The 951,643-nt window shown below is 41.2% G+C and overlaps 4 protein-coding genes and 1 long non-coding RNA gene across 28 annotated transcripts; 4 read left to right on the top strand and 1 right to left on the bottom strand.

Annotated features, from left to right (window-relative positions):
* The first annotated feature begins 9,749 nt into the window (after window positions 1-9,749).
* LOC128152485 (uncharacterized) lies at window positions 9,750-17,676 on the top strand. Its single transcript, XR_008238672.1, has 3 exons — window positions 9,750-9,842; window positions 15,155-15,393; window positions 17,478-17,676. It is a non-coding gene; the product is annotated as an uncharacterized LOC128152485 (long non-coding RNA).
* Window positions 17,677-26,305: 8,629 nt separating this feature from the next.
* On the top strand, window positions 26,306-72,906 carry LOC128136508 (melanopsin-like). Of its 10 annotated transcripts, none has more exons than XR_008233398.1 (13): window positions 26,306-26,446; window positions 31,074-31,195; window positions 47,152-47,294; window positions 49,545-49,678; window positions 51,201-51,404; window positions 51,829-52,000; window positions 53,637-53,792; window positions 54,870-54,977; window positions 60,770-60,944; window positions 63,139-63,225; window positions 64,919-65,068; window positions 65,552-65,638; window positions 69,347-69,460. XR_008233398.1 is itself a non-coding variant. In XM_052776309.1 (13 exons), the coding sequence occupies exons 2-13, from the start codon at window positions 38,850-38,852 to the stop codon at window positions 69,734-69,736; spliced, it is 1,866 nt and encodes a 621-aa protein (XP_052632269.1). In that variant the 5' UTR covers window positions 35,126-35,248; window positions 38,701-38,849; the 3' UTR covers window positions 69,737-72,906. The 10 variants fall into 10 exon arrangements, 9 of the variants coding, with proteins under 9 accessions (XP_052632190.1, XP_052632235.1, XP_052632218.1 ...); XM_052776309.1 differs by lacking the exons at window positions 26,306-26,446; window positions 31,074-31,195; window positions 65,552-65,638 and adding exons at window positions 35,126-35,248; window positions 38,701-38,905; window positions 43,124-43,214 and having other exon boundaries at window positions 69,347-72,906; XM_052776230.1 differs by lacking the exon at window positions 65,552-65,638 and having other exon boundaries at window positions 69,347-72,906.
* Window positions 72,907-103,118: 30,212 nt separating this feature from the next.
* PDLIM5 (PDZ and LIM domain 5) lies at window positions 103,119-237,653 on the top strand. Of its 13 annotated transcripts, none has more exons than XM_052776111.1 (14): window positions 103,119-103,257; window positions 106,267-106,402; window positions 145,950-146,101; window positions 178,291-178,333; window positions 179,692-180,119; window positions 184,796-184,813; window positions 185,117-185,289; window positions 186,873-186,909; window positions 207,996-208,180; window positions 221,307-221,481; window positions 228,489-228,669; window positions 229,665-229,785; window positions 233,706-233,821; window positions 234,457-237,653. In XM_052776111.1, the coding sequence occupies exons 2-14, from the start codon at window positions 106,307-106,309 to the stop codon at window positions 234,544-234,546; spliced, it is 1,815 nt and encodes a 604-aa protein (XP_052632071.1). In that variant the 5' UTR covers window positions 103,119-103,257; window positions 106,267-106,306; the 3' UTR covers window positions 234,547-237,653. The 13 variants fall into 13 exon arrangements, with proteins under 13 accessions (XP_052632071.1, XP_052632141.1, XP_052632059.1 ...); XM_052776181.1 differs by having other exon boundaries at window positions 103,138-103,261; window positions 180,001-180,119; XM_052776099.1 differs by having other exon boundaries at window positions 103,138-103,261.
* A 40,019-nt stretch (window positions 237,654-277,672) lies between these two features.
* BMPR1B (bone morphogenetic protein receptor type 1B) lies at window positions 277,673-536,856 on the top strand. Of its 2 annotated transcripts, XM_052776085.1 has the most exons (13): window positions 277,673-277,792; window positions 329,995-330,065; window positions 376,410-376,469; window positions 502,706-502,865; window positions 512,304-512,406; window positions 513,383-513,485; window positions 519,695-519,791; window positions 520,576-520,714; window positions 525,934-526,126; window positions 526,558-526,855; window positions 529,198-529,373; window positions 530,761-530,891; window positions 533,231-536,856. In XM_052776085.1, the coding sequence occupies exons 4-13, from the start codon at window positions 502,723-502,725 to the stop codon at window positions 533,354-533,356; spliced, it is 1,509 nt and encodes a 502-aa protein (XP_052632045.1). In that variant the 5' UTR covers window positions 277,673-277,792; window positions 329,995-330,065; window positions 376,410-376,469; window positions 502,706-502,722; the 3' UTR covers window positions 533,357-536,856. The 2 variants fall into 2 exon arrangements, with proteins under 2 accessions (XP_052632045.1, XP_052632036.1); XM_052776076.1 differs by lacking the exons at window positions 277,673-277,792; window positions 329,995-330,065; window positions 376,410-376,469 and adding an exon at window positions 455,501-455,619.
* A 3,827-nt stretch (window positions 536,857-540,683) lies between these two features.
* Window positions 540,684-811,485, bottom strand: UNC5C (unc-5 netrin receptor C). 2 transcript variants are annotated; one of them, XM_052776063.1, is made up of 17 exons: window positions 810,929-811,485; window positions 642,412-642,633; window positions 623,104-623,247; window positions 608,891-608,994; window positions 596,502-596,682; window positions 594,216-594,383; window positions 592,770-592,934; window positions 577,270-577,326; window positions 575,597-575,788; window positions 573,989-574,333; window positions 571,070-571,157; window positions 560,506-560,674; window positions 557,948-558,181; window positions 552,771-552,920; window positions 552,366-552,530; window positions 547,681-547,859; window positions 540,684-547,447 (listed from the first exon to the last, which is right to left on the bottom strand). In XM_052776063.1, exons 1-17 carry the CDS (start codon window positions 811,050-811,052, stop codon window positions 547,282-547,284), a joined length of 2,853 nt encoding a protein of 950 aa, XP_052632023.1. In that variant the 5' UTR covers window positions 811,053-811,485; the 3' UTR covers window positions 540,684-547,281. The 2 variants fall into 2 exon arrangements, with proteins under 2 accessions (XP_052632023.1, XP_052632013.1); XM_052776053.1 differs by lacking the exon at window positions 577,270-577,326 and having other exon boundaries at window positions 810,929-811,218.
* Window positions 811,486-951,643: the final 140,158 nt, after the last annotated feature.

Here is a 951,643-nt window from a genome sequence, read left to right as displayed (position 1 = left end):
ACAAATCTGCTTTGAGGCCTCGTTCACTTTGTAGAAATAAACGGTTGTTGGCATTCTTCGCAGGCATCCTCTCTGCAGAGGAGCGCTAACCAAAGCACTCCCCCGTGGCATGAGGAGGTGCCAGATCCTTGTAGCTTACACCATTAATCATTTGCCGCAGATCAACTCATTTCCATGCAACACATGTTTTTCCCTGGTGTCAACAACTGAGTTTTCAACCACCAGTAGCCTTTACAGCTAAGAGAAAGTTTACAAAAGAAACCCAAAGCGTCTTCTAATTGGGACTGGTGTAATCTGAGTTTTGAGCCAAATTGCTGAGGCTTACCTTAATGGTGGCACATCCTTGCTTTTGGACTTACCTTGGCTGCAGATTTATGTTTTAACATTCCTTTTCTCCAGCGCGTCAATGCGGGGGTGGTGATTTTGATTACATCCCCAAAAGGGAAGTTTAAAGTGGTTTCACTAAAACCATATTTCACCAGTTTTTAATTGTTGATTGTACATAAAGCAGCCTCTATGGGGTATGAGAGTTTGTTCAGTTGCAGAGGAGCAGCTGAGATTTTTTCCTCATTTCATTAGCAGAAAAGTGAAGCAATATTTATGGTTCTCAAACTTTGCTGTTGGAGACAAGTAAATGGAATATGAAACAAACTTATTTTATAAATGTTTGTAAGATTTTGAGCCACTAAGAAGTTTAGTTTATTTTAAGTTGGAGCAGAGTGTGGAACACAGCAGTATGTTGTGGGATCTGGTTCTCAACCTTCTCAAAGGGAAGCAGAAGGTATTCTCCAGGTTTGTTTTCAACACACAGCAGTTTACTCCTACCTTGGCAAGGTCACCAGTGATAATACGTGGTAAAGCATTCATAAGAAGATTGGTAATGTAGCTTTTACTTTCGATGAGAGCTGATTAATGAGTTAAAACTGTACCCTCACTCCAAGAGTTCCCTTTGTTGAGTTGGTATGAAGAACAACCACCTCTTTGCACTACAATTATACCTCAAATGACCGACAAGGTAGTAAAAAGCCCTTTTTCCCTTTGCCTGTAGGAAATCTTTAATGTGGGTCAGGGAGAAAATCTTTCCAGCTCGTGGTAGAACTGCGCTGGGACCAAATTTTTAACTTCATCTTTTGAATGGGTAACTCAGTCCCTGTCCAGTGGAAGCCGTGCTCAGGCCATGCATCGTGAGCAGGCATTATTCCCTTCCCTCGGCATTGCTCTGAGCACCTTAGAGTCTGGCAGGGAGTGTGATTATACAAACAGTGGAATTTACAGAGTCTGTGCTCAGAAGCACCCATTACTCAGGTGAGCACAGCTCTTTACAAGATCAGGAGGCAGGTTTCTTCTGAAGAAAAAGCAGTTCTTTTCTGCCAGATTCTGCTCAATGTGCATGTGAACGAACAAATAAATTCCTGCGCTTCCTAAAATGGGAAGTGATTTGTGTCTGCAAGTTTAAAATAATGAAGTTAGTAATGCGCTGAACTGATTTAACCTTAGCTCCCTCTGTTGATGATTTCTTACAGATTAAGCTCTCCATTTCTGTTGTCCTTTCGGCCTGCAACAGCTGTTGATGGCATGAAAAATTTGCTGAACTGCCAGTTGTATGCAGTAAAGCTGGGACTGTGTATCAGTTTGTTGCACGAGGCATTTCGCCTAAAGTGTCTTTCACTTCTGTCCAACTTCTGGAAGCTTTAGGGCTGGGAGAACAAACCAGCCAAGATCATGATTTATTAAACGAAGTGTGTATATAACCTGGGTAGAGAGGCATCTGTTGAGGTCAGACACCTTCCCCTTGGACTGTGGCAGAGGCATTTTCATGGGAGGATCTGCAGTGAAACGCCCCACAACTCAGTGGTTTGCATTTTGGCAATTTGTCCTTTGGTCATGGAGCAACATCTAGTTTTCTTGCAGTCGGCTGAGCCCCGTGGACATCTTTGCGGGCGTGTGTCTGGCAATTGCGTGCAGTCACCAAGTCGGCGAAAGGATGTTTTCTGTGTGTTTTACACAGGGACGTGAAGACATTAACTAAATGACACATTTTCTTTCTTGGTCAGCACAGAGGCACTCCTCTCAGTTTGAAAGCCCTAGATAAATGCAGAGGAAGTCACATGGATTAAAATTAAATCCAAGATTTAGTTCGGCAGATGTCCCTTTCAGAGCGTTCACAGGCTATTACGGGATCAGTACACTACAGGGCAGATCTCTTGCCCCGTGATTCCCTAAGCGTTGCAGGATCATTCTGGCTATTATGGTTATATTTCAAATTAGAAAAAAAGCAATATGTCAGCTTTTCCAAAAAGAAATACCTGGTATTTTCAATCCCCCACAATATAACCACCCACGGCCAGCCCTTCACCACCTCTTCTTTCTCAGTTGCTGCTCCACCTTCCACCCCAGAGTTAATAGTTAAGCAGAAAATTTGAAACAAGACACAGAATCTCACGCTTTTGCCCATGTTTTGTTGTAAGTCTCTACGATGAGATAGCTTGCTTACTGTGCGTGTCAGTAGGAACATCTGCAGCAGAAGCGTTTCCTGATGGCTCGCTTTGGGAACAGTAAGGGTCCAGCTCTCCCTGAACTGGACTGGGACTAAGTACCTGACCACGCTGCAGGCTTTTCCCTGCTGGAAGGGAAATCCCAACCGGGCTTTTATGGTGAGCCAACTTTTGCACTGCGCAAGACATGACCATCTTATCGAGACTGGTAACCTGCAGTTAGTGCAGCTACTTGTGTGTCCAGGAGAATAAACCCACTCAAGTGTGAAGTTTCACTATAAATTTAGATATAGCCATCGTGTTCACTTCCTTAGCAATTCCCTCGCCTCATCCCTGCCTTTTTTTTTTTTTTAAATTACAGTGTTATGCTGCCATTACAGACTTGAGCAAATGAACATTTAGTATAAGGTATAGGAAGTGAGTAATGATACCTTTCACAATTTTTAAGCCCCTTAATGAGGGATATTAGGCCTGTATTTAGAAACCTGCAAATGCAGCAAAGGCGCTTCGACTTTTATGTTTCTATGTAATAGAGCTCAGCAATTCGCGTTCTCTTTTAGGAAGCAGTAAATTCAGCCAAAGAAATACAGCTTCAGACAGACCTAATGTTTGGCAAATGCAACTTAAGTTTACAAAGTTTTGCTCAAAGAAGTGCTGTAGGGGGATTGAAAATACCAGGTATTTATTTTTTGAAAAATTGACATGTTTAAACTTTTTATTGTGAATTTATGTTGTTGCTTTTTACTAATTTGAAATATAATCATAAAATAAAAAGGTGAGTGTACTTTAAAAACACCATCTGTGTGAATATAAGCACTTTTTAACATTTGCAGCTTGCTTTGCTCATGCAAATTGCATTGCTTTGTTTATGATATTTTGTAGAAAGTATACAGAAGGGTCATGAGTGCATTTGAAGGAAATTATCCGTTCTTATTCAAACATCCTTGCAGTGTTACTGTAGCTCTAGTAAAAGGCAATGTTTAATGATCAATGAGATCATTACATGAGCAATAATGAGATTTGCTTTTGAAGCAGAGCAGCTTAGAGAAGTAATCAACTACAGAGAAGCCTGCAATTTGGGGGTTTTGGGTTTAGCTGATAACTTTTTTTCCTCTGCTCCTGGCAGCAGGGAGCTTTCGTGCATAGAAGAATGAAAAGCATCAGCTGAGAGATTCATCTTCAAATTGCTCTTGGCTTTATTCATAAGAAGTAGGAAAGTTCACGGGTGTAGGTGGTTGTATATGAAAGACCCTGATCCAAAGCCCGGTGAAGCTGGTTTAAGGACATGTGCTAACTTCAGCGGGCTCTTGTCTCAGGTGCTAGTTTTGCACTTGAGAATTTGCGCAGGACCGTAAGGTTTTGCTTAGTTTGGAAGTGTTTGGAATTACTTTTTCTAGTGCATTTGCTTCAACATTTCATGTAAGTAACGCCGAGTCCTCAGTTACCTGGCAGACTGTTTACTTTCTCTATCTTAGCACTCCTATTTATGAGAAACTGGTCATGGTAATGAAAACCCAGTTACCCTATAGAATACATTTATCGTAATAGCTTCTCCAGCTTAGCAGAGGAGCAATGATGCTCTTCCCAACTCATAGGGAGTTACATGTATACATGACATTTAAGCACAAATTCTTGATGAATAGCCAGAGGATCCATCTCTTCAGAAGCTGCAGTTCAGCATAGAGACACAGAATGGAGGCCCTTGGTACATCAGCTGACAGCTGACCCATGCCCGTTTGTGGTCTCTCTACTGTTGCTTTGTTTCCCATTGCATCCTGCAGAAATTCCCTCATGGAACTGGAAAAAACCACATAGTCAAGGCCAGTCAGCTGCTTTTCTTATTTCAATTAATGTTTTGTTATCCCTCTGTAAAAGGGAAGTAAGAGTTAAGAAATAAATATCTGTGTAGAAGTTGCAGAAGATAAGAGAGCTTTGTTCCTCATTTCCTGCATGTGGTCAAAGTACTGATGAAAATTGGAGATGCTGTCTGTTTATGTTTGGATAGTTAAATCACAAGGTTTTGTCCCCTTATGGACTCTTGCACCTCTATTGCATTGCATGAATGACTATGTAAAGGAATCAGATGTGCTTTATGAGTAGGAGAATAATCTGTGATTCACAGAAGTAGGTCAAAGCAATTAGTGAAATGTTAAGCCTCGTAATGTAATGTAACATGTGCTGTCTGCCCAATTCCTCCACATCAGTTTCAGCAGGGATAACATTACACAAATGTGTTACTTAACAAGCAAATATCAAAAGCTTTTAAAGAGAAGCCTTCTTAAAAACATTAAGCTGCTTCATCCCGTGAACGAGTACTGGATGGTCTCACTAGGAACCCTCTGGGGAGTCCTGAGCACGCAGAGGACCTCAGCAGGGAGGGCACACTCCCTGTTTACAGATAGGCACTGAAAGGCTGAAGGAGGAGAAATTCTTCACTTCAACCTTTTGAAATGTGAGCGTTCCCACCCAAAATAATTTCTCTACGCCATCCTTTGTGACTCAACAAAATGAATCATTCAATATCACAATCACTTTCAAGGAAACTAAAGTGGACTAAGAACAGGGTTTAAAAACTTTGTGGGTTTTTGTTGTTGTTGTTGTTGCTGCTGTTTTCTTTTTTTGGGGTGGTTGGAGTTTCTTTTTTTCCAGATTATTGCTGTAGGAGAAGTTTTCTGTTCCTGGAAGTATGTGGGGGCGATCTGGCAAAGAAAGTGAGGCAAAAGAGAGCGAGGCAAAAGAGGGTGAGACAATGTCTAAGCCTTAGTTTTGCTACTACACAATAGGTGCCTTGTGAAGCACGTAAGTGAAATATTTCATCCTGCCTGAAAACCAGAATTCTACTTTTAAAGGAGCAAGATGTCTCCCATGGCTCCAGTAGTGACTTCCCAGCAGCAACTGCTCTAATCACAGTAGAAACCAGTACCGGTAAATGCAATATAAATGCACTAGGGGAATACTTGCATTTGTTTCCAAATGACAGAACTTGCCCAGGTCCGTAGCTAGCCTACATCTAAAGCTCACTGTGTCCCCAGCATATTGGTATGTTGAAGGAGGTTAGAGGAAGTATACATGTAATATATGTAAGAAAACCCTACTGAAAACGTTAGGTGAGGAATGAACTTGTTCAGCTGAAATGCTGGATGTCTTTGATAGGACAAGGTGTAATGGCTTTAAACTGAAAGAGGGTAGATTTAGATTAGATGTAAGGAAGAAGTTCCTCACTATGAGGGTGGTGAGGCACTGGAACAGGTTGCCTGGAGAAGTTGTGGATGCCCCATCCCTGGAAGTGTTCCAGGCCAGGTTGGATGGGGCTTTGAGCAACCTGGTCTAGTGGAAGGTGTCCCTGCCCATCCAGGAGGGTTGGAACTAGATGATCTTAAAGGTCTCCTGCAACCCAAACCATTCTATGATTAATGGTTAACCTTGAGGAAGAATTAACATCAAGGGACTGGGGCAGTTCTTGGAACTGATTGCAGAGACAGGAGGAAGAAACGGTGAATCTCTGTCTCTGTGCACCAGAAACAAATGTGAACTCAAAAACCAGGGAAGCTTTGAGTGTGGAAGTCAATAGAAAAGTAACAGAAGTCAATAGAAAATCTTCTTGGATTTATAAGCAAGGAAATCATGCATTTACTCTTTTGTGCTTAAGGAGAAAGGGACTCTGCATTTTCTGCTTCTCAAAGACCATGGCAAAATAAAAATAATCTCATATTTGGATTACTAGTTGTTCTCCTTCCTCCCTGAATTAAGCAATAGCCTGAAGTGCTTAAAGAGAAATTACTCAGGTGTTCTTTGTCTGAATTTATAGTGGGTATGGAAAAAGCAAAGTAGGTAGGTAAAAGGGTTTTAGCCTCCTCTATTCTTTGCCCCATTCATCTGTCTGATGATTTCTGAAGCTGCAGACAGTTAGCTCTTGCCCAAGCACAGCCTGATCACGCAGCATGTGTGTTCCCGGATGAGCTGGATGTGCTGCGCATGAGCCACGCGCAGCACGTGGTGGTGCTTCTGGCTGGCTGAGGCTTATGGGGACTTCAGCTGACGTGTGCCGCCCTGCCCCGTGGCGCAATCGCTTGGCCTCCCAGCCTTTCCTTCGCGTCCTCTTTTCGGTTGATGCTGTGTTCAGACCTGTGGGCACGTCTTTAAGGGTACTTGCTTCCAGCTGCTTGAAGCTCGCGGTGCAAAACCACAGGTAACCGTGTGCGGTAGGCAGCTGCATTCCTGATTTGCCCACAGAAAGCAAAGAAGCACAAAGCTAGGTACGTAGACCTGGAGGCCAATTCTAAATCTAGCCATAAATATTTTACTGCTTTTTCTCTGTCTTGTGCTTGTCTGCAGTTGTTGAGGCCCAAAGGTTAAATACATTAAGGCAGTGTCTTTCATTTAGTGGCTGAAAGCGAAGCAGAAGGGGAAGGGAGCTAGTATTTGTTTGACGTTAGACAGGTGTAAACTTCAAAACTAATTAAAAATTAACAAATAGCAGTCATGATTCGAATGAGAATCATTTGGGAAAAGCTCTGCAGGGAGAGCATCAGGAGTTGCCTTTGGCTTCAGAATCTCCTCTCGCAGCTCCTGAGAACAGAGGGATGTCTGCCCTTTTCCTTTTTCTCAGGTGCCAGAGAACATAAAATAGTCCTGCCAGCGTGGTACATGGAAGGATGATCTGGGTCAAAATGCACTTTCCAACAGCAGTTATGCCCTATGTTCTTGCTCTGATAACCACACATAGTGGTAATTATGAAAGTGCAGAGCAAAACTGCAAACACTCTCTCTTTACACTGCTTCTGTAGAGGCAAAATGGAAGAAATCCTATCTTTTCTGGTAGCGTGCTCATTTTAGCTTTGGGGAGATATTTGGGGGTATTAAGTGCCTTAGATCCATTTGGGTAGACAAGATGTGTCCATCATCAGCAACCAGCCAGAGATATTTGCTTATAATGGTACAGTTTCCCAAGTGACATAGATGACACTGAGCAAAGTGACGTAGCTGGAGGAAGTCACTTTTGGGTAAAAGGATCTTATATAAAACCAATTTGACTACTGCTTTCTGTCAGTGCAAAATTATTCATCAACTTCAGTGATTTGAGCTTTAATTCATATGAAGACCAGAGCTTGCCCTTTCAGGATTCCTGGATTTGTTTTCTTTTCTCTTCAGCATAACAGAAAATAATGTGAAATGCCTCCAACTTTGCAGAGACAAGCCTTTCAAGGTCAGTATCAGTACTTCTATTGCCTCACCAAAGTCAGAATACATTCCACCTTCCACCTGCTTCCCTTGCAGAAATCTGAAATGATCAAGATTCCTGTCTGGCGAGTTGTTCCCAAGAGGTTTCTGGTTTTAAATGCTTGGTCCTCCATCAATCATGATATCATGAAAATGTTTATTTCTGCCTTCCCTCCTCCTTCCAATTTTCTTTCCAGGAGATGCAGATAGCATAAAAGTCTCTGAGAAATATTAAGACTTTCAAAAGGCCACTGTCCTTCAGTTATTTGTTCCTCTCCTTTTTTCCATAAACTGCAGGCTTCTAAGGAATGAAAACGAGAGCCTCCTGCTTTTGACAGATGCTGCCATAAAACTGACTTCACGCATCCAGCAAATACTGACTGTGAGGACTGTAAAGGGGCTACATATATTTTGCTGTTAAATTTATAGCACTTTTTTTTGTTGTTGATTTTGAAATACAGAAAATCTTGGTGGCAAACTGCAGTGGTATTTGCACAGCAGCTCGCTCTTTGTGTTTGCTGCAGGTACTGGGAGTGTTGCTATTGCACTACTTAGAGGGTTAGACAAGTACAATTGGCACTTCACCAGAAATGTTTCTGGGTTTGGGTGCAACTGGTGTTTGAGAGGTCTTTGTTAACAGAAAGGAACAACAACAATGAAAAAGTTAAAAGTGCACCATGTGAAAAGACCGAGTTCTGCAGTGTTGTAGACATCGATATTTTTGTCATTGTCTGCTGTGGGAAGGAAAAATACTTGGACGCTGATGTAAAACATTTGATTTACTTACTACCCTCATAAAATCGTAGGAAAACTTAAATTGCTTGAACTACAACTATTTTGATGTCTTCTCCAAAATATTTGCTGTAATCTTAAGGCTTTTGCAACATCATCTTTATCTGTAAGTCTGTTTTTCTTAGTGAAAATAGATTTTTCCAAGAGTGTTAAGTACCTGTGTAAGTTGTCCTTGTCTCCATGGTGTGTGGGTTTTGTTTTTTTTTTTTTTTTTACTGTTTTGATAACTAAGATGATATTTTACCTGCAATTTCCTGTGAAGTTCTGACCGATTTAGCAATGTCTTACCGCATGGCACATGGTTTGACATACAGCGCTATTTTATACTACGCATCAAAGTTGTGAATATACAGCAGCCCTGTTTTGGGTTTGCGTGGCGGGGTTTGGGGAGCGGGGGAGGGGCCGCAGGGGTGGCTCCTGTGAGAAGCTGCTAGAAGCTTCCCCGGCTCCGAGTCGGACCCGCCTCTGACCCAGCCCGAGCCTGTCAGCGACGGTGGTCGCGCCTCTGGGAGAACAGATTTAAGAAGGGGAACCTGCAGCGGAGAGGGAAGTGGGATGTGAGAGGAACACCAATGGAGATACTGACGTCAGTGAAGAAGGAGGGGAGGAGGTGCGCCGGAGGAGGGGATGCCCCTGCAGCCCATGGTGAGATGGCAGGCTGTCCCCCCCCAGCCCATGGAGGGGAGCGGAGGCCCCCGAAGATGGCCGTGACTCCATAGGAAAGCCCGCGCTGGAGCAGCCTGTGACTGAATGACTGCTGCCTGTGGAAAGGACCCATGCCAGGGAAGTTCATGGAGGACTGTCTCCTGTGGGAGGGACCCCATGGTGGAGCAGGGGAGGAGTGAGGAGTCCTCCTGCCCCTGAGGAGGAAGGAGCGGCAGAGACGAGGTGTGACGAACTGACCCCAACCCCCATCCCCTGTTCCCCTGCGCCAGGAGGTGGAGAGAACCAGGAGTGGATTTGAACGGGGAAGGAGGGAGTGGTGGGGGGAAGGTGTTCTAGGGTTTGGGTTTACTTCCCATTATCCTTGTTTTGATTTGATTAGCAGTAAATTAAATTGATTTCATTTCTTCCCCAAGTTGAGCCTGTCTTTTGCCCGTGACCATAAGTGGTGCGTGATCCCTCCCTGTCCTTGTCTCGACACACGAGCATTTCTTTATATTTTTCTCCTCATCCCACCAGGACCAGGGGGGAGGAGTGAGTGAGCAGCTTTGTGGTGCTTTGTTACTGGCTGGGCTTAAACCACAACAAGCCCACAAGCAATAGAGGCTCCCCCAAGCCCTCTGGATGTTAAATAATCGCTGCACTTCTTCAGGGGACTGAAACTGAAACAAGGTAACATATCTGCCTGTTTTCTTCTTCAGTGCTCAGCTCTTCTGGAAGTCGTGATGAAACCACTCACCCGTTCAGACAATGTGCCCTTTTGTTTCCACTGATTCAGACAGTGGCAGGAAGAGAGGAAAGCAGGTTGCAACATGGGGCTTGGAGGAGCTGACTGTGCTGTTAGGGTGGGGTTGAATATCAGATGTACGGTCGCACCAGGCCGGTTGCATGCCGAAAGATAAAGCAGAGGTATTTGTCCAACCCTAAACGTTACGCTGTCAGTCCGACAGCTTACCTGCAGGCAGCTTTCTCAGTTCTTTACAGATCTCCTAACCTGTCTGAATGAGTGATTAGGGAGTTTTTGCTTATCCAGGTAGTCTCCTGAGTTTGTTAGAAGTCACCCAAGCCATCCTTGTCTCATTTCCACCTCAGACTCCCTGCTGATCTACATATAGCAAGGGCTGCTTCTTCCCCATCAAGCAGCAAATGCCAGTTGCTCAGACAGGACATGAGATCCCTCCTCAAAGGGTGGCAGTCGGAGCTGGAGAGATGCAGTCTACAGTCACGGCCAAGTGAGAGCGAAGACGTTTGGCAGCTCACAGGCTGAGTGCTATGTCTTGTACAGATCCTCGCCTGTGTGCAAGCAGGCTTGCAGTCTTGGTGTATGCCTGAGAGACACAGAGAGCACTTGCTTGGGTACCGCTGTCTCTTTTCAGATGTCAATTTCGCCTTATTCTCTTTTCCCAATTTCTGCGTTCCCCGACACGAGATGATACTGTATCATTTCCCTCTGCGCTGCGTGTGAAAAGCATAGAGTCTCCTTAAGTGGTGAACACTATCTGCTTCTCACTGCAGAATACATAATCCTAATAAATGGTTTTCCTGTCTTCAGACAATAGAAAAACATTGCAGAATATGTTCACCAAGCTGCATACGGCTCTTCTTCCATACTAAAATGCTCCCTACTGAGTACTTTCTCCTTTGAAATTTCCACTTCTGATAAGATGTCAGTAAACTTACTAAGTTCCTTTTAATTTTTCTTTTAGCCAAACTCTTCTATTATACAGGCTTTCAGTAATACACTTCTGTTTTTTCCTCTAAAGAAACAGCAAAATCATTGCAGTGTTCTTCTGACTTTTTTACCACAGTACTGAAAGAAATGAAAGTAGCTTTGTGTTCTTGATAGTTAATATAATATTTTGCAAACTTTTTAAAGCTGTTGAGTTAAAGTAACTGAAATTAAAGTTGTACATACATTTAAGGAAGCTGATATAAAAAAAAAAAAATATGAACAGTGTTATCTGCCTACACCTTGTACTGCTGAGCTCTTGCCATGAGTGAGTGTAATTCTGGCCAGAAAGGAAATGAGAAGAGTCCACAGATGATAAAATCCAGCTAGCTAGGTAAGGAGCCCTCTTTTCTGAGTTGCCTGTGGAGATTTCTATACCCAGTAGACGCTGAAGAGTGACATTTCTCTTTATGACCTGAGATAGATCAGTTACCTTCTGATAGAATTCAGAAGGGGTAAGGGCTTTGAGGACACTGCATGAGACACAGCGCAGTGCTTTGGAATGAAAGTACAGTAAGAGATTATTTGGGAGTACCTATATGTGCATGTTAGTGTTTAAAAGCAAGGGAGAATTTTGCCACCTGCAGAAGTACATTTGTTGATTTAGTTACTCAGTGGTTCAGGAATGTGTTTGCATTCTTCAGGTGGAAAGTAAAAAGGCAAAAATGTTGGCACCCATCCTCTAAGTTTAGCATAGTTTACACTTTCTCACAAGGTTTATTTTACATAGGTCGTTCTCCTAAGCAGAGAACTGAACCAAAAGCAATCACAGGCAATGCGAGGATTATCTCTTTTAGCACAATGAGTTGCTGGAAAGAGGATTTGCCCTTTGTCTGACTTTGGTTGCAAACACTTTAGCTGACCACTAATGCTGCAGATGCCGTGTTTGTTCCATTGCTGAAGCTATCTTTGACCTCATTTCCCTACATTATCCACCAACTAGAGGCTAATCAATAGAAACTATTTGCAGTTACTTGTAGCCCAATGAAAACCACAGATGATGCAAAAATTGATATTATATGTGCAAGAACATAGCAGTAATAGAATTTTTTTAGTGTTGCTGTTGCAGATTATGGTGTTAATGTTAGAGTCTTTTAGACTGGAGGGCACCTCTTGAAATCTTCTAGCCCAGCCCCCTTCCTCAAGCAGGGGCAGCTAGAGCCAGTTGCTCAGGACCATGTCCAGTTGGGTTTTTAATATCTTCACAACATCTCTGGGCAACCTGTTGCTGTGTTTGACCACCTTCACAGTAAAAAAGTGTATTCTTGTGTTCAGATGGAGTTTCATGTGCTTTAATATCTATCCATTTCCTCTTGTCCTGTCCATGGGCACTGCTGAGCAGAGTTTGGCTCCCTTATCTTCACCCCCCTCCCCTCAGGTATTTATATACATTGATAAGATCCCTTGAGCCTTCTCTTCTCCAGGCTGAACAACCCCAGTTCTCTCAGCCTCTCCATATATGAAAGGCACTCCAGTCCCTTAGTCACCTTTGTGGCCTCACTCCAGCAAGTCCATATCTTTCTTTTACTGGCGTGCCCAGAACTGTGACTCAAGCTGGTGAAGGTACACCCACCAGAAGTGAGAACCTAAACCTGTTTGTGGACTTGTGCTATCCTCTGGGAAAAGTTTTGCTGCCTAAGTGAATTATGTAAATTTAGAACTTATTCCAGGAAGGTGTTGTGCAATCTCAATTTCTGTAGCACTTGATGGGAGCTCTTGGCACTGAGCAAGACTTTTGAATCCTACACAACAGAAACGTGAAAACAACCTGGCCTGTTCATGATTAAGTTAGACTTAAACCCACTTATTCCTAAGTGGCATCCTTGCAGTGGCCAAATGGTGACATTAATTTTTAATAAACTGCGTAGAGAAGACAGATCATGGAGGTCAAAACCACTGACGTTATGATCTACAGCTGTTTTTCTTCTCTTCCCTATTGGGGCACAGTCCTGAAAGTGACTCTCCTCTGAATTTGAAATCAGTAACTATCTTCCTAGTTACAAGATGGGAGGGTTATTTAGCAAGTCCTTAATCACTCTTTGATTCTGAAATAGTGAAGGCAGAAGCCTGGAAGCAAAGCTTCTTGTTCTTATGGATGATACACATGAGGAAATGTAATTCTCAGCTTATAAGTATTGTATACAATCATCCTAACTTATGGAAGTTTATGAAAGTGCTGTTGTAAGTAGATTTGCCAGAAGAATTATTTTACCTAATTCTTAGAGATGGGTATCTTTCAAGCAAAGAGAACAAAGACTGCTGAATAAGTAATCCAGCTGTATTAGACCTCTATGCCTCAGAGAAATACTGGAAATTGATATTTAAATAAAAATGTGTCCTAGTAGCACATAGTTTAAATGAAAAAATTATTAAATCCCTCACCAAGTCAATGGAAACTATCAGCAATTTGGTGAGGCCAAGTGTTTACTTGTAATATGCACATCCTCACTCCAGAAGAGTAATAGTTTTCATCTTCCAAAAGCTAAGGACTTGTCAGATAGGCTTTTTTAACCTCGGGTGTTCAGAGTGAGAGTCGTTCCTTCAGACCCTATTTTCCAATGCTTTCCAGCTGGCATTTACTACACTTGTAGCATGGAAGTTTTGCTGCCCTACCACTCTGGGAGCCCATGGGGTAGATAGGGGTCTACTCAACAGGCCAAATATGCCGGGCCCCTTGAAGGCAGGTTCCCTAGCAGCAATAAAGCATTGCAGTGTGCTCATTCCATTCACAGGGGCATATCTGTCACAAGATGTGGTCCTCCTCATGTGACCTCAACTTACGCACTTGGGGTTTTCATTAGTTGGACAAATTTGATTAAGGCAATTTCTCAGCAGTTAAGCAATGCAGGTAAATGCAGCTGTTAGGGCTTTGTGCTGAAAGGAGGTCAGAGTAGTAGTGAAGAAGCTTGAAGAAGTATAGCCTTTGTGTACAGATCACTTTTCAGGAATGGATAGAAATGAGACCCTGACCAGCAGACATGGACCTAGCAAGGAGGATGTGAAACACTGTGGACTTTAGCTGCCTCTGTGTAAAAGACAGAGGAACACCTAAAACGTAAGATACTTTTAAGCTGGTTTGAGATTAGTATTTCTCCCTTGAATACTTGTGTTCTGGGTGAATATAACTTAGCTTATTGAAAGCCATCCAGTCACTTGTAATTCCAGTCATTCCCCTGCATTGCCAGTAGGGTACTTGCCAAACTGAAGTCAGGTCTGTGGGGTTGATCATATTGACTGACAGGAGATGTCCTGCCTGAGAAAGGTGGTGGACTGCCTTTGCCAGTGTCCCAGGGTGGTCAGATGTGTCCTGTTACACACCCAGAGCTTTAGGACTCAAAAAAAGGGTATATGCTTTTATAGATAATTCAACTATCAAAAGCTGTCATGATATTGATTAAATGAAATAAAAATGTGGGAGGAGACCTAAATCAACTTCTAATTAATAGGGCAAAAAATTGTTCTATAGGCAGCAAGCTATTCCGTATCTACTTTTTTAAATCCTGGTGCATGTCCTTTGAAATAATGAGTGGTGGTCAGTGTCAAAAGTGAGATACTCTGCTGGATGAAACTCAGCTCTGACTGTGACTTGTACAGCTTCAACATGAATAAGGAATGGTTTCAGAAGAGCTGCAGTACAGGGTTATATAAATTATTGATACCTCAAAAGTGGGGCAGGGTTAAAGTAATGTCATTGTGCCACTTCCAAAGACTATTTGTAAGTCACAGAAGAAGAGAACGTGACAGATTATCAACAAATAAACTAAAGGAATAGTGGATAGAACTACACTGTATAATTTAAATCCAAGGTAAAAAAATAGTTTTTTATAGGAGCACTTATTCAGGAAAGCTAAGGCAAAGTGCTCTTTAGAATATGTGCAAGCTTAGCAAATTCTTTCTCTTATTGCTAATGTTAGAATCCTGTTTGTCTGAAATGAATGTTTCTAGATATATATCCTCAGAAGTGCATCTTGAACTCAAATGCGTCATGGCTGGGTGCTTTACTGAAACTAGATGTAAACGAAAAACTTGATAGAGTAAACTATAAATAACTTCCTTAAAAATAAACTTCATTTGGAAACTCATGCTCGAGTGAATGATCCCATTTTCCATAAACATCCACTCAAATTTCCAAGTCACTTGGAAAATGAAATAATTATTGCAAAACAACAAAAGAGCCTCATGGTGGCTTCAATTTTCCACATGTCCAGTGCATGTTGTAATGTCTGTACTAATTAACTTGGTGTTCCATGCTTAGCTTCAGCTTCTAAAATACCTCACTGTACTGAAGATGTTTCAGCTCTCAGCTCTAAGGAGGTTGAGCTCTTCTGCTGGGAGGTGCGATTGCACTGGCAAAAGGTGATGCTGAGGTTGGATTTGTGAACGGCACTTCTCTCCTTGTCAAAGGCTGTGAAGGCCCTGTGAAAGCAGGGTTTTTAGGCGTGCAGAAAATGCCCCCTGGCTGGTACAATTGATCACGCCACTTTGGATGATCAGGTGAACTCATTCATGGCATTGGTTTATATGTGCTGCATCTTTTAAAAATAACGCCACTTTCCATGCATGCTGTTTGGGGCTAGTACAAAATACCCTGACTGCCTGCTATCGTTTGATTATCAACACAATATGTTTTATAAATAACATATTAAATGACTAGGCAATGAAACAATTAATTGATTTTATAATGAAGCATAAAATCAAATAGACTTTGAGATAGAGTTGAGAGAAGCTGGTGTCTGATCTGATTAAGATCAATGTCATTTTCTGCTCGCTAGAGCCTAGGGGCTGCTGATGAAGAAGTCATTAGTCTTAGTTTAGCGGTCATAGAACAGTTTGACAGGTTTTACTTAGTGATATGTGAGTGAAAGCTCAGTCTTAGGGGTCACCAGTGCAATAGTGATGTGGTTGTTTTGGTGTGGCCAGATTTATATCATGGGGAGAAAAATGGGACTGCAAAAAACTTCAGTGGGTGCTTTACCTTTTGATTGCAGAATAAGTTCTTTGCTGAGCTGGAATGGGGAATCCATTGTGTCCTTATGGGTAAACACATAAGAGTACTTTTTAGAAACATTAGACATCAGTAGACTACCAAATTTCTTTGTTTTTAAATCATTTCGTTGGGCAACAGGTCCAAAGAAATTCAAGACATTCAACTGCTTTTGCTCTGGGGTGTGGTTTTGTTTTGTTTTCTCCATGGTGCTTTCCACACAAACGGCAACCTTGGAAAGATGATTTTGAGAGGACAAGGCTTCTCTACCTGGGAGAAGTTTTGTATCCACCTGGTACCCCATGGACTTGTGTTTGCACAGTCAGGATGTAGCTGAGAAATGTCTTTAAAAGATTTCTTGGCTTTATAGAGCGATACACACAAATCTCAGCTCCAGGAAGTTGCAGTTATATCATTGAGTAGTAGTCTGGGTGAGGAAATGTTCTTTACCTTGAAGTATAAGCAGAAAGTGTTAATAGAAGAATTTATAGGAGAGTAATAATTACACTCACCCGATGCATGCTACAGAAAGCTCTCAGAGTGAAGGGGACTATTATGAGAACTAAGCAGGGCTTGGAATTGCCCCGCACAAGGAATTCTGGTATTTACATGCAAAGCTTTGCTGATATGAAATGCTCATGTTTCAAGGTTTTTTTCCTGGGAATCAAGTCCTTAAAAATCAAGAATTTACAAATGTAGAAATATTTTCAACCTCAACAAGGTATTTTACTACTTTAAAGTTTGTAAATTGCACATGACTTGAATTACTGAAATATCCTAAGGCACTTTGTAACTTCAGTACTTATCCAGATTTTCCCATTTTGAGTGCCTTGGAGGGGTGATCAAGTGTCCTTTTCTAAAAAAAAAAAAATCTTTTATAGATATGCTTCCCTTACAAAAATAATTTTCCTGTGAATCACCTACTTTTGTGGGACTCCCTCACACCAAGCAGTTCAGCCAGAGAGAAACTTGTAATGTCATCCCTGGATGAGAATGGGACTCAATATATTTCCTCTGGGGCAAAGGGAGAGGTAGTTTCCTGGTTTTTTAAGTGCCAGAAAGTAAATCATGTCAGTTGGCTCAGCAAAATGAAATATACACTAATTTCTGTATGAGCCAACCTGCAATGAAAGGCTGTTGGTTTTTTTTTTAATATTCTAGATTAATACAGAAAATTTCCCATATAATCTGTGCTTCCCTGGAAAAAGTTAACTGAAAATGTATTTCTGTTTGAAATAACCCCAATAAAGATCTCTTGGTTAGTTCTATGTAAAACATTGAAGATATATTTAGTCCTTTGCTGAGTTCTTGTTTTTAGCACTATTTTGAATGTTGAGTAATATTAATACACCTCTGCTATCTTAGCTAGGGTAGGAAATTGAAAAACCAGCAACAGATCAAGTATAAAAAATGTCTGCAGATATGTTTTGGAAGACAGCTTAAGAGAGTTCTTAAGCAGGCAAGTCAAAGGGAAAAAGTACTTATACAATCAAATATGGCTGCAAAAATTAATCCATTTAAATAATTTCTAGCATGTTAATACATTTTTAGATGTGATAAACTTATAGTGATTCTATCCTCCATTTACACACAGGCTTTTAAAGCTAGGCTGTATGGGATTTTGCCACTGATGGACAAGAATGTGCCATTAGCGCTGGGATGTGAACTGCTGCAGCAGTCCATTTGCTAAGGTAGGATATCTGTCATCTAGCTATGGTTTTTGAAGGGCAGACCATGTGGTGTGTAAGATATCAATTCTTTTGTGAAAAGGCCCCCCCAAATAGTAGCACTATTTTAACAGCATAATGTAGCAGACACTTTACTATGGGAGAAGCAAGTGCTATCTCCATAACTCGTTGTCTCTTCACTTTTCACAGGTTAATCCAATTTCAACAGTTCTTTATAACCAGGTAGAATCATCACAGATCCATTATATTTAGCTAAGTCCTACTGCTCTGTATTCACATTTTGAGCTATGGGTGAGTGTAAAGCAATAGGTGAATGTAATACCATTTTATGAATGTAAAGCCATTTTATGCTAGACCTTACAAACAGAACAGCACTAGCTTTGTTAACAGACTTTCCCTGTTCTTTATCTTAAGCAAGAATCCTGAGGTTTTAAAGTGTTGTGCAAATCTGTTAGCTAATATATACTAGCAGGTTTTAAGAAATGTGGCTTTTACTACAGTATTAACACTCTAAAGGTCTAACAATTTTTTTGTATAGTTAACATTAGAAGTATATATAGGGATACTTTTTTGCTCTGAAACAAAATTAATTTCATTCTCAAAAAGGTACAAGATAAATCTATGCAGTAAACTCATAGTTGGAAATGATTGGTCTCTTTGGGGGAATCCTTTGCTTTCTGAAAAATGTGAAGGACGTGCACTAGCTAGCATGCTTGCATTCAGAAATTCTGCTTTTATACTTCTCTCCAAAATCTACCAAATATCCTTTTCTCCAAACTGGTGAAGGTTTAGCAGTACCTCTCTTAACCACGAAATTTGTTTGTCAGTATAAGCACCTGGAAAAAACATAGTTTTGGAAACTAAATCTAAACCCCAGGATAAGTTTGCTAGGTACCTAGTTCTCATATCTGGAAGCCAAAAGTTTTTTGGAAGACATTTTTGTACCAGCATTTGTAAAGATAAAATTATCAGTTTGCTGGCACCCTAGTTATTAAGTGTGCTGAGTTACCACTTTTAAACAAAAAATACTTCATAATAATTTACGTAAATTTTATAAACCAAAACCAGCTTCTATATTTTCAGTTTTGGCTGTAGTACATCTTTTAATGAGTCAACTATTAAACCAGGTCAGTGGCTGTAATTTTCCTGCCACAAAGGAAAAAAAACCCATGCCTTCATCAACTCCTCGTCTTTGACTTTAATTCTTCTTTTCAGTTCTGGCTAAGATGCATTTTGCCTGCAGACTTTTCATGAGATGTGTGACATCACTAGGAAATACCATGTCCAGAAGCAATCATATGGTATCAACTCATGCTTACGTTTCCTTTCCAGATGGGACCACTTCAGTTAGGTGGATGTAGAGCAGCTGTAGAATCAGCTGAAAGAGTTGAGAAATCCTGTGGAGAAAGCAGGAGGCTCTCTGGGTGACACAAAAGCAGTGGTGATCAGGAGGTGGGGAAATGCTTATGCCGGGAAGGGACTGTAGAAATCTTTATACATGCCAAATCTGTCAAGACTGATAATTAGTATTAGCATAAGTTATGCGATTATCATCAGATCATAGTGAAATAGTGACAGCGAATTTAACAAGATGTTTATGTAGTTAATCCTTCGGTTGATGTATGGTTTATAAAGTGCTACAGTGGTAATGGAAATGTCATGCCGTCAATGAGGCCACTTAAATGAAATAAACGCAAGTTGGCTCATGGGCAAAATTGAGGTTGTACAATTTTGCACAGTGCTGTACTGTGCACTGTGCTGTGTTCCTGTGAGACCAAAACCGGATCAGGGAGGTCTGAAGTGAGAGGTGCTGAAAGAGACAAGAAGCAGGGAGAAGATACAGCCTCAGCTGCATCTCAGGCAATGTTGCCTGGAGGCAGCTGGGGCAGAGGTGCCTGTTACACTGAAAAGTCGGCTCTGAAAGACAGTGCCCAGGAGGAAGGTGGGTCTGGGGGATGCTGTTTTGGCTCTGTGGGTGAACAAGGCCACAAGTCAGCTTTGGCAAGCGGGACAAGACAGTGGAGGTGGCTTGCTGAGTCACCAGCCTGGTTTCCCAGGCCAAGATATGCCTCAGAGAAATCCCTGGTCAAGCTAGAAGGACAGACCAAGGTTAGATTTGTTGTGAGTGTTGTCATGTCTGTGTTTTTCTTTTCTAGCTTTGTTTCATGCTCGTAATCCAAAATTTAAACCTTGACTCTGTTGAATAAACTTGGTGCTTTTCCTTTTATTTTTTTTCTCCAGCATTTAAAGTCAAGTAGGTGACTCATGGGTTACTTTCCCAAGCCCCAGGGCATGTGTTTCCCATACCAGTTACTGTTAGGAAAGCTGCTTTGAGGCTCACTGGTATTATTTACACACAATGTGAAACAATTCCCAACAGGAGACTGGGCAGTCAGACGCTGGAAGAAGTTTTCCAGTTGTTGGGAGGCTGAAGCCTGCCTGGGCAAGGACTGTTGGGAGCTCCTACATCAGCCACTTGAGCAGCCCTTTCTGGCCATGCTTAGCTAGTACAAAGAGCTTCCTCAGGTAGAGGGGAGGAACCTCAAGCTGCACCGAAGAGCGGATGGTGGAAACAGATTCCCAAGGGCCTGTATCATGTCCCGGCCCGAACAGGGACAACTACAGCTCACCTGGTTACCGCAATCTACTATGTTATAATTAACTGAGCAGCTACATGTATGCTTCTAGCCTATTTCAGCTGCAAATCACCATGTGTGCTCATGCATTAAAAAGGAGATCTGGATATGTGATGGACCAGGAGCAAAGGCGTGAGCAGCTCCTGTTGCTCAGCTGAGTCAGGAACTCACAAGGCTGTGGTAATGCTGTCAGGTGCTATTGCTTCTCTGTATCCTGACAGGCATTCCATGGCCAGATGGTCCTTCGGGATCAGTAAGTCATAGACATCCAGCTGCCTGCGCAAGAATACCTTTCTTCACCATCCAATGTCAGTGGGATCAGAAAGCCTGGAATATTCTGGTCAAATCTCCTTTTATCAACTCTTGGTTTTGCTGTTAAAACTCTCAAATCATTTTGGATACAAACAGTTTGGTTGCACCAAACTACATCCTCAGCTATCTTCTCTGTGATCATTATGTGGTATTTGGCCAAGGGAAAAACTGGATCTTACAAACATATATGGGACTATTCCAAATCTCTATGTAGTTATCCACAGCTACAAAGGAGATGGAAAGCAGAGGTTTTTCTGCCATTCCATTATAAGCCCTATATAAATAAGACCGTTTTGGCAAATTCATGTCTGAGATGGCTGCTTTCTGAAGAGCAGCAGTAGAAGACATACAAAGATGTTACATCACATATTTGAATAGTCTTCGTCTGTTTCTGTGTTTGACCATATTCTCTCCGACCCCTTAGATTCTTCTCCAGTCTGCTGCTCATCTCTGTTTCTTTGTCATAGTCAGACAGAGGTTGCCTTGTGCTCTGCTTTTTTTCCTTACAATTTCTTTGTGTAATGACTTTCACTTCTGTATCCAGTCTACCAGCCCAGCCAACTGGTAATTTATCTCCTCTGTTCACTTTTTCCTCCCCCTTTACCTACCTGGTAGCCTTTTTCTAGCTAGCTTTTCGAAGGCTTAGTCTGCTGGCCATTTTTTCTGGTACTTCGGTTCCTTCCAGTTACCTTTTATAGCCCTGACCATAAAGCCATGACCCTCTTCTGAAGGATTCAGCTCTCTGTGGCCTAAGACCTTGCTGTGATACAGCACAGCTGCAAAACCTTGGCTTGGACTTCTGAGAAAATTGCTTAATTGTGAGAAAGTACAGAGATGAGAGCCTTGCAAGATAAGAAAGGTAAAACTGCAGGCAGAGGCAAGATTAGAAGCTGAGGGGTTCAAGAAAAAAAACCACAGTGATACGAAGAGGTATAAAACCGAAGGAGAAGACGAGGTGCTTGAAGTTGGTAGGTCAGCGACATCAAGGATCAGCCTGCCCAAGGTGTGATGGAGGCTGGCCCTTCCCCACCTGCCCAGCAGATCTGGCAGCAAAGGGTCAGCAGACATCTAACCGAAAGGGGAAAGCATATTAATCCTTACTCTAGTAGCTCTTCAGTCCTAGCTAGCTACTGACTGTATTAGCCAGTATGTAACCATTTTGTACTTTGAAGTTGTGTGTGGGCTGCTTGCTGACTTTCTTTGTAAAAGTTGCCCAGAGAGGGAGGGCTACATGACACTTGCAGGTTTTTGTCTCACTTCTAAAACCTGCAAGGCAGTGCCACGAAACATCAGCTGTAGCAATTTTTTTCTTGTTGTTCCACTGCCAGTTTCTTGTAGCCTAATGTATTACTTTTCTTCTGCACTGCCAAGTTGCCCAAGCCCTTCTCTCTCAGGACGCTGGTTGTTGCCGTGCGCTTTCTGTATGAAACCTGACCTGAGCAGATCTCACTGGTGATGGAACAAAGTACTGTTTTCCAGTCACTGAATATAGATTTAGGGCAGCATACTAGATATCCCGAGGGATCCTGGGCTCTGTTGGCAGGCAGCACTGACTTAGGTTTATCTAACCTTTGTGTTGAAATTCAGAAGCCCAGAGCGAGTAATCACATTTTTAGTTCCTAGCACAGCACATTACTCTGCAATAACTTTTAATTCCTTTTGGCAGTTAACTGTTAGCCTAAATTGCCACTTTTGCAAGCATCGCAATATCTGCTCATGGTCTGTTGCTTCCTGGAAAATTTGTCTCCTCCAAAATTGGTGGTAGATTCTCATTTTCTGTCAGGACCATTAGCTACTGCATCACCTGAAAGCCCCAGCAAGGGCTTGATGAGAACAGTTCTGTGTTGGGCAGACTTTTAAATTTGGAAATTAGGTGGAGGAAAAAGTGAGCAGAGTGAAGAAGTTAGAAAAAGAAAGGCCAATACTCTCAAAGGAAAGGCTAACAGTTAGTGATTTGTGCCCAGAAATAGCTCTCATCAACAACATGAAAATAGAATAAGGCTGTGTTTTTAATGAATGTGTGAAGATCAATGCTGTAGACCAACTTCTGTTCTCACTACCCTAACACAAATATATAAGCCCAAATGAAGCTTGTGATATAACAGTAGAATTTGGTTCCATGATTTAAGGAAAGTGATTTGTTACTCGGGTCCCAATGGCTAAAGCAGAAACTGACAGGAGGCATAACAACTGAATTTGAACAGGTTTCACTGAAAAGCAGCTTAGTATTTCTCCTCTGTATCATACCGAAGCCAAATTTGCCATCATTTGACTTTACTAGATTGAGATGGAAGGACTGACTTTTTAATTTAATTTTTATTTTATTAATAACAAAACCCCATGGCAAATCTTGCCAGTTGAGCACAGGACTTCTTCCCTCCTTGGCTTATGAAGCTACACCATTGCTGTGATGTTGCATGAGGTGTCTTTGTCTGTTTCCTCAGCATCAGCTGTTGGTTTCTGACAGAGCTGCAACACTGAACTTAATGGTGTAGCTGGACAAATACTACAACATAAAACATACCTGAGAGCTCACAAAGCTATGGTGTCTGCCTGACAGAATCTGCATTAGGCACTGGCTGCTTTGCTTCCTCTGAAGCAAATTTGGTAAATTCTTCTTGTATTCCAGTTATAAAACTGAATGGTTCCAGTCATTCCTTGAATGATAGCAATACACTGTTCTGACTGATGGAGTGGGCAAGAGAGAATTGGATGATCTAGCTGGATTTTTTCCATCTCTGAATTTTTGGTTTCTCACTGTTCTGCTCCTTTCTTTTGATCTGGAAATTAGTTTGAATAGAAGTATATGTTGCTAAGGTGTTTAAACCTCAGAGACACGTGCCTTGCTGCCAGGGTGTACCTCTGACAGAGAAACATTTAATTCCTTTTCTTTGTATCATTTGGGGAAAAGATGGGGAGAATACTTGGGAGCATTGGGAGAAGCTTGAAAAGAGTAAAAGAACTGAAGAATTTATTTAATACTGTTTCCCTGTTATGCTATGCATGCAGCTATATTTCTTGAATTTAACTGTAGCAAAGTGTAATTTACAGTCTAACATTCCATTATGTTTCTGAAAGAGCAAAAGATGTTTTCTTCTGTAGGCCAGCCTTCTAGTGAGAGTTCAAAATTGCAGTTGCCAGAAGAAATGATCAGTAAAGGCACGCTTAACTTCAGCAATGAATTATTCACTATATTAGGAAATGTTTTTTTAATTGAAATGAATTTTTATCAAAGTGTGCATATGCATGCACATGCATGCAGGCACTCCCAGCAGTTTAGGGTGTATAATCTGACCTGTTTATAGCTCTAATCCAAAATTTTCTGTAACATCTATGCATAAAATTGTGGTTTAAAAAAGCCCACTCTATTTAAAATGTTTAAAAGAAATACGAAGCCTGTTTCAGATATACCTGAAATGGTCCTCAGAGTAGCCCTATGTAATTCACCACATCTCCTGACAAAAATCTCCTTTTAGCCTGTTGTTCTAATATCTTATTCCATCTGCTCCTCTCTCTGCTCTGCAGTTTTGAGCTTTGGGGAAGAGTATCTATCCCTGAAACCACCTAGAGCTCACAGCTGCTTTTACATTCTGACTATCCCTCGTTCACTGTGTGTTTGGGGAAAAAAAGTTTAGCTCATTTCAAAGCTTTCTTCATGAAATATTTCTAGAGGAAGCAAAGCTTCGTCTCCTTCTCCGGCAACATGTACCTTTGTGGTTTGGTTTCTGTAAGAAATGCGGGAAAGCAGCTCTGGAAGTAGCTGTTCTTGCTCATGCCTGTTGCAAAGGAAAGGAGGACACCAGCTGGTCACAGAAGCCCAGACACCTGAGTCCTGTACCACCTTCCTTCATGGTATTTATTCATCAGGTCTCTTCATTTCTATGCTCTGCTCTTAGGAAAGGGGTTTGGTCTTAAATGTTTGATCTTAGTGAAGTGCTGGTTTTGCAGTAATAGCTATTTTGCTGAAGAAGGTAAGTGCACCCTGATGACTTCTGTACCAGATGGGATAGGGATTACAGAAACCCATGTGGCATCAGACCAAGAAAAGCCCAGAAATGGGCTCAGTCCGTGACAGAGAAGAGATTATAGACCAGAGATGGTATGGTGAAGGGAAGAACAGGGTTTTGGGTAGCCTTTTTTTTGTTGTTTCTTCTGGAAAAAAATGTGAATTTAAGTGTTAAATCTCTTTCTAAGGTGTTTCTTCTAAATTGTGCTTCTTTTTTTCTGGAGCAGAATTGAAGTTTGTGAAAATAAAAATCACAGAGGATATGGCCTGAAAGAAAGGTTAGATAATTCGAGTTTGTTTTTCTTTAATTTTAGCACCCGCATTTGAAAACCAGTCTCAGATTCACATGTCAAATTGTTATCCAGAAGGTATTACTGATGGCTTATTTTCAGAGCAGAGATGAAATTCAGGTTTCTTCTCGCATAATACTACATTTATCCTGAAGTATCTAATTCAGTTACTTCACTTTATTGCTTTTGTTTTCTGAGGTAAGAATCAACAGTGGGTTTTGTATTTGCCATTTCTTGGAGATATTTAGACAAGATTCTAAACAACATTTTAAAGGAGCTTGTAGTTTAAATTTCATTTTATTCTGGGTCAGCCTTTGTTTTAGGACAATATTGGGCCTAAAATAGATGAAGAAATTGTTATGTATTGGTCTTCGCATCACAGTACATCTTGAGAGCTTCTGAAATTTATTACTATCTCATACCCTTAATTTTAACGGCAACTGGATTTTAGTTCCCCTGGTTTGAGAGTTGACTGGTAGGAATAGATCACAACGAAGGGGCCTGCAGAGCTGGAACTGGTGTCTGATGACTGAGGCACTATCTGTCAGGGCAAAGCTCAAGAAGGTCACATCACACGTGCTTCCATTGCCGCACTCTGCAAAGTGCCATAGTCAGAACACAGCAGACCATTACCTGCGAGCATACTGCCTAGCGCACGCAGAGCCGATGTCACCGTATCACCAGGGACTGTCAGAGCTGTGTTAGGTGCCATGGTGGATCCCCTGGAGCCGACACTTAACAGGGCAGAGCATTTTCTGCTAAGTGTTTGGGGCTGGGAGGTCGGGGCAGTAGCACAGCAGTTGCCTAACATGTATTCCTTCTGGATTTTAACAGTTGTCCCTCTGGCTCTTCAAGGACGTGGCAGTCATAGTTACTTCACATCCAGGTATAATCTTTCCTCCTTTAGCATATAGAAACTGAAGACTTATAAGGGCTTCCTTGTTTCTGCATGTCTCTTTTTAAAACAGTGGTTGAATTAGGGAACCAATACCAAGTTTGGGTTTCTTTTTTTTTTGACCATATTACCAAGAGCCCTTGTAAGCGTTGATAGGACTCTGATGCATTCAGCTTCCAGGATGAAACTCTCCAGGACGGCTTTTTACGCAAAAGGATTTTGTTTTAAGCATTTAAAGTGTGAAAATGTTTCCATTTATAGAAATAAGTCACCTTTGACCAGAAATAGAAAACTTCAGTATAGAAGATAACAGTACAACAAAAAAATGTCTGTGTGGCTGTCACTGCCATGACTTTGACAGCAAAAGTTGTGACTTTTAGGGTTTTTCCATAAGTTGTTGGAGAAAACTTTGTGATTGAATGAGGCTAGAGGAAAACTTGTGAGTTAGTAAAAAATCAGAATCTTTCCTGTGGAAAATTCTGGTATCACAAAATGTGTTTTTCAGCCAAAATGAGTGTTAAAAGTAAAAAATACTGTATTTTATTTTGTTGACTAAAATTTTGTCAAACAATGATAATTTGGGGTTGGTTTACAGGACTGGTGGCGCAGCAAAGCTGTTGATCTGAGGACCCTGTTCCAGGAAAGATCCATTTCCACCCCAGCTCAAACAGTCTTTCTAGAGGGTACGTAACAGTGCTAGAAGCAGCAACTAAGAGCCAGGATTCCTGTCCCCCAGGTGAGTGTCTCCCCAGAGGACTATGAAGTTGAATTCCTCTTCCCTTGCCTTCTGGCCCTTTGACACTTGCATTTCTTCCTCTGCCGTTGTCTGTCTCCAACAGACATAATGCTCTTTGGCTGTGGCTTGGTGCTGAGGCCCCTCTTCTGGGAGGCAGGAGCTTCAAAGGCCATGAAGACTGTAAGACATGGCTAAAAATCCTCTGCTATACCTGAGAAAACGAATGTTTTCACCTAAGGAACAAGATTGGGAGTGGATCTTGACTGGGTTGTTCTTTCCACAGAAAGGACTGTAGGAAAGGATGAACCTGAGATGAAAAATCATGGCTGAGTCCTGGTAACTTACTCCTGCTGGTGGAATAAGGGGATAGGAGGGATATCAACCCCTATGGGGTAAGGGGAAGGAGGCTGGGAGAAGGAGAGAGGAATTATGCTGAAGCCCCTGTTCCAGCAGAGGCCACTGCCTTGGGTACCTCTAGCTTCTCCCTCTCGGAGTCACAGCAAGCAAGGGTTTCTGTAGGCTTGGCATAGTCAAAGTAGAAAGAAAAGACAAATGCATAATTAAATTGTACCATTGGCATTAACATATGCCCTCTATTAGTGGGGGAGGAGAAGAAAAGAGTCAAACTTTTATAGCTTTACACTTTTGCTAGTGAGATGACCTGTAGATAAGACGTATCCTGGATAAGCAGTGCCATGTCTTCTTTTTTGTCCCTTGTGAGCAAACTGTGAGACATGCATTCTAGTCCTGTGATTGAGTCTAACCCATGCCTTGATGTTAACCGGCTTCATTCATATCCAAATCTTAGATCATACTTTAGATATTCAGAAATTGAAAAATTGTTGGGTTTCCATGGTGACTAACCCTACCTGAGAAGCACTTGACTAGGCAATTTCTTGAGAGCTTTTCCAAGCCCTTAAGTTTCTACAGTTCTATCATTCACAAGACAAGCTGGCCTGGCCCGTGCTAACTCTTTGTTTTCCTTTGCAATTAAAATGTTTCAGCTGCCATGTGAAATATGTAAGACTTTTCAGAGGTGTCAGAAGCTCAGTAGGATGACACTGAGTGTTTGCACTGCAGTTTATAACAATCCTGAGATTAATTCCCAGATCAACCTTGTAGCTATTTTAAACCAGTGGAAGATATGCACTGCTAAATTAATCCATTTTGCTCATTGGCATATGATTCTGTTTCCACTTTTTATTTCACTCTTCCTTATTCTACAGCTCAAAACACATTTCCAAACATGCTTCTGTGCCATCCCAAATTGAACGTGTGACTGTAGATTATCCATCAATCTTTGACAGCCTGGAAAGGGCTTTGGATGCTATTTCTTTTCCTTTTAAAGCTAGACTATACCAGTTCAGTGGCCGCGTATTTCTCTTTCATTACACTCTCTTCTTTCTGCCAGTTTTTTGTTGGGATTTTTTTGGTGGGTTTTTTTTGTTGTTTTTTTTTTTTTAAAAAATAATCATGCTCGTCCTATTTTGTACTCTTCAGTGATCATAGCAGTGGTGGCCACAAGTATGGCCATAATTCCTTAAAAGGACTGAGATCTCTGACATGACTGTAAGAGAGGGGGAGTGTGGAACTCTCTCCCATCCCACTGAATCTGTAGCCTGGAGGAGCTTTTTGGTGCAACTCTGCTTCCTCTGCCATTCTAGATAATAGTCCTTAATGTACACTGAATTTAACCTGCTTTGCTACCCTGTATTGCTAGTGTTCACAGATTTCGGAGGAGCTGGTCAGGCAGGCTGTTGTCAGACCCATGTGCCCCAGGAAGCAGCACATGTGAATTGTCTGTTGGATGTGAAACACCTTTGAACCTCGCTGTGTTGCCAGAAATAATGTTTTTTTCTGGCGTGCCTATGTTCAGCCTGCAGTGAAAGAAAGATGACCTTGGTGAAGGCTCAGATCAAAATTGACTGTTGCAGTGTCCAGTGCCTCTTGATTGACCACTGGGTCTGTCTTTGTGCCTGGATATTTACAGTCAATCTCTGCTCTCTCCCTGTCTGATGAATATAACACTCAAGCGTTGCAAGGAGCGGGGCTATGGGCTGTGAAAGCACCTTGCGTGGAGGCGGGTGCCCCAAGGAGCTGGCTCGTGAGAATGCCTGCCCTGGGCATGGCAGGTCTGCAAGATCTGTGATAAAGTCTTCATTACCAGTGGTAACTGGAGAAATACTAGCAGACTTTTCCCAACTACTGCTCAATCCAGGATTCAGCACCAGTTCCAGCTGTTGACAATTATACTCTCCCTGTAGCTTTGCTTAGATGCGGTGTTTGTCACAACAGATCTAACCTGTTAAACAGATACTGCTTTTTGCTCCCGCAGGGATGCCTTTAGTGACAGATAAAATTATTTCAGTGTAAGGTAGATAATGTCCTTCAATTTGTTAAATTTGCCAATTGCTTTGGGAGCCTCTGGGATGGAAAGTGTCATAGAAATTTAAAGTGCTATTACTCATCCTAAATGACTCTGCTCCATTTTCTAAAAAAAAAACCCCCAAAGATGTATACTTCTTTCCTGCATTTTGTTCAATGTTTGGTTGGTTTCTCTGAGTCTCCACATGGAACTACTACCATTAGTTCCTTAGCCTAGGATCTCAACTACCCTCAGAAAGAACATTTTTCTGACCTTTGTTAGGCAGTCATTTACCTTACCTACTTCCCTAGTTACTTTAGCAATCTGTTTTCTGTGGCTAATTTTAAGGCACTGATTTTCAGTGCATTTTACTCAAATACATCATGAGTTTAAGCATGAAAATGCAGTTCCTAATGCTCAGTGAGTCCAAATACTCTGTCTGGTTGTACTCACTTGATTGATTTACTGTATTTTCCCATGTCCCAGGATTAATTACAAACAGCTGAAAAAGAAAGGCCTGACAAAGAACTAATCTTGGTGTGAGTACAGGGAAAAGAGCTGTGTGAGACAGCAGTCCAGTAAGCCTCTAGCTGGAGGCTTAGTTGCACCTAAATGCTGTCATTCATGGAGCCAACTCAAACTATCAATCAAAACCCTGTCAGTCTAAACAAGTCTGAAGCTTGAAAAAGTTTGCTTTAGTTGGCATTTAACTTCCCCTTGGCATCCAATTCTTAGCTTTAGAGTATCTTACACAAAATAGGGTTCATTTTGAGTCTAGCTCTGTGAGGTATTGTGTGTAGTGGCCTGACCTCAGAGAAGTTTCAGCTCCAACTTGCAGATGTACGAGTGAACAACAACATAAGCAAAGCAAGCAGTTCCTATGAAAGGACATCTGAAGAGTTTGTCAGGTGTCTCATTGTTTCAGAGAGCACCATTTCCACATTTCTGTAAGTAAAGAAAAAAAGTGGGTGTTAGAGGGCTGATCATTTCTCATGCGGCCTCTGTTGTCTTAAAAAATATTTAAAATACATTAGTGATAAAATATGCTATCAGCCAACAAATTATGAATCTACAGGTTCTGAATCTGCAAAGATAGTTATAGTACTTCTGAAATCGTGTATAAATTTTCCCCTGAAAGCCAATGTTTATGGAAAAAGTTGTAATGTAAGCAAAAACTTTATGCCTCATGATACATCTAGAACATCAACATAATATTTTTAAAGGTGACAAAGGTAACCTAATGGATCACATCATTTAGATAATAGAGAGATGCAATGAACAAAGAAAAAAATAACTATGTAACTGTTACGATGTCTAAAGTATGTGTCATTTGGTGGATTTGAGCTTGGAGCATATAAAGCAATGGAAAAAACTGTAGTTTGCTGCCAAAGCTATCTGCAACCAGCAGATCACAGAGATCAAGTCAACAGGTGGACCTGAAAAATAAAATGTCAAGATGCCAAGGTACAACTGACTGTAAGAGACAGCAGCTAATACTGATCTTTTATTTTACTGGGCATCTTTGGAGGAGGAAAGTAAAACCTCTCAAGTCAAATAATTGAATAGAAATAAGGTGGTTCAATAAGGAATGAAAACCAAGGATGAATTAATAATGACCAACATAAAATACCAATATCTAAACATTTATGTATGACAATGATACCATAATTTTGGCTTTTACAATACAGTGCATAAGAGCATATTGTGTTTCCACTGAAGCATGTTTGGGGTTTTTTTTTTCTGTTCTGGCACATTGTTCATTTTATTGTAACATATCCATCATGTCTTTGGGATATTAAATGCCAAAGCAAACTTTGTTTTGAAATCTAGGTCTCCAATTTAGAAAGTTCTGATGTATTCCCCAGCATTTACAGATTATGTATGGTATATGTTCGCCATACTTGTAAGTTTTATGTTTGTAGTTGAATTTCTATCATCTTTAAAATCATCAGTTAAAAAAGCTAATCTGTGGGCAGAAAAAATTTTAAGGTTCTCCTGCAAAGCTGTGACCACTGTCATGCCCCAGATGGAGGGGGCACATAAGTCCCTTGAATAACATGTTTAAATTGTTATTTCTACTGCTCTCTGTACTACTTTGAGCCTTTTTTCTCCAGACAAAGCTCAATCTCACAAATCCTCTTCATTCATGTCTTTTAAAAGGGGAGCGCTGAAACCAATTATGTTGAAGATATTGTCAATGCATTGAAGAAAAAAAATATAGGGATAGAAATGTAACTATTTTTGTGATGTCTTTCTGGCCAGAGTGTAAGAGAAAGAGGCTCTCGAAGAGCATGCCTGCCATCAGATCCCTGCTCTTTTCATCACCTTTCAGTGCCTCTGAAGAGCTCAGCTTTACAAACATGACACCAACAAGATGCTGTGAGGTAAGAAATTCCTGTGCCCCATTTGGTGCCGTTCACTTTATTTTCTGTGGTTATTCAAGTGCCTCCGGGACAGGCGATGCTTAAATGTTGAGGCATAAGCTGCAGATGAAATTTCAGTAACTCCAGGGTGAGTTGCTGGGAAGCGGCTATGTTTTATGCCCAGTCCCTGCTCCTTGACAGCCCTGCAAGAAACCCCGCTGTGTGTTTAGGTGCGTGGCTGCTCACATGTGCAGCAGGGTAAAGCCACCCTAACCTAGCTGTGGGGGTTCATGGGCCATGGGGATGGAGCGCAGGACACGCAAGGAGAAAGCCAGAGCCGGGTTTGACCAGCCAGGAGAGGCGAGGGGGGGGGGAGCGGGGGTGCCCGGCTGCTGTTTTCAGCCACCTAAGGGGGGGTTATAGGGAAGGCAGAGCCAGGCTCCTGGCAGCAAAAGCGTAAGAGGCCACGGGTGCGAGTCGCTGCGAGGGAAATCGCAGACGCCGCCCTCCATCCCTGGCTGCCCACACTGCCCGCCCGGGACCGCGGGGAGCAGGTACAGAGCAGGCAGAGCCCTGGGCACTGGCTGCCCAAGGATGCCCAGCCTCGGGGGTGGTACCCTTGGGGGCTCGGGATGCTCCCGGGCTGGGCTGGGCTGGGCAGAGGTAGCTGGCTGGGATACCCCGGAGACTAGCTCCTCTGGGTGTCCATCCTTTAAAAACAAAAACAAAACAAAAAAAAAAAAGAAAAAGAAAAAGAAAAAATATTTTTAAAAATTGTGGGGTATTTGTTTGTTGTTTTTTTTTTTTTAAGTCATCTTTTTGCACTTGAAACAGTTGTGGTGGGGCCAGTCAGGCTGAACAACGGGATCGGTGGTTTGTGGGGGGCTAGCGCTGCGGTTCAATATACTCCCGGAGCTGTCAGGCTGGGAGCGGAGGAGGGCTTGCTCGCGAGTGGCTTTTTAAACCCTGGGATTTCAAAGGCTCCTCGGGATGAGTCGCAGCTCGGCAGTCCTGCACAGGGCGGTTGTGCAGAGGGAAGGGAGATGCTTTCAGCTGAACCCAAAAAGTACGTGCCAGGAGGAAGGCTTCAGAAAGTGGGAGCTGGGCAGGGAGAAGGGAAGGGAGCATTTCTTTTCTGCTTTGTTTTCTAAGGAATGGTTTAAATTAATTGCTTCTCCTTTAAAAGAAAAAAAAAAACAACTCTCATTGAAGTTGTTTTGATGTAATTAATTTTGATTTATTTTTTTGTGCAGCTTACCCAGGTCTCCCCAAAGAGAAATGTATTTTCTTTCTGCTGTTTTGTTTAGATTTTTAGGATGCATTTGGAGTTTGGTTGATGGGAAAACTGGCTATGCAGTGGAGGATGTAGCAGGTGATTGCTTACTATGGTACTTGTTGCGTCATCAAGATCTACTTGATTAAACCTTATTGTGATCTGGTCATTAACAGCAGGAAAACTTCAATGAAAAAGGAAATATAAATGAAGTCCTAAAGCAGATTTCAGAGTTATTATCCTTTTGTGGAGCCGATTAATGTAATGTAAAGTGACCTAAATGAAGTGCTGTTTATTGTTTATATGTTTAGCTAGGATTATTTGAAAACATTCATAAAGAAAAGAGGATTTTCTTGTGCATTGCAAATTAGTTATGATGATTTGGGGCAGAAGACTGAGATAGGTCAGCAAACTAAATATGAAGAATTTGTGTAGCCCTGTCGTCATAGCCCCCCACCCCTGTATACCCCTGACCTTATACCATTACAATACTTTGTATAGATAGAAGATCTATAGATAGAAGATTTTCTCCTAAATCTTTGATAACTTGCCTGGGCTTAATTTCATTAGCCAGCCCAGCCCTGGCATTTAAAGAAGTCTACCAAGAATATTTGTTTCTTCTTCTAGTCTTAAGAATGGAAGAGAAAGGGTTATGGGAATGATATGGGAGAAACTCCAGCTTGGGAGGGAAGCTGTGGATGTCATCTCATTGCAACAGGTCATTGTCCTGGAATAAATCAGAAAGAAAAAAGTTGGGCAAGCTTTTTATAGAGTCCTCTTAAGTAATAAATAAGTGGCAAGTAAACAGGAGTTTGAGCATGTAACTCCAAATTATTTAAATGCACTGAGCGTATTCTGGCACTGCTGAAGGTCTTCACTTTTAATTGATTTTCTCTTTTAAATCACATCTTTATCATAGTGGTTTTGTGGGTTATTTTTGCTGTTAAGCTTTCTCTAAAGTTTCCTAGGAAGTCCAAGATCTGTTCCCTGTCATTACATACTCACCAAATTTTTAACTACTTCGCATTCTGTATTACTCTCTCTTGCCATAAACTTAGCTGTTCAAAAACATGTGTATGTGCAAATATAACTCAATAAGTTGATCAAGGGATTTAAAGTTGAAATTTTTTTGACATTGTTTGACTGCCTTCAGAGGTTGCAAATTATCCCCCCCAGGATGTCCTGTACTTTCAACGTGCTGATGTGCTGGGGTGCTAGCCTGCTGAGAGAGTGTGACTGCTGAAGACGTTGTGCTTAATCTGGCAGTCCTTGGCCAAGCAGAGTTTGAAGCAGAATTCATTGCACATGCCAGACTGGGCCCAGAATAGAAATGTGTGTCTGCATATCATTGCAGGTGATTAAATGAGGCTGATAACATTCCCGAACCACCAGAGCATGACAAAGCAATGTTAATAGATGAGGTGATCCAGCCCTTGGTATCAATGTACCCAAGAGTTTCTCAAAGATATGCAAACATAACAAGAAACATGGAATTGCAAGACGTTGCAGCTGCAATACAAGCCAAGCTCTCTGGGCCCTGAAAAGTAGGAAATCTTAGTATACTGGTGCAAGTGAATTGAAGGAGTTACTCATAATGCAGCTGAGAGGCAACAGTCAGGCTGACTTGCACAAACTGGTTGCACTCTACTAAAGCACTCAAGAATATGGCCACTAGACACCTTTTATAAATACTGTGATGAGGACAGTCACCCTGGGAAATATTGAAATAAAAAGATGTTGTTCAAACTTCACGTGCAGCTTTGGTAGATACTGGGACTTGAGAGCATGCTTAGCAAGTAGATAGCTACTGGATGGTAGTCAGTAGTTCAACATGTGAGGTGACACGTGCAGAATGCATGGCATGGTTCGAGTATGCGGACTTGAGCTGCTGTGCAGCTGGATCACTATGTACGCCTCTGGGGCAGCCTGCTGTAGTGAGGTCTGAGCCTGGAGTCACCGGCTCTCCTGCTGACAGCAGACCCAGGGAATGGTATCAGCTGCTTTGTTTGACAGCATTTGCAAAGTTGAAACATACCCTAGTAGAAAGCCCAAGAAATAGGGAGATGGACCCTTCTGATGTTTGCCGTGCAAACGGACAGAGCACTGCAAGAGGCTGCTGAGTTTAATGGAGGATGCAGACTGGAAGACTTCCATGTCAGGTGGGGGTATGTGCCTGATGCCTATAGAAATTTATTGACTGCCATCAGCACAGCTGTGCTGCTAACAAAATGACTGGCTAGATGAAACCAAGTCCAACCTGATGGGATGATGACAGGAACAACGTTTAAACAGCTACAGCTAGTCTAGGGCTAATAGAGCAACAGAAAGGAGCCTGCTTTCTTTGTGCCCTCTTAAGTTAGCAATGCCTGGAAAACAACTTGTTCTCAAGTGAGAAGGAAGTTTATTTGTTTAACTGTAAAAAAAAAAGACAGAGTACTTCCATTGAACTTTCTGCAAAGGATAACTCTAGTGATGAATAAATTACTTGCCCTTTTTTTTAGAAAGAAAAAATATGCATAGTTTCTATGATTTCTATACTGAAACTTGTGCTAATATTCAAATAATGTAGCTGACTAAACCTTCACTGTGATAGAGAAAGAGTGAACATGGTTTAGAAACATGCAGTGCTGGCCTCACCATGCCCTCGCTGACATAAAAGGCCCCTCCCTCCATGGCATTGCAGTAAACCATTGCACAGAAGATGAACATTAGCAAATGAAGGTTAGCGGTGACAGCAAGAGCGCCAGGGAGCCCCTGGATTAATGCTGGTGCTTTGGAAAACTCTAGTGGTGCTGCTGCAGGTAAGTGCCAGTCTGTAACTCCTAAAGCAGCTGATGAGGAAAGACAGGTTGTCTCAAATGCTGGAGGGCTGCAAGATCTGCAGTATTTGCAGTCCCTCCTCAACAGTGCAGGAGGTAGCAGTCTGATGGTATCCTGGATGATGCTTCAGGACCCTTAGATAATCCATTTGCAATAGAATTATTTTGTATTCAGCTGTAATGACTTTACAAGTGCTGTGAAATTGCTTTTCAACTCTGTTATTAGCTCAGTGTTTACGGTTTGATCACAACAAAACTAACAGCAATAAACTACTGTTAAAGTTCAATACAAGTTTGCAATTAACAGTAACTATTTGTTTTCAATGTGGAGAAATCTTAAATGAGTATCTCGCTTACCCCCACAGCTGTTGTGTGCAGACTGTCCCTTCACCCCTTTTTCCATGGGGAGATGTTCTTTAGGGCAATGCTTTTCTGGAGTTGGGTGGACAGAGAAAGGGCCAGTGTGGGCTTAAATCTAGTATGAACATGACTAGAGACACACAAAATACTTTTTTAGACTTACTTTTGTTTGTTTTGTGAGATTCTCTGGTGCATATTACTTTGCTGGCTTGCTTATATGCTTTTTAAAAATAAAGGTTCAGAAGGAGCTAGTTTTTTCTGAGATGAGAGGTAGGGCTCTGCAGAAAAAACTTGTGGAGACTCCCTGAGGCTTTCTGACTTGGCGCAGTAAAAACAGGTTTGAACCTAACCGGCTTATGGGCTTCTCTTTTTGTAAAATGGCACTTTCTCCTTAACTCAGAAAAGAAAGCTGCCTTGTGCTGAGATTTTTCTTTTCTGGTAGTTCATCATGGTTCCAAGCTGATGCTGCAAAGGCAATGCAGGGGTTGCTTCAAATGCACCCCATATCTGGAGATTATTGTGAAGGTGAGAGGAAGATGATGTTTCCTAATATAGATGTGCTAAAACTTTTGTTACCCTTTGTAGAGTCTTGAAAAGTGGTCTGCAGAATTAAAACAAGAGACTGCATTAAAACAACTACATCGTCCCTATTTTCAGTGTGCTACACATGGCAGTGGAGAGGGAAAGGATGAAGCTCCTTCACTGCTATATCAAAGTTGTCTTGATGTTTCTCCAGATCAAAGTAAAGGCACTTGCTTTTGCGTGAGATATTGTTTCTTCCTCTGAGATGAGCACTGCCATGAGACAATTAAGTTCGCTGAGAGATACAGAAGTTGCTTTTAATATACATACTTACTCCCACCAAATGTGTCAAAACATGCTCTGTTATTTTAGTATTTTATAAATCCAGGAGTCTTTCGATTGCTGTAATTTCTCTCCAGTTATGCCCATATTGCAGTTCCTTATTAGCTTGCTGATGCTGCTTTAATCTTCCTCTGAAATAAGTCTTCAGTACTGCAGTAGCTTGCTAATCATAAATGGAGTTGCCAGTTTCACTTGCTCATTGGACGTTGTTCCTTTAGCAAGGCTAAATCCACAAGGAATTCATAAGTGCTTCACCCTGCAGGCGACTAGAAAAGCAATGACCTCCCTCCTGGATGAGAGTTTGTTTTACTCTTGTTTTGGAGCGTTAAGGGAGGTTGCGCTACTGCCAGATGCTTTCATCTGGCAATAAAGATTTGCCTTTCAATGCAGAGATGGGTCATCTTGAATATATCTCACCTGATAATTTCTTTCTCTTCCCAGTCATCTCCATTATCTCCATTACCTGTGGTGGCTAGGTGCTTTATTCTAAACAGAGTACTTAGAGTACCTAGTGGGAATCTGTCAGACTAAAATGCATAGGCCATTGGACTAAACAATGTATCAGTGATCCTGTTACATTCTCTAAAATTAATCGTAAAATATTCCAAAGCTAGATTTTCATGATACTTGGGCATCTAACAGTGCAGATAAACACCAAAGAGTATTTTCAACAACACAGGAAAAGTGGTGTATTGCCACCAGTGCAATCAATAGGTGTGAAGTGCTTAAAAACCTCTGGAAATCTGTCTTTTCGTGCTGGACTTAAAGCCACAGGAGAAAAAATTGTTACAAATGAAGTGGAGCAATTACTGCACCCTTCCTACCTCAAAAATACGGTCCCTGTACAGATTATCTATAGAAGTTAGTCTACAGCGTCTGGGTGCAAAAGATGCATAAAGGTTCATTTGGCTTTTGTTGTCTGTCCCCAGTTCCTGTGAAAGTAAAAGAAGGTAGGTAGGAAGACTTTCAATTTACTGAGACAGCATACCCGTCCTCAAGTAACTGAAATAATATTTCATTTTACTTATGGCTTAAACCCATATTTTTTAACTGTATGCCTTCAAGGGTTTTATTCCTGGCATCATGGAGTATTTTAGGTTGCCAGGGTGGTCGTCAAGTCCCACCTCCTGCTCCAAGCAGGGCTAACTTCAACATTTTTAGATTCTCTATGGATGAAGATTGTGCAGCCTTTCTGGGCCCCTGTTTCTGTGCTTCACCAATCTCACTGAAAACTTTGCCTGCTGTGACTTGTGTCTGTTGCCTCTTGTCCGTTCACTGTGCACCTCTGGGAAGAGTATGGCTCTGCTTTCTGCATACCCCCCTTCCATGCATAGAGGAATATTAAACAGAAGCAAACAGATATTACATGGAAATAATCCTCAGCTTAGAGTGATTAGACGTTTCTTTGATCTAAACAGAAACTGAATGCTACAGTGTTCATACTAATATTACAATTGTGCTTGAAGTTAGCAGATTGAGAATGTGCACTTGCTATATTCCCCATGTTCTTCCCCTAAAAGCATCTGTTGCCAGACACCATCAGGTGTAAGATATGGGAGTTGGTGGGCCTCTGATCTGACTACTTTTAGCAGTTTCCATGTTCCTAAATGTACATGACGGAATGATGCAAATGGCATCAAGAAGCTGGGGGGGGGGGGGGTTGATTTAAAGTGCCCTCCACCCCCACCCTACCACCCATGACTAAAATTTCTTGTTGAAATATGGAAATTACCCTCGTTGGCAAAGAATGTCTCTGGTTTCAGGCCTTCAGTTAAGAATATTTCCTGCAGAAGAAAAATCAGTTTGTTTATAAATAGGGAAATGTAGACAGTGAGATGGATTCTTTGGTAAAAGTGCAGTTCTTTACGCTCAGCTAGTAAAAATTGTACATAAAACTTCACTGAAATGTAGTTAACAGAGGGAGGGTATTTCTACTATTATCATTGTGCTTTCTTCATCGTTCACCACATTTCATCATAGGTGACAGAATAGAAAAAATACAGAGGAGAGAATCCAGCAGGAACCAAGTGACCACACTGATGAAAAATATTAGCTATATGCATTTTTAAAAGTAGCATCAGAAAGACTATATAGGATTAGTATAAGTTATTAACATCTTGCCTTAACTGGTTTATTAGACTGTGTTTTCATTTTGTAATCACCCTTTGAAAAGCTGATGTCAGCTGATGATTTTTTTTTTTTTTTCACAGTCCTGAAAAATAAGCACGTTTTCATGGGATCTGTTTAAAATGCAAGGCCCACTTCTCAGAGCAGTTTCCGCACACAGATCTTCTGGCAGCAGCTGAGTGGGTCTCCCCAGGCAGCAGAACAGTGCAATGAAAAAACTATTAACGTCTAGATGAGATGCATGAAGCCAGAGGTGGCTGGTGAAGGATTCACTCTCAGTTATCAACAGTAAGGAAGAAAATATTCTCTTTTTTTTAAATAAAATATAAAAGTCTAGCGGTCCAGAAGCCAGAGTATATGTTCAAGCTCTTTGAAACCTCAGGGCAGGATGTTATATCCACTGGCACAGATCAGAATTTCAAAATGCGGTGCCAACATTTGTGGACAGACAAAGACATTTCTTCATGTGCTCTTGTTAAAACCAGTAACGTGAGCATCACCCGGCAGTCGTGCTCGCTGCTGCTCGGCCTGAAGCCTGGGGCTGGAGGAGCAGGAGAGGGCTTGGTGCAGGCAGGCAATGGGTACTGCTGCACTGCATTGCTATCAGTGAACAGTGGCAGCCCATGAAATTGCTTTTGATGTGTGGTGGGCAGGCTGGAGTGGGGGCATCCTGGTCAGAGGCATCCATGGCTGGTGGAATGGGAGCGGCAGTCGTCTGGCAGCCTGGGATGAGTAAAATGGACCATGACGAGCTACAGGAGCTCAAAGGAGGTGGAGAGGGGAGAGCAGCTCAGGTGAAGAGCCCGTGTTATGCCAAAGGGTTACAATGCCAGTGGTTCAGAGCACTCTTGCCACCAAGTGGCAAACGTAGAATAAAGGGATTTCTTTTTTTAGGTGAACTTCGTGTGATTATCAAAGAGCTGCAGTTAGCAGTAAGATGCTCAGAAGGACAAAAATAACCTATGACAGTATGATGCGTAATAAGATAAAAACTTAAGTATTTGCTGTAGCGTATAAATGATTTCTCCCTGAAGACTGCAAAATTTCTTATATTGAAGGAAATAAATAACTCCGATATCATGTTTTGACCACACATACTTTTCTTTAACATACTCTAATGCTCTAAAAAATATATCCTGAGATTTCTGCCTACTGCTTTATTGTTGCACCGTCCTAACAGTTATCCAGTCCCTCTTGGCCAAACAAATATGCACTGAACTGTAATAGTCCAGCTAGTTTTGATGCAGTGTTAGCATTGATTAGATTGTTCAGCGTGCTGCCTGCCTAAGCACGCATAGCTTGTATTGTAATTTGAGGTGCATTTGGACATAGCATCAGATAATTTCGAAGGCATTTACGGGCAAGGGGACAATATGGTGAGTGTCTTGGGGGTCACGTTAAAGATTGGCTGTGCTGGTGTGCAAGCCTGTGAGAGATGAGAAGGGGAAGATGGACTGAGCCCTCAACTCGATTGAGTATTAACAGGTTCTGGTAGTGGGCATTTATTTGCTTGTTTTTCAAAAACACTTAAGTCATGGTTGAATTTGTTTTTTTTAGGTTTTGCGCTCTCAGGTTAGATTTGGATGTGTTTAAATAGAACATAAAATTTCTGTAGAGGAAAATGTTGTGAAGACCTGGTTAATGTTACCTTCTTGATTATACAAGTACACCAGTATTGGAACAGAAATGCCCTCAGAAAACATGCCTTTGGTAACTTGCTTTAAAACTTTCAGGTCTTGGAATAAAAATCTATTGCCTCAAGGTTTGATTATAGTAACTCGGATTAAGGCAGGGGAAAAAGTATGCTAGTTACTTGACAGTGCTTCCCCACAAAAACAAGGGAGTGAGTAACACAGCGTTCCTCCCAAGGCCAGGTTGTGCAGGCACACTGAATAGAATAACTTGTAAAACTTCGAGTAAGCCATCATGTTTGCTAACCCCTGCCCAAGTGGTGCAGAGAGTGCTCAAGCTGGAACACAAGCCAGCTTGTTTTTCAGCTGGGCTGATTTTTCTGTTGTTCTTTTTTTTTTTCTTTTTTTCTATTTTTTTTTCTTTTTTCTATTTTTTTTTTTTTTTTTTTTTACTCAGAGAAGCAAATGTGTCTTTTATCCCTGATTTCAGTGGTGTGGCTGGGGATGTACATAGAAAGCAATGTCCATGGGCTTTCCAGAATAGACTTTACATTTTAAGGTTCTTTTAGTCAGTCTCCAGAGAGATGAAAATATGCCCTTAGATAGCTTTGTAACAAGCAGACAGATATTAAAACTTTACTTATTTTCACTTTTATTGTTTACTTCTGATTGTTGTATTATTCTCATGTGAATCATTTTTATATCATGTCTTAATTATAAAACATATGAATTATTAATACCCCTTGCTTACATTGACTCATAAGGCTGGATATGTGGACATCTGAGTTTGCCTACCTAGTTGAGTATCTAACTGGTTTATTCTCATGATACTGAGAACTTGATCAGGTTTTGATGGTTTTCTCTTTGGGGTTTTTTGAGATTTTTCTACCCCACCAGCCATGTGCCATTAGATTTCTTGTAACTATAAGACGTTTAAGCACAGATATTCAGGGCCTGAAAGAAAGCATCTCGTCAAACCAGGGGCTGTGCTAAACATGAGATCTTAAGGATACATACCCCAAATGAGTCTTGAAGTCAAATATTAAATGCTTTTTTTCAACTGGCTGTTCATTTCAGTAACAGCCCAGAAGCACTTGCTAGAATGGAATTAACTAGATACATATTTTATTATAGAAAAAAATTCTCAGTTTTTTTCCACAAACTAACGACCTCAGTCTGGATAAATATACTTCTAGGTCTGGAGCAGATGCCTGACTTTTGTCCCTGGCTGCCTTTGCTATTTGTCCTGTTGTACACAGCACTGGCAGTTCGTGGTTTTGTTTGTCACTTTTGCATGAACTGCATCAAATTCACAGTTCCATTTGCTAAACCAATTGTCGTCTTGATTAAATGCACACTACAAAAATGTGTCTGAGTGCTCCTGGCTTTGGCATGTGAACTGATTGGAATGAGCTATGGAAGAAAAGTGTCGCCCGGAGACTGATAAGAAAAGTAACTTTTCCACATGTGGATGATCACGGTTTAATTTGACTTTCTGAGGACCAAATAAATCTGTACTTACTGTGTGGTGTTGTAATGCAGTACTGTTAACCAGAATAAGCAAAGTTGTTGTTTTTTGGTTTTTGGTTTTTTGTTTGTTTGTTTTAATACCCAAAGGTATTAACAATATTTTCCACAAGTGTTCATTTTAAATAAATCATATTTTGAAAAAAATCTTACTATCACTAGCTCTACTATAGTCACCTCATAGCAACAGTCTTCTGTTTGCTGATTCAAGAGTTCCTATGTATAAGATATTCATTAAGCCCCAAATTTTGTCATCATTTCAAATCAGATGGTGCTTCATACTGAAATTACCTCTTACATTGACAATCAGTGAAATTTCAAGGAACTTGGCAAGTATTACCTGGTAGCTGGCACACAGGGGTTGCTCCTATCTCATCATACCTAAGTATTGTTTACTACTTTTCTTGAAAATTTCCAAGCGTAACTGTGTAGACTTAAGGTTTTTTGTACAGTAAAATCAAACTTCTATGTTGCAAATCCACATAGCAGGTCAGTGCAGGGAAGCTGCTAGGCTGTTAATTCACTCCCTTGTTAGTGCACATTAATCCCCCATGTAAGCAAGCCCTTACTTAAGCTCATTTCAGTGTAAATCATTTCCACGAGATGAGCTTGCATCCATGACCAAAAGCAGAGCATAAATAAAGCTTTAGATACTTTTATATCCACCTAATGCCAATCATACCACCATTTCTGAATTCGATCCATTATTTTCTACCCCTACCCATTGAAGGGGACTTGCCCTTGCCCTCCTTTTTTCACCACAATTTTTTGTCTTCTGCATTGCAATCTTTATTAATCTTACCAGCTGGAAAGCAGAAACAGATGGCTCTAATTATTTGGACATCGTTTTATCACTAAAAATCAAATTACAGAAGCTTTCATGGAATAACTTTCCTCATCTGTTAAGTTTTCCATCTTTATTTTGGGAGGAATAGACCAAGTTTATTTTTATATCTGGTGCCTGCTTCCTTTGCCAGCTAGTTGAGGGACAGCTGTTAATTGTTTATCCTCCATTTGCCTGCAGATCTGTTAGTTATCCTGCCAGGAAAAACCCTCCAAGCAGCCACATAGGTGACAGCGTTTTGATGTTGTAGTCACATTGCATATAAGGGTAAGGCCACATCATGATTTATGTGAGTTGTCAGGTTCAACATCTCAGAGTCAAAACACAAGTGATTGGAGCATTAATTTAGAAGGAGCCAAGCAAAGCGAGTACAAGATAGACAAGTATGCCAGAAGCTGGCCCTGTTGCAATTACTGGCATCTTCATGGGCTGCTTGTTTACATTTGTATTTTTGAGTGAAACAGCCAGGTTGTTCTGGATGTTGTCTTTAAAATCTTCACTTAGGAAATGGACGTGTCTTCAGCAGAGTGCTTGGGATTCTGTCCCAGACTACAAATGGAGAGAGGCAAAGCCAACCTGGGGGAAAAAGGGACAGGTAAACACATCTCACATAAGCACTTGAAAACTCGCGTCACCCATTAAAGATTCAATATATTGGTTGAATAAAATGTAATGCCTACCTTCATTATCTTTATGTTAGATCACATCATTAAAGAGAAGGAGCAAGACTGTGGCTTATACAGAACAGGCTTTCCATTCTACATTACGTGGCTGCGATGATACTGAACACCCATAAACACAATTTATTGAGATAGATGTGCTGAATCCAGGGCAGCCGTGCATTACCATTGCAGTGTGTAACAGCTGTAGCTGGGGGAGCATCTCACAGCATGTCTTTTAACTTTGTAAGTTTTCTGATTGCATTCTCAAGGGGTCTAAATTCACTGTTAATAAAATGAAAATGAATAGCCTCAAGTATAACTTGCACAGTGTACTTTAGCAGTTTGAGAGTGGTGGCATGAGATGGATCCAAAATCCATGCTTTGCTAAGTCTAAAAGACAGGACCCTTCCACTAGCATCAACTGATTAACTGTATCCCAGCTGAAACCAGGACACCATACAGCATTTTGGTGCTAAGAGAGGCTAATATAGATACAAACTGGTAAGACACAACAGTGACTATATCAAATGCAACCTGCTGTACTTAGCTGCTGTCCTGCTTACCAAGTCATCTGGAAAGATTTGTAATAGTTATTTGGGTTTTCTTGGGTTGGAAAGAGTCACAGCAACTTGGAATATTCTCCTATAGTTTAAATTTATTCTCATTACTGGGGAGAAATTAAAGTACCAAAAAAATGCATAGAGTGGTAACAGCTTTTGAGAATATCAGCAAAAACCAGCTTCTCATTAGAGCTTATCACCAAGCTTAGAAATTTTTTTCGTATTTCTAGTCCTCATCTTCACAGAGTAAAATATTTACTTTAGCAAGTATTTAGCTTGTTAATCAAAATTACCAAAAAGGCCAGCTTCTCAGAGGTGATACTGTAGGAGAAGAGGAAAGGCTTAGAGTTTGTGAATATCTTAAAGCCTTGATGATATTGATGATTTGTCTCCGGTTGGGTGTTATTCTGTACGAAGAACAGGTCTGTATTAGAAAAGCAGCATTTATTCAACAAAGTAGATTTTAAATTCTCAACCTTAAGAGTATTTAAACCTTTATTCTTAAAATTTTCTGTTGTGAAATTATGCCAAATTACTGAAATAAATTATGTGAGTAAAATGAGGTATAAATTCTCTTGGATTAGCTTGCAGCTATTTGTACTTGTTCAGCCTGTTTTATTTAGAAAATTTCCACTAGTTTAATGAAATTATTTTTTATCAAAGTTGAGGTTTTCTGCTGAAATATATATATACACACATACATAGATAGGCACATTTATCTTCTTAGATCCAAATTACAGTGTTATAAATGGTTTTCTGTCTTTATCAGCTTGCCACATTTGATACAGCTGGATGCCTGCCACATCCTGCTGTCTCAGGGTAACACCGACAGAGTGAATAAGTAGCTGTCTTTTCATTCGGATCTTAAAGTTGTTCTTACTGCTATTAACATTGCAGCAAAAGTGGCCGTGGTATTTTATGGACTTCCCTGAAGGCAAGATCACTTCTCCAGTGCCTGTGTAATCTAAACATCCCTCACTTTAGCTTCTCGCTGAGATTGCAGGCTCTGTGTAATTTATTTATTGCTTTCCAAATTCCACTCTGTAAGCATCAATATATATGTTTATATATTTTTAAATATATATGTTTATATTCCATCCAGTATTGCCAGCAAACTGTAATCTGAGTTTACAAATGTGTCACATGACACATTTTTCAGCTTTTGACACAGCTCACCACCCATAACTGAATAAATGAGGCCAAAATGTCCAAGTCAGCTTCTCTTCAGTAGAGAGATAAGGTGAGACACCTTTGGGTGTGAAATTCATAGTCCATTTCTCAAATGAGTTTCTGCAATGGCGAGTTCCCATGTGGTGAAGTAAAGCATAATGCATACGACAGGCAAGTAGTACTTGCCCTGAATTACAACATCTATATAATACTCGTCTATATAATAACCTTCTACATAGGGGTAAATCCTGAGCATGCCTAACAGATAAGCTAGAAAGGAAATAAAAAAAGGATCCTTTTCCTTCCTCCCCAGTTTAGCCTCTTTGGTATGCATTGCCAGAAATGAGGCAGGGTTCTGATTTAGTGCACGCATGCTGCTAAGAAGATTAGGTTTGAGGGAAGAGGAAAGGAGTTTAACATGGTTAATTTGTGTGCCCAGGCAGCCCCGCTCTAAAAGCACGGTGCCGCCTGTGCCTGGTGCCACTGAACAGCCACGGCTGCGTTTCCTCACTGGCCCACCTCCCCACGTGCTGCCCACTCTTACACTACCTCTCACACCTTCTTCAAGGGTAAATGCTGCATAGGGTGATGTTTTTTCTTGCTGCCTAATCACTGGGAATAGCACCAGCAGATGCTTCTTTTAGTTTCTTTCTACTTTTACAGCGACGTTATCTTTGGTGAGGTGTTACGTTGGCAGTAGCCATCCTGTTATGGGTAGAGTCTGTCAGACCACTGAGAAGGCTTGAAAGCAGCCTTCTGCTTTGAAGCCATAGTTTTTGTACCATTTACTACATCACTTTAGTCCCAGGAGCTTTGCCATCAGCATTTCTGCTCCACACCTTCTGTTGTGCGGATGCTCAGGGTGGGCTATGCATCTCACTGGGTGCTCCATTGCCGAATGCAGCCTGCCCTTGGGGAGTACCCCCAATGGGATCGTGCAGTTAAGGGGATAATGCCCACAGCTAGAACGGTTGTACAAGGAGGGAGCTGTAGTGTGTGTACTTCATCAGTGAGTGAGCAATAATAGAAGTCAGAAAGGAGAAGCAGCAGTATGGGAGATTAGGAGCTAGCAACAGGGCAAAAAAAAAAAAGGCTGTTCTCACCATTTTTGAATGGCCACTTAAATACTACCAGTGGGGCGATAGTTATCATCTTCAACCTGTTCTGTCACCCAGCTCCTCTCCCGCAAGGCAAAATTAGCCTTGTCCCATACTCTGCACATCACTGAGCTGCACAGCAGCGAAACGTGGCGATGCAAAGCAGGTCCTTGGCTGTGACGAGGTGCCATACCTTTGACTAAGCTGTCCAGCTCTGACCGCGTGTGTGAGCGCTCTGCCTGGCTTAGCTGCTTTTGACTTGGTAAATAAGAATCTCCATCAGGCAATTCGGACTCTTCTTGTTGATAATGATAATGAGAGCTGAGTGGAGTAGCTGTAGGCTGCCCTGCTGCTGAATTTAGCTGGTGATAAATCTGAATTTGTTTTAAAATAAAAACAACCATGGAGAGAGTTGGTGGGGATTTATTCATGTGCCGGAGATAAAGGGCAGTGAAAGAGGTGTCAAGACTATTTAATGTATTTGTGCTTACACAGGCGATGCTACTGCTGCTGTTTTACCTCTGATCTCCTACCTTTTCCATGGGGAATTCCCATGTTTTACAGCACTGTAAGTTAGTGGATAAGGAGGTTGGGGAGACCCAGGGGATTTCATGTTTTTAAGTGTGGGCTTTGCTCCTAATAAAACCACAGTATGACAGGCTATTCCTTGTTGAACTGGAGTTTGTATTGTCAGCTAGCTCTGCGCCCCAAAGTGCAGCAGTTACCCAGAGTGAGTTTTATGCTAGCACATCTTTGCCTTTTTCACATCATCATTGTAACTTCCTTAGTATTGTTTTTCAGTCTGTTTTCCCTGGGGTTTTTTCTTTTTTTCTTTTAATATAAATATGTACTGTTAAAGTAATGAAGGCTACTTGAGGGAAACTTGATTACAGGGGATGTGAAAAGAGCTCAGAGGTGTGTATTTGATTTGCATGAACTGTGAAAGCAAATGCTCTGCCTTGCTTTGACAGGCTGAGCACGTGTCCCCTGGAATAAGTGTCCTGAATGGGCTAAGCTTTCCTTTTCCTCTGTTTTCCATTCAGGGTTTGAACATGGGCACCCAGCCACACTCCGTGACCAAGGCAGAGATCCCCGACCATGTTCTTTACACCGTAGGAACATGCGTGCTCATTATTGGCTCCATTGGCATCATTGGAAACCTCCTAGTTCTCTATGCATTTTACAGGTACAGAAATTCCTTTTATGGTTAATCTGACTGGCCCTGAGATTCACGTGTTCCTGTGTGCAGATGCTCTGCATTGGTTACCTCTTGGATCAAATCTCCGAGCAAAGGCTGATGGCAACAAATGGGGTGGGGGAAAGCTCCCCCTCGCCCCCATCTACACACATCACTGATAACCTCAGTGTAAATTCCTCATGTTTTAAGGAATCAGAGAAAATAAATACCTTGTTCTATAAACAATTCCAGTTGAAAGTTTAAAGAAGAGTTTAATACTTTTAATGATAGAAACCACAGTCTCCCTGTTGCAGCCTTCTTCACTCACCCTGTAGAATTTGCAGAAATACTTGACAAAAACTGACGCTCTTCCCAGCAGCCCAGATGTCCTGGAAGGACCAAGAAAGCAGTGCACAACACGAAATGAGCTCATGACATCAGTGTATTCCCTGCTTCAGGCAGATCATAGGATTTCTGTCAGTTTGTGTGCTCGCTTGGCATCTGCCAGTGTAATAGACAGCCAAAGCTACTGCAGCTAGAGTATGCAAAAATCTCATGGAAAAAATAGCCTTCTTCTGTCCCACACTGTGATGCTGGATTTCAAAATCCTCCTTGCTCACTCTTTGCTGTCATCATGCGTGTTGATGCAGAGGAGGCTTACAATGCTGCATACACCGGTGGGTTAATGAACAAAGTGTTAGTTTCATATTTATATGAGATAGAGGAGAAATGGAATTCCCTGCAACTGTAGATACCTTCATAATTTTTGAAATGCAGTGCAAGCTCTCCATTTTTCTTGAAATGTGTTTGTTTTAGCTGTTGTAATAAAAGCATTAAATTGTCAAAGTAGGAAAATCTCCATAGGCAGATGAACACCTGCGAAGGTGTGAACTCTGCACCCTCTCTTACCCAGTTGTTGCAGGCAGTTATGTGAGCCAAGACTGTTAGAATTGCAGCAGCTTTGAGATGGCTTTCTCAATTTCTTTTTCAGTATGTCTTTGTCAGCATGAGGAAAGAAATTCATGTTAGCTGCAAATATTGATATTTTAAAGCACATCAGAAAGGCCTCAGTTGTTCAACTTTCTACACTGAAGGAGGCGTTTGGGGGAAAAGAAACAATTATTTCAAACTATTGAGAACTACTGCATGCAGGTTACAAGAACAAAGCTATTTATAAAATCTTGCTTCCTCCCTATGTCTCACAGAGTGTGCCAAGTCACCTCTTTTTGTATTACATCTACCTAACACTGTGAAAAGTCCTGAATTCAAACTCTAGTTGTCAAAGCTCTTTACTTCAACATGCAACCAATACAGTGGTTCACATTGAAGGACTACTAGTTCAGTGTTACACCTTCTCAGTATATCCCTCAAAAGTGCCAGTTTTAAGGTAGATTTGGGTGAGATGAACTCACAAATTAATTTAACTTTGCTAGTGGTACATAATATTTGATCAGAGCAATAAGGGCATATTCAGCCTAATAACCCCAAGTAGAAGTGAGATGTTCTTTATCATGTTACCAGTATCTTTACTCCTCTTAGCTAGAGCCAAGGGTAATCTTGAATACCAGCTGAAATTTCCAAGGAGGTTGTAAATCCAGATATCCCTAAGAAGTGAGACTATGTGAGGTGGTGAGACATGGGGAAAAAAACTGGAAGTGATGTTTGTTTTCTTTGGATAAACTTTGCTTGCAGACTGGCTGCTGCTTTCACACTCCTTGTGGTGTTTTATGTTACCTGTTCATCTGCAGCTGAGAGCTTTTGTTCTCTCATATGAGATGTATATGAACAAAAGTATTTTTTTCAAATCTCTGTGCATGCTCTGCTTGTGCCGTAGCATTTTGCAAAGGGTCATTTAGTTAGTGAGTCTTCAGGCCAGCAGCTTTTAAAAATTCACCAAAAGTACGTCCTTTGGCTCTGTAACCTTCTTCAGATCCTGTTCTTGAGCAGTGCAGGACACGCTCGGTGTTACTGTGCTTATACAGAACTCCTCTTCTCCTGAACAAATCCATAACTCAAGACAGCTGGAATTCTCCTCAGTTTGAAGAGGAAACAATCCATTTTATCCTCCTTGCTATTGTCAGTCATCATTTTGAAATGACTACATCTGTAGCTGCAGTAATTGACTGATGATTAACAATTGATTGATTTGTAAGTAACCACCAATTGCAACCTCGATAGTTGTTTATGCTAGTAAGCAAAGTTATAAAGTTAACTGTTCGCTTTATTTATTTAAAATCACGTATTTCTCATGTTTTTAAGCAACAAGAAGCTGAGGACACCCCAAAACTACTTTATAATGAATTTGGCTGTGAGCGACTTCCTGATGTCAGCTTCTCAGGCACCCATGTGCTTTGTCAACAGCTTGCACAGAAAGTGGATATTTGGAGATATAGGTACTTTTCAACACTAATTCATGCCTCACCAGCTCTACACTGTCTGCAGCCTATTTTAGCTATAACAATCTTGGCTTGTGCTGTGGAGACAGCAGCACAAGGCTCTTGAGTGACAACCCAGGGTCTTGACATCAGCAGTCAGCATGATGGCACATGTTTTGTGTTCTAGGTTTGATCCTTTCACCTTACTTTGGAAAGAAAGGAGTCAACATCAACATGTAATCATGTTACCTTTTAGCTTATAAGGACAGATGCTATGGCTGAAGATGGGTAGAAAAGTTTTATTAAGTCATAAATATTTCTGTCTACATTAGTTTAAGAGGGAGTTAATATATTTATTTAGAAATGTATGTTGATATCCATTAGCACTCTTCTAGGAATATCACATTTAATTAAGAGATTTAAATAACGGTCATCAGTTGAGGGCTCTGCAAATTCAAGCTCCTTTCTTTCCAACTGCAAGAAAGAAAAGGTGATGCATGCTCACACTGTAGCTGAAATGTGAGCATAGCACATTCCTCAGAAGTCTTGATGCTCTGCTTGGTACTGCTCGTCATGTCATTGGGTGAAAATTTGCACCAAGTAGTGGTTGTGTATTGGTGGAGCAAGCCCAGAGGCCATGTATTATTTAGCAGCACAGAAGGGGCGCTTCTTTAGTTTGAGGATGTTTTTAGTCTTGCTCATCCCCTTAGATAAAATCAGAGTATATGATCATGCTGCCATAAATGAAGCAATTGATTTGGGTTGAGTGGCATTTGGTCCTTAATTGCAGGTTACTCACAAAGACTTTAGAAGAAGTCTGCTTTAAGGTTGCATCTGGTATTTCAACTGTCTGCCATTCCTGGTGGACTATTGTCTCTAACCACACGGGGTGACTCAAGGTCTCAAAAAATGAACGATCATTCAACACAGGTTTCTGAATCAAATTAGGGATAGTATAGCTCTACAAGTTTTCATCTGCTAGTGCAATGCCTGAATGCAAAGAGGGGGGAAAAAAAATGGTTTCATGTAAAAACTGCCAGTTTTTTCAAAAAGTGCTGCTATTCAATATAGGAGCTGGAGCTATGTTTTACAGCTGGTCTTTTAGCCATCAAATTTCAACCACTTCTACATTTTTAAGCCACATAAACCAAAGCCATTTTTTGAAACATCCATCTGTCATTAGCAGACAGATGTCTGCTGCAGCCCGTTAAGATCAATATGTTGGGCAACAGTCCAGGAAAATGTAACTTTAATTAGATTGGATTTTCTTTGAGGCAGTTTTCCATTGACAAAAAGTTCCCAGTTGCAGCCTGCAGTGGAGAGTAGGACTTGTTAAATATGTAGGTTTGTATTTTATTAATATTTGTGGCTTTTTCTAATAAACATTTAGTAACTATGAAATTGTAAGGCTAAGAAAATTCTTCTAATGGGAGAGAAGTCCTGAGCCAGGAAAAAAATGGGAGGTTTATCATGTCAGGCTCTGAGAGAAAACATGCATCTGTTTTAAGAAAATCCCTGACATTGCCATTTTCTGCTTCAGGCTGTGACTTGTACGCTTTCTGTGGGGCACTCTTTGGAATAACCTCAATGATGACTTTATTAGCTATTTCTGTTGACCGCTACCTTGTGATTACTAAGCCCCTACGGTCCATACAGTGGTCTTCAAAGAAACGCACCATGCAGATCATCGCCGTCGTGTGGCTGTACTCGCTGGGATGGAGCGTGGCTCCACTCTTCGGGTGGAGTATGTTGTCTGCTATCTCTTCTACTGTTCCCTATGTGGTCTGTTTTAGCCTTGCTCAGGGTATAAAAAAATGAGGTTTTGGATAAATTATTGGGTGGATGCCTAGCTGCCATGTGATTGTTTGTTGTTGTACTGTGTATCTGCACCTATTGCACTGCAGATACCGTCCTCCCCCTGACCCCCACGTTCTATTCAAGCACAACAAATTGCAGATGCAGTACTAGGTGTATCTGAGGGTCTGGCAGTCAGGACCTCCTCTCCACATGTGCACTCGCATTCTCAGACCACACATATAATACAGCCAACATAGCTCTTGAAGACTATGTATATAGTACAGGGTTTATTTTAAGTGCTCAGTTGTTAGATCAGCAACTGCGCAAGCTTTGGGTGTATGTGTGAATAACGTATTCCATGTATTTCATAGGTTCCTATGTGCCTGAGGGCTTGATGATATCCTGTACATGGGACTATGTAACCTACTCCCCTGCAAACAGAAGTTACACCATGATTTTATGTTGCTGCGTGTTTTTTATTCCCCTGATAATAATATTCCATTGTTATTTATTTATGTTCCTGGCCATAAGACGTACTGGCAGGTAAGCAATATAGCTGAAATAAGTAAATCTCCCTTTTCTTGTATTGAGAAGATTTTCTCAATTTCTTTAGCTGCAGAAAAATCTGAATAAAAAATTAATCTGAATTGAAATTGGAAATAGTGGTAGATTATTAACAGCTGTAACTGGAGAAATATTTTTGCCAATGTCAAAACTGGAATGGATGTATGTATTTTGGATTAAGGAAAGAAGTCTCTGGTTGTTCTAATCTTATCCCAAAGTGTGATAATTAATAGTACATCAGATAATTTGATAGTTTGGATTAGTTGTATTTCAGACTTGCAATACAAGGAACACGGTCCTTGTGCATTCCAGCACAGTTTTCAGCCCCAAGGGATGATGAATAGCATGTTACAATGGGGGCATCATCTGTCTTTGAGCTGCTCTGTAAACATAACAGTCCTCATATTTTTTTGACAGTTTTATTTAAGGCAGGCATCCCAGAAAACCTAGTGGTTCACTCAAGCATCACAACTGCATGCATAATATCTGGCTATGCTTGTTAGGACACTTCTTCCCCCCCCTCCCCAAATTCTTGGTCTATATTTAAAATAAAAAACCCAGCAGAGTGTTAAATCTGTAAAGTAATTTCATTTGGCCAGTTATTTTTCTCCTAATGAGCACATGATTTATCTTTGGTCTGATCCAATACCAGCTGGAGTTGTGAGTCCTTCCCACTGCTTGCACTGTCATCAGCTCTGATGGCTTTTCTCTGTGCCTATCTGCAGGCACTTGTTGAAGTCATTTGGCTTCGCAAGGCTAAATTTTTGCAAGCATGTTTAACTGTATGCCTAAATTGAAGTTCTTACTGAACTCTATTTTTTGGCCTTGGTCTTGGTTTTTACCATGCTTTGTGTATGCATATTTGATACCAAGCGAAGGAGCAAAGAATGCATACTTAAAACAATCTTGTCTTGTACACCCGTGAAGCACAGTGGCCACATGATTTTTCTATGCCTTTTGCTCGCTAATACAGTAAACTCTCTTTATGGGTATGTTCACAGTGCACCAGGAAGTAGTTTGTTACCCTGCTGGCTGGTAATTACTGTCTTCAGCCTGAAAAATATCTTCATTTAACAACATTGATACGTAAAAATTGTTATTTCTATGCTAAACTATATAAAATGCTAAACCATATAAAACCATTTTTTTAATAAAGTGTGGGGTGTTTGTATGATGTGAGAAGATAATTTGATGGGACATTTTTTGGCAAAAATATTAGGACTGCCTGTTGTAGTCCCCCCTGAAAATACTCTTCTCCAGTGAATAAATCTGCAAGGAAGTAAAAATGTCTCTGTAAGGGCAAGGTACCAATTTCTTCACCCTCCCAACCTGAAACCCTCCTTGTGTTAGAATAAGGACAGAGCAGTCCCATGCTGTAGTCTCAGGGCTTCTTCTGGCTCAGTCCCACAGGCAAGCAAAGATCAGACAGAATGCCTGGGACCATTTTACTATATTAATTACCTTCTAGAGTTTTTAAATATCAGAGGACAGAAGAGTTAGAGCAGGCAAAGATGAAATCTGCTTCATTTTGCATATTGCTGAGAACGTATTAGAGATGTTGCACCTCGCTTTTTCACTCTCCTGCTGACATATCTGTATTTTTTTCCCCTCATAGAGATGTTCAAAAGCTGGGGTCCTGCAGCCGGAAATCCTACCTCTCTCAGTCCATGAAGAATGAATGGAAACTAGCAAAAATTGCTTTTGTGGTCATCATTGTGTTTGTCTTGTCCTGGTCTCCGTATGCTTGTGTCACCTTGATTGCCTGGGCAGGGTAAGTGGAAACATAATCCAAAGAGCATAGGTTAGTCTGAAATAGAAGTATGATTAGTACTGTCACCCACAAGAAGCAGATCTCCTTTTTGAAAGGGTTTAAAAGAGGTGATACTGCATTCTTCACTAGATCCTTGTGGATAAAGCCAAAAAAGGGATTATTTTTCTATGTGTTTTAAAACTATTATGACTTTTTACCTGCATTTTTTGGTACATATTGTTTCCTCTCCCCCATGATACTTTCTTTGTATGAATTGGAGCAGTTACCTCTTTTCTCTCCTAATACCTGTTCTCTCAAGAAGCTTCCTCCATACACTGCTGCCTCTCACAGAGGGCAGAAAAGAGGTTATATTCCCTGATATTCACCCCTGAGCTCCTGTCTTCCTCCAACTGCTCTCCACTCCAAAGGGACCTGTTGTCTTGTCAGTGCATGTTCTTGCTTTCAAGGTCAGGTTGGACGGGGCTTTGAGCAACCTTATCTAGTGAAAGATGTCCCTGCCCATGGCAGAGAGGTTGGACTAGATGATCTTTGAAGGTCCCTTCCGACCCAAACCATTCTGTGATTCTATGCTATTAATTGTGATTATCCTGCGCTGACATTGATCACATGTGCCTGACTGTGGGAGCTTAAAGTCAAGAGGAGAATATTGGTTTCAAACCACTTCCAGTTCTCTTCAGGTGTTGCTGCTGAAAGATTTTTAGGTTTGATTCTGTTTTCTTTATCACCATTCCCTTTTCCCAGATGGTCACAATAGGGGCTGTTTTGGTGGGTTTGGGTTTGTTTTTTTTTGCCTAGTGTAGAAACAGGGAAGGTGATTCTTTGTGTTCCTGGTCATCCTCAAATAGATAACTAATTATTTGCATGTCTTTCATCCTTTCCAAATGAATGAAACCACGTACACACTGTCAAATGCAAGCCTTTCATCTGAGCAAAGAATGCATTTGAATGAATTAACATTTCAGGGGTATTTCTTATAAAGAGATCACAGTACAAAAACAGTCAAAAAGAGTAATACGTTTTAGAAATTTAGTATTAATCCATGACATAACTGCATGTAATGTTTTTGCTTTGTTTTAGTCGAGGCAACACCCTGACACCATATTCCAAATCTGTGCCAGCAGTTATTGCCAAAGCTTCTGCAATCTACAACCCCATCATATATGCAATAATTCACCCAAGATACAGGTACAGTAGACATATAGGTATGTGTATAACTGTACATGCAAAAGTGTTTTTTACAATGAACGATCTACCCTCATTCCCTCAGCCTCACCCCATCGGGTGCGTGGTCCCGCCCTGCCCACCCCATGATGGGATCCGCGTGGTCAGACCCTGCACCACATCCACCTGGTACAGGGCAGCCAGACTGCACATGGAGCTCCAGATGTGGCCTCCAGATGTGGCCAACAGAGGAGAACAGTTCCTTCCTCCACCTTTGTTCCCCCTCACAACCCTGCTCTGTCCTGAGGAGCTGCACAGCACCGTGACTCACAGGAGGAGGCGGTGATGCTCAGGGTCATCTTTTGCCATACCAGAGCCAGCTGCTAAAGAGCACTCTCCGGATAACGGGTCCCAATCAGCAGGGCTCAAAAATCACATCATCACCAATATAAGAAGCTATATATGCATATGTTTGAGGTTTAGTTTTCCGAAGTACTTAAGTTATTCTCTGTACACCAACTTCAGTACTAACGTAAAGAAGTTGCTGGTCTTTGGGAGAACCTCTGTAAGAAGAAAACAGCATTTTCATAGAAGTTCTGTGTAAGGTGAGAGCTGTAGGAAGCTGGTAATCCAGGCAGAGCTCCCTGCAAATAAGAAAATTTTCCAAATATGCTGAAAATACTGAAAATATGCAGGCTGCTAGCTTTGATTAACAAGTTTTTACCTTGAAAAAATAGAGCAGACATTTCCGAAATACTCTGCTTTGTGGAAGGAAATCTCTTCTGAAGGCTGTCTTCATATTTGTTTCATTTAGTTGTTTTAGGGAAAAGGCGTTCTATTCTTCACCTTTTTCAAAAATATTAGCTGTGACTTAAAAAAAAGAGTTTTACACTACACTAATGGGGTTCAATGGACAAAATGTAATGTTGATAACTTCTGTGAAACAATTCAGGGTTTTTTTGCAGATATGAAATATTTCTGAACCTATGCCTTCATAAGCAAATTATACTATAATTCTACTTATTATTACAGATATCAATTACTGTATATTTTAAAACAGAACACTGTGCCAACCCAGCACAATTTCACTGACAAATACTCAAAACACTATTCAATCTCAATAACCTGCACGGTTAGCCAACTTTTCTTGCCTTTTTGTTTCCTTCTCAAGCCTCTCACAGCCAGTGAATAAATTTCTGAGCTGAAAGGTATGAATTCCGGTTTTTATCTAGGCCCTCTGACTGCAGTAAGGTAAGGGATAGATAGTATAAAGATAACTTGTTCTCACAGAGTAGATGATTAGAAAGGTAACAATGCATTGTAAAAAGATTTCCATGCCGTCGCTCTGAAACCTACAAGATTAGGTGAATGATAATTTAATATACCATAAAAGACACTCCTCCAAAGAATCAGAAACCTTTGCCTTTGCAGAAGAAGGTCCATTATAATCTCCTCTAATAACTTCTCTAGAGCATCCCAGTTGGTCTCCAGAGACCAGCTCAACCTTCCCCAACATTTAGGAAAAGCATGAGAAGGAACCACCTTGCATTTCAGAAAGGTCACCTGCTCTTTGAGCTAGCTACGACCTGGAGGCGTGCATAGTATGGACACAACAAAAATGATTGTATCTTCAGTTGTGTGGTCATAAAAGGAGTTATGAAGTACTTTAGCAAGGGAATAAGCTGGCATGGTGTTCTGCTGAATGGTTTCAGACAAGGATAAACTTACCCTGCATTTCCCAGACAATATGCAAGCTGAAACTTCTTTTTTGAAGTCAACATTTTATTTAGAAATGTCCTTTCAGCTTCAGCTGAGAAACGTGTTCAAGTATTGGCAAAGTAAGTCACTTCTGTTAAAACTTCTAAAATACTTGGTTTCCAAAAATCCAGCAAAATTAGTTTTGGGGTGTTTGTTTCTTGAGTTTTTAGTTTGTATATCATAAGGAAAGGGATACAATTCCATTGTGTTCTCAGCCCTATCTCCAGCATTAGGTGGGCTTCTAAATATTTTTTTTCACCTTTATGACTTACAGCAGTGTACTCAGAAGAAGCTATACCTCACACAGAAGATATAGCTCAGAGCTTGTGATTCCTCCTGTAGATGTATGTGAAGTGTTTTTGAAACACTGGAAGTGAAAAATACTTATAATATAAACGGAAAAATGCTTGTAACAGAACTGCTATTCAGCATATCTCTAGGTGTTTCTGCAAATCTTTCAAAGTGTATCTACCACAAAGGGATGCTGCGTCAAAAGTTCTGATGAAACGCAGGGATGCCATGTTGATAAACATGATAAATGTACAAATGCCACTAGATGGCAGGGTTAGTTGTTGGCATGAGGTTTGTCTCACACAAGAAGTGGAAAAGTTGCTAAGTTATATTGACTGAAAACTAGGATTTTGGAGCTGAAATAGAGTTCATTATTTTGAATGTCTGATGAATGACAGTGTGGTTGTAAGAACAGTTAAAGTTTCTCAGAAGGCTGGTGGAAATACACCCAGAAATGGTGAAACCATATATTTTGTTTGAAAATGTCTGCTATCGTAACTAATATCATTTTGCGTCTTCTGAAAACCTGAGTCTGTCTTATTTTTTGAAGGTTGCAGAGCATTTTAGTTTAGAATAGGAGAATGTCTAGTCTCTGATGGCTTGCAGAAGTTGAATGAGAAGTTTAGCATGGCTGGCTGACATATTATGAACCTGGTATTTTTTTCTGATCCAAAGCTATTGTGTTCAGTGATTCCTTATATTATTTTTGCAAGGTTAAGTGAGTGTTTTCAAAGCAGATACTATATAGTGTACTGCTTCAATTAGTCTTTTTCCTACCAGCATCGGCTTTTCTAAGACTGTATTAAGAAAAATGCTAGAGTCCACACCAGGATTTCGGACACTGTCTTAAGAAGTGTTTTGTTTTATTTTTTTCCCTGCTTCCTAATTTGTATTTCTAGACGTATCAACAAGAGAAGTGTTTATGGAGTTGTTGTGAAGACATTTCATAGACCTGGGAGTCATCCAGCCAGGAAAAGAAGTAATGTTGGGTCCCTCGTGATGAATCAAACATGCAGTTTTAAAACTGAAAAAGCAGCTACAGTACACCAGCAAGTCAGCTGGTGAAAATATATTGGCAGAACCAATTTTGCTTGAACAGTGAATAATGAATACGTATGTAAAGATCGGGGTTTCTGGATAATTTCCAAATCTTCTAATAATTCACATTATGCCTTGAAAGTAATTTATCCAATGATGGATAAATGGGCCTGTCTGTTCACGCCCAAGACTTAAGGGTTTGGGCAGGGGATGAGTAGCCATTTTGTATTGGAACTACTGAACTGAGATAAATCTAAGTTATTTTCCAAATCTTTCTAGAAAGAGGCATCTAGAAATCAGGATCCAAAGAGTTCAGATATGGCTCAAACCCGTGATGTACCACTACCAAAACAAGATGCTTTTTTTCACAGAGAATTGCTGTCACTGCATCGTAACAACGCAACAAATCAAACAAGTCTTTTTGTGGGGTTTCCTTACCTTAAGCAATGAAAGTACATTACACATGAAAGTACATTACAATGAAGGTAACTGAAAATGTAAGAGTGACCTTTGTGCTAGCACTTGGCTTTTAAGAACTGGTCTGAGAGATTAATTGTTATATACACCCCTGCCCACCCACTCCCCACCACTATAAAGGAGAACACTTCTCTCCCTGGTAGGTATCACTGGAAGTAACAAATGTAAGTAAGGAAATGTATGCAAAGTTTTAATTCATGAAATGCTGTTTTGTGGGGGAAGAAAGTTTTCACTCCCTTAACAACCTGTATGTGAGAGAATGTCACTTGGCTGTGTTAAAGTTATTGCAGAAACTTCCTTAGATTTTGGAAGTTTTAGGTTTTGTAATCATTTGTTCATAGCAAACAGGGAAATTCTACATCTCCGTGTTTCCAATTTGCTCCCAAGTGAAGCACAATTATACAAAATCATTCATTCAGAACTGCTCCATCACAAATAACTGAATAATCATGAATAATTTTGATTTGCAGTATTTTCTCAAAAATTTGTTTGCAATTACTACATATTTGACTTTGGGTGACTGTCTTATTTCAGAGAATTATAAAAACATCATTAAATAAGCACCTCAGTTTATACCTATTTTGTGTTTCACACATACAGTATTAAAACTCCCTTCAAAATCTGTACTTTCATCCCAGCCCACAAAATATCCCTCAACAGCCCTCCCAAATATTAGTAAAATTGAAACTCTGGTCCCTCAAGACATCAAAATGTTCTTATGTTGTCCGTGAAAATTCACCATCAGACATACATTTCCTGAACGTCCGGTGTGAGGAGGTGTCTGTATGAAATCCCACTTAATAAACAGGATGGTACATTTGACACCAACTTGAAGTTATTGAATAGTTTACAGCCCCAGGTAGGCTGTGGCAGACATCAAAAGCTACAGCTATGTCTGAGGGAAGTGGTTCAGCTTCTCAGCTGGGGAAAAAAGCTGGTAGCTGCTTTTTCAGCGCTAGCCTGACATCTTCAACATGAAAATGAACTTACGGGGGCTTGGCATTTTCTTGTCTCCTGTAAACCCTTGCTGATTCTCAAAATTTTTTATTTTCTACACAACATTAGCTCTTTCTTTTTATCCAGGAGCATGTAAGCAGCCTCCTGCACCCCCAAGCACCTCAGTGGGGCTCTGCCAGCTCACCAACAGGCATCTCAGCAGAATCAGGAATGATGGTGTGGGCAGAAAGCTTCCTCTTTTTTTGGATTGACAAACTAGTGATCTCATCTTGTGATCCCAGAATCAGATCTCTGAGACTTTAACATGCATGATCTTTTCTGAGAGTAGAAATGATGATTTAAAATGTACTAGTTATTCAACAAGCCTGGTAACTATAGAAGCAAAGATTTTACAATATACACCCACTTGACTTACATCTCAGTGTAAAGTCAATATACTAACATCCTCCACTGATCCGTAAGTCCTATGCATCAGTTGTTTTCCATGTGCCTTGTTGCTGCCTCGCTTCTTGACTTGTTCATTTAGTTTTGTGCCAGTATTAGCTTCATCTGTTGGGCTGAAATAATGGGTTGGGAGGCACTGGGGAGGTGTTATACCAAATGCAGTGCTCTGGCTAGCATCGCCCTGCCAGTCCTAGGCAACAGCAAGGAGCAAGGCCAGCTGGCATTGAGCAGGGGAGGCTCTCGGGCTTTTCTGCTCTATGCAGGGTCAGGGCTTTGGCCAGGAGGAAGAGACTCATACGACCATGACTGAGATTATTATTTAATGAATAAGGCAGGTTTTAAGTTCTTTGGGGCCTAGATCATCCTTCTCCTCCGTGCTTGTATGGAGTGTTAATTCCTGATAGGAGTTTACAGGAGCTGCCATGATACAAATAAATAACAATATCTGATTCTCCTGGTCCTCTCCTCCTTCCTTTTTTCCTCTCATTCTGTGCCTTTGCACAGTGAAGATCTTCATACCAGCTAACCTGAAAGATTTCTGCATTAACCTTTTAAGTAAATTAGAAGCAATCATGCTCTTCAAGATATTTTCAATTTTTATTACTTATCATGCAGCTCTTCCATACATGTTTTGACACAAGGCCCCAAAGCCACCTGCTATTTTCCTTTCAGCCTCTTGAGCAGTTTCCACTAGATATACCATGCTGTTTCCATGTAGTCTTAAAGACCTCCTCAACCAAAACAGAAGCCGTGCTGAGGTTTTGGAAAGAGATGGTACTTTCCCCAAATGATTTTCAAAGCCGTGTCATCAATGTGCCATTTGTTTTTTTTCTTCTCCCATTTTCCTTCAGAAAAACCATCCACAATGCTGTTCCCTGCTTGAGGTTCCTAATACGAATATCGAAGAACGACCTCCTGAGAGGCTCCATAAATGAGTCATCATTCAGGACCTCTCTCTCCAGCCATCAGACTCTTGCTGGCAGGACGAAGAGCACTTGCGTTTCATCAGTTTCCACTGGAGAAGCTGTAAGTCTTTCCTTGTTTCCATGAAGGAAAGTGAGTATAATGTTTCTCTGACTCCCCAGATAAGTGACTCTATAAATACATATTCAAAATTAGAGAATAGAAAAAGGGGGTGGGGTAGCTAAATTTTTTGGGTCATGGGAGGTCATTTCTGCAAAGCCTTTCTGGGAGTTCATGTGTGATGATTTCTGATCAGAAAAAGCATCCAGGTCAGCATACTTACTAGGACTATGGATGTGCAGGTTAAAAGTCTTTAATGTGAATTAAAAAGAGCCATTGTCAGGCAATCCCCACATCACCAACCACTTCCTATAATTCAGTGTCTGAGGGGGCTGGAGGACAGGAAAACAGTCTCCCATCCAAAATTTTCTAACCTATCCAAAAGCTGTCTTATTATTTTAAAGGATGTCCATTTTCTGTAGGACAGGAGACTTTTTTATTTGTTTCCCTGGATTTTAACCATAAGGAGTGGAAGACTCCTGCACCTGGAGCAAGGGTGGGGTGTTTTGTAAGCAGCATACCCCAAGTCTCAGTAAGGCTGGTGACTGAGGGAGTTAAAAATAAAAAGATCCCTTGGGATTCTTCACAGCCCCTCTTGGCATGACCTTGCCTGCCTCTCTAAGTCACAAGAAGCCAGCCTTGCCCGCAGAGGTGCTGGGAATGTGGCTCCCAGAGAGGGATGGCAGCCGTGGCAGGGGCAGGGGCCAGGCTGGGGCTGGCCCTCCTGGGGACCTGCCTCCCAGAGCAATGGCTGCGGTCAGTAACCTTTCACAAAGGTATAAATCACCGTGACAGGCTGAGTGGCAAACTCTTGGCTCTCCCCTTGAGCCAGGTGGCAGCGGTCTGAGCAAGGATGGGGCCCGGTCGTTTGCGTGCTGTGGCCTACAGGCTGCTGCTTTCTGGGTGCTGTCACGGAGAGTCAGGCCGTGGAGATGCATTTCAGTGAGATTGTAACTATGTTGAGTATTTTGGGGAAGACTGAGGTCCTTGATTTGGGAATGGACCTGGGACCAGCAGGAAAACCAGCACGAACAGCGTGCCATTCTCAAACAAGATCACTTTGCACTGAATTTTCTGCTGGAGAATGGAAGGTGTTCCTTTTGGGTAACAGCACCAGGGAGATTTCTGAACTCTTTCATGGCAGACAGACAGTAAAGCAAACGCACCTGAGCAAAAAATACACCGTTTGCTGGGAAACAAAGGAGACCCAGCCAATGCTAGCACTGTGCCCAGGGTACTGACAAGAAATTCAGGCCTTCTGGCTGTGAAATCAAAAATCAGAACAAAAAAACCACTTTAAGTGCCTGAGGGGAAGGCTCACTGCCTGAGCCCTAATGAAACAAAATCTATCCCATTACAAAAGATAGGTTACTTTGCAGTCCATGCTGCTGCCTCTCTTGCACATTGACCATGCAGCTGCCTCAGGTAAGCTTCCAGTTAAAAGGACTAATTGCGCTTTACTGGGTAGCCTCAGTTGTACAGCTTGTGAAGTTGTGAACTGTTTGGGGACAAGGAACCTCTTCTACTTTGTGACTGTATGTCACATACCCCAGCAGCATTCCCAGCTATCACTAAACAGCCTACAGGTTACTGTATTGCAGACAGGTAGTAATGATGATAATTAAAGATCATGAAATCTCTTAAATGGGGCACATTTTGTCATTCAAAGTTAGAAGGTGTTTGAATACCATGCAATGGACAAGCTACTTCTCAGGAGAGACCTGGTCTAGAAGTGACAAGATTTTTCTATAGTGTTTCATGTGTCTACCACAAAATTTCTTTTAAATTGAAACAATAAATAGAAGAGTGAAAGGCCTCTATTAGCCTGGGCAAAAATGGGGTTTTGTGTACTGTTGTTCAGATTTGAGCCCAAGTGAGTTTGAAGTGTGATGGGACTCTTCTGGAGTGTGACACTACTGTACCACACTGCATAGCACGAGGATCCCCAAATTTGCTTGCCTAGAGTCTCATAGTCTTCAGGGCATGGAGAACACTTTCATTTTTATCTGGTTGCTGCTATATTAGGGCAAAAGACCTTAATGAGATAGATAGAAAAAAAGAATGACTCACTTTTTATGTGCTATGAAATTTAGCATTTGTCTTGGCTCTTGAAGATATAAATAAATGCATAAATATTTCTGTTGCAATGTAAATGAAAATGAGATCATCTATCTTGCTGATTTAATTCCATTCACAGACCACTGATTACACAATGATGCAAGAGAGTATCAACTGTGATGATTTCATAAACTCTAAAATACCCAGATTATCTTTGCAATATGAGGTTAGTATATGCAACATGCCAATATCCTATCATAAAAAAAAAAGAGTATATTTTGTTTGGGATTGCTTAACAGCTTGAGTAAACAGAGCACCCACACGTATCTGTATCTCTTTTGAGATCATGAGGACTACTTGTCTGCTTACACTTGTGCTGCATTCACTGGTTGTAGATAGCACGTGTAGCAACATGGAAATGTGTTGACGTAGTTTAAAACAGGAAGGCTCCTCATTTACTTATTTCCAGCATTTTTTTCCCCTTTTACGTTTTAATTTTCCTTGCCTTAAAGTTTGTTCCTAAATTCTCTCCCCATTAACCCTTTGTTTGATGTCAAATGAGGTAATTTCAGCCGGATTGCCCACCTTGATCCAAGAAGTTTTCTGTTCTTCACTGTTGTTCACTACTTGGTTTTGGTTCATTGGGGTTAGCAGGTTTGGCTGGGGTTGCTGTTTAAAGGGATGGGATAATGTGGGTAAGAGGCTTCAGCCTTTGGCACAACTTTGGCTTAGGAGTCTCAAATAAAACACCTGCTGTTAGCGATGCACAGCACTGTGTTGTGCTGAGTTGATGCAGCCAAAGGTGATTGCCCTTGGGGCAACTGACAGCTCAGTGCAGCTGTACAGATTTTAGCTGAAACAGCAGCTGCTGAAATAAAAGCTAAGCCCAACGACTTTTGCATGACAGCAGGACTGAGTGAAATTTTGGAATGCTCCAATAAAGTATTGACGGACAGGAATGACACCAGCAACACTGTAAAAGACGCAGCTGCTGCCACCAATACTTTCCTCTGTGTGTTGTGTACATGTTAGTGTAGGGAGCCAACATATTCATGAGTCATATAAAGTTGTATTTACAGTTTGATTCTGCAAGGGAGGAGAAATGAACAGGTGTTGATACATAGATGTATGAGCAAGGTGATGCAGTGGAATTATGCACTAGCTTCCCACTTGTGTGGCGCCCTATCTACCTACCTACCTACCTACCTACCTATCTGTATCTTAAAGCTGGTGTGGAAAATAGTGGAATGATCTCATCATTGATACTCAATCAAAAAGTCACCACAAAGTTAGGGATGATGGATGGCCTCTGCCCAAGCCTGTAAATGGAACAGCATGGCTGCAATGTCATGATTGTACTACATTACTGGCATGCTCTTAGATCATTGGCGCAAAGCCCACCCGTTGCCTCCCATCTGCTAATGATGGTTCAGAGAAGCAGCAAGTTCATGGGGCTTGAGAAGACCTGGGTGTTCTGGCTATCCACTTGGGATGTATACAAATGTTGTTTTGGACCTGTCCATGTCCATAGTTCTGTACCAGCTGATGGTCACGCAGAATGCCATAAGCTATATTAAACAGATCGGTTGTACTTGCACCCATCTTTAGAATTCAGGTGCTATGTAGCTATAAGCATAGCATGAGCAATGAGATAAAAAAGGGTGAAAAACATCCTGGTGAAAAGAGATTAAATAATTTTTCATTATTTCAAAGATTTTTTTTTTTTGGTTCAGGAAAGAAGTCCAGGGTAAAGACAAGATTAAAAATCAAGCCTCTCCCCAGGGGAGTTTTGAGTGTGAGAGCTGTGTTAGAACAGCTTTAGTTTTCTGTAAGCGTGCATAGTTTCTGCCAGAGTTTGAGACCTTTTAGAATTTGAGGAAGGATGTAACTGTCTAAAATCCTTCATCATTTGTGATTAGACCTGGAGAGATGTAGAGCTTGACCCTGTACAGCCACCTCATAAGAAACTGCAGCCTCACCGAAGTCATTCTTTCTCAACAAGTCTGAGACAGGAGAAGAGAGACCTGCTTCCAAAGACCTGCAGTTGTGATGCAGCAACTGCAGAAAAGGTAAGGAAAAAAGTCTCTCCTGGGGACTCTCCATTTTAATGTTAATCTTGCTACAGTACTTAATCTCTGGAATAATAATTCAGCCTTTACACCCATCTGTTTCATCTGTAGGCTTTATTTATACTGATTCTGATGTCCTCTTCATCCTTAATATTATTTCTTTTTTTGTGACTAATGAGAATGCCAATAATGCCTTCTTAACTTTTTTTCACTGACGTTGTCTGCTTTTGGAAAGCCAGCATCAGCTCATGGCTCTAAAGCTGCATTAAAGCACAGTCAGTAGCATCAAATATAAGAAGCTGACTTCTTTGCTGCTTTGCCTGTTTATCTACCCTAGCTCTGGTTTCTCCCATCTTGAGCCTTGTGTCCACGTTGTGGCAGCCATTTATTACAAAGTCAGGGCTGCGAAACAGACTTTGACGTGATAGAAGCCACTCTTTTTCTTCTTTTCAGTGTACATTAAAATGTTTTATTTTTGTTGAGGGGGAAGACAAGAAAGAAACTCCCATTTCTCCCTAAGGGTGGGAGAGTCTGGCAGCTGCCACCCTTCCCTCACTGAAAGAGGAGACGGTGAGTAATCAGAGCTTCTTCTGTGGATGCATCACACTTGTTGCCCAAACCACCGAGGTTTGGTGTCATGCTGTTGAGGAGCACCCTGTTCCCTGAGGAACTGCTGAGGATGGGAGCAGTAGGTCACCCATGATTCAGCTTCTGCCAGAACCATAACACCAGTTTCAAAACAAGTATTTGTATGGGTGGCACAACATCAAGCATATATCAGTGCTCCATTTTCCAGAAAAGACAGACATAGGCTTAAAATCCCCTGTCTGTGGCTGGGCTGAGTAGCACCCCCTTTTTGATGGAGGCACCCTTTCATGGGGTTGCTCTAGCATTTGTAACCAAACACCCGCACCGTAGGCAGCTACAGCATCTGCTTCTGTCCCCTGTACTCCCTTCCAGCTCTGAGGCTAATTGTCTAGAGACAGCGTAGTTTAAAGCAGGAGCTGTTCTGGAAATTTCCAGCCATCCCATGACCCGGTTCCTGCATGCATCTGCCCTTTCTTCCTTCAGGTGTCTTTTTAAGATCAAGTCCTGAGAAACCCTGAAAAGAAACTCTTTTCCTGTAACTGTTGTGAATAGCATTGATGGAAAGACAATGGCTTCAAATGTGGTGGCAGGCAACATGGGCTCAAATCTACTGCCCACCTCCACTGCTCTCCATCAGTAGCCCAGTGTGTCCAAGGTTGTAGGCAAGTGGCAAAGACAAGAGATTTTCTCCAGGTTCTAGAGAACCACTCCAGTCTCACAAGGAACGAGAAGGAACATAAATATGAGGTGGTCTGCATAAAAGTGTTCAGTAATTAAATAAATATTCCTGTATTCTGGAATCTAGCAACTGCATAGCCCACAAGAAGGCTCAGGTGCTATACTTTGTCTTTGAAAGGCATCTGTTGGACTATTTTGATAAATGACCTTTAAACAGAGTACCTTCATGCTGAGGCTTTCAGTGGTGTTCACTGAGATGTGTGGAGTTTATTTACATTGAATGTTCAAAGCCTCATTTGCTTTTCTTAATAATTTCAGCAAAGATTCCTGTGTGGTGTGAAGGTTCTTTGTGTCTTAGCTAAACACAATACATTAATATTCATTCTATCAGAATAAATATTTATTTGCCAAGGTCAGTTAGAGTGTTTCACTAGGAGGCCACCCATTTACCCTTAAAAAACCCCAAGAACCCTAAAGAAAGCCTGCTGCATTTTTAGACATTTATTTTAAGGTTTTAATAGCATTACTGGATTGTCTATGACTGAATTCCAATTATAGCACTTCCAAAAATGCTCAATTATGGAAATACAAGTGTGAATTTGGTGAAGGGTCACCTAACATTTTGATTTAACAAAATATAATATTTTTTTTTTAGGAAAAGAATCTTACACTTCCTTTGTTTTCTTTAAGAAGACCATCTCAGCAACATCTAAAAAATTTATGTACCTCTGAGTTCTTTTCACTGACTGAGATCAAGACTTCTTAATGTCCAGCTGCAGATGGGTTGTCAAAAAAGAAAAGGCATCCCTCAAGAGAAAGTAAAAAAACCAGTCAGTGTCCTGGGCTTAGTGCTTTCCAGAGCATAAGAGCACACGGGACTGTTTTCTGTGCTGCCACAAAGATATGATCCATCCCCATGACTTATTGCAGTTAGTTAGGATGGTAACAGACTTGATGTAGACTGACACCTGGAAACCTGGTATGGCAGTGAAGAGGCCGTTTTGGAAGCATTAAAAAAAGCAGTCATGTATTATAAGGACAAGATAGGTTTGGATACTTGATTTCAAAGGAGAGTTGCCAAGTGTGGTCTGTGCATCCAGGTTTTGTGTCAAGGGAATTACTTGGCATGAAAACTATTAAAAAAAACTTGTAAGTGGTATCCTGCTCACTAAGCCATATCAAGAAGAAACCCATCCTTCTGCTGCAGTGAAAACAGCACTTGAAGCAGGAAGGAGTGGGTTTGGGTTTGGTTTTTTTCATTCTATTGTTATCTTTGATTTGGAAGAATGGCCTTTTCTTCTCTGTTGGGTTGATTTAAACCACTTTTTTTTAGCACATTGTGCTTCCCTCCACTTGGGTAGGTACAGCAGCTGGAGAAATTGTTATCGACAGGCATTGCTGAATGATTCCTGCTTCTGGAGTAGAATTACACAATGCTTCAGTATATATCAGTATCTAATTTTAAACCCAAACTGACAGAGAGACAGAGGGGGAGAGAGAGGGACTAAAGATGCTGTTGTGTTGGGTTTTTAAAAAAAAACCAACAAAATTTGTGTGAAAAACAAATGCATTCATTTGGTTTTCTGTCTGTAAAATCAGACTAGACCTATGCTATGCAGTAACATATCCACCAAACTACTTGCTAAGACTGAGATGATGATCCCTAAATCTTAAGAAATAAAAACAAACAAAACAAAACAAAAGCCTTCCCTTTTTGATTTAAGGAACCATTTAGTTTGTCATTGTAAAGGCTGCATCACAGGCCACGGACTAGGTGGAGACAAACAGGACCAAGATTACAGCCCCTGCTGGGCTGTAATCATACTAGAAACTGATCTAACATTTTTAAAAGATGTTTCAGCACCAAAACCCTATAAATTCATGGGAATTACATGCCTGAATGCTTGAAGAAGACTAAAGTTGAATTAATGAGGTTTATGACTAGAACAGGAATACCTGCAATAGAGGAAAAAATTTACAAAACTACTATGGGAAGCTCAAGTTATGAAGAGACTTAGTATAGTTAATTAATATGCTTTACAACAGTATTAAAAGAAATAAATAGAACTATAACTCTGAAAGAGACTTTATAGCAATCTGAGTAAAGCTTAGTCGTACTCTGAATTCCATTAGGCTTCATGGGAATTCACATACTAATGAAGTAAAAACTGCATTTTACTTTCAATGTTGATTTTCTCCAGGAAGGAGGACTTCTAACTTCTCTCTATACCTGGCACAGTAATTTTGTAACCTTAACTGTCATTTTCTAAAGCAAGCCAAAACTGATCACTTATGCCTTCTGTTACCAGTGTATTTAAATATTAACTAGCACTTTCAAAGCTTACTTAGTTTACTCTGGATTTGCATACTGTGCACGAAGAGTTACGGAAAGGTCACAGGGGAGTTGCCATCAGGGCCAAGTTAGAAATTAGAGTCCTCTCAAAATAGGCAGATGAGAAATGATTAGCAAAGCAAAATCACAGTCACTGTTTTTCCCTTCTTTGTTGGTGGAAGTACAGTCCAATGTATGAATGCAAAGCCACTAACTGTCCTGAGGCAGTACCAGGAGCTATTTGGGGACACCATGATAGAGGTTGTCACAATTATGATGAAACTTTAGGCAAATAAAGAATACACTGTGCTTGAGTCTTATCTGAGCTCTCTTCCATGAGAGAGAGAGAAGTACAATTATCCAGTACCTTGAGATGTATAAAAAATGGAGAAACATTTTTTTAAAACATAAGTCAGATATAGGAATGGGCTTTTCTTCTTTTTTTCTTTTTGGTTTCTGCTGATATTTGAGCATGTCTTCTTTTGCTTCATTTAACATCCTGCTTTCCAAGCTGTAGATGTTAACACATCATGATTTTCCCTCTTTCTAGCCAATGATTCAAGTGTTTAGAAAATATGACTGGTGACTCAAATAGCGACTAGTGGTAATGAATATTTCAAATACTGGTTTCCACAGTCATATGCTGTATGACAACACTAAAGCTTATGTCTCCGCTCCAGGTTTCACTCTCCTCCAGCTGTTTGGAGAAGGTGCTTGGGCAGCCAGTCCTACACAGTCCCCCTGCAACACTCGTGACCAGCTCCCTAAGAGCAGCTTCTCTGCCTGTCGGTTTGAATAGCAGCAGTGTCAGCGGAGGAGGAGACTCAGGTACTTCACAGATGGCAACTCAAGAAAGTCAAGTTAATGGAGTCCTGGGCTCTGCCATTAGCAATACAGTCCCTCGCATCATCATCATTCCTACCTCAGAGACCAACCTATTTCGAGAGGAGCTGGAAGAGGAGGAGACTGAATTATTCCACTTTCATGACAAAAGGGGCAATCTGCTGGACTTGGAAGGGCTTAGCTCATCCATGGAGTTCCTTGAAGCTGTTGAGAAATTTCTATCATAAGTTTGTCAAAAGAAAACTTTCTGGTAATTATTTTCTTGGCATCTTGTCCACTTAATTATACCAAATAACCAAAGCCTTGTAGGTTAGGTCATCAGACTTTTTGTATGTTTATACAGTAGTCACTAGGCAGCCTTCAGATTTATCTTTGTCCAGACCAGCTCAGCCGTGGAAACAGGCTTTCTTTCAGATTGTGCTGCAGGAAACGAGCAGTGGAAGATCTGGCAGCATGATCGAGTAGCATCGGTCAAGTCGGCCGCCTGCTTCGTGGGGCCCTGATTTGTAACCACAGATAGAGGTGCCAGCAGAAAGAAAAATGACTGAGCGAGAGCAGGGGCAGCTGCTGAATGTTTCTGCTACCTGTGCATGAAACAGCATTCCTCTTTTGGCAGCTCTCTTCTGGACAGTGAGGGGAAGCACCATGAGACCACAGCTTCCACCAGCCCCAGTGGTAATGCAGATGGCTAGATGATCTGATCTATCTTTTAATCAAATTATTTGCAGCATTGGTTTTGTTTTATTTTGTTTTTTCAATAGGCAGCTTGCTAAATGTAAATAAACAAACTGATGGTGTGACTGGGAAGTGACTGCTTGCTCTTACAATTTAGTGCTAGAAGTCTGGATTTTACCTCAGCATTAGCACGATCACCTGAATGTTGAAATGCAAGGTGCTATATGCTAAAACATACACTACTACCTATAGAAGCATTTAGAGCACCTTCAGAGTCACAGTCTTGATTAAATATGTATGGATCCTAATAAGTCTGTGATTAAAAGGGTGAATGTTCATAGCTGGCTTGATAAGTCATTGATAAAAATAAAGCCTTGGCTGCTATATGTCACACGTCTTTTCAGAGGAGATTCTTCTCCTCTCCTCCTCTAAAATGACTCAGCGGATGTATTCTCCTATAGGTCACTTACCAGAGGCCTTCAGGGTGGTTAAAACATCATCTCGGGGAGAAAACTCCACAGTACTGTGCTGTTTGCTACAGGATCTGCAGTCACATCGTTATCTGTGGTTACTGATTGTACTTATTTTGTCTGTGCTTCACATTATGGCTCAGGCTCACAAGACCCCCCTAGTATTTTATTTCTAACTGCATTCTTCCTTTTGTTACTCATTTTCCTTTTCTATAACATGTTCTCCACATCCTCCCATTCAGTCTCTGACTTTCAAATGTAGACAAGTTGAACTATATGGTTCTCCACATAATATCAGTATACCTTAGTAGAAAGCAGGCATTTCTCTGAATATAATAGTGCAAATATTTGGTCCAGTGAGTCTAGTAGCATTCAGACATCCAACAAGAGAGTGAGAGTTTATGCTCATAGTCTCGGGTTAGTCCCTTGACTGTATCCTAGATTGTGCAGAGACCACTGAGAACGTTTCCAAGTTTTGTGTATGCACTGGCTGGTCTTGAGACATAATTTCTCTTTTCCTGTTCTCCTGATGCAAAAAACAGATGGAAAGGTGGAAAGCATAGAATTATTTTTTTAAATTATTTTTTTATTACAAAAGAAGATAACACAAATCTTGTTTGCAACTAGCTAGACAGGAACACCACTAAAGAACAAACTAAAACCCAAAGCAGGGCAGGAGAGAGAGGAATGCCTCTAAACTCACAGACCTGAGGCTTTGCAGGGTGTCAGCACAGCAGACCTTTGAGAGGACCGAGACACTTGCTTTTGGTATAGGCTGTGCTCTTTTTAGGAAAAAAAAAAACCCCACTGGTGGGTTACAGAGGTCATTGCTGAGACAGGCTGCCTGTTGCAATGTTAACACTCTTAATGCTGCTGTTATCTGAGGTACTCTGCTGTCTAGAGAACCTCATCAGAAATGAGGCCAACACACCTCCTTACCTTGTAGGGAAGAGGGGACAAGGGTGGCGGAGCCCCATCATGCGTGCAGTTGCCTGCGTGCAGCCCTGGTTCGTGGTGCAAGGGGCCAGGGCTCAGCCGGGGCAGCACCACGCTGCAGTACCTGCAGCAGGGCTGATGAAGGCTGTGCCCACTGGCACTGGCCTACCGGGTCCAGGAATCATGCCAAGGTCGTCTGCAATCAGCTCAGCATTTCCAAAGGCAATTCCTCTATGCGAGGACTGGCGCAGTGAGCAGGCAGCGTGGGGCAGCTGCTGGGGGCTGGGGTGGGGACATGCTCGTCTGCACCTCCTCAGGGCCTGGCTTTCATCCAGTGCATGGTTTTGGCCACAATGAGTAATCAAATGTTAATTAAATACAACGTTCATGGAAAATGGGGGAGACTTAATCCTAGGCTAAACATGCTGTCCTGCCATCTCTGATTCTTTTCATTTTTTTGCTGAACTTGTCCTCTCTGATTTGGGTTTTTTCCTACGTCAAATGTGCAGTCAGTGACCTTATTTCTTCTTGCATTTAATATCCTTAGCTGCTATATCTCCTTTCTTCTTGAGCCAGATGTTGGGAAGCAAGTGTTCTTATAAAGCTTCCAAGTCTTACACCTGATTTTTACTGTTTTAATTACTCTAAATAATAATAAGAAAATGTATTTCGTGTTCCAAGATATAAAAACATGCCCTGGAGCAGATTTTGCTCTCAGATGTTGACAGACTTGTACTGGTAAGACTGTAGGCAGGATATTGCCATAGTTTCCGACAGGATGAAGAAAGTAAGACCTAAAGTAACAGTCAACAAACTCCTCCGTATCCAGACAAATTTTTGCAGTTAGCCTACTAGATGACTTTCCAGTGGTCTCTTGCATATGTGCTGGTACTAATGAAGTGTCTCAGAAAACTAGTGGGCTTGAGGTATGTGCAAAGAAGTGTTTCATTTTTATACTGTTAATCTCATATATTATTAGTACCATTGCTTCTGAAGCTAATGTCAAGGTTACTGTTTATTTCAACTGATGTAGGCTAGAATGCCAAATGATATAACAGTAGAGAGATAAAACCTAAAGTTGTATGAAATATCAGATAGACTTATTACAATCACTGTAAGATTTTTGCAGAAACATCAGTCACAGAGTAAATGAGTCTTAAATTGACTGCCACAATGCAGAAAAATTTTGCAAACTTCTCTGTTGCCACATTAGAATAGATGGCACGTAAAAATGTACAATTTTAACTGTTGCTTCCCATTTCACAAAGAAATGTATTGGTTCACTCAAATGGAATAAAAAATTCTTAGGAGTTAAACTAAACTATCCATTGTTTGTTTTTCCTATTTAATCATTGATTTCAGGAGCCAGGGGGAGGAACAAAAAAGTTGAGGCAAAGCTTTTGAAACCAGTGCTCCGATCCAGTGAATAGTAAAGGTACACATATAACTTTATTTACATAAGCAGCTCCTTTCAAGTCATTTAGACTGCTCATGTGCAACCAAGCACTTGCCTACTTGAGTGCAAAGCATCTAAAATTAGAGTTCACTGACTCGGTAAAACCTGAAGTTGCTCAGCAACTTTTGAAATATGACGACTTCAACTGGGAAGTCAGGAATCAGGCGAACAAAATTGAAAAAAATTAACCAAAGTCAATACATTAGAGCTGTGACAGCAGTCTGTGATCTTTGTCCTAAATCCAAACGACAGTTAACCAGCAATCGTTTGTTTCTGCTAAATTTTTGTATAGCACAGTTATAGGATATGTTCCAGTTTTCATGAGTGTAAGAAAATTCAGATCACAAGTGTAAACATTTTCTTTTACCATGGACAATGAATTTATTTTTTATAGCTAAATCAATGGTTAGGTAAAGGTTTCAAAAAAGAAGAAAAAAATTACTTACTTGAATCTTAATGAATCTTGCTGCTTTGGGTTGGTATGAAGCAGGACCTAATACCACTTTCTTCCAGAAAGCTCATTCAGTTCCCAGACATCCATCCATTTCTCTCCTTTCCAGAGACATCCCTGAACAAGAAAACCCTTCCACTCTGCTGTCTGAAAAATGTTTACATTGTGATGGGCAAAATTGGAAAATACTGGGAGACAAATACCCGCTTTTTTAATTTCCTTACTCTCCTCTCCCTCTTTTTTACAGCCGCTTTTTACTGATTCCTTGTGTAGGTTGTCCTTGATATTTTTTGTCTGGTACTTTCACAAACGTGAAAGCCATGCAAGCTAGTGGGGAGCTGGAAACTTAGGCGTGTATTATGCAGTGTTTTAAGCGTGGACTCCTTTCTCGCATAGGAGTAGGTAAAAATTGACCGTAGTGCTTCGGTTCAGCAAGTGCCTGTACCGGGTAACTGCAGGATGAAGTCAGAAAAGGTGGAAGCAGCTGATATGCAGCTGTCCCTCCTGGGTCACCTCAACACAAGCTGATGATTATTTCTTGTTTTACAGCTCATCCATAGCCTCAGTCTGTACATCAATGTTCTGTCTGCACAGCTTGAATGGACAAGTATTTAAGTGGAGAGTTTGGTGCTGGGATGCCTTTGTTGTGCCTGTCACATTTACCTGTGTATTAGCATACACTATGTCTTACTAAGCATTCAGATGTCTGTCGGTATATTTTACTTGCTTTATGATGTGTCTGGGTTGCACTCATGTCTGCACTCTGATTGCACTTGTTAGTGCTACAGGTGGTATGAGGACATGAAAAGCTAACTGCAAAATGTCAAAGCCAGGTGTAAATCCAGCCTTACTAATTCTCCCCTGTGCCAGCATGGGGATATGCGTACCAGCAGTCCTGGTGCAAATACTTCATGGTAAAATTTCCTGAGAGAAAATTTCTGTAGGGGATAGTCTTACACAAGATATTGACATTTGTATTCTGAAACATTTTTACTCTTTATTTGTGGTTATGTATCATGCAGGCATTTTTATTTAAAAAGTCAGATGTGTTCTTCGCCTTAAAGCAAAGCTTCAGAAGACCTTTGCCATCTTCAGGACCTTGTGCTGGACTGAACGAGCCAAAGACACAGGCAATAACACGTGAGGAGATGGGCTGCTGCTGTTACCAGTGGCGCATGGTCCTTAGGGTGATGCACCCTGGCCCTTTTCCTCCGTGCCGAGGAGCAGGTCTGAGCCCCATGGAACAGTCAGACACATGCACTAGTGGGTGCATGTGAAAGTGGCATTTTCCAGAAATTTATAGGAAACTAAGTGTGGGTAGATTTTCATGGGGACAGCAGAAGATGTCTCCCTAGAGTTTCTCCTTGCCAAATTTCAGGTTCCTTTCCACTGTAAGCAGGTGGTAAAGCTCTTCAAAAGAACAGATGGATGTATTTAACGTTAACAACTAATTTTCCACGGGCATGCTCTTGGAAACAAATGATCCCTATTTCCTGAGATGGAGAAAAAAAAATCCAGCCCATAGCAGACTACAAGTGTGGAAAATGTGAGGCTGAATACATTTGAGTTCGGTAAATGTAAAACAAATGAAAACAGCAGCTTACAGTGGAAATTGTTGAGCCACCAGGAGTGCAGCAAAATGGCCAACTCCATCTTCATAAAAGATGCAAAAAGCTGTATCCAACTAATTAATACCTCCAGGTCTTTTCATCTAACTCCATCTATGGACAACTCAACGGAAATGACCTCGGAGCCACCAGCAGCTTTGTCATGTTGAGGTCACTGTCACCAGACTCGACCGTCTGGGCACCAGCATGTGGAGAAAAGGGGGAAGAAAAGTTTCTCTTACAAGAGCAAACTTCATTCGCCTTGTTAAACCCAGCAGAAAAAGACTGAGGGGGATATGACTGCTATCTTTACATGTGTCTGGGGAGGAGAACAGTCTGTTCAAGTGAAGTGTCAATTTTGGCACAGGAATAAGTTAGCATAAACTGTCTGTGAATTAATGTATTCTGAAAATTACATGAGGTTTTAAGTGTTGGGGGTTCTTTTTGAGCCTGGGGCATGTCTGTCGTGAGGATACAAAAGAAACAAATGTGTTTTATACGGAGCTTAAGGCTCATACAAACATCCAGCCAGCTGTAGCCCCAGTGACAGCCATCAGTGGCCAGTGTCAGACACTGATTGCTTCAGTAGAATAACAATAAATTTTTTTAAAGTGTAAATACCCACAGAAACAAATCCTGGTATTAAAAATGTCTTGAGATTACTAATTTGCTGACGGTTTTAAATAGGCTGAGGTTGTTTTGTTGTTTTAAGTCTCAGTGCACATGGGACTGTCAGGAGAGTGCACAAGGCAGGAGTCTCACTAGAGAAATGCAGCAAATTTCCTGATGATGTACAGCCATCGAGCAAATAAGTAGTTCCGATTTGCTGAGGGAAAAAATTGCCAAGCAACCAATAGGATCTCTGTCATCCTTTTTGCAAACTTTAGTGGAAAAATTGCCTGTCCCCTAAGGTATTTTGCCATATGGAAATAACTTGAGCTTCGGCTGCCTGGAAGGCAAATGCCAAGCTAGCGTTTTGTTATATTTCCCTCCCTGCCGTCATGCTGCCTAAAGCCACTCACTTTTCTGGGGCTGGGACTTCAGCTGGTTTGGCCTTCTTCTCCTGGCCCCAAATTGTGTTTACAATCGCAGTGTAGCTTAAGACCTTATTTTGCAGCATCAGACAGTCCAGCAGCAAGTGCTGAACCCCCTGACAGGCCCCTGGGGCTCTCCGCTACATGCCTTATCCTCCCAGCCTTTAGTCTACCAGATGTGCCGGTCTGTAGGGCCAAGGGAAATGGGCAAGTGAAAGGAAGTCTTCTGTGGTTTTCCACGGTTTCACTATCTTGCCTATTTTGGGAGTGACTGGTTCTTTTTTTCTTTCTTCTTTCTTTCTCGTGGATGCCTTGGCATGCATTCCTGCTGGCATAGGATGCTTCCTCAGAAAGCCTTTGTTTTTGTGCTGGTCTGGATTTATTTTCCCAGCGTGATGATTTTTCCTGGAACAGCTTCTGAGCACTGCTGAAGGTGCCTGGCAGACAGTCCTTCACGGTTGGGTTGTCCTGCCACACTCTGGTGCTGCTGATGCACCAAGACGTTTGCTTTTGGGTGAAGCTCTTCCTGTCCAGCAAGAATTAGCAACTAAGATTTCCAGAGGAGAAACTCCCACAGCATGTTTCCGTTCTGACTGAGGTGCTGTTTCCAAACTTGTGTAAGAGAAGGGCTGAAAATGGAAATTGTGGAGGCTGGTTTTAACCACCCCACAAAGCCTGCTGGTTTGAATCTCTTTTCTTCACATGCCTCTGTTTCAGAAAAGGCTGTTGTGCACTGCTGGAACGTCATTGGTGTTAAAATACTGAAAACTCTGACACCACAGGCTACAAAGAAATCAGCGGTTTCAATAACTCCAAGAAAAAAAGGGAGAAAATCAGTCTTTAGATGGGAATCAATGGACATGTCAAGGTAAAGGGCAAGTAGTAAAGAAGGCTGCCCCACTGTGCTCCTGAAGTCCAGGCCTGGACTCTGGCGGACACAGTGAGGGTTAGGGCGGGTGACTGCAAACACTCAAACAAGCCAGACTCTAAAATAATAATGAAACTGGGTATAAAGCAGAGGACTACCACCATGAATTTTCATGAGCCTTGACCTTCTTTTTAGGCTTTGCTCTCCAGCCTGAATAGACAGAAACATGATTTTTTTCACAGAAAAATGAAAAAAAAAAAAATCATACAAACTCAGACCAAGGGTCCAGTTGACTTAATATCCTGTCTCCAACAGTGACCAGCAACAAGAGTCTAGGAAGAGAAGCAGAACAGGTACCAATACTTTCCTGCTATGCTCTCCCAGCCTTCTGCAGTTCTACGCCAGAAATTGTATTTAATCAGCTTTCACAGACCTTTTTTCTTCCATGGATTTGTGGAATCGCTTCTGGTACTCATGTGAAAGCCTAACTACCAAAACACCCTGTGGGCTCTGCGGTTTAATTGTGATTTACACAAAGCAGAACCTCCCTTTGCCTGGTAATTGCATTTGCTGCCCTCCAGTTTTTGTAGGGTGTGAGAGAGTGGATGATTGCTGTCTGATGGGTATCTTCCCTGGAGCCCCACTGAGGTGGCATCATCTCCACTGATGGTCTCCTCTCCCAGCTGAGGTGTCCCGCTCTGTCCACCTGAACCCAGGAGCTCCATCCCATTGGCACAGCAGCGCAGTGAAGTCACTGGATACCACAGGCAGACTGCAAAGCTGCTGTGGTTGCTCATCCCAGGAGGAGGTCCTGGGTCATTTGGCCTTGTCCTTGCCCCTGGACACTCTGGTTTGGACCCTTGCCCCCTCCTCTCCCACCCTGGTGTGCCCCTGCCCTCTGCCCGCTCTTCCAACCGCATCGCTGGGAAGTTGGGAAAAAGCCTGAAAAAATTGGAGCGGAAATGTGATGTGCTTGCAGTTAAAGAGTATCTGCAAAATATTTACAGACTATTTAAGCAGTTGGCAAGCACTTTGGGGAATAAGTTATCAACAGGCTGTCTCCCAGCTCTTCTAGGAGGGAGGAAAATGTAATTATCCTCATTTAACATTAGCAGAGGCTGGGACAAAGCGTGAGCGTGTGCCCAGACCGTAGCAGCGTTGTGGCAGGCTCCTCCTTTGCGCAGCCCAAGCCCAGACGCCAGACCCTTCAGCCTCCCTGACTGCAGCATGTGGTCAAAATCACTAAAATACCTGGGTTTCAGGTGTAGGTATTATATAAAAAATACAAAACAAACCCCTAGATCCAAACAATGCGACAACCGCGATGTTGGATCTCAACTGGGATCCAAATTTTGCCACTTAATATTCCTACCTGTATAATACAGTGAATTTCAATGACGGACTCAAACACAGAGCTGGAATTGTCACCAAAACATACACCTGGGACCTACTCTAGGACACATGACTAAATAGCAGGCACTGGATTAAAATTATCCTCACTCATTAATCTGGCATGCCTCATGGCAGTAACCAGAAAGTACTATAAAAATGGTGTTTCTAAGGGCAGGGTTTCCAAGCCTTCTCTCTCAAAGAAAGTAACTTTTTTAAAAAAGCAGTTTGGAAAAAGTGTTGCCCATGCTTCTATTCCAGCCTATAGGATGTTTTCTTTTTTGTGTAGTAACTGAACTTTCTAGTCTCAATGCTATAAAACATTGGCAATGACAGTGCAAGTTGAAGCATCTTGTGAGTGTACTGTATGCGATGTCCTGTTAGAACATCAATATTATGCTTATATTGTCTTCAAAAGGAAACAGCCGAGGGTGGCATAAGTATGAGCATGCACTAAATGTCCTCGTACTGTCCTGGTGAAGCACGAGGAACACTGTCATCCCCAGCGCCCATCCTGCCTCCGCCAGCGCAGCGTGCCCTGCCAGAGCTACCGCTGCAGGCAGGCGGCACCTCCCTTAGGCTCACGGACAGGTGGACAAAGAAAAGCCTCGGTCTATTTTTGGTGCAGCAAACCCCCCAAAACCAAAAGGTAAGTGACTATAAGCCCTGGCTGTTTTTCTGCAGCCCAGAGTGACTGGGAGCATGGGGTGCCTCAGCAGGAGGTATTCGTCTCCCCAGAGCCAGGGGCACAGAGGAGCGACACTTTCCAGGGATAGCTTCTGGTCCATTCAGGTCAACTAATAATTTGGGTGAATATATTTTCTCTCTCTCTCCGCTGCAGCTTAGGGAGAGACCAGTATAGCTTCAGCATGCGTGACCCTTGTTTCCCTTTCCTGATGCGGCTCGCAGGTCTCACCCAAACATAAGTGAGTGAGTCAAGTCTTTCTGCCCACAGGCTGGATGGAGAGAAAAGCGGGGGGAGGCTGCTCTATTTTTAGCTGCCTAAGACATGCAGACCTCATGGTGATGGGGGCCAGATAATTACATAAGAAGTCATACTAAGATTTGCTATTTAAGTCTATCTGGCCTCTTCCTTATCTCAAGTGCTGTACTAGCAGTTCCCTCTGAATGCCCGTAATCAAAATATAACAAGGTTTCCTGGAACTCATTACATGAAGTAATATCTTATTTAATGAGCCGCTCTTCTCCATGCGCTGTTCTTCCTGGCTAATGCTTACAGCTGGGTGCTGCTGCAGTGGCTATATTGGTATCACCAGATCTGCGGTAGCCCCACAAGCAAAACCATGGGGTCAACAAAAAAAGGTCATTTAACCACTGGGGAAGAGGTCTTGCCTTTGAGCTGACTGTCAAATATTGTGGTTATTGCCTCCACCCCGCTGCTGCCACCTCTATTGAGGGAAAGTGCTTTACACAGAAAATGCACCTGGGTCGGGGCAATCCCAAGCACAAATACAGGCTGGGTCGAGAATGGATTAAGAGCAGCCCTGAGGAGAAGGACTTGGGGATGTTGGTTGACAAGAAGCACAGCATGACCTGGCAATGCATGTTTGCAGCCCAGAAAGCCAACTGTGTCTTGGGCTGTATCAAAAGAAACGTGACCAGCAGGTCCAGAGAGGTGATTCTGCCCCTCTACTCTGCTGTGGTGAGACCCCACCTGGAGTACTGCGATCAGCTCTGGAGCCCCCAACATATGAAGGACATGGACCTGTTGGAGCGAGTCCAGAGGAGGGCCACGAAGACGATCAGAGGGCTGGAGCACCTTCCCTATGAGGACAGGCTGAGAGAATTGGGGTTGTTCAGCCTGGAGAAGAGAAGGCTCCAGAGAGACCTTCCAGTACCTAAAGGGGGCCTACAAGAAAGCCAGGGAGGGACTTTTTACAAGGACATGTAGTGATAGGAGGAGGGGTAACAGTTTTAAACTGAAAGAGGGTAGATTTAGATTAGTTGTAAGGAAGACATTCTTCACTACGAGGGTGGTGAGGCACCGGAACAGGTTGCCTGGAGAGGCTGTGGATGCCCCATCCCTGGAAGTGTTCCAGGCCAGGTTGGATGGGGCTTTGACCAACCTGGTCTGGTGGAAGGTGTCCCTGCCCATGGCAGGGGGGGTAGAGCTAGAGATCTTTAAAGGTCCCTTTCAACCCAAAACATTCTATGATTCTGTGATGATTCTATGAAAAAAACCTTTCCATCAATAACTTCAGCTTCTGTAGCCAATACATCCTGAGTGCTTTCATGCTGCTGTGACCCAAAACTCACCCACCTATGCATCACCTGACTGTCTGCAAAGGCTGCCTGGGGCAGGCAGGCAGGACCTTGGGCTTAGTCTCTTCCCTTCCACAACAACGGTATTTCAGGTATTTTTAAAATTCCTTATGATTGATTTAGGGATTTTGTGTAATGCCTGAACCCCTGGCTATGTCCCACTGAGTCCATCTCTACACAAAGTTCATCATGGGTGTCTCCACACCTACTTCATGGGGGTTTTTTGCCGGTAAAAACACCTTTTCCCAGTTCCACTAGCAGCAAAAGAGGGGAGCAGTGAAAGCAAGAAGGCTGTTTTATAGAAAAAGGACAGGGGAAGCTGTAAGGCCCTTTAGTGGGATTATCCAGGGAAAAGCCACGTTACCACAATTTGAAGCAGCGATATCTTTTAAAATTATAACCTTTTATTCCCATGCTGCTCTAAAGCACTCAGAGGAAACAGGCACATTAAAAACGAGCCAGTGGCCTGCAGCTCCTGGGAATGTTCTGTGCCACATGCCACAGGGGTGCTCTTGGATTTCAGGTGACGCAGAGGCTATATCCAGCTCCTGGGCACCGGGGTGAATGGAAACACTTCTCACCGCATTAATAACGAAGGGCTAGACTCCAGCCATCTAAATGCAAGCAATTGGTTGGTAGTTTGGGGAGAAACCAGAAACGCTCGCTGCAAAGGTTTCTGTTGTATTGCACATGAACCGCAATAGATTTTAAAAAAAGCAGACGAAAGGTCTCTCTATTTTTATATAGCAGAGTGGAAGTGTTAGGTATCTGTGGCAATATTTAGTCTGAAGGAAAGTGAAATTGAATCTGAATGACATAACAAGATATGGCAAAGCCCAGTCCAGAGGAAAAGCAGCAGGGATCATTGCCTTCTAAAATTTAATTTTTAAGATGAGTATGCAACAGAACTGAAAGCTATGGTATAGCTAAAAGCTATTGTATAGTGGAGGCACACTGTTTTGCGGGGAGAGACAGAGGTGTTGGCATTTTAAAGCATGAAACGCATGGACCAAGAAGTGAGCTGGTGTGAGCTGAAACTTGGAAGAAGTTGCACAGAAGAGAGCAGCGAGTGGGAATATGGTAGTGAAGAAGGAAGTGCAGAATAAATGGAGGCAGGATGAAAACTGCCTAAAAGTGGCACAGCAGGGTAACTTGGAAAATAATTCACAGTGGGTTTCAGCTCTTGAGCCTTTCTTTCAGATGCTCTTCTGCTACAGCTCTGTCACCGTGGCAGGTGTCTCAAGTTAATGTCAGGCAACACCAGAGTGATTTTGCTCCCCCTTACAAATTGGGGCTGGGGGGAAATGACTCCTGCAAAGAAAGGGTTGGAAGAAACATCTCTGAGTCAGGTAACACTTCTTTTTATTTCTCAGAGTTCCTACAAGAAATAAATAATGGAATATTTCAGTGTGAACAAAATAAGATGTGACAAGTGAGAAAACCTTCAAATATGCTGCAAAGAAAGATTCAAAAGAACAGGCAAATTTGAGGGGACAGATAATGTGATTGCAGACAACATCCCTTCAGCAGGCAGGGCTATAAGGATGTGCCTGCCAGGGTGGCCTTTGAATGCTGTGCATATATATATATGCTCAAGTGATGCAATGAGGGAGAATTTGTTGGAGGGACTGATTTCTCCCTGGTGCTCTACCTGGCTGAGCAGCATGCTGTGGGTCATTTTACCACAGACTGGTGGTTGTCACAGCCCTGCTGGCCCTGGCTTCCCCTCTGTGACGGCCCAATGCAGGCAGCAAGGGGAGCTTAGGGGCACGGGAGCCTCTGCTGTTTGCCCGCTTACACAGGCTCTGGTTTGTGCTGTGCCTCATGCCTTCCTTCTCCCACCATAGATTTATCTCCCTGAGGCCCAGCAAAAATGGTACTAAGAGGTTGCAGGGCTATTTTCCCAGGAGAAAATCTTTGGTACACATCTGTAGTTGAGGCCCTTTTCTGTTGTACAAGAGGTATCTATGGGGTTTCTCAGCGGCTTTTATGAGTGTAGGAGATACTGCAGAGGCGTAGTACTTTTTTCAATCTCAGATGCTCATAAGCCACAACTATGATGCCTGGAAAAAGTCCCTAGCACTGTTTCCCTGTCTGTCCTGCAGCCCTTGGCACTTTGTTACCCCTGGACATTATTTATTTACATCAGGATTGAAAAATGCTTGGTGTTTGCTACCAGCTGAAAATAAGATACCGTCAATTACTGGAGCTGCAGGTGAGTTGAATTTCTTCTGCAAAATCACAGCTGATGATAACTTTTGCTGCAGCCAGCAAGAAGTACAGAACTGGCTTCTAACAACTTTGTTGCTACAAAGCAGCTTGGGAGAAAATTATCATGAAAATTATTAAATCCTATAAACAAAGAAAAATACCTTTTTTTCTGCTGTGGCTTTGAAAGCTTGCCTTTGAAATACTAATAGTAACATAGGAAGCCACTAATAGGTCAGTAACTGTGAGATGTACAGGCAAATTAAGCTTTTAATCAAGATGCTTCTCGGTTGCCGCCCTCTGCATCCCAGGAATTGATGTACTTTGCCAAGGCTGTCTTGCCACTTACAGTGCCATGACCATATTATTGCTGGTGTTAATATGTGGTTGCAATCATACCAATGGGAAGCATGCTGGCAATAATGAGGAAGAGACAAAGGGCAGATGAAGGTCATAGAGAGACAAAATTTATAAAAAGACAGAAAGGATACTCTGCCACTCTATTTGTCTGCTATCAAGAGCCGATTCTTCAGTGCAGTAAAAAAATTCCAGTCTCATCAATATTCGCGGCCACCCATCATAGTGCTGGAAGATAATGGATGAGATAGCAGCAGGAGTTGCCATTAAAGCAGCAGGTGTAGAAAATGTAACTATTAATAATAGTTACTCATTTTTCCACTAATTGCTTTCAGCGTCTTTTCTGGGAGAGACTGCAGCTCACCATTAGTTGTGTTCAGAGATACAATGGAGTTTATCAAGAGAAGAGCTATGTGCTAATTGAAGAGCAATCAGTCTTCTAAACCCAGATATTTTTGAAGTGGTGCTTGTCACTCTATTTCTAGTTTCATGTGCTCTGACCTGCAGGAGAACCGATAGTAGTTGTGCACCCTAAATACAAAGTGACCGCAAGCAAGAAAAAGTTGAAATCAAATTGCTGGTTCTGTGCTGTGCTCCTTCAGGATAATCCTTTTTTTATACATATATAAGTTGTTATTCAAGCGCACTGCCCAAAGAGAAGCAATGTTTCCTTGGGGATTACCAGACCCCCCTTCTTTTCCATTTTTAACTAGTAAAAATGGAAACATCGCTCCAAGAGTGTCTCAGGATCCCATCTGTTACCTAAAGCTGAGAGATGGAGAAACTGAAGGTCAAAGTTTGAGTTCAGCTTCCTGTGAGAAAGCAGAGCCGAGATTCCTTAAACATGTTAAACCTTTGCTTTATATGGATTGTTTGTCTCCCAGTTCTCATGAAATACTTCTAAAGGAAGTATTTACGTCTTAAAAGCATTCTTCCTTGGTTTCCATGCTTCCTCACCAAAGGTAACAAAGTCAATTGCATCTACGGCTTGGCAGTTCTCCCTTTTTTCATTTTTCCTTTTGCTGTTTTCCAACATTTTCCTAAACATAGCCAAATTTTGAAAAGCTGCAGCATAACAAAGCAAAGTGATGGAAAAGGATCTCTGGGCCATGTAGCAGAGTGAAGGGGGCGAGCTGCAGGAAAGAACGCAACAGAAAATCCAGCCTTTTCTGCTTTGATGGAAAACAAACAGCTGAAAAATCTCTTCAGAATAGAGTTTCCTGCATTCAATTTTTTTTTTGTGCAAAATTGGAATAAAAGAAAAACAGAAAAATAAATTCTGTGGCCAGCTCTGGTCCTGGTCCATGAAATCTCAGCCCCCTTAGGGTTGATCAAGGAAGAGCAAATTGAGAGGCAATCTTAAAATGCTGATGGCCTTGCATGATTCGAGCAGCTGAACTAAGCTGCCTGGTTACATTTTTGCAATATATTAAATACAGCATTCAATACTCAATGGCTATTTGCCTAATGGAAAAGAAAATGGAGAACACATGGGCCAGATTAACAGGGAAAAAATTGGACTGTTTTTTCTTTTTCTTCTACTGGCTTGGTTCCACCTACTTTGATGGAGTTATTAATGATTTATGTTGCCATGCAACATATATAGCTAGCAGAGTAGGACTAAGGTAAAAGAACAACAGGCATTTCAAGTGAATAGGATGGTTTGGGGCTGGGAGGAGAGCTTAAAAAAATAGTAGAGGGGAATGCATTAACTAAGATTGTGCCTAAAGTTCGCTTTTCTCTACAATAAGAAAGAAATGAGCAGGTACAGCATCCTCTTCTCCCTCCTCTGCTGTCTGGGAGGGGAGACCCTGGAGCCTTTCCTCTTTGGAGAAGGGCTCCAGGGCACCTGGCTGCCAAGGAGGAGCTGTACATTGCAGGGAAGGGAGCTCTGGAGGGAGGCATTTCTTTCATTTAAACGGCAAAAGAAGAAAAGCTACACTGAACCTTTCAGTTTTGATTTGCTCAGCTATGAAAAAAGACAGAGCTTGACTCATGGGTTGTTAATTGCCATTGATGGGTAAACAAGAAAGAACACAATCTGGCTGAGTTATTTGTAATTTTTTTTTTTTTCTCCAGTTCACTTGATCTGGAAATAAGTGAGATGCAATAAATAGAAAGCCATGAGGTTACCATTCACAGAGTTGCTTTTCCTAGTAGAACCATGCTTTAAATCAGGAGGACTGTCAACCCCCTGACACGGCCAGGCTGTAAATACTCACTCATCGCTTCACTTGGGGTGCAGGGGAGTGGTGAGAAAGGAATGACCAAAAGCTTTCCCAGAAATGCGCTGCCTCGAGGATTCGTTTGTTAAATAGAGGCTGTGCCAATGCATTGCTCTGCCAGCTTTGTACCTCTATTGAAATGTCTCTGCTGATTTATTCTCAGCATCTGCATTCCCACATATGAATTCTCTATCTTTTCTTTGTTTGCTTTTAAGATCTATAGACCTAGCCTGAATTTTACAGGATGCTGTGTGCAATGGTGCAAGGCAAAGACAAATTTGCTCTCTCCCCTTTTCAGCTAGTCTCAGAGCAATTCTCTTATGCTTTAAAAACATGTTGGTTTTGGGGGTTGTGGTTTGGGGTTTTTTGGGTTTTTTTGGTTTTGGTTTTTGTTTTTGTTTTTTCAAAGTTTGTAAAGCTTTATCCACTGTCTGTAACTCTGCAGGAATTAGTCTGGATATGGCCTTTTGCGATGCATGTGACTGGTCCTGTTTGTTTGGGCTGGTGTCTGAGGATTAAGAGATTTGGGAAAAACTCATTTGCTCTTTCATTCTTTTGTGACCCTTTCAGTTGCTTTGGCTGGTTTTCTGCCTGCCCAAAGCGGGGAGATGGAAACAAAGATGTGCGACTCTTTACACTGTCCTCCTCAAAGCCGGCAAAACCTTCCACTAGTTGCTTGGCAGGAACCAGCGGGGCTCCTGTATGATGGGCTTGCACCCTATCTGGCTTTTTCTTAGCTGTGCTTTTGAACTTCTTATTGTAATATTGATGTTGAGTGCTTCACATCAGCTGAAAATTCTTGACTTCAAATATTTTTCTACTGTGCTATTGTACAGCTGCTAAATGGGCTCTTTTATTTGGCAGCTGTAGGAAATACAGTTGTATACCTGCTGCTAAATAGGAAACGTCTTCTCCAGAGTATACCTCTTCTCATAGTATATCTTCTCCATAGTATACCTGCTGCTAAATAGGAAACAGAGTTGTATACTTGCTGCTAAATAGGAAACACAGTTGTATACCTGCTGCTAAAAGTGGTCACTGTTAAATTCATTATAGCTGCTGCTTCAAACTAGTAAAAAGAGAAGTTTCTATTCTTAGGCTCATTATACACCCACAGTCAGAAGTCCACTTCTTCTACTGAAGATCAGTAGAAACTACTTCTTGCACCTCCAGTGGTTTTTATTATCAGATGCTGTTATGGGTTTACAGCAAACATAGTCAACTTGGAAGTTGCATGTTACTGTATCTAAGGCTGTGATTTGATTTTTATGCAAGTAAACCTCCTTGCACAAACATCCTCTAGAAGAATTGGTTACCGGGTTGCTGGGAAGTGGCAAAGCCTGTAATCGGTGGGGTTTGGTGCTTTGTCACCAGATGTGAATTCCTGGAGGTTCCATCTCCTTCCCCGCTGACCTGATGGCAGCGAAGTGGTTTGCACAGCTATTCTTCATGGACGTAGCTGTGGAAAAACGAGCCCTTGGGCATAAACTGCAGCTTCGCCCACCGGCGCTCTCTCTCCAGGGCCACCCGTGGGAGGAGAGGCCTCTCGGTACCCGTTAAAGAAGTCTGCTCGACTGTGATTTGGGAAAACACTAGGTGTCATCAGTGAGGTTTCTTTATCCAGCAGTAACACCTGCATTTGACAACCCACAGCAATGCCGTTAGTAGAATAGTTGCCCAGGATCTTGATGCGTTTTTATAGGAAAGCCGGGAAGATTCTCTGAAATCCCTGTTCCAGACAAATCTAGCCAAGAGTTCGAGTTGTCCAGTAAAAACCATGTCAGGATTAGGTTTGTTTTTCAAGTGCATAGAAGGCTATTTTTTAAAGCCTACTTTTATGAAGAATGAAAACATTATTAAAATACCAAGTGAAATAGAATTTTTCCTTTATTTGTTTTTTAGTTATCAGTTAGATCTTATTGAGGATTTTTTTTTCCTTTTCTCCCTGTTGCTCTTTCTCATCTCTGCACAAATCTCTCCCTGTTGCAGTACTGTGTCCCTAAAATAAAATGGGAATTAGCTTGTTGTTCAGAGAGGCTACTTTCTGTAGTTGAGAAGTGAACAGCAGTGTATCTGCACAGGTCAGCCTCCTGGTCTGAGAAGAATTTTCTGTCCCCAAAGAGGCTAGGGAACTCACTAAAAAACTGATTTAAAAAAATCAACCAAACAAACCATAAAAATTACAAGGAGAACAGAGGCAAATGCAAGGAGCTGAAGCTGCCCAAAAAACTTTCAAAGAGGTTAAAACTCCTCAGGCAGGAAAAAAACCCCTCCTTTTGCCTCTGCTCCAACTCCACTGGTCAGAGTGGAAGCTAAAATCTAATCTAGCATCTATGAAACTAAAGCAGACTCTCTTCACAGAGTCTGAAAAGTAAACGTATGGCCTAGTCCAATTCCCCTTAGCTGACTGGTGCAAATATTGGATTAGACAGTAAGAATACACTTAAGTCATGAAAAAACAAGAAGCCATTCAGGAAATTGCAGCGCATGAGGAATTAGCTGTAAGCAGAGGAGATGGCAGCATCTGTGGAAGAGAATGCTGCTGTAAATAGAAATTGGCAAAATAAAGCTTGGAGAGTTGCAAATGATAAAATAGGTTTGTATTATGGTTAAGCAGAGACGCAGGTTTTGAGTTGACCCTGTTAGGAAAAGGACCGCCATGTAGAAGAGTGCTAGCTGATGTGATCCTGTGTCATGCTCTGCAATTAGCATCCAGTTTCTGTAGCTACTTCTTAACTAAAATGGCTTCTAAACAGCAGGTTTTCCTCCCCATCTGATGAAGAAATAGATTTTTCTCCATAGTCTGCTTCACTTCCCCAGCCTGAATGACCCTAGGTGGTAATTTTCAGCCATGCGTGCTGCTGAGCACTGGCTGTGCTTCACAAAGCCAGAGGGAAGGTGGGTAATCTGGTTCTTCAGATGACTGCAACTAAACACCGAGTAAATTTTGGGAGAAGGTCAGTGCTTCTGGAGAAGGAGGGATTGGAAAAAATCATGCTTTGCTGTTTACCCTTTGTCCTCTGTTGTAGAGCTGGCCATTTTTTTCAGTTCTTTGCCCATATCTCTGCCTCTCAAAATAGTCCTTAACTAACAATGTGCCTTACAAATCACTTTTAAAACAAGAGATGCACAAAAACTATTGTGGCCTATGGGATGCATTAACTCAGCTTTTTCTCAGCTGCTTTTTCCTCCTTTAAATTTAGCTGGAATAAACTTTTTTTATTTCTATTGCTCTGAACTCTCTATGTACAGGGATGACAGAGTTGCCTCTCACTTAGGTGCCCCAGCTGGAGAGCAATAGACAGTGGAGCGAATCCAACAAATTCACCTACAAACCCCGTGATGTCTTCTCCTCCACCCCCACATTCAGCACACAAGTAAGAGGCTTTGTTTCTCTGATTCTCATCTGCTCCCCCATCTTCAGCCTGTTTCCCTTTCCCCTCCCATGTTGCTTCCATCCTTATGAAACTGCTTCCCCTAGCATTTAAAAGCAAAAAAGAAAAAAGCTAAAAGCCCTATGGCATGATCCTCCTCCTTTCTCGCTGTTTTTCTAGTAAGCAATCCCTACTTCTAAAGTAGGAAGTGTTTGTGTTCAATCCTTTGCTGTTGTTCCTCTGCTCCTGCTGAGATAGGCTGGGTTTGTTCCTTTAGGTGTAGCTATACTCATTTGCAGAGGGAAGAAAGTAGTTAGCTACCTTTAAAGGTGCTCAAGATCCATTTCTGAGGAACACCCATGGGAAAAGGGAGGACTTTGTTCAATCCTTTTTTCACCAGACCCTGAGACTGGTGGTGAGACCTTGGGAAGAGACCATTGTCCTTTGGAAGAGGGCTCATAACTTAATATCAGCAGAGTAACTCTACCCAGTCCCCTTCATGTCTTAAATACTTTTTTCCTTGCTTTTACTGTAAGCCTCAGGGAATTTATGGACATATACATACACAGCCTAAACATACACTTGAGTGGAATTGAAAGATGAGGGCGAGCAAAGAGATAGAGTCAACATTCAGAGCCTAGGGGATGTTTTTTAAAGCAGCAAGGGTCTACAACTATCTTTCCATTAAATCCCCTTCATCACTTGGATAGGCTATTATTAGAATAAAGGTACACAAAGTCTTCTGCGTCCATTACATAAAGGCCGCCAATAAATCTTGTTCGATTCCTTGCTGCCCAATGCCATTTCTCAGTAGAGCAATTTCATTATTGCCCTGGTGGTTGTTGGCTAGGTCTCTGGCAGACTGAAGTGGGAGTAAAATGCTGCCCTTCTGCTGTGGGGTCATTTGGCATTCACTGTGGGGATGTGTCCAAATGAACGTGCAAGCAGCAAATGGAGACTCACACCCCCTGCCTGCGCATGAGCTTAGATCAAGAAGCAAAACTACTCCCAGTTTGTATATAAATAGAATTGTATATAAAATCCCAACACTGTTAGCTTACACAAATTGTGTATGCCAATCATTCTAAAAATTCTTTCCAGGCAAGCAAATCCTCCATAAATCTAAGAGATAATGAAATACAACATCTTGCGGTCACTTTACACCTTTGGTGACCTCATCAAAGCATGCCAGTGCTTTGCCAAAATCCATGACTCTGTTTGCAAACTTTAGCTGTTCCAGGAAGTTTGTGCACCTGATGCAATGTTACTTTTATTAAAACTCCTGCTTGTTTTAGTTCCTCCTTTTAATTTAGCTAGGGTCAAGCCAGGTTTCTAGCCACTGGAATAAAGTTGAAAGAAGGACCACTACTGGAATGATACATCCCATATCTTGTCCTTAGCTAGAGAATTCGATACTTCCCAAAGATATGGGGAAGAGGGAAAAGCCATAAACTAATAATTTATTCCTGATTATTTTAAGTGTTTCACAAATTAAAGATTATGTTCAATATCACAAATTTTTAAGACAAAGTGAAAATGTAAAATTATTCAAGGCCACCTCCCTCTGAAAATATATGTCCACCAAAACCGATTAATGCATATAAAGGTCATGTGTGTATTATTAGTCCTGATAACGGATACAATAGGTTCTAGTTTTATCAATGCCTGCAGTTTGAATGATATCAAAGCACCTCACAAGGTATTTGTCAGACTTATTGTCTTGGCATTAACAATCCCAATTCACCGATGAGTAATTGCAGCTTTCCGCTGGGAAGTTGCAAGGCTGTGTGAAAAGAGGCGCTCCTGGTTTTGCTCCTGAAGAGCAAACCCACATCACAACTGGCAGTAGACACCAAGCCTTTGTCAGTCTCAACACATGAAGGGAGATGTTTAAGAGAGCGAAACGCTCCCTAAGGCCGAAGGGAACAAGTCACGGTTCACAAGCCACGTCTAGCCATGAAGAGGTTGGCCAGCAACCACCAAAGTCGCAGGCTGAAACAAACAGCCGAAACTGTTTTCCAGGTTCAGTAGTTTTTCTTTCTGATAAAGAATAAGGAGGTAGCAGTAAGTTTGATGGACCAGGCTGCTCTGATTTGGAGAAAACTGAAGATGTTTCAGAAACTACACTTAAGTCAGGAATTTTGTCTGGGGGTGAGAAGGGGATCTACCTGTATTCAAGCAGATGGAGAACTTGCAATGCATTTTCTTTAAATTTGGTTTCTCCTACAGCAAGCCAACTTGTGTTACACAGCCTTGTTCACCGCTTTCCTATTCTGCTCATACCATACAGTCTTTTGCAAATAGACCAAATGCCATCCAGAAAAATCAGTGAGGTTGTCTTGTCCCAGCTGCTCTGAAGTTTGCTCCAGGATTTCAGTCCTCTGATGGCTGCAAGGCTGCCAATGTCCAGCATTAATTTATTCCACCCTCTCTCTGGTTTAAGAATACCCCCCCTAGTTATTTATCATCAAAAAGAAGAAAACAGATTTTTTGCATTAGCACAGCCAATGGGATATGTAATACTTTCCGTTTCAAAACTTAGCCTGAGTAACTCTGCATGAAGCCCTCCTGCAAAGCCCCATATGTCCCTTCTCAACGCTGTTACAAAGACTCATGCATTTCTTTGAAATTTCCCATTTCGGAGTTTCTTACCAGCTTTCCAATTTTTTTTGTAGATATCCCCATTTCTTGCAGTTTGTTTAATAGCTTCCCAAACAGTCCTAGATCTGATGCTTTCCTGAAGTACAGGGAGATAAAATCTACTTTATTTCTGTAGTCTAGCAAAGGGACTCTTCTATCCAGGACAGCTATGGAGTGAGTCCTACAGCACCTGTTTTTAGCCAATATGCTTCCTTCTGTCCCATCTTTCACTTACATCTGTATCTACCTCCATCATATGAAAAGCTTCTTTATAGTCCTGCATATTTCTGGGCTTGCAATAATTATATATGGCTGTTAAGCTTGCCTTTTTCCCCACACATTTGCTCTTGAGCCAGACCTTGCTAACACCATCTCAGGTGATGGATTACAATCCCTGCCTGCTAGAGATGCCCACAATTTTGGTAGTCATGGTTTGGCCTGCCCACCTTGCCCAAGGCTGCTTCAGCCCCAGTAGCTGGCTCTGGTGATGAGAGCTGGCCCCAGCGATGTAGGGACCTGCCTCAGCCCCTGGATCAGTAGTGCACACATGCAGGGATTAAGGCATTCCTGACACAGCTGATTTCCTAGGAAATCACTCCTCAGGTTAGCCAGAACATGAAAGTTGTGCAGATGGACTGCCCAAATCCTTGAGGAGACATCAACAAGGCAGGGTGGGGGAAGTTATGCAAAAGTCTGGCTAGACAGACCCAAAAAAAGAAAAACATAAGCCCACACCCTCCGCCTGGTGATCCTGATGACTGAACGGCAGTGGAAACACGTTTATTTGCCAGAAAGAGAGCTTCTCTCCTCCTTACAAGGAGCTGTGTACATTCATCCCTGTCTTTGTGGTCCTCTTAAGAGCTTCCACCTCCAGTGACAGGAATGAAAGGCTGGTCAAAATTCGTCACTGGAATGAAATGCTAGTTTCCTGCCATCGCTCATCCTTTACCTCTTCCTTTCTCGCTGACTAGATAAGGAGGTGGTTCACTCCAGAAGAGTTTGTTTGCTTTATGAGGCATTTCAAGCAGAGCGCCTGAGGCTGTAAGGTTAACGCTGTGGGACGGGGCGTATTGTTCTCAGCAGTCAAGTTCTGATTTGCGCAAGAAGGAAAAAAGTCGTTTCTCATGCCATTTTCCCTCTTGTAAATAGAGCTGGTGAGAAGCATTTTTTTTGAAAAAGTTTTGGTGAGACATGGAAAATCTGCTCTGTTCTCTCTGTTTGCAGTCGGCTCCTCTCATCTTTTTCTTCTAAGAGCAGCTATTTTGAAATAAGTCTGATTAGCCTGCTCGTAACACATATTTTGGCTTATGGCATTTTAAAGTATTTTACAATATGTATGTACTGCATACATGATGTGTTATTTTCTTAAATCTATCATCAATTTTTTTTTCTTATGCCCTTCCTGTCAGCTAAACAGAGATAACTGAATCTGGATGTAAATATCATGGGTGGAGAGGGAAGGAAAAGAGGAGGTGGAGGGAGAAGGAGCCACAAATTGTTTCGCAAAAAGCCTCTGGGCTGGAGCCATGCTTTTGTTTGAAAACACAGATATATACCAAGTGACTGCTAGTGTTAAAAATAACATAATGGTGATAATCTATGAGAAGATCCTGGCCTAAGTTATAGGTCATGTAACTATTAATTAAAAGTTCCTATGGCTCCCAAGTGCCCTTTGCAACATGTTTGGCTCATGTTGTCTCAGTCCACACGGTTTGTGGGATGAGGGAAACCAGCCCATAGAGGCTAATCTGGTAATTCTTGTATGTGCCTCTGTCTCCCCAGAAAATTGTCATTAATCCACTGGCTAGTCCACTGAGAAACAGGAATTGAGGTTAGGTGAGCATTGCTGCTTTGCTAGAGCAGGCTGGGGTGGGAATGGGAGAGCAACCTGCCCTGGGGAGGGCCAGGCTCCATGCTTAGGGTCTGGGTCATGCCCCACAGAGGGAAGGTTTTCGAGGAGATTTTTCCCTGCTAGGCTAGGAGTGGTGGAAACCCTGCCCACAAAAGCCACTTGTGTTTGCACTTCCCTGTATCATTCAGACACTGCAACGATGAATGCGGTAATGCTTGCAAGTTACTCAGCTATGATGGTGTTGCAAGCTATGTGAGGTAATACAGAAATATTTCATTCATTTCCAGGGACCAGCTTGCTGGCCGTTTTCCAGCAGCACTGTAAACTTGTAAAACTGATGGATCGGTTTCCCAAGAGTCTTACCAAGACTTCTGACTTCTCAGCAACTGGAACAGCCTTGTAAACTATTCAGACCATGCAAGATGCTTAAAATAAGCTTACAATTAGTGTTCCCTAGGGTTTTGTGCTGGGCTTCTTTTCCCAAAGACTCTTTTCTGTCATATTTAACACAGGAGAATTGGATGCGACTCTCTTGGGGCTTATCTCTGTCAACAAGAAGAGGGCACTTCGAATGAAATAAGTGCTACTGCTCCCTTCTTCAAAGGCAAAAACCACTGCAATGAGTGTAAGTTATATCTCGCATTGCTTTGATAAATCCCAACCTTTGGGATGACTTGGATCAGGTTCCAATGAGGCTTAGCATAAATATGTGTATAATTGAGTTTTAAACATAGTTCTGCACACAAATTAAACTCTACAAAACACTGTTAATTTGACTTTTGTCATATAAAATCTGAACTGGTGGGTGCCCCTCAGCTGTTTTGCTTTGCTATCCCTGTCCTTCTGTTTCATTCAGGGAACCGGTTCCCGAGTGAAGCAGTCTTCTGTTTGCTAACGTGCAGAGCACAGAGCAGGTACATCATCATTACGCAGGGGATACAGGATTAATTTTTTTTTTTAAAAGTTGTCTTTAGAGCAATTCTGGTTTTGAAAGTTGAAATGATATTTAGACATATAATAATAATATGTATATAACATAATGCTATACCGATAACTTTTTTTTTTAACCAAAAAGGAAACAAAAACCCACCATTGCCCATGCATGCTTCTGGATGATAAAAGCTGTGCCCTTCCCCTTCAGTTTCAGGCAAATAAAAATAAAATGGGAGCAGAAGAACCACTTTGTTCCCCAGCCCTGCCCCCCGGGTGTATAAATAGCAGGCGTCCCTGCGCCCGGGTGGCTGCTGGAGTGCCTCTCATTCCAGAGATCTTTGGCCACCCTCTTATCAAAACAGAAAGGCTGACTTCACTCCTGCCCTCCCCTGATTGATTTCATGTTGGAAACAGGTAACAGGACAGCTTCCATTGTCCTTGAATTAGCCACCTACTTCCAGAGGTCAAACAAACAGACTGAAGGTCCAGAAACTCACTTCAGCTAATTGCTGCCAAAATTCCTCCTCTGCAAAATAAGCAGGGGCCGCAGCGGTCCTGGGTGACAAATGTTCTCCAGAGAGACTGACAGAAACCATCCCAGGCGGGCTAACGAGGGGTATCGAGCTACAGCGCTGGAGAAGAGGCGAAATGCGAGACAAAGCCCAGTGCCAATTTTAAACTTAGGAGCTGGAGCCACAGAAAGTTTCTACTTGATTTTGATGGACTTTGAAGTTTCAGTCAAGCTGATGGTGGAGCTGAGCAGTAGCAGCAGCTGATTCAATCCCGGTGCTCAGGAGGCTCAGTTTTACACTGGGCACCGGCATGGCCCTTTATTTGCTGAAAGTTTTCTACCAGCATCAACATTTCCTACCAACTTTCTGCTTTTGTATTTTTAGAAATAATAAGAGTTTAGAGGCAATGGGCGGTGGCTAAAACTTTTCACTCTTCCCCCTCTCATTTTCACTTTTTTTTTTTCCTTCAACCAGCTTTCTAGCTGTTGCTTTAATTAGTCTCTAATATATGTTCCTATCATGTAGCACAGACACCACAGCTACTGCTGTGCAACCTGGGTCACGCATTCAACGTGTATGCCGTGCCAAAGGTGATTGATACCACCCTTCTGTCACTGTCATATTTTCTTTAACATGAAAGCTTAGAGAATGAGGGGATTGTATCGCTGTGCTTTGGAGGGTTGTCCTCATCCAAAGAGAAGGAAAGTGCAGGCCTGTGCCTGGCTAATACATTGCAGGCAATTCACGCTCCTCCAAAGTACTGTCAGCTCCTCTTTATCCCTGGATTGATTAATCTGACTACATGCCCCACCTGTAGCTGCACAGATGCTGCAGACTGCACAAGGTGGCACGTAAAGCCAATTGCATTAGGTCCTGCTTCACTTGCACTTGTTTATCTATTGTCCATCCTCTACAGGAACTGCCTGATAGGTTTTTCCATAGGAGGGTATAGCAAATGAGCTCTTAGAGACTAACCCATCTATCCACAGTTTTGATTTATCCATGTTAGGCAACCACCTTGCTGACAGGAAGCGTGGATGAGAGATATTTACCTCTCAACAACAGCTTTTTCTTTCTTTTCCTCTTTCCTTAATCTGTGTAAGAGAGTTTTTTATCCTTGCTTTAACAGCCTAAAACCAACACTAAAATACTGTTTTCCCCATCTTTTTTTTTTATTCCCTGTCCTGTTTTGAAACAAACAGGGCTCTGAGCAACCTGATCTAGTTGAAGATGTCCCTGCTCATTGCAGCGAGGTTGGACTAGATGACCTTTAAAGGTCCCTTGCAACCCAAACTATTCTATGATTTTATGACCCTGCTAAGTTCTCTGCTTCTGCTGCCTTGCCAACATTGGCATGACAATGTTTTGTGTCTAAGACATAGTGAAACTTCTCTATATTTTAATACTGGCTCTCTCTGTTCCCTTCTTCACTCAGACCTCTCAGTGGCCTTTGACTCTGGCTGGGTCTGGTCTGAACATGTCTACAGACAGTGCTTGCAGCACTTCTGCACTTTGCTCCCAGGACAGCTTCTTGGGCTTGCCAAGGGCAGCTCGTGTCGGACTAACCTCACAGCTTTCTTTGTCACTGCGATTATAAACAAAAGGAATGTGTCAGATCCCATTTGTCTGGGCTTTAGGACAGCATCTGGTGTCCTGCTCCAATCCTTATGCTGCTGAAAGCCCTTGATTTTATGCAAAGTGAGCAGGAAGACTGCAGCAGCTAATACTGCAACAAAAAGTACCAGGCAGAAAGCTAGTTAACGGAGTTCGTATACATACATATATATAATTATATAAATACATGGTGATAAAATTGAAAGGTCTTGGAACCATTCCTGCTTAATGTTTTCATCAGTAAACTAGGCACAAAGACTACAAGTTTGCTGGTGACATTTGTGGATGACAAAAAGGTGAGAGACACTATCAGGAGGGAGGAAGATCTGAAAAATGTTAGGGAAGAACAAAAATGCAATGAAGTTAATTCAGAAGCATATATGACAAAAGCACACAGATGGAGATTACTTATCAGTAAGCTGAGAATGGAAGAAAAGTAGGAAAAAATGAATCAGCTGGGCAACTCTCTGGTACCTCTGGAGCACCGATACAGTTTTCTTTGGAGGAGAAGGAAATGTCATTCTGGGACATGTTAAATGAGATGTTTCCAGTGGAAACACTAAATCCATTATAGAAGACATCGGTAAGGCATCCTCAGGATGCTGTATATGATTTTGATGTCTCATGTCCAAGGAAAATACAAATCTGAACAGGTGTAAAGAAAGGCTACTGAGATCACCAGGAGTGCCATGATCTTTCCTTACAAATGGAGGCAAGGCAAGCTTAACTTGTTCAGCCCAGGAAAATGAAGGTTGACAGGGGATATGGTTTCCATCTAAAAATACCCGGGAGCAAAACAGCGGTGAGGGAGAAGAACTATTTAAACTTGGCTGTGACTAAACTTAGTATGGAAATAAGATGCATGTTGATGGCCATTAAAACAAACAGAGGCGAGGACAGCCTTCCGATGGGAACAGCTGGGACTAGAAAAGCACAAGCGCTTTTAAGATGTAGATTCGATTGGGAAGACATGCTATAGCACCTCAGGAGGGAAAGGCTCGGGCTCAGTGACACTTTATGTTTGTGTGACTCCTGGACCCACCCAGGGAGTGTATAGAGAGGTGACAGTTTCTGACTGCCAGCTAGGGATGCAGGATGCTCTTAGGTGCCTATGGTCCCTTCCGCCCCTCCTGCTCATCTTGATTCACGTACGGCGTTTCAGCCAAAAATACTGGCACAATGCGGGTTTCATTCTTCTGCTGGTGACACCCAGATCTCTGGAGCAGCCAACCTTGCAAAGCCAACAAGGAACCAGTGTTTTCACAAATAAATCATTGTAATGTAATTCACACATAAATATGCCGCCGGTGTGTGCAAATTTGGTCCAAATTCTTAAAATGTATAAATATAAGCTACTCTGGTGTTTTGGCTTTTTTTGTTCCCTCCCCATTCTCGTCTGTCAGTAAAGGTTAGACGTATTTTATTTACTGTGGGAATAGCTATTAGCTGCTTTAGTATTTTTTGTGGGCAGCAGCTAAAATAAGATCTCCTTGACGTGTTCTCAGATCTTACTGCTCTCATGGTTGGTTTCATTTTTTTTTTTTTTTTTCCAGAGAAATGTAACTCTAGAGGTGGTTAAAAAGGCCTAGAGAGGTTTCTCTGCACACAGAGGTTTTTGTATGGATTTACTTAAATAGTTATAAAATCCAGGTCAGTTAAGTCAACACAACAGGAAAGCTATGTTGATTTTTTTTTTCCTTAGTTTATTTCCATACGCTTGTAAATGTATTGTTAGACCTGTTGATGCACTGGGATTTCACTAGTTTGGGCTATGTTCATTTTTGTACCGGTTCAGTTAAGTGAACTGGCTGAAGTGATTTGACTTGGTGAAGGTGACTTGGGGTGGTGGTGGCCGTGCCCCAAACGGCATCTACCAAGCGCCTGTGCCTGAACTGCAGAACAGACCTGCCTTGTGAGAAGGCCGTGTGAATTAGTGGTGCTGGTAGGAATAAGGCAGGGGAGCTGCCTGCTCCCCTCCTGCGACGTCTGTCCAAACCTGTGTGCTGGGCTGCTCCTGACCTGCCAGGCAAAGCGCAATTCGTGCCACAGCTTGCACCCGCTCCCTCCCTCGCTAAGGCAATATATTACATAAAAGATTATAGCTGAAGCTGCACCTCTTCTCCCATGACATTAATTAATATAAATAACTGCAAGGATCACTCTGAAAGTTTGGCTGTTTACCTGCCAAACCCTACTTAATTAGCGTTCGTGGTGTATGTCAAATGTAGCTCAAAGTCATCACTCGGCAAGCCCTTACTGCGCAGCTGATGGACTGTAATTAAACCACACCAAGCCACAGATTTCTGCATTAACCATTCACTGCTGTTAAGGAAAAGGAAATTTAAGCAGGCGGCTCGCTTCAAGAGGTAAGAGGTGATTGAAGGCCTTACTCCTGTAACATTCTTGGCTCTGTCAAGAATGGTAAACATGAAGTCTGATTTTTTTTTTTTTTTTTAAAATTTTTTTCTTCCCATGCATCGCTGTGGTTGAAGAAGCAGAAAGGGCTATGTCAGCCCGGGGTAGGGTAATCCGGTAGTTAGGAGCTGTGCAGGAATTTGGAAGAACTGGTTTCAATTCTTTATCTGACAGTTGATTCCTCGCATGTATAAATGTTTATTGCCTCTGGTCACCATCTGTAAAATGAGGCTAATGCTTCACAGCGGGGCTGAGAATGAAGCTGTCCAGGCTGTGATGTACTGAGAAGCTTCAGATTGGTTTCAGTTCCTAAAATGGGCCGTGTTTAACGTGGTAAGTGTGTAACCTGGAGTTCCTTAAAAGGCTTCTCGTGTTCCCCAGAATCAAAAGATTTAGTTGCTGTTTCATTGATTTGGACTCGCGGTGAGGAAATGTTTAACCTGTAGCACGGGCCGTGGCCTCTGCACAGGTGGTCCTTCTTTTGCCCAACAAGGAGGGAATAAAACAGATTTGCCTAGCTTACAGCTGCTCCATGAATGACCAGGCTCCGGATGCATCCGCTCAGTCACTACAAAGGAGGCCAGTAATAGCATAAACTTATTTCCTTTGTTTACACAATTTACTGAGATTCTGGGAGACATTATAAGTAAGGAGTATTTTATTAGTAAATATTACTTTTTCTTTAAAAAGAAAAGCACCAATAAAGAAAAATTAAAGAAGGCTTGATAAGCTAAAATAGAGAAGAAATCAGGTTACAAAAAGGACCATAAATCCGTTTATAACATTAAGAGCCTTAATGGCTAACTATCTAAAATGGGAAGATCAACGCTGTTAACGTTTCGATCTGATGAAAGCCACGGGCTTAAAAACTGGCCTGACCCCCGACATGGAGAGTGAACTGCAGGCAGCGAGGACGACAGCTACAGAACCAGTAATGCGAGAAAACACGCCTGGTGGAAAAACGGGCTGATGGAAAGTGAAGACGGTCGGCATAGCCAGAGGAAGAACAGGGCTCTAAAAGGAGAAAAAAAGAGGTGACAAGTAAACTAAACTTGACCGTGCGGTTTTTTGGCTGACAAAGCTGATCTTTCGGCTAACTGGAGTTACTGTGGTGGACAGGATGTATGAGAGAGGATGTAATTCAGCACTGGGTATCTTTCCAAACCAGGGACAGGAAAAAGAAATAAAAAACAAACAACAAAACAAAACCACAAAACACCAAACAAACAGACAAATAAAAGTGTTTCTGTGATACCAGTTCGAGGCAGTTTGGGCTTCACCTTGACCGAAGCATAACAGCTTGCCCTGTCAAAAGCTGACTGGAGCCCCTGCTTCTCAGAAACACTTAGAACATACCTAATTTATTTCATTGTTTGGCCAGAGAGCTATCTTGGAAGTGGAAATAAGCTGCTAGGCTATAGACAATATTCACATTAACCTCTTCAGAGAGAGGGTTACCTTATACTGAACTCCAGCTATACACTGACTGTAAATATTTGCATTAGCTTTACCTTTGGAAGAAAAGCAAAAGCGAAAGTAGCAGTGCAGGAAAAGCACAGCTCATAGTTCAGAGCCTTAGCACACAGAAAGCTAATGTTAGATTAACTGCTGCTTAATTGGGAATCATTTTACTGTGCATTGTTACTCTGTTCATAATTTATGGGCTGCTTTTTCCATTTACGAGTGCCTTTTTGTACTTCGCAACCGCAGGTGATATTCTCTGTCAGAGTTTTGTAGTGCCCATTATCTGGCACCTGAGGCATGTCATTAGCATTTAAACAAGACTTCAGTGCCTGAGTAATTTTGAGATAGGCTGTATCTGCTGGGCTAGCTGACTACTGCATTTAATTAATTTCCAGACTCCTTCCTTCCTTGTTCAGAGGGAAAAATGCAAGCTCTGTCTAAAATCCGGTGGTGGTAGGAAGAACAGGCAGGCCACAGTTCTGGCTGCTGCTGAGGTTTCTTGCTCAACTCGCTATCTCTTATTTCACTATTCAGCTCTAATGAAAAGCTTTTTCTCAAAGAGGAGAATACTTGAAAAGTGACCAAGAATGGAGAGATCTCGAACTAACGAGTTGCCTCTAATGTCTGTGCCCTGTCTCTGGAGGCAAAGGAAAACAGATTAATTTGTCACAAACTGATCACGCTGCAGAGAAGCGATGATGGACTTAAAGAGGAGACTGCCAGCTTTGAGCTGGGAGCGGCACTGGCCTGGGTGCTATGGGTGGGTATGGTGCAGAGTGCACGCGCGCTCGCCAGGGGTGAAACTTGCTGCAACATCTACCAGCAAAAGTGTCTCTGCAAGTTCTCCTTCAGTCCTGATGAATTAATGTAACGTGGTCTTGAGATGCTGCATGCGCAGATAGCTCGGGCAAGCTGCTCCTCCAGCAAGAAAAGCTGAAGGGTTTTGGAGAACTGAAGTGGAAAAGGATGTTTTTTACTAATGTGTCTAGCCGGTATTCCAGGCTAAGTGCAAAATCGAGCAGGACCACAGGCTGTGCGCTCTGGTGAGCTGAGAGCAGATTGCTACCCAAGCAGTCAGCATAGGGACACGCTGACCTTGGAGATGTCATGTGAGTCACATCGGGGAGTGGGGTCCTGGAGCTTTTTCTACTATAATGAAACAGCATGGGAGTGACCTAAGGCCGTTGTGACACAATGAAAAATCCCTGTGCTGGGGAATTTTTACCTCCATGAATTAAAATCATGTGAGAGAGTCTGTGTGCGTAATGGGGATTTTCAGTTTTGCCTGATTAGAGATACTTAATAGGAAAAGAGGACAGTAAAGAAGATAGATTTCCGGAAGAGTGGTTCGGCTACATTAGTGTGGCTTTTATTTTTGAGATGCGGTTTGAGATGCATTTGTCCTAGCCACAGCAACTGAGAAGACACACAGCTCAGAGGGACAAAGATAAAATATCCCTGTTAAGGTTCACGTAACTAGGGCTCGGAGGACTGGACAGGCCCTACTTTCACGCACACCCATGTGTCTGGGGTTGGGGTCTCCTACCCCAGCATCACCTCCAGCCTGGGGGCTCCCACTCGGGGTAGCCTGTGTGGACATGGGCACAGCAGGGCCAAACTCAAGCCCCAGCTACGCAGGTGACAACCAAAGCAAGGGACAGTGCCACCTTCCTAAATGGGGACAGAAGGGCGAGGCAGGGCCATCCATGATAAGGACTGCGTGTTGTGTTGGCTGGTGATAAATAAGAGTTTAAAGCTTTCTTCTGGACTCTTTCTCCACAGTATATCCATGCTTGAAGAACGGATTGAAATCCTTTGAATTACAGTGCTAATGGTACTGTTAAGTAGATGCACCTTTCTTTCGCAGCCACTTTTACTCGTAATAACTTTTAATGCGTGTGAAATATGACAGGAGCCTCAAGCCTCACCTAGCTGTGAGGCACAGCTAAAGACGAAACTGAAGTGCTATCGCTTCATCTTCGGCCCATTCCTCCCGTTGAGCGCAGCAGCCCGCTCTCCCGGCGACTCTGTCCTGCTCCAGACCCAGCGAGCTTGTGGATTGTCAAACTGAGAGCCTCCCTGTTCAATACTTATTCTGCTCGCAGGCAAGCAGATCGTATAATGTAATCTGACCAAGCATCACCGTAGAACCAGTTTGATTTCTTGCACCCACTTCTATGGAGAGGCTGTGCCAGAAACCTCCCTTTCCTCCTTGCTGGCGGACCCCTTCTAATTTCTGAGCTGAATTTATTCATGGCCACTTTACACCCATTTGTTCTTGTGCCAGCCTTGTCTTTTAGCTTGAGCAGCTCTTCTGCCTCGCTGCTGTTCCCCACTTTGATGTACTTCAGGAGGCGAGTGTACATCCCTCTCAGTCCTCATGTTACTCCACATTAAATAAACCAAACTCCCTCTGTTTGCAAGGTCTGCTGCAGGCTGCCCCTGCAGCTGTGGCAGCATATGTGGGGCTGTACTGAAGAGTCTGTACATTTGATACAGTGGGGGCTGCCTGGGGGGCACTTTGGGGGCCCAGCCCCTTTGCTTACCCCCCGCCCAGCACAGCAGCCCCTTCCTTCAGCACACGGAGAGCCGGCACCCCCTCCCCGCTCGCCCTTGCGTTTCACAGGTGCGCCTTGAGTTATTTGTGTGTAAAGCAAAGGGGAAAAAAAAGTGTGCCTTTCCCTATTAAAAAAACAAAACAAAACAACACACGAAAAAAACCACCAAAAGAAAAAAAAAATCGGGACGGCCCGGGAACGGTGCTTATGAGCCTTTCCAGCCCCTGCTCCGCTCCCCACCGCCGTCCCGTCCCGTCCCGTCGCTGCCGGGCTGGGCCGGGCCGGGCCGGGCCGGGCCGGGCTGGGGGAGGAGCGGCGGGAGACGGAAGTGAAAACAAGAGCGGGGGGACGGGCCCGCCGCCTCCCAGACGCGCCGCGGGTGTCCGAGACTCTCCGCGACCTGCACCGCACCGCCGGGCCGGGCTGGGTGGGTGAGTGAGTGAGTGAGTGAGTGGCGGCCCGGCCGCGGCGGGGGAGGAGAGACACACAAAAAAAAAGAATAAAAAAAAGGGGGGGGGGTGAAGCGAAAAGTCAGCAGGTTGGACGGGGTTTTTCAACTTCACGGTGCTTATTTTTTATTTAGTTTTAATTTAATTTCTTTTCAAGCGGGGCGTGCGGTTTGTGGTGGGCGGGGGGGCGCTGGCCCGGGGCTGTCGGTGGTGACCCGGTGTCGCGGGCGGGGGCGGGGAGCGCGGCGGGCAGCGCCCGGCCCCGGGGCCAGCGCCTCGGAGCGCCCCGTGGGGTGCCTTGTCCCGCGGCCGTGGGGCACCTGTGGGGCTCCTTGCCCCGCGGCTGGGCGTGCTGGGACGGGGCTTTGTGGCACCCGTGGGGCGGCACGCCGGGGTGCTCTTAGGGCTGCGGGGACGCCTTGGACCGAGACCCAGCGCTCCGTGGGGCTGTCTGCTCCCCCAGCCCGCGGTAGCCGTGGGGCTCCTCGTTCCGGGGCGCTTGGAGGGTTTTGGTGGGGGTGCTGGGGGGTACAGGGGCTTGTGCTGGCGGTGCCACCCCCCCCCCCCCCCCCCCAGGCACAGCCACTCCACCCGGGGAGGGGGGCAGGAGGCCCGGTGGCCACTCCTGGGTCCCTGCGGGTCTGTGCCCCGGCAGGCAGTGGTGAAGGCAAGCGTTTCTGCCTGGGTTTTGAAATTCCCCCCTCCAGAAGTAGATCCCCCAAGCGTTTGATCATCTAAATGGAAGCTGCACAATCTCACCCTTAGCTGGTTGGTTTGTGTAATGCTCCCCACATGAAGCGGGGTTAGTGGGTTGCAATGCTTTCTCTTGGATGTTGCTCTAGCATATTTGAAGAAATTTGTTAAATTAAACTTTGAATGGATCTCCTTTGTCTGCCATTCCTGCCTGGTGTATCTGTAAGCCGAGAGATGCAGACATGGCAGAATCGAGGGGATGAGAAAGGAAAGATGAGTGATGCTGAGTGTGATGCGTGGCATTTCAGCATGCAGTCTCTTCCCTTCCATTTGTAGTTGCTACAAATGAAAAAGAACAGTATCCTTTTCTAGTGTAACTTAATCTTTTCCTAGGTCTGTTATTGTAACTAGCTTTTACTCAGTTAAAAAAAAAAAAAGTGCTACACAAGTGCTTCAGTTTCAACTGACAGGTAACGCTTTCTGCCTGTGCTGATGAACTGTATGTGTGCTGGTCACTAGATGCGGTTTACTTTTCTGCAGTCTCTAATTTATAGTGACCTGTCACTGCAGTGGATTTCATTTAGAGGGAATGAAAAGAATTCGTATTTTTACATGGAAAGGAATCTGTGACTAATTAAAATCCTCTTTTTGTAAGGAATTCAGTGTGCAGAGCAATTAAACGACTTGGAGTTCTCGCTTTAGTGGTGAGCGAGCCCCCTGAGAGTCCTAGCTCAAACTTGGCAGAGGCTTTTTGTTTCTCTTCTTCCTCTTCAGCCACATGAAAACTCAGCGGCATGTCTTTCCCGCTCTGTACATCGGTGCTCGTTGAGACTTTCAAGGGGGGGGGTTGAGTCAGCACCTGGGGTCAGAGCTGCCTCTTCGCTGGATGCCAACGTGCAGGGGCATGTCAGGAGCTGCCCAGATACCCAGGCACCTCTCTTACCAGCTCCGAATTCTGCTTCCCAATATGCATCTTGTCCTGCCCAGCACGAGCAGCTCTGTTCTGGTTCCCTGGGCGGCCGTCCGTGTGGATAAAGTTTGCCGTTTGGTTTGGAAACAAGTCTGAGCAGCGGATCGCTGCGGCTCTGGGAGGGGAACCCCGAAACGGAAGGGAACCCCGAAATGTGTGTTAAAATGGCCACCCCTGCACCGCGGGGGCTATGTGACAGCCCCGCTCTGATGGTCTGGGAGGGTGGGCTGCGTTTGCAAAAATCCACCACCTTAAAAAAAAAAAAAAAAAAAAAAAAAAAGCACAGCACCCCCCTGCAGTGTATGAACGGCTAAAACCTCAGCTTTGCGGAGTTCGGTGGAGTTTGCAGCCCGCTTGCTTCTGCTCCGCTGAAGGTCCACCTTAAATGTCCCTATACGAGTATGGAATCTGGCTGTGTCCTGGTGTAGTCTTACACCAGCCCGCCCTGGTGTGCTCCTGCCTGGCTTCAACCATACAAAAATAGACGGCATCGACTACCTAAGATGTCATTGTAATGTTACTTACCCGAGGTGAAACTGAAGCCCTTACCTTTGACGCTGAACGGCAATTAAGTGCCTCGGTTGCCTTTTAAAGGTAATTTGTCGCCCACATTTGTGGGGAGGGAGATGCTTGGCTTTTGCTTCTTCAGCACCGAGTTGTGGCTGGGGCTATTTCGCTTTAGTTCACAGCTTTCATTTGAGGGTTGGTTTTAATATCTGTTTTGTCTGTAGCATTGTTCTACCAATATGAAGCTATGCTAGAAAAATAAAAAAGTTGCAGGGGTTTTATTTTCTTCTGATTAACTTCAAAGTTGTGATGTTTTGACATAGTTTTGAAACTGCCAAGACATAATGTGTTTAGAAACAAGCTTTGAGCTGATGACATGGCAGCATATGAAATTCATTTTGTTAGAAATGAATGTGCCAGTAGTGCTAATTTCTTCCATACTTGGATTTAAGGGATACCGTCAATTCACGCTTGTCTCAACATTGACTTTTTTTAAGATGAGCTTTAATGTTGGGTGTTTTTTTTTCCCCCCACACAGTGTTTTGTTAGTAAGACGTAGTTGTCAAACATCTCGGCATCAGAAGTTCTCAAAGTCCCAAGTTCATGTTACCGGTTCCCTAGTTATGTTTCCTCCTGAGCTATGGAGGAAAACAACGTGCAGAATAAAAGCACAACTAACAACAGACCTGGTTTGGGTTTTTTGGCTGTTTTTATGCTATGGAGGGGAACACAGACAAAGAAGGAAGGCTTTCAAAATGGTAGACAGTGCCTTTTGTTTTTATCATCTTTAAATTAATACCCTAATCCTCTTCCACAGGCATCAGTTCTTTGGATTTGATCCTTGAATACTAAAAATCATGAGCAACTACAGCGTGTCTTTGGTCGGCCCGGCTCCTTGGGGTTTCAGACTTCAAGGGGGCAAGGATTTCAACGTGCCTCTGTCTATCTCTCGGGTAAGCGCATTTGCCTCTCTTCCTGCATGTGGGTATCTGTTATGCTGTGGCTCACCTGCAACCTTCAGGCTTTGACATAAGTATGCAAAGCCATTAATTACAGAAGCTGGGGCTCAACTTGCCCTGTAGCATGGAGGGCTGTTGGGGGCGGGGGGGGACCTGGGAAAATAAATCTTCTTTATCGTCTGAAAGCTCCAACTAAATTGTCCTAGGAAGGACGTGTTCATTTGAAATGGTTGTTTTATCTGCATTTATTTATGCAACAAACAAAAGAAACCACCCTTGAATTCTTCTCCCTGCTCCCACCCAGAAAACAGAGATGCAGAGGTTGGAGGCTGGCAGGAAACAGGCAATTTTCTGTGCGGGACTGAGCCCAGTTCAAACGGGAGGCAGTGGGGAAAAATCACTCATGTTACCCTTGTTTATTCAGCAGCTTGAGGATCTTCTGGTGTCTGTTCTTGCAAATCCCACTATTTACAACAAAAAGGCACTTAAATGACAGTAGTTGTAAATAGCAGTTCATCAATATGTGCCTGAGTGAACGTACCAGTTTCTCATGAGCGTTTTATAGAGTATGTGCTCTGAATTGGTATTCAAAGGATTTGAGGAACTAAGTCAAAACAAATGTGATCTTTGTACCCAGGCACTATCTAACTAGTTTCCTACTTTAAAACCATGTTTTCAGGGAAGGCTTGTCTTTCAGCGTGGGCTGAGTTTCCAAGCCTTCCTCAGATGGCTGAAGCACTTCACACATAAAATGTAGGGGCAAACTTTGCAGTATTGAATTTATAGGATCACTGGAAATCTCTGGGTGAAGAAACTGGCTTCTGATGGCTCTATACCCTGGCACCTTTAAATTTATTTGGTTTGCAGCATGGAAGCATTTATGTACAAATGGCCCCTTCTCTGTCGACAGGTCTCCTCCCCCTCCTGCATATTCATATAGTTTAGTGACAAAGATGAATTATTTTTTACACCTGTTGGGACTGCAGAATTGATACTGCCCTGGGAGGTGGAGCAGGTTTCTATTTGGGTTTATGCATCATGGCAATATTTTTAGCTAATCTCAACTAGCGATTCAAACTCTGCAAGTTCATTTAGACTTGGCTTATCCTATCCACCTGTGGATTATGCTGGTGAAGTTAAAATATAGTTTAGCTCTGCAAAATTATTTTTATGTGGCTAAAATGGACTGGAGAGCTGTAGATATGCCTGCGTGCAGAGGAATACAGCTGATATCTGAGCTGAAAAGGGGTTGGGAAGCAGTTTATTCCCAAATTCTGGGGATTTTCCAGCTAAACTCTAATTCAGTTTCTTGTTCAGTAGCTGGTTACTCCTCCACTAATGAGAAATTTGAACTAGGGATGCAGATAGCACTCTTCTGATTTGATGGTAAAAGTGCTCTCATGACACGGATCTGCAAAAGCATAGGCTCTTCCCTGCGTAGGGTAGTTGTGCAAGGTACTGATGAGCAATTAAGCGCTGTAGGCAGTAAACCATAGTATACAACTAGTTTTAGGAAAGGGTAGTACTTTTTTGTAGGGGCCTCTGCTGTCCTGGAGATCTAGAGTGCAGTCCTGTGCAGTCCTGCTGTAAGCAAGCTTCCTATCTAAAAGTTTCTAAAGAGGAAACATATGTTGAAATTAGCCTAGAGTACTACTTTATTGCAGGAATCAAATATGCTGTCGCATGGAGTAGCCTAGAGGAATTGGCCTAAATAGCTATGTATAAAAGCCTCAGTTACGGGATTCCCTAATGACAGGTGTCAGTGCCCACAAGAGCAGAACATAAGGAAAGATGGGGACTGGGGTGGTTTTAGGACTTTGTGTACGGGAGGGGGAAGCACAATATCCAATTCACCTATTATACCTCAGCACTGCTCCTCAACTGAACTGTTTTTTCTTATTTGCAGTTAAGAGTATGCAAATATTAGACTGCCTGGTGCCATTCCCCCCCCCCCCCTTCTTTGGATCAAAAAAAGTGCTTAGTTCTGGTATGCCAATCCAGCTTTGGCCCGATAGCTGGAAGAATTCAACGCCGTGTTCCTGGTATGCTAGAACAGCGCGTACCATTCACTCCCCTCCCCAGCCCTTTTTTTTCCTGATGAAGTATAAATGCCTTCCTGTATCTGAGGACTGCTAATTAAATTATTTTAGCAAAACAGTAATGAGACAGCAGAATTATGTTCTTTGGCAAGGAGGGCTTTTTTGGTTTGGTTTTGTTTTGTTTTTAATTTGTCCTCTAGATGCTGAGGATGAATCTGGCTGTGTTGCTGAGGGCTAATTTCCTGCTGTAGTTTAAACTCCTTAAATTAAATTCAAATAAAGTACAGTTTATGAAGCACAGAAAATACACTGGCTTCAAAAGCTGTTTATCTGAAAAGTTAATCTCTTTTTACTAATGATTTAAACAAATTAAGATCTCGTATGGTTCCTTGGAAGAAAGTTTTTTAGTAAGTCATTTGGCTTTGTACAGATTGCGGTTTAAATGGGAATATTCCTTGTTGCCTCTGTAAGGTAAAATGAGCCTGTTACGTGTTCTTCAGTTGAAATTCTTAAAGTCAGCTAAGGCTAGCAGGATAACATTAATGCTAGGTGTAGCAGCAACATTTGATTTTTTGTAAACTAGTATATTGTAACCTAGTTGCAACATCAAAACGAATTGCAACAGTTATTGCAGGGTTATGGCTGTCACTTAAAATGGCTCTTGGTGCTTTAAAGTTGCTAGGTATACTTATACAGCTGTACACATGCCATGGTAAGTAATATATGTGATGTTGGGGATATAGCCTTATAGTTAGTGGCATAAATCAGTACAACAAAAATGCGTGCAGTACTTGTTATGTATGCTTGTATCTGGCTGGACTTCAGCGGGGTGGCTTTTCAGAGTCCTCCTCCTTACCTTGCAAAGGCACCTGTCTGAGCCCTGCAGCGTGCCATTACACAGGTCAGGAATCCAACATCGGGAAGCTGCTGCGGCATGGGAGGGGTGATTTGAGTGTGTGTGGGGGGTATGGCTCTCGTGAAAGGGGGGTCAGTGGGAAGAAAGCTGCTCTGCAAGTAAAACAATTTGATCTTTACCCTTCAGCTGGGAATAAAGGGTGGGCTGAGGTGGTAGATCTCCACCTTCTATTGACAGCCAAGTGTTAAAGTGGCTCAGGCCACCACATGTAACTGTACTGTAGGGCTGCCAGGTAGTTTATTCTGTAGTGGTACTTGTGTAGCGAGAGATTGGTTAGCCTGCAGTGAAGAAGGCCGAAATTACTGGGGCCGAGGTATGCAAACTTAGATTATTCTGAGTTGCTGTTCTTACTTTTTCCTCATGGCATTTTACATTAATTAATGAAACAGCTGTTTTCCTTGTTCATTCAAGACCTCTGTTTTAATGCAAAACTGAAAAAATGGAAACCTAGAGCAGATAAGAACAAATTACTGAGATGCAAGGTTAATTATGTTCTAGTAGCTGTAAAGTAGCTATTGTAGGAAATGACCAAGATTCAGACTTTTTCCTTACGGAAGAAAAAGCTTAATATCTATCCATCTATCTGTAATATATGTAGCCATGTGAAACGATGTTTGCCATAATGCGATTTTCTTCATGTGAATTAATTGGTTGCTTCTGAATCAACACAGACCACTGAAAAGTCAGCTACTTAATAGGCATCTCCGTCTGTACCTGGTAGATGTGGGAGGCATTGTCCCAACACTTTGAGTGTTGGCTACACCGCAAGAATTATATCATGGATCCTCCTTGTTTCTCAATTATTTCCAAAAAACCTCATTTCCAAGTTGCACGATGTTCTGTTAAACACCAGCTGGGTCAAAAAAGACTATCAGACCAAAATAGTTGCAGCTGAATTATTTTGTTTTTAATCATGATTGCCAATAATAAGTGATCTGCTATTGCTGATATCCATGTAGATATGTGGTCTTGGATAAATCTTACTGATGCTAAGGATAGGTCCAGTTTGGGAATAACATTGGTCTACGCTCAATAGATCTTTGCATTCTAGATTCGTTTGTGCAAGAGTTTGTTTCCTCTGCTGAATTAGAATAAAGAAATGCAGTTTTGGAGATAAAGTAATGCAAACACACGGCTAGGTGGGATTTCTGGAGTGGCTTTTGGGCATGCTAAGTATTACATTTACAGAATTTGGGGTTAATGATATCTACAACATGGTCTATGTTGTTTACATGGAACACAGTAGCTTTTAAAATAATACACACTTCTTTAGAACTGGAACTAACTTTACATTTGCTTTACTTTTGGGGGAGTTGGTTAGTTCCCAATGCTTAATTAGCATAATAAGAATAAACTCAGTAAGCACGACTGTAGCATTAGAATTGTCAAAACTGCTGTCCTCCTCTGCAGATTGAAATAAATAGTGTTTGGTATTGATGGTGTATTCATTATGTTGTGATGACCTGTGAGAGGTTTAGATATTTGTTCTAAATGTATGCTTGAAATGTTTGTAGCCTATAAAATTTTTGTGGCGCAGTCTCTAAACAGTGCTTGTCTCTGTTTTACTGCAGTATTTACCACTAGGAACAAGGAAATACTGAAATGAAACTGTAGTTTGAACAGTAATGTAGCCTGTGTGCAATATATACCCTCCCACCTAATGCAAATACAACAGGAAATTTTCTTGTATTTAAAAGTTACTTTTTTGTTCCATCCTGGTGGGAACTCTAGCCATCTTCCTTCAGAAAATGTTTCGCTGTTTGTCTTTCTCCTACTGTAAGAATGAAATGGAATACAGTCTTCCTGAAATAGTTGACCTGACTGACAGCTCTGTTTTTCTACTGCAACTTCTTTCAGTGTGTTTCTCCACCCCCCCCCGCCCCCCCCGCTTCTTCCTGCTTCACTGGTCACTTTGCCTCTTCAAAAAAACCCCAAACCAAACAAAGAAAAAAAAACCCCAACCCCTTTTAAATAGCACCTCTTATAAATAGCCCCTTCTCTTTGCAGTTTTTCAGTTTTCATTATTTCATCTGTTTCAAGTATGTTTTTCTGTGTTATTGTTGCAAGCTTATAGTTGATGGAAGACTGACGATAATGAATCTGTCAGCAAGCAGTACACCCAGGGAGTAGGTGGAAGAGCAGCCCACCTTGGGATGAAGTGAGGAATGCATGTGCAGCACATCAGCTGCTCACTGTTCATCCCACGTGAGCACACTGACATCCTTTGTGCTGGTATCGGGAGCTCACTATCGGAGGAGTCGTCTCCTCTGCTCTCCCGTTTTCTTTCCTTCCTGCTCAGGTACATACATGGTTACCCAGCAAGTTGTCCGCATGGATGGAGCATGTATGGTTGGTTTTGCATAGTGTTTGCTTATTCAGGGGGCTGGCGTCTGGCCTTGTTAATATTTGGAAGCAAGCTATTTTAAAGTCTTTAACATCTGTGAAAATAACGTTAATGAGAAGAGAATAAAGGAAAATGATGCTTTGAATGGACCTAGAGCATGTCAGCTTTGGTTGACTGGAGTCTGGCTAAGCCTCTTGCCCTTGTGTTTGCGTGAATTATTTTATTAAGCCATATGTGTCATTTCCAGTAAAATCAAGTTTTGTGTAAGTATGAAATAAGTTACTGCAGTGGGAGACTGAGGAAGTGGTCTTTCAAGCAAGCATGTGAAATAGGAGAGAAACACTAGAACAACTGCTGGCCTAGCCAGTGATAATTGTGTCGGTAACTTTATGCTGCATCCTGGAAGCTACTGAGAGCTACTAACTAAGCCCTAACTGGCAGCTGCTGGCATTGCTGTGCTGGTTTGATTTGCTACGGAGTTGTGATGGTTTGCACAAAATACAGCTGAAGATGTATTCCACTACTGCAACTTCCTGGCACAGGGTCAGAGATACCGGCAGAGGTCACAGCGCTTACCTGCTCATCCTGCTCCTAGGGCAATAAATGCTGTGTTTTACAGAAGCTATCAGTGCTTATGAAATGGATGGGATTAGCCAAGACACAAAGCAAGAAGTGCTATTCTGTTCTGTTTAATTCTGTTTACAAGATGTGGTTTATTGAAAAAAAAAAAAAAAAAATACTGAGAATGACAAATGAGCTACTAGTGCTAAAGTCTGTATCCTCTCTGCTCTGAGTCCTGAAAGAGCAGAGGTTTTTCTTTGGGAACTGAGTAGAATATGGTCAATTATAAAGCTCCCAGCTGCACAAGTGGTTTAATATGAGTGAGTTTTCTGAAAGTCCTAAGAGTGCTGGTTAGTGTGTCAGAGTTTGGGTAGTTGCCTGCAAGCAACAACCTCCTTTAGAGAGCTCCTCAGTTTAACTTGAAGATGGAAAGAGAGATCAGTTGGTACAGATGTAATTTCCTAATTGCCTCTTTTCCCACCGCTGGTTAACCTTTTTGTGCTGAAAATTGGGAAGTGGGCTATGTTTCCCCTGACCATTTGTTTTCCTTCCCTTGCCTGTTCTGCTATGCAGTTTAAAGCAAGACAGACCATCATTGGAGTGGGGTTGGAAAGAAGGGAGGGCATAGGGGAGAAGAGGCAGAAGAGAAGTGTCTGCATCTCATCTGTTCATGACCTTATTTGTCAGACAACCTTCTCAGACCAAGTAGGAAGCTAACTTTTTTTAAAATAGTTCCTCTACTGATGTCATTCCCCCAAAAGTGAAGCTGGCTGTACTGGGGGGAAAAAGCAACCAAATAGCTTGTAGCTGAGGGATATCTGATATGATGTGTGAACATATTCTTTTTACATTTAAAAATGCTGGTAACTCTTTTTCCCCTTATAAGTGACAGTTACAGCATGAGGAGTACAAGCTAAATATTTCATGATGGAAAAACTAAAGTATTTGTTTGCAGTGTCCACTTCTCAAAGACAGATATAGTGAAAAAATAAACTCTGATTAGATGTTCAGAGCAGATGCAAAATTGGCAGTCCTTCCAGAGGCGAAAAAGCAGGACCATTTATTGAATAGTAACTGAAAAAAAATTAGGCATGTTTTCTTTACGAGTATCTGGCCCTGGAAGCCTGACAACTTCTGTCAACTTCCCCACCATTTGGAGATGCTATTTTTAGTGTAACTGTTTTTCTCATTATTCATTGGCCGATGGCTATCAGAAGGCATTGTGAGAAGAGACATGGTGTTGAAAGGTTTGTTTGTTTGGCTTTGGTATGGAGCCAGGAGATAACATTGTTGCCCCCCCCCCCCCCCCGCCCCATTTGTTTTGACTTTTTAGGAATAGATTTCATATGTTATCAATGTAAGGGAAAGTGTGAGAGAAAACTGTCTCTCATGTGCCTAAAGCAGTGGAAATATGGGAAAGGTGATATTCCTCCTGCCAGTGGTCAAAAAGAAAAAAAATTGAGGCTGAGGTTTGCTTGAACCAATATAAGAACTAGAAGTATGTTTACTTCCATAGGTAGCTGTTAGAAGAATAGACAGAAGGAAAGGAGGCCACTGCTAAGGCTGGTATTACATGAGTCTTTGAATGACTCCAGTCTTCAGGGCAGTAAAAGTAGGGAAAAATATGACAAAAGTGTCTGTTCAGGTTCCCTTGCTATATGAGGTCCTCAAGCTGAATTTGCAGAGAGAGGTACTATCTTTCCTTAGAAGAATTGACATGAGGGGAAGAAAAAGGCTATGAACTTTTGGCACAGAGTCCTTTGAGGTGCAAGTAGCTTCAGTTACCATGTTGAATTAAAGCCTTACTTGTGTTAAGGAGTTTATACTGTCCTGCTGCTCTGATGTGTGATGCTGAAGACAGAGCTGATGGGTAAGATGTTGAGTGTCACTAACTCCACTAGCCTGGTTTAAATGCAGAGAAGCTACTGCTGTAAATATGTCAGTAGGTGATTGTGGGCTATACAGGTCTAGATTAGGGCTATCATGGTCTTGTCAGACAAGTTTGCTGGTAGATCAGGTTTGTAATGATGTTTGCTTCCAGGAACTGTTGAAAGAGTTTTCTTCAGGAGCATGGTCATGCTGGTAATGCTATGTCGTAGCAATTCAGTCTCATCTTCTTAAGAGGAACAAAAAGAAAGAAAGCATTAGGAGCTTGTGCTATGTTTGGGCTGTAAGAGCAGCCTCTCTAATGACTTACTTGGAACTAGCTACATTAGGAAATGAAGATCTGGGGCAAGTAGGAAGAGGCAACAGAGGCAGAGAAACAAAACGTGGATGCTGTTAGGTTTGATAGAGCAGTGAGGAGGTGCAGGTACTACTCTGTGATTGACCGCTACTCAAGTACCAGCTGTCTGCCTGTGCCCCTGGCCACTAAACACTCCTGCAGAACAGACCTAAGGTTTCAAGTTGGGGAATGAAAGCCACCCTTGCTGGACGGGCTGTAAAAAGTCTGATTTAAATGACTTGTGTAGCACTGCACAGGCGTATTCCCACCCTCTTTTTACATTTCTCTGCTTCATTCATCACTCGCCTTTCAACACTGTCAGTTAATGGGATGGTATGCCACACACAGTAGCTTTTCATCTTTTGTCACTTTGAGACACCAGTGCAGTTCCTGCCACATAATCTCTTGTGTATGCTGACCCAAGTAGAGAGGTAATAGGGGGACAAAATAACATGTTATAAATTGAAGACCGTATCATGATGCACACTCTCAAAGCAGACGAGTAAGTGCTGCACCAATGGAATATACTCAGTAGTTTTGGTGTAAAGTATAGTTAGGGGCCACAGAGCACAGAGACTTCTGCTGTCAGTCCCTTATTTTTACTTAACAGGGAAAACAGTAGTTTTCAGTGGTTTACAATCCAAAAAAACTTGAAGTGAAATTAATAACTCTGTGACACTTGGGTGACTGTTCTGCCTATATACTATCAAGCTCCAAGATGTACCAAGTGTTGAGTCCCCACTCAGAACAGGAAGATGCTATGCATTCTTTACAAGATTGGTGTTTTTTCTTTTAACATAGGCCAGAAAATTTCAAGTAGAACAGTCCATAATATTTTTCTATTATGGATTATTACTATTATAGATCTATCTCTTTCTGAGTTAGTCTTGCATTAGAAACTTCATCTTAAACAGCTAAGCTTAGTAAAAGTAAAAGCAAGAGAAAATGGCATCTGGTTGTTGAAAGTATGAACTCTCACAATTGCTGTCAGCTGTGCCTGTAACAAAGCCCTGAAGTAAAATGTAATGCCTTGTGTGAAGTCCCATAGGCTAAAAAGTGGATCTTGCCAGGTCTTTAGTAGTCCTGTTGGAAAGGTCAAATGGTTTGCATGTTAACTGGATATGAAAGAAGTTTGGCTTACCCTGGTCTATATTAAGGGATGACCTAATGTGGTATCTAGTTCTTCCCCTAACAAGTGATTGAACAATGTGAAGTACTTACCACGGGAAGGCAACAGAAACATTTATTTTGTGTTAATTATTTCATAGTTCTTTTGAAGGCTTGAATAGTGATTTAGATGCGAAGCCTGGATTAAGGGAAAGCGTATCCCTGTTTATTAAGCATTTGTGGTTTTGAATGTAATTGGATCATCTTTAGATATTCTTATACCCAAAATTTATTAAACCTGTGGAGAAAATGATCACAGTGTCTCCGTTAAATATGATGTTCTCTTGGTAGTAATAGCATTTGAGACTGTAAAAAAGGAATTCTGTAGAGTGAAAGCAAAATGCTGTAAATGTGAAAAATGCAGACACAAAGATGTGTTTTTGTAATTTAAAAAGATTGTACCACCTTGGTGGAAACTCTAGCTATAGAACATTTTTGTTCAGAATGCTTAAAAAAAGCACCTTTGCTGTGGAAATGCTCCCTCTGCCAGACAGAGCAGCTTAATCTCAAAGTTTACAGTACATCTGCTATTAAAGCTTTTTCTTTCTAATGTACATCTTATACATGACAAGCCAGACAGTTCCAAGTCCAACGCAGCTGGTAAGTGAAACTTTTCTTTCTTTCCTGTGAAGTAAGAGGCCAAAATTGTTGGGGTTTTTTGGGGGGGAGAGTGAGGCTCCCTTACCAGTAATTTCTACCTCTACTCTTTGTGGTTCTAGACTTAGGTTGGTGTTGTGAGAGACGTGGAGAGGTAGACTAATGGGATTGCTTTTCTCCAACTTGCTCATGTATCTAAGCAATTCCTTCTGTTCTGTTCTGTTTTTCTTTTACTGAATGCATTTAAAGGGAGGAAAAAACCAAAAAGAAAAGCAAGCAAAAAAAATGTGGAGATGTACAAGCCAGAGAGCTTGTGCAAGCTTGGTTGGGCTTGCTTTTATTAGACTGATAGGGAAATGGAAGGCTTGTAAAGCTTTAAATGTCAAAGACATCTTGGTAGAGTAACTTCTCTGGTTTCCTCTTGGCTTTTTGCAGCTCCTCATCAAATCACAGTATTTTGAGTCCAGACCAAATGAGAGTGTTCTCTGCCTAGTGTCTAAGGTGGCTTGTTAGCAATTATTCAGGAATGAAAAGGCATCCCCCAAAATATGTATTCTGACAAGCAGTGTATACTCAACCTTCAGGGGACAATGTACTAGTTCTTTGTGAGGGACTGATTGTCTGGATTCATGGCTTGATCAAATGTAATGTAGCTAGTGATCAGGGGACCCAATCAACCCCACAAAGGAAGCAGTAGCAGTTGGAGAGCAGGCAGCAGCATTGCATCTTATCTGGCAGCCTGAGTTCCTGTCTTCTTTAAAACTTTTCTTAACGCACAGAGATGTGTGTGTGTGGGAACCCAAAACATTGGCAGTTCCCTAAAATGGGAATAAACTTATGTAATACCTAACACTTTTCTTGCACATGAACTGCCCCCCCCCCCCCCCCATCAGTGGTAATCACTGGTTGAAGAAGGTTGGCAGAAGAAAACCTGTGGTTGCATCTCCATGTCAGAGCTCAAAGCCAACCCCATGTATGACACTCTTCCTCCATCAGTGCCCTAAGCAGGGATAGTAGGTGGGACTGGTGGAGCAGAGGGTCACTCAGCCCAGCAGGCTTGGCCACGGGAGCTGGGGCTGCTGGCACAACGGTGGGGGCAGATACCTGGGGACAGCACAGTCTAGAAGAGCTGAAGCCAGACTTGCTAGGACATGTCTGTCAGTGTACTAAGCTGTGAAAACTGCCACTGAATGCTTATTAAATTACAGCTTTTGTCAGCTATGGATGCAGTCTATTCTCTTCACTTTCCAGCTGTCATATTTTGGCAACTGGCTATAAGCAAAAGTCATTGTAGCAGGAGCTTACGTGAATCTCCTTTGAGAGATTCAATTTGTAAACTAAATTATTTTGCTATTGTGCAGATCGAGCATAATCCTGTAAAAGCTAAGAATGCAAGCCTTGGCACTGCAAAAACACTTGAGCAAAAATGTAATTTTGGGCATATAAGTTGTCTCCATAAGATGACTCTTGCTTAAGGCTCAGCCTATGTTGATGTGCGTTGCTGCTCAGCACCTTGCAGTGTTGAGTCTTCAGACTGTTGTTACCAGAAGGGAAGAAACATTGACTTGCTTGGAGGAGACAATTGACCTTTCCCAGCCAACTTTCTACTTTCTCTCAAAGACGCATTAGCCAGTGATTGTTAGCCATAAGAGAACTGGCTAGCAGAGGTGTTCGTATGACAACCTGAGAGCTAGATTAGAAACAGACCTTTGACCAGCCAGTCAATGTCCATACCTAAAACTATAGGGCTAAATCAAGTCGTATAGTAGCACCTGGGGATCAGGAGTCTTTGCGTATTAGGTATGTGGTGGTGGTGTTTTACTACCCCTTGCTCTGGAAAAGCTGTAGAGATGCTCTATCCACTTATCTCTCTTTGCAATATGCAATTACTGAACTCTTAAGCTACAGAGCAGTACCTCAGAGCAGGTCCTTTTTTGGGTAGTTTTGTAAAACTGTCTATTCTGAACTATTGACTAAAATAATTGAGCTTATGAACAAAATACAGATGAGTAGTTTTATTGACTGAAAGACCAAATTTTGTGTATATGTCTAGAAATGCAATTCACTTTCGGTGTGAAAACTTAAAGATGGTTTCCTTGAGGTTTGCACTTAAATCTTGGAGACCTGAATTCTTGCGATATCTCTCTGGATGAAAGTATCACCATCCCTCTTATGTCAGAGGGAACATGATACTCTCTGGCCAGTTGAGTAACTCCTCTGTGAGAGTATTTTCTTCCATTGACACATCTACACTTGAACTTTAAAACATAGAAACTGCTGATTATTAAAACTTCAAATGACATTAATTTGTTTTGATGTCTGACCTGATGAAAACTGCTGCTGTTGCAGTTGACAGCCCAGATCAGTTTATAATTTTGTCCTGGATGGTGTGGGATTAACTGGAAATTGCTCACAGGAAACCCTGATTACAGCAGTCAAAGTAAGGATTTAGGGAAAACCAGTCGATGCTGACGATTTAGTTCACAACCTCCTGCTGTTGGAGAAGGCTGAAGTGCTGGGGGTTTTCCCCCATGCTTCCTCCTTGCAAATATAAGGCAAGATTTTAGCATGGTGATGGAGACAGATGGGTGTAAGTACACGATTTTGGACGCTGTAGCTATTGACGTCAACTGGTTCCTGACCTCATCAACAGGATGGAGTGCTTTGAGTGCTTCTGGTAACTCTGAATGCCTCCTCTGTCACTCGCTCACCGTGTGCACAACTCTGTATTTGGTTTTATTGCATATCCTAATCTATGCCTGTTCAGTTAGCTCAGCAATAACTTCATTCCCGCTCTCTGACTTCTGTTGCTCTCTTTAGCAAAGAACATATCCGCAGGGTACCAAATGAGGTTTTGTAGAGATTCTCCTGTCCTGCTTTGCCCTGATGATGATTACCTAGTACAAGTCAGCCTTTATCTGACAGCATGGACTCATTCCCTTGAAAGAAACTGCCCTATGACTTGGGCGGGGTGCTGAATATGGATGAAAGGTGAGACCTCACAAGAGGGGATCCCTCATGAAGAAAAATATTATCCAGAATAAGGGGATAAAGATGAGCTTTGTGGAATGTGTAACTGCTGTGCTTCAGGGGAAGCATACACTTGAGAGGGGTGGCATGCAAATAGTTTAGACTTAGGTGCAATGACATTTATGTAATATTAGTATCAATTCTGGGAAACATAATGCATAACAATGGACATTATGAATTAGGAAATACCTCACTTAGGCATTTAAGATTGCTAACCATTCAAATCGAATCAGAGTTGGTTTTCTAGTGCCATTTTTTGAGTTCCTGCCAAATAGGTTTGAGTCCTTCAATTTGCCACCTGTTTTTCTTTTAGCATAAAGAGGAAGATAGTTTTGCAAGAACACAATTTGTACTGCCTTCATTTTTTTTTTTTCCCCTTGCTTTCCTTAGCCTGAGGACATGTCTTACTGCTGAAATAAGTCTACCAGGTGTTTTTGCTGTTAGCTATCATTTGAGAGAAATGCTCTTCAGAAGCCATTATTATTTGTGGCACTAACAGGGTTTAGGGTTCAGAAAAATGTATGATGGGACAGGAATGAAGGGCATAATACAAGCTAGGTATCAAAAAAAAAACCCCCACCCCCAAACCCCACCCAAACTACGAAACCCCACAAAACTATTAAAAACAAATATATAGGATATTTTTCAGAAAGGTCCAAATGACAAATGAAAGCTTTGGACTCTATATACCGGATGGTATAAGTATTTATAGGGATATCTTGCCTCTGTTTTGAATTGCCGAAGTACTGTATTGTAAGTCTGTAACCATCCTTTTCCTTCCTATTTTTACTTACTGTGCCACTCCTTACCAGACTGTAGTATGTCCTGGCTTTACTGTGCCCAGCACTGGGTTTCTGTTTAATCAGAAAAGCAAGGCCACATGGCAGCTTTTGCTTTATTGGTACAGTTACAGGAAATGCCTCAGCATCAAGAAACAAGCCACTCTTTTATGCAGCAGAGAGCACTTGGGTACCACTGGATTCCTGAACAAGCATAGACGCCATCAGCAGCACACACACGCTTTGGGTTGCCAGACCAAAAAGCCTGCTGGCTTCTTCAGGGAAAATTCTGTAGCTGGTGTTACATGGGAGGTGGTGACATGGGTCTAGAGGTGGCTTCTGGCTTTCAGTCTCCTGACAGACGTGCGACCACCCTGGGCTTGTAGACTCAACTATGTATTTCAGTTTCTGGCAGCCCTGTGCATGGGGCTATCTTTCGGAGCCTGCCACAAGATCCCTGCTGCTCTCCCAGCTTCATGGCAATGGTAGCAGCTCTCCTCCCTCAGCCACTTCAGGCTGTTCTGATTCAGGAGAGCGTGGAGTGGTTAAGTTTCACTTCCCCACGAGGCTGTTACAATGCCATAGGGCTAAACTGCTTTGTAAAGAAAGTAGCAACTTCCTCGTGTTGATCTCTGTTCAGCAATAAACACAGTCTAAAAGCAAAGTGTTGGTTAAAAATCACTCCAAAGATACCACTTTGGCCATCCCCATCCCTTTTCTTCACACTGGGAGGAAGAGTAAAGGTTGAGGAGTTGTTGAAAGGCTTGAACTAAAATGGAGCCAAAATCTAAGTCATCAGAGGGGCCACACTGCAGTGCAACAGAGCCGAGTTTGTTTTGCCAGTTGTCCCATAAGGAGGAGGAAGTGCTTTGAGATCCTCACCAGCAATCCCAGCTGGATGTTACTCAGGACCACCCGTAGCTGTCTTTGACCTCTTTTGCTGTCTGACCTCTTTTGCTGTCTTCCTGCATGCTGGAGTGATATTTCTAAAGCAGCCTTCCAAGGGGGGGCTCCATGGGAAGATTGCTACGGTCAACATTATGGAGGAACCCAGAGTTACTCTTGCCAGTGCTGTTCTTGAGTGTCACAGTAACCGTGAACTTTTGGGAGGGGAGTGGTGGGGGGGCTGCTGCTAAGCTCCCAGTCCTTTGCATTGATGCACTTGTATCAAAATCTGGGTTCAATTTAAATCATCGAAATAATCCCTCAGTGTCACATTGAAGGTTCAAGAAAAGTAAGTTGAAAAACTCAGCGAAACTTCAGAGTGTATCTTGGCATTAAAATCGTGAGATTAAAAAACACTCCTTATTTCTAGGGCCTGACTCATGGTTTTTGAATGCATGAGGGTGGCAGCGCTAGCTGCTATGGTCAAGTAGCATTATAAATATTTCAGGACTTCAGGGCATAGAGCTGTGCCAAATATTTTTCTTGTGTTTGGGTTCTTTTCCTAATTCCCGAAACAAATTTTTGCAGATCTCTTATAACCTGGGTTGTGTGTGTAATTAAACAGACAACATATTAAATCTCCAAATTTTTGAAAATGATGTGTCAAATCCAAGTATTTAAATCGATTACATAGTGACCAAAGTGTTGCTGACTGTCTAAAAGCTGTTTTATTGGGACATAGTTTATGTAGTTTCACGTACGTGTGGTAGAGGAAAGTGAATTGCAGAGCAGCTGGCTTGCTAGAGACCTTCAGAAATAAACAGTACGTGGCATGTGTAGTAGAATTTGACCCTGTTAGGAAAACAAGTAGGGCAAAATGGCTGGTTATTAACGGTGGCTCCAGCTTCTGGTGGCAGCATAGGCAAAGCAAAAGAAAGGCGGGGGTGGGGGGGGGAATCAAGTGGGATTTGAATAATTCTTCCTGCCTGTCAGGAAACCCTTGGTATCCTGAAACTCATTCAGCCAAATCGTAAATGAATTCTCCTCTGACAGATTGCACTCTAGGGGAAGTATTTTTCTATTAGTTTTCACGAGGCATTGCAAGTTGCCGTGAGCCCAGAGCGTTAAAGGGCAGAGGGGGCTTTCGGCGGAGCTGTGCATGAATGTCTTGCTCGGGACTTTATCGGATGCGGGGTGCTGCGGGTGAGGAGCTGGCATGTCATCCACCGTGCTGCGGTGTCACCTCCGGCGGCGTGGGGAGGAGCAGGCAGCTGGGAGCGCTGGCCTCGTGAATTTCTTGGACGTGACTTGCCAGAAATGCTGAATGAGGTCCCTCCGTGCTTTAAAATGAGAACTGAACTGCTAATTTGCTTTCTCCGATTACCAGACGTGTGGGTGTGAACAAGCTGCTCAGTACGCTGTTCTGTGCAGTGGTGAAATAATGAGGTTGAGCTCTGCAGATGGAAAGCGGTGGGTAGTGGGTCTCTTCTGCCTGCAATACATCCAGATAAAAAAGATGGAGGATGAATACATACACTTTTTTCTGTAATTTGTCCATCATGAGTGTGCTGAATCTAAACTGTTGTGCTATGTGGAATAAGCCCTTTAATGAATAAAGCTTTGGGCTTCCTTTGTCCTTCAAGAATTCCTGGACCAGCTTCACTGCTTTCTTCTGATCTGGGGGACACAAGTCTTTAGCCAGTGAAAAATGTGTATTAGTCCGGAAATCTTCTTTGCTTGTTGTGTTTGCTGCTGTTTTAACAAGTATGTGTCATGTGTGGGAAATCCTTGGAAGTAGGGGATGGAGCACGGCAGGCAAGATCCCGAGGAAATGTTAGAATAAGTAGATATGCGGATAATAGTAACCTGAACCTCTCTTGAAGATATGTAGGAAATATATTGCTTGATTTATAAATTTGTAATACTTTTAAAAAGCACGAAAATGTAAAGATGCTGGAAGAAGGTATGGAAAAGTTATATATCATGTTGTGTAAATATCTGGGCTGGGCCCAGGCATCGTAAACTGTACAGGATTGTAATATAGGTAAATTAACGATTTCTCTTTCTGCAGAGGAGAAAGAATGATGTTTACGATATGTACCTTATGTCTTCATATGCTATTGTTTAAAATGAGGTAACTGAGAGCAGAACATAACAAATGTGTAAGCGTCGTACTCCAGAGTTATCACTGGGATGTAATTTCGCAGGCCATCTGCATATCTAATGCATTTACTTTGAAAACTGAATTTCAGTGTAAGAATGGGCTTTACATCGCAAGTTAAACTAGCTTTTGGATTTTTAACTAACACATTGTGGGGAAGAAATGGCATTAATACATTCCCCTTAAATGAAACTCTAAACTTAATATCTTTTCCTTTCTTCCTTTGGTTCACTCTCTATATACAGGAATATGACAGCTGGCATGACGCCTCCTTTTCGAATTGTGCCGTTTAGCATTTCTGGCAGCTGGATACGTGTGGAAAGCTATAGAGTGACAAATCTGTTTCTCGTACCTTTTGTAGTCTGTTTTTCGTCAGCTAGAAAAATGTTAATACTCCCTGAACTTTCCTCCTTTGGCTCACCCGGACAGTAATTTACTTGAGCATTTCCTGTATGTTGTCTCTGGGTACGGAGCTCGTGCTTTCCGTCTCTGCAGTGTTGCAGAGCTCCACTGGAGTGCTGCCTCATCCCCAAGCTTCTTGGGGCATTTCCTAGGACACCCCTGACTTGCATGCTGCAGTTAATTGGGACAGTGCAAACTCATGGAAGGGGATTTATCCTGAATCCGAAACAAAATCTGAAGCAAAGCTTGGAAAAATGCTTCACTTTGTGTATTTGTTGCAATGCTGTTGATGTTTCCTATATTTCTTAGCAGAGTTTCATGAATTTCCTGGTCAAAGAGAAGTCTGCCTACAAAGAGTTACTGCTTAGAAAAGAAAAGTTTAGACAATCTTGTTATTTCTGCATGTTAAAATGTATTTGGTGCTAGCAAATGAGTATTTTAATGAGTGATGAATAGAACCTTTGTTTTCAAGAGAATTTTCAAGAGAATTGCTTTTATTAATGTGTTTTGGCTTCAGAAATCTACACACAAATGAAGAGCTGATTTGGCTGTTGAGTGAATATTTTGTGTTTCTTCAGGCTGCATGAGGAATTTTGTGTTTGTGGGCAAATGCCTGATTCTAGTCAACTCTGCCCATTGTGCTTTAGTATCTAAGCAGGTGCTGAATTTTGAGCTCTGAAACATGCAGGTATTGGGATGTATGCACACAGTTTGGAGCAGTCACCTACTGTAAGCAATCACCATAATCATTTTACCTTCTACTCCTTTTCCCCTCCACCTGGGCACTTAATACTAACTCTGCAAACATAAATAGTTCAGCTCAACAGATTACAGTTACAGCTTCCTCAGCGTGCCAGTATGCAGACTTGCTGCAATACAAAGGGCTTTTCTGGAGACAGAGCAGTGAGAGGTGCTGAAATACTGCTCGGGGGTCCCACCTTCGCGCGTGGATGGACACTGTAGTGATGACAGTGCCTGGAGGAAAAGCATGCAAACTGTCTTTTCTGACAGCAGTTGGAGAGTCTTGTCTAAAAGTTTTACTTGGCTAACCTGCTGTAATAGTTTATTTATTAAAAAATGCAGCGGTGAGCCCAGAACTTCAATACTTTGCTGTTTATTACTCAGTAGATGTTTCTCTACTAAAACCACACTTTTGTTTTTTTGTTTTTTTTTTTTTGTTTTTTTTTTTTTACTCTCTCTTGTTGCTTGAAAAGCTACCTATTTTTTTTCTTTTTTCCTTTACAGCAAAGCTGAAATAAAAAGGTGGTTTTATCCTTGTGAATATGCCTTGCCCTTCCATTTCACTGCTGATTTTGAATGCTGCTGCAACTGTAATTTGTTCCTCTTCTTGTCTCCTCTCCTCCAGTTCTTCTAAGACTTGGAGCTCTCGGCAGACCTCAAATATTTTCACACTTGGAAAGAAAGAAAGTCTTGGATTATTTGAGCCAGGCTACAAAAAAAAAAAAAAAAAAAAAAAGGGGGCAAGGACCAAAACACAGTCACACCCTTGAGGGGAGGATGAGATGTCTTTCAACAAGCTCTTCCTCATCAGCAGTTCACTGAAAAATTTACTTTGGTTCTCCTTAGAAAATGTTTTGAGTTTATTAATGGACTTTGAAACTTTATTTATGACACCATTTTCTATTGTCAAGAATGTCTTGAAGTTCTTTAAAAGCGATCTGTAAGTTATTGCAAGTATTAAACAGACTCATGTTGACATACGTAGGCTTTTATATTTATTAGGTTTTAATGTAGACATCAAAAATGTGTATGTGCATGTGTGTCTGCATGTTTTATCTTAGTGCTGCAGAAGGATGAGGAGAGAGATGTTGCAACACTAAGTTTTCTGTTCAAAGTACAAGCTGACCTGCTGCCAGCAGGCACTGGAAAGCTGTCATGCAAAGCCTTGCTGAAGGAGAAATCAGAGGTGGTTTCCTTAGTACAGCTTTTTATTGATGCATATCAGCTCTGAAACAGAGGTGGTAACAAATATCTGCAGGAGTCATGCCTTTAAAAAATTTTCATCATGGTACTATTACCAAAATCTTCAGGAGCAGTATGTATTTATATACATACAGCTGAGCATTGCTGTTCAGTCTGGGGCAGATTTGGTCTCTGCGAGCACCCACTGCAATGCTTGGTCCAGGATCAAAAACCTGCTCCCAAGAAAAGCAGTATCTGTGCTGACACCTTCCCGGGGAAGGTGTAGCTCAGGCCATGTCCTGTAGGGCAGCTTCATTCTTGCAGTGGTTCACTATGGCCTGACCCTTCTTCTACCTGGCAGCATCACAAAAAATGCTGATTGCTAAATTGTTCTTGAATTTACTGTGAAAACCAACCTGATTTGTGTGTTTTCAAGCCCCTTCCCTCACTGGGGTCTCAAACAAGGAGTGATGAGTTTCACTGTCAAATTAAATACCACTTAAAAATGAGTGGCAAAGGTTGTCTTTTTCTTCGCTCCCTTTGGTTGTTATGTTCTACGTGCCTGATGGAAGCACAGCATTTCTTATCTACTATGTGAAGCAGCAGTGGTTTGCAATGTTTCAGTGCTTTGTTCGGTTTTCATGTTGCCCTTTAACATGAAGTTTGTGTGTAGGTAATGCCACTGCTATAGGACAGCCTGTCCCTCGTCCTGCCTGACCCGGGTTTCTGTGCGGCATGCCGCTGGTGCGCTCTCCCTGCCCTCCCTCTTCTGCCCTCTTGCATTTGCTTGTATCACTGGCTGAGACTGCCCCTGGGAAGTCCCTTGTTTTTTGCTAAGTGTGCTTCAGGTGGATACCTGGATGCTTTTCTTATTTCTGCCTTAAAATGAGGCTTTTGCTCACGCTTAAAAAGCAGTGAAGACTGAAGCTGTAAATCAGATGGGGAGTCTGTAAATCATAGTTAAATTCAGTTGCAAGCTCAGTTTGTTTCACTTATTCACTGTAAATTTACCTGTGTTCAATCTGAGACCCTTTGCCAAGAACCTATGGCATTTTTCACTGCCGTGGGATACTTATGCACATCCGGATTTGGCAGAAGCATTAACTAAATCCTAAGTAATTATAACCCTAAAGCTGTGGCCCTCTGTCTGCTCTGTTTCAGCAGAGAGCTGGAGATGAAGCTAAGGGTTCATTATAAAGCAGAACTGTAACATAATCTATAGGCAGCGTATTAAAGTGACGTGCCAGCTCAGTGTGCCATGGTTTTAAATAACTTGCATTCATCCCCCCCTGAGTACTAGATGAAAGTTTAGACCCTCCCTGAGCAGTCCACACCACAGTTGGAGCTCACGGTTCAACACGTAGGCTCTGGGGTGCCTGTGTCCTTTTTGGAGGCTTTCCCCATCACTTGCTCTTCCATTTCTTTTTTTTAATCAGACTTGTGGTGGGTTGTTTTTTTTTTTTTTAATACCAAATTGAAGTGACAACTCTGGAGACAAAGCTCTCATTTCCTACGCCATATCTGTCTGTAGATATATGACTGTGAGCCTTTTCATTCCTGTTCCTTACCACCCTACTGTCTTTGGTAGCACTAAATTAGGCTAGAGTGATTTTATTTTTACTTCCAGATGTTTCCTATAGGGGAAACAGCGTTTGACCAAAATTAGATTTTGGGGCAACCATACTAAAATGTCTTAGCTGGATGATATTTAAAATTTGGAAACAGTATTTAAAGGTATTTAATTATGCAGAACTAAACCAGAAGACTTTTATGCCAGTAAAGTTATTGTTCCATCAACCAAAAAAATATCAGATTAGTTGGAAAAGTAAAAAAAAAACGTTTTTCATTGGGGGATAGTGTTGGTGAGGTGTGTGACTAGTATTAATTTCTTCATGCAATGTGTCCTAGAGGTGCTTGCCTGGGGTTGCCTTTGTAATGAAGTGTATTTATGTGGTTCACATTACTCAAAATTCTTTTCCAATCTTGGGGTGTTTCCTCCGGCATTGCAAGTTTTGCCTTTATGGTTCAGAGAGCTGCTCAGCCCCATCACCAATAACCTTAGGTAGGAAGGCACAGTCTTAAGCACTGACTTAAGTCAGTATTGCCTCAATCCTGCCATTCCCCTAACACCATGTACACCCCCAGCCCCTATACTACCGCCACTGCTCATCTGTTCACATAGTGTGCTAAAAGAGCAGAAAAATGTACTTTGTTTTCATTTTTGCTGGGTACTACCATCAGCTTTTCAATTAGGGATATGTGTATCCTAAAAATGTGGTTTCCAGGAGAACTACCTGTAACTGCAGGGCATTGTGGTGTTAAAGTGTCATGTTTAATCATATAAACTGGAGGTTAGAGTGCATTCTTGGTTGGTTTTGGTGAGGTTTGCCTAATCCCACCCCAGGGATGTAAGAGTTTCCCCGCCTGTGCTGGGAAATTAACTTTCACTTGTTACTGACCTGTGTTAGATTCAGTGATCTAAAGGGAGATGCTACGCAGCATATCTGACTGGTAACACTTCACTTAACAAAGATTTACTTCCTCTGATACCTTCTTTTTATCTTCTGCACCCTTTTATATGCAGTGATCTGGGTTGTCCTCTCTTCTCCGAGCTGTAATTAGCAGACTCTGATGAATGTGACAAGTTATTTTGTTTTCCAGCAGATTGTACTTGATCGCTGTTCCAACCTGCCCCTTCTGCTGTTGAGTTGCTACGTCAGTCTTGTACTCCTCAGGATGATGAAAACCAGCCTGCCTCTGTCTTTTCTGTAACAGGGGAGGAATGACAGCTATTTTATGTTCAGTGAGCACTGTGGTTAGTGTTTAGGAAGTGCATGTGACAGTAACGGAGAAGCAGGGAGGTCTGCTGTAACCTCAGGCAGGTTAATCACTATACATGTTGACATTTGAATGCAAACTTTCAGTTGCACTGGGATTTTCATAGGTCTGCTTCCCAATTGTCGTGGTTTAACCCCAGCCAGCAACTAAAAACCACGCAGCCGCTCACTCACTCCACCCCACCCAGTGGGATGGGGGAGAAAATCGGGAAAAGAAGTAAAACTCGTGGATTGAGATAAGAACGGTTTAATAGAACAGAAAAGAAGAAACTAATAATGATAACACTAATAAAATGACAACAGTAACGATAAAAGGATTGGAATGTACAAATGATGCGCAGTGCAATTGCTCACCACCCACCAACCGACACCCAGCTAGTCCCCGAGCGGCTATTCCCTGCCCCCCCTTCCCAGTTTCTATACTAGATGGGATGTCACATGGTATGGAATACCCCGTTGTCCAGTTTGGGTCAGGTGCCCTGGCTGTGTCCTGTGCCAACTTCTTGTGCCCCTCCAGCTTTCTCGCTGGTCGGGCATGAGAAGCTGAAAAATCCTTGACTTTAGTCTAAACACTACTGAGCAACAACTGAAAACATCAGTGTTATCAACATTCTTCTCATACTGACCTCAAAACATAGCACTGTACCAGCTACTAGGAAGACAGTTAACTCTATCCCAGCTGAAACTAGGACACCAATTTAATAGGAATGTGGAAGAAACTCTTTCTCCCCTGGTACACATCTTGTGCTGCTGTCATTTTTATTTGAATTTTATATGCTTTCAGTTCTCAAAGGCTTGAGCTTCCTCAGTCCAGTTAAGCACTGTGGGTTGAAGGAGTGAACTCAGTTTGCTTATGCATCTGAAGGCCTTGAAATTTAACTTCTTCAGCAGTTGACTTAGTGGTATCATGCTGTTCACTATGAGTCATTACTACAAAATATAGTACTGCCGGTGAGCTCCCATGTATGAATGAGGGCCTGTCCCCATGGGAAGGCTGCTCTCCTGGGGATGCCATCCACATGTGGGAGCTAGCCAGACAAACACCTGGGATGGAGACTTTGAAGTTACCAGGTGACTGGTCCTAATGCGAGATGGGAATTATTTTTGTGACTCTGACACAGGGTTGCATTTGGCCAGTAACTCTTGGTCAAGCTAACAAGTGTCCATTCGTTGCTGGATAAGTGACTTCTTACACTAGCAGTAATAGTGGAAGCTCACACACATGCACATATAGACAAGGGAGGGTAGGGCTGACCCTGTTGCTGCTGCTCCAGTCAGTGAGCATCCTAGTGAGAGTGCTGAAGTACCCATATCTGTCATCTCCCATGTCTGCTTACTGTATTCATGCATTTATTTGGAAACATTTGCAAGACTCCGATTTCTCCCCTTCCCTTCCCCACAAGTCCTGGTTTGGATGCTGCTATTTCCCAGTCTTTAGGAATGTGTGCAGCAACATGCTGCACTCGGTGTGTGGCCCTGGAGGAGACCATGTTGCCTTCTGCTTTACTGGTGTGAACACTGAGCCTTTTGTATCGAACTCTTTAGAAGTGCAGTCATTAATGCAGTCATGTCTCTAGACTATGGTGTGAGGTAGAAGGGATTTGGGGGGGGGTCTTGCACTGAGGGGGGGAGGGTTAAGTATAAAATTAATTGGTTGATATCAGATCGGTAAGGGTGTGTTGTCACCCACGCATCTTACTAATTTCTGGCCCAAACTTTGTATAACATCGAGTTCTCTGCAGAACTCTGCAATTTGGCATCACGGTCTCATGGAGGGTGCTCAGACCTGTGCAATATGTATTTCTGTAATGACTTACTGCTCCAGATCCTTCCCTTGGAATAGAGACTGCCAGTTGCATGAGTTTTTCTTGTGGTAAGGAACTGAACTCCAGGTTAAAAATGTGAATGCTACGTCAGTTCACGCTCCAAGTCATACACATGTTGTAAGAAGGAACTTCAGTGTCTTCATTTGACCTAATCGCCTCGCCAGGTCACAGATGTCCTTATGTGAATGGGAAAAGAGAAAAACCTGTAAAGCCATGCTAACCTAGTATTCCCCTCACCTTGTTTGTAAGTAGGAATGAAGGTATGTTTCTGAGAAGATGTTTTAGTTCTAAGGTTTTTAGCTTTATTCGTTTTCCTGCTTTGGTCATGCTTGTCCCCTCTTACTTGTATGGTTTGCTTTCGTTCTTCATCTCCACGCTCAAAAAGCGGTGCAAAAGGTACTTTTGTAATCTGCAGGATGACACGGATAACAAGTGTTTTCTGAGCGAAGCTGTATTTTATCTAAGGTGAAATATTGGCCCTGTTGAACTACTAAATAGTAACTTTGTTAGTGCATTCTTCCTTTTTGTTCAAGAAGAGATTGTGGAAGATGTTCATCTCCTCCTTCAGTTCTCCTGCCCGTGTGGCGGCTGTTTGAGTTGGTGACTTGTAGCACAGTGCACAGAGATCAGAATACTATGGGGCACAGAAAGGCATTTCATCCTCCTCCAGTTAGTGCCCAAATAGGTTTAAGGACAATCTTAATGGAAAGGTGGAGGAAAAAGAAAAAGCATTTCCAGCTATATTGCAGGCTGTTCTTGTTCAGGATTTGTTTCTTGCTATAACCAATTGCAAGACTCCTGCTGATATTAATAGGAGTTTAGCTTGCATGTGATTGTTCCAGGTTAGCTTCAATTATTTTATGTGAGTGAAATAAAACTTCAGAGTGAGAATTTATGCACATTTAAAATAATTTCAGTATCAAATTCAAGTAAGAATAGATCTTAATATTTTTTTGTAGCCATGTCTGTGCTAATGCTTTTCTTCAAAATTCTTAACACAATGAGCTCTTGTTCATATTAATGTATGAAAACTCTGTATCCTCAGCATACCTAAACATACTTTGGATGCTATAATTGTGCTAAGTTGCCATTTAAATCTAGCAGCTTAGAAGACAGAGAAAACACCCCTGTGCTCTCTGGAAAAGCAAACCTTTTAGTAGATTAGAGGTATGGGCTGTAACTGAACACTAGTGAGAGGTATGAAATGCTTCCAGACTGCTCAGGCTCTGGAAGAGCCAGTCAGGGACATATGCTGTAAATCTAGGGCCTCCCTTTAGTAGGTTGCGTAATGTTAAGATATCTGATGCCTTCTAAGAGGTGGCCGGAGAAGAATGAATGTATGAAGCTGTTAATTTCAAGAGAGGCATGATGGATGGCTGTGTGAAGAGCTCAGATCCTTCTGTAGCTTTTTCATTTTCCCACTGAACCCATTTGGCTCTTAGAAACTGGCTGAATAAAAATTATGAATTTATGTGGAAAAAGCTTTCCTCTAAAATTGGTTTGTTGAACAGACAGTAAATACGCAAATGATGCATTTTAGTATCAGAGCGACATGAACCCTTGATGTCACCAGCTCATATGACATGAGGACATTGCTTGCCAAAGGTCACTGGCTGCACGTTAAGTCTCACTTTCCATTTCCATGTGTGCATGTGGATATTCCTGCCTTCCACCTGCAGAAGCAGGGCTGGGGATGCTATTGCTCTTTGGTGATTGATGAAGTGCACCTTGAATGGTGGTCTTGGGTGGGAAGCCATCGGACCCTTCTGGTTCTGGTGGCCAGCCTGATTTTGTGGTGGCCTTTGAATAATGCATCTTACCCTGCCTGGTGATGTTTGGGGAGGGGGGGAACAGACAGGACTGAAATATTTTTACCTCTTTTTTATGTTCCCATAAACCAAAGGTGGAGCCTCAGCAGTTTTGGAAATTGTTTGCAATCCCTGTCTCACCTCAGTATATGGGGGTGGTTTTGCTTGGTTGAGTTCCTCCCCCCATCCCGTTTTGCAGCCAAATGTTGGTTTCTATTGTCTTGAAGAGCTCGGTTTGCATTCAATGCACCGCTGCTCAGTGAGTCTTATATCCCACTGAAGTGAGTTATATGCTTATGTGTCTTGTTAAATTATGGTTTTGAATATTTGGATGTTAGTCACAGCTGATGGACGCATCATGCCGTTAGCTGTGGGGAAGGAGCAGAGGCTTGCAGTGAAGGCTTGCTCTGCCATCCTCCCCACCTTGGGCAATAGGCACTGCCATCTCCTGTGCGGCGGTACTGACCTTGCCAGCAGTCCCAGCTGTGGTAAGCCTCCAAGCGGGAAGAAGCATGAAGGCAGAGTAACCCTGCCAGGACAGTTCTCCTGCCCCACTTTCCAAGATGTTTCTTGGATATTCTCGCTTCCTTTTTTTTTGTAGGTATGTGTAAGAGATTTTTATTGCTTTCGAGAGGCTGTGTTAGTTGCGTAATTTTTGTTGGATTCCGGCTGATGTGGAGAATCTCTTTTGAGGATAAGCTTTAGCAGTGAACATTCGTGACGATTTATTCTGAATACCTTTTTGATCTGAAAATATTTTTCCTGTCTGTCTTCTGCCAAAGGGTACGTAATCACTCACACTCCCAGCTTTCACCAGAGCCTTGCTCGTGAGTGGCCTACACAAACTTGATGTATACAAAACTCAGTAACTTCCAGAGTAGTACGGCAAGACAGAAAGAACAAGTCATCATGGCTGTCACCAAAATAGTGGTCAAAAAGGACATTATAATAAGGGCCAGAAACTTTGCTCTTCGTTTGGTATAGTTGATGCAGAATTCAAGCAAAAGCAAGCTGAAAAAACAATTTAAGTACTGATTTTTATTTGCTTACTTATTTATAAAACTCTTCCAAGGTGTTATTTCCAGCAGTTCTAGGAGTAATACATTTACTTCTAGAAATTATTTGAAATCTAGCATGAGTCTTCCTACAGTAACATTTTGTTGTTGTTGTTGTTGTTGGGTATTCATTAAAAAAACCCTTGAAGTGACATGCCTAAAAAGAAATTGCCCAGATTTAGCAGGCATAAAGGTAGGCTCTATCATCATGTTTATCAAAAGCCTGCTGCTTGTGTGACAGTCGGGCTTTTATTCTTAAATAGGTTTGGAGGCATTCAAGAGGCTGTATGTAGGTTGTAGAGGTTATGAGGAGAGTGTAAGTCACATGGAGGCCAGTGACTCCTATGTGAGTCATCAATATTTTGTACTGTTATCAGCAATAACATAAACAAACAAACCCTGCAGGCTTTCCATACCATCTGTCTTGGATCAAGTTGGAGAAATGAATGGATATTGGGTTTTGGTGTTGCATTGTTAAACCTGGAATAGTTTCCTAGCTTTGTCTGTGACCAGCAGTGCATATTTGATTTTTTTTTTTTTTTTTTTAGAATGCTAGAGCAGTCTTGGTTTTAGTTGTAAAATTTAAGACTGTAAATTATTTAAATTTTTATTTCCTTAGATGTGATAATGAAGTAGAATTTACAATGAATATTTAGGGTGGATTTCTTTTTCTGCATCTTAATTTTGAAATGTCGTGATTTTAGTTTTGGTAGTATAGAGCTGAGAGATCTTGACATACAAATGGGGGGGGGGGGGGCAAAAAAGCAAAAATAAAAAAAAGAAAAACTCACCAGAGAGCTAATGTGACTACCAGGCTCTATTTTACAGGATTCCTCTGCAAGTCTAGGCTTTGAATAGCTGGACACTTTCCACTGCACAGCGATAGGCTGAGAGCAAGTGATAGACTGTTGCAGGGAGTAAATTTGAAGGGTTGAGTTTTTTCTTCATTGGTTTTTCAGAGCTATTTGATAACCAACCTTATTCATTGTTTAGTTGTGCGTGTAACTTTCGGATCTCCAGATGTCCAAGTAAGAAAAAACATGTTGTGGTGTAACTCAGACTTTAGGTTATTACAATTAGCAGTTGCCGTGCAACTCTCAGCAGCAAAACTCGGAAGACTTAGAGCAGCAAGAAATTTAAATGAAGTTCACAGTGGCAACAAGTACACTAGCGTTTTTGTCTTGGAGTTCTAGTAAGGAAGTTTTGCATGGGTTTATATTAAGTCTTAAATGTCTGCAATGCATTTGGCAATCGAATGGTAAGGAGAATTTACTTAAAATGAGGGTCTTCATTTTGCAGTCATAGTATTTGTCCTGAATAGCTTCCTATTTTCTTTGGACAACTGCTTTTTGTCATGTGCTGCCTAAAAAAAAATGCTGATAATCTTCACGTGGTCTTCTTGCACAGGTCCCCAGCAGAGAAGATAAATGCCTTTTTAGTTATATAGGTGTATGTGTATAAAATATTTATACATAAATATTTACTTAAAGAATATATGTGTATAACACCATCGATAGTAATATAGCCAGTGTTTTACATACATATATAAATAAATTTATATATAAACCCCCCACACCTGGAACTGTAAAAAAAAAAAATCATGTAAAAGTGATGTTTAAAGTCAAGTAAACTAAAACAGTGTTGTGTGTGTGTGTATATATATATGTAATTTCAAAATAGAAAATTAAATTTGAAATTGTTATATGTTCTCATGAGCTTTATTAGCTCGTGATAAAGATTTTTGTGTCTTAGCTATATACAGCTGGTATGAATTTATTAAACAATGTGCAACTCCTTTAAAATGTGTTTCTTGTTTGCTGAGGGTTTTTTATTGGACTTTTTTCTGCAGTATTTTATACTTTGGGGTTTTAGCCAGTAAGTGTCTGGCTTAAAATAAATGTCTGCTATAATATTCCCATGACGTATAAAAGGCAAGATATTCACTAGGATTTACTAATGTCTCCTGTTTCCGTTTTACTTCTTTGTGCTAGAAGTTTGCGTTGGACTAATGCTGAGGAGTTCTCTCTCCATTGTGTTAAATAAAGGCACATACATATAGGACTGTGCTTTCGCTGATCTGGAGTAGGTCTCAGCACCATCAGTGTATTAGCCATAATTCATTTAATTGTTACTTTCCGTGCACTTCAGAGCATGCTTATTTATCTGAAAAGCATTGTCATCTTTCACATGTTTAAGGTTGCCTTTTTCTTCCACATTACCAAAAGAACGTGCCATAAGCATTAGTGCCTTTATAGTAAAAATGTGAACCCTCTATTGATGTAGCATGGTTGAGTTGGAGAAGCTTCTGCACCTTGATGGATTTCTTCTGCACTTTCTCCTTGGGTGCTGAGCTGCATGCTCAAAGGAGAGCTGGCAGAAGTGTAGCTCTGGGTCCCCAGCCTTTTTGGCTGCCAGTTCTAATGCTAACAGAATTTGCTCACTATTTTTTTTTTTTTTTTTTTTTTAATATATGACTTCTAAATGTGGCAAAACTTTCTGTGGGGAGTGGGTCTGGTGGCTCTTACTGCTGCACTTGGGTTTCACCTTGAAAGTGGACTTCTGCAGATTTTGCAGAATGCCGGTTTGGTATGGCATTCCGGTCAGCTGCGCTCCCTGGACAGATGATTTGTGCCAATAAGCAATACTTGCAATGTCTGAACTTGCCTCCATTTTCCTCTTTACTTATGTGGTGCAGCTTATCATTATCTCAGTTCTTTGAAGCAAGGCGGTTGTTTCCTACGTGTTTCTGCATGCCTGGTTTGTTTTTGGATAGGAGAAAGTGGAACAACGGCTGGTATATCATGAGGGATTCAATTTGTAGTAGCATTTTCTTGCTACTGGCTGTTAGTTTTTGTCAGATGAGTTTTTGGTTCATGCTTCCCCACTTAGCGCGCTCTCTGCTTTGCTTTCACATGTGGGATTTGCTTCATTAGTTGCATTTGCTTCTAACTGCTGCCATGTACGAGGCTCTTCTTTTTCCTGTGAGAGGGACTCCAAGGCAAAAAAATTAGAATACCTTTAAATTGCACAGTATGACATATTATTGGATTCGTATTCCTCAGTTGGATGTTCTGGAAAGCATGGGGTGATTGCATCACATTTGATGCAGGACATGTATATGCCATTAAGAGGGACTAAATCATAGACCATGAAAACCTTACGAAAACAAGATGACACATATTGGGCTACTAAGGTTATTAAGGACATGGATGTTCAGTTAGTCAAACTAATTTTATCACCTGTAAATGAATAAAAATAATCCTGTTTGGGAAGGGAGGAAGCACACCATTATATGCTCTGCAGACATCTTTATATGTATGGCTTTTACAGTATGGAAATGAATTTCTTTGGAAGAAGCTGAGCTCAGCCCCTTTTGCCACTTCACACTTAAGCTCCATTAGAGAAAACTAACTCTGCTTTGTTTTGGGTTTGTTCAGGAGGCCCCAGCAATAAAACCTGCTAACTTTCTAAACTGTTTATTCCAAATGAGACAGGCACTTGAAACTTCTGTTCTGATGCAAATCATGCAGCTCCTAAGGTGATGCCTAGTCAGCAGTCCCAAGTAATTATGTGCTTTGGTTGTGGAGTTAATTTGTGTTGGCCATCCAAAAAAACCCAACCCCATAACTACAGAGTAGAGACTCTACAGACTTGCAGCTCCCAAAAGCTAAAGCAGCCGTACAAAGTTTATGTTGTGTTTCTAGCTACATTTTCATTCCATTTCCTCTTTCTGTCTCTCCGAGAAATTAAGTAGGCAGTAATTTTTACCCACTGGCATATAGTCTCCTGGGGAGAAACCTGGATTAGTTCTGTAAACTCTCTGAACAGAAGAATAATCTTCAGAGAGAAGACAGCCAGTTAAAATAAATAGGGCTCTAAGGTATGCCGGCAGCATGGGAACACGGCTGAGCTCCTCGAGAGAAGGCTTAGTGAAAGCTACTAATTTAGGGTCTTAAATATCTGCAGACATTCTGGCACTTGACTGTAAATCATTTTCCATCACTTCAGTGTTTGGAAAGCATATATTTTTTGGAATTGCCCATGTTGTTCTTGCAAATGTGGGTTTAGCCACAATGTCTGAATTATTTTGCCTTAGTCCTTTTGACAACTTGTTTTCTGACATTGTGACATTATTTCTTCTCCAAATCGGAACATTAGTTGTCTCCTGTTATTCAGAAAGTATCACCCATCCCATCTCAGTGGCAATCTTTTCACCTCTTTGTTCTCTTCAGTGCTTCAAGGGGCTTGGGAAAGCAAGACCAGATGCCTAGTCTTGTTAGATGCCAATAGAGCTACACTTGCAGAGAGTAGTTTCTTTATTCCTTGTGCAAGGTGAGTGTGAAGTTTGACTCATTTTAGTAATCCTTTGAATTCCGGTGGGTATTACCACATTTTAACTTGTATGCCAGTACCTGAATAAAATGTTTAAGCTACATGTAAAATACATGAATTGTATCAGAATTTATTGCTGTGTGTATAGTTAACTGCTTCCCTTTCACACTGGCAAGTTCAAAAGCAGGAATCATCCTTTCTAATAACTGCTACTGAACTTGCAGTAATGATGAGGCAGTGGTGTTATGTCAAAAATTAAAACTGAAGGCACCTTTTGTGAAGTTGTTTCTGCTTCCTTACACCCTGCAGCAGTTGGGCTGTCGTAAGGGAAGGGGAAGAGGTAGTAAAGGTAAAACCTGCTCGTGGAAGAGCAGAGCTGCAAGGAAACCATGATCAGTCAAGCCATGACAAGTGAGAGATGGCACCAGCTAATAACCCTTCTGGCATTGTCATGTGGAAACTGTTCCTACTTATTAACAACCTGTTCTGCGGCAAGGGAGGGAAGCTGAGGGCTGCTGTTTCTGCTTCGCTCCCCTGGCATTCAAGTTGATCTGTTTAGTGTTAGTTGATTGAAAAATAAAAGGGCACGTATCCAAAAGGCCTATGCATTTTGCAGTTACCCTATTTTGTAAACCTAATTTATATTTTTGGATCCTTTTCTACATCAACCCAATTGTGCATAAGAGTAATTTACACTACATAGTCCCTCTTCTGTTTTTAGCAGCTAATGTCCTCTCATTCTCCCCTGTAGGTGTGTAGCTCCACGTTTGGTGCATACAAGGATGGATAGTGAGGGGGGGTGGTGTATGCAACGGTTCATTTGAAGTGCAAAAGCAAGTTAATTTTTTTTTTTTTTTGTAGAGGGCATTAGATAAATATTAGAGGTTGAAATACAGTAAGAGAAAAATTTTAAGAAGAAAAGAGAGAGGGTTGAAGCCATTTGTCTTTTTCCTAAAACGTGAACCCACAGGCATGCTCAGCCATGTTTGTGTAGAGGGAAAGCTCAAACTTTGTGTTAGTTTTTGTTTGACATAATCTCTGAATGTGGGACCACAGGGATACATAGCTCAATCACATTAAAATATATGTTGTTGCCCAGGGTTATTGCTGAGGAGAAGTAGCAGAACTGAGAATGAAATGCAAGAGGTGGTTTTGTGGGTTCTTTGCTGGCAAAATGGCTGAATGCCTGTGGGCTCTCCCCATCCTTTTCCCATGGGCTATGATGAGTCGAAGGGCTGGTTTGGGTCTGCTTCAGCCAAGCCACTGCCACACCACAGCGAGGGAGCTGCTGCGCGTGGAGGGAAAGGGATGAAGCAAAGCTGGAGGACCTGGGAGGACAGGCCAGGAGACATGGGTGGTAGCCTTCTTGCCAGGACAGGGGTGGTATCTACTGTTGGGGTCCACAGCCAGACCAAGAAGTATGGTTGGTACTTTGCCTTATACTTTTTTCCTTACATATTATCTTTAATGATTATTGGCATGCTATGCACGCTTTAGGTTACAGCTTTATAAATCGGTCTGGAAGCACCTTTAAAGTTGTGAGGAGGAAAAGGAGGGCAATGAAAACGTACAGGAGCAAGCAGGAGTACAGCCTCGTGGAGCAAGGTGAAGGCAGGGTTTCCTGTCAGTGGTAGGTAGCAAAATACTCTGCTAATCAAAAGGGGTTTTTGACCTAAGCTAATTTTGATCCCTGCTTGGGTTGGGGAAAACCTTTGCTTATTTGCAGAACTGCCTCTTAACTCCTTTTATAGCCGGTTGTGTCAGTGGTTTCCACTGCAAACCCTGCATTAGGGTTCTTATAACTCAGCTGTATAAATTTGATCTGGACTTTAAAATTGGCTTGTACGTTCTTGATTTGGAAGCAAATATCGAGGCTGGCTGGCTAATCTGTTGGCTATGTGAAAAATATTGCTGTAGTAAAGGCTGTGAGGAATATGATACAGCTCTCAGTTTCCAGCGAGTGCAGAGGAAGCTTATTTGCCACAAAGAGCAGGTGCTCCCCTGGCTCTTTTTTTTCATGCAGAAGTGGTAAGCTGGACCCTAGGTGTCCCAAACCTGTTGGGACCCTGGAGCGTAAGTTTGGTTTTTGTTTCCTTCCCTGCCACGAAGGAGGTGAGGAAGGGCTTTGGCAAGCTGCCCCGTTAGGTAGGACACGCTGGAGCACAGCGATACCCTGTTTGTGCTCGTGGTGTTCAGGTGTCAGACGCGAGCACGCGATGCTGCTGCCGCCCCTGTGGGTTGCGTGGTGCTGGGACCACCCGTCAGGAGTCAGGTCAGCTGAATTTGCGTGAGGGAGCCAGTGCAGCTACAGCCCATAAGTGTGCCCCCTCTTGTGTTTTGGGGCAAGCTTGCGTTCTCCAAAAATACGGTGAGGGTGGCTTCTCTTGCAGCAATTCACCGAAGGGGTGCTTTCTATAACACTTTGAGCTCTACGTGCATTTGAGAGCATGCTGTTAAAATACTAGGCATTGGTGTGAGGTGGTACTTTGGTCAGGTGAAATGAGGCTAGGGATAAACAAGGTAATAACAGGTAATGAGTGTAAGTATTAGCATAAAGTGTATTATAGCAGGAAGATAAAGCCCCCGTGGTTTGAATGTCTGTGTGAAAAGGCAGAGCGTTATTTGATATAAGAGAGGTTGCCCGATTGCTTATTGTGTGATTCTGCAAAGTTCTCTTGTAATGTTCTTTCTGTATGTGGGTGTGTTGTTCTGGTTTTTTACTTATTTAAAATACTTCATTATAGGGAAGGATGTAGACTGAAAGAGAAGCAAGGGTGGTAATGATACAAAGATCATTGTCTGGTTGACTTCTGCTTTGATTATGCATGTCTTTAAACTGGATTGCTATAGCCATCCATGTATCAGAAATGCTCAAAGGGTAAAAAATCAAGCTGGAGGGATGTCACATAGCCCAGGGATTTTTAAATTGGGAGCAATGAATAATTACATTCTGAGAGAAAGTTGCAGATGACATTGAAGGATGCTTGTGTGATGGGGGGAACATTATTTACTGGCAGACTATGAAATAGTTTCTTCGGGAAAGTGGTTGTGATGCACCGTCACATGGGCTGGCTGCAGCTAGGATTGATTCAAGGCAGGCAGTATGGAAAAGATAAAAGGCAGCTTCCACCTTTAGCCAAATAGACCTTTGTCTTATGAGTAGCTGCAGTTTATGTATTTCATTTATTACTGCATAAAAATTAAATAATGACGGTTCAAAGAAGACATGCTTGTCCAGTTTTCTTCTTAGTCATGTGAGGAAAAAATAGGTGGTTATTTGTTAATTAGAACTTAGTTAACATTGATAGGTGAGAGATAGATGCGCATGTGTGTGCACACATGCAATTTTCCTGGAAAGGATCTTTCAAAATACCTCATTAAAGCTTGAGAGTAAAAGTAAAAAAGCTATTTTTCTCACCTTTTTTTTTTTTTTTAATGTTGGTTACTGCAAAACAAAATAATAGGCTGGCTAAAATTTAGCTCAAGAAAACAGTTGTATTCCACTGTGTTTTGGGCTGTTTGCTTTTAAAAACCTGAGGCATGGAACTATGCTGAGATTACTTCTTACACTGTTGCTTTTGAAGTTCATCCTGGATCAAGAACTGCTTTACTTTTGTTTTATCTCAATTTGGAATGTATTTTAGGACAATATTTGCAGTTTTGGAATTCTGATGTTTAAAACAAGAACAACAAAAAAGAATTTTTTTTTTTTTTTTTGTCAAACAAAACTAAAATCTGGTATTAGATGGGTGATTTTATTTATGTTTATTAGAAAGCGTCCTGAACATCTCTGGATGGCATAGGCTGGCTTTTGGCTTTCAGCCATGAAGCTGATTGCTGCTGAGGGGCGGAAAAGAGGTTTGCTGCTGGGGGGGGGGCTGTGGGAGTGATTGGCCTCAGCAGGTGCCTGATCATGAAATGTCTCTCCTCCTTGCCTCCCCCTCTTTCTCCAAAGGAGCTTCCCAGAGTATAGAAACATAGAACTAAGTAGGAGGAAACATTGCTGGTTTGGCAGTTTTGTAGCTTTAAGTCTGCTGTGTAACATCAAAAAGAAAATCCCTCTTTTTTTGTAGCTCTAATTCATGCTTGATTTTAGAAACTTGCCTCATACTGTAAATACCGAATTAAAACAGATTCATCAAGGATTTGAAGAATATTTATGGTGCTTAGAAGTTAGTTTGATTCATAGGTAGCCAGTTTTATAATTTTAATGCTATACTCTTCTGCGCACCTGTCTTGTTGCATTGATTCAATTTGTTTGCACGTGTACGTTAAATAAAAGTACCTTTTAAGGATATGCTTTTTTCCTACTAGGAATTAAGCATTAGGTGTTGTTTTGCTTTTGCCCAGTTTACTAGTCTTTTGGTATTTAAGCATAGGTAATACTATAGCTTACCCTTGACTGATGCCAGATATTTTTACTAAGCTAAGGTTAAATTTTCAGTTTAAGAACAAAATCACTCATAGAGGAAAAAAAAAAAAAAGCTGTACAAAAGTAGTAATGCTTTCAAAATTTCCTATGTATTAGCACCTACATCATTTTATATCTGCTGCATCTGTTGGATTTTTCAAAATCTAGGTGAAAAAATAAAAAAAATGGAGTTAGTTTCCATTGTGACAAGGAACATGAGGAACCTTTCTTTTAGTTTTGGTTTGAATATGTACACAGTTTTGCATATGTAATCTCCAGTATGTATATGAATATATTGTTTATAATGGTAATGCACAGTTACAGAGTCTTAAGAAGTGTCAAAACTGAGGCTCCTGGGATATAGAATCATAGAATCATTTCAGTTGGAAAAGACCTTCAAGATCATCAAGTCCAACCATTAACCATGCCCCCTAAACCATGCCCTGGAGTACCCTGTCCACTCGCTTTTTGAATACCTCCAGGGATGGTGAATCAACCACTTCCCTGGGCAGCCTATTCCAATGTTTGACAACCCTCTCAGTAAAAAAATTTTTCCTAATATCTAACCTAAATCTCCCTTGCCTCAACTTGAGGCCATTTCCTCTTGTCCTATCTCCAGCCACCTGACAGAAGAGACCAACACCCACCTCACTACAACCCCCCTTCAGGTAGTTGTAGAGAGCGATAAGGTCTCCCCTCAGCCTCCTCTTTTCTAGACTGAACAACCCCAGATCCCTCAGCCGCTCCTCATAAGACTTGTGCTCAAGGCCCCTCACCAACTTGGTTGCTCTCCTCTGGACACGCTCTAGCAGCTCAATGTCTTTCCTGTAGTGAGGGGCCCAAAACTGAACACCTATATAAATAGGTCTGCAGTCTGGAAAAGATCCTTAATCATTTCAAATGTTCTAATTGCTCCTGCTGTGTTCAGTGTAGATGTTTGTTTCTTTTTATATACCTGTTCTTGTGATTATATTCCTCTTGCATCTGTGGTAAAACTCTGCCCTTGTAGCTTCGGTCCCACTTCATTATAGGCGCTTCACAAGCCAAGGATGCTGGCTGGTACTCTCAGGGAAGACTTGTGCTCTGGTTGAGGTTTCCTAGAAGTATCAACCTCACCTCTCCTGGTTAGTCAGATCTCTTATCTCAAATCAGTAGGTGTCACTTGGGAGTCTTATCCACTGTATCTAGATAAGGAGATTACTGCTCTGGCATCCCTCTGCATGTGCAGTTCTTCACATCCTTGTCCAGTAATTTGTTTGTCTGCGCCAGCCTCACCTACAAGGCAGATTCAGTCCCCTGCCTGCACGGCAGGTCTCTTGGTCATAGCCAGGAGCTCGTCATGCTTCTTGGGACCAGTCTGCTTTTTTCCTCCTCTCCAGGGTGTGCTTTCCAGCCATATTTTTAAGGGATTTTCAGCCTGGGGTTTTGCTGAAATGATTTTACAGCTATCTCCCATGTGTACTTGCAAAGAGTTTCATGCCCAGAGGCAACAGTTTAAGAGTGACCTCTTGGAAGTCAGGTGATTAGTTGTGGGTTGTTGCGTGTTGGCCACCAGAATCAAACAAAAAAGTTGTTGTTTGTTTGGTTGGTTTTTTTAAAATTTATTAATGTATTTTATTTTACACTTCCATGGATGGTAAGGCCCCCCACCCCTCCATGAGAATAGTTAGCCTGAAGCCTGCTTTTGAAGTCTTACTGCTGAATGTGTGTGGGTTGCTTTTTTTATCACAGATTACAATGTATGAGCATCACGTGCATTTGCATACGTTCAGAGAAAGCTAGATTTTATTCACTTGGAGAGTCCAATAACAAAGCACAGCGATCCATTTGACCTTTAGCTTTTAGCGCCCTTACGTTCCTTTCCCTTTTCCAGACCTTGCTGACGAATGTCAGCATGCTGTAACGTATCGGTTTAGGGATCTGTTTATGGCAGGTTCCACCCCTCACCCAAAGGTTTTAGGAGCTTCCCTATAAATAGCTATGTTGGTCATAGCTTTCTATATGCTTGTGGGGTTCCCTGATCTGTGTTTTATAGTAACTGGGTCTCTTAGCTCAGAATTTGTGTATGAACACCAAATTTTGGAGGAACTTTGGCTTTGTTGTTGAAGGCTTTTGTAAAAGGATGCAGTATACAAGTTGTAATTCTTATGAATTTAGCAAGTCAAAAAGTTTTTCTGAAATCAGTGCATCTCCTTTTTCCTTTGTCTTCTACTTTTCTTCCTTGCATGGGACTTGCTCTGCTAACTTTCCCTTGTTAGCATGCCTCGGTTTCAACTCTGGGTAAAATTGCTATGTTGACCCATAGTGCTGAGGGACTGCCCACTATTTTGAATCCGAAGAAATGATGAGCCTTCCTACATCTCGGGCCTCCCCTTTCACCAGAATAATGTATTTGTTAGCATAGGATTAACACGAAATGGAAGGGTTTTTCTGGTTTTGTTTGAATCTTTGGCTATTGTTTTTAGTTGCTGAAGATTGCTACTGCAGATGTCTGTGGGATGTAGACTGCTGTTGAAAAATGCCAGCTGTGATCCACTGAATGTGACATTTCCTGCTTTTTGTCTATATGTTGTCAAACGATACATTTTTGGAGTATTGCATTTGCATTTGTCTTGCAGCATTAGGCCATACTTTTTCCTCAGTTAAAGTATTTGTCTTCAGATGCCATCCAATACATGTGTCGCAGCTGTCATGTATTATAGTCTCTGAAGTTTTAGGAAAGCCTTAACCATATTAGGTAGGCTGATGGGACGCTTTCCACAGGTTTACCAACAAGTGACTGTTCATACACAAATGCAAAGACCAAGTCCTTAGTATTTCATGTAGTACTACCCCTTTGCCATAGGCAGTTGTCAAGATGCAGCCTCACTTCTCCTGTTGGAGAAATGAATGGTGTTGAGACTGGTGACTGTACTTTGTGGTTGGTCATTGTCAGAAGGAACCACAAGGAACCAAAACTTCTTGGTCTCTACTGAATGAACTATACCAGAGGCAGTCAAAACCCAACAGAGGTGAAAGCCTTCCTTCCGTCTCCCTTTGAGAAGTCACTTGCTAGAGCACAATTGTGGCCCAAGGTGAACTCTACTTTTGGAAATAAAAATGAAGTAATTCTTCATTACAGCAGCACTGTAATGCTTCGTTTGCAGCACCTCCCTAAAAACGTAGCAATTTCTTCAAGGAACAGACAGGCTTGCAGACAGAGGAAAGAGCTGTGAGGTTTTGTATGCACAGCACAAGCAGCTACAGCTTTTCTCCTGTAAGACAGGAAATACATCTGGAAACAAAGAGGGAATTTGCACCACCCAGGACTGTTCTTTGCAGCCAGCTATAAAATGATTAGCAGATTGAGGACCAGGGATATAAATCAGTGTGTAGATCTTACCATGTGTTGCTTTATTTCTATTTCTGTTCTTGGGAATGAAGCTAGCTGAAATTCAGTGGCATCAGATGAAAAGATTAATTTATTGTTCAAATGGGGTCAATAATGTGAACTTTACAACGGTTTCTGTCGCAAGACTGTTTCATTCAAGTGGACCAAAGGCAGTTGAGCTGAACTTCAGCAGTGACCTTGATCAAAGAGGCAGCTGAAGAGGCCTTTCTTATTCTAGTCTGAATATATTGCGGGTCACTGGGGGCTATAAACCTACTGAGAGAAAGGCAAAACAAAGTCCTGCAACTGGTCTGTCTGTGGCATTGAACTTTTGACTTTCTATTAGTTGCAGCTGGGGAAAAGTCAGCTTAGCTATTAATGAAGTCTTCCACGCATGTGACCAGTCATTGTCAAACACAGAAACTTTGAAGAGATTGTTTAGATGGAAAATCTGGAATGGAAAAAGCTGGTTTCCTCTCTCCTCTCGTGAGAAAAGTTTCATATATGAAGAGAGAAGAGGCTGAAACTTGGCATCCAGGAAACTGTGTGTGCCTACCCCTTCTTGTGTCTCTTGGTGAATGTGCACAGCTTCCAGCCAGCAAAGTAGAAGTGGAGTTTGATTTTGAAAAATAGGCAATACTGTGCAATACTTTTCCTGTCATTCAAGTGAAATAAGAACAAGAACCTATAAATACTGTTTCATCGGAAAGATAGTGCAGCAACTTTCACAGGCACATACTCACAAAGAAGAAAAGATAATTTTTTTTTTCTTTCTATGAAACAGCACTGTGAATAAGATATTGTGGTCCTGTGTTCAGAGAATATAAACATAAACCATCCAAGTTTCTCATTTACCATTCTTGTGATATTTCAGCTTAACGACGGTGGCAAGGCAGCTCAAGCACATGTGGGGATAGGTGATGTGGTTCTCACCATTGATGGGATAAGCACGGACGGGATGACTCATCTAGAAGCACAAAACAAGATCAAGGCATGTACAGGCAATTTGAACATGACTCTGCAAAGGTAAGATACGTTTTTCTTTTTTTTTTTAAAAGAGAATTAATCATGATAGTTTTGGGAGGATAAAAACATGTAAGTGGTTTGGCAAAGTGTGTAAAGTTAAGTGGCCATGATTGAAAGATACACTGCTGTAGCCTGAAATGTGTTTTGATTTATAGCATTTTAGAAAACTTATTAGATGTTAATTATGTGAGCTGACAAAGACCTTTTCCAACCTTCCGTCACCTGCTCTACATTGAATGAAGTCTAGTTCCTTTTCCTTTTGAGCTTCAGTTTTGTTAACACTTGTTTAATTAAAAACAGGTCTTACCCAGGCTCTTTTTTCCTTCCCTAACTGACTAGGGGCACTTCTTTTTTGGGTCAAGTTCTACATCATTATTTTTATTGACAAACAGAATGATGGATTTAAACAGTTAACCCCCGAGTTACCTGGATGAAAATACTGCAGCTCAGGGTCATGGAGAGATGTTTCCTGAAACGATACTACTGTTTCACAAAGTAGCAGCCTCCCTTTGCTAATTGCAGTGTCTACTATAGAACTTAGAGCTTGGTCCAGTCTCATTCTCAGAACATGCAGTTTATTGAATGTCAGCACACCTCTGTTAGCCTGGGACTATGTTTTGGGAGGGGTTGGAAGAAGAGAGCAGGATGGTCATGTGCAGGTTATTGGAACTGAAGCAGGAAGAGCAGCAGCACAAGCAAGAAATTCCTTCAAGCTCTGAAAAGTCTCCCAGGGTTAAATACTGGCTTTTATTAGAAGACTGCTATTTTTATTTAATGAAGTGAGTGAGCATCCTGGAGGAGGATTGGCCTCTGAAGTCATCACATAATGAGAACCATCTTTTCTTGTTATCAAAGAAAACAACAGCAGTTGCACCCTGTGATTTCTGTTCGTGCCTGCCTTCAGCAGTGCAAAGTTCCTCAATGAGTGTTGGTTGAGGCCCGTAACAGTATCTCTTCACCAGTTACTACCTTTTCTGGCAAATTATCCTGCCCTTAACGAAAGGACCACTTCTCAGAGTTCATCAGTATAAGAATAAAAGAGATGATGTGGTTGTAGGTCTGACAAACGTCTAGCTCTCCAGGGTGGTGGTGCTTGTTCCTGGCCTTAAGTGATGTGTAGTTGAATGGTTGTGTGAGTGCTGTCTTTTCTAAGAGGCTACAGTTCAGCCCTTCTTGTTTCTTGTTCTTCCTGTTGTCCTTCTGTACTTTGGTTCTTAGATACCCTTAATAAGGGATTCCCTTTGTTGAGTCTCTGAGGAAAGGAGTATCTTGTGGCGTGGTTCATGCCTAGGGCATCTTCTCGAGTGAAACTTGTGGCATTAGAAGTTTCTTGATGAATCAGAGGTATTACAATGTGTGATTCTTCTGATGAGCTGGTATACCTAGTGTGTGGCTTGCTTTTCTGTCTCCCAACGAGGCAGGCAGGTTGTTTGGAAATGCACTTTCCAGGAGCCCACTGAGTCACTGCAGCAGGCAGCTGGGAGTGTGGGGCTTTGGCCCACTTTCTCCCGTCACCATAAATTGATGGGCAGGGTTAATATCAGATATAGGAAAGGAATAGCAGATGTGTCTCGGTCAGGCAATAACTTGTCCGAGGCTGCTTCTGGTTGAGTGCGAGGATGAGTGGTTTGAAAATTGAATTAATCATGAGTTAGCCCGGTCCCCTCCTGTTCTCACCCTTCCTACCCAGTGTAGCATCTGACTCACCAGCGTCGGCTACCTGACAGCTGAAGGCTAAGTTAGGATCAGACTAGCAGAGATCAAAGGAATAGCCTCTGTCCCAGCATCTGGGAGTGGGACAGATGTCCTCTCTTGTTGCTCTGCCGGTCAGCAGTCCCAGGGTCTCAGCTGTTTCGCATTCTGCCCAGATCCCATGAAACCAAAGCCGTGGACGGTGCTCTCCCGGCTGCTCTGTCTGTGAAAACCTCCTTGCTCTGATTGCTGTTTAGCAGGAGATTTGCTTCAGTTGTTTATTCGTTCTTTATAGCCTACATGAGAGTGCTTCTTGGAGTCTGACTGGCTCATGCTAACTGCAGATGCTGGCTGCCCATGGGAAGGACAGCTTGAGAGCATAAACTGAGTGGCATGATAAGCCATTTTAATATTGAGGGATCTCCATAATTATATTCTTCTGTTCCTGCCTCTTCTCCCAAAACAAAACCAAACTAAATAAAATATTTTGAGCTGTTATTGTTCACATGCAAAATTAAAGAGATGCTGTCAATGTGAAACAATGTTGGCCTTCAAAATATGAGTTGGCGCCATAGGTAGGAAAATCTAAGACATATCTTATTTTGCTCTTACTGCTTTTATCTTGAGGGGGTTTTACACTTCTGAGCTTTTATCAGCATCCCCATAGGCTACTGATAGTTTGAACTACAATGCAAGAATGTTGAGGTTAGTCTTGAAAGAGTGTATAAATTCTTAGATACTGCCCTAGTTTGCTGCTGCTTTAAAGGAACAGAATGAGAAGTTGGTTAGTGGTGTTACTTTGAGGTCCAAGAGGATTGGAAAAGCATTATGGCTTGAGCTAATGGCTTTTGCACTGAGCATGTCCATGTGATGTTTTATGAAAGATGTGAAAGAACTCAGTTTCATCAAATTAGTTGTAGGAACCAGAATATATTTTGTGAGTTCAATTTGGTACGGTTTTGGTGGTAGCACTTAGTTACCTTTATTCACGATAAATTGTAAGAAGTACTGTGCACTCATCTGTAGATGCCTGCGTTACTCTTGATCAGTTATAATTTGACACAGATTCATGTGGCATATGTGAAAATTAGTATAGTGGTGCAGCCTTAAGTGTAATGTAAAGATAATGGCAATATGGGGAAAAATTGCTGGGTATACATACCACCAGCCTCACGGCATGTCAGAGTCGGGGCTGGCTGTGTTGTTTGCTAAGGAGGGACTAACCAAAATAATCAGTAGTTATTTGAAAAAGAAACAGGGTCTTGCTCTGGCTTTTTAGGGGCTTTTTTTGTGTGTGTTGTGAGGATCAAAATGATAGTTGGTAGAAAAGCAGTGGTACACTCTAGGGATTAGTAGGCCAGTGAACCTGAGTGGGTACCACCTGAGGTGGATGGGCTCCAGCATCCCACTTTGCATGGTGGCCAGGGCACGGTGACAGCTTGCCCTTTAAAAGCTGCAAAGGAAACTTCGTGAGTCTATGTGACAAAGGCGAGAGATGAAATTCTTTAAGACCAGCTTCCTTATTATAAATATTCTAACTTGATATGCTTTTGTACTGCTGATCAGGTTTTCACTTGACTTCCTCTATTCTTTATGTGCAAAGTGGAAAAAATAAAATTAAGAGAAACAAAATAAGGGGCAAGAAGTAGCTTGCCTGGGAGGTTGGAAGGGATATTTAAAGCAATGTCTTCAAAAACTTTACTTACAGGTTTAAAGCAGTATATTTATGGAGGCAGATGTGCACGTACCTCTTGTGGAAAACCAATTTAGATGTTTTGTGACTTGTAAATGAATGTTGGCAAAATATTTGAAGGGGAAAATAAAAGCTCCCTTTTTTCCTGTGTAAGGCCATATCGCAGCTTGGTTTTTTAAATATGGAATTGTTCACTGCCCCTGAAAGAAACTGGAATTGCAGCTGTCACAATTGCAAGTCCACTTTGCTTGGAGATTCCTTAAATACAGATGGATAAAATTGTGCTTGCCAGCCATGTACACTAGTAGGTGCCTATTCAGGTATATGTCTTTAAAATGAATTAGTTCTGTAAACAAGTCTTGCTGTTTAGTATGAAGGTTATATTTTTTTAAATTGTGAAATAAAATTCTGATTTTCGTATGTTATTTGCTCATTTTTTGTATTAGCTATGGCTCAAAAATATGGGGTGTGTTTTTTCTTTTTCATTTTGTAACCTGCAGTTTTAGCTTCTTGATAGTTTGGGTGGTGGTTGTTGGTTGTTTGGTTGTTTTTTTCCATAGGGACTCTTTCTTTACATGTGTCCCTCCCTCCCTGAGATCTTGCTCTTTTGCACCCCAATATTTTATTTTCAGTTAAAGCCCTTTCCTGGTTCCCATGAGGACAGATGGAAACCAGATGCTTGCTTTTTGGATATATTTTCAAGTTCAGTAACTTAGCATGGATTTCCATAAATAAATCTGTAAGCTGCTGAACAGCTAAGAGCCACCACCTATTTTTTAAATATTATTTTTGGGGACTGTTTCTCCAGACTTCTGCCTTAATGATTCTTTGGAAGTGAGAAAGATGAAGAATTGTGTTATTTCTACTGTTGCGTGAGATCATGATACTCATGAAAATTCTGGAAAAAAGTGTCAGTGAGCAATACAGGGATAAAAATAATACAGAAAAGCCTGGAAAGTTGTGTGGGGTTTTTGTTGTTGTTGTTTTGGGGTTTTTTTTGGTTTTTATGATGTAAAACTTCTTTACCTCTATATTTTGTAAACCAGATCTGCACAGCTATAGTGTGCTTTGTAAAGGAATTTCTTTCACCTCTCACTATGAATTTAGACATTTAGGACAAAAGGCATTGGGATTGCTCGGCTTGGGAGTGAAAGAAGGATTTTCAAGGTTGTTTGCCTCTATCGCTATATTGCAGTGCTTCAGAAATCTTTTTGGGTACAGTAGGTCGGCAGTGAGCAGTTACTACAGTTCTCCTTCCAGCTCTTCAGTGGATGACTTAATGGATTTTCACAAATGAACATGGGTGTTACGAAGCAATAGATGAATTTCAGTGACAGCTGTGGTTTCTGTGTTTGTTTTTTGGGGTTTGTTTTTTGTTTTTTTGTTTTGCGTTCCCCCCCCCCCCCCCCCCAAACCTTTTAAAAGCACAGGGTTACCCAAGTGTCACAGGTGAGGCTAGGGCCTGCTGGGTGTGTTTGATGTCCATGTTGACAGGACTCAGAGCCAAAATTCAGATGAGCCTTAAGGCTGGGTTCTGCAGTTGTGGAACTCAAGTGTTAAAAACAGTGACACTTATTTTATCTGCCTGCATGAGTATGAATCTTTATCATTCCGTTCTCCCTCATCTCTTTGGTTTTTCTTTCAGGAAACATGAAGTCTAGACTTCTAGCTTAAGAACAGCTGAAATTCTCATGATTTGAGGTGGGGTAATAGGGAAAAAATGTTATGGATCATTTGATTTCTATTTTCTAAGGTCATTTTTCAAGTTATCCAATTCAGAAAGGGTTTTCTGCTGTAAGAATAGCTCAGTATGCGTTTTACTTGCTATTTTTATTGTTCCCAGTCTTGGTTTTATTAGAAAACAATATGATGATATTACCATTTATTGTGTTGAGAGTCCTGCTCTGCTTTGGAAATGCACAGGAGGAAGAGCATTTTGCTCTGTAAGGAATGTGTGTTCTGACAAACTATATGGACAAAATGGATGCTCTTGTTCCCATTTTGAAGATGGAGAAATGAGGCACCTTGATGTAGACCAGGTTTTAAGAGACTCGAGTCCTTTGCTCCTCAGGTGTTGAAATACTCCCCTAGTGTAGGTTAGCTGTAATCTATTTAATTTCTCAAAAATAAAAAGCAGCAGTGCGGGGAATGACACCAGGGTTCCCAAGAGCCAGCCTTAGTCGCTGTTACAGGGGGATCTGAAGTCCTAAAGTTTAAAAGTTAAAATTGGCTCCACAGAAAGTTGAGAAAATAGTATAACTGCTAAATCAAATGGCAGGTGAGGCTATGATAATAAAAGAAGAGGAGCAAGCAGAAGAATACAAGTATAGAAAGGATTTCAAACTTAACAGTACAGGCTTCACTTTAGGTGATGGTTAAAACTCATGAGTCATGGGTTCCTTGGGGTGGATATTTTGTTTCCATAAACCATATAAGGCTGTGCTTTAAGAAAGCTATGTTAAGAATGCATTCGGAAGTCTTATTTTTCTCCAACTTTGGTTTACTAGTCATCATCATTTCCCTTACATAGGCATTTTGACTTTAGTTTTTTTCTTCAGTGATTTGCTTTTTTAGCATGTAGAAGGAGGTTGATTGTCCTGTGCCAGTTGAACAGAGGCAATGAATTGGTTCAAAGCATTACAACTTCTGAGTAATTTTTTCTAAACCTGAAAACAATTTTTTGCTGGAATCCTTTTTTCTGTAACATTAATTCTTGCATAATTCTTCTTTCAGGGATGTCAGAACTGAGTGTTGGATGATTAACGCCTACTTTGGGGTTTGCCCCTTGGCACGTGGCTGCTGAACGAGGCTGAGTAGCTCCATGTGGAGCTGGGGCTTGCCCGGCCGGCTGCGCTCGGTGGCGGCCCACAGAGATGTTCAGTATATAGCTCATTGAGGAGGAGGTGATCCGAGGTTGTGTGCCTCGCAGCGTGAAAATGGCCAAGTGCTTTTGTCAGCCTGACCTTTGGGCCTGGAAGTAACCTGACCTGCAGGACCAATGCTGCCGTGCAATGTACAGTAACCGGGTGCTGCTGAGAAAGCTGCTTTTAATCTGCAAATTTGCAGAATCTGTTTCTGAGCTGGTGTTTCTTTGAAGTAAACCCCGTGAACTCTGTGCAGGCTCTTCAGATTCTTGTGGGCTCTGTAAACGCCAGCTTCAGGACTTGGAGGTGAGGCGTTGCTGGTCTAGAGCCTGGCGGTTTTCTCCTTTCTCTTGGGTCTGGTGGTGGTGTCTTATCGAAGACTTCCTTCTCTCCCCAGAGTGTGGGCTGGTGCCTTCCCAGACCACATCTGAGGCTGCAGCTGCTGGTGTGTGCCTCAGGCACAGGGTGACAGCTGCCCTGAAGCCTTCCAGGCTCATACCCTTGCATCTTAACAGGAGCTTTTCTAAAGCTGAAAGGGGTTTGCGTGTGGCTTTTTATGCTGTACGTTGCAGTGCAAGCACCTGAGTCATCTTAAGTCTTCCTGCTTTTTCTGGTTTTGAAATTAAGTGGCGTTGGGTAAAATGTTGTCCAAAGAATTCATGGCTAATGAATGATGCTGGGTTCTTCTTTGCATACAAAGGTGTCTTGGTGTATATGTATATGCACTTTTTTTTATTGGCGGCAATGTAGAAAGCTTTTGCTCCTAATTTAGCTGCTGAACAGGTTTTTGCTAGCTAAGCCATGCCTTTGGAAAGCCTGCCCACAAACTAAATAAATAGAGGGGTACAGCTTTTGCTCCTAGCTGGAATTCAAAATCTTTTGTTGTGCAAAGCACTTTGCTGCACATCAGCTAGCAATTAGGTGAACCACAAAACATGCTGCAGCTAAGTGAACCTGACAAACTAAAGACTTGCCTGGAAGTTCAAAGGAGAATTGCTGGGGTGAAAATGGAAGGTTGCAGGGTAAAAACGGAGTTCAGTGACTTTTGCAGGATCATACCTATTCATCTGCCAGGAAAATGGGTGGGAGTGAGGACTAGTTAAGCAGTAGCAGCCTTCCTCACATTGCATACCTTTAGAGCCTTCCTGGGGATCTTTATTGCTGCAAAAGATCAGAATCTGTAAAGGCTGTTCAGTTTCTTGAGGTTGATACAGTATGTAGCATAGGAACATAAATACAGTAGTAAATATAGATAGGGGACAATGGCAGGTGCCAAAGGTAGATCATTATTTACTGAATGTCAAAATGTTTCCTTCAACTTTAAGTTTAAAGACATTTTTTTACTTTAATTTCAGTTACATTCCCCTCCCCTGTGCCCCTATCATTAATACCACCATAGGAAAAAAAAGGCAAACAAAATCAAGCAAAGGAGCAGCCCTGGAATTAAACATTTGATTCAGTCAGGGTTGAAAAAGAAACATGTAATGGGTGGTTGTTTCTTTTTTTTTTTTTTATTTTTAGTTTGTTTGCCCCAGGGAATGCAAAATATCACCTCTGAGTTGCAGCAATTGAAACAAATTTACCATTATGCTTTTGGGGTTTTGTCTACATACTGTATCATGGTGGGCTGAACCTGAGGGCAGTCAGATTAGGAGGGTATTTCAGAACTCCACCTTCATTTGTATGAAAATAAAGGAAGCCACCATCAAGTAACTGCCTCTCACAAGCTGGGAGCCTGTAATTTCAGTGTGGGATAAATTTTCAGGATTCCTACTCTCACAGTCCAAGTCCTTGACGGAATAAGGGTTGGTCAATTGAGAGGCTGCTTGGGAGGATAGCTCAGATGTTATAAACAGCAGAGCCTTATAAGTAGCTGGGTGGGAAATGAGTTGGGGCATCACTATTTGAAGGGTAGCGAGTGCTTGTGGGAGGAGGTTTGCAAATCTTGTGTAATCTGAGAGTCCCACACTGAAAATGGAGGGAGAAGGTGTTGGATCCCAGAAGTTCCCACCTGTTTGCAATGGATCAAGTGGTAACTAAAGGGCCTTAACTGGTCATCTTGCTTTTTTTCCTTTAACCAGTGAGAAATGTCTGTGCCTTTGCTTTGTACAAGTTGTTGCATAGCACAGACATCTGACAAATAAAGCAAAATCTAATTCTGAACTTTGTCTCCTAAATTGTTGGTTTTTTTTTTTTTTTTAAATATTGCTTGTTTTCAGACAGGGAAGTAAAGATTTTTTTTTTTAATTTTTTTTTTCTTTAAGAAGTGATGAATGTGATTTTGCTGACCCTATAGATGTTTGCTGTAAGGTCTGAAACCATGCATATCTTTCAGATATGTTGGGACTAGCCAAAGAATAAATGTTTATCACCTGTTGTTATTATATGGACTATAGTCTTTAATTCCTACGTTTAAGGTAGATATGAAAATAATTGCCTTCTGTTATAGTTCCACTCTAGGGATTAAACCACTCTGATGTACAATGATGTGAGACTTTTTTAAAACAAAGATTCAATTGCTAAAACAAAAAATATACAGTGCAAAAGATTATATGAGTTTCAAATGTGGTTTTACACAAGCAGATCATTAGGAGGATAATAGTTTTGGCTTGATGTTTAGATGTACAGTAGTTTAGAAGCCTATTTTCGTTCTATTTAAAACTAAACTAAAACTAATCTGTATTCTAGCTGAGATCAGACACAATTGATATCTGTCTGCGAAGACAGGAACAAACGGTGATGATTTATGCAAATATATTTTACCTGAAACAGTGTACTTGGTAGGAAACATCTGTTAATTAGGTCATCTTGATCTTGGCATGTGCTGGATGGCCAGTATGCCTCAGTATGTGAGGTGAGGACCAGTTGGCAGTGCTCTGCCTAGTGGGTAAAAGACAAGTTAATGATAAACTGCTGCTTGTGATTTAAAATAACTTTCTGCAGTACCAATAGCTTTCTCCTTCAGAATTCAAAAAAGCTGAGTTGAGGGAGTACCTTTGTGGGCATCAGGGAATCATCTAATGTACTCCACATGGTTTGATTTACGTGCTTTTACTGTAAGCAAGGACTAACATTTGCAAGCTGAAATTTAATACAGAAAATATGTTACGTTGATTGCGGTGGTAACTAGTGTAACTAGGAGTCTGACCATTGTCTAACAGTAATCTGCAGGTTGCAAACTCCTCAAGTTAGGTTTGATTGTCTTTTAAGTTGATTTACATTCCCAGTGTTGAAAAGCTTTTTCATTGCTATTGAAGGGTAGAAGCAGAACATGCGACACATGTACAAACATCCCCACTTTGAAGAGGTGCAACTCTTCCTAAGTGACCTTTAATAGCATAGATGCTTCTAAGTAGTAGATTTATTTCCAAAACATTAAATATAGGTATTTTAGGAATACAGGAACAAAACTAAGCTAATCTTCATTATAGAAAACTAAAAAAAAAATCTCTTGAAAACCACAGGAGTTAATTTTGCTGACTATTGATATCTACATGATGTGCAACAAAGCTTCTTTGGGCCCCTCACTACAGGAAAGACATTGAGCTGCTAGAGTGTGTCCAGAGAAGGGCAACCAAGTTGGTGAGGGGCCTTGAGCACAAGTCTTATGAGGAGCGGCTGAGGGATCTGGGGTTGTTCAGTCTAGAAAAGAGGAGGCTGAGGGGAGACCTTATTGCTCTCTACAACTACCTGAAAGGGGGTTGTAGTGAGGTGGGTGTTGGTCTCTTCTGTCAGGTGGCTGGAGATAGGACAAGAGGAAATGGCCTCAAGTTGAGGCAAGGGAGATTTAGGTTAGATATTAGGAAAAATATTTTTACTGAGAGGGTTGTCAAACATTGGAATGGGCTGCCCAGGGAAGTGGTTGAGTCACCATCCCTGGAGGTATTCAAAAAGCGAGTGGACAGGGTACTCCAGGGCATGGTTTAGGGGGCATGGTTAATGGTTGGACTCGATGATCTTGAAGGTCTTTTCCAACCGAAATGATTCTATGATTCTATGATTCTTTTTAATAGGTAGAAGTGCCAGCTTCCTACATGAGGGGAAAGCATTTACTCTCAGCTAACGGTGCAATACCAAATCAGCCTTTCTGTAGTCATCATGTCCCACGTGCTTTGGGCTACACTACCATTTTCAAGACCTGTAGTGGCAGTAGAAGTTCACTCCATGCGATTTTTGTTTTTTCCTTATCTCTTCTCCTCACACAGATGATGCTAAAAGGTGTGTTGTGGTTTCTTTTATTTTTCGGGGGGGAGTGAATTCTTTTTTGGGTTTGGTTTGGATTGTTTCAGAAAAAGGCAGAAATTGAGCCATTCAGTAGTTCAGAATTTGATGGCTGATAGGCAAGCCGTTTGCTCTTAGTTCCAATGTTGTTTGCTCTTAGTGTGATTTCCCGGTTAAGTCCTGCTTTTTAGTTATTCTGAGGAAAAGGTTCATAGCTGTGTTTCAGGAAGCTCCTGTTTTCCTTCCATTTATAAATAATCCTCAGAGGGGAGTGTAGGGGTTTTTTCTTTAATGAGTTACAGCAAGCCATCAGAAAAGTGATATTCTTAGGATTTTGTTATATTTTGTTTCATTTGACGTGATCTCCATGGAGTACTATTCTCCAGGAGGCCTTTGATGCAATTCTGGCTTTCATTTCCTTATTTTCTAATGGACTTCCGTGGTGTTCACAGTGACAGTCACTGATACTCCATAAGCACTGTAGCATAATGTAGCAAAACATTTTTTTGTTTCTCTAGTTATATTACCTGCTGTGTGCAGCAGCTAATTACAGCTTTTTTTAAGATGCTATATTACTTGCAAAATGTTTTCCATTAGTGATCTTGATATTTTAGGTGTTATTTTATTTGTCAGAACTGATTTAATGGTTAAACGTAGGTTTTAAATTCATGATTTCTAATTCCATTTCTGGATTGCAGCAGACTTGGTTTGGCTTTAATGTTTTATTTCCCAGAACTAGAAGTTTCCTCTTTTTCTTATGCAGATAACCTTTATCTACCTTTCACACAGTCAAATCTGATCTTACTTGATAGCTGCTGAGCCTCTGAGGACTTCAGTAGAAGATACTAAGAAAAACAAAGTATGATGACCATTAAATCAGTGATGACTATTCCCATCACTTTTGTGTAGTTCCTTGTGAACTAAAGTGTCTGTGTCCTCCCCCCAAATATTCTCTTGTTAAGAGCCCTGTAGGCAAATATTGATCGTTGCACTTATTTTTACATTTTGATGATGATGTAAATCTGCTTCAAACTGTTAAATAATATTTAGGTTTTGGAGTGCATACATGTTTCACTTCCCAATGAGAAGTTTCCCACAACAAAATAAAACGGTAAGAAAGATGTATTCTTGGATGCTCTGGTGCAAAACACTCTGTAGAACTTCATTGCCCTGTAAAATAGACCTGAGAGTTTCATCTTTTAATGCTGCTGTTAGTTCAATATTAGAAGTAAAATCCAGCTTTTCCTGGTGGTTGTATAACAAAGAGCTGTGTATATATTGATTTTTACATCCCCACCACTGCCTCACATGTTCCAATGGGACGTGTTTTGGCCTGACACTGAATAGGATGTGTTTCAGTGGACGTGTTCTGGTCTGAACACTAAGCCTGAAAAATAAGAGAATTGAAAAACTGTAGGGACAGCTTTTGTCTTAGAGGAGTGAATTAGATCAGTGAACCTGTTAGTCTGGTATCTAGACCCGTTGTGGCTGGTATCTGATGATTCAGCAGAGGAAGGGGGGTGAGAAGTAAATTATGCCTTTGTAAGCCCTGCATGGTGAAAACCGGGGTGCTTACACAAGAGATGTGGGTTTGATTATCATAAACACTTGTAACTAATAATTAAATTGGGGTCTTATGGGCGTTGTTTGATATATCTATCAGCATGATTCTCATCCCAGACAGGCTAACAACATCAAAGTGTTTGTGCTGTGTGCAGATGGAAAGTATTTTCTCACATTGATTTTTTTTTTTTTTTTTAACGGCACTTTCCTCCAGCTTTGCGCACAGTGTATCCCCACTTTCACCTAATGCATGGTGAGTTGTTTAGAAAGAAATTGTCAAATTTCTTCACCCACTTCTACGCATCTTTTCTGCTTTTGGCAGGATCTGCACTGGATCTGAGGCTTTGTCAACTTTGTGGTTCAAGACTTGAGATAGGAAGTCTCGAGGATTCATCTGACGCTTCGGTTTAGTCACAGCTGAATCCTTATTCCTACCAGAAAAAAAAACCAAACCACTTTGTCTTTGCAGTTGCTGATGTGCACATTCTTTCATTCACAGAGATGCAGCAATTTCTAGTCTTGAAAGGACTTTAGTTCCCAGCTGGGGCAGAGCCCTAGAGGACATGCTTCCTCCTGACCTCATGGTGCTTCTGGTGGAGCCCTTCTGTGTTTGAGCCTCTGCCCAAAAAGTGCTTGGAAAGAAAAATTTCCCTTCCTTCCTGTGATGAGTAAGGAAGTTTGAAAGACCCTACCTCAACTTTATAAAGGTTTTGAACTGCCCTTTTAACCTTCTGCATTTGTTTAGTGTTTGCTCCACAATCCTCCTCTGTCTTGCACATGACCTGATGCCACAGGCTGCTGCTGGAGATGTCAGATCCTTGCTCTCCCCAACCCCGAGGCAGCTAATCAATACAAGGGAAGTGTTTGGTGCTGCCAATTTTGGGGAGCTATGAGAAGTGGGAATCTATATATAGATTATAAAGACAACAGCAGAGGGGGGCAGAGAAGGAGGGAAACAATTGTCAGAAAGAATGTTATGTCTCAAAGAATAAGGCAGGTTTTAAGGAAAGATAGTGTAACTTTTAGCAGAAGAAGGAAAAGAAAAAAGCAAACACCGGGGGGAAAAAACAGTGAAAATGATGTGGCACATCGTCAGCACAGAGATGTTAGTGTTGGCTCATGTCGCTGAATGACCGTCTCTTCTGCAGAAGTGTAAGATGACTAAGGCTTGCCTTTGCTTCTGATCTACGAGAGTTTAAAAACAAAACCGGTAGCAATATATGTATAGGGATGAAATGGGAAAAAAAAAGTTATTGCCAATATCTCAAGAACACTTTGGGTAGTAATTTGCCGACTTAAAAAATTCGGGCAAGTTTGCTTACATGTGTTAGATGCTTAAAACAGAACTCATGTAGCTACAGTGGGGGGGAGCTGCGCCCACTTGAACCAGAACTGAACCTGGATTTATTTAGTAATTTATTTATTTTTACTTAATGACATCTACTTCTCTTTATAAACTGAGTAAATGATTCTTATTATTGCTTATTTTCTCAGTTTAGGCTTAATTGCACTTGATGCTAACAAAGTGTTTGGTGCATAAAATATTGGCACAAGTTTAGGCTTTAGCTTTTTTCCAGCATTCTTGTGGACTGTGTAAGCTGAGTGGAGTCTGTCTGTTAAAATGAAATTTGCAAATGAGTTCAATCTCTCTTACATTTAAATTCACAACAAACTTACATGCTTTCATATTTTGGGATCTTCATTGTTCCTCTTAGTGCCTTATAACTTTTAAGCTTACAATGTCTGTTGAGTATTTTCCCCCACAGTTTTGGCAAGCTTTAATCTCCTAACATTTCTAATTCTTAACAAGATACAATTAAAATACTACTTAAAAAACCCAAACCAAACAAAAACCCCCCCATGAAGGTCTGATAGGTTATTTTATGCGGGTGTGGCTGAGCACAAAATCTTCCAAAATAATAAAAAAATAAGTCAAATTTGAGAGGTTATAAGCCATTGTCTGAGACACACACAAACTTCATAGAGAATTTATGTCAGCAGGTGAGACTGTTGTAAAGCTGGTGTTTCATGTTGCTTTGTGTTTGGAATAAAGTCTTCAGCAGGCAATTAAATGGGTTTTCTGAGTGGCAATTGTTCTGGGGGACTTGCTTTTTTGGCCTAGTCTGTTGTTTGCATTTAAGCTGTGACTGATCACTACTGTACAAGAGAGAACAACTTGTCAGAAGGGAATGAATTATGGAAATAACGTGAGCTTCGGCAGAGGGGACTTTTAACACTTGTTTAATGTCTTTTGGAGGGAAAATGACCAAACCCAGGGTAGTTAAGTCTGTTGACGATATAGTATCCTTTCTAACTACTAAGCTTCTATGTGAAAAATGGAATGTAGAATACATTCTTAAAATGTATTACAGAGTTTAGGAAGCCAAAGTTTTAATGAGCACAGTGACTTCAGAGATAACTAATGCTTCTCGATTCCTAACAGATTATTTTTCCTTTACATACAAAGCCACTCCACGTGAGCAGACTATAAGTTTCAGTGACACATGGAGTCACTAAAATACACATACTGGGCTTAGTATAATGTATAACAGTTATTGCAAGTACAAAAATGTGTAATATTTTCCATTCAAGGCCTCTCAAGTGCTGAAATTTATAAGTGCGCCTGCTGTCAATAGTGGTCTTGGAGTCCCTTGGCCAAAAGAGTTGCCAGTTATCTCCTTTCCAAGTTTTGGAATGAAGGTGATGGCTTGACAAGTCAGTCATTTTCCACAAAGTCTTGTTAACTCATAAGAGACCACCCCATTAATGTGATGATTAAGTAAGTGCTGGGACTGATATTTGTGTGTTTCATCTCTTGGAGCTGCCTACAAAGGAGCAATGTTGAATAACTTAATTATGAAGAGAATATGGTTGTGGGAATTTTTTATCTCTTAACTTGGCTGAAGGGAGGTTTCCTGGAGCAGAATGCGCCTACTGCAATTTGAGTGAGTTGGAACAAGGACAGACTGAAGTTAACCTCGTGGCAGGGCTGCTAGACTAAGGTGGCACAGTGGTGTGAACACGGATATTTTGGGCTTACATGGAAGTTGGGACAAAATCAAGTTTCAGCGCAACTCAGGTAAATAGCACTGTCATTAAAAAAAAAATCAGAAAAAAATCAATATTTAATCTCAGTTATCATATAGAAGGTATTTTGGCAGGAAATGGGACTGGGGAGAAGAGAATTAGATGTCTTATGTAAGTGAAAATTGCTTCCTGCAGTTCCTTTTCACTTTTGTGAAAAGCTGCTAGAGTTGGGTTTTTTTAGGATCCAGATAAATTTCAGAACTAATATCTTAAACTAATGAATAAGATTGATGGGTCACTTTTTTTTTTTTTAAACAAACCCAAATGATCCTTACTTACATTAGCTGTTAAGTATTGTAGTGACACAGAATGTAGTTGTTACAAACAGTAAAGAACAAATACTGCTTACAGATTCTGTCATGCAGAATGCATAGAGGTGAGTGGAGGTAGCATGCCAGTGCTAAAATTAATAATGTATCAGTTCAATGTTTGATCATTTCAAAGGGGAAAAAAAAAAAGGTTGGAGAAATCAGAACTACATTTCATGGGATCATAAAGTGGTATAATCTGGTAGATTTATCTTGGTAGGGAGGATGGTTTCCTAACTTATATGTGTTTGTTTATTTGTATACCAGAAATAACAAATTCATTTTGGACTAAAATACAGTTACAAAGTTTTGATTTTCTCTTGATGTGGAGAAAAAAGGGTTCTTTGTTTAATGAGGACTTCATCTGCTGTTAAAGATAATGGAGCCTGAGGCATTTAGGAGCCTTCCTGGAGAAACATAATACCTTGCAGGGCTGGACCTGAACTGTTTCTGCCATAAGCCAGTAATTAGCAGACAGAACATCTTTGATCAAGAACTGAATAAGGGACACTGTAAAGCTGTTCCTTTTGTTTTCCTTTTCTTTCTTTGCAAGAGAAACGGAGAAGGTTGTAGCTTGCTATGTGGCTTTGTCCGAGGATGTAATTTTTATGGCAAATTTTTTACTTTAAAGCTACACCTTTAATTTTGATCATGGATATTTTTCTTGGCTGAGGTGGGTTTTTTCCTTTTTTTCCCTTAATACGTTAGCACCAGAGAATGTCTCCTTGTTAAGATGAGGTATCATGAATAGGTGCACGCTGTGGGTGAGGCCAAAAGAAAGTATGAGGGTGAGCTGGAGTAATTGCAAACAGTAGATATTTACTCTTCACTACCCTATTCATTGTATAATTCGCTCAAGTGATTTTGTTCTTAAAAAATGCTAAGAATTCATCTGATCCTTCTCATGATGCACCATGTTCCTGCTGTTTGGTTTTGTGGGTTTTTTTAAACACCATGGAAGACTTGTCTCATGATGAGTCACCAAATTGTTAAGTTACCTCTTGACATTTTCAGCATTTTTCTTTTTTTGTCTGTCTGTCCATTTGAGTGGGTTTTTTTTGTTTGGCTGTTGGTTGGTTTTTTTATTTGTTTGTTTGTTAGTTTTGGTTTTGGTTTTAAATTGCTCTTCCTAAAGAGGATGTTAGACTTCACTGCTAGCCTTTTAGGTAAAAATGTGGAAATGAAGATATAGTATATGCCATTAATGGTCTAATACAATTCCCTGCTTTAGGTCACTGTAGATTGCTAATGGTCAGGCAGGGAGGGAAAAGGGAAAACTAGTAGAAATGGGCAGAAACTGGCAGAAATGGGCAAAACCCAGAAGATGATTGGATTTCTGTGATGGTAGATGTGGAAGTCTTTGGGATTAGGGAGCACTTGTAGTAGTCACAATCATTTCAAACTCTCTGCACCTCTAGGGCTGGTCAAGCGTGTAGGAAAGGCTTGGGTAGGCAAGGACCAGCCTGGTGAGACCTCTCTAAAAATCAGTCTTTGTGCATGTGGCTGCTGGAGTGAAGACAATGGGATATCACGTATGGGGACTAGAAGGTGGCCAGCACTACTCTATTAGTTTCCAAACCATGGTACCCAACCCAAGCTTTGTGTAACTACACAGAATATTTTTTCAGGACTGTGAAGAAATGCTTTCTCATTTTTGCATGAGACTGCAGAAATCTTAAGCCTTCTACAGGTCATAGACTCATAGAATGGTTTGAGTTGAAAGGGACCTTAACAATCATCTAGTTCCAACCCCCTTCCACTACGCCAGGTTGCTCAAAGCCCCATCCAACCTGGCCTTGAACACTTCCAGGGATGGGGCATCCACAACTTCTCTGGGCAACCTGTTCCAGTGTCTTACCACCCTCACTGTAAAGAATTTTTTCCTAATATCTAATCTAAATCTACCCTCTTTCAGTTTAAAACTGTTACCCGTCAGCCTATCACTATATCACTATACTCCCTGTAAAAGAGCCCCTCCCCAGCTTTCCTGTAGGCCCCCTTTAAGAATTAGAAGGCCCCTATAAGGTCTCCACAGAGGCTTCTCTTCTCCAGGCTGAACAACCCCAATTCTCTCAGCCTGTCCTCATAGGGGAGGTGCTCCAGCCCCCCCGGTCATCTTTGTGGCCCTCCTCTGGACTCGCTCCAACAGGTCCATGTCCTTCTTATGTTGGGGGCCCCAGAGCTGAATGCAGTACTTCAGGTGGGGTCTTACCAGAGCAGAGTAGAGGGGCAGAATCACCTCTCTGGACCTGTTAGCCACACTTCTTTTGATACAGCCCAGAATGCGATTGGCTTTCTGGGCTGCAAGTGCGCATTGCTGGGTCATATTCAGTTTTTTGTCCACTGGTACCCCCAAGTCCTTCTCCGCAGGGCTGCTGTCAATCCACTCATGGCTCAGCCTGTATTTGTGCTTGGGATTGCCCCGACCCATGTGCAGGACCTTGCACTTGGCCTTGTTGAACTTCATGAGGTTCACACAGGCCCACCTCTCAAGCCTGCCAAGATCCCTCTGGATGGCATCCCTTCCCTCCAGCATGTCAACTGCACCACACAGCTTAGTGTCGTCAGCAAACTTGCTGAGGGTGCACTCGATCCCACTGTCCATGTCATCGACAAAGATGTTAAACAGAGCTGGTCCCAATACCTACCCCTGAGGAATGCCACTCATCACTGGTCTCCACTCGGACATCGAGCCATTGACAGCAACTCTTTGAGTGCGACCATCCAGCCAGTTCCTTATCCACTGAGTGGTCCATCCGTCAAATCCATGTCTCTCCGATTTAGAGACAAGGATGTAACACGTGATGGCGTCAAATGCTTTGCACGAGTCCAGGTAGATGATGTCCATTGCTCTTTCCTTATCCACCAACGCTGTAACCCTGTCGTAGAAGGCCACCAAATTTGTCAGGTGCAATTTGCCCTTAGTCAAAGGCATGTTGGCCGTCACCAATCACCTCCATATTTTCCATGTGCCTTAGCACAGTTCCCAGGAGGATCGGCTCCATGATCTTGCCAGGCACAGGTGAGACTGGCCTGCAGTTCCCCTGGTCTTTTTTTCCCATTTTAAAAATGGGGGTTACATTTCCCCTTTTCCAGTCAGCAGGAACTTCCCTGGACTGCCACAGCTTCTCAAATATGATGGGTAGTGGCTTAGTCACTTCATCCGCCATTTGCCTCAAGACCCGCAGATGCATCTCATCAGGTCCCATGGACTTGTGCACCTTCAGGTTCCTTAGGTGGTCTTGAGGTCAGTGACATATTTTTCTCCTTGTTTGTGGATGTTTCTTCTTGGAGATAGCAGTTGCCCCAAGAAAAATAATACTGGTCCCCAGTCCACTTAACATGAATGCGTTACTAAGAAAAGATATCTGGACAGTTGAGTTTTTCATCTTTGTCCAAAGAGATCACCCAAGAAGTGCAATTTACAGTGTGGAGACCAGTGTTTCACATCATGTATTTCCTACCTCCAAGTCAAATGCATGCCTAAAAACTGTTGTAGGAAGCAGCTGAGACCCATGACTTCTTTTCCCCTGAAAAAATGCCTTCAAGTAGTAGACTATGGAGTTGCACTCCTCGCCATGACTTAACAGGACAGCATCTTTTAGTAAAACAGCATCCATATAACAATAATTTGCTGGATTGAATTAGTGTACAACTGTTCATAATGAATATTTTCTGCAGTCAGTGAGCCAATGCTTTTAGAGTTCTTGTATTTCAGGTAAATAATTTAAATGTTCCCCCCAACTCTGTTCCATAATAACAGATTTTCTTGCTGATACCTTTGAAAGAGTGTGTAGGTTCTCCTGTATGGCTGGTGGTGATTTGCCATTCACAATCTCAGGTGAAACTTTTCTACCCATTTCTGGTTTGACCTGTGCCACCTACCCAATACCTTTTTGAAAGTTCAGGGGCTCATTAGCTAGCATGTAAATTGTGGTGCCGTTGACCTTGCACTTTTATTTTAAGCTCTGTCTGTAGTTAAGTGAAAGATTTAAGGAAACAATGTGAAGTTGGCCACAGTTTATCTTCACTTCTTAAAATAACACAGATACCTCAGAGTGGCATGATCTTTAGTGACATTTTAATTCTGTTGGCACACTTTGAAATAGCCAGCTGGGGCATCACAGGCAGACTTCAGTTTTGAAGCCTTGCAGATACCATCTAAATGCCAAACTTTTGAGTGGCAAAATAATGCATTTATATATAGATTAAACATGCAGTAATCAAAAGTGCCTCACAATGCATGCCAGTAACTGAACAGCTGCATTAGAACAATACAGCTGTTAAAACTCCTCTATGCCCCAGAATACATGTATTCATCTGGTCCAAATATTACTCATGGGTATATCTGTATACTTTTTTTGAGGATACAGAGAATTATTTGGGATGCATTCATTTGAGGAAATCAGTCCTTGATTATATTCTGTCAAGGGAGTGGAAGGTATAAGCAGACTCATAGATATGTATCTTGCCCTGAGGATCTTTGCTTTGGTGTCTGAAAACAAACATCACTGTAACAAAGTTGTGTGGCGTTTGTGTGTATGGTGCCTAATATGTTGCAGTGCTACCTCCTCGCAAGCTTTAGCCGTATCTGTGAAAAACACAGTGCTGCTATAGAAATACCTAATGCTCTATTTCAGCTTGATTACTGTTCTTTGTATACTGTGTTTGGCTGCTCATTACTCCAAAGGGGAAAAAATGCCTGGCCAAATATTGAGCCAGTTTACAAAGGAGTAGGTGAGAGTATTAAAGGGCAGGACACTTGGATGTGTCAACATAAGCTGTCTGTCTCCATATCTTAGGACAACTCCCTGGCCATTTCCATGGAGTCAGTAATCTAGGCTCTGCAAGGCATTTGTTAAAACAGGTAATAAGTTTAGATATGGAAGAATTATTATTTTTTTCTTAGAAGAATTGCTCCTCTCTTGGCAGGTAATAAATTACTTCTCAAATTTTGCTCACTCTGTTTCTATGCCAGCTACAGTCATTGAGTTAGAGCAAGCTAGCCTGTATGGGCAGTCTGAAAGAGTTGCCACATTAGGCTGACTGAAAAAATGAGACCCTTTAAATTGTATGTACCAGCAACTTAATCCAGCAACTGGACAGGATTTTATGTGGTATGAGGGTATGAAATACTCAGAGATCTCCTCCCCAAGTGATTGAACCCAAGGTTGAGACGTGTCAGCTCTGAATTGACAAAATCTTTTTAGTGTCTTGGGATGGTATGTTTTTGTTAAGAAATACATAATGTTACTGGATATGTAAAGGACACCAAATTTGTCATATGACTGAGACAACAGAGGTGGATTAATTAATCACTTTCTTAGTGTGTTTGTTTTCCTACAAATTGCTTCATTTTATATTTCTTTGTATAGCCAGAGGTATTTGTTTTGTACTTGTTACTTTAATTTAAAAGCATTAAAAGTAGGATGATTAATTAAAGATAAATATGAGAAAATCAAAGGTGACTTAATCATTATGCCATAACAAACCAGTAGCAAAATGGAGACAAGAATCTTGGGGGTGCTCTAGCCTCTTCTAGCATGCCAGTGTGTAGCTATTAAAATTATTGGTAGTAACAGCTAATGTTATTCTGTGCCTGTTGCTGAGATGTGTTTCATGCCAGTGAGTGTTTGAGGACTGGAACATAAAGTTGAAGAAATTCTTTCACTGTGACGGAAACCAGTCTTGTCATCACGGTTGTCATCATGCTGTCTGTGTCTTGCTTTCCCCTTGGGGTTTTTATTAGAGGAAGCCTTCAGCAGCCTCCAATTCAACTGCAGAAAGTTATGTCATATAAAGGACACCAAGAGCAAAGCTGTCAAGGTCTCAAACTAGGAAATGCAGGGAAAGCCTACGCTTCTGCGTGAGGAGCTTCACTTTGGAAGTCTGATGTGCGTCGTGTCCGCTGTAATTTCCTAAGGAATACAGCTGCACAGACCTGATTTTGACTGCGTCACCAATTTACGAACAGCCTGATTAAAAACTTCTTGAGGGTGTTATGACCGTGTTTGTAGTGCTTTGGGACACTGATCAATGTTTTGTTGGTTTTTTGTTTTTGTTTTTCCTTCCCTGTACTAGTTATGTAAAGAAAAGTGTTAGTAGAAAGATATCAGAATGTCAAGAAAATGATGACTCTGCAAACGTTAGGCAAAACTTTCTTGCTGCTGCTGTTGAGTCTCCAATGCTAGTGTTAAGTCAAATGTCCATTGAATTCAATAGTTTAATGAGACTGCCAGGAAGACAGCGAGCTTGAAGAATAGCCGTCTGACCCAGGTCCAAAAGTTTTCTGATCAAAAAGTTTCTAAAGCCCTGTTGGTTTACTTCCCAGAATCTGAAGTAGCCTTGGGATTTGGCAGTCGCTCAGCAGTCATGCGTGAGCAGTGGTGCTTCCTGCGCTCCTGGCCAAGTCTAGATAAGTAGAAAAGCTTGCATTTTGGAAAGTTGAAACATTTCTTAGAATATGACTCTTCTTACCTGTGGATTTGAATAGTGTGTGTATATATTTGAGAGTGAAACTTTTGTCCCCTTTTTCAGAAAATGTGGGGCTTTGTATTTGATATATTATCTGGAATGTGTGACATGCTTAATGGCATTTATTTAAAGTCTTCTTTTGAAAATTGACTTAATCTTGCTCCTGTTATCCCAATGTTAAGAATGGGAAAAATGGGTAATTTTCACTGTTCTCTCTACTATGGGTTCCCTGTAGCTCAAAATCTGGTAATATACAGGCAGCTTACCTGACCCAATGATGCCCAAGTCCATCCTATGTTGGTCCACTGTGTAATGTGTGTCATTTTTTCCTTCATAAACACTCATCTCATTGTTTGGGTGCCACAAGTGATGTTACTTGTCTCTATTTACACTTTTGTTTTTCAAATACAGAATATGCCCCACACCTGTTGCTTTCCTTTGGAAAACACATTTCTCTGACATGCAGGGTTTATGATGCTAACTTGCAGGCATTCTTTAATTATAAAAGGATATGTGATGATCTGTCAAGGGACAGTTGTCTCTAAATGGATTAAAAGAAGCTTACACAGTTTAAATATGGGCTGTGCCTTTCATATGCTGAAAATAGTTCGTTAGCTTGAACTGGCTAAATAGTGTATTTAGTACCTATGCAGGTAACTTTATTTTCTGGATTTCAGGCAGTTAATTTTGCATCTCTGTGAATGTGGGATGTAAAGAACAGAAAAAAACCTAAGGTAAATATGTATTCACATGTTGAACTGACCAGTGTTGTTAGATAAACTGTTCCTAAGCATCAGCCCACAGGAGAAAATGAGACACTGTTTAAATAAAACCTGTCCTCTGCCATGCAAGATCATCTCTCAGCTGTTGAGAATCAAAATTTTAGTGTCCTGACTCATCAATAGGGCTTTCCCTACCTTTCTCCAGTAAAGAATGGAACGAGAATAAATTAATGATTGTCTGTTTGGAAAATAAATGTCTTCCTGAAAGATAGTGGTAGTATCATGAAAATGTAACAGCGTAAGATAGATGGGATTTTTGGTAATGCAGGGAAAAGCAGGCTGGGAAAAGCAGGCAGGTTTTCTGGTACACAGGATTTTTCTAGAGGTCTGAAACAAAGCTAAATACAAGTTGAGAGCCACCACTGCAAGTTTAACTAGATATGTGTGTGTTACACCACCTAATAGAAAGGTTAGTTATAGCTGCAAAGTCGAACATCTATTAATAACCAAATTGCACAGCTGCACAGTTTTGGGGCCTTTTTCCTTTTGCCCAGTTTTTGAAAAATTACTGCCTTTGAAAAATTCTAGGGTATTGTCAGCAGAAAGTCATGTCTGTGGCACAGAACCACAAAACCCCATGAGGTAATAAAAACACATATTGTGCCTGTCAAACATTGCTCACTTACTTTCGTCTTGCCTTATAGCGAAGTAATGTTTGCAGCATTGTGAAAAATCTCAACAGGTTTTGTGACCATCAGATGTTTTACATCTGTTTTGCATCAGTGATTAGTTGCCCACAAAAGCAGTTAATTGCTTCATATGCTGTGAGTGTGCTGTGAATGTTATCCCCTAAGTATTTTGAGCTGAGAAGGATAAAAGCTACTTTTTCTAAAGCTAGAATGATCCAGTTAGCTGGATCAGTTGGAGTGAGATGGGATTATTAATTTTTCTCCTCTTTCACAGTTGTTGCAAACAACAGAAGAATTCCAGCACTCTTTCTGCACCTTTAATCAGTGCTAGAGTTTCTGGTATAATTGGTTCCTTGGTCAGTTTATTGACTACAGGAATTAACTATTTGAGATCACTGCTGCTTTTTGTTCTTTCTTGCTTAGCTTTTGCAGTAAACAAAATAATTTCCACCTACAGCTTGTACTCTGACAGTTGCTCTTTGACTTCCCTTTCCCTTAAAGGTGTGGTGAGACCTGTTGGCCAGGCTAACTTGAGGTCTTCTAGGTGTAATAGTTGAAGGTTTCCTTATAAGACTTCTTTCAAATTGAAGTTGTTAGATATCTAAAACTATAGTAGGCAGCCACGGCGAGACATAAATGGCTTTTCTCAGAATGTTAGACCTGCAATGCATGCCGCTAAGCCAGTGACCTTAAATATATAAACATGTAAACAATACACGGAAACGATAAAGGGCAACAAAAGCGAGGACCTGTAGTGGAAAAGTTAACTTCTGGCAAGCGTGTGTTCATTAAATTGATCCTGTAATAATTGTGTAAGGTGGTTTATAGTGCTTCAGCTCTGCTGTCCACAGCCACCACCACCTGTGGTGGTGTCCCCTTTGGGGACAGCCTGGGGGAGTCCCTCAAAACACACCTGCTGCAAGGAAGGCTGCGGCGTCCCCACGGTGGAAGGGCCCATGGTCGTCCTTGTGGCAGTTTGCCAGCCAGGCGCTGGGCTCGTGCACCTCGAGGGTAGATGGTCATCCCTCTCTGCTCAGGTGGCATAGGAGGGAGGAAAGAGGTGTCTGAGGGGCTGGATGGGAAAGAAAATGTGCTCGTTTGGTGGTGGGTCACGCTCAGGAGTCAGACAAATGCTTAATGGTAATCCTGACGTTAAATGGAAAGAATTAAAACGAACGCATATCCTATTAAAACCAACAGAGTTCATCCTTTTTAATATATTTAGCATCATGTTTCTTTATCGGTGACTTCTGCCATGTCCCTGGCTTTTCTGGACCAGGCCCAGCAATTTTCCTGACAGCCATGCAGTTGCGGCAGGCTCTCTGCACGTCCACGTGGTTGAGACGATGTACGGCTCCAAACACCGCAGATGGAAATTCAGAAGTTGTAGTATTAGGTTGCTCGCATTGTTCCTGTATCATCGCAAGTCGTTAAGAAGCAGGAGGTGTAAGGAAGCAGCTGGGATTTGGCCAAAGACGCCTTCTGGGGTCTGGGTGGGTGACACTGTTTCCCATGCTGGTGACCTAGAGAAGGACTCGGCTCTTCTTTGTTATTGCTGCCCGACACCTCGGAAACAGTTTTCGTCTCCTTTGGTTAACTATGCTTCCGCTACATCTCTCAGTTTTTCTTGAAGCCATGGATGGGTGAGCTGCTTTATAGAGGAGAGATGTACTTAGCTCCCATAAGAAGTAAAATATAATAATCTAATGGCTTTCCAAATTGCCAGATTCTTCATTTGAGAGAAAAAATATTGATATAAATGCTCATTCCCAAGCATGCACTTAAGAGGAAAAAAAATTAAAATCCCAAATAAGGATATGTTGGGGATTGTGGAGCTGTTTGTCATGAATTTCCAGTTAAAATAGATACAACTGCACTTTCAAGCTTATTTGGACTGTGTTTTAGACAAAAGAGGTAATTTAAACATTAGTCACTATATTGTGGAAAGCACTGGAAAAAATAATTTAGTGTTTAGGTTTGAATCTCCTAAATTATAACCTAGATTTGATGACAGACTGAAGTCAACATGAAGTTGAGCTTTCTTTTTTTTTTTTTTTTTTTTGAGGGCTTTGGAGGACTGCCTAGGTCTGCAAGTCATTTAGACCTATGCTTTTCATTAAGCTGGCTGTTTTTAAAAGGTAGCTTGCTGTGTTAGAATTAGTATCTAATAAGCACTTCTAAAGAAAATAAAATGTATAAATTCCGCTTTATTAAAAGCCTGAGTATAGTTGTTTTGTTTTGTTATTTGCACTGAACTGTTATGGGGATACTGTTACTTGGCAAGACAGCTTTAGGAATGCTTAAAGAAAAAAATCAGTGTATAACAAGGCATAACTGATAGAAATTACCACCATCACTGAAGGTAATGTATATAAGGTCTTATATACAAGCTGTTAGTTTTCCTATAGCTTGTGAGTAGCAAAGCAGCAGCAAGATGGGATTCCTGCCTACCAAACTCATTTAGACCTGCTGAGCTACCACTTGTTTATAGGCTGCTTTATAACTTTTCTAGGACAAATGGCAGTGATCTGCCGTACAGAATTGTAAGGCACTGGTCATACTTGGTACTGGGGATACTTCACCTGTTTGGGCTTTGATCAGGGAGGTCATGGGCAGGTACGGACAGATGTGCCCCCCTATTCCAGTGCTGGCCGTATGCATGGGCTCTCAAGGTTCCTAAACCTTCTGCCTTCCTGGGAGTGAGAAGCATGTTTTTAAAAGTCTCTGACAGTTAGAAGGTAAGTGAGATAAATTCCACGGTATTTTTTCCTTAGCTTTTTGTTTGGTTTTTGGTTTTGCTTTAATAGAATAAAATATTAGCTGCCTGCACTTAAACTCTCTTTACAAATGCATTCAGTAGGGTTGCCGCAGACCACAGGAATGAGACTATGAGCAGTGGTTGCCTTTGGGAGGTCTTGAAAACAACTAATCCTTTGTGGGTAGGAATACCAAAGCCGAGGGCAGCTTGTTTCTCTCCTAGAATGTCAGTACTGTTTATTCTAACACATAATGATGAAATCCCAAACGTTATTTAAATTTAAGAGGGGGGACCTACGTTTGATTTGGCTAACTATCAAATAGCCAGTAAAGCAAGAACATAATTTTTCTTGCTTTTACCTGACTTAGTGCTTCATCGTAATCTGGTGTGCTGGTGGAGTGCGTGGTGTGAGGATGTAAAGGTATTATATAGTGTATACCAAATGTAAAATGCTGACATGCACATTATATTAATTCTCCCCCTTTAAACTTACTGAAAATGTAGAATCTGTTGAGAATGACTCACTAGCTAATATTCCTAGGCTAAATATAATGAAGTAAGGTGTTAAGTATTATCTTGAGGTACTGTTCTGTCAAGAAATGAATACTGATATTCTCAGCATACGCCATTAAATATACCTCATCAAAGGGCAGGAAGTTATAAGCTGTTTAAAGTGGTTCATCTGACTGAAGAGATCCTTTTGTGAGATTTCACATATAAAGGGAGCATCCACAGGAGCTTTTTTCAATATTTTGTTAATGCTGAAACACCTGTGTCTCACACTGTTTGCATTTTAATGTTTGAATTATCATGCATTTACAGCCTGTATTTTGAAGGGCAAGAAGAGAAAGAATGTGTTTTTATTGTAAGAATTAGTTGTCAGAATGAGGTGTTCGTACCAAGACTCTTGGAGATGTATGGTATCTGAAATGCCATTATGCATCCCCTCTTCTCTCTGCTATGTCACTGGTTTGAAGTTGCCATTTGGTCCTTTAAGCAGGCAGTCAGTGCTGAAGTCTGCATTGTTTGATTGTAATTAACATCCATGTTTGTCATAATTTGGTATGTTCAACTAAATGGAAACTGACATAATAAACTAGAATGAAGAGAATGACTTAAGAAATAAAATGTTGTTGACAGCCATCTGTTGTTATGTTAGCAAGAATGATGACCAGAGTATAGATTTGAAAACATTACCGTGTTTCTTAAGGTGGAAAAAGTCATCTCCTTTTTGCAATGACTGCAACAGATTCCAGTTCTTATTGAGCAGTACTTAGTGACAATTTTGCTACCTGTGCTTTGCCATGCATTGGGATGTGCAGAGGTTTGCAGTCTCAAGGCCACAGGTGCTTGTCCTGGCAAGATTGCTGAAGCACTGATTCACCCACTGATGTTGCCTGGGCCAGTGTGTGTGTTTCTGCAAAACTGTGGGAAACATAGTCATATATTATATTAGTGTATGTAAGGCAACCATTTCTGATGGTGTGTAAATTGTGACAAGAAGCAAGCTTATGAATGTTTTTGCTTTTTCTGTTGTGAGCCAGAGCAAGGTTGGTAAGAAATGAATTATGTCTGTAATAGAGAAGGGGCTTGGGTCTAAGGCAAAAAGAAATATATTTGGATTGTTCTTTTTTCTGTGTTTTAAATTACATCTGCATTTGTTTTTGTTCAGATAACCCCTAGTGAAAGTCATGGCTTATTATATATGTTAAATGTTTTCTGCTTGTCATCTTTTTTCACGAGTTCGCTAATTTACGAAAAGCAAATGCATTTAGCTTCCTGCCCTGTCAGCTGACTGCTGTCTAGAAATAAAATGAAGCAAACCAACAGAACTACAGACTACAATGGCAAAACGGCTAAAAGATCAGGTTTTCGGAAGGAAGATCTGACCAGTGGCTTCTCAGGGATGTGGTATCTGCTGCCAAAACCTGTATCCTGGTTGATCAGCTAGGGAAAAGGAGGTAGTTTTGAAAATGAGAGGGGGTGAAAAAAAAAATCCTTCCTTTCTTCCTTCCTTCTATTAGAAAGGTTCAGTTCAGAACAACAAATACAATTTTGTGGAAAATCTTCCAGCCTTGACTTTGTTTGGTGGACTTGGCAGTCCTAAGTTTACAGTTGGACTCAATGGTCTTAATGATCTGTTCCAACCTAAATGATTCTATGATTCTATGAAGGTCTTGCAGCTTCTTGTTGTTGTATCTCACACCAGAGTTTATGAGCAATCCTGTAAGTTACGGAGATATGAAAACCCCAAATGCACTACCTATGTTAATACTGGTATTGTGTGCTCCCCTTGTTTATACAGGGGTTCATAAGCACCGTTACCTTCTTGTGAATTTTCCACTGAGTTCGGCATCTGCTTTTTAAGTTATGAATATAATATAGTCCCTTTACTAAGGGGCAGAAGGACTGGGGACGGTGGGACTTAAATGGAGTTCAGAGGAGATGTGACTCTGAAATGTCATTTGGATTTTAGGTTCAATGAAGCTTTAGGGATTTATTGGCTGAGGGTTTGGGCCTCTGTGGTGTGGTTATGCACACAGGACAGCTGAGACTTGTCCAAAAAAAATCCTGCTTTGCATTGAATTTACTTCCATAGTGCTAATTATTGAGATTACAGCGTTTTTGTTGATGATCGGTCTTTGGAGGTGATGTATCAAATTGTACTCATTGTAGAAGCATGAAATACTGTAGCTTTAGCTTTAATAATGGTTTTTTCCAGTTATTGGTAATTATAGAAGGGATTGTTGAATGGCTTGTGTCTTTTTTTTTTTTTTAACGGGTGAAATACTTGGAAAGGGAATGAATAAAAGGAGAATTTAAAGAATGAATAGTTTTTGCTGGGCATATTGCTTGCAGCGAAGAGCAGACTAATTCATTTTCCTAATAAGGCTGTGCTGGAAGTTGGAAAGTTTTGAATTGCATTAAATGTCATGAAAGTATTCATCCGAGAGGAACGGCTTGTGGTATGTTTAGAGAGCAAATTTGATCATGTTTGGTCAAAATGAACTGTTTACACAGGCTAAATATAGCTTTTTTTTCCTGAAAGAATAAACGACTTAGATGTAGAAGCCTGTGCAAAAACTTTGTGCACTTTCATTTTCAGTATTAGGCTCTCAGTAAGTGATGGCTGCTGCTTCTGTTTTTGTTGTTTATAATAATTTGTACGAAGCTGAAAACCGTAGCTGTTTGCCAAGGTCTTTTGTGTGAGTTGTTTATAATAAGCATTTTATGTCTTTGCTTTGTTTGTATGTTATTGAAAATATTGCATAAACTAATATACTGAACTGCTAGTTTTAAATCATTCAGAAAATAACCTGCTTCAAGCCATCCTGCTTTTCTAATAAGTAGTAACACAGCAAGTGTGTCATCTCATTTTGAAAGCCTTTATCATCAGTTATTCATACATTCAACATGATAAAACCAGCATGAAATCCTAATATGTTTAATTGCTAGGTGGGAAGCAAAGTGCTAACAGCTAAGAAAATGTACAAGATTCTGCAGTTTAATTATTTTTTTTGCTATGCAGTTTGGTAGTATCTATCAAAATCTTAAGGGAAATAGCCCTGCAGGAAATATTTTCTTAAATGTACATTGGACACGTTTCGCTTTTCAACTTAGGGCATTTCCTTTTGTACTGTCTTGTCTAACCACCATGCATTTTTCACATTCAGATCCTGGTGGCTCAATTTGCTGGGTGAGCATTTTCTTTATACAATATGGGGTAAATCACAGATTTTAGTCTGATTATGGTCTGAAGTCAACAAGGCCAAGTTAAACTGTTTGAAGTATGTCTGGGACATGCAAATTTATGTCCTTGTTTCAAGTGTGTTTGGGGAAAATAAAGTAATGTTATGCTGTCTGACTCCAATGTTAAAAGAACATTGCGAACATTTCAGTTATCAAGCCTCTTTTTCACCCTCTTTTTCTTTTTCTTCTTTTTGTGTGATATTTTTGAAGATGAATTTTGAAGAGTATGTCTTCAGATCATCTGGAAATAGTGCTTTGAAATAATTTTTGCTCAGTGCTGTATTGATGAACGTAGAGCAATCTCATCCATTGCAAACTCAAATTTGATTATATTCTAAAACCCCCCAAAATTAAGTATCTGCCTTTTATGAGACTGAAATGTCAAGGTCCAGCATTAGCAAAGAGAAGGGTTTTTTTCTCAAGCATGAAATATGGTAGTTGACTTGAATAATGAATGTCTTTCTACTTCTTACTGTTAGGTCAGCTTAATAAATACACAAAACATTCCAAGCTACTTTATTAAAAAATGTATACCTAGGATATGGAGTGAGATGCATGTTTCCTTCTAACTCCAGTCTTAAAAAAGAAAGAAGAGTTTCCATATGTATTGGCATTTTTTTTTTTTCCCCTTCTTGTTGCTTTTGTTGCTGCAAATTGACAACTCTGTAATTAGGAGTGATTAATGATGCACCCCAGTGCTTTGGAGGGCCGGAGGTCAGCCTTCTCATAGGCTGCATGCTCTGTGGGAAAGGGGAGAACGAACCTGTTCCTCAGAGCGTACAAAACCCTCTCTCTGTTGAGAATTACTGTTGATGTGGACATAATCTGTGTCAGCAGTGATGCACAAATGGTGAAGGGGAAGTGCAGAAGATGATCTTCTCATGTGATGGTGTTTGGGTTTTTTGTTTCGTTTTTTTTGTCGTGGGTTTTTTTTTAGTTTGTTTTGTTTTGTTTTTTTTCCTGCCAACATAGCGTGTGGATTATATGTATCTTCCTTTTTGTAAGTTAGCTACTGAACCTGCAGCAGGATTGCTGTTGCTTGAACCTGATGAGCCCTGAGGGCCAAATGGCTTTGAGGGAAGGAGTAAACGTTTTGAACATAATTAGTAAAAAGAAAAAAAAGGAGGATAAAAAGGAGAAAATAAAAGGAGTTGTTAAATGGACCATGTGTACCTAATTCAAATCTAGTTCTCCACATTTTCCTGGTAGAAATAGAAAAGCTGGTTTATACAATAGAAGTGTTTTAAATTGTAGCCTCTGTTAGCTGATCTCCAGTTAAACAAACCTTTTTGCCTCCCCGGCAAATTATCTTTGGAAATGAGAATCCAGCTTCAGTTCTTCAAAACCCTATTTAGAAGATTCATCGGAAATCGGGGTTGTGTGATTTCAGGCAGGATATGATTGCTGGTTCTTGGATCATTAAGGGTGTCAGCTTTTCTGAGCAGCTACCAAATATGGCCAGAAGTGTTTTGAAATGTGGCAAGGAGCCACTTTCCTACTGAAACAGCATGAAAAGAGTCAAGTATATCAGCAGCAATATTTGCAGACAAAATGTTAGTGTGCCAGATTTTTTTGCTGTTTTTTTTTTTTTAATTTTTTGTGTGTGTATTTTTGCATATAACTATATACAAATCTGAAAAAACCAGTCAAGTGAGATGCCTTTACCTGTAACATGTTGCTAGTTCACATTAGGTATAACAAAATCTGTCAATTCTTCATCTTCTTAATCCTTTCCATTGCGGTACTTCCTTTCCTTCCCACTACCCCATAGTAGTTTCAATGTAGCCATTGTTTGGAAGAAATTTTTTTGCCATCTACTGTGGAGTTCAAGTGACATTAACCTTATCTTTGAAGACCAAAGACTGTGCAAAAAGTTTCTGTATAATTTATCTTGCTAAGTCCTTCAGAAGGATTCTTCTTGTTGTTCTAAAAGGAATCTTTCTGTTTTAAGCCTGAATAAAGGTTATGTGCTATTTAAAATGCAATTCATCTGATCAGAGCTTTTCAGTTACATGACAGTTTCTTATGAAATGATGGAAAACAATAAGCAAATTGGAGCTGAAGTCTCCTAACTGGTGATATGGTATTATGAATTTATAAATCAAATAGTACTTGATGATAGATGCTAGAGTTCCTGACATTTTATCCAGAGAAATTAATCTGGTTTGGTTTTGCCTTTTCATTGTATTAACAACAATGTTGTAGGTTTAACTTGAATACTTCTTGTTTCCTTTAGAGGAAACAAAATGAAATACTTGATATATCTGTGGGTGGATGTGGTGAGTTGAAAGAGGGAAATGCTTAAACATTAAAGAACTTGTTATTTACGTTGTTATTTATGATTATGTGTATGTTTTTCCTCTTCCAGAGTGGCTTCTGTACAAAAACCTGATCTTATTAATGTACCAAAGGTATGTTCATCATCGCAACCAAGAAATGTAGCATGTGACACTAACTGTTACCCATCTGTCAAACCCTGTTGTGGATAAGCACTGTCATTCACTTTCCTTTCAATATAACATGCTTGATTTCCATGTGTTACATTAAGAACATTGCAGCGTTTGTATCTTTGAGTAACTTTTACTCTCCCTGTCCCGTCCCCCCCGCCAAAAGAACTGAGACACCTGGCAATTTATTATCAAAAAAAAAAAAAAAGGTGAATAAATGTTATCTGCCAACTCTTAGAACATTTTTTTAGAAAGATATTGCTGAAGTTTTTCCTCTATCCCTAAGAGAGAAACACTAGTCGGGCTTTTCAGTGGTGGGGTTTTTTTTTCCTTTTTTGTTTTTTTGTTTGTTTTTTACTTGTTTTGTCTTTTTTTACTGGGCACTGAAATCTCCCTTTGTATTTGGAAGAAGCTTATCTAAATATTCGAGTTTCAGAGAACAATTCCCCTCACTTTCCTTAGAGCATTGGGGAATTACTTGTTCTTGAGTTCTTCTAATGTTTTGTTCTCAAGCAATAGTTTCAAACCCTCCTTTTTGATAAGAAGGCTGTTTGCAAACCTGAAAATACTTACAGATGGCCTGTATTTGAAATTCCTCTCCAATGGACATAAATAACGTATAGTATGTTAGTGTTCTGCTGACCGTGATTTGAAAGGCCACAGTTTGGGAACCACCATGTTAAAACATAGCTCCCAGGGAAAAAAAAAAAAAAAAAAAAAAAAAATTGTATTTTTTGTGAAGACGTTGGGGTACATTGATAGAGTGCAACTGGAAAAGCTCACTGAGTCCCAAAGCACTAGCCTCTAATAAATGAGCTCCAGGGCTCTGGTTCCACTCTTACTGATCTGTTGATACAGCCCTTATATACAGTGTGTGTGTGTGTACACATGCACATGCTGTTTGTGTATGGGGAATGTGCATATCTTGAATTGGGTTTGAGAGGTGGAATGTGGATTTTTATAAAAAACACTAATTTTTTCCACATGAGTTACCTGGTGGGTTTTGCAATAGAGTGGCTCTTCAGTTTCTCTTGAATTTGATTTGTGGGGTGTCTGTTTTGGATATGATGAGAGGAGTTAGCATCGTGGGATTTCATATTGATTGTGCATGCTTGGATCGTTCCCTTTCCTAAAACGCATGGCTCGTTTTTTTCCATACGTTTCATGGCTGCAGACTCGGTAAAGCTTGCTTCTGTTCTATGCTGCTTCATTCCACGCTAGGTGGGTTATCTCCCCTGAGAGCAGCGAAAATCCCTGCTGAGGAACGTGCATGCGTCTGGCGTGGTTTTGTGTGTTTCTTTTTTGTTTTTCATCTCGCATAGGGAGAACCTACAGAAGTAGTTAAGCCTGTGCCCATTGCCTCTGCTGTTGCGCCCAAAGTCACTGCCACGGCGAGTGTGGCTTACAATAAGACACCGAGGCCGTTTGGAGCCGTAACCTCCTCCAAAGTCACCTCCATCCCATCACCGTCCTCCGCCTTCACCCCGGCCCAGGTGGCGGCTCCGTCCCCGACGGCTGCCGCCCCGGCCCCCTTTGCTGCGCCCGGACTGCATGTTAATGCCAAGCCTAACGCTGAGCAGCGGCCGCCTGCACCGAGCGCTGCTAAACCTGCAGTTAATGTCCCACGGCAGCCCGCCACCACGCACAATGCCGCCCCGAGCGCCTCGGCCGGCGACGGCGCCCAGGACGTAGCCGAGGGGCCACGACGAGGATTCAGAGAAAACCAGGGGGAGAGTAAACAGCAAAATGGGTAGGTGGGATTTTTTTTTGCTGTGAGGGTCTTTCCTCGCAGGAAAAAAGCTGGGCTTGTTTAAGGGCTAAGTAAAACACAGCTTGGAGGAGTCGTTTAATCCTCAGAAGCGAAGCCCTGAGGAAGGACTCGCATCTTAAAAGCGATGCTTCAAAAGGCTGAGCCAGGCTTTCGGTAGTGATTTTTCTCAGGGGTGACATACCGGCTTATAGAGTGTCACAGCTAAATTGGATCAGGACCACAAAATGCTTTACACGATCGGTTGTATCACAATGTGTTCTGGACCTTACAACAAGCCCGGTATTAATTTCGGTGTCCGTGTCTCACTGTGTATTTTGACTTCTGATACGGTGGCTTGAAAGCAGCAGGCACTCAAAAATGCAGAGCGGTCTGTCAAGAAGGGTCAGTGGGTGCTGCGATGGCAGGGAATGAGATGCTCTGAAAGACCATCCGTGGTCCCAGCAGGAGTGGTGGAGGAAGGTCCGAGAAGGGAGGCAAAGGGACAGATGTCGCATTACTTCTCTGCATAACGCACGAGAAACTTTAAGATGCATTCAGGGAAGCTGGCGGTGTTGAGCAGACTTCTTGCAGCATTATGTGTAAATACCTGAACTTTAAATGTTACCTTTACCTTAAAAAAGCAACACAGATTTAAAACATGAGTAATTTTTGTATTCAGATAATTGTTTATGTTAAAGTGTATATTGGAGACCTAACATTTAAGGGACTGTAAGGCTACATAAAAGGCTTATACTGTATCTGGTGTAGCATCTAGACAGTAAACAATAGATTAGTAAATTAAACCGAGCCCAGCAGCAATCCTGGGCACTCAGACCTGCACTGCTGCCCTGTTTCAGCAGCACGCTTTTGGCCAGGGCAGCCTTGGGCTCTCCCAGAAGTTCCTGGGCAGCGCTCGGGGGCTGCAGCGTCCCAGGGACTGATTCCCAGCCGGGAGAGGAGGCGGCTGGGTGCGAGTGGTCCCATGCCAGTTGGCCTCTGTGCCCAGCAGCAGTGTCTGGCAGATTGAATTAAGTAATAAAAAGGGCAGGATAGCAACTGTAGGTTTCTCTTCGATCTTAACGTAAAGCCTGCGCTTAAAACCTAAAAGCTGTGGTTACTATTTCCCATCCCTCAAAGGAAAGGGGCTAGAGGAATAGGCCTAGTACCTATCTCCTCTGATATTCTCTCAGTATGTAAAGTATATGAAGAACACTACAGAAAGGTAAACATCCACACCAACTAAAATACAGAATAAATTGCAGTTTCAGTTGAGCTTCTCATGGGGGAAAAAAATTTTTTAGGTACTTATTCCCTTTATATTGCAGTATGAATATTTTCCATATGTGGACTCATATAAAGCAGTCTGTATGCATTTTATAATCACACCGCTGTCATGGTAACTTCCAGCCCTTTCTTAAACAGCTGATGGCAGGGGTCCACACTGCATAGAAGTGGGATGAAATTCGGAGATCCCAAGGACTTGCTTGATGCTGGTAGACTTATTGAATACACTTTGCCAAACCATCCCTTATCTTTCCAGGAATGCTGTTTTACCAAATAACTCTGTAAGGAGTAATCAAAAGCAGCAATTAGTACTGAAAAAAAAGGAACAATAGCAACAAAATTAAGTCTTCTGGAAGGAAGTGCTGCAGGCGTAGAGTAAGCGCTTGACAATCAAGATGGGATGACTGGGTGAGCGCTGTAACGTGCCCTACCTTACAGTTAGGGGATGAATAATACCAACTGAAGAGTATCAGCTGACAGGTGAAGAAATCCCTGTCTCCCTGCCAGTCTTGCAGATCTAATTTGGGAAAGCTTGAAAATGTTTAGAGCTGTAAAAAGCTACTTTATTTTGCCATCTTTCTTACAATAGTGTGTTTGCACTATCTAACTCTCTTGCAGTCCTAAGGCAGAAAACAAAAACAAGCAAACAAAACCCCCTAAAGTTATTATATTGGCCTGCCGCTACACTACTTACTTATTTTTACTTAGAAAAATTACATGTCTACAATGATGCTTGACTATCTCCCCATTTAAAATGGAATCAATGACATTCATGAAATATCAGAAACATTGAAGTTTAGAATAATTGATCAGTCTGCAATAAATTCCATTTTGCTTCTGTGTTTCATATTATTCATTTTCTCAAAGAAAAAAAAAAAAGGCAACATATCTTGTCATAGATAGCACTGCTGAGCAAATGCAGTTCTTCAGACATGCACCTTGTCATACTTGGAATTTCCTCCCACCCTCCTGGCTCCCCTCAAACCACATTCAGGATGTAAACTATTTGCCTTCACTTCAGGATGGGGAAGGAAGTTTTGTTTCCCTTGTTGAGTCCTGGCTTAGAAAGAAAGCAATTTGCCTTCATTAGGCTGCATGCAGTTATGTTTCTATTATGACCTTCTTGCCACCTCTTGCATGAAAACGTGCCTGCTGCTTAAAACAGGTAAGATGTCCACATACTTCACTCATTTTAAGCTCAGCTGGGCTAAATTTTTCCCTTGTAGGTTCTCTTGATAATTTTAAGTTTGACTTACGTGACGTATGGCTTTACGAGAGCTTGGATTTTGAAACTCCTGTAATATTTTAAAAAGCAAAGAATGTATTAACACATCAAATACTTTTTTTCCCTTGCAGATAACAACAGTGACAAAGTTAGTATCAACAGCACTGGAGTTGAATTATGGTCGTTTTTCCTGTTGGAATAACCAGCATGTATTCTTGTTTTGCAAAATTATAGCTCTTACAGAGCTTTATATTTAAATTTTGCAAAACAGCTTCAGCTTTTCTTAGTAACTTCTTAGTATAGTAAATGGTTTTGTCTGCATTGGACATGATGTGATCTTGCTTTCCACTGTGTTACATTTTGCAGCTTTTTTTATTCCACAAAAAGTTTGTGTGGTGTTTGTGTGTATTGATAAATTCTTGGTGAACCTATGGCTGATTGGTGTTGGTAATACAACTAGTAAATGGTGAAATAGAGTATAAAAGCAAAAATGGTTTGAGGACTATGGAATGAAGGGCCGGATACTGAATTCGTATAACAAAAATAAGAGTAACATCCATATACTGTGATTTGTACATATTAAGGATGATCAATATGATTGAGGTTTTACTGGCTTGTCTTTTCTCCCCTTGCCTCAAGGCTGAGTTAAGGGAGAGCCCATCTCATTGAATTTTCCTTTGTCTCTGGCACCACCTTGTTGCCTCAATGAGTCATTACTAGTAGACTCTTAAGCCTTAAAAAAGGGACCAGTAGGATCCACAAGAGAAGTCAGCAGCATATTTTGTTTATAATACCACTTTCAACAAATGTGAAAGACTACTTATTTCACTGTGGTAGTTGCTAGAATGCAGTCAACTGCATGTAAATAATTACATTTCCATGTAGTTCCACACCTTTAATTACTGCTTTAATTTTCAGATGTTATTTTTGCTATTAACTGTTTTGATGCTTTACTTCATTTTTCTCTGTACTTCATCCATCCTGGAAATACCACTGTCTTTGTTTCTATACCTCTCCCCCTTTTAGTAACTTTGATATGAGATACATGTACTTCACTAATACTGTGTGTCAAAAAATTCAATCTTTTATATAATTTTGTATGATACCTTACACATCGTTCTTTCTTTCAAGTATTAAGTATTCTTTTAAGCTTAAGTATTTACTAATGCATTCCATTGAATGGGCCTAATTCTTACCTGTTGACAATTAATAATTTACATCATTCTCATTCATATTTTCCACCTTTCTTCACCAGAAATACTTTGGACATTAAAAGTACAGTGGGGAAGTAGTGGCAAAAATAAAAGTGACTTTTAAAGTTTTGTTGGGTTGTTTTGTTTTGGTTTGGTTTTTTTAATTAGAATTGTTATGTCTTAAGAGCTAGTTTTGGCCAGTTGATCTTATGTAGATTATGTAAAAATAAATGTACATTTTAAAGGGTCTTAAAGATTAATGCTTCGGGATAACAACTGTAGAATTTAGGAGTAATATATATAGTTTGAATCTTCTGTTCCCTTTTCCTAAAGTGATCAGTGCCATTACATGTTCTTTACATCAGTTACTGAAAGCAAAGTTTTAAAACCCTGTATTCTTGCAAATCTGCTAGTGCAGGGATTGGTAGTAGCATGTAGGTTACTGTGGGGAAAATTTCCAGATGAAAGATTACCCCACTTTTTTGACTTTCGGAGAGGGTATTGAGCATCAGTATCTCCATGTTACGCTCCAGAACATCGCTACATACACTTTCAGATGGCCCGGTTCTGATCCAGGCTTTGCCAAGCGCAAAAGACTTGGCATCTACTAGGTGGCCCTTGCACACAGCTAGTGCTTTGCCTCTTGTGAACCAGGGGGATAACTTGTCGAGGGGCACCTGATCCAAACTAAGTAGACTGCCCTGCTTTACCAAAACAAATTCCCCTCTCATCCCTGTAAGGAAATCGCTGTGAGTTTAATCTAAGTATGGGAGTTCTGTGCTGTGGTTTTGGTGGTAGAATGAGAATATCACTATTAATTGGATTTTAGTGCCCTTTCGCACAAAACTAATTCAATAGAATAATTAGCTGCACTTCTGTTTCAACTTTCTGACTTTATTTCTTGTTTTCTTTTTTCTTTTTCCTGTTCGTGCTGGGAAAACTTTCTCTTGCTGTCTTACTCTGTCATCTCCAAGGAAAACCCCACCCAAACGGTAAAGGCTTAAACATGTAAATGTCTTGATAATATTGTCTTTTACTGTTTCAAATGTTTCAGCAGTGAAACAAGGAAAAATATTTCAGTTGGGTTAGAGTAATTATAAAGCTGTGTTTGGTTCAGAGAACTGAATCTGTGTTCAGGTGTGCCTGTAGAGCTCACTGCTGCACATCTGCATTCAAACGCAGAAGTTGCCTTTAAATGCTGTGAAAAGTCACAGTTCTGCCCTTGTCTTTGTAGCTACCCCAACCCAGGCGGTCTCTGAAGCTTTTCACTCACTGCTTTCTCCTCCTTAACACAGCCCCCCGCGGAAGCACATTGTGGATACCTATACAGAGTTTTACCACACACCCACCCACAGCGATGCCAGCAAGAAGCGACTGATTGAAGACACCGAAGACTGGCATCCCCGGACAGGCACCACCCAGTCCCGCTCTTTCCGCATCCTTGCCCAAATCACTGGCACTGATCATAGTGAGTAGTTCGGTGTAAACGAAATAAAAGTAATGGCCTTGGACAGATAGGTGTTTTTAAAAGTTGGGGGCGGGGGGAGATAATAACATGATTTAGTCACATCTCTTGCATTTTTCCCACTTGGATAATAAATCCAGTAGGCAGAATTTTGGTGAGCTCTTTAAAAGAAAAAAGTTTGAGAAGACTATAGTAGGAAAATATTTTTGTAAAACTGCAGCAACTGCTAAATAGTTCAGGCCATATTCATTACTGGACATTATTCCTGATTGAGTTGAATATTAATATATTCTAGATAAATCTTAAAATTTCCATTTCTACTCCCAAAGATGTGGGCAGATATGTATTTGTTGTTTCTTTCCCCTCCTCTATGACCAAAATGGTAATGTTCCTGTTCAAATTTAATGCTCCAGAAAAATTAAGGTGTTTTCAGGCATGTAGAAAATCTTTGACAGTCATACAAAAGTATGTGATCTGCAATGATTTAACCAATCAGAAGCATAAATCCATAGTTCCTCAGTTTATTCCCACATCATGTTTCCATTCTCTGCTCATGCTATGGTGTGATTACATGTACTGTGAACTGGAACAGATGGTGCAGAGAAGGTCATTCCCAGTCATATAATTTTATGGTAAAACTTCATATTATGCTGTCAGTTATAATTCATTGGGTGAGATCTGTAATGTTGTGTAAAAGCCATCAGAAGTGCCATCAGGAGGTTTGAGCTCAGTCATGTTCAGACTGAGGCAGTTAATGCAGAGGTGATTATTTCATTCTTCTGCTTTTCACAGCTAGTGCTACAATAAAGAAGGCAGTGAGGAAATCAGACCCCCTTCCCGGGGGCAGATTTGATTAAATCAACTATTGATTTTCTGGTGGAAATACTCTAGAAGCCAATGGTAACATCTCCCCAAATAAGGATTATTGTCCCTGCGTGATAAATCTTCTGAACTTGGACAGTTCCTTGATTGTTTTGTGGTCCTGCGTTGCGCTAGTCTGTTAATGGATCATTGTCTATCTTTGGATTCTCATCATTAATCCTTGTAAGGGCAGAATGCAAGACCTGAACATCAAATAACATGTCATCGAGTACTGATGAATTAATCATGTTGACAAATACTATAAGAAAGTGACTGCAACTAGGTTTGTCAAATTTAAAATCAGGGCTGGGAATTTACATTATCCCGTGTGCAGTCCTCTAGCACCTTGACGGTTCACAGCCTGGCTGCAGACAGACTCTTGGATTATCACCTGATACAAACCCCTGGCTGTTCGTCCAAAAGAAATACCTCCCAGCTTCCATTCATCTTCCCCTTCTCAACTCACCTTTCTCAATGCCAACGTGGAGAGTGGGCCAAGGGAAAGGGCAGAGAGCAGCAGAGCCACCTTTCAGCAATCCTGCTGGCAAAGGGGCTCTTGAAGTTTATAGACATACCTCATTTCCACTGGGGTGTATTTAGAATCGAGGAGTCCTAACGAGCCTTGTTGTAATCTCCTGCTCTGGTAAATGCATTGGCACAGGGCAGAATCTCACTGTATGGTGGTACCGTGCCTTTGAAAATAAAAATTTTCTGTTTTCTTGCAGTGAAAGAACCAGAACGTGAAGCTGCAAAGAAGACTAAGTGAGTTGATGTTTTCCATTTTTATTACTTTTAATACTTTGCATGTCTTAATTCTTAACTGATAGTGTTTGGTGCATTTGTGTGACATCTGGGTGTTTTAAAAATGTTGCTTCTTTTTTTGCCTTCTACTTCAGCATGTAAAAATCAAGATCTTTTTCTGCATAGACCAACCTTTTAAAATTTGTTGCTGCAGTCCAGTATTAATGCTTGTGCAGGAGTTTGAGACTTTCCGTAAACTTGGACTGATTTGGTTTTCTGTACAAGGTCAGCTTGTTGACGTGTTTTCCTCTTCCTAAATCTAACCAGGCATTTTTGATTTGTGTGTGGATCAGCTTGCAAGGCATAGCTGGAAAGTATTACTGTTCTGGACTGTGAACGAGGGTCAGCTGTCTCATTCCTTTGGGATAAGTTGTTCAAAATGAGGACCAACCCATGGCTAAATCTAATGGTTCTTGCAGTCAGTGGGAGTTTTTCTACTGACTTTGCCTAACACTAGATCCAAGTTTTAGACAGAGAGAAAGGCAATGTGCAGATAGAAATAGTGCATGGAGATTGCATGCTTGCTTGTGAAACTGCTTAAGACAAACTTACTTTCTTTCTTTCTTTCTTTCTTTCTCTCTTTCTTTCTTTCTTTCTTTCTTTCTTATTTTTCTTCTGTCACTTCTTTCCACAGGGAAAAGGTTCCCATCCACGTCTTTAGCCCCAAATATACAAAATTACGTGACTGGCACCATGAAGTCTCAGCACGTGTTCTTAATGTCCAGTGATTTTACCCAAGTTGCAAAAGCAAAATACAAACACTTCCTTCCTTTCTTCTTTTCCATCTGCTTTGAAAAAAAAAAAAAAAAAAAGAGAAAAGAAAACTTATTTCGCTAGCCTTACTGCGAGAGAAATTCTAGCCTTTTCTATACTTTTCTAACACTTTCCTACTGATGTATAAAAAATGAGATGAAAATGTTTTTGTGCTAATCACTAGTTGACAGAAAATACGTACTGAAAACAGAACAACTTGGGTGACTGAATCTCCCAACATGGGGGAGGAGAGATGGCTGTTGCAGTTCTTTTTTTGCCTTAAAGAAGTCATTTGCGTTGCTGAGTTTGAGTTACTGTAGGTTGTTAGAAAGCAGAAAATGATGAACAAATGAATAAGAAATTGTATTACTTTGATTTTGGGGCTGGGGGAAGAAGATGAAGAGGGACTGTATGCACTTGTTTCAAGCTATTGTACTTACCAGGATAATTATCTTGGATTTCACTAGATTTTCAGCAGGTCAATTTTAGAGTGGTTGTAAATGTTTTACAAAGTAGAGCAAGAAGACAGACTGCTTTTAAGCAAATCAAAAATAAATAAAAAAAAAAATAATTCCAATGTTGTGAATCGAAGTGCAAGCTCAATATAAAGCTTCTGCTGCTTAAACTAGTAATATGTTCATATTGTGGAAAACTTAGAAAAAAAATGAGCAGAATGTTGCTGTGTACCTGTAAGAGCTTCGACACATCCTCTAACAAGAACAAGACAAGACAGTAGTATTTATTTATTACAGAGTGAAGCTCATAGGCTTTCTTGTGTTTATAAAAGCTTCATGGCCCTGTGGTTCTCCTGTAAAATAATGTATTATAGTAGCTACACATTCATTAATTTATGCTTTCTGAAGCTTGAAGAGTATTTTAATAAAAGTTGCTTTTATCTTAGCTCTGTCTGTTTTTCTTTCGAGTCTCTCTGACTCCTTGAATAGTCTTCTCATGCATGGAGCTGTAATTTCATTGCACTTTCACAGATTATAGTAAGAGAAATAATTAAATCCCTGCTGCGTTGTAGAAACAATCCGAATTGTATAAAATTACCACAGTAGTAGAGGTCCTCATCATGTTAAAAATGGGGTATGAGTTTGTGTTTGACATGAGATTTGCAGAAATCAGTAAAATGATTGACCTTTAGCGGGGGGCCACAGAAGTAAGAATTCTGCTATGTAAAACTTGCTCTTGGCTTTTGCAATGCTTATTGAATCAGAGAAGTTTCAAACCTCAAAGGTGAATTGTAAAGCACATATAAAAGCCCAATCTTTCATAATTGCTTAATGAGAACCATTGCAATTGGTTTGTAGTTTGTGCAGCTGACCTACACGCTTTTCTGATGGAATTGGTCCTGTGAACAGATCGACGTCCACTGCAAATGCTTCTGCAGACTTGGGGGTGGGGGGGAGGTGGTGTGTGGGGTTTTTTTTTATTCCACAACTTGGAAAATTGAAAGGAGTGGAGACCTTTGGAAGCATTTTAAGCTTGTGTTTCCTTTTCAGATGGTTTATACTGCTATACAGTACAGCAGTAGCTTATGCTATTTGTCATTTTATCTTTAGGAAAAGCCAAACAGAAAATGGAGACTTCAGGTAATAGCCAAGTTATCTAACACTAACAGTCACCGATGTGGATGCCTAACAATGCACAGCATAAAGTACAATTAGATTTGCACTGGTAATGATGGACCAAGGCATATCACATCTTACATACCTTTTGGGTTAACTCCTTAGGGATAGTAGGGGAAAATGTTCACTTCAATAACTTCACTAAAGATTGTTTTGATGAGAAGTGCCAATTAGTTTAATCCCCCACCCCCGCCATTGTGTAACTCAGTAGTGAGTACTGTGTTACTAAACCTAAGCGTGTTACTGAGTGCACATACACCACAATATAATCATTTGATAGAATACTGCTTATTAAAGTAAGAATGTGAAGTAGTGTTAAAAATGTTTTGCTGGGTTTAAAGAATTTTTAGTGAATGGAAAGGAAGATGGGAGTTTCAGAGGGCATCAATGCAATGAAAACTGTGAAAGGATATCACTTAGACTCTCTGTAAAGTTTTCTTCATAAGGGCAGAATGGTTTGACCTTCAAGTATTTTTATGTTTTGGAGATGTCCCTAGGTAATAAGAATATCTTCATGTTGGTATTTAACTTACCATTATGTTTATCTATCTTACCAGCTCTTATCCCTTTGAAGGGTGAGTTGCTTTAGCAAGAAATGGAAGAAAAAGCCTCTCTAAATAATACAAAGCGTAGACGCCTCTGTTTTGATTAAAATTAAACATAGATAGTCTTATGAGGATATGAGAATAGTCTGAGAAAGGCTACCAAAATTATTGGTTTCCTATAAATTCATAGTAACAAATCACTAGTTCCAAAAACGTTTTATGAATGTGTGAAATGAATTTCATTTACTGTTTTAAAGATGCCATCTCTTTGCCCAATATCCCCATTGCACAACACTTGTTGACGTTAAATTTTGGACTTTGTTATTGTTTCCAAACCAATGGAATGCTTTTCCATTTGCATGTGGATAACATGCCCTGGCTCATGTCTGATTCCCAGCATACATCTGATCTTTGAAAAAGTATTCTGAGTGGTTTTTGATATAAATGAATAAGCTTACATTTAAGAGATCACCTGGAAGGATGAATATGACAAAGAATGAAATAGAAACCTCTCTTCCATCCGTAATCTACAGATAAACATCCCAATTTAATAATATCCAACTTTTCAGGCAGGCATTATCTAAGACAAATGCCCTGTGGATTTTTTTTATTATTGTTTATCCCTAAACTGTAACCCACTAGGGATTTTTTGTGTGGATAAAACATCAGCAGCTGGAAGGACAGGAAATAGAAGTGGAAAGCCCTCTCTGAAATGTGTAAATTGCAACTCTTAAACCAGTTATTTAAAGCTTAGAAAGGCAAAGTCTAGCCTTTATGTAAAGTTTACTTATGTGTTTTAGTAACTAATTAGTTCTAATTCTGCGGCACCCTATCTCCAAGTATGTTTTAGATGTTCACTTTTAACCATCTCCTTTTGAGCAACCAGGTACAGATTTCATTTTGGCCTTAAATTATAGAGTCAGTTCATTGTCCTGGGTGAGAGATATGTCTGGATTTTCCAGATTTGTAGTTTAGCTAATCCATAGCCACTGGAAAATATTTGTCCCATTCTTGGTCAGTCCTGAAACAACCTGTCATAAATAATGTTTTTTTTTTTTTTTCCCCCCTATGTCATAAATATCTGTAAAGCATACCTGCAGATCTACCTAATGGAGCAGGAGCCCAGGATACCTGTATTAATCTGAATAAAAACTCTGTAGCTATGCAGACTTTCGAGATGCCACCTGTACCAGAATTTCCATCTGCATCTTTACCACCTATGAGGTCTGCTCCCTCATCATTCCTAAGTCTGTTCAATAATTTTCAGCACTTAAGGCTCCCTACTTTATTAAGATACTTAATTCTGCATGCTAATATTATAAAAAAAAAAAAAAAGGCAGCATTGCCTACTACTGTGGCTAATTTAGTCTGCTCAAAACTTGTGGTTGTGATTGCTTTCTACCTCATAGTTTACTTTTGTATTTGTGTATTACAGTGAGATGTCTCACAGGTGCTTTTCTTCAAGTAGAGGGCTTTAAGACAACAATTTCTAGATTTATTTTTTTTTCCTATCACAACTGAAAAAAAGAAAGGATATGAAAAAATATTGAGAAATATATAGTCTAACCTTCACAAAACTAATGCCCTAAAAAAGTTGCAGCAAAAAGTGTATAAAACTTTGGGAGTGAATCCCCCTAGTACTTGTCTGTTTCTTTTCCAGTATTTCCTAAAAGTTTTCCATTGCATAATGTAATACTAAATGTATGTGTTCCATCTTTGTAAATTTAAAATACTACTTGGCTTTCTGAGTTCATAAGCAGCAGGACACTTCTCAACCTTCACTAAAAGTGTGACACTTCCTAAGTGTATTGTGCATCATTTGATCGCCCTATTTGTGTTTTGCTATAAGCTCCATGGTTTGTTTTTTTTTTTTTTTTCCAATCTACTAACACTTTCATGCATAGTGTCTCCTGTTCAGCATACTATTTCAATGTGCATTAAAAACCTCTTTCTCCGTGTGTCTCCATTTGCTTTTGTTACTGTGAATGGAGTGAAAACGGTGCTAGACCAGAACGTGCAGCTGCTCTTTTGCTGATAGCAGAGTCCTCCCCTGGCAGTGTCCCCTCTCCCAGACTTTCTGAACACGTTGCTGCAGCAGATCCTGGGAGGTAAATCGTTTGGAGGGGGTTTTGCTTCAGTTAACAATCTATCTATATGTTGTTCTAGTTTAGATTTGTCTGTCTTGGGAGAGAGGGGGTTGTCTGTCATTCACTTAAAATTTATTAATCTGCCATGACTAGGGATTTTCTTGGAAATGGTAGGAGGGAGAAGGAGAAGAGAAATGAAATAAAGCTGAGCTGATTCATGAAGTCTCGTGGATACCAGTTAAAATAAGACACAATATTTAGTGTGTGTTGGTATGTTGTCAGTGGGTATCCACCCTATCACCTGGATGGAGTAACTTTTCAGTGGTCTCAACAACACCAAAGTGAATTCAGGTTTCTTCAACACACAGAAAAGTGCCTTTAAAAATCTATAAATAATTTTTAAATAAGTGGATTATTTCATTCATAGCACTATGTGGTGCTATGATGCAATCAAAGAAAACTAGATGATTATGTGGCAAATTTCCTGTCATTGGCCTTGGATAGCTTCACTGGCACTTATCTTGGCAGATTGGTGATGTTTTGGAAGTCACCTATGGGTACTAAACAGCGACAGTAATTTTGAATATAAGTGACAGTAATTTGGAGGGTTATGATGCTATTATTGAAGGTCAATAACATTTTCTGATGGCTTGTGTTTCATAGTGCAGGAGTGGTTTTTAATTCCGGGTAGGTAGTGTTCATTACACATGCAGAAGCAGAAAGTTACAACACAAAACAAAGCTGCTCCTTTAAAAATGAGAATTGAATGAACAGTGCCTGGTCTTGCCAGGCCCCTAGACGGACTTGTCCTTGTGAAAAACATACAGGAATATACTGTTGCCCATACCTGTGTGGGCTTTCTGCAACTAGAAATCTAATACTAAGATTTGGGATTGACAGTTTCCCCTTTAAAACAATAGTCTCAACCAGCTGACAGAGATGAGGTGAAACCTCACAACAAAACATGTCAAGTCTGTTTTGTTGCAGTGGCCTTTGAAGGCTTTTTTGATGTCTGGGAGAAGAGGGTACCTTCATGAGCTAATGTGAGATTAGTCAGGAAGGGATGGTGGGTGATGACAGAGGTTTGCTTGGACAGCAGGCCAGTACCTTCATGGTAAGCTTTGGTTTGAGCCAATACAGAAAAGAAGATTTGGTTGAGGTGGTTTCAGCAGCACATTCTCTTAAATCCCACAAAGCAGATGGGGTGAGTAGTTATGACTCAGCAAAGATGAAGAATACACAGAAAAGGTGTATGGCAATATTCATGGTGTGGTTTGTTTTGTGTGGGTTTGGGGGTTTGGGGTTTTTTGGGGGGGGCGGGGGGAGCAGCTGAGCAGAAAACCTGGGATGAAAAAGGCAGGGGGAAAAGTACTGCTTCAGTAATGGATTTTCATATCTACCAATGAAACTCTAGTATGATTACACCTGCTGAGCTGCAGATGCCTTGCAGATACTACTACAACTACTGTGTTCTGAGTACCAAGGAGTTCTTTCTAAATTCTAGCTTTGGATCTGTGTCCAGGGAAACAAAATTTAAATCTTCTCTCACTCAAGACCTATGGCTCTAAGTTTATTATTTGGCAAAATTAACCTAGCAAGAGAGCAGCTTTAAAACTAGCCACAGGAAATCAGAAAGGACAGCTACGTTCATGGTGGTTCAGGATGAGAGCCAAAGTGTTTATACAAAAAGTCAAAAAAGTAGATGATGAGTATTTCCTACTCAAGAAGGGCAGAAGTCTGAGCAGCTTCTGCAGAGCTGTAGAAGGAAGGATTAGCATTGAATGTGGGGAGGAGAACATAAATTATTTAACAAAGCTATGTAGTCTTGATTCTCTCCTGAAATCAGTGTAGCAACTGTGTTTGGGGTTTATGTTTTGTTACTGAGCTGATGTTGCTGCTTTTTTATAACACCCTTTTGAGTGGGAAATAACACCAAAAGCTGATCTCCAACCCCCCTTTTTTGTAAAATGGCAGCTATCAGAAATCCATATGGAGCAATTGGTGTGTCCCATGTCAGACTTTTAGTAAAGCAGAATTGGGCCATCCGCAGGTCAGTAGACTTTTGCCACTAAAGCCCTGCATTTGTTGTTGGTGACTGGCATAGGTCTTTATTTTCCTAGTGGGCTCCATCTTGTCTTGGCTGGAGCTCTCTGATTTGTACCACCCACTACTGAACCACCAAGAAGGAGAAAGAGCTTGCTGTGAAATGTATGAAGGATCTGGATTTGATTACTGGATTAAAGTTAGGTTTGCTGCTTATTAGGCAGACTTCATAATATAAAGCATAATGCTTTTTTATTGTAATTTTAGTTCTTTACTGAAAGCCTAAACTAGTCATATGGTGATACAGCCAACTACTGTAATTTATAGTGTATTATTACTCAATTTCATACATGCAATGTCCTCTTATGAGTTTAACAAAATATTTAAGAGCAATTACAGCCTTTCCAGAAAGCTGCAGAAAGTCATCTTAAAAAGTCATCCTGGCAACTTTAGACCATGTAAACCACAGAATCTGGCACTTCCTGAGAAATATATAACTAATATAAAGCAGATCCAGTGCCAGCAAGTCTTTAGATTGCTCTTTTATATAAGTGCTTTCAACGGTAATACAGACCTACTTTTATCTTTTCTTTCAGTGGAATTATTCCTGATAGTCATAAATACAAAGACTTAGTATTAAATAGTAGGTATTAATCCTGATTTTTGTCGAGCACCTTCTGATTAGTGGACAGCCAAGAATATTCTCTGCAGAAATTGTAATCTCCAGGAGTAATTTCTTCATCTTTTTCTAGCTACTGCCAAAGCAAGTGAAAAATGGAAATACAATGAGTATGTATTTGTGTATGTATGAATCAGATTTGGAGTCAGCTTGCTCTCCCTTTGGAGCGTATACCCAGTGTGTGATTTACTCCCTTTCTCCTCACCTTCTTCAAGGCCCTTTTTATGACTTACAAAGCTTCACAGAGATGCTGTGTGAAGTTCTGGAGAACTTGAGGGCAACTCCAGGAAAGGGTATAATCTGTGCATACCCCTGTTCTGTCATGAATTGTTGTAACTGTTGCTGTACTCTCCTCAACTCAGCCAGACCTTGTTTTTGGCAGGTTTGACATTTCTACATCAATTTTCCTAAACACCTTCCCTCGGTCGTAGTGATCATGCAAAAGGGAAATTGCAAAGACAGGAGTTGCTCATTTAATTGGCAAATGAGCATCAGGCTGGGGAGAAGAGGAGGTCTCAGACTGACCGAACTAAAACTGTCAGCTTTCATGGTTGTCTTGGTTTGGTGACAAGCAAGAGGATGTAAAATACGGGGGAAAAAATATTGCTTTCCTGTGGTGAATGCTACTTGTCCTTCTGCTTTCTTTTACTTCTGAGAACTTTTGTTTGAGAACCCTTTGGAAGCCTTACCCGAGTGCGCACCTCATCACCCTGCAATTGTTCAGGTTTTAAATACCAGCAGCCAAGTAGCCACAGTGTCTAAAGTGTCATCTACTTACACTAGGTAGAGTTTCTAATATACTGATTGTGCTCTCTTTCAAGTTTGTTGTCTATTTTTTAACGACTTTCAACTACCCAAATGGTTGGTTTTTGTGGTTAAACAAGCCTGGTTCTAAGCTCTCAAGCTTCAGCTGTAAAAATGCTCCAAAGAACCAGTTTCAGCATGGTCTGATTCCTAGGGGATGAATATTTGGTTCATAGGGAAGAAAAAAAAGCCCTCACGTGCTATTTCTTGTTCTTAACAAAAGATTGAAGAACGCCAGCTGGAAAGAGGTGTCCATTACTGTTCAGTATTTTTAATCAAATGAGAGATTTCTTCTCCATATGTTGTCTCATTATAATTGCTTGTGAATTAACATCAACTAGGAAAATAACTGCGGAGTTGCCTGCTCCAGATGCAGCAAGCTTTTTGACAGCTGATAAAGCAAAGTGTGCTGTGGCCACGCAGACCCCTGAGCTCCCCCTGCCCACCGTCACGGCCGTGCGGCCGCCTTCTGCAACCCCACCTGTGGAAACAGCCCTTGGGCTGCCTCCTACTCCTGCCAGGTACATCCAAGCCAGCTGTTTTTAAAAAGGCATGATCAGAAACTATAATTTTATAATTTTTAAAAATAATTTTATAATTTATTTTTTACAACTTTATAATTTTATAATTTATTTTTTTAATGATGATGCTGTCAAGATGGAGCAGCTTACAGGTATCTGCTGACCGTCACGCTGCTCTGGAAATTTGCATAGCAGTTAGAAATTTGAGTAGCTTTTAGGCAAAAGTTAGAAAAATAATTCAAAAAGTAAAGCGGCCCTTAGATGGAGGCGGAGAAACCAGTCATGGGTAGGTGATTCAGCTGGAAGGTGACTTTGTTGTCAGAAGTTGGTGACGTGGGGTGAACATACAGTGTAAAAGTGTGGAAGAAGGTTTTGGGGGGAAGGCACAGTAGAGTGAGCACAATGTATGATGCTTTGATATTCCACATTTTATTCACCTGGCTTTCAAAGGTTAGTCACCCTTGTCATAAAATGTGTATTTTTGAATTGTCCAGTAGCCTGAAGTTTTTGGAGGAGAATAAAAGCATTAACTTGTGTAGCGACAGGACATCCAGAATACAGTGTTTACCAATAGGGAAAGAGTGAGCTCCCCTCAGTAATTAACTCTGTGGGATATTAAACCATACCTCTTCTGTTTCTTCTGGGTTTGTTTTTTGTTTGTTTGTTTGTTTTTTTATGGGTAAGGAGGGCTTTTAAAAATCCTTAAATGAACTCCTCCTGAGCTTTAGTTAGCATTGCCAGAGGTGAATAAGTGTTTGATTAATGACTTTTCTTCTCTTGCTGCTTTTGGGCAGGCATGATGCATCTCTGCCTACTCGCGAAACAAATTCTTTCAATAAAATCTCAAGCTGGCAGTCTAAATCATCAGTAAGTCATACAAGGTAAATCTTTTAAGGTATATCTACAGCAGACTGCTAGGTGTAAGCAAGGTTTTCAGGCAGCGTTTTTGCATTTAAATCTGAGAAGTGGTATAAAGTATAGTTGTGTAAGTGTTTGGAGTGTTGATTTCTGAAATTATTTAAAAAAATACACAGCAATTCTGGGGATAAACTTGAAATTTTAAAATAAGAGCCTGAGTTACAGATTCACCACTGTAGAAACTATTTTGGAGCCAGTCTGGTTTTTCACTTCCCCCCCCCATTCACATTCTTCCCAACCCAGATAAATAAGTAGGGGAAATGAAAAGGGGTGAAGAGCAGACTGAATTTGGTAAAGGTGGCTAAGAATAGACCTGCTGAAGTTATATCAGCAAATATTCCAAAGTTTTCTATGTTTATTATTTATTATGAAAAAGAAGAGAAGCTAAATGATCTTCAGGGCTTCTTCTGTCAGGACCGTGGGGACTTAAGTGAATCCGCAGGGAGTGTCCTGGGCCCTCATTCAGTGGGAATGACCCAGCGGTGCGCGACAGAGTCTGGGATGGGGAATGTGAAAGCTGGTAGATGCTGAATGCTGACTTGATGAGGGGAAAGTTTTATTTGTGGATGAAATCAAAACTACTGTTTTCTAGATGAGTATTCAAGTAGCTAATACATTGCCTGATGTCTCTGTGAGCTGGGAACCTACAATTGCATAACTTTCCAGCAGTTAGTGTGGTCCGGTATTGTGCTGTGTCTCTGTCAATCTTTCCTGCTTTCTCTGTTTTCTCCTCTGTTGGCTCAAAGCTTTTGTGCTAGAAAAGTACTGCTGGAAAATCCTTTGGGACGTCTGCCCAAGTTTGGACCTGCTCCTCTTCCCGTTCTTTCTCCTTTCAAGCAGAGATCAAAAATTAAGAGCATGGCTGCTGCTGCCGTGTCTGCTGCCGTTGCTGTCCGGGCCAGGTAGATACCAACTTTAAAAGCAACATTTTATAGCTTGGTTTAAGAAAGTTCAAGCTCATACAAGAATAATCAGTCCCTGGCAGGGTTGCAAAATCATCTCTCTCACAATAGCGTGGTAGGCAAATTGTTAGAACGTGTCCAAGGCTCCCTTGCCCTATTTTTAGCTTAGCTGCAGACTGCTGCTCTGAACCTTGGTGAGTAATTCTATGTTTCTTATCCTCATGATATCTGTTTTATGGTTCAGTCCGTAAACTAACTGTAAATAACAATTGTGTTACATAGGTGACAAAGAATAATCTGCATTTTGGAGTAACTTTTACATGCTTGAAGACAATAACTCTCTGAGTTCCATCTAAATCTTTACTGCATTGCTTTTTATAAAGGCTTACTTAGACCAGTGGTCTCAGTTATTTTGATGATGTATTCATATCAGTAAAAAATTTTTGAGCATGCAATATATGTATATTTATGTATTTCTAAATTATATAAAAGTCCTAATGTACTAATACATTATGTACATTATAAAACATACCCAAGAGCAGAAATTAAAAAAGGATGAGAAAAAAGATGAAATAAACAGTATTTTCAAAGTATTTTCTATTTTACTTTATTAGTGATAAAAATAAAGTAAAATAAAAAAAATTCTTCTCACACCCTAATAGGTTGTCTTGTGCACCCCTTGTGGTGTGTGACCTCCACTTTGGGGACTGCTTAGTTAGACATAATTTCTACATCAGTTATCCTAGGTTCAGTTTCTCCATACTGCTACAGAACTTACAGGCTTTTCATAAAGGGTTTTTGGGTTTTCAGTGGTCCCAGCCAACTTGATCTTTGGTCACCTAGTTTGTTTACGTGGTCTTTTTGAACGCTTGCTAGACTCTCCGAACCTAGTGTCTACCGCTCGCTCTTGGATGCCCTGCTCATCACGCCTGTCACTAAGCCTCCTCTGCAGGCCATCGGGCCCTCCAGGAAGTCCACAAGTGCTCTGGAGTTGCAAAAGAGCAAGAGGTATTGTCCGAGTGTGGTGCACGGCTGGCCCTTAGGACTCGCAAGAAGCTGGCTTCTCCTTCAAAGCCTGTTTCTGTTGTCTGCACGCTTGAAGCAGCCTGCCTGTTGTGGTCTTTGGCACGAGGTCACCAACCCCAAATCCTACTGGTTTCACGTCTTTGCAGAACTAATCTGCACCCTGGCCCTGCCAATGGTGTTTCTGCAAGTCCACCGTACTAAGCAAAGGTTTCCTCACTGGCATCAGGTGCCCTTCTGAGAAACACGGTGCTGTTTGTGTTGCGTTGCGAACCTCCGAGGGAGGCACCGTCACTCTCGATAGCCAACTGGAGAAGAAACAAGACGCTCTGGCTTGAAACCTCTATCCAGGTGAATTATTTGCAACAATTCCTTGAGCAAGTAACTGGCATGTTAGGCTGTGAGGGTGCTCTGGGATCAAAGAGCTGCTGTTTTTCAAAGCTCACTTTTAATGTATAAAATCAAATAATTGGCATGCGGTGCAAATAACTATTTTAAAAATTATTTGCTGTCTAGGCCCTTTGTTCCAGTGCTGATTCTGTTCAGTGCACAGGACTTTTTCTTCTCGTTTCCTGACCACAGCTATGTTAATGCTCGCTTCTGTGGAAAGATGCTTTTATGTAATTGACTTCAGCCTCAAAGGCGGAAATCTATTTGGTTATTTTACAGGACAGTATGTATTAAGTTGTACTAAGGAAGAAATAATTTGTGGGTTTTCATGTACTTATTTGCATTTTCAGAAGAGTAAAACCCTTCTAGAGATAAGGCCCAATTATAAGTAGAGCTAAGATCCACTCGATGTAGAAACTTCTGTTGAGTAAGAAGTATTAGTTCTTTCCCTCCTGTTTCATGGCTTCCAACGTGACCTCAGTCACTAGAAAAGGTTAAAGTAGCCCTAACCTTGTGGAGGGGAAATGGTAGTTATTAGATACAGACAATCTGAAGTTGTATCAAAATTTCTAACTTTGTGGCATATCCACTTTAAAAAGAAAAAAAATATTAACAGAATTATAGTGATATAACACACCCTTAAATACTAATTTTCTTTTTGCCACTGAATGACACTTCCTAGGAAATCTTTTTATGTATGTATCCAAAGGGAAAACCTCTCCAGGGGATCTGATACCTGTGCACTACGGGTGAAGTCCAGGACATGCTGCCAGCAAGACTTTATTCTTTAGCTGTGGTGGTTTTTTGCTGATACTTTAGTAGAGCCAATAATGGTGGTAAAAGTGAATTCCCTGACTTCCCTTTTGTTTTTTACTTCACTCACTAATGTGCATTGTTATGGCATAAGCTGCAAATGAAGATAGATTGTTACAAGAACAGAAACATTCCCTTCCTGACTCTGAAACTGGCTTTATGTTTATCCGTTGTTTGCTCACTACACGGGGAGAAGCTCTCCTGGTTTTGAAGGTTTATTTTTGGAGACGCAAACACTTATTTCTGCTAGAAAGTTGAGATTCCCAAACTGGCTCCGTTCAGTTGCTGTCCCTTATGAGTACATGGGTCTGTTGGGAAAGGCAAGGAAGCAATGGAGAACTTCTTTTGTCCTGCCATAGTTAAAGTGCAGGTTTGGAGGTTTTTCTCTGTTTTGCTCTTCCAGCGGGCAGAGCTGGAGAGAGATGTGCTGGGGCCAGAAAGTATACTGGGAGTACAGAGACCATATAACCCTGCCCAAAAGACCTTATCAGTATTGGATATATCAAGATCCAGGTTGAACAGCTTGAAATATACATCCAGAGATTATTAGGGGGTTTCTAATGTTATTTCTAAACTTGTGAAAAATAAATTTTCTCTTAAACCATTGTAATAGCCAGGTTATCCTGGTTCAGGTTGCTGCATATGGGTTGTGGCATAAGGCTATACGGGAAACATATGATTTTCAGGCTGTTAGGGACATCCCAAATAGGGTATGACCTAAAATTTGGGAAATGTGATGTAACTACCATTAGTCTGAGAACATTATGCATAAACGGCATTTTTTAAGGATTTTTCCCAAAATAACTGGTGTCAATCTGAAGATACCATACAACATACCAGGGTAATGATTTCTGTTTTCCTTACTATCACCTTGAGCTGCCAGCGCTGGTAAGGAGGAGGGGGTTGCCAGTAGATGGAGCTGTAGAAATGAAGCTTAGTGCTGCCTCATCCTAGTGAATAAAGGAGCATAGCCTTACTGTATGGCTTGAGAAACATGCAGGAAAAGGAGATAAAAGAAGATAAATTATGCTTACAATTTACTGTCAGTAAGTACGTATTCTCATTTAAGTTCAACAAAGATCAAGCAAAATTAATTATGTCAGAACAAAAGAAAAACGTAACAGACTTGAGAGAAATGACCCCAATGAGTGTCAGAAACTAGATGTTAAAATGTCTTTGCATTACTATCTGTCTAATGACATATTGTAATATGTACGCGAATGTAATGCTGAAAAAGTATTTTAAATGGCAGCTCACTTCATGCCACAACACAAGAGTTGATAAGGAAGGAGATCTGAAATCTTACGTCCCATAACTAAAAAACAACTGGGTCAACCAAGAAAGCCAAGTAAATAAGCTTAAACAACTTTGGGGTTTGTGTTTTCTGGCTCTATCTTGTATAACTTTCATGAAAAGGTAGTGAATCTATTTTACCAAGGTAGCTTAGGCTTTTTGGCATTATCTCTGGGGAAAAACTCAAGAAGGTTGTAGCTATAGCAAAAGCAGGGTTTTGATTTTGTTCTGCGGTAGGGTTGCTCCAAAAATATTTCCCTTCTCTTCCTCTCACTTCACTGTCTCTGTTCCAAAAAGCTGGCTGTCTTAAACTGCTCAGTACTGGGTAGCTGCCAGAGAACTTGGCCTTTTCCTGACTTAATATCTGTTATTAACTGGCCTGAAGTGGTGCTGAACACTACACATTTTCTTCCCCTACCAGACTCCTCAGAAATGGACTTTTTTTTTTGTATAACAGCCAAGAATTCTTTCACTAAGCTGTGTTCATCCTGATGGCAACGGAGATAACCTTAAGTTTGTTGGGGTTTGTGTTTTTTAACAGATGACATATAAGCAGCAAAGGAAATGATGTATTTAATATCTTGCATTTCTGAGAATTGCAGCTCTGCCCTAAAATTACATTGCATTGCAAAAACGCTGTGAAACTTTGGGGGATGCTAGCAAGAATGGGCATTGGCATGGCTTTCGCTTTATCTACCTGACACTATGCCATGTACAATTACTTGAAAAGAGGATAGTCTGGCCTTGTGAGATAAACAGTGTTGACTCTGAGAGAATACTTACTCTGAAAGATGCTTTGAATTGCTTTTGTGTAGAGCACTGCTTACGGAAGGGTTACATACTTCGTCATTGTAACTTGATATGGAAATACCTCCACCCACACATACCTCTGCTCTTTCTTTTTATTATTTTATTTTGCATTTTCTTCTTTCTTGCAAGTTATTGGAACACTGCTAGGTTAACACAAAATGTAAATACTGTTTCAGAAAGCTGACTGAGACCATGGGTTTGCAGTAGGGGTAGGAACAAAGTCAGCACTCAGTATTTCTTGTCTGCTGTTTCTCTATTGTTACATCAGAAAGCCCTTGCAAAAAGGCGTGTGTATTTCCCCTGTTCATGGGGTTTTGTCGTCATTCTCATACCTGGCTTTTTCTGGCCTCCTATATATGTCTTCAGCTAACGTGTATTTTGATACTGGAAAAAATACATCCTGTGATGTCTACAACTTAAACAACATAGCTTAAAACAAGAAACTGAGATTCAAGTTTTCTCTCAGCTGTGCTAATACCTTGCTGTAAAGCTTTGGAGAAGCATCTGTGTAAGAGTTTACTTGGTCTTAAGGCAGACAAATCGTTCTTTTCTTACTTTGAAGTTGCAAAGTTTCTTTAGTAGAAATGTTTCAACAAGTTCATATCAAAAATTTGTTGTTTTTTTTTTTTTTTCCCTTCAGTGCTATATCAAGCACTGCATGTATATTTTAGAAGCCATTTATTCAGGTTTCTGCAGTGTGCTGGATGCCTGCTTGGGGTTAACAGACAACCAACAGGCAGCAATGTGTAATGCAAGGGAAGTCTTACTTTTTTGTTAAACTGTTTTGGTTTTAGAAGCCATGAAGCAGAATCAAGGCTATCATATTCCACTTGGCTGTGCCAGAAACCAAGAAGAGTGATTTGCTCACATGTTTTCTTCCCCCCCCCGTTTTTGTCTTTAAAGATTTAGTGTTCTTAAGGGAAAATAACCTCACAAAATTCCTGGCCATCTGAAGAAAGCATTTACAGACTGTGTCTTAGATACTACATGACCTCTCCTGTCAGCAAGCTTCCTCAGACCACAGGGGATTTGCTCCTGACATGCAGTCATTCTGGACAACAAGTGGGAGTTAAAATATCATTTATAATCCAGAGAACTATTAGGAAAATACTGATGTACCAGACTGAGCTTGGGGCTCAAGTGATGATGTTTACAGATGGATAACCTGGTATCTTGGGCTCGCACGAGGAAAAAGTCCACCAGACCTCTTGAACCTGCTCAGGAAAGTCTGAGAGACTTGGCCTTTGTTACCATTTTAGTGGTGTTAGAAATTACACGATGACAAGCTGTATTTCATTTTCAGTTAGGATCTTAGCTTCTCCTTTGGCTAATAACAACATGATACATAGTTATCTTGTCTCAAGTGTGTGTGAAGAAATTCTAGGCAGCATTATATAGGAGTTTCCATGGAAGGATGGAGGGAGGTTTAGGCATCTATAGTCCCAGGCCATGTGTTTTTCTTCTCTTGGATTTTGGCGGGGGGTGTCAAAACCTCCAAATACATTCAGAAGGATTTTCCAGTGCAAATTTCTTAAAATGCCTCTGAAATGTGTTCAGCCTTGTCTTAGTGCACCTGATTTTGGGAAGGAAGTGGGTGTGGTACCAGATGCAAATATCCTGGAGTGGCCTCTGAAAAACTGGTGCTCATTTCACGTGTAACCTGGACTCGCTTCCTCCCCACCAGGTTCCTTGCCCACTGCCCCTCTGTAGCATCCAAGAAGCTCTCAGTACCGTGTTCAGCGGTGGGACAGTCATCTGGCAAAAGTCTTTTTCTCCCTGTCCTCCCACCAAAAACCAGAATGTAATACAGCGTTTGGTATTTGGGGAGGAAGATGAGGAGGAATAGCAGAGGAATTATTACTTGCTTTTTAGTCTGTTTTGCCTGTTTCCACCGTGCTTTTGTGGATCAGGAGGGGGTAAGTCTGAGGAGCCTGTTGTGAGCTCTGGATAAAGTTTGCACTGGCACTGGAGCCCTGTATGTGTGTCCCCAGGTCTCAGACTGGCCCCCCAGAAAGTTCTTTCTTTTCCATACATGTCCTTACTCTGATAGAATAGGGCTCCGCTGTGCCGGAGTTGTTCTCCGTGGAAATTCAGGAGAGTATGTCATATACGAGCTAGCATATGTCAAAGATAGAGAGGTGTCTTCGGCTTTCTTCTTTACTGGATGTTTTTCTTGGACTGTTTTTGCAATCTGTTTCCCTTGCAACACACTTCCAAGATTATTTTGATTAATCTTCCCATAACTTATTAATTAAACACATTATGGGTTTTCAGGACACGAGACTTGGAGTCAGTCAGGCTGACGTTCCACTGTTCTTTCATTCTCGCAGTGTTGAAACCCCTTGCCCAAAGCTTGACAGCAGAGCATTCACATCTTGCAAGCAACATCATCTTTCTTAAAATGGATGTGACTCTTGTTTGCATTAGTTTTCATCATGGTAAACTTTCTTTTTTGCTGTAAGTACTCATCAGGTGGAGGAGGAATGATTTAAGAGTTATGAAACAGAGTTAAAAGGTTAAAGCTCGAGTTAGAAGGAGGCTTGTCATTAATAACAGTACAAGTGTTTTGACATCAAAATGTGCTTGACCTGAACCTGACCTACAAGTGTCATCTGGGAAGCCTGAGAAAGCTACTTATATGGAACTTGGTAAATACGTAAGGTTTGTCATTCCTCCTTTAGTTTTCTAGTGATGACACTGAAAAGTAGATGGGAGCTCTCTTCCATAACCGATGCATTTTCTTGAATTTCTGTATATACTTTTGTCTCTTCAAACTGTGTATTTTCTAGGTAATGAATCTTGCATTGTCATTGTACAATATCCTAGTGAGTTACAAAATACTAGTAGGACTAATTGTGGGTATTGTACAGCCACTTTGTAGAAGTTAAGTGTGCTTCTGAAAAGATACATAGCTATATTTATAAAGATGGTTAAAAATAATAGGAGTTTGAGGTTTCTCAGTGTAGAAGACCATAAAGTAAAATGTTGAGGAATTAATTTTGAAGCATGAATTTGAAGAAGTTTAGCATTTAAAAGGTTGAATGTCTCCAGGGTGCAGCACTTCTTTGAAAGTGAGACAAAGATGGATCTGTCTTTCTACAGAGAATGCTACACACGCACTCCCAGGCAACTGTGTGATTAGAGGCTGTAATTCAGGAAAACCGGTGTGTGCACTATTTCCTGCAGCCCACCATAGGTGGGCAATATCACACTGGAGAGACTTGCCGAGCTGCAGTAGTAGCCTGCCTGTTAAATTAACAGGCTGTAGTGCTGGCTTGAGTTTATTCAACTCTGGCTTGAAAGAACCAGGCACAAAGTACAAAGGGTGTCCAAGATCTCTCAGAAGTTTTGCCCTGAGGCCAACACGATCCCCTCTGTCAGTGATGGCTTCAAGCTTTTCCCTTGGGAAGCTTCTCTCCAGGATAGGCTCCTGGCATATAAACCACAAGAGGTGATAAAAAAAGAAATCACAGGTGGTTTTATAGCTGGGCTTATCATTGTCTTTTAGTTTGGGGTCATTAGGATTCACTGGATTTCTAAATGAAAGCCTAAGTGTCTCCAATAATCTGTTGCTTCAGGAACTAGCGTGCCATGATATTCACAAGTCTCAGAATTAAACCATGAAAATGTCAATGGTGGAGGTACCAATCAGCATTACAACTAGCCTTGTGGGCATGCATCAGTGTCTACTTCCTTGCCTATATCTACAATAAGGCTGCAGTTTGTCAGCAGCACACCTCAGCCATTTCTACATTTTTCTATCCTTCTTCTGCCTGAAGGATACCCTTTTTGCTTGTCTTGCATCCATTTTTGCTTGTTAAGTAGCCTCTTCTGTGTAAAGACAGTTGCTGACTCAGTAGGATTTTCTTATTTATGATTTATATGTTCCAGACAAAGGCAGTAAAGAGGTTCTAGACATGAAGAGTGATTTGACAAATGGTGATGAGTCTTTTGGATGGAGGAGGAGGAAACTTTCTGGGTTCAGGACCAACAGTGTTTTGAGGAATTCTTAAAGTTGTAATGGTGCTCTGGCCTCGAGCGGATTTGATGGGCTACATGTCAAATGTACTCAACAGTACAGAAGGATGTTTCTGTGACACTGAAGTTGCAGTCATGCACTTTTTTCATAGTGGAAGCCAATCCTAAACTACCTTGTCATCTTCAACCACTGAGCTGCTATTTCATGTCAAAAGATGTCTTCCTATCCTTTTTCTTTCAGTCTGCAGCAGTGCTTTTATGCAATATATGTCCACTGCCTCAAAATCTGTTGTTAAAGAGACTTGTATCCTAAGTCTAATGTGTACCTTAAATGCCTCCATTTGTGCTATACAAATGTCTTTAAATATCTTTTAACATTTGAACGTAACAGAATGCAAGGTCTCACTCTGTGCTTCACTGGGCTTGTGCCTGCTGCGTATAGCAAATCCATCAGAGTGTCAGTTCGGCACAGCTACTGCTGTTATCAAAAGCCTACAAATGCAATAGCTGTTACTCATTAAACTGAACATTCAGATATATTCTCTAAACTGGGAATCATTTTTTATCCCTTACCCAGGAAAAGATTCTAAATACATCAATTATTAACCGTGTAAATCTAGAGACAAAAAAATCAAGGTTATGAACTTGCGTTTTAGCCTCATGGTATGTTCAAGTTCTTGCATGTCGCATGGGCAAGGCAAGCTTGTGCATGTGCAATACTTGTAAAGTAAAAATAGCTCAAGGATTTTTACTTTACGAACTTGGCACAATTTATAATTCTGTGAATGACCCCGGTGAAATATGCACGATGCACATGTGCTGTAAATTTGTTTTTCTTCAATAGAGGAAAGAATACAAGGCTTCTAACGTGTTAACTGATGGGTTTCCAGACTGCACAAAATATGTATTTGGAATTGTTTTGGCTGTATTTCGCAACGTTGTTGAGTTCATTTCCTGTTTTTGTGATCCTCTTAGTTTGCAAATGACCTTCATTAGCAATTACTCCTCTACTTTGAAGGTTATTAATGAAAATATTTGTTTTCAGTTTCCCAAAGGCAAATATCCATTATATGAATACCGTTACACTGCATAAAAAATTTGTTATGTTAACTTTCTTATTTTCGAACAGCCTCTGGAAATGAGAAATGAGAAATGAAAAATTTTCTTGCTGGCAATGTAATTACTGACTACTTACACTCTACATGAATTGTGATTAAGTGCAGTTTTCATCACGTGTGTTTTTAAATAGCTAAAAGAGTTCTGCTAACCCTTAAAATATAGAAGCAGCTGTAAACTGGTCTGAAGAGGCAATATAAAATATTGCACATGTTGTTAATGAATAAAGAAACTTATAGCTCTTTTAAAATACTTAATCATTTGGGGCAGCCATGGCCCATAGAAGAAAATTGCATTTAATTCAGTCACTTTTAGATTGATGACTTTTATTAAGATCTACAAGTATAATCTGACTATATGAGTATTTGCCTACTCTCCAAGGAAAAAAAAAAAAGTATTGAAAAAGTCTGGGAGGTTACCAAATTTACTGTAAGGGTTCTGCTTTAGTCTGTATCATGCCAACACTTAATTATTTTAGGTGGAAATTGTGAAGTGATTTAGTTGTCTGTATTGACTTTTGGCAGAAATTACTCAAGTGTCCAGTTCTTAAAAAAACCGCTTGAAAATATAACTTTCACAGCCTTGCCCTGGAGTGATCACTGCAGCATCGGTGATGATAGAATAGTGGGTGCCGCTCTGTTGCACCAAGGTGCAGGAATGTCACTCCACATCTCCATTTCACAAATTCTCTTGTTCTAGCAAGAAATGCATTTTATTTTTTCCTCCCTCATTTCTGAACAGTGATTCCCTGGAGGCTACCCAGCCTGCTGCTTTTACGGCCACCTTGGCGAGGAGCGTGCCCACCCGCCAAGAAGACGTGGATGCGAGACCTGCTCCCGCCAGCACCACATCTGCTGCAGCCCTCAAGCCAACGGGACCCCTGGGTGCTGCCAAGTACTCGGGCTGGCAGCCTGCAAACCAAGCAGGTAACTTTCAGTGAGGCTTTTTCTTGGTCGCTTAAAGACCTTTGGGTAGCTCAGGAATACATACTTCAACGTGAGTGTAAAAACAGCAGCCTTCAAATGGCTATTTGTGTGTTTTGAGTACAGGCCAGCGTGTTTAGAAAAGAGGAGAAGAAAAACATATCTAGCAGTTTTAGTAAACCAGTAGCCCTTTGTAAATAGCCTCACAGATGTAATTGGTTTCACAAACAAGCAAAATTAGGTGTCTCTGACCTCTATTAAAAGCATATATACCAATCAAATGTATAAATGCACCTCACAGTTTCAACTTGGTGGTTCCCATGTGACTGTAAATTCAACAAAGGGGTGGGAATATTAACAGACGTGTTTTCCAAGTGATCTTTTCTGAAGTAGGTGTTAATTTAAAAGAAAAAAAAAAAAAGGCTAAAACATTAGAGTGGTTATGTATTTGACATTTATAGGTTTTATTGGAGCAGGGTGCCAGAGTATTGCATAGGTTTGTGATATGGAGATTTGTTTAAAGGTGGGTTCTTGCAAGGACAATTTACATACCTACATTCAAAGGTAGTAGCTTAGTGATTCTCTTACCCTTTAAACCTGCACCAAAATGTCTTATGTCTGGAAAGCATGCCATTACCTTTATGAATGCTCCTATGCTACAACGATATCTGTATTAAGACATGCAACATGTGTAACTGTGTACCTATATTTTCATAATATTACATGCAGTAATTTGGGGTAATCTTTTAATGTAACTTGTTTCTTAAACTGAATCAGTCTTTGGTGCTGAACTAAACTTGAGTAGTAATTTCAAAGGACCTGGGAAATCTGTATTACTAATTAAGCTTTAACTGAAGATTTTTCTTGTAAGAATGAGATGAATATTTTTGATTCTCTTTCTGACAGGATCCAAGATGCTAAGTAGCTTTTTTTTTTTTTTTTTTAGTTCTACTGTTAAGGGTTTTCCCTCTTTAAATGTATATCCAGTCCAGAAAAGGCCCTGGCGTAAAAATAAAGATAAAACATTTGGTGTTAATGCTGTGTGTTTTATAATGGCTTTGGCACATCTGGCTAAATTACTGTTGTGCCTGGTAATAAGTATATTTTTGTTTGGGATGTGCAGTTCTGCTAGCAAACCTCAAGATGGCAATACACAGTCATTTCTACACTTCCCTGTCAAATATTGAGTATATTCTTAAGGAATAAGGTAAAGACTTACTTAAATTTAGATCAGTTTAATTCTAGCATTGTTTTACTTCTTTGAGTTAGCTATCATTAGAGGGGGAAAAAAACCCCAACTCTTTTTAAAGTTACATTTTTGGTAGCATGTGTACTGCAGGCAAATGTTTGTGGGAATATCATAATACTGCATTTTTGTAAGTGACTGATTGTGCTCCATGTTTGACGTAACTCTCTTTCTGTCTCACCAAGTGATAAATTTATTTCACTTGCCCAGAAACCACCTGTCAGCTTGGGGTTTTGATAGTACCACACCCATTTTCAGTATGTTTGTAGGTGTTTCACTGCTAAATCCTACTAGCATGCTTTAGTATTAATACAAGTCTGATGTTTGAAATGGACTTTTTTTTTTTTTTTTAAATGATGGACACATGAAGGAGAAAGATTTAGAGGGATGAATTAAATTACAGTTCCATACTTCTCTGAAAATCTGTGCCCATTCTCTTGAATAATGTGAAAATCTCCCCCCCCTTTTTTTTTTTTTTTCCACATTAGAGGTACCAAGTAGGTAGGTGAGGGGGAAAGCCAGCCAGAGAATTTTTGGTTGTTATATTCCAGAATAGCTTAACAAAATGTTATGAAATTCATAGTGATAAAGAAGCTGGTGGAAGGCAGTGGTCATGAGGATTCCAGCTCTGTGCTGCCTTGCTGTAGGGTCCTGAGATGCACTGCTTAACTTCCAAAGAAGCAAAGTCATTACCTCCTCCAAAAATACTGGGGGTGGGGAGGGGGTGGGGGGGGTGGCGGCAGGGCAGAAATAAAAACTGTAGGGGAAAGAGGCGTTGAAAACTCGAAGTTTCCTAAAATGGGAAAGTGCAGGGAGGAAAACACCGCAGTGTAAATGGCAGCTGCCTGGGAATTAACAAGGGCAGGAGAAGGTATGATGTCCCAGGTGCTGGAGGAGCTTTGGTTAGCATTTGCATCTGAGGAGTCATGCGCTGCCATGGGAAGCTGGTCTGCACTTGTCCCCACTACATGGAGATGCTTGCTGAAATGGTGAGGAAAAATGGACTATTTGGAGATGTCAGAATGCTCTTGGGTTTTGTTCATCTTCTACATTATCTGACTTCATCAGTCTGAAGGCGTCTTCATCTTACAGCAGAGTCTGCAAATGAGTGAAGAAGTAACGTACCTAGCACAACTGCTAGCCCAATTTCTGAGTTGAAAGGAAGTGTTTCGTGATTTAGTTGAAATTCCAACAGTTGCCAAGGTGCCGGAGGACTGTCCAGAGGTTATCTGACAGGTTTCACTGCAGGTCTGCCCTGTAAACCTGCCCTAGGCTCTCCTCTGGTTTTATGTGCCATGCATTGCCCATGTCATTCAAGTTGGTAATGCAAAACTAGCAGATGGGAGAGACCTAAGCATGGTTACAGGAGAAACAGGATCAGCATTTTTTTTCTCAGGCCTATATTCTACACAAATAAAAATATCCAAGGTTTTGCTGTACCTGAGCTTACTCAGTAAGGCTGAAACCAGCAGTCTGACAGGTAAAACTGTTTCAATACTTGAGTCTTTTGATAAAATTAGCCACATGCTGAAGAAGAAGAAAGACTGTAACTGTTTCAGTGCATGTTTGGAGTTCAGTCGTTAATTGTGCTGTTTGTTTGCAGTCTGTGAGCATAAAGTTTTCTTTAAAGTAAAATTGCCAGTGCTTCACAGGCCAAACAAAATTTGGCTTCGTGGGTCGTAGGCCTGACAGAATTTTAAACAAACAAACCCCCCTTGATTTCATAGTTGAAGTCTAGCTTAGGAAATAATTAGAAGGAAGACATAATCTTATGTAAATGTGTATATCAGTATGCTATTAATAGCAGAAACTTATTTGGAGTATAGTTTTGTAGCTCTAATAGCACTCACCCTTCTAATAAACATTGTATATAATACTAAGTTGTTTCCATAGCAAAGCAGGCATGTCGCAGGATTTTGTTTGAGTCTGGGGCAGCTGTAATCTGCTGTTTGATGGTGTGGCATGGATATTACCAGTGATTTTATTTATTAAGATGTCTGACTACACAGATCAGTCATTTGGTCAGGCAGCATCTTTTTGTTTATTAGCTGGAATCTCTTTCTTGGATAGGCCACCAGGGAATACCCTTATTTTTTTTTTTTTTATTAAAAGTTACATGGTTTCTTTTTTTGGTTTCAGTTTAGGGTTCGGGTTTTTTTCTTTTCCTTTTTTTTTTTTCCCTTTTTTTTTTCTTTTGACATTGTGCAGAGATGCCTAAAGGTGTCAGAAGGTTTTTGTTGGAACTGAGTTATGAACTCTATTGATCTCTATTTCATGACCTGGCAAGAAAAAGGTGTGAAGGAAAAAGATAGTCTAAAATGAATGGCGGGGATAGCGAACCTGGAGATGCTTCAGGCACTGGGTTTCTCTGCACAGCAGTCAATCGTGTTCCAAGTGATCTCACAGTCATAGCACTCTTGGAGCTGAACTATGCCCATGTGCTGTTGGGGGGCACTCATGGGGTGCCCACAAGTGCTACTAGGCTAGTCACCCACTGTGAAGGTAACAGAGGTTTTATTCCCCTTTGGAATAAAATCCCGATATTGAAGGATTCCTCAGTGGTTTGGTAGAGGAAATGAAGGATGGCTGCCTCATGCTTTCTTTTAAGGCATGGGTAAGAAGCTGGATAAGCAGGATAAAAGCCTGGCTTGTCAAACAAATAAAAGAAGTCTGATCTTTGGGACATGGGTGCACAAGGAGTTGAAGATGGAGGGCAGGTGGGGCATGCACACAGTACAGCCGTAGCATCTGCCTGGACAGTGGTTTCCAAATTATGCATTTGCTATCAGCCTCTCTTGCCTGTTTTGTTGATTTTTTTCAATTGTTGAAATAAGCCAAATTGTGGCTGTTACTGTGTGTTAAGTGTACAGGCTAGAATTTATAATAGTTCTCACTTAATTTCTGTTGAGCTATGATGTTCTGTTCACCCACCAGAGGGAAAAGCTTTTTGCAAGATTATATTCAATTTCAAAAAAAATTACTCAGAACATCCTAGCTACATCTCAGTGAGTTATTCTACTATTTGATAGCTAACTGTTACCCTATTCTTACGTAGCATCGCTCACCCCCAAGGAACCCCAAAGCATTTTCCAGGCCCAGTACTGTGTGGAAGCACACGATGCACGCACAGGAATAGCTTTCACCCACCACCACCATGCAGTCACTTCTTGGGTGAAACGTAACAGCTGCTTGTCAGCACACTGTAACACTCCACGGCACCTTGAAAGGAAGCGAATAGCACCGTGGCAAATTGAAACTGCTGGGACAATTTAAGAAAGTATAATTACCCAGTAAATGCAGTTACACAAACTGGAGTTTGGCCAGGAGACGAACTGTTCTCGTGGAAAGCGCAGCAGATCTGTGATGGTCACAAGCAGTCAGGACTTCCAACGTTACGTTTCTCACGCAAAATTGCCTCCTTTTTCCCAGCATCTTCAAAACACTGCTGTTGGAGGGCAAGCTGCTAGTGCAGTGGGGACCGGAGAGGCTTAGTGCCAGGCACGGTGCTGCCAGCACCGTGTCCTGCCTTCCCGTGCAGGAGCTGGGCAGGCAGCATCCTGCTTCACTCATGGGGGTCTCGCAGGGGTCCCGTGGTAGGCTGGTACAGCTGGCAGCCAGAAAAGCTGGTTTGCTGCTTAGAGAGGAGGGTTTCGTTGCAATCGATGACCTTCGTTCCTCCTGGGCTTGTCAGCTGAGTACAAGGACAGGATGGGGTAGGTTTGCGATAGGAGTGTCCAAAGCTTGCAGTTTTAAGTGACCAGTTACCTACATGTGCCAATTTCCTTATTCCCAGGGTCTCTCTCAGCCTGATACCACTGGGATACATAATCCCCTTCCAGTAGAGCTGCTTGGGAATGTCAGCATATTCTGCAATACCCACAACTGTCAGTTGCCTAATCCCGAGCCAGCACATGTGTTAAGCACATGCTCCCTTCAGCAGAGGGAACGCACTTGGAAGAGAACTGTAAGCATAGAAAATTGCTCCCCAGGCAACTTTGTTTGAAAAATTCTGCTATTTCCTTACAGTTTTCATGTGTTTGGTAGGCTTGCATTTACCATCTCTGGAGTTATCCTTAGTGTGCTGTCTTGTGCTTTTTTTTTCCTATTTCCTATTCCCTCGATAATATTAGAACTTTAAAAGCAGAAGAAAATACAAGCCTGCTCCTAGGTGTGATTTGACATCCTGTCCTGCACATACTGACAGTTTGGGTCTTTGTCTCCTTCTTTGTGACTTATTCTGTAGAGGTTTGCTAAGAAATATGGGGTAAAAATCCAGACCATATCAGACTGGGGAGTTTGGCCACGAGGTCAAACAGTATGAAGCTGGGGAGAGGGAGGGAGACACCAAGACTTATTGTGCTGTTGCAAAATGCAAAATGAAAAAGTAAGGCTTTGCTCCAGATCCACAAAGGGGTGGACTGTGGCACTTTCTGTCCTTGTCCTGTTGTTTTTCTGTATTTCATTTGTAATCACCCCAGCCCCCATCTCAGTTCTGTTGACCTTACAGGCCACGCTTACTGGGTAAGTTAAGTTGATGCCCCATTGGCTTTGGGAATATTTTTGCATGGAAAAGGCAACCAATCTATTGTGTCAGCATCACCTTGTTCATAAAGTTCTGCAATGTTGTTTTTAGGGCCATCTCATCCCAATTTGTTTCCTTTGTAGAACAGGAAGTTAAAGGCAGGGGTATTTTAGGAGTTCAAGGACCTACGTGCCCATTGAGGGCCATGATCTGAACTTTGGGAAGAAACTGGAGTAACGCTACAAGTTGTTAAGGCAAATCCTTATATTGTTGGTAAGGCCTCTACTAGAAACAGTCCCAAAACATAAACAGTTCCAGTATTTTTCACTAAAAAGGGTTGTTAAAGATTGCTCCTCCACGATGCAGTCACCATTCATAAAAACAGAAAGCCTTGTCCATAAAAGTGATATGATTGACAGGTCAAAACACAAAAGCTTCCTGATCCTGGTGTATGGACTGTTATTCTTATTAATTTTTCATCTAATCTAAATTATTATATTGTCATGTGACAGCAAACCACAAGAATTTATTCTTACAAGTTAAGTAATGTGAAGTCACTTAGCCAAGCAAACCCCATTGTGAAACAAGAGTAATTTATAAATGTCAACCTTAATTTGATGGTAGTATGAAATTGTAACTCCGGCGGACATGGTGAAAAAAATGAATAAGTTTCTAAAACTTGAATGTTTTTATTTAAGAAGGGGCAGATCATAGTAATGATGCAGAAATGTACCACCTACTTGTTGGAGGCAGAATGACCTGCTGTACCTCACTACAGGATCTGCTGAACAGAAACTCAACTTTCTGTTACAAATACGACCTTTGACAATTTTCCTGTGCTTTGGTATTGCTAAATTCATGTGCTATTGCACCAAGCTGTGTGCTTAAACTAATTGCATATGTAAATCAGATAGATGCATGCTTCTTTCTCTAGTCATTTAAACAGAGGTGAAGAGATTATTTGTCTCTGTGATTATTTCACACCCATTGAGTGGGAATATTCACTGACTTTCAAAATTAGATGCTCCTTGTCTTTGTTTTGTTAAAAAGCAACTAGCCTGTTGTCACAGACTGACTGACCAGATCAGTTCCCCTTCATTTGCTAGCACCGACTCAGAGCAGTGATGTGTCCTGTTCAGATGTACAGGTGTAGGACATCCAAGAATTATGCCTAATATTTGTTCAACAAATGAAAAGTCAATGTTTCTCTGGTAAATGCATTCTTATCGCTATTGAACATTAAACATCAGCTCCATAAAACTGGCAGATAATCTGCGTGTGAGTGAGACTGGGCAGTCATGCTCTCCACAGGCATAGTCAAGCTGTCGAGGTCAGAACAGGAGCTAAAAGCAAGGGAGGCAAATGTTATCTGTAGAAAGCTACCGAATGGGTTTCTAAACTGTCACTCTAGAGAAATGAAACACTATCATCCAGGTCTTCATTTTCACTTTCTCCTCCAGGCATGTTTTCGTTAAAAGCGACGCCAGTTGTGCCAAATTTGTGATGGTGTGTGATGTAACAAATCACAAGGAGACAGGCTAAGTAAGCCAAAACCACCATACTCATTTTAATTAAGATGCTTTACAGCTAATTTAGCCAGAGCCTTTCCGGTTGAAAGGCTGGTGGCTAGCGCAGGAACTAGCCCCTCGAGTTGCAGGGGTTGTTGAAATTGGGCTGGGGTGGCACCTGTTGTGATTTTCCACAGGGCGCATACCAGCCTTTGCCGGCATTTAAAGACATGATAATGGTTTAATCCTTCCTGTTCCGCCTTTAATCAGTGGTGGGGGTTTAGCTCTGACTGCACTTCCAAGACTCCATAGGAAACAAAAGGAGAACTGCTGAACACAGGGGTTTGGTGGGTTGTTTGTTTGTTGTTGTGGGGGGTTTTTTTTTGTGGTTTTTCGTTTTTTTTCCTCCCCTTTTGCTTGTCCTGTAGCTTTCTTCATTGAACTTGTGTGATTTCACGCGGGCCTGGGAGTGGATGGGGTGTTATATACGGCTAATGTAACGAGCTGACAGCCGAGCTTTTCAGGCACGTTGCTTCATCCGGCCATCTGTTTGGTTTGGAGGGAAGGAACAGGAAGATTTCTTATTGTACAGATATATTAAGAAAAGTCAGAAAAATTGGACGTATGCAGCTTTATATTTTCCATTTATAATACAGTAGTTTGATAGCAGCGTATAAATCACTGAGCTAGAACACTTTAAAATGAAGTTCTGGCACTCCCACTGCTTAAAGTAGCATTGTTATTTATAGATATTACATGAAGTCTGATGTTATGTTTAAGTGAGCGTTAAACAGTTCAGGCTGTTGTATTGTTGCTACGCACCGGAGAACCTCTGTCAAAGTGACTTTGGCACCGCCGAGTATCCGCCTTTCTCCCTTTGTCTTCCAAACCTTTCGCTAGTGTTTGCAGTTATCCATGTGCTCAGTGATGGAACAGCCTATTGTTAGACTAACAAGGGCAAAGTCACACTGGGATTTTTGAAAAAGAAAAAAAGCCAGTTCTTTACCTTGCCTAAAACTTTGTTAAATATTAAACTAGCCATACCAAGGAGTTTAGTGAAAGCAAACACTGAGGGTAAACCTAATAAAGTAGAAAGTTAATAGTCAGGTACAGAGTGTTTTCTGGTTTAGCAAAGCCAGCTATGACAATACACAAGTGCAAATCAACAGCGCTTTAGAGGGTTTAATTAAAGAGAGCGAAGGTGAAGTGAAGCCTGCAAAACTCCAAAATTTGGCCACTGAGACCTTTTCATGACTTGTGGAGAACCCAAACCTCTCTGGTACTCAGGGTAAAATAGCTCCTGATGGGGTGTGTAATTCTTATAAATTATTTCTTTTATTTATTTATTGTATTTACTTATTATAATTTATAATTCTTCAAAGCATCCACAAAAGTTGCTTCACTCTGTCCCATTTCAAGCAACAAAGGTGGCGCCCAGAAAATATGTGGTGAGATTGTGTCGTGAGGAAGCTGGAGACGTTTCCTTTCCCATCCCCACACGGTCGTCGTTTGCAATTAAAAATGTGCATGCACCTCCCCAGCACTCTTGGAGAACAGAGCTGCTGATGGGATCCAAAATCATATATGTAAAATGTAAAAAGCAAAGTATAAAGCACAAACCACAGGAGCGCTCAGAATGATTGCCAAGAGTTGAGATGCCTTTGCTTAGATTGAGTGTAATAATTTGTACCCACCTTGTTATTACTGGTGTGCCCTGGTGAAAGCTTCTCATTGCAAGAAAAAACACCTGCATAAGTTTTCCAGGCCTGATGTTTTTCTTTAAATCATGTGGTTGTGTTTCAGTCTGAAGGGTTTCCAATTGAACAGGGAAGAGAAAGGAGAAGAGGAGAATGCGTGAACTCTGAGAGTGTCCCCTTCCTCTCTGCTTGCAGAAAAAACATCTAAAAACGTCTTGTCCAGTACAGGAGTGTTAAACTTGCTGTTTAAGTAGAAGGGACAGTTGGGAAACATCAATGTTCATTCTAAACAAGAAAACAGACCTAATATTTGAAATTCTGTAGCTACAAGAGGTGGAATATTGTTGGAAAAAAATACCGAGAATTCATACAGATTTTAAGTAGGGAACTAACAGTGTTTGGTTTGGGTTTTTTTTTTGTGGTTTTGTTTGTTTGTTTGTTTGTTTGTTTGTTTAAATAAAAAACTGAACCAAAGAAACAAAAATGCCACCACCACCAAAAAAAATGCTCTGTGGGTTGCAGTGGACGTAATGAACCTTTGGTAAAATTACTGGAGTGTTAAAGGCATGTTTGTGGCCTATGGAAAGACACAAGTGGGCAATAAAAGCTGTCCTCCCGCTGGTGTTCAGATGGGAATGAGGAAGATAAGACTGAGGCAAATCAAGCGGTAAGAAAGGGAGAATGATCTATGGTGGAAAAAAAATCTAGCAGAACAACTGCAGAAGGTTTACAAGGAAATCAGTATAATAAATGTGGTGAAATGGCTATTACTATACTTTACTGGTGTATTTTCTTTAACAAGAGTATGGATCTAAAGGCAGTAGAAGCAGACTGACTCCTTTTTTTTTTAGGATGAAAAATCTGAACTGAAAGTAACTTGAGTCCACTTCAGAACAGGAATAGAGGGGAATAATGCTGTGCAAGACTAACAAAGTCTTAAAGTGAATACCAGCAAAGAGAAAAATACCCCTTGAGAGAATGCTGTGGGGACAAACTGTAAGCATGGGCAGGGAGCTTCCTGGCTTTACAGTGGCCTCAAGAGATGGAAGAAGAGAGCATTTAATAAAATGCTTTAAGGTCTTGCTTTTGAAGGATTTTTGAGCACAAGGCAACCTTTTCTGTCTCAGTTCTTAGCTGCTTATGGCATCTGCAGTGATCAATTAGATATTGTTCCCATCATAGTAGACCAAATAGTGACATAAATTTACAAATGACAGTCGAAAAGCCTTTTAGAACTTAGTTTTTGTGCAGTATCCAAAAATGTTCTGGCAAATATAGAAGTATCTGAAGGCTTAGGGCTTATTTGTTATTCCCATTATTCTGTTTGCATTGTGGCTGTGATCCCATGGGAGTCCTGCGTCTGCTGAAGGTCTGGGCGTTGAACTTGAGTTCACCGATTTCAGTGGAAGTGGAGTGGGTCCATTTGCCTTCACTGGTCCTCAATGCTAAATGCCCAGCTTGTTTTTGTTTAGGCCACAGCTCTTGCTTGACACAGTACTAGTTTGTGTGGTTTATATTACGGTTTGCTTAAAAGAGAGTTTTTGTTTTAACATAGGGCCATTAGCAGACTGAAGTTATTTCCCAAACGGATGGACTATCTCCTTCTCTTCTTTTTTAGTGATTTGAATAACTCGGAAGTGACTGATCTGTATATCAACTCTGTAGAGAAAGTTTATGTAGACAAATTCTACTCCTCACCAGTAGTAACTTTAGAGTTGGGTAGTGTTCAGAAAAGCATCATTCATAAGAACAGTATTAATGAAAGCTGTAATGAGACCAAAGAAAAGGAAATAATTGTGATGTTTGTAATTTTTTTTTTCCCTTTTAATCAAGCAGGACTTTTTAAAACTCTGCAGTGCAAACAAGAGCTAGCTGATGTGTCTGAATGGGCTTTGGGATTCAGCAGAGAACTCAAACAGAAATTAGCGATATACTAGAAGCTGCACTGCAATTTGATTTATGGCAAAAGCGGTCTTCAAACAGATTTGGTTTTAGTGTGTATTTTTGTCTTCTCATGAAATGGGACCTGAAAATTAGACAGCCATGTGTGGTGACAGAGGAGGAAAGTGCTATTAATCAAAACCACTTTTGTTCATGTCTTCAAAGACTTACTGCCCCTTTTTCCATTTTTATCTGTTCCTATGTTTTCAGTTTAGCAAGCATTTATAACCTAAAATGAACTACAGTGGCCGAGTGACTTGTTCAAGATCAAGTGCTTCTACTCCTAAATACTTTCTACTCAGGAATGCTGAATGTTTCTAGAATCAAGATGTCATTTTTTCAAGATATTGCAAATTAATTAATTATACATTCAATATAATCAATAGTCTTGTATTTAAAAAAACCAACCACAACAAAATCACAACAACCCCCCCCGGTGAACTGGTATACTTTTTGCTACTCCAGATACTGAAAAGGATCCAAAAATATGTCAGTCTTGAAATAACCTGATTTGAGAGAATTTGATTTGAGAAAACCAGTTAGACAAAAAAAAGGTGTATGACTATATTGCTTCTTCATACAGAGAAAGAGTAAGCAAAAGTAGGTATTGAGCCCATATCAGTGGATTTAATACCAGTCATAATTATAGTACAAAAGTATTGGTGTTAAAAAGGATTTCTCTTCCAGCTGTGTTTCCTTAGCCTACAAATACACAAGTAGTGGGGGGTTTTGTTAACTAAAGTTCACTGGATTGTTTTGATTAAATTGTGTAGTGTGTGGCTATCTTACTTCTGTAAATAGCAAGGGATTGGCATTTCTGTTGAATTTTCTGTGTATTCATTGTTGTTTAAATTTATCTTCTCTGTGAATTAGTATGCTACTTCCATTTGAGCAGGGAATGCAATGTTTTACCTGAAAGGTATTTGCAGCTTTTCTGTAGGGCCGAGGCTGATCAGCATTACATTAAGGCAGATAATGATAAACAATTTTTCATCTTTTCCCTGGAAGATGATATGAAAGATGAGAGAGGAAGACTAGCACAAAGATTAATAGTTCCACAAACTAGTCTTTTTGCAAAGCTACGTACTGATGCCCTGACCTTGTGTTGGAGAGCTGCATCATTGCAACAGAAGCATCATCCTGCGCTGTCCGATGTCTGTCATTACTTGGTTGTTTCTCTCTGAGTTTTCACTCAGATCTTAATTTCGCTTTCTGATTTACAAGATTTAGTATGGCTGCACTAAGGCAAGGACACTGAGTAAACACTCATGGTTTCTCTTGCCCGTGGTTACAAACAAAAGGCTATGGAAACGTGGGGGTTTTTTAGCGTACTTGAAAAAGAAAAAGAATTCTCCACTTGACAGGAATAACTGCTCCCATAAACTCATGTTGCTGTAGCTTGTACGTTACCAAGGTGCATATATCAATAGAGGAGAAAGAAAAGCAGAGGACTGTTTGTTTCTTCATTACCCTTGGTAACAGTATCATCTGTGCCTTTCGTTTTTGTAAATGCATTTTTCGTACACCGTAAAAGCTTATGTCTATTCTACAACTCTAAAAACCTGAGCACAAATGGTGTGTGGATGGATACATTTCTGAAAACATCAGGTTTTTATTTGTGTCATAACTTTTATAAAGAGGATGCGAATGTGGACTTTGGAGTGCTTCAGATTGGCAGTATCTAGTGATCTAGGCTAGTGTTTAAATTCGATTTAGAAATATGTTTTCCTTATGCAGTACTATATTTTAAGTTCCTGTACATGTTGTATTGAATGTGTGCTCTTGTTTAATCTGTTAGTAATAACATATGATCTATTGCACTCACTGTAAAATGTTTTGAGTAGGTATGTCATATTCTCCTGTCTGTTCATACACTGATATTCTTGGCTTCAGCTTTTGTATCTAAAGCAAAATAATGCCTTCACAGGTTGTATATTCTTTCGCCCAACTTCTTTAGTATGTTAAAATTTGTCCACTACTTCTACAAGTTAGCCAAAACCATTCTGTGTTATTTCACAGACATTTCATAAAGTAGGTAGGACTGACTTGATGGGGGAGGAGGGGAAAATAAGTGCTTTCTAATTTGTTCCTTTAAGTAGGCTGGCATACACTGTACAAAGATGTTAGGTGAATGTTGCTGGTTGCTTGTATTTCAGGATAGTTTACTTGGTACGGAAAGATGGTCTTCTAAATGCTTTTGGCACTCTTTCCCCAGCTCCTGCCAGCGGATGGACATCAAACAGTATTAAACCACCTGGAACAACTGCCCCGAGTGAAAAATTTGCGACAGCACCTCAGCTAAATGAGCAAGACACGTTGGTTCAGAGGGCAGAGCATATTCCAGCAGGAAAGCGTACTCCCATGTGTGCGCACTGTAATCAAGTCATTAGGTTTGTATCTATTCGCTGGGTATACTCTTTGCTGGGTAAAAAACTGTCTGCATGGCGAGGCCCCAAGAGTGGTGGTGAATGGAGTTAAATCCAGTTGGTGGCCGGTCACAAGTGGTGTTCCCCAGGGCTCAGTATTGGGGCCAGTTCTGTTTAATATCTTCATCAATGATCTGAACGAGGGGATCGAGTACTGCACCCTCAGTAAGGTTGCAGACAACACCAAGTTGGGTGGGAGTGGTGATCTGCTGGAGGGCAGAAAGGCTCTCCAGAGGGATCTGGACAGGCTGGATCGATGGGCCGAGGCCAGTTGTATGAGGTTCAACAAGGCTCAGTGCTGGGTCCAACCCCACGCAAGAGTGGCTGGAAAGCTGCCCAGCAGGAAAGGACCTGGGGGTGTTGGTTGACAATACGAGCCGGCAGTGTGCCCAGGTGGCCCAGAAGGCCAATAGCATCCTGGCTTATATCAGAAATAGTGTGGCCAGCAGGACTAGGGAAGGAGTCGTCCCCCTGTACTTGATACTGGTGAGGCCATACCTCGAATACTGCATTCAGTTTTGGGCCCCTCACTACAAGAAAGACATTGAGTTGCTGGAGCGTGTCCAGAGAAGGGCAACAAAGCTGGTGAAGGGTCTAGAGAACAAGTCCTATAAGGAGTGGCTGGGGGAACTGGGGTTGTTTAGCCTGGAGAAAAGGAGGCTGAGGGGAGCCCTTATCTCTCTCTACAACCACCCGAAAGGAGGTTGTAGCAAGGTGGGTGTCAATCTCTTCTCCCAAGTAACAAGTGATAGGATGAGAGGAAATGGCCTCAAGTTGCACCAGGGGAGGTTTACATTGGACATTAGGAAAAATTTCTTCACTGAAAGGGTTGTCAGACATTGGAACAGGCTGCCCAGGGAAGTGGTGGAGTCACCATCCCTGGAGGTATTTAAAAGACGTGTAGATGTGGTGCTTAGGGACATGGTTTAGTGGTGGACTTGGCAGTGCTAAGTTAATGGTTGGACTTCGTGATCTTAAAGGTCTTTTCCAACCTAAACGGTTTTATGATTCTATTCATCCTGCAGGCTCTCTGACAGCAGGGCTTTGTTTTGCTTTTGTGGTTTTTGATTCCTTAGTCACAAGTGTTTTAAGGCTTCATTTCAATAATGCAGAACACTGTTTTCATGCATGGTTTATCTAACAAAACTGAGAGTGAGAGTACTGATGGAGGAAAAACATTGTGAACTGCTAACAGTCACAGCCTTACAACACATTTTACAGAGAACCAGAAAGCTGGGTGGAATAGAGCAAAAATAAAACCAAAGAAAAGCAAGCAAGCTAGTTTTCACTTATACACCCATTCCAATAAAATTGAGATTAGCTAATTGGGAACCAATCAGAGAGTATAGTCTTATAAAGACTAAGTTGTCACAAATGTTGATTTATAAACAAGAATTTCTAATTGACAAGAAGAGAAATAGCAGGCTCCATCCATATAAGAAAAGCAAAGAATAGAGGTTTAACATTGCTAGGACTGGATTAATAGTAATTTCCTGCAGTGGTAGATTTCTTTGGTGGGCTCTCTGGCCTTTGGGTATTATGGTAGCTAGTGTCCTTGACTTGTATGGCACGAGTAGAAAAGATTAAGCGATACAAACATGAGTTTTCCAAATGAGATTAAGTTAAATAAATTCTGATGATCCCCTAAGATATGCTATCGTTAGCCAGAATTTCATATGGAGGAAGAATTGAATCTGGGTTGCATTGTTCAGTCAGTGATTTCTGACTATTAGTCATGATTGTCTCATCCAGGGAACTGTAATAAATTTTCATGTCAATGTGCAAATCGTCCTGATTTTCATCTACCTTGCATTTTATTTCTTCCCTAAAATAGAGATTTCCTGGGATTATTGGAAGAAATGTATTCTTTTAAAATGTTTTCTTCTTGCTTGTTCAGTCATCTGTGGTGTTGAACTATAAGGGCAAAGTAATGCATTGTAGCACTTCAGTTTTTATTCATCCATGTCCCATGTTTTCAGTGAACAAAATAGGAGAGCCTGCACTATGTTTCACCACAGTTAAAGAAAGTGACTTGTTTGATTAGAAAATGAGTTCTGAAAAATGAGGAGCTCTGTGAGCTGTATAAACTTCATTCAGTATAATAGAAAATCAGCCTTTCTACCATGGCTTTTTGCAGCCTCTTGAGCCCTGGCTTGGATTCTGCATCAGAAGATGTAGCTAACTCAATCACTTGATCTCTAGGGGTCAGTTGAGTCCAGCTTGTTTACTTTCATTAGATTTCTGTTCTGATAGTTCACTACCAGTTCAATTAACATTGGGTTAATTTTAGAGGACTCTTTGCTAACTGATCTGTGATGTTTTAGAGACGTTTTTCCTACTTTCACTGTATATGTCAAGGTGATAAAAATACATTATCTGAATCCCCTTGAAGCGACAGAAAAACTTACACAAATTTCCAACACAGGTGCGCATCTTTTCTAATCCAGATTTTTTGCTTTACCGCAAAATGGATGATTAATATCAAAAAGGCTACACACTTTTGGATGAGATTAATCTGATTCGTTGAACAGTTTGACCTGTATAATCATTCTGTCTGTCTTCAGTATTCTGACCTATTTGTTTCCTGGGCTTTGGATTTGTGTCTAGTAACTAATATGCAAGCAACCATGCACTTTCCTTTTTGTTACTACCATTTCAGTTTAAAATTAAAACTGAACATAGCAAATCCACTATATGCTGCATCTTTTATGCAAGAAACTTCAGTGCCTTTTACAGCACCTGTGGTTTAGCAGGGTTCGCTGATGCTCTGTGCTGTGGGGTCTTGCAGCACAGTCCACAGATCACTCCTGAGCAGCCAACCTCTCCTCTCAGCCCTTAAATCACTTGCTGCTACTCCCTACCTTCCCACTTCGATCACCATTAAAAAGAAGATGAGCTGCCGTCCTGTAAGTAGGGGAGTGTATTGGTCCATGGAGCAACCTTTGCTCCTTAGTGGATGCATGAGGAGAAACCGCAGAGCCCTACTTGACAGTACTTAAGCCATTGTCACCTATTGTAAATGACACCTCTTCATGAATAGTAACTGATACCCACATCTAACTTCTTTGTAATTTGCTGGTGGTGTTTAAATCCTTATATTTCTTCATACATTAAATGCCACCTCAATTATTAAAAGCAAGCATTGTTTCATTTGAGGATGAGCTGACGTGCATTAATCAATGCCAAATATGCCTTGTGATTACAGCATACAGTGGATTTGAAAGATTGCAATGGCATTTTGAATTCAAGTTTTAGCATAATTACAGTTCATGGCCTTAGTGGTAGCATTACCTATGAAAAGGTAGGAGGAGGATCAAGTGACATTGCATTGTACATCTGTTTTGAAGCCAAAATGCATTGTGGAGTTGGTTACTTTACACTCAGGCATAGAATAACCACGGGTGGTTGAGGCAAAACCATTTCTTAGAGACATGTTATAACTTTTTAATATATCTTTAATTATTCATACAGTGATTGTCTGAAGATTCCATTTTTTTCCAAAGCTTCATTAAGTAAGCTTTTCTTTCCATGTCTAAAAGAATCAAAGCTGGAGGCAAACTAAATTTCCCATCATCTACTTGCTGAGATGGTCTGACAAATTTCTGACATTTCCTGATGAAGATTTCTGGTTCCCAGGCAATCGTACTGAGTGGTGTAGTGCAGAGTTGGCTCTTCCTTTGAAGTCCAAATGTGTTTTCCCTGGATCTTCATTGAAAACGTATTCTTTGGCATGTCTGCTTGTGAATGATGATTTGGTTTTGTCACCTTTTCATACAGCTTAATTGCTTTTAAAGGCAAAAGGGAAAAAGTACGAATGGTGCTTCCCTTCAGCATCTCCTATACAGAAATTATATATCATGGCATTTTCAAGTGAGGAGAAAAAGAAACTTTCCAGAGTGTAGACTGTTGTATGGTTAACTGTAAAGTGATTGACCTACTTAGCAGATGTGGAAATCCTTTTGATCTCTCTAACCCCAAATTTCAGTTCTGGCTTGCTATCATAATAAAAACCACATCAGAAGCTAGATTATTGGCATACTAATACATCATGACCATACTGATGAAGTTATATTTTGCTACGAGTGTAAAGATAGTGAAATTGCAATTATATTCCCTGTACATTACTTACTTCTCCTTCCAATTTGCCCCTATATCATTGCTACATGCAGAACCCAGATGTTTTAGGTGGCTAACAAATTTATGTATCTGGTGATCCTTTGGGGCATAAGATTCTGTAAATACTGTTGTAAATACATCAGAATCCCTTGTAAAAAAAAGTAAAAGTAAATTACTACTATTTGCCTCCATCTGTGAGTTTGGTTCACATGGTCTAGATGGTGACACCAGAAAATCTGTTCAGAAATGCTTAAGCATGTCGAGGTAGCCTGGGATAGAGGCACGTTCATAGCCAACTGTTGCCACTCGGATCATCCCATATCTTTGGGTGGAAGGAACGTGGTTTTTTAGCACCACCTTTAAAAATATGTTCTAGTTGACAGAGGCATGTGGGATTTTTTTTACTGTTTTTTTTTGTTTTTAAATGGGGAAAGAAGGATGAAACCATCTGCAGCCATCTTCCTAGCATTTCATGCCTTAGCTACTTCCCATCAGGTTGCACAAGTGTAGGCATGCGCTCCCCTTACTCAAATCAGGGCTTTAAACTCCTTTTCAAATTAATGCAGCAAATAAATACCTTTCATTACTGGAAGCTATCATTTCGATCACAAAAATACGCAGAGACCAGGAACACCTCCAAGTTCTGAATATCATGTTTTAGTGTATTTTACGTGGCAGGTGTTTATTTTTTTTTTCTTTCTTCCACGTGCTTTGGGGCAGCTTTTAAGTCACTAGTATCATTAAGCTGCAGCGTCAGCTTGACATGTTTAAACTACGGCCTGATTAAAAGTAAAATTGTGTTTAGAAAGCGTTCTTCTGGACACGTGTGCGCAGGGAGCCAGCCTGCTAATGGAACACCTCGGAGACATTGTGCAGGGCACGGCCACAGCTGTCTGGGGACTTTGGGAAAGAAACTCTGTAGATGCACTCTCAGGCTGTTCCCCATCCATCTGGGTTCCTGTGCGCTGTCCTGAATGGCTAACCTCAACATGTCAGAGCTGTAAACTCTGGAGAGCTAAATGCAGCAGATGTTGTAAAAATTCCTTCCCCTCCCGTCACTAGCGAACTTGCTTTCCATTGCAGAGCTAACTGAGCCTATCGTTTCGGTGCAGATGGCCAGAAACTCAATCCTACCTGGAGCTGGGAGAGTCTCTTCGGTGTCAGCCCCGTGTTAATGAATCTGTTAAATTAGCCTGTGCTGACACAGCGCACTGAGAGCACTTTGTTGTACATAAGGGCTTGTATTGTTTGATCAGTACATAACTGAAAGGGCATTGATGTAAAAAGGTGCTTGTAGAGCGACGAAAGGGTATCGGGTTAGGTCAGTGTTTGCACTGCTCAGGCATCCGCTGGGAGCGGGGTCCAGAGAGCTGCGCTCGACCCCAGCTCCCTCCTTAAAGGGCTACGAGCTGCTCTCCAGGAGCCATTTTTCACTGATTTCTCTCCAATAATCAGAGGTGAATAGAAGAAACTGTTTCAGATTAAATGTGTTCATCATCTCAGAAGGTGCGTGAGTTGTCCTAAATCTGTTTGACTCCCTTAGCTTTGACTTTTCATCCTGTTGAAAATACATAGCATCTCCAGAGAAAATGTAAAAGAGAAATAAATAATTACCCTCTACTCTCAATGAAGTTGTCCTCTGTCCTCTGCCTGCTTATATTCCCATCTTAGAGTCAGTATAACCCTGGAAGCAAATTTTAAGGTGTTTTTTTTTCTTCTCTATTGCTGTTGCTTTGTTCGTATGAAAATCTTATCTTACACAAAAATGTTCTTGTAGCTTACTCTGTTTCCAAAAAAGTGTTTAGCAACAGGGTGCTGATATTAGTACCTTACACTTTTTTTTTGCAGTGAAGTATTAGATCAGAAAAAAAGTGATGCATTACTGAAAGAATGGCATCTTTACTGGTGTTGCAAAAACGGGAAATCTGGTGAGGGAGGTGAACTTGAACCACAAAGTTCACCAGAAACCTAAATTCTGGAAGGTTAAGTGTTGTTGGGACCTTGGAGGCACCTCATTAAAATAAATATGTTCATTAAAGAAATTAGCATGCTGAATATGTTTTCAAATGAATACAGATACAATGGTATATGCCTGGGATTTACGAGTTACAAACTGAGAATTTTTTGTTGACTGAGAAATGGACAGTTTTATCTTGTCTCTTAACCTTGTTGCGTTAGCCACACAGATGTTATTAAAAGCATCATTGTTTTGTGTTTGCAAATAATAGAGGAGGCTCTGTATTTGGAGAAAATGGTCCTATTTTAACTAGCTTCTGAAGGAAAAGAAGAAAAAAAACCCACACACACACCCCCAGCCGCCCCAAAATCCCCCAACAACTGGGATGGGTTATCCTGTAACAAACATGTCAGATAAGGACAGTGATTGAATTTGTCTCACAAGAAACTGATGATATTGGCTCTTAATGGAGTTAAGTCTATTTGAACATTTGTGGCCTTGATACAAATGCACGCTGAAAGACAGCTGATCCTATCACTGAGTCAAATACCTCTCTGCAATAGATGGAAATAACTGGGAACATCCTTCTTCTCCTCTTCCCTAGCAGCCACTTCAGCACTGTATTTAATGTAGTTCTAAAATAAGATTTCTGAAATGCAGTGAAGCGAAAGGAATTAGTATTCATTGTGGTCAGGTGTTTCTGGGAGATAGTTCAATGGGAATAGATACAGTCAACGCTTGATGCTTTCTTAGAGCCTGTCAGAGGAAAGAGGGATGGAGCAGTATGTTTGTGAACAGTGTAGTAATGGCACAGAGGTATCGTAGGTTCAGCCTATTAACAGCTTTTGCAGGAGCCAAGCCAGGGCATTTGCTGACAAAATCTCTTCTTTCTAATCAGAGGACCCTTCTTGGTGGCTTTGGGGAAGTCGTGGCATCCAGAGGAGTTTAACTGTGCTCATTGCAAAACCTCCATGGCTTACATTGGGTTTGTGGAAGAGAAAGGGGCGCTGTATTGTGAGGTCTGCTATGAGAAGTTCTTCGCACCTGAGTGTTCAAAGTGCCAGAGGAAGATTCTTGGGGTAAGTGACCAGCAAGTGGCCTGTTTTTCAGTGGGAACAGTAGCCACAGTGTTCAGTGCTTCTCTGTAATGAAATCCCCTTTTATCTGGCCCAGTTTGCATTCTTCCAGACATACTCTGACATACCTTTTCAGCTCCCGTCACACACAGGATATTTTTTTGGCTCTTCTATTGAGCCTTTTCAGTCGCTTTGAGAAAAGTTGCTGTAGTCTCCTTGGCTCTTCCAAGTTCAGCTCCTGTTTTCATGAAGCTGTTCTGTAGCTGTTGTGATTACTAGATTTTCTTGAGCAAAATGCTTTTAGCTGGCAGCTTTTTACAGAAGGGGGGTGGGAATAAATAATTGTCCTTAGCTGGGCTGAGCACTGAGGAACACGCTGGTTAGCTAGATGTGAAGTACTGAAATATTCCCAGTGGCAGCATAGATAGAAAGATGCATTATCCTACTCGGCATTAATATTGCTAATTTGAGCCTGCCAGCTGATCGTCCGCTGCTTTACTGCAGACAGCAATGTGTCTGGACTCTTGTGTAACTGGGGTCACGCAGGGCTCTGGCAGCGCAGTTTTCAAGTCATATTTGGCATTATATTGTCTTCCAAAACAACACAGAGCAGTCATAATTTTCTATGCGATGCCTTCTGATTAACTCTTTACAGACTTGAGGAGACATCAGAGATGCTGCTTTTCTTATTTCAGGGCACCGTTGTGGGTGAGATCCTAATTAAGATGGAAAAGGTGAACAAATGAGTTGTTAAATCTGTCCAACTCTACGTTGAACCTTCCAAAAAATGAAAGGTTGCTTATGACAAATAAGGAGATGTGCCATAAATAAAGCACCTCATTAAGATTAACATCAGAAATTGCGTGCACAACCCATTTTCAAAGTAGCAGTAGGAAACAAAGTATTCTTGAAATGAATCAAGTGTGGAGGCATGGTCACCACAGTCTAGTCATCACATCAAAATAATGTGTTAGTATCACTTTTTCTAATCCCCACAGGAAGTAATAAATGCTTTGAAACAAACTTGGCACGTTTCCTGCTTCGTATGTGTGGCCTGTCATAACCCCATCCGCAATAATGTCTTCCACTTAGAAGATGGCGATCCCTACTGTGAGACGGGTAAGAAGCAACACAACCAAAGTTTACTGTGGCTGCGCGGGGAAGCAGAGCTCAATAAGGTTGGAAAAAAAATAGTAATTCCTTTTTCTCAAGCTTCACTTGAGAAGAAGTGTCCCAGCAAATTCATGTAACTTTGATATGTCAATTCAAAGCAGCAACAAGTGCTGCAGACACTCTGAGTTTGCAGCAGGAGGATTTGGTGAGAATTTCTTCATTGGCTTTGGCAGGACCAGGCTTCTTGTCACTGGTTTTACTTGTTGTTCCTGTTAAGCCCTCAGCTGTAGGTATCAGGGATATAGCAAAGTGTTAATTTTAGGGTGACTTTCTGGCTGGCTTTAAAATAATCTGGAGTTTATGTAAATCTGCTTATTTACTAACCAAGCAAATGCTAGTGGAGTAATGTGTTTTACTCTGAATAACCTTATTCACAGCTGGGAGGGACTTCGAAGAGTAAGCAGTCTGCCCAGGAAGTTTTTTGCAGGATCAGAGATAACATCTGTTGAACATAAGCTTGGGATAAAAAAATCAGGCTGTTGGGAAAAATACAGTGACACGATTAAAAGCCTGATGAGCAGTATTATGTGAAAGATGCAGCTTAGAAGTTCAGAGGGATTCTGGTTTGGTTTTTAGCACTTCCAGCTAATTGTATCTTTTTTTTATTAATATGAACAGGTTTTGTTTATGTTGGTTTCCCAGTTTGCTTAAAACTTTCCATGTACCCTTTTGGCCTAGGAAAGAAATAGTATGTGTAACACAATTCCCGCAAAAGGGAAAAGAAACAAAATTGTATCAAAATTGTCTATTTTCACACTGCATGCTGTTTACATCAGCGTTAGAACTGTCTGTCAGACCTTTTCTGTGTTTTTCTTTCTACGGTAAGGAGCATTGTAGTTTAACTAGAGGTGGAAGTGGATTGACCAGGAAGAGATTTAGCCCAAAATCCTAGTGACTTGTTTGGAGCTAAGATTTCCTTCTGGGTTGATTCCACAGTTGTTCGCAGCGAGTGCCATGGAGAGTGCTAGGTACTGAAAGGATGAGGAAAGCAGGCAAAATTTATCCAAAATTTCTCTGTCAGAGCAGCTTTAATGAGGTGTTAGCTGATAGGAAAGGATGCAGTAGGTTATTGCTAACTCAGTGACACAAGTAGGGTAATGTGTTGCTCCTATTGAGTTTGTGGAGCAGCAGGGGAAACAGATATACGAGCAGCATCCTCCAGTGTGACAGCACGGTGAAATTTCATCCTGAAGCAATCTGAAGCCCCTAATCTTGGAACTATTTGATGATTCAAAAATAGTACTGGAGGAATCGATAACTCCCCTTTGGGTGGAAAGCTTGTGACGGGGTTTGTTTTGCTAATGTTGAATTCTTGTTCCTGTCACCAAATGACCCGTATGTTGTGCGGTGCATTGATTTGTGCTACTGTTAGAACTCCCGTGCACAAATGCACACTTTTCTGTACTGTGAGCAGGAAACACTGGGATAAAATGTCAAGAATACTACTCTTCTCGCAAAGTTTATTTCTGAGATAGAAAGTTGCTAGCACAAGTTAACGTAGACACATTCTGTGAGGTGTTATTGGCAGTGATACATTGTAATGGCTCTGGCTCTCTAACTAGATGTTAATTTGAGATATATTCATTCCTCAAAGACTTTCAGTCCAGCTGGAGTTAAGAGTCTATGACTAATTTTAAAGAAATGAGGAGTAAATGTCACTGCCAACTTTCCTTCTTCCTAGTGCAAAGGAGGGTTCTAATTTTAAATCTGCATTTGAAATTATAACAGCATCAGCTATTAGTATTAAGAGGGTTTAATATGCAAAACATTCTGGTTTTGGACGTTGTTGCTAAAAATTAAATGAAAAGTGTAGATATCTACAACTTTGAACTTTTTTTTAAGTGCAGAGTTAGTAACCTGGTTTTGAAAATGCTGTGTGCAGGAAGCATTGATATGTGACTGTACCAGAAGTCTGCCTTGGAAGGCTTCTGTGGTATCGCAATTCAAGCATGCAAAAGAAAGCTGATGCCCTTCATTCTGCCTTATCTATTGCCCTTTCTTTAGAAGAAAAGCCAATAAACTTATCAACACAAACCACAGGCCAACTTACAAAAGGCTTTAACTACTGGCACCAGGAAAATATCAGTGAAAGATTCTGTATGAACATGAGTGCAAAGAGCTGAAACAGTATGGTCATGAGACGGTGTCCTTCAGGGGTTTTGCACAGATATGTTCAACTATTTGACATTTTAATTGTCTTTTTTCTGCTTAAACACTTGCAAATTCATCCCCGTAGCATGGATAAATGAAGGCAATTGGTGAAGCTCGCTCTTGCCACTGGCAGCCATCAAGGGTTTTGCTTTTCCAGAGCACTTGTGTTCCCTGTCCAGCTGAGATGCCTCCTATGATTATGCTTTTTGAGGTCATCATACAAAACACTATCTAAACCAAAACAGGACTTTTCTCTTGGGCTTGACACGTGACAAGCCTCCATTGGCTCTGCTGCAGTAAGCACTAGAGCTTCAGCAGATCTGTATAATGTAGTAGAGAAACAAAATCTCCTTGTACCCCACTTGCCACTCCTTATAAGTCTCCTTGAAAACAACCCCTGGCAACTAATTTCCCTGTCAGAGGCAGAGTATGTTACTATTAAGGATGGAGTCCAAAGCTTCATTATGGTTGTCACACTGTCTGTAGTTCATCATATGAAGACGTAGAGTTGCATGATATTACGTATTTGCCATGGTAGTGTGCTGATCCCAAATTCTCTTGTGTTATAGCACTAATGCTGTTGTCTTCTGTGCAGGAAAAAAACATTTCCTTCTTAGAATGGGGTGTTTGAGAGTTGAAATAAGTGGAAAAGATGAGACAACTTGGGGTGAAATTTAGATCTGCACAGGTGGGCAGCGAAGGGCTGTGATGAATTGTAGCCCTTGAGATGGCTCTATGCACAGAGAGGAGGGTGTCACACACTGAGACCATGGGGATGGGGGTGGGTGTCAGTGCCTGCCACCCAACTTTATACATATATTTTATCCTGCTAGTCTGCCCTGCTCTCTCTTTTTGAGCTTTGCAGTTGGTGGGGAATAGGAACGGTTTTGATGCCCTTCATTTTGTCCCTGCTCTCTGAGACTGCTGAAGGAGCTTTTCTCTGCTGACTCCAGGGGAGCCTCCAGTGGCACCAGGTCAATTCTGTGCCTAAAAATGAATGGTGCAAACACCCTTCAGTGATTCCAGTCACCAATAACCATCCTGACACCCTACTGAAACTTTTTGTTAAATGCAATAAATGTATTGCCTAAAGCCTCTGGTTTGGTTTCAATTTGGGTTTTTTGTGGGGTTTTGGGGGTTTTTGTGTTTTGATTTTTTTTTTTCTTTAAGCCATGTAATAAACTCCAGTGATTAGAAAACTATTCTGACCTGATCCAAATTGCTGGAGTCTGTTTAGGACAGAAGCCTAATGGTTACATGATTTTGTGTAGTGCAGTCTGGGGTAAATATTGTGCTAGAATGTAGGCAGGAGTTTGTTACTCGCTGAGGAGGTGTGTCATGTGGACAGCCAGGGTATGCTTTCAAGGCAGAGCTGGAGAGAACATAAGGAGCATGTAGAGCCCGCATGGGTGCTCTGCAAGGAGTGCATTTCCCCTCCCGAGCACACTATTGATCTCAAGGAAATGAAACACCAGGAAGATGGAAGCATTGCTCACTTGAAAGGATAAGGAAGGGGCTGAGAACTTAATTAGTGAGGAAAGGAGGGCATCCCGGTCTTTTGATCTAGGAGCTCTTTATTCAGTGTGCCCAGTATTATAAAACTCGACAAGCGCAAACCCACTGCCATTGAAAGCAAAAGCACAAAGGTTTCAAAGGGTCAGTCTTGCTTTTCTGCATATGCTTCATCTTTAAAATCTGTTTGTATTTATTTGCAGATTACTATGCCCTCTTCGGTACTATGTGCCATGGCTGTGAATTCCCCATTGAAGCTGGCGACAGGTTTCTTGAAGCTCTGGGCCACACTTGGCATGACACTTGCTTTGTATGCTCAGTAAGTGAAGCTAGTCTACATTTTAAACAAACCCATGGCAGCAGTGCTTGTGCTAACCTGACCCATATGGGAGTTCACAGCTATAGCCTCTTTCAATCCTCTGAGCCCAAACAAAAAGCACTTTCCTAGTTATTTGGAAGGTGTGTCGCTATTGTGAGCCTTTGGCACTGGTCCAGAGGAGTTGGCCTGGATTTCAGCCATGTGTCCTAGCATTTAACCCTTGACGTTTACTTCCTCGGAGCAAGCGTTGAAGGCCATACAGGAATGGGCAGCGTTCCTAAAGTAGCAAGAGTACTTTTGACATAAAGGCACTGTAGCCAAAGTATCACCTGCTAATATTGCATGACAAAAAAAACCCCCTCCAATCCTAATGATTGGATGGTTTTGGTTTTTTTTAAATGCTGAGCCTAACTCTGCTCCCAGTCAAGAACCTGTTTACTTAAAGAAAGGAAGGTTATGCTTACATCAACCATTAGTATTACATCAAAAAGAGTATCTCTAACAAAAAGGTAATAACTCTTACTGTTTGAATATATTTGCGCATAGAACAATGCCACGATTTGGCATTCTGAATAATGTATGGTGTCATACATCCATCTGAATTGAGTGATCTTTTCTTTTTTATCCCATTTCAGGTATGTAGTGACAGTCTGGAGGGTCAGACTTTCTTCTCCAAGAAGGACAAGCCACTATGCAAGAAACATGCTCACTCTATCAACATCTGATGCTTGGAGCTCATCTTATGTAACAAATGTACTTAGCAGAAAGAAAGGTTAAAATGTCCATGTTCAATAATTGGTTAAAAATATTTATCTATGATTTTCTAGAATGGAAGAGAGACATGAAAACTTGTGGAGGGGGTTGTACACTAATTTTTGGAGCATTTATCAGTTAGGGTTTTGCTTCATAAAAAGATAGGAATTGGGAATTGCACCCAAGCCAAATGATTACTGTGCCTTTACCTCTACACTTGGCACATTATTATTGGTTTCATGATTTTATGACCACATTTATATCTGCTTCAGTATAAGCGAAACGTCCATAAAAAAAAAATACCTGATATTAGAAGTCTTGGTTTTGCTGCTATTCAACAAATAAAAGGAGATCAGCTTCAGCGATCCACATCACTTTATTGCGCTGATGTTTTTTTAAAGTGTGTCTAGAAGTATTGCAGCTCAGCTCCATTAAAAGGAACTCAAAGCAAAGATAAGATTACACAGAATATATAGTTCAACAACTGATATTTTTATCTGATACTCATATACATGAAGCCTCCTGCACAATTACATGTACCTGTGCTTTTGCAGTTAAATCTCTGATGGGTCTGCAAAGGACAGAGATTTTTTACAAAGCAGTTAAGTGGGGCGGTGGCTATGCTGGTGAACAAGAATAGTTTAGAAGATGCCACTTCAAAAACGTAAATGGGATACTCTTCCTTAACTCATGTAATACCAGAACACTAGCCAAAAATACCTGCTAGTGAAGGTGTGTTTGACAGGATGGAAATGTCAGAGCAGATCTTAAAAATAAGGGAGCAAGGAGTTACACTCTTATGTTTGCAGTTCAGGTTTTAGGTAGTTTTAAGTGCCTTAGGGGAAATTGCACTGACTCTGCAGGTAACAGTGGTTTATATCAAGTATGTGAGATTGGTGTTGAATGAGGGAAACTGAAGTGCAACTGAGGACATTGTTTTTTCTCTCAGTACATTCTTTACTATGTAGCTCATGAATATGTATATTGGTGGTGTGCCAGGTAGTGTACCGAAAACTTACTTTCTTGCTCAGCTGTTATGATTTTTATTAGTTTAGGTTTTATTTCTCTCTTTTTCCTCCAGATGTAGGGAATATCTTGTTGAATAATATAATATTGTTAGGCAGCTCAGTAACTCTCAGTTCTTGCAAGGGAGCAGAGAGACAATGCTGTCATTATGCATTTACTGCGAGCCAGGAGACATAGCCAATTCTGTGGCTGGATATGAATTTGTCCTCCCCACAGAGAGTCAGCGCAAGACCTGTGCACCAGCTAAGTCCCACTTAACTTCAAATTAAGCCTTAAATGATATGGAGCAATTTTAGGCAGATAGGGAAGAGTTGGTAACCGTTTGCATAGGGTGAATTTCGCTCCAGCAGAGTTGCACAACAGAGAAGGGGGCCCTCTCAGGGCCAGATCAGATTCCTGAAGGAAACTGAATTTCCATGCTATCTAATTCAACTGGGATGTCAGGGCTGAATTGTTAGTCTTTAGTGCTCTTTCCAGTAGACATTAAAAATAACCATTTACTGGTTTTGTTGTTGTGAGGGTTTTGTTGGTTTTTTTTGTTGTTGTTGGGTTTTTTTAATGATACAAAGGACAGGTTCATCCATAAAACCATGGGGAAAATCACAAAAAATTGCCATGGTTGAGTAAAGCAATTGTAACAAGGAACGTCAACAAAAGAGGGGGAAAGAAAACCAAAATTGCTGTGCTGAAATATGAAAAGATATTCGGCTTTCTTATTAATTCGGCAAGACAGGTTCACGTTGTGGGGCTCTTTGACTTTACTTCCCAAAGTTGTTTTTCTTCAATACTACCACGTTTCTTTTTTTAACTTATGGTGGTACAGAAGAAATGGCATAAAGCTGTTTAAAATGTTTACACTCTTGTAGATGTACCCTTTTGTGAGTTTGGCTGAAAATCAGAAGGGTGGAAGCAGACTGGACAAGATATGGTAATATATGAGCCAGGTTGCTTTTGAAATTAGGTTGAACGTGGAGAAATGAGACCTAGAGACTAGGTTTCAGTGGAGCTATATTGCACATGCATGAGGAAAGAGGATGGGAATGCACAGGATGAGGCATTCAGTAATTTCTGCAATTCAAACCTCGCTCATTTAAAGTAAGATAGAAACTTTACAGTTTTTCATTGTTCTTAAAATCAAATTGAATTTTGTTTATTTTCATAATTTTAATTGGAATTATATTTCTTAGTCCATATGCTCTAGGGATTGAAATTTTGCAGTTGTTAATGAATTTGAGGACAAAAGCCTGAAAGGCTCTGATAGTACTGCTTCATTTAGCTGCTTTGCCTTTTAATTTCTGCTTTTATCTATTTGTTTAAAATTTAAAAGGAAGCATAGAGTCACTGATACATAATGAATATTTAATGGCTCTACCAAATGATATAGATCAACTAAAAGGAACATAATTTTTATCGTTATTTTAATAAGTGAGATTTTAGTAGAGCACTTTATAATAATGCCATATATCTCACTGAATATTTATTACCTTTTTTTGTTTAGGACTATTTCATACTGGTATCTTTGTATTTTGTTTTATTTGTAAGCCTGCATATTTACCTCTAGAATCTTTGGTGTGTAAGTGTGTGTATGTGCATGTATTTATATGTACTTCTCTACACATGCACACATATGCATGTACATTGAGAGACATAGGTATATATGCACATATACATACGTATATTTGACTGCAGACTTGATGTAGTGAAAAATCGGCACCGTTCCATCATCATTTGGGGATTTTGTGATACTTCCAACTAATTTTCATACAACACGTATAGCATTCATGTTTTGAGGGAACGTTAGAAAGTCAGGAGAGACATGTTAGTAACCTAACTACTGTAGTTTTTTGCATGCATTTTCAGTCAGTAATTATTTTTCTTCCAAAACTGCCTGTAAGCGAATCGGGTTTAACTCTGTTTGAAGGTAGAAGGTCTTTGTAAGTGAATAATTGAATCATGATGAAAGTTTCAGTATATTGTAACTAAATAATTCAGAATTATGTGTAAATATAAATGCTTAATATAACAATGCAATAAACTTAAAAGCAAAAGTTGAGTTGTGGTTCAGTGTGTGTTGGTCTGTTCAGTTGTGTACCTGTTCGTTCATGGAGCTACTCACATCATGTAGCCGTATGAGTGGCTTTGCAAACAAGAGTAAAAAGGGGAACTACACCAATTCACAGATTACTTGTTTGAAATTCCTTTTTTTTTTTTTTTTTTTTTTCATTGTTTTATGCTAAACCACCAGCTGTTAAGTCCTGGTGATTTCCTTGCTTGTGGCTAATAGTCCTCAGCATCAAATTTTGGCTGTTCATGTTTGCAAATTTAATTATAATTAAAAAAACAAACCAAGCAAATAAACCCAACACAAAACCCCCAACTCTATCTGTCCTCAGTTGTTTTGTGGTTGTTGGATGTTTTCTTCTTCTGAATCATAGTCAGTAAAAGAAAGTTGTGATTGTACACATGAATAGATATCATTTGAGTTGCTTGTTCTTCAGGTTTTTTTGGTTGGATGGAGGTTTGCTTTACAGAAAAGGACCTGGGGGTCCTGCTGGACACCAAGTTGACCATGAGCCAGTGATGTCTCCTTTGTGACAAGGAAGACCACCAGCCTCCTGGGGTCCATTAGGTGGAGCATTGCCAGCAGATTGAGGGAGGTGATCCTTCTTCTCTGCTCAGCCTTGGTGAGACACATCTGGAGTGCTGGGTCCAGCGCTGGTCTCGCCAGTACAAGAGAGACATGGACGTACTGGAGTGAAGAGCTAGGAAGATGATTAAGCGCCTGGAGCATTTGTCATACAAGGAGAGGCTGAGAGAGCTGGTACTGTTCAGCCTGGAGAAGAGCAGGCTCAGGGGGGACCTCATCCATGTGTACAAATATCTCGAAGGGGGAGTAAAGAAGATGGAGACAGACTTGGCTCAGTGGTGCATAGTGACAGGACAACCGTGAGGATGGTCAAACACTGGCACAAGTTGCCCAGAGAGATTGCAGAGTCTCTGCCCTTGGAGATACTCACAGCCCAACTGGACACGGCCTTTGGACTAGACAAGGTCCCTTAATTTCCAAAGGTCACTTCCAACCTCGGTGAGTCTCTGATTCTCCATCTTTTCTCAAGATGGAATGAAAGATGAAAATATGGTATTGAACACTGTAAAACATGTAACAATGGAAAACTCAATATTGGCCAATTCCTATTTATTTGCTATCTTTACTTCACTCTACTGCCCATCTAGAATACTTTGCAATGCTTGTTTAGAAGTATTTAATATTTTTCCCAAGTTGAGACTGTTCAAGGAAATATTGCCTGCTCTGGCAAGCATTATCTGGTACTGTACTTAGCCTTGGCACACAGCAGTCTCCACTTTCAGCATGGGATACTTAACTGTCTACTATAACATGGCCAATTACTTCATGATAACACCAGCCTGGTAAGACTCTCCTTAGCTGAGCATCTCTTAACTAGGCAAATGCACTGCTGTTTTCTACCTTTATTTACACAAGCAAAGGAAAACACTGCACACAGCTCTATAAAATTTAGAGGCAACTTTACAGAAAACTTGCCTTCCCTCCAGTGTTTAGGCTATGGATGAGACAAACGCAAGTCTATTTGCAAACAGTATATTAAACTCCAGAAGCCAAACTTTTAAAAGCATCAAGTCTGCATTTGACGTTTTAATGGCAAAGGTTTGGTTTCTATCAATCACAACGTCATGTAACATTAAAATGCGCCGACAAAAAAAAGAGATCTGTCATTCATTCATTAAGACACTGTAATCCAGTGTAAGATTTATAGGCTTAAAACTCAACGGTGTGTTTTCACAATAAATCTACTTTCACTGCTCAGCACAGAACAAATCTCTCTGTCACTCAAAAAGTTTGCTGGTCAAAATGCCCTGTATGAGATCTTCAAAGAGTTTTTCACAAAATTGCATATAAATCCTTTTACCAGCAAAGGCTTAATTTAGGTTTGAGTTTTACTTTCTCAGGACATTGGTTAATATCTTGTGCTCAGACAAGATCTTGGTTATATCAGAAACACATAGGGCCCTAATTTATTATTAGCAGTCTGGTGTTAATTAGGGGGAATTACCAGAAATAGTTTGCTTGATGGAAATTTATTATGGGATCACACTTTACTGATGGCAAAATAGGAGTCACTGAAAGAGTGCAGCTCCTTCTCATAACCAACTAATTAATAAGGTGCCAAAATTCCTCTGAGAAGGGTTTGGTCCTAACTATGGGAACCTCACAGAGCAAATGGTTCCTGTGCAGTATTTAAAATTTAAAAGAGGAAAAGAGAGAGGAGAAAAAGCTGCCCAGCAGAAGTCTCAAAAGTGGTACAGCTTTTTCTTGAATTTATGAAAGAAAATATTTAGCTGTGTTTCCAAGCTCATTAAAGAATTGCTTTTCCCAGACAGAAAAACAACAGCTAGTTTATAATCTCACTTGGTATGCTTGAACTTGGTTTTCAGTTTTACTTGCACATACTGTACACTACTGCTTGTAATTTTATGAATTGGGCTTATAATGAGCTTTTATATTGCTTTTTATTGCTTTGCCTAAAGATCTTTTTCATTATCATTTGCCATGAAAGTTGAGGTTGGCATAGATAGGAAACTTGTGTTGATGACTGAAAAATAGGGCAAAGTATTCACATCTCTGATAAGCCCAAATCTAGTGCGTGTATGGCAGTTTGGGGACAGAAAACCACTGTCTGTTGTTAGGGGTCTTATGAAAGTTTTATTTGTGTCAGAATGGCATGTTATAATAAGATGGAGTGCAAGCAAAAATGTCTCTAAAGAAATTTTAAATCACCATGCTAAAATTTAAATATTGCTGATTTGGAAAAATATTTTCCATAAGATTTTTTCTGAAAAATATTTAAGATGGTAAGGTATGCAAGTTGTAATAAAAGGCTTTTGTATTTACACTGGAAATACCTTAAACTCTTTAAAAATATCTAGTGTTTGGGGTATGTTTTAAAAGGTTTCTCCTATACTGTGAAACTAAGGGTTGTGTCATTGTGCTCTGACTAATATTCACACTTTCCCTAGGATGACAGTTACTTCCTTTTCAGTACTCATGTACTCATGGCTTCGCTTCCCATTTTTCTTACTGTTGGGCAGTGCCGTTGTTTGTTTTAAAGTATTTCAGTACAAGATAATCCTGTCACATGTGTCCCTTATTTCTCTTTGTGATGCATCAATGAAATGTCAAATGTTCCTTTGGTAAATATAAACTTGCACTAAATTTTGGCACACTTCTGAAGTGTCAAGTTTTCCCACCCAGAAGTTTCCGCTGGAAAAATAGCTCAAGATACTAGACCAAAGCGGTAATTCTATCCTACATAAACTCTTTCTTTCCCTTGAAATCCATCAAGCAGAAGGGAAACACATGAAAACAAGTGTAGGGCCAAAATCATTGAAAACCTAAGCGGATACCGCCTCACTGATTTCAACTTATTCCCCTCCAAATTAAAAATGACTGGTATCAAAGCTATCTTAATTTTATGCTTACATTTGCCCAGTGAGTGAGATCAGAATTAAACTAAAGGATCCGGGTCCTTGGTTTTAGCAGGATTTCCATTAAGTGTCACAAATCTAATTGAAGGAAGGCTCTCATCTGGTAGATGACAAAACAGTTGAGTACCACGCTACCCAGAGACAGGAACATCACTACAAGAAATAACACTGCTTCCTAATGGTGTATTTCATTTCTCAAATCTCGGATGTTGAGTGTCTCTGGACGAACCATAACAGGTGCGGTAAGAAAGTGAAAATCTTTCCCTGATACTAATCTGCCTACACTGGCACCTTGCTGATTTAATGAAATTTAATTGAATTGTTATACACTTCCACTGAAATAGAACATAAAATTTTTGTACTCATCCTGTGCTTGGATCAATATTCTCTGAGAATAAAAAGGATGGTAAATTAATAAATGATTTGGCTCCGCATGAAAGATGAACTATTAGCATTTGCACTAAGTTGAGGTACTCTTTGTAGGTTTTACCCATATGAGCGTTCTTCAGCTTTTCTTGCCATTTATGTTGTCTTAGCAGCATTTCTCCAAACTATGTAAACATTTCAAAGTGTCCTTTAAGGGTGGATTGAAAATTATTCAGATCTCTCAAAAATTACTGGAGTATATATTTTTTTAAATTCACTTCCATTATTGAAATTGTTGATCATGACACATAAAGCAATCACTTACCCTCTCCTGCTGTGTGCAAAGAATAAATTACATTTTATAGGACAGGACTTTTTTTTTTTTACTATACAGTGTGTTTTTCCTTGTATGTTCTCAGCCTGTGCCTGCTGGAGGCAGGTAGGGTATAAAATAGAGCAACTTAATATTTACAGCACCTAGGGTCCCATCTTGGACTTATACTTGGCTTTAAACAACCCCAGTGAAGTTAATCTGCTATGGTGACTTTTTTTTTCCCCATGTGGTACCCACTGACAATCAGTAGAGGATTACTGGGAAATTCTGACCAGTATCTGACCAATATCTGGAGAAGCAGATAGGTTGGGTTTTCTCTGAAATAATTCGGAGTATATCAATGGAAGTAAAATAACACTACAATAAAGCTGCAAATAAATCTGGCATATTCTTCCTTATTTATTTATATATTTTCTCAAGTATGTGGCTAATCAAGTGTTTTTTCCCCACTTTTAATAGAATGCATCTCATAGTTGGCTAGAAGGTCCCTCTGCAAAATTTGGAGAGATGTTATTTTTTGATGCTTTCCTTTTTCATTTATTCCAAGTGGATGTCTGTCGTGTCTTGGTGGAGATCAGTTTCTGAGGATGCTCTGATGAAGTCTGTGGTAACTCCCCCCAAAAATAGCAATAGCATATTTTCTTGCTTAAAGTTTGTCTTTTACAAGGTCTCTAGAGCTTTGGCATAGGTTTCCTCATACCATATTCATATTCTAGGCAGTTACATGATGGTAGTAGGAGAATCTTGTATTTTTCTGCTCAATGGCAATTAGCATTCAAGGATTGTGGTGTATTGTGGGAGCATTGGATCGCTAGTTAGACAATGTTATGGTACTACCATGAAACCAAGAGTCGTAATTTGGAACTTGATGGGATAGATGTGGTAATCATAGTGCCGCTACACAAAGGGTGCAAACAGTTAAATGAAAATCAATATATGGGAGCTGTGGATTACCACCTGCATCCAGGCTCCAGCTCCTTTCCTTGGATAGGTCCTTCTGCTGCAGAGATCTTGGCAGAAGCAGCCAGCCAGGCCAGTTCGTCCCAACAAACGCCCCTACTTGCTGTCTCTGTTGTTCATCTCCCATCCCTCTGCCCAGCAGCACCCCGGTGACACTGAGCCTTTGCTCTCGTACATCCAGAGAGCCAAAAATACATCTTTGGAGGCTTATGTATAGGTCAGATTTTTAAATTAAGTTCAGGGCTAATCACTGTTGAGTGTGAGCATGAGTCTATCAATATGTGTATGAGTTAACATAATAAATTATTTGTTTTTCAGGGAGCATGTTGAGACAAGGACTACCTTCTTCATGGCAGGGGTTTGCAAAATTGACCAGGATGGAAATTGGCACTCCAAATTAGTTCCTTTGAACAGTAACAGTGTTTGCTATTCTGGCCTTCATGTTTTCCCATGATATACGGTAAGGTTCTGTCTTGCTCTTGGAAGGAAGAAAAGGCGTGCTGGGCAGTGATTTTTAGTTGTGCTTTCAGTCACTGTAGAGATAGAAGGGAAAAGCAAGGTGCAGGGGGGCCAGGAGATGGGGCACAGTGATAGGAGGAAAGGGGAGGTGACAGTAGGAAACAGTTTGGGGTTTAGAAAAAGGGCAAGAGCTTGTGGGAGTCATGCCATTTTGTCAGTTGTTTCTTGTCAGAGGTTCATGCGAGCATGGTCTGAAGAAGGGGAATGATTGGGGGCGGGCAAGGTAAAACAGCAGGCAGGAGCTGAGGGTGCTCCTAAAGGCAGAGCTTACAGCGTGTGGCAGCGGACTTTTCTCCCCTCCCTATTCTACATTTATATTCATCACCAAATTGTGCTCATTTTTCTTCTGCCGGCTTTTTTCTTGGAGGTCGAATAGCTTTTTCATGTTCATGATGTACTTGGGGGCACAAATAAATCCTTTTTTGTCATCGGCTTATCCTGGGCTACCAAGAGGCTGAAGCGAGTGTTTTTTAACATTACCAGTGCCGGCTGCTGCTTCAAATTACACTGTCCCATCCTGTGCTGTCTGTAGGCAGCAGCCCTATCTCAAATTCCCCCAGGGCTTTGTTTCTCTGAGCTTCTTCCAGCTCCTGGCATGGCCACCTCTGCTAAAGTCCACGTGGAGATTTTACAGAGCAGCTCCATGAGTCTGTGAGTGGGAAACACACCTCGAGCTGCTGCTGCCCTTGTGCAGTACCGTAACTCGCAGGGGATGAAATGGACTGGAAAATCTCATCCAATTGTTAAAATTAGGCTTTTTACCTATTGCTGTGGGCAAAGTTGGAGCTCCTGTTCTCCACATGCTGTTTAACATGCTGCGCAAGGGAGCACTGAGTGTCTGAGCTAACCTGTGCCCCAGTGCGAGGGGCATCCAGCTGCTCTGGGAGCTGACAAATTTCTGGAAGCTCTTTGCTGTAGCCCCTGGTTAAACAAATCCATCGCTTCTTCCAGTCTGTGGATTATGTACCTTGTCCAGCACTACCCCAGTGCATAGATTTCATATCCTCCTTCATGTCAGCCAGAAATGAATAACTTCATGAGGATCCACAGAGCTAATCTGCATTCTGATACCCTGCTTTGTCATTTTTGTCACTGCTGCCTTGTTTAGAGTTCCTGTCCATCTAGAAGAGCTCCCTGGCCCTTCCCCTCCTGCCTGCTACCAGCTCCGGCAGAATTTGTAGCTGGGTGGGCAGGGATGGGGGACCCAGAACAACGGTGGTCCCTCTGCCGGGATGCAGCTTGTGCTGTGGCCGGCGGCGGTGCTGCTGGTTACCTGCCCCAACTGCTGTTTGAAATGGCTGCAGGCGGCTGGGTATGAGCTACGATTTGACCTAGCCGTGGCTGGTCGATGAGGATGCTGGAGGAGGGAAACGCCTCGCCTCTCGCAGTCCTGGGCATCCCCTGCCTCGGCCGGGCCGGTGCCCCGGATCACGGATGGAGGAAGCCTCCAGGAGCTTTTGCTTTTCTGTCCTTGTCCAGGTTTGTTTCTCCTGGGGCATGTCCAGCCCCAGTTGGCTCTTATGAGGCAGGGTAGGGATGGTGCCCTGAAGAGCACAGGGGATGAACCTGCAGCACGTTTTAAGGCGCATTCAGTGTTTGGGGGTGAAAGACATAGCTTAGCCCAGAGAAGTGTATTTAATCATAGAGGAAATGGAAAAAAAAAAAACAAACCAACCCCAAACCCAAGTGTTTAGCTATCAGTGTGTTCTCTGTTATTCACAAATGGACTTGGTAATGTGATTGAGTTAGATGAGCCCAACACGCCCCATGGTAAAGGCTGTTTTCTCTTTCTTATTATACATAGTTCGATGTTTGCAAATCATAACTTAAAAAAAAGATAATGGAAATAAACTTTGCTTTTGATTCATCAGCTTTTTGGGGGGTTGTTCATGTGAGTCCCAGTATCATTGAAAATTAGGATCTGCATCTCGGCCAAAACATGCCATGAGGGGAGCGGGGATGCTTTCATTTAATTGCATTGAACTGTACTGAATGAGAGCAGATTCCTATGGAAACCGGAGCATACAGTCAGGTAATCAAAGGTCGTATCTGAAGAAGACTGAATTGGCACTTTCTGCTTCCTCACTTTGGAGTCCTTGAGTTTTCAACCTTATGGATGTTTTTTTAATGGAATATAATCTGTATAGCAAAGGCACACGCTGGTGTGGTGTTTATATCAATGCTCTAGTCTGCTTCAAAGCTCAAACTGTTCAGAGGTTTGGAGTGTAAAAATAAATCCAAGGGAAGATTTATTAGCAGACAAAGGCCAGGCACAGCAGTCAATGATATGACCTGACTAGTGCAATATCTATATGGCTTGTGTGTGTGTGTGTGTGTGTGTGTTCATGCAGTTACAGAAACAAAGGCCTCTGTAGTGAAAGATACACCGAGCAGCCTCTTAATTCCTTTCCCCCCCCCCAAGAAATAGATCATACTATGCAGCAAACGGCACATGAGGGAAGAGGGCTTCAGGTGTCTATTTGCTCTAGGTAGGAAGAGATTAGTAAAAGGGCATGTCAAGCTCCTTTAATGAGCAGAAATGAAGTTGCTTTAAATTCTACCAGAGATTTTGGGCAAACTCAATTCAAATAATCATGTGTAAGTTAAAGACTTGATACACTAGGCATGGACACAAAAAGCTAGAGCAAAACTTGTACAGCTGAAGCGGAAGCTAATTATACAGCCTTTCTTGCAAATGGAAATTCTAAGTGAGGACTTTTCTGGTTAATTTAATGAAAATCATCCTGATACATTATTAGACTCTTAACAGTTGGCCAGAGGAGCCACGTGGAAGAGAGCAAATAGAGACAGAGAAGGAATTGATGATACCGGAGGAGAAGGGGTGCTAGCAGTTCAAGCAAAACAGGATCAAAGAGGAGATTGCTTTCAGGTGAGGTAAGCTAAATATTTTGCTTTTTTTTCTAATTTTTTCCCCCCACAGCTTAGACGGAAGCATTTGCTTCATTTTTCTCATAGGATAAATTGGCCAGAGATATTAAGCAAACTGTTTATTTTGTATTAATTCCAATCAGTCTGGTTTTAATTATCTTTCTTTTGTTATAGTTGTCATATGGATAATACTATGCAGATGTATACAAAGAATAGAAAACCTTACACTCTGACTCATAAAGATGTTGAACATAAAACGTAACCTGCAGCCCTTCTCTCATTCTTGGTCATTGGCTCTGGACAGAGGAGCTCCATTACAGCACTCTTTACAGCCTTTTGACCTGGGATCTGGACCCAGGGAAATGCCCACTGGAATAAGGGAGAGACTGCAGGTTGTGAACACAGTATTCAGTGCCTGGAACCCAGCAAAGCCCTGATGCACGTGCTTCCTCTTAAACATGTAAGAAGTCCCCTTGAAGATAACTGCTTTATTAGGCTTTGATTTCAAGCATTCTGTTGCAGACATCTTTAAAATAATATTTGTAAGGCAGGTTTATCAATGTTTATATTCCTAACCTTTTTTTTTTAATTATTATTGCTTTGAAATTGAGCAGGCTACTTCTCTTCCTTGCAGACCCAGACAATATGAACACTTTCTAAGCTCCTCACATTTGTCTCTTTATGTAGAGGGTGGGTTTTATCACAATGATTCACAACAATATTATCATTACTCTGCATGGCTGAATTTGTGGAAGGTAACAAGTTTAAGTGATCTTCAATCAGTGCAATTACTTACGTGACTCTAGTTCCAGCATGAATCTTCTCCCGAAAATTACGGCTGCTTAAGAGACAGCAGTGGCAATTTTTAATTCTGGACCAGTGATGTATTTAGTAGTTGACATGTTATATGTTTGCATAGCTAAAAATAGCTGCAGTCATTGGGACTGCTGCTTCCTGATCCATATGTACATGCTGCGGACCCTGTGGTGCAACAGTGTTTTGGGTTTGTGTGGTGGGGTTTTGGTAGCAGAGGTGCTCCAGGGGTGGCTCCTGTGAGAAGCTGCTAGAAGCTTCCCCAGCTCCAAGTCAGACCCGCTGCTGGCCCAGGCCGAGCCCATCAGCGACAGTGGTCGTGCCTCTGGGAGAACAGATTTAAGAAGGGGAACCTGCAGTGGGGGAGGAGATTGGAATGTGAGAGGAACCCCTCTGCAGACACGGAGGTCAGTGAAGAAGGAGGGGACGAGGTGCGCTGGAGGAGGGGATGCCCCTGCAGCCCGTGGTGAGATGGCAGGCTGTCCCCCCCCTGCCCATGGAGGGGAGCGGGGGAGCAGATGCCCACCTGCAGCCCGGGGAGGACCCCATGCGAGAGCAGGTGGATGACCCCCAAGATGGCTGTGACTCCATGGGAGAGCCCATGCTGGAGCAGCCTGTGCCTGAAGAACTGCAGCCCATGGAAAAGACCCTGGAACACTGGAGCAGTTTGTGAAGAACTGCAGCCCGTGGGAAGGACTCATGCCAGAGAAGTTCATGGAGGACTGTCTGCTGTGGGAGGTACCCCACTGTGGAGCAGGGGACGAGTGAGGAGTCCTGCCCCTGAGAAGGAAGGAGCGGCAGAGACAAGGTGTGATGAACTGACCCCAACCCCCATTCCCCATCCCCCTGCACCACTGAGGGGAGGAGGTAGAGAGAACCGGGAGCGGAGTTGAGCCTGGAAAGAAGGGAGGGGTGGGGGGAAGGTGATTTAAGATTTGGTTTTACTTCTCATTATCCTTGTTTTGATTTGATTGGTAGTAAATTAAATTGATTTTGTTTCTTCCCCAAGTTGAGCCTGTCTTTTGCCCGTGACCATAAGTGGTGAGTGATCCTTCCCTGTCCTTGTCTCGACCCACGAGACATTTTCTCCTTATCCCACCAGGACCAGGGGGGAGGAGTGAGCCAGTGGCTTTGTGGTGCTTTGTTACCAGCTGGGCTTAAACCACGACACAAAGCTATCCTCAAGTCAACAGCATTGACCTCTCAGTTCTTGTTGCATGGAGGTCTAATATGTCAAACCTAAAACATGTCACTGATCCAGAATTGGGCAGATGCAAGCTAAGAGAGAAGATTTATGCTGGAACTAGAGGAGAAAATAGATATTTATAGATGCTGTGAGGAGAAAAGAGGCCATCTGAAGCTGGTCAGGTTGGCATCTGATGGAGATACAGCAGCTGAGAGGGGAACCGTGCCTGGTGGTGCGGGGCTTTGCAGGGCTCAGCGGCAATCACCACTGGAGTTGGCCTAGATGGCTGCAACCAGTAACCGCTGCACCTTCTTACGAGAAAGCAGCTGCCATTTTTCTAGGGGATTTTTTAAAGCACCTTATGTTTTGTCAGAGTTTCCCCACTCGTGTTGGAGAGGGTGTGTCACGTGCTTGGCTTTGTTCATCAGCCTGCCCATGGCAGGAGTGGTTTCCCTTCTGCAGTGCCATGGAGGAGCCAAAAGCAGTGCTGTGGCAATGAGTCCAACAAAATGTCAAAATAGGTTGTATGCAGATAGTGCCAAGCAGCCATTTACCTGTTGGGAATTACAGCTGATGGACCACCTTCATGGGGAGAGTTGGCTTTAACTTTTAAAAGTCTGTATGAGAATTACACTGTGTACAAGAAACGTGTCACCTGCAGTTTTACAAGTGAGTCTCAGGTGCCCCCAATACACCAGAGCACAATAAGAAATAAAAGGTTAGAGAGGAATTTAATTCAGTGGCAAATAACTCTAACAAAACAGATATTCCAGAGCTTGCTGGGATAACCTACCAACTTTGGCATAAAATATTCGCAATAAGGCAAAGAAGGACACAGATATCTGCAAAGAAGCTAGGTTTTGTAGCCGTGGTTCCCAGTTCATGTCTACCCAAAGTAAGATCAGCCCTGTCACATTTATCTCATGCTTGCATTTCAGGGGTGGTTCAGGCTGCCTTTACTGTTTTGGGGGGCTCCTGGCTTTCCCCCTCCCTGGGGAAAGCACAAGGAAGATGCACACGGCGCCCTGTAAAAGGGAGAGGAGACAGTAAAAGTTTGCTTCCTTACACAGCTCGCATTACAGATGCTGTCCAAGCCTTCCAAACTCCTCTTCAGAAATGAGATAGCATTACAGTGCCTTTGCACAGGGAATACCTAGGAAGAATTGAAGTGAAATTATTTAATTGTAAAGGCCGGAGACTTTTTTTTTTAAAAAAAAAACCCAAACTGTAGAATTGAAAGGGCATTCGTGTTTCTTTCTTTTTGAAGACTGCAGGTATAAAATTATATTCTATTACATTTGCTCAGAATTTGAAGCCTCTGTAATATATACCGTCTGTATAACTTATAAATGTCAGAGCCCTTCCCCACAGATTTCACCTGTAATGTATGTAATGTAGGGCACTTATGCATAGCCAAAATTACCCTTCCTAAATAAGTTTCAGCAGGGCTTTACAGCCCTTGTTACAAGAATAGTTCACGCTGGCATGTGGTGTGAGTTTACCCAAGTGGACTGAGATGAAGGGAAGCGTTACCTCAGATCTTGATATGATTATTTGCCCATCTGTGTAGTCCTCCTTTGAATATTGCCAGGATAGGAAATATAAAATGGCTTCAAAATGTCAAAGTCTTTAATTAAAAAGTAAACAAAACAGTGAAATCTGAAGCTAATATTACAGGGGGAAACAAAAATAGGAACAAAAGCGTAGGTAGGGACTTTGATATGATTAGTGAAATGCCAGTGAAGCCAAAACTCAAGCTCTGAGGGTGTTTCGTGGGAAGCAGTTAAAGTGATCGCTGCACTGCTTGCTTGCCAGGTGCCGGGATTGTCAGCAGAGCCAGGACTGGTTTGAGGGTTGTTTTTTTTCTGAAACACTAAAACTGAGGAGCTGGACTGAGAGAGGTGGTTGGGATGTGCGCAGCAGCTCCCAGGGTTCCCTGTCTGCCTGTCCTTGGCAGAAAAGGAGCACGTCCGCTCCTTACCACAGCCTGCCTGGGCAGTGGAGGCTGAAGCCAAAACCTCACGCGTCGTATTGCCAGTGTGTTCTCACCGTCACTGAGCATTACAAGGTGCGGAAGCGGGGCGGATGGGAGAAGCCGGGTTACGACTGGCATTACATCGATGAACATTGCAGTCCTGTTCTCTCAGCTGCGTCCCGGGCTGCACCCCCTGCACCCTCCGGTGCCTCCCGCACCTTGCACCAGGGCGGCTGTCCCTGCCTGCAGCTCCGGGCCAAAGAAAATAGGCCCCAAAAGGCAGAAAGGTTAGCTCATCTGTTGCTTATAGCCTGCAGTCTTCATTCACGATGGCTACTATATTGGGAGTTTTCTTGGAATATGTAGTTATAAATGGTAATGGGAGTTCTCAGAAATATCATTTCAACTCCCTGTACTTGTAACAGATGCCAGCGCATTTGGGCTCTGATCGCAGTTTCCAACCTTGCCCTCATCTTTGAGGCACTCCGCTTCCTTCCACCCCACAGACAAAAGATGTTGGGCTATAAAATGCAGGGGGCAGCGATCTGGCAGAAAAATCAGTTTGTCATATGCGTTTCAACATTTGTCACATGTCCCAGGAGCTGCTCATTAGCCAGCTTGAAGTGACTGTATTTGCATGCAACACCAAAGGACAAACATGTCCTTAAAGTGATCAGCCTGCAAACATCCCATGCTGGTCCAAGGCAAAAGATGACTTTTTTTTTTTTTTTCTTCTCTAGAGAGAATGGAAGGTAAATGGATTTGACGTGAGTTTTTCTGAAAGCAAACGAATTAACAGAGAAAAAGTTCTTTAGAAAATGTCGTTGGCTATTCAAGAATAGAGAAATGGGAATTGAAAGGGATATCACACTTCAATTTTAAGTAGCGGTTTGCAGTCGCTTTCTTTGGATATCCTCTTTCCTAGCTGATATTTCCTCTGATTTATTCCACTGCAGAAGTGGATCATTTCAGTGAGTTTTATGTAAGTCCACTTGGCTGTTTTACAGTTCTCTGCATGTTTCAATATATTCCACTGTTAAAAATTTTAAAAGTAGGTGGGGAAAGAGGAAATTTCTGGTTAATATATAACAATTTCTGAAGTCAATGTGCCTGGACTCAATTTTTCAGGGCATTTTTCCAGATATCTAATGATGCCAGAAAATAAAAATAGCCAACTAGCAGGACCTTTCCTACAAACTCTTCTGCAACCCAGCAGAAGTTTCATGGCCCTAATCAGGTCCTTTTCTACCATCATTGGGGAGAAACTTAAAAAACTATCACAGGCACACAGAAGAAATAAAAGCGCTGTATAAAACTGCTATAGATGACTAAGTCTGCTATAATAGAAAGAGTTGAAATTAATATTTGATCTTTTTTGTAACATCAGAACAGTTATGGTTGACCAAATGATCTAGCTGAGCTTTGCTTGTGAGAACACTGGAAACTTCAGCTGAGCATTTGTATTCATTTACAGTTTGCCATAGGAAGGGCAGCAGTCTTGGCACAGACACCAGGCTGGTGCTATTATTATTGCTATTACACACACTGTGGACAAATAGAGTTACGTCTGGAGCCAGTGTATGGAATCCCAGGGGTTTCAGGTAAGTTCACATCCAACTGATGAGAGAAAAATCTTGGATTTGAAAAAAAAAAACCTACTCATTTTCGAGCATGCGTATTTTGGATCATAAATAAGAAAAGCCTCACACTGATGATTTTTATAGAGTTCAACTAATGAAAAATTAAGTGGGTGAAAAATGGAAATAGAAGACCTGAGATGGGAATGTTTTTCAGTTCTTTTTAATTCTCTGGCTTTTGAGGAAATGTAGTGAGACGATGTACATCTTAAAAAGAGTGCAACTTGTGGGTTTGCCCACAAGATTTATTGCATTGTATTTAAAGAATTTCTATCTTATTGGGATATTGGGTTGCCCAGAGAGGTTGTGTAGTTTCCATTCTTGAAGGTTTTTGAGACCCGAGTAAAGCCCTGAGCAACTTGGTGTGACCCCACTTGGAGCAGGAGGTTAGGCTAGATACCTCCCCAGATCCCTTCTAAACTGAATTATACTGTGATCCTATCAAGCAGACAAAGAAGGATGATTTTTATGTCATGCTTTTAGGCAAAATTTTGTGCTTTTGTGTGCGAGAAATGCTTTTCTTGATGGAAAGCAAGGACTTAACTGGATTCATACGTAATTTTACACACTTTCCAGGAAATGTTGCTGAAAATATCATATCTATCCACCTTCCATTTCATTAATAGCTTTCTATGATTTTAGGTGTGAATGAAAATATTACAAAATGTGGAAGTTAAATAAATGACGAAACATGAGAGCAGTTAATGACTGAGTAGGTTGGCAAATGAAGTAACAGGATAGTGTGAACTATATTGGCTTAGTAGGTTGAGCTATGTGTATTGTTGATAATACTCTATGCAGGATCAACATTATGGGCTCTGCAGTTATTGCTTAAGCAGAAGAGCCGATCTGGAATAATTCCGGGACCACCTCATTCATCCCACCTGTGATTTATGCCAGCTGCTAAATGTTTTCTATGAAATTCCTACTCATGCCTTTATTTATTTTTGTTCTTGGTTTGGCTGATAAGACAATATCTGTGCTGCTAATCATTATTATAGCATTTTTTCTGTCAATTACTGTCTGTTCTTATTGCTTATACATGTTTCCAATAATATATCTGAAGAAACATGGATGTATAAGAGACTGAATCTGAAATCTTATGCTTGTGCTGTTCATAATATTTCAAACTCTTCAGTAAAATATTGTTTCGATTGGCCAAAGCTGTTAGAATAAGCATAGGGAAGAGGCTCTATAGCCTTGTCTCCATGTGTGTATACATCTTGTTTTAACCTGACTGCAGCCCTACATAGTAATGTTCACGGAAAACTCCACAAAGGTAACATGCCACATACTAGCTTAGCAGCTGAAAGATGAGTAAATTCAACAGCAAGAGAAAAATGAAATTAGGTACAGGGAAAAATCAGCCAAGTATCTAGTGATTCAAAGTCACTTAGACCTCAGCTGTTTTGGGTTTGAACACAAGAAAATGAAACTACATGGGCTTTATGTGAAATCTCTTCCATCTGGTTCAAACAGAAAGCCAACCTTTTAGTTGTCTGGTTAGCTATGAATTTTTCAAACATGTTTTTCATAGATCCATTCTGAGTTTATTGTGACGCCTTCCAGAGGTCATGGTAGAAGTCACTATAAACAGATTAAATTACTGTTCTTGTACAAAGAGAGGAGTGTATACAGTCGCTGGTGTAATCCCAGTCTACTGACTTCTCAAACTTTTATTGTTGTTTCAAATAGAAAAGTGAGAATCTTCATCTGCATTTCTGTTGCCTTTGGATTTTTCCAAGCAAGTCATCAGTTTCCCCTTCACCTGCACAGAGCTACCCAAATCCTCTTATTTCATGATGCTGATTTATTTTATAATACTGATACTGAAAGGATCCAAACTAAGGTAAAGTCAGAGTGACTCTGGGAGATACTTTATGTCTTTTGGGTCCTTAAAAAGCCAGCTGACTTGAGAATAACATGACAGAAGAGTCCCTTGTCATCCTCCAAGAGGTTAAATCTAATGGACTGCAATTCAAACGTGGCAGAGAGGTTGGCATATTGTGCGCTGTTGTTGGCATTTAGTAGAGCATGTGAAATTTTGATAAAAGATTAACAATCTTTACAAGGAAGGGGTGAAGCAGAGAAGATGGAAGCTTGAAGGAAAGAATAACTTGGATTCTTACTGTTTTCCTATAATTATTTAATGTTCAGGGCCTGTCCTGTCTCTTCTGGCCACATAAAGAGATAGTAGAGCAAATACATTCAAAAGATTTGAAGTGTGCATTACTGCAACTAGACTTATGTAGAGTTTTAAAAATGAAAGTGTTATGATTTAGAAAGAGGTAGACCTAGGTTTAGGTACAGAACAGCGCATGGACTTGGTGGTGGCACTAGATATAAAGTTTACTTTTCAGAAAGAATTTGCAATAGGTGTCATTTTAATGGTTGATTCTGGGATTAGGATTTTGCCTTACGAATTCACTGCACAAGAGATGGAGAAATACATGTTAATACAGATGGAGTAATACGTGTCTCTCTTTTTAGCTATGAATCAGTTCTGAGATAAAGTAAGAAATACTTATTTCTAAGTTTGATCTCTGTCATTGGCAGAACTGAAAAAAAATCCATGTCTCAGGACTTTTCAGTGCTCAGAAGAAACCGCTTTTGGGACTCTGTGCATCTGCCTGTGGACAGAAACTTGCTCAAGTGCTACAGGTGAAAATAATGGAGAAAACGAAGGGGATTTTTTTTTTTATAGGTGATTCAGGTTTCTTAAAGTAACATTAGAATGTAGTCTTAAGTTTTAAATTTTAGAGGAGGTAGAAAGAATTACATTACTGAATAGATGCGGGCAGAATGCTAATTGGTTGTATCATATCCCTGCCAAATTTTCACATGGATTCTAACTCCCATATCAAGTGTGCTTGTGGGTATAAATATATATACATAGTATGTACATGTATATATGTGTGCACATGGCTTTCTGTAAGACGAAACGGCCTATATACTTTTTCCTGGGTTATGCCCAGCGCATTCATTTAATTATTCAGTGAGGACATATACTACCAAGTTCTTGGACCTTTTTCTTTTATTTCTTTTTCTTTGTAAAAGCTTTGATACTTTTTGGCACTGGTTCATATAGTCAGTAGAGTACATTTAATGGGCCAAAGGCATTTTTATTACCCTTTAAAATGTTTAACAGAGTTTCTGTATAATTTCTCAACATGTTCTATTTGTTTATTTCTGTATATTTTTGGTATAAAGAGGTAACATTGTGGTGTTAGGTTTTATTACCTTGGCACTGTCATCATTAAAGATGTATCAATCCTTCCATTATGTGCCCATATTTTTAGGGGCTTATATTCTGGACATGGAATTTCATTCCCAGTGGGCATCCCAATACAAATGCCCCAGTAAGATGCAAATCATGATTTTCTTTAATTAAGTTTAAAAGAAATTGGTTTGGCAACTTTTAAATAGCACAAAATCTGTTTTAAGATTTTTTTTTTTTTTCACAAGTTCAATAGAAAAAAAAATAGTTTTTATCTGAACAGTTAAGGGATTGATCCACCACTTCTCAGACACTTAATTATCTTAGTTGTAATGGGACATAGTTTGAGACGAGACTGAAGGTTCAGTCTCCAGAAGTGACATGCAGTTACTGAATAGCTTAGCCTTACTTTTACCATTATGTGAGAAATGCAAGTGGACTGGACACTAAATACAAAGGATTAGTTGTTTCATATGAAACAGATTAAAATTGAAGTGCATAGTATCTGGATTTTCTCATATACTACAAATAGGGAAAATAGTACACTTTTGGTCTTTTGAGTTTAAATTAACAGCAGCATATTAGTCACTAAAATCTTATGCATTGTCTGCGTTTCTGTTTGCACCACTGATTAGGCCTTCATTTTTATGTGTGGGTATTCTGCCAATTAAATATTCTGATTTGTACTTGATTCAATGTAGAATTTTGAAGAGGATTGATCAGTAATTAGGACTTGGTTACAAGATACATAAGAAGGAACTGCACTGAAGTGTTGGTTGCTTGTATGCAGAAGTCAGACATCATTATCTGAGTTTTGTAAGTATAGACGTCTTATTAATTCAGTGAATGTGAGCATAGTAGACCACCTTCTAGACATCTGGTGGGTGGCAATGCAGGAGCTTTTTTACTGCCTGAGTTCCAGTCTGTTGCACAGCTCCATAGAAAGAAACGGTTCATGGTTAAAACAACTCAGAGTCAGATTTCGTTTCTGACTCTGCTGAGCTTTACCTTTCAATAGGCAAGGGGGCAGCTACACCAACAAGCTCCTCAGCATTTGGAATCCCTTTCTCACTGCTATGTGTATTTTGCAAAGTTTGGTTTGGTTTTTTTGTTGGTTTTTTTTTTTTTGGCAAAGACAACATAGCAAGAGGCCAGCAACACTGTTATCCTGTAGGCTGCAAGTCCTCTTCCCAAATGGTGCTGAGAAGCTGGGGCTCTGCAGATGGAGAAAACCAGCAGATCTGCGGTTTGACCCTAGACTCTTTCACCCCCTCTCTTATCATATGCAGAACACAGAGGTTCAAACAGATGCTAGTGAGATCAGCGGTCAAGTCCAATGCTACACCAAAATGATAAATACAGCAACTATATTACAGAGCCCAGAGCATCATCAACAATCAGGGCCAGTATCTGGGTACCAGCATCCAAATGGTCCAAAGGTTTCCAAGAGTTCAAGGCAGAGTCAAAAGCCAGTTTTATTTTCACTTGCTCCAGACAAGGCCCACCAGTGATTTCAAGTTCAGCGCTGTTCCCAAATATGGAATAACTTATTAAAAAGGTCCAGTGCTTAGAAAGAGACCAGCATCAAAGATGTGTTTGCTACTGTTCCGGTCTTACTGAAGATGGCTCCTCTCTGTTGGAACAAAATGGTCAAGGTATATCCATTACATTTTAGATGCCTTCTGGTGGCACAAAAAAAAAAAATCATTCCACAATTGTCACTGCATGTTGTTAACATACATGCAGCATATGCAAAATTTATGAACATGCGCATAGATGTACAGATAAATACATACACATATATATATATCTCCAAGAAGTTAGGAGTGGAGGTAAAATGTGTAGGAGGCCACTATGTAGCACATCTTAGTTTGCAGAATGAAGCCTTACTTGTGCATCTGTTCTAGGAGAAGCTGATGGAAGATAGGTAGATTGCAGTCAGTTACTCATACTACATGATATCCTAAACTGATGGGAGATGAGTAAGTACAGCACCAACTAATTTTTTCCCTGCTAAGGATTTACTCTTCACATCTTTGGTCAAACATCATCCCCTCTGGAGTGGCATGAAGCCTTGTCCCACAAAAGAATTAGCTTTCCCATAAAGCTGGGAGGCAGTGCACAGCCAAGAAGCAGGTCAGAAGCTCCTCCTGTTTGTCACTGGTTTCCCTGCCTCAGGAACAGCTATAATCCTTGCCCATCCTTGCATGCTTCGGATCTGCAGTGTGGAATATAATGGTTCATAAATCACGGCATATCAACTTCTGCTGATTGTTTAACTGCTGGTCCCCAAAGTCATGTGGTGTTGATGAAGAGCCAGTCTGAGCTCGGGCAAGTGAAAGAAGCCATCAGGTTCCTGCTGACATTTAGAATCTGCTGTCTCAGAAATCATCATTTTTAATGCATGACTGAAAGCCTTATTTCAATTAAGGGTCTGTGCCATTGGCTACCAGCTGTGATGCTGTGGAGTTTGCTGTGACAGGGTACTCCCTTTTCCCAGACCAGAGTCTCCACTCAGTCTCTTGACAGTCTGCCAAGCTTCGCAACTGGAATGTGTGAAGTTCAGTTTAGAAACAGTTTCTTTCCATCATTCGTGCCTGTTTTGATCTAGTATGTGAAACAGGTTTCTACTTTTGTTATAGGATTCTTGTTCATTCTTGCAGATTTAAATTCATTATATAATCTAGCAGCATCAGATGACTGCCTAGGAATGAGGAGCAGATGCATCCCCTGAGATACAGAATTCCTTGCTACAGCCATGCATTGGTGACTTGATAGCCACCACTATATGACCAGAGTGGTGGCCACAAAGGCATCATGAATTTGATAAAACTGAAACCAGATGGAAGGGACTCTGAAGGGGTGTGACAGAGAACTGGCCTCCCACACCTTAAGAATGATGGGGAAAGCATTTGTCCTGGCACAACCACACTGTCATGGTAATCCTTTCCTGCCTAAGCACAACTCAGGACTATCCTACCTGAGGATAGTCATAGCTATTGTCAGTATTAGTCTAGCTTCTCCATTTGCACGCTGCTGTGCTGTGAGCAGGCTGTCTGGCTGACGTACCACTAAAGCATGTTACGCAGCTTCTCTTGTGGCTAATCTACCAAGGATGACCACTGACCCAAGCTAATGGATGAGGTCCTTTCATTTTAGGGGCTTTGAGACTGTAGTCTGGGTTTTCATTCCCACTGTTGGCATAATCAAAAAGAAGTTACAGGTAGTAATGCTCATGGGGGTGCCAACTGCTGTGCACTTCAGAAATTTGGAAAGAACTTCTGAGAAAACTGGCATGACGTATTTTCCATCTTTTCTTTTTTTTATAATAATCTACAAAAGACAGCTGTCTGCTACTGCTACCAGCAAGCAGTGCAGTGGCAGAGGCCTTTAAACAGCTTACGAACCTCCATTCAAAAGTGCTCTGAAAAAGCTGGCTAAGCTGTTACTAGACTCTGGAGGTACCTGACCTCTCTAGGAGCTTTCCTGCTTGGTGTTAAGTTCTCCAGGTTCACCCTAATCTTCACAGGACTGAGCAACGCACCTGTTAGCACGGAAGTGAAACACATCAAGATTTTTCCCCTGATGTCCTCAGGAATAGTTGATCTTGTAGCATAGGGGTCCCCAAAATGGAGCATAGCAGTTTTCTGTGCAAACCAGTCCAAAGGGGTGTACAAGTCTGAATGGAGCTGGCAGGTTTTGCTGTCAGTGGTGTTATCTACTCCCATAAATGGTGATTCCCTCAAAAAAAAACCCCAAAACCCAAACAATAAAAAGCCTCACTGGTGGTTTTACCCAGTTGTAGGCATTCTCAGAAAATGCCTGATACATACTGAAAGGATTAGGTTCCTCACGAAATGAAGTCACAACTGCCACTGCCTTTTAAAACATAGCTGGAGGAAGAGAAAAAGGCCTTCATTTCCATAGTAGCATCCTAGTCAGATTATTCACCAAGTGAGAGGATGTCTTTGTTTCTTCCTATACTGAAGGGAATCCAAGGTCAGAATGTCCCGTCTCTGAAAAGCATCCTAGAGCCCATGCTATAGGTCTTTATGTTTTATTTTGGTTTAATTTGCCTCTAAGCAAAATAAAAATAATAATTAAAGATTCTTTGGCCCAGATGAGAGTGACTTTATAGCCTATGGAGCAGAGCTTCAACATGTGTAGAGTCTTGGGTTCTCATCTCATTATCCTAGATCATTTGTGTATTTCACAGCAACCAGTCCTTGGACAAGTTGCACAGGTGCGTTGTTCATTGTGTAGATGGGCCTAGATGTTCTTCCTTTCCTCTCCAATGCATCTTTGATTGTTGGATGAAAGGAGTTCTACTTAAGATGACTACCTTTTAAGTAAAGAATTGTAAGTGGGATGAGATCACTCCATCCTCTGAGCTTCCTCCCTCTTTTGTGTCTCAGCTGCTTGCAGTCCAGCTCTGACACCCCAAACTCTCTCACTCCATGCTTGAGGTACTGGTACTAGAGTACTTGATACAGGGCTCATTGTCCCATGGGGCTTTACAGACCAAAGTCCTTCACTGTGTCCCTAGTTATCTAGCTCAGCTAGTAGAGGTCTGTCCCTGAATTGTATCCTGGGATAGATATCCTTATGCCCTATGGGTGTAACCATGGTGAGAAGAAAGGGTCTTTCTTCTTAGTCCATCATTACATTTTGCAGAGGCAGGCATAAATTAACCCTTAGCTTTGTATACCAGTGTTTATCAACAGTTCTTCAAGCAGATGTGTGTTACAGATTTGACTATAGACAGTCCTATAACCAATCCTCACTAAATTACTTGCAGGTTTCTCTTGTAGATTAACGGTTGGCAAGAAGTTTTCCAAACCTGACTAATATATTATATGCATTGTCTTGATAATAAATGGAAGAACATCTGTGCTTAATACTTTTCCACCTTTCAGAAATTCTTCACATTCCACAGATGTGAAATGAGAGCCTTTGTAAGTGAACAGTGCTTTTGAATTTCTTTCATAGTTGAAGAGGTTAATAACCTGATGACCACAAGGAAACCACTTGAAAGACAAGGCTGCTTTGGCCATTAGATGAAGTAATTAAATTTAGTAATAGTTGTCACTGTATAAAAGATCCCAATGTATTGGTCATGATTTTTCTGATGGAAAACCAGTATTAAGGGATCTAAATGTGATACTGTTACATATTGTGTTAGATGGTTGGATATGCATGTAGCAACTACCAGAGGATTTTATAGGTCTCAGCTGGTGATTCCAATTCTGGTTATTAGGGGTGCTCAGAGTTTTTGTTTCAGATAACTCCAATTATCAAGAGTGTCAAGAGCAACTTGAAAAAAACTGGGTTGAGAGACATGAGGGACAAATTGGGGAATAAATATTATAAATTATATAAACCTCAGCCAGCTAATTCATCACAAATGGAAAAGCAGGAGGAGATATTTGGATGTTGAATTCTGTGCTAGGGGTGGGTCACTTCTTGCCTCAAGACAGAGGGCATGTTGTAAAGGGTGCTTTGAATTGTTTTGAAGGCCGTATGCTAAGATTACTCATTAATAATTGAATCTTTTCAATCTCATTTCCAGGTAACAGTTGAGTCATGAAGTGGAGAAGAAAAAGCAATATGCCACAACACTTCCATAGCCTGGCTTGTGTTCTCTATCATATGCAAAAGACAGCAAGCAGGTCACCCTGTGCAATGTGCACCAGTGTCGGCATACACTGAGACTAATTTTTGGCATAGAGTAAGCCTGCACGCTCAAGGGTGAGGACATTTTGTTGCTGTTGCCCAAACATTCTTAGAGGGTTTTGTTTTAGCCAAAGTATAATTGTGTGCCTTTGATTCAGATCGTGAATCTGCACTGTAGTTATTTACAAGGGACTGTGTGACACCACCACCCGCCCCCCCCCCTCCCCCCCTTATTGCACTGTGGAAGATGAAACAAGGGATTCAACTACTAAAGGCTAGATAGCAGCACAAGACCTTGTCAGCATGTACTGAGGTCTCCTGACACAATCCCCACTGAATTTCCAAAGCTGGCAAATGACTGTTCACTTCCTGGCAACTTGCTGACTTGATGGGAGATTGGGAGATTTTCCAGGACTCCTCACCTATACGACCATAAGCAAATGAAGGAACAAGGTTTTTTATATACTATGGACAGCTTCTAGCACAGGAGGAGGGGAAGAATGATGTACAGATGGCAACTCAAGCTTCAACAATAGCACTTCTTATTTTCTGGTGAGAATACTAGCTTGGTGGATCAGGCATACTAGACTGACATTCTTCACTTGGTGTGTCTGGTCTTATGTCATCATCTGGCTGATTTGAAATCAAGGAGGGTTTTTCTCTGCAATTTGCTGGGCCAAACTCCTTGCCTCAGCAGTTGTCAAACTGTAAGGACACCAGTGACTTTGTAAACTCCACACCATAACAGTACAAAAGGAAGCTGCTAAGTCGCCATGTGGCCAGATTTTCATATAGTATATTTATCTGAAGGCCTTGGCTTCGAGAAACATTGTTAAGCATATTAGCATCCCCAGATTTTCCATTTACCAGATATAGCTGAAGTTCTTATCAAAGATCTGTTTTGTATATATCACAAATACTGTTTCGTCTATGTCAGAATTTTTCAATGTTTTTAACATTGTTGAGCCCCTAGTTTTTTCCAGTCACACTGAGGATCTTTTCAGAAATTATGCATGTTTCAGAGCAGTGCGTATGAAATTGCTTTTTGTGTTGTCCCTTTGTGGTCCTCTAGAAGTAATTCTCTACCCTTCTGGGTTGAAAACTACTTATCTGCATGTATTGCTGCACTGGGTTGGGTGTGCTCTTTTTACCAGGAATAAACAATCTCAGGGAATGAATAAGCTGCCACAAGCAGCTTTGGGAATAAAGAGCAAAGTCAGGGAAAGTGCAGAGCTATGAAGGTTCTTTTTGTCAATGCTCATATTCATGGTTCATAAAAATCTAATTCAGAAGGTTAATTTATGCTCTCCGCTCCCCCCCCCCCCAAAAAAAATCCATTCAGAAACTGTACATTTGTCACGTGTGAGCCAGATGCTGACAATCCTGGTATTATCCTGTCTCACAGCCCAAGAAAAATCAGCTTTTATCTTATGAAAAATTATTTCATGTACCTAAAATACTGCAGTATTTTGGTGGGAGGGGGTGTTTGTAATGCCTTGCTATATTACAGAGTTAGTACAGCAATCTGTCCCTTGATGGTTTCATGTTCATTTTTGACAGATACAAAGAAAATAAGAGCAATGCATCTGATGCTGAGGTTTTGGTAAGACAAACTTCCGACTGATAGTGAATTAAAGTAAGATTCCTGCCATATAGTTCTTATTTGTTAGCATGTTTCTGTGTGAAAGACCAGAGCTCTTTTTGTCCGGGTCCTGTGCTAACACATGCAGAGAGTCCCTTACTCAACGAGTTTATACCCTGAACAGAGAAGACAGATGGGTGGGAGGGGAAATGGGGGCACAGTAATGGAAGTGCTTGGGCCAAGCTATGCAGCAGCCACGGCTAGAAGTGGCCACAGCATCCAATTTGCCTGACTGGAAAATCAAAGCTGCTGGCCTTCCCTGAAGATATCACCTTTAACTTAAGCCAAGTATATATTTAGGTTGATTTCCTTATCTGGAGATTTTTATTTTATGTAGCCAGGAAGTTCAGTGATGTGGCTGCAGAAGAGGATTAGAAAGCCTTTCTGATGTTTCTTGTTTTCGTGGACAGTTCTGGTAGCAGGTGATGGTAGCTAGGATGAGGGAGAAAGCCAAAGGGCTCCAGGGGGACCAAACATTAATACAGTTCTTTTTTTTCCAGAAAAGGACAAAATAAAATGTTGTCAGTGCTAGATTTTTTTTTTTTTTAAATCTATTCTACTAGATTTTATGGCAAAATACAAACTTCATGGTCTGACCTTTTATGTATTATTCATCAATGTCTTCTTACCCATTGCTCCCTAAGAAAAGCCCAGTAAGTCAAACAAAGCACTTTGGCACACTGAAATTATTGATGTTCGCTACAAGCAGAGAATAAAATGGGAACATTTCACAAACAGTGTTGGCCTACAAAATGGGAAGAAAGGAAAATACGGGTAGCTGATCCGGGCAGATGATCCACACCCTGTTCTTGCTCCCAGATCTGTCAAAAAATCTGCCATATAAGATTCCACAGATGGGCACACAGGAACAGCTTTTGGCTCTGTCATTAGTCCACTTGTACAGTGCCAGGTTTGATGTCTCTGGGAGAACTGTGAGGGTTTGAGGGTCATCAGGACATCTATACATGTGTGGAGGACATTTCTTCCCCAGTTTTGCATGCAACCAGACAAAGCTCTGAAGCCTGAAAGCCATGAAGAGTCCCGTCTACAGAAAGATGAGTATTCTGCACCAGAGAGTTTTCTCACCACAAAAGGTAGGTCTTCGTACAGGCTGGAAAGACCTCTGGCCAGTCAGCCCTGTACAGTTATAAAACCTGTCTGCAACATGTCCAGGTGCTCCCTATCAAAGTTTCAGGCAATGTCCTGTAATAGTCGCTGGAGCAGAGGAACTGAAAGGAAGGAGCTTCAGAGGCGGGTGGTAGCCCAAACTAAGCGAAGAACTGTTTTGTTTGACATTTTGCCCAAGGTTCGTAATTGAAAGAAAAAGCTTTGACCTTTAAGAAACCCTGGGTGTGGTGGAAAGTGCTTCCTGGGCTGGGGGAAACAGGCGAGCCGCCCTGTCAGCTGCCTCGGGCATGGGTGAACAAATATGCGGTCTTTGGCTTCTGGCTGAAAAGTGGTTATGATGGGAAATATTTTGGATGGATTCATACTTAATGATTTTCAGGATTACTCAGGTGCTTTTGTTTTAAGGCTTCAGAAAAAAATTGTTTTTAAGGGCTGCAGGAATAATCTTATGCAATAAAACTTGCTGATGCTTTGGGACAAGCAAAATTTTACTCAGAAGATTTAAATTTTCTAAATCCTATAAGCACAATCTAGCATGGCAGGGTCCATTGATGAGGTGACAAGTCATTTGCTGAAATGTGCAAATCCTAACAAATGAAGACAGTACAACTTGAAAGGCTCCAGAAGTGAAGCATCTTAATATGCTGGCAATATGCTGTGTAGAGTATACAGCACAAGGCAGTGTGTGTTTGAGAGCAAATGTAGGTACATGCACATGTGTGTATATTTCCTACTGGACAAAGTTCAGGCTTTACATTGATGAGCATGAAAATCCCCATCAGATAGGAAGGCAGCAGATGACACTGGTCCTAATACTATGGCTGTAATCATTGTCTCTGTCTTTTGTGCTGCAGTCCTTTTTTCCTTCCATCAGAAAAGCTCAAGTCATTTCCTTAGGCCAGGATGTGTGAGTTTTATGCACCCCCCTGATTTCTTGAGGGAAATATATGTAGGTTTTTTTCTTTAAGTAATTCATATTGAAATACACACCCAAATACCACCTCAAAGGAGTGAGAGCTTTCCAAAATAGTCTAAAACTTAATCCAGCATGAGGGACTCTCCCCTAAATAGGAGCATTTTGGAAGGACTGTAGTATTCCTGGGCTCTGTTTTTGCATGGTACTCCGACAAAACAGGCGAGATTTTGTGATACTCAAGCTCAGAAAATCCAACATCACACCTCTCACAAAGCAGAGCACCTTGTGCATACGGAGGAAGAAGTCTATGCAAGAAGATTTTGTACGGCCTTCCAGCATGGAGGAATTTTAATCTGTACATGCCATACAATCTCCTCATGATTTCACAGTGTAATGTTGCTTTCTTTTCACAGCCCAGCCATTTCGCTTTCAGCTGCTTGAATTCGGCATTTTCCTTTGTCCCCACAGCCATTCCTATGTTCACGTTCTGGCTGGTATGTTGCTTCTTAATGTATGTGCCCAGAGGACAAATGACACCCTTTTCTTGATTCCCAAAGCAGCGTATAATTTAAGAGTTTAAAATCCATCTAATCTAGACTTTTCCAAAATGCCCATCTTTATAATGATTGAGCAGCACCCCCAGAAAACTTCTGCCACTATATAACTACTAAGTTACCTGGAGAAGCTATTTTATGAGTGTTTCATCACCATTTTGGTTGTAGGTGGATTTCTGTAACAGCTGTTCTGCTCCAAACCTGCTCTGTGTGTGGGCTTCACCCACAGAGGTAAATGGGAAGTAGATGACGATTTACCTGACCAAATGGCTGCTACCTGTTTTCCTGTCTATCCTGCTTCCCAACTGTGCCCATCGGAATCATCTGGGATTCTGTTTATTAGGATTTCTTGTCTCCCCATCCACAGCGTCAGCTCATGCTCCTTGTCCCATCTATGCTACTTGGAAGAACATGAGGACTTTTTATATTCTGAAGTATCTCTTGCAAAGAGGGATGGAAGTAAGCTGTGGATGCATCTATATGTTACATTTCACCAGGGAGATGAGTGATACATTTCTTAAGAGCACATGACTTGTTTATGTCCTCCTCTGACATGTACATTTTCCATATAGAATGACCCTGGCTCAGAAAGTGCATTTATTTAAAATAACATAATTTATTAGCTAAGCTATGTCTGACAACAGTCTGTTCCCTGCTTTGGCCAGATTTTAAAACTTCATTGAACTCCACTGCATGTACCCATCTCATGCTGCTGTTGTCTCACTTTGGAGACTGTGGGAGATGCTTCAGAATAGCTTACATGGACACTGTAATAGCACAGAAAAAACATCATTACAATTTGTAAAAAAGATTGTTATAATCCAGGAGACAATAGTAACATCTTATAAATGGTAAGCACCTGGTCCAAAGAACAAATCTAAACCATTACATTATCACTACTGGGAACTGTGAAATAAGAGTCCACTTTAGTAGACCTCAGCAGTACTTTTTTTCTGGTAAATGTTGCAGTGTTGGTAAATGGAGTGTATATTTATGGAATGGCTTTGTCTTTGAAGGGATCAGTATAACTCTGATGAGGCTCATGTCTGCAAAAAGAGAATTTCATCAGGGAATCTGAAGGCATTAGTATCCATTATTATGAACGGTAATGTTTCATGGTTAGGTGCCTTTATATATGTGCTAATTGGCAAACGTGACAGTCTTTTGCTTAGCGAACTGATCTTAAGGGTAACCTCATTGTTTTCTCATGATTTAACAAGGAGTTAGAATCCTAAACAGTGGTAAAATGCATTCAAAGGTACTTGACCTTGACCAAATCACAGTTTTTAGTTTAATTTTATTTTTTGTTCCCTGAGGAGATTTGATACACCACAGAAACTGTCTATGAGTTTTGCACCTGCTATAACTTACTGTTTGGTACTATTTGGAATTTGTCTTGTATCTTCTGTGAGACGCTCAAGTGTATTTATGCCAGTCTACCCAGCACAGTTGTTCCCTTCACTGCTCCAGTATAAAATGTCTGTTGCTTTTAAATTCAGTGATTTCAGAATACATTTTCTTGAAAAGAAAAAGAGAAGTCAACAGTGTCTCGTATTAACTTATTTATACTCCAGTTATAGTTGGAGAAGCTGCCTGTGGACTAAGTGTCCCCAGCTTTCCCCAGCCAGGGCTTGTTCCTGGGACCTTGAGAGAGTCTCAACTTTTGTTGGTTGCATTTATAGCATGTAGTTTTCCTGTGCAAAATAATAAACTGGGGAATGAGCTCCAGTCTTGCAGTAATCTTGAGAGTTTCCCACCTATTACCAATCTGACTGCTCTCTGTTTTGACCTGAGCATGCTAATGAGCCTTAATTGCCCAGAGAGGCCTCACCTGGGACCTCCACCCACACATCCTACCCAGGTGACAGGGTTCCATTTAAGGTCAGGTCTGAAGACCTACTCCTTCTCTCTGAGCATACTGTTCTCCATTCCTTGTTTCCAGTCTTGTCTTCTGCTACTCCTGCTTGGCCCCCCAGATCTGGCTCACCCCTTGCCATGTCCAGGTCCATCGAAGGACCTGGCTCTACCTGTTGTGTTCAGGTGCTGTGGGGGGACGGGCTTCTTGTGGGTGAGGGCATGGCTTGTGCTGGGGTTGTCCTCAGCTCCCTCCTGCCCTGAGCAGCCCTTCTTGTTGTTCCCTGGCAGGATAGCCTTGCAGCTCAGAGTCCTTCATCATGGTGGGACATGGATGAGATAGACCGTAATTGAAGAGTAACTACAAACAATTTGTGCTCTAGAGAGGCTGTTTTCCCACCCAGTGAGCATGTGTGTGGATGTGGCCCAGCGTACTGACGCTTCACATGGGCTTTCCGTAGGTAATGCGGACAATTTTACACTTAAGAGTTTGTATAAAAGTTGTGTTTGTTTTATGTGTCGTGTATGGTGTGCAAAAATTGTAAAAGGTAATTCTGAAGTGTGGTTCCCTTTGCTTCTGTTTGCTGCCTCAGTATTCGTTAATTTGGGGTGAAAGAAGAGGGAGGAAAGGGCTAGCTGGGGAGCTCACCACCTCCAGCCTTGGTCATGGAGTGAGGGAGTGGCTAGGCTTTTGACTGTGCTGAGATCAGCCAAGTGGGTAAATGCTGATTAGTGTGGCTTCTTGTCCCAAACATGATGGCATAATGAGTTAGCACAAACTAGCCAGGCTTCAAAATTTTTGAAGAGGTGAATTGGGAGGTCGGGTTATGAATCTAGAATGGGATTTGACTGCCTGTTCCTGTCTTTTTTTTTGCTCAAACTGAACTTTGATCCTTGTTTCAAAATGTCCCAAAGACAGTGTTTTGCATTATGGATGTAGAGCCTTTGCATGTTTCTTCACTGAGTAAAAATGAAGTTAACCACACCAGAGCATCCCCCTTGTGCAATCTTCTGTGCAATTCTTGCTTCTTTGATTACTGCCTAATGCATGTTCAAAATCCTAATGGCTGCGGATCTTTCTGTATTTAGATGAGTATAGATTGTTAGATGTGTATTGTTGGCTCACTTCTTGCTTGTTGGTGTTTTGGTTTTTTTTTTTTTTTTCATTTCTTTGCCATGAAGTTGGTTTTGGTTTTTTTTTTTACAGAGACTTTTTAATTTACATTTTCTTTCATCTGGAATCTCAAGGCCTTTGATTCATATTTGCTCTTTGCTTTTGGTGTATGGAAAAAGCTTAAGACATACTTGGCTCTAAGAGTGGTATAAATTTAAACACCGGTAAGGAACAGAAATATTTGAAACTAACCCCATCCCGGTGTATTTAAGGATTTCAGTTACTAATAGCCATGGATTGCAAAAAACCCTCATTATCTGTATTTTGTTACTAGATCTTAAAAGAATAGAATCGGTGATAGTTTACATGCTTGTTGGGGGACATTGGGTGTTAAGCAGGAGAGAAAGCTGAGGTTTGCTTCCAGAGGATTCTTGGGAAGTGACTTTGAAACATGGCTTAAAGGGTAATTGCTTTTCCATCATAAAATTTTTAAAGGAGAGTGATTTTCCAGGTGTTTGATAAACACTTGGTTAAATAATATGTCTAAAGTCAAATGCTCAATGAAAACCTGTGCTCAGAAAATAACAATTGCAAAGAGAGAGGAAAAAAAACAGCTACTCCAATGGTGTAGCACCTCACCCAGAAAGAATGTAAGGGGCTGTAATCAAAGAGTTATAGGGGTCCAGCATTTACCCATTGCTGACTGCATCCAGAGGGGAGCTGAGATGCAACAGCAACCACTTTACATTTTATGGCTAAGATATTAATGGATTTTTTTTTTTCTTTAACAGTGTTCACAAAAATAATAATATCAAATTCCAAAATGCTTGTAGCTTTCCCCAGTCTGGAGAGAAAAAAGCCAAAGCCAAATGTGCTTTGGATAAATAAGGCCATATTTTTAAATGCTTTCTCTGTAATGTGCCACTATGTTTAAACAGCACCTCAAAGGAGCAGTAGTGTTTCTATGTCATGACAGTTATAATTATGGGAGGAGGAATGTTTGTGCTTTAATAATAGGAGAGTTCTTCAACTTCCACGCCAGTAACTGTTTTGGTTGTGAGGTTTTGTTCTTTCCAATAATGGTTTGAGTTTTCTCTCCCTTGTTCAAAAACCAAAATGAATCCATACTGTGCATGTGCTATCTCTGGATTTACAACCACATGTATCTGCATTCTCTAAAAATTTGAAGGGTTAACACTGAACAAATAGATATAAAACTTCTTCCCAGAAAGATCTGTGAAAAAAGGTGTGGGGTTTTTGTATAGAAGAAAACTGGATCCTGTGGTTGCAGGGTAGAAGGAAGATTTTTTTTTTTTTTTCTCTAGTGCACCTTCCTAAATCTTACTCTTCTCCCACAAGTATATCTGTTTTCAGCAGTAAAATGAAAGTCTGTGGGAGGCAGTGAAGGACACAACGAAGTCAACAGGGCAATCTTTTCTTGTTTCAATATTTGCATCCTTTGAGCTTCACCTCTTGTGATCAGTGCTTTCTGCGCTCAGTATAAATGTGTCCACTGAGGCATACTCATGCCAGCCCTTTGCACCACTTCCCTTCCCCTTGAATCCCCCAAAGAGGGTTTCAGTGGGGCTCAGACGCTGCCCTCAACTTCCCATCCATTACCTAGACTGTACTAGGGCCATTCCAGCACAAGAGCCTATGGGCCAAAAAGGGCTGAGCAGGAAGGGATCTGTAGGCTGTGTTTCTATATTGTAAAACATTTTCCAGAACTGGCAGGAGCTGATGTTCTACAGTATAATTGCTTTTTCACCTTGGGAACTGGAAGTAAAATATAGAGATCTCATATATTTTAATCTTTGTGATGGATGGCGATAAAAGGGACTGTGCCTCGTGTGCTGCTGCTTTTTATTATTATTACAATAACAGTAATAGGAAAAGGTTTAAAGGGGATTTCTATAATTCTAATGCAAGAATGGTTGTATTTCACTAGCAGCAGTTCCTTCTCTGTATTATGTTCTTGTGAATGCAGGATACTGCCTAAATGCTTACAGGTAGCCTGCGGGTGTTTATCAGTGTTGATAACCATGTCTTCATAAACTTTTCATCTGCCTAAACAAAATAGAATAAACATCAGATTTAGGCAATGGGCACCATATTGGTAGCAGGGGAAGAGAAACATGTTTCCCTGATATGTCTTGTTTTACCCAAAATCCACAGGGAAGGTACTAGATCATCATTTACTGCACAAGAGTATGTGGTCATTAGGGCCTGGAGAAAGCTGTTCAAAGTGAAATAGTCAGAATGAAGGAGAGAGGAAGATGAAGGCAAATAGACCTACCAGCATGCAAGGAAATAATCTGTTGCTGGAAAAATAGTTCCTAGAGTGACAGCTCCTCCCCTCTTGCTCTGCTCTGCTTCCAGGGCAGTATCATGATATGTAATGATACAATTAGCTGTGTCCCTCATGCATGGTTTTAGAGATGCCTGTGCCCTGCTGATCTGCTGAAAAACATATTAGTGCAAGCATTTATTAATAGGGACTGCCAACGTTTATGTGCAGCAAGTGTATGCCAATCTGCAACTTTTATCTGCTAAGACATATTTAGGGCTCTGGGGGAGTTTTACTCTTGACATCTTGGCAGCAGCAAGAGACCATTTTCAGTTTCATCATATTCTTATTATGAAATAAGAGCCATCTATTATAGGTGGCTTTATAGCTAAGCACTACACTGGGAATTTAAGAAATCCTACTTTATTTTCCACCAGACAAATGTTCTGCTTTTTTTTGGCCTGGGTCTCAGAACACAGCAGGAAAATAACTGTAATCCAGTTTCTGTGTACTGTCTTCTTGCTTCTTACAGAGTTTGGATAATTTCACTGGTTCCTCTCCCAGTTCTTATCTACACCAACAACTATGACGTAGCTTGTCATATCCAATTACTACTCTATGGTCCTGGATTTGAAGAAGTTTCTTTGCATGGCTTTTGGTAATTGCAAGCTATTTCAGTTTCCCTGCTTACGTCTGTCAATAAAACCCCTTAAACCCAAGGAGTGCCCTAACAATATGGCTGGGACACATGGTCCCATCTCCAGTAGCCTTTAAAAAGGACATAATGATATGGGGATCTCTGCATCTGAGCTGCAATATGTTCCAGGAGAGTGGTTGGGATAAAAGGCACTAGTGAGAAGCTCAGGATCTCTCTCATGAGAAGTCTTGGAGTAGGAGAGGGAAATTTTCCCTGGCTCCTCTTGAAATTGTTCCGTAGTTACATATGGAGTAGCTGGATTGACTGGGCCAGGGAAGGAAAGACAGGCTCTCCAACCTCTGGTTGAGGGCTTCAGTGGGAGAGCAAAAGGTCCTTTCCCAAATGATTCTTTTTTTGTTTGTGTATCTTACTGTAATTGGATATTAGAAATTGCATGTAAGTGGTGATTATTTTTTTGCTTGCTTCTTTAATAGTATTTACCTCTGGGTTGTTTGGTTACCATTTTTTATGACTGAAAATCGTTTTTAAAGTTTTCTCTTTCCTCCTAATAGCATTATGAAGATTAAAGTTCTTTTATTATTATATTTCTCTTTATTTTAGAAGAGACTCTGTAATAGCAGGGTAGGGTTTGGCCCAAAAGACTAGCTTTCCAAAGTTTCAATATACAGCTAGTCCCATAGCCAGGGTGTGCAGGGGGGAATATACAAAGATGAATATTTTCAATCCGAGTAGTGTGAAGGCATGGCAAAACTGAGGGTGGGGAAGGGGATGTGGTGGGTGATTCCTGGATGCATAAATTGTTTTAAATGCTTTCTTGCCAAGAAATTTCTATTTTTTAAAACAAACTGAAGACAAAGAAACTTTCTTATTTTCTGGATGTTGTACCCATTGGGTTTCACCTGATGCAGTGCTCTGTCATTAACTCATCAAAAGGCTGACTCCTTGGAGCCTCATCAGGAGAAAGCCAGGATGCTAAACCACTGGAAATCATCTCTGCATTGCAAAAGAGAGTAGCAGTCCAATGGATTATGTGACATGGCAGATCTTGAAAGCATATCACATCAAGGAAGGAAGGAGTGCCATAACTGCAAGGGTATTTGGCTGTTATTTTTAGAGTTGACTGACAGATCACCATGCAACAGTGATGTGTATGGGGAGAGCTAGTGAAATAGTGCTGGAGATGGTTATAGTCTGATGTAACTCCAGTGTGATGACAATTCCCTGGCTCTTAGTGGTTTTATCCCTGACATGCAATGTTCTACGTGTCAGCTTTCTTTTGTTTTCCATGCCTTGTTTCTCTTTGCTTTCCACACCATACAACAGTGAGCAAATGAAAAGGATCCTTTTATGAGTTACTGAATGCCTTTTGTATTTTTACTTATTCCACTTTGGGTATAGGAGAAATGCACTGTATGGTTGGGCCTGTGGTTGGTGAAATGGGTACCCGCAAATAAAAGGACACCTAATTTAAAACAAAGTGAGACCCTGTTCCTTTCCACTGGGAGAATGAAACAGCCTCTCAGCATGGGACTTCTTTGTGGTGGGTGGGTCACTGATGTAGAAATCAGCTGTTTTCTTACTCCCATTTTCCAGATCAAGCCTGATGCACTTAGAAAAGGCAAAACATGTCCAAAGGAAGATCTCAATAAAGAAATGTACCTTTTCCCATGCAGGTTCTGCTGACTTCATCAGGCTTCCACCAGGGTCTCCTTTCCCTGTGGTAGTCGTATAGCTTGCTGGGTAAAAGTAAAATACCTTAAACAGTTTTGTTCCAAGAACTTTCAATGGCTGCTTCAAGATCGAGCCTCTATCCTTGTTTTGATGTCTTAAGGAATATCTAGATCTTTTGCTGTCATTGTGCAAAAGGTCGCATTTTATCCCCTATGAGAACACAGCTGCATTCAGGGAGAGCTGCTGTTGTTATTGCATTAAATTGGTCAGTGTATGCTCTCCAGAAAGCCCATCCCTTTTCAAGGGTTTAAACCCAAGAGGAAATCCCACTAATATCAAATAGCATTACAGTATAGGAAGAATAAGAATATTTCTATATATATACACCCTATATAGAAATAACAAACAGTAAATATAAAAGTCATGCTTATTATGAGACCTAAATTAAGGAGTAGCAAGAGGAAGAAAACACATAAAGTATACTCCATAACAGTGAAATGAAGTTAATATTATAAAAGAAGGATGACAGACTTGCTTTTTAATTAAAATAACACCTGTTGGATTAAGTTTCAAAGAAGGGATCAAGGAAAATACTGAGCACAAAACAAGGCACACAGTAAGTGTTTAGTAGATCAAAACATTTAAAAATGTTTCAGAGAAGTATGAGATGTAAAAGGGAAAAAAAAAAAATCAGGGATTATGTTGGGATTATACTGAAACTTGACTAAAGGACCAACACTCCTGAACAAATAACACTACATTAAACTAATTAGAGTTCAGAATATGAAATTGTTAAAGTTTGCTATCTCAGCTGCTTCTTTAAACTGGAAAAGGGATTAATCCATATTGTAAAAATAGTTAGTGTTTCAGAGGGCAGAAGCTATAAAATACTGCTGAAAGTTGGAAAAACAATAACAAAATCCACAAAAAAGTGGAGCCTGAAGTCCCAGTCCGTGGAAGCCTTAGGCAAGTGAAGAGCTCTTTGTGCGAGTCCATTCACTGGACTCGGGTGCACTGCTGCTGTCAGCAAGGTGTATGTGGGTGCTTTAGGATGTACCCTAAATCCAGGATACTTTTTCTGCAGTTTAAGACTGAGTAGTTTAACTGAAGTTAAAACATTACAGGCAACAGATTTATTTTTAATCGGAGGGCATTCTTCCCTGCTGCTATTGTCCTGGAGACAGTCATTTGTTTTTATTCTTTTAAATTTCCTCTGAAGACTTCTGCACTGTAATCTTTCTTATTTGGTAAAGATGTCTAGTGTTCAGTTCTGATGGCTTTCGAGGCCCACTTAAATCAATAAGGATTGAGAATGCCAGAAATTCATAAGGAGAGGACTCCGGCACATTGAAACTCGTGGAGGATGTTATGGCTGACTGCTGGCTCCTCTTGCTGGTGAAAGATGCTGAGGCAGGCAGCCAGCTGCTCTCCCCAGGAGGGAGTTAGTCCCTGGATCTCAGTTTGGGAACGGCTGTCTTAAATAATTTTGTTCAAATATAGTGCCTTTTATGTTCTTTCCAATTCTCGGTCCCTCTCGCAATTACCATTTCACATGGGAAGCATGTACCCTTTCTTCTTGTTCCTCTCCTTTTATCGAGATGGCCTGTCAGTGTTTTACCCTCATTGTAACACACACTCAAACACGTATATGTACATATGCATCCTATGGCGGAGTGAGGTAACATGAAGTACGTTTGATCCTAAGCTTCTAAAGTTTGCACAACAAAACCAAAATAAGACTGTGCTGCATATAAATAAGCATAACTTGAGTCTGTGGATACTGTTTGGATCAACTCTTGGCCATTAAAATGCGTTTTACTTGTTTGGTTTTTTTCTTTAAGCATACTACATGAGACATTGGGTAGGTGATCAGCATACCTGATAAACAAAAGCATTTTTGACAAAGTGTATGTGGCGATTATCTCTTTCCTAAGTCCTTTTCTAGCTGGCTGAAAAAGCCTTTTGATATTCTGTTTATTACAGTTTAAGGGCTGATTTGAAAATCCCAGCACTGCACTACAGACACTATACTCCAGCAAACAGATGGTAGAGAACCATCAGCTGTAATCCGTGAGTCAACACAGACAAATGAAGTTTGGTATTGAGTTTTGTAGATGAGATGTAATTGTGTTATAGAACTGTAAGAAAGCCATGAAATATTGTATCATCCTGCCTGTACAGTAAAGAACAAATGCTATTTAATCTGGCATGATAACCCCATTTCTTGCTGCATTACTGAAACCTGCAACTTTAGTACGGTAGGAAAATCATAATGTCTGATCAACAGTTAGGAAAATGGGAATAAATTGGTTGCATGTGTTTGTTTTTCCTCTGTGAAATACATAGGGCCACCAAATGACAAACAGACTTGGTGAAGTTGTTTACCAAGGAAAAGCAATGCATAAAGTGTAGAGCCACAGAGCTCTTCACAAGACAGGAAGAGAATACTACTGTTTTGGAAAGAGATAGAGCATTTGCTTCTAGAATAGAAAGGATTATGTTGTCTTCTCTAAACACAGACAAAAGGTGAAGAGATCGCACAATATTTGTTTTTCCACCGGATGGTTTATTTGCATGTGTTTAGGGGGGAATTCTCCTCCACCGACAACACGTAGTATCTGAAGGAATTGCAGAGGAGTAGTGCAGTGCTCAACACTTTGAGGTCAGGAAGGTGAAAGCACGCTGAAAACTTTGCCGGGAGGCTCAAACATTTTTGTGGTTTCATCTGTTTACCTTAGCAGTGATAGAAGATTTAGACAATTACCCAACAACCTCAAAGTGTCTTGTTCAGAAATACTACATCTCCTTTTTGGTATCATCACTGGGAGCTCAATATTTTGAGCACTTTCATTCAAGTGTCGTTATAATCAGGTCTGATATAATTAGGAGTTAAAGAATGTTGGCTGAAGTGATCCAGTTAGAAGAGATTAGCTGGAGGTTGTGGAGAGAAGAGGGAAACTGTCATGCCTTCATTAGACCTCAGTCCAGAACTGCATAGTTTTTGTGGCTGCTGATTCATTGCAGCTCGGAAGGGCATGCATTTTTGAAGATTTGCCATATGTTTTCAAGGAAATTGGTAAACAACTCACCCTGTTTGGGCTGCATTCTGGCATTGGAGCATTATAGCACAAATCCTTGATTCTCACATACTCAGCAGATATTTTTGTGCTTCAAAGGCAACCATGCTTTTCAATCTTTCAGTTCAGAAGTGTGAAGCAAAGGTGTTCATAATGCCTCTTTTCTCATTGCCAACTGTTTTACTTTATGGCACTTTTTAATTCTGTTACACCTTCCTTTTGTTCCCTTTCTATTTATTTTTATGTCTTCTCTTCCTTTTCATCCCTTTCTTTATTACTTCCTGAGGGTGCTTTTTTTTTTTTTTTTCTCTTCGAGTTCTCTGTTTTCTAGGTTTCTCTTGCCAGTGCAGCATGCGGTAGTTATTCAGCTGTTTTCTAGAAGAGCCAGGACTTCTTTTTGTCTCGGTCTTCCCTTGTTTGTCTGCAGGAGGCAAACAGAAGAGGGAAAACAATTAAAAAGTGAAGTATCTCTGCTGAGAGGGAAACCTTAGGCTCACAATACACAGCATACCTGTGTTATAATGAGCTGTGGCTAGGATACAGGCCAAAAAAAGTGCGGAGCATGAAGTGCACAAGGACAACTTGCATACACAGATTTCACAAAATAGCAGTCCAGAAATCTTGCTGGAACAAGCTTTCTACTAGTTTTTTTCAGCATTTCGAAATTTGCCTCAGCTAGTAACAAGGTCTTATCTTTGCTTCTGCCTCTAATATTGACTGAGGCATGTGTAAAGTGAAAAAAAAAAACCCCACACCTACATTGGTGGAGAGAGTATAGGTTTGGGCCTAAGAACAGAGTGAGATGCAGTGGAAGAAGCTCTCCTCCTTTGGGGCTAGTTTGCCCTCTCCTCCGTGTAGCTGCCCTAAAATACCGATGCAATATTCTGCAAATTGAATGTTCTGAGTTAAAGGGGGATAGACTGGCTTCTGTGTGTGTGAATGATAGATCAACCCCCTCAGAAAGCGATGGAGAGTATTAACTCCTCTTGAGTGCGAGAAACTGAAATGATATGAGGTTGGGGTAATGTGTGCCTGCACCACCGGCGAGCGTGGCCCAGTAGATTTGCGGCCTGAAACAGCTGGTGCTGAGGCCCTGGTGCTCAGGCCAATGTGTTTGAACTGGCTGCGGCCTCGCCTTGTGCCCGGAGTGCCTGTTGGCCCCGAAGCGCATTAGGTGCGCTCCTGGCATGCATTTTCTGGCTTACTGCTTGTGGTCTGTGCACTGAGGCCACAACTGCTTCAAAGTGCGCTCCCGATGCACATTAAAATGCTAATGTAGTCATACCTCAAATATTCCCATTTTAAATCCCTTTCTTTCTCAGAAGTCACAAATTTTAACATGTGTTATAACGGACTAAATTGTGGCCACAGACTTCTAATGTGATAACCTGAACTGCTGACGTTATTTTCTTTAGCCAGTCGTATAACAGGGAAGCAGTAATAAAATAATACTGAGATTGGAAACCCTGGGCTGAGTTTTCTGTTGTGCCTGTAAGGTAGCACAGGATGGTATGGGGCTGCCTGTGAGATGCAGTACAGGTTACAGCAGGAGTTATCTACGCTGGGGCCGTGGTGCAGCCTACGCTTTGCAATGAATTATTGCTGACTCTATAAACGCTATACGACATATTGGTGATCCGTTTTTCCGTGGGCCGTTCCCACGCTGTCCGTTTTATCTCGAGAGGTCGTTAATTTAACCCCGGCAGTGAATTGCCCCGCTTCTCGTCACTCTCCCCGCCTCGCCAGCCGAGCGCGGGGGGGCTCGGCCGGCTGCGGGGGAGGACGCGGCGGCCGGTTACTTGGCTGGTGACTCCTGGCTGTGGGTAACCGGCCCGTTTAGCCCCGTCCCTGGAGCTCGGCGGTTCCCGCTGGGTGACCGAGGGTCCCCTCCGGTGGCGGCGGGGGCCGGGGAGGCGGCAGCTCCGCGCCGGCCGCCCGCAGGGGGGCGGGAGGAGGAGGCGGCGGCGGCTAATCCTCCTCTGGCTGGCCGGGTGTGCGATCACTAGTGGGAGCTGGAGAGGAGGGAGGGAGGGGGGGGGGGGAACCCCCCGCAACACCCAAACCACCCCAAACCCAAGTGCAGAGGCTGCGAGCCGGGCGGGAAGGGGGTGTGTGCGGGCGGCAGGCGGGGTGCGAGCGCGGCGGGAGAGGCAGCCCCGGCGAGGGCAGCCCCGCGGAGCCCGCCAGCCTCCGCAGCCGGTAAGGACGCCGGGGCCGGGCGGGGAGCGGGGCTTGCGGAGCGGGGATGCTGCTGCTGCGGCGGCGGCGGCTGGCGGCCCGACACCTGCGCGGCCGGGGCTGCCCGGAGCGGAGCGGGGTGCCGGGGAGTTGCCGTGCCCCGGGGCAGCCCGGGGTGGTCCCGGCTTCGTGCCCGCCTCAGCGAGGGGAGCGCCCCGAAAGCTCACCGGCGCCTTCCGGCGCCGACCTGGGGCTCCGCTTACCCTGGCTGGGGTGCTCGGCGAGCCCGGCAGCGGGCTGGCTCCCGTCCCGTCCCGTCCCGTCCCGTCCCGTCCCACGCGTGGTGTCGAGCCTTTGCGTTAGGCTCTTCCTAACTTCTCGTAGCACAAGCAGCTGCGGCGGAGTAGGTTACTTGCCCCAGCTGGGAGGCTTCTTGGAAGTCGTTGGACCTTCTTCTCTCCTCGGTCACACGCTGTGTGTTGATGCGATCTCGTTACTTGCGCGCCAGAAGCTGATTAATCTTGCACTGATTAATCTTCTGTGCTCCCCAAATGCGCTTTTAAGCCAAAACGCCAGTTTGTCGAGGTACGTCCTGTTTTGTAGCTGAGGATGATGGAGGACTCCGAATCTTTGGGAAGCGGTGATCTCGCACGGTGGTACGGTATTGTTAACTGAGGGGCTTTGTCGCTTGTGATGGACTGACATGAACTCTGATTTACCAGTCAGATCATAGCACTCGATTGTTTTGGTGATGCTGTTCAGAAACATAGTGTTTGGCTACTTGATTTAAGAACCTGGTGACTGTAAATTACAGAAAGCGTCATTCTTCAGGAGGCTCTTGTAGATAAAACCAGAGGTCTGCCTAGCGTCCTGGGTCTGACAGTGCAAAAAGCGGTGCCCGGGAGGGGAGGGGGGTAAAAATAAGGCAGACGTGTAAGGATAATTCTCCAGAAGGCGCTCTCAGCATGCAATCATTTGCAGCTTGGATGCTTCCTAAGGGAGAGCTGATGTCTTTATAGCCCTCATTGCTTTTCCCCTTCCATGAACTGCTCTGATTGCCCCTTGACCCTGTGTAAACTTTTAGCATCTGCAATGTGCTGTGGCAAGCAATTTCTTAGCTTTAACCGTACACTGTGTCAAACACCCCACCCTTTTATTTTGAACCTTCGTTTGATGGCACCTATGTCTTTCATAGAGATAGTGCAGAACTGGTCCCTATCCCTCTCTGTCCCATTTGTTCTTTTATAAACTTCCAGTGTTTCCTCTGTTGTCTCCTTTTCAGGCTGAAATGCTCTCTTCTGCTTCGTTTAAGTTTACCTTAAGAGAAGGGAAATGAGTACAGGCATCGTTATTTTCTGAGAATGGATCATTTTGAATGACAGGCATGTTAAAGTCAGGATGTTAAAAGCTACAGTCTCTGGGAATAACTCACGGAGGCAGTGTACATTAATTTGACAGAGTGGCTACCACGTGATTGCCTACAGAGGACAAAATCGCCTCTGTCTGACAACTAGCGAGAAGCTTACGGCACAACTTACTCTGGCTTTCTTTTCCTGGCAAAGGGAGTGGATTTCTTTCAGAGGTTTTTAAAAGCAATCAAAAAAACAAAGCAGCGTTTTACTATTAAAGTGATATGACGAATTCATAATCTGCTTATAAGTAGATTCTCTGGTTCGTGTGTTGAAATTTTGCATTGTTATGAAACAGCTTTGCAGTTATTTCAAAATAAGGAATCCATCACAGTAAATACAACCTAAGGGCCTTGACTGTCTTCCCACAGCCTACTACCCTGCTTGGCTTCAGCTGAGCTGCTCTTGATTGACACTTGTGCAATCAGGAAAAAAAAAAAACCTCAGACCTTTGGAGTAGTTGTATCTGTACCCATCTATATTTGTGTGTGTGTGTGTGCATCCCTGGCCTAGCAGTCCTTCCTGTAGCTCAGTATACTGAATGCTCTGGCTTCAAGTTAGCACTTAAGTACATGCTTAATTTAAGGATACAAGCGGGTCCATTTTAATTGGTGCACTTGTGTAATTAAAGTGATGTATGTGCTGGAGTCTTTGCTGCAGTGAGGCCAGAGCACTCATTGCTTTGCAGAATCAAGCCCTCAGGTCTTGAAACTCTCTTTTAAAGAGCTTTGGTTGGTAATGATGTAAACTGACAGATTCACAAAGGCTGTTCCCAGCATCTTGTCTTTCTTGCCTGTTTCTGTCATTCTTCTCTGTGTATTGTTTCCTAGAAAACAAGAGTTTCAATACGTAAGACATAGTATCTGTTGCCAGGTGCAAGGAAACAATGAGAGGAAGTCTGATGCTCAGGTGGGAAATGATGTGTTACTACTCCCAAGAAGTAAGATTAACTTTTTTTTTTTTTTTTTTTAGATGAATGTTTATGAGCTGCTCTGTTTCTTAACCACCACTGATCACATGCCATTGACTACAAAGCACTTACCTGGACTGTAAATCCTGTGGGGAAGGGACTGCTTTGATTTATCTTGTGAACGCAATACCCGATATGCAGTGTGCTGGGGGGAGTGAAGGGGTGTCTCTGGGTCCAGCCTAAATGCTGCTGCTAACAACAGCCATTGCACGTAGTTTACAGGCTTCAGACAGAATATGGGATAAGCCAGAAAAGTCTCTAAAAACTTGTGACAGGTATTTTCTACTGACCTCACCGTAGTTGCAAGGATAGAATAGCATATAAAGCAACATGGTTACCTCGGTTGTCATTAATGTACTTAAGTTGGTGATGATTCGCAGATGTATCAGTATGTGACTCAGATGTGCCAAAATGATCTAGAACATTATGCTGTAAATACCGCAAATATTGAACAGAAACAAATTAATTAGATCTATTGGTGCTACCCTGTAAAACTATAAAATATATCTTAGACTTATTACCATTCGAATTTTTGTTCCTTTTCAGAAGATGTGAGCGCCTATTTTTAAATTCTCGAACAAACTGAAAATGTTGCCACTGATAGGCAAAATTTGGAGGAAGCTGGTTAGCAAACACTACTTTGGTCTAAAATTCACATGTCAAACTGGTTTCTTCACTAGCACACGTTTCAGACCAGGCTCTTCTGATAAGCACTTTCCTCTTGCTGTTTTGTGTCTGGTTAAGGTAGCAAAAATGTAACAAGGGTTATATGATAAGGTTTTCAAAAAGTCTACAAAGTGTAACATTCTGATGATATCTATGAATCGTATCATGCTTTACATCAACAACCTTGTTCTTTTGAGTGCATGAAAGGAGGAAAGATTTATCTATTACAGCTTCTATAAGGGCTGGACTTTTTTGTAGTAAGGAAATGATTTTGAGGTAACTAAAATACTTTATAAAGTAGTGTTTGATTACATTATACCAGGTTTTTCATGCATTATATTACTGAGTTTACTTTTCTCTGCTTAAAACGTCAACACCTCATCAAGCTGTAAAGAAATTCCTATGTGATCAATTATTCTTTATGATCAGTTCACGCCATGCTGTGGGCACGCACCCAGGTGTGAGTGCTTACACAGAGGTGCGTGTATCTGTGTGTCTCTGGTATACAGGCAATACGTTTTAATTGCTCTCGTACTCAGACTATGTCCAGGATTTTGATAAGAAGCAAAACTCAAAGGAACCTCTTTTCTTAGGCATTGTGTCTCAAGGCTGGAGTCCCTGCTCCAGCCTTTCTCTTCACAGGGTCACTAATGGGGGCTGTATTCTCAGCCCAGCTGCCTGCTTTTCTGCCACTTGTCAGAGTGAATATCTTTTAGGCCTCCAAACCTATGTCAAATTTGGTTATAATTGGCCAATAGGCTCAAAACTTATTAGAGAGGGTCTGGCAGATGTGTTTATCTGCAGATAAGCACATATAAGCATTTCCTTGGGAAAGCAGGCTGAAGGAGTTGTTTTCTGTTTGAGTCTGGATGTAAAGCAAGTCCTCATCTGGTGGTGCAATGGCCAGCTGGGAGGGCGTTTGCATGGAAGTCGTGATTACAATTTTGAGCCCTAAATAATTGGTATTTGGAGTCAGCTGTGGTGGCTTGTAGGACTGCAAATACAGGTCCACAGAGTTTTCAGACTTTGAGGAAATGGGCACAAAACACTGAATGTAATGAAGAGACTGGGGGAGCGATGTGGGTGTGGCGAGAGCATCAGTGAGCGTAGGTTTCCCCCTTTACATGTTCCAGAAAGTTTTTCCAGCAGTGAGTGAACTGTAGTATGTAGGGATCTGCATGTACACAGGTCTTGGGAAGCTTCTTCCCTTGAAACTGATTGTGTTACACCTTGAAAATTAATTCAGTGCTAAAGTCAAAATACATTGCTACAAACCTCTACGCTTTGACATCATTAAGCCAGACTGTAGTTTCACATACCAGGATGAATAAAGGCACGTGTTTGAAATGTTCATTCTTTAAAACTACCCCTTATTTCCTAACACAAACATAACCGTTGCTGTTTTTCTGAAACAAAAGCAAATATTGTTTGGGGTTCAGAAAAATTTCACATGTAAAGCCTAAAATACAAAATGGGTTGTATATAAGACATATTTATAAAGCAGCCACTTAAAAGTTTTTAAAAGGTTAAGTTATTCAAGACTTATTCCCTGAAGCTACAAATGTATTTGCTCATGCATAACTTCACTGAGGAATACTTACATGAATGAAATTATGCACTTGCAGGTTTGTAGAATCAAGACCGTAATTAGCTCTAGGTTAATTCCCCCCTGCTTCCTAATTAAAAACATACAGGTCAATTAAGGATCAAATGAGACATTACCTTTGTGATTATCTTCCTTGGCAGAAATAGTTGTTCTGATAAATATTTCAATTTCAGTATAATCTGACCTTTTGCCCAGCTTGCTTTCCTTTATCCTTACTAATTTTGGCCAAGAAAAAAGAGTTGTGTTTAAAACAGACTGTGAAAAGGTGAAATGCTGAAGCATGTGTTTTGGGCACACGTTTATTTTAGGGGAAAAAAAACCCCATGGTGGGTGAAATACAGATTTATTCACCTTAGATTCATAATGTGTATATGAAAAGGGTTTGGCTAGTTTGTTTTTATCTCTTAAGTACACAAATACAGCTTTATTTGTAACCAGATAGCTAAATACAATTTTCTTCATGTGTCTGCCAATTTCTGTCTTCCCCGTTAGAAGTGATGATGAAATGACATCCACAAGCATGCATACAGTGCAGAGAGTATAGGCATACGTACAGGCTAAATCTTTCCTAGTCAGGTTTGCTTCAGAGCCTGTTGATTGTTGGCTCTGTACTTATGTGAGAAGATTTGGACATGGCAAAAACATTCTTGCTTCTGTGCCAGATGTATTGCAAAGTCAGGACAGTGTAATGGAGATAAGGTTAATTAGCTATTTGCATTTGCTACTGAAGTCGGATGAACAGTTTTGTTTTTTTTTTTCCTAACAGAGAATTTCTCTTCAGGCATAACTTATCTGGTAGAGTTTGTTAAAATGAATACAGCAAGACTTTTGTAGCCTGCAGAAATATAATTAAGTGTGTGCAAGCATCATAGACTTCTTTTGTTCATAGGTAAGTCTTGTAGGGTCTTGTCCTACCAGAGAATCGAAGTGGAGAAACCCTTTGAGCTGAGCAGGGTCCTGTTGCTTCAAGGAGATGCCGCAGGATTGGTCTACAATGTCTCTGTATCTCGGTTTCTGTCCTGTGGGTTGCAGACACAAGTACCCCTTATAAAGTGTTTTGAAACCCTGGGTGAAGAATGAGGTTGAGTCCAAGCTGCTGCTGTTGATGGACAGAATGAGACTTCAGTTTCTCAGAAGACTGTTTTATGCTTTCATCTTTAAAAATATTAACGTATATTGCCTTTTTCCTTTACTCACAAGCGTTCCTAGCAGGCATTCAGGGCTGCTATGTTCAGCACATTGCAGCTATTATGAACGTGAAACTTTGAATCTGTGTTGTGTTTAGGGTTTAAAATACTAGTATAATTTCTGTTTGGGAGATGGTAAGAAGTGCTTTGTCTTAAGATTGCTGGTGTGATTTCTGTGTTCAAACTACAGTCTGCCTAGCTTGGTGGTTTTCACTGTCACGTGAAGTGAGCTTCTTATGGCAGGAAAAATTCTTCCCACAGGTATTAATCTCCTTTTTCAAGTTTGCCTTGGCACAGATATAGTCACCTTACTAGAGCTAAAGAGCAAAACCCTTCTCCTCTAGGATATTGGCATTAATTGGAAATGGATGGTAGACTTTGGGGGTTTATCTAGGGGTTAACTCTATTTACACAGGGCATGTGAGTTATGCTTGCCAGTGGTACGTGAGCAGCACTGGCATCACATAGATGCATATTTGTATTTTATGGAAGGAACAGGGGGGTTTTTTTGTCCTGACAGCTGTTGGAGCAGCAGGCAGATCCATATTGGGCTTTTGAAGAGGAGGAGGAGTACATTTTTAACTTGAAGCTAATTAATTTTTCTCTGATAACTGCATATTGCAACAGTTTAGGCTTGTCTGTTTCCTTTGTGCTTCTTCCACAAGTAAGTCAGAACCACAAAAAAAACACCAAACCCCAAACCTCCAAATAATTGCTTACAATGGGGATTATGAAGCATTGTTGGGCTGTTTGGTGTAATAGGGATGCTGCTGATTGAGGACCCACTGAAATCAACAGTTAAGTCCACTTAAAAATGAAAGAAAATAAAGATAACCTTTATAACTTTTTTACTTGGAAATCCATTGACAGGGAGTAATCGAGCTTCTCTGTAACTGAATTATGGAATTTCTGAGGACTGTTTCATTTTGAATGAAATTTGCTCTCCTGACAAGAACTGACGTGATGTGAACGACGCGCTCTGTTTTGAACGTGTGGAATTTTCTTATGACTTGCTTTTTTTAAGGTTTTGTGGAAGTTATTGGTTATTTGAGAATTAGCATTTTAATTTAAAAAAAAACCAACAAACCAAACCGAAAGCAACACAAAAAATAGTTTCTAATCCTCTTGGTTGTAAACTTTATTCTTATTTTTTGAGGCTTGAATCTTGAGTTGTTTGACTTTTTTTGCATGTGCATAATACCATCTGATTTACTTAACTTGGAGCTTAATTTGTGCATAAATGTTTTGCTAGCTTTCTGCAAAAGAGTAGATTTCATACTTTGTGCAGAACTAAAATTTTTCTGATTCACCTTGCCAGTTCAGGCACTGTGACTTGGAATGGTGTGAAGAAATGAGATCCTGTCAAAAGGGTTTGATCTATTTTTATACTGCCCTTCTGCTCTCAAATGCTGCACATATATTTGAAATTATTAATCCCGATGTAATTTCTTTCCTTAGTAGCATTTCAGCTGTTTCTATAAACCATTCTTGGCATTTCTTTTCTCTTAATGCAAATTAATATAAACTAAAACTGTGTGACTCTACTTCTGTAAATGGCTATATTCTTACAGGTTTAATCATTGATGCTAAATCTTTTTAGAAGTTGGTGGGGCCTTTGCATACAGGCAGGAGTTGTCTTACATGTATTGAAATGCCTTTTGAAATGTCTTTTATGCTAGTCATACCTAAATACTGGACTTGGCTCAAGGTGAAAAATAAACTGTAGATAGTCTGATTGACCAGAAGCAGTGCTGCTAAGGATAAATTAATGATTTGAAGGCTGAGTTAAGCTTTTGGAAGTGCTTTGCCACAAAATTAAGGACCTAAATGGGCAGTTGCTTTGGGAATTGTTGGGGCATTTGAGGAGAGCTTCTGTGCCTAGCTCTTCTTTTTATCCTTCTTGCTGGAAGATAGGGTCCTCAGCACTCTCAGCAGGCGGTGGGAATGTGCCTGGTCTGCATCAGTGCAAAGACACCTGCCTTGTTTTGTCTTTTCCCCAGCTGTGACGTGAGATAACCTCCCTCACTGTCCTCAAGCAAAGTGACGCAATCCTCCTGGGAAGTGTGGCTCGGCTTAGCTGGCTAGCGCAGAAATGAACAGTTGAAGAGGCTATCTTTCTCGGAAATGAATTTCTTTTCCCTGTGACTGCAGAATAAGCAATGCTCTCAAATGGCACTTGACAAATGTCAAATGCTAGAGATGGAGAGTTTTTGATTTTTTTTTTTTTTTTTTGTGTGTGTGCAACTAATACCCTAAAGAATAGATGGGGTTTTTTTCATTGAAAATAGTGGAAGGTGGTACCCATGACGTAGGCTAGAGAAGATCCAAACACAGTAATACCGACAGAGGTCCTGCAAAGTTACTACATTTGGTTTTGGGCTTGTGAGTAGGCTAACTGATGGTAATGGTGTAACATGCACAGCTTAACATGTTACGAGTAGGTACACTGGTGCTAGGTGCTCAGATCTCAGCTGGACTGGAGTGAACCAATGTAGCTTCAGCACCCTGAAACAAGTCCTGGGAGTTGTCTGAAGGTAAGGCCGAAGGAGAATGCTGTCAGCCTAACCCTGGGGAGAGAAAGCACAGGAAAGGTTGCAGGGGACAGTCAGGACTCTTACTGCTTCTGCTTCCCACATCGGCTGAGGACAGAAGGGACAGGTTACTTCAGGCAGCAGCTGTCTATATGTTCTATTAATGGTTAGAGATCATAGCGAACATTGGAAAGGATTATAATAAAATCCTTGAAGGATGCGCACAGCAATTCCTGTTTTCATTCCAGGCTCTGGTGTTGACCCTTTCCTTTAGTCTGCACTTTAAAGGGTACATGTCACACCTATAACGTGGACATCACGTAATGAGCAGTGTGGATCTTTTTTTATCTGCATAGGTTATTTCACTTAAACCAGTATAGGCTGAAATAGCAAAATCGTGCTTAAATTTGCATATTGGTCCAGTGGGGGGGGGGGGGGGGGGGAATCTGTCCTCTAAATAGCATTATACTGTCCCAGGGAGCAGTTGCAAACCCAGATAATCCTTTCTGGGTGACCACTGACTGATCGTCACTGTTTTGGTGGTTTGTTGGCTTGATTTCAAAGCATGCATGTTCATCTCTGGTGCTTGTTAACCTCTTTGAGCAGTATAAGTGTTCAGCACCTTTAAAAATTAAATAATTACCTTTCTTATTTTGCTTGTGTAGTGCAAGTTTTAATTCGGATTTGTAAGGCCTTTGAACTATCCCGGGTGACGATCTGTCTTTTCAGAGAAAACACATGCTAAATTACAGGTGATTTTTCACTTTCTAACAGATGTTGATCCAGTTACCTGTTCTTTCGAGATGCTAGAATGGACTAAGCAGTGGCTTTTCTTTTTGCGAGGACTGGAAATTATCACCGAATAGTTGATAGTGACTTTAAACTACATCTTAAACTGCCTGCAGTCTGTAAGCCATATCATCAAATAAGGAGAGGTGGTGGGGAATGAATAATAAATGAATGTCAGAAGTTGAGAAACTTTCTGCACAGAACCATTTTTCTTAGTCTCGTTGTCCCTTCTGTATTTTCCCTAAGGTATATAAGGTGAAGCGTCGGACCAGGGGCTGTATTCTTGAAAGGGCATGTATCTGAGAGAGGGCAATAGGGTGATTTTTATCCCACCATGAGGTACTGCCAAGCGTATCGCATGGACAGATCTCTGTGCTAATCTTTGTTGAATGAGGAAGGAAACCTTATGATGGTGGCGGTGGTGGCAGAACTGTGTGGTTTGGGGAGGGGGGGGGGGAAACAGCTCTGGGCCACAGCACAAGGGATGCATGTGTGAAGTCATTAATCTCGGGGATTTGCTGCATTTTTTTTTTTTTTTTTTTTTCCTACAGCCCACACACAGCTTTTGGCTATGGGTACGGCATTTTCCAGCAGATGGCCTATTGCACAGGAAGGCGAGGATGATGTTGGAGACTTTCTGAGTGCGCTGATGTAGTCAAACCTTTCGCACATATTCTTAAATTCCATGAGCCAGTTTCAAAGGAACCGTGTACGTGACTGTAAATTTAGGATGTCTTTGCCCTTCCTTTTATTTTCTTTATTGTCCTTAGACATGGATAAAAGTATGGCTCTGACAGAATATATGGCTGGACAAGGAGGATAATTAGCGCAGGTTTGGCCACCTCCCCCCTTCCCTTCTTTTTCAAAAGCAGGAAAACAGGTTAGCTATAGAAACAGAAGAGCTGCTAAATATTTGTTCAACTGCAAAACAAGGATCAGTTTATGCTCTTGAGAACCCTTTACCTTTTGTTAATCTATGCAGGCCAAAATTTAGATTTGTAATGAGATAAACAGCTGCTTTTGCAGTTAAAACTGGTACTAATGTCCTTTAAAAGACTGTTCCTTCTCTAGTTATCTGAATTCTGGAATGTCAGAAAAATACAACACAGCTGACAGGATAAAATCAAAGGTTTTTTTATTGCTATAAACATGTATAATTTGGGGGATGCAAGCATAGTTTTCTTTTGCGAAGAGTAGTTGTGTGCTACAATATCAGCTGTTGAGTGCGCTTTTAAAATGGAGGTGTCCACATTTAAATACAATAAATTCTTTGTGATGTCTCTTCCATAAAACTCTTAAAGGGAAAATATATCTTCAAATGAGACGGCTTTTTTTGAGATGTTTGTATATCTGGGTTAAATATTTTACTGTTTTGTTACTTTAGCACTTCAAGAGTGAAATTATGTTATTTAAATGGAAAGAAATAACAAACCCCAAATATAAGTCTTGCAAAATACCTTTTAAAATTATTTCATTTAAGTATAATTAGAATATCTTCTAAAAGGTGTTGCAAATGATAACTCTTTAATTCACTAGTGAAAAATAAAATAAATGGGCTGCCTATTTAATGAATGAAATAATGAATTGATGAAGGCTCTTCTGTTACTTCTGTAACAAATGGAAATGTTATTTCCATTTAAGTGACTTTACCTCCCCTTCTTCCTGTACTACTTCAGTTCTCTTCCAGCCACTAACCTCTTTTTTCCCCCTGCCCAATTCCCTCTCTCTCTCGACAGTATTCCTCCCTGAACAAAAGCAGCCAACTGCTGTGATTGTTGTCAAATAAGCCAGTGTCAAAATCTGCAGCTGCTTTTATTGTTTAAAAGATGTTCCTTTGTGCAGTATGAAAACTTTTGTTGAGTGTTAGCTTAGTGGCAGTAATCATGGGATTTAATGATAATACTCTCCAATCAGATGATAAATGCTTGTTTATAGCAGCTCTTCTACACATTCATTAATCAGGAAAGGTTCTTGACACAGTGATAAATATAACTTTAATTCTTGCTTAAATGTACCATATACAAATAATACAATCCTGTTCATCAGTGAACGCATGATAGATATACTGTAAGGTGCATAAAAGATACTAGGAGTGTAGTCAAACAACAGAATATTCTTCTTCCACATACTCTTATTGAAATGATCTTGTACACTCTTTTTTTTTTTTTTGTAGTTTTGTGGCTTGCTTATTTCTGTGCACTTGAGTCTGTGCATGCATTGATGCTTACTGACATGGATTTTAGAAGTTCGAAGAAACCTTTTGGCATTAGTGCTGCATCTATCCATCCTTCAAGGGTGATGGGTCCACTCTGCTTTATTCTCCAGAGTTCTGGATGTATCAGCTTCTAGATCAAGGAGCTGGCCAGAGTATGTGGCAGCTCACGTGCAAGGCGTCTTTGCCCAAGACTACTGCCCACAGTGGTCTCGTTGGCAGTATAGTGTGAGGATGTGACCAGATTGCATATGTAACCTCTGTGGTGAAACTTCCATTGGTATCAGTTGTCCTTGCTGGTCCTGACTTAATACGTTATCATTGTGGGGAATGCCTCCAAATTCCTGCTTGACAGTTTCATTCAGTGCATGCTCAAAACCACTCTTTGCTTAGTAGGAGTCAGCTGGAATCTATTTTCTCTCTTTTGACGTGGTAGGACTAACAATGGCATTCACTTGTGCCCGTTGTTTCAGGCCAAAAATATTATATGCAAAATAACACGTTCTGCTTCTTTACGAGAAGTGTAGAGTAGCCTCATTTATTTGTAGCAGTCTTCAGGTAGTTTGAAATGGACACAATCCCCTGTGGCACAAAGAACAGTCATGTGGGCTTTATCTCAGTCTTTTCCCTTTTCTAATCAAGATTTTGAGGCACCTGCACTTCCTTTTGATCTGCTTTTGAAAGTGATGCTTGGGCTGGATCCTCAGTTGCATCTCTGTGCACTTTTTACTGAGTTATTTCCAATAAATGCAGATTCTGTGACTACTACATTTTGCTGATGGGCTGGCATTTGCAAAGCCTGTGAACTGTGCCCACGTAAACTTTCTTTGTTCTTTGAGCCATAGCATTCCATTAGTAATGTTACTATAATATATATAAACCGTCCTGGAGATGGTTTCCATGGGTCTTATTCTCTGCCTTATCTTTAAAGTTGCAGTGTTTGTTTTTCATAGGGGTCTATCCATCTGATACTATAATTGTCCAGGAAATAGGGCCTCACACTAGTGAGAATACAAATCATGTTGAGCTCCTTGCTTTGAGAGTTTCTCAATAAATTCCTGTCTGCCTTGAGTATTGAGATTTTTTTCAAACTCTTTCTTCATGTCTGAAGAGATTTAAAATTTCTTTTAAACATCTGGTCATAGCACTTCTTTGAGGAAGGTTTGCTCTCAAAGTAGTACTTTTTGAAACCATTGTGTGTTTTCTGTAGGTGGTCGTCAACATCTCCTGGGGCCAGCTGACTGACTGACTGACTGACTAACAGGGTTAATATGTTTATTACTTATTGGATATGTCCATTTTTCTGTCAGGTTTTTCAAATAAAGCTTGGTATTGCCTGGTCTTTTTGAAGCCTAGATAACTGCAGATCTGCATAAGTCAGCTTAACTTTTTTGGGGGGGTTACTTGATTTTTGTGGCCAGAGTCGTCAGTGCTCAGGAGATTCCCAAAGTGATCCCAGTTCGAATGACTAGCTGATGTTTGTTGCAATCTCTGTTTGTCCTCTGTCTTGATGGTTTTATGATCCTCCCCGGGAAGTTGAGGGATCCCATCTGAACTGAGAATTCATAGTCACAGGGTGTGAGTGGCAAAACTACCACGTGCAGTTCAGCTGGTCTTTTAGATAAGTCTAGGGAATCATGCCGCATGTGGAATTCAAGTGTAGCATCTCTGTCCTTCCACACTTGTACTAACTCCAACATGATGCTTACAGTGTCACTTGACATGGGAAATCCAAAATGGGATTAGGTTTCCATAACCACCATAAGGTAACTGATGTACATTTCCAGTGAGTCCTTTGTTCGTGAAAATAAAGCAAGGGGCTACACTAAAATGTACTTGGTGGCTATTGTCAGGAGACTGCTAATATGCGAAGCGTCTCTTTGAAATAGTATACGTGCCTAAGATTTCACAAAAAAACTTCAATCAAAATTGCCATAATTGTATACATGAAAATAACGGTACTTCACAGTCAATTTTAGTTCTGTGACCATCTTGAGAAAGATTCAGCTAAATTACTTGGATAAATCTATCTGGCAAAAATTCTGCCTCTTCTGGTGTTACAATGGACTGCTCCCTAAAGCCTTTTTAGCAGGCTGATAAGCACAGAGCAGAAGACATGACTGTGGAACTCATGATGCAGTCCTGCATTCAGGAGGGAAGAACTTAGGTTTTCTCTCTACGCTGAATTTCATAGTAGTTATGTCTTTGGGGTATTCCCTTCTGTTAGATTTAGTTTACGTGGGCTGTATGGTTCAACACTTACTAGAGGGAAGAACCAAAGAGGTGGTAAATGACAAAGATGAGGATTGTAAGCCTTATATTTTTAGGAAGGCAGGCTATAATAGGGAGTGTGTGTACACAGTTTGCTTAAAGAATACCTAGAGAGAGATTTACCAAACAACTTTTTACCTTACCTATCAGATGTGTCTGTGTAAACATGGGAATGTCTCTTTGTCTTGTCAGAATTTCATTTTGACTTTTGGAGTTCTTACAGCTAAGTTTGTGGTTTGCTGCCATCTTACTGGTACTCAGAGAAGGTGAACCTGAAGGTCACGAGCACTGGGAGAGACTGACAAACAGACTTTTCACATTGAAAATTTAACAGAACTCGCAGTTTAGTTGATCTTCGGCTAAACTTTTTTATCCAGATTTAAGGTCTAGTCCTTAAACCTGACACTACAGCAATCAGTTAGAAGGTTGCCCTTGTGTTCAGCAGGAGGAGGAAGGGGTACTTTGATGTGTACACACTCTGCAGTGTGGGAGCTGCAGACATTATGCTCATGAGTTACATGGAAAGAATGGCAATAGATGATATGAAAGGTCTGAAATGAAAGCAACAGCTGATTTTGTTCAGTTCAAAATGACCCTGCCAAAAGAGGCAAATGACATCACAAACTGGAAGGTAATTTTTTCTTAACAGACTTATAAAATATGTTTTTATCCAAAAAATACACTGAGAAACTTGAATGATGATGAATAAACCACTTTAAACTCATGGGAAGCAAGCATCTTTTGCTATTCAGAAATCTTCAAAACTGCTGATGGGAAGGAGGTCTAACTTCATCTTAATGGATATAATCAAATTCCTCACTCTGTTACTGTCAGGTATGTGCATATGGTGTATTTTCCAGTGTCCTATTTCACTTGACCAAAAAGTCTGAAAATACAGAAATTACACAAGCTCACTTGGTTATTTTTACACACTGTGAGAGGGTGCAGTGTCATTTGCCTTGTTTATTTTCCCTGAATCAGCTTTTCCCAGTTACAGTTCTTCTATCATCAGCTGTGGAAATGAATCACAATAGAAGCAGCAATGTAAGAAGTTTGGTGTTTTGGTTTTGTGGGTTTTTTTTTGTTTTGGGTTTATTTTTTTTTGTTAGGATGTGCAAATTACTGTAGCTATGGGTAAAGTAAGTACTCTGTGGTTTCCCATTTTAAAACACACCAAAACTTAGAGTCTGAATAATGCTAGAGACCCTTCCTGTTTGTGGCCCAGAAATTCTTGGAGTGCATCCTCTTGCCTTCTAACACTTTTCCACAGGTGGAAAGGAGCCTTCATTTTATTATTCCACAGATGCCTGCTTTTGTTTTCAGAAAATTAGGTCCCTCTTCTGCTTTTTCCTGCTATGTCCTAAATCCACTTCTGAGATAGAGGTGGAGACACCAGAACTCACCCACTCCAAAGAAGCATCACCTAGTACTGGGGTATGGGAAGCTCTCCCTCCTCTGTCTTTTTCTGCCCTCACTGAGAATATGAGAAGCAACTGTGGGGGACAAGCCTGTGTTTTTAAAGAACATCAGTTGCCTTCAGACCCTTTCTCTGTTCCCTGTAGTGTTTACTGGTTTTGCATGCTCAAATTATTTTTGAGAGGTGTTTTTGATTGCTGGAAGACATTGCTTTGACACTTTAATGTCATCTTTTATTCAATCTGGTATGTAGTCAGCTATTAATCTTCCCTTATAAATCCACTTCTTCAGCCCTTAAGCATCTTTTTGTTCTTACTCTCTGAATTTTCCAAGTTTTTTGTGCTTCTGTAGCGTTGGGTGCTAGGCTGGTGCTGCTCAGTGGTTGTCAGACTTTCTGACTCTGTTCCAGTATTTAACGGTGTAGGCTATGTACAGATAGAGCTCACCTAGGAGGACATTTACTTCCTCTCCACAGAATTCAGTTTGGCTGTACTGAAATCTACTGACTTTTCTTTCCTTAGCTGCAAAACCCTCACAGTTTGTGGAATATAGTTAGTAAAAGCACAATTTCCGCTCATCAGTTTTAAAATAATTTTCATTTTCACTGGTTATATTGCAACTTTGTAGTTTGTTAGCTGTGAAAATAACATTTACTTTGGACCTTAATCCTATTAATTTTCATGCATGACTTTAAGTACAATATTGACTGAATTCCTCTCTTTTCTCCCTTAGGAGATGGGTCAGGATGAGTGCTTAAAAACAGTCTGAAGAGCAAGGAAATAAGTTAGATAGGTAAACCAGAGCAATTACACTAACAATTTTTTCATTTTGATAAATTGCTTTTCCACTGCGTTCATCAAACATTTACCTTGAACACAGTAACCTATTCAACCCCTTTTTTTATTGCGGCGTGTTTATAGACCCACCCTCTCTGTATTTCCATGTTGCAGTTGTGACTGGTTGCTTTAAGTGAATGCCGCTGCATGCATGAAAGAGTTCATCTGCTGTCTCGTGTCCCTGCAATTTTTCCATGGGCAAGGTGTTTTTGCAAGGAGCAGATTCTGGTGGTCCCTTTCTGGGTGTAGTTTAACGCCTGCTAAATACATGACTTTGAGCTTGGCACAGATGTCATGATTTTACTCCATTTCACAGAGCAGAAGTTGCATTTAATTTAGCATCAGGTGCTTGTATTCATGTCACTGACTGTTTCTGGAAAGCAAGCAGTATTTTGCCAAAAGAACCTGCTGTGGCTCAGGATGGGTGCGGACAGGGATGCTCGCTCAGCCCAAGTGGTGGTATGAGTGGACAGGCTGCCTGTGGGTACTGTACGTTTTGTGCGTTTATGAATTCCCTGGGAGGGTCTATGGACAAGAGATAAAAGGTACAACCTTTAGTTATGGCTGTATGGCAAGCACATCCCATATATGAAAAGCACTTTTGTTGTTGCATAATTTCAGATATGTTGTCTCGCAGGTTTACCTTCTCCTTGATAACACCCTTTTTATGCAGTTCTCTTGCCTCTGATTTTCTAAAGTTTCAAAAAATGATGGATCATCTAATGGACTAGCTGTTATAAGAGGTTTATTGTGGATGTGAAAGTGTGTCTCGCAACTTGAGCATATCCAGAGCAAATCGTATTCAAATGCTGGCTTTGCTCTCTTTCAGTGGACTCCAGCTGTTCTACTGGACGCTGTTTTTCATCATTGTGCTGGACTACAGGGTACAAGTGTTGAGACTACAGATGCTTTTATCTAGTATAAATTTTCAAAGAGTTTCACTGGCGGTTTACATTGCTCGACCTATTCTCTTTTATGCTTTCTATATAATATACATGGAAACCACTAGCTAGAGAATCATACTTAGCAGCTGGTTACACACTATATTTCTTTCAAGATCTTGTGTGAAACTTCAAAGTTTACATCAACTTATAGGAAAAATAACGCTCGAGTATCAAAGGGAGAAATGAGCAGAGTACTCGATAAATGTTGGTGCTGGTTTGAGTGCTTCCACGTTGCCCTGAACACAGCTCACTTATTTCTTTAGAACATGCACTGATATTTATATTACCTTTCTTTATGATCCTTTCTAAAGGATTTTTGCCTATTTAAAAAAAAAAAATCAGCAGTGGAAAAGCTTAAAATTAGATTTTAAATGTGCATGAAGTGGAAGTGTATCTTGATTTTTTTGCTATTTTTCAGAGTTCATTTATGAACTGCCTTTAATCTACTGAAGGAAACTAAGATGTTTATATTATGTCATTGGGCTCTCATTAGTTGCTTGCTTGTTTTTTAATAGGACCATAATTTCATTTGGCAAGCCAAAACCTTGTCTTACCACCCCTTTACCTCTGTCTCTGTTTGCAAAGCCCAAGAAAGTCTTTGTCTGAATGTTATGTTTCAAAGCAGACCAAGAAACCCCTAGACAAAATAATTCAACTCCCGCTCGCTAGGTTGGTAGGAAAGGCTTAGCACTGTGTGTGTAACGTTTCTGGGGAGTCCTTGGCTCACTCAGCGTTGCAAACCCCCCAACACCAGAGCAGCCAGGTGAACGCAGCCACAAGCTTGGGGCACGGGTGAGTCACAGCTCTATTCCAGGGTGGCTTGAGAACACTGATGAAGAATATTTGGATAAAATCAAAATGAAGTTGTCTTGCTCAAGGGCTACAGAAGAGAGAAACTTTGAAAATCATTATGATGATTTATGAGCTGTTAGGTAATGTGGTTCACCCATGAATTTGGGAATTAGTACTCCTCTGATGTTTAAAGAAGTAAAGCGAGTTTGTAATTCACTTGAAGCCAGGTTAGTTAGTATAATAGTTAAGCTAGGAGCTTACACTCCCACACCTTAACAGCCAGTGAAGTCCTTATTATCTACCTTACTAGGTTTTCTAATGGCCCATTCTGACAGGGAAAACTGTGTCTGCGTCTGTCCATTTGATTTTCTTCTTTCTATCTCATTGCATTGGTAACTGGGGTTCATCTCGCTTAACTGTAATTGTCTAGCATTTCTCTGTAGTCAGTGGTGGGAGATGAGGCCTCCTGAAGACAGTTCAGTTTGTCCTATCCTAACATTAAGGTGTTTTAAGACAGTGATGAATATTTGTAAATTCAGGGTCCTTTTCCTTGAGGTATCAAAATAATGCTAGGGCTTGTAGCTGAATACATGTGAGAGAAATTACACCCTTTTTAATGAAATACTTGTTTGATCTCTGTAAGAGTGTCACTCCTTTTTATTAAATTTTTTATTATTGTTTGAGATGCAGAGGTTAAACTATGCCTTCTACTAGGGTTTAGGGCCCCCAACATCAAAATAAGCTTGTCCTGGTTTCAACTGGGATAGAGTTAATTTTCTTTCTAGTAGCTGATACAGTGTTATGCTTTGGACTTAGAATGAGAAGAATGTTGATAACACACTGATGTTTCCCGTTGTCTGTAAGTGGTGTTTAGACTAGGTCAAGGATTTTTCAGCTTGTCATGCCCAGCCAGCAAGAAGGCTGGAGGGACACTAGAATTTGGGAGGGGACACAGCCAGGACAGCTGACCCAAACTGGCCAAAGGGGTATTCCATACCATGTGACATCATGCCCAGTATATAAAGTGGGGGGAGTTGGCCAGGGGGGGATCGCTACTCAGGAGCTAACTGGGCACCAGTCGGCGGGTGGTGAGCAATTGCATTGTGCATCACTTGTTTTGTGTATTCCAATCCTTTTATTATTATTGTCATTTTATTATTGTTGTTATTATCATTATTAGTTTCTTTCTTTCTGTTCTACTAAACTGTTCTTATCTCAACCCATGAGTTTTACCTTTTTTTTTCCCCGATTCTCTCCCCATCCCACTGTGGGGGCAGGGATTGAGTGAGCGGCTGTGCGGTGCTTAGTTACTGACTAGGGTTAAGCCATGACAAAGCTTTTGAGATGAATTCCTTCCTCTCTTGAGGAATCCTAATTAGAAGCTGACAGCTCCACCAGAAGCTACCTAGAGGAGCTCCCCATGCTCTGGGCTTCTTGTTCAGTCTTTCCTGGCAGCTGACCAGCGAGACTTCCTGGGCCACTTTGCAGTTCTCTGCCTTTTCATCTATTACACAATTCCTTTTGTAGAAGTAGCAAATTTCTTCTTTTAAAGGCTGAATCTCTGCTTTCCCTTTCTCCTGTATGGAGGGTGTTTTCTGATGCTGAGCTGTGGAGCTGTGAGCACCTTTGTTTTCATTTCCAACCTGAACATCATCACAACTGGTTCATACACAATGCTTGACATTGCCCTTAGCATATATGCTGCTTTTTCCTCTCTGCTCTTTGTGCCTTCTTGCTCTTCCCTTGATATGCTGGTAGACAGCCATCACATGCCCTCTCAGCCTTTGTTTTGCTAAGGTATGTTAGCCAGGGCAGGCAAAGCTAGTGTCATTCTTCACATGTGTTTTTACTTATTTGCTTCCCGGCAGATGTAGCTGCAGCAAGGCACCAAGTGGGAAGGTTTGTAGTGACATTTTGTTGTGGGCAAACCCCGGTGGGCAGCTCAGCCCCACGCAGCCACTCACTCACAGCCCCGCAGCAGAGTGGGGGAGAGAACGGAAGGGCAAAAGTGAGAAAACATGGGTTGAGGTAATGATGGTTTAACAGGTAAAGCAAAAGCTGCACAAGCAAGCAAGGAATTCATTCACTACTTCCCACCGGCAGGCAGGTGTTCAGCCACCTCCATGGAAGCAGGGCTCCATCATACCTAACAGATACTTGGGAAGACCAGCACCATAACTGCGAACGTCTGCCCTTCCTTCTTCTTCCCTCAGCTTTTATTGCTGAGCATAACGTCATATGGTCTGGAATATCCCTTGGGTCAGTTGCGGTCAGCTGTCCCGGCTGTGTCCCCTCCCAACCTCTTGTGCCCCCCCAGCCTCCTCACTGGCAGGGCATTGTGAGAAGCAGAAAAGACCTTGAAGCTGTGTAAGCACTGCTCAGCAATAGCTAAAACATCTCTGTGTTATCAACAGTGTTTTCATCACAAATCCAAAACACAGCACCATACTAGCCGCTGTGAAGAAATTAACTCTATCCTAGCCAAAACCAGTACATGTTTCATCATCAGTAGAGTAGGGAATGCAAGTTGGACGGCTGGTGGGCTAGTGTGGACAAGGGCAAGGAAATGCAAAATGAAGATTTGATCTATTTTCAATGGCCGGTGTCCTCAGTCCAGAGCCAAATCAGAAGATTTCTGGTGTTACGTGCTTTCTTTTTTTTGCCTTTCCTCCCCCCCTCAAGGTTAATTGGTCTGTCTCGATGTGTGTCCACATTGTTGAAATTCCAGTGGTAACAGCACGGGACTAGCGTTTCGTGGTGCGGCAGTGACCCCTGTCCATGGGGCTATAGTGAGGCTTCCCAGCAGAGCATGTCCTGGTTTTACAGCACCTGCTTGTTTTCCCCCTGGTCAGCCTGATTCAGTATTCTCCGCCTCCCGTCATAATCAAGAACATGTCTTGGGGTCAGGAACAACTTTGCTTTTGCTGAGATAAAGGGGAGCTCCTATGCTAGATGTTACTGAGAACAAACCTATGGTGGCAACTCTAAATAATGTAAAAACTTTCTCCTATTAATTTGTTTTAAGGTGCTTGCAGCTAGACAATCCATTTGTTTTCTCAGAAGTTTCAGGCTTCTAGATACCTGACTCGTCACACCATACGTTTGCTTCCCATTGCAATTCTCAACTGTAGGGTCTAGCTTGCAAAGTGCACGGGCCCAGGTTCTCCACTGTGCCCAACCTCCGAGCATAACTAAAGTGACTGTCGGGAAAAGATAGACTAATCAGAACGAAACTAAATGATATCATGGTGTCAAATTGTAATTGATAAACTCTGAATCCTTCCTGGTTATCTTACCAAAAAAAGTATTAAGATCTTATGGACTACTGTGATAACATTGGACATTTTGGGCAATGATGGTGGGGGATTCTCCCATGCTCTGCTTTGTCAACCTTCCTGTGTTGCTGAAGCAGAGGGGATGCCCAGGTAGGCTTATTCCACTTGAAGAGTAGATGGGAGAGATGTGTGAGCAGAGAGAGGCATGGATTAGTGAACAAAGGTTGATGGGATTAGTATTGTGTGTTTAGTAGTAACTCTCAACTACTCAGTGGTAGTCTCAACTAGTAATTCTGGTATTGTGCACATTTAGTCAGGAAGACTGAGACGCCTGTCACAGGGAAGTGGGAGGTTGAAGAGGGACACAAAAGATGGCTTTAGTGGGAAGCTGAGGTGTATTTTTTATGTTCCCACAATTTAAATGTTTGCTTTTTCCCCTCTTATAGCTCCTTAGATTGTTTCTCACCACCTTTTATCACTTTTTCCTTTCTAGTGTGTAATTTTGAAAATTAAATATTAAGATTCTGATACTTCCATTGTGAAGCATCTTCCACCCCACTTCCCTGTAGTGAAGTGTAGCACAAATGAATGCCAGTAACAGTGTCTGAATCGAGCCTTGATTCACCATACCTGCTGTTACCCAAGTAAATGCATTATTCATAACTTACATGATACTTTCCTGAAAGCGGTATACTTGAAAGCAGTGTATGTAATATAATGTGTCATTATTCCAGAGGTCTGAAAATGTCCTTTTATAATTCTCCTTAGTAGTACAGTTTATGTGATGTGGAAACTATTTTCTAACACATGTGCCTAAGCAGTGAGCCCTTTGTTAGATCCAATTAGAATTTCTCCCTTGATAGAGTGTGAGGCTCTAAAGCGGTGTTATGCTTGGCCACGGACAAAATTAATCCAGTCAGTTGGGACTCTGAACATCAACTTTCTGCAATCTCAAGGTATAGAACCACTGATATGTATGTTTATATTCAGCAAATCTAGCATTCGGTGCAAGCGGCAATAGCCAAGCCACTTGTCTAGCGTAGCGTGCGACGTGTCAGCGCATTTCAAAATTATTACGTGCATATGAGCTACTGTACAATAACACTTTCCCCCACAATGTGGTGTAGCTCCTCTCCTGGTGGTGAAGAGGGTTTCTCATTTGTCTTTTTTTGATTTTTTTTGTTTTCCCCGAGAGTATGATGAACGTGCTATATATGCTACGTTCATGAATACACTTAATAGGGTTTAAGAAAATCTTATGTATTCTCTATTTCTTTTCCATTGTAAATTGTTAATTAAAAGAAGAACCCCAAACATTTTGTTGATTGCCAGGTATTTTGTTTGGTTTAGTAAGTGTTTATTATGGGGCTTATTTTATAAAGGATTGTTTGAGAAACTGATATCAGATGAAGTAAAATACTTTCAAGTATCACTGATTGTTTTTTCTCCCTGTGTAGTGCCTATGCTAGAATCTGGGAATGGAGAATTAGTTGCTTTTGATGATTTGCCATAGCAAGAGTGATGAATGTGATTTAAACCTAATCCAAATTTATTGGTTTTCCTGGGAGTTTATACAAAGGCCAGAATTGTTTTGACAGGTCTTGGTCCACAGAAATCTCTGTGACCATCAAAACGACTCATCGGCTTCCACAAACATGCAAATGCTTTTAAACTGAACCTTTGTTTTGCTGGCTAACTGTGCTCTTCAAGCATTGCAAATCCGCATCCCTCCTTGGCTGGAAATGGTGTGTCACCCTTGGCGTTCTCCTAGGCCTGACTCTCCTTGGTGTTCAGTGGCTTTTGCGGGTGCTAATGCTGACTGGAGAGCCCCCGTTTCCCTCTTGATACTTCAGACAGCTGTTGTGGATGAGGCCAGGTCCTGTCCTGTACTTGTTCTGCAGGTCTGCTTGTGCTGTTGTGGCATAAAAGAGCCTCAAGCAAGGTAGAAATGACCCTCTGAGGAGCAGTTCAGTGGAAAACTCTGGAGAGAGGTGATGCAGCTTGGGAGATACGCTGAATAAAACGTTAGGAGTATGTGCTATGTCCCGGTGACTTTCAGCTGCAGAAGAAGGGTTTCCAAACTGGAGGGGTCAACAGCTACCTGAAGCTCTCACCAGGCATCATCTATGCATCAGATCAGCTTGGCTGGGATGCAGGGCTCCTGGCACCAGGGTAGGTTGCTCTCCCTTTCCAGTTCAGACCAGTATGGAGTTTGGTTACCACCAGCCAGTCCCCATATCAAAGCCAAAGTTTTTCAAAGATGCCCTTAGAAACAGCAAAAAGCAGACTCTACTTTTTTTTTTCCACCAGAAAATATGTTTTTGTAGTTACAGGGAGGAGTCAGAAACCTTGTTTCGATTTTTACATTGTTCTCTTCTGAATATGCACGAGTAGTAGGAACATTTCTTTTTCTGGGATTGTGGTACTGTTCTTACCCTGCCTACCATGCTCCAAACTCCTTTGCTGTTTCCTTAAGGAGAGTGACTCCATGGTGGTTAACTCTTCCTCCTGGGCTGACAATGATGGGTCCTATGTCTTTGGGTTGAAAAGTGCTCAGTCTCATACTGCTTTTGTTCCAAAATCAGAGTGTGTGTGTGTGTGTGTGAATAACCCATCATCAAGTTGTTCCTATTTGCTTCTAGTAGCTCCCAGAAGGAGCCAGATAGGGTACGCCACATATAGGGAGCATGACCCCTACTTTGAAGATAAGTCTAAAAAAGTCCTAAGTACAGCATACTAATTGTGATATAAAATTTAGTGAAATGTGTATGGATAGGCATATATTTAAATTATCTGGATACCTACGATGGAACTGGATTCTTGACACGTTTCTTCATGTATGAACAGTTGCAGTTATATCTCAGATTTCCATTTTTTTAAAGTTAAGGGTGGTATTAGCTTAAAAAAAATTTGGACATAGTACATTTTAGCTATATGTAAGGTACAATTTGTTGTAATTATTAACTTTGCTTTAAGTGAGAATCTGAGGGCTAGCAAATCTTAAGTTAGCTGTGCAGTTATAGAGTGAAGCAACTAAATTGTATTCTGGATGCATTTTGCATTGATCCAGTGGAATTAAAGCTGAAGGACAAGTTTTAGATTGCCCTGAAAAAAGTCATCAGCAAATGACTAAAAGATTTACTAAGATATTAATAACTGTTCCTGAATGTAACTGGTATATGCATGTTGGAAGTGTGTAACTGATCAAGCAGATGCTAATTTATGTATCATCAGTTCTGCCATTTTGTGCAAAAATTTTGATACCACCTTGCTCAAGAAGAATTCATTTTCACAGTGTTACTGAAAATATGCCCCTTCGAATTTCATAAAGAAGCCTTTATGGTAACTTTTTTCTTCAAGAGAATATAAGATTATTTATTTTACTGTGAGCTAAACTACACATTTTTGTATACCTTAAAGTATACAAAATCTTGCACTCCATTATTTGAGTGTATATAAGTTAAACAAAACACTTTATGCAAGACTCAAGTATTAATTTTTATGAAGCTAAATTCTAGTATTATGCCAAAGCGAGTGGAAAAGTTGCCAAGGCTCTATCTGTTCCTAACTAGAAATGTTTATGGTTCTTAGGAATGGAGGTAAAGTGGTATGAGCCTTACTGAAGAATAATGTCATAATAATTCTTATTTAAAAAAACCCCCAAACAACCTGTTATAACTTTCTATCTTATTCCTGTAAAACATCTGTTCATAAATTACAGTGTTATCATGAGAATTATTTTATCAGCTTATGATTTTTCTGTACTGCATTTATATTTCCCATTTGGAAAAGGGTGACCTGCTGTCTTGATTGTTGTCTTGTCATGTTCAGCTGTCTTGCTGCAAATTGTTAACCTGTTTTGCTAAATGATGAGCTAAATTTTTAGAATCTGGTTTTTACTTTGTTCTCAAGCTGTGTTGGTCTCTTGATTCTCTTTCTTCATTCATAGCTCTGCCAAGCCCCATCAGTTCCACATACAGTAATGGTTAGCTTGCTTGCAGGCTTGCCACAAGTATACAGCTTGTTCACTGCGTCACTCATCCCTTTCCTCCCTTGTGCATAGCATCACCTTCTGAAGCAAAACTACATCTGTAAACCCAATTAGGATAAACTTTTTGGATTATTGTAACAAGATTGAGAAATCCATCTACATGAAGGCTAGTGGCTGGGTTATTACATAGGTAAGGTGACTCTTTGAATATAAACCACTCAATTGTTGGAAAACCTTTTGCATTTGACTTCCTTTGATTTTTAAATAATGTTTTATTTATGTAGTGCAATTCATTGAAACATGAGTGTGTAAGGCAGAGTGTGAACAGTGGAGGAATTGTTTAGGCAAGATTGTATGAGCAATAAAGCCTAAACATGAACTACTTAGTTCTTCCTGACCATGAATAATCTGTGGTTTGGTCCTACTGCTATTTATTTACTCAGTCAATAACAGAATGGTTATGACTGACAAACCACTGGAGTGCCTGACAAAGTGAATCCAGTCTTATTGGTGAGTATTTGTCAGTTTAAGTACCAGTTCTTCCTCCAGGCTGTGGTACTAGGCAGGACCCCTACAGCTTTTTCCAGTTGCTTTGGGAATTAACATTAAGGTTAAAAATACTCCCTGCAGCCTGCATAGGTGCTTCCTACCTTTCTGTGGCATTTGCTTCTAGGTCAGCATTTGTGAGTGACTCCAAAATTGGTGAGACTGCAAATGTTTCAAGGACAGAACTGGCCTGCTGATTTCTAATGGTACAGACTTCAGAGGAAGAACAAATAGTTTTTTAAAAAGTGAACATTACTTCACAACTATTACTTTTGCCATCAGTTTATGCTCATTTCCCTGTCTTAGGCAAAGCAGCAGAAATGCTTTTGAGCCTTCTAAAACCACTGAGGTCTAAATTTGTGGTAGATCCACACAGTAATGTGGCTGACTAAAATACATAATAAGCATTTTCATGTATGGAGTATAATTTTTGTTTTCAGTCAAATTAGAGAGGCAGTAAGTACAGGGGGAGTGCTATGTGAATTTTTTGCAGTGTTTTTGACAGCATTTTCTTAGACAAATAAAAAGCAGATTTTGCCTACCATTTGTTATGATTTGTCTTTGGTTTTTAATCAGGCTCATAAGTCCAAGGGCTAAAAGATTTATAGGATCAGAGCTTTTAACTTTGCAGTGACAAAGAAGGGGAAATCAGTCTCTAGCATGTTTAATTTGTACATTTTAGTTTCTGTTTTGTTGAATTGCTTGATGTTTGATGACATTTTGGGGGAATTGTATTATATGGTGCATGTTTATGTCAGTGTGCTTAGGAGAGAAAAAGGGGAGGTGTGCACTTGTTAGGAAGGGAGCTATAAAACACAGTTCTTCGGGCATCATCTGCGTAGTGTTGCACTGAAAGAAGCCTTGTGCAAGCACAAGAGCATAAGCACCTCTTTTTGGTAGACCTGTAGCATTGTCCAGGGGAAGATCATGTTTCACATGAGCCTTTCACTGTATTTGCATCCACAGTGCACTTGACTCATTGTGTTGGACCTTACTTCTGATAATGGTGAGGTGGTGGAGGTCTTGGCAACAGACCTCTTGAGAAAAAGGACCTGTGTCCAAGAGGAGGGATAAGGAGACATGAAATAAGAGTGTTCAAACTGGTCTGTTTGGTACCTATGGAAATACCTAGGGTACAGGAATGGGTGGAATTCCCCTCAAGTAGTATATAAATTCACAGGTCAGTTACCACCACATACTTCCCTTTTTCCTGAGTCTTCATGGAAAAAGCAAACACAGACTGGGAAAGTTAACAAGAAACCATTTGAAGACCTCATTCTTCCAAAGCAGAAGGGAAGAAAGAACACTTTTTTGCTTTTTCACATTGATTTCCTTCATGTTTCATGTTCAGGAAAGGGTGCATTCCACCACATCTGCTTCAGCCCTGGTTGAGAATTAGCCTTAAATTTTCCACTCCTGGACATGTATTTTCCCCTCAGTGTACAGTATTTAGCTGCATGCCATAACCTAAGAGCCCAGCCCAACTCTGTTCAGGCAAGTTGTTGTATTGATGTTAGCATTGAGCATCAGGCACCAATTTACCAGTGTCATAGCTCTCCAGTAACCCCTCTCTGCTGAACCATTGACTGTTGTCAGATACATTTGTAGTGCCTACAATATGATGCTTAAGGACTTTTCAGCTGAAGTCAGTTAAATGAGTGGAATAGGGATCTTGCACGCATCCATGACAGGACAGAACTTGGCAATCTTTGAAGTTGTAACTTTTCTGGTTTTTATATTCTCTCTTTTCACATTTTGGGTTTTCTTGAATGCTTCCTTTTGAAAACTAAATCTTATGGTTCCCCCCTCCCCCCCTTCTCCTTTGTTTTGACTCTCATGTTCTGTATTTTCTTTTGCCTTTATCTTGTTCATCCACTGACCATGTGTCCTTCCTAAAGCAGATTATTCTCAGTGCTGTCTCATTTCTCTCCTGATGTTTGTTAGATGGATATAAAGCTATTAGCAACTTCAAATATGGAAGCACTTTCTCCCGCTTCGAGCATTTATATATAATCTCAGAAGGGGTTTTTGTTTTATAACAGTAGACCTTAGAGAGTTTAAAAAAAAAAAAAAGTCCAATAAAACAGATCAAAGAGACAACATTTATGAGAACTATATATTGAAAGAGGCTTTCGAAATCTATTGTTTAAATTACTTTTCCTTTGGGGGCAACTGCAAAAGTACTTAATAAGCTGGTTTCGAACAAGACCTGGAAGGAAGTAAAAGAATTACAAGTATTTTCTTACTTTCCATTTGTTATGAAGAACAGTTAGTCGCTCTGCCAAGTCTGCTTTCAGTTCTGTTCAGTCCAAATAGGAGCCCAAGAAATTTTCTATTGAAAGGAAAATTGTCGGTGTAAATATAAAAAATTATTTACATCTTGCATATTTATGTAAAGGAATGTTCTACATATCCTAGCTTTATAAAACTTCAGTGTTACTAAAAGTAGCCCTAGTGCAGCTCAAGGCTGTGCTTAAAGCTATGCCAGTGTTTTTGAGGACTGTAAATGGGGAGTGTTTAGGAGAAGAAAACAGGGACACATTGGATTAGTAGTCTGCTATGGTTTTGAAGAGAAAGAAATGTTTAGGTAACTTCCAAAAATTAACAGCAGGGTAAAACCAGCCAGAATTGTCTTAATTAAAACAGGTTGAGATGTGTTGGACTAGTGAATATGTTGAAGTCAGTAAGAAGGCTTTTCACTATCTGCTTATTCAAGGGATGTGGTCTCGGTCTTGTGGTACAGGTGGGTGTTATGGACCCTCCTTGTGGAGTGTAAATGCGCCCTTGCCCTGACTTATGGACCACAGCTGTCCCAGCCCATCAGCTGGGCCAAGTGAGGAGTGCCAGGAGAGCATCAAAATGAGACCAAGGGTTTGTTCTCATGTGTAACCTCAACCCCACGTTGACATAAGCCAAAATTGACTGCAGAGGGATTGTTCAGCGCTTGTGGAGGTTGGCCTGTCTTCTTCAGAAGTGCCCAAATTTCACTTCAGAGACCCAGTTAGAACAATCCAACTTGGTTTTATGTGTGTGTTTGGGTTTGGTGGTTTTTTGTTTTGTTTTGGTATTTTTGGGGTTTTTTTTTGTTTTTTAATTAAAGGGTTTCTTGAGACCAAATAGTCTGGTTGTATCTTCCTGTCTGATAGAGAAGTCATTCAGTTTGCACCACAGGCAGACAAATTTGAGTCGTCTTTTGTACAGAAAGAGGGGTAGGAAGGCTTTTATTCTTGTTTGTTTAGTTCAGCTTGGTTATTCAATGGGACCTAACAGAACTGAATATTGGATTCCAGTCAAAAGATTTTAAGAATTGTATGTATGAATTCCTTTGGAATTCTTAATATTTGGGTGTCTGGGATTTAGATTCTGGCTTTCATACTTTGTTCATTTCAGTGGGATTAAACTTCACTGTAAGGTGGAATGTAAGCTCTTTGCAGATTTGCATCTAATCAGGTAGGAATGGTATAGTTAAAATACCCAATTCAGCAAACGGGAAACTTGTATCAACAGTCAGGTTCCTAGTCTGAGCAACCAGTTGTGGAAGTTCATGTGCAGCAAGCCAAGTTTTTCTGGTGTCTTTTGTCTTTCAACACTTATAAAGAGAAGTCATTCTCCAACCATTTGTTTTTTGCTGGGCTAGTTTTGGTCAATATTTTTTTTTTTTTGTCTCCTTCTTTGAGAGAGGTTCTCCACTCCTGCAACATTCTGGAAGTCCTCCTCTGCCACTGGTTTGTATTCAGTGTTCTGGAGTGTAAATGGCCAGATTTCATGTGCTGTTGCTGAAGCACACCGGCACTAATACTTTCCTATCTCTGTTGGACACATGACTTCTCATACATTTTCAGATCATATTTGCCTTTGAGGTGTCTGCATTGTGTTGGCAGGTCACAGTCAATGTGTTGTCAATGAGTATTGTCAACAAGGTATTCTCCCTCCTTGAACTTCTCCGGTTGATAAATAGCTTCATTTTCTGGTGCTTCCATGCACATAGCCTTCCATTTTATGCTATAGGATGTCATGCTCAGGTATCTCAAAGTTACCCATTAAATTCTGTGTGATATTCTATATGGTCCTTCTATGTGTTGGTCGTGTATCCTAACTTTGTGTTAAAAGCTGTTTTTAATAAGGTACTGCTGGTGTTTTTTTTTTTTTTCCTTGCCAAGTTAATTGGTAAAAGTATTAAATAAAATGACTTTCTGAACAAATGTTTGTGGAAGTACACTAATAATCTCCACATGGTGCATGCTTTCCCTTTATAAAACTCCATAAGCTAGTCAGTTTGTTCATACTGCTAATATCTACTTCAAGTTTCCCCTCTGTTCCTGAGTTCACTAAAGAATTCTTTGTATGTCACGCTATCATAGGCTTTATTGAAGGCCAAATAAATGATGTCTACTAGAGATGCTCACATTTAAAAATAAAACAAAACACAAGGTAGTCTGACATTGCTTATTTTTTTGGAAATGCAGCTAGAAGTATATTCCTTTGTTTACTTTCATCTCTTCAACATTTTTTTTTTCCCCTCTAAGTAATTGTCCTAAAGCCTTGTATTCTGCTGGGATCAGAATAACTGGACTTTCTTTGCCCAGATTCCATTTTTGCTTTCTCAAGTTATGGGTATTATATTTGCTATTTTCCAATCAGATGGCACCACCCTCAACATTGGAGACCTATTAAAATATTTTCTTTAACACCTCCTGCTTCATGTGCCAGTGTTTCCAGAGCTCTGGGATGTAAATTATCTAGTCCTAACTTGAGTTTATTAAATTCTATTGAATTTTGCTGTCACATTGGCTGTGTTTATTTTCACGTCCACTAACTAATCTCAAAGAAGAAAATATAACTTTTTTCTTTATAAGTTCCTAAATTAAAAACACATATTTGGTAATGCACATTCTCCAAAAATCTTGGAAACAGCCTGGTAAACATTCTTTAAAACTGCTTGTATAATTCACTGGCCTATGAATATTACCCAAGAAGCCATAAAAAGCAGAAGCCAATTGACAGTAAAAGTAATGTACATTTCCCAGAAATTTAAAATTGTGGGGTGAAGAGCCATTTGGCAGAAGAATGACCATTTCCCTCTGTGGCTTTCAACTAAGTTTTTAGTTTTGTTCAATCTGTTGCCTCTTGACATTCCTTTAGTATAGGAGGAAGAAAATGGATGCTTTGAAATCTTGCATGTGGAGTTTTTCCTTTTATGTGTCTGATGTTCCAGCTCATCAAAAATGTTGCTGTCCTTCCCGTTTCCTTTCTCCCCTACACGTATTTCATCTCTGTGCTTCTATCTGTGTTTTGCTGTCATCTTCTTTATAGTCTTTCCAGCTTCCTGCACAGTCTTCCAATCCTTGCCTGACTTCCCCATGCTGCCTTTTTTGTGCTATTCCTCAGTATTTTAGGAAGCAGTTGCTTTGCATATTCAACCATCTGTGGTTTTCAAGTTTTTTTTCTGAAAAATCTATCGTTTCCACAGGTACTCTGGCAGATGTAATTAAAAAAAAAAAAAAAAGATTAATTCTACATAGTACTTGCTCATTCTGTTAGTGTTTGTTCTTCATTACTTAGAAACTTTGACTATACCTGAATATATTTATTCTCATCTTTTCCTTTAGGACCTGTGAATTGGTGCGATTTTTTTTTTATTACTTGATTTGGAGTCCTTATTGCAGTAGTTCAGTTGCTAGTAGTGCTTCATATTACCTAATGGTATCATGAGTAGCAGAAAATGTGCGATGTTATTAGCAAAGCAGCTGTCAAGGTATGGATGTGTAGGTATAGAGCATTCCACAATTATGTATGGAGAGAGCCTTGTTTTCCCTTTTGGAGTGAAAGGAGGAAATTGTGCATTAGGCTTGTCATTCAGGAGGTCCCTTCCATTGCTGCTTTCCTATAAAGAGCTGTGGTCAGCCATCACCTTGTCCAGAAATGTCCTCTTCGGGGTTACTCAAGTTACTTGCAGCGTTGATTGGAGCACTTTCTGTTTCTAAGTGTCAGGAGCTGGTTTACGGCTGGCTCTCTTTATGGGTGGACAAGATGTGATTTAACACATACTTTTCATTGCAAGACCACCCAACTATAACACTCTGAGGGAGAGAGTTGTGATGCTTGACCATGTTTTTATACGCTGTATTGATATGTATTGGCTGTGAGAGTATCTGGTTACACATTTGAGCACTCCCTAGCTGTTCTCTAATTGCTCCTGTTTTGCTCATGGTTGCTTAATGTGTAATCTTGACTGTTACACTGAACTCATACTATTTAAGCTGCTGGGAACCTGTGCTCGGCATTAAATGTACAGCTGGTACAGCTGTGGCTACTTCACTCTGCCACTGTGGAAGCTGCAGGTCTCGCCAAGGAGCAAGCTTGCCAGAGCGTTGACCTGTAAAGTGAGTTGCTTTAATATAAAGGCTGTGGAAAACACTCCAGCACATAGCTGCTCTAGTACAACTCGTCATGGTGTGAATGCACTGCAGAAACCCCCTAATTCCCTCCTGTGCTGGGGGAGCTCTGTTTCTAATAAGGTTCAGTGAAAAGGTTTAGCAAGTGTGGAATGGAGTTACAACAGTCTAAACTGACTGCAGGAGTGTCCTTTGTATTAACAGTGGTTTTCTGATCATCTTGCCCCCCAAAGCAGGCATGCATTGGTTTAGAGAGCTCTAGCTGCTGATAGGGGAAGAACTCACTGTATGAGTTGTATCTAAGACCAAGAACTGGATCTTTACCTCCTGTAAATGGACAGTTCGTCATTTGACCTGGTATTGCTGCACCAGGGACAGGGCCAAACTCTGCTGGAGCCACTCATGGAGTCTGCTTGCCAACGTGGCCAATAACATATTTACTGTATGTATGCTTTACATATATGTATCCTGTAAGTATACATAGCATGCTGTGTGTATGTGAATGATCGTGTATGTGTATGTGAATGATCGTGTATGTGTATGTGAATGATCGTGTATGTGTATGCCGAATGTGTAGTTTAATAAGAAAGCGGGGGGAAAAAATATGCAAGGAGGAAAAATGGCTCAAGATAAGCCATTCCAGTGCAGGGTTGTTGCAGGACAACTCTTTAACTACAAGAAATCTGGCTTGAGCCCTTGCAGAGCTAGCCGTGGGAGTTTTGTCCACAGGACAAAAGCTCAGGAGCTGCCAAAACCGAGAGTGTTTTGATTGGATTATAAAAGGCTACTTTTTCTTTCTAGCAGGGTAGGTGGCTGCTGGGGAACTATCTGAAGAAACTAGACTTATACAGGGAGGCAAAACCTGTGTAGGATGGCAGGGTCTTTTGAGTAGTCATCCCACTCGGGTATATTTCTTCTAATTTTGTGAGTTGATAATACCAACCTACAAACTACCTTTTGAAGCTGTGTAGGAATCATGGCCCAAACTCTCAGATCCCAAGCCTGCTGTGGATTGCCAGCATTGGTTTGCCATGACAGGTTTTAGATTTACTGCCTTAGGCAAAGTGCTTCCTGCTTGCTCAGCAGGACTTCAGTTACCAAGCAATTTTTAAAAGAAGAACTAGCAGCTTTCTTTTACTAAAAGCAAAAGGGTTAAATTCTTGCTATAGTATTGGAGGCTTAATCACAAATTAGAAGCATTAAGGCAATAAAATCTGTCTGCAGAGTATACTTAACATCAACCTTTTTCTAGAGGTGTCTTTTTGGGTTATGAAGAAGCGTTTGTGAGCTAGAGTAAATTCTAAACCAAAGACCTATTCTGCCAGGGCACTTCTGTGGAGTCCTGTGTTTCACAAGATCTTCCTGAGTTTTTGAGTTTCTATGTTTGAGCGATGTATTGACTTTCAATGCTTAAAGCATGTTTCAGGACCCTTCATATTTCCCTGCTATGAATGTGTGGTGTTGCCTGACTGCTTAGTGTCTGTGACATTGCCCTGCTCTACTTCAGAGTATATACCCGTGATGAGTATGAGCCTTGGATGTGATGATCTTTCCATTCTGTTTCGTCTTTTTCTCAGGGAAACAAATTGATTGCAGTCATAAAAGTACACTGTTACATTTTGTGGACACAAAGCACAGAAGCTTGATTTTTTTTTTTTTTTAATCCTAAAAAGCATGTAACATGAAGCTTTTCATAGCTACATCATGGCTTATGTATTATATATATTAAAAAATCAAATTTTTTATTTAAAGGTTTACTATGTAATTTCTGTAGAAAGCTTTATATAGTGTGTTTAAAATATTAACACCTGACCTACATGACTCATTTTCTTCCTTCTCTTAGCTTTAAGGAACTTGGTAACATAACATAAAAATTTCAGTTGTTCATAGAGGAAAGAACAGCATTTTTACTAGATATGGAAAATTCCAAGTGGAACATGTAAAGAGATAAAATACCATTTGGAGATTTAAGAACACATTTTATGATTCTGACTTTTTTTGATGCAGACCACACAACAACCTCACAAGTCCTCTCTTTTCCCTTGCAGTAGAGTAACTCATACTGAGAGAAATCACATAGGCAGAGAAACATAAATTATTTATTTGAATAACCCTCTCTTCAGTGCTTTCCTGAGAAGCCAGAAGACAGTACCACATACTGTTGAAAACTTCTTTTTACAACTAAAATACTTTGTAGTTGCAGGTGATGCCTATTTTTGAGTTAGTGTTTGTGGTCAAGCAAAGAGCCAGTTCTTTTCCTTTCTCCACCTTTTAATAGCTTAGGACAGTTTCAGGGCTCCTGTAATCAGCGCCAGCTGGCACTGGTTAGGGGCAGCAGCAGAGTCATGCCAACCTGTGCAGACATCTGCTGCATGTTTATGGGTAAGACTGACTGCATGCAATTCTCCTTAGAATAAAGGTTACATCATAGCGATTGCTGAGGTGAGGCAGAGGTTGAAAGTATATAGCAGATTTTTTTCTTTTCCTGCTCCAGTTTTAATTTGTTAGCACACCTGCAGGTCTGGCATTTGTTTTGTTCTTTGCTTCCTCTCCTTTCAATATATATAAATGGCTCACTGGAGGCAAGACTACCTCTAGTTTTATTTCCAGCTAACTTAACCCCATGCTGCTGCCCCCCAACACCCACATCCCCGCACCCAGAAGTGCACTCCATCCTTTTCTTTCTCTGCTAGGTAGTTTGCAAGAGGGAATTGGTGAATGTTGGTCTTGGAAATCTCTACAGAAAATCAGAATTTAACACCTCTCATTTAAAAATTACTTTTAATGTTTAAATATAAGGGTAGATATAAAGAGCTTGTAAGAGGAACATAGTTTATCATTCCACAGGGACAAAAGATGAAGAGCATGACATCTGGAAAGTTTGGTAATATAAATAAAACCAACTGGAAACAGATGGATAATGGGGAGCTCATCTCCTACTACAAGTCTTCCTGTTTTAAGAAAATGCTAAATCTGTTTTTAGTACCTGGCAGTATTTTAAAAAGGACTTTCTGTATCGCAGAGGAAGTTTCTAATGAAGAAATAGAATTCTTCTGTTCTCTGTGGAGCCAGGATTTATTCACCCAGCTGAGTAAAAACAACGGGGACACATGTTTCAAATTCAGCTATTGAACCGCCAGTCTTTAGAAAAAAACAAACCTGTTATAAAGGTGAGAAATACACAGAAAACATATCATTTACATAATACAAAATCAGGTCTAGCCTCTAGAGTTGCAAAGACCAGTTGTACTAGTAGTACTAATAATCACTCTTATAATAATTACATTTAATATAAAATTAATATTAATTAAAATAATAATTACTTTAATAATTAGTACTAGTAGCCTATTTACTCTTGTAATTATTAGGTTAAAATCCTTGTCCATCAGAATGAGAACTGAGAATTAACACTGATGGTACCAGTGTAAATGTCAAATTGATGATAACCTATTGAGGATCATTTTAAGTCATATGATGTGGTATCTGGAAGTTACCAGAAGGTGAGCTAACAGCAACAGCTAAATTATCCCTTCACCCACCATAGAAGACACATTCTTATCCAGAAATACTAACTGATGTAGTTAAATAAAATATTATGCCTTTGATTTATTTGTTTGATATATGGTGTGCTTAATGCCATGATATGTTCTAGAATATATGTTGAATGTTTTAGCTGATGTAGACAAATACTGAGTCTTTTTTCACTTTGCAACATTTATAGATGCAGGCAAGGCAAGATCAAGATTTTTAAAAGTTAAGTACTTATTTGTCTTTGTTTCACAATTCTGTATCATTTATATGCATGTGTGACAGTTTGTGTGTGCATTTACACAATATGAAGGAAACAAAATGAAAAATCAATTTTAAAGCATGAGGAACTATCAAAAACGGAATACAGTGATTTTGTGTTTGTGGGACTGAAATTTTCTGTATGTACGTATTGAGAAGTGGCCAAAACCAAACAAATTGTTCTCAAACATTGAACACTTCAGCCTGACAATCATGTTTTGCTTTTATTTGATTAACTAATAACAATAATAGTGGCTGCTAAGAACAGTCAGGACAGCAGTGGGTCTCGCTCAGGAACCTGTCCCTGATGGCAGCTGTGGAGGATGCGCCACAGGGAGGACAAACAAGCCTGGCCCCATCAGTGACCATTCCCCATTGACCCTCCCAGCACCCACCACTGTTGGGCTATGGGGGTTAGAGATACATCCCAGCCTCTTGCCCCCAAGCTTGCCTAGGCCGTTTTTATTGCCAGATGAGGCTGTGAGACTCGGAGTTCAAAGATGTTCGCTACCAGCTGTAGAGAAAGGCATTTTTGCCTGTCGTAAGCCACCTACTTCAGTCCTGAATTTCCTGCTTAATACCACTAATTGCTGTCTAACATGACTGCCTTTGTCATTTCTGTTTCTTAGAAAAACCTTGTCAGTGAAGTGTGCTTGCTGTAACTCTGCTGCTGTGTGTCCATGTAGCAATATCTGGCCTGATTTTTTTTTTTGTTTTGTTTTGTAGTGGAGTTTCACCAGTGTAATAAGAGACTGTAGGCTTAGATGCATGGGGCTTGCATCTCCATATGATGAGGTAACATTGTAACTGGAAGGTACTCTGTAAATCAAACCATATACAGTTAAGTATTCTGCAAAGAACAATATTATGGGAAATACTCTCACAGATGAGCAGGTCTCTTCTGAAAAATGAAATCTAAGAAGATACCAGATGCTTGCTTTTATTGGATCCATAAAATTACCTTATGAAATCTGGTTTTATAATTGCAGATTGTACAGAAGAAGTCTGAAAAACACACATATGTTTTAAGACGCTAAATAAATTACCAGTGATCGGGGGATTTAAGATAAGCAGAGGTGAACAGGTCTAGCAGGTTTCTCTTTTCCCTTCTCGGCCAGATGCATTTTGAAAACGCTAATACTTAACTAATCTCTAGAGCTCAAAGGTATTCTTGGGTTTACATCAGGAGCAGCTACAGCAACTACGGGCGCTGCAGGGAAGCATGGTGTTGCAGCTGCAAAGGTGGGTTGGGGATGAGGGCAGAGCACCAGGTCGCATGGAGGCTGGCTGCAGATGGCCAGGGTTGCTTTGCACCCACCGCTAGGTCCCAGATGGGGTTGTAGTGAGAAAAGCTGGCGATTTTCTTGCTTTGTTGGAATTCTGCGTGTTTTGGCGAAGACCATTGATTGGGATTTGAGATTTGATGCTTCCAGATAAATTCATGTTTCCAAAGCACTGATAACTACATATAAGTGTTTAATTTCCTCACCCCGCCCTTTCCTTCCTGGCAATAATTGGAATTAGAATGAAAGCTGTATAGCTAATTCCCAGGTGGTTATTTTCTTTGTTTCCTATTGCACAAATAAGTTGAGCACTATCCTTTGACAGAGTGCTGGTCTTGTGGAAGTTAATTATAGGACAGACTGGATAAGGGCTTATAAGTTGGTGCTGGTTTACACTTGTCCTGCTAGGCAGGACCTTCAAACCGAAAGCTGAAGTAACTTGTTACTTACAGAGAACGCCATGCCCAGCAGCGCCAGGCATCTTTTATAAAGCAATGGGCCATCGGTTTAAACTCTGCCTGCCAATTGCAGCTATAGAAATTTGGGCAACAGCTACTCTAGTGGGCAGTTACTGAGCTATGACAGGCCATATGTGACAAAAATAACAAGGAACTTCTGTCCCCATCTGAAAGTACGCATCACACTTCTTCACAAAGTATATAGTGTTGGTGTGGATTTTTTCAGGTACCCGATTTAGCCTCAAGTGTTGAAATGTTACTGTAGGCTGACAGGTTATTTCGGGTGAGACGTTCCTTTGAACTTTCAAGGTGGGTAACATGTTCCAGCAAAAGTAGGTGCTTGCTGAATCAGGGCCTTAGTTTCTTTCTACTGAGCAGCATGGAGAGTTCACAAGTTGGTTTGCATTGGCACCTTTTCATTAGCAGTGGTTGTAAACAACAGGTGCATGCTGTCATACTTTCCTTCAACAAAAAGCAAAATTCATATTTGACTATGCATACATTTTCATATTGTTTTAATAAGTGTCTCGCCAGTATTGTGCACCTTGATTTAGATTAGTGTTTGTTTCTAATTGATTGTAGTTTCCTGAATTTTGGATATCAGCATGCTTGTGATATTTACATATATCAGTTGAACACTATTTTTCTTACGCGAGTTTTGCAGATGCCTTATGCTTTAAGAAAAACAGCATTCAATTTATAATTCTTTGCATGCTGAATAAGGTCCATTGCTAGAGGTGTCTGAATGCACCCTGATTCCATATAAACTTCTTTTTCTTTTTACCATGTGCGTCTCTCTTCAAAAATACAACTTAACTTTGGATGCATTGAGTGACTGATAGTTGAGAAGAGACATGTTTGGAATGCTTGAATAATTCACATCATCTGCATTGACTTCAGCTCATCCCTTGCAAACTTGCAGTATGACCCAGGAGTTCCTCTTGCATTGGCCGGGAGGGAAAACCAAGCACTGAATGCTTGCAGTGGACTCGCCAGTGTTCAGCAACAGTAACGTGGCTCTATGTAGTGTGTAGCAAATCACTAGTACTAGAATAGAAAGAGGAAGGGAAATCTTGAGCCTACCATAGGCAAATCTGATGATTAAAGCCAACCTGCTTCTGGTGTTCCTGCTGTAAACCAGCAGAACTTGACTCTTGCCAGCAAGCAAAGTGTCTAAAGCCTGGCCCTTTCACGTGTCACTCATAAAAGATGACCAATTTTACCATCAAAATGAAAGGATTTCCAGTCTAGGGGGACACTAAGATACTGAAGAAGGAAGAAGAAGGAACTGAAAAGCCAGACCTACGTTTGGGACAGGATCCCGTGCTGTATCACTGTGCCGGGATTACGTTTGTGATGAATAGTTTCCTTGGGAAAACAGAAGTAGAACAAGAAGACCTGAATGCCAAGTGTTAACAAAAAGATTAGTACCTTGTACAGTGCAGGAACTGTGTGAGAACAGTTAGTCCTCGTGTAAAGATTGCCCCATAGTGCTGAAAGGTCAGGGAGACCCTGGAGTTATCTGCTGCTTCATAAAGTGATGAACATTTCCTCACACTGGAATTGGCAAAACAACATTTTGCTATTTCCATTCCCTCTCCATCCCCTAGATGTCATCAATATAAACTGGATTAAGTGAGAAACAATCAGAAAACTATTCTTAGTGGCAAAGAGATATCTTCTTGAATAGAGTTTTATGTTTTATCTTGTAGAAGATACCTGGGGAATCCTTTTAAGATGCTCTCTGATCTAATGGTAGCTCTGGATGCTGGAAGATCAAAACAGTTAGGAAGAGTGTCCGAAACATAAAACATCTTGGGCTTTGTTCTGTTGCCTGCATTTTTAGTGCTTGCCACCTTTGGCAGACACCTATACAGATCCATTAGCCGTCTGTGCTGGCGAGCAAGATGTTAATGCAACTCTGAAGAAAAATTGCCAAGGAAAGGAAAACATTGGGAGAACTCTAAAAATATGTCAAAACCAGTTAGGGTGGTTTTGGGGCTTTTTAGTAAAACTGTGGAATGTTTTTTAAAATAAATAATGGAAAAATTTTTGTAAACCAAAATTCTTGACCTATGATCATTTTAGTTTGGATTTAAGTTTTGGCTTGACACTATAGTAGCTATGTAGTGTCTTATGAAACTTCCCTTTCCACATTTTTATACAGTCTTTTTATATGTGGTGGTACAGTGATTTCTTAGACTTTTGTATCATCTAAAACAAGATAAACTGTGACTAAAATAAAGGTTTAGAAGAGAAGAACAATTTTAGCTTAGAACATTGTCCTGGTCATGGGGACCATTGGTGTTTGTTTTGGAGGTGGTTTTTTTGTTGTTGTTTTGTGTGGGTTTTGGGGTTTTTTTTGGTTTTTTTTTTTTCTTTCCTTGGCTGCATAGATGGCTTGCTCTGTAATATTGAGCAAAGTCATTACACTGAATACATATAAGAGGTCTGAATTCATGCTTCATGAACAGCCTTAATTCTAGTATTTACTAATTTGAGAGCTTGGTTTTTTTAACATTAATGTCCCTTTCATGAGTTTTTCAAGTTGCATGGTTTTTTTTAACTAAAACCTTGGAACTTGCTTGCCAGATTCCATCAATTTCACCACTTGCAATAAGTAGTGAAGTAGTTGTTTTTCAGGACCCAAACTTTGAATTGGTGCCTGCAAACTTTATTATGAACACCTCCCATTAATGCTTTCAAATCAAAAATCAAAGAAAGACCGTAGCTGAGGCAAATCAGAGCCTTGTTAATAATGGCAAACAAATAGCCTTTTATTTATGTGTCTTATAAGTTGCCAATGGCAAATTAATACAATTGAATATCTTTTTGTTTCAAATTAATGTATACTGCACATAGCACTCGTGCATATTTAATGGGAAGAAGGAGAACAGAGGACTCTCTAGATAAGAATTGCAAGATTCTCTTGCTGTAGCATATTATCTACCTGACTTGAATTCCTGCCTGTTTTGAATGCTCACCTCTTCTCAGCCTTTTCCCACTGTATGCCAGGCAATTTCAATTTATGGAGTTGTTTTGTTTTGTTTTTTTCCTGAGAGCGTAATTTATCTAAACAGGTACATCATGGCATGCACAGTTTGTGGGCTTTCTTCCCATCTTCGAAAATGAGTTTCTGTTCCAAAAACAAGCCACGAGAAAGCAAATAGGTGGTTTGTATTTGTGTGAAACTGTATTTTTCCATTTAACAAAGAGAGCTGCGCTTGAGGCCTGTGCTGTTGCAGCGATCCCCTGTTTTGATCCCCTCCTGAACATGGAGCAATCGACAGCTGTGACTATGCTTTTATGATTCTTCCTTTGAATGAACTTGAAGAGGGAGCTCATGATTCTGTATTAACCATTTATTATAGCTGAGTAATAATGTTTCATGGCCCAAATTGTGCAGGCTGCAGATATCTTTTCCTTTTGAGATACACTTTGCATAGAACTGAGTATTAATAATAAAAAAGAAATTCTTTGGTATAATTGGACTCCACAGTGTATTTGAGAAAAATAAATGCTTTGTGTTGTAGGTTTCCCAATTTTACCCACAGGCTAAGTCTTGTAGATACAATTATGCTTTAGGAGACATTTTAAGTGCTAGTTGAACCTTTAACCTGTGTTTCCTCTGGAATAATTACAGGATGTGAAAATAGCCAAATGAAACGCTTACTCACAGAGATTAATAGAATTAGTTAAGCTACTGTTACCTTATGCTTGATTTATATTGTATGTGTAGGTCGAAACAGGCTGTAAGAGCATGTGGGTGTTTTCCTATCTTTTCATACTTGCTAAAGTTTTGCCTTATGTTTATTACTTGCTATGCTATGTGAACTGCTTAAAAAGGTATTTTAGACCACTGGCAGGTAGTTGAATTTCAAAGGCTGGCTCTATTTAAAACAAAACAGTGGTCTTTGAACTTCTATCAATTTTTCTGAAAATAACAGTAATAGAATTGATTCCATCACCTTCCAAGGAAACAAGTTGAAAAAGAAACCTCTGTGGATTAGTAGTCCAGACACTAAATATATTTTGCAGACATTTGAGATGAATCCCGATTCAGCTACAATGGGAGTGGGGGAAACTTAAGAAAAATCACTTGTCTGTCTGCATTGCCAAAATTGTTTGAAAAGGTAAATATAAAAAGTTTATAAATATGAGGAGCAGTATAGTAGAAGTAGAGCATTTAATCTTATTTAAAGATTCAAGATTGGTGGTAATTCTAGTAAAATTTTTTTCAGTAAAACATCCAATTAAGTGATCTGCCTTTTAAAAATTGATTTGGTGTTCTTCTTTAAAAAGAGAGTAATGCATTAGCTTTGAGGCAACTTGAATTTTGATCTTTGAAGAAAGTGTTGAACAGTTACCATCCTAATTTTCAGAAACTGGCTCTTTAACAGAAAACTTAAATTTAGAATTAGAGGAAAGCTTGAAATCAGCTGATCTTATTAGATGATACTGTGGGAGTGACTAGGCAGGTTTTTACTAGGCTTCACTGGTGTTCAAGTACTTTCTGTTGGGTTACTTTCAGTAAGCGCTTCGCAGCCCTCCTCCTGCAGCCTCTACTAGCTGTAGCATTTGGGGGCTGCACCCAGGTGAGGAGGAATGTGCAATGGTGTTACCAAGGAGCAATAGCTCACCCTGGCTCATTTAAAAATCTCAGCAGGTGCTGGCTTAATATATTCATTATTGGTTTTTTGGTTTTTCAATGGAATGCTATTTTAAGGTGAAGATGATGATGCTCATCCTCTGTGAAGATCCTGGAAAGGCTTTGGGGCAGTGAACTGAAACCTTTAAAAATCTGATCCACGATTAGAATAAACCTGTCTCGTAGAAAATTCTTTATTCAAAAACTTCATTTTGAATCAAAGAGCATTTGGGTAAACCCATTTTACCACTCACATAAGGTATCATTAGTGAGCTATTTCACTACTTGAAAATCTTGTTTTAATTTGGTTTAGAGTTAATGTTTGTTTCAGTGGTTACAGCAGCTAGTGAAAATGAGATTTTATTTTTTTTAAGGTCAGTGAAGTATAAATGCAAAGGAGATTAAAAATCAATTATTAAATCAAGATTTCCTTTATTCTCATTCTATTAATGTTTGCCTCTCTTTGATGACTTCCCCTTAAGGTATTATACTAATGTAGGAAATTAAAGATTTTCCTTGTATACATTTCTGTATCATCTGAGTTACAGGATTTCTCATATCTTTCCTGATAGACATGCTCAGTAAGTCCACTTAGCATGTATGAGAGTTGTCTGTGTACAGAGAGGATACAACTTATTTCTTTATAATAATTATTGTGTTATTAATTATACCAAATTTCTTTTAAGAAAGAAATTTCTATTTTGCCCCTTGTGTAGAATGACTATACAATGCTGGAATTACAGCATTTAACCAGAGATGCAAGCAGAAATCCTGGAAAAGGATTGCTAAACGTTGATTCTGAAGGCAAATGTTGTGTGATAAACGTGGATAATTTTTGCCAAAGGGTGTATGTGTATGCATCGTTGTAGTACTATGATGGCATGAAGAGGGTTTATGGGCACAGCTGTGTGTGTTGAGGTGTGACACTTCAGCTGGGAATTTATATACTAAAATATCTTTCCTTTTATCTTTGTGTCATAATGTCTGTTGTTACTTAAGTAACTTTTAAGGAACTTTGAGAAACACAGGCTTTGGTTGGAGGGAAATAAACTTAGCAAATCATTAACATCAACAAATACAATAAAATAGTAAGAGAAAGGGAAGTCTAGAGTATTGAGCTATTGACTGTTCTGTGTGTTTATTAAAGGACATTAGAATACCACGTTTAAAATAGTTGACTAAAACTTCAAAAGAATTACATTAGCATAGGCTGTATTAAGAATATGCTATGTGTATTGAAACGATGAGAGGGGACACACAAGTCCTTTAATGTACAGTTATCAAATGCTGGTCAGAATGCTTCCAGCATTTATTGGAACATCAGTGCCTTGTGAAAATGTTTTTAAACTTCTACCAGATTTTCTAAGATTATAGAATGATTAAGTATTAGCCAGTTGTTGTGCTCTTGGGAATCACGAGTATCTGGAAAATATCCCTCTGCTGTCTAAGAAATGAAGTCCTGTTCTGGGGAATTCATCTGGAAAGAGCATTTCTTTGGGGGCGATGGGGACCATCTGTGGAATTCTAACTACGCAGAAAACCTGGAGCAGAGATGGGCAAAAAATACACCAGGAGGCAGGCAGTTCTGAAGAGGTCACTGCAGTAACCTTGTTTTGAGGAAAGGTCTGCCTGCGTGGGCTGACCTTCTGACCCTTAATAATTCAAGAGTAATGTTATACACTCTTCATGCCTATGCAATATTTCCATGGCATAAGGCTTCTAATCATTCCTAATCTTCATATGATTTCCAAATATATATTTACACATACACAATATATACACACACAAACCCTGTGATATTTAGTATGCAGCCCATGTAGTTTAAGAACATTCAACTCCAAAGTAAACAAAAGCAAAAGGAAACATGCTCTGAGATTCAATTCAGAAATTACTTTCTACTGCAGTGAATCAGTAACTTGCTTTGTGCTGTAGTGAGGTGCATTTTTTCCATTTGAACCATTTGGTTTACAAATGACTTTGTACTCCAATGGTTTACTACTGTTGTGAGATTTCATCAAGTGAGCAGTGTTTGTTGAGTTACCAGTTTTCGCGTGTGTATTCGTTTGCTTTTGGCCATCTAGTTTGAAATTGCGTGATATGCCATGTTCCCAGTTGCGATGGAAAGCCACCCTTTTTTTCTCCCTCCTTCAAGGCAATGAAATCTATTCATAAATGGAGAAGATCTGGCTGTCACTTCTCTTGTAGCTTAACACAGCAATGTGGTTGTGTCCTTTCAGAAAGGAGTTCTGTGTCTCTGTCCATCATGTTCCCCCTGCCGGCAGTTCACCATATTTTATTTACAGTATGCAGTGAATGGTCTTTTTAATGTGAAATGCAGAGCGCTTGTGTATGAAGTCTGAAAATAGGAGAGAAAAGATCTTGTTCCTTGTTTAAAATGGTAATAGCACATCATGTTGTAAATAAGGAAGGATTTAGAAATTACTCTGATTTTTATGCTCAACACTTTAGCTTCCTTGTTTTTCACTGCATCAGCCTGAAATGACCTGTAATTCTATCTCCTGTGGGTGTTTCTCACTATCTATTTATATTTTAAGTCTTATTTTAAAAAAGAGAATAAAAGTTGAAGTTTTGTAACTTTTTTTTTTTTTGTAACCTCGTCCCATTATAGCTATTTCTTTCACATTGGAGCTATCATATGGATGGGTAGATAATTTTAACATATTTCACGATTGTCATAATCCTATTGTTTCAATGGAAAATTTTTGAATTTACAGAGGCACACCCCAAATTGGATGCTGAATTGGATAAATATTTTTCTGTTTTAGTAGGCGTTCCATGGTTGTGGCGTGTGCCGTATGAACAGTGAGTTACAGATTAAGCTGAGAAGATGGGTCTGTTAGGAGACTATCTATCTATTTCAGGTGCATGTCACATTATGACATGGAGATGGTTTAGTAGGCATGGTTGATGGTCGGACTCGATGATCTTAAAGGTCTTTTCCAACCTAAACGATTCTATGATTCTATGATGTAGAGTGTGCATACAGAAAGGAGAAGGGAGTTGGGCTTACGGTTCCTCTTTGGACCACTGTCCTGGGGATCCTGCTTGCACGCTGCATGCCAGCTGTAGGAGGTGGGGTACACATGGCCCTTGGTGTCTCTGGGAGGACCATCTGGATGCTGCATGTCATCAGCCAGGTACATGCACTGAAGGACACTCTCACATACGCACCTGTCGCAGAAAAGCGAAGCTGACTGACAGTGACCTGTTGCTTCTCGGCATGTACTTCGTCAGATCTGATTTTGTGTACTTCAGCTTTCTTAGTCCCCTATGGGGACGTTATTGAGCTGGCATCAAATACGTCAAACGCTCTTCAAATATACATACGTGCTTTTGTCATTGGCATCCTATAGTTTTGAGTTCTGTATTCTCAAACATGCCTTGGTGTAGGTATTGACATCATTTTCATGGAGCACATAGCGCTCTCCTTTACGGGTCTGTAGCCTAGTGCTCTTTTTAACATCTCTAATAACAGCCTCCATCAGCTCCACATGGAAAATGTAGCTACACGGGCCCAGCGTTTCTACCAATAATGCCAGCCAGTTTGTGTGTAGAGAACAAAATAGGTCTTTGGGGCCCAGTCTGTGCTTGAGACTGGAAGTGAATTTCCAGTTGCTAAGTGTAGGTGGAAGCCACAGTTAAATTCTTGATTTTAGTCCTTTGAAATGTATTTTCTGACTCTTCCCTTAAACTTATGTGCCTCAAACTAATCGTGGTAGTTACTTTAAAAAAATGTAAATAGATGACTCATAATGTCAACACACATGATTTTCGTAGTGCCTTTTCTCCTTTACTTCGGAGTTAAAAACAACACTAGAATTTCTCAAATATTAATTTCATGACTGGCTAGAATACAGTATTCTAATATTGACAACTCTGATTAGTCTCAATAGAGCCATGTAAACTTAAGGGATATTTATACTGTCTCATTTTGTTTGTACTCGAACTTTGTAGAAAATCTTTAAAAGTTGAATTTGTTTTAAGTAATTACATCTGTTTAGTTTCCTGGTATCTTTTCCATGAAGTAAGTGGGAACGACTACAATGTTACTGCATTTCTGCTGATAGGGAGGCATTACAATCTCTTGAAGCCAAGTGGATTATTAATTATATATTGAAGCTGTTTATCAGACTTTTAAAGATCAAAGAATTATGCATCTGAAAAATCTATAATTTGCTTTAAAACCAAAATAAAGCAAAAAAGACCCCAAACTGACAACCTTCCCCAAAACCTCAAAAAACCCAAAACCAGAATCCATTAACAATGCCAAGCAATGACAGCCCTTGTCATCTCGGTTGTTTATGATTGTGTTGTATCCCGTTAATCCTGGAATAAACCTGACCTAGTCTCATGAGTTATGAATTAAACTTTACTCCTTGAGCATCTAAGTTGTGGTACTTGTGTGCTACGGAAACAGTTGCTGCAAATACCGAAGCTAAATTCCCCGTGTTCCTTGCAATGCTGGGAATGTAATTCTGCTGTTTTTCTTTGCAGAGACTTTTCAGACTGGAAGGGCGGAGTTTAGTCTTTTCATACTGAGAAAGTATTTGAATGTATTATTCCAAAAGACAGTCTGAATTTTTTTTTTTTTTTGGTGTATTTCAGTTGAAAACAGGTGGATCAGGTTTCATACTGGCTGTTTAGATAGGTGCTTGTCATTCTAATAGTGAGCAAAGAAGGCTCAGTGTGTGAATGCCTAAATGGCACGGAGCCATAGGCAGGGAAAGCGTATTATGGGTGGATGTGGGAAGCATGACCAAGACAAGGAGTTCATTGCATAGGAGATCACCTGCGTTTTTTTAGTGCCAGCACCTTGGAGAATCTTTCAGACAGCACTAATTTGCAGCACAATAAGTACAGAAAATAGGAAGTAATAAGGCCTTACAGAAGTGCATTGAAATAGATGAGCCTTCAGTGCATGGCAAAGCAGCAGTAGTTTTATTTCTGTAATAATTTAAGAATGTCATAAGAAAGGGTCTTGTTTTTTTCCTGATAACCTAAATGCTGGCAGCCATAGGGAACCTAGGAAACCTATAGAGAAAATTTAGCCACATCTGCCAATTATGGTTAAGGTGGTGAATTATCAGTATCCTACCTGCTATGTGCTGTAATTTCCCCTAGTGTTTGACTGGGGCGGGGGGGGGGGGGGGTAGAAGAGTTCACAGTTGAAGACACTGATGGCCACCTTCCTGCTAGAATCATGTCTTTCCAAAGATTCAATTCTCCTCAGCTGAAGGTTCATGTCAATTCAGCTGTTTTGCTGAATCTTCTGTTCTGATTTATTTTTTTATTTAGAGCCTTCTGCTTGTCTCACTGACATGTCACTCTAAAATTGCAAACTTAAAATTGCCCTGATCTTAACAAAAGTGATATCTTAAGTGATTCTGTCTTATTATGAAATCATGTAGTCTAATAGGACAGGAGGAATTGATTCCGTTTCAGATGAATTTTTTTGTCTATTTGTAATTAGAATCATGTGCCTACTCAGTTTCTTGTCTGTATTGCAGTTATATTTTTCCCTGATAAAATCTGTAGGTACAGACAAATGCAAATGCATTAAATTGATTTCATTCTATCATAATGTTGTATAATTTGAGAACTGAAGGCACTGATGTCCAGAAGAATTATCTGGATTTCTACAATCAAACTACATATTTATATATGTTATGTTTACACATTACGAAAAAATTTCTTATAGGCTTTTCCATTCAGTTTTTTTGCCTCATGGAGGCTGCATCAAGCGAAATCTCATATTCCTCATGCTGTAGGACTTTTTCTATAATGTGTGTCCCTTAGAAACTTTCTGATGGTATCTATTCGTTTTCCTCAGAGATTTTAAATACTATTGATTCCGAGTAATTTGTTTAATTAGCCCCAAACTATCTGTGTAATTATTGCAATCTGTGCTTCTCTCTCAGCTTTTGCCTGCAAGGCTGACAAATGGCAGGAGGGGGAAAGGGCACCTTCCTGTTAGTGGCTGGGGAGCCTTTGGTCCTCTGTCTGCTTCGTGCCATGGGCTGTCAGAGCGGGTGGACTCCTGAAAGAGCTGTGAGAAGACGATGAAAGTGTTATTTAGCTTCATTTAAGAAGTCAAAACAAATATCAGCTGTGGCAAAAAGCTTCCTTATTTTATGAAACAGGACGTTTTTATGGTTACTGTAGTGTTTCCCAGCTTTTTATTGCCATAGTATCAGCTTACTCATGAAACCCTGGATTGTATCAGCCAGTGTTAAGTTCAACTTTCTGTCTCTATTCTTGCAGGGTTTAAGAGGAATGATAAATTAGCTCGGGATTATGAGTGTTTTGTATGCAAATTGGAGTGAATGCTAACTGAATCATCTTCACAGTTTTATGGACGTTGACGTCTTTGGCTCCTGTATTGGTTATGTACCAATCTGAGGTCAGACACATGGATGTCAAATTGCAGCTATATTGGTCTGCTAAAGCATAGCATAAATTGTACTGCTTATTTTTTATGCATTGTTTTGCTTGCTAATTCTAAGCTTTTCTGTCTTTCTGAGAATAAAATTAAGAAAAATCTTTACATTTTAACCCAGCCCATACAGGTAACATATGGTCAAACACCAGCTGAAACATTTGTTTGTTAGGCACCTCCTCTAGATCACAAATAAAAAAAAAAATAGATTAAGGAGAAGAGTGGAAAGCATTCTCAAATAATACAACATGCTTTTTAGAAGCTGGAAGCTTGCATGCAGTTCCATGGCTAAAGCAGGAAGGGAGATCTGCCTTGTCTGTAGTGAAATGTATCACCATTTGTGTATGTAACACTAGCTTAGCATGGGAAAATTCTTCTTCGAGAATCCTTTAAAAATAAGGTAGTGAAATCACATACTTGAAGGCTGTTTGTAAGTAGAAATTATTATTTTGAGCTGGGGAGGCTGCGCTGTGATTATGGGGGAAGTTCTCTTGTAGGGTGTACCTGCTTGAAATCAATCCCTGATCTCTGCAGGATGGAGTTGAGAAAAAGAGTAAAAAAGACTAGCAAAATGGCTTCCAGAGATACTAGAAAACAGGAAGATCATGTGAAAATGTCCTTATGTTTCTGCCTGTTGCTGAGCACAGCAAAGTGGAGAGTTTCCTTTGTGAGAGCTGAAGGGAAGGAGCTGTCATTCTTCGCTACCAACCATCCTGTTTAAACTCCTCCAGAACAAGATCATGAAAATTTAACTGCTTACATAAATTGTAACCTCCCAATCAGTTCCTCATCCCTCTTTTAACTGTGTAAGAGGCACAGCCAAACAGTTATGAATGACTTCAGATTGGACATTAGGAAAAGGTTCTTTGCTGCGAGGGTGGTCAGTCACTGGAACAGACTCCCCAGGGAAGTAGTCACAGCACCAAGCCTGTCTGAGTTCAAGAAGCGTCTGGATGACGCTCTTAGACATAGGGTTTAGTTTTAGGTAGTCCTGCGAGGAGCAGGGAATTGGAGTCTATGATCCTCATGGGTCCCTTCCAACTTGAGATATTCTATGACTCCTTATAGAAGTATCTGATAGGAGAAATTGGGAAGTTCAAACAACTGTATGGTGTGCTTATCTAAGACCTTTGCCTTTTCTATTCAGGATCAGAATTTTTTTTTCTCTGTCCATACATAGGCATGAAGTTGGCATTTTCTGTCTGCTTTCCACTGCTGTCTCAGATGTGAATGCAGCTGAAATCTGAATTGAGTTGCATGTGACTGTGGATGGTACTACTGTTCCTCTTCTCCACACATCCTGTGAGAAGGTACAAATGGTGCTTTCTGGGAGCGAAGGATTGAGCTAGGTTTACTGGAAAATGATCACCCTTCAGATAGAAGCAGAAGTCATTATAGGTTACTGGAAATCACTTTTTATCCCTCAAGCCATTCTCTTATAAACTTAAAACCTTTGCTCTGGAGGGAAGGTTTACTTAAACTCTACTCTGAAGTCTAGATTAAAATTAGTATTAAAGTATAAATAATACTTTGGTTTTCAATCCTGAAATTGCTGTGCTTGATTATGATCCTTATTACTTTGAACTCAGAGGCTTATGTCCCTTACTGGGTGGGATTCTCACTGTGGGGAACCCTTCAGCATAGCCTGGGCGGCTGCCAGGCAAGTCATCCTGTGAAGCCTTGGTTTACCGATGGCCAGATTTGCTTGGTCACAAAGTGATGTTGCAAGAGTTGCGCATCTCCTTCTTCTCCAAATAGGAGCTGGGGGAAGAGAGAGAGAAGCAGAGCTGTGTGAATGTTTGGAAGAGGCCATGAGAGTTTGCTGATGAAGGTTTACTAACTTGAGAAAGATTTTGCCGTTGGTGAAAGTTGCTGTGTTAAACGTGTGCTGTTAATAATTTGGTGATGACACAGTGATATAGAGTGGATTGAAAGTAAGTTGTTAAACCAAACCTTTTCTACGTGTAGCTTTGTGTAAACACCAGACAAACTTCTAGGATGTTTAAACACAATTTAACTTAGTATTTCAGAATGGATATGACCTTAGATGCACAACTTGATGTATGTGAAAGGGCAGAATCCCCAATATTTAGGCCCTTTTGAAGAAGTTCAGCAATGAAAAAGGAAAGTTTCAAAATCCCTCCAGTGAATCTTAGGGATTGAAGGCAGTAATTTTTCTGACTTTTAATCTAAGTTGAAATATATATTACGGATGCATGAGAGCTCCCAAGATGTCAATGTTACAGGTGTTTTGGGGAAGATGTACTCACCATTAGCATCTAGTCTCTGTTAATTAGAATCGAAACCAAATGATCACAACTCACTTCAGTAGTTTGTTCTACACATGAATCTTCACAGAACTAGTATGAACAAAATGCATGGAGTTTTTCTTTTATCCCAGAAAAAGGGAAACTAATGTACACTGTAAATTAACTATACCATTACAAGCTAGTTGCATATTTAAAATGCATAGTATCTGATTGGTGTCACTTATACCTAGGTATTTTCTTTAATAACAAACAACATTATTTTTTCCTTTCAAACAACAGATTATAACAACTGTAGAGTATGAAACCTGCTGTAGGAACAAGGGCAACTACTTGAATCGGGCCATTATCAGCAAGTCAGTTGGATTTATGCCCTTGCAAAATTTCTAGCTGTTCCAGTATTGTGAAGGAAATGATAAATATTTGGCCACTGTTTGGGACAGGAATGAAATTGAGCCATTCTTCAACTCTTGAATTGGTGTTGATATGTGTAAAACTGCTTCAGATAAGATAAGGAGTGACATTTTAAAGATTTTAGGGAAGCTGTCTAAATGAATAATTTCTGCTTCACATTCTAGTGTGATAATGGAGTAGTTAATTAAAGAGCAAAGAAGCAAAAGCTCTGGTCTTCGTGTTTCTCCTTGTGTCTGTGCTCTTGTGCCTCTTGCTCAACCCATGAAATGGCTTTTCCTTACAATACAAGCATGTAACGTGTTCATTCTCCAGCAGCCACCGCCAACATCATCATCATCCTACTGTAGCTGTTGCGCCTTCTTTTTTTTCTCTTGCTTTTAGCCTCTATGATTAATTTTCCAGCCTTGCCTTCAGTCCTCTGCAGCTGACTGAAACTGCTCTTGCTGAGGACTTCAGTAAACCTTTTATGGCTACATTGCAGAATAAATGAATCTCGATCTCTCTGCTGCTTATGAGACTGTTGATCTCACCCTAAGACTTACAACATCTGTTGCCATACAAATCCAATCCTATTCCCATGGAAGTGTTTGGGTTCTTGTGTTTGTTACATCAGAGAGGAGAGATGATCCTTGGTTTGTAAGATATGTGAATTATTAGGGCATCTAGAATTATTTTTAGTAATGCATATCATATTATCTCATTCTTCTGGGGCCTCTATTAAGATGTAAAGGAAACCTTTGTGGTCGAAGATTGCACAATGGGTTGCAATATTGCCATTTTCTCTTGGAAGCTGACCTAATAAGTAAAGGTGTAATTTTCCTTCTAAAATAGTATTGTTGAATATTTCGCTATCAATGGGCTGCAGTTCATAGGAACATTTACCGTGTTACTTGTTGAAATAATGCAGTAAATATATAACTAGCTATATGCTATCAGTGGGCTTTTTTCCAGATATCATTATATTTTTACCTGACTATCATACCAAAATTGAAGGTCGGTATTATTTTGCAATGCTTTAAACCTTCCTTCAGAATATCACTAATCATTTAAAAAAATGTTCTTTGCCCACAGGGTGGAGTTCATTTCTTTTGTTCTTGGGAGCTGAATAGGAGAAAGGGACATTTCAGCTTTTCTTGATAAAGGTAAGACAGCATCTGTTGATAAAGATAAGACACTGTTCATTATTATGAGCTCATAGAAAGTTTGTCAATGGAGGGTTTGTTTATTTTGTGGTTGGGGTTCCCCCCCCCCCCCCAAGTTCTGTGCTTTGTAGTAAGTTCAATATGAGATAACATAACTTGTATTGGGAATGGAATGTGGAATTCTGCCACAGGTATCAGTAAAGGCTCTGAAGATAAGCAAGTGCCTGTAGATTGGCATGACAAAGTAGATAGCAATTTGTTCTACACTACTGGAACTTGTGACATACTTCATATGCCACTGAACTGGCCTGTGCAAGTTCACTCCATCACGCTTGCACACACTTGGTGAGAGCTCTTAAAAAAGTTCTGTCCTTGCCACTTCTCAAAGAAAATGTGTAGACTTGCTTGGTGCTGTCTTTATTGCTCTGTATTGTCACATGAGAGTGCAGAGGTTTGATGTGAGGAGAGAAGGGTCTTGAGACCTATTTTAATTGAGATACACCTTCAAAATTAAGCAGCAAATGCCTATCCTACTTCTGACAAGCAGAAGTAGGAGACGGAGAAGGGGATAAAACTCTGGAAGTCTTCTCAGAGGCACGTTTTCCCCAATGACTTTTGCCTCATGTTGTGCTAAAAATGTGTCTGATGTTTTATAAATTTTACAGAGTGTTAAATTCAAACCTGCAAGAAACACTTAAAGGTATAGTGTGCAACTTCGTGTTGAACTCTTAATTGCAATTTTTGATGCAGAAATCAACATAGCACTGTCTTTCCTTACTTCCATTTGGCAAATTTTGAAAAGTGTTTGTAGGTAGGTTTGATGTGACAACTGCAAAGAATGGGGTTGGTCTGGTTTAACAGTTACCACGCGCACAGCAGATTGACTGTATGTCCTTCGTGCGGTGCAATGCGGGTAGGGAGCGCCAGCCTGTTTCAATTTCTGTTCAAAGGGACTGGAATTCATACATGGTCATTTATCATTTCTCATCTGACAGAGGCTGCAGTCTCTAGCTGAGGGTGGTAATGTGTTTTAATGAACACAAGCTGATCACTACCTATTGTGTGACTGTATCTGCAGATCCACTTTTGACTTGCTCAGCATTGTGTTTAACTGCATGGTAGTATGAAGGTGCCGCTAGTATGTTAAAGTTTAGATTATCAAGAACAGCAAGGCATAAGTCTACTTCTTGAAAGTTAAATAGTTTGTAAAAGAAAAAAAGTCTCAAAATTCTAACAAACCTGAAGAGAAATTGGAAGATTCACCAAAAGTCAGATTTGTGTGTTTCTGCAGATGTAGCTGATTTTGAGGTTTTATTTGTAAGCATTATACAACTTTTTTGAGCAGTAGTTTAAAGCAGCATAATCATGCCACTGTGTATGGATGCAGTTTTTATCAATTTACAGATGCTTACTGTACTATAGCCTACTACTTCAGGGAATGAGAAAGAGCTATAATCGCCTTCCTAACCTTATGATTGTATAGGTAGGTAGACATTAAGAGTTACATTGACTTCTTGCTTTGCAAAACATACAACTTAAAATATTTTTGGTATAAAAATGTTCTTTCAAATTCTTTGACTGGTTTCTGAATTTAGGCTTCAGCTTTGATCTCTTATCCACTGATAAATACAAAAAATTCCCTTGAGCTCAGTAAAATCCTTCTAATGTAACCTGGTGCTCCTGTCCTTCTACCCGCCACCCCCCTGCCCCACCATTGCCATCATTTCAAATGTTCACATTTTGTTGTTTTGTTTTGTTTTTTAAATTTACTCAGCATGTATAATCTCAAAGGTTAAATCGCTGTTGGATGAATTCTCAATCAATCATGAAAGGAGAAAAATTTTCCTGCTGAAATGGTACATCTGTTGGAGGACTCGCGGACTCTTAGTGAAGGAATGTGTCCCAGTGTTAGATTGCTAAAGATGCAGGGGGAAAAACTGCTATGCTAACATACATGAAAATGTATTAATAATAATTTACAGATAAATTAATATGGCCTGAGCTTAATCTCATTCTGCCAAAACCCATGTTGAAGGAAATGAGAATTTACTGGGTTAGGATCTAATTGAGTCTGATTTTTTTTTTTTTTTCCCCTTTCTTTTTTCCCCTTCTTCCCTGCACTGGAGAACTCATTTAAACTAATAGCCTTAAATATTTAATAGTACTGTACCTACTGTGTTAATTTGCTGGTTAGAGGCAAATAATTTTCTTCCTATCCTTGTAAGACTCAGTTGCCTGTATAAAGCATGGTCCTCTGGTGAAATTGTGTGCTCTTGCTTTTTCTGAACGTTGGGCAGAAGTTATTTCTCCTTAGAGATTGCTCCATGCTTCTTGTGCATCCTGTAAGCCTTGCTCAGTGATGTATGTAATAGGCTAGATCTGACTCGCTGTACTCTTTCTCTGTTTAGAAAAAATCAGTATGTCTGAAGTCTCGTGGGTGTGTGGTTCCCCACAGGTGCACAGACAGAGCAGCAGCACTTCGCTTGCTCTTTGTTACTTCGCTTGCTCTTTGTGGGAGTGGAAGAGCTCAGAGTTCATACTTAAGTTTATCAGTGCCCAGCAGGGTTTAGGAATTGCACTTAATGACAGAAATTCCCAAATGTAATCAGTGGCAGATGCAGTTTCTGGCTGTGTTGAATCGGTGCTCATGTGTAGCTGTGAGAGGAACTTGAGCTATACAGGCAGGCTCAGTTAACAGTATCACTAAAAGAAAATTATAATTTGTGAGCTCTGATGCTTCCCCATATCATAACTACTTTTTCAGCTTAAATACTCTTGCAATGGCTGCAGCCTTCTTGAAGAAAAACGTTAACTGTTCCCTGTCTCCTACCCACAGCCTGCTCCGAAAAGACTGCCCTTAAGTATTAATTTAGCCTTATTTTCAACATTATATGCTTCTGTATTATACACTGAAATTTTTAGTCTGTACATTCTGTGTGAGTGTAGGACGAATGCTTTGAAAACTGGGGATGCCAGCAGGCTGCCAGTTCAGCTCTGCTTTCTCCCAGGGGTGGTCCGAGTTAACATCGTAGGCTGGGAAAACTCAGGTCCTCGGGAGGGGAAGGCCAGAAACCGTCCTTCAGCTTTCCTACGTCTTCCCTCCCAGTTATGATGAATGGTGTAATTTTTTTTTCATCACAACATAGTTCAAGTCCAAACCCAACAATCCTCCCCATGCGTGTCTTAATTCTTTATTCCTTGACCCTTTTTTAAAATCAAGAACCCCTTGGGGCAGCAGCATTCTTCATACTTGTCTGGTTTACGACAGAGCATGTACGTGTTCTGCTCGGTCTTCTCCCCGAACAGAGAGCTGTGTCAGAAAGTAAATGCTGTCCCCAATAATAATATTTGCCTCAAAGGAGCTTGACCTGCTTTATGATGTTTTTGGAAACAAAATGCAAGAATAAGCATTGTATCACAAACGAAGCAAGGAAAATAAGGTTGCTGTTTTCCTTAAATATGAACAGAGCTTTAATACAGCTGAAATGTTTGGTTTGCTGGGGGAGGTTAACTTTCCAGGAAGTTGGACGTTGTCTTGACTTATTTATTTTGGATATTTCCACTAATTGATTGTAATCTAATTGCCAAAATATAAAGCCAGGCCTCTGAAACAGACAGTAACTGCAGTTGGAAAGATTTATTGTGATCCTTCCACTGAAGGAGGAGAACGGAGTGCCATTTACGTTTCTAGCACTGTGTATAGCTGGCAGTGGAGTCACTGAGTCAGGGAAGTGTACGATGTTCTGTGACGGAACTATCCTTCAGTAACTGCTCTCATGACTTTCAGTTTATCAACGCATGACTTAGTTGCATGTTATAACGCAGAACAAATATCAACAGAGCAAGGCTGATTTGTGTAGAAAATTATGCAAGGGAACATCTTGTTATCTCTCCTGTTTCATATTCTAACAAAATAGTCCATTTCAGATTACTGGTAAGCAATTTTCAGCTTGGAAAGGTGACTACTATAAAATATAGATGCTGGGGAATGTATTTGGTTAAAATACACCCCTTTCTCACATTGGGGCTGATTTTCTTTTGTGTCTAAAAGGCGATTAGGACAGAAGAGGGAGGTGGGGGGACGAGTGGATGTTGCTGAATGGAGTGGAACAGGTTACTCATTCTTTAGAATAGCCAGAAGGTAAACTCAAGTGCACTTGGAAAACCACACTGGTAAAAAAACCCCACGTGTAGTTCAGGCTTTTAAAAACAATGTTTACTATTGACTTTTATATTGGATTAGAGAATGAATCAACTCCCAAGAATGCACTGGAAAAATATGCCGTGGAGGATGTGAAGAAGTGGCAGTGTACGCTGTGGTGCTTTGCACCCTGCACCATCGCTTAAATGTGTGGTGTGTCTATGTTATATGTACATATAGAATATACATATATGTGTATATGTTCTACATACACATGTATAAATTTTCTGTATATAGAATATACGTATACTCATATATATACATATACATATACATGCACACATATATATGCATATATAGGTATGTGTATGCATAACAAGAACAAGTACAGAGATTCTCAAAGTGGGGATGCAGGAAGTATTCTGGAAGGCAGGAGATGGCCCAGGAAGACTGAATCCAGGGTTTTCCCTTCCTATCCATCCACAAATACTCTCTCATCACCACTACTCATATGAAGAGTAATGTTTAATTTGACCTTGTGAGGAGGCGGTGACAGGAGTCAGTGAGGGAGTACAAAAAGCTCGTAAGCAATTGGGTGGTGTAGGCAATTGGGTGGTGGTGGTGTACTAAGTGCCTTCCCCCCCACCCCCCCCACCCCCCCCCCGCCCCAGTAGGGGAGGAAAAGGGAGAGAAGGGGTTGATGGTATGATTTATTACTAGACCTGGCAGGACTGAAGTTTGGGGCAGATTGGGAATGAGATTCTGTTGAGATATATGTTTATATTGTAGGGGGAGAAGAAGAACTATTTAAAAATGCAAGATAGAGGAAGAAGAATTTACAGTGCTTGAGAAACGTGGAACAAGTCTGAAACCACAGACTGTGCACGGAGAAGTTGCTGACTGAAGTGTTAGCTTCAATGTGATTAAAAGAAAAAAACTTGTTCAGGTATTTATGAAAAGATGAAAATAAGGTAATACAAGTTGTGGTGGTGACGGCAGGGTAATGTAACCTTTGCAGCCTTGAGGGATCAAAAGCAGGATGTAAACACAGAAACTAAATCCACCTTATCTTGGTACAGAAAGTCCGATTTGCATCTCCCCTGGCCTTGGATAAAAAGACAAGCTGTAGGATGCCTAACAGAAGTTGTTCTAGCCACTGGGAGTAGAAACAAACCTATTTTGTCATATGAAATGAATAATTTTCATTACAAATGCACGGATCTTGTGGATCCATGGAGTTGCAAGTTCACTGCTGGAAAGGCGTTAGGTGACATGTCCAGAGCAAATGAGGAGGATGCTGAGTAAGATTTTGATCTGCCAGAGTTGCCTATTGCTGACTGAGACTATTTTAACTGAATCCAGGCATATTAGTATTAAAATACTGACTACGTCAACCAGTGTTGTCTATTAGAATAGCAGAAAACACTTTGGAAATAAGCTGATCACTGCAGTTCCCTGGAAATTATTATCTGCAGTCATGACTACCTAATGCACGAGAATGTAATGTGCTGTGCCAGGGTAGTACAATAGAAACATTATGATAATGCGATAATTTCTCTTCCTGGAAAACCATAATTTAGATCACCAAAATCCGTGGGACTGAAGGACACAGTTAAAATAAAACATGTGTTGCTCTCCTGAATAGGGCTGGCTGGACCTTAAATATGTTTCTGGGTAATGTAATTGGAACTGTAGCACATCCCTCCATCATATTTGGGACACTGAGATATTCAGCGGCCAAAACTCTGTGTGTTATGGCTGAACAACATATTGCAAACTACTGAAACTATGCGTGAAGATACCACATTTTGATAATCGCAGCTCTGTGTCTGGAATTGAATTATTTGTATAATATATTGCACAACCTATTGGTGTGTTGAATGAATAAGAATGTCTCTGGAGACCTACAAATGGGAATACTTATTTGGAGAATTAGGAGACAAAACCAAAGGACTAAGGCTTCTGTAGAGATCAGACTGCTGCACTGAGAAAATCAAAGTCCATGTGCATGATCTAAACCATGTTTGACATACCAGGCTTTGGTTTCACCAGGAGACTCGCTATGCTATTTGGTTATGTTTTTAAAACCCGCAAGTGTAAATTAGAACGAGCTAATTTTATAATTATTCCCAACAGACGCGCAAGTAATTTAGTCTCAAACATGTTTATTTTATAAAGACACAATCATTCAAAAAAGAAGTGCTGAGAAACCACAAGTGGTTTGAGCAATAGAGGCTTAGAGCTTTTGCAAACATGCACATGTTTAAAATGTGGTAGCATTTGTTTAAAAGCCACTGAGTGTTCTGTCTCTTTCTTTGCGGCTTTATGACTGTCCTTAAGAGTAATACCAAGGAACTGGAGGGTGGGAGGGTTGGTTTATTGGTGGTGGTGTTAGTTATTAATTTAGTTTAAATTCCAGGAAAAAACTCAGTTGTTCAGACTTGAGGAATGAAGAACAAAATCATGCTTGTTTAAGACACTGCTGGAGTAGAGACTGATCCTGAGACTGAATAGAGAACGGGATTTTTTTGTTTGTTTGTTTTTAATCCTGAGACTTGATGGATTGTTCATGCTGAAGAGACAGGGATACCGCTTTAATATGGTTTTTTTCCTGGCTCAATAGCTTGAGGAGGCGACTGCTGACAGGATACAAATATGCTGTTGTAAAGGGCACCATATACAAATATGTTAAAATCAAGATTGTAATATTAGCCTGTATACAAGTCTATAAAAAGATGGGTAGAAATGGTGAAGTTCACATATGTCATGACTCTCACCAGTTCTCTGATAGTTATTTTGGCATGACCCAAGAGGAAATAAATATTTGACAATGACAGCAGTTAAGTGCCCCACAGCTTTTTGGTCTTCTACAATGCGTGGTATGATGCTACAATTTTTTTGAAAAATAGGTGACTAATAACAATACAATTTACAGGTGGCAAACAGCTCTCAAAAACACTGCGCTTTCTGGGAGCAGTGAGCTTTATTGGCTAGTTAGTTAGTCTTTGCTTCTTTTACTAGGAAAGATTAAACAAACAACTTTAGCACGGCTGTAATGTGCTGTCAAAGGTGAGTTATAGCCTACTTCTTTAAGGTGTTGTTTAAATAAATCTGTATTTGCCTTTTTGTAAGCAGTACTTTGTTTTCTGTTTTTGAGACAAGTATCGACTTTGAGGGGAGGAAAAAAGGGAGACTCGTAGTGGTTTTTGTGTGGTTGTTCTGTTTATAATGTCTGTGTTTACATTTATTTTTTATAGTGCAGGTATAAAGCTTTTTTTAAACTTTTTGTAAGATTTTTAAATACAGCTAAGTAGCAACCAGACTTTTTACATTTCCCATGTAAGTTTTTAGGATCAAATAACTAATTCTTAATCAGGCAATGTATCATGTTTTAGATTCAAGTGTCTTCCTTCTGGTGTAAGTTATTTAGCTGCATCTGAAGCCTAATGCTGTTGGAGTTAATATATAAATATCTATTTCTGGATTTTTCAAAAGGTCTACAAAAATCAAGCACCAATTTTTCAATAAAGGTAATAGTATTTAGGACTATAACTTCATGTAAGCTTTTAAAATTTCATGCCCTGCTCAAAGTAGAATAGTATGATTGGGAAGTCAAGATGACATGAATTATAAAAAATTGTAGTAAATGGTTCTTTCAGATACCAGACCTTTCTGGCAATTTCCATAAAATTTCTAGTATAAAGTAGACATGAGTATTTTGTGAATGAATCAATTGCTTTCTAAGTTAGAATATATATTTTAGTCTTTCAGTCTGGAGAACTCACACTGATTTAAGGAGTTTTGAGGTTTTATGGAATATCTTAAAATGTATTTAGATCTTTTCACTGAATTCTAGATAACTTTTTTAACATTGTATGGTCATTGTTTTTGTAAAATATACCAGATTCATAGCTTCAGTGAAAAATTAGATTTTTAACTTGAGTGAAGAAATATAGCCCTGATGAGAACAGATTTTAGTGGCTTGAGGAGAGGAATTATTATGAGTATTCAAGTCAGACTGCTGCATGAACTTATTTTGCTGGTCTTCTGCAATGTTTTAATACTGGTCATCAAGTTTCCAGCACAGTCTAAAACTGTAGTTCCAAGCCTTTGTCTTTGGTCAGATGTGCAAGTCACTGCTCTCATTGCTCTCTGCTCTAATCGGCATGCCTTCATATTTACATTTCCCATCAGAAAATGTGTGTTTTAAATTGTTGAGTGCAGGTTTCAAGATTGCCTCCAAAGTTGGAGAACTTTGTGCAGCAAGCGGTTACTCGTGGTACGTCCTCATCCATGTCTCACCAAGGTCAGCAGAAAGGCACCCATTGATGGCAGTGGGTGGCTGAGCACCACTGGTAGTGTTCCCCTCTAATATGTTACTGTATGTTTTTTCTGTTAGTTTACATGGTTGTATGCTAGAAACATAATTTTGCAGTTGCAGTTATTAAAAAGTTCTGCCTTTCAGTTTTTGCAGCAATATGTATGACACGTAGGTCTTTTGTGGAGTTTTTAATGTAGATGCACTGTTTCACCACTTTCTTCTAACAAAGAACTTTCTTGATAATCAGACATCAAAATCCTCAAATGTCTTCAGCTTCAAATTGGTATTTTATTTTAAATAGTTATCAAATACTTGAATACTTATGTAATTGCTTCCTGTAAGTTTTAATGCTGAAATATTTCATTTACATATTTAATTTTCTGTACATTATCTGTAGCATGTGTTTTCTTATTTCATTTTGATCTCCTTTTTTATGCCTCTAAGACACCTTGCAGTTTTTGAGGTTAGATGTTGGGCTTCCCTTCTGGGAATATCGGCTTAGATAAATGGGAATGAATGTTCAATATAGTCTTTGCAGCTCTTTGTTATGAAAAGCAGATGTAATAGATGACTCATACTTTTTTTACTTTAACGCTTTCCAGTTGCATTTGGCTAGGTATGTTTGTTATAAATATCATTCACAAGAAGAAAAACCTAAATGTGATGAATATTGCAAAGCCGCAACAACAGAAAGTGTCACTTATTTTGTCAAAGCTGAAAGAAACTGGGTTTAGTCTTAAGATTTCTTCAGTGATGTAAATTTTCTCAAAATAAAGTATACGTACCTAAAACACCAACAAACACCATGAAACCTGTGAATACTGTTATTCCACGTATATCTCTAATGTTTATAGACATATGAAGAATTGCACTAAACACTAGTGCTACAAAGGAAAAGGAGGGACCTTAGCAAATGTGGTACCATGTGGGAGAGAGCCTGAGGGTGGTGAGTAGATGTTCCTTTTTGTTTCATATAGCTGTGAAGTATGGGAATTCCACTTCCCTTTTTGCATGCCCATCCTTCTGTGCTTTTAAAACATTTTCACAAATGTAAATATTGTCAGTGAGGCTTTGCATATAAAGACCACCTGGAGAACACCTTTTTGAGGGTCACAATATTGACTGGGAGAGAATAAATTTGTTGATAGCTGAAAGCAAAATAAATAAATAAATAAATAAAATCACCTGGTAGTCCTATGAGAATTTCTAGCTCTGTGAAAATATATATATATATGCACACATACTGTGGGAATTTTTGACAGAATTAGAAACCCCTTAAACAATAAGAGGTGGCAGATATGGAGATTTGGGAAGTTGTTTCCGTAAAACCATGAATTATGAAATTACATGTGGATTTTAAATGTTTATATGCAGCAAATAAAATTTCAAGCTCCCACCCCGAAATCCATGCAGTTTATTTTAAAGGCTTTTTTCCCCAGTTGCATTTAACAATATTTATAGGTATCACATTAATACAAAGTTCAGCTGCGCAAAATAAATTCTCTCAGTAAAGCTTCTCCATCTGAATGTATACTCAAAGAACTTTCTACTCAGTTTTCCTTCATTAACCTATGTGTAGTTAAAAGCTGCAATTAAAATGACATCTGAGATAGGTGAGTTTGTTTGAGACTTTCAGATCAGAGTCCAAAAGATTTAAAAAAAAAAAAAAAAAAAAAGGAAAAGAAAAAAGGATCCTACAGTACTTCAAACATGATGCATGCTCCTGTTTGGCTGCCAAAATTATCCTTGAAGACCTCATTTAAAATGATAGAGATTTACAGCACTTGTGTGTGTAGTCGATGAAGGGAAATGAAAATGTAATTGCAAGTACTCATCAAAAGCTCCAACATTCAGTTAGCTTCAGTTGAAAAGCACAGTTTATTATGAAGTGATATGGTAAAGTTGGCAGAATTTTGTCAAGTCTAAGTTGGAGCTGAATCAGCTACAGACAGGAGATTAAAGGCCCAATCCATATCCCACTGAAGTAAATTGGAAGTTTCCCATCAGATCTAAGACTTTAAAATTTGCCAAAAGATTTTGATTGTGTGTGATAAGACTTTTTTTTTTAAATTTTCTGTAATTATTAGAAACATTACTTTATTCATTTACATATGTTTAAATAAGAATAAATTAATAATGCAGCTGTAAATCCCATTGTAATATATTGTGGAAGTCATTGTGTTGATCCCAGATATTGGTGCCTGAGTCCTGGGTGTTTTGAAGAGTCAAACAGTGCCTGTTACCCTGTGAGGCTGTGATCATCAATATTTGTCACTACATCTGTGTGCTGCAGAGTGGCCAAGCCATGTGGATTTGAACCAGGTCAGATGTGAGAACTTGCTCTTGTTTTTGTCAGCCTGGCAGGAGCACACAATGAGGTATTTATAGTTGCCTCGTACCAGCTGCAGGAAGAAGGATGATACCTGATCTGGCATAAAATCTACCAAGATAAAATTACTTTCAAAAAAAATTTTAAAATGTATTTGTATCAGCAGAATGGCTTGGTACCAGTTCAGCTTTTTTTGTTGTTTTTTTTTTTTGGTTTTTTTGTCATGAGCTTTTGCTGCTTTTTTAGGTACTGAGCACCCGGAAACCACAGTTATCATCTCAGTGAACCGCAGCTTACAATTATTATTGCTACATCCTAAATATTAATATATGAATGATTTAATATTATTAAATATTTGAGCTATATTGAAGTAAATTGCGCTGTTACCTGAAAGCTAGTAGTTGTTAGGGTATAATTTGAGGAGATTTTTTTTTTTCCTCTTGTTGCAAAGAGGATTTTCCACGACAGGCTGCTTTCTCCTCTCCCTTCCCACATCCTCTCCTCCCACACAAAACTTGTGCTCTTCCTTGCCATGATGTAACGTAAACAGGAGTCATACTATAAGATAGAATGATACTATTTTTTAAACGGGAATTTATCAGGCACGATCCTTCTCTGTTTTCTCAGCATAACCGGTGCCATGGTGAACCTCACTCAGGAACAGGTAGCTGAGCATAGTGAATGACAGAAATGTCATAAAATCTGTTAGCAGACAGGGACTACTGGACTTATTGGAGTAAATGTTTGTGGAATTGCACCCTCAGAGCAGATGATGGTGCAGTAATACCTCACATGAGGAAATCTTATCAACAAAGGGGTAAAAGTTGTGTCATTTGTTTTAATTTCATTTTAGGTATTTGTTAATATTTTCAAAGTTCAGTCAACTTGTGGGCTTTTAGTAGACATGGGGTTGGTAAAAGTTTGTCGAAGAGAAATGCAGGATAATGAAAATAAACAGTTCAGCTCCAAGAGAAGAGGTGATCACCTGGGAAATGTGTTGGAAAAGGTAATTTAGGGAGGCAAAAAAAGAGAAAATTGTGAGAGGAGAAAATAATTGTTATGTTTCAATCGCAAGTACATACGCACACATGCTGTTCTTCCATGTATAATCACATTACAGTCCAGGATAAAGTGAATAGAAAAGCCTATGCAGATTTCAGTAAGTGATCCCTGCAACACGAGATGTGGGAGGTGAAAAGCTCTGGTGAATGCCAGTCAGTTTTATCTGGGTTAGAGAAGAAACAGCACTTTCACTTCTCAATTTTATAACACTACCCACTATGTTTACATAAATAAATACACTGAAAATAAGCTCTCAAGAGTTGACATTTACATGCAGCCGCAGGAGTATCAAGAATTTCGGAGTATTGTCTTGTTTTACCTCTGAACTTGCAGCTCTGACTCACATAAGAGTCATCACTTATTTGTACAAATTTGGCCGCATCAAATAATCACTGGTGACAATTGTCATCAAAGAAAAGAAATACAGGACAAGTGTGTGGATTTAAAACAATTTATAGAACATATTTATCTGGGTTGAACCATTTCACTCATGCAGTAATTACCCGTGAAGGGTTTTTCACAAGTGCTTTTTACAGTTAGTAATTACTGACTGTTGCCCATGACCAGGAGTCAGATTACTGGAGAGGTTTTTGCAGGCTGTATTGACAGTATAGCCACAAGTAGGCAACATCAGCGTTCAGGCAGGAGAATTTGATGGATAAGATAAACCCTATATAAACTAACAAGCATATCCCTCTAGCTGTATGAAAGAAGATGATGGCTGTAAGGTCACGTTAAAGTCCTGAATTGTTTAGGAAAGCTTATGTCTTCCAGCTGGGAAACATCACGCAGAAACACAGAAAGTCAAGTTAGGTAATTTTATCTGCTGTGTTCCCTTGGGCCAGTGCTTTGGAAAGGAGAGTAAGATCTGTCATTAGTCATTGTTGCCTCTTGTGAGCTATTAATTTATTATGCTCTTTTATGTCTGTATGTATTTTTGTAAATAGTGCTTAGATTAAAGTTAAGTGTACGTATTTGTAAAAACAGATGGATTGGACATTCAGGGAGAGTCAAGCTTTTTGCCTCTGAGTAGGGCTGGTACCATTCATACTCATGTAAAACATCTACACTGCTCTGCTGTCTGTGAAAGGTTTAGTAAATTTAGAAGCAAGACTAATGGTCGGTGGGAAGAGCAAGTTGCAGAAACTCCAATTCCAGTTTTTCTCGCTTTTATTAACAAAGGAACAGCCCGTGTGTGCTGGATATCTTCAGTAACTGGGTAGAACTTCATATATCCACCTCTGTACTCACAAAGGGCTTTTGGGGATGCTTAAGTGCTGTTCTGTACCAGGGCTGTGTGTACACAGTCATGGAGTGATCGGGAGAGCGCTGTGTAAGAACTCCTGAAGGATCTTTCAAGGTAATGTGTAAATTTAGCATTGTTGTTTTATTAAATAATCTTTCAGCTTTTCCAGCTTTTGATCCCATTACAGAGGTGCTTTGTGTTGAGGTAAATAGAAACCTTGGAAACACAATGTGATGCTGTGTAATCGAGTTCTCCAAAAGTTGTGAATGAAACTGTGTCCTCATTGGAGGAAACTCAGCTGGGATGCACGAACAGGCAGTACTTGAGCAGTCGGTGAACTCAGCTTTTTGAAAGGAGATGAGGCACAAGCTACATAGCTTTAAAAGTCTCAAGCAAGTTTGACTTGTCTTTAGATGAATCAAATATATGCTGTGGCTGCTATGGTTTGATGAGGAGTATTGTTTGACTTCACTGTGCCACAGGCAGTTGTTCTGCTATTTTTAAAGTCTTGGATTCAGTAAAAAATGGATTAAGAAAAAAAAAAAAAGGTGACAAAATCTCACTGTGGATTCTGGTATTCAGTGGCTCCAGGCAAGCAAGGTGATGACATAAAATTAGGATGCGTATTTAGGTTAGTGTTTTGGCAAGGTAAGGGGTAGGTTAACAAGGCAAAGAAAGTAATTAGATAAACTCCTGGTTTAATTTCTCTTTTAGTTTCTCATTAGGTTTTGCCTTTGGGTGTAGTCAGCTGCAGCATGATTTTACGCTTTATCATGTTGAAAGGGGAGATTGTAATTTGGATGCAGGCTTTGGCATGAACAGCCTTCTGGCAGAGGGAAGGTTCTCTGGCAAGGATGGATCCTGGAAGGAGGGACTCCAGGAGAAATCATACCTGCAGAAAACCTGGCCTGCTAATACACCATGACCTTTTGCATGCTGTCTCTTGATTCTTGACTGTAGCCTTGAGCTAGAGCTCTTCTTTGGAGCTTAGCTTCTGCCCTCTAAATGTCATTTTGTCCATCTTTTGCCTGACAAGAGTGGACAATGGAAGTGTTGCAGCTTTGCAGTGTCCCCGTTATTTCTGTGTCAGTTCCTTAAATGGAAGGGCAAGACTTGCTGAGAAAGAAGATGAAGGGAATGTGTGCCTGTAGCTGAAAGGAGGATTGAAGCACATACAAAGGTGCTTTGGCACTGCAAGAAGGTGTTGTACGGGTAACCTGAGTTGAACTATGTACTAGTGTAACAGTTGGGGTTCCCTTCTATGAAAGATGAGATAATACTGAGTTACCGGAGGTTTTTCACCCTTTCTTAGTTAAAAGAAAAGCTCATTTGAGGCCTAGTTGCAATGTTGCTACTAAGCTGTCGTGGTTTAACCCCAGCCAGCAACTAAGCACCACGCAGCTGCTCACTTACTCCCCCCCACCCAGTGGGATGGGGGACAAAATCGGGAAAAGAAGCAAAACCCGTGGGTTGAGATAAGAACGGTTTAATAGAACAGAGAAGAAGAAACTAATAACGATAATGATAACACTAATAAAATGACAACAGCGATAATGAAAGGATTGGAATGTACAAATGATGCGCAGTGCAATTGCTCACCACCCACTGACCGACACCCAGCTAGTCCCCGAGCGGCGATTCCACCCCAGCCCCCCCTTCCCAGTTCCTATACTAAATGGGACGTCACATGGTATGGAATGCACCGTTGGCCACTTTGGGTCAGGTGCCCTGGCTGTGTCCTGTGCCAACTTCTTGTGCCCCTCCAGCTTTCTCGCTGGCTAGGCATGAGAAGCTGAAAAATCCTTGACTTTAGTCTAAACACTACTTAGCAACAACTGAAAACATCAGTGTTATCAACATTCTTCTCATACTGAACTCAAAACATAGCACTGTACCAGCTACTAGGAAGACAGTTAACTCTATCCCAGCTGAAACCAGGATATAAGCATGATAAGCCCTCTTTACCCAGGGCTCCACTCCCATCTGAATGGGTTTTTGGATGCCAGAAATGGGTTATCCCAGTGTTGCCAGCAAGCGTGACCCACGGTGCAGTGTGAAGAGAAATCCAGTATGCGTACTATGGAGATAACTCTTCTCCCACTCATACTCTCTGTGGCTCGCGTGCTTGCGTGGTGCCTTTCCCAGCTCTCTCTGTCATTTTAGCTGTCTGAATGCTGGAAATATGTAAGTTTTTTTCTGTTTGCATTGTCTGTGAACAGATGGCTTGGTGGCCAGTGGTTGCTCCTGCTGCTGTTGGTTTTGCTGTTGTTCTCAGGTGCCTCACAGAGAGCTTTCCCAGCCTAGAGCTAGCCTTATGCTCTGCTATGAGGGTAGTGCTCCAAAGCTGAAGAAACCTGAGAAGGAGAGACAGCCTTCCTGCAAGTAACAGATGGTTACTGTTTTAAATACAGGCAAAAAAAAAAAATTATGGATTCCTACCTAACATGGAATGCTGGGAGAGAAGGGAGGGTTTTCTTGCGGGGGTGTCTGAAGGGAAAAGAGGTGGAAAGAGGGAGGTGAGGGATAGAAAAAGAGAAAAATTGATTGGAGCTTTTTCATACCCTACTTAATCACAGTCATATGTCAGGCTGTTTGAGAGGAGGAAGGAGGGGATGGCTTGTTGAAATCTGTAGCGTGCTGGAATTCTGCGAGTGAGTTGTGCAGTGTGGTGAGTCCTGTGGCTTGCTGCTGCCCTGATGAATAGAGCCTTTCCAGAGCTGCCAAGCCCGAAGCAAATGTGGTCAGGGATTTATTACGAAATATACCAAACCTTGGCATGGGGCTAATTGCCTATAACAAGGAGTGTGCTGGAAACTCAGACCTGAAAGGTGACAAATGCAGAAAGTATTCTGTATCTGATGCTGGTGAAAGAGGTTTTGTGTAAGGGAATGTCTGTGTGTCTGTGCTTTTTGCTAATGAGCTCCCAAACATAGCTGCATGTTTTCTGGTTATTAGCTTGGTTAAGATAGATGTAGATTTCTTGTTCTGGTTATTTATTTCACAGCCAACAAAGAAACAGTAGATCCTGTATGGCTGTAATAGCTGAAGTTCTCAAAGCAAGTGTGTGGGTGCTGTCTTCAAAGTATCTGGTGCACACATCCAAAGAGAAAAGAATAGAAAGTTATGAAGCTGGATATTAACAAAATACTGAAGTTGAGGTTTGAAACTTGAATATAAAGGTTCCAGAGACAGCAAAAATGAACTGTTGGCCTTGGAGAGAATATTCTGTTCAGTATCCTCAGTGGTTGAGTGACAAATTTGTATAGCAAGACTGGTGTTTCTTCAAGTTTTAAAGTTTACTAGACCTACTGGATCTGCATCCTTGAATGCCTAATGTTCATCATCATATTATACACCATAGAGCTATACCACAGTGACATTTAATCCAGTGGAATGCTTCTTGCTTCCTTTTAGCGCTTCTTCCTGTTCTTCACAATATTCATAGCTGCGTTTTTAAATCTTGTATTGGTTTTTAATGTCAGACATAGTTAAGCTTTGTCTGTGGCCATGCGGAGACAGACAATGCTGCTGCTGTCTTTGAAAGCCATTGAACTGTCCAAATAAGTACTGTTAAAAATAAGAGGTCCTTCAAGGAAGGGTACGAAAACAAAAAACTGGAAAAAAACTCACAACCAACCAAAAATAAAACATGGGATCGATATAGGACTTAATTGACTTAAATGTTAATGGACGTAGAAGCTAGGCAATAGTGAAATGTGTTGTAAGAAATAAAAACAAACACTACAAGATTTTAATCCTCTTCCTGGTGGTGCAATGTTTGCTCTACAGTGGTATCAGGGAGAGACAGACATTCAAAGTAGAAGCTTCCTGCATAGCATTGCCTTCATGTCAGTTTAGTTGTGCCTAATGACTTACATCAGTTTTGAGACAGTAATGACTCGTGTTTTGTTGGCTTGTGGAACAGCTCTGAACCTTGCAAGTCCGGGGCAGGTCAGTCCTGTCGGGTTTATCTTGGCTCCTTTCTATCCACAGTAGTCTTTATTGTATTACATTCCTGCCAGCGGCATGGGAGAAGCAGCAATGAGAACCCAGCAAAGTCAGAGTTCCTTAGCCTCTACAATCCTGCAAAGGTGTCAAAACCCTTTATTTCATAAAAAAAAGTGAGAGAGCTTTTCACTTGGAGCCAAATTCTTCAATGTCAGCATTGACAGAGGTTGCATTGTCCTGGTTGGGAGGGGGAAGGCAAGTGCTTGGTGAAAGCTGGCCTGAACTGCATGACAAACATTGCCTTTTGGTCTTGATGCTGCTTCAGTCTTTGTATTCTCTCAGTGCTTGTGTCCACTGATGCACAAAAGGAGCAGGTCCTGCACTCCTGAAAATAAGTCATTACCCCTTTACCATCAGAATCTCCTTGATCCATCCCAACTAAACAATAAAAATGAGGCAGTTGTACTGTAGAAAATAGGGGGGGTTGATAGTATAAATTCTTAATTGCTACAGACTTTAAATCATATTACATATGCATTTAGAGAGGTATTCCCTTCACTTCACGAGGACTGAGCTGTGATATTTAAAAATGACTGTTAACAGAGAACCAAGTAATCTAAAATAAATTCCTCCCATGGTGAATGTGATACCTTCCTAACTGCAGAACAACAAAAAAGTATATGCAGAATGATGAGAAGAAATTGAAAGCAAAGGAGCACCTGCATTACAAGAGTAACAGTTGGAAACAGTTCTGATTTTTCTTATACTTTTATTTAGCTTTTGTTTTGTATTTCAGTTATGGATTGGTGTACCCACGGCCCCTGTCCAGAAACTCACAATTTATTTACTAACATGCATGATCCAGCTGGTATTTTCAGTCATGAAGAAATTTGTTCATTATAAGATATTTCTGAGTTTTGCAATCTTTTTAAATTCTGCTTTTTGTGAGATTAAGCGAAGTTTCATTAAAAAAACCCCACAACCCACAACCTACTTTTTCAAAAACTGACTTTAATGAAAAATGATTATAACAGAAACTAGTCATGCAATTTTAACAATTCTCTGCTTCCATTTTCAAGAGTCCCAGGTTGGGGAGGATATTTAGTGCACTAGAAACACCTAGAGGTATTTGGGCTTTGGTAATGCTTGCACATTAGGTAGTGCAGCAGCAGCATCTTTGCTAGTTCCACAATCAAACATTCATAATCCTTGGGACAATTTGTGTCAATATAGCAGCTTACTATTCTGAATCATAGCATGTTAAACACAGAAAAGAGTAGTTTCTGTATTTCTCTGAGTATTCCAGATTTTCCCGTGAACTACTGTAAGTACTAGTAGCACTGATAGTACCTCCTGCCATGGTTTCCTGTCACGTTGATAGTCAGGACAGGAGATGTACAAATGAAGGAAAAGAAAGCCCAAGAAAACAGAAAATAAGCGTGCTGCGCACAAAAGCTTTTTTACGGAGTATGTAGTCTAAGGCACTTGGTTCAATGAATGCATCAGCCCATAGTAACTTACTGTGTAAATACTGATACAGGCCTGATATAGTATGCAGAATAAAATGTTATAAAATTGTCCCAGTGTAGAGTTTTTCCTGAGTATGGGATGGTTATAATACCTACCAAAGCTTGTTATTATTTAAAAATTAAAATGCAGTAGGTATAAATCTGACAAAGTTACAGGGTTCCTCCCAAGAACTATTCTTGCTGGCTTTAGCAGCATTACAGAGATCCCATTTTCATTCAGATAAGCTGTTCTTGAACCATTTCCTAAATCTATGAAGCCCACATAAGACTTGTTTTCTTTGGCATAGAACATATACAGGTTCTATTTTACCTTCACTTTCCCCGATAAATATTCAAGATTTTTGTAGAAAGCCAGAAATAGATAGTTTTGATATCAAAATGGCAACGTAAGTTTTGTAAAGATGCTGTCAGTTAGATCTGAACACATGCAGAGTTGTATCTGAAGGACATTGGGCAAAATAAAAGGAAGGGAAAGGACCACAGAATCAGAGACTCTCTCAAGATTTCTAGAACACTCCATCTTCTGGGGCAGAAATTGTTGGTCGCTACTGACGATCATACTTCCACCTATGCAAGTTACAGTAGTTTCTGTATCCATTACAACCTCTGTCCAGACCATTAATAGCCTGATGGTCCTTCTGTTGAAGCTAGCAGGAAATCTGTGCTCCATTCCAGCAGAGCTGAACTTTGCTGTAAGTGAGGGATGGTGCTGAAGGAAGAAAAACAAATGCTACCATAAATCATTTGCATTTGCACAGGCATAATGGTTGCACATCAGACTGTAAGTTTTTCTGATCTCTAAAGCGTGCCTTCTTGCTACCTTTCTAGCCATTGTTCAGAATAGGCATGAGGGGTTGCTATAGCTTGCAGTCATTCACCTGCTTTCCCTACATGAACAGATGAAATGGGATTTCTGGTGGGAGGTGAACTGACATCTGTGAACTAATTTTTTAACTAAGTGGTGGCCAAGTTCATCCCTCTGTTTTCCTTTACCCAACATAAGACTTAAATTTAAGAAGGATTCATAAAAGCTGCAGTTTTCACTCTGAGGACATTCTCCAATTTTGGAGGCTTCCGCTGAGGAAATTATTTTCCTTCTCAGTTCATGATCCTAATAAGCACATAAAAAACAAAAAGCAGCACACAAGTAATGCTGTGACCCAAGCCAAAAATAATACTGAGCAAAAATGTTGTCATGGACTAACTCTATCAGAAGAGCAGTAATAAGTTTATTACTTACAGACAGCATAAAATTTGAGAGATTCTCTTTACATTTCATCCAACAACCTTCCAACAATGTCCTGTGACAAATTAATGCTTATCAAGAATGTGTAAAGGTGAAGATAAAGACTTTAGTAAAGGTGGAATAGGTGTGTGAAGTAGATGGCTGTTAGGTTTGTGCATGATGCAAAATCAGGGGATGTTTTATGTCCTAGCACTAGTTTTGTTCCCTTACTAACGAGCACTGAAGGTTGAAACCTGTATATCCCTTTCTGAGATGTTACTAATACCAATTATGTATATAATAGTTTGCACCAAAATCAGATATACTGCCTCTGGCCCAAAATATTTACAAAGGATACGTTAGAAGGGAAGTATAGGTGACTCAGCGGGGCAGTTTTGCCTGCGAGAACTGTGGATTTTTGCAAATATACCTATTATTGCTTCATAGCTTAAGAATCTTAAACATGGATTTCAGATGAAAAGTTAACAGCTTTTAATATAAGCAACACAAGATTGTTCCTTGGCACTGTATTAATGGACTAGAAGCATAAAAATAAACCTCCTGTGAAGTTAAAAGCCCTGAAAAGGTGATTTCTGTTACAAATACCTCCTGAAAGCCATGTTTTAATGTAAGATCAAATTACCAATGTCATATGTGTGAATATTTAATATATTCAGGAATAGGTGTACATGGGACCATAGTTAGAGTGGGCACATAGGCTGGGCTTAGATAGTGATCAGGAATTGCGTAGGTCTGTAACGGCTACCAATAAAATGTGGTGCTTGTGAGCGATACTCTATACCTGTGCTTTAGAATTACAGGCTTCCAGCAAGTTTGACGCTAGCCGCTCAGGGATGAGAGGCTGTCAGCTTGGTGAGAGCTGCTGAAGAAAGTTAAATAAATACAGCCATGCAGATTCCATCTTATTCAAATATGTGGAGGGGGAAAAAACTTTTAAAAAAATAAGCGAACAAACCAAAAACCACAATCCTAAACCCCGAATGTGTGCTCTGCTAGGACATGAGGGAAGTGCTTTTGTCTTCTGAAGTTTGGGGTAGAAAGTCAGGTATTTATTTTCATGAGTTTAAATTTCTTTCAAGTGCGTTCTCCTAATGATTTCTGCCACTTTAATAATGCACAAAATAGACAAAACCAAGATACAAAAGTCAAGGCACGTGGAACGTGGTGTTTGCCTGTGCCTCTCCCAGGTGAGGAGGTGCGGTACACTTGTCACCTGAGAGGACAAGGGCCAGATGCAGTGGCCTTAAGATGTGTGGTGAAATTCCCCTGGGCTTCCGTGGGGCATGCAAGCAGTCCTTAAAACATCAGAAGTATGCAGCTTCTTATTTAGTGTGCTGTCCATGCTTGTTTACAAATGTAAAGTACATCTTTGCAAGTGTTACTTGAAACAGCTCCCTTGCTCTGTGTCGCGTGTGCCAAGTGATGAGCAGAAGCCACAGCAGACCTTGTCAGCTGGTGTAAGTCTTTTTCTGCTGACTGAATCTGCACTTCCAGCTATCCTGGCTGAGTAAGCAGAATCATGGCAGGGCACGTGAAAGCAGGGATTGTTTTGCTTTTATTATTTATCATTTGTGCTGATGTACTGCCTACACCTGCTGCCCAAGGACCTCTGCACTGTTTGGCATACTCTACAAGGTGAAATTGCGGTCCCTGCCCCGAAGATCTCGTAGGAAACGTACTTTGCTCTGTCTGCAGGGCTGCGAATGATGTACAAGTATACAAGTAACTGCATACTGCTAGGTTGTACTTCCCTGTCTTTTGTGAGGAAAAGCTGGGTGAAGTTCAATGACCCATATTAGAGTCAGTCAGATAAATACCGGCTAATTCACTGCAAACATTGCTTCAGCTAAAAGTGGATTTGTTGGCTGGTTTTGCCTAGATGCCAAGTGATGATGCTGTAACAAAAATTGCCAAGCCAGTAGAGATGAGCTTAGATGCAATTAACCATTCCTGCCTTCCTTCTCCAGCTAGGATAAATAGTTATGGCTCGAAGCGTGCAGCACCCGCACTTTATGGCCAGATATTTAACCCTCACCACTACGGAGAATGGCAGGTTGTTACCACAGGGGCTGGCTGGAGCAGCGCACGGCGGGTGGGAAGGAGGCCGGGGGTTAGAAATAACCTGCCGGTGGGGATCTTTAGAGCCTTTATGTAAACACGGCTGGAATGAAAACAAGGTGGTTCTTTTTTTTTTTTTTTTTTTTTTTTTTTTCTGCAGAGATCTGTATGGCGTCCAAGCACAACATTGTAGGCTGAGCTGCACGCTCCCTTTCAGAAAGGCACCACAGTGCAGGAGATCGGGCCCACGAGTCCGATTCAGTGCTGGCTTTGTGTACGGCGCCGACCTTCTGCGTCAGTTGTATTTTTGCACTGCAGCCATAAAGAATGGGGAAAAAAAGAAGGAAGAAAGGGTAGTGATCGTAGGGGAGGGGAAAATACCTGGTATAATAGCACTGAACTGGAATGACAATATTTATCTTTAATTTGAATGATAGGGCCTTGGGTATAATAGAAAGTAATAATAAAAAAATATACTCAAGGTCTTCTATGCTTTTGGGCTTTTAAAAAAACTCTGTTAAAATAGAACCTTCCTTACTTCTTAATCTGAAAAGAAGCAGTTTAATATTAATAGCCTGCCTTTGTTTCAGTAAGACTCCTACTTTACTCATCTCCCCATTGAGCGGAATTTTGGCTGTATATATAGGTATCTTGCTAGAAAACTATATAGTGGCATGTTATTTTGACAAATTTAAAGTTCTTTTATTTATGCATTTCTTACATTGAGTATAAATGTGGCTATATGCTTTTTTGTTTGAGAAAGCAAAGTCAACAAATGTGCTTTGGATTTGGAACAGAAGGGGCAAAGATTAGTCTGTGGGGCTTGGAGAATGTTCATTTCATCTTCATGGGTCAGCACCTCCATAAATTTGTGCCAGATGTATGAGGCTTATTGCAGAAGTGCCATATAGTGCCAGCACACACTTATTTTCAGGAAACCTTGCTCAGAAAGGCAGAAGCCCCTGCACTTTGCTGTACAAGATGTGAGTTCCTAGCATGGTGCAGGATCGGACTATGTAACCCTTTTACTGCTTGTTGTGCTGTGTTGTTTAAGAGCCATGACAATTGAGAGAGAGATAGTCTCGATCCCTTCATCTATTCTGCTTTGACTTGGGGGAGTTTGCTGGTAGCCCCGGTACAGAGCTTCATAAGACATTCATGTCCATGCATCTTACAGTGATCCTGATATTGTTTTAGATAGATATAACTCCTTATCTGTGTGCTCCACTGGCCTGAAAAGACTCAGTGCAGGTTAGAGGTCTACACACAAGGATCAACTTACAGATCAGTCCTCATTTCAAATACTGTTTCATTGTCTTTGCTTTTTTTTTTTCTTCTTTTTTTCTTTTTCTTTTTTTCCCCTTCTGTTTTCTTCTTTTTTTCTTCTTTTTCTTTTTGTTCTTTTTTCTTCTTTTTTTTTCTCCTTTTTTTTTTTCCTCCTTTTATTTTGCACCAGGGTGGAGGTAGACAGAGGAAAAAGCAGAGGTTCCAGCTGCCTGGGAATCTGAGTCCTTTCACAGATAGTGGGGTGAGGGATGGATGCTATTCATTTGCTTTTGTCCCACAGAGAGAGGAAGTCCAAGTACATTTAACCGTGGAGGGCTTTGGCCAGTTCCTTCATCAGTGTTGCAACCCAAGGGGCACATGGCACGTTACATCTGCTGCTCAGCCAAGAAGCACTGAAGGGCTTACCCCCACTGGGTAGCTGGGAACAAAAGCAGCCTTCAAAGTAGAGAAATATGTTTTTAAAGGGAAAAAAAAATCAAAAGGGTGAGGGGCCTTCGGCTTAAGCGCTATATTTGTATGGGCTAAGGATAGGTAGGGAGCGAGAACCACAGTGGGCTCCATGCAGGAGAAGCTGAAAGGCACATCTTAGTAGAGAGCCTGAACTGTGGAGTTAGGGGTGCCCTGCAGAAAATGTTTCTCCCTGCAGTGACTGAAGTCCCTTGCTTTTGTCCTTGTGTATATAGCTGAATTATTAGTGTAACTTCCTGAAGCATCCACTCTAATACCTGTTCTAATGTTGCAACAAACATAACAAGCTTTAGTATGTTTTGCAGAAGGTTAAACAGGTTAGTGAAGAAAGAACAAAACCTTTCTTTTGTTTCCCCCCCCCAACAAATTTAAGCAAATAATAATGAGAGTCAATTAGAAACGAACTGTGTTCCATTTAGTGTATAAATGCTAAATGGAGACTATCACACAGAATCATGACTTGCTAATCATGTATACAAATTACTCGGAAAATGAGATGTGAGGTACAGACTGTATTTCAAAATGTACAGGTTCATGAAATGCCACTGGTGACATCGTTATATACATGAACAATTTTACTGAGTTTTAAGAGACATTGACTAGTTGTTAGTATGAAAAGCCCTATTTTCGGTTACTGTTTTATTTTCTAAGCAGATATTAATGTATTGTTTTTGCTCATGTTTGAGGAAAGCAAAATTTCAGCTGCCACAGCCACATTAAGTTGGTAGTTAGTAGTTCAGGAATGCTGCTATTGGCATGTGCTCTTGAAAGCTTATTAAGAGAGAAGAGAATTTGCTACAATCATTAGATTTAATGAATAAAATCTTCCTGGGATTTTGTGCAAATGGTAGATTGTCAAGAACTATATGAAATCTGAGAGAGATGTGAGAAACAGGTCGTATGGCCTAAAATCAGGGCTGCTCTTACAGAATTAGTTTGCTTTTCCTCCAGAGATTAGCACTTAGCAATTCTGGGCTAAATTTCAAGAAGAGCGAACTCTAACCTGTGCATTTTCCCTTCGCTTGTTTTTCTTAACCTGAAAACAGTCTTAAGAGTGTTTGCAATAAAATGCCAGGAAAAATAAAATGAAATTAAATAATCCATTTTCAAGCTTTGGGAACTACTCTTTTCAGTTTGTAAAGAAAGCTAAAAATATGTCCTGTACTCAGCAGGCATTTGAAGGTTCGCTCAAGTTCAGCTTGTGCACCATCAGATATGCCTAGGTATTTTCTGCTTTAGGTGCATGCGCCTGTAGAAGTGCCCTCGCCTTCCCAGATGAGTTTGTTCATACATAGCACTCGTGGAACCTGCTCCCGACTTAGCAAATGTGCTTCTGTTTGCTTTATAGGATAGGAGAGCTCTAGTCCGCTGCTCTTCTCTCCTTCCATCTCTGTCCGGGAAGAAAACTTTGTCCCAGTGCAAGTGTGATTTGTAGTTACCACCCAAAAGTTTATTTTTTCTTCTCAGATATGAAGTTTAACACTAATATCAGAAAGAATGCTACAATCATAGCTATATGAGCGGCAAGTATGGAAGTGCAATTTAAGAGCAGCTTCAGGAAGCGTACATCAAAGATGTTGTGTTGTCGAAATTTGAACATATTTGAACTATTGAGCTGAAGGCTAATGGTATTGTAGCTGGGCATAGTTTTAGTATGAGAGGTGTATGTGCATTTTAATATGAATGTTGTTAGTTTGCTTTTTTAGAACTACTGGAATCCCTCCTAGGCTTGAGGTCATGATAGGCTGGACCAGCTGCCAACCCCAGGTCCAGGGAGAGGGATGTGTAGGCCTGGATGCTCAGGGGATCAGGGTCCTACCATGTATTTCAGCACACTCCTGCTGTAGTTTTGATGCAGGTTTTGATTATTTTTACAGTAAAAGTAGCAGCAAAGTAATTTAAAAGCTGCCAGTTGGCCATACATTTTAAACACGTTTTCAGTTCCCATCCTTCTGTCTCTTGACTGTTGTTCAGGTGGTACATATAATTTGTATCTGATATCAAGTGTTCTGAGATGCTGAATGTGCTGAGAAAAGGCAAATAACATACTGCTGGCATACAAGGGCTAAGAAATACAGTAAACACATACATATGGGTTTTCAGTTGACTTATTTTAGATGTTACTTGCTGAGACGTTCCTGTGGCTATAAGATTTACAACTTCCTTTTCATTAGTGTCTTTTATCCTGCTTGTCAATTTTAAGCTAGATTTTTTGGAGGTATGATTTTGTTCTTCAATCAACCTGAAGTGTTTGTTTTTCGGCATTGCACAATTTTCTAGTGCATAAGAATTTGAAAATGAAGTTGAGTAGAAAATTGTTGTATAAGCTACTGTGAGCCTCATTTTTCTGCTTTTGTTGCCTTCTCAGAGAACTCCAAGTCTGTGATCCTGGATAGATAAGCAAGGACAAAAATCACTTGGGATGTTTTCACTTATGTAGGTAGTTCTGTTTCAATTGACCTAATATGAAATAGGTGCTTTATTTTTGTACAGTTTCTAAAATAGGTAAGCTCCCAGAAGTAAAATGCTTATAGGAGAAAGGAAAACTCTACAGAACAAACTGATGTCCATATCTGTGCTTTCTGAATAGCTTTATCTCAGTGTTTTATCTCTTGAGCTCAGAACTGAAACTCATCAACAACTGAGGAGCTCCTAGCTTGGACTTGCCTGCCTCTTCCCTAACTTTCTTTTTTTGACTGAAAACCCAGAACTGCCAAAGCTACTCTGATTCAGAAGGGCCCTGGGTATAAGAATACCAACAAACACAGTAAAAAACCCACACAATAATTAAAGTAAGTTATGATCTTTTAGTGCTAATTTAGATTTTACATTTGAAAAATTAAAAATTGTGAATGAAATTTGCATTTAAAAAATACTTTTTCCCCCTGAGGCATTAACTATTGAAATAGCTGAGTATACAGGCATTCATCGTGAAGTTGGAGAGTCTTAAAGAATTAGAAGAATGAAAAAGATAATCTGCTAAACCTTTCAGAGGACCATGGCACTAAATTAAAATATACAAGACTCATCTGAACTTATTTTCTTAGATATAGAGTTAATTTTTAAATCCAGAGGAAGTCTACGTAAAACCAAGCCAAGTTAATAATACTTGCCTGAAATCTTCCCTAATCGCAAGATTTCTCATGTGGTGTACTTGGAGAACATTTGTGTGGCTCATTCGCCTTTGACTCAGTAACACATACATGCATGTTAGCTGAATTTAGCAACATTTTCTGGTTGGACAATGAGAATGAGTGAAAAGAAATGTTTGATAAAACTATGAGCAACTGAAAAAGTTGAACTGGATTGGAAACTAGTATGTCTTCAATTAGAGGAATCTGTTTGCTTTTTCTTTTTCTCAGTCTTGCAATATAGAAACCTTTTTAACCTTCTTTCTTAATATAAGTCATACTGTACTCCATAGAGAATCCTTTTTACTTTTAGGTAATAAACTTGTAGCAGTGTGAAAAGTATCTTTACACCATTAGGAGTATAGGGTATGTTCCCAGCAGCAGTTTAGATACTGAGGATACCACTCTTGGGTACAGGTCCACAGATACTCTCTTCAGTGGCAAAAATTATTTTCTGCCTCCTTTCCTCCAGTTGTGGGTGCTCATTCTTACTACTGAGCTGCTCCTGTAATGGAGGCAGCACAGCTGGTGACATGGAGCCAAGGGCTGGGTGATGGGCTGGAGCTGGGACAGGGCGGGATGCTCCTCAGCCCCATGTTCTCCCTGCAAACCTAGACCTATCTAAAGTGTCATCAACGTGGATTGCTCCCAGCCATGTCTGAAAACCTTTTAGTGTATTTTTAGTTTAAGAGGTAAGAATTCTTCTAAATTGGAAAATGCAGCATTTCTCAAGTGAGGTAAGGTTCTTTCTGAAATTTGGCACCACCAGAGAACAGCAGCTCAAAATCTCCCAAGTCTCATGCTCTCATTTTCCGGTGTCTTGAGTTACTGACTTGCACTGTAGCAAATGCATGACTTCAAACGCTTGCTGTAGGCACTTTCCTTTATATCTCGGTACGTTGTCTGATCATATTGATATAAATCAGGCATGCGACTTGTCATCTGGAAAGATCTGTGATGAAGGTGCGTAGGGACAGTATTTGGAAGTGTTTTAATTAGCGTAGCTGGCAGTATGCCAGCTTTCCTTAAATGGGGCTTGAGCAGGAGGGAGCTGCTTCTAATTTAGGACAGTTCCAATATGGTTCTAGCATTTGTACCAACCACATCTACTCTCCCCCGCACCCAAATTTTGATTAATAAAGGAATTTATGTTAGAATTTAACCTCTGAGTGCCCCCCTCTCTTTTAACACTATTTAATGGGTTACTTGCAGGCATAGAGATGACTTCGAATCTTTTTCTTAGCAATTATTTTATTAGGAAGTGTGGTGCTTGTAGGAGTGCTTCATGTGAGGTGGCAGATGCTAACTGCGGTGGCTCTGAGACCCCCCTGTTCCAAAGAGGTTTTCTTATTTTCAAGGAGGGCCAGGTTTTAGCAGATGTTGTAATAGGAGCAAGACTTCTTCAATATTGTGGCCTGTCTTGTTTGAGAAGGGTAGGCATTTAATGAAGGAATAATTTCACGGATGGCTGCATCAATGGGCAGATGTTATACAATTCAAAAAGATAATCTGTTCCAATAAAAAAAAATTAATGTTGCAGGACTTGCGAGCATTATTGTCTCCCTAGAGGTAGTATTAATTAAGAGGCTAAACCCACGAGCAAGGTCAGACATTTTTTCCACTTGGAGAGCTTGTTGGAATAAATTGATTTTTGTCTGAATCTGTCTTTTACTCATGTGTCTTGTTAAGTGTGTTAAGTCAGAAGTGGCCTGTGAACAGTGAAGCATCTAATTCCTTTTTCCTGTTTTTGTGAGCAATAGTCATCTTTGGAGAGCGTACTGAACACTTTGGCTGCAGTAAAATTAAATATAAAAGGAAAGCCAGTCATATTTTGTGTATTATTAGGTCTACTAGTGCTCATACTTTTTTTATTTTAAGGACTGTTTTGTCACTTATGTGTTGTTACTACTGTGTGCGTTCATTTCCCTGGACTTCACTGCCTTTCATTCAGTATATTTGTTTAAGGCAAGATAATTCTTGCACCATGCCTTTCACCTGCCCGTCTCTTATTTAAAAGGTAGCCAGGTTTTCGCCTTTATACCAGAAATCAAATGGATTGTGTTCCCTAAAATTGGACAATTTCTGCTAGCTACTGAATCAGGATGGAAAGATTCAATAAATAAATTCAGAGGTATTAGAAAAGTCCAGTTCTGCCAAAAGTTGAGCACATTTTGTGAGCAACTCAGTGCCCTCAAATCCCTTGACATCTATAACAATTAAATCAGTTAACTCTTTGCTTAACAGCATGCCAGAAGAATATGTTAAGAATATATGTAGAAAGGTTGTTGAGGTTTAATTATTCACAGGAAAGCAGAAAATTTGGCTTCTTTTTTTCATAGTGCCTTCCACTTGAGGCTAATTGTAAAAATAAAGAAAAAAGTAAATCTGACTTTTTTTTTTTTTCTTTTTCCTCCCAGAAATCAACAGTGAATTGTATTTTCTTCGGATGTTTCTGGATTATTCAGTCTTTACAGAATTAAAAAGCAAAATATTTAGTAATGGCAGGAAGACTCTTCCACAGAAGCAGACTTTGCAGCCTTCTTGGGTTTTGTTTGTGATGTCTGAAATTTTCTCATTGTTTTAAGAGTTCCATAATATTTTGTTTTCCTATAAAAACACTTGCCTTCATATTTCATCAAGTATGGCAGGTTTTGCACTGGGAACCATTTATTTTGGTGCAAACATCATAATCCATGCATTTGAAGTGATGAATTTTCTTAAATCAATATTTAGAAAATAGTTGCTCTTAGCAGGACGTCCTCTTTAATATGTGAATTATAAACTGGGACGTCTCTTTTCTGCTCCAAATTTTTTTTCAAATGTATTTAATCCATGAGATTAAAAGGTGAAAATGAATTCTTTGTACGTTGCTGAAACTTGAGAGCACAGTCAAGGAATGAAATTATCCAGAGTTTTGGCAGTACCATGAATTCAATAATATGCTTTTTGTAAAGCATTCATACAGTACCCTCTTTATCTTTAAGGATTCCTCATGAGAGATTTCAGTTTTGAATGTGTATTGTTTCTCATGATTTATGTCAAAGTGTGAAACCACTACTTGATGTTTTGGACCAGAGAAATTCTGTAGAGAAGATATGCTGAAAGTTCCCCTGTGTGCTCATGTGGTGGAGAAATACTGACAGATTGGACGAGGTGGCTTTTGTAAGGCTCAATTTTTGTGAACTGCAGTGATGGTGAATGAACAAATGTCAACTGGACACAAAGTGCACTGAGAAAGGCAGTGAATGGTTTTCTGGGTTGGAGCTTTTTTTTATGAGATGGTGATACAGGACAAGGACTGCTGTCTTTTCAGTAATTTGGGTTGTAATCCTTGGGCCATCCTATAGCTAATTGAGATGTTATTTGTAGGAGTGTAACCAAAAATCAGAACTGTTACATGAGAGCTTCAGTGCCAATTTCACGTTTGTTTGTGAACCTTCAAGGTTGCAAAGTAGTCTGCATAAAAAAAAAAAAAGCAGGTTGTCACTGAATTCAGGAAGTGAAAAGGAATATTCCATCTGCTAAAAGGGCTAGTGTATATATAGAGATGGTATTTACGCAAGAGCAGTAACTGCTCATCAGTGAAACTGGTTAGGTGATAACAGTAATTAGTCAAGCTCCTCATCTGTAGTAAACTGTCACATACAGTGGTAAATGTGGACCATGAAGAAATGGCTACATATTGCTTGCTTAGTAAACCACAACCAATTTTCAAGACACCTGGACAGGCAACTTTTTCCTCCATCATTGGGATACCAGGTGGTATCAAGCTCATCTGAGTCTTTTTGTTTTCCATAAAGAATTTTCTCATTCCTCATGTATTCATTCCTCACAGACCTTCTTCATTATTAACTGTATTGGAGCTAGTAGTAGATTATGTCTGTGTCACACCGGCTTAAAGGGATTTGGCGTTTTACTTCGTGCAGGGCAAAGGTTCCATGTGTAAGTGTCGCTTCATTGACACTGCAGCTTTTCTGTATTTTTTTTGGCAGTAGTTTGGTGTTATTAATTCCATCAGTTGGCGACAGGGATGTTACTCTTGTCCTAGAAGATGAAATTTTGCTGGAATTTCTGAATGTTTCCAGCTCCTGATGCAGGCAGTAGCATTGAACAAACAGAAGCACAGCCTGGCAAGCTGTTTATCCTGTATGTGATCCAGCAGGCATTGTGCAAACTTTGACAAACCCTGTGTGGTTTTGATAGAAGAGAAAGTAGTGAAGTGCTCTAGCAACTCTGACCCTCCTCCTTAATCTGGTTGTACAGTTTGTTCCTACAGCTAAATTTCTCAAGCCATGCAGTATTTTATTTCTGATCTTTATGCTGCCACCTATCTTCCCATCTGTTTTTGAGGTCTTCTCCTGCTGTGTTTTTTTTCTTATCAATAGTGCCCCTTTCCAAGCTGTATTTCCCTGAGATCAATTGCTCATTTTAGCTGGGTTTTTTCCCCTAAGTGTCTTGGGGATTTTTGTTGTTGCTGATTTTTTTTTTTTTTTTTTCTCTCTGGCTTCATATCACTCATGCGCTACCAAAGCAAACTTGACATTCAAGTAGGATAATGTTATCAGTTTCATGTTGTACTGTACTGGACACATTCTACTTCATTCTCCTCCTGTCAGCAACAGCAAGTCAAGCAGTCTGTAAGTATTAAAGACAGTACAGTAAATGAAAGAGAAGAATGGTGTGCCTTTTTCTTCTTTATTTGTATAAATAAAACTTCTTCACTGTTGATGCAATGTTAATGTTAACTTTCTTTTGTAGAGATTAAAAATACAGCTGTTACCTAAAGGTTCTTAGCTTTTATCTTCAATTGCCTTTTTTTTTTTGTATCATTTGTACAGTTAAAGAAAGTAAGACCAGAAGGGTGTGTTGAAAAAGTTGTCTGATCCTCCTATATATCACTAGCCATTGTACTTCGTGTACTTACCCTGTATTAAGACAGTAAATTTTACATGACTAACACAAATTTGTACTTTGCCGTTGTATATATTCTGGAAATGTTTCTGATTCTTAATCTCTTGGTATCAAGAGCTGAAGAATCCAACATGACTGGCTTTGGTAATTTAGATCATTGATTAATCACCCTTTCCAGAACTTTGGTCTACAGCTGAGTTTCGGGGTTTTTTTTATGCTTTCCTTAGATGAAGTAAGGTTCATGGTTTTTTCCAATGGAGGTACTTGGAAACTGCAGTAAAGTCTGTTCTCAGAGCTCCTCTGTAAGTTAAACAAGTTGAACTTTTAGTTGCTTACTACAAATCTTTTTTTGTGTTCTCTCCAGTTTAAAAATGTCATTTAAAGGTGGGCCACAAAATTTTAAGCTGATCTTGATATTAGCAATTCTGCATGGAGAAACAGTTCAACTTGGTGTTAAATACTACTGGGCTAATACATGTTCTTGCAGAGCCTCGTTACAGGTGTTGCAAGTAGGGTCCAGTTCTACGTTGGTGATGACTCCGAGATCAGCCAGTTTTTTGAACATGTGCTTATTGGTTATTTTTAGCGTCAGAATTTTTAATCAGAATTTTGGATAGTACAAAGTGAAATGCCTCAAATATTGATGTGCGTCATTTGTAAGCCCTTATTTAATCAGATAAATTTGGTATACTCATCAGAGGATGAAACCTACTTTGTTTCACTAGATCTATTTTCCACAAATCCATGACGTCTGGCACTAATTTAATAACTGTTCATTGGTTCTGTATCAAATGAATCCCCCGAAAATATTTCCTTTCCTTGTCTGGATTGATGTCAGATTATAAATGGCCTGTAAGTTACTTGGGTTGTCCTTCTTTGAATGTTGACACAATATTAACTATCCTCCAGGTTTTTTGAATGTCATTGGTATCATAGACCTTATTAAAAGCTACTAATGGAGCAGAGATCATTTTATCCAACCAAGCCTGTTAGGATTTATGCCACATGCTGTCAGGGTCTGTTTATTTGCAGTGAGAAATGAACAAGTGGTACCTCATCTACTGTGGTAGCCCTGTACTATCTTGCTGTTCTGGTACAGTGTACAATGAAGGACTATCACTACATGATTAGAATGGTGCCTTCTTTCTTTATGTAATCTATGTGTTAGAAACTTAATGTGTTTTCTGCATTGTTGTTAGATCATGTCCATCTTGTAAATAATCATTGTGCCCAGTACCCTTTAAAAAGACCTTACTATCCTTAGCATTACTAAGCATGATCTTTTTTTTCATTTTTAGCTTCACTATTTTGACTTACTGTAATTCGTCTAAGCCCCACCTAGAATTCAGGAGGGGTTGGTGTCCCAGCCCTGGATCTGGAACCCTTGCCCACGTGCTTGCTACACAGGGAACAAACCAGGCCCCCACATCCCAACCTGTGAGTGCTTCTGGTCTTCTGCTTCTCGGTCATCAGTCTGAGGAGGAGGAAGCTGTACCTGTAACACGAAATACCCTCCCTCCCATCCAAAGCCAACTAACCCACTCTCCCCTTTGCCCACTCTGTTTTCCCAAACATTATAACTTTCCACGTGACTGTCATGCAAATCATCCCAGCAGGTTTCAGTAGCAATAAGTAAACTTTAGGGGCATAGGAGTAATTGGTTACAAAAGGGGTTTTCTAACTAGAATAGATGGCTACTTTTTTTTTTCTTTTAAACTGGCATTTCTCCACACAGTGAGCACCAGCCATGAATACTGATAACTGAAACCAGGTAATTTTCCAGAACATGATCTGGTTTTAATGTTACAGACCAAATCTAGTGGTGTCCTAAGCACCATGTGCTGTGAGCCTCTGGATCCTGAGGAATACAGACGTTATCTGTGCTTGCCATCTTGGGACAGGCTTTTAAAGGATAAACTTGGTGTTGAGCAGAGCTTACTCGGAGCTGGAACCGAAGGCCAGCCACTGGTTTCTGTGGACCCATGTCTGACTCCTAATGCTCCATTTATCCCAGCTGTTTCATCCTAAACTTACTGCTGAATGTGTCAGACTTCTGATTTAAATCCTTCAGGATACAGGTAAATGTATGCAGAGAAACAGACCCTTTTACAAGGCTTACACTCTTACTTTAGTAGCATGAGAAATGTGGATCACTTTAAAAAGAGAGAATACCCCAAATTCAGTGACTTTTTTGCTTAACTCTTTGTTCTTTCTTTTGGTAGTCCCTGTTGGGGTCCATCACTGTTTGTCCTGAGCAGGTCTCTCCTTACCTTATTAGGATTTATCCTGAGTTAGTGAAGTTGATTTGTCTCCTTTTATCTTACTTACTTTTAAAATACTCTTTCAAGCAGCCCTCTAAACAGTCCCAGCAGCTGACCTGAGCCTTCTGCCAGTAAACTGTGTTGCCACAGGACCTTTCTTTGTAATGCTTTGGCTGCATCGCTCTCTTGCCCAGGTGCCAGAAGATCAAATTCCTGATTTGCAAGCACCCAGTAACACAAAGTAATTTAAAAATTAGAAGGGTAGCAGTGGCTGTTGGGGGAGTATCTTAGGAAAAGGAAATATTTACCAGGTTTTGTTTTGTCCTGTGTGGGAACAAAGCTCACCTAGGTACAGGTTTTGCAATCGCAGGAAACAGAGATAGTCCATTTCAAGAAATATAAAGGTTTTGTATCTTTGAACACTTCTCAGTGTCTTGTCCTTTTGCCAGCATGACAGATTGTCAGCCCCCTTCAGTGCTAAAATTCTTGATGTTAGAGATTTTGCCTTCTGATGTAGCTTAAGGAAATCTTTGAAGTAAGGTACATTAGCATATAAACTCTGGAACTCTTTGGTTGCGCTTGGGTCAGGGTAATAAGTGTTTATTCAGGTGCCCTGTCTTAGGAAGCGAGTGTTTTCTGCCTTGTCACAATACATTAGCTATTGTGCCATATTTTTGTTAAAACACTTGTCATATTTTTCAAACCTGGGCTTATTATTTCTAATTTCTGTTCCCCCAAATTATAGATCTTGAATGTTCTTTTGATCTTGCTGGCTTTAAGTCAGAATGAAAGTGTTCCTCATGTGCATATGAATGTTTCCCTCCCTTGGGGAAGTCCTCCCTGACTGGTAGAGGAAATGAAAACGGATCAATCGTCTGTCACTTAATGGTGTTAAAGATGCTGTGAGCTTTATCTCTTACTGATTCTGATAAAATGCTTGTTCCAGCTGCATGACAAGCATCCACGTTTGGTAGCTGGTATCTAATAAGTTACGTTTTTGTAGGGCTGGCCATATGGCCTGTACCTGGACAGTGAATCTGAAATGCTCTAAATACTATGAATTTACTGTATGTTGATGAATTGTGCAGTTGTTTGGCACACATACAATAAATCTGATATGTAGAATTTTTTTGGATTAATTGCATGTACATAAGCCACCTGTGCAGCGATTGTGCATTAAGTAAGGTGCAAGAGCCGTTCTCTAGGACAAATGGCCAAAAGTGTATTTTCTGTTGGAAGAAAAAAAAAAAAAAGTATTTTGGAAAATGAGAACACATTTAAACTAGCCAGAATGTGCAATAACTTCATTTTTTTGTAAGTAGAAAGAGTATGAACAGAATGATACTGTATGCAAACAGACATTTTAAAGGTATATTTTCTTAGAGAGTTTACTAGGGACAAATGACTTTTCCTATGTTTTGTATGCATGGGTTTTTATAGGATTTACTTTTGGGTTTTAATAAAATTAAATTGTGCTGGGAAAGATCAGCATAAGAATGGTCCAGAATAGGAAGTCTGTAGTATTTGTGCACATGTCAGAGGGACTCTGTATTTTGCTTTTCCTGGTTCTGCTGCATATAAGCACTCATTTGCAATATTGCATTAATGTAGGGGTTTGGAGTGAATTATAAAAGCAGTGGATAACAGCTTGCTTTGGCTGTAAAGCTGAACTCTCATATTTTTGGCAGTAGGTAAAAAGGGCTGATTAGGAGAATCTATTTCCTGTATGTTCAAATATAAACCAGATACTCAGTCATGAAAAAGTCATTCACTGTTTTCCAAAGACTGGTTGTTTTTTTTTTTTTTTGCCAATGTGAAATGGTAGTTCAAGTGGAAAACTGGGCAATGTGTTAGTCCTTACACACAAAACAAGCATCAAGAAAAGGTGATTGTATTAATTCTTTCCTTCCTTCCTTCCTTCCTCTGTGGATTCTGATTGTTTCTGGCTTTAAACAGATGAGATTCCCTAATGACCATGTTAGTGCTTTTAATCTTTCAAAGCAGGAGTGAAAGTGTAATTACTGTACATGAGTACCAAACAGACTTCAGTTCAAGCAGAGGTTTTAATGTTCCGGGTTTCATATCAATTTTAGAAATGAAGATCTAACCTGTAGCAGCAGGTGTTCCATATTCTGACTGTTGATGCTTGTGCTTTTTTATGGTTATACCTTTGAATATTTACAGTATCATTCATATTTAGATATGAGAGATCAGCTTTTTTCCAGGTCCAGTGTGTAAGGGCTCCTCACTGGTGGTGGGCTTCTCTTGGCCTGCTTAGAGCCGCTGCTGTTTTTTCCTCAGGCTGGTCAGGTGGTGGCTGCTCTGAGTAGCTAGGGGAGGCTGTGGAGAACTTAAGTAAACAGGCAAGAAGTATATTCTGGGTGCCAGTCAATTACACAGTGATAGTCACATTCTGCCCCTTATGTGCTGGTGAATTACGTAAGGGGATTTTAGATGACGTGGTAGGGACTCATAAGCACAGGCCTATATATCCAGGGAATCTGTTTCCTAATGAGGGTCCTTGAAGCAGAAGTGCCTCGATGCTCCCTGCAGTCCTGCAGCCTTTTTTCCAGGCTGGGATCCTGAGTATTCAGTGTAGCTGACCGGCAGGTCCCTGTACAGTGGAGAAGCTGCACCCTGTGCCACTGGGGTCCGGGAGCAGGAGCAAAGCAGGAGTCAGAGCTGCTCCATAACCGTGGGCTGGGCTGCTGGCTTCATCCCCATACTTACTTCTGTAATACTTTTCAGAGCGGGGGTCCTGCCTTCCCTTCTGTCTAGAAGTGAGTAATACTTGGCGCTGCAGGTGACGGTAGCAGAAACCTGCAGAGCTTTTGCTTAAAAAGAAGGGTCGTGACATTTGTATGTAATAGAAGAAAGAAGAGGCAGAAAGACCCTCAGTGTTGCACATATCCATCCTTGAGACAGCCTCGGACTGCCTTCCACCTAGAGGGAGTTATAACTGATAGTCCTTTACCTAAGAATAACTCACTAAGGGGACCTTCAATGGTACTGTCCCAGTGGCAGCCACGTATCCCTGTTAGATCTGTGGTGCCTTCCCAGAGCATGTAAACAAGGATGATTGGTCTGCCATTCTGTCTTACTGATGGGCTTCTAGCTGGCTAACCTACTCACCTTGCCTCTGATGGTCTAACACACAAAAAAAGGAGAAAAAAGTGATCTGTTATTGTTATATTAATGTTTCCTGCTGTATGAACTGTGACTTGACATCGCAAACTTCTTTACAGAAAACGGCGTCCCAGAAGCTCGGGGTGAGCTTTGGGGTTATGGGAGCCTGTACACTCGCACTGGCTGTGGTGCCTTACGGGAGCTGAACTCTTTATACTGGTGTACGCAGCTCCTGAAACTTTTTCCAACACAGGCCCGCTGTTTCCATTAAAGGATTTTATGGGGCTCCCTACACATCATATCTTGCACAGCTTACCATATTGGCTATTAAAAGTGGCTTTGAATACAATGCCAGGGCCCCCCAGTAGCAGCTTTATGGGCTGCTGGCGAGCTGGGAAGCCCCAGTTGGCTATCCCTGTGCTAGTGGAGCCCCTGCACCGGCATTTCCAGCTAAAATGATGAAATATCTGTTTTGTCTAGTTTAATTAAATATGGCTTCCATGCTGAATAAAGCAGGGAGCATTGCAAAGTGCCTCAAGCTCTTCCAGAAGTGCCATCTCATTTTCGAAGAAAAAACCAGTTGTAATGGAACTCCAACGCGTAATACCTCTCTGTACTGCATCATCAGTGCCTGCATAAAGCTTTTTCACTTAGGCCCTAAAAATGAAAACAAAAGCTTCATCATCAAGGTGGCTTCTATTTCTTTCAGGATCTCTGGCATAAAATTATTTTTTCTTGCTTGCTGTTTTGCGGAGTTGGTAAAAGCCACAAATCCAGATATTCTGTGGGGAAATCTGGCACTCATTGCATATGCATTGATTTATATATGAGCACTCCTGCATGGGACTCCTAAACTCATCAGTGCTCCTGGATCATTAGATGTGAAATAACATGCTCAGAACATTTTTGCCATTATTTTTGAGAGCCAGGTAGACACCGCAGCCTATAGCAGCTGATGGCGGCTCAGAGGCAGGGTGCTGGCGGGCAGCAGTGGGCAGCAGCCTTAACAACACCTTACCCGTCTGTGGGTGCTGCCTGCCCGTGGGGGCAAGCTGTGTCCTGGCACTCACAGCATGCTGTTGAAGTGCAGAGTGACCTCGGGCAGCCTTAGGATGAATCCAGCTCTATTTAGGGTAGATGTAAGGGAAAGGGTGTCCCGCTCAAACGTAAAAAGGTTTCTTGTGAGCAGCAGTGTTGCGTTACGAGGCGTGTATGGACAGATAATGCAGCTTGGCCTGGTTTTCTGCTGCCTCTGTAGTTACTTCAGTGTGCACGGGGAGAACGAGTGTGTAAAACCTGAGCATCTTATCACATACTAATTTTAAAAGTGATGAAAGGATGTACCAGCAAGTGATGAATCAGGCACTTAAAGCACAGCACAGCTTGGCTTTTTAGCAGTGAGAGGGGCTGAATAATAAGTATTTTTGTTCTGGAGGCTAAATGTTAAAATATGAGGGGACTAAAGCTGAATGTTATATAAAAACACAGCATTTTTTTCCCTCAATGAACACAGAGTTAAAATTTAGCTGCTTAATAAACCCCATTTAAACATTAGAGCACTGAAGAAACAAACACTAGATAAGCTTCTAATACAATAACAACATAGTCTGGCTTCTTTTAAAGGAAGAAAAACACTCTAAAGATTATATACAGGTAGGAAACATATGAAACTTCGTAAAACAGAAGTTTGGTGCTCTGTTTAACTTAGGTCTGAAGATGAAAAGCCTCAGGGAGGAGACAGGAGAGTTCGAGTACAAGCAACTCTAGATCTAACCAGGCTGCATCACCAAAGAAAATTTTGGAATTGGTAGTACAGTTTTGAAAAGACACTGCCAAGGTAAATTCTTTTCAGTGTAATTAGTAAAGAGGAAGAAAGTGTTCTGTTGTTTCATTCTCGCCATCTGCCAGTGTTGTATTTCTATTTTATAAGAATTTTCTACTTTACGTTGCTGCAGTTGATATTTGGAGGGAGGAAAATACAGAAAATAAAAGACAGCATTGGACGGGGAAGGGGTGAACTTTAAGGATAGGGCTGGAACACATGTGTATCCTTTCAATGTGTGGGAAAAGCCAGGCAGGATTCAGAGGTTTGAGTTAGACCCAATACCGTGTTTTGAATAGCATGCCCATAGCAAACCATTTGATAATGGTCTCTGCTTTTGGTTAGTGCTTGTCCTCTGGATCCCAATAGCATGTCGTAGTGCACTTCCAGATGTGATTTCCCAGGGTGATTCAAAGGCTCAAAATACTTCAGTGAGTCACAAAGCAGGGTGTCAGTAGCCATGTTTTTCAGGATCGTTATGTTCAGGCGAGAGCCCAAAGAGGAGGATGTAAAAGGCTACCCTGCAGTTTGATTGCAAAAGTGTTGGCTCCACATTCTCATGAAGTCTGTGTATGAGTATGGCTGGAGCCTGACATCTTATAGCTCTGTCATGTCTGCATGTTTTCCAACATCTTTTTTACACAAAGACTACAGGGAACATCAGCCAACATGTGGCTTGTGTTGTTTTTGCATTATTATTGTTAGGATTTTGTATGTTGACTAATCTGTTATTGCTGTCATGTATCACTGAAACAAAATGTGGCCTTGACAGGGAAATGTATGTCCTGTGACACAACTGCATTGTGATATGTTGCACTGCCTTCTTAGTTTGATATTTTCTATTAATGTGAATGGGAAGAGGAGAGCAGAGTAGGGGAGCAAAAGAATACGAGATGTTCATCTGGCCATGAATTTTTCCTCTCCTTGAAAGGCTCTCATGTCCTCTACCAATTAGTTGCCTTCCCTGTACTACGTGATGTGCTTGCCCACTCAGAGTTTAGCTGGCAGTTCAGACACAGTTTGTTCCCGCTGAAAAATCACTGCAAGCAAAGCAGCTCCACCACTCTTTCTGGGCTGCCCTGTGGGTCACTTGGCTGCCAGGCTTGCGAAATAGGCGTGTGTTCTGGGTTTAGCCAGAATATAAGGATCCAGGCATTTTCAAGTAAGTGTGATCCTGCTTATTTTCAAGTTACCAGGTTTATTTGGAAAAGTTTATATAGATTAGTTCAGATGGTTTTGAGGTTTTTTGTGATGATTTTTGATGTGAAGGAATTCAAATTTTATGTTCACTGCCAGATTTGCTGAGTTTTCATGATGCAGGTAATTTATGGACTTTACTGGAGATGGAGATTTATGGAAGCAAAAATTTATGCAATTAGATACTTTAGTGTACTTCTGTTTAACTTTTAGAGAAAAAAAAATCACAGAAGTTATTTGAACAGTTGATAAAAGTTTTATGATGATATGACTCTCTTGTGATTTCCCAGTCATTAGTTTCACTGTTACTGCATTCTTTTGTTTGCTTGGCTGTTCATTTATTGAACTGATTTTATTCAGTAGGAGCAGCAATGATTATAGACATTCATTTCCAATAAAGATCTTATGTTACTCTGTTAAAAACAAAACCTTACCCCCCCCCCCAACCTCTTCTAAAAATTCCTATCTGAATAGAAAGTTTGAACAGCTGAAAAAAATCACAGGAATATATGTATATGTATAGGGTGCTTTTGCAGGGAGGCAGAGGAGGTGTTGATTTGATAGGGGCCCTGATATCTTCAGAGGAAACCTAAAACAGTTGTGTGTTTAGGCACTTTGATTTTCTTTGAAATGAATCCTTTTCTCATAATTTAAAAGCAAACTGTGCATAATACAGGCTCTTAGCCAGCGTGCTTACTGTCCTATGCTGGTCTTTATACGGCAGACAGCAAATATTTTACTTAGGAGACAGGATGCAAACCTTTTACTTCTATGTCAGAGCAGCACCTCCTGCAAAATAGTCCTCAAGGTGTGACCGAGACTGCCCTTGTCGTAGCATCAAACCAAGAGCACACACCAGTTGCCACCCAGGGTGTGAGGTTTTAGCCGGTATATGGAGTTGTGTTTCAGTGGGCAGGTGGAAGTAATGACGACAATAAGAATGTCTTTGATGCCATATTTAGCAAGTGCTCTTTTCCTAAAGTGGGAAGATCAAACAACAGGAAGTAGTTTCCTCACCTGTCATATGAAACTTGGCTTTGCATCCAGCACCCCATCTGAAAAATCTGCCTCTCTTTTGCAGGGAGGAACAAACTGTTGATTTCCCTGCTGCCTGTGACTTCCCTGTTGAGTTTGTTCCTCCATGCAAGTTCAATGCAGGAAATACACCTGGAACCAAGTCAGCTCTTCGCCCCTTTAGGTACATCTGTACTATCACAGCTGGAAGAGCCTGAAAGCCTCCTGCCCCTCCTAGGAAGCTTATGCCTTGGCTGTGCTCAGGGCAAGAAAAGTAAATCCCCAAGTTTGGGAAATCTCGCCGTGGACTGAAGGCTACTGCATTTTTGTCCCCATGAGTGATGTGCTCCAAAACCCTGATGGTTCCCATTATTGAATGTAAAGCAGAGATCACACCAGGTGGCCCAGAACTGCAGAATTTTGTCGAGTGCATCTGTCAGAGCAGAAGTGTAGCTTACTGTTCACGCTGGTCTTTGAGTGGTGGCTTTCATTGTCTCAGCTGGCATTTAACACAGAGCATTCTAATCATCCTCCATTTAGTTCTGTGGCTAATAAACACATCAACTTTGGAAAGGGTAGTGTTCGCTCATAGTCAAACCTCCTGTAAGACATTGAGAAAGACAAACACTGAAAAGTAAGGATATCCTACTGGTCCAACTAGATGACTGCTGTCTACTTAAGAACTACTCACCTGCAGGAGTCAAATACAATAAATCTATCCTGTAGACCTGAGCCCCTCAGTTATATGTCCTTTAAAACAGGGACCGACATAGGAGGTACCTTTTGCTCCTGCTGACTTGTCATGTATTGTCTGTTGTCACATACTCTCTATACTGTAAATCTAAACCATAAGTGAATTACAAAAAGAGGCGAGAGAGAATACTCATTCTATAAACTGAATGGAAAATTTTGGTTCCACATGTAATATTATATTTCTTTTGTGTTTATTGTGAATAAGAAAACAGTGGTAGAGGACATAGGAAATGTACCCGAGTTGTGTACATGTGGATGAGTTAATGTTTGCAGTGACTTGGAGTTGTGGACATAAGCTGGCATATGCTGTTCAAGCTTGAGTCTAGCAGTGCTGTCTTTTTTTATGCTTTTTGTATTAAAACTATGTTTGACACATGTTTTGGTTGAGGTGCCAGTTTGGAGTTCAATAATGCAGCGTGTATGTATTCAGAACAACAAGGGTCAGTTTTTGCACTTCCATTTTTTTCTGCCATTGAAAGGCATCTGCTTATTAGTCTGAAACCTTCAGGGATCCCCTGCTGTCATTTTTCAGCCATGAACATCTTGCTAAAATTTATTCAAACTCAGCATTCCATATTAAGTTGCTGGCATTACTGGATTGTTCTTCCTGTTAGGACTTGCTTGATTTGAACGAACAGAGTGCAGCCACCTCCCAGTGATGCCCAGTGTACCAGTGACTTGTGGTTACAAGCATAAGGGAATAGTGCAGTGGCTACTGGCAAAGGACAACTTGGCATGTTATGCAATTCATGCATTTTCTAGTGGTTGGATTTTGAAATCCTTACGTTATCCAGGAGGATGTGCAGAGACATCTCAGGAATAGTGACATGTATAAACCCACCAAAGTAATTATTAGGCAGTGCATATTCATGTGACTACTATAATGCTTGTAATTATGTTGAATATAGTGTTAGGTGCACATATTTGTAATATTTGAATAATGGAAAATATATTCCCTGTATTTTAATAGCTTCTTAGCTATTAAAATACTCTAGTATTTTATATACTAGAGGTATATTTGGTCTATTTTCCATAGACATACGGGTAAACATACAGCGTGGTGTTCCTCTGTTTCGTAAAGGAAAGAGCAAATATAAAGAAATTCCTCTTTTATTTACATAGATAAGTTTCACATCAGTGGGTGGAAGGGAAAAGGCTAAAAATATTTTTATACCTGTAAGTTGGATTTCAGTTAGCACAAGCACTATTGTGTGTGATGTATTAATTTATGTGTGTGGCAAACTCAAAGGTGAGATGACCCAGATCTGATTGCGATCTTGTATCAGTGTAAAGCAGATGGACAGCAGCATCTCCCCATGCAGCCATGACGCTCTTGTTGGTGGAAGTCAGCCCGAGATCAGAATCTGAAAAATTTACATATTCTAGATAAGAAGGTGAAACTTTAATATTTCATGTTGCTAGTTTTGAAGGAACTGTAAAAGAAACCATGTCTCAGCTAGGTTTCTACTTGTCCTCAGTTTTCTACTATCTCTTTTTCTTGTGCTGTGAAGTACAAGGAAAAACTAAGCTAAGACATTAGCATAAAATAAAAGGCTATCTGGTACTTTAGAAAAGGAAACTACTCTGAACAGCCCATCTACTACTAGTGGGGCATACAACTGTGTCTCTGCAATAAATGTACCACGTGGTGCCTCATGTCCTCTCTGAGCAGGCAAAAAGGCATTTCTGAACTGAGCATGGTCATCGTCACTGGAGACAGTGTTTGTTGTTATGGAGAGTTCTCCTCTGTGTTCAGGATGGACAATAAGTATACTAATGTGATGAATTTTTGGCCCTTTTGACTTTTTCAGGGTACTGGTTTATTGTAATGGAACACTTGCATAAACTTGTGTCACATACACCTTTTTCAGATATTGCTGGGTAAAAAGCTGCAAATTGCCAAGAACTGGCTTCTGGGGTATAAACGTGAATTTCACAAGTCATTTTATTTAAGGTTAAATTAAAGCAAAACCAAGGGAAAGACCTCCAAGGTCTTTGTTTAAAAAAAGAAAAGGAGACCAAGTGTGTTGTGAATGTTAGGCTTGTGAAGATCTTAATATAGGAAATAATGCCCTAAAAGAAACAAGGGTCTTAGCCTTTGCTCCGATGTGATGAGTATCCTTGACCTAAAGTCCAGAAGTACTAGATTTTCTTTCCAAACAGGATGTGCCTTCTGAACGTGGATGAGGAATCAGGCAAATCAGTTAGCCAGAATAAATAATAAAATGTTGCTTGGAGGCATAAGGCAAGGTTGCAATCCAACAGGACTTTAAAATTACACAGGCTTTAAAATGAAGATAAAATAATACAAAAGTACTGCAGCTGATTTTAGAATTGAGTTAGGCACTGGATTATATTTCTTGTATGGTTTCAAGCAAATAACTGAAACTCTAGGCTTCTATTTCCCATACATGAATACAATGAGATAGTGTTTCTTACTTTCATTAGAGAAGTGAACATTGTTTCTTAAAAAATTCTTCTCTGTGGTTTATTCATATTGTATGGGTTTTTTGGGCGGTGGGTGGGGGATTAAGTTATGTCGCCTTATAAGCATCTTTGTGGAAACGTTTTCATGGCACTATGGAAACAAAGATCTTCTCTTGAGTCCCAAATTAAAATTCTTGCATTGTACATTTGGGCAACTTTGATCTGTAATGTAGCTTAATGAAAAGTTATCAAGGAATATTTTAGTTATTTTATAGAGAATACTGAAGAAACAATTTTGTTTGTTTGTTTTCCTCAGGTTATTTCTACATTTAGACTGTGACACTCCATTACAGTGGATCTTATTAATGTAATCTTACATGAGTTTTTGAAACTTCCATGTAAACTATGTGTTTTTATTGCAAACAGTTGGGTTTTGGTTTTGTATTGACTGACTGTATAAAATCTTCCAAATGTGTAAATATACGTTTTCAAAATATTACTGAATGAACTATTTTGTAATGTCCCTGTCTTCCTCCAATTTTACCAGAGGTAACAAAAGTTATGCTAAAGGAACTAGAACTTTTTCAGACCACCTCCCATTTCTACGTCTGTGTGTGATTTTGATTGTATTGAATTCAGAGCAGAAATTAACGCAGTGAAGGAATGTAGTGCAAAAGCCTGGATCTGGATGATTGGCTTTCCTCCCAGTTTCCCCACACCAACCTAGACCTTCGAGGCAGAGATCCCCCTCTCCAAAAACGAGACTCAGACAAAGTGCAAATTCTTCGTTTCCTGAAGTCTCCTTGTTTAGGCCAACAAACATGCAGGTCAACATGCAGGTTGCAGAACCGAAATTGAACACCAGCTCAGTTTCCCTGAATCAATGAAGTGTAATTTGAGGCTTGTGGTTGCCTATCCAGCTTGAAGAACCAGCACGGAGAACAAAGGCTCAACACCGGTTCCTTCAGATATTTGAGCAGCAAAATGCTGTTACTTTACCGCTGTTCTTTTCTGCTGGCATTTGGCTCAGTGCTTCACTGTTTAGGTAGGCCAGGTGTAAATTTGTCATTATGGTTATGCCAGCAAATTCTCCTAGAACAGAGGCAGCTTGTGCTGTCCCTATGTAGGTAACTTGAAGAAGAAGAAAAAAAAAAAAAAAAAAAAAGGAAGATTTGAGCTTTGCAGATGTTCATATAGACTGTCTCTTACAACAAAGCTTCTTGGTCTGACTGTAAGTCAGTCTCTCTAAAATCAAGTCAGCAAACAGTCCTCAGTGAACAATAAATGAAAAACTTTACGCAAGTGTGGCAGCACATGCAGATTAAAGAGCAGTAGATGTGAAACCTAATGGTGTTTTCAGCAAGACATATAAAAGATTAAACTCATAGCTTCTGCCCTCAGTGGGCGATGGCGCATATGAATGTGTGCTGTCTTGACTTGAATGTCTTTGAAGTGTGATTGCTGCTTTTTGGATTGGGAGCCTTTTTTGGTCAGTAGAAACTCAGGCTCATAGTGTTTTGTTTAGCTGCATTTCAGGATGCTAATTAATAATTACGCTTCACAGAGTGTTCACTAGGATGTAATCAGATCTGTATTTTAAGCGAGTATGGTTTTTTGTTTGCTTGTTTTTACTGAAGAGCTTATTAGATGTTGATGGAAGTTGAGTGCATCTGGGCCCAATCATGCACCTCTTCCTGAAGCACCTAATTCAATTGATTGTGTTGTTTAGTGACAAGAAATACAATGTCAGCAGGACCTTAATTTTTTAATCTATCTAACCACAACATAAGCATTGTGAGTAATGCATAGAGGTAGATCAAAACTCTTAGATCTCCATGTCTGCGCAGAAACACTGGAAAAGGAAAAAGGTATATATACACACTCTTATTAGTGTGTATATGTAATATTATACAATTACTGCTTGACATGTGTCTCCATAAAAGATGTGGCACACCATGATAATAGTTAAAATTTTATCTGTCAATTCACTCAAGTGTGATTGAATTATAATGCTCATGTTAAATGCACAATATCAAATGTAACTGATATTTTTCTGCTCTGTTGCAGATTACACCATTTTACTTAAACTGCGAGACTAATATTTCTTGAAAGTTAAGAGTTCTGCAGGTAAGGACTGATTTAAGTCATTTTCTTTCTATAAAGACCATTGCTGTTAATAAGCACCAGCGTGAAGTAAATGCAGAGGACAGTTGCTGTTTGTGAACTACACTTTGAAAAGCTGAAGAAAAATCACTTGAGATGTTCATGGCGATACAGGCTGTAGTAAACAGGCTACTTGAGAAAGACACATGTATGCACGTTTGGATGATCTTACTGTTTTGAATGCTTGGTACCTAGGATGTTTTTCAAGAAGGGATTGGTAAAGAATTGTCTTCTGACAGAAAAATGGGAGCCAGATGAGAAAGTGGCTGGAGGTAATGGGCAGCACTGACACCAGGTTTTAGCAGCTTGACTCGGGTGCAGGCAACTTGTCATTGTCCATCTCATATTTTCAAAGAAGCATTTGTAGACCTAAACTTCATGTTCAGGAAATGTCCCTAGTCCCCTTGGGGTTATTGCTAAATAATAGCATGCCCAGCAAGCTGAGTTGTCGTTCTTTGACTGATGTCTCCCCTGGGATAAACAAGCCGTAGTTCTCCAGAGCAAAAAATCAGCAGCTCTTTGTTTAAACAATCTGTTAAAACTCCTGCCTTGTGCTTAAGAAAAAGGATTTGAGGCTTTTCAGGAGGATTGTTGAAAGATTAAATAATTACTCTGCTCATTATGGGAAAAGCCCCAGTTTGCTGGAGATGGTGCTGTAAAGCCATATAGTCACAGCTGACATAAAAATAAAATGTGAGAAGTTTTACCTTGTCACATAATGGGGTGGGGGTTGTGCTTATTTTACTTCTAATGCAGATTGGTACAATGCAGGTAAGCAGTTCACTCGACTGCAAGTAAAGGAGAGAGAAATATGTTAATTTGGTAGATGTTTACATAACATATGAAGATACCCTTTAAGTTATGAACTGTCAACCTACTTTTCTAAGGTAATGAAAATTGTGAGCTGTTCAACCTACAGGGCCCTTGCCATCCTTTCAGTTTCTTCCATTTATACACATCTATTTTATCTTAGAGCTTATAAACAAAATACAGGAAGTTGTTGAAATGGATAATTAATTTTTCCATACAGAGATAGCTCTTCCTGACTGCACCGTATTCTGTTACCTTGCCTGAGTATCATAAAGAGCCTGAAATTGAGAAATTGTGTTGAAATTCCTTTGGGTTCGTATTCTTGGAACTTTTCCTAGAGCAATTTCACGACTTAATTTGCATTTGGTGTTAGAAAATTTATAAGACTCTGGTGCTTTGTTACTTATGCCTAGGTTTTGAAAAGAAAAAGAATGAATGCCTGTTAAGTTTAAAATAAAATTGTAGCCTTTTCTTATAAAACTGGACATGTTATCATTGAAGTGCCAGTAAGTTGCACGGAGGTATTAAGGAAATAAAAAGCTATCTGTTATCTTCCAAAGCTTATAACCTAAACAAATGAATTAAGCATAATCTTTTCTATGTTAATCTTTATTTATATAGGAACATGGTATATAAGAATTTTTAAGACTGTTAAAATGCTATTAATTTTCTCTGTTCTGTTCCAAATCTTTGTCTTGCCATGCCTGTAGAAAATGATTATTTTTCTTGCTAGATGTTAAGCAGGTTTTAAACTGAGTTTAGAAATATTTCCTTTTACAAGAAACTCTTTTTTGTTGGTTTTTGGGGGTTTTTTTTTTGTTGGCTGTTGGTTTTGAATCTTTTTAAGATTAGTAATCTATTTACCATATGTAACTACATGAAAGCAAATGCTGGTCCTGCTTCTCCAATATCCTAGTTTATTGTTTATCTGCTTGAATCTGAGTAGAAATGAGTACAAAGATGATAATAGTACCAATTTAATTGCATGGATGTACACACTGCATTTGGTTGTACATCTGCATAGATGTAAATGGCTTTACTGCTTCACACTGAAGACCTTCTGAAGGTCATTGGATTACTCCCTGCTTAAAATGTCTCCCTGGAAGAAGGGGGTACCTTAGACATCTTATATTATGTGCCTAGACAGTTCAATCATTTTAGGAGGAAAATGCACTGGTAAATTAAACACAGAAAGAGCCATAAATAGGTCCATGCTTTTTCTATGTAATTCCTGCACTATTCCTTGTTTTTAGAATTATACTTGCATAATACAAAAATTTTGAGCTGGCATATGCTACATTATAGGATTCTGCCTGTAAAATGCTATAGAAGACTGTCCACTCTTTTAGTAGTAGCTTTTTAACACTTGACCATTTATAATTCAAATCAATCTTTGAAGTTTTAGTGACTACTTAATTTTTTAATGCCCTCCCCTATGTGATGGTTGAAGTAGCTCCAGTGGGTTGTACTGGTTGTGTCTGCCACTGCTCTACCAGTACAGGGAACTGTTGTACTTCAAAGGCTGTATGTAAATATTTTATTTGTATATCTGCACTACCATTTATTACTGGAAAAATCAATGATAAGAAGAAGTAATAATAAGTCTGGTGCTTCATGCATTGTGCACCTGAAAAAACCATTTGAGCTTGGTTTTGTTTTGAGAAGGACTTTAACTTAATTGTGGTTATTCCACAGATATTTCTTCTGTGGAAAGAAGAAATAATAATATAATAATAATAAGAAATAATAACATCAAACCTAATAACTTCAGCTGAAAGCATTTTCTGCTAATATTTCACATGGAACCAATGCAGCTGAGATACGGATATTGAAATATTCAGAAAACTGTTGCTCCATGGCCTGGGCTTGAAACTACACTGATTCTTGAACTGACTCTTATTAGGCTCATAGTGAGTGGTCTCAGGGAGGACAACCACCTGAAACCTATTTCTTTTGGGTAGGGGGGACCAGGGACGAAGAAGACAGAGGTAGGTCTCATGTGGTTTAGCTTCATAAACTGGTGTCACAGACGGTGTCATGAGAAAAGTAGTGGCAGTCCAAGGGAAATAGAAGGAGGGTGAGGGTGGGACTGGGAGAGGAGAGCAGAGTAGTCCCTTCAGTGGCAACCTACTGTTGTCTATGCTCAACTGTCTCATAAAACTGCTCTTTGCAAGTCAGTGAGGAATCCTCCAGTCTGCTGGGCAGGGCAGAATAAAGGGGCGAGTGTCTTACTAGTATCAGACCCCATGAAACATCTTCATCCCACTAGCTCCCAAGAAAAATACTCCCTGAGACTCCCTCCAGCTCAGAGCTCTTTTAAGACTCCTGTTCTTCCTCCTCCTGAATCCTTTTGGCAGATTCAATTTACGTCACACTCTGGGGATGTGATTAATTTCCTATTATTGGCCCAGTCCTGCAAACCTCTTGCACTCAAGGTTGGCAAGTGTGCTGCTGCATCTCGGTATAGATGAGTTCTGTTCCTGCACATTCAACCTATGGCATGTTTACTGTATGGGAAGATACACCCAAACTATGTTTGCCTTAGAATGTGAAATCTACCCTAGTAAAAGAGTGAATAAATTTACGCGGTATAGAACTTTTAAGCAGTTTTTACCATATGCCTTAGTATCATAATTTTAAATTAGATTTGCTCAAAATGGAAATCCAGATTCAAGCTGACATCATAACATATGACCTCCAGTAGCTATGAAAATTGAAAACATGAGACAAGGGCATTAATCACTGAATAGTTTATAAGCTGGCCCTGAATGTTCATCTGAAATGTTAATGCTATTTTATTATATCCAATAACAGCTTAAAGTCAAAATTTATGAATACTGTGGGGTGCCGAAGATAAGGCATTCAGACTCATTTTATTGTACTCTGGCTCAAATCTTTAGAGCCTTTAGTTAAGTGCACAGAACTACTTGTATGCCTAACCATGCTTTTAGTGCATGCTTTGCTTTTACTGGGACTGGAAACATGAGCAAGACAGTAAAAATCTGATTTGGCATCTAGACTTGTGTGAACTCAGAAATTTGTTTGTGCATACCCATTTGCAGGAAGAAGTGTTAAATGGCCTCAGCATGGATGTGTCTGTGAAGTTAGGGTCATTGTTTCTGGGTGTTTTTAGTTTGCTTAGCAATTTGAATTTTGGTTTGGAGTTCTGCTAGTAATTCTTTTTTGTAGAGATAGTTGTAGCAGTAGTGTTGAATGTAGTTTAATATGGAGTATAATGAAAGCAATTTAACTTACATATGCATAACTGACCAGGGCTGTAATCAAGCAGATCTTTTCAGATGGCTTGATGGAATTATCACTTTAAACCAAGTTGTAGTTTCATTACTCTTTTGAGTCTCAAGGTATTTTCATTGATTTTGTTTGTCTGTAGCTGGTATTTTACAATTAACAAGTAAAAAAATTATTTGATAGTTTGAAAAGAAAGAAATTTAAGAATGTCATATTAACTTTCATTTGAATTTTCATTACTTTCCAAACTATTCATGGCTGCTATTGAGTTGAGGGTCTCCCCTCTTGTTTTGAAGAATATAATTCTTGCTCCTTCTGCCCACCCAGTATACAAATTAAAACTTTGCCTGTGGTATTTGTGTCCAGTTTGTTTTTGTCTCTGTATTTTTATCGAGACTTAAAAATATTAAACATGATCAGTCTTGCTTTACTTTTCCAGCTCCTGAATATGCAAAAAGTCAGCTTGAATGTTTAAAGAATGTGGGGTCAAAATATGATCTCACATTAGCAGAAGTATATGCATATTGTGCTAAGTACTTCTACATGTGTTAGGAAGACATATTTAGGCCACCGTCAGAAAAACCTTTCTAATGAAAGCCTTAGGGAGGAAGGCATAGCTTGTCAGAAATGGGAGAACATAAAGATAATTTTTGAGACATCCAGATAACAACAAAACTTACCTGTTTTCTACCACAAACCCTTCTCTTTTCAATGTACCCCAGGGGAGAGAAGCATAATGTTTGAGCAAGCCTTGGGTTGTGCAGTTTGGAGTGATATGCAAGCAAGCTGAAGCAAGAGGTGCAAACTTGCTAGGGCCCAGGAGCAGCATCATATAAATGAAGAATGTTTGATTGCTAATTACAGGTCAAATGGAGTGCCTGGACGGGACTCCCCTTAGCTGCATGCTTTAATCCCCAAATTGGAGGTGGGGGGAAAACCCCAACAAAACACCCTTCCTAATGAGCTGAATTTTATACCTGGTGTTTAAATGTCTCACTTGTCAATGCAGAATCTTTTGCTGGGAGAGCTGCTTTGTTCCTACGTAGCTTGAGCCAGTGATTTCAAAACAGATTGAAATGCTTTTATAGGTGAAAATGACATTAATTGACAGTGAGCTGGTTGTGGCTTTTGTATTTTGCTTTATTGGGTAGTTCCAGTAGTAAACTGAATTTATTGAAGTAAAACTATGAAATTACCTTAATTGCCTGTTCTCAATATTTTTAAGGAACTCCACTCTTTGCCTGTTTTTATTTTAATGTAAGGTACATGGTGCAGCTTGTATACACATATTGTTTGAAGGCTTTGAATGGCTTGCCTGTCTGATCCATTTTAATAGATTCCAGCCTTTTTCCATGACATCATTATTGTAACAGACTTCCTAGAAAATATGAACAGCTGCTGTGTATTTTTTTCCTGTGTTTTATATTAAAACTGTAGCAGCTTTTTCGTTCTCTACAAATGACAGCAATAGGCTCGTCTGATGTAAAACAAAATGAAAAAAAGTAAAAGTAAGGAGCTGCAATACTGTTAACAGGCCAGTAATGTAACAGGTCCCCATGTATGAATTGTTTCATAATGCAATAAGGGATTACTTATGCTGCTGTCATACTGGTCAAAGGTTGGTCCCATTTCCTTTCCCCCTTCCCCCTGAACTAAACTGTGCATCATTAAAGATGATGAAAACAGTACTGTACTCAGCTTCCTGGCCCAGATGGCAATTTGCATGAAGAATTTTACTGTATTTTTTTTTTCCTAATATCATTCTTAGGCAGACTGTGCATAGAGGTTTTAAAGTTCTTTTCAGTTCTTACAGTTCAGATCAAGGAGACTTGCTTCATTGTTTCTCTGTACATCCTGGCATTCAGCGTTGGTTTAGAGGCCACTTTACATGGAGCCTAGAGCATTAAATAAAACTAGGAATTCATCAGTCTTGTTGGTACACCTAATTTTCTATCTGGCTCCATCTGTAAATAGCCGAAAGGTGTCAAAGAATGATGTAGGCCTTTAGATCATTATATTGCGATTTGTCTGGAATACCTCCACCGGAGTTTTAGTATCTTTTAGGTGACTTGTACAAACCAATGCTGAAGTCTGGATGTTTCATTCAGCAATAACTGCATTGGATTTAACAAAAATAGCAGGTATAAACAAAATCTATCCTTTACATGGCTCCAGATAGAAATGTGCAGAGCTGTGCAGGATAGCGAGGTGCTTGTAGGTCACTCCTGCCACCCAGCAAGCCAGGAGTTAACAGCGAACTCTGGTCTCACCTGGGTGCTCCAGCTGGACTAAGGAGACCACACTGATTGTTGATGGAACCAACTGCTGCTTAGAAAAATCTTCACAATCCCCTGTAAAGTCCAGCTTCTTGTTAGCTGGGGTGGGTTTTGCTTAACGGTTCTGCAACCAGAGCTCAACTTCAGCCAATCTTTTTCTTTTCTGTGTTCCTCTACAATTCTCTTCAGGCTTGGCACCTGTCTAGAGGATCCAAAAATCAGACTGGGCTACTGGGGAAATGCCCAACCTGTGTAATTCAGTATATGGTTCCAGTAATGCATGAACTGTGCTGCCCCCAGGGTTGTCTCATTCCACGTGTCGTGGTTTAAGCCCAGCCAGCAACAAAGCACCACCAGGTTGCTCACTCACTCCTTGCCACCCTGGTGGGATGGGGAGGAGAAGATATAACAAAAGGCTCATGGGTCCAGACAAGGACAGAGAGGGATCGCTCACCAGTTATGGTCATGGCAAAAAGCGGACTCGACTTGGGGAAAAAAAACCCCAAATCAATTTAATTTGTTATCAATCAAATCAGAGCAGGATAATGAGAAATAAAACCAAATTTTAAAACACCTTCCCCTCACCCCTCCCTCCTTCCCAGCTCAACTCCACTCCTGAATTCTCTACCTCCTCCCCCCCCAGTGGCACAGGGGGACAGGGAATGGGGGTTGAGGTCAGTTCATCACACCTTGTCTCTGCCGCTCCTTCCTCCTCAGGGCAAGGAGGACTCCTCACTTGTCCCCTGCTCCACGGTGGGGTCCCTCCCACGGGAGACAGTCCTCCACAAACTTCTCCAATGTGAGTCCTTCCCATGGGCTGCAGTCCTTCATGAACTGCTCCAGCATGGGTCCTTTCTGTGGGCCGCAGTCCTTCAGTCACAGACTGCTCCAGCATGGGCTTTCCCATGGAGTCACGGCCATCTTTGGGGGTGTCCGACTGCTGCGGCGTGGGCTCCTCCCCAGGCTGCAGGTGGGCATCTGCTCCCCCGCTCCCCTCCATGGGCTGGGGGGGGACAGCCTGCCGTCTCACCATGGGCTGCAGGGGCATCCCCTCCTCCGGTGCACCTCCTCCCCTCCTTCCTCACTGACCTCTGTCTGTGTCTCCATCGGTGTTCCTCTCACATTCTGATCTCCTCGCCCACTGCAGGTTCCCCTTCTTAAATCTGTTCTCCCAGAGGCACGACCACCGTCGCTGACGGGCTCGGGCTGGGCCAGAGGCAGGTCCGACTTGGAGCTGGGGAAGCCTCTAGCAGCTTCTCACAGGAGCCACCCCTGCAGCCTCTCCCCCGCTACCAAAACCCCACCACACAAACCCAAAACACTGTGATAGATCCTGGCTGTGGTGCTCAGCTGTACTGAGGGATGTGTGGTGCAGAGGTGTGCTGAGTATGAATCGCTGTAGGAAGTGGGTCCCAGCTGCAGTACGAGAGCTCGGGTGCCAATTTGGGGTGTTTGGTGTCCCGGAGTGCCCAGCAGGCTCCAGCCCTGCACCAACTTGTGTGGGAAGCGTGGCCACTCTGACCCCGGGGAGGGCATGCTGGAGCTTGGCTGACTTAAAGACCAGCCAAGCGTTACGATGTAATATGGCCACAAAATGACTCATCATCAATGAATGCTGTTATCTCAGTCCTGTGTCTTTTGGGGTGCTTTCTCCCTTCATTTGAAAATAAGACACCTGTGTATTGTCTCCTGTGTGGGGAAAAAATGCAGCAACTAAGTACTTCTCTTCTTTGTGAGGCAGGGAGATGGTTTATGCCCCAGGTAGGTGACTGTGAGCTGATTGAAAAATACTAAAGCAAAATCGATACTAACCTTGCAATGAGAAGCTAGATAAGGACAGGGCTACATTGTCCCTGTTTGTGGTGTTCATCAAATGGTGCCCATTTTGTGGCTCCTTATAGAGAAATAATTTCATGAAAGAAATAACTAATGCCTTCTGGGCATTATCAGTTACAAGGCCGCCTTCATCTATTAGGAACTTTACAAGAGACTGCTTGACCTGTTCTCTGTTCATGTCCTAAAGCAGACTTCAAAGCACGTAATATATAAATAATATTAATGCAGATTATTATTAGCCCAGATGTGGCAGAACGTATGAAATTTACCCTCTGTTTTATAACCATGGGCGGCCTAAACCAACATGTGAGTATATAATGTGACTGATGCCATGCTCGCACTAGGGTGGTACTGCTAACAAAAATCCAATTTCATTCCAACGTTAAATAATTTCTGAAACTCATTTTTTTGTCATCTTCTTCTTGTTTACATTGAAATGAGTGTAAAAAGTGTGATGTTCAGTGGAACAAAATCTATGTATCATTTTCACTTAGTTTTTACAGGTAATTAGAAAGCAAAGTGAAGAAACAGCATGTTATGTCTTATCATACCACTTATGCTCTGAGGAAAGTGTCTTTCTCATTACCCTAAAATTCCCCAGTATGGGGAAAGCTGTAGGGACTTACTTGTACTGATTTTAGCTTACTGTTTTTCGTTTTTAAAGCATGCAGAAATTAATTTTTTCCTTCCCCTTCCCTCAACCCCCATATCATTTTAGAAATTATAGCTCTCTGGTATTACATTTCTAGTCAGTCTGGCCTATTTCAGGTGTACAAACAGGCTGTGGATTGTTTTATTAGTTCATTTCAGTAAATAAACTTCTTTAGAAAATTCTTTTTCCATTTCCTACCCCCCCCCCAGAAGAAGGTTCCAGAGAGTAATTCATATTTGCATAAATATATATTAATAGGTTTTAAATAGATGTCAGAGATAAATATTTGCCAGCTCAGCTTATAAAAATTTTACCTACAAAATACATCTATTTTGTAGCTGCTATTTTTATTTAAGAAATGCAAAACATCAAGCATCCTGTAGACACGAAACACTTTATTATGGAAAATAATTTTGCAGTCACTGATACATATACTCTACAATACACACAATATCAAGTAATTTAATGATAATGACCACGTCTGTTCTGATCTGTATGGCAAAGCAAAACTATGGAGAAATTCCACTGAAATTAATGTAATTAATCTGGAGTTACAGCACTGAGTCAAATAAAAATATGGATCATGCATTTGTAATTTGAATACAGAGAGATCTGGAAAATAAGTTCTACCATTCTTCAGACATGTCATGAAAAATGTTTCACATTTTGCTTCGTAGACCTCTGACATAAAACTCGAAATATGTCTTGGCAACAGAATATATCCAAAAAATGTAATTCACTGAAAAAATTACTTAACTGTGGCTTTCCTATTGAGACCCTTCTTACAGTGATAAACCTGAAACCGTTATTATAGTGAAAACATGAACGTTTGATTGGGAGGAGAGGACAATAAAGAGTGTTTAAATACAGTCTGTTTTATAAATAAATAACAGTAACTTGTATGTTGAGGGCGAGAATTGATTTTTCTCATTCGCCGTACAGATGCTTTTCAATTAGATTTGTGCTAAAGTTAATGGCAGACTATGGGAAGAAAAGTATATCTTAATTAGCTTAACATGAGCTTTCAGATATTTATTGCATCTCCTAGCATCAGTTCCTCCCTGTGAAGCAGGTCAGTCAGCTACTTCATCTGTTCTACCAGAACTACTCAGAACATCGAAATATGAAAGACACAAAGACCTTCCTGAGGCCCACAGTATTTGAAAGTCTTTACTTACTTCTTTGTGTTTTTCTCTCTGTTATGTAAATGTGTATCCTCATGATAAACCCTTTAGAGTGCAGTTCACGTGTTGGAATATCACTTGCCAAGACCAGCCCTAGTAAGTGTGGCAGTGTTGTCACAGTGTAGGAGAAAGTTTGTGGCTGTGTCTTGAAAATAACTTTATCTCATTAGTCCTATTTAAAAATCCCATATGGGGATTGTTTTACTACTCCTTCAGTAGATACTTGAGAATTTGTGCTCTTCAGGCATTTCCTAATATTGTGGTACATGTCATACTTGGAGACTATTCTGATGGTTGATGTGAATGGTAATAAGAGGGCTTGGGGTTATTTGGGGGGAGGGGGGTAAGAGGTTTTTTTGCCTTCATCACCATCAGCTTTACGCTGTCCCATGTTGACAATAAGTATAATTTATAATAAGTTGTTGCCTTTAAAAACAGTAACCTGTTCTCTGTGAAATGCAGAGAAGTTGTTGCCTGTTAAACCAAACGCAGAAGTCTATGCTGCAAATCATCAGCACAACCAAAATGTAGTAGTATCGCTGGTGTAGCCATGATGTTCAAAGACTGTTAAGTGGGACAGGGTTTGCAGGGAGAGGTAATATCTTTTATTAGATGAACAAATACAGTTGGAAAAACACAGACACTTTCAGACAAACAAGCCCTTCTTCAGGTCTGTGCAGGAAAGGCTTTCTGTGCCCAAAAGCTTGTCTGTTTTTTCCAACTGTATCAGTTGGTCTAATAAAAGATATTACCTCTCCCTGCAAACTTTGCCTGACACATTAGCATTCCTGTCAGCAGCTTTAACAGAAAAGCCAGCAGCAGCATGGGCACAGTGTTTTGCCAAATTTCATACACCATACCTCTGCTTGTGCTTTACCTGCCCTGCACTTCTCAGATGTGGGGCAGAAAGGGACAATATGTTCAATTACAAAGATGAGTCCTTAGACACAGACTGAGAATGCTCACTGAAGAGTTTGTTTATTTCTTTCCTTAGCTTTAACTTAAATTTTTTATGAAAAGGGAATGTTGCCTTCTGTGGTGTTTGTTTGTTTCTCCTCTCTTGAGAGACGTAGGTCCATATCTCCCATTAATGATAATCTTCCCTGCATGGCAGCCTGTGCATTGGTACCATTACAGAAGGCAATATTGTTCCCTGGGCATTGCTCTGCTTTTCTGATGAGTCTGATTTGTGATATGCTTAGGTCTGGAGCGATGACACTCACCCAATAGCTGCTCATAAGTCTCTTGTCTAGATTTAGAAAGGGCTGTCCTCACAGAAAAGAGAAGACAAAAATATTTCGTGTCTTGATGGAAAGTGGGTCGAAAGGGGTCTGCTGTAATGTAAAAACAAAAGGAGCAGTGTTTCTAGCTAGAGCACCAAACATCTTGGAGTCCAGTGCGGAAAATGTTTATAGTGTTGTATAGTTTTATTACTACAGACTGAAGGAAAACAGCTTATTGAGTGACTTTCGTCATTCAATAGATTTTGTACCAGTGGACTATCAAATAGAGCGGACAAAGAAAACCCCTCTCTACTATGGGGAGGGAGCAGGGAATCTGTAAAAAGTACTCAGCTTCCTTGTGCAGTGTGCAAGGATGAATGCTGTTTTCAGACTCATTGAGGGTCCTAAATTTGCTGTGAGGAGTTGGTTTGCAATGTCAGGAGGATATGTGGATGCCCGTGGGCATGTGGATTACCAGGCTGAAGGTACTGCCAAGTCCTCCCACAGGGTCACTGTGAAAACGGCATTTGTGGAGTTGTTGCCTTTCCACTTCTGCCTTCCCAAGACGCTTCATATAAAACCTGTTTACTTGGGCTTGGTATTTAGCTGACATTCTGTAGTTGTGTTTTGCTCGGCGTTTGCTTGGTGTGGTGGGCACTAACACATGAAGAGCAGTCCCTTCTCTCTGCAGCGGCTGGACCATGCATGATAACTGTAGTGCTTGTACCCTTCTTGGTGGGAATTCTCTCTTCTCGAGCAACAAATGTTATTAAAGCAGCAAAGTTCAGTAGCAAGCTCACCAGTGCTGTTTAATTGTCTTTGGTGTCATTGCTGCTTTTATAATGCTATACTAGTGCCAGCTGTTGCTGAAGACTGTAGCTGCAGGGTGAGCCTAGGGCTGCTGTGGAGTCCCAAGACATTTTGGCTTTTATGCTGTTGCAGCAAGAGAACAAATAGTTCTCTCTGCATATTGCAGAATGAGGTGCGAGTGAGCTGTCGTGTCGTCTCAAGGAGCTGGACCAGAGAGCTAGGCTGAAGCCAGGGCCTGAAAAATGTAGCCTGTGCCTAAGTGCCAGGGCGAAAAATAGTTGGACTGCCATTCTCCCTGTTGTGTTCGTAGACAGTGACTGAGGAGGACTTGGATTTGAACATGAAAAAAAAAAATGTCTCTGTGTTAAACCTACATGTAGACTAAAAATGAGTGAGGAAAGAAAGGTGTGAAGAAGGAAAAGGTAGAAGTGTGTTTTGTCAGACACTGCTTTCATGCAGTGTGCTGTGTCCCTTACTCTTCTGCCTCCAGAAGAAAAATGTATTCCTTGTTTGGTCTCAGTCACTGTGAGCCAGTCTGCTTCCTCTTGTAGATTCCTAAGTATCTTTGAAGCCTTTAGCCTCAACTCCTTTCAGCTCTGTCCTTCCAACAGACACTGATTTGATGAGTCCTTCTCAACTTCATAAGTTAATATGCGCTGAATTTCTCCCTTCCTCCCCCTGAAGTACTAGGATTTCTTTGGCTGTGCTGTCACAGGACTACAATGAGTGTAAGGGTGGGATCCTTCTTGGTATCAGCCTCCAGGTAGGATGTGACAAATTGGCCTGAAAAGAGCCCAAACCTTAGTACCCTGTAGCAAAGGAGGTGGAAGATGTCCTTTCTGCTTTGAGTTCTGTGGTGTTTTCATTGCTGCTCGCCTGCCGTGTTGTGCGCCATCCTCACAGGCACTCATTTCTTGATGCCCTCATTGTTTCTTGTGTGGTTCTTATGAGCAATCGTGATCTGCTGCAGCTTGGCATGCACCTCTGCAGTTGAAAAGGTATCAAAAAATTGTTTACTTGCAAACATGAGAAGCCAGCTGTGATGTTTACTGCACATTCATGTTTAGAAGATCATTTTGCAGCCAAAAGAAAGCTTAAAATCTGGAGGCATTTTGGCATTTGTCTAGCTGAGTGGGTGGATAGATTGTTTTCCAGCCTTGATTAAAGCACATTTATAGGGGCACAAGGATGGAGAAGCAAAATAATGCAAATGTAGTGTGAAGTATTGTTTAGGAGCTGAAATACAGATATATACAGTGACACACTAAAATATAAGGTGCAGGTCTGGTATAAGCAAATAAATTACACATATGGCCAAGAAAAGTCAAGGAGAGAGACAGAAAAACAAGACCTGAATAGGCAGACCGCGGATGTTAACACAGTCTGTTATGTGTAAGGTCTGTGTATGTGGGACAAATCACTGTCATCCAAATCTATCTTTAAAAAATAATGAGACACATAGCTACCACCATGAAAGCTTAATGTGTAAGGTCTGCTGTAAATTACACTTCAGTGCAATGTGTACAGAGACTCTGAAGGCTGGAACTGATGCCTCCCTGAATATAATTTGAGGCACATGTGGTAGTAATTCAAAGATACTCTCGTACTCTAATTTTTAATGTATGTATCTTGTAGTGCAGTCTTGTTGACTTTTGCCAAATATAGGATAATAATAATAATAAATAATATTTAATATTTTTGCTGATGTAATAAGCTTGGAAGCCAGCCTGTTGAACCTGAATAGCTTTGTAATGATAAAATACCAGCATGAAAAATTCAGGAAGCAGTGAGATTGACGTGGAATCTGTTTGGTATATAATAACTTTTTATTACACACCAGTTTCGTGTAACTACTTTGAAAGTTGCGATGACAGAAATAAAATTCACTGGATTTGTTCTCTTCAATAAATGAAAGGTAAATATAGCTTATATTATTTTAACTTTTCCAAGAAGAGTTTTGCAACACAGACTTCTTGTTCATGTCCTTATCCATAGTAACCATCCTCTTGACAAATGTTTATTTTCTAGGTGCTAATAGTTAGTTTCATTTCTCCACTTGAGCAAAATTCCTTTCTTTTTTCTTCTTCACATAAATTAGTAGGTGGGACTTACCTCTAGTTGCTGTAAAGCAAGCGAATTTTAGCACATGTACATTAATCACATTTTTTAATATTTGCACTTTGCAAACACCTGAATGAATTTTTTTTTTCTCTTCAGAAAACTTTTGGAATGTTTCCTCTTCATGTCCTTAGAGGATTTTTCATTATGCATCCTCACATCAGTTTGTACTCATGCACGCAGGAGCCTCTCTGTTCTCACCACTTTTCCACAGGGTGACAGTTTTCTTCTGCTGTTTCCTTGTGCCGCGAGAGATGTACCCATTCCTTGTGCATGTTTTCCTCCTCTTGGTTGGGAGTTAAATGCTTTTAAATCTCTCTTCTCCCAAGTTATTCCTGGCTAGGTAGATTGGTCTTTCTGTTTTTCCTTTGTAAATCCATTAATTTCCAGTTCTTCAGCTGCCTCTGAAGAATCTTAGAGCTTCCTCTTCTGGGCAGTTTGCTTCTCTTCCATCAGGGGTAACTAAACCTTTCCCTTCTTTTTCTGGTGATAATCCAGCAGTTGCCTCCTCTCTGTTCTTTTCCCATCTCTGTTTATTTTAGAGGAGATAGAAGTGCTTTTGTCTAATGTCAGTTCAGTTAGGTGCATGTTATCTAATCAGTGACATTTTCTGGAGGTTTGCAACCTTCTGGCTCTGACTGTGTTAAGTATCTGATATTTTTTCCATTGGGCTCCATATCTTTCCTTCATTGGAAGGGGACATCGTAACCTCAAACACCTTTCTATCACAAGCTATTATGACTAAAATTATTTTTTTCTGTCTCAGCTCCTGGTTGCGTAAAAATGTAAATGTAAGTTAAAAAAAATAAGATAGCTTTTTTTAAAAATGCATGACTCCTTATGTACTGCATTTATGTCTTAGCAAAAAACCCTGAGATGATATTTTTCCAGACAATATAGTTGAACTATACATAATTTCCAGGATCTTTTCATTCAGAATTTTGCTTATTTGTAGCTTTTCTTTGAGCTGCTTTATTTTTAGCTTAATGAAGAATGAAGAAAAATAGTTTACATTTGGCGAATAAACTAACAATTTATCATGGGCATCCAGAAGCTAAAGTCAGGCAGGTGCTGGGTTCTTCATTCTCTATTCTCATGTTTTGCAGTAGATAACATAGCAGCTGAGTGTCAGGCTTCATTAACTATCTTATGTTAATGCTTTCAAAACACTCATCACTGCTAAGCAAAGTATTTCTTTCATTGTTAGAATAAAGAGTACAAAGACAAAATATTTCATACACTTGAAAGATTTTATTTTTATTTCTCTATTTCTTATCTGTGAGAAAATGCCACCTCTCTTCCTCCCAGGTGAATGTTTTTCTGCCGACAACCCTCTTGTCCACTTGGACCTAAGCTGCAAACTGCACATCTGGCTGAGCGTGTGTGTTTGCTGCAGGAGTGATAAGACATCCAGGTTTTTGTCAAGAGATTCTATGAAGCTGATATATGGCACAACAGATGACGAAATTAGTTATTTTATGGGCCCCCACTTTGAGTGCCCAATTTCTTTTGACTCCTGCAGCTTGAACGTTTCCCAAATGCTACGTGTGAGATACTAATGCAAAGTTCCCCTGAGACCGGTTTCCTGCCAGGATTTTGTGGCCACACTGTCTATCTGTAAGTCTGTGTATTAATGTTCAAGCCCCATTGACCAATTTCAACCTAACTCGTGTGATGGCTGGAAGTAAAAAGACCCAGACTTTCTGCAAGAAAGCTAGAAATTATGTGAAAAAGAGAGTCAGTCAAAGTAATGTCCGCCCTGAATTATATATATAAGCTATAACAAAACTCTGAATTAAAACTCAGAATTCCCTTTGCATTTTACTATTTTTGGTTTTCTTTAAGCTACAAGAAAGCCACACAACCATACCTTCCTAGGCTGCCAGTTTCCTGGATAGCTGAACAAAATTTGCTTGTTTGTATTAACAAGCAAATACATACAGTTAATCAGCTTTAAATCAGTTACGTGGTTACAGGGAGAGATGGTTGATGGCTGCATTTTATAATCCCATGGGCCATGATTGGCTTTCTTGCCACAAGTTGCACACCCTTGCTGTGGAGTCATAAAATCAGTTAGCAACTGCATGGAACAGGGTTCAGAACAGCCTTTCCTCTTTTTATTTTTCTTTTTTTTGTTTTGTTTTGTTTTCTTTTCAGCTAGTAGCCAGTGGATAAAGGTTTTGGAAGCAATATAGGCATAAAGCAGGGAAGTTTTAAACAAAAAATTGTTTTTTAAAGGAAATAGCCAATGGTTTCTCACGCCTTGAAGTCTCATTTTTAATAATTTAGCAGTTTGATACATGGTTTCGTGTTCTTACATTTTAGCACTTTCCAAAAACATGTTGAAAAGAGTGATGGGGAATGAGTCCAAGACTGTGAATAATTGTGGAAACATCCATACCTGACTGGATAAATTATGATCCATGGTCAACCAAAAAGTTGTGGTACACAGAGAGAATTTTTCCATTCATTTCTTAAGATATTTCTTCTTTCTGCCTTTTCCTCTAACCCACTGTTTAGATCAGATGTATTTTCAATGTCTTTATATAGCTTATTTTGGAAGATTTATTAGTCATCAATCCATCTGCCCTTTTCTGTAGCTTTTTTTTTTTTTACAAAAACACCTAGCTTTTGCCAGGCAACTGAAAAAAAAACGTTTAAAAGCTTCTTTGGATGGCCAAACTAAATGATTATGTGAATGTTTGACTAATGAAAGGAATTTTCACTGGTATGAGATAACTCTCAAATTCATAAAATTCATATAGTCAGTGCTGAAGATTAAGCAACGCTCATATAACAGTAACTCAGAGAATAGAAAAGATTCAGGAAACAACTTAAATATGAGCCAGCAATGTGCCCTGGTGACAAGGAAAGCAACCAGACTCCTGGGCTGCACTGGACAGTGTGCTGCCAGCAGGTTGAGGGAGGGGATCCTTCACCTCTGCTCAGCACTGGTGAGACACATCTGGAGTTCTGGGGCCAGTGCTGGGCTCCCCAGTACAAAAGAGACATAGACATACTGGATCCAGTCCAGTGAAGGCATCATGAAGATGTTTAGGGGACTGGAGCATCTCTCCTATGAGGAAGGTTGAGACTCTCCTATGAGGAAGGTTGAGAGAGGGGACTGTTCAGCCTGGAGAAGAGAAGGCTCAGGGGGATCTCATCAGTGTTTATAAACACCTGAAGGGAGGGTGCATAGAGGATGGAGCCAGGCTCTTTCCAGTGGTCCCCAGTGATGGGACAAGAGGCAATGGGCACAAACTGAAACACAAGAAATTCTCTTTAAACGTAAGGGGCGAGGAGGGAAGTGTTTTAATGATGAGGGTGTCCAAAGTCTGGCACAAGTTGCCCAGAGAAGGTGTGGAGTCTCCATCCCCAGAGGCATTCAAGACTCAACTAGCCAAGGCCCTCAGAAACCTGCTCCAGGTGACCCTGTTCTGAGCAGGGGGGGTGCATTAGACTCTTTCCAAGGTGCCTTCCAACCTCAACCACTGTGTAATTATATGAAATAATAAATTCAATTTGGAGCTGGGTGTTTTATCTAAAAGATAGATACCTTATTTCTTACCAGAAGTAACCACACAATTTGGTGGGCTAATCTGAAGGTATTATATGTAGTTATCCTTTTCCATAATAAGGAAATATATGACCATTTTCAGACTTGAACCACAATGATGCAAAGCATGGAAACGTAGTTTAAAAAGTAAGAGCAGCCTTTCATTAATTAGTATGCTGTTTGTGCACTCCTAGTTAAATATAATGTGATTACTTAAAAAAGTAATTGAGATGGCACCAAAGTTATTTTTGTTGTTGCCAATGCAACTTTTGGAATGTTTCATCAGTTACTTCCTCATGTTGTGTAACTTTTTGAATCAGTTTGATTTGAATCACTGTTTAAATGGTAGTCATCTTTTGGTTAGAAATAATTCTTCTGGGTGGGAGGGTCTGAGAATCCAAAGCAAGGAGCAGTATTGTAATAAAAAGCCGATCTGAAGCCTATTTCAAAATTGTGGTAGTACTTAATCTCTAATTTTTACGTGATCTCTGTAAGTGCGTCAATGGCTACCTGTAAAGTGGGTCAAGGAGTCCCAGATGAGGCTGCATGTCTCAGACCCCGTTCAGATTTCATGTGAAGGATAGACCCAGCGTGCCCCATGTTCCTCCTGCGTTTGGTATCTTGGCTTTTCAGAGGAAGGAAGCTTGACAGCGTGGAAGGATCAAAACTTGCCGTGAAGTCTTGGTGCTGTTGACATGACTTATCACAAGGTAATAGAAAAAGTTGCTGTTAGTCTAGTGTAAACTCTGTGCAGTTCTATAGCTGTCATCAGTAGCAGAGTCAGTGTGGGATTTCTGCTGGTATAACTAAGGATAACATCTGTCCCAGTAGCACTAAATCTTAAATCAGGAGACTGTTACATTAGAATATCTTGTGATGATGTTTAGATTATTGCATTCATTGTGTGAAGAAAAGGAAGATGCACGAGTAAAGTATAGCTGAAGAAATAAGGTCACCAAATCATGATGATCAAATCGTCAAAGCTTCCACACATGCTTGAGAGATGCCAGACTGCAATAACGAACTCTACTAGAAAACTAATTCTTACAGGATTGCAAGAAATAAATCAATTGCATTTGTCTGAGAAACACTTAGGAAGTTAGTTTACCTTTCCCATGCACTGGAGTCTTACTTATTTTTTTATTTTGTATTTCTCCTCTGATGAACTCACCTTCTGACTGTCATACATATGCCTGCAATATGTATTTTAGAAGGAATTTGACTCTAATCCAAATATTTAGTCTGATTCAAACAAGCCCGATTCACTGCATATCATTACCTCTGTTTTCCTTCTACCATGAGTTGTGTAGCTGTCCAGCAGCTTGCATCCAGCTGTGACTGCAGGCATGCAGCTGTTTGGGGAAGTCCAAAATCAGAAGTAAAATGAAGCACCTATGAGAGATGCGTTTGTGGATAAGTAGCATCATTTACTCTCACAAGACTACATTGATCCTTTACCATTGAAAACAAACCATCAGCATGTTTGAGCTAGTAAGGTGCCTAATTGTGAAGTTAAAAAATAATTGCATATGTAAAATAATGTATGTTTTTCTACCTTTTTTAGTGTTCATTATGTTTTTTTAACTAAGTTAGAAAATGAAGACATAATGGACTGCAGAACCTAAGTAAACACATTGTAATGTTCAGTTAATTTGTGCTCATTCGTGCTACAGTGACGTTACCATACAAAGCCATAAAGAAACAGATATTCCTCAACATGTGCTATTATAGATGTTTTCACTTCATTAGTTCCTACAGGTATTGTTTTACTGTGCTTGAGTACAAGTTCTGCATAAGATTTTTTCAGAAGCATCTTAGAAATTTTTGGATATCCTATTGTACCAGGATTTTTTTTATACATTAATAGATTACTTATATGTGATATAGTTGCTTTTATCATAGGAATGGATCACTTAAGTATTAGCTCTATGTATTGCTTTTTTCTTATTGGCAATCCTGCAAATTAACTATTGTTAACTGCTGTGCATGTTGGTGCTTTTTTTTATTTAACTCTACAATCATATGTTTTGAATATTTCTCTTTCTGTCTCTTCCTTCCTGGTTAATCTCTTCCTCCTGTACAATATGCTTCTAGTCTACTTAATTGTGTGGAATCCTTTTAAGCCATTTAAAATATGATTGTTTTCCTTCTTGTAGTCATTGTGACAGTTATCTAGCACATAGTTTATTAAGTGTGGTCTTAAAAGCAGTGCATTGATTAACAGTGATTTAGTGAGTAGCTGAAAATATTTAAATAGACTGACTTAGAGCAAAAGAATTTTAAAATGGGAATATTTTCTTCTTCTAAATGAAATTAGGCTCCTTTTAAAAACAAAATAAGGCGAGGGGGCGGAACATTCAGCTGTATGGCTTTCGTGCTGACAACTTGCTGGTGGTTTGCAGAAAAGTGGGCTTTTCACCTTGTTTGTTGTCTTGTGCTTCAGAGTAGCATTTATTCCCTGGCAGAGCCAAGGCTGCCATTTTTGTCCAGAGAAGAGGAAAGCTGATTACACTGTGATGTTATAAAGCTACATTAATGTAGTTACAGTTTATCTCAATGCCTCATTTCTTGAAAACTTCTAGATCATTTTTAGGGTGTATGAGTAGCCTGCCCTGCACTAAGTTTTTATTCAAGCAGCAGAAATTTTAATGGATGCAGCATTTGTTGATTGTGCTGCGATGAACAGAAAACTGAAACCACATTCCCCAAATTACCTGCTGCGTGATGTCTTTATATTTTTAATGGTCTTCTCTTCAGAAGTCCCGTTACAGTATTGCTTCAGTTGAAAAGAACAAATAGGCTATTTATTAAGTGTGCAGTCAATAGCATTTCAGCTAATAATGAATAAGCACTTACAATAATCTATCAACAGTAAAGGTTTTTTTGGAGTCATGTATGATCTTCCTGTCTGCTCCCTGGAGTCCAAAGTATTTATTACTTGGAAACAAAGACCCTTAGAGTCAAAGGTAAGCAACGGTGTGCTGAAAGAGCAAGAGCATGCCCGTAAATGGGAATACGGTGGAGAGCAGTTAATAATGGACCTCTAGCAGGGCCCACTGTACGTTCACTCTTCTCTTCCCACCCCATCCCCTCTAAGCTATTTCAGCTAAGAGGCAGTTCCCTGTGGCCACGCTCATAAAGAGTGAGTTCATGCATCATCATATATTTTACATGCATTCATTAGTTTACAAGGAATGCAATGCTCTTGCATGTTTGTTTTAGCCAAATACATAGCATTTGGTTCTGCAGATCCCTCTTTCAAGTGTATTGTTGATTACTCTGAGTAGATTCAATGTTCTGTGAGGTTGGACCCTTAAACGGTGTTTGGATGAAAACTGTTCTCAAATACATAAAGCCCTTGTGACAGCATGGCCCACCCATGTAGTAGAGCAAGAATCTTTGAGTGAGTGTCCTTTTTCCACGTTGTAGTTCTTCAGATGTGACAAATCTGTATCATGGATGGGTGTATTTAAGAAAATAACATAAATTAGGAATTAAATTGGTCTGTTTTCCATTAACTTTATGAGCAAAAGCTAACAACTCTTACAGTGCAGGATTCACTGAGCTCCAGCAAACCTGAAAAATCCAAATTTTGTTTTACTTTGAGCTGCCTACAGATAAATCTTTTAAAGCTGAATAGAATTCACTCTGATGAGTGAAGATTATTAGAATGGCTCATAATGTGAGGATGAATGAAATATGATAAAGTCTCATTGTGATGTTTGGCACTTGTTCAGAGTTTCAAATAGGCATCCTCAAGGAGAAGAAATAAAATTGGTTGGTTTGTGGGTTGGGTTTTTTTTACGTATTCCTTCTCCTGGCATTTGAAATACTTACTCTTTGAGGTGTGTTTAATTAAAACAATTTCACAGTCAGCGCTGACAACACAGTGAGATTATCTTCCATTTAGAGTTCCCTTTTTGTGGTTCAGTTGAACACACACTGCAAACAACACACCTAAGTGAAACTCAAATCAGTGCTGCTGTTAAAAATGTACATCATGCTTGTCAGACCTGAGAGAGAGGAGATGGTTTGTTACCTGAAGAGATCAAGTTGTATAATGAAAAACAGACTAATCATTAAGGTTGTGAGGGAAAAGAAACTAGAAACTCAGAATCACAGGAACCTGAAGTTCAGATTTCACAAAACTTGACTTAGGTTTTCATCTTCCAGAAACAGAACAATGTGTGCAACCATGTGCAGCTTACTGTCTGTGGCTTTTTTCCCCCAAATTATTTTGTTAGAATCATAAAGTTTTTTTTACTTGAAGGAATTGGAGACTCCTGTGGTCTTTTCCATAAGTGTAGGGACCTTCTGTGGTTTTATTATTTTCTCTCCATTTTGCAAGCCCTTTTCTTCACTTCTGTGGTATTCTGTTCGTACTGTGTTTAATGAATATCTGAGGTGCTTGTTAAGGGTGGTTTAAACTTTGAAAGTAACTGGTGATATTTTAGTTATGACTAAACTCATGCTCTTGAGCTTGGGAGGAAAATTTAAGGAAACTTTTTTTTAAGGAAGATTATCCTTTTATTAGCGTTTGTCATACAGGTGGAATTAAAACTTTCATATACGCCGCACTGAATTGCTAGAAAGGAGTTTGCCTGTATAGAATTTTATCTCTATTCTAACAAAATTTCTTATCCTGATTTGTATTAGGTATATAGATGATTCCACAGATGTGTGTATGTATATATCTAAACAATTATAAGTTTTTATAACCCCCAGAAGGGTAGGAGATATCTGGTTTCTATTGCTGGATTAGGGGACGATGTGCAAAACCAAGGACCTGCCCCAGAGTACTCTTCCATGGCAGCATCTCCTTTTCTTCTGTCAGCATACATTCCTAAAGGAAAGCATACATGAAGGAATATGTAGTGTAAATTTAGAGTGTTGAAAATTATCTCTGCTAATTATGTTATTTTGCATATTTGCTTTCCTACCGGAGGTCTGTGACAACTCACTCTGCCCTTCTGCCTTTCTCCCCCACTTTCAACTTTTTCCCAGGTGCTCTTTCATATGGACAGGCTTTTAAACTCGCATGAAACATTAGAAAACAGTGACATCTCTGATAAATTCAAACAAAATTATTTACAGGATCAGTTCGCCTTCACTGCTCAGTCATGTGGCACCCAAAACATGTTTTACTGGAAGAACTTATTAGTAAAGAGCAGACTGTGTAACATGAACTCTGTAGCCGCTTTCTGTAAATAAATGGATGCGAGTCATTTACTCCTATACATTCTGGCATTCGGGACTAGATTTGTTCAGTGGGAAAGAAATGCCACTTGATCTGTTTTCACTTTAAGAACTTGCCAGTCTTTCCATTACGGTGTGAAACTAGCTCTTTGTGATAATACATCTCCTAATTTTACCAGATAAATCAGAGATGAAGTGATGTAGGGATTTATCAAAGCAGCAAGTTATTGGTAACAGATTTTTGACTATACAATAAATGTCAACCTGATGCTTAGACTATGTGGTTAAAGTTGTTTACTGACCTTTTATAGGAAATAATTCAACAAGATGGCATTCCAAACAAGTCATCTATAGGTGTGTCTCTTTTGCTGTAGTTGTCTTTTGCTATAGCTGTGTCTTCTGTTGCTTATGGCATTTCTGAGTGGGGAAGCACAGTGATGTAGCTGAAAGATTACTCTTGATTCACTTTCTGATTAAACAGCTAAATTAGTTTTAGGTTAAAAAAAATTAGTACTACATATTTCGACTAACTTTGTTTTTAAAGATTAGTGTCTCAAATGAGTGTCAGCTGAGCGAGCAGATGAGAAAGCATTATTATACTGAACTATCACTAAGGCATTGACCTGCTGTTCATCAGTTTTAAGAGATGAGGAGGTAATTTTTGTAAAGTGTAAAGAGCTACCCTGCTGTAATGAGGTGTGTTAACTATTCTTTATGCTTGACCTCAGGCCATAAAAGCTCAGGTATGCACTGACTTCTTTTCCCACAGTTCACCAAAAATGTTTTCAACTAGATACACAGACAACCCATTAAGTTTACTGAGAATCTTTCTTCTCCAACTTCAGCCTTCCAAGATTTTGGAAGTGACCCATGCGTTGTCTTAACTGTGGTTTCTTTATCTGTTCACCAGTGAAGCATAACATCCAATGCTAGAATTTGCACGCTGAATGAAAGTTAAGCATAAGGCATGGCATGAACCAAATCTTTCCTCTGCCTGTGTGGCTCACTGGGAAACATCTGCTATGGCAGGGAGGTGGCTGGTGCAGGAACCAGTCATTCATGATGGACATCTGTGGTTGGGGTGGCAGGCTACTGCCACCAGGTGATACAGCGGCTACTGAGTGGAGGTGGAGAAGTCCAGCTCCAGAATGCTTAATTGATTATTGATTTTTTTTATTGCTTGGTGTTTTGGTGTGTTGTTTTTTTTTTTCCTTTTTGTGAGGCCAATAAGTTAGTGCAGGTTAAAAGTAGTAACAGTAAGTTACCTGTTACTTGTGAGTAGCGGCATCTCCTCGGGAGGCTCTTGTGTTCCCATGTTGTGCATTTCTGTTTGGCAGAGAGTTACCGCGCTACAGGAAGAACTTTAAGCAGAGGATCTATTTATATTGTGTTATCAGACAGCAGTTTGACTTCTCCCATATTTTTCTGCAATACCTTTAAGGTATTATTTCAGATATATGCAGCTGGGAGGGTAAACACAGTTTGAAGCCCTACTTCTCCTTCTCTGTGGCACCCTTAAGGTAGCACATGGCCATGCAGTGCCAGGAAAGTTGATACATGATTGAATTCTGACAAATAACAGACAGAATTTATCAAATGGAGTTGATTTGGTTGGAACCTGCTGGCATGCATGCACTTTTAAAAGTGGTTGAAGTGCCAGATTAGATGTATAGACTTTGGGAGCTGGTGTTAGAATCCAGTTTTTGAACAACTGACTCCTACAAGCTTCCCTCCTGGCAATCTTCATTGCATGTGCCCAGAGATCAGACTGACTAGGGGTACTGCAGACGTGAGTGTAGTTTCATGGCCTTAGCTATGGCATTTAAGTGTCCATTCACAGGGAAGTCAGAAGTGTTGTGTTGTAATCCAAAGTTTGAACATAGTGGTCGCTTGGCAAGTTTAGGCTCTCTAGTTTGAGTTTTTGGGGGTGGTTTTGCTTTGCTTTTTTTTTTTTTTTTAATTCAACATTGTCAAGGTTTTGACAGAAGTGTTTGGTTCATTATAACTTAGACTAAGGCAATATTTAGTTTGAAGCCTGTAGAAATGTAAAGATATTTATTGTAAATCAAGAAAATAAATATTTGGGGTCAATTACTTTTCTTCTCAAAGTCAGTGATAGAGACTCCATGAAATTTCACTGAAGCTGATAGAACTTATTGGTGACTACTCTGAAAAAATTAATCTTTTCAGTGTAACTTTAATATGCATGTGATAGAAAAAATGTGTTCCTTTTTGAAATTATTTTTTTGGATGGAAACAGTGTTATTCTTGTGATGTATCCTCTGCTAATTGTCTTCAAAATGAGCACAACGTGTGGTTGATTGAGTTATTCTTAACAGCTTCTCTTCCCAACTACTGTTTAATGGTGTCTTCCCAAGGTATGCTTCACTGACCAATTGGTTCATTACTGTCATGTCCATTTCCTCTTCGATTAAACAGATGTGATCTGTCTGGGCATCAAAGAGAAAGGAGGCAAGGGGTGAACAGTTATCATTTATTTCAGTGTGAGATCACCAAGTTCAAATTAATTTTAGCTTTCCTATGAGGGAATGCATCCATGAAGCAGAAATGAATTTTCACAATTTCTGGACAGTTCTATATTATTGTTTGACAAAATCGCTGCTATAATTTCCACAAATTTTAGTGGTCTTTGAAATGAAGAAACAGCATCACCAGAGGCCAGCTGATTCCTTCTGGCTTACCAAGTCTAAGACCTTGCCTTTAAAAATTTGTAACATCATTTACTTTAATTATTTCTAAGTGTAGATGTCTTCCATGAATTATTTATGTTCTTGCTAAAATTTCTGTGCTAAGATTCTTGAAGATCTTGATGAGAACGCATCATATGAAAGAGAGGTGGCTATGATGTATGCATGAACATACATTATATATATGTTTTCTTGGTATTCCTAAGTCAGTACATCAGAGTTTCTTGGTATTGGTAAGTCAGTACCTCAGAGTAAAATGGCTTTTCTTTGGCCTTGAATGCCTACAGATTGTACCTTTCTAAGGAATGAGGAGGAAGATTTTACTGTTACCAGCTAAAATGAGCCTAGCATGCTGCACTGGTTGAAATGTGATTTTAAGGAAGACTTTCCAGAAAGGGATACTGGTAAGGTAAACGATGGTAGTTAGGAATAGCTTGGGGTAAGCGCTTGGCTGATTTTTGAGAAATTCTGTTCCTCCGGTACATTTTTGGTTACAACTCTGGATGAAATCCTGTGATAGGGGAAGCTAGAGAGAGAAGGCAATTGTTCAAAACCCTGGGGGAACCTTGACCCCTTGGGGAATCCACAGGCAGTTGAGCCAGCTTCTTTAAGTCAAGGTGGAACAAGTTTGGAACCAGAAAACATTGTCAGGAAACTTGAAAAGCCAAAGATATGAGTAGATGAAAGAAAAGAAGGCAGACCGGAGCAGAGAGCCAGAGACCATCAGAACCTATTCTAGAAGATAGATTTGAGGATTGAGCAAGCCTGTAAGAAATCAGGAGCATGAACTAGAGACGGGACAACAGTGAGCAGAAATAAAGTACAGGTGTGAAGACAGAAGTGTATAGCTACAGCCAAATGGCACAGCTGTCATCAGCAGCTAGTCCAGTTGTCCTCAGCTGGGCTGGGACCAACTACCAGTTGGCTATAGGGGCCACTCTGGAGGCTTAATAGGCTCTTGGTCACTGAAGAAACAGAGCGCAGGTCACCTGAGAGCAGGTTGCCCCTGCAGAAATTGACAGTGGCCCTACCATGAGAGGCTGGGTCCTTTATTTGGTGGATCTCACAACAGCACTGAGTCAAAGCGTGTGTTCATTGAGTAAGCATTACAGAATTTGGTCCCTAGTTGTCAAGCACCCTGATAGTGGCTTTCACGAGATATCTTATTTTTTGTAAATGTATAGGTGGTTAGAAACCTCCTGATGGGAAGAAACATTATTTGAAATTAACTTTCAGACTCAAACTTAGTTCCACAATTGAGGATAATTAACGTAATTTTGTAGATGGTATGCATTTTGTAGCATTGAATGACTCTTTGCACTGAGTTACAAAACCTGTGGAAGAACTGAATGCCTCCAGCAATATCTTTAAATTCTCTGGATTTCATAAAAGCAAACTGAAGCCATGTTCGTTAGTGTCTGCACAGCTGATAGACTTTCCCACTGTGCAGTGTACACAAGAGTAGGCTCTGATGAAGACTGAGGACTCAAACTCAGAATGACTGCAATTTCACATGCGTTGCATTTGAAAATACGCCAGTGTAGATGACAGATGTTACTATCCTTGTATGGTTAATATAGGTTTGTCTAAGTTTTTGCTACATTATGAAAACCCTCAGGGGTGCTTATTTTCTTATTTTTCTTGGCTGGTTGAAAGGTAACACTACAGAATGCCATAGAATTTGGTCTTACTGCTTCAGTCATCTGCTCAGAGAGCACACTCAGAGTTTCTAAAGCATTTATTAATCAGAGAAAACAGCAGAAAAATTTCTGGACGATTTCTGTCTCGCCTTTCCAGTTAAAGGGGAACATAAGCCATCTTTTACAGTGTGTGACATGCAATAGCTAATTCCAATATATATATCTTCAGCTAACGTCCTTCTTTAAACTAGGAAATGCAACTACTGCTTATACAGATAAAACTTATTTCTGTGATGGTTTTATAGGATGCCTTAAATTTCTAATTTTTGTGGAAATTCAGAGTTTTGGAGGAAAAAAAAATAGTTTCAGAGTCGGGAAGTAGAAAGAGACTGAAAATAATTCAAATTATCTATCTTTTACTGATTAATTTGCATACAGTACTGAGATGTTGGATTCTAGCAATATATTTCTATAATGCAACAGAAGCCTTCAGATGAGTATTGACCACTGGAGAAAATGGATGATGATGGTCATGGTCAAGTGTATTAGTATTGTAGTTTACACTCCCTTGCTGGAGAAACTGAATTCTGAGACAGCCTAAAACTTTCTAAATCTACACTGAAGTCAGATGAAGCAATGCCTCTTTTTAGTTCTTCTATATTTGATGACCATACAAGAGAGTTGGGGCTTTGTTTTCTTTAATATAGTAATTTCTTCCTTTGTAAAGAATGCTGACATTAGCTTTGATATTTTTTGTGACTTTCCTGACATAGCAGTGGCGAGATAAGACACAGGGCAGTGTGAAATTAGATGCTTGTATTTCAGCCTGTTCAAACAATGTTTCGTCTTATTTTTAAGACTACAGATTTATGGGAAAACAGATGGGCTGTGCAGTCGTGCTTTTGAGATCATTAGGAATTACTGTGAACTTACCAAGTTTCTCAACTGATATCTGTAATCAGAATGAAGTTCTCTGAAGGTGCTAAAGTTCAGGATCTCTAAGTATGGAATGAAAAATCAGAATTCCATATTACACAGTTTTCCTTGTAGTGACCACCTTCATACAATGACATATATCTGCCAAGCAGTGAGAACGGACTTTCCCAAAGTAGGAATAGAAGCACTAGCTGGTAGTGCATGAGTCTTTCTAAGCACAAAAACGTGACCATTACACAAACAGAAACAAGTAAACATGCAACTAGTTTGTGTAACATCTGAAAAGTAACTTTTAAGCTATTTGTGACTGATACAGGAGGTATCCTATGTGATAATGGTCAGTAGAAAGGTAGAAAAACAAGTCTACTGTTGGTAGAGCTTGGGACAGGTTTAAGTCTGCAAGCCTCACAGGCATAGAGCTTTTTGAACCTACAGGATCAAGCCATAATCTGTGTTTGGCTTTTAGCGTAGGCTTGTTCCCCTATTTGGCAGGAATAGCCAAGGAAGAACCTTTGTTTAAATGAGGATAAAATTCACTCATTCATTATATGGAATAAAACCACAATGTACCATGAAGACACAGGTGGAGGTTCTCATATGGTCATGAAATTTTATATAAGGTGTTTGAATGTTTGTAGAGGAACAATATGTTAAGGTAGTTTTCAAAAGATTTAAAAATAATCTTGCAGACCTTTAAAGCTATTTTGTGGTTTCAGAACTTTTGGCATGATTTACTGTATCATAACCGATGTAATAAAAGAAAACAGAATGAGATGCTTTTAAAAATACACAGAATATTTGGAATATTTTTCATTATTTAAACTGGTTTATAGTTGCAAAAATCCAGGCTTCTGGGCACAATTTGGATTTTAGTGTCTGCTACAATCTTTCAGTTTTATAGCATTACTGGAAATAAATTTTCCTTATAATACTTTTCTTAGTGGTGGACACATTCCTTTTTTCCTTCCCAAATAACTTGAATCTTTCACAGTACTGGTTTTCTTTTTTCAGCTTACTTCATTCAGCAGGTTTTTCCTTTTTTTTTTGTTTGTCATACTAGGTGATTATGAAACTTTGGTATTATTAATCTCGCTAAAAGGGGATTTTGGAACTTTACCAGTCCATATTGTTCATATACAGTTCTGTGTCCCATAGGGATTATCTTATCTAACTACAACAGCCTTTTAAAATTTATGATACTGTTAGCATATTTCAAGTAAGCCTATTATCTCTGATTAATATGAGTGGTAGCCCTAGATTTAGGGCTAACCAGATTGCATTTTAAGACTTTGAGCTTAAGCAATGTAGTAACAACTGTCTCATTATTAAATTGCAGACTTGCTGGGTATGCAAAATGCAAGCAAAAAAGCAGTAGTAATACATTCACGTGTTTCTTGAGCTATCATTCTTCTTCCACAAACTGCAGGTTGTGATTCAGCTAAACCTCGCATATGTTTAATTTTGCATATCATAGTTTGTGCCATTGACTTCTGTGATCACAGTAGGAAAGGACCTACTAGGAAACTAGTAGGCATTTCCTCCAAAGCTCTCCTGTTACTAAAAATTTTGTTGGAGGCTTTCAGAAACTCTGGAAAATATTAGGGTGACCCAAATTAGTGTCCAATTCTTCTGTATTATGCACACTTTAACTGTGAGATTTTAATGTAAGTTGTCATTTCTAACAGTGGGACACAGGAGACTTTTTAGGTTTTTTTGTTAATTTTTTTTTTAGCCTGACTAATGAAATGAATGGGGACAGTCCTGACATTCACCAAGTGACGAATGGGCTAAATTTTCTGTTGAGAAGGGTGATAAGCAGTCTCAATGTAAAAAAAAAAGAATGTGAGATTGGGTGCAAGTGTTTCTCAAACTCAAGACAAACCTTGTAGCTTTTGTGGCGGTAGAGAATGGACCTTGTATTTGGGAAAACCTCTTGTCCTGGTGAATTGAATGAACACTGCTTGGAGTAAAAAACTAACTCCTTGTCTTTTCCCCAACCGATGAGCCCTAACAAGGTATTTTATGCTGCCTGTGAATTTTAAGAGGTTCTACTGACATTTTGTTAAAAAATTAGGGTTTTTTTCTTGAATGTTTGGCTAACACTGCTGTTCCTCCTTTGCCCTCCTCCAGCACTCATCCTCTCAGTGCTGTCAGACTTTTCCAGCATGCTATGCTCTCATTTTTTGTCAGCACACTGCCCTTGCATCATTTGATGTCAGTGAAGCTGGTTTTGTGTCCTTCATCACCTGCGCTGTAACACCTCTGCATGTGCAATGCCAAATAAACATATTGTTAAAAAACAAGCCTTCACTAACTGAAGTATTTGTGGTATCCTCCTCTCACTGTTGTTTACGTGTCTCCTTTTGCTTTTGTGTGGTGGCATGGTAGTGATGTAGTATGGTAAAGTGATGCTGTGTATTTGTTTCCAGAAGTAGAGGGATGTGCATGTTTCATTAAAATTATGGGCTTCTGTATCATTTCCAAAAATCTAAGATAATTCTCTATTTTACAGATGTAGATGTCCAAGAATATGTTTTGACATTATACTACACATAAAGCTATGATAAATACTTCAGTTGCTTGCCCAGTATTATTAAACCACTCTGTTTGGTTTCTGGTTGTTCAGGGATTTATTTGTGGCAGCTTAAAAGTTTGATGGAATGATATTATGAAACTGTCATGTACATCATTGGGGATGAGAGCTATGTGCAGGAATTTTTTGACTGAGAAACTTGTAATGAGCAAATTAGTTGGAAGGCTTTGCACCTGGCAGTTCACCAAAGCTTAGCAATTACCCATGCCATCAAAATGTATTTTCATTTAAAGACAAAAGGTTTCTGTGGCATCAATGACAAGCTTCTAAACCAAGGTTTTATAAACAGTGCCCATTTAAACAAAGTCAACTTCAGTACTGGTGTATTACTAATGATAAACTTAGTTTTTCAAGCTGTACAGTAAAAATAAATAAATCATATGAAAGGAGAGCCTTAACTCTGTGAACAAGGTACTAGGAGCACTTCTAAAAGCTGTTGTTGATGTAAGCAGTGAAAGTAAAGCAGTAAGAGTTAACATATCTTTCAGTAGATGCAGGAGATGAAATTCCTGTTTTGTTCCAAACTTACTATTAAAACTTCTCCACTTGACTGAGCTGCAAATGGGTGGATAAGCACTGGCCATGACCTTGCTGGTAACCTCAAAGGTGTGCAGGGATGCTAGCCACTGGATTATGCCAGGCTGTGCCAGTGGCTGCAGAGACTGCGTTGTCTTAATCACACAAGCTTGATGGTCCTGTAAGCCTTGGAACAGACTTGATTTATGTATAGATAATGTCCTGGGGAAAGTGTGGAGGGCAAGGAAAATTTAAAAGACACCAATTTTAAGATAAAACAAACTCCTGTAGCTCATAGTGTTAATGCAGTTATGATGTGCTTTATGTTTTACTTGGGCAAAAACTCCCAGATATGCCATCTAATGTTTTGATTAAAGGCAGGACATTTATCTGCATTTGTGGTGCCTATTCCACAGTGTACACTGAGGGCGTGCATGAAATACAGACTTTGTGCTGGTCTTGCCATCTTCTTTTCAATTTCCCTTAGTTTTCCACTTCAAGGCACCCATCTCTTAACAGCCCAGTTTCTCTGGGGGTTCACAGAGATGGTGATTCTGTCTTTTGGAAGGATTTCTGAACTTTGAAACTGATATTTATTGCATGGCAGGATTGTGGATTCCTGCCCCCAGTGATGTCTCATGCTTACTGTCATGCTGTGCATGATTATTAAATATGAATCTGGGCACCAAATACCTGAATACTGACAGAAATTTTGAGGGGCGACATTAATGCGTATTTTTCATCACACTGTGAATATGCATATAGTCTTAATGCTCTTGCATGAATTCTATGAGAAACACATACTTTCTTCAATTTTGAGAGCTTGTTTTATAGAAAATGTTTTTGCAGAATTTTTTGACATCCATTTTAGTTTGGAATTGAATTGTATAGTCATAGCTAGCTGGTATGTAGATGTGCACTGGAAAGGGGGCTGAAACAAAAGTGCTTCCTCTTCTTTCTCCCTCCCCCATTTTTCCACCTGCTTGCAAAAAGCTGGGGTTTTTGGTGGTTTGGTTTTTTGGGTTTTTTTTCAGACGAGCCTCATAATTATCCTTCTGTGCCTGATCTGGGCCTGCAGGAAAGGCCCGCAGCATCTGTAAAGCTGGCAGCAGCACGGTATTTCCAGGCAGGCAGGGTGGGGAGCCAGTCCATGGCTTTGTCTGAGCAGCTGAGAACTTCATCTGAGCCGTGCCGCGGTGTACAGTAACACCGACCTGTGCCATCAGCAAGGAAAGCACTGAGCAAGTGTTGGGGCCAATATTTATAGACCACTACATAGCAGTCCTGGAAAGAGAGACGGAGAGGGAGCGTGAGAGAAATCTTGGCTGAACTGAGGGCAATTTTATTTCAGATTTCTGTTATTTAAGCAACATTAAATAAATCCCCCTTGTCAAGTTTAATCTTCTCTTGGTGAATCATAGCAGTCCTGCTTCGCGTTATGACCAGGTGGAAGCAACAGATTTAAAATAAGACATTTGAGGGTAAGTAATTGATTTAGTGTCACTTTTACCTCCAGCGTCCCAGCCAGCTCGCTGCCCTTCGAGGGTACTGCATCAAGAGCTCGGTGTGTGTTGTGACTGAGGTGTAGTGCTGCCTGCTGTGTAAGGATGTTCTGCGCGGGGGGATTTTGTATACAGTTACAGAAGAATATCAGGTGGTTTCTTCATTTAGCAACATTCTGAAAAGGTCAGTTAGCATCAGAGAAGGAATACACACAGTCTACTTCCACAACTGAAAGTACTGCGGCTCGTTTAAAATACTGTCTCTTAGTAACGTCTAGGTTGTGGCTTAAAGCATCCATTTCTTGATACACAGATGGTTGTACTTGCATGGCAAGCCTGCTGTCCTATATGCACTTCTTTTAATAGAAGAAAACAAGAAAAAAAAGTTCAGCTTAAACTTCTGCCGCTGTTGTATTAGCAATCAGGGTCAATACTGGTTTTCTATGAGGAGCAGGACAGTAGTTAATGGATGTTCTTACATACATTAGTTTAAAAAATAAATTAAAAAAAAAAAGGAGTTGGGGACGTGAGTGGGTTATTAGGAGAGAAACATTACCCCTTCTTCGTGGATTGTTCAGGGTGACATAGAACACACACCCCTGCAGGATATTCCCTGATAACAGAAGGGAAATGACTGTTTACAGCAAACTGTTATAACCAAGGTGAAAGAGAGATTCTCCCTTGCCTACCTTCACACAGGCAGCTCCCTACAGCTTTTGAAAAATGAACTTTTTTCCATTACTCACAGTATCTTTTTCAACAGCCTCCTCAATGCATACAGGCTGCTGAGTTCATTAGTCTTCTTTGTTTGCATATTCTAGGGTGTAATTTTAAAAGCCAGGTTACCTAAAAAGGGGATAATTCTTCTAAAACTCTCTCCTGGCAGCAACATGTGAAATCTGTACTATTCAACATTGATGTTTACTATGGTTAGCTCAGAGAAGATTAATGTGTTGCTTAAAGAACACAGCGTTTCCCTGAATGAAATTTATCAGTTGACAGCCCTGGAATTACTTCTTTAAGTTAAGAAAATATAGACTTTGGCACTGGTTGAAGATTTTTGGGGGTGAGTGGGAGGGTGGCTTGCAACTCCAGAGGGTGTTAGACACATACTGAATATGTGTTGAAAACAAAAGTGTGTTAAAATAACTTTAAGTTTGAGACTCAAACTAACAAATAAAAGGAAATGCAAGATAGGGCTCATGTTAGATCCTTAACTTTACTTGTTAACACTAATGTTTTGCATGGACAGAGCATGTAACGTAAGCCACTATCCACTGGTTTAAGACTTACCAAGTAAAGAAGAACAGTGGTGGTTTCCAGATCAGAAGGGCAGTCTGTATGAGAACCTGTGGAAAAAAAATGTATATATTTAAAGATCATGATGATCATTATTTCCTATGTGTATCATATATTTCATGTTTTGGTTAGAACACTGGTTATCACAAACACTAGAAACATTATGAAACTACTTTGGGAAGTGCAACAGGTGAGACAGAAATGTATGTTATATGGACTATTAACACTAATAAAACTAATCTGCTGGGAAAATCTCTCATTAGGGAGCTATTCCAGTACATGGGCATTGAAAAAAAAAAAAAAAAATAGCTGCCTTACCACCAGTGAATTTTATAGAGGACAGCACTGTCACATCTCTTTGAGGTTTATAAATAAATGATAAATGCAAGCTGAAACCTCCTATTTTTTCCTGCTTCCTTACCTAAATTTATCTATGCTTCTGTTTGAAGGTGATATGGATGTTCTTTTGTCTAGTATCTTGGCCAAAAGGCAACTAATAAGAAGTGAGAGAAAGTGTAGTTGTTGAAAAGGGACTTAGCATGGTGTATTTGGACACAGTAGATTACTAAGAATTAGTCCACATCCTCAGAGTTTCAGTGTGTGTGTACATCCCTAGATGATCACAGCCTTGACAGTTTTTACTATTACTGTGTTTTGCTATTACTGTGCCTTTTAGTACTATAGGCATACAAGTGATTTGGCATTGGCAAACCTGCATGGTCCTTAAAGAGCATAAACTGTTCTTCAGTAATTGCCTGTGTGTGTATATCATTACCTTGAGTTAATGTGGCTTACCTGCTGGTAATGGGTAAAAAAAGGTGTCTCATTTATAACCAGGGACCGTAAACTGCAAGTGTGTACAGTGTTGTGGAGCAGCTGATGCAGAATAGTATCCATCCAACCTTACAATGAGGTTGGTTGTTTGCTTTCCCATATAATTTAGTAAAATATTTTCTATTTTGTGTATTTAAGTGACACTCAAGGGAAGTTGTGGAGAATAATGTCAGGATTGCAGATATTGCTGGTCTCGCCTCAGGGAAGAGAATACCCTCTGAGCTGAATTTGACCTGTTCATGAAGATCTTGGTATAACCTTGTTCTTTGTGATGGAGTTTTCTTGACCCCTCCTAAGCCCTACAGAGAGATGCTTTAATGGCATGTTAACCTACTGATCAGTGAACTCTGTGCTAATGGGTCACCTTAGAGGCAGAGATTTTCTCTCTGATTGCTGGGATTATCCATGGAAACTCCGATTACCTGCTGGGGCTGGGGTGAGAAAAGTCACACGCTGCCTCTTTAGCACTTGTGACTGTAGGAATTGCAACAGCATTGGGTGTTTCAGGGGTTAATGTTGGGGCTTTTTGACTATTGTTAACATGCCTGGGAGGGCTGTCATGTGGTTACCTGCTAGGATGGGATGAACTCTCAGGCTGAGCGAGGCTGAAGTTGTCTTCCAGAGGTTTTACAGAACTGATGGCTAGGAAGGCTTCACAGGAAAGGACAGTAGGGATAACTTTTTTTATTATGCCCCCCTCCCCCCATTAATAATTGGAGCAGGAGCAAAGACATAGAAATATATTAGTAGGCATCTCTCTGTCTCTTCACGACCATGTTGTGTTTGGGGTTGGATGTGGGTTATCTTTGGGTTTTTTGAATGTCAAAAGCCATCCTTCCCCTTTTCTTAGTCATTCTGGAGCTTGAAACCCATTGTATAACTTCAGCTTTCGCAGTTGCGTTTCCAGGGATGGTGTAAATTGGGATGTTTGCTTTCGTGTTGTGTTTGCTTGCTATTTAGCTTGTTCTCATGTTCCATATGAGGAGTCCCCATCAGAACTAGGTAAATCAGGTTGACATAATAGCATCATCCATGCTCTGCATTCATGGGTGAAATGAGATTATGGCGTGGCCAAAAAAAGTACGTGTGAAAAAAGGAAGGCAGGAATAGACTTAAAAAAAAAAAAAGTATTCATGTGTACGTGTAAAGGTAACTTCATAGAAATAGGTGTATGCCTTGGTTGAAGGTAGTCTTTGCGCAAGGTATGCTGCACAAATAACATAGGTAGTCCCTTGGAGTTTCAGTGATTTTTCAGAGTGGGGAGAGGGCTGAGCATGATTTCTGATGATATTTCTAATGGTGGTATGCCACTGTGGGACGTTATCTTATAACACATCAATTCTGAAGAAATTTTAATTGGGAAAGCTGTCTCAGATCTGGGAATGTGTTTCTAGTCAGGACCAGAACTACAAAGACCATTATGTTAAATAGCCGATACCTGATGGAGAAAGCATGTATGTGAGTTGTGAAGGATTCAGGTTTGATCTCATGGGTTTACCTGATTCAGGTCAGGGATGTGGGCCCTCATTTCCCACACTGTAGCTGAGCACTTCCCACACCAGCCTATGAAATACTGAGACCTTCTCAAGCCTCTCCACCTGAGGCTATTTCTGTTTGTACGTATTGCTGAGATGCTTAGTGGACTGGGGACTCAGACCTGGTCCTCCCATATTGTAAGTGACTCTTCTAACGTCTGGGCTATTGAGTCATTCTGTGTCTTGTGATCTGTCTTAAGAAATACTAATTTTTGTGTGCAGATTTTATAATTCAGAGCAGGCTATTAGGTTTCTGCAATAATATTCTCTCCCTCTGTGATTTTTGAGGAAATCTTTTTCAAAGATCTTGTTTTCAAGTGGTTGCAGAGTAAAATCTCTCAATTTAAAAAAAAAAATAAAAATTCTCCTTTCCATTGGATTTCTTGGCTATCTCTGTTAAGACATCCCCCAGTCAGACTTCATCTTGGGGCAAACTGTTTCCTAGTAATATACATTGCAGTATTCATTATCATCTTCAGGGTGTTTTCCTCTGCATTGTTTTGATTTTTTTAAAAAATTTATGTTCCCATGCAGAGATGGGAAAATGGGCATAAATTTACTTCTTATGCCAGTGTCGCCTCAGTTGTGATACATTTTAGTGTCAGAAGAGTGGCACCTGCCTCTTTTCATTGCCATAGCTTGCTGATGATGACTTTGGGAGCTCTTCAGGTTTTGTAACAAACTTGAGAGCAAATAAAAGCAAAAAAGCGCTTATGCGACCGAAGAAAACTGTTTATGTTTTGAGAGCCAGTGCTCTTTCTATATTCAAGCGAGCTCCTGTTCGGCTCTCATCTCTCCCAGAAGCAATTTTGCCCTTTTTATTCCTTCCACCTTTGAATTTATGGCTGGAGATATTCTTTTCCTAGCCGGAAAACCTTCCTAATCAGAACTTTTGAACCTTGCCTGCAGGTGTCCTGTACAGTGATGTTATTGGCATGATGCCATGGCTATTTAAAAACTGAACTGGCATTGGAATTTACTCCTTGAATAAGTAGTAAGTATTGGATTTTGCAGTTTGATTCGTATTTGCAAATCATTACGAAGTGCTTCTTATCATTGAATTTCCCCTATGGGTGAGAAAAATTTAGTTAAAGTGGTTACATCAACAACGTTATGTATAGATACCATGAGAGTATTTAATGTCCGAGGGAAACACTGCTTAGCCTGAGAGCAGGTGCACATTCAACAACATGTATGTTTACAGAAGGCTGTATTTGTGGGCACTGAGTCCCTTGATCACTGACCTTTATCTTTTTCCCTGCACACAGGAAGTCCAGTCTTATTTGAGCAAGACTTATTCGCTTAACCAATGCTCATTTAGGCAGACCAAGAATGCAGAGAATTACACATGGTCACTCGTTAATGTTGGTTTAGAAATAGCATTTGCAGTGTGAACGGTCCTTTCAAGTTTATCTTAGTCTATGACATGATACAGAAGTACTTACACCATGAAGAAGACTCAAGTTTTCATGCTGTTTAAAAAAAAAAAAAGTGATTTTTTTTTTGTCTACTGCTGCTTCTAATTTCTTTGTAGTGTTTAATATTTCTGTAAAAAAAAAAAATATTGTCATTGCTAACACTTCTCTGTGGTTCAGAGTTAAACTACTAAGTACTGGTAGCTCCAGACACATCTTAAAATCTGATCTAGGTTGACCTTCTTGTACTTCAGGAGTTACAAATGCAAAAAACCTCCTTGACTATACAGAAAGAAGGGGTTTGGAAAAGAGCTGGAGCTTTTAATGTGCTTTTTAGTTTAGATGCTGTCTTTTATATTGGCTAATATGGACAGACTTTAACATGGATGGCCCCAACAAAATAACAGTGCTTCAAACAATGACCATGCAGAGGAAGAACCAAGCAATTACTCTATGTTCTAAAATGCAAATTGAAAGTCTTCAGCCTGTTGCTTCCTATGTCAAACTGGCACTCAAGAATGCATTCCTCGCAGCAGAAGACAAAATATTCTGCTTTTTCTTAATCCTTTGTGGCCCACATTGTTACTTGGCCCATAGGCCTTATGTTTGAAATATCTCTCTTAAGGTCAGCATACCCTTTACTTAGACTTTGCACTATGTGCCAGGGCACTGAAGTGGGACCATGGTTTCTGTAAAAATTAAAATAAGCCAGTGAATTGTAGTTATTTACTGTATTTCATCCCACCTCAGAAAGCATAAGTGTAAAGTGTGATTTTTAATTAACAAGCACATTGTCCCAGTGCTTTGACTTGGAAAATTACATATCAGTATCTAGACAGTTTAGCAGACCATTCGTTTCTCCCTCTAAGCCATAAATAATATCCTTCAACTTCCCAGGAATGTTCTTCTGCTTACTTTTAGCAGTCATAGGTACATACGAAGTATTAATGACCAAGGTAAAATAAATGAAGGGTGGTAATTGAATAAGGCTATGCCTTTTGCTAAACAAAACAAAAACCACAACCGTTTCCATCCCTGCATCTCCTTTATTTCATCACTACAGTGGCTCATCATGACATCCAGCAAGAGTTTTGCCTGCTAACCTTGAAATGTATCTTTGTGTTTATTGTCAGGACCTTGCTGGCAAATTGAGCTTGACAATGAGATGGTGAAGGCAGGGGGAAGCAGGGTGACCTGGGACACACAGTTCTGCTACAACTTTCAAGGTCCTTAGAGTGCCTTTTCCTTTCCAACGAATCAAATTACCAACTGGGCAGCTAGTTCGGTTAGCTAATCATTAATGTGGGACCTGTGAATTATGGAGTCTGTAACCCTTTCACTTGCTAATTAATTTTTTTGTGTGTGTGCTAAAATACTCTTCCTCCTGATGCTGTGAGAGCCTTTAACAGAGGCAAGCACACTGAAACCTGGCCCAGGCTGTCCCAGAGGTGGGTTGCCCAGCCTTTGCCCAGAGCCCCGCAGTCACCTTGGCTTGGAGGAAACCATTTCTGCCGGCACCCTCTTATGGCCAGCGAATTTGGGGACTGGCCCGTGGTAGGTGCAATTGGTGGGCAGCCCTGAGGGTTAGGCAGCAGCTGCCCGGGGGTCCTGGTGCTTGCGGCGGTGAGTGCGAGAGGTGAGATGCTATGCCATGCCCTTCACTTGGGATGTTTTTCACTTGGAATAATTCCTTTCTCCTTGTGCTGAAAAGTGCATGTCTAATAAGTTTGATGTGTAGCATCGTAGTTCTGGTTGCTTTAGTAGACGTGTGGCCTTTAGCTATCTTGTGCCAGTAAAAGCGGGGCCAGGTAGGCGCCAGCTGATGTTCATCTCTATTCCTTCTTCACACTGCTTGTCTCCTCCACATGTAGTGCACAGCGTCACCGTGGGTTTCAGAGTAGCTTTTATCTCATGTTTTCTCAGCATGATAATGGTATGAATTTGAAAGGATTACGCTTGCGGTTGCTCAGGGCTGCCTTGTCTCAGCCAGTCCCTAAGTCAGGTTCAAACCTGGTGTCCCTCTCCTCCATGTCAGAGGGTGCTGTCAGAGCACTTCTCCCGCGTGTCCCCAGCCCCCCAGCTCTGCTGCTTTGGCTTCACAGCCTGTGCCTCCAAAAGCAGTGTCGTGTGAGCAGAGGCAACAGTGAGGGCTAGCAGGCTCTTGCTCTCCCTCAAACCATCCTGCTTTACTTCCTGAAAAGATGAAGAAATGCATGTATGGTCCAAGATTTTTGCTTTATTTTATACCTAGTTAGAATGAAGAGGTTTCTTATTTCATGAAAATAGCACAGGCATCGCAAGGCAGGTACTAACTCCGTTTCCTAAGCCACCGAGAGCAGTTCTGCATCTGTCACTAGGCAAAGTTTTTCTGCAGCCCTTTTCAATAGTTTGAGGGAAGGAAATGGCATACCCGCTGGATGTGGCTGCAGAGGGATGCTATTTAAAATGCAGTCACTTTCCCAGTTTTGAACAAGTCCAGCTAAGATGCTGTGGGATAGGGGAATTGTTTGCAAAGTGCATATATGGTCAGAAAATGACTGTGTACAAATGCTATCATCCTTCTCCAGAGATCCAAAATCTGTCTCTCTTCCAAGATATGTCTGCTTTCCTTAGTTCAAAAATAAATGCTGATGACTTTTTACTTTTATTGGCTCTATAGTGGTATGAGAAAATGAGTTGGATTCTATTCTGGTTTGTTGATTGTCAACAAAATTGTTAATTGCTTTCTAACATGAGCCAGAGAGCATGCAGCGTGACTTCAGGTCAGGCTCCAGGTGTGTTTTTAAAGTGGGCTGTTAGAAGAACAACTTGTTTTCTTTTTTTTTTTTGGTTGGTTTGCTTCAAACCTGTAGATTAAGAAAATGTACTTTGGAGTCATTGTAAGACAAATATTGAATTTCATTGTGTCACTTCTGCCAAACTGCTTTTCATCCTACACTTGCTCTACCAGATCTTATTTCTTTCATGGAGGTTTTTTTAGTATTTCTGACAGTTAGCAGCATCTTAACTTTTTCCACCCTCAGAGCTCTTTAGAATAAAGTAATATCTACCACTTAAACAGCAGTTTGCATCCTGAGAAGATTTTGAAAGTCTGCATTAATGCTGCTTTCCTGTAGGGAAACAGCAACATGCATGTTTTCAAGATGAAAGCTGAGAGCATCAAGTAACTTATTCTGGGCACACAAGGAATTAGTGCCGTTTAATCTGAGAGTAAGTGACTTGAGCTTGTAATTAACTTTCAGCTCTAAACATATGAATGATTGGAAATTAATTATAAAAAAGTACTGCAGTAAGGTTACTCCACCTGTACTGCGTCAGTCAGTGCTTTGTAAAATGTGCCTGGGAGGAGGGGCTGACTCTTGCCCGTGAGGCCAGGCATCTAGATGACATCTCCATAATATAACATTGAAATAAGCAGGCATATTTACCTTGGGGCATCAGCCTAGCTCTCTAACTCTAATGAAGTAAAAATTGCTATCTCTTTTCAGTTCAGGTTTTCCACAAAATACAGGGCATGATGTAAATGACAGAGGGTTTTGCTTTTGACGTAGAGTCCGCTGCAAGACGGCAAATAAAGGGATCCAGGGTCATGATGCAGTTCAGTGTGAAGAAGCCACTAGACTTCTTGGTTGCTTTCTGTGAGCAGTAATTTAATGGTTCAAATTGATGCAAGTCATACCATGTCCACTTTGAGTTTTTTAATAGACTTTTTCTTATCTAGAGTCCAAGGTAGTTAGAAAGATGAATGGTTTAAAAAAAATTGAAACAAGTTCTGATTTCTTTTAAAATGATGAATGAATTAAGAATGCAATTTGAGTCAGGCTGGAGAGCATATCATGAAGTGGACGTAATTTTGAGAAGATTCCCTAAAAACTCCTGATGATGTTGGGTGCACGTGATGCAGTTCATTAATGGGCAGAAAGGGGAGACTTTAGAATTAGGTAAATTTATGCTGTGTTTGGTGTTGATCTACAAAGTAATGCTAGCCTGTATGCCCAGCTGGAGAATATTGTACGTATAGTCATACTCAAAGAAACCTGTGAACTAACCATTAGAGCTGAGTTTTATGCTTTCTTGTAAGCTGGAGCATAGCCACAGTGAAAGAATATAAATACTGGAAATCTTCTGCAAAGGAAAAGAGAAAGGAAAATGTGTAATGAGACTAATCAAGTTTGTCAATCTAAATAATAATGAATTTCAACATTAGTGAAAGTTCACGTTTGTTGAAAATACACACACAGAAATACATGCTATCTGAAAATATTATCTGGCATATTGTCTCTAGGTTATATTTCTCTTTGTCAAGGTGAGATTCTACTCCATAGCAAAGGAGGCGTCTTAGAAATCAGGTCATTTCAAGGGATTTCAGTGGCATTGGTCATGGAGGGGGATATTATTTCACATGGGTATGACTGGTAAAATTTGAGGCTCTGGTGGCTGGCTTTAAAATACTTTGCTGCACAGGTCCTCAAAGGTTTTATGAGAAATACTTACATTTCAGTTGTTGACAGTATCATGCTTGCCTTATTTATTGGCCCTGTCATCTCCGTGCTTTTGGAAATATCACCTCTAATTGTTCTGAATAATTGCAGCAACACCTGCTAGCAAGCCCAGGGCTGATATACTGGAAGCTTTCCCGTGGCTGACGTCAGCCAACAAACCATTTCTGTCCTTAGCAGATGTTTTTCATTTCTTTTTCACATGGGATTTACTTAGATCTATTCTCTTACTCCAGTAAAGGCCAGCCACCTCTTTCAGGCTGTTTACCATCAGAAAACATATCGACTGAGTTACTGGCACGAAACTTATATGGATGTTATTTATCCATAACGTTGATGTATTTTGTGTTTTATGAACTCACTTCATCTTCTCTGTTCTTCTGCTTTACAGAAGTTTGATGTTTCATATTTTTAACCTTCTAATTACAGAAAAGAAAAGAAAAGAAAAAAAATAGTCCTCTACATTGTCTGCCTTTAGATTATAGGTCAACCTGATGCTGTTGGCTCTGGTTTTTGGTCTTACTCTGTTACCATCCTGAAACAGTGACTTTTGCTTCCATTTGATTTTAACATCCAGAGCGTTTGGTTCTTTGCTTGTTTATATTCTGTATGTTTTTACAAATTTCTGATTGCTTCCTCACTGTTCCTTTCTGGCTTTTTATTTATTTTTATGCTGTACGCCACAAAGGCTTTGGTTCTCATTAAAAAAAAAAAAAAGATAAAAGATTAGCAAAGAATGAAATATACCCAAATGAATGGCCCAAAACTATACATTGTTAATAATATGTAATTTGAATCTTTTTGTTCTTGGGGTGATGTGTCATCTAAGTAGGAGAAAATAATATCTAATTCTTTTCACAGTACAGATTTGAGTAAGTTAAAAATTCCACATTACTTGGGACTTTATGGGCTCAATTTTTGGTTCATTGTTCTTTGGTAGGGTAGCTACACTAGTCTGCTGATGCCAAAATGGTATTTCATCAGTGTACAACATGGACATATACATATAAAGGGTTTCTAAAGATTTCAGATTGGACCATGATAAATAGCAGCAACGTCTTCCCTCTCTCCTCTTCTCAGCCAAAAAATTACGCTCTCCTCCTAAAAAAATGTGCTCAAAAGCAGACTTCAGCTATCACGGAATGCCAGAGGGGCCAAGCAAGACCTACTGCTTTATTAAATGCAGCAAGAAAAATGGCGTGCCCTTTCACAATCTTTCTGTAGCGGTGGAAGACTACCAAAACCACTACACTGTCCTTGTGTTGCAGGTTTTGCTGGACACCTTCATAAAATGCAAATCTCTCAAGTCCTGGGCATGGGCTCTTAGTTCCCTGTCAGTGTATCTTCTGCTGTCAGTGGGGCTACTCAGGGCTCACAAAGTCTCCCTATGTTCTTTCAGGGTATTAACCTTATATAACCAATGCCAGAAATCATTTTTTGTCACTTTCTCTTAGGCTAGTTGTTGCCATTTTGTACCATATTGTGGCTACTCTTTCTCTTAATGAAAAACTTCTTAAAGGTATTTATTTTTCATCCGAGAGGGCTTTGTTCATCAGTTAGATGTGCTTTGTACATGACCTTATTTGTACCAGGATGTTAGTACTCTGCCTTGGAATAAATAGAGAGGTAGATAAGTAAATGAAGGTATTTCAGTGACCCAAACTATATTATATTACTAAAGCTTAAATGTATTTGCCCTACCAGCTTATGTACTGAATAATGGACTTCCTCTGCTTCTGCTTATTATTGTTAATTATACTAATCTGACAATTTTGTCCTGTGACTCTTGAAGCAGTATGTCTATTCCTTGACTCAAAGTAAAATCCATCTCAACTTGGGGAAAGAACCACTTCTGTTATGCTCAGGTCTCGTCCTAATCAAGAGTTAAAATTATACACATATGATGCCCTATACCAATATATACCTTAATATGGTATAGTTTCAGCATGAACACATCAGGTTGTATTAGCTAAGTAAATTATATACTTCCCTCTCCCAACCTGTTCCTCAGTGGTAAGATACCAAGCCATTTGCACTGACACAGTTTACAGTTTAGAGCCATTCTTTCTTTTGGAAGGTTTCAGTATAATCATCTCCAGGCTCCAATTTGTGCCGTACATGGCCATCTATGTGTTTTTTTGTACCCATTCCAACCACCTGGGTCCCATTACTCCCATTTGGTTCCCATTGCACTAACTTCCTGTATGTATTACAGAATTTATTTTAATTTTTGAGCATTTAACGTAAAAGGTCTTGTATGGTCTGTACGTGCAAAAAAATCCCCACACCATAATCCAAAAGGTTCATTTAATTTCTGCATATTCCTACTTACTCATTGTAATATTGGTCCATAGGAAGATGGTATCAAAGTGTAAGAATGCCTCTTGTCAGAGCTCCTCCACAGAGCAATGAATGTTTTTAAAATACCAGTTTTTAAATTCCTCATAACCCTAGTTCTTACAGAGTCATAGAAAAATGCTGAAAGATACCTCCAAGCTGACCTACGGCTGTAGCCCAAGGCAGGAGCTTTATATACTTAAGCCACTCTAGAAGAGACACTTTTCTGACCTTTTCTTAAATGGATATTCTGTCAACTTTACTGGTGTCTCTAGACCACATGGTATGCAACAAGAATTTTGTGTTGTGCAGCAATGCCTGATGCTGAGGCTAAATTTGCTGTTCTGTTTCTCACAGGGAATTCGTTGGAATTTATGGGATGCTTTATTCATTTCCTCAAGAATTTTTTTTTTTCTTTTCAAAACATACATATATGTGTATGCATCTTTCATAGCTTAAGTGTTTGCATTGTACTGCACTTCAGAGATTAATGGTAGGTAGACAGGAATAGTTTGTTACTTGTAAGCAAGGACAATGATAGTGCTATCCAAAAACATGCAAAGAGCCTTAGACCTTTCTACATGAATGTGTAAAGACAGAGGAAGATTTCATCAAGACAGTAGAGTTCTTTTTCTTTCTAATAAATTAGAATCTTTAATTACATATTAGTCCTGCAAGTGAATCTTGCTCCCATGGCAAAGCAGGAGGTAAATAGTGTCAACGGCGAACCTTCTCCCTCCTCCTCTACTTTTCTCCCCAGACTAATGCCTTCTAGCCCACCCTTACCATTATTTTCTTTCCCTAAATCTGGTGCCAGAATCTACACATCAGATGCATAAAATAACATGTGCATAGACCATCCAGTCTGAATTAGAGATTTTGTATTGTGCTCGTAGGTCTTTTTTCCAGGTTCCTTGTCACTGATACAGGAAGATATACTCATGTATGGAAAGTTACAGCACCGCAGCAGAAATAGGGCCAAAATGCTACACCATGCTGGCTACCCTGCCATTTCAAACAGCAATATCAAATGGCTGTATTCCTGTCTTAGAAGATCATGGAGGGGATACACAGTGACTGAGTAATTCTAGTACTTTTCACTGGGTAAGAAAGTAATTGAGAGCTAGAGAAGGATTCGTTTCCATGGTTGTCTAGTCTAGAGCAAGTCCTTAAGCTATCTGGATGTATTTATCTCTATTATATGCCTGTTGGGGTCAAGAAAGCAAAGGAGAAATATGGGTCTTTGCTTCCATAAACTGAAATGGCACATATGTAGAAAGCTATGCCATAAATACTAGAATTCTGTGAATTTTTAACTTGGTTGGAAGGTGAAAAGACAAAGGCACAGCTGAAAATGCTAGCTGATTAGTCTTGTGTATAAAATCTGTTTAAGGGGCAATAGCAGAGTTCTGTATAAAAATTAATTAGAACATAGCACAGTCAGTTGTGATCAAAGAGCATACATTTATTGTGAAATATATGGTTGCTGGAGACAATTCATTTTTAACTTATTAGATTCCATAAATTGTTTTCTCATAGGTTAGGAACAGAGATATATCAAGCTTATTCACATAATACTGGCTCTGGTAACTAGCTAAGTGAATTATAGTTTTGAAGTATATGCTTACCCTTTAACAGTAGTAGTAATCAGCAGTGAAACTACATGGAAGTAGTGCTAGTGTGTTTTCAGGATTACAAAAGCACTTCTAGCATTGAAGAACATGAAGATCTTAGCAAAATAAAACCCCGTGCTACTCCTATAAGGAGTGAGGGTGAAAGTACACATTAGTTTCCTCTTATTGGTATGATGTCTAGTGGTTTTCTAAGACACAGATTTGAAAACGTGGATTCTTGTGTCATTAAGGATCTGAAGTGGCTGCATCCAAGGTCCTCTCAGGTTCTTGAAATGTGTATATGAATTTATGGTGGAGTTTTTCTGCATTGATATTTTCTATGTTGTCCTTGATCTTTTGCCAGGGACAGAACAAATCTATCCCATTCAGAGTATGACCACCCTCCCACCCAGCTGGTTTAACTTGTGCCTTTGGAATTGCCCACATGGGTGGAAGTTGGCCCACGTCCTGCTGCTTCAGTAGCTGCCCCTGGTAAAACAGACCCGTAAGGCTGTGGTTGTCTCTTGCTTTGTAGTGTTGGTTCATAGAGTACTGATAAAATTTATAAAAGTCAATTTTGCTCGCCTTTTTCCTTATTTATTTCTGCTTTTCCTCCATAATATGATACATGCTGTGCTTAAGTTATGGAAGATGTAAAAATTACATTGTATATAGAATTAAAAATACAGTGTCAGTCTGATCAGTTCAGTTTATAGGCATAACTGCTGCAGGAGTGCAGGAATGAGGAGAGGAAGGTGAGCAGTGTTCTCATGTTTACAAACCCTTGACTTAATTGCACGCTTCCCCTGCTGTTCTCTCAACGTAACTAGTCCTTTTAGTTTGAACCTGTGCTCATTTTATCCCAGTGCAGATTGGGATTCCTAACAAATAATCATTCTGTGTTGCTGTGGAAACAGAACTTACTTACGTATATTACATAAAAAAGCAACCTTTGTGTTTTTTTCCTTTTTCTGCATCCCAGTGTAATTAATTTTCAAGTACAGCCCTTTGCGAATGTCAAAGATGATCTGGTAAAGTAGAACAAGATATTTTTCATTAGGAAGAATCCTAAAACATCTGCTCAGTAAAGAGACCTGATGGCTGAAGGATGAAGAGAACGTATATATTCTCAGAACTGTGTTTGGGTATTCAGTACAGGACATGTGCAAAACTCTTCAGGAAAGCAGCAGGATATTTTTGTTTTAAGATTATTTTGATATCTTGGGCCTTTTTTATGTTGTTCAAAATATCTGGTAGCAATTTAAATATAATATGCTCACTCTCTTCTCTCTCTAATTTAGAAAAGGAATGAGTTTCTCAAAAAGAAACTCTCTTTTGGGGATGTCCAGGTGTGCACATCTAAGTCCTGTGGAAGGTTGCACAGCATCAGACTTTTGTTTTCTGAATAAACAAGCTATTGTAAATCAGCAGGCATGAAGCCAAGTTATAATAGAAGAATTTATTATAATTTAATGTAGATGGTGGATAGAATGGATAGATTGTAATTGAAGCTAAGTGAATAATTCCAGTAAATAATTTATTCAATGAATTTATCCTGTTTTTCTACTCAGAGATTGTTCCCCCCCCCCTTCCCCCTTCTTCCCCATGTTTTATAGCCCCTGGCTTTTTTTATCTAACCAGAATGGTGAGGGCTCTCTTTGTTTCCTTTTGAGCTGGGCTGTGCTGGCCACCGTGGCAGCGTTGCTGTTTCATGCCTCTGTGTCCCAAGGCATGCACAGCTGGGACTCCATGCTTGGGGGAAGTCTGGTGAAGTTGGTGGGGGTCTGTGTGGGACATTCCCACCACGGCAGCAATGCTTACAGAGATGTGGATCTGGCTGTGAGAGCCAGTGCCTGCAAACACTGGCTTTGCCACTGCAAGCAGTCCTCTCTGTGCTGAGTGAATCCCAGTACTACAGTGGGCATCCCTTGAAGGCAAGAATTACTTAGTTATGTCACAGGTTTGAGCTTCATTCTCTGGGTTCACAGTTGGGTAGGACCTACTCAACAAAGACCTACTCAAGACGGTTAACAAGGAACTTTCTAAAGGATGAGAATCATGTTTCACTTGGGCTGTCGACATCTTCAGTTTGTTTTTCGTGTATGTGTGTGGTTTTTTTGGTTTTGGTTTTTGCGGGCTTCAAGGAGAGAGTAGAAATATTTGTGCCATACAAATTCCTTCAAAAAAAATGTCTCCAGTCCAAGGAATTTGTTTACGGAGTCAGAGCTGTGCTGTTGGGCTGTAAGCCTTGTGCGGTTTTGTTTCTATTACTGTATATGCTAGCATCCTGCCCGTTGATCAGGCTGGCCAACATGCTGAGTCCTTGCCTGTATTATGTCTTATTCTGCTCTTTCTTTTAGGTTTTTGGGGGTTCTCCCCCCGCCCAGCTTTTAAAACCCCCCAGTGTTTCTGGACTTTGGAGGTTTTAATCAAGCTTTGTCTCTCCTCAGCAGCCCGTCCCTTTTCCATCAGGAACATGAACAAAGATTATTAGATGCCTACACATTCAATTGATTCATTTTTTCCCAGTTTTCTCAAGGGCCCAAGCTAGTCTTCCACGCTTCATGTAACAATAGATGCAGATTTTTGTAACATTTCCTCTCCTTATTGCTTTGAGTAGTGAAAGAGTTTCATGTCACAAGAATTAATGTTTCTAATTGATTTTTGAAGTAGGACCCACTAAAACAAATTAAGCTACTGACATCTCATACCTATTATTATTCCAGATGGGTTGCAAACTTAGGTAGGCATCACTTCATCAGGATTACAATGGTCACAGCTTGCTTAGTGCTCAAGTAAATGGAGCACAGGCTGAGACAAAATTTGGTCAGCAGTGTGAACTTGTGATGTTTGATTTTTGGAGCTCTGAGCCACCAGTCTGGGATACAGAAATTAAACCTTTGATATAGCAGGAAATCCATAATGAAGTGCTCATGGCGTGTGCTCTTCCATTCCTCCCGTGGGAGCACCAGATTAATATATAGTGGTGAGCAGGTCCTACCGTGGTTATAAATTTGCCGAGTTCATCCCCGCAGTTACTAGATCAAGGTCTGCAGATTTTAGTATTATCGTTCTGTTCTATGTGTTATCTCTTTGCCCTTCACGTTTATGTTTAGCATGTATTAACATCAAAATCTACTGCACCACAGAATCTGCTCTTCTGTGCCCTGTCTCACTTCTTGCTCCTGTAGCTCTAAGACATCTGCCTGTAAAAGGGCTTTAATCCTAGCACTGCATACTCAGTGCAAGTTTGGAGTGATATCACACAAGATGGTCCATCTTCTCTGTGCTGCTGTGGGTCAGACTTTGTCATTAAGCATAAAATTAAGTATCAGGTTAGATTTCTTAATGAGGCTTGCAATTTTCTTTTGACAAAAGTGGAATTGTTTGGTTCTACGTAGATAATCCCTGTACTCTTCGAAGTGAGATTTCTCTTGTCATGACATATTCCTCTTGAACAACTTCAAAACATTTGAGTTTAATATTAATTTATGAAAGCAAATTATTTTAATAATAGAATGTATGAACAATAGTCTAATCTGTTCAGCAGTCTGGTGTATTTTTTCATTGATTCCTATATTAATATTGGAGCAAAGACAGTAATTTCTGGTGCTTTTACAGCTGTAAAAACATGCCTATTGCGAAAAGAGACTAAACTGTACCAAAAGACTCACTGTGCCAGCAATATTTAATACTTCATTGTAGGTCCACTGTTTTAAACATCTGTCCCTCATTTAGTATATTTTTAATACAGAATTTTTAGTGTGGGCAAAAATGTAATTGTTTATAGTAAGATGCTTTCTCTGCTACTGAGAAAAAAAGCAACATAGGATTCTATAAGAAAAAATATTTTTAATGATTTATAGGATTTGGGTCATTGGCCTTAAACTTCCATAAAATAGTAAGTCATTTTTATTGAAAGGAACATGAATGTGGCCGATAAAGGAAGTTTTTGTGAAGTAAATATGGAAGCTGGAAAGGGAAAATTACTATGTAGCCCCCATATTCTGCTGTGCATTGTGCATAAAAAGGAAATCATTGAGATATTCAGGCTGAGGTGGGTGGGTGCAGCAGTCTCCTGCAGTAAAAAGGAAGAATTAGGAAATTACTTGCGTGTGAAAGATACTGAGGTTACAGCCACCTGATGTAATTATTAATGTTCTGCCAGCATCACAGAATTGTTCAGGTTGGAAGGGACCTTGGGAAGTCATCTAATCCCATCTAAAACACATCTTCAGATGGTGTGCGATGAGAATGTTGGAAAGATGTACTAGAGTCTGGCTGTGTGTTACAGTCTGTCAGCTTGTGTAGGGACTGGCTACAAAAAAGAGCACCATGTGTACGATGTAATTGTTCCACACTAGTATAATTTCTACTATCATTTTCTGGAAGAACACTTACGCTGTGAAGATTCGCTCACTTTTTATGCATGCGAAGATTAGAAAATCTTTGTGCTAGCTTGGCTGATGTGTTCTGCTGTGGATATGTAACTTTTCTGTAGTGGTGAATATAGAAGATGTCATATCTAATATTTTTTTGTTGTTGTTTTGTTTTTAAACTCTTGATGTTAAACTTACAGACTTACACAGCATCCCTGTGTAACATCCCTACAGTACATTAAACAAGTCCACACAAAAGCAGAAGAAAACACAGTGGCTATTGTGTACTAATTTAAATTTCCAAATCCATGGCAAGTGCCCATGCCCATCTCATTTAAGTATTTATCGGAAATGCAATGCAGATGAATTCCTCCCTTCCACCGGTATGAGACTGCCTGACTTATTTATGAAAAGAAGACTTAAATTGCCATCTGGAACAACACAAAAAAGGTCTACCATTAACTGTCTGTCCTGCTTGGGCACTAGTCAGCTTGTTCAGATGACACTTTCCTAGATCAGCCTGCTAGAGTTAGCCTGTGGATGGAGATATTTTATCCTGCAAGGTGGGAAAATAAATATAGATTTGCTATTTTGATTTGTAAAATGAAGTCAGAAAGGGAACTCTGTGTTGGGACTCAAGAGTTTAACAGTGAGACTCAATGACATCTTAATTACTAGGAAAAATGTTATAGGCCTGTTTGTGTAGGAAGAGCACTTGAAATTATATCCACAGATACATTTAATACTGCTTCCATTTGTTCTTGTATTACATCTCGGTATCATTTATTGATAGGGATTTACGCTCTGTGTCTTAGTTGAAGGGACTGTCTGAAAGAAGGAAAATTGTTTGGCTCATATTAACGCTGCCTCAGCTACACCTTTCTTTGCCTACTTTGTACAGGCATATATTACTGCTCTGAAAATGGACTAAAAAAGGGCTAAACTAGGAACTTCCAGAAACCAGGCAAAACACTCTTCTTTATCCAGGAAATATTTCTGAGTTGTGTATGGCTTTTGTTGTTGTATTAGCAGGGTTTTTCCAACATAATGTAACAGGGGAAAAAAAGGAAATCTGTCTGAATTTATATCCAGGCACTAAATATGTTTAGTTCTTTTCTTTTTTTTTTTTTTTTTTTTTTTAAGAAAATGTTTGTTCCCTTTGTACAGGTACATGAGGCCAAAGTGAACTATGGGAATTCAATATCTTTCATGTTTGGGTTTTTTTTTTTTTAAGCAGACCTACTCTTACAGTTTTCAGTGATGTGGTATGTGGATTAAAATCGTGCCCTTTTTAGTGATCTACCTAAATTCAGAACATGCAAGTTAAAAAATAAAAACATTCAACAGTACATCTGATGTAGATGATAATGGTACTAGAAAAGGAAGCCAGTACGTGTCCCTCTTCGTTTTCCAGAAGTGTTTTGGAAAGAGTCCCACAAGTGTTGGCAGGCTTCATATCTTAGTGGAAAGCCATGTGATTCATTTTCCTTTCAGAGTAAATACTTTATACAAACAAGGGATTGTAAACTGAGGATTTGTTTCAGTTAATGCTACGGTGTTGGTTTATAAACAGCCTTTAAGGTAAAATTATGATTATTTCAAATGAAATAATTATTTTGTGTACAGTAGTTAATGAATTGTTCTACATGGAATATATAAAAGAAGAAAGTCCACAGGTGCAATGTATTTTAGAAGACCTATTGTCAGTTGTATCACCAATTGCTGGAAATGATTAAAAACAAAAAAAAAGTATAGTTAACAGAATTTAGGAAGACTTGATATTAACTAAAAATATAAGACATATATTTTTTGTAATATGCCAGGCATGCTTTTGTTGCCATAGAGGCAGCAATCATGCACAGGTGATAATGCTTAGAAATTTGTCAAAGCATGTCAAAGAGAAAAATCTGTTTTCTTTCGAATCTTAGACCACTTACGTACACTCCAGTAGGGTCTCCTTTCAAAGAACAGATGTAGAGAAAAGTGTAAATGTGTGTGTCTGAAGGTGGCCAGTGTAGGCAGTTGCTTCTTCTGGGAACCCTGCCCACAAATCCTGAAGCGGAGTCTGGAATCATCAGGATGTGGTCAGGACCAACATCCCAGGTCAGAGTGGTGTAGGCCGGCTTGGGGGACTGCTGAGGTAGGAATCGTGTCTGACAGTTCCTGTTACTGGCAGTCCGGTCCCCTCTGCTAGGCCTCCATCCTCATAGGAGTGCCAGGATTAGGCCTGCAGCTGTACAGATTTATTCACTAATTAAAAGAACCTGATTTTAATGGAGTTACATCCAGGGTTAAAACTCCATATGAAGCCAATTGAGAGATTCAGAGGTATTGACTCAATCCAGGTTGCCATTGGGATCACCACAAACTTGTCAATGGTAAGACTTACGTGCCCTTTCATAAGGATATCTAAAACAAATAAAAGCTCCCTGAATTCTATTTTCCTGTAAAGCTGAAAAAAAAAGTTTTCCCATCCCTTGCTACCGTATGCACAGATAACTGTGGTTCACATACTTGTTTTAAACTATAACGTTTTCGTTTGTTTCTATAATGAAACAAAATATCCCTAAAATTTCCCAGTACTAACGGCCTCATCCATACCAGGCTCAGCAACACGTTTCAGTGAGCATTTCCATTTGACCATACTGCAAGATAACGTTTGTGAAGCAGCTCCGTTGTAAAAAAAAGTGCTGATTTCATAGGAGATTGTAAATGACAAGCTCTGTGTCAAATTTAGCTGCTCTTTGGAGGTAAAAATGGAAGCAGAGAAAATTAAGACCCCAGTATAATTAAACATCTTTCTGAACTGTTGCATTTTATATATTATGTTAGTTTTTAAAGGTGAGGGCCAAAGTAAATGTTTGGAGTTCGGTCTTGGCGCTGTGGCACGGTCAAGATTGACGTGCGTTTACGGTTCCATCATGGACATTGGAAAAACCCCGCTCACCATTGGGAGGAACGCGCTTGGCGCCGAGTCAAATGCGCGGCGTGGAAGCATTCGCCCAATTAGTGTTTTAACAGCTGCTTAAGGTTTGTTTCAATGGGAAGAAAATTATTGAGCACGATTTTATATAATTAGTAGAGCATAAAACACGTGGTGTGTCTAATTAAATGTTTAAAACTATTGACATTACGTAGCTACTGTTGAAGTAAATGAAGTGGAAAATCGTTATGATTTTTTCAGTTGGTAAATTACTTCACAATACGCTCAAAGGTCCATTTGATAAGATGAACTCAATCCTGATGCGGAATGATGAGCACCAGGGCCTTTTCACACCCCACAGGTATGCAGAGGTCTCACCAAGTTAACTGGTGCAACTGGTTGGTATTTCAGGGCTTTCAAGTCCTGCCAGCATGTGCTCTGCTCTTCAGAGCATGCCGTGTTAAATGTAAGTATGTCCTGCTCCTCTGGTTGGCAACTCCTTCATCCAAAGGGTGACAAACTGTGCATTGTAGAGCTGAAACCCTCACTTTCTGATCCCAAAACAATAAAGCCATTGAGTAAAGATCCAGCAGGCACTTACAAAAGGAGTTTGGAATTGCAATCAAATTTGCTTTTAAAACCTGTCATATTTCACAGTTTGCTATTGTTGAAGTATTTGGCCTTTGTTTTGCAGTTCTTAAGATAGATACGGAAACGTAATTATGTATCACGCAACATCAGTTGTGCGATTAATTTAAATCCAGTTTCACTACTCGGTGCTTCTATCCAAGCTTGTAACATCCATGTTCTCAGTTTTATTTACAGGAGTGTTGAACAATGTTGACAGTGAAAACAAACTTTTGAAATGAATTTTTTCCCCATTTGAATCAATAATGGTTTCACCTAGCTGCTACTTAATGACACGCTTTGTCATGTACAACACTTTTTTTTCTATTTCACATATAATAAAGAAGAAATAGCCTAAAATCAGGGAGCAATGTTGAATTCCAGCTGTGGCACAGAATATCACTGAATTTACACTGGGCTAACTGACGGTTCACCCAGCCTTTTTGTATTGAGCATTTATAGCTCTACAAGCCAAGTTTATCATTCTATATCACACTTCTAGTAGCTGTCAATGTAACCATAAAATGAGCATATATGTAGTGGAGAGGTAAACATTCCCTAAAAGAAAACATATTTCAGGGAAATAAATGAAAAAAAGAAAGCAGTTGCCTTTTTTGGTTCTATGGTTTTGCATCTGATTGTTCATTTGGTTTTTATGACCTTCAGGAAACCTTGAAGTAGGGTTAAGCTGTGATTACAAGTTTGCATAAAATGTGCTAGCACTGCCTCCCCCAAAAGGCAGCGGAACACTCTTCTGGTGAAATAGAGTTGAAAATGTCATTACTCAGTGTCTTTCCTCCAATGGTTGGAAAAAGTACAGAAGCCCCACGTGTGAAGTACTAATTCCTTTTTATGACACAGCTTCAAGCCCATAGACTAAGTCACAATCTTGAATCTCCTAGAAGGAGGAGGAAGTTCTACTAAAAGTGATATGGGATTTATACCAGGAAAGGGTGAATGGCAGTAGCCCTTCCCTTTCCAGGGCCACCATCAGCCTGTTGTGCAAGTACTAAGGCAGACTCCCCCTATGGACATTGTAGTGCCTTTGGTGATGGCTCACACTGCATAGATCCAAATCCAGAAGTATCTGGAATGCTCTGGTAGACTCTGGATTCGCCAAGAAAACAGACTTGCAGTTAGTTTCTGCTGCTGAGCCTTCCTATTTCCTTTCTCAGTAAGCCTTTTACTCCTGGAGGCATCCTACCCAAGAGCTTGAAAGAGAAGAGGTTATTCTTCCTCTTATATAGGGAGGGAGAGAAGAGGGGCAAGTATGTATGAGCCAGACCTACTTCCTAGAAAACTAAAATTTTTAGCTGATTTCCGTCAATAACTGGAAGTCTGCTCAGGGACTCGCTGTCTTAAAAACTCTCTGGTATGGTGTGGAAAATGATCTACATTTTCTTGACATACCTCAAGCACAGTGAGAAGACCATCTTTTTCTTTGAGAACCCTTTCAAACTTAAATGATTTTATCTGCTATTTTAAATTTACTAACATAAATTTTAAAACTACACTGGTGACTTTAGGATGAGCAGAAGTGGTCATCCTTCACAAGACCACAGGAAACACGGATCTGCAGAAGTCTGTTGTGTGTTTTCAGTGTGGGGCTTCTGGAGGGCTGTAGCAGAAGCATCAGGGTTGTGTGTGAGGCTGTGGGGCTTCAGCTGTGAGCTGAAAGAGTTAATTTTCAAGTTCACCGTGTGCTGTGTTTACTGATCCTTTCTTATTCCTTCGTGATAATTGGCACCTCAGATTCTCTACTAATTAATTGGGTTGCAAGGGGCAGGTGGCGCCATTCTATTTTGATAATCCCTGTCAGCAATGTCTGTATAATCTCCTTGTTTAATTAAAATGAATTTGTAATAGGGGTGCATGAACTTGCAACAGGTTTTTTTTTTTCTTTTATTCCCACCTCTTCTCTCTCTCTCTCCACTCCCCCAGCCTCCCCCCCCAGCTTTGCTTCGCTTCAGTAGGCGTTCACTGCTGGGGGGCAGTTCTGCAGTTGTGGCACTGCCACAGTTTGTGTGCTATTGTCACTCTCTGGTCTCTTTGGAAATGTCTTACCTCATTAACAGTCCTCAAGCCATAAGCCATTTATTTTGAAATGCTTTCCTTTTTTTTCTTTAAACAACATATCTGTAAAGAGATTTCAAAATTTCTTCCTACTTTAAGTTAAAAACATTTCAGAAGATGCATTGAGCATTAAAATGACTTTAGTTAAAAACAAAATATTTAACCATTGAAACACATTACTGTAATGTTTTATGAATTCATTGCTCATGTATCTCCATGGCCCTGAAAAACTTAAAGCAAGCATACAAAACCCAATGCTAAAAGCATTGCCTATCTTAACTCGAGTCAGTTCAGGCAACATGAGCAAGGGTCAACTATTTTTAACATTCACTCACTGAGGACAGATTTCAGAATGGAGAGCTGAAAGTTTAAATTCCTGCTAAGACATACACAGTTCCAGTGTGTGTTTTATTATGATTATTGAAACTTGCTCATGCTAACTGCAAATACAGAAGTGGATTGTAAACTTCATCCTTGAGGAGGTTCTGTGCGTCTGAAGGTCCCCTCCTTCTCCAAGGCCCTCCCCAGTGTTTTGTCTAGCTTGTCTTCACATTCCAGAGCAGAGGACAGAAAGTTGCAGGAGTTGGAACAAAATAGGGGATTTGTTTTACAAACACTTTAAAGGGATAAGAAGGTGAAGGATAGATGCTGAAGGCTTCCTGTGCCATAGAGGACGTTTCACATCGTGTGCTCATCTCCTCCAGTGGCCTGACAGCTCACTTCTGCTGGCTGCTGTTCAAGGGAAAAACTATATTCTTTCCTTTTTTTTTCCTGTGCCTGTACGGGAGGCATGCTGAAGCCTAGCAGGAATAAGAATCCCAATTTTGGCCAAAGTTTAACTGCTAATAGGTTGCTGAAGCAGTCTGTCAAACTCTTGTAGTAATGTGAATGCATGCACTTGCCTAGAATCTAAAAAAATAAAAAGGTGTTATGTAGTAGTTTAAGTACATTACCATCCCCCCTGTGTTCAAGGTGGGGCAGATCAGGGATTGATAGTGGCACTTATTACTACTTTATGTTTATTTGAAAAGGGTGGCACAAAAGATCACTTCTTCAGTGGCATCTGCCTCATCATTTCCTCACATCCCTATGACTCTCCTGTTGCAGGTATTTCTTCCTCTTACATTTGACATGTTCATTTGCATTTTGTGGTGAAGCCACACATTCAGCTCATTTTCCTGCATTGTGTTTACTAGTGACACAGATAGGTGGGAATATTGCTGTTGTATACCTACAGATCTTGGGAACTGCATGATGCTAGCCAGCCTGGCGATGCAGGGTGTGCTTCATGCTGCCTTTCCTACCCGTTCCTTTCCTGGGCTGTCTCCCTGAGGTCCTTCCTCCCTCTTATTGAAAAAGCAGCTGGTGGCTCAGTGTGAGCAGTTAAGGTCAAACAATGCTCCAGTCGTCTGTCAGCAATCATCACACCCGGGAAGTCAGCTCACATGCAAGAGACGAGGTCCTAAAGTTACAATGAAGAATGCTTTAGAAAGTCCTATTTGAAAGATTGTTGTTGGGTTTTTTTATAGATGGCAGTGAATTAGCATTTTTAATGGGAAATTGAATGATGAGCAGGCAAACTTGTCAGCATCCCCCTGCAGTGCTCTGAATGGAAGCACAAAGCTGCCAGCATTTGTAACCTCATCATTAGCCTCCAATAATTGCTTTTTGTCTGATATCCCTAGTGTCCACACTCAAGTGATCGAATGAAAATTTCTGCTTTCATGCAAGAAAACAAAACAAAGTTTCTAGCTCTCATCAAGTCAGCGAGAAGTTTGAAAATGTGATTTCCAAAATCTTGAAGACTAGCATGAAAAAAAAAAAATCAAGAAATTCTTGTGTTCAAATCATCTGTGTTTTTAAGAGAGCATCCAAAGCTACAAATGGGCTTTTACTATTAAATGGGAATGAAAACATAAAATTGCAGGGTGCTTCTACCTCTCCTGAAAATCCCAACCTACAAAGCTGTAGGCACTTTTCCACATGTATAGGCATTAGTGCGCAATGCCTACTTGGCAAGGGAGAGGAAATTTCAGTTCTATTTCTTGGCATTTGATGAGCTTCATACTCGAGACAACTTTCTCAACACAGCAAAAAGCAATCCCCAAACTTTTCTGGAGCTGGAGATGCATCCACAGATTTGCCTGCATCACAGAAAGTGTTAGATTTTTCTGTTGTAAAATTGTACCGTTAAGGTACAGGACTGTGCAGATGTTTAAAACAGAAAAATATGTCAATGTACAGTGGCAGAAAAAAAAAAAAAAGCTGAAATCTTGAAAAACTCAAAAGGTCCAAACTAATCTTTTCTCCAAATTGTCATTGAGTGTAACAACTAGGGATCAACTCAGCAGCATCTAGCCCTTACAGATGGTGTCTACTGCAAGTGTGACTACAGTGTGTTTCCTTTCCCTGTTAATTAAGAGTAATTAAGATGCTACTGTGTGAAGGTGTGTCTTCAAGGTGTCTCTGGGCCCGCACTCTTCTGCCTTTTTAGTACATTTCACGTAATACTGATAGCCTTCGCAGTTTTGCTGAGCTCTGTTTGTTTGTGAGCCCCAATGAAAACATTGGGGGAGTTGAAAGAACTTCTGAGGCATGTGAAGAGCTCTCTTATTTGGGGAGTTAATTGAATTCCTGTTCCTCTGGCTTTAGGTGACAGATTCCCAGGCAATTTCATGGTTTCTTTACAACTCTCTCCTCATTGTGACTATTGTGTATATGCAGTGTTAATTAATAGACTCATAATCAAGTTATGATGTTGGGTTTCTGAGAGGTATATGTAATATACACAAAATAGAATAACAATAATATGGACGACTGATGCGGCATTTCAGGTACCTCCATTCCTCGTGTTTTGAGAGTTTCAGGTTTCATGGTTTAGTTAGGGTCCTTTTGGTTCCAGACTTAGTTACTTCTAGACTGCCACAGGCAAGTATGAACATGTTTGCTCCCTATTCCTCTGTAGAATAGAGGTGGAAACTACTAAAACGCAGCATTTAATTTGTGAAAATCCAGCTTTGAACATGAATCATCATATATGGTAATTTCTGTCCAAGTTTTAATATGGCAAGACCGGAGTACCTCCCAAAGTAACACTTCTCTTCTGCTAAATGTTAGCAATAGCAGAATAGCCATTCATTTGCAAAGACTATCTTGCAGTCTTTTGAAAGAATTGCATGAATGCTAGAAATGGAGTAAAAATTACTCATTCCACAGAGGATTAAATGCCTTCTGGGAGCAAGGAATTCTGTATCTGAAATGTGATTCTGATCTTGCTCAGATGCCTTGAAATGGTAAGTCCGTTTCTGTGGTTTATTTGTACTTGTTACAGAGAATCTGGCTTTGCTCATATGAGAGTGAGGAGTTAATGCTGTCAAATGGACCCATTTAATTGCACTACTTATGTCTCCCATGTAGATCGTGAATAATTGTTTTTAAGCTGAGGCTCAGGATGTACAAGGGGATGGTGAGAGTCATCCGAAACTTTTATTGGGAGAAGTTTCCCTCTCGCAGTCTAGAATGTGGGTATTAAGGAAATTCTGTTCTCCCTTGCCCCATAAATTCAGCAGTTCAGAGGAAAAATTGTATCAGCTAGATATTATATAGAAGATGGGTACTTGAACAAGTAATTGGCAGGGTAAAAAAGACTGAGCAGTAGGAAGGACTCATACATGGGGAAGGCACAGAAGAAGCTACATGAAAATTTCTACAAATCACTTTAGAACAATAAAAACAGTAATTTCTCTATTTACTGACCCCACTGACCCCAACTGATGGACATTAGGCAGCCAGTAAATGTGACAAATCACATTGCAGATTATTAATTTAGATCATTTCTTCTCCACTTCACAGGTAGTGGAATTGTGACTTGTCAAAAAATGTATTTGGAGCTGGCAAATACAGTGGCATTGCAGATACTGTCCCGTTGGCAAGAAACAATCTTCCTAAGTGATATTGTGATGAATCCATTTGGGCAACTGTTACAGAGGCTCATACTGTAGAAACTCCACTCTTCGTTCTTGCAAGATCATCTCTCATTTGAATGCTAACGTTCCCTTAAACGCAGTGTCCAATGCTGACTTCTGTGAGTTATGTGTTCAGCCAAGGACAATATTTCATGTTGATTTTTGCCTAGAGTTGATTCATTATAGGTCTTAGATGTGAAATCTCGTGCCTTTTTTGTTGCTCTATAAATATACTGAGTTGAATCTCTAATACTGCTGGCTATTGACTTCTATTTGTTGTCTTTTTTAAGGTCTGAGTGCCCTAAAGTCTTAGTAGAGATTGAAACTATTCAAGGTCTTGTAGGATGGTTCCCTTAAATTTATCATTAGTTGCTTCAGTAGTGGGTTTTGGGGGAAAAAAAAAAACAAACCTGAGTCTTCAAGATAGCAGCCTTATAGGTCCATTTATCAAGAATTAAGATCAAGACTAACAAGTTACTAAAGCGATCAAGATGCTGAATCACGCAACATATGAGTTTTTGAACAAGTACTACACATTTTGGATTTGTTTGGCTCATGGAGGAGGGAGAGTCTCCTAAACTGTCAAGGTTTTAAATCCAAATTCTCAGTGTGTATCTGTTTTATCCTAGGAGCTATTTAGCATGCTCTTTTTTTTTTTTTTTTTTTTTCCCTGCTACAGCCAAGCTGTCAGCACCAGGATGTAACCTGGAAATTAAATATCATTTGTTGTAGTAAAATTTTTAAACGTGATGGTGACTGGTGCTTTTATACTTTGACTGTATTTTTAAATACTGCTTTTTAAAAGGAAAACAGTTGCCTCTAAAGAAACATGGAAATAACATCTTGATTTGGTAATAGTTCTGAGAAATCACACTTCTTCAGCGTGCCTGAATTTAAGAAGTTGAATAAATAAACAATTTATTTATTTATTTATTTTAAAGCAGTATTAGTTCTGGGAGCCTATTGTGTATACTACTGTTATTGTAGGATTATTGCCTATTCAATGTTTGGCCGGGATTCGAGGTCACAGCCGCTCTGGCAGCTAAAGTGACCACACTTGGCCAGCGGATGGCTTGCCTTTCGCACTCACGCACCACTGCATGGCCTCTTATGGCCTTTCTCATGCTCTTCAGAAGGGTGCGTTGCTCTTCTGTAGCCAGCTCTTTCTATTGCCTTTGAGGTAGCTTGCTATTTGCCTCTAGCTTTGACACCAGATTTGCATCCTAGGTACATGCATAAAGTACCTTCTCAGTCTATATATTTTAATCATTGTAGCATATCAACCCTAAAGCAAAATACTGTCATTGGAATAATGGCCTTTTAGTTATCAGAGAAGGACTATAGTAAATGCTTTCAAGCTGTATTTGCATGTCACTGAGAGAGATTAGGGCAACACTTGTAGTGTTTTAAGAATTATCACAGAATTGCAATAATCCCCTATAAATTTGCAGTTAGGATATTCAAATAGCTACATTTCATTATGTCAGTTTTCAGGCTTGGGTTATAAACTTGAGCAAGCTTATAGGTGTGAAGGAAGCAAGTAGTACTACTTTCTAAATATTAGCCTGTGTCCTAGCAGGGTTAGAGGGCTTTTCAACCCAAGATGAATGATAAATACCTCATTCAGATCCCCCTTTACAAAGCTATTTGTGAGTATGGTTGAATAGCTCTTGAGAGCAAGAGAGAAAAGATGGAACTAACCCGTTCACGTCACGTTACTTCAGCCACTGAAAAGGCTTGTGATTACTGCCCCATCTATCTGGGGAAAATCCCTTGCAAAGGTTTTAAAGAGATCATAATCAGCCGTAAGGTGATATGTTAAAAGGACTACCAAAACCACCCACAGAAATTTGAAGCACTAGAGAGGCAAACACTGGAGACAGAAAATGCAGACGGCACAGCTACCATATTGATTTGTTTTTCCTGGAATTACGAACCCATTCTTCACTTAAAATCAGTGATCGGCAGGGTCTGGGTCACCCAGTTCATGATCTGGACCCCACTTTTCCCTCTCTCAAGGACTGCAGGGGTGTGAGCAGGCCAGATGTACTGCACTGCTGCACTGCGCTCCCTTTCCTGCCACCTTCTCTTTTGGGGGCTCTCAGCGAAGCATGTATGTGTCCCCTCGCTAAAGACAGAATTCCCCCCACCATGGTGCAGAGGAATCAGTTGCAAGAATAACATGCTTTTTGGGTGTCTCTGCACAAAGGTGAGGCCTGCTGTGGCCAGAAAACCATTAGCATCTCTGGCTCAGGTTGGTTGGTGGGTGCAGCAGCCTTCTGAAGCTGCGCAGAAGCATGTCTCAACTGATGAGCAGTGGAAAAAAAAGCTGACATTTAAAAAGCTGTCTTTCAGCACAATCAGTCTCGCAAACACTTTCCCCAACCCAGGATCACACGGGAAATAAGGAGGTTTTCATTACAGGCCATAGTATTTATGTATGAGCTCCTGCTGTATAGGTTAGTAAAGCTGATCAGACCATAGCAAATGCCCATGGAGATTTGGTGATCATCAGCTATCAATGTATAACCTGAGCTCAAAACCAGAAGGCTCTATTAACTTCAGTAGGCTGCTCATCTAATGTTAACTATCAGAAAGCAAATTAGTTATAAAATAATTGACATTATCTCTAGTTTATATTTGGGCCCTGTAGCACCCTAACCTATGCTGGAAATTTTTAGTCTGCGTGATAGGCATCGTAAATAATAACACTGAGCTCCCTTACAGTGCTGAACTCCAGGTCAGTACATTGACAAAGTAGGATGCAGACAGATGTTTGCTGCTGGAACAGATGTGCTGGTCTTAATACATCACTGCTTATCTGCTGATGATTACTGCCTTTCTTCTGAAGAGAGGTGGCAAGACCACTGAGTGCTTCTCATCTGCTTTGGTATAAGCTCGGATATCTTGCTTTAAGCTGATGTTGAAGGCTGTTTAAACTAAGCCGAGCTGACTTGTCTGCAAAATAGATGGGGGTCTCGCATGGTTCAGCTGAATTAGTGTTTTGTAAGGAGCGATAACATTTCAGCATGGACAGAAACGGATGTGATAACTTTCTGTGTGACTTAGAAAAATAGCAAAAAAACACCCTGTAAGAATATCTCCGCCGTGATCTAGATCAAGAAGATAGGAAGGGACACGGCTGTTACATTGTATGTACCTACAAAACCACCATTGACTTAATAACCATACATCTTCCTAGTTTATAACTCTTTAATGTCATCTTAATCAACCCTTAGGATTCCTAAAGCTTGGAGTCAATTGAAAATATACTGTATTTTCAATTTGCTCATTTTTGTTAGCAGCATTTAGGAAGCATACAGATTTGTACAGTAGCTTCCTCTATTATTTGTGCTGCAGCTCCACACAGAAGTAGAGAAGCAGCATCTTTGCAATTAGGAAAATAAGTAGTGGAGTTAAAGAAACAAAACAAATGCTTCAAACATATTCCCTAGATTTCAAATAGAGAGAGTTTCTTTAATACAGAACCGTTGGAGCTGGGAGCAGGGCGTACATTTCAAGAGATGCCACAAATATCTACTTAGGGGAGGCTGTGTGGTACTGTGGCCAGTGTTTGCAAGAAAAAAATGTAAATATCTTAAAGATAAAATATTACGTGCTTCCTTAAAAAGCAAAGGGTCTTTAATTTGTAATGTTGCAAGCTTAAATTAATGGAGGTAAGAATATACTGCTAATTGGCGTGACAATTCAGTGGAACTGACCATCTTTACGTACAGCTCGTGTTTCGTTCAGTTCTACTGCCTGGTTGCACAGGATGATTTCAAAAATAATAAACACATGAACATTTAAAAACCAAGGTTGGATTATTTCTTAAATAGTTCTTAAATACACTGTCTCAGCCATAAAAGTAGCTCAGAATTGCTTCTGGAGGTTTCTTGCTTTAAGGTTAGGGGCATTATGTTCATGTATTGTGTAGGCTGCCTGCATGAGTTGCTGCAAAGTTCATTATACTGCTAAGGCTGTCAGTGGTATTTACGGATATTCATGTGCAGTGAACCCTTGAACCTGAGCTGGTCATCTGAGCGTTGCTTGTAGTTAGAGTTGTGTTTATGCTTAACATTGGTAGCAGTATTTAATTGCTCCCTAGGAAAAATAATTGCAATTTGAACTCAGTCATATAGTAGACAAGGGATTGCAAAAATGCCAGGCTTACAGGAAGGATTGTCCTTCTTATACAAGTATTAATTATTAGACTTCTGGTTTTAGTGTCCTGTTTCGAGAGTTTGGAAATGAATGTGGAACAAGTATATAATTCAAACTGCACCATGTCCCACTCACATTAAAATCAGTAATGGCAAAAATTGCGTTATGGAATTAATATTTCAAAAATATTTTCCAGGCATTTTTCATGTCAGCTGCAAATGGGAGAAAGGGTGATGATGCCATTTTGCAATAGAGAGGAGTGGAGATCTTGCCTTATACTCATCTGAAGAATTTCTAATTCAAAGTATTGCAATGCTATCCCTGCTAAAGTTTCAGTTCTCATAATATAATATCAGATGAGAAAATCCTGCGTAACGTCTGGTATGTCAGCAGAACTGTTATGGTTCTGAGCCTGGTGGTGGTATACGTGTCTTCAGAGTTGCATTTGAGAGCTCTCCTGCCAGTGTAAAGGGAGTTTATATTTCTGTAACTCTAGTGGGGATTCCTTTGGCTTGACACAATCCTGGGAATGTCTTTCAAACCATGTACATACACAGAACAGATGGCTTTCATGGGAAGCAGGAACTACCGTTCAGCATATAAGATTTTTTTTTTTTTTTTCCATTTCTTGGTAGCTTTCTAACTTGAAATAATCCTTCCACAGATACTGTGTAATGGGAACAATGTCTTGATTCTCTCTTTCTCCATCCCTCTTTTTTGATTTTCCCGTCAAATTTGAGGAAAACCACTTTTCTCAGATTCTGAGGTTGGGAAGGGGGGGGGGTGGTAAGCTTTAAATTCAGTTACTACTAAATTCAGTTACTCCTGAATTTAAGCATTTGGAATAAATGTTGAATTACTGAAACTAAGCCTTAGTAGAGAATTTGACAATACAGGGTACTGTTTCCTTCCTGTCAGGCACCAGTGCAATCTGACCAAAACTCAGGAATGTAATTATTGACAGAAACGTAGCTGCATATGAAAAATCATTTTTAGAACGTAATGCATTTTGCTTGTAATTTGATTAAATGTGTTCATTTTGTAGTATCATACAGCAACATCAGTGAGTGATATGTTGTGATAGAATACAATATGAAGTGACCATATAAGAAGAAAATTAAAGATCATGTTTTATCTAATTTTCACCCTCTTGCACTTAAAAGGTTGTCACCGTAAATGGATAGTTAAATAATAAATTGGCTGCCCCCTGCAAACATTGACCCGGTAAATGGCTTTGCTTTCTTATAGCCATGTATTTTCTTTCAAAGTCTTGTGGCCTTATAGGAAATTAGCCTATTTTGGTTACAGAATAGCAGTAAATAGAACTACTTCTGCTTTTGTTGTGTTACCCACCCCGCTGCACTCTTGTCAGTCTGGCAGTCAGTTTCTCATAGATTTTGTTAATATTTCTGTACCTTGATAAAAAAGATGAGAACAAGCAAAGAGATAGAGGATAACAAGACAACTTAAAAAATTTGGTGGGTAGGTATCTTTGTAATAAAATCAGGATTTGACCTTGAAAACGTTTCCTAGTTACTACAAAGACAAAGAACAGAAGCTGTAAGTTAATATTCAGCTGTCTGTACAATAATGAATTACAATCTAACATTAAAGAGAAAAAAATAAGAGAGTAGTCTATTGTAATTCTTTAATTGAAAATGTATCATTGTGGAATTGTTACTTGGATACCACTCGTATTCTTATGGAAATGTGTTTCCTTTTATTAGCAGGTTGATTTATTTGATGATATTACAGAATTGTAGGTTAATTTTAATCTACTAACCCTGTGTCATATTGATACTGTCCAGCTACATGTTTTAAATAAGCATGTGACTTCTAGTGTCTAGTTCTTATTTTCCATCTGAATGTTTGCAAGTGCTGAGATTAATGTATTATCTACAGCCAGAGAACTAAATTGGCACATTTGAAAGAAGGTACATACAGAGAATATATCAAAAATAGATCAGCCAAAATTAATTAAAAATGTGGCAAAACTGAATCTAGACACGAGGTAGTTATTATGTTAGACCTGAGTGAATGTAATAGGAATGGAGAGCATAAAATTGTAATGTCTGTCTGAATCACATCTCTTAAAGATAGTGGGGAATCATTTGAGAAAAGAAGTTGTATTTCTGTGTTTGTTTTGGTCGCGTTAGGTTTGGGAGTCTCCTATCAGCTTCTAGCTTTCATCTGAGAGTGTAAGAATTACCACAGCCTAATGATAGTTTAAGGTCATTGAGAGACAGTGAAGATACCAGACTTGCATCAGCACATGAACTGACCATGCAGATGTTGCTGAATCATCTCAGCCAAACAAAACTCATAAGCGCTACACTTCAGCCTCCGTCTTGTTTGGATGTTTTGGCAGAGGTGGATGGAATTGCATTGGAGGCAGGAAAAAAAAATAATTGCAACGTCAGTTAGACTTGGGGAGTTCAGTGGTAGAAGTTTAATGAGTTCCCAAGAGCCTCCTCTAATACATCACGGAGTGGCCCGTGCTGGCCTGGTGTGATTTCATGGAATAAATGTGTCGGTATGGTTTTGGTGTATGCACATGCTGCTTTTTGGAGATTGGGCAAAATTCCTTTTGTGGTACCAGAGCTGCTAAGGGCCAAACAATTATTATGGATTACTTGAGCAGCCCTTTCAGTGATGACTGACTGAGGCGAGTTCAGCATCATAAGACTTGTGCGATAATTGTTGGGCTAGTTATTCCTGATGAGAGCAAGCACTTTTGTTGCAATGAGTGGCCGGGAGCTCATTGATTGGCAGTCTTCTCTTTAAGAGTGTACAAGAATTTAAAAGTACGTTGCTGCACCATCCAATGAGGCTTATACCACTAATTACATTTCATGTGGGTTTTGAGAAGCGTATTTGTTCTGTGGATGAAGCTGGAGCCTGCAGGCTGGGGCAGTGTACTGATGGTGCCTTGCAGCAGAGGAGGTGGTGGCAAGACTTGCAGACTTCCAGTGCATGGAGATTTGCAACCAATTCTGTCTTAAATAAGGTGTTACAATTATGCAAAGAGTCTTCATCAGTGAAGTCTCAGACATCAGAACTGTCCTCAATAGTGAACACACAGGTTGTGCCGTTAATATTTGCTCCCTTCCACACTGAGATGTAGGGACAATTTTCACCTTGCCAGATAAAAAAAAGTGAACTGCAGTAGCAACTCAGACTGCAGACAACCTGCACTGTGTGCTCTTAAGGGAATATGTTTTTGAAAGACAGATTCTGCATAACGCTTAAAAACTGTGTTTAATGCTTATTCAAAGTGCTAGCAGGGCAAGCATAGAAAGTGACACCTATATTTATGGCTTAAATAAGGTAAACTGTGCTTTGCTCCTGCAAAATCCTAGCTCTGCCACTGAGCCTCGTTCCTTCTGATGGCATGAGATATCCTGCATTCCCCACTCAGTCCTCGGTCTTTCTACTGCGATCCTCAGCAAGAGAGCAGCAGTCGCTGCTGCTTTGGGTGTGGAACGTGCCCACTAGGGACCTGGTTTGTGATTACCAGCTAATTTTACATAGGCCACCCTAGAGCTGTTGGAGACAAATAAATCAGTGCAGAGCTGTTCTGGATTTAAGCCAGTGAAAGGCCTGTAAAAATATTTGTTATCCAGATACCTGAGCTGGCCAGCCCTTTCTACAGACTTTAAATGGTCTCACACATTTTGCATTGCTCGTTTTGGATGGGTTTAGGCAGGCAAGTTGACAAAGTAGGTTTTGGCAGTTGGAGCAGGAAATGTACATTTGCCATTTAAGTGCATGTAAATAGGGAAAAACCTCATTAAACTGCAGTTGATGAGACCACGTACAGTGAAATCAAAACTGACTGTTTTGATAGAAATAGTTGATACTACAGAAGTTTTTTTAATGGAGCCTAAAAATTGTTCCCGTTTCCTCATAGAGCAGTTTAAGACATCCCAGCTTTTCTTGCTGTCACTCCCAATGTCTCGCTTACATCTCCTCATCACCAAGGCTTCTCTGGGGAGGTTCCTCTCCTTGAAAATGCTTCCAGGACACCCACAGCATGGCTTGTAGGATCTGATAGAGAAGGCGTATCTATAAAATAATTGGGCCTCATTTTGTCTCGCTTATGTTTCCCAATCTGTGTCCCCCCTGGGGAGGCTTGTCTCCTGTTCTTGGGAATGGCGGAGATGTCTAAGCAGCCAACCTGGTTGTGGAGCCTCCCCCAGAAAGCACAACTCCCCGGCTCCTTTGAGACGAGTAATTCCCAGGCTAGCAGAGAGAGGGACTTGTCTACATTTAAACAGAACGATTTACAGGTAAGGGAGCTTGCTTAGCGCTTGATTTGTTTTACAAGCAAAAGATATTGGGGATTACACTTTTAATGCTGTTTTTCAGCTGTAGAGAGAGGCATCTCCGGATTTGTTCCAGCACCTTGCTTGGGGCCAAGCTTTGGTTCCCTTGCACCCTCCGGCTGCTGAGGGTTGCTCTGCGAGGAGGGCTTTGGGTGACTTTTTTTTTTTGCACAGAGATTGCTTAAACAGCCAGTCCTCGCTCCACTCACCCCGGTGAAGGAAATCCTGTATGAACTGGAAAGTGTTAGAAAGGATTTAATGAGATTATCATGAACTGTTACTTCACAAAAAAATCTTAAACCCGCAAGCAGCTGTGCTGTGTAACTGGGGACAGGTGAAGGAATGTGAAGGACTAAAGAAGCTGTCTACTTATTTAAAGAGGCAGAGCCAAGGAATTTTTTTTGATGTTTAATATGCATGTTAGCTAAGAAAACACAAACAAGCAAACAAAACCTTCTACCACAAGAAGGGATACTGTTGAAGTCTAATATCTTCAAATGTAGATTTATTTTTAATAATATTGCAGAAGTAAGTGATACTGAAATTAGTACTTGAAAATTCAGTAGCCCAGTGGACTCTGCAAACTCCTACTTGCCTTCAAGTTCATCATACCGGTTAGAAGTGACTCACAGAGGTCGTATTGTGTCCACGTCACATTAGGGATTGCTTTGAGGTTTTGACGTGTCTTCTGTTGTAATACAAAGAACTTAGTAGCAATGGAGTGAAATTTGGTTGGTAGGTTTTTTGTTGCTGTGGTTTTTTTTTCTTTTTTCTAACATATGCTTGTGGTAAACCTGTAAATACACCTGAGATTTATTTTGATGCCAAGTACTGCTTGTGCTCTTTGCGACACTGAAGTCATGAAATGCATTTACTTTCTGTGCGTTTGGTTACTTCTGTGGTCTTTGTGCACCTGTCATTATAGGAAAGTTATAAATACTGGGTGAATATTATGGCGTTAACCTCCCTGGAGGCCTGGGTACCCAAAACCAGTGTGCCACTGTGGTTCTTCAGGGTGATCTGCTATGAAGTCCAACCTATAGAGCAATGTGATTGCAAACAGAGGAACACGTTGTTTTGCTCAGTAAAAAAAGTGATTTCAACTGGAAGTTGTTAACCAGTAAGTAAGAGGTATGGGAGAAAAAAAAGTCCTCTGCAAGCATTTAGTGTCAGATTTATTTTGGCAGATGCCTATCTTGAATTTGTAGGACACTTTCCAAATCCATTGGACACGCATCTGGGGGCGGGGGGGGGGGGACACGACACATCTATGTCTTTGTCCATTTATTGCTTGGGAGAATAGTTTGGAGGTTGAAACGCAAACTGTGGTGAGAGGAGCTTCTGAAATACGAAATTATGTACTGATAAGATATTGTACCAAGAGACTCTGCCATAACTTATTCGGTGAGAACACTTTATGTTATAAAAGCATTACCTATTATTTTTATGCATGCTTAAAACCCGCTAGCATAATGTTTCTCAGTCATAAAAGAAGATAAAATTTACGATAGAGTGGCTTACTGCTGTAGGTGTAACTTTGACATTTCACGCATTCAAATTTGCATGTTAGCTGGCGTTACAACCACCTTGGAAGCTCTCGCCCAGCAGGAGATGGTTGGTTTGCCTAACGACGTACCAGGCAGGAGTCGATGTGTGCAGAGATGCACGCGCCTTGCTTAAGCTCCCTAACGGCATGCCGAGAATAGGACTGAGCCCGTCTGCCCTCGACCCTTCAACCCTTTCTTCTGGCCAGGCCAGAGGGCTAAATTTAGGTTTCCAGGTGGTGAAAGGGGCTGAAGAGCAGCTGCCAGCTCTGCCCGCAGCAGGCGTGTGGGCAGGCTCCCGGGGACAGGGGGTTTCAGCTCCCCGGTGGGTGGCTGGCTGCAGATCTCATTTACGGATGAGAGAGGAAAGCCCTGAAAAAATAGTGTGAATGATTAAGAGTTTTTTGAGGGTAGTTACAGCCCTCTTCTTGCTCTCCTTCCCTCTGTACCTAATCCTCACACTGAACCATCTATCTCTGTTGGTTTTCCTCTTCTGTCGTTTTGCAGCCTCATTCTTTGGCATGTTGAGAGGGAAAGGAGAAACAGAGATTTGCGAGGCACACTGCTTCTGCCATGTTAACCGGGAAGGCAGTAAAAAGCTACTTCTGGAACTGGTTTTGGATATGTTAGGCTTTGGAGGAAAGAGTGACTTCAGAGAAGGAAAAAGTAATTATCTAAATTAAGTTAGATCAGAAAGAATCAAGCAAAACTGCGAGAGATTTGCTAAAGTGATATGAGTAGGCAGGTTAAAGTATTTTTGGCAAATGCACATTGTCAAATATGAAATCCTGGTATATTTCTGGAATGTTGAATTAACTCTGAGCACAAAAAGTATCCTTCTTGTCCTCTTGAACAAGTTAATGGAATCTTCTGCTTTGCACAGTGAGAAAAGCGAATAAAACATTTGACTCCAAACAGATAGAGCTGATTTCTGAAAGTGACAGTGCCACATCCCTCCGGGAGGACTGCATTCATATCTGGCCACCTCAGCCAATGAAAAGGTGCAGCAGAAATAGGTGGGTGACTAAAATATGAGATGAACTATCTCCTAGAGGGGTGAGGAATTTAAAATTTGGGGGATGGTTAGAGAGGACTTCAATAAGAGGAGACAGAAGAAGGAAAATAAAATAATACATATAAAAAGAGGAGGCAAATTGGATTCTTCCATTTAACCTTCTACATAATAAAAGACAGGAGACATCCCAATGAAATTAAAAAGCAATGCATTTAAAAATTAATAAAAAGCAAATACCTTTTATTGGAGACAGGGATATGGACAAGCTGAGCTGTTGGTCTGATGTGGTGTGTCAATGCAGAGATCGCTATGTTATGTGACCTTTTGGGGATGTCTTTAGCCTTTGTAGCTAGGTGAGGGGTTTTTTTTGCCACAGTCCGAGACATCTGGACACAAGCCTGCTCAGGCTCAACAGCTGGGTAGATACAGTCGCTGTGGTAGTGGTAGTCATGGCAGATCTATTGCTGTGGGGCGCTCAGTTGTTTGAGCTGATGGTAGCTGCATGGCTCCCAGTTTGTGGGCGTAACTTCTGGTTGGAGTATCACATAAAGGTCTGTGCAGGTTCTCATTGCAAAATCAGGCAGAACATGACAAAACACTATAAATAATTGTTTCTGGTTTATCAAGACAAATGCATGTCCAAGCTCCTTTAACTTTCCTAGACACCTTTTACAATGCTGGCTCCTTACTGAAATATAGTCAGCCTAGCAAGGAACTTTAGTAAAGGTAAAGACGCATTCTTCCTTTGCATATTTAGATTTTGATCCAGCTTGTTGGAGAAATGTGCTTTTATTCTATCATATGGTAATGCATTTGAAACCAATAAATGAACTTTTAATGGAGTGAGCATCTATATGTGTATGTTTGTGTGTATGCTTATACTGGTAAAAGAAATTAATTTATTTTCATCAAAATATTGCAAGTTTTAACTTATGTTTATAGGCTAGTTTTTAACCAAGAGAAAAACCTGCAGACCCAGTCTTATTAGGCAAGGTAGGACTTATTACTAGGATGATGATTTTTTTGAAACTTTGTGATCCAAATGCTGTGTAGCCAAAAACTTTCTAATGAACACTTCAGTTAAAACTGAACACAGCTTTATAGACAGGACACATGGACTTAAATCTCAGTCTTTAGTTGGCATACCATATCCTGATCCCCACGTGTGATAAGATGGATGGTTTGCTGTTTGTATTTTAAAAAGAATGTGTTGCAACACTTGATGCACAGCCACAGCAGGTCCTCACTAAGAAATGTACCTCCTGAAGGCAGCGAGTGTCTGAACTACTGCTAGGAATGGCTTAAATGAAAAATTAGAGAAACTGATAGTGAGTTTCCCTGTGCTATCATTTTGGATATTGTCCCTTTTATTGGAAGCCACTAGATCTTCCTGTGCCTGAAAAGGACCTCCTTCTCAATATACTTTGCCTGTGATTTAATCCAAAGGTCTTTTCACCTTGTTTGGCAGTGTACTGCTCCTTTTCTCAAGGATCAGTCACTTTTGACAGCTAACTGAGAAATATATGGTTTTAAATTGGAAGGAAAAAACCCCAACCAACCAGCTCTGGAAAAGCAGCAGAACTTCCCCATGATTGAGATGTGTCATACTGTGAACTGATCTCCCGAACTGCAGCAACAAACCCTCCATCACTGAGACCATCTAGAACTGAAAAAGAGAGAACACACTGAACTGTTCAGAGCATCCTGTCCAAGGCTTTGGTTGATGAGTGTTTGCATTTCGTACTTATATATTTCCAGTCCTGTGAAAAAATGTCTTAGCTCACTGTTACTGCTGGAGTGGCCAGCTGTGGAAGAAAGTAAGTTTACATGGCCTTAGTAGGTTTCAGAGTTAACAAGCACGTTCTAGTGAAGCAAATCATACCTTGTTCTGAGAGTCATTTCATGTTGTCTACAGATATGGGGAATAAAAGATGTCTGAGAGCTAGGTATGATGGTTTGTTTGGGCCATGTGTTTGTTTCCATGAAAGTTTGCCATCCATAGAGTCTGTTTTGTCTGTAAGGATGATACTGTATGAGAATTTAGACTTTACAAATTAAGCTGGGCCCTGCTGGTAAATATATTTCCAAGCAGCATGTGCATCACCTGCTGTGTGCTCTTATTTCCTCCTGACTCTCATAATTTAAAAGAAAGGTGCAGACTGAAACAGAAGGTTTATAAAACTAGTTGTAATTCTTGTGAAATCAGGAAAGTTTAAATAGAGGTGTCGGTCATTGCAACAGATGAAAAGTTTTAGTGGTTAGTGATGTTTATAATATATTCTTTGCACGCGTTATTTGAGGTAATGAGTGTAAGTATTTGCGCGTGGTGAACGGTAGTTCTTAAGAATGTGATTTCCTTTAAGACATGTTTTGAAATTACTCCGGTTTTAGCAATGATTTTGAGAATTTTTTTTTTTTTTGTAAATACGCGGCGAATAAGAGAGAGAAGGGTTTTGGTTGTTTGGCTTTTTTTTTTTAAAGGACCTCTCAAGCCCTTTGTTCGCCTTCCCTCCTCCCTACAGTCTGCCTCCCCCGCCCCAATTTGTTAAAGACGAATTGTTGCCCATGGTAACTGCAGAGAATTTGTTGAAAAGCACACTTTTAGAAGACAATGGGCCCCAAATATACTGTGGCACAGCTTTAAACTTTATTAAGTCTGTCTTGGACTACCCTCTCCTCTCCCGAGTTAAAGGGAAGAAAAGTTTGGCAGCCTCCATGCTGTGAGCGTGATTGATGCCCAGAACATCTGAGGGACTTTTGTGTCCAGCGTGCTCTCCATGAGTGCATAATGTGTGAATACTCAAATAAGGTCAGCCCTTATCAGATGTAATCTAGGCCTGAAAGCAGATCAACAGTGACAGTCATACCCCATAAGTGAGAACACAAATCATCCTTGCATGCTCTGGACAAGTTACGGGATTTTTTCCCTTCTTGCTCCCGTTTTACCCTTTCCAAATGGGGGGGAGGTGGCAGAGGGGAGGGGGAACTTTGGCAGATCTCTGGAGGAAAAAAAAAAAAAAAAAAAAAAAAAGGCAAAACCCAGGGGAATACGTGCCTGGAATACTAGACGGCCCCTTCAGCTGGGCCGCAGGGGGATGGGGGCTGTTTGCAAGGCGGTGGCAGTCCCCGCGCAGGGGTTGGGCTGTGCTGCTGCTCTTGGGGCTGCCGATGGAGCACCCCATGGGTGGAGCGGGGTGGGAGGGAAGAAACTTGGGCAAAAGAGGTTCAGCTTGCTTCTCCAGTGCCTCTTAAGAGTCTTTTCAGAGATTTCTAAGCATGTCACAGCTTTTGTTGTCTGCCTGTCCCTGGGTTTGAATGCCTCAATTTTTCAAAGTGGAGTGAAAGCATCTTTTTATTCTTTTTGAGTTTGTGCTCCACGAATTGGGATGCTGTGTTTCACCACAAAGCCAGTAAAAATATTAGAGAATAGTGCCTTAAAGAATTCATTTCTGCCAGCTTTTGTGGAGAATGCAGCGGTAAGCAGGTTTTGTCTGAAGGAAGAGCCTCCCGTTTGTGGGTATTACTTATTGTAGTATAAGTACTGGATTGTTTTTTTAACTAGGAAAAAAAAAAGAGGAGCAACGAAATGTTGTTAATTTAGACTTTTTTGATTTGTGCTTCTGCTTAACAAAGGATTTTAATGGGTGAAGAGCTTTTACAGGACACAAAGTGTATAGGAAAATAGCATAATTAACAGGAAGAAATCAAAGATATGGTTATGTCACTGATGACATTAACAACTATGGAAACAATGATGTCATCCTCTACGATGCGAAAATATTTTTTCCACATTTATGATGACTTGAAAATTTTCTTGCCATTTTCAGAAATACAATGTCCCTATCAGGGCAATAATCTGCAGTACTTTTGTTTGCTTACGTACTCTGTATGAATAAGTGTGTAATACTGATGTATTCCCCAGGACTGAAGGGAAGATCCATCCGTGCTGACAGCCTGCCTACAGACCCTGTAATTATAGCACATTATTGCTTCCTTCACTTATTTATTTTGCTTTGTGCTCTAATAACAACAGGAGTGTCCTATTCCTCGTTGAAGATGCACAATAAAAAAAGATTCCTTAGTTGCAGCTCACACCTTGAACTCTGAAGACCTCAGAGAAAGATGAGCAGAACATGTATCCACAACCACCCTCTCTCTTCCCTTTGCATCCCATCACTGAGCTGTCACCTCTTGGCTCTGCTGAATGGGACGGTATTATTCATGTTACGGTCAGAAACACTGGAATATGGGACAGGAGAGGAAACCTCTTGTGTCATCAAATCCATGACAATGGTGTCTCAAGCAACCATGTTGCACTCCGCTCCCCCCCCCCCCCTTTTTTCTTCCAAAAAGTGATCAAGATATGTGTTAGAGTAATTTATGCTTTCTTTTTGGCCACTGTCCCAAAGAACAATCTGTCCTGATATCCATATATCCTGTATCGATTTGCAAGGAAACCTAATTTAAAGAGACACATCATTGCCTTTCTGTCCAAAAGAGTCCTCCTGCCATCCACACCCCAACAAATGATGGCACCGATGATTAATACTGAAAAAGAACTGATGAAAGCCAGTAACTTTCAGGAGGTGCTCTACCACAGCTGACTTGTGTATGCCTACTTGCAGACCTCATTTCCTTCAGTGAGCCAGACTAGGTAACCGTGGCCATCCCAGCATGTGTTGACCTAAATTGCCCAGTCATGGTGCAGCTTTCCGTTGTGTTTGAGGTTCTTCCCACTGCGAGTTTCAATCTCGCTACTGCACTCTGTTAGTTACGTTTGTGGACAGATACAAACATGAATTAAAGACAGATTTTAAATGCTTATGTTTGCTTCAGTCTGCACAAGGAACTCATTTTTTGATGCATTGATTCTGCTGGCATCCTAAAAGCATCCCAGTTAGATTCCCCATACTTTTAATGGCAGTCCTTCAGATTCAGACGTTTGCAGCTCTGAATTCATCCAGTCCTTTATGGTCACACAACTGGGGCTTGTGGAGTCTGTCCCAAGTGTCCAAAATAATGATACTCTTGCATCTTGCAGTCAAAAAGGTCATAGGAGTGCCATCCTATGTTTGACGTAGGAAGAATGGTCTGCTTTGTAGCGTTTGATGAAAGATGTACAATATGTGGTGGTTTGGGATTTTTTTGTTTTTGTAATAGAAACATTTAAAATGGTGTCAGCAGATGATAAAGCATTGCTCTAAGGGTTTTTATTTGTGCTTATATGGGAGCTTGGGAAGGAAACATCAAGCATGCTTTTTGAAGACAGCATATAGGTTAAATATGAATTTTAGAGCTAAGATAATTTTTCCCATGAAAACTGATAGGTGGGGAGCAAATCTGTAATTAGGACTCATATTAGAAAATAAATAGTTTAGATGCTACCATGTTACTTTCTTGCTATATATTCCAATGAAAACACATGAGAAAGACTGAAAAATTATATTCACGTAAATGATGTATTCCGATCGTGTCCATAGAAATGTATGTCTGTGTTGCATTGTAAAATGGTGTAGTAATCAAACAGGTAATAGAGTTTTAAACAAAACGATGAGGAGAGAAAAATAAATTCCACACATCACTGCGAAGACAAGAGTAATGCTCATCACATTTATGACAGCTGGTCAAGGTCTGGTTTATGAACACTTTGGCCAGATTACTCTCAGTCACATTAAGCTGAATTTTATTCTGTTACTACTAATCATTGTATGACAGCTGCTAGGCGGCCACTTCAAAGATTGCCATTTTGCTAAGCATCATCAAAGACGTGGATCTTCCCCAGAAAGCTTCTGGGAGATCGCTTGTTTGGAGCAAAATACCATTCGAAGTGTTGTAGTGGAATTTGCCCACTGAGATGCTGTCGTGGTTTAACCTGAGCCAGCAACTAAGCAGCATACAGCTGCTCTCTCAGTCCTCCCTGCTCCCAGTGGGATGGGGAGGAGAATTGAAAAAAAAAGTAAAACTCGTGGGTTGAGATAAGAATAATGTAATAACTAAAGTAAAATAAAATATACTAACAATAATAATAAAATATAATAATAATAGTAGTAATGAAAAGGAATATTAAAAAAAAAAAGAAAAAAAAAACGAAGAAAAGACAAGCAATGTGCGATGCAGTTGCTTACCACCCGCTGACCGATGCCTGAGCAGCGATCTGCCCCCCCAGCCAACTCCCCTCAGTTTATATACTGAGCATTATGTTCTATGGTATGGAATATCCCTTTGGCTAGTTCGGGTCAGCTGTCCTGGCCATGCTCCCTCCCAGCTTCTTGTGCACCTGCTTGCTGGCAGAGCATGGGAAACTGAAAAATCCTTAATTTAGGATAAGTGCTACTTAGCAACAACTAAAACATAAGTGTGTTATCAACATTATTCTCACACTAAATCCAAAACACACTGTACCAGTTACTAAGAAGAAAATTAACTCTATCCCAGCCAAAACCAGGACAGGTGCCAGGCTTCCATTACCTAGAGCAGTCCAGTATCAGCGCCAGACTGAACACACTTTGTCAAACACGAGCTAACGAATGACAAAACCCACTTTTCTTATAGATAAAAATAATAGTGCTGTCATTAGTAATGACAATTAGTATTGATATGGAGTTTATTTGTAAATACCTAGTTTACCCCTGCTCTTGGGTTGTTTTCTCAATGGTAGCTGGGAGTTTCTTTTTATCGTGGGTTTGTAATTTTCCTTTTACATTGCCATATTCAGTGTTTTAGGGATATCACCTGTGTTTTGTTCAAGAACGTAGAACCAGATACTCCTGCCGTTTGATGCCACAACAGTTGTTCAAAGCACTTGTTCCTGTCCTAAGGGGCAGACGTGTAGACGGGTTATCTTGCGGGTTTGAATCCATTGGTGCTACCTGAGCAGCCTTTCTCTGGGCAAGTGATCGGAATGGGCGCATCAGCTGAAAACAATATTTTGCTGAGCAAATATCAAGAACCGATTAACGTCGAAGCCTGATAACCCTAGCAGGAGACGAGGTGGCTTTGTTTTCGTGCACCCAGCGGAGAAGTGACACAACCGCTGTGCCTGTGTGACCATCAGGGGTGACGGTAAATCCGTATGCACGCCTGATGCGCTAACAGGCTTATAGGGAAATCATGCGCCGCGCATATGTCGAAGCGGCTCATTTAGTACTTGAAGAATGACACCAGCTTAGAAAGTGTTTATAACAGTTGTCCAGTGAAAAGCTGCGGGGAGGGTGCCTTGTCTTAAGGAACGCCGCGCAGGAGCGTCGCTCCCTGGGCTTCCCCTCGTTGCTGGCTGCTGCCCGCTGCCGCTCCCGACCCGTCAAAGGGTCGCAGCTCCCGAGCGCGCCGGTGCGGTCTCCCTACCGGCGACGGAAACCGTTTGATGTGCGAAAGCCCGAAGCAGTTGGACGGGAGGGCTCTGGCTTCCTCGCGGGGCCGGGGGTCTGCCGGGGCGGGGGGAGCCGAGGGGTCCCTCGCCCGGCGGCGGCTGCCCGCTCCCCCGCGCCGCCGCCGCCGCCGCCCCCGTCCCGGCCGCCCCTCTGTGGCCGAGCCGCGGGGGTGGCAGCCCGGCGGGTCGCCGCTCGCCCGGCTCCCTCCCGCCGGGCGCGCCGCCAGCCCTGCCCCGCCGCCTGACGGAGCCGGCCGGGGGCAGGAGCCGGCGGGGAAGGGGGCGCGGCGAGGAGGCGGCCGGGGCCGGCGGCCGCTGCCATGGGCCGGCGGGAGGAGCGGCGCTGGCCGCGGCGCCTGGCCCTGCTGGCGCTGCTCTGGCTGCACGCCCGAGGTGAGCCGGGGCGGGGGGGGGCGGCGGGCTTCGGGAAGGTGTCCGCCGGCGGGGCGAGGGGTGAGGGCGGGGGGGGAGGTTTTGGGCTCAGGGCTGGCGTTTCGGTGCTGCCGGGCTGCTCGGAGTGACGGGGCGGGCGATGCTGCCGCGGGGCGCAGGGCTGGCGGGAGCGGGCGGCGTGCCGGGGGAGGCACGAACAGCAGCTCCCGGCGCTGCTTGCTCTTGGGGAGCGCAACTTGAGACTGCTCGCCCCGCTCGACAGAAGAACTTTCAAAGCGACTGCCTTAAATTAAATCCGCCTTTAGGAATCTGGAGCGGTTTAGGCTTACGCTTTGTTTTGTAACTTCTGTCTCTTCCACCCCTTTTAACAGCGAGCGGGGTTTTGATAGTAACTGTAGACTAAGACACGTTGCGCTGCTTTCGGAGGAAGACCGAGCTTGTTCGTGCTTCAGTTTTCACAGGAAAGCGTCATGCTAATTATAAGGGAAAATGCCGCATTTACCCATCAAGAAGCAAAAATTTGACACGGCTAATAAGAAAAGGGGGCCCTAATTAGCAGGAAACAGAGACTGTAATAAGGCAGAATTTTGACTGACAGCGGAATCATAGTAGCTTTATTCATCACGGAGGCTGAAAATAAGGAACCTGTGTTAATGGGTTTGAAGCGTTCTTACAACAATTGCCTTCGAAAACAAGTTCAGGATGCAGTAAAAGAGATGGCGTGTTTTTGGGAGTTTAGAAATGCGCTTACAGTAGCGCGCTTCATTCACGTATTGATGTTCTTTGGAAGAACTGTAAAATCGCTGTCGTTGAAGAGACATTTTTCTGTTAAGCTTAGTGTCTTAAAAAGTGGTAAATAATTTAATGAAACATTCTTGGTGTTTTGGCTTGGATGTTTTTGTCATGAAGCAGTCAGCTAGCAAGCTGAGTATCACAACTGAAAAGAGGAAAAAAATTGGCACAGCAAGGAAGGTTTTTCTTTCTCCCCATAAATTAGTCAGTTCCGTTAACTAAACAGATAAACTTTCTGTGACCTCACCTACAGCCCTTCAGCATTAACCATGAGTTTTTCTGACACTTGAGATGATTTTGCTCTGGCTTCCTAGTAAGACACAATAAAACTAAGGAGCAGAAGCAGCAGCACCACTCCTGTAGTCCATTTGTCCTGAAAGCTTTCATGTGGTGGGAAGTGGACATGGTGTCCGCAGGAGCTGCTGGGCTTGGGGAGAGCGCGGCAGCTGCGCAGCGGGATTCAGAGCAGCAGTTGGGCTGCAGGAGTCCGTACCAAGTGTAATGGTGTACGCAGTTCAGTTTCAAGCTTGCGATCCTTGGTCGGTCATTTTCTCCTTGAATCACAGGAATGGCTGGACTGATGTTTTGTATTTAATGTTTGACCTCGTTTTCAGACTCGACTGCAGAAGCTGTATCTGAGGCATAGGAGTGAGCACGCTGCACAATTTTGCATGGGATGAGCAGATCTTACAGTCTTTGAGTGATACTGAAAACCTAGTTTAAAACCATTCGCTGGTACTATTCTTCCTAAGTGATACTTGTGTGAAGTGCACGCTCTGGACAAATTGCAGTCACACCTGACAGACCAGCCGTGGATATTTTTGCAGGGACCCTCGGTATTCTGCCAGCACCCTCTGCTGCCGAAGTAGGGAGTGCAGCTGGGGCTGCCTCAACTCCCCCGAAACCAGGAGTCATAAATGTTTCTGAGTCTTATTCGTTTCTCTCTGTTCCCTTTTAAAATTTTGATGGGTAAATGCTTTGACACTTCTTTTTGTGCAATCCCTTGAGAAACAAGGGGGTTCTTAGATTATCCTCAGAGTTATCCGTGCCAAAAGAATGTGCTCCTAAAGATACCGAGAATCTTGGTGCGATGACCTTCAAGGAAATCATGTGTATTCTGACTTCGGAGCATCTGCAAGGGCATTAGGCAGATCTGTAGAAGAAATGCAGTAGGTTGCTGGAAGATGTGCACAGAAAACCTCTCTTGTCCCGAAGAGACTAAGAGGTTTCCCTCTCTGCAGAATTCCAGGCACAGACACGAGCATGCAAAAGTTATGCCAAAAGATAAGATCCTCATATATTGTGTCTTATCAACAGTGTAACTACAAATGTCAGTAGGAGATTCCCAGTAGCATAAATTGAAACCCAGCTGCTCATGAGTTCACAGTTTGCATTTGAAATGTGTTCCCAACTTCCCGGCAGTTGGGAGCGAAAGCTTTTCTTGACTTTTGAGCACTTGTACAAACTTTTGAGGAAGTGTAACTAGTGGCTCGTTCAGCACAGAATTGTTTCCCTTCCGAGGACTGTATGTTTCTCGTTTGCCAGCACCGTTTAGAGGGTGAGAGGCTTGTGCTGGGGAATCTTTGCCAGGGAGCACCCATGCAGGTTCCCGTGGATGCTCTCACCAGCTCCATATCATCCGAAATACTGAACATGAGATGGAATCTGGCCCAAAATCTTTCAGCAATTAAAGAAAGACAAAGTGATAGCAATTGAAGCTGAGTGCTTTAGGATAATTTTAGGAGCTAAATCCCTGAAAAAAAACCCTTGTAAAGCTGTGCGTTGTGTAATGATATTCTTTATATATTTACTTCTTTTTAAGTTACCTGACTGTAACACTTTGCTTCCTCCTACCCTTTGGGTTATGGGTCAGAGTCCTATTGCTCTAGGCAGTTTCAAGGCCAGAAGTTGTTATGAAAAGAGAGCTTAAAATCAAATTAAGAAGTCTTTTAAGTAATTCAGTCTGTGCCTCAGGCCAATAGCAAGGTTTTCTAAAGCTGTATTAATTCTAGCTTAAATTTGCTTAGTGGATGCTTCTATTCTTTCCCTCCAAAGCTTCTGTTTCCTTGCAGGCTAATCACAGTGGGGACATGAATTATTAGCCTGTGGAGTCTGCCTTTTGCCTGTACATATGCCTGGGGAGATCCTGATGGTTCCACATGGTTACTAATAAGAAACATAGTTATATCATTGATGTAATGGCAGATTTGTACTGGATATAGGGCAGGAAGGCAACGCCAAGAGTTTAGTCAGTCCCTCTGACGTGTATACGATGTTTGTTACCAGTATTTGACTTTCCTTCAGTGATGAGGGGACCACAGGTTTCCAGGCAATGGGTTCCAGTGCCTCCCTATTCTCACCGCTAGAAAAATTAGTCTTAGGGATACTCTGGTCTTCTTTGCTCCAGTTCAAGTCCAGTTCTATTTGTCTGGTCTTGAGTGTCTCCAATTACTCTTGCTGACCTCTGCTGTGCATTTTTCGGTCTCTCCATACAGTCCTCAAAATGCAGAACTCAGACCAGAGTGTTTGTTTATTTGTGCAATTGCTTGTGTGCATGCACTCCAGCTTCTCCCGATCATTTCTACAACTTCTTGAGAACATTTTTGAATACTAGCCCTGTCCTGCAGTTCACGTGCAGTCATGCTTACGTCCACAAGGCCTATACCTTGTCCTAGAAGGAATTGAAATACTTTTGACATGGTTTGTTCTTGACAAACCTATGTTGGCCATTGCTGATCTCTATCTGTTGGTTGGGTATTTTTGGCTGAATTTAATCTTCTCTTCTCTAAACTAGGCCAAAACCTAATTTAAGTGGACATTTAGAAAAAATGCTTGATTGAGCTCGATGATGCAAAATAGATGGTTGTACTGTAAAGGAAATGGGTGACAAAAGCTCTTCTTGCCAAAACACTACTTCTTTTTTTGGAAAACTCCCTTCTATCCCATAATCTGAGCAAAGTTCAGCTCAAAAAAAAGAAAGAAATGTTGCACAAGAGGCTGAGTTTTGGGGCAAAATTGTAGTTTTGGTCCAAATCCCTTGCATCTGGCACTGCACAGCTGTATCAGTCCTGTATGTGGAATGAAGTGTAAGCCTTAACTTACTGTAAAAATGGAGATTTCCTGCCCATCTTACCCATGTGGGATAGAGGCAGGATATTGATTTGGTAGATTTTTCCATCTTCCCGTACTACCATTGGTGGCATCTGAAGCGGAGCCACAAATGAGCATCTTTCTAATAGGCACCGACCATGTCGTAGCCTTGTCCTAAACCGGTATGTGGAAATCACAGAGAAGTCTCTCTGAACGAAAGAGCGTAGCATTCGGGAAAAATACAGGGGAGAAAGTATGTGAAGACTGGGCAGGAGCCAGTTGTATCTTTGAGGAGGAGTGTTATGCTTATGCCTATGGTGCTCTCTGTTGGTATACTTCAGCCTCATGCCGTGGAGCGACATATCAGCCTTTACAATTGACAGATCCAAAGCCGCAGGGACTTTGAGTAGACGCAATTGTTAATTATCGTTGCAATCTGGTGAATACATAAACCTGATGTAACAAAATTCTTTGGTATAATTACTTGTCATACAGTTCACTGCTCAAGGGATTTAGCAGGCAGTACTGTACTTTGGTTTAATCCAAAAAAATTCACATTCACCTGCTGGTCTAGTTGTTGTCTGGCAAAGTGCCAGGCCTCCACCTCCCGCCTCTGATATTTGCTGCTCCTCAATGCATTGTAACACTCAGAGGCTTAAAGCTAAAAATTCTGGGAATTAGGAGATAGGACCTGACATTGTTTGGCCTGTTGAAAGCTGAAGGATGATTTGGAAAACATGAGGATAGGTAACCTTTGGGCTGCGTTACTTTAGAGGTAGCTGTGCAGTGTAGTTGTACAGCACATGTTTAAAGTAGTAATCTTGTGAGTGTAAACTGATCCTGGTTACCATATGGCAAAATCCACTGAAAGTATGAACCCAGCTGTTAAATGCATAACCATGACTGTGTGTTCAAGAGTTTTATACTGCAGCTATTATGTGGCATCCCCAGCTATTAATCTCTCGCTATTAATCAGCAATAAAAGCAGCTTGTGGTGAGCATCACAGATGCTTGAAATCTGATCTCTTCAGCATCATACCTGGAGGGAAGATAGCAATACTAGGATCTTCCTTCCTTTATTCCCTCCCTCCTCATTTTTCTAGGAGATACGGTTCAACCCAGGACACATGAAGCATACTTTGCACCCACTTGTTCTGAACTGAAGTTTATCATGCACCAAGTGTCAGGTCCTCAGCTGTCTGGCCTTGACAAAGATAGTGGGTTTGAAGGCCTGACTTGTTATGCAGTTTAACGAACATTTCACTTGTGTGATTTTTGAATGCCTTTTGTTCCAGATTCATTGCTAGAAAGCAGAATATTTAAGTTGACTGAAACTAAATGTGCTATGTGTTAGCCAAAGTAACCATGAAGCATTTACTCAGCAGGTTACTTCAAACACCTATATGATTTTAAACTTAAATGGTCCTTTTGAGACTGACAGGACAGCTCTCTTCCTTGAGTACTTTGCAGAAGTGGAGGCTTAACTCCTTTAAAAAAATAACAGGACTCGTGTGTCCGTTTGGTTATCCAGACCAAGGATAGTCATATCTGTTTACTAACTTCTATTTGCAGCTCTACTATTTTTTAGTATCTTATGCTGCAAACTGACTGTAGGGGAGATATTTTCTAATGCCACTGATTTTTATGACATCTGTTTGTCTGCGGAGTTACTGTGATGTTGCAATGGTACTGATCATCTATCAGCAAATTTTTGGACTGTTGCTTCAGACACAGTGTGTTCATATAAATACAACTCAAAACGTGCACTAAGAAAGTGTATTGTTCTTCCTCTGCTGAAATCTGGCTTTGCATTAGCTTAGCAGTGTAAAAGGTACTTGAGTCTTAGCATATAAACATCCCGTGAAAAGGAAATGGGATATTCGTTGCTCCTTTTTTGAAAGAGAGTTTGGGAAATGTCACTTGCTGGGCTTCTTCAAATAAACCCCTGATCTCCTCTGGGACAGCTCTGCTGTCCTGGCTCATCCAGTGGCCCTGTAACGCGCTCGGGAGGTGTTCGAGGAGCACAAGGGCAACAGCAAGCGTGAGACTTGTCTCTGTTCCTGCTTTGCTGAAGTTAATGGCCTTTTGATTTCTGTTTCAAAAGTATTCAGTGAGCCGCTCAGAGAGCTGCAGCCCCTTTATTATGAATCCACAGAATAAATATTGATCCTGTGTATTAGTTTTGCTTTGCTGAGAGGACCATATCTGTGTGAAGCCATAGTTCTGTATTTGAATGGATACTTGTATCAGGCAGGATTTTGAAGTAATTGAGTGCTAAATGATCACAAAGATTAACTCCCTAAAAAATTCTTCTGGGTTTCTCAATTGCCCCAAAAGAGAGAGAGAAAAGCGCCTTGAAAGAGTGCCGCCCTTTCCAAGACAGTTGTCTGCAGAAGGATGGAAGGTAGGAACAGCTAGGGAAGGAAAACCCGATCGTGTTCTGCAGTAGCACTTACCACAGCGGTAACAGATCTGCGGAGACAGGCAAGACCTGGGCCGTGGAGAGAGAGAGATGCTAGCTGTGTTTGGGGGTTTTATGCAAGACACTTAGAATTGGAAAAATGGAGGTATTTAGTGATTTCATGGCTTCATTTAATTGTAAATACTGTCTTAATTAATTTATGCTTTCTGTTGCTCTTTTACCACTTTGACTCTTCCTTTCACTGCTCTTCTGAGGAAGCCAATATGACTATGAAGTTTTGATGAACAAATAGTCTGAAGATGTCTCAGAATATATTCATTTGCTTAAATATCCAATAACATCCCCTTAAATGTGGAACCAGGGGGTGTTTGTTCGTTGCAGCAGTATTCGGTGTCTAGGGCACGGTATCATTAACACAGAGTACTGTATGTGATTTGAGCTTTTTCCTAGCCTTCAAAATACTATAAACTTTTGGTGGATAAGGAGTAAAACATAATATTTCATTTGAGTGTGTTGTTTATAAATGTTTGATACACTGGTGTCAGAGACAGTATTTGTGGTTGCTGTTTCTGGAATGAGTGGTTTGAATAAAAGCTAAGCAGTCTGCAGGAAACATAAGCATCTCAGGAGCTCCATGAATACCACCGCTATAACCTAACCTAACCCGGTTGGGTGAAAAATGTGGTTTCCTGTCTTCGTTTGAAAAAGTGTTTTTCAGGCTTACTGACATGCATCCTGCAAATTTAATTTTCATAAATATTTCATCTCTTTCTTATGCTCAATTTAATCTATCAAAGCCACACGGTGCAGGAGACATCTGGGATTGTGCTTAAGCAGCTGGGTTTCATTTGCAGGAGGTTTCTAGCAAATTTCTCTTTCTTGCCAACCACAGAATGTCTTGGTGACTCTGCAGTAGCCCTGGGAAATTCAGCATAAGTGACACAGCTTCAGAAACAAATGGGCTTAGTTTCTTCCTTTACCTGGGTTAGGTACTGTCTAAGGCTTTTGATGGACGGCTCTGTCTTGTGTCTGTCTGGTCAGCCTAAGCAATAAGAGAATGTTCCCTCCCTCTCCGCCTCCTTTTTTTTTTTTAAGGTAAAAAAGCAGGAGTAGCACAGATTCCTCTTTTTTTAAAAAAAAGATTTTTTTTTTTTCTTCACAATGTTTACTTAAGAAAATTAAGTGACTAAAAATCAAACTGGGAAATCCTTGCAAGTCAGCCTTGAATCAGAAATGAACAACTTAAAAATACCCAATTTGCTATTGTTCAGGTTCACTCCGTGCAGAAGTTGCCATGATTTTTACTAACTGTGGCAACTTCTATACAGAGTGAAGCTTTACAGCAGCCAGCTAGATTTTCCTTTAATGAAAAAATGCAGAAAAATCATATACTGAAATGTAGTGATTAACAATCCAATTCCACAATTACATATGTAGTGATCAAGCAACATATGTATTAAATAAATTAATTATTAATTCAATACACTGTGTAAGGAATGAAGATAAAAGCATTTCCCACACTTCTCAGAACAGAACATACTGTGACAGAGTATGTAAATCAGTTTTATCTCCTTTTGGCAACTCGGTTCTATTAGAAATATAAGGCAAGTACAAGCATCGCGTGGTCTTTCTCCTCAGTGTTGGCTTTAACTGAGCTTGTCTTGGTTCCTTCTGCCCGAATAGATGCTGCTTACTGTGTTAATATTCGAAGCTCTTACTGACTAAGATGCCTCAGCATAAGTTATGCAGCATCTTCATACAGGGTAGAAGTTTCTGACATCGGGTTGACGAAAAGGCGCCCTCCTGAGATACGCTGTTGTGCTTGGTGGATTAGCTGGGTCCCTCCATCACAGGGCGATCCGGTGGTCTCTTGAGACTTGCTCTGATTTATTCTTTCAGTGCAAATTAGCTGTTGGAAGCTGAACCAAACTACGTTTTTCTTCTTAAATCTGAATGCATATTGATTAGATCATTATGACATTATACTAACCTCTTTTCTATCGTGACTGAGTAACAAATGAAAGCTCAGTATTAAGCTGTTAAATATCTTCTATTTGAGTAAGGGCCACCAAGTAGATTTTGTTGAATGAAAGATAGCTGCCTGTGGGAAGTCACCAGCTGAAAATACACCTACAGGTGAAGAAATAACGTCGCCACCTTCTGAATCTGTCATTACTGACTTCAGTTTGGTTAATAAATTTAGGCTTCAGGAGCATTCTTTCAGATCAGTTTTCAAAGAGCTGGAACACCTCATAAACTCTATTATCTGTTAAATGTAGTTTTCTCTATGTTCTCTTAGCAGTTCAGTTGTTATTAACTGCCTGAAGATGTACTTTATTTTTTATTTTTGTTGCCTTATAAATTGGAAAATAAATAAAGATAAACCAGAAGGCATCAGTAAAAAGAAGGAAGGTAAAAAATTGTCTGCAGTAATGATGGCTTTTGTAAAGTTTAATATCGGATTCTGTCCAAATCAATTGTTATTAACATTTCTTCCCTTTAAAAAAAGAAAGGAGACAGGAAAAATTCCAGCTATAGCTGCAATAAAGGAAATTTAGAGATGTTTCTTGCTGCAAATAGGGATAGCACAGTTGCAGTAGGCGTTTTAGCTGGACAGTAAGGATTAAACTCTCTAGGGAGAGGCTTGTTCACATGGGAAAATTTGGGCATGGAATTGCTGCTCTGTATGAAATGCTGGTATTTCAGAGATGCTGGTATGTGTAATGGTTCCTCCTTGGTAGTGGCTGTATTAAATGTACATAAATTCTTCTTTCTCTTAGATTCCTGTCTCCGTGCAAACCTAGATATGGAAGTATAGTTATATTCTGATAGTTTTACTGGTCAGTTCCCTTTAAAATGGTGTTCTCCAAAATGTTTGGGATTGATCCAGTATCTTTTAGTAGCAGTCAGTGATAGCCGACACTCTCATTGTGGATGGTTATTAACAGTACTGTGTGGTGGTTTGGTTTTTGAGGGTTTTTTTAATACTTGACTTAAGCTGACTTTTCTCTGGGATGGAGGGAGATGCTATGCTGTATATAACCTGAGGAGGATTCGGTCTGGAATATCTGTCATTGTACTTTGGTATTTTGTTTTTTAAATACAATATTGTAACTGTTTCATAAATCGCTCAGAAATTCTTCTTTGGGGGGAAAAAAAGCCCTAGACTCTTTCTAGCTCTGTGGACACGCACTTCTGTCATGTACGTGTTTTATTTAATAACAAAATAGTGCCACAAAAGAAGAGCAAACTAAATCTCATAAACAAATAAAATGGAATGCCGCTAAGTTATGGAAGCACGTAAAGTGCCTGGGCAGTTGTTTATGTAAAAATCTAACCTTTTTAACCAAGTTTCTTTCAGCCCCGGGAAGGGGCTGCTGAACACATTTCCCTTGAAACATGTTTGTGCACTGAGCTAGCATCCCACCACCCAAAAATGTGGTAAAATCAGCTTAATGGTATATCCTTCCTTCTGTAACAAATAGTTTATGTTTATTTTAGATAACAGAGAGAAATAAGGCATAGGTGATGTAAAACAAAGGGAAAATAAATTCAGTCTCTAAAACACATTGTTTCTAATAGGTGAAGAAGATCTGATTTTTCTGCAAGCTCTGTAAGCGATGTGTTTGCAGGGTCCTCTGCGTGTTTAGAGAGCAAGGAGAGAATGTAATCTGTAGCTTTACAACCGTGGGCACCAACACGCGCTAAGAACAAATGCTTCCACCTGTATGTTTTCACGTCCTGGTGCCAAGATGACATTGCTGCTTCTGGGAAGCACCTTCATGCTTTCGGTGGGTGCTGTTAGATGGGTGTTACATCAGGGAAGGGCTGCAGCCCTGCCATGGATGTGATGGCAAGCAGTCAGCAAATAGAGGAAATGAGAATTGATGAAAAAATGCCCGTGATGGTGTACTGCTCTCACTTCTCTCCAAACGATACGTTTCTGCTGGTGGGCAAACACCTTCCATACTCGGACTTGCAGAGCTAGAGGAGAGCTTTCGTCCTGTGGTTAGGTTTAACGCTTACATCTGACATAAGAAGGACTTTTCAGAGGTAACTAAAGGTGGTGGTGTAAATCTTTATTATATTGTTGTATAGATCTACAGGATATATAGAAGTTTGTGCTTCCAAAACTGTTAGCTAAAATGGCAAGATTTTTCTTACTGTGACAGCATTAATGATTTTTATATTTTCAGTGTTTATTGGCGTACTATTTCTAATAGTGTTTGGACAATATTAGGGGAAAAATAAGTCATAAACAGCATGAAAAAGAGCCATTAAACCCACCATTGCAACCATTTGGTATAAAAAAATCACCTCCCTTACCCTCCAAATTTCTCTTGTCTGTTTAATAGTGTCTTGGTAGTAACAGAAAAGAGGACATTTCTAAAGGAAATAATACACCTCAATTTTCTGAATAGGCAATTTTGTGTTCAGTCCACTAATGACCTTTTAAAGATAGAAAACCCGAGTGAGAGTTAAAAGTCTTAAGTTGATTTTGCAGCTTTGTAGTATAATCTGACCTAGATGCGCATCTGATTTGTGGATCCAGATCCACAAAAGTTCTGTGGTTGAACCAAGTTCAGCTGATTTCAGTGGGTGTTAGGCACAAAGATACCTTTGTGAATCTGGTCTGCTCTCCTGTTTCACCTTCTCTCCTGCAAAATGGAAATAATAATGCAGTCTGACTCCAGAGAGCTGTTTACGAGAGACATTAATTGGAAGCAGCTGTCGCCACTGGTGACAAAGGCCATAGAAATATTTGTAGATAGATATATATAAACAGCAACAGACTGTTGCTATTCCATATGCTGGACCAAATGGCTTTCAGAATCTGAGTGGTCCTATGGCAGCCCACTTAGGCTACGAGCTAGTTTCGTGTTACGTGCCCATCGTTTTTCTCAGGGCAGCTTAATCTAAAACAATATAGAATAAATTTTCCTTGCAGAATGGCAAAGAGAGTTTTGTCATTCATTCATTTGCCTGTCTCACAGACAGGATCTTCACTCGTGGAGTGAGGGGAACCGTGTTTTGGCCTCATCGTAAGAACTGTAGGAGGGATGTGGTGGAGGAAAGGTGTGTGTCCCAACATCAGTACTCCAAACTGAATCTGTTAATCTGGCCTCCTGCCTGATCTGGACCAAAGAATTCAACCAAGTGCTTAATGCACCCAAGCTAGTATGTTTTAAGGAGAGTAACATGACATTTAGAAAGGCAATTTATAGATCTAAAATGATGGCAAGTCTGTAAACACTGCCTGGTAAGTTTTGTAGTCACAGGAAGTCACGCTACACAAGCACAAACTCGGATGAAAATACCCTTGCTAGCGTTGCATTCAAAATGTCTGCATTTATGTTGCACACGCAACCTTTGTTTGACCTCTGTGCATATGCATTACTATGCAGTCTTTAATTGCACGATAACAGATAGCTTTTCCATTGGACCCCTGCTTTCTTCAGTCCAAAGGATAGGCAGCACTTGCTTAATGAGTCCCTATTCAGTATTTTTTTTTAGTTGCATTGTTCAATGTGTGACCATCGCCTTATTTGCCGCATGCTATTCAAACCCTGCTGAGGCCATAATTATTCATTTCCTCGTGTTTTTTTTCCTGAGACACCCATCATTATAGTATCTGAATGTTCATTAACTTCAGCTTAGATTCACAAATCTCCACAGTTAGACAAAGAGATATCTGTCCCCCCATTTTGAAGACTGAGCATCAAGGCAGGGGACAGTTCAGGCTAGAAGATGACACCCAGGTTGTGGTTTCACATTTGGGTAAAACCAGCCTAACTTAGCATGCGAGCAGCAGTATATACCTCCTTGCTGTTGATCCCTCTTTCTGCTTGTCTCTGGTACTTAGGCAGCTGCATGGTGGAGCAGATCACTGATGTGACTGCAAAATAACCCCACCAAAACAGAAGGAAAACCAATTTTTGGTTGGACTGACTCTTTCAATGGATCCGCTTGTGAAATCATGCCGTTGTTCTACCACATGCTTGGTTTGAGGCGCTTTGGGCTCGATCCCTTGGCACGCACTTACTCAAGGTAAAGCATGGTCTTCCTGATGTCAGTGGCACTTGTGTGTGCTCAGTGTGCTTGCCAGTTAGGTCCTAGGTTTTCAGGTTGAGCACATAGAAAAGTGGAGCAAAGAACCAGGCATCGCCTGAGAAAAGAGTGGCTTAGATGTTCCTGCTGGCTTCACACACAGGTAGTGCTGGGAGAAATAGGTCACGGGAAAGCATGTAGCTGCATTACTCGGAGATCATTCCTTTTCTTTTTCTTTTTTTAATAATTTTTTCTACTCATGGTTGTTTACCTTACCTACCTTTTAAGTTTCTGTCAAAAATCGAAAAAGGATTCTACAGGCAACAATAAGTATCCTTTATTAAAAAATCCTGCAGCGGTAACACTAATTCGACCATCTCCTAAGTAGGTGGGTAAGTTGGTGATTTTTTTATGCGTGCTTTTAACATATTGTGGTTTTATAGGTGATTGCTTAGACTTGAAAAAAGCAAATGGAAAACAGAAGTCCCGTCGCGTAGCACGCACGCCCATTGTGCCAAAGCATGATGCAGCATGATGACCATGCATATCCACTGCACAAAACTTTTTCCTTGAGTGAACAGAGTAAGTGGCACAAATAATAGGTTACAAATCTCCATGTGTCTAGCACTTGGAAGGGACAGGACATTTTGCCAGGGCCTTGCAGAAAGATTTTTCCACAGAGGAGTGATGCGATTCAGCAAACCAAAGTGCCATGCTAAGCTATAGAGAAGCATCCAGTGACTCTCGTTCCTACTCGACTCGGTTGTCCCCAGCCCATTCCCCTCCTTGAGTGAGTTTATATAGTTCCCACTGCCCTGGTTTCTCAGCTCACTTCTGCTGCTTGTCAGGCTTATTGGTTTTACCTCCAGTGCTTTTTCTCAGGTTTTCAGTCCAGCTCTGTCTGTTTTCTCCACTCATTCTGACTCCTCATCAGATCTGCCTGTGTTTCCAAGTACTGGGATGAACAACAGTGCATCGTCCAGTGTGCTGTTGCACAGCCTGCTATAGCCTCGGGCAGGCAGGAACCAAGGCTGCTGGAAAAGTCCTGCTGAGTTGGCATATTCCCTTTGGAAGTGACGTTGTCAGGAAATCCAACTCTTCAGGTCCCTAGGGTCTGAATTAGTACAGCCTGGGGGGTTTACTGGTTTATTACTTGGTCAAGCTAGGTCCGATTTTTGAAGGAACAGCAACAAACGCACAGCTAGTACAAACTCTTCTACTAATGGATAAAGATTTTTTTTAAGAGAAAGTTAATAGAACTGCTTCATGGAATGGACTGTAATGCTTCAAATTATATTTACTACAAGCCTGTAATATTGAACATATTGAAATATGTTTGGAAGTCTGTAGGTCTGTGTGCCACTGGCAAGAATATAGGTCTTTAAGGGAAAAAATCAAGTCTATGAACACTTTGAATGGTTTTTTTTCCTTGGACTCATGCTATCAGTGTTGTAGGAGTAATGGAAATCAAAGCTCATGGCAACACGTGCATCCAAGATCTGAATTTTAGTTTAAATGAACAGTGGGGTTTTCTCTTTTTGGAAATGTTTCAAATAACGCTCAGTATAGCACTGGAATGGCTTGTGCTTTGTAGGCTTTGGAGTGTGATTCACTGCTCGGGTTACATCCATAGCACCCTCTGCACCATTCATTTCGACAGGAGGGAGGAACTTGGTATCTCACAGGATCAGGTTATTATTTGGATGGTTTTCGTATCCGTATAATGCCTAATGCCACCTGGCAGAGATTTTTTTACCCTGATATATATCATAGAGTAGAAAAAGCTGTTTCTGCTGCTGTTAACAGTCAGCTGTTGGGTGGTTTAGCTCTGCTGTTCAGGGAGGGTGTTTGCTCTTCTCTACCACTTTCATCCCTTGATTCTAAGAAAGGAATTTTTTACTTAAGCAAAACATGGCCTTTTCCTGTCAGCAGCTGGGAGAATGAGGATTAAGTTCTCTAAACAAAGCTCAGCGCCCTTGTCAGGTCTCTCTTTTCAGAAGGTCTCCAAAGCCGTAATAATCAAAAGGCAGGTTTCAGGCGAAGCATTCCTTCGAAACACCTGCGTGTTCTTCCCAAAGGACGAAGCTAAATGTGGCATCCTTGCAGTGTATTGCGCTCCAGCAGTGTGTCTGGGGCTGCCTCTTTGGAAATTTCCTCTGAAACTCAGCGGACACAGACCGTAAAGAAATTCAAGACATTTCTGCAATGTTGCGAGCACTTGGTATCTGTTTCCTTAAACCCCCTGAAGAGAGACATGAAGGAACTCTTTGCAGTAGCATTCCTCCTCCCTTTTTTAAAACATTCTTTTGCCTGTTAGGGATCTAGGCTATACGTAGAGCATTACTGTTGTTAGTAAAGAAATGGTATTGCCTGGCAGCTTCAGTCCAGCAGAATTGACTTGTTTTATCATGCTCTCCATCTCCTTTCTCGTGCATGGCCATTGTTGGTTTAACTATTATCTTCTTTCACTCTACACTGAAAATATGCTTTCCACCTTCCCCTATAAATGAACAATTCGGTTGCATATGCATACGTGGCAATTCTGTGCTAAATGCAAGATTCTGCAGCAGCGTGTAAAGAATGAGCTTTGGAAAGCAAAATTTTACTGCTCTGACAACCAGAATCCCAACTGGCAGAAGCTACCATTTGCGAGAGTTCGCATACGTTGAATGGGGGAAAACACGGTAAATAGTATTGTTTCTTAGAACTTCAGTTTGACTCGTTTGAAAAGTCAAGGCAATTTATAAACTAAGTAACTTTATATTTCAAAATACTGATTAGTCTTTTGGGAAAGAAAGATTGTATAGGTGAAACTGAACATCTTCCGAGGGAAATTGCATTAAACAATTAAAGGTCTGGAGACAAATGTGAGATGGATTATTTTAGTTGAAAAAGATGTTTTCTTGCCTTCATTTAAAATAATCTCAGAGGAGATTAGGAAACACGGATAGAGTCACAGAGCAGTTTTTAATGTTGCCTTGTTCCTCTGAAATTAAGCTATCACGACCAAAGAAACATACTGCAGAGTCAGGCTCAGTATGTAGTAAGAATGTTTTAATCTAGCCTAGGGCTTGCTGCAAATTCTGAGTCTCTAGAGTTAAGAAAGAGCAAAATACTGTAATCTCATTATTTCCAAAGTTTCATGTCTCTTCAAAACAATTTTCTCCTGAGTTCCTGAGCATTTTTTCAGCTGCTGCTTTCCTTTTTTTTTAATCTTTTTCTTCTCTCTGGTAGATAACAGTCTGGTTTTCAGATTGCCACCAAGACTGATACTATAACTGATCCAACCTCTATTCATATTCTGATGTGACCACAACAATGGAAACAATATGGAACAATATTGTTGGAATCTTGGAATTCTGGTAATGGAATTATCTTGATTATCTTGCTAAGAGCTCTGTGGAGGATGGATCTTTTGGCTTGGTGGGCAACAAACAGTAATACAGAGGGTCACCATAATACATGTTTTATGAGCATTATGTTGAAACATTTTGGGTTTAGATTATTTTATCTTTTGTTCATTAGGCCAAGTTACATTTTCAATGTTATGAAATAAAAAAGTGAAAGTACATTAAAACAGTTTTGATGTTTTAAAATTTAGAAGGTTTGGATTCAATTTTTGAATAAGCCGAATTTGCATTTTGGGGTAAATTTGTAAAGAGTGACAGAAAGTAAGTCTGGAAGGAGGTTTGAGTTGTCTAGGCTATCCCTCCACCTGAAGGCATATATAACTGTACATAAGCCATTTCTGACACCTCTTTGTCTAATCGTTTTTTAAACCTTTGGGAAGAGAGCTTTATTCTTGTACTTCTGTAGATGATCTGTTCCCATTCTTAGGCTTTCAAAGAAAACTTGATTTTCTGAATGTCTGAGATCTCAGTGTTAAAATTTCAGCCTTTATTTCCCATCCTGTGCAAGCGCACATAGAGCAAGAGTACATCTCGCCTCTCTTTGCAGAGACCTTTTACTTATTGCAGAGCTGTTACCATGTGGCCCTTGTCTCTAGACCAAACCAACCTCGTCATTTTAATCTTTCCTCGTAATTCATTGTTTTCAAATTTGTGAGGGTGATTGTTGCACCTTTCTGGACTTTTTTTCACAAGTTCTTGTCCTCTGGGAGCAATGCTGCCCAAAGCATGATGCTGCTTTTGAAGCAGCTTCCCAGCTCTGAGCAAGAGGCTTGTTTCTCCTTTCTTACACAGAACAGTCTGTGGATATCTCCTGATATGGTAACTGCTTTCTCATAAATTATTACACCGATGACTCACATTAAGTCAGTGACCCATTGTCTGATGCTGCAGATTATTGACTAGCCAGTTGTTCTCCATGTTGTATTTGTGTAGCAAATTCTGACTGTTCATTATTTGGACTTGCGCTTACTGAATTTACGGTGTGTCAGAAACGTCTCATATGGATTTGTCATCAGTGCACATTGTTCCTGTTGTTAATAATTGTTACTGTTTTTACAGATGAAGTGTTTTGGGGTCAGGTTGAAATAACAGAATATAATAATTTCTGTGGCAACACTTGAAAACACGTTAAACCTGTGAAAGTAAAAATTGCCATTACCATTAGTGGTAACCAAGTGATAGTGATAGTTACTTTACATTGTGTATGATTATTATAAGTCATGCACTCATACGGTTAAGAACAAGCAGCCTGGAGATACAAAAGGATGCGGTGTCCATGCACAGCTCCTCTCAAACATGTGCAAAGGAGGATGACCAAAGTAGGCAAGAGCAGCATAGGCAGAAGCAACGGGCATTCAGAAAAATAGAAACTTGCAGGGAGAGGAGCGGTTCTGATAATGTCGTAGCTGAGCATCCTAAGCTATTAAAATGTTTCTGGTGGCATGGTCCTACTCAAGGACGAAGCCATTGACAATTAATCATATTCCTCTTATTTTCCACTCCCAAGGTGATGCAGCTCTCTGGAATTTCTCACTGAATGGAACAGCATTTTCTGTTTTCCTTTTTTGTTTGGTTTTTTATTTTTGAAAGGGGATAAAAAAATCTGGAATTGCTTTAGCAGTCTTGTCACAGGTGATATAGGACTGGAAACATGAGCCTTCAGTCCTGGGATGTACTACTACATATGGCCATTTGAGCGCATCTTTGTTATGAAATAGTTATGCTGGGTGTTGTATTTTGAATGAATGTATCTATACACACAAAGTAAAAAACCATGTGTGAAGTAGTGCAGAGATGACCAAAGATGTATTAGCAATATAGGCCCGATGGACTGGTGCACCCTTAGTGCTGGTAGGGGAGGGAGCTGGAGCTGGTGGGTGGGTGTGGGGACGGGAGACTGGGGAGAAACCGTCCTGTCGCTTGTGCTGCTGGGGGATGGGAAGAGTTTGTACGGGGGGGCTGGGACCACTGCTGCTCTTGCTCTGGGTGGGCTCTCTGCCCCCATTCCCATGTGAGCAGCTCCAGCAAGCCTGGCTTTCTGTGGCTCGCACGTAGGCCAGGCAGGCAACGGGGCTGATGCCCCGCTGCTTCCCCCATCAACGTGCTGCTTCAGTCCTGAAGAAGTTCCCTGCAGACCTTTATTGCTGAGACAGCAGTCCGCCTGGGGGGATGCGTGAGTGACTTTTTTCTAAAAGGCAGGGTGTGCTCGGCTGGGGAGGGAAGAGAATTGGTTGGGAAGGAGACTTGGTGGTTCATCCAAACCTCAGCTTTCATTGAAACTGCTCAAAACGTGGAACGAGTATGAACTGCTGCAGCGATGCCTCCCCGACCTCGTGGGTAGTGTGAAGTGATGCTGTCTTACTCGTAGCTAACTCAAATGCTGGAGGTGGCAGCTTGAAGTGTAAAGCCTGTGAAGGACATCTTTGCATCAAGACATGTCCATCTTAAATATTTGATAAGGCTGGTGTTCATTTATCTGGAAAGCATTCAGTGCTCAGCTGTGGGGAGAGAACACTGTATTAGCAACTGCCTCCGCAGTGGAGGAGTCCGCTCGCAGGGGCTGCTGCCGAACTCCCGCAGCAACGGTAGCTGCTCTTCGCTGTGCATTCCTGGAGTCGGGTGCTGCTGCCGCATCCCCCTTGCGCTCAGGGAGGTACTCCCCGGCCGGCACGGAGGGAGGCTGCTCTCTCACAGGATGTGGAGGGAAATCAGTGCCGTGGCTGCTTCCTGTCATCTGCAATTTCACATGTCAGTATTCTCGCTAACCTTTTCAAATAATACCAAGAATATGTGATTGACGTCTGAAACAACACATTTGTTCCTAGCAGCAAAGACTAGACTCAGAGTAACTTATTGTAAAGCTCTGTTTCCACCAGACAGCGATCCGTATTGAAGCTTATTAAAGTCATGTGTTCAATTTTTTCATAATTGCCCCCATTCAAACCGTGGCAGGCAGCCAATAAAGCACTAAGTGGAAGTTTCTGTCGGTCCACCTGTCTTTCTGTAGCTAACAAAGTGTGCCGTTTTTTGTCTTGTAGACGTTACACAATTCATTGTCAGAGGAACTTGTTATATATAGACTTAAAATAAATTAGTTCGAGACAAGGCCAAAGCCTTTCGACTATACTTCTTTGTATAGCAAGTCATGTATTTATTATACAGAGTGACACATTAATACTTTGTTTGGGTGGAGAGCTTATTCTTAAACAAGAACAGGCAATTCTGGTTCTTGGCCATATTCATCTGTTAAATGTCCTAATTAAAAAGGACGACATCCTGAGCAGCATGGGTTTCAGCAACGGCACTCACCAGTCTGGACTACGGGCTCTGCTACTTTGGTTCATCAATTAGTTGGAAGCTCTTCCCATGCAAGGGTTGCTGTGTTTCCAGGTCCTTGTCCTCTGCCAAAGCCCAATTTGCAGCAAAAGGAAACCCTTTTGCTACACTTCAAACCATAGGAAGACATCAGCGATTGCCTCATATTAGCCTACTTGGAGAAGTAGGAAATTAATTTTACAGACTTCTAGGAAAGAAAAGGTTTTTTTAAGTTTACCACTCCTGATCTCTATGAACAACAGGTACACAGTTTATCAAACCTGTAATTAATTCGCAGCTGGAAGTGCCTCCAGGATCAGAAACTTGACTCCAGGAGAAGCAACACTGGCAAAGCGAAGGAAAAAAAACCCAAACTCCTGCTTTCTATCAGAGCAATTCATCTTGAAAATTTTCTTTGCCTGTGAGGAGATTGGCAAAGACAGCTGTTGCTTCATCCTGGAAAATGGCCCAAAAAAGGTCCGCAAAGAGACATCTTGCAGTGATTTTAATGTAAGCAGTATGTTTAGCAGCAGGGTTCTGGATTTTCCTTTATTTCTGCTGTAAAATTCAGGTGTGCTGGCACATATGCATAGAAGGAAATGAGCAAGCCAGCAACTTTGCTTGCTGGCCATTAGCAGTGAAACACTTCTGGATGAGCTAAGGTAATTCTTCAGTTGAGTGATCTCAGAGTAAGACTGACACCTTAATTTTGGTGATACCCAAACTGTCAGCACATGATTTCCTTGTCCAGCCGGTTTGTGGGCAGTGAAGTATCATGTCTGGTCAAGCCTGAAGGGGAATAAAACCTAGTCTCCCTTGGATCAATTTTAGGATGCCCTGATTGCTGTTACAGAGAACCTCTCGCTTTTATAAACTGCTCTCCTGGAAGGCTTTTCCTGATTCATTTTCCCTGTTCACCTTCCACAGAAAGACTCTGTTAACAGAAGCTTCTCCCTACAGAGTCTTGCCCCTCTTTTAGACCTTTATATTAAGACTCTTAAGCAAAATTCATTTTTTAAATAACTCAATTCAGAAATAAGGATGCAATGCACCTTCCTTTATGTATTGCTAGCTCTTTGTTGTTGTTGAGCAATTTAGGAAAGGGGAGAGAGGAAAGGAAGGATGTTGAAGAGGTTGCCAATGGTTAAATTCTTCCTAAAACTGGGTGTGTGGCTTGTGTCAGGTAACTGGGCATACGACTTGTCCTTTGGCTAATAGGTTTTCTGGTTCTAGATGGTTTTACATGCTGGATTAACTTCTGTGACCTCTTTCTCCAGGCTGAACTTAAATGTGATTCAGACAATGTTAGACCAAATCAGGATTAGCTCCTTTGTTGGTTTTGCTTGGAAGGATGATGGAGGTGGCTGCTTACCATTCAGGAGATGGAGCAAAACACTGCAGGGTAAATTGACACACAGTTCAATCCAGCCACTTTTCTAAGCAATGCAGAAACTTGTCTTTCACTCAAATCTGCAGTACGCACATTCATGTAGCATGCAGAAGAGAATGATATGTCATCTCCCATCTCTGCCCAGGCAAAGACATTCATGCTCCATTGGAAGATCTGGGTCTCAATATATGCACATTAATTGCTTTGGGAAGTCGGAGAAAACCTCCTAATATCTTGATGATCTGTTAAATAATTTGAAGACTCTTCTAAACACACTTATTAAGCACTAAGGTCTCTTCAGTCTGTTCAGGAGCTGGAGAATGGTCTTCTCACCAAAGCAGTGTAAAGGGGCCTTGGCAGTGTAGCTAATTTTAACTGAACAAGGATTATTTGTCTAGGGTTTTTCACACAGCCGTACTATTGGGTTCTTTCACCACAATAATGCTTGCTAAGATCGCTGTGTTGTTTTATCCCTTCTGAAGGAAATGCCAGAGCTTTGAGTTTCATTTTCAGCACCTCCCATAACATGTCTCTGTTTCTATACACTTAACGTCTGTTTGCAAATGTATCCATCAGCATCCATTCAGCGTATGAGAACTGGCACTGGACTTCTGACTTGAAGGCTGCACTTCTGTCAGCACATAGGAGATTGAGATGAGAACCGGAGTCTCGTTTTAAAAGATACAGTAGAGACATGCACGACAATTTAAAGCTCAACTGGTTAGACTCAGAAGTTTCTCACTCCAAATTATCAATTGTTTGAACTTTTTTAAAAATCATAAAATAAAAGATTGTATTTATTGTACAAAATCCCAGCAAAGGGTAGCATTCTGTCCTCACACAAGTAATCCCAGTGTATTGTGAGAAACAAAAGGCAGGGTTTTGACTGAGCGGGTTTCAGCTCTCCATAGTCCATCTCTTCCTTCTGTTAATGAATAAAGGTGAACTTCTGGGTGAGAGAAAGGTGGTAACGGAGAATGAATTCAAATAGCTGTTTTGCCTCTGATCTGTAGAGCATGAAAGTAAATCCCACTGCCAAACACTTGAAACTAACCCCCAAAATAAAAAATTGGAGCCATTCTTTTCTGCTCCTTCACTGCTGTTTTTCAGACAGTTGGCAACAAGAAGTTGAAGTACAGACAGAATTATTTTTCAAAAGCAGAAACACTTCCAGGGTGAGCAAGTTTCATTTATAATGCTATTATAATGAGCATTATACTTACAAACCCCTGTTTTCAGGTTATAACCTTCATTTAAAGTTATATAAATGAAGGTTAATGTCTGAGCTGGTGAATGAAGAGGTGTTCTTTGTAGGTGGTTTTTGGCACTGTTTAACTCATTCTGCTAAGATTTGCTTCAGTCTTCTCATATTATTCTGTGGGGAACAACATTCATACAGTCTTACCCTAGCAGGACACAGTAATGCAAAGTACAGATCTCTTCAGAGAGTAAAGACCCTTGCATAATTTGGTCCCATTTTCAGGGGCAAGCGTTTATGAAAAATAATATATTAAACCGTTCAAAGTAAACCTATAAATTCCCTTAGGTTTCCTTGCAGCACTAGTCACTGCAGTCAGTAGCAATTATTTAAGATTTGCTCTATAGACTTTACATGTACTCTATCTAAATATTTTTTCCATATTAACAGCTAAGTATCCCACAGAAAGTAGCGCAAGACTGACATTTTGAACACTATATGTTGAAAAATAGAAACAAATGCTGGACATCTAATACATTTTAATCTTGAAAAGGTATTTAATACTCTGAAAATGTTAATGAAAAATTTATTTCTGTTGGCTTAAATAACGATGCTGCCAGGTGGGCTGAAAGCAGAGGAGATGGAAAAGGAGTGACGAGCAGTTGTTAACAGTAGTGTGCTATGTGAAGCATGCTGAAGTTACCCTTGAAAGTCCAAATCGGGGACGAGGCATGCTGCCAGAACTGGAGAGCTTTTCTTAACGGCTGCCCTGTAGTCTAGTAGAGACTTCATGCATCAGGACTGCCATTTAATTAGTGCTGAATTTGTCTAATATTTGAAGCTAAAGCTTATAGTTGTTTTACTAGCAAATGCAGACGTTATTAGTTTGTAGCCATGTTGCACAGAGAGCGACGCAGAGTTTGAAAGGCATCTTTGAACCTTCTCCTTCAATACTAAACTTAAGCCTGTGCTAATAGAATTGAAGCTGCAGTGGAAACAAAAATCAACTGCCCTAAGAAGTTTGCATGCTGCGTGAAATGGTGCACACTGCAACACATCAGTGGGAGAGGAGACAAGATTCTTAGCTAGCCTTATTTTTTCAGCCCACCTGCATTTTATGTGAGTTCTTTCTTTCCTCCTTGCTGTCTCTTAGTAAGTAAATGGAAAGAAGCAAAGCCATGCAGTAGGATGTTTTGAAAAGACTTGTGTGATTGACTGCAGGGTTTGCCACTGAAGGAGAGCTACAAGAGAATACTTCCCTCTCTCAAAATGCCACTTTTCTGTGATTCCATGGGAAATATTTGGTGTGTCCTCAGTGATACTTTTTATCCAGCAGGGCTGGCCCCAGCTGTGGTTGAAACCCTTGTTTCACCCCTGGGATTTAACCATTGATGTGGAGCTGCGACCTCCTTATGTATTAAAAAAGAAAAAAGAGTGTGGTTTGCATTAAGCCTTATTAAAACCCAGGATTACTTCTAAATGAATCATTGGCATCTTTGTGAGACCAAACTTTTGAGGTGAACTTGTGAAACGGGGGTGTTTCCCAATGGTACACTGCCTACTGTGACAAAACCTTGAATACCGCGAGGACGGTGGAATGATGACTTGTTTTAGGTAGGACCCATTATGTCATTTTATTTTCACATCTAAATGGAGCTTTTTTAGATTTTTATCATAATTCTGTAGATACTTAAGTGACTCTCTCCTTATTATGGCAACAAGTGTCTACAGTGACTTCCTGTGAATTTTCTAAGTGCTATTTCCCCAGCATTTCTACTTTTGGAAAAAATAAAAGGCACTTCTATTTGGCTTTATCTGGTGTTTCTGTTCAGTCTAATATGTGACCTTAACATCCTATTAAAATTTATAGATACAATAAGAAATCCCTAATTAACTTTTTCAGCATTGTCCTTAATTTGTCTCCTTGAAGACTGGAAAGTGATATTGTTGATAGAGATGATTCAAAAGGTTAAAACAATTAAAAAGCATAAGAAAGTACAGATCGGCAGAAAAATGTTTCAGTTTAGGCCTAAAGTATTCATAAATTTGAGTTACGCTTGACTAATAGTTTCAACTAAATAAAAGCAGCATTTTTGAAAATTAGTACACCACCTCCTCAGTAAAATGTAAATATTTTTATTTCAAAATAACATCTCCATGTAAACATTGACCTAGCTCTAAGCAACAAAATAAAAAAGACAATGATTTCAAGAAGCAGTAAATGATCTAGGAAAGAAACTAAATCCTTTGGGCTGAACAATATGCATTCAAAGTGACATTTGCAGGTTGGCTGGGACATTATTGGAGGAAGCTTCCATAGCTTATTTAAGCTTCTTTCCAATTTTTATTTTTTGTTCAGTCACCAAATTTGAAAATTCCTTATGTGTTCATCCTCAAGCTTGGGCACCCCTGTCTTATTTAAAAAAACCCAACCAACCAAACAAACAAAACCCCCAAAATCAACGACAACAGACGGAAAGACAGACCATCCAGGGAGAAGAATTACAGAGGTGGGAGTGAAAGAAAGAAAGAAAGAAAGAAAGATAGATAGATAGATAGATAGAGCACACAGCATACATGTGAAACCAGACCATGGACATTTTAACTGACTGCTTTTCAAGATGCCTTAATATTTCCATACGAACTCCTCTGTGAGTGTCTTCTCCTCTTACTCGTATGGCAGCATCATTGGTGACACTGAGTTCTTCAGGGAAAATGCACTTGCTGTACTGGTTTTCAGAGCTATTTTCAAGTTAAACAAAGCATCTCCCATACCAGAAATGCAGAACACTTAGTGGCTTTCCTCAGACAGAAACTCCCAGGCATCTCCTTCGATGAGCGCCCCGCGGGAGCAGGGAACACTTGCCTTATAAACAAACATGGCCTAGGGAGGCTGGCCTGCCGTCTTGCAAAAATAACGTACGTGGAGACAGGGTAAATAGTTTACATCTCCTTCGGCCTCTGGGTTGTGTCACGGAGCTGCTAGTTGAAACGAGCAAATCTGCTGTGGCCCGAAACATGCGACTCTGGAACGGGAGGATGGAGAGGTTTTGCTTTAGACAGCTTTTTGTGGTGAAAAAAGATTTCTACCCATGTCCTGTGGTCCACAACTGGCCAAAGAGCATCACTGCATCTGGCAGTGGCAATAGGCATCAAAACAGTACGCAGGGTCTGAGTGTTTCAGATATTGTGTCCTATTTTTCTTTGCAAAGCGCAGGCAGGAGAGGAGTCATTTGCTTCTAATTCATGTGTTTATCAACCACAAAGTGCAAAAAGTGAAGAGCGTATCCAAACTGTGGGAGTACAATATGTCATCTCTCCTTTACTGCCTAAATGTTAGCTGTCTGCCCAGTGTCCATAGATAAAGGAGAGCAAAAGACGCTTTAGAAATATTTAGATATTTTGGAAAGATGGGTCCAGAAAATGATTCTTTATATCTGAAATATGTCTGAGTTATGTGGGAGAAAACTTCGATGACTAGGTTTTGACGGCTAAAATGAGAGGAGACCTACCCTAAATCCGCCAACCTCCAGTTTTTCCTTGTTTACATCTTATTGGGGGTTATTTAGGTTTAGATTTCCATCGTTTGTTTTTCTTTAACAATAATCTCTACAGTTTAGGGAAGTCCCAGCACATGTGGTTTGGGACTGGAAGATGAAGAGGTCCCTCAACCAATGGCCTAGAAAATTAGGAGGGGGGAAACACCTGCACATCCCTGCTGGCTGAGGAATTTTGAAAAGGGTGTTTCTTTTGGCAAGAAGAGCTCCCTAGTTTGGGTCACTGTGGAAGTGAAGTCCTTTGTCCATATCCTAATTGCCGGGAGTGGGGGGGTGGCGTGGGGGGAGTTCATAAGCAGGGCTAATTGCTCGAGCCCATTGTCCTCCGTCTCTTCTCCTTGAATGAACCCCTGGAAACCTTCTATTGAGATGAAGCTGAGTGTCAGCCTCTTAAAATCTCGTGGCTGGCTTTATTGAGGAAAGGTTGGCCCTCACCTGTCAGACAGTCCTGTGATGTCATTTGGGGGATTTTGGTGACCCTCTGCTCAGGCAAGTTGGAAAGAGTATTGAGCTGACTTCCTCCCGGAAAGGGTGGCACAGCTGGAAAGGAGACACTGGTGCGATGATCTGTGTTTGCTGTAGGGCAAATTAAACAATGGATATAGCGTATTGACACACAGAAAAATTAGGAGGGGCAAATTCCTTGGGGGATGGGGAGAAGATGTTTCTAAGGAAAATTTTCTAGTGCATCTGTTCTATAAATAACTCTCCCCATTTCTCCCCACATCTCTAAGATGGATGACTTGTGGTCTCTAAAAAAGTGTACAAAAAAAAGGAGAAAGAATCTGTTTTACTGGACTTTTTTGGACTTGTGTAAGAAATGCAACATACAGACGGAGTAATTTGATTATGCTGGTTTCTTGTAAGCGCGTCTGAAAAGCGTTTTTTTCCACTTTTAGTTTGGCAGTATTTTGGTTTGAGCTTTTCTAATACAATCATCTATATAAAGTACATCTGGTCCTCACTAGAAGTGTGCTGAGCCCCATTTTGCCACCATTGTTATGGGCAGAAACTGAATTTGCCTTTGGCAGAAACAAAAACTCCTGAGAGTGCTAAGAAGGAGCAATTTTGTGGGGAAAGGAAAAGGTGGTCTTAAAACACTTGATTAATATTATTGCTGAATCTGAAAACATTTTATACTAGTGAAGGGAACCAGAAATATGATGCTAGAATACTGTTGTTCCTAATAATCTCTTTCTGAATGGGTGTGAGGTTTTAAAGTGGAGGGTTTTGACTTCTTCCCAAGGCTCCCTAGTATTTCATGGGCTGCAGAACAATGAATGTGAAATCCAAAAGGGACCCTGTAAATCTATTACAGTGCATGCTGGGCTTGGTTTCACGTTCCTTTTTAACATCACAACTTGGTTTATTTTCAGTGGGAACTAAGGTCTAGGTGAGAAACAGGGGAATTACTTCAGTACATAAATTTTTTAATTGACTTTCTCTAAGTGACAGAGAGAAAGCAAGAGGAATTCTGCACATATGAGATCTTGCCTTGAAATCCTAAACCCATTGGAGGTGATGGCAAAACTAACAACACTTGCAGTGAAGCCAGGATTTTGTTCTCTAGCTTCAGGATTTTTAAAGGGGTGAAGATTTGGGATCATGTCCTGTATTAGAGATGTACAAACAGTTTGCAGAAATCAGTGATTCTCTCCTGAAACATAGCCAGCTTTGGAATTGAATCCGCTCAATTTAATAACATGTCAACAGTGCTGTTGAGGGTAAAACTGAAGAAGTATGGTTGTTTTTATCCTGAGTGTATCACATCCTACTGAAACTGCAGCCGGCAGGATGTAGAATAAATTATAAAGTGCTAATTCAGTTATTTTTGTATTTAACTTTTCCTCTTTTGGATACTTTTTCATGGATATCCGACGCACTTCTTTAAGTGTAGCTTCCCAGGTCTGTTGATTTATGACAGTTATTTTCATATAAGGAATTCTGTTGCTGAATAACAAAAATATATAGTTGATTGCACGAGAAAATATTTTTTTCTCTCAGAGTATATTCTGGACTTTTCTGAACATAAATTTATTAACCTCATTCTTTCAAGTACTGATTAAAAGGTTTGTTCTTGCGTGTTTTGAGGTTACGTGGGTAACATTTAGTACAGAAGTAATGTGTATAGCCTACCAACACTTCCACAATCTCTAGGCTTGATGGTGAGCTTCACGTTTTTCTCATGTTAGGAGTCAGGGTTTTAAATTTCAGTTTTAGGCCAACTTCCAAGGTAAAGCTAACAGAGAGTACCCATGATGTTTCCCCCCCAGTAATACTCCCTCTTACTTTTCTTGATACAACCCAGCAGCTGGAATGCATGCCTTGAAACGCAGCTCCTGAAGAGGAGCCTGCAATCGTAGCTCACTATCAATTTGGCAAACATTAGTCATAGTTGCAGCTGAATTTCCGATTGGCCTTCTTGGGTTTGTGCCATGTGTTAACGTGTCATTTTTGTTGGTGAACAAAGTAGGCATTGCAGATATGCGGACCTGCAAGTGCAGCATTCTAAATAGTTTTTGAGTAAGATTAGTTAATTACTTATAACCTAACTACGGTATATTTTACAGAAGAAAATTATTCAAACTGACACCTTTTCTGATGTCACACATATTTAAGCGTTTACATTGATTTTCTGCTGAACGTATTACTAAATCTTTTAATTGCATTTCCTTGGGGATGTTGGTAACCTAGGAGAAAAAAATGTGAACTCTGTGTTGGGGCAAACCAACTGGCCTGTTTTGAAGGATTTTTCCACAGCTTGGGCATGGAGATCAGCCCTGTTCTTCAGCTCACAGAACATGGTACTTCTGTCCACCACCTTCAGTCCAAGGGGAAGCTACTTCAGAAAGGAAAGCAGTGTAGAAATATAAATTATTACATGTAGGAAAGTGTGTGAATGTCTACAGTTATCACATCCATGCTTAAAAACTGGTTTTACCCTTTTCCTTCTCCATCTGGCTGCAACTCAGTGATACTGGTTGTTTTATCAGGTACGGTCCCCACCCAGGAAAGGGCTTTAGAAAATCATTCCCCTTTTGCAGAGTTGAGTAGGGAATTATTTTAGCAGTGGTGCATTAAAAGAACAGCAATAAGAAATACAAGTTGGGAGGGAGTAATTTCAGATGACTTTATAGGAAAATAATACTCCCTGTGCTTATTTACAGAATATCCAAATACTTTTTCTTATTCCTTAGTTAAGGTTAATCAGACCAATAGTCAGGCTGTGTAGCACGGAAACAACCTCTTATTTGTTAGAGACTTGACCACCAACACATTCTTTAAGAATTCTGCTATTTTATAGAAGAAAGCTGACTTCTTATATTTTTTTACCCTATATTTGGCATCTACTCCCTTACATATTCTGATGGAAAATGTTGCACAATTCATGTATTTAGTTATGTTAACAGTATTTATAGCGAGTTGCAGTACATGACACTAATGAAGAAGTTTAATTTTACGTCTTTACCTAGCTATAAAATAAACTATTTTATACAAATGAAAAGTTGAAAGCTTGGGAAAATATTTTTCTTTCTCTCTGAAATCACACAGAATCTCAGCTTGAAACACATATTTGCTGTAGGCCCCTTGTTCTTATGACTTGGAGTATTTTTAGAGATTGACTGGAGCTGAAAGCAATGAAACTTCAGCTAGATGACAATTTCTATCTCTTTAAAATAGCTAAAAAGAAGAAAAGGGGGAGAAAAATCTAATTTTGATTTTTTTAATTCATATCGGTGAGCATAGCCACTTCCTTGCAATTTCATGGGAGGTGTCTAGAAGACCCACACTGTTGTCTTTTGTTGGCATTAGTTGTAACTTCTCATTGACTTTTCCTGAAGTCAAGGTTTCTAATTCAATTTTAATGGGCTAATGGAAGCTTGCTGAACTTCAGATAGGGTCTCGGTTGAAATAAGTAGACAGCAGCCTCTGTTCTCTTATCTGGGTCTTCTCTAAAAAGCGTACCAACCCCCAAAAAACAAACCCCAAAAACTTGTTTGAGAGAAGGAAGCTTGTCATGTCAGCTAGCAACTTGGCAAGCAACAGTCACGTCAGAGGGCTGTTGCCTGTCTCCAGTTTGCCTTTCCTTCTCCTCAGGGGTAGGGGTGCTCCTCTTGCCCTTGCTCTGGTCCACAGCAGTCATTTTGGGGTGCTTCCCGGGGGAAACCTGGGAAGGGAGAAGGGCTTCCCTTCCCAGGGGAGCATGAGGACCAGTGGGAAGGACATGTGGAGGTTGCCCTCCTGTAGAGGACTGAGCGTGTTGCATTGCATGCATGCTGGGTGTACAGGAACATACCAGCTGGGAGCAAGCAGTGCCTGGTTTGGGATTGGGAGTCCATATTGCACATGCTTTTAAAGGTATGTGAAAGTGGGGCAGATGCATAAAGGCTGAGGAAGGAGTCAGGGTCAGATGGTTTTGACATAAATCATTCAGGAAGCGGGGAGAACGTAAGTGAGAGAGAAAGGGGAAAAATACCAGTGAGCTTGTCAAAGCATCATTGGAAAGTGGGTGGAGTGAGGGGCTGGAAGAGGGATCAGGTTATAGAAGAGAATAGAAGAAAGGCAACTGAAAGAGGAGGTCCAGGGGAATGTAAGTGGGGGGAAAATGAATTCTTGGAAAGAAACTTACTTCATTTATATAAACGAAAACTCCATAAAGAAGGAAACAAATATAAAAAAAGGACTGAGAAAAAGAAAGTAAATGCTTAAAACATTAAGGAGGAAAGTAGGTTGAGGGAAAACAGGAAAGAAGAGAGAAGTGATTTGAAGAACAGAAGAATAAATTATAGGAAACACTGTTTTATTTGTGTTTATAAACGCTGTAAAATATGATACTTCGAATTTTCTTTTCAGCATGGTAAGGAGGGCATAAGCAGTCATCAGAGCACATGCACTACACAGTATTGCACGGTGTGTCTCTCTGCAGTAGGGTTTGTAACTGCGCTGTCCAGAGCGGGGAGCGGCTGCTTTCTTGTGTAGGGCTATTGCTTTGGCTTGTTTTGTAAGTCTGTTCATTACCAGCAATTGTCGTTTAAGAAGTCCCTTATTTTATAGCGAGATGCATGTGATTGAAATGTTATACCACAGTCTTGTGTTCATTGTGCATGTGTGAAGAGTGGCTATGAGGACCATAGCTTTCATACTCGCATTACTTATATTGACATTATTGTATTGAGTAGTAGCAGTATTTTCAGTTTTCAAATAAATTTATTTTCACAGTGTTTTGTTCAGTGTAACTAACTCTTTTTTCCCCCAATTTGGAGCCCTCATGGGTTATTTATTTATTTGTTTGTTTGTTTAGATAGAATATGTATTTTATATATGTAATATTTAAATCACATAAATATTTATTTATTTATATTTCTTTCAAAAAATCCCTACCAGCTGGAATTGGACTGGCCAAAGACTGTGGATGCATGGCTTGCCTTCTCCCAGTGCTTTTGCCTGCATTTCCTTTTCCCAGTGTCCATATTCCTAGCAATCCCTTTTGGGCGTTTGTATGTTGAACAGCAGGCAAAAGAATCACTGGAAAATACAGCACTGTTTGGTCTGCTGTTTTCCTCAGAACAAGCAACGTACGGTACAACTGGTTTTATCATTTCAGGATTGTTATTAGAGTGTGTGGTTAGGAAAAGCAGATGTCCTCTGGCTGCATCTCCTTTCTGTATTTTGTTATCCTCTGCTGTATTTGGAGTTTCAGTCCATTCAGGACAATCTGGATGGAGCGGGGGAAGAAGGAATGCCTGCAGATGGTATTCTTGTGCCTGTCCTGCAATAATGATTTTCTTCATCTGCAAACCAGAAATGCTTTTAAAAGCACATTACTGTTCGCGTCAGTGATTTGCAGATGGGCAAGGTGCATCATGGAGCATCTCGGGTAAGGTCATATAGGTAGTCATCACTTTGGGAAGAGGATTCACTTTTGGTTTCTGCATGTCATAACCTCACTTTTATGTTATGCTGCTTTGCAGGGTGCTTGAATGCAGACTAGCTCTTTTTTTGGCTCCACAATAAAGCTAGGTGAAAGCATGTTCAAATTTTTTAATAATTTTAATGGCAATGGCTATTCATGATAAGAGAACAGAGTCTGTGTGATCCCACTGAAGGCAAAAGGATTTGTCTAGGGAAGGGTGCAAGGCCATTTCAGGAGCATGAAGAATTGCAGGTCCAGGAAAACACCTGCTTTAGGAATACTGTCCTGTTCATTCACTTGGGCTTGCCTGCTTGCTGAGAAGAGTCACCCATATAAATCTATCAAATCCTGTTTGGAGAGTGGTCTCTTTACTCTGTATTTGTTTATGGGAACAGAACCTCTCTCTCTTAATCCATGTCATAGTCTTTAGGACATTACTACTGTATGATGAAACTGAATATTTTTATTGAATCTATTGTGTAGTGCCAGTGGACCTGAATAGGAGAAATGATACTGGAGAGAACATAAAAGGAATTTCTTTTCTTTTTAGATGGGCGTAAGGGAGTTCAATATTACCAGAAAAACTGCTTTGAACAATGCTGATAAAGAAGAGGTTTAATGAGGCTGGGGCTGTTTGCGGAAAATTAGCCCGTATTAGGGTAATATTCCTTCAGGGAGCGTTTATAATGCCTGCAGGAATGTGGGCAGTGGAGGGGGGGTTAGATCAGATTCCGGCGCAACCTTGCAAGCTTTCAGCTGCTGACGTGCGGTGCACCTGCATGTTCCCCTGTCTGACCTCAGAGCTGGCTTGAAAAGCTCTGGCATCTGGAAGTGCAAGGAAAGATCAGGTTTTTAATTTTTGTGACCAAAAAAAAAAAAAAAAATCCATCTTTTTCTTCATGCTTAGAATGCCTTGTATTTTACATCTTTCTAAAGGATAGTGGAAACTATTTTGTGGGTATGCTTTTTAGTGGTTTGGGGTTGGTTTTTTTGCTCTTAATTTTATTAAACCAGTATCTTAAAGATCTCATAGAGATATGTCCAAATAGATGAATAGTATTCAGTTAAAAAATGTGGTTAGTTGGCAACACTGGAGAAAATAATTTCATACTCTGTGGCTTATCTCAGTAAGAATGTTCTCCCCTGGCAAGTGCAGATTCAGGCATGACAGCTTTGGCATTTATCTCATTCACAGAGGTCTGGGATAGCATCTCATTTTCAAATTGTAGTGATGTGGAGATAAAATGTAAATACTGCTGTACAAGGATTGCCACTTCATAACGTTGTACTTCGTAACTGGTATCAGTGGTAGTAACTTGCAAATTTTAAGTGTATGTAATTTACATCGCTTGGAATTAACTGTTTTGTAATTATACTTTGATTTGTATTTCTTTATCAGACATCGCAGAGTGGTTAAGCTATGCTGCTTATGAACTTCCATGTCAGTAATTTCGTGGTATAAAATTGTGCTTATTAAATGCACAGATTTTCCTTTTTGGAATTTAAAAGTCACTCACTTTGGCATCTGTAGCTTATTTCTTGCAATCTACTTAATTGAGTAGCTTCTCTGTTTATCTTAAAATGCAGATAAATGGCTTTCAGAGCAGTGTTTATAGCTTAATAGTTCCTGAAATAAGAGTCAACATTATCTCCTAGACTCTACCAGTCATAACTAATGATCCCTCTGCTTACACTGTTGAGCAAGTCAGGAGACACTGAACTCTGCAGAGAGCAAGGACCCTGTGCAGTGGGAGGATAGTTTGGATGTGGTGGCGCCTAGTAGACAAGGCTTTCATGGCTCAGTAGTGTTAATTGGGAACCAAAATTTGTCCTCGGCCACCTCTAACCTCCTATCACTGAACTGTTCTTCTACGAATATGGATACAAACCCGAGGCTGAGGTGACAGCACACAGTAGTCTCGCTTCCCTCATCATTTAAAGGAAATAATAGCAGTTCACTCTTATATTTGCTTCAGTTTTGCCCGTCAGAGCACATTTTGCAACATGAAATCTCTGCAGAAATTGGGGATATTTTTAATGTTCCAAACATCACTGGCAGGCAGCCTAACGGAGGCATTGTGTTGAGGGCTGAAAGAGGATGAGAAAATAATTAGGCAGCTGGCAATTACTGTATTTTGTCCTAGGGCTTTTTTTATGACATTTTAATGTATTAATGAAAGTAAGATGCCTTCTTTATATTTTCCTGACAAGTCCTTTGGCTTGGTTCCTGAATGGTGAGTGGTAGGCTTTCCTTTGTAATAGGGTTAAGTGCATGCTTCAGGAAGAGAGAGGAGAAAGAAAGAAAAAAGCAGTAGATTTACCACCCATGAGAAATGCTATATTATTATTACCTTGGAAACAAAAGTTGCTTGTTTATCCATGAAATTTAAATAACATGGGGAGCAACAATGCCTCATGGCGTTAAGTATTAATAGTCTTCTCTACTTCTGTCAGCTTGTCAATACGATCTTTTACCTGAGATGATTTAACTTGCAGGAAGAGTATTTATTGGAAATTGCAAATATAGGTGGTGTTAGATGGATATTGCCCTTGAAGAATTTCAGCCAGGACAACATTCTGGTTTCAAATAGGCAATCCAGCAGCCAGTTTTTGCTGGCTTTAGGTGAATTTTTGCTAGTGGTATACAAAGCAGTCTCCGTACCTAATTCCTATGTCTCCACAGCCATCTAGTCCACTGTTTTGAAAAGCTAATTAAATGTAAACATTTAGGTGGGTGACCGGTTGTAAAAGGAACTGTACATGAAAGCTGTTCTTACTTAAAGAAACTTATATCAGTCTTGTTTACGCTTCAGCTTCCATGTTTTTTATTGTTTTTCTGAGATTTCACATTACCTTAAAAGTAGGTTTTGAGCTTTGTAGTGGCTGGAGAACAGCAGGCTGGTACAGAGCACGGTTTGGGTAACACCACATCCGGTGCAAAGGCCACACTATACAAAGAAAACAAATTCAAAACAGTACTTAGAGCTCTGAAGATGTTTTTATTGGATGTTCCCATGAATTGCCTACGAGAGATCCAAGGTAGAACAAGCAGGATGCCCTTGGAGAGTTGAAGAGGAGGAACGTGATGGCTGCCAGGAGCACCGCCGTGCAGTTCAAGCAGTTTCTAGCCGGACCACGTTACATTGCGTTGACAGAAGATTGCATGCCATGTATCTTCTTCACAGGGTATGCATGGTCTTGTTAGCGTGTACCAGTAGCTCTCTAAAGTAGGGATGCAGCAGGAACAGACCAAACAGTATGGAGGTGGAAAAATTCAACTGTCGCCTCTGCTAATATCAAACAGCTTTTAAAAAGCATGCGTAAGGCTCCAAAAAAGGAAGTAAGTATTAGCAAAGACAATATATGCAAATTTTTTGAAAGAGGAAATTGGAGGCAACTTTTTTATTTTGATGTTGAGGTTGTATAAAGTCTTGTTTCTTACCTTTTCCTCTGTAAATCAAGTCAAATATCCAGATACCTGTCTTTGGTTATTGCACTAGGAATCATACTGGTTTCAGTCAGCATCGTGAAGAGTCAGCCCTTCTGTACGAAATCAGTTGAAAGTTCATATAGTTAGTTTTGAGCATTTTCTCATAGGAATATAGCTCTTATTTATTTGGAAACAACCCCATTGGTAAAGTACAGCAGCAATAAGCCTTCCAACAAGAAATTGGATACATAGTTTTGAATGTGCAGATATCTCTTATTTTCATTACCAGTTTCCAATACATGGAATTAGATTAGGTAATGATGGAGCAGAAACCGAAGTATCATCTTGTTGAGAAAAGCACTTAAGTACAAAACACTGTGAGCATGTTCTGACTGCAACATCTGATATTTACAGCTTAATATCAGAAAGAGAAAAAGCTGATTAGTAACAGTAGCTATAGGTCATACCTAACATACTAGCATGAAAATGATAGATGTTATGTGTTACATGAAGGGGGTGTGATATATTAAATGACCATGTTATCTGGAATAAATGTCAATTACCAGATTACTTTTCCTTGCATTAAAGTTACAAGCTAACTAAATTATTTCAAGGTTGTGAAATAATCATCTGTGCTTGGTGGGTTTTTTTTTTAAATAATATTCTTTTGTTATATATCTGTGTGGATCACAATTACAGGGAATTTTTAACAGTGGTTAGTCAACCTGTAAGACAAATATCAGGATAATTAATTACTCTCAACTGTTATGTCTCTACCTTGGAGTGAAATTCTTGCTGTCTTTAGATTACGGGACCAAATTTTGCTACTCTTTGTATATAGTTTTTGTCAAGTTTCCTATCTTTTTTTGTGACATACTATGATAAAACCTATGTATCCTGGTAGCAGTTTCATGACCTCTTTGGTGGCCCTTTCTCTGAAAAAAAAAAAACCACAAATTCCTGGTTGCATGCCTTCTCTTTTAATAGTCTGTTCTCTATCAGAATTCTTTTTTTTGCCTATAAAGAAGAGGAAGCCTAAAAACCATTGAAACCTTCTCGTGATTGCACTCATCGGAAAACATGTATTGAGTTGGTTAAATGAGAGCCAGGCCGCTGTGATGTATTCCTTATCGCAGGTAGACCCACTTTAAAGGGAGGTGGGGAGCAGAAGGCTCCAGCTCTAGTGTGCGTTTCACATACTGACCTTGGAAGCCGCTGTCAACCATCTGGAAATAGTTACAAATTCTGTATTGCTCAGAATCTTTATTTTATTTGTAATTCCAGGATTTTCTTTTTTCTTCCACCTTTCTACTGTCATATCCTATGTAGCCTGAATATTGCTTTGTGCCTGGCTGAAATAATATTGTTTGCCAGCTTACAATCAAAGGGAGTACAGAGAAAAACAGCTGAGCCGTATTAGGCAGAGGCAGTCTGGACTACATTTCTTTACTGCCGAATAACATGCCACAGGTGCAGGATTAGCCCAGCGGACGGTGCTGTGTTTGCTTAGCAGAGCCCCCCGAGCCGCCCTCTGCCTCCTCACATGACTCTCATCTTTGGGGAATCTGGCAGCGATGTAGCAAGCCCACAGAAACCCAGTGTAAGTAGAAGGCTTAGCTTTTCAGCTCACAAAGCGCTTGTGCTTCCCCCCCGCCTCTTTTTTCCCTTTTTCTTCTTTTTTAATTTTTCTTTTTTATTACTTTTTCTTTTTTTTACTTTTTTCTTTCTTTTATTTTCTTTTTAATTTTTTTTAAAGCCTGGTTTGAGCAGAACGCTGAAGAGACTGAAAAAAACCCCAAACCAATGAAGTTCATTGGATTTTGCAGAAAGGTCAAAGAAGGAAATGTGTGACTGAAAAAAAAGCAGCATCGTTGGCATGCTGGCGAGATGCGGGGCTGCCCCGCAGGGCAGCGGGGAGCCAGCTGCTCGTGACGCACGCCGTCTCATGTTTGGAGCTTCAGTTCTTGCAGGGAGCAGGGGGAACATAGTGGAGATTTCCTTTTCATTCGCTTGGACTGTGGGTCAGAGTTTGTACGGTGTCAGGGGTCTGCTGCAAACATTCAGGTGCACTTCGGTTAGTTTAGTTTTAAGGAGAGAGGTGGTAGATTTATGGAGAAAATACTGCAGGTAAACCAAAAGATTTCCTATTCTCTTTTTTGGTGAAGAATGAGAAAAAAAAACGATTTGTAGAAGACCTGGTAATTGGCATTCAGCCTGACAGTGAATTAAAAGGATGTTTCTCTTTTTCTCCTGAAATGTGCTTTTATATTAATCTTTGGGTTTTTTAAAAATTTATTTTAAAAATAAATGGTTTGGCAATAATAGACCAACTTTGATGCCAGGTTTGCATTTTGAGGATGAATTACAAAGCTGGGACTGGTTTAAGCTTTAGCAATAGACACCTTTCTTGTCTAATTGTAAAGGTACTTTGGCAATATATAATGCATGTGTATGTCAATAATGCTTATTAAAACGCTGCATCTGTTCCATACATGTTAAATACTAGTTAATTGGAAAAATAGCCAAATAATAAAAACAAATGTACTTTCTTTCCTAAAACTTTTCATCACTGTTTATATAGGGCTGGGTGCTGAAAAAAAGAAGTTTTACATTTGACCAGAATTGTTTCTTGCTTCGTACTCTCTAGGGAAAATCTAAGGAGAGAAAGGCGGTCACACAGCTCGTGAAAACTCATCAAGAAGAGCATGTGGGATACAAGTTTTAAGGGTGTCTGCAATTCACTTTTCTTTCTTAGACTTTGAGGTGCTTTATGAAGAGCATTGATGAAGATGTAGCCATATGACAGTGGAAAAAACTGAAGGAAGCAAACCCAGTGGGGCTGGCGGCTGGTTCCTTCTCTTCCAGAGAATGGAGCGGGTGGGTGAGCATGGCAGCCTGCCAGCGGGGACCGGTTGATGGTTCGTCCGCAGTGTCGTAGGGCGCGGGGTACATGTGCCTCCTTCCTGCCCAGACACAAGCTTAGCAGATGCTCTGAAGCGTTCAGACAGGGAAATGCTTTTAGGCTGCTCGAACACTTCAGGAAAACCATAGCGCTTATGTCTGCGGTCAGAATTGATTATTGTTGTTCCATGCATGCAATTAATTTTGGTTTGCAATAGAGATGCTTTCCTCCCTCTTTAAATGGATTTATTTGTTTTCTGTCAAAGTGAGTAAGTCAATGACATTTTCTGTTGCACTCAGCCGTGTTTGCAGAAGATAAGATTTGTGTCTCGGCCCTCCTGCACGAACACAAAGGTCTTCTTCGTTGCTTACGATTTCTACACATGCGGTTCAAATCCCTGCTCAGCGTGTGGGGTGAGGCCGACAGTAGCAGCAGTCAGTTCAATTCAGTCCCTGCCTTGGCAGCCGAACAGGGCAAGAATTTATACTGTCACTTGTTCAATTACTTAAAACACTGCTTGGCCTGGTGACCTGGCAGGGTGGCATTTGCCTCCAGGAAGAAAAATTCTTACAGATCCTTCAGCGCTTCATTCAGCAACAGTTAGCTGCTGAGTGTGTCATAAACACGTGGGATTTAGGGATGCCGATGGCATCTGCCCATGCAAAATTATCAAAATATACTAGTGATTTTTTTCAGACACTAAATAATCTGTCCTTGTGGGAGATAGGCACTTGAGGAAAAGTGGGGAGGGGAGTTGGTAGGAAGCATCATCATCCCCATGATTTGGGAAGCATTTGTGATAAGTTAATCAATAAACCAAATTTAAAGAAAGTTGTATATGTATGGCCATAAAATTTTAAAAAAGCCATTAAAAATATAGCATGCTTATGCCATAAGATAGCTGTATGGCAGTTTTGTTTTTGTGAATGTCTACATTGTTTAATTTATTCTTATGAGAAGTGAGAGGGAACAACTTCAATGTAGTAGGATTGAGAAAGGAGTTAGTGATTTATGAAGTAGATTGCTCTTTAGGCTGAGCTGGGGATATGTCACATCTACTCACGAACAGCTAAACCCAGTCAGTTAGAAGGGCACTGGCTCCTCTGAATACTGTTGGCACTGTCTTCTGCAAGCATGGCATTTGCACATGCTAATTATATTTTAATATACAGGTGCAGTCTTTGATGCTGGGGTGAGAACGGCTAGCTGATATTTTTATCTTCCAGGCACTATTTTTGTCTTGACTACTGGCACGGTGCTCTTAGGTTTCTTTTCATTGGAAAAGGGAACAGGAGTGACAATGATTTATTAAACATATCTAAGAGAGCCACAGGGTCAAAGCTGTCTGTTGCTGTTTCTTTTAAATGCCATTGTCTGAATGCATCAATCTAAATATCATCTGAAATGATAATAAGTAAAAATCTACAGCTTGCCCATTGCAATCTTTGATGCTTCCCTACAGATCAGATAGCAAAGCATAGTTTAGTAGTAACGGTATCACATTACATTGCTTCCTGTATGTATTTTTCTCCCCCCCCCCCCCCCCCCCCCCCCCCGCTAGTGTTCAGGAGTTTTCAAGATTGCTTGTAGTGATGTTTGCATACTCTCCTGATAGTGGCATTGGGAGTTTGCTGCTTGGAACTGCAAGTGTATGTGGGGATTTGCAGCTTAAAAGCAGAAATAACTAGCTTTGGATGTTAACAGCAATCTTCCTATCTTTCTTTACATAAAAGGTTTCTAAATGAAGAGTGTGGCACAGACTCCGCTGTTTTTAGCTTAATATCCAGACTGCTTGTTTCACATCTTTCTATCTGAGCTTCCATTCCCTGTTTTGATCAGGTGGTGCTCATAGCTAGGAGATGGGGTTTTGCAGCCAGCATAGTTTCATGAGTTTTGATTACATTTAGCTAGACATTTTCCCAAGATGCTGTTGAGGAAGGGATGAAAAAGCTCAGGTACATAAAAGTGATGGACATAAAAGCAACCTCTTTCAAAGAAACTGCTTCAGCAATTTCACTGAAATAGTTGATTTTGTTTTCTGCGGTAAAGAATATTGTAAGTTCGATGAAGACATGAGACTATCCTTTAATGTGCCTTTGTACAATGTACGTATTCAGTAGCTTATTTTCTACCTGAAGCTATCCTGTAAAGTAAATGTAGGCAGTCAATATGAACCAAACTGATAAACGAAGCAATTTATAAAGTAATGCCACCATGGAAAACTTAGATTTCTGCATGTTGTCTCACAAAGCTAGGCTAGTGTGCCTTTGAAATAAATACCCCTTTCTTATTATTTTGTGGTACCTTAAATACTAATGCTTTGGGGAGATCAGAAGAGGTCTGATCTAGCTGCATCTCCTCTGGTTTTTTTTCATGTGATGCTCTGTTATGACTCAAAATCCTTCTGGGGATGAAGTCAGAAGAGTCAGTCATTCTCATATTGGACCTTGGATCTCACCTTAGTATTCCTGAAATATTAGTGTCTCACTGTTCAAGTTTTATTACCTGTTAGCCTCATACATGCATCAAACAGTACTGCTTTTACACAAATGTTTGCAAAAAGATTGTTCATTTTGAATTGTACAAGAACACACAATTCAGAAAAGAATAGTGGTAGCTCCAACACATTTTACCTGTGCTGTGTAAAATGTGGCTCTTGAAAAGAGATTAGAAATAAAGAAAATATGTTGATATCTTAATGAGAATTATGTGAAATACCTTTTCATTCATCTTTGCAAATATTAAAAACTTACTTACGTTTTAAAAGCTTTTCTTTGCCATGGAACATTTATAGATGGAACCAAAGGATTGTAGAAGGTAGAATTAAGCGAGAGATTCGACAGAGTTGGAGAAATTCTTTATTAATGGGAAATTACAGTGGGTAGGGGTAGACTTTACTGAGTCCAAGCTGGCAGGCTAGAACACTTTGCATGTACTTTCCTTTGGAAATTTTAAAGAAGCCTTTCTTTTGTGCTTTTTTTCTATTCTGTTGGTACACTATCTCATGCTATGAAAAATGTGCCAACCAATTCTCTTTTTTTTCCAAATGAAAAATATGTCACAGATTAACTGTGGATAGCAGAAATGAGAGGAAACCATTAAAAAGTAACACTCAATCAAACTGTGATGTAATGGTGGACAGCAAATTACATGTGCATTTTCCATGGGCTATGACACCAAAGAAGCCTTTGTGTTTTTAAATTGTGAGTAGTATGGTATGAGTATTCATTTGAAGGGTCTTGTCTCAGTGGCTTTGTCACAGCTTGTTACATTCCATGCTGAACTTAACTAATTTAGCTAATAATGTCATGTGTGATTAAGATGGTTTAAACAGACTTTTTGGAGAAGGGTGCTTATCCTTTTCAAACCAAATGCAAAAGCAATTTTTGAAATAGTGCCGTATACATGTAGCTATATTGGCACTTGGTGGCAATTCTATGAATATGGACAGAAACAGTTTTTAAGAAAACTACCTTGACAGATTGTTTAAAATTACATCAGATTGTAAACCTTATTTATTTACATCATGAATAGAAGCAAAACCACCCCAAATTTTGAAATACATAGATGAGGAGCAATGTGTAGGTTCTACGTACTTTGGTGTACAGGAAATCCAGCATAGGTGGGAAATGAAGCAAATCATACTTGATAAGCCCAACAACGCTACAATTTGTCTAGTATGCCAGTTTATTACAGTGGATGTATGTCAGGGTACAGCTATTTTCAAACACCATTTGATACCAACCTCAGTTTGGGCTCACTAGTGCAATACAGTCACACAGTGAAAAGGAAAACATGTTGTTTTCATTTTTCTGGTGGTTTTTATGCCAGACTTTGTTTAAAGTGGGTTTGGATCAGAAATATGCAGGTCTTGGCATCTGACCTTTCCTTGGGTTTTATGGTAGCCTTGAATATCCAGCAAAGGGAAATTGTCATGATCCATTTTTCCTTCTCTGTTATATGGTTGTCACCAATAAAAAGTGTTTTACTGTTACCTCTTGACTATTTTACACAGTAGATCAGGCTGAGTTAAGAGGTGTAATTTATTTCAACTTCTTTAACTGCACTGTGTTTTCATTGCTGACTATTTGCCAAAAAATATCCCATGGAAATTCTTTTATCTGATGACTGTAAAGTACAGTGAGTTAGCAGTTAGTTATTTCCCTTTCTCTTAAAACAATCATGTTGATGGTATAACCCTGGCCTGGTGGGAAGTCATCAGGCTGTAGTTTATGATATAGCATAGGAAACTCTAGCAGGGTGTTGCATGATAGTTCCATATTTTAATAAAAGTATGATTTGAGGAAAAGCACACTAACTGTATAGGCTAGTGCAGAGCATAGATGAAGTAACCTTGTGGTTTAAAAGTTCTGTCCAACAGTTTTATCAAGTTGACTGATTTTCTTTTGAGGTTTGGGTGTTTTTTGTTTTTGTTTTTTTAATTACTGTTCAGACACTTTTGTATGAGTGTACTTAATTTCCAGTCCAAAGCAGCGGTTGAAACAGCCATTCTATGATGTGCAAAGCTTCTGAGGTGTGTACCTGCTCTGAAGCAGTAAGCATTGCTGCCTGTCAGTGGGTGCTATCGCTAGCCAAATGTTGTTGTTATTGGCCTGGGAAAATGCGAATGGATGGTACTGCATTAATCAGAGCCTTCAAAGACCCTATGTAGAAAGAGAAGAGAGCACAGCACTCTGATGGTTTTTTTCTGAACAGACTTGTTTGTGGCCCTTAGCATGTTTTGGGAAGGAGCAAGTCTGGCTTTTACTTGTGACAAACCCATGCAAGCTCATGGAAGATCTGCTTTTTCACTGCATAGACAGCACATAAATTGTGCAGCTGTGGCACAGAAATCAATCTGTTAAGATAACTATTGCTAATTATTCATCCTCTGGGAACAGGATGGCTTAAGATTTGGACTACAGAATAACAGAATACAGAGCTTTTCACCTCCTACATTACCGGACTTGTTGAATCAGAGCAGTGCCCAAAAGTCATTACCATCTGATGGCTGTGGGCTGGTGTGAAATGAGTTATTGGGCTTTATCCAGCTTCTAGTGGAGAAATTCCTGTCCAAATCACATAACTATGGCTACAGTTGGCAGGGACTGGACTACTTATTGGCAGCTACAGCAGAGAGCTTGAGGACTGAATGTACACTAAGAGATGGGCTCTCTAGATCAAATTTTTTTTGCACCACCATGAGTCAGTGCAAAGCTTAAATCGGCGATTTTCCCTCTGTGTATGAGGTACACTGTCTACAGACCTCTCAAGCCAACATGAAACAGCATTATTTAAAACCAGGATGTAATTCATCCTGATGGTTACTTCACCGTGATTGTGGAGCAGGGATCTGTGATCACTTCTCTGTCATTTAAAAAAATGGTAGCAAAACAAACTGCGAAACCATGAAATGGTTTGCCACACAAGAAAGTTAGTATTTAGATGCAAAAGCTTAGTGCTTATAGATTACCATGAAGTCTAGGAGGGATGGGAAGCAAAATGGAAGAATATCTCTAAGAAGGATTAGTTGTTGGCATGGAGGTTAGCAGGGGTTTAGACTAGACATTAGTCATTCTCATGGTCATACAGGGTAATGCTTTCATTTTACAGCACTTTTATTTTCCTCATTTTCCTTCTCCTGGCTTCAGGATCTTTGTAGACGTGCCTTTCAGTAAAGGAGCTCAGGTGAAGCAAAGCATGGAGAGACACACTAACACATTTGGAAAAAAAACAACAGTAGCATGCTGCTTCTGAGCACACAGTCCCTGTTCTCAGGTGGAGATTTGTAACAGAGGCCATCGCATTGCAATTTGGAGTGGTCTCAGGCCTTAGAGGAAAATATTTCGCAGGAGCAGTACTCCAAGGAGACATAAAAGTCCTGGTGGCCACCTGCCTGTCTTTGTGGTGGAAGGTGCTTTGTACATGCTGGTGAATTTTAGTGGAAAAGAGGGATAAGCTGAGAAAATCAACTAAATTTGATGAAGGTATACCAGTCCAAGGGTGACCTTCAGGCTCTCAACTGTTTTGATTAATTCCCTGATGCAGTCAGTAAGTTTCTCAGCAGACTACAATAACCTTATTTCTCATACGGTTTTTCTGCAGTTGTCCCAAGCTGCACTCAGTTCATCAGGGATGGGAAGCTGGCCATAAGCAGACTGCAACAGAATAGGCTACAGCAGAGAAGCAGCCAAATTTAAATAGCCTGAAATCCCTTGCTTTCAGGGCACTTGGACATGGCTCCTTAGGAGAGCTTTCAAAACCCAAAGGGCTTCTAATCCCTAGACAGAGCCAGGGCTTCATGACCAACATGTGCTTGTTACAGCACAGGAGCAAATGCAAGAGGACTGTCTGTTCACCATCCTACACTGTGCATTTCATACCTGGTATCAGGAGGAACTTGTTGCCACACTGAACAGCTCTTGTGAGTTTCTTCCTATGCGTTACATTTTGGGGAAAGGACTGCTGAAAATCTTTCTGCTCTGAAGTCAAGCAGACGTAGAAGTCAAAAGATCTTGTTGAAACTCAACTCTGAGTGGGAGAAGAAGAGTTCTTACATGTTCCATGGTCATCTGCTGGGTGAGACATCTGAATTTCAGAGGCAAAAGATCTGCCTATCTTTTTAGCTAGCAGCCGGGAATTTAAGGCATAAAAGGAACAAGAGTATGGAATGAAAAGAGTTTTTCTTTTTAGAAGATAGAAAAGGGCCTGTTTGAAAGTATCTTATTCCTATCTCCTTTAATTTTATTTGATTTAATGTATTCAGCACTAAACTGCAATGATTTTACACTGCTTTTTACCCTAGGCATTAGCTGAAAGCAAAATCCTAGGCTACATCCCTACTTCAAACTCTTGGAAGTGTAAATCTGAATGCCAGCCTATTTGTCCTAAGTTTTCTAAAAACCAAACTACATCTGTAAATAGCCACCTGTGATGCTTTGATGATACTTCAGACTTCTGATTCTAATTCAGCAGCTCCCACCTGTCTTATTTTAAGACTACAACCGGGTCTAGGGATGTAAGCTGTTGTTGTTTATGGCAAGTTCTGCAGAAGCTGTTCATGATCACATCCCTGATAAATGATGGGCACAGATTGCATTAGAGTATGACTGCCTTATACATTTGTTGAAAAAAGGAATGACCTACAGTTGTCTGTATTATGAGGAAGGTATTTAGTTGTCTAAATTTAACATCTTCAGGCACTTTCAAATGTGTAATTAAACCTTTCTTTTTTTTTTATGCTAGGTGTAAAATGCTTTTGGTTTTGCACTCCTTGCTGAGGAAAGATCCCTGCTAAATCTGTAGATAGGTTGTAGAAAGAGCCATGGAAATGATACACAGAGCAAACTATTTCACTCAGTTGCCTCATGAGCTAGAAGTTCACTTTGTTGCCTCATGATCTTGAAGTCTAAAAATCCTTGACAGGAATATTAATAGTTGAATATTCCCCATTCAATGGTAACAAAGTAATACAGACAAAAATTGCTGACTGAAAGAGAATTTACTTAATCTCTAATCCGGTGACCCAGGCAGCAAGCATCTGTTGATACTAATTTGTTGTACACAGGCTGCATTTTAGAGTTTCATAATTATATTATGAGAAACAAACAGTGCATTTTTTCCTTAACTGAAGAACCTACTGCATCTTAAGGTATACCTATGAGTACACAGATACACAGTGCATCTCGAGTGAACTAATCCATTTAGTTCTAATTTTACCAAATGTTAGTCAAAACAGTATGGGACTTCAACATCCAGTTGTGACATGAATCCAATTAGTATCCTGATGCTGGGCAGAAGGGTTACAAGCCCATAGTTTGTGTATGTTTTGTAACTAGTTTTCTGGTTTGACTTTAGGAAGAGGTGACCTAATAAAAAAATCCAGTCGGTTTCAGTGGAATACATAGGTACTAAGCAGAGATCAAGCCACGTGAGTTTTGCATTTCATAGGTGTTATAGTCTGATATGGTGAATGATTGTCTTATTGTCTTTCACGTATATCACCTTAGTATTATTAATATACATCTTATGCAAGGAATACGCAAGGAGTGGAAGGGCTATAACGCTCAAAAAGCTAACACTTCTCTAAATGAGCTGTTCTTTTGTGTAAAGCCCCGCTTTTCCCAGAGCTAACGAGTTTCAGCTTTTTCCTAGTTTGCTAGGGACAAGCTTGCATGTCTCTTGTTACACAGCAGAAAACCAAAGCCTGTCTGCCAGTTGTTGCCGGTGCGTGCCCATTTGCAGCGCTTTCCTACCAGAGCTGGCACAGGAGAGGAGGGGTGTGCAGCTGGGAGGCATGACATGCGCGCTTGTGCTCAGGGCACTGCCTGGTCCCGGGCACCCAGGAGCACAGACTGGACTTCGTTAGTCCTCCGAAGGGCATGGGCTGATTGAACGGCCCTGCTCTTCCTCCAGCCTTTTGGTGCTTCGGGACCTTTCAGCCTGTTCTCGCCTTGGTGGTTGTTTGCCATCCAAGCCCTGAAGTGTAGCTGCTTGTTCCCATCACCTCTGCCTGTTTGCCCCCTCCATCTCTCTGTAGGGAGCTGAAAAGGATACAGTTTTCTGTCAGCTCCACAGTATATCAGTCCTGATGATGAAGGTTTGAGGAAGATTTTAATTAGAGTCAAAGCAGCAGTTCAGGAGCCAATCAAAATAATAATAATAATAATGCCAATTGTTTCTAAAGACTTAACAGTAAATCAAGAATTTCAAGCCTGCTCTTCAACTACTCTGTTGGAGCGAGCTGTTCATAAATGACCCTTTAGTAAGATTTCTTACAGGGCAGCAAAAGGAAAGTGAGAAACTGCCAGTTGAAGCTTTTCATGCTGATCTCATTTTTGTCTTTGAGGCTTAAAATATTCACAAGCACCGAAAGCTGATATTTATGAGTGGAGCTGGGGGAGGGGGGGGCGGGGGTGTCACTTAAACAGTTCCTAGCCCATCACCAACATCTCTAGCTGTACTCCACCAGCTCCATGGAGATTCAGTACTCCGATATTTTTAGAAGTAATCGCCTCCATATATTTCAGCATTGTGCATTCTAAAACACATTCTTGCCTTTTACTTTGTTTATAGATTTTTTTTTTATAGAAATGAACTGTTTTTCCTTGTTTTCCAAGTAGTATTTCTGCAATTCAGTGACAGAAAGTGCTGTTGAACTTGAAAGAACATCACTTTCTGTTAAATCTTCGTTAAATTGTATGCCTGTGTCCTGCTCTGCCTGGAGTACCATAAATCCCACTCATTTTTATGGGGTTCAGTGGATGTAGATACATGCCAAGTATAGAGACAAAGAAAGCACACAGGTGTAACCAAGGATTTGACCTGTGTAATGCAATAGGAGGAAAGCTGTACTCTGCAATCTGAAAAGCACAACATATCTCTTTGGCAGCAGCAGAACTTGAACATCAGCACCTTTGATCTAATACCACTGAGGCTCAATAAGCCTCAAACACAGTGACCACTTCGGAGGCTTCTACAGAAAACCGCTCTGTAGTGAACACTCGGCTCAAATAACTTTCTCAAATTTTGATGAGTAGAAATACTTTAAAGCTTTCATTCCAAGCCTTGCAATCCAGCCTAGAACTTTTTCTTTTTTCCTCTCCCTTACATTTGTAGCCAATTTTCTAGACAACATGCCCTTGCGAAGTTCTGGCAAGTTGAACATGGAGACCAGAAAAGAAGATGGAGAGAGCACAGCACCTGCCCCTCCGCAGAAGAAGCTGTCTTGTCAGTGCCACCATCACTGTCCTGAGGACTCAGTCAACAGCACCTGCAGGTTTGTGGGATATATATATTTGGCGGTGAAACATGGGAAGACGTGTATGTGGTAGCTCAGCAGTCCCAAGCTGGGTGTCGCAGTTTTTTGTTTAAGGAGTAATATGTAAATGAGTTGTTTATACATTGTGTCTAAAAATCGGAGGTAATTTTTACCTAGATACCAGCTACGTATTTAGATTTTTATGGTAGGGTGTTTACTTCTTTACAGTTTTTGATAATACTTGCATTAATTCATTGCACATGAAATATTCTGAAGGTAGAAGTTTGCTTTTAAAGGTGCATGCAGTTAATGGGAGGAGACTTAATGGAGATATATTAAAATGTCAGTAAATGCTTATACATTTATAATCGCTCTCTACAGAATTGATAAGAACCCTCTTCTTGGTGTGTGTCTTTGCAATAGCTGAGCTATCTTTTGTAGGTCCTCAAGGCATTGGGTTTTTTGCTGCTTCCATGCTAAAAGGAAAGTCATCTTTTTCTTGAGGTGAAGTGTTGAGTATTTTCTTATTCTAGTTATAGTCTTCTGTTTGGTTTTGTGTTTAGAGTACTACAAATTTCTCATTCGGGCTGGATCCTGCTTCCTCAGATCCTTCTGCCTCCCTGGGGGAGAGGCATGTCCAGCTGTGCACAGTCCCCTTGAAGGCTCAGCCTTGGTCTCTGTTGCACTGCCACTGCCTGAAGCAGCAGAGGTGACTGAGGGTACCTGTGGTGGGACCAGGCTCCTGTTCCTCCACTCAAAAGCAGCTCTTGCTGGACACATACTATTGCTTTTGAATGAGGGTAGTGGTCAAACACCCTTGCCTTGAGGTGCACGTACAGTTTGCTTTAGCTGCAGCAAAGTAGGGCCGAGCTCTTCATGTTCCACATGAGGAATTCAAACTTTTCTGCTTATTTAGAGCAGGTAGGATACTGGAAATATTCACCATCAGCTATAGCCTAGTGGAGTTGTGGGAATGGGAGAAGTATCGAAGCAGGGCACAGATGTGAGCCCAGCGGAACGTGCCAGCTGGGTATGCAGTGCTGTTTGAGGTGAGACAGTCTAACATTGTGTCAGGTCTTCAAGGCAGCACATTAAAAAGATAGGCGGGGAGGGCCTAAGGTTGCTGAAGATGTTGATTGCTGTGTTGGATTTTTGGGTGTTGTTTTGTAGCCTGACTTAATTCTGCTCAGCCTGCAGTTTGACACTGAAGTGTATCAAAGTTTTGATGACAGCTGTAAATCCCATTTCCCCTTTCTATCCTCCTCCTTCAAACCCATGCTCTAGCCAGGAGTTAGACCTAACTGCTCTCACATGGCAGGCAGTTCAAAAAGCTGTAAAAACCCACTCTGATATCAATTTGCAGATCCCCTGCAGCGTGAATCAGCTGTTTCCTGTTCCTGCCCAGCAAGAGCCACTGCTTTCACACGTGCTGTCTCACACACGCAGTAACAGGGAAGTTGCAGATGACTTTTAAATCCGTGAATTAGGGAGCACAAAGGGATCCATGTTAAGGAGCCCATTGAACAAGGTTTATACGCCAGCTGGGTAGGCCTGCTGTTGCACATTGCTTTGTAGGCATCATTGACATTGAGTATTTTTCATGTTACCAGAAACTATGAGTGAATGTCCTATTAAAATGGATTTGTGCGTTTTCCCTCACTGTGATACTTTAGAGAAACTCTCGTCAGAGTCCCCTTTATAGTGTCAAATACCAAACTTGGTTTTAGGTGTTAATGCCCAAGGACAGGCAGTTAAGTGGTAATAAAACACATAATTATAACCCCTTTTGTCTTCATATCTTTGCACATTTTGGGCTTGAATGTTCTACTTGAGTGACAAAATTACTTTTTCCAATTTAGACATTAAAATAATAATTGAAACTGGAATTTACCCATCAAATGTTAATCACTTTTCTGTCCAGGAAAATGGAAACAGTCAAAAGACTTGCATTAGAGCTACTCCTCTTTCCTGTCCTGTGCTGTCACCTCAGCAGTATCCACCTTGCCACTTGCCCAGTGAGCAATAGCGTAAGTGAGAAATTGCTGAAGAGTTTGGAGTAATATAAAACAAAAAAAATTAAATACCCTGCCTTCATGGCTTGTCAGCAAGAATCCTTTTCAGATGGTGATCATTCCTGTGGCTCCCCTTACCTTGGTGAGAGCACTGCGGTGAGGTACAAAGGACACAACACCCCTTGTTTTCCCTACATCTTAGGTGTAAGTCTGTAATCGTTTGCTTCTTAAATTCCCTACTACATAGCTGGAATTACAGATGAAAAGTGAAATGGGGTGTTACATAGAGAAGAGGGTCCTAAATCTGCTGTTGGGAAAGAGGAGTTGTTAGGTCTCAGGTTAGCTGGCTGGGTTGAGACCAGGTTTCAAAAGATTTGACCAAGACCAACCAGGTTAGCAGGCATTATTCATTCCCCCTGTGTTTTGGGATAATCCTCCTAGGCAGGCAGTAACTTTCATATTTCATCCTAGCTCGAAGGAGCGTTGGCACAGTTTTAAAGCACACAGGAATTCTCACTGAACCTCACTATAAAGGAAGTTTCCCCCTATTGAAGTTCAAGCAGTATCGATCGCACTGTGTTTGTCTGAAAAATAAATGAACCGCTCAAGATTAAACGTTATTGGATTAATTATCTGCTTCCCTCAGATGTAGCTGCTGAAAGCCTTTTACATTTTATATTAAAAAAAAAAAAAAATCAAACCTCTAATCAGCTCTATCAGTCTGTTAAGCTTTGGGCTGTGCTTGGACCTGCAGAGCTTGGCTCTGCCAGCCCTGCAGGGATGAGCCAGCATGTGCTGGGGCACCCAAGGGCCTGGCAAAGCCCCGACACCTGGGAAGTTCACTGAGCACACCTATAGCCAGGGCTTGGGCTCTGAAGAGCGTCAGGCACTGTCCCTGCCAGGGCTCTCACCAAAGCAGGGAAGCTTTGTGTGTGCCCAGGAGGAAGGAGGGCTGAAAGTTCAGTGCGAAAGCATTTCCAGCTGTGTTTAGATTAAAACTCTCAGAATAGAATAGCTAGTCCTATTGCAATCACCATTAAAAATGTCTCATAAAAAGCAGTCCGCTATCCCACCTGAAGATTTTGGTCTGCTACCACAGGTATTTATCTATTAAAGTATAGATCTTGCCTGTAGTACCAGTAGTCTGAATGTTTATATAAAAAGGAGGACATCTGGTGGCCATTTAAAATCCTCTCCATAATTGTATTTTTAGAAATTTAAAAGTCAATGTTCTTTAACCACATCTGTATCAAATCCTCTAACAGCCTGCTGTGTTCCTATACAGAATTTCCCTTTCTTTATACTTCTGCAGCTTAAGTCCAGTAATACTTTAGGGAGCTAAGGATAACACTGCAGCTTAAAATGCAGATTGCTTTCTACATCAACAGAAAAGCAGTAGCTCTAGTTAGAGTGCGCTCTAAAAAAATGGGGCAATCCATGAGCACAACAAGTTTTAGAAGACCCATTAAAGGGTCATCTCATCAAGAGAGGGTTAGTGTCAGGGAGCAGTGAAAGGGGGCCAAGCCAGAAGCTGAGGGTGATGGTAGGGCCAGCCATATCTTACCCACCAGGACCCCATTTCTCCAAGGGTACCCAAACACAACAGGCTGAGGTAGCTCCCTTGATGGCCCTTCACATGGCTAGTAGTGATCTCGATCCAGGCAGGAGATGAGGCTGGAGGCAGGCACTCCTCTACTATCACTTAGGGAGGGGTTTAATATTCAGACCTGAGCTTAAATGGAGCGGGGGGGGGGGGGGGGGGGGGGGGGGGGGGTATGTATGGGTGGGGGGGTCCCAGGTGGGGCCACTCTGGGCAATTGAAGCTCATTAGCATGTTCAGGGCCCTGGCAATTAAGATCTTTGCAGAAGGTTTGCAATCCTCTGCTTGTAAAGCGTGTGTTAACCAGCAACGTGTTGAAACTTTATTCTTCTTTCTGAACATCTGCGGGATTCATAAAAGGCTTTCAGTAAAGAAGCTCAGAGCTGCTTTGAACACAACCGGGACCTTGTTTTACTGTTCCATTTCAAGTTTTCTGTGTACAAAGTGAATGCACGGGCAGTTGTGTCTAATCATAATTAATTGCATATTTTAAAAACTAGTGTTAGATTTAATTAGCTTTGACTGTAATGGGATTGCAGTAAAGGCAGAGGCTGATTGGGTGCATTGTTGTGCTCTATTTTCCATTCATAAATAAATGCTGACAGTTTTAAAGATCAGGCTGATAGAGTTTAATTTCTTACGTGTTGCCTACTGGTCTTGATTGTGTTTCTGCCCAACTGTGTCTTGAGGTAGCTTTGGTTATCTAAAGCAATAAAATAATTAAGTTGCTTTTTCAGTGTTACCAGAGGTAATAATTCACTTGAGTGATGTTATTTTTATTCTCCCGTTTTCCAGATGATAGGATTGAATTTTCTTTGTAATTTGGTATGTAGGAGGAAGAAGACTTCAACAGTGGGCCAAAGCACTGAGTTTAGGCAACTTTTCTTGTAAGCAACTTTAGTTTTTAGGGTAAGGTTGAACATTTTCTGATAAAGGAGCTATGGTGAGATCTTACAAGTTAGCCTTTCGATTTTTTTTAATGTTTATTTTTATTTTTTAATGTAATTCTTTATACAGGGCTGTACCGGAGGCAGTTAAGTCCCCTTTGATGATTAAAACAAAAAAGAGGTCAACAGTGACAAATTCTTGCAAGCTCCAGTCTTTGCTTGCCCCCTCTGCCAGGGCTGAATGTCTCATACGTGGATCAGCAGGTGACTTCACCCCAAGTGTTTAAACTAAAATGCAAAGTCCTCCTCCCACGCTTTTCAACTGTGCCCCAGAAATTCCTTGTTTCTTAGTTTCAGGGCTTGCCCATTAGATACTTAATATAAACCTTAAACTATATAGTAATGCAAGTCCAGTCTCCCTGTATTGAGACCTGTTGCATTAGTCTCAGATAGTTTTTTAGCGTGTGGGAGTACTTTGGTGTTATTGTGCAGAAAGTGCTGGGATACCTAAGACTTCCCTTGCATATTGAATTTACTTATACCAAAAAAAATTCCAAACCAGCAAATATCCATGTTAAGTGTGTCCTAGCATTAAAGAAGAAGCTACATCATAGAAATTCAACTGCAGTGTAATCTTAAGGTCAAGTAAAAGAAAATATTTGGTCTGTGTTTAAATTTTGGAGACAAAAGAAAGGAATAAAAGAAAAAGGGAAAATGAAAAGAGGAAGATGAGTAGCTTTATTTTGACTATTTGCTTCTTGATAGTTCTTGCATCTACTGAGACAGATTTTGCACATAAGTGAAAGGTGCTAGAGAGCCCTGGTGAAAATGAAGAAGTACCCATGCTTGGTGCTATTGCCATACCCCAAGTTGGGGTATCAGGTCTATAGACCTGTCAGATCTCATATACTCAGCATGAAGCCTGGACGGTTTCTAGGGCTCTCCCTCACAGATTGGCATACTGGCTTGTTTTCTGTGTTGTGACTCCACGTGTCAGGGAGAACTAGTTGATCTGATTTGTGATTTAGTAGAACAATGCAAGACACATTTGGTGGGCTGGGTCATTTCTCAGTCCTGGGACAATAGTACAGGCAGGTAGTATAGAGAAAATACTGATGGATAGACCTACATGTGATATATGAAAAGATGCTCTGCTAGGATGTGTTGGGTACCCTCCTTTCTCTCCGCGTGTAGGGTCATTGTTGAGCACCCAGAGAGCCAAAAGGTAGCATATACAGCAGAGCGTATGTGGTAGGACCAGCATCACCATCTTGGAGACTAGTGTGGCCACAAACCGTGGCCCGCTGTGAGCCAGCTTCTTTGCTTTGTTACACCTGTATGTCTCTCCTTGCCTTCAGAGTAGCTCTGCAAACATCTGAAGGTGCATCTGGCTCAACAACTGTGTAATGCTCTTCACTTGGTTTCATGTTACTTCCCTGATGCACAGCCACTAACTGTATTATTTTTTCTGAAAAATTAGCCTGTGTTGAACACATTTACAGTGACTCTTTGTTTAATGGATAGTGTCGAAAGGCAGTGTTTTGCTAAATTTGGCCTTCGTCATCTTCCTTAAGAACGCGACAAAATACGTGAATTAGATGCGATTTGGGAGTCAGCCAATTTTTTAATTAGATTATTTCAGCCAGTCTGTACAGAAGGATATGAACTTCCCAGTTTCTGTACATAATGTAACAATTTTTGATCATTTTTAAAAACAGTGCAGAAACTTGTCATGTTGCTTTCAATGGAAGTGAAAAGATGCGGTACCTCTCTCTGATATCAAAACCAGGAGTAGAAAGAGGAGGAGTGGACAAAAATAATAATACTCGTATGGACTCAACTGCAAATAAAATTAAAGATAAGGAATCTTTTCATCAAGTTATTTAACCCATCTGTTTGTGATAGGCACTGAATGGGGGAAAGACGTTGCATTTCCAAGTTAACTTATTGCCATCCCCAGCTGCATCACACACACAGAGAGCAGGACAGGAAATCTTCGGCAGTCAAGTTTTGGTAGCTGAGGTATCGCATCTTCTGTGAGAAATGGCTGTTGGCCAGTGAGGACATCTGTGTGAGCAGCTGCAAAGCTGTTGGCCTCTGTTCCTCTCTTCTGACATTTAGTAAAGGTCTCAGTTAAGATCACCTCTTTCTTTCTGGTAATCTGTAATTGTAGCAGCACCTTCTACATCAGTGTCTGTCAGTGTTTCCGCTATTAACTCCCTCTATTTCCTGGCATTTGACTTGGCTGTAAAAATTCGCTCTTGGCAAATATATGACATACCAAATCTGTGCTTATTAGTGATCACATCCAAAACGTATTTAATTGCTCTCCTGCACCATACTCTAATAAGAGGATGCTTTAGTGGAGGAGGTTAGTGGATGTGTACCTGGATGTATTCAGTAATATCAGGTTGTTCCTTCTTTACACAGCATTTGCAGAATCAAATTACACAGAATTCAAATTACAGAGTTTAAGAAAATAATAGTCCTATACCACAAATTTTTGCTAGGAAGCGGAGAATAGGTTTTTCATATTGCTTTGCATGTATCAGCGACGTACATATGTTTCTATTTGTGCAGTCACCAAAATAAACATAAAATTGGAGACGTTGCAGACTTATCTGACTTGTTTCTGACTCGTTATAATAGTAAGAACAGTTTCATTTCTACCATAGGCAGGTATGAGGTAGGGTAGTCAATCAAAGAGCAGGGGTATGCCCTGCCCTTTACTTGCAGTGTGTGGTCCATCTGACATCCTGTGAACCAGGAGAAGAGGCTGGGGGCGGGAGGGGGGAAGCAGGTAAGACATACTGCATTCTTTTCAGAAGTCGCTTTTACCTCTTGCCCAAACACCTGAGAAATTTTCAATAAGATAATGAGTTCTTACATTGCATGAAAACTTTTCGTTTTACTTTTCTTAGAGGTGGAAACAAGCAGTACCAATGTTTATTCTGCTCAGCATTGCTACTTTTAATTCTCTCGCACTTTTCCTTCATTACTGTACCGTTGTCTGTAAAGAACATGATTTATCCTTATTGTTGGAGCTTTATAACTTTTCCATTTTGCTCTATCCAATCTAATTTTGTTTGTCTTTTTAAATATGTATTAAAATTTTCAGAGGGACTGAAGTGCTTGAGGAGCCTGAATTTAATTTTCAGAAATGAGCTAAGAATCAGAGTCCCATGGCAAGTCAGAAAAAAAAGAAATAAAACTGCTGACTTTCTTCCTTCCTTTTTCCCTTTTGCAAACAACTTGACTTTTCCTTCCCCTGCTTTCCTTTGGTGAACTGAGTGTTTTGGATTTTGCTGGGGACTGTTAGCTGTGGAGTTCATTTTTGTGTTTCACTTGATTGCAATTTATTGTTTTGTTGCTCTGTCCCCTGGGTTAAACTTACTCATTGCTTTGAATCAAAGGCACCATGCAAACAAATAAAATCTAACCTAATATAATATTCTACTCTAATGGATTCCTTACAGTCTCTCTTCTTGGCAATCCTATTGTTCCTATCTTTTAAGCTTAAGCAATGAAATCAGGGTGGTTGTTGCCCAAAAGGGTTGCTGTCTCCTTTGCCTTACTCGTATGCACAATGTCAAAGAAGGGTAGAAGTCATTGCTTGCTTCTCCGAGAAAGTAATTTGTAATGTGCAACTGGTTACTTTTCAAATCCAGAAGTCAATAACCCGTGATAGATTATTATTGGAAGTAATAAGCTTACTGTGGCTAGACCCTGCACCACTAATATAAAAATATGCCACAGCAAATGTTTGACATGATCCTATCCAGCATCTCTCCGTCGTGTAGCTAATACTTACAAATTGTGTTTCTCTCTTACATGTGTAACTGTGCCTCTCGTTTCCTATGTCTTCATTGCCTTTGCTGTTGTTGCTCTGTTAGACTCTCCTTTGATTCAAGTAAGGAGCAAATAATCTGAAATTTTGCTGTGTTTAAATTTTGTAATAATTTTTCCTTTTTATTTCCTTGTTTTAACTGAGTTTGTTTCTTCTCTTCTGAAAAATACTCATTGCACATAATAACCAGTGTTATTTTCCTGGGGAAATAACAAAATATTTTATTTCTATGTGACTTAAGCTCTTTCATCTAAGACATTTTTTCTTTTTTTTTGGATCCTCTTCCTGCAAATCAGTCAATTTGTGTTTCTTACACACGCTATGTATCTCCCTCAGAGTCCTGAGAAATTAATGTACAGCAGTCTCAGTAAAATGCAGCCACCCTTTTCATGCCCTCCTCCCCCTCTTTCCATAGCATTCAGGCATTTGACCTTCATCGAGGAAGGACGTTTATCACCAGCACCATCTAGCCATCTGTTAGTATACTTGTCCTCCCTGGTGCACGTTCTTGTAAACGGAAGCATTATGGATCACTTTAGGCTTATAACCCAAGTAAACAGTTATGAAGGGTGTTGATGATAACTCAAGGACTCATACACAAGAGTGTTGCAGTTTGTAATATGGTTAAAACAGGAATCACAAATCACTCTTAATAATATTTCACGTTTAGTATCTCAAAAATGTTTCTTTCTTTAGGTCTCCACTGTGGTGCAAATATCCATGCCTTGTTCCCACACACAAGGCAGACCTGCTGTAGCATTGACGCTTGCATTTATATAGGTCTCCAAAGTCTTAGCACACTAATGATCATAGGCAGAGAATGTTGAGATGTTTGTTAGTGGGGTTTATAGCTGTGATATGTTGGAAAGGTAAGTGTGTCAGCTGCAAGGCAGAGCCTCCTTTGTGTGTGCAAGAGCTGGTCCGCAGCACTGTCGGCTGTTGGACTGTGTTGCGAGAGGTTGCCTTGGGTTCCTGAATCTTCCAGCCTGCCTTAGTACATCAGTTTGTTAATGGCAGATTTGTCTTGCAAGGAACAAAGTTTAAGACTGTATTTAGCAGCACAGTTTTCACTTCAAAGCCTTTTCCTGATTCATTCTTTCCAATCCTCAGCACTGATGGCTACTGCTTCACCATAATAGAAGAAGATGAGTCCGGTGGACATTTAGTCACCAAGGGATGTCTTGGATTAGAGGGCTCGGACTTCCAGTGTCGGGTAAGAAAGCATTTGCTGCCATAGTGTCGCTTGGCTTTTTGATAGCTTTCAATTGAAGTGCAGTCAACAGACATTGGTATGTCCATGTTTTTCACTTCTGTTCATTTGGCAGATAGTTGCTTCGCCTTGATTGCTGATGGGAGTGCATTTATATCCCCGAATGATGATATTATAGCTTCTCCTAACAATAACTTAAGTTTTTGGTTTTGGCAGGGCTGTTAGTAGTAACACTCCTGCTCGGAGGAATTTTGAATTTAGAGAAATGCAGTCTAATTCCTGAAGTCTTCACAGTAGCTAAAGTTAGTTAGGATGTTACTTGATGGATCGCAGCAACCTTTATGTCTTACATGCAGTTGCACTTTGGTTTTGGATTTCTGGTGCCAGAAATTCGCTTCAGGTAGTACAGTGATCTCCTGATGGAGAGCAAATCTCACTGCAGGAATGGAAGGGGTATGGGCAATGGAGCAAGGTGGCTGTAAAGTGTTTGCCTTTCCCAGTGTTAACCTTAAATGATTTTACATGAGTACACGAACAGTCTGACCATCGAGGTCCATGGAAGGTATTTTACCCAGCTTCCCAGGAGAGTGGAAGCAGCAGCTAAATTAGTCTGCACAGCAACTCCTGTCTTATTCTGGCTAAACGGTTTTGAATACCCACTTATTTTTGTAGTGTAAGTCTAACTGGTGGATGTATGTGATTTGCGCAGTTCTGTCTTGCACCATTAGAGTCAATCAGTCCTTTCTGCAGCACTAGGGCACCAATAGAAATACGTTAGGGGTGATTTCATCTCTTAATTATCTGGATGAAATGTTGCTGGATATGGTCAGTAGCAGAAATCCTTACTCCACACATCCTAGAAGTCTGTAACAGACTGTAGTCCAGCTAACAAGCACATCTTTCTCTCAAGTGCCAGAATGACAGTGTATATTTACAACACAGATATTTCATTTGCTTTCTATCAAACTGTTTGTTGCAGGACACTCCTATTCCACACCAAAGAAGATCTATTGAATGTTGCACAGGCCAAGATTACTGTAACAAACACCTTCACCCTACGCTGCCACCACTGAAAAATAGAGGTAAGGGGAAGTAAATCCAGTCCCAAACTGATCTTTTCCTGCTGTTGCTCTTTGCGCCTTAGGAAGAAACAAAGCCAAAGCCAAAGCCAAAGCACCTCCCTCGAGCTGTGTGTGATTAGAGAGATAAAATGCATTAAACAGTATCACTGAATTCCTATAGATTATGATCATGTGGGAAGCGGTGCCTTGACCCATGGTCGCTGATACTTGCTATTATTCCTATTGCATACATGCCGTGAGCACCAGATGCATTAAAGTTGCACGATATTGTCCTAGCACAGACCTGCTGGCTATCAGTGGTCATCCTAAAGACTTAGGTTAGTCATGGCAGAGGATGCCTCTTGCTGTGTATGTTTTTAGCCTGATAATAAAATTGAATCCTCTTTCTAGTCCCTGCAACCTGCATTACTATTGTTCATAACTCTGCACACATCTGGGACCAGGTCTGCAGTGGTTAATCAGTCAGTTCAAGTTGTCTGAAGTCCATTAAGCTTTTTTTATTTAAAAGACCTGATCATCCAGCACTAGGACAATAACTAGTCACTAAAGCGGATTTTCTACTTGAAAAATGTAGCTGAAAATAGAATGTAGAGTAAGAACTCATGCACTGATTTCTTTTTTTTATTTGTTATTTGAGAATAAATGGACATGTATTAACTTAGTAGATTCTGGGGCAAGGTTTTAGGTTTTGGTTTGTTTGTTTGTTTGTTTCTTTAAACATCACTTTCTGAAACTTGGTAGAGCTATTTTGGCTGGATGTTGCAGAATACATTTTATAGGAATGTATTCCTAGGAAAGTGTAAATTTGTTTATGATAAACTCTTGGCATTGGCAGCAATGGCCAAGATTTGTGGTGATCAGCATGGAGTTTGGTCTGCGAGAGTCAGCTCAAGGTTACAGGAGAATTTGTAATCATGGCGTTCTGAGTTGAAAATCCAGGTCACTGTGCAGAAGCACTCTTTAATTACGCAAACAGCAGATACTTACACAAATGCATGCTCAGAGAAAGCCTTCACTCGTGTAAGCTGTTCCCTTCACGCCTATGAAATTCTGCACAGATGTGCTGCAGAATCAGGCCTATGGAGAGTAATATGTAAATATTTCGCTGTTTACTAGCAAGCCATTAAGTCAGCGAAACCTCATAAAATTCTGACTTCCAACATAAGTAGTTATGTACTACTTTGTTGTTTTTTTCATTTTAAAAAGTTCTTTGGACTGAGAGAGAAGCTCCAAAAGGAAGTCAATATTTGTTCATGCTGACTTAGTGTATCAATAAATATCACTTCAGTTTGGAAAACCTGCCATGATTTCTTCTTGATGCTGACTGAGTTTATTCTACATTAAAACTACTTAAAAATACTGAACCAATGCCTAACACTAGACATCCACCTTATTAAGATTTTTGTTATTTGGGGATACTATCTGCTGCTTATACAGAAAGCAATAAAACAAGCTTTTGGTAGTGGCAGAAGTTGTTTGGATTGATATTGGTTTTGCTCTGTGTGTATATGGGGTAAACAAAACATCACTTGGACACCATGGTGGCAGACCCATTAAATAGCAGAGAGAATATTTGTTGAAAGGAAAAATTTCATAGAGCTGGAACAGGATTCTAGCTGCTCTGTGTTGCAAAGTTATCTATTTTGGCGTGACAAACAAAAGGTGATGTATTCACTCGACATATTCTGAAGACTTTTGTTTGAAATAAGCTCTCGCACTACCGGTATCCTGATAGTATCTTGTGGAAATAAATTTCAGGAGCTGCTTCATTAAATGTGGCTGGACAGGGCTGAAGTCAGCACCTTTGTGGAAGCCTTAAGTAAATACATGATTCTTAGTGCCAGGCCTGTTTTAATTTGTTGTTGCTGTATCCTAGTATGAAAGCTCAGAGAAAAGCCGTAATTTGAACTGTAGATCCTCACTGCAACCAGGTACAAATACTGTATACAAATACACGCTACTGCCAGTGCCCAGTACTATGGCTGTGATCATTTTTTCTATTGGAAACATTTAGATTAGGCTGTGATTGACTGAGTACTGGTAGAATTGTATATCAAATTTAACATAAACTGTAAGTACAAAGACAGAGAAAATGAACTTAAAAACAACCTTCTAGGAACAACCTTCTGACCTCTAGGATTCCATGAAAAATATGTATGTTCCTCAGCATTTAGAAAACAAATAGAAATTTGGCTTCTGATGAACTTACGTCCGAGGCCATATCTCATGGGAAACAGAGTCTAGAGAGAGTGTCCAGCTGCAGGTCAGAGGTTGTTGAACTGCAAATTAACCCGTGCACCAAGGTAACATCTATGAAGGCAAGCGACTTGTGTTCTCAAAGTGCTTTTCAGTTCCTGGCATGTGCTGGAAAGTGGGTTTTATCCCCCCCACTCCCCCCAAAAAAGAAAGGAGGGCCACATACATGAAAGTGGAAGCTGGAAGAAGTAACACTGGTCAAAGCAAGGCTTGTTAAGCAAGATGGAAGAAACAACAGCTAAGCCTAGGTTTTGAGCTGATCTCAGTACAGAACTAGCAGGATAAAATACCCTAGAGAAACCACGAAGTCCTCGTCCCAGCTGTACATCTGTCTTATTAAGGAAATGAGAGTCATGATTGGATCTGATACAACACCTCTGCTTTAAACAATAAAAGATATTCCTGGAAATCCCAGCGAAAGAGCAGGCTGAGACCAGTCAAAAGGAGAAATATGTCTTTACTGATTTAGAGCCTATATAAGCAGAAGTGGTGGTGCCACCGTGTCTGGCTCCCTGCCTGTAGAGCTAGTGATGAATGGGCAAGGGAATGATTGGAGGAATGATGGGGTTTGATGTGTGCACACAGTCTCCACGCCTCAGATTTCACTGCAGTTTTTACTTGGATAACCGTAACACTGTGAACTGAAGGGACCTGAGGAGGGAGGAGAACCTCCTCTCCCTTTGATATGCTGACTTGTCCCTTGAACCTGCTGGGTGGCATTTTCAATGCACTCCTCAGCACGGTCCTGCGGATGGCAGAGTGAGGGGAACGAGTGGTGGAGGAGGGGGGGAATCGCAGGAAAATAACTGAGAGGCAGCTTAGTATCACCAAAGACCCTCCTTTTGTTGCCATCTCTCCCTTTGTGCTGCTCACCACTGACACCAGCAGCACCACTGTTTTCATACAACAAAACTGTTAACGTGCTGTTTGCTGGGTTTCGCTATTATCAACCAGCCGAGGTATGTGAAGAAGCTTCCCAAACCTCCCGCATGTTTGTTTTGCGCTCCCCACACCATGTTCCTGGTAATCGCTCATTGCTGCCTCCGCAGAAGCTACTGCTTATTCTCATAACCCCACTGCTTGGCATGTTGCAGTTGCCAAGTAACATAACACTAAAAAGCACGGGACTGGACTTCTTAAAGGACAGAGTATCTCCATCACGCAAACTGGCACCGACTGGTACCCACCACAGTCTTCGCCATGGAGCCCACGAGCCAGTGGTTAAGTGGACTCTCAGCTGAGCTGCCCCATCCCTTGCCTGGTCAAGGAGGTGCCAAAAATGGAGCAGGGAAAGGGAGGTTTGTCCTGCTGCGCTGTGGGGAACAGCCTGGGCTGTAGGAGGAGAAAAGACTTGGTCTCCAGCACCAGCCTGGCTCAGCAGAACAAACGGACATTGCTGGTATAAGAATGGGGACATGCTTTTAATCTTGTGTTGTCCACGAGCCAGCAGGTTTATGAAGTCCTCAAATGAGCAAGCAAATGAAATTGTGCCAAAATGCTTTGAAAATACAGGAAGTATTTGAAAGGTGAGACAATAGCTCACTTATCGTCAGTATTGCCTCTCGTCATACGTAGCCAACTAAATATAAAGACATATGGAAGTTATTCTCTTCTCCTGTGAGAGCCAGTTGCATGCCTGTGCTGTGCATAGTGAACCACTACTTAAGCTATGTTAGCTGACGCTGCCAGCATGGGGGACATCACCTACTGCAAGAGCGTAAGCATTGCTGCTGCTGCAGTCTGCATCAGCTGCTCCCAGCACCGAGATCAAGACACGTTCCTTTATGTCTTGCATGCTTTCCTTGCACTTGCTTCACATAATTGCATTGGGGTACCAAAAATTTTTGCAGTGTTGGAGTCTGAAGTTTGTTTGAGAGCTACACAGCACTTCCAAAATGCCTTCTGGCCTCTGGGAAAATCAAACTGCATTTATTTACTTTTCTGAATGGGAGAAGCCCGTTAGAAACACTGAGCACGGGGCCTGGATCATTTAAAATTATTGGAATTTGATTAAGATTTCAGCATCTTTGTCACCCCTCTCCCAAATGCGATGCACAGACAGCATGAGCAGTGGACGCTTTACAAGTTCTGGTAGTGCAACACTTGGTGCCTGTGTAAATACGCAGACTTCCATGGCTTTGCTCTCTGACATATACGAGTATGAGCAGGGTCTGAATTGCTCCCTCTGCATCTGACATCAACATTCATTACTGCTAAGCAGAAAAGCCCAACTTCCATTGTGGCTTATTCTGTGAAGTGGGAAAACCCTTGCTGTGGACAGATATTCAGGTTTCTCCCAAGTATAAAAAATCCCACTATATGGTCTGTGTGCCCTATTTATCCTCTCCTCAGTTGATGGGCTGCAACATCTTAAACTGTTACATACCATGCATTTGAGAGGGAAATGGCTGGCCGACACAGGCTGCTTACAAAGCATGAACTAGAGCTCTTAGCCCTGCTGAGCAGCCGTCGCTTTCGCGAGAGAGGTCTGGATTCCCCGGTGGGCTCTCGGTTTCGGCTCACAGCCCACTTGGAGTGGCAGGCCAGGTAGAAATCTGCTGTGGCAGGGAGAATGATGGGCTCCAGTGTTTTCCTGATAGACATCGTGTCAGTGTCCCCTTTCAAAGGCATTGGCCGTGTCTTGACTGTTTACATTGTTAATGCTCCTGGAGCAGGTAATGGCAGGTTAAAACATGACCGGTGTGATCAAAAGGTGCGTTGGTTGGTAATCTCTGTTTGTAGTGGAAAGGGGAAGGAAAGAAATAGTTTGGGGGCAAAAACAGAAGGGGAAACTGGATCTTTAAACTAAAAGAGCCTGACAGTAAACCAAGAGTCCCTTAGGAATCTCCTTGTCTCATTACCCTTGTAAATCTGAAACGTAATAGCGCCGTTCCAGGATGAGTCGATACGGATAGATTTCTTGCATTTTACGATGTGTTTGGCATTAGCGTGAAAGATGCAAGACAGCCAGGCAGGGAGAGCTTCAGAAAACATAGTGCTCATTTGCATTATACCAGATAGCGACTTTGAGAGGGTGGTGTGTGTGTCTGCATGCTGAAATACCATAATTTTGAGACTTTGGGGGTTAGGGGAGGTTAAAGAAAAATAGTGCTTGGTTTCTTTGTTTTCAGCAGAGGAGCATGCATGAAGGCTGGACTCACTTGCCTGAGTTGAGAATACACATATGGAGATTAATGGTACGCTTTGAAGGAGAATATGAGTCTCCCATGCAAAGATTGACTGAAACATTTTAATGGTTTCTACAAGTTATTTGACACAATTCATTTTCAAAGTGTTTTACAGAACAGCTGCTGGAAGGATAGTGTTGCCCACCATCATAGGAAGGACTTGCTGGCACACAGGGCTGCTATAGAGAGAATGGAGGAGAGAATTCCTGCTCAGGTGTTTAAAACAGGATCCGAGAGACTGATTATTCTGCAGTGATAGAAATACACCTTCAAGGCCTTTATGGGCCCGCCTTCCTGGGGGTTGGATGGTCCGCTGTGTCTTCCCGCCTAGGATAAATGCAGTACTTCATTATTTTATATTAACTGCTCGATAGGATGCTACTTAATAAGAGTGATTTAAGATAGAGGCAGTATTTTTTCTATGTCCTGGCTGATCACTTAGGTTAAGACACAGAGCTACGGGTCTTAATTGATTTTTCATTCAGAGCCAAACAGGGGATTGCAAATCAAGGCAATGTTTCGCCTGAGTGAGGGCTGAAAACTCAAGTGAGCTTTTGGAGGTGCCGGTTCTGCCCTGGTCAGTGAGGGTCAAAGAGGAAGTGCACAAAATGCCTGGGGAATCCAGGGGTATCTTGCACAGGACTTCAGTAGAAAAGAAAGGACACGAACTTGTGCTCGCGGCACTTTTTAAGGCGTGTGTGTCTGTTGATACTGACTTTGTACCTCCCGTTCCAAATTTTCCACCTTCCTTGTTTTTAACCCCAGACTTTGCTGAAGGAAACATTCACCATAAGGCCCTGCTGATCTCAGTGACTGTTTGCAGCATACTTCTGGTGCTTATCATCATATTCTGCTACTTCAGGTAAATAAGGAATATGTTACCAGCTTGTTAATATTCCTCCCAACATTTATCTTTTTATAGACTTAGGAATTTGAAAAAAATTGAAGGGGACCTTGCGGAGAAGAAATGAGAAACTGTAATTTTATGATGAGGAAAAATGTGTATTTTATTCATGCTAGTCGCAGGTATAACTGTGTGATGTATTTCATATGGCATCTTTTGCCCAACATGCTAAAAAGCCATTCAGGTAGAAACACAGATTATGCTTTACTGAGACTAAGAAAGCCACAGGACAAATTTTATATTGGGTAAATAAACCTAAGGCTTCTGAATGCGTTTATGTGGTGAAGAACTGATCATAAAAAAGAGAGGGATACAGGAATGTAAGTAAATGTGCCTAGAATGTTATCATAATCTACATACATTACATTTAAATAATTTGTCACATTTTTTAAATAGTCCCAGGTCCCATGACCTTCCCTCCTCTGGCTCCTAAAAGAACCACTGCAGTCAGTAAAATAAAACTGTGTATTTACTTGGTCTGTGTTTTAAACATATTTAAGTTTCTGAAAGAAAAACATTCAGTTGCTTTGCAAACTTACGCCAGATTGCGCGGTCTTTGTGCTGAAAACAGTTGCTAAAAATAAAATAGAAAATTTTGGGCAGCCAGTCCAGCATATTCCTCAGGGAAGCAGAGGAAGCTGTGAGTCTATAAAGGAAGCAAATGTGAAGGACAATGTGCGTTATTCATTGCACATGTGTTCATCGTATTCAAAGCTAATTTCACTTTCATGTAAAACGGCAGATACAAACGCCAAGAAACGAGGCCCCGCTACAGCATCGGGCTGGAGCAGGATGAGACCTACATTCCCCCTGGAGAGTCCCTGAAGGATTTGATCGAGCAGTCCCAGAGCTCAGGGAGCGGCTCCGGGCTCCCTCTCCTGGTAAGGAAGCGATATTATTTTAATGCAAGTTTAAAAGGCAAAAATGAGTAGAGGGAGAAGACTAAATGAGGCACAAGAAATTACATTTCTGTGTCCTCAGTTGTTGTTTTAGGTTTTTTTCCTCTCCCAGAAATGACAAGGATTAAGCTGGAGAACAACTGCTTTAGAAGCAGGAGACTTTTTTTCATGGAGACTAAGTGAAAAAAGCCTAGGGGTTTTTTTACCTCAGCTCTTTTCTTAGTTTAGGTACCATAGGGTAAGTACAGGCTAATAGAGCTCACAGAAGTTCATCAGGATTTACCCCAGTGTACAGGACAGCATCTGGCCCGCTGATCTTATTTTATTGCTTTTTATGTGCAATACACAATAGCATTTCAAACACTGACACATCGTCTTTATGTAAAGGGAAGTGTAATTCATCAAACCTGGAACCTTTTTATGTGTAGACTTCACTTTGCATTCAGAAGTCAAGAGCGAATTATTTTTCCTTGTAGTGTGGCAATCTCAAAGGCTAAAGGCACAGAGATGGAGCTCGTGATTATTTCTGAACTGACTCCAGGATGACTGAGCCCCCTGAGCTCACCTGCTGAAAAGGCAGAAGTTTTACCTTCTGTGGCAAAACAGTTCTGTTCACCAGGGATTTTTGTTTCTAGGGGTCATCGTTGCTTTTTAGCACTGAAAAAAAAAAAAGCCAGGCTACTTATTTAAAACACTGCCTCTGACAAAATGAATTCGATTTCATTTTCATTTTTCAGAGATGATATGTCCCTCCTGTCTCCCAAACCTATTTGTCTGTAGTGATCCTATTACTGTAGATGTTGTCCAGTTTCCAAGTACTACGTACTATCTATCTGGTTTTTGCTCACACATCTTTTTTCTACACCCTAAAGAAGAAATAAAATGGGAAATTTTATAATTTCTTAAAATGAAGCAACAGGCTGAGTGGTTGGTAAAAATCTGGCTAAACTCAGTTTGTTCTCACAGGAGTAAATGCTTAGAGTCCCATTTAAACGAAGAGCTGACTTTTTAAAAAATCCAGTGTTCTGACAATTAACAAAGCTATTGAGAAAAAAAGCCAAGCTGCCAAGTGGGTGCTGTGACTAGTACTGAGCATGGAAAACCCATGGTTATTTTTCTCTATTGAGAGAAACTCCATCATTTAAGTCTAGGCTTTAAGAAAGCTCTGTCATACCCCATACCAGTGTCCCTCTAGAAGACATGAAAGGGGAGGGACCATGCTTACAATTTAGGACCATTCCTAATGAGTGCTTTCACTTGATTTAGTTGTGAGGGGTTCTTGCTTTTTTTGCTTTATTTTTTTGCATAACACCTGCCACATCAGGGTCTTGGTCTGTGCTTGGTGCTCCTACCTGTTACAGTGACAGAAATAATAATTTAAAGCAATCACAAGGAACTTGGTGGTTGTTCTCTGAGAGGATGTGTTTCCAGCAGCCCACATGGGTAGCAGGTGCCCTGGGGCATCTCGTAGCAGTGCATGGCTCAATACTTCATTCCAGGATGCCCTTGAGACAAAAAAGCTGGAGGAACACTGGTTGTGACCACTTGTGCTTTATGCCTTCCTCTGTCCCAGTGAGCTGGTTGAAGATGGGATCTGTGGTCTTACTGGTGTCCCCAGGTCTACTCTTGCAGTGGACAGAAAAACTAACTTCTGCTAATTAACTGCTGTAATGGCCGAGGTGGCATCCCAACTGGGTTGTTGCTCAGTAACTCCCAGAGCTGTGCCAGTGCTCCGTGAAGCAGAAACCATCCTGTCTTCTGCCAGTCCTCCTCTCTCAAGCCTGGAGACTTTGCAGCCACTGGACCAAGTGTTCTTCCTGAAGGCACTCTTTCCCCTCTCTCTTTGCCTACCAAAATGCATACGTTTTTTCTCCCAGACTTTCCCTTTAAGTAGTGATTTTCTGTGGAAGAGAAGAAAAACGAGAGCTATAATGAATCTTGCACTTGGTAATAGATGTTTGCTGCATTACCCAGACAGCTACAACCGCTACAGGCTCACTAGAAATGCACAGATTAATACCTCTGGGCCCATGCCTGAGACAAGTATATAGAAAGCGCCTGGCAATAATGCGCTAGACTTTATTGCGGAAGAGTTTGTTTTTAACTGTATTATTTCTTATGCAAAGACTGAAATATCCAGAGTTATTATTTCAGGAAAGTAAGCTGCAAATTTATTACAAAATGTCACTTTATGCTAAACAGTAATGTTTTCCTTCTGTGCAGAACATTTATTTTAATGGGTACAAATATTATACCAAAACCAAGCATTAACCAAGATTTTATCGATACTTTGACATTCAGCAAGCGTTCTTTCTCCTGACCTGTTCGTACCTCTGACAGAAAAGTTTGCTGCAGGTCAAATGCTGCCAATCAAATTTTAAACCAAATAAAAAATAAAGTGAGTCGTAAATAAAAGCTTTGAGCCAACAAACTGGGGTGCACAGTCAAGTCTGTGCAAGCAAGGGGAACCCCATTGGCCTTGACAAAGCAAGAAGTGTAGGCAAAGCTGTTGGCCCTGTGAATCCACATACAAAATCGGGGAAGGAGATTGGATGCTGGGAACGTTTATTTCAGTGGTCTGTATGAAGAGTTTGCTGAATTACAGTTTGGTCTCTACCTTTTCACGTATTTTTTTCCTAATTCCTCTTCCAATGAATTTCGCTTTTCAAGGGACTGCATCCCAGCCATAAGTGTGGAGTTCTCTGTTCAAAATATTGAAGTTACAAAAGGTTGGTTTGTCTGAATTTTAATCTGCAGTAGCTGAACACATTTAGCTGAACATCAGAAAAATAGAATGCAGAAAGTAGAAACGGTTGGTAACTGGATTGATTCCAGTCAAGAAGAGGAAAGAAAGGGCCATGTAACCTTACCTGGCTGCTCACAGAGCTCAAGCAGCAAAATATACAGGTTTGAAAAGAAATAAAAAAAACCCAACCCCACACAGTGTAAATAATTCACATGAACACATCATTCAGCATGCTTATGAAATCAGTTCATCCAACAATTTTGATTAACTGATTTGTTTTGGAAATTGTAATCAGTTTATGATTCAAGAAAGGGCTAAATTCCTTAAAATAAAATAAATTGTTCATAGGAAATCGTTTGACCAGTTCTAGCAAGAGGAAACCAGGTTAAGGCCCTTCACATAGTATTCTGCCGCCTGAAAACCCATAACAGAAATGTGTTTTTCATTTTCTTAATGTAATTTAATAAGGAACTTTTCATCATTAAGTATTGTAATTCCATGTACTTTATGATGCCATTACATATATTTACACAAATTAAATTATTTGATATAACTGCATTATTGTTCAGGATGCATTTTTAAAATGGGCAAAATAGAAAGAAACAATGCTAAAATGACATTACAAAATGTTACAGCAAAATACCAATGTAATATAACTATTGTTCAATCACTACATGAGACTATAAAAGAAAATAAATCAATTTTAAAAATCAAGGCTAATCTCTGTTCTTGGCTTTCACTGATGTTAAAAAATAACAGCACTGAAGCCACCATCTTGGAAGTCTAATAATACATTGCAGGGCTGAAAAAATGGAATTCTGTTTAAATGACAGAAGAAGAAAGCTGGGACTTTTGAAATAGCTTTGCATAAATGCCACTGTATGTTTTTCTTCTTTAAATTGTTTAATATGAAACCCAGTAATTTGCTTACAAAATAAATGGTAATAGACCTTACCTAATAGATTTTGAGTTTGTCTTTGGACATACGTTCATGCTGCAGCAGGATTGTGGCAGTCCTGCTCTGCATTACCAAACTGGTAGTTTACACTGGACCTCCCAGGGAGAACAAAGGAAGCAAATGATTTCAAGTTTTAATAATTTCTGTCAGCCAAGACAGATTGTATTTGGGACTACATGAAATGCATATGATTTCATAGGTATTCAGGCAGTGCACTGCAATAAACTGCTTGAAATTTGTATATGGGTGGTGGCAAAACCGAGACACCTCGAGTTAGCACTTGTCCGGGTTTTGCCAGTTCCTTGGGCCAGGTGAAAAACCCCTTGCATTGGAGGCTATAAAGTTATTTTCTTTCAAAGTCTTGTAAAATCCTACCAAACAAAAAATCATTAGCTGCGGATTGAACTGGCAATACTGAAGCACAAAAGGGTGACATTTTAATCTCCTGTTATACTAGGGTGAGGCTGAGTCGACCATGAACACCAGTGGATTGTGTTGCAGCATCTACTTGAGTTTTTATTTGTGAACTTTTAAAAATACACGATCTGCGGAAATGCTCAAATCCTATGAGAATATATTAGTCTCCATTTGTCCAAGATTTTTTGTAGTCATAAAAGCTTGTTAAATGTAGAATCAGTCCATCTGCTACATGGGGTCTGCCATCCTTATGAAGGGTATCTCTGCAATGCTGCTGAGTACATTGAACTTCTGCTACAGCTGCACAAATGGTTTGACTTTAGCATCAGTTCGCATTGTAGCCACTGGCGAAGCTGGTACGGACACTAGAAAAGGCAGATTTAAAGCTGTGCTTCCATATCTTTGGAAAAAAAATCTTACTTTTTATTGCTATATGATGATGATTATCAAAATTAATGTAGGAACTTTCTAACACCAAATTTGTATTTTGAAATTATTAGGCATGGGATTTTCAAGGAAGGTGATAGGAAGCTGCTCTCCGTAATTCTGCTAGTTTTAGGGCGATGATATGCTTTTGGCTCTTGTGAGCCCTAACCTCGAGTCTCAACGGTGTTGAGTATGTAATGAACATCCCCGTTTTAATTAAAACTGTGTTACCTACCCTTTTGGAATTTGGTTTGCGTTGGGGTGGCCAGCAGTGTTTTCTGTCAAAGGTTTTCCAAAAATAACAAAAAAATTTCCACAAAATGGCAACCTCCCACAGGAAAATAAAAATTTCAAAGTTAGTAGTCAAATGTTTCCTTCACACAGACTGATTCACTTTCTTGAGAGGCCACGGTGCATTTTGGGAATGTATGGAAAGGCATCTTCACAGTGGCAGGAATGGCCTCACTCACACTGCGTCCTGGGGGAAACAGGGAGCATCCGCATTGTGGAGCTTTGCCGAAATCCACGTTGCAATGGTTGTGTATTCCCCTTTCCACCAGGCTTGCTGCATGGGAAGGAGACACAGAAGGAGGGAGGCGAATGCAGAAGGTATCTGCGGAGCAAGTTGTAACCCCCCATCTTGGCATTTCACAGGTTCAAAGGACCATCGCAAAACAGATTCAGATGGTAAAGCAGATTGGAAAAGGTCGCTATGGAGAAGTCTGGATGGGAAAGTGGCGTGGCGAAAAGGTAGCCGTGAAAGTGTTTTTTACCACGGAGGAGGCCAGCTGGTTCAGAGAAACAGAAATCTACCAGACTGTCCTGATGAGGCATGAAAATATTCTTGGTGAGTGACATTAAAGAGAATTATTTAATAGTGTACATGTTTCTTAAGTTTAGTAATTTTGTATTCGCTGTTGTCTGATGCCCTTTCCTATGTGCTTTGTTACCTGCTGTGCTCTGCAATTAGCCACCTGGCACTTTTCAAAAGAAAGATGTTTCAAGGATTACTGAAATATAAATAAAGGTTAAAAAATAGTGGGGTTTGGGGGCTGTTACTGCAAACACCACACGTCTGTTTCTGCCACCTGGATTTCCATATCTGGGCTTTCTGAAAATATGTTAAAGGCTAGAGGTGAGGCATAGTTCCATGAAAGTAAGATTAAAGAAATTAAATACGTTATTAAAATAAAACTGAAGTGGCTGACAGTCCAGCGTTCTGAGCAGTCAAAAAAAGCCCGAGAAGTATTAATTTGAAAATCTTCTTTTTCTTTGCAGGGTTCATTGCTGCAGACATTAAAGGTACAGGATCTTGGACCCAGCTGTATCTCATCACTGACTACCATGAGAACGGCTCACTTTATGATTATCTAAAATCTACTACCTTGGACACAAAAGCCATGTTAAAACTGGCTTACTCCTCCGTTAGTGGCTTGTGCCACCTGCACACTGAGATCTTCAGTACTCAGGGCAAACCCGCTATTGCCCACCGTGACCTAAAAAGTAAGAATATCCTGGTGAAAAAGAACGGCACCTGCTGTATAGCAGATTTGGGCTTGGCTGTTAAGTTTATCAGGTGAGTAGAAGTGAGGAGGGTGAGGAAAAGTTGGTAAATCAGATGCAAACGCTGGTTTAGTTGTTGACTGAGCGAGCATGCACGTGTGAGTCAGCGCCAGCAGTGTATGTGCATACCTTTCAGGCTACCCTTATCTGTACGTGAGGTGGGACTGCCTGTGTGGGTGAGAATGTCACGTAAACACATAATGCAGGTGTATAAATAGTCACTATTTTATTACTGAGCACATTAGTAGCATTTGCATAAACGTTCGGTTTGCATCACTTCTCCCCCTCAATAGCAATCTGAGTATTGCTGCCACATGCTAAAAGGACATAGCACTGACAGGTTGGAGTCATGTCAGTAAACTTGTCGCTGAAGCTTTCAGGTTGTCTGATCGCAAGATAATTCACTCACAACTTATATAGAATAATTCTAATCATTTGCACAAGTTTCTAATTGGTATTTATTGAAAAGCACCCCATTTGGGCTGCCTTCTGTTTCATTTCCTACAAATCAAATTGCCAAAGTACAGATTTGATTTTTGAAATGGCTTTTAAATTTGATTTAAAAAAAAATGGTTGTGTGTTTAAACAACTTAGAGCAGACGAGTAGGACTTACTCACTCCTGGGATTTGTAAAGGAGTCATCGCTGTCTGACAGCTCCATTCAAAAGGAGCTTGAGCTCTCGGCACTGGTCCTGCTGGTGGAGACATGAGTTAGGAAGTCTCTGATTTTTCTGCACACAGAAATCTGGCCATAGACTGAAGGTTTCCTTTTCAGAGGTCAGCTTTGAAACCATGCAATCCCTGAAGTATCAAAAAAGATTTTAAGAATTCTGTACAAATCTTGAACTGAAATTATTCAGAGTGTAAGGAAAGGCAGTTTTTATGTGCTCTTCTTGCCATTCACTTATCTACCAGGTTTCTTGGTGAGGCTTTTCCTTTATGAACCTGACCTTTGTTTAGGAGATGAGAAGGAATATTTTTACTTTGAGGAACAGCGGCCTAGAAAACAACAACTTGGAAATACACTATTTGCTGTAGAAGTTTTGGGGAAGAAATTCACCCTTTGCAGATATACCTTGCCTGTCAAGTACAGAGGAGCACACTGCTTAGGAATGAACTGAGAGGAACTAGGAACTACCAAGTGTCGCTATAAAAGAAGGTGAAATATGTATTCGTCACAGTCCAAATGGAATTTACGTTACATACTCAGCTTGTGTTCATACTGAATCCTTCCTTAGACAGCATTTCTCAGGCAATGACCAGGAACAGAAAAAAGCAGTTGAAAGGGGTGTGCTCTGCTGAAGCTAATGAGTTTAGTAAAGTTCTCTGCATTTCTCATTTTATTTGAAATATTGGAAGACAGTGCAGGTCACTAGATTTATGTTACATTCTTGGAGGCATACAGAAATGCTACTGGCATATGTATGATTTAATGACTGTGTAGGTGACTGGTTGTACCTCAGGCTTGGCTTTTTTTGTCATTTTCGTAACTGTAGGTGAAGAAAATTGCTGTAGGTGAAAAAAATTACAGAAGTTGTATAATTATTCTGTGAGATTTTGTTGCATCCATCACATTTAAAATGTTTACATTTTGAAGGTGGGGAAAGGGAAACAGACCTTTCTAAACAAACCACAATATATGCCATATATTAAACTTTTAAAAACATTGAAACTGATACAGCTGAATTTGAGTTAATAAGAAAAAAAAAATAAATCCAGTCACGTAATTAATAGGAATTTGCTTCCTGTTAGATATACGTTGTCTCTTCTGGTCAATGTGTGAGGTGTGACACATTTGTTTAGATTTTTTTGCACATTTACATCTGTATGTTTACACATCTTGATGTGTAAAGGTTGGACAAACATAATGCATGCACAAAAAATAGGTATACTCATCTTCCTTGCAGATCTGATTTGATACAGCTAAGTGATACTGCCCCAGCTATTTAGTGTCCTCCATTAATTGCTAAGACTAAAGCATTAGGTAGTGGAGTATGTTAAGAAAACAGCATTTAATGAAGATTTGATTGTTATCGCCAGCATTAGAGCTCAGGCTAATGCTAATGAAATCTCGCAAATGTTACAGCATCCCTGTTGAGACTTATCTCCATTGTGGTTCTGCATTTGAATGCTTAACATAGCCTCAGGCGGGTCAGTCTTTTAAGGAGGGTTGCCTTCACACTAAGAGGCTTTCCTTGTAAGAATTGTTCCATTAAGATTATGCATTACTTTTGACCTTGTTTGAGAATGGATGTGGTGTGAATTTAGTACTTCTCCCATTTAAATTGCTTTTCTTTTCCAGCCACTTTATTGCATGTTTGATGCCTTTTTTTCTTCCCCTTCTTTTTCTTTTAGTGATACAAATGAGGTAGACATACCTCCAAATACCCGTGTAGGAACAAAACGCTATATGCCTCCTGAGGTGCTGGATGAAAGCTTGAATAGAAATCACTTTCAGTCGTACATCATGGCTGATATGTACAGTTTTGGACTCATCCTTTGGGAGATAGCAAGGAGATGTGTTTCAGGAGGTAAAACCTGGGAGATTGCTTTTAATTGTGTCAGTGAATCCCATTTATAACCCAAATCTTCCATTACATCCTTTTCTCTGGGTAATTGTTTTTACTGTAATAAACAAATGTGGATAAACCATACAGGTAACTCTCTTAATATCTGTTCTCTTCTTGAAACTTATTTTAAAGCATCAGCCAGTGCTATTTCAACAGCAAAGATTTAGACTGTATTTTAACGGCTCGTTTGAAGGCAGCAGATGCCTGCACTGAAGAAGGAATACAGAACTCATTTGGGGGCCTTTTCCAATGGCAACACATTTTTGCTGGACTGGGGGTATTCAGCTATTTTAGCAGAAAGACAATAGTGATTTCTTCATTTTGTTAGAGTTAGGAGGAGGAGGACAAACAATTTGGGGGTATGCTGTGCCACTATTTAAAAGAAATAATCTGTTTACAAGACAAGTAGAAAAAAAACAGAGGCAAGTGGCACTTATTACATCGTTGTCATACCAGTGATGTGCTTCATTTCCTTCTGATATCAGGCATTCAAGCGTGAGGACAGCAAAGGTAAAGCAATGCAGCCAGCTGCAGACTCGGGGCATAGATCCATCCTCATACACGTAGGCTATGTGTGCTTTCTGCATGTAGAGCTCAGTGCAGTGCAAAAAATGATGGGTGTTATTACCTCTATTTTGCCACTGAGGAAAGTTAAATGCAGAGAAATGACTTGGCAGCCATTACGTGCCAGATTGGTGGCAAGTAAGAGTACAGCATGTCTCTCTCGGGTCTATGCTACCTTCACCAGACTTTATGGGTCTTTAAAGCCTGCAGTATTGTGCTGAATGCTCGCTCCATGCTTACCCTAGAGGAGCTGAATTTCACTGATGAGAAACGTGATGCCTGTGTTTACAAATTGGTAAAGTGTATTGCAATGATGTGATGTAAAATTTGTAATATTGCTGTCATTGTTGCTGTGCTCAAAGAACGGTACCTTGCCATGTTCTGAAAAGGCACAGAAATGCTCTTTAATATATACCAGGTCCACTGATAAGAAGGACACCTAATTCAAGGTTAATTCTCTGCCAAATTACTCTGATACAGGCCCTATGCTAATAGTTCTTTCTGTGATAACTTACTGGAGATTGCTGGACTGGACAGCAGTGGTAGAAATTGTCTCACCAGGCAAGTAGCTATGCTTTCGGATTAAGATACCCAACCAGTCTTTACACAGCAATGGTTGCATTGGAACTTGACTGTGGAATAAACTTCTAGGGCAGGAATGTCCTTTTAAGGAGAAGTACATATAATTGTTGAACAGTATGGTCAATCTGTTATAAAATGAGAGGGGAAGAGGGTAGTGGAAGGTGTCTTCTGCCAGTGATGGACAACTAATTGCTTCTTTCAGGAATAGTTGAAGAATACCAGCTTCCGTACCATGACCTTGTACCCAGCGACCCCTCGTATGAGGACATGCGGGAGATTGTGTGCATCAAGAGACTACGCCCTTCATTTCCCAACAGATGGAGCAGTGATGAGGTATCATCCCTCTTAAAATGCAGCCTGTGTTTTTAATCAGAGTGAGTGAGTGAGATTGACCCAGTTCTGAATCATTTTGAGCGAGGAGGAGCTTTACCACTGGCACTCGCACCAGTCACAGCGTAACAGGGCTTGGGAAGGAGCACGACCTTCTTGGATATCCCCACTGAAGGTTTCAGAACCCCAGAGGCCATAGCCTACGATATTTGCAAGTGGATTCCTTGTGTGCTGTCTACCAGGTCCCACAGCGATAGCAGGCTGTGCTCAGACCTTCTTAGTCTCTCTGTTTTCCTCTTGCACTCATTTTGCTTTCCACTCCCAGCATTAATAGCATTAAATCAGTGGCTAGCCAAAAATTTTGAAAGAGAGATTATTTTGTAGTGTATAGTGCAGCGGCAGCATACTTGGTGTACTGGCAGCTGCTTCAGCGTCATGTGTGGGCTGTAATTCCAACCTTTTCTTTTTTTTTTTTTAAAGAAGGAAGTATCTCCTATCTCTTTGAAATGAAATAAGCATACAGCTTTTTTGTGATCATGGGTGTGCAGGCTTGGAAACACGACTTTACCATGATTTTACGCTAATATGAGCACAAGATACTAAGTTGCACACTTATGGTATTGATATGCAATAGTACTGACCACAGCAGCTGGGCTGCACCGAGGAGCACCGATCGTTCGCCCCTTTACATCTTACAGAAAACAGTGCTCATGTACCTCTCTGCATTTTAGCAAACAGAGCTACAGGTATGGCTTTTCAGAGGAGACGCAGGATCCAGAAAATGCTTTCCAGAATAAAACGAGGAGGTGAGAGGGCTGGGGGAGAATCTGAACTCTCTCTGCTGAGCATCTGTAACGAAGCAAAGTTGTGTTCATGGGATCAGAGTCAAGCAGTTGAGGTACCGCAGGCAAACCTGCTAACTGCTCTCGAGATGCTATGGAGGAAGGGTCATTAATCACGTTAATTGGTACAGTTTAATGCTGTAAAGTTTTCTACCATCGCAGAAGACAGCTGCCATTTGGGAATAGCAGTGTGTAGATGAATATTCTGCAGGTAGATGAAAGATTTAGGTGGCATGAGATGTAGGCAATTTGGGAATGTGAGGGAATAATAAAACAACCTCCCTGGGAAGCTCGAGGACTTGTGCAACAGCCAGTGTGCGAAGATCTAACTGAGACTTACCTGCCTCATCCCCTCCCTAGCCAAATCCCTCTGAGACTTCAGACCGGGAGTGGAAATACTGGAGGAAGCACTGTTAGTATTGATCCTGGGAAGGGCTTTTGTGTGGTGGCACGCGGTGTGTGTTTGGTCTGCTACCACACGTATCAAGGATCAGGGGGGGCTTGTTGAAATAACTGTTCTTGATTAACTGGTTAGCATCATCAGTAATCCCACTTCAGGCATTCTAGCAATGAGAGGCAAACTTGTTAGTGAATAAAACCATGCGTATCACCAAAACTCGTTTATAAAAATTGGCATTAATCTGAAATGCATTAGGCTGGTCTAACCTCGCAGCTAACTGCTGGTGTTGTTTATGCTTAATGCCTTTGAGAGTCTGCACTGCTTCTGGGCCAGGAGCCTCATGAAAATGGAAAGCAAGTTGGGTGAGATGGTAAACTTCTCTTTTCCTATTGTGGCAAGCAAATCTTCAGCCAGCGTAAATCCGTAGGCTGACAGGGTCATCACCCGGCTGTGATGGCTTACGTGGTGCTTCATGTTTGGAAGAAGGTGGTAGACATAGGCCAGGATGTATGCTTCTTTTCCAGGATGTCAAAGGCAATGCTGAGACGCTGGCAGCAAGAGAGTTGTTGCTGGGAGCTGGAGGAGGGTCTGACTATGTTTTGGAAGCGAGCAGGGGATGGAGCGGGACAGGGCAGAGCTGAGCCGGGTGCTCACAGGTGGCTTTCCAGGGAGGGCGGCTGGGCAGGAGCTGTGGGTGCGTGCTGACCCTGGGCTGTACCCCGGGGGCCAGTCGCTGGCTGAGGAAAACGAATTCCACTGAATTTGTAGAGCAAAGGGCTCGCTGTACAGAGTCACGCTTGTACAGGTCAGGCTGTGTGGATTTGGGGAAGGGGAAAGAAGAAAAGCGCTTTTGTTGAGCGTACAGCCAAGTCTAGACTATAACTTGTCATAAATTATAAGAGTAATTGCCATGTTTGAAGAACTCTCCTTAATATACAGAAAACAAAAGCTCTTGAAAAGTGATACCAGCCAGCACGTTGTCTTTTTTTTGGCTGCCCTTAGAAAAGACCTTTTCCCTTCAGTTTTTTGGCATTGCCACCAACTGCAGTCTCCTCTTTCACTGACCCAGGTGGGACTTTCTCTCGCATTTCTCTTCGCAGTGCTTACGGCAGATGGGGAAGCTGATGATGGAGTGCTGGGCTCACAACCCCGCCTCCCGGCTCACAGCCCTGCGGGTCAAGAAAACACTTGCCAAAATGTCAGAGTCGCAGGACATTAAACTCTGACTCGGCCAGAGGCAGTTCTTGTGAAGGCCCATTAAAACGGACTCTCTCGTGCAGGCAGAAGTCCTGAAGAGGTATCAAAAGTCTTCGCTAATAAGTATCTTGAATGCAGTCATGCTTAAGAGCAGCTGTAGGTTCGTTTGACAGCTTTTGAGGAGACTACCCTTTGCAAAAATCGGCTGAATTTTGACATACAAGATTGGAAGAGGCTTGTCTGCCCTTGTTTACACGGGGAAATACAGTTTTAGTAACTGGTTTAAGATTATGCATGTTGCTTTCTGTGAAAGCCACTTATTATTTTATTATTATTATTGTTATTATTATTATTTTGACTGTTTAAAAAGATACTGCTTTAAATTTTATGAAAATAAAACTTTTGGTTAGAAGTAAAAAAGATGTATATTGTTACATTGAAAAAAAATAATTGGAGGAAACTGTGCTGAAAGTGAAAGCAAAGCGACTTTTTCATTTATAAAGAGACTATTGCACTCCAGCATTTAAAAAAAGGTCAGTGGGTCTGTGCAGCTCAGAGGAGCTGTAATGGAAACCGTCTTGAAAGCCGTCTACCTGCGGAGATGACTTGCCTGCACGTGCAAGCGGTTCTCATAGTATAGAGATGGAGCCCAGTTACATCCCTGCCATCGTTAGCACAGCTGGCTGGGTTCCTGTGGGTGACTTGTCCCAGGGGAGGTCGTGCTTTGCTTAAGATAATCGGGAGCTGTATGAGTATGGTTCGGCATGACTTGTTTGAAGAAGCTCTTCATGTTTCCAGGAAATCTGATGGGGTATGGTACCAGGATGATAAACAAGTGCCCCTTTTCTCGGCTTTTTTTTTTTTTCCTTTCTTTCCCCCTACTGCAAAATGAAGTATTTTGTGTGTGAGTGGAAGTGAAGTACACATTTGGATTCGCTGGTGAATTTGAAACTGCTGTGACCTACATACACAACCACTGAGTAAGAGGAATTTCCTTGTGAGAAAAAAATTATTCACTTGCTCTTCGATCTGTGTAAAAGTGAGGTATCCATCTACAACCACAGGAAAAAAAAAAAAAAATCTGTGTTCCCTTTTTTTAGGGAAAGTGAAAAACCTCAAAGAATCCCCGTTTGTGGGGTGGCAATCATTTTTCTTTAAGCGTAAGGAGACCTGGTGCCTCCTGGCCACAGTAGGAAGCCAACAGGGAAGGAGCGTGGGACTTGGGTGGGCGGTGAGAGCTGGGCACGGGGGCCGGCAGTGGGCAGGTGCCTCCAGCCCTTCTCCTGCTGTAGCGAGAGGCACCCCAAACCAAACAATTTGGCTCAAGCTTCGTTTGCCTTACTCTTTGGAGTGTCCTTCCAGCAGCCTTCATGCCTCTGGGAGCCACTGCACGGTAGTGACAGGCTCTGCCGCCAAGCTGGGGCTCCGTAGCATCGTGGTTTCCAGCAAAAGGAGCTTTTAGGGGAGAAGAGAAATGGGAAACATATTTACCATCTTTCCCCATTCCTCCTTCCTGGGGCCGCAGCAGTTGCTGCAATGTTAAAACTACAGAAGGGGAAATGAGAGGTGAAATATTCCCTGTGAAGTATTTTCTTTGGAAAGGTCTCTGTTCTTCATCAGGTTATCAAAGCTGAGCTGTATGGGAGTTACCGGTTTGCCCTTTTTTACCCTTCTTTTATTTTTTAAAAATTTTTGCCTGCCTATATCCTGTTTCACTAGGTGGTGTTCAGTTTAATTTTGAAATAAGTCCTTACAAATGCTGCTTTGATTATGCTAAGCCTATTTCAGAACTGAAATAATTGCCATGCTGGATTTAGCCTCAGCATTTCTGTAATGCTTCTTTTTTCCCTTTTTGGACAAAACTGATTTATTTGTGGTAGGTAGGTATATAATTGGGGTTTAACTTCACAGCTCCCTGAAGGTGTTTCTAGTTGGAAAAATTACCATTTTATACTTTCAAGCTAACAGAGAAAAATGCACAGGTTCAAGAGAACCAGCAAGACCTCCATGATTGTAGGTGTTAAAAAGTCTAATCAGAGGATTTTCATTAATTAGAGTGCTTTTTCCACAGTGCAGTTTCCTTGCCTGTACCCAAAAATACCGAGCAATACAAAAAGAAAATCTCTGAGAGGTTATAGTACACTGAACCCTGGCCCCAAGAGAGGCGATGCTGGTTTCCTCTGTCCTTAATAAACAGCGTGCTTGCATGGCTGAGAGCGGAGTTTGCTCCTCTCTCTGGCTGCCTTGGTTTGAAGATCTGTGGCCCAAAATGAGGAGGACAGCCCAGCCTCTCTTCACCTTTTTGTCTTGGTGAACGGAGCCACAGGGTTTCTACTCTAACTCCTTTTGCCTTCATGCCCTTTCATAAAAACCAGCACAGCCCCGAGGAACAGGGGTTTCTTGGCTCCGACGAAACGGATGGGACCGTTGACTTTGGCAGCGGTCAGGGCAGGCTCGGTCAATCCCATCTCCGAGCCCGGTCCCTGTGGGTCCCGGGTAAGCGGTCGTGCAGCAGGGGTGCCTCTTCCCTGCCATGTTTAGGTGTTTTTTCACATCTGCTTTCCTCAAATAGAGGGTTTTTTTAATTTTTTTTTTTTTTTCAATATTATCACGGCTCTCCCCAGAAATGTTTTGGAGGGTGCTTTGCTGGCTGGTGGACGTGATGCACACAATGCCCCTGGCACTTGCTGTCAGTGTGTTACAAGAGAAAGGGCCAGTTGCTGGTTTTCTGAACAAGTCTTAAGTTTTTGGTCCAAAAGAAAGGGATCTAAGATACTGATTGATAGGTTACATAAAGTGTGTATGTTAAATGTTCAAGTTTATGTGTTTTATATATATATATATAAATATATATATATATATTCAGTTGAGAGTCTGGAATAACTCCAGTATGTGGATTAAGAGTAAACTATTATGGATGATAAAGCACTAAATAAAACATAATATTTATTTGTGAAAATGCATAAATGACAAATCACTGCAACGGTGCTATATAGGAAAATAAATATATATATATATATGGAGACACACTCTGAGAAAGCAAAGGGTCTGCAGTTGTATAACTAGTGCCTGCCCATTTTCTCTGAAGACTCAAAAGGCCAGATATTGCCCTCAATTCTCCTACCCACTGTAATCGATGCTATTGTAAGGGGATATTCCTAAAGTCAGAAAACAGCCTAAGGCAAGCGTGGAAGTCGTTTGTTCTAGCACTGTGACATTCGAGTTACCACTTGCACGGCTGACTTTCTGCAACATTCAACATGTAATTATTATGGTTTCGGCATGTGCAGTGACTGCAGGTTAGTACATTTATTTTGCCAGATGTGGCCTTTTAATGTCACTTCCAGGTTTTGGTAGTTTCACAGTGCACATCAATGAGGGCTTGGAAGTAGGTGATGAAGATAATCGTGGCTTCAGTGCCCGCAGGTCTGAAAATCCAATTTTCAAATGTAAATCACTAAAGGAAGCTTAGTTTAGTGACTTATTGGCATAGGTAAGATGGCATAGGTAAGTGGGAGAAGAAGGGGGGGGGAAAAACCCAAAACAAAAAGAGGAGAGATGCCATCTGGCAACTGCTATCCTTTCTCTAGCACAAAGTTATTTCTGTTAAAGAAAAGGTTGACAATGTAAAGACTAAGAAACGAATTTGTGTTCTTTTTTGAGAACCAGTGCCTTATTAAACCTGTAAATACTGTAATTAGAAAACCTGGGGAACAAACTGTGTTACGTTGTATTTGTTCAAATTGTATATGGTTGTTTTAACATTCCCCCCAAATAAAATTGTTTCCATCTCCCCATGAAAGAGATTGCTTTTACTTCTATTTATTTTTCATGTGCTTGAAAAGCACCACCTTTGGGTTTCATTTCACTGGCTAGATTATTTTGACCATGCCTCACTGTATTTATTTATTTTTTTATAAGATTTTTCCTGAGCAAACAAGTAAACAGCAAGATGTTGCATATGTTTCCACTGGCATAAAAAAGCATCACCCCTTTCACAACTCGGTGAAGAGAGAAATGGTAATTAAAATAGTGTTATCACTAATAGAGCAGTCACTCGCATTTTGTGGCTGATTATGTGAATCTTTAGAAATTTGGCATTCGCATAAAATTTTTGTAAGCCCCCCCCCCCCCTTCCCTTATTTCCCCCAAATATTTATGAATTGTGACTACTATTTTTAATAGCACATAAGGCACAGGAGGTAATCTGTGCACAGACTGAAGCTAGGTTTTCCAGCCCCATGCTTCAGGAGAAAAAAAGTTGCAGCCTACATACACCGCATCAGCTGAAATGCGGCGTTGCTTAATGCTGAGAGACATTGGAGCGTATGTATCTCTACATATATAGAGAGATTTGTATGTATTTGTATTTACGGCCTGAGCTCTCCTCTCGTTCTGCAGTGCTGTGTTGCAGCACGCAGCATTCAGCTCAGCATTTCCTAACATGTAATTACCTTGCCGGTTATTTTCAGAGAAGTGTGTAAACAGCATTTTTTCCTTGAGCTGCATCTTACCGCTGACTAACACAGACCCTGCAGCCCTCCTGCTTTGCCCCAGGCCATCTGTGATCAATGGCGGAGCGTTGCAGTTAGTCTCCAGCAGCATTTCCACAATCCCTTGGCCAGGCCATGTCTAGGTGGGAAAGCCCCATGCTTGCTGCACGTTGTCCCTGGCATGTCACTGTATCCCATAGTTTTGGGGCTGTTTCTGCCCCCCTTGGCTGCACGGTGCTGAAGGCGATTCGGTGCTTCAGCACAGCCTGTCTCAGCTGCACCTTCTCCAGCATGCTGCTGAGATAGGTGTTTCTGCAGCTGCCCTCTGTTCCCCCCATCCTGCTTGCTTTTTCCCCTAACTTTCCAGGTATGGCTTTTTTTTGGGCAGTCCTAGACTCTGTTCTCATTTTCTTTCCTCTCCACCTTGCTACGTGCATGGCTACTATTTAGCCTTGGGTTTGGCTACCCCTATCTTCTGCAGCTGCAGGCAGCACTGGCACTGTTTCGCTTCCATTTGAGGTTGGCAGAGTCGTGCTACTGTCCCCTGCCAAAACCAGAGCTCTGCTTCTTCCTGAAACATGCCAAACCATGCCTTTCACGACCTGGGAAGGAGAGTTGCAGTCCCACCTTCAAACACAAAAGCACTGGAGCAGACACTTCCAGGAGTCTCAGGAAGAACAGCTAAAGGTGAGGTACCTGAAGGAAAAGTCCCTGAAGATAAGGAGGGAACTGCTTGGCCAATGCAAAGACTGCAGGCTATGGCAGACCCAACCCATGGGGGTGTCGGAAACCAAAGGAAACTTGAGTTCGGCAATACATGTAGACAGGGTGGGAATAGTGGTATGGACAGAAAAGAGCTTGTCTCCTGTGAAAGCTAAGTATGCAAAGGGAAAGGCAGACAGACACCAGGAAATCTAAATGCAGTCACTGTGTCCAAAGTGGGCATCTTAGTTTTGCAGAAATCAGCCCTGCCCGCAGCTCAGCTCTCTTTAGCTGTGGGACCACGTGGTGGCCAAAGTTACCATTGAAGAAGTTATGCCTCGTGTCCCTTGGGATACAGATCCTCCCTTCACGTCATAGCTCCAAGTCCTCTTCATATATAATCTACCTCTTCCTATTATGGGGAAGATAATAATGAAATAATAATAATAAAAAAAGAATAGTTCTCCCTCCGTGTTGCCAAAGGTCCAGTGGCTTTTGGATGGAGTAAACCTGTCACTGGCGCTTGGCTGCAGCTCTGGGCCATGCTCGATGTACTTGAGCAATGCCCAGTATTTCATCCGGACTCGGGGCATCAGGTCTTGGCTCAGTAACCTGCCAGTCCTGCCAGTCCCCAGCTCCATCCCCAGTAGCTGCAAGGGACAGCTGCCTGGGCTGGTACTGCGGGGCTGCCCGTGCCCGTCCTCCGGCAAAGAATTGCTGCCCGTTAAGTGCAAATAAATTACAGGAGCCGGTGGGCATATATTGCCTACATCCCAGTTTTAGCAGAGAAGCCAGGGAAACGGAGGAGCCTTGTGTTACTGACACACTTCATTGCGGAGCGTTAAAGAAGCCAGCGGTGTCCCGTGCTCAGGGAGAACAGCCTGAGCAGTTGTCTTCTGCCCACCGTGTAGCTCGCATTAAAAATTGCAATGGGGGGAAATAAAATAAAGCTACCTTACACCTTGAGAAAAGCTTGCTGTAATCCAAGGGGATGGGTTTTTAAAGGTCTGCCCTTTTCCAGCTGGACTGCAGGGACTCGCAAACCTGGCAAATGCACTTGTTGCCACATTCTCGGCTTTTGGGCTGTGTGCTCTTTGGCTTCGTACACTATCGGAATGCTTCGGCTTTGACTTAACCTTGACTTGCCTCTTGCAGGGAGAGCCGCTGAGCGAGCACGTTGCGTGGCCGTGCTGGCAGGCTGCGGGTCTGGCGTATGAGACGGCAAGGGCTGAGCGTTCCTCGGCATGGCACAGCCGGAGAGCCCGAGGGCCGACAGGCAGCCCTGCACCCCCAGGGCATGGGATTGGGATGGCACAGGACGGGATGGTGCTGCTGGGATGGGATGGTGCTGCCCTTGGCAGCGCACAGGCCCCCGTATCGCCTCCATCCCGGGCAGGATGAGCTCCTCAGCCTGGGCCTGACCTGCTGACAAGGAGCTGGCTGTAAGAGACGACTGTTTCCCCACTGCCACCCCACACCTCAGCTGGGAGAAGCAGCTGCACGGCTGTGCTGGGGAATTGCCTCTTGCACCCCAAGAAATTTAATACTGAGCACAACAGGGCTAAGGTGAGAAGCAACCACCATCTCTGACAGTGGGGAGCGGGTGCAAGAAGGGTGAACTTCAGTGTTCAGGCATTGTATGCACCTGGCTAAATCGGACATAAGCAGGTATTGCTGGACAAAATCACCTTGCCCAAGTGGCATTTAGTTTGCCTCCCAGGCATTTGTGACGAGACCAGTGGGCTGCTCCCCTCTCTAACAAAAAGGCTGGATGCAGGGAGGGGAGCTGAACTCAGCAGCTGAGGACACGTTTTCTTGCCTGTTGCTTTTCTCCACCTTTGACTGCGGCCACGAAATGCAAACCTGAGGAAAACTGTCTGGGGTGAATCCTCCTGTAGCTGCTGAGGTAAAACCCCATGGGGATGCACGAGGATTTACGAAGTGCAATGAAACAGCCTGCATGGGCATGTGCGTGTCATGAATGAATGGTATCTTATGAGGCAGACTACATCACAAGGAGTTCTTGTGTGCAGAAACCTTCCTTCTGAGCAGGTAATTTTTTTTTGAAAAAGAAACTAAATAAAAGGCTCCTCTTTCCTTCCAAACTTCCAGGAACTAAACAATTGAACACAAGGTAGTGGTGTATTTTTTTTTTTTCCAGTTGCTTATAAATATAATTTATTACCTGTTTAAAAATTCTTTCTTACACTTTGTACATGTCAGGCTGACAGAATAAATGCAGGCATTTACAAACAGAGGGAAGGAGAAAAAGGGAGGGGGATAAGAGGCACACTCAGAACTAGTAAACCACACCTCCACTGTACAGCAATACAAATAATGCAATGGCTAGCACTTCTCTGGTAGTAAGTCTTTAGAAAAGGAATTGCATAGAAGATACAGCAATAGGGAAGTCAAAACCAAAATATTTATCCAGATCTGAATAGTAAAGAAAACAAATCCCATGAACCCTGGCACAGCTGAGACATGGGAAGAGGAGGGAGAAACGTGATACACCCTCTCGGCCCAAGTCGCGCAGACGTTTCATTTCCTGCGGGCCCTCCTTCTTTGCTTTGGAAAGGTACCAAAGGTACCATCTTAACTTTTTTTTTTTTTCACTCTTCAACATTAACAGACGGAACATGTGTTAGCAAAAAAGTCTACCACACAGATGTGCCAAAACGGTAATGCCAAAACTTCTCTCTCTCAGTTGTGTTACTCACCCTGCTTCAAAGTAGGTTATTGGCTCATGGCTGGGGGGGTGTTTTTGCAAGGCGCCTTGCAAGATCTATGGGAGAAGAGTGTTTTGCTTCTCCTTCTTCCTAATTTTCTTTACTTTCCAGACTGATTTTGCTTTTTATTTGTATTGTTTAAGCTCCCAAATTTACTGGCAAGCTGTAGCAAGAGCCAGCTGGCAGCAGCCAAAGAAGCTCTTGGGGCCACGCAAGCTTTTCTCATCTAGGGGCTATTGTCCCACCAGCTGCAAGCCGGCAGCTGGAGACCGGAGTGCCAGTACTCGGAGAGCCACCTTACCGCTGCGGGAGGGCTCTGCCCGATTACATCCCACTTCTTCACAGGCATCCAGAAATTACGCGCATGCCATGGCATGGGTTGGTTTTGGAGAAAAGGGCAGGCCCGGGGTACAGCACACATATAGCAATTCATCTCTGTAAGCAGTCAAGGAGACTGAACCACTATTAAATACATTTAACCAGCATCACAGAAAATGTGAAATACCTATTCAGTGATGGAGGTTTGTGGGAACTCTGGATTATCACTGCTTTTTTGTACAGGCAGAGCTTATCAAAGGACTTTCAGATAAAGGGATTTTCAGATTTCAGGGAGCAGGTGTCAAGCTTTAAGGACAAGTAAGTAAACTAAATGCTCCTATTTCAAGCAAGGATCTTGACCTACCAAACTTGAGGGCTCATTTCTGTGGCTTTGGTTCAAGTCCAACTCTAATTCCTTGCCAGTTTTTACTCTGTTGGCTCTCGATGTACTGCCTATTTGACCTTGCAGTGATGATGCAGCACTGAATTTTGACCTTCACCTTCCCAAGCAAAAGTTGGTCATAAGAGGATGCTCACAACTAACATCAGAGCTAAAGGCCTCCAGCAGCAGTTGTCCTTTATTTTCTCCTGTCTGTCTGTATGTACATACACACATACACTTTGCATTTCTGTTAAATTCCCACTTCAAAGGGTGTCCGAGATACATGCTTCAGCATTTAAAAATCTGCAGTGCAGTTCATTTTATGAACTCAAGGTTTCACACACAAGCTGGGAACGGACTGCGGTGGTGACCCCAAAGTCAATACCTCATTGGAGTCCTTGTGGGAAAAGGGCCAAAGGTTTGGTTTCCATTCACAAACCACTGGCATCTTTGCACCGCCTGATATTAAGTAAGCCAGCCTGCAAACAATTAGTTACTTTGTGGCCAGATGAGAGCCAGAGTAATACCTGAAAAGACTTCTGAACACTTAGTAAGATAGTTTGCAAAGTGCCCTGGACATGAGATTAAAAAAAACCCCAACCTCAACAGTATCATCTTGTTTAAAATTAACCTCAGAGATGTGGTAACTACTTGGCTAGAGCATACAATGGTCTAAAGGCCCCCCCACCCCTCCCTTCCCCATACCCCCACCCCCCAAAACAAGAAGAAAAGGAGAACCAAAAAGAAACTATTGTAGGTAGCAATACAAGACATTAGGACACTGTCCACAATGACGGACTTACAGCATGTAAATACATTTATTCTATATGTAATCAACAGAAATAGCAAGAAACCCAAGGAACAGACATGTTTTGCTCTGTGGGCATCCCAGACTCCAACATGTCTCATGAGTGTCTGCATTTCTGCCAGTGATGTGGAAAAAAAAGAATCTCGGTCTCCCATGGAAGCAATTCTTGACTGAAGAGACCCTCACTGCCTCAAAACTTTCGTGATTCAGTAAAACAGCACTTAGGTCTTGCACTGTTTAGGGAGATACAATGGATCAGCTGTGATCAGAAAATTCAGAAAAAACCCAACCAAACCCCAAACTTACCCTATACACTGACAGCCACCTTTACAAGAACACAACACAAGAAGAACTGAAGAAAAACTCAGGTGAAAAGGACTGCCTCTGATAGTGTTTCTTACTCGGAAATGAGAGGTTTTCCTTGAAGTCAGTAGATATTTCATATATATTTATATAATATATATATTATTTATAGCGCTAGCAATCAACATGTAATGAAGAGATGGTGTGAAGAGCAGCAAAACTGCTGCAGCACATAGCCGAAGGTGGACAACTAAAAGGATAAGCATTTCAAAAAGTAGTAATAACTGGAGGATAAGAAGCCTGCAGCCATTTTTTTTTTTAAAAGCAGATGTGCTCACCTGACATAAAATGTTACAACAACTTTTAAGGGTCGGTTCTGTCTGCCAAACTTATTTGCCACTTTCAAGAGCTGCCCCACGGGAAAGCCTTTTCCCGAGTGATGTTTCTCGCTGTAGCGGCGGCAGCATGTTGGAGCAAGGGCTCAGCCCCACGAGATGGCACTGTGTCCACGCAAGCCAGGTGGAGGGACTGCTGCTGGTTTTTCTCCCACCAAAAATGATATTCCCGAGCAGATCTGGCCACCCTTGCTTCCCACCCTCCCTCCTTGGGGCAGCAGGATGGGGGATGCCGAGGGAATCCGTACCACCAGCCTGTGCCAGAGCCCTCTCCCCAGCCACGCACCCTGCCACTGCTGTACCCCTTGGAAAAAAGAAAAAAACACTGAGCAAAATTAATGCAGGGGGAGTGTCATGTGAGGTGGGAGCTGTCATTAGTAGCGGTGGCAAAGCACGAGTGCGGAGCTGCTGGGATGAGGTGTAGCTCTGTGGAGGAAACTTCCCCGTGCCCGGCAGTCCCTGCTTCTCCCTGCCCTGTCAGGGCGGAGGCAGCTGGCATGGTGCAGCACTGGGACCCTGCAAAGGCTGGTGGAGCAGGGTCTGGAGAAATTGTCTAGCCCGTGCTTGGAGCAAGCGAGGGGTTTCTGAGCAGTTGGGGTGGAAGAAGAGCAGCTCCACCTCCCAGCAATGGTGATGCCGCTGCCCTAGCTGGCAGTGAAGTTCTTGACCTCCATCCACCTCTGTGGATGCTCCTCTTAATCAGAGCATGCCCTTTCCTCTCAATAAATCCCCTTTACACTGACACTGTAAAAGGAAAATGACCCAGAATACTTTAAGAAAGATGCTCATCTGTTTTTCTTGAGGGAGGCATCGGGGGCTAGGTCAGAGAGCTGGCAAAAGGAGCGTCAACTCATAGTGATACAGATAACTATGATACACTTTCTGGCAAGGCCGCGGTGAGAAGGGTGCACGCGCTGTCCAAAAAAGCAAAAGCTGAGAGCTGGGAGTCCCAGTGAGCCTGGGCATCGGCTAACAAAGACTGAGCTGAAAAGGGGAAGGGGCCAAAGGACAGTTCAGCTCATGCACCTGCCTTGGAAGAGGAGTCACACAGGAAGGGTGAAGAAGCATGAACTAAATACAACTGGTTACACCTGAAGATGGCACAGGAGGGAGAAAAGCTGAGCCCTATCTTTTAAGAGCCATTTTAGAGCTCCAAGGTGAGTAAAAAACATAGGGAAAGGGCAGAGCTGGTTGCCCCAGTCAAAGCCTCCTGAAGCTCAAAGCAAGATTTCCATTAGCATTGCAATGGGCTGCATCAGATGCCCAAGGTGAAAAAGAAGATGGTTTGTTGTTGAAAGGATGCCCTTGGCATCTCCATAGTAAGAGAAGGTGGGGTTTATGTGGCAAAATGAAGACAGATGTTGAAAGTTAAAATGTATGTCCTCTGGTCTCTGGTTTTGACTGAAATGCTGGTTTGCAAACTGCCGGGTTACCTCTTACGAGGAAGGGAGCGCTTTGTGATTGCTGTCCAGTGGTCAGTCAAAACCCTGCTGGTGTCAGGGAGCTGAGAAATTAAAAACAAAAAGTCCCAAGCCTATGAAAATGTCAAATGGGAAAAAGGTCAGATGAAATTTTCCTTTCATTTTGACCAATGACATTTTCAAAGTTACCTTTAAAGGTGCAATCTGGAAAGCCTTGGGGGAAAACAAAACCAAAAAACACAAAAGAAAACAAACCAACTCCGGTCTTGGGAAGCACACGGAGTGGGAATACGTGCGTGGGCAGGGACATGCATGTGTGCACGACAGCAATAACCAGGGCCTGGCTGGAAACCTGGAGCGGCCAGGCTGGGGAAGAAAGCCTTTTTTGCACCAGAAGTAGAGAACAGACAAACCTGGCAGTAAAACTACTGCGGTCCTATGTGCTGTCATGTACCAAAGAGTCAGTCTTTTCACTGAGCAGAAAATAAAATAACATTTGCAGTGACAACCAAAAAAGCAAGAGTTCGCTCCTTTTGCCAAGTTCCCACTTCACCTGTTTGTGGTGGCCAAGAGGGACATGGCTGAGAGGGACAAAGGTCCCCCTGGTCAGCCAGCAAGGACCTGCACCGCCCTGCCCAGGTGCCGGCGGCAGAGGGAGTGCTGAGAAGGCAGCAAACCGCAGTACACGGGATTTCGACTTCACCCCGTTGCCCTACACTGGCCTACGCAGCAGAGGCTTCCCTGGCTGCAGCAAGCCTGGGAATACCTGTGGAGAGCCACCGAGTGCATCTCACCCAGAAATGTCCCAGCAGAGGACTCCCAGTAGCCCTGACCACCACAAACGTTATGGGAAGCAGTGGGTTTCAGTAAGAGCAAGTACCTGCAGCTCTGCGGGAAGCTAACTGGAGCTGCTGGCTCTCAGACCACTTCAAAGCAACACAAGACATACGGAGGCCCACCTTGGATGTACACATCAGGTGGTCGATGTCAGTGCCTCCACATGCTTACACCCGTGCTCCTGAACCAGTGGTCTACGTGTATTTGGACTGGGAGGCGTCAGTGGTTCATAGCCACTGTCACTTGGCACAGGATTACTTCTTGGAGCAACCTGGAGGCACCAAGGTGGTGCAAAACATCCTAGGGAGGGGTGCTGGGTTGCAACCTTTGCAGGTGCAGATCAGTTACTTCAGCGGAGCGTCACCAGTTTATACCACCTTTGCATCGGGCACAAAGCACAGCAATGCTAACATGAGGTGAGCAACCTGTGTGGGCTAGCAGAGGACTTTGGAGGAGGAGCACGATGGCTGGAGAAGGGAAGGACAGACAGCATATCAAGGGACATGTCCTAGAAGACCTTCAGGAAGGGGACAACAGGTTCCATAAAACCAGGAATAATTCTGCTGCTGACAAAATTAGAAATGAAGTAATAATGGTAATAATAATAATAATAATAATAATAATAATAATAATCAATATAGTCCTTGCACTAGATACTAATTAGTAAATAATTATCATAGCAACTTCTCTTTTTTATTTTTTTCTGGGTTTCTTTTTCTTCCCCAAACCACTCTGAATTGCGTATCTGGCCCCCTCGTATTGCAAAGGGGTAGAAAGGGTGTTGTTACATTGTGAATTGAAAATTAACTCCAATCCTACATTCCCTACTGTCCTACAGCTATTCTCCACACAGGCTCAGTGGGACTTGATTGGGGAAGGAAGGGGACGTTACGTGTGTTCCTGCTTAGCACCCAGAGTACCTGCTTTCCAGATGCACACCTCTTAAGCTCTGATTTTCTTGCTTTTTTTTTTTTTTTTAACAAGTAGGTCTAGGAAACAGAACAATGACAGGAGGATCATTGTGAGACAATCGATGTGCAGAATTGTAGCCAAAATCTGAATTCACCAGAAACCAATAAGCTGAAATAGCCACAACCAACTGTCCATAGCTTTGTCTAGAATGGCTTTAAACAAAAAATATAAAGAGCCATGGACAGTCTCCTTACCCCTGTCCAGAATTTGATGTAAACAACATCCATAGAAACTGGGATTGTTAAGAAAGTTTATCCATATATCTGGATAGCAATAAAAAGCGTTTCCTAGGAAACTGTAAAATCCTGTACCAAGCAGTGTACAGCCAAGCCGAGAGGAACATTAGGTTGATTTATATTTTCAAGGTACAAGTTTGCATGATTTCTTTTAGATCCTGTGATAATGTACAAGGAGAGCACGTGTGAAGGTCAGGGCTGGTTTTTTTGTTGTTGTTGTTTGTTTGCTTGCTTTCTTCTCTGAAATGTCTCTTGTGTAACTAACTCATTGGTCTGGGTTTTCGTTTCAATTCTCGTTTGTAATAACAGGGCATTACCGCTCCCTGCGTCTGTCCTTCCTGTTCACGCCAAGGCTGCATCAGTAATTTCCTTCTGCTGCCAAAGAAACAATGGTTTCGTGTCTTCCCATTTCTTCAAGAACCGCCGCCAGCATGCTCAGGTTGCCATCAGGGAAATTCTGGGCTTCCCAGAGATCCAGGATCACCCCGGTGGGACTTGATTTCGTAGCAAAATAATTTAGGTACCTGCAACAAGCCAAATGGAAACTCATTTTTTTGAGCTGCATGAAGGCTACCTGAATTTGTATGATTTCAGCCCATCCCCATTGCTGGTGCCGGCAAGATGCTCATCTCCTGTGCAGTCAGTCTGACCAGTCCGTAGACACATCTGCTGTCACTCATCTTCACCAGGACCCTTTTGCACATACCTCCCGGGGGGGGGCTTTGCCGCCCGACAACGCATAGGCAGCCTCGCTTACCTGTCCAGTTTGAGCTTGTGGGCCAGCATCCGCCAGTCATGGCCCCTGGTCTGGGGTGCATCCAGGCTGCTGCACAGCTTCTGCCTTATTGGGAGGGGGATGCTGAAAGCGCTGGGCCCTACTATGGTGGTGATGGTGCCTGCTGAGTCCATAGGAGGATAATCAATGCCAGTAGGTTCCTGAGGTTGGAAAGAAAGCAAGGAAAAAAAAAAAAAAAATACAGCAGTTTTGTTACTGAGTGCAGAGCTGATTGTAGAAGTGTATCCTCTGAGACTCAGTGCTTTTACTTGCATTAGAGGGAGAGCAGCCCTCTGCTAATCAAGCGTTTATGTTAATCAGCTGAAAAAGAAATATTTATAACTGATTTTGGGTAGACAGCAGATTTTTGTTTTTCTTTTTCTTTTTTTTTTTTTTCTTTAAGGGTGAAGATTACTATGGCTGGACAAAATTGAGCCCAGCTTAATTAATCACTTACCTACTGGAAATAATGAAAGACCAGGCACTTTTTGACACATTTCAGAGCAAATTGCTACTACTAGGGCAGAACAGGGCTTTTCCAGCTTGGCTAGCAGGAGCCCCTTCCCAGAAGCCCCCCAAGCTCCCCACCCCACATGCAGCCAGCACTGGGCTCACGCTGCTGACATCCCTTTGGCAGCACCCATACTCTCTGAAGCCTCCGATGCTGGGCGGACCACGGAAGGTTGGTTAATACCGCCCCAGCCCACAAGCTGATCCCTCATTTTCATGCGGCTTTAAGTCTGTGCTGGAGATACATGGAGTGCGTGTGCTCAGTGGGTGGCCGTCGCCCTCCTGCCCATGACCAGCACTGCACTCAAAGGCAGTGGCAGCAGTGTTTCAAGGGGAAAGTCACCTCCAAAGCCAGCCTGTCCCCTGTGGGTACAGGGTTGATGCTCTCTGATGTGGTCTCCCAGCTGGGAGGCTCCCCGTGACACAGCTGTAATGTGGCCCTGCTGGGAATAACAAGAGATTGGCTCTTCTGGGCAAGGATTTGATCTCTTTCTTGGCCTGGAAGGATTTGGCATCCACAGATAGGTAGAAAGAGGGGCTCAGTAGCTGGTAGGACAAGGGTATGGTCAATTTGTATGGTTGGGTTTGCTTAGGAACAACGAGGTGCTGCAGGGCAGCTGAAAGCCCCACCAAACCCCATCGATGCCGACTGGCTGCCTGAGCATGCAGTGGGGACGCTCCTCCCAGGCGCAGCACTTGTCACCTCCAGCTAGCAAAGCATGCGATGGAAAAAGTGTCAAGCAGGGCTGGGTCTCCTTTCACACCTCTCACCCGCCCTCTCAATTGCTCTCCTTTGCAGCATGACAGGCCTGAGGCCGGGCTGGCAGAAACAGGGGAGCTGCTTCATCTCCACCTCTGCCCAGGTCACAGCCCTGGGCAGCCAGAAATACCCGTGTAAAAGACTCCTTGTTAAATGTCAGTTTGTTTTCTCCTCTGTGAGCTGTCTTGTTCCTTTGTATCAAGCTGGCTGCTGGGAAGGCCCTGTAAAACCTGAAACTGTCTCAAAACCAGGTAGTGCCTGGCTTAAGCTGCCATCGCAAATCCCCCAGGGAGCTCGCTGGTGATGCTCAGTTACGCGCATGTCCTGGTTTCGGCTGGGATAGAGTTAATTGTCTTCCTAGTAGCTGGTACAGTGCTATGTTTTGGGTTCAGTATGAGAAGAATGTTGATAACACACTGACGTTTTCAGTTGTTGCTAAGTAATGTTTAGACCAAGTCAGGGATTTTCCAGCTTCTCATGCAAGAAGGCTGGAGGGGCACAAGAAATTGGGAGGGGACACAGCCAGGGCAGCTGACCCAAAGTGGCCAAAGGGGTATTCCATACCATGTGATATCATGCCCAGTATATAAACTGGGGGAGTGGGGCTGGGGGGGTGGCTCGGGAACTAACTGGGCACTGGTTGGTGGGTGGTGTGCAATTGCATTGTGCATCGCTTGTTTTGTATATTCCAATTCTTTTATTATTATTATTGTCATTTTATTATTGTTGTTATTATCATTGTTAGTTTTTTCCTTTCTGTTCCACTAAACTGTTCTTAACTCAACCCACAAATTTTGCCTTTTTTTTCCCTGATTCTCTCCCCCATCCCACCGGGTGGGAGGGGAGTGAGCAAGTGTCTGCATGGTGCTTAGTTACCAGCTGGGTTAAACCACGACAGCGCAGTCTGTGGTTCCCCCCCCCAAAATGTATGCAGAGATGGAAAGGGGAGAGCCAGTATCTGTGAGCAATGAACAGAATTAAGCCTCTTTTGACTCCACTCATTTATCCACAACAACTAATTCTCTTCCACTCTATAAATATGCCTTTATTTGCATTTTTTTTTTTTTTTTTAAGAAATGGCATTTTAGGCAATCAGTGAAATTTCTAACCAAGGAAGGTTTACGCCACACGGTAATGTCCTCAGTGAACATGCCCAAAGCAGTGCCAAATGCGGCATCCCTACCTGGGCACCAAGGCCCTGCATCACAGACCGTCCACCCCAACCCCACCACTTCAGGCAACGAGCTACTGTCCTCAAACTGCCTGGCAGCAGCTGTAGAGTGGTGACTGGTGGCATCACAGACACACAACCTTCCCTTTTTAGTCTGGGCCAAGGGACATAAGCGACACATTGAACCAGTGCTGCCCTGGCTCTCGAGGTGACCTGCTGCCCCAGGTGCACCGGGATGGGTGCAGAGGGAGCCCAGGTATCTGCCGCGGTGCCCTGGGGCTCTTTCGGGTGAGTACTGACAGGACAAGATAAAAAGGGGGCTTCAAAAACAAACAGTGGGAGACCTTTATCTCATTCTTCCTCTTGCCTCACGAATTTGCATGTTTTGGCACTCATTGCATTTGTATTTTTGAAATCCCAGTGGAAGACACTGTATAAAGCCAGAATAAGACAGTTTAATCTGCAGAAGTTTTACATCTTTTACAGGGGAGAAAAAAGAAAGCCCATAAAGGGAGGATGCAGGAAACTGTCTTACTGTATTTTTACCACAGGTTGACAGAGGCAGAGAGGCAGAAGAAAGGCACCAGCATGGTCCTGCAATGCCTAACCACTAGCTGCCTGCCTCCCCCACAAGAAGAGAATAATGTACGCAATTTGAAATCACCAGGAGCAAACCAAACCAGACACTGTCTCAAAGCAGGGACAAAACCACACCCTTACATGGCCTAGTTAGTCATCAGAGGAAAGTGTGAGGAACCACAGCTAAGGTTTCCTGATGCCTGGTCTGGTGTCTTTATCACAACAACCCCTTCCTCTTATGCCTCTAGAGGCATACACATTGGTTTCCAGGTTGCTGTTATTACATTTCCAGGTAACTTCTGTCATCAAACCAGCTGAGTTTTAGGTTTTTTTGTAGTAACAAAGTTGACACAACCCTGTATGCCAGCCCTTAGCAGCCCAAGGTCCTCCTGCCCCTCACTTGGGCTCAGGAACATCACTCCATGTCAACCAGGAGGAGCAATTTTGCAGTAGGCAGCCTTGATAGCAGCGGTATTATTCCCTCCCTCTATTCATCCCTGATGGATGGGATCACAGCACAAGACAAGAATATTATCCTGTTCCCTCTGAATCCATTACCAGGCCCTATTACGCACAAGCAGCTGAAGATGATTATAGTGTATACTTGCATTTCATTAAAGTTACTCTCAGTTCTTTCTTTTCTCTGCGAGGTTAAATTAGAGATTACCTCAATGCAGCACTTATTACAATAATTGTTTATGATACTTGTTTTACCATCTGTCTTTAATGCTGTGTAGTCCCCAGCTGAATATGTAACTTTACACCCAATAACCAAGCAGATGTTATGGGTAATGGCAGACACTGTCAGGGCCCTACAGCACAAGTAAGTTTTGTCTGTGGTCTCCCAGCCCTTCCTCAAGTCAGCCAGCAGTGATTGCTGCCCAAGAGCCTGCTCTTCATAGCCACCAAGGTTACCAGGCACAAAAGCCACCAGCACATTCACTGAAGGCAACGCCACTTCACACCTGAACGTGTAGTTTGGTCTCAGCCCTAAGCTTGACTGCCCCAAGGAGTGAAAATTCTCCAGGTGCTACATGGCGTCAGCAAAACTGTTCCAAAACTTATGATCATTTTTCTATTGGAAAATGTCAGCCGTCAAAAGAAAAATTGTTGAAGATAATAGTCAGGATTTGTAGCAGTAGCAAAATCTGAGAAGTCTATTGCAACTAGACTATCTGATATTCCCTCTTGCACAGCAGTTATTATGTGGGATCAGAGTGGAGTGGCTCATGCAAACATATGGCGATGACATTTTCCTATTCTCCTTCCTCCCTCTCCAGGGAAATGTTGGGGGTGATGGTCTTGTGGACTGCCAGGAAAAAGGACCATGCAGTGCTTTGCAAGATGCATTAGGGAGTGGCGGGAAAAGAAGTCCTCCACATAAGGCTCAGAAAGGCGGCACTAGCAGGGAGACCATAGCTGCCCTCCTCCCTCCCTTGAAGGGGGGACACTCCCTTCCAGATGAGAGAAACTGAAGGAAAATGCAACAGGAGATACAAAGCAACAACTTAATCCATCCCTTATGTCCATCCCAGCAGTCAGGAGGAAAATGGGAAGCACTAAACAGGTAGCAATGGGAAAGGATATACCTCCTTAACCCTCCCATGTTCCTGTAGTTGGATAGAGAAGTGCACCAATGTCATTTACCTCTGAGACAGAGCAGTTGAGCTGGAAGATCTGCCCTTCTCCTTCAACCTGCCGCACGCAGAGTTTGCATACCAGCTCCAGGGTATTCAGGCTGAACCTTTCCAGCGTGAAGGTGCAGTGCAGGCTCCTCTGGCATCCACTCCAGATGTGGTAAAATGGAATTTCCTGCAAGAGGAAAGCAAAAAAAAAGTATAGCAAGGGAAGGACGTGGGACCAGGGTGCAGATGCTATATGACCAGAGACCATGGGCTCCATACCACTGTTACTGCAAATGGTCCAGGGAAAAAAATGTTCACAGTACTGCAACCTGGCACTGGGTGTTTTTTAAACAAACACCCCTGTGTGTCACTGTATTTCTTTAAGCGTCACTGCTAGGATCCAATGTGAATGGTTTGTGATGCTCACCTGGTATTTAGCCAGCAGTTTGCTCTTCCAGAGAGAGTGGGCAATGTCGTGAATGGACAGGCGGAGGTTGTGGGTGCTTCCCTTGAAATGCAAAGCTTTGGGCTCCTCCAAAAGCTGCCCACCCATCTGCCGCTCGAGCTGGAGGACCTCCTGCAGTATTGCAATAAAAAGAAGAAAGTGGTCAGGTTTCATCAAGACAGCACACTGGGCTTCTGATTCCTCAAGATTGACTGCTGTAATTGCTGTAACTTGTGTAATACAGGGGAAAAAAAGCGCAGAGTTGTGTTTTCCTGTGAACCGGAATTGCATTAGTGGATCTGACTATAACCCCCTCGCCCCCTTCATACAGCAGCAGTCCAGCAGGGATGCAGGCACCCATGTCTCATTTGGGAGACACAGTGTCCTGTCCTATAAGCAGAAAACTTAATTGCATGCTATGAAATTGAATGCAAAGACTTTGTATACAGGCCCTGTTTGAATACAGAACTATGTCAGTCTTCTCCATTGCTTATCAAACTGGACATCTAATGATAGATTTACTATTTTGTTTTTGGAAGCTCTTATTTGTGTAGGTCCTGCTGATATGGGACCTGTGCATACCACTGGTCCTTCAGCTTGTGGCCTCCTGGCAAACTGCTCTGTGGCAGAGCGGTACAGGAGGTAACTGATGCCTATGCTGAGACTAACCGTCAAGCGGGATGGTATCAAAACAATGCAAGACACTGTGACAGAGCATTTTGTCCATATGAATACATAGGTTCAGGGTTACTGAAATATTGATCTTGTAATTAAAAGCTAGTAAGACAAGAGTCTGGTCATTTTCTGCAGCTAAAAATAAATATGTGCCTGTAGCTAATGAGACCACAGTGAACCGTTGCCTACAAACAGCCTAATTGTAGTCCACATGGAGGCCCGTTAGAAACCAACACAGCTGAACTCAGTCATATTTAATTACAAGAGCCAACCAACCAACCAGTCTCACATGGCCAAAGCCAATCATGCACAGAGTGAGCACACTTGAGGAGTACGTGGGCACACAAAACCAGGATGCTACCCCAGGCCAACTAAAGGAGCCTCTGTTTTAGATAAGCACAAAACAAGCTACTCTTGATCATGTTCACGATCTAGTTAGCATACAAGAAAAGCACCTGTCCCTGGCGAGCCCAGCACCTGGCAAATACTGAAGCTAAAATGATGTTTGTTTATCAGCCATTAGAGGAAAAGAAACAAAATCAGGAAACCTTTTAAATTAAGGTTATGCCAATGAATCAGTTCCAGCTTCTTTCCAGTGCCCCCTAATTACCTCGTCAAGATGTCTAAAGAGCAATCGATATTAATTATCTGATTACTATAGATCTTCATTATGTCCAAATTACCTCCCTGGAAGGGCCAGAAGATGACTCACAGCACTGCGTGAGCTAATAGCAGACACCACCTCTCAGGCACGTGGGGCGCCGGGGCCGAACGACCGCTCCTGACAGTGCAGCACCAGTTCTGGGAGCTGCACTACTGTGGGAAAAAACATTGCAGCGTGATGCTGCACCATCCCACCCACGAGATCTGGATGTCTTGTTTCAATATCCCACTTTTGGTAACCACCCTTGATCATTCTAGCCCCTCTACGGGCTCCAACTGGAGGACGCCGAGCAGCCCATGCTTCTCCCATGCCGCTCAGTTAATTAATTCAGAATTAATTTGGAGCCATGATTTGCACAGCCCTTCAAACTTGCAGGCTGGCTTTAGCCATACGGCATTTTATTTAGAGCAGTACTTATCCTGCTGGCTGGTGCTTCTATGCTCTCCTGAGCTGAAACCCGAGCTGCACGTTGCTTGCCCCATGCTGAGGTGGTTCCAGCCACCCTCCCCATCGCCTCTCATCATGCCTGTGAGCCACGACTTCATGCCCTTATGCCTTTCCGAGGAGAGGGAGCTGTGTAAGGCATCACTCCACTGTCAGCGTCACCAGGACAGCCACAACCTGTATTTGGAAAGGGCTTCCTCATTAATGGGTCACAAGCACACAACAGCATTCAGTTTAAGCTGTTGCCTTTCTTCATTGGAGGAAAAGATACACATTAAGTAACTGAGAGAAGATCACACGCCTGTTGTGCCTGTTTTGTTGTTTTTTTGGGGGGACAGTTACTGTGCAGCATGAGGAGGGTTGGGGGATGCCACCCTGTTACAGCCTGAAATCATTCACTTGCCTTCAGTGTGAGAGGCAGCCTTTTCCGCGTGCCCGGCTGCTCAGCCCCCACCATGCTGCCACACACAGCTCACAGACATCAATCTCAAAGCCATACGTGAATAAACAGAATAAAGCAGCTGGATTGCTTTACAGTTATCGTATTATTACTTTTTTTTTTTTTCACAGCAGACTAGCTTGGGTATCCCCCTCAAAGTGGAAAAATCAGCCTTAAAAAAAGAGGCCAGTGCTCGAGGTCACAGCTACCCTCACCCTTCCCCAAAAAGCATTTTGGTGAGCATCCCATCCAGGCGGCTTGGGATCCTGTGGGACAGGGGATGCTGCATGCTTGATCAGCTCTGAGCCCACTCTGCTGCTCCACAGCCCCCAGGAACCCTGCCAAGCCACTACCAAAATAACTGAGCCCTTATTGATGACAAGTCATTACACTTCCCTACTGTACTGCAGGCGCCGGCAGTTCAGCAGCAAGCGCTTACTCTGCATGATGAGAGGGAAAAGCCTGCTGGATAAATACTGCACTGTGTTTTATACCGCAACTGCTTGTCTTCCTTTGGTGGCTGTTAGGACACATTCAGCATATGGCACACTCATTCCTAGTTGTAAATAATAACAGAATGCATTCAGTTGCCTATTAAAATAAACACATAATCCCCTACAAAGGCTCTTCCAAACCTCAGACATCCCAACGTAGGAACATCTCACGCTGCTCTTCCCTTCCCTTGCCGTGCCTTGCCCGGAGCAGCCAGCCCCAAGACACCGAAACGTTGCAGCTGGTGCCTCGCCTGCTGCCTACAACTTTCCCACCCTCTCCAAATTACTTTTAACCTCAGGACCCACTGGTCCAGCCCCGTCTGTACGCCTTGACCTGCACAGCCAGCGGTAATTGCCCCGTTAATGCCTTCCCTTTAGCAATATGGCAGTGCCGAGGACCTCCTCCCAGCACGCTGGGGCTGCTGTGGTGCCAGCTGTTGTGAAAGCACGCAGCAAACACCCCAACCTTTTTTTTCTTTCCGAATAGTCATAGTCTGCACAACACTGTTGCACAGGGCTGGTGTGTACATACTGGGTCGTACACACCGGTCCATGCTCAACCCTTTCATCTACAGCTAGTTTACTAGGTTCATTTTTTTTAAACCTTCTCCTTCCCCAGACCTTTCATTTTCAGGGAATTGCAATTGATACAATCATAAGAGTTTGTGGCCAGCAAGTACATGTGCTTGTCCTCCTGTAAACCACCAGCGAGCTGGGTCTTGAACCCTGTGCGTGGCCTTCCAGTCTTCGCGTGGATGTGCCAAAAAAGATGAAAATTAAAATGCACATACTTTGCTGTAAAAAAGCAGTAGGTACGAGTGGGATGGTGGCCGCCTGACTTTGCTCATCTTTCCTCACCAAATTACAAGCTCGCTTTGGGGTCTACCTGCAGCAGCAGCCCAAGGACTGGCCTGCTCCCCTCCCAAACACTGGGTGCAGCTTCTCAGGAGAAAGATGGTCCCTCCATGTTGCTCAGCGCCTCTCCTGATCCCTTCTGCTATCACACCAAATAGGATTAACTTTACCTCACAACTCTCCCCACAGTCTATTAGAAACAAACCAACAGCTCTTGAGTAACACCTAATTGGATTCCTCCAGCTCTGACTGCATTAGCTGTCTGTCCAAGGCCCCTCCGACTCACTTATTATTACCTCAGGCCTTGACGAACCCGTGGAAAATTGTATTACGCTGCACAGGCATAAAACCGTCAGGACTTTTGAAGCTTGATCGCTATGAAAGATCCTTTTCACTTTTTTTTAAAGAGGAAAAACAAAAGGGAAATCAGACCGGAGAAAATAATTGTTTCTAAAAGCCTGATAACACCAATGCATTGACAGAGGCCAAGCTCCCAGGCCCTGTACAGACAAAACCAGGCTGAAGTCATGATATGCCTGCTTCAACCCTTATACTTTACTGCCTTTCCTACATTTAGTGAAAGAGTATCCCCCCAGCAAAGCCTAGGCAGGCAGGCCTTGATATCAGATAGTACTGGGGAAGAAAACAGAGTGTGCCATTCACAGTGATGGAAGTCACTGCTCTGAAAAACACAAACATCTCCCAGCCAGTATATGTGGGTTTAAATCCCAATAATTCCCATGTGCAGCTGAGGAAACAAAAGCATACACAGCACCAGGATGACTCTGCTTAGAGTCAGGCTTTGAACTCATTTTGCTGCAAAGAGGCATTGGGAAGTTGCACTGGCTACAATTGAAGAAAAAAACCCCCACCTTTTAATAAACTCCAATCTTACATGTGCAGTTGGAGCTACATGTTTCATGAGTGCATCTATTATAGATACCACCTGTATAAATACAGGTATTTATAAAGAGAAATAGAAAGTATGGTTATGTATCTGCTCTTCTGTATGTAGTGAGTGTATGTCTGTGTGCATGCCAGAATTACGCAGTGAGAGTAAGATTATATAGTTAGAGATAGCAACAGCCTCGGTTTATTTCAGTTGCGAATTCCCAACACAAAAAGCGGCACGCGAAGAGGTGTAATAAAGCAGTATGAAAGCAGGCAGTGATTAACAGCCCAGAAGCTTCTTTTATCATTATCAACTATTTACAAAGAAGCATTTATATGTTTCCCCATCTCTGGGGAGCTGGCACTTAGCATTAAAAATACATGAATAACGAATGAAGCCCCGCGTACCTTATGGCCTTTTAATAATGCAAAAATCTTAGGATTCAGGATATGATACAGGTAAACAAAGGAAAAAAGACTGGTGGGCGGAAAATAGTGTGAGATCCCTATACAAAGGACAATTTACAGTGTGTGCGGGTTAAACTGTAAAACAGCAGCTTGTTGTCAAGCTCTTCTAATCAGAAAAATAACCCAGGGAGCAGGAATACACGGAGCAGAGGGTCTAGTCACCACTATGACTGCAGTCCTGTGAGAGCTGGAGAGGGAGAGGGAAAGTGAGCAAGAAAGCAATAACCACCTTAAGGGCATCCTGCGTGTCATCGAGGCAGTAGACCCGGATGCTGTACTCCAGCGAAGAGCAGGACAGTGGTCCAAAGATGGCCAGTTTGAGACGTTTGGCTGCTGCTTTGGTGATTGACTGTCCCACCAAGGCATACGTGCTGAGGGTTTCTGTCAGGATATGGCAGGCCTCTGGGTCCAGCTGGATGTAGCACGGAGTGGTGAAGTTTTCCTCCCCGACCACAACCACATCCTAAGGGAGAAAGAGGCCAAGTTAGAGCTCCTGACCCCTCAGAGCTGCTCTCCTTTGAGACAGCAATGCCCCTTTCAAGCCTGGATGATGCACAAAGTCCTTGCTGTTTGCACTGTAGATTAATCAAGATTTAAAATTCCTGCTTCTGGCTTTTCTCCTGCGTAGGCGTGGGGAGGGCATGATTTCTCTGAGGTGATGATGGTGGTAGAAACCTCCTCCCGTACAACACTCCCCTAAGACTTGTAACTCTTTCCTCTGGACCCTGCAGCAGCTTTTCAAGCCCTGGGCAGAGTTAGGCAAATAATGAAAATATCACCAAAACTTTATTGAAAAAGATATTGCAGAACTAATCATTTGGTGACCGTGATTTAACATCAGTAGTCACAAGCATGTTGAATAAATAACCACCCTTCACTTCCTAAGCATGACAATAAGGAGTTATAAAAACTCAAGGAAGGGAAGTAACCTCTACGATGGCCGAATGCCACATCTACATGAAATATCACCTGCTGCTTCATCAGAATAATCCTCCGTGACGAGACTGCAGGATGAGAAAAAAAATACATACAGCCTAAATGCAGACAGCCTCCCCACCCTGTGTGTAAAGGAAAACAGCTCCCTTGCTAATTTCTCCATTCAACCCTGCGTGTAATATCCTGCACGCAACACAAGGTGATTTGAATGGCTTTAAGAGAGAGCAGAAGCGAAAAAAGCAGCAGCTGATGATGGCCACCTCTTGCAAAGCCACCATGTGCCACATGATGCTCGGCAAAACTCATCTGTTTCACCCCCACTGCCTGCAGGTCTGCAGCACAATGTACACATCTGGCAGCTGAGCAGCGTGGGCTCAACTGAAATTTGGCATTAAGCTCAGGCCCCCTAGTTTCAGGAACGGCAAACGTGCCATATTTGCAGGGGTGGCACAATCCTTCTGGAGGGTAAGTTGCTGCAGCACTGATTGCACGCCCCTACGGCCACACCAGCAACTGGCTCTGGCAGGAGCCCCTGGCCCTGAGCAATGCTGCAGGGGTGTGCAAGCATGCATGCACACGCGCATGCGTGTGCGTGCACGTGTGGAGCTCAGCTTGGAGGAGCTGCTCCAGAACTGAGCAGAGGAAGATCACCGAGTGATGGCCAGGGACACTGCGGGTGCTGCGGAGGCTGCGCTGGCACCAGACCTTGTGCACAGCCGGCGGAGCAACCACTCTGTCAAGGGCAGGAGGATGATGAGGGAGAAAATGAAGAGGTGCCAGTAACACACAGGCACAAATAAGGAACATATGTGTGGTGCCAAGAGTCAGGCCGGTGGGGTGCAGATTAGTTGGCGAGACAGACCCGTGTTCGCTGCATGCTCCTTCCCAGCGTGAGGAAGAGCCAGTGCCGCAGGCAGGGGGACAAATGCAAGAGCCGTTCGAAGGCAATGCTGGACATGGGGCTCTTGCTGCTGTCAGCCCAACTGCCTTCAGAAGCCACCCTGACCTTATTAAATCTACCGGTAGGAGAAAGTAGCCTTGCCAAATTAATTATGTGAGACCAAACTGGTGGCAGCAAGTACCTAGGAGCGCAGGGCTGGAGAAGAAGGCTCTGCCAGGATGGCCCAATCTTGCCAAAAGCATCACTTTATGCTCCAGTTACAGTAGAAGATCCTTCTGCCACCCTGCCCCGGGACATCCTCCTGCTGCACTACTGGCAAGGAACCACCCCAGGCTCCCACCAAGCCTGCACTGCCCAGCAATCCTTGTGCAGCTCCCCTGAGTTGACAGGGTGCAGAGTTGGATCCTGGCTGCGGGAACTGAAGCAAAGTGATGCTCCACCAACATCTTCGGAAAAACAAAAGAAACACCTATACATTTTATTAAGCTGGATGAAGTGTTGGTGCTGAAGCAGGAGATCATCTGCAACACTATTTAACTTTCTTGAAAACTATTCTGTAAAAAACATGTTCTTCTTTCTAAAATCAAGTCAGAAATTATTTTCAGCCACTGTTTTTTATTTTGCCTTTTCTCTTCCTTCTGTCCCCATAACTTTGGCACAATATCCTGCTACAACCAAAAGCTCAAGTGCTGAAATCCTGTGATGAAGGCTATTTCATGGAAAATAGCTAGAACTAGGAGGCACCAAACTGCCCCAAGACAGCATCTCTGCATGACCACTGGGCAGCTTAGACACCTGGTATTGAAGGGCACTCCTGCCTGCCCGTAGCAGCCATGCATCTCACATGGAAAACCCAAAATACAGGCATCCTTGTTCAGAAAGGCAGGTGAAGGTACTAGCAGAGAGCCCTCCGCACGGTCAGCACACAGGCTGGAGCTCTGGAGCCTCACCTCCCATGGCCCCTGGGCAGCCTGGTGCTTCAGCTGGATCTGCCAGTCCTCCGTGTTCGGTTCTGCGCAGTGGTGCATGGTTAAAATGACAGGCCGGGTTAGCAGGGCTCCTGGTGGGCCGCAGCTCACCACCGGTGTCAGCAGGGTTTGGCTGTCTTCTACAGGCGGCCTGATGAGGAGACAGAAAGATGGATACGTTAAGTAAGTTGAAAAAGGCAAAAAGGTACATTCAGGTATGTAAAAATAAAAAAATCCTTCTCTTAAAATAAAAAGATTGTGCAAGCAAAGAATGGGTGGGCATGGTTTGGGCCTGGTGTTTTTTTTTCCAAATCCCCCCCCCCCCTTTTTTTTTTCCCAGATATCACTCATTTGTCAAAATGCAAGTTTAGGTGGCAGCATATTATAGACCTCACTTGCTGAGCACCCTCCACTCTGAAGGATCCTTGCCGACTGTATGCAGAAGCTTCATTTCACCCACTGCTGAAATGTGGTCACTGCTGCTTTTGGCAGTTGTTTCGCAGCATATAAAAATGAACAGTGGCTCTTGTAAGCACCATGTGTGAGAATTATTTACTGTCTGGACAGACAAAATTGAAGAACAGAGGAAGAGAATGAACTAACAAGCACGTGTGAAACCTAGTAAGTGGTATACAGCACATCTGAGATGTGCAGTTTGAGTTCAGTCATCACCAAACCCACTGATACTCTATTTTACTTAGAAGGCATTCAGATCTACTAAAATGGCTATTGCAAATACACCTGCAGGGAGCAGGTGTCACCTGTGGCAGGGGAGAGAGGGCCAAGGGATGGTAAGGAATAGTGCAGAGAGCAAAACACACTTGCAAAGCCTGAGATTTCTCTTGATAACCCAGAGCTGTTCAGTTAAAAACACGGGTATTATCCAGTGCGCTTGCTGTCAGTCACTAGGAATGGGTGTTATGGGAAATTGTATAAATATTTAGGATACATAGCATACACAGCATACACTGTAGTTTGTAAATGATAAAGCGTGTGTGTGTGTGTGTGTGTGTGTATGCCTGTGCATGTGTAAACTATCCCAGACCAACTGCTGAGGAGCTTAAAAACAGAGGAAGCGTGAGTGACTTTAACTATCACGACATCTGGTGTATGACAAATACAGCTGAATGTGCCTCATCAGCTGCCTTCTCTAAATAATATAGAGGACAAATTCATGATCCAGAAAACAGCAAGCGGGAGATTAAAAGTGTTCAATGTGATCTGCGCTTAAACTCCAGATCTGCCCACAGGACATCCCATCCTCTGCTCCAGCTAAGGGTTCAATCCCTTGTTGCATTTACAAATACTTGTATTTACATCTGTATTGGTCTTAGTGGAATTAGTTGAGACAACATTAAATACTGTTTATTTCTGTAAGTCTTTGCCTCTACCAAAAGAAAGAGCAAAAAAAGTAGCTGTAATCTTAGATAACATTTTCAAGGAGGCTAAATCAGGACAGAAGTTGTTCCGATATCCAATTTATTGCAGCTATTCTGGCTATTGCAAAGATATGTCCACAGGCCTAACCTAATTTTGTCCACCTTAATTCTCCCTGAATATTCCATAATCTCACAGAAAATGAAAAACTTTTGAGAAATCTTTTTCAAAGTGGGACAAAGGCACTTTTGAAAAGCATCTCATTGCTACAAAGGTTGTGGGAGGTTTTTATAACATTTGAGAAAAAAAAAAGGTCCAGCATGGAAAAATTTAAATCTATGCAAATCAGTGAATCCAGATGATATGCATCTGTGGAAATTAACTGATGAGTTTACTAAATGACTTAACAATTGTTTCTGAAAAGCTGTGGACTGGAAACAAACAGCTGCAATATAGCTGCCTTTCAAAAAAGATGTAAAGTATAACAATCTGGACAGCTATCGTGTTATGCCAGATATTTTAGCTTAACAAACAGTACACAAAAGAAATGAAACACTAGCAGATGGAGTACCTAGTCCAGCTCCTCTTGCATGCTGTACAGATCTCTGGATTCAGATTAAGAAGATCAGGGATCACTCTCTTGCAAGACTGAACTGAATAAATCATTGGGCAGTTTTTGACTAAAATGTTGCTTCTTTTTCAGACTCATTTACTTCAGGGTTTTTTTTCATAAGAAGCAACAAGAAGCTTAAAAAAATACTCACAGTGTGGCAGTGGTTTTTAATGGTTATCTACCTTGTGCATTAATGGATATTTTTACACTCTCCTACAATCTAATTCAGGAAATTTCAAAAAACGTAATGTCTTATGAGAAAGATCTTTCAAAATTACAATGTTTGTCTGGAAAGCTACAGATATGACAAGCTATAGACTTAATCATCTGGTTAACCTAACTTCATCTAAAAGACTACTGACCCATGAAAAAGGAAGGAAAAAAATTACAAGTTATCATAGATTTTTGGACTGAATTACAAAACCAGCAGTCAAAAAGAATATAGCAGGGAATATATCATGATTGCCATAAAAAACCTCATACAGTGCCTTTTAGGTGAAAAATGAGTTAAAATCGACAAGAATCTGAGCACCGATGCATGCAGTTAAAAAAAGCCAAAAGGTCATTAAAATAATATGGTATTGATAAATCATACAGCCTAAAGTTGTCTCAAAGTAAAATTAAGTTTAGTCACTGCTCCGTGACAAAATTTTGTTAGGTGTTAAATTTTAGGACTCTGATGGAGGGCATGATTCTGCGCTGCCACATTTTATATCCGATTAGCACAAGTATAAAAAATGATGCAGAACACAAAGTTGGGAGGCGCTCCAGACTGCACAGTCAGCAAGTGAGATGGGAAGCAGACACAAGCCTACAAAGGACATGCAAAAAATAGCAAGGCTTAGTATTTTTTCCCCAAGTTGGTAAACAGCATCTTTGTCACCAGACTTACTACATTTATTGCCAAGTGGATGAGATATGTGTGCTCCTGACCTGGGTATTTATGATACAGGACACTCTGATGAGTGAAGAGCAGAAAAATGGGCCAGTTGCGGGGGTGCTTGACTTTGCAGTCCCAAATTGCCAACCAGACATGCATCTGAGTCCAGCACCCCAAAGTTATTGAACGTTGCCAGTCCTGGTGACTCTCCACCATCCACCTCATGCAGACAAACCTTTAAAAACTGAGATCCAATGAATTGCAGAGAAGTTCTTGAGTGGTGTGAAACAGGGGTCAGTGTCACTGAATAGGTGAAATCCCAGCTCTGATGAAGTCCATGCTAAACCTCTCTCTGACTACTGTGAGGCCAGGATTTCTACTCTCGATGTGGAAGACAATGTAAATAGCAACTCAATCATTAAATTTACTGATAACAGTTAATAAGGAATTATTGCAAGTAACAATGCAAGCCAGAAAATAATGCAAAAGGTCCAGAGATGGTAAAAATATGGGTAGGAAATAAAATTCTATTAATTGTAGAGCAGCTCACGCTGCTGCAACAAAGCAAGTTCCAAACATAGTTACTTAGTAGCAAAGAAAGCAATGAAAGTGAAAAAGATCTCGGGTGAGCTTACTGCAACGCAGCAGGCATCAACTTGTAATGTGGCACAGCGGCAAAAAGCAAATCTGATTTCTGGGGCTGTATGGGACAAGACATGTCAAAGCACGCTGAGGTGATATTCCCTTTCCTATCCAGCTCTAATGTGACTGCAGGTAGCAGTGTGTTTAGGGACTGCAGTGAGATCTCAAAAATAAACACCTGAAACCCAGAGGAGTCAGGCTAAACCATGTAATGGCACATAGAGCAGAGAGGTACCCTATGACAACTGACAGGAAAAAGGAACAAAAATCTCTTGACAGATCTTTTCTTATTTCTTACTGTTTCCAATTTCCATTTTAAAACAAAAGGATTATGCCTTACTATAGCTAATGAGAACAGAAACAGATGCAGTAGACAAGATATATTATACAAGAGATATTAATCTTTCTGCTTCAAGGCATAAGCCCAACACTAATTGATGGAATTAGTAAACAACAAATTTCCCTGAAGACAAGTTATTGTGTAGTCATTCATTACGAGCAATTTTCTTCCAGTCAGTCACCTCTGTGCACGGCAAGATCATGGAGCGGATCCTCCTGAAAAGTGTGCTAAGGCACATGGAAAATAAGGAGGTGATTGGTGACAGCCAACATGGCTTCACTAAGGGCAAATCGTGCCTGACAAATTTGGTGGCCTTTTACGATGGGGTTACAGCGTTAGTGGATAAGGGAAGAGCAACGCATGTCATCTACCTGGACTTGTGCAAAGCACTGGACATTGTCCAGCACGACATCCTTGTCTCTAAATTGGAGAGACATGGATTTGATGGATGGACCACTCAGTGGATAAGGAATTGGCTGGATGGTCACACTCAAAGAGTTGCTGTCAATGACTTGATGTCCAAGTGGAGACCAGTGATGAGTGGCGTTCCTCAGGGGTCGGTATTGGGACCGGCGCTGTTTAACATCTTTGTCAATGACATGGACAGTGGGATTGAGTGCACCCTCAGCAAGTTTGCCGATGACACCAAGCTGTGTGGTGCAGTCAACACGCTGGAGGGAAGGGATGCCAGCCGGAGGGGCTTTGACAGGCTTGAGATTGGGCCTGTGCAAATCTTATGAAGTTCAACAAGGCCAAGTGCAAGGTCCTGCAGATGGGTCGGGGCAATCCCAAGCACAGATACAGGCTGGGAGGAGAATGGATTGAGAGCAGCCCTGCAGAGAAGGACTTGGGGGTGTTGGTTGACAAGAAGTTCAACATGACACGGCAATGTGCACTTGCAGCCCAGAAAGCCAACCATATCCTGGGCTGCATCAAAAGAAGCGTGACCAGAAGTTCAAGGGAGGTGATTCTCCCCCTCTACTCTGCTCTCATGAGACCCCACCTGGTGTACTGTGTTCAGATCTGGGGCCCCCAACATATGAAGGACATGGACCTGTTGGAGCAAGTCCAGAGGAGGGCCACAAAGATGATCAGCGGGCTGGAGCACCTCTCCTACGAAGACAGGCTGAGAGGGTTGGGGTTGTTGAGCCTCGAGAAGAGAAGGCTCTGGGGAGACCTTATAGCAGCCTTTCAGTACTTAACAGGGGCCTACAGGAAAGCCAGAGAGGGACTTTTTACAAGGGCATGTAGTGATAGGACAAGGGGTTAATGGCTTTAAACTGAAAGAGGTAGATTTAGATTAGGTGTAAGGAAGAAGTTCTCTACTGTGAGGGTGGAGAGGCACCGGAACAGGTTGCCCAGAGAAGTTGTGGATGCCCCCTCCCTGGAAGTGTTCCAGGCCAGGCTGGATGGGGCTTTGAGCAACCTGGTCTAGCAGAAGGTGTCCCTGCCCATGGAGGGGGAGGTTGGAACTAGAAAATCTTTAAGGTCCCTTCCAACCCAAACTATTCTACGATTCTATGATTCCTTCTCCCAGAGCCGGTGATGCAGGACTAGCAAAGCCAGGATCGTGGCCTAGATGAGCTCCTGCTGTGATCAAGTATTGCAGTTTCTGTGTTGCAGATCGTAGGAGACCCAGCACAAACACGGACACAGGGGAGCATATAGAGCAAGGGAGTTATCTCCTCTAAAGCAGAAAGATATATGAGCAGATACCTTCAAAACTGTGGGCCAGAACCTACTTTTAGGCTGTTATCCAAAAAACAACCCCAAACCCCCCCAAAACCACATCCACATGTGCTTCGCTTTAGGCTTGCAGCAGCCTAGGGACAACTTATTAGATGAGACTGGGCATTCAGCTGTATGACTCCAAAGTCACTTCACTGCAGGCAAAAGAGACGTTTTTGTTTTACAAAGATGTGACTGAGACTAAAATTCAATCCGTTAATGGCACTGCTATTAAAAGGCACTAACAGTAACTGAAAGGTCTTCAGATATTTTTAGATGTTGTCCCATCCTGCACCGCTTATCAAGAACAGTCAACTTTTATTTAAAAGCAAACAAACTTTTATTCACTATATCTGGTCCCTTCACAATCAAATTTGTGGTTTTAATGGGATTACTCATTCAAAACCATCGCCCTGTAATAAGCCAGACCGTATTCATTAAGGTAGCTGTCACACAGCAGATGTGAGCACAACTAGAGAAATCTCTGCTCCTCAGTGGGCCTACATTGTGCTCCCTGGCACCATGTGTAGATGTTACAGGCAATCACAACAGCTCAGGAAGCACAGGACAGAGCAGGGAGAGAGGAATGGCTAACTCATGGCAACCCTTCTACACAGCTTAGCCAAAAGCCAGAGGGAAGATATTTTATTTCTCCTTTCATTGCTGGGGCTTTACTTTTAATATGTGCTGCTTCTTAAGTTTCAAACTTAATATTCTTGACTGACCCTGGTTCTTCTACCAGTCTATCTTTAGAAGGCAAATGATCTGAAAAGTTTTCCTCCCCTTTTGCTCATGCTTTGGTCTTTTTTATGTTGAATTTTTCAATTATAGTGACTGGCACTTCATGAAATTGTCTTCTGGAGTTGCAAAGTAATTTTGTTTATGCAACTGAGATACAGAAGGAAGGTGGAGAAATGAAATGCAGAAGACTTCAATTTCTTTTATTTCACATCACTAAGCTTAGAGTTTACTGGTGAAAAAGGCAACATTGCTCCTTGGATCAAACTCATTGATCAGCTGTGTGACTTTAATATAAAGTCTATACATACACTATGAAGCCACTTATCCAAACCCTGACAAGGCTCACCCAACCCTTCCCTCTTTTAAGGTAGCTAATTTGGAAGTTGCACAATTTATGTGTGTCTTCCATCAAGATCTTCAGGAGCGCTGCTTGCCTTGTTCTTCAGGGTTGTCACATTTCACAAGCATGGCGACATCCACTCTCATTTGCATCATCTCCTGTGTGATGGATTATACAGGAGAGTCCTTCACTGTGCCGTATTTAGCACAGTTCTTGCCTCTGATTAGAGTATGCAAGAGTAGCTCCACCTAAAGCTGTGCAAGCTCGGCAGGGGTTCACGCAGGAACATGGGAACTGCCATATGAGATCAAACCAGTGGTCCATCAAGACCCAGACCCTGTCTAGCACGGACCAGTGCCAGATGTTTCTGAAGGAAGCACACAGCTCCACTAATTTAGCTCACAGCTAAATTTGTTTTTTAACCCGAGGCAGTCAAGAAAATCCTGAAGGTTGGAGGTTTATACTCATGCTATTTAATCCTTAAATCGTGTAAGACCTAGGCTCTCACAGATGCTCCTGGCAACAGGCTCTTGCCAAGTACTGGTCACAGCAATGTGTTTAGTTTATAGGTGAAACCACAACTCAAGAAGGGACCCCTTCTTACAAATCTCAAAGTCGGTGATACTTCACTACACTAAGGGAGAGAGCATCTGATCACCATTGAAAAAGCCAATGAACTTCAACAGAAACCTGTCCGATAGCTGTGTTATAATAGAATAGTTTCATAGGCTTGTCATTTTTTCAGTTTTATATATATGTATACACACATACACATATACGTGTACAAACACACACACATACATAGACATCCTTTTCCCACTGTAGCCACTTCATAAAGCACATGGACCTTTCCATGAGATCAACACACCAGCCAGGGATCAGAGTCCAGTAGCTGCTTGCCATCCATCCTGCCCGGAATGACAGGCAGAATAGGGATGAGCTCGCAGTGCAGGAGCAGGAAAAACAGCCTGCTGGAGTATTAGTCTAGGAAAAGAGAAAACCCACTGTGCCACAGGCACGCTAACACACTTAGAGAAAACAACTGCCTCCAAGTGCAAGCCATCAGAAACCCAATTCACTGCAGAAGGATAATGCTTTTAGGATGACCCTCCTGCTCTCACATGCTTTGATGGTTACGAAATGGAATAAATAGAGTTTCTCGAAAAGCTCTCCTAACCAATCTGCAAGGCAACACAAAGAGTGATATTACTGGGTTATGAAGTGTCTCAAATGTCTGTACTACAGGTTTCAGAGACTAACTGGGGAAATGTATTAGGAAAACAAAGGAAGGAAAAGAAAAGGGGAATTTGCAGGACTCTGAGGGATAACAGATTTCCTGTTTCAGCTTGACTGTTCAGAAGTCGTTTCATATTTCTACAAACAAAGTGTGAGCTAAATCTTAAGTTGCTGGAGATACGTGAGCTGTGATGGTATGCCTCTCTGCTGCTGCACTGGTTCTATTTAGGGTAGCGCTATGGGGACCACATTCTTACCTCAGTGGTGGTTGTATATCAAGAAAAAGAGCCTGCCTTCATTTCTGATTATAACACCCATTTTATAGCTTCCTATATGTCCCCCTCCAAACTACATCAACACATGACAAGACTTTTCAACCCATACACATTTACACAGTGCTCATGAAAATAAATATAGGGACTCACAGGGTTTATTGAACACACTCCAGTTACTGCTTGGCTACAAAAGCAAATGTCTGCAGATAGTCCTTACTGTGGACTATCACTCTCTGCTGGAGTGCTGTAAGAGTGCAGCAGCGGATTTAAAAAATAATTATGCTGCACACTAACTTGTGGTACCCATATGACTCCAATTATATGAAGCAACATCTGTGGCCCACGCAGTCAGAAAAAGAGGCTTTGACCGAGCTGCAGCTCTGCTACAGCAAGTGAAGTGTCTGGTAACACAGTCCTGCAGCAGGAGACCATTACAGCCCCTTCTGCTCCTGGGCACCTGGGGAAAGGGAGCAGGTAACACGGGAGGACATTTAAGCCCTTTTCGGTGACTATTCAGTTCCGAATGATCTAGACAACACCTGACGAGCTCCATTTTAAATATCCTAGAAGTGGTTGGTTTCCACGAGCATGACAAGCCTGGCATGCTGGAGGGGTGCTGAAAAGCTGCCATAAATCAAATAAGCAGCTGGGGTCTGTGCACCCAGGAAGCTATTACCACCACGATGGGATGAGCCCTGCTGCCCCATGGCCAAGGCAGCCCGCTCCCTGCTCTCCTCTTCTAGGGAAAGAAATCACTTCTCAAAGTCTTCACTGCAAGTGAGGATTCATACCTCTCCGTTCACTTCTGCAGGTGTACTTCACTACACTTGCTCAGTTTGGCAGAGCACAGCTCCAAGCATGCTTTTCCCAATACAGGATAACCTATCCTTCTATCCCCTGTGTGACCTGCTGAGTAACAGCTATCACAAAGCATGCAGAGCGGGTTTTATGACCCTTGAAGAAAATAAATCAGACTAGCATGTGACATTGGTTGTCCACAGCCGCATGAATAAGGAGGCAGGGATTCCCTCCGTAACTGGCTGGAAAGAAAATAATTGCATGAATAGCTCCTCCTAGGAATGAAATAAAATTTTTTTTGAATAATTAGATATTTTAAAAAGGGAGATTTGGAAGCAAGCTGAATAACAGGGGATGCCCTCTGATTTTAGGGTTTTTTTTTCCTTCTGCAGGAAAGAGTTCTTTTTCAATACTGTTTATAAGTGTCTTTAAAACACAGCCAAAAGTAATAGGAATACAATCAATACTAGATATGAACAGAGACACGTTTTTTGTAGCTGCAATTAGCTATTTTCAAAGAGCAGGCAATGAATAATGTATGCAAAAGGGTGGGTGGAGGGGTTACTTATTTTTTCTTCAAGCAGATTATTTTAGCATGGGTGAAAGACTACCAAGCTAAAGAATGGTGTTCAATATCACACAGTGTATAAACAGCTGTGGCTTAGCACATAATAAAAGCCATTAAGGGGCTGAGCCAAAAAAATGTATCTAGCTATGAGGAGGGGAAAGAGGCAAAGTACTGTGTAATGATTGCTTAGATTCACATTTGCCATTCAGCCTTTGTGCACATGAGTCCATTCTTCATACTAAGATCTCACCTTTCTCTTCATTAGATTTTCCTAAACTGCTTCAAACAGTATCTTGGCCTTTTCAGAAACTCTTTGTTTATGCTAAGGCTGCCAGATCACACAGTAGACATTAAGATCTAGAATATGAATTGGCCACACATGCAGATAACAGGTGAGAACAACGGGGGTCATCCCAACATTGGCTCTGGGTGGCCCTTGGTGTGGAGCGCCTGGGCCTAAGCAGGACAACTACTCGCTTACTTCTACCTTGGAGCAAGGAGGGGTGGAGGACGCCAAAAGCTTTGGCTTCATCCTCTTCACTGCACGGACTAGCCAAGCCCATGAAGGGTAAAATAAAAATTCACATTCATTATAACAGAAGAGGAGATTCTCCAAGCCAGGTGCTCAGGCACCTGTCCCTCTGCTGAGCCTATTTGTCACCTTGCTCCTCCGCTCCCTTGTCCTTTGCAGCACGGGTCTTTATTAAGAGGTTACCTCACACTTTCTCTGCTGCACCAAAGTCATGCTGGCACATTTTCCTTGCTTCTGGCTACGATTCAGCATCCCCCCAGCCTGAGGGCTTGCTGCAGAGTGCAACTCTTGGTTAGAAAAGCAAAAGTCTGAGCTGGTTTTGTGGCAAAGTTTATCCTCAGCTTTGCTCGCATTTACCTCCAAGTCAGCAAATAGTTTCAACGCAGGAGGCTTTGCATAAGCATATTACCACAGGTCTTTAGTTAGTACATTTTTCCCCTCTGTTAATGCACAAGCAAACAAAGGCAGTCTGTTACCTCATGTTCTCCTTCCTGTGAACTGTCACATACATTTCATAGACTCTCCCTTGTGGAACGGCCCCCGCTGGGATCAGCAAGCTTACTCCTGCAGAACAGAAGAGACACAAAAGATACAGTGGAGAAAAAAAGGCAAGTGGGTCTGTGGAGTGACAGGAGAGGCAGAAGATGAAGCCTGCAATGCCAGATTTTTCATCCAACCTTGCCAGAAGACTCTAAATGACCTCAGCAACTTGTGAGAAAAAGCATTTACTGCAACCCTGGCATCTCTGGTGGTCAACTGGCCTGTTCTTATTCCTCTTGTGCACTGACACTGAAATAAAGGAGTGGAGAAGAGGATTTTCTTCCCTTTTATTTTATTTAAAGAGCAGACAGATGGTTACGTTGCTGCTTACCTTGTAAAATGATGGAAAAACAAACAACTCTGACTACAATTTCCAACAGCTGTAACGGGACATTTCTCCCTAGGCAATTCTTACTTAATTAAAATCAGGCAAGAAAGGCAGTGGAGCACTGTCCCAGGAAGCAACAAGAACAAGTTGTTTCCTGAAAGATGGCTTCTGTGATTGGCACCCCGTCTTTTAATGCACTCAGCTTCTAATTAGACTACCAGGGAGACAAAATTGGGATTCTTGGTATTTTGAATATGCCTAGTCCTGTAAAGTGGCTCAAAGTCAGGTATCCAACCATGAAAAAAATCTGGGCAAATATGCTCGGTGCCCTTTTCAGTGGTGATTAGCTGCACACTTGATTACAAAACACTGTTCTTACATTACTGCCATTTCAGAAATGTCCTGTCGTTACGTGACAAACACGGCACACGAACCAACTATTTCACTCTGCTGGACACGTCTAAGCCAGCTGTCTTTGCAGATGTGGATTAGCTGGGAATCAGTGCAAGGATTTTAATACGGTTATTACTACAAACCTACAGGCAGATTATTTGCGTATATGCATATGCACAAGAGAGGCTTTATAGAAACCTTGCATGGCCCTGTCTCTTTTCTTTAGCATATGTGAGTTGGTTATGCTGGAGACCTCCCCTGTGTTGGTGTACAGGGGCGTAGTCCCATACCTGGCTTTGAAGGGGAGGGATTAGCTAGGAAGGCATTTTCCGTGAAAGCCTTCTGAAACTTGTTTCTTTACAGGCCTGTTGTTACAACCTCACCTGTGCATGTTCTCCACTGCAAGGGGGCAGGCGTAGTGTAAATGAAGGGCTTTGATTGTATCAGTAGGAGGATATACATACATCTAGAAGCAGCACGGAGGCATGCACGGTAGCGGTAGACAGATTGATATATTTTACAAAACTTATTTTAATCATTTTGAAGGGATTACAGCAATAAATAACCTTTTTTTTCTTTATAAATTGATATTAATATATGTGAATTAAATGTGACTAATAGACTTTGCTGACAACGTACACCACCATGGCATAAGAAACCCAAGTATTAATATCCACCTTCAGCTGCTACTTAGAGAAATGTGAAATCCAGGATTGTATAGCATGAATTTTCAACATTGCTCAGCAGTCAGCCCCAGATTTCTTTAAGTAGCTCAGCTTTCACTTAAATTTAATGGTTATTTTTGCCCCCTGTTCCACAGTAGCTCAGAAAGGAGGGCTACTGCTCATTGATGATTTTTGGCTGCTTCCTGGGCAGTGTCAGGCTGCATCCTGGAAGGACCAAACCACCTAGGTCCCTGGCCACCTAGGCATTTTGTTCTCTCCATAACATCAACAGACAACAACAAGAAAAGATCCAGCAATGGAGCAGGAGGCAAGGGTAGGCATATCTCCTCGGTCAGGGTACCGTGCTGTAAAATGGCCAAGAGCTGACCAGAAGATGTAAAGGAGGAAGGCAGAAATGCTGTGAAACCTTGAGCTATCATGTCAGGTAGCTGTGAGCTGTGGTCTCACATGTACTGTGGTCCTACCTGGACTCAGAGCTCCAGAGAAACCAGGCATGGGGGACTCCTGACCACTGTGTAGCCTGCTTATCCCCCACTTCCAGTGTTTTATGCATTTGATTCAACCCCACTTTAGATGTTAATGTTGCTCTTCATTAGCATGCCAAACCCACGGGAACATCTAGGTGCTGCACTTCCTTTGAACATCCACACTTCATTTAGGAACCAAACAGTAGTATGGCTTCCCTAAAAAATCCAGCTGCAAGAGCTGAGCTCTCCCAAGGCTGCCCAGGAGCTCCCTGGATGCTCTGAAACTGCCTCCTGGTGCCTGGGCAGCTTGAAGGGGGCCTGGCAGCCTGGCCTCCTACAGTATAAGAAAGACTGAGCAGCACTTTGCAATTACATGAAAAGGCACTCGTTGCTCAGTCCCCCTCTTTCCTAATTGTAAAACAAGTCAACAATATGTATAACAAGGAGACGAATACAGAAAAGACACTCTTGGGCCTTATTTTCCTTGGGTATGTAATGTGTGCAGGAAAAAAGCCTTCCAAAAATTAATATTCTGCTGTCCTACTTCAATGCCACACAGTCTGCAATGAATTGGAAGTGGAACAACCGATTTGTTTTTTAATTAATTTGTCCTTTTTATGTGTGATGACAAGATTGAGGCTTTCTGGCTCACAGTCCCTTTTCTAGAGCTGCATGAAAGGAAAAGGTCAAGGATGGTGAATCTCACTTCACACAGGGAAGCTCTGAAGGCTCTCCTGTCTCAGAAAGTGGCTAAGAGCCCTGCAATATTCTGTTAAAAAGGTGGCCAGGACTTTGGGAAAAGAATACTTGAAGTACCTTGGTAGACGTGAATGGGGGGAAAAAACCCATCTGTTTGTTCTGAACAAAGAAAAAGGCAGAGTCCCAGGAGAGACCCTGCTCTTTCCTGCATAAAAGCAAGCTAACTCCACTTTTAAAAATACAAAACAACTGAGCCTTAAAGCCAACATAGCTAGCACTTACCTGAATTCGGAATTACTAGGTGACCTCCTAAAGAGTTGAAGGTCCCAAATGCAGTGCACGATGGGTCTGTTTGCCGAGCAAGGCTCTGGTTTTTCATGTTCAGGGTCTCATTCTCCAGCAGAGACTGTGTAATCTGCGGGGACAGCTTGGAGGAGAAGTCAGAGAGGTCATCCTGGGGGGTGACTGCGCCAGAGGTGTTATAAACCTTGATTTTCAGGTTGGGCAGTGGGTCCAGGATCGGAGAATTGGTCATTGGGATTTTATCAGAGACATCATGCAAGGCATAAACAGGACCCCTGTACATGGCTGCAGCTGAAGTGAGGTCTGGTGGCACTGCCAGGAGGTCTGCATTGGAGATGAGAAAGAAGAACCATATTACTTCTCTATTCTGATGAATTTCTTTCGGGTAATGGTTCGGGTTTGCATTCTGTATTTTGTATTTTGCACTTCCTACCAAAGGTTAAGATACGCAAAGTCCTTGCAGACTGACCTTAGTCTCCTTTTCCATGCATCTCTCCAGCAAACTCCCAGGGCTTGTACTGCCCCAGCTGCTACGGAATCTAATTGCCATACAAAATTACAGCACGTTTCTGCTCTAAGGATTTTTTCACTGGGATTATTTTTCCAGGCTGCACTCAGATTTCCAGTATGACATGCTTAGCTTCAGGGCAAGATGTTTTCCATACTCAGTAGATATAGTTTTATTAACTAATACCCCCTCCCTAAATGCTAAGTGAGAATCATTAACCAATTTATCTAATTGGCCTAATGATAGCATTCCTGAAATAAAAGACAGAACAAATCTATGAAGTCATCATGCCCATGACTCCCCACAGTGGGGGATTAGTACCTGCATCACACATTTTGGAGATTTGTTTTAAAAGTATCCCCAACAAAGAAAATTACTTTTCTGCTAATCTTCCACATGACAACTCTCTTGTCACCTTAACTCTTACTTTGATTTATCCTTTTTGCACACATACTGCGAAAAAAGAGGAAGTCTACAGCCTAAATATGGGTCTTGAAAAAGCCAGCACTAACTTTAGAGTGTTTTTTTTCTGGCCAGTGAAGTGTAGAAATAATCGAGATGTTACACACCAGTGATAAAAATGCTTATTATTAAATGATGTTCTACTGCAACTTCTTCTTCTACATTGTCTATTGAAAGTACAGTACTTCTTAAACTACTATTTATGCCTGTGGAGACAGGGCACAATAAAAAAAGCTATTAGTGAAACAAAGGGGAGAAAGATGTGATAGAATTACTGCACTGTGGTATCACTCCTGCCTCTGTTGTTTCTGTCAGAGCTTTGCCTTTGATTTCAATTTGAGCTGGACTTCTATTTTCATAAAAGTCTTTGTGTTTCACTCTCACATTCACGCTCTCTCTTCAGAAGTTAAATTCCTCTGCTTTATGCTTTTGAGCACATCTGAAAAAAGCCCATGTGAGTTTTGAGCACTTGACTGTCAGAAACAAATGGGTATGATCTTTCTCCCTTTTGTCAAGTGCCAACAAGCATCCAGCGAGTATCATTCATGTAGCCCAAGAAACCATAACCTTATAGCATCTTCCTGAACTGGTCACCATGGAGTGAAATGACAACTAACCTTGCCTTGCAGCCTTGATGTTAACAGGCTGAAATCCCCCATTTAGCGCTGAGGAGTCAATAATATCTGACTCAAAGTCACGGTGGTTCTTGCGATAGACAAACAGGGCCACAACCACGGAAATAGCCAGGCACACGATCACAGCTATGACGATCCCGACGTAGAGAGCAACATCATCCGAGTCAGGAGCAGCTAGAGGGAGAGAGGCCAGGAACCTTGAAGAAATGAGCTCCTCACAAGGACTTTCAAGAAAACACATTCTTATTATTCTCGTTTCCTGCAGATATTTACTACCTTTTTTATAGGTTAATTTAAAATCCATTTCCAAAGCTATATAACAGGTCTATGCCCTTTTGATGGAAAATGATCTTTGATTTCTCTCTAACTTGTGTTCTAACTCTTTCTCTATCTACTCGTTCATCTATCTAGTACCCAGGCTGTGAACTACTAAGTATAACAAACGTTATAGACTTAGTCTCATGAAGCAAATTCACTCTATGAAATAAAATAGTATGTCTTAGTGACACGGTGTCATAATATTGGTATTTAGTGGTTCATCTAATAACAAAAACCATGCTGTGGGTTTTTAAACTTCAGAAGCCTAATTTTTTAATCAAATAAAAAGTCAGAAAAACCAAAAAGTCCATTTTCTAATGGAATGCCTGGAATACCAGGATGTATCTTTGAGTTTGCCTTTTTTTTTGAGCTATAATGTGTCAAGACATTTTTACCTTCCATCCATTTCCATTTAAAAAAAATAAACTAGTGAAGCAGAGAATCAAACACTGAATTCTCATCACTGGCATTAACACATACATATTTGGATAAAAGCCAAAGCAAGCACAAGAAATAATGTGGTAATTTACTGAAAGGAACCCAGATTTATTAGAGCTGTCTTGTGAGAAAATGGCTATGATATTTCTACTAGCTGCTTATACCATATCTTCAGCACTAATTCCAGGCTAATCTCTAGCATCATTATCCACTAGACTTTTTTTTCCAAAAGGTCCAACTACATGATCAAAATTTGATGTGTTTCTATACAATGAAGAATCCCAGTTCTAGAGATAGTGTAATGAAAAAAGAAAGTGAAAAACCAAATCAGACTTTTTTAGTACCCCATTTTTGTTAGTTTGAAACATGTGAAATAATTTTTATTTTATTTTTTTGCCCCCCACCTTCTAGCCATTTAAGCCAGGCTGCCCTGCAGCTGTAGAGGTGAGAGCTAGCAGATGTTGAAAGTGACTGATGAATTGCTGTAAGCTCCTAGCTATCATACCTTCAATGTACCAGCCTCAAAACATCACATTTTTTTTCCCCAGCAGTTCAGGAAGCAGATCCCTGAGTTTCAGCGCAAAGAAAAGTTATCCCTCCACCACATTTTTTCCATTTGCTAAGGACATTTTCATGAGAAGAGGGTTCATTCTCTCCAGTTTCTTTCTCCGAGGCAGCATCTTCTCCCATTTTCCTCATGCATAAGGGCTGTTATCATTCTGTGGCAACCTGCTGACAGAGAAACACTGCGACTGCTGTCAAGCAAGCAGCATGCCACTTACTCTGCCGAATAGGTTCCTCTTTGCCTAGTCACACAGAGCTGGTGTAACACTAAAGCTTGACCCAAGGAACAGCATCAAATTAGCACCCAGGAACGTAAAATCAAACATTAAACTTACAAGAAAATCCATATTCATTCTGCGTTCTCTGTTCAGTTGAAATAGGATAAATGAAACCTTAAAAAGAAAGAAATTAAACAAAAATGGGAACAAAATCAAATTAATGAGAAGAACAAAAAAGGGAAGCATGAAAAATGGTTTAATTAAAAAAAAGGAGGAAAAGAAACTGATGGCACTTTAAAATTCTGATACAGCATAGAATTATGATTTTGCATCCCCTGTCTCCTCCAGAGCCTTACTAAGAATTAATAAGCAGGCAGATTGAATTTCTAAGCCAAAATCGGTCTCGAGTCACTAACTTTGGAGTGCTTAAAGTCTTTCTTTTATTGAGCATAAACTCTAATGGATCTAATTTATTTCAGACATCAAGGGTCATTAGCATATGGAAAGTCTTTTTTCCCTATCCCTGCCATATGCTTTAATTCCCAGGACATGTTCAGTGAGGCTCTAAACAGTTTTTTTATTTAATTATAGTAGCTTGCTGTTGATCCAATAGAGCTAAAGGAGACCTGTCGTCACTGGTCAGAGGTTAAATACCCATTCGCCAAGCAGAGTCCATGCACAAAGCCCTCTCTCTGTATTTCCCTGGAATTATTTTATCCTGTCTTTAATACATGTTCATTAGGAATTCCTCAGGGAGCAGAGAATTTGTCAGCAAACAAGAAACTGAGTGGCTTCTCTTCAAAATTATTACAAAATCAATAAGGCCCCTGGGGTCATAACATTATTTATTTGAAATCTTTGCAAGCACCATATATCGACAAAATCATAACACAATTTACAGCTGTATTTCGGAATGGATAAATAAGAGAGATCGTTTCCTTTGTCTTTTCTTTCTGCAGCTCCTACAGCACAGCACGCTGGAGCTGCTTAGTTTGCACGAGTCCTATGAACTCGCGAAGCACCTCCCAGCTGCTTTACGTCCATACGGGAAATGAGTGAAATGCTGAAGTCCCATCCTGCTAGAAAGGTAAGTGACAAATCCAGAGTAAGTGGGGGAGTCGCTGTCAGGGACGGGATTCGAGTTGGTGTAAGACAGAAGGTACCTTTCCTCCATCACCTTCCCTTCAGTGCTTTTGAAGGGAATTTCACCCCCTCTCCTTGGATTGCACTGCAAGGAGCTTGCACAGCTGGGGACTCCCTGCAGGTGAAATGAAACTGGAAAATGCATTCCTGGTGCGTGCCTAATGCATAGGACCACATTACAGGCAGACCAGAGTAATAATCCCCAACTCCCAGAAATGCTGAGTTTGGGTGCTTGGCATCTGTTGTGCTTCACATAGCTCTCCCTGCTTTGCTGCACTGCTTGCTAATGAAGATATAGTCTATCCCAATCACAGGTATAGACACACCTCCGCCCAAAGTTTCCAGACATTAACCATTGCATAAAGGCTACCTTAACTGAAATACCAGATGTATTGGGTTTGCGTGGCAAGGTTTTGGTAGCAGGGAGGTTACAGGGGTGGCTTCTGTGAGAAGCTGCTAGAAGCTTCCCCTATGTCCAACGGAGTCAATGCCAGCTGGCTCCAAGATGGACCCGCTGTTGGCCAAGGCCGAGCCCATCAGCGATAGTGGTAGCGCCTCTGGGATAACAGACTTAAGAAGGGGAAAAAAAAAACCAACCCTGCACAATTGCAGCAGGAGGAGAGGAGTGAGAATATGTGAGAGAAACAACCCTGCAGACCCCAAGGTCAGTGAAGAAGGAGGGGGAAGAGGTGCTCCAGGCGCCAGAGCAGATTCCCCTGCAGCCCGCGGTGAAGACCATGGTGAGGCAGGCTGTCCCCCTGCAGCCCGTGGAGGTCCACGGTGGAGCAAATATCCACCTGCAGCCTGGGAAGGACCCCACGCCAGAGAAGGTGGATGCCCAAAGGAGGCTGTGACCCTGTGGGAAGCCCACACTGGAGCAGGCTCTTGGCAGGACCTGTGGAGAGAGGAGCCCACGCTGGAGCAGGTTTTCTGACAGGACTTGTGACCCCACGGGGGACCCACGCTGGAGCAGTCTGTGCCTGAAGTCCTGCACCCGTGGAAGGGACACATGCTTGAGCAGTTTGTGAAGGACAGCAGCCCATGGGAAGGACTCACGTTGGAGAAGTTCATGGAGGACTGTCTCCCGTGGCAGGGACCCCACGCTGGAGCAGGGGAAGAGTGAGGAGTCCTCCACTTGAGGAGGAAGGAGCGGCAGAGACAACGTGTGATGAACTGACCCCAACCCCCATTCCCCGTCCCCCTGCACCACTGGGGGAAGGAGGTAGAGAAAATTGGGAGTAAAGTTAAGCCTGGAAAGAAGAGGTGGGGGTAAGGTGGTTTAAGATTTGGGTTTATTTCTCATTACCCTTCTCTGATATGATTCGCAATAAATTAAATTAATTTTTCCCAAGTCGAGTCTGTTTTGCCTGTGATGGTAATTGCAGAGTGATCTCGCCCTGTCCTTACCTCAACCCATGAGCTTTTTGTTATATTTTCTTTCCACTGTCCAGCTAAGGACGGGGAGTGATGGAGCGGCTTTGGTGGGCGCCTGGCATGCAGCCAAGGTCAACCTACCACACCAGAGCAAGAAGAGCTGCTTTTTGATGGTGATGGGTTTTTTGAGGCATCATGGGACAGACTATATTGCCTGTAATATCTATTTAAAACTTTATTTCACAGCAATGATTCTAGCCTTATAATTGCTTTTAGAAATATTATGTTCTTACATTCATTTATTTGGTTCTTTGAGGCAAGTTCACCTATGTGTACTCTCAGCACACATACTCAATCTTTCGTAATAACTGCTTCCTACTTCTACCAGTGTACTCCAAGTATTGGCCATAAAAAGTCAGGTAAGCAACTTCTGAGGGCTTGAGTGAGTGCTTAGCAAGTGTGGGCACGAATTTACAGTACCCTAGTTACTCCCCACTTACTCCCCAGGTGAATGCTGAGGCCCATATTTAGTCAACCTCCATTTCAGCTATAGCCTTATGGCCAATTTTTCCTTTGGCAAGAACTCTCTGGAGACTGAGAGGCAGCCAGCAGGAAATACAAGGCACAAGGGCAAGGTGGAATTTAAGCTGGCTGCATCTCCAAACACCTTTTTGCCTCATACTCAAATCCACTGGGAAAGCTGAGGATGTCTCTCTGCACTTCATGTGCCCCAGCATGTTCTCAGCGGAGCCAGCTGGCATGGGGCAGTATGCATCTCCCACGGAGCTCGAACTCACCCGTGCAGTTGCAAAGGCTATTCCTCTCTCCTTACATTGCATTTCAGCTGCTGAGTTTTGCATTCCAAGTTGTGCCTCATTCCTGCCACATCTGAAGTGATCTAGCAACTGCCACTCAATGGGCACAAAGGACTGGATTAGCTGTGATATTATTGAAAGCATTCTCTCCTCCCAGGAAAATGGAAATCCAAATTCAAGTCTTTTCAGCAAAGTAAACAAGTGTGCTCCTCAAATACTCTAAAAGAAATTTACCTCATTGCAACCTCTTCATAGACTCTGTCACAAATACTTATTTGCGTCTTACAAGTTTGCATAGATTCTTTTACTGACAACTACAGAGAGCATCCTTGCAGCTACGTAAGAGTGACACCAGTTTCTTCAACAGAAATGTTTTGTGTATGTATTCAAAGGCACATCTGTTAAAACAGGAGAATGAGGCGAGGATATTGTTTGCTGCTTCCATTAGCCTCGCAAACCAACATGCTTACTAAAGTGAGCTTGATTTTGTTCTCCTGTATGTGCTGCAAACTGAACCAAGCATCCAACTCCAGCCAACTGTTTCCATGCAAACATAGCCCAGCTTGCACAAGTGTCTGCAAGGACGCATTTTCAGCCTGAAAAACGTGGTTTTTACATAGAAGGAAGGCATGGACAAGGTAGAAAGAGTAAGGGCTGCTGAGTGAGATGCATTTGAGTCATGGCATGCCAACTTTTTGCTGAGGGCCAAGAGTCACAGCTGACCAACCTGGCTGTGGATGAATAGATGGCCACTCATGCTGGGTGTAAAGTCCTTGCTGAGGTTATAGCACTACACAAGATATGCTGTGGTGGTCATACAACCCTGTTTTCTCACAGTATGTAGGCAGGCTTCCCTGGCTGAAGCTAGCAGAGACCTTACCTTGGGTTGACTTTCAGCATCCCAGCCAAGCTGGCAACCCTAGCCATCCGCTGGTCAAACACCAGCTCCATTTGCACTTGCAAATTAAACACATTTGTCAGAGATCACTCAAACAATGGCAACTACAGATGCCTTCTGCCATTCGGGCAGGACTTTTTAGAATAAAACTACTTTTAAACACCCCTTTGTCATGAAAGTGCTCTTCCAAAAGAAAGTGGACGTTGCAGTGGCAGCGGTAAGGGGAAGGCTTGCAGCCATGCTCTGGTGGTGGTGACTGGGCAGCAGGTAGGATTATTGCTATGCTCCCAGCACAAGAGCACAGGTATTGCTTTAGAAAGTTGGCTTTCACGCTGGTCCCTCTGACTACACCTTCAAACAATGAGAAAGGACATTTTCATCAGATAATGATGCAAACCTGCTGGGATTAGTAACTGAAATAATGAAGAATGACTTCCCTCCTCTCTTCAAAGTAACAGCAGTGAAAAGAGATCTTTTTCTTGTGTGGTTGGTGGTTTTTTTTTTTTTTTCCTCCTTGTATCAACAGCGCTGCTTGGCAAATACCTGAGGGACTTCTAGCAGGATCATCAAATTTTTTAATGAGGGTGAATTTAGAAAGGTGCTGGTGGGTTTGACTCTGGGATGGCTGCTGGGGCTGCTGACACACTCGGAGCAGCTGGTTTCACAGTGAGCTACTTGCTTTGAGAAAAGTAATTTAAGCTTCTTCCTCCAGCTTGTTGGGAAATGTACATTTTCAAAGGGGCTTTTGATGTTTTGTTGTGTAACTTACTGTTGTATGAGTAAAATAGTAATAATCATACTTTACACTTGCATAGTGCCTCCTATCTGAGGCTCTCACAGGCTTACCAAAAGTTGGTATTTGTTTCCCTGATTTTACAAGTACCTCACCCTATGTCGTACCTGGAGAATCAGTTGGAGACTTAGGTTAACGCACAGAAATTGCACCACTGTAATTGCATGGTAAATGCATTCATTAAAAAGCCTTTAATTAAGTTGATGTTTCTCCATGCATTCTACTTTATATTCCACTTTAGGCTTGTAAATACATTTTTTGTCCCTGTGGAAGTGCTTGTATTAAGTGCTAAAGGTGGGCTTTTTTAACTAAAGTAATTATACTGGCACAAATCCTTTGTACAAATGCAGATGTATCATTATAAAGGTGCATTACGTAGGCATTGCCTACTCTTTTTCTATAAAGCATGTGAAGAGCAATTTAAGCACTTAATGATGTAACACACTGGGAAAAGTGGAGAAGGGTGAATATGTCAGGTTGTACTGGAAAGATAAACCAATCTGACGTTGGTATATAGAAAAGACTTCAGCAGGCTTTTTATCAATTTAGTTTAACTCAATTTCAGCATCAGTCACACTTGCACTGATTTGGGAAATTGTGACCATTTAACTAAATAGATTTTGAAGCTCATTTAATTAGTTTGGTGCAGTTTGGGAAGGCAGATGATCCCCAACATTGGAAGTCTAGCCTGAGCATTCTGGTCCCACGTCTTGCTCTGACCTTCTGGAAACACATTTGTGCCAGAGGCCACAGGAGACACAACTGCAAGTCTCTGTGGATGAATGGCCTTCAGCGTATCTGCATGTGTGGGATCATCTGCCTTAGGGGGTTAGCTTTGACAAATACGCAGGCTGACCCTTTTTACAGCATGAATTCATCTGCTGCAGTTTTCCTTGGGAGGAGCAGATAAACCTTCTGCCAAGTTCGGGAAAAATGAAGCATTTGGGAATGGAGAATCTCAGACCTATGAAAGATAACTGTACAGAGATTATGGCACTGACTCCCTTGAGACTGAAACTGAAATAGAGTGTCACCAAACAGTCACCAAAATAACTTTTCTAAGCTCTCTTTCTTCCGCTGGGGAAGAATATACCCTTCAGCATATTCATGGGCATATATACACATACATGGTGCTCAGAGTGGGAACTCAGTATCATGACAATGGGCATCCTGAAATCCTGTGTTTGATTTTACCTACAAAGCCCTGGGAATACACTGCCTTGGTCTGCGAACTGGCATGTTTTAAAGACAACTTTTATCTCTGTGGTATAAAACACTAAGTCACGACTTCACGCAGAGGGAATTTTGTAAGTGGCTCCCCTTTTTGGTCCTTAATAGATTTTGCTAGTTTTCTAGTCATGCTGAATTTGTATTAATGGATATCAATTTTAGAGTGAATTGATCGGATTATGAAAATATTTTACTCTGTTGCTTGCAGAAAATAAAATATTCACAGACAGAAAAATTCACAGTTTTCCATTTGTATTTTCCCCAGCTACTTTCCCTCTTCCCAGCAAGTAACTGGGTAAGATGGTGGAGTAACTGAAGGTGATCTTTCTGGGCACTTATTTACTAGGGCTTATAGAGTTTGGGTCATATTTACAAAAATATTTACAATTTTCCTGCTAAGAAATTGCTTTATACGATCAGCTGCTGAGGTCACAGTTAATGATACATATTTTGAGACTGTATCAAGGTCAGTGAGAGTTGGAGACATGCACTTTCACTTAATAAAGTGAAGATTGCATAAAGCACACCATAACTGCTTGTTCCTTTAATGCATCATATTTTAATCCGGCACCACTTGCTTCTAATCTATAAATGTTCTTTACCCTCTATGTAGCAGTTTCAAAAGGAGCTAAGGTCACATAATTACGTGGCCCTTTTGAAAGCCTAGCCACATGACGTGTCTCAATAACATCCTGTTGCAATGAACTCAACAGATTGAGCATAACATATTGTAACAGCACTTACCCCCCTTCTGGCTCCAAAGTCAATGCCCTTAAATTGCGTCTAAGAAAAGAAGAAGGCACGCATTCAACTGCTGCCTTTCTTTCTCTACTTTGATGGCTCTATCCAGTGTAGTGACACTGAAGTAGGACTAAGCTCTTGCTGGCAGCAGGCTCTGAACCACAGAGCTATGATGGACAGATGAACAGAGACTAATTCTCACATGCAGATGCCTAAAATTTGAAGGAAGCGGTTCTTAGAGGATGTAAAGTAGGTATGTGGTGCATACATTGTGACACGAGAGTTTCCTGAAACAACCCTTTGTTTCTCTGTGATACACACACGTCAGATGAGTTCCAGTATTTAATAACTCAAAGCCAGCAAGCTGGTCATTTTTTCCATACCAGTCCCAAGCAACATACACCCAGTTGCTTCTGTTCTTAATTCCCATGATGAGGGCTTCTTTAGGCATTAATTCAGTTATCTTCCTCTTTTCCCCAGCTCAGAATTTTATTTAAAATCTTTGGCTTTTGCTGAAATTTTCTATAATCGGTCTCAGTCTTGGAAATTATCCTGAAAAGTTTGAATAAAATTGGGTTAAGAACCCTAATAATTTTTTTTATTTGGTTTTGTTTTGTTGATTTTTGAGTTCAATGGACCTCAATGGGTTAAAAAAAAAGTATATATTGCTCTTTCCAAATTCCAGGTTCTAGAAATTCAGCTTCTCTCCCTTTTCCTGTAAAATGCCATTCTCAATTCAAAGTCAGTCCAATTTCAGATTTTGTAAAACTCTGCACTCCTGGGAAGACACATCCAGCAATTCTGAATTCTGTTATAAAAAGACATTTTTGAGACAAAGAAGAAAAAAGGCACGTGCCCCTGCAGTGTTTGCAGTGCCGTGACTGTAGTAGTGACCTTCTATTACTAGTCCTGTTTCCATCTTATGCCTCCTTTTGCCTTACCTAGCTCACCATTACCTCTCAGCAATCCTACAGCTAGCATCAGCTTACTGAGTTTCTTTATTATTTTTGAAGGAAATTCTAGATGATCAATACAACGTGCAAAGGCTCAAAGCTTTCAAAAGACACTTTCAAAAAAGACCTTCAAGGGCTTTCAACATGTTAATTCAGATGCATTGCAATGCTATACGTTTCTGTCTAGTCCCTATGATGGACAAGCAGTCACATATTCTCATGTTAGGAGAAGGAATTTAGAAGACTTAATTTGACATTCAGGAGTTTTAAATTGTTCTGTGCAGGTCCCACTGTCCAGAGACTGCGACTGCACAAGCTTCCAGTACTTCCTTTTCTACAATTGGGCAGAGTTAATGGTACAAGAGGAACCTTGGAGAAAACCCCAAGTTCTGACTGTTTAGTGTTAAGGTTTCATGGTCACTTCACATGTTGCTAATGCAAATTTACCACAGGAGAAATATTAACAATAATCTTTGAATTGTAATTGCTGTTAATTGTTTCTCTCCCCTGCTATTTCCCAGGAGCTCCAGCACATAAACAAGAAGATGTGATGTCTTATACCTTATTTGTGGTGGTTAAAAATTAAAAAAAAAAAACCCAAACCCAAAACAAACAAAGTCCCTGGAGCTGCAAAAAACTCTCAGACAGAATGTGCCCAGCTTCTTCCTGTATTTGCTATTCTAAAGAAAGACCTTCATGTCTCCAGTAATGATGCTGAAGGTCAGATATGATATCAGGCATCCCAGAGATAATGCACAGTAATTTATTTTCCTTCTAACGGACTAATTATTGGCATGTTCAGGGTGGGCTAATAAACAGGGAGCTTGAGGTTTTGTGACTGATTATTTACTTGGGTATTATCTCAGATCTTTCCTGAGTGGGTAGGTTAAATGGGGAGCCTCTCTTGTTCTGTCCTTGAACAGGAGTTTATAATATTCTATAATTAAGATTGCAACTATGTTTTCATTTTAAATTAGATTCCTGACATTTTGTTAACATTGTTAGAAAGGTCTTGCTGGAGTTTAAACATGCATGCCATCTATATGGGAGTGGGGGAAGATGGAAGAGTAGGATAACTTGTTGCTAAAATTTGATGTGGATTAGAATAGGCAATTTTGACAAATCTTTTTTTGCAGTCTTTTACAGTTAAGGACTTTGACCTTTTGGCTAAATCTTATGTCAGTCTTTAGTATCTTAGAAGCACAGAACCTTAACATTGGGTTTGTTATGCATGTTTGACAGCAAAAGTAAACACATGTCTAACATTGCAATTTGCTAGATCATGTATTTGCAAATTCCACGTTTGCAATGACTGAATGTTAAATAGACCTCCTGGGGTTTGCTTTGTTTTGCAGTTGTAGTGGGACAAGAGCAAACAGGTTACAGGGAGGGCTGAAATAAGGACATAGGGCAGCACTGAAGAGAGGACACATGGCAAATAGCTAGGTGAAGGAAGTGACAGCTGGAAGAGGATCTAGAAGAGGGGATTGAAACTGTTAGGAATGCTGGGGAAAAAGGCTCATAGAAAGCACGAATTATCCACATGATTGTTCAGTGACACGTACCAAAACCTTTGGCAGGTCTGTAAGCTTACAGGCAAGGTAACTTGTATTCCCTGGCTTATAACCTCAGAAATCTCAGAGACTCCAGAATCAGCTGATCAGCTCAATGTTTGTTTCCCAAACTACAGAAACTTCCTTCCCCAACATGCGTTTTCATTTAAGGATGCTGCCAATGTTTTCGTCCTGTTTGTAGAACACAGGTTTAGAAATAGAGAACACTTGAGTTTTAGTCCTGATTCTGTCACTGACTCCCTAATGAGCCTTGGGCTGCTCATGTAACCTTGCTCTGCCTGACACCCTGCCAGGAAAGCAAAAGTCATGAAATATACCCACCTTTGTACAAGGTAAGGAAAATATAAACACTCATTATTGTCACTGTATGGGTTGGGTTTTTTCTACAATGAAGTTAATGTGTCAGTTAGACTTTATTGTAAGCTTTGCCTTTTTCTTTCATCTGTCTGAGTAACTTTTGGGTTTGTTTTTTTTTTAATGTGCAGAGGAATGAGGGAAGAATAAAAGAAAAAAACAAGGGAATTAAGAAGAATGAAAATTACAGATGGACAAGGTTGGGGTTTTTCTCCTCTCTGCATGCCCATAACATTTTTTAATTAGTTCAGATTTTTGAGAACAGCCTAGAGATCTTAGAGCACTTGCCTTTCATTAAAATTAATGTGGAGGTAGCTCTTTCTGAACTGACAGGGGTAAGACACAGTGATTTCAGTGTCCTGGGTTCTGCTCGTGGCTCTGCACTTCTATTTTCTCAATGCTTTTGTCTGCTTCAAGCAGTAGGTTTTCTAGGCAAGAGCTCTCAGTTGCAGAGGGCCCACCAGACCGTGGACGCTTCTCAGCTGGGGATTTCTCATGTCACTACAATAAAAATAAAGATGAGTCGTAATTCTGAGATGTGTGCATAAACTCCCTTGGCTGCTACACCATTACATAGTAGGGGGGTTGAGAACAGAATGACACATCTCTTTACTCATATCAAATAACAATATTACAGAAAACTTCCTCTAGGAACAGACGAGATGCATTCTTCAAATGAATGAAACCCGCCCTGCAAGGGCTCAGCGAAACAGGCCAGGTGGCTATATCATTAGGCTGACAGACTGAACATATTAGAAGTTCTCTCTTGACCCACATGCTCTTAATAAAAGGGTTTATTTCATTCCTCTGCACACACAGGCTTCTGTTGCAGTCTCCCTTGAGAGAGCTTTGCTTACCTTCTGGAGTCTGGAAAACATTCCCCTGCTCTTTGCACACTAATCTGCTCTGGAGGACCAGAGGTCCTCATCAAACTGCTCTGCCCTGTAATTCTTCCCTGAATGCCTGCTTTCAAAACAAGCCAAAAAGGGAAACGAATGCTTATTCCATCAGAGGTTCTGGCATGTTATGTTAAACAAGCCGGGCATGTGCAGAATATATATGTTTTGGGGAGAAAGAGATGTTAGTATCAGGTTAACCTCGCTTTCTACTCAAGATCTGTGTACAAACAGGCATGAGACTGGAAAAGGGCAGCAGTTAACCATTTTGTGCACAAGCATGACAAACTGCATCTTCTCACTCGCTTAGGCACTATCTTTGTAAGAGGGAACCTTATGAACTTCATACTGCCTTTCAGACGAGGATTTCAAAGTGCTCAGCAAATACAGATTTGCCGACATCATTTCACATCAATTCACTCTCGACTAGAAGGCAACCTTTTTTTAACAAGGAATGGAATTACTAGTCTGATAATAACATCTTCACCATGGTATAGGTGCCTTTTTCTCAAGTGGTGTACCGCTATTTGAATTTACAAGTAGTTAAGCTACATGCAGGGAAAGAACCAAAGTGACCCGAGAGTTAGTCCAGATGACGGATGAAGATCTTTTGAATCTTTTCTTCTATTCTTTAGCAATAGTAGCACGTTTCAGTCTTTTCATGCGCATTTATTTAAATCCAAGCAACAAAGGAAAAGTCCACACTGGATCTGATGACACTTGGCAATGATTCACAAGTGGAAATTTCCTTTTGGCCCTATTCAATGATGGATTTGTATTCCAAATTATTAGACTGTATAAAGCAAACAGTTTTTACTACACAGAGCAACAGTACTATTTATGTAACTATATAATCCATAGTCCTCAAGTGACAACATGTGCTTCAGTATTACCTTGCTGCTGTAAGATAGCTAGCCCTGTATTTTGGAAAAAAATGAAAGCACAACTTAGCCAGCCTTTTATGGAAAGCCACAGTGGTCTACTAAAGCCAAGAGTGAGCTGAAGAAGAGGCACTGGTTGTCTTCCTCTGACCGTGCTAGTGCCAACCCCGCGTATCACAGGCATGATTTCAGAAAAGACCAACAGCTTTGCCAGCATGCACAGGCACCAACCTCACGCCTATGGACTTTCTGTACTTATTTATTCAGCACAGGGACAATACAGATCTGAACACTGTCGCTTCAGTTCCTCAACAGAAAGGACACAGGTGACATGCTGTGAGCATGACAGCTGCACGTCACGACTCGTGTAATAAGCTTTTAACATAACCGTGCAACATGGCTAACTCTCTTCATAGGTTGCCTACCTCTTCCTGATTACCAGCAGCATTTTACACATAACGCAAAGCAGAATTTGGCCCGCCAGGGACTTTTAGCATCTGTTTGGTACCACACACATGATCTTGCAGTCATTCCAGACTGGGCCCAGCAAAGCACTTCCCCCTGTACATTGCTTTAAACATATTTGTGATCTAGTGAAGGGAACTACTTGTGCTGAAGTTGAGCCAGCAGTGGAGTGCTTCGCTTTCTTGGTTCCCACACAGAACACCCACCAAAGTCATTAGGTGGGATGAGTGGAGGGCTAATTGCAGTGTTTCAGTTTATAGAGATCCCCTGTGAGATGCAGTGCGTGCCTTTAAAAGTGTTGTTCCTTGCACTGAAGTATTTACCACAGTACTCATACTTCAAATGGGAAATAATGCAACTTTGGAGGCAATAATGCAACTAGCGTGGGAGGTAACCAGCCAATTCTTCTCACACCTACAGCATATTTTGTTCCGGAAGATCATATTAATGCTATTATGGGAATTATGAAATTGTTATAAAGGGACCTGCTAGGCAATATTGTGTATCTGGAAACTTAAAATAGCAATGACCGTCCTGAATTTTCACTACAGCTGCTTTTCTTCTTCAATTCAGCCTGCTGTCTCTCTGCAGGCTCTCTAGTTTAATGACTGTTCATCCTTTCATGTTAACAGAAAAATACTAACTACTGGATAAGGGAGCGTATGTGTGTACTAGCAAGATCATTAGTCTGAATAAATGTGACAGCAGAGTTGCACGAGAAATGCCACAGTTAGTGGTAAGCACAAACTAGAGCTTTGGGTGTGAAATACTGTAATTACAAGGGATGGAGAAAGCTCCACAGTTTTTATCCCCACAGAAATCAATAGTGGTGCAGACTGCTGCTCTTTGCTGGAGCACGGGCAGTCTGATGAAAGAGCTTATTGATTTATCCAGCTGATGCTACTGAAGTGAATAATAGACTGGAAGAGAAAGGGCTTGTAAATTAGACTCACTCAATCCAACATTTTCCAGGATATCTGTTATGTACAGCTATAAAGAGATATATATTTACAAGTGAGTTTTTTTCAAAGCAGCATCCTAATGACTCCTGGTAAGAAGGTCCGTCTACTAATTCTTTGACCTCAACTACACCCATGGTGCTAAAGTCAACCTTCAAGCTCTCACTAAAGATGTACACTAAGGGGGAAGCACCAGGGCACCTAGGAGCAGGATTTGGCTATGGTGCAAGTAAGCAGCCGGCCAACACATTTCCCAGAGGGCTACAGCCACAGAGGAAAGGCGGCTGTGGCTCCCTCCATGCCACCCATGCCATGCCAGACCCACTGGCATGAAGGCGTTGGAGAAGTCTGCTGTGGATCCACAGGTCTCCAGGCTAGGAGAAATGTCAGTTCCAGGCCAGTCCCCACCAGCCTCAAATAATGTGGAAAGAGGTATGGCATTTTAGGAATGAAAGGAGTCCTGTGTTTCCTCCTAGCTCAGCAGGCAGATTTGCTATGAATCTAGATCCACGCTGGTAAAAATGTAAGTGTTCAGATTGGTTTTGCATAAACTGAGAAGGAGAAATAAAGAAAAAGAGAGAGGGGGAGAGAGAGCAGCAGGCACACTGCCACCAAGTACGGCAAATCAATCTTCTCAGCAGTGATGGATCAGGGAGCAGGACTGCAAGTTTTACAGGTATATGAATCCCCGCGAGTATAAAGACACCATTAAAACACTGCCATTAAATTCCAACACTGAGGGATTATCACAGCCCCTGGAGCCAAGCAGGTCAATATGTGACTGTATATTTTTCATTACCATTTTTTATACACATATATATGAAGCAGAATAGGATTCACAACAGCCTCACCCTCTCTCCCGCTGAAGACCTCTGCTTTATAATCAGCAGCCGCTTTCACAAATAAAATGCAATATACCATCAACAGATAAATGAGATCCCTACAGGGCTTTTATTCTGCCGTACCATTATATCTACTTTTCCACAAGATTTCTGCTTAAATGGCTCTCTTTATGCACATACACAGAGATGACATACACCTGTCTAAATATAATCTGATAGTGAAGAGCTCTTCTATATAGGGAAATGTATCTTTTCTTCCTAATTTCCCATAATGACTTATTCACACTGCTGGAGCTAGGGGTACGTTAGCTTCCCCACTATAAAAGTCACCAAGGTGTTATACAGTAAGACGTGGCTGGATTTTTATTTTTTTTCTACCTTTAGAAAAAAAAAAGAGAGGAGCTCTGAATCTCACTTTCTGTCTTCCCCATAAAAACAAACGTTGTGAGGAATTACAGCTTTATAGGCTGCTGACATTGAGTAATAGTTTTTAACATGATGAAAGTGTTTGTGCAAGCCACACTGAAGCAGCCTTTTTTCTAAATCTGGGAAACTTCAGAGCAAATAGCCATGCTGTGCCATAGAGTAGCTCAGAGATCGCTGCCAGCACAGTAGCCACCTATATGGCACTTTTTCAAGAAGTAGACCTATTTGTTAGCTAGTAGTGTAACTTTTCTGTCATTGTGACTATTTCAGTCAAAGGTAACCTGCCTCAGAGAATAAAAATTCCTGACTCCTTTTTCACGAGAGAACTCAAAAGCATTTTATGATCTGGACACATAGATACCAGATAGTTACAACCACAAGGCTTTGGGCAATGGAGAGCTGAGGCTTGACAGAGAAATACTGCAGAGAGACAGGATGAAAGAACAGGAGGTGTATGTGAGGATTTTGGCTCAGGTTATTGCGCTAACAAAATGTGAAAGGAAGTTTCAATGCACCAGCAAAACAGAGAAGACCTCATTTTTGAGAGCGGATGGGGTGCAGAGAAGACTAATTGTTCATCAGCATATGTCAGAATCACACTAAAAGCCTACTTATTTTTACTTCTCGCTCTTATTAGTCACAAAGGCAGGATCATGGCATGAATAGGCACAGGCAGAATAGACTTCAGTGATAGACCTGATCTTCATGAGGCTGCAGCATGCTGATAACTATATAGGAAGTTTGCACAGGCACTAAATAGATACAGGGTACCTCTTTCTACTACAGGGCACCCCAAATTGAAAAAGGGGCATAACTATTATATGTAGAAACACATGCATCCACCATTCCTGACAGTAAGAAGCCATAAGCTGATCTGCTTTGCCAAGTTTACTCTTTTGGAAATGCTGGCTTTGCCCTAAACCCTCTGCTTTTCATTTGCATTGCCATAAGAGTCACTGCCAGGCTTTCCCGGACAGATGCTGAGCCGGTATTAGAGCGAAGGGCTGTTTAGAGGAGAGGGCAGGGAGGAGAGGGCTCTGTTATGAGACTTTCTAATTCTTCACTGCTCAACTTCATAAACCTCAGACGGCATTACATTCATCTTCAGGGAAGAAGAGTGAAGTGTCCAGACTGGTGAGAACTAGATTAACTCATTTCTCCATCCTACAAGTGATTCTGTGACTTTAGGTCGTTGATGCTGATCTGCAGCTATTGCAGGTTTTCCTGCGGCCACATATATCCCAGACCCCGGAGGCATCACAGTGGCACTTACCCTGCATGCAGAGCCCATCGGTGCAGTTCTTGGACTGCAGTACCAGCCCCTCGCAGTCCTTTCCCCCGTTCTTCGGCGCCGGGGCAGTGCACTCCCTCCGGCGCCAGTGGGTGCACTCCGTGCCACAGGTGGACCACTTGCTCCAGGACGTCCACTTGCCATCCACTGAGACAAAGAAAGGACACGACTTGTTATGGGGTACATAAAAGTGAGACCAAGCTGGAGCGATGCATGTCTCGGCACAAGCTAGCCTGCAACTCCTGGCCATTCCTGGCAAGGCAGAGAGATCGTCAGTCTGATCTTCTTAAAAAGAGTCAGTCTGCTCTTCTTAAAGTTCTATTTCTGCCCTGGCCCCATTTCTGCTCTTTCCTCCCCTTTCTATAAACTTGTCAGCAGTTTATCTGTGCTCAATGTGTACAAGAAAAAGAGCAACAAGTCAGGAATCTGTGGTTTTGGGGGTTTTTTTGGCATTTTTTAAAAAAGAGGTTAAAGTTAAGGAAGTTAAGCTTGGCCAGAAATTCTTCTTTAGTAGGAAGATATTTGATGTTAAATATTTTCTATTAAAAGATATATCTAGAGGCACCGAACTATTTCACGTGAGCAGAATTGGGAATGTGTTTAGCACCTTTCAAAATCCCACAAATTATTTTCAAAAGCACTAAATTGAACAGCCAAAGAACAAACTATGAAATTGTTCTAGTGACACAGCCTGAGCCAGGAGTCAATCACTTGGAATAGTGACCAGAGATTAAATTTCAGCTCATCAAGTTCCACCCACCACTAAGACCCAGAGCTGGATGGCCAAGCTTCACAAGATGAAAATGACCTTACTGCCATCGATTTGAGTGGGACTGCAGAGGTAGGAAAGCATTGGACAATAGGACAGATGGCAGAACTTTTGTCACAAAAAAGCCACCAACTACCTTGCATGAGGCAATTTTGTATTTTTCAGAAGTTTAGATTTAAATACCTTTTAAAGGTATGGATACACATCTCTTTCCAGTATAAACATCTTTGTATTTGAAATCAAGTAAACACGTGCCTCAATTTTAACATCCACACCCCAGACGCTTCACTTCACTTGAAGAGATGCTGCAAATATATTTACATCACAGTTGCTTTCTATATTCAAATTCCAGTCCTTTTCCAGAGCCTTCAACCTTTATCTCCCACAATTGAAGCTCTGAATGTTCCCCAAATCCCCTGAATTACAAGGGCTGAGACACCGGTGCAAGCTGTGTGCAAAAGTAAGGCTGAATCCCTTGTTGCTTGATATGATGTAAATGATGATTTTATCTACTTACGCAATACAATTTCATATTCATTCACTGAAATGTTGGATTTATTAATAAAGAGAAGGAGGCTTTTGTAACTAATAGAGTTCTCCTGAAATGACTGGTGACAGACAAACCGTTTATCTAGGGCTATGTACTGTTCATACTGAACCTGGACACAGAGTGGTGCAAGCTATTTTCTGAACGCTCTGGCCCTCGCAGAAGGCACCACCGTTGAGTGGGGCAGGATTGGTGCAGGTCCTCGTACGCTTCTGAAAGCCTCTCCCGCATCGGCTGTTACACACTGACCACTCAGTCCAGGTAGACCAGCCTCCATTCACTGAAAAGCAAGAGAGAAAGTGTATGATAGTATAAGCAAGCCACCCTGGTCGTCCCAAAGGCACATCTGGCTCTGTGTCATGCTGCCTCCAACAGCAGTCACAAGTGATGGCTGGGAAGAGCATGAGAAGCAACACCGAACAGACACAAACCCATGTCTCCAACGTACTGAATGTACAGCATGCCAGAAGTCATTGTACAAGTCGAAGAAATGCTGACGCTGAATGACAAATACCATTTGATGACTATTAGGGCTGGCAGGTGACCTGCCTTCTCCTGACAACTGACCTGACCCAGGACTAAGGCGTGTGTACGGCCAAAATCCCTGTGGGTTCAGAAAGCACCCACAGCTCCGCCAGCCAGAAGCCTGCGCTCTGATAGCTGCACCATTTTCCAAAGGGAGGTACCCTGCACTCCAGCTCATTCTCGGATGTAACCATCATCTATACATGCTGAGAGACCCCTGTGCTTTGATTACAAATTGATAATTTTCTTTCCCTTTCTTTCCAGAAGGTGATTTCAGGATGTCAGGACAACTTCACTCACCCCTCTGTGGACATAGGCTGGTGCATATGAATGTCCCAGCACTTCCATAACATATACTTAAGCTGTTCAGAGTCAACTCACACTGAATGCATTTTTACTATTGAACTTTGGGAAGATATTTATCTCTGGGAAGATATTTATGCTGACTCTCTTTGTCACCCACCTCAGTTTCTGGGATAGATGGATGGATGAAGAAATAGCTGTGGTGGTTATGTAATAATGTCATCACCAGGATATGGATAACATACTAACTGCTCGGATTCCCTAAACCCAAATGTTTGTGATATGACACAACCCTTAAGCAGCTCTGGCAGCAAACCCCATAAAAATGGCTGTTCTCCTACATATGTCTCTTGACTGCACTGTTGAAAAAAATGCTGTATATGTATGAGGAAGAGTTGCAGTATGTCTGCATCTTTATGTTTCTGCATTCATCACAGTTACAAAACACAGTGCTCTTGCATGGTCCGTCCCTCAATATCACAAACACTGCTAATCAACTCAATTCAGTCGGTTTTCTATAAAAACTGAACTAAAAGGCCCTCATTGTAACTTCAGGGAAGCAACTGCTTACAATTAAATCTAACTGCTACCCTGAATATGAAATGAATATTAGGGATAATCATAGGGATTTTTTCCTACTTGTCTATCCTATAATTAAGCTGATTGTAAGGAACACCAGGACAGTCAGCTGGCATGTCGTCAGAGCAGGTTTTGTTCTGGTGGATACCCCTGCCTGGGACGCATCGGGGCAGTAACTTTGCAGGGGCAAAGGCTTGGACTGGTGGGGCAGAGCTGCAGTGCAACGCAGGCTGGAAGAGACTTCAGGAGGGCATCTCATCTGACCCCTCCCCAGCCAAAGCACGGCCAGCCTCAATATTATATCAGGACTGTGGATGCAGACACAGAGTAATGTTATCCCATGCTTTGTATTCCCTTGATGTTTATTTTTAAGCTAGGTTGTGTGCCTATGAACTGCATTCCCAGAGTGCTTTGCTACTTTGCCCCTGACATCAGAGTATGTTTTGGTAGTATACACCAAAAATAAGTTTATTAAAAGAGACATAAGAAGATGGAAGATTCTGCTGGACTCTGACACTCTTACCAGTATCTGGAAGCACAAACTTCCTTTCGGTTTTACTCTTATTTCTGAAAAGCATCACTAAGAATGTGAAATGCGTTGGTAGAAAGCAGTGTCTTGGACACTCCTGCTGGAGCAAGTGCCCTAATGGCTCCTTGCTGCATCCAGCTGGCATGTGTAATGGAAAGGAGAGCAACTGCCTTCTCTTCAGTGAGGCAGCTGGCTGGTTGTGTAGGTGCCTGTTCCTCCTTTAATGCCACTGTCTGTCACCAATAAGCCAAGCCATCAGGCCTGTACTTCTGAGTGTTTTCGGTAATGAACCCTTACTGCAGTCCCTGCATATGGCTGCAAGTCAACAGGCAGCACAGGCGGCCCAGCCTGGACACTGCCCGCACTAAGAGTTGCATACAGGCATTTTGCATCCCCCTCCTGCCCCACTTCTCGCTTTGAGTGCGCATCCAGCCACATGCAGTGGGACAAGGCATCACTTACCATAGACAATCACAGTCGCTGTGGTGCTTTTCCTTTTGGCCACAATGTTTTTGGCGACACAAGTGTAATTGGCCGTGTCAGAAAGCCGGGCTTGCTTGATGATCAGGTTGTGATCGATGGTGATGTAAAAATTTCGGTCTTCCACGGGATCAATCACCTCTTCGTTCTTCAGCCACTCAACCTTGGGGTTTCAAAGGGGCAAAGGGGAGGCAGTGAGTCAGCACCAGGTCACACCACAACGGTCACAGTATCTGTGATTACATTGCTCATCCCAGAAAGTGCTACGAGTCAAGGCACATCATGAAGGACTCACCTGAGGCACACTGCCAAACGAAATAAAACACGATGGCAGAAATGTGGGAGAACACCCTTCACGCCTACCCTTTCCTTCAGGTCCCCTTCCCTCCCACCCTTCCACACAACAGCTGTCTTGCCTTGCCTTGAAAATATCAATGCATTTTCAAAGACTGCCAGCAACTGCACAGAGACAAATAGCTGTTCTATGCTTTCAGAGTCTGAGGCAAGGGATAAGGAAGGGGTGATACCTTGGGACCATATCTACAAACAGAAAATTCCCTTACAACATCAAAAACCCTAAACCAGCAGAGATCTCACCCATTCTTTTGTACATCTTGTCTAATTAGGCAGCTAATAATGCAGTGACCTTGTACGTACCTGACCTGGGTCTAACACAATGAGGCCCTACACCAGAGTAGGTCACACTAACAAATTACAAACATGCCAATGTTTTTAAGCACACATGCACTCACATGTACATGCATGTTATCATTTTGCTGCAATCAGGATTAAACAAAATAGAGACAGTTACCACGGAAATAGGGAATCACAAAGACTACATCAGTGCTTATTTTTCCCTTTTCTTTATGTAAGCTATATTTTATTTTAATAAAGCGTAATTTCCTTGGTTACACAGAAAATATTTTCATATGTGATTCTTAATCTAGACAATGTTCTCTTTATTGCCTTCCTAAAGAAACACTGTATTATATCCCAGCTGAATGCTGCGAGCCACTCTAATATAATTTGGCTGCAAATCTGGTAGCTTGTTTTCATTTGAACCAAGTGTGCTCTGAAGGACCGGACTGGGGCCCTGGATGGATCAAAGCTGGGCCTTGATGTCACTGGATCACTTCAGCTCGTGCCCAGGATTTAATTAAAGGAAGAAAAACATAAACACAATCGACCCGCCGGACCTGCGAGGTGCTAACTGACAAGACCTGCTCTCACAAACCCCACTTTTCCAAAGACATTAGAGGAACTGCCTGAGCGTCAACATACCCCAAAACCAACAGAGAACCTGTTCCCTGCTGAGACAGCCGTACAGACTGCCCCAAGCTGTGAGGAGAAACCCAATGGCCTCTCCCGGTCTTAAACACAGAGGGCTCAATTCATTCCCAGGCAAAGCCGGTCCAATGCTGCAAGACCAGCGCTGGCGGATGTGGGCTTAGATTCAAGCTGCCCACTGCCCACTCCCCATCTTTACCCTTACTTTAAGCAGCTCCAGCTCCCCTACCCCAGTTTGGGTGGGTGTGCATCAGATGTGAGCTGCTTCCAAAGACATACACCTTAGTGAATGTAAAGGCACTGCCCCGGGGAAAGCTTGATTTAAACCCTCCTCTCCCACAGCAGATCGCTGCAGTATGTGGTAGCCTCACAACTATCAATACTGTATAGCTTAAAATTAATGGTGCAAAAAGAGCTGTGGAAATGGATACGTGTGTCTGCGAGGACCAGGGCAGGAAGAAAAAAGACATAAAACTTTGGAGGCTGTGTTTCTGTCACTACAACATTCATGTTTTACCACGGAAGATACAAGCTCTTAGTCAATGACTAAAATTGTTCTTCCTCCTTTCTTGAATCCTAATGGGTACCAGGTATAATCAAGACAGACAGATTCCTATTCAGTCAATGACAATATTCAGCTCCTTCCTCACCCACAGGTCAAGTCTGCATGCATCCCAGACTGTAAAACAAGTCAGGACCTTACCTCTCTTCCAGTGGTAGGCTGCCACTTAAGCCCTGCCTCTCACACAAACAAAATGTCTTTCTTGGGTTTTAATATCATTATTTATTTCTGGGATGGACCACAGACTTGTGTCAGGACTCTAAAAGATGCTACACATGCTGCCACAGCTGTGTACCACCTTCAAATACACCTGCACTTTTCCTGTGCTCTACGCATTGAGGACATCAGGACGTCAGTGAGGACAGGACAACAGTCATCCAGTGGTCTAAGGCTCATCCCAAAATGTTTCTGGTATGCCCATCCAAGCACATACACTAGCTGTCCTCGGCACTAAGCAAGGCTCCATGCTCAAGCATGTGATTCTCTTTTTCCAGTACTCTGCAACACTTTCTCTCTCCACAAAAACACACATACGCATATTCAGTCTGAGCCTCAGCTGATTAGACAAAATTAAAGCTATGAGCATTAAATTCCCTTTCATCCCTGCAAAAACACTAAAGATGATATGAAAACAGGAGTTGCCAATATCACAAAAAAAAGATACTCTGTATAATTCAGTATACAGCCTCTGGCTCTTCACCAAATCTCTTAGGAAAAAGATCCTTTTCACCTAAAGGCTCACAGAATTTGCTAACGATAAAACATTAAGTTTGCAGGTTGTCTTTTTTTCTGAAAAAACTGTTTTGCCAGGACATTGGTACTGCCAGTGCATGTCTAAACTCCATCTCTTTTATAAGATGCATCTTTAACATGTCTAATTCAGTCTTCTTCTGGCATCCTGTTTTTTATGATGTCATGAGTCTGTTCATGTAGCAAATGATAACGTCACCAAACCTGAAGGGGGAAACTGATGTATGATTTGACAAAAGACAGGAGTCTCCTTTCATATACATTTTAGCCATCAGTAGAGCAACATGAAGAGCACACCCCTCCAGCAGAAGTGTTTTCTCCCTCAGTCCTTGTAGAAATGATAACTAATTAAACACACTACAAAATGTAAATGAGACTTTTGTCGGTACTTATTTTCAGTTACTAATGGCTTCATTTTTCTGGTGCAGGTGACTGCAGTGCTCTGCACCACCAAACCTTAGATTTATATTTTTGAGGTAACCAGAATAGGTGGGATTGGAGCAGGGCTGTTCTGTCATGTAAGTAGGAAGAGATCAGGTGTCAAATACAAAAGAGAAGAGAACAAAGCAGAATGAGACAGTGTGATTTATGAATGACAGGTATGCAAACTGTTATTACAGAAGTTAAAAGCAACGATCTCTTTTGATGCCATGTCATTCCCCAAGGTGCAGCCCCCTCGCTGAAGTAGGCTGTTAATCCAGTCAATGAAGAAACTTATCCTGAATTTAATTCCGCTGCCTGAATAATAGTGACTGGTGCCCGGGGAAAACCGCCATGCTCGCAACAAGGCTGGCAGATGGAACACTGGACATTTATGCGCCAGAGACCTGCACCCTTCTAGGCGAGCGGACAGAGGGGCAGCAGGATACCCATGGGCATTTCGAAGTGCACAAGATGCCTGTCTTCAGGGTCATACCAAACCACGCCCTCATGGCTCCATTTTTCAACTCTCTGGAGGAGACATTTCTAGAGTAGATGTTTGCTGTTGCCTAAATATTGAGGATGTATATTTACTGGCTATAGTCACAATGATTCTTGAACAGGTACCTAGCTCTATTTATTCAATTAAATCAGGCACATCCCTCCAACTGTTATTAATAAATGTATGGATGGTTGTGCATATATGTAGAAAAAGCCTGGGCATCAGTTTTTCCTTATCATAACAGAAATAATTTAATTGGCAACAAAACTGCTATGAAGTGTGGGTAAGTGTTCCCTTGTGGAGATGACAATGATGGAAAATTACAACAAAGTGCAACTGTTTTTTCTTACATACCAGCCCCGTGGAACAAAGCAGGCATGAAATCCCCATTTCTTTTTTTTGGTTTTCCACTCAAGGCATTTTTGTTATATGTTTGCAAACTGACTAGCCAGAAAAGGCCCCTCTGTAAAGGTGTGAGTACAGTGAATGAAATCCTGACCCACAGCAACTGTGGATGCTGAGAAGCTGGAGCAAACCTGAAGTCAGCTACCTTTTGGTCAGAGCTCCTTAGTGCTCAGGATGCAATTTGGGGAGCAGTGAGGCACACGGCTCCGACCAGCTGTGCTGGATCTGCACGTCCAGTGCTGCTAACACGCTGGCAAGCCTGTCATGAGTCTGAGCCCTCCCCGTAATCAGCTGAGGAACGACACGATCCAAGGCGGCTGTAATTTAGAGCAACATACCTTGTAGCGTCTTTTCTGTCATCCCACTCCCCGGTGAGAGACAGATGTGTTGTCTCTAATTATTCACTGATTGGTATCGGGAGATACATTAACATAATTGGCACATTTGTTCTAATTAACAGAGGGAACCTGCCACATGCCACCCAACATGAAAAGCGAGACCATCGGCAATAACAGAAAATCTGCAATCACCACCCTGGCTATACCTTGGAGCTGCAGCCAGATCTGTGCTGCTGCAGGGTATTTCCAGCAGCAGCCTGAAATAAGGCAGCACACACAGAGACTAAGACTTGCAAAGCCGGGCCAGGCTTCTGTGCAGACTAAATGAACACAGAGAACATAAATCACAGAAGCGATTACATACGCAGGAAAACCCATTACGGAAGCTAATTGCTGACACAAATTTAGCCATACAAGTTACTAGCATTACTAGACACTTAAAACTCTTGGCACACTTGCATATGCATGACTGGTTTAGAAACTGGTAGAGCGGAAGCACATCTGCTCCAAAAGAAAACCAAGAATGGAAACAGGATAAGAGCTCATCCAGGTCCTCCCCTCCTGATCATATGAGTCGTTCCTTACACCTCTCACAATCTCAAGAGGAAGCCAGCAGGGTGTGAGTCCTGAATCCCGGTCTCTCATTGCCTCCTCTGCACCAACCTGCCCTAGAGTCATCTTCAGAGTGGGGAGCACCTGCCGAAAACAGCAAACCTTCTACCTTCTCGACACAGGCAAAGCCCTCCGGTGCAATTCTCCAGAAGAAACAAGATGCAAACAGCTGGGAGCAGCAAGAGATTTCCCTCGATAAAAGGCAATTCAGCATTCTGGGAGGTGAGACCATTGCACCCCTGCCTTCCCCATGCCTGGCTGACATGGCAGGATCGCTTTCCATCTGGTCCCCCAACCGTGCCGGCATTGCGGCTGGTGTTCTCCGCAGCCGTGCCGACCAGTCATGGTGGCACCACTTGCCTTGCCGCAGTCCCTGCTGAGCTCACATTGTCTCCAACAGCCACAGGGAAATCACAGCTCCCCTGCTTCACCTGAATTGTAACAACAGACACACATCCCATACCATATTGATAGTAAAGGCACACACACACACGCCAGTAAGAATAAAACATTTGTGAAGCTAACTACTGATTTGGACACAGTACAAGACGCCCTAGTGAGACTGAGAAAACTTCAGCAGTTTTCATACGGGCTATTTGTCCTGGTTTCAGCTGGGATAGAGTTAACTGTCTTCCTAGTAGCTGGTACAGTGCTGTGTTTTGAGTTCAGTATGTGAAGAATGTTGATAACACTGATGTTTTCAGTTGTTGCTCAGTAGTGTTTAGACTAATGTCAAGGATTTTTCAGCTTCTCATGCTCAGCCAGTGAGAAAGCTGGAGGGGCACAAGAAGTTGGCACAGGACACAGCCAGGGCACCTGACCCAAACTGGACAACGGTGTATTCCATACCATGTGACGTCCCATCCAGTATAGGAACGGGGAAGTGGGGGCAGGGATTTGCCGCTCGGGGACTGGCGGGGTGTCGGTCGGCAGGTGGTGAGCAATTGCACTGCGCATCATTTGTACATTCCAATCCTTTCATTATTGCTGTTGTCATTTTATTAGTGTTATCATTATCATTATTAGTTTCTTCTTTTTCTGTTCTATTAAACCGTTCTTATCTGAACCCACGGGTTTTGCTTCTTTTCCTGATTTTCTCCCCCATCCTACTGGGTGGGGGGGAGTGAGTGAGCGGCTGCGTGGTGTTTAGTTGCTGGCTGGGGTTAAACCACGACACTATTGAGCCAGCAGCTATTTCAAGTACCTTGAGACTTGAGTGCCTCTTTGAAGAATGTTATTTGATTTTTGGATTTGGTTTCAAATGTACGCTTTAATCCCAGCAACTGCCCGCTGAAGAGGATGCTGTCCTCCATGTACTACCCGCTGGAAATAGATTTTGTACCCATTTAAGGTTAAAAAAAAAGAAAATTAAAATAGGGTGGTCTCCAAAGAGGCTGAAATTACAGCTATGAGAGACTGCAAAACACATATTGAGAATGAGACAGCAAATGCAAACCACCATGACATTTTGTTCAGTTGTTGGTACCGTGCTTCTGCTGCCAATAAGGGGAAGTTGTGTTCTGGCTGTGGAAACACTTCCTTAATTGCACATATATCCAGCTTTCTGCTTGAGTACTAAAATCTACACAGGGTGTACATACAGCTGCTGGGTGTCTCTGCCCTATTACAGCTTCGCTTTATGCACAATGGGGAAGTGAAGTCTCACAAAAGAAACTTCAAAGGCTGAGGTGGACTGGTAGCAGCAGGTGGAGTACTTTGTTTCATAAAGCCTCAATTTCAAATACAGATCATGGCATTATTAACCGAAAACCACAGTGGCTGCCATGTGGCCACCAGGAGTTGCTGGGCTTCCCTTCCCACCTGAAAGAGGGGCTTGAGCTGGAGGTCCCATAGCTCACGTGTGTTGGTTGGCACTTTTGGCACCACAGGGGCATGTGGACTCCCCAGTCCCTGAAGCAACGGGGAGGGGTCTGTCTGGAGACAGCTTTAAACGAGTTACCAATGTGACATCTGTGGTTCTTTGGTTGGATGGGTAGATGGTTCTCATTCTTCACAGCACAGAGCTATATGCTTTTCAGGACCATTAAATTCAATAAGGGAACAGGATGTTGGGGGTGGCTGCGGTCCCTGAGGACAGCCCCTTTCTCATTCTCCCTGAAAGCTGCATAGTGCATGTTGTCATACAGACAACTCCTCCTACCAGTTTTAAAAGGCATACAGGATTTTGTCCAGGTTACACTTTTCAGTGAAAGAAAAGCATCAGCTCTAGAAGCACATGGAAATTCCTGAGCAAAACCTGATCAAACAACTCGAGTGAAGAACTGGGGGCTCTGCAAAGCCCTGCTGGAGGTAACTCTCACACTTCAGGCACTACGAGGCCTGTTGGCTATAGGGAGAAAGAATCAATCAGTGTCAAAGTAGGACCTGACGGACTAATCTTGTAGGCGTACAGAATAGTATCTCCAGGATGAAGAGCTATCTTCTCTAAGGGGAAAGTTGGGAGGTATGTTCATCTACCTCATAAAAAAATGCAGCTAAAAGCTGTCCTCCACATTCCGTATCTTCCAAAAATATGCATAAGGTAAAATGCTCCTCTTTCTGAGTATGGCCTGAAGAGGAGACGTAGTTCGTGTTAGCTAAAACCAGCATCCCAGGGCCATCTTCACTGCAAAAATCAAGTTGTAGAGAGGATAAGCTAGCAGGGTTCATGTCGATGCTCTTGTAGAAAACCTCCCATTGTAATATTTTATGGAGGAAATGGAAACCTGACCCTTCTCCAGTCCCACAGATCATCCTTGCCTGTTGTCAGTTCTGATCATACAGCAACTTGATTCACTTAGGAGCATGCTCTGCCCTCACTTACATCAGCATCAATGGAACTGCACTAGAAAGGAAAAGTATAGGGGTGGATACCATAGAAAATTCAGGTCTCAAAAAAACTCAGAAGCTAGTAGTCAGCGTATTGCCCAGGAAAGCACAAGACCCAAATGCAAGCCTAGCCTCAAGCAGGGGGTGTAACCTATCTCTCATGCTTCTCAAAAGAGGGACCTGACCGCCCACCAGCAGATTGGGGTGCAAAAAGAATGTAAAAAAGAACAGAAATGCGTGGGACCAGACACTGACAATTACAGGGAGCGTTATCCTGTACTTTTGGAGAAGGACAGGCCTGCATTGCCAGACCTTACCAATGGCTCTCCAGGGCAAAATGAATGAGCAGTCCTCGTTCAGTTTGGGCTGTGCTCCTTCTGCACACAAACCCGCCTCCCCCTCCCTGCTCTTCCTCCCATTGACACCCAAAGGCAGTTCTGCTGTATATTGCAAGGCAACTGCAAAAGACAGTGTCACTTCCCAGCTAATTAATATTTGTGGCCACAAACTCCTCTACTCGCCTCTCTTAGAACTCACTTTCCTGCTGGGAATATAAAACACTGCCTCGGCGACACACACCTGCATGGAAATGCATACACATGAACTCCCAATTAAGGGATAACTGCTGCAAAACATAAGTGGCTCTCATGAAACAAAGCAAACAGCAGTCATATTAATAATCAATTAGATGGAGCAGCCACCTGATGCTGCCTATTTGGAGAAGTCCCCAGCTTCCACCAGCTTTTGCCCATGCAAAAGCAGCTGAATAAATTCTGTGTCACAGTCATCTTGACTCGGCAAAACACCCTGCTCTGCCTCTTGACTCAGGGATGCTTTTCCCCTTGCTCTAGTTACTAATTAAAGCCATGAATGTGGATAAATATCACATCCAGTTTTAAACCCAATTGGGTCACCAAACTGTACATTACACCCTGTTCTGCAATTAAACTACTCTGTGAAACACCTCAATTATAATTAAAGAAGCAATTATCCCCCTGTTAAAGGCACCGTAAATCATACATTTCGATGCAAAAGTTCGTCTGGCAGCTTATGGCATATTAACCAATCTTACATCTCATTGATATTTTGATCTATAACCTATCGCAATGAGCTAATTTGATGTGACTCGGTGTCTCTAACTATATTTTATCACGTGCAATACAGTGCTGGCATCTTTCAAAGAACAAATTAAATGAGCTAAGGGGTTAATTGCTAATAACTCTGCCATTACTGTTGGAGCGTCGCGGAATGGGATCCTTCCTGTCTTCTCAGGTTAGGTTTGAAAAAATGCACGCACAGAAGAGAGTGGAATTGAAATGGATGTTTCTGTTGACACCAGCAAGCTGCAACTGTCTGATTTCCACTGAGCACCAGCAGCTCCTGCCGAGTCTGACAGGTCAAACTGCTTATCCTACCACCTTATCTAATTCCTCCCCACTGAGGAAAAGCAGAAGGCAGGGAAGCATGGAGCTAGGGCAGGGTGTTGTTTGCTTTTACATCTGTTCTTTTTTTTTTTTTTCACGGCAGCAATATGTGAGTTTGCCCCTTCACCCCTCAGCTATGTGTGGAAACCCCAATGTAACAGTGCTTGTGCTGGTCCTTCTGCTGCTTGCCTGGACCATGAACTGGAAAAGACGGAACATTTACCTGGGTGTTTCAGAACCTGTAGGTAGGTTCAGCTTGATATTGGCTACAGAGCTGGGAGTGGGGAGGCATGCCATGGTGCAGCTGGCACTGACGCTGGCCGGGGCTTGTGGGCAGGGGTATATGGCCACAGAGAAGCTGATCTGGTTTTCCCAGAGACCAAGCAAACCCTCAGTTCCTTACTTTGTCCCAAGTGACCAAGCAAGACGTACTTTGATTTGACCTCAGGCCAGGAGGCTGGTGTATTTTAACACACCTTCTTCTATTTGGATCTTAGGCTTTTTTTTTCTAGTGGCCATAACCTGAGCCTACTCTAATGCTCATCATGTCCTAGTGGATCTGAGGGACTGGTAAGTGCTGCCTTAAAAGCTTTGCTTGCCCATCTCTGTCCTTCTTGCCCTTTGGAGCAGCTTTATGCTGCTGTGTGGTTCAGCTTTTCAGTAATAGTAAGATCTGCTCTAGCATTGATCCATAAGAGCTTCACACAGTTAACTGCAATTAAATATGCTGGGAATGATAAGACTAAATTCCCCAGCTGCTGAAAAGAGGACAGAATGTATCTCTGAGCGTGGTTGTTCCCACCACTTTGAAATACCAGGAAAAAACCAAAATGAAGGGAGAGAATAAAATGAAAGAGAAAAAGCAAGGGGAAAATGCTGGGACTCTGGACTCCAGCATTACATTACACTGAATGTGTATTTTGTACAGTTTCATAGCGTAAGCTTTTCTTCCTCTGTTTTGGTGTTAAATCCAGTGATTACTTCAGAAGCCAGTAAGTGGAAAAAACCCCAAACAAAACACAGTGCCCAGAGTGGGAAGAGTCTCAGGTACATGCTCACCAAAGCATTTGGAAATGCTGCTCACAGCTGCAGCATATGCATTACCCTATGCTATGTGGAATCAAAGCAGTCTTTCAACAAGATGGAAAATAGCCTCAGCCTGCTGCCTGCCTTCTCTCAAGTCCTTTTTTACTTAGTTACCTGTACCATCATATCAGAAACTTCTCCGAACAAATAAACGAATTCTTAAACAAAGAACTTATTCATCTCTAAATTAAAATAATCATGTAATCCTTCAACCCACCAAGTTACCTTTCATCTTTCCATTTTTTTAAATTTATCTTACCAGCTTCAGCAAGTGGCTGTAATAAAGTGTCACATTAAGGTATTCATATTCATTAGTGTTCAGGTCTTTGTTCTTTTAATAGTGTTGGAAAGAATCTACAAAGAGGCTGTATTAGGCGGCTGTCCAATCTGGGTGTTTGATCTCCTTCTGACTTCAAAAGCCAGAAGAGGAAAAAAAACAACATTGAGAATGGTTCTTTTGAATGTCAGACAGGGAGTGTACGATTTCTGAGCCTGCCAAGTGTTAATTGGTGTCTGCCCCGACCACAGTACAAATAAGATTCAGAGCCAGTTAATGTACAGTCATGAATCTCGGCTACTGACAGAGTCAGCCAGGATACTAGAAGGCAGGAAAAAGTGCAATTATTATAAGAGCAGCTCACAGAAGATCTTTTCAGACATCACTTCCACGCATCATGTTACATCATGCTGTTTGGATCCCAGCCGCCCGACCAGGCATTACAGACCTTTCCGAGGGAATAACTGGACTGGCTGCTGAAATTTCAGAGGCCCTTGTAACACTGCATTCAAACAAACTACCCGTCATCATCAATCTCTGTTTCTAGCAAAGTTAATGAAGTTCCCCAGTACTACCCTGCACCACCTGAACAACTTATCCCATTGCAAACACTCCTGTCATGGCAAAACGGCAAGTAGATTTGATGCAAAGAAGCATCAGAAAGGAAAATAAAAAATTGCTGCTAAGTTCCTGAGGAAAGCCAACTGATTAATATTACAGTTGCTTGGCAGGCCTAAATGCTCTTTACAGTTTTGGGGATCTTAACAGGGAAAGAAAACAGCCTGCAGAAAAAGAAAATGGGAAAAATCTTCTATGTTAATTATTCCTTCTGATGTTTGTGGACACATTTCTGCAATTCTGATTAAGTCTAAACTTGGGTTAGATGGGGAGGTAACAATTTAAGCTTCATCTCCTGAGAAATCAGTCATCAGCACTGAGTGACAACCACTTTGCTACTTAGCCATGACAGTCTAACTTATGCTAATGTAAATTGGCAACAGTTTCTTCTGTGCATGGCAGAAGAAAACCAAGGAGAATTCAGATAGGGGAATTACCATCATTAACAATCAATTTTTCTCTTAACAGCCACAGCGGATTTAGGATTTCAGAGGCTCCCCTGTGACTCAGAGACCCCCCCTCCCATGAGCAATGAGTCTGAAGCTGGAGCTACCACTGCAATTAGGGAAGCTCCCATTCACAGGGACACCCACTGCTGTTGGTGGGCACAGATTTTGCTGAAGGGTAGGCTCTATCCTGCCAGGTAGAGGGCAGGCTACCCACTCCAGGTTTACTTAAATGACAGTAAGAAAAGCAGATAAGCCCCTGAAGATGGTTATTAGGCAGACACATCCCCTACTTGCCCCCACCTCATGCTGCTTCTCCTGGGAGCCTGTACTGGACCATGTCACATCCTCTTGTGCTGAGCTGGCCGGCTGGTGCACACACAAGCACATGGACAAACATGTGAGGGAAATATAATCTGGCAAACTAAAAATTAAAATGCCTTTACACTATGCTTGAAAGGTGCCTCTCAGAATAAGTGAATTTTTTTGTTTGTTTGTTTTAAAAGGAAAAGGAAAGATAGTAGGCTGGTATTAATATGCTTTACCAGCTATGGGTCCTATGGATGCCAGCTATAGCTGTGATTTTTGAAAGGGAAGAAAAAACTGAAACTAAACCACCTGCAACTCTGCCCAGCAAGGCACCATAATCCAAAACTAAGAATCAGTTCCTGATCAATCTTGTCTACGAGCAGCAGTCAATCAGCTCTCCATTACCACCCATTCATCATGCCATGCCCTTACTCACTGCACCATTAGGCACCGATCACGCCTTAGTTAGGGTGTTCAAGTGCCAGGACACTGCCGTTGCTACTCACCTCGGCTACTGGGATGCCTTCTGGAGGACGGCACTGGAGCAGGACCTCTTGCTCCAGGGACACTTCTTTCCCCAAGGGTTCCTGCTCAAAAGTTTTCCGGAGATCTGGGGAGGGAGAAGGAGAAGCAAAAAAATGAATAGTATTAATAGCTGGTCGTTTAAATTACATTTGATTGCCATACTGCATTAATGCGAAAGGTCTTTCTAAACAGAGAAAATAACATTTCTGCTCCCTGGAAAGTGAAGCACTTAAAAAAAAGATTGGGACATGTTTTCACTTCATTCCAACATAAAGTGGTCAAAGGTTTCATAGTGGATTTATTATTTATATTGTGGTAGAGCATGTGAACCCAGCGAGGATCCAAGATGATCCACTGTGGAAGATCATGTCCAGACACAGAACAAAAAGTGAAACAAGTCCCTTCTTCAGATAATTTACGTTTGGTAAACTATGCCAGTGAAGTACTAAAGAAAGTTATGGAAAATTAAATAAATCCGTAAAACTACAGCACGTAAGCTGAGTTGCCTTAAACTCATGGATGAAAGTGCTCGTGCTGCAATTTAATGTACTTTTAGTTTATAAGCATTAACTTTACAGCTTTAGCTAATTTGTCTTCACCTTATCATTATCCCTGTAGCACTAAATAGATAATAATAATATGAATCGTAATTTGGAGCTGAAAAATGCTTGGATCCCTGTACAGCACCACAGAAATGTGCCAGGCAGAGAGGGCACCGAATGCGCCTCCAAACATCAGACCAGTTCACCACACTGGACAGCTGTGCACTCTGGCTTTTTTGTATGCTTCTGTAATATCTTTGTATTCGTGGTAAATGGACTTGAGAAGTCCCCTCCTTACCACAGGCTCCATATTTCTGCCACAGGCTGGGACCTTCTCTGCTGTGCCAGGGAGGATGGGGTTTTGGAGAACTGAGCATTCAGCCCCAGTAGTGACTGGGGATATTTCTCCCTGCTGCTGGTTCCTGCTGCAAATGGACATGGGGCCATGTTCAAAGTCACATCAGAGAGCTGACCTGACTTGAAAAATACCTTGCAAAAAAGTTATTTTTATTTTACTTTTTGTTCTGAAGTCAGACCAGTTCCCTATGCCAGCTCACGGTGAGGTTGCACAAATACTTGTGTCATATTGGAAACAAGTTATATGGGAACAACTTAAAAGCCAAATATTTCATTTTTTGAAGCCATAACCTGCAGCTGTGCCGGAAAACCGATCACTGAATTGAACCAGTTTACAAATAAACCATCCAAAACGTTATTTTTCATCTAGATTACCTCCAAGATCTGATTTACAGTTGACCCCACAAGGACCTGCATCAGCACTACCAAAAGGCAAAACCTGGGGCAGGTGAATGCACAGATGGAAAAGGAGGTGGGGTGTCTGCCACCAAAATCAGCTTCTCTGAAACTCACCTTTGGATAGCACGAGACGTCTGTCTCTTAGCCTATATCAAGAAAATGTGGTTGTTCAACTACCTGGAATTAAATGTCAACCTAATTGTACCATGGAAAAGCTCTGTCATAGCTGGAGATGCTGATTTTAACTTAAGCTGATAACCTGGTAAACTTCTAATGTCCTTAAACCCATGCATTTCCCTAGTGAAACTGAGGCATCTCTGTTCTTCTCCTGCACCACAGGCATGAAAGGAGCGACCCCAAAGCCCACTCCCTCCCCATCACTGGCATTCCTGCTCCCTGCAGCACACAGGGCAGGGATGCTGAGAGCCCCTCTGATGGGATGGGATTTGCGGCCACAGTTCAGGGCACAGAAAGATAAGCTTTGGCAGGTCTTACTGTGGCAATATAAGAAATTATCGCCTCCAGCCGTCTGCTTGTTTGGGGCTTACCCTCTGTCAAAAGGAAGCACGTGCCAATGTCACAGCTACCTCACTACAAAATCCACCATTTTAACCTCAATTGTTGATGAACAGGGCTTTAACCTACAACACCAGATAACTTATGGCAAAGAGGAGAAGCAAACATCTGGAAGTGATCATTTCTTAGGATCACATGTCAAGCTTCACCAGACTGTGCCTGTCAGCATCCTTGTAACACTGGAGTTATTCCAGGCCAGCGAGGCTTGTTCACGTGAGAGCGACCACAGCAAGACAACTGGCCAGATTAGGTCGGTCTCCAGCGCCTGTACGTAGCTCCCACCACGTTGCCAGCTCCAGCATCACCAGCACACCAGCTTCATCCCACCCTCTCTGACAGGTTAACCAGGGGACATTTGGGTTGTACGGCTCAATTTGAGTAAAACCAAAAACCTCCAGGTGCCCTGTGGGTGGGAGTCATTCCAAGGACAAAATGCTGAGTTCTGGCTTGATGTACTTCTGCATGTTAAACATAGAGATGAGCTGCTCTTTCAGGAGCTGGTAGGTTTCTCGGGATGTGACATTCTTCCTTTGGCCCAGGTTCCTCACACATCCTGTGGGTTTGATAGGTATTCTGGGCACACATAATGCCAGGTTAATGCAGTTTGCTTTAAATTAGCAAGTAACTGGGGTTATATTGCTATCAGTACTCATATGATCGTATGATTGCTAGTTCCATAGGTATTTCCAAAGAAAAAGAATTACCTCCACAACAGGTACACCTTAGTGCATCTAGCAGGTACACATACGTGCATGGTGCAGACAATTATAACAAATGTATTGCGCTCTAATATCATGGCTGAGCATAAATGAGAAAGTTACCGTGCTGGTAATAGAAGCATATAAGCACAGTAATAAATAGTATATTAATAATAGCTTTCAGGTGTTCAGATATGGAGGGATGAAGACAGTAGAGGCAGATTAGATAGATAATAATCTGAGTTTTTTCATTGACACGTTGATTTACTGTCCTGCCTACCTTCCTGAAACATTAATAGAGCTCTGAAGTTCTCCATAGCCTCACGTACACAATAATCACCTCTCTTATAAAGCACTTGCCTTTAAAAAGACCCCCAAATTTTAGTGCATACAAAACTAAATAGCATTAGTCCAGAAATGTGCAATAACAGTAAAAAATCCCACTTGAACCTCTTTATTATCCACAGTTGGAATTGCTGGGTATGAACAGCCCCTTTTCCCTGGGAACCGTTGCAGTGGGGCTGCCACAGGTGAGGCAAACCCTGTGGGACCCCGGCCTCCCTGGCTGCCCCCCGCCCACGGAGCCTTGCTGCGTGTGGACGCTTTAACGGCGCCGTTGGATTCGAGTGGGTCAGTGATCCACAAACTAAAAATACACTAAGTAGGGGCCTTGACATAATAGTAATGTTCTCAAAGGAGCCATTAGATACTATTGAGTCAATGATACTAATTTGTGGGGGGGAAAGAAAGTACATAATTGTGTACTTACAAGATTGGGAGCTCTTATACTCTATTCTGTTGGCTCCCTCCCACGTGTTCACAGCTTTATGCCACCAGAACTACCCACCACCTCCTGCTACAGCCATGCCACCTACAAATAGCTACAGATGGTGGCTGTGCAGGGCAGGTTTAACCTAACAAACAGACAGGTTTTACCTGGTTGTAACAGACAAACAAGCTAACAAGGTGGTTTTTTTAAGTGAGGAAGAAGCGGAGGGCCCGGACAAACAATTTTGTTGCTTGCTCTAACTATCACGAAACACCCTGCTGGGACAGCACTGGGTTTTGAAGTGACTGCTTTTGTTCTATGGCCCTTGCTATGATTTCTGTGCATAACAACAACATCCTTCTAATTCTTCAATCTTCAGCTTCCTTTGCCTTTTAACAATTATAGTCATCATGGCAGCTTCACACTGTTGAAGGGGTGTGGGTGAGCTTGCTAATCTACTGAGAGACCTTGGATCTTTTCCAAGCAGAGTATTTTCAAGAACATTTTTCACTTTTTCAAAGTGTCATATAAGTTACTATTACTTGCAAGCAAGGACAGAAGGGATACATTTTCCCAGAGAATGGTAAAAGATGAATAAAATACATCCCATTTAAAAAAAAAAAGTTTTAACAATCTTCAGAAAATATGCCTGAAAAAGCAAAACAATAAAACATTTGATCCATTCTGGGTCAGCACCTCTTTGTCTGTGAAGAGGCAGTGTGAATTATTAAAGCCTCGGGTCAGCAGCAGCCCTGCTAATGTGACGCTGAGAGAGAGCCTTCTCTACCCTCACCTTCAATAGGGAGAGACGCAAGAGAAAGGCAGTTGCACTTTCTTTCCATTATTATTTTGGCAATGTAGAATAATCCCTGATTGTCTGTGTTAGCAATACTCTTCTTCCCCTTACACAGGTGATGTTGCTGCCACAGCTCATCTCTCCTGGAGTGGAGTGAGCCCTGGTGGACAGCGATGCTGAAGGGTCCCTCTTGTTTTTCTCACCAGCACTCTCACATATTTCACCCAGTTGCAGGTGGGGATGTCACCACTAGGCTCAGGGGACAGCCTGCACCCCCATCAGGTGTTTTCCCCTGCCTCTAACTTCCCTTCAAGGCTGTCTTCGTAAAAAGAAACCAAGGAGAAGAATTAAAATTCTGCTCTGCCACTCTGAGCCAGACTCTATTTTCTTTACTAACGCATAGTCTTAGTAAATTCAGAGGGGGCTCTTGTGGCATATATCGTAGCACATTTACAGCATACTTAAGACGAGACTTCCTTCCAAGACTCCTGAAATACTCCTGCACAACCCTGTTTGGTAAGGACAGATGGCTGCATTCAGAACTGCATTGAAATGAGAGAATTTCCACAAGCATAAAACTGAAATAGTATAATGGGAAATCAGAATCTCAGTGTAAACCATATTGTTAGCTTTATTCCTGAATCGCTGTACTTTTGGGGGAGAGGGGCATTAGATCTTAATTTTGATGCACTGTTAAATGACCTCCTTTTACGTTTAATCCATTTTTAGCTTACAAACCACTAAGAAGTTGAATTTTCATCTGCTAAAGGTAACAGTTTCTACAGGAACTCATGGCATTTCCCCACTTCCTTTTCTACCTGTCAACTTCTAAGAAAGAGCAAAGAATGACCCTATTCTTTTTTTGTAAACAAATGTATTTTATCTCTCTGCTATTCTGGGTTTTACTGTGATGAGTGGGTGGGTAAAACTTTAAGGATATCTTTTATCATTTCTGAGAAATGTGATAAGAGGCAGACCAGACACCTTCAAGGCAGTGCTAATGCAAGGGTGACTAATGAATGAGCATGAAAAACGGACACTTGTCAGCCAGGAATTAGATGTAAACCAGAAATGAACAGAACAATGCAGCATTACTGTCAGGGAAAGATGGATTTCTGCCCTTGGTAGACCTTAAAGACTCTGTGCTCCTTCCAGTAACTCCAACATCAACTTTCCTTCTATAACAAACAATTCAAAAAATGAGCAAGCTTTAAGAGTGGAAAAAGAAAACCCACATTATCTTCTATCCAACTTTCATATTAACTATGCCCATTGAGAGAAGTACATTTGGGGTGTGCTTTCAGAGGAATAAGGTTTTAGGAATGTGAAAAGACCTTCACGAGAAGTACATATTTCCATATAGAAGATAGCTTGCTTTGTATGGGTAAGTATGTACAGGCATCCATAGACAACCAAACATGTCATAAGCAAAAAATGTAATTAAAACACTGGAAAAAAAAGGGAATATGGCTTGGTATTATTTTAACCATTATTCAGCAGGTATCAATAGGATCAATAGGAAGCCAAGCTCTTCACTTCAAGTCTACCTCCTGCCATTGAGGGTTCTCAAGAGGCAAGGTTCAATGCTGTTTTAATTTTACCAAATAAGAAATACCCAAACAGAAAAATAATTGTGGAAAAACAGTGGGAAAATGCCACTGACATTCTACAAAATGAAAGAGGATCCACGTGCTTGTTAAAACATATCTCACTGCATTTATTCGCAAACTTGGATGACTGATGCTGAGTTAGAGAAACATGACTAACATTGTAAAACTGGCTTGTTCCTCTTCCATCACTTTCCACGATGCAGGTGGAGTTAAGAGAAGCCTTTTCTGCAAAAAAAGGCATTAGAGACTGAACTGCAATTCTAAATGTGAGAAACCATGTGCTATCAGGCATACTTTGGCCTCTCTTTTCTGTTCACAGCTGAGTCTACGACCTTTGCGCAAGGATCAATCACACCGGTGGGTAAGTAATGGAAAGGTTAGGTACAAAAAAAACCTCTTTTTTTTTTATTTTGTCCTTGTGTGGTTCCAGCTCTCTGTTGTTAATTAGATCAAACCAGATTTCCACTGAGACAGTCACAGGAGTGTCATCAGTCTGTAACCCAGGGGTTCCCTCTGAAACCTCTATCAATTGCTTTTGTAAGAGTGGTGCCTCATCCTGCTGAGTCCCCTGCTGTATCAGCTGCGTGCCGGGTGTTGATCAAAGCCTCCTGCCCTCCTTCAGTGCGCTGCTGCTCACGGGATGAGATCACGGCTGGACAGGGCTGTGCTCTCAGCCGGCCCAAGCATTAGCAGCTGGAGCTGAGGACAGAGGAAATAAGTTGACACCTCGAAACCCTGTCTTTATGCTCAATACACAACTCTGTGCCACCCTTTCCTTCTCTGGAGGGGCTGTTTCACACCTGGCCAGCCCTAAAGCCAAGTGCCGCCGCACCACGAGGCTGACTCAGCCACCTTCTGAGCCTGGAGAGGAACATCAGGGACGGTGCCGCTTCCCCCTTTCCAAAGATGCCTGGCAGCCCATGGCTTGGGCTGAGCTTGTCCGCAGCCCTGTGGCAGCCCAGGGAGCGAGGCCTCATGCTGTTATGCCATGCAGCCAAGAAGTAGCACCAGCTTTCACAGCTGAGCAGCTGATGGGGACTGAAGCAGAGTTCTTGGAAGTGCACAACATGTTTTGGAGATGCAGGCTGCTACATCTGCTGACCTAAGGCACGGAATGAGGTGAGGAGCATCCTTTGCTTGCCAGGCTACAATCTGCAAGACATTTTGCCTGAGCCCAGGACCTTCTCTCCTGTTTTATTCCCTACGTATTTACAGTCTGAGCAAATGGGAGGTGCACACCTGCCAGCCCCTCATTCTGCCGATGGCATCTTCAGCCAGTTGGGGATAACACTGCAGCCTGATGACTCCTCAGAGACTCACCGCCTGCATGTCTGCAGAAAAAAACATTTTTTCCCCTCCTCTCTTCAGCTTTAAGCTAGTTCAGCCAGACGCTGGTAAGACAAAACACTCCTTTGCAACACAGCTTCCATGTGGGTTATGCTTATAATGAAGAACGACCCACTCAACACAGTTGGTATTGATACAACCGTAAAAAATATAAGCAAGATAACTTTATCAAGAATTCACTGAGTAGATGGGTTCCCAGGTGTACATTGATTGCACTGTTCTCCTCCTCTTATATTTTTACCTTATAGCTCGATATTTCTTGGTTTTCTTTGTAAGCTTAACCTGCAAGGTAACTTATAAACTTAATTCTATTCATTATGTTATTTGGTGACTGAAGATGGATTCCAAAGTTCTTCCTTTTCAAATAAATCTAAATGTAAAGTTCAAATGACCTAACTTCAACAGGTGCCTTTTTAGATGACCGATATACTAAAGGTACTAAATATAGACATTAGAAACATCAGGTGTACATTGCAATTCATATGTAGAATTGAATTTACAACACACTGAAACACTAAAAGACAATAATTTGTATAGATGTGATATTTTGTTGTAGTTGCTCTTCTGATACACTAATCTGACTCACACAGCTGTCTGGTCATTACCAAAATATACACAAAATTTTGTTAACTTCCTGGCTGCATCTATGTTTCACCATCAGGCACTAAGCAGACTCTACTGAAAGATGATAATTTCTTAGGCATGACAGTGTAGGTAGGATATTCTCAAGGCTCCTACTGAGGGATTCAACTCATATAAATTCAGTAAAGGGGTTTCCTTTTGTTTTTTTAAGCAACGCTAACAGTCAAGTCAAGTCCATCTTAATTTATAAAGTCTTAGCTCTTTATTACAAAGCAATGATGTGATTTGTATTCATTACTGTTGCAACTGCATCCTTAAGTTTGGGAGTCAGTCATGCCTGTTAACTGGGGAAGCGGTACAGAAAAATGCCTGTCAGGAGCAAAAGCAAAGTGGTAGTATCAAATATGTTAAATGCTCAGTTAACTTCTCTGCTGCCCTTTCTGTGATCTGCCGTTCTCTCTTCAGTAATCTCAGCTCAAGAGCACGTGTTTTAATTATCCCTTTTTTAACGACAAGCAGCAGACATCAATTAGTAGTAACTTAAATGGTACACAAGGAAGGACTTGAGGTCCTATCTCTGCTAACTCTCATACACACTTATCAAAGTGCACAAAACACATTTTTGGATTATTTTTTAATACTGCATATCCTAGACGTACCTTCCTATTAAAATTTTCAAGGTAAGTCTTCCCAGCTCCCTCTCCTGATCTCAACATCCACCCAACTTTGTATCTATTCCAATGTGCTGCAATGCTTTTGTGGGTACAGGAACATGTTCTCACAGCATTGCTTGGATTAGGTGTGTGAAGAGAGGGAAGAAAGGCACTGCAGCAATGTAACGTGGAGCATGGGCCCCAGTACTAAAAGGTGAGATAACCAAGTGTCAGTAAAGAATCTGTGATTATTTTTCATATCTGTTTCTTTGTATGACTGCATACCCCTTGTAAGTGGAGATAAACCATCAGGTGAACTGGTCTACTCTTCTATATTGCATTTATCTTATCAGTATACAGTATATCTGACGTGCATATATTAGCTACATTCCTTTGAAAAAATGTCTGGGGGAAAAAAGGCTTTTAGATAAGTACATAGGAAACTAGTATCAAATTATACAAAAGATTAACAAGTGCAGACCCTTACTACATCAAGGCTTTTTAAAATGAATTTTTTTTTTAAATTCTGATTTTAAGATAATGAATTAAGGAAAAGAAGAGACTATCCACATTCATTACACCAAAAAAGATCGGGTAACAGAAATTACAGAGAAAGCTGCTATCTTCTTATAGGTTTTCAACAAATTCAAAACCTGGCAGCAGATTTAGGTTTTATATTCTTACTATATTTTCTCAAGGACAGCATGGGTTAACATCATGAAGTCAGTGAGGCTACAGCAACACCACACTGGAGCAAATGAAAAGTGAGGTTGCTCTATGCACATGGGCTCAAAGCAATTTGTCTTAGCTACCCCTTTATTATCTGATCTAAAAATTAGGTCAAATCCTGCAGCTATTGTTTAGTCTTTATCAGATGTATTTTCCAGTGGGTTTAACTCTACTCTCAGTTACACAGGCTCAGACCTCATTCATCCTTTTAACAGGAATTTTGCCCTGTTAGGTTTTATCCGTTCAATGACATCAGTCTTGTTACATAAAATTCACATTAAAACTTTATATTGGGCTTGGGTTTTTTCAGCTAAAGGTAAAGCTACCCAACCCCCCTCCTTCCTCCCTCCCTCCACAAAAGTAACGTATTTTTAATTGAGCAGAAAAACTGTATTAAAGCATATTAGTGACTGCTAGTGCTCCTGATAGGATGTGCCTAGAATAAATAAGAAATGTGTGAATAAATAGGAAATGCATTTTAGCACTTTCATAGGCCCATATCTCAGAAAATTTATTGTATCTTTCCAGCTCCACCAAGATATACATTAGGTGTCTCTACTTTGTTGGTTACTGAGGTATCTAGAATGGAAAAGTGAAAATTAATCCCAACAAATCTGCTAATTTAAGAGGATGAAATGCTCAGCTCTGTTCTCATGGGGAGGCCAAAGCTGCAGGAAGATGAGTTCCATGAAATAGGAAAAAAGCTCCTTTTCAGAAACAGCCTGCGCAGAAGGGAGTGATTTCATAGCGTACTCATGGTCCAGGAGTGAAAAGGCGAGACACCGTTAAATACCCTGAACAGTTAGAGAAGCCAGGATGTTGGCTTTAGTCTCAGACTCTTTTTCTGTTTATATTGCTAGCACAGGCAGCCTTTGAAAACCAGCAGCATCTTCACTCCATATTTATAGATTACTCCCTTCCTGAATAACTGAAGCTCTTGGCCAGAGTGATGTTGCAATTGATTTTCACAGAGAACTTTCATTGACTAGGTTGTTACGTACCTTCTGACACATGCCTGACCCTGCATTAAACAAATACAAGCCGGTTTTCCAGGATGCACATTTTTCACACTTTCAAATTACTTTTCAGTTAATTCTATTACACGCTCAGTGAACAGAGATGTTGCATGCTTTTTTTTTTGTTGTTTGTTTTAATGGAGTACAGCTCCAGCCCTTGAGAGGACACAATAATTCTAGAATAAGACCAGTGGGCATAAGAGAGAAAAGAGAGAAAGAGGAGAAAGAGCAGAAGGAGAAAGAGGATGAGGAGGAAGAGAGGAAGAGGGAGAGGGAGAAGGAGAGAAGCTTTTCTTAATGTGCTAGGTATGCCTAGTTATGCTACAGTTGTAGCTGTTGAGATGAAATCACCAGGCTCAGGAATTAAGATAAATAATAATATAACTTAAGCTGAGCACTTTACATGCTCCATTTACCCCTCACCTTTCCCAAAGGTGTCAGTGCTCACTTTCTGTACCAATTAAAAGTGAAGACTGCATTGGTGACAAACATGCAACTATAGCTGGAGACAGAGCTGGAGAGATGGACTCTTCTGTCCCTCTTAAGTTTTGGACATCCTTGATTTTCTGGATTAATAAATACTGCATGGACCCTACCTTGCATCCCAGTCTCAGAGCACACTGTGTAACCATCAGAAGACTTACCAGCTGTGTTTAAAGTTTATTAAGAAACAACTATTATATTGCCAGGACAGATTCAGTGCTCTGAAGTCAAGGCTGTGAATACAGACGAGTTTCGGTATATCTGAGTCCATAGTTTAATATAGCGATCTTGTAGACCAAATGATATCACAAAGTAAGGCACATACCCCACATCATATGTCTGAGTTCCTAAAAAAATAGTCCTGAGTTACCTGAGACATTTATAGAAACCTGTGAAATTGGAAACGGACAATTTTGCAGAGAATGTGCTTTTGCTGCTGTTTGAAAATCTGCAGTTTGAAGGCCTAACACCTCAATCCTTAATCCCAAGGAGTCTAAAATTGATTTGCCTGAATCACAGCTGCCCAAGAAACCCAAATTCAGGAACAAGAGGTTAAAAAAACTTCAGTAACATACAAAGCCACATTTGAGTTACAGGCACATAAAACTTCCTGGAATTTATTTAATTAGACTGTTCTAAAAAAACCCCACCAAGACTCTAGAAAAATCACTGAACTGACTGTTCCTCTCTCCAAAATATGGTACGAAAAAGAAGCAAACTCTGTATTATGAGTGCCTTCAATAAAAATTTGGATGCCTGGGAAGATATGTCAAGTGATATAAAATAACCTCCATACATATACAATGATTATATGTGTTATACAGAAATTAAGTACATAGGTATGGCAGTACACAAAAGTTACTTAGCCATCAAGTGAAATACACTCAGACTTCTAAACTGTGTTAATTTAATGGTCATCTGTCAAGGGCTAACTGGCAGGACATGAAAATCTGCTTAATGAGTTAATTTAGGAGTCATAATCTAAAAAACCCGTTCAAACATTGCTAAGCCTCTCTGAAGTGCTGACTGCTTAGAAGAAAGAAAATTGAAATCCCTCTCTTTTGTTTCAGTACAGAAAAAGAAAATCCTCAAAGTCTTGAAAAGTTGCCTGCCATGGGAAAGCACTATGTACATATGTACTGCCATTTCTAATTTTGCAGGAAGACTGTCTGTACAATAATTTTAACTCCCCTTAACTGCGGGGAAATTCTTCTCTGAGGTTAGTCCTGTACTCAAAGGTACAGGTCCTCTATTTCTCTAGGTACAGGTACAGAGGACTATGTACAGGTCCTCTATTTCCAAGTCAGTTACTTGGACTAAAAGCATTAAAAAATGGGTATTTAAATTGAATGTCCGAGATTTGTATCTGGATGTTTACACAGAAAGTAACTCGTCTTTGAGGATTTAACCATGCAATATTTTCTCAAGAACAAAAGGATACTCAAGCTCTAAATGGGGAGTTTTAAATGACAGAGAGTCTTTCCTCTAACGTGTCTGTGAAAAGCTTTATTTGGCTGGAAGAATTCTTTTCTCTCATTATAAATTGTTAGGCACAGTGCAGGAAACATAAGTATGCTGCAAACCCAGTTTCTAATGACCTTCTCTCACAAAATGTGTTTTTGTTGAGGTGAAAACAGCGGAAGAGATAGATACAATTCCGGATGATATATTTTGTTCCCATTATACAAAACAGGATTTCATCATGTGAAAGAGAAATGGGAGTCCCCAGTGTGACTACTCTATTACAAAGAAAAGCACCTCTTTGAAAATTAATGAACATTAAATATTTGTACAGTCAAATGAAGATCTCTTTTCAGGGAGCTAGTTTCCCTGTGTTCTTGGGCTCTAAGCTGGGAATGGTTCAAAATAAATACTGAGGTTCGTAGCCATGAATAACAATGATGATATATTAGGGTTGAGATGACCACTTTCAAACTCATATTACCAATCTGATTATGTGATATGCTAAACACACAGTTTTTTATTCATTAAAGAACAGCAGCTTTATTATATGATTGCAGAGACATATACTTTCAGCTTTGCAGAAAAGGACCTGGGGGTCCTAGTGGACACCAAGTTGACCATGAGTCAGCAATGTGCCCTTGTGGCAGATGTGGCTAATGGTATCCTGGGCTGCATTAGCGAAAAAGTATTGCCAGCCGGTCGAGGGAGGTGACCCTTCCCCTCTGCTCAGCACTGGTGAGGACACACCTGGAGTGCTGGGTCCAGTTCTGGGCTCCTCAGTACAAGAGGGACATGGACATACTGGAAAGAGTCCAGCAAAGGGCCACAAAGATGACTAGCATCTCTCCTACAAGAAAAGGCTGAAAGAGTTGGGACTGTTCAGCCTGGAGAAGAGAAGGCTCAGGGGGATCTCATCCATGTATACAAATGCCTGAGGGGAGGGTGCAAAGAGGATGGAGCCAGGCTCTTTTCAGTGGTGCCCAGTGACAGGAATAGAGGCAATGGGCACAAACTGAAACACAGGAGGTTCCCTCTGAACATCAGGGAACACTTTTTCACTGTGTGGGTGAACGAGCACTGGCACAGGTTGCCCAGAGAGGTGGTGGGGTCTCCCTCCTTGGAGATATTAAAAAGCCATCTGGACATGGTCCTGGGCAACTAGCTCTAGATGGCCCTGCCCCAGCAGGAGTTTGGACCAGATGACCTCCAGAGGTCCCCTCCAGCCTCAACCATGCTGTGATTCTGTGAAAGGAACAGCTGTCATGTCATTTCATAGCTTGCTTTGGTAATATTCCTACTCATTAGTGTCCTGGTTTTGGCTGGGATAGAGTTAATTTTCTTCCTAGTAGCTGGTACAGTGTTATGTTTTGGGTTCAGTATGAGAATAATGTTGATAACACACTGATGTTTTCAGTTGTTGCTAAGTAGCATTTATACAACGTCAAGGATTTTTCAGCTTCTCGTGCCCAGCCAGCAAGAAGGCTGGAGGGGCACAAGAAATTGGGAGGGGACACAGCCAGGGCAGCTGACCCAAAGTGGCCAAAGGGGTATTCCATACCATGTGATGTCATGTTCAGTATATAAACTGGGGGGATTTGGCTGGGGTGAGGTGCGGGTCACTGCTCAGGAACTAACTGGGCATCAGTCGGCAAGTGGTGAGCAATTGCATTGTGCATCGCTTGTTTTGTATATTCCAATTCTTTTATTATTATTGTCATTTTATTATTGTTATTGTTATTATTTTCTTCCTTTCTGTCCTATTGAACTCTTCTTACCTCAACACAAGAATTTAACCTTTTTTTCCTGATTCTCTCCCCCATCCTGCTGGGGGGGGAAGTGAGCGAGCGGCTGCGTGGTACCTAGTTGCTGGCTGGGGTTAAACCACGACAATTAAATTCAGACACTTTTCTTGAGACATATAACTGCTGTACTCAAGAAATATTGTTTTTGATGCTTTCCCCCCACACAAAGGAGAAGAAGGAGATTTTGTTCTTAAGAACAGGTTAAGCTGAAGTTCTTACAAATGCTTCTGAAGGCCTTAATTTTAGTATGCGTCAACGACTGCAGAAAATACAAAGCCTAACTGGTCAGAAACAAAATTTCTCTCCCAAACAGTGGAGACTCCACTTTTCCTCACTCAAACACCATCAACACGCAGAGCAAAGACACTCACATGCAATGCGGACGTAGGCTTTCCGGCTCTTGGTGGTGCCTGCAGAGCTCCAGGCAACGCACTGGCACCAGTAATCTTCAGGCCCAAAGAGCTCCTCAACTTGCTGTCGGGAAATCTCAATGCTTACCTCTCGGACAATCAGACCTGTCAGGGTACAAGTAATGGTGGTTAATATTAGGCTTACAGATAGAAAGAAAAAAGTGTAGGTACAGAATTCTGCTTGCAAAGTTGTTGTGAGACCTTACAGCTCTACCAATATCTTCTCAGCAACACATGCTGTCATAAGGATGTGAAGGAAAAAAAACCACCACTTTATCTGCATAAGAGAAGTGGGTGAATGAAAAACTAATCACTGTGGTTTTGACTTTGATCACATACCACATATATGTTAGACAAGTAAGAGGAACAGCACCTCAGCTGACATAAATTGTACCATGTCATAGGACGATTTACATCAAGTGATGATCCAGCCCAGTTTTTTTTCATATGAATATCATAAGACCACAGAGTTATTCAATTTATATGACTCCCTTAGCCCTCCTGTATTTCATTTCCTTTTGCTAGACAGATACAGCAGAGGGAGAAGTCCTGTTCACTCTGACACTGAACTGCCCAGGAAAATGGATTTTACCATTGCAGAAAATGTCCCAATATTTTCTGTAATGATGGGCACATGTGCTGCAGTATGGTTATTGCAAGCTGCAGTTTGGGGACTATTACTGTCATATATACCGCAGATACGGCGATATTTTTTAGGTGATTTTATAATACAGTGCAATACACTTCAGTGCCTGACGGTCTCCCTGGCCCTGCCCTTCATAACACATCTCAGCGCAACCCCCTCCAAACCCACAGTTGCACCAACGATGACAGTGACCCATTCGTTATCCTTCCAAGCAGAATGATATTTGCCCACATTTCCCACACAGTACTCTCTGTCGGGAAGCCGTTTGGCTTCTTCTAAGTGCAAGGAAATATTGCGGTGTCTCAGACACCACTGCAAGGAGCGTTGGTAATGTGTTGATCCTCTAACTACAACCACTGTGCTTCATATAGACACAACCCCTTTCTCTGCCTCAAAATGCACTGCCTGCTCAAAACACTCTTAATTCCAGCCAAGATACTGGGCCGGGGTGGGATAGAGCGCTTACACCTCTTGTCAGCATATTTGGTCTTTGTTGCCAATGCCAAAGTATCAATAAGCTTCTAATGTGTGTCTGCCTGTAGAAAACACCATCGCCATTTCAAAAATGCACTCTTGCAAACAGCCTTGAATATATAAATTCACATAAAAGTATTTTGTGTAGTGGGACTGATTTTCTTTTTCCTTCCAGAATTGCCAGGAAACTCAACTGAAAGATCCTTGGATCACAGCATGCACAGTTTGTCCTCATCACCAAACACCAAAGGGCAGGTCCTTCTGCTGAGCACAGACTTGAGCCTGTGGAGGCCAGCTACCCTCAGCCTCCTGCCACACAGCTTACAAGGTAATATTCATAACTTGAATGTTCCCAATTGCACAGCATGGCACGTTCCTCAAGCACTGGAAACCAGGCCAGCCCTTTGTCGTGGTTTAACCCCAGCCAGCAACTAAACACCACGCAGCCGCTCACTCACTCCCCCCCACCCAGTGGGATGGGGGAGAAAATCGGGAAAAGAAGCAAAACCCGTGGGTTGAGATAAGAACGGTTTAATAGAACAGAAAAGAAGAAACTAATAATGATAATGATAACACTAATAAAATGACAACAGCAATAATGAAAGGATTGGAATGTACAAATGATGCGCAGTGCAATTGCTCACCACCTGCCGACCGACACCCAGCCAGTCCCCGAGCGGCGAATCCCTGCCCCCCACTTCCCCGTTCCTATACTGGATGGGACGTCACATGGTATGGAATACCCCATTGTCCAGTTTGGGTCAGGTGCCCTGGCTATGTCCTGTGCCAACTTCTTGTGCCCCTCCAGGCTGATTTGCCTGCAGCCTCACAGAGGCTCCATTCAGGGAGCCAACGATTAATTACTGTTTGTACACAGTTGTGCACTGTCATTGAGGCTGCATGCTGTTTGCATCCAAAACTTGGTTAACAACTTAACAGCAGAAAGGAATTCATGCATGTAATACCATAGACTTCTCTGGTGGGAATGCCTTCTAATGAGATGCATTTTCCTGCTAGAGACTATCACAGCCTAGTTCCCTTTTTATTTCATTATCCTTGACATCTTTAGCCATTGAATAATCAGCTACTTTGGGGGAAACACTTAATAGCTTTCCTCCTTGAAATGAAATACTCAAAATATGGCAACTGCACTCCAAAGAATGGAAATCAAAGTGGTGCAAGGGCATTTGATATGCCGTGAACACTGTGTTATAAACTTTTTCTGCTTTGATGAGCTAATTTGGCTCCAAAAGGGGTCTGAGGGATAGCTTTTGTCCTGTTGAGAAGAGCATGAAGAGGGTGGGGTGGAAGCATGTACATTACATGCATAGAAATGGTTGTATTTTCCCAGTGCAACTGCTGCTAGCCTAAAGATTACTTCAGTTCATTCCCAGTTTTCATAGCACTAGCCCAGGGAGCCTTTGAAGGTTACAATATTATGTTTTTATAATAAGGCTGATTATGACAGAGCTTGATGGAGCAGTGAACTTTGTTACCCGAGGGCTAAAGCAAGCAGGCTCATAATGACAGTACTGGTTAATAATGATTATGAAATAGTCTTAACATTCAGGACATAAATACCATTTTCTGATAGTCTGTTGAAGATACAAACCCATACGATAAATAGCTCCCAGTGAACACACCAGCAGAACTTTTTATCTCTGACTTCCTGAGATGCTTTCTAATTCAAAATAACAAGCTACTCCAGGTAATGTCTTTTGGAACAGCCATGAAGTACTGATAGGTTTCAGGTTATTCAAAGTAATTTGGCCTTTGATCTTTGAGTAATACCAACTGTTGTGCCATGACCAAGGAGATGCACACCTTCTTTACATACCAAATAGATGCCGCCTTTTTCTGCTTACAGGCAAAAAATATCACTGTGTCTTTGTCTTTAAGGTAAACTATTTTTCCTAGAGCTCAAAATGTGCCAAACCAGTTGGTGATGCCATGAGATCATCTGAGCTGTAAGGATCCATGGCCAGAACTCGAAGTTGATTCAACCACTCCTTCCCAGCATCGCCCATCGGCACCTCACTGCACAGCCACATCGATACAGGAGAAACATCTCACCAGCTGAAATGCACGCAGCCTCAAACTCTGGGGCAAGCACAAAGGGATGCGTTTCCTTTGTTGTGCCAACTTGCAATCCTATTCCTTCTGCTAACACACTGCAATGTAACCCCTAACAGAAAATCCCTTTCTAGGCTAGATTACAAAAAACGCTATTTGCTGAGATACCTCAGATAGCAACTGCCTTGTTATCAGCTGACATACTGCTGTACATCAGATTTCACAGAGGAGCTGGTACAGTCTGTCTGCTTTCATTCAGGAGTGTATTGCTTATCCACCTCACATGGGCACCAAGTGCAGGACAACCCTGGTATGATGACTTCAAACAGAGATCTTCATCTTATCCCTGTCAAAGCTGCTTCTGCTTCTACATCAAAGAACAGTAGCTGGAGTCATAAAAAAAAAAAGAAAAAGAAGAAAGAAGCTGAACAACCCATGTCTCAATATTTCCAGACAATGTGACACGCTGTGCCTGTAGTTCAGGCAACTGTTTATCGAATTGTTTGGTTATAGGTCAGTGCACAACCTCTGAGTGCAAATTTAGAAGTCAATTTATAAAATGAGTCCTTATATTTTGCCTAAATATAATTAGGACAAAACAGATTAAGAGATTAGTAGCAATTTATGCAGCATATAATCTACCTGATATTGGCCAATTCTACTTTGCCGCAGTGCTAAGTAACAAAATGTCACCCTCTCACAGAGAATATCTCCTCTACCTTACCTTCTGTATTAGGAATATATTGAATTTTTCAATCTAGTTCCTCATATGGCTAAACTATACAGCAGGCAAAGATATGCAGCATAAATGTTTTCTTACAACACTTGAGTAAGCTGCACATTTCCAGAATTAATACAATCACGTAGATGGCGGCACAATCCACAAGAAGTCAGGATCTTCCTATTTTAAAGCAATGCAGTAACAAACAGAGCTGAAGGGAGATAACAGAAATGTGGGCAGCTAGAATGCTTGACATGTCCCTTCTAACGCATATAAATTCATAAAGAGCATCTATATAGTATTTCTAACTCGTACTCTCCCTGTGATGAATAGCTAGCATGAGACAGGGAAAAGCATTTGCTTGCACTGTCCAAACTTGATTTGCATTCAACAAAGTGAGAACTGTTTCTGTAGCCTCTTGTTGCCCATCTGGATCTTGGGTATGAAGACAGATATGTGAAGATTTGGGGTCTAATTATCACCACCCTATTTCTGGCAACAAGAAGATTGTGAAGAGAAGAGCTTTAAAATGAAAATGCAGAAAATCAAAGTAATTGAAAGCAATTCTCCAAAATAAACAGTAATTGTATCTTAAGATTGTTCACTGAAAAAACCCACAGATCCTTAAAAATGCATCCCCGGGTTGCTGGGCTCTTTCTGCACAAGTGTTTCTTTTCTGATCTCAGTGAATAACTGCAGCATTCCCAAGAGAGAAGCAATGTAAGAACTTTTACAACTTGAGTATGAAGAAGTAAAATATCTCAGGAAAAAAACAAAAGCAAAAATATTTGCTGTCCTCTCTGGGTCCTGCGTATATAGATCTGGATCTGCTGGGTTATAAAAGATGTCACAGAGGCTGCTCAAGGCTGAGGCTATTTATACACACAGATCAGTCAGATTTAATACACTTACCTAAACCTGGCACCACAAAAAGATACTACATTGGTGGAATTTCCCTAAAGAGAGGTTCAAAACCCTGTAGCCGTCAGGAGACTAAATAAACTGGTCTAAGATATCCTTTTGCCCCTAAGTTTTCTGTCCAGTTCAGGATGGAGGATAGCTTACGGCATTTGGCATAATCAGTCTGCAGTTATGTCCCAGTCCCATGAATTGAATAGGTTCTCCATAAATGACAATTTTTGCATATCTAGTAACACAGCATATACAATTATTCATTTCAATAAAATAAATGTATCTCTGGGACTAATACCACTTGGGCTCTGAAAAGGAGTAGGAAGGAACCAGAACTTTACTTATTTCTGTATTTGCACATTAAGGAAGGATTAATGGGTGGAGAGAGGCAGAGGGCGGAGGAAGCCTTGCTCAGTCTGCCTACTGCTAATGTGTGCAGCTGAATGAGCACAGGGGAGAGGCACTCGCTGATGGTATATATCAAAATAAAATTACTACCCCTCCTGGAGCAAAAGGAAGAGCAAAGAGGGAATTGTGCCTTATATACATGGTCTTTTATTATAAGCTGTATCCTAGAAACACAATCAAGCAAAGACACACTTCATTCACGCGGTCCCCGAGTGCTGAACTTAGCTGGCTATACAAACTGTGAGGTAGATTATCTGGTCTTCAGAGGCAGAAATGTTATCTTTTTTAATGTATGCAAATGTAATGTAATTGTATGAGATTATGGTAGATTATTAGTAACTGCAATAATAAATTGTGGGTTCCATATTGCACTGCCGAAGTAACTGGCAAATTTCCCAATGATTTTAATAGGAACAGATTTGCCGATCAGATTCATTCCTTTCTAATGGGAAACAAAAATGTCTTAGAAGATTCTGCAACTGTATAGGACTGCGCAAGACAATAAGTGATCACCGTAAACATCTGAAAACAGAAGATTATTATCAATTAATCAAATGTAATTATCCAGCCTGGAGTGAGTCTAGGTCACAGAGTATTTACACCTCAGTGGGCATCATTCTGCCAAGAAATTATTTTGGTGTATTTTGGCTGCCATAAATGTTCAGCACTTGATATTAAAACCTGCATGTGTGAAAATATTCCTCAGGACTTTGATAGAGTAATTTTTGTGGAGGTATTATATTGGCATGTGTTTGACCCTCTGGCACAACACTGAACAGGAGCTATTTAGGTGCAAGACTAGACTGCACTTACAAACTCTAAAAAACTGCATGGATAATTTGTTTATTTTCTCTGTAAGTAGAAGTTCAAACAATTTCTGTGCTTTTGTGCTTTCATTTGCCTGAAAGGTATTTCATTAATTAGTAATCACATACGCCATAGAACACATTTCTCAAGGAGACTGAACTTTATGACCTACTGGTCTGGAAAAAGACATTACTGTAATACATGCATATAGATTGCAGGTGTATCGCAGCCGCCGTAAGTAAGTATGGAAATATAGCCCATTTTCATGCAGGTAACTTGCAGCCCTTTACAAGTTCAATTTCTTGAAATCAGTACTCAGAGCACCCTCCCAAACGTGACGCTCAGTGCTGTTGGCTCCCTCCCCGCACCCCAACTGCATGCACCCCCAAATCTCCCTTCCTGCTGTGCAGTGGGGACACAGAAGGCACGTGTGGTGTTTCTTGATGATGCAGAAAAGGCTTTGGGGAGTTAGCAGCAAAACAGCTCTGGGGTAGGGGTATTCCTCTGCATGTCCATGCAACACGTACTGCTATAGAATCAAATTATACGACATGCAACTTAGAAAACCACGGTGCATCCCCATTCAGAGCCTCAACCTAGACACAGAAAAATGCGGTGACTTGCTCAGTCTTAAAATAAATCAGTGCCAGTCTGAAACAGTCCATGGTTTCTGACTCACAGCTCCTTTTTCTAGCTATTAGGAGTAGGAGAGGGATGTGAAGAAATACTTTATGAATGTTGCTCAGTCAGGACAGATTTGAATAACGTAAGTATACATGCTTTTTCATGCAAGATGAGGGTGGAAGGAGAATCCTGATACCAAAAAAGAACATTGGAGTTTTGCAATAATTTCAGGAGGGGCTGGATTATCTCCACAGTATTTGGCAAAAAGGATGAAAGCATTTTCAGTTCTCATACTCCCCACCTGTCTTACATTTCATACAAAGCTTCATCCAAAAATCCTTAAACTAGCATCATAATTTTTGGTTCATGAAAGTGACCAAGACCATACACCAAAGTGGTAGGACTATAAACAGACTTAATAAAAGGTAAACAGATTGCTTTCTTATTATACAGTCCTTAGTTATTAGGTTGTTCTCTGATGGTAAAGCTTAAATGACCAAAGCCAAGAATGATGATCTTTTCACTTACCAACAGTCCAGAATGGCCTGTCTGATTTATTTAATCGCTCATCACAGGTGCTATAAACAACCTGTCTCTGTAGTAGGACACTGATCACTTTACTTGGTGAAATAACCTTTTTATAAAGGTAAAAATAAAATCAGTGCTATGTCAAAATTGAAATTTATTTACCCTCTTGCAGAGATGGATCCCTCGCAGTCAGAGTTATTCTGCTCAAATATATCAGAGTACTTAAGCTATGGAATTTGGTGTTTAAAAAATGAATAAATAGGCTATGCACAAGAAGAATGGCTTCAAATATTAAAGTTCTTGCTGAGAAAAATGTACTCCGTGCATCCTAATGGGACAGAGATGATTGCATAATGGCACACTTTGCCTATAGCTTATTTTCTATATAGAGTATCTGTAATCTTAACAAAAGATAGATAGACAGATAGATATCTAGAGATAGTTTAACAGAGCAAACAGCTTTAACATCCAGTAATCCTTCACGCTGTGATTGCATGCACCTGGTTTTGCCTCAATACTGCTTTTCTGTAAATTGTGGCTGGCTGGTGACATGAAATGAAATGACTGCATTGAAGATCACAAACTATTTTCTACAAATATTAGCTTAAATATTTAAATTAAAGGCTTCCAGCTATTTTTGCTCTCTTCATAACTTTCTCTTTAGGAAACAGATACATTCTTAACTCAAATTAATACAGATAAAGGCAACAGCCTAATAAAGTCAAGTTTGCCTTAAAACAGATGTCAAGTTTGCACTGGTTTGCATCAGTTAGCTATGGTATCTAATTACCAGCTAATGGTAGAGAGTTAACTGAAAATCCCAGCTCCCCTACTATTTTTTAACTGACTCATACAAAAATTACAAAGGGTTGTCTTCAGAAGGATTTTACTTTGAACTGGAATTAAAGAACACACATTCTGTTCGGGTTTTATTTTCTTTTAGTGAAAACAAGGCCTTTTTGTTCTTTTCCCATTAACATCTGAAGGACCAAGTTGTGTAAGATGCAGGGAAGATTTCAAAACTGAGTTCTCAAATGCCGGTGGAAAACAAACCCTGTGCCCTGGTCCCTGCCAGCGTGGTGGAGGTGGGAAGTATGGCCCTGTGGGCTTGTCCCCTTGGGGAAGGTAAAATAGCCCCACTATCTTCTCCCCCAGCCAACCTCAGCAGCTGACTGCTTTACATCACCCTTGAACTATTGCCGTTTAATACCTTAGAACAGCAATGGATTGCTTGTTCTCAGCCTATAAACAGTTCAGAGACAAAGGAAAAACACCTCCTGCTTTTTTTTTTAATGGAGGCTATTTTCTGGTTGACGGCACTTTTTTGCGAATATGCACAAATTGCTCCAAAATGTGTTGTTCTCTTCAACATATAACAACATGTGCCTATTGTTGCCACTTTCTTTTTTCCTTTTTCCTCGTACAAAAGTAATAATCATGCTCCGGTGTAGCAGGACTCCAAAGAAAACCTCACTACAAGCATATATTTACATTCAACCATGGGCATCATCATTTCTGAATTCACATAGGCTGAGGTCTAGGAACAGAAACATGCGAGTCAAAGCATCTTGACCCAAGCCATCCCGACACTAAGCAACCCTGCCTGAGTGGCAGTACCCAAGCAATTCCCTGCCAGGCTGGTGCTACTTACAGGGAGCAGGAAGAAGAGAGGTCGTCCACATAGGAAAGCATAAGTATGAGCTCTTAACAGCTCCAGCTTTTGGGTCAAAGCCCAATCTTCCCTTCTTTTGGTCGACGCACGTGCAGCTGAGAAAAGATGCTGGTTTTTTTTTCAAGGGCCAGGAAAAAAACGTGCCAATGGTTCATGTTTTACTTAAAGCTGCAGTTGAGACTTCACAAAGAAAATCTGTGCACTTTTTATTTCTGGTTCAGAGGATTTACATGCTCTTTCTAATGATCTGGGCCTTCAGCAGTGGGTAATGCTTCCCAGTCCCCAGCTTAGTGCTCATGCAAAATTGAAGCACTTTTGAGGCTGTTCAGAGCCTACAGATGAATCTCAATGTGCAGGCAAAAAGCAATAATGGTTGTTTAGCACTTCACTAGAAGAAGCCAAGGAAATTATGAAAAAAAAAAAATCTATTGAACTTCAAACATCTGGGAAGCCAACTGAGAGCATCTGAATTTTGAACAGTGTGTTTACATTCCCTTTGCATAGTGAGGGGGGGCAGAGAAGTGAACAGTAAATGGGTTTGTGTGTAAATTTTTATATAAAAATATACACCAAGTTGTTTATGTTATTGACATAGTGACATATACATGTGCATGTATAAATATAAAATATGTATCTGCACACGTACTTATGTACCACACCCACTCTGCATGGTTTTGAGAAGCAGAGACAATGTGAAAATGCCTTATTTCTGTGAACTTGACGTGACGACACAGTTCAGTGGCTGGTGCAGCTATTGTGGGAACAAGGACAGTCGCAACGTGACACAAGGGGTCACTCGGGAGCCTTCCTCAGCAGTTGTTTTCCTATTTTTTAGTCCGCGATGTGCAGGAACAGCAGGTTGGGGGAGAAGTGTAAAAAAAGCCCCACCGTATTTTGCCGTTGTTGTTCTGCATGCTAGGGATGGCATTTCACAGCCGACTTGGGTATCTTGAAAAAATATTAAAAAGAAAAAAAGAGAAAGGCAAGCAGCTGCTTTCAAAACAGCTTTGTCCAGTGCGCTGTCAAGTGAAGTGACTTTCTCCAGACAGAGATGAAGCTCTGGGAATTTACTGTCTGCTCTCCCATCCAGCGTGTTTTCAGGGTTGTGCCAGGGCAGCAGTCAAAACACCAGCTCCTGAATGCCAGGAGATTTTTCTTAGTTTGTAGCAAATAAAAGAATCATCACAAGAAGGCGTGCGAAAAGGCAGCCTGGTGGTCACAGAAGTCATTTGGTGTGTACGTGTTTCTGGATACAGCACAGCTCATGATCCCCGTCAGCTACAGTGAGGCACCAGGGATGTGAGCAAGTTGCTCTGCAGATCCATGAGACTTTGACATGAAAAAAGACCTTTTTCATTATGTAAGTAAATGCCGTCAATAGTATCCCTATAATTCTGGCTGCCTCTTGTTTTTTTTTTTTTTCAGGGTACCCACTCTGACTGAATCCAATACTGGTTTCCACCTTAGTTGAAGAATAAAAGGATTAAAACTAAACCCCAAAGCAAGCCTGATCCACTTCTAGGCATCGTTATTCTTCAGGCCTGGCAATCCTTACTCCTCTTCAGAGGAGGGCATGGCAACCGACCCAGGTGCAGCATCAGCACATCATTATACAAGTCACTGGGAAGCCAAAAGCAGCAATCAACCAACCGAGATTCTCTCTAAAATCAAAATCTGGGAGCAAATAATAGAAGAGGCTGTGAGGGCCTAAAGATCAGTATTCAGGGCGAAGAAGAGACACAGAAGAGGCTGACAAAAGACTCCCTTTCTGCTCTCACAATCAAAATATGAAGAGGGATGAGAAGTTATGAGGAATTGTGAAAGGCATCCCATCAAAACCTGATGAGAAAGAGCTGTACATAACCTTGCAGGTGAATGGCAGTCCTGCTGGTACCTACCACATCATGCTGCTCATTTATGTACGAATCAGGAATGCATGGGAATGACAAAATGAATACAGGCGGTGAACTTGCAATGGCAGCACAAAATTAGATCCTGTATGGGTCAGATCTGCATGTGACAGCCACCTCTCTTTCCCTTACATATTAGCAATGATTTGATACCCTACCCTCATAGTGAAAAAAGCCTCACTAAATCTGATCTATGTGCAATGGTTGTTCCATACAAATGGCTTTTTTTTTTTTTTTAAAAAGGATTTCTCCAATGTAGTTTTAAGCAATAGGAATTCTTCTGCAGAGAATGATTTCACTGTCTAATGAGCTAATAGAGGAAAAAGTAGAAGATACTACCCAGGTAACTGAGATACAAGCTTATACAGACATCAAGGGACTCCAGACAACACCACTTAAATGTCTTGCACAGTCATCAAGACCCGAATGTCTCTAAACAGCGTTAGACCACATTTCCAGTGACTGCATCAGACTATAACTTGTTTTCATTGACATATATACTTCATAAAGTATAATTTTGACCTTCCATTTCCCTGAATATTTTCAGGGATTTTTGTAAACAAACTACAGACCTATTAGTCCTACTCATTCTCATATTTAATGAACTGAAAAAACTACATTTATAGGATGCAAATATCCCTGCCCTTGCACTGCCAGGGTGCTACTGACTGCAGCACTTTTGTTTGACAGCACACAAGTCCTTGGCTCTGCTCTTCTTTTGTGCCATTCCTGTATCCAAAAAACAGTTGTTATCCATTTAGGCCAGCGGACGCAGGACAGAGACTAACCTTTGGGACTCGCTTCCAAACCAAGCTGACATTTATTAGCCTTTCAGGCACCAGACCACCCTCACCACGGGGGCTCCAGATGCCACTCAAAGGGCATTCAGCTTCAAAGGAGCCAGGGGACACGGATGGAAAAAGGAAGCGTTGCTGTGCAAAGCCATGGCTAGTCTGAAGCTGTGGTGGGTGGACTGATGTCTGAAGATGTCTTTTGGGGCATTAATGGGATTACGAGTGTGTAACAAAGGGTTTAATGAAGGAAAAACTTGGAGGAAGATAAGGTGTAGGCTGGAAATATTCAGAGGGGTATCCTCAAATGCTTCAGATGAATGCACTAAGCATCCTCTTCTTATTATTTTAAATAACTTTATTTCCTGTCTCAGATTTGTTTTTCTAGAAGCCCACAGGAAACCTTCAGGACAATTAGGTGAACAGCTGCAGATAGGAAGTTAATGCTGCAATAAGAAATGAACAAATAGCCTAAAGCTTTTATCTTTTGGTCCCAAAGCACTTTGCAGAGGTAAATAACAGAGATGTTGAGTGATTTGCACAGAGATACGTGGTGAATCCACGGAAAATTTGGAAAAGGCAAATGACCCTTCCCATGGGCCCATCATTATTTGGAGGAAGAGCATGAGCAGGATTAACTTGCAGGAAGAGTAGCTCCCTCTGGGCCCCACTGTTAGCATCCCTGAATACCCTGAAGGATAGAACAAGTGCCGAGGCTGGAAGAGCCCTCCTCAGTCAGCTTAGCAGCATGAAGGCAGGGGGTTCACGAGGTCCACGGCTGCTGTCTGTAAAGGTGGGTGGGCACGCACCCCCGCAGGGCAAAGAGCTGCCGGGAAGGAAAGCATTAGCAAAAGAGTGTCAATGGCTGTGACCACGTCTAGGTCTAAGAGCTAGAAGCAGCCTTCCACAAGGACTTACAGGGACAAACCCCCCACATACAACAGTTTGATTAGATAAGAAATCAATGACATGTTAATACATGTATTGTAAGTGAATACTGTACTCAGTAGAGTCTAAACTCAAAACTCCCAAAGTCTTTTGCAGGCTTCTATACAAAAAGATAATCTCCCTGGGTTTGGGGAGTAGTTTTGTATTGCCTATAAGCAGATTTCCCTCCAGAAGCAAATATCTGGCCCCATGTTCTTACTCTGTATATAAAAAGATTATTTCCCTTCTTTAGGTCAGGACTGACCTTAGTGATTTCTCCCCTCACTTCAACAAAAATAACCACCGTTTTGAATTTATATCCTAGAAAATGGTGATTCTCTGCCTCTCTGTGAGTGTGTTTCTTCTGAAGCTTCCAAAATGTCTTTTTTTTTCTATCAAAATATACTAATTACTTAAGATAAAAGTGGAAACTGCCTGCTTGCAAAAAAAATCTGTGGCAGCTTTGTTGTCGGGTATTCCCTTGATCTGGGCGTGCTGGGGACCACGTTCCCAGCAGCTGATTTTGAAGACACAAACTGTGAGAAGACAGAACTTCTCTTGCAATGGTGATGGGCACGAGGCTCCTCTTCTCCAAGAGAGCTGCCCACTAGGCCACAGGCAGTGATAGGCAGAAAGAAGATGGCCCGAGTGACATCAAAAATGGCTGCAACCTAAATGTCAAATAGGAAAAAAGTGTGGGCTTGTTCATATACTTTTATATAAGTAAACAGCCTGTATTCCCCCAGAGAATTCCAGTTCTTTGGAGAAATAGAGTTGTCTGCTCCTTTCTGCACCAGCTGCAGGCTTTCAGACCATACATATAAACATTTCACTTACAGCATCCTTCCAAAGAGAAGACAGACTTCGAATTATTAAAGAAAATGGACTGTAGTATCTATCAATTCTAACCCACACCTCAAAACTATTAATAGAAGCATTTGGGAAGAGACACACAGACACATTTTTAAATTTCCTTGAAATGAGTTGGATTAGGGCAGAGTATTGAAGGAACAGAGCTAAAAATTGTCAATATGTTGCTGAGAAATAATTATTTTGAATTGGGGTGCTTGAAGTTTGTAATGGATTTGATCCAATGATAAATGGAAAATAAAACGACTTGTGACAACAGTGGAATGAAAACAATCCTTATTTATGATATGTGGCTACCCTTACTAACATAACCCCAAGGTATTCTACCCCAGAGAGTCAAAATATTGCAGGCTAAGTATAACTGGAGCATTTAGCATCACTTGTCATCTCCTTAGTGAAGTTAATAGGGATACTGGCCACATTTGTTCAGAAAAATAGCTTTTTTCCTTATCTTTTGGACTCTTGAAAAATAATACAGAGAATTAGGAGGCTGCAGCAGGTCAAGAAGCAAAAAGGGATTAAGGAAGGAAGACGTGCAGAGAGGGAAAACAGCAGTAAGGAAAGGAAGATCTGTGGGTCAGAGAAAACGAGGAAAACATTGCCCTTCGACATTCCTCTCCCTGAGCTGTGCTTACATGGGGGTAGGGGGCACATGAATTTTGTATTTAGGCTCCCAAATTAAGTTCTCAACACTGGTATTCAAAGAAGTGCTATACTTAGATACAATAGCTTTTCTTATTTATAAAAAATACTAAGACAAATGAGCACAACTTCTCAAAATGAGAGGATGTATGATGATCTTTGATATACAATCAAAAGTCCCAGCTTAAACATCCAAACAAGTTGATGTGACTTTTGCTGTTAGGGCAATGCAACCTTCTAAAATGTGGTGTCACAAACACCAAAATACACAGCTTTCATGAGATGTACACACAAAGAGGAAGATAAAGTGACAGAGCATTGTGTGCTGGAAGTGATTTTCCTGCCTCTATACATGGTGCCAGAAGAGCAGGGACAGTCACTATGGAGGTTGCCCCACTGCTGTCTTGGCTGCAGCATCTTGTAAAAGCTGTTTTAAAGGCAAAAGGGCAGACGTCAATCTTTGATCTTTCTGTTGAGCGGGTGATCTATTAAAGATTTAGCTAGCTGGGTACCTACTCCCTCAACAGGCAGCCAAACCCATTGCTTAAGGTAACAACCTCCTGTTTGCCAGATCAATGCTGACCTTACGTCAAAAGCTCAGTCTCCTTTCATCAAATCTGCAAGTCATCCAAAAATACTTTATTAATGGGAAAAGGTGATGGTGGGTGGTAAGCACGGGAATCACAGCAGCAGCTCTGTAAAGAAACTGAAACAAAGAAGTCTAAGATTTCTGTCTGAAAAGAAGAGCATATTCATCCACCTCAGTGCAGTTCAATAAACCCTCTTAATCAGACAAAAACCTTATTCTGAGCCAGATTCTAACTATAATTTTCGTTGATTTGTGAGGAAGCAGAGAGTTGAAGGGGCAGCTGAAGGGAAAGTCCTCAGAGCCACCTATCCTCCTTGCTGCAGGCTGGGTGGCACCAGGGATGCTCCTGGGGGACATTAGGTCTTCTGAGAGCCTGCTTCTGAAGGCAGGACAGGGGAAAAGGATTGGCGACTTCACCTGCTTCTTGACAGAGCCTCCCTCAGCATGCTTTTCCTCTGAGATTGCACGGATAAGCCTGTTCATTTTGCATTAGTGGGGGCCTCGGGCCAGGCTCAAGAGTCCTTATTCCGTCTTGCTGCTATTTGGGAACATGGAGGAGGTCATCAGCAAACTCCCTGAGCCCTCCTCTCCCTATGCATCCCAGCAAAAGAAAGACAGAAAGTGTAGGCAAACAATAATGCTGGCTGAATTGCCCAATATGTCTATTTAATTAGCACTTAGAAGAGTCCCAAATGTTGTTTTCTCCTTGCCTGAAGGAGAGAAAAGAACATGTCACTGGCATTGCAGAGGGCAAGAGGGGTTTTATAGATCATTTCACCTTAATAGTCATGGAGAAACTATTACAATGCATATCCAAATTGAAAAGACAAAAACAAGGTCCCTGTAGTCCTGAATTTTCTCTGTTGTACATCACTGGGATGTGGGGTTTGATTTATCAGCATTTAATCCCTCTGGACAAATTAAAGGGGTGCAGGACACTGATTTTCTATACATCCGCAACTCTCCCACCACTGCAGAACCGGGGTGTGTGTGTGTGTCTGAAAATATTTCTCCATAAAAAACACACATGCAAAATAAAATCTTTTGCCATAGTCATTTTCAGAGGTACAGTAATTTGGAAAAGGTGCACAAATTGCTCTAACAATTATTGATGCTATTGAGCTTCCTGCCCTGTGACAATGGAATTTTCTTGCCCCCAAAAGCATCAGTTCTGCAGGGTTCCTTTTACTTTCATTGCTGTTATCTTTTATGACAGTCAGCCATAAAATCAAATGTGTTCCCTCAAAACAACTTTCATCTTTGTTTTTTAAAACCCATGTTCTTATTCTCTACATCTATTTTTCCACATTAATGGGGAAATATTCCAGTAAAAACATAAAAAAGACCATGCCCTGCCTTGTATTTCATGTACATGGGAAATGAAAGAGTCAAAGATGTACACTAAAGATTTTCAAAGCACCCATTTGACTTCTTTATGAAAATGCTTAGCTTTTTCCATAAAGAAGAAAAATTCCAGTGAGTCTAAGGATTAAAAACCAGAATGTAATGATCTTCTATGTAAAGCTTCTGGCTTCTCAGACTCGATCATTGGAATTTTTTTTTGCAAGGCTCTGTCTTCAGGCTAATTTAATTAAATAAAGCGGTACTAGAACACCCTGTCAGTATTACTGTTCTCATCCTCTCCAACCAGAAGGCAACAACTCCCACAGAGTCTCTATGCATGTTTTTTACAGCAATGCTTTACCTACTGTTTAAAAATATCGCACAGTGCAAAGTGCATATAACTCTTATTTTGTACCTTCTCTCTGTTACAAAGAAAAAATATATATCCACTGAGGAAAAACATATAAATATTTATTTTCCTTTCTATAAAATTAACCTTCGTAATATATTCAGCATTCCTATCTAGCAGCTCTCTTCAATGAGAGCTGGACTGAACTCTCATTCCATCTCTTGTGCCATTGCTATTGCTGTGCTGTTGTCTCTGGTTTTATCAATGACAGAAACAAATTTGCCTTGTAAGAAGAGTTAATCATCTCTACATAGAATTCATTCCTGGGCACAGGCTCAAAGTCCATGAACACATAATCTTTTGCAAATCAAAACCTATTTCTCTCTTTCATGCATCATTTACAATCCCAAGATGATGTACTGCTAGCATCACACCTGTATTTTAGTCCTCTTTCTTCCTGATTACCCATCCTTTAGAAAAGAAAGCACAGGTGACCTTTACTTTTTTCCTCTCATATATTTTATTGTCTGTTTGTCTTGATTTTCTTTGCTTTGCTTTTCTACCTAAGGAACTGAAAGAGAAAGCCTGGTTCAAAAATGGCAGCAGAAGACGGCCTCAGCATGGTGCTCTTCTTAGTATTTAGGCAGAACAGACCTTAAGAACAGTAAAATATAAGGAAAGAAGAATGCACCCAGTTTTAGTTGCTGGGATTACACGACTGACCCAGCAGAAACACTGTGTAACCAAGATCCCTTTGAGCCCACATAAAGGCTAGACCTAGCCTGGTTTGTGGACAATTTCTCCAGCCTCTAAGCGCAAGCCTGAAGCCAGCAGCAGCATAGGCTCGGGCTGCCATCCTGATACCACCCTCTGAGCAGCTCGGTCACTACTGCTGCGCCCTAGGTTACAACTACCGCACTAGCTAGCCAAAAATAAGAAAAGAAACCCAAATGGCCTCAAAAGTGGTAGAGTCAAAGGGCTTTGCCAGCCTGACTGGTGCAAGCTGCCAAGCCGATGATCTCATACCTCCTTCTTCAGACTGTGAGAATGAATCCTCACAGTCACCATCTCCTGCAACTTTTTCTCCAGCTCCATCTGCAGTGGATATATTTTCCCAAGCTTCCAGGGCTTTGAAAAAGATATTATTTTACCACTACCTGAAATACATTGTTTATCCTTTTCCATACTATGTGCTGTGAGCCCTAGGTTCTCAGTCTACTTACAGGAAGGTGCACAAACACTCCAACTGTGACATGCGTTATCCAACCTTTCGGCAACAACCCGGTTGACTGACAAATTTAGGTTCTGATGACAGTTTCATTTCAACAAGCTATTAGTGTGGCTGGGTTTGTGACTCTTGTGGTAATAATCTGATGTGCGTAGCTTTTGACACTCTCCTCCCCACCAAAGTCCAGTAGATAATGTTAATCTCTAAGTGGATATGGGTTTCGTTTGCATAGAATTGCTGCCGTTTATTATGCAAACCATTTGTCCTCCAATATATTCAGATGCATCTCTTTTCAAGACTGGCCTTCTACATTTGTCGAATGCAATTTGCTTTACAGTATCATGAAGTTCCTCTACAATTAGATTTTTAAGAAAAAAGAATGAGTTTTTCACCTGTAGTGAAAACTGCAGACACCGCATCAGCATTTCCACATTTCTGAATGCTGATGTTAATAAAAGCTTAAAAAATTAACACAGTGATAGCTCCCCTCCTGCTTGTCCTTCTTCATTCCAGTGGACTCCCATGGATGAAAAAAATTGAAGATGTATTAAGTAACAAGAATTTCTTTTTTTAGTTTTTCTGCTGCAGTCAACTTGTTGGAAAAGCCAATTCTTACAAACAAATATACTGGACCAAAGTTTAATACAGATTTTTTTTTCTACAGCCTTTCTTCCTACACCCACCTTCTCTTTCTCAAGCTGAGAGCACCACAGCACCTTTAAAAGCTTATGCTTTTGATCTCTGTGCAAATAAATGAGCTGAAACAAATAAAACCCAGTTCACAAGAGACTTCCAAGACATCTGGTGGAGTTATTTTTCTAAGTAATTAGACCAAGTGGTGGTGTAATTCCCAGATGAAAGGTACCTTCTTGCTAGGTATCCAGTTATTTCTCAGAGCCATCAAAACAACAGTAAGTCCTGCTTCTCCTTGCATGTGACTCAAACTCTATTGATTACCAGTCTTCCCAAACAGGAACAATCATATCTTTGATTTACGTTCGTTTATTACTCAAGTTTTTAAACCTTTTTTTTTGGGGGGGGGGGGGAGGACTGTAAAGGTCCTATTATTTTTCCATGAATGTCAGTGGGATTTCTGGTATTGACTGAGGAAGGATGAGGCTCTTGGCTTCCATTTTTTTTTTTTTATTTCTTTTCCTTGCTAACCTACTGTAGTTCTCCTTCATACAGGCTCTATGAAGCAGGCAGAAAAGTGTAATGGAATAACAGCCAGGTGCTTGCTCTGGATCAATACACTGCTCTAAACTATGCCCAGGTGTGTTTTCTCCTTCTTTCTTGCTGGAAGCTGAGTAAATTTCTCCTTTTTTTCACAAATCTCCCAAAGAAAACATCATTCTAGGAACAACCCAAATGGTCTTTGGCACTTTGGCGAGAACAAGACTCTTGGTCTGTGACTACGATACAGTGCAGCCACTGGGAATTTGTGACACTGGGGAAGTGAATGGAGGGTAGACCTGGCTGAGAAAGCAATTCCCTTTTGTTTGTGCATGGTTCTCCTGTTTGGGTTTTTTTTCAAACTCGGGCATGGTGCTCTACAAGCATGCTTTACTAACTGATCTGGATACAGACACCACCTCTGTACTATGACAGCTAATATTCAGTAATGCCAGATACAGAATTCACAGCTATATCAAGAATAAAGCAGCTGCCATATGACATAGCTGGTAGATTACAACAGTGGGCTTGATATTAATGCATTTTAATTCTCATCCTTCCATGACATAATGCAAACTCACCAGAGGTTTCATCTACTCTCTCGTCCACCACATGGTCCTTCTGATGAACCCATTCACTGTTGCACTTAAAATAGATCTGCGTGGCTGGGCTTGCTTTGCAGTACAGATTCACAGGCTTGTTCTTCACAATGTAAGCCTCTTCGGGTTCGATAAGGAAGTGGGGCAATGGCTCTGGAGGATCAGATGGAAAAGTTTCTGGAAGCTCGTGAAAAAAATCATCATCTGTAGAGAAGAGACGAAAAGGACAAATGAAACAACCAAAATTCATCTGGCAAAGATTTACAAGCACTTTTTGAAAATTTCAAAAGGAGCGTACTTTTCAAATAAAATGTTATCTTAGGAGCATTCCTAGACTGAGTCTTAAATTTACTGCTTTTGTCAGACCAGAAGAAAGTATTCTTTACATCCTGAGCTCTCTTCCCTCTATGTGATGCAACAGGGATGTGCACATTCACATGACTGGGAACGGTCCTTTGTTATCATCACCAGCAATATTAGCAATAAAGCATTATGTTAGCGCTTGGGAGAGTTGCCTGCAAAACCGTAAAAAGAAATAATAGAAACTTTTGGAGGCTTCAAGGTCACACTTTTCAATAGTGACTTATCGCACTGTTTAATCAAGTGCATGCACATATTGGCTGAGGCTGGTACAAATAGGAAATAGCGCCTTTCGTTTCAGATGAGCAATTTGAAATCTGCTCTAAGGGCAAAAGACTAAATGCAAGTCCAGTCTATGCTGCTTTGTACATACTCTGACTCTCTTGCTAAGGCTGATAATGAAGGCGCCAAGCTGTGCTTTATTTACTTCATCTTTAGTACACTGGTCTGTGCAGTCCTTACTACAGAGAGGAACCCGGAGCTGGGACATGGGGCTCAGCAGCTGTGAGATGGTGACATTTTGGGCCAACACAGACTCGCGCTATTAACATAAGGAACCTCTGCCCCTCTCTGGTGCTGCTGGTAATGAAGAAAGTCGATGCAAGAAGTCCAGAGAAGGAGGACAAGAATCCAACGCACAAGAGGCAACACTGAAAACACCTAACACACAGACTTCCCTCTGTCTCTCCCTCCCTCTTCACAAATCTCCCTTTAAAACCCCTCTGCCCCTTTGTGCAGAGGAAGTCTTCCACATCAGAAAGCACCAATTCAGCGGAGAATAACCCTCTTCCCACCCACCTCCCCACCTGCCATCAGTGTGGAAGAACATCCAAGCAGCTCCCAGTGGCAAAGGGGTGGGGGGGCACCAATGACTGACAGATCCACCAGCAGCAAGCTGACAGTCCTGAAGGCCTTATTCATTCTCCCCCTTTCTGCCTCTGAAGCAGTTATCGTTATACACAGTGATGGACATTGCTGATGATCAATAAAACACCACAGAACATCAAACTAAAAATACTGGGGAAGGCTGGCTATCTTCTCCCTGCCAGTCTTCACGAAGATGAAATGTCAGACAGCTACCTTCTGGTACCAAAGACGTGCCTGTGCAGGCTGTGTCCAGAATTACAAGGGGCATGAAAGGCTCTCCTTCCAGCCACTGCTTTGCAGAAAGAGAAGGAAGAATAGTAACACATGAAGGAGACGGGGAGAAGCTAATATGATACCCGTCCACATAGCTATATGGAGGTAGACTGTACGTCTTTATCAGTGATGGGAATACCTTACACAGCAAAAGATTTTGTGAATCTCTTGAACTATTTATGAAGAGACCATATGTTCACCAATTTTTTTTTTTTCTCTTCATATTAATTTAAAAATACTCTTGCCTTTCTGGATGTCTCATTTTCAAAAGAGTAACAGGCCTGACTCACCACTGCAGCAATCCCTGAGAGCTAATAGAAATGAACTGGTTCAATGATGAAAGAAAGGAACACTAAATAAGGCCTGGCATTTTTCTAGCAAAGGGAAAATCTGTGACATACTATAACAATTCAATTTCCACCTCCAAATACACAAATTAAATTTAATTTTTATCACTTTCCCATCCTTCCTTTTTTCTGTGGTGTCCTTTTCACTCTGACCACACCAGCCTCCTTTTTCTGCAATCCCATTTTCTTTCCTCGTTAGGTATTTCTTCCTTGTTCCATTTTGCTCCCCAGTTTTTCCCAAAGAGAAAGATGAGTTACAATAAGTTAATGAGAGTCCACATTTGGTTTCATGGCAACAAAACATGTTTGAACTGAAGCAAGAGGCTTTTCAGCATTCCTCATTCCCTTCTATCCCTACCTCCCCCTCTTCCCCACTCCCTCCCTCTCACACAGGCTGATCCATAGACATCCACAACACAGAAACATTAGAGATGAATCATTTCCCCTGAATTGCCACAGGACGTATCTTTTTCTTCTGGTCATTTAATTGCAAATCAGCGAGCAGACAGATGGAAACTAACAAAGCACACATATGTTTTATAATTAAACAAGTATTGCTTCACTAATTTCTGGTGACTGGAAGAACAAATGTATTTATTTTCACCAATAGATTTCTGCACATTATCAAAGACAATACTTATGCTGCCTGACCAATTAACTGCATCTTGTCAAAGATGTAACTAGAAAGTCTAAAAGGAGGGATCAGGAAGCTGCAGAAAAGAAAAAGGTGGGGTTTAAAATTATTGCTTTAATCAGCCTGGAGAATGTGTGTGGGCTTTGGCTTTCCCCCCTGAAGGTAACTGATTCTAAAGTTTAAATATTATTTTTATGTTAAAGTGGATTCACAGTACTGCCCAGTACGCGATAACCTACTCTCATGTTTTGATTGTGGAGATAGCTGTTTCTCTCCACCAGCCTGGTATCCCACAATCAGGTACAAGCCAGTTTTCTTATTGGCTTCTTGCTATAATTCCACCTTACTCTTCTTAAGCAATAATAAAGCCTAGGTTTATTTTTCCACACTCTTTCTCATTGCTATCGAGAGGCATCTGAACCACTCTTAAATGTTATAGATGGAAACCATTCACAAACTGTCACAAAAACAGAGCACTGCCTTGTCCCTGGAAACTGGCATTTAAAAACCTGCAATTTTAGAATAAACTTAAGATAGTAGCTAAGACAGATTTTTTGAGCTTTTTAAGCTAGAGAATGTTCATTCAATCCCTGCCCTCGTACTGTTGCTATTAGTAGCAACATTGGAGGTTTTTTATAGAGCAGATTCTTAAGAGGAGCATCCAAAATATGACCACGACTGGGTTTTCCTGTGTTTGGCAGAAAAAAACCCAATCACACTGCAAAGCTAGTCCATTAGCATTCAGGGCTCCTCGCTCCTGCTATTCACTGCTGAAAGGTAACAGGCACCTTTATCAGCCTGTGTGAATCGCAGCGGGAAGTCACTTGGTGTTCCCTGCATTCCCCAAGGAGATGGGATTGGCTGCTGTGGGGAGGCAAACCACCGCTCCCCCCCCACCCAGGCATGCCAGCTGCCACCGGCTGAAGTCGCAGGACGGTGGTTTACAGGTAGACAGGGTGTGCAGCCATGGTTCCCCTGTGCCGGGCTGTGGTACTCGCCTCTCGGCATGAGGATGCGTTGAGGAGGAAGAACCTTAAATCTGCTCGTGATGGCTTGCCCATCGCAACAGGCCCAGCTGTGGCCCAGCTTAGGACAGTCGGCTAATTCGGCTGCTGATTTGGGACAGGGTTTTGAAACATCAACCTTAACACACTGTCGTGGTTTAACCCCAGCCGGCAATTAAGTACCACACAGCCGCTTGCTCACTCCCCCATCCCACTGGGGGATGGGGTACAGAATCAGAAAAAAAAAAGTAAAACTCGTGGCTTGAGATAAAGACAGTTTAATAGGACTGAAAAGGAAGGGGGACGGGGAGGGAAGAATATACAAAACAAGTATGCACAATACAATGGCTCACCACCTGCTGACCAGTGCCCAGCCAATCCCTGAGCTGCAGTGTTCCCCAGCCAACTCCCCCCAGTTTATATACTGGGCATGACGTCACATGGTATGGAATACCCCTTTGGCTCGTTTGGGTCAGTTGTCCTGGCTGTGTCCCCTCCCAACTTCTTGTGAACTCCCAGCTTCTGCTGGCAGGGCGGTACGAGAAGCTGAGAAGTCCTTGACTTAGTATAAACACTGCTTAGCAACAACTAAAACATCAGTGTGTTATCAACATTATTCTCATCCTAAATCCAAAACACAGCACTATACCGGCTACTAGGAAGAAAATTAACTTTATTCCAGCCAAAATCAGGACACACACACCTCGCATCCAAGTCTTGCATTTCATTTTTTTTAATTAGACTGATATGCTGTTATGCTTTCATTGTAATGCTTGCAGCAACATGCAAGCATAATTATAATGGCAGTGTAATTATATAACAAAATATTCTTAAAAATCCAACACAGATATTTACCTCTGAAAATGCCAATATAGGACATTTGACCGTGTTGAGATTTTTTGCAACTCTCTACAAAGCAAACTTTTGGTAACACTGAAGCAATCTCGTGAATCTGTGTTTTCATGAGGCCACGGTTTCTAACAACCTAATAAACACTTCCATCAAAGTTTCTCCTGACCAGCTCCAGTTAAACACAGGTCATTCCTCTGTCTGTACAAAGACCAAACTCTGACTTAGGTTTTTCAGGGATGACTTTGTTCTAACCATGTGGCCTGCTGGGCCTGTTTCTATAATTTGGATGGGTGTTGCCTCTCGTTGTGTGCTCCATCGCTATACGAGGGGATAAATCTTGCCTGAGACTTTGATCTGAATCTTCCTGATGGTTATCACTGGTTATTTAAAATGTTCATCTCCCAATGGTGCAACAAAGCAGCAAACTTTATAACTCTCTTATTTAACTCCTCTAAGTAGTTAGACATTTTTTCTTCTGTCTGGAGGAAAAAAAGCTAATTAAACTATTTAGGAGTGATCTGAGAGTGTAGATACAAACGAAAACTAAAAATTTACATACTTGATTTCCAATCATTATGTCAATGTCACGTGCAGCAAGTTCCCCTTACAACCTTGATCAAATGCAAATACGAGGCACACACCCTCCTGTTGTAACAAATCCCCTTCTGTGCTCAGTAACTTTGAGCTGCAAGTTTACTTCTGCAGTATGTCACATTCATCTTTATTTTCACATAATAAAGTGTACAGCCCATCTGTTGTTATTGACTGATTTATATTAGCAAGACAAAAGACCTGATTAATGGCACCGCTAAACTGGTTTCACTCATGCAATTCATTCATATTAAGAAAATAAATTTTAAAAAGCCATTTTAATCTACCAACTTAATTTGGAATTTTTATTTTAGTTTCTGGCCCAAATACAAATACGCTCTTTTATTTCCCTTCTGTAGTATTTGACAACAATATATATTTTTTTAAAGGCAAGTCAAATCCAAAATCTATAGGAACAGGTGAAGTGCCACTGAAATCAGCATTGATAGAACCTGGCATGCGCTGTCACACATAGGAATGTCAGTTTAATTTTAGTTCAATTTTCTTTTAAGGTAAAACAAATCTTTGCCTAAGTCAGGAACCTTTTGATGTTAGGAAAGGTCTTTATACTTTTCATGCATTTGTTTGTAAAACTGTACATATTATAGCTCTTCATGCATAACAAGTGAAAAAGGAGATTTTATGGTATACTTCCCTTTTTATGGACTAGTATCCCTGCTGTAATCTGTGGCAGGAAAATATTGTGCTCCGTACACCAATCTATTCATCTCTAGATCACTAGTTTTATTACTATATATCAAGCTTTAATTCTCATCAACCCAGCATATAACTCACTGTATTTCTGAACTGCGAGACTTAAACTATTATTGCTTAGATCATAATATATTGGACCATTATCTCTTTGTGCGAGACCTGAAGCAAATTCTTCTCAAATGGAATTTACTTCAGAATGATTCAAGAGCAATTTAAAATGAATGGCTGCAAAGCTAATTTCATTTGCATTTGGATGCCCATCACTCGGCAAGATCATTCCCCATGCGTTGCAGGAAAGGCAGCTGGAGTTAACTGTATGGATGGGATTTCTGTTCAGTTTTTTAATGTTATGATTAAAAAGCTTTCTAGAACAACAAGTACTGTTTACTGTGAAATTAACAGCAGGTGCTAGCTCGGTAAGACAGCTTATCAGGGTGGAAGCAAGGGTTTGGATTACAGTGCACACATTTTCAGGAAACAAAAATTGCTCAGCTGGAAGTCCTTTGGTCACCGGGTTTTCTGTCCTCCTAGGAAGGGCATGCCGTATCACGGTGCCACCAAATGGGAAGCAAGGAAGCAAAAAATCTGTATGCCATATAGCCTGCCTCCACCTTAGAGCCCCGTAACACCAACAGAATTATGAATCCAAAATTAGGCCAAGTTGAATGAGAAATGGGAGAAAACGGGACTTTTCCTAAAAATTACTAGTGAGTGGTTTCCATGTCAGAGGGCCCTCTTGACCCCGCCTCAGCCTTGGAGACCACACAGGGACAGAGAATGGGCACAGCAAAGTGTAGCCTGTGCCCTGAAAGAGAAAGCACATTTTCCTGCCCAGCCCTGGGGAAGAGGAGGAGGAGGGTGGCTTTCTCAGCACTTATCCTCTGTCAGCCCTACCTCCAGCTGATTGCAAGGTGGGCACGCAATAAGGCAATCACACATTATTCTTCAGCATCTCAAAAATGGAAGATTTCACCAAATAGTCCAGGAAGATTGCAATTTTATAACAGTATAATATTTGGACAGCTTGGGAGGCTGGCATCTGCTTGCTTGTAGCTGAATTCACTGCAGGCCTTTACGTGCCTAAAGACGATGCTTGGTTTTGCGGCAGCCCACAAACCAGATGCTTGCTGAACCTTGCTGAACTCTCACGGGAGCAAGGTCAAGGGAATTTCACACTCAGATTTACTGAGCACCCACAAAATTAAATGCTCTTTTTGGCAGGGAAAGCAGACTGCAGGCATGGTCTGGGAAAAGTAATAGAGAAATCAATAGGGCACGCAGTGTTCATCTTTTTTGGGTGACTTCAGTCCAGAAACAGAATAAATAAAGACCACAAAGAGGAATGAACTTCCCCTGCACCTGCAATGGCTTGGTGAAGACCCTCCTAGCACATCTTAGCTAACAACACATCCCCAGGAGGTTAAACCCAAGCTTTGCATGCACTTAGAGAACGAGGAACATATCCACTGAGTGGCTACGTATAGATCAGAAGGCTGCTGGGCAAAAGTCTCCCCCGCAAACACACACATATCAAACAAAACTCAAACACATCCTTTCCTGCCCTCCTGTACCCCTTACCGAAAAAGCAACTTCCACAGAGGCACGGGAATCAATATGCGATCCACTGTCAGCCACAGGCGCCAACCGGGAGCCCTTTCCAAAACCCAGATGATGGGCATCTAGGACATCTCAAATAGTGGATTTTTGGCTCGACTAAAGAGTCCAGGAAGGAGGTTTCCATTATTCAATGACAGGCCTACTACATTGAACACCCCAAATAAATAAGTAGGCTACCGAAGGCCTAATACAGTCATCGTGCTCGTTATGCCCATCTTATGTCGACTAGCCTTTCTCAGAAAGCTGGGAAGAGCTGAAAGGGACAAGAAAGCGCCATGCTTTCCCTTGCAATGGCAGTGCACAGCTTGGCATTAGAGAGGGTGCCTGCTAAGACTGGGGGCTGTGGTTCAAAAGCAGGGACACTTCACAGTCGAGGAAGCCAAGCGAGCGGCTGCTGGTGCTCCCCGCTGGCAGCACCGCCCTGAGCAGAGGCCTCTCCTCTTGTGCGCTTCTCTGCGTGCTCCGATTTCACGCAAATGCGGCACGGTCCGACACAAAGCCAACGGCAGAGGAAGACGAAAGTGTAAACGGTTACCATGCGGTCATGGCCAATCTGGACACTTCAACCATGTTACCTATGGCAGTCATCTCATGCTTCACCTCCCCTGCTTTGATAGCACCATCTCCTTCTCTCAGGTCAATGCTTGGAATATATTTTGCCTGGTTTACCCTGGTAAACTGTGCTGCTGGTAATCAACAATTAATTCGAGTGGAGTCAGATCTGATTTGCATCAGAGTAAGGAAAAGGAGAATCAGGTCTAGATGAGGAAAACATTGACTGTACCAGCTTTATAAAGCAGGTTGCAAGTTATATATTACTGTCTGGGAAAAAGGCATCTTCCCCCAGTTTGTTTAATTCATAATTATAATTAAAGTTTCTGCTTCTCTTGAGGCTAATGGCAATTTTATCATCAATCAGATCAGAGGCAAACTAAAGACAAAACACGTGTCCTCAAAACAACTCCCTCAACCCTCTGTACGGGAGAGGAATTTCTTTATACATCCCTTTGCTAATCCAAGACAAAAATTGCAGGTATATACACAGACAGGACATTTAAGGTTCTGTATCCAGAATTTTACCATTGCCTTGAGACAAACTCCATCAGACTACCAGCTGCTGCCTAAACGTGCAAGAGATGGTACAGGTACTTGTTAGCACTGGACTCGGTGTAGGAAAGTGCTGGAACATGGTATGATTTCACACAAGGCAATGAAAATACTTTCTGTCACATATGAAGAGCACCAAGCTGTTCTTCGGGCAACGAGGTTTATGATAATCGTTGTCAAGAAATCTAATGCAGTAATCTGCAAGCGCTGTTTATTATGAGCCTGCCTAACCATACAAATAGATAAAACAGGATGGAGGCAAATCACCAGGGGGTGAGGCTGACTTATGAGCACCACCAGTGTGAAATGTCAAGAGGCAAAGGCGCTGCTGCTTTGCCACCCTGTCCTGTGTACCAGCAGTCACATCCCTCTTTGCAACACTTTCATTAATTCTGATGGAAACTTTTTTTGTGCTTGTGCAGAGCTACTGGCCAAGATTGGCTAAGTTGCTGTGCCATGACTATCAAAAGTACAGCATCTGAAAATAAAACAAAAGTGCTTGTACAAACAGCAGATGATACCAGTGACATTTCTTGGTAATTATTACCCTGTGGAAGATTGTTCTCCTTTGTCCTGTTGCTCTCTCTTTCCATTTGTTTAAAACTAATAAAATATTCATGCCTAAAAAAAAAGTGGGTTGCAGACTGTCTCCGAAACTTTATCTCCCTTACTCCATCATGTAACAAAACCACAGAGAATAACATGCAAGTATTACTTTGCCGAGCACACACACTGTATTCCATAAGTGTGAGCTCTGGGCATTTAATCTAATTAGAAAATTAACACGACTCCTGTTAGACATGGTTGCGCTGGTCAAGTTCAAGCAGTTTGGCTGCATATTATTGCTAGTTCTGTTTTCTCTGATACGAATGCAACGTATGAACAGAAGAGGAACTTTGGTGTCAGACCACGAGATTTTCTGTCTTGCCTGTAAAACTAAAATGCATTTTTCCTTTTGGCTTCTAGCATGTGATGGGACTGCACGATGGCATGGGATCCCCTCCTAATCACCTGCAAAGCAAAGTTTAATTTGAAACATTTCTGCCCCAGCTGCCATTAGTAGTCATAATGGTTGACACAGGTCAAAAAATTATTAAACCTCTGAGGAGCATCATTTCCTCTTCAGTGTTAGGCTTCACTTTCCTTTGACACATTAGTCCTGAAGCAGCTCCAGGCTTTTGACCCCTCCTTTAACCCTGATAACTAATTAAAGATGGACAAGGCTTAGGCTAAAATACTTTTTGTTAAACCTCTTCATTCTCAAGTCCCCTTCAGGCACTCTTTGTCACACAAGACAGAGCCTGCCATATTTACATGAACATGAAAGTAGGTGCCTGTTACAATATGAAAAATCTCTTTTTACAAGACCTAACTTAACCTTTGTGGTTAGACAGTAGGATGCATTTTATAGCACATAAAATATATTCTCAACGCATACTGGAAACAAGTTTCCTGGGTATAGTCCAAAGCATACAATTCAGGAAAAATCTGAGGATAATTAACTCTATGTATTTTTAGAATTACAAGTTCAGACTCAGGTCCTTCATCTGACTGCCATGTCAACAGTCCAAATGTGGTGTCCTGAATATGATGAACAAATGAAGAATTGATCCTACCTTTTCTCATGCGACTATTTCTTAAGGCTCTATCATGTACTAGAAACAACAACAGAGCTCAGGCTAGAGAGTCATCAGCCATAGGCAGATGGATTTTAGGGCCAGTGGTAAATCATATTACACAGCACAAGTTGGTTTAATATAGATAAATCTGTGTGTAACGTATTGTTGATGGCTAGGGCGCAATGAAAGGAGCTTGAGGGAGGATCTGTAACTGAATGTGGTACTTTGCAAATACTTTCTTAGCTTTTTATGTTGTTTCATATTAATAATTAAGCTTGCTTCTTGCGTCAGTATGTTAGGGTTAAAATGTCAATCCTTTGGTTCCAGCAAGAATGGCTATTTTTATCCTTACTTTTCCCATTATTAAAACTGCTGCAGAGCTCTGCTCCCAGATTTCTAACACTTTCAATGCAAGCATTTTTCTCAGCAAAGAGTGATGATCCAACATCTCATGACTGGTAAAACTGAGATCTAGTGGGATGTCATGGATCCTGACTCCATGAGCTATCATCTGAAGTGTATAGTTAATCTAGTTAGTGGGATCACTCCATCTCAGAAAAACACAGGACACTTGCCTGTACCTAAAATAACAGCTCAGTCATATGGCCACCTGGTTAAGGCATCGAGCTGAGACCCAGGGGATAGATATTCTTGTGCAACCTTGGGGAAATCTACTCTGTCAGGTTCAGGGTCCCATCTGCAAAATGGATGTAGCAGCCTAATAGGTAGCACTCTAATTCACTACCTTTGAACAGAGTAGACAACTCAGTACTCTGATTTTTCCTTCAAAATTTCTCCAAAATACCCGTCAGCATCATTTACTAAACAGCCAACAACAGTTACACAAAGGACAACAAACAAATCTATGTTTATGAAACAATTAGGGAACAAAGTCTGGCTATCTTGGAGCTGATGCAAGTTTTGTCACTGGTCTCCCTCTGTATCAGTGGAGCAGTTGAGGAGCAGGATTTGGAGCAGAAGCCTGACCTTGGGTGCTCTGAAGGGCTAGGGACATCCTGGTGAGACTGCTGTCCTGAGGCGAACATTAGTCCTCATGAATATCTATCTACTCACTATTTTCTTCCATGGATCTTAATGAGATTATTATTTGCCTGGTGCTAGTTACCTAATTTCATCCACAGCCAATTTTTCAAGAACCATAAATTATTTTGTGTGAGGCTGATTTATCCCAGCAGAAGTCCAAATTGAATTATAAATCCATTAGTGAAATTCTAAGCAGGAGCTTCTAGGGAGAAGGGGAAAGGGAAGGGCAGAACTTGGGAATCTGAGCACCAGTTGTGGAAAAGGGGAAAAAAAATCCTTAAAAGAAGTAGAAAAGGAATAGAAAAGATAAATATCTTCTTATTGAATTAAGCACCCAGGTATTTAGGGAGCCAGATGGAAGAACACAGATTATTGCCTAGGATCAGAAATATGACTCCAGCATTTATTTATTTATTTTGAGTAGCTATCAGTTTTGTAAATACGTGAGACTTTGTAAGCAGATGAAAAGCACTGATTTCCTTGAATATCATGGTTGCATTCATGAAAATAACAACAGATTGTGTGTACTATATATATTAATAAAGCTAATAATAAGGTGTTCGATGAAATCTTAATACAAAACAATCAAATGTATTCCTCCCTCTAAGGGAAAATGAAAGCAAGAATGGCTTATTTACTTTGGAAACATACAGGATGATTTAATCAGCTATCATCCTCCATGCAGAGCCTGCTTATTTGAGGAGATGCATGGACTATGTACTCTTTGAGCACACATTTATTTAAAGGAGAGCACATCCTCTCCTCTTGCCACTCTACCCCCGCCACCAGTAGACTCAGCAAATGAAGGATCATGGAAGGAGAATGCAGCTAGTTCATGGACACTAACACCCACCCTATCGTTTTCTAAAGCTGGAAGCTACGATGGATGGATCCCAGGACCCACAGAGGGAAACTGCAGTACAGTCCCTCTCATACAAGTTACAGAAACAGTCTGCATCCACACAGTTATTTCAGGAGTCCATGAAAGGTCTGAAGTATGTGGTTACAGATGGGAAATTTCCCCCTGCAGTGATTAATTTCATTCACAGTCATTTCCTAAGTCTTGCTGATTTCTTACTCTCAAACTCTCTAACAATTAAAACAAAAAAAATGTCAAAATTCAAAGAGCAACCTGAGACAGCAGGCTCCTGACCTTGCTTTAGCTCCAACTCAACGTTTGGCCCAAGTGCTTGTGAAGTATCGCCCTTTCCATCATCAGGAGCACTCAAGATAGCTCAAAGAGAAGTTGTTGAGACCAGATAGCAAATGTGCTGTGCCTATGGGAAGCTCTGAGATGTGCCATCAGACATCTTCTGGATCCCAGCATGTAAAACTCCAGTACCAGTAAAGTGCATGGTCACCCCTCATAGCCACCACCCTACCCTTTGCCTCCAAATCTTTTCAAGTTCACTCCATGGCCACTAACAGGAAGAACAAACAAGGGAAAAAAAAGGAAAGGAAACCTGCTGAATACTCAGTAATCATAGTTACGACTGGCAATGGTAGTTAAAGCAGAGAAATCCCCAGCAAGTGCTGAGAACAAATCCAGCACTGATGTTTTGTGGAAAGACAGACAGTGCCGATGTTCAGAGACCAGCAGCTGAAGTTTAACTCCTGGATCTATCACACATTGACTTGCTTCCCTTCCTTATCTGTGAATAGTTTCTTGTCTGCCACATCCATTTTTAATGTAAGGTTCCTACAGGGACTGGTATCTCTTAATATGCCAACAGAAAATGCCACTGAAGTGGGGCTTCAGATCCTGAGAAGCAAAAGCCTTGCTACCAAGTTACATTGCTGTTTCTCATCAGTGCTGTGAATTGGTTTGGACTAAATCAGAAGCACTCTGAAACTGAAACTATAGGTCAGATAATAACAATATTGTATTTCAGTAGCTGAAAGCACACAAGCGGGAACAGAGCAAAAAGGCTGCTTGAAGTGTTTCTAGCTTAACTGCCTCTAGCAGCAGGGATAAGAAATGCTGAGAGAGATCTACCTCTGCCTTGTAGATGCTGCAGGGGCTAACACACTGCGTAGCACTCAGCACAATACTGTTTAGCCAGGGTTAAACTGCCCTTAAATGTGCATTGCCTGTATTGGGACACGTGGTCATTTATACCTGCCATTAACTCCCTTGTGTCTAAAGAAAGCGGTATCATTCAATAATAGCCCAGATTATTCCAAGAAATTGCATTTGTCTGTATCTCAGTCTAGTCCAAAACTGTAAATCTTTGAGGTCTCAACTCCCTGCACAAGTAACTTTGCTATTTGTGCCAGAGCTTTGGCACTAACCAGAAGCAAATAGATTCCTTTGGTTTTGATTTTTAAAATATGGACCTGCACTCAAAAAGACAGCATAGCAATGTTAATGAATGAATCCAAAACATAAAGAAAAAGAAACATTGTAGAGGAATAATGGAAATGCAATTAATTTGCAGGCTTTGCTGGACATGTTTTGTATTGCTGTATCATATTTATTTATTCAGCACTCCTCAGCAGGTCAGCTCGAAGCTGGGGAGCAATGAATCAGTGCTCTAATCTCCCTCTCCATCATCCCTAGCCTTTCTGAGGAAACTGATATCCAGTCCCAGCTGAATCTGTTGAGTCCTGATCATAAACGCCACCACTAGAGAAACACAGACCTAAGCTATCTGACTGATTTGAGCATAAAACACATGTATTTCAATCCCACTTTCTGTTTTCTCATCTCTGACCTTCTTCATCCCTTTTCTTGGGTTTTCTGTCCTATCTTTTATTCACCATTTTTATCCTCTTCTTTCTTGCCTCTAGGATCTCTATACCTTTTTTTTTTAATTCCACATCCCTCCCATCCTTTTTTCCTCAAGTTCAGCAAACCTGACTGGTCAGCAATCTCCCCATTTTGTTACAAATGGATAAAGATTAATAGCCAAGAAGTGGAGACAGAGAATGATTGAGGACAGAAATCTTGCAAAAGCCAACATCAAACCTAAGTAGTCGTACCTACTTTTATAACTTTCAGAATAATTAACTACAGATCTACTTTACCCACATTCATGCAAAATCCATCCATTCATGCAATAGTAATAATATTCTAATATTTAAATAAGGCAAGAGGCAATCCCACTTTATTCTAGTGTCTAACCAGAGACTACAGTTTAAAGTGGTTCTCCAGTTAGTGAAAACAATTTTTTCTGCTCTTCATTTGGCAAATTTGGCTTGAATAGCACAAGTTCATTTTGACATTAGGTAGCCTCATTCAGCAGGTTTCTAATTTGTGACCAGCAGAGCACAGTAGTATTAAATCAAACATCTGTAAATATATGGGAGAAGGTCACATTCTGTGATCGTACAAGGCTTGGGGCAGAAAGGGTAGAAAACGTATAACTTTAATTATTAGCCATAGTATGTGAAGGTTTTACACCAAAGAGGTCATTTGTAATGGTTCTATTTCACTCTCTGAGCCACATTTCCTTTTAAGTGGCAAAATCACAGCACACAATCAAATTAATATCTAAATTAAAACAGCAGCTGTGCATTTGGGTAGTAATTGTATGCAAGAAACCTCAGAAGCTTGTTGCTAATACTTAAAGCAAGGGGTGTATTTTGGTTGGATTCCCACTGTACTCAGCGCTGATGCCAAAACGCATTATAGCACAGCTGAAAACAGGTATTGTACAAGCAAGACAGTCAGCATTTTGCCTCCAGAGTCTGGGCTGGAGCTTCCTGTTAAAGAACAAAATCTCTGTTAGCTGAGTTACTTCTTTCCCAGGTCCACCTCTGCTGTTTGGTAACGCGTAGTACACTGTCACCCTATCAACACTAAACAGGGCACAGCACTTCCCACCACTGTAAATTAAGCTGAATTTGCCTCCCCCCACAAAAAAAAAAACCACTATGGTGTTAACCTCTGCCAATATGCTGAAGTTAGATCGCTCTGCATGATTTACTCACTTACAGCTGGAGCTGGTTTTTAAGTGACTTATTCTCTTCCAGGATCCTCCTTCCCATGTAGGACAGTCTATGCTCTGGCCACGTGAGCAGAAACCCAAAGGGTTTGGAATTTGACTGGGAAAGGACTATTTTACACATAAGCCAGGCAGCAAATGGCCCAGGGTACTGCGGACACACTCCGATGTATCGCACACGCTTCAGAGGTAACAAATTACCAGCCTGTTTCTCCACCGCCCCACACACGGCAGCTTCTTTCAAGTCCTGAGGATCTCCTCCATAGCACCCCTCAAACCCTGTGACCTGTAGGCTTGGAAAGGGGATGTCCTGCAGCATCCCACCACCTCTGTACTTGCCACAACCACCACTACTGCCTGGCTCCATGGACTGCAGCACCTCCTGGCTTCATATTCCCCCAGTCTGCTAATCCCAGGTGGAAAAATGTCATTACTTCAAGAATATGCTTAATGTATGCAAAGGTAATCTTGGACACAGAAGGAGAGGGGACTAGGTAGCAGAAGCAGCAGCAGCGAACAAGGTGCTGTACATGACAGTTCATTTCTGGATAGCTAAGGAGATTAATGCCTTCACCTGCTGCTCATGCATTACTGTCCCCAGCCATACAGAGATGAAATGCTGTCATGTACAGCAACTTGCTCTTCATTGCTCAAGCGGAGAGAGCTCATGCAGTGACTGCTCTTCTGAACCCCAAGCCACAGCGCAGAATGTTTAATTAAGGAAAGCATGAATACGAAGCACGCATTGTGTTTAAATAATGTACTGTAAATGCTACATCCCCAAACAACTTGAGGAAAAGTGTAAAAACTGATGCAGCCATAAACTATCTTAGCACAGATCACAGCAGTCAGCTATGAACCAAGTCTTCTCTATCTTTGTTAAATGAATAACATCAAAGAATATCGTTCAAATCTCTCTTCATATTTGTCCCACTTTCCCTGGTTGTATTACTGCTCTTGTCATTTGCCATTTCTAGTCTCTCCTTACAAATCTGAAAATAACTGTTCCCCAGATACATTTTTTGAAATTTGTATTTGTAGCATGAATAAAGTACTAGAAAAAATGCTAGGCTGGTTGCTCCAACACCCAAAAAAGGACACATCAAGGAGGTTCTGCAAGTGCACAGTAACCCTGCCCCCCTGCCAGAGAACCTGTCCATTTCCCTGTCAGCAGTGGTCTCATGCATCTTGGAGACAAAGATTTTCTTTTCTTTTCCTTTTTTGTTTACAACACAGGGACTCTGTCAGACTAGAAATGGCTGAATCGGGAGTCAAACCCACTCTTCTGAAATCTCAGTCTAGTCTTCACTCTTCTAGATCATCCCTAGTCATCACTTAGACAAACTTTTCCAGGGGTAGGGTTGTCACTTTGAGTTGAGATTTTTGTCAGAGCCTAAGGGAGTTTAGACTCAATTCTTCCTTTAAAGCAGTTTGTCTAGCTTTACTAGACTGCTTTAAAAGGGTAAACCTTACCTCTGAAGCAATCTAACTCCTGGGCTCTCTGCTGAGGCTGCAAATTGTGACCAATCTAGATGCCGAGATTCATGCAATAGAAAAGCATTCATTATAAAGCCGGCAAGAGTGCAAATTAACTTCACAATTCTCAGGTATGATTCGACTTCTACAATAAGAACTTTCACCTTCAGCAACCTCGGACCAGAAATAAACCAAAAAATAAACCATACTGCTGTCCCCACCTCTTCCAAACAGATCCTTTCCAGTTGGTTGTTTTCACCTACGCTCTGCAAGTCAGAATGCACCTCAGCCTGTAACTCTGAACTAAACAAATGTTTGTCAACAAAGTTCATAAAACTACCCAAATATCTAGATCCCAGTGCATATACACTGACCTTTTCTACCACTAAACTGCAGCAGGGTACACATGACTTTGATTTGTATATCAGCATCATGATAGGGCCCCAGCTCAGGAGGCGTTCCAGGTGTTCCTGCAGTCAGGACAACTCACATTACAGCTGATGGTTTGGAGACTTGGCAGGATCTAAATATATTTGGGGAGTATAGATATATTTAGCTATATATAGATAAAGAGATGCTTTTCTTTAGAAAGAATAGCTAAATGTTTTCTTCTGAAAAAGAACAACTTCCACCAAAATGGGCATTCTTGAGCTTGTATTTATTGGTCTTGCAGCTGCTTTCACTAATGTCATATGAAAACTATTGCCTTCATCAAGAGTAGCATTGATCCCATTATTTGGTACAATTTTCTCAAATTATTTACTTCTAGCCTTATTGTCTCATCAGCTATATCCATTCATTTCCCTTGTTCCCCTGCTTCAGGGCTTCCTTATCTTATTTCTGGGATGACCCAGGTTTCAACTGCTTAGATATACATATCAGTCAGTCTTATACACTCTGTAAATACCCCTGTTTATGTACACTAGCAACCTTACTGAGATGGTGCAGAAGGCAAAGCATTTTAATTCAGGAACACCCATATGGATCTTGATAGGCTGTGGGCTGGGAAAATAAAATCCTTTTCATCTGTTGTGGATGTTGCCATTTCTATGAACAAGAACTTGCAGCATCTTCTGTTTCCTCTAGAGGGATAACACAGGTGCGACAACATCATGGGACCTTTGAAGGCATGTGGGCCAAGAGATTTTATGCTCTCTGGGCCATTCCATTCATCTTCTTCGCCTATAAACTCAAAGGACTGTTACAGGATAAATGTAATCTGAAAGAGCCCTCAGATAGGTAACAGCTCTTCCGCCAAATCCATCTGCCTGAACTTGATCCTTATTGGGAAAAACACATCATTGTAATTATTTATTGTATAGAATTCCTCCCCATATTCAATTTTCTGACCACGATTCTCACCCAGAAGTGACCCAATTGAATTTAAGAAAAAAAAAAAAAGAGAGAGAGAATATAAAAGCTGGAGAAAATTAGCATGCAATAAGCCATTTCTTCCTGTCAATTTTCTCATCTCCTTTTATTAACAGATTTGTTTTTGAAGCAATTATACACGTGCAATCCATTTGTGGCATCTCTTTACTTGCCTCCTGACATAACCATTATTAGGGCTGTCACAGCTGATCAGCTGACAGCTAGAGAAAGGCAGCTCTGCAGTGTCCTGGTACTGCCAGTCAATACCAGCCGAATAATAACAACACAGCCTGTGAGCTGCCTATTATTTTTCTTTCCAGCGGCTGTGCTGAGAACAGTTCCTGCAGAATTTTGACAGAAGCGGGGGAGATGGAGGATGGTCTTCATGTGCTCCCCGAATCACATGCTAGCCACAGCCGCTGCTATTTCACATATCCTTACAAGCAGGCACCCACCGTGACTTGCACTAAGTTCTCAGCAACCCCCATTATAGCCCCAGCCAGTACCTGGTGCACTTCAGAAATGATTGAGGAATATTCCTGCAAACATACGGCACTGCTGGTCCTGTCACTCCAGAGCAAGCTGAGTATGCCCTGAGGTTTGCCAAACTAAACGCAACCCAGCTGCCTGGATGAATTCCTTCCCACCCTGCCCAGGGTGGAGAGGGAAAATTGGCAGAGCTGTCCATCAATATGAAGAACCTGTGAGAGTGGGGCCAGGAATGCCAGCACTATTTTTCAATCATACATCATTATGGAACATTTGATTATCATTGCTGTAAAGCATACGGTGTGCTGACTGTATCAATTTTGCCAGGAAATTTGCAAGCACACTGTATTACAGCTACCAACAGCTGTGTCCCATGCTGCAATGATATCTCAATTCTCTGTGCAAGGATGTGCCAGTCAGGTGGGAGCAAGTCTTTGTGCCTGATGCATGTCTCTTATTGGCTTTCCACGTGCTCTCAACATCCTAAGCAAGGACAACGTGAAGCATGCTCCTGCCAGGCATGGAAAGGAAGATTTAAAATCTCACGCAGGAAACAAGTCCAGTCCAATATAACATAAACCGGGTGGCAAAGTCCTGAGGGGAAGGAAGATGAGCTACGTGACAGATGTGTACACAGGGCTTACAAGGTCAATCCCAGCTCTGTCACAGACAACTTGAGTAACCACGGGCAAGCCATTCAGTCCATAGGATCATAGCAGTAATCATTATTCCTTCCACCCTTATTTTACCCCTTAATACTTTAGTCTTGTAGGGACAAAGATGACCTTTCACTGTATTCATGCTGCATCTAGAACAGAGCAAGCTAAGCCTTGAAGTTAAAGTTATGGCTACATGTCTACAATAGCCTTCCCAAAATTACAGAATTTAGGTGCAGATGCAACAAAGTGTTTACGCTTCTAGCAGGAAGACACTTGACCTTCCACCGATAATGAGCTTACAACTTTGATCAAAGAACCATTTCTCTCTGAGACAATGCAAATAAACCGATTAATGTAGGAGTTTATTTTAAAATGAGCCCTTCAAGAAATTTGGCCTGTGGGTGTCAGACCATTTCCGTCTCATTATTGAATAAGATGGATGCATTATGCTTCTCTTTGAGTTAAATCTGGGTCTACATCACAATTTGAATTGTATTTGCAGGCACTGAGCCACTTTAATCTTTGTGGCTTGGATAATAAAAGCAATGAATAAGTGACAGGTTTGTCTTCAGTACACTGTGTGCCAGTCCACCTGGGACCCTGGATATTTAGCTTCCATCGCAATCTGCAGTGCTGGATCTTCAAGTGTATTTGTACCAGTGGTGCTTAAGATAAATGCAAGCTGCGGTATGTCTAGATACTCTGCAGTCAGAAATAGCCAGGGACTCACTGAAATAGCACGCAGAAGCTGGGCATGTGGGAAGGGAGGGAACCTTTTAGTATTTTTCTAGCGATTCTTTTTAACTTTGAGCACTTTTATTTTTTCCAGCATGAGCACATGATTGTACCATAGAGAGTTTAATGTAAAATTGCCATCTTTCCAAATGGCCATCATTTCCTATTGCTCTGAAAGGGACAAAGGTTGTAATTTACCCACTGTTAGGTGGCTATTTTGAGAACATTTATCCCCCATTATTCACAAGGGAACTGAGACTACAGCTAGTTCCTGAAAAAGACAACTTCACTTTTTTTGAAAATAATGAAGGAAACGGTCATGTAGAGAGGGCACCGTAGCACAGCTCTGTTACCAGTCTTTTAATACCAAGGGGACATGGCAGCAGTCTTGAAAAAAGGAGAGCAGGCATTTACAGCTGTGGGGTGGGAGGCCCTGGCAGAAGAAGGGGATACTGCAGAGAGAGGGAGCGTAGGTGCACGTGGGAATGTGTGTGTCCAAGGGAAGGCTAGAGGCACGGGAACGCAACCTAATCTCACAGCCACAGAAGAGAAATACCTAGAAGAACTGCCCTTCAAGATGAGCTTAACCTAATCCAGGACCAGAAAGGTTAAATGCTTCGCTCGTAATAATAGGGTTGCTAACTGGGAGTGGCAAGTGTTAAGCTTGTTTTCGTAGGGAGCACCTCCCTACCTTGACAAGCATGGACCTCTGAACTGGAGTCCAAATATCCTGCATTTATAACCCTTGATTGGGAATAATTGTACTGTGTTTCGATCCAAATTATAGACATCTACATTATGCCATTGCTCCATTTTAACACAGGCTTTTTCTCCTGCTAGTGGTATTCCATGAAAAATAATACCAGTCCTATTCCAAAATACAGTAACACAATATAGAGCATCTTTACTGACTTGCTTTGGTGTTCTCAAATAGCTTATCTCCTATTCCTCCAGCAGAAATGGGCTTTTGTGCAGAGTCAGATGAATTCTTACACAAGTCTTGGCTACTGTAAGTAACTGCCTTGTACCAACTGACGAGCTATTCCAGTGTGTCAGAATAATATGTCCCCTCAGTCAACTGCGACTGAAGGATTTGGGCTAACACACTGAATGTACATACAAATGGGAGCATTTACCCCTGTTCTGTACTTATTCGGGCACACAGTTAGCCTTCCCAGTAGCAAGTGGCCTTCGTGTGCTTTGCCTGTGCCACACGTTAACGTAGATCTGGTACAAGTGATTGGGATTTCTAGTAAAACTGTCATTTAAACAATAATAAATAATACTGGTCTTGCAAATCCTGTTGTTGAAGGAGCCTGGGCTTATGAAGAAATAAATGATTATTTGTCTCTCTGCTCTAGGTGTCTCTGTGCTCTAGATTAAACAGCAACTGGACACTGCTTGCAATGAAGATGATGACCATGGAGTTGTGTAGATGTGTGAAGCCTGGAAGTCAAAACACCGCTTTTTGCCCTATGCCTGTGGCACAGGCAGCCCAGAGCACCGGTTCAGTTCTGCCTGAGCTGCCTCCAAATCAGGCTGCTACCGCAACGCCGCCTGGATAAATGACATGAGTAATTCTCTGCCTGGTTATTCATGAAGTCATGACTGACCAAGGGCAAAGCTTTTTCTGACAGACAGTGCGTATCTCTGTGGCATAGTCTTTGTGTAACAGCAGAGAATGAGATTGAATATATAATAAAGTTGTGCTCTCTGGAAAGGGAACTGTAGAATGAATCAGGCAGAAGAAAAATTTATCCTAACAATTTCCTTTGCTGGGCGAATCAGTAGTCTATCAAGAATAAAACCAAGACTTCAATAAACTATCCATGCCTTAAATTTTTCTATCAAACAACGGCTCTGAAAGTACATAATACAAGCGCTAAGCTACTTTTCTCATCAAAGAAACAATTACATGAAAGCATGGGTCTTCAAAATTAATAAAAAAGTGACTGCTGGCTGCGCCACCATACAAAAACCCCTGATTTTTTCCTCCTGCCATTCAAAAAGTATTTTTGCTTATTATATTAATTTTATTCTAAGAGTTAGATTTTCTCAAGATGTGAAGAGATGAAACATTACTTTTTAAAAGCAACACATTAAACAGGCGTTACCCTCACAGTCCCTCACAGCCTACAGCCTTGGGCAACATTGGAAGAGACTTGTTTCTAAGATCTTGCTATTCTCCCCTGTTTTTACTCAGCCTCTCTGCCTCTCTTGCTGTTATTTAGATGCAATGAGGTATTGCTTTGGAATTGGGATGAATAAAGGGCCCTTGGCACAACCTCATCTGAGCCATATTAAAAATGCTCCTTCATTCCTCAGTCTGCCAATAGCTGAGTTCCTCATCTGTCCCAAATCAATACTATGATATAGATTGTACAAACTTAGGTATCGACCGTGTGAGACTTCTATTTTACTGTGAAAAATTCAGAAGAGCTTTAGAAGGACCACATTAAAAACAAGGAGTTAAACAGATGACAAACAACACTTAACCAAGCCTCCCAGGCTATTAACATTTCCTACATAGATTAATGAAATCTGTTGAATTCCTATCTCTCACATCTCAGAGCCTACATGTGAGACTGAGTCACAAGTCAAAAGCTAACTTGATATCAAGAATAAGCAGGAGTAAGCAAAGGCTAGAGGTGTTCACTGATTCTCAGGGCTGGTTATTTTTACATATGTTTATGAAACTGTTCTAGATACAGGTCAACCTTTGTCTCCTCAGAAAATTGCTACATATGCTTTAGCTTAGATTTTTTAAATTAAAACCAAGATGTGTTTGAGATAGTTGACTATTTTCCATCATAGCCTCTGTTGCTATTTGTACCCGCACCAAGATCCCTGCCTGCACGCTCTCACAGTTAGATCCCAGTGACTCCAGTCAATAGAGAGACTCTACTGTATCTGGGGGATTTTGATTCAAACTTGCAATATAATATTCACTTCATATAGGAAAACAGCCTCAGTTAATGCTTTAGGTTACATCATTTCAATGCTGTGCTATTCCAAGACTAAGGAAAGAAGGGCTAGATCTTCAGCAGCTCCAAGTGACATTTCAATCACTGTCAGGAAAGCAAAACTTCTCGGTACCAGCTGAAGGTCTCGTCCCTAGAGGAGTGCCCGTAAAACACATGCAATCTTGCCACAGTTAACTGAGGCAAGAAATTACATGTTTTTAGGGTAAGAACGGTATTTGTGAAGGAACTGTGACAAGAAATCATTTCAGCCTTTCTTCTGTAGCAAAACATCTGCTTAGTTCCACATCTTAAGACATAAAATGCGTAACATAAACACTGTCGAAAACATGCCTACCTTTGCACACACAGACAAAAATATTTGTACATTTGTTGCCAACTTGTTTAGACACTTTTTTGATGATGCATCTTCTGTCAACAGGGATATAATTAAGCTGCTTCCTATCTATTGAATAGTATGCTACCTGCTACAGCTATTTCCTAAAGCCTGTAGCAGTCCAACCACATAATCACATAAAACTTTTGCCACTGATGCCTGTTGTTTAATGCTAATTTCTTTGTGCTTACTAAGAGAAATTGCTATTGACTGCTTTCATTAGGAAACTATTGACCCTTATCCACTGGAGCATCCTGGAGAAGAAATTCACTAAATGTGCCCATATTTCATTCTCTGAACATCAAGGTAGGAGAGTCATGCTGAAGGATACGGTTTATTTAATCCAAAATTAAAATTTTATAGGCTACATTACCTAAAGTAAATTGCTTAATACATTCAGATGAACAGCTGCTTTCTAAGTGTTTGGCTTCCATGTTTTCAAGGCCTAAATTAAGCTAAACAATAGAACATCACTGCTAGCACCATAGACTTCCAGGAGATGAGATATGCTGTACCTAAATTTAAGAGGCAGAATTTAGATTCAGCGAAGCAGTAATTTTCAATGCATTTCTCTAATACAGCACAGAAGACTGTCACAGCCTTCCCATTTTAATCTTCCTTTAGTAACAGCTTTTTCAATATACATTTTACATACTCGTGAACTGTATAGCAAAGAGAAGTGTAACAACTTAGTTGTACTCATATTTGCCACTTGCTAGCAATCACATAGAAAACCACCAAAGTACAGAGATCCAGTGTGCCCTAAAATTTTGAAAGTTGGACCCAAGGTTGATGCAGTTACTGTCATGTCCCAGGCTAATACATCTCACCAATGCAGAACAATTTTGGCACAGTGAGTGAATGAATCCAGCCAAATCTCTCTTTGCACGTGACCTTGTCCTGTTTGTGCACAGAGCCACTCGGCATGTGTGCCGTGAGTCAAACATGTAAGGAAAAGCCCTGCCCAGGCCCTATATGTTATCGGTCAGGGGCTACCTGTGCCACTGGCTGGGAAACCACTCCAACTGCAGCCCTTCCCTGAAAGGCACTGACGGAAAGTGACAATTATGGACTTTATGTCATAGTTCAGGCTCCATTTTGGCTAATGTAATGTATACCACTTCAGAAAGTCAGGACCTAGCAACATTGCCATAAAAACCACTATGTTCGTTTGCATCCCTGCCATCAATAACCTGTACAGCTCTACAAACTCCCCTCAGGCCAAGCTGAATGATGAAACATCAAATTCACTAATAAATGCCAATGGCACATGACATCTGCTAACACCTCATAACCAAACCCAAATGTAACTTTCAGATCTGTGTCACAAATTTATTTTTCATAATTTTGACCATTTACCTGCTTTCTCCTCGCTGATCTATCTCCTTCAACATAAGCCCAAGGAGAAGCCAAGAACGCTCACTCCAAGATGCTGACCCACTTCCCTCAGCTGCTCTTTTAAGTTAATTTATTCACATTTTAAACAAATGTATAAGTGCAGAGCAGTAGGAGAACGCTATGTGTGGAGTAGAAAGTTGTGCCATAAAATCTGAGAGGCATATGAGAACTTATCACACCTCTGACAAACTTCCTTGCAGTCTGTCTCCTACCACATCCATCCCCCTAAGACTTCTAATATTACAAAACACATGAAGAGTTGCAAACAGTCACCATTGTTTTTTATTCATTCATTTGGAATTGTGAAACTGTTTTGTCAAAGTTATGGCAATCTGTAACACAAAACAGTCCGCTTTCATGCTGCACTGATGTAAGAATATGTATAGAAAAATGTGTACAGCAAAGCTATTTTATATGCCAGACTTGTGACAGGGATTTTCATGGGATCAGCAGAGGCACATATCAGAAAACCATTGCAATTTACTATAAGCCTGATTATATACCTTACCCACAAATTAATCTCATTGAGATTTATTTCAGCATTCCAAACTTTCATACATGTGTCACTGTGGCTCTATTATTGATATAATTATTGTTTATTAGTGCTGTTCTGGTAGTGTTCAAATACTACAATTAGAATGAGGCCCAAACATGCTGTACAAACACCTATTAAATCTTCCTGCACTGGCAAGCATAGGGTCTAGAAAAACACAAAGGAAGATGGGAGAAAACCAGAACAAAACAATGAAAAAAGCAGACCCGCTTCTGATCGCTGCCTCTTCCTTCCAAACTGTCGTGCCATTTCCTTCGGCATGAAATCTTTGAAAGTTGAAGTACAACACTTCTTACAATAGAATAAACCACTGCCTTTCAGTCTCATATCATTATTTTTTACCCTTTATTGTCACTGCCGTTATTTAAAGGCACAAAGCCTTCTGGGATTATTAAAATGAGCATTAGTGACCTCTGTACCCATTCAGCTTCATAATGATCTTTATTAATCACAACTCTCTTCTCAACATTCATTACATAAATGCACTTAGCTCTGCCTCCTCACTCCTGATGTCAATAAAGACACCCACCGCTGCAGGTTTGGACCTATCCCCAAATGTCCCCGACTACAGCCCGTTGTGCCAAGACGCTTCTCACACCGCGGGCCATGGGGCCTTGCCAGTGGAGGTGTGCATCCCTATGCTCACACGCGGCACCTCCACGTAGCTTCAGCATTGCGGAAATAAGCAATAAGCAGACTAACTTGCTAATTGCTTTCCCAAAACTCAAAGGGGCAAAAATGTGTGAAATTCAAATTCCCAAATGGACAGGCAGCAGCCTGAAAAGTGCTGACTGAGCTAGTGGGGCCGCAGGATTGGATCATGCTTTATGAAAGGAGAGAGCCCAACATAGGGCACAGCCATTTAAGTTTGTTGCATTCATTTATTAAGCTGCCTCCTTTCACTCGCAACCTTCCCTTGAAAAACAGTCATAATACATTTTTACACCCACCAGACTGACCTGGCAGGAGTGCAGTGAGGATTAAGCAATTAATGGTTACGTGTTTCTTTGAGAACCTTCTAGGAAAGCTACTCCATGTATTACTAGGGGTAATCAGAAGAACGATTACTGTTGTGTTACTTCTAATACAGATTTGTACAAAAACTGTATAGATTTGAATAAAGTAACCAGAAGAGGTCCAGCTCTTGTATAACATCTGATAAGGGATTTGCAAGCTTCTGGCAACTGATTTAGAAAACCTTCACAGTGTACTCCACATGCACTGTTTTGTACGATAAGCCACCAAGAAAAGGATTTATTTTCACTTTTTCAAACATCTTTAAGAAAAGCCTCGCACTGTAAAGGGAATAATCTGTCCCTGCATTCATGCATTTCCAAGGCTTGTCAAAAAGTTACATTTGCTTACACCAGAGTCTCTGCATTCTTCTGCAAAACACACCGCCACTCTGGACATAACGACATTACAAGGGCAAATGAGATAAAACAGCAGCAGATGTTGTTTCTGCGCCCCTCTGCAAGAATTCCTGCCAGCTTGCTTTTCCTCCTCAAAATCTGCAGAAGAAGTTGGGGCTCTGATGTCACCTTGCCTAGACAGGTTTGGGCCTTTTATGCTGTCTAGCGTTATTACCAGCGATACAATAAGCATAGCTACATCTTCATCTAATGCTATTCACTGCATGTACTTACTGCCTTTATTATTCCATTGTAAGTGGTGAAGGAAGAAAAGAGTAAGCAAGAGGAATAACAAACAGGATTTTCTTGGAATAATGTTTCTCAGCCTTGGACTGATAATGGGCTGCAGTCAAATATATTCTTGTCATCACTGGCACACAAAGCTGTCTAACTTTGTAACATTTGTTTTACTAATTGAACAATCAATTATTAACATAGATTATTTTCACATTCGTAAACAGCACTGCATGCAGACACCTGCTTGATCTGAGAGAGCCTTGGGTGCAATTTATACTCCCCCAAGCCACTCAATAGCCCCTAGTTTCCATTAACGCTACCCCCTTGGTCTGTTTCACCTCCTTGGACTTTGCCTCTGCCAATTGGCAAGGCCAAAGTAACTGTAACACCTACGTTCCTTAATTTCCCCATCTGCAAAGTCCTCCAAGTCCTTCTCTCCTTATCAGCACACTGACAGGGTAAGTTAAAAACCAAGTTAAGCACTCTTTGCCTTGCTTTTTGTCATTAGAGTACAGTTCATTTGGTCACAACAAAATGCTTTGAATCTGACCATTTGACTCCAACCCCAACGTTTCCCAGTGGGTGCACACTGCAAACTGTGAAGAACCCACCTGGCAGATAAGAACTGTCCATTCTTGGGCTTCAGTGCTCCAGGATCACCATCAGTTTGAGTTTACACCCAATAATAATGCAGCAGCCACCAAAAAATCTTGCTGCTTTTCCCTCCTGCAGCAGCAGCCCCTCTGCCTGCCCTGGGAGAGGACGAGCCCTTGCTCCGTGGGAGCAGCCAACCCACCAGCCCTGAGCTTCAGCTGCCCAACCAGGGCTGAAGGTTAGCCTGGGGGAGTATTCCTGCCAACGTGTAAAACCTCACATCAAAGCTGAGCCCACAGGCTGTGTATATGTAAGCAGGCATCAGCCCACACGGATAATGATTTTCAAAGCGAGATTCTTCTGTTATCAGGACACTCTTTCTTGAAAGGCAAACCCCACATTTTTAGTAATCATACTGCAGTTTTGGTCCCACCTGGGACCCGCACAGGGATGTTATATAAATGATCTGAGACACTTTGCTTGGATCAAACACGCTTATCTCTGCTGCGCCTACCCTGCTCTACTTTGGTGATGAAAACAACCAAGCTGGAAGTATCGGACTTGCATATACAGAAACTTGAACAGGTTACTGCTGTGGGATCACCAAATGCAAACTTCACATCCCAAAATCCTTGTTAAACCTACCTTCCCGCTAAATAAATAAATAATAGAAGTAACAAACTGCCTTGGCATTAGTCTTGAGTTAAGGCAAGAAACTTTGATGGTCTTCCCCCTTCCCCTAACCTACAATGGCATTTTAAAAATCCTTCTCAGATTCTTCCTTGTATTTGGCCTGAGAGTCCTTGAAAGGCCCTGCTTATACTGAGGCTTGTGGGAAAAGCGTGATTTGACCATTTCTCCTGCCTGTGCATGCACACACAAACACACTTTTGAGGATTCACTTCGTAAGGGTTTTAGGAAATTAATCCTGAGCATGGTTTCAAAAAAAAAAAAAAAAAAAAAAGAAAAAAGCTTATTGATTCTTTGCTGGTTTGTTTGAGGATTCAAGCTGAAGAAACCTGAGAGAAATTCTTCCACACATAGCTGCTGTCCCCTGACCGCAAGCAGGCAGGCGCGCAGGCATCCCTCCCAACATGCCCCAGGCACTTTCAGAGGTGCCCCCGCAGAGGGAATTTCACTTGGTGGGAAATGACGGAAGGATAGTTGGGATGGGAATAAACTAAATCCAGAGCCAAGTTTTCCCCCAGAACCACCAAAGGCCATAAACATGAAGAACACAAACAGTAGGCTGAGTTTGATGCATTCGAGGCAGTTTGGCTTGGCAGCCTACGCTGACGGCGGTGAACGCAGCTCTGCTACATGAACCCCATCTCCAAACTTCAGAGCAGCTCTCGTTCAAAAATAATGCTCAGCCTGGAGGCAAGCACGAGACAAAATGTAGGAAGACACTGAATATGCAGGAAAAACATTAGGAATCAGGGCCCCATCCAGCAGTTTAATCCATTAAAGTGCAGAACATCAGCCCACTGAAACACCATTTTGTCTCAGAGTTAGGCTGGTCTTTAAGAGACTGAAAGTAATTAATCACTACTCTCAGCATCCAAGCAGTCATGCCAGGTGAGCTCTTAGAGTACCCAAATACCTCCTCCCAAGTAGTCTACTTGCTTACTTAGGCAAACAAGCCTGGCTTCTCACCAGTGCAATCTAAATAAGTAACAGATGGTTATAAATGCAGGATTAGCAAAATTTGCAACAAGTCCCAAAATTATTTTGCCTCCCTCTTCTACAAATTCATATAGGAATTTTTGCCTCAAAGTACCCGCCCAATAATTTTTTTTTTCCCCTGACATTGGTACATATACTCCAGTAAAACTGAGAATGAGAAAAATAAAATATTTTTTTTTCTACATCTTCATTAAAATATTTATTGCCAAAACAGGTAACATAGAGCATTGTAGAAAAGTCCTTTTTTTTTTTTTTTTTTTGAAAGAGGTAAGAGCAGTTGCCTATGGTGTGGGGGAATTGAATTTTAACTGATTTTATGACAAAAGCAGTAAAAGCCAATTACTCACTTTCTGTTTCACTTTCTCTAACCCTGATTTGTACAGAGGAATTCAAGCATTCCTGATGCTTAAGCAGCTATTGGTAACATGATTAGCAACGTTCATGCTTTTTTCTTTCGATATATACTTTGGGCATGATTGAGTGTTCCAGAGTCTTAAATGATTAAGGAGACAAAAGGACAGACAGTGACAAGCAGGGAAAAAAAGATAAGAAATGGATTACTGCCTAAGAAACTGAAAACTCCTCTAGAGACCCTAGGCCTTCAAGTTCATTTAAACATTAACGAACTTTACATTTCAAATCATATCTAGGAGGACAAGCGATAGGATTACACAGCTAAATCTATAAGCATTGATTTTGTCTCAGTCACAGATGCACACTGTGCAGTATTGGAAAATCTGCTAAGAAGATAAGGTTATGACACACAGCAAATAGCATGCAGCTGTGGTTTAGATAAACCTTTCTGTGTCTTTAAAAACCCCCACCCCCTCGCAAAAAAACCCCACAAGTGTCACATTGTCTGAAAAATATAAATGCTTCTAGAAGCATGTGCAGGCCCTTTTTAATGTTGGTATTTCATTTAGAGGTTGCTACAGAACCCATGTGAATCACTGTTGCCAGAAAACATGTGTTTTGATTGATTGACTGTAAAAATCACCATGTAGTTCTACATTTTAAAATTACGATATTGTTTTGTACAAAACAAGACATTTGCATTGTGTATCTCAAGGCACTCTTGCTATGTTCCCAGCTCAAACAATCCTATGAGTCAACAGTGCACCATTAGTTTTAAAGCAATATGTTTATATCCCTTAGATTCTTGGCTTCTATGGAAATGACTATCTAGTTTCTTAAATGATGGAGAAATGAACTCACAAAGCAGCTCAAGAGATACTGTAACTCCATTTCTTCCTCCATACCTATCCCCAAACAAGAAGTCTTCAAGAGCCCTTGAGAGAGAGTGGCAAAGATGGGAAACAGGCAGTGTTGCTTCATTCCTATTTAACTTTCTTCCTTCAGGTCTTTATCACATGCTTCTTCAGCATAACCAAGAATTGCCATAGGCTATGCAGTTAAGGGAATAAAGCAGGGAAGACACTTTCCTAAAGATTTAGGGCTGCAAATTTGGATCTCATTCTGAAAACCTCCCAAGGTGGCTGCCAGCTGACTCTAATTTAAACAAGTCCTGTTTTATTTGAGCTACAAAGTCAAAGGCAGCGAGACGTAACTCCCACCACATCCATTTGGAACTGCTGGTCCATAAACTGCTGCTCTTTAACTGACTAGAAAGGTGTACAACTAGGTATTTTGATGCAGCTGACCTACTCCTTTTTTAGTTTTTTTCATTCTAAAAGGAGCTACGTGCAATATGGTAACATATCATTATGCTACGTAACATCACTCTAACAGAGAAGTGTGTTATCAGAAGAGAATTCTCCCAGGGGTCTTTTATTTGGCTCTGGTAAGTACATGTCATTAACACATGCAGAAACTCAAAGGCCCATACAGTGTACAACGTACTATGAACCTCTGCTATGTTACATGACTATGGTTTACGCAGCCCTATTGAGAAAAGGTTGACGCTATTTAATCACTGAACTTAATTTTCTATCTTCTGGTACAGAGCAAATTTAAGAAAATTAACTTCTTACAGAAAATACTGGGATGTATTAGGGATAGCTTAGGACCAAATGTTCTGGTTGTGAGTCTCTAATGGTATGCACTTTGTGTCATTTGTGCAGAGGATTACTTAGTGAGGGGACACTTCAACGGCAGGCAGGAGGTGGTCTGGTGTTTTTCTGGCAAACCTGCTGCTAAAATCACAACCAGTCAGCATAATGCTGTTGTGTCATTTCCCCTGATCCTTCCCCCCTCTTCTCTTCCACCCACATAGGTTTGGACCTGGAGGTCTGTCTCTCCTGGCTCTCTACTCCCATCCCACCTCCAAATTTCTTGGCTCCTGACCTTGAACAGAGCAATAGTGAGGGGACAGACACTGTCAGTGCAAAGTCATGGAGCACCAACCTCCACATCCTGATGCTATGAGCCATACAGTGTCCAAATTTACTGACTTGTGAGTGGGCATTCAAAACCAACAGATCAAACCCATGCTTTCTTTCCCCAGCACAGGGCTAAGCAAAGTTAAGAGGTCTGTGGTCTTACATCTGTAGCATAACCCAAACACAATCTTTAGGTCTCGCTTGTAGAAAACACAGAACCAAACCTAGTGAAACATACACTTATATATAACTTCAAAATGGGTCGTCTCTGCAAAGGAAGCAGGTGCATGTGTTAACATGTAGGCATATTTTAAGGAGTGTGGGGGAAGACAGGAACTAGGACAGGTTTTAGGGTTTACATTTTTGAAGCTAAGTTTAGAGGGACAGATGATTTCCGGTGTCTTTACAGACTTTGAACTGAAATTTTAAGCACCAAAATCAAGGATCTCACAGGGCCCCAAGAGGTCTGATGAACATACACTGCATGTGATGTGATCACATATGATCTTTGGTAACATACAGTTATAGTAAAACCTGAGCTCTGAGTGATATTGGACCAAGCATCGTGATGCCAAAGTATTCAATCTTTGAGATGCATGAGTTGATTCAAGAAATAACTCAGTGAAAATGACATAGATTTCCAAATTTTACTTGAAAAGACCCCTCGTAATTTTTACTGACCTACTGATATACTGATATATGCATCCAATTGGGAATGGGCAGAAATTAAGATGGAATTTTAGGACATGCACTGATTCTGCATACGGACAATGACCCACATTTGGGTTAAGAACTGAAGTAAAAACACTTTGCATACCTGAACCTGGCCACCTTCCTAAAGGTTACAGCTTTGGCTGCAGTGATCCAAGAGAGACACAACTGAACAAGAGCTGTGTTAAAGCGTAAGGAGACAACGCCCCGGAGAAAAGCTAGGCAACCAAAGGAGGTAGAGTATTCCCAAAAGTTATTGGATCAGCAAATCTGAGTGGTCAGGACATCTAACACATAACTTCATAATGAAAGATTTTAAAAATAAGTGTGTGCATATGTACAGGCACAATGAGCTAAAATCTTTCAATTTGTCTGGGTATAAGTCTAAAACCAACATATCAATTTCAGCAGAAATAGACTGAATTTCTATCACTGCAAATTAAAGATTTTTTTAACACAATTAAACCAAAAGATTTGTGCTTGGTGAAGAAAATACAGGATTAGGCAAGAAAGCAAGTAGCTGTCTGCAGTACTTTAGGACTTAAAGAAAAGTCAAAAACATCTGCAAAAAGTTGCCGATGAACACTGGGGGAAGATGAATTGATCTCTGACTTCTGTAAGCTCCTAAACTACCACTTTTCAAACTATGTATTATCTTTATTTTTTAAGAAATGCTTAAAAAAACCCAACAGCTAAAAAACATAGTATTGCAGTGGTAGAATAATAAATTTAAGGTAGAGGAAAAGACTGTCTAATTCATGCAAAGACATGTAAAATAATTCAGGGAATTTTATTGTATGAAAACTGCATTTCCGCCCCCCCCCCCCCCCCCTTTCAGATAATACTGCTTCAGTTCATCTTTGCTTGTAGGATTTTCCCAGTAGTTTTAGAAGATAAGTGCTTCTCCACTGAGTAAAGATCACGTGCTTTATGAAAAAGAAATAGATATATTAAGACCTAGATAATCCCAATCCCCGTCACTTGTAAAATCATAGTTCTACTTTGGATTTTAAATCCCTCAGGAAGTTCAGATTAATGCCTCAACAGCACATGCATAACACTGTTTACTCTGCTTACAGGTCACTCTTTAAGCTACTCGAATACTCCAACATCTGGACAAGCCAAGCACCAATTAACCAGGTCAGCCCATGTACATACATTCTTTGTCTCATCACTCTTTCTTTTATTAAATATTGGCAAGATCCTCTTTGCATGGCTGCACCGACCCTGCACAGTTTTCCCAATATCTGTCATCCTGCCACCTTGCATTAATGAATGTGATGAGACCATACATCAGCAAAGACTTTTACCATTTTCCCTATCTCCTCAGTCTTTTTTTTTTTTTTTAAAAAAAGAAAAAGGCTACAGCACCTGATGCATAAAGCATAACCAGCCAAGCACAGGGCTCACTTGAATAAACATGCCAAGCAAATGTCCTCTAGGCAGCGGGGTTTGACAGAGACCCTTTCAGCAATGGGATAAATAGCCATGCTGCTGTTCGATTGGGAAGTTGATTCTCCTACTTAGCCCCTGCTTCATCAGTGCTTGGCTGCATGCAAAAGCAAGGGTGAGCAGCTCCCGTGGGGTGCGCTGCCCGTGACGGTTTAGCTGTCAAATGCTCCATCATCCAAATTACGCTGCTGCCACACACTTCCCACGAAGAAGACACAATTTACTGCGGCGTCATGCCATCAGTCTTCTAGCCCCTAGTACAGTTAGTTTGCAGGTATCAAAAAGTGATTAACTTACTAGGGGCATCCAAATGCTTCCTGGAATCACCTGTCACATATTCGCCGCGATTTCTATTCACTATCTTGTCAGCAGGGTATGATAATGGGAGATAAACACTGAGCGTAGCGTGCACGAAAGAACTGCTCTAAAACACAGTGTAGCATCAAAGCTGGGCTGCAGGTAGTTTGACAATTAGACAATAAAAAGAAACTTAACTTAAAAACCCTACTACTTTGTCTGGTGCTTCCTTTTGAGATAAAGGGTGCAGATGCAGCACCATGAGTTAGAAAAGGAGCACCTTTCACCTGTTAAACATATTTATCACAGGCAGCAACCAAAGCAGTGTACAGACTGGCCAAAAACATACGCCGGACCCCAGGCTACGGACCCGACGTCTAGGGGCAATATTGGGGGGGATGATGAGCTTAGCAGCAGCAAGCTGCAGTCTTGGCCAGCATTCAGAGACCCCCATGAGGCACCCTCGGAGCCAGCAGGCAATTTTTACAGGATAAGGAGGCTGTCCCACTTTCTGAGCTGGCACAGGCCGTACCAGGGGACAAGGGACCCACGTGTCACAGCTGGGCAGGACAGGCACCCAGAAGTGGGGCAGGCTACATGGAAACTCGGTGCCTCTGGGGTACCCTACACCCGCCTGCGGGACTGGGCCATACCCTGTAACTCCAGGTAAATCATTCTAAAGCGGGACTTTCAGAAGTGCCTGGCTTTGGCCAGATATGCCTCCTACTGATGGTAGCAGGCAACCCCACTCTCAAACGGCTTATCCATCTCCAGGGTTGCAGAGTGGTGCCTGACACCTCTGACATAGTCTCTGCACTTAACTGTGCCTAAAGCACCTCCGTTCCTTACGCCTCACGTACTGCAAAGTGGGTAAACGTACGCATTACCCACCTGAACACTTACTTCCCTTTTTTTAAATTTGGATAACTACCTCAAGCTGACATGCCTCTACACGCTCCTCGACAAGATGTGGTGTTTTTCTGTGGCCATCCAAGACAGGTGCTTGGGCACCACGGCAAGAATACTGTCACTTGGTAGCCATCATCAGGCAGTAACTGATCCAGGTACCTACAAGCATGTATTTATCTTCCTGGAGGGAAAAGTTAGATTTTCTTATATATAAAAAATGTGAACATTTATTATCTATACAATTATGTTTATCACATCCATTTAAAATTATTCCATTAACTGTTCTTTCATTCATTACCTTCATATATTACATAAAATGCTGCTATAAGCTCTTTATTACCAACTTGAATTTTGATTACTTTTAACCACAACAAATATTAAATTAAAATAGAAAAAAAAATCCCTCTCCAATTGCATACATTTGTTCTGCCTCTTTTTGCACAGCTACCTTTGCACAGCTTGGTGAGAAAGCTACAAAAATTCTCACCATGTCATGTAGGTGTAAAAAGCTCCATCAAAGAAGTTTTAAAAATAATAACCCGGGGTGTGCCACTGACATAATGGCTTCATCTATAGCTGACCTAGCTCCAAACCTTACCCTATATATGAAGCACATACGCTTGCAGTCACAGCTTCTGGCTGGCAGTGTTCTGCGGCTCAGAATGAGCTGCAGTAGCATCGGGGTGATAAAGGGGGTTGGCTTTTCTAGCATGCCCTCAAAACACGTTTTTATCTATTGTATCTTGTTCGTTTGTGTTTTCATTATTTTAACAGCTGGAGTAGGTAAATCTCTTGTAAAACGTCAGGCTTTCTACGATCAATGGTTTGACTTCTATCAAAAATACATGAAATCTCACAATGATTATGAGGCAGTTCAACAGCTGAAAAAAACTCTCTAGAGTCCTACTTCACTGTACTATGGGTGCCCATACTCAATATTCAGTAAGCAATTGCAGATACTTTTCAATGAAGATGGAATACTGTTGGTGACCTATTTTTAAATAAACGTGGCAAGTCTTACCTGTGATGTTACCTAAAAGCACGCTCTGAGAAACAAGCAACCTGGTGAATAGCAGATTTAGGAGGAGGAAAATAATAAGATAGCAAAAGCCATCAGTACTGAACCACTGGGGTTTTTTTAAAATGTGCAATTGTATTACATAATACTATTGTGCAATGATTTTGTAGCTATAAAGACCACTTCTTGATTAAAAGCTCAATGCACTATTCATTATAGTATTTTAGTGGATTAGTTACATAAATCCAGGTTTCAAACAGACTTCTGCTGTATAATACTCTGGCAATCTCAGCAAACCACAGACTACATCAATGAAGACTAGACGTGCTTAAAGTGCTAGTTCTGTTTATCTGCAGCTGCTTTTGTATCCTTGCAAAAAGCACCAGCCACCCAAGAAGGGCTTCAGTAATTGCTGGCTTCTGCCTTCGTCCTTTCCAGCAAGTCCACAAACCAATTCCCAGCCCAAGAGTAGCGGACGCTTCACCATCCTGCCCAAATGCGCTGCTTTCCTCTCCTCCTGGTGTTAAGCTGATCCCCCTGCTCGGGGCAGGGTGATGGACCTACAGACATCCGAAGAGCCAAAAAATTCAGTCTGGTCTGGGTCTGGAGCAAAGCCTGAGAAAAAGCTCAGTGATCAGTTAAGAAGGGAGATTAAGGCACGTTAACAGGCAAGGTGAGGAGCTTTGTACTGCTGCTACTCTTGTTTTAGGGTCTCTGGTGACAAAGAAAGGTCTTCCCTCTCCACTGCTTGTCCATCTGGCACCTTCTACAAGCACTAAAAATTCATGCCCAATTTTTTAATGTATTAATTCCCTTTAGTTATTAAATTACCTCTTAAAATGTAACATATGGGGAGCAATCTGCACATGGGAGGGTGAGGAGAGCTCAGTATTTTACTCTGTACATGCGTTTACGGGAGTTCAAAAAGAGAGTGATATTTTGCATCTGAGAAAGAAGGACATGAAAACAACACTGCCTTTTAAACCTGTCACTTTAGGATGCATCAATGCAGGAGTTGATAAATTTCAAAATAACGGCAACAGGGAAATTTAATGCTGCACTCCTCAAGCTGCTGAGTTGGAGGACACTTTACCACATCGAAATATATACAAATAGAAATACAAGGCAGATATGCTACTACCCCAGAAGAATTCTTTGCTGGAGCTGATAGTTCCATCTTACTTCCTGGGCAGCACAGCAGCTTTACTTCTTTTAAGTGGTCCATCACCAATCCCAGCAAGAGTCACTAAAAATCACCCCAAGAAGGTAGTTCCCTCACAGCTAGTGCATCAGCTACTAAAACAACCCTATTAGCAAGTCTTTGCCTTGCTTGAGCAGTGGCTTTGGAAAAGCAGGTTGTTAAGATGAAGGAAACCACAATATGTGGTTGAGCTGGCGGCAGGAGCCAACAAAAGAAGGAAAATAAAATTTCACCAGGCCTATAATGGGAAAATCAGAGTTTGGATATGAAATAATTGTGAATGATGTCTTTGACATGAGCTCCGCTCCTGTTCTACACCTTCTGTGCACTCTCCAGACCAGAGAGGTTTAATTAAGCAGCTGAGCAAGCCCTGTGCAAAGGCACGAGATGCTCCACAAACGCACATTCCACTGGCAGCTGTTGATAGCAGAAACTTCATTTTCAGCAAACTAAAGCCTCCCAATTTTGTAGGAAATTAGCTAATAAATTGAAACAGATGTTGCATGGCCTGATAAGGGAGGAAGGTTGCTGTCTTTCCATTGAGCAAAGACAAACTGACAGCTGAGACTGCAGAGTTTTAGGGTGCGTGGGAGCAATAAGTATGTGGTATCTTGACACTGTCAGCCCTTGCTGGGCCAGGGGAGTGTAAATCACACCCTGGAACGCTGGGCCGTATCCTGTGTTGCACAACATTGCAGCTGGGGTGGTGTGGGGGAGAGCTATCATTCCCATCATTCATCTCCTTTGCTTTTACCATCTCTAGACACCTGTGGGTGTTTATGGATAGCCTTTTGTGGCCATCTCAGGTTCTCCAGCTTGTGTTGCTCCAGTATGCCACCTACTCAACAGGCCCTAGCCAAATTTAAGCTGTGCAGACTTTGCTCAGGTACACAGCACAAAAGAGACATTGCCTACCTTAAGCTACGTTGCCCTTCCCCCTTGAAGACTCTCTGCTCTGAGGGCCTCTGCATCAAAGCTTTTGCTAACTTTTGCCACCAATGTTATTATATAAGTGGAGCTTTTGGCAAATTCAGCTTAACTGCTGGAGCTGCTAAGATGACAAAAAGGAGGTACATATCTGAAATATCCAATTTGAAAGTCAGAAAAATATCAGATGGATATACTAATTGCTTGAATTTAGCAAAACAAAAACAAGCTACTGTGAATATTACTGATCTAGAAAAAGGAAATGCTTAACACTACCTCTTATATGCCACAGGGAGAACTGCAACCATGAGCACAGCATCAGCTCGCTGTCAGGATAATGCTGGAGAACAGGTGCAGGGGCAGCATTCACCGAAATCTGCCCAGTTTAGAATAGAAAAAATCAGCAACCAAGATGTTTTTTAGAAAACGGTAATGAAACTCTTAAAATCCCAAACTGACAGTCCTGAATCCTTTATCAGTATGGGGGACTAATCGCAACTGGAAGCTATATCCTTTTCAACCTTCTCTTTCTGCCTGTGTTTATCAAGAATAGATAGCTAAAAACATCCTGAAAGCCAAAGAGAGTTGCTGCACTTACTCAATAGCCAAACCCACTGTTGAGCCCCTCTTCCCAAGCATGACTTAATCTTTCCTGGCAGAACCATCTTTAGGGATATCCTTTCACACATGAGGACACAAAATGTTGTCTGTAGCTCTGGCCAGACTCTATGCATCCTTTCCCAACCTCTTTTTTTTCCCCCCTATCACCCATTTTTTTTCCCGTTAGTTTCCTTCCCCTATCCAATATAATCTATTACTCTTCCAAGAAAGTGACAGCTTAAGCTGTGATTACTATAATGGTGAAGATTTGAGATCAGGTGGTACTGGGAAAATAATAATGAGAAATACTAACAGAAGGTGGAAGCAATTGAAAGAATTACTTATTGAAGTTATTTAGTTGGTTAAGCATAAGCATGTGGGGTGTTTGTTACACAGGCTATCTTTTGTTCACATTCCCTTTCTTTTTTTTTATCTTAACTCCTGTGGCTTGTGATTTTCCTCCTTACTCCCACTCCCAGTCTGCTCACTGGTATGTGACATATCCCAGAACCTTGGACTATGGAAGTGGTCATAGGGAGTTGGTGTATATGGTGTGCCAAGTTTGGTTTTTTTTTTTTTACTTAGAACGAAAATCTTTCTACTCCACAGTTCCGCTGAATTCAGTCTTTGCTCTTACCGTAGTTCCTCCGGTCAGACCACAACTGGATTCCCAGTGCCACCATTTGGATAATGGTGCTACTGGGTTTTGAAGAGAAAACATGTAAAAAGCTGGTTTGAAATCTGTCGTCAACAGATCTTCTTGTTGCTTTTTGAATGAAGGAGTTGCTGTAGTTCTGCAATACGATTGAACATATTTTTTCAACTAGTTAAGCACACACACCTCCTACCCTCCAGAAAGCTATGCCTTTTCATTGGAACAATCTTCAATGCATGCTGAGCAAACTAAAGGATCCCTAAAAAATCCACTATGTCTTCCTGTCTCATCTATTTATTAACACTGGGCAGAAGAAACAAACCTACTCCTCTGTTAATATATAACATGAAGTCCTTATGTAAGGATGTAACAACCATTTTCTCTCATCATTCTCATTTGATTAGACAGAAGCAAGACAACATAGTTTAAGTAATCTTGTGCTTCATATAAAGGCCATCACATGTTGCAAATTATACACATCTTATCATCAGGTGTCCAAACCTACTGCAATCTAACCACTGTGAAGTTAGTATACAACCAGTCACTATGTCAGAAAAGAAGTACAAGACTTCAGATGGTATAAAAATGAAAAGAGGGCTGGAAGAGTTTTGCCACCAGAATCTAGTTGCCTAATTTTTCATTCCCAAGTACCATGATACAGGGTTTCTGCTAAGCCCACATTTCTTTGCTTGAATGCTGATGGTTTGCTTTTCAAGAAGGGATTTTTTCCACGGTGGGCAGGCTTACCATAAATGCCATCCCAGTTGCAGCAGTTCTTTTTAAAAAAAAAAAAAAAAAAAAAAAAAAAAAAGGCCTCCACAATAAATTTGAGCTGGTTTCCTTAGAAAAACCTAGGAAAATTATTGAAAACAGAAGTCCACTCTGGAGAATCCCAGAAAGAGCGAGCAATTTTGTTCCCAATGGAGGTAAGAGCTCTTCTCTAAAGAAATCTCTCTTCAGGTCCGTTATTTTATTTCCCATCCTACAATGTCCTAGACTCTGTCAGTAAATTATGGATGGGTCTGTGATGCCAAAGTAAGTTTAAGGTCTTCAAGGAACAAAGGTGGTAGAGAAACAGGCATCAATATTGTTTTAACTGGCACCTGACTTTATGGGAAATTTCATTTCAAAAAAGCGTATCTGTAAGTTATGAAGACATTTACGTGGGATCAGTATCATGAATGCTATTTTTCTAAACAGCCATGGGATGAAAAGGCTCCATTTGTCCTCTTCATGGCCAACATATGCTAAGTGAACACCTATTACGTTGAAATGTTACAGCAACTCTTCTCTTAACCTTGAAAAGATCCTGGAACTTGTTTATAAGAATAGCAAAAAGAAGAATAACTTAAAAATCTGAAGGTCAATGACTTACTTAACAAAACCTGCATTTAGAAACATTTTCTCCCTCTCAAATTCATTAGAGGTCACATTTTTTTTCTAGAAGCCCCGGTGGATGATCTTTGAGCATTTTGATGCTCCTCCATGGATTTTTATTGGCTATTATTTAATCGGGCATCCTTTTCTAATCTGTTACCTTAAGACTTTTTAGCAGTAAGGAGGTGAAAAGCTTATAGCTGGCACCTGCACCTTTCTAAATGTGTTCCATATAATTGTATTTTTCTACCTCGTGTTTATTTCAGTTTAAGGACTCAAAGTAGAGCTTTTCTGATGTTTTATTATAGACAGCTGTTCTGTAAATTACAAAGGATTTTATAGACTGTAAGAAGTGATTCACAGGCAATCTGCTTTCTTAAGATAACTTACTAAAGGTCTTTCCTCTAGGCCTTGAGGCTTGCAGGAAGAATTTTGAATTTAAACAAGATTAAAGTTATGATAATAGTGTCCCATTACGAAACCTGTTCCTGGCAAGTTATATTGAGAAGGAGGAATAAAGCTGTATGTCTTTGTTTAAGAGAAAGGCTTCTTTTTTTTTTTTTTTTTTTTTTTGCCTTTCAACTTATATGTCCCTTAATTCATGTAGCTGATGACAGTGATATGATACAACAAGTAACAACACTATGTTATTCCTCTCTAGAAGCATTATTTATTTCTTTGTTGAAGAAAGGTTACTGGCATTTGGTCAATTTTTCTTTTAAGCCAGTAATCAATATTTGAAACTGTGATCAATGCCAGTTGCCTAAGAAGCATTCACTTAACAAACTGAAGGCCTTTTTATTTAACTTTCAGTTGTTCAGAACTAACATTTTTCATGTTTCTTTCATAGCCAGAAACCTGGAAATTACTTTAAGACAGAAAAAAAAAATCCAAACCACAAAAAGAACCAAGATAATGTTTTTAACCTCCATGCTCACTGCTGCTTACCCTTGCCCTGCAAAATGAAAGCTGAGACTGTCAGCAAACAGGCAGGGAATGGCACATTACACAAGTGTCTCTCTGAGACTGCCACAAGTAAACCTCCTTTGTGTCGCTTAACAAAACCAAACCTGTTGTCTTTTAATGCGATAAAAATGCAGCGGCTGTTGACTGCTAACAAAACCCAAAAGTCGTTGTTTACCATACACCTGCTACTTCAGAGCCAAAGCAATACCTTCAAAAGGCAATCAGCCCTGGATCTGCACAGTCACTAAGCCATTAGTCATCCCTGAAGCCTTTTTCATTGTACAACAAAAGCTTCAGAGTGGTGGAGAGTGAGTGCAATTCTTGTGGAGTTAAGCTCCCAAATATGCAGAGACCTCACCATTTGGTACTGCATTTGCAGTGAAACAGCCTTAGTGGGAGGATGTGCATGTACGTGCTGTGACGGGAGAGGAGAGATGCTGCACTTTCCTCAGGATAGAAAACAAGATGGAACAGTGATGTCACCCAGTATGGCAAGTCCTTTGTGTCTGACCTAAGCGCAGAGTGTAAATTAACAGCTATTTTTCACAGTTACTTCAGTGCATCCCATCCTACGCGTATTCTGTGTCTAAAGGCTCAAATGCCAATGCTCCAGAGAAGTTTAAAGCCAGAGCAAGATGCTCCTCAAGTCTACTTGCACATGACTCACAGAGAAAGACAAAAATACTCGGTTATGACTCCGTAAGAGAGATCTTACTTTAATCATTGATTATATCTTTACACTATTTTTATCTGCTGTGAAAACAATCCTGCTGAGCCGAGAGTGAGGAACGGGGAGTGCACTGTGCTCACACAGTTAAAAGCAACCGCGCGGCACTGGGAACCCTGAAGAAACAAAAAATAGAATACCAACCAAAAAATAACCTCACTCTCCTCCATTCGCAACACCTAAAACAACAGGCTGTGAAAATGGTTTCATTAAAAAATAACAAGCATACTCTCACTAGGGGATAGATCAGGGCAAACTGAATAAAAAATTCTTCAATCATTGCTGAAGTAGGTCAACCAGAATTAATTCAAAGGGCAAACATTCAAACTGAGCCTGCCACCCCCCCACCTCACCTCACCTCCCTGCTGCATGTCTCTCTGCCTGCCCTTTGACAAGGCCAAGTGGAGACCCGGACTGACTTATTACTTAATTTTGTACAATGCACTTGCTGCACTGGGTCTCTCTCTCCTCAGTGTAAACTGATAGGCCATGGATTTCCTCTGGATTTACACCAGCGTGAAACACAGCAGAGCCTGGTGGTACCTGGGAACACAAAACACAGAGCAGCATGGCTCCCCTGCTCAGAAGACAAGCCCCAAGGACATCTTCCGATAGTGCACCGGTCATGCAAATTTCTGCCAAAGAGATGTTTATGCTGGTCTAGAAGCCAGAAAATGTGCAGAAAGTAAATGCCAGGAGATAGAAGTCGGACAAAAAAGCCTATGCAGTAGCCAGCTATAAACCACAAAAACCTGGACTGCTCAGCCGGGACCCACGTCCTGCCCTGTGCTGCTGGGACAGGGCCCTGGGACGTGACATCTTAGCTAAGTACATCAGCTGGACCAGGGCATCGTTCCCTTGAGCTGACCTTCTGTCGGCACGAACTAGCTCTGATGTATTGTACGGTATTAATTGACTTAATGGCTTTCAGCTATAAGGCTTTTGCACTCAGCAAAGCTGGCCTAGCACTAGATGTTCTTCAAAACTTACCTATCTTGCGGCAATGGATTTTATGAATCGTTATTTGGTTTTAAATCCCCTCTCTCTTCTCCCAGGTGAGCTGTCATTTCATTTATAGTAGGAAAGAATAATTCAGGTCATCACAAAAGAAAAGCTTTTTTTTTTTCCTTAGCTGACTCTAATAAAATACATTAACCTCCCCTTCCCCACCCCATCAGCCTTTTCAAACCTAACCTCACGACTGAGCTTTGAAATGCAGGCAGGAAAGGTTAACTCTGAGGGGTGCAGCCTCTTAACTGTTTTATTCGACATCCCGTCTAATGAAACAGCTGTCACACTTTCCCTCCTTTCCCTCCCACCGGCCTAAAAAGCCAATTAACCCTATCCCTAGAACAGCACATCCTGATGGTATAACGAAGATGCGTCACTTTTCCTTCACCACCAGCAATGACACAGCCAGATCAGGGGCAAGAGCGTTAAGTTGTGCCTGGATTTCCAGCCTGTGGAGGGCACTGCCCCAGCTGGAAGGAAACCATAGCATTTTGGGCAACAACCAGGCTCCCCCAAGCGTGAAAGAGAGCTGCTTCTTTGCTGCATCCGCAAATATCAGAGTCAGCCCTTTCAGTCAAGAGGCAAGAGAAATAACACGAAGCTTTGGTGCACTTGGCGTTTCCCCCGGAAAGCACTTAAGGGAACTGGGATGCTTATAATACCTTTTTCAGATCGCTTGTAAGATGAATGCAACCAAGCTTAAAAAAGTTAGAGGCTTTCTTCTTTGGGACAGAGACCCCTCCTTATACACACCACTTAAATCACAAAAGCCAGATTCTACTTCCACTGGTATCAATAGGGATTTTGTCCTTGATTTAGTGAGAGCTTTATCCACTCCTAAGAGAGACAATCAATGCCCTATAAAGCAGCGCAGACATAAGATTGGGTTGCTAGCGGCCCTCTGCCGGGAGACAGATTGGGGCCGTAGTTTCTGCCGGGCTCTTTTGTGAAGCCAACATCAACAGATAAGGGAGCAATTCCGCGCCGTCTCCTGCGCTGCGGCTACGTGCAATCTTCCAGTGTATAATTTCCAAGAGATGCATTTAAAAACCTTACTGGATTACTCAAAACAAGAGACTGAAAAAAGTCTGTCGGTGTTCGCCTTACAGACAGACTCCTCATAAGAAGCTTTTTCCTCCTGTTCCTGTCAAGAGCATTGCCTGCCCCGCAGTGGGTGCGCTGAGCCGCGGCGTGCATCCCACCAGTGCACAGCACCAGGCTCCTCCACCATGTCCTGCCAAGGAAGGCAGAAACTTCAGCGGCAATGCCATTTCCATCTCACATATCATTCTGCATTACAGCTGCGGTCATGCTGGTGCAATATGGAGCCTGCAGAGCCCCCAGCTAAATTCAGCACTTAGGATAAATGGAGTCAAACTTTGTCGATGTGCTCAGGAAATAATGACTGACATTACGGTGTACATCGAATATCTAAGCCTGGTCTTGAGGGAATAGAGGACATTTAAATAAGCTCTTCTGTGCACGGCGAGGAGTGTGGATCACTTTATTGTGCTATTACAAAGAGATTATTATCAAAAACATTATCCTAAACTCTCATTTATATTTAAGAGCAATTTTACTATTAATTGTCTGGGCTCCCCTTACTCCATAATTCAGCATGTCCAAGCCTGTTTCAGTTTCATGAAACTGGCATCTTTATTACAGCCTTGGGCTACAATTTTCCAATGAGAATTTCTAAATGCAGGGTTTTTTCCTCTTCCTGTGTAAAATGCTACTCTCGATTACCTGCAAGCGAGCTCCCGGGGGCAGGAGAGGAATTTGTACTACTGAGTATCTGTAAATTGAGACAAAGGCATCTATAGCCATAATCAACCTCTCCCACCCTGGCTTTCAGACAGCCTGACTAATTGGGAGAGGGTCCTACCCACCCCTGCTCATGGACAGAAACACTCCCCTGCCAAAGACCCAAAAGAACATTTATTTCCCCTCCTACCCTGAAAATAATGAAGCCAACAATTTGACATTATTTCTCACATTTCTGGCATCTTGATTTCTTTCCAACATTACTCTCTCTTAGATGCTTTGTAGCATCTCCTATCCATCAGAGAGTCCTTTCCTTTTGTTCCTGCAACTTACGCCCGCAAAGTCTTTTTGGCATGCCATACAATCCATGTCCTTGTTCAGATCTCTATTTGGAGACAAGACGATACACCGCAGTTGTTAATTTAAAACAAAAGAGCGGAACTATTACCCTTTTGTACTCTGCTTTCTCTTGCCAATTACATGTATCTGGAAGACTTTACTGCGCTGGTTTTAAAACACACATAAACGGAGCATCTGGACTTTGTCTTAATGAGATAAAGTTTGGTCTACACTTTCTCAGCGGAATTATCTTTACTGTCTAATTGGTAGCAATGATTTCAGAAGCAAGTCCTTGTTCTGCCAACAGCACGCTCTGCGAGGAAATGAGGGAGCTGGGGAAGGCAGGCTTTCCTTCTGAGGAAAAGTTGGCTTTTGTCTAATTAGAAAAAAAAATCACAGTGGAAGAAAGTTCCATTCTCCTGACCTCTCAAATTCTCCAAACACTGCAGAATAAAATGAGTCCTCTTTTGAAACTCACAACTGTGAGATATTTGGTTTTAGAGATGAGCTTTGTAATGTCAGACACGGAAGCTTTCCTTCCCACTCCTTTAGGATGCTCTGATACAAAATTCTTGGCAAACATCAGAAGCTTATACTTTATCCCCACTGCACCGCATTATCAATCCAACCCTTAAACAGGCAGACTTCCTATTCAGCTGAATGCTGAGAATTTGGAAGAGATGCCCATAAATCTTTTGTGAAAAGTCCAGCCTTTTGATCCCAGGGAGGAAACCAGATCTCAGCCTGCTTTTAAAAAACAGTCTCTACATGTTTTCTTTGCAAAGCTGGGCTTGAGAATGCCGGTAATGCAGACTTCTTGCTGGAAGTGAAAGTAGTATGAGTAGGACTTTATTGCTACCCCGAGTAGAGAAGATAAAGTAGACTTTTCCCCTATCACATACTTTGAAGTGAAATGGATCAGTTAGTTTGGGGTTTATAGCAAGTGACTCCTTCAGAAACGTTCTCCAAATCATTAGTTACAGCCTGCGCATAGGAAGGGAGACAAATTGATTTCCTCGCACTGCTTCAAGTCTTCATTGCCAAATCTCTTTTCTCACTTCTATCTACCATTCCTCTCATCTTTGGCGAGCCTTCCCTCACTCTTTTCTTTGTTATCTTTTACTTTTTTTGTCAGAATAAAACGAGCAAAAGTGAATCTCTTAATAAAGGTGAAAAGGTATAATAGACAACTTTATCTCCTCCTTAACAAACTGCAACATTTCAGTATTCCACTCATCATCTTTCTCTGCCACACAGATATCTTTAGCTGTCTATCTTCAGTGCCGCTTAGCTCTGTAAGGTTAATTATGCTTGTTACACATTTGTGTTGGGATGGGTAAGGGAAGCTGCCCGGATGCCTGCACAAAGCTAACTGATGTGTTGCATAAACACTCTAGGAGACACAGTCATGGGTACCGTTACTAGAGGGGCAAAGAAAAGGCAGGCAGTGCTCATCTGATGCTGCTGGGACCTGTACCCACCTCAGACACCCCCATGACACGTGATGCTTGTCTCCCTTCCCTCCAGCCATGGGGCTCAATTTTTTGTAGGACTCAGGTGTGCTCTGTTCTAGAAGGGACAGGTTTTTACCTCCCATCCCTTTATCTCCTCTAGGGGTGGCTTGGGTTAATCCAAAACCTGTCTGGGTGCTTGCCAAGTTGTTCTTTCCAGTATGCATTTCCTTGCACCTGCTTATCTTGAATTACATTGCCCAAGTTTCTAGCTTTCTTAGGAATTTTCAGTGCATTGTGTGGCTGCACAAACTGCAGTTCCTGTTGTGCCAGCAGTCACCTCTTTCCTCCCCCTTCTACTCTAAACGTGTTTAACAACACCCACTCTAGGTTTAAACCCTGTGGCTATGTATTAATAACCTTCCGTGCTGAGGCACAGATATCAGTCCTTGAATTCTTTTTTCCTATCTGTAATCTAGGTAATCTAATTCCCTCTCTTAATCTCTGAACAGATCTAACTTTACCCTGACCCTCTAGTTAACAAGTTTCATTAACAAACTTTGTAAAAAGAACTTTATAAGAAGACATCTGAAAAAAAAAATATTAGTTATATCTATGTTCTAATAACCCAGGGTTTTTTTCTGCATTGTTTTAAATATTTTGTTAAGCCAATCAAAGACTGTAGGACATCAAAAGTAATAGTATGTTAATTTATTAAAACATCATACATCTATTTTCCTACTATGGAGATTAAATTCGTTGGCCACAATATCATTCCTGCCACTATTCTTGTCCTTCAAAAAGTCTTTTCAATTGACAACTGTTCTCATTTAATAGATGAGATTGTTTCCAGTGATAATCTATACATATTTTTATAGTAACTCTGCTACTGTGTTTTTTGGAAATCTCAGATGAATGCCATCTGGTCCCAATGATTTATTGACATTTAATTTCCTGAGTTCTTCCATTTCACACACACACACAAATATATATAGAGAGAGAGAGAAATTTTTTGAACCATCTGTCAAAGGGGGCACTGCACCTTTACTCTCTGGAATTCCCCCACTCCAAATTTATTCATCATCCTCAGTAGTAAAGACCAAGGAAAAGAATATCTTGAAAAGCATCTGCAACATTCTTATCTTCTCTGATTACTGCTTAATATCTTGATGGACCTGCTGGTTTCTGTGGCTTCCTGCTCCTGATACGCTTCAGCATTAGCTTGTTATTTCCCTTTGCCCATACAGATCTTCCCAATTCTCATAGCCCCTGATGAGCGCCCATCTAAAACTTACCTGCCAATAAATTTTACTTTGTACCATGAGTTTACAAACAGAGCTTAAGATGAATTTCCATCTTGAACACTACTTTCAAGGCTGAGGTCAGTTATGTATTTTGTAATGCAATTTTGCTTCTTTTGCGTTAGATGATATGCCCAATGCAATAAGAAGTTAAATATATTTTTATATATCCTGCATATGTGTGAACACCTACAAGGAAATCTTAAAGTCTTTTTCCGTACCAGGTCTTTCTACTAACACTAGACAACAAGAATGTCACTTTTCATTACAGTATGAATTACTTATGCATATTTTACTACATAGTATGAATTAATTATACTGCCATCACCATACAAAGGGCTTAAATCAGTTGCCTAAATGTAGACACCTAATGTAGTTTGAGATGCGCTGTCTTACAAATCATGCATCCACTGGGTGGGCAAGAGTTAAAAACTTAGGGGAAAATACTCCGGTTCTGTTCTACATAGTATTTTGAATACCTTTTTTCAAGCAGCAAGATTTAGCCATTAAAAGGGAGATGATTAGAAAGGAAACTTTCTGGATGTATTCAACAGACCAAAGCAGAATGTTAGGTTTTTGTTGGTTTTTTTCCTCTGTTACCAATGTGTGTAATAAATAGGACTCATTGGAGGAAATTTCTAAGCTCAAAAAAAGCTGAATTGTTTCTGTCTCTGGAATTTAATTCACAAAATGTGATGCTCCTGCCACCAGCGCCATATGTTATAGTAAATCTGAATTAGACAATGAAAATGGTCTTCATTGAGGTACTAGCTCCAGACAGACTCATGAGACCCTTCAGAAAGCGAGGAGGGAAGAATAATATTTTAAAAGCAACTCTGAAGCTAGTACAGCTTCAGGCTTACAGAGATTCACATGTCTTTCTGATATAAATATCACACCCCTATCCTTAGGAAAAAGACACTGGATCGTGACCTAATTCCAATAATACTTTAGCACTAATAGGGATTTTTTATGTCCCTATCAAACCCTCACAATTCACCTTGAAGTAGGTAGGTATTATTTCTTACTCAAGGCTAGAATTCGTCAAATCTTCAGGTCTTTGTAATTTGATTCATTTCCCATTTGGTGATGCTAGTGACACCAGGAGACACAGACTGTGCGCAGGCATTTTCAGGACAGGGCTCTTGATAAAGATGGTAATTAGTGCCCCAAGCCAAGAAGTGGATTTCTGGAAGGAAAGACTTCAGTGAAGGACCAAAATGAAACCTTCAGAATGACTCTGTAGTGAAACTCTTATTGTAGACGACTTCTTAATGCGATTGCTAGGTTGAATTAATTTTCAACTTTTACCTGATTTTGATGTCAAGTAACAAGAAGTCATCAAGATAAATGCTGCTCATGCTTTAATGACATAATGATGTTATTAGGAAAACCTGAGGGGTTTAAAAACTAGCCCATTTATTCCCACAACAGTCCCATTGAGGTTCATGAGACAAATTAACCTTATACAAAACAAAAAGAATTTTAAAAGTTCACTCTTTATCATAGCTGCTGTTTCTATTATTTTGTTTTATTCAGCTGAGCCAGTGAAATGAGGAACATTATATACCACTTATGGTTCCTATTAGGATCAAGATCTTAACTCACAGGTGCTATGAACATCTATGTAGCATAAAGCACTGCAAACCCAGCTCTCAGAAGCATAAGCCTTGGTGTTTTCTCAAATGCAAAAACCCCAAAATTAAAAACAAAACCCTCAAAAAGAACACCCTGTGAAAAACATGGACCTATCTTGTCTCATAATTTGGCATCATCTTACCCCTTTTACACTCTCCTGTCAGGGGGCTCCTGTGCACTGGCAGCTCAGGGCTGCTTCATCTCTGTGTGTGCAGGAGCTTCCATGAGGACCTAGTATTTGCTGCTGGCTTACAGCTCTTGCAGCATGCCTGGGGGCTGTGCTTCCATGCACTCAGGTCTTACTCTAATGAAGATTTGGGATGCTGTCAAGGTGCACTCCCAAATCTCAGACCTGATCAGTGCTTCTAAAGCTTAGCTGCATCCAACTAAACCTACCTAGTAATGTGCTGGGTTTGGCTGGGATAGAGTTAATTTTCTTCATAGTAGCTAGTATGGGGCTATGTTTTGGATTTGTGCTGGAAACACACGTTGATAATACAGAGATGTTTTAGCTATTGCTGAGCAGTGCTTGTACTGCATCAAGGCCTTTCCTGCTTCTCACCCCACCCCACCAGCGAGGAGGCTGCGGGGGCACAAGAAGCTGGGAGGGGACACAGCTGGGACAGCTGACCCCAACTGGCCCAAGGGATATCCCAGACCATATGCCATCATGCTCAGCAGATAAAGCTGGGGGAAGAAGAAGGAAGGGGGGACGTTCGGAGCGATGGCGTTTGTCTTCCCAAGTAACCGTTCCGCGTGATGGAGCCCTGCTTTCCTGGAGATGGCTGAACACCTGCCTGCCGATGGGAAGTGGTGAATGAATTCCTTGTTTTGCTTTGCTTGCGTGCACAGCTTTTTCTTTACCTATTAAACTGTCTTGATCTCAGCCCATGAGTTTTCTCACTTCTATTCTTCTGATTCTCTCCCCCATCCCACTGTGGGGGGAGTGAGTGAGTGGCTGTGTGGGGCTTAGTTGCCAGCTGGGGTTAAACCACGACAAGTAACCACCAAAGCAAATTAAAGGCCCGCGTAGTCATTGGAGTGTAACGTGGCTTCTTTATAAGAGCAGTAACTTTAAATGGTGCACTTCCTCAAGAAATTATCTTTAAAACACAGCATTTATTTTTAGGCATGCTAAGACAAAGCACCCTGCTATGTTTAGCAAAAGAGTGCAGGAGAGCTGAGCAATGCCACCAAAGCCAGCGCTTCTCCTTCTGCAAGCGGAAGAGCTTCACAGGTGAATAAAGACAATCAGGAATGCAGGACTGCTAGCCATGGCTCTGGTCCCTGGAAGGAATATTTTAGGAATTCAGTGCCCGCACTGTTAATAGCAGTAGGGACTGTAGCCTCGGCAGATGGCTGGCAACAATTGCCCTACCAAGCACCGCAGCATCTTGCTGATCTCACGGTTCAAGATGGTACTTAAAAGTGTTGTGTCGGCTGGCTGTGCAGTTATGCTAACGCACCTCATCCGGGGTCCCAGCGGAGATAAACTACTTTATCCAATTGCAGTAATTTTTCTGTTGTAGACAGAGGCTGATTATCTGCAGTGATCATTACTGCAAGGCACTGAGATTCCCAGCGAAGCACCTGTACTAAATAACGCATTGCCTGAAGCAAAGGTAGAAAGAGAACTGAAGGAACAAATCTTGCTATGTGTTAACTCTTTAACCACTTTGATTCACGTGCTTCCACCTAGACTCTGTATAAATTCTAACAGCAGAAATGTGCACAAGATTGGTGTGTTAGCATATGCATTTTGTCCACAGCAAATGGAAATACTACAAATACCAACAAAATCTAAAAATTCCTAGTGAGCAAGAACATCAAACAAATTACCTGCCTCACTGAGAGAGCGAAGCATCTGTTTTCCAATGGTAACAATTACCAATATGGCTGTGCTTACAATTCTAGATGCAAAACTGAAGTGCCGAGTAAGTTAAACCAGCCTATCTAACACACCAAAAGTGTATTTTCACCAAGGTGTAGTGCCATATGAAGGTGACACACATGAAGGGAGTACCATGTACATGCTGTTTCTGGGGTGAAAATTTCTGGGCAAAGCAAGCAAACTGACAGAAGACCAGAGACTCTTTTATGTTTACCTCTCAAAGCACAACCATTCCCTTCCATCCGTCCCCAAGCAGGCTATCTAGGTTAACAGAAATACCTATATAGTAGGAAATATATAATGCATCATCACTTCTGTCTATATGTCAAAAAGTGAATTGGGAACATCCATATTAGAAAAAAACCCATGAATTAATAAGGCTTAAGCAAGAGACCTCGAGACCCACATCACTCCTGGGAAGCGGAAAACACAGCTGGTTACATAAAGACTAGGTGAGAATTACAAACTGGCGTCTTTGGGGATTTTGCAGCTGAGTGTTTGGGATCAGGAACTGAACGGGAAGAATCTCAAGTCAAGGTAAGACTCTAATTATTGATCTCTTAATACTTTCCTGTCCCCCTTACGTTAGTGTCTCAAAGAGAAAACTGCCACCTAGCATAGCTCCATTTAATGTAATGAGCAGTATCAAGGTTGTATTTGCTCCCACGGCCTCAGCGATGCCCCACAGAGACAGTGCCTGACTGCTGCCTGTGTAGTGCCCGATGTGAGGCTGAAAAGCTCTAGCCTTTTTTTGCTGTGCAGACCTCAAAACCTCAGCTAGACCATGACTTCTTCTATCCTTCCTGGCTGTGTGCCAGAGAAGGCAAAGCCTGAAACTAAATCAGGTAGCAAGCAAAAAAACCCCACTCAAAAGGCAAAGAAAAAAGGGATATTTTGGTGAAACGGCATGGTTTCCAGGCGTTGCTGATCTTTAAGCGACCACCTATTGCCAAATGCTTGGGCAGAGACAGAAGCACATGGAAAAGGTCCCCTCCTTGGTGGGAGGACATGTAGGGAGGGCAGTGGGTGCAGCACTGCAGAGCTAAGAGAGAAGCAAGCCCCACGCAGGGAAGGGGCATCAGGTACACTGAGCACTAAGTAGCTGGCAGCTCAGAGGTACAGGAGAGCACCCAAATGGGCTCCTTTTTGGCCACCTTCTGATCGTCCCCTCTTGGGGCTGCCTCTGCCTGGGGGCAAGCAGGCAGTCGCGATCCCCTCCTAGCTCCCCTGGGCCCACTAATGGTCCATGGCTACAGGAATAATGTGATTTGTCAGGAAGGGGACAAATGCTGCAATAACAATGTCCACCGAAACTCAGGCAATGGTGCGGTGTAATTGTCCCTGGAAGACACCCTCAGTAGAGCTAAGCTGGGGTAGCCTAGTAGAGAAAGACATTATTTGCCTGTCCTTTATTGAAAATTTCAAGAAAACCAAATGTTGCTGTCCCTAGGGACTTCAGCAAGGAAACTAAGTGACAGGCAAGATAAATGCTTCCTACTGCCAGTGACATACCCAACACAGAAATATAGAGAATATTTTCATAACTTTATGCTTTAAATGCCTTTATTAGAAGAACAAGATTTATGCTTCTGGCTCTGAGGGAGGGCAAAAGAAACTTAAACTGTACAAGTAGTTGTGTACACATGGATGTGTGTATGTGCATATTGCATCAGACGCAAGGAAGGGAAGACGATTAAAGATAAAAGTAATCTACCTCTGAATAGAAATGCCCTCCCTGCTGTTCTCAATTTTCCTGACTTTTGTTCTCATTAGAATCTCTAAAATAAAGTAAAGGTACAATTCAATGTCCTATGATCAAAGTCATAGCCTCAAAAAGGAACCAACCTAGCTTTTTCTTTTACAGTTATATCATAAATAAGGTCACTAGAGGACACAAAGAGTAGGTCTGATTCTTCAAGTAGTTGTGCGTATGTGTATTATAAGCAAAAACCTAAAAACATTGTATATATTAAAAGAAACACACAAAAGATAATTTCTAGCAGGCATAAGCCTCTGATGCCAACTTCAGACCAACATAATTACTTTGACTTCAGTTACCCTTTGACTGGTAAAGACAAGAGAATGAGGGCCAATGACATCCATTCTGCCTATTAGTTTAGGCATTAATGTAAAGTACAATCACTGCCAAGAAGATGACTTAAAAGAAGGAAAAGGAGAAGTGCTATCCATTTCCAGTATTCAAAATAAGCCCCCTTGAAATGTGCAGACCATGCAAAGATGAATGCATAGAGAGGAATACAGGAAGCATTTTTAAATCCCTGCTTTAAGATGTTTCCTAGAATCAGTAAAAACACAATAAGGATGGAGCTAACTACTTATCCTTCTGAAAACTTGCATATGCTTCATGTCTGTCTTTAAATCCCTTGGGATTTCAAGTCTGTTTATACATTTAAAGGTGTTTTTTAAATCCTAGCAGGCACACAGGCATAAATAGCTGGGTTTCAGTAGCTTGATAAGTGAGTGTTTGTTAATTGAAAAAAACCTCCTGTAATACAGGGCAGGCCCTCTGTCCTATATTCCAACAGGCTTCCCACCCATGTTGTAAAAAATACACACTTACTGTGTGGTTGACATCAGGCCAGACTGGAGAAGATACTGCTATCTTCAAAAACAAGCCCGCAAGGCAGGCCTGTAGTTGTGATCTGCTGGGAGAAAGGGGCAGGGAGCAGCAGGGCTACCTGGGCAGCAAACTGGAGAGCAAGCAGCACTCCAGATCAGGTCTCAGGTCCTTCTTGGTTCTCATCTGCATATAAAGGAGCCATTGAAATCTGTAGCCAGTGAAAGTTGTGGTGTTTTCCCCTCTTCTATGGCCATTTACTTTTTCCACCTTCAAACGCAGATCCAGATGGTTCTCCTACATACCACATGCCAAATGGCCACAGGTACCCTACGGACTTCTCCCAGTGGTGAGCTGATCGCAGTTTGGTCTCTAGATTCAGCAGGCTCTATTCAGTGAATATCACAAGACTAGTTTTCATGCTTTTACTTTGCAGGAGATAAACAAGTTTTACACTGTGATTTATATTCAGATGAGACAACAAACATAAAGCATCAAATGTTGGGTCTTTGGGGATTAAAAAATAACATAGGCCCACATATCAAAGTTGGCATTTGGAGTCCCCTGCAAATTTGGCTGTTATTTGGCTGCGGCTCTTCTCTGCGTTAGCCCATAGGCAGAAAAAGAACTGTATGCAATTTGCTGATTTCTCTGTACTAGATGCATGAAATCATACACTAACCCAGATTTACCCAGACCCCTGTCTCGAGCTGAATTCAGGCCAAGATTACCTGAAACTGCACCAAAGCTTTCTGAAAGCCTTGTAAACTGGTGAAATGGGGGCTGGCTTCTGAGCTGACAATGAAACCAGAAAATGAGGCAGTTTCACATCTAATTATGAAATCAATCTATCCATCCACCCTCCCTCTTTGATGTTTCTGGAGAAAAAACCACCGAGTACCCACTTGTTAACCTGTCAGTTATACTCAGCCTCGGGCCTCCCCAGGTGCTTTCTGCCAGAGGCTCCAGGTAGGGCCATTCTCCCTAGCTGCGGTATAGAGCACGTTTTTAACATCTTGTCCTGGTGCCCAACATGGGGCCTGAACCCACGAGCCTGAGATTAAGAGTCTCATGTTCTCCTGACTGAGCTAGCCAGGCTATAACCAAATTCCAGCAGATTGTGTCATTTTCCCTCTCCAGCATCCTTGTAGATCAATACATTAGGCTCAGGCATAGTGAGCAGCCTGTAATGTTCACTACAGGCTGAAGCGAAGATCAACAATGCAAATGTAAGGACTTACCTGGCTCTAGTCTTGCAAAGGAAACAAGGTACCCACTCCTACAACCAGAGGGCAACTTGACCTTCCCATCCTGCATTCCTGCACAAAAGTTTCATAAAATTTCTGGCACTGCCTGCTGCTCAACTGAACCAGCACTTTCCTTCAGGGGTCTTGGAAAAATCCCCTTCTTTGCTGATACACAAAACTGTTACTGGTTTCCAGCAGTGGAAACCAAAACTGAGTCTGGCTCAAGGAATTGTAGAAATGGATTTGGCTCCCCATAACTACACAAGGAATTAGGGCTTCATTTGCTATTGTTAGCATTCCCTCCATTACCCTTATGCGAATTGTAAAGCTACTGTGACCTCTTGCAAAAGCACTTCATCTCTTCAATATACCAAGTTAGAAGACATTATACCTTTAAACACAATTACATTCACGCAGTATGTGCTCCTCTATTTAAACGTCAATCTCTGTCTGATGCGAACATGCTTTCTCTTTAAGGTTTCTTCCAGAATTTTTCAGGTTGTTATTACTCAGACTTTTTTTCCTGCTAAGATTTAGAGCTGTTCACAGACAGATCAATCCGTAGATAAAGAGAAGAAGAGGTTAGATGTGATTTCTTTTTCCAAGGAGTGAAGTCTGTATGAATAATATAATGTACCTCAGACATTTTGGTGACCAAAAGAATGATACAGATTGTATAGCAGCATGAAGATAAAATTAATTGGGTCTCTTTGCATGGTATCTGTTATAAAAGCAGTTAAAATAGTTTGGTATAGTTTGGATGAGTTGAGGAAATATCACTTTCATGATTTTTTTTTCCCTCTCCTTTCAATCAATGTCTTTTTATTTTCATTTTCATATACCTGCTAAGTGTATCCTGCTGTACTCACAGTTCAGCTGATGGGTTTCATATTTAGTGGAAAATGAACAATTCATACCCTGAAGATTCCAATTATTCGGTTCCCTCAAAGATTCGTCTTTGGAGTATCAATGAGGAGAATGGAAAGTTAAGCCAGGAAAAAGTGAGAAAACATCTTTTTTTTTCCAATAAAATATTGTTTCAGGGGAAGGGGAGGCTTAAAATCAGCAGCTTGACAGCCAAAAAGAAACAAAGAGCAAAAGGTTGTTGAAGGAGATCTGCAATTTCACACATTTGCATCATTATCAGGACAGTTTTATTGCAATTCTAATTCCGCCAGATATGCTTGAAGAGAAAAAATAATATTAAAAGGAGGTCGTGCTTCTCCTCAATACTGAACAAATGACTGTGTTCTTTCAGAAAAGTATTAGAAATCCTGCAATGTCACCCTTTCTTGTCCTTGTGACCTTTTGGTGAGGACCGTAAATTTAACTCTGTCTACCGGGGAGGACTTCCTCCAGCAACTTGATCTGATTCTGAACCTGAAGGCAATTTTTAAATCATAAGTGCCTTTGTTAAATCACGGTCAAATGCAACCCTAGCCACAGGGTGTGCCCAGATCCTACGGGACACTTAATTCCCACTCACAGATTCGGAGATTTTGAGATGTTAACTGGAGGACAGTTCAAGGCTCTGTGTTCCTGGGCTTTCTGCCAGTTGTTCACCAGAAGTGAAATATCAGATGTTCAGTTTTACTGCATAAAGAGTTAAGGGTGGAGATTGCTCTTATTTGGAAAGCTCGGGCTCAGAGTTTGACGAGTCTATTAATCTCTCTAAGGTTCCAAGTGTTTGCATTTTCCTTTCCTCTTTCAAATACACTCTCCTCCTGGATTCAGATGTTTTCAAATTCGGGATGGATTTGACTCCGAGGTATGACCCAGCGCCACCTGTATGGCAAATGGGTTCAGAGCACTTTCTATTCTCAATTACACTGCACTGGCACTTCCAGCTGAGCAGACCAGCAGCTTTGGGTTACAGGCAAGAAAAAAGAGAGCAGACAACCCAGTAGACATGAGATAATAATGACCATACGGTATCCAAGACAAGGAAAGGTCAGCTCCCGTTTACTGCACAAGTCCCATTCGTGTATTTTCCAAGCCTTGCACCAAACTCCCACTTTTACATACTAGAGTCCCAAACATAACCAGTAAATAAATGGTCAAGACACCACAAGACAAGCTATTTTTACAATTATATCAGTCTTTGTGAAACCAAGAAGAACATGAACTTTTATATAGGAAATATAGTTCTACAAAAATGGTTCCCCAAAGCCACTTTTTCCTCTGACCTTACAGCTTTAGATATTCAAATGAACATCTGGTGACCTTTGGGATCTTGGTGGGGCTCTACTGACCCTGTAGATTACCTAAAATTCCTCTACAAGACCAACCATCGTACAAGTAATAGTCCTGCTGTTTAAGTTCTCTTCTGGCCACCCATCCGATCACAAACCCCCATGGACTCTCTAACCAGCAGAGTTCCCTTTCTAACCCTCCACAACCCTGACGTGCAATCAACTTCAGAAAATAGATTAAAGTCCACCATTTCTATTTCACAATTTCTCATGCAGATAGATAGGAGCATTTTGCAGTAGTAGTATCCACTAAATACATGTTCATTGTTGTCTTTGTCACATTATTCAAGTAACACAGGAGCATCAATGGTTCACAAACGACAATGATAAAGATCACAATGACAACTGTTGTATACAGAAAATTCTGCTTCCTTCTGAAAGGGTTATTACATGAATTACTTGGTTTGGTCTTGTTTCAGTGTAATAACCTGGTGGGAGAGAGGGAGGGAGAAATGTAATGAAAAAGAAAGAAACTGGAGAGCAAACAACCAAAGGTCTGAAATGTACCTTTGGACAGAGGTATGATGCATGGGAACAGAGTGTATTTATAGCCCACCGAGACCTGTCTTTTACTACAATAACAGGGACATCATTTACTAAACAAACACCAGCTGCCTATAGATCTCTGACACCTGACCATTTAGGCAGTTCAAAAACCTTCATCACACACAGTCATCTATTAAAGAGTAAAGGCAGAGCTTTCAGCGCTAAGAACCAAGGGAAAAAATAATATGGCTTGTTCCTCTCAAAGATATAGGAAATAATTTTTGGACAAGCATTTCTTTTCTTCCTGGGCATACTATGTCAATCTGTCAGAGCTGTGTGCAGCAGGGGAGGGAACACTTCTCTTGTTTCACCTGGGAAACAACACCCAAAACAAGGATGGCTGTTTTGAAAATAAACACACGCATGGGCATGCTTCCTCAGTTTCCTCAGTTGACAGTCCAACCCTGAAGCTCCAGGAAGCTTTCCTTCAGGTGCAAAGCTGGAGGAAAAAAACATAAAGCATTTGGAAACATACTTTTGCTTGCTTGGTTTTCCATTCTTACCCACACATATTAATTTCATATGCAATGTAGAGCGCTTAGCAGTTCTGTAGCACAACTGAAAGCCAACAAGTAATTGCTCAGAGCAGTTCAAAGGTCCATGCTTGGAGGATGGTACTGCTGCATTTGAGCTGCTGGAAAGTCTTTCCACCAGCCAGATGGGCCATGTGTGATTATCAGCATTTGTCACAAAGCGTTCTTAGCAAAAGCACCCGAATCCCTTCTTCAATATTTCTCAGTGAAATAGCTAATCACAGCAAGGCAAAAGAACTAGAGATTGCCTCCTTCTCTCTTTCTCTTTCCAGAGCTGCCTTGATGGCAACATCTACTGGGAGAAGAGCTGCAACACTAGAGCTCTGTAATCCCCTCCACTTGCCCATTACAACATGCCATCCAGGATGGAGGGTGATTGCTTTTTAAAGAAACTTCATGGAGAGTGGATGGAAGAGTTGTGAACCACACTGTATGATCTGGGAGGACACTCTATACAGGCCAGTGTTAATGGAGTGCCAAGGTCTCTGCAGTCATTCATCACCACCCTGTAAATCTGCACCTGCTTTCCAGAGCTGTTATTTATTCGGGAAGGAGATCCTAAAATTTCTGTTCACAACTGCTTAAGGTTCAACTGGAGAGCAGCCTTGAAAGAGAAGAGCATTACAGTGTAAACAATAACAGAATGGCATTTGCCCACTAATTTATTTTCTTTTGCTTTGCTAAATTTGGCTATTTTTGTTTGCCAAAAGCTTACTCCCGGTTGGACCATAGATCTTTTCACTTAACTCTGAATAAGGTCATTGACCTTTCTTTGCAATTACAGCACTGTTTTGGGGGCTTACAGACCTTTAATCCTACAACCCAGCCTGGACAAGGAGTGTTAAATCCAGGCAGAACAGTAGTAGCTGGTGTAACACCCGCTGTCTTTCTTCTCTGACTCTTGGGAATCACTGAAAACAGACGTCACCCTTCAGTCCGCAGGCAAGATCCACTCAAATTAGGTCACACTTATGACACACTACCAATGAGTTTTTAATCACCTTCAGTGCAGACCTGACCACTTTTCCAGGCAACTATCCTGGTGCCTAATTATTCTTCTCCTTTGAAAGATTTTCAGGAGACCTACCCAAATCTCCTTTCCTGTAATCTCAGCCCACTCAGTTTTGCCCTGTGAGAACACAGAAAGGTGTCCGATCCCTTCTTTGTAGTAATTTTTTTCGTCTGTTTAAACACAAATATCTTACCATCAGAATTGGCATGGAAATTAAGGAAGGTAAGTAAATTTTTAAAATCTCCTAAGTATAAGCAGTCCCTAATTATGGAATGCCATAGTTGTAAGTATAAAATTATGTGCTATTCAAATAAAAAAGTTTATGTCTAAAGATAACTGCCTAAGGTGTGAGACCCATGGGGCCCATATCACCCGCATCATCTTATCATCTTTTCGGTTCAGACTCATATTGCAAGGGACAGAAATATACAGGATATACTGAGGTTTGAGAGCAGTTACATGCACGTGCCATAAGCTACACACCAACATAAGGTAAGCAGAAAGAAGCAGGATGATTTCTTGCTTTAGCTAGCCATCTCTAATGGAGACACAATTCACATTTTGAGAGAACAGCCATGTGAACCATCAAATAGAAGATTAAAAATCCACAAACTATTGTTTGGAGGTGACAGTTGCAATTGTTTTGGAGGTTACATAGCGTAACTACAGTAACTGGCAATACATTTCTTTCGTAAGCAACTATCACGGGAGATAGTAGCTCCTTTTAATATTACACTCTGAGCTAACATAGAGCATCGTTGTCTCAGACTGTGTATTCTTCAGGACAGATAATGTTTCCTGTAGGTTATTCTACACTGCCAGTCATAAACGCAACCATGGTCTTGACCACAGTTACTGAAATATTAAAATAACTCCTGTGAACCTTACTTTGCTCTGTAACCTGAACTCGAGGCTCAGCTTAAACTGCAGACAGATGTAACATTTTCCCTTTGCACATTTTCCTTTCCCTTTGCCTAGTTCATTTTATCAGGTTAAAAACTTGGCGAGCCTCAGATGGTAAAGCTGTGTGGCGGTGAAAGGCCATGCACCTTCAAAGTAGCAGCTCTGCTGCACAGGCTCATTTTCAGCGTGCTTGCTCCCCAGCTATTCTTTCGTTCAGCACTCAATTGGGATGTTCAAAGTAAAAGCAAAGCCAAGACTTTAAGCCATTTTATAAGCTCTCAGGCCGAAAGCTAGACATATCTCTGTGTCATCTCGTGACTGAGCAGAATTCTTTAATTTCACGTGCCTGGAGGTCTAATAGATTTGCTTCCACATGGTTGTCTGTCTTCTGTAAACTTCTTAAAAAGTGGACTTTCTTTTACTGACTTACTTCTTTCTGGCTGCCATCCCCAGCAACAGTCAAATTCCTCCCTTTGTGCCTGGAAATCTTCCTTCACAAAACTCCGCGTCAGAGATGTGGTTGAAAATGACAGTCATTTATCTGACATCACTTCATCTGGGAGTGCCGTGCCCTCACCTGTCAAAACTAAGCCTCCTTACCACGGTCCCTTCGGAGACTTCCCGATGCTGCTGTGAGCCGCAAGGCTTTCCTTTCACACTGACATCACCTCCAGGGACGGTTGAGATCTGTGGGCACAGGCAGCCCGCCAGCCCCTCAGTGCCTGCTGTCCCCCCATGGTGCCGGGCACAGCCCAGCACCGCTCAGGGATGCTGAGCATTCTTCCAGTCTGCTGCTATCGCCCCAGCTGCCTTTCGCTACTTGCTTCTGCAGTGCACACACACACACACACACACACACAGAAGAAAAGTCCTTTTATCCACCTTCAAGCATTTCATCTTCTCCCCAGACCCACACCAGCCTTTACCCCTCGGCTCCATCACTAGCACTTTCTTTTCTAAATAAACTTCACAGACTCGTCCTCGCTCTCCAGTGACCCCTGTCTCTGCCAACCTTTCCATCTGGTACCTTTCTGGCTGCCCAGTCCCATCAAGAAACTCTTGCTCACACACATTTCCTGGCCAAAAAAATGTATGAGTGAATAAATAAATGATTTAAAGGAATGTGAGCAGTCAGAAAACTGCCCATTGCCCTCTGATGTTTGCTAGCGTGCAGCTAATTTTTCCCTGACAGCAAAATGGCCTGGGGTAAAACAGGGCAGTTTTAAGGAGAGAAAAGATGGTGCAGGGCTGAGGTGTGACTTTACCAGTGAGTAACAGAGAAAGTTAGTATTTCCTTTTCATCAAGACTAATATCTGGAACTAAGGATTGCTAGAGGATAATTCTCTAATGGCAGGGAAAAAAATGATGTGAATCTGATGCTACAGATTTTGGCAGAGATATTTTGCCTTAATTTATTTAGAAGAATATAAAATCAGAAAGCCATCCGCTGGAGGCTAGTGACCAGGGCACATTGAAAGGAAAATAATCATTGCTGGGGAATGCTGACACACGTCTGCTCTCCTTATATGACTCATTTGGAGGCATTTTACTTTGCCTCTTTATTTTATAAAGTGCAGGTGGATCAAGAGCACATGCAGTCAGAAATGAAGGTGAACAAAAAAAAATATAGGGGGAAACTTTGGCTTATTTTAAAAGTTCCTATTCAAAACCACTCATGTGATCCCCCTCCAGAAGGCAGGGCAGACCTCTAGATAAGGAGTTAATGTGATGGGAGGACTGACAAAAATTGGAATACAGCCTAAGCAATTAGTAGACTGTCAGTAATTGGAATTAAGTAATCAACTTCAACCACTACGAGAATGTACTGTGGGGAACACTCTTCCATTGGCAAGGAGATGAATGGGATAATTGTACGGCTTTTCCATCTCTAGCTGCTATGATTCAATGGCAAAATAATCCACGGGCAATTGAATGTCTGCAATTCAACAATGAAATACCAGGATCAATATTTAATTCACAATTCTCTTACCTTTTCTTCAAATCCACGTTAAGTTTATTAATGCTCTGAACACATTAAGAGGCTCTTACTCCTTCTGGGTGAGTGCATCTGAAGCAGAATTCTCCCTGCGTGGTCTCAGGTTGTGGTATGTATTGACTTACGCTTTTTGCCTTGCATATATATTGTGATAAGTGTTCATTAAAATCACGATAAAGAGCAAGTGAGCACTTGAATCCTGACACCCATCCTGAACTTCAATACTGAGCCCTACGTCACTTTGGCTGGGCCATTTAACAACTGCCTGCCTGCTGAACAAATGGTACAGCAGCATTTACTCACCTTGCAGGCACCCTGCAAGGCTTAATGAAGGTGAAGCTGCAGCTGCTCCTTGCAAAGTGGCTGAGGAAGAGAGAAGAGGGGCAGGACCCAGCCATAACTCGGTATTCGCAAGCACATGAGGCTTTTTGGGCAGCGTGCCTACTGCCAGCCCCAGCCTAAGGGACCACAGCAAATGGCGCTGCAGATGCAGGTAGCATTTTGCCCATCAGCAGGTGCTGGGGGACCCCACATGCCGTTTCTCTCAAAGCCAGGTGCAAGGATTGCCAGTGCCCTTGGGGGAGTCTGAGGAAATCTGCAACTTCACCTGCGCCAAGCAGACCTGCTCCTTGCTCAAACCACTCCTAGGAGCACCCCAGCACTGTGGCCCTGCCTGCGTTACTTGGTGCTGTACAAACACACAGCGAGGTTATCACGCCGGGCGGCAGCTTGTCCTACTCACATCTTGGCCGTACATCCGTCTGTAGCATTGCCTAGCTACCTGCTAGGGAAGTGCAGAGAAAACTATTTCAACTGCTTCTGTAAGCTGACTTCCCGGGAAGGATGTGCAACATAGCGTTATGGGCTTGGGAAGCGGCACTCGTAGTGCTGCGCACACCCAGATGCTCCACTCCTCTCGTGGCAATGCTAAGACAGCCCCCAGGGCAGCCCACCCAACACAACACAGCTAGTCCCCTGACTGGTCATCAGTAACAGCTGGCAAGAAACAAAAATAAGTTCAAGACCCTGCTTACAACAACAGCCCTCGCAGCCAGCCACCCGGCTGAGGGACCAGGAGCCTATAATAGAAACACGCCTTGTGAAGAGAGGCACACATGAAATACTAATTTCCTAGATTGCCTGCATTTGCATAGTAATAAAAAGTTCATCGTCATGGCCTGCTCTGGCTCCCATTAATGTTTTTATCGTTGTACCTGAGGTTTGGGGGAGGAAGGGAGAGTAACAGCCATGGAAAAGCCTCCTTTGGAAATGACAGCCCTAATGGAGCTTATCTCTACCAACAGTAATTTAATCCAAAACACTGAGGCAGAGAGTTGCAGCACTCTGTTAAAAAAGCATTCTCTAAAATAAGATCACTTCTAACTTCAATTAGGCCCTAGCATTTTTTTTCTGCCCTGCTTTTTCCCTTTTCTTCTTTTTAACCTTCTCTGCTCCCTGCCCCCATCTCCGAAGCCAAAGGCCTTGCAGCGAGGCCAGGATTTTCTCCAGAGAAAGCCACGTTGTCAGTTGTGGATTTCGCAATGGAGATGTATCCGGCCGTCTTAACTGATGCACTGCTTATGACAGTTCAATTAGCCCAGACGAAGACCCAGTGTTCCTGTGATAAAGCCCTAGTATCTCTCTCTCCCCAGGGTCTCAGGAGAGGATGCAATCTTGCTTCACTTTGCGCATGTTAATGCAGCAAGTTTCTTAATTACTTTTATAGCAAGGACAAGCGGTAGTTTTCCGAGTTTGTAGTTTTTCCCCAGTGTTGCAGAAAGATGAACTACCCCTATCATTAGCTGAAGAGAAGTGTAGGCAGGAAGATGTTAGAGACAAATCAAGTGCTAAGATTAGTCTGGACAATTTGTAAGAAATTCAGATCCTTAAGTCACTGCTGGTAAGACGAGAAGATCCCCTCAGCTGGGAGGCAGCAAAGCAAAGCCCTGTCTGCTCACTGCACATTTCCAAGGACCTAAACGTACTTCAGGAGACTACAAAAAATTGTAATTTTTATTTTTGTTTTAAACATGCAAAATCGGCTACTGGAAAGTACACACTGCTGCTGATCATCACGGATGAGGCAGATCGCACATACAGCATGATACCCTACAAATTTTAAGTAACGAGGTATTTCTGGTAGCAGCCGGTTAAAATTTATCTCCCTGCTTCAGTAACTTTTCTGGTTGGGATTTGTATTGGCGCAGCTAAGCAAACCAACAAAAAACCCTGGACAAATATAGAAGCATTATTGATTTCTTGGAGGGCAGGTTCCTTTTGGGATAAACTCGCACAAAAAGAAACGAGCAATCTCAGCACATACCTTGAAGTGTTCAACAAAGGGTACCCTCTGTGCCCGGCTGCTCTCATGAGATAAGCCATTTGCATACATGACAGTCAGGTACTTGTTACTACAAGAGGATACATAATGGAGTTTCAGGGGATTATAAACTGTAATAACCTCGTAAGTGAGACTTTCAGCATAATCTGTATAAAACAAAAGCATCACATAATGTCAGAGGAAGGGCCTTGTTTTCATTAAAAGACAGGGAGCATTGGAAGAACTATGCTTTGCAGACTGTAAGGTTCAGCTTGGCACCATCTAGTTAAGGCATTCAGGGAAAATCTCTCCTATATTAGCAGGATTCAACAGCTAAAGGCACCGGCACATCACTCTCGCTGAGGGAGAGGCTCCTGAAATCAACAGGGACATATGTGGGAGCAGGATGGGACAGGAAAATGAAAAAAAAAAACCTGCAAAAAGCCCGGCCTCTCTGAAGGATGCTCTGGAATACTCTTCCTTCAAAGTGTCATCCTACCTCCTTTCTGGCAAGTCCCCCAAGGTGAGGAGTACAGCCCTGGGGGATGCAGAGTGCACTCCCCCTCTCCTTCTGACTTACTGCTCAACTACGTTTTTCTTGTACCTGTACCAGACACAATGGTGCCAAGAGAAACAAAATCAATTGAACCTTCCCACTCTGATCTCTTAGAAGAGTGAAAGATGGAAAAGGAAAAGGAAAAGGAAAAGGAAAAGGAAAAGGAAAAGGAAAAGGAAAAGGAAAACTAAAGAAAAGGATCTGTTCAAGGTCCTTTGCAGTTTTTCTGGGATGGTCCTGGCATGCCTAAGGTCACAGAGTCAGGCTTCTGCCTACAGCGATGGAGGTTAGAAATCACAAATACCAACTGCAGTCCAGCATCTGTGGTTCCCACAGGACCCCAAATGCTGCAAAACCTGCGAGTGCCCTGTGAAGGCCAGCCACACTCCAGGCCTCTCTTTTACCCCACAAACCACATTCCCTTCCCAGACACTGGGAACTGCCCTCCCATTCCATGGCTACCCAAGAGCAAGTTTGTTGCAGGCAAGGGCTGACGGCCGCGGGTAGCTCAGAGATGCTTCTGTCCCAATGGTAGCAGCATGGGAAGTCCCTCCATTTACAAGATGGTTAGGGAATAGGAGGAGAATAAAGCCCACAATGGCTATCATTCAGATATGCCCCACATCTGCTAGTTTTTCCACTTTTTCTCCAGCAAAGAAAAATAGGGAACTTATCCTTCAAGATGAAGAGTGACGTTTTAGAGGGCAGCTCCTCTAGTTGTTAGTGTGACATGACAACCTGGCATGTTCCCAGCATCTATGTTTTCACTAAGAAATAAACCCAAAATGGCTCTTAAAGAGAAAAATCATGAAATAAGTCTACTCTGCTTTCGAGCTTTATTGTAAGCCTACACAAACGTATAGTTGCACATACACATGTAAGGGCAGAAGATATTTGGGAACTTAATGGTGACTGACTGGCAGAGAACAAACAAAATTAGTAGATTGAAAAAACCCCCACTTTTGAACTGAGAACACTGAATGAAGTCACCATTCAGCCATGTCACTCATCCGATGGTTCGTACAGCTCTTTCTTAGGTTTTCAGCTCCATGGAATGGCATTGCAGTACCAAGGTCTGATCTCGAAACAAAGCCTTGCACCAGCATAAATGAGCAAAAAGGTGCTCTGCAGCTTTGCACTGGGGTTTCTGGGGTCCTTTTGAGTTTTGTTACTGCCACAGTATTTGTTATCTGCATTTATCTGTTCATGTAGAAAATCTTTGGCATTTTTAAGCACAACAGAGCCTAGGCCTGCAGCCTGCATGCACACCTCAAATAAATACCCCAAAGCAGATTTCTGTAGCCAGTCTACAGGACCACACCTAAGGATTTACAAATTCAAAGTCTGCATCCCTCCTGTAGTTCTTCCTCAAGTTTTGCAGCCACTTTACTAGTTGTTTAAAACAATTTCTTATTCCTCAGTGGGAAACAAACTCAGCAAATGCAGGAACACAGAAGTTTCTTTTTATTCCCATTAAACTGTGGGGGCTTTAAAAAATATGTTTACACCAGACTTCATATAGCAGGATTTCAAAGACTCTCTGAAGGCAAATAAACAGAGGGGCCCAGAAGAGACAGCAGCCGCTGGCCTCTGAGCCTCAGCACAGATCTGCGAGCGTCGGCAGAGCAGACAGCTTCTCTGCAAAGCTCTTTGCGAGCCCCTGAGGCCCACCTACTCCCACCAGAGGTCAAGTGGGAAAGCCCAGCAATTCTCCCCCTGCGATAAGGCTGCTCCAGTATCCCTCTCCCATGAAGCCATCTCTTACACGTCGAGGCATCACCTGGATCTTTAGCTCCAAACCAGCTCTCTCTTTCACCGGCCGCCCTATCAGCTCCTTGTAATGCCTTCTGAAAAGACAGCTAAAAGCTTCAACCCTCCTCGCTCTGTTTATTTAAGGCAGTGTGATTTAAGCAGCAGTAGCTGGGGGGATGAGCGAGCTTTTCCCTGGTGATGGAGACCGTGACAGCAATCACCCAGCTCCCGCGGTCCATGGGGCACTGCACCCCACCTGCTCACCCAAACCAGGCTTTCAAGGCACCCCGGGGACAGCACGTCCTCCGCTGAGCAGCCCAGCCTTATCTTGCCCTGCACCCCTGCACACGGACGCTCCACTCCCCCTAAGCCTTCCTCTGCATTTTATTTGAGTCCAGCAAGAGCCTGCTGATTTCCAGTGCAGGCTGCCAACCTCAGGAAGAGAGTAAGTCTTCCCATGCTTAAAGCCTAACCCGTATGCAGACTCTCTGTGGTGTGCCTGGACTCTCAGACAGCTTCAAATGGAGAGGAGTAAACGAGACACTCGCAGAGATGCTCACACGTGGAAGTGAAAAGAAACATTTTCGGGTACCGATGGGGTACACAAAGCCTAACCAACACGGAGGCGCTCCAAGAGCTGGAAGGAAAGGAGGAAGGCACTGCCCATCCTACTGGGATTGCTTGGCTCTTTCTTATCTGTGCACAAGCCTCTGGGCCCCGCACTGAGGATGCTCGTCACACAAAGCTGGAGGCAGCACTGTGAGAAAGGAGATGTACATACAAATGTAAATAAATGCAGTTATCCCCTCCAAAAAATTAGATTCAAGTGAAGACAGCTTAGAAATGGCGAAGACCCTTGAGGTTAGTTCTGCAATCTGTATTTGCACTTCCTCTACTTTTTTAATTATTATTATTTTTATTTTTCCTTGGATTTAATTAGCTGCAGTGCATCCTCAAAAGAGTCTCAGAAATTCCTGACATACTCTGGACTCTTTCCAGTCATTAGGGGAGCCTGCCTTCATTATGAATTGATCTGAGTATGGTTGTGAATGTAAACAGCATTGTAACTGCACCCTGAGCCTGCAGCTAGCCAGAAAGATAGAAGAAAATTCTCCCTTTTACAAACTGCTAGTTTATTCCAAAGAAACATGCAGCTTCCTTCTGCTGAAGACACTCTAAGTTCACATGTGGTTTTTTCCCCTAATATTAAGCACACATATATACGGTTATATTGTTATATTCTGTAATATATTACATTTGGCCTTTTGCCCACAGCAGATCAGAATCGGCCATTTGTAATTAGAAAAGACATTCTCTGTTTGACTGTATCTTACCTCTGCTCTCTCTTCTGTCTCCTGCTTAGAAAAACAGACATCACAGCGGTTGGTCAAAGCAACATTTTTTCCACTGGAACATGACCAAACCCATACTGAAATTGCAGAAGCAATTAAATGTCTCTGATTTACAGATTAATAAGGGAACCCTGTCTCCTGACTAGAGAGGGTCAGCAAAAACAAGCATAAGAAAAGGGAAAATGTTTGCTCAGAAAACGTATGGGGATTGTAAACGACCAAATGCTGGGAACCCACTACGATTATCTGATGCTCTTGACTAAACTCCACAGTGGTGTTGCTTCTACCGAGAAGCAATGTATCAAAAGACCAAACAGCCTCTGCCTCTTTGCTCACAATCAATTCAATGTTAGCAGAAGTACTTTATAAACTAAGTTATAAAATTAGCACAGAGCCTTTAACAGGCTCTCAGTAAAACTGTCTTCATTTGTATAATCCAATCTGACATTCACCATGACACCTTGAGGACAATAAAATTGATAAAATAGAATTCCTTAGCCTAAATTGTAGCATAAAAGCTTTAATGGGCTCCATGGAGGAGGGCCAACTGTGGAACCAGCCGCAAAACTCCTGCGTGCCTGGCTAATACCTGACCTATCTGCGAATCACTGGGGGAAACGTAGCCCCACTGCAACTCCATTGCAGAAGACAAATGGAGCCAGAATAAATGGATGGAGCAAGTTCTCAGGCTGGATCAGTCTTTGCTGGGGAGAAGGTGCATTTTGATGTCAATATTAGGAGCTGTGGCAAAAAGGAACCGTGTACATAGACTCCAGCAGGAAGAAAATCAGTGCTTATCCATCAGCTGGGAGGCTCCTTAGTTTTAAGGCCCTGGGGACAGCAGAGGTCTTCTCCAGAAGGACTTCCAGCACGGATTCCTCTCTCCAGGGAGATCTAGCAGAAGGCAAAGGCAGGAAATATAGTAAAAGCCTTCTCATTTTCTTTATTTCTGGCCTGCTTTTAATTTCCTAACACAGCAACGGCAGTTCTGTCGCGTTGTCCATTGTGGCCAGGCAAGCACAGGTAATTTACTGCTTGGTTTAACTTGGTAAATAAGTGCTGAGCCACCAGGACAAGAGGGGCTTAAGAAATCCACAGAAGAAATTAAAATAATTCATAGCGAGGATGCAAAGGCAGCCAAAAAGAGTTACGGTTACTTGTGTGAACACCACTGCTCTGCAGCACTGGTCTCACCAGCATCACACTGTGCCAAGTATTTCTCTCGCTGTCTCCCCACCACCCCAACCTTGCCCCTGCCTTGTCCCTCCCCTCCTCTTGTGGGAAGCATCCCTGCCATATGCCAGATACTGCCGTGACCCCCATGCAGCAGTTTCCAGCCCCACGTTGGCGAAGGCAGGCATGCTGAGAGCAGCCCCACCGCCTCACTGCACTTGCCCCCTCACTGCTCTCCCTCAGGGGTGCCCCACTGCGATGATGAAGTTTCAGCTTAGAGAGGTTATTTAACCATCTGCACCTCACATGAATGATAAAAGCCCGCAGTACAAAAGCCCGGTGTTGGGGTTTTGCATGCGGTGCCCGTTCCCGGGGCCTGGGGGCTGCCTGTGCCAGGCTGTCCCAGTGCATCCCTGCAGACTGGCCCACTTGCCGAGCAGCACAGGGATGAGCCTTCGTGGTCCCCACGCCACCCCAGCGCTCACCGTGCCCTGCGGTGAAATGCCCATTTCCAGCTGCCAGCGTCGGCAGGCAGCTGGCACCTGCCTGGAGGCACGGGCGTTTTACCGGCAGCAAAAGGAATCGGGAAGTTTTCGTAGGAGGAGGGTATAAAGCTCTGAATTGTGTAGGGGAGCAAAGCTTTCAATTATTAAAACTGGCATCCCTGGAGCCCGCGGCTGGTAGCAGCCGCCTTGATGCAAAGCAGCGATGCTCCTCATGAGGGAGGCGTGCTCCCCTGCCTGCCTCCCAAACCCCAACCAGCTCGCTGAGTCTCCTAGAGCCCTGCCAAGGTCGGTGGGGACTTTTATCTGCCATCAGCAGATAACAGAAAACACCATTTAGCTGACTGTAGCCCACAGAGACACTGCTGGGAGTTGGACCCAAGAGGTCCCGGTCCTCAGATTCACGCAGAGACCAACCGCTTGAGCAAGGCTGCGTCTCTACATGTTTTCTGCATAAGAGGATGGCTCTGGTCCCCTTCTAGATAATCCCAAATATTGCCTGGACTCTAGTGAAGCCTGACTTGCTCCCACACCATTTGATGCAGACTGCACGCAAGCAAAGTGTAACAAATTGTAAATGCCAATAATGGTTTATCACCGGACCTCTCCTGCCTGGAAGGAAAGGCCAAGCACAAAAAGTCGCTGCTGAATACAAGGGGAGCTCTGCATTTTGGTCACACTGACATTTCTGGTGTCACAAAGAAAATTTAGATTTGTAAGCAGGCCTGATCAAAATAAGAGTTCCTTTAAATCTGAGGTTTAGGTTCAGAATCATTCCTAGGACAAAACACAGCATATCAGGGAGAAAGAGCATTTTTTGCTATTCGTAATTTCACAGTTAAAAGGAACGGATTTACATGGATGGATGGCTAGATGGATGGATGGATGGATAGATAGATATAGACAGACATGTATTATTTATTATCTTATTATGTTATAATATATACAACTACTTTTAAAACATGACGGTCATTGTTACAACCACAAGCTTGTTTAGATGGCTTTTAAATGTGAAACAAGCAGCATTTGTTTTTACCAAATACATCTCACAGTTCACATCTGAACCAAAAGTGACATGGGAAAACGTCTTTTTGGGCAAACTTAGCTTTCTTTGAAGTGTCTGTAAGTCTGAATCCAAACCCCTAGCCTTAATTGGTTAGACGCCTGATTTTTCTTTCTTCTAAGGATTATTTAAAAATTCAGTACAAAGACATCAGATCTGCAGTGCTGTCATTATAAACTTAAGCTAGTGAGGCAACAGAATAAGCAAGCCATCTTGGGAGTTAACAGAACTTCGGCTGAATGCTTTGTATTTGCCATTTATTTTTGTGATTCACATTAATAAATGAGACAGCTGTAAGTGTCAGATTCCTGAAAAGTATCTTGCTGATAAGTGCAATAGCTTTATGGTATTTTATTAAGCAAACTTATTAAAACATAAAATTCCCAGGGCTGAAATTTTATATGTGAGCTTTTCTTTTTCTTCTTCTGTACTGAAACTCATATTTGTAGGTAATTTAGCATTCCCATAGCTCAAAAGATGCATTATCTAAAATAATACATGTTTATTAAAGATTTATCGATCTGCACTCTACATAAAAATAGAGAAACCCTTTCAACCATCGTTAAATGGCAGGTTAGTGAGTCTCCAAGCCAGTAACACATTTTCTGACCATTTCCTCTTGGGTAGATTTGCAAGTAAGGAAAGAAGTTCACCAACAGAGATGAACTACATGCAGCCTTACAAACCAGGGAGCCTGATCTTGTAAACGTAGATGATGCAAGCAGTCATGTTGATTTGAATCGGAAGAATAAAATGAAAACAGATTATTCCCTTGTGCAAGGGCTGGAAAGAATAAACCAAAGGGTAAGAAATGGGTCGCTCAAGTGCACAGCCAGGGGATGTCATGGGCCAGACCCACTGCCGAGAGTCCTCTATGTTTTCCCCGCTCCATGAGCACGGGTGACTGCACTCTCCCACTCCTGGACAGGGAAGGGAGTGGGATGATCGGAGGAGCTCCCATGAGCCGGGCCAGGGGTCAAACTCTGCAAAGTTACACCGCCAGAAAACTGCAGTGATGCAGAATGAGTTATTCTGCGTTTCTGCTGCTGTAACAGTCGGGAGAGCCCAGACATCTCACCCGCCCTGTGTCCGGCACTCTGCATGACCACCACCCACCCTGTGTTTGTTCAGTATTTGAAGGCAGGCATTTGGATACTGCAGCAGATGACAGACCTCTGGCTCTCCAGGAATACCACCAAAGAGGAGGGGAATCTATATTTCATTTCAGCTTTGGCTGTACTCAGCTAATTAACTGCTTCCAGAGCTACCATGGAGGAGTGTTTGAGTGTTTATTTTATTGTATAAAGTTGACAGCCGACCAAGAGCAAAAGCAGAGCATGCTAAGGTACCCATGAGGACGTCTGGGCACAAAACGGGAACCATGGGCCTTCCAGCTCACACAAGTACAGCCACCCTGGCTGACACATCCCCAATGTCGGTGAGGGCTCCACATGCAAAGAGAAGGGCAGCTCACCCACCCAACGCTGCACAGGCGCAGAGGATGGCATCACAACACACAGAGCAGCGTTAAAAGTGTGTCGGAAATTTTGGCACACGGGTATTTCGAGTGGCACAGCAGAAGCTTCATTTCAAAAAGCATTCCCGAGAACAGGAGGTCCTATCTCCCAGCTACGTCCGTCATCAGGTTGTGGATGGCTGTGATTTGGGTGCTACCCATCTCACCATCGTGGCCCTCCTCCTCCTCTGACAAGTCTGAGCTGAATTGGTCTGCAGAGCATCGTGCCTTGCTTTAGCACCAAATTTGTATTAGTCCAGAGGAAAACTGAATTTTAACCATATTGTTGTCTCCCATGGGCAGCCCCGAGAAGTTCCTGAAATTCAGCATGTCCCATCATTAGCTTAAAAGTCATTTGCATCAACGCTATCGAACCCAGGTGACCTCAGTCAGTTCCAGCCACAGCAAAGCACACGGGGCTGGTCGGGCACGGGTTGCAGGCAGCATTATTGCACACAAGCCATGCGAATGCAGGTGCTGAACCAGAGAGAGAGAGTGCCTGGCTGCAGACATCCTTTGAACATTTTGACTTAACACTTAATGTCAGAAACGATCAAATAAGAAGTGTGGAAATTTCTGTGCAGCTTACTAATTTAAATCACTTTCCAGATACTCATCCCAAACCAATCCTTCGCAGTTTGCCACCTCACCAGCTTTAAAAAAAAGTAAAAAAAGAAATAAATCTTTCTTCTCCAGACATTTAGTGGCACAGCTCTGTTTTGCAGTCTTAATGACTTTAAAAGAGCCCTACCTCAGGGTAGTGTTTGGTTTTAAGGCCCAAAATCTGCAAAAAATGTACATACCCGCCTTAATTAGGGAACCTAGGTGAAATCCTAGCTGGCCATAGGATGCCAAGATTTTATCTTCCAAAAACTTTCTTTGATGTCAATGGACTATTCAGCCAGTGCAGCTGAACATGCACAGGATCAGCCCATAACACGGATTACACCTTTCTCTGCTTGTTGAAAGCAGGCAGAGGGGTATGTGTCTTTCCAAAGAAGAAACAGGGAAACCTGCAATTGGAGCAGCCTTAATGTTTACACTTCCAGAACACTGCATGTCCTTATTATGGGGTAACGTTTTATAATTAAGCTTTCACTGATGTTAAAGGACCTTGAATGCTGTGGATAGTAACACCACATTATATTAGTGCTTGAAAGCACACTGTAAAGGAACTTATTTCCCCATTAGTGTCAGAAGTAACAATCTGAAAATAGGCACTTAAACTCACTCAAAGCAATGGGTAGTTTTTACTATATATATATATGTATGTATGCATACATACACACACTTACTTTTGACCACTGGATTATGAGATACACAGACAGAAGGGTTCTTCTGCACTAATTCAATTAAAAGAACCCTAAAACGGGATATTGCTTCTCACTTACCTGTGAAACTTTTATTTAGCAGGGGTTTTTTTACCCTATAAGCTAAAAATCTGTTTTCAAACAACTTAAGGAAGAAACAAAGAGATCTCACTTGAGCTTATTAGCTATGATGCCGTCACTATCAGCCAATATTGCACATCATTCTGCAGCTATTTTGTAACTATGGAAAGTGTCTTGAAATACAGTTTCTAAGAAAGGTACTGTGTACCATAAGAGCCAAACTCTTAAGACTGCGGCTCCTAAGGTTTCAACATACAATAGCAGCTGAATGCTTCGGTATAGCAATCTCTGCTGACAGGCTTTATTTTTTGCTACGGAATGGTACAGACACAAGATCTGGAGCTAACAGTATTTATAAATGAGGTTCCTAGATTTCTTGCAAGGATTCCAAGTCATGCTGTTGCGTAGGCACTTACAAGTGCCTAAATAGGAGGTCATTTTTACTCTTGGTGCTGAACTACCCAAAAGCCCAGATCTGTTGAGATCTAGTCTTTTGGCTTGGCTGAATCTCCTACATAATGCATCTATATGCTTTAGTGTCTTTCTAATTGTTTAGACTATTAAAATGCACAAATATATATACTGGACCTTCAAATTGCCTGAACATGCCTGTAGTAGACCGGCTTAAATCCAGACAGACAGTGAAATGCAGAGTTAAGTGCCCCATTCTGCTCTTAACACTTCCTGTTAGGACAATACATTGCAGTTCATATGGTCTTCTCTCGTGCAGAAATAGATCCATGACTAGCCAACACATTTGGCAACAGCAGCATGAATTCAGAACAGACTGAAGCTTTAAATGGATTTTCCTCATTTTTAGGTTTCAGTCAGACCATAGCTTAATTCCAGAATAACCAGCAAAATGCTGCACACATCAGAAGAGCATTGCTTTGGAAACTTATCTTGCATAATTTTAGTGTGAAATATTCTCAAAAGTTTTCCCTACTTCAACTGAAAGCTAAGATGTACCTGTCTGAATGCAAATCTTTCAAATTAATATCATGCGGATGAGAGATGAAGACCGTTTTCCCAGTACAAGAGTTAATGGGTCCAGTCATAAATCTTGTCTCATGGATTAAACCCAGAGGATCAAATGCAGAGATTTATTACTTCATTTATTACTCCATCTGAGTTAATCACTTTCAGGAAATAGTTCATTCAGTGAAACTGGAATGCTTTTTTATAATCAGGTCATGGTTTCCTCAGACATACTTGTTATTTTTTATGACTATGGTTTGTAACATTTATAGTGACGAGTGGGTCTGCACATACAGCAAACCTACCAATGCCCTATAAAGGATGTGGCTTCAGGTTTGGAGCCTACCCCTACTTGCATCATTTCTTAGGCTGCATTCCTTCCTGCCTCCAAAATTTCCTCATCCCAGCTCCCACACACTTTTGTTCACCTCCTTCTGCTAAAAGCAGTTGAGTTTCCTCTGTTCACACACACGCCTCCAGTCTTTCCTGAAGTACAGGTATTGGTGGTCCGTGATTTAGCAATCCTTTCAGGCCTGGGTAAGGCAGTTGGCAGACCAAGCAATATTATAAATCAGATCTCCAGTCTAGGCCCTTCCAAATTTTCAGCATGTTATATAATAAAAGGATTCTGGACCTTTTGGCAAACAGCTGCCGCTGCCTCTGTCCACAGGTCCAGATCTCAGAGACGTCTGATCGCTAAACCTCCCAAAACCATACATTTCAGGGAGCCCCCCAAGTCTACAGGGAAAAACAAACCTGCCAAGGCTTGTAGATCTCGGAGTGCATTTCTTTTGCAGTGGGTAGACTGGATAATAGGAAACCTTCCTCCATAGCAAAGGTGTAATTAGCTTTTCTGTCCCAGTTCATTTAGCAGTGGAGTTGAAGAAGGTAGATATAATCACTGGAATGCTGCTTAGACACACTAATGCAGCAGTGATGATAAGATCTAATGTAATGCTGTGGGATGCCGAAATGGAAGCAAACTGCACATCCAGAGGAACTCAGCTAAATTGTTTCCTAGGCTCAAAATAAATAAAAACAGAGTGGCATTTTCCTTATCAGGGACCAAAAATTTAATGTGATTAATTCTGCAATTTAGCTGTAGTTTATTTGTGCGTTAGAGATAACAGCAGGGCTGCGGGTAAAAGCCAGCTCACTCCTGCTCCTGACTATTAATAATGCGTGCAGGTCTTATTCACTCACTGAAACCAAACCAAACCAAAAAAAGAAACCAATAAAGGAGCTCTGCTGTATGGAAAATGCATTTAATGCTTTTGCCTTCTTCTTCCCAGAGAACCCCTCTTCAACATTTTTTGTTAGCACTGCAGGTAAATCAGATTTATCTTGCTAGCCAGTGCCACTTTTCCCTCCAGTTTTAGAAAAGGATTATCTCGGACATGTAAAGCAACAGAAATGTAGCACAGAAAATATGAGAGTGTAACAGGCATAGCAAACACACACTACCTAGATAGATTTACACAGATTACATAAAAAGATCCCAGAATGGCTTTTAATTTTTCCTACTGATAGCTTGCATTACTCAGTGCCTAGATAAGACAGTCAAAATGGAGCTCCCCTCGTTCTGGGTATTGCACATAGATGCAGCAAGGGAGTGTGCAAGAGCTGGCTAGCAAGAATTGATACAAGGCTTGCATGCTTCATTACTCTCCCATCTCCTTGCCTAAGCATGTGGCTTTGCTCTCCTGGATTTCTAGGCATGAAGGAGCACCTATAACTTATGATTCTTACCTACCTCCTATATACTTCTATTGTGCAATATCTATGGCCCCACACTAACACGTGCCACAGCTTTTCATGGAAATCTCAGGACGATCAGATGCATGTCACCAGCTTCACAAGATAGCTCTCAGAACCTAACCTTTATCTCCTGATCCCTGCACACAACAGGTAATCAAAGATCTCTTCCATCTTCTGCGTGCTGCAGATCGCACTGGTCCTTGACTTTCCAGGCAAAACTGCAAGCATTTACAGAAATCAGGTTACTACTGATCCCTAACAAGCTGAGGATGCAAAATAAGAATAAAAGGAGGTGCATTTCAAAGCTCTAATACCTCTACTCTACATCCACACAGCAAAGCCCAGCTGGGTGCAGAAAAAGCACTCCTAAGCTTCTGTCTCATCTCTGTATCCTTAGTCCCACCCTGTGGCATTCTTGGATGCTGGATCTCATCCTTCTTATTTCTTTTATCCCGGACCATGGTCCATGTAGGCATAAATAAGTACAGAGCTGCGTAACACCTGACATCATGGAGCAGCTTCTCATCTCACAGGTTTTGCTGCCCACCAGCAGGCTGCCCACTGACCCTGGTGGAACTGTGCCAGGTTCACGCCTGCACAGCAAAGGCAAGTCTCCAGCGAGTCTCCAGCATTTGCGTGTGCTGGGCAGGGGGTGCTTGCTGCCACCTAAAGTACTCGTGACCGTATTCTGTTTGGTCAAACACTGGAGCATGAGATGCTCTACAAGCACATTGCCCCGCGTGTGATCAGGGCAGCTACGCTTCCACTTCCCCGGCAGGGCTGGCAAGGAGTTTCTGCTTAGCGACTGCTAAGGCTCTGCCACATGCATCAGAGAGGGGTATTTATGAGCTGATATGCGGACCAAGAACCTCAGGAGTATTATGCCACCCCATACTTGTATCTGCTGCATGAGTTGTGGCCAAGGGTAAGAATAAGTAGGACAACAATCGGCAGTGAAAAGAGGCCATCAGATTAGGCCTGGGAAAATATCCAGGGGATTAGGTTTTCTGTACATTGCCAGCTCAGCTACAAGACTTTCTACCCGTATCACAATATTGGTGGATAACATTTTTCTTGCTCTTCTCCCACTTCTCTTATTTGTGAGGCATTATCACATGTTTACTAATGCATATTTTCTCTCCCTTGCTTTCTGAGATACCCTTTCGCACAGGCACAGCGGGACAAAAAAGGCCTCCAGATGTGCACTAGGCTCAAAGCAAAATATCCTCCTGTGCTGCATTTTTATTACCTTATTTATACAAGAATCCTCGTCAAGATCTGCAGGCAAAGACAGGTAAATAACTATAGTTAACACAGATGTGTAGGGGAGGCAAAAGGGAGTAAAACCCTGCTACTACCCCATGGAGGGCAGAGCAGCACTGCCTCTTTTACTAGCAAAAGTAGAGGGTACAAATTAAGTGCTCTGAGGATAACATGCTCTTTAGGAAATACAAAAGCTTTGCTTTGTCTTGGCTCCAGGAGTGCTGCATCAAATCAAGCTTAACTAAGGCTCTCTCAATCCACATAAAGCCTCAGGGGACCTCAGGAGCTCAAAACTGCAGTATGTCAAAAGGAAACTGCACAGAAATTGCAACAGTACGAATCCCGAAACTCCGGTGGTGTTCGAGTGCCCTGCCAGGCAAAGCAATGGGGCTGTGTCTGCTGCAGTTTTAGCCTTTAACTACTCAAGAAATACTGCTTTGGTTTGGGTTTCCTTTTTTGCCCCCCTCAAAATACTGAGGGGACCAGCGATGAAAAAAACGCTGATCATTTTCTGTAGCAAAAATACATAACATGGGAACTCATTTAACCCCACACAGAATATGTGATAACGAGTCAGAGTATCTGATAAAGAATCAATGGTGGTAGTTTTGCTTAAGTATTTTATATTTGGCCATCACCTAGAAAGAAAACTGGCTACTCAACAAGAATTAATCCATTTTTGCAGCAAACAAGTACATTTTTAAAGGTCTCTAAAGTGGCAAAAAAGTAAGCAACAGCAAAATACTGAGTTACTAGATTATCCTCTGAAGAAAACCCCTCAGAAAGTCAATGGGATCCTACTGTTCTGCTGCCTGGTTTTAATAACACACACACACATTCCCCACCCCCCCACCCCCCCCATACTTAGACGCTAATTTTCTATGTGCTCAGAGAAATTCAATACAGTGGAACAAAAAAATTCAGCAAGAGGGAAGGGAATGGTAAACTCGGGATACTTGCTGGCTTACCTCACCCTCCAGAGCACTTCTTAAAGGCAAGGAAAAAGTTATGCTGCATTTCACAGCCCTATGGAGAACCACAGCTTTCTGGAGCCCAACACTTGACAGTTAAGAAACATCCTGGTTATCACAGCAAAGGAAACCTTATTTGTACCCCCGTGTCTGGCGGTACCTCCTAGCCTTGCCTGCTCTAGCTCGGGAGAGGTTTTCGAGACTCTCTTTGCCCCTTCTGACTGCTGTGGTCTCCGGCCAACCTTCGGCAGAGCTCTCCATGAAGGCGGCAGATGTATCCCCTGAGATGCCGGGTCCGGTGTGGGAAGGGCCTGGAGCAGCAGGAGTACCTGTCAGCAGGTCATTACCAAAAATGTGGCAGGATAGTTGCAAGACTGAACTCCAGGTACAGGAGCAAAGCCACGAGGGCCGGAAGGTTCATGGAGCTCAGGTTTCTTGCTTGGCTCCCTGCTTACTTAAAAACCCCCAACTTCCAGGAAAATTTGGACTGGGAAAATCTGAGCAGAAGAAAAGTGGGGCAAGAGCGGGAGGGATTAACTCCTCTTCCAGGTCCTTGTGTTCATCGATGTTTCAGAAGCAGATGGGTACACCTGACAGGGTTGCTCCCTTGCAGGAGCTCCATGGGATTTGAAAGCAGTTTGAGGAGGGAAGGTGACAGTTTGGAAAGTGAAGCACTGAGTATGTCAGTCATGAAGACAAAGAGAAAAAACAAACCAAAAAAAGACAAAGCTGCTGCCTCATTCCCAGTTTGCTGTGATTTTTGTCGTGCTTTGGCAGAGGAAAGAGCCTGAAGAAAACAGAACATTGCAGTGAAATTTCCAGAAGTCTTTTGTCTTTCTGCTGCTTCTTTCTCCCTTGCACTCTGAAAGGCACTTGAGGAAAAAACTGTTTACTAAATGAATGGTGCAGTATTCCCATTTATCTTTTCAGTATTTTTTATCTTTCATTTCTTTCTTAATTTTTCCTTGATCACAATAAACCCATCGGGAACCAGATCTGAGAAGCAGATTATTTTAAATTCTAATCACAGCAGACATTATTTGTACTAAATATTTCTATAGAATGGCTCAGGTCACCTATTAAGTTAACATACACAGACACCCCTTAATAACACATGCTCTTCATTATAGCCCTTGATCATCCCTAGAGATCCACAATGCCCCATCAAAGCTCTGTGACATCCAATACTGTGGAGTAAGACCTCTTTTGCAGTAGGGCAGCAATTATACAAAGCCAACAGAAAATCAATACAGCTGACTAATGAAGGATCCCTTTGCTTATGTAGCTAGACTTTAAAGTGGCTAAAAGTCGTCAGCATAGTGCCTCCATCAACTGCACTGGGATCCGTTCTAGAGGTGGGCAAAGATGTCGATGGGACGCAAGCTAAAGGAAGTCTCCACAAATCAATGGTGGCCACCCAATTTTCTATTGAACAGATAGCCAGCACAACTCGGAGCAGTCTCCAGGGCCCCAGCCTTGTACAATCTGCGCAGGAACTGAGGGACACGAGCATGCCACAGTCCAGGCAAGGGTTTGACCCCTGGCACAAACATGGCTGAGATTTATATTTCCAAAGCAAAACAAAATAAAAAAAGAATTACAAACCTGACATACTAATTGGAAATGGTTTACTAACTAACTGCAGCACTCTGGGTTAAATCTTGAAGTCCCTGAGTTTCCTAGCAATTTGGAAGGATTAATTTTGCCTAGTACATATTCCAGACTGTTCTAAGAACTGCCGTTAGCAAGTGGTTTTGGTTAATCTTTTGATTAATCTCTCTTCAACAAGGGGAATTGTTTTTGCCACTCAGTTACTATACAGCAGGCTAAATTCTGTTCTCATCATTTGGCTTATAAATCTCCCTGTTATTCATTTTTTTTTCTCCTCGGTTTTCTAAAAACATGCTATCAATAAATAATAGGGAAGAAAACTAATTCAAACTCAAATTCTTACTATAAAAACCCATGCAGATGACAGCATATAGGTCACCAGCTGTAGCGCAGCATAATACGAAATTTGCAGGAAATCTGTTAGGACGATTTCAGCAATGAGGAATACATGATAGCATAAACAATTTCACACAATGATCACAAAATGAACCTGCCCTTCCATTGCCCTCCTATTCTCCTACTGTTGTTTCAGATTTGCCTCTTTATTACAAGAAAATATACCTCTCGGTTTTATTAGAACATGTCTGAGGGAATGCTCTGTGTGATAGATAGCAGAGAGCAAAGCAAGACATAAGTGTGACTCAAGGCATATAACAAGCCTTACCTTGTAAAACCTCATGCAACTAGCACCGAGGATGCAACACTCCTGTATTACTTGCCATATAAGAGTGATTTTTTTCACTCTGAACAGTTACCTGCTCTTACCCAAAAGCTTTCCATCCAAATTCAGATATGATCTTCAAGGTTTTCAATTAAATACTCAAAGCACGGAAGAGAAGCAAGAACAATACATCATCCATCCAAGACATGTTACATAGCAGTAGGGACATGGGGGAAATTCTGAACAATGACACCATGACAAATCCCTCCGAGGCACAAGGATCCTCTGAAAGAATGACACATAGCCAATTGAACTTCCATTTTTAAGGTCAAGTTTGAAAAATGTACCCTGTGAATGGCACAAACCCCTTTGAGCCAGTATCAGTGGTGTTACTAGGGCAAAAAACCCTCCTGTAACGAACCAGAGTCAGACCAAATGATCTGTCTTGAAAATAAAGGTATAAATGAAGCTTGCCTAAATTTGAGCTGATGGCCCTAGGGAAAGCAGATATTTCAAACCAGATGCTTAGACCATTAGACCATCTGCTCTAGAAGTGTCTGAAAAGCCAACTGCTACAACGGAATTCTTCTCCCTCTCTCATTTTCTCCTTAAATCAATAGGTCTCTTTACACAAAGTATTTATACCGAGTATTTTATTTTTTCAACTCCTTCTTTATTTGTAAATCCTTAGGATCTCTTCCCCCAATGGGCTGTGAGAAGAAAAGGAGTGTTAGCTAATTCCCACCAGGCAATGGTATCTCTTTCTTCAAATTATAAAAGCACACTAGTATTTATTAAGGAGTAGTCACTTTTAAAAATATATGATTAATTTGTGCAAAATCATGTCAAAATATTGTCAAAATTATTTGTTATGAAAATGGATTTCACATGTAACCCTGCTTGCTTCCCTTCTTCAAATGAAAACAGTCTGTGTCTGGATCTTGAATTTGGGGATATATGTTACTTAGAAGTAATTGCAAAATAACCTAGAAGAACCAGTCATTTTAATCATATAGGATTGTTTTTTTCTTTGCTAATTCACTGACTGAGTTATTTTTATAAAAAAAGAATAATAAAAATTAAGGAATAACTAATTGCAGGTAGAAAGCAACGCGCTGTCAGTGCTAAAATTCATACGCTGTGCCTGCCTTGGGAACACATTAGTTCCCTGAGGTCATTCCAATCTGAGTAACTTCAGTCTTCCCATGCTAGGTCTTGCAGCACACAGAAGTGCCCACCACCTTTATCAGTGCTTTTGTTTTACTTCTGTCTCTCTCTCTCAAACATTAGGCAATTAACCCAATGTCAAAGTGCAAAATTAAAAAAGAAAAAAATAAATGAAATGGTTTTATGCTTATTCAGAAACTTCTAACTTGCAAAGTTGCCCAGGTCAGTCCTTCTGCACTTTGTGCAGCTGTAATAAAGACCTAACCAAAATACGATCTTTTCATTTGTTGCTCTTAAAGCAACTGGAAAAAGAAAAGAGGGAAAATACCAACCAGATAGTGAAGCATGAATAGCCCTATTTATACTTGATGCGAGTACTGAGTACATGGAATTGAAATAAGATGTCTCAGCGCTGCTGTGGTCTGCGAGAGGAGGCAGAGAATGATTGTATCAGTGATCTGGAGTTTATTTCCTCCTGCCACGGCGTCCTGCTTAAACTGACCGCTTCTGTTCTCCCTGCCTCAGTCACCACATCTGGGTAACAAAGGCGGCCACAGCACAGGCAGATGTTCCTAAGTTGTGAAGTGTCGAGAACAACATGAGCCAGCAGAAAACCCAGAAATAAAAAGAGCTCAGTCTAACCCGCTTCCACCTTTCTGAAGCAAGAGAGACACAGCCCTGTCACAGGAGCCTGCTTGTTCGTACAGCATTGGGCAAGAGCTTCCAGCCAGGAGCCAATATTTGATGGGACATGAGAACTGAATGTGCCTTTACGCCAAGCTCCTCACCTACAAGCAACCTAGCAGCATCCTCAAAAAGGTCAGGCTGCTGAAATGGTTGAATATTACTTGTCATTATTTCAAGCACTCGTATCTTAAGCTAATCAAACCCATGTGCACCAGATCACATTGAATCTCAACTTTCTACAATTGTTCATGAGGATACTTTATAATTTGATTTCTTCCTCATTCTGGAATATGTTTATTGTGGTAGCCAAGAAATTACTTCCTACATTTTAAAACCCTAAAACAGTAGATACATTTAAATAACCATTGTTGGAAAGCCGATGTAAATGTAAAAAAAAAAAAAAAAAAGTTACCTCCTTCCCCAAATTTGTATTTTGCAAAAGGCCAAACATCTGAATGGTTCTATTTTCAGCAGGACTTAATACAAATCCAAAACCCAGAAGAACCAAACAGCCTGAATTTTGAGGAGCTGGAGCCACATTTTAACATCGCAGTTCATTATTTGCTCATCTTAACCATCTGATACGGAGAAAAATCTTCCTCGATTTTTTCTTCCTCCCCTTGCCAACACCTTCCAACACCCTCAAAAAGGATTCAAGACTCTAGCTGCCCAGTTTCACTTCGACTCCCATCCCATTCTTCTCTGCTCACCTTGCTCAGGCTATTGGAGCATCTTCTTTCACTTTTTATGACTTCCATAACGTCCTGCAAATATACTGCTCCTTCTGACCATCTGCACAAGGGCTTTCCATTAGAAAAACTCATTGCCTATTTGCAGTAGGCTTGGCATGAAACATAGAAATTGGGAACAAACATGGTGATTAAATAACAAACTCTGAATATGGGTAGTTTTTTTCTATTTCAGATAAAATGTTGTTGGAATTACAGGAAACATTTGCTCCTCATTCTTAGCTAGGATTTTTTGTGTGTGTTAAGTCAATTAAATCTTAATAGGGTGATTCCCTGGTTCTTTATTTAAAACAGAACAAGCAAAAAGAGAGAATACAAATAGTATGGAAAGGTTGGACTTCATATTTTATTTGCACCCATATGGCATGCAGGGTTGCTCATTTCAATAATAACGATTTTTAATTAAAAAAACCTCCATAACTTTCACAACAGTCAAGCGGGAACTGCTAAAGAAAAGATGTTTATTACCCTGGCAATTTTCCCCACTCATCAAACTGGCACGTCTATCTCTTGCACCCCAGTTGCAACCAGCTACAGCTAATGGTGTTCCCTGCATCCCAGCACGTCTCTGCGGAAAAGAGAAGCAGGAACAGCGTGGGGGTGGGTAGCGCTTCTCCGTTCTGCGAAATTAGTTCAGCACACTATAAAAACGTGATTAGCTATGATGTCTCAGCCTTGTTTATGCTGCAGTTCTTTCAAGGCTTTATTTTACCAATTTGTAAAGTGATGAGTAATATTGACTTTTCCTAAGCTTTCCTCTTGTCATAATGGCATCATAGTTGAGCAACCTCCAAATTAGTAACAGTTATGTCACAACAACTCTACTGAGAAAGTGTGTTTACTTCTCATTAAAAAATGAAGAACCGAGTCATGGAGAAATCATGCGCCTGGACCGACAGAAGTCTCTGCAGATCCACGGCTAGCACCTAGGCTCCCCAAATCTGAGCTTAATCTATTATCTACACAACTCGCAGCCCATTATGGTAATGACAACTACAAAATGGTGGTTCGCATTAATATTTAAACACTTCTGGTTGTGGGTAGGACAGCAGAAACAATGCACAGCACAGAGTAAGGCAGCCCATGATACGAAGTTGAATGCGACTATATTTAGGGGTTGTTATAATACAGGCTAACGGGAGGCATTAAACTGCACCAGTGTCTTACAACATGTGGCCCCTAAGTCCGCTTGCTGCGAGACTTGCCTGCAAGGGAAATGATGCAATACATATGAAGACTTTGCTGAATATCTCATTCAAAAATGCAGAGCACACAAGGAAAGCCAGAATCCCTTTTGTATGCATGAAAATACACCTCAGCAGAGTGCTCTTACTCCCAGTCTTAGCATTTGCACAGAAGAAGCTAAGCAGAAGGGAAGGAGTCCTCCAAAGCACTCAAGAAATCTCTGGGTCAATGGGAATCACAGAAGCACCCAGTCCTAAGTGTTTTAACTGATGTAAGAACACGAGAAATTAATAAAGCCAAGCTGCAAGAACCAATTTCATCTAATATTGCTTGTAATCACTACCAAGAAGATGCAGAAAGTCTGCAGGCAGAGTTTGGTGAAAGGCCAGGAAGCTAATTTGCCATTTGCATAAGTCATTTAGAAGAAGAAACTATTTAAAATTATGTATCTATGACACATTACACGTGAACAGATGAACAGGAATCCTGAATAATAGTTCGGTCTCTATGTGCAGAGGAGGGGGAAGGGAGCTGCCTTGATAAAAGAGCATAATTTGCAAGTATTAGAGCAGAGGGATGAAACTACCCAAGTTACAGACTACAAGATGGGAAGGAAAGCAATCTGAAGATGCTGCTTCAGGGCAGACATTTTGTTTCGTCCCTAACTTGAAGGGAGAAAGGAAGAAATAGCCTTGCATTTATGTCCTCCAAAGTTTCACCACAGCAGTGATCCTGATAGCACCATATTACCATCCAGGATAACTCGTCATTCTTCATACTATTTCATGCCATTGTCTTTTAAAATATCACTACTGAGGCACAATGTTTCCATCATACATAGGTGTAAAAAGAGAGCTGTTTTGCCCAACGGTTGAATTTGATGGGAGGGGGAGGGGGGGGGGGGGGGAAGACACACACACTTCATTTTCCCTGAAGAGCAGTGTGAGATTTCCAATCCTCAGCTTTAACACATAAAATATTAAGAGCCAATTTTCAGCTGCACCTCTGTCACTTCCATTATCATTCTACACGTCCGGAGGTGATAATGGACTCAGTAAATTGCAGCCTCTTTCCATCCCAGACCACAAGGGCTTTCACCTGGGGACAACTCCGCACAAGGGGCGGCCCAGATATATGCTAATGGCAACCAGCAACAAGGCGCTAGGGGAGACAACAGGATGTGTTCAAAAAAACCAAGGTACTGAATAACAAAGGCAGGAAAATGCCCAGGAACAAAGCCACATCAAAAAGGAGTGAGCTTGCTCCCCAAAGTTGCGCGTGTATTGCTATCCTCACAGACTTTGGCTGAAAATACGCTGGCTGGGCAGTCAAAGTTTTTCATTCAGACACATCCTAGCTGAGCCGCTTACTGCTTCGGTTCAGCCACAGTGCCAAACGTTACTGAGAGCAATGATTTTTTAATTATGATGTGACAGCAAAATGGACCACAGCGTGGGTGGTGACGGAGCTGCAACTGGTATTCAGCATGTCCACTGAGCTCACAGGCATGTTTTGGAGCCGGGCAAACAAAAGCTACTTACAATGAAATACTGCCGCTGCCGGCTGCAGCCTTCGCGTGGTCCCGGCTCTGCTTGAGAGCCCAGGACATCACACTTTTAGTGACACGCACTGAAGTCCACAGGAAATCACCCCCAAAGTTGGTGATTTTTACATTATGACAGCATAAAACAACCTCTGTGGATCATAAGCATAAAAGGTATCTCCTTCTTTTTCCCATGGATGCAATGAACCCAAATCTCAAGTCCGGCAAGTAGAAGGAAAGTCTCCAATTGGTATTAATGAAATTGGGATCATGCCCAATACACTGCGGGGCTTTCCTGTATTAACACGCAGCCTTCAAGGGATGAACTGCAAAAATTGAGAGCCAGACCATGAGGATGTTGGTCAGTACTGGGAAACCCTAAGTGGTTACCTCCATCAGGGCTGAACAACCTGGTGTGCTTGGGTTGGGACAGCATCCCTCCTGCTCAGGCCCCATGAACATTGCATTTTATTTCCCTGAACTGAAAACTGAACAAGCGACATCTGTTAAAGCCTCCATCCTGCCACACAGCTGAAGAAGGGAAAGTGCACTTTGCTACTACATGCTATACTTCAGTGGTTATTATTTAATTATGTTTTTTCCCCGGCGAAACATTCTTCACATATAACAGGAAAGTGAGACAACACGGAACATAGTTAGCACCCAAACATCCTCCCCCCACCCCCCGCAAATGCACAACCACACTTTACAGCTTAGATTACCAACACAAGGGGAAAAAATCTGGACTGATAAATTCTCAGAGTTCAGGAAGTCACATCCGACATGGGCTTGAACTTCACAGCACCACAACTAATTAACGGCATGGAGTGGATGTGCAGCCTAGAGCTCTGTGCAGCCCATTAAGAGTGGCAAAGCATTATAATTTACTTAACTTCCCAAATATCCCACTCAGTCATTGCATCCTGTGACAGCACGTATCATTGTATCAGCACTTAACAATCTTTAAACATTTTTCTCTCTGTGAAGCTGTGTATCAATTTTACCTGCACTTACTGCACGTGCTTACAGGTATATCATGCATAGGATGATATTATTCTAGGAAGTCAAACAGCAACACTTGATCCAAGTTGTAAGGTGGCCGCAATTAGCTCTCATAAGAATTACAATTTCGAAAGTTCATGAGGTTGGATTACTCCAGCTGCATTTCAACAAGTACTAATTTTGCATGTGCCAGTCTCCTCACAAAAATTTCATTTCTATGAATTTTTAATGATGCAAAGTAATTTTTTCAAGGTCACTGAGAGACCGAGCAGTTATTCAGACATTAAATTTGCTCACAGTTTCTTGGCAGCTTTGCAAGAAAGCAAGCAAGGATGGTGTGTGGTGGCAGTTGGGGGAGGGAAGAATGACGGGGTAAAAGAGCAGAAAGTTAGTTAAAGAAAAATCAGGCAACAAACTTGATGGAGAACTAACTTTGAAAACAAACTTGTGGTCTTCTTTCATGTCCTAAAAGGAGAAAGGAGTGCAACTCATGCCTTGGGCACATATATAGTCATTTAAATCCCCTTCTTAGCATTTTATTTTGTTCAAATAAAGGGGGGGGGGGAATAGTTAAAGACATTTCATTTTATTTTGGCTTTTTTTTAAAGTCTATTTATGTCAGGGAAGATTTTCCAGTAACCTAAACGTGGCAATATCGAAATGACTGCTTTAACTCATTAACTAGTTCTGTGAAAAAGCTGGCATGACATTGATGGAAATTAACAATTCAAATGGTTCTGGCAGCCACAAGAGTGCCTGCTTCCAAATATTTCACCTCCTAACACCACCAAAATCTTGCTGCTACGGGAGCTTAGTGCCTGACAGCCGTGTAGCACCACCACCCTCTCCGCTCTTTGGGACAGACAGCTCAGAGTGGTTTTTTTCTATTCATCAAATATTTCCTTTTCTAGGCTTCAAGCTGCAATTGTTTATCCAAGCAAGCAATTCCCAGGAAGAGTTTCTGCAGGACTCCCCTACCTCGCTACTGCAGCGCATGCTGGGGTAGCCCATGTTACAGCATACATGTACAAAATAAATGTAGGAACATCGCCGGCAAAGCTTGGTACGGGGGAGGTAATACAGCCCAGCCTGAGGTCTCGATTTACCTCAACAAAGTCACCCGTGTCCCCCAGCCTCCACGGTCGTGGGCTTGGCAGTGGCAGCCGGCGCTGTGCAAGAATGCATGGTTTTTCCTTAGCTGGCTTATGCGCTTTCTGGCAGTGGTTATGCACTGCCTGAACAACCCGTGCTGCCTGTTAAATCTTATGAGACAGACAGCTTTTGCTATCAAAGAAAGGCTGTTGCAATAACTGCCGTCCTCATCACCCCTGTCACTCTTCATTTGGGTGAGCAGAGGAGACTCCCCACCGGCAGCAGCAATGCAGGGAGCGGGCGAGCTCGAAGAAAACCGCCTGGAGGAATCTTTGGCCTGCACACACATTTCCGATTCACCTGCATTTAATGCCGTTAATATTTCAGCAGCTGCAGTGCCAGGGTCAAACTGAAATTTTGCACTCTCTGTTTCACTCGGAAATGTCAGTCTCAGACCTTCTGCTGGATTTTTTTTTTTTTTTAAACACTGATGAACGAAGAATAAAAGCGAAAAGAGTGAGTAGCAGAAAGTTTACAAAAAGGTCAGAATAGTCATTTCCATGGCCTGTAATTTAAATATTGCTTTGTACAGGACCTGACCTTGCCATCTGTCTAAGACAGGCAACATTTCGCAAAGGGAGCTGTGCGCTCACCATCACTGCTGGATTCTCTCTTCTCCGGCAAAATCCATGATAGCAAGGAGGGTGGGCTACACAAACTGCCCTGTACCTGGTGTGTAAACCCACCACCTGACAAGAACCTCCCCATCCTCTGCATGCTCGCTGCAGGTGTGAGACCAGCAGTGCCACATCTCCGGTGCAGTACCAACCCTGAGAAGCAGCTAGAGGTGGGAGCTCCCGGACATCGCCTGAGGCACAGGGACAGTGTAATCCGTGAGGGTCACGAAGGGCAGCAGATGGGACACCTCACCTCTACCTGCGTGACCCTGAGCACTCGCGGGAGAGCACCTGCAGACCATCTACGGGATGATCTGAAAACATGAAAATGCACCATCAAGTACACTGTAGGAACAGCTGGAATATGGGCTTGATCCTCAAATCTGAATGAAGGTTAATGTTCATAGAGATAACGCATCACTGCAGCTGTCCCTGCTTGGTGCAGGACCAGGCCCTTATTCCTACAGGACACTAAGGTGAGGAAACAATTCAGTGTCCATTTCTGTTAAGCTTTGCCACATTGCAGCCGACACACTGAAGAAAGCTGTCAACAAAAGTGTGAGTTGTATCCACACATGTTCATTCATGCAACTGGAATGTATACTCTTAAGTATATAGAAACTGATCCTCAGATGTATATATACACACTGTAACTTTGCTTTCCATCTTTTAGAGAGGTAAGTTTTAAGCCCTCAGATTTCCCTAGAGATTTCGCAAATAGAAGTCATTCACTTGTGAGACTTGATCCCTTTCTATCAATGTTAATGTTATGTATCTAGGGAAAAAACAAACCAAAACCCAAAAACCAACAACCTTATTTTATTCTTAAAAACTAGAAGTTAAGCAAAAAAAACCCTGAAAGGTTCCTGCCACCTTTGACGTATTTTGAAGACATAATCAACAGAAAAAGCCAATCTCAGAAGCGTGTTTTTCACAGATGTATTGGTTTTGTGTGGCAAGGTTTTGGTAGCGGGGGGGGTTACAGGGGTGGCTTCTGTAAGAAGCTGCTGGAAGCTTCCCCTGTGTTCGAGAGAGCCCATACCAGCCGGCTCTAAGACGGACCCGCCGCCGGCCAAGGCCGAGCCAATCAGTGGTAATGGTAACGCCTCTGTGATAACATTTTTAAGAAGGAAAAAAAGTTGGGACAGACGGTATTCGGCAGCCGGAGAGAGGAGTGAGAACATGTAAGAGAAACAACCCTGCAGACCCCCAGGTCAGTGAAGAAGGAGGGGGAGGAGATGCTCCAGGCGCCGGAGCAGAGATTCCCCTGCAGCCCGTGGTGAAGACCGTGGTGAGGCAGGCTGTCCCCCTGCAGCCCATGGAGGTCCACGGTGGAGCAGATATCCACCTGCAGCCCGTGGAGGACCCCACGCCGGAGCAGGTGGGTTCCCGAAGGAGGCTGTGACCCCGTGGGAACCCCGCGCTGGAGCAGGTTCCTGGCAGGACCTGCGGATCTGTGGAGAGAGGAGCCCACGGAGCAGGTTTTCTGGCAGGACTTGTGACCCCGTGGGGGGCCCACGCTGGAGCAGTCTGTGCCTGAAGGACTGCACACCGTGGAAAGGACCCATGCTGGAGCAGTTCGTGAAGAACTGCAGCCCGTGGGAAGGACCCACGTTGGAGAAGTTCGTGGAGGACTGTCTCCCGTGGGTGGGACCCCACGCTGGAGCAGGGGAAGAGTGTGATGAGTCCTCCCCCTGAGGAGGATGAAGCGGCAGAAAATAACGTGTGATGAACTGACCGTAAACCCCATCCCCGTCCCCCTGTGCCGCTGGGGGGTTGGTAGAGAATCCGGGAGTGAAGTTGTGCCCAGGAAGAAGGGAGGGGTGGAGGGGAGGTGTTCTGAGATTTGGTTTTATTTCTCATTACCCTACTCCGGTTGATTTGTAATAAATCAAGTTAATTTTCCCCAAACTGAGTCTGTTTTGCCCATGACGGTAATTGGTGAGTGATCTCTCCTATCCTTATCTCGACCCACAAGCTCTTTGTTATATTTTCTCTCCCCTGTCCAGCTGAGAAGGAGGGGGAGTGATAGAACGGCTCTGGTGGGCACCTGGCGTCCAGCCAGGGTTAACCCATCACAACAGACATGCCAAAGATTAACTAGGCATACAGCTTCTCTCATTGACTGCATTGAAACCCCTCCTTGCCTCAAGTCAGGTGGGAAATACTCAACAGAGGGATGCCATACTACCTTCAGAGATAGGCGCAGGACTTGTGGCTTCAAAGGGACTCACAGCTGGAAAGCTCTAAGCCAAAGGCACAGCCCTTTTCTGAACACCCGTCCTTGAACCTGGGCCACTGCAAGATGCTTCAGGCCACAGCAATCGACTGCAGGAAGATCAAGTTCACGGCTGGGTCTGGTCTGTGCTTCACACATTATTCCTGACGGCACGACCTCCTCTGATCATTAGGGACTCTGGGGGACTTCTAGAGGTGTCAGAAAGTCACAAGAACACTTAGCGAAAGCAGTTCAGATAAGGAAGTGCTTAATGAACTCTAATAACCAAAGAGGACTTTGGATTTCAATTTAAATATTCAGTTATATCTCTTTTTTTGAGCTCGCTCCTCCTCAGAAAGGCAGGTTGGAGCAAAAACTACCTGTTGACTCTTTTCATCCATACATGGTTTTTTTCTCCAGTCACCTACCAACAGTCCAGCCCACCTGACTGGACTATATACCTTTCTCTCCTTCAACATATGGGACCAAATTCACCACTGCCTGGCCATCACTTATAACTGAGCTTTTCAGTTATCGTCTGCAGATAGTTACTGAGCTGGTAAGTGTTTAAACATCCCCTATCTCCCTGCTGCCGATGCAAAACCCTAGACAAAGGAATACCAAAATGGACCTCTAATTTCTCTGAAGACTGATGATTCATACTGGATAGGTCAGCTATAAATTTAACAAGATTCCCAGGAGCATCCTTATTTTCCCTCTAGGACCAGGTATACCAGGAGCAGTATTAAAAATTAAAACGTTAGCTGTTAGTTTTAATGAAAGAAAATTAAATGAATAAATATTAATAATTATATTCCCAAAACAGTCCTGTGAGCTAAAGAATTAAAATTTAAGTATTTTATGCAAAATTCTGGTTGATTGGGAGAGGTGTGCTTTTTTATGGCAAACCATGAGCAAGATGGAACTAAAGAGATGTGTCTCACCATCCAAAGTTTGGGCAGTCTAGTAGACACTCCAGACTCATTTTCCCATTTTGAAAGGTAGAAAATAACCTCTTTTTGCAGTGTAAAATAAGCAAAAAGAGGCAATATAAGGATCTGATGATCAATCTCAAAAGTCTTCCTCTCCCTCAAGGTCCCTCTTAATTCAAAACTCAGCCTAAGCTGGGTCTACTGCATTAATAAAACTGCAGTGCAAAGCTATCCTGCCAGCTGACCCTGTGAAATGCCACAGGATGGCACAGCAGATCTGATCAGAGGGATTTTAGCCACCAAAGTGCAAATGCTACCTTGTAAACCAACAACAAAAAATACTCAGAGGTGGGTAACATCTGATTCTGGGGGTTTCGTTAATTTTTACTTTCGCAGCCAATTCCCCATCAATTGGCCAATGAATTTTATGATACAGACTCTATAGCTGAAAAATAAACATGCTATCAAATGAATGAAGGATACATTCATAAGGTTAAAAATGCTGGATTTTAGAGTTCGTATAAACAGTAGACACATGTGAAGATTATCAACACCAGAAAGATTTTCTGACCACCTAGCTTGTTTTTCAAGGCTTAAAATGTTTTTTTTCCCCTTCTTGATGAAGACAGGATAGTCAGCTTCACACTTGTCTGTGGTCATTTCCTACTCAATTTTACTTTCATAGCATCCTGTCTGAATTTCAAATGCTTAAGCAGAATTCCAATAATCATCAGTGATAATGCATGATCTGTCTAATGCGAATAGATAGGTTAGATTAAATTCACATCCACTAAAAGTTAATATCCCTTTAACAGAGGAACTGCAATCATTTTGTGTCTTCACGTGGGTACTTAGTTCTGAAGCAGTGATAACCTATCTATAGAAAAACCTTTCCAAACTCTAACTTTCTGTAAGACAAATGATGGCTCTACATTTTTTCCTCACTTTAATTTACCAGTCCTAATCCTGCAAGCCAATGCACAGAGATGCCCTCTCCTCCTTTTGCAGAGCTCTTCAGAGCTCTACATGAGGGCAGGGCTCTGCCAGCCTGCAGACATCCATTTGCAAGATCTAGCACTTAAGAAATAACACTTTTTCCCTTCCTCATTTGCATAATGATTTGCCACATTTTATTTTGACTCACAGTCCACAGTTACGAAGCTAAGGGAGGTACAGCTCTATTTAGGACAAAATTCATGCCAGTGCCATACCATTTACATCTTTATCTTCCCATTGCGTTGAGAAGGGCAGACAGAGCAGCTGCAGAGAGGAAGGCTGGATCAGCCCCATGTGCTTGGAAGAGTGGTTTGCTGCAACCACCTGGCAGGTAGCTCCTACCCTAGGAGAGAGTTTAAGCCGTGGTGTGAAAAACGAGCAAAATGCAAAGATCTCAAAGTACGGCTGCACCGGGACTATAGGTAGCTGCCATCTGCATCCAGCTCGTTCGAGTACAAAAGAAACGTTTCTCCATTGCACAGATGGGGCCAAAAGATACAAGGGAAACAGGTGTAGGGTTGGCTTTTTATTCAGGCATTTTTGCCCATGTTTGTTTTTGACACAGTCACTCGGCTCCATTTTAAAATATCTAAGCCTCTTTCTTTAGGTAATGGCCTATAAAGAGAGCCCTTGTGCCTGAGCAGAGCCCTCGTGAAGGTGATGCACCATGCACAGCCCCTGACTCTCCATTCCACCTTACAGGACCCTCGCTGTGCTACCACCAGCAACCCCTTGCCTTAATAACAGACAAAGTCCACCTAGACAATCTGTCTGGGGGGACCCTAAGGATGTCTTCTTCCAAAACACGGGGCTCGTGCCAGCACTTCCAGGGAGCCTTTAATAGTACTTACAGGTGCTGGTTTTTCCTTCCCCATTCTTTGCAATGCAATTCCCATGAGAGCTGTCTCACTGCTCAGAAGGAGAATGGGAGAAGGAAGTAGGAGGGTCAGGATGGCTTCCCAAAGTCCTTCCGAAACACAAGCGCTCACCCACCGGCTTCCCCTTCCCCACAGACTTGCACACAGCCGCAGGGAAGCACGTGCCAGCACAAGAACCCTGCTTGTTCGTCGCCGAGCTTTTCTTAGCGTTACTCTCTTGCCTGATGCTTTCCTGAGCTGCAGCTTCAAGTTAGAAATAAAACCTTAATGAATTTGGTTGTTCTTCATAACTTCTACTTCATGAGATAAAATATTCTCATTTCTCACACATTCTAGAATAAAACCTGAATTCTGCCTTCCTTTGGTTGTTCCAAGGGCTGACGCACAGCAGAAACATTAATTTTAATGTCGTGTTTTTTTTTTTTTTAATTAAAATTGATTTCCTAAAGGATCACGTTTGCAAGAAGGCGTTGAGCAGTGAATATCAGCAGCAATCAGTGTGGTAATGAGCCTGTTTTGTTAGCCTTCATTACATTATAACAGACATATTTTACTTAGACATTGTTACAAGCTCCACTTGAAGAAACCAGTACCATATATTGGCAAGTACAGAAAATAACTGGACTAAACACCTCTTTCTGCAGGCGACATAGGACTCTCAATACATGATGGCATTAGACGTCGGGATTGAAATCCTGGCCATGTCAAGGCTAAAGGAAGCTTTGCCTTTAGGGGACTATGCCCATGCCTAGGAGCATGCAAAGGGACATTTGGGGTGGTGACAGCTGACCCTGTGGGGTCTGGCCCCATGCTGGGACTCCCACAGATGTCTTTGAGGGAGTTACAGAAGATGGTGTCTAAATTCATTTAAAGTTGTCAAGCGGTAAGTGAATGCCCCATACACACCAGCCAGGCACGAACACACCTATAGGGTTTCGTCTTCTTGGAGATTTTTGGCATTGCAGGGGTTAATAATTGCCCTTGGAACCCCTGGGAAGTGGACTTGAAAAGTTCCAGAGTTCAAGTGCGATGCCATAAGCAAGGTGCTAAATAATAAAAGAGCAGCCTTGTACAAGGCTCCCCAGTAGGGGATGAGCCCGCCAGAAGCTCCACCTGGGCTGATGGTCCAGACCGCGATGCCGGCAGCATAATTTCTACAGGGTGTCAGAAAATGCATTACTACTAAGTGGCATCACTCTGAATGAAATCTGTATGGGTCAACTGCAGGTTAAGCTAACAAAACAATAAAAAATTTAAAATCTAACAATCGCAGAGCCCCCCGAGCACTCGAGAGCGAGCAATGGGTGCTTTCTCACGTGGACAAAGGAACGAGTCCCCACCTCATTTTTCTTTTTCCAAGCAATAGCGAGACATTTGGCCTAAGTGTGTTTTACCAGCTTATTGCCTTGAAAACTGGTTCATGATCTTCCCTTTTGTTAGTGAGAAGGATCTCAGTTGGTAATGTTTGAAAACATGGCCTACATATAAGTGCTCACTATGAACCTGACTAACACCTATCGGTGGTGAGATCCCAGTGAAAGGACTCTCACTTTCTCTACTACTATTGTGTATAGAAAGCACGTGGAGGATTTGGCACAATTTGTTGACGATGGTCAGTATATAGCCATGCTGTATGTTTGTGACTGAACTGTGTTCTTGCAGGCAGCTTTAGGAAATGGAAAACTTCATGGGATACCTCAGGGAGACATTTTGGTGAGGAGACCATGTGCAGCTGGACATCTCGCAGCCTCCCTGAAGACAGACTTTGATGTGAGAAGCAAGGACAGGGGAAGCAGTGGCTAGCCACAGGGGGGATGTTCATTTCAATTGAAGGCATGCTCGGGGGAGAGATGATGCTTCTGGGTGAGGTGTGCTTCAGCCCAGGGCATGAATTGCTCCAAAAGTCCAAGACCAAATTTGGGGCAATGGAGGAGCAAACGGCACAAACGGGTTCTTATTCTGGGACTAATGTCCTCATTCCTCTTGAAGACCCTTCCTAAGCAGTACTTCTACCTACTTTCACGTGAACACAGCCATACTATTTTCTGCATTAAATCACAGAATGAAATAATTGTGAGGCTGGGGGACACACTGGTCTCATATTCAGTAAGACAGTCTCTTCCAGATCAACAGATAATAAGGCAACTATGAAATATAATTCATCTCACAGTGAATTTCAAAGTAGTTCTGTGCAATCCCAAAATGTGTTTTGTCTGACATGTTTACATATTTCACTGTATATGGGCTCATTAGCAATGAATTTTGGCTGCGTTTTGAGTTTGAACCTTCCGTTTTCCCTCTTAAAGCCCAAAGAAATGCTATCTATATACATCCTGCTAATGGACTTTGCAAATATTTGTAGTGCTTTTAAGACTTCTATATAGTTTTTTTAACATTTATATTTGTAATGAAAAACTATTCTGAGTCAAAGACACATTATTCAGCTAAACCTAGAAATATATGTATATATTCTAATGAAAAGGCTTCAACCATCTCTTAAAAATATATATTTACTTAAATGAAGTTAAAATGGGAATTAATTATTTCATGAGCTCTCTCCTTAACTTCAAGAGCTACTCAATTTTTTTTATAATTAAATTGGAACAATGGCTTTATTTAAAAACCAAATGAAATGAAATAAACATCAGAACAGAAGAATGGAAATCCAAGTAGCAGAGTGCTGTGCTGGTCCACAAGGATGTTTCCTTAGTGAATGCAAACCAGAAATAGAAACTCATCAGAAACAGAAAAGGCCTGAATCTGTTCAGATTTATATCAGTATTAGCCATTAAAGAGGAAAGAGGAGAAGGTCACTGCCTTACCCCCGTTGGAGTGAAATGCAGAAAACTAAATGTATTAGTTGCAGTTTGTAACTTTTTTCCAAATTGAGTAATATAGAAAGTAATAAAGAAATACCCCCCAAATATGACCCAGTTTTGTCTTTAAAAAAAAAGCAAAATTAATAGCGTTGCCTTCTCTTTACAAATGCTATTACCGTGTGTATTTTCTTCATCAACGTAAGAATTCAACTAACAGACTACACCACCACTCCAGGCTCTCCTTAACAATTTCTTAAACTTCATAATTATTTTTCCTTTATTTTTCCATGCTGCCCGTCCTGCTTCCATTGGTTGACATGAAGGGACTTAACCTGTTAGTGGAATTACACAATGTCCAGACAGTGCTTTTCAGTTAACAAAAACACATGTGCACACACAAAAATAAAAAATATCTCTGTGGTAAAATGCTTTTCCAGGGCTGACAGCAAGCAGTAATTTTGTTTATATAAATATTGGCAAACTGCAAATTTTGCGATCCCCTGTAAACTTGGATTTTTTTTTTAAACTTAAAATCATCCCAGCATCTATCTATTCATCCATCAATCCATCCACCCATCTATCCATGCCTATAAACCACCCCCCGCGCCTTTCATAAACAGCTCTGCTAATTAACTCCCACATTGTAGCAATCTTTCCATTACAGAAAAAGGAGAGAGATTGAATTTATCTATATGTGATGAACAAATGCCCTGGAGAAGCTCTTGTAATCTATCATGTCAATGTAGATGAACTCCTCGGGATTTCTTTTCTTTGTTTTACCATCCAATAACAGTAAAAATAACACACAGAAGAATCCCAGTACTTAGGCTATACAGCTAATCAACATCTGGAAAGACATTCAAGGTTGCTCTGCATTTATCCTTTTTTGAACAACAAAACTTAGGGGTGACTGCTCCTGGGTTTGAGGTCTAATTACTATAACAATTAGGCTCATCAGTGCATTTTTTATTATTAAGGAATGACGACAGAAAACTGATCTCTATCTGATTAAACAAAATAAAGCACTAATTGAGAAGAACAGCAAGTCCATTATTTTCAAGTCCCTGAAAAAGGGCTAAACTTCATAAATGGGCTAAACTTCATAAATGGAGACAGCACGAATCCTTACTACAAGGAAAATGGATGAGAACGGGCATCTTTCTAAAGAGATGTGGGACAAGCAATGTCCTAGCGCAGCGCGTAACACAGCACCGGCGGGCGTCTCTACACACCCCGCTCCCACACACGCTAGCCTGTCACCACGATTTTCAGAAGTCATTTATTACCATGACACCTCTCTTTTAAGATCAGCTCTGTGCTCATTTTCGCAATGATTTGTTAACGTCACAGTCTTCACTTACACCTTTTTTTTAATTTATTTTTCTCAGTTCTGTTTGGGCGCAGGCTCTCACTGTGCAGTTACGTGGATAAAACTCTTGCTGGAGCGGTGGGCATTTTGGCTGCAGACCGAGTGGGAGCCCTGAGCCCCTAATGTAGGAAATAAAATCCCCATTCACTGGGTTTTTGAAAACATTTCCAACTCTGGGGTATGTCGAAGGGAGATTATCATGGTATGTCACACTCCTCTGCCTTCTGTGAAGCACAGTGCAAAAGAGCTAAGGGGTTTTCTCACCTTTTTAAATGGACAAATATGCCAATATTTCAAAACTACTGAAAGAAAAACCATTAAAAAAAATCCAGAAGACTAATTACTTCAAGCCTCAAACTTTGATGTAAAACCAAACAGAAAGAACTCAAATCAGGAGAGATGCAGAATAACCCCAGTCTCCTCTCCCCCCATCTTTCTATATTTTCAGTAAGCAAGAAACTGTTTTGTTTTGTGGGTTTGTATCTCCTTGCATGCCTGAACAGGTCACAGGACACCCCATTTCAGCTCCAAAATCCACATAAATGAAAAAGCTGTGGCTTTTACTTGGCAAACCTCCCTTAAAAACTGTTTGCAAAGAATATTGTTTGTAAAAATATCGTAAGATAAAAAGCATTAAGCAGCCTCCAAACACTTATTTAACCCAAAACAAACTAACAATGATGGTTCCGCTTATGGAAAGAAAATAAGACTTATTCACTTTCAATGGAGAAGAAAATATGTTGTAGGATGAAAGTAATCTACTGGCATGCAAACAGATACACTTTCTTGATCAATAAGAAAAAAACCATCAGCTCTGCAGTTCTCAGACCAATCCCCCCCTTTTTTTTAATGCAGTATTTCAAAGCTATGCATACATAATGCAGCTGCCAAAATATTTGATGTGGTTTTAATGCTGATGAGTAAAGCAATTGGAAGCTTTTCACAGGAATTATAAAAACTTTGGATTTCTAATTATGTTGAACAGACAGCTAACAAACAAACATTCACACAAGCAACTTCATGACCACATTTTACCATAATCACAACGGGACACTCCTCTAACAAAAAAAGCTACCAAGAGTTAGGGATATGCGCTTTCTGAGATGCAGGGTTCGTTTTATCCTGTGCAGCACCATTTCACAGAGCACCAGATTAATCCAGAGCACCGCCTGTTCTGAGCAGCATGATGCAAATATAAATTCACCTTTCAATCACTTCTGTGGGTTAATGACACCGAGTAATAGCACATTAGCAAAGTGCCACTCCAGACACCAGTCAGGCATGCCAAACAGATAATCTGACAAACGTTTCAGATTCATTTTCCATGAACAGAAACACCGTTCGGGCTTATTAACTAGCAAATCTGCACACAGTGCAGTGCAGAGCAGAGAGGCTCCATTAAAAGTAGCAATCTATCTCATTAATGTAATATATAATGGTATTTGGCCTCTTCTATTGTTGCAAAATTAAAAAAAAAATATGCTCGTGCTCTGTAATGTTGTAGTATATTTGCACTAATTGCTTCATATACTCCAGTCAAGTTTTTGATGTAGAGGAATTCCCCCACTGATTTAGAGAGAAATTATGTTTTCAGTTACTACCACTTTCAAGAGTGCAAATAATTCAGGTAGCCTTCCCAAACTACTCACTGTACTCACTTCATTTTTCCTATTTCTATGAAATGCTTCCCTTACAGAAGCGGTGTATCTATATCTGGTCTTCACATCTGTTACTGCATCTCTGCTTTTACAGATGTTATTTGAGCATGCAGAGGAGTAGAGTTACAGGGTCTGATTGCTCACTTAGTCCAGAATCAATAGGAGATGAACAGGATTTGTCTTCTTATCTCCAGCATATTGATAACCAAATGCGAAAAAAGGCAACTAAAAAAGAAGAACAGATCCCCAAAACGTTCATTCAAAATTGTAAATAAAATTACTTAAGTGCTTTCACAGCCTTTAAATATCGATCTCACCAGAATGTTAGAAAACAAGAATGTTGCTAAAACAATACATTAAAAGCAAACTTCTCAGCAGGTTTATCCAAACCCAATTCTAACAGCAAGTACATGTACTGAAAACCCAATTAAAAGCACTGTTCCCATCCAGAAAGCAGAAACAATGCTGCGTTATCCATATGTCAGTTCAATTTGGAGGTTTTTTTAACAGTTGGGATTTGGAAAACTATCTATAGACATTTCCTTTGTTGCCTAAATCTTAACCATCTTCCTTTGCCTAGCTTGTTAGCTTCAGTTCTTCCAATCTTGATACAATAGCAGTGTTTTAATCAGATTTTTCCCATGTAAAGACTGCGGGGGGGGGGGGAACTTTTTTGGTTTTGCCTAAAGTGTCTTAACACATCATTTCTAGCCACAGAATCACCCCCTTGCAGTGTTCTCCCTCTAGAACCAGGAGTCACGGTTTACCACCGTTTATAACAAAAGGTAGGTGGAAAATTAGCTTTCTCCCCCTTTGTTGGTCACCCTGTGGCTTTCTTCAGAGCTTTTGTTTGAAAACGTGGCTGCAGGTGATCACTCCAGTGGACCACCAGCCTGCTGGGCCACGTTTCAATTTTCTTTAATGCTGAATTTGGAATCTCAAAGCTGTAATTTGCCGTTCTGGATTTCCCCTTCTGTGCCGTGCTGCTTTGTTTCAGGGTGTCAGAGGGGGCATGTTTTCGCTCTTGGCCTCAGATCAAGGTAGCCCAGGTCTATTTTTTTGTTTTAAATCTTGTGTTTCATTTTGTATCCATTTTACAGTGCTATACAGAGTAGTAAAGAGGATGTGCCATGGTGGTATGACACTGTCAGGCTTTCTCCAGATTACTTCAGGAAGGATTTCAGGTTTGCATCACTGGGTGTTTTGCTTTATTGTTAGTTCTATTGAACGGCTCAAACACTATTTCCTTTAAAAATGCCTCAAGTGCCTGCGTTGGTTACAATTCTTAAATAACCTTGGTTTTAATGACACTGCAGGGTATTTAACAACAAAATACTGCTGCAATTATGGGATGGCAAATAAACATGTTATCGATTAGTTCAGAATTTGTGATGAAGACGATGTACCGGGACTCAGGAGGTTCAATTGCCAGCACATCTGTGAAGACCCTGGGAGATTACAGGCAAGCCTGTTAATTTTTCAGTCCACCTCTTCTGTGGAATAAGGATGAAAATACTCCCTTCTCTCCAGACTTTTTGCCTGCTCAGACAAAGCAAACTCCTTTCTGCTGGAACGGCTATGGCGTGTGCAGCAGTCCAGCCAAGTAAGCCCTGATCTTGTGCGAGTGCCTTAGGCACTGTACTGCTATATAGCGAATCTGCCACTACAGAATATTAAATTATAGTTAGAACAAAGGATTTAACTTATAACTGGTTTAGGATTTAGTTCAATGGACAGTGGGTCCCTTAAATTTGTAGTTCACAATATTCTACATATTGGTATGTATAGCAAGACAGTCAAACCCTTGCTTTTCCTTGAATCATACACATTGTTTTACATACATTACAGTCCACAGAGGCTCAGCAACAGAGAGCAATTAAGAAAACAAACAAACTGTAGTAATGAACCATATAAGGAAGAAAAGCAGAAATGTCACCACCAGCCTTCAAACATATGGCTCTCCAAGGCCCTCCTTGTGCCATGCAACTTCCACTGCTCCATCAGGCCCAGATGCCTGCTTATTTTGGAGGAGAGTTTGCTTAGAAAATGTCTCATGGCCAGCATGATTTCATACCTCATTAGCGTTGTCCTGATGCAAGTAATGGAAATAAAAGTCCTGGAAGCCAGCAATTCTGTACACATGCAGAAGCTACTTGCTTATCAGACGCTTAAGGAAGGTGATGGAAACTGAAAAGAGAGTAACACAGCAAGTGGTAGGATAAAGGTAATTATCAAAAGGAGAGAGATTAGAGTAGGCACCACTAGTATTTGCAGCTTAAGAAAGTGTTGTCTCCATCACCTGGGGATGGGGAAAACAGCTCACTCTTTGCCCAGTTACGCTGATAATTTTCAAGGTTTTATTACAAACTGCATTGGAGAAGCAATATGGGTAAAAAAAATCAACTCTTAATCTCTTCTAAGGCTTTCTTTCTCAACTCAGATCATGTCAATAAGGTTACAGTGCTGCCCAACAAACACTAGTGTGGGCACAGGCAAGAGAGAAGAATCTGATGAAGTGGGTAGTAGTGAGCAAAGGGAGGATGGGGAGCACAGAGAAACCCTGTGATTTAACTTTGCTGCCAAGGAAGGGCACATTAGTCAGGCACAAGCCATTAGTTAGGTTATTTGGTAACGTATCTAGGAAAACAGTCAGCAATCTCACTTAATTTGCCTCTATTAGTAATTTACAGACTTCTACATCAGACATCTACAGTCAAAGAAAATTTGTCCAGGTAGTCTTGAGTAAGTTATCTTTTTTCACATGAAATGGAAACAAATTGAGCATTTAAAAGTAGAGCAGAGTTTTACCGACAACATTTCCGTTAGGGCTACTGGGTCTCTGGCCCACTGGCCACCACTTGAGTAAACAAGCCAACTCTGACTTGCTGTCAAAATCTACAGTATTTTAAGACACTCTGTCACTCACACAGAACAGACAGTTTTCCATGATGCATAATGTGAAAACATCCAGTGAAAGAATGCGATGTTAAAATGAACAGGAAAACTGTTCTTTCAGAATCCCTTTAACCCATCAGCTGAGCACCACTTTAACACTAAGCAAGCTATCTTATTGCATTGTAATTAAACTTCATGTCTCTTGATTACTGCAAAATTTAGTTGTGTTTTTCAAGTTGTCAGCCACAGAAATGTTAAAACAGAAGAAAGAACCAGCACTGTAGCCAGCATCCTGTTTTAGTCATCTTGGCTGGCCATTATCAATAATAAAATGTTCAATTTGTGGCTGCTCTTTCTTTCTCCATTATTGAAACAACTTGAGTTTGTGCAGAGTGGCCCCGCAATCTCAAAGCAGTATCTTATTGATTCAGCAAAAATTTTTACAGATTCATAGTGACACAAATGGCGTCTCTAATCATGGCCAACATGGAAACTATTTTGAGAAAGGATAAGCTTAGATATGGTCTTAAAGCAAGTTTGTAAATGCACATAGACTCAAACAGGAATATTTTGATCCTGGAGGAAGAGTGGGCAGGAGTGGAGGAAAACCAAAAGGGGGAAGATGATTAACAAATAAACCCACTGCAAGCACTACTACCTGGGAAGGATTCCCCCACCCTGCCCTACCACTGCACCCTGTTCCCCTGCTTCCCACAACGCTACGCTTCTTGGGGCTATTTAACACAAGCAGCAGTACCTTGATTATCTCTGAATTTCATTGCATAGGAAAACGAAAGCTGATCATGCAACAAAACCGCAAACACTAAACATCACCATAAAAAGTCCAGGAAGGAGACATCGTTACGCTAAGGACTTGTGCCAAAACTACCTTCAGTGCACCCTGCGGCACGTCGGGGCTGGCAGTGCCCTGCTGCTGTGCCCTGCGCAAGAACAGGGCGTTTTCAGGCCATCCCAGTGTGCCTCCCAGGGCAGCAGCAGAGCTCAGGCACTTCCCACAGCCAACTGTTGCCAGCCCGATGCAAGCAACGCTCTTTCATTGCCTCTCCTTCAGGATCCCCTGTCAGAAAGCAAACACCCAGGCCTCCCTCTGGTACACCAGGACATCCACTAGCAAGCAACTCTGGCTCCATCAAGCACAAGAAGTTGTCGGTCTTATAGCTGGCACATAACTCACGCCTGCCTTTTCCTCTCTTGTTTGGCAGGTGACCTCCTGTGGAGCCGGCTGAAAGGGGCATTAATGTTTTTTGTCAGCCCACTTTGTTTAGCAGCTATCAGAATCAAATCAATGCCTCCTCCATGGTCTTCGCTTTCTCCTTTGCAGGGTTTTTCTGCACTTCCCCTCATCATCGCTGTGGGCTTTGGACCGTGATTTATCACCAGGTTCACAAAGCTGCTGCTTCATGGGAGCAATAAGCAAAACTGTAATTCCAGCAAGTTTGCTTTTCAGCGTGTTCTTGCCGAAGGCAACACTGTATCTGCGCTACCGTTAAACACCACTCATGCCCCAGCGTTTCCAGAAGGAAGAGACCAAAGACAGACTTCAGAAAAAATCTTTTGCCCTTCCCTAACTCTTCTTTCCTTTTTTGTCCCTCTATCTCCCAGCTCCTGCCACAGCTGGAGCCCAGAGGCTGGCTGCAGGGAGACCGCGAGCTGCTGCAAGGTTGCCAGCTGCAGAAGAAGGATGGTCTTGAGGCTGCGTGTCCTCGCACAGCAGAAAGGCCAGGCAGGGTGGTAAGGGCATGCTCGCAGGAGGCAGTAGAGAGGGCTGGTCCCTCCCTACCCCAGGCGGAGTGGGCTCCCACACCCCCGGCTAGGGCACCTCTGGTTTGGCATCTGGGTCACTGCTTAGCGACCCAAGAAATGCCAAGAGTAAGTCTGGCAGGAGCAGATTGGCAGAAAAAAAAAAAGTCATATAATAAATTGATTCAAGAAAATCATATTTTATGCTCACCAAAGACAAAGCTTATGAAATAACCAATATTGAATTACTCACTGAGCTCTGCTCCTACATTCCTAATACAAGATCTGTCCTGCGGTAGCATACAGAATATGGTCCATCATTCTCAGAGGTACTAAACCCCCTCACTTTTATATAGGTGGTTATAGATCTTGTTTATACATAAAATTTCATGCTTTTATAAAAGTAAATTCCAAAGCAAATGTAACTCTTCAGAGCCATCATATCATTACCCAGGGTTTTATTGCCAGGCTTGTTAACTCTCCTGGTAAGCACCAGGTCCAGCCACTCCGCTCAGTCTTGACTCTTCTTCAGAGGCTGGTATGATTTCTTTTAGTGCCTGACACCTGAATAAAGTACACTTTCCTATAGTTTCTGCATACATTTACTGTATGGCAAACCTCATCCTCTGTTTTATCTTGTACCTTCTCTCCCCTGTATCCACCCCACACACCTGTTTGACTTTGCGGTCAGCAAGGGTGTTTTATTAACAAGTGTCTTCAGGATGATGCCTGCTTTTTTCTACCACGTTTGCAATACACCTAGTGCAATTAAGCCCTGATCTTTACATGTGGCCTCTAAGGACCACAGTAATAGAAATAATAAATCATTATAAACAATGCTGTCACAGGGAAACTCACATTCTCTTCCCTTTTACCCCAAGGCCCCCAGCAGGGTGTGTGGGTGAGGGTGGGAGGTAAGAGAGAGGAAAGAGCTCTTTGATTTAGGAACCTGTGCAGCAGCACCATTTTGACATGCTTTCAGCAGAATGTGGGAAACAACAAATCCAACAGAGAAACAGCACCACAGCATGCCAGTATGGATGTTACCTCTTACACTGGGTCCCTTGACTAACTCTACAATATCAGAATGAAAAATATCAAGTATTTCTTTCGGGTGATGCAACATTGCACTGGGACACTGCAAGAAGACTGAGACTTTGAAATATTTTAAAGGCTTAAATGAATGCTGAGCTTCCTTTTTCAAGCTTAAGGAACAGTGCAACACTTCTTTTTTTTTTTTTTTTTCCTTGTTCACAAACCAGATACTCTAAAGAAAATCAGTCAAAAGGTCTAAAATGAACCTGCCTCCTCAATGCATACAGTTCTGCCCAGGCAAATTTCTGCACAGACAACCAACTACGGAAGGAATGTGTCAGTAGGTAAACAAGATCAATCCACCCCCAGGCTGTTTCTCTGCACCAAAGCTGTATTTCAAATGAATCCAGTCGTCTCAAAATGCTTTGGAATACCTGACATTCGTAATTCTGCCCCCTTCCATCAAAGCAGGCATTTCAACTGCGTAAAATTTATATTCCACTTACATTCAGTACGATCCTGTTACTGAAGTGTTTCTGGTGAAAGTTCTTGTGGAAAGAAGCAAAAATTCATTAAATCACTGCCACTAGCCCACATTAGGGAAAACCAGGCATTTTCAGGGAAACGAATTTTCCCAAGAGAGATGAAATACAAAATTCTCTTTCAAAATGTATATACACTGCATACATACACGCATACACATGAAGAAGAGAGAGGCAAGGGAAATATAAAACAGAAAATATTAATTGCAGATAATGTAGCAACGATAACATGAAGACTTTTATCCTAAAGCACTTCATTGTGTAATACACAGTATTCATCTATTAAAGAGGCTCAGGAGGGCTAAACCAGACCAGACGGTCTCAAACGTGAGTATTAGTACATTTCTTAACATCATCAGTCGCTTAATGTTGCATCGCCAGTATCATGTTTGTTTTGCATATTACGGCTTTTCCACAGACCGCAGAGTCGCAGCAGATTTTTGAGATCACAGGAGGGCACGCAAGCAAATGAGCCAGACAGAGCGCCTTATGATGTCTCCCGCATCTCTTGATCTTACACACTGACGGCATCTTCTGCTTTCTACTCACCGCTTGAAGAACAGCACAATGCTTATCAATGAGCAGTAATTAGTACAGGGTCATCAAAGAACTCAAAATGGAAAGTTTTACCTTCTGGATAATGTAATCTATCAAGCAAGTGAAGCCAGATCTCACTTCCATGGGTATCAGGGAGTGTTTCTCCACTGAATTCTGGTGGGAACAGATTTGGTTCACTGAAGCTTTCCTGTTCACTCTGTGCATGCACCGCACAGGAGGAAACAGAAATGATGCTATGGAGTGAGTTTCTGGGGTTGAAGAGCATAAGACATGTAAAGGGACATTACTAAGATAAACACCACAGGCCAAACGCCCGACCAGAGTCCTGCTGGAAAGAGGCAGGCAGAGGCCAGCCAAGGGCTCTGCCAGCTTCGTGTCATCTTACGCTTCCTACCTGTTTTTTTTCAATTGCTCTAAGATCATTGTAGCTAGAAGAAATTTTAAAGCCATGCAGTTTACACTCCATAAGATATGCTGTTAAGTCAAAATTCCTTAAGACATGTATTCAGTATCAATCTCCCTCTCAAAGGCATAACTCAGTGCATGTGCCTGAGTTCAGGAACACGTCAGACTGGTCGTGTATATGTATATCTGCAGCCCTACATCCACACGAGCTACTTGATTTCCCAGCTCTGCCCCCCATATCCTGTTCTGTTTTCAGGACACCCACAGAGGGACAGGGCCTTTCTCCATACAACAGGCCAGAAAATATTCTTGGTTTCACCCTTCTACCAAGGTCAAGCATCCAGAAGCCAACTGCCCGGTATTGCCAAGCCAGTGACTCCAGCAACCCTCCAGTTTGCTTCTTCCTCTCTTGTTCGAGCCCTGAGCACAGCGAGAGTGCCCAAGCTCTGTACAATCTGCAAGACGGGACATGCCAAAGATACGATAGTCTGCAGTGATCCCAAACTAATTAGTCAGGGAAACATCTTTATTTGTGCAATCACTCAATCCTTTACAAAAATTTCAACTTCATGTACTTTTGGGAACTGAAGTTTTAATTGTGTTTAAAGTCCAACTCCTATAAACATAGTGTTGTGTTGAACAGACCATGAATTGACTGGAGTCTTAAATCACATGGAGGCTTAGATGATGTATTGAAATGTATTCCCCATGCATTTATCTCAGCTTGGATAATGAAACTAAGCTGTTTAGCTTCATTACCCATGAAATACCCTTAAGAAACAATTGTGCCATATTACAGTGAGCAGAGTTGACTTCCATTTTAACACACTCTGTCTGTGCTGGTTTGTGCCTTCTTCTCCGTGCCTATACTGATTTGAGGAGCTCTGCAGTGGAGGAATCATGCCTTCCTGGCATCTCTGGGTAGATCCTATAGCATGTTGGGTATTCTAGTATAAAAAGCAAATGACAGTAATTCACCAGTATCAAGTTCTACATTTCAAATTTTCCATAATGCAGCATATGGAAACGCTTGCCACCCTGCCACTTACTTAAAAAAACAAAACTAAAAAACCTTTGCAAAATAAAGCAAACAAAACCCCAAGCATATTTATCTCTCTTAAAACCAGTATGGTGGGAGTACACCTTTAGCCTACATAAAGTGCAGTTTATTTCAGGAGCAACCTGTGATCACCAGTGAGCTAAGGCCAGTGTCCTGGTTTCAGCTGGGATAGAGTTAATTGTCTTCCTAGCAGCTGGTATAGTGCTGTGTTTTTGAGTTAGGTATGAGAAGAATGTTGATAACACACTGATGTTTTCAGTTGTTGCTAAGTAATGTTTAGTCTAAAGTCAAGGATTCTGCAGCTTCTCATGCCCAGCCAGCAAGAAGGACGGAGGGGCACAAGAAGTTGGCATAGGACAAAGCCAGGGCAGCTGACCCAAACTGGCCAAAGGGGTATTCCATACCATGTGACGTCCCATCTAGTATAGGAACTGGGGGGAGTGGGGGCGGGGGAGATCGCCGCTCAGGGACTAACTGGGTGTCGATTGGCAGGTGGTGAGCAATTGCACTGTGCATCATTTGTACATTCCAATCCTTTCATTATTGCTGTTGTCATTTTATTAGTGTTATCATTATCATTATTAGTTTCTTCTTTTCTGTTCTATTAAACTGTTCTTATCTCAACCCATGACTTTTACTTCTTTTCCTGATTTTTCTTCCCCATCCCACTGGGTGGGGGGGTAGCGAGTGAGCGGCTGCGTGGTGCTTAGTTGCTGGCTGGGGTTAAACCACGACAGGCAGTTACACCACGATAGGTCTGAGCCCACAGGAGGAAAATCCTGACTTTCTTTCCCTGCTCGTTTCATGGTCTTTACTTCACTGTTCTCTTATGATCAGCCCAAGTAGATGACTCCAAACGATTCCAAAAGGAGCATTAAACTCTCCACAAGAGATCTCAAAATGGCCAGAGGTACTGTCAGCTTGCTTTCTTTTCTTCTTAGCTCAGCAACAACTTCAGTCATATGAAAGTAATTTAAACCAGATAAAACTCCCCATAAGGAATTGACTGATATTTTCTTTATCTGATTTATGTAACAGGTTTTACTTTTTACTGCTACAGTGCACCAGCCTTGCAGCTACCACAGAACAGCCAAACAAAACACTAGGGATCTCCTAGTGGACAGAAACAAGCAAAACAGAAATGAGCGCTTGAAATTCCCCATGCTGCCATGCCTAATGCAGAATGGACAAACCCGAGCATCTTAATCATTGGGGAGCTGAGGGAATGCAAGACTTTGGGGTATGCTTGGCGCTTTGCAGGATCGGGCCCTTTCTCTTTTTCTCTCGTCATTCCTTTGACAGGCAGATGAAGGTGGGTTTTCACCTTAGATAGAGGAAGATGTGAATGTGTCACAGGACACCCAAGGAATGAGGTCGCAGTGCATCCCCACGCATCATCTCTGAGCTGCAGATCAGTGCAGCAGAGAGAAGAACTAACATTATCATATACACCCAGTGGCTGTGATTCATCTCAATCCTAAAGTGAGCTTGTCAGCTCCCAAACACTAAACTCTCTTGTCATTACTTTTTTTTAAGTCATGTAGAATAGGTTACTTCATTGCACCATTTGTTTAGGGAAGGAATAAATGTGATGCCCGTTGTTTAAAATGTAGTAAAAGCCAAAATGTAAGAGGCAATTTTAACCATTCAACAGCTATGTGAGTTTGTAGGAGAGAGCTCACTTTTTACATCTACTGGTTGAATGATTTGAAAAAAATTATTTACTAGATAGGGATAGTTAAAGTGCAAGGGCTTTCTGCTGGCCTGAAATCAAAACCTAATAGCTAACCCTTTTACAATAAATCATGAACAAGCTAGACTTGATTTGTCTTCTTGTCCATAGATTGTATTGAAGATATAAGTAGTTATTGATGTTATGTAGTAAGTACAAAGCTGGATAAAAAAAAGCTCCAGAGTTTTATATGCTGTAATGTGATGAATGACTGGAAAGAAGAAAAACTTGAAGGAAGGGGGGTTGGTAATGTTATACTTTCAGCTCATTTCTGTCACCTACAAAAAATACTCAACACTTGAAAAAGTTACAAGATTCTCAAAAGTCTTCTACACATATATATGGAATCTAACTAAAGGCATGTATTTTTAAGAAAGAATGCAATATTACTCTTTCTCCAGCCTGCAGAAAGGAAGCAGATGACTGCTGATACAAATAGTCATACATAAAAATGTGATTCAACTATTTCTTTCTGTAGATGTAACAAATACAAAGATTATCTGATATGCAGTCTAATTTGGCCTGGAATTTACAGATGAGTGAATTATAATAAAAATTCTACAGTAATTGAGTAATAGCATATGCAATTACCTTAACAAATAAATCAGGTCAGTAGGTGATAGCATTAACATAAGGGGGTTGAATTTGGTGACCCCTGAGATACAGACTTAGCTCTTAAGTCTGGTGCTAAGTAACTGGGCTTCTCAGGGCATGTGAAACATATGCAACCCTTTCATGCAGACATTTGTCCATAATTGCATGCGGTTCACATATGACTTCAGAGATTGGCCATTTTATTGAGGACATGGCCAATTAATTATGATTTACTCTAAAATAGGCATAGCTCTATTTTCCCTGCCAGGTAACATTCTCTGTTCATACCTTAAGTGCCATACTTTGTGCAGCAGGTTGCTACATGGAGTTGTAATGATTTATGGATCATGGATCCCCATGGATAGATGGTGCACTGGATGCTGTCGTTCTTTCAAACATCCATACATCTGCTACAGTACATCCTACTGCTGCATAATGGATTTAGGGAGTAAGAAGGACAGACATTTGGGGACTCCTTTCATGCAGGTTGACTGGAAACTGGCAGGTACAGATATATGCGAATTTTGTCTTTAGAGGAACGGATGCCTAAAACACATGTATTTCACCACCCGTGCTTGCTAGCCAATTCAGGAACATTTTTAATAACAGCCTTAGGCTGGGATATGATGCAAAGGTTGTCTACAAAGAAGTTCATGGGACAATCCTGATTTTATGGGGAGTATCTCACATCGCTCAAGCTTAGCCTAAAGCTTTGTTATTGTTCTGAAATAGTTTGGGTCTCTGGGACTCCTGAAACTTTGCAATAGAATAACTTGACCCAATACTGCAACTTAATCAAATTATGTTAATTTATGAGGAAGGTGTCTTGTCATATAATGACATAAAATCATGACAGGACATGCCTTCATCACACATCAACACAACATGACATGAAACTACAAACCGCGAGATTAAGTTATTCTGTGCAGTACAACAAATACAATTATCTCTAGTGAAAAACCAAAGAGAAAAACTGTGAATTATGTCAACTGCAGTGACAAAACAGCCTGTAGTACGAATCCCTTGGAGTCAGGCCAAAACAAACAACTAACAGAGACAAGATCACACACTTGGAGATGTAAGAGTGGCAAGCGGGTACTGCTCAGAGCGCTTCTCAAAAGCAGCCATTCTTTGCATGCATTTTTCTGGTGTTAATTTTTTTGCCATTGATACAGTGCTGAGGCCAAGTAAAGTAACTCTGAATATTACACACCATATACTTTAACTACTCACTGCCCTGCATATTATTTCTTCTTTTAAAACCATGCCAATGCGTCTTTAACACGAATGGCCAACTTTTGAAAACAAGACAGTTAAGGGGAGAATGGCAGCCCTCTGAAAACTTGGCCAAGCCTGGAACAAAAGCAGCTATTTAAACAGTGAACATTGAAAAGTCTGTTAAATCATCTGATTTGTGTAACCTGAGCCACACCATGTGAGGTGTTTCCTCTCCACTGGCCAACTCTGACCGCCACAAGGGTGAAGAGAACAGGGTTCCTTAGAAATGTCAACCTCTGTTTATCAAAGAGCTTTGTAAAATTACTAAAATAACATTTCAGCTACAGTGGCCACCCTTAGAACTTGCCAAATGCTTCTGATAACTGAATAGGTACCTCAGTAGTCCCAGTATTCCAGGAATTTCCTACCGTAAGTAGCGGGAAACACAAGTCAATGCTCAGGCACTGCAGCATCTAATGCCACGCTGGCAATCTTATACAGAGCGCATGCTGCAGTGCCCTACACCGGCATATTCAGCCCTGAGAAAGCATGATGCATTTATCAGTTGGGATATAAAAGCAATCAGCAGCAGAATTGCTGAAGCCTCTTTTCCTTTAAATTCCTACTTTACATCCCCTAGACCTCCTTCCCTGGGCCCAGTGGGCTCTCACCACCGGCAGCACTGCAGTCTTCCCATTGCGGCTGCTGGGCAGCAGAGTAGTGCTGCAGCAGCAGGGTGTGCGTACCCTTCCCTCCACACACGCATCCTTCCCTCCACGAGAACATCATTTAGGTCCTCTCATATCCTGCTACTGATTTTCGCAGAGCTTGGAGAAATATCTCATGTGGTCTCTTACCTCTTTCTGTTGAAATGGGGTATTTAAATTAAAAAATACAGGTTTTGGAGGGGCAACCTGCTTGACAAAAGCGTGAGTACCTACATCTCACATCTTTAGGAGTCCGAAATATTTTCAGAGGAGGATATTGCAGAGGAGGTCATGAGAACATTTTGGTGAAAACATGCATATAAATGGGTAAACTCTGGTACCATTAGAGATGGTGACAATTCTGCCACCACTACTGGTAAGGTTAGGGCTTCACACTGACTTTTCATGATTGACATATTTCGGATGACAAACATCTAATTTCTATCTATTCACCTTTTTACCATTTTGCTTACTTGTTCTCCAGTAACGCACTACTATGCTAAAGCAAATGTACATCTTGACGAACCAGCCGCATTGATTAGCTTTAGACTGACTTTATATGTGCTCCCTGAATTTTCTCTCTGAGCTGTTAACATTTACTGGAGCTGACCTCCTCTGTGCCACCCGTTCAGCTCCAAGAGCTTCTCATTGATAATTAAAAGTGACAGTGCTCCTTTTGGTTAAAATTAACAGAGGTGAAACTTAACAGAAACTGCCTACTCAAGGAGTCACGCCACTCTCCATTATCAGACTCTAAATTATTAACTCGCCTTAGTTTTATCATGATTAATTATTAAAATTCAGCTGCTTGTCAACATATTCATCATAGAACCGATAGATTAGCAGTGTCTCGTGCTATATTGGCTGTGCTCTAAACAGTGACCTTTCAGCAGTATTTCACATCTCAAAAGGATTCTTGTAGTGGCACATTTTACTCGTGGTAATAAAAGGAGAAAGAGAAACAGTCACCACTACACTGGAAATTTAAGGCAAATCCTACCCTCCCTTTTATCCCAAACATCCAACTAAGTTAAGGGGGAAAACAAGAATCAAAGGTAGTTGGTATGTGTTCTGCAGCAGGAGGAAGAAGGGATTTTCTCATAATTTTTTAGCTTTATTCCCTCAGTACTCTTTCCTTTAGACTGAAGATTTAGGACTGTTCAGACACTACGTGCTGCTTAATTGTAGCAAGATTTGCCTCTAGTGTCCAGAGGCTACAGTTGAAAATATTCATTTCAACTTCTTGTATTCCTGGCACTAAAGACAAAAGACTTTGTTATTTGAGGAATGATTTTTTTTTTTTAAATAGCAACAATTACAATTCTATGCAGTGTCCTGCATATTTAACACTTATTGGAAAAGTCAGCTGAATACCACAGATTGCAATCAACATCTTTCACATATGCCAGTCTTCTTTTTTTTTTCCTTTGAATGTTCAGAGCTTTGCAAGTCATTAGTCCATTAGCACAAAGTTAAAGTACGCCAATCAATGTCATTTAAAGCTGTAGGTCATCTCGGGTTTTCATAAACAGATCTTAAGGCTAACGACAGCTATGTACCCTTCTGCTCTCATTTTCATTTCATCTTGAGCTTTCTTTGAAACATTAGATTTGGCATTTGCAAAGAAATAAACCCACTGCAGGTGCTACTTTTCACCATGATAAAATAGAAATTATGTTCTCAAAATTCACTAGGAGACTTCAGGAAAATGCAGGATATTGTGACCTGGGTTTATTCTTAAACTTTCTAATATCCTTGGATTGACTAGGATGATGTGAAAGAAGCTATGCCAGAAAGAACTGTAACTGTTTGGCTTTAAACACGTTTTATTCAAAGGTTAGAAAAAGTCTTGAGCTCGAGTTACATGACCGGGCAACAGTAAATTCAGGTCTGAGCTCCGGTCAGACCCCCTGCCCAGCCATAGGCATATCACTTAATCGCTCAAAATGTCTCCATTTCTCCCTCTAAATGAAAACAAATCAGATATTGCCTGATATTTTTCCCCTTTTCTTCAAGACAGCACACTGGTGCAGACCATTATACTAAGATGGCAGGGAGTTAAATAGCTCTTGTGTGTCCTCCATCAACCTACTGCTGTCTGCCTACTTATGGGGAAAAACCCGTTTGGGAAATAAAACTGCCGAAACCTGAAGCCCAGACCCAGAGCTTTCCATGAGGGATGAAAGGGTCGTTTGCAAAATCTGGTGTCATCCTTGCACTGGCAGCGGACAGGAAAGCATATTCACTCTCCAGTCTATCAGATGTCAGGTAGCTGGAGGGGGGGATGCTGTGGAAATGACAGCTGCACTCCCTGTGGAAACGTGGGTGCAGAGCACCGCGACACTGGGAACAGTTGGGTACCCAGGGCTGGGTGGGAAGGAGAGCTAAGGACAGCTGTGCTACGTGAGAAGAAGAGAGGAAGGGGCAAAGCTTTGCATCCTCTTCATTTCTGTTCAGCTACCAAAGCAATTCTTCATCAACCCTAGTTTTATTCGAAGGTAAGGTGCTATTATCTTGGGCACACTGCAAGATCCCGTGTAGGAATCTAGTACTCTGCTCAGGAATAACTCCTCACCAACAAGGTGCTGCAGTGACCCTGGGTAATTGCTTCCCTGAGCTGTAAACCTGTGCTCAGAAGTTGTCCATGGGCTCTAACTGGCAAGATCAGTAGGAGACACCAGGACTCCCTTTAGCACTGGGTCTGAACGACCATGCAAAGAGACCAGGGTTGGGATAAGGATTTGCCCCAGTGCTTGTTGCAGAGTCATCATTGTATCTCAGCTTTGGCAATGAAAGGATCCTTGGGGAAGGGAGGGAAAGTGAGTACCAATATGACCTCTGTATTTTGTTTCATTCTTTATTAGGTTGGTTGGAAATTTTTAGACTTCTTTCTTTCACTCCCTCCCGAAGGAAAATTGGCGAAGTATCCATAATGAAAACAACTTGATGAAATAAGTTTATTTCTCTGAAGCCTTTGCCAGTCCTTTCTTCAGATCAAAGATACAAGTTCTGATTCAGAAATGAACCCACACAGCCAATAGTCAGGACACTCAGTGGGTGTTTTTCAGTAGAAACTGAAATTCAAGTCCCTTGTCCGAGTCAGAATGGAGACTTGACCATGTAAAACCCAACCACCCAAACCAATGGGTGCTGGCTACTCCCAAGCAATTAATTCTCCCACGAACAGCTTTGTAATTCTAAATGTCTTCTTTGATAGGTCTGTAGGTTCTAGCCCTATTAAAGGCCCTCATCCCATCTTTGCAACAGAAGAATGTCCCTATAGGTTTCTTTTTTAATTCCAGAAAAAAGTATCTGTTTTAAAAACAATATAAGAAAGGGAATTACTGGAACAAAACCTGAAGGTTTGTTGGAAAGCGGAAGGCACTCTCCCAGTGGACATTAAACTGACTTAAAGATGTTCTCTCTAGATTCTCCACACCACTTTGGAAAAAGAGCTGAGCAGGAAAGCAGAGCCATTTCTGTGACAGTCTTGTCTGAGTCCAAGCCTCTTGGTGTTCATAGCATCCAGTGTGTTGTCCAGTTCCTCAAGGCCTTAATATAACAGCTTTCCGCCTGGAAGGTTTTTGTTACCATTCCATCTTTATCAGACTAAGTGGGTCGAGTAAGTGCCAGCCTCCTTTCTAACACACACCAACTCTCTTGCTAATTCTAACTACAGAAATATTTCTTAAATATCATGGATTTGCTTTGCCTAACAGCCTCTCACCCAACCAAGCCACCCTAAGTAAAATAAGTGTCATACGTGGAGTTCCTCCAGATGAGTCAGCTGGGCAAGGAAACATGCAGCTGTGCAGACTGAGCATGCACTAGGTTCAAACTGGGTTTGCAAGCAAGCTGGCTAGCTGCCACCTTTTTTTTTTTTTAATTTATTTTGTTCATCTTCTGTCTCCTTCCTTCCTTCCCTCCCCCCTCCAGTATAAGGAATAACTAAACTATCTTGCACCAAGAGAAGAAATAAATTGTCTATTCCTGCTTACACTCTTTTTAGAGTCTGAAATAATTTCACTTCCCTATGATTTGGTAAGTCACCATTTGATCCTTCACCTCTTATGAAAAAGAAGGTACTAGTTGACTGGATAGAAGAGTAAGAGCTACTATTAATTACAAGAGCTTCAATTTCTTTTATTAACTCTGAAACAGCTCTCCCTGGTCTTTTATTAGGCCATTTAGAGGACGATGTAAAAGTGACGGTGAACCCTCTCCACCAGGACTTTCCAACAGTGGTAACTGGGGGCATGCTGATGGCATTTATTAATTACTAGGGCGTTCATGGCAAATTGAGAGTTTTGCCATAATAAACCCCATGTTGTGTGGAGGAGCATGTGAGAAGAGGAGGAGTCAATTCATTAGCTACATGTCTTAGCTGGGTGAAGAGAAGCCATATACAACTTTTATAAAAACTGAAAGAGGAGTGGAGCCAAATGGAGAGAACATGGAGATGCCATTAACCACAGTCTAGTACAAGTATACTTCAGGTGGATCTGTGGGGTTTTCCCTATTAGAATTTCACTTTTGGGTGCTCAGCCACATGGAGGCCCCTTAAAGCCTGAATGGCCCAGGAAGATCTTCTCAGAGCTGAGAGCTCTGGCCTGGCTCTGCCCACCTTGTCCCAGCAGTTGGGGATGGCTGCAGAGCTGGGCGCTTGTGTGCTTCTCCAGCTCAGCCCCACCAGCTCAGCCCCATCGCTGGGACCTGCACAGCACGATGCCAGCTGTGGTAACCCTGAGTCAGACTCCAGCAGCCAGGAGGGCAAAGTTAGTCAGTCGTAAATACTACAAAGCACTATTCCCAAGCCCTCTGCATTCCCACGTTCGAACGTGGGAATCACATTCAAATCAGTGGCTTTTTCATCCAAAGTTGTTGTACATGTAATGTAGTGAAACTACCTCTAGCAGCCTTACCTAGACTTAAACCTGGCTTATATTGCCTTCATCTGCTGGTGTTGAGTTACAGCAGCTGAAACTTAGGGTGGCTATTACACAGCTAGCAGTTCGCAGGAGGTAGGTCTCACATTTTCAGCTCTGTTTGCCCTTCCTTCTACCACACCATGCCCCAAGGATTAATACAGCAGGCTGCAAGTATTTCCCTCCCTGGGGAGCAAGATCACACTCTTGACCTCTCTAAGGCTCCCAAGACCTCTTCAGCCTCCAGCAGACTCACTCATTCCTCACTCCCAGCTCATGCCTTTCAGAGCTCCTCCACAAGCTATTTTCTCCACTGTTTGTGAATGGTGAAGGCTAACCCTTCGGCACGATCACCTTGCAGTGGCAGAGCTGAAGAGCACTGATGGGCAACAGGGAAGCCAGTTGATGGCAAGTCGTTGCCGTCAAAAAGACCCAACTTTTGTTCCAATTGCCAAATTGCCCGACATCCACCACTAACCTAGGTTACAATAGTCATTTCACGTACCAGCCTAGGCTTTGGTACATGGTATTTATCAGCAGAAAGCCCAATTCTAAGCCTGCTCCACCCTCCTCTCCAGCTCTCCATGTCACCCCACGCTCTACAGAGAGCAATTCCCTGATAATCAGAATCAAGCGTTGACATTATGAACCTTTTCATTATTTGTGGTGTATTGCTGGTTTGTAAAATATAGATTAAGCATAGAGTCATGCTGTGCCCTACATCAGGCTAGTGTTGTTACATGTTTATTAAGAAAGTGATTTAAAAGGGAGATCATGCAGTGAATTACTGATCCTGCACAACCTACTAAAAACTGGGTGATGAAACAACATAATCATCATACATCAGCTTCCCATTACCTGATTTAGGGTAATTTGTATTCTCTGCTTCTGTGCAAACAGAACGTCACTTACTGCACTGTCAAACTTTATTTTAAGAGTTAAAAGGTGGGTTTATTATTCATAATGCTAACAATCGGGAGTAACTAAAATGTTCCATATGCCAGAAATCAAAACCTGTTACCATGGAATTGGTTACAGGAGATTTAAAGCAAATTAAAGCTCTGACAACATTAGTTTTAGACTGGGAAAGCATAAGAAAGAAGAGTTGCACAAAGACTAATTCTATGCATCTGCTACTGCAGGCTGTTTTTGTATTTCAAAAGCATATCGAAAGATAGAAAAGTTAATTATTTCTCTGGGCTAGGACAGCACGTGTGCGAGGTGGTGAGCGCATGAGATGGCAAGTGCATGCTGATGTGTGCACCAGAGAGACTGAGATGGCCCTGGTTTTGTCCTCTTTCTTCGTTTTTGGTAGGACACCTGCCAACGCCCGTAGGCAACTGCTACCCAGGGCTCTTGTGGCTCTCCAATTCCAGACCTCCGGTCAGGAAGTCTTTTGAAGGCCAGTAAACCACTCAGCCCTGGTCTCCTCTTCATAAATAATTCCTCTCGGCCATTGAGGAAGACTAGAGCTGGCTTTCAGCTTCATTATGGTTACTTGAGAGCACTCTCTGGTCTGGCATCTTCGCAGGCAGCCTATTCCTCTGTGGGAAATCTTAGTGGGCTATGGGGAGTGGTGAAAGAGAGCCGTCAGCAGTGACTGCTCGCCTAGCTGGAAGCCACACTCCTGTGCACTTTTCATGCAATCAATCATGAAGGAAAGGTCAACAGACAGCTTTCAAATAACCGATCCATTTAACTACTGACATTGATCTGGGCCAGAGAAGTGGAGCTGGTGGGGGGAGGGAGGAAGGGAGGGTTTGGTGGTCAATCAGTGGAAATCTAAACCCCTTTCAGCCTAATGGGAAGACTAAACACAGTCCTAAGCTTTCTGCTTTAAATCTCACAGTGATTTGCCTAAGGCACTGCAGGACCTTTACACGGATGTCTTAAAAAGTAGAGAAAAGAAAAAAAAATATTATTTTCCTGCATAAAATTAAATACCTAAACCAGAAGAGATCCATCTTTCACTGCATAATCCAGTGCTGTACCAGTGAGTGTGATGAGTGGGGTAGAGGAAGATCCCAGGGCCGCCAAAACTCCAGCTGTTGTGCTTTGGCTACACTTTGGAAGATGTTCTTCCTCCCATCCTAAGCACGTCCTCCAGTGCAACCCAAAGCATCCTGTCACCAGCCATTCTGGAGACCAATTAATTACCTTCCAACTAAAAGAAACCAAAAAAACCCCAAACCCACAATTGCCAGTTTAGGGCTTTCCAACCCTGAATGCTCTTCTGAAGAGCCAGCGTCTTGCAGGAAATCTCACAGGAACAAAGCAGAACAATACGTCACTGGTCATTCACTACCCAGGCTCAGTTCCAGATAACTCAGGTCCAGAGTCCTACAGCCACCGAGCAATATTCTGTGCAGGGTGGATTTTACTCTCGTTGCATATATGCCACTGAGCATAATGCTGAGCTGTGTACCCAGGAGAAAAAGAGCAGGGAGAGAGAGAGACAAAGCAGACTTGCTGTTCTCACTTAAGGCCATCATCCCAGAAGGAGGGCTAGTCCTGAATCCCAAGCTGTGCTCCCAGAACTGTTTCCACACTACTTCGCATGAACTGCAGCATCTGCATAAAGGATACATACATTTCACCAGCACCTACAGCCACTTGGCAGGGCCTTTTGGTGGCAATAGGTTGGAATTTATCTAAACCAGGGCTTCAATAACTGAATTCAGTCTCTTGCCAGATCAAGCACTTCATCTCGCTGTACTTCAGATCCCCATCAATAAAGTGGAAAGACTATTGCTTCCTTACCTCACAGGCATGTAGTAGGATAAATACATGTATTATGACATGCTCAGTGATAACGATAATGAAGCATAAAAGACAGACAGACTGACCAAGAGATAACTGAAATCAATGGAAGGATTCCCTCTGTATTAATTGGGCTTTGGCTGTAGTCCCCATTTAAAGGGAACAAGGCGCACAGCGATTTCTCGGTCCCTAAGCTGGAGGTATAGAACAATTCTCTGAATCCCATAGGAGCTATTTCTCAATCAAGTGTGGTAAGAAAAGAATCTCTGCATGAGACACTACCACAAAAAAAAAAAAAGACATGAAATCCTGTGCATGTTTATGCATGTGTGTCAGGGGAATTGATATTAAATTCAAGGGGAAAAAATAGAATTAGATATCAAAAACAGGATTAAACCATAAAAATCTATCCACTATGGAGAATCCAGTTTGTAAGATAATCTTTTCTATAAAAGGCAGAATATTAAAGTAAATAACTCAGAAAAGCCCAGGAGAATCTGAGCTTTCAGTAACCAGCCAGATGGAGAATGCAATATAGGCAAGAGCACCGCACGCCACGCTTCATATATCTACGAAAAAAAAGCTATTTCTGGGGAACGTTACTGCTGTTCATGGTTTACTCAATTATTTCTTCGTTCTGCTCCTCCCCATGTGCATTGACACCACTATTAGTAAAGTCAGCCATTAGCGCTGAAAAGTATGATTTTGTTGCAGTGCTAATCACAAGTTTCCTGCCCTCTACCACGACATGGAGAGGCCTCAGCTCTTCGCTCCGACTCCCTGCCACCCTGCGATCTGTACATACATTTCTTGGACCAGAGCAAGGAGGCCAACTGAAAGGTACACATCAATCTGAATATGCAGAGAGAGGGCTGTTACTTTCCCGTTTTCCAGGGGAGTCTACACAGACAGGCTAGAAATGCTGACAGACTCCTTTAGGGAAAAGCCAGTGCTCATGATAGTTTGCAACCAGTAACACTACGGTCCTGCCCCATCTCCATATAACCCTTCCTGCCTCCACCCAACCATCACACTACAAATTTACCAATGGAAATCACCTGCATTTCTGAAAATCCAACACAGTACATACTCCAAAAAATGATCTTCATGTATTTAACTTTCAAAAAATAGTCCCGAGCTTTACTGTGTCTTAGTCTTTTAGGAAAGAGCACAAGCACCCAGGTTTTGGGAGGTACGAAGATACGCTGTAATATGCTGCCAGTCCTCATAAGAACACAAGCAATAAGCAAGGGATTACAGCTACTAAATTGCTGTGTTATTTCAGAAATGTATTTATTCTATTTTATTTAAATTCTTTTTGCTTTATTTATTTATAATGAAAATAAAACTCTTTGCGGTAAACTGAGGTTCTGAGGTTTAATTAAACCTACAGCCTGCAGGAACACAGAATGAAACTGTTCTTGATTGCAAAGCACAGAGAAGATAATGCAAGAGGAATCACAACTCCACAGTACAAACTGTCTAAAATCCAATTAAAAGCAGACATTGGCCAAGCTAAGCAGGAAAATGGTACCCCAGAAAAAAAAAAAAAATCATTTTTTTGGCACATTAATTTTAAATGAACTCTGTTTTCTAAATACACATGGGGACCTAGACTTGGTATCAAAAATGTCTTTGAAGATCACAGTCCTAGCTATCTCCAGCCAGCTTGCATCCACCTTTCTCTGAAAAGCCCCACTAGAACCAGTGGCCTCATTCTGGATCTCCTTCCATCTTGTGTTCATTATTTACATGTGTAGAGTTAGATCTTGAGCATCACAGCGCAAGCGCCAGCAGAAACTCCCACCTGATCCATTACATGACTAAGACAAGAATCATTCAGCTCTGGCAAGAGGTTTTATCAGCAGCTTTTATCTAAACAATGATAATATCTGCTATATTATCCCACAGGGGCAGAATTCTGTTTTGTCCAACAGTTCAAGGTTGCTTCTTTTTGGCTGACATGTCACACTCAAGGAAGGTCATGGACAGGCAGACCGGTATAGGAATAAAAAAGGAAACAGAAGCAGAAACATGTTCAGGACAAACAAATAACCAAATACACATGTACTTTACTGAAATATACCCATGTTTCTCTTAAAACATAGTTCAAAAAATGTACGATTGTTTAATGTGAAAAACAGAAATCAAGCTTTAGTGATCCCCAGCTCTTCAGCTGGATAAACAACAACTTGCCCTTATTTTGATTAAGGAGAGCTATTACATGTTTTTCCTGAAGCTATTATTCTGCTAGGAGCATGCTGCAATTTACAAGTCTCTCAAAAAATGTCCCTTTAATGAAATGAATAGGAAATTAACGCTGTCAGGCTGGAAGCTTTTAGCTAATAGTTTCTAACACATCCCTCTGAGAAATTGGAGAGCAATTTTCATTTACCAGCTATCTAAAGGTGAAAACAACCTGTGGTTTCACTGATAGCACCTTGATCCTCTTGCCTGCAGTTGTCAGACATTTTTGGTTTGGGGATAGCATACAGCAATCATTGAAGTCTTCTGCCCAGAAACATTGACACACAGTATGTGACCCAGTGCTTGCCTCACACTGATGTCATATTAATGGAGCCATTTCAAGTGTGAAAATACTGCGAGTGAGATCAGTGCTGTCCCTTTCTGTCCAAGGAAAGGTGGCACAGAAGGAAGGGTACCGCCGGCCGGCTGAACCCGTGCTGATGCTAACAGGCAGTGGTGCTCAGGCACGGCTGGTAATGCTGAACCTGGAGTCTTTGAGACGGAGACGAAAAGCCACGTCTCTCCCATTAGGAAAAGTTAGGTAGGGAAGCACATGGGGAGTACTGGGTACTGGCTGTGCTTCTCTCCTGTTAATTCTTCTCTCAGGAGCCCTACTTTGAAGCGCTCTTGAATTACATGCCTGACACTCGCTTTGAACATGCTCTCAAAGTGATGAATGTCCTCTTAACCGACTTTTTATTTTGAAATACATTATTATATGGCCTTCTAGAGAGATGGAGTTGTCAACCACGTGAATGACAACCCCTGGCAGAAGACCAGCTCACAAACCCCCTCTTCCCACTGTTGCTTGCACAAACCTTAAAGCCGAAACAAAAGCAACTAATTAATCATCGCTCACACATCATCCAATAGAAAATGGTTCCAGCAGATGCAGAAATAAACAGAGGATTGATGAATTTTTTTTTCTTGGGAAACAGACAAATTTTTTAAAGACAATGAGAGACTAAATTCTACTGTGGCTGGGCCCAGCTCACAACTGGGACTGGCTTTTCCCAGCCTAAGGCTTGCTACAACTTTTCAAATATGGTATTTGCTATCAGTTTGTAAAAAAGACAATCTTAAAAGTGAAAAATTTCCTACACTATGTTATCCACTATGCACTTTTTAATTGTATTAGTGAACAATCTATCAGAGACCTTACATATTAGCTTGACTTTTTGGTCAAGAAGCCAGGAATTTCTGAGACCTAAGAGAGGATGCAAAGATTGATGTTATGTTGTGATGTTTTAATCACAAAATAAGGAGGCCTCTGATGCAAAGCAGCAGACAGTCTTTCCCAGCTGCAAGTATCATTGCTAGGATACCCACAAACCAGCTATCACACTTATGGGATTGTTTCACATCAAGGGAAAAAAAGGCATGGGGGCAAAGACCAGACCCCGGGCGTTGGATCTCTGTGCTCAGAGCCATAATTAGGGGAACTCAGGTCATGCTTCCTTTTTTTCTCGCTATCACTTTGGACCAAAGAATCTGTCCTCCTGCTCTTCATTTCAGCACACTTCACAAAGGAGACCCCAGGAGGCAGGGGATGCTTTCTCACAAAACAGCCTTATCTTTGTGATCAGAGCTGTCTCCTGGAAGAGGTCGATTTCGCAGGGAGAGGAAAGACTGGAAGCTGGACTCCCTGGCAGTGCTCAGATCACTAAAATTCCCGTTTAAAGAAACCCCACACTTTTCCTGAAACTGGGAGGAAAAAAGCAAGCATCCTGACCAGTTCTTGGAAAGGCAGGGCCCATTCCCAATTAATTCCCTGTGTCACAAGGATGCTGAATTTCTAAATTGTGCAGGCTGCCCACCCCTTGCCTGAGCAGTCTCACCGAGGCCAGCAGAGCCGATCTCTCGGGGCAGGGCTGAACCCTCTACCTGCAGAGCACTGTGAAGATGACACCCTCATCATATGGTTTCTGCTTCTGCTGTGTATCTTGCCGAAGCACCAGAATCACAGCATCAGCAGATCTTTTTTTGCAATAGGACAGCCATTGACTTCAGAGGGGAGGGCAGACCTGCACAAGGACCTACTGGCCAGTATAAAATACCCAGGTCCACTGAAACCAGTGTCACCAGAGTCCAACAAAGGTCTGGTGGATGTGAAATGAAACTCTTGAAACAGCAGCTGCAAGAAAAATTAACGCTTCCATCTCCATACTCCTTTATTTTTTAAAAGCACCCAGTTAACTTCGAACTTCAATGTAAAAATAAGTTTCTCCCTTACCTTATTGGTGTGTACAAACTCATCACACAAGAAAAGGACACTATGCCCACAGAATCCAGTCTATCCCCTTTAAATTTATTTCACCACCCTCCCTTGCATCTGTTTCTGTGTTTTCAGAACCCCCTCCACGTTCACAATAAACACATCACCCTCTTTGTCTCTCTGTAACTCACATACTAGTTTTAATAGCTTTGCTCCACAACTTATTCCATATGTTTGCTTCTATCTGAGTAGAACAGTTCTGCCTGACTTCCCTTTCACTCTTAATTTCCTAATAATTAGACCAACTGCATGGCTCACTCTTTTTTTTAAAAAAAAACAACACACAATGCCATGTGAATAGATTACTAGTGGTCTACTTTATCGTTATAATTTTCAGCCTCTATTCTGTTAATGCTCTTGTTAGGTCATATTAAATTGTTCTCTACAAAAAGAGGCAAATGGTTCCTTCATTTTTGTCTCATTAAGAAAGATTAAATCAAGAAAGCAGAGACAAAAAGAGCATAGGTCCCTGGCCATCCACTCCTCCCGTCCTTGAGTGGAGGACCAGTGCAGGCAGTTCTCAAGAAAAAAAAAGAATTAAAAAAATCATCCATCCAAATTTGAACCCTTTATTGTCCCTGAGGTCTAGTTTAGAGCCTTCAATAATACCACCAGTTCTTTGGACCTATATTCTTCCATTTTACTGATGAAGCCTGTAAATACCTGTATGCTAGCCTAACATTTTTAAGGATGTTTTGCTGCAATGGGCGTTCAATACTGAATGAAAAACACCACAGTCAAGATGTGGTCTAGTTAGTGTGGTTTAGTCTTTTTATTATATCCACCTTTTCTGTGATGATATTGCATCTTGCAGTAAGCTGCATTTCCTATCCATTTACCTCTTGTCCTAGAAAGCTGTGGTTAAGACGGAGCAATTCCATGGAGGATCTGGCCTCTAAGACCAAAATCCCATCAATTAGACAGAATTTTATATTTGATATATTTATATTTGATTACACTGGTAATCCCAACAACAGCTACAGTGAACCCTACTATCCCCATCGTTTACATCTGTCTGCAAGAACATCTCTTAAAACTAACCACACCAGGTTTCCGAATTAGCATCTTTCAAAGGCACACGCACACCCAGTGCTACATCTGAGCCTGGGATCACAATCTCCCATCTGTGCAATTCAGAACACATCCAGGAGAGCTCATAACCGCTTCCCTGGTTATCTTACCTACGGTCCCACTCCTAGAAGATGGGAAAGCTGCCCAGATGCTGAACTCGCAGAGCTCTCTTCAGACAAGGGCTCTCAGCTTTATGGAAAAGAAAATGCTTCTATACCTTCTCATTATTCCCTTCCTGTTTCTTGCCAACACAGAGGCATGGAGTGGGTAGTACCTAGCCCAGCATCTGCTGGATCAAAACCCTGTGTTTATGCATTTGAAAATTCATACAAACACTTACGCAAAAGAAGAAAAAAGGCACATAAAAACATAACCCCTCTTTTCTTCTTCTCAGTGCTGCCTCCCAGTGGCTTGGGTAAAAAGGAATTTCCTTTTATCATTCTTCTAGCCTTCTTTAGAGAAATGACATTTTTCAGCTGTAATACTCTCCACCAAACCCTCCAAAAGAATTTCCTACCAAATCTCCCCCAGCAGACCCCCAGCAACCAAAGCCTGCAGTTGCTGTATTCTTCACCGTTTTCTTTTAAAGAAGGGAAGAAGAGTTTTCTGTTGTTCAGAATATTTTCCTGATCTCCAGAGGACTGACTGCACTTTCTTCCTTTCAGACTGGTAGAAAAGTATATCCAGAAGGACAATCTTATCAGCTTATTGTCAGCTTACCATTAAAAATCTAGCCACCTCTGCACTCCTGGAAGAGGCACGCATGCAAGTGTGAAAATGGGACACGTGCACACACAGGGCCAAGAAGTACTTTATTACCTACAAAAACATGAGCAAGCAACTACGGGCTTTACATACCAAAGCCAAGTTTGCAGAGTACAGTGGCCTTGGCATCAATACCAGCTTCACGAGTGGTTTTGAACCCAGCTGGCAGAGCCGCAGGGGTGACGCATGCAGCTCGAGGCAGGAGTGGGGGGCTGTGAGTCCCCCTTCGGACGGCGCTGCTGCCAGAGACCTTGTGCCACAGGGCTACGGCCTCGCTGACCAGTGGGCATCCACTTCTTGGGCTAGTTATTATCAGCAGCTGTATTGCAAGACCACCTAGGAGTGCGTGCCATGAGGTAGGACCACCCTGTGCTAGACCTGGATAAATCCACCACTACCCGCCTGGCCCCTTTCCATCCTGCTCTTGCCAAAGCATCAGCTACCTCATTCCCTTTAGGTTTTGTAGAAAAAAAAAAAGTTGTTGGTTTTTTTTGTTTTGTGGGGGGTTTTTTGGCCCTCTCACCTTGTTTGTTCTCAGATTAGTAAATAAACACATTTTGCATGAAATGACAGTAATTAATGAGAACCCTTTTTATGATTTGGCTTTAGTTCAGCCTTGAAAACTTGGTATGAAGTGGCTGAGGGGTTCACAACTGTTTTTTGCTTTTTTTCTCCACAGCGTCTGGACTTCTTTCAGAAAACAGGCTCCCTGGCACAAAACGGTTTGCCATAGCCTCTCACTTACTATAAAAACAGAAGGAAAAGAACTGCTGCGTAAATCTGCCGTTACAGGACTTGTCATCCCTCCACTTCTCCCATTCCCAAGCCTGCGCAAAGCTGTTCCCGCTCGTGCCTGGCCACAGATCCATCATGCTAAACATTTCTATTGTTCCTAGTTGAACTGCATCTTTGTGAAGCTCACTTTGTTAACAGTGCTCCCAAAGCGCCAGAACACACGTTAAGCACCGTCAGCCCCTCTGCCTTTTGAAATATGCCTTTGCACAGGGCATCTTTCAAAACAATAAATCCTGAGTATTTAAAAGTCAGCAGCAGAGTAAGAAAAAACAAGCTTCTCCATCACCACTGATTACAGTGTAGGGGCTTATTTCTTCTTTCTTTAACTTGCAGTAATGAACTTCGGTGTTTTAGAAAAAACAGGAGACAAGGTTGTTGCCAAAAGTTGGTGATGGAGTTAACGGACGCTTTGTCCATTACCGAAATTTGACTCTGAATCATTCCTTGGCCCCAAACAACCCCCTGTGCGAGCCGAGCAAGCCCGAGGAGGCCCGGGGAGTGCCGCAGGCCCGTGCACACGCCGGGGGGAAGGCGGGCAAACAAGAGGCTGATTCAGAGGAACTGGAAGGGATCCCAGAAAAACAAACGATGGCTTCAGCCACTGAGCTGGGACTTCAGTGAGCCTCTCAAAGAGGGCGTTGGTACAGCCAGCTCCCAGCAAAGGCTACCGGGGAGCCGCAGGGCTAGCACTAGCCCTGCCGCCTGGCAGCGTGCCCCCAGCAGTATGGTGCGCCTGCTCTTTGGGACATCTTCTTTCGCAGCGTTTTCAGCGAGCAAAACGCACGCACGGCAGTGAAGGATCAGGCTGCCCGGTCACTAGGCTCACCCGCCGGTATTTCGCATTTTGGGTGTACTCACGGGAAAGCGCTTACTCATTTTGCTCCGTAGGAACCAAAGCAGACCCACCACCTCCAGAATAATTTACTGTCATTAATAATAACACACGGATATAGAACTTTTCATCCCAAAGGATCAAAAAAGCAATTTACAATCTCAAAGCAATTTTCAAAGTGGAATTGTTTGCGCTTTGAGGCACACGCTGCAGTGGCACTTGAGTGTGCCTGGCTGTGCCCACACGAGTGCTCTGCACGGAGGAGGTATGTTGTGTGCTGACTCAGCACACAATCCCCCCTTGGCACCCCAGGGAGAAGAAAGGGTGGCAATGGGTGAACTAAACGCAGCAGGGGACGCAAAGCCATCTACTCTACTGAATGCAATGGGATGAAGCCATTAGGGCCACGTTCCCCCTTCCTCTGGGCAGGGGAAACTCCGTGCATGAATCGGTGCAAAAGGAAGCGGCGATGGACCAGCTAATGGGGGTTTCAGAAGGGAAAGGAAGGTGAGAGCAGACCCGAGAGAAGATGGGCAGTTCCTGCACTCACACTTCCTTGCCTGCCCAAAGCTCAGATGCAGTGCTTGCTGGACATCTGTAGTTAAAACATCAGTATGCCCCTTGATGCTTTTGTATCTCTCAGGCTGGAAAAAAACAGCAGGCAGCAACAAGAACTCCTTTTTGGTCGCAATTTCACATTGCAACCTGGGTGCCAAGTCTTTCTTGCACAGCAAACTCTAACTTCAAAAAAATTAGGGAAAAATCGAGAAAATGTAAAGCTGCACAAATATTAGCAAGTTTGTACAGTTTTAGAGCAAGGTATTTCTTCTGTATACCTTCTATATCTTCCTTCCCTTAGCGCTTGATGCATAAGCTGGAGGGATAAAAACGTAACTTTTGCTTAATAACCACACAAGGGAAAAGGCAAGGCATCTCTCCAGGGAGCATCGGTCACATATGGAATTTTTCACCACAGGTCACTAATGCAAATCTAACCTACTTTACTAGTGACTCAGATGTACTAATGTCTATTGTTGCTTGGTGGCTTACGAGTAAAATGATTTTTCGATCTCAGATGAGTTCTTTGCATATACTAGTCTCCAGCTTATATAGACCTTGTAAAATCACCAGCTGCAGCAAGGAGGGCGAGGATCAATGGAGTGAAGAGGCTCTCCCTTCCCAGTTGACCCAGCTGATCTGTGCAGATCTGGACTGGAAGGTGGGATCTCCATTCTCCTTGCATGACCCTCGCATACCTCTTCTTCTGATCTCCCTCCTGAGCCCTCTTTCTTTATTTTTTTATCTACCTAATCCTCTTCTTTGGCTTTCTACTTTTACAGTGCAAGTACACTTTCAGGTCTGATTTAAAAAAAGAACAAACAACTAAACAACCAACCCTGTTAGCACTTCCCCTCACCATGAACTACAGATCTCTCTTCTCCATGTCTCCCCCCTTAGATTGTTGGGAACACAGTTCATATAGGAGCTCAGAAATTAAAACAGTTGAAACGAGGTTAGAGGATGAGGTCAGGTGGAGAAACCCCCATTGCTACTCAACGCAGCTAGTTTTCATTACGGTGAAGTGAAGTAGTGCTAAAAATAGGTCTGAGTACGAAGCATTGTAAGTACCAAGACTCCTATCACTGCTAACCCTGGGAATTACTTTATGAATTTTCCCAGTGCAGATAGAGCCTTAAAGACACACTTCTGTGATCTTCTTTGGAAAAAAAAGAAAGAAAAAGAAAAAAAGGAAAAAAAAAAAAAAGAAACTATTTATAGAGCCATGAATCTGTTTACCTGGAGGGTCGGTAAGATAAACAAATATGCCATATATCAGGTTGTATTCTGGAATGGAAGAATCTACTGTTCTTTGCATGCTATCCAGCTCACATCCACGCATTCTTTTGTAAGACTACACTGAAATATTCATAAAGCATTTGGGGATTTAAGGAATCATTTGTGTATGTTAAAATCAGTATTAACTTGTATTGTTCACTGGCAAGTCACTGTAATAGCATTATACAAAATGTTTTCAACCATACTGAATGAGTGATGATGGTATAAACTAGTTTTGAGGAAACTTTGATTGCATTAAGTGCAGGGTTGTTATTTTATTCTTAAACAGTCTTTACCAGCATCAAAGGGATATAATTGAAATATGTTGCAATGATTTCAATGATTTTGATGGCTGCTGACATATGATTTTACAAACATGCAGACAGAAATTAGGATAGTACAGGCTATTACAGCTACAAATAAACTTTTAAGCAATTTAGGAATACATTAAAGGAAGGCAGAACACTCAGAGGACCGAGCAGCTGACTCTCACGGCTTCTGATGGATAGGTAATGATAGATAGTGCAGCATAGCAAGAGCACACTTGCTGCCAGGCAGAGCAGGTCTGGAAAAGCCAGCAGTCTCCCCACCCCCAAATCATTACAGATAAGACCCGTAAAACTAGGATCCTGCCTGCATTGAACAGCCACGAAACTCCCGGGGAACTTCTGGGGTTTGACACTAGCTTCTGTGGTGGTCGAAGCGTTTCACCCCTGCCTTGCTGAGCGCTGGGGTTTCCTCCTGGGACGGGATGGCGGTCCACGCACATGTCCCTAAAGCTCCTGAACACTGAGTCTTGCCCTACTTTGAGTGTTTCATGTGACATTTAACATGAGTGCAAGCTGGGGTCTCCTGCCGTAACAGAGGGACAGTGACACTTCCCCTGCCTTGCGGTGGAAAGGGAAGAATCAACTGCTTCCTTTAAGGATGCAAAGCCTTGAGCAGTTGCTAATATTGCATTCAAAGCATACTACCAACATGGTGCCAGTAACAAAACTCTATTTTCACTGCAGTAGGATGGAAATTACTTTCTAAATTTGTGCATTCCTTGTTATTGTATACGTGTGTGTGTCTACATATAAAAATATATTATATATATATAAAAATATATTTTATATATAAACATGTATATATAAAATATATACATATATATATAAAAATATATTATATATATATAAAAATATATTTTATATATAAACATGTATATATAAAATATATACATATATATATGAAAATCTCCAAGAACATCTGAAATGAGCAGAAGAGATGAGTGTCTTTCTCTACATGCTGACCAGGGACTGACATATCACCCCTACGAGAGTCCCATCAGGAGCCACCCTAAGCACTCTCTTCCGCTTTTGGGTCTCCCTTTCTGGGCTAGCCAGTCAACAGGGATACTAAGTAACCTCTACCCACTGCTTCTCTACGCTGTTCTTCTTCAACATGGTCCTTTACGCCTTCTCACAGTATGAAAACAGCTTACAAAAACTTTATTATTTTTGATGGAGTCACACTTTGTATGCTATACAAATACATATTTTTGTTAAAGAAAAAGAAGATTTCTAGGGGCTAGTTTTTTATACTGGTTTATGGTATATGCTGCTGAGATGTGTATTGTACATAAAATTAATGATAGGTTGTTTCACTTTGTTTTTAAATATAGGCTTCTCTGAGTTCGTCCTCAAAGGAATAAATAAAACTCCCTCCCCAAATTATTAACAAATAATATATACTGTGGCCAGATTTTCAAATTGCTCTAAATTGCACGGTAACATTGATTTGAATGCGGTTACAGCAGTTTTCACCACTGCAAGACCTGACTGAAATGAATATTTCAGGCAGTTTAGTAATACTGGTACAGGCTGTTCCCATTTGTTTATTTAATAGCCAAACTTAAGTGTAAATCTGCAAATAATAAATGTGTTAATGACTATATTTATATGCACATGCTTCTATCAAAACTTCTAACGAGGCCTGAAGCACAATAATAAACTGGCAACGAAGCTGAATATTCAAGCCAGTGTGTAAAAGCAGACATCTTCCCACACAATCACAAATGCAGGCGCTTCCAGAGAAAGCACAGCCAGGTGGGTGGGGAGAAAGGGCAGATTTGGGGGGACCATAGAGAGTACTGTGTGTTTTGGGAGCACCATACCCTCCCACTGCAGCAGCCTTCTCGTGGTCCAGCACTGGCTGCAGTAGGGGTAGGAGGGGTTGGCACTGGGGCGGCTGCCTTGGGTGAAATCATGCATCGTTCTATGCTAAATATGGGACAGGATGAAAAAGACATACGTATTCACACTATCTATACAGGTATAGCTTCAAAATACCATTCTGATATTAGTTGTATGGGAAGAGACCTGTCACCTGGAAAAACAAAGCTCCCAACATCTCAGCCCACAAAATCCCAATTGCACAGACAGGCAGTAATCCTTGCAACCTTTTCAGTTAAGTAAAATTTTACCTCATTAGTAGAAAATTAAATCAAAGCATGTACTTATGCTTAAGTGGACAGCAAGGGATGGTGTAGAACTCATTCCTGCTCTGCCATCCCCAAATTCAGTGTGTCAGTCGAGCAGTCGCATCCATGCTCGCAGGTGTTGCTAGCCCCACAAATCACTGCATTTCTCAAATCATAAAGAAAGGACCTGGGGTTTTGCAGTTGTTCTGGCTACGTTAGTACCTCAACTTCTTTTAGAAAGTTACAAGATATACCGCAGAACGTGAAATATAAAAGGAATAACTCTCCGAGTTGTTTTTGTACTGTTAAAGAGGAGCAGAAATCCCAATTAAAACATCCGCACGGATGAATCCAAAGCGTACGTGCAAAAATAACACGATCAAAACTTCAGTCATTGCTATCTTTTCGAGGCGTTTAAAATCTCCGAGTCACTGAACGCAAAGGATTGATAGCAGTAGCTGTAATCTTCATTTTTAATTGCTGTGGAAGTAGTTTCACCGCGCTTTAGCGGAAGCATTAAAAGGCTTTAAATGCTTAAAACGTCTCCCCATCCTAAGGCTTCATTAGAAGGCCAGCAACACAGCTGCGTGGCCTTCAAAGCAACGGGGGGGGGGCGGGTGTGACACGGCACGTCCCGCTCCGAGCCCGCCCGGGCCGCAGCCCCCCGGCGCCAGCACGAGACCCCGCGCGCGCTCGCTCGCTCGCTCGCTCGCTGCCCCGCGCCGGCCGCTAGAGGGCGCCCTCACCGCAGACTGGCGGCCGGCGGCGCGCGACGCCGCGCCGGCCCCCTCCCCCCCGCCCCGCTCCCGCTCCCGCTCCCGCTCCCGGCCCCTTACGGGAAAGAAATCCCTAACTACGGCCCTTTTTAAAATTTTATTTATTTTTTTATTTTAATTTGCGTGGGTACTGCCGTCGGTTTGTGCCTTCTGTTTTCTCTTCCCCCCCATCCCCGCCTGAAAACGCGGTTGGTCCGGCAGTGATTTCATAGGTCAAGTTTGAAACCGGGAGGATTTTGCTGGAGTTGTGTGGCGCAACTCTGTAGCAGCGTAAGGTAGACAACCTCAATGAGGCGTGACAAGTAACTGCTTTCCGGTGGGCGTTAAAATCCCAGCTATGTTAGCAGAATCAAGTCAATACGCCCCGAACTTGATGTAATGTACTCTGAGACCGGCCTTAGCGCTTTCATAACTCAATTTGCCCCTGCTCTGACAGAGATGTATAGTATTGATATGCAAAGAAGAAAAGCGGTTGTGTTGGTGTCAGGGACAATTAAGGTCTCTGCTCCCGTGCCCATTAGCCGAGTGATTCGGAGCTGCTGGAAAGGTTTAGTCATTCCTGGGGGGGATAAAGGACATGGATACTCTGTCTGGGGATATTGATTGAGAAGGACACAAACAGGAGCTAGGATACTTTTTCAGTGACACAGAAGTTAATGATTCAGTGATTCATACAAGAAAAGCTGCCTTGCCGCCTTTGGTAATTGTTTGCATTGCAGACAGTGCCATGTGAAGTGACCTTGTCAAATTAGCAAAAGCCCAGAGCACCATACAGCAGGTAACTCGCTGGCAGATTACAGGGGTGAGTTTATCAATAAGTGAATCTCTGCAGGCGCGCGCACACACACACACTCTCTGTGTTTCATCCTTGCTGAGCACAGTTTCGAGGAGCTCTTTTTAGGACAGAGTAGTTCAGCGCTGGATTTCTGTTCTGCTCATCCCATCCCTTGGTGAAAGATCCCAGGAAGTCCAACTCTGACTTTCTAACAGACAAGAAAACTAAATCCTGCTCCCTTTCTTTTTGTCTCTTAGTTTTGCTTTTGTACTCTGTGTTTGTAGAGAAAACCTTAGAGCAATCTTTCTCGGGATCAACAGGAGGAGCCGGAGAAGGGAAACTGCCTAACTGCTGGGGAACCACAATGCCAAGCAGCGCACAGTTGCTCCCCAATTTGCTTGCAAGCCACAAGCACAGCAAAGCAAATGCAAACATGAACCGAGCTCTCAGGAAGAGTAAGAAATGGGCTCAGCTGCAGGATTACAGGTCTCGAGAGACTGTTAATGGGCTACAGAGACTGTCACCTGCAGGCTACTGTTTGGCTCAAATTCACACTGGCTGAAAGTTTTCACCAGATGACGACTTGCTGGTGGTCTGTCTGGCATAAGCCGGTGCCTTCCTATCTGCCTTAAAAATTTGCTCTTTTAATTCACACTAACTTTGTCGTCATGTCTGGTTTATGCTTTCTTCCTACCCACACTGGGATTTTTTTTTTTTTTAGTATTTCATGCCTATCTAGTAAATTCAAAAGACAGTGATGTGGAGAGGACACTTTTTGAAGCAGTGTCATTTAACTTTGCTCAGTAAAGCCAATATATTGTATATATTGTATTCAAAAGCACAGCTCTCGATGCTACTACAAGAACAAGTATGTGAAAGCTTTTGTTCTCCCTGTTTAGAAACAGCTGGGTTTTACCAATGGATGTGTAACGTGTTACCCACCACATGGTAAAACTCTACACAAGGCAAAGCAGAGCAGCTTTATGAGAAGTGTGGCTGCGATCTTCCCCGCACCCTGCCCTGGGAGGCGGGGGGAGGAGAATTATAATTTGATATTAACTTGTCCACAGGGATTTGCAGCTTTTCCATTAAAGTGTTCAACATGAACAATATATTTCATGGTCTCCGTGTTTTTAACAGACTTTTGTGATGGAACTGCCCTGTTCTCCTTGACGCTAATGGAAGATTTGCTGTTTAGATCAATTACATTCACTATGTCCTGAAATATACACATATATCTGACCACGTTGCTTCCCAGCACCCACCGCACCTCCCTCTGAAACACATTAATTTGTGAAGACGTGGGACTCAAAACATTTTTCCTAAACACTTCTAATTATTTGCACTTAACTCACTGGTGTGACTCCAGTTGCATTTCAGTGGCATTATACTTGTGCAAAACTAAAGTACCATTGGAGGTAAATCAGGCCCAAGACTTTTAAAGTCCCATCCTGGTTTCATGAGGGATTAATTAAGGTATCTCAGGAACACTGGGTACTCAATCTCTTCCTTTTTCTTAACTCTAATTAAAGAAAATCTTTTAGCTAAAAGCACAACTTCTTTGATGTGGGTTACTGATATCCTCCTCCCTCCCTCCCCCCGAAAATGTACAGCGTTAAGCATGTAAATCATGCTGAACATTACCAATCTAAGGGGAAGTGACAGATGACTGTGACTGCCATTAAATGTTTATTGCATCCCTGCCATGTAATGCAATTAGATGGCAAGGAACATGTAATGTGTATTGCTCTGGTGGGAGAATGGAGAAATTATTGGATTTTCTCTCTTAATCTATTTATATCTTGCAGTGGGGGCATTAGGTAGATTAAGCTAGGGACAGTGCCCCCATTCAGTATGCTAAGTAGTGTTTGTCACTCATTGCATTATATGGCAGTAACAGCTGTAAGAGTCCCACACAGTGCCATAATACTGAATCAGAGGGAAAGTGGCTGAAGAAGTCTTCTGCTACCAAAGTACTCTCTTAGTACCCATTCTTAAGTGCTTCTCTCAAATAAGGGGCAAAATCCCCTAAAAAAAAAATAAAATCACAAACTCTGGTTATTTATGTATTTCTAGGGACTGGTGCTACAAGAGTATCATCAGCCTGTGTGATGTGTTGCTTTAACAAAATACCACTGTGCTCCTTCTACAGTGCTTTATATGCAGGTAGTTCTTCAGCCTCTGCTGAGGCTGAAAACTTCAAAGCTTAATGAACTCGGCTTCACGGTAGCTTCTGGAGGTCAGCAAGTTAAAACGGATCTTCATGTTAAAGTGCAGGCATGAAGCCATTAGAGGGTTCAAGTACAAAATAACAAATGAACGGACAAGCGAGCAGGATTCAACACACTGTTTCAGCTTTGCTATTGATGCACGCCCTTCGTCATTCAAAAATTATACCTCGTTATCTCTGCAAACTCCAGCTCAGACCCTATATTTTTCTCAAGCACTTCTAACACTGAATTTGCAGCCCGGCTTCTGCCACAGGCTCTGTCAGGGCAGAGGGGTGGTTACATGGCTATGGCTTCTGTCACACCACAGCCCTGGGACCACATCCCGCTCTGTGGTGGTCCAAACCCTGAAGTCTCAAAGGCTCAGTATGGATCCATCAGCAGGTGGTTTTTCCAAAAGTTAATTAATCCTTTGAACATCTGATCTCAAAACTGTCCTCACAATTTTGCTAATTCAGGCTTCCTCGGCAGATTTCTGGGGTTTCCTGACTCAAACCTAGCGATGGTTGCTAACGACAAGCTAAGTGGCCAGCTGTGGCTCCTTAATACAACCTCACGTAATTGCTGCTGAAACATCCTTCTCCTCCAGCCCTTGCATTCATTCCTCTGAGGTAATGGATAGGTAGCCCTAGAAACCAACAGCCTTTGTTCATGTACGGATAGATTTCACATAGTCAGGAGCAGTACAAAGCTTCTCTGAGACATCCTACTGATGCACTTTCACTCTACACTGTAGCAGCACCATTAAAAGCGTATCTTTCTCAGAGGGTTAACTCAGCTCTTGCTCCCCACATTTGAGCACTGGGCTTAGCACAGCCCCCAGTGCCTACGTGCTTTTCCTGAGCCCATGTCGCCTCACTTTTGCTCTGCATGCGCAGGAGCGTGTCTGGGATTTTGAAGCCCTGTTCCACTGCTCTTCATGCTGCAATAAGCTCTGCTGCTCTGCTGTTGTTTCCTAGAAAACCGTGGGAGGGCATAGCCATCTGCCTGGGCACATGGCAGAAGGCACTGGAAGCATCCTCCTCCTTACATGGCAGCCTGCATCCTCTATAAACACACGCTAGGGGAAATGAAACTGAACCCTTATGCAAAGCCGTGGCTGCCAACCCAGTGTCATAGTACAAACAGTGTAATTTATCTTGTTAACTGCTTTGAACAGCTTTATCTTCAGCCCTACCACTCTCTAACCTCCTCATCTCCCCCAGTCCCTTGCGCAAGTCACCGTGCTGCAAGCCACAGCCATGACTAGAGCCCGACAACCTTGAATTATCGCCAAAGAGTATGCAGCTTTGCATTTGGTGACAGAGAATTTGCAGCCCTGCTAGCACCAAATGTGGCAGCAGCTCACCCGGGGAAGGACTCAAGCTGCTGCTCTCACTGATCACTGATGCTTGGGGTAACACTTTGAGCTGCTGCCACCTCCTTCAGTACAAAAAGCCAAGCAGTAGAAAAAAGTCTATGCAAAGAAAGTTCCGTGTCACTCCATCTTTGTTGGGCAGGCTGGCAGCACTGTTACTCTTCTTGCGGCTGCCATATGTGATATTTCAGGGGGATTAAAGACACTCCACTTCAGTAAGAGATCTAGGCCAGAAACACAGAAAACAATGAAGACTATTCTGAACTCACTGCTTGGCCTGAGGAATTTGAGACCCATGACTAAACTGAGCTTCAACTCAAAATTCTCATTTATACCTTAACAAACAAGAGCAAAGACCTTCCATGGAGCCTTCTGCACCTCTCCAAGATTAAAGGATCATAAGGGTGGAAAGCTCCTCTCCTGAGGGTGGGCAATTACCAGGTGAGACCATAAGTGCCCAGCAAAGTCTGAACCATTCTGCTGCTTTCCAAGGGCTTTGCAGCAATTCAGTTTTCACACCTTTTCCTTTGTCAGGCGAAATATTTGAATTGCTCTGTCTGATGATGGGATATATATTCACAGTGAAAATCCCAGTCCTTCCCACTGTTATTTTTACATTGAGCATAGAAATGCTAAAAGTTTCTGACTGACACCTTTTCATTAAAGGGAGAAGAAACTGCACACATCTATCAAATCTCTAGATGTAATAATGTAATATGATTTTTGCTAAAAATAAGATCAATTTATGGTACAAAAATCAATTCTAGCAATTTCCATTGCTAGATATATTGCTGTTATGTCCTTTTGTGTACAGTGCTTCAACTAACTGAAAACTGACACTCAAAAGTTCTCATGTGAACAGCTCAGCTTTTCAAGAAACTAATATAAAAAAAAAAAAAGTATTTTCTCAAGCTGTTAAAAGTGGACCAAATGGACCCCTCCTGGTAAAGGCTGCAACATAAAGTCAGTAGAGCTGCAGTTGTTTATACTCGGGCAGAAGCTGTTCACGCAGAAAGGCTTGGTCTCCTCCTATTTCCTAGGGCTACAGTTATATGATGGCAGATAAATAATTGGTAAGCTATACAGGCAAAGCATATATTTTCTCGAATTAAGACAAAGGAAACTCAGCCTGTCTGCCTCTGAAATTTGGGAGATAAATAGTATTATGAAGGGAAGGTTTTATTACTACATGTAAATCAAGCTTGGAAAACCAAAGAGTGGAATAATACTCCTACGGAGCCAGTGAAACACCACTTTGCGAATTGGCAAATCATTGTATTTTGATATTTTTTGGCAGTGCAGAGCATCTGCAAACCAATCATGCTATCTGATAATCTTTTTGGTATTTGATAATACGGTACTAAAGGCACAAGTGAACAAAAGGCAGACAGGGAATTATTTGTGAATTATACAATATTGGTATTCAGTAATTAAGCTTTAGAATTAGTTGGGAGAGGAGAGTATTAGACTTCAAAATTGCTCTACTGAGTACAATATTTGTCTTCAATGTCAAACACATTTATTCAACTGAATCATGCAGATCCACTTCCAAGCTTTGAGACTTGATGCCTACTGAATGGCTTGAAAATGACTGACTCCAGCTGAAGACGAAAGCATTTACCATGCACTCACAGCTGAATCCCCAGCTCCCTTTCATTGCCCAACTTCAGCAGCCAGGCAGGACTGCAAGAATTAAATCCCTATTCTTTATGTACAGGAATATCCTGTTTTATATAATCTCATATAAGAATTACTTATTTCCCTGACTCCTTGTTTGACAGTAGGCTTCTGTAGGTAAGTGTTTACCACATATTCAATCTTGTTTCTATTGAAGCCAGTTTATAAAAAGCCCACTAACTTCACGTAGAGCTGTCAGGCAGTAAATGTTTCTTACAGACTGCTAAAACGGAGTGATTTACCTCTTGTAAAGGAGGTATCCATTAGAGTATAGATTTAACTGAAAATAAGAGAAATTATGGGCAACAAAGAGAGGAGTTTCATTGTGAAACTGATGCAAGGGACTATAAAACATCTGGAAGATGTTAGCGACTGCATTGGCTGTAATCACAGAGCATGCTATCTACACTCTGAGAGCTGATTCTTCTTGACTTAAAGGGGAAAGAAAAAGTCAAGCAAGATAGAGGATGTGTTGTTACTCAGCGTAAGTTGGCAGTCCTCATGCAAGCACTGATAAAATACCAGAGGGAGGCTCTGGCTGTGCTAGTTCTCCAAAGGGGAGACAGACAGCCTAAGCTCCTTTCTGCTGGGTCTGTCACCACTGACAGTCACTCAAGAAACACGGCGTGTGTTCAATCCCAATACGTCAAGCACTGCACAGCCTTCCGCCGCTTATCACGCCTGCGGCAGATACTTTGAGGAGGGAGGAACCGCTCTATCCTTCTGACTTACCCTCTTTCTCCATCCTGTGCCCCCCCCCGCCCCCTTCAAAAAGAAAAGGTTTATGTGAAGTCCCACATATTTTACTGGCTTAACTTTTTTTTCTCCCTTAGGGAGATTTTTAAATGCTTAGACATTTTTCTCTAAACAAATATTTGCAATTATAAAAGAATAATGCACATTCAGGTAAAATGCCTAGCATGATGGTAGAGGCAAAATGCAATGGAAGAAATCATTACAACTGGAGTAGGAGAACACACTGAAGTGTTTCAGTTGCTTTTGTCTCTCCTCCGATTTTCTGCTGTGCCCTCAGGGCTACAAATTCAAGCAAGCTGAAAATCGGCACTCCTGTCCTGTTCTGAAAGGCAAACTGTGCTCTGCCATTGAAATGGATGTTTTGCTTGCATTTTTTTTTTTTTTAAAGTGCATCGTGAAAAAGCCCTGTACAAGGCTGGTTCACTTGTAGCTTCACGTTGGTGTTCCCCGAATACACTGGATGAAGTCCTGGCCCTGCCAGCGTTAACAAAGGTCTTTCCACTGGCTGCTGTGGAGGCAGGGTTTGACCCCTGCTGAGTCCTTCCTCCCCTTCACACCATCACCCCAGCTTCAGGTACCAGCCCCACTTCACAAAACTTCAACTCTACCTGTGCCAGGCTACTGATGTTCCCTTTAACTTGCTTCCTAAGAAAAATCTGCCTTTTTTTGTGCGGTGTAAGTCAAAGGTGATAACAGAGCTGTTTAGATTTATGTGTCCCAAAACCCAGTAATTCAAACGTGCATTTCGAAATAACCACAGTAATTCTGATTGGCGCTGAAAAATGGCAGCAAGAAGATAAAGTAGTGGCAAAAAATGAATTATCATGTTCTTCTTTACAAGTTATATACCGCCTTATTTCTTTCTTAGTTTTATTTACAATTCAATCTGAATATTATTCAGCTATGTTTGCTGTTTGCCAGTGTTCATGGAATTATTTTCATGGAAAATTTTTATGTACACTTTACTCCCAAACTCTTTGTGTTGGCAATATACCATTTCACCTGGCAAAGCATACAAGATATTAAAAGCCATTCGTGCTTCCTAGTGCTAGAAAGTAGTAAATTCTAAGTATGCTGCTGACACCCCTCTGATACGCAATACATTTCTAATATGAATTTTCAGACAAATGATCAATCACACCACAACTCAGTGGACTTTAAGGATTCACAAATAATTTCAATACTACCTTATCCCGATGCTGAAAAATAGTGGTGAGGATGACCAAAAGAGTCATAGAAATTAAAACTAGTTACATACTGACAAATATGCTAATCTGCATTAACACTTCTGTTTGCTCTGGGAGATAAAAAGCATTACAACTAATGACAGCATCAACCTTATCAACAACGTCCAGAAAAGCAATAAAATATTTGGATAGCTGTTGGGACAGCTTCTGAAAATAGCCTGTAGAATTCAGCCAGAAACTTTTAAAAAAAGGTTGCTGGGGATGGTTTTTGGGGGGAAATAGGCTAGTCTCCTGTCCTGCAGGACCACTGCCAGAGGCAAACCTGCTGCTCCGTCAGGACCACCCTTCAAAATGATGTGCAGAAACAAACTATGACAGTGAAAAGCATGCAAATTAACTGAAGGTTTTAGAAACTTCTTAAAGATTCAAATTTAAATCCAGAATATTTGGAAGAAGTGAGGGAGGAGCTGGGGAATGAGGCAGACCTTAACTTCTGAGAATTGTTTCACATAATCATAGGAAGAAGAAATTGGAAGGAAAGGCTGAGGCTACGCTAGAGAGAATTTAACATGCTTTAACATATTTCTGCTTTCATTTGGTTTATGCTCAGGGAATAGGGAGAACAGACAGCTACAATGGATGTTATTTAAATATGAAGCAGAGAGCAAATCCTAGCGGCATGTCTTTTAAAAAAGGAAGAAAAAATGCCCATTCTCAGTTACATGTTTTCATTGGTCAAGTCTACGTACAAAATAGTTTACAGAACACCCCAACGTTGCCTGCACATATTTCTGTAGTCAGAGAGCAAGCCAACAGCATAACTATTTTGGCTGGGAAACTCAAAATGACCAGAGAACTCTGCCTTCCGTATCCAGTTTCCATCGCACCCTTCACTGACCCAAACTTGCCAACAAAGCCTTGAGTATAGCATGCACACATGAAGAATTTCCTGAACTTTTTAAAAGTAGCTTTTTTTTTTTTCTTGCATTGGGGTTGATGCCAAGAAAACTGGCAAGTATTTGATTAATTGAAGTACATATACAAACGTAACTAACATAATGGCTGCAAGAGATTAAGGCAGCCAAACTTGCTGGCATATAACTGGGAATGGATGCTTCTCTACTCATTCTCCCAAAAGTTCCCCTCCCAACAGGAAAGGTTAGAACAGAACAGGCTGGAAGAGACCTACAACAATCATCTTGTCCGACTGCCTGAACACTTCAGGGCTGACCAAAAGTTAAAGCAGATTATTAGGGGCATTGTCCAAATGCCTCTTAAACACTGACAGGCTTAGGGCATCAACCACCTCTCTAGGAAGCCTGTTCCAGTGTTTGACCACCCTCTTGGTATGTTCTGGAGTATGTTCTGGAGACTCAGGTTGTCTGAAGGCATCGTTTAGTATTTCACACTGCAAACCAGTACCAGGTATGGTCCGTTGTTCCCCACAACGGACACCCTGACTGTTCTGCTACATCTTTTCCTTACCTTCCCTTGAAACAACAAAGCTGCACTTGTTAGGAACATTTTTAAATATTTTTGGCCTTATCCATCAAGATGCAGCACTCTTGTAGGCTTAAAAAGAAAAAAATAGGAGTTTCTAGGACTGCAAGGCACACGTAACTCCCGTATCTTTATCCCCCAGTGGAAGCCTTGTGAATAAGGATCAATAGGAAACCGGTGCTTCCTGCACATCATATCCAATGGACAGCAATGAGGTAACATTGCTGCTCGCTACATCATGTGTCTATGTCATGGCATGTATTTATGAAACTTCAGTCTACAGTTCTTCTCCAGAGTACATCTACCTTTCCTTTACTTCTCGTAATACCCATTTAAATGGTGTTAATATATTCCAGAGAACATAAACCCACCATTTTGCCACTGAGACATGGCTTTACAGTGTGAGAAAAGCTGGAAAGCATCATTCAGTTTTCACTCCAGAAAGCTGTTGCTGTACCTATACTTGAGCTTCAATATGTTATTAATATGCAATTGACTAACTGACATAATGCTTCAAAATATTCCACAGAAAGACAAAGATTGTTATGGAAAGCACAGTATCTCCATGTCATCAAAAGTGGGTAGTTGTATTAGATACATGATTCCAGTCCCCCAGCTCAAGCATTTGTTCTACCATGTATAAATTAAGCAAAGTAGATTTATTTGCAGTATAAAGTACTGCACCATATATTAATTGACTGAAGCAGATTTATTATGTGCTAGACAGACAGACAGATTTGAAAACAACCTTTTAAGACAATAGAAGTATGTATAATGATCCCAATATCAAAGCAAGGTTTAGAGTGGTAAACTGTATAATAAAATACATTTAAGAACAGAACAAAATCTTAAAGTCTTTTTCCTACCCTGTGCAAATGAATGACATTTCTGAATTTAATTTGTACCTCTGCAAAGGACCCATACTAAATCTCATTGACACTGAATTTCTACTAGAATGTTTTAAGCAAGACATAAGTGGTGTGTAAGTCACTCTTCACCCATTAAAAACTACAATGTTACACCAAAGAGAATGGAATGTCCTTAGGACAATATAAAAAATTGCAACTCCATTTCCCCCTATTTTTATCAGCAGTTTAAATTCTTCATTAATCTGACCTTGAATGTAACAGACAAGTAAAAGGCAGTCCCAACCATTTTAACCCTAACAATGTTTTGCACAGGGACAGAGTGAGAGTGTCTCTCTGTGTAGAAGTCCTAGTCAGGCTCCCTGAAGGGCAGCCAGATGGTGGACAGCCCAAGGTGAGTGCAACTCTATCATTCTTCTCTTCCTTTCATTTTGTGCAGTACTTACTACAGCATTTGGGAGAAATAATCTAATATCCATAGGTTATATAGCTTCCTGATTTGGAAGAAAGGGGGAGGGGGGGGAAGAAGGAAAGAATACAAAACTTCCTGTGCCAGGTAAAACCAATGCCAAAAAAGTAACCACCAAAAAAAGACATGAAAGTTGTTTAGAGATACTTTGTTTCACTAATTTTTTAACTCTGTGTTCAGTGAAGACCAGAGGATGAATTTCAGTGAGAAACCCCTGCCAAATCACAAGAACATAATTCACTTTACATCACCACCAAGAACTAACCCTCCCTGTCTGAAGAGCAAAGCTAAGTTGTGCACCGCACCCACTGAGTCCTGCCTTTGCTGCAGAGCAGGGATTTTTGTTTTGCATGACCTTCTGTAGAAGGTGTGGGGCTCAGCTGGCCTCCCACAGGAACGTCATGCAGCTTCTTACAGTAAAGGCACAAAGCATTACCTGCTACAGCAGTAGCAGTCACCAGTACCTGGGGCAGCTCCTACAGGATTTGCTCATCCGGGTGTCCTGGAGGCTGTGTGTAACACATGAGTTGTGATATGAAGCCTGCAAAATACCACACAGAGGAAAGGAGAGGAAGGGGGGGATGATGGAGTTCGTGCGTGGCCAGGGATGCTTTCGAGTGAAACACTGGGAGGGTTAATCACAGCCAGAAAGCCAGGGGTACTTTAAAGGCTACTGCAAGAGAGTCCCATTTTGTGGCCAATAATGATTTGGATGCAGCTTGAACTCTTGTTCCACACTTCCAAAAAGCAGGGGGTTTTTTGGCCACTTGTCCAAAATATGTTGCCTTCTTGGCTGTAGTTGTGGGAGTCCATTTTCCTTCTGAGCCCAGTTAAATGAGTGCAAGTGCCTAGGACGTATCTATCCAGGCTTTAACCCCTGCTTCCAAACTTGTGGGAAAGGTGGTTTGCCTCTTAAAGCATATTTGGTACCAGTACCACTGTACCCCGGTGGTACTTCTGTGCAGGAAATGGCCATTTCTGGGATTCAAACACCTATTTGGACCCAGAGGTATATATACCAAACTAGTAACAAAGATAGTCTCAAATTCAACAGCAGGCAGACACCTCATTTAGCCTGGAGAAGACACCAGCTCCACCCTGTCCAGGGAAGCCCTCTGCATCAAAGGACAGATAAAAACAGACAGCCTTGTAACATGGGTCATCGCTTCTTAACTTCCATAAAGCAATAAATGCCAGTATACAGGCAAGAGTTTCTGAATGTTAATGGATTCTCAGACTGATGGGAAGTGCTGGGTGGGAGGAGCCAGTGGAGCCAGGGGTAAGGTGCAGCCCATCCAGAGAGCTGGGCCAAGGCTTTTGGAAATGAGTAATGACCATGGGATGGCTGAAGAACAATGCCTGCTGGAGAAGCCCCAGAAACTGCTTTAAGAGGAGCACCCTTAAGTCAGTAGCTGTTTTTTTCCCTTTGAATCACATTACCCCCTTTCCACATCATAAATCAAGTCACTTTGGCAATCTGCAGAAGACAGACAGAGGGCTAGGCAGCAACGTCTGTGGCAAAGGCCTCATAGCAGCTTTTGTTTCACAGATAGACACATCATCAGCGCTCGGCACAGGCGTTTGGCAGGTGCACTCACCTGCAAGCACGCAGAGGCTGGCGTGCACAGTTCAGGGACAGAGAAAGCTGAGTCACCAGGACTGCAGACGTGGCCATTGCTCCCTGGCGGCCAAATGCCTCCTCCGACGGCTACGTGCTCCTACCTTTGCCTGGTGCTGCGAGGCACTGACAGCTAAAACCAGCTTTGTTTGCATTCATTTCTGTTGTCAGCTGGATTGTGCAGGAACATTTTTAGACAGCTCAGCACCCCCTCTCCTGCCCTCCAGCCTGGCCACCATTTGCTTACTGCACAGTCACCCTCTCTCAGGCACGCTCCCCAGAAGAAAAAGTAGCCATTTCTGGAGCATGTGCTATGTTTGCAAAGGATTGATTAATCCCCGTTATCTCTCTTCATCTTTGCATCCACCTATTCATGTCTTTGTCTCTGCATCTATCCAGTTATCTCTCTCAGTCTTTTTTTCAGTGTTTTCTGTTACAAAACTGGGAGCGTCTGCCGCCTTGGAAATGTACTGCCTGGAAACGTACCTGGAGATAGTGTATACAATTGTGCTTACTCCTTATATTATTACTGGAGTTCCAGGGTCCAAATACTTCTTGGCATCCTTTAACCCTAAATGCTCATTTGATCAATAAATAAAAGAATTCAGCAGCTTAGCTGAAGTAGAAACTAAATATTAGCAGCCATCAAAATGTCTTTAACTTTCAAATATCTTAATCTACTGAGGTATTGACATCTCAAAACTACAAGGAAGTTTAATCAAAATGTTCCATTAAAAGGAAAATAACCAAACCCTTATTCTTTGTGTTATTTATACATGAAAACAAAAGGTAACTCGCGTGCCTGTCCCTCTGATTCACTTACATCCTGCAATGCATTTTAGACATATTGTTCAGGTAATCCTGAAGTTTTCTTACAGTATCTCAGAAGGTTACTCCAGCTGGTTTCTGGGCGTGCTCCCACCCAGAGAGACCCAAGCAATGGATTTTCTAGATACATCTTCCAAAGGAGGAAATAAAGCGAGCCTAAAGTACTGCAGATCTCTCTCCTCCAGTGCAGACATCATTTCATAAACACCAGAGCCTGAATGCTCATTACTCAAAATCCAAAGCAGTAATAGAACACATAATGCGACTTTAAAAATACAAAAAGAATTGACTTATACCTGTTTCATGAGCTGAGAAAAGCAGCAACATCTAGCCCTCAGTTTCATGACAGCTAATAAAAGTGCGAGAGCCGAGAGCTAAAGACCGCTTCTGTGTTTTGGGATGTATTTCTTTACAGCCTGATTTTGTAGTGCTCTGAAGGAGACGGGAGCTCCAGACCGGGAAGCAAAGCCATTCACCCTCTGGGCACAGGCAAAGTCTTGACTCGCTATGTGATCCCCCTCCAGCAACTCCAGACCAGCATCTCTAGCCCATTCCGCCCTCTTCAAATAAAATGGGTGCCTGACACAGGGGCGAGGTGAGGGCACTTCCCTTGAGTAACTGCACCAAGACCTTGAGGGACTTCCAGCTCTGCAGATTTGAAGGATGCAGCACTGCAGTGCGGCTCCTTCATGTGAAACCCGGCACAGCCGCCCACCCGAGCGCAGGCCCCATGGGGCACGGGGGCAGTGGTAGGGCTGTGTCCCCTCACCTTCACTGCTAAAACAGTCTTGGAAATGCTCTGGGAAGACTGTCCATCCGGCAGGGAGAAAAGGAGGCTTTTACGAGGGCAGTGAGTAATAGAAAAGCCACGTGAGGGGTCTCATGAGAGTCACACAAACTCACGCACTTAGGCAAGGAGGCTGGAGAAAACCACATGGTATGGAGCAAACTGGGGAGGGCTGGTCCTCAGAGGCACCGGCAAAGCAGGACCAATGGCTCTGTGGGACAGGGCTCCTCCAGCGGGGCTTTTGCAGCCAGCCGCTGTTCTCACCGCAGGTCTGTGGAGCCAAAAATTGGCATTAGGAGCCCCACTCCTAATTTTGTCTGTACCAGCAGCTTGCTGACCACCCGATGAGGTTGAGTGGCAAAGACGATATAGGCCAGCAGCAGTTAGGCTGGTCACAAATCAGACTGCGGTGTAAAAACCTAGCGCCCGCTTCCTACATTCTCCATGGCCTTTTGATAGAAACAAGCAACACCAGCCATTTTCATACCACAAATTACTTCCATGTTTTCTGTGAGCCCACCAGAGGGGAATTCCTGTGTCTGCTCACTCTCCAGTCCTGCCTCCCGCTCCTCTGGTTTCCATCTAAAAATGGAGATAATTATACTTGCCTCCCTCCAATATGTTTTTCCTACTGCAAATAAAAATGCATGACATTCACTCAAAGGCTTCTGAGCTTCTGATGAGCGTGATCTGAGCTTTCACTATGCAAAGGCATCCTTTCTCAGGGGGCATTAGCTTTGTACTTCATAGCCAAGATGGCCTTCATTAATTTAAGTGGTATAAAAAGAAAATATGTTTAAGAAAATAATGTGAAATGAAACAATACACTGAAAATTTTTCCCAAATTTTATTATGAATACTTTTTAAGTTAGGGGATAATTTTTTAATCCAATGTATCATGTTTAATGTTCTACCAAGCCAAATCCATGGATACCCCCAGCTCTTTACATTTCTTCCTCTGTTAGCATAATATACTGGGTCAAGTGTGACTACTGTTTATTTAACTTTGCAAAATTGATCCCAGCTTCATATTTTTAAGAAAGATTGGTCCATTTTGGTACATTTCCAGAATAAATCCTGCCTGTTCTTTTTAAGTGGGGTAGACTCTTGACATACCACCATTGTGACTGTGGAAGGCGTTTCTGGCACGCGTAATGAGTGATTGACTTCCCTGCTTGTTTTCATAGTGATAAATATGTGGTACCATTAGGCAGGAAAACAAAGTATTCCCAAAAAATCTCTGCTAAGCACATTTTGGAGTTAATGGGTTAGTATAGATACATTATGCTCTCTTTCTGTGCTAAGAGGTATTTGATTCTGTGAAATTCACTCACTCCCACATAATTTAAACCGCCAAAATGGAACATTGTCTTTTTCCCTTTTCTGCGCATGTAAAAAGAGCAGGCAATCTTGCCAAGGTTAACTATACAATCTTGTTAGGCTTCTATAGATTTCATTAATGCCTCATAAAAGAGAATCAATAAAACTCCTTGCACGCCAATATAAAAAATGACCTTTCGATTTACTCTTTAAGATACGAAAAAAAGAAACGTAATCAATAGGCATCACCAAAACTTCTCTGATGAGAGCTCCTGCAACAGGGAGTTTAGATTAAGAATTCTTTGGAGAAGTTATGTTCCTGCTCTGAACTCCTTCCTAAGGGACTGTTCCTGATCCTACTGGGGAACTTTGGTGGGACTACTCATTTTAGGCCACAACCTTGCAAAGCTGCGTATTAGAGGTGTGGGATTACTCATGCACTGAAACACAGATGCTCACAGAAGTGTCGTCACACTTCAAAGGTTAATAGGCCTGCTCATGGGAGAAAGGATTTTTACAGCACTGTGCCTTTACTCCCATTTATGCTTTAAGTTTTCCTTTGACATTTTCTCACGGGTATGAAACCCCACAATGCTTAAATTTACTTTATCGGTTCCTTTTATGTAACTTACAGCTTAGCGCACCCAGCAAGCACACCAAAATGACACCTATCTCAGCATCCCAACAGGAGAGTCACTGATAACAAATGGCGCTGCCCTGGCAGCAGCGATGGCACTCAAAACCAAGCGCCTGATCCATGGCCTCTTCACTGAGACTTTCCATCTGTTCTGCTCCAAATTCCTCACTCAGACAGCTTGTGGGATCCCACTTTATGTTGTCTTTGGGTTTTACAGTTTCCTCTTGCATTCAAAGATAACAATGACTCTCTGATACCTTTTTTAGTGGCTAGATGCAGCAATTCAGAAAATTGTTCTAAGTCCTCCCCTCCCATTTCTGCAAGATTTCTCAGGTGGACAAGGAACAGCCTCACATAAAAAAAACCCCAAACCAAACCAAACCAAACCACAACATCAAGACATAACCTGGTGGCAATATTAATTTTTTGTCTTGTTTTTAAAGTACCTGTTATTTAATATGCCTCATAGCCAAAATATCATAGATAGTTCATACAGATAATGACACATTTATTTAAAAAAACCCAAACCAGCCCAAAACTTAAATTCATGTGATTTTCTTTTGGTTTTCAAGTTCTCCCTCTCTGCTCGCCTCAGCTCATACTGAATCATCTTCTAGCCTTACCAGAGGATCCCGAGGTCTTTCCCAAAGAAGCATTTGACTCTTCAAACATTTCTCCAGCATTTCTTTATGGGCACCTGCTGCTGGTAATTCCCAGCCTGTCTCCTAACCGCTTCCCCTATTTTATGTCAGGGCCACATTCAGTCCACTTGATTGCAAACAACCACTGGTGAGAGAGGACTGTGTGGCCGGCCCCTCACCGTCATTAGGCAGGACCAGTCTGCTTTGTGCGTGCTGGTGTCCTAACAATCCAGAGCAGTTTCTTTATCAATCACCATCTTCCCTTTCTTGCCTCAGGTAACATCATGCATAACATGCTTTGGTAACCTTTAAACAGACAGCCTGCACGCATTTGTGTCTGTCTCGTGGTTTTGAAGTGGCTAGTAAATACTCCCCCAAACATACTTTTTATTTAGCTCGAGGATCAAAACACCGCCTTTCTCCAGCCTCGAATCCCACAGATAAATTTGTTCCCATCCCAAGTTTTCATGCAAGAGAAAAGAATGTTTAGTCTATACCTTGTGTTTATAAACATGTGTTTTGGGGGAAAGAGGATGCTTTAACTTCTTTATACAGTGTAGTATTTGTCTTACCACCCAGGAAAATAAAAATAAATACTGTAGTGTATTCAAAACTCTTAATTCTCCAAAGAAATGTGTTTTTTCCATTATTACTAATTAACATTTGAAACTGCTAATCCTAACAGGTTGATTTTTGTATGTTTAAAGTTTCCATTGCCTACTTTGAGAGAAGACAATAAGGAAAATCAAGTTTTATTTTTATTTTTGTAAATATCCTCTAAGATGATCAAAAGTGACCAGCCATTGCCGTAGCTAGGAAGTCAGCTTCGATGCTACTGAGACTTGCTGAGAAAAGTTCATCTCAGGTTTTGATCAGAAGTCAGGTGATGTTCTGAGAACAAACAACTGCAGAGAGCAGGGGCAATGTGAAGATACAGTCTTTTCATTTTAATTACTAAGTCTTTGCAGAGACTTTGCATCGGTGGGATGCTGGGTGGCTGCGAAAACTCCCAAGGAAAATTCTATTTTTAAAAAATAAAAAGCCCCAAACAACCAGTAGTCATAAAACAGCATTTTAGCCAATAATTGCCATTCTAGATGCCTATCTTTTCTTTAGGCTGTCTTAAATGGGACAAGATCTCGTAAAGATACATACATTTTCCTCCTTATTTTAGAGGCAAAGAATGTCTTTGTTAACACCGGGATTGCTCTCTGATGTACCTTGCAGTGTCTGCTCCTTTTTTTCCATTTTTTAAAAAGTGTTCTTAGAGTCATGTAATTTTTTTCTGTCCAACCAGACAAGATAGAAATCTTTCCACCAAGGATACAGTCTTACAGAAATCCTGTTAACAACCCTCAGCTGGTGCAGAACTGAGGCACCCACTGAACTTGGGGAAGCCGTGTTGGTTTACACAAAATGAAAGCCTCAGCTGCATACACATTTTGTGAAGGCCGGCTCTTCCACTTAGAAAGTTCACCTATCTGAGCATAATCGGAAATTTCAAAACCTAGAGCCTGTGGGCTGAAATTTATTAGGAACAGATGGGGCTAAGTGGTATACACAATTTACCTGTGCACCTAAATACAGTTATAAATATATTTATAAGCATAAATAAACCAGCTGGTATCCATTTCCTCGCTAATCAAAACACCTTTGGCCTTCTCAAATTCCAGACCTACACTGTTACAACTACTTGGTTTTTATACACACAAGTCATATCTGGTGGCCCTCAAGTCATGAAAACTTGGTGTGGCACAAACTCTCATTAGTAATTTTGGCTCCTGTAGGAAGACTCATGCTGCTGATTAGATAATGGCAGCAGCTGAAATCTAAAGGGCACATCACCTAATACAAAACAACCCAGCATTTGATAAACAACCCAGAGCACAAGTCAGAAGAACTGACTTTTGAAGGTAGGGCTATTGTCAGGTAAGCTCTTTACTCTTGCAGGTAAGTGTGTCTTCCCAAGTAAGATTTCATGGTCAGTAAGACTTTTCCTTGGCAAGAGACTTGGATGAGCCTTTAAGCTGGGTTTGTGGGAAGGAAACACGTAGGATTACATAAGCTATTTCAGTCCAGAAATTCCTTGTGGTTAGGTAATTATATATACTAATAACTTCCCAATGACAGTGTCTGGATGCAGCCTGCACATACACATAACAAAGCAATTTAATATTGTTCATGCACTGCAATGTTCTCAAGCAACGACTCACACTTCAATGCAAGTTCTCACACTACAGAAAACTAAGAATTGGGACTTCAGCTTTCCAAAATCAAAGTACTGCATTCAGGAACCCCTGTGATCTCTCTAGAGATGACCTGCTACATATTTTATAGTAACACCTTTGCAAATCATAGCTATGTATCTCTAAGTGCCCATAGGATATCGATAGGGACACTTGATACTGATCACAACTATCAAGTGACAACATGTGTTATTATACTGATCAAAACATATTGATCTATCTTAAAATACTGACCATCTAAAAGCAAAGCAAAGTTAGATGAAATCTGATCATTAAAGAGTATGGTTTGGTTTGTTTTTTTTTTTTTTTAAGGACTGCCTTAAGCAAAACCTTCCCTGGTATATTTATTTTCTAATATGCACAAGTGATAATAAATAGGCCAGTATTTGCATTTCTTTTTTCAGATGCCATTTCAGAAAACAAGCAACAGAACAGTTTTTACCTTGCACTGTGGGTACGGGTTACTTTGCTCAAACAAACAAAACTTCAGTAGCTGACAAAAAGTAATCAATAGTGTTTTAAGATTAATTTTGACCTTACAGATCATGTGGCAAATACAATTCCCCACTAATGTACTTCCATGGAAGTGCTAAAGTCCACAGCTCAAAACAAGGAACTTCGACAAGAGCAACCAGACTTTCTTTCTTTTGCGGTACATAGGGAAGAAACAGAAAAAGAAGCAAATTCAGTAGAAAGTCCTTACATCTTTTTAGTCAAATAAGAGCCCTTTTCATAACTTGGAAGTTAGAAAATGCATTTGTATAAGACCACCAAATTCCAAAATGCCTAGATACCATAACAGCAGAAACCTTGGGAAAATCATGTTGAAGTCAGACATATCACCAAGAGCTGACACAATCAGAACATCTCCAAAGTTTTGCTTGATACAGGCTTTTGCTTCCATAAGCGACCGCATGCAATCACTTATTGTCCTTAACTAACTGCAGAAAATATTAATGGCAGCTTAGTGTGCCAGTTATGCCACAGATCTTCATCTGCCTCCTACAAAAAACCCCCTCTGCTGAGCCACTTAAACTGTTTTTCCCCTGCTCCGGCGTGGGTCCTTCCCACGGGCTGCAGTCCCTCAGGATAAGCCTGCTCCAGCCTGGGTTCTCCAGAGGCTGCAGGGGGATCCCAGCTCCAGCACCTGGAGCACCTCCTCATCCTCCTCCTGCTCCTCTCAGGGGCCACCCCTGCAGACCCCCACTGCCAATGCACTGGGCACCAGCGCCCAGTTCAGGGTAGCAGCCGAGACACCCTGCAGTTTCCTTGCGTCCTGTGCCCCGGGGCTCCCTTTGCACGGACATGCATCTCGGGGAGCTGAACACATCCACAGGCTTTGTTTATCCCCTCAAGGAGGTAGGGGGGGGAAAAAAAAAAAAAAAATCTTCTCCTGCAACATTTCCCAATGTTATCGCCTACCTGACACCATTTTTTAGTTGTGCTTTTTATTTTGGGAGGTAGGGTGCTAAGCTTGAGAGGCTCATGGCTCAGAGGAGACAGCATTCATGAAGGAGCCTGGCACAGTTTTGCAGACTAATAATTTCTTCAGAGCGCGCAATGGCCAAAACATTTGAAAATTTATGTTAAATTTAGTGAGGGAATCCAACTGCAGAACAAGGGTAAAAAAAAATCCCCAATGTGAACATTTTTCAAATTTGTCTTTCAAAATAGTACTCTGGTTACTTTATTTTTTATTTTATTTTAGAGGTTAAAGAACATTCCCAAGCAAGGAAAAATTGCAAAATGTTTTGTTTTGCACAACTGATTTTTCAGGTCTGTGTTTGGGGCTGGGGAAAATGACTTGAGGGATGATTATAAATCTTTTCTCGAAATTTCAAGGCTGCCTGCTGAACTGGACAAACTACACGCACAGTCCTAACTCACAAAGATGGGTTAGTAGCCTTATGCAACCCCAAATATTCTGCGGTAGACAGACTACCAGTCTCCTTTTCCTCTTCCTATTTAAATACAGGCTCAAAGCCTTCCTTGAAAGAGGGGGCCCAGCACATAACACAGTCTCGTCAGTCCCCCAGCACACCACCACAAACCTGGCTCCTGGTCACCTTCAGTTCCACAGCCCTTCGGGCGCCTGAATTAGCTGCATAACCAGCTGCTTCTAACAGTTTTATGCACGTGTTTTAGGCTTAGTATACAATATACAGACATCCAGACAGATAAAAATAGTAAAGCTTCGAGAAAGACAAAGAGTATTGGCACTGCGATGCCTTTTCCAATGAAAAATATTCACAGCTCTATTAGAGGAATTGTCCCGCACTAATGTGAGCAGCGTCATTTTGTTAGCTCCAGCGTAATTCCATTACATAATTCTCCCAGCTCATGAACGTGTATATATTTACTTTTTTATAATCAACTACAATAATGATTTTTTTAATAACTTTCAGGCAAAGTAGTGAAAGAGATTAGGAAAGAACATATGGGAAAAGTCACTTTTGACCTACGTTTTATCCTTAAAACCCGAAAGTGGATTCAGTATTAAAATGAAAGCACTCTAAGTATATTGTGAAATATTTACAGCTGTTATTACTGCCTGATTTATGTGTGCCAGAGACCAGATTATTCAGACTGGTTTCACAAGCAATATGTCAGTAAACAGGATTTTGTTTGGTAATTATATTAAACATGTCCATATAAGCTTGGAATTAATTACAAACAGTATTTTACTGTACTGGATAAAAGCACTAAGCAGCAAGAACTAATGACGGCAAAAAGGTCTTCTCTCATTTTCAATAAAGGTTTCCATGTGAAAATCTGTCAACATGAAAAAGTTACTGCTTGTAATTAAAACCAGGCTTTAGTTCAGCAATATGTTTACATGTTATGTTCCAGAAGAGGAAAAAAATGCAATTGAATTACTCTCTTTAAACCCTGTAGTTCACAAACACATGATCTGCCCTGGGCATGCTACTGATGTCAACTTCTTCAGCTTGGTAAGACAAAAAATTTAAGTTCAGCCTCATGACACATTTGAGAGTTTTGCACGACTAACACACTTTGTTAAGAGTTTGAGTCCTCCAGATGCATTCACAGGATTTTTGCAGTGGGTATGTCTACTTGCATCATGCATTTAAGCTCTCTACTCCTGTCAGTACTTGTACAAGGTTTCACTAATGGACGGATAATAGCAAAAAGGAGGCGGAGGAGGTTACAGTAATACTTCACTGTATTTGGGAGCATGTCAGTAAGCGACTAATTACCCCTCTGTTTCCAGCTCTCACATTAACTTACTAAGCGACCCTTTGCCTGTCTCCACAATGGCTTTATAGCACAAGATCTATTTTCAAAACAGACTTCCAAGTGACTTCTCAGAATTAGACTGATTGCCAAACCGGGTGCTAAACTGTGCTTCAGTGGGTCCTAAGATCACAGTACTAGGACCTCAGCCTGCTGGTTGCTTTTGAAGATGAGTAACAAGTACGTCACCTGTCATGCTTCTCTTTACCAAGCAGTCACCACTTTTTCCACCATACTTCTCAACCCTCTTTTTGATACGCTGAGATGCATAGGTGCTATTTGCTGTGCCAATGGTTAACTCGAATTTAAGGCCATAAGCATACAAACACTATCGTGACAAGTTTCAATGTCTTCACACTGCTCTAATGAGACATATTTCCTAAATAGCTAGCAAATAACCTTTTTTTTCCATGGCAACACAGTGCTCCATGTGACAAAGCATCTTACTGACTTCAGTAGAAACTTTTCTCGAACAAGGTCATAATATATTTAACGATAAAGAATCAAGCAGATGAGCAGCTCTGTGCTTATCCTGTGTTACAGAAGCTTGTACACTAGATTTGTTAATCTAGCTTTAATTCAGAAACCTGACACACTCTGCTTTTCTTGTAACCGTTTTTGTTTCTTGTTAATGCAACCAGATGGTAACTTCAGTTTGATTACAATTCTCCCCACTTTAATGTGAACTCTTCATCTTACTACTATCAGATGACATTTGCTTTCCTTAATGTACACAGTTTTAGAAAAACTACAGAAGTGCTATCGCTGTGTTACATGAAAAATTCCAATGTACATTTAGCTGACATAGCATCAGCTGCTGTTTAAACTGGGCTTAGCTAATGGACTTTTAATGTCAGTGGGGTTATGTGCAGTTACTGGCTATTAGCAAGAATGGGCCCTTTCTATAAAAATCACTTTTCCTCAAGTGTGTTGTTTGAACATTCCTTCCTCTGATTTAGTGACTGTCACCAAATACAAAACAAATGCAAGGACGCTGGAATCTACTGTTATCTTTAAAACCAACTTAACCTCAGCCCGGCCTCCACAAGCGAAATATGTGTTCTGCATTGGTACTAGTGGATATAAAACTTTAAAGACAAAAGACTGAATTTTCCTTGTCTTGCTCCAGTGAGTAAATCCCAAGCAATCCAGTGAAACTAATCGGACAGAAAGCAAAATTTGATCAAGGTACTGCCACCAATTGATTGCCCTAAGAGAAAGGATCTTTGGAATGAAACCAAGTACTCATAAAATAAACTTATCAGTAAAACATAGCAGATAAATAGTCCACGCAATGTCATTTTGTCATTTTAATTCAGTTTTCTTTGCAAATGTTTCTTATAAATGCAAATTTAAGACTTTCCTCTTGAGACTACAAAACAATAGAAATGTTTATAAAGCAAATAAGTAAATTAGGACTTTTTTTTTAAGATTTGGAAGGTTTTGTCTAATAGTTATGTTTACTACAAAGAATTAATATATAACATTTGGGGGGGGGGGGGGGGGGAAGAAGAAGTTCCATACAGAAATAGTGTAGGACAAGCAAAGGGCAAAAGCTAGCAGGAGCTGAACAATTTTGCCTTTTCCAGTGCTTGTGAAAGGCATATGGCACTTCTCATTCTACTGCCTAAACTAGGATAATAACCGCTTTTGTTACCAGCTACCAGGTTGCATTTCTAACTCAAGCCTTCGAAGCCCATGCTTTTAGTAGTAGAGGTCTTCAGTTCAAAAACAACTGATTGCTGAGGCAGGAAATTGCCATGCATTTGTGTGTAAGAGATATTTATGTGGATATCTGTCTACAGTCGGTGACATTTGGCTGTCAGTGTTCTTATCTGAAATAATATGAGAAAACCCAAGAGAAAAAACATCCACCTGGAAGAATCTCGCCAACATGTTTTCAAGTGAGGCACTGTGTTAGTCTCTCCACAGCAAAGAGCCACATTGCTACATGTAAGGGAAATGGAAAGCCTGAAAGTTATTAAAATTACTGAGCTTGAAAAAAGAAAAAAAAAAAAAACACCACAAAAAAACTTGCCAGCAAAAAAGATGAGATCAAGGTCCGTCCATCCTAGAGTCTCACTCCACTGTGTCAACATATTTTTAACGCAGAACCAGATCAGCTTCTGACGTGTGCTGGCTTTGAAATTAATGGAGTTACATTTGTTGGTGGTCATAACCTGGCCTTGTAGAGTGTAAGTCTATCCTTGGCATAAGCACTAGGGATTTAAAAAAACAAAAGGAAACTGACAACAAACTGACATGTCCCAGTACTGAACTTTCTAGCTACAAACTTTCCAGTTACTTAGGAACTAAGGAATTAGGAACTTCCTATTTGCTACAGCACCACTATTTTATATGAGGAATAGAAGGAAAACCAACACTCACATTCTTGCCAGCAGAGATCTGCTGCATAAGAAGATTGCTGCATTTTATTTAAGCAAGAGACCCAAAAAGTTACCCTCACCTTCAGAAACTGGTGAGGAAGCAGAAAGGAAGTCCCTAAAGCTACGTTTGCAACGTCTGCATGAAAGGAATTTGTAATGGGGATGATGACTTGCCAAAAAAACTAGTGCAGCTTTGGGGCCAAAAAGCTTAGAGCAAGGAATACTAGTACTTCATGAGACAATTCAGCGAGATTTTCAGTGAACAACACCAGTACAAGGGCACATTCTTCACCGTTTAATTACATCCCTGTTCCTTAACCAAACAGGCTTCTAGTTTCCACGATCAACTCTGATTTTCAGATCTGAAGTGACTGAGTTTAACAGGGGAAACTTTATCTCCTCCTAGTTGAAAGCACCACTGAGTTTTGTCCTAATCCCAAAATAAAGGCTCGAGCAGCAGAGGTTTCTCTATAGCCTCATCTGACTGCAGACAACCTGAAATTTCAGTCTGGACACCTCACTGTTACCCTGCTAGCCCCAGCTATTCACTGCTAGTCATGGCCACTCATCTTTTGTACGTGTAGAGCTGCAGAGTAACCAGGCGGACACATGAAGTTGTTGATGTTGTAGGGAAAGGTCAGAGGAATACATCTGTGCTAACTCCATGAGCAACTGGCAAATCTAGAAGGTACATTAATGAAGGAGAAAATTAATTCAGAGTAAGGCAGTGTGCATGTCTGTACTTTGAATTACTCACGGTAATTACCTGCGCTACAGTCACTATAGGTAAATCCAAAGCACGTGAGAAAAGAATTAATCTTGCTTGCTATTCTGTCCCTTTTCTTGTTCTTCGATTTTGGTATGACCAAACTGCAATTAGCTTAATTCAGTGAGACCATATTATTAATTTCTCTCACTACGTAAACTTTCCAGTATAAACACATATGTTGGGACAGGATAAGACAAGCGATGTATTTAAACAATAAATAAATACACCATATCATATGAGTGCAGCAATTCACGTTCCAGCCATTATTTTAGCAAATTTATGGTTGGTATATAGCTCTTCAAGAAGCTCTGAATTACTAATAATCCTGTGGTGATCACTTTTCATTGCCTGACTTGAAACGCACTAAGTTCAAGCAAAGAAATGCCTGAGGAACAACTATCAGTTCAAACAAGTTTCCAAAACAGCTGCAATAGAGTCAACCTCTTTTGACAGATCATTCAAGGCTTACTTGCACGTTTCCTTGTATCTAGCTGATGAAATTCAAGATTTCTCAAACAATTACATCCAGCACTCAGGGGACCAAAAAGAACGCAAGCTTTCCTTTTGCTCAAAGGATACACCGTTAATCCACAGAGCTTAACATTTCAACCTCTCACTCAATATGAGACTAAGAAATAAAGCTACTTTCCTTCTTGAAAATAACTAAAAAAGGATTGGCAGGAGCTACCTAACAAGAAAATGCTCAGCTGTTGCCAGGCCAGTAAAACCCATCCGAGGTCCTTAGCATTATTGTTGATAACGTTACCTCAACAAGAGAAAAAAAGATACTGATTTAATTGCCTAGGCAACCTCATAGCTTTTCTGACTTGTAAGGCAATGGGGTCTTTTGGAACGTAAGTCGTTCATTCAGATGAATGAAGTACAGTTGAATAAGATAGTCTTGAATTGCAGATTAAACCCAAACGAAACAAAACAACCCAAGGCAGTGATCCTTATTCCATTTACAACAGTGCTACAGTCACCCGCTGGATCTGCTCTTGCTCCTTCCAAATTTGGGATAACGCTGTGGATTTCACTGGGCGAAGCAAATCCTCCCAAACCGCCTGCCACTGTAAAGTCAGAGCTTCCAGGAAGCATCCCTGTTTCTGAGCAACAGCATTTGGGTTTGCCCTTTGTCTTTTACACGTATTTCTAGATACCAGCAGATACAAAGAAACCGTTGCTGAGACCCAACAAATTTGACATTGGGAAGGCACCCAAGAGCCTTCAACCTATCATTCCCTCTGTAGCATCTATCTTTGGGATTGTCAGACAGGAAGGAGGATGGACTGGAGCACCAGAGTCTTGGGCGCTCAGAAGCCTTGAGTTTGCATTTTGGCTTCCGTACACGTTTGCTCTGCACCCTTAGGCAATTCCCCTTATATCTCTCCACCAAACAGAGAGAAATATAGCTGTCTTTCCAATCCAGCAAGATGGATTAAAGATTAAATAGCTAATGCAATGTGACAAATAAGAACCTCCCATTGTCTCTAACAATGCAAACATGTAGCAAAGCTATCCTAAAGATGCAACTGCAGATGTCCCCCATGGGAGGTATCACCGAGATGAGCATGCACAGCTTTTTGGCTGCCTCTTGCTGTCCTGCCTGTGTAGGACTCATAACAAAGGAAAGTGAGAATTTGAGGAGGTGCTGATGCACTGCAGCGTTGTATATGGACACAGGGGACGTCCCTGCCTAGATGGGATTATTGCACAGTCATGCAAGCTAGAGCAGCACTGCTTAAATGTGGGGAATAGCAAAGGTACTCACCTAAATCCGGCATTGCCTGCCCTTCCCTGGTGGCATTAAGGGCATGTCTGGCACCACTGAGAATCTGGGTCTCTATCTCAATCTGCACCACAGTAAAATCAGTGTGATTTAAAAGATAAAGAAGAGAGCGAGACCTAGAAAATGCTGTAAATATATGCCTTAACCACTGCTTAACCAGGACTGTAAGTCAAGTTTAACAGTGAGGTTTTTCACTAGGCTGGTTGAAATATATGGAAAAATGTAAATGGAAATGAAACTGTTATTGTCAGAAGACCTTACAACTTTTAACTATTTCATTTTCTCTGAACACTTAACAGATTTTCAGAGACCATAAGTAGAAAGAGTTTGGCCAGTGAGGTAAATATTTGGGGCTTTATTGACCTTTTCACTAAAATAACTCAATCTTTTCTGGTTTTGATTAAGGCTTCTTGGTTTTTTTCAACCTCCCCCAGCAAATAAACAAAAAGGACTCTTGTTTTGTTTTGTTTCCCCCAAAATTTTCCATGTTGATAAAAAGGATACTTTTAAGTGAAACTACTTTTGCATGAAGCTTTTCTTCCTCAGCCCAAACTTTTAGATAATAATGTGCCAGGCTATAAAGGGACTCCCCAAATCCCAGAGTTTGATGAATTAGGAGGAAATCCCACGTTTCCTGCTTAACGTACGTGTGATTTGGGATAGAGTTATAAAAGCAAACAGGAAGCTGTTCTAGTGATGACTACCTAGGGGAAAAGCTGTATACAAGCATCTCTGAGGTTACTGAAAGCTGGGAAAACCTCCGACAGCTCTTGCCTGCTACTCTGACTCGCTGTGCCTTACTTGTGTGTGTTGTTTGTACGAGCAGAGCCAGCCTCGAGGAAAGCGACTGGAACACAACTACAGTTTGGGGCTTTCCGTTGTGGTTTAACCCCAGCCAGCAACTAAGCACCACACAGCCACTCACTCCCTCCCCACCCCCCCCAGTGAGATGAGGGAGAGAATCGGAAGGAAAAAGGTAAAACTCGTGGGTTGAAATAAGAACAGTTTAATAGAACAGAAAGGAAGAAACTAGTAATGATAGAGATAACAATAATAAAATGACAACAACAACAACAACAACAATAATAATAATAATAAAAGAACTGGAATATACAAAACAAGTGATGCACAATGCAATTGCTCACCACTCGCTGACTGATGCCCAGTTAGCTCCCCAGCAGCGATCCCCCTAGGCTAACTCCCCCCAGTTTCTATACTAGATGTGACGTCACATGGTATGGAATACCCCTTTGGTCAGTTGGGGTCAGCTGTCCTGGCTGTGACCCCTCCCAGCTTCTTGTGCCCCTCCAGCCTTCTTGCTGGCTGGGCATGAGAAGCTGAAAAATCCTTGACTTTAGACTAAACATTACTTAGCAACAACTGAAAACATCAGTGTGTTATCAACATTCTTCTCATACTGAACCCAAAACATAACACTGTACCAGCTGCTAGAAAGAAAATTAACCCTACCCCAGCCAAAACCAGGACACTTTCTTTTACCTTCTCCGGCTAGCATGCATGCCCACAGCTTACAGTCAGCTTTATGCTACCTGAGATTTTATGCTACATCTTTACCTGAGAAAGACAAATCTACAAAAACCACAGCCGATGCTCTGCAAAATGTTTAAGCAGACCTATCACAAAACCAATGACAATACTAAACAAATTCTCACCCCATCACAACGCTGGAGTTTGGGGTCAGAGTATCTGCAGATGACCCCATTACATTAAACACATGGAAACAAAGTACATGCAAAATTAAAGGGAATTTTGTTGTTCCTATTTGTTCCGACGTAAGCTTCTTTATAACCATTTCTCTTTTCGCATAATTTCAAATGCTTGCTTACAAATGATGCAAATTAAGTCTTTCTTTGGATACAGTTTGCCTCCCAGAAGACTTAATACCATTTCCTTCAGATCACCTCTTGGATAATGTTATGATGGAAAGCTCCAGGGGCGCCTGCTCCCAAGACTGGACTCTATCGAGCACACGCAATAAATCACTTAAAACACCACCATCCCTTCAGTCCTTGGAAGCAGTTAGCACTGAACTGTGCCTCTGCACAACATTATTCTGCCGCTGTGTTGACGGAGGTTGTAGCCAGCTGGAAAACCGCTGCTCGTCTTGTACTCCTCGCTTTTAATCCTTCACTTGCGCTCTAAAAGCTCGTGCTGTTTTATACCTCCAAGTTGAACGTGAAAGCAAAGATGGCTAATGAAAATGACAGGCGATGTAATTACTGCTTTATTGGCACCAATGCCAAGATCGCTGCCTGCTAAACTTGAATACCTCCACTGGGTGGCTAACAAGATGTGCACTTCACAAACTAGCACAACTCTCTCCCCACTCAAAAGGGAGGAAAGAGGGAACGGGAAAAGGAATGCCATTTTTTCCTATAGTGACATATAGATAGTTATATGAAACATATTGCATAGGCAGAACACCCACGATTAAATTAACTTTTATTTCAAAGATAGCCTCCAGTGACGTGTTTTCAATGACAAACCAATGATCTTAATGTTTGAGACTCACATTGAGTCAAATCCTCTTTGACTAAATAACAGCGAACTGTTCACTATGAGCAATGCAAATTTACTTAGGAATTCCCCTTTGCAATAGCAATTGAAACATATTTTTCTGACAAGCAGCAAAAGCAACTTTTCTGCCTTTCTCCAGAAAAAGTAGCCAGAACTGATTCCTCAGAAGTCCAATAATTTAAAATCCAGAAAGACACCAGAAAGCAACAAACATAGCCACACACGATAGAACGGGTCACTCCAAACAAGATTACTTAGCTGGTAGCATGAAATAAATGTAGCTTCACTTTTCAAAGTACAGCGCTCCTTAGTATTTTACATATACACAAAACTCGGTCATTTACTGTACGGAAATACTCAGTTGCTGTCCTAGTCAGTCTGGGCTCTTCTCACCTTCCATGAGAACTGATGTTGCTTTGCATCCTATTCAACTGAACTGGACAGACTGTGCCTCAAAACACCACTCTTCAACTTGCACAAAAATCAAGGTATTTACTTGAAAATGTCTAATAAATATAATCCACATTTTCTCCTCTCTTGCTGTGCAGACCAGCTATGGAACTGATTTGCCTGGCCTTGGCACAGAGCTGTATTCCTGTTTTCAGACATACTGTATTTGGAAAATTAAATTAGGAAAATCTTTTTAATATGGTTAATGCTGTTTCCTGTTTCTGACTTTGGATGTCACACACAAAGCTAGTCCCAAAATATAGTGAATAATCAGGGTTGGAGACCATTACTAAAGAAAAAAAGAAAAAAAAAAAAAAGTTGTGTGGTGAATGATCCATGTAAAATGATTAAGCATAAGTATGCACAACAATTGTGGAAAAGTTTAGATACACTCAGGCATTCTTACTGTACAGAGGAATAAATGACACTGACAGTAATACTGAAAAACCATCAGAAGGGGGCTGTATTTGATGTATATACTTTTTTTCATAACTGTTGCAACCAGCTGCTAGAGACTGGAGCCAGAGGAAGAGGAGCCCAGATTCTGGCTCCCATGTTCCCAGGGAGGAATCCCTCTTCCACAGACAGATCCGTCCACTTCATTTTAATCCTGCTTAAATTGCACCTCAGTCAGCAAAGGAAACCCAGTGGCTGCTTTGCTTTCAGTGAAGCCTACTGCAGTACTAAAATGCTACTCAGGGCCAGTACGGGCTACCACATCCAGCCCAAACTCATCAACATCATTGAAATTCGCAGAGCACATCGCTTTAAAACATTTTAATGTTCCAAAGGGGCTTATCCTTTCACAACGGAATACTGCTTGGCCTTCACTTTACTAATACAAATACTATTACACCCACATGGTCCACTGATGCATCAAGATAATTAAGTCCTTTTCCCCCCTTTTTTCAACAAGATTTGTTTAGGTATTTAATTAAGAAGTGCATCCCCAAAAGGTTAGTACATTCACATGTTATATTTCACTTTTTCCGCACCAAGCATTTTCAAACTGCTGTTGTTGCTACTATGGACTATGCTGGGGCAAGACAAATATCTGTGCATATGGCTCTTTTACAGTTTTCTTTTTAAATTATCACTTTGATTTAATTAGGTTTGAGGGGTTAAGCATAAAAAAAAAAAAGCACTCTGTTGTTGTAAAGGAACAACTGAGCCAAAAACTCATTAATAGTAGTCCCTTTAGCTTTTCTATCCACCTCTTATGCCATCGTTATTAGCACATAAAGCTGTCTGAACCATGCTTGTCGCTACAGATCGATAGCTTGACCATCCCTTTCGTCCCACCTACACCCCAAAAAGGTGGGGTCCACGGCCTAAGTTCTTCAAATACTTTTAATGCCCAAATATGGGGTGGGGTGGGAAGTAGGGAAGTGCAACAGCTGAAACCCAATCTCTGCTGATTGAAGAGCTGAAGGAAAACTTGCTCTTATGGGAGATGGCAGTGAAATGCCAGGCAGGGGTAGGTGCTTGGGTCCAGGGGTGGTTGCTCTTTCTTTCACAGTTTGGGACATTTGAATTCTCATTCTGATGTAGCTTATTCCAGAGGTATAATGAATGCAGCGAATGCCAGATCAGAGTTGATTCTGGCTTGATAATCGCTCTGGCCCCATTCACCCCACTTTGAGAATTACGGGCTGTCTCCATCATTGTGGCCATTTCCTGTTCTCTCCTGATAACAGCGGAAAAATACTTAGACAGCTTCAGATAAGAAGATAAGAAATGCTAATAAAACAAAAAGTGTATTTAGCTCTGCTGAGAAGCTCACAGGAGGATGCTGAGATGCAGTGATATGAATCTCTCTGCCAGGGAGTGTGGGGGTTGGTCTGACAACTACTCAGTTAATAAATTTATTTTCCACGAGGCAATGGAAAAGGAAGGCATGAAAGCAGAAGCCCCAGCAATGCTCACGGCCTCCTTAGCCTGCTTCAAAAGATAAAGATGGTTGGGGAATGGGGAAGAAAAGCAAAACAAGAAATAATACTAGCAGCAAGTACTGGAAAAAATGTACACGCCCTCTTTCCCTTCCCCTCTTCCCCTTTCTCAGTCGTAACTAAGTGTTTGCTGTATGAAGACACCACATCAATTTTTTTTCTCCTTTTCAAGGTATCACAAAAGAAGATTGAATTTTTTTGCACAATTAAAACCAAGTCATCTGGCTCCAGACCCACTGAAAATCAAAGACTGAGACCAGTTTGGAGTGTAACTCCCATGTGTCCTATTTCTATTGCTCTCAAAGGAATGCAGCCGAAAAGACTAGAGGGGTGTTTCCATTTCAAAGGAGACAGACTGAATGGAGGGTGACTTTGGAAAAGGAGGTTGGGTAAAAATCATTTCAGTGTTCACGCATTTTTGGAAACGTATTAATAAAACAGAGGGAAAACTTTGCCCGGTGCTATATGATGAGAAAACTTCCTGAAGAGGGCATAGTTAAACTGTTGATTCATTGCCTCACTGAAGCACCACATACACACACATGAAGATCCCCAGGACAAACACCAATCAGAAAATCCCTCAGCTCTGGGAAAGATGCCAAAACCAGGTCTGCACCCGAATTCTGTGCCTGGTCCTAGCAAACGGGAAATAAAAATAAAAGCATACATGGAAAAACAAATCCAAGACGAATGACTATATCCCAGCCACATTCCCTGGATTTTCCACTCTGTTGTGAAAGTTTATCACACACCGCACGATGGGGAGCATCGCTGAAGAGCTCTCCGACCCCTTCTGGGTATGTGAGCACACCTGCGTCCTGTGAGAGGTCCCACACACGTGCCGCCCTTCACAGCGTAGGCTCAGGGGCCCTAGCTCCTCTCCCCTCGTGGCATTTCTGTCGCACAGCGTTGCGTTACAGAGGGTACGCGTGGAAAGGAGCGACCATCTAAAAGCGTGAGGTATGCCCTGTGGCACTGAGATGCGCGCTCTGAAACAGCCGCTCTGAAACAGCCGAACGCAGGGGGTCCTCTCTTCCCCACTCAGGCCATCTGTCATGCGAATTAGCCGTGTCCTGCCAGCAGAGCAGGCAGGCTCCTTTCTGCTCCAGGTCCAACTATCTGAGAGCATCTTTCCTCTTCAACACGCCCCCATCTACACAGACTGATATATACCCACTGACATCTAGGTCTACGTGGACATGATACTATTAAAACCTTCAAATACATAACAGCAAACCTGTCTTATCTCGAACATGAAACCAACCAGTGAAAGGAAACGACACGTAAGACACCGAAGAAATGCAACACGATGCATAAGGCATTTTTGTACTCTCGTTCTCTGCTACCCCCTTTTCATGACCAGATTTCTGATCTTCCTGTGAGATAAATGCCCGGTATGGGCAAGGGAACGTGACTCTGAGGATGGAGTAAGTATCAGCTGGAAACGGATTAGCACCGTTACATGTACAGACATGACGTACAGTGCATCCAGCCCACCGGCAGCAAGCCTACGGCTCCCAAAAGCCTGCCTGGGGCACCGGGAGTCAGAGCAACCAGCACTGCTCTCCTAGAGGCCGTAGAAGAGTGCACTTTGTAATGGCTGGGTGAGAGCATGGGGTCAGATCTGTGCAGTAGTCTCAAGTGCCCCTCCACAGAGATGATGGGGGGAAAAACCAAGCATTCTTCCACTTGCATTATGCTAACAACTCTGAATCAAAGCTTTGGTGTGTATTACTATTTCTTGGTGGCATACATGAAAAAAAAACCCAAAAACAAACCCCCAAATGAAACGGCTTCTAAAATTCCTTTTCTCTTGTTAACCATATAACCAGGATTTCCAAGTGCTTTAATGAACCGCACATCCTTGCTATGCGCAGCTCTGCCCACATGCAGCAGCAACCCCTCTCTCTCCAGTGCTGAGGAGGTTGTAGAAAAGTATTTCCCAGCAAAAGTCACGCATTTCCACTTTAGGTCTAACTCCTGGGAAGAGAGAAGAAAAGCACCGAGAAAGTTTATCCAGCATCAGCTCGCAGGAGAAAAAGCCTCCTGCTGTGGCTGTCTGCCGGGTGGGTGACACAGTGAGCCAGGGCTCTTTGTGATGCTCTCAAGACATCGCTAAACACGCACTGAGAAGCAAGACATTTTCACTTGGAAAGGGGAATTTACACACGGGCGACGGGGAAATCAGATCTAGATGTACTCCAAAACCCCCGACAAGAGAGGGAAGAAAACAAAACAAAAAAAAGCAGGAACACAGAAACGCGGTAACTCCCTTCGGGTATATCGTGGTTTAGGCACGGCGAAGGAGGGTGGCGAGGGGTTGCGATGGGGGGCTCACGAATGACCGTCGCCGGCAGAGCCCCGGGGCACGGCTGTGCCGCGGCAGAGGGACGCCCGCCGCGCACCTGCCTTTCCCACGCACCTTGCCAGCCCTCCGGGGCGCACCGCCGCCGCTCCCCCGCCCCCCGAGCGCTGCCGGAGGGGCTCCTTCAGCCCAGAGCCCCCCCTCCGGCCTCGGTGCCCCCGCGCTTGAGGACGGAGCGCGGGGAAACGCCTGTCCCGGCCGGGCTCAGCGACGACAGACCCGACCCGGCGGGGGCGACCGGACCCCCACCCGCCCGACCCCGGCGGGGGCCGTGCATGCGGGGGAATGCGCTGCTTGCACATACACGCACAGGGGAAAAAGAGAAAAAAAAAAAAAAAATCACGGCATCAATTCGCCTTCTCAGCCCGCACCCGGAGGATGCCCCGGCCCCTCTCCATCCATCCATCCATCCATGCATCCCCCGCCTTACCTTGCGCCGCGGAGCCGGGGCGGCTGGCCCCCAGGACGGCCAGGGCGGGGAGCACCACGGTCTGCAGCAGGTATCCCAGTCCCAGCCCGCAGCGGGCCGCCGTCCCCTCCAGCCCCTTCCCCATGGCCGGGGCAGGGGGGCGGGGGGAGTCGCGCAAAGCCGCGGAGCTTTTCTGTGCCGCCTCTGCCTCCGCCGGCCCCGTCCCGCCGCCGGGCGCGGAGGGACGCGGAGGGGCGCGGAGCGGCGCGGAGCCCCCGCGAGGCGCTCAGGCTGCGCGGGGGGCGGCGGGGCTGGGGGCACCGCTCGTAGCGGGGGGGCAGGGGCGCTGCATGGCCCCGCGGAGGGGCGCGGAGCGGCGCGGAGCCCGGCGGAGCGCTGCCTTCTTCCCGCGGGCGGCTCGGCGCGGCTGCCTCCACCCCGGGGGTGGGCGGGGGCCGGGGGCCGGGGCCGGGGCTGGGGAGAGGGGGCTGCGCCGGCCGCCTGCGATAAAATGCGAGCCGGAGCGAAGAGCAGACCCAGAGGGAAGGGGGCGGGGGAGGCTGGGAGCCACCCGCTGCAGAACCGGCCCCCTTTCGCCTCCCCCGCCCGCGCCCCCTGCGCGCACACCCGCGGGCACACTCGCACGCAGATGCTAGTGCACACGTGTGCACGCATGCACACGCACAAACACACACACACACGCGCGCGCTCGCACCACCCCCCTCCCCAGCCCACCCGGGCCGTGCAGCCGGGAGAAGCCCCGGGAGCCGGGGCTGCGCTGGCCGGACCCCACTAAGCCCGTGGCTCTCCCGTGCCCACGCCGTCCCCGGGGACCTGACACTCCCCACAGCTGCAGGGCTCGGGGGGGCCGGGGCCGTCCTTAGGGAGCCCCCAAATGCGGGGGCGGAGAAGCCCCATGCCGGCCAGGGCGCACCCCTCTGCTCCCACAAGCAGCAGGGTGGGGGGCAGGGGGAGCGGCGGCACCAGGAGGGATGTTGAGGAGCCCCTCGTCCCTGGGGAATAGCTCCCCATTTGCCCCCCAGGGTCTCTTTCTTAAGGCTGGGGTTGCTCCCTGCCAGACCTTACCCTCCCACCCTTCTTACACCCCCAAAAAGCTCTCCCCGGCCTCTGCCTTCACCACACACCCACCAAATCTCACCCGGTGGGATGGCAGTGCCCACATCTCAGGTTCGCTGCTCAACCAGGGCTCGCTTGGGTTTTACTGTTGCTTTCTACGGCTTGTTTTGGTTTGTTTTGGGGTTTTTCTTTTCTTTTTTTTTTTTAACTTGCCTTTCCCTTTGCAGATCCCAGGCAGGCTGTCCCCAGCCATGACCAGACTCAGCTACTCACATACCAGGTTTGCCAATGCCAGGGGACTGCGGCCCCACAGCTCTCCCCACACCATGGTACTCCAGGGAGCATCGCCTTCTCCAGCCCAGAATCTCCCCCAAGCAGGGCTGTGTGCGAGGCAAGGAGCACTATTTTCCTCCGAGGTGCAGCCGGGATCTTCCCAGACACGCTGGCTTTGCCTTCTGCCCCTGGCAGGAAAACAGTAGGAGCCTTGCTGATGCTGCAGGAGGATTTCCCAGGGGCCACAGGAGCTGCCTGCCCCCAGTCTCCGTCCCACCTGCCCCCTGACTTTAATGCCTTTCCCAGGGAATTACACAGACTGTTCCCATCTCTGGGTTTGGGGGGGACAGGTTTTTTTTTTTCTCCTCCACAGCAGCTGACACAAAGCTGCAGTGCGACAGGAAAGCAACGTTCCTTTTTTTGTACAGGCACAGAGCAAGAAAAAGGGGCAGATTTTGTTCTGGGCAGCGCACCTGGGTACGCCTGGAAGATGCCCCGGCAAGGGCACGTTTCAAGCCCAACAGGCTAATTTACCCAGTAACACTAAGCAGTCCTCTCCAACAACTAGAGCACTCCAGCTCTCCATCTCCTGGCTGTACTACATCTTTTAAGGGGGCGAGTCCCATCTGCTTCAAACATGATGGCATAGTTCAGAAAACATTAAGACTCCACCATAACCCGCGAGGTTGTGTAAGTGGTGGAAAGGAAACTCTGAACTTGTAGCCACATTCAAAGGAGAATGTGGCTCCTGAACAAGAGCTTTTTTGATTGCACATGCTCCCCACACCGATCCCTGACCTCATGCTCCCTAGCCTTATGTCTCAGGTTGGTAGTCAACAGAGCAGATCCCCACGTGTGATGTTTGTTTGCCAGTTTTGCCGTAACTCTGTAAGTTGGGAGCATCTCTCATTTGTTGGGTATTTACTGTTTCCCCTGTGTTAGGGGAAACTTTGCAGGGGCAAGAAAACAGACCCCTGAAGGATGTCACATGTGGAAGATGTATTCGTTGCAGCACCAGCTGACGGGCACATCTACAGCCACGAGGGACAGGGGAGGGAGGGCTTGCTTCTCCATTAAATGGAGTTAATTTATTTTTGATGTTTTGGGCCTTCCCAGGAGTAATACCTATAGTTCCAGGCTTAGTTTCTAGTTAGTAGCTCAGTGACCTCATTAAATAGGTCCATCCCAATTTCAAGACGATGTCCCTGCAGCCCTGCCCAGGGATCCCTGGTGGCTGCCAACCTGTCAGCCTCTCTGCCCCAGAGTAGGTGCATGGGGGAGCATTGCTGCTTCACAGCTGTTACAGAAGTGATGGCACGGGGACCACCAGCTCTCGGCTTGGGGAGAAAGCAAGTCTTTTCCCAGTACCCAAGGTGTGGCGGCCAACAGAGGAACAAGGGTACTGCAGCCTGAGGTGTTCAGTAATCACTTTTCTACTGGAAGTAGATACACCTCGACCTGGAGAAGATGGTTCAAGCAACAGCAACGAATAGCTAAATAGGGGTCTGCTCCAGAAAACATGCTTTCAAATCCTTCTGTGCTGCATTATGCTCAACAAAGGGCATCCAAGGATGCTCCATGTGCCTGCATCACGGAGCTTCCTCAGAGGCCCTCCACGCACTGACAAACAGCACTTGTGCCTGGGCCATCCCTAATGCCACTGCACTGGATTTTGCCTATTCAGGAGCCAGACTGTCCCAAGGGCTCTTTACCTTTCTCCCTATGAGATAAGCAGAATTATTAGCCCAGCTTAATAAATTTCAGATTTGACACAGGAGTTAAAGGACTGAGATAATTCAGGGATTTGGGATTAGAAAGTGCAAATTGCCTGGATTTATTCCAAAAGTGTTTTTTTTCCCTGATAGAACCTGTCTGGGGAGGTTTTTCTCCCAGCTGTATGAAGTTAGTGACGTAAAAGTACATGTAGTGTAAGTTTATCTTTCTGGCACCTTTAATGTTCTTAAAAATCACTGCATAACCTTCATAAATGCAACTGAAGCAAATATTAATCTCCAATTTTCATACTTAGACAAGAATATCGGTTGTCAAAGAGTTTGCATTGGAAAGTGGATTTAGCAGCCTAACAGGTGTTGCCTTAGCTAGTTTTTCAGGTAAGTTCAAGAAATTGCAACTCCAAATTAGATACCCACAGTGAGTGACTATAAAATCTAGGGTAACATTTTAAAGCTGTCTGTGTAACTTGTGTACTTAAGGGTTGGTTTGTTTGTTTGTTTTTCCAAAAGAGCGTTTTAAACAAGAGTTAGGTTCTAAATCAATACTTGAAGTTTTTCACCCCTGCTGTCAACTCAGGAATTTCAAGCTCTTGACAAGCAGTTTTTGAAAGCACAGAGCTGGTGAATTTGACTTGTTGTATTTTATTGCCCAAGCACCTGGAGTTGCAAACCAATCAATTAGAAGGCATATTGGATTTGAAAAGTCCTATCACCTTTCATAATTAATATTGTGAATGGTAGTAGATGTACCAGGTTTTGCTCTAGATGTCTTCTCAGGATCCTCTACATTTGTAACGATTTATACAAACCTTAATCTAATTACAGAACTCAAGGGAAATTTATATTTTCTTTTGTTACAGTGGCACAGCTCAGGACCACATTGCAGCAGGCACTGTATTAAAACAAAGAGCCCTGATCCCCATTGCAAAGAGTTGCAAAATTTGATTAATGATTTTGGAGCAGAGGTACTAAGGTCCCCTGTGTTACGCAGGACTTGAGCAATGGTGGTTTGAACAAGGAGAGGAATCCCTCCTGTGCATTGATAATTATGAGTAAGATTCGGAAACCCGTCCCTGCACTGAGCATTGCATTCCTAGGCGGATACTGTCACCTCTGGGCAACTGGCCTGAGGACTCATTTGCTCCACAAACATTAATAAGGGATGCAAATTCAGGCTCCACATCAGGTGATTATGTTTGATAGTCAAGATGCTCTCAGCTACTGAGATACACCTAAAGCAGTGTGGGGTATTTGAACAAGGGCTATATTTTGCAAGCTTCTCTGCTGCCTGTTTGCAACGCTGGGTAGCACGTGGCGTGCGTGCCATGAAAGGTATATCACATACCTGCTTTTGGCTGTGCCATTCCCCCAGGCTCTGCCATGCTGCTTTTATTTTATGGCAGAGCCCAGCACAATGCAATCCAAAAAGCAGGTGTGTGACAAGCCTCTCACTTCACTGACATACATACCGCAAGCTATCAAGTACTGCAGTTTTCTCTTGCAGTTTAGATAGGCAATTACTTCCTCTGCAGTTGCCTTGTGTGATACTGTGGATCAGCAAATGAAACTACCCTTCTGATATCTTACATTTCAAGAGCAACTCAACCTCATTCCCAGTAAAAACTTCTGAGCGTTTTTTTTTTCACGCTGAGAATGACTGTTTGTGGTAGAATTGTGGTCCGAGGAAAATTTCTTTCATATCTAGCGAAATCTAATAAAACAGCTGATTGTGTTTCAGCTTCCAAAATCACTACTTTGTTAGCTTATTTGTGGAGTCAAATCCTCCCGAGTCCATCCATACCCATGCATTATACTAGTGTGCTAAATTTTCAGTCTCCACATTACATTAGCAAGACCATGGGTCAGCATATATGTTACTACCCACAGAAACAGTTTAAACAGTGTTTCACCTCATAACAGCCATCACCCCGGAACTGTGCTGAATCACCTGGGAGGCCATATGATGTCCTGCACCTGATGCCTCTTCAGGTGCACAGCTCCCGTTTGTTTAACGAATTTACGGCAATGAACAACTTTGTTGTCTTCACTGTTCTTTCTAACAGTTTGGCTCTTCATAATACCTGAAGAAGAAGGACATTCTTGAACTAAAGAACCATTTCAAGTAATTATACTAAAGGTAGGGCCAAATTCTGTCCCTGTATTCATGCTGGACACTGTGCATAACACCCTCTTGTATCTTACCGTGCATAACATCCTGTCGTGACTTGTGCAAGAGGATGCTGCTGGAGCTGGGGACTCATGTGAATTATCAGTAAACAGATCACAGATTTCTTATTTATTTATTCGCCTTTCACGTTTGTTTGGTGAATGTTTTCTCTGAACAGCTCCCGAGCTGCGGCTCATTCAGGCACAATTCAACACGAGCGTTTGAAGCTCAACATTCAGACTATTTGCCTTATTCCCGTTGCGTGACACGATACCGAAACATTTCCCCGCCTACAAAGAAATTGGCCCCTGCCTGCCGATTCACCGCAGAAGGACGGAAGGTGAGGCCTGCTGTGGGTCTCTCTGTGTGTGTGTGTGTGCGTGTGCGTGTGTGTGTGTTCGCCGGGGCGGGCGGGGAGCGTTCCCCCGGCCCCGCCGGCGGGCAGCCGGGCCGGCCGGTGGCGGTGGCCGCCGAGCGGTGGCGGCGGCGGCGGCCAGCAGGGGGCGGTGTGACACGGCTCCCGCCCCGGCTCCGCCGCCGCCCGCGCTCCCGCCGGCAGAGGAGGAGTCGGGAGCGGTCCGGGAACGGAGCACGTTTCTTTACTGGTGTCACAAGCACCCTCTCTCCGATGTCCCAGTACTACCACGCTGCCCACCTCTGCCTTCGTGTTTCCTCCCTGCCTTAGGCACCGGGAGATAAAGGCACAACCGCTTTGGGGAACTTTGTTTCAAATTCTCCCTATAGGGGTGTGTGCTGGGTTGCTCTTACTCCATTCGTTATTTTATGGATTCTCTTGCCTGATCCGCTTTGCGTAAAGCGACATCAGAAAGAATTATAATTGCAGTATTTATTAAACCACTTCTTAAAGGAGGAAACTGATAGCACGCAGAAAGAAATGCGGAGGAAGAATGAGGAAACTTTCTGGCAAAAGACGTTTTTAGGAAGATGCAGGTCCTGTGAAGAAACACATTTTCCGAGAAACTTGATTGCTAACACAGTATTTTGATGCTCTACAATAAGAGCTAACTTACACACAGACCTGTAAAACATTCATTTGTCTTCTAAACCAAAAATGGCACGTTCTTAATTGTTACGGATTTTCTTTATAGTTCAATATATTTGCAGTTTCGTGCATAAGCTATTTTGTGAAAATGGATCACATTAAGCAAACTATGGGAGTCTGAGTATATGGCAATGGCCCCAGCTTTCCCATTTATATCTACTTTGTGAGAAAAACCAGCTACAACAAGAACAAACAGCCTCACTCTGTTTGGTTTTTTTTTTTCCTTTTTCATTTTGAAACTTGACAAACTACTCTGTTGTACGCTGCGTTCGAAATGCAACTCTCCCTACTAGCTGCTCTACTGCACCTTTCTAGAATTCATTTACTCCTGCCAACATGTAGCTGGATTATCTTTTTTACCTAGCAGAAAGAAGCTGTCATAGGCAAACCTTCAAATTTCTGAGCAGTGTGTGACAGTAGGAGGAAATCTGTTGTAGTTGCCTGTAACAGGAAGCCTGGCTGTGTGTTTTCAGTCTTTTTTCTGCTGGCCTCTTGGTGGCAGGGCAATTAGAGCTCAAACGTACAGGGAAAAGATATCCCAGTACAGTAATCAAAGCAAACATTATATAAATTTTGATTGCTCCAACAAGAATGAAGTCTTTGTTAACTGAAGTAGCTTTATTGATTCAAATGAGGAGATATATTTATTCTGTTTTGTGAAGTGCTCCAAGCTGTGTCTGTATTTAATGCTTATGAACTCAGAGGTGGAGTTGAAAAGTTCTGTGTAAAACCATAGAAGAGAAAGTGTATCATTTCCAGAACATTTATCCTAACAGTCTTTTCATAAAGGCAGTTATAATCCTCGTAGTTATCATTATCATCTTATAATAGAACCTTAATGTTTCACAAACGGCGTGATTTAAGTCACATAATTAACAACATTGTTGACTGTTTAGCAATAATTAGTTTGTTTTCATAGAAATACTCGGTTTTGTCTATCTGTACAGAAGCTGAAAAATGATGGAGTAAGAAAAACGTTCAGCCCCACAGCTGAAGATGAAAAGTTTATGAAAATAAAGATTGCCCATAATGACAACATGTCATCTTGTTCTAAGTATGACCTTTGCTCCTTCAAGCACATGTTATTCAATACTAGAAAGTAACTTATGTGGTTTGCGTTACTACAGTAATTTAAATTGACAGCCTTAAGATTTCTTTGTCTGAAGATGTTATTAGGAATTCAGCTGTGCACTTCCTCATGTGCAACACGGACAATACCAAGCAAAACTTGAAAAATAACGAGAAGACTCCCCATACTTCTGAAGTCTAACCATGACCACGTGTGTTTCTCGTAACACACTGAAAAAAAAAGGTTTAAGTTTTGTCCTGAGTAGATGTAGATATTCCAGGTCTGCTCTTATTTCAGACAAAGTTCCATAGAAGTTCACAGAAACCAGCTGAGGCCCTTTGGGAATAAGTCCTCTATGTGAAAAACTTTGTGCCCTTTCACCTATAGGACTCTACTGCAAAGATAATAGAGAGACTTATTTTGAGTGGGGAGCATTGCAGGTTATCTGCAGCTGCCTAGTTTATTATTGCTTTCATTCAAGACGTACATTTTTATTCATTGTTTCTCTTTTGAGTAATGTTTTAAAAGGTAGTATCGAATAAACGGACCCTTGGCTGTGGCCTCACACAATGCTTTCTGTTATTAGATGCCTCAGTTGATCTGTGTTCGAGGATGATTAAAGTATCTTGCACTGAGTTTCTTAGTTCATTTCATTCCATGTGCATTCATAAATTAGTTGATGGTAATCTATTAATAAAAACTTAATATTCTACATTATCTTCTATAAAATGTTGCAGGTTTTTTTCTCTTTTTTCTTTTTCTGAACTGGAACTATTCACAGACTCTCTTCAAGAGAGATACAGATTACAATACCGGCTTGATAATGGCCAAGACTTTTGCTTCCTCTCTGAGTAACATGAACTTCAAGATGAGAAGGGATACCTTATCTTCATAACTAAAATATCGTTCACTATTTAGTCTCTAGGTTCTTAAAAACAGTTCTGAAATGTGGAACAAGAACTTACCACTGAAAAACTGGATATGGTAAAGTCCAGTTTCTTGGACCCAACAAAGCAGTACTAGTGATTGTTATCAGCAAGAATAACGTCCCTAAAAGCTCCTCCTTTTCCAGACCACAGGAGGTGAAAAAGGGAAGAATACGATTTTGACAACAAGGTTAGACCATAACAGACCTGCCTGGGCACTCATCAATTTCTCTTAATTAAATTGTTCCAAGTAGAAACAATGCCATCTCACTTAATGATCCCCTTGAAAAGCAACTTTTAATGATCAAGTGACAAAGATAGAAGGCATAGGATGGAAGAGAGTAGACGTGGGAGGGGGGCGAGACAGCACATTATTGGATGGTCTCAAAATTCACAGGGAATGGCGGTAAGTTTGTTAACGATTGGAGACCTCTGATGCTTTCTGCCTGCTGTGCATGCTCCCAAACATGTCCTGGAAGAGGAAGGCATAAATTGGAACTGAGCAAGAGTAGTGTTTTGGAGGCTGCTGGTTGACTTTTTATCCTTTGAATTTTTAATTGATAAGGAAGATTTGCTTAATTTAGAAGAAAAATGAGGAACTGATCACAGTTTACAAGGATGAGCATGTGGGAGGACTGCAGAGGATGGAACACAGTAAAAGTAGCAGGACATTATATATAAGAAGCAAGATCCTCTTTCTTAGAATCAGATAAACAATATGATCAAAACTAGGACAAGAATCACAGTTACAAGCCAAGAAAAGATTTCATGATTCTTGTTCCTCCCCACACCTCTAACGTTTCAGGGATTGTCAAAATCCCTCCAGGAGCACAGAACAAAGTAGCTCACCCCATCTTTAGCCAGTTTCCCTTTTTTATCTTTTTTTTTCTTTTTTTTTTCTTCTTTTTTTCCTTCTTTTTTTTTCCTTCTTTTTTTCTTTTTTTTTTTTTCCCCACAGGAAGAATTTATTTTCCACTTAAATTTACTTTTACTCCGCACATGCTTTCCATCTTTTTCTGCAAGGAAAATCATTCTCATAGTGACGCAGCTTGCACTATGGCCCTGTTCTGCTTTATCATCCCCAAAGGGAAGGCCATCAGCTGAGCGTAGCAGCCAGGGTCATTGTCATGGCAGGCAGAGAATCCACAAAACCTTAGAGGTCTCAGCTCTAAGGGGTGTTCAGACATGTCTTAACAGCACAGCCTTTGGTGAATGGCCTCAGCAGTCACTTACTCGTTGTCCTTTCCACAGTGATGTCAGGACAGCAGTGGTTGGCACAGCAGTATGTGCTGTGAGCTGGACTGCCTTTGAGTATGCGGTAGAAGGTAGCTCTGTGACTTTATCCATCTAGCCAGATCTTTGTGCCTGGTGGAGCTCCAGAAAAGAGTGCAGGGAGTGCAAAGGAACCCCTGTGCAGTCCTACCCCATTTTGGCATGGGTCCAGACCTTTTCTTGCCCTTTTAAGGACATTCTTCTGCCTTAGGAGTACCATGTGTCCTTAATGTTTACAAGAGAATTAAGATGTCCAGTGATAGTGGTCTTAGGATCAAGAGGCAAGTCTACATTCGATACCGTGTTTATCCTCCTAGCTGTTTTTCCCAGAATTAGTACACACATCAACAATCCCATAATGTATGAGTAAGATCTGTTTATTCCTTACCACAGCTCCAGCATTAATCATTTGTCCTTCTCCAAACCACCAGTAAAACTCTGTGCTGTGGAAAAGTACTAAACAATGTGTAGTGTCTTGGAGCAGGATCAGGGTCAGACCTAGTCTGGACTTAACAGTACAGTTTTGCACGGGGACATTACACTGCAATACAGCTCTCTGCCTCCAAATAAAGGATTTTTTCAGTTTTCCATTCAGCTGATTATAGAAAGTCTTGATAGACCTGTTTAGTCAGGTCCCTTGCTTTCAAGCAGTAATTTTGGAGAAAAGATTATTAGAGACATCCAAGTGTAACCATATCAACAATTTTGACAACAGCAGATCATTTATGTGGTACTTTGTACCCAAATTATAGAAAAAAATTATAAGCTGGGAAGACCCCTAACATTTTACGTGCTGTAGAAAGCTGCAAGGCCAAAGCTAATGGAGTTTGCTTGGGTATCAGACTGCTGTCATGCTTATTCACTGCTGATGAGTGGCATAATTAAGAAACCTGTGCCAGTCTGGGGATTTACGATAGGAGGAAAAAGACATTTTTAGATCACTGCATCTATGTATCTAGTTGATTCATTTGGAAGCACTGATAAATAGACACAGCTGGTGGTGGAACTAGAAGCTGAACTGCCCTTTTTTTCCTGTTTCCTATTAAGTATTAATACAAGGTGAAGGTGATTGGTATTGAGAGGCATAAACTGAAAGCAACTGGAAGAGAAAATAACAAAGAAGAGAACTAATATTTGTCTAAAGTCACATAAATTCCATGAAAACATGAAACAAGTCTTCCATGCTTTGTCTGTTACTGGTTTCCTGAGAAATTCAGCAGATACCACTTAGTGAACTAACTCCTTCTATAGCTAGTCAAGGTTGCCTGTGCATTAGCAGGTTGGCCATGCAACTACATAGCCATTGCTGCAAATCACTGTAGGTGTGTGCGTTTCTTGAAACTCAAGGCCACAATACTCAGTATGGTTTTCACCTCTCACTATAATAGTTTTCATCTGGACCACCTAACTGCTTGCGGTTTTTAATTCAGCTGGTCTGCAAATAGAGATGCTGTTTTCCCCACGTACAATATTTATGTCCTTCCACATTTAAACCCCAATAGAATTAGTGCCAAAGGTGAACATTAAACCAAAGAACGATTCCTTTAATTACATCCGCTACTGACACAAATATTCTTTATAACTGGAATCTCCTGCTAGTACTCTTATGAACTACCGTATACCTCTGGCGGGAAAATAAGTGTTCACAAGCTTAAGGAATTCCATATGCATTTTATTGATGGTAATTCTGTTAGTTGTGCACTCTGAGGCTGCTGCTGGAACAAGGACTGTTTTGGCTGATGGATTCTGCACACAGAGCATACATTCAAGGGAATTGAAAAACGAGCCATTACCCTTGTATAGACATTGGGAGGAAAAAAAAAAAAACCAACAAAACAAACCCCAAACTTAATACAACAATATTTATCAAGTGTGGTTCAGCCTGGATGGTGGGGTTTCTAGAAACCTTGCTTAAATGTTTGTAATCCAGTCCAACAACAGAAAAGTTTAGTGTAAGTACCCAAAACATATGTAGATGGCTTACAATCTTTCCTCAGACATTTCTAAAGATATGCACTCCACATGTCTTATATTTCTTTGTCTGTCCCCCTGACATACACAGTCCTCAGCATAATCTCAGAGAGTTTTTTTCGGGAAGGTGGGATGGGAACCAGTTGTCATTCTTGGTTACTTGCGGAGACATTCACTCTCTTGCCCTTCAGTAACTTGGCTGCCTCCAGGAAGGCAGGCAGCTGGGAGCTCCTTGGCCAGTGTGAGCACTCGCAGTCAATAACCACAACCATGTCTCACTCTTGCAGTGTGAAGGAAATGTGTTGCTTAACAATACTGCTTTTTCCTAACTCCTCACAACTCCCTTCCAGCCTTTTCACAGACTCTTTGGGAGCTGCAACAGACTAAGAAACACTGACTTAGCGGACTGCCAGTAGGCCATTCAACCCCTCTGCAGAAACCAGTACAAACTGATGGCAAACGAAACTACCCAGTTCTGCAAATCCCAGCACACATGAAAAGTCCTGGCAATTTATTTCTGTATAGATTACAGAGTAAGATCTGATAAACCTGTATGAAATATCTCTGGGGCAAGTCCTATTTCCACTAGAGAAGAGCCCACACAGAAATGCTTGCCACAGTTTCTACCAAAACTTTGTGAGCTCCCTCCAGAGAAAGACAAGGGACAGAAGTACTTGTCATTAGTGGTAAAGTGCCAATAGGCACGGCGCAAAGAGGATTACAATGTCAAGAGTTTGGGAACTTGAGGATGAACATTTTTAGTCTAAGGCCACAAGGTTTTGTGCTTCCAGACTCTTCAGGTCATGCTTGGTCTGGGTACATCTTAACTAGACATTAAATGGAACTCATTTATCCCTTAGAAATCATAGAAAGGTTGGAGGTTGATCTCAGTGCCTGAAGGAGGGGTAAATTAGCCTCTGTCTCAAGCACACTGTTAGGAATGACAATTAAAATCTAATTCTAATTAGCAACACTGGATGCTACTCTAAATAAACAATGATGTGCAGATTTGTTATGCAGATTCGTAGCTGCAGAAGCAGGCAAGTAGTAGACAATGTGCAAGTTAATCACCTCTGCAACAGCAAATGCTCTGGCTTGTAAATACACAAAAAACACACTTGAGATTTCTTTTGCAAGATAAATTATTGTGAGAGCAGACATTAAGGCTGATGCTGAGGCCAGGGCAGCGTCTTTAGGCTTTAGTTAATATCTGGTTCGATTTCTGGTTAATTAGGGCTGAGAAGTTGGAAAGTTTGCAGCTCTGTTACATATTCTTTACCTGCTCTGAGGTGGTAAATCAGGAGAAACTCGGACTCATTACTGCCGGCCACGTGGTCTGGAGAGCCAAAAGAAGGGAGGACCCAGGAATTCTAAGTATTAAAGGTAAATTGTCTTTTGTTTAACCATTATTGTTGAAAATTTCAGGAGATCTGCAAGCCGTGTTCCAAATAAGGCAATTATAGGGCACTGCATTTGCTCTTCTCATTTTATGACCACGGTCCTAATGCATACTTTCATTAATTTCAGTAGCACTAGCTCCTGGTCATGCATACATCCCACCATGCAGTAACTTCTGAAATAGGACTAGTGCTGTTACTATTCATGTGTGTACATCCTGCGATGTGCCTAGGGCCAAGATCCTCAAAGTTCAGCATCTAAATATCTTTGAGATTATGGCCTACATTAAACAGAATTTAGTTTGAGATACAGTTTGGCATAATACCTCTGGAAAGTACACTAACAACTGTAATAATCCCTAACCTAACTGTTATAAGGGAGAGGAACTGAGTTAGAATTATAAGAAACAGAAACACATGGAAATATTTAGAGTATGTCACCCAACATTATCTATTGTGCTTTTTAACTGCAAGGGAGCTGGGACTGCAGTGTAAAACAGCAACACTTGTGAATCTGGACTACCATTAATATCACATTTTGTTGAGTATTACTTTTATATGCATTTTAATGGTACTCGAAATAGAATGCCAAACCTGCTCAGCTTTGCTCGCTCTATAAAAAGAATCTGAAGTCAAAGTCTAGAAGCAAAGGAAAGAAAAGGAAAAAAAAAGATGAAGAAAGAATGGAAAAAGAGGAAAAACCTAAGTGATGCCTTTCCTGGAAGCAGTTAAGTGGAAATAGTAACAATAAAACTATTTTAGAAATAAAGAAATATAATCCATTGCTCCATAGTGAAAGTAGATCTTTTTACTACTGCGTAATGTGTGAAGTGCTACCTGCCAGTTGTTAAGCATAAAACAGAGCTTTTCTCTCCATCTTCAAAACCAGAAACTTGAAAACTTGACAGCAAAACTGGGCTAAATACAAATCCAGTTAGTTTCATTAATCCCATTCTGTACACATTTTTAAATAGCCCTTTAAACTCTGCTTGATTACCATTTATGTGCAAGTCTTATAATAGAGCCCCAGGCTTTCACAAAAATATGTATTTTATGACTTCATGAAGGCAACTTAATGTATCACAAAGGAAAAGGAAACAATTTAGCCCAAAGATGTTTGGATACCTTCTTGCTTGTACTTCCATACAGCAATAAAACTTCTGGCAAATAAGGGACAAAATTGTCCTCTTTTTTGCACATGTCAAACTGTAGAGCCAAAGTTAATATTCATGGCCTCTCCTTTATCCCGCCTTGAACAGCTTCAACTACAACTGAAAGTTTGAGTCTAGCGCTTCAAGATCTTTATCTTGGCACTTACTTAAATTCTGCTTCCCCAAAGTGGTGTAAGTAAATTTGCATACACTGAAGTTATAACATTAACAAGATATGCTTTCACTTCCAAAACACTACAATCCCTATTTCTGAGCTAATTAAAACTTAATTCAACTCAACCAAAACTGCACCAAAGCTGTAGAATGAGGTCCGCATACACTAACGTGATGGATGCTGAGTTGCAGACACGGTAGATGTCAATTGGTATTGCCTTTCAACTTGCTGGCAGTGTCACCTTTTTAAATCGTTCCTGGAAATGCAGCTTTTGAACACATGATGCCTGGAAATTATATTGGGTAGTTCAAATTAATTCAAATTATTGCATCAGTGCTGCACCTCTGCAAGTCACGCTGCATTAGCCTATCAGTTTAACCAGGATGCAAGCAAGCTGTATATTTGGGAAGTACATGGAGAAGTTACCTTTGTTTTCAGACCTTATCAAAGGAGTCCCAAGACACTGACTGCATTTCAGGATCAGATGTCCGTACCTCAAAGAGTAACATGTTGCCAGTAATAATCATCTCAGCTCTTATTCCTTAACTGAATTTAAAGGTAGTGACATATATAAAATTGAAGCTTAAATTTGAATAGTGCAAAGTGAAGGACTTGATCTCTCACTCACACAGTTAATGAAAGATGGCTATTACAGAAGGTGGCCATATAAATATCTAACTTAAAAATGCAAGTTAAAGAGCATCTCAAAACATTGGAGCAACTTCAGAAGAGCACTGACTCTGTGTAAACATCCTATGATGCTAAACTCCTTCTAGGTTACACAAGGAGAGTAAAATTGTTTGTTTGAAATTCAATGGCACATGAACTGGGCTTGAATTTCTTTCAGCAAAAATGGATGCCTTGCTACACTGTCTAGCAGCTCAGACCTCTTATGGCCCATTGTATTGTGTGAAGAAGAGCTGCAGAGGTTTGCACTGGAGTTGTGCTGCTTGTGAAGATAGAGTGTGTTTGTAAGTACATATGCACAAGTGGAAATTTGTGATTAGGTCCTATATCCATGCAGAGCAACATTAAGATTAATGGGGCTGAACTCAAATTCAGGACTGTCCCATACATACTCCTTCATGGGCCTAGAACGCAGAAAACTGGGGAAAAGCTCTGTAGCAACTGTGAAAACATCCTCTAAGATTTTCCTCCTTTTCCCACGGCACGGACATAGCAGTGTCTCAAATGATCTAGAAATGATTGTTATAATGATTGACATACTTGATTGGGAAATAGACTGGATTCGCCAGGGGGAAAGAGGCAGGACAAAAATCTGTTCTAATAAAATTATTTTCTATGGGATGCAACAGGTCATGTATGCACAACCTGTATTCTGCATTGCATAATTACTTTTTTTTCTTTCAGATCACCAAAGCAGTGCAATAGCTGAAATACAAGAGCTGCATGAGCTAAATAAAAATACAACCAAGTTCTGAGATATTTAAAATTTATAGCCAAATGTATCCTGCCCAGGATACATATCCTGCTGCCAGATCTGGATATGACTTTTGCACAGAAATCAACCATTGCCTTCCTTTAGTAGCAAGAATTCACAGTAGCAAGTGCTTCCCATTGAGGGTGCAGTGACAAGCTGCCTGCTAATCCTGCTTCCTTGGAGGGCTTGCAGCTGGATTGGTCAGCACTTAAAATAAGTTAGATAAGTGCTTATATACCACAGAGACAGGCATTATAAATATCCTGCTCTGCTGTGTGCTTATGAAGCTACATTAAGTCCACTGCAATTTATATGTGCATCTGGAGGCAAAATGTTCAATGTGGTTTCACCCGTTATCCACATCTGTAATGACCTTCCCAACTATCCAGCTAAAATGCCTGATGTCCAAAGATGCTGAGCTGAGTCCTTTCTGCCAGCATCTACCTGGGAAGTACCTACGTCCATCAGCAGAGCTGCACTGCAGATGTGGCCGAGTGCCTACCCAGTGCACTAACAAGGGGCATCAACAAGGACCTCAAGTCAGTGGCCTCGGGGAGCGTGAGCACCTCGCTGCTTTCATTCCCAACAACTTCAGTGGGAACTCAGGGCACTTTGAGTCTCCCAGTTCTGTGGCCAGCCCCGCTATCAATATGAGCCTCATACCACACAACATTTTGGAATCAACCTCTGTCTTTTGCTTCTAAATGCGACCTGCAGTTGAGCCATTAGTGAAAGAAGTTCCAGCTCTCAGTAATTGCACTGTCCGCATCAATGTGATTAAACAAGCAAAGCATTCAGAGCTTTGCATATGAGATAAATTAAAGCTTTTTGTTCTATGGCACTGAATACATTTGAGCTAAAAAGGGTGTACAGAGTGTCCCTTCAGTAACCCTGCTTTGTCATCGTGATACACCATCCTGTACTCCTAGGCTCAGAAAGATTAAGAGAAGCATTTACATCTTGTATTAATGAAGCAACAGATTATGGGGGTGTGCACTCTGTTACTGCTTGTTTGCTTATTTTTTATTTATTTATTTATTTTACAACGTAAGTGAATCAAAGTTACAATGGGCTGAAGAGGATAATCTCAGCTGATGTCTGGAAGTAATTTTGTAATTGCCCTATAAGTCAGAAATGACAAAAGCTGCTTTTTTTTCCCATGGCACTGAGACCACCAGTTGCTGTGTTTCCTGCCATGCTCTATGTTGTTTGTACTCAAAAGGCTTCTGTTCAAGAGGAAAACTGTTTACATCCATGAGCTAAGATAAGATATATCGTGTGGTGAATGATATTTGGTTAGAGAAGAAAAAGACTGGGAGACAGGGAGAGAAAATAAAAACAATAAATGGTGACTTAAGCCTTCAAACATCCTCCCATTTTTTTAATAGTGCTTTGGGGTTTTTTTGGAACAATTTCTCAGCAGAAGTCCAGGGGGTTCTCACAGATGAGAGTTATGTATTTCCCCCAATTGTTTTTACTATCTGGTCGCAGAAAGGAGCACAGTTGCTTTCTCAAACAAAAGGCACCTGTAACCATTCCATCATTAGAGAGGTTCATGATGACTCCCAGCAATCTTTGTGTGAGGGAACTTTGCTCAAATTGACATTGTAGCAGCAAAGCCTGGTGGCAAAGGGGTGCAAACCTCATCTTTCTTATTTAATCCCAAACCTTCTGTGAAAGCCAGCAGATAGCACTGAAGTTCAGAATTACCTCCAGGTAATTCTCTCCTTAGGGTGAAAATGTAATTATGATAAATCCCACTTCCTCAGTGTACCATTATAGCTAAAGGTAAACGGAATGGGTCAGACCTCAAATTAACAATTACTGAACTCCTTTCAGAGCTATTAAAGTATCTCTCTCCCTTGCCTAACACATGCTGTCTGCTGTCTTCTGCTTGTATGACACATGATCTGCAGCCAGCGTTGACATTTGTACGGTCACCCCCATTCAGATCCCAGAACACTAAGAGAGGCTTTTACTTATGAGTACATACAGTACAAAGAAAAGCTGCCATACAAACCAAGAGGAGGCAGGATGCAATGAACCAAGCAGCCAGCCTTGTGCTTGGTATCATGTTTAACTCCCTGCTCTCTGCTAGAGAATGAGGTTAGATATTACGTACCCAAATCAGGCCAGTCTTTTGTGGCTGGGCACCAACAACCTCATTCATGTAGACTCTCTGCTTTTTGATTGCAGAGGCTGCATTTGTACATCCTATAATACAACAAAGTCCTGGTCGCAGGTGGGACCTGTAGGTGATATTCCAATAAACTTAACAGGGAAGTCATATTTTGTGATGTCCTTTGTCTTTTTACAAGGGCATTAGGCACCCTGAGGTTGGCCAGTTGGGATTATTCCTTTTTGACTGGCAGGCTCCAAAGTATGTTCTCATCTGATTAACCTCTTTTATAGTTTATCTCCAGGTGTCAGTGGATGCAGTGGGGCTGCCTGTAAGCAGTTCTTCACTGTGACAAACTTAGAGAGACCAAGTGACTTTCCAAATATTTTTTCAGGGTGCTTGCTGCATACAATCTGTCTTTTTGGCATCTACGAGCCTTATGATCTGCATGCCTTCCCATCATCTGCTATTTGGCTATTGTCTTGTTTAGAAAAGGTTTTCTGGAACTTAAATGTCAACAGGTGTGGCAGAGTGTATGAAGGCATGTAGTACAGAAACACGACTAATTATAATCTTCTTGCTTAAATTTTTTTCCAGTTAACAAAGTTAAAAATAACGTGCATACAGAACCCCGTGACTTTAAAAAAAGTTTTCTAATTAATACAGCTTCTAATTAATCAAGTCTTACATTCTGTGTCAGTCATAAGTCATCCCAACTCATATACATCTTGCTGCTTTCTGCAAGTAATAATTGCAAGTCTGGAATCAAACTGACCTGTCAACTTTTCCGTACACAGCATTTCTAGAGTAGCGGCACGGGTCTGACCAACATCTAACCCACATAAGCAGCATCCTAACAGATGGGATTGGAGAGCTGGCAGCTGAAATATCCATTCTGTTCATCAACTGTGGGCACAAAGCATAGCCTGTCCAGCCAGATTTTGCATCTTCAGTTAGCATGCCTATGGCAAAGGTGTTGTACAAGGAGATCTGTGAATATTTTAGAGCTCTGATTCCCAAATATCACTGATGTTGAACTGCCAAGTGGGAGAGAGTATTTGTCTCTCATTAAAGTGCTTCTCAGCATATATTTCTGCAGAAGGGCATTCCACAAAGAGAGAAACAATTTTTAGCTCATCTGTTGCTTTGCCAGTGAAGAGCTAGCAGAGGATCTGGGAGCACATACCTCACCATGACCTATGGCAACAAAGAATACGCTCTCTACCTTACCCTCTTGTTTCTCCTTAGAAACAAAAAGGAAAAGAAAATTCACGGGTTGTGCTTCATCACATACAGTTGCTTAGATTGAGGGGAAAGCAAGCCATGTGGCCTCACATTCATACCTCTCCAAAAAAACTAACCAAAGCACCAATGGGCTGCCCTTAACCTAAAGGACATGATCCAGAATACCTACCTTGCATCCTAAAGTTCTGACTTACGCCTGTCTTTAAACATCTATAACTCCCTGTCCTGTGCAGCTTTATTAGGCTAAATGAGGGAAACATATCTGAGGGCAAAAGATGGAGGAAAGCAAGGCAAGGAAACACCTATATTTTTATGATTATTCACAGGAGATTGATTGCTCTCAGTGCCCTATCATCAGTCTTATAGTCACTAGCTACTAAGAAGTTCCTCTTTGCTACACTCAGGGTCAGAGCAAACACTCTAGATCATATTTGTGTATACTTGTTTGTGCAAGCGCGGGTGAAGTAAAGGGAAGAATGAATTGTTAGAAATGCCAGTGTTGTAATTCCACCCTCGTTGCTTCATACTGAGATTTTCCAGTGTTCCACATACTGCCCATTTATCTCTAACTGTGCCATTGCCTCTCCTACTCCTCTTAATCCAAACAGCGCAGTAAGGTTAATGCAGAGGCTGGGCACAGAATCTTTTTGCATTATGCCAAAAAGATTCACCAAAATATGTCTGTGTAAAAAACTTCGTGATGAATTCACAAAGCCTCTTGTAAATGCCTAAGGAGTTTGCACCCTATAAATATTTAAAACAAATATCTCCCAATACATAAACACTCTCATTTCCTGCTGATAAATGCAGACGCATCAGCAGGGGTGGAGGGAAGGCAGTTATCTTCTCTCAGATGTTGTTTAGCATATCCCTAGATGCAATGAAACTTTTTGTGTTAATTCTTCCTTTTCACTTATCCTTTTCATCATCATATAGCGTTTCAAAAATGCAGGAGATGTAATCCAGCTCCTAATCTTAGCTAATGGGAGCTGTGTCTAATTAAAAACTCATCAGGGTAAAAATATGTTTTGTTCCCAGCAAAAGTAAAAAAAACAAAACAAAACAAAACAAACCCTTAAAAATTCCATCCTGCAATTTTGCTACTTTTATTTCTTGTGCATGATCTGTGCAATTAGACAGTACTTTACCTCAATTAAACAACATTACATACTTGCAAAAAAAAGTCTTGTTTACACTACACAGTTTGGGAAGAGGAAAGCTGTTTTCTAACACAGAAGTCAGCTCATCCACTACAGGAAAGTAACAACTCAGGGGCAATAAAGTAGCTCCCGACAGCTCAGTGTAGTATTACACAGCAGCAGAGAATGATTAATAATAATAATAAAAAGGTATCAAGTTCTACCTATAAACGAAATTCTACATGGGCAGAATGCTTCTGTATAATGAACAGAGCGGCACCAATTTCTGCTTAGTGGAACGGTGCATCTGGGTTGTAAGGGTCTCCAAATAATTAGGCCTCATTTTTCTGTCTCAGCTGTGCAGTGCTGCTCTGATCCTGCCACTGAACAACTGCAGGTTGGATTCAGGGAGTGAATGCATTCAGCAAGTGCTGCCATCATGTCTGAGGCACTTGGGCTCCTCTGAATGTTCTGCTTGGTAACTGAACCCTGGCTCTGCTCTTCTGACCTTGTGCCATCTCTGAAAGGACACAAGAACAGCAGATACAGAGAACTAGCTCCAGCATCTTGAAGTCTGGCACTGTCCCAGATCTCCAGGAGATGCTTCACTGCCCTCTCCTGAGATCCACCAGGTGGCGGGTGAAGGCCCACAAAGCATGCACACTGTTATCTTGCAATTTTATAATTTAAATCCCCTACAAAGCTCAAGTACCTACTTTGTTTACTTACCAGAATTTGTTTGCATTTCTGCATTTCTACCATTCCTACTTCGAGAACAGCCTTCCCCTCCCCACCTTCCAGAACAATGCCTTGCAGGGAAATGCTTATTAATGCACTCGGGAGAGCTCCTGCTGCCTTTGCATGGGAAAGAGTGCTGATTACATGTGGAGATAGACTCAGGTTATATTCCCCCCTTTCCAAGTTCAAGTAAACTTCTTTAATTTATTTGGTAATGTGGAATTAACTTTACTTTTACAATAGGTCCTGCCCCTGTGAACCCAGCATAGCAGGAAAACACTCCTTGAGTTTTAAAGGCCTTAACTCTTGCAGATCTGGAGAAACTTCCTCTTTTCCCCCCTTTGCTACTGTTGAGTCCCTGTAGCAGCCGAGAATGGCACAATAATTGGAGGTGGGTCAGGCAAGCTGGGTGACTAGAAAGGTACGTATACAGACCTATGCAGGACATTTTATGTCTGCCCTTACAGGTGCGAGAAGGTTTTATTTTCTATTTCTGTCCTTTGCCTTCCATGCTTCATTCACTCCAGAGCATGATCTTTCTATTCAAGCAGCTCTACAGATTCCCTTGTTTTGGTCCCATATTGATATCTACCTGTGGCTGACAGCATGCAAGAGTTGCCTGGTACACTGTAAGGGAATATGCCATTGAGTGTTTTTGGAAGCCATTCATGGGCAGCTGCATTTCCTTTCTTATAAATACTCCTTTTTATTGTCAGCTAACTAAACTAAACCCTCTATGTATCAACTGAACTTTTGGTGGTGGTGCTTCAAAGGGCACACGGCCACCACGCCACAGGACTTTTACCTTTTTTTTTTTTTTAAAGTAACCAAATGGAAAGAGGAGCAGGCTTGCCACTGGAAACTTTAAGTTATTATCATCACTGCATTATCAAATATCTGCAAGCTGGACTTGTCATCTATACCTGTATGACACCTACCGCAACCAGGGCTCAGGCTTGGCTGTTTGAGGCATCATCATAATAGATGGCATGGTGAATTAAGTTCTGTTAATCTCTGAAATAGTACAGCATGCTTGTTCCACACTGCTTTATGACTTTGCCTCAGTCAGATCCATAAGGCACACAATTGCCCAGCCTGTGTCTTCACTTCTTCACATTAAACTATTTAAGGTACACAAGGTCCAGATCAGACTGTTACATATGTACACGTAGTGAAGCTAGGAAAATTTAAAGAGACACAGAACTGGTCCAGCCAAGAGCACTGACAAAACTCTTGTATGGCATGAGGTCCTACCCAAGGAACACAGGCAAACAGAAGGAAAAATTGTTTCTCTGTGTAACTGGTGAACAAAATCCTACATGGGCTGATCTCTTTAGTCAGCGGTTCTCCCAATGAGCAACTCTGCCAGGAAGAAATATTACCCTGAAGGACACCATTTCTGCCATCAGAGCTACTCCACATATGCTCTGAGCCCCTGCTGGACCTCAGCTTTCCCAGCCCTGAAAGCCTCCTGAGCAGGATATGCCATGAAGAGGAGCATTGCTAGACCCCCTGGAACTGGTGTTCCAAGTGTGTGTCTTCTCCTCTTTTAATCTCAATTTCTTTCCATTTCCCCTTTGCCTTCAGTTTTGATTACCTGGTCAAGTGAATCCTTTGCAGTACCGTTAAGGCTCTGTAGCCAGTGAAGACATTAACAGCCATATACTAAACAGCACAGAAAAGAGTTGCAGGCTTACTGGGTTATGGTGGGCTTCAGGTTGTCCCTGTCCTCACCCATCAGGGGACTGGAGAAGTGCAAGGAAGAGTCACCATTAGTGGCAAAAACTCCATTTGCTGTGTGACTGTGAATGTTTGTTTTCGGGAAGCTGAGGCTGGACCTTAATGGCAACAGTCTATATCATCTCAACAAACTTGTATTTTTTCCCCAAAACCACAGTTTCATCCTACTTAAGACTAAATATTTTCTTTCTGTTCCTCTAAATAAAGCAAGATCTGCAACTAAAGGGTTAAAGGAAGGCTGACTGAAAGCCTTAATACTCTACATTTCAGTGACTTCAATGTTTTTCTTAATTTTTCTGAATCTTTAGTGAAAGTTAAAAGATTTTTTAATGGTGCTTTTTGCCATGGGACTCAGCTGAAGTCTGTGCTCAAAACTCTGAGCCTTGTTTAAGCATACAGCGACAGGGTCGTGCTAATGCCTTTGACTCTTTAGGCCAATTTATTCCATTTAAATTAACACAACATCGATGAGTCCTTGGCCTCTCTGCTAAGGTGGTCAGCAAGGCTGCCAGTTGTGATGATGGCATTTGCAAGATGAAACCTTGCCTGCTGTGAGCTGCTGGGATGAAAGGAGACTGCTAGACATTTAAATCCAATGTTAAGCGGGAGCATGATGATGTTTTGGGAACGAACTTGTAGTAAGCTTCCAATTTGTCTTAATTTCTGTGGTACTGCTTTTCTTCAACAACAGTCTGAATCATACTGTGAAGCTTGTCTTCTTACACTTTACAGAGTATACAGCAGGGCCTCTCCTTGCATGGCCTATGGGGTCTGATGTCTTAGTCTATTTATATTTCCCACTTCTATATTCTTAAAAAAAAAAAAAATCTGCAGAGCAGCCCTGTAGTTCTTCATCCCTTGCCCCTTACCCACATTTAATTTCCCCTCCTCTTGTCTGCTCCCACAGATGTAGAAACAAAGAGAATTTATTGCTTTTTTCCCTTCCCAAAGGACAAATCTGGGGAGCGTGTCTTCCCACCTCTTTCAGTCACCATGCTGAGTTGCAGGGCTCTCCACAGTGCCTTGCTCTTCTGACCTGGGAGGTTTTATTCCACCTTGTGAGGCTCAGCCTTCACAAGCAGGTGATGCACTACCATGACATATGCTCAGCAAACAGAAGCGGTGAAGTTATGGATAGTAAAATAATTTACCCACCAATATTTTCTGTGAATTGAAGCAGATTCTGTTCAAACAGGGCAATATCTATCCTGCCAATTGTATGGAGAGGCAGGCAGAGACAAGCCTAGGAAGGCTTTTTCTTCCCTGCCCCCCTCCAGGATCAGATTTTTGCACAAGCTTTCTACGCTGTTGATTCAAAAGTAAGAATAGGTATTAGCAATTACACACGCAGGGCCCACCTCTGCTTTGAGCTCAGTGCAGCCGTTTATACCTATACTAAGCAACGACAGAACAGTACCTGAGAGAGAGGCAGAACTCTGCACCCACTCCCTGGGAGTGTAAGTGCGACAATGCGTGCCGCAAGGGAGATACAGCCTTACCACGCTCTACTGTATACACCACGATGTATGATCCATCAAAGAACTGTTAGGAGCATTGCCAGTGCAAGGAACTGAGAAAGGTGGAAGGAAAAGCAACTGAAGCATTCGGTGGTTATAAAGAAGCACTTTAATGTATTTCTGCTTCGATAGCAGAGTAGAGAGTGATGAGGTTAGAGGGAGAAAGGTATGCAATATGCAGACAACAGTAAAAGTAGCAGTGGGACAGGATGGAAACTGTGCTGTAGGTAGACACAAACCAGCAACTTGGAATGGCTTTTTTTCTACTCTAAAAAGAAGAGAGCTTTCACATATACCTATTAATTAATAGGGCACCCTTAACATGCAGTATCAATAGGAAGTGTAAAACCTAACTGGTTTTTGTTTCCCTTGAAGGAGTTTTTAATTACTGAGCAAGCAGTAGCTAAGTGTGCTATAGGAAAAGCTATGATAAATGCTAGATTTTCATAATAAGACAGAGCTTTTGCCTCCACTCCTTTGCTGACAAATTCTTGCTATGCAAGAAGTGGGACAACTAATGGAATTGATTCAGGTTAGAAGACACAACATGGAGGTGGTGATTCTGCTGCTGCTATTCCCGCACTTCTCACAGGAATGCTCCTGCTTTTTCTGAACATCTTGCCAATTAATTTTAATTTCCAGTGGTTTACATCCATTTTCCTGGGGTAGGTGGCAGAAGTCATGGTCATTTTTAACATGACTATGTAAAGGCAAGTTCATCTACTTCACTGGGGCAATGGTTACCTGGTGTTATGCAAAGCTGGAAATTCAGGCTGTATCAAAGACAGCGGGAGTTTTGAAGAAGGCAGCAGTGGGGCTGAGCTCCACTCAGTCTAAACAATTGCCTGATCCTGCAGGACATGCCTGGCTGCATTAATTGAAGCTGGGCTGATGGAAAGCCTGTCTGTGATCAGCTGGATCTCAGAACTGACCCACTAAGCAGAGCTGGAAATTCCTCTGCATCACCACTCAGTGTCTATTGAATTGCAAAAGTTGTTAACATTATTTAAGAAATAATGGATAAAAAGAGATGAGAGGGAAATAGCCATATTTTAAATAGTTGGTTTTTTCCTTTCTGATTACTGACAAAATTGGTTGGAAAGGATCAACATTTTTATTTAAAAATATGATAAGATAAAAAGGTGTGGTGGGTTGACCCTGGCTGGATGCCAGGTGCCCACCAAAGCTGCTCTATCACTCCCCCTCCTCAGCTGGACAGGGGAGAGAAAATATAACAACAAAAGGCTCGTGGGTCGAGATAAGGTCAAAGAGATCACTCACCAATTACCATCACAGGCAAAACAGACTCGACTTGGGGAAAATTAACTTAATTTATTACCAATCAAATCAGAGTAGGGGAATAAGAAATAAAACCAAATCTTAAAACACCTTCCCCCCATTCCTCCCTCCTCCCCAGGCTCAACTCCACTCCCAGTTCTCTCTACCTCCTCCCCCCAGCAGCACAGGGGGATGGGGAATGGGGGTTGGGGTCAGTTCACCACACCTTGTCTCTGCTGCTCCTTCCTCCTCAGGGGCACGACTCCTCACTCTTCCCCTGCTCCAGTGTGGGGTCCATCCCACAGGAGACAGTCCTTCACATGAACTTCTCCAACGTGAGTCCTTCCTACGGGCTGCAGTTCTTCACAAAATGCTCCAGCATGGGTCCCTTCCACAGGCCGCAGTCCTTCAGGCACAGACTGCTCCAGCGTGGGTCCCCCATGGGGTCACAAGTCCTGCCAGAAAACCTGCTCCAGCGTGGGCTCCTCGCTCTATGGGGCCACAGGTTCTGCCAGGAGCCTGCTCCAGCGTGGGCTTCCCAGAGTGTCACAGCCTCCTTCGGGCATCCACCTCCTCCAGCGTGGGGTCCTCCACAGGCTGCAGGGGGACAGCCTGCCTCACCATGGTCTTCCCCACGGGCTGCAGGGGAATCTCCACTCCAGTGCCTGGAGCACCTCCTTCCCCTCCTTCTTCACTGACCTTGGTGTCTGCAGGGTTGTTTCTTTCACATGTTCTCAATCCTCTCTCTGGCTGCAGTTTCTGTGTCCCCGCAACCTTTTTTCCCTTCTTAAATCTGTTCTCCCAGAGGCACTACCACCATCGCTGATGGGCTCAGCCTTGGCCAGAGGCAGGTCCGTCCTGGAGCCGGCTGGCATTGGCTCTGTCAGACGTAGGAGAAGCTTCTAGCAGCTTCTCACAGAAGCCACCCCTGTAGCCCCCCTGCTACCAAAACCTTGTCGTGCAAACCCAATACAAAAGGGAAACATATTTCCCCTGCATCTTTTTTTCTTTGTTTGACTTCACAGCAGAATTAATTGCCACTTCATTCTTTATCTGGGAAGAGGGAAACTTCTGATCTGAAATAACATTGCAAGGAACACACAGAAGCAGAATTGGGCACGGGTCTTTGGGACTTGGACAGAAAAAACAGCCACTTTTGGACCACTGGTGCTGGCAAATCATTGAGTCAATCTGTTGAGGCAAAGAACAAATGGACTGCACATTGGATATCAGGACTATGTACTGCCTGTAACACGTTACTTACTGTCCAAGGTTACAAACATAATGTACACAAAATAAGGTCAATCACAGCAGCATCTGATGCATTCAATGTATTTTTGGACATGTGTGACTTTCTCGATTTCACACCTGTGCAACAGGGCTTGATTCCTGTGTTACAATTGCTTCTGATTCAGTAGGCACTGCAAATAATCAGTGCTCCTTGATTTCCTCACCTCTCCTCCCAGGAAATCTGTTACCTGCATTTGGTTTTATGCCAGATCAAAAGCAACCGATTTCATTTTTAACCCTGAAGCTGTTTAATAGTTTGTCTCCTCTTCCACCCTTTTCCCACACTGTGAGAAGGTAATGACCTATTTTTGAATGCATCTGTAACAAAACCCCTCCATCACACAATTAGCTAGTTTAAAACTGCTCCAAAAGCTCTATTGGATTCACAGAGAGAGAAAATAGCCTTAAAACCAGGTCTTAGAGTAGCAAGAACAGTCAGGCAACTTTGCTGTCATGCAGCTAATCACAGTTCCGACATTTCAAGCATTTGGAGTCTGGAAAGGGTGATCTCTGCTAAATTTCTTTAGGCAGGACAAAACATGCTGGAGATACTTCAGTTCTGCCTGCACCAGCCTCACACACAGATTGCATACTACGCCTGCACAGCTGGGTGAAGATGCCTCTCTGCAGAACTATCCCCTCTACACTATGACCAAATGAAGTGTACTCAATTACCTACCTCCACATTAAATTCACTGCAGGTACCAAAATACAGCAGGGTACAATTACTGTGGACCACATTACTCACCTACCTTAAAGCTCTGTTGGCTACTGTAGATGTTAGTTTAGCCCTTGATTGCCAGCCTGCATGTTGTAGGAGACCTCTGGAAACAAAATAAGCTCTCTGGGAAGCAACAGATTTCAGGGCAGAGAAAGCTCTGAATAAAGAATTTCTTACGTTCAGAGAAAGAACAGGCAGAATGAGGAGAGGGGAGACCTAGGAACAAGGGTGCAATGATTCCTCTCAGCTTGCTTTTGTTGGTGCAGAACAATGTGCAAACACAACACAGCTGCTCACAGCCCTGTGGGCTGCACCTTCTTCATTTTTGCCTCCAGCGGTACAGGCAGCTAAAGCTGCAAGGGTAGAAGCCCCTTACAGATAAGCAGAAGCCACAGTCCTATGATACTACAAGGGTTAGCATGGCCATACCTTTAACTGGAATATGTATGGATGCTTCTTACAGCTTTGTTCAGGAGTTTGCCTTGGAAACTGCAACACTGCAGCTTGTGCTCCTCAGCAAAGTCCTGGAAGAGCTAGTCACTGAGGAAACTGCCAGCTACCAGGAACCTTACCTTGTAGCAGAGGGAGTGAGTCCCCATTAGCATATTGCCATACTCAGCATAACATAGGGGGACTGATGAGGGTTTAGGGAGAGCACTCACGGACAACGTATGCTGTCACAAAATCCTCTTGTCCTTCACTGATCCAAAAGGCAATGCTCCCAATTTTGCCAAAGCCAGAGACATTGGTTAAACAGATCACTATGCATGAGTTTGTGTGAAACTGTTGTACTGATGTGATATCAAATGGACAGCAAGGATTTTATATAAATGGGCTTGATGCAGTTATGAAGTATTGTCTTGTGACTTTCAGAATGGGGAAGTTCATGGAGATGCTCCAGGCATCTGCGACTGGAAGACTGATATACAGGGAACAAAGTGAACATTACTGCAGTCAAGTCACAAATTTCACATTATGAGTGACAAATATGCATTTACCAGGGACTGAATGTGTCAAAATTAGTCACATTTTCCTACTTAATCTGATTTTTGTATTTTCCTTCCTAGGAAAGATCATAGGTATTTCAAGTAGGGAGGACTAGATACCCAGCCAAATACCATAATCTTATTTCCACTCTGACTCTTATTCACAATTCATTTTTTCCCATCACAGCTGTGTGTCACGTGCTACCTCTGCTTACAAAGCTTCAGTCCTTTTCAGGCTAGCAATAAAAGGAGCTCAGTGAATTGAAGAATGGCCCTAATAGTCAGCAGAAGCCTTGACCATGGTTGTAGCAGGTGCTAGCCCATACATATCACACCTTCATTCAAGGAAGTTCATAAATTAATAAAATAATAAGAACACATGAAATATTATAAATGGTATATAAAATAATAAAGACAAAACCATACAAATATTTCACATAAATCCCTTAAAAGGGATTCTAATTAATTCAGTTTATTAATAAGGATTCCAGCCTACAGCTGACAAACACTCTGGGGAAACAGAAACAATTTAATCAAGACTTTCCCTTTATAAAAATCAAAATAAACCATGTGTTTCATCTAGGGTTTAGGCAGGAACAAGGAATAATTTTTGCCCAGTGGTTACTAAAGTATATCCACCTACCCCTGTCATAGGTATTGCAACTGGAAGAGCCCCAGGTGGCTCAAATAATGTTTACCAATCCTGTCTTGATAGAGCAGCTACCTTTTCCTGAGCTGATGTTGGTGCTTTCAAGCAGATCGATTGTATTCAGTCAAGGTGATGGTGTTCATTGTGCAACACCTCCTTGACCTGCAGGATATTTTGCTTTTCTGCAATGCACTGCAGCGACTGCATAGGTAAGACATGTCCTTTTGGCTTGTCATTTATCTGGCAAGCTTATGTATCCACAAGCATATCAACACCTCTTTGGATATTAGTGATAGTATAAATGTTAGTTTATGCTAATAAGTAATACAATGAAAAACAAAGAAAAGGTCAGAAACTGTAGTTTTATATTAAGTGTGATTTCCCAAGACAAAATAAATCCAATTCATGGCACATGCTTACAGTTTTCCAAGAGATATATTTATAGCTGTGAATATGTACTTTGGCTAACCCTATTGTAAGCACAGAGAAGGGAGGAGGGGTTTTTTCACTTTTAAAGAAAAAGAGGGAGGTTAATTGGTTCTGCTAGCTGAAGGGCTATACGCCAGGCAGCGGGAGCATGCATTGAATGGAAGAGCTACAGAGACAAATGAGCCAGTCTACATGATGAAAATATCCACCTAATGCCTTGGGATAAAGAGAAAAAGCCACCAAGACACCAATAAAATAAAATAAAACACAACAAAAAAACCCCAAAACAAAATAAAAGAAAGAAATCTCTGGCTACTTCAGGCACAGTGTTATTAACCGGCATCTCGTGCAAGTAATGAATAACTGTTTGCTTAGAAGGGAAAGAACGTACTGTTTCTTTACTGTAATTGCTAGAAGAGGCGGTCATGTCAAGACTGAAGTATTGCTCAGTTGTCGCCATCATATTTACCCTTTCTGGCCCAGAGACTCTAGATCCCAAACTAGCTAAAGGCATTTAATCTTTAAAGGTTTCTGTCATGATCACAAAGAACAAATCTCACTTATTTTCTCTGTTTAAATCAGGGACGAATGATTTGTGTGAGCAAAAGAGCAGTGCAGTAAAAGCAAGCAGGAACAGACCTTGTAGGCCTTGTAGGCAAATTACTAAAGAAAGGGACAGTTACTCCACAGCAATGTTTCACAGACACCGGCCATGACAAACATGTACATAAACTCAGCACAAAATATCTACAGAAGGAAGGGGAGTTCTTAATAACCAAAAAGAACCTCTGTATAATTTTCCTGTTTATCCAAATTTTTTTCTGCTTAGTTGCAAGGAACCCATGGGCAAGATGCACAATTTTGTGTAGGAAAATTATCCCTAATTGTCTTCTTTCTTCTGATTCTGTCTAGCCCGTTGTCCCTCTATCCTTTCTTTCTTTATTTGGCAGAAACTACAATTCTCCTTCAACAGTTACCTGCCTTGGAGAGTCTCTCAGTGTACTTATCCATCACTCTTCATTTAAGGTCACACATCATTTCCAACACTGATTGAAAATAGTACCTGGTACCATCCCAAGCCACACAGAAGACAACAAGAGCACCTGCAGTAGCCCAACCTCAGAAAAAGCATTAGATACCACTTACTGTACTGACAAAACTTCTTTTACAATACTACCAGTTTCTCTCAGGTCTTCATTTCTATTCACAGCCTTATAAAAAGCTCAGGAAGTGGTACTATCTCTGCGGTACAGACAGAATTTTATGAAAACCTATGGAAGGAATGTTATGAGCCAGCACCGGTGTGTGACAGCAATTTCCTCCAGACCTAGCTGGAGCCAGAATGCACAGAGCTTCAAAGGTGTTTGATTCAATAGGAATTAAGAACCTGAATAGCTTTCAGGATCTGGGACAGCAAGATTAAGAGATGGATGTCTGGAAGATATTTTGGTCTGACTCTACACGGACCTAAGTGACTCAGGGTTTTAAGTCCCACTTTCAAACATTACCTTCATTTAACAGCTTAGGATCACACCTTTTCCATGATTTTCATAGGAATGTCCACCCGGATGAACAGGAGTTTGCAGCTTGGATTAGACATAGTCTTTTCCTGCTAATAGATCTTTTAATTTATTGGATGTCACAACTCATCAGGTCCATATTCTCAGCAGTAATTGTTAAAATTGTAAAAATTTTGCATTCTGCTCTACAAAGTGTGAAACAGTTTAAAAATGGATATCGCTAATGCTAATGCAAGATTAGGAAATTCTGCTGTGCCAATTCCACTGTGCACTGCTGAGGTCAGAGTACTCTTTTCTTGCGGCTCTTTTTAAATGGACCTGGGGAAGTAAGACTACATTTCCTTTGGTAGGTCAGCTGTAAAATTTTGCTTAGTAACTAAAATAAAGTTAAGAAATTATTTCCACTGGGATTGAACAGATGTGTAACTTTGAGAGAAACACCGAGAAGTAGCTTAGCAAGGAGTCCTTTTTCTTTCATTTCTTATTAGTAAAACAGCAAACCACAAAGCACTGAAATTTCTAGAGTGAAGTTTCTATTACTTTTAACAGGCTGTGAGTGCATACTTTTTCCATGTGCTTGGCACATATAAGAAAACAATATTATTAATTTTTTGTCAGGGTCATATATTAAAAGACAAATCTTAAAAGTTGTCTATCTGATGAAGCTCAGTGCATTGCTATGTGAACGTCTAGTTTTTGTAAGAATAGGTGGATACTGCGTAGATTAGACGATTTCTTTTCTCATAGAAAATATTGTGCATTAATATACATAGTATTCATGTACATAATATTCATAAATCCATGGCTTAAAAAAATAGTAGCTATGTGCAAAATTATTTTTTGTGGAATTAAACATTAACATTGGAAAGATTTTGCTTTCAACATATCATCTTTATATTTCTGGAAGGGGTGGCTGTTGTACAAAATTCTCTGTTACTCTCTCTGGTAAAAGGCCATGTTAACATATGCTGAATGACCTAGTTTCCAAATTTTCTACTTTTTCCCTCTTACCTCATAATGATCATTCTGTTGCACTTGTATTTATATTAACATAATGATTTCTGTTTCTCACTCTTATTACAAAGGACAGATAGAATATTTATGGGAAAGCATGTTTGAATGACTAGTCCTTGAAACGAGTAGCTGGACTATGAGCAAATTCAACAGCTGACATCTCTCTTTAGAGTCAGAAGTTGGGCTTACTCTTGTTTTAAAAATCTAACTTTCATTTGCTTTATATCAATCAGCTAACAGGGCTCCTACCTACGAGCAGAGATCCACAACCACCTTCTGGCACCTTGTTTTCCAAATACTCCTTGTTTAACACTGAATATTTAAAGGTCCTGACTTACTGGTGAAATGAAGTATGGAACAAATAATAATCTCTTTTTCATTAGCTTTCAAGTCTATTTCGACAGGCAGAATCAAGGTTAAGAGTGAAAGGATTGTGATTTGTTTCCACTGCTGAGAGACACAGCATTTGTCCACGCGTCAGTCGCAGCCACAGGAACGATGTGGAATTGATGTGCCACAGGAATTAATGTGCTGACATGCCAGGGTAACGGGACTGCTTCCTATGCCCGAGCACAGCTGCTTAAAAGTCAACACGGGTATCTCAACACCAAGCAGCAGTCACTGCTACTACTGTAGTGTGGATGGATACCCAATCTCTTTCTTTTATGCCTCAGATAATGGGCAGTAATGAGGAAGAGAGAGGAACACCAGCTGGAGCTGAACAGACCCACCACAAAGGAAACGAGTGACAGAAGATAACTGAGAGTGACTGGTACGCACCTTTTGTTTCTCTTTTGATTTAGAAATGTTGTTGTACAAGGTCATTGCTAATCCACAGCCACCTGAATTCTGGGGGAGTTTCATTTGGCTAATAAAATAATTTAGGTACATTTGTGGTGATTTCTACCTAGTGCAAACAAGCGATGTACCACAGTGTAGAGGCAGCCTCAACACCAGTGAGCACATGCATGTGGTGCAATGCCTTTCAGAGACACTAGCTTGGACTTGGAAGGAGGATATTTACCTCAAGAGTCTATGTACCTTTAGCAAACAGCCTCATTTATCTCTACAGTCTCTCCATGCCTGTGGTTTTCTCCATGCACACCTGATGTATGGTTGGACGTTCCCCATGCTCCTTCCTATCTAAACCAATACAACTAGAATGATGAGAACAGTTCCTGGTTTAGTTCAGTTTAGCTTCAGAAGACACATTTTCCACTGCTTTCAAGTGACCTGCAAGGTGGGATTTTCTGTTAGTTTGCTTTGGGTTTTCCAAATTGAAACTAGAAGAGTTTTATTTCTTTCTGCATTATTGTTGATTTGAGGTCTTTTACAGGGGGAACATCAAGAATGGAGGATCAAATGAAACAGTTCAATGAGAACGAATCAGGACAGTGGAAGAGCACCATTTTGATTTCACCATTTTAAAAAAAATCTGAAATAAGGAGGGAAATTTCAAAATGTAAATACTTTGAATGAAAAACTAAAGCATTTTCATTTTTAAAAAATCATTCTAAAAGTTACAAGTAAAATATTCACATTTTTTCTTTTACCTTTGTTCTTTTAATGGAACAATTCAGTAAAGTTTAATGGAATATACATCCCCTCCAATTTACATTTTTCTCCAAAAGAATTGCTTCAGCTAAAAATTGACATGGCTCTGAACAAAAAAAATTTGAATACATATTATTTTGTCCTTACTGTGATTTATTTGCTTCCCTGAAAAGAGAGGTCTTTCTGAGCCTTACCGTTTGATGCTCAGGTGAATTTAGGATAGTTAGAAGGGAAATTTTCAGAGAATAAATAAGAAAATGAAAACTGGGGCGGGGGGAAGAAGCAACTGTTTTAATCATTTGGGACTACTTGTATACATCGTTGAAAAAGTATGTATTTTTATTAGTTTAACTACTGAGATGACCAAAACACTGTCACTTCTCATTCACTTTTATGGGAACATTAAAGTTAATGATAAAACTTCATAGAAACCTTGTCACATTGATGTCTCTATTTTTAAACCAATTGAAATGTAAGCCATAAAATGTGATTGCATACCCCCTTTTCACAAAATGCTTTACATTTTATTTTTATTTATATGACTTAAATTTAAAAACAGGAGAAAAGAAAAGCTATTATATTTAGATTTTTTTTTCATTATGGAGATCTTTGAAAACTTCATTGAGACTTTCTATTAGTACAAATAATGAAATCACTCGAGCAGATTTTTTTTTAGAGTTTTTACAGTTCTGTCTTTTAATTAAAAGTTTTTCAACTTATATTTTACTGCTAGAAAATGCTCATTGCCATTTTAATTTAAACTAATATGAAATATTTGAATTTTTAAAAGCTCCATTTAATAAAAACATGTAACTGAAGCCTATTTAGTACATATATAATTAAAATTAATTAAAATGTCATTAATCAGACTGTTAGATCCTGATGCTAGATTTGTAAGTTTCTCAGAATGAAAATAAAAGTATTTGCTCATCTACGTATATGCTCATGCATATTCCTTAGAAGAGAGAATGGATTTTACTTCTACTATTGAATGCATTCACCTTGCACTACATAAATCTTTCAGTGTATTTTGGGGTTGAGGGAATGAGCAGTACCTTTGGTCAACAAATACCAACTAGAAATATCAGACTTTGCATTTTTTACTATTTCCAGACAAGAAGGAGAAGAAACTGCACCGTCCTCTATGCTAAAATTGAGCTAATCAAAGACATCAATGAACTTCACTACATGGAAGAAGTGTTGTGAAAAAAAAGTTTTAGTACACCAAGTTCTCTGTTGATTTTAGTATTCAGCCATGCACCATTGGCATCAGGGACTAGAATATCATACGGTATATGTTAAATGATGTTCCACTCCATGCAACACTCTCACATGGCAAGCACATTAAAATGGAAGTAAGAGCTCTGCTTAGGACAGGATGAGCAGTAGCACTTCTGTTCAGTGAATTCCCACAACTTGCGCCTTGTGAAAGAAGAGAGGCAGACTGACAGAAGGTAAGGAAATTGGTTCCTATGTGGTTTTGCTTTCACATCAGAAAATATTGAAATAAGCACTCAAGACAAATAGTTACCTTTTTCAAAGCTGCCCAACCTTCTTCCCTCATTGCTGACTCTATCAGCCTGAGAATGGGAGTGAGACATCATTTTGCAAACAGAGGTCACATTGGAAAGAATGGTGCCATGCATGACTAATGAAGTCCTCTGATTCATGAGGAAATTTTGATTTACATTTCAAATCAATAGTGATCTCTACCCAAAACAGGTTTTGAGCGAAGAAGAAAGTGAACTTTGCATTTCCATGGAGACAGTTTGTGAAGCATAACATATGATGGGGTTAATCTTTCATATGTCATTTCTCACCACCAAAGTACACCTTACTGCTTGCTAAAAGAGCATGGCAATTCATGAAAGCAATCTGTATTTTCCTGTTGGTTATACTCTGCTCCCTATATATCTAAAGAGATTAAGTTCTTTCTTATCCAATTACTGATATTACTTTATACAGGTTTTTGTCTTAAATATAATTGAGATGGACTGTAGTCCTAAATACAGAATAGTTTCCATAATAGCTTAAAAGGAGAAAAGCAAGCCAATGCTATCACTAATAAAACTTCCTCATCAACATTATATTACTTAAAATATCCTTCCCTTTAGCTATGAAAGGTTTGGTATAAAGCTGGCAGTCTCATTTATGGTTCATGAGAAAAACATTTTGGGGTTTTTTGCTTTCTTTTATGCCCATAGTCTTTGCCAAGAACAGCTTCTTAGTACTCAGCACAGCTGAAAGGGATGGGTTGTAGTGGGGAGACAAACACAAATAGTTACACCAAAATAGATGCAAACCCATGTGGCCATCGCCTCTTCTGTTTACATGAACACCACCACACTGAACAAACAGCACAAAAGCTTTGTGAGTGGTTAAAAACATTTTCTCTGCTCTGGCAAAAAGGAAACAGAAAACTCTACCTCATTAAAACCGATGTCCAAATTCCCATCAGTGGAGCAGGTAACCGAAGTGTATGCCTCCATCAAATTGTGGGAAAGGATGCATTTCAAGACAAGCTGATGGGAATTAGTGCAAAGAATGTGTCTTAGCTGCTATCTTACTTTTGCTAGTCATGCAGATCTGGCACAGAGCGTGCCTGAGCTCGATTCTACTCTCATTCACAACAAACCTGTTGACGCAGCTGCAGCTGCCAGACCAGATGTGCCTCCATGGCCCCTGTGCAGTTCCACTGTCTATATCCCTTCAGGAATATAGAGGGGGAAAAAACTGTGATGGGAACTGAGGCATCTGATGGCAGTGAAGTTGCAAATGTAAATTAGGAAAGATTTTGCCTGCTAGAATTTTTGTTACAGGTGAAGTTATCTCCGCCATACAGAATAAAGATGCATTTTCAGATGCTAACAGTGGCAGTGGCTGAAAGCGCTGGCCATTAGGAAATTCCTAGTGCACTTTGCCTCTGACCATTGTGAGCAGATACTCCAAACTCTCACAACATTGCTTTCACAGGTAGAAGTTTCGAATCATAATTGCACTTTAAACCTGGAAGCATGCACACTGCTGATTGCATGTGAGGTGCCTTCTGCTGTCTGCCTGCACTTCAGAGCTTTTTGTTTCCCTAGTGGGGTGCACTCTCTGTGTATGAGTATCACATTAAATCCTAGTACAGGATTATACAGATGACAGAAAGTACTAAATTACTGAGGAATGCGCTACATAGAGGAAAAATGTGAATAAAAACAGCACCAAAAATATCACATAAAAATTCTCACACAATAAGAACTGCCTCAAACCCTGTCATTATCCTTTCCAAAGACTAAAAGGTGCTTTGACCTTGTCTTCAAAGGTAAACCCCAGAGCACCTCACAGAAAACCACAACATTTCCCTCTCTCCATAACTTTTTGTCTGGTCAGAAGTCAGCTAAGGGAAAGCAAAAAACATGAAAGCTGCCACTCACCTGGCCTAACACCTCTCTGGAATAGTCATGGGTGCAGAATAAGGACATAAAAAGTATTAAACGGAATTCTGTGATTTAGATACAGAATCAAAGAGAGTAAAGCAAGGAGATGAAGGATTAGATCTATTACTGTGTTTAAAAAACAAGTGGAAAAGGCAAAAGAAGAGCCAAGTGTCATGGTTTAAGCCCAGCTGGCAGCAAAGCACCACGAGGCTGGTCGCTCACTCCTCCCCCCTGCTAGGATGGGGAGGAGAAAATGTAAGGAAAGGCTCATGGGTCAACACAAGGACAGGGAGAGGTGACTCAACGATTATGGTCACGGGCAAAAACCAGACTCAACTTGGGAAAAAAACAAAATCAATTTAATTTACTACCAATCAAATCAAAACAAGGATACTGAGAAGTAAAACCAAATCTTAAAACACCTTCCCCCCACCTCTCCCTCCTCCCCAGGCTCAACTCCACTCTTGAATTCTCTACCTCCTCCCCTCAGCGGCACAGGGGGACGGGGAATGGGGGTTGAGGTCAGTTCACCACACCTTGTCTCTGCTGCTCCTTCCTCCTCAGGGGGAGGACTCCTCACTCGTCCCCTGCTCCACCGTGGGGTCCCTCCCACGGGAGACAGTTCTCCGCAAACTTCTCCCACATGAGTCCTTCCCGTGGGCTGCAGTTCTTCACAAACTGCTCTGGCATGGGTCCTTTCTGTGGGCCGCAGTCCGTCAGTCACAAACTGCTCCAGCACGGGCTCTCCCATGGAGACATGGCCATCTCCGGGTGCATCCACCTGCTCTGGCGTGGGGTCCTCCCCGGGCTGCAGGTGGGCATCTGCTCCCCCTCTCCCCTCCATGGGCTGGGGGGGGACAGCCTGCCGTCTCACCATGGGCTGCAGGGGCATCCCCTCCTCTGGTGCACCTCCTCCCCTGCCTTCTTCACTGACCTCCGTAACTCCATCGGTGTTCCTCTCACATTCCAATCCCTCTACTCACTGCAGGTTCCCCTTCTTAAATGTGTTCTCCCAGAGGCGTGACCACCATCGCTGATCGGGTTGGCCTTGGCCAGAAGCGGGTCCAACTTGAAGCCGGGGAAGCTTCTAGCAGCTTCTCACAGGAGCCACCCCTGCAGCCCCTCCCCCGCCACCCAAAACCCCGCCACACAAACCCGATACAAAACATCACCTTTATGTGACAGCAGCTCCACACAGATGTTTTCTTTTCTGAAGGAATGGGAAGGAAGAACAGGGTTGGTTTTTTTCCAAGTGAAACTGCAAGTGGAAATTTGAGATGACGATAACCTAATTATGTAAGCGGATTTTAGCTCTGACAGCAAGGTTAATGATCCAACACTTGGAAGCATGCCAGGACACATTAGTGACCATAAGCAGTCATAAACTTGGTTTTACAGTTAAGTGAAAGAAGCCCCTCAGTACAGCATCTCTTGTCATCCTGCTGAAACATTGGCTATATGTGATGAGTTGGGAAAAATAAAACCTTTGTATTCAATAACATCCTTCCCTGTGATAGCTGAGTTGTATCTGGAGATCGCCCATTTGAACCCTGATAGCAATCCTATTTCAGTTACAATATTGTATTATTAGTATTAAGGAGCTCCTGGACAAACTTAAACACAAAAAGGAAGACTATAGAAGGTGGAAGCAAGGACGGGTAGCATGGGAGGAATACAGAGAAATTGTCTGAACAGCCAGGGATCAGGCTAGGAAAGCTAAAGCCCTGATAGGATTAAGTCTGGTCAGAGACATCAAGGGCAACAAGAAAAGCTTCTATAGGTACGTCAGTGATAAAAGGAAGACTAGGGAAAATGTGGGCCCCCTCCAGAATGAAATGGGAGACCTGGTTACCCAGGACATGGAGAAGGCTGAGGTACTCATTGACTTTTTTGCCTCAATCTTCACTGGCAAGTGCTCCAGCCACACCACCCAAGTTGCAGAAGGCAAAGGCAGGGAGTGGGAGAATGAAGACCTGCTCACCATAGAAGAAGATCAGGTTCGAGGTTCTAAGGAACCTGAAGGTGCACAAGTCCATGGGACCTGATGACATGCATCCACAGGTCGTGAGGGAACTGGTGGCTGAAGTGGCTAAGCCACTATCCATCGTATTTGAGAAGTCATGGCAGTCTGGGGAAGTTCCCACGGACTGGAAAAGGGGAAACATAACCCCCCATTTTTCAAAAGGGAAAATGGAAGACCCAGGGAAAAACAGGCCAGTCAGTCTCATCTCTGTGCCTGGCAAGATCATGGAGCGGATCCTCCTGGAAACTGTGCTAAGGCACATGGAAAATAAGGAGGTGATTGGTGACAGCCAACATGGCTTCACTAAGGGCAAATTGTGTCTGACAAATTTGGTGGCCTTCTACGATGGGGTTACAGCGTTGGTGGATAAGGGAAGAGCAACAATCATCATCTACCTGGATTTGTGCAAAGCATTTGCCATGGTTCTGCACAACATCCTTGTCTCTAAATTGGAGAGACATGGATTTGAAGGATGGACCACTCGCTGGATAAGGAATTGGCTGGATGGTCACACTCCAAGAGTTGTTGTCAACATCTTGATGTCCAAGTGGAGACCAGTGATCAGTGGTGTTCCTCAGGGGTTGGTATTGGGACCAGTGCTGTTTAACATCTTTGTTGGCGACACGGACAGTGGGATCAAGTGCACCATCAGCAAGTTTGCCAATGACACCAAGCTGTGTGGTGTAGTCAACAAGCTGGAGGGAAGGGATGTCATCCAGAGATGACCCCGACAGGCCTGAGAGGTGGGCCCGTGTGAACCACATGAAGTTCAACAAGGCCAAGTGCAAGGTCCTGCAGATGGGTCGGGGCAATCCCAAGCACAAATACAGGCTGGGCAGAGAATGGATTGAGAGCAGCCCTGCAGAGAAGGACTTGGGGGTGTTGGTTGATGAGAAGCTCAACATAACCCAACAATGTGTGTTTGCTGCATCAAAAGAAGCGTGACCAGCAGGTTGAGGGAGGTGATTCTTCCCCTCTACTCCACTCTTGTGAGACTTCACCTGGAGTACTACATTCAGCACTGGGGCCCCCAGCGTAAGGAGGACCTGGACCTGTTGCAGCAAGTCCATGATCAGAGGGCTGGAGCACCTCTCTTATGAAGACAGGTTGAGAGAGTTGAGGTTGTTCAGCCTGGAGAAGGGAAGGCTCTGGGGAGACCTTATAGCATTATAGACCTTATAGGTACTGGAGACCTCCTAGTACCTAAAGGGGGCCTACAGGAAAGCTGGAGGGGGACTTTTTACAAGGGCTTGTAGTGATAGGATGAGGGGTAATGGCTTTAAACTAAAAGAGGGTAGATTTAGATTAGATGTAAGGAAGAATTTCTTTACTGTGAGGGTGGTGGGGCACTGGAACAGGTTGCCCAGAGAAGTTGTGGATGCCCCATCCCTGGAAGTGTTCAAGGCCAGGTTGGATGGGGCTTTGAGCAACCTGGTCTAGTGGAAGGTGTCCCTGCCCATGGCGGGGGCGGGGGGGGGGGGGGGGTTGGAACTAGATGATCTTTAAGGTCCCTTCCAACCCAAACCATTCTATGATTCTATGATTATAATTTTCTTGTTGGTGTTGTTCTTTATACTCTGAAATGCAGTGCTCTACAGGGATAGTAAAGGCCCCGCTGTTCTACCTCAAGGACTGTTAAACTCAATAGTACATTTGTGAAGGGGACAGAGAGAAGGGGACTAAGGCCAGTTACCACATTGCAAGTTACGCAGTGCAGCATTAGCTGGAAACTGGGGAGAGGGGAAAACTCTCCCATATCTTTTTTTTTTTTTTTTATAATTTTGAGAAAATTAACGTCAACTATTCAGAAAGAAGTGGGTGATAGGAGAGGAAGCATGTGCTGTGATCCCACCTCTAGATGATACAGCTGCCCACAAAAAGAAAGCAGAGAGCTGAAAAATGCCAAGGGAGCAAACAGCAGGTCTAAAGCAAGTAAGGGGAGGATAAACAGTAAGCTGACAGAGCAGACAAGAGAAATGAATCAGTCAAACACAGGAATTAAATGAAGAGCAAAACCCAAAGAACTCTGTCAGTTTAATGTAGCTTTTAAAGTGTCTAGCTTGACAGAACCTTAGGAGAAAAAGATTATTTCAGTAAGAAATACTGACGACCCTTCCTGCTGCACAAGGAGTCCTACAAGGAAGCCTTGGCAGGTTGGAGCTGGGAGGGACCTCTGAACAGGCCCAGGAATGACAAAAAAAGAGTGGGCTTAGATGAAAAACTTGCATAGTACTAGCCTGAAAATGCAAACCCAGGCCATTACAATACAGATAGAAAGACAGACAGATCAGAAACTGAAGATAAACAGGAACTGATTTCATTAAATAAGCACTCAGCCTATGATAAGCAGGATATTGCTCGGGCAAACAGTGCACAGGCAAAACTTTTCCAAGAACAACTATATTCAACAGTTATCTCTGTTTATATTCACTGTAAATATACTTTCCTAATGTATGTCATAATAATAGCTCCTAATTTTTCTCTCTCACTGGATTTACACTTTTGTAAGTGCACTGGCTTCATCAGTGGGCCTCCCAGATTGCCACAGACTATGTGAGAGCAGCTCATACCAGCCCAGTGTAAAAGGAACACATTTCCACTACAGGCACTGCAAACACAATTCTGTTTCACTCCTGCTTGCAAATTCCTGGAGCTCCTTTGTGTTGTTTTTAATTTCTGAATCCTTCCAAATTTACTTTCATTCCTTCTCATAATTTCATCGGAGCCCATAGGTGCTTGTAGAAGAGCACAACATCATGGATTTTCCAAGTGATGGGAAACACAACCACCACATATCCCCATACAAGCCCTGAGCAGTCCGCCCCAGCTCCCTGCAAAGCCCTTAGTTGAATTTGAGCCAGAACAGTTGTTTTCAGGTTATGGGACTGATTCCCATTGATGCTGGCTGCCAGTAGACCCTGGGTCTGGCTTCCTGAGCACCTCTTCCTCATCTCAGTGGCTACTTGCTTTCTGGTTTTCCATTTTAAGTTCACTCAAAAGTACCCTTTGGGACATAGGTCCATTACAACTGCAGACCACAAACACCAGGAGCTGCCCACGCTGCCCTACGAGGTGCAAGCAGGGATCAGGCCATGCACAGTGGGCACAGTGAAGGGGGGCCTGGGGTGCAGCAGTACCTGAGCATAGTGAGCTGCTCCCTGCTAAGTCTCGTTACCTTCTCCAGCTTCCCAGAGCTGTGGCTGCTCCATTCTCTGCCTAGTGGCTAAATGCTACCTGTCAGTATCAAAGCATGAGGTTAATGGTTATATTCACAGCAGGAGTCTTTTTCTCAGTTCACATCAAAATTGCTGTGTCCTGAAGAGCCAGTCATGTATTCCTTTGTCCTTTAAACCCCCAAATTCACTGGGAAATTTGACTGAATGAACAATGCAACACGAGTTTCGGTGTCAGCTTCAAGACAGGGAAATTGAAGAAAATGATCTGATTAATTTTAGTGTCCCTTAGAAGGTAAACTTATAGTTATTTCTATGATTATATCGTGTAGATTTTTATAGCTTACAAGCAAGAACCATTTATGCTGGTGTCCTGGTTTCAGCTGGGGTAGAATTAATTGTCTTCCTAGTAGCTGGTATAGTGCTGTGTTTTTGAGTTAGGTATGAGAAGAATGTTGATAACACACTGATGTTTTCAGTTGTTGCTAAGTAATGTTTAGTCTAAAGTCACGGATTTTTCAGCTTTTCATGCCTAGCCAGCCAGAAGGCTGGAGGGGCACAAGAAGTTGGGAGGGGACACAGCCAGGGCAGCTAACCCAAACTGGCCAACGGGGTATTCCATAACATGCGATGTCACATCTAGGATATAAACTGGGGGAGTGGGGGCGGGGGGATCGCCACTCGGGGATTAAATAGGCATCGATTGGCGGGTGGTGAGCAATTGCATTTTGCATCTCTTGTTTTGTATATTCCAATCCTTTTATTATTATTGTAATTTTATTAGTGTTATCATTATCATTATTAGTTTCTTCTTTTCTGTTCTATTAAACCGTTCTTAACACACAAGTTTTACTTCTTTTTCCTGGTTTTCTCCCCCATCCCATGGGGTGGGGGGGAAGTGAGTGAGCGGCTGTGTGGTGCTTAGTTGCTGGCTGGGGTTAAACCACGACAGCTGGGCAAAGACCAGTGATACTTTCTGTATTTCTCTCCATTTATCTTGCCTTACTACAATGATAGTTGCTGTTCTCTGCCTCTGAAATAAACTGAATATTTAAACGATATTATTTTAGTCTTGTTTTGACTGAGCTCCAGTTAATTCATTTTCTTCCATTCCCTATCTCTCCTTGGCACTAAGAAAGCCTATACACAACACTATCCGTATTTCACAGATATAGGAAGCTATGGAAGAACAGGATGAAGAAGGAAGAACTACATAAAAAAATTTTCTCTGCTTCTGCAAGGACAATCATACACTCATGTTCAAAGACAGGGGGAAATCTTGTAGGTATCTGCCAATATGATGTAGAAAATACTCAAGCCGCATTTAAATAAAGTACCAGGACATAATTTAATAAAAATAATTATGTTAATACAATGAATTTATGCTTAGTTTTAAATTAAATATCCTTTTGGGGAGAAGGAAGAAAGTTGAGTTGATGGTAAAGGCATGAAGAATGTGAGCCTTTACTGGATGAGCTAGCCCCACACCAGAAGCAGATGTAGGGTATTTACACCAGGCAGAGTGGCATGTTGACATAACTATAGGGTATCAAGGACCTACAGAGCCTACGGCTCATTCACAGCAAGCACAGGCATTTATACAGATGGCAACTATATTAGTCTAACCGAATTTACTGTGTTAGCATGGCCATATCTCTCTGGGACTGAACTGGGTTGGCCAGAGCTAAGCTGGGTATCCACCAGCCCATGGTTGTGCCTTCCAAACAGTCCTCAGTTTACTGAAGTGGTTGCTAGTGCAAAATGAGCATGAGCAGGAGCCTTTCCTCTTGTCTGTAAATGGCAGAAGCAGCAGGTAATACCAAATGCCTACGCTTCTCCTGAGGAAGTATCTAACTGAGAAGATGTCAGGCACTGTGAAGAGGTGTGGTGAAAAAACTGCAGATGCAAGGCTGCTTTCTCACTGCCAGAGCAAGGCGAAGGTGAAAGGTCTTTGTACAGCTTCTTTTTTAAATTATTATGCACATAAACTAGGAATAAATTAGGAACAAGTTAGCAACAGACTAACAAGGAGATGCTCAGGAAGACCTTATTAAAAAGTCAATGCATATGACACTTCAAAAATGAAAAATCCATTATTGTCACTTTCTTTTTGAAAATCCTATTTGAATACAGTCCTAAATATAAGGGCTTACTGTTAATTTGAAAAAAAAAACCGACAAAACCCCAACAGCTGAATGAGAGTAGAAGTGACTTTGAGATCACAGTTCTCACTTGCACTAGCACATCTGGTTAGCTGGATGGAGGTGCCAGACATAAAGCATAAAGGTGGAAACAGGAAGCAACATTTTCCAGAAGTTGGTAGTGACAGTGGCGCTTAATCTGTAAGTGTTCACTACACAAAAGAGCTAATGTCTTGTTTCTATGAGGGCTGAAAACCCTGAAAAACTGGAACTTACTGAGGTGGGGGTGGGGTTTAGCCCTTTAGCATCTGAGCCATTATTTGTCTTAGGCTGAGCATGCAGAAACTGAGCCCTCCTAAATCTGTGTGCAATCCTGAAAATGCTGACTTTAACTTTTTAACCCTCTGCTAATTTGCCAAAGTAATTTTTTACTTCCCAGCTCACTGTACCTGCTGGATGTACCCTGCTAGATGAGTGCAGCATCTCTAGAGGAAATACCTTTTCCATCTATGGAAACAAATGTTATCAAGCTGGCAGACTGAACAGAAAGAGTTCACTTTATGCCCAGAGACACCTGCCTTGGGCATCACGTTCCTGACATTCAGCTTTCAGTGCCTGTGGCTTTGCCCCTCCCAGGCTGCTATTATCAGTTATCCTATATTCTCATGTTCTGTGTATCTACCAACAGATGTAGCAAAATTAAACCACATCTGTTAGATAATGTCTTAAGTTTCCTGTGCTGTTTAGGTCGCTTTGGCCTACAGTCTCCAAAGACAGATTTAAACTGCTGGTTTGCCTGCGGCTTCAATCAGAGCTGCTTGCAGAGCTACGTGTGTGTGTGTGTGTGTGTGTGTGTGTGTGTGTGTGTGTGTGTGTTTGTGTGTGTGTGTGCCTTCCCCTGAAGTCATTGTCCTTGTTCCCTGTTTAAAACAACTAGGCACTTCAGCACAAACTGTTTTTGACAGGGGAATAACGTGTACTGTGCGGGAATATTTAGCACAAAAGATGTGCACTTTGCTGGAATTTGCATAGGAAAACTCTGCCCAGAGCCGGAGCTTTGTCTGATCTGCAGTAAGTGCAAATGGACAAACAAATTATTTCCATTCCCCAAGATATTGTGCAGAATTTTCACAATTTCAAAGCTAGTTGGGAGGAGGAGTTTTACAAAGCCTTGGGGCAAGATACTCAGAGGTGTTGTGAAATGCCAAAAGGATTTCTCAGTGGGCAAAAGAAAGGTTATGTTTTAATACAGGAGAAAGATGTCAGATAATCAAGGGAGATCTTAAGATTTCCTCCCACTGCTCACCACTTGATGCTACCAAAACATATGTTTTGTTACCTCTCAGGAGGCACAAATTAATGCTATATTTGGCTGTCAGTGGGTTTCTATTGGTTTTCTTCTATTCAGTAATCACTGTCCTAGAGATGTCTCAATTCTCACACAGGAAAGAATGTTTTTACTGATAAAATTCCCCTAGGGATAACACCAAGTAGTATTCAATTCAGCCAAAAAATATGCAGGCATATTACCAAATTGTTAGCTATTTGGACAACGAAGAATCTATATATAATCAGGCTTTTTTCTTTCTTTTTTTTTTTTTCTTTTCCTGTTTTGGACTTTAAGAAGCAAATCCCATTCCCCTTCAGGCTTCTCTGCAGCATGTAAGAAGATCCCTCCTCTGCCTCTGTCCTGCAGCACATTCATCCCTATCCTGGAAGCTGTCACTCAGCTGGCCGTGTGAGACGACAGCCATGTAACCAGTCATGGGCTGTGAACAGAGAATGTTTTCTATTTGTATTACTGGTGCTAAGTAAATGTTAGTATCTTCTTGTTAAGAGCAGTTCTTAGCAATGAAAGAAACCACGTGATAGGCATGAACCTTGGTGTGCCCTTAATCCATTAAATGAGCAAACTGAAGAGACAGTTCAAGGTCCAGTGCCTGACTTGCTCTGCCAGAGCAGATTTCTGCCCTATTTGAAAGAAGTAATATCTGTTACAAAAGGTAATGCAATTGCTTGATTTTCTGTCTCTCTGTGCCCCAGCTTGAAATTCATGAAGAAAAGATTCCCTGAAGTTTCTTAATAGTAAGTGGTTCTGAGAAAGCTGGAAATCAAAGATAATAGATATTTTCTGGAACGGAGATGTTTCTGTGGATGTGGAAAGGATTAGATGATCTCTTTAGCTCTCTGCTAGACCATCTCCTATGATTATATACAATCAAAAACCCCCTAAATCAGTCAGCCAATACTTCTCCTAAATACTCCATGGTTCCTTTTTTTCCCCCAAGTACTATTTCTGATGGCAGAGAAGGGCGACTTGATTGTTTTTTAAGGCATGAGCTGAAAGACTGGAGTTGGTTTTCATTTATCCCAAGCTGTTTTACCAACTATTCATGGTTTCAGTTTTGTAAATTTTGGGTCATTGAGTGGTCAGTTCTCTTGCTCTTTGGGCTGATTTGGCATTTAAACTTCAGAAATTTAGGTGTGGGCTATTTGAGCCTTAGTTCCAGCTGCAGCACTGAATTGCTCTATAGCTATTAGCATATCTCTAATGTTTCCTGTCTCTGCCATCACTGCCCCTAAGTAGCAGCTACGACTTCATTCATTCGCTTCGTCTGCTGTTCACCACTTACCAGCTGTGAATTGCTGTTCCTTGGCCACTAACCACAAGTTTCTAGGGAGAAATGTAATATATAGGCTTATATTTATCTGCGGATCCTCAGACTACTCCATCTTCCATATTATAGTCCACATTATAATGGAGTATATCGCAATTTGTCCCACCTCCCAAAGCAGAACACCAATGCCATAGTCCCCAATTCCTTCCCCTTGTCCTATACTGTCCTTCTGCTGTGGGGTCCCAATTGTATATCCACATTTTCCTCCTTCACTTCCACAAACCAGGACCCCAGGCCACAGTTTGTGGTCTTTATAAGTAATAAAATATGAATCTTGATTATACTCTCCTTTACATTAGTCGCCACTTTAATTATGCAATAATTTCAATTAAATCCATGGTGCTGCTTCAGAGCTGGTGGAATTAAGATGAAAAAACTCCTCTTTCTACAGTGTTAAGTAAATTGTTATCAGATCACATCTGCATGATGACATGTGTGAAGAGAGGCAGTGGTCCCAGCTCACCTGGCATTTGGCACTTGCAGGGGGTTCTTACCTGCCTACTACTGCTCGCATTGCTTCCCTTCAGACCACGACTCCGTTCTTGCAGGTTCAGACCCTCAGTTAAATTAAAAAGTTATCATAATTCTACAGAAAAATCGTAAGACCAGATGAAGTTTAGAAAGTGCTGTGGTGTCCATGGTTCCTTCCACTTTTCAGTATTAACTGTGGCACCCTTGCTTTAGATACTGTGGTAGAAGGTCAGGCAGGGTATAGCCTGACTTTTTAGTTCCAGATTTATTTATTTATTTATCCTACCTCCAGCAGGACTTTGCAAAGCCCTACAAGTATTTTCAGGAAAATATATTTATTCAAAATCTTCCAGTATTTCCTCAAAGTTAAACAAAGGTGGATTCAAATCTTACAAAACATTTCCCTCATCCCATTTTGTTGCTGAAAGAGAAAAAAAGTTGATAGAAGAAAGAAAAATCTGCCAAAATTAAGTAATGAAAAATAAATTAAAACCAGTTCTGATGACCCTTTAGCTCTGGTCCTAGAAAAATTTGTGAGTGGTATCAAGCTAAACAGAAATTTAATCCAATTTTTTAACTAAAAAAACGCTTGCTTTATAGGTTCTGCTCAACAGGGGTGGCTCACATTTACTGCATACTCCATATCTACTACTGGTCATGCTTTCTTTTCTGACTTCCAAGACAAAGCCACTTTCCCAAAGAGTAGTAGCTGGTTTGTAGGTCACCTGCCTTCCTTCCCCTTTGACTTTTCTGTACAGATCTTCTCATTTTTTTCCATGTTTCCTCCCCCTTCTGCCCTTTTCCCACCTTTTAGTTTCTAGAGGGCATTACAGCATTGTTCCTGCTCGCTTTTCAGCTATTGAGAGACATATATTTTTAGCAGATATATCTCTTCTCATCTACTTGGAGGCAAGTGATCGTGATAGTGGGAGGGCACCAGAGACAGACTGGATCATCATGCTTCCTAACGGCAGCCTAATCTTTACAGTCTTAGCCTTGGGACGGGTCCCAGGAGGGGGATCTTCCTGACACCCACCCATGTCCAGTGAGGACACAGAGGAACCCTTCTGCCAATGCCGAAATCAGTTTTCAATCAAATCATACCATGTGCTTAATTTAAAAGCAGTGAGATTTTAAAATTGTGACACAATTGCATTTCATTTTGTTCATTTTGTATGGGCTGTTTATCAAGAAAAAAAATAATTTTAAGTAGGGAAATGACCATCATTCAGTAGGTGGGACAGACTGGCTTTTCCACAGCACCTGGCTCAGATGTCACCTATTCAAGATGTCAGATTACATAGATGGGCAGGTAAAGGGAACATAATTGTAGTGCAAATTCATTTGTTGCTTAAAAATGGGGCTTTGCAAAAGGTTAATATATTCCACCACATACAGGCCTTGTTTCACATAACTTGAATGATTCAGTTATGCAAGTATTAGGTATGCAGTGGGTAACTCCAACAGGAACTATGGCTTAATACAGTTTAGTGTCAACGATCTGACAAACTGACAGGTAAGCTAGAACTACTTAAGTAAAAAAAAAAAAAAAAAAAGGCAGAACAGCATCATTTATAGAGAACAAAAGTTCATCCTTGGGTCTGCTCCTAGTTACACTGGCATGAATCAGAAGTAACTCCAACAAAACAAGACTGGAGGAGAAGACATTTGCTGTTGAACTGCACAAGTCCTGGAAAGGGAACTTCAGTGCTCTTGTTATTTACATTTGCCTTTTAATGTCATCCTTTGGATTTGCATGTTTAGAGATCTGTATAGATTCAGCTGGGCTCTCAGGCAAAAATACATAATTATGAAGTTTTCTAAAACCTGTATTATTTAATTCACTGACCATCTGTTGGATAAATACCTAATTAATCCTCTTTGTTATTTGTAGATCATATCACTATATGTTCTGAAAAGAGCTGCTTCAGTCTTTTGGGTAAATACTGAATAAATCTGAAATAAAAATGTTTAGGTATTTTTAAAGTAAAATTAAATAAACACTTCTGTAGTGCAGCAAAGACATTTAAATGGTGCTTTTTAAAAATTTTTGTTGAATCCTTTATAAATGAAGGAAAAAACCCACATGCTGTTTGGTGGTCTTTTACACCTGTAAGACAGAACTCAGACCCCAGAACTGCCTGTGACAGTGCTGTGGAAAGCATTTGGTATTCAAAGTCAGAAGTACACAGCTGATCCTTCTCTGCCTAACACCTAAATGGTGAACACAGGCTTTGCATAAGAAGGGAAACACCAAAATAACAGAATGAAGCCTGACAAAGAATAACATTATCACCATTGCCATGTTTATCCATGGACAGCCCCTCAAGAACACACACTGTTTCACATGCTAAAACCAGGGTCCCAATCTGGTCTTGTTACTAGGAGGCTTGTGGAAGGGAAAAGAGTGAAAACAGACCGATAATAATTGGAGAAAGAAAACCTTGGCTTGCTCTAGCTGTTCAGGGAAGATGAGTTTGGGATCTTCCCTGTCTGAGTCACACTCTGCTTTTGCTGACTGCCACAAAGGCAAACTACATTTGCAAGCCAGAGTGCCTGGCCATGCTATCGAGCTGTCTGCCTACATAGCTACAGGCTAAAGCATCTCAGCCAGCAAAGAATGCCCCTCACTTATGCCAGCCTAACTTGCCATACTTGGTATGCACAAGCTATGCAGTAGATGATAGATACATTTCCAGCATGTTGCTCCTATAGCTGATGATCACCTTCTGTTGAAGTGTACACAAGAAATTATGGAAGATAATTTGGGCAAAACAGAGTTTATTGGACGGTGTACGCAACTGGATGGCAGAAGCACTTTTCTCCTCGTTGCCATCTTAGGCAAGCTACACTGTAAATCTCTTTTTCCAACCTTTTAATAAGGTTAATAATACATGAGATTTTGCAGATTTGTATTTTCAGTTAGCCTGTACAGGCCTTCTGCCAAACATCAAAAACCTATAAATGCAAGGATGTTCCCTGCCTGCTAAACAGATATATTTCTGATGATCAATGTTTGCTCCTGTGTACAGGCACATTTTGTACATTACATTTTATGCAATATTTGCACAGATCTGGAAGGTGGTAAACCATTTCTTCTTATTGGGTTACAGCTGTTCCCCCACGGTTTTTGAGCTAAATACTCATTAAGTCATTCTTATCAACAAATTCATATGTGTGTTTTTTTAAGAACCCACTCAGAATGCTAATTTTAGGAAGACATTTGAACAAGAAGCAAAATTTCTCTATATGCAATTTATATATCCACTTGAAAATATGGTTTTGTAATGAAATGCTGAGAGATCCTTAATTACTGCAGCTTTAGTGGCACCAGTATAATACTAAGAAGAGACCGTCTAAAGAATAATTCCCTTTAGCAGAGATTTGCTGACTACACACCTGCTTCAGCAAATGAACACAGAATACAGTGTCAAAGCATCCTTTTGACTTAGTGCTTCTTTCCCACTCTCTTGGTCTCAGTATATCTTGCACATGACTGACAAGTATATCTGCAAAATAATAAAATGTGAGAAAAAAAAATAGCCTTCTAGTTAGTGTTTCTGCTGATGTATTAATTCATTTCACTTCCTATGTGATATCACCATTATGTCTAAGCAGATTTTATGAGAAGGCTCACTGAAATGAAAATCAAGCCAATGAATCGTTTAATATGAACTAATGAAAACCAGACATAAAAGGCTTTCACAACTGGTTTGGAGCTTTAATTGTCAAGTTGATGTAAATTCAGAGCACTCCTAAGTAAAGCAAAGGGACTGCAATGCAGAAAATGGGATCACTTTGTGATAATTGGTTTTAATTAAATAGTCATATAAACAGCTCTGTCCTGCAAGATACTAAGTGAAATAAAGAGTTTGCAAGGTAGAAGTTGGAATTGCTAAAGAGTGTGAAAATGGCAAGTGCATTATCATTTGTGCATTCTGCCTTGTACTTCAGCTATAACTGCTGATGAATGTATCTTGCTATAACTTAAATAATCAATCTTGTCACAGTGGCATTTATTTTTGCTTGATCAACAAATGCTTCTTCACTGTACTACCTGAAACCCAAATGAACTGGGTATGAATGATTTCATGTTTGAGCCTCCACCAATTGTTATACTGCAGTAATGCCTGTAATGCCAAATCATGGACTTGGAGTTCACTGTTTTAGCGTGTTCGTCCCTTAACTGTACTTGTTAAACTCCTGCAGGGGTGAAATATGCCCACAGACAAATATCAGTATAATTTCTGTGAGACATTTTACATTTCTAAATTGATAGGCACTTAACAAATAAAAAAGAAGAAAAAAAAGTGTATAACACTTTTCCCCTAGCTGTGTTCCAGAAACACTGAAGAAGATTTGAGAAAAGTATTTTGCATTTTGTCTGTATCTATATCTATATCTATATCTATATCTATATCTATGACTTTGCATTTTATATAACAATCCTGGGAAGCAGTAGTTATAGTATACTCTGTAGAGTTCATTCGTCACTAGTTTTTTTCTTATACTGCTGTCATATGCCTTCAGTGGGTATTTAATATTCAGACTCGATAATGCTTCCCACCCACCTTGCTTTCATCTTGCATTGGTGGAAACAGTCAACCTGTGGATGCTGCAAGGGAGGATCAAGCCCCATATTCCTAAAAACACCATGCTGAATGGCACCTGTTTTTCAGACTATTTAAATTTCATACGGCCCACGTGAATTGAGAGACATATTTAACCAGAATTCAGGGTTATGTAATAAAAGTCATGCAGAAAGGAGGGGGAAAGTATCTCCTCACACTGAAGGGATTATCAAAGCTTCATATTATGGAATTTAAGTTTTTATTATGTGCAGAGACTTAACTACCCTCCAGGACAGTGGTCTAGAGCAGAATAAGTTCTTTTCCAGTAATCGTCTAATTTTGGCAATCTTTCATATTTCAATATACACTTTTAGCTAAAGTAATTTTTAGATTTTTAGGCTAAAAGATAATTCCTTTGAGGTAAAGAAAACTTGAAAAATCATATCCATCCAAACCCCCCATCTAAAGAGGCACCACAACAGAATTCAAGGAAAGAAGGGATTCTTTGGGGTACGACAAAGGGAAAAGCCACATGCTCGTAGACCTGGGCAGCCTGTACACATTGATCCAAACTGAGGAGGGAGAAAGACTGCTGTGGACTATGCTTCACTTTCCATGGGACCATTCCACCACTCTGATAAAACCTAAATGCAGTCTTCTCTTGTTGTGTCCTCACCCTTTTCTATCTACTGCTGGGAGAATTGATGCTCAGCCTAGCTAAAGAGCAGAAGTCAGAGGAAGATGCTCCAAGCACCACAGAGATCCTTGCAGAAGGACCTTTGCTAGTACAAACACTCAGATGCTTCCCACCTTATGGTCTCTCCATTTCTCTTGCACCTAGTTGCTGGTGCTCCTGACTTTTCCCTGTTCTGAGATAAAGTTATAGGCGTCCATTCTTCACTTTCAGAAACGTGGCAGTTCTTTTGCTTCAGAAAGTCAACACATTACATGCCACAGAGCTGAAAAAGTGTAGGAAAAAACTGCCCAATGTCACTAAGCTCCCTTAAGCCAGAGGACCAAACCCTAAAATGAGTCATATAAACTGTGGAAAGCCCAAGGGTTTGTTCCGGTGCTGGTACAACAACACGGGTAGAGTTTGATGTTATACCATCTCATTACTGGCCAGAAGACCGCCTAGGCTCTTGCTTTCCAGGCCACATCATGGTGTTGAGAGAAGGGTCATCACAAGCTGCAGGAGGAAAATGGGTCCGTACTCCATTTTTGCAAAATGTTTAGGAAGCTGGAGAAGGTTGACGCCGGTGTCTTGTGATTGAAACATGCAGCTTAGAAGGGCACAGTTGTTCCCTGGCCAGGATGTCCTTTGGCAGCACAGAAGTCCTTACTGCTCTCGGTCTGACAGGAAGCTGAATTGCAGTTCCCTAGTAGCCTTTTGTGGCATGTTGAATTCCATCCTGCTTTTTGAAATGTATGGTTTAAAATGAGTGAAGAATAATGTTTGATAGGTTCTATTTAGCATGCATGTTCATCGATCTCAGGGGAACCAGGAATAGAAAGGTCCATGAGGAAGGTAACAATCCATAAAAATCAAATGTAACAGTGTGCCTAGTATTTAGTGGCAGAATCAATATCTGAAGGACTTTCTGTTTTGATGCCTTTGAATGATGCCACAGAAACCTTACTGCTGCAAGGCTGATGAATGGAGTCAGCAGATGTGACCTGACAAACACGGGTGAAAATGAACTGAGAATCTGGCCTCCCTGAACAAGACTGACTTTAATCGTTTCATTCATGAAGATAAAGTAACTACAGGGAATCTAGTTTTATCCAGGGCGCTCCTGTTTCAACTGATTTGTCTTGTCACATAGTGGAAATATGCTTTAGCCCACAAACATCAGCATTTTCTTTGGAAAGGTTTGACTTAAATAGCTGACTTTGTTTGGAGATGCAACAAATTTATACCACAATTAGTATTCACTTCTGAAATGGCAAAACATTCTGCAGAATGTGGACATTTCTGTTCCTGCCAGCTTCATTCTCACTTTCCTCTGTTGTGTGTGCTTGAGAAACAAAAAAGCCCCTGAATTCAGCACATTTTGATTTTTTTGCAAGACAAAGTTAATTTTGTGTTTTCCTCCTATATCTTCGTTATGCTGGACATAATTATCAGGCCATCCAAAGCAAACTCTTTGTTTAATGCATACAGAAGTACAAGTACATATGCTCTGTCTTATTACTACTCCATTTTCACTGGAAATATTAAAGAAAAGAGCTAGCTACAGCGTACAGATGAGTGGATGAAGGATCCAGTCTTTGGAATTCATTTACCCATATGTCTCCCTAATTATATATTATTTTTTGAGGTACTCAGCACATACTCTTCAGCATGATTCTGAAGAGCTTGCTTCTGTCTACCCATTAGCGGAAGCACCATTACCTATTGCATTTGCTCTCAGATTAGCACAGTCGGTCTCCTCGGTACGGTGGAGCACTCAGAGAGATCAATCAAGCAACAGTCTTTGCAGGCAGTGGCATTTCTGGTATCGATACCTGGCGGCTACTGCCTCAGCTCTACCTGCATAACCTTCCTTGGAGAGCACAAGCTGTGAAAGCCTGTCGCTTTTCCCCACCAGATGGCAATGCAACAGCAAGAGGCCTACTTCATCTGGTAGGAGGGAAGCAAACGGCACTTACCCTGTTGCAAGTCATTTCCATGTGGAAATTGACCCTGTTGCAAGTCATTTCCAAGTCATTTCCGTTTCATGGATGACGGATGTGCTTGGAAGAGCTTTCTTGCTTACTTCTTTCCTCCTCATCTTTTTCTTTTCTGTTATTCAGTCTTTTGATTTTTTTTTCTACGTTACCTACTCTTGTTTACAGCTAGAATGTTCATTTATCTTTTCTATATTAAAGCAGGCTTTTATTCTCTTCTTTGCATTGTAATCATCCATAGCAAAGTATAATAACAATACTTAGCATGTACATGAGGCTTAACATCTTCAAAGCACTGTGAAAAATAGCCCCACTTCTGCGAGGTAGGTAAGCAGAGTCAGCTACGTTTTACAGAGAGAGCAAGTGAAGCAGTTAGGTAAGTAACACAGCTAAGGAGAGACAAAATTAGCAGCAACCATGATTCAGAAGCTCTTTCCAATCTTAGGTGTTGACCATTAGATAACACAACTCTGCTGATGTATTTACAGCTGTTTCTCTTTGTTCTCTTTCAAATGTCCAAACCCAGGTTTTGTCTTTATTTTGGAAGCGCATTTCTTACTTCATTTCACCTCAGAATATGATAGGATTTTTTTCCCCCTACTTGTATTTCAAAGCAGAATTCTTTCACTGCTCAACTAAAGCAAGGTTCTTCTTACTGGTACCTCTTTTTGTAGTTCAAAGCAGGACTTTTTGACTTCTTGTAGTTCAAAGCAGTGGTCTTTCTCTTGTAGTCTAAAACCAGGGCTCCTTTTAGCTCAACCCTAGATAATTTGTTCATCTCAGTGAATTAGATATGCTATACATAAGTATTCCGGACATTAACTCTTTCCTTCAATACCAAGACTAATCACAGTCAGTTTCAAAATCTTACTGCTTCCCATCATCTCCTTTGGCTGGCTGTTTCTCTCATGATCCCTGGCGTCTTCTATTTCATATCTAATAGTGACGATATATTCAGTGCAGACATAGACATCCATAATGCTTAGACCACGTTTTCAAATGGATCTTCCATATCTGTCTGATTTGGGAGGGAATGCTTGTTTTGAGACACTGACATGACTAGAAATACTTCCCACCATCCTCTGTATTTCTGAAAATGTACTCCTGACTTTTTTCCTGCTTTCTGAAGTGCAGAGGAGTTACGGGTTTGTGTTTCTCTTCCTCTGCCCTGACAGTCCGGAACACCAGGTTAATGGCCGTACAAGCAATGCAATGAATTCAGTTACCTGCCACATAGGATACTTGCTAATACATATTGTCCTTTGAAAAACAGACTGTTTTCTCTCACTGCTTCATACTGTCAGCCTTTTTCTGCACATGACATAAATGAGATAAAAATCCTCTAATCCAGACAAACATTATTTTTTAAAAACATTTCATGAAATGTGTCTCACTGGGTATTTTAGGACAACCTAAAATTACCAAATGCAATTTGGAGACACTAGCTTGTTCCACTGATCAATTTTTAACCCTTACTTATCCTATATTTCAAAATGTCTCTCTGTGGCATGTTGCTGGAAAAGATCTGTGCTGACAGAGTTCCATGATACATTATAATGCTGTACTGAAAAGGAAACAGAAATAACTGGGAAACATATTTCTAAATCTACACAGCTGATAGGACAGAGGAAAGAAACTACAAAGACTGCACAATGGGGTCTCCCGAAGAGATTTGCAGCTGTGGGCTACCTCCTTGTGTGTTTGTTTCATCTACCGATTGCACCTTGTGCCCTTTGGCCTCAGTGATAGTATTTAGTGAGGAGGAGGAGGAGTACCTACAGACCTGACATGGCAGAGATAGAATGGGCTCTGCAAATTAACAGTTTTTCAAATGCTGCTACAGAATATATGTAAGAGTCTTTGTTTTTCCATCTGCAAAATGGGTTTGATAATGTCTGTTTTTCTGAGAGATGGTAAAAACTTCTTATATCTCAGTCATACCATCAACTGGTATAAAAATGGTGTGGCTCCATCTGTTGTGAATCTATGCTATCCTTATACAGAACATGTAACAGAAATATGTACATAAAGTAGTACCATTTTAAGCACAGAAGATTAAAAAACTAGAACTCCTTAAAGTTATTTACAGTTTTGGCAACTGAAAACTTTTACTACCTCACTGCGTGTGCTCTAGTCTGAAAGAGCGAGTGCTTATCTGTTCCCAAATGTCACCACACCATTAAAAACAAGAGGCCTTGGGATTCCCATTGTGTGACTGGGGCTTTAACTTCTTATATAATCGTCCATTTGGTGTCTGCTTGCGTGCTGAAAATCCAGTCTCAACCAAGTTAATTTTTTCACCTAGTACTCCCTCTGCTCCTTTCTGAAGAAGAAAAAACAGATTTCCTGCGAATTGGCTAGAAGCCCTGTTAGCCTTCCTCTCTCTCTAGAGGAACGCATTTTAGTCATGGGAGTGCAGCTGATAATGGCTGTAGAAATAACACTTCAGCTCACAGTTTCTTTAAGCACTACTTTGTCTGTCACCTGAGTATTCTCAGGAGTAAAAACTGTTATTCTACCTGCACTGAAAAATGTGTGTGTTTTTGAAAGCATTTCTCTCTCACCCACAAATATGCACACACAATACCTACCCCTGCTGAACAAAAAGCACTTACACTTATCAGTATACTCCCATTTAAGTCCTCCCCACAAGTTTCTCCTATTCCTTCTTGCTTTATTAGTAACAGATTTGTTACTTTCCAGACAGAATATCCCTGCCATTTAATATGTGGGAATACAAAGTCCATCTTCTCAGTCTTATCTGACAGAAAGAGGGATTGGGTCCCCAGAAATATAGAAAAATAAAGACAGAATTGCTCCATCTAGTAGCACCAATGACTCAATAATTTCATCTACCAACCTTTGTATCCACATTCAGTGGAAAGCTAAGGAAGGGTGTTAAATCATTTTGCATCAAATTCTCTTTGAGCCAGTATATTCCTGCCTCCCAAAAAAGTAGCTGTGGTCATAGCACTTACCCACAGGGAAACCAGCAGAGCATGCATATGTGTACATGGCAGCCTAACACCGTACATGGTTGCCTTGTCCTTATGCCTCTTGTGAAATACAAGGCTCTTTTATACATGGATAAAGGAGACACAGGTAGGTCTAAGATCAACACTAAGGAATCTAGTTTATCCTCTGCATGTTATTTCATAGCTGTATCCTACATGAAAATAGCCAGCTTACTTTCATGTACCCAGCTAACTATCCAGAATCTTTGTTTTACCCAGTGTAGCTGTGCCTAGATAAATACAACATAAAACAAAATAAATACAACATTAGGAGTAGAGCTAGATCTAGTGAGTTCACAGGGAGTTTAATTTGATGTAACATAGTTGCTAAGGAGGCTGAAATTCCCCACTGACATGTATGGTTCAATCCTATGAAGTACGTACATAAAGGGCTGAGGACCTCCACAATGACAGTGTTCAAAATTCACAGACCGAACGGCTCACCAGGAAAGAACTGGGGCCTTGTTTTCTGACAGCTCTCTGCAAGGTGACCTGAGCATCAGTGTAAACTACAGCTCTCACAGTGATGTCCCCTGGTCACTGTGGAAACCTTTTCAAGCAAAAAGACATCAGCACCGTGGTAGGTGAGAGATAGAGGGAGTTGCCTGGGAACTGCCATTAGACTGTTCCTGGACAGGGTAAGATGGACAGCTTGCTTACACTTCGGCCAGGAAACAGTCCCTCTATTCCTCTCCTCACCAATCACTCTGGATAGCTCTCAATGCAGTGCTTGCAAAAGGATGTCTGAATGACTCATTTGCAAGGAGTAATTTATCAAATTGATTTAGTCTCATTTCCTGTTTGTGGGACTATCCACACGCAAGTCACGATTTCCTCAAATGTATTCATTATCCAAAGTTAATTTTGTTTAACCATGTGGACTGAATATGAACCATTCTCTGTATTTGATCTCTCTTGCTCCAAAAAGATTGGCAAATAATTGTAGGACGTCAAATCTACCGTGTGGCTTCGCTTCTGTTTCTTGACCGAGTGAAAGCTATGTTGGATGTGAAAGCTGCAAAAAGGGGGTTCCGTAGATGCCTTGCATGTGAGTCCAGGAATCAGAAGAACAGGATGGCTCTGGCTCTCACATCTTGCGTGAATGACCATGGGCTGGCATGCACAGGGCCAGCATGAATTCAAGTCAGTAGTGTCACTGGGAGACACTGCTGCCTTGTGCTCATTTCAGTGACTGACATCCCCAAGCAGGTCTTTCATCAGCATAGATCAAGACTGAGCCTCTGAGGAACTGGTCCCCAGTATATAGTCTGACTTGTTCACCTCTTTGCTAAGAGCTTATAAAAATTATTTTTTCCTTACAGAAAACTATGGCACATCTTTTTAAAATGCCATTATATAACTTTTTTCTGTGACTGACTCATCTCTCCATTATGTCACTGTTATATTAGTAAATGCACAGAAGATGTTCCTGATTTAAACAAACAAGCAAGAGGGCAATCAGTCCCTATGTACTCAAGCAAACAATCTAGAAACTGAATTATAGATAGGCCTAAAGTAAATGTATGAATGTGTTCAAGCTGATTTGTTGACTCAGTTCTATAAACACCTCTTGGATTTTAATCTACACTCTTCTGTTTTCTGTTTTTGTGCATCATTCTATGTTTTTACGATTCATCTTTTGCGTTAGATTTCTTCATGTGTTTTGTCATTCAGAGGCTTATGAATGCAGCACATTTCAAGATGTGGATGTGATATATATCTGTTTTTCTCAGGAAAAAAAAAAGCATAAAGAGTGAAGAAGAATATGTAAACCCCAGCAAGAGCAGCATCTGCAATAACAAAAGCAACAAGACTTGCTATTCATATCTGCAACAACCCTGCATTTCCCATTGTATTTTACCAAGGTATCTGATTTTATCCAGGCACTGTCTGTCCCTCTCAGTCTCCTACACTCTCCTTGGTGTACATCTCCACTGTGGGGTTGGTCTGCTGAGCCTTCCTGCCTCTTCAATTGTCACTAAAATCACATTAGACCTGCCAGTTAGAGTCTATCAATGGTTTTAAATGGCTAGTGTAATTGCTTCCTTTACTTTGCAATCTTCATAACCTTAAAAACATTGAAAAACCCCTAGAATTTTTGTTTTCCGGGGAAGAATGGGATACACAAGCTTTTTAAGACTGAGAAGAACAGCATCTGAGTCCATGCTACTCAACAATTAAGATTATCAATCCCAAACGCAAACCGGGGAGGGGGGGAAAGCACACAGGAGAGAAAGCAGTTTCAGAGTGATAGCTTAAAAAGAAACAGGCAGCTGTTTCTAGCAAAAGAGAAAGTAAACTGTATTGATTTTACCAGGCACAACTGTGATGGGTATATGGATGTGAAAATCAACTTGGATGAAGTGTTTACCTATTTGTCCTTTAGTTTGTATATCTGCATTTTCTTCCCCAAATAAATAGTCCCTCAGTCCTTCCTTCCTCTTTCTTTCTATGTTTATGTCCATCCTCACAAACCAACAAATGTTTAAACTAGCAAACAAATATTAGTAAATTGTTGCTGCTCCCCATGACACCAGGTGTATACCACTGTAATCAAATGAAGTCAGAGCAAACCCGGTCTGAATAAAAAACACATAGCAGCCATTAGATCTGAATTTAACCTATTTTACATCTGCTTAACACCAGCACAACAGAACAATCAGGTCACTTATTTGTACAGTATGCCTAACTGTATTGGATTGGTGGCTTATCTAATTACTTTTTTACACACTGGATTTTCATGCATATAGATATTTTCTGGCCTGATCATAATTGCTTCATTTAGTTCCATAAATCAATTATGGCTATAGATTGTTTTATCTAAGATGAACTAGATATAGAAGCAGATACATTTTGTTTAACCACATGTCCTAGATATAGCATCTCAAATTTATAACTGCAAATTGCAGGCTAGCTCCTTAGCTCCTTTTTTTTTTTCTTTTTCCTGAATTAAGTTTGGTAGCCAGCCTTCATTAAACCCCTGAAATAAATGACTTTGACAAGATCTCAGCTAATTCTTCTGGCTCCTGGACCTTTCCTTGGAACAGCGGAACACAGTGCCTCTGTGGCTCATACTTAAAATCTCCTCTTCTTTTTTTTTTAATCCATGTCACTTTTATCTAGCACCTATCCTACATGTGTGACAAGCAGCTGAAACTAGGCTGTTGTTGGTTTCTAAATATATATCACTGTGTGAACACTTTCAAATATGTACTGATCCTCCAGTGAAGTGATGAACTCAGCTGCTAACATATTAGACCCATTCCATTAAAATCATTGCAGGATCCGTTTTAGACACATATGACCTTAAGGTTACCTGGTTCTTCCTCCTGCCAAGGCAAGACTGCCTCTTACAGTGTACTTATCTTCCACTGCTTCTCAGGCATCTCAAGAAATAGGTGTTTTAGCACATTTCAAGGGAAACACTTCCCTTCTGACAGGAAGTGAAACTTAGTTTGAATTCTCGTAATAATAAATTTAATTTCTTTTCCATCCAGTGTCACACTAACAAATTTGCCTACTTTCTCTCTTCAGTGTTCAGGATCAGTATTTCGAGGCTATTTGGAAGTTCATTAGGACACATCCCTCCACTGAGCTAGGAAATGCCAGATCCCCATTTGACTGTATAATCTTAATGGTCCCCTCCCCAGCACATCCTGAGAAAAAGGATAATATAAGAACGGCCATGTAAATATCATTCATACTTGTTTTTTCTGAAGATTCTGAGAAACTCAGGCATGTTATTACAGACTACATGCAGTCATCTCACAGTCTTTGAGGCTGATACACTTCGCAATGGCACTGAGGCAAAACAGCAACACCCTTACTGAAGCCAATGGCCTTATCAGGCCTATCTAAAACCTGCAAGAGAGGAAGAGATCAGGAGCAAAGGAAATGAACACATAAGGTGCAAATGAAGACAGAATTTGGATGAAGATTTATTAACTTTTCTTTTCTGGTTTGAATTTAATTTTATAATTTCCTGCTTACAGTTCCATTCTCTGTTCTTCTTATTTCTCTCCTCAGTGGTGTTTGAAGTTCCTTCCAAGCCAGGGTCTTTTCAGCTAGTTTCAATCCTTTTGACTGCACTCACATCCAAATCAATTTGAATGATTGTTATTTTTTCTCTTCAAGAAAGGTTATGCATGGCCAGTCTGGAGTTTCTAGGACAAAAGTCAAACCAGCTGCCCACAGACTTCTCATATTGCTTGCTCTTTGTATTTGAAATCTCACAGAAAAGGAAAATTATTTTCTGCACAGTGCATCTGGGAACAATTGATAGAGTTTACGAGACCAGCAGAAACTTGAGGTGTACTTAAGCAGGTTTTGGAACACTGTAACAAAGGCCTGACCCCAAGCCTGCTGAAGTAAATGGAAGAAAATTCCCACTGATTCCTGTGGTCTCTTTGGATCAGTCCCTTAGTTACTTAAGCCAAAGGACACAGTAAAGCACTTCAGTAATTAGCAATGCCTCACTTCTTTGCCAGTGACACAACCTCTGGGGGCAGCATATGTACTCTCTGTTTTCTGAATTACTCAGCCTCAGAGCAGGGGCATGGAAAACTCATTTGATGTAAGTACCTGAAAGTGATTTTAAAGCCTTACTTCAGCGCTGCTGGCCCTGTGGCTTTGGAGGTTGTATATGGACCTAAGGTGATCAAGGATTCAAGATGAGCACGACTACTGCTGCTTCTGTGCATATGAGATTTGAACCCTAATGCTTTGTATCAATAAGGAAGCTGCAGAGAATAAAGTATCAAGGGCTAAAAGAAGATTTTTTCACTGGAGACAGTAAGCAAAATGATGAATTTATGCACCAGATTTGTTTCACAGAAGCCTTCACTTGGTTTGTTTTTTATTATAACATGGCTTTTTGCTGCCATGCCAATTTCCCGATCCTGGACCAGCTTATTACTCAATCTAGAGCAGCCCCCCTCACAGGTGAGCAGCCTCTGGCACATTGCATAGCAGCTAGGGTTGCTGTCAAGTCTTCTCATAAAATACACTGTGTCCTAGTCTCTTTCACTGACTCCAGAGTGTATCTGTGTAATTCCCTGGAAAATTATGGAGTTCTCTTCCAACTAATGTGAATGAGAAGAATCTGGCCAAGACAATTCAGCCATACTTTATATAATTTTTTTTAGTATACCACGTATTCCTAAATACTTTATGCAGTTTAGCAACAAAATTGATGGGTTATATAATAAAAACTGCAAAGAGAAAATTAAGAGATATATGCAAGTGCTAAAAGGTACATCCTCAGCTGAGATTTGGAAGAAGATGGACAGTTTATGTGGCAAAGAACCATAGGGAATCAGTTTCATATGTCAGGAACTGCAGTAAAAAATGCATCACGAACCACAAGTGGTGAGTTGTACAGAGACAATGAAAATTCAGCTGTAAGATGAGTATGAAAAATAAGGAGGGTGACTGAGAAAGAAAACACCCAATAAAATATCCTGGGGCAAGGTTTGTGTAGAGTTCAAGGAATACGAAGTCCAAGTGAGAAATAAATAGGGAGCTCACAAGACAGGCAATGCCTTGGGTAAAGCACAAGGAACCCACTGCTTGGGAATGCCACCAAAGAGAGAACTGAACTAGCCAAGGTAGGTGTATACCAATAACATGGCAGAGGAATCCAGCAGGCATAAAAGCAAGCAAAGACAGGCTTGGGCAGTGCTGGGTAATTACAATGTCAGTAGGGTACATGCTGTTTTCCCCAGGAAGAGATTGCTTTGGAGCACCTATCTCTTTACAGATATCTTTGAAGTATCACTCCATTATCACAGTACCCCACAAGTTTAAAGATCATTATTTATCCCTAGAGATTATCATTCCAAATGTACAGATCTAGGAATGGAGGCACAGAATCAGATCGTTGCATTGCATTTGTGCTTACTTGGAGCATGACAGAGGAGCTGAGCAATGCTTGTGCATTAATTAAAATTGCTTCTTGTCTTCAGACTTGCCATACAAACAGGTGAGCTGTCTCTCTCAGTCCACAGTGCTGCAAATGACCAAAATATCCAATAAAAATAGTATATATACATAATTTTTGTTTAGTATTGCCCCCAGGCCTGATCAGACAGATTGAAAATGCTGGGCTTTTCCCGTTAGCACTAAGGGCTCTTAAGGAAGTGAGAGCTCTTCTTTCCTTCAAACAGGCAAGAAACCATGGTGTTACATTTGAAATTATGTCTGGCTGTCCCTTTTCAATTAAAGCTGGTCATAGCTGACCTATCCTTTATTAAACACTAATCCGTAGCTGCTTCTGAGACACCAGCGAATTCAGGGTCTGGACTTGAATCCCAACCACCTCCACACTATTAGGCAATGATGCAGGAAAAATGCTGTTTGTTCCCATGTTAAGTTTGCTTCTGTAATTATGCTGTAAAGTGAAGGTTCACAATTAAATGGAGTTTAAAGAAGGGCTAGTTAGTGTTTCTAGCCACTGTTTGTACCAATAATATTAAGTATAACTTGTAGCCAGTGACTTTTCTGTAAAAACATCCTTTTTTTTTCAGGAAGCAGTCCAGTTAGGGAAGAATTAGCATTGAAATACATGAATATTTTATGTCTAAAGTGTGATAGGCACATACTTATTCACACAGAGTTTCTCACAGCTCAGCATTTACGCTGTTTACTCTGCATTTGACATCATCTGAATAATATGAAAGCTCCCAGGCATATTATACTTGACAAAACTCATGCTTTTCTACTCAATTGTGCCACAAAATTTTCAGACTTATATCCTTCCATTATTTCAGCTTAGCAGACTTTAAAAAATTAAATATCACATCAGTCCTTGCAACTTTTTATCCAGAGAACCCTGTTTTGTCTTCTTCATGCTTTCATATTTATGTGAGGGCTTCTGGTCCACTCACATAAGGTGCTGACTAGGCTATGCACATTATTTTCTTTCCACAGTCCGAGTCCAATGTAATTTTTGATACAAGTATTTCTTATCAAAGTAAACAGCATCCTTCATTTAAGTGTAATGAGATATGGTCCAGGAATGCAGAGTGGGACTTTAACCTTCTTCTTTGAACTCTTAAAGGGACCAGAGTTCTTTCACTTTTTTCTTTAGTGCCTTGGATAACAAGTGCTTCTTCTACACATCCTTCTCCTATTCTTTTATTCTCTTTTTCTTCTCAACACTACACAAGAGCAAACAACCTCCTGAAGAGATCTTTCTTCCTTGCGCCATTTGAGGTTTTCCCTACCCTGTTTCCCCATATGCCTGCCCTGTTTTCTCACGATGTTTTCATGGGGAAATGCTACTTCAACAACATAAAAGTTGTCTCCCATATCAAGGACCATCAGGGTTCCCAGGCATCACTGCTGCTGAAAACAGGGACCAGGTGATGATCCCTGTGAAGTAGCTGCTACTTCTTGTAATCAGAAGGGATCCATTTGAGATGGTTTTTTCAGCTCTGAGGTTCCCCATTAGGGACTGAGCACAGGAGAGCTGATTCCTCTACCCAATCTTTTCAGATTCTACCGTGTCAGACATGACTTGTCTAAAGACTTTCTGAGGCCATGTAAATGACAGGATATAATACATACCATGAATTGTCACTAGAAGACATAACTGTGCCTTGGTTAACTGGCAGAGCTAGTTAGAAAATAACACAATTTGACTGCAGTTTTCCCATCTAGTACACGTATTTATCAAGCAAGTTTACAGCAGATGACTGTCATATTCTGACACTCCTCCTTCTTGTATTAACATGAAAAAATGGGGGTCTTAGCTGGGCCTTGTTAGCAGTGCTTTTGTATGCATTAACCTAACAGGCAGCTGTAGCAGAGCAGCCAAAGACAAATATCAGTGAGGAGACTCACTGTGATTTCCTCTAGTACTTAACGTTTTTGTGGATCTACTAAAAGTCAGATGAATGTTTTAAAATCCCATGAAATCTGAAACTTTTGCTTTCCCAGGTGTTGCTGCCAGAAGTTATTTTCCCTGTTTCAGAACAATCATGAATCTCAGAGCTTTGATAGACTGATCAAGGAGGAGAAGTTTTCTTAAAACAAAGACATAATCTCACATTTGTAACTGTCAACCCAGATATGATAGATGAGTCCAAATCCAGATGCACTGCCCTCTACTTATTTTTTATCCCCTCTGTCTTTCAAAATTCCTTATTTCAGGCATTTGATTTGTCACATTATTTGATTCAAGAACATTTAATTAAAAAAAAATAAGGTTTTGTCTATATTCATGCTAAGTGCATACTTCATGAAGCATAACTTTACAGTGTACCTAAGCATCATCTGAATGGCTGACATTACCATTTAGGCAGGGGTTACTACTTTCTAGTTGAAAATACAAGCAACACAGTAAATGAGTATGCAAGATTTGTACAGTAGTTTTATATGCAAGATTTGTATACAAGTGGTGGCTAAGAATCACCTGCAAAATAGCTACAATGGCCTGTAAACTGGAAATTTAAGATGCAGCTACATGCATGTGATACTGGAGTCAGATGGAGTATTAATATAATCCACTGCTTATTTGTATATGTATGCATATAGCTTGAAGAAAAAAATTAGGTCTCAAATGTCAGGGTTTTTTATTGTGGGGGAGGGTGTTTGACATTTAGGATATTAAAATATTTCTATGCAGGATCTATGCTTATTAGATTTTTCAAAAACTTGGACACATAGTAATTTCAAACATATAAATAATATACATAACAAAATAAATGTAAGTATGTGACTGTCTTCTTCCCTGCTCATTATGAAGTAGAAAACACGTTCAGTTGGGTGTTTGCAGTGAATATCTATTCAGTTTAGCTTACACAGACACATGTGTTGAGAGTAAACAAGCTTTACTCCAAATAACTCATGAAACTAGTGACACTGTCCTCAAGAGATGTGGAACACACTGTGCCATCACTTTTACACACTGACTTCTTACTTACATGTCAAGATTCAGTTTGCATCCAACAGACCTACCTACCCATACAGGACTGACTATTTGACTGCCTGCCCTATAACACTGGTTCTGCAAAAGCTAAGAGAAGGCAGGGATGGATGTCATATTGTCTGTGTAGTGCAATTTGTATTTTGAGGTTCAGAAGTCAAGTGTAAATACTGATCATATTGCTCCTAAAGAGAGGATCTAGATAAATTTTAAAATGCCATGGCTCCAAGTAATAGATTGGAAACAGTACTTACCATAAGCAATTTTTAAATCAACTACCAGAGTTCTCTACCTGATGTAGACACTGGTTACTGCATGATCTGTTAATCGTTTAGCAGGAATGTAACTTGTATAGGACTACTTTAGTTAGGTAATTTCTTGTCCATTTTCTCCTCCTTCCCAAATGCAAAAAATTTAAAAGGATAGGCCAATAAGCTTTCATTAAAAAATAATTCTAAAAAAGTAGCTTGGATGTAATTTTCAGATAAAATCTCATCTCATCATATTTGCTGTTTCAGCTCATACAAACTGTTTTGTAAATCCTCACAGTGAACTTCTCAGAATGAAATTCTTCTCCTGTCAGTCTTGCCATCACCATCGTGCACACCTTTCTCTAGTTCCTCAAATGATAATGTTTGTTTGAGGGTTGTTGTTATTTTTAGAACTACACAACACAATTCATCGTGGTGGTGTTATCAGACATAAAATAGGAGCAGAAACAGTCTGCAGGATGCACCAGAGCTAATCAATAGTACTAGAAAATGGAGGATTTCAATCAGAAGGTTTTACCAGCTGGAGAATATACTTTTACAGTACCAGCAACACATATCCTGAAAATAAAACAATGTCTTTCTAGTCTCTGTTTCTTAGCATACAAGTGATTTCATTTAATTAAAGCAACCCATATTCTGATATATGAATATTACACATTTCTTTTGCCTTTTGTTTCCAGACCTATTTAAAATCCACTGGCTATTTACTGTATTTAGAAGTGATTTTTAAAAGAAGTTTTCACAGTCTGATTTTTTTCTGTTGATCTAGACAGCCAGGAAGATTGGGAGACCTAGTTCTTGCTCAGAGAATGAACAAGCCTTAGGATTACTACTGTTTTTCCCATTCTGTTCTTGTTCAGTGTAAAGGAAAAATGTAATTCATCCTGTATTTTGTAAATTATTTTTATCATGAGATATTATTATACCTCCTTTATCAACTATGAGTATCTCATTCTCAGTTCAGTCATGGCAATGTCATGCTTTGTAGTCCTATAGCTTACCAGGGATGCTCACAACACAAACAGAACCCCCTGACACTACTGTATGTAAATCTTTGCTATAACCTTATGAGTTACTCTGATATGCTTCTGAACTTGATCTTTACACTTCCCTTACAACCTCTTTCTTTTTGTTAATTCATGCAGACCATTTGCCATTAAAAGCACTTTCCAGTGATAATGTTCCTCCACTTATAACACCTTGGATCCAAACAGCTCCCAAAGAATATTACCAACTAGCTTTATTGCACAAACGAGCTACTCAGAACTACTTTCTTTTGGAGTATAGCCATATTCGAAGGAAAATGCTTCCGCTGCTTAACACTGCACTATCTTAAGCAAACCTTCAAAACTAGTTGCTTACACATGGCATAGCTCTGAGCAAGAGGTGAATGTAAACATCCCAGAAATAGCCCCACTAAGCAATGAACTCATCAGTACATTTTCATGTCACAGTTTCTGCATAGGGAAGTATTTTAGTAATGGTGTCTTCTGAGGACACATTCATTCTCCTTTTACTCTCCCATGCTCTGCCTTGGTAGCAACCAAAACTCCCCAGATAATGAGGAATATGACATGGCCGCACAGCTTCTGCACAATGCAGAACCCTGATTCCTATGAAGTTATCATATAAAGACAGGCCAGGCCCATGGAAGCAAGGATGCTTCTAACAAATATCATCATGCTATGTAAAGTCTATAGAAGCTATTTCAGCAAGAAAAAAAGAGGTGATCTCTGGGGAGAGACTTTTTAATTTTCTTTCATCCCAAGTTAATTCCCTTAGTTAGCACCCAGTTTGATGCTTCTGAATTTGACCCTGAGTTATCAGTAACAATCAGCCCATATTTGAGACTGCAAAAGGTCTAGGCAAGAACTCCAGTGCTGAAGTGCAGTCTGGTGGAAGGTCTAGCTTGTGGGAATACTACAGTGATGTGAGTTGCTGGCCTTTCTTCCAATTTAGAGCATATCTAGAGTCTAAAGGTCCTTTGGTTTTAATTCTTTTTCACCGAACTAACAAAAAAAACCCACGGGGCATCCAGATTCAGAAGCAAGAATTGCAATCTGCATCTCTAAGGATCATAGATCAGATTTGCCTTGGAAGGAAGATTTGATTAGGCTCCTGTTTGAGAGAAATATTGTAAAGTCAGGTTTATTTCATGCTCGTTTCCTTTTTCAACAGGAAGAAAATCACCACATATTACTTCTAGGGAGACTATCTGCAATGTCGGATAGTTTGTAGAAAGCTAAAGCTAGAGTTCAGGAGTTTTTAATTATATGTTCCTGCTCTACTGGAAAAGTTTATTTTTGCAGTAAATAGGAACTAGTTAGGGAAGACTTTAGGTTTGTTCAAGTACATGATCTCATACCACTAGTTTTTAACAGTTTTTGTGAACTAAAAATAAAGAAACTGCTATGACAATAGGTCCAAATTTAACTGACATGATGCCCAGAGACCACAGTACAGATTCAGTGCAAAGATCTCAAAGCACTGCCTCAGTAAAACTGTTTTCTTCGGAAAAAATAAAATAATAAAAAAAATCCTTCAATGAGGAATGACTGGTCATGCTTCTGTACCAAAGGATGGATGATAGCTTGCATGCAGCTAGAGAAGTAGGAAATAAGTCTCTACCTTAAGCAATTTAAGAAAGGTGGGAAACCTCATTTTCCTGTGAAGATCATTACTGCAATGGCTGAAAGTAAACTGCAATCTGACATGACGTGTTGATGAACAAAGAACTAAAATTTTAAGAGTGCAACCCGTTGCACATAATTAAATATGTACCCTTACTAATCAATAGTGAGTGTATAATTAATTTTCTCAAGGTTAGTTAGGCAGGGTGTTGTGAGGAGAGACAATTAATAGAATCAAGTAGACAAGCTAGAGAATCAAAGACATGCTCTGCAGTGCTATGGAGGCCACCAACCAAGGTTAAGGTGGCCTCCAAGATGAGGCACATCCACTTAAGCAATGCTGAAAAACCACTCCAGCAATGTTGTCTGTGTCTATCTTATTCCAGGTTATCTCTGCATTTCTACACTTTGAAGAGTAGTAAACAGAACCAGATCAGATTCCTTCAGGCAGTGAACATTGCTTTCTTAAAACAGGTTTGATAAACCTGTCTCTTTAAAACGGTAACATGAAAAGTGCTTAACATTTAAGACTAAAATGTTAATTTCCCTGATGGAAGGTTCTGCTGCAAGCCTACATCTTAACCACTAGACACAATTACAACAAAAAATAATGTTTAGAAATACTTTAAAGAAAATGACTAAGCAATGTCATAATTTGAAGATGTCAAGTAGGCATATAGGTGCCACTCTGCCCATCAGACAGAAATACCAAGCAATATAATTGAGTATTTATGTGAACTTTGGGGTTAAAAAATCAACACCTGAAATGCTCTCCTCCCACAAATTACATCTATTTTAAAAGAGAATTCATGTGAAAGCAGCTTTGAAACTTTTGATTTCATCATCTTTTGCTCAGCCATTTGGACCCTATTAATTTGAAAAGAATCCTACATCCATGTGCCCCCTCTCAATGGCAAGGGAGCTCCATGCAGCACTCTGAGAGTGCACACACCTCCCTTTTGTCCCTACTAGCACTAGCTCCCATCACTGATGGAGACAAACTGCAACATTGACTGAGAATGTATAAAAAACTCTGAACAAGTGCTGAGGCTCTGACATACACAACTTTAGGGTAAGATTCTGTAAAACATTTTCCTGTAGCTCACTGTAATCAGAATTCCTTTAACTGAATTTCCACAGTGGCTATAATCAAAATACTGGAACTTCCTTCAGATTTAAGTTAATAAGAAAAGACGAGGAGAAGGGGAAAAATGATCAAGTTCAAATGGTACCAGTGAAGGCAGTGGTTTTCCAAACAGGCCCAGACAGATTTTTGACGTTTTTTGGTGGAATTTTTTTGCATGGAAGGTAGATCATCATCTTTGTAATAGTACAGAGACATACTCTACTCATACTGATTAAACTTGTCAGGAACCCCAAAAGCACATATACAATGCATGCCATATATATGTACAACACCTATACTGAACTTAAGAGAGAAAGAGGAAGAAATACCAAGTGGATAGAGCTTCAGATGAAGATTTCACTTCTACCCATCTGCAACTGTATGGCCCGAGCAAACTCTCTATCAGTTTTTCCCTTAAAAACAAAACTGTTACTTGTGGGTTTTGTGTAGCATTTTGAGATTTCCTGATGAAAAAGATTTAATCTCTGTAGGCACTGAAAGTTACTCCAGATTTCCATCAGATTTTTACCAAAGAGAATTTAAGCCACAAGGATGCAAAATAGTAAATTTTTCTCAAACAAATGATTTTTATTTACCTAAGCCATAACAGTAAGTTCAGCATGATTGCTAAAGTAAACAAAAGCCACTTAGAAATCACACTGCTTCAGTCTTAGTCATTTTGACTCAACTCTTCTCTATTGAAAATTTCCTAAAAATTTATAGTAACTTTTTTGTTTTAGTAGCACATCTTCATATTAATTTGATAAAGCACAGACTTTGCAATAAACTGTAAGTTTTTCCATTACATGCATATTCTTTCCCTATTGGACATGACTTTGCTGGGTGAGGTACAGAGCATGCAACCACTTCACTTCAGTCCAAGAGGGCTGGCACTGGGTACTCCTCAGCTGGCAGCTGCTTATATGCTGACACAAAAAATAAATGTAAGTAAGTAGAGCGAGCTGTGTGCATCCTAGTGTAAACAGTTTCTTGGCCCACATTCTTCTGAGAAGCTGTTTAGGAACAATAAGCCAGAGGATATGTTTCTGAGGTAGAGGAAAATCCCTCATAAATATGAACAGGACATCTTTTTTATTGAATTTCCCTTAGAAAACAGATACAGAGTTTGATTCAGAAGTGATTAATAAAACTGCCTAAATTAGATTCTGTCACTCTTAATCTAACCATATATAAGGGAGTCTAAATGATATAAATTTGATATCACAGAGATGAAAATTGTTTTAGCTTAAATAGACTGCCAGGACCCTGACCACTGGGTTAGCTCTGGGTGCCCATGTCAGATCTGGGCTCACGGGCCTTGAGCAAGACTTCTCCCAGACTCAGGAAGAACAGGAGCCAATGGATTTCACCCATTACTTCACTGGGAGGCCTCAGTGCAGAACTTCTTTATTATTTAATTTGTCAGCCAGACTGGGATTGCTGTTCAAAGCTCACAGCTTGTTTTACAGTGCAGTCTAATTTCTATATATCTGAACATTCTCCTTCACCCACCTACCAAGACCAGTTCTGCTTTTTACTGTAAAATCTGGGCATGATAATAACGATCAATGCAAACCATTTTCTTGCAATTCTTACCTTAACTCTAAGATATCTGTTGCTGTCATGAATTCTCACAGGAGAAACACACCAGATGATGGATGCTGGAAAAGAGGAGAGAGGAAAAAATTCTTCTCAAGAATTTGGTTCTAAAAAGCACTTGAAAGTTTTAAATGCTGCTACACAGGCTATTCACTTACTGAACTGAGCCTTAAAAAACCTTTTCTTTCCTTTTTCAGTGTTTCAAATTAGACAACCAAGTGTGTTGCGATTGCTTCTGAGCTGCTTGTGAGTGCATAGTAATAGCAAGGCCAGTCCTCCAATACTGCTTGGCTGATGAAAGTGAGCATCACTCTCATTTGCCCTCATTCAGGAAAAGTCTTAATGGGAAGCAGAGCTCAAAAGAAATTGGCACTTTGAGAAAAATGGCTATGTGGGGAAGGGCACTTTTGTTAATAGTAATTGGAGGACATACTGCAACATCTTTTCCAATTGTCTGAAAGTCTGTGGACAATCCAGAGCCCCATTTACCCCCATTTTCTACCAGAGTAATTTCACTGACTGCATTGTAATGATCCCGACTTTATACCAGTGTTAGCAAGAACAGGGTTACACTCCCACGCTGAAGTCCCTAGTAAAGGTGCAAATATCTAAAATCCAGAAAGAGCAGATGTTTAATTCAAGGCTCTGAGGATGAGGACAAAAAATAAAAAGACAAAAGAAATGCTATTTTGACTCAGTGTCTCACTGTAAAATACCAGACGCATAATGACATAATGTTAACTTCAGCAAAGGATACAGAAGGTGACAAGGTTATTTCTTTTTATCAGCTAAGATATCTTCTGTGACAAAACTACTGTTCTACAGTGAAGACTACTTCATCCTCATACAAATGCAGAACAAAGAGGGTGAAAAAAGAGCCCTTCTCTCCCATCTTCTTTTAATTTTTTGCACAGCATTACTCAGAGGTTGATTTCGGCCAAGCTGAGACATGGCCTTTCAGGACACATTGTACTCCATAATTTCATAGTTACATTATTAGACAAAATTATTTGCCAGCACAAAGTGGAACAGTAAAATCTCTTCACTCCTAGTGTATAGCAGCCATCAGTCAGGGAGAGGTGCGGTTATTGGTGGTTCAGCTGTACCTCTCCTTTCCTTGCTATCTGCCCATAGTGATTGTGCAGTTCTGATGTGTGTTAAATGCATGAGCTAATAACTAAATATTTAAGTGTATTCTTTAACTTACATACAGGTCTAAGGGATGAATGATGAGTATTTAAGACCAGGATGCAGAGAGTTGTAACCTCAGGAGCCTGAATCCCCAAGCCATCATTCTGATTTTTGTTCCTCCTTATGACTGAGTTTGGGTGAGGAACAGTCATATTTTGCCATAGATTATGCTTGCTTCTCCAAAGAGAAAATGAGAACTGGGAACCAGAGGAGGCCAACCGGGAACCAGTTTAAGAGATCCTTGCGTCTGCTATGCTCTGTGCGCCTTATTCTTGCCCTTGCTGTCACACATTGCCACTCCCCCAGTCCTACTGATTCGACCATTTATGTGTCTGCACCATTAACCAGATAGATACATAAAAGAAACCATTAAAAAATAATAAAAAAGGAAAAGTTGTGTTGAAGTAGCTGTTCTGCTAGTGTAAGTGAAGGGACTGGAACCCTTCAAGAAAGGTGAAAGGGAAGAACAAGTGCAAGAAGACAAAAGTCAGGCTGGGAGCACTAACAGTATAGCCAAGACATAGTACCAAATAGGCCTGTGGGGTCAACAATTTGGCTCTTCTTATTTCAAAAATATTTTTTTAAGTCCTGATACTTCTTAGACAATAGTGTAAGACCTGTCCTCAGGTAATCTGGTGTACACAACAAAATGAAACATTCTAGTGATCAATCTCAGCAAAAAATAGTGGTGAATCACGAAGCCCTGCACTCCAGTAATCATATCTGTAGCCAGGCTTCCCGACTAAACATGATTTACACTCCTCCTTTGTATTAGTACAAAGAGTACCACTGGAGAGAGACAAAAAGATGGATCCACACATTGTTCTTGTGCCAACCACCATATTTTAAAAATACACTGTAGTACATTTATCAAGAAGTAAAGAATGTGAGTTGGTACAACTACAGAGCCTGCCTTCAGCAGCGGTGGAGGCGTTATCCTTGCTAGAGAAAGAAACAGTTGAATTTCCAGGGCTGTTTTCATCTTGGGGCTTGATAATAAAGCTAGGATTGGAGATATTTTCCTTACATAATGGTTAGGAAAACCATGTAAGGTAGAGCAACTTTTCACATAGTGCTTATTTAAACTCTTCAAACCTTCTCAGCAGATGCTGTGACTTCCTTCATTTATCTGTTTAACTAACTGAACTTATAAAGTCCAGTAACAATAGCAAAGCTTGCAAGTCCTTTGTGTTTGGACCCCTGTTTTCAGGTTGGGTTGTTTTCCTGTGAAGCTGATCAGCTAGAGGATTTGCTTCTCTTACTGTCCAAAATCAAATCCAGTACAGGATTAAATATGCAAGGAAAACATTTCTCCTTAGTTTTAAGATTTGCCATTAATTTAGTTTATTTGGTTGGATACCTTCTCCATAATTAGTCTGTTGAATAATATTAAGTCAAATATACTTCACTGGCTCAAGTAATATGCAGTGTTTTGTATTCAGAAATGTTAATTCAGCCACTGAGAGAGTCATCTGTTTTTAGTGGAAAAAGCTACTTCTCTCTGATCACTGAGTAAAAAAATATTGGAAATAATAAATTTCAAGATCAATTCATAATGCTGTTAAGAAACATGTCAGAGATTGTGACATGGGGAAGATGAGAAATACACTTTATCTTCATTCCTGTCTTTTTTTTCTATGTATTTCCTTTTGATTCGTAACATCCTACCTGTTTCTTGTTTCATATGGTAAGTAGACGATCCAGTCATTCTTGATAGCATGGGATAAGAGAAGAGAATCAACCTATTTTGCATGTGAGCTGCTGGGAGTATTATGTTTGGAACTTTTGTAGTCATTTTTGCCTAATCTTATTTTATGTTTTAAGAATTTCGGAGTTTTCTCATGACTCGTTCTTAAAATGAGTGGAGGAAGACTACAGAATGTTTTAACATTAAAATTCTGGTCCTTGGAAGTGTGACACAGTGACAATAAAAAAAAAATTATTATTAACAAAACATTCACACCCAAATACAAAGAGGATGCATGGCATACCACAAATTTATTGCAAGTTGTTATTTTCTCATGCCTGGTATTTCATTAAATGTACTTGAAGGGAAATTCCAACTAAGTAATGACTAGTAATGTCCTTAGGCTCTTAAAGATTAAAATGATAACAGAAGTGGGTTGAATATTTGACCTTATGCCAATTAACACCGGCTAATAAACAAATCCAATTGAAATAATGTTGTATGGGGGAGAACTATGGATTTCATTAGGTTTTCTAAGGATTTCCTCATATTTAACCAATTTTAGCTGGGAAGTGCTCAATAATCTGATGACATCAGCAGTACAGCACACTCTTAATAACAAATAAATGTCATAGCAAATAATTTACTATATGGATGTAAGAAGGTCTGTAGGCTGTAGGTGGCCTTAATCATACTGTTTCATTCCTTGTTTTTGCACCTGACCTATTGTATAGGTTTTAAAAGTAATGGATATAATTTCTTCTAGAAACTGAATCACTGCTCTGCATTTTTGCTCCTTGCTTTCTGGTATTCAGTAATGTGCTCATAGATTTTCATATGCATGATATGATTGCCTTGCCAATCTCACTTCTAATTCCTATAGCTGGTCACATAGACCCTCCTCCACAGCTTTGTCTTCTTGCCATTGCATTGCAGTCTTGGCTAATACAGTGCCTAAAAAGCATCCTAGTCATATTTTCCAGTAAAAATTATTTCGTGGGAGTCAAACCAACTTGCCAGAATCCTTACTGTTCTTGCAACACTCAGTCTTGAGTGTGTTCAGATTTATATCCATCATTTGTGTGCCCTTGTGCTCTCCTTTGGGTGAGGCATTGCAATATTTTTATAGTATTCTGATACCTGGCACTGTGTTAAAACAACAGACAACTTGAAGGACACGAGGAATTAAATGGAACACACAGGGGAAGTTGTACTGGTGAGAGATCAAATTCTTCCAAATTACTGCACATGGGTATTCTCTGTAGTACCTGAGCTGATGTGTGTGCATGTATGTGTGTGTGTGCATACATTTTTCTTTAAATTCAAGTTACATTTATGCTGTGTGTGTGGTTTCTCAAAAGTGAACAGTGAATAATATCGTATGGTTTCATCCTAAAACATCAAAGCTGCCTATACAGTAACCACAGAAATGATCCACTCCCATTATACCGGGAATAAAGGTCAGAGCAATTTTCATCATTTTCCCTTTCTCTCAGCCTCTGAAATCAAAATCACCATGACAGCTTTGTGCAGCACTGAGCTTAAACCTTAAGTGGGATTATTTAAAAGATGTTTTACTGTTTTTCAGCTGTACAAAAATAATAAAGAGGTTGCAGCTATTACACAAGACATATCACATTGGAGGGGCATTTCCAACATGATCTCAGAAAGCGATCAGTGCCTCCAGAGGTGACATGCAAAATATCTGACAGGTATTTTTAACAGGAAAAGCTGGTATTTTGACAAACTGTATTTCTCTCATTGAAAATAAGTAACCAATGACCAATGTAGGGTAAAAGTTATGGTGAGTGACTGCAGTATTAATAGGCTGGATGACAGGTCGGCTGCTATTCAGCCCAGTGTGTTATCTATGTCTATCAGCTCAACTTTTTTCTCCCCCACTGTTAGGCTGTTGGCTCTTTATCACTTTTCCTGTGGTTAACCCAGAGAAGTTTAGGTAGCTGGTTCTCCCTTTAGAGAGGGGAATGTAAGCCCAAGGTGAGTAACAGCTCTTGACATTTGCTTGAACAGCCCACAAATCCCACTGAAGGTCCTTTTGCCAGAAAATATGATACAGCAAATCTGTGAGGATCATTTTAAAAGCTCTATCTTCGAAGAGAGGATGCTGTACTGTGGAAGTCTCTGATCACTGTGTATGACAGGCCAGGTAAAAGCATGAGCCACCAGTGGCATCTTCAACCAGAGATACAACAGATAATTTTAACTTGTGAAATTTTACAGGAGTAATTGGGTCAGCACATTCTCATGCCTTCTTCCACTGTACTTTATAATTTTAGCAATATTGTAGCAATATTTTTCAAAAATTATTTAGAAGAACTTTACACACTTGATGAAGGGCTTGTGGGCCTGAGAGTAGCAGTATAGAGTTTTTCTGATAAAACGTATTACCTTTCTCAGGAAAACTTGCCTTTCTTTCCTCAATAGGCATGTGACTATGCCTTTGTCTATATAGTTCCTCCTCTCTTCCTACAGAGGAATATAACATTGAAGGGGTGGGACCTGGCAGCTGGAAGGAATTCTCCAAAACAGCATCTAATATAAAGGAATATACAAGGGACACTGCAGAATAAACTGGTTTAAGGGAGGAGAACACATGTTCCTTCTTAGACAACTTGTGGTTTGCTTGTGGGGCAGTAGTTAGCTTCAACAAACATGAAGGGTATCAAAAGGAGTGGGAGAAGGTGGTAGAACACAAAGCTGCAAAATCAAAGCCCCTGTCTAATGTCCTTTGATTTTACAGTGTTAATTCCCAAGTCTTTGAAATCCTTTTAACAAGTATTCCCTCAAGAAGTTGTTTAGAAGCTGTTGGGTAGGACTTAGGAGAACCTGAAGGGAAATTCCATGAAAGATAACAACAAATGAAATAAAAAGCCAACCCCAAAGCACAATTGTTACTGTAGTGGTGGATCAGCATAAAGAAGTATATCTCAACATTTAATAATTACTTAAATCAATATAAACACTGTAACATGATAAGGAAATAATACACGAGTCATAAAGGACAAGTAACAATAAACATTGAATCCAAATCACCATTTGGTAGAAATTGCATTATATTAATATTTATTGCTGCTGTGGTATTCTAAGGTACATGTGGCTTCTTTTTCCAGAGATTTACCTGTGTCTGGATACAAATAACACACCAAGTACTGAAGATTTGTTAGATTTGTTCATTTAAAACATCTGCAATACATTTACTCATGTCTTACCATTTGCTCTGTGTGTTCTCACTCCCATAATGGCTTCCTTTGCATGAACTACTACTACCAAACATATTGTCTCTCCTGACTTTCTGCTATTACTGACCTTCTCCACACCCTCTCAGTCTTGCCGCTCCTTTCTTCTACTGCTTCCTTACACCCTCCTCCCCCCTCGCCCCACTTCCTTCTTTTATCCATTTGCTCTTATTGACAGACTGTCATTTGTGCCAGGGAAGTGCACTGATTCCATTATCCCAACATGCATTTTTGCTGAAAATCCTGGAATTTTTGGTGCCTGTTTTAAGGGAAAAGAATGATCCTGTGGTCAAGACACTGGGTTAGTATTGTAGGGTTCAGATTGCGTTCCCTGGCTTCCTGCCCAGTTAATGTAATATGGTTTTAGTGTAATTGAGAATAAGGAATGCCACACATGTAGAACTTTTAGCATATCACTTAAACAAAATGCTTGGATGTCTGAAAGCTTTCTTTAAGGTATTCAGTGCTCTGCAATTCCAATGGGAGTTGAGGGCATACAACACTATGTAGGACATGTTCATCATGTTGAAGGATTGGGCTTAGTTCACCACCTGCAAAATGAGGCTAATTCTTACTCAGTTCACATAAAGCTTATGATGATGAAAACAATCTATTAATGTTCATTATGTGTTCGGTTGCTACAGTAGTGAGTGCCAAGAAATAATTCTCTCAGTAAGATGAATGCCAGCTAAAATAATTCTGCTCTAATAGATTAAATTCAATGCAAGGTCACCAATCACCTTCCTACAGCACCCTTTATCTTTAATATGTTCCTAACACGGAGTGAGTCTTTGGAGGAAAAGTTTAACATTACAGTCCATCCCTGTAGGAACACATATCAAAGACCAGTGATACTTCTCTTAAGCAGAGGAGCATGCTCCAGTGCCCATAGCCACTGTTCCCAGCTAGGCAGTGTGCTGGTTTTTTATGTCTTTCGGTTGTCAGATTTCACATTACAAGTATCTACAAGGTAGCAGCGAGGCTACTTCTGTCGGTGTCATGTTGAGTTCAGAACCACAGATTCAAATTCATTCTTTGTAAGTTATGTCTGGATTAAAATACACTATTTTTATTACTAATACACTTCTCTCTTCTAATCCCACAATTGCAGCCATCTTAGATTTTTTCCCTTTCTCTATTATTTTTTGAGTCTCCTCTTCATTTCCCATTTCTTTCCTATCATTTGGCTCTCAGCAATTATTCTATATAATGGCCATTTCATACTTTTCATCTTCTGCATCCACTAACATCTTTAATAGGTAGCGTAGCTGATATGATCTTTCCCCCTCAGTGCAATTTTTCATGAGTTTGTTTTGAACTCACTGTACATTGTAACATCCTTACCTGTGCACAGAACATAACTTCTATTTTATAAGCTTTTCTGTTTCTTCTTATAGCACTGGATTTACCTTAACATAATTGAAACTCCATTTTGAATGCAAGAAATTGAGTTTGTGCACATTTATGTTTTGCTGCATGTGCCTGAATACCTTGCAGATGTAACATGCTATTTTTGCCGAAGTAGGGTGTACCTCTCAAGTGTATTCAGAAGAGAGAATGACAGAACTGTAAAATTCCTCCTTTTCTTAAGAAAACTGGTGACATGAAATATATTGAAATAATATGATATTGTTATTTTCCTCTTCTCAGGTGGCAGAGTAGAGAACTGGAGGACTTTGGAACAGCTTAATCTTGAACTCATTCTCTAAGTGAGGTTCCTTTACGTATAAAAACCTAATGGTGCACAGACTCCTGCTCCACCCAGGAGGATCTGGAGAGCCCACCTAGGGTGAGGAGGACCACAGTGACAGAAGTCATTGGGAACAGTGCTGCCATGGCATGTAGGCAGAATGATCTCTGTAAAGGGTACTCCATAGATTTGCCTTTCAGTGCCTAGAAATGATCATGCTATCATCTGTAGGAAGTCTCGACAATTGTATCTCATGAATCTGGAAAAGGGAAAGGCTAGGCTAAGAGCAAAAGATAGATCATCATACCTTGAGAACATGAGATCTCAAGGCCTCAGGCTTTATCTCAAAGCTCTTGTATGTTGTTATTGGCTTTTATTTTTCTTCAGATTCTTCATACACAGATCCTAATTCTGCCATTGGACAGCCTGGCTCCCAGAGAAAGCAGGGAGAAGCTACAGTGACACAATTTGGGGAAGACTTCTTATCCATAATGTCTCTGCCCTTTTCTTTTATTTTGCCTCAGAATAAACAGCCATTCCAATTTCTTGTTGCTCAGTGCAACTTGATGTTTCATATTCATCTCAAGAATCATTAGTTTCTGAACTATGGTAGTGTCAAAGTTCAGATTAAGACAAAACCAAATCAGCTCCTGCAGCGGTCCTGACCAGGCAACCACTGTACACCTAGCAGTTAGCGTAAGCAGATGCAGGCCTGCCCTGCACTGCACGCCCAGCGTGACCTTCAGGCTGTGTTGTGCTGCATAAATCCCTTGGTCTCAGGATAAATTCAGCCAGCTCGTCGCAAGAGAGGAGCCTGCAGGCAGCTCCCACTTGGTGATTACACCACATGCGTGGCCTTGCCTTTATCTACAATTGCAGCAGTAAGTTCTCATGTGAACATCCTTTCTGTTTGACAGCAGAAATGATGAATAGAGTTATTTTCTTGGAAGAAAATCTTATAATAGCTGGAATGACCAAAATGGGAGAACTTCTTCCATGGACAGGGTCTTCTTGGCATGTGGATCAGAGGTCATTTTGACGCAACATCACCTAGAGTTCCCAGCATATAAAAGGATATTAAAATTACCTATTCTATTCTCTTCTTATAGTGTTAGCTGTAATAAATGGCATTTTAAATGATAGCTTACAGGGACTGGGTGTCTTTCTTACTGGGATCGTTTTGGACCAGCACCTCCTGGTGCAAAGCAGCTCCTTCCTTTACACTTGTTGGAGGGCGGATGCGTATCTCACAGAGTTCAGGTTCTTCCTTTCCCAGATAATGACTATGTTTTAGATTTTTGTATCAGCAAAACATTACATGGTACCTCCAGTTTGATCCAGCACGGTACCAAGTGAGGTGAGTTTTAACTGACATTATATTTAATGGGAACTGAATGTAAGTAGTTATGCTGTCCTTTGGCATATTGGCTTGGAGGTATTACAGCACAATAGGTAACACCATGTTTGTAACCCAGCCTGTAACCCAGCCATTCAAAGCCTGAGCATCTGTAAAGTGCTATTCTTTTGCAGTTACATTTTCCGGCAGGCTTTGAACAGCAGAAATTCGTACAGTCTCCAGTGTCCTCAGCTGTGTGCATACAGCCCGACACTTTGGCTCAAGTTCTCCTTGCATTATCTTGGCAGAATACCCAGTCTTCAGGAATCCTAATCTTTTATTTAATCACTTTATCTTTTCAATTTCATCCCTTTTCTATCCTAATTCTTTCTTTTTCATTAAAGCCAGTACACAAAGATCAAGCTGGTAGAATGTGTTCTGTAGCTGTCAATCAGTGGGCACAAAAAATACAAAATGTGAATAGTTAAATCAGCAGACTTGCCTGCTGGAGTTATCTGCATGGCAGAGATGTCAGAGTATTGTTTCCAAGCCTGACTTCTACATGCAGGGAGTAGCAGAGCATGTCCTGGCTTCTTTTATCTTCCTCAGGAGAGCAGCCAAGTGGCATAATGAATTCTTCCAGGCTTTTGTCTTTCACCTGATGTTTACTTTGCCCACTGCCTAAGGCTCTGCTGTTCTTTTGCCCCTTAAAATGTATTTACTTTTAGATGTTATGAAAAATAAATATGTTTTGCATGGCAATATATATATATATATATTAATGGACTATATCAATAAAGAAGCAGGAGATTTCTCCTTCTTTCCAATTACTATAACCGCAAACTTTTCTTAGTTGTTGAGAAACAGTCAGGCAAACAGAAAATTAGTGCTAAAAAGTTAAAGAACAAGGAATAACCTTCCTTGTACCAGCTAATGAGGGAATTTTAGTCATATAGACACTTTTGATGAGCCTGTGGTATATATTATTGCAGCTAACAGAGGTCAAACATTAGAGATGTGACTCTTCTTGTAACTTGTGGTATTAAAAAAAGAATAAAATCTAGGACTGAGAAAACCTGTAAAGCATTTAAATAAATGCAAGGTGATTTAGCCGGCACATGGCCAATGCATAAAGCAAAATTAAAGTTGGAAGGAAGACCAAGCTAGATTTTACTGTTGTTTTGTTTTCTAACAACTGATTTAAATTCATAAGGCTGAGGTACCATAAGAGGATAATAGTGACAGTCGTAAGAAAACACTTCCTTTCATTCACGTCAGTTCTTCTTCAAAGTCAGTGTCACAAAGCTGGGTAAATAGATATGCATTTACTTAAGAGCAGTACTTTTGCAAAGTATATCTCTAGTACAATCTTTCAGAAAATAAGAAGTATTTCTAGTGAAATAAAAGGTGGAATTGGTAGCTGACCAGTGATTAACAAGTCGATCAGGTATGGAAGATAAAATATCAAATGTAGCGAAGCAGGTTTCTGACTGTTATTATTTAATGCCACAAATTTTTGTGGACTGAAGTTTTTTTGCGCTCTGTGTTTTGTATATGCAATTTACTCCAAAGGGAGCTTGAAATACAGAATGGAATCGGGGTCAGGTCCACAATGTAACTGAAAATACCTGTGTTATACACACCTATAGAGGTACCCAATTATTGAACAGAAATAAATAACGATATTTTAAGCTTATTTTTATGTTAAGACTCTCAGAGGGCCTTGTAGGTTTGTCATTTTCATGGCATAGTTTATTTTATGTTTTACTTTCACCTGCTTTGTATTAAAAAGCTTAGTTTAAACGTGTGCACATGGATCCTCAAGTGAAAGAGCAGCCTGCCTTATAAAGGAATACTTTTCCAACACTTACCCTGGAAAACTTTAGATGAGGAGAGTGGAAATGTGCATTTGGCCTCATATACTAGTTGATCAAAGTAAAAATTTGTTTTCAGGAGTTATTTTGGACAGACTGTTACTTCTAAAAAAAGGGAAACGGGCATAGTTAAACAGTCAAGATTAGAAATAGAGTATATCATAAGAAAGACTTGGAACAGCTGGAACTACCTAAACAATGCAGTGGTTTCACTGTAGTTATGCTTGTTTCAGAAATCCCCATATTTGGTCTTAACTTTGAATTTCCTCATTTTCATGGGTGTTAACAGATTTTTTGTAATACACTCTGCGAATGTACATTTTTCTAATATTTCATTTCTTGGAATACTAACACTGTATAATAGTGCCACTGTAATGAAAGCTCTTCTATTGCCAGGGCATGCAAAGTTGTTGCATGATAATGAAATGTGATGGATATATGAAGTATCAATCCAAGAATTAATTATTCATTGGGAGTTTTAAAAAAGCACTCTCCTTTTAAAAACAATAATCTTGCTGAATTCTTGAATATTGCATGTCTAGAGCTGGAAACAACCATACATATGGATTCAACATCCAAATATGAATAAAACCCCCCAATTCTTATCTATCTTTTAAAATGTAAGTAGAGACTATAAAGTACTATTCTTCCAGGATTTAAGTGCCAAGGAAGGATCAGGAAATGGCAAACCAACCCACACAATACAAATCAAAAGTGGGAAAGGAGGATAAAACATATTCCCTTACACTGTTAATGTCTCAAAGGTTGCAAGAGTGATTTAAGTCTCTAGGTAATTATGAGCAGCTGAATGAAGACCTGGGTCAGGAATGCATGCAGTTGTGCAGTCCTTGTTACCACTTTTTTTTGTTGAAGTGCAATACTGAGCATGCAAAATGGTGTTATTGACTACTGTTGGCATAAGCCAATATTTACCTCTTGGAACAATATATTCAGGTCTTCACCTGAACATAAAGTCAATGAGCTGTAAGTACTGCTACACCCATTCATCCATAATCAGAGAACAAGGGTAAAATACAATCTCTTTCTAAAACATAAAGAAAATCCATCTTTTCTTTTTTCTCTCATTTTAAAACATGATAAAAAGCTGAAAACCCCTAGAAACCTCACACAGAATACATCAGATTCCCCAAACTCATTTGTAAGGGCTTCCACTAACCTCACAATTGCCCTGGAAAGCCATCGTGATCAGGGTGTTTTAACTTCAACATGCTGTAGAAAGACCTCTAGCGGTCTCCACCTTCAGAACTGCCCAGCAAGGGAGTATAGGCTATCCCTTTCTTGGCTTCACTAAGAAGCCACCTAGTTATTTTTCAGGGGCTGGTGAAAATCAGGCTATCTATCTGGATCAAACTGAGCCTGTTTAGAGATCTCAGCTGACAGGCACTGAAGGCTCCCAACTCTTCCTAAGAAAGGAAATTCTGAAGAAAGATGAAGCACAGAAACAGTAAGCAAGAATTTCACAGGCTGGCATTGCCCTTCTTTCTACAGACTAAATTTGATGATATTGAAAGCCAAGATTTTTATTTTAAAATAAGATTTTTAATTTTTTAATTTAAACTTTTAAAGTAAAAAACAATTGAAAACACAGATAAAGAATACAAGTGTTTACATCCTCTACTTTTCCCCCCTCTCATTGCAGTTCCTGGCACAGGGACCACAGATGTGCAGGGCTGGGAGTTTATGAAGGGCTCTATCATCACCAGAAAGACATCACTGGCCAATTAGTGGATGTGCAATCAGTGGACCAGCTCCTGACCAAAACCTAAACCCAAGGTTGTTTTGGTGTCCTAAACCAAAACAAGAGCAATTCCACCACGGGAGGTGAAACTACGTTAGGCATCCAGCAGCACTGAATTAAGACTATGACCTGGTGGCACTAGCTGCATCCTATCCGAAATTAATTTGCCCATAATGCTTTTGAACTTCACTCAGAGCCAGACATTTTGTCTTAGACATAAAGTATACAGACCCTTTACTACAAACTGATTGCAGTAGCTCACTGAACAGGTTTCTGTAGCTCCCTTGTGCACTGAGCAAAGGTATCGTGATATATATTAATATGCTTTTCAAAGGGCTCCATTACCTTCAACTGAGCAGTAACTCAAAGGATTTATTACAACATATGAAAAGAAAATTTCTTGTTTAGAACAGTTTTTCAGGTTGTAATTATAATAGTACTGAAAAATCATTTTACAATCTGTAAAAATAAACAGGAAGTGAAAGAGGGTAGCCTATGTCTACACTACAGCTAAAGTTCTGACTGCTGTTCATCCAAAGAGTCCCACTTACTACAAAGAAACCATTTAAGTTCTGCCACTGAGGTATAATTACAGCCTGGCATTCAGCATCGGTTGCAAAATTTACAAATGGGCTGGGTTGCCAGGTTGTTCTTGGTGCACAAGCTAGTTTAAACCTCAGAGAGCATGGCATAACCGTAGTGAAATGAAGGGCTAAGCATTCAGTTTCAGTCTGGATGACACATTTAAATGACAATGAAAAATGAAGAGCAAAACCGAAATCCTGAATGAGGAGCTCTTTCTGCTTTCTTCTGCTCTAGAGTTAAGAGACTGAACACTTGCTGCCTCAACAGCAGAGATGAAGGAGCTCTTATATTTCAAGGTGCAATATGCAAAAAAGAAGTATAGTTTTCCAGGGAAACCCTGTGGCTACAAAATCTTATTTTTAATTATAGGACACAACAGATTTTCTGGTAAGACATTGTGAACTTAAAACTGAGACAGTACCATAGTTAGCTTGCATATTCTATCATCAAGCTTGAGTCCAACGTGACAAGCCTAGTAAAGCACGTCAGCCTTTATGCTACATGTCCTGGCTTTTATCCATTTGTCATCACCTTAAGGTTATCCAAAATGCCATTTTAATTAACAAGATCATCCTTGATTTTCTTCTGATAACATTGTATTACAATGAAATGTTAATGGGAACAAACCTAAAAAACCCCAGTGGGAGACAGCAGCTGTACTGTCCCAGTTTCAAGGGCTCTGAACAAATGCATAAATAGTGGACATCAGATATGGCCCAGTGGGAAAGCACAAAGTTATGGGTGTGAAAGAATATTGAAGGGAGGTGAAAAAAACAGTGAAATGGCATTTGGGGTGAAAACTTTCAGCATAACCTTTATGATAAGCACTTCCAGTCAAACATGGACACACTGAATTCTGCCTTCAGAAAATGACAAAAATTTTGGTGGGGGAGGTTGGTTCACTATTATTTATGATGTATTTCCTTTTCTGAAGACACTTCTCAGAACTAGCCAGTCTTAGTTCAGCCAGGGAGGATCCCAGAGGAAAATACTGATCTAAAATCCCCAGGGTAAGGATAGTCAAAGACCAGGTAAGCGTGTCCATCCTGAACAGGCCACCTCCCTGGCTCCCAGAATCAGAGCTGTTCTCAAACTTGGAACCTGATAGGCAATAAAATGCAACACGTTTTTAGTAGTAGAATGCTGTGGGGAGAATATTTTTTAAAAATGACTGGTTAAAGAGTCTACATTTAGTTTTCCACATTGAAAACTGGCACTTGTGGGTTAAAGTCACATAAATATGCTTTAAAAACTGGGCCAAACTCACTTGGTTACTTTGAGGTTTTACAATCCACTTTTTCTTTCACCCATTTGCATTTCAATGGCTGGCAAGTAGTTTCTCTGGAGTTTTTTTGTACAGACATTGGACTCCACTAACAGGAATGGTAGAAGATGTAGATCTGCTAGAAATACTAAGTATTTTCTTTTAGAAACAAAAGAAGTATTTTAAACTATCTCAAACATAGTTTACATCTGCTCCTCATACAAAACTAGGATGGGGCTTTATCATGGTTTAAGCCCAGGTGGTAACAAAGCACCATGAAGCCGCTGACTCACTCCTCCCTGCCCTTGCCACGATGGGATGAGAAGCAGACAATATAAAGAAAATCTCGTGGGTCAAGACAAGGATAGGGAGGGATCACTCACCTCTTATGGCCACGGGCAAAAGACAGACTGGACTTGGGGGAAAAAACCAAAATCAATTTCATTTACTACCAATCAAATCAAAACAAGGATAACCCCTCCCTTCTTCCCGGCTCAACTCCACTCCCAGTTGTCTCTACCTCCTGCCCCCACACGTTGTCTCTGCCGCTCCTTCCTCCTCAGGGGGAGGACTCCTCACTCCTCCCCTACTCCACCGTGGGGTCCCTCCCACAGGAGACAGTCCTCCACGAACTTCTCCAATGTGAGTCCTTCCCGTGGGCTGCAGTCCTTCATGAACTGCTCCAGCATGGGTCCTTTCCGTGGGCCACAGATCTTCAGTCACAGACTGCTCCAGTGCGGGCTTTCCCATGGAGTCACGGCCATCTTCATGGGCCTCCGCTCCCCTCCACGGGCTGGGGGGGACAGCCTGCCATCTCACCACGGGCTGCAGGGGCATCCCCTCCTCCGGCGCACCTACTCCCCTCCTTCCTCACTGACCTCAGTATCTCCATAGCTGTTCCTCTCACATTCCTTCCAATCCCTCTCCGCTGCAGGTTCCCCTTAAATCTGTTCTCCTACCACCGTCACTGATGGGCTTGGCCTGGGCCAGAGGCGGGTCCGACTTGGAGCCGGGGAAGCTTCTAGCAGCTTCTCACAGGAGCCACCCCTGCAGCCCCTCCCCCGCTACCAAAACCCCACCACACAAACCCGAATCAGGCTCACTTGCACATTTACAAATTTTGTTCAGAACGGACAATCACAATGCGGGGGACACAATAGCTTGATGGGACAATTTACTGTTAGTTGCAAAACAAATAAAAATGCAAAAAAGTTCACAAAAATACTTTTTCTACCCCACACAGTCTGTTAATAACTCATTTCCTAACTGCTCCTAATTTAGGGGAAATGGCTAGTTGCTAATCCAAATGGTGCCATGAATCTGGCTTTCAAATCAACCTATATTGTATTAAAGAGGATATTAAAGCTTATTTAGAAACTTATTAAAGACAACTGCTAGAATTTATTGTGTTATTCTAATAAAATACTCCCTTGACTCAGGGAATTGCTTTAGTTCTTGTGATTTCAACTATTCTGATCATTGTACTACACGTAGTCACCTCTTTGCTTCCTGAAGGTTTTATGTACTTCCTTTATCAAGTGGACAAAAATGTGGAAAATCAATACAGAGATGTTTTCAATTATTTTCCTACAGTCCCTCCAAGATTTACTTTTGCTGTGATCTAGGACATGTCTATGAATAAAGAACCCCAAATAATCCATAAATAAAATAACCCTGGGCAGAAGGCATAGCTGTTAGAAAAATAACTTATTTAGTAGATGTTAAAAAAGAATCACAGGAACAGCACATTTGAAATGCACTTTTTAAAGCACAGATTTATATCTGTGATATAGAATTGCCCATGTAGCCTTTCATAAAATAGTTTAATCTTAAATCCATCTTTGAAACAAGATGAGGCTTTTAATAATTAGTGGGTTTGTAGAAATAAAGACATGGTTGTCCCTGTGTTGTACAATAATGGAAACAGGATTACAGATTTTGTAGACTGTACAATAAAAATCAGACATGATGCAAGTGAACACAATGAAACCCCACTTATAATCAAGCCTGAAAGTGTTTTAGGTCCATTTAGTGAGGATGCTACAATTCCACTAGAATCTAGGCAAACTTTTTTTAAAAAATAATTAATATGTTATTGATTTGATAAAACAAACCCAAACCTCACTCCTTACTTTTGACAGTTTTCTTCTCCAGAATGTTAAACTCCTGGGAAGTATATTCACAGAAACTATACTTTCTTTTAAAATTTCCAAAAGTATTTGAAAGAAAGGAATTTTGAAACCCAAGTGCTTAGACTCAGAAACCCCATTTTTTGTAAGTCAGCTAACAAGGGAACAGAAAAAAATGTAATATGTCACCAAAGACTCCAGTCACACCAGAAAATAAGAAAACGTGAACTTGGTAAAGTTTATAGTTTCATTTATAGTGAAATATCTTCTGATATTTTTGATATATTTTGATAAATTTTCAAAATTATTCGGAGAACTTATTTGATAAATAGTACTGGAAAATATACACTTCACAAAATCATGTCATGATTATGAAAAAGTAACATCCCCTCCCCCATAAAATGACTAATAAATAGAGTAAGATATTTTCTTCAAGTAACTAAATTTCAAGGTGGAAGTCCTGTGCTTAGACTTTTGCCTAGAAAAGGCTCAAAATATTTATATTAGCATATGGGAAATGTCCCAGTTCAGCAGGACACTTATTTAGCAAATTATTGTAAGTATCAATTGTTTTCATGCCAGCAATGTTGATATTTCCTAAGCATTGTCCTAAAGCATGCACTTAAGCAGTCTGCTGAATAGGATGGATGTGTGGAATACTGTGGTAACCACTGGAGACCTCAAAATTCAATTTATGAGAATTTGTCTCAATTGCACGTATGAATTCATTGGTCCCTGAATGAAGCCATTCTCTGAAGCAGGGGAAAAGTGTTTATAGAAGTTTCTTTAAACTGTTGTTTTTGTGGATTTTCACCAGGTGCCGTTTTACACTTGTCTAAAGGACAATGATAAAACCTGTCAGGATGAAAGTTTAAATTCACACCAAAATCTTTGGTAGGTTTGTTTTTCATCAATCTTGCTGCATTAGTTTATTTTCTGCCTGAAATGACTTGTGTTCACAGACTTATTTTTTTCAGCATGAATGCTTATTTTTATAAACAACCCTTGTTACAGGGCAGCAGTGTGGAAATACAGAGATAAACTTAGCTATTACTTTATTATATACTAATTAGCTTAACAACTCATCAGCATAACCATTGTCATCAAGGTTGCAAAACTCCAGGCTGAAAAATGCAAACCAATAGAAGATTATAATAAAATATGTACAGTAGCTGTAGTGGAGATGTGTATATTTATTCTCCTTGTGGCATAAAATGTTTGTGAAAATCTCCTGAAAACAAAATAATAACATTACATTTTATTCTCACTGAATATTAATAATCTTGATTTTAGAAAACAAAGCAGAAATATATCTTGTGAGAATCACCCTGGCAGTGTATTACCTGTATTTCATATGCATTCGAACAGTAAATTAGCAACCTGCTCATAAATTAGGTTATCTGGGAAATAATACATAAGAATAAGACTATAAAGATCTTCTATTATTGCACACAATCAAAAAGTGCACAGTTAAAGCTGCACTGTCCAGGAGGATACACGAATGCTATCCTTTTCCATTTAAATGATGTTTTCCTTGTTTAAAACATTTCTAGCATGCACCAAGATATATCTAAAATTCATCTTAAATAGGACAGTAGGACATTTAAAACTTGAAATTCTGAACTATAGGGACAGAACTGTATTCCCAGGTAGATGGCCAGAGAAGGCCTAGGCATCCAATGCAATATATGATAACTTCCTTACACTTTCCCTCTTTCTAGAGTGCCTGCCATGTGTTCAGACTGAGCAGTACCTCTTTCATTGCAACTGATATGAAAGACAGAGGAAGCAATTTTTCATTCTGCATCAACTCAGGGATGGGAGAGCCCCAGAAATTACAAAGAAACGTTTCCATAGTATGCATGCTTACAGATCCCCAGCCACCATAGTGAAGTAGATTTTAAATCAAAGTAAATGTGAATTTTCCACTAAAAAAAATATATTTAAAGTGAGAAAAAAAGCAATTTTGCCTGAGTATGGATTATATAAACACTATTTAAAAAACTGAATTAGGAAATCGCAAAATAATTTGCACATTACCCTCATTTTGATCAGCTTCAATTTGCATATGTGGGTTTTTTTCCCCATTTAAGACATCAGCACTGTTTCTTACTTCAAATAATGTACTGAAATTGGAACAAGAATTACAATAATTAGAAGTTATGACATTTATACACCCAGGGTATCACAGAGAATCAGCTCCTGCCTACTGTTAAACTTCACCGGTTAAGAAAGTATTAATAACTGAATAGAACTCCAGGCCCTGGTAACACATATTTACATTTATATTTTTGTCTTTTAGTTTAAACTTTAAGTTAAATGCCTAATTGATTTCTTTCTCAAATATTTTCAGAATTTATCAGTAATGATGTCCAGTCCTTGAATTTCCTGGCATTTAATGACCATCTAGAACAGGAAATTCTTCACCCAGAGTTCATTAGTACTTAAATATTTTTAGGAGACTTCCAAAGAGTTCTTATATTTCAGGATGTTTCTTATCCTGCTGTGTCTTTCCTTCATGGAAGTAATGGCCTATGGATGGCCAGAGATTTTGAGAACTGTTGATGAATATACCTTTTTTTTTCTTTCAAATTTTAATTCAGTTAAGGGAAAATAAGGGGCACTCACGCCTTCGTTACTCATTTATGTCCCTCTAAGTATACTTGTGCAGTTCTACACCTGAGATGATCCCTTGTGGTGGTCTGGAGCAGAATCCTGGCAAGTTTGATGGACTTGCTTTATGGAAAAGGGGTATCACATCACTGAGTGGCAGAGGAAGGGGCACTTAAACAGCTGCTACTGAGGCAATAAAACTAAGCTATTGGATGCAAGACAACAGTTAGACCCAAGCTTTCTCTTTATTGGGATTGATGATGAACCATTTACAGAGGCAATCCAATCATATTGCAATGAAAGTGCATGATGCTGTAATTTTATAGTTTGCATGGCCTCATTTAAATTACTAATATTTTACAGGTACAGTAGGAAATTGGAGATATATCTTCATCTTCATTTCTACGCTCATTAGCAGTAATGAATAGGTGTTATAGAATAACATTGAAGGAATGTATTTAGGAAAATGAAACCAACGCATGTACTGTCTTGATCCCAAGGGCTGCATGCATTTTTGCCTTGAAACACATCAATACGCTATTCTCCTAAAAACTAGAACTACTCCATTGTTAGGTAACAATGATGAAGGACACTTTTCAGGTCTAATCCAGAGTGTCTTTCACAACTCAAGAGACAGAGCTGCCTGAAGACTCAGCACAGGCCTGGTCACATGAATGCCTATGTTTCATACCTTTCTGAAATATGCCTTAGTATACCCTTGTCCAAATAAGCAATGACTGTCGCTCTGTCCTGGTTTCAGCTGGGACAGAGTTAATTGTCTTCCTAGTAGCTGGTACAGTGCTATGTTTTTGAGTTAGGTATGAGAAGAATGTTGATAACACACTGATGTTTTCAGTTGTTGCTAAGTAATGTTTAGTCTAAAGACAAGGATTTTTCAGCTTCTCATGCCCAGCCAACAAGAAGGCTGGAGGGGCACAAGAAGTTGGGAGGGGACACAGCCAGGACAGCTGACCCAAAGTGGCCAAAGGGGTATTCCATACCATGTGACGTCACATCTAGTATAGAAACTGGGGGGAGTGGGGGTGGGGGGAATCACCACTTGGGGACTAACTGGGCATTGGTCAGTGGATGGTGAGCAATTGCATTGTGCATCACTTGTATATTCCAATCCTTTTATTACTACTATTGTCATTTTATTGGTGTTATCATTATAATTATTACTTTCTTCTTTTCTGTTCTATTAAACTGTTCTTTTCTCAACCCATGAGTTTTACTTCTTTTTCCGATTCTCTCCCCCATCCCACTGGGGGCGGCGGGGAGTGAATGAGTGGCTGTGTGGTGCTTAGTTGCTGGCTGGGGTCAAACCACAACACATGCATATACCTGCCATATTTCACCCATAATGTCAAAGACAAGAACTGAAAAGAGCCTCTCTTCTGTGACCAGCTGATTGTGCAGGACTATCCTGATGGAGGGGTCTGCCTGGCACTCTACTGGCGTGGCAAAATGCAACGTTTGTGTCCTGCTTTGAACAGATGTTTCCTCCTTAAGTGTTCTTGATATTTACTCTATTACCTGATATATTGTGATGAGCTTCCATCTCCCAAACATACCACCCTGAGATCAGCCAGTGTTGTAAGCCAGATTTTGCAGGAAGGGAAACTAAGGCTAAAAGTAAACTAAGGCACCTGTCCAAAGTCAGACGAGAAGCAACAGATAGGTCTACTGCTATAATGAGACATCTTAAACAGCAAGATAGGAAGAGTTTAGGGGTCATACAGAGCCTGTGTCCAGGACATAAAAGCTGGACTGGGATAAGCTATCTCAAATGTGGGTGTAGATGATACAACCTGAGCAGCTTGGCCATTTTGGACTGCCTTCTGTGGATTCCTAGGTCTTATTTTGCATTGATAGGGCAATGAATGACTTTCATTTGATTAAGGGAAAAGGAAGCAAATTGCATGGTTACCTTTCTCTCATTCCAGTTTTTTCCTCTCCTTGCATTAGACCTTAATGATTAAGTCAGCGCTTTCATTCTATAAAAAAGATACCTTCAATCTAAAGGAGACTTAAAGTCTTCACAGAGAAGCTATTATGTAAGTCGTTATCAGAACAGTAGTTAGCTAAATAAGGAAGAAAAAGCTAGCAACTCAAAATGGCAATTCATCATCAAGTGTCTGCTGCTTTATGTGCTAACAGCCTTTCTCAGCTTCCTTTAAGCCATCTGCTTGTTTCAGCTATCTCTCCATACCACCAGCCTCTCCCATTCAATCCCTCTCCATCTCACACATTTCCCAGCAGACATCTCATCAGTACTCAAACTGGTAAGACTTTGTGTTTTACCTTATACACACTTTTGCCTTTTTCCACAGACATATTTGTTCTAACAGGTAGAAGCATCAGCAGATGCTGCTCATGCAGAAGAACAAACTGGTGTTAGCTACTTTCTCTATCAGGAAGCACCTCCAAAAACCTTTCTCCATTAAAATAAGGTGTTGAAGGACAACAGAGAAAATCAGCAGATTTTGACAGGCAGGAGTAGATGACAGGTACTTAGGAATGACAATAATCTAGTGAAAATAGGAAGAAAATCATGTGGTAATTTTTGTCTTACTGCTACCATGAGGAGTCTTTCTTTTGCTATTTTAAAACATAGACTTCACTGAAAAAAGATTTTGTTGTTGTTGTAATATTTTGCAAATGCCTAGCTACAAAACTGCTGGGTGGTGGGAGTGGAAATGCAAAGGAATTGCCCATATAAATGTATAGGAGCATGAAGACTTGAGTATGCAAGCTCATATTCCAGATGTATGGGAGATAACTATTACAGCAAAAAGTCATGATGTTGTGAAGCATGAGGCTGAAGGCTAAGTACTTGCAGCCATTTGAGAAATGCAAACACTCAGCAAGGTTCATTGCTATGAAAATGTGGGTCATTAATTTAATAAATCATTAAGGGGAAAAAAATGGATCAAGAAACATAAACCATTTAGTGCCAGGTTGAAATGAGGATCTCATGGAGGTGAGCAAGATGAGGGTGGGAGATAAGCAGAAGTGGATGGAGCATAGTTCCTAAGGGTGGGAAGGACCTTGTCCCAGAAGATCAGCGTGTGCCTGGCAGAGAGAAGGCCCTCTCCAAGGAGGCCAGAGGCACCCTGCACCAAGAAGACAGGCTGTGCATTGCCTCTGTTCCCAGAGAAGATTTTGTCTTATAGGACCCATAGGTACCACTTAGTCTGCTTGCTCGTTTTTAAGGAAGAAAAATTTAAAAGCGACTATTTGATCTTGAACTGCTGTTGAAAAGACAGATGGGCAAGAGAAAGGTAAATAGGTGCCAGTTCTTTCCCATGATTTATAATTTGCTAACAAATATTGTCGTACTGGAAATTGCTTAACCAGAAAGTAGCTAGACGCTGTGAGGGCATTTCCATATTCACTTTTTTTTTTAATGACAAACCAAATAGATATGGAGCGGCCAACTTCAAATAGCTTGGAGGTTTGGGTTGACAGAGATGTTTTTCTGAAAAATGGATTTTTGTTAGAGTTATCCAATATTTGATACAGTACTCATAACACCTTGTATCCAGATATTGCACAAAGCAGAATACAAAAACCTCTATGCTGACCTAGCTCTAGCTTGAGGCCATAAAAAAGCCCACAAAACTAAATTTAGGACCATTCATCTTTAATATCTTAAATTCTTTAAAATACGACAGGCTGTAATCATGGTCATTTATACACTACTGAAGAAAACAGAGTATCCTGGTTTCAGCTGGGATAGAGTTAATTGTCTTCCTAGTAGCTGGTACAGTGCTATGTTTTGGGTTTAGTATGAGAAGAATGTTGCTAACTGATGTTTTCAGTTGTTGCCAAATAGTGTTTAGACTAAGTCAAGGATTTTGCAGCTTCTCATGCCCAGCCAGCGAGAAGGCTGGAGGGGCACAAGAAGTTGGGAGGGGACACAGCCAGGGCAGCTAACCCAAAGTGGCCAAAGGGGTATTCCATACCATGTGACATCATGCCCAGTATAGAAACTGGGGGAAGTGGGGGGGATTGCCGCTCGGGGACTAACTGGGCGTTGGTTGGCAGGTGGTGAGCAATTGCATTGTGCATCACTTGTATATTCCAATCCTTTTATTACTACTATTGTCATTTTATTGGTGTTATCATTATAATTATTACTTTCTTCTTTTCTGTTCTATTAAACTGTTCTTTTCTCAACCCATGAGTTTTACTTCTTTTTCCGATTCTCTCCCCCATCCCACTGGGGGCAGGGGGGAGTAAGTGAGCAGCTGCGTGGTGCTTAGTTGCTGGTTGGGGTTAAACCATGACACAGAGGTTAGTTCCAAATGTGCTGGCAATGAAAATCTGAAGAGTTTAAAACTTTGTCAGCTACTGTAAGTGCAACTGGTGAAATGATGCAAGACGTGATAGATTCATGCCTCTATTCTGAATAAAGCTGAGAGGTCACTCAGTGATACTTGTGGGATCATACTACTACTTGTAAGTATTACAGATTTGATGAAACAGATTTTGAAACCATCTAGAATCTCTAGAGCTTCCAGACCCATTTGTCATTTTTTCCTTTCATTCAAAATTTCTAATAAGTAGAACAAGCAATAGAACACACATCTTCTTGTGTTGAAGAAGTCGCTAAAAACAACAGTTTGCAAGCAGTCTTTGTGGTATTAAATTCTTCAGTGAAACCTGTGAATAATATACATATATGCACAGATAGGAGGATCAGTTTGAGAAAATACAAGGCTACCTCTATCAGATAGTATATTCATAGCCAATATTTCAGTTACATCTCCTTAAATCTCTGTCCTGACTGACGTGAATCATATTCAAACTTTCAAGCACTCTGAGAAATGCAAAATGAGTGCATCTTTTTCCATACTTCACTCCCTTCATTCCCTTTTCATACATGATGTCTTTTACTCTGCATAGTTATGCCAGTAATGCAGGCAATGTTTTAAAGGCAACTGTAGGAACTACCTTAAATATCATCCATCAACCACAAAATGAAAGATTATATCACAGTGACAGGAATAGCAATTACAATAATCACTATCTTTTATTAAGCTTTAAAAAATAATTAAAGCTAAAATCTGTCACTGGCCTTATAAAAGTCATCATCTGTTTTTAATTCTGCATAAATTAAACAAATACTTGATGTAATTAAAATGTGGCTTTATACTTGTATTTTATTGCAAATAGATTTGTGACAGTGTGTATATGGATGACTTTTTAGCCCTGGTATAGAATAGACATTTTATTAAACAATGACAAGCAATAAAGCCTGTTCTGAGCAAGGGAAGGATGCCCTGTTGGCTGTCATGCTTTTGAGACGCACAAGGAATTGCCTTGTATTCAAATGGTGGAGAAGGTAGAACTGCAAAAGAACAACGAATTAATTAGAGCAATCATTTTGAAGAGCAGTTCCAAACCCCATTTTAATTAGCAAATAAAGCAGAATACTAACTGCTTAAGAACTATTTTTGCTTTCTGATTTACTGGATGATGGCAGTTGTACTGCACTTTGTTACAAATCACAAAATCTAGTGCCTCATTTTGCATGTAAAGTGCATTAAAATACCTTCTTTCCCATTCTATAGGGGCCTTTAAGATATATTACGATGGTAAAGTCTGGACAACCCAGCACAATTATTTTCTAATTAGCATCCTTAAATGTTGCATTGTGGCCTGAATCAGTTTTAGCATTGTCAAAGAGTTCTAGAAACAGACCTATCTGTACAACCCAGGCCACATGTGACAAAATTAAATTGGCACACTTCACTGTATAGACCTAGTGCACCTGGCAGTGATAGCCAGCTCAATACCTCAGAGAGAAGGCTCAGCTGTCACTCACTGACCCATTAACGCTCTAGTTGTATCCTGCAGTGTCATAGTCCTCATTCGCACAAAGATAGTGCTCCCTGGAGATCCCTGATACCTGCAGGAATGAGGGAAGGACAGCAGTGACAGCAGCACTATCTAACAGGGCAGCAAACAACGTAGTGTGAGAGCCTCTTGTGCCAGCATCCCAAACTAGAGTTGAAACCCACTACACTGCCCTGGCGAGCCAGTTTTAAATGGGCTATCATCTCTAACAAGCTGTGCCCTTCAACATCACACACACACGCACATGTAAAAGGCCACTGCCGAGCACCTTTGGTGTACTGCAGGAACACACTTTGCTCAATTCGCCCTGTGGACCCATCCAGTGAGGTGTTAAATAAACCAAACACCTGCTGCTGCTTCTCAAATGTAAAGGGGAACCATTGGGAGAATAAGGAAAATCATGCATCAAAATGCTGCCTCTTTTCTTCTCTTTATCCAGAGTCCTGTTACCGACTGTACACAAAATCATTTGAACACACTGCAATGTACCGTTTAACATAAAAAGAATATCGCTTCAGGCTTCTGTGGGGTTTACACTATGGGGAACAAAACCACAGGTCCAATTCAGTACAGGAGAAGATAATGCCAACGTCACTCTGCCTGTGGAGCTCAGGCACATCTCCCCAGCAGCTTAATACACTGCGGATTCACTGCATATATACAATTTAGGCCACGCTGTGTACACTGGGAAATTAAATTGTACCTTACCTGCAGTAGTGTGTGGGTGTGTGTACATATGCATATGAGGACAAGACAAAAGTACGCACGTGTGTGTGTGCACACATGCACATAGGCAGAAAAATGAGAAAAAGAAACAAATAAAAACAGTCTGAAACTTAATGGAAAAGATAAATTCAGGCATGATTACAGCTGTGAGGCGAAAACGAAAGTCCCAATTCTGTTGATTATGTGGAGAATGATCCAGTAACAAGGTTTTATTTCTAAAGATTCAAACCTCTCTCTTCCTCTCGTCTCAAAAACACACATCCATGCTACACCCAATGCAAAAGAAGTCACAGAAAAGAAAGCAAGAAATTTATACAAATGTGAACAGAAAAATAATTCTTTTTTGAAAGAAATAATTCAGTATTGATACTGTTGCAGGGGACTCAAACTCCATACATTGCAGACCCCATGTTCCATCCTCTAGGTCACATTCACTGATGGACATAAAACAACATAAAAGAATTCCGCCCCCCAGGTTTTGTAAACAACGACGAAAGCAAAAACCCAAGGAAAAGAACAAAGGTTGGACACCTGACTCCACTTGTTCTGCCCACAAAGAATTGAAAGACAGATGAACTGTGCTGCTAAAGACTTATCAAGAAATTATTTCTGGGTGACAAGTAGCCATGTGATCTCAAAAAAGAAAAGAGTAAAAGCCCAGTTTGCTGGTAGAATTAAAAATATTTGAAAAATGTCTTTTCTGTGTGGTCAGTACATAAGTGTTCTCATTTTCCACCACCTAGGTTTGCCCATCACTTAAATCTGGATCTGCTCCTGTTTCCCAAGCCCAGCTGACACTCCAAGCACATGCTCCAATGAAGTGCATGTTTATGCCTTGCCGAGTCCAGAGAAACACTTATTTTAATATATGGACTTTACAGCATGTCCACATGGGGGCCAATTAGTTCTAAAGAACGCTCCTTCTCTGAAATGTGACCTGGGGGAAATGCGTATCGTTGGGCTGGATGTTTACATCGCAGTAACTTTAAACTCAAACTGTCTTCAGAGTAGCTTAAGCCTTCTCTACCATGGTGTCACAGGGGAGTAATGAGTCTCGCTTTAAATGGGATTATTTCTGGTGCACTTTCCCCAGCAATTGCTCAGCTGGACTGACGAGACAATGAGCACCACTGTCTTCTAATTATATAATTAGAATCATCTGGGTTGTCCTAGTGCTCTCAATGAGATTGCATAGAGGTAGTTGAGATTTAGACAGATAAAGATTATAGAGGTTTCATTATATAGCAATACAATTATAAAATTTCATAATAATGAATTACAGAATTAAAACAATGTATACACACACACATACTATACTAATATATATTTAAGCTATCATTTCAGAGCAAAATTAGTTAGAATAAAATGCAACTCTTCTCTACTTAGGTCGCTGGTGTTGCAGGGCTACTAACACTGCCAAGCAGGAAGGGTCCTATGCAGGCACTGAAGCCAGCTAATGCGATTCTGGCTCCTGAAAGGAAGCAGATCAGTTGAGTATAATGGTGCCACATTATAGGTTCTCACTTTTCTTATTAGACACACACTTTGAAGGTTGAAAAGGGGATTTATTTATTTCATGCAGCACTATGCGTCTACAGGTTATTAGTGATTTAAGCACATAAAGGTTGGCTATTTTAGGATTTTCCGTGACGAATTTCTCTGTGGTATGATTTCACTACAGCCAATGACATTATGGGAGGGAAGAATTTGGCCTTATATACCTTAAAACCAAATGTTGCTGTCAGCATTTCAGGGAGGTTAAATACTTGCAGAGTGTTAAATTTCAAGGTTCAGGCAGTGAGCTGCACTCTCAGCTTAATGCAAGGCTGTAATCACACAGCGATTGTAAGGCCCACAGCCATACGATCAGAAAGGAATGGGAGATCCCCTCACTTTATAGAAGCTTAAAGTTATTCTCCCTTTCCTGGCCCTCACTTTGATGTGGCGAGATGCCCTCCCGCAGTGCTCTTCTCCATGCAATGGTCACTAGCAGGAGACAATCTGAAGAACATGGAAACCAACAGAGGGTTCAGCCTGCAAAGGTAACTTCTTGCTTCTGGGGGAAATAACAGCAGCTCAGCTGCAGCAGACAGTCTCCTTTTTGAAGTACAACCAGACTGCGCTACATATTCAGGCTGGCAGCTGATGCCCACAGCACGGTGCAGAGGAATCACAAGAGTGCGCGGTGCACCGCAGCTGCAGGGAGTTGGCAGCAGTTTCTGAAGGCACTGCTGCCCTCCAGCACAACGGCGTGAACAGAGCACAGCCCTTCCACATCCCGCACCTCATTCGTTTTTCTCTAAGTTTCCTGGCTACCTGTTTCAGCTGTGAGTGGGAATTGAATAGACTCAGGTCTAGCAGGAAAACTCTGAGCCTCTGTTATATCACTTTCCTGAGGCAGCAGCAAAGAGACCAAGTGTGCCAGTTACCATGCTTGAGGGCAATGAGGTATCAAAAACACAGCATGAGATTGTGCTTAATTCATAGCGGTAATGAAATGTGGTTTTAGTCTTTTAATAATAAAAACAAAAGCATGTCTGAGTCAGGAAGACTCAGAAAAATAAAAAAGAAAACCACCTGTTGCCCATTTGATCAGCAGCGTACACAGAAGCTTATAACACCAAACGCTCACGTTATGGTGTTGTTTCATATATATTCCCTATTCCTCTTCGCTTGTTAAATGAAAAAAAATTAAAATATGGTAAACAATACTGTGAAATACACCTTATGCCAAGAAAGGCAATGTGCTCAGATATATAGTGTTTTCCAAATGTTACTTTTGCTTTTAATCATATTTTAATTGCACATCACTAATATTTTATTCATGTATTCTCTCTCTTCATTGATTCATATATATGTATACATATATTCATACCCATGCTACCCAAGTATTCATGTGTATAAATACACACACACACACAAATTTGAGAGTGTGAAAATGGAAATAAAATTAGATGACATCAGACTACAATGAAGCTGTCACACTGCTGCCTTAATGATAGATAAATAAATGCACAGACCAAATAATTTAGTAAAATAAGCAACATGGGCAGAGTCCCATGACCTTTTGGGCAATGGGAAAGAGACCAATTATCCCCAGGCAGGTTCTGTTCAGCTCACAGTGTCTTGGTATGCTGAAACCTTCTGGTTACACCACTCAAGAATTATTAAAGTATTGTCTGGGCAATTTACATTCTCCTGTTATAGTTTAGGTTACCTTCCTTTCAGACAAACTGCTACACGAAATATTGCTTTGCAAAAAGAGGGAACAATTATTTTAACAATGTTTCTGGAAAGTAGAAGCTATTAGATTTCACCTGAATACTTTTAGTTGCACTTTAGTGAAATGATACTGTCGCTTTAGGAAGTCTATCATTTGCTTCCATTAGAGGCTTGCAGACTGGCAGTTCCAGCAGAGCCCAGAATAACTTCCACTGAAGCTATAATACCAGTAGTGGTAGCAAAACAACAGCGTCTCCCTTGATGAATAGAATTCTCCCTCTTTTTTTGAGCACTGTAACATTTGGGGACATCCATGAAGAACAGTTTTTATGCTTAGCACGCAATAAAACTGTCTTACAACACACATTTCTGAGATCCTTGTCAGTATATCTGATAACTGCATGCAATATTTATGCTTATGAGTGACAGTATTTACCACATTACTGTATTTCCAATTAAATCCTACTCATCTACAGTATCATTTTGAAAAGAAGTGAGAGGGAATATCATGTGTGATCTGAAAAGCCTGGCAGTAGACTCTCTAGAGAAAGAGTCTTTTCATACATTGTTCTAGATGTAGCTAGTTTTATTCACGTGTATCTTCACTTACCTCAAACGTACTTTGCTTTAGGCTTCATATATGAGAAAAGTGCCACCCTTCAAGGAGATAATGTAAGGCTTCCAACCAAAGCAAATACCATGGTGAGCTGTTAGGAGACAGGCAGTCACAGGTGACTGGGCATGGAAAAATAGGAGGCCATCCAGACAATTGTCAGGAATATCTATTTTACCTGTAAGTTAATTGGTAATGATGCAGAAAACTGACCTCACCTGTGCATGTGCTTCACTGAAGAAAAGAAATAAATAGCCTCTAATTTCTTTCAAGGAATTAGGTTTTCTGATGAAAACCCAAATTATGTTGCTTAAAGCAAAGTTTAACTATGATTTCTTTAACATAATCTCAAAAAAACATATTTATTCCCAAAATTTTCTCCACTGAAACTTCAAGACAACCAGGTACACAAACAGGGAAACCACAGCAATGCAACCATCTCAGAACCACATGGAACATGACTCTTCTGAAGTGTAGTTTTCACCTTAATTGCAACATCAGCTAATACTATGGCCCTTACTAAAGGACCTTCAGGCTGGAAAAAAATTATGGCAAATACTTTCATAGGAAACCTTCTTACCAACATTTTTAGTCATATTTTGCTGCATCGGTACGGTTGGATGCTTATGTGAACTTGTATACCCTTTTTCCAAACAGCTCTTTAATTCTAAGCCTTTGAGGTTCATTCATCCTCTTATATAATGCACAATGTTGGTTTACGTGTAAGAAATACGATCTTCTTTCTGCCCTTCCTCACAAGAGCATCTGTAACTCATGAAATATATCAAAGACAGTTCACTTACTGTACACTATCATTTTTACATACTTTTTTTTCTGGGGTCTGTGGGTATTGGCAGTTTTAAGTTGGCAATGGAAAGAAACAAACTTTTCAGCTACATTACATGATTAATGGTAGCTAAAGGAATGATACTTGTTCTAGTGTCCATATTTTTTGTGGGGGCTACAATCTGCAACGCACAGGCACTTGTCTTCCTAAGCAATGGCACTAAGCAACGTTACCTATTAAGAGAACATTTGTTGTATTTCTGTTTCCCCTCCACAAACCAGGCAAAGATAGGAAGCAAAGCTTATACAATATCAAAAGTAGCATATTATTTATGACATGAAAGTAGAGAGAGAGATGAAGACTTTTATGGGAATCTGAGGATGTCTTCCTATGGGAGTATCATTTGCCTTTGACAAAAAATGCCATTGAATTAAATCTGTTTACAGAAAATAATTTGCTGTTCAACATTATGTTTGTGAGTCCAAGAGCAATAAGTCACACACCTGGCGGAGGCTATTAAGTATCATTCAAAAAGGAAAGTAAAATAATGAAAGTGAGAAAATCATTCCAAGACTCAGCCTAATCTAAGCAACATTTATTGAATCCATTTATGGACTTCCGAAGGTGCCTTGCAGCACACAGGTAAAATTCCATGTCCAAACAAAACCTATGAACTACATAAGTCCCCATTAGCTCTCAAAATAGAATGTACATGATATTTAGGTCTTGCGTACAGTCTGCACAATGTTGAATTTCATTCACAGAGGAAAAAAAGGCAAGAAGAGTTTTACTGCTTAAAAGTTCCCTGTTTAAACTCTTTTCCATGCACAAATGGGAATATATAATTTCTACTTATTATGCTGACTCAGGCATTGTTCTAGAAAATGTAATTCAACTACAGAGTAACTCCCAATTGTTAGCAGAGAAAGCCTAATGTCATGTTTGTTTCAAAAGGAAGAATACAAAGCAAACTCTTTTTCTGTGACATGACACTGGATCCTTCATGGTTTCTTGCAAAATTATGTTATAGTAACATAGGCAGTAAATTACACCTCTTCTCAGTGAAATCTACCATCCAGCTATAGCTGAAATATCTAAGTGCGTAAGCAAAGTTTTCCATGAAATAAGGAAGGAGACATTGAGGTGAAAACATGCATGAACTCTAGTTCTTGTTTGCTTTTTCATTCTCTTTCTTCGTAATAAGATCTTATTAAAGAGAAAAAATCAAGAGTAGAAATGAGCTATGTATATTATGTTTGACCAGTTAGACCATGAGTTTATATTGGCTCCAGAATGACAACAATCCTGCCCAAAAGTGCTACTTGTGCATGTGTATATTATGCATGTGATTTAATATTGGTGATCCTTATGAAATCACATTTGATGGAATGAGCCCAGCTTTTTGATGGGGAGCACCACATAAAAGTTATTCAAATTCTGTAATGGTTTGGTGTTACATATGTATTGCTATTTACACTCTTTACAGCTTCTCAAATGTTTTACACATTAATAAAATCATCATCATCTGTATCTGGTCTGGAAATTTATGAAATGACTCAGTGGTTAAGGTCTACAAAAATCAGTTTATGTTTTATGCTGGTAATAGTTTTTTTCTTCTTCTTCAAGAAATCAATACTAAAAATAACTATAATGACCTGTTGTTTGACTCCACGTAGCAACATCCAGATCTACATTCACACTGGTGCTAAAGCAGTAGTGATAGCATTTTCATTATTATTACTACTGTACAACATAACATACAGAAGAATATTACTGAAATAACTAAACTTAATAAATAACTTAATATATTCATTATAAATTGTCAAACAGAACTAGAATGAAGCTTAAACAAAGAAAAGAAGCCTAATGCTTATGGAATTACATTCTTATTGTGAATAAATTAGCTTCTCATATTCCTAAATAAGGTGGAATTTATCTTCTACCACCTTCTTCCAAAAGTAGGGAGCAGGTGGCTATGTTATGTCAGGGAAGGAGAACAGCAGTGTGAACACTCCATTTATTAGCATTATTCATAAACTTTCTATCATAAGCAGCATTACACTGCTCACCATTCAGCATCAGGGTATGAAAAGCGCACTCAAGCTTCAAAAATCAGTGACAACTTGCCCTCTACCCACCGCTTTTCACTGGCAAGCAGCAAAAAAGCCACTCCTAAAACTCAGCATGCCATTTTTTAATTCACAGTTATGTTTCCACTTGAAGAGACAAGCCAAAACAAACTATTCCTCCCTGAGAAGCACCATGGGAATACGTTCCCTCCCAACTTCAATAATTATTAGGCAAAAGTGCTTCTCCATTCCCTCTTCCACTGAAAACACAACCTGTTTATAAGCTTGTGTTCTGCTCCTCTGTTTGCATAATTCACAGATGTCAGCCTGCAGGTTGGCTGCGTCCAGCAGAATCCCAGCTTTGCTTTTCTCTATCAGGTTGAGCCCTTTCACGGCTGTAAATGGGCTTGCACTGCTGCGGAAAGCAGTAGGTGAAGTCGAACAGCCAGAACTGCGTAAGCAGTAGTACCACCTTTCTCAGCTGAGCACGACTGACTATTTCTGACCATTTCTTCAGAATTTAGGACTTCAGGCACATGCGTGCCCTAGCATGTGTCTTTACAGCAACTGTAGTTAACCATAAAGAAAATTCTAACAGTTGTTTTCAAGTTGTTTAGACCTTCAGCATTTTGTTCCTCAAATTAAACAAGAAAAAAAATGAGGTCATTTACAAAACATACTCTTAGTACTACCAAGGTTTGTAGAGGAAGCAAATTTAGTTCTGATTTTCTGTAGTCATATGGCCTTACAAAGTGGAAAATTATTTTCCAGATATCATGTAACACATTGTTAAAGTGTGTTCCTCTGACTAATTGACATTGTAAATTATTCAGTTGAATTCTGCCGGTGTTATACTGTATTTAGTTTCTGCCTTTTGAGCAGCAAAGCTATGGTGATACTCGCAAGGAAAGCAATGACAGAATCCCAAATGAAAGCAGAATGTAGAGTGAATAATATATCATCATCCAAAATAAAAGACCATTTGACAGAAAGAGAAATGAGAGTGGCACAGCTCACATTACACACTGTAATGAGCCTACACAAAACTTCATTATGTCACAGGAATGAGAGGAGAAAGAGATGTTCCTTAGACTCAGCAACAGCAACAACCATGTGCCAAGTGGTTTTAGATACCCACAGTGATATTTATGGCATAACCATACAGCCTAAACAGAGAGATTTCAAGATAAAACAATGGCTGAAATAACCAGTGATGAACTACTGGCTCTTCAAGATGGAAATGATCAATTTGCTTTTCAAGAGAAGAATCTTTTCTTTCCAGAGCCCCGCTCTGTGCTGATCACATCTTCATGCCTAAGGCAACGCCTTACAGAGAGTTAACTGTGTTAGCAACTCGTGAATGAGTTTCATGTGTGAAGACCATTTTTCTTTAATAGGTGATGGCACATAATTTATTTCATTCTTAATTCTGCAAAATTGATTAACTCTATTTGAAGCATGAAAAGTTTTCATAAAATAAGAGGTTTGTTTTATATATGAGTACATCAAAACTATTGACAATCATATACCATTTATTCACAACAGTTAAAACTTAAGTGTCTGCAGAGTAAATAGGTATCTCACGAGCACAGGTATTTCCAGGTACTTTTGGAAAATTTCTGCTTTCTTCTATAAACTTCTTCAGTTTCTATGAGAAGCCAAAATCTTCTACTTCTGGTTCAGGTGAATATCCAGAGAAAATAAACATTTATTACAGCCTTTCAGACTCCAGCTGATGGAAATCAGCATACTTCCTTCAAAGTCAAGTGATCCACGGTATTGCACTCCAGAAGAGAAACCAACTGAGAGACCTGCATCTGGATCAACTCAAAGACCTTCAGTTAGATCCAGTCAGTTGCTCAGATACATTTCTACTCAAAATAAACAACACAGAGATTATGAACTTACTACTATGATTTCCACATAGGAGAAAACTTTTAGTAATTACTAACATCATGTCTGTCTGAATGTCCTTTCTCAATTGTGCAGTGAAAAAAAAATAATGGACCCGATGACAGAATTACTGCAACAAGTAGGGAGCCTGTTTTCCTGTGGAGGCTTGGTGCCTGTTTTGAGTGGTTGCACTGGGATCATCTTTGGATTTTACTCAAGGAAGTACTTAAAAGAGACCAGAAATGTTATACAGTTCTGCAGGTACTTTTCCATGTCAATTAAAACTTGTATTTCTGTCGGGGAATGCAGCAAATCTGCTGAATGCCTGACAGTGCATGAGCAGCGTGACCTTGAGCAGCTTGTAGTGTATCCTTGAGAGTCTGGAAAGTCCCAAACAAGAAAGTGATAAGAAGAACCGTCTTGGCGAATCCGCAGAAAAACCATTACCCAATCATGAATTGTTAGTTACTAACTAAACCAATCATATATGAACACATACCCTGAAGAAGGTTATAAAAAAGGCTTGTTAGAACAATAAAGCAGCCATTTTTGGCACAATCTGATGTTTGTCGTGTCCGTCTCTACTGCGACATATTTCATTCTTGGTATTCTTCCATTTCTCTGTGAAAGATTCCAAGCCACATCAGTTTTTTATCCATTTCTACATCTTTCTGGGAATCTTCTCTTTGATCTTTCTTTATAACTCCTTGAATACTAATTTCTAAATTGATATTCTTTCATTAGTCTCATCTACTTTATATTACTGTATTTTCCCACAGTTTCATGGAGGAATAGGTTCAGTCAGCTTTGTCTTTCCTTCTTTCTTTCTCTCTGGACAGGACAAATAGGTTTTCTAGTGCTTGCTTTGAGCCCAGCAGCATTTTCTCCACCTGAATATTCCCAGTAGACCAGCCTGTGAATAACTGATGTGATAGTGATCAAACGGCGAGACTAATGTAAAAGATGTCCTTAAAAGTTGGGTTAAATCAGGTTTGTTTATATTCTTCAGCTTCAGCTTCACCAAGTTTACATTCTTTATTACTTTTACAAGAAGCTTTCTGCAAAAGCTCTGAAGTGTATGTAAAGTCTATGAAGAAACTCTTCCCTTGCCTCTGGAATGCCAGTGGGGGACACAGAAATAAAGAGTAACTCTCAGATGAATACTACCTCTGTTTTTTAATAAAGGATGCTATGTCACTAAGGGAAAGAATATTATTTGCACTATTTTCCTACTTTATTATTTAACGTCTTAAAGCTTCAACCTCTTGATTTCTATCCTTCATTGAACACATTGTGAGAGCAGTCTGGCTGTTAAACTGCTCATAAATATGCAATCGTATTGTGAAGGAAGTAAGCAGTACTGTTTAATTTAAACAATGAAAATGTGTATTTACAAAGAAAACTCACTCAAAACCAGAAAAAAGTGCAGCAGCACTACACTCAGAGTGTTAAAACTCAGATTCACTCAGAACAAGAAAATCATTTTAGTAAATATCGAATTCTTCCATTCAATAATGATGGCGCTCATACACCTACACATGAGCAAGAATATTATCCATATAAACATACTTAGAGTTCCATTCTTGCCCAACTCTGCTGTAGAGACAACTATGAAGATCTCTTTTGATGGAACACACCAAAGTACTATGCGCTACAGATGTCTGACATGTCCGTCCAGTGAAAGAGAACAAGCTTCAATAGTGAACAATTCTGGCTGCTGATGGGGAGCAGCACAAGAAGTCAGCCATTAAAATTTAAGTTGTTCAATCATGGGATTGGGGATAGAATAGTCCACTACTCTGAAAAGATCCAAGTTTGCTGTATTTCAGAAGGCCAAACAAAAAAAACCCAGACTCTTTATTCCAGACAAGTGATGGAAGGGTGGAGCACAGGGACCTGCTTCTAAGGAATGTCTCACAGTTATGATCCAAGTACCTATAAGGAGAAAATCACAAAGGATTAAACTGTTTCAAATAACTGTTTATGTTAAATCTAGAGGAGGTGGCTTGTTTCCTGGACTTTGCTGCTTTTTCCTCTACAGTTGTATAGAGTGCCCAATGCGCTCTAATGACTAGCTGTTGCTAAATTTTGTGTTGAGAAAAATACAGAACTTTTGGAAGAAAATGGTTTCTTGTGCTACTTACAGCTATTAATTTGGTGGATATTCACACTTAGCTGTTTTTGTTCTACATGTTTTGGATCCATAAAAGGTGCTGTGTAGTGAACAAAGATTTCGCCAGTCCTGATTTCACTCTATTTTATATCCCCAAAAGCCTGATGTTAAAGTAACATAAGTTTGGGGATAATATGAAAGTATTCTTCAAAATTCAAAGTCAATTCTCCTAAACTGTAACATCCAAATAACAGCACTGTGCAGCTTTAATCAATTTGATCGTGTTGTGGTTTCATAACTCTGCCAACCATGTTTTCAGATTGTGACTACTATTTTCATCAAGATTTTCAAGACAATTTCCCCAGTAAACCTAAGTCTGAATTTTCTAGGTGTCTAATATTTTCATTGGCTTTCATTATGTATCAATGCTGAAAGAGAATATGACTTTTTCTTGCAGGTTTGATGCAATTTGACTGGGAGAAACAATAGCTAAGCCAAGTTAAAAATCTTACAAGAATTATTTGATTCATCTAAAGTCCTGTTAACCAGGATGTTGTGTCTCTCCTTTGCCTAGCAATGTTGTCATGTGCATCACTCCATCAATTAATAAAACAATTTGTTCCGATTATTAATAACTTCCTTAAGAATCTGTTTTCTGAGGGTCTCATAAATTATATAAATATTAATTAAGCATCGTTATGCCCATGAAAATTAACTAAGTATGAATCTTTCAATTTTACAGAAGAAGAAATCAAGATACTGGGAAACTAAACGACTTGTCCAAGGACACGCAAGGAATCAAAGTTAAAGGTCAGTTCATGGGCAAAGCAAGAAATCGTTGTGCCATGGTAGTCAGTGGAAATGAGGCCAGGATCACACTAACACCTTCAGCTGTTTGGCATTTGCTGGGGTGAGGTTTTAATCTGCATTTTCCTCACACTTTTCAAATATTTCTGAAGCCTTGAATACATAAGATCATAAAATTACATAAAAATGAAATTTTAAATGTTCATTTCAAACCTAACAGTCTACATATGTCCTTCAGTTGTTTTGAACCCTACATGAAGAATACTCTTTCCAGTTATAGCGCACTCCAGGCAGAACAGTCCATTCAGGATATACACACATTTATTAAATGAGGCAGCTTTCACAAAACGTCAGCATTTTGGCCAGAAATTGACATTTTGAAAAAGCTGCCCCACTTAATGAATTTAAGTGACTTGAACACACTGCTCTATCTATAGTACACCATAACATAAGAAGTATTTATACTGGCAGCAGAGCAATGTCAAGAAACTACAATGATCTGTAGAACAAGTCTCTACATTTAGGAATCTATGTAGTGAATTATTTTGATGTAGTGCTGGTTATTGCTTTCAGAGCTTCCCTCTTTTATTTATATTGATTATTTGACATGGACAAGATCATTAACAACCTCAGTGAACATAACATCAAAACAGCTGTGTCAATGGAAAGCAATGGGACTAACCATCTTAGAACTGCAGACTTTGAACCCCAAGTAAGTGTTTAACAGAACAAGAAAGGAGGGAGGTTCCTACTAGCTGTATACCCATTTTGTGGCAGGTGTGCTTTATGGTGTGTCTTGCAGCCTTTATCCTTTAATCGTCTAGACAGAGGCCTCTCCTGGAGTGTGCTGAGGGTTCTCTATAGGAAAGCAGGGCACATGGGCAATGCTGCACTGACAGGCCCCCAACTGTGGTGTGAAATGAGGACACAGACAAGCTGTTCACTAGGAATGAGGACCTTTCCTGTCCCATAGGGCAGACACAGACAGAGTCTTTGTTCAACAGCTGGGTTGAGTTAGTTCATAAGTTCCTACATGCCTTCCAGAGTAAGTCTATTAATTCTGTAAGTAAGATCTGCTAAATTCCTTAGCTATAAAAGGACAATAATAGTACTCAGCTTCTTCACCCTTCATCTTTTTAATTTTTTACATTTTAAACTCTGCAGAATTATACATATAAGCAGTGTCTTGCATAATGTGGTTTCAGTCTCAGGTGGGATCTTGCTCAGAAATGATGCTAACTAGCACATCTTGCACCACCATATTACACGCACTAGTGACATGTCTATTTAATCTCTGAAATAGAGCTAGAAATCCTATTTGAAAGTAATTCTTAAGTGAAACATGTAGTCGAATATATGCATATATTATACACTGAAATGTTAATCCAGCAAAGTAAAGCTTTCAATAGATAGGAACTACCGGGATTAGGACTGCCTGCACATTTTGCACTACAATATTTTCTTTCATAATGTATTTACTTATGTATTTTCTAGAGAATTCTTCCATCATTTAGCTGAAACTACTTGCTTAACTGGCTATGAATTTCCTCTTCACTAGTCAATGTACACCTTGTACAGCTGACTCACTTTCATCCTCTGCTGAATACAGAACGAGCAGCCTCACAGTCTTTTCTATGATGCTACTGTTAAATTATCCAAAAGCTTGTCTTTGCTCATTGTAGTAGCTCTATGAAGCAAACACACGTTAACAATTCCACTTTAGGATAGTGACAGTCTAAGGCATGACCTAAAGTTAAAACTTTCTACTTGTTTTTTAGTGTTACCTCTTACCTTCTTTGGCCTAACTTCCAGCAGGCAAGGCAAGATTAAGCAGGTGGCCACTCAGAAAGGCTACCACTGATACCAAAGTTGAATCTGCCCATTCGATTTTTATTTTATTCTCTACTTAGACACAAAACATTATGCATTTATGAAACATTGCATGATGCATGGTAATAAATAATTTTAATAAATGACTCTAATGATAATGATAAATCATAAATTATCTTATATTTTAATTTCCTTGAGTAAATATATTGAAGCACAACATCTCATTTTCCTTGCTGACCTGGGGTGAGAGCACAGCAGTGTGACATTTACAACAGATACTTCAACTGTAATTACCAAACAGTTAATATATCAATTTAATTAAAATCCCATAGTGATGAACAGCATAAAGTATCAAAAGAAGTTAACCCAGGAAAAAACAAACAAGAGGATCAAGGCAATCAACTGAGGCAAAATGAATTAGACTACTTGTCCCACCAATTCAGAGGGTTATTTGCTCCTTGGAGACAAAAGACCTTGCTGCAGCAGTCTTTCAAAAGGATATTCATTGTGAGACAGTGCACAGGAATATTTGGAATACCAAAATGAAGAAAGAAAAAAATACCCAGGTTGGATTTTCTACTGAGTCTGGTGAAACAAAAGTGACCTCTGTTCCTTAGGTTTATCTCCTGATAAATGAAAAATAAAGGCATGTTAAGTCTTGCTGAAATTCCTTCTACTGGTTTCACTGTAGAAATTCTAGAGTCCAAATTCCTCTGATTTCTAGACCAAACCATCTCGGATTGGTTCATCTGGGATATTGTCAAACTGCTCAACATCTTGCTACCAGCTACTGCTGATGCAGTTCTTTCTGTCTGAGGCACTACTCTCATTTACCAGATTAAGAGTGGCCAAAGTCAATTAACATCAACAGAAGAGACCTTTGTCTTTAAAAATCTAATATCCGATCTTGCCCTTAATTCGGTCCTATTTTTTCTTCTTCCTCTTATCTTAAGAGCAATCTAGCCTTCTTTAGATTTTGCTCAAGCAAAATCTTCATTTTTCTTCAATATCATTTTATGTAGCACAGAGAGTGAGTATTTGAGCACTACGGTGGGGAAGCTGCATTTAAATATGCAATTTGAGGCTTGAAGTGGGGAGAAAAGCATAAGCAAATGCAAACACTGCAGCAAAAACAGATTGTTGGAATGGTTTTCCTTGAGAAGCATGAATTCAACTCTTAAGACACAAGTCTCACAAATAGACCTTCCTCTCCAAACAGTTGTACATTCAAGGATTAGGTCACAGGTCATGACGAAAATAATTTTGACATGTGAAATATCAATAAGATTTGTTAAATGCCTAAATGGATTTTTTTTTCTTCTTCCCCTTTTGAAAGCTGCTACAATCTCTTATAACATGATTGATATGTAGATGATTTATCTCACCTATCATTAAGCTGGTTCACTGTATTGCCTCCCTCTATCAGATTAAGGACATCATTGTCTTGAAAATGCTTTCAACAATAGCTTTAAAAACTTACATGCAGTAAACCACATTTTAAATGAAACTAACATGCAAAGTTCTAGTGAAATCCAGGACTAGGTTAGGTGCCAAGGAGCAACACCGGGAGCTTTCAGAACAGGATCCAAGACAACCAGTGTGCTAAGCACAGGGCCAGACGCATCCTACATCATCACCGTGAAGACAGGCAATAGGCAATGCTGCTGAGAGCAATCTGTGTCTTTCAAAGGTGGCCTCTTTGTTTACAGTGCAGAGATGTGCCTGTGTTCACTCCGATGTATGTGGCTCCAAAGCTGAGTGTGGTTTTCTGGGGACAGAGGGCTACAACTTTTTTTTTTTTTAAATCAATCAGATGTCAGACTTCTCAGATTTGCTATTAGAGTTGATTCAAACCAGCAACTCTTACTTGCACAAAGACTGTTCTAACCACAAGGCTATTTTACTTGGAAGACCCTAGAAAACAAAATTGAGCCAACAGTCTTTTGGCCAAGATCTGGGTTTCCCTTTTCCAGGCAAGTGTTCCAGGCTATGGATTCATCCTCAAGTTTACTCTTTCATCCTGACCTAATAAATGCTTTTGTACTGCAACAGAACTTCAACAAGAACAGAGAAATACGTCCATGTTCAGCGTTACCTACGGCTGGTGACTAAAGACCCATCTTCCACCTTGGAAGAAGAAAAGTAGTTTTGTACATGATCAGACACACAGCAGAACTGAACTTTAAGTCTCCCACTTCATAGATAAATTCTCTAAGTACTTGGTAATCAAATAAACAGTGTTCACATCAAGAGTACTAGCAGTCATCATTGGATTTGGGAACCTGGGTGGAGATTACAAATATTCTGAGATTGCTTCCTGGATCAAGCCTCTCAAGGTGTTTGGAAAGAAGTTGCTTCTGGCTTCTCCTCAGGACTGGGTAAACGTTCGTATCAGCTAGGCATCCTGTCAAACCTCTTGCATTTCTAGGAACATATAGACAAAGCTGTAGGGAACTTGTCCAAGAAGTACCATGCCACTGGAATTTAAACACCTCTGGGTGTAAGGAGCATGCACTTAAACTGCAGTTTTCATGATAACAGTTTTGAACCTTGGCACCTAAACTTCACTTATGTTCTACTCTAGGCAATTTATGTTTGGATTTAGCTGTCTTTTTATTTCTAAAATATCCAGTAGCAGTTTTAAGGCCCATTAAGAATTAATTCTCTGGAATGTGTAGTTTTCTGTTTACTCTATTTTTCTTTATGTGAATAGCATCCAAGTTCAGTATATTTTACTTCATTTTTGCAGTAAAACTTGCAGGGTTTTGTTTGGTTTTTTTTTCAAAAAATTGTTTAAATAGTATCCAAGTTTTACTATGTAAAATAATCCAACTGCTATTATTGTTATTATTACTGTATGCAAGAATTTGGTTGATTCTTAAGGGACATCAAGTCCAGCTCCTTACCACTGTAGGGTCCCAAACTGTGTATAGTTACATGTATTCTTATTTTCCCTCCTTCTGGCCAGCCCACTGAGTGGGATCCTTTGTTCAGCTGAGCTGTACTTGTCGCAGGAATCAGAGAGTGGGAGGAAAAAGCAGTTTTAAAACACTCTGTACTGGAAGTAATGTGGGCCTAGTCCTTAGAGGCTGTTCAAATTTATTTTGGTTCCAATTGTCTTCAAGGATCTGCTTCTCAGCGGAAGCAAGCTGCAGCAGCGTCCTGATGTCCCCTTCTCTCCAGCCAGTCCCCCAGGATTTGGTAGAGGGCCAAGCAGACTTTTATGCTTGAGAGACCCCTCTGACAGGAATGCTTGCTAGGAGTTTGATAAGGCAGAAAGAGCAAAGGCCAGCAGGGAGATCCTTGTCTTGCTTCCGTAAGAGTATTGGTCAGCAAGCATGAACAACAAAAGAGCCGAAGTAGTTCACCTGAATGGCAAAAATAACACCCCTAGCTATGTACTTCTGCTATCATTATTTCATTCCTTACCTGTTTTTCTACTGATTTTACTGTGGTGCTTATTGCAGCTACATTATAAAGAAATAATCATTCCACTTTCCTTCTCTTTGTGAAACCATGTAAAACCACCTTGAACCAATCCTATGGGCTCAAAGGAAAACAAGCAGTGCTCTGAGACTCATCCTGCCTTCTGGAAAGTGCAAGGAGAAGAAGAGCCAGCAAAAGAGGTACAGTGCGGCAAAGCAGGGTACTGCCTCTATTCCCCAGCTATACCAGTAGTCCTACATATTTGTGAAGGCTGCAATATGCTGCCATATTCAGAGGGCTGTAATGGGTTGTATTTTCCCCTGTATACAGCTGGGACCTCCCTTTGCAAAGTTCTTATTTTGGTGTTGTGGGACTAGACCATTTATTTAATTTAAAAAATCCCAATTTAAACCTCTAAACTCTTATTCATGATGAAAATACCATTCATTTTTTGAAAAAAGCTCTATAAGCCCGTATCACATCTGCACAGCTAAGGCAACAGCTGAAACTCCTATATCCTTTTCTTTCTACAATTCCAACAATGTTTATTCTTGCTGATTTTTTATGATTATAAATACATATTCCGGTTTCCTCATCGTAACTCCTTTTCCTACCCTTCACTTCCCTGTGCACTTGAATAATTTGCAACATTCTATCTACATGTAGCTATCATTTTCCAAGGCATTCCTATTCCTATTGACTTGTAGAATAAATCTTTCCCCCTCTTTCAGTTTGTATCTCAAATCTCAGTCTTAACAGATACTTTTCTTTCTACCACTGTCCATGCTGAGGATGTGATAAAATGAGTCCTATCAAACCACAACAAGATTTAAAAAAACTCCCAAGAATTTAATATATTAACCTTTTAAAGAAATAGCAACAGAGAAGCATGCATAAAAAATGGAGAGAAAACAGGTCATGTGTGGCTCAAAGGGATGGGGTCCAAATTCTCGTACTATTTCAAAAGTGTTAAGCACCTGTATGCCCCAGTTAAATGTAAACTCCTGTAACTTGTAGTTTTAACTCCTGTTCCATGTTTAGAAGTTCCAGGTACAAGGACTTGCTTTTAAGCAATGGAGCTCCAGCCCTCAGTTAGAATCCCCTGGATTCGTGCCCAAGCTATTTTACACTAAGCTTGTATGGACTAAGGTAGCAGGATAAATTGCAATTTTTTTCCTATTTCCTCCACCACAAATGCTTATTTTCAAGGTGAAAGACTCCAAATGTGTATCTATATATTAAAACAACAGTCCCTTTATTGAGCGCTTGTGTTTGCAAACAGTATAGCTTGGCTAGTGTGATTCCCAGGATGGGCAATGGCACTGGGGAGGAGACAAGCTGTGCTGCTTGCAAACATTTGCAAATCTACTGCCTTTGAGAAACAGAAGAGTTGTGATTACTTGTGATATCGACTTTCAGGAAAACAAAGTATGCTTGGCTAGTTTTTATGTCCAGATGGGACTACATAGACCCTGATCTTGAATGCTGGCCCAGCATCTTCAAGGAGAGTGGACGTGGCAAAGATGAAACACTGCACTCCAATTTTAAGTGAAGAGGAGACATTTAGGTATCGATGTGGGGTGGCAAAAGGTACAATTTGGATCCAAGTAAATGTAACCACAGATACTTGGCACTTCAGAAAGAGAGCTGCTGTCCTTACCAGTCAAATGTGAAAACTCAAATACAAGCATCTTCAATAAGCATGTTTGTAAATGGATTTATTGGTATTAGCAGAAAACAGGTAACTTTGCAAGTTCCAACAAAGAAGTAAAGCCAACCGTAAATAATTAGAAATAACTAGGATAGCAGTTAGTAAATGGTGGCAGAATTTGGCCTTTTACACAAGTTACAATGCCACTGGATTATTTTTCTAATAAGATGTAATTTATACTTTATGCCTGGGAAAAAAACATAATCTCCATAAAGACGGCTTGTTTCAGTTCTTTCCATAGCCACAAGGTGTTTTATTCTTAACATCTTATTGTCATGCACAGTTGTAACTTGAGAGATAACATAGCTGAGGTGCTAGTCTCTGGTAAAAGAATTGCCATTTTAAACCGTGGTAGGAGTACTACAGCCATTAATTATCAGCTTGACTAATTAGTATCGGTAGTGATCAATCTTTGCTTTCATAATTACTGCTGATGGCTGTACATGGTCTGTTTTATTAAAAATCCTTCAAGAATGACATAGAGAAAACCCATAGCATAGCTACACTGTCTCTGAAAAATGATAAAAAAGGATCAAATGAGATAGAGAGGCCCCTTGGTATATTAAAGACCAAATTCTACAGAACAATTTTTGTGGTTTATGTAGTAGATGTAACAAAACATCCATTAGGTATCCGAACTCAGACAACATTCACTTATAAAAACTAGTTGCCTAGTAGCATTTATTCTGGTATTAGCTCCAAAAGAAGAAAACTCATGGCCATGCATGACTGGGTGCCAAAACCTAATGAGCAATAAGCTCAGAACGAGCTACTCAGTGGATCTAGTTGTTTCCAAAGAATAAATGCAACAAAGAAGAGACACTGTTATTATTAACAATCCTATTGCACATCACAAAGACATAATTCTATAAATCAATGTCTGTACTTAACTGTCTCATACAGTCCTAAGTGAATTTGAGGAAGGTTTTGGTTTTAAAAAAAAACAACACAAAACTATTATACCCCATGCCTCAGTATAGGTCAAATTCTTAAACCATCACTGGCATAGCTTTCTGTGTTCCTGCTTCCATTTTAATGTGTGAGTAGTTAAAACTGTTAAATATCAGAAAAGAAGCTTTTGAAAAATTTTTATGACATGTTGGAATATAACTTAAAGATATGCATTTGCTTTGACATTATTAGATGAAAAAAGGCCTTTAGTCATAGGCCTCCATTAAATGCATAGCAGTTATTAATAACACCTGTTATTTAATTATAAATCAAGATTATTTTTTGAGATGTAGCTTATGTGACATTTAAATTACAGACAGTAATAACGAGCAGATATAAAATGAGAAAAGGACCAAACAGAACTCTTTTGAGCAGAAAATGTTGTCCAAGTTTCCAATCTTGCAAAAAATCCTTTAGACTCTTAAATGCACCCAATGGGAGTAGTTTCACTTATGCAGCAGAATGGTTTACAGTGGATAACATTTAAGATAGCCCCCAAACATTTCATCTTATGGCCAAATTTCTGTAGAAGTGTAGGCTTTCTGTAGAAGTTTAACATTGTGAAAGAAAATAAACTTGATGCCTTTGGAGGAGAAAAAGGTATGACTACATCACATGCCACGCAGCAGTAGCTTTTATGTGCTTTCTCATCAGTATTTGTCTGCCCTTTCTGACAAATCATTCAGACATTTCTAATCTCTGGGCCACTTCATTCCTTGACTTCTTGGTTAATATAGGCAACTCAGTGGGAAGTTGATGGCAAACACACACTTTGTTTCTGTGACACCTCTTCTGAGAGTCTACAGCTTAAACAAAAGTTTTTGATTCAAGCCTATAACATCTCCTCTATCAGTGTAACCAAGTTGTTCTTATGGAAATGGACTACACTTTTACTCCATCAATCTAAATGCTATATGATTGTTCTGTTTTCTATACTTTCTTTAATCTTCCATATTGGCAATGTAGTTCTTACTCATAAATTATCAGTTTTCTGTTAAAATCTTTAAAACTATTCTGACATTAGTAGACACCTGTCCATCAGGTACATCAAGGTCACCAGTTTGTATCAGATGAGATGCCAGTCAGCCACCAGGCAGGTAGAACATAGGATCTATTGATCTGAGCTAGATTTTGTACAGGTGACCTACAGCTTAAAGCAGTGGACATTTACTGCCAACTCACTGGAGTTATCCAGTTCCTCTCCAAATTCTTCTAAATACAAAAGCATGATTTAAAAGGTATTCAGATTTATCTGTTTATTAGCATTTCACTTACCATTAGAAATTCTGGGATGATACATCCCATTTTTAAAAAAGTCCTTGAGAGAGGAATGAAAATGCAAAGCCTCATTGTCATTTCAGCCCATGTAGGCTGCTGTCATAAACCAATCACCAATAAAGTCAGAAAAACCCATGTTATGCATAGGTATTCAATTTTTTTTTAAACATATCTCTTTACATAATACTATACCATATTCTTTAGTGTTAACAACTGAGATTTCATAACTGAATTTTAGAAGGATAAATTAAAACCAGCTTTTGAGTCACACTTCAGTATTGTTATCTTGGTTCAGAATTATCAAAAATGGGCAAGCCTGGGGGAGAAAAACCCTACGACAGTGTTATTTGATAGCTACATGAATGGTTAGTTGACTGAAAAGCTTTCCCTGCTTTTGCTGCTGTTTCGTCATATGCAAAGTGAGAACACCACCACCATTATGAAGGTGAAATTATCAATTATTATTAAGTAAATTACTAATATTTAATTACAAGTGTACTTCTGTCTTGGGATAGATCAAGTGGCTTTTAAAGCTCTTCAATATCTTTGCCTTTATCAAGCTGTGATTGTTATTAATTAAATCCTGTCCAACCAAATTACTTAGCAACATGCATTGTAGCACAGGCAAGATAACATCCATTTTGTGGTCTTTTTAGACAGATTTTGATTTGCTAACAGCTTGCCCAAGTTATATGTAAATCCTCATACACTGAAATGCTAGGGCTTGCAGTCCAATGCATGTGGTCCATCTCTGCATGAGACAGCATTGGCCAGATCTGTTTAGTTCTGTGGTTTACTCAGGAGAAAATCCCTATTCATTAGTGTCCCTCACCCTTTACATATCCTTTAGGAAAGTTAATGACTCAGGTAGTAGCGCAAAGCACTGGCAATTATTTTGATCCCCGTAACACAGAAATAGAGTATAGAACTGAGCACTGAAATGGGCACAAGTCAAGGGAACTCAAGGAAAAAATGGGATAGCAAAGGGCTTCCATTCAAACCACTGTCTTGGGGAAATGCTAACAGGACCAAGAAGTGAACCAGAGAGACTTTTTTTCAAGGCACCAGGCTTTTTCCAAACAACCGGACTCAAATCCACTGAACAAGTGATCATGTCTCAATTGTGGGACTTCAGCATAGTCTCCTGGCTTGTAGAAGCACCTCTTCTATGGAAAAACTGATCCATCTCCCTCAACTTCCTCTGCCTTCCCAAAGCGGGAGGAAGATACCAGTTTCCCTAAGGCCAGGTGATTAGGATTTATATTTACAATAATCATTCATAGGCAAACACTGATCAAGGGCCTTCGGTCACAACGTATAGTAGCTTTAAAGTCTTACCTTTAGAAACTCCTTCACGTTAGGGCTTTGATATGAAAAGCTCCATATGATATGACTGATTGATTAGGGGACAAAGAAAACAATCTATGACACAGCTTGTGATAGTACTTTGTGAAACAAAGCACCAGGAATGGAAATTTCTCTTGTTTTTTTCCTCTTTGTAAGGCATCTTTTATTCTGCATGAATTTTTGAAATATTCTTTCATTTCAGTTTAACAGCGATGACAGACTTCTCAGGTATTTCCTTAGGAAACTCAGAGAACTCCTCAGGAGCAAACCAGTTGAAAACAATCAGGAAAAGAAAGGCAATGAAGAGAGAGTCTCTGAGACTGTTGCTGAACCAACACCAGAATTCACAAGGTAACTGCACACCCACATACATATTTTGAATAAAAATAGTCCCTTGAACAAAATGGAACAAAATGAAAATAACCACATTTAATTTAATGATTAAATTAAGGCCAGTAGCCTGTTTGGGAGGTTGGGTCCAGGGGTTAAACACAGACATCTAGCACCATTTTAAATGTTATATGACCTGATATGTATGCTGAAGGACCAAAATCTTTTTGAGTGGCAGCCAGAAACTGACATAAAAATGGCACTAAAAGTTTATCTTTAAGCCCTTGAATTTTTTCCTTAGTACTTTGAGCATACACATGTTAAGCAGTGTGAAGTAAAAACCATAAGGTTTGGGACTTTTGCAAATGTGAATAAAGAAGGCTGTACATAGAACAAAGCTCTATAAGTGAAGGCATCCTGGCCTATGCTGGACACCTTGTCTTTCCCCTTTTGAACGACAAGATTAAAAAAAAAAAGAAAAGAAAGAAAAAGCTTCATGACAGTTTTCAAATGAACACCTCCTTTTTCTCAAAATAGACAATGTTGTTTTATTTCTGACAGATTATATATTTGCAAGAAAGCAGGAAATACATAGCTAGAGCTACTACCATGCAATCTTTTTTACAAAGAATCACTTGGGCTATTTACAAGACTAGCTGCCTAATGACTTTTTTTGACTGGTCAAATCTGGTTTATGTCCCTCAAAAATCCCCTGTGGTAGCTCTTATTGGCTTGTGGTGACATCTACCAGAAAGGACAAAACTCTTCACTCACCAGCCCCTTGGTACTGAACTCAGCCAATACATTGCTCAGGACTCACCAAGTTGCTTCCAAACCCAGAGCTTGAAGTCAATAAAAGCTTTATAGGATTTTCCACTTTCCCCACGGGAGAAAAATAACTGTTTGTTGTTTGGAAAGGCATTGATTAGCATATTGTTGGAATAGAGTGTTGACCTTACGATCACAGACTCAGCATGAACAAGTCTTCTAAGTAGAAGTATCTAGCAGAATAAGTACTCATTTCTTTATCAACATTAACCATTTTCTTAACTTAGAATTTCTATATTCCACTTGTTATATTACTCAAACAACTCAATAAAAGCAAAAAGATTGACCATCTAATAAAATCAAATCATCAGCTCATCTAGAAGTAGAAGAAATCATTCAATTTTGCATTCAAAAACTTTTCAAAAATAAAGATGTACTATTTTCTTGTGCTTTCTATTTTTCAAGCTATTTATTTAAAAAAAAATTGGAAATGACCATGAGATGGTTCAGGCATGTCAGGACACCCCCAGAGCATCAAAAAAGTATTTTCAGACACTCTGCTATCCAATTCAAGACAGCAGGACATAAGCAACATGGGACTGCTGTATTTGTAACACTTCTGTTAACCCAGCTGCCATGCAGAATTCAGATTGACTGTTACAAGCTTCCTAGATGTTTAAAGACACTTTGTTTCTCTTGATCTTGGGGGGGGCAGGGAAAGGAAAATAAAGTCATGCTGAATGAAAACCTATGTATGTGGGACTGTACTGGGAGACAGAGCACTGTGATGGCATATTGCAATGGAACAGAGTATTTTTAGGTACTTTAGAAGATGGGAACTGCAGGCTTTTTGTGTAGAATTAAGGGCATACAAGATGCAAGAGTGCCACACTGCCTCCTTTCTGCCTGCCTGCGCTTGGTTTGCTTTCCCAGAGAGTTCCTCCAATGTTATTCCCAGTTCCAATTTTGGATTCATGGGGCATCCACACTTCCTCAGGGAAGATCTGTTTTTAAAGTACTGCTATTTATATTCTGTCTGAGTCTATACTGTACAGTTGATGTTGATAATGGGGTTATACTGAAGAACGGGAACTCTTAGCAAAAAAAACCCCAAAACAGATCTTAACATATGTTTCTTTGCCATTGACTGAGGACAGACTATATCCCTTGTCCCTAGGAATCATGATACTTCTCGTGCAGCTTCTCTAGCATACTGTTCTGATAAAGAGCATGATGTTTAACAGCTTCCAGAGTGCAGAGCAATGCTTCTTCACCATATACATAAGTTTTTGATGAACCAGTTCAGAGAGGCCCAATGAACAACAACAGGTTGGATAAAAAGTCTCTGAATATATCGTATCATGTAGCCGCTTCTATGGATGAATGTATATTAGTTTTATACATACTAGCTCTGTTACAATGTGTCCCACTGTGATTTCATTCACCAATATAAATCAGAGAGGATTTAGGCACTTATGTATGTATACGTATACATTCCCCCTCCCTCCCTTTCCCAAACCAGTAAAAGCATGTACGGCATGATTCTTCCAAGACCTGAGTTTGTTTATACAGATTCTGTTTTTTAACACGCATTCCTGCCTCATGGCAGAATGCTAAATGCCTCATTACCTGATTACATCTACAAAATAACTCTGTATCATTCTCATTTTTACACATGAAGCACTGAGGCAAAGCATAAATTGATTGTTCAGAGGGCAAATTATAGTTGACCCAGGACTGAATCCCAGCCCAAACCTCTATGTACCAGATGATGCTTCTATAGTTTGGCTCTGAGACCTACTCCCTATAAAGGGAGAGAGGAGTTTTTCCAGAACTAGAGAATTTTTAAAGAGCAATGGACCTTCGTAAGGTCATATACTGTCCTTACACTTCAGTCTTTAAAAACTGAAAGACACTTCAGTCTTTAAAAACTGAAAGAATGCAAGACGAGATTGAAGACAGAACACTTCCTGAGAAAGTGGGCATTTTAAAGGTGGTATAAGGGGGAAATCCTACAAAAGGGAGAATTAAGGTAGTAATGCAAGTCAACGCAATTATACTCATGTACAATGAGCATAAATGAGGGGAAAAGGAAGCACCAGAATAATTTCATCTTCCTTGCACTTTAGATGTCCACAATGTTTGTGTCTATGAGCCAGTCACCCATAATTCATCACAGAGAAAAAAAAAACTTCTAAAAATGAATTTGTCTGTTTAGTATTTGTGCCTTGGAATGAGAGAAATTGCATTCTGTAAGTTCCTTTTCTCTCTCTTTCTTAGGGGGAAGGAGGAAATTTCCTCAGATGTAGAAGTATATTCCATCATTGCATCTCCCTAGCTATTTTTCTGCAACAGAGGACATATGGTAGGTGTAAGTAAGCATCTGAAAAAAGCCCGGAGAACTTTTTAAAGTGGCAAATGAATGAATCCAGTGGCCTTTAGTTGTTTCTATTCTCTAAGTAAGTCAGTTAGTGCCCATTTATTCAGTATTCTTCAGTCGGTTTTTTATCCATTTCATTATCCTCTCATTGACTCTAATATCCTTGAATTTGCATATCAACTTCTTCTGTGAAACTTTATCAAAGCCTTACTCAGATCTGAGTCAATCAGATCTATAGCATCCCCAGTCTCTAATTTCTTTGTCCCACTTGCTTCTTGATTAATTCTATCACATGCTTCTGACAAGATCTACTTCTATAAACCCATGGCTCTTGGCTACTGCTTAACAGACTTTTATCTAACAAGCTAACAAATTCATCCTTTATGAATAATTCTAGATATCTTTCCCAACACGGCAGTTAAATCTGCAGGCCTGTTGTTCTCTTCTTCACAACCCGAGTTAACTGGCAATGAAGAAAATATCAAAATTATACAATTCTGGCAGTGTCCAATCAAGTGAAGATGTCCTCTCTGCAAATCATACCTGTTTAGTGTTACATCTGTACAACAAGGTTTAGGATGTGACTTGTCATCCAAACTGCTGTGGCATCAGTGCAAGATATAGCAGGGGAAGAGACAGCAAATAAACTGACTTCAAAGGCTGTTATGTGAGTAAGGATTTAGGGAGCAGGGATTTCTTTCCTGGGATGATATCACTTTCACAGAGTTGTAGAAAAGTATGGCCAAAACCAACATGGAAAGATGAAACAGTCCACCCATTTGCCCAACTCACATTATACCTGTATTATTCCAGACAGACAGTTGTCTAACCTGTTCTTAAAGACATACACTGACAGATCAGCATAAGCTCCAATCTATTTCAGTGCTTCATTGCCTCGTTACTGATAGAAAGCTTTTCTGTGGGACTCTTCACTGAAAGATGTGGTAGATAAAATATTATAAATGGCTTAAGAAGTAATTAAGCTACATTCAATATTTAATCCAAAATGGCAACTAAAAAGCACGATGCTGACACACACCTTTGAATTCAGGAATTCCCTAAATTCCAGCTTAATAAAATCTAGGAAATACATCAAGAAGCATTTTGTTCTATGCCTAGTTTTTAGACTCTTTCCCTAAACACTCACTGCTTCTTAGTGTTAGGGACAAGATACTGAACTAGATGGACTGTTCGATGCACTATAGCTATCTTTTTGTTCCTACGATCTTGTTGCTCTGCATGGGACTCTCTCCAGTGGGTCTGCATCTTTCCTAAAGTGTGACTATCAATTCCAAGGCTCTCTAGCTTACATTGTCAAAAGCTCCACATCACAGTCAAGCTGCTATCATCCTGCACTATGTAGGACTTCACTGCCACCTCCCCTGTCACGTTTATGTTTCCATTTGTTGCTTGGAGGCGTTTGAGACAGCAGATTTGTCATGATGGGCTAAGCAACGCTTCTTTAAACTGGTATCCTCTGTCTAGTTGCAAAAAAATCCCATTGCCCATAATGATTCTTAGGATGGTATATAGTATCTGTAGTTAGCCCATCTTTTCCATTGCACTTTGACTCCCTTTAGTCATGGTTATCTATTCTTTGTATTTATATAATTCCTATCTGTGCCATTGTAAGGACTCCAGTGAAACAGAAGCTTGAGAACTGCTTGCCCTTGCCTAGAAGGAGGAGATCTTTACTGTTTTTCAGGGACCCAATTTTTTCCCCTTTCTTCTTGTATCACCAAGGCTACAAGCCTTGGCAACAGGGAAAATGGAACATCTATTTATAGAAGCAATGAGTGAGGAGCGCAAAGACCTAGAGATGGACCAATTAGTAACTACTCTGTCCTGTCAGCATTCAGTTTAGGATGGAATAGAAAAAGGCAAATGTGAAGATCATCTGTATGAGATACTGGAAACAAGGAGACCAATCTGATACTGCCTAAGGGAAATACATAATTACAAAACAGTATGGGTCCCAAAATGGGATCCTGTAGAACCCCAGCATTAATGAATGTTGCATTAAAGATAAAGAGGCTTAACTGCAACAAGCTGGCTCCCCTGAAAGAAATATGATTCATGCAATGCTAGATAATCCAGAAGAGATAGTTAATCTCTGCTGCAGAAACTGATGTTCATTGATAACAAATGCTGCAAACAAATCCTAAAATAGGAGATTAACTTGGTCTTTTTTAGTAAATATGTGAAGAGAGCTCTGCTGGATACTTCTATTAAGCATCTGGGGTGAATGACAATTGAAGTTGGTACTGAAATTTCTTGCCTATGTTGCTTACTAGAGGATGTTCTTCCACCTGAACTACAGCCACAGCTTGAATGAGTGGATGCTAAAATAGGGTATACAAAAACTAATTCTCCGTAGGAAATACTGACGAATTCAGGATGTATCACAGTTAAATCCAAACATGTAAAATGAAACATGGTTGAACAGACATAATACTGCAGCAGGTAGACAATCTGCAAGCAACAAAATTAGTACAATACTGATTACAAATAACCACTTCGGAATAAATACACAATCTTCTATTACTGTGTCACTAATAGGTCAGTTGAAAACAGACCTAGGCCTAATTTTTCCTTAAGAATTTATTCAAACAGTTTTAGTCTTCCTTATTTGGGAACCACCCATTTTGAAAACACACAACTGATTATTCATGCTGCCCATACAATTACAGTTAAAAGTTTTATTGCCTAAAATTGTACTCATGAATTACCAGTAAATACTGAGGAGTGGCAAATAAACACAGCTTTTAATGGTCTTGTTCTTCCACACACTCTGAACACAGGTATTTGAACAAAGAATTTTAATTTTGTGGGTACCTGTCAACAGGATAAACCTAACATGAGATTTAAAACTGTGTAGTTTTCCTGAGAATGTTTTCTTTACAGTTTGAATGAAAACTGTGGTCACTTGGAAAAACTTGTTACAGTGCAAAATATTTATGAAAACCATATTAACCAGGTCATGAAAACAGACACTGAGCACTAAGAACTTATTAGATGGGCAGTAAGGCCTTACCAAAACAGGGAGAGTAGCAGCTCAGGGTAAAAAATATGGTTAAAAGTTTGGACAAAAAGATGCAATACTAAAAATGTTATGAAACCTAAGGTATACTTTTTCTTCAAACATTCCAACTTGTCAGAGAAAGCATTAAGTAAATAGGTAAATGAACTCTTAAGGAAAAAAAAAATCCCTTGCCAAAGAAAGAGAAAAGGAAAGCAAGAAAGTCTAGTATTGAAGTTTTGCAGCTGAACAGCTGGAAAGTCTCCTGAAACTTTCCCTGTAAAATTGTTAAGATACACACCCACCCACCCCCATATTATCTTTTTGAATTAGGCAAACAGAACTCCCACATAGGAAGGAAGGGATTTGTTAAGTTAGGATTTGACACACAGATCCTTTCTGGAGATTTCTCCTCCTGTAGAGTTTTCCCTAGAGAGTTTACAGGCTGAGGGTCTCTCCTGCTGGACTGGCATTAGTTGAGGAGAGCTTGCTGCAGACAGGAGCTATCTGATCTTCCTGGAGAACCCTTCTGACTCTCCTCAAATGTTAATGTTTTAATCTTTACCATCCCCATTATACTTCTCAGCCTTTCACAGTTAGGCAAGCTTTAATTTCACCAGCAATCAGACTGGTCTCCTCAAAAGGCTCCTTGGCAATTACATCTGCTACAAGAGCTACAATTCACTCTCGTCAACCTAGCTCTTCCAGAAGCTCTTTGGCTCTCTGTATGGGAAGTACTGAGTGTACTAGTGAAAAACAGATAATCAGGACTCCTCTCCCTAGGGGATGACATTCACTAGCTGCGAATGCAGAGGGAACATTAACATCATCTTATCAAAACAAATTGCAAGGAAGGGAGTTTGATAGTTAAGACCCTACAATGAAACATCAGCAAACTCACACCACCAGTCTTTGAGTGCCCTCAAAAGTTACAGTACCTTTACGTCTAAACTTTCCCTGCTCCTTACTCATTTTTATGGTCCCTAGGGCAGGGACACTGTGTGCTGAATTTACTGCAGCCACCACTGCTGGGTCACAAAACACTTCCAAGGTACAGAAAGCATGAGTAGAGTTCACTGCAGGGCCATGAAGTGATGGCACTAAAGATACTTTGCTCATGCCTTGGTAGTTCATTTCCATAGCCACTCAATTACTCGGCTAGCAAAGGACTGTCAGAAGGGGAGGGATTCAAATCAAGAGTGTTAAAAAGATTAACTGTAACATAAAATTCTGCTCCTATGCAGTCCTTTGGTAGAACAAGGTTAGGACTTTTCAGGGTACCATTCTTTACTACCGATGGAGAAGAAAGAGTTGTGGAAGTATACATATACACACACATATATACACACATATGCATGCATATTTATGTATAAGTACAAGTTCCAGGGGAAAAGACAGATTTGCAAAGAACAAGGAAGTGACTATTCCTGTGTCCCACACCATCAGGCAGTTATCAACCAAGACCAAGCACCGCAGTTGCCGGGCAGAATGTACTTTTCCAAAGCCGGTTGCTCACACTCTGAAAACTACTGCTGTGAACATCCTTTCTCACATCTAATCTCTGTTAGGCGGAGAGGAGCTGGCAGTCAGGATGAATGGACCTCACCTGCTGTGCTGGCACCACATCCCTCCCATCTCTGCTTCTTCCTGCAACTTCATTGTAAGCGTGACCCCAGCTGCTGTGGCCAGGTCACAGCTGTTCTCCACTTGGCTCCTGCAGCCCTAAGCACGGTTCCTTGCCAGTTTCTTCCATGAGTCACTTCTTTGCTGCACTTGACTTGCCAACTGGTGTGGAGAAAAGGCTACATGCATGTGTCTGCACAGGGGTGGTGATGAGACAGGAAAGGTAGCATCTTGTAACAACTAGCAGAGTCATGGTTTGACAGTACCCGAACAAGATGGGCCATTGCCTCCGAGAACTTCTGCAGTTAATGTAAGTATTGAAAGATAGCTGAAGGCTGTGTCATGGCATTTTATCAGGCTTACTAAGAAAAGAACACCAGAAAAGTGAAAGCGGATCTGAAGAACGTTCAAAGACAAATACATGGCACGAAAAAACCCAAACAAACATAAAAAAAAATTATTTCCTACCTAACTGATCACCAATGAGAAACTTCCAATCATAGTGCTCCACATTTTTTTTAAATTTCAAGTGTACCCTTTAATTTGTAGATCACAATGAACCCACTTCTGATTAGTCTAAGCTCTGTTTTTTATGGCCTGCAGCTGAAGCAGGGCCCTTGTTCCAGAGCTAACTGCTCCCTGATAAAGACTGCAATAGCATTTGAAGTTTTAGAAAATGTTGCATACTGTTACCCTGTCTTTAGGACATTCAAAATACCAGAATACGTGGCAATCATATAGCACCAATGAAACAGACTATGAAAATGAGAATACTGTGTATTTTCATCAGCCTTCCATCAGGACTACAGAGGAGCTTACTAGGTAGGAGTTCTGCCATAAAGCAGAAAAGGGTCTTGTTCAGTGTTGGAAGAAAATTTGTAACTCCAGACCACACTCTCATGACCTGCATTATGCTCCTCGTTGAAAACTGAGCAAGCTTCCTTTTCTGCTTACTCAGGGTCTAGTGTTGCTCCTTTTCAAATGGGTGGCACCGTTCCCATGTACTCCAATTCAAGGAGCTGGCTCCTGGTTTGTCAATTGATTCCAGCTTCAAAGGATTACACTGTTTTCATCTTGAACTCTGAAAACCAGACTAGTTTTTTAGCGCTTTTGGCCGTATTTATGAGCCTGTATGGTACAAGCAGCATGCAAGGGATCAGTCACACAGGTCTTTTGTGGTTTTATGGGAGAAATAAGCTCACAAACTGAAGGGGCTACAGTTCCACAGGGTTAATTGGTTTTCAAGTTTCAGACCAAATCATACCAGTCATTAAAAAGAGATTATTTAAGGTCTATGAAAGGTTGCAAGAATGCCATCCTTTGTCTCTTCATAATCCCTGCTCTGAATATCTCCATTTTCATGACTAGCTTTTCAAAAATACTGACAAAATTCTGAAAACTTGCTGAGTCTCTCGGTTAACACCCTTACTTGCCGTTATGATGGTAGCAAGTGAAGGTACTGAAGTATATTATTCACTGATGTAATTGCCCAGAAAGAATAAACCCAAGGAAAAGCCCCAGTAGGTCCTAGGCTTATAATTTTAAAAATTTATTACCCCTTAAAAGGCAAGGTCACAAAACTGGTGTTTCCCTCAACATTTTTTTTAAACTGTCAATCACAGCTATGCTAGTTACATGGTAAATGCATAAAGTTGAACTGACTGCTTTACAGCTAGGTATCTGGCTGGAGGAAACAACATTGTGGGCTAATATGTAGGCCATGGAGCTTTGCAAGACAAACAAATTGCTTCACTTGACCAATAGCCAAGCTCCAATTGTTTTAATTTGTGATGTCAGAAAATCATTGCTGAATATTATTAATAGGGAAACGTGCACCTTCCTGGCTGCACTACCACCAATGAACCTGATCGCCAATCATCGGACGTTCTCAAATAATAATTTTTAAAAACTAGTGTATCTTAAAGAAAATAGAAAAAAAAATTTACAAAGGAGGTTTACAGATTGCTGTTTTATAAGCAATCTGAAAGGTGAAAAAAAGTGAGGGGAAATGGTGATACTGAACCTCTGAGGTCAGCCTCAGAGCAGTGGGCATCTCCATCATTTAATTTCTTTTTTTCTTCTTTGTGGCACCGACATTTCTGAGAAGTCTTTATATATGGAAAAATTCAGGCCTATTTGGGTTATCTGGTGTCGTGCTTTTGGCTGGGATAGAGTTAATTTTCTTTCTAGTAGCTGGTATAGTGTTATGTCTTGGATTCAGTATGAGAAGAACGTTGATAACACACTGATGTTTTCAGTTGTTGCCAAGTAGTGTTTAGACTAAAAGTCAAGGATTTTCCAGCTTCTCATGCCCAGCCAGTGAGAAGGCTGGAGGGGCACAAGAAGTTGGGAGGGGACACAGCCAGGGCAGCTGACCCAAACTGGCCAAAGGATATTCCATACCATGTGACGTCATGCCCAGTATATAAACTGGGGGGAGTTGGCCAGCGGGGGCAGATCACTGCTTGGGAACTGACTGGGCATTGGTCAGCGAGTGGTGAGCAATTGCACTGTGCATCACTTGTTTTGTATATTCCAATTCTTTTATTATTATTAGTGTCACTTTATTATTATGTCGTGGTTTAACCCCAGCCGGCAACTAAGCACCATGCAGCTGCTCACTCACTCCCCCCTCCCCCCCCAGTGGGATGGGGGAGAGAATCAGAAAAAAAAAAGTAAAACTTGTGGGTTGAGATAAGAACAGTTTAATAGAACAGAAAAGAATAAACTAATAATGATAATAATAACAATAATAAAATGACAATAATAATAATAAAAGGATTGGAATTAACTCAACAATTAACAATTAATTCTATCCCAGCCAAGCCCAGGACTTATTATTATTATTATTATTGTTATCATTATCATTATCATTATCATTATTATCATTATTATTTCCTTCCTTTCTGTCCTATTAAACTGTCTTTATTTCAACCCACGAGTTTTACTTTTTTTCCCGATTCTCTCCCCCATCCCGCTAGGTGGCAGGGAAGTGAGCAAGCAGCTGCGTGGTGCCTAGTTGCTGGCTGGGGTTAAACTACGACATATGGTGATTACGTGTTCAGTGAATTTCACTTTGAGGCTAACCCAAACCCCGCTGTATTTTATCAGTTTTACATGACAGACAAAAGAGAGAGAAAGTAATAATAAATTAAAAAAAGATTATTACACTTGGAACTCTAAGAAAAGGTGATTAATAATCTGTCACATCCTAGGCCTCTTTATCAGCTATTTCTCTGGCAGCACAATGCAATGGCATTTCCCTAAAATAGGAGAATTTCACTGTGACACAGAGATGGTTTTGCCACCTAATTCCTGGTCATTATATCATGGCTGTATTACATGATATAAGTGTAGAGAAAGAGTTTCTCGCTGTAGAATCAGCCTTTGATGGCCATCACAAAGGATAGTAATTGAGATAGGATAAAAGTGTACACATGTAGGACAGCTCTTCTCTAGAAATACAGTTTTTAGTGTAGCTGGTTTGAGCTTTTCTTTATTTTATGATATGTCACGTGGAATAAGCAACAGCTTGAGTTATTCACTCTTCTCTGCCAGCATTTTTGGTAGGTTGATCATGACTTCATAAATAAATAAATAAATACATCAGTCCAAATTAGTCTTAATTTCATTGAGCTGTTTTTATCAACAATGACTTTCCAACATATGCATTTTTAGAAATTGTGGCCAAACACATGGATTAGTAGTTCTCTCTTCTTCTCACCCAAACACACCTACAACCTTAATTCCCAGTTGCAAACTGGCTGAATAAAGCATTTTGCATGTGAAATAATACCACAGTATATGACCTTGCAATTTTTTACTTAAATTAGGAGCAGGGAGAAAGACACAGCACCTGTGAATCAGAATGGATTTTTACCAGCAAGTTTCGTTTGCTATCATACTCAATTCCAGATTAGATAGGTGATTTCACTTCAGAAAAGTACAATATCCATTGTTTTCTTTTATCTTTCTCCTTTATTCAGCATACAATATCATTTCAAGGACCCTGATGCTTCTGCAGTTGTGTAACAGGTGAGGAGTTACACATATGCACAATAATTTCACTAGTGAATTCTTCGTTGTGCATGATGAGGGGTCATGGCTGTTCTTTATTCATTTGGCAAATTGATTATAGCTCTTTAAAGCCTCTCAAGCAACACAAAGCAGACTGAAGAATTATGAGCTAGTTTAATGCATTTTACCTTGACAGAAAAAGCTTGCAGCTCAGAGCAGCAGTTAAGAAATTACAAACACACACAGCCTTCAGCTTGAGGCTTTCACTGCAAGCTGCATGACTAAATCAGAGGTTTATTAGTACCTTGTTGATGATTTTGCTTTGAAAATGAACAAGAGTACTGGTGTAGGAAAAAGGCTGTTAGCTACTGGCTAGTGTGATGCATAGCTGAAATATTTATCAAAACACTACAACTGGTTGGCATACCTTCTTCAAAGAGTAAACTTTAAAAGTTTGATTGAGGTATAACAGGGCTAACTGATTTAGTTTATTACGTGTAAGTTTGCTACACATTTTACATTTACTAAAATTATACGAAAGACTTCGTACCAAATTTAGATTTCAATCTAAAACTAAATTTCACACTGTGTCTGAAGTTCGGGATAGCCACTCCAGTTTCAACACTTGCCAGCTGAACTGCTTTCTTCCATTATCTAACAGACTGTGGCAATTTGGCAGCCTGGCACACGGAACAGGAAAATTCTGCACACCAGGTACAATGGATCTGATGTATCGTAGACATGACATTCCACGTAGAGCTGACTGTCAACACAAAATTGGTATACCTCAAATATATTGGTATTACCAAAAGTCACGATCCAAAACCATCTAGAAACGAATATGTTTAATTTGCTAAATGCCTCCTGCACTGTCACAGACTCCCACTTCTCAGGGTAAGTTCCCCAGAATATACGCCCTCTGCTTTTCAAACAGGAATATCAATCTGGAAAATGAAATCCAACCAAGGTGCCTAACCTGTAAGGTTTAGTGAGGAAAAGACATGAGTTATGATTCTCCTGAGACACTAGGCCAGATCTTCGCATTCTCTTAGGGATGACGCAGAATGGGGAGAGGATTAGGAAGAATGTATTTTAATCAGCTCTAGGATGGAGTTCATAAAATTTTTGAAAGTCAGTTTCATAGTTTTCATGCATTTATTAAATCATTTATTCAATCTACAGTGTCTTGTTTCAGAAAGTCACTAAATAGGTTCTTGTTAAGATTTCTGGCACATTAGCTCAGTGCCAAAGACTGACCATGTTCCCCCCCGCCCCTTTTTTTTCCTGTGAGAACTGCTTTATAACTAGAACTTCCAAAAATATCCATTTGCCCTCTGATCGTCAAAAATCATGTACTCTTTTCAAGCACTGACACAGATCATTACTATTAGATCATTTGTCATTTGTTGGGGGGCATTTCTTGCCCATGTAAAGAAGTATAGTAACGCAATAATCTGGAAAGAAGTGTTATTCTATGTCTGTTTTGAAAAGTAGATGCCTCGTTTGAAGGTGTCACAGAAGAATCTGTGCATTCACTAATAACAGAATGTAAGTGGCAGCATTTGCAGACAGCAGAATATTTAGGTTGCTCAAGCCTAAATAAAGACTGAGAGAATGTCAAAAGGAGAGATAAAACACAGTGACTCCTGTCATTCTATGACAAAAGCATTGTGTATACTGAATAGATAATTAGTGATTGTAAATCTCCCGTAAGTGAGGAAAGAATGACTTTGAATTCATTTGGGACACCGCTAAAAATACCTACTCCATTTTCATCAGTAGCTAACTACAAGGTAAACAGAAAGACTGGGATAGCAAATAATTGAAAATATGTCATTAAAATCAATTATATGCTTTCATCGACAATAATATTTTCTCTCCCCATCCCTTTAGAGAGGGAAACGCAGGCATACAAGAAATCCAAACACAGGTAGTAGAAGTTTGTAGGAGAATGAACAACTTCCAAGTGAAGATGAATGTACAGAACAGAACTAATCAGTCCAAGGAGCAGACTGAGAAGAAGCAACATGATAGAAGTATACGAATAATGAATAGCATGGCTAACAAAAATCATGATACACCTAGTTATCCTTGCTCATTCTGCAATTACAATACCCACTTGAGTGCAACATAGATTTTAAAAAGCTCAGCAGCAAGATTTTACAACCTCATATGAATATGAAGATCTTCAAGACTAACAAGAGTGTTCAGACCCTGGGGACAATGAGGACACTTTACAGTGGGAAAACAAAGAGCATAATTGTTTGGGTTTTGGTATAATCCAATCCAAATTTGTTTTTAGCAGATATGATCTTCTGCTGCATGCTGGTTATTCTCAGTGTCTCCCACTGCAATATTTCATTTGCTAACTTATCTAGATCTGTGGCTTTGATCTGTTATGTTACTTCTATCATGCTAAAAATTATGTAAGTTATTAGCTTAATGAAAATCCTTCTTTTTTTCCTCCCCATGACACCATTACCCTTTTCCTAGAACAATCTGAAGTGTGTATTCCCTGGCAAATATTCACACTAATCTGTGAAAACAATAATGTTTAGACATAGTTGGATGATAGAATTTCTATGTTTCCCTAAATGCAGGCACCACATTTAAGGCAAAATTATGACAGGGAAAATTAGTCATCTTGTACAGGAACCTCAGTTTCAAGTTCCTTCTAAGGGTCCTTCTTCCATTCTTCCTCATGCAGGCAAGAGACAGCTGAACCTTATTTGGAAGCATAGACTGAGCCAGATGGAGCAGACTGGTTTAAAAATCAAAGGGACATAAGATCCTGTTTTCTGTAGGAGAGAAACACAAAATGTTCTGTGCTGCCAGCACCTCTGAGCCCTCCTGTACCTTGGTGCAGCAGGCATCGGTTGGCTTTCAACTGCTCTGACGCCCACTTTGGCTGAGTTGCATCAAGTCCAGGAGTACCATCATCATGTCAGCCTTAACACTGTTTCTGAGTGTTATCTATGAGTGTAATGTACTGGTGTTAATTTGTTGTATTTAAAATAATTAGGCTTAGGGTCTGAAATATTACAGTGAAAAGCTATCTGTAGGGTGATACTGACTCCACACATTACAAACATCAGTTTAGCTTTAGAAAGAACTCTTGAACTGGCATTGCATGATACTTTTTCTTAGGAAAGGGTAATGGTGAAGGGAGGACAAGGTGGGCAGGAGCCTTAAGGCATTTGGTGTGAGAATCCCTTCTATGTTAACATCCAAGAACTCTTTGGGTCTCATTTAGAAGGCGTAAGTACTATGAAGAGCTGCAGAGAACTGGCAGGATTAACTACACATGAAGGTCTCCCCTTCTCTGATACTAAAGTCAGAAATCTCACCAAAATCCTCATGAAGATCACAAGATTTTTTCCAACTTTTTACTGGACTAAAATAAATGGGTTTTTTTCTTACTTGTATAATAACCACCTCATAGCTGGCACTTAATGTGAAACAGTAACACAAATAATGTGGGTAATTCCTAAAGGTACTGGGTTCTATAGAATTCCTATTTTAACTGTTTTTATTTATTATTTGCATTAACAAAACCTTTTTGTTATGTCTTTGCCTAGTTAGGACTTGGTTTTCAGACAGTAAGATAAAGAGTCCATTATGAACATGTAGATACATACTTAATATCCATAGGCAATTATTTTCCCATCTGCACAATCATTTGTCTGCAGTATTATGGTGATAAATAAAGGTTTCCTCTGTAATTCTGGATAATTTTGTTACTGTACAGTGCAGGACTGTGACTTACAAGCATGTGGATCAGAAACATTTTCAGAGAGGTTTCACCATGGACGAGGCTGCACATACTATAACCTTTTACTGTCATTTTAATTCAAAACATTTTTCTGAGCGAATCCAATCAGAGTGACCTCTAATTTATCCTTTATATATCTTTGCAAGTAATCAGTAGACTATGAGCCCGAGAATCTGGTAATTTTTTTGAGAATTTTTGGATCCTGTAAGGAGAAAAATTTATCTACATGCATTATACTAAGCCCCCTTCAATTTTTTCTTTGAGGGAGTTACAGTGGCTACTGTTATGGAAAAATATGCTATACAAATGAAATCACATCAACTGAAACAATTAAGGACTTTGAAGGACTAGAAAGGCACCCCATCTTCTTGCCATGACAACAGCAATAATACATTCTATTGAACTTTAAGATATGATCAAGAGAATTACATGATAATGCTGTTACTAATAGCTGCAGCTCTGTGTCAGTTTGACTAGGTAAAGGAATTTATTGGGGAAGAATGAGAGGATTATCCAAAGCTGATACATACTCAGAAATGAAGTCCCATGAAATGAGTGGTGAACCTCAGGGGTCTGTACTGGGACCAGTACTGTTTAATATCTTCATCAATGACACAGACAGTGGGATCGAGTGCACCCTCAGCAAGATTGCAGACGACACCAAGCTAAGTGGTGTGGTTGACATGCCTGAGGGAAGGGATGCCATCCAGAGGGACCTGGACAAGCTCAAGAAATGGACCCATGTAAACATCATGAGGTTCAACAAGCCCAAGTGCAAGGTCCTGCACCTGGGCTGGGGCAACCCCCGGTATCAATACAGGCTGGGGCATGAAGGGATTGAGAGCAGCCCTACTGAGAAGGACTTGGGGGTATTGGTGGATGAAAAGCTGGACATGAGCCGCCAATGTGCACTTGCAGCCCAGAAAGCCAACCGTACCCTGGGCTGCATAAAAAGAAGTGTCGCCACCAGGTCGAGGGAGGTGATTCTGCCCCTCTACTCCACACTGGTGAGACCCCACCTGAAGTACTGCATTCAGCTCTGGGGTCTTCAGCACAGGAAAGACACGGACCTGTTGGAGCGGGTCCAGACGAGGGCCACAAAAATGATCAGAGGGCTGGAACACCTCTTCTATAAGGAAAGGCTGAGAGAGTTGGGATTGTTCAGCCTGGAGAAGAGAAGGCTCTGGGGAGACCTTATAGCAGCCTTTCAGTACTTACAGGGGGCTTATAAGAAAGATGGGGACAGACTTTTTAGTAGGGCCTTGTGCTGGTTTGGGCTGGGATAGAGCTAATTTTTTCGCGGTAGTTTGTATGGGGCTATGTTTTGGATTTGTGCTGAAAACAGTGTTGATAACACAGTGATGTTTTCCTTATTGCTGAGCAGTCCTTACACAGAGCCAAGGCCTTTTCTGCTTCTCACCCCACCCCACCAGCGAGGAGGCTGGGGGGGCACAAGAAGTTGGGAGGGGACACAGCTGGGACAGCTGACCCCAACTGACCCAAGGGATATCCCAGACCATATGACATTGTGCTCAGCAGATAAAGCTGGGGGAAGAAGAAGGAAGGGGGGGACACGTTCAGAGTGACAGTGTTTGTCTTCCCAAGTAACCGTTAGGTGTGATGGAGCCCTGCTTTCCTGGAGATGGCTGAAGATGTGCCTGCCGATGGGAAGTGGTGAATGAATTCCTTGTTTTGCTTTGCTTGCGTGCGTGGCTTTTGCTTTACCTATTAAACTGTCTTTATCTCAGCCCACGAGTTTTCTCACTTTTAGTCTTCTGACCATCCCACTGTGGGGGGGAGTGAGTGAGCAGCTGTGTGGTGTTTAGTTGCTGGCTCGGGTTAAACCATGACAGGTCTGTAGTGATAGGACAAGCGGTAATGGTTTTAAAGTAAAAGAGCATGGATTTAGACTAGATATAAGGAAGACATTTTTCACTATGGCAGTGATGAAACACTGGAACAGGTTGCCCAGGGAGGTGGTAGATGCCCCATCCCTGAAACATTCAAGGTCAGGCTGGATGGGGCTCTGAGCAACCTGATCTAGTTGAAAATGTCCCTGCTTATTGCAGTGGGGTTGGACTAGATGACCTTTAAAGGTCCCTTCCAACCCAAACTATTCTATGATTCTATGAAATACTGTGTTTGAAGTTTGTCATAATTAATCTGGATAGGAAGTCAAAACAGGGCTCTGCTCTTAGTAATGTTTCTGAGTTTACTTTTAGTCTCTCTAAACCCAAAGTTTGTTTCAAGAAGAGAGTAAGCGAGCAATCTGATTACCAGTCTAGAGCCCAGACAAGTCAGTGGAAGGCTAAGCCATTCAGAAGTTCCCTCATTTACTAGAACTTGTAACATAAGAAGAAATTTTATGTCTTTAAAAATTTACTTCTATATCATACCTGTTCAAATGTTTAAGTGGCACTAGGAGAGTCCCTGAATGACAGATACCCAGTATTTCTGGTGCTGACAGATTTTCACAAAATGCCATTCATCAGTCTTGGCATAATTATTCCTATTGAAATAGGAGCCATGCATGTTAACACAACACGTACGTGGCATATCATGTTTAATCAAAGTACTACTATTTTTGAATTTTTGACTGACAAGTTATTTTTGCTGCTCCCTTAACTCAGCTACGACATTATCAGCACAGACACCTCTGATCAGCGTATCAGTAAATTCCAGGGTTGTTCTAATCATGATTTACCCATAAAAATGGGTAAACATTTTGTTTGTAATGGAGGTCCGTTAAACCTCTGCATAACAGATCATGCTGCTGTGTCCCAGCAATGTGGACACTCCCTGCAAAGAAAAGATGATCACTGCATCTCTTTAACAGATGTCACAATACTCATTAATACATGTTCTGGAAGAGGAAGGCTCTGCTCCAAGTAGGGCTACTGACAGAGATGGGTTTGTCTTGCTGTACTTATAAGCAGAATACAGAATGGTCTGGAGACTTAAGGCATTGGAAAGAGTGATAACAGTGAGAACACCTGCCTTGAAATCTTGAATGAGAAGCAGAATTCCAAAACACTCATTTTGGAAGAAAGCGTTTTTAACATCATTTCAGACCAAGAAAACGAGTAAATCAATCTTGATTACTTGGTTATTAAAAATAAATAATGATAAGCAGATAGATTTATGTTCACAAGCATTTCTCACAAGTGGACCATATTCATCTGGAGGCAAAATGTGCTTTGAAGAGTTTTGGTGTTGTTCTGAGCATGACTTGTGAGCTGACTTAAAAAAAAATAAATGGTGTTGGGACTTTGAGGATGGCTATCAAAATTGGAAATGACTGGTAAACCACAAGCAAGCTTTATAATACTGACATTTAAGAATGACTCTTTATAGCACAAGCTTTTTCTGGGCATACACGAATCATTCATTCATATGTAAAATGCATGAAATGGTGAAGCTCAGCTTTTTGGCAATGGACCTTGACTTCCATTTTAAGTAAGCCTACTCTCATCATCACAAAGGCCTACTGAGTACTGTATGCAGAGTCCGGTACTTCCAAAATCATTCAGATTACATTTCAGTTTTCCTGGGAAAAAAAACATTAATAACTAATTTAAGTAGTAGAGATAAGTTTAAAGCATACAGAGAAGGTGAAAAGTACTGGGGAAATTAAAGCACTTCTTTGTATATGACATTTTCAGTACAAATTCTGTCATTGCCACATCATCTGCCCAGCACTTCTCAGTCATACTTCCACACTGGTGCTGATATTCTTGTACTACACAACACTGCTATTTGTGCAAAAAGCCTCAATTATTTCTCGGCACCTGGTAGGAGATAAGTTCTGCAAAAGCCGTCCTTTTGTTTAGAGAGTGATGTACCTCATTGCGGAAGTGAGCGTGACCACCGCCTGCCAACTGTGATGATAAAACATGAAGCAGACATGCAGCAAGGATTCAACTTTTGATCATTACTTTAGCCTTTCCAAAATAATGTTACATATCATTATATACATCACAAAGGCAAAGACAATTATGCAAGATACTTCATAGAATTAATTTTTTCCTCAGGAAATGTATGCATGTGAGACAGCAAGAGGGACAGAAATGACAATCCCACTGCAGCAAGGGCCAACAGCAAGTTGTGCTCATTTAAATGCCTGAGAGCCCTTGTAGCAAAAAACCCAAAGCAACAGCTATGGGGAAAGATGAAAGCTAGCACAACTGACAGTGTCAACGCTAATGAGGAAAGACTATCAATACGAAGTCTCTGTTGGCCACATCAGTAGGACAATAAAGCTCGATTTGCTGAATGTTCCAAAAATAAAATGACAAATTAAGCATCATCATCACACTTCTAAGTGTACAACAGCAGCTTTTGTGTTTCCTGCCGAGAACCATATATTATTGTGGAACACATGTAAATACACATTGTATATCACAGAGCCATTTTTCACTCATAAAAATGCAC

The sequence above is a fragment of the Harpia harpyja genome, chromosome 2 (assembly GCF_026419915.1).
Source record: "Harpia harpyja isolate bHarHar1 chromosome 2, bHarHar1 primary haplotype, whole genome shotgun sequence".
NCBI classification, from domain to species: Eukaryota; Metazoa; Chordata; class Aves; order Accipitriformes; family Accipitridae; genus Harpia; species Harpia harpyja.
Note: the sequence above shows the minus strand (reverse complement) of the source record. Positions and strands in the feature narration are given on the sequence as shown.

Excerpts from the sequence above, each read along its gene's own strand:
- UNC5C (XM_052776063.1), bottom strand. The coding sequence starts at position 811,052 with ATGGGGAAGGGGCTGGAGGGGACGGCGGCCCGCTGCGGGCTGGGACTG. Across the intron at positions 642,634-810,928 it reads CCCCGGCTCCGCGGCGCAAG|ATGATGATTTTTTTCACGAG; the intron begins GTAAGGCGGGGG and ends TCTTCTCTACAG. Across the intron at positions 608,995-623,103 it reads AGCCTACGTCCGCATTGCAT|ATCTCCGGAAAACTTTTGAG; the intron begins GTGAGTGTCTTT and ends CTCCCTCCCCAG.
- LOC128136508 (XM_052776309.1), top strand. The coding sequence starts at position 38,850 with ATGAGATGCATGAAGCCAGAGGTGGCTGGTGAAGGATTCACTCTCAGT. Across the intron at positions 47,295-49,544 it reads GTTCTCTATGCATTTTACAG|CAACAAGAAGCTGAGGACAC; the intron begins GTACAGAAATTC and ends CATGTTTTTAAG. Across the intron at positions 53,793-54,869 it reads ACCTTGATTGCCTGGGCAGG|TCGAGGCAACACCCTGACAC; the intron begins GTAAGTGGAAAC and ends GCTTTGTTTTAG.
- PDLIM5 (XM_052776111.1), top strand. The coding sequence starts at position 106,307 with ATGAGCAACTACAGCGTGTCTTTGGTCGGCCCGGCTCCTTGGGGTTTC. Across the intron at positions 106,403-145,949 it reads TGCCTCTGTCTATCTCTCGG|CTTAACGACGGTGGCAAGGC; the intron begins GTAAGCGCATTT and ends GTGATATTTCAG. Across the intron at positions 228,670-229,664 it reads GCCAGAGGAAGATTCTTGGG|GAAGTAATAAATGCTTTGAA; the intron begins GTAAGTGACCAG and ends TAATCCCCACAG.
- BMPR1B (XM_052776076.1), top strand. The coding sequence starts at position 455,547 with ATGGGCCGGCGGGAGGAGCGGCGCTGGCCGCGGCGCCTGGCCCTGCTG. Across the intron at positions 502,866-512,303 it reads TCAGTCAACAGCACCTGCAG|CACTGATGGCTACTGCTTCA; the intron begins GTTTGTGGGATA and ends TCCAATCCTCAG. Across the intron at positions 512,407-513,382 it reads GCTCGGACTTCCAGTGTCGG|GACACTCCTATTCCACACCA; the intron begins GTAAGAAAGCAT and ends TGTTTGTTGCAG.